Source organism: Pleurodeles waltl, chromosome 9, assembly GCF_031143425.1.
Source record: "Pleurodeles waltl isolate 20211129_DDA chromosome 9, aPleWal1.hap1.20221129, whole genome shotgun sequence".
Classification (NCBI taxonomy): domain Eukaryota; kingdom Metazoa; phylum Chordata; class Amphibia; order Caudata; family Salamandridae; genus Pleurodeles; species Pleurodeles waltl.
The window spans coordinates 325,948,809-327,088,676 of record NC_090448.1 but is presented as its reverse complement, the minus strand read 5'-3'; the positions used below and the strand labels follow the sequence as shown (position 1 = coordinate 327,088,676).

General features: G+C 44.9%; 2 protein-coding genes across 5 annotated transcripts in view; both read left to right on the top strand.

Annotated features, from left to right (window-relative positions):
* Nucleotides 1-171,103, top strand: part of TRAIP (TRAF interacting protein) — a 222,037-nt gene extending 50,934 nt beyond the window's left edge. The window contains exons 4-15 of the mRNA XM_069206848.1: nt 8,663-8,702; nt 34,737-34,864; nt 45,740-45,834; nt 46,387-46,500; nt 99,922-100,009; nt 100,528-100,617; nt 108,239-108,327; nt 121,515-121,670; nt 131,567-131,621; nt 151,953-152,075; nt 152,757-152,807; nt 169,393-171,103. Coding sequence (XP_069062949.1) covers nt 8,663-8,702; nt 34,737-34,864; nt 45,740-45,834; nt 46,387-46,500; nt 99,922-100,009; nt 100,528-100,617; nt 108,239-108,327; nt 121,515-121,670; nt 131,567-131,621; nt 151,953-152,075; nt 152,757-152,807; nt 169,393-169,536 — 1,173 coding nt within the window. The 3' untranslated portion in view covers nt 169,537-171,103. The remainder of the gene's footprint in view (nt 1-8,662; nt 8,703-34,736; nt 34,865-45,739; nt 45,835-46,386; nt 46,501-99,921; nt 100,010-100,527; nt 100,618-108,238; nt 108,328-121,514; nt 121,671-131,566; nt 131,622-151,952; nt 152,076-152,756; nt 152,808-169,392) is intronic.
* Nucleotides 171,104-202,419: 31,316 nt separating this feature from the next.
* Nucleotides 202,420-1,115,399, top strand: UBA7 (ubiquitin like modifier activating enzyme 7). Of its 4 annotated transcripts, XM_069206845.1 has the most exons (28): nt 202,502-202,634; nt 207,926-207,971; nt 219,916-219,978; nt 237,630-237,798; nt 243,376-243,510; nt 245,195-245,301; nt 253,027-253,117; nt 254,289-254,415; nt 255,892-255,989; nt 264,416-264,559; nt 268,962-269,138; nt 272,181-272,282; nt 275,962-276,042; nt 280,222-280,377; nt 376,678-376,843; nt 377,850-378,043; nt 507,048-507,112; nt 556,653-556,848; nt 581,905-581,979; nt 591,869-592,058; nt 640,329-640,417; nt 662,281-662,373; nt 692,574-692,765; nt 817,039-817,086; nt 819,374-819,421; nt 995,410-995,511; nt 1,041,428-1,041,519; nt 1,112,313-1,115,399. In XM_069206845.1, exons 3-28 carry the CDS (start codon nt 219,923-219,925, stop codon nt 1,112,452-1,112,454), a joined length of 3,135 nt encoding a protein of 1,044 aa, XP_069062946.1. In that variant the 5' UTR covers nt 202,502-202,634; nt 207,926-207,971; nt 219,916-219,922; the 3' UTR covers nt 1,112,455-1,115,399. The 4 variants fall into 4 exon arrangements, with proteins under 4 accessions (XP_069062948.1, XP_069062947.1, XP_069062945.1 ...); XM_069206844.1 differs by lacking the exon at nt 207,926-207,971 and having other exon boundaries at nt 202,501-202,634; XM_069206847.1 differs by lacking the exons at nt 817,039-817,086; nt 819,374-819,421 and having other exon boundaries at nt 202,420-202,634.
* The last annotated feature ends 24,469 nt before the right edge of the window (nt 1,115,400-1,139,868 follow it).

Sequence of the window (1,139,868 nt, the reverse complement as noted above, 5' to 3'; positions counted from 1 at the left end):
TTTTGTTTAGTTTACGTTTGGGGTGGGTGTGTGTGTGTGTGTGCCTCTCTATAGGTCCACAAGTGTTGTGATATTGTGTTCACCTGTCTGGTCACTCTCCGAAGGGCTAGTTTTGCGAGACGAACAGACAGCCCGCTTAAAGGTAGCTCTGGGTTGTAGGGCAGAGTGGTTCTAGTAAGCTGTAAGGTACACAACCAGCATCTTTTCACAATCTGCGCTCCGGCGAGGCTCGATGGTGTTGCCCCTTGGGCTTCAGTAGGATTCACAGCAAGCTACGATAGGGTGTGGTAGTCTGCATCCTGTCCCTGTTATGTTGGGATCCCTCATGCAGCCACTGTGCAAACCATTGAAGTTGACTCGCAAGGTAGTATAATTCTACATCTGGAGCTGCCAACCCACTGTCTTCTGTGGGGTGCTGAAGTTTTGTCAGGGCTATTCTAAATCATCCTTTTCCCCATATTAGCCCCGTCAGTATTCTGTTAACTTCCCGGAAGAGGGACAGAGGAAAGGTACCCTGGCGGGGTGACAAAGAAATAAATCGGGTGAGTCAAGGCCACCATCTTAACAAGGCAGAGGCCGGCCGCCATCAAGAGGGGGAGAGTTCCCCAGAAGGCAGCATCTTCCTGAAGTCTCTCAATCGCCTGGCCCACGTTGCCCTCCAGAAGATCATTGGACATGTGGTAGATCTGCATGCCTAGGTATTTAAAAGTCGATGATACCCAAGAGAGGCTCTTAAGGTCTCAGGCCGGAGGTGTGCTTTGCCACAATGGGAATATATGGTACTTGTGCAATCCCGATAGGTCCCCAAAAAGCTCAAGTAAAGTTATTGCCCCCCTCAGCTCTTGATTAGCATTTAAGATGAAGGGTACCATATTGTTTGCATGGAGTGCAATCTTATGTGCACATTCATCTATGACCAGCCCCCTGTAATAGTTTCCCGTTCTCGCTGCCTGTGCCACGGACTCCACTGCTATTGCAAATAATAAAGGGGAAAGAGGATGCCCCTGTCTCATTTCTCTACCCACCACATAAGGCTCCAGTATTGTGAGACCTGTCTGGACTGGGACCGTAGGGATGGTGTAGTTTTGTCCATATAGTGAACCCCTGACTCAGTCCCATCCACTCCATTGCTTGGTAGATATAGTCCCAGTGAAGACTATTGAAAGCTTTTTTGATATCAGTTGTTATTCTCACTGCCTCGGAGGGCCACTGCTGGAGGGAGATCAGCCGCCTGACATCATGGCCATATGTGGAAGTAGGATTTTATAGTCCATATTCCACATGGAAAGTGAGTGATATGAGTGCACGTCCCCCGCGGGGCACCTAGGATTTAGAAGCAGCACAACTAGGGCTTCATTGGTGTAGGGGGTAGCGGCCCTGTCTCCAGTGCTTTTGCATAGAGATGAATAGGTTTGGGGCTAGTGTGTATTTATATGTGCTGTAAAACTATGTTGGGAGACCATCCGCCCCCGGTGCCTTGGCTCTAGCTGTTGATTTCATGGAAGCTCTAATTTCTGGGAGGGTGATGGGGCCTCCTAGGGATAGGCCTTCTGCCACCGACAGCTGTGGGTGTTCAAGATCCTCCAGGAGTCTCAACTGCATGAGAGAGAGAAGTTTACATGTTGGAGCATATAATGAGGTGTAATATTCTACAAACCTAGCTTTTATCTCGCTCTGTCGATATAATCTTTGTTCCCCCCTTTCAATCTCCAGTACCAGTGAGCTACTATAGGAGAGATTCACAGCCACGCAAGGAGAGTGCCTGATCTGTCCCCCCTCTGCTTACGCCCATGTGATGTAAGCCCTATGTTCAAAACATCTCCGCTTCTCAGAGGATGCTGCCACTTTCCAAATCCGGGTTATCTGGTCTCTCCCGATATAGGGTTCGTAGTGCATTTTCATGTTCCTCAATTTCCCTCTCAAGTGTGCACCTAACTCTGACCGCCTCAGCTATGGATCTGCCTCAGATCACTGTCTCAAAGGACTGCCACTCCACCGCCCGGGAGGCCGCGGAGGAGTAGTTGTCCCCAAAATAGGTTTGGATTGCCTCACCAATTGAGTGGCGGAATGCTGCTTCCTCCAGTGTCTCAACTCTGAGCCACCAGTCCAGTATACGCAGGTGTGCTTTTTGTGCCATGTGTAGGAAGTTGGCTCTGTATGTGCTATTTCAAAGTAAGGAATAGCATGCACAGAGTCCAAGGGTTCCCCTTAGAGGTAAAATAGTGGTAAAAATAGATAATACTAATGCTCTATTTTGTGGTAGTGTGGTCGAGCAGTAGGCTTATCCAAGGAGTAGTGTTAAGCATTTGTTGTACATACACATAGACAATAAATGAGGTACACACACTCAGAGACAAATCCAGCCAATAGGTTTTGTTATAGAAAAATATCTTTTCTTAGTTTATTTTAAGAACCACAGGTTCAAATTCTACATGTAATATCTCATTTGAAAGGTATTGCAGGTAAGTACTTTAGGAACTTTAAATCATAAAAATTGCATGTATACTTTACAAGTTATTGACAAATAGCTGTTTTAAAAGTGGACACAGTGCAATTTTCACAGTTCCTGGGGGAGGTAAGTTTTTGTTAGTTTTACCAGGTAAGTAAGACACTTACAGGGTTCAGTTCTTGGTCCAAGGTAGCCCACCGTTGGGGGTTCAGAGCAACCCCAAAGTCACCACACCAGCAGCTCAGGGCCGGTCAGGTGCAGAGTTCAAAGTGGTGCCCAAAACGCATAGGCTTCAATGGAGAAGGGGGTGCCCCGGTTCCAGTCTGCCAGCAGGTAAGTACCCGCGTCTTCGGAGGGCAGACCAGGGGGGACACAAGCCCACACAGGAATTTCACCCTCAGCAGCGCGGGGGCGGCCGGGTGCAGTGTAGAAACAAGCGTCGGGTTTGTAGTGTTAGTCAATGGGAGATCTAGGGATCTCTTCAGCGCTGCAGGCAGGCAAGGGGGGGGTTCCTCGGGGAAACCTCCACTTGGGCAAGGGAGAGGGACTCCTGGGGGTCACTTCTCCAACGAAAGTCCGGTCCTTCAGGTCCTGGGGGCTGCGGGTGCAGGGTCTCTCCCAGGCGTCGGGACTTAGGATTCAAAGAGTCGCGGTCAGGGGAAGCCTCGGGATTCCCTCTGCAGGCGGCGCTGTGGGGGCTCAGGGGGGACAGGTTTTGGTACTCACAGTATCAGAGTAGTCCTGGGGTCCCTCCGGAGGTGTTGGATCTCCACCAGCCGAGTCGGGGTCGCCGGGTGCAGTGTTGCAAGTCTCACGCTTCTTGCGGGGAGCTTGCAGGGTTCTTTCAAGGCTGCTGGAAACAAAGTTGCAGCCTTTCTTGGAGCAGGTCCGCTGTCCTCGGGAGTTTCTTGTCTTTTCGAAGCAGGGGCAGTCCTCAGAGGATGTCGAGGTCGCTGGTCCCTTTGGAAGGCGTCGCTGGAGCAGGATCTTTGGAAGGCAGGAGACAGGCCGGTGAGTTTCTGGAGCCAAGGCAGTAGTCGTCTTCTGGTCTTCCTCTGCAGGGGTTTTCAGCTAGGCAGTCCTTCTTCTTGTAGTTGCAGGAATCTAATTTTCTAGGGTTCAGGGTAGCCCTTAAATACTAAATTTAAGGGCGTGTTTAGGTCTGGGGGGTTAGTAGCCAATGGCTACTAGCCCTGAGGATGGGTACACCCTCTTTGTGCCTCCTCCCAAGGGGAGGGGGTCACAATCCTAACCCTATTGGGGGAATCCTCCATCTGCAAGATGGAGGATTTCTAAAAGTTAGAGTCACCTCAGCTCAGGACACCTTAGGGGCTGTCCTGACTGGCCAGTGACTCCTCCTTGTTGCTTTCTTTGTTCCCTCCAGCCTTGCCGCCAAAAGTGGGGGCCGTGGCCGGAGGGGGCGGGCAACTCCACTAAGCTGGAGTGCCCTGCTGGGCTGTGACAAAGGGGTGAGCCTTTGAGGCTCACCGCCAGGTGTCACAGCTCCTGCCTGGGGGAGGTGTTAGCATCTCCACCCAGTGCAGGCTTTGTTACTGGCCTCAGAGTGACAAAGGCACTCTCCCCATGGGGCCAGCAACATGTCTCTAGTGTGGCAGGCTGCTGGAACTAGTCAGCCTACACAGACAGTCGGTTAAGTTTCAGGGGGCACCTCTAAGGTGCCCTCTGTGGTGTATTTTACAATAAAATGTACACTGGCATCAGTGTGCATTTATTGTGCTGAGAAGTTTGATACCAAACTTCCCAGTTTTCAGTGTAGCCATTATGGTGCTGTGGAGTTCGTGTTTGACAGACTCCCAGACCATATACTCTTATGGCTACCCTGCACTTACAATGTCTAAGGTTTTGTTTAGACACTGTAGGGGTACCATGCTCATGCACTGGTACCCTCACCTATGGTATAGTGCACCCTGCCTTAGGGCTGTAAGGCCTGCTAGAGGGGTGTCTTACCTATACTGCATAGGCAGTGAGAGGCTGGCATGGCACCCTGAGGGGAGTGCCATGTCGACTTACTCGTTTTGTCCTCACTAGCACACACAAGCTGGCAAGCAGTGTGTCTGTGCTGAGTGAGAGGTCTCCAGGGTGGCATAAGACATGCTGCAGCCCTTAGAGACCTTCCTTGGCATCAGGGCCCTTGGTACTAGAAGTACCAGTTACAAGGGACTTATCTGGATGCCAGGGTCTGCCAATTGTGGATACAAAAGTACAGGTTAGGGAAAGAACACTGGTGCTGGGGCCTGGTTAGCAGGCCTCAGCACACTTTCAATTGTAAACATAGCATCAGCAAAGGCAAAAAGTCAGGGGGCAACCATGCCAAGGAGGCATTTCCTTACACCATGCTACCGAGAGCAGTAGGGGTTTGTCGTCCGATGTCGTGCGGCATAGATATTCTGCCGTGCGAACATAGCTGTGGCCACCTGGGGACTCCAAGAAGGCATCCAATCTGACATGTAGGTCATAGAGTCCCTAGTAGAACAAGTAATCTCGTTTGTAGTGGTGCAGGTGCCTCCATGTGTCCAGGGGTCCCCAGTGCTGCTGCTAGTCATTAAGTCTTGGCTGTGCGTTGGATTGGAGAGTTAGGTAAAGGAGTGTGTGATTGGTCAAGATCAATATTTGAAACACAGTTGTAGTCCTCTCCTATAATGGCTGCTTAAGTTAGGTGAGGGCCTAGTGTACCTGACAGAGTAGCAAGGAAAGACCTCTGCTCCTGTTTGGGTGCATGTACTCCCACTATAGTGATGTCTCGACCCTCCAACCGTGTGGAAACCAGGGTATAGTGGCGCTCCGGGTCTATCAATTCTTTCATTTCCTGAAAGGGAACCCCTGGGTGAATCCATATCTGAGTAAGTGGTGGTGTACACTTGTCCGCACCATCTTTTTCTGCTGGTGTTGCATCCTTGGGTTGTATGGTGTGTTTCCTGAATGATTGCAATGTGTACACCCTCCCTCTTTAGGTGTGACTAGGCCTTATAGCGCTTGGACATGCTATTCAATCCCCTGATATTCCATGTAATGAAGTTATGTCAGGTAGGACGTCATGGGGGGCTTATTGGTGTCTAATAAGTGCGTGCCGCGAGATTGCTGTTGCTCACTTCCAGCAGGCATAGGAATACCCCTTATAAGTATAGGAGATGAGTGAGCAGATGCAACCCCAGTGTTGATTCCTATAACAATCAAAATAATTAAATAAACAGCCCAACTTGCCTTCCCCAGGTGGGATAAGAAACATCCCCGTACAAACTTTCTTTTAATGTTTTCAACAGTCATAATGGAGGTGCGGGTGGTTAAGGAGCTGTCCACGCCATCCGCTTCACCAGAATGATCAGAAGTCTACCAGTCGCACTGCTGATTGAGCCCGCCCATCGCAAGTGGGGTCGGTGTTATGAGCTGAGGGAGCGCCTGCAGGGCTCCATTCGATGTGGACCGGGTTGGGCTCTCGGCATCAGTAGACAGTCTGTAATTAATACTCAGACACCCCCATCAACGTTGCCAGCACCTACTGGCCCCCAGGGGAGCGAAATGCCAGGTCAGCCCCAAGATGTAATGTAGTTCTAGAATTTCATCAGACGTGTTACTGCTGGTGGTGGGTCCGTCGAGACCATGGAAGAGATCGAAGCACATTCCGACACTGTCTCTCGGTCCGACAGATTATCCGTTGGGTGAGATGCAAGGGCTTGCTCCACCAAGGGCTGCCACCATCTCCACTGCCTTGCATCTTTCTGTTAGCACCTGCATGCGAGTTGGGCCGACCAAGACTTAGTTTGCCATGGTTGCCTTAGGTGCTTCCCAGGTGGGCCCTACTTCCCTCATTATCCTTCTCTCGAGGCCAGGAGGTTAGATTCCATACTTTCCCATAACTGTGTGAGGGGAAGTGAAAAAGAGTGTGGTATTGTTGTTAGTTACACAGAATTTGGCGGTAAACAACATGGCGTACTGGACCCCCAGATCTCTTCACTTCTTCTTGGCCGTGGTAAATTATGCTCTTTGCTTCTGTGCTTCCTTTGTGAAGTCCGGGTTTATCATAAGCCGATCCTCGATTGTTCTCTCCATGCAGCTGTGCTTGGGCCAGGATATGATCCCTGTCTCTGAAGTGGAGCAGTTTGGTGACAACTGGCCGGGGATACGCACCTGGCGGGAAAGGCTGAGATGGCACCTGGTGGGTCTGCACAAAAGCAAAGTATGGGGGCAGACCCTCTGGGACCTCGTCAGTGCAAATCCAGTGTTCCAAGAAGGCAGGCATGTTCGCTGCAGACCCTTAATTTTTTTCCGGCAGGCCCACTATCCATATATTGCTCCTTCTTACTCTATTTTCCGCATCTTCCGCTCCCACTTCCAGGATTTTCATTTTGCTTTCCATATTGATGATGTGAGTTTGCAATTGCTGGAAGTCTGGGGTAATATCATCCAGTGTTCGTTCCGTTGTAGTGACTGTCAGACAGTCTGCGATTTTTCCTCTGAGGACACCAAGGCCAGTTGTTTCCAGCTTCGCGCGACCCCTGCAGACCACGCCCCTTGGACAGCAGTGTCCTCCAAGCGGGTCCTCTGACTGACCTCCTCCGAGATGCAGTTCCTCCCGTGGCCCTCTCCCAGAGTCCATCCCTGCACTGGTTCCCGGTCGGGGTCCAGACAGGAATCTCAGGAGTTTCCTGTAGTGCTGGCAGTGACTGGGGCCAAGGCATCAAATGACTTGGCACCGCCCTCCACTGGATCGCCCAAGGCGCCTTCTCCACCTCAAGGACCTGATCTCCCTCACTTACCAGGAGTCCGAAAGTCCCACCGAAGTCTGGGCTGCGGGGTTGGGTGGTGAACGAGGCTGCAGGTCAGTGTGGTTCGTCAGTGGTGTCTCTGTTCCCTGGTCTCCCAGCTTGGCTCCACCCCCCCCCCCCCCCCCCCCCCCCCCCCCCCCCCCCCAACCCACCGCCATCACAACTGGCACACCAGTCATGGGTGCTACAGCAGCACACCTTTCCGGCCCTTCGTGGGCCTTCCCAAGCGCCCCAGGCCCCTTCTCACAGGCCCACAACTGTGTTCGCCGTCCCCCTCGATTGGGGGGGGCCTGCCATCCAGCTCCGGGCTCCCCTGTCTGGGGCCACCGCTCCACTCCGCTCTCAGCCCAGTGTTCAGTGTCTGGTTCCTGTGCGCGCGCCACTATTTTAGTAATCTGTTTCAGCTCTGTCATGGCGAACCAGGGCGGTAAGCTGTTCCTAATGTGACCGGACATAGCAACCACAGTGGTGGGTCAGGATTGGCTGGATGGCGGAGATACTTGTACACTTTTTCTTGTTGGAGCCACTAAAGTTAATGCAAGCTGGGCTTACTGTATTGCACTGTACTTTCTTGATGCACCTACCATAACTGTAAAAACTTTGTGTTGATGATCTATATGTACCCATACCAATATGAATGCCTTTTATATATGAATAAGTCCAATAAAAATCTAGAGGCTAAGATGTATGCACTCTGTCATTAGGCCCATAGCCAGATGACGTTACTCTGTGTTCTCACATTCTGTTCTTCTGAAGTAAATCCAGTTGCAGGAACTACACCCTTTGTCTTGTGATGGTGCACTCAGGAGGACTGTAGAAGGGAGATGAAGTTCTCAGGAGCAAAATCAACAGCAAAGGTTTAGTTGAGGTGGTGCTACATTGAAGAAGTGTTACTGCTAAATATTTTTTGTATTTATTTTTACTATTAACTCTCATTCCTGCATTTCTTGAATCCACATTAATGTTAATTTTATTGGATCAACGCTACACTAGTTAAAGGTACAGTTAATACTATGATTTTTTTTTTTCAAATCTGAAAATGGTATCAGTGTTTTTTTTTTTTTTTTTTTTACTACCCTTTCTTTATTGAATTGCATTGCAATGGTCATTATTTACTCTTTTCATACATTGAATTTAGTCTGCTAATGCATACCAAGCATCCTAGTAAATTGAATAATCTATGTAAATGTATTCCATTTTGCTTCCAGCATCTAGTTTGGGGTGGTTGTCATTCCCTGACAGAAGACTTACAATATAAAGAGTTGTAAATACATAACGCATTCACGGTAGACGAGCATTACAATTTCATGTGTGTTTCTGATGCGTTACGAATATGGTACTGTAATTAATTTTCTTTGGGTATTGAAAAGTTGTGCTGTCTTTACAAAGTTGCTCTTATTTACACATTTATATTGCTGATGTCTTTCAGAATGAGCTGGACAAAATTAAAGCCCAACTTTCTTCAAAAGGTATGTTTGCAGAACAAACCAAAATTGGATTTGCAGCCACAGTTCAATTAGAAGTACACATATTTGTAATGTTTTACACGGATTGACTCTTGTTACTTGTTAAAAATAATGTTTTTAATAATTATCTGCACATGAAGGCCGAAATCCTTGGATCAGAATGTCTGCATTTTGAAGGCCATATCTCTTACAAAGTCTGATCAGTGTGCTCTGTGAAAACAACCATTTATTGGAGTGTTAAGCATTCAGTCCGGAGTACCTAGGGTTATTTGCTTTATTGATTTCCTCAATTTCAAAGGGCTTTTATGAAACTAAAACCACGTGCTGTGATCAAGTCTGCCATTTTAAGTGCATAAATAAATTTCAACTGTTCCAGTGACTATGAATATAATAGCTCCTATTACTTAGTAGTATCCATTATCCATTTGGTCCATACTTGTGCCAATGTGTTGGCATTTCGTAGTCGGTTGAGTCACATTCTCTCATTGGGGCGTCTTAAAGAGACTTATGTGCAGCTTACCTTAGTCTTAACCATTATGTGCATTTTGTACTAAGGATTACTATTGGAGCTGGAAATCCAGACTGAGCTGATCTCTAAATTGTTATTGCAGCAGTTATTTCATAAGGTGTATAACATTACATTTTTTTAACTTTCTTCCCTGGTTTGATATGACCCAGTTGTCATCTGAATGTTCTACATTTGTTTGGTTTAATTTGGGTAGGCAGGCATACTGGTCGCTTAGGGATGTACCAATTTCTGCCACAGATGAGGGTGCCAACACAGTTTTATTTTAGGCCCTTTTTGGTGTAGATTGTGTCAGTTAATTTGGTATTGTCTCCCAGTTTTACTTGGATCCAATAGTTTGTATAAAAGATTTAGTGGCCTTTAATACAATTGGCTTTTTTCCAGTTTTCTCCACAGAAGCTGTCTATCTTGGCTTCTCTTTTTAGCTTCTTAAAGTCAATAAAGCATCCAAATACGTTTCTCCTGTTTTTCTTGCTTCTGTAGCTTATTAGCGATAGACGCACTATGTTGCCATGTGTTCAGCAGTCTGGCATAAAAGTGATCTGAAACCATGGAGTGATATTTTGGGTTGTAATCCAGGTGCACAGTTCTTCTATCAGTCGTGTGGCAAAGTTGTTAGAGTTTTTAATCTGAAAACTGTTAATCTGTAGGTTACAACATCAGACTTTGAGCCTTTGTTATGGATGGGCTAGGGGATTGATCCCTGCTATGATTCTGGTACCTTACTGTTGATATAGCAGTCATTGAATGGGCCCTTAGGGGCAGGAGGGGGTCTTATCAATACTGTGGCTTAAATCTGAAGATAGCTTTTGGTAGGCATTTTGTCCTGGGTGGTTACCCTCTTTGCTTGCATTTATGACTTATATCACCTTATCAGCTAGGGGCTAGTTGAGGGAACCAGGGCAGTCTTCTTTTGTTGGTTTCTTAGGATTACCCCTCATTATTTTTTAAAATGTTTTTTTAAATTTTATTTATTTATCCAATTTCACTAACTTGCCTGTTCAGCTTCACAGAAGGTATAATATTTTGGAGTAAATAGTCTAGCCCTTTGAATGAGCCGTACTGATTGATATGTAGAGAGTTTTGACAGATGTTGACCAGTCTGATGAATTTACATAGACAATTTACATTATTGCTGGCTAGGTAATGTTATGGGCCTTCCATAAAGTGGTGGAGGGAGCACACTGACTAGCATGCCAGCACACAATTTGCCCAGATGCATTGTGGTAAGTGCAGTGCTTGATAACTCACTAGAGTTAAGTCTTCAGTATTGTCCATTTTTGATGCAGGCCGTGCTAGGTATCTCTAGACAAGTATTTCAGGATACTTGTCCTTCTTCAGTAGAACGTAACACTGTAGACCTGGAGGTGTCAGCCAAATGACTCCACTTTCTGGCCATTTCATAGAGTTTACGTATTCCCAGAATTTATTTGGTTTTCTGGCAGAGCATGCATCATGCAAGTCTCTCTGCCTCCTTTTTACTTCACTTTTTCCATTCTAGCTCATTTTGTTTGTAAAGGCCGTAAGCTTTTGACCTCCTAGATTAATTCAACTTGGTTCTTCCTTATGGCTTATCCAATGGCTCTGTCTCCCTTTTACTTAATTGTCCAGTGAACTAAGGTTTTGTTTTCATCTGTGGGGTTTGTAGAGGTATTAATGGTTCTAGGAGCAAGACTACTAAAATGTTGATTAATTTGCTTCAAAGGTTTTGGATAGAGAGAACCCCTTCTGTGATGAATTTGCTAAGGAAAATCGGTAGGTTGGATGCAGAGTGATTTATCCAGATTGAAAGTTTTGCCATTCTTGTAGCAACAGTTTTGTTTATTTTAGATTTAGAGTAGCACTTGCTTGCTATGCTAATTAGAAGTAGTCATCCTTTTTGTGGAAAGTGATCACTAAGCAGTGTTCGATTTCAAATCTTTTAATTGGTTCACTAGGACATTTAGCTCAAATGTATAAGCCAAGATGACCTGTCTCGATTTTGATAGGTTAGTGCAATTGGATTATCATTTGAGACCAGTTTGTTTAATGCTGGCAGTCCCATGCTGTGGAAGGAGTCAAGTAAGTGTGTACCCAAATAGTCTTAAGTGGTTGCGGATTTAGGCCTCTGGGTTATACCGAACACGGTCTTCAATAAATTTACAATTTATTGTAAAGACATTGTTTATTTATTTTTGATTGTGTGTGCTTATACGTAGGGTGCAGCTAGATATTCTTTAGTATTATTTGAGGAAAAAGTAAGCAAATTGGATTTTAAATTTAAGGCTATCCAAAGTACTTGAGATGATAGACTCCTATTTTTTGTTGTTGTTCAGTACACCTGGTTTGCCACCTGCTATTTGTTTTTTGTTAGTTGTCTTGTAGTAACGCAAACCCTTCCAGAAGGTGGTAAGAACAGTATCCTATTTCTTTTGTTGTCAGCTAGTTTCTGGTCTAGCTGCCATTCTTAATCATTTTGTTTTTTTTTCTTGGTGAGTCGTGAAGCACTAAGCCTTAGAAAGGCTGAATAGTGCATCAGTTGTGGCTTAGAAACTGACCAATAGTTATTTGTGCTCAAGTAATAGGGCAGCCTCTTTGTTTTTTAATTGAACTCTGTTGGATCAGTGCATTCCTGCTTATCACCTAACAGGGCCTTCAAGGGATCTTCTATAGTAGAGCTTACAATGTACTCAAAAAAGATACCGCCACCTTTAGCTGCACATGGTTGCTTTTCTTTAGAACCAAACAGTGAGGTAATTGATGGTTGGCGGGAGCTGATTTATAGCATAGGCTTGAAGGAGGCACTCCACATCTTTTGTGAAATCTGCACATCCTCCCATAATTGGAATTCTTGTTTTAGCTTCGTCTAGAGGACTGTGTGTAGAGGCACATTCATAGTAGACACTTGGTAGGTCTAAACAAGATGAATGACCTGCAGTTTGCCTTGTCTTCTGTATTCCTGCCCTCGGACTGTAGCTGTATGGTGGTCTGCAATACCAGTTTTTCACCCAAAGACCATCCGGGAACAAGAGGTGAAACTCTGCACTGCCAGGAACAAGAAGACACAGCGCAGGGACTGCTGAAACTCCCACTCCAAGTCCAAGGCTCAATCCTGAATGTGCTTTTGCTCCCAATCCTCAGGAACGTACAAAAAACATAAAAAGCCAAGGGGTTGTCCCATTCCTTTGTGCTCCCTTGAAGCAGTGCATGGGCGTTGCCAGCAGTCCCATTCTTGCTTGCAAAGTTGGCTGACTTCATGCCCAATTATGCAGCTGCTTCCAGCACAACCAAAGTTTCCGGGGCCTTCAGCCTTGCAGTGCGCAATCAGATTTTACCTTGTGTATGCTCCGCTCATCGGTTTTCTACCAACTCCCTGTGGTGCCATCGGGCACTATGAAGCTGAGGCTTTCCACATGGGTTACCACTGGTGGATTTCCCCTCTGCATATGTAAGAAAAAAGGTCTCTCCAAAATTAATTAACATGGGTACAAATACCTCATATTCTAATTAATGAAGCATATTCTGGAAACCAAACAATACATTTTGAATATACATTTATTTTGATCACAACATATATCATTTTTTTTGCATTTTCTTCAAAACAGTAAAAAAATTAGATACATGATATAATTTAAACACAATTGTTAGAGGTCCAAAATGAAAGAATCTACTCTGCTACAGTCATTCATGCAACACAACATTCAAACCATAACCCCATCCAATAGTATAGAAAACAGAGCTATAACCTAAATACAGATAGACAAAAATAAAGAAATACAAGCAAAGTATGTAATTCTACAAAACTGAAATAGATAACTGTATCAGACACTGGATCAGTTGTTCATGACCGATGTTAAACATATAAAAAAAACTAATAAGGCTTTAAAGTTCGAGCCGGTCATGTTGAAATACAAAATTTACATAAAATGCTGGTTTATCCTTCTATATTCTTTTATGTGGCCAAACAATGTTGACAGTCCAATTTCAGTGGCATCTTAATTAAGTCTGGGTGGCCTGATGGTAATTGCCTGCTTCTCTGTAATTTATCAACTTGAAGATGAGTAAAACCTAATTTTGCTTCCTGTTAATGCAGAATCCTTTTGGCTGTACCTCAATTTAATCTCAAGAAGGAAGAAAACTTTGCCCTTAGACAGTTAAAACTAAATGATTATATCAATATCAAACCATGTGATAAAGGAGGAGGCATAGCTATGTTTGATACTACTAATTACATAAGTAAGATGGCTACCATGCTGCAATGCTCTGATTTTTATTTGAAACTAACAAAGAATCCAGAGGAACAAGTTAAAAACTCATATATGACCACATTAGTTCAGCATTACAAAGAGGATTGATTTGTCATAAAGAATTTGATTCTCTTACTCAAGTTCACACCAGATTACCCGTTATTTACGGAATTCCCAAAGTCGACACAAATTCTACTGATCCACCATTGCGTCCTATAGTCTCTACTATTGGGTCAGCGATAGAACCAGTGTCCCAGTATGTGGAGGTTTGCCTTTAAACCTTGGGTCACACAGTTACCTTCGTATGTCAAAGATACTGGTCACCTTATTTAAAAAATATAAGGAATGCAGTTTGACCCGAAACATGAAATACTGGTTACTATCGATCTAGAAGCATTATATACCAACATTCCTCAGAGACCAGCCTTAAAAAAAAAACATTGGTGAATTACTAAGTGATACTGAATTGAACCCTCAATATGAGTTCGATATTGAATGCCTAAAAAAATGTAATGGAAATGTCTATCAGCAAACTAAAGTGGCCTCCTGCATCCTGGATCTGAAGTCTCAGTGGGCCCAACATAAAGGAGACATTTTTTGTGGATGGGACTGTGAAAGATCTGCAGTGGTGGCTACTGGAGCACGATTGGATTAGCAGCAGACCCCTCTCATCTGACAGTGATGACTGATTGTAAGGAAATGCCTCCTTGGCATGGTTGCCCCCTGACTTTTTGCCTTTGCTGATGCTATGTTTACAATTGAAAGTGTGCTGAGGCCTGCTAACCAGGCCCCAGCACCAGTGTTCTTTCCCTAACCTGTACTTTTGTATCCACAATTGGCAGACCCTGGCATCCAGATAAGTCCCTTGTAACTGGTACCTCTAGTACCAAGGGCCCTGATGCCAAGGAAGGTCTCTAAGGGCTGCAGCATGTCTTATGCCACCCTGGAGACCTCTCACTCAGCACAGACACACTGCTTGCCAGCTTGTGTGTGCTAGTGAGGACAAAACGAGTAAGTCGACATGGCACTCCCCTCAGGGTGCCATGCCAGCCTCTCACTGCCTATGCAGTATAGGTAAGACACCCCTCTAGCAGGCCTTACAGCCCTAAGGCAGGATGCACTATACCATAGGTGAGGGTACCAGTGCATGAGCATGGTACCCCTACAGTGTCTAAACAAAACCTTAGACATTGTAAGTTCAGGGTAGCCATAAGAGTATATGGTCTGGGAGTCTGTCAAACACGAACTCCACAGCACCATAATGGCTACACTGAAAACTGGGAAGTTTGGTATCAAACTTCTCAGCACAATAAATGCACACTGATGCCAGTGTACATTTTATTGTAAAATACACCACAGAGGGCACCTTAGAGGTGCCCCCTGAAACTTAACCGACTGTCTGTGTAGGCTGACTAGTCCCAGCAGCCTGCCACACCAGAGACATGTTGCTGGCCCCATGGGGAGAGTGCCTTTGTCACTCTGAGGCCAGTAACAAAGCCTGCACTGGGTGGAGATGCTAACACCTCCCCCAGGCAGGAGCTGTGACACCTGGCGGTGAGCCTCAAAGGCTCACCCCTTTGTCACAGCCCAGCAGGGCACTCCAGCTTAGTGGAGTTGCCCGCCCCCTCCGGCCACGGCCCCCACTTTTGGCGGCAAGGCTGGAGGGAACAAAGAAAGAAACAAGGAGGAGTCACTGGCCAGTCAGGACAGCCCCTAAGGTGTCCTGAGCTGAGGTGACTCTGACTTTTAGAAATCCTCCATCTTGCAGATGGAGGATTCCCCCAATAGGGTTAGGATTGTGACCCCCTCCCCTTGGGAGGAGGCACAAAGAGGGTGTACCCACCCTCAGGGCTAGTAGCCATTGGCTACTAACCCCCCAGACCTAAACACGCCCTTAAATTTAGTATTTAAGGGCTACCCTGAACCCTAGAAAATTAGATTCCTGCAACTACAAGAAGAAGGACTGCCTAGCTGAAAACCCCTGCAGAGGAAGACCAGAAGACGACAACTGCCTTGGCTCCAGAAACTCACCGGCCTGTCTCCTGCCTTCCAAAGATCCTGCTCCAGCGACGCCTTCCAAAGGGACCAGCGACCTCGACATCCTCTGAGGACTGCCCCTGCTTCGAAAAGACAAGAAACTCCCGAGGACAGCGGACCTGCTCCAAGAAAGGCTGCAACTTTGTTTCCAGCAGCCTTGAAAGAACCCTGCAAGCTCCCCGCAAGAAGCGTGAGACTTGCAACACTGCACCCGGCGACCCCGACTCGGCTGGTGGAGATCCAACACCTCAGGAGGGACTCCAGGACTACTCTGATACTGTGAGTACCAAAACCTGTCCCCCCTGAGCCCCCACAGCGCCGCCTGCAGAGGGAATCCCGAGGCTTCCCCTGACCGCGACTCTTTGAATCCAAAGTCCCGACGCCTGGGAGAGACCCTGCACCCGCAGCCCCCAGGACCTGAAGGACCGGACTTTCACTGGAGAAGTGACCCCCCAGGAGTCCCTCTCCCTTGCCCAAGTGGAGGTTTCCCCGAGGAACCCCCCCCCTTGCCTGCCTGCAGCGCGGAAGAGATCCCGAGATCTCTCATAGACTAACATTGCGAACCCGACGCCTGTTTCTACACTGCACCCGGCCGCCCCCGCGCTGCTGAGGGTGAAATTTCTGTGTGGACTTGTGTCCCCCCCGGTGCCCTACAAAACCCCCCTGGTCTGCCCTCCGAGGACGCGGGTACTTACCTGCAAGCAGACCGGAACCGGGGCACCCCCTTCTCTCCATTCTAGCCTATGTGTTTTGGGCACCACTTTGAACTCTGCACCTGACCGGCCCTGAGCTGCTGGTGTGGTGACTTTGGGGTTGCTCTGAACCCCCAACGGTGGGCTACCTTGGACCAAGAACTGAACCCTGTAAGTGTCTTACTTACCTGGTAAAACTAACCAAAACTTACCTCCCCTAGGAACTGTGAAAATTGCACTGTGTCCACTTTTAAAACAGCTATTTGTCAATAACTTGAAAAGTATACATGCAATTTTTATGATTTAAAGTTCCTAAAGTACTTACCTGCAATACCTTTCAAATGAGATATTACATGTAGAATTTGAACCTGTGGTTCTTAAAATAAACTAAGAAAAGATATTTTTCTATAACAAAACCTATTGGCTGGATTTGTCTCTGAGTGTGTGTACCTCATTTATTGTCTATGTGTATGTGCAACAAATGCTTAACACTACTCCTTGGATAAGCCTACTGCTCGACCACACTACCACAAAATAGAGCATTAGTATTATCTATTTTTACCACTATTTTACCTCTAAGGGGAACCCTTGGACTCTGTGCATGCTATTCCTTACTTTGAAATAGCACATACAGAGCCAACTTCCTACACTGATGCATTGCTTCTGGGTTGGGGTGGCCATCTGGGAGAGGTTGAAATCAAAGGCCTCTAGTCTCCAACAGAGTGCTGGCTCCATATTAGTCTGCTGGAGTTGAGGGCCATTCACTTAGTGCTGAAAGCCTTCCTATCCATCAAGGGGAGGCTGTTCAGGTGCCCGCGGACAACACCACCACCATGTGGTACTGCAACAAACATGGTGGAATGATGTCCCGGGCCCTCTGCCAGGAGGTCTTGTGCCTCTGGGAATGGCTGGACCACAGAGTTATCTTCCAGGTGGCGAACAACCTGGCAGGCTCATTGAATGCCCGGGCTGATAAACTCAGCCATCGGCACCTAGCAGATCATGAATGCCAACTACATTTGGAGGTGGCTCAATGTCTCTTATGCGAATGGGGAGAACCTAAGCTTGATTTTTATCACCACCACTAAATATTTGCAGTCAGCACTTTTGCAGGTTGGAGTTTCCAAGGCGTGTCTCACTCGGTGTTGTACAGTGCCTCAAGTGGAACTCTAGACTCTTGTATGCCTTGCTGTCGATACCACTCCTGGCCAGAGTTCTCAAGAAGATCTGGACAGACCGGGTCCACGTCATCTTAGTGGCCCTGGACTGGGCACGAAGAGTACAGTATCCAGAACCCCTGCGCTTGAGCATCTGTCCTCCAATCAGGCTGTCACAGCAGGATGGTCAGGTTCACCACCGTGACCTTTGCAACCTCCACTTTCATGCATGGAGATTGAGCAGCAGCAGCTGACCATCTTCGACCTTCCTCCATAGGTGATTGATGTCAATGAGGCAGCCAGGTCTCTCTCAACAAAAACTGTATACACCTGTCGTAGGGACAAGTTCGCCAGATTGACACCCTCCAACCCAAACTTTCTGATGTTTTGTTATTTGTACTGTCTCTCACCCGCAAGGGCAGGCCTTACTTTGGGCACAGTTAAGGGTTGTCTTTCCACATGCTCAGCATTTTTCAGACTACCTAATCATCCCTCTTCATTGAAATCACCTGTTATGTATTTTTGAAAGGGCTGCAGCATTTGTTTTCTTCTTATTCTTTTGTGATGTCCCAGAGGGACCTCAACCTCGTCCACACTTATCTGAAGTGTACTGTGGACAAGCCGCCCCACAGTTGTCCTTTATGGCTTCTGACCCTCAAAACTGTTTCCTAATAGCCATCACCTCGGCATGGCAGGTGAGTGAGCTTAAGGCTTTGTGTCCATCCTCTGTACACCACCTCTTTCCTGACACACTGGTTCTTCATACTAGGGCATCCTTTCTATCAAACGTTGTGATGCCATTCCATGTAGACCAAACCATCACCCTGCCAGTGTTCTATGCTTAACTGCATAGAGGAGGAGAGGCTTTTTTGCCTGGATTCTAATAGTGTTCAGCTTCTATATCAATTGCATCAAGGACCATTTGGTGGACAGTCAGCTGTTTGTGATGTTCGTCGGAGTGGAAAACAAGACAAGGCTATGTAGAAGCATTCCATCTCACATTGGGTAGTGCTCTGCATTAAGCTCTACTAAAACATGGCGAAGAAGTAACCTTCAGAAGTACTGCATGCCCATTTCACCAGGGCCAAAACTGCTACCACTCCAAGTCCTTGTCCTAGACATCTGCCAGATAGCTATGTTTGTGTCCCTCCACTTGTTCATGAAGCACTATTGTCTGTACAGCCAAGTCCAGCCAAGGCACTTTGCCCGCTCGGTCCCCCTGGCCTTTCTGGTTTGAGTTCTCTCACAGACCCATTTTTAATAGGTAGTGCTTTGATATCTATTCCAAGGGTGAAGAATCTGCAGCTATAAGTCCCTATCAGAAGAACAAGCTATTTGCCTGCGATAACACTTTCTGGTAGAGACTATAGCTGTAGATTCCTCTCCTCCCCCCTTATCCTCCCCGTTCTGTGACTGGACTCTGTCCACATTTATTAAGAGCCCAAGTATAGGAATCTGCACACTGATCTACTAATATGCTTTTGGGGCTCTGTCTAGAAATGTGGGCGGTCCCAAAGCAACTGATGTCAGTGTGCAGGAACTGCACCTTTATAAGTCCCGCATGCCACTTCTGGAACTGAACGGCATACGTGCGGAGCCACACAGCACCATCACTGGGGCACAGAGGTACTACTCAAAAGTTTCCAAATCCAATCTTACGCCTGGGATTCTTCAAAAGGTGTGGAATCTGAAGTTTGATCATCTCTATCAGAAAATGGCTTACCGTAGGTAAGTAACTTATTTATTTGGGTCAATAACATAACACCATAAACCATCTTGTCTTACCATTCCTCAGCCGGACTATAAGAAAGTCAAGCAAAGGGGCCAAACAAGAAGTTGGACTCCTGGATTGGAAGACAGTTTGAAAGAGAATACTTATTCTTTGAAGCTGCCAGTGAAATACATGGCCAACCACTGTCATACATGTACTCTCAAACAGTGACTTAATTTATCTGACATTGTGGTGAGTGTGTTCCAGCCAAGAGAAGACGTGTCAAGAATTGGACATGGTGTGATCTCACCTCAACTGGTGATCACACCTATCTTCACTGCAGAAGCAGCACTCCTATAGTGACCTCCTTGAGAAAGGAAGAGCTGAATTGCGTAGTAAGGAGCTCAGGGCCATTGCCAAAAGCAGTAGAGTCATCGTTCCCAGCTCGCTGAAGCCATGAGTGATATCTTTAAAGTGTGAGCTATTGAAGGAGAGTGAGCAGTTTGTGGTCCGTTTGGCCTAACAGTCACTGTGTGATGCTGGCATGAAGTTGTAGAGGTGCTTTTTTTGGACTGCAAAGTGTGCTGCCTTTTTACTATCTCTGACTCGCCCAGTACCATTAAGTAGCCCTTATGTGCCCAGAAACTTCCCAACGAGCGTGCAGTTTTTCCTCTTCCTCTTAGTCCTTGGATAGTGTTGTTCGCTGAGAGCTGTTGTTTGTAGGAAGAGTTTGTGAGGCCCAGCTTATCCGGCTTCATGCAGGGACCCTCTCTGGTTTTCCAGTAGAAGGAGCACCTCTTTTAGCATAGAATTAATGTCCTGAACCACTTTTGGAGGTAACTCCAGCTTCTGTCACTACCTAGTGCTGGCTGACTTTGCCTGCTTCATTCTGATTCCCTCACAAAAGCAGTCAGGGCCTGTTTTTGTGATATATAAATAATTTAGCAGCTGCAGCATAGTGTCTTAATGTATGGGTTCTGGGACAAACAGCCCTGGCTTCTCCCTCCTTGTGGGCCCTCGGTACACCCAACATTTACTCCTACCTGATATATTTTCTTACTGACTCCAGCTCCACAATGTTTTAAAGCACTTCTTGAGTCCACCTAAAAAACAGATGCTTGATTGCTGCTTTTATGTATCCTGGCAAACATGATGTAAAGTTGCTCCAGGTGCTTTTTGTGAAAGTTTATTTCTTGAACTTTGTAATGGTTGTCTATTCTGCCTTCCGAAATGTTAAAAAAAATATATATATATATATATATATGTTCGATGGCATGTGTAGCTGCAGATACACATGCTGTGCATTATCCTGCCATCTAGTGTTGGGCTCGGAGTGTTACAAGTTGTTTTTCTTCGAAGAAGTCTTTTCGAGTTACGAGACCGAGGGACTCCTCCCTTTCGGCTCCATAGCGCATGGGCGTAGACTCCATCTTAGATTGTTTTCTTTCCGCCATCGGGTTTGGTCGTGTTCCTCTTCGCTCCGTATTTCGATTCGGGAAAGTTACTTAGTTCTCGGAAAATTCGACGGTATTGTTTGCGCTCGGTACCGGGTTAGTGTTAGCACATCGACACCGAAGAAAGAAGCGCTCGGGCAGCCCTTCGGGGCTTCCACTCTCCACCGGGGCCTGGTCGGCCCGACCGCGTCCATCTTCAAACCTCATGGACCGGACCCCCTTCTGCTTCTGCCCCAACTGCCACGCAAAGTATCCTTATACAGACCAACACTTGGTCTGTAATCTGTGTTTGTCTCCTGAACACAGGGAGGATACTTGCGAGGCCTGTTGGGCATTTCGATCCAAGAAAACACTACGAGATCGAAAAGCTCTAAGACTCCAGATGGCGTCGACACCGGCCGAGCACATCGACGTCGAGGAAGAAGAGAGATTCTCCATTCGAGATTCGGACTCTGACGAGTCCGAAAGTGAGCAGCCGAAGACGCAGCAAACCATGAGTAAACCAGCCCTGGCAAAAACTCACTCAAAGATAATAAAGGCCAAGGGGACGTCACCGCCAACACGCCATGGCTTAACCCGAAAACACGGTGACCAAACATTGGCCCCAAAAAAGGCCTCCCAGCACCCAAAGACATCCAACTCCGGTCGAGATACCAGCTCCGAACAAACTCGGCACCAAGAGTTCGGCACCCCTAAAGTCAAGAAGGTTTCCTCGGAGCCAAAAAAGACTGTACAAAAAGCTTCGGTGCCGAAACCAGGCTCCTATACAGAAGAACAAGGCCTTTCAACTCCATTACAAGGGCACAGATTTGAACAAGAACTGGGCATGGGAGAGCCAGACCATACCCAGAGGAGGTTGCACATACAAAAGGACACAGGGAGAATCCAAACTTTTCCTCCAATAAAGATCAAGCGCAAGCTCGCATTCCAGGAAACAGAAATGCAGCCAAAAGCAAAAGTGGCTAAAGAGAAGACACCACCAAGGTTCTCGCCACAGCAATCTCCATCACATTCGCCACATCTGTCCCCGATAGCAACACCCCCAATGATGCAGCCGCCGACCCACACGGGGATGACCTAAGATGACCCGGATGTATGGGATTTGTATGATGCACCGGTCTCAGACAATAGTCCTGATTGCTACCCGGCAAGGCCTTCACCACCTGAGGACAGCACTGCATACATGCAGGTGGTTTCAAGAGCAGTTACATTTCATAATGTAGAGATGCATGCAGAGCCCATAGAGGACGACTTTTTGTTTAACACCCTGTCATCTACTCACAGCTCATACCAAAGCTTGCCAATGCTGCCAGGCATGTTAAAACACGCCAAACAAGTGTTCCAGGACCCAGTAACAGGCAGAGCCATCACGCCTAGGGTGGAGAAGAAATATAAACCTCCCCCAACTGACCCTGTGTTTATCACACAACAATTAACTCCTGGTTCGGTGGTAGTGGGAGCAGCTTGAAAAAGGGCAAACTCCCAATCCTCAGGAGACGCACCACCGCCCGACAAGAAAAGTTGGAAATTCGATGCAGCAGGCAAAAGGGTGGCAGCACAGGCAGCCAATCAATGGCGGATTGCCAATTCTCAGGCTCTACTGGCTCGATACGACAGGGCACATTGGGATGAAATGCAACATCTCATTCAGCACCTTCCCAAAGAGTACCAAAAACGTGCCCAACAGGTTGTTGAGGAAGGTCAAACTATTTCGAACAACCAAATAAGGTCGGCTATGGACTCAGCAGACATGGCGGCAAGGACAGTGAACACGGCAGTAACCATTCGTAGGCACGCATGGTTACGGAGCTCCGGATTTAAGCCAGAAATCCAGCAGGCTGTGCTGAATATGCCGTTCAACCAACAATTGTTTGGGCCGGAGGTGAATACGGCAATAGAAAAACTGAAAAAAGACACAGACACGGCCAAAGCCATGAGCGCGCTCTACTCCACACAGAGCAGAGGCACTTTTAGGAAGCCGCATTTTAGAGGGGGGTTTAGTTCACAAACCACAGAGCCTTCCACCTCACAAGTCAGACCCATATATCAGGGCCAGTATCAGAGAGGAGGTTTTCGAGGACAATATAGGGGTGGACAATTCCCTAAAGCAAGAGGGAAGTTCCAGAGCCCAAAAACCCCACAAACCAAACAGTGACTTCAATGTCACAAACCCCCACCATGCAACACCAGATGCTTCCATGATGGGGTGGGGAGCACACCTCAACCAGCACAGTATACAGGGACAATGGGACGTCCATCAAAAACAACTGCATATAAATCAATTGGAACTGTTAGCAGTGTTTCTAGCATTGAAAGTATTTCAACCACTAATAACCCACAAACACATTCTTGTCAAAACAGACATGACAACAATGTATTACCTAAACAAACAAGGGGGACACACTGATCACAACTGTGTCTCTTAGCACAAAAGATTTGGCTTTGGGCGATTCACAATCACATTCGCCTAACAGCACAGTACATCCCAGGGATTCAGAACCAGTTGGCCGACAATCTCAGTAGAGATCACCAACAAACACACGAATGGGAAATTCATCCCCAGATACTACAAACTTACTTTCTACGCTGGGGAACACCAGAAATAGACCTATTTGCATCAAAAGAAAATGCCAAGACTTCGCGTCCAGGTATCCACACCCTCAGTCCAAGGGCAATGCGTTATGGATCAGTTGGTCAGGGATATTTGCTTACGCTTTTCCCCCCTCTCCCACTCCTTCCTTATCTGGTAAACAAATTGAGTCAAAGCAAACTCAAACTAATACTAATAGCACCAACCTGGGCTCGCCAACTGTGGTATACAACACTACTGGGCCTGTCCGTAGTACCTCATATCGAACTACCAAACAGACCAGATCTGTTAACCCAACACAAACAACAGATCAGACACCGGAATCCAGCATCACTCAATCTAGCAATCTGGCTCCTGAAGTCTTCGAATTTTGACATTTAGACCTTACACAAGAATGTATGGAGGTCATTAAACAAGCTAGAAAACCTACTACAAGACATTGTTACGCAAACAAATGGAAAAGATTTGTTTATTACTGCCATAATAATCACATTCAACCACTACATGCTTCCGCCAAAAACATTGTAAGCTACTTATTACACTTACAAAAATCTAAACTAGCATTTTCTTCTATTAAAATACATCTCACAGCAATATCTGCAAATTACACATTCAACATCACTTTTTAGAATCCCAGTCATCAAAGCATTTATGGAGGGTTTGAAAAGAATCATACCTCCGAGAACGCCACCAGTCCCCTCGTGGAACCTCAATATTGTATTGACACGACTCACAGTTCCACCATTTGAACCCATGCACTCCTGTGAGATGCAATACTTAACCTGGAAAGTAGCCTTCCTAATAGCTATCACATCTCTTAGAAGAGTAAGTGAAATACAAGCATTTACTATACGCGAACCCTTTATACAAATACATAAACATAAAGTGGTTCTCCGTACAAATCCAAAATTCTTACCAAAAGTTATATCACCGTTCCACCTAAATCAAACAGTAGAACTCCCAGTCTTTTTTCCACAACCAGACTGAGTAGCCGAAAGAGCCTTACATACGTTAGACATTAAAAGAGCACTAATGTATTATATTGACAGAACAAAACAGTTTCGCTAAACAAAACAATTGTTTGTAGCCTTCCAAAAACTTCATGCAGGAAATCCTATATCCAAACAAGGCATCGCCAGATGAATAGTGAAATATGTTCAGAGCTGCTATATTAAAGCAAAAAGAGATCTGCCTATTACGCCAAAGGCGCACTCCACTAGGAAAAAAGGCGCCACAATGGCCTTTCTAGGAAATATACCTATGACAGAAATCTGTAAGGCAGCCACATGGTCTACGCCTCATACATTCACAAAACATTACTGTGTAGATGTGTTAACAACACAACAAGCCACAGTAGGACAGGCTGTATGACGAACATTATTTCAGACAACTTCAACTCCTACAGGCTAAGCCACCGCTTTTGGGGAGATAACTGCTTACTAGTCTATGCACAGCATGTGTATCTGCAGCTACACATGCCATCGAACGGAAAATGTCACTTACCCAGTGTACATCTGTTCGTGGCATGGGACGCTGCAGATTCACATGCGCCCTCCTGCCTCCCTGGGAGCCTGTAGCCGTTTAAGTTGATTAAAACCTGTACATTTTGTAAATACTTACTAGTTTTATACACATTATGTACATACATACTTACTCCATTGCATGGGCACCTTTACTATATACACAACTCCTACCTCACCCTCTGTGGGGAAAACAATCTAAGATGGAGTCGACGCCCGTGCGCAATGGAGCCGAAAGGGAGGAGTCCCTCGGTCACGTGACTCGAAAAGACTTTTTCAAAGAAAAACAACTTGTAACACTCTGATTCCAACACTAGATGGCAGGATAATGCACAGCATGGGAATCTGCAGCGTCCCATGCCATGAACAGATGTACACTGGGTAAGTGACATTTTCCATATGTTCCTACAACAATGTAATGAATCTAATTATAATTTAGGGCTCCACAATTCATTATCATAAATTAAGAATATATTGAATCTTCTGTATATTGAAGTTTCCTAAGTTTTGTTTTTTTTGTTTGTTTTTTGCTCTGAATATATTACTACTACTGTGCTGTCTCCAGAGAATGGGAATATCCGTCACTTGTTCCATGGATCCTTGTATGTATATGTGCAGGTAGTGAATTCTGCATTGTTAACAGAGAAGCCTGTAGTTAGATGGAATAATGTTCCATGATTTATCCCCTGCCGACATGTGGATCATTCTCTCCAGTTGATATCAATGTATTCTTTCGGCACCAGGGCTTTGTTTCATGAGGTCACATCAACAGTGTAGGAAGCTGACTTTATATGATAATCAAAATGAGATATTTTGTGTAAAGAGTCCATGGGTTCCCTTATTGGTAGACAGTGGCTTGCTCTAGCAATCCCAAGGTGCTCTCTTAGGGGTAGTGTGATCGAGCAGCCTTAGGCTTATCAGAAAGGAGTGCTAAACATCTGCAAATACACACAGTCAATAAATGAGACACACGACCCAAGAAGGAGATCCACACATGGCACACAGGCTGTGGGCTATGTCATGTTTTCACTTCTAGCTGCTCCAAGGCATGCATTCTGCTTGTGCTAGGTGAGAGGTCCCTGAGGGTGGCACAATACATGTTGCAGCCATTGGAGACCCTCTTTGGACTTACAGGAGGGTCAAGGAATTGCCAATTGAGGAACAATTGCACTAATGAAGGGAAAGAAATCTGACTCTGGTGACCTATTTTGCAGGAACCCAGTGCACTTTTGGTCAAAATTGCATTGCATACCAGGCAAAAAGTGGGGGTGACCATGTGAAAAGGTCTCTTTCCTACAAGCAGCTTCTAAATAAATTTATGAGAAATAACCATTGGTAGCTCTAGTTACATTTCAATCCTGACTTCACCAGTTTCATGTGTTCTTTTGTACTTAGGAGCTTGTTACAGAGTTCTGCTTGCTTTGGAGCTCAAACAATTATTTTCTCAATAGATATGTTTATTTTTTTAGAGAGCTCTCCCTAATGTAGTGATTGTTGGACCAGATATGGTTTGAGTTCTTTTGCCTAGTATGTATTTCCACTGTTCAGCTGCACAAGAGCACCAGAAGGACTATTTTGAAAGTGTAGTTCAAGAAGCTTAGAGGAACTGCCATTCCTCATGGTGACAATGAAAAAGTGAATAATCTTATTGAATGAAAAGAGAGGGAAAATGATGAGACGACAAAGCAGGAAAACTTTGTTTCCCTTCCACCCTAAGCTGGACTTGGGGCGGCCCATCGAACCCTCAAGCTTTTCACATACTAAATCACTTTGGAAAAAGCCTGATAACATATTCTTTAAGGCCACTGTTTAAAATGCTATATGGCTGGGTCAAACAATCCTGGTTGTCTTAGGAATTCCATAGTTTTCAAGGCTGTTTATATTCCACATGAGTGAGAAGTCTTCAGTCTGTAGAGCTTCACTGAGAAGTGGACACTTTATCTTCAAGAGCTACCACAGTCCTGGACTCCATTTGTTACCTCACATCATGTTTAGAATGCTAAGGCTTCACATATCTGCACCCATCTCCCAAGACAATGCTGCACTTAAAGTTAAGCAGTTTCTCTGCTTGCTTTTCCCCCCTTCTTGCTGCAGGACATTATCAGAAAGGTCGAAGAGCAGGGATATTTATTCATAATGCGCATAGCGACAGACCGAGCCTTATTTCCCATGCCTTGGACTTCTTCAGCTAAGTACTGGTCAGTGAAATGGGGTAAATGTGAGGCCCACCTACTGCCTGATTTGGTGATCTTTAGTTACCCTGGTGGAGCCACCACAAATTGCTAATTTGCTGCAACTGCTTGGAATTGGACAGATGGTTCAGCATCTCATCCTGACCAGCAGTACCCTGTACCATGTAAGGAAAGGGTACAGAGTACCATGCATGCTTCTGCAGTAGCTAGATGTCCCTAATGAAAATGCCAACATGCCTCATCATTGTGACCTCTGTAAAGTTGGTGGTCACCACTTCAGCTGCAGCACAGCAAGAGTTCTCAAGATCATGAGTGCTCCTTTTCAACAGGGGTCCCTAAAATGTGGTCTGTTGAAGTAGTAGCAGCCAGCTGGCCTTCTAATTAACTCCTCTTAAGGATTTGCTTAAGAGTGATAGTGTTTTGCACAGACTAGGAGACAGGCAATTTAAAATTGTTTGAAGATGATGTGCAAAATGTTTATAAAGATCTAGTGTCTTGACAGTTTGGAAGAGTTTAGGCAGCATTGTCTGGAGAAATTATTTGCCAGAATTAATTTTTTTAAGTCACCTGTTAATTTGAATAAGCTTAAATTGAAACCTTAGTGTGGCTTATTACCAATGGTTTATTGCTAATCTCACCCTGCAGCGCCAAAAGTAGTAACATGGGTATTTATAGTAATCCTTTTTTTAAGTTTATAAGTGGTCAGGGTGGTTCCAGTGATGAGTCCGTATCCTTCACTAAGCATTTTAACACATTTAGTTTGTTCATCTGTACTTGGAGCAAGGATAAAACACCTTAAATCCATGATTAAAGACCCAAAATTGCACGAGTGTGCTTATGATTATCTATACACTCGTGGAGAGCTTCATTGACAGTGGCTTTATGTAAAGAAATGGCTCCCTGTTGCAGTTACCCCCCACTTTTTGCCTGATACTGATGCTGACTTGACTGAGAAGTGTGCTGGGACCCTGCTAACCAGGCCCCAGCACCAGTGTTCTTTCACCTAAAATGTACCATTGTTTCCACAATTGGCTCAACCCTGGCACCTAGGTAAGTCCCTTGTAACTGGTACCCCTGGTACCAAGGGCCCTGATGCCAGGGAAGGTCTCTAAGGGCTGCAGCATGTCTTATGCCACCCTAGGGACCCCTCACTCAGCACAGACACACTGCTTGCCAGCTTGTGTGTGCTGATGGGGAGAAAATGACTAAGTCGACATGGCACTCCCCTCAGGGTGCCATGCCAACCTCCCACTGCCTGTGGCATAGGTAAGTCACCCCTCTAGTAGGCCTTACAGCCCTAAGGCAGGGTGCACTATACCACAGGTGAGGGCATATGTGCATGAGCACTATGCCCCTACAGTGTCTAAGCAAAACCTTAGACATTGTAAGTGCAGGGTAGCCATAAGAGTATATGGGCTGGGAGTCTGTCAAAAACGAACTCCACAGCTCCATAATGGCTACACTGAATACTGGGAAGTTTAGTATCAAACTTCTCAGAATAATAAACCCACACTGATGCCAGTGTTGGATTATTAAAAAATGCACACAGAGGGCATCTTAGAGATACCCCCTGTATTTTACCCAATTGTTCAGTGCAGGACTGACCGGTCTGTGCCAGCCTGCTGCTGAGAGACGAGTGTCTGACCTCATGCGGTGAGAGCCTTTGTGCTCTCTGCGGACAGAAACAAAGCCTGCCCTGGGTGGAGGTGCTTCACACCTCCCCCCTGCAGGAACTGTAACACCTAGCAGTGAGCTTCAAAGGCTCAAGCTTCGTGTTACAATGCCCCAGGGCACTCCAGCTAGTGGAGATGCCCGCCTCCTGGACCCAGCCCCCACTTTTGGCGGCAAGTCCAGGAGAGATAATGAGAAAAACAAGGAGGAGTCACTGACCAGTCAGGACAGCCCCTAAGGTGTCCTGAGCTGAGGTGACTCTAACTTTTAGAAATCCTCCATCTTGCAGATGGAGGATTCCCCCAATAGGATTAGGGATGTGACCCCCTCCCCTTGGGAGGAGGCACATAGAGGGTGTACCCACCCTCAGGGCTAGTAGCCATTGGCTACTAACCCCCCAGACCTAAACACGCCCTTAAATTTAGTATTTCAGGGCTTCCCTGAACCTAAAGATTTAGATTCCTGCAACTACAAGAAGAAGGACTGCCTAGCTGAAAACCCCTGCAGAGGAAGACCAGAAGACAACAACTGCCTTGGCTCCAGAAACTCACCGGCCTGTCTCCTGCCTTCCAAAGAACTCTGCTCCAGCGACGCCTTCCAAAGGGACCAGCGACCTCTGAATCCTCTGAGGACTGCCCTGCTTCGACGATGACAAGAAACTCCCGAGGACAGTGGACCTGCTCCAAAAAGACTGCAACTTTATCCAAAGGAGCAGCTTTAAAGAACCCTGCAATCTCCCCGCAAGAAGCGTGAGACTTGCAACACTGCACCCGGCGACCCCGACTCGGCTGGTGGAGAACCAACACCTCAGGGAGGACCCCCGGACTACTCTACGACTGTGAGTACCAAAACCTGTCCCCCCTGAACCCCCACAGCGCCGCCTGCAGAGGGAATCCCGAGGCTTCCCCTGACCGCGACTCTCTGAAACCTAAGTCCCAACGCCTGGAAAAGACCCTGCACCCGCAGCCCCCAGGACCTGAAGGACCGGACTTTCACTGCAGAAGTGACCCCCAGGAGTCCCTCTCCCTTGCCCAAGTGGAGGTTTCCCCGAGGAAGCCCCCCCTTGCCTGCCTGCAGCGCTGAAGAGATCCCTTGATCTCTCATTGACTTCCATTACGAACCCGACACTTGTTCTAACACTGCACCCGGCCGCCCCCGCGCCGCTGAGGGTGAAATTTCTGTGTGGGCTTGTGTCCCCCCCCCGGTGCCCTACAAACCCCCCTGGTCTGCCCTCCGAAGACGCGGGTACTTACCTGCTGGCAGACTGGAACCGGGGCACCCCCTTCTCTCCATTGAAGCCTATGCGTTTTGGGCACCACTTTGAACTCTGCACCTGACCGGCCCTGAGCTGCTGGTGTGGTAACTTTGGGGTTGCTCTGAACCCCCAACGGTGGGCTACCTTGGACCAAGAACTGAACCCTGTAAGTGTCTTACTTACCTGGTAAAACTAACAACAACTTACCTCCCCCAGGAACTGTGAAAATTGCACTAAGTGTCCACTTTTAAAATAGCTATTTGTGAATAACTTGAAAAGTATACATGCAATTGAAATGATTCAAAGTTCCTAATGTACTTACCTGCAATACCTTTCAAACAAGATATTACATGTTAAATTTGAACCTGTGGTTCTTAAAATAAACTAAGAAAAGATATTTTTCTATAACAAAACCTATTGGCTGGATTTGTCTCTGAGTGTGTGTACCTCATTTATTGTCTATGTGTATGTACAACAAATGCTTAACACTACTCCTTGGATAAGCCTACTGCTCGACCACACTACCACAAAATAGAGCATTAGTATTATCTCTTTGTACCACTATTTTACCTCTAAGGGGAACCCTTGGACTCTGTGCATGCTATTCCTTACTTTGAAATAGCACATACAGAGCCAACTTCCTACACTTTATTTTCCAGTCCTGTCAGCAAATAATGTAACTGTATTATATTTTAAACTTGCTTAACAGCCTGATGTTTACTGTCTGATTTCGAATGTATTTTATTGAATTTCATTTTTTTAAATGGTCAAGTAGTTAAAATGTTTGTATAGACAAAACCATAATAAAATTATTTTAAAAAAATGCGGAAGAAATCCTCAATGAGACCTGTCCAACCTGTATTGTGGTTCCATTCACAAATTCAGTGTCGATCAGCCCTACCTGGAGACCAAAAAAATAGTAACACTGCACTCCGGTTCAGTAGTTTTGGTGTTTATCAGTACTCAAAAGATTACTTTTTAACCTTCTTCCTGCAATACTGTGGTTGTGGGCTTGGGTCATTTTTTTTGTAAACCTATTTTATTGGGTTTTATATCAACATCTTACAATTAAGTTACATATTGTTGCATCGTACGTCACTACTGTTCAATACCAAGGGTATGCAGTCGATAACCCTTTTACCCAACCACCTTCTCTCACCCTAACCCTCCCATGAGTCATATTCCTGAGGTGTTAGGCTAAGATACCAGTGTGTGGTGTCCCCGATGCTCCAATTGGAAGTTAAGTGTATCCGGATAGTGCTATGGTCTCTCCCTGTGGATGGGCTGTCTGGTATCTAGGCTAAGTGTTCTGTGTATCCTATGGACTGTTAGGCGCAAGCAGACTCCCAGGTGAGGATTCTGGAGAAGTGGGTTCCAGGTCTTTTAGACTATCAACTAATGCTTCCCATGCCATTTCCAGGGATCCTATTCCCTTCTTGCCTCCTTCATATCCTGCCCATCTTTCAAGTTTTCTGAGCCATGTGGTCACGAGGGGTTCTCCAGGGCCCACCCCAGCGTCTAGTTATTTCCCCTTTTGCTCATATAAAAGCCAGATCTTGAAATCTGCTAGTGGCCTTAGTTTTGGGTGTAAGCAATGACCAGAGGAGACAGGGTTCCTCCTTCTTTATCACTTCTGCTATGACCCTTGTTATCTCCTCCCAATAAGGATGCAGCGAGAAGCAGGTCCAAAGCATATGCAAAAGCTCTGCACCTTCTTTCCCACATCTCGGGCACACTGCATCTGTCATGTGGGAGTATTTATTAAGACGCCCTGAAGTGAGGTAAGCTCTCTGGAGGACATAATCGATGATCAGTTTGAATTTCTAGATACTTTAGGGGCCCTATCCAGGATAGCTTGGGATTGGGTCATACAGGGGTGGCTGTTTGTTGGGCATCACTGCGTGCACAGAATACCACAAGAGAGGCAGCTGCTTCAGTCAAGTACTGTAGATGCAACTTTATCAAATTATGTTAGAGAACTCCAGAGCTTAGTACTAGGACAGCCAGAGTGCCATAGACCACAGGGAGGACCATTGGCGAATTATTCTGATTCTGGTACTGCAGCAAAAATTACAGATGTCAAAGCGCTGGAGAAGGGAAAAGATGGAGGGCTGATGCTAATCATATAGGAAAGGTCCAGAGCTGTGAAAACATGAGTAGGCTTTAAAGTGAGACTTGAATAGTGGAGTAGAATTCAAGCAAGCAAGAAAGACTAGCTAGCATTGAGCAAGCTTAAATGTGAATGGGCAAGTTGAATGCAGATGGAATATGGTAGTGTGCGTAGGTAGCAAGACCATCTAGAAGCAAGAAGAGTAGGTCACGTTGCGAAAAGGATATTGTTTTTATTTGCTGGAAAAGTAACAGTGGAACAATGTTTGCAGATTTTGTAAAGTTAGGACTTGCAAGTAAATGCCACCACAACAAGAGTCAAATAAGAAAGCTGATTATAGGCAAATGATGCCAGTGAAAGAAGACAGGGAGGTAGATGTTGGTTGGAATTATAGGGACAGATGTGAGTAGTTAGAGCACGAAATAACACATTTTCAGTGCAGTGTTGTCCTTGCCAAAGTCAGCTGTAACACCTTGGTGTCTACTTGAAATGAGGGAAAATGCATGCACCATATTACGGTTTACAGTTCGAGGCTAGATTTTGCTTTTTGTTTATTGAAAGTGTCATTGAGCTTCATATACAAGCAATGTGTGTAGGTGGTATTTGTCCAGGGAAAGTAGTGAAGGAAGTGGCCATATAAATCTGTGAACCATTTTTAGGGTCGAGCCTGTGAGTGCATGCACTGGTATGCAAGACTGTTTGTGTACAGTGAAGGGCGTGGCGCCCGCCTGTCGCTTACCATTTGTTGGTTTGTGGGCACTCTTCTTTACGGCCTTATAATTCGTCAGTGCCTGCCTGTCATCCTTTCCGTTCCTCTGTGTGGAGCAGGGACCAAGCACTGATTGATTCAACTTAATCAGTGCCCGTCCGCTGCTTCCGTTGTGATTGAGGTACTATTTTGTTCTGTTTAACATCTAGTACCCTCCAAACAGAAGGCGTTTGACTGTCAAAAAAGTACCCAGAAGGACAAAGAAAGTTGCAGAGTTGTATTTTTTATAACTAACTTTCTTTTACTTTGCTAAGTCATCTTTTCTCACTTTGCACTTGTTTTTCTTTCCTTTTTGCTTGTGGGTACTGTTTTCAAAAGATGATAATTATCCTGTTCTAAATATTGCAAAGTGACATTTTCTTTTTTATGTGTAATTTCTTAAATGATGCTTTATCACATTTTTGTGCAGTGCACCCCAATCCACCCCACACCAATCCACCCTCCCCAATCTAATTCAACCTACCCGCTCCAATCCTCCCAACCCACCCCAATCTAATCTGACTCACTTCAGTTTGCTCCAATCCACAAAAATCTGCACCACTCCAAAACAATCTGCCCATCCAAAACAATCTGCTTAGAGTGCAGTACGCTGCACTCTAATCCAAATAAACTGCCCAGCTCCATTCTGCCCCACTGCGATTATTTAAAAAAAAAAAAAAAAAAAAAAAAAAAGAATCCGCCCACTCAATTCAAAATAATCTGCCTCACTCCAATCTGCCCCTCTTTAATCCAAAACTATAGTCCCCTCTCCGATCTGTCCCACTCCAATCCAAAACAATCAGCCCCTCGCCAATCCATCCCACTCAAGTCCGGTCTGCCTCACCCTAGTCCATCCGAGATCACCCCACTCCAATCCACCCTAATACAATCTGCCCCTCTCCAGTACACCCCATTCCAGTCTGCCCCAATCCAAAACAATCTGCCCCAATCCAAAACATTCTGTCCCTCTCCAATCTGCCCACTCCAGTCTGCCCCGCTCCAATCCAGCCAACTCCAATCCACCCCACCCCACCCTAATGCAATGTTCCTGACTCCAATCCAGAACAATGTGTCCCATTCCAAACCATCCTACTCCAGTCCATTTCAATCTGCCCCACTTTAGCTCAAAACAATGTGACCACCATCAATTCAATCCACCACACTCAATCCACTCAATCCAATCCACCTCCCTCCAGTCCACCAGACCCCAATCCTATTCACCCTAATCCAGTCCACCCCACCCCACCTCAATGCAGTTCTCCCCGCTCCAATCAACCCCATTCCAATCGCCCCAAATCTAATCCAGCGCGCCCCACTCAAATCCACCCCACTTCAGTCCAATCCTTCCCATTGCAACCCACCACACCCCAGTCCAATTCCCCACACTTCATTTCAATTCCCCACACTTCATTTCAATTCCCCACACTCCATTTCAATCCACTTCACTCCAATTCAATCTTATCCACTCAAGTTCAATCCACCCCACTCCAGTTCACCCTACTCCAGTCCAATCTAAACCACCCCACTTCAATCCAGTCCATCCTGCCCTATCACTCCAATCCAAACCACCAACCCTAATCCAATGTAATCCACCCTAATCCAATCCACTTCACCCCATTTTAGTTCCCCACTCCAATCCACCGACTCAACTCAATCCAACCCACTCTACTCCAATCCACCCCATTACCTCAATCTACTCCAACCCACTGTACTCCAATCCACCTCACTACCTCTGTTCCCTCCCCCCATTTTACCCCAATCCATTCTACACCACTCTGCCACTGAACTCTACTTCCCTCTACTCAACCCAAAACTCTACCCCCCCCCCCCACTTTACAGTGCTCCAACAAATCCACTGTGTGACACTATACTCCCCCACTCTTCTCTGACTCTCCACGCCACTAACTTTTAGTCCTGATGTACAGCAGCCGCACTGGTGTACAACATGGCAAAACACATTTCCTATAGGCCTTGTATAGGCAAGACCTATTGGTTTTGCCAATGCTTGTTTTTATTTGGTTGCCTTCAGTACACCCTTATGCCAATCTGATATTGCACATTACCTACTGCAGTCCAAATATGTTTGACTCATGTACAGTTTTCTCTTCTATCTTTGTGGTTTTGTTCCCTCGCATATCTTTTTTTCAGAAAAGGAGAAGCGAGATTGCCAGTCCATTGTGGATATGTTAAGGGAAACTCTTGATATTCGGAATGCTACCATCCTCAGCCTACAGAAGGAGATTGACGATACAGGAATGCTGTGTGCCACACTCAAGGTAATCCACATACAAGCCAGTTCTTTTTTATTATGAATACAAATCTTGTCTAAAATACCGTATTTTCCGGCGTATAAGACGACTGGGCGTATAAGACGACCCCCTACTTTTACTGTTAAAATATAGGGTTTGGGCTATACTCGCCGTATAAGACTACCCCTCTTCCAACGCACACCAAATAAAAATAAAAAAACATCAGATTTAGTTTTAACATGGTAATTTTAATTCAAATGCTTATGACATGCAAGTACTTAATAGGAAAACTGTCACTTATAAACATAAGGCTGTTTGTCATCAAACATGTAAACATAAAACAGTGCAAGTGGAATAGCCTGGGGCACGCGCAGGAACACGTGCCTGTCCAGACAACTGCCAGCGAGGATTGAGGCACACGGTAAGAACAGCTCAACTCACGCGTGACCGATCAGCTCCGTGTCCACAAGTAACTGAATCTTGTGGGATGCGGAACCCATCATACGCTTGGAATCGATTTCCAAATGCAGCGCATGGTGGCTCAGCTACAGGGCGCCTGTCCCTGAAGTTTCAGCACACCGTATACCGGCGTATAAGACGACCCCCGACTTTTGAGGAGATTTTCAGGGGTTAAAAAGTCGTCTTATACGCCGGAAAATACGGTATTATCAAGGTGTTAGTCTCAATGACCACTCTTAAAATAAGTGATGCAATAATGCATTTAGTCAAAGTTCGTAGACCAAAGTTCCAAGATTTGCTTTGAAGATTTATTCAAAGCCAGTCTAGCTGCATGTATTTTTACGAATATATCACGTTCCAAGAAACAGCCAACATGTGTTTCGTCACATTTGGTGACTTTCTCAAGACTAGAATAGTAGTAGAGGAACGTAGAAGTTTTGTAAATACGTCCAGTGTAGTGAGATCAATATAACTCCACAATTTAAATCCAGCTGTGTGAATCCATTAATGCCGCCTTGGAGTGAACGGAGACGCAGAAAGTAACAAATGCCACTGTGTGTATGTCGTCAGTGGTGCCAGAAAGGTTGTTCAGTGGTAATCAGAGTAGAAGCAGTATTTTTGGAAGAACTTCCAGTAACCCGTCATCAGTCAGTAAATACAAAAGTTGAGTAGGCTGTGATAAGCCAAAGTCATGGAATCCCTCGGGAAAGGTGACGCCCTGTGTCAGAATAGAGGATTCTATTCCAAATTGGAAGTTTTTACAACACTTCTACATTCCTCTACTACTATTCTAGCCTTGAGAAAGTTACCATATGTGACAAAACACATGTTGGCTGTTTCTTGGAACTTGATATATTCAGAAGCTAAACTTGGCTTTCAGTAAATCTTCAAAGCAAATCTTGGAACTTTGGTCTACGCAACTTTATTTGACTAAATGCCCTATTGCGTTAATTGCTGAGTGTGATGTGGTATTTTTTGTATTTATAGGTGGTTAATGGGCTTTGGCTCGTTCCTATAGGTATCTTTGGTAGTAGGATACCTTATACCAAAAGAATACCTACTTTATAACTCTTGCTGCTTGTTTGTATTTGTCCTATACTTGCGTTTTGTATGGGAAGTGCGGTCTATATACTACTACTAATTTGTTAACACTTAAAACAAGTTATTCCATTCCGGTCTCCTACCTGAAATGTTGACCGTCATCCTCCTAACTGATGTATCAGGGATCCTTTGCCAACATACAAGGACCTCCTTTTGTTTTTCTGGTGTCTTCTGGCTTGGACTATTGGGCAATTGCCACTTGGGTTCATCTTTTGATCTCATCTCTTTTTTACAACATTACTATGAGGTACTTCCTTACACTTGAATCCTGTAACCCAGACTTTCTTGTCTGATTTTGTCACTCAAAAGTTTGCTGAACGTTGTTATGCAAACTACTAGCCCGGATGCAAAGAGATCCCAACATCTCAGCCAAATAGTGCTAAAGTGTTGAAAACAGCCTTAGTTGCTGTCACAGATTGTAAGGAAATGCCTCCTTGGCATGGTTACCCCCTGACATTTTGCCTTTGCTGATGCTATGTTTTGAATTGAAAGTGTGCTGAGGCCTGCTAACCAGGCCCCAGCACCAGTGTTCTTTCCCTAACCTGTACTTTTGATTCCACAATTGGCACACCCTGGCATCCAGGTAAGTCCCTTGTAACTGGTACCCCTGGTACCAAGGGCCCTGATGCCAGGGAAGGTCTCTAAGGGCTGCAGCATATCTTATGCCACCCTGGGGACCCCTCACTCAGCACAGACACACTGCTTACCAGCTTGTGTGTGCTGGTGAGAACAAAACGAGTAAGTCGACATGGCACTCCCCTCAGGGTGCCATGCCAACCTCATACTGCCTATGCAGTATAGATAAGTCACCCCTCTAGTAGGCCTTACAGCCCTAAGGCAGGGTGCACTATACCATAGGTGAGGGCACCAGTACATGAGTACTGTGCCCCTACAGTGTCTAAGCCAAACCTTAGACATTGTAAGTGCAGGGTAGCCATAAGAGTATATGGTCTGGGAGTCTGTCAAACACGGACTCCACAGCACCATAATGGCTACACTGAAAACTGGGAAGTTTGGTATCAAACTTCTCAGCACAATAAATGTACACTGATGCCAGTGTACATTTTATTGTAAAATACACCCCAGAGGGCACCTTAGAGGTGTCCCCTGAAACCTTAACTGACTATCTGTGTAGGCTGACTAGTTCCAGCAGCCTGCCACAACCGAGACATGTTGCTGGCCCCATGGGGAGAGTGTCTTTGTCACTCTGAGGCCAGTAACAAAGCCTGCACTGGGTGGAGATGCTAACACCTCCCCCAGGCAGGAGCTGTCACACCTGGCGGTGAGCCTCAAAGGCTCACCCCTTTGTGCCAGCACCGCAGGACACTCCAGCTAGTGGAGTTGCCCGCCCCCTCCGGCCACGGCCCCCACTTTTGGCGGCAAGGCCGGAGGAAATAATGAGAATAACAAGGAGGAGTCACTGGCCAGTCAGGACAGCCCCTAAGGTGTCCTGAGCTGAGGTGACTCTAACTTTTAGAAATCCTCCATCTTGCAGATGGAGGATTCCCCAATAGGATTAGGGATGTGACCCCCTCCCCTTGGGAGGAGGCACAAAGAGGGTGTACCCACCCTCAGGGCTAGTAGCCATTGGCTACTAACCCCCCAGACCTAAACACGCCCTTAAATTTAGTATTTAGGGGCTTCCCTGAACCTAAGAATTGAGATTCCTGAAACTACAAGAAGAAGAAGACTGCTGAGCTGAATAACCCCTGCAGAGGAAGAACAGAATACACCAACTGCTTTGGCCCCAGTCCTACCGGCCTGTCTCCTGCCTTCCAAAGAACCCTGCTCCAGTGACGCTTTCCAAGGGACCAGCGACCTCTGAATCCTCTGAGGACTGCCCTGCTTCGAGAAAGACAAGAAACTCCAGAGGACAGCGGCACTCCTCCAAAAGAACTGCAACTTTGTTTCAAGGAGCAGACTTAAAGACCCCTGCAACTCCCCGCAAGAAGCGTGAGACTTGCAACACTGCACCTGGCGACCCCGACTCGACTGGTGGAGAACCAACACCTCAGGGAGGACCCTCCGGCGACTCCGAGACCGTGAGTAACCAAAGTTGTCCCCCCTGAGCCCCCACAGCGACGCCTGCAGAGGGAATCCCGAGGCTCCCCCTGACCGCGACTGCCTGAACTCCATTTCCCGACTGCTGGAAAAGACCCTGCACCCGCAGCCCCCAGCACCTAAAGGAATGGAACTCCTGTGCAGGAGTGACCCCCAGGAGGCCCTCTCCCTTGCCCAGGTGGTGGCTACCCCGAGGAGCCCCCCCCTTGCCTACCTGCGACGCTGAAGAGATCCCTTGATCTCTCATTGAAAACCATTGTAAACCCGACGCGTGTTTGCACACTGCACCCGGCCGCCCCCGCGCTGCTGTGGGTGTACTTTTTGTGCTGACTTGTGTCCCCCCTCCTCCTCCCCCCCCCCCCCCCCTCCCCCCCCCCCCGGTGCCCTACAAAACCCCCCTGGTCTGCCCTCCGAAGACGCGGGTACTTACCTGCTGGCAGACCGGAACCGGGGCACCCCCTTCTCTCCATTGAAGCCTATGCGTTTTGGGCACCTCTTTGACCTCTGCACCTGACCGGCCCTGAGCTGCGGGTGTGGTAACTTTGGGGTTGCTCTGAACCCCCAACGGTGGGCTACCTTGGACCCAAACCTGAGACTTGTAAGTGATTTACTTACCTGACAAAACTAACAAAACTTACCTCCCCCAGGAACTGTGAAAATTGCACCGTGTCCACTTTTAAAACAGCTTATTGTGTTTTATGTAAAAAGTATACATGCTAATGTAATGATTTAAAGTTCCTGAAGTACTTACCTGCAATACCTTTCAAATGAGATATTACATATAAAATTTGAACCTGTGGTTCTTAAAATAAACTAAGAAAAGATATTTTTCTATAACAAAACCTATTGGCTGGATTTGTCTCTGAGTGTGTGTTCCTCATTTATTGCCTGTGTGTATGTACAACAAATGCTTAACACTACTCCTTTGATAAGCCTACTGCTCGACCACACTACCACAAAATAGAGCATTAGTATTATCTCTTTTTGCCACTATCTTACCTCTAAGGGGAACCCTTGGACTCTGTGCATACTATTTCTTACTTTGAAATAGTGCATACAGAGCCAACTTCCTACATTGGTGGATCAGCGGTGGGGTACAAGACTTTGCATTTGCTGGACTACTCGGCCAATACCTGATCACACGACAAATTCCAAAAATTGTCATTAGAAATTGTTTTTGCAATTTGAAATTTTTCTAAATTCTTAAAAAGACCTGCTAGGGCCTTGTGTTAGATCCTGTTTAGCATTTCTTTTAGAGTTTAAAAGTTTTGTAAAAGTTTGAATTAGAACCTAGAACTAGTTTTAGATTCTTAAAAAGTAGTCCAACTTTTAGAAGCATAATGTCTAGTGCAGAGATGAATGTGGTGGAACTCGACACCACACCTTACCTCCATCTTAAGATGAGGGAGCTAAGGTCACTCTGTACACTAAAGAAAATAGTAATGGGCCCCAGACCTTCCAAACTACAGCTCCAGGAGCTTTTGGCAGAGTTTGAAAGAGCCAACCCCTCTGAGGATGGCAACACAGAGGATGATGATAGTGACTTGGAGGGTGATTCCCCCCTACCAGTCCTATCTAGGGAGGACAGGGCCTCTCAAGCCCTGACTCCACAAATCATAGTCAGAGATGCTGGTTCCCTCACAGGAGGGACCAACCTCTCTGAAATCACTGAGGATAACTCCAGTGAAGAGGACATCCAGTTAGCCAGGATGGCCAAAAGATTGGCTTTGGAAAGACAGATCCTAGCCATAGAAAGGGAAAGACAAGAGATGGGCCTAGGACCCATCAATGGTGGCAGCAACATAAATCGGGTCAGAGATTCTCCTGACATGTTGAAAATCCCTAAAGGGATTGTAACTAGATATGAAGATGGTGATGACATCACCATATGGTTCACAGCTTTTGAGAGGGCTTGTGTAACCAGAAAAGTGAACAAATCTCACTGGGGTGCTCTCCTTTTTGGAAATGTTCACAGGAAAGTGTAGGGATAGACTCCTCACACTCTCTGGAAAAGATGCAGAATCTTATGACCTCATGAAGGGTACCCTGATTGAGGGCTTTGGATTCTCCACTGAGGAGTATAGGATTAGATTCAGGGGGGCTAAAAAAATCCTCGAGCCAGACCTGGGTTGACTTTGTAGACTACTCAGTAAAAACACTAGATGGTTGGATTCAAGGCAGTGGTGTAAGTAATTATGATGGGCTGTACAATTTATTTGTGAAAGAACACCTGTTAAGTAATTGTTTCAATGACAAACTGCATCAGCATCTGGTAGACCTAGGACCAATTTCTCCCCAAGAATTGGGAAAGAAGGCGGACCATTGGGTCAAGACTAGGGTGTCCAAAACTTCCACAGGGGGTGACCAAAAGAAAGGGGTCACAAAACCTCCCCAGGGGAAAGGTGGTGAGACAGCCAAAAACAAAAATAGTAAAGAGTCTTCTACAGGCCCCCAAAAACCTGCACAGGAGGGTGGGCCCAGAGCCTCTTCACAAAACAATTCTGGGTAAAAGGGTAAAAACTTTGATCCCAAAAAGGCCTGGTGTCGTAGCTGTAGTCAGCCTGGACACCAAACTGGAGACAAGGCCTGTCCCAAGAAAGATACCACTTCTAACTCCACTCCAGCTAACACTGGAATGGCTAGTCTCCAAGTGGGATCAACAGTGTGCCCAGAGCAAATCAGGTGTCACACTGAAGCTACCTTAGTCTCTGAGGGTGGGGTGGATTTAGCCACACTGGCTGCCTGGCCCCCTAACATGCAAAAATACAGGCAGCAGCTCTTAATTAATGGGACAAGTGTAGAGTGCCTGAGGGATACAGGTGCCAGTGTCACTATGGTGACAGAGAAACTGGTTTCCCCTGGCCAATACCTGGCTGGACAAACTTATCCAGTCACCAACGCTGACAATCAGACTAAAGTACATCCCATGGCTATGGTTACTTTAGAATGGGGAGGGGTCAATGGCCTGAAACAGGTGGTGGTCTCCTCAAATATCCCAGTAGACTGTTTGCTTGGAAATGACCTGGAGTCCTCAGCATGGGCTGAGGTAGAACTGAAAACCCATGCAGCCATGCTGGGTATCCCTGAACTGGTGTGTGTCAAGACAAGGGCACAGTGCAAGGCACAGGGTGAAAAAGTAGAGCTGGAGTCTGGAAGAAAGGCCCAGCCTACCAAGAGAAAAGGAAAGTCAGCTGGGAAACCAGCTGCAACACAACAAGAAAAAGAGAGCCTCTCTTCTCAGGAAGAAGTTCTGCCCTCTGAGGGAACTGAGCCTATGGAGCTGAAACCTTATCAGGTTGAGCTCTTGGGCCCAGGGGGACCCTCAAGGGAAGAGTTGTGTAAGGGACAAGAAACCTGTCCCTCTCTTGAAGGCCTTAGGCAGCAAGCTGCTGAAGAGTCCAAAGGCAAGAAAAATGGAACACATAGGGTCTATTGGGAAGATGGACTCCTGTACACTGAGGCAAGAGATCCCAAACCTGGTGCCACTAGGAGAGTGGTAGTGCCTCAGGGGTTCAGAGAGTTTATTCTGACCTTAGCCCATGATATTCCCCTTGCTGGGCATTTGGGACAAACCAAGACGTGGGAGAGGTTAGTCAACCACTTCTACTGGCCCAACATGTCCCAGAAGGTTAAGGAGTTTTGCACCTCCTGTCCCACCTGTCAAGCCAGTGGTAAGACAGGTGGACATCCAAAGGCCCCCCTCATTCCACTTCCAGTGGTGGGGGTCCCCTTTGAAAGAGTGGGTGTGGACATAGTGGGTCCACTGGAACCTCCCACAGCCTCAGGAAATATGTACATCCTAGTAGTAGTGGATCATGCTACTAGGTATCCTGAAGCTATTCCCCTTAGGTCGACTACTGCCCCTGCAGTAGCCAAGGCCCTCATTGGTATCTTTACCAGAGTGGGCTTCCCTAAGGAGGTGGTTTCTGACAGAGGTACCAACTTCATGTGAGCATACCTAAAACACATGTGGAATGAATGTGGAGTGACTTATAAATTCACTACACCATATCATCCACAAACTAATGGCCTTGTTGAGAGATTCAACAAGACATTAAAGGGCATGATCATGGGGCTCCCAGAAAAACTCAAAAGGAGATGGGATGTCCTCCTGCCATGTCTGCTTTTCGCTTACAGAGAGGTGCCTCAGAAGGGAGTAGGGTTCTCACCCTTTGAACTTCTGTTTGGCCACCCTGTAAGGGGACCACTAGCTCTTGTGAAAGGAGGCTGGGAGAGACCTCTTCATGAGCCTAAACAAGACATAGTGGACTATGTACTTGGCCTTCGCTCAAGGATGGCAGAGTACATGGAAAAGGCAAACAAAAACCTTGAGGCCAGCCAACAGCTCCAGAAGTGTTGGTATGACCAAAAGGCTGCACTGGTTGAATTTCAACCAGGGCAGAAAGTCTGGGTTTTGGAGCCTGTGACTCCCAGGGCACTTCAGGACAAATGGAGTGGCCCTTACCCAGTGCTAGAGAGGAAGAGTCAGGTCACCTATCTGGTAGACCTGGGCATAAGCAGGAGCCCCAAGAGGGTGATCCATGTGAACCGCCTTAAGCTCTTCCATGACAGGGCTGATGTAAATCTGTTAATGGTAACAGATGAGGATCAGGAAGCTGAGAGTGAGCCTCTCCCTGATCTTCTGTCATCAGACCCTAAAGATGGCTCAGTAGATGGAGTGATCTATTCAGACACCCTCTCTGGCCAACAGCAAGCTGACTGTAGGAAGGTCCTGCAACAGTTTGCTGAGCTCTTTTCCCTAACCTCTGGTCAGACACACCTGTGTACCCATGATGTGGACACAGGAGACAGCATGCCTGTCAAAAAACAAAATATTCCGACAGTCTGATCAAGTTAAGGAAAGCATCAAGGTGGAAGTCCACAAGATGCTGGAATTGGGAGTAATTGAGTACTCTGACAGCCCCTGGGCTAGCCCAGTGGTCTTAGTCCCCAAACCTCACACCAAAGAAGGAAAGAGAGAGATGAGGTTTTGTGTGGACTACAGAGGACTTAACTCTGTCACCAAGACAGATGCCCATCCCATTCCTAGAGCTGATGAGCTGATTGATAAATTAGGGGCTGCCAAATTCTTAAGTACCTTTGACTTAACAGCAGGGTACTGGCAAATCAAAATGGCCCCTGGAGCAAAAGAAAAGACAGCATTCTCCACACCTGATGGGCATTATCAGTTCACTGTTATGCCCTTTGGTTTAAAGAATGCCCCTGCCACCTTCCAAAGGTTGGTGAATCAAGTCCTTGCTGGCTTGGAGTCCTTCAGTGCAGCTTATCTTGACGATATTGCTGTCTTTAGCTCCAACTGGCAGGATCACCTGGTCCACCTGAAGAAGGTTTTGAAGGCTCTGCAATCTGCAGGCCTCTCTATCAAGGCATCCAAATGCCAGATAGGGCAGGGAACTGTGGTTTACTTGGGACACCTTGTAGGTGGAGGCCAAGTTCAGCCACTCCAGCCTAAGATCCAGACTATTCTGGACTGGGCAGCTCCAAAAACCCAGACTCAAGTCAGGGCATTCCTTGGCTTGACTGGGTACTATAGGAGGTTTGTGAAGGGATATGGATCCATTGTGACAGCCCTCCCCCCTCCCTCTCCCCCCCCCCCCCAATCATCCACAAGAGTGATTCATGCACGATTTAAATGGAGAAAAAAAACACACACAATACAAGTGGCATCATGCCAGTAGCGTTTCACCGTATTTAGTGCTTCTCACAGCAAATACATCCCAAAAATAGTTATCCAACAAATATCAAATAACCCGACAAACATCAGACCCATTCACTTTTTACGGGGTGCCTGAACAGTACAGTTAATCACAAACTGATTCCCAGTTGGAATTAGCAGAAGGAAAACTGCGGACTGAAAAGACAGTTACCATCTAGTTTTCCAATTTTTATAGTTAAAATGAGTGATAACGTGTGGGATTGGTTGTACGATAAAGAAACCAATGCATGTTTGTCACTGTATTCAGAATTTAGCTTTTGGCAGATTACAAAACTTAATTCAGGATCGAATTTGATCCTATGTTCAATGGGGAACTGGGAATGTGGGAACAAAAGGTAAAAATAAGCTGTTAAATATAGGGTGGTAATTTATTTGCATGAAAATGCAAGTGCTTTTTATCACAGTTTTACCAGGAAACTCCTTCCAGTTATGTTTATTTTCAGTTTCTTAGAACATCCAGGATGGTGTGCAAAACATCCTGGAATTAATTGGGAGACCTAGGTCAGTCAATTACCAGTCCATGAAGTACATGAGGTAAGAGCAGACCTTTTAAATAAAACTGATCAGGAACAGAATGGCAAGAGCAAAAGTGCACGAAAGCCCAAAACTAATCTGATCTACAATATCTCCACAAGTTAGTTAGGTGTTATTTAATGAAAACATATCTAACTTCACAAGGTGGGGAAAAAAGCGAATGGGAGATTGCCATCTCGCAAAGAGTTTTATATGTTCAGTTCAAATTCTCATACACAATAACATGTCTTTCGGTAATAAAACATTGACAACTCAATACTGTATCCCATCTTGCTACAGTTTACCATTTTTCTAAACATTGATTTGTCGGTGTAACAACAGACTGAGTTGCCTTCTTTTACTTGTTTCAATAAGGTAAAAACATTCGGATTAACCAATCCAGTACAGTGAACTGGAGGGAAGGGCACCTTGCTCTGCCTGATCTGTCATTTTCTGCTTCTATCTATTTTCCTCATCTGTAGGGAAAACTGTTTTCTGAATTGGTAGAACAAGTCTTCATACAGTGGATGTAGGCCATTGTGCACATTTGGTAGTTGCAGGAAGTAAAGCAGTACAAGTGTTCCCATTTGTAGTAAAATATTTAAACACCTTATGGTGACAGCCTGAAAGCTAGCTGAGCTGCCATCCTGATGTCATTGAGATAGTGATTAGTGAGAAACAGTTCAACAGCTACAGCAGACTACAAATGTCAAATGGATTGAGACAAACCCCACATTGACCGCAAATATTTTGTCTGTGGAAAGTGGTGGTTAATCTCACCCCTGAATTCAGTTTGTCCCACACTGATTAATTGTAATACTGAGTTGTTTATTATTTTCCTGTACCATGAACCCTTGCTTGTACATTGGGGCATTAACATGCAGGGTTTATCGAACATCATATTTTTGGTATGTGGCTAATCTATTTACTTGCTGATTGGTATGTCTTCTAGCCCTTCAGAAGCCCCTGGTTTGCTGGCATTTCTAATTAGTCCTAACTGTATACACAGTTTCTGCTGTTTTTCTTTGTAGAAACAAATGAAATTTCTGGAGAAGCAGCAGAATGAAACAAAGGCAGCGAAAGAGGAGGCCCGCTTGCTGAGAAGAAAAATGAAAACAATGGAGAGGTGTGGTTTGGAGCGCTTCATTGCTACTGCTTGTCAACAATTACAAGTTTTGTGTAAATTCTACCGTTGTCTTTTGCTCTTGGGTATATCCACTCACATCATCAATAGTTTTTTGTGTTGCCATAAAAAGTAGAGACTAAAACAGTCAGGGTTCTAGTAATGAATGACTGTACTTGAACGTAGACAAGTGGCTAAGCTCAAGTTTGGAACACTAATACATCTTCTCGAGATTGTGGGAGTGACAATTGGGTTAAGGGGATAGAAAACCTTCGGGATAAGAATGATCATGATGGTTTTCTCTTCTTGTACAACTCTGGGACTGTTTCTTGGCAGTTGTAATGGGTAGTCATTTTGCAATGCAAGTCAGTGGACTGATATATTTAAAATATATAATAATACATTTGACCAAGGAGAACCTGGCCAGTGTTACTCAAAACATACTTCAAATAGACCTTCTGCCTACATCATCTCTGCTGGCACACGTTGACCTGGCATAAATACCCTGTTCCTTTGGCAATTTATATTCAAATCTGATTGATTTTTGCTTTTTAGCCTTGAGTTACTACTACAGGGCCAACGTACAGAGGTGGAGGAAATGGTACGAGATATGGGCATCGGCCAGTCTGCTGTGGAGCAGCTGGCAGTCTACTGCGTGTCATTAAAGAAGTAAGTGTTTCCTGAAGCGTTAAATTGACCCCAGTGATTAAGAATGTTAACATGGCACTGTCAATATTGTATTTTTTTTCTGTCTAGAGACATAAAGGGATCAGGGGGTCCTGGCTGTCTTATTTTAGGTTATTTGACTGCAAGAGAGGCCTTTTTGAATAACATTATGGAACCAGTTCCCATCATAAGTCCTAAATATAACTTGTGATTTTAAACAGTTATGGGTTGCAATATTTTGTCAGCAATGCCATTGATAGTACACACATATAGCTTTGGTACTGTTAATTGAAGTGGTCGGTAACAGTGCCAGACACTTCTAAGCCACCTGTTTCCATTTCACTGGAACACCACAGTGGCTTCTCTCCCTCCCTACGCTTCTCAAACCCATTCCCTCATTTTTACTTTTGTCTCGTTATCACTCTCCTAATTGCATCCCATCTTTGCCCCCTATATTGTCAAATTATATTTGCTGTTCGATGGTGACTGAGATGAATTGAGCTGTGTTTTTGATTGGACAGTTAGAGAGCTGAAGAGTTTCTGTTGCTTGTGTTAAATGTAGTTGTGGTTTAGTGGCTGGAGGGTTGTTGAGCCCAAGTTGAAGCTAATCCAGTAGAATGTTTTAAAAATGCAAGTAACTGTAAAACACATTTCCTAATCTACAAGGATTCAACTCAGTATCCTGAGTTGAAAATTGAGGGACCCTTGAAGTATGTTCTCTGTCCTAGGCAGACAGAGGTTACTGGCAGGACCTTTGGTGTGGGTTCTGTCATTTACAGTTTGGGCCCAAGGAACACAGACACTGTTGCACTTTCTTTGGATATTCAAGTCACTCCCATGACACTGTCATCTCCGAGGGCAACAAGGTCAAGGCTTGAGTTAGGAGGTGTTATTGGGTTGAGAACTTAACTACAGCAAGACATAGTGAATACTAAACGGTTCAATTCTTTGTTCGTTTTCCACACCCCTTCCAAGCCCTAATGGGCTTTGGTTTGTTGAGTATATATTTACTCAGTATGTATGCTGCGCTTTGTTTCCCAGAGGCTGCTGGGTCTGTTCAACGTTTTAATTCCTGGGGACCCATCTAGTGCATGGTTGAAAGACTGGGGTTTCCCGTTGAATCTGTATAAGAAAACATTGGATTTGTGATTAGTTAAAAATGTAAAGTGGCTGTAACTGCACACAAGCAGAGTTGTTGCTGAGTAGTATAAGGATAGAAACATTGGAAATATCACAACCTCCACTCCAGGCACTCCCATACACCTGGGGAGCACAGATGGTTGTCTTAAGCTATTGGTGCTGATGCATTCACCATCAAGATGGTCTATGGTTCCAGCCATATTGTCGTTGACAACTCTGGTACCAATCACCACATCTTTGCTTCCAGGTCCACCAATACTGAGACCTGTTCCTGTAGTGGAGATTAACACACTGGTGATCGGAAAAATTACAACTCCACAACTTTTGGCGGCAACAACTCCATAACATTGACACAACTTCAGCACACTCCATGGTGTCAACAGATTGAGGACTTATTTTGGTTCCAAGAATGCCCATGACTTTGGAGTCTACAATCAGTTCATTGTCAAGCCACTCTCCAGGTTCCATACATACCCTTTATATAACAAACTAATGCAGTTATTCCTGTAAACCAGTGGTTCTTAACCTGTGGTCCAGGACCTCTGTGGGTCCACGACTACCCACAGTCACTACGAAGCCTGCTCAAGTGGTCCACGACTACTTAGAAGATTAGATAATATTAACAGAGTAATAAAGCGTATTTATATAAAGGAACAAATGTAAAATTGACATTTTTTAAAAACTCTGGAAATGTGAAGAGATGTGGAATTGGGGGCTAAAAATTAAGTTGGATTCCTCCGATAGATCTGTGGGACAGTGCAAGTGCATCAAACAGAATATACTAAGGGTAATGGTTTCACTTAATCAAAGTTTAAAAAAAAAAAAAAAAGTTTGGTAATTGAATACAATATTTCATCAGTAATGTATGTTTTTTTTTTTAATTTAAATCTAAATTGCTTTGGTTGGAGGCCCTGGCTTCCAGTTATGACTTTCTCTGGATTCCAATAATTATTCAGCAGGGGTCTCTGGATTCCAATAAATATTCAGTGGGGGTCCCCGGATTCCACTAATGATTTAAGTGGGGGTCCACAGAAGTCAAAAAGTTAAGAACCACTGCTGTAAACGAACTTGAATTACCACAAAGACCATTATGTCATTTCTGCAGAGGACCCATTACAAGTGCCTTTACAGCAACTTACTCTACCAGCTCTTCCTAACAATTTGGTTTCACACTACCATCACTCCGCTGGCACCAGCTATGCCACTGGACGTTACAAGGGTACCAAGGCTGTCAAAACCCACAACACCTCTTCCATCACATACTCCAGACTGATGTAATCAGAGGAAAAGACTTTCCACCTCTTGAATCACATCAAGAGGCCATCCTGCAAACACTTCTATACGCATCACAATCGTCATCTTCTCCCCCAAGATTATCCTCAGTGAATGACATTCTATCATTCCAGGATGTACTTGTGAGAGGTGCAGCAAAGCTTCCATATACAGAGAGAGACCCCTCACTCTTTATTGGTACTAATGGAGATATATGAACCCAGAGTTTCACCAAAACCAATTTTAGCACTAGTCCCAGGCTTTATAAGCTCGCGGATTTCAATTTTTTCACACAGGCCACCTTAAAATCGGCCTCTCCGCATTTCCTCAAGAAATACAGGTCCGCTCAACACAATCTTGCATTTCTTTTCCAAGAACGCAAACCGGATTTGGTCATAGTCTCTTCAGTGCACAAGAAGCATCTGTCGACATATGAGACATCAGTGCCATCAGAAAGAGAAAGCTAAAAGATGGATGCTGTGGGTAGAGAAATCTGCAGATTGGCAGCCATAGCCCTCAAATTGGCTAGCGACTCTGCTCTGCTTTGCAGGTGTGACAGAGCACTGTGGGAACCCCTGCTCATTTTTTCCAGATGACTTGCCAAGAGGCAGAAGACAAGACTTTCCCCACTTTCCCCAAAGTTTCCAATTAGGGGCCAGTTGTTTCCAATCATGTTATAAGCATAGCCATCAATACTGCTGAACCAGTAGCAACAACCTTCTGTCATGCAATTGAATTACCAGTGTAATGGCTTTGTCTAACATCTCTAAAGCCAGATGCACAATTTAAAAATAAAGAACTCACTTTTCTCAGGGCCTGTATGTTTTTTATGCCCATGCTGACTAAGAGATGAAAAGAGTGAAAAAGGAATCCTGAATCCTTAGTTATGGGGCTAGAAAAAAGGAGTGATTTTATTGCTCACAAAGACCTATTCGTGGCACCCAACAGCCACAGCAGTCTTTTATGGGTTCTCCTCCAGGGAAATCATGGTCATATATTGAGCAGAATACTCCATCATCTGTGTTCGCCAGAGAGGAAGTGTGTCAAAATACATGGAAGAGTTAAAACTCATTACGACTGACAAATGGGTCTTACAAATTATTGAGAGAGGCTACTACATACTATTCGAGTGTCTGTCCACAATTCCATCGAAACAAGCATCACATCATCTGCTGCTTCATCTTTGGGAAAAAATAACATCTCTACTTCAAAAACAAGAAATAGACCCCATCCCTCTGTAACAAAGAGGGAAATGTATTTATTCAAGGTATATTTTTGTTTTCCAGGAAAGGCCTAAAGAAGGAATTCACACCCATCTTCAAGCCAACAAAGGTGAACTTCAGGATGCTTCCATTAAATTAAATGTATCCACAACTCTTGAAAGGAAACTGGATGTGCTCTGTGACTCTTCGGGTTTCACAGTAGAGATACAAAACACAGGAAATGTCTCCACGTCCGTGTTGACAAAACTTTTGCAAAACAAGGAATACCATTTGGCTCAAACCGGCAACAAAAACATTTTTCAAATGCATGGCAGTAGCTGTAGGCTTCCTCCCCAAAAAAGGTTTCTTTACCCTTACTCAAAAGATTGTCTGATGAAACCTCATAATGCATGTCAAGCACAGAATGATTTCGGCTTCACTGTCACATTATCAGCCAGACTAGGTGTTTGTGACAAATCTACCACTTCAGTTCAAATCTTGGATTACGTTGGAACATCTCTCAACGCCATCACAGGAGAGGTGATTCCTTTGGTGGCCAGAGTGTGTACCATTTCACAGATCTCTCTCTAGGATCTTTGGCCTCTTGCATTTTTTTTTAGTTCCCAGTGTTCATCTCCATGTGAGACCACTACACACGTAACTCTGCAAGCTTGACTGTCCCTTTTGGGGGTGTTGAACAAACACAATCTACACTAGTCTCCTTTCATCAGGGCCTTCCTACTCAGGCCATTGTAACTGACACGTCCTTCACCGAACAAGGAGCACATCTCAGCGATCTTACAATTCAGGGTCATGGCCTCCCAAACAACAGCCTTGCGACATCTACATCCTTGAGCTAAAGGCAGTTCACCGGTCTCTTGGAGCTTCCTTCCCAGCTTCAGCCACGATCACAATTCTAATACAGACTGAGAACACCACCCCAAGCCATTTGACATTGGTTACTAGCAAGCAGTTTGTCATTTCAAGCTGTTTACCTGCCAGGCCTGCAGAACCAACCGGCAGACCGGCTCAGCAGATGTTTCTACGGAAATCATGAGTGGGAGCTTGATAGCATACTAAATTCAGTCTTTCGAGAGTGGGATTCTCCACAAACAGACCTATTTACCAATAAGCAAAATGGCCCAACTATGGATCCAGAATGTAGGACCAACAGTCAGTGAGAAATGTTCTTATGACTTGGTCTAAACACATTTCTGTATGCTTTTCTGTCAATACCACTGATACTGTCATAATCAAGTTCAAATGGTTCATCTCGACCATGTTCCTGAGAGCTCGGGAGTGGCTGAGGCGAGGCAGTGGTGATGGTAGGAAAATACCATCTTTCTAGCATAGTTACCTCCGCTTTTTGCCTGATGTCAGTGGGGTAAGACTTTAGTTCACTGAGTTCCTGTTAATCAGGACCCCAGTGGCTGTGCTCTCTCCTCTAAATTTGGGTTGCCTGGTAACTTTTTACACCCACAATTGACATACTGGTGCACTCATGTAAGTACCGAGTATATGGTACTTAGGTACCTAGGGCATTGGTACACCAGGGATCCCACATGGGTTCCAGCATGTATTGTGCCACCCACAAGAGCCCATGCAAACAAAGTCTGCATGCCTGACATTTCAGCCTGGGTGAAGTGGTGCATGCACCCTTTCACCACCAATATAAGGCTTGCCTTACATCCTGGTCACTGAACTTAGACACTGTAAGTCACCCCTCTGGTAGGTCCTTAAGCCCATGGGTAGGATGCACGTCCCTTAGTGTGAGGGTACCCTTGCATGAGCAGGGTACCCCTACAAACCCCAGACTCTATTCCCTGGGCTTTGTAAGTGTAGGGAAGCCATCATAAGGAATTTACTGAAAACTGGTCAACACGAATGGTCCAACTATATTATGGCTTCTGCGACCCTAGGCATGTTTGGTAACAAACATGTTGGAATCATGTAACTACAGTGATTCCAGTGCTAGCTGCATGATGCCTGGTACTCTGGTGGTTTCTTTAATGATCCTCCAGTTCTGCCTATGCAGCCTTATGGGGTCTGGCTGCCAGCTTGCGCTGCTGCCACCTTCATACACTGTAGTGCCCTCCTGCTGGTGAGCCTGGCTCAGCCACAGGACGGCAGAGCAAAGGATTTCCTGCAAGGCCTATATGATCACCTCCCTCCGTGTATTAAGTGTCTAAGGGCTGAGGTGAGGTGGCCTCTGAGCGCCACCAGACTGCTTTGAAGGGCACTCTTGTTGCCCTCCTGGCATAATCCGGTTTGCACCAGTTCAGGAACCCCTGGTTCCCGCTCTGGTGCGAAACTGCACAAAGAGCAGGGGACCACCTGTCCAGCTCCTCCCCTAGTGAGGTGCACAGAGCTCTGCCAGGTGGCCAGTTGATTCTGCCATTTTAGAAACAAGATGGGCAGAGGTCCTTTGGAGCATCTGACTGGTTAGGCCAGGTAGATGATGTCCCTGACCCCTCTGATAGGTGTGTCACCTCAGAGTGACCAACCCCCTTTTACAGTTACTTAAGGGCTCCACTGAGGGTGGGTTCTTGGATGCGTCGAGGAAGACTACAGGGAACTCTACAAGACATCTTTTGCTCCTGGCCTCTGAAACAGCAGCTGGTATGCTGTGTAACCGAAACATGTCTGCTTCTGGTGGGAAGGCTCCCATTGCAACATTGTTTCTCCGGTTCCTGTAAAAATTCTGAGGCATTCCAAGGCTGCGCATTCTCCAGGGTCACAGGGACTCTGTTTACACCTTGAAGCACTAAGGAATCAACCTTAGAGTGAAGGAGTCCCTCTCCTGCATCTGCAGGCACCTCAAGACGTCGAACGGCTAGCGGTTCGCTGTCCCACGGACATCGAAAGGCTCTGCATCACAGGTGGTGGGTCTGTGGCCGCCTCTGGGTCCTGCTTGTCTTCTGACCATCTTAGGAGACTGTGGGCTCCTGCTCCTGTCATTGGACTGGAACACCTGGGCACTGCGACTGTTACAATTGCCAAGGCTTGTTGACTCTTTCTCCAGGAGATATTCAGGTGCCAAGAAGCCCCAGTATCCAGCACTCTGCAATCAAAGATCAATCCCTGTCCTGCTACTCGTGGGACTTCTGTTTTGCTGTGCTGCTGAGTCCTCCGTGTGACTCCGTGCCCATCGCCTTTGGGTCACTTCTGCTGGCCTTTCTGTGTGCTGAGGGCCAGCCCTGACTCGCCCTTAAGTGAAGAGTCTCCTGGACCTTGCTGGTCCCCAAAACTTTGCCAATGCATCTTCAACTCCTGCTTGCATTTGCCAGTGCTTTTTGGTGACCTGGCTGGTCACTGACCCTCCTGCACTCCGGCGACTGTCGAGGGACAGCTCGTAGGCGACTCCTGGGATCTTCTGCAGCTCCTGGACCCCGCAGCTAGACTTCTTCCTCCACCGACTTGCAGAAACTTTATCTTCAGGATGGTGGGCATTGCCACCTGCACCACTTGGGCACATCCAAGTGTGCTGGACTCTGTCCCCTTCCTCTTCAGATCCTTCACATCCTGAATCCATCTCTGGGTTCCACTGGCCTGGTCCACGAGTTGCAACAGCAGCTGGAGAATCCAAGGCTTTTACTGACTTCAGTGAGAATTCCTACTAGTCTGTGCATCCGGGTCCGCTGGTGTATGTACACCTGGCTTCTGGGTATCCTTGGGTGGGGGCTCTCTTCAACCTTCCTTTTGTCTGTTGGTTTCCTCGGGGTCCTCTGAGAAGGGTCCTGAAGCACACGAACTCCATCAATTACTTCCCTGTGTTAGTCTATGGGGTGACTTGGTAGATAGCCACCCACACCTTTTCACTGTGGACACTTAACTTACTTACCTCTGGTGTTGTCATCTACCTTTTAACTACCACACTTACCTTGGTTGGGTTCACTATTTCATATTCCACTTACTTAGTATGTGGTTTGCCCCCCTGCACCCTCCCCCCCGGGGGGCCCTGTATATTTTATGCTATTTCTGCTTGTTATTCTGTGTCTGTATCCCCAAAGGGAGATATATCAGTGCTAGTCTAGTAGTTAGTGCTGTAATAAAGAAACCTTTATTTTCGCAAAACTTGTGTGGTTCTTTCTTGTGTGTGAGTTACGGTCTACCTACTGGGGTATTGCACATGCTTTACATTCCTCCTGGATAAGCTTTGACCAATCGCCTTAGCTACCCCAGAGAGCTTTTGCTATCTGGTCACCTATTCACTATCATTAAGAATTGCCTGGACTCAGTATTGGGTGCCACACTATAGCTGTACACCATAAACTGAGCCACGCTCCTACAGTTATTTCCACTGGTACTTTACCCATCGCTCAAACTGCCAATGTGCAATATTTGAATTTGGCATCATGACTTCTGAGGTCGTACAGTATGGACACCTACATTCATCACTAGACTTTTTGAGAATTCCTAAGGAAACAGACCAAATACCCAGGAGCTCTTATTCATTCAAGTAGAAAAGATTTGGAATTTGGTGCCTTGACAAAAAAACAACCTGCCAAGAAAACCTAATCCTCCCTTACTTATTGAACTTGGCATATCCTAAACTTCAATTTTCTTTGATTAAAGTGCTTCTCGCTGCCATAACAGCTTATCATAAAGGTCAAAACCAAAGGTCCTTAGCAATCGTAGTAATCAAAGGAAGGACTGAAAAGACTTGACTTCCATTTAAAAGAGAAAAGAGCCCCTTCCCTGTGGGAGTTGAATCTGGCTCTGTAAACTCATAACTCCTTCTTTCAAGGCTATTCTTATGGCTACACTACAGCATCTTTAGGGGAAAGTTACTTTATTAGTTGCCATTACATCGGCAAGGAGGGTTAATAAGTTACAGACTTTATCTGCCATTAAACCATAATTGATTTTACGTTACTACAGGGTAGTATTAAGCGCATGCCATTGAAGTCAGTTTTTTCATAATACGCAGGTTAACATTTCCATTTTAGAAGGGTTTAGTTTCAGATGATTTTGTAACGTCCACCTGTCAGCTCCCTGCATGTATTCTGTAAGTCTAGACATCCCAATGTCTTACAGGTCGTTTCATTTTTAGTAAGCCATTGGCTTAGTTGTAACAAGTTACTTTTAAGCAGTTGATTAGCATAGATAGTGGGGTCTGGTATATCTTGAAAAGGAGTGTAATGGTTGTTCTGTGGGAAACCTATAATTTGTGTGAATGGAGGTAGCAATAAGAATTGTTATTTTGTTGTGGTATGACTTGATCCATTTCAGTGCATTTTTGTTTTTTATATGAGTCAGTTCTTTACATGATCATAATCCAATGAGGGATCCAGTAGTAAGTGCAGAAAGTCTGTCAGAATCTCTGATGTTAAAGTTGTCCCTGATAGCAATCAGTACTGATTCCATGTCTCTGCCTGTTCTGAAGCCTGTCTATTAGTCCGAGAGATGTTTTTTTTTGTCATCAAAAAATCATTGGAAGCTTATGTTTCAATGGGTTGCCTGTGAATGGTCCATTTTCATAGCAGTTGGTACTTTGTTGGGTCATTGAGGTGTAATCCTCACTTAAAAATTGGTTTGAGATAGGATGTTTTTAGTTTGTTGGGAAATTCTTCTCAAAACTGTAATCCATCGGTTTGACTGTTATTCCTGCTAAGATAGCTTTCACAGTATTCTTGAATACGTATGTCACTTTTAACCTATCATGCCGAATTAACAGATTGAAGAGACTGAGGCTCGGATCTCAGTTAGTCTGAACACCTAAGAGAAAAAAAAAAAAAGTTGAATATCTCATGCCTTTCTCCACATGTCCTTTTTGTTCAGCAGAGCAAGAATGTCTGCCTCCAAAACCAAGGTATGTGTGCAGTAGAGTACATCTTGGAGGAAAGTGGGTGGTCCAGAGGACCGGCAAGATTGTTGTCCTTGTTGATCAGTTAAATGACCCAGTGAGGCATTGTGATTGTCGTTCATTAGCAAAATAATTGATGACCCAAACCCTCCTCCAGTGTGCATCCACAACTTGCACCACTGGATTATTGTGACGTAAAGTGGTGTCGCGGCAGAGGCGCTACGAGAACTGGAGCCCATAGATGCTTCATGAAAAATGTCCTAGCTATCGTAACAAAGTTTCCGTTCTATTAGAGACACAGAGGTGAGGATTAGGCTTCAAGGTTCCTCACTTTAATGCATCCAGCAGCCATTAGGTTAAACAATCCACAGTAAAAAAAAAAAGAAAAGAAAAAAAATTACCATGAATGCTTGGGAAGTAAAAACAAAGAATAATGTCCAATCACGGCTCAGCTGTAGCCTAATCATAGGCCCCAGGAATCTCCCTCCTTCCTCTTTCTTCATGTGACACAGCCAAGTCCGTTCACATCACTCTTGTTTGCTGGAATCTAGCCCTACGAGGAAGAGATGAACGTTTCAGAATCACCAATACATTGAATTACTGCCACGTAAGCATTATGAACACTGCAACATAAGTCATTAGCTTCAAATATTCATATGGCATGCGTAAGGAACAATACCAACTTGCAGAATAGTGACATCCTGTGGGAAGGGAGATCTTCCCTTTAATCAGAAGAGGGTGGGCTAATCCTTGCCTCTGTGTCCTTAATAGAATTGAAACTTTCTGTTGCAGTAGGGAGAACATTTTTTTATTTTTTTATTTTTTTTATTCTGTGTCAATTCACGGAGGCAAGGATTAGGCTAATTCAAAGCTTATCCACCACTAAAGTTGCCAGATTTGTGATTGGCTTACAATAAAACCGTTTGAAGGTAGAATCGGATGACCAGTCAGAAGAGATGAGGATGTCTTCCAATTTTCAATCCTGCTGCCAAAGTAAAGGCCTTAGATGGCATGGCGCCTCTCACCGAGTGAGCTCCAAATTGGGGAACCTCTATACCTGCTTCCTGCATAGATCATCTAGCGCATCTGACAATGGTAGGGGAAGAAACAGCCTTGTGGGGTTTGGTCAGAGTGATCAAAAGCCGATGTTCACATGGAGAACGGAGCTCCTCCATCAAAGCGTTGTTCACTTTTAGTGCCCTGACCACAAACACAATTTAGGTTTCCTAGGAAACATTGGGTAAGACACCACTTTTAAATTATATGTTGTTCAACAAGCAATATGGAAAGTAAAACCTTCCAGGGTCAAAACTCTACCTGTTATATCCAGAGCTATCACATCTGAAACCCTTCAGCAAGAAATGATGCATAACAGAGTAGCCAGCTTGGAGGATTGTCTCCTTGAGAGATATTTTATTAGAGGGCCATGACCTGAACAGGTTGAGGACCTGATTTACCTCCCACTATCTCGAATGACATAGTTCTGGAGGAATTGATAACATGATACCCTGTAGAAGCCTACAGACTAAAGGGTCTTCCACAATGGGATGACAGCCAAGAGGCCCGCTGAAATAACCGAGCTGAAAGTATCGATCAATCTGTATGCCCATATCTCGGAGGCTAAAGCCGCCAGGAAGTTCAAAATGTGAACAATGTCTGCCCCCAAGGAGTGCAGTTGGCGTTGTAGATACCAACGCAGCCATCAAGACCAGGCGGAACAGTATCTTTTATTTGTGCTGTCCGCCCAAGCTCTGGCGAGTAAGAAGGCAGCTTCTTCCTAAATCCCTGGGACTTTCCGTCTTTCTCTGTAATCCGCCAAGCCCTGAGGCTCAGGGAACCGAATAGGACTAGGTGCCCTAAGGAGATCCGGAAACGGGGATTGAGGGATTGGAAAATCCCAAGAAAGTTCCATCAGAGGTGGAAACCAAACCTGAGATCTCCCAATCCGGGTGATGAGGATTAGATCCGCTTTCTGCCTCCGGACCTGTGTACATAGACGCACTATCATTGCGAATGGGGGAATTGCATACCCTGATTCAGTGCTCTAGTCCGGAAGGAATGCATCGGTGAACGTTGTGTTGGAGTCCGGTCTCCAGCTGCTGTCCTTAGGCAGCCGCAATTCCAGGTGAGAGGCAAAAAGGTCAATGGAGAAGAGGCCCCAGTGGTCTTGCACCTGTCGGAATATTTCTGGGTGCAGCATCCAGAGACTGGAGTCCCTCTAATGATGGGACTGCCAGTCTGCCACCTGATTGGTCTTCCCTGGAAGGTGTTCCGCTGATACAGAGATCTGATTTACCAGGCAATACTCCCAGAGCGATCAAGCTAGGTCCGACGGGGTCTTAGACCGGATATCCCCTTGATGATTGACATATTGAACTGCTGCCATGTTGTCCATTTTGAGGAGGACATAACATTGCACTTTGCCCTTCGTCCAACACTTCACAATGAAGGAACTTGTCATGAGCTCTAGGCAATTTATGTGAAGGGCCTGTTCTGTGGAAGGCCACCTTCTTCCTGTGAAAAAATCTCTGCAGTGTGCTCCCCAGCCCAAACTGCTGGTGTCTGATTCGATCACTAAGTCCAGTTGAGAGCAAAGATAACCCAGCCGTTCCAGGCTTCCATGTGGAAGACTCACCATTGCAGTTCCTCTCTTGCCTCTGCTGAGAGGGGAATGTACTGGGAGGAGGTTAGACCTGTCTTGAGGTGCGAATTTTTCAAGTGTTGCAATTCCTGGTAGTGCTGAGGGCTGGAAAGAATGCCTCTTTGGATGATGACAGAAGGCCTACAAACCGGGCCAGATGGCGCAGAGGTATCTGTGCGTTTGTGTTGAATTTTGGCTAGCTTCTGAGACTGGAGGCTTAGGACTGCCTTGACAGAATCCACCAAAAACCCCAAGAACTGTAGGGACTGGGGCTGAATGAGGGAAGATTTCTTCTTCTTGATCACAAAACTGAGAGATTCCGGGAGATGGATAGTCTACAGTAATTGCTGGACCAGGTGCAGAGGGGCATTGATTCATGAAGAGGATGTTATCTAAGTAGACAATGGAGACGTGGATTCAGAGACCTTAGATGTTCCATGACCGGCTTTAACAGCTTGGTGACACACCAAGGAATGGAAGATAGCCCAAAAGGAAGGGAGGTGAATATAAGTATTTGAGACCTCTGTTGAAATTGGAGGAAGCCTCTGTGTGGTGGAAATATTGGAACAGTAAGGTAGGCGTCCTTCAGGTCCAAGCGTAGCATCCAATTGCCCATCTGAAGGAGGTCTCTGAAAAGGTGGATCCCCTCCATCTTGAAATGGCAGAAGACCAGCCATTGGTTTAACTCCTTAAGATTGATAACTAGACGAAAGTGCCTTCTTGTTTCTCCACCAAGAAGAGGTTGCGAGAAACTCTGAGGGATGCAAGGTAGATGGGGCTATTGCTCCTTTCTCCAGGAGATTCGTTATTTCCGGGTGTACCAGCTGCTGCTGCTCCAATGGAAAGGACTGGGAGTTGGCCTCTGGAGTGCCATAAAACTTTATCTGAAACCCCTTCACCGTCTGCAATACCCAGGCATCTGACGATAGATTCTCCCAAGTCTGTAAAAAGTTTCTCAATCTGTCCCAGAGTCTTAACTCACAGAGTTTTGTACTCTTACCTTGGGGAGTGACATTTGTGCTGGAGCCACCCCTTGAACCTCAGCGTTGGGGTAGCTTCTTGTGGGATACATTTCCAAATCTGGAAGCCATCCTGTCACTGGCTTCTGCGTGTAGCTGCACCTCAAGCGGAGGCTTGAGAGAAGGCACGGCCAGTTGAGCACCCCCTGCCACGACCGGCTGCGGCAAAAACACATGACGTGTATGCCCGTTTTAATGGAGGCCGGGCCTTGTCCAAGGAGGTAAAAGTATTGACAAATTTGCCCAGCTCCCGGACAAAAGGGTCCCCTAACAGGTTACCCTGAGCTAGAGGGCCCGCTTCCGACGTGGCAAGCTCCCCAAGCTTAGGATCTATTTTTATTAAGAGGGACCTATGGAGTTCAGTCGAAACTGCACAGTTGGCATTTCCTAAAAATATGATAGCCCTTTGACCCCAGTTGGAGAGAGTATGTGGGGAGATCAAGGATCCGGACGCCTTAGCGTCCTCAGCTATGTCCAGGATTTTGGCTAAACAATCTGCCTAATCCAGAAACGCTTGTCCTGGCAGGACTGCTAGGACCGATCAATCCCTTTCTTGGGATCCCTGATGAATTTCGCCATGAAGGTTACCTTCTTGGAGTCAATCTCTGCGGTGTGTGATAGTTTGCCCTCCAGAGAGGGTCTGGGGCACTCCTTCTGGAGACAACTCCTGACCTCCTTGTTAAATGTTTGCGTAGACGGCCTGCATATACTATGGCACCTTGGGGGCAGGGCATCAACCTGAGGACCAGGGGTGCAGAAGGTCATCAAGGTCCAACATGTCAGAGTCCAGGCTAGGAGTGGCATTGGCCACATTCAAATCATTCTCTGGTTCTTGTTCCCTAGAGGATCGCCGTCTGAGGTGGTAGGGGAGTCATCACCACCGGATGGGTCATCTGGGGAAGGGGAGCTGAGGACTCCTGAGTTGCCTGGGGTGGTGTGCTCCCTAGGGGGGATTGGGACTTTCTAAAGGTCCTCTTTAAATGTGCAAAGGCATCGAGGTCGACCCCCGCGTCATTCGGATGCTTGCTCTTGGCATCTGGGATGTTAGGCTGCCCTGAAGCACGCAAAGGTTGATACACCAAGGAATGTGCGTGGGCCCCCTCTTGGTCGGAGGCTGCTCATCTGTGCCAGGCAATGGATTGACAGCAGCCGCATAGGAGACATTGGTAATGCTCCCGTGGCTGTGCTGCAGAGAGGAAAAACACAGAGTAATGACCGCAGTGAACCTCTGGCCCACCCATGGCGTGCACTGACGCAGTGTCACCACGTTCGCTCTGTAGCACCGCTGCGGCGCCAGACGGCAGTATATACCACAAAGAAAGGCTACTAATCTTGAGTGTTGCTGGAGCAGCGAAGAAAGAGGAAGGAGAGAGATCCCCGGGGCCTGTTATTGGATGAGAGCTGAGTTGTGATTGGACATTATCCTTCCTTTGTCTTTACTTCTGTAGGAAAGTAGCCTCTTTCTAGCTTGGTTACCCCAACTTTTTGCTTGTCCGTGTGTTTGATTGTGTTCACTGGGATCCTGCTAACCAGGACCCCAGTGACAGTGCTCTCTCCTCTAAATTTGGTTGCTGGTAACTTTTTATTTTTTCTTCCCCCAATTAAAATACTGGTCCTCCCATGTAAGTCCCTGGTATATGGTACCTAGGTAACCAGGGCATTGGGGTTCCAGGGGATCCCTATGGGCTGCAGCAGTTATTCCGCCTCCCATGTAAATGGTGCTGCAGGCCTGCCATTGCAGTCTGCGTGAAACGGGTGCATGCACACCTCAGGTCACTACACAAGGTCACTATAAGTCACCCCAGTGGTGTAGGCCCTCTCAGCCCAGAGGGCAGGGTGCAGGTACCAGTGTGTGACGGCACCTCTGCACTAGCAGAGGCGCCACCACAAACTCTAGATCCATTTTCCTGGACTTTCTGAGTGCAGGGATGCCCTTTTACTTGTGTACTGGACAGAGGTCACTACCTAATGTCCAGCTACATAATGGTAACGCTGAACCTGGGCATGTTTGATATCAAACATGTCAGAATCATACCCGAATACTGTTGCAAGTATTGAAGTATGATTCCTTGCAACCTGGGGGCTCCTTAGAGGACCCCCAGCATTGCTACCACCAGTCTTACAGGGTTTTCTGGGGAGCCCAGCTGCTGCCACCCCACAGACAGGTTTCTGCCCTCCTCCTGCTTGATCTGATCAAGCCCAGGAAGGCACAACAAAGGATTTCCTTTGGGAGAGGGAGGTAACACCCTCTCCCTTTGGAAATAGGTGTAACTGGCTTGGGAGGGATAGCCTTCCCAAGCCACTGGTTTGCTTTGAAAGGCACATTTGGTACCCTCTGTGCATAAACCCATCCACACCGGTTCAGGGACCCACAATTCCTGCTCTGGCACGAAACTGGACAATTGAAAGGGAAGTGACCACTCCCCTGTCCATTACTAGACCAGGGTGTTATGTTTATTATTGAACGTGTTCCACAGTTGCTATGCGCTGTGTGGAACGCGTGTGTGAAAAACAAACGGGAAAGCAGTTGAAGGAGTCGCTTTCCCCAGTGGCTCCAGGCAATAAAGTGCTTTACACCAAATACCTTGTGGTGTTTTCACTACAATTTGGCGACGAGCGCCTGGAGCCTAGGACTACGCGTGCTGTGGCGTTAGGAGTTCTGGGGTGCAGCACAGCATTCCTTTGGGCTGACCACGGAGCGATTCATCGCGTTTTGAGCTGCACTTTGCCGATTTCCTGTTGGGCTTGACGTTTTGAGCTGCGCATTGCCAATTTCCTGCTGGGCTTGACTGTGTGTTTTTACTGTCTCTTTCTCACTGGACGGCACAACAGAGGTTGTGTTGGTTGTGGGCAACAGTAGCTTGACGCGACGTTCGCGCGCCAATGTTGTCATGACAACCTGAATGCCAGCTGTGTATTTCGTACTGCGGCCATTTTGAAGGATCCTGAGGCATTCTGGAGTTTCTTAGCAACAAGTAATTTCTGGATGTGAACCTTTTGAGGATATCCTGCCACTTGTAACGATTCCTTTGTGCTGCAAAACGTGCTGGAATTCATACATTCAACTTAACAAGTGTGCTTAGCGGTCATCTTTACCTGTTTGGAAATCTCCATGGAAACCACGGATTACTAGCTGCATTTGGACTTTTCCTCATAATATAATTTTTTTTTATTTTTTGGGTTTTCAATTTAAGATTGAGAGTAGTTATTTATAATGGCAACGCAGAATTTCCGCATTTCTCCACCACAAGCATTTTGGCCAACAGGTTCTGAACCATCTATTAAGTGGTTAGAGTGGAAGGAGTACTTTATAAATTACATTGATGCAGTGGGTGATTCTGGCAACATGTCAGCAGACCAAAAAAAACGTATTTTGTTATATTCTTTGGGTCCTTATGGGTTAAGAGTGTACAACCAAATGTTAAAAGCTCCAGTAGTTGAGGATCAGAACGTTTTTGAGGCAGCATTGAAAGATCTTGACACTTATTTTGCACCGAAGGTTTGTATAGGTATTACTAGATATAAATGTTTCCAACATAAGCAAAATGAGAATGAGTCGGTAGATAATTATGTCGCTGAACTTAAAAAATTAGCTATTGATTGCAAATTTGGAGCATTACAAACTGAGTTAATTAGGGACCAATTAGTTATGCATGTTCATAATCAGAGTATTCAAGAACGTTTGTGGGTGATTGGTGATTCATCACTTGAGGAGGTTAAGAACATTGTGCGTAAAGTAGAGATGTCTGGTAGATGTGCCAAGGAATTATTGTCAAAAGTTAAGGAGTCTGAGTTTGTCTGTAAAATAAACTCCAAACCTGCCAGTAAGTTACAATGCCACCCAAACTTCCAGTAAGTCTTTCAATGCCCAATCAAAATCGTTTTCTAAAGAGAAAAATAGATGCTATAGGTGTGGTAGTAAGGATCACCTAGCGTATAGCAAGACATGTCCAGCTATCCAAAGAAAGTGTGGAAATTGTGGGTTAATTGGTCATTTTGCGAAGGTTTGCAGGAAAAAAGATAACCTCAAGTGTGTGTTGGAAAATTCTGAACAGGATGATGAAGAGGATGGAAAGGGTCATGGGTTTGGTAACGATAGTGTCATATGCTCTACAACAAATTTGATTCTGAATGTCAATGGGGAGCCAGGGAAAAACAAGCCTGAGTGTCAAATAAGCATTGGTGGAGTTATAATGAAAAGTTTTGCTGATTCTGGATCACCTTATACCATTGTGAATGAAGAGGTATGGAGAGATAAATTCATAGGGAAATTTGGTATGGAGTTATGTGAACCTGATATACAACCACAAGGGTACAGTGGTGATAAAATTGATATGTTAGGTTATAGATGGTTAACCTTTAGATTTAAAAACAGATCCACTCGAGCTAAGCTGTATATAAGTAAGAAAGGACCACCAGTTCTTGGCTGGATTGATCGGGGTAAATTGCACATTGTCCTGGATCCAAACAGTGAAGAACAAGTGAAGGCGGTGGATGAAGAGTTGGACTTTGCAAGGGATCTGTTATGAAAATTTCCTTCAGTGTTTGACACAAACCTGGGAAATTTAAGGGGTTTTGAACACCGCATAATTTTGAAAGCTAATGCAGTCCCAAAGGTACACAAGGTTAGGAATGTTCCTATATTGATTAGAGACGAAGTTTCAAAGGAACTGGAAAGATTGGTGACTTTAGGAGTAATACAACCTATCGAAGCGTCAGAATGGATTTCTCCATTGGTGGTTACCAGACGCAGAAATGGAAAGATTCGGTTATGTGTGGACCTACGCCATTTGAACGATAATATTGTTATTAATCGTTTTCCTTTACCTAGGATTAATGAAATGGTTCTCTCTTTAAAGGATGCAAAAATATTCTCCACTATAGATTTATCTGCTGCGTATCATCAGATTTCCCTTACGACTGATTCCAGAAAGTACACAGCATTTATTACACCTTTTGGCGGTTTCCAATTTAACAGGATGCCTTTTGGCTTAGCGTCTGCTGCTGCAGTGTTCCAAAGACTTATGTTTCAGTTATTTGGAAATAAATCTGGTGTAAAAGTCTACCAGGATGACATTCTAATCTATGGGAAGAACAACATTGAACATGATTCAAGACTGAAGGAGGTAATGAACATATTGGAGAAAAGTGGTTTAACTGTGGAACTTTCAAAATGTAAATTTGCAAGGGACAGCGTCACTTATTTGGGTCATGACATTGGAGCCCAAGGTGTCAGACCAAAAGAGTCTCTTGTGAATGCTATCAAAGATGCTTCGCTTCCAAGTTCTAAGGATGATGTTAGATCTTTTTTTTTTTAGGTCTTGTTGAATACTGTGCTAAATTTATTCCACGATTTGCTGACAAAAGTTTCCATTTGAGACAGCTATTGAAAAACAGTCAAATTTGAATGGTCTAAGGAATGCCAGGAAGAATTCAATCGCATCACTTCTGAAATTGATAAAGTCCAAAGCTTACACTGTTTTGATCCTAACCTGGATAACTGTTTCACAACGGATGCCAGTGGTAAAGGTTTGGGTGCGGTATTAAGCCAGAAGGATAAGGATGGGAAGGAATTTATAATATCCTTTTCCTCTAGAGCCTTGTCGCCAACAGAAGAAAAGTATCCCACAATTGAGAGGGAAGCTTTGGCATGTGCGTGGGCTCTGGATCACTTCAGGGTTTTTGTGTGGGGAAAACCTGTAACAATTTTATGTGATCACAAGCCGTTGGTGAAATTATTGACAACGGGGGGAACTGTTAATGCTTCTGCGAGGATTGCAAGATTGTCAATAAGAATTCAGGATTATGTTTATAAACTTATATATTTACCGGGCAAGGATAATCTAGTAGCGGACTTCTTATCAAGAATGCCTACTAAATTGGAAGTGTGTGTGGATGAATGTTGGCATAATTTCCAAGTAGCTTTTCTTCATGCAGATGGTAGTCATGCTGTGTGCAGGGAAGAGTGGATATCTGAATATGATAAGGATACAGTACTAGTTGATGTAAAGATATTTTTGCAAGGAAATTGGCCTGATAAAAACAAATTGCAGGAAGAGGTTAGGCCTTTTTGGGAAGTGAGATCACAGTTGTCCATGGAGAATGGTACAATCATGAGGGGTGAGCGGATTATTCCTCCCAAGAGCTTGAGGGAAGTAATTGTGGATCTATGTCACGAAGGACATTTTGGCATTGTAAAAACAAAGGGTGTGGTAAGAAGTTTATTTTGGTGACCTAATGTGGATGTTGAGGTTGAAAGATTTGTGAGGAATTGTTCCAAGTGTTCAAATGCCGACAAGACGTTATAAACATTCAGACCGCCAATGAATGAACATTTTTTGCTAAAACAACCATGGGAATGTGTGGCAATTGACTTTGCGGGACCGTTTGGTGATGAACAAAAATACGTAATAGTGTTGATGGATCTGTTTTCAAGGTGGCCTGTTGTAGAAATTGTTGAGAGGGTAGACACAAGATGTATTTTGGAATTTTTAGATAAAGTTTTTGTGTCTGAAGGTTTACCTACGGTGGTGCTAAGCGACAATGGTGTTCAGTTTTTGTCCAAGGCATCGAAAGATTACTTCAAAAGAATTGGCGTACAACATAAAACTACTTCCCTTTATAATCCTAGTTGCAATGGCATGGTGGAAAGGTTCAATAGGGTGGTTAAGGGAGTTATTCAATCAGCCTGTGCTTGTGGTACAGATTGGGAGGTACAGTTACACAAGGCTGTTTGGGCATACAGAGTGATGAAGAATGAGGTAACAGAATTATTGCCTTTTGTAATAATGAGAGGGCGGGAGCCTAGGACCAAATACAGTTTAAACTGGTTGCATCAGCATAATGTGGTACAATGGTCTTTAGAATCAGTTCAGAATAGGATGAAGGAAAAACATGCTGTTATGAAAAAACGTTACGATGAGCAGCATGGTATAAAACCAGTTGACATTGTGGTTGGCGATTGGGTTTGTGTTAAGAAACCGGTTAAGGTCAGGAAAGGACATAGTCAGTTTTATGAACCAGAAGAAGTTGTAGAGGTTTTGAACAATGCAGTCAGGTTGTGCAATGGAAAGGTATGGAATCTTAAACGGGTGACCAAGGTGCGTAGGGAAGTTAGGAGTCATAATTCCTCTACGTCTAATTTTAGATGGTTTGAAGGGAAAGAAGGTGATACTGTAAGTAGTGAAGGACTATGTATGGAGAGTGTTGAATGTGAGAATAATGCAGAGGTTTGTACGGGTGAAAGTGAGAATAGTGCTGAGGTGAATGATGAGATTGGTGGATATGAGGTTAGTGCTGAAGCGAACAACGATGTTGAAGGCGTGGTTTAGTGAGGCTTTGGATGGAGGGAAAGGAAGAGTGAGGAAACCACCCGATTGGCTTAAGGATTTTGTGTGGGGGGAGATGGTTGTTGAGTTCATTAAGTAACTTATAGGAATTGTAGGTACTCATAGGAGTTGTATGTATATAGTATATTTTTAGTACAGCTGCTAGAACTTCTTTAGCACTTCTGTTAAATTTCAATGTTTGGTTTATGTTCATTTCAATCATTTATTTTCTTATTTGTATTAATTATTTATTTATTTTCCTCTGTATTGAAAGGACGGGGCTGTGTTATGTTTATTATTGAACGCGTTCCACAGTTGCTATGCGCTGTGTGGAACGCGTGTGTGAAAAACAAACGGGAAAGCAGTTGAAGGAGTCGCTTTCCCCAGTGGCTCCAGGCAATAAAGTGCTTTACACCAAATACCTTGTGGTGTTTTCACTATACAGGGGTGGTGCCCAGAGCTCCTCCAGAGGATACCTGGGTTCTGCCATCTTGTTTCCAAGGTTAGCAAGTAACTCTGGGAGCATCTGAGTGGCCAGGCCAGGTAGGTTATGTCAGAGCTCCCCCTCCTGATAGGTGCTTACCTGGTTAGGTGACCAATCCTCCTTTCAGGGCTATTTAGGGTCTTTCTCTTGGGTGGGTCCTCAGATTCGGCTTGCAAGATTCCACCAGGACTCCTCTGCAACCTCTGCTTCCACTTCTGGTCTCCGGAACTGCGAGTGGAACCTCCAGGACCTGACAAGCTGCTTCAGCAACATTGTTTCCAGGGCTCCTGCCAGCTTTGCAACAATTTCCTCGCCGTGCGTCCTTAGAAGACTGCAACTCTTCAGCCTGCACAAGAAGAAGGAATCTCCTTTGTAGTGAAAGAGTCATTCTCCTGCAACCGTGGACACCATTAGCAAATGATTACCGTCTGCGTTGATATCGTCTGCTGGGTTGCGTGGATCCTGAATCACTGGTGGTGGTCCGGAGTAGTCTTCTTGGTCCTCTCTGCCAGCTGTCCAACTTTGGTGGAGGTAAGTCTTTGCCTTCCCTCTCAGGACAGTACACAGTACTCAGTGCACTGCATCTCTTGCAGCTGCTAAGGCTTGTTTGATCTCCTTCTAGGGATCTACAGGCGACGTGTAGCTCCAGCCCCGGCACTCCATCCTGCAAAGCCCAGCCTCCTGCGTGGTTCTCCTGTGGGCTGGGATCCTCTTTTCTAGTGCTGCATGTGCTCCTTTGTGACTCCTGTGTCCCCGTTGTGTGGGACTTCTGTGGGTGCTGCCTCTGGTCCTGTGGACTCTCTGCGACACTGAGGGTCCCCTGTGACTCCCACTCCTGGGCTGAGTCCTCCTGGGCCTTGCTGGTCCCTGGCAGCACCTCTTTTCCACCAAACGCAAATTTTCCTTTGCCAAGGCTTGTTGGTGGAAATCCTGCACCGACACACGTCTGCAATCTTCCTTTCAGCGTGGTGCTTCGTCTGCATCCATCAGGAACTGTTCTCCGGCTGCAGTGCTGACCTGTTCTTCATTACCGTCGACCAACTCCTGCATCCAGAGCTGGGTGGTTAGTAGCCTTCTTCTGGACTCCACTGTGACTCTTGGACTTGGTCCCCTCTCTTCACAGGTGTTCTTTCTTCAGGAATCCACTGCTTGTTTTCTTCCAGGCTTGTCTGGGTGTCATCTTTTCCTCCTTTAGGGTGGTTTGAAGGAAAATCCATTGTTTTACTCCTGCATTTCTGGTCACTAGGGGGTACTGTGTTACTTACCTCTGTGGTTTTCTAGTACTCCAAGCTCCCCTCTACACATTTTACTTACCTAGATGGGGGTACCTTGTTCGCATTTGATTTTTTTTTTTTATCTATATTTTGTGCTCCCCCTAGGGTAACTATTGGTTATTGCTATTTGCACTGTTTCCTAACCTTTCCTATGCCTGTTTCTGATTATTAGTGTATATATTTAGTGTATTACTTACCTCCTAAGGGTGGGTCACCTATCTAGTATTTTGTGGTGATTTGTGCCAAAAATAAAGTACCTTTATTTTTGTACAGCTTAGTGTTTTCTTTCATGTGTGTAAGTGCTGTGTGACTACAGTGGTATTGCATGAGCTTTGCATGTCTCCTAGATAAGCCTTGGCTGCTCACCCACAGCTACCTCTAGAGAGCCTGGCTTATAGACACTGCCTACACTTCACTAAGAGGGGAATACCTGACCCTGGTATAAGGTGTATGTACCTTAGGTACCCACCACACACACCAGGCCTTTGTACAACTTCCCAAGCACTGTTTAACCTAATGGCTGACTGATGCATTAAAATGAGGAAAGTTGAGGGTCAATCCTCACCTCCGTGTCCTGACATGGAATTTAAGGAGTCCTTTGTCAGAACGGGCCTTAACTTTATTTGATACCAGCTGACTTTGGGAACATAATTTCTCATCATCGTAGGCAGTTCCTAACTTTAAGGGGGTTCTGGGCGGGGGGGGGGGGGGCACTTTGGCGATCACTGACTTCCTTAGAGGCGCCAAGGACTGGAGTTGGATGATGCCTAGTTCTGAGGTGCTTGACTCGCATGGGCTCTCTTTCCACCCTTGGGAAGTGGCTCAAAGGGCATCGGGCCAAGCTGAGAAGGTCAAGCATGGCCTACCGTAGGACCTCGACCATCACAGTGTTGGTCGATGGATTCAGGAAGTCCAACTTTACCTTTTATCACCATCTGAAACTGCGTTGATGACGAAAATGAGTCCGGTGTCGTACACATTGTTGTAACTATCCCAGGAGCATTTCCTCGAGTAAGCAGAGGACATCTCAATTCTGTGGTGCTGTGTGTGTGTGCGTGTGTGTGCCTGCCTGCCAGCCAGCCAGCCAAGATCTTTTGGGAAATCATTCCTCATCAGGCACTTGACCTGAAGGAGAACACTGCTGCAGGTCCCTGCAGGCCTTGGACCAAAAAGGTTCGGCCACCTGTTTCCCCAGAAGCCCTTGCTGCTGTAATGAACAGAAGTCACCGGCTATGGAGCTTTAAGTTGCGCTAAGACATCACGTGCATATGTCATGTGGGTCAAACAAACCACAGTTCTGCACCAAGGTTGAAATCCTCAAGTCTTTGGAGCCTCTGTTACTTTGTATCTGTTAAGGTTGGTTTCATGTAGTATGGCATTGTAATATGATGGTAATTCTTGTCCATTGGCTTGTTGTGTCCAGGGATCAAAAGACCACTTTGCCAGTCAGCAGATCATTGTTCTTTTAACTCTCCTTGATGCTTTTTGAGATCCACAAGTTTTTTTTTTCCGGCCATTATAAAACAAGACAACATTGGCCCAAACAAAAATTCAACACCTGACAGAGATGCACACACACCCACCAACAGCACTATATAATTCATACCCACACTACCCACAATCCTTTGCAAATGTGAAAAGACCGCAACAGCTAGCCAGGCAAATCCCACACCACAACTACCCATTAATCCGTCACACATCACACACCCCACCACATTACTCAACACCCTCTGCACAACACACACACCACAGAACGTCCATGTCCCCACAAAGGCACCCCTGTTTCACCAATGAGGAGTTGAGGGACATGGTTGAGGAAATAGGGTAGAATCACAGCTGTTTGGAGCACAGGTCCAGCAGATATCCATTGCCAGGAACATGGAGCCATGGCAGAGGATCGTGGATAGGGTGAATGCCATGAGACAACATCCACACACATGGGACGACATTCAGAAGAGGTGGAATGACCTTCAGGGGAAGGTGCGTTCCATTGCATCAAGGCACCAGCTCGGACTGGCGGTGGACCCCACATCTAACAGCATGGGAGGAGCAGGTCTTGGCAATCCTGAGGGACTCACTGGAGTAGCCGGAGGACTGGACACTGGTGAGTCAACATTAACAATCTACCACCACCCCAATCCGGCATGCCAACTCACCCCCTCACCCTGCCTCCCTTCATCCCACTCCATCCCACACAGTGCACTACCCCATTAACCATACCTACGTGTTTAGCCCTGCATGCTGTGCCCTCTGCAAGTACATCCCTCCCAGTTCTGCATGCACACCCAGTACCAATGCATGGACAGCATGGGCAACTACCAATCCCACAATACATCACCACATACAACCAAAGGTGGGAAACACCACCAATATCTTTGGGAAAGCTAGAAATGCAGAAAATGTCACAGAAAGTTACCTTAACACATCACTTTCATCACCACATCTGCCCCAGCCAATGTCCACGTCGAGCAGGTGCCACAGCAACCCAGTCCCCCACCAGAAGATGCCCTCAGTGATGACAGCAACTCAGAAGGTTTGGATCTGGATGAACTCCCTGGCCCATCTGGAACCACTGGTCAGACACCACATCCCACACCCAGTCCACCACAGCACCCCCTCCCCCAGACTCAAATACCACAGCTGCCAGCCAATGCCCCCAAACCTACACCACACAGGCGGTGACTGTGTTCACCTCTGCAGACGTGACCGTCATTTCCTTTCCACAACTTCACTTGATTCCGGACTATCCACTGGACAACATCTCCACTGCTTGTGCTGCTGTGACCTGTGTCTGGAACCTGCCATGGCCTGGGCTACAGGGGACAGGGCCCCAGCCTTCATGTCGGAGGAGTTGGGGAAGCTTGTGCATGGGGTCCTACCCATGTAGGAGCTGAAACAAATGACTGAGTCCTCTGATGGTAGCTCCCTGGTGGTGGCGGACCCCTCTGGGACCACCCCAGCTACATCATCTTCCGCCACCCCCATACCAGCATCGTCCTCCCTGTTGCCCGCCCACCCAGTTGCCCGTGCCGCTCACGCAGGAGGGTGGGCATCTCCTTTGCCCTAGGCACCTCAGGCCCTGTCCATGTCAGCCCTGCTACCCTCAGTGAGGAGGCTATTGACCGCCTGAGATCAATCTCTGTAGGGCAGTCAACCATAGTGAATGCCATCCAGGGGCTGGCATCACATGCAGCAATGCAATGTCTTCCGGGTGGGTATTCACGGTGGCTTGGCGGCCCTACAGAGATCTTTCCAGGCTCTGACCTCCTCTCTGATGGCAGCCAGTGTCCCTGTTTCATCCGTCCCCCCTCCAACTACCTCTTCCCAGTCTTCTCTCCCCTAACCCATCCCACGCACATATTCTGACAAGCATGCACCCAAAGCAACAGTCAAGACTCGCACAGACAAACACAGGCAGCACACATAAGTCCACAAGCACACACACAGCCGACACAGTTGGGCACACACAACAGCAGCCACTGCCTCTCCCCCCCTGCACCCCCTTTCACATCAGCACTCACACCTGCATGCACGACATCAACAGTGCCAGATCCTGCCACCTGGATATCCTTGCTCACAGACACCACAACAGACCTGCAGACATGCACCCCACACACCACATGCAGTCACCACCACCTCATGCAGCACACCCACCTCGCTTGCAGACACCACCACAACATCCATCCACACAACCTGTTTGACGTCCCCCACCCTTTCTGCCTCCCCAAAGAACCTCACACACACTGTCTATGCACCTGATCCCAGTCCAGCACACCTCCTCCTCCTACAATCACTCCCTATACCTCCACTTGAATTTCTCCTCCCACATCCTGCTTCACTGATCCTAAGAAGCTTTTCCCTTCCGCCTGCCTGAAGAGGGCTAACGCTGTGTTAAGTGGTCGTTCCGTGCTGGCAGTTGGTGTGGTACATTGGCTGTCTATGGGAGGGATCACACCCATGGTCATTAACGCCGGCCTGGCAATGGTACTACCACCATTGCTGGCATGGTGGTAACCTGACCACGAGGTCATAATGACCACCTTTGTCTTGTAAGGAATTGGATTGTTCTTGGTAAGCTGGTGGTTCCAGTTCGTGTTCTGGAAAGTGTTGCAATGGAGTTTTTATGTTTATTGCTCCCTTTTCTTCTTCGGAATCATAGTGAAGTAATGATTTGACTGGGTTAGGTGTTTGTAGGAATGTGACCTTGTTGACCTGGTCACCCACTTTTTTCCACTGGTACTGATGTGTACTGGGTTCCTGCTAACAAGACCCTGGTGTCAGTGTTATTTCCCTAAAAACAAGGTAAAATTGTCTAATTGTGTTGCAATTGGCACACACGTAGCATCCTGGAAGTCCCTACCAAATGGTACACCCTTGGTACCTAGGACATTGGTACTAAAGAGGGTTGGTCTCTCTCTCTCTTTCTCTCTTTCTCTCTCTCTCTCATTTCTCTCTCTCTCTCTCCTTTCTCTTTCTCCCTCCTCCTTTCTCTCTCCCTCTTTCTCTCTCCCTCTTTCTCTCTCCCTCTTTCTCTCTCCCTCTTTCTCTCTCCCTCTTTCTCTCTCCCGCTTTCTCTCTCCCGCTTTCTCTCTCCCGCTTTCTCTCTCCCGCTTTCTCACTCCCGCTTTCTCACTCCCTCTTTCACTCCCTCTTTTACTCCCTCTTTCACTCCCTCTTTTACTCCCTCTTCTCTCTCTCTCCTTTCTCTCTCTCTCCTTTCTCTCTCTCCTTTCTCTCCTTTCTCTCTCTCCTTTCTCTCTCTCTCTCTCTCTCTCTCTCTCTCTCCTTTCTCTCTCTCCTTTCTCTCTCTCTCTCTCTCTCTCTCCTTTCTCTCTCTCTCTCTCCTTTCTCTCTCTCTCCTTTCTCTCTCCTTTCTCTCTCTCTCTCTCTCCTTTCTCTCTCTCTCTCCTTTCTCTCTCTCTCTCTCTCCTTTCTTTCTCTCTCTCTCTCTCTCTCTCTCTCTCTCTCTCCTTTCTTTCTCTCTCTCTCTCTCTCTCTCTCCTTTCTTTCTCTCTCTCTCTCCCTCTCTCTCTCTCTCTCCTTTCTTTCTCTCTCTATATATATATGTTCGATGGCATGTGTAGCTGCAGATTCACATGCTTTGCACATCCCGCATCCCACCATCTAGTGTTGGGCTCGGAGTGTTACAACAGGGGTGTGGAATTTATTAAAATATCTACTTGTCCAGGGGACAGGTTGCTTCTCAAATCTACTTGTCCTGTAAAAAGATCTACTTGTCCCTTTGGTGCCATGTAGTGTGGCGACAAATTATGGCAGCAATTAATAGCCTCTCTGATTATGCCAGGGCTACTACCATAGTAGGGCTTGAATACTTGGAGTTTCAATCCCTACTGTAGCAATTTCCTTATTTTGCCACCTTTCTGCAGATCTGCATAATGGGGCTGGAGGAAGCAGTAAGCAATAGTTCCAGGGCTGGAATGCCTTTGAGTCTGCAAACCTACTAACCTGCATGTTTTAAAGATTTTTACCAGCTTCTCTGTAATATTTTCCCATAATAAGAAAGGTTGGACATTTACTCCTGACAATGGCAGAATTAGAACTTCTTCCAGGGTTGGGAAGAAAGTGGCTGGAGGGAAAATGAACTTGCAAATGCTCAATAGATTTTCACATGAGCAAATCTACACATCGTATTTACCCATGCTAAAATACAGTTCACAAATATTTTATAGGGGTACGACATATACCATGGGTGCACTTTTGTGACTTTCTTTAAGAATTTGGGGCCACATGTAGGTAGGTTCAGATTTGTGACCTGCAAATTGCGAGTCGCAAATCCGAATGTAGGATGGTGTCCTTGACACCATCTGTGATTCGCAAGGGCTTCGCAAATACCCACATCATGAATAATCATGAGGTGGGTCGCAATTTGCGACCCCCTCGCGAATGGTGGCCTGCTGGAGACAGCAGACCACCATGTCTGTGACTGCTTTTCAATAAAGCAGTTTTTTTTTTTTTTGTAAATGTAATGCAGCCCGTTTTCCTTAAAGGAAAACGAGATGCATAACAAAAACGAAAAATGAAACGTTTTCGTTTCATTTTTTCAGAGCAGGCAGTGGTCCGCAGGACCACTGCCTGCTCTGAAAAAATGTTTACAGTGACATTCACAATGGGGAAGGGGTCCCATGGGGATCCCTTCCCTTTTGCGAAAGTGTTAGCACCCATTTGAAATGGGTGCAAACTGCGATTGGTTTGCGCCCGCGGTCACAAAACAATCCTACATTGCACTGCGAGTTGCAATTAGGAAGGGAACACCCCTTACTAATTGCGAGTCGCAAACCCGTTTTGTGATTCGGTAACCAGGTTACCGAATCGCAAACTGGGTTTGTGCATCGCAATGTGCTTTTTGCACGTCGCAAACAGCGAAAGTCGCTGTTTGCGACATGCAAAAAGCTACCTACATGTGGGTCTTGGTCCCTAATTAGGTCTGGTGTTAACAAAGACATTTTGTTTTTATTAAACTTCTATTTCTCTCTCTTTCGGCTGGCTTTACTGTGAGTGATCACATTCTGCTCTTCCACAAGGAGCATATTGCCACACAAAGTAGTTTTGTTCAGTGTCAGGAACTACAGTGGCAATCAGTGACGTAACGAAACTGGAGGGTGCCCCTTTGCAAAGAACATGGAGGAGCCCCCTCTCCAGACTCACTCAGGGCAGGTGCTGTGCTGAAGGGGCCCCCTGTAGGGCGGCTGCGGGGCCTTTGTTATGCCGCTGGTGGCAACGTGTGCTTTAAGAGTTCAAAAACTTTTTGGGGGGGTTTTGCCAATGTTTGTTACAATGTTGAGGGCCTGGTAGCTCCCACAACAATAAAGTGTTACAAAAGCCATGTCAAAACAAGATACGCATTGAATAAACTATAAGACTTATAAAAATATGTCAGATCAGTTGGCTTTGTCAGTGTTTGTTTATTTTCATGCTTCCCATAATCGTGTTGAAAATGGTTACACTGATTTTCCATTAGAAATATTTTTGGGAAATACTAGCATGCATCAACACATTTTACTAAATGACACTTCATTTGCATATAATCAGAGAGCATTCTGGGAGCATTATACTTAGCCTAAACTTTTCAAACGTGTGTACACGTTTTTTTTTTTTTTTGTACTGGAACCAACGTCAGTAGTGAAGTGTGACCTTAAAACATTTATTTACAGCACGCACCCTAATAATGAAGGCTTTCAAATAATGAACCATAAATACAAGTTCGAACAGCATTATCTTTTGGAAACACATTACCTCAACTGCAGAGAGTGCCACTCTCTTTAAACAGGCAGCCAAAGGGTTTGTGCTGCAGGGGGTTGGGCCTACTTGTCCCAAGGACAAAGTAAACATAAAAACTTGTTGCCCTTGACCCCAAACAAGATGTCCCGGGCGTCGGGCGATAGGAATTCCACTTCCCTGGTTACAAGTTGTTTTTCTCCTAAGAAGTCTTTTCGAATCACGAGATCGAGGGACTCCTCCCATTTCAGCTCCATTGCGCATGGGCGTCGACTCCATCTTAGATTGTTTTCTTTCCTCCATCGGGTTCGGACGTGTTCCTTTTCGCTCCGCGCTTCGGTTCGGAAAGTTAGTGAAAAACTCGGAAAATTTGACGGTATTGTTTGCGTTCGGTATCGGGTTAGCTATAACAGATCGACACCGAATTCGGAAGAGCTCTGGCGACCCTTCGGGGTTTTCGATTCCCCGCCGGGGCCTGGTCGCCCGACCGCATGTGTCTTCAAGGCTAATGGAACGGACCCCATTCCGCTTCTGCCCTGAATGCCACAACAAGTATCCTTACACAGATCAGAATCTGGTCTGTAATTTGTGTTTGTCGCCAGAACACAAAGAGGATACCTGTGAGGCCTGTCGAGCATTTCGGTCCAGAAAGACTTTAAGGGACCGAAGAGCAAGAAGATTACAGATGGCGTCGGTGCCGACAGGACAAAAACACATGGAGGAAGAAGAGGAAGCCTTCTTCATCGAGGACTCGGAAGAGGTCGATCCTGAACATACGTCGAAAACCGTGAGTAAGACGTCGATACACAAGACTCACGTAAAAACCAGTAAAGCCCAGGGGACGCCACCGCCAACAGGCCATGGCTTAACCCAAAAAATAGGTGACCGGGCATTGGTACCGAAAAAGGGCATGCATGTGTCTAAGTCATCCGACTCCGGTCGAGATACCGGCACAGAGCACACTCGACCCCGAGACACCGGGTCAGAGCAGACTCGACACTGGGTCAGAGCAATCTCAGCACCGAGAGAGCGGCACCGAACCAAGTCGGCACCGAGAAATCTGTACGCCGAAGAGCAAAAAAGTGTTGTCGGAACCGAAAAAGGCAGCCGAAAAGGTTTCGATACCGAAACATCCGGCCTCTGAACCGAAATAAAGTTCCTACACAGAGGAAAAAGGCCTGTCCTCACAAATGAAAACACATAGATTTGGACAGGAACTGGAAACAATGGAGCTAGACTACACCCAAAGAAGGCTCCACATCCAAAAGGAAACAGGGAAGATCAGCACTCTCCCTCTGATTCGAATGAAACGCAAACTTGCCTTCCAAGAGAAAGACAAGCAGCCACAGGCAAAGGTGGCTAAACAAGTAACCCCGCCACCGTCTCCACAACGCTCTCCGCAAACATCACTGGTAGCCATTCCACCAATGATGCAATCCCCAACTCATACAGGGATGAGTCCGGATGATCCAGACGCGTGGGATCTTTATGATGCGCCAGTGTCAGATAACAGTCCTGACTGTTATCCAGCTAGACCGTCACCACCAGAAGATAGTACAGCCTATGCACAGGTGGTGGCAAGGGCAGCGGCGTTTCATAATGTCAGCCTGCATGCAGAGCCAATTGAAGGCGACTTTCTATTTAATACACTGTCGTCCACACACAGCCAGTACCAGAGTCTCCCCATGCTACCTGGAATGCTAAAACACTCCAAACAAGTGTTTGAGGAGCCTGTAAAAGGAAGGGCCATTACTCCAAGAGTGGAGAAAAAATATAAACCGCCACCAACAGACTGTGTACATCACACAACAGTTAACACCGGACTCAGTGGTAGTAGGGGCAGCTCGCAAGAGGGCGAACTCACACACTTCAGGAGATGCACCACCTCCAGATAAAGAGAGTCGTAAGTTTGACGCGGCAGGGAAAAGGGTGGCGGCACAGGCAGCAAACCAGTGGCGTATTGCCAACTCACAGGCTTTGTTGGCCAGATACGATAGGGCTCATTGGGACGAAATGCAACACTTTATAGAACATTTGCCCAAGGAGTTCCAAAAGAGAGCACAGCAAGTGGTGGAAGAAGGACAGAGTATCTCAAACAATCAGATACGGTCAGCAATGGATGCAGCAGACACAGCTGCTAGAACTGTAAACACAGCAGTGACAATAAGGAGACATGCATGGCTGCGTACATCAGGATTCAAGCCGGAAATACAACAAGCCGTGCTGAATATGCCATTTAACGGACAGCAGTTGTTTGGGCCGTTGGTGGACACTGATACGGCCAAAGCCATGGGCGCACTCTACTCCCCACAGAGCAGAGGCACATTTCGGAAAACAGTTTTGAGGGGGGGTTTTGAGGACAAAGCACGGAACCCACAACCTCACAAACAAGGCCCACTTATCAGAGCCAATATCAGCGGGGAAGTTTTCGGGGACAATATAGAGGGGGGGACAGTTCCAAAAAAGTAGAGGGAAGTTCCAAGGTCCCAAAACTCCACAAAACAAGCAGTGACTTACACGTCACAAATTCCCAACACAACACCTGTCGGGGGAGGCTAACCAAGTTCTACAAACAATGGGAGGAAAGAATGAATACTTGGGTCCTAGCAATTATCCAGCATGGTTATTGCATAGAATTTCTCAATTTCCCTCCAAATGTCCCACCGAAAACACACAATATGTCAAAACAACACATGGATCTTCTACAACTGGAGGTCCAAGCGTTGTTACAAAAAGAAGCAATAGAATCAATACCAATTCATCAGAAAGGAACAGGAGTTTACTCTCTGTACTTTCTCATACCCAAAAAGGACAAAACTCTAAGACCTATATTAGATCTCAGAACGTTAAATACATACATCAAATCAGATCACTTTCACATGGTGACATTACAGGATGTAATCCCATTGCTCAAACAACAAGACTACATGACAACAATAGACCTAAAGGATGCATACTTCCATATACCGATACATCCTTCACACAGAAAGTACCTAAGGTTTGTATTTCAAGGGGTACATTACCAATTCAAAGTGTTGCCATTTGGGATAACAACTGCGCCAAGAGTTTTTACAAAATGCCTGGCAGTAGTAGCTGCGCATATCAGAAGACAGCAAATACACGTGTTCCCGTACCTAGACGATTGGTTCATCAAAACAAACACGCAAGAACGGTGTTCACAACACACAAAGTATGTCATCGAAACCTCCACAAACTAGGTTTCTCACTCAACTACACAAAGTCACACCTTCAGCCGTGTCAAACACAGCAATACTTAGGGGCGACAATCAACACAACAGAAGGGGTTGCCACTCCAAGTCCACAAAGGGTACAAGCATTTCACAAAGTAATACAGGCCATGTATCCAAAACAAAGAATACAGGTCAAGATGGTGATGAAACTACTAGGCATGATGTCCTCATGCATAGCCATTGTCCCGAACGCCAGATTGCACATGCGGCCCTTACAACAGTGCCTAGCATCACAATGGTCACAGGCACAGGGTCAACTTCTAGATCTAGTGTTGATAGACGGCCAAACATACACCTCGCTTCTATGGTGGAACAATATAAATTTAAACCAAGGGCGGCCTTTCCAAGACCCAGTGCCTCAATACGTAATAACTACAGATGCCTTCATGATAGGGTGGGGAGCACACCTCAATCAACACAGCATCCAGGGACAATGGGATACTCAGCAAAGACAGTTTCACATAAATCAGTTAGAACTACTGGCAGTATTTCTAGCGTTAAAAGCATTTCAACCCATAATAAGCCACAAACACATCCTTTTCAAAACAGACAACATGACAACTATGTATTATCTGAACAAACAGGGAGGAACACACTCAACACAGTTGTGTCTCCTGGCACAGAGAATATGGCATTGGGCGATTCACAACCACATTCGCCTAATAGCACAGTTTATTCCAGGGATTCAGAATCAGTTAGCAGACAATCTTTCTCGGGATCACCAACAGATCCACGAATGGGAGATTCACCCCCAAATACTAAGCACTTACTTCCAAAGATGGGGAACACCACAAATAGACCTATTTGCAACAAAAGAAAACGCAAAATGCCAAAACTTCGCATCCAGATACCCACAGGATCAGTCTCAGGGCAATGCGTTATGGATGAGTTGGTCAGGGATATTTGCATACGCTTTTCCCCCTCTCCCACTCCTTCCATATCTGGTAAACAAATTGAGTCAAAACAAATTCAAAATCATACTAATAGCACCAACTTGGGCAAGACAACCTTGGTACACAACACTACTAGACCTCTCAGTAGTGCCTCATGTCAAACTACCAAACAAACCAGATCTGTTAACTCAACAGAAACAACAGATCAGACACCCAAATCCAGCATCGCTGAATCTAGCAATGTGGCTCCTGAAATCCTAGAATTCGGGCACTTAGACCTCACACAGGAATGTATGGAGGTTATAAAACAAGCTAGGAAACCAACCACTAGACATTGCTATGCAAATAAGTGGAAAAGATTTGTTTATTATTGCCATAATAATCAAATCCAGCCATTACACGCATCTGCTAAACACATTGTAAGCTACTTACTACATTTGCAAAAGTCAAAGCTAGCTTTTTCATCCATTAAAATACATCTTACCGCAATTTCAGCTTATCTGCAAATTACGCACTCAACTTCATTATTTAGGATACCAGTCATAAAAGCGTTTATGGAAGGCCTAAAGAGAATTATACCACCAAGAACACCACCAGTTCCTTCGTGGAACCTCAACATTGTCTTAACTCGACTCATGGGTCCACCTTTCGAACCTATGCACTCATGTGAAATGCAATACTTAACATGGAAAGTTGCATTTCTGATTGCTATCACATCTCTAAGAAGTGTAAGTGAGATACAAGCATTTACCATACAAGAACCGTTTATTCAGATACACAAGCATAAAGTAGTCTTACGAACAAATCCTAAATTCTTACCAAAAGTCATATCACCGTTCCACTTGAATCAAACAGTAGAACTACCAGTGTTCTTCCCACAGCCAGATTCGGTAGCTGAAAGAGCACTACATACATTAGACATCAAAAGAGCGTTAATGTACTACATTGACAGAACAAAACAAATTCGGAAGACAAAACAATTATTTATTGCTTTCCAAAAACCTCATACAGGAAATCCAATATCAAAACAAGGCATTGCTAGATGGATAGTTAAGTGCATTCAAACTTGTTATCTCAAAGCAAAAAGAGAACTGCCTATTGCACCAAAGGCACACTCAACTAGAAAGAAAGGTTCTACCATGGCCTTTCTAAGAAATATTCCAATGACTGAAATATGTAAGGCAGCCACATGGTCTACGCCTCATACATTTACCAAACACTACTGCGTGGATGTGTTAACGGCACAACAAGCCACAGTAGGCCAAGCAGTACTACGAACATTGTTTCAAACAACTTCCACTCCTACAGGCTGAACCACCGCTTTTGGGGAGATAACTGCTCACTAGTCTATGCAAAGCATGTGTATCTGCAGCTACACATGCCATCGAACAGAAAATGTCACTTACCCAGTGTACATCTGTTCGTGGCTGCAGATTCACATGCGCCCACCCGCCTTCCCGGGAGCCTGTAGCCGTTTCGAAGTTGATCTTGAACATTTGTAAATTTGTAAATATATCACTTTAAACTACATTATGTACATACATATTCACTCCATTGCATGGGCACTATTCACTATTACTATAATACACAACTCCTACCTCACCCTATGCGGGGAAAACAATCTAAGATAGAGTCGACGCCCATACGCAATGGAGCCGAAATGGGAGGAGTCCCTCGATCTCGTGACTCAAAGACTTCTTCGAAGAAAAACAACTTGTAACACTCCGAGCCCAACACTAGATGGCGGGATGTGCTATATATATATATACATATATACACTGGAAGATGCAGGATCACAAGAAAACAGCCAGCCAGGGCAAAAATCTGGATCCCAAAGGATACAAAGAGCCACAAGAAAATGTAATATCCAAGAAAGAAGTGACTCAAACAGATGGTAGTACCTGAGGAAGGCGGAAGCTGAAACGTAGGAGAAATATATTTTTGTTCTTTAATGAGATCATCTGTTTGAGTCACTTCTTTCTTGGATATATACATATATACATATATATATATACATATAATATCTAAGCCAGCCCTACATCAGGTCTTCGAGCCCTATGGCAGGGTGCATTATATTTAATGTGAGAACATATCTACATAAACAGAAATGCCCCTGTGATGTCTAGTTCAATTACTAGATGTTAAATTACTAGAGTGGACAGGGAAGCCATCTTAAGTTATATACTGGACCTCATCATCATTCCCCAGCTACATAATGCCTTCGCTAAGAACTATGGTGTTTGGTATCAAATGCCTCTTCTTAATATAACCATACTGATGCCAGTATTGGATTTATTAGGACATGCACCCAGAGGACACCCTGTTGTGAAGCCAATCCTGGTGTAATGTCGCTAGAAAGTGGATAGGCTATATTCCTGCATGGAGCCCACCCAGCTGTGGTGTGTCAATACTCAGTGGATAACGTATATACCTGTAGTGTTTTATGCATGGTGTAGACTGAGGTGTGATGTTGCTACTCAGTGGGTACGGTATTTAGCTACAGTAGTAGGTGTTTGTTTTGGGTTTAGGCTGTGTACCTATAGAAGTTCATGTATGTGGTCCACGCAGTTGTAGTGTTTCCCCAGGTGCATTGGGTCATTAACCAGGGGAAAAGCTATGTAGCCACAGTAGGTGGTGTATGGGGGCCCACATTGATGTGATTGTGTCACTACCCTTTCAATAAGCTCAGGGTTAATGAACACAAAGTGGGTCTTTCTAGGCACACAAAGTATTGTATTACAGCCTATTGTTCTAAAAATGTAAGCATTTCTGTGTGCCTGAAGTTGTCACCTGTAGTTGTCTTGACATTGTTTTCTGGCCCATGGTCCAATGGATGACACACTTAACCTGCCCTCCCAGACTGGGCGGCCTGCGGGAAAAGAAAACTTGACATCACCATCTTCTTATGGAACGGGGTTGGCGTAGGGGATAGGTGGAGCAGGAGGTGGTGGGGGGGAAGGGGCGGGGCATGGAGGGAGATCATCCAGACTTAGCTGTGGGAGGGATAATAAAAAGCACACAGCCAGGCAAGCAAAAGCACTATTGCAATGCACACCGCTGCATAAATATGGTCCCTCAAAACGAGCACAAGTACATCACAAAGTCAGAAATATCCTTCTCAATAAATCATACAACTTTTGCATTAATAATCTGGCAGTGCTTCAGTTCTTAAAATAAGTTGTGGCTGTTTTACCAAAAAGCAAGTAATCACCTTAGGTTAATCGCTAAGTGGATGGGTAAGGCATGGTAGCGTCTGCTTTTCTCATTGTATTTTACACACTGCCAAGACTGAGCTCTGTGCAGGGTTAATTGGATTTTAGTAGTGCCCAGGTTAGAGGTTGTGATTTATGCTTGTATATGACTTCAGTGCCTTGTCATGGTACTAGGTCAGAATAGGGCTAGGTGAGGCGAGGGGCCGAAGACTACAAGGTAGGGAGGTCATCTGGCTATAGCTTGCAAGTAATATAAAATATACTGAATGTCCATTGAGAGTGATTACATTTAAGAATCGGCCCTTCATTAAAAGTAACTTCAGTTATAATTGGGATGCACAGAGTGAAGAAAAGACCGCTATCAAATTTACTTAACATCTGGGCACTACATTTTTTTCTTTACTTTTCTTCATCATTTGTTCAACTTAGTAAGGAAAAGGACCACCATCTATGTTACTAGTCTCAATGCTCAAGTCCCATAAAGGAATAAAAACACTTCATGATGAATATGGCTAATGAGAGAACATGTCCAGAAAGTGTTTTTTTGTAACTGTCTCTATTGCCTTTACAATGCTTACAAGAAACAGAACCACATCTAGTACACAATTGGAACACTCCATATCTGAAGGAGGAGGTCAGGTACAGTTTGATTGCTAGTGTCCATAGATCCTTTTCGTACAGCTGAAGAGTTTGTGCACCGTCCCATATAGGTCCATCAACACGGGAGGGCCATCAAAGCTCCTCCAAGAGTCCTAAAAACCTTGCCCATACTTGTTGAGCATCGCATAACATTGAAAGGACCCCTTGTAAAGTACATAGACCAATCATGGTGAACAAAATAGTACCACAACAAATGTAACTAAGTCCCCCCCGCCCCCTCCAAAAATGGCATGTGTAGGTCTTTGAGTTTAATCACACGGTATCCTACAGTCCATGCCGCCCTTTGCGTTGTTCTGATTCCAGTGACACCAGCTTTGCCAAGTGATGGTTCTTCTCTTTGTCTGCCTTGCTCCGCTAGCACCCCTACCAGTTGATTGTTTCCTAGGTCAAGCGAGGAGCCCTGTCTGCACCGCCAGATAGTAGGGACAGTGCTAAAGCTCTGAGGGAGGGCGGTCGTCCGAGTGTTCTTCGAGCTTCTCTAAGTAGGCATCCCATCCACCCCACAGGTTCTCCCTATCACCTCTTGTGCGCAGTCTATGGACTGCCAGCATGGCTGGCGCCCATTTACGCATGTCTGACTTTCATGGATGCAGTGAGGATTTCCTGGCTGATTTCCAGGCCATGGTAATGCAACGTTTAGCCAGAATTGGTGCCAAATTTTGGAATCGTATCAGCCGCTTTGATCGTTTGGTGATATGCCCCACATCGAGCAGGCACTGGATGGGGTCAAGTGGGAACAAGCTGCTCCTTATCTCTGAGGAATCTTGTGTGACCAGAACCCAAAAAGGGCACAACACCACACACTACCACACCATGTGAGGAAAATCCACGACCAGAGCGCCACACCTGGGGCATGCAACACTGGCATCCAAAACATCCTACCTATCTCTTATGGGTGAGATATGGATGGTGCAGGTCGTGAAATTGAATGAGGCGAAACCACGCATTGTGCGTCACCTTCCTGACTGATTGGAGGCACCGCTTCCACTGTTTTGCCAGGATGTCCACTCCAAGCGGTAAGTTCCACCATTCTCTTAGCTTTGCGGTTTCTCCAGTGGGCTGCCGCCACAGCTCAGTGTACAGGCGTGTGATTGTCTTTGTGTTTCCTCCTTCCAAAACTGCTGAAAGGGGCGCCCGATAGGTCGCACCTGGTCAGACACCCAAGTCCTCCCTGTTAAATCCCTGAGCGTCAAATATAGGAGGAACTGGGCCAGCCAACCAGTGATCTAGCGTTAAGGTCTCAGACGTCTTGAGTCCCATCTCTGTGACCGCATCTGCCCAGGATTTGATCCCAGCTCCCACCCATACCCATGTACGCACCACGCGCTCTATTCCCATGCATTCAGGTGTCTCCCAGATTGGTAGGCTGGGGGCATATGGCGTGGAGCATGAGCCATCGCAGTCTTACCGTCTCCAAACATGCAAGACCGTTCACAATAGCATGACATCCGATTTTTCTGAGGGAGTAGCATCCAGAAGCCTATTTAAAAGGGGTTGACCCAGTAGCTCATTCAAAATTCCCATATTTTCGAAGAACGGTGCACTTGCCAACCATCTTGTCGGCCACTGCAGCTGGGCCGCCGTGTAGTAGAGTTCGTAGTCAGGTGTGACAAGTCCACCCTCTTCCAATGGGGCAAAGAGCTTACTGAGTGCTACCCACTGCTAGCCAGTGCCCCATATCATTCCTGTAGGAAGGCTCCATAGATCCCTAAAAAATGCCTTCCCTATAATCAGTGGGAGGGCTGCGAAGCAATAAAGCAATCAAGGTAGTACCAGCGTTTTGGCGATGGTAGTTCTGCCCTTTGGTGACAGCTGCAGCCCAGTCCAGAAGGGAAGCGAGCGACTGATCGAAGCTACTGCCTTCTCCAGGTTCCCCTCCATAAGATCATGTATGTTGTGATAGACCTGCATCCCTAAATATTTGATGGCGTCAAACTGCCAGGTCAGCCCCATGCGTGGCATCGCCTCTCTCCGGTCCTCAGGTATGAGTCAAAGGGAACAGGCTGGATTTTCCAAATTAATAGGGAGTCCTGACATTCTCCCAGAATTGCCCAACACCGCCATTGCTCCTGGTAACACAGTGCGGTCTGCCTTAAGATAAATTAGTGCGTTCTCCACATATAGAGATATGATCTATGGGCGTCCCAGCAGCAAGACGCCCCACTGCAGCGCACAGTCTTGTAGCAGGCATGCCAAGGGTTCCATCTCAGGGGGACCTATGGATATAGAGGGCATTCCTGCCCAGTGCCCGAGCCACCAGGAACAGATTGGACATCACCTCTCCCATGTGCACCCGGGCAACCGATCCCAAATACAGCAGTGCCACACCATCTAGGGAAAGGCTGTCTGAAACTATTTGTGTCCGGACCGGACTGTCATGAGGTACGGCCACCCTCAGGTTTCAAATGCCTTTTCTATGTCAATGGACATACGCAACTAGTCGTCCCATGTGCCTCACCCAGTCCATAGCATGGAACAACCATCCTAAATTAACAAGCATGTTCCGTATAGGTATAAAACCATTTTGGTCTGAATGCACCAGGGAGAATCCCACTACTGTCTGTGCCAGTTGTCTAAGACTTTGCTGAGGATCCTAAAGTCGAGATTTAATAGGGACAGTGGGCAATAGGACTTCACATTTAGAGGATCACACCTGGTTTAGGTAGGACAACAATTACTTCTTCCCTCATGGAGGTCAGTAAAGACCCACTGGTGTCTCGTACACCTTCAGCAATTGAGGGGCCAACTGGGTGCAATAATGAGCATAGAATTCAATGAGAAACCCATCAGTACCAGGCACTTTTCCGCAGGCTATCTGCTTTATTGCTTCTTTAACTTCCTCCAGGATAATCGAACTATTCAAATCTTGGTGTTGTAGGGGGGCTAACCAAAGGGGTGCGGATATGTTGTAAGTGGAAATCGTCTTGTGCTCCAGCTCTACTGATTCCTCGTACATGCTGCTGTAGTACTGCCCAAACATTTCATTGATCTATGTCTGAGTGTTGACCATTGGCCCGTCCGAAAGCGGAGCACTGCAATCAGGTGGTTTGGGGGGGGTGGGGGGGGCCTCTGAGCACAGTAACCATGCGAGTACGTGACCAGCCTTATCATCATGTTCATGTCGCCTCAAATTAATCTTATAAGCAAAATAAGACAATCTGTCCACTAATGCTCTGTAGTCTTTGTGGCAAGCAAGCGTGCATGCTTACTGTGATCAGTCACAGTCCCTCTCTAGCTGTCCGATGCGGTCTTCTGCCGCAAGCACTTTCTCATTCAGTCTCTGTAAGGAAATGCCTCCTTGGCATGGTTGCCCCCTGACTTTTTGCCTTTGCTGATGCTATGTTTACAATTGAAAGTGTGCTGAGGCCTGCTAACCAGGCCCCAGCACCAGTGTTCTTTCCCTAACCTGTACTTTTGTATCCACAATTGGCAGACCCTGGCATCCAGATAAGTCCCTTGTAATTGGTACTTCTAGTACCAAGGGCCCTGATGCCAAGGAAGGTCTCTAAGGGCTGCAGCATGTCTTATGCCACCCTGGAGACCTCTCACTCAGCACAGACACACTGCTTGCCAGCTTGTGTGTGCTAGTGAGGACAAAACGAATAAGTCGACATGGCACTCCCCTCAGGGTGCCATGCCAGCCTCTCACTGCCTATGCAGTATAGGTAAGACACCCCTCTAGCAGGCCTTACAGCCCTAAGGCAGGGTGCACTATACCATAGGTGAGGGTACCAGTGCATGAGCATGGTACCCCTACAGTGTCTAAACAAAACCTTAGACATTGTAAGTGCAGGGTAGCCATAAGAGTATATGGTCTGGGAGTTTGTCAAACACGAACTCCACAGCACCATAATGGCTACACTGAAAACTGGGAAGTTTGGTATCAAACTTCTCAGCACAATAAATGCACACTGATGCCAGTGTACATTCTATTGTAAAATACACCACAGAGGGCACCTTAGAGGTGCCCCCTGAAACTTAACCGACTATCTGTGTAGGCTGACTAGTTTTAGCAGCCTGCCACAAACCGAGACATGTTGCTGGCCCCATGGGGAGAGTGCCTTTGTCACTCTGAGGCCAGTAACAAAGCCTGCACTGGGTGGAGATGCTAACACCTCTCCCAGGCAGGAATTGTCACACCTGGCGGTGAGCCTCAAAGGCTCACCTCCTTTGTGCCAACCCAGCAGGACACTCCAGCTAGTGGAGTTGCCCGCCCCCTCCGGCCAGGCCCCACTTTTGGCGGCAAGGCCGGAGAAAATAATGAGAAAAACAAGGAGGAGTCACTGGCCAGTCAGGACAGCCCCTAAGGTGTCCTGAGCTGAAGTGACTCTAACTTTTAGAAATCCTCCATCTTGCAGATGGAGGATTCCCCCAATAGGGTTAGGATTGTGACCCCCTCCCCTTGGGAGGAGGCACAAAGAGGGTGTACCCACCCTCAGGGCTAGTAGCCATTGGCTACTAACCCCCCAGACCTAAACACGCCCTTAAATTTAGTATTTAAGGGCTACCCTGAACCCTAGAAAATTAGATTCCTGCAACTACAAGAAGGACTGCCTAGCTGAAAACCCCCGCAGAGGAAGACCAGAAGACGACAACTGCCTTGGCTCCAGAAACTCACCGGCCTGTCTCCTGCCTTCCAAAGATCCTGCTCCAGCGACGCCTTCCAAAGGGACCAGCGACCTCGACATCCTCTGAGGACTGCCCCCGCTTCGAAAAGACAAGAAACTCCCGAGGACAGCGGACCTGCTCCAAGAAAAGCTGCAACTTTGTTTCCAGCAGCTTTAAAGAACCCTGCAAGCTCCCCGCAAGAAGCGTGAGACTTGCAACACTGCACCCGGCGACCCCGACTCGGCTGGTGGCGATCCAACACCTCAGGAGGGACCCCAGGACTACTCTGATACTGTGAGTACCAAAACCTGTCCCCCCTGAGCCCCCACAGCGCCGCCTGCAGAGGGAATCCCGAGGCTTCCCCTGACCGCGACTCTTTGAACCTAAAGTCCCGACGCCTGGGAGAGACCCTGCACCCGCAGCCCCCAGGACCTGAAGGACCGGACTTTCACTGGAGAAGTGACCCCCAGGAGTCCCTCTCCCTTGCCCAAGTGGAGGTTTCCCCGAGGAACCCCCCCCTTGCCTGCCTGCAGCGCTGAAGAGATCCCGAGATCTCTCATAGACTAACATTGCGAACCCGACGCTTGTTTCTACACTGCACCCGGCCGCCCCCGCGCCGCTGAGGGTGAAATTTCTGTGTGGACTTGTGTCCCCCCCGGTGCCCTACAAAACCCCCCTGGTCTGCCCTCCGAAGACGCGGGTACTTACCTGCAAGCAGACCGGAACCGGGGCACCCCCTTCTCTCCATTCTAGCCTATGTGTTTTGGGCACCACTTTGAACTCTGCACCTGACCGGCCCTGAGCTGCTGGTGTGGTGACTTTGGGGTTGCTCTGAACCCCCAACGGTGGGCTACCTTGGACCAAGAACTGAACCCTGTAAGTGTCTTACTTACCTGGTAAACCTAACCAAAACTTACCTCCCCTAGGAACTGTGAAAATTGCACTAAGTGTCCATTTTTAAAACAGCTATTTGTCAATAACTTGAAAAGTATACATGCAATTTTTATGATTTAAAGTTCCTAAAGTACTTACCTGCAATACCTTTCAAATGAGATATTACATGTAGAATTTGAACCTGTGGTTCTTAAAATAAACTAAGAAAAGATATTTTTCTATATAAAAACCTATTGGCTGGATTTGTCTCTGAGTGTGTGTACCTCATTTATTGTCTATGTGTATGTACAACAAATGCTTAACACTACTCCTTGGATAAGCCTACTGCTCGACCACACTACCACAAAATAGAGCATTAGTATTATCTATTTTTACCACTATTTTACCTCTAAGGGGAACCCTTGGACTCTGTGCATGCTATTCCTTACTTTGAAATAGCACATACAGAGCCAACTTCCTACATTGGTGGATCAGCGGTGGGGTACAAGACTTTGCATTTGCTGGACTACTCAGCCAATACCTGATCACACGACAAATTCCAAAATTGTCATTAGAAATTCATTTTTGCAATTTGAAAGTTTTCTAAATTCTTAAAAAGTCCTGCTAGGGCCTTGTGTGTTAAGTCCCTGTTTAGCATTGTCTTTTAGAGTTTAAAAGTTTGTTAAAAGTTTGAAATTAGATTCTAGAAACAGTTTTAGATTCTTTAAAAAGTCTTCCAACTCTTAGCAAAATAATGTCTGATACAGAGATGAATGTGGTGGAACTCGACACCACACCTTACCTCCATCTTAAGATGAGGGAGCTAAGGTCTCTCTGTAATATCAAAAAAATAACCATTGGCTCCAGACCTACCAAAATTCAGCTCCAGGAGCTGTTGGCAGAGTTTGAAAAAGCCAACCCCTCTGATGATGACATCACAGAGGAAGAAATTAGTGACTTGGAGGCCAATGTCCCTCCTCCAGTCCTAAATAGGGAGAACAGGACCCCTCAAGTCCTGTCTCCAACTGTGTTAGTCAGAAATAGTGAGTCCCTCACAGGAGGGTCCCACATTTCTGAAATCACTGAGGATGCTCTCAGTGAAGATGACCTCCTGTTAGCCAGGATGGCCAAAAGATTGGCTTTAGAGAGACAGCTCCTAGCCATAGAAAGGGAAAGACAAGAGATGGGCCTAGGACCCATCAATGGTGGCAGCAATATAAATAGGGTCAGAGATTCTCCTGACATGTTAAAAATCCCCAAAGGGATTGTGACAAAATTTGAAGATGGTGATGACATCACCAAGTGGTTCACAGCTTTTGAGAGGGCTTGTGTAACCAGAAAAGTGAACAGATCTCACTGGGGTGCTCTCCTTTGGGAAATGTTCACTGGAAAGTGTAGGGATAGACTCCTCACACTCTCTGGAAAAGATGCAGAATCTTATGACCTCATGAAGGGTACCCTGATTGAGGGCTTTGGATTCTCCACTGAGGAGTACAGGATTAGGTTCAGGGGGGCTCAAAAATCCTCGAGCCAGACCTGGGTTGACTTTGTTGACTACTCAGTGAAAACACTAGATGGTTGGATTCAAGGCAGTGGTGTAAGTAATTATGATGGGCTGTACAATTTATTTGTGAAAGAACACCTGTTAAGTAATTGTTTCAATGATAAACTGCATCAGCATCTGGTAGACCTAGGACCAATTTCTCCCCAAGAATTGGGAAAGAAGGCGGACCATTGGGTCAAGACAAGGGTGTCCAAGACTTCAACAGGGGGTGACCAAAAGAAAGGGGTCACAAAGACTCCCCAGGGGAAGGGTGATGAGACAACCAAAGCTAAAAATAGTAAAGAGTCTTCTACAGGCCCCCAAAAACCTGCACAGGAGGGTGGGCCCAGAGCCTCTTCACAAAACAATGGGTACAAGGGTAAAAACTTTGATCCCAAAAAGGCCTGGTGTCATAGCTGTAAACAGCATGGACACCAAACTGGAGACAAGGCCTGTCCCAAGAAAGGTTCCACTCCAAACTCCCATCCAGGTAACACTGGTATGGCTAGTCTCCAAGTGGGATCAACAGTGTGCCCAGAGCAAATCAGGGTCCACACTGAAGCTACTCTAGTTTCTGAGGGTGGGGTGGATTTAGCCACACTAGCTGTCTGGCCGCCTAACATGCAAAAATACAGACAGCAACTCTTAATTAATGGGACTAGAATAGAGGGCCTGAGGGATACAGGTGCCAGTGTCACCATGGTGACAGAGAAACTGGTTTCCCCTGGCCAATACCTGACTGGAAAAACTTACACAGTCACCAACGCTGACAATCAGAGAAAAGTACATCCCATGGCAATGGTTACTTTAGAATGGGGAGGGGTCAATGGCCTGAAACAGGTGGTGGTCTCCTCAAATATCCCAGTGGACTGTCTGCTTGGAAATGACCTGGAGTCCTCAGCATGGGCTGAGGTAGAACTAAAAACCCATGCAGCAATGCTGGGTATCCCTGAACTGGTGTGTGTGAAAACAAGAGCACAGTGCAAGGCACAGGGTGAACAAGTAGAGCTGGAGTCTGGAAGAATGGCCCAGCCTACCAAGAGGAAAGGAAAGTCAGTTGGGAAACCAACTGCAACACAGCAAAAGAAAGGGAACCTCTCTTCTCAGGAAGAAGTTCTGCCCTCTGAGGGAACTGAGCCTTTGGAGCTTGAACCTTATCAGGTTGAGCTCTTAGGCCCAGGGGGACCCTCAAGGGAGGAGCTGTGTAAGGGACAAGAAACCTGTCCCTCTCTTGAAGGCCTTAGGCAGCAAGCTGCTGAAGAGTCCAAAGACAAGAAAAATGGAACGCATAGGGTCTATTGGGAAGATGGGCTCCTGTACACTGAGGCCAGAGACCCCAAACCTGGTGCCACTAGGAGAGTGGTAGTGCCTCAGCTGTTCAGGAAGTTCATCCTAACATTGGCCCATGACATTCCCCTTGCTGGACATTTGGGACAAACCAAGACGTGGGAGAGGTTAGTCAACCACTTCTACTGGCCCAATATGTCCAACATGGTTAAGGAGTTTTGCCTCTCCTGCCCCACCTGTCAAGCCAGTGGTAAGACAGGTGGGCATCCAAAGGCCCCCCTCATTCCACTTCCAGTGGTGGGGGTCCCCTTTGAAAGAGTGGGTGTGGACATAGTTGGTCCACTGGAACCTCCCACAGCCTCAGGAAATATGTATATCCTGGTAGTAGTGGATCATGCTACCAGGTATCCTGAAGCTATTCCCCTTAGGTCGACTACTGCCCCTGCAGTAGCCAAGGCCCTCATTGGTATCTTTACCAGAGTGGGTTTCCCTAAGGAGGTGGTGTCTGACGGAGGTACCAACTTCATGTCAGCATACCTAAAGCACATGTGGAATGAGTGTGGAGTGACTTATAAATTCACTACACCATACCATCCACAAACTAATGGCTTGGTTGAGAGATTCAACAAGACATTAAAAGGCATGATCATGGGGCTCCCAGAAAAGCTCAAAAGGAGATGGGATGTCCTCTTGCCATGTCTGCTTTTCGCTTACAGAGAGGTGCCACAGAAGGGAGTAGGATTCTCACCCTTTGAACTTCTGTTTGGTCATCCTGTAAGGGGACCACTTGCCCTTGTTAAAGAAGGCTGGGAGAGACCTCTCCATGAGCCTAAACAGGACATAGTGGACTATGTACTTGGCCTTCGCTCTAGAATGGCAGAGTACATGGAAAAGGCAACCAAAAACCTTGAGGCCAGCCAACAGCTCCAGAAGTTTTGGTATGACCAAAAGGCTGCACTGGTTGAGTTCCAACCAGGGCAGAAAGTCTGGGTTCTGGAGCCTGTGGCTCCCAGGGCACTCCAGGACAAATGGAGTGGCCCTTACCCAGTACTAGAAAGGAAGAGTCAGGTCACCTACCTGGTGGACCTGGGCACAAGCAGGAGCCCCAAGAGGGTGATCCATGTAAACCGCCTTAAGCTCTTCCACGACAGGGCTGATGTCAATCTGTTGATGGTAACAGATGAGGATCAGGAGGCAGAGAGTGAACCTCTCCCTGATCTTCTGTCATCAGACCCAAAAGATGGCACAGTAGATGGAGTGATCTACTCAGACACCCTCTCTGGCCAACAGCAAGCTGATTGTAGGAGAGTCCTACAACAGTTTCCTGAACTCTTCTCCTTAACCCCTGGTCAGACCCACCTGTGTACCCATGATGTGGACACAGGAGACAGCATGCCTGTCAAGAACAAAATCTTTAGACAATCTGACCATGTTAAGGAAAGCATCAAGGTGGAAGTCCACAAGATGCTGGAATTGGGAGTAATTGAGCGCTCTGACAGCCCCTGGGCTAGCCCAGTGGTCTTAGTCCCCAAACCTCACACCAAAGATGGAAAGAAAGAGATGAGGTTTTGTGTGGACTACAGAGGGCTCAATTCTGTCACCAAGACAGATGCTCATCCAATTCCAAGAGCTGATGAGCTCATAGACAAATTAGGTGCTGCCAAATTCTTAAGTACCTTTGACTTGACAGCAGGGTACTGGCAAATAAAAATGGCACCTGGAGCAAAAGAGAAAACAGCATTCTCCACACCTGATGGGCATTATCAGTTTACTGTTATGCCCTTTGGTTTAAAGAATGCCCCTGCCACCTTCCAAAGGTTGGTGAATCAAGTCCTTGCTGGCTTGGAGTCCTTTAGCACAGCTTATCTTGATGATATTGCTGTCTTTAGCTCCACCTGGCAGGATCACCTGGTCCACCTGAAGAAGGTTTTGAAGGCTCTGCAATCTGCAGGCCTCTCTATCAAGGCATCCAAATGCCAGATAGGGCAGGGAACTGTGGTTTACTTGGGACACCTTGTAGGTGGAGGCCAAGTTCAGCCACTCCAACCCAAGATCCAGACTATTCTGGACTGGGTAGCTCCAAAAACCCAGACTCAAGTCAGGGCATTCCTTGGCTTGACTGGGTACTACAGGAGGTTTGTGAAGGGATATGGATCCATTGTGACAGCCCTCACTGAACTCACCTCCAAGAAAATGCCCAAGAAAGTAAACTGGACTGTGGAATGCCAACAGGCCTTTGACACCCTGAAACAGGCAATGTGCTCAGCACCAGTTCTCAAAGCTCCAGATTATTCTAAGCAGTTCATTGTGCAGACTGATGCCTCTGAACATGGGATAGGGGCAGTTTTGTCCCAAACAAATGATGATGGCCTTGACCAGCCTGTTGCTTTCATTAGCAGGAGGTTACTCCCCAGGGAGCAGCGTTGGAGTGCCATTGAGAGGGAGGCCTTTGCTGTGGTTTGGTCCCTGAAGAAGCTGAGACCATACCCCTTTGGGACTCACTTCCTAGTTCAAACTGACCACAGACCTCTCAAATGGCTGATGCAAATGAAAGGTGAAAATCCTAAACTGTTGAGGTGGTCCATCTCCCTACAGGGAATGGACTTTATAGTGGAACACAGACCTGGGACTGCCCATGCCAATGCAGATGGCCTTTCCAGGTTCTTCCACTTAGAAAATGAAGACTCTCTTGGGAAAGGTTAGTCTCATCCTCTTTCGTTTGGGGGGGGGTTGTGTAAGGAAATGCCTCCTTGGCATGGTTGCCCCCTGACTTTTTGCCTTTGCTGATGCTATGTTTACAATTGAAAGTGTGCTGAGGCCTGCTAACCAGGCCCCAGCACCAGTGTTCTTTCCCTAACCTGTACTTTTGTATCCACAATTGGCAGACCCTGGCATCCAGATAAGTCCCTTGTAACTGGTACTTCTAGTACCAAGGGCCCTGATGCCAAGGAAGGTCTCTAAGGGCTGCAGCATGTCTTATGCCACCCTGGAGACCTCTCACTCAGCACAGACACACTGCTTGCCAGCTTGTGTGTGCTAGTGAGGACAAAACGAGTAAGTCGACATGGCACTCCCCTCAGGGTGCCATGCCAGCCTCTCACTGCCTATGCAGTATAGGTAAGACACCCCTCTAGCAGGCCTTACAGCCCTAAGGCAGGGTGCACTATACCATAGGTGAGGGTACCAGTGCATGAGCATGGTACCCCTACAGTGTCTAAACAAAACCTTAGACATTGTAAGTGCAGGGTAGCCATAAGAGTATATGGTCTGGGAGTTTGTCAAACACGAACTCCACAGCACCATAATGGCTACACTGAAAACTGGGAAGTTTGGTATCAAACTTCTCAGCACAATAAATGCACACTGATGCCAGTGTACATTCTATTGTAAAATACACCACAGAGGGCACCTTAGAGGTGCCCCCTAAAACTTAACCGACTATCTGTGTAGGCTGACTAGTTTTAGCAGCCTGCCACAAACCGAGACATGTTGCTGGCCCCATGGGGAGAGTGCCTTTGTCACTCTGAGGCCAGTAACAAAGCCTGCACTGGGTGGAGATGCTAACACCTCTCCCAGGCAGGAATTGTCACACCTGGCGGTGAGCCTCAAAGGCTCACCTCCTTTGTGCCAACCCAGCAGGACACTCCAGCTAGTGGAGTTGCCCGCCCCCTCCGGCCAGGCCCCACTTTTGGCGGCAAGGCCGGAGAAAATAATGAGAAAAACAAGGAGGAGTCACTGGCCAGTCAGGACAGCCCCTAAGGTGTCCTGAGCTGAAGTGACTCTAACTTTTAGAAATCCTCCATCTTGCAGATGGAGGATTCCCCCAATAGGGTTAGGATTGTGACCCCCTCCCCTTGGGAGGAGGCACAAAGAGGGTGTACCCACCCTCAGGGCTAGTAGCCATTGGCTACTAACCCCCCAGACCTAAACACGCCCTTAAATTTAGTATTTAAGGGCTACCCTGAACCCTAGAAAATTAGATTCCTGCAACTACAAGAAGAAGGACTGCCTAGCTGAAAACCCCCGCAGAGGAAGACCAGAAGACGACAACTGCCTTGGCTCCAGAAACTCACCGGCCTGTCTCCTGCCTTCCAAAGATCCTGCTCCAGCGACGCCTTCCAAAGGGACCAGCGACCTCGACATCCTCTGAGGACTGCCCCCGCTTCGAAAAGACAAGAAACTCCCGAGGACAGCGGACCTGCTCCAAGAAAAGCTGCAACTTTGTTTCCAGCAGCTTTAAAGAACCCTGCAAGCTCCCCGCAAGAAGCGTGAGACTTGCAACACTGCACCCGGCGACCCCGACTCGGCTGGTGGCGATCCAACACCTCAGGAGGGACCCCAGGACTACTCTGATACTGTGAGTACCAAAACCTGTCCCCCCTGAGCCTCCACAGCGCCGCCTGCAGAGGGAATCCCGAGGCTTCCCCTGACCGCGACTCTTTGACCCTAAAGTCCCGACGCCTGGGAGAGACCCTGCACCCGCAGCCCCCAGGACCTGAAGGACCGGACTTTCACTGGAGAAGTGACCCCCAGGAGTCCCTCTCCCTTGCCCAAGTGGAGGTTTCCCCGAGGAACCCCCCCCTTGCCTGCCTGCAGCGCTGAAGAGATCCCGAGATCTCTCATAGACTAACATTGCGAACCCGACGCTTGTTTCTACACTGCACCCGGCCGCCCCCGCGCCGCTGAGGGTGAAATTTCTGTGTGGACTTGTGTCCCCCCCGGTGCCCTACAAAACCCCCCTGGTCTGCCCTCCGAAGACGCGGGTACTTACCTGCAAGCAGACCGGAACCGGGGCACCCCCTTCTCTCCATTCTAGCCTATGTGTTTTGGGCACCACTTTGAACTCTGCACCTGACCGGCCCTGAGCTGCTGGTGTGGTGACTTTGGGGTTGCTCTGAACCCCCAACGGTGGGCTACCTTGGACCAAGAACTGAACCCTGTAAGTGTCTTACTTACCTGGTAAACCTAACCAAAACTTACCTCCCCTAGGAACTGTGAAAATTGCACTAAGTGTCCATTTTTAAAACAGCTATTTGTCAATAACTTGAAAAGTATACATGCAATTTTTATGATTTAAAGTTCCTAAAGTACTTACCTGCAATACCTTTCAAATGAGATATTACATGTAGAATTTGAACCTGTGGTTCTTAAAATAAACTAAGAAAAGATATTTTTCTATATAAAAACCTATTGGCTGGATTTGTCTCTGAGTGTGTGTACCTCATTTATTGTCTATGTGTATGTACAACAAATGCTTAACACTACTCCTTGGATAAGCCTACTGCTCGACCACACTACCACAAAATAGAGCATTAGTATTATCTATTTTTACCACTATTTTACCTCTAAGGGGAACCCTTGGACTCTGTGCATGCTATTCCTTACTTTGAAATAGCACATACAGAGCCAACTTCCTACAGTCTCTTGCACACTCCATACACAGTCTTCAGAATCACCCTTCTCAAGACCAATTTGAAAGCGTCCCATTTAACCAAAGTGTCTGAGGCAGTCTCCTTATTTTCTAGGAAATAATGGTCTATAGCTTTACCAATCTGGGCACTGAAAACCGCATTGTCATGAGCAGCAGTGGGCAGGCGCCAGATAGGAATCTTATATGGAGACCTGCCCCAACCAAGTGTGATCAGTAAGGGATTGTGGTCCATAATGGGGCATCCCAGATACACTGCACACAAGCATTGTGTGACCACCATCTGGGGACTGAATGCCATGTCCAGCCATGAGTGCAGCACATGCACCGCAGAGTAGTTGGAGTACTCCCTGTCAACAGGGTGTAAAAGTCGCCAGGAAAAATATCCCCCAAACTCGAATCTGTAGCAAAGCACACGTAAGGGTGGAGACCTTCAGTTGTCCAGCAAACCAGCCAGTTGGTCCATCAGGGTGCGGGGTCTTATCAAATGCGACTACGTGCCACAGAAGGCCGGAAAGCATGAGGCCCCCTGATTGACACGCTCAAGGCCTCTTTCGACAACCACCTCCCCCTTGTCCCCCCTCCCCCCCGTCCCTTCCCACTAATCAGTACACTCCTGGACCTGTGGACAATACTGAAGGAAGACTGCCTAGCCACCAGAGGACCGCCCTGCTGCTATGAAAGGACCGCCTTGCTTGCTGGACCTGCAACTGGACCTGACTGAGCTCCGCTGATCTCTGCTGCAGTGTGCCTTTCCAGGTTTCCCCTTGTCTGACATCAGTTTGAGCTCCTCCTGAGATGAAAGACGAAATCTTCATGCAAAGACTTTGCACCCTTCAAGGTCCACCAGAGAGAAGCTCTGGTAAACCATGGTCTTTGCACTATAACAACCACCAGTGTCAATATGCAAATAAAATGAGCGAATTGGGTGTATGCCAATATTACCATGTTTTAGGCATTGAGTTTAAACACTAGCACTGATTAGCACTGTCAAAGTGTGCAGAGTACTAAAGCCAGTAAAAAGGATTTCAGCAAAGCAGGAGGAGTGAAGGTATAAAGTTTGAGGAATGCCACTCTAAGGATGTCGGCCCTAACGCAGAAAATATTCAGGTTTGTTGCTCCTTGAGCTCAGACCATGCTTTTACTATTTTTTTGGCTACAAGAAAGGCCAAGCTACATCCAGTGGATGAAGTTCCCCTGGCAAAGATACTATCGTTTTAGTGAAGGTTTATGAAGTATTTTAAAATGTGAATAAATATTACAAGATAATATGTATATTTGGGTAATTAAGGGTTTGGAAAATATTCTATATTATCCTTGTTTTACCACTCTGTATGCCGTGAAGGAGTTGGCAAGAAGTATGAGCGTTATTTACAAATATACCAACAGTAGCCCTGCACGTTCAGTGAGTCGTAAACCAAGAGTAAGACTCTTCAAAAGCACATGGGGTAACTACAGTAGAGCAGATTTTGGTGTTCCTTCTAATTTCAATATCATGCGTAGAATAATCAGATTTGTAAATGCATCGCTTTTAGATAGCCCTTATAGGTCTGTGATTTACTTGTGTTACGCATTTTGCTTGACTCTTGTCAACCTACTTATATGTGTTGCCTGTGGCTTTTACTTAGATCACATCTTCTTGGTGGACTCTGTAGACCCATCCACTGGCGGCTTCTGTGGTTCACTTCCATTACACTTGTGGGTGGACCCCTCATATGCATTAGGTTGTGTTTGGGAATTTCCTCGGGTTACGCCTTCGCTGCTTTAGGTGAACAGTCAGGAACCGGTTTGGTTATGCTAATTCTAGTGCAGTTCATCTGTTCTGTCTCCGTCATGTGTCATGCGCTGCAACTTGCCTGATACGATGATTAGAGTACATTCTCTGAACCTCCACAGACAACAGTGTTCCAACCATGCATAACAAATGTAGTAGCTGCTTACCAGATGAATCAGAAAACATGTCTAACTTAGTAGTACTCAACTTCTTGACCACTAATGTACCTTTATTGTATTTGTTGGCACTGCAGATAATGAATTGTTGGTACGGGTGAAAGTGTGAGTTACACAGGCAGTACTTTTTGTGGCGCTAATTATACTTGCTACATTATATTCACATTGTAGCAAGTAGCCCTTTGCTGCTTCCATGAAGATTTTGTATGGCCAAAATGTAAGTTACATGAGCGTTAAATTAATGAACTAACCTCAACACCTGAATGTTTCCAGAAGTATTACTCACCAATGTGATTTTTCTGCTGGACATTTTACAGAGAGTATGAAAAGCTCAAGGAGGTCCGTAAGGCATCCAGTGAAATGACAGAGAAGCTTAAAAGGGAGCTGTTTTCTACCAGCAATACGGTGAGCGAGGTGGCCATATAGTACATTTACAAAGCATATGAATCTTCCAACCAGACATTCACTTAGTGCTATGTCCAGTGCTGCCTTTAGATTTCCAAGATTCTGTTGCTACACACCAGGGGATTTAAATATTATCTTCATTGAGAAAATTATAATTTTGATTGGGAATTTTAGGCACAAGCAGTCATGCTCATGTCCTTCTGAAAGTACAGCTTCTTTCACTTATCTGGGTTAAACATATTTTGCACAGCATATAGTTACTCCATTTGCAGATTGACCATCATCACTTCCACCATCTTCCACACAGCCCTTCTCCTACTTCTTTTACTTCTTGCAATAAGTTTCAAGCAATAACAGTTGTCTTCAATATAATTTCTCTAAAGATGCCTGCTCAGTTAGGTGCCTGAACGCTCCTGGCATGAACGCCTGGTTTGCAAGTAAACTTTCCTTCAAATTGTTAAATACCTGCCTCTTGAAGGCATTGGATTTGAAAGTCTGATTGAAACTTTTCTTTTTAGTTACAGAAAACCATCTTGGATTTGGAGAAGACAAAGGAAGAATTACAGTGCACCCAGAAGGAGCTTCGTGGTGCAGACAAAGAAATCCTGGTGAGATCTCTTGGCGCTTGTTTGATTTTCATGGGAAATAATACAAATCTCGTACACAGTAACAAATGAGCAGCTTGCTGTAATGCGTAGACCATTAAAGCTGTGAATAGCTTGGCTTCGAACAATAGAGGTTGTGGTCCCTGGCTGTAGAAGACCTACAGATCTTACAGGTTTTTGCCTATGTTCAGTTTTCTGTGGGTTCTTGGGTAGGTTGTTTCAGTGTTTAGAAGAAGTTAAAATTGTTTTAACTTTAACGGTATACTTAGCCGTAAAGATGTGCTGCAATTGCAAAGGTCATTATGGAAGCATATTTCCTGAATGTATTAAGGAGGGGCATTGGCAATGTAATCTATAAACAGTGCCTTAAAGGAAACTTATGGCTTGTCTTGTTCAAGAAGACTTCACACTCCACTGTTTACCCAAGTTTCTCTCACAAACTGAAATTAAAGTAATTGTATGCTAACCATTTGAAACACTTAAACGTTCCAACTAGGAGTCAAATCTGTGTACTCTCTGGAGTCAATATGTGTGTTTATAACAAGTGTTGTCTGCATAGGAGTGCATCATTTTGTCACTGCTCAAATGATCTCATTTACCAGTCTTGGTATTAAAAAGTAGAGGGCTTTAAAAGAACAAAAATCGAAGGTAGCATATGATGTATTACATAGGGATAACCTGGGGAACTGTGGTACACCTCAAAGGTTTGTGTGTAGGGGAAAGAAGCCCACAGTGTTTTCTCAGTCACACTGGAATCCTTCAATAAACTGGTCTTAAGCCGCGATCACTGTTTTCTGAGGATCTAGTAATTTATAAATTTGTGTGTATGTATGTATATATATATATATATATATATATATATATATATATATATATATATGATGGCATGTGTAGTTACAGATACATATACTATGCATCATTCTGCCATCTAGTGTTGGCTCGGAGTGTTACAAGTTGTTTTTGTTGTAGTCTTTTCAGAGTCACGGGATCGAGTGACTCCTCCTCTTGGTCATACTGCACATGGGCATCAACTCCATTGTTAGTTTATTTTCTTTCCGCTGTCGGGTTCGGACATGTTTCCTCGTTCCGAGATTTCGAATCAAACTTTAGAAAACTCCCTTCATCGTTAGTAATGTTTCGATCGCATTTCCACTTAGCCTTGAACCGATAGTACAGTCGGAAACTAGATTTCACCCTTCTGGGCGTGTGCGGGCCTACCGTGTCGAAGCGTGATGGATCGGACTCCATTTTGATTTTGTCCTCTGCCACGCAAAATTTCCGTACACAGACCAGCACCTTGTTCGTAATCTGTGTCTTTCTCCCGATCACAGAGAAGAAGATTGTGTGGCCTGTTGATCGTTTCGATCCAAGAAGTCCGTGCGTGATCGGAGAGCCAGAAGATTGGAAATGGTGTTGAAGAGTAAGGAACATCTTGACGCCATGGAGCAAGAACAGGCGCAGACAGCAGTCTCCATCAGAGACACCAACTCCAAACAAGACAAGAATATAGGTCTATCTCTGCTGGACAGCACGCGAGTACGTCTGTCCCTACGCCCACATATAAAAAAAAAACATCAAAGACCTTGGGTACATCACTGCCAGAGAGCCATTGTGTGACCCGAAAAAAAGACTATCGTCGACCGACCTTTGGGTTCAGCACCAAAAAAGGCCACTCCGTCGGTATCGGAGTTGAGTAAATCCATGAAGAGTTCTGCTTTGGACTCGAGTAAGCGTCCTCACTCCTTAGAGTCGAAGCCTCGATGCCCTGCTTTGGAGCTGAAACAGACCCCCTTTTCAGGACCGAAAAAGCTTCCATCTTCAGAACCGAAAAAATCTTCATATTCAGAAGGGCAAGGACTTTCGAGCCATCTTAAACAGAGCTCAATATCACTACATGAACAATCTTATAGACATTCTGATGACACTGAGATTCAGCCTATCCTTGAGGTTATGGGTGAAAGACAATCCAGGATTCACATCCACAAAGAGACTGGCAGGATAGTTACTGCACCTCCTCTGCAAACCAAAAGGAAGCGGTCCTCTCAGGAACAACTAGACACTGCTCAACCACCAGCAAAAATGTATAAACCGACGGGGGAAGCCAGGACCTGGCCATACTTCTCCCCCTTATTCACCACAACTTTCTTTCTCGCCTCCACCCACTAGCCCACCACCTTTTACCAACTCATTCGCAGTATTCACATGGTGATACAGTGGATCCTTGGGATCTATACGACCCAGATCCTATTCCTGACAATGACCCTGATTTATACCCTTCCAAGCCTTCTCCACCAGAGGACACTAATGCATACACGCAGGTTGTTTCCAGGGCAGCAGCATACCATGCAGCAGCATACCATGGGGTGCCTATGCACACTGAGCCCCTGGAAGAGGATTTTCTGTTTAACACTCTATTCCCCCACACACTCAAGAAATCAATGCCTTCCTATGCTACCTGGCATGGTTAAACATGCAGATCAAATATTTGGTGAGCCAGTCAAAGCTAGATTACTCCACACATTGATTAAAAAATATAAACCTGCTCCTACAGACCCTGATTATATTACACACCAAGTTTCTCCAGACTCTGTAGTGGTAAGTGCGGCTAGAAAGAGGGATAATAGCCAGTCATCAGGGGATTGTCCTCTCCCTGATGATGAGAGTAGGAAATTCGATGCTGCTGGCAAGACAGTGCCCACACAGGCGGCCAACCAGTGGCGAATTGCCAACTTTCAAGCCTTGCTATTGAGATATGATAGAGCCCACTGGTACTAGAAGCAGGAACTCCTACAGCACCTCCCAAGGGAACACCAAAAAAGGGCACAGCAAATTGTAGAGGAGGGTCAGGCCATGAACAATAATCAGATACGGTTTGCCCTTGATGCTGCAGATACCGCAGCTAGAAGTGTCAATACTGCCACTACTCTACAAAGACATGCATGGCTACGTTCATCTGGTTTTAAACCAGAAATCTGCAGGCAGTGGTCAACATGCCTTTTGATAAAAAGCATATGTTTGGCCCTGAAGTCGATACGGCCATAGAAAAACGGAGGAAAGACTCAGACACTGCCAAAGCAATTGGAGCATTATACTCTACACCATATAGAGGCTCCTTTCGCAGACAACAGTTCAGAGGAGGATTCAAGCCACAATCTACTGAGGCTTCTACCTCCCAGGCAAAGCAAGGGCAATAGCAGCAGTAATACCAGAGAGGGTGATTTAGAGGGTCTTCCAGAGGCCAATACTTTAGCGACAGAAGCACGTTCGAAACTTCAAAACAGGCCACTACTAACAGTGACTTATTTGCCATCCCTCAACACCACACATCTCCTGTGGGGAGAAGACTGCAGCAATTCCACTGCCATTGGCAAAACATCACCACAGAGCATTGGGTATTGTCAATTATCCACAACGGTTATTGCCTAGAATTGATTTCTACCTCTCCAAACATTCCTCCACGTTACCACAGGCTGTCCCCAGAACAAAATGTGCTATTACTGCAAGAAGTACAATTGCTACTACTAAAACAAAATAGAATTGGTCCCACATTCACAACAGGGAACAGGAGTATACTCACTATACTTCCTCATTTCCAAAGAGGATGGCACTCTTGGGCCCATCCTAAACCCCGGATCTCTAAATCTATATATCCTTTCAGAACACTTTCACATGGTAACTCTACAGGACATCATTCCACTACCACAAAAACAAGATTACATGACTGCATTAGACCTCAGAGATGCATATTTCCATATACCCATCCATCCAGCTCACAGAAAATACCTCAGGTTTGCCATAGCAGGAAAACATTATCAGTTCAAAGTTTCACCATTCGGCATAACAACTGATCCAAGGGTGTTCACAAAATGTCTAGCTGTAGTGGCACTCTACCTAAGAAGGCAACACATACATGTCTTTCTATATCTAGACGATTGGCTAATAAAATCAAGCAATTTTATACAATGCCCATAAGACACTCAATACGTAATAGAGACCCTACATACACTAGGGTTCACTCTCAACTACCAAAAATCTCATCTTCAGCCAGCACAAGTACAACCTTACCTAGGTGCTATTTTAAATATGCAAAGAGCACTAGCATATCCAAATAAACAAAGGATACAAGCTTTCCAAAATATCATACTACAAATAAAGCCAAATCAACAATACACTGTAAGATTTATCATGAAATTCTTAGGAATGATGGCATCCTGCCTAGCAATATTATCGCATGCAAGACTGAACATGACAACAGTGCCTCACAACAATGGTCTGGAGCACAGGGTCCGTTGCAAGATCTACTGTTGTTGCACCGCTAAACGCACAAGTCCCTTCAATAGTGGAATCTCAGCAATTTAATGGCGGGGCAGTCATTTCAAGATCCTGTGCCTCAGACCACAACAACAGATGCATCAATGATAGATTAGGGAGCTCATATCAACAACCTTACCATTCAAGGGGAATGGGATTAAAAACTGTGAAATTTTCACATAAACCATTTAGAATTATTAGCTGTGTTCCTTGCCCTAAAAGAGTTTCAACCCCTTCTCAAACACAAGATTGTGCAGATAAAAACAGACAATATGACAACCATGTATTACCTGAATAAACAAGGCGGGACACATTCATCTCAACTGTCCATTCTAGCACAAACCATATGGAAAAAGACAATTCACAATCACATTCATCTATTAGCATAATACATTCCAGGAATACACAATAAGCTAGAGGATCTCCTGTGCAGGGACCCACCAACAAACACACGAATAGGCGATACACTTTCAAGTACTTCAAAAGTACTTTCAAAAGTGGGGAACACCAGAAATACACCTATTTGCAACAAGTAAACACCAAATGCCAAAACTTTGCATCCAGACACCCACATCCTCTATCCAAGGGCAATGCTCTATGGATCAACTGGTCAGGGATATTTGCTTACACCTTTCCCCCTCTCCCACTACTTTCGTTTCTGATCAACAAACTGTCAGACCTCTCACCATAATACTCATAGTCCCAACATGGGCTCGACAACATTGGTACACCACACTCCTAGACCGGTCAGTGGTACCTCAATCCGAACTTCCAAACAGACAGGATTTGTTAACCCAAAACAAAGGACAAATCAGACACCCAAACCCCAGTGCTCTCAACTTAGTGATTTGGCTCCTGAAGTCATAGAATTTCATACTTAAAACTTCCATTAGAATGCATGGAAGTGCTCAGACAGGCATGTAAACCTACAACTAGGCAATGCTATGCTAACAAATGGAAAAGATTTATTACCTGACTGCAATATCAGCATACTTGCAGACTATTTAACACACCTCTCTCTTCAGAGTTCCAGTTATAAAAGCCTTCATGGAAGGATTAAAATGTATTATTCCCCCTAGAACACCACTGTTCCTACTTGAAATCTAAAAATCGTACTCACCAGACTCATGGGCCCACCTTTTGAACCCATGCATTCTTGTGAGATTAAATTTTTAACATGGAAGGTTGCCTTTCTGGTAGCCATTACTTAATTGCGAAAAGTTAGTGAAATACAAGCATTCACTCTTGAAGAACCTTTTTTCCAAGTACACAAACATAAAGTTGCACTTAGAACAAATCCCACATTTCTACCAAAAGTGGTATCACCTTTTCACATAAACCAAACAGTGGAATTTCCAGTCTTCTTTCCACAGCCAGACTCAATTGAGAAAGAGCCCTTCATACTCTTGACCTCAAAAGAGCTGTAATGTATTATGTAGATAGAATTAAAGAATTTAGTAAGACAAAACAACTTTGTTGCTTTTCAACAACCACATAAAAGCAATCCTATCTCTAAGCAAGGATTAGCAAGATGGATTGTTAAATAAATGCATACAAACATGTTACATTAAGGCAAAAATACAACTTTTGATCACATCTAGAGCTCATTCCACTAGAAAGAAAGGTGCATCTATGGCATTCTTAGGAAACCTACCAATGGCAGACATATGTGAAGCTGCCACCCGGTCTACTCCTCATACATTTACAAACATTATTGTGTAGATGTATTTTCAAAGCAACAGGCCAATGTTGGCCAAGCTCTCTTAAGAACATTATTTCAAAAACTTCAGCTCCTAAAGGCTAGCCACTGCAATTTTGGGGAGAGTAACTGCTTTGTAGTCTATGCATAGCATGTGTATGTGCAACTACACATGCCATCGAACGGAAAATGTTACTTACCCAGTATACATCTGTTTGTGGCATGTAGTGCTGGAGATTAACATGCATCCTCCCTGGAAGCCTGTAGTCGTTGCGGTTTTATTATTTGTACATATGTATATACATTTACATTTGCATGGACATCTACTTTCACTTACAAATTTTATAGAACATTTATATTCTTACACTCTATCACGCCTTCCTACACCGTTTTGCGGGAAAACAATCTTACAATGGAGTCGATGCCCATGCGCAGTATGACCGAGAGGAGGAGGAGTCACTCAATCCTGTGACTCCGAAAAGACTTCTTCAAAGAAAAACAGCTTGTTACACTCCGAGCCCAACATTAGATGGTGGAATAATGCATAGCATGTGAATCTGCAGCACTACATGCCACAAACAGATCGAACAGATGTATACTGGGTAAGTGACACTATTATTTATATATATATATATATATATATATATATATATATATATATACACTCTCGTTCTCTCTCTCTCTCTCTCTCTCTCTCTCTCTCTCTCTCTCTCTCTCTCTCATCTCTTCATTCGGCTTTGGTAAGAAAACGAAAAAGGAGTCAATAGGGTGTAATAAACTGTAGAAATGCATGTCTTGTTTGTGCCCCGTCCCCAGTCATTTATGTGTACTTCATGGGTTTACCGGTTTCCTGTTGCTGTTGTATGCGGTGCCAACCTGCAAGTGATCTCGGAGTCAGCAGCTTGAATGAACTATTTTAGTTTTGTGCAAGGAACTGCCACAAAGCTCTCTTAATGCAAAATTAAGTGTTGTACCCCCTGTGCTTCTTTCTGCAGACATTCAACTTAAAGATGTACAGTTAACTGGTTAATAAAATCGTGAGTCTCGCAATCTAAGAATGTGCCCAGGGGGTGGTCCTAGTGCTCAGTGTGCCATAGGAATCACGCTGCAACTCCCTGTGAAGCCCAAATAGGTCAAAACCAGTCTGAGGTTGCTTATGCGACTTTTAGGAGGGGACTAAGCCTAATTTGCATGATGGTGGTTCTAGTCTGGATTCGCACAGTGCGCCAAGAAAATTATGAGCTGCAATGCAGCCCAAATTAATTACTAGTGGCTGAGATTAATAAATGTAAAACTGGTATGAGATTGTGGCTGAATTGGAACCTGTAGACAAGAACTAGCTGAGTTAGCTTATATATCTTTCTTGGTCAGATGCCCGAGTGACCCGTTACGTAAAACATTCAGACCAGCAACATTCTGCACCCTTTGCAGTTTAGAGATTTTTCTTACTCTCATCTGGACACAATTTAAAGAGGCATTAATGAGTACTATAAGGAATCATTTTTCTCCCAGATATTATTAACTCTTCCTAGTCTACTTCATGCGTAGTCCCTTCTGAGAACTGTAAACTGTTTTTGTGCTTCTAGTTCACAGAAGTTGTCTTTCTGTCCTCAGAGCTTGAAAAAGAAGGTGGAATTTCTACAAAAAACTCTGAGCACGCCAACTGAGACCAACGAGGCCATCAGTCGTCTAGTATTTGAAAGGTTTGTGCATCTGAAACCATAACTCCTCCATCTGTCATAATAATTCTTGTGCCATTGTTGTCAGCTCTGGTGTAACCCATAGAAGTTCTTGGTTATCAGATCAGTCTCATTTATGCTTATTGAAACATGGTTTCCTTGTGAGGCAGACTCTCTTAGTTATCTTTCAGTGTGCCAAATGCCTGTTACTGTTTACATTGAACTCCTGTGGAAACTGTGTCCAGCAAACCCTGAAGGGATTTGGCACCAAGACAGCGTGGCTGACACAAGACTTCAGCTGTAATTTCAAATGACGGGAGTTATGTTCAATGTTTGGGTGTGCTTCTGAGAAGAGCACATGAAAGTTGGGGGTATTGTTAAAGCAAAAAGTGATATAGAGGTTCTGATCAGTGCATAATTATAACTGGAAGGCTACACAGTTTCCTGAACTGGAGAAGAGAGTGCATCAGTCACCCTGTCCTTAACTAACTCATCCCACCCCTCAATGACTGGTATTGCATCATGTTGGTGTTTCCCTGCTAGCCCAATGAACACACTAAGGTGGAGGTAGCCAGACTGAGAAAGATGCCACAGGCGGGAAAATAAAGGTTTTAATGTTTCCCTTCCTTGTGTCGGAAAGCATCTCATGGTGTGTAGCCAGGTCTGTTGGCCTCACACTTCTAAAGCCCCTGTCCTTCATGGGGCACCATAGCCACTCTCATTCCATCAGTAGCCCAGCACCTTCCCCAGATCACGGGTCCTAGCACAGCATAGGGCTCTCCTTTATAAGGGGAAGCACTTAAAATTGGGTGTTAAGTCAAACACAATTGAAATCGAGGTAACAGTTTGGAAATTTCTCATACATGGGAGGAAGGTGTAGCTTCAAGCATGGTAAGAACACAGGAGGTTGTTACATGTTTTCTCTGTATTTGATACGATTAACACATGAGAAGTCTTCATCTTTATAATCAAATGACTGTTTAGACTTTGGATCCCAGTGTCAAGGGAGGAGGAACTGACTACTTTTTTTCTACCTTTTGGAAATTCACTTGACTTTTTTTGGATGTTAAAACCTCTCTATAAACATTTAATAAATAGTAGGATGTCCGGGCAACTTATCCTATGTCATGAATTTAATTTATGATTTAATGCATGGTACTCCCATGGTTTAATGACATTAGTATGCATGCGTTTACTACGCATGTAATACAACTCGTTGGCCTTTACAAGGTGTCCAGCACATCTTGGGTCCTCACTATGCATTTTCATGGTAAAATCTCTCATATACCTTAACTGCCGGTGCCAAAGATAGACTGGCTCCGTGGATAATTTGTTTTTCAAAGAAAAATCCTGCAATCCAGGGGGATCGTTTCTGCTGAAATTTTATTCATTAGGCACTACACTGATCCTCACATCCGTGTGCCTGCTTGAGTGCAGCTTTTTTCTTTGGGGAAAAAAAAAAAAGCAAAGGCTACAGGGACATTATAGTTAGATTCACATACACTCACAAAACCTTAGATATTCAGCAGTTATAGTTAGTTATCTCAAGTAACTATAACTTGCGCCCCTTCCATGCACAGTTTTCTCATATATTACAGTGATATTATCAAAGCTGTCATGGAAGATGTTTAAGTGCGAGTGATGTAATCTGTGGGGTAAGTAGCAGTGCATAGAAAGGGCACAAGTTATGGTTACTTGAGAAAACTAAGTGTAACTGCTGAATTTCTCTGGTTTTGTAAAATGCGAACCTAACTATAATGTCCCTGTAACCTTTGGTTTTGTCAATGAATTTCTAAGGTTTTTTAAATGTATTTCCTAACTATAATGTCCCAGTAACCTTACCCCCACCCCCAGTAAATTTAAATGGCTTTTTGCCCTAGGGCCCATTCCTTACATTAGGCAGGAGGGGGGCAAGCAGCCCCCTCCCCAGATCAGTTTCATTCAGCGGGACCCCATCTTCAGGGCCCTGACCTTATTCTTAATGGGGAGGGGGGCATGCAGCTCTCCTCCCCAGGCCAGGATTTGCCCCGTTGGACCCCATCCCAGGGGGCCTGGCTATAGACTAAAGAACCCCCGGAGCACATCCCTCAGACCCTGTCCAAACAGTAAAAGGTTTTTTTTTCTGAATCAGGCCAGATAGTAAAGTGGTAGGTGGCACGGAACCCACCTCTCCAGACCAGTATTGACCTCGGGGACCCCATCATCTGGGGCCTAGCCACTAGATGGTGGGTACCCACCCAGAGCACCCACTCGCTTGCTGTTGGAGGACACGGGGGAGCTCCAAAACCCCTGCAGCCTTAGCCTTTTTGCACCCCTCCATGGGTGGGGGAGGGGAGAAGGGGGACGTGGGGAACACATGCCCCCCCTCACCTATTCATATACAGTCCTGGGACCTGGCTCACCTTGGTGGGGGGCAAATGAGAAAACAAGTGCAGGAGACTGCATCGTTTTTTTCTTCACATTTTTGCCTGGATTTGCAGATCCTCCGCTACCACCAGGACTAGCCTGCCCCTTCTGTGTTTTTTTTTTATTATTTTTTTTAGGTCAAACGCGTAAGTGCTTTGACCTGTTGTAAGTGTTGTGGTCTTTTAACCACAGCCATCTCACGCCCATCACTTTCATTCGTTCCTGAGCTTACCTTTCAAAAATCCCTTGGTGTCATTGATAAATGCTTTACATTTGTCTCACCTTGAGGCTGTTTTTGTCACACCTTGCAGACTGCCCCTGTTACGTAGATTATTGCACGATTGCCGATATACTTCAGCATGGGTGAACTATTTTTTTAGGTCGAGCACGCAAGTGCTTTGAGCTGTTGTAAGTATTGTGGGCTTTTAACAACGCCCATCTTTCCCCATCAGTGCTTTACATTTGTCTTGCTTTTAGGCTGTTTTTGTCAGACCTTGCAGACTGCCTCTAATACGTAGATTATTGCACGATTGGCGATATACTTCAGTGTGGGGGAACTATTTTTTTCTTTTGTCTCTTTCCTTCATGCTACATGGTGGCGATGAAACTCACTGCATGAACTCGATCAGGGGTATTGTAGCGCTGGTCACATTGTTCACAGTTACCTAATCAGAGTAATTTCTTGTGGCTCTCCACTTGAAATTGGTAAATGCCTTACATAAAACAGAAATCCTCAATGCGAAAGCAGCTCTCCCGGCACAGTGGGAGAGCTGATACTACAATATTCACTACACTCTGGAAACTCTCCCCATAATGCTTTGCAAGGCATTACTTTTACAAAACACTTTTGCTCATAACTCAGCCTGTAGTGGTCCTAAGACAATGGGACCACCACCAAAACGTTCAAAACAACACACTTTCTGTTTAGGTCTTCTCTGGGTCCCCACACTAGGTTAGTGGTGTCCCAAAAATAATAATCCCTCCCACCATTCAATGTCTTTTTGAGCACCCTCGTTGTGTTTTACAGCTGGGAGTAGCTTGTGTTTTAAGGGCCTTGTTTGTAATATTGCTATAGGTCTACTACCCCTGAAAACGTGTAATGCACTACGCCCTCCCGTTACACTGCATTATTTATTGCCATTTTCTTTGTGTGGTTATGCCCTCTAGGGTTTAACTATATAGTTACATGACCATGTTTCTTACAAATACTATTTTCATTGTGGTGTCCTGTAGGGGCTGTTCTAAGCATTAGTTATATCAACATACTAAAATATTTGTGGCACGGAAACTTGCCCCATAATGCTTTGCAGGGCATTACTTTTATAAAACATCTTTGCTCATAACTCAGCCTATGATGGTCTTGGGACAATGGGGCCACCCTCAAAATATTCACCCCTATGTGCTCTTTCTGTCCACATCATCCCTGGGCCCCCACACTGTTAGTGGGGACCTCAAATTAATAACCCCTACCATCCATTATCTTTTTAAGCTCTCTCATGGCTGGAACTTTTGTTTTACAGCTGGGAGAAGTTATGTTTTGTAGACCTTGTTTGTAATATCATTGTGATAGGCCTACTAGCCTTGAAAATGTGTAATGCACTATCCTCTCCAGGGGCCACATATATGGTTACACTACATTACTTTCTCCCATTCTTTTTTTATGTGGTTGTGTTCTCTAAGAGCTGACTGCATGGTTACACGACCATGTTTCTTCCAAATGCTATTTTTATTGTGGTGTCCTCTTGGGGCTGTTCTGAGCATTGCAGTCAACACACTATAATATTTGCAGCACGAATACTCACCCCATAATCCTTTGCAGGACATTACTTTTGCAATACAACCCAGCCTGTGGTGTTCCTAGAACAATGGGGCCACCTTCAGAGCGCTCTTTCTGTCTACATTGTCTCAGGGTCCCCACTCTAGGTTAGTAGGGATCCCAAAATAACTCCTCCTACCATTCATTGTTTTTTAAAACTTTCTCGTAGCTTGACGTTTTGTTTTACAGCTTGGAGAAGTTTTGTTTTAGTGGCCTTGTTTGTAATATCATTGCCGTAGGCCTGCTAGCTCTAAAACAATCTCTAGGGGCTAAGTATATGCGTGCACTGCATTACTTTCTCCTGTTTTTTTTCATGGGGTTATGTCCTCTAGAGGCTAACAATATGGTTACATGACCATGTTTCTTATAAATAATATTTTTGTTATGGTGCCCTTTAGGGGCTGTTTCGAGCATTACAGTCTATTGCTTAAAGTTTCTTTCTGATAAAGGTTTATATGATGATTTAATGTTTTAATAATCTCTCCTTAGTATGATTATGACGATTATTCAGGCCCACTTAACATCCTTTTTACACTGTTACTGTTTGAGCACTCTTGATATATTTGGATGACCTTTCTAGTTTTTCCTCCTCTGTGGCTGTCTTGTGTCTTTTTGGGGGGAGTTGTGTTAGCCAGCAACTCTAATGGTGGGGAGGTGAAAGTGGTATTCTATTGGAATTAGCATGGCAGATTTAAATAAGCATGCTAAATGGCAACATTTTCATTTTTTGCTGCAGATAGCGGAATAAGGTAAATGGGGAGTGCTATAGTTGTATTCAGGGCCACTGGTGGTATATGGCAGGAAAAGACAAAAATTTGAGGCAGGATTGACCAATTTATATGGCAAGAAAAGTCAAGTTATGAATTTATAATGCCAGTAGCTCTAACTCAAGCAAATGCAAGACATATTGCATTGCAAATGCTTGTTTTTTTTTCTTTTACTTTTTTCTTGGGACTCTGCTGAGTCAGCACCAAGATGGCTGCCAACATTTTAAAGTGCTGGCAGCCATGGAGGATTTGCTTCCCTAGATATGTATATTTCTTTTTTCTTTAATAACTCCAAAACTACTGAACGGATTTACACCAAATTACAAGAGGGGCTCTTTCTGGACCAAGAGCTAGCATTCTGCCAAATTTGGTGTAATACCGTCCATCGGTTCAGGCTGTAATATCTAAAATCCCTATCGGAAGTTGCAGGGAGAAAACATGTTTTGAGGCACCCTTTTTCTCAGCCCCCACTTGATGAATCACCCCGAAACTTTCAAGACAGCAGCTGAAGTGAGTGGCAAACTAGTTTTGAAAATGGCATGAAGAATTGTCAACCGGCGAAACAAAAACTCTTCTCCTACAGAAACTAGGTCCTAACTATAGCTAGTAGGTAATTTATTTATATACATATATAAGCTCACTCACCACTGTGTGGTTGTACTTGAGTCATAGTTACCATGGAAAGAGTGCTTTGTTTTGCTGATGACTTTGGTGTAGTTTGATGAATCTTCACCCCCCCCCCCCCAAAAGTTCATCCACGTTAGCTCCACCCTGTGAAGTTTGGAGGGGGGGGGGGGTCCTAAAAGGCTCCTCCCTCACCCCCCCCCCACACACACACACCCCTTAAATTCATTTTAAATAAGAATATTAAGATAAGGATAGAGAGAAAATGGCTAAACAGATGTAAACTAAACTTGTCAGAAAGATAGAGCTTTACCCAGCAAGCATGCTTTTAGGTGTAATTCTAAGTAAATTTTTAGAAGTTGAAGTTCAAAATGTATAGTTATATTGACAGTTGATCAGCAGGATTGCAGATTTAAGAACTAGAGTGATCTGATTGGTCTCAAGTTCTTTTTCCTGTCGCCCTGCTCACTTTCATGGTGACACTCATGGTTCAGTGGAAGCGAGTATACTAATTGTCCAGAACGTGGAATAAAATGTTACGCTTGTCATTTCTGGACATGAGGACTATGTTCTCATGTCATGAGAATGCAAAAACTGAAAAAAACAAGAAGCTAGGGAGCAGGGTAGGGGTACCCTGGCCTGAGGAGTCCAAAGGGACCACTTGGGGGCCAATTTTTTTCTTTTAAAAATAAAAGTAGATTTTGCCCTGAACCCGCAAAAGCCAGCACGGTCTCCCCGTGTGCTCCCGAAAAATAAAATTTTAAAAAAGGGCTGGGAGTCTGTGCCCGGATGGCTGAAGGCGGTGCACAGCTAGGTGTTGTCTGCAAATGTATCGTAATATGATAACATAGGATTTGCAAGAGCCATACACACAGCTGAAAAATGACTAACCTTTTGCAGCTCTAGGCATAGTATTACAGCTTGGGATTGGTAAAATACTATCCATGCCAACCTTAAATAAATCAAAAGCAGTCCCTGACACTTACGTTGCTTTCTTATTAGAGCTCGAGAGAGAGATATAGCTTTGTCCAGGCACAAGACCACAAGTAGTATTAGTCAAAGCAGTGCCCTTTCAGGTTTAGAGTGCTAATCTTATGCTTTAAAGACTTTGCTGCATAAATGGTATGGGACTTTGTCACTTTTCTAGCTCAGCGTGGATGGCACTGTCCAACTCTAACCCCTAAAATTACCCTTTTCTCCCTTTTACCTCTATTAACCCCAAACCCAATAGAAAAATAAACCATAGCTCCCTTTACCTCTGCCCACCCTTAAATCCTAAAATTATCCTTCCCAGCCTTTACCTTTACTCACACCATAAACTTAAATCATCTGATATCCCTCTATCTTTATTATCCTCAAATCCTAAATTCTGATAGAGACTTCTAGCTGCAGATTCCTCAACCTTTGAATATTCCCCAGGCATCAGACTGATTTGGACACTTTTCAATGGTATCTCTGCACCATGCTAAGGGATCGCAGTGCGGCTTTGCACTGTCCCCTATCTGCTCCCTGTAAATAGTGTCACAAGCACATTTCTGTGACAGATTATCATCAGATTTGCCTATAGTGCTTGGGTTTGAGCCATAACTCTAAGGCCTGCAATGACTGCATCAATGAACCCCAAGGCCATGTGAGACTGAGGGACAAAACTCTACACTGCCAAGCTCCGGAAGGTGAAAGTTTGATCCTGGTTGCGTTCGAGAGCCAAAAGGCACAGTAGTCTTGGTTGTTATTCCTGCTACTTTCTGCTGCCCAAAATGATAGTGGTCATCATATTACACCTGCGCCTTCTCAATGCCTCACTCTGGTAGAAAAATTCAGATTGCTCACACTGGCCCGGGTATTGTCAGCCGTTGACCCTAGATGCTTGATGGTGATGTTGGACCTGCAGGACACCCATTTCCATACACTCGTCCTGCAGGCCCGTCGGCGCTTCTTGCAGTTTGTGGTGGGACAGGAGCATTTTCAGTTTGCTGTGTTCCCCTTTGATCTTACCAGTGCCAATCAGGTGTTCACAAAAGTGATATGTGTGATGGCAGCCCATCTGTGAAGCTCAGTGAGGCCAGTCTTCCCTTACCTTGACGACTGGCTGTTAAAGGTGGGCTTACCCCAGGCAGCTATCAACCCCACCAAACTAGGTCATCTCTGGGGAATACTATCAGTGTGCTGCTGTCACACCTGACTCCTTCTCAGCCTGTCCCTTTTGTTAAAGTCTTTCTGAACACGGTTTGTTTTTATGCCTTGTTTTCAGGGAGTAGTCTTGAACATTCAGGCTGTGATCCCAATCACCCAGCCTTGGTCCTGAATTTGTGAGGCTGACTCTGAAACTACTCGGACTGATGATCTCTTGCATCCTTGGTCAAGATGGCTTACGCAGGCTATGTGGTAGGATCTGAAGTCTCAGTGGGCCCAACATCAAGTGGACCCCTCTAACCATATTCTGATTTTGTAGGAGACTGCGAAAGATCTGCAGTAATGGTTACTAGACCACGATTGTCATCAGCAGACCCCTTTACTTTCCCCACCCATGGGTGGCCATCTGGGAGAGGTGGAGCTCAGAAGCCTCTGTTCTCTGGCATAGTCCTGGCTTCATACCAACCTTCCGGAGCTCAAGGCCATCCGCTTACCATTGAAAGCCTTCCATCCATCCATCAAGGGAAGGCTAGTACATGTGCTCCTAGACAACACCACCTTCGCAATTTCCACCTCCATGCTTGGAGACTGAGCCGCGACAGCTGAACACTTTCGACCTTCCTTCTGATGTGGTTAATAGCATCTTGACAGCAGGGCGTCCCTCGATTTAAACCTGTATACACCTATGTTTGGGACCTATTTTTGGCTAGGTGTGGCACTCAGCAGGTAGCCTCCATCCATGCAAGGTTATCTCCCAATTTATTTGTTTTATCCTTATGCTGGCAAGGCTTTGCCTTAGACACAGTTCAAAGGTGCCTTTCTGCTCTTTCAGCTTTTTATTCTTTTTTTTCTTTTTTTTTTTTTTTAACGAATGTCAGATCGTCCCTCATTGTTTTAGTCTCCACTTGCTATGCACTTTTTGAAAGGTTTACAACATTTGTTTACTCTCTCTCTCTTTATCACTCCCAAGTGGGACCTTATCTTGGTCATTTCTGATGTGCACTCCTGTCACAGCAGCACCTTCCAGGCTTCTCACCCGCAAGGCTATGTTCCTTGTTGCCATAACATAAAGCTAAAAAGAGCAAGGGATTGCAGAAGTGAATCATCTCACACATGGTTTGTGCTTTTCATTAAAATCTAGTATGCATTGGCTAAAAAAACAGCCTCTGAAACTACTGCTTGTTCATTTTACCAGGGCCAAAGCTGCTATCAAAGCGTTGGCTTGCTGAGTACCTGCCCTGAACATTTCCCAGGTGGCTACATGGGCATCCCTATGTAAGTTCCTGAAGCTCTGTCTAGACAATCAGCTTCATTACAGACAGGGGGCATTTTGCCTGCTCTGTCCTGCAGGACTTTATGGTTTGAGTCTATCCACAGACCCAGCTCCAAATAGGTACTGCTTTGGTATCTATTCAGAAGGTGAGGAATCTGTGCATAGACGTGTTTCAGAAGAAGTTACTTAACTTCAGTAGCACTCTTTCTGGTAGAGATTCTAGCTGCAACTTACTCACTGACCCTCCCATCCTACTCGTACTGTGTTTGATCTTTATCCATTTAGAAGATCCCAAGTCTAGGAATATTTGTACAGGTCACACCAATTTAGTTTTGGAGGTCTTCGTCTGGGGCACCCATTCTTGAAAGCAGTTGACAGCAGGCAGGAGTGGTGCCTACAGAGGCTCTACACATCATTTCTGAAGTGGAACTGAGTCAGGGCAGAGCTGCACAGCACCACCTACAGCAGAAACACTGCTAAAAAGCTTCAAATCTGGTCTGATGCTTGGGGAATATTCAAAAGGTGGGAAATTGGTGGCTGTATTGAGTCTCTAACAGAGAGTGTTCTGGACGATAAGTAACTTATCCTTCACCCTTATCTCCCTTTATCTCTACCCACCCCTTCACCCTAAAAACATCCTTAACTCCCTTTACCCTATATTAATAAAAAAACATAAACCCTTATTTTAAAACAAATATTTATACTTACCTGTGTGGTAAAAGACCTTGGCTTAAGAATGTGTGGTAGAGGGTAAAATGTGTATTGTGTACTTACTTGCGTGGTAAATACTGTGTGGTAAAGCTGTTTCCCAGTCATACTATTGGCTGTTGTTACAGGTAAGTAACTTTCTGCCATGGTCTGTGGTTCTGCATATAGTGAATTGTTTGTAGGTTCCCTGCCTAATTCATGGCCACCCCAACATCCCCAGTCCCATAGACAAATTGTTGCTTAGGAATGAATGCATATGAATGCACTGCGCCCGTGTTTCTTAAATTGTGGGTTGTGACCCTCTGTGGGTCATTATCTGATTTTTGGTGGGCCGCAAAAGTCCAACCAATATATATATTTTTTAAAGCCTTTAAAGTCTATATTTATCTTGTCACGTTAGCTGCTCTTCAGATGCAGAAGTCAAGTCTCAGTCTGTGTATCCTGACAAATTGCTGCTTACGTTTTTAACATTGGGATAGGTGTTTACAGATGTCTCTAATTTTGCAGTCAGAAAAAGAAACGTATGGTGAGTTATACAACAATTCTTGTCGCAATAGAGGGAGACAATTTGACAGCAACATGTAAATAACTGTGATTCGTGAACTGTACACATTCAGCAGTGAAGAAAGCAAAAATGAAGCATATTTATTGTTATTCTGAAAAGTGATGGACTCAAACATTTTAATAAGATCAAACAGTTTAAGACACTTTGCTTGGTGATGCACAAATGATAACTGCTCATTGAAATCCAATTTCCAGATGTCATTTGTGTGCTTTATCAGAAACTTAAGTCTGCAAATGTTGTTGATATTTCTATGGAAAATGTGCTGTCTGTAAACAACGGTGCTCTACCACACAATGCTTTAGTTACAATAAAAAATCTACCACCTCATGTCTAGCTAATTGGGTCACAAAAGTTTGTTCTTCTAAAATGTGGGTTGTGGTTCTACAAAGTTTGGTAAGCACTGTGCTGAGCTATCATTTAAAGACTGGCATCAAAGCATCCACTGAAAAGTTGATTATTTTATAAATGCATTAATGTTTCCCACATAAATGATTTGTTGGGAGTTTGTTCCTACACACCAGAAATGTTTTCTTATTTCCTTGAAAACATAAAATTAGTTGGCAATGTAACTGAAGTTGGATGGTGTCTTGATTTAAATTGGGAAAAGAGCAGCTTTTAATCCAAGGTGCATAGGGTTGCCACCTTAGCCAATGTCATTAGGGTACCATGGTTTTGGTCTTTGAATTCTATTTCACAACCTAATGCTTTCTCGGAGTTGAAGTCTTGGTTTGTTTTCTTTAAAGTAATTCAGATCACACACTAGACAATTTGAAAGTGGAAAATTTAGGTTTGGCAACAGTGTCTTGATGATGTGTAGAATTATAACATCATATGTTAAGGCCCTGTATACAGGTTGCAAAGTGGCATTGCGCACAAACTTAAAAGCCATATGTGTTTTGCAGCACCTATTGTGAAAATTGCTACTGTGACAGCATAGTGTTATAGATACCCTGTTTAGCCTGACAGCTGTAGCTAGAAACCTTCTGCACAGAGCTGTCAAAAGCACCCTTTTAAAAAGGCGGAACATCTGATGTAAAATGTTAAGTAAGTCACCCCTAAGTACAACTTGCCCACTTGGTAGGGAGCATAATATTTAAGCGGGGAACATTTGTGAAATTAGAAATGGCATATTCTCAGTGTGACTTATCCCAAACCAACATTGTCACTGGTCACATAGGAAAAGACAAAGGATAGATTACACTTTATAGCTTTTGATCTATGCCAACTACAAACCCCTTTCAAATACTTATTTTTATATTTAACAAAAATCCTATCTAACTGTAAAGTTTGATTAGATTTTTGTTCATTTAAAAAAAAAAAAAAATGTATTGAATAGCTGGGAAATTTTACTTTTAAAAAGTTACCTTTACCCTGCCTAAAACTGCTAAAGGCTAATTTGTATTAACTCTCCAGCTTAGCCTAATTAATGGTATGAATGAGAAGTGAAAGAAGCAGGAAATTACTACCAGGAACTACTCAATAGGTTGACTTGAATGGGCAGAGACGACTACCCTGAGCTCAGAGGAATATGCAGGGTGGGAGCTGTGGGCATAGATTTGTTATCAGTGCCTGGCAGGTCTGATCGAGCCACATGCAACACTTTGACACCCTTGAAAGGGAGAGAAGAGAATGCCAGGACTTGTGTATCACCTGTCTGTGTGCTGTAGGGCCCTGCCTTTGTTATACCAGACTTTTGTCTCCTAGTTTGTTGTTGGTGCAGTGCCTCCTTCACACTGGTTTTCAGGGTTAGATATGGGTAGACACTAGTATTACCATGTAAACTCCCCTCTCGCACCCTCAGCCATAGAGCCCAACTTTAGTGTGGCCGAAGATCTTCACCATCTTGGATTTGCTCTGACACATTGCATTTTGAGCCTGTTTGTGGTAAATCAACTGGGAACTACTGAAAAGGTAGGTAGGTGATAGCCTGGAAACATTTACTTCATTGGTCAGAGAGGGGCTATGAGTGTCTTATGTTTCCACCTCCAGGCTGGTGAACCCTACAAACCTGGACCTTCACCCACCTTTCCTCAGAGCACTTTCTGGGCCTGTGGACAAACAGAAGAGGACTTAATCTGCTGCCTGTGAGGAACTCCTAAATACTGGACTTGGTTCCCCTTGTATCCAGGAAACCGTAGCAAACTCCAAGGGTCAGATGGCTGGCTTCCAGTGTGTCAATAGGGATAAAAACAGCTCTCAGATCTTTTCCCTGTAATTTGCAGCTGACCAGTGTCAACTGGAACTTTGCCTGGACTTTGTTGGTGGCCTCTGCTGTGCACCCTCAGTCTCTAGGAATCCAGCCCCACCCCTCCAAGGTCCTGAAGGTAGAACAGCTTAGAAATGTTTCCTGTAGCTGTATGACGATCAGGAAAATGTTAGTTTTTAAACACTTATGCTCAAGAGACTAAAGGACCTACTGCAAAAAAGTGTCCAACTGTCAATTCCACTGCGTCAGATTGATTTTCAGATTTGCCTTCCTGCACCAGCAACTCTGGAAGAAACGACAGTTCCTTTCTTTTGATATATCTGACCAGGACTTCATCGCGGTTGGCTTCGAATTACACCCAAGCCCTGGTCTACTGCAACCTCTGGTGACCATTGGTGCTTTGTGCTTCTTAGTGCTACTTTCACTTAAATCCTAAAAATGCCTCATCTCCAGTTCCCCTTAATAGATTTGTCTTTTTGGCCTTATCTTACTTAAATAATGTTTTTCTCTTACTATTTTAAAAATGCTTTGGGATTTTGTTTTGTGTGACTTTTTCTTCTGTGTATGCATTGCTTAAATACTTTACTTGATGCCTTTGTCACATTGCCTGGGACCGAGCACACATGTATTTTATTTAATCTGTGTTTGTGACCAATTTGACATGTATTCTTTTGACATGAATGTGGTTGACTCAGTCTGAGCTTGACTTCCAGCCCTGCCCCCCTAGAACTTCAGCGACCCCGCCTTCACCGTCCAGCTGATGGTGACGAGATTGACCTTGATTTGAACTTTGATGTGGATACTCCTGATCACATACCTCACAAATCAGTCATAGCACCTGCAAAGAAAATCAAGCTGGATCCAGTTGGGTAAGCCCAATCATGATGGTTCTGAGCACGGGGTGGTCTTGATTATTTGGGTTTTGGATTTTCTTGTCAGTTCTTCAGCTGTAATTTTAAGTCCTGCTCCAGTATTGTTTTCATAGTACCTACTAAGACCAATCTGTAAAATGTTTATCGTCTATTTTAGAGACGCGCTAATAAAGGGTGTCTTGGAATATTATCTGCCATTCTATTGGACAGAGTAGGCGCAGAAAGAGGTGAATGATCTATTGTGTCATTCTGTATTTACAAATCCTTTTTTGAAAATACTGAGACACTCACACCTGCTTAATTTGAATTGTTAATTAAGATCTCCAGAAGTAATAACTCTGCGGCATGAGCAATGTAGCACATGGTGATTACACTACTTTATTTCAACCTTTGAGAGCAAGCATTTCTACTTTCAAACTGAGTTCTCAAGAGAAACCTGTATTTTGATACCTAAAAAACATTATCTTTAGGTACATGAGCACAATAGTCACTCCTTTCTTCTTGGACTGGGCTCAGTACAGCCTGTTAACTGACTGCTTCTTTTAGACTGACCCCAGACACAGTAGGGACAGATGAAACGCCACAAGCAGATGACCTCCTTCCTCTTCGCGAATCATGGCACTAAACCCCTCAATTCAACTCCCACAAAAAAGTCCACGTTCTCTTCTATGAGGGTTGTCTGCTTTCCTCTCTATTGCTTCCTTTAAACACACACTTATAAAATTGAGAATAATTCCCAGGTTAATATTGTGTGTGCATTTTGTCACATAGTGCACTAAGGACCTAAAGCAACATGAGTTCTCTCGTAGGGGATTTCCATGTATAGTCATAAGCACTGAATAGTTCTGCGTGCCTGCGGGGACCCCGGAGCACTGTTCTGTAGTGTATTAAGTGTAGATGTTTGCCTTTCTTGAAAAAGGCCTGTAAAGTCACTTAAGAATATCAATGTGCGGCCTAGGTGAAAGGCTAAAAAGGCCAAATTGTTCATTCTTTTGGTTGGTAAGAAAGGAAGCTGTAGTACAGATATACCTTTAAAACATATTTATTCTAGAAATGTAGTAAAAAACATGTTCTCCAACTTTATTTACAACTTCAAATGAGGATGAAACAATGCAGGGCAGAGTAGCCCATATGCTGCCATTATACAGAATGTAAATAGAGCTGTGTCTTTAAGAACAAAGTCTTCCTGTATCCCATCATGCACAGCAAAAGGGAGTTGCCTCCGTTCTTTTTTCCGTCTCCTTCTGACAGGACCCTGAAGCATTGAGCTCCACCTTTCATAGTTTTTTTTACTAAAACTCAACTAAAATCTTTTGGATTTCAATTTCACTCGACGTTTTGCATCTAGAGTGAACATTTCCTAGCTTTTCCTGTCAAATTCTGACAAACTTGAGGTTTTTTTGCCACCAGAATGCCTTCTCTTTTTGATAAGGGCCCCACCTGTGGCAGGAAAAAGGCCAAAACAGACCCACATCAAGTCTGTATTATTTGCCTTCCGTCAAGTCATAAGCCTGATGCCTGTGACATTTGTAAAACCTTCTCCAGGAGAACCCTTCGTGACGGGGCGAAAATCCGCCTTCAGGCAAAAGAGGACAGGAGACGAAGAGGACAATCTGCCACAGAGCGAGGAGAAGGTCAGTCTTCTACCAGGACTCTCACTGTGTCCTCTGGAGCAGCTGCCAGATTTGCTCACAAGCGTCACAGGTCCCCGACGACGTCGAGAGCATCGACGTCGAGACCAGGAACGGCGCCGACATGCTCGCCGTCGAGAACCAGCTCGCCGCCGAGGAAGAGACATCGCTCGACGTGAGAGCCTTATCGCCGTCGAGACGGCATAGACACTCGCCGTCGAAGTTCCTGGTTCAGGTCACCGTCGACGCGAAGGAGAAGATCAACAGTGGACAGTACTGGTCGTCTGAGACGATTGCCGTCATCCCATCAATGTCGATGGAGATCGCCGTTGAGGAGCTCTCGATGGCGACAGGAGTCAACGCCGAGGAGGCACTCAGAGAGACCAAGAAGGGTCTATACCACCTCAGAATCCTCGGCTTCTCTCATTCTTTTACCACCTTTGCCTCAGCCTTCTCCTCAGCCATCGCCTCTACCACCGACACCTCTGGCACCTACAGCTCCTCCGCCGGTACCTCTTTCAGACTCCGCCCCAGTGACTCCTGCAGAATCCCCAAGGCATTCTCAACATTCTTCGAGACGCTGTTCTTCATCTCGACATCAGCGGCATGACTCAGATCGCAGGTCTCCTCGTTCACACCATAGACATTCCTCCTCATCCACAAGAGATTACTCTCTGACGTTATCTGACTCCCCGTCTCCGAGAGTTTCTCCCATAGATGATGTCAACACTTTTCAAGAGGTGCTAATTCGCGGTGCTACCAAGTTGAACATCCCTCTGGCAGTACCCACTCCAACAACCTCTGTCATTTTTGAGACACTACACCAGCGTTCTTCTTCTATACCATTACTACCGCTGGTCCCAGGACTACTTGAACAGGCAATGGACATTTTCTTAACACCGTCCACAACTAAAACTGCTCCTTCCAGACTCATAAAGAAATATCGTCCTCCGGAGCAGGACCCTTTGTTTCTGAGAGCAGATCCAGTGCCCGATTCGGTGGTAATCGTGGCTGCTAAGAAGTTACATTCTAAATCTCCGTCGTCGTCTTCTTCTCCACTGGACAAGGAGAGTAGAAAAAGTTTGCTCCACCTCAGCCATCACTATGAAAGCGGCTAGTGCTACTGCTCTGTTAGGCAGGTATGATCGTGCCCTTTGGGATTCTGTGCTGCAATTTGCGGAACACCTCCCTAAGGAGAAAAAGGAGGACTTCTTGGAGAATATAAGTGAAGGCGCCATGGTCTCCAATCAAGTAATAAGCGCGGCTGTAGACTCCTCTGTGTTATCCGCACATAATTATTCTTATGGAATTTCTTTGAGAAGACATGCCTGGCTACGCCTTACTTCACTTAAGCCAGAGGCGCAACAGAGGATACAAAATGTGCCCTTTTTCAGGTTCCACTTTGTTTGGTTCTCCTGCTGATGACGAAATGTCGAGGATGAAAACAGAACTGGACACTCTAAAGGCGGTGGGCATCGAGAAGCCAAGAGAGCAACGGAAAACATTCCGTCCCTACCACCGTAGACTCTTTACTCAAAGGTTTCAAACACCACAGTGGATGCCTTCAAGATCCCAGCAACAACGTCAAAGAACCTTTTCAACCCAACGAAAACAAAAAAGGGGTCGCTCTACACCACAAACTGCCCAAACAGCTCGTCATGCATCAGCGTCTAAGCCCTGAATCCACGCTTCCCCCTCCTCCGTTACCCACTCCGGTAGGGGGAAGTATCTCACATCATCTGGAATATTGGCAACGCATAACGTCAGATGCCTGGGTGTTGAATATTGTGCGGAATGGCTACTGTCTCAGGTTTATAAGCCCCACGCCTTCTATTCCACCCAAACCGGTGAATCACCATCTCGATGCTCTCAAAGTGGAAGTAACAACCCTATTACAAAAGAAGGCGATAGAACCTGTCCCTATCAACCAGCAGGGAAAGGGAATCTATTTGAGGTGCTTTCTGGTACCAAAGAAAGACAAACACGAGTTTCTACCCATTCTAGATCTAAGGTGTAGGAAGTTGGCTCTGTATGTGCTATTTCAAAGTAAGGAATAGCATGCACAGAGTCCAAGGGTTCCCCTTAGAGGTAAAATAGTGGTAAAAAGAGATAATACTAATGCTCTATTTTGTGGTAGTGTGGTCGAGCAGTAGGCTTATCCAAGGAGTAGTGTTAAGCATTGGTTGTACATACACATAGACAATAAATGAGATACACACACTCAGAGACAAATCCAGCCAATAGGTTTTGTTATAGAAAAATATCTTTTCTTAGTTTATTTTAAGAACCACAGGTTCAAATTTTACATGTAATAGCTCTTTTGAAAGGTATTGCAGGTAAGTACTCTAGGAACTTTGAATCATTACTTTAGCATGTATACTTTTTACATAAAACACAATAAGCTGTTTTAAAAGTAGACAGTGCAATTTTCACAGTTCCTGGGGGAGGTAGGTTATTGTTAGTTTTCACAGGTAAGTAAGTCACTTACAGGTTTGAGTTTTTGGTCCAAGGTAGCCCACCGTTGGGGGTTCAGAGCAGCCCCAAAGTTATCACACCAGCAGCTCAGGGCCGGTCAGGTGCAAAGGTCAAAGAGGTGCCCAAAACACATAGGCTATAATGGAGAGAAGGGGGTGCCCCGGTTCCAGTCTGCCAGCAGGTAAGTACCCGCGTCTTTGGAGGGCAGACCAGGGGGGTTTTGTAGGGCACCGGGGGGGACACAAAGTAGCACAGAAAGTACACCCTCAGCAGCGCGGGGGCGGCCGGGTGCAGTGTGCAAACACGCGTCGGGTTTCCTTCAGTTTTCAATGGGAGACCAAGGGGTCTCTTCAGCGATGCAGGCAGGCAAGGGGGGGGCTCCTTGGGGTAGCCACCACCTGGGCAAGGGAGAGGGCCTCCTGGGGGTCACTCCTGCACAGAAGTTCTGTTTCTTTAGGGGCTGGGGGCTGCGGGTGCAGGGTCTTTTCCAGCCGTCGGGAAATGGAGTTCAGACAGTCGCGGTCAGGGGGAGCCTGGGGATTCCCTCTGCAGGCGTCGCTGTGGGGGCTCAGGGGGGACAACTTTGGTTACTCACAGTCGTAGAGTCGCCGGAGGGTCCTCCCTGAGTTGGTTGTTCTCCACCAGTCGAGTCGGGGTCGCCGGGTGCAGTGTTACAAGTCTCACGCTTCTTGCGGGGAGTTGCAGGGGGTCTTTAAATCTGCTCCTTGTAACAAAGTTGCAGTTCTTTTGGAGCAGTGCCGCTGTCCTCGGGAGTTTCTTGTCTTTTTCGAAGCAGGGCAGTCCTCGGAGGATTCAGAAGTCGCTGGTCCCTATGAAAGCGTTGCTGGAGCAGGGTTCTTTGGAAGGCAGGAGACAGGCCGGTAAGTCTGGGGCCAAGGCAGTTGGTGTCTTCTGGTCTTCCTCTGCAGGGGTCTTTCAGCTCAGCAGTCCTTCTTCTTGTAGTTGCAGGAATCTAATTTCTAGGTTCAGGGAGAGCCCTTAAATACTAAATTTAAGGGCGTGTTTAGGTCTGGGGGGTTAGTAGCCAATGGCTACTAGCCCTGAGGGTGAGTACACCCTCTTTGTGCCTCCTCCCAAGGGGAGGGGGTCACATCCCTAATCCTATTGGGGGAATCCTCCATCTGCAAGATGGAGGATTTCTAAAAGTTAGTCACTTCAGCTCAGGACACCCTAGGGGCTGTCCTGACTGGCCAGTGACTCCTCCTTGTTGCTTTCTTTGTTTCCTCCAGCCTTGCCGCCAAAAGTGGGGGCCGTGGCCGGAGGGGGCGGGCAACTCCACTAAGCTGGAGTGCCCTGCTGTGCTGTGACAAAGGGGTGAGCCTTTGAGGCTCACCGCCAGGTGTTACAGCTCCTGCCTGGGGGAGATGTTAGCATCTCCACCCAGTGCAGGCTTTGTTACTGGCCTCAGAGTGACAAAGGCACTCTCCCCATGGGGCCAGCAACATGTCTCTAGTGTGGCAGGCTGCTGGAACCAGTCAGCCTACACAGATAGTCGGTTAAGTTTCAGGGGGCACCTCTAAGGTGCCCTCTGTGGTGTATTTTACAATAAAATGTACACTGGCATCAGTGTGCATTTATTGTGCTGAGAAGTTTGATACCAAACTTCCCAGTTTTCAGTGTAGCCATCATGGTGCTGTGGAGTTCGTGTAAAACAGACTCCCAGACCATATACTCTTATGGCTACCCTGCACTTACAATGTCTAAGGTTTTGCTTAGACACTGTAGGGGCACAGTGCTCATGCACTGGTACCCTCACCTATGGTATAGTGCACCCTGCCTTAGGGCTGTAAGGCCTGCTAGAGGGGTGTCTTACCTATACTGCATAGGCAGTGAGAGGCTGGCATGGCACCCTGAGGGGAGTGCCATGTCGACTTACTCATTTTGTTCTCACTAGCACACACAAGCTGGTAAGCAGTGTGTCTGTGCTGAGTGAGGGGTCTCCAGGGTGGCATAGTACATGCTGCAGCCCTTAGAGACCTTCCCTGGCATCAGGGCCCTTGGTACCAGAGGTACCAGTTACAAGGGACTTATCTGGATGCCAGGGTGTGCCAATTGTGGAATCAAAAGTACAGGTTAGGGAAAGAACACTGGTGCTGGGGCCTGGTTAGCAAGCCTCAGCACACTTTCAATTCAAAACATAGCATCAGCAAAGGCAAAAAGTCAGGGGGTAACCATGCCAAGGAGGCATTTCCTTACATAAGGGTAGCCAACAAATGGGTTCGCAGAGAAAAGTTCAGGATGCTATCCTTACACCAAATCTATCCCCAACTTCGTCAAGGCGATTGGCTCTGTTCAATAGATCTCTGCAACGCTTACTTCCACATTCCTGTGATCAAAAAGCATCGGAAGTTTTTGAGATTCGTCGGAAAAAGACATTACCAATTTACGGTGCTACCCTTCAGCCTCAAATCAGCACTGAGGACGTTTTCCAAATGCATGGTGGTGGTGGCAGCCCATTTAAGGAAACATTGGATCTTCGTTTATCCCTATCTAGATGATTGGCTCATAAAAGCATCCACATACCTAGAGGCTCAACAGCACTTCAATTGGACTCACCAGCTACTCCAGAGACTGGGCCTTCAGGTCAACCTCTCCAAGTCCACGGCAACACCGGTTCAGAGGTTGCATTACTTAGGCGCCATCATAGACGCCACTCAAGGAAAGGTGTTTCCTTCGGAGGACCGACGGTTATCAATCCTCCAAAAGTGCCAGCAGCTCTAGAAAATGCCTCAGACCCCTGCAAGAGTGATATACTCTCTCCTGGCATCTTGCATCTACCTCATTCCCAACGCTCGCCTCCATGTGAGACCCTTACAGGAATGTCTACAGAATCAATGGTATCAACTAGTGGACAATTGGGAGAACAGCATCCTTCTTTCTCCTCATGCCGTTCAATCTCTCAAGTGGTGGTGTTCTCCTTACAATCTTCTGAAAGGGATGCCATTCCAACAACAGCCTCCAACTCAGACCATAGTCACGGATGCATCGCTGCTCGGATGGGGAGCGCATATGGATCACCTCCAAATACAAGGCTCTTGGTCGCAGAGAGAACGACTGTATCACATCAATCTTTTAGAAGTTCGCGCAGTCCATCTTGCACTCAAAGCCTTCCTCCCCTCACTGAAGGCGAAAATTCTGCTTCTCCAGACAGACAACATGGCCACCATGTATTACTTGAACAAGCAAGGGGGTACCAGATCCAGGACTCTGTCGACAGAGGCCCAAACAATTTGGCACTGACTTCTAGGCAGGAACCTATCAATAGTGGCAACTCCTCTTCCGGGCATACAGAATGTCCAGGCGGATGCCCTCAGCCGAGCAATGGACGAAAACCACGAGTGGGTTTTGCATGACGACGACGTCCGCTCCATTTTTTCCATGTGGGGTACCCCTTCTATAGACCTTTTCGCAACCCCAGAAAATAAAAAATGCCAAGACTTCGCCTCCAGGTACTACCATCCAGGAACATTGGGGAATGCCCTGTGGATAAACTGGTCAGGAGCATTTCTTTACGCCTTTCCACCGCTTCCCCTGATACCAACAGTCCTCCTCAAGCTGTCCCAATCCCACACCAAGATGATTCTCATCACCCCAGAATGGCCACGGCAGTCGTGGTTTCCAGACCTCCTTCACCGGTCACTCAGACCACACATCAGATTACCTTGCCGCCCCGACCTTCTCACGAAGTTTCGAGGTCAGATGACACATCCCAACCTCTCATCGTTGAATTTGGCAGCATGGCTCCTGAGCTAGTACAATACGGTCACCTTAATCTACCTCAGGACTGCATGGAGATTCTAAGTGAGGCAAAGCACCCTTCCACAAGAACAGCTTATGCCTTCAAATGGAAAAGGTTCTGCATGTGGTGTTTGGACAACAACGTTGACCCAATAACATGCGGAGAAGAAGCTATTCTTCCATATTTGTTAAACCTGGCGAAGTCTGGCTTACAGTTGTCATCAATCAAAGTACACCTGGCAGCTCTAACGGCATATAGGAAGAGCCCTTCCCAATCCTCTTTCTTTAAAATTCCAATCATAAAGGATTTCCTAGAAGGTTTGAAAAAGGTTTTTCCTCCCATTAGACGACCATCTCCTCCATGGGAGCTGAATATTGTCCTCTCGCGTCTGATGCTGCACCCTTTTGAACCAATACACAAAGCATTACTCCAGCATCTTACATGGAAAACTGCTTTTCTGGTTGCAATCACTTCAGCTCGCAGGGTCAGTGAGATCCAGGCCCTTTGCACTCAAGAACCTTATACGGTTTTTCATTCCTCAAAAGTAGTAATGAGAACACATCCTAAATTTCTACCTAAAGTCATTTCAGACTTTCACGTAAACCAGACCATTTCCTTACCGACTTTCTTCCAAAATCCGTCTACTCCTGCTGAGAGAACCCTACATTCTCTCAATGTAAAAAGGGTTTTAAAATTTTACTTGGATAGAACAAAATCTTTGCGCAAATCACAGCAGCTGTTTATTAACTATGGCCCAGTTAGAACAGGTCTGGCCACCTCCAAACAATCCTTATCCAGGTGGATTGCCTCTTGTATCGTATTCTGTTATCAGTTAGCAAATAAATCCCTCGATGGCAGGCCAAAAGCCCATTCTACTAGGGGAAAGGCAGCAACTGTTGCTTTGATGAGAAACATTCCTTTGGCAGAAATATGCAAAGCGGCTACCTGGAGATCTGTCCACACCTTTACTAGGCATTACTGCCTTGATTCAGATGCTAGGACAGATGCTCAGGTTGGACAGGCCTCTCTTAATCTCTTTGCGTAATTTATTGTTTCTTTATTGTTCTGTCTACTCCACCGCGGTTATTGGGATGGGCTTGCAAATCTATTCAGTGCTCATGACTATACATGGAAATCCCCTACGAGAGAAGGAATGGTTTCTTACCTGTAACTCCAGTTCTCTCGTAGGGGTATTTCCATGATATTCATAAGCAACCCTCCCTCCTCCCCGGTGGAGTTGACATGAGGATATCCATAATAATAATAACAATATTGCTAATTAAAGAGAGATTCAGGTTTCTTCATGTCCTATTACAAGCCTACAAAAAGAACTGAGGCAACTGCCTTTTGCTGTGCATGATGGGATACAGGAAGACTTTCTGTTCTTAAAGGCACAGCTCTTTTTACATTCTGTATAATGGCAGCCTATGGGCTACACTGCCCTGCATTGTTTCATCCTCATTTGAAGTTGTAAATAAAGTTGGAGAACATGTTTTTTACTACATTTCTAGAATAAATATGTTTTAAAGGTATATCTGTACTACAGCTTCCTTTCTCACCAACCAAAAGAATGAACAATTTGGCCTTTGTAGCCTTTCACCTAGGCTGCACATTGATATTCTTAAGTGAAATTACAGGCCTTTTTCAAGAAAGGCAAACATCTACACTTAAGAATACACTACAGAACAGTGCTCCAGGGTCCCTCAGGCGCGCGGAACTATTCAGTGCTTATGACTATCATGGAAATACCCCTACGAGAGAACTGGAGTTACAGGTAAGAAACCATTCCTTTCCCTTTTGCATCACGCTTTCTACTAAATTCTATCCTCTGACATCCTGGAATGTGCCCTCACCCCATCCTTTAGCCCCAGATTCACCATCCAAAGCTTTGAGTGCAGTAGTGTTGTATTTGCTTAAAATGATTGTTGCCAAAGTGACTGTCCAGTAATCTGTTGCCTCCACATGTGTGGTTAAAAAGTGTTCTGCCTGTTGACATCTATGTTATTGCTTTCCTTTTACCGATCCAGGAATGTGGTGAAATGTCAACCAAAACAAGTTTTGCAGGAAAGCAGCAGAAACAAGGTAATTCGAATTACAGGTGACAAAAAAGTGCTTAATCGTGTAAGGTTACAATGAGTGCAGTGGTTAACAAGTAAGATACTTTAAAAAGTACATAATGTCATCAGTTTTGATGTTATTAAAATTGAAAATTTTTACCTCTTTACATGAAATCCTTAACTCAAATCAGCAACCCATAGCAATCCTCCCCTTGTTTGGGGGTATCTTGGTTATTTTGAAATGTACCTGAGTTATAAGCAAAGCAATACGTCGGAAAAGTATTTTGTTGTTTTTGTTTATAACTTCAGCCAAGTTTGAGGAATCTGCATTTCTCCAGTATTGTATCTTTCATAGATCCACATGCTTGAATCATTCCCTGTTGTCGAAGTGAGTCCCACAGTACCACTAAATAGTAGTATATAACATTTACATAAAAGTCAGTGTTAAAGGACTGTCACTTTAACAGCTTGTTCGCATTAGTAAAGACCCAAAGTCCCGCCACTCAGGCAACAGCACCCTTTAGAACCCTCATCACAGAGGATCCGGTCCCTCAGATTTTCTACTGCACATCTTTTGAAGGTAGTCCCTCTGAGCTGAGCTCTGCCCAGTCATCGTCATTCTGGTATTGTGAGAAATCTATTTTTCTAATATTATAAGTGAAACATCTAAAAAAGGCTCTTCACACCTTGAAAAGGCTTTACTCTGAGTACCCTCACCAGGATTGTATTTACTGCCTCTTCCCTCAACGTAAGGCTGTAAGACCTGTTGAACCTTCTCAATAAAAACCTTAAAAGACCATGAGGAGAGCTTATGTGGGTACAGAAGTCTAAATCAGAAACATCTTGAGGACAGTGACACTTCGTTGACCTCTCATAAAAGGTCACATAAAAAGGAAACGATCCTGTGACAAGGAGTCTACACTGGAATATAGAAAGGCCTCCAAAAAAACTCATCATGGGTCTGTCAAGGGCACTGCAAAAAAGAAGGGAAAAGTGGGAAATCTCCACAGAACCCGGTAGATCTGAGCCTTCTATGTTACAAAATCTGGAGTTCATTGCTCAAGATCTGCCTCTGAGCACAGTGGTAAAAACTATTTTAAGAATCTCGTCGACGAGTATGTTGTCGACAACGCCATCAATGAAGATGTTCACAAAACTAATGGCGACTGCGTCAACAACTACAGTGCCTTCCAGTTTTGCATCGGCGTCCAGTCCGTTGATGAGGATCTCGTAGACTACCCGCTGCCGATGGCCCTGTCAACAACTACCTTATCGACGATGGCCTCGTCCATGAAGACTCTGCCACCATTAAAACCCACAAAGGGCTCAAAAATTACACCGTCGATGACCATAACATTTTCAAAGACTTTTCTCCGTCCAGAGTGCAGCTCTCTCAGCAAGGTGTCTCTACTCCCTACAAGCCACCTTTTAGAGTTAGAGGAGTCGGAGGATGAGGGACCATTTGGAGCAGCACATAGTCCTTGAGAACTAAGGGTGAAGTGCCAAGACTAAAATGAGAAATAGACCACTATTATGAGAAGTATTACCAACCTCTAAGGTATTCCAACAGACCCAGACATCAGGAGGAGCACTATCAGCTACAAGACCACTCTCATTCCCAGGAGGATGTCATTCAGGTGCCTATCATTATTGCAGGACCTGCAGGGCATGTTAAGAGACTACTAAATGTGGTTTCCTGAACCTGCTTGACCATCTCCACCTGAAAAGTTTACTGCTCCACTTCCTCTGCCATTGCCAAAAACTCCACAGCCTATTCCACCACCAAGGGTGACTCTGGCATCCAACTTTGCGGCTCCCACAAAAGAGGATCCTTCTTCATCGATAAGGAAGAAGGAGATATTCCTGATGATTGCCCAAACCAGGAATGGGACAATTACCTAATGCCTACACCATCTCAACCGGCCCTCCCCCCAACCAGTGGACTCCCCTCCTGATGATATCAGAGGACTCTGTAACCTTATGGAGAGAGCTGCTAAGAGGTTTCAGCTCCTGATGACCTTCAAACAGTTGGACTGTTTCTTTTACGACTTCAATGAGCCAAAAAGAAAATCTGGGCATGCTATTCCCATAGTGGATTACATCCGGCAGAAGGGCACAAGGATAGTACAGAATCCAGCTGCAGTGGTGGCTGTCTTGCCTCTAATTGACAAAAAGTACAAGGCTCTTAAGAGCTCACCAGCCTGTTTAGTGGGCCATTCAATGGTAGATTCAGTTAGTGCACAATCAGTTCAACGCTGTTCAAAAGAAATTCATCTACACCTGTCCCGGCCCCACTAGATCGGGAAGGCAGATGTGTAGACAACATAGGCAAGCGATACTCCTCAATGTCTGCAGTTACAGCACATGCCACAAACGCCCTTGCCATAATGGGCCAGTATGACCGCAGATGTAGTTTGACATTGGGACACTGATAGATCTGGTGCTAGATGATATGAAAATGGAGGCAAGAAGGATACTTATGGAAGCGGCAGGGACATCCTCAGAAATAAATGACTGCGCAATTTGCATTGCGTCTCCTAGGTTCCACCAGCCCGCAGGAGCAGCAGTCTTGAGGCGGCAAGGATGGTTAAAGTCTACCTTTTTTCGATCTGAAGTCCAAACTAATATCTTGGCCTTGGCCTTCGATGGAGAAGCCCTTTTTGGCAAGAATATTGATGAAGAATTGCAGACCATCAAGGCTGATACAGAGACAGCAAAGTTGTTGGGGGACTCAACAATTCTGTAAAGTGCCCTTTTGGGGAGAACGAGATAGAGGGCTCTCTACATATCAACAGTTATCAGACATTTCAAGAACAATACAAGACCATATTATCAAAGCCGCCTGAAAGAAAATGCCTCCTTGGCATGGTTACCCCCTGACTTTTGGCCTTTGCTGATGCTAAGTTATGACTTGAAAGTGTGCTGGGACCCTGCTAACCAGGCCCCAGCACCAGTGTTCTTTCCCTAAACTGTACCTTTGTTTCCACAATTGGCACAACCCTGGCACCTAGGTAAGTTCCTTGTAACTGGTACCAAGGGCCCTGATGCCAGGGAAGGTTTTTAAGGGCTGCAGCATGTATTATGCCACCCTAGGGAACCCTCACTCAGCACATGCACACTGCTTCACAGCTTGTGTGTGCTGATGGGGGAGAAAATGACTAAGTCGACATTGCACTCCCCTCAGAGTGCCATGCCAATCCCACACTGCCTGTGGCATAGGTAATTCACCCATCTAGCAGGCCTTACAGCCCTAAGGCAAGGTGCACTATACCACAGGTGAGGGCATAAGTGCATGAGCACTATGCCCCTGCAGTGTCTAAGCAGAACCTTAGACATTGTAAGTGCATTGTAAGTGCATTGTAAGTGCAGGGTAGCCATAAGAGTATATGGTCTGGGAGTTTGTCAAACATGAACTCCACAGCACCATAATGGCTACACTGAAAACTGTGGAGTTTGGTATCAAACTTCTCAGCACAATAAATGCACACTGATGCCAGTGTGCAATTTATTGTAAAATACACCCAGAGGGCATCTGAAAACATACCCAACTTCGAAGAAAACTGCAACAGTGACGCATCCACCAGGGACCAGCGACCTCTGAAGCCTCAGAGGACTGCCCTGCAACCAAGGACCAAGAAACTCCAGTGAACAGCAGCCCTGTTCAACATCCTGAAACTTCTTTGCAACAAAGAAGCAACTTTAAGGACTTCACGTTTCCCGCCGGAAGCGTGAGACTTTCTACTCTGCACCCGACAACCTCGGCTCGACCTGCGGAAAACCGATACTACATGGAGGACTCCCTGGCGACTGCGAGCCCGTGAGTAGCCAGAGTTGACCCCCCCCTGAGCCCTCACAGCGACGCCTGCAGAGGAAATCCAGAGGCTCCCCCTGACCCGACTGCCTGTAACAAGGGACCCAACGCCTGGAACCAACACTGCACCCGCAGCCCCCAGGACCTGAAGGAACTGAATTCCAGTGCAGGTGCGACCCCCAGGTGTCCCTCTGCCTAGCCCAGGTGGTGGCTACCCTGAGGAGCCCGCTCTGTGCCTGCCTGCATCGTTGAAGAGACCCCCGGGTCTTCCCATTGCTTTCAATACAAAACCCGACGCCTGTTTGCACTGTGCACCAGGCCACCCCTGTGCCGCTGAGTGTGTACTTTCTGTGCCTGCGAGTCTTCCGCCCCCCTTGACCTACAAAGAAAACCCTGGTCTGCCCTCCGAGGACGCGGGTACTTACCTGCTGGCAGACTGGAACCAGGGCACTCCTGTTCTCCATTGAAGCCTATGTGTTTTGGGCACCTCTTTGACCTCTGCACCTGACCAGCCCTGAGGTGCTGGTGTGGTAACTTTGGGGTTGCCTTGAACCCCCAACGGTGGGCTACCTTGGACCCAACATTGAACCCTGTAAGTATTGTAATTACCTGTGAACTTAACAATTACTTACCTCCCCAGGAACTGTTGATTTTTGCAGTGTCCACTTTTAAAATAGCTTATTGCCATTTTTTTTAAAAACTGTACATGATATTGTGATTATTCCAAGTTCCTAGAATACCTGAGTGAAATACCTTTCATTTGAAGTATTACTTGTACATTTTGAACCTGTGGTTCTTAAAATAAACACACACAAGATATTTTCTATATAAAAACCTATTGGCATGGAGTAAGTCTTTGAGTGTGTGTTCCTAATAATTTATTGCCTGTGCTTACAACAAATGCTTAACACTACCCTCTGATAAGCCTACTGCTCGACGACCCTACCACAAAATAGAGCATTAGAATTATCTCTTTTTGCCACTATATTACCTCTAAGGGGAACCATGGGACTCTGTGCACACTATTTCTTACTTTGAAATAGTATATACAGAGCCAACTTCCTACACCTCCCTATTGCCCACCAACTGCAGCAACCTACAACAAGTAAGGGCCTCGCCAAAAGCAAGTCTCTTAGTGGAAAATGACGAACAGAAACAATGACCTTTCTCAAGTGTCGGGGACACCCAACCCCTCACTACCTGGGAGCACAGACATTAGCAACTACTCCCATCATTTGCAGGAAATGACCACCGACAATTGGGTATTAGATCTTTGTCACCTCTAGTCATACTCTAGAATTCCGCATACGTCCACCAATTACGTCCTCTAAAGGCACTGGACCACCCTCGTTTTCACTTACTTTGAAAGGAAGTCCTCACCATGTTGAAGAAAGGGGCAATAGAAAAGGTTTCCCAATTCCCAAAGGGAATGGGTTTCTTTCCTGGTTTTTCCTTATCTGAATGAAATCTGGGGAATGGCGACCCATTCTGCGGAAGTTAAATACATTTCTGCACAAACAATCCTTCCGGATGGTCACTCTTCCAGACATCCTATGGCTCCTAAACGATGGTGAGTATATGGCAACTCTAGATTTACAGCATGCATACTTCTTGGTGCAGACATCTTCAGTGTAGGAAAGTAGCATCTTTCTGACATGGATACCCCCACTTTTTGCCTGGTGTCAGTGTGTTTAGACTGTAGTACACTGGGATCCTGCTAATCAGTGTCTGTTCTCTCTCGTCTAAGTCTGGTTGCTAGTAAAACTTAGCACCCCACAGTTGGCATACTGGTGCACCTATCTAAGTCGCTAGTATATAGTACTTAGGTACCCAGGGCATTGGTACACCAGGGGTCTCCCATGGACTACAGCATATATTATGCCACCCATGGGAGCCGATGCAAAGTGTCTGCAGGCCTGCTATTGCAGCCTGTGTGAAATGGTATATGCACCTTTCACTTCAGATATAAGGTTAGCCTTAGTTCGCGGTCACTGCAGTTGGGCACTGTAAGTCATCACTCTGTTAGGCCCTTCAGTCCGAGGGCACGGTTCATGTCCTTGATTGTGAGGGTTCTCCTGTATAAGCAGGGCACCCCCGCAAACTCCAGAGTCCGTTCTCTGGGATTTGTAAGTGCAGGGAAGCCATCTTAAGGTATGTAGTGAACAATGGTCAACACGAGTGGTCTAGCTACCTAATAGCTTCTCCGAACCTAGGCATGTTTAGTTTCAAACATGTTGGAAATAATGCAGCCACACCGATTCCAGTGCTAGTTGCATGATCGCATGAACTCTGGGGGTTTCTTAGAGGATCCCTCATTTCTGCCTGTACAGCCTTATGGGTCTGGCTGACAGCCCACGCTGCTGCCGACCCCAGGCACTGTTCTTCCCTCCTGCTGATGAGCCTAACTCAAGGTGTGACCACCTCTCCCTTTGAAATAGGTGTCGCCTAGATGAGGTGGCCTGAGTGCCACCAGACTTCTTTGAAGGGCACATTTGGTGCTCTTCTTGCATAATCCCGGTTGCACCAGTTCAGGAACCTGCGGTTCCTGCTGTGGCACGAAACCACACAAAGGAGAGGGGAGTGACCACCCCACAGTCCTGCTCCTCTCCTAGGGAGGTGTACAGAGCTCCGTCAGGTGACCAGTTGATTCTGCTATCTTGGAAACACTGGTTAGGCCAGGTAGATGACGTCCCTGACCCCCTCTGATAGGTAGGTCGCTACAGAGTGCGACCAACCACCTTTTAGGGTTACTTAAGGGCTCCTCCGAGGGTGGGTCCTTCGATTAGGCGAGCAAGACACTTCCAGGAACTCTCTGCAATACATCGTATGCTCCTGGCCTCCGGAACCGTTGCTGGTCTGGTTCTAAAACGACTATCCAGTTGGGAAGGCTCCTACTGCAACATTATTTCTCCAGCTCCTGCAAGGTTTCTGCAACATCCGTGGCTGTGCATCCTCTGGGATCACAGGGACTCTGCTTGGAGTGAAGGAGTCACTCTCTTGTCACCTCAAGATGACAATGACCAGCTGGTGGATCCTGCTGTCCCACGGACAACGAAAAGGCTCTGCTCAGAGGTGGTGGTTCTGTGGTCCTCACCAGGTCCAACTTATCTTCTGACCAACTTGGGAGACGGTGGACACTTGCTGCAGCCACTGGAACGGAGCCCCTGTGCACCGCGACTGTTGCTCTTGCCAAGGCTTGTTCACACTTCCTTAGGGGATCCCCAGGCTCCAAGAAGCTAGAGCCTCCAGCACTCTGCAACTCAAAGATCAGCTCCCTCTCTGCAGCTCCTGACATGTGGGATTCCTTTTTTTTTTTTTGTGTGCTGCTGAGGCCTTCCTGTAACCCCCTGTGCCTGCTGCCAGTGGGTCACACATGGAGCCTCCTCAGACTCCAGCTGGCTTTCCTCCTTGCTGAAGGCCTGCCCACTGTCTTCCAAGGGTCATGTCACTAGGACTTTGCTGGTCCTCCAAAAACCTACAATCTTCCTTGCAACAACTATTTGCGTTTGCCAAGTCTTGTTGGTGGCCCTGCGGGCCACTGACCCTCCTGCAATCCAATGACTGACGTGGGACTGCTCCTGGGCGACTCAAACTATCTTCTGCATCCCCTGGACTCTGCAGCTGGGCTTATTCCTTCATCGTCCTGGAAGAACTTCACCTCCAAGAGGGTGGGCAATTGCCTACCTGCTCTGCCTGGACGTGGCAGAGTGGTCTGAATACTGTCCCCTTCTTTTTCAGGTTCTTTATGTCCGGAATCTACCCTTAGGTTCCACTGACCTGGTCCACGAGTTGCGAGAGCAGCTGGACAGCTGAGGCTTCCATTGACTCCAACTAGGGTTTCTGACGCCACTTCACCCTGGGCTCCCTGGTGTTAGGTACTCTGGACTTCTGGGTATCTACGGGAGGGGGCACTCCAACTTTCTTTGTGCTAATTGGTTTCCTTGTGGTCCTCTGGGAAAGGTCCTGAATCCATAAAAATCTGACCGCGACGGTGCTGTGTTAGCCTATAGGACACACGGCTCGATAACCACTCTGCACCTTGGCACCTGTGGGATTTCTAGTACTTACCTCTGGTAATTTCTTACTCCCCCAGCCCCTGGTATTCTATCTTGGTTGGCAATCTCCATTCTTATACCACTTTCTTAGTATATGGTGTGCCCCGCCGTCCTCTCCACGCCGCCCCCACCCCTGAGGCTCGATGTATTTCTATGCTTTTCATGCTTGTTCCTAAGTGTATACACCATGTGTAGATATCTTCAAATGGAGATACACCAATGTTAGAGTAATCTTAGTCTTGCTATAAAGAATAATTTATTTTTTAAACACCTGGTGTGGTTCTTTCTTGTGAATAGTTACCGACTGACTATTGTGGTATTGCAAGTGCTTTACACTACTCCTGGATGAGCTTTAGCTGCTCACCACAGCTACTCGTAGAGAGCTTTTGCTATCTGGACACCTACACACTATCACTAAGGGTTGCCTGGACTCAGTATAAGGTGCCACACTATAGGTGTAGACCATAAACTGAGCTAGCCTCCTACAACGTTTGTCAAAGTATTTTGTCCTTAGCCATCCTTGCCTTGAGGTCGGTCAGTGCCAGCTGCATTCTTGAAGGTTACACCTGAACACACCACACTTTTTGGTAATGTCTTACAAGTATTCCCAGAATCCCTATGGGCTTCTTTAACCCAAACTATTCAGGATAGCTGGGATGCAGCCAGGTTTGTCATCTGCTGAGGCTTGGACACCCCAATTTCCTGGCAGTGGTCACTGTGGCAAGCGTGTTGCTTTGGCACCATGCACAGATGAGATCCACAGGCTTCTCAGAGTACGTTCATGCATCCTTAATAGACATGCCTTTCTACAGGAACTGCCTGTTTGACGAAAAAAAGGCGCTCTCTGGCCTGAAGCATTTAGGAGAGCCGAGCTGCGACATGCTGCTTAGGCCTTTTGGCACTAGTCCAGCACTCCTTCTTAACAATTTTGTCCTTTTCAGGTATATGCCAGGGACTTGGCTATCAGCAGCCTCTGGCCCCACTGCCAGCACAACAGGCCTCCCTGCCCTTTCAGTGTCTGGGCCATTGGCCTAGCAGATGTCAGCTAGGCCATAATGGCAGCATACATCCCAAGCCACCGACAACAACCCCAAAAGTACTTAATAGCACCCTTAATGACCCACAGCCAGTGAAGTAGGAGGCAGGGTCAGCCACTTGCTCATGTGGTGGCACAGCATCACATCACATTTGGGTCTTCCAGTTGTCCAACAAAGCTAAGCTCTACCATTCCTTTTGACCCACTGCACCTGCCACCTACACCAGAACAGCTCTTGGAGGACCTTATGTCAGTTTTCTGTCAAGAGCTGTTTTGACCAAAAGAGCCATAGACTGGGCCAACCTCGGAAATAGGGGCCTGTTATTCCTGCTACTTCCTAGTGCTGAAGAATGACAGTGGCCTTTGTCATATTTTGATCTTCACCCTCGGTGCCTTCCTGTGCAAGGGCAAATTCAAGATGTTGGCCAGGGATCCTTCCGTCCTGGATCCCAGAGACAGGATGGTTTAATTGGACCTGCTTGCACCTATTTTTACATCCCTGATCTGCATGCCCAAAGGCACTACCTACTGTCCAAAGATGGCCATGAGCACTTTCAGTTTTCCGTGCGCCCTTTTGGGCTCAAGGTGGGCCCATGTGGTCCCACCACATTGGCCCACTGCCCATCTTTGGAGGTCAGAGGTATCAGTATTCCCTTACTGCCAATACTGGCTGCTAAAGGCATGTTTGTCACAGTCAATCTCGTACCACCTTTAATATCCTTGGGGTTCTCAGTGAACCTGCCAAGGTCATACCTGACTCCTTTGCAGCTCCCCTTCATCAGAGCTGTCCTGGACACTGCACTTTCTGGCTTTTCTTCCAAACCAGCAAGTCCAGAACATTTGGCCTATGATCCTGATGCCTCCGTCCTGGGTCTGAGTGAGGATGGTCCTGAGGCTTCTTGGCCTGCTTGCCTTCTGAATCCTGCTTGCTGACCATGTCCAAAAGCAAATGCAAGCTCTGCATAGTCATCTGTTCTTGGTGGGCCCAGCTCCAGAAGAACCTGATGTGCGTCTGAGTCTGCAAAAGATCTTCAGTGGTGACTACTAAACCATTAAGATGGCCAGCAGCAGACTCCTCTCCCTACACCCTCCAGAGCTAAGAGTGGGGACATGTGTCTCTGTTGGGTTTTGAAGGTCACCTGGAACACAGACCTGTTAGACCTGCAGCCGATTCACTTTATGATAAAGGTCTTCCTGCAGACCACCGAGGGTAGACTGGTTTTGGTTCTCACAGACCACATCACTGCCATGTATTGCAACAAGCAGGGTGAGGTGTGGGCTTGAGTTTTGTGCCTGCAGGCTCTGTGCCTCTGGATCTAGCTGAGCTGTTGGGGCATTTCCCTGATGGCACAATAACTGACTAGATCTTTAAACAGCAGGGCAGACTCTCTCAGCTCCCGACTCGGATCACAAATGGCAGTTACAACTGGACATGGCCCTGGGTGTCTTCAAGCAATGGGGAGAACTCCGGCTCCCTGTTTTTTCTCACCTCCGTCAACGCATAGGCTCTCTTTCATAACACACGCAGTGAGTATTGGACATACTCCAGTATTGGAACTTTCATAGATTCACATGCTTGAATACTCCCCCGTCGCCGAGATGGGAGTCCCCGTGGAATATATAATTAGGCCTGAAGATGTATGCACACAATATATGAAGTAGGCCTCAATACAATAACCCATCCTAGTCGTTTTGTAAAATAGACCCAAACTCAAACTTGAGCAGCCAATCAAATTGCCTCACTCCTTTAGCTCCTCCTGTGAGGAGCTGCCTTCCCTCAGATTTTCCACCGCACGTTGTGCTGAGGAGTCTCCTTTGAGTTCTGCTCAAAATTTTCTATCGGAAGACCTGTTTCTACAGGGAGTGCAGAATTATTAGGCAAATGAGTATTTTGACCACATCATCCTCTTTATGCATGTTGTCTTACTCCAAGCTGTATAGGCTCGAAAGCCTACTACCAATTAAGCATATTAGGTGATGTGCATCTCTGTAATGAGAAGGGGTGTGGTCTAATGACATCAACACCCTATATCAGGTGTGCATAATTATTAGGCAACTTACTTTCCTTTGGCAAAATGGGTCAAAAGAAGGACTTGACAGGCTCAGAAAAGTCAAAAATAGTGAGATTTCTTGCAGAGGGATGCAGCACTCTTAAAATTGCAAAGCTTCTGAAGCGTGATCATCGAACAATCAAGCGTTTCATTCAAAATAGTCAACAGGGTCGCAAGAAGCGTGTGGAAAAACCAAGGCGCAAAATAACTGCCCATGAACTGAGAAGTCAAGCGTGCAGCTGCCACGATGCCACTTGCCACCAGTTTGGCCATATTTCAGAGCTGCAACATCACTGGAGTGCCCAAAAGCACAAGGTGTGCAATACTCAGAGACATGGCCAAGGTAAGAAAGGCTGAAAGACGACCACCACTGAACAAGACACACAAGCTGAAACGTCAAGACTGGGCCAAGAAATATCTCAAGACTGATTTTTCTTAGGTTTTATGGACTGATGAAATGAGAGTGAGTCTTGATGGGCCAGATGGATGGGCCCGTGGCTGGATTGGTAAAGGGCAGAGAGCTCCAGTCCGACTCGAACGCCAGCAAGGTGGAGGTGGAGTACTGGTTTGGGCTGGTATCATCAAAGATGAGCTTGTGGGGCCTTTTCGGGTTGAGGATGGAGTCAAGCTCAACTCCCAGTCCTACTGCCAGTTCCTGGAAGACACCTTCTTCAAGCAGTGGTACAGGAAGAAGTCTGCATCCTTCAAGAAAAACGTGATTTTCATGCAGGACAATGCTCCATCACACGCGTCCAAGTACTCCACAGCCACAGCATGGCTGGCAAGAAAGGGTATACAAGAAGGAAATCTAATGACATGGCCTCCTTGTTCACCTGATCTGAACCCCATTGAGAACCTGTGGTCCATCATCAAATGTGAGATTTACAAGGAGGGAAAACAGTACACCTCTCTGAACAGTGTCTGGGAGGCTGTGGTTGCTGCTGCACGCAATGTTGATGGTGAACAGATCAAAACACTGACAGAATCCATGGATGGCAGGCTTTTGAGTGTCCTTGCAAAGAAAGGTGGCTATATTGGTCACTGGTTTGTTTTTGTTTTGTTTTTGAATGTCAGAAATGTATATTTGTGAATGTTGAGATGTTATATTGGTTTCACTGGTAATAATAAATAATTGAAATGGGTATCTATTTGTTTTTTGTTAAGTTGCCTAATAATTATGCACAGTAATAGTCACCTGCACACACAGATATCCCCCTAACATAGCTAAAACTAAAAACAAACTAAAAACTACTTCCAAAAATATTCAGCTTTGATATTAATGTGTTTTTTGGGTTCATTGAGAACATGGTTGTTCAATAATAAAATTAATCCTCAAAAATACAACTTGCCTAATAATTCTGCACTCCCTGTACAGCTTTTGGATATTTCTATCTACTCTGGTGATTCATACTGGCTGCCATGTCAGAGACACCAAAGAAAGGCCTTTACAGATCCTGTTCCTCATGCTTAAAAAAGAGATTATATGTGGAGGATCCACATGAGGAGTGTATTTTCTGCCTGTACCCCAGCCACAAGACTAAGGACTGCAAAATCTGCAGGAAGTTTTGTACCAAGACCCTGAAGGACAGGGTGGGTCGTCTTCCTTTGTGACTGCAAAGAGGTAAGACTAGACATTCTGCCTCTGATGAGGACAGTGCCTCTTCTTTTATTTCTGCCCCTAAACACCTCTTAAAAGAAAACAAAGTTCTGAGGGGCAAGAGCCACCTAGGAAAAAGACATCAAAGCATGGCTCTCCACAGAAGAAGACTGGGTACAGAATCCCTCAAAAAAGTAAAGAAAACTGCTTGAGAGCCTGCCACCACTGCTCCTAAAGTGCTTCACAAATTCAAGAAGCCTAGCTCTGCTCCACGATACCCCTGTCAACGACCGTTTCATCTGTGTCGCCTGTGGTGGTAACCATCTCTAAGTTGACGGCAGCTGATTCTGGATCTTCGTCGACGTGGCGCCCCATCTTGTCGACGCTTCTCTCGCCGACGACACACCCGTCGCGATGCCCCCGTCGACCACACCTCAGTCGACGATAATTCCGCTGACGCCTCCGTCAGCAGGGCTCTCGTCGACAGTTCAACTGTCGTCGGCGACAATGTTTCCAGCGACTATGGTATCGTCCAAACCCCGAAAAGTTGTTTTTTGCCCTCCACACCAGGAGCGCTTCCAATGAAAAGGCAAAGACCATCTACACTACTTCTGGGTCAACCTGCCCAACATACGCTGCTTAAAAAGCTCTCTAAAGCTGCTTAACACCTGTTACATCCCTGAGGAAAGTTTCAAGACTCTTACCATCTAGGTTTTTAGATGAGTAGCTAGGAGTCCTTCACAGCTACACGTGAAATGCCAGGAGTACTCAGACGACAACTCGTATTATGGCCAACAGTACTATGAATCAGCTCCACAACAGCAGGAAACAGTACCTCTGCCCTCCGGTCTGGTGTCTGACCTCCAGGCTATGCTGGCGGACTACAGACAGCGCTTCTACCCTCAACCGAGGAAAGATCCCACTCCAGCAGTTTCTGCTCCAGCTACTCCGGCACCTCTGCCAGTTTTTCCTACGACGCCACAAGTTCCTCGTCAGGCTCCGCAGAGTCCTCAGGTCCAGGCCTCTTCTGATGAAGCGGCAGAGGAAGGAGAGGTTTTATCTGACCAGGACGAATGGGATGAGTATGTTCTCCGGAGCCACTGGCAGTCGAACCTCCTCCTGAGGATATTGGCTCTTTCCATAACCTCTTAGAGAAAGCTGCAATTACCATCTACGCAGCAGGACTGTTTTCTGTATGATTTTAAAGAGCAGCACAGAAAATCAGTTAGGGCTATCCCAATCATTGACCGTGTCTGGAGTCCAGGGCTAAAAATTATGAAAAACCCGGCGACAGTACCAGCGGTGTTTACCTAAGCTGGACAAGAAGTATAAGGCAACAGAAGACACTCCTGCGTGCCTAGTGGGTCACCCTAAACCAGACTCTGTGGTTTCCCAGGCTGCCCAGAAACGCTCCAAGAACCCTTCAGCGCCTTTATCAGCCCCTCCTGATAAGGATGGAAGGTGCCTGGACAATATCGGGAAGTTCTCTTTTATGTCAGCAATTGTGGTCCGTGCGGCAAATTCCTTGGCACTTCTGGGCATGTACGACAGGCAGCTGTGGTCTGACATCTCCCACTCTGTAGAGGACCTCTCGGATACCAACAAGTCAGACGCAAAAAAGATCATTACAGAGGGTCAGCGAACATCTGCAGAAGTGATTGACTGCGCCCTGGACATTGCGGCCATGGGATTTAGGCTTCTGGCTGGTTCAGCCATCTTAAGGCACCAAGGATGGCTCAAAGCACTAATTTCAGGCCAGATGTCCAAACAAAGATCCTGGATCTCCAGTACGATGGCCAAGACCTGTTTGGCAAACATGTTGACGATGCCCGTCAGGCGATCAAGTCTGATACTGCCAGGTCATTGGGTTCCCTTCAGTACAAGCGTACTCCCTTTCGAGGAGCCGGGGGTAGAGGTCACTCCTCTTTTAGAGGTGGCTACCAGTCCTTTTGCTATCCACCCTACTCTTCCCAGTATCAGTCATCCAGACCCCAGTACCATCAAAGGCAGCCTCCAGCGGCAGCATACAGCAGACCACCTCCTAGAGGAAGATTGGGAAGACAGTCCAAGGATGCCTTGTGCAGGCAATGACCGCCTCCAGGGGCCGGCTATCACTCCCTCCTTGTCCTGTCATCTACGTCGCTGGAATCAGATCACAAGCGGGTTCTGGACATAATAACTCATGGCCATCTACTAGAATTCATTTCCAGGCCTCACAAAACGCCATCTTCCAGGGAGCGCCAACAACATCTGCATCTTCTCCTAGAGATAGCAAGCATGTTGTCCAAAGGGGCGATAGAGATGGTACCCTCTTCGCAGCGAGGAAGAGGTTTCTACTCTCGATTCTTCCTCGTCAGAAAGAAGTCCCGTCTGTGGAGACCCATCCTGGATCTGAGGCAGCTCAACAAATATCTCAAACAATACTTTTGAATGGTAACTTTGAAGGACGTACTACAGCTTCTCAACAGAGGCGACTTCATGGCTTCCCTAGATCTTCAGGATGCGTATTTCCACGTTCCCATTCACCCCAAGCACAGGAAATGTCTGCGATTCATGGTTGCCGGCCACCACTTTCAGTTCAGAGTGCTACCCTTCGGTCTCAAATCCGCCCTCTGGATTTTCACAAAGTGCTTAGCCCCAGTGGCTGCATATCAGAGACGTCTCAAGCACCAGGTATTCCCATATCTGGACGATTGGTTCCGAATATTTCTGCTCTACGTCACACCCTCAAGACCACGTTACGTCTTTTCCAACAACTAGGTCTCACTCTCAACAGAGACCAGTCACAGCTCCAGCCTACCAGAAGGATAGTGTTTCTGGGTGCTATATTAGACACAAGTCTTACAAGAGCCTTTCCTGCAGAAGAACGCCAACTCAAGCTTTTGACCTTGGCAAAATTAGTTCGAACAAACAAGTCTCTTTCAGTTCAGAGGTTCAAATCATTACTGGGGATGATGTTCTCCTGTATCAACCTAGTTCCACACTATCGTCTTCGAATGCGCTCTCTACAGGAAGAGCTCGACAAACAGTGGAAGCGGGCGCAAGGGTCCTTGGGCGACATCATTCACGTAACGCCAAGAATGGTCCACTCCCTCCAGTAGTGGTCAACACCTGCAAACATTTCAGTTGGTCTTGAGTTCCTGAATCAAATCCCTCCGTTCACCATCACGACCGATTCTTCGATGGAGGGATGGGGCGCATGGCTACAAGATCTGCAAGTCAGTGGCAGATGGCCCAATTCTCATGCAACGCTGCACAGCAACCTTCTCGAACTCAGAGCTGTGTATTTTGCACTACAAGCTTTTCTCCAGAGAATCCCAGGTTAGTCAGTGCTGGTCTGGGCAGACAATACTACCACCATGCACTACATAAACAAGCAAGGCGGAACTCTGTCTCGCTTACTTTCCACAGAAGCTCAGCTCATCTGGACCTTGTGCATTCAGAATTCAGTGCACATTTGGGTGGAACATCTTCCAGGAGTCAGCAACACCATAGCAGACTCTCTTAGGAAGCTGAGCACATTTTCACACGAGTGGGAACTGAACCAAACAACGCTGGATGCAGTCTTCCGCAGGTAGGGGACACTGAACCTGGACCTCTTTGCGACGCCCCAGAACGTGATATGCCGGTTTTATGCAAGCTGGCATCCCCAGCCTGGATCGTGGGGAAATGCCCTTTTGATAGCATGGTCAGAGATCTATGCTTACGCCTTTCCTCCGATACCCCTTCTTCCTCGGGTCATCAGCAAGATCAAATCGGAGCCCTGCCAGATAATTCTAATTGCTCCAGCTTGGCCAAGTCAACCGTGGTACACGGAGCTTTTGTTGCTATCCTCATGTCCTTCCATCAATCTAGCACCCATTCCGGACCTGCTCACCATCAGCCAGGGCCAAGTGAGGCATCCGGATCCCAAGCATCTCCGATTATGTGCATTGCTCCTGAGTTCAATGGATTTGGCCATCTAAACATTCCGATGGTCTGTTGAACAGTTTTAGCTAAGGCTCGGCAGAGAGCACCAATAAGACATATACATTAAAATGGAAGTGGTTTTGTTTATGGTGTTCTGCGAATGGTGTTCATCCGCTTACATCTTCTCCAGAACAGGTTTTACTGTACCTTCTCCAACTGGCGAAGTCTGGTCTCGCCCATGCTTATCCACTTAGCTGCTATCTCCAGATACAGGGGACCATCCAAAGGTCCGTCTCTCTGGTCTCATAGGCTGATAAAGCAGTTTATGAAGGGCTAGGGCTTATTCCGATTCTTTCCTTCAGCCAAACGACCTCCTCCATCTTGGCAACTGAATACAGTCCTAACTCAGTTGATGAGGGAGCCATTAGAACCTCTTCGTAATTCAGACATTAAATATCTTACCTGGAAGGTAGCGCTCCTCTTAGCTTTGACATCAGCTCACAGAGTAAGCGAGATTCAGGCCTTTACTATCCAAGAGCCTTTCTTGAGGTTTACAGACGACAGTCATCGTACGGACAAACCCGAAGTTCATCCCAAAGGTGCCAACTGATTTCCACATGAACCAGCCAGTGGTCCTAAGGACTTTCTTTCCTCGACCCAAGACTGGGGCAGAAAGATCGCTGCATTCTTTAGACGTCAAGCGATGCCTTAAATTTTATTTGCAGCGCACATCCTCAATCAGAAGATCCAGTCAGCTGTTCGTGGCATTTAGTGCGCCCAGGAGAGGGCTTCCTGTTTCTAAACAAACCATCTCCAAATGGATTTCTAGTGCCATAGCCTTTTGCCACCAAAAAGCTGGTCGACCGCTGGACAGTAAAGTTTGTGCACATTCTACACGTGCAGTGTCCACTTCTTGTGCACTGTTCTCTGGAGTGTCCCTTCTAGACATCTGTCGTGCAGCCATGTGGAGGACAACGCACGCCTTCACTAAACACTACTGCCTGGATGTTGAATCGCTCCATGATGCCGCGGTGGGTCATGCAGTTCTTAGACATTTGTTCAGATAAGGTGAGCTGTTTGTTTCCCTCCATCTGCTTCAGATTTAATCACATTTTCTGGTTATTATTTACTTACCTTTCTTGCATATTTATATATTTGTGTTTACAGCATTATTTTATTGCTATGCATGTAACTGTCTGAAATTATTTATGATTGACAGACAGTATTTCTTGGTACAGAAAATGTTAGTTACTGCTTGCTATTCTATTCAAGCATGTGAATCTATGAAAGTTCCAATACTGGAGTAAGAAATAAGTTACTTTCCTGTAACTGTAGTTCTCCAGTTTTAGCCACTTTCATAGATTCACAGGTGGCTGGCCGGCCGGCCGGCCGGCCCGCCTCCCAGGGGGGGCTCAGCTTCTCTCTCTTCAGTGTGCTGGGTTCTTTCAGCACTTGTACTGGAAAAATCTGAGGGAAGGCAGCTCCTCACAGGAGGTGCTAAAGGGGTGAGGCAATCTGAGTGGCTCGAGCTTGAGATTGGGTCTATTTTACAAAACGACTAGGATGGGTTGTTGTATTGAGGCCTACTTCATGTATTGTGTGCATTCATCTTCAGGCCTGGTTATATATTCCACCGGGGACTCCCATCTCGACGACGAGGAAGTATTCAAGCATGTGAATCTATGAAAGTGTCCATTACTGGAGAACTAGTTACAGGTAAGCAACTTATTTCTTCTGTATACTTCGGAAGGATCTGAAAAAGACCAAGCCCAGTTGCTGCTGTTTGGGCCAGGAGAGTGTGGGGTCTGAAATTTCTGGATCTGAGCATCTGTCTTCTGATCAGACTGCTGCTTCAGGAGGTTCGCCTGCCACAGCAGCAGGGCAGGGACTTGGAATCAGATTGAGGGGTAACAGTTGAACTTTTTTTACCCTCATTCTGAAGTAGTTGATGTAATGCTAACATCCAGGCACCGGTCCATGAAATCTGTATTTGGAGGGTACTGGTAGTTTGTGACTTGGTACAACACCCACGAAACGGACCTGTTGCAGGCCAAAGTCTAATGTATTTCACCTTGTTTTATCTTCATCTTGGAAAGGTTTGGCTGTGAGCACAGCTCATGGTTACTTGTCGACCATTTCAGCCTTTTTACAGTTGCCGGACCTGTTCTTGTTCAAGTTACCTGTTGTGATGCATTTTCTCAAAGGTTTGCTACATCTTTCCCCCAAAGCTCTTTGTGGTGCCACTATTTCACTTGAATTTTGCCCTTATTTCCGCATGTGTATCCCATTCGAACCCCAATTGAGAGATGCCCATTGCACTGCTTCACCTTGAAAACGGTCTTTCTAGTCACAGTAATATTGGCATACTGTGTAAGGGAGCTCCAGCCTCCTTACACCACCATCCTGTTGGACAAGCAGGTGCTACAGACTTAAGCAGCATACCTTCCAAAGGTGGGGATGTCTTTTCACATTGGCTAAGCCATCACTCTTCTTAGCGTCTTTGCTCCTCCTCATTCCTCAGAAGAGGAAGAGAGAATGTGTCAGTTGGACTCCAAAACTTTTGGTGGATAATCAGCTTTTTGTGGGTTCTGTGGTGGAAAGAAGGGCAAGGCTGCTACCACTGCACTGGCATGCAGAATACCTGTCCTGGATATTAGTCGGACATCTACTTGGGCATCAGTGCGCATGTTTTCTAAGCACTATTTCCTTGACCGTGCGGTCCGCCAGGATGGGAGTTTTACCTTTTTTGTCCATCCTTAGGAATCTGTTCACACGGTGAAGAATCTGCGGTTAGAAGCATCCATCAGAAGATTTGTATTTACCTTCAGTAACTTTAAAGAGCATTCCGAAAGGTAAGTAGCTTATTCTTTTAGGTCAAAATGTACCAGTGGTGCAGTGAGGGGTAAGGATCGCATCAGACCAGAAATGTCATTTTTAGAACTGGCCTTTGAAACTGATTAAGCTTTTTTATCAGATTTGGTTTTCTCAATAAAAAGGCATGAATTCTATACTTCTATAGGTGGGCCTTTGGTCAGTGGTTTCATCCGCTGTTCTGTTAAATTTTTGCTTCTACCTACCACAGCGTACAGCATGGCACAACAGTTCAGCCCACAGTACCATTTCGAATCCATCACTCCATCACTTTGAGTGACTAAACAAGCCTGTGCACATTGTTCACATCCACCTAAAAGTAGTTCTAATATCTTCAGTTGCAAAGCTCGTTCACAAATTGCTTATTTATTATTTTTGTATTAACATTAAATACCAGCTACTTGGTTTGCTTGCTTGTGTAATAAGTGTTTAAGCAACATTGTATCTGGTTGCTACTTGTGTTATTGGTTAGGTTATGATTTATTATCTCCTTTACAAATAATTATAATAGTAAATGCAGTGACAAACTGGAAGGCTTGCTGTGTTTTAAAAAAAAAAAAAAAAAAAAAAAATTATCAGTAAAGCAGCCGCATCAGTAAGGTTTATTATTATTTTTTTTGTTTTGGTTTTGCAAGCATAAAGAGCACACTTATAGCTAACAGTACATTTTTTTCCTTTATTATTATTGTGATATACCTGTGATAAATAATTAAAAAAAAAAAGTAAGCCATCCCACCAGCTTGCCAAGGCCATATCTATTTTTCTTGTCTGTGCTTGTTTTATATTTTGTGAGTTGCATTGGCTTTGAAATATACTGCTGACTTGCAGAGAGTATTTGTGAAAAAAGCACATTGCCATGTAATTGTGCTTGCCAAGCTAGTGTGTTTTCCTTCTGTAACACAAATCCAGAATCAGGAGAGAAGCAAGAACTTGAAAGCACTATTCTATCTGGAAACAAGTGATACAATTGAGCCAGTCAGGAGGAGCACCTATAATACATTTTGTTTTTTCATTTATTCTCAATAGCATCGAGGAGAGGAGCACCAAGAAGCTAATGATGAGGTTCTTCTACCTGCCTTCATCAAGAACTCTCTTTTAAAGGGCAAGTCTCATGGTAGCCTGTTAAATCCTCATCAGAATAAAGGAGCTGTAAGTACAGTCTGAGAACTCAGTTCAAAGAAATGGATAAAAAGAGTGCTTCGTGTAAGCCTATGCTTATGTCAACGCAATAATCTTTTTTTTTCTTTGAACGTTTGTGTTTTTTTATACTAATTTTGTTTTTTGAATCGAAGACAGATTTCTAGTCTGACACCACAGTGATTTCCTTTGATTTCAGCAATCGTCAACCATACACTTTTTCCTGTGCCCTTGACATTTTCACGTAGCATACTTATTCCCTGGAAAAATGTAGTTGCGCAGTGTGACGGAGGAAGATAATTGAGATTAATTCTTCTGACCTGGAATATTAAATGGTCCCTCGCCCTTTCATTGAAAGTCCAGAATTCTTTATTTCAAGGTTTAGCATGATCACTCTAAATTCCCTTTGTAAACATTATCATTGTCTGAGACTTTGCAGAACGTTGTTGATTTCTCATTCTTGGCATAGTAGTGCTGTCTCTGTCTGCCTAGCATTTAGAGTGTCATCACCACAATTTATTTTCTGTCCTAAGAATATCCTACAGTGAAAATCTTCAGCATGTGTTGCCTATGCATTACTCATCTGTGTTTGCCAGTCTCTAGATACTTCCTCTTTGCCACAGGTTATTTTGTAACAGTTTTTCTGTGCTTTTAATTTTACACCAAATGACCCTTAAATGTATTTTCTTTCAGATTAGAACAGGTTACGATGGCATGGGAGGACGAACAAAGTTCATACAACCTGTATCCTTTGGCAGTAATTGTGTCTTGCTGAAATCTTGGTTTCTGGGAATTTTCCATTGTACGGCCTGTGAACTGCTTAGGTCTTTGCTCATATGCTACTTCATTTGCATCATAAAAACAGATATTGTTCCTGATGGTTTGGGTTAATTCAACCTGACCTAGATTTGGAGATTGGGGACTAGCAGGTGTTGATGCTTTTGGGAAGAGTGGAAGTGTGTTGTGATCTTATTAATCTCAGCCATTACTCCTGAGTGCTTTATTTCGGTGGCTAGGGATCTTTCTTTCGATTATTAGCTTGGAATAATTCTGTACTGTCTGACCAGATGTAGCCTTTCAAAGCGATCTACCTAAGGTCACTGGTGTATTTTCTACTGAACTTGAGTGCCCCAGTAACTCCATGGTACAAGCCCCCTCTGTCATTTGATCAAACCTTGTAACGTGTTTTTAAAATGTGGCTTATTTTCCTCTCTAAAAATGATATAGCCCATTCATAAAGGAGTGGTTTCCAGTATAGGACCTTTATGGCGTGATGCATGCAGCGTTGTTTAGCTGAACCCACAAGAAAAATTGCATACAGCAAATCTAAATAGAGATAGTGGTTATCCTGAACATCTGACAGTGATGTAGCCCTCCTTGTCCTTTGGTGGATACCTTTGAATTAGAAAGTGTTAGGCACAAAAGCAGACTTTTAAGGGGCCCCATTCCTTTTCTGGGACAGCTGTCGTAGCTGAGACCAAATTAATGGTAAACATTTGCTGGCACAAGTAAGCCTATTTGTATAGTGTGTGCACAGACCTGCCACCTTTTTCTAGGCCATATTTATAAGGTTTAAAATACAGGCAAGTGACAGGAAGGTATTGAAGCCTGCAGTAATAAATGATGGTTGAGTAGGTCGGCCTGGGTGGAGAGCAAGTATCTGGTTAGTTAACAAACCCTCCCCCATTGTAAGGAAGCATGTCAGCAGGCGCAGTGCTTTGATCAGGGGTCTGGGAACATTGGGAAAATCAACAAATTGTACCCTGGTGTGGGAGAACCCCAGGGTGCAGGGTTCGGCTAAAGCATAAAAACAATCTAATAAGAAAATTGCTAGAATAGTGATCGGAGTTGTTATCTCTGTTTGTGGGCTTTCAAAGCAATGGACTGAGGTAACATGTTGAAAAACCTATCTCAAACTATAATGAAGATTTAAAGGAAGAAAGTAAAACATTGTTTTTTTTATAAATCAGCAGCCTTTGAAGTTTCAGCAGTATACTATTGCAGAATAAAGGCATTCCAAATTGAAATAACATAGTAACATAACTCTTAGATAAAACTTTTGAAACATTGCCCGAAAGGCAACAGAATAAGACTCTCTCTTAATCGCAGCACTATGTGCAAGAAGAAGGTAAGTAATGGGAAAAATTAAGAAGCTTTCAGAGATTGTTTGAGGTGGTCTAAAAACTAAAGTCAGTAAGCTTTTTTTTTACCAGTGTAAGAAGACTTTTTAACTTGATTTTCTTTGATGCGAATAAAATGAACAATATATTTTGAAGGTGAGGGTACTGATGAGTGCCAAAGACAATACACATGTTGTTTTAAGGGTTTTCAACAATCGTCCTCAAGAAACCAAATTTGATCCAACTCTTATGGAATCCTGTAAGAAGTCTACCTCTCTTGCTGATGAAATACTGAAAGATGACCAGACAAATCACTATTAACTTTAAAACCACTCTAAAACATCTAATGCTACAAGCACCCCTGACTTTTCAGTAGTAGTAGCTCCTCTGAGTGCAGTCTCTAGAGACGCTGGAGCTTTACAGAGAAGAGAACATCTTTCTGTTTTATCCCAGACCTGATGTGCAATTCTATATTCAAGAAGATTGTCTTGAACTTGGGCAGTCTGGTTCCATATCTGGTTCTGCTCGATATGTTGTGATAGTAATGTCTATACCCCAGATACTCCTAAAACAGTTATTTGTGGGGGGGAAAATGGTGGCGGGGAGCTTAGTCTTCAGGCATCGCTCTGCCTAAGCTCATGCATTGGCCCCCACTGGGCCCCTGATTAATGCAGTTCTCTCTTTACACCCGGGTTCAGCAAGTACCAGATTAGGTGGAGCCATTGCGTGTGACAATGCGTCCCTCAGAGGCTCAAATTTGAGAATTAATTGGAAGGGAGCCTTCCAAAACTTTGTAGACCCAGTTGACTTGCATCTTTCTATTGATGCTCACAAATCTGAAAGATGAAAGACATAATATCACTTACAGAGACTAAATTTGCAAATGCTGGCAATGAGAAGGAAGGAGAGAAGTGGAAGGGAGAATGACAGGGAAAAGCGGGAGGGGAAGGGTAAAGAGAAGGAAAAGAGAAAGAGAAAATCCCTTCTGAAAGTGTCAGTGCGTGTGTTTTTTCTGACTGAGTCAAAGGCTTACTACCTATGGGGGTGCAGATGATGAAAGATGGTGGGTCATCCGCCCAGGTTTTTCCCAGAATGCGAATGCTTGCATCCCTAGAGGCAAAGGTGTGGTGGCGGGCGTGGGAGTCCTTTAAGATGACCGGGCAGGCCTGTTTCAGATGGGAGGTTAAGGAGAGAAGGGGGTTGAGCGAGAGGGTGTTAGGGAATACACAAAAAGGTAATGCTCATCAGAGTGACAACTATATAATGCTGCAAAATAAGTTATGTCATTTTAGAAAAAGGTATCTAAATATCAGCACGTACCAAGAGTACAACCTAATATATATTTTTTTAATTTGAACTACTGATATGGCTGCTCAGTGTATTAGGTTTGTCACATTAACATGAAAGGACTCCACTCCAAAAACAAGCAAGAGAGTCTACCAAGAGCTCCAAAGATAAAAACCTGATATTGCATTACTGCAAGAAACTTGTATAGTAAGGAAGGATAACTTATATAAAGAGTGGACGCTAAACTTGCATATGCTAGCTCAGTAATGCATCCATAAAAGGAATTGCAATCATTTTTTTCCAAGCCCTAGTTTCAAACCCTTGATCAATAAAATGATAATGCAGGGAGGTGTGTTATAGTCACTCAATATAGGAGCTACTATACTTAATTTGTGTTCAGTGTATTGACCCAACCAGGAGGATTCAGCTCTTCTTCATCAAATACATGCAGCATTTTTGGATAAGCCACAGGACTTCTTAATTGCAGGGTTTTTTAATTCTATTCACTCTATACCATGCACATTAATGCACGCCAGCGTATGGCTAAAAGTAGAAAAGCCATTCAACTTCTAATGGATAAGTATGACCCTGTAGACCCACCTGCTCACAGAATTACTACAGGATTGACTGTTTCTTGGTAAGCAGGAAATTACCACCTGTATTGAGTATTTTTTTTCACCCAACATGGGTGTCGGATGACGACCTGATTTAATTGGATCTAGAAATAATAAATGGGCCAAATATTAACCCGACTTGGACTTTCCTAAGTATTTACTACAGAATCAACAGTTTATTAAGAAACGGCAGTCTCATGTACTGGAATATACATATAGAAATTAACCAAGATTCAGCTAACATTTTTATTGAATGGGATGCAATTAAGGCATCAGTTAGGGGGTTTACTAAAGAATTCCTGTTACATGCAAGGCAACCTAGGGTAACAGAGAAGAACCAGCTTAGATCCAAGCTTGCAGATATTGAAGAGCAACACAACCAATTTTAACAATTTCAGGTGTATCTAAAATAGATAGTATGGTGAGAAATTATACACATGTGGTCACTCATAGCATACACCCAGCAGATCAGGTGATACCTACAATAGGAACTTGGGGAAAACCTTATTAGCATCACAGACATGAAGGTGCATAAAATTGTCCAGATTACATCGGCTAAGGGAGAATGTATTATAGACCTGCTCAGAATTCGAAAGGTTTTTTTTTTTAACCAACTTTATACTTAAGAATATTCTGATTTCGGGTACTGTGCGAAATATGAGTAAGACATAAAAACATTCCTAGATAAAAAGGAATCTGCTTAGTCTCGGAGGAACATCAGGTCGAAGTCTCTCATACAATCACTTGCCAAGAAATGTTCAAAGCTAATAAATTTACCCAAGAAGGCAAGACAGCAGGTACAGATGCTATTCCATCTGAAGTGTATACAACATTATTGCCATTAGTATAGCCTTTATTCTTTCAGCTAGAAACCGTAATTTGGCATGGGGCAATTATTCCAGAGTCACAGAATACTGCCTGTACAATATCTTTCTATAAGTCAAATAAATCCCCCAAGCGGTTAGTTTTCTGCAGCCCTATCTCAGTTCTTTGTAAGGATTTTAAAAAATATGCAAGAAATTTAGCAGCTAGGAAGCAAAATAATTAAATTGGTGTCTCCCTTACAGCATGGTTTTGTTACAGGTAGGTATACATCTGTATACACTAATTTAGCAGGTCTAGATACTGAAGTCTTTCGAAAGGGTGGAGTGGCCATTTTTATGGGGAGTCACGCAACAGATGATGTTTCCACCACAATTTATAAAAGTTTTCCAAGCTCAATATTTGTTAAGGGGATACAGTCTACAACAAATCTCTATCACATGCAGAATACACCAAAGTTGTCCACTCTCTCCTTGTCTGCATACTTGTATATGAAACCTTTTCTTAATGATTAAAACCAACATATATATTTAGTTGATTAGACTCCCCAGACAGATCAAATTTATGGCATATGCAGATTATACAAAGCTAGCCACTTCCAACTCCGAAAGGAGACTCTAGAAGTTCAGAAAATGGCAAAGGATTATGGCAGACTTTCAAGATGTAAACTGATTATGGATAAGGCCAAATATGCCTGTATATGTGCCACTAGAAATAATGTCATATATGCAGTTCCAACTTTGAGATACATAGGAAGTAACTTACCTAGTACATATAATGGGTTGTACACATCTAACTATAAACAAATATTGAACAAAATCTCATGGATGCTCCATAGATGGGGAAGACCTTCAAATTTCAGTTATGGGTAGAGAGACCATCGTCAAAATGGTAATACTCCTCAAAGTACTGTTTCTATGTTTGCCCCTGCCAACCGATCTTCCCAGTAGTTTTTTTTTTTTTAAACTTGGAAGCATTATGCCAGAATTGATAGGGGCCCACTGAAAACCTAGAATGACGATGCATGTATTGGTACTACCATATATACAAGGAGGATGAACCATTCCCACTTTTCAGTTTTGTTACTGGGCTGCCCTCCTCAGACGGATGACCAAAGAGATTCAAAAAGTAAATCTCAATATGCTGTTTACTGAAGCAAGTCTTAACCCTCCTGCTAGATTTTGTGCAAAAACCACCAAACCACCCTCCAGTGGAAACTCACCTCACCTTAACTTACTAATGAAAGAAGTATCTCAAATGCTTTCCAAGGGTGTGATGGAAAAGGTTCCCATTCATCAGAGAAGTCTGGGTTTTTACGCTTGGTTCTTCCTACTAAGAAAGAAGTCAGGAGAATGGAGACCGATTCTAGATCGACCACTACAAGAATAACTGCAACTTCAATGGATCCTGTCTCAAGGGTCCTTCGAGGACTTGATAAAACTCTCACTAAGGATGCTAGAAACCCTACAGTGGTGGTCTCAAACCAGTTGCATCTCTCAGGGGTTAACTTTCCTAACTCCAATTCCAGATTTCATCATCACACGGACTCTTCTCTAGAAGGCTGAGGAGGTCACTTGCAAGACATGTACATTCAAGGGAAATGGTTCAGCTCTCAGAAGAGGATGCACATAAATCTTTTGGAGTTGAAAGCAATCTCTCTTACGCTGAAAACTTTCCTTTCTCGAATTTCAGGATCTTCGGTGTTGATCTGCACAGACAACACAACCAGCATGTTTTATGTAGACAAACAGGGAAGATCGCAATCTTTTTCCTGCTCACAAGAAGCTCTAGCTCTCCGGGACTGGCTCACTCTTCACAGAATATCTGTGAGAGCGAAACATGTCTGGTTTCAACCACGTCCTTGCAGACTCACTCAGCAGGACAGGCGACAGTTGCCACAAATGGGTACTCGATCAGAAGGAAATACACAAGCTCTTTTAAAGCCAGGGACGACTGGCCCTGAATATTTTTGCCACCAACGAGAACGTCAAATGCCACTTTTACGCCAGTTTGTTTCCACTCCTGGGGTTGTGAGAGAATGCCCTTTTGATGCAATAGTCCAGGATCTTTGCATTTGCTTTTCCCCCTTTCCCGTTGATCCCCAGACTTCTCAAGAAGATGAAGACCGAGGATTGCCATCTCATACTCATAGCACCCAGGTGGCCCAGACAGTATTGGTACACGGTACTCATTCTCCTATCAGTGACCAATCCCATACGACTTCCCAGCAAATGGAACCTGCTAACAAAGAACCAAGGGCAGATGCTTCATCCGGCCTCTCTCCAGTTGCACGCATGGCTCCTGAGTTCTATGAATTCCAGAACGTGAACACTGATCAGGAGTGTAGGTTAATTCTTTCTAGAGCATGGGCTGAGAGTACAAAGAAGGCTTACAGACTCAAGTGGTGAAGATTCTGTTTGGTGCTGACTAAACACTGTCCACCCCCTAGAGGCTTTATCGGAGCAAATTATATCATAACTCCTTGCACTCTCTAAGACTGGGCTCGTACATGCCTCAGTTAAGGTTCATCTGGCAGCAATATCTTCATATAGATGTTCTACAAGTGTACCTTCGCTATGCTCATCCAGACTCAAAACAGTTTATGAAAGGACTGTTTCGCATTTTTCCTCCAGTGCGACCACCTCCTCCTCAGTGGCATTTCAACATTGTTCTTTCTCAGTTAATGCAAGCACTGTTCGAGCCCATACACAGAGCTGATCAGAAGTTCATCGCATGGAAAGTCAAAACTTTGCACTTTCTTCCACTAGGAGAGCTCCATCAAGCTCTTTTTCTGATGCTGAGATTTCTTATGGGAAGATGAGTAATCAGCAGGAAGAAGTATCAGTTAGATGATGAGCTTTACTAATGTTTTTGTTGTAAATACATTTTTCCCCATAGATTGAATTGCCTCCTACTTTTGTGTTTTTCTTCTATTGGTTACTATTATGTCTACTCTACCCCTCTCCCCCTTTCCTATGTCTCTAGATCAGCGAAGTAATCAGAAACAGATTTTGCCCTTTTGGAACCGCAATGTCTCTTCCATGGTAACCACAGCAGATTATGTAGCCCCAGTCTGGCGAATGGAGAGTTACAGCGATGAGGACTCTGCAGAAAACCAAATCTACTAGAAAAAGTTTCATTGTTAGAAAATAATTTGTTCATTGCCTGGGATGAAATAAGCCAACTGTAATATTTGTTCAGTCATATAATTTGTCTGAGAGAGCTAGAGACTTCTAGTTGCAGATTTCTTACTTTAGAATTTCCACCAGGCGCATCAGTCTGGATCCGGAGATTTTTCTTGAGCAGTACCCCTGTGTGCCGTCAGGTAGTGTCGATCGATTCTGCGTCCCTCGACGTGTTCACAAGTCCTATATAGGCACCACCCTGGTGCACTTATGTACGTTTTTTTTGGGGGGGGGTTCGCCCCAGCCTATGCACATATCTGAAGAGCTATCCCGCAGTCACTTTTTGACTGGACTTTTCGACTTATGTCAAAGCTTTTTTGTAACATTCTGGTGCGTCGAGATGTCATCACGGAAGACTGGCTTCAAGCTTTGTGATACCGGTCACTGGATGGTGTCCATGACGGATCTGCACGTCGTGTCTCTGGTGTTTGGAGTGTGACCACATCCCAAAGTCGTGCTCAAAGTGCTCGGTAAGGAACCTGAAGTCTTTGAGGGAGCAATCCCTAAAGCTAATTGCAGTCCGGCGCAGCTCTGTGTCGATCTCAGTCAAGAGGAAGGTCCTGAGACCACTCGCAGAGCCCAAACACTTCATCGTTCGGGTAAGCACAAGAAGTGCAAACGTTCTTCGACTTCACCCTGTCAGTTGGATGACGTGACGCAGGAAAAGGAGCGTAGACTCTCTTCGTGGCAGTTTTCAGTCTACTTCTGGGTCAGCTTCATGCTTCCCTGGATTTCCAGAAGCTGGGCCACACCTGCCAAGCTCCTTGAGTTCTAGGAGGCCATGCCTGTCATTTTTGGCCAGTCTGATCCTACTGGAGTGCCTTTGGGCCTTGCAGGGGTGGCAGGGCCCCCCTCGGGTTCTTCACCAGCAGCTTCAGCTCCAGAGGGCACCCAGGGATCTGTTTCCAGATCCGAACCAGTGTCTGTTGTGCTACTGTGACCTTCCCCGATGATGGTTCTGATGTTGACGCTCCCGACACTGGTCGGCATCGATCCCATACTCCTTGCAGACTGACACAAAGTATGACCAGCATCGCTCAATGCTGATTCTCACTTGACGGGGACCTTGCTCCCTAGGTCGGATCCTGAACCATACTCTTATGGATACGGGTATGATGAGAGTATGGAAGTGGTTGCTGGACGCTTTAGAATTCCACATTGATGCCCCCATGGACTGGTCTCAGGACCTGGATGAAGCCAGCAGTCTGGACACTTCCCTGACGCTGGCATGATTTCTTCCCCTACCGTAGCTACGGAGGAGGGAGCTTCTTATTCAGTGGTGGTGAGGAGAGAGACAGAGGTCCTGGCTTAGAGATGCTGTAAGGAAATGGCTCACTGTTGCAGTTACCCCCCACTTTTTGCCTGCTACTGATGCTGACTTGACTGAGAAGTGTGCTGGGACCCTGCAAACCAGGCCCAAGCACCATTGTTCTTTAACCTAAAATGTACAATTGTTTCCACAATTGGCACACCCCTGGCACACAGATAAGTCCCTTGTAAAAGGTACCAGTGGTACCAAGGGCCCTGTGACCAGGGAAGGTCCCTAAGGGCTGCAGCATATGTTGTGCCGCCCTAAAGGACCCCTCACCTAACACATGCACACTGCCATTGCAGATTGTGTGTGTTGGTGGGGAGAAAAAAGCAAAGTCGACATGGCATACCCCTCAGGATGCCATGCACACAAAACACTGCCTGTGGCATAGGTAAGTCACCCCTCTAGCAGGCCTTACAGCCCTAAGGCAGGGTGCACTATACCACAGGTGAGGGCATAGCTGCATGAGCAATATGCCCCACAGTGTCTTAGTCTATTCTTAGACATTGTAAGTACAGTTGTAGCCATATTAAGTATTTGGTCTGGGAGTTTGTCAAAAACGAACTCCACAGCTCCATAATGGCTACACTGAATACTGGGACGTTTGGTATCAAATTTCTCAGAATAATAAACCCCCACTGATGCCACTGTTTGATTTATTAAAAAATGCACACAGAGGGCATCTTAGAGATGCCTCCTGTATTTTACCCAATTGTTCAGTGCAGGACTGACTGGTCTGTGCCAGCCTGCTGCTGAGACGAGTTTCTGACCTTAAGTGGTGAGGGCCTTTGTGCTCTCTGAGGACAGAAACAAAAGCCTGCTCTGGGTGGAGGTGCTTCTTCACACCTCCCCCCTGCAGGAACTGTAACACCTAGCAGTGAGCCTCAAAGGCTCAGGATTCGTGTTACAATGCCCCAGGGCACTCCAGCTAGTGGAGATGCCCGCCCCCTGGACACAGCCCCCACTTTTGGTGGCAAGTCCAGGGGAAATAATGAGAAAAACAAGGAGTCACCCACCAGTCAGGACAGCCCCTAAGGTGTCCTGAGCTGTGGTGACCCCTGCCTTTAGAAATCCTCCATCTTGGTTTTAGAGGATTCCCCCAATAGGAGTAGGGATGTGCCCCCCTTCCCTCAGGGAGGAGGCACAAGGAGGGTGTAGCCACCCTCAAGGACAGTAGCCATTGGCTACTGCCCTCCCCGACCTAAACACCCCCCTAAATTCAGTATTTAGGGGCTCCCCAGAACCTAGGAAACTAGATTCCTGCAACCTGAAGACAAAGGAGGACTGCTGACCTGAAGCCCTGCAGAGAAGACGGAGACACCAACTGCTTTGGCCCCAGCCCTACCGGCCTGTCTCCCCACTTCGAGAAAAACTGCAACAGCAACTCGTCCCCCAGGGTCCAGCGACCTCTGAAGCATCAGAGGACTACCCTGCATCTAAAAGGACCAAGAAGCTCCCGAGGACAGCGGCCCTGTTCACCAAGACTGCAACTTTGCAACAAAGAAGCAACTTTTAAAGACCACACGTTTCCCGCCGGAAGCGTGAGACTTTCCACTCTGCACCCGATGCCCCTGGCTCGACCTGCGGAAAACTAACTCTACAGGGAGTACTCCCTGGCGACTGCGAGCCCGTGAGTAGCCAGAGTTGAACCCCCCCTGAGCCCCCACAGCGACGCCTGCAGAGGAAATCCAGAGGCTCCCCCTGACCGCGACTGCCTGCTTCAAGGAACCCGACGCCTGGGAACCACACTGCACCTGCAGCCCCCAGGACCTGAAGGAACCGAACTCCAGTGCAGGAGCGACCCTCTGCCTAGCCCATGTGGTGGTTACCCCGAGGAATCCCCCCTGTGCCTGCCTGCATCGCTGAAGAGACCCCCGGGTCTCCCCATTGAATCCTATTACAAACCTGAAGCCTGTTTGCACTCTGCACCCGGCCGCCCCTGTGCTGCTATGGGTGTACGTTCTGTGCCTGCTTGTGTGCCCCCCCGTGCCCTACAAAACCCCCCTGGTCTGCCCTCCGAAGTCGCGGGTACTTACCTGCTGGCAGACCCGAACTGGGGCACCCCTATTTCCATTGAAGCCTATGTGTTTTGGGCACCACTTTGACCTCTGCACCTGACCAGCCCTGAACTGCTGGTGTGGTAACTTTGGGGTTGCCTTGAACCCCCAACGGTGGGCTACCTTGGACCCAACTTTGAACCTTGTAAGTGCTTTACTTACCTGTGAACCAAACAAATACTTACCTCCCCCAGGAACTGTTGATTTTTGCACTGTGTCCATTTTTAAAATAGCTTATTGCCATTTTTGCCAAAACTGTATATGCTATTGTGATTATTCAAAGTTCCTAAGATACCTGAGTGCAATACCTTTCATTTAAAATATTGTTTGTAAATCTTAAACCTGTGGTTCCTAAAATAAACTAGGAAAATACATTTTTCCTTATAAAAACCTATTGGCCTGGAATTGTCTTTGAGTGTGTGTTCCTCATTTATTGCCTGTGTGTGTACAACAAATGCTTAACACTACCCTCTGATAAGCCTACTGCTCGACCACACTACCACAAAATAGAGCATTAGAATGATCTCTTTTTGCCACTATCTTACCTCTAAGGGGAACCATTGGACTCTGTGCATGCTATTTCTTACTTTGAAATAGTACATACAGAGCCAACTTCCTACATCAGGGAAAATCTAAATTTTGTGGCTGTCTCAGAGGTCGGGGGAGTGCCTGGCCTCTCCAAGGATGTTGTCATTGTCTTTAAAGTTGAAAAAGTGTGCAATCATAGGTCTCCTGGGCCCACCCGGAGGGGGCTGCGGGGCCAGAGCCCAGTGCGCCCGTTCAATTCAATTGCAAACCCGGGTGAGCGAGTTTGCTCTGGCAACCAGGACTTAATCCAGCTCTCCAGAAACTCGGGGGATTTGTTGTCTTCCGCCCCCTTCGGAAAACCAATGAAGCGCAGATTATTGCGCCTGGAGTGGTTTGGATAGCGTTGACTCCATCTGGGGCAGGGTCACTGGATGGTGCGTCTCCATCGCTTCGAGAGGCCGCTGACGTAGTAAATTGGTCGATCCTTTGCTGGGACGACGGCGGTTGCCTGGAAGCCCTGTCCTTCCCCATGCCTCCCCCGGGGGCCAAGCAGAGCAGTTGCGACGTCGCGTGACCCACGCGGACGGGGTCCGGTTACACCAAGGACCTCCTACGGCCACTGGGTCCTCCGGGGGTCCCCACGGGGGAGACCCCGCGTCCACCAGACAGCTACAGGGGTCGGGCGCCAGCCAGTGATGCCGAGCGGCGAGTCAGCAGCCGCTGGGCAAGACGTCAAGTCCCCAGTTAGATCCACAGAATCAGTGGGCAGCCAGGACCACCACACTCCGTCCGCGGCAGGGCCCCCAGGCCAGTCCGGGGGGGCACCTCCCACGTCAGCCCAACTGACAAAAAAACGCACGTTCAATAGTGTCCCCAGGAGCAGTGGTCGTCCACCGGTCGCCACCAATGATATCCAGACCTGGGCAGCTGGCCCATAGTCGCCTCAGTCCACGGCACTCCTGGGTTTCGGCGCTCTCATGCGTCCCAGGGGACGGGGTCACTCACCGCATCAAGAGGGGGGGGCCCGATGAGTTGTCTCTCTCCTCGCTCTATCAGGTCAGGGCAGCCCTAGCACCCCCGTCTGTATGGGGGGCCCTCAGGGGCCCCTCCCGGACCTCACAGACCCAGCTCAGTCCTCGGGAGGCGCGCGAGACCCCCAGCGCAACAATCCACAGCCCATCGGGGCACCGTCAGTCCGAGCTCCCACAGGGGTCCCATGAACAAGGGAGCAGGACTAGAGAAGGCGGCTTTCCCGGGCAGATGGCGGAGGGGTCCAGAGCACTCTGAGTGCGACCGCCATCTTGACGCCCGAAACCACGTCCCCAGAGAATCCTACTGTTAAATGAAAATTTTATATGAAACCACATAAATCAATGTGTTGAATAGAATATCAACACCACCACTGAAGCCCAACATCAAAAAGATTCTATATACACAATGCTCATTTGTTATTACTCCGAGGATCCATGAGACGTAACCTCTGCTTAACATTATAAAGGTTCACACTCTTAAATCAATGTCCATTTGAGTACAATTTTATGAATTCAACAACGGTGGTCAATAACACTGTTAAGAAGGAGAAACCTTCAGCGTTTCAGTCTCGAAATGCAATTCAGTCAACAAGACCATCATCAGGACCCAGTGTTGCATATACAATAAACCTAAGACAACAAAAAAAAAAAATAAGAACAAGTACACCTAAAACATGACCAATTATACAGTGTGCATAAACAACGAAAGACGCCCGGTGGAGTGGCACACAAAAAATATATAAAAGTGAAGAAAAGAGTGCCAACCAAGTACACAAACCTACATACTTAAGAAAAACAAGAACCAGAAACCTTACTGGCGAAGTAATGTAAATTCCTCAACAATTATATAAGAATTAAATACGGTATTAAAAACTGAGATAAATCATGTTCAAAAATACCAAGAAGGTAAAAACCTCTAGTCTTACCAGACAGCGAGTTCAACAACCATAAATGAAGTGTCTAGAAAGGGGGAAAAACATGCAGTATTCTATTCAATCATCTTAAGTGTGCCTCTAATGCCACCATACAAACCCATGCGAATCTGTACACTGTACTCAATAGGGATGCTGCAATGGTCCGTTTCAGACGGCACTGGCAACGTACGCTTCGTTGTCTGATTCTGTACGAAAATGCCATACGTGATAGAAGTATAAATTTGCATGACCACATGAGCTTATCAAAAGATGCGGTGGCCGAATTAAAATGGATAGGAACACCATCCATTACTATAAAATCTGTTGGGATTTACAGGACCAATATAGGTTGAAATAACTATTGCCATAGCTTTAATAAGGGGAAACCTCAACTGCATCATTATGTAATGCATGCACTTAAGGATAGGACCAGTATATCAATATAGCCCTGTTACAAGTGCAAAACACAAAAATTATTTATTGGGAAAAATGTGGCAACGTGCTAAAATGTCATCTTAAATGTAAATAACTTAACACCCAAGAAAAAATAATAAAATGGTCCATTAGAGTGGCACAAGCTGTGCTGCAGCTCTGGGGGGACCCTCTTTAGTACCCCTCCCCTTGGTACCAGAGGCACCATTTACTAGGGTCTTACAGAGATGTAAAAAGGCCTGGGGATCAAGTCCCCAGGTGTCTTGTTTTGGGGAAGAAATACTGGCACTGGGGACCTGGTTAGCAGGAACCCAGTGCCCTTCAGTCAGTTGCATTAAGAAAACAGGAAAAATTGGGGTGACTATTGCAAACAAAACCCAGTTTCCTACATTGTGTTACCCTCCAGTTCCCATCTGGTGCTTCTTATTGTAAATATAATGTTTACTGTAGGCATTGAGGTAGCAGAGTTGAATTATCTATTATTTATATGATCAGTGCTCATCCGATGAGACTCCCCGCTGGTTACTTTTAAAATTATGACGGGTGATTTTACTTGTGACTTTTAGCAGCTTAGTATTGACTCAGATATCGTGAATGGTGAAGAGGACGAAACGTGGTCAGTTCCTGCTCTCTCTCCCACGCCCCTTAAGAAGTGGACAGCTGCTGCTCTACAGCTAAAAGCCTTCATCTTGAATAACTGCCTTCAAGCTTGTAATGGGAGAGCAATGTCTGAGAAAGAAGGGAAGCACACTTTCAGTCGCCTGTAGAGGACAAGCCTTATAGAGCCTACAGTGCCCATCCCTGTTACTCAGGGTGTGAAGCAACAGTATGTGCTGGTGGTCGACCCTTTTTCTTTTATATATCAGTACTATAATGCTCCAGTTTGGGTCATGTGATGATAATGCCAGAGTCTTGCCAACAGGAGGATCCCAGCTCTCCTGTTAGCAGATTACACTTTTTGATCTCAGAATCTCCAATTGGGATCCAAAGACTTCTGAACCAATTTGGAATCTTCTGATAGCAGAGAGGTGTGGAGATGACTCTTACTAGAAGAAAGTACATGTTTTTTTACACCTGTCAGGCGCTTTCCCACCTGATTTTTAAATGGTGTCTCCATGGAGAGAGTCCAGACATTACATTATTTAGGGGTTTGACTGGTCTGCCCACATCCAGAAGTGTAGAGACAAGTTAGAGCAATCTACAGGGGGTATTGTGAGGTCATGTTGAGGTTCTTCATTTTGTCCAGTATCCCCAGCTCTTCAAATGTTTCATCTTCAAGCCCTTGGGGTGACCTTATATGGTGGGACACTGTGGGGCCATCAGAACTTAAGCGATCTGAAGTAAGTTGAAAACCGCTTCCTGCTTCTCCCTACTAACCTCACTATCAGCACTCTGCTTATTCCCCTCAGGATAGATTTGGGCCTAGGATCTCTCACCATCAAAGTAGGCCTTAGATCATTATTTTATTGTCGTAGGATCTGGACGATCTCAGAGCTTTTGCCATACCAGTAGAGACTGGAGTTACTGGGGGCTTCTAGAATCCCATGGTTCAGGTTTTTAAAATGCCAACTGACTGAGATGGGATGTGGAAACCTTTGGTCCACCCCCAAGGTTGCCTGTGGGCTTTCGAAATCGACACTCATCTATAGACACATCTATAAATTGGCGATTTATAGATGGTATGATTTCTGGGATTGGAAGCGTCTTTTCCCTTCCTGCTGCTTTTCTTGAATTAAAGGATGATTATATCGTGGGAGGGTTTGTGGTTGAGATCCAAACCCCTCTTGCCAAAGCATTGTACATGAAATTCTGGTTTTGGACCCTACCACTTTGTTCAGTTATGGCAGAGTGGCAGCACGCATCCAGAGAGTCAGATGTGTATTGTCCCTTCTGTCCCCAAGTGATAGTCCATTGATCATGTTGTAATTATCTGTCTGAATTACCATGGGTACGCAAGGAAGTGGATCTTGCCTCTATGCCTCAAACTGGGAATTAGGAATTGTAGATTGGTGATCAAGATCCTGAGAAGTGACTTAGGTCAACCTATTGTATTTGCCATCTTCATTTTCTTGCTAAACATGTGGAGGCTCTGGGAAAAAGGTTATTCCCCTGAATGGGGTTGCTGTATGACAGCTTCTGCTACTAGAATTGTGAGCTAGATGTGAGTGGGGTAGTAAATATTGCAAATAGGTCCCACTGTTCCTTTTTCTAGGCATATGGCCTTCATTTGACAATTGGATTTCTCTCTCCAAGTGTTCAACCTGTATTCCAACAGTGGCTCTCTTACTCCACAGTTAAGTCCAGTTACCTTTTAAATCACATCCCGTGTGAAAGAACTTGTTAGTGCATAATTCTTGGAAAGAGAGAACCATGGCTGAAATTGTGTACCTTCGGGAATAATTCTGAAATGAGTTGTTCCTAATAAGTTGCCTATGCAAGTTCTCAACCAAAGAGATGTGCCTTTATATCATGGAAAGCAAACCTCCTAAGATGAGTCTAAATCTTTTGTGCGGGTGTTGAGATATGTTTCCCAGACAACCTTGCTTGTTGCAGACCAAAGGCACTTTCTAGGAAACCAAAACAGACTAGTTTTATTACTTTAATTTTTTTTTATTGTAGTTGAAACTCAAAAGGGCACAACTGTTTGAATGTAATGTACCTAAAAACTACACAGGTACTATGCACCTCATGCCATGTTTAACACGTTTAGGTTTAATGGTGATGTATCTTTTCCTCTTACTGCTCTCTATCTCTCTCATCCATTTACTTATATTATTTTCTTTGGTTTGTACACTTGCTACTTCTCTTTAATTTGCTCTTGTTTTCTGTCTGTCACATTTGTATACAACGATATTGACTCCAAACTTGATTTTTTTTAATTATTATTATTTTTTTAGTAAAGTGTAAATTGATTTGCTCAAACAAGACATTTGGGAATATTCATCTCAAATACAAATGTGTGGTTTGCATGAATGTCTTATTTTTCATTTTGCTATGACCCATGTTTACCTTGACTATCTCACTCAGACAAACCTCACAGAAATCCGTCCACTGCTTCAAACTCTGCATAAGAAGAAAAAGGTTTCACGATTTGTCACAAATCCATCATCTAAGGATTCAACATCATCAAAGAATTCGACACAACCCACTCTGGACCTTTTTCTGAAGTGAGCGCCTCCGTGGCTTCTTCTGAAGTGAGCCTATGTGATTTTCTTTACCCTGAAAACACATTGCAAGTGGTGGCACCAGTGTGGATCCATATGGCACTTTCATGGAATTGTTCATCTAGGGTTGACATAATTGTAAAACATGGATTGGGTCAATGTCCACACCTGAAAATCCAAGAAAACATTTGAACCAAAACCAATATTTACATAGACTGTTGGTTCTTAAACTCCAACCACGTTTCAGATACATTTCTGGATGGTACCAAGTGCTTATGCCTCTGTATACGTGGGCAGCGGTCCTGTGCCCTAACCTGCGATGCGCATTTCAGTTTCAGCGGGAGCTAGTATTCCAAAGTCCAGATAAACTGTCAAAGAATTCAGCTGCCCATTGAACCCTGCTGCTAGCTGCATCTTACTTTTATATATGTATCCATTCTGTCCGGATATGTTTCTGCCAACATTTGCAAATAGTTCTTGAACATTTCTTCCAACTTCTTCAAAACGTCTGCCAACATTCAGGGTTTTTCCGAGATCTGCCTTTGACTTGCTCCCCGTGTAATTTTTTTCGATGTTTTTTTTGGGGGGGGGGGGGGGGGAGGGGGTGAGAGGGGGAGCTAACTTTCATGAAAATAAATTGCCTTGAAACAAATGACAGGTGAAGGATAGAGGCACTAGTAGGCTGGAAGCAAAGAGGCCTCAGAAATGTTTTAGGGGCATTAGTGGGGTTTGTGTGTCTCCTGCAGTTGCCTTTTAAAGGTTTGAATTGGGTAACACCTAATAAAACCTAGGCAACAGGTTACAATTTGGACCCCAAGTTCAGTCTTATGAAGTAAACACTAATACATTTTGCCTGTAGAAGTATGTTTAATTAAAAATTGAGTTAATTTTGATTCATAAACAGCCCCCTTTCTACAACGCTCTAGTGTACCAGTTTGCAGAAGTGATTGAGGTAACTACTTTTGCTGCGGCATGTTTTTTCTGGGAAGTTTTTAGACAGGCTTTATTTTGTGTTTTTGTAATTCATTTTATTAAAAAAAAAAAATCATCTGAGCAAGCCCTGAGGTAAATTACCTTTTGTGCATCCGAATGAGAGCAGACTTGTTAAGCACTATGTACCTAATATTCCAAGACTACTATACTTTCCTATACATTCTCTCAGAATGACTAAGATTTCTTCTTGTGGCCTTTTAGGCCCCTTTTGTTGTTTTCATGTAAAATTGTTTTACGTTTAATGTACGTTTTGTGTCGAGAGGTATTGGTAAGAGGTGAATGGGGCAGCTTCATACTTTTATGGATAGAGCAAAATTTGTAATGTCTTTGTGTGCTCTTAAAAGGTAGACTGTGGTGTTTTGATTAAGTGTATATTATGAATTTCGACTACAAAGCAATACATTTCTTCAGTTTGAAACTGAAATGCTGATGAAGTATGAATGCACTGTAAAATATTTTTTTAGCAATCGTAGCATTGTCGTATTATGTGAATGGAAGCCCTGCATTGTTTCTTTCAAAGTGTGGAAATGTATGGTTTTTTTTGTAAACTTTTTTACATGTGATAAAAGTTGATTAACAAAAATTGTGAAAGTGTTTAACTGTTCGTTTGATTTAAGAAATATATATTTGGGTGTTAAAGTATCACTGCTTATCTTTTGGTGAATATTTTGAAGCCTGCTAGGAAGTGTTTGCAAGCAGAAATTTAGCTTTTACATGTTTGTTTTCCAATTTAGTTGTGAAGTCATACTGAAGAACTAGACCCCTTGTTAAACTTAACTGGTCTCTAGCTGGGGGCCTTGGAGCTAATTCATGCCTAGATTCATTTTTTACCTCTTGTGCTCCAATCTCCATTACAACGTGCACCGCTAGGTCTACGGAAGTCTTTCTCGCCTGCCAACTTACACTGTTTTTACCTTATGTGAAATGTCGTCTTAACATGGGCAGAGAGGGATCTTTAGGAAACATTATGTGAGCCACCTCTGTTCGTCTTTGAAAAATGTTACACATGTTTTCCTCATTTGTAGACTTTATTTATTGTGAAGGCTGCATTTTGAGTGACCCTAGCAATTGCCTGAAATAGGTTGTAAAGATGAAAACACGGGTAAACTTGTACTTTTGAAGTTTATTTCCTCACGAAGATCAGCACATCCTTTCTCAACCGTCACCACCATCAGAATCCCGTCTCCTCATCCCACTCTGTTCCACCTCTCCACATTCCACCCCTCAACCTTCCACAGTACTTACAACATACAACACACTTTCCCTCCTTAAAACAAAAAACAACAAATGTAATATCAAACACTTAAACACATATAACAACAAAATACATAAAATATATTGTAAATCAAAACCTAATTTAAATTTTTTTTTTTTTATTTTTAAACAAAGTCTTTGAATTTGGCAGGCTGACGTCTCGTCCTAACATAAGGCTTTACTTGTGACGCAACAGAATTATAACTCGCAGGATGATAATTCGCAACTGAATTATCATCCATAGTAACATTAACATCACTATCATCCAACTCCATATTACACTCTTCTTCACAAGACCCATCTTCTACGACTTCCTGTTGTTCACAACTTACCCCTTCCTTTATGCATTCACAAGATTGCATACCACTCCCAAACATAACTAACGGATCAGTTCCACAATTCTCGTCTTGATATTTACTATTCCCTGCACACTTTGCCAATCTGCTCACATTCCACACTTAACCATCCTGTGTAACAAAACTTTTTCTGAACACTTATCACTTTCAAAGCCCTGCCAAACTTAGACGCACCTTTCCTCACAAAACCTGGCTCACGCATCTTCACTCAATCACCAACTGAAAAACTAGGTTCTTTCACCTTCCACTTGTCATCATATCTCTTCTTAAATTTCTCTTGTTTCCACCTCACCCTTTCTCTGACTTCCTCCACTGAGACATTCTCCCAGTCCTTACTCTGCTTCTTCTTAAACCACCACGGACATAATTTAGACACAGGATGTCTTCCTTTCAGTAATTTGAATGGACTCACTTCTGTGGTACTTTGCGGGGTAATGCGATAATACCACAACTTCTCCCTTAATTTCTCTTTCCACATTCCCCCAAATCCTCTTGCCCAGAAAATACTATCCTTAAGAACTTGATTGATCTCTCTACTTGACTATTACCTTGAGGATCATATAGAGGGGTAGTAACATGTTTAATATTACTATATTTAAAAAAACTTTGCATTTCACCAGAAGTCATCTGGACGCCATTATCCATAATCAACACCTCCGGATATCCTTCCCTAGCAAATGCTTCTTTGAAAAACTCAATAATAGCTGCAGATGTCGCCTGGGCAACCAATTTCACTTCAGGCTATTTGGAAAGTAGTCAATTAACACCAAAGCATAACGTGTATCTGTTGGAAGGGAAAAAAATGGGCCAGAAACATCAAAGCCCAACTTCTGCCACGGACAATTCGGCCAGGGAACAGGTGCAAGAGGAGCAGGTACTGTTTTCAGCATTTTCTCCGCATTCACACACACACACACACACTACACTCCCTCACTACCCGATCTGCCATTTTGTCTAACCCTGGCCACCAAAAACAAGTGCGTATCAATCTTTTCTTAGAGGACATTCCTGGATGACCACCATGTGCCAATTTCAAAATCACCGCTTGCATACCCTTGGGTGGAATGCACTTCCCATTCTTAAACAACATCTCATTCTCTATATCCAATTCATCCCTAACTTTACCATATGGTTCTATCTCTGCAGCTATACTACTCCTTCCTGGCCAACCGTCCCTCACATATCTCTTAACCTCTTGGAGAGCCAAATCCTCCTCATCCACTCATCCTCATGTATACTACCAAACTCGGCAGACATGTATCCGGACACAGCAGATACTACGTCACTTTTCAAAATACTCACCACGCCTTTCCCTTCATCCTGTGGAAGACGCGACAAACAATCCGCTACAGCATTACCTCTACCCGGCACATTCTCAATTTTAAAACAATACTCTTGCAACCTGGAAACAAGTCTGGCAATACGAGCAGTGGCATTCCAACCTCCACCTGGAGATAAAATACCTACCAAAGGCTTATGATCTGTCTGCAGAATAAACCTGGACCCCCAAATATAGTCCAGAAAATGCTCCACAGCCCAAATGCATGCTAGCAATTCCTTCTCAATTACTGCATACCTTCTTTCTGCATCCGTCAATGTGCGAGAGGCAAACGTAACATTCCATTTGTCTTTTCCACATATCTGAGACAAAACACCACCAATTCCATACATGCTTGCATCAACGGTTACTATGCATTGTGCCCCCACACAGAAAGGCCTCAAAGTAGGCGCCTGTACTATTTCTCTTTTAATTCTCTCAAATGCATTACTCTGTTCTTCTGTCCACACATACTGGACTCCTTTACGTGCAAGCTCCCTCAAAGGCTCCATTTTTGTAGCAAAATTCTCAATAAATTTGCTACAATACTCACACAAACCCATGAATGATAATAATTTCTCAAGATTGTCAGGAGCAGGAGCATTTACTATTGCTTCTACTAGGGATCGTTTTGTTACCACCCCTTCTCCCGAAATCGTATGACCTAGGTACTCAACAGATTTTGAGAAAAACTTGCACTTCTTTTCCTTTAAAGTCAAACCACTCACACTCAGTACTTTACAAACATTTTCTACATGTAGTTTGTGTTCAACCTCATCTTTTGAGAAGATTAAAACATCATCTTGAAAACACTTCACATATTTGTCCATATCTTTAAACAGATGAAACATCGCTCGCTGGAAGACTGACACTGCTGACGCCAATCCAAACGGCATCCTCTTAAATTGGTATAAACCTTGCGGGGTGATAAACGCTGTGAGATGCCTAGAGTCTTCCGTTAATTCAATTTGGTGATACGCTGATCTCAAATCCAGTGTGGAAAAAATGTTTGCCCCCTCCAACATACTGATAACCTCATTAATCTTGGGTAAAGGATGGCAATTCACAATGATAGCATTTACAGCTCTCAGATCCACACAGTCTCAAAGATTTGTCAGATTTTCGTGCTAAAACGATCGGAGAAACCCACTCAGAAGATTCAATCTCTTCTATCACACCCTCATTCACCATTTCTGATAAGATCTGCTTTAACTCTTCTCTGACACTGATAGGAACATTCCTAAGTTTCTGTATTACAGGTTTAGCATTAGCCTTGACTTTAATTCTGTGACTATATGTAGGAAGTTGGCTCTATATGTGCTATTTCAAAGTAAGGAATAGCATGCACAGAGTCCAAGGGTTCCCCTTAGAGGTAAAATAGTGGTAAAAATAGATAATACTAATGCTCTATTTTGTGGTAGTGTGGTCGAGCAGTAGGCTTATCCAAGGAGTAGTGTTAAGCATTTGTTGTACATACACATAGACAATAAATGAGGTACACACACTCAGAGACAAATCCAGCCAATAGGTTTTTGTATAGAAAAATATCTTTTCTTAGTTTATTTTAAGAACCACAGGTTCAAATTCTACATGTAATATCTCATTCGAAAGGTATTGCAGGTAAGTACTTTAGGAACTTTAAATCATAAAAATTGCATGTATACTTTACAAGTTATTGACAAATAGCTGTTTTAAAAGTGGACACTTAGTGCAATTTTCACAGTTCCTGGGGGAGGTAAGTTTTTGTTAGTTTTACCAGGTAAGTAAGACACTTACAGGGTTCAGTTCTTGGTCCAAGGTAGCCCACCGTTGGGGGTTCAGAGCAACCCCAAAGTCACCACACCAGCAGCTCAGGGCCGGTCAGGTGCAGAGTTCAAAGTGGTGCCCAAAACACATAGGCTAGAATGGAGAGAAGGGGGTGCCCCGGTTCCGGTCTGTTTGCAGGTAAGTACCCGCGTCTTCGGAGGGCAGACCAGGGGGGTTTTGTAGGGCACCGGGGGGGACACAAGCCCACACAGGAATTTCACCCTCAGCAGCGCGGGGGCGGCCGGGTGCAGTGTAGAAACAAGCGTCGGGTTTGTAGTGTTAGTCTATGAGAGATCTCGGGATCTCTTCAGCGCTGCAGGCAGGCAAGGGGGGGGGTTCCTCGGGGAAACCTCCACTTGGGCAAGGGAGAGGGACTCCTGGGGGTCACTTCTCCAGTGAAAGTCCGGTCCTTCAGGTCCTGGGGGCTGCGGGTGCAGGGTCTCTCCCAGGCGTCGGGACTTAGGATTCAAAGAGTCGCGGTCAGGGGAAGCCTCGGGATTCCCTCTGCAGGCGGCGCTGTGGGGACTCAGGGGGGACAGGTTTTGGTACTCACAGTATCAGAGTAGTCCTGGGGTCCCTCCTGAGGGGTTGGATCTCCACCAGCCGAGTCGGGGTCGCCGGGTGCAGTGTTGCAAGTCTCACGCTTCTTGCGGGGAGCTTGCAGGGTTCTTTCAAGGCTGCTGGAAACAAAGTTGCAGCCTTTCTTGGAGCAGGTCCGCTGTCCTCGGGAGTTTCTTGTCTTTTCGAAGCAGGGGCAGTCCTCAGAGGATGTCGAGGTCGCTGGTCCCTTTGGAAGGCGTCGCTGGAGCAGGATCTTTGGAAGGCAGGAGACAGGCCGGTGAGTTTCTGGAGCCAAGGCAGTAGTCGTCTTCTGGTCTTCCTCTGCAGGGTTTTTCAGCTAGGCAGTCCTTCTTCTTGTAGTTGCAGGAATCTAATTTTCTAGGGTTCAGGGTAGCCCTTAAATACTAATTTTAAGGGCGTGTTTAGGTCTGGGGGGTTAGTAGCCAATGGCTACTAGCCCGGAGGGTGGGTACACCCTCTTTGTGCCTCCTCCCAAGGGGAGGGGGTCACAATCCTAACCCTATTGGGGGAATCCTCCATCTGCAAGATGGAGGATTTCTAAAAGTTAGAGTCACTTCAGCTCAGGACACCTTAGGGGCTGTCCTGACTGGCCAGTGACTCCTCCTTGTTGCTTTCTTTGTTCCCTCCAGCCTTGCCGCCAAAAGTGGGGGCCGTGGCCGGAGGGGGCGGGCAACTCCACTAAGCTGGAGTGCCCTGCTGGGCTGTGACAAAGGGGTGAGCCTTTGAGGCTCACCGCCAGGTGTTACAGCTCCTGTCTGGGGGAGGTGTTAGCATCTCCACCCAGTGCAGGCTTTGTTACTGGCCTCAGAGTGACAAAGGCACTCTCCCCATGGGGCCAGCAACATGTCTCTGGTGTGGCAGGCTGCTGGAACTAGTCAGCCTACACAGACAGTCGGTTAAGTTTCAGGGGGCACCTCTAAGGTGCCCTCTGTGGTGTATTTTACAATAAAATGTACACTGCCATCAGTGTGCATTTATTGTGCTGAGAAGTTTGATACCAAACTTCCCAGTTTTCAGTGTAGCCATTATGGTGCTGTGGAGTTCGTGTTTGACAGACTCCCAGACCATATACTCTTATGGCTACCCTGCACTTACAATGTCTAAGGTTTTGTTTAGACACTGTAGGGGTACCATGCTCATGCACTGGTACCCTCACCTATGGTATAGTGCACCCTGCCTTAGGGCTGTAAGGCCTGCTAGAGGGGTGTCTTACCTATACTGCATAGGCAGTGAGAGGCTGGCATGGCACCCTGAGGGGAGTGCCATGTCGACTTATTCGTTTTGTCCTCACTAGCACACACAAGCTGGCAAGCAGTGTGTCTGTGCTGAGTGAGAGGTCTCCAGGGTGGCATAAGACATGCTGCAGCCCTTAGAGACCTTCCTTGGCATCAGGGCCCTTGGTACTAGAAGTACCAGTTACAAGGGACTTATCTGGATGCCAGGGTCTGCCAATTGTGGATACAATGGTACATTTTAGGTGAAAGAACACTGGTGCTGGGGCCTGGTTAGCAGGGTCCTAGCACACTTCTCAGTCAAGTCAGCATCAGTATCAGGCAAAAAGTGGGGGGTAACTGCAACAGGGAGCCATTTCTTTACACTATAGTTGGTCAATTTGCCCAATTTACTAGTGAAAACCTGTGGAAACCTAGAAGTAATCCACTCTCTTGCCTCTCTTGACTCTACCACCAACACTGGTTCACTACACCAGGGATTCAAAATTACACCCAATTTTCCTTGGTCCCTCTATCCTAGGACATTAACACCCTTAACTGCAACATACAATTTAATGTTGGCACATCTCTTTAAAAATGATTACAGTTTCGACGAAACCAGTCACATCAATAGTTCTCCCATCAAAACTTTCAGCAATAATATCTGGTTCCTTCAAATCGGTTATATCCCAAATTCCTTCAAAAACTTGCTTAAAATAATCCTGTGTAACAATTGTCCAAGGTGACCCGAATCTGCCATTAACTCCAGCTTCCTCCCAGCGATTTGTACCTCACATCTAGGTTGTTTTATCCGTTCACACACTATTTCCTCCCCATGCTTGAGTGACACCATGCCCTTTTGCTCACTACCACACTTCAGCCAATCATCGCCCTATTTTCCACTACTAACACATGCCATCTTTCCTTTGGCAACATAGTTACTTTTCTTGAAATCTTTACATACCCGAGCAAAATGTCCCAACCTTCCACATTTCATACATTCTTTCCCAACTGCTGGACACTGGGGCGATGATGCAAGATGGTTTACACTGCCACAATGGAACAGGATAGTTTCTCCACCCTATCTTGTTTCACCCACTTTCTACCAACACCAGTATTCTTGACACCTGGATTACTACTCGAATTACCACCCATCATTGCACCCACCACCTCAGATTCTATATTTTTAACTTTGTCGACCTCCTGTACAGATCTCATCCACTTCTCAGATTGCCCTAGAGCTTTCGCAGTAGAAATTACATCTTGCAATTTAGGATCTTCCATAACCCACAGATGTTCTTGGATCTTCCTACTTTTCACATGCACTATAATTTGATCCCGTATCATCTCATCAGTCATATCACCAAAATTGCAATGTATAGATAATCCACGCAGTGCTGTAAGGAATTCATCAAATGTCTCATCTGAATGCTGTGCCCTGGTATAAAACTTGAATCTATTTAATGCTGTAGGTTTGAATCTCTTCTCCAATCTCATTAGCGCTTCCTTGAAAACATCCACTTCTCCATCCGTTTGATCTTGTATCTGTACTGGAGGCAAAGTTCTGAAAACCATCTGCCCCTCAGAGCCTAAACAATGTAATAAAATATTTTTCTTCCTTTCTTGCGACATATCGTCATCATCAATCGCTTTCATACAAGTCAAAAACTCCTCCTTCCACCTAGTCCAATGCATTTGTGGCTCTCCCTTGTTCTGTAAAAACTTTGCGGGAGGTTCAAACTGCATCCTTTCTCCCTTTTTTTTATATATCAATATATAGAAAAAAGTAAAAAGATAACAAACAAAAAATTTTACAAAAATTATGACACCTAATTTTCTTGTCCATAAAGTTAATCTCTATTTGTCACAATTATGATGTTCTTCCTTATTTTTCCTTTTAAGTCCTTCTTTAGTGACATTGATTGGAGGGACTGTCGAATAGTCCTCTCTTTATGTCTAGGTGTTAAAGTCCCAGCTCCGCCCAGAACAACATACAGAAAACAACAAAGACGGCAGGAACAGCAGGAAGCAGTTGTGCTCCAGTACAGGACTGCACAAATAGGTAGGGGATATTTCTAATGTGATTTGTGTCAATTTGGCAGACATCCAATGCGGTGCGATGGATCGCTACCGCGCGTTAATCACAACACGCACAACACGCACTTGAATCGACAAAAGGATGTCGCGTGGCGCTTCGTTCAAACTGGGCCACGCGACCAAACCCCCAATGGCAGTTTAAACGGGCAGGCAAAGGCAGCGAAGAAGGGAAAAAGAAAAAAAAATGAAAAACTGAAAGCCCACCTTTACTGCTGTGCCTCCATGTCACACACCCGTTCAAATCATGTGCTCCGTAGTATGCGCCCGTAGCACGTCCTGTAATTCTTTTACAAAAAAAAAAATCCACTCCTTTTTTAATGAGTTCTCCTTTCCCTCGTCGCCAAAATGTAAAGATGAAAACACGGGTAAACTTGTACTTTTGAAGTTTATTTCCTCACGAAGATCAGCACATCCTTTCTCAACCGTCACCACCATCAGAATCCCGCCTCCTCATCCCACTCCGTTCCACCTCCCCACATTCCACCCCTCAACCTTTCACAGTACTTACAACATACAACACAGGTCTCTTTCAAATAATGTTTGTTGCAACAGGCGCCCATGGTTACTTTCAGTTAGTGCTTGGGTCTCTAGGTTGACGGCTCATGTTTCCCATCTAAAGCATGAGCAGAGTGCCTTGTTGCCAAGCAGGCTGTTAAGGATGACATTCCCTCGCACAGGATGCTGGGAATACATACATAAATAAATAGGAATGGGCAGCGGGACGCTTCTGAAAGGCAGTTTTCATGTCTGTATATCCCAGTGCGCTTTCTTTGTTAGAATACTTTGGGAAAAGGAGTAGAATCGGTCCAAAGCACATGGTGGGCCAAGAAGGTATTGGGGCAAAGCGGTATGAAAATTTGATTAGTTAACATTTAATGTAGATGCAAGAAATGTTGAAATGCTGCTCAGTTGGGCCATCATGTATAAGATTTGACTTTTTTGCGGGCTTTAGTTGCACGAGTCTTCCAGCTTTGTTCCCTTTGTTATGCTTTTTTTTCTTAGTTAGAAAGTAAAGATTGTGGGTAGTTAGGTTTGAGAATGGATTGTTGAAGTCTAATGGAGTTTAGGAAAGGTAATATGCGAGTTATTACCATAGGAGTTTCAGATATGTGTATTTGTAATAATTTGTACGTCGAGAGAGAGTATTAACAGACTCAACAGGCAGCGGATGTAGTTAGGGAATGATTGTGAAATTGACATTTGATAGTGGGTTAAGTTATTTGGTGCTCCACAGGGAACAGTGGAAGAGCGTTTAAAGAGATTTTATACACAGTGAACGTTAATGGGAGTATAGAAATCCCCTTGAGATTAATAGCTATCGTTTGACTGATTTTGGTCCTGATTTAGTGTTCAGTGCTTGTGCACAGGTGTATGCATACGGGCGGACTAGGTCAATTGTTTATGGCCTTAGAACTGTTAACTTGGTGATGTGACTGTGATAACTTGTTAACGAAAGCAAGAGCAAATATGAACTCCATCGAGGATCGTGCTACAGCCCTAATGTCTTTCATCACCATGAAAGTGATTGCGGAAATATGTTGATGCAAGTTGATGGGTGTCCAAGCAGGGTTGCATTTTCTGATTGTGAATGGATACTTTCTCATTTGATAGTGTGCTCTTTTCTTGGTGCTGAGCCAAGAGAAGCGTCTTCACTGTCCTGCATTCCATGTTGAACTGTGAGCTCCATTTACTTTCACGTGTTCTAGTGGCAGATTAGTCAAGAGCAACACTATTCTCTCACACAAAACCTGGTGGGCTATGACATTCTGGTAGCGTTCTAGCCTACTACTTGAATATTTGGCAGTGGGGGGGGGGACTAGAGGGACATAGAATTCCCCCAAGACTGGTCATCCGGTTACTAGAAGTCATATAGCATAAAATCTAATACATTTAACATGACTCATCCTTTATTGTAAAGTATCAGTTTCTATAATAGCACTAATTAAATAAATCCGCCATCCAATATGACCCTTTAAAGTACATGGATCAACTGATTATGTAAGGCTTTAGATGCTTAACAATTGTGGCAGCATATCAGGCAGGACCTTTTTCCCTGCTCCTGGTAATCAGCAAATAGCCTACAAGTCTCCCTCCATTCTTTTTATTTAACATTCACCAGTGGGATAATAGAGGACTTCTTGTTCTCATAAAGGTGAGCACTGGATTGGACAATCATGATTTTGCTCTATTGCCTGTTCATTGAGTCATTGGTTTCTGCTTTGCACACACCTTAGTGAGAACCCTGCAACAGATAGCCCTGCTACCTTAAGAGTCAGATGCCGAAAAGGTGCTCTTGCTGCTCAGTTCTTAGTGCCATAGTTGATCAGATCACGGTATTGCGGTGGTAAATGGCCCCCATGAACCTCAATTGTAGCACAGCGACCCCCTTCTTGTCCAAGGATAACTGTAAGGATTCTGAAAACCTGTCTTTCAAACTGGTGTTACAGCCCATGAAAAATTATTCCAGTCAGTTGCTCCTGACTTCCTGAGACGACCAACATTTCAGCAGAGTATACTTATTTTTTCTGGGTCAGTGGCAATGACCATGTTTGTACTCGTTGAACCGTATACCTCAAGTGAAATAATTGCATTAAGTGGGTAACAATTGGAAAGCCCTTGTGCAGCTGGTAGGAGTAAGCCTTTATCTTTTAGAGTGAATGAGTGAAATCTTAGCACAGTTGTGCAGGATAACATTTTTATATTCATAATTGCCAGCCCCTTAGATGAACCAGTCCCTTTCCTAAGGACGCTCGACATGTCAGGGTGATTAATGTAAGTGATTGGACCAGCCAGTCCCTTCTAGAGGGTTGGAAAAATAGTTGTTTTGTCACTGTCCCACCACTTGCGGTTCTCTCACTATTAGTCTTCAGTCTGATGTAATCAAGGTCTTCGGACCCTTCAAGTTGGCTCTTGTTCGATTTAATATATCCTCTACGGTGATTCTGTTATCCTGTTCGAGAATGTGGGTGGGTTTATTTCATCTCAATAGAAACGGCTGTTAAGTTAGCAGGACGTCAGGTATGAATATTTCTCTATTTCCAACTGTTTCCTCTGTGCCCTAAAGTTCCTGCAGTTCTCGGAAGTCCTCTGGATTATCCATGTTTTTTCATTGGCATTAATACCTATCAATATCAATGGTGGAAGTCAATAGATATATCATTGAATTTGATTGTTTTGAAGCTGTAAATGTTTTAGGGTGTGGAGTATTTTGCACCTGTTTAGAACACGAAGGGGACTATAGGAGATGCAAACTGGTGCCAGATCATTTGAAAGACTCATTCACCCACCCCGTGGTTCGCCATATGTCACTGAAATTTCTATACTCTAATTCAAATGGTGCAGGTATGCAGGTTGTGTAGGAAGCTGGCTCTGTATATACTGTATCAAAAATGAGATATAGTGTGCACAGAGTCCAGGGGTTCCCTAGAGGCTTGACAGAGGCAACAATAGGTAATACTAATGCTCTTTTGTGGTAGTGTGGTCGAGCAGTTCGCCTTATCAGAAGGTAGTGTTAAGCATTTGTTGTACACACACAAGCAGTAGAAGGAACACACGCTCAATGACTTAACTCCAGACCAATAGGATTTGATATAGAAAAATAGGTTTTTTTAATTTATTTCTAGAACCACAAGATTCAGTTTGCAGGTAAGTACATGAAATGTAAGGTACTTTGCATAGTTATAATCAGAACTTTGAATGGCATCAAACATGTATACAGTTTTCTTTAAAATGCCCAAAAGCTATTTTAAAAGTGGACACAGTGCAATTTGCAACAGTTCCTGGGGGAAGAAAAGATTGTACAGTTTACAGGTAAGTATTCAACTTACAGTTCTTATCTCCGGGTTTTAAGAAGTCCATCGTTGGGGAATCCGGTGAGCCAGCAGGTAAGTACCTGCGACTCAGAGGGCAGACCAGGGGAGTTCAAGAGGACTGAAGGGGCCCCAAGGCCCCCTAGGCTGCACCCTCAGCGGCACTAGGGCGGCCGGGTGCAGGGTGCAAACCGGCCATTGGGTTTCCAATGCAACTGTATGAGGGGACGCCGGGGGTCACTGAGGCTGCAGGCGAGGTCCTGGGGGGTGTCTCAGACACACCATGGGTCGGACAGTTAAGGGGGCCGTCTGCTGGTCGATGCTGCGCCGGGGGTCAGGTTCTCAAGGCCTGGGGGCTGCAGGTGCATTGGGTCTTTAGGTGTCGGATATCTTTGTCCGGGACTCGCGGTCGGGGAAGTCCTCTGGATTCTCTCTGCAGGCATCGTCGTGGAGATTTAGAGGGGTCAACCCAGGGTGGGCCCTTGCTCCCAATCGCCTGGGGACCCTTTCCTGCTGGGTGGAGCACCTGGACACGGGATCCACCCAGCTGTGGGTGTCTGGTGCACAGGGGTCAGGACTTGCGCATCTGGAGTGAGGTGGGAGTCCTTTGTTGAAAGTTTCTTTTGGACAGAGCCACTGTTCTCAGGAGTTCTTGGGCCTTTTGGGTGCAGGGCAGTGTAGTCCTCTAGAGTTGGCAGAGGTCGCTGGGCCCGCTGGACGCGTCACTGGTTTTCTTGCAGGTTCTTTGAAGCAGGAGACAGGCCCGTCGGGCTGGGGCCAAAGCAGTTGTCGTCTTCATTCTTCTCTGCTAGGGTTTTCAGCTTAGCAGTCCTTCTCTTTGTAGGTAGCCAGGAATCGGACTAGCTTGGTTTAGGGAGCCTTTAAATATAAGATTTAGGGGCGTTTTAGGGACCAGAGGACAGTAGGTAATGTCTACTGTCCCGGAGGGTGGCAACACCCTCCTTGTGCCCACTCCGTTTGGGGAGGGGGACACATGCCTATTCCTATTGGTTGGTCCCTGCCCTCCAAACCAAGATGGAGGATTCTGCAGGGAGGGGGTAACCTACAGCTCTAGACACCTTAGGGGTTGTCCTGGCTGGGGTAGTCACTCCTCCCTGTTTTCCCTAATTTCCATGCCGGACTTGCTGCCAAAAGTGGGTCTTTGTCCGGAAGTGGGTGGGTTGGAGGGTGGTAGGGTGGGGCTGGCGTTAAGCACCTCCACCCAAGACAGGCTTTGTTTCTGACCAGAGTACACAAAGGCACTCACCCCATGTGGTCAAACTCGTCTGAAAGTGGCAGGCTGGCTCAGACGGGTCAGTCCTACACTAGCAGTTGAGCTAACATATAGGGGGCATCTCTAGGATGCCCTCTGTGTGCATTTTTCAATAAATCCCCCACTGGCATCATTGCGGGTTTATTGTGCTGAGAAGTTTCATGCCAAACTTCCCAGTATTCAGTGAAGCCATTATGGTGCTGTAGAGTTCGTAATGACAGACTCCCAGACTATATACTCAGTATGGCTAAACTGCACTTACAGTGTCTAGGAATTGACTGAGGCATATTGCTCACACAGCTATGCCCTAACTTGTGGGATAGTGCACCCTGCACTTGGAATGTACGGCCTGCTAGAGGAGTGACTTACCTATGCCACAGGCAGTGGTTTGTGGGCATGTCACCCTGAGAGGTGTGCCATGTCGACTTTGCCTTTTTCTCTTCATCAGCACACACATAATGCCAAGCAGTGTGCATGTGCTGAGTGAGGGGGTCCTCTAGGGTGGTATAATATATGCTGCAGCCCTTAGAAACCTTCCCTGGCCACAGGACCCTTGGTACCATGGGTACCTTTTACGAGGGAATTAACTGTGTGCCAAGGCTGTGGCAATTGTGGAAGCAAAGGTGCAGCTTTAGGAAAAGAACACTGGTGCTGGGACCTGGTTTGCCAGGTCCTAGCACACTTTCAATCAAAGTTGGCATCAACATTAGGCAAAAAGTGTTATCATTATCATTAACATTTATAAAGCGCGCTACTCACCCGTGCGGTTCTCAAGGCGCTAGGGGGAAGGGGTTACTGCTGCTCGAAGAGCCAGGTCTTGAGGAGTCTCCGGAATATGGAGTGGTCCTGGGTGGTCCTGAGGATGGTGGGGAGGGTGTTCCAAGTCTTGGCCGCCAGGTAGGAGAACGACCTCCCTCCCGCTGTGGAGCGGCGGATGCGGGGGACGGCGGCGAGAGCGCGGCTGGTGGAGCGGAGAAGACGGGTGGGGGCGTAGAAGCTGAGGCGGTGGTTGAGGTATTCTGGTCCCTTGTTGTGGAGGGCTTTGTGTGCGTGGGTGAGAAGTCGGAAGGTGATCCTTTTGCTGACGGGAAGCCAATGCAGATGTCTCTGGTGGGCGGAGATGTGGCTGTTGCGGGGTATGTCGAGGATGAGGCGGGCGGAGGCGTTTTGAATTCGTTGCAGACGTTTCTGGAGTTTTGCGGTGGTCCCAGCATAGAGGGTGTTGCCGTAGTCCAGGCGGCTAGTGATGAGGGGGTGGGTCACGGTCTTTCTGGTGTCGGCGGGGATCCAGCGGAAGATCTTACGGAGCATGCGGAGGGTGAGGAAGCAGGAGGAGGACACGGCGTTGACTTGTTTGGTCATGGTGAGGAGAGGGTCCAAGATGAAGCCGAGGTTGCGAGCGTGGTCTAAAAAGGGGGTCGGTGCGGTGCCAAGGGCCGTGGGCCACCAGGAGTCGTCCCAGGTGGTCGGGGTGTTGCCGAGGATGAGGACTTCCGTTTTGTCTGAGTTCAGTTTCAGTCGGCTGAGTCTCATCCAATCTGCGACGTCCTTCATACCATCTTGCAGGTTGGTCTTTGCGCTGGTGGGGTCCTTGGTGAGGGAGAGTATAAGTTGAGTGTCGTCGGCGTAAGAGGTGGTGATGATGCTGTGCTTGCGTACGATGTCGGCGAGGGGGCTCATGTAGACATTGAAGAGTGTCGGGCAGAGCGAGGAGCCTTGAGGGACGCCGCAGATGATCTCGGTGAGGTCTGAGCGAAAAGGTGGGAGGTAGACTCTTTGAAAGCGGTTGGAGAGAAAGGAGGCGATCCAGTCCAGGGCCTGGCCTTGGATCCCGGTGGAGCGGAGGCGGGTTATTAGGGTGCGGTGACAGACGGTGTCGAAGGCAGCCGAGAGGTCGAGGAGGATGAGGGCGACTGTTTCACCGTTGTCCATCAGGGTTCTGATGTCGTCTGTGACTGAGATGAGGGCGGTTTCAGTGCTGTGGTTGGCTCGAAATCCGGATTGTGAGGGGTCGAGAAGGTTGTTGTCTTCAAGGAAGTTGGTAAGCTGCTTGTTGACGGTCTTCTCTATGACTTTGGCAGGGAAGGGGAGGAGCGAGATGGGGCGGAAGTTCTTCAGGTCGCTTGGGTCAGCCGTAGGTTTCTTCAGTAGGGCGTTGACTTCAGCGTGTTTCCAGCTTTCGGGGAAGGTAGCAGACGAAAACGAGGAGTTGATGATGGTCTGGAGGTGCGGGCGATGGTGTCGTCGGCTTTATTGAAGATGAAGTGTGGGCAGGGGTACGAGGGGGCACCGGAGTGGATTGAGTTCATGGTGGTTTTGGTTTCTTCTGTGTTGATGTGGGTCCAGGCGTTGAGGGTGATGGCTGGGGGTGTGGGTTCAGTGTTGGTCGGCTGGGTCTGGTGTCCGAAGCTGTTGTATAGGTCGGTAATCTTACGATGGAAGAAGGTGGCGAGGGAGTTGCACAGGTCTTGTGAGGGCGTGATGGCTTTGGCGTTGTGGTTGGAGAACTCTTTTACGATGCTGAAGAGTTCTCTGCTGTTGTGGCTGTTTTTGTCCAGTCTGTCTGTGAAGAAATTCCTTTTGGCTGCTCGGATCAGGTGGTGGTGTTCGCGGGTAGCATTCTTGAGGGCGGTCATGTTGTCAGCGGTGTGGTCCTTACGCCAGGCTTTCTCGAGGGCGCGACAGGTTTTCTTTGATTCCTTAAGGGTGTCAGAGAACCAGAGAGGTTTTTTGGTGTTGGCCTGTCTTGGAGGGCGTCTGAGGGGAGCGAGGTTGTCTGCGCAGTTGGTGATCCAGTTCGTGAGGCTGAGGGCTGCGTTGTTGGGGTCGGCGGTGAAGGTAGGTTGGTTGTCGATGAGCGTGGAGAAAAGCTGTTCTTCGGGGATTTTGTTCCACTGTCGACGAGGGATGGGTTGAGTGCGGAGGTGGCGGGTCTCGCGTCGGAAGGTGAAGTGGACACAACTGTGGTCGGTCCAGTGTAGAGCGGAGGCGTGGCTGAAGGAGACGTGTTTGCTGGCGGAGAAGATGGGGTCAAGCGTGTGTCCGGCGATGTGGGTGGGGGTGTTCACCAGTTGCTTGAGGCCGAGGTTGTCGAGCAGGGCGGTGGTGTTGGGGTTGTTGTTCTGTTATAGATGTAAGTTGAGGTCGCCGAGGAGGATGTAGTCTGGCGAGGGCGTGCGGGGAGATGAAGTCGGTGATGGAGTCGCTGAAGAGGGCGCGCGGTCCGGGGGGGGCAGTAGATGAGGGATCCTCGGAGGGTGGTCCTGGGGTCAGTGCAGATCTGGAAGTGCAGGTGCTCGGCGGCGAGGGGGGTCTCTTCGGTGGAGGTGGTGACGCTGATGGAGTCTTTGAAGACGATGGCGATTACTCCTCCTACTTGGTTGGTGCGGTCTTTCCTGGAAATCTTGTAGCCTTCGGGGATGGCTATGGCGATGTCGGGGGCCGAAGAGGCGTTCATCCAGGTGTCCGTGATGAAGGCGACGTCTGGTGCTGTGGAGTCCCGGAGGTCCCAGAGTTCAACGGCGTGCTTGTGGACGGATCGAGCGTTGACCAGGATGCATTTGAGGTGGTTGATGCCGCGTGGGCTGGTGGTCGTGGTAGTTTCGTGGTGGAAGGTAAGTTTGCAGGTGTGACATGCGAAAGGTCCATGGGTACGTTTCGGGTTAGCTTGGAAGCGCCCTGGGTTGAGGGCTTGGAGGGTGATGGGGTCGTAGCGGTGCAGCGGGGTTTGGGAGTGCTGAGGACCAGGGGTCGTGGCGCTGGGCCCGGGCCAGGCGCAGACGGGCGCAGACAGGCTTGCCTTTGGCACGCCTTCGTCGCGCCCGCTGCGTGGTCGCGCAGCGGCCGCCATAAGAGGGAGGAGGGGGGGGGAGGGTTCAGCTGGGGGCGGGGGACGGGAGTGGGGCGACGAATGGGAGCTGGGGGGGCGGGGGTGTGCAGGAGGTGGCGGCGGGAAAGCGGAGGGAGGGGGGACAGGTAGAGGGGAGAAGAGATGGGGGGTTAAGGGTGGTGGGGGGGTGAGTTTAGGAAGTTGGCATCAACATTAGGCAAAAAGTGTTGGGGGTAACCATGCCAACAGTGGCACTTTCCTACAGGTTGTATTTCACAGCCTCCCATCATATTGGTTGCTGCATCTTCCCTCAGTTCTTTCTCATATCCCTTATCTTCAATAAGTGCCAGTGTAATTTCTGAGTTTATCGACTCTGTTACATGCCTCAAGAGTTTCCGGCACAGTAAACTCTTTCCTTTTGCCCTAAACATTCGTTCTCACCACGATATAAATGTTCATGGCCAGAGGGGCGGAATTAGGTGAGGTATCCAGATCAGTCCTTTGTGAGTCAATGATGACTGAGATCTCTCCCTGTAGCGAATAAGTACTACCGCAGTCCACTTTGGGAGAGGTTCTTGCAATCCAGCTTTGCAGATTCCTCCAAACCCCAGAGGGTCATATTGAAAAATTATGCAAGGGTGTTGGTTTCAGTGTATGGTGTGTCTGATCTAGGTTTTTCAGCTTGTGTAGTTTTCCCATTTGTAGAAAATTGTTAAACGCTCCACATTCTATACTTCATTGACTAAAGATTTAATTGGCTATCAGTGTCTTCCCACTAAGTAGTTTGCCCTCCGAGTAGAAGGTGCTGATGAAGGCATTCATTCAATTCATTGACAACGAGTATTGTTTTTATTGACTTTGCACCTCGTCTGTGGGCCTCAGTTGTAAGTTTGACTCTAGTTTTGTGCCTTTTTGTGTTACAAGAAGCTTATGTAGTTGACTGCTATTGTGCTGCAGTGTATTTGTGTCCTTGGATCACAATGGCCCCGCTTGACAGTCTAGGTATATTATCCTTGTCATCCTGCCTAGCTGCATCCTCTTTCACAGTGCTCTGCAATATAGCCAACCTAGTCAATAGAAGCAACATCTCTTCGAGAATACCATCGGATCTCTAAAGAGAAATGTGTTTTAAACATATCTACAAGTGTTGGAGTTGACCTATCACCATACTTCAGTTTTTCTAGCAGAGACGGGGTGTTAATGACAAATGTTTTTGAGATGGCATTTTAAAATGACAATTCTGAGTAGAGCGGAGGGGATAGTCCAATATTTAAATACATTTATTTTATCAAGACGATTGATTCTTGGCCCACAATCACTAGGAGCGATAATAATAAGATCTGAGGTTAGACAAGGCAGAGAATCTACACCCAACTGCAAATAAACTGTCCTCTGAATCATCTTGGCTGAACCATTTTCCATAGATTATTTTTTTTCTTTTGCCGTAGAAGGAACGTATGTGACCATGCCCTCTATGTAAATTCGACGCATGGGCTTGACACACACAAGTCAACTTGTGTCTTGCAATTTGCCTGCAAAATAAAAGCATAATCAAAGGAGAAACTTCTTCAGAATGCCTGTAAACTACTAGAGAGGTGGTATGGGCTGAACTGGGAGCGGAGTCTAAACTTGAATACTGCAGTACATCACTGGGCTTTGGAAGAAAAAAAATCCAGGCGAGGCTGCTTGCACCAGTCGCTGCCTTCTCTTGGCATGATTTTGTTTTTTTTTCTCTCCCTCTCTCTGTCTCTCTCTTTTTTCTCTCTCTTTTTTCTCTCTCTCTTTTTCTCGCCCCCCCCCCCCCACCCCCACAACTTACCTCTTGGCAAAATCTTACTTATTGGGAGAGACTGGGAAATAAGATGGCTAATAGTTAAGATTTTAGTTAAGGGTAAATATGTTTCAATGAAATGTAGGTCTTCCAAATAGCACATGTAGTCAAGTTCTCTCTTAGGAAAGAGGAACACAAATTTAAAGATTGGGCATGGTAAAAGAAGGGAAACTGAATAAATAGTATATGTATGTGTATATATATATATATATATATATATATATATATATATATTTTTTTTTTTTTTTTTTTTTTTGAGTCAAATTTACTAACTTACGATAGAGAGGAAATATTATATTATCAGACTGTATATAGTGCACATATCTCCCGTGAAGGTATCCAGGTGCTTGAAGCTGTTGTGAGGCCAGCCCGACGAGCCAGGCCTTCAGCTTCTTGTGACAGTGAAGATATGAGGAGGCTCTGATGCATTCTGGAAGCTTGTTCCAGGTGTTAGGCGGCAGGCATGAGAAGGCACAGGCCCCTGCTCAGCTTTTGTGAATGCACATAATGTGTGCGCTTATGAGTCCAGCAGAGTGGAGGTACCTGGAAGGTTGGTGGAAATTAATGCGACTACTCAGACAGAAATGGACTGTTGTGGAGTGCTTTGTTAGGTGTGAGTAAGGCGTTTGAAGTGTGCACACTTGTGTATTGGGAGCCAGTAGATGGTGTGATGAGGGCTCAGCCTAAGATGTTGAACTAGTGTGGCTGCAGTGTTATGGGCGGTCTGAAGTCTACCTGTGAGCTGGTTTGTTATCCTGTAGGTGTTCCTATAGTCTAGTCTGCTGGTGATGAGGAGGGGGTCCAGTAGCAGTATATGGCTGTATGGTTATGATCCTGCTGCAAAAGTTTGAAAGGATGTTCCGCAGATCTTGGGTTGATGTTTCCTGATGTGGGTGTGGTGAAATCCTTAACAACTGCAAAGATTTCTTTATTGCTGTTCAAGCTTATGTTCATTCATTCCAGTAAAGCGTTCCTCTAAGTTTCTCAGATTAGCTAGTGGCAACTTCTCTAGGAGGCTTTGAAAGAATCTTTTTCTACTTCCCCCTTGACTGGGTGTCCATTTCCGTTTGTTGCTTGCAGTGCCGCTTGGTCATTTGGAGTTCATCCGTGTACAGCTGGTTTGTTTTCTGGGTTTTGCTGTGTGACTTTGTTTCTTGGGAACACAAGATGATGTGAGGAAGTGCTGAAACCTTTCAAACACTCACCCCCAGCCACATGAAAATCAGAATGTGACTGGGAGCGAGTGTTTGAAAGTTTCAGCACTCTGTCCATTATCCGTTTGTGTTGCTATAGTCACTCTAAGTGGCCAGGGTATACCTAGACGTTGGTCCCTTGCTCACTGTGCCACTGGATTCAAGCTAGCGTGGCCGATGAGGTGATACCCTGAAACCGGTACCAGGATGCTGGCTTTCGGTCCAGGGAAGGCCTGACCTGGCAGGACAGGCTGGACTGTTTCCATGGGAAAAAGGGTCAAGGCTGATTTGCCTATGGCTGGGTCCAAACTGTGGTGCCATGGTGAGCAGAAGAACTACTGATTAGACCCAGATCTGTAACTGGGAGTGAATGTTTCAGCACTCTGTCCATCATCCTTTTGTGTTGCTTTGTTTCTTGGGGCCAAGGTGTAGGCCAAGCTGGTGATCCACTCATTGAAGTTTTCATTTTTGCATGCTTGGAGGCCAGTGAGCTCTAGTGTAAGGTGGACGTACAGTTCACCTTTGGTATGTTGCAGTGGCATATGTTGATTGTAAAACTGACTATGGCGTAGTCGGTTCGAGTGACTGATCTGGGTGTTTTGATCATGATGTTTTTGAAGGCTCTAAAGAAGGGATCTAGGATGTCTGCTGTGTTGGGTGGGAGGGGACTCCATCATGCACTGGGTTAGTCTCAGGTTTCAGAGGCTGTCTGAGAGTGGCTAGGTTTGGGTCAGTCCAGTCTTCTAGATGCACATTGAGTTCTCCTTGATGAATGGGCTGGAGTCAAGGACCAGTGTGGCAAAGAAGTTCCTATTCTTGCTAGTGAAATTGATTTGGGAGTTGGGGCCGGTAGACTAGGGTTCCACCTGCGGTGAAATTTGCTGTGATTTGTGTCTTAAAGTTGAAGTGTATGTAGTTCTGGCTTCTGTAGAGGTGGGGCAGTGGAGGATGTTTTTACAATTTATGAAGATTACTCCTCTGGTCCTGTTTAGGCAGTCTTGCCTGGTTATCTTGTGTTGTGCGGAAATGGCGGCAGTGATGTCCAGCTCTAAAGCTGTGGTCACCCATGTTTCCTTGAGGAAGAGGAGGTCCGGGTGGTGGCGTCTGGCAGGTCCCAGATCTCCGCAGCATGTTGGCTGAGCGGGAGGGTGTTAAGGAGCATAAATGATATTGGTGTTTGAAAGAGTGAAGATGCTTGTAGGTTTTTCAGTTGGTATGCGGTTGGACGTTGTGGGTTTATTCTTGGTGGATGTTGGAGTTGTGGTGCAGGTAAAGTGGCAGAAGGGGCAAGTGAAAGTTCCCTCAGTGTTGTGCAGTGTGGTGCGCCAACAGAGGCTGGTGCGACATCCGGGGTTTAGAGGATGAAAGTGGCGGGCAGTTGTGGGTCAGAGGAGGATCAGAGTTGCTGGTGCAGGGTGCGGACCAGGCGTAGATAGTCTTGCCTTTGATGCCTCCACCATTACTTAAGTCCTGGGAGGGGAGAGGAGTGAGGATCAGGTAAGGAGCAGAGGTAGGAGGCACAGAGAGGCCGAGGAAGGGGCAGAAAGAGACAAATATAGATGATAGACATGGCACAATGGTCACTGAAAAAGAGAGAGAGCAAGAGAAGTGGCACAAAGAGCAAGAGAAAGGGCAAAAAGAACAAGCTTCACAACAAGTCAGAGGGAACAAGGTAAGAAAGCGAGAGAGGCACGGCGGGTACTTTGAGGTATCGGGCTGGGTCCGCTAACGGGGAAAAAGAGAGGTAATAAATGAGAGAAGGAAGAAAGGAGGTGCAGAGAGGGCAGAAAAGGGACTTCACAAAGGGGCATTCAGAGATAGAGGATAGACCCAGCACAAAGTTAATAAAAAGAGCGAGAGAAGGAGCAAAAAGATTTAAAAAGGATTGACAGGCAAAACAGTGAGAAATGGCTCAAAATACAAAACAGAGAAAATGGCCCAAAATAAAATACTGAGGAGAGACTCTGAGAGCAAGAGAAATGCTACAAAGGGAGTGAGACAAGTGGCAGGTAAGTGTTAGGGGTGCGAGCGAATGGTGGGGAGAGGGTTGGGCATGCAGTTCAGGGTTCAGTTGATGTGACAGAACGAAGATGGTGCGCAAATTGTGTGAGGTGGATCGGTGTGGAATGAAGCCAGCTTGATGTGGCAGTATCATGCTCACAAGAAGTGGCTGTAAGTGCCTTGCCATCATTTTGGCTAAAATGTTGGTGTCCATGTTAATCAAGGATAGCAGTCTGTACGACTCGCAGGGTTATCAGGCTTGAGGAGCGTAATTATTAAAGCCTCTCTAAGGGAGAGGGGTAGCATTTTTTGCCTCTAGGCCTCCTCGTACACATTGGCAAGGTGCAGAGCTAAAATGTAGATGAATTCTTTATAAAATTTGCTCGTGATCCCATCTGGTCCTGGGGCCTTTCCATTTGGGAGTGAGTTCACAGCCTTTTTGATCTCTTCCTCTGTAAGAGGTTGGTCCAGATATTCTCTCTGACCCTCTGTTAGCCATGCAAGAGCAAGATATTCATCTATTTCCGCTACCGTGGTTGTACTACGGCTATTATACAGATTAATATAGTAATGTGTAAAGGTAGCTATTATATCTGGCTTGGTAAATTAATACCCGCTACCTCCCCCTGCACTTGGGTTATGTGGTTCTCTTATTTTGGTTGCTGTTTCCCAGGTCTCCCTCCCTCACCATACGCTGAAGCTATTTGCTACTTTGTAAGATATCGGAGTTCTTGCTCAGCTGTTTCGTTAAACTTTGTTACATGGTCACATATTCTGCTAATGAATGAGGGCTTGCAGAGTTTTCATATTGAGTGTCATGCTCTTTGATATCCTGCTCTGTTTTTATTAACTGATTGTGTATACCTCACAATACTTCAGCCTTGTAAGCTGATGCAGATTCCCCTGATATGGGCCTTGAATGCCTCCCAACGGGTAGCTGCACTGCTCACAGAGCCAGTGTTATGCTTAAAGTATTCTAGTATGGCTTTAGGTAGTTCTTCATTAAACACTCAGTCATTTAATGCCTCTGGCCAGAACCTTCAGGTGAAAGGGGCAGGGGTGTATGCCGGCAACTGAATCAGCCTCACTGGGGTGTGATCCGACAATGTTCTGAGCAGGTTGCGCACCTCCGCAGCCCATTGGCTAATCTCTTTGGTAGCTAACCAAAAATAAAGCCAGGACCATGTGCCGTGGACTGACGAGACATACGTCCCCTCGCTTTCCAGTGGGTTGTGCAGCTCCTATAAGTCCACCAAGCCATCATCCTTCATCCCATCTCTCAGAATGTGAACCGGATGTTACCTTGCCAAATGCCCGTGCCTGATCTGTCCAAATCTGGATCTAAGTATATTTTTAAGTTACCTCCCCATAATATAGGCGTCAGCTGTAGCTTGTATAGTTTATTCTAGACCTCAGTATAGAAGTCTGGGTCATCTGTTTTTGGACCATGTGTTGCCAGTATGGGAAGTAGCGTGTTGCAAACCCTGCCTTGCACTATGACCAGTCTCTCAACTTCCTTTTTCTCAGAAAGAGTACGTGTGAACGGAACACCTTTTTTATAAGAATCAAAATGTCTCTGGAATATGACAAATAGGTTGAGGCTATTCTAACGCATGACCATCTAGATCCTATATTGCCAACTGTATGCTTGTTAAGATGAGTCTCTTGGAGAACGGCAGTGTGCACATGATGCCTGTCTAAATATGAGAGCACCTGTCTAACTTTCCTAGGGTTGCTCTGCCCACGGACATTCCAGGTCAGAAGGACCAGTTGTCCTTTGTTGTCACTAATCCTTGGATTGGAATTTGCATCTGGGCATTCTGTTTTGCATGCCCCTGTGCTGCAATACACATGCTGGCAATGCATGACAATCAAGTGGTGCATGAACAAAACTCTGATGCAAATTCCCTCCCCTCACCCACCTTAACAACCCAATTTTGCTAAAGACACCAATATACCTTAACATCTCTAAATAATCTCTGTCACAAATAAAGCAGAATAAGGCTCTTCAACTGTGCTTCAAAAGTAATCAACTCTTCTAGGGGCTGCTAGAGATTCCATGTTTCTCCGTGTAGTCTGAGGTGGCTAGTGGCAGTGTGTATTAGGCTGATTCTAGCAAAAAACAGAAGGTAGTGAGTTCAGAAGCCTGTGGTGAAACAAGTGTTTTGCCCCCCCGCCGCCCACGCACCCCAAAACAACTGGGCAGAGGAAGCAAATGTATCCCCTGTGATATTACTATTTGCGCATGTCTGGCATGTGTTGACGTGTATCCTTATGCTTGGAGTGTACTCCCATCCGCACAGTCCTTCCTGAGTTCCATATTAAGCAGTCTTAGTAGTCTGGCCCTCGACGTGCTAGGCCACTTGCTCCCCAATTTCATCTGCTGCCTCATGAGCTCATCGATCCTTGATGGCTTTCACAAAGTCCCAGGCTGCCTTAAGAGTTGCCATCATTTTGTGTGAGCCCGATGCTCGACTCTGAGCCTGGCCGGATACAACATCGCATACTTGATTCCCATTTGGTTCAATTTCTTTTTCACCAAGGTGAATTAATGTCTTGCAGCTTGCACTGCCATCATAAAGTCTGGATAAAATGCCGCTGTATTGCCCTGGTGATGTATTTTGCCTTTCTCTCTTGCCATGCGTAATACCGTATCCCGATAACACTAGTTTAATAGTCTCGCTATGATGGGCCGCAGGGTTGCCCCTGGGGGAGGTCAAGCCTGTAGAGATCTGTAAGCACGTTCTGTCACTGGAACTACAGATAGATTCCCGGTGCCAAATATCTCCCTCAGCAAGTTCTCTACAAAGCAGTCCAACGTGCCAGTGTTGGTCGACTTCTGACCTCACCAGGCCCATCTGGGGATTTGCTTGCCCTCGTGGGCTGCCTCGCTCGCCGCCTCAACTGGTGGAGCCGCTCAGCTGCACCCACCTGCTCATTTGGAGTTTGGTTTGGTGAGCAGACCATAATCCTCCGCTACTCTGGGAGCCTGTGGAGCGTTTCCAGATCCAGCACGTTGCAGGGGATGAAGTTCAGCGCCCCCGGTGTTCGTCTTCGCTGCATACGCTAACCGCGGCAGTTTGTCGGGGGCAGCGCGCACGGCCTCTGCACACAGTATTTTTCCCTGGTCTGAGCAAGGAAAGGATCTGCCCACGATCGCTCCAAATATACAGTCACTGCCCATCAATGGTGCAGATGTACGTCTTATTCCAGGATCTCACTTCCACCTGGGTGCCATTTTCACTGTTGGACAAAATGGCCACAGCACACAGGAAGTATAGTCCAATAGTATGGCAGGGATAAGTATCCCTGGTAGTATGTTGCTGAGGTGCAAAGTTGAATGGCGTCTCAAGTCCTGTTTGCAGATGATGTCTTTTATTTGTAGATACTAGAAATCATTGTGCCATCAGCGAAATACAGCCAACACGTGTTTCGTCACACCAGTGACTTTATCAAGGTTGCAAAATAATAATCAAAACAAGAATTTTGGCATATAGAAGTGTATGGACTCGAGAGTAGGCTCGTAGGAGAGCATGTGGGAAAGACTCCAAAACTGGATACCAGTGAGCCAAATGTGAGATCAGTGGGCCTTAAAAGGTGAGTAGGTGAGGGTTTAAAAAACATGGTAAACAAAATTCGTGGTTGGGACCCGAAGTGCAAGGTCTGAGAAAGAAAGTGAGTCATCGTGACCAAGTGCTACGTAATCCAGAACCAATGTTTTATGAGGTATAAAACCAGAGTTTATGGTGGATAGAAACCGCTTCGTTCTGGAATAAGTGCCATTTTCACTGTGTCTCCTTGGCGCACAATCATGCTGGCTGCAAGTTTCTCATTTATCTTTTCATCACGCCATACAACAGTGGCTTGGTCCGGGGCTCCGCGGCCTGCTGTGTCTTTTTTTGTTATTGTCTCATCGTCCAATGTATGCCTAGGACATGGATTTTGTCAGATAATGGGCCCTAGCCAGCAGAGCAGAACTAATGTGAGGCCATCTTGCTGTGAGCTCTCTAGTGCCCCCAATGCTGTTGGTTAGATGTACTTGGGACGACCAACTCTGGCAGGGAGCTAGTCAAGGGGCCCAGCAAGGTAGTCAAGAACAATTACCTTCACAAAAGCAGTCCTTGAGCAGTTCCAGGCACTTTATCCTCATTGCAATGGATTCCTATGGAGTAGTCCTGATGCAAGGGATGAAGGATGCTGAAGATGCTCCAAGGATGCTTTGGGTGCAACGCAGCTCAATGGGGGTCTTCATGCAGGGATTCCTCTGTCCTCATAGATGGTGGGGCGGAGGGGGTTGAGGGGGGGTCCTGTTTTCAGGGTCGACATCCCATGGAGTCCTGTTTGGTCTGTCCGAAGTCCAGTTGCCATTGGACTACCAGTCACCTTGGATTACCAGTTGCTCATTGTTGTCACAGGTCAATTCTTCCTTAGTCAATAGCACATTCTGAGGGCCCCAGCAACTCTGACAGAACTCCTGGCCTCAGCCAACTCTGCTTCGGGTCTTGGTCCTTGGTGATGCATGGCGGCAGCATTGGCAGCTTGAAGACTTTGGGCTACCAACTTGCCCAAGTAGGCTTCTTCAGCTGTTGTGTGCCTGTGCCGCGAACAAGGAGACCCTTGGAGTCTCTTGGCTTGACTGGGCACTGGAGACAAATCCTCTTTGAGCAGAATACAGAAGGTACAGTCCCTCTCTTCTCTGGCCACCAGGTACAGTCTTTGGTAATTCAGCCTTTCTTTTCTGGTCCCTAAGTGCAGCAGGGCAGTCCTCCTTCGGTCGAGTTCTGGGTGCTAGGGGGTGCCCTATTTATCTTCAGAAAATTCCCCCAGAGTGGGATGCGGTTGGTAGCCAATGAGCTACCAGGTTCTCTCCTTCCTGATGACCACATCTCCCAACATGGTGAGACCCCTCTGACACAGCTCCTTAGACCAGACGAATTGAGCCCTGAGGTGCTTAAAGGACAGCAGGGCTACAACAAGGTCCTTGGGCTTGTCTATGACCCCTTGTAACCCCAATCTGCCTTTCGCCCCTTTTGTGGCTACAGAAGGGGTCTCCAACTGCACCCATACACTTCTAGCTACCACAGCCAGCAGGCTTCCCAGCCTTTTCATGGCTGAGGGCACGGGTCCGGCAGACAGTGTAGGACAGGCGGCCATCGGTCAAGTCAGTCCACTCCCCTCTGCTTTAGGCCACCACCATCCCAGCAGTTGTCTCAAAGCCCCTTTAGTCCACCCACAAAACATCATGGGCACCCAGTGGGAGGCAGTATATGCCATCATCTGCCCCATTCATGGTCAGTGACATCAGATCGTTGGGTACTACAGATATTCCAAAGGAGCTACTTTCTCCCCTTTGTGACACCCCCTCCACCCATGCCGCACCCTTATGATCATCAGATGGAGGACCATCGAGAAGTGTGGGCTCTCTTGGCCAAGGGTGACATAGAGAGCATGCCTGCATCAGAAGTCGGTTGTGGGTGCTATTCCAGCTACTTTCTGCTGCCAGAGGAGGACGGAGGACTTTGTCCTATCTTAGATCTTTGCAATCTCAACCTCTTCTTGATGAAGGAGAAATTCAAACTGCTCTCACTTGCTAAAGTTTTGTCTTCCCTAGATCTGAGAGCGTGGATGGTAATGTTGGACTTGCAGGACATATATTTCTTCATCCCCATCCTGCCAGTCCACAGACTCTATCTGCAGTTCACAGTGGGCCACAAGCACTTTCAAGTTGCTGTGCTGCTTTTTGGCCTTACCAGCAGCCCTTGGGTGTTCACATGGGTGATGCCGGTGGTCGCAACTTATCTGTGGAGGTCGAGGATTTCAGTCTTTCCTACCTCGACAACTGGTTGTTGAAAATGGACTTGCCTCAGGCAGTCATCACCCACCTTCAGACTATGGTGAACCTCTTGCACTCACTGGGATAAACTGTCAACATGCCGAAGTCACACCTGACTCCCTCTCAGATACTCCCTTTCATCTGAGCTATTCTGGACACAGTGCAGTTACAGGCTTACCCTCACGAGTGGCAAGTCCAAGATATTCAGGCTACGCTACGGATATTTTAGCCTCTATCCTAGATTTCTGTCAGACTGACTCTGCCGCTGTTTTGCCCTATTACCTCTTGCATTCTGCTGGTGGTACCCGGTGGGAGCATTATCAGGGAATCTCTCCGACATGGTCCAGATCTTGGAGGGAATGGCAAAATACCTACTGTGGTAGCTAATGAACTGTGATTGGGTCAGTAGCAGACCCCTCTTCCATCTTCAACCAGAGTTGACTGTGGTGACAGATACAGCATTTTTGGGTTGAGGTTGCAGTCAGAGAGGTAGAGATCAGAGCATTTTGGTCTCCAGCGGAGTTAGAGCTGCACATAAACTAGTGGTGCTTCTGGCAATTCGCTTAGTATTAAAAGCCTTTCTTCCTTTGATCAAGAAAAGGCTGGTGCAGGTGTTAACAAACACCCATGCCGTCTGGTACTGCAACAAACAGGATGGAGTGGGTTCTTGGACCCTTTGTCAAGGCTCTGGACATGGCTAGAATGTCAGGGTATTTCCCTGGTGGTGCAGCATCTGGCAGGCTGTCTGAGCGCCAGATCATACAAACTCAGCTGAAGATGCCCAGCAGTTCATGAATGACATCTCCACCCGGAGGCGCTGCAAAGTTTCTTTCAGCAGTGGGGAGAGCCTAGTTTAGATCTGTTCGCAATCGCCGAAAGCACGGAATGTCAGCAGTTCTGTGTGCTCGAGTTTCCAAAGCGAGATTCACTCAGGGACAGTTTTTGTCTTAAGTGGATTGCTGGCCTCCTGTTCTGCTTTCCACCAATACCACTCCTGTCCAGAGTTCTGAAGACCAGGAACAACCGGTCCCAAGTCATTTTTGTGGTTCCGGATTGGGCTTAAACTATGGTATCCAGTAATATTGAGTATGACCATATGTCCTCTAGTCAGGCTGTCTGAGAGGATCTTCTGTTGCAGAAGGAGGACAGGGTTCTCCACACAAACCTACAAGCTTGGAGAAAGTGGTGACAGTTGACAGCTTTTAACCTTTGTCCAAAGCTTGTGATGTTATTTTGGCAGCCAGACATCGGTCCATTAAGTCAGTATACTGCTACAGTTGGAGCGAATTTGTGTCATAATGTGCTTCCCATAACGTTGACTCCCTATCTGCAACTCTCTCATGAGTTCTTTTGTGTGCATTGTCTATGGCCCAGTAGGGCTCTGCTTGGGGCACAGGTAAGGGTTACCGTTCTGCCAACTATCCATTCTGGTGGTTGCCAGACCAACCTTCTCTCCTTAAGTCACCTTTGTGGCTAGGTTCCCTAAGGTCTGCAATGTAAGTCTTCACTTATGCCCTTCATCATGCCTCATTGAGATCTCAACCTGGTCCTCACCTTTCTGATGTGTACCATTTTATCCTCTTCACAATTGGCCTCTTAGGCTATTGACCATCACAACTGCCTTTTTAGTGGCCATAACCTCGGCCAGGTGGGTCAGCAAACTACAAGCTCTTTCTGCGCACCCTCCTTATACCACGACAAAAGCGGGTTCTCTGGACATGTGTCTCCTTCCTTCCAAAGGTTGTCACTCCATTCCATTTAGTCCAGAACATCACCCTGACTACTTTCTTTGCTCCACCTCAACCCTCCAAAGAGGAGTGACTCCACTGCCTAAAATCAAAAAGAGCGTTGTCGTCCTACCTTGACCGCACAAATAATGTCTGGGTGAACAAACAATTTTTCAATGGCTATGCTGGAGCCAAAAAAGGGAAGGATGTGCAGAAGCGGACCATATTTCAATGAATCGTCCTGTGCATTAAAATCTGCTGCGCATTGGCCAAGGAACAGCCCCTGAGGGCTTGCATGCTCACTGTACCAGGGCCAAGGCTGTGACCACTGCGTTAGCGTGCCGCATTCCTCTCCTGGACATCTGCTAGGCAGCGATGTGTCCATCATGGCACACGTTCACAAAACATTACTGCCTAGACAGTCAGTACTGTTGTAAGGGATACTTCGCTCATTTGGTCCTGCAGGACTTTTTGGCTGAATTGGACCTGCCTCCAGGGAGGTATTGCTGGGGTATCTATTCAAGGGTAAGGAATCTGCAGCTACAAGCCTCTGTCAGATGAAATAAGTTACTTACCTTCAGTAACACCTTATCTGGTAGAGGACTTTATCTAGCTGCAGATTTCTTACCGACCCTCCCATTCTCTCTGTTCTGTGAACCGGTTCAGGTGTACGGATCACCCTTTTCAGGGCCTTAGTCTTTTCCACACCAGTGGTCGGTTCTCATCGTGATTCCGCACTCCTAGGGTGGAAAGACCTGAAAGCGACTGACATCAGTGCACCAAGGTGGCCTCTATACAAGTACCATGCACATCACTTCCAGTGTGGATGACGCAGATGCCGACCCAAGCCACTCCATCTACTGGCATGCAAGTCTTCAGCTCAAAAATCTTCCAGATCCAATCTAATGCCTGGGGATATTCAAAGGTAGCATGCCATAGTGGTGTGGCCAGGAAAATGGTCACTCAAAACTGGTGCTTGGGAGAGCTTCTCGTCCACTGAGGTTGGTGCCTTGCTGACTAGTGGAAAAAAGGATGGGACATGCCCAGGTGTTAAAAGAATCTGCCTGTGACGGATATTTCTCTCTGAACTTAAGTTCCTGGCACAGCCCAGAGAGTTGACAGAGCACTTCCCTGCACCCACGGCTTTTGTCTCAACTGTCAGCAAGTTTGCACCCCATCGTTGTAAAATATGTACAATAAATCCAATGTTACCAATGAATTTGACCCTTTAATGTATTGCCATAAATGGGTCTAGTGTGCCCAGATGTGGGTTGTGTCACACACAGTCCCTCGTACTAGATCATACCTGGTTGTTGTGGAGTCTGAAACTGGTCCTGGGTTGCTTGTGTTCTAATCAGGGAGTACTGTGGCCTGGCAGTTCAGGATGGCCTGTAGAGCAGGGCCAAGACCGATTTGCACATGGTTGGGTCCAAAATCGAGGTGGCTTGGTGTGTGCAAAATAACCATGGCCTGGAATACAGCCCCCAGAGATACCCAGCGGCTGAGTTTAATTCAAGCATTCCATCCATAAGTTTTTGTTTTTATTTTCAAATGGATGCAGCATTGCATGTTCTATATAAACTATTTTATTTTGACAGTTACAAAGGGCAGTGTTAAATGGGTGACACCCACCCCCCACCCCGGCACTTCAGATTCCCTACAAATGGTGTCCTTGAAAGCAGAGGTCTTGGGCCAGGGTCCCATTCGCCGGCGCCGCACAACGTCTCTAAAGCGACGAAATGAATTCAACCATAGTATTACAGTAAACAACTATACTGAAAGAGCAGTATGAAGGCATGCGTGCCTCATCGGGCACTGTGCCTTTAAAAGGTGGAACCAGGAAGAGATAAAATGAAAGGGAAAGTGTTGAACTCTACTGGGTGCCTGGCAGGGATATAGCTTCAGGACTGCTCCCGTCCCACTGCAGACACCACTTGAGGTCATTCCTCTGTCGTTTGTTGTGATCGGTACCCATCGTAAACTGACTGCCAGGTGAGGAACTTTACCTCAGCGGCCGAAGGAGTGATTGTCGGGGACATTTGCATGCAAATAGCTGACCACCTGCTAACTGTCAGGGGCAGTATACGTGAATGGCATAGAGCCATGTGATGCAAGCATTGACCGGGGTGGGGCTGAGCCTTAGTCATTGCGATGTGTGCTCGCTATAGAGGTCCTGAGGAGCATTGAGGGCGACATTGTGACGGGTGTGATTCTATGGGATGGGAAGCAGTACTGCTGCGTGGTTCAGGTGAAACCGGTCAGACGAGGGTGTTCATCCCCGGCTTGCACTGGCAACCCCCGGGGCCAGATGTCCTTGCACGTATTTCGCCAGGGCTTCCTTGATATAAGGACTCTGCTACCGCTGCGGACTCCTTGCTGCGGTTATATGTGCTCCGTTGTGCAGCTTGAACCCGGCGTCTGTAGTTGAACAGCTGGAGGTCACAGAGCCACGCCCTCCTGCCACGCCCAATAAGTGTTCGCTTCTCGGAAACATACAGGTCAGGTCGACCTGAATAACATTTTGGGGGCAAAGGGCCAGGATGGACAGTCAAACCGAGGGAAAGAGATTAAGATGCTATTAGGAGCAATTGGGGGTCAAAGAAATGTAAATCTTAGAGGTGGGCGACCCAATAAATTAACAGGGAGAGCCGAGCTAAGGATCGAGCCCTGAAAATGTTTGCTATGTAAATCATATAACAAACATCACGTAAAATATGATTATGTCTCTTAAAAATGTATTTCTTTAACATATGGAAGCTTTGACATTAATATGTCACATTGTATCAATGCAGTGAGAAGTACTTTTTAAAAGTCATAGTTTTTAAACATAAACCATTAGTGAACTAAGAGGCAAGACAGTTGTCATAAACCCTGTGCCCAGCCCAGATTATTACATCGCAACATTCTAGTCTATGAAATCAAAAACAGTAGTGTTTTTTAATACAACTCATATTTGAAAGTGCTATCATACGGAATAATGAAGAAAAAGTATTTACAAAGCCAGTAGGTCTCACCCATGCAAGACCTATTGGCTTTACCATATTTTGTTTAGTCATGTTGTATACCAGTTGGGCTTCTATTCAGCCTGACTAAATGTTAGTGGCCTAGAGGACAGTGGTGTGGAGTGTTGTGGCATGGAGTATCATGGAAAAGTATAGAGTGGAGTGGAGTGGAGGGAGTTGCCATCAGTGGAGTAGTAGTGTGGTGTAAAGAGGAGTCGTGGCATGGAGTGTTGTGGAGGGAGTAGTGTCAGTGAAGTATAGTGGACAGATGTAGGCTAGAGTGTATGGAGGGGAATAGAGGGAGTTGTATAGATTGTCATAATGTGGCATAGTGTTGTAGAGTATTGTTGTGGAGAGGCGTGGAGTAGAGTGTTGTGGGGGTAAAGTGTGAGTGGGGTGTCAGTGTTGTGTTGTAAAGGGAGTGGAGTGGCGTGTCATAGAGTGGAGTGTTGTGAAGTGACGTAGTGTGGAGTATGCATGGTATGGTAGTGTATTGCCATGAAAGACAACACATTTTCAACTGAAATGACAATTACATTTGCACAGGGATATAGTTTTATTATTAAAAGTATACAGCTCCAGGGGTTTATAATTTAATAAAATATCTACTTGTCCTTGGACAGGTTGCCTCTCAAATCTACTTGTCATGTTAAAAAAAAAAAAAAAAAAAAAAAACATCTACTTGTCCCTTTGGTGCCATGTAGTGCGATGACAAATTATGGCAGCAATCTCATTATGTAGGAGCTCTGATAATAGCCTCTCTGATTATGCCAGGGCTACTACTATAGTAGGGCTTGAATACTTGCAATTTCAATCCCTACTATAGCTATTTCCTTATTTTGCCACCTTTCTGCAGATGTACATACTCTGGCTAGTGAAAGCAGTCAGAAATAGTTCCATGGCTGCAATGCCTTTGAGTCTGCAAACTTGCATGTTTTAAGGATTTTCACCAGCTCTGCTCTAATCTTTTCCCATAATGAGAAAGGTTGGAAAGTTACTCTTGACAGCGGCAGAAGTATTAGTTCTTCCAAGGTTGGGAAAAAAGTTGTTGGAGGGAAAGTGAACTTGTAAACCCTCAATAGATTTTACATGAGCAAATTTACACATGTATAATTGCTCGTGCTAAAATACAGTTCATAATTATTTTCACGGAGTACGATTTCCTGGTCTACTTCTGTAAGTGCTTGTGAATTCATGAAAGTGGCTAGTTCAAAGACATATACTATGTGTGCACTTTCGTGACTATTTAAGAACTGGGTCCCTAATTAGGTCTGGTGTTAACAAAGCCATTTTGTTTTTATTAAACTTCTATTCCTCTCTGTCTGTCGGCTGGCTTTACTGTGAGTGATCGCATTCTGCTCTTCCACAAGGAACAAAGTGGCACACTAAGTAGTTTTCTTCAGTGCCAGGAACTACTGTGGCAATTAGTGGCGTAACAAAACTGGGATGCATCCCCTGCAAAGAACATACACACCCCGCCCCAAGACTCACTCAGGGCAGGTGCTGTGCTGGGGGAGCCCCCTGGAGGGGGCTGCAGGGCCTTTGTTACACCACTGGTGGCAATAAGGGCTTTTTGTGACCAAAAATGTTTTTCTTTTTGCCAGTGTTTGTTACAATGGTGAGGGCCTTACTGCTCCCACAACAATAAAGTGTTACAAAAGCCATGTCAAAACAAGATGCGTTGACGAAACCAAAAGACTCTCAACAAATGTCAGATTAGTTGGCTTTGCCAGTGATTGTTTATTTTCATGCTTACCTTAATCTTTTTGAAAATGGTTACACTGATTTTCCATTAGGAATATTTTGGGGAAATGCTAGCATGCATCAGCACATTTTACCAAATGACGCTTCTAAGAAATAGCACCTAAAATTTTATAGTAGCAAAACGTTTTTTTCCTTTCTTGCATTTTTCTTCTCAACATTTTATTTTGGAAAAAAAAGAATCATCCCTCTTGCTTACACGCCTCTGCAAACATTTGCATCTAATTAGACAGCATTCTGGGAGCATTATACTTAGCCTCATATTGTTAACCTTTTCAGACGTGTGTACACTTTTTATTTTTTTTAACTGGAGCCACTGTCACTAGTGCAGTGCGACCTTAAAATGTCAATTTACAGCCCCCACCTTATTATGAAAACTTTTCATTAATAAACCATAAATACAAGTTCGAACAGCATTAGCATATTGACACACATTACCTCATCTGCAGACCGTTCCCTTCTCTGTATACTGGCAGCCAAAGGGTTTGTGCTGCAAGGGATTGGACTTGCTTGTCCCAAGGACAAAATAAACATGAAAACTTGTTGCCCTTGAACCCATAATGTGTCCTGGTCCTCAGGCAATAGGAATTCCACATCCCTGCAGCTCACAAACAATAATGTGTGGAAATGTCATCATCTAGTGTATTGATTTGTTTTGATTGTTTTAAAATATTTGTTTCCACCACACTTTGCAATAACAAAGAATATGCTTTGTTTGTGATAACTTAATTCTGATAAATTCTGAAATATCTGCAGTGTTCATTTACAGACATTTAAATATTGTTCTGTGCAAGAGAAAAGACAGAAGCTGACATTTGACCTCCGTCTTTGAATGTACAGCAAATGCAACAAGATAGGGACAAGATTTAAAAACCTGTTTACAGAAAGCAAGCACTCATGGAAGAATAGAGTAAATAGGCTATGCTTCACATGAGGGATAAGCTGAGCAGCCTAAAAGAAAGCCAGAAAATAGAAAGCAAGCCAACGTGACATACAAACCACAAAGCCAATGATAAGCAGTGGGTGGACTGCATTACCAGGGAACCTTTCATAATGTCTTCAAGAAGTTATTAGCAAACCACTTAGCTGCACCGACTGGTAGGATTCGACCTGAAAAGGATTTTTGGTGAAATAGACTATTTGCCTAAGATTACACAACTTAAGTGGTGAAACCGTGATTTAACCAGGTTTTCTGGCTTCACTTTGTACAAATCAGCTACTAAATGTTTTTTATACAGAGGGACTGGACCCAAAGGTATATGAACACTTTACATGAGCACCAGTTACAGTACACAAGGTTGCACTTGTTTTTATGGGCAGGGGAAGATTGTAATGTGTCCAGAATCATAGGATACTGAAGAGACGCAGAAACTTGAACCTCGTTCCCCTGGTCCAGAGTCTGCAGCTCTGGCTGTAGAGCCACATCCTGTATAGAGCGAAGGAGGCAGGTAGAAGCCACTTGAAAGCTCAGCTCATTATGGGCTTGAGGTCCCAACAGGACCATGAGAAGTCCCAGGCTTCAGGTTTGAGCCCGACTCTAGAAAAGGAAAAAGTTGTAAAAAAGATACTGCCTCAACCAGTTAATTGCTACCCTGAAGGGATTTATCTGAATTTTGGCTAACCGTTTGCTTTATGTCCCTTCTATGTACTATGTGGAATTAACTCTTTATACCAATTATTTCCTAATATTTAAGTACTAAAAAATGCTGTTTCCAAACTCAGAATACATTTCCACCTCTCCCATCTTCTTCATGGAAACGTGCTCAAATGTATGTTTGCTATTTATTAGTAAATGTGGGAGGGACCAGAGGGTGGCTGGGAAAAGAGGCATACATACTACTAAACAGGAGAGGTTTATGGAGGAGTAAGGAGGGAATTAGAAAGGGTTCAATACTGGTTTAGATAAGTCCATGCACCCACCCAAAAAACGGTAATCCCATTGCTATTCACAAACTGCACTTTTAAATTTACTACAGCCAAAATGACCCAAACAGTAGTATATTACTCCAGCTCAGAGTTGAAGTAAGTCCAGCATCAGACACGGCCAACCACTGGAAAATAATTGTCCTTAAAACTTAAAAATCCTTTTGAAAATACATTTTAAATAAACTATTTAAAATATAAGTTATCTTTAAATAAATACCTAAAAATAAAACTTGTATTATTTAATTATAAAATACTTTAATCTTTTTGAATGAGTACATCAAAGTAACTAACATGCAAATATAATTAAGTTAATTTTAATTTATTCTGTTCATCTCTTCATCATTATTAATGCATATTAAAATAAAAATGTGATTTATTTACCTTATGTGGGAATTTTATTTTTTTAAATTTAAACTTCAGAAACATATTTTATTTAATATATATTGAAATTAAATATTAAAATAAAGGTAGTAGTGTTGTGGCATGTTATGTTCTCCATTTTAAATACATATACAATAATTTACATTAATATGTAACTTAAAATAGGTTTTGTTATTTTTTAATTCAAGGTTTTAATTTTTCTTTATACTTTAGCACAGGAAGATCTCAGTCAGGGTGGAACTGTCTAGTAAAGTATATGGTAAGGTAAACGCATGTTTTAAACTTTATAATACATTAGTAAAATATTTTTCTATGTTAAATATTAATGTGAATTAATTTCATATATATTTTTTAATTTAGAACAAACTAAAAATGCTACAGCACTATTCTTTTTGAATTAAATCTTTAAATATATTAAAATACATTTTGAAATTTAAATTAAAACAAATTTCCACCTAAAATGTATGTTTTTTGTGCATTAATAATTATTAAATGTGATGCATGAAATTAATTAAAAGTAATTTGATTATATTTTAATGGCCACAAATTTTGGTAAATCACAGATTATGGCTTGTGGTCCAGGAAGCATTGCCACCGAAAGGCTTATTATCCAGGGCCAACTCTATGTAGTGTAAAAAAAAAAAAAAAAAGTAGCTACTTAGGCGTCATTTTACCCCTCAGGCTCCTCACTGTCCCAACTAACCAGCTTGTGTCTTAAACTGTATGGGTCATCTGGAGCAGTTTTAGTCTCCCTAGAGTCAATGGGAAAGGGACAATAGCACCTTTGGAAAAAGTCCAGCCCCCACTTACGTGGCCGGGATCTGGGGATACCATAATAGCTCTTCTCTACAGCGTGAGGAAACCTGCATATGCTGGAGGCTATTACAGGTACCCTCAACATCCTCCAGCAATATTATTAACATGGAGTTAAACCACCATTATATTGAAGATAGGGTACAATTGACTCCTTTATTGCTCTGGATTAGTATCTGGGCCAGTCCCCAAGCGCAGCTGTGGAGAAACGGTGTTATGGACTGTTTAAGTCTTGAGAGAGGGTATGCTATCCCCTGGCTGAGCTATATCTCTAGAACATTTTAGTTGTTGGGGGTTAATTGCCCTATTTACGCATGCTGAGAGTATTAAAGACGACGACAAACTCTGGGTAAATCGCCTCTTTTGGGATTTCTGTGAGAAAAGAAGGTTATAATCCGAGTTGGCAAAAAATACTGTGTTGGTTTTTTATAGGTATTTTGCTAACATGGAGTCTGCTTTGTACTTTTCATTGGAAATTACAGACTGGGAGAGGTCCCTTCTTTTAGTCTCAGAGCTGGTATGGTGGCTCTTGAGTCCTGGGTGTCAACTGGGTCTTTTGGGAGCACCAGCTTTGATCTGCTGCTGTGAGGGGGCCTCTACACAGTTACTTTTACTCTATATGTTTTTTTGTGATTCTTATAGCCACCCACACAGACTCTTTCTCAAACCTCTTTTAAATTCATTGGGACACTGTAGATGTAGAGAGACCCTATTTCATCTACAATGATTGAACACACCGGTATCTGTTTTAAAGTGTGCTCTTTTCTTGTAGCTGTGGTATGCGTGAGGAGAACTATGGAGTGGGTCGTTAATATGTTTGTCTCGCTGCCCTGTATTTGAATTTAATGCCCATTGTACTGTTTGGGTGTTTAGGTATTTTAGTTGTTTGTCTTAACAATGTATTTTATAGTTTATCATGCACTGTGCATTTTATGAGTGTTGCTAATTGTCTGTAATGTTAAGGTTCTTTATGCTAACTTGGAATAGTTATGAGGTGGACAACCTTATGTTTCTAATTGTGTGCTATTTAATTCTTATATTATGATGCTTTGTATTGTTTAGTCTCTTTTCATGATACACTTGGCTGAATACAGATTTTTTAATTGAATTTTAATAAATGTTTAATTTGCAAATTTATATTTATAATATTGTATTTTATTGTTTGGTTTTGTTAACTTTAAATTATATGTATTTAGATTTTTAACTATTTAAGTTAATGTAATTTAATTATTTCCTATAAGATTTTAAACCACCACCCCAATTATTTTCTTTGGGAGTATATTGCTAAATCTGAGGTTGGCAATGTGTCTAGCTGGACCTACTTACTGCTGCTTCTGTTTTTTGCAGTAGTAACTTAGAAAGGTGAATATAGCTCCACCTCCTTCTCCAAGGGTTAGACAAGTTTAAGTCCACAGTTTTCAGTATATTTATTCTCTGATTCAGTAAATAGCCAAAAGTAGTAAAGTTACTGTAAAGTTTGAGTAAATAACATATGTAAATTACTCACAAATGGAAGTTATGTTTGTGAATAACCCCCTCCGTCTTTATGCAGACTCCATTCCCAAAGTCCATCAAATTACGTTGGTTTCATTGTCCACAGGTTTATGCTACTGCCAATTCTGGTGCCCGTATGTAGCTGAAGGAATTTATAATAGCATGAAAATATGTGTACCAAATAACAATGAGAATGTACAAGTCTGGGAAAAACACTTTCTGTTGAGACAATGTAGGAGGCTGGGCCAGTGTGTGGTGCACACCTATGGTGTTACACCTTAAATTGGGTCCAGGCAACCCTTATTAGATAGTGTTAGAGTGTCTAGGTAGCCAGGGTTCTCTAGTGGTAGCTGTGGTGAGCAACCAAGACTTATCTAGGAGGAGTGTGAAGCACTCAGTCAGTAGTCACACAGTAACTTATCACACATGAAAGGAACCACACAGTGTTGCAAAAATAAAGGTACTTTATTACAGGAACACCAAACTAGATTACTATAGGCAATCCCCCTTCTATAGGTAAGTACGCACAACATATACACAGGTAAGTATTAAAAAATAGCATAAAATAGCAAGGGCCAAATTGGGGGGGGGCAAACCATATACTAAAAAAGTGGAATGTTTCCCCCAGCAGAGGATATGGAGTAGTCCAGGGCTGGCAGAGAGTGGAACCCCAAGAGGTGAGCATCTAGAAGACCCCCAGCGACCAAGTGAGCAGAGGTAATTTACCTGGTCCTCCTATAGGCTAACATGAGGACTCATAAATGGAACATTGCAAAAGCAGGACAGTACAGTAGATTCTGGATGAAGAGGACCTGCAAAAGAAGGGGACAGAGCGTGGTTCACGCAGGAGTGTCCAGGTGGAGCAGGAGGCAATGCCCACCCTTTTGGGGGTGAAGATCCGGGTCAACGGTGGTAGGTGGAGTCCAGCTGCGGAGTCCAGGAGCTGCAATGAACTCCCTGAAGTCACTTATGAGCTGTGCCATTCCGGATTGTAGACCGGTCAGTGGTCAGGAGGACCACCAACAAGCAAAGGCAACTGGAGGTGTTGGAGGTTTGTAGAGCTGAAGAGGACCAGCAAGATCCTGGGGACTTGATCCTTCTCGGGGAGTCCGGGCTGATCCTCAGGAGACAGGAGAGCCAGCAGAAGCAGTCGGAGCCTCCACAAGCAACCCAGTGGCAGTAGGCACAATAAGTCTAAGTGAGGCCCAGGCAGCACACCTGTCGAGGAGTCTCATGTCGCTGGAGCAGCAGAGAGGAGACTATCCATGCAGAGGTACAGTGCTGGGGAATGGAGCTACTTGGAGCCTGAAGTTCTCGCGGAGCAAGAGTCAACAAGCCTAGGTTGCTGCAACAGTTGCGATGCACAGGAGTTCTGTCTTGGAGGAAGTGGCATGGGCTCACTGTCTCCCAAGTTGGACAGAAGGCAGAGAAGATCCAGAGGACCCCTCAGAACCACCACCTGTGTTGGAGAATCTTCACAGGTCCAGAGGACAGCAGATCCCAGCAGCTGGACGTTGTTGCCTTAGGTCCCCACAGATGCAAGAGAGTGACCCCTTCACTCCAAGGGAGATTCCTTCTTGCTTCTTTTATGCAGCCGAAGTCTTGCTGACCCCAGAGGATGCACAGCCATGGAAATGTTGCAAGTTGATGACAGGAGCCACGAAAACAATGTTGTAAGGAGAAGTTTTCTCTGTGTTGCAGTCTTATGTCATTGCTGTGAAGTCCAGCAACAGTTCCGGTGGCCAGGAGCAGAAGAGGTTGTTGCAGAGGAGTCCTGGTGGAGTCTTGCACACCGATTCTAGGGACCCACAAGCACGGGAGTCCCTTAAGAGCCCAAATAGGGGCTTGGAGGCTTTGCAAGATGACCACCTACCAGAGAGGTTCACTGATGTCATCTGCCTAACCTGACCAGTCTTATGCTCCCAGGGGCCTCTGCTATCTTGAAAACAAGATGGACAGTGTCATGTGGCCTCCTGGAGGAGCTCTGGGCACCACGACTAGGGTGGTGATGTACAGGGGAAAGGTCATTCCCCTTTCCTTAGTGCAGTTTTGCACCAGATGAGAGACCTGGGGTTCCTGGACTGGTGCAAACTGGATTATGCAAGGAGGGCACAAAATGAGACCTTAAAAAAAAAAAAAAAAAACACTGTGCCGTGGGGAGGATATCCCTCCCCAGCCTTGTAACACCTGTGTCCAAAGGAGAGGAGATTGCCCCCCTCTCCCACAGTAAATCCTTTGTTGTGCCTTCCCCTGTTTGAGTTGGTCAAGTAGCAGGAGGGCAGAATCCTGTCTGAGAGGCTGCAGCAGCGTGGGTTGCTTGCAGACCCTTAAAGACTAGTAGGAGCAATACTGAGGGGTCTTCTAAGGAGCCCACAGAGTGCATGGAATCATGCCACCAATTCTGGCATCAGCATTGGGTTATGATTCCGACAAGTTTGATACCAAACATGCCTAGGTTTGGAGTTACCATTATGTAGCTTGATCACAGGTAGTGACCTATGGCCAGTACCTAAAATGGCCTCCCTGCATTAACGAAGTCCAAGGAATTGGAACTGAAGTTTGTAGGGGCACCTCTGCTCCTGCAGGGTTGCCCATACACACATACACCTGCACCCTGCCCTTAAGGCTGCAAGGGCCTACCATAGGGTTGACTTACAGTGACTTGTAGTGACCGGCAGTGAAAGGGTGCATGCACCTTTTCACGCAGGCTGCAAATAGCAATGGACAAAAAGTGGTGGTAGCAATGCAGGAAGAGGGACTTTCCTATGGAAAAAAACAAATTTGCCTTCATCAGCTGATTTCTTTACAATTGCAGGACCATGGTCAAATTGAATATGAAAGTACATAATATACACGTGTTTTTTTTTTGTTTTTTTAAGCGACTCATTTCCTGTTTTACTTTTAGGTATGTCAACATCTCTGAGCCAATTTTGACTTTGCTAGATTAAAAAAACAGCACAAATACGCACAGCACTGGCATTATTATCCAATAGAGGACGGCACTTTACATAAAGGAAATAAAAATTATGCAGCATGTTATACCATTAGAAGCAACGTATGCCGCACGTTCTGCAGCATTATCTAGATATTTTTTGTATTTTAACACAATTCGTATAACACGGATCCCGATAGTACGCAAAATGCATGTGTTTCTAAATAAAATACATAGATTTTCAGCAGATTCTATTCACAACATTGCTCACTAGCAAGTAATTATTTCTGTTGCGCGGGGGCGCGTTGTTCTAAAATCTTTCTTCCTTGTCAGGTGCACCGTGTGTTTACTCCAGTCTTAACCTGGATGAAACTCCTTCGATACTGACCTAGAATGCAGTTTAGCTCAAGACTCGTTTAGTCTGTACGTGTGTCGCTAGGAGGCAATTTAGATTCAAGACGAGTCCTTGAAAAGATGTCTTATGTTTGTAATTTTTCTAAAACTCTAAGTTCCCTCTTGAAATATCTGCTGCTTCGAGAACACCGTGTTTCTGTGGGAAGTAATCATGATTTGTGTTAAAACATTTTCATGACGAAAAAGGTAATTCTTTCTACCCAGCGTGAATTACATTTAAGTGTTAAGTTTGTGCTGCGTACAAAAGCATTCCACAGTCCCTCAGTTGTTGAGGGCAACAGTTGGTGCCAAAGTACTCGCTCTTTAAAGATCTAACTTTACAATTGAAGTGTCTGGTACTGCGTTGCACTGTGCGCTCAGTGTTCTGGATAACTTTTGATCCGTTTGAGCAATAATCAAGCGTGTTACTCGGAAACCGCCGCAAATCTATATTTAGCTGGAAAACTTTACTTATGCGGAATCTCCCTTCTTTCAGTTCATTTGCTTGAGCAACTCTGATTTGAGGTGTCAGAGTTCAGCCAAGTTAAGTTTGCTTTGCATGAAGGTGCACAAAGGCTGCAGGCTTCGGTATAGTATAAAACGAGTAGCTTTTGCACATACTCGTCAACCCTAAAACTTTGAGGGTGGCTACTGCCTTTTAGGTCGAAGCCTACCAGACAGCACTGGTCTGCAAGGACTTCAGAAGGAAATTCAGAAAGCTTTCCTGGGAATACATACCGCCCGTTGCTTACCATTGACCGTGTGTCTTGTAAAACACAGGCTGTCCAATTCGTCTTTGTCCATCCTGTGGAGCATAGCCTGTTTACTGGATTCTTCCACAAATGGTCGCTTGCTGTAAACAGGATTTTTATTTGTTTTCTTACATTGTCCCATTTTCTCTGTATTCAAAGACAGGTCAAATGGCAGGCTGTGTCTTCTGAGGGAGTCTGGTGTTTACTTTTCTTTCTTTGAATACAAAGTGAAAGAATTTATGTGAGGATCATGCTGTATGCTGGAGGAAGGCTGTACTTTTTTTTTCTAGCACACATTTTACATTTCTGTAACTCAACTACGCACGTATTCCAGAATTTATCATAATTAGGATAGCACTAATTAAGCACATTTATATTTGTGTGGTGAAAACAAATATTTTAATATGATCAGAATAGATCAGTACACTGTGATGCCACTTCCACACTTTATCGTTGTGCACTTGATAGTTTTATAAGTAAAACTGCATGCCTGTGCAAATATTATGGTCATTTAAATTGAAATGGCAGTGTGCTACCACACCTTCTACTCCACAACACGCTAGAGCACTCTATTCTACTTTATGCTACGCTACTCCACAACACTCAACACCGCTCTATGCAGCTCTACTTCACTTCAGCCACTCCACTCTCTGCCTCTCCACTCTTCTCTACGTCCCTCTACAACACTCTATGCCACTCCATGATACTTCACTCTGACACTCTACTCCGTTCACTCAACAACACTCCGCTCCATTCTACGACACTCTACTCCACTGTATGCCACTTAAATTTAGGTCACTCTACTCCACTCCATCCTACACCTCTCCATGCCACTCAATGCCACTCCACTATGACATTCTACTCCACTCTGCTCTACACCACACTACCGCACTGTGCAAGAAGCCCACAATGCCACACTACACTCTCCTCCACTCTATGCCACTCGACCCTATTACACTCTCCACCACTCCATGGCATTCCACTACACAGTACTCCACTCCACAATACTCCACTCTGACACTTTACTTCATGTCACTCTACTCACACTCTAGTGTACTCTACACCACTCCAACACTCAATGCCAGTCTGCACCACTCCACTTTACACCACACCATGCTGAGTCATTCCACTCTTGACACTTTACTCCACTCTAGGGTACACCTCACTACTCTACGGTGATCCATTTCATTCCACTGTACGACACTTCACTGCACTCTAGCACACTTTACCCCCCTCCACTCTGACTCTCCACACTATGCCACTCTACTCTACTCTGTCACTTTTTGCCATTCTGTGGCACTCCACGACACTCCACTCTGCCTCTCCACTCCTCTGCGCCTCTCCACTTTACAACATTCTACCCTACTTCACACCACCCTACTTCACACCACCCTACTCTGCTTTATGAATCTCCACTCTGACCCTCTACTCCACAACACTCTGCTCCATTCTGACACCCTAGTCCCCTCTGACTCTCCACTACACTCAGTGCCCCTCCACTTTACGCCCCTCTACTTTGACACTCTACTCTTTTCCACTCCATGCCACTCCACTGCTCCCTATTCGGTGACACTCCACTCTACAGCACTACACCCCTCCAGTCTACCACACTCCAGGCCTCTTTTGTGCAACTCCACTTTACGACACTCTGCTCTCCATCATTCTACTCCACTCTGTGCCACTTTACTTCACAGTGCTCTACTCTGCTCCATTCCACTGTATTTCATGCTACTGTCACACTATGACCCTCCACTCTGACAAACTATGCTACTCCCCTGCACTCCCTGATACTCCACGCTGACGCTGTACTTCATGTCACTTTACCCCACTCAACGACATGCTACTCCAATCTACACCACTCCATTCTAACACTCCATGCCAATCTGCACCACTCCACTGACACTCCATGCAACACCATTCCACTCTGATACTTTACTGCACTGTAAGCTGTGCCATTCTAATCCACTGTATGGCACTCCCTTCCACTTCTCTGTACAACACTTAACTACACTTTAGGAGAGTCCATTCCTCTCTATGCCCCTCCATTCTGACACTGTACTCCATTCTACGCCACTCCACGGCTCTCCTCTCCAAGACAATCCACTCTACGACACTACTCCTCTCCACTCTGACACTGTATGACATTCCAGTTTATACCACTCCATTCAGTGCTACTCCACTCTACCACGCCTTTTCACTCTATACCCCTACGCCCTTCCACTTTACACCCCTCTATTCCACTCTGCTATACATCAATCTCCTCCGCTCTACTTCACACTGCTCTACTCCACTCCATTCCACTGTACTTTACGCCACTCTACATCACTCTAAGACCCTCCACCCTGACACTCTATGCTTCTCCACTGCGCTCCCCGATACCCCACTCTGACATTCTACTTACCCCATCCAACTCTGACACTCCGTGCCAATCTACACCACTCCACTCTGACACTCCACACAACACCATTCCACTTTGACTCTTTACTCCACTGAAAGCCATATATGCCATTCTACTCCAGTGTATGGCACTCCCTTCCACTCCTCTGTACCACACTTCACTACACCTTAGGGCACTTCACTCTATGGAGCTCCTCTTCATGACACTCCACTCTACGACACTACTCCTCTCCACTCTATGCCACTCCACTCTGCTCAATGCCACTCCACTGTACTCCCCCCCCCCCCATGCCCTTCCACTCCACCCCCCACGCCTTTCCACTCCACCCCCCACGCCTTTCCACTCGAGACTGCTCTATGGCACTCCACTTTACGACACTCTACTTCATGCCACTCTGTCCCTTTACTCTGACCACCATGCTGACTCGCTACTCCAGTCTACTTCACTCAGACACTCTTTTCCACGGCACTCTACTCTGATACTCCACTCTGGCACTATACGACTCCTCGCTCAACCCCGCTATATGCCACTCCACTTTATGACACTCTACTCAACACCACTGTACTTCACGCCACTCTACTCCACTCTACACTACTTCCCTTCCACTCTACTTTTCTCCACTTCCACTCGGACACTCTCTGCCGCTCCACTCTACGTCACTCACTTTTAGCCACACTGAACAGCAGCCATGCTGGTGTACTACATGGCTAAAACACATTGGCAAAACCAATAGCTCTTGCATAGGCAAGACCTACGCTTGCTGGGAAAAAGATTTGTGTTGAAAGCCTCCTTTTTATGTGGCCCACTCCCGCTTATCAATTCCTGCCTGTTTACTCTAGTGAAAACACCATCGTGCTCAGGGTGCGGAGGGTTAATTTTAGGAAGGTTTTATGCAATAAGGAAAGCAGCAATAGTAGTGCCTGTAGACGCGAGCAGCATGGCTGTTTCCATAATGGCCGTTTTTTGTCATAGCATGGCAGATTTTGCTTTTTTCCAGGTATAGTGCCGTCATTAAACCTTCATCTATGCTCCTCGTTCCAGTCCTCATGGTGGTGCCCCCTCCACCCGCAGAACAGACCCTTTCACAAGCCTTCTCTGTTTAGTTTAGACAGTCTTTTTTTTACTTATTAATTCGGAACTATAAAACCGTCCCATGGTGACCTGCATATGCTAAACTAATATTGTATCGGAGATGCCAACAGAATAAGGTTTAAAAGGAAAGGTAGGTTGCTGATTGGGGCGAGGAGCACTAGGGCTCACAGTAATGAAGATTACCAGTAAGTAAAAGGATAATTATAGTCTGGGTGACTGGGATTATACAATTCTGCAGCTCTTTCTGCCTAGTTATGGATTTGATACATAATCCATCATCTGATGCATGATCTGCAGATTTTTAACAACAAAAATTAATTTCTAGGTCAAACTGATCAAAGTTACTAAAAACGTTGTGAGATGTTCATGTGCAGTGGAAGGCCAGTCAGAAAGATTTAATGGTCACTTTTCAGTTGCTTGTTTCTTTTTTTATGTGTTAAACTGGTATTTAATGAGGTGAAACTTTTGCCCAGATGGTAATACAAGGTGCAAATATGACAAAATTATGAAGTAACACTGTCAAAAAAATGTGCCACGTTATGCTGCATAATTTGCCTTTTCCTTATGTATAATTTGGTGCTCCTGCCCATAATTTTGTGCTTCTCTGCCACATAATTCCAGTGGTCCTGGTTATAGTTTTTCAACTAAATCAGTTACAAGCATTTATACGCCAATGTATGTAAAACAGAAGTATTAAGAAATGGTGTTTATCAAAATATAGTTAGCCTCAGTGCTTGAAATGCAAAAATTAAAGTGCAGGTACTCTGTGCAAGAGTGCCTTCTTGTTTTCGAGAAGTGCCTGTACTCTCCCATCAAAAGTATTACGTTTTTCTTGAGATGTGCCTACACTCTCCCTCTCAAAATAAAAAAGTGCCGTTACTCAGTACCGGACAGTACCGGCCCATTTAAAGCACTGGTTTAGCCTTGTGGACCTGCCACTACTGAGAAAACTAGCAAAAAGATGTATTTCTGTATGTAATGCATAGAGGAGATACATAATGATTGTGTACCTTCCAGATGCAAAGTAGTCCCTCGTGCTTTCACATAGAAGCACTTACTAAATGGTGAAAAAGTGCACCAAACAGTTAATAGCTTGAGGCTAGAAAGGCTCATTTTGGTGAGCGACGCACACCCTATGCGTATTTTAAAGAATTCTTAACGGTAAGTTTTACACATACATGCGCTGTCAATCCAGGCCTAAAATGCATCTGAGTCCATGGCTACGTGACATAGGCTGCAGGACGGATCTACGGCGCAGCTGTAAGCAAGAGTATTCACATGTAAACAAGGGTCTGCGGTAGAAGCGCAATGATTTCTAGAGGTGAATACAACACTGGGACACCCCCCTCCCTGATTGGAGTGGGAGGTTCGAGGAAGAATAAGCCCTGGCACGGTGTGTCCGGCCCTTCACGCGCCACAGTCTGGACGTCTGGAGTGCTTCAATGGGCATGAATAGGAGTGTTCCCCCTATGCTCCTTTTCTCCTTCTCGCACACAGTGCAGCCTTTCATGCGCAGAGTCAGGCTGTGCACGAGGGTACAGGCAAAAAAGGTGATACTAAGGAGTGCATATCACTGTGCATACTGGTTCTGAGGATTCAGGTCTTTAAGGCATGGCATTTCCTTTCATAATTCGGAAGTATATGAAATTCTTATTGATACGTTTGTAAACAGCAGCAGTACTGTTCTTTACATTCTGAAGCTCTTGAAACTCCTCAGGGGAGCAAGTCAGATATTTCTGAAAACTGCTGGTGAGTACTGGCCTTTAAGGTGGTGAACACGGTTCATTAAAATGGAGCAATCCAGGCACCGAGACAAATATCCAACAGGTTAAGATGGAAAATCTCCTGAAAGGAAGAGAGCAAGGGCGTAGCTATCGGTGGTGCAGCAGGTGCAGTGGCACCAGGGCCCAGAGGCCTGAAGGGCCCACCGGAGCATGTTACTTGCTGTATTTTGCTATTCAGTTAGGATGCCGGGGCCCATTTCCCTTGCTTGCACCGTGTTTCACTGCTTCATTGTTACGCCACTGGTGAAGAGATCTGTGTTACTGAGAGCAAGGCTGGCCACAGTGCTCAAAAGTTACTAACTTATATAACTTTTCACAATGTTATCTGTGTCAAAAGCCACAGGATCATTTCCTCTGATCTGGCTCCCTTATTTGATATACGTCATTTCTGAGTGTATCATCCTTGTGAAAGAGGTAATGCAGTGATGCCAACAGTATGACAATTAGGAGTTCCTAATTGTCCTCGCTGCTTTTGGTAATGTAATGTTGGTAAGTAAGCATGGACCTCCAGTCTGTTTCAACCAATGTATGCTCTCTTTCTGTAGAAGCAAGATGGCCGGCGTTGGTGATAGCGCAGAAATTGATGAGGGCCTCTACTCCCGGCAGCTGTAAGTCTATTTATGGTTTCTGAGTTGTACTGCTCAGTTTATATCAAATAACGTTTTAAGTAGCCATCAGATGAAGGATGTCACAATAGTTCTCAGAACCAAAGTCGGCATTATCAAACAAAGGAACCTTATAGAATTCCTATTATTGGTGACTGTTAGAGATGCGGGTGGGGGTAAAGTGAACTATTTTTTTTTCTCTGCATTGGATGGCTACTTTAATTATTACATTTGGAACTTGGCTTTGCGCTGTTTGTGTGCTTGTGAAAATGTTTACATGTTGAAGGTTACAAAGGGAAAGCTTGTTCTTCTACTGCAACAGTATCTTCAGGATGCTTTCTGCTGGTAGCAAGAGGGGTTGTGTGTTGATCTCAAAGAAATTTGCTTTATTTATCCTGCTGGAGAACCCTCAGCCTCTTTGGAAAATCATCCAGTGATTTCCAGTACACCTGGTCTACACATTTGGTCACCTCAAGTCCCACGTAATGGCCTAGTGGTCATACACATCTGTGCTTCCTTTTATATCCTTGGGGCAGAACACAACATTTTAACTGGATTTATTAAAAAATATTCATGACAAACAATCCAAATTCTTAAATAACGCAAGATATAGATTTGTACCAGATAAAACATTAAGTTCCTAAGAGATAATCATATTAACATTTTCAAGTTATAAACTTAAAATATGTGAAGAAAGAATGTAATCTAGGTAGAAACATTTAACAACCAGGAATATTTTTTAAATAATCAGCATTTAACTATTGTTATATTATAAAAAGAAATGCTTATAAATGGATGGTGATAAGGGATGTAATGTCATCATACTGACATCAATACAATATGTGTGTATATAATGATTACATTCAATAAGCCAAAAGCAATACTAAGAATCTATTATTTGTACCTAGACATGTGTATACAATACATGCTGTAGGTCCAGAGAAACCAAAATGGCTAATAAATTATATTAAAGTAAGACATACGTCCAAGGAGGTTTAGCAACCTCTTTCGCTTGAAATGATCTTCATTTTGTCCTAGGTCGAGATAATTAGAAAATAAAAAAAACACATAATGTATCTATTTCCTTACATTGATTATTTGTATTATGATTATTATTAACTAAATTAATCTTAAATTGGGCCACAACCCTTTCCATTAAGCTCTAAAAGAAGTGTTTGTGGATTATTCAAGAAGTGATTTTCTCAAATGCCATTGTAAGTAGCTTACCTGCCCATCTCTCTTTCATGCACTGTGCATTCAAGCACCTTAAAAGGATAGTTGGATAAACATTGTAATTTCAATATTCATAATATAGATCAATTCCAAATGTGGCCCCGAAATTGAAAGAAGAATGGACATTTTAAAAATTATATGTGCAAGATCTACTCGGATGTAGATGAACAAGATCAGCATCTTTTACTTATATGTGCACTGGATTCATGTAAAATAGCAGGTGTAAGGAAAGAATTGTATGTAATGAAGCAGTGCTTGTGTTGTATAAGCTGCATGAAACATTGAGTACATTTCTAACCATATTGAATCCCACAGTTTGATGTCCTTCAGGTATCCAAATCCATCTTTCCAAAACATCTATTTTTGATTTATTTTTCTTCACATTGAAAGCAATTAACAAGTGGTAAATCAGGAAAGCTTTAGGTTGGCAAACACTATTTAATAACACTTTGTCCCTTACATGGTTGAGTACTAGAGACATGTTATAGGGCTACAAAACCCCTGCAAACCAGTAATAACGTAGAATATTTTAACTGAGATTTGCAGGTGAATCCTGTATCCCTTGAGAAAAATGTAATACATCTCCATTTTCAAATAACTGATAAACCCAATGAAACTCATAAGCCTTCCAGACAGGCCAAAATATAAACTATTAATTATTCTTGACTTATGAAACCATAAAGAACACCTAATAAGCTTCTCTCTATCTGAGAGACAACTCCATAGAATTAATGATAAAAGTCTCCATGTATTATTTCTAATAGGATTGTAATAATAGTTTACATTTATGGCACGTGAGCAATACCTCCTTGAAGGTGTAATTTGGAAATAATAGAATTCTCACGTTTAACTCAGAATGGAAGAAATAAATTCTGATTAAAAAGCTGAATGATATATATTAATAATGTCATACCATCGTTATGCTTGAAACATTTAATTGTTACAAGCCTTAGGGCCTGATTTAGATGTTGGAGGGAATATTTTGTCACAAACGCTGTATTACGATCCCCATAGGTTATGATGGGATCATATTATGACGGATAGGATATCCATCCACTTTGTGATGGAGTATTCCCCTCTGATGACATCTAAATCAGGCCCTTAGTCTACTATTGTCCGATAAGAAGTTTGAAGCTGCAATATCAATAAATGTAAAAGGCATGTTGACCAAAAACAACTAAAACTTGTAAAGTAAAACAGCGCTAGGGTCTATGAGATGGGCAATAAGGCAGCAAGACTCCTAGCCCCGTTGGCCAAAAAGGAGGAAAGGCAACAATGGGTACATGAGATCAGGGTTGAGGCTGATGTGAAGGCTGAGTCCCCCAATGAGATTGCCCAAGCCTTCTTCATCTAGAGGACCTGTATAGAGCATGGACTGAAGATGGTTCGGGAGACCTAGAGAGTTTTATCACAGACATTCCAACCTCCCAGACTAGGGACTGAAGCACACCTCTCTCTCGAAATGGAAATTACAGAGATTGAAATCACAGAGGCTTTGACCCAGTTGAACAGCGGTAAAAACCCAGGCCCCAACGGCCTGCCGTCGGAATTCTTTAAAACTATGAGATCCCAGGTAGTGGGTCAGCTTCGTAATATGTTCTACAGTGCCAGAGAGAATTGTATGCTCCCGAAAGATCTCAGGTGGGCGACATTTGTGTTGATTCAAAGACTGGAAAAGCGCATGAGGGATTATGCCTCCCATAGGCCAAGATCTCTGTTGAACATAGAAAGAAAGATATTGGTGAAGATGCTAGCGAACTGCATGATGCAAGTGGTGGACTCCCTAATGGCCCCAGGTCAATTGGGCTTTATGCCCTACAGGACAATAAGACACAACCTGCGGTGGGTGGCCGGGTGTTCAGCACGTAGGCACTGCATATGTTTTCCGGCCATCTTGTTCACCCTAGATGCTAAAAAAGCATTTGATTCCCAGGACTGGCCATACATGAAAGCCATTTTGTAGAACATGGGTTTTAATCTAGTATTTTTGTCCTGGGTGCGGTTGCTGTACAAAGACCCAATAGCTAAAGTCAGTGCTATTAGGACATTCTCTGATGAATTTGGGCTGAGTAGGGTCACCCACTGTCCCCCCTCATTTTCACAGTAACAATTGAGCCACTGGCTACATGGATACGCAAGGATGCTCTGATTCGTGGCTCTCGCTGGGACCCCAAATCGGGGAACATTATTCTGTCATACAGGATACGATATCCTGTTATATCTGGTGGACCCAGGGTCTTACTCACCAAGAATTCTACACTTGCTCTAAATTTCTGGATCTTATGGAGGGATCTGCATTAACTGGCGTAAGTCAGTGGTGTTTTCATGCTCTACTAATGATCTAGGCCAGGACTGGAAACATCCTGCAGATGCGAATCCTGATATTTCACGTACTTGGGGATCTTCATAATTGTGGACCATAACCCATTTTTCCAAACAAACCTGATCAAGTCCTAAAAGCCTATAGAAACGATGCAGAGCAGAGGAAGTTCTGGATGTATTCTTCTGCTCTGTGGATGAGGTGACACAGCACTGCTATGGGATGAGGGGCACATAGGATTGGCTTGACAACCCTGACCAGATGTCCATAAAACAGGGGAATTGTCCTTCTGACTGTACTACTGGACCTCACAGTTGGTGGTGGTTAATGACTGGGCCTTTTCTATGCTACACAAGCTGTCACTGTTGGTGGATAGTTGGGCAATGGACCATAGAGTGCTACGTTTACAGTTCTTTGTTGGGATGGGATGGCTTCTCTACCCCAATGAATGGCCACTTTCATAAAGACATGGAGGTGGTTGACTCAGGCCCTGGGATCAAAGGGTAAGCTGACATTGGAGACCCCCTCTCCTCACACATGGAAATCAGATCAGTTGAGCGGCCAGTGGGCGATAGCAGGTTACAAAAAATGGGCATCTTTAAACTAGGGGACGTCTGGTGAGATGGGGATGTGAGTCTCTTCTCAGAATTACAAGAAACGTACAATCTCACAGGAGCCAATTCCTTCAGTGTCGGCAAGTAAGACAAATATTACAAGGCTATGGGGCCCTCCTGACAGATGTGGAAGAGGAACCCCAATTAGAATAGGGGGTGCTGGGGGCCTCGCTGACGAGCCATAGCATAGCCCAAATCCACTCCACTCATGCAAAATAGCCTCACACAGCTAGACACAATGAGAGAGAAATGGGAGGGTGACTTTGGTAGACTAGAGGAGGACACCTGGGGGAAGGCATGTCAATACCCGGCAGAGGTAGCAATTAGGACAGGTTCCGGTTGATTTAATTAAGGCTCCTCCGTAGGTCATATTGTACTAGAACCCAGCTATTTCATTTAGGGAAGATTGAAAACGATGCATGCCTGAGGGGTTGCTGTCAGGAAGGTACCCTGATACACATGATATGGAGTACCCGAGAGCTCAAGGGTACTGGTGTAAAGTGGGTCGCAGAACTTTAGCAGCACTAGACAGTTCAGTTACGTTCACCCTACAATTGAAATCCTGTTTAGCACAAAGTATCTGATTTTTGCTACTCCAAGTTAAATTAAAACCTGTAACTGATTAGTATGTAATTTATATCGAGACACTCTTGAATTACAGTCAACCTTAACAAAGAAAGCAGGTAGTGTAGGCCCTAAGACAGACATATATAAAAGAATATCATCTGCATAAGCAAAACATTTTATTTCATACCCCTTAAAATTGAAGCCACTGGTATCAATATTTTGTTTGTCTGATTAGAAAGCGGTACAACGCCAAAGGAAAAAATGATAGGGTGAAGGGACACATTTGTATAGTAATCTTCCTTGAAGAGTAATACAGAGAAGTAATACCATTGTCAAAAACAATCTTTTAGATTAATCATGTAATGTTGTTCTGCTTTCCTTCTTATCTCGTAATCAGAGCTTACAGAACATATCAAGAATGCACTTCTGAGTTCAAAGAAGACCTTTATTGTTATTAATTCTTCCCCAGCCACAAGTTCGTGAGAGACGAATTATTAGATTTCAAGCACAAAAGTAGTCACAGCATTAAAACAAAATATATCTCAGTTGCAATGTACACAGCAGGTTATATTTATAAGATATTGAATGCAAAGCAAAACAAATACTTCACCGTGTGAGAAACTGTTTACAGCTTCATCTTTCTGGGGTCTGCAAGTTGATGACTCCGGTCAACTGCGAGAAAGAGATTATCTACCCACACGGGAGACTGGCAACTGGCACTAAGTTCCAGTCCGAAGTCAGGCAGATTTCAATCTAATTCTCTGAAGCCCCGAGCCATCCGTTACAAAAGCGTGCCCCCTCCTCTCAGACCTGGGAAAACTACGCAAGCCTTTGGAGACTGGCCAGATCTCCTAGACTCCTCCTCTTCCCAAGCCCGAGCAGGAAGGAAAACACCAAATGTACCCTCTCTTATCAGGTCTAGTCTACTGTGTGAAGAAAACAGCTTGGTTCATCTTGTGGAAAACACAGCTTGGAAAAATACAGCTTGGATTCTCAACTGCAATGTCTAACTCCACATTAAAGGCAATAGGCAACTAACCTAAATATCAAATGTAATGTCTAGTGTCATGTCAAAGCCAATAGGCAGCTGAGCTGAATATCAAATGTAAGGTCTAATATCATGTCAAAGCCAATAGGCAGCTGTAGGAAAGTACCATCTTGCCTGGCATGTTACCCCCATTTTTCACTGTATATATGTTGTTTTAGTTGTATGTGTCACTGGGACCCTGCCAGCCAGGGCCCCAGTGCTCATAAGTGTGCCTGAAAGTGTTACCTGTGTTATGACTAACTGTCTCACTGAGGCTCTGCTACCCAGAACCTCAGTGGTTATGCTCACTCATTTCTTTCCAAATTGTCACTAACAGGCTAGTGACCAATTTCACCAATTCACATTGGCATACTGGAACACCCTTATAATTCCCTAGTATATGGTACTGAGGTACCCAGGGTATTGGGGTTCCAGGAGATCCCTATGGGCTGCAGCATTTCTTTTGCCACCCATAGGGAGCTCTGACAAATCCTACACAGGCCTGCCACTGCAGCCTGAGTGAAATAATGCACACATTATTTCACAGCCATTTTCACTGCACTTAAGTAACTTATAAGTCACCTATATGTCTAACCTTTACCTGGTAAATGTTAGGTGCAAAGTTACTTAGTGTGTGGGCACTAGCCAAGGTGCTCCCATATTGTTCAGGGCAAATTCCCCGGACTTTGTGAGTGCGGGGACACCATTACACGCGTTCACTACACATAGGTCAATACCTATGTGTAGCTTCACAATGGTAACTCCGAATATGGACATGTAACATGTCTAAGATCATGGAATTGCCCCCTCTATGCCATCCTGGCATTGTTGGCACAATCCCATGATCCCACGGGTCTGTAGCACAGACCCTGGTACTGCCAAACTGCCTTTTCAGGGGTTTCACTGCAGCTGCTGCTGCTGCCAACCCCTCAGACAGGTTTCTGCCCTCCTGGGGTCCAGCCAGGCTTGGCCCAGGATGGCAGAACAAAGGACTTCCTCAGAGAGAGGGTGTTACACCCTCTACCTTTGGAAAAAGGTGTTAAGGCAGGGGAGGAGTAGCCTCCCCCAGCCTCTGGAAATGCTTTCATGGGCACAGATGGTGCCCATTTCTGCATAAGCCAGTCTACACCGGTTCAGGGACCCCTCAGCCCTGCTCTGGCGCAAAACTGGACAAAGGAAAGGGGAGTGACCACTCCCCTGACCTGCACCTCACCTGGGAGGTGTCCAGAGCTCCTCCAGTGGGCTCCAGACCTCTGCCATCTTGGAAACAGAGGTGCTGCTGGCACACTGGACTGCTCTGAGTGGCCAGTGCCACCAGGTGACGTCAGAGACTCCTTCTGATAGGCTCCTTCAGGTGTTGCTAGCCTATCCTCTCTCCTAAGTAGCCAAACCCTCTTTTCTGGCTATTTAGGGTCTCTGCTTTGGGGATTTCCTGAGATAACGAATGCAAGAGCTCATCAGAGTTCCTCTGCATCTCTCTCTTCACCTTCTGCCAAGGAATCAACTGCTGATCGAGCTGGAAGCCTGCAAAACTGCAACAAAGTAGCAAAGACGACTACTGCAACTCTGTAACGCTGATCCTGCCGCCTTCTCGACTGTTTTCCTGGTGGTGCATGCTGTGGGGGTAGTCTGCCTCCTCTCTGCACTAGAAGCTCCGAAGAAATCTCCCGTGGGTCGACGGAATCGTCCCCCTGCAACCGCAGGCACCAAAGAACTGCATCACCGGTCCCCTGGGTCTCCTCTCAGCACGACGAGCGAGGTCCCTTGAATCCAGCAACTGTGTCCAAGTGACTCCCACAGTCCAGTGACTCTTCAGTCCAAGTTTGGTGGAGGTAAGTCCTTGCCTCCCCACGCCAGACTGCATTGCTGGGAACCGCGACTTTTGCAGCTACTCCGGCCTCTGTGCACTTCCGGCGGAAATCCTTTGTGCACAGCCAAGCCTGGGTCCACGGCACTCTAACCTGCATTGCACGACTTTCTAAGTAGCCCTCCTGCGACGTGGGACTCCTTTGTGCAACTTCGGGTGAGCACTGTTTCACTCTTCTTCGTAGTGCCTGTTCCAGCACTTCTGCGGGTGCTGCCTGCTTCTGAGAGGGCTCCTTGTCTTGCTCAACGCCCCTCTGTCCCCAGACGCAATTGGCGACATCCTGGTCCCTCCTGGGCCACAGCAGCATCCAAAAACCCTAACCGCACGATTTGCAGCTAGCAAGGCTTGTTGGCGGTCTTTCGGCGGGAAAACACTTCTGCACGACTCTCCACGGCGTCGGGGATCCATCCTCCAAAGGGGAAGTGTAGGAAGTTGGCTCTGTATGCACTATTTCAAAGTAAGGAATAGTATGCACAGAGTCCAAGGGTTCCCCTTAGAGGTAAGATAGTGGCAAAAAGAGATAATACTAATGCTCTATTTTGTGGTAGTGTGGTCGAGCAGTAGGCTTATCCAAGGAGTAGTGTTAAGCATTTGTTGTACATACACATAGACAATAAATGAGGTACACACACTCAGAGACAAATCCAGCCAATAGGTTTTTATATAGAAAAATATATTTTCTTAGTTCATTTTAAGAACCACAGGTTCAAATTCTACATGTAATATCTCATTCGAAAGGTATTGCAGGTAAGTACTTTAGGAACTTCAAATCATCAAAATTGCATGTATACTTTTCAAGTTATTCACAAATAGCTGTTTTAAAAGTGGACACAGTGCAATTTTCACAGTTCCTAGGGGAGGTAAGTATTTGTTAGGTTAACCAGGTAAGTAAGACACTTACAGGGCTTAGTTCTTGGTCCAAGGTAGCCCACCGTTGGGGGTTCAGAGCAACCCCAAAGTCACCACACCAGCAGCTCAGGGCCGGTCAGGTGCAGAGTTCAAAGTGGTGCCCAAAACACATAGGCTAGAATGGAGAGAAGGGGGTGCCCCGGTTCCGGTCTGCTTGCAGGTAAGTACCCGCGTCTTCGGAGGGCAGACCAGGGGGGTTTTGTAGGGCACCGGGGGGGACACAAGTCCACACAGAAATTTCACCCTCAGCAGCGCGGGGGCGGCCGGGTGCAGTGTAGAAACAGGCGTCGGGTTCGCAATGGAAGTCAATGGGAGATCTAGGGATCTCTTCAGCGCTGCAGGCAGGCAAGGGGGGGGTTCCTCGGGGAAACCTCCACTTGGTCAAGGGAGAGGGACTCCTGGGGGTCACTCCTCCAGTGAAAGTCCGGTCCTTCAGGTCCTGGGGGCTGCGGGTGCAGGGTCTCTCCCAGGTGTCGGGACTTAGGATTCAAAGAGTCGCGGTCAGGGGAAGCCTCGGGATTCCCTCTGCAGGCGGCGCTGTGGGGGCTCAGGGGGGACAGGTTTTGGTACTCACAGTATCAGAGTAGTCCTGGGGTCCCTCCTGAGGTGTCGGATCTCCACCAGCCGAGTCGGGGTCGCCGGGTGCAGTGTTGCAAGTCTCACGCTTCTTGCGGGGAGCTTGCAGGGTTCTTTAAAGCTGCTGGAAACAAAGTTGCAGCTTTTCTTGGAGCAGGTCCGCTGTCCTCGGGAGTTTCTTGTCTTTTCGAAGCAGGGGCAGTCCTCAGAGGATGTCGAGGTCGCTGGTCCCTTTGGAAGGCGTCGCTGGAGCAGGATCTTTGGAAGGCAGGAGACAGGCCGGTGAGTTTCTGGAGCCAAGGCAGTTGTCGTCTTCTGGTCTTCCGCTGCAGGGGTTTTCAGCTGGGCAGTCCTTCTTCTTGTAGTTGCAGGAATCTAATTTTCTAGGGTTCAGGGTAGCCCTTAAATACTAAATTTAAGGGCGTGTTTAGGTCTGGGGGGTTAGTAGCCAATGGCTACTAGCCCTGAGGGTGGGTACACCCTCTTTGTGCCTCCTCCCAAGGGGAGGGGGTCACAATCCTAACCCTATTGGGGGAATCCTCCATCTGCAAGATGGAGGATTTCTAAAAGTTAGAGTCACCTCAGCTCAGGACACCTTAGGGGCTGTCCTGACTGGCCAGTGACTCCTCCTTGTTTTTCTCATTATTTTCTCCGGCCTTGCCGCCAAAAGTGGGGCCTGGCCGGAGGGGGCGGGCAACTCCACTAGCTGGAGTGTCCTGCTGGGTTGGCACAAAGGAGGTGAGCCTTTGAGGCTCACCGCCAGGTGTGACAATTCCTGCCTGGGAGAGGTGTTAGCATCTCCACCCAGTGCAGGCTTTGTTACTGGCCTCAGAGTGACAAAGGCACTCTCCCCATGGGGCCAGCAACATGTCTCGGTTTGTGGCAGGCTGCTAAAACTAGTCAGCCTACACAGATAGTTGGTTAAGTTTCAGGGGGCACCTCTAAGGTGCCCTCTGGGGTGTATTTGACAATAAAATGTACACTGGCATCAGTGTGCATTTATTGTGCTGAGAAGTTTGATACCAAACTTCCCAGTTTTCAGTGTAGCCATTATGGTGCTGTGGAGTTCGTGTTTGACAAACTCCCAGACCATATACTCTTATGGCTACCCTGCACTTACAATGTCTAAGGTTTTGTTTAGACACTGTAGGGGTACCATGCTCATGCACTGGTACCCTCACCTATGGTATAGTGCACCCTGCCTTAGGGCTGTAAGGCCTGCTAGAGGGGTGTCTTACCTATACTGCATAGGCAGTGAGAGGCTGGCATGGCACCCTGAGGGGAGTGCCATGTCGACTTACTCGTTTTGTCCTCACTAGCACACACAAGCTGGCAAGCAGGGTGTCTGTGCTGAGTGAGAGGTCTCCAGGGTGGCATAAGACATGCTGCAGCCCTTGGAGACCTTCCTTGGCATCAGGGCCCTTGGTACTAGAAGTACCAGTTACAAGGGACTTATCTGGATGCCAGGGTCTGCCAATTGTGGATACAAAAGTACAGGTTAGGGAAAGAACACTGGTGCTGGGGCCTGGTTAGCAGGCCTCAGCACACTTTCAATTGTAAACATAGCATTAGCAAAGGCAAAAAGTCAGGGGGCAACCATGCCAAGGAGGCATTTCCTTACAGGAAGTCTCTAGCCCTTGTCGTTCCTGCAGAATCCTCAGCTTCTACTGTCCAGTAGCAGCTTCTTTGCACCCACAGCTGGCATTTCCTGGGCATCTGCCCATCTCCGACTTGCTTGTGACTTTTGGACTGGGTCCCCTTGTTCCACAGGTACCCTCGACTGGAAATCCATCGTTGTTGCATTGCTGGTTTGTGTCTTTCCTGCAGAATTCCCCTATCACGACTTCTATGTCCTTTGGGGAACTTTAGTGCACTTTGCACTCACTTTTCAGGGTCTTGGGGTGGGCTATTTTTCTAAACCTTACTATTTTCTAATAGTCCCAGCGACCCTCTACAAGGTCACATAGGTTTGGGGTCCATTCGTGGTTCGCATTCCACTTTTGGAGTATATGGTTTGTGTTGCCCCTATCGCTATGTGTCCCCATTGCATCCTATTGTAACTATACATTGTTTGCACTGTTTTCTAAGACTATACTGCATATTTTTGGTATTGTGTACATATATCTTATGTATATTTGCTATCCTCATACTGAGGGTACACTCTGAGATACTTTGGCATATTGTCATAAAAATAAAGTACCTTTATTTTTAGTATATCTGTGTATTGTGTTTTCTTATGATATTGTGCAAGTGACATTAGTGGTACTGTAGGAGCTTCACTCGTCTCCTAGTTCAGCCTAAGCTGCTCTGCTAAGCTACCATGATCTATCAGCCTAAGCTGCTAGACACCCTATACACTAATAAGGGATACATGGGCCAAGGTGTAAGTACCCCTTGGTACTCACTACAAGCCAGTCCAGCCTCCTACAGCAGCTGAGCTGAATACAAAATGCAATGTCTAATATCATGTCAAAGCCAATAGGCAGCTAAGCTGAATACAAAATGCAATGTATAATATCATGTCAAAGCCAATAGGCAGCTGAGCTGAATACAAAATGTAAGGTCTAATATCATGTCAAAGCCAATAGGCAGCTGAGCTGAATACAAAATGTAATGTCTAATATCATGTCAAAGCCAATAGGCAACTAAGCTGAATACAAAATGCAATGTATAATATCATGTCAAAGCCAATAGGCAGCTAAACTGAATACAGCATGTCAAAGCCAATAGGCAGAATACAGAATGTAATGGCTAATGCAATGTCAAAGCCAATAGGCGGCTAGGCTGAACAAAACATACAATGTGCTACTGGTGAGCATTGAGCAACTAATATGCGCAGTGGTGAAACACAAAGTCATTGGTCAAACAAACTTAATAGCATCATAAATGTAGACCCATATTTTAAACACTCAGCACCAAAGCAGTACCGTTTAATTGTCTGAAATGTATATCCTTGCTTACAAGTTCAAAAGCCTTTTCTGCATCAAGTGATTGCTGGCAGCGGAGTCGACAGTAATGAGGCTTTACTAATTATGTCGAGGAAAGCTGTTGAATGATCTGAAGATAATTGACCTTTAACCCCTTTAGCTCAAACTCTTGGAATTAATTTAGGGAACACATATACAATAAGGGAAGCCAATAATATAGCATATATTTTACAGGCCAAATAAATCTGACATATGGGCTTGTAGGTTTTACATTGAGAGACATCTTTACCCTTCTTGGGCATGAGACAGATCATCACTTCCAGCAATGAAGCCCTTAAGTACATTATTTTTCAAAGAGTTATAATTAAGGCTTCCAGTTTTCTGTGCTTACTGTTTTTTGTTATAGATAAATACATACAGAAAACAATGTGTTTCCTGTCTGTATTTATTTTTAAAAGTGGAAAAATACTGAAAATTGTGCTTCTAAGGAGTTACATGATGTCTGTTGTGAATTTCAAGACAACAAATGAGCAGATAGATAGCATGGGTAGCATGGGAAGTTAAAAAACAGGTTAAGATATCTTTAACTTTAAATACAGGTATATGTTAAATATTTGTAGTAAATTGCTAATATTCACCTTTTGGGTGTAGTGTTTTGCTTCAGTTGGCTGCTGAATTTTCTAAAACGCGACATGTATCAAAGTATGAGTACATGTTTATCAGTTAAATGTGGAAATGCACAAGTTTTCTCTTCACTTAATTGCAAACCACAAAATAAATATGGGTAAATGCTAGTACAATGGCCCAAAAAAAAAATATGGATAAATACAGACTGGAATATTAAGAAAATAAATGCCATAAAACCAGGAGCTCTAGTTATATTATGGTTAAAAAAAACTTTGGAACTGTTACTTCACAAGCTCGGAGATACAATTCTACAGGATAACCATCTGGCCCTGGATATTCCCTTTATTGAGTAGATTAAACACTAAAATAAAAACATTCTTGGTCGCATAATTCTCTTCAAACACAGAAAAATCATATTTACTTAAAGGGTTTGTATGGATGATTGGAGAAATAATCTAAACTTCTGTTTACAATTTACGAGTACAATTTTCTTAACCTTTTATGAAAGACTTCTGTAAATCTTTATTAGTGACCCTAACAATCTCTTGATCATCTCAAATTGCTTCAACTAACACTCTTTCCTTCTTAAATTTAAATAAATTAGCCAACAATTTGATCACTTGTTTCCAAGGCGCCATACAATTTAGGTTTAGATACATTTAATTCCATACACATTTTCTGTGACCTTTTATTAAATTCCAACTTTCCGTGTAGAAAATAGTGACCTCAGATGTAGAATAGAAATTATATATAAACAAATACGTTCTAATTGCTTACTATCCTATAAAGTACCTATTTTTAATCCAATATTGTCTTCTTACATGGGACAGAATTCATCACTAAATACCTGGAAGACGCCTTGCATACATCCCAATTATTTTGTATGGATTTATCTGTAATAGAATTAAGTGTGAACAATTCAATAAAATATCAGAATTTGGAGATACATTTTGTATCTTTAACTAAATAGAAATTAATTCTCCATTTGATACTCTTTTTTTTAATTTATTTTTTATTATGACATGCCGAATCAAAAGTAGAGAAGATGGTGGCATGATCAGAGATTAGACAGCACTTAATTAAAGTTAGATTAAAACTATTTTGCATCCCATAGGTACATTTTTAAAACTAGACCGTTCTCTCTCAAGATGTATAATCCATAATAGTGGTTCCATAAAGTTTGAAAATACAAATAGTCACATACAGAACACAACTTTTAAATAAACAGTTTTCCACTCGTGACCACTTAGGGGCCTGATCAATTCAAAATTTTCAAAATCTCCTCTAGCTATGTAAATGATTCCAATCTGCTCTTATTGGTCTTTGTAGACCAGCACCACACCCCCTACTCTGAACCCTCTCTGCTCATTGAGTTAACGAGTGGAGTTTGACCACAACTGAAGATTCAGACCTCTAAAGGTATTAACAACCCACCAAGCTGAATTCAGCTGTCAAAGAACTCTCCCAGTGAACTATTTAAAATTGTTGAAGAACTCATGCAACCTTCTCCTTCCATTACTTTGGTTGCTCAATCTCAGGGCTCTTTATCTGCATCTTCTCTGATAAAATAGCTAACATGTGTCACTCTGACATCACACCAGGTTACTGACGTTCCTACCTCGGTTTCATTATCTGCCTGTTCTCCTCTTACAGTTGACATTGTTATCAAAATTTCGAAATTGATTACCTCAGGATCTCCACCCTACCTCTGCCCTGCCTCTGTTTACCATGTTGCCTTACACTGGTGCCTCGGTGCTTACAGATCATTGCAATATTTCACTGCCCACCTCCAATTTTCCTGAATAAAGGAAGCACGCCCTTATAATTTCTTTGAGGAAAAAGGAACTGCCTATACAAAAGTACTCTTTAATAAAGTTTAAGTGTTGACAGCAATCCCCTGGACCCCACAGCCTGCTCTCAAACAAACCTTTTTACATTCACAAACGGGGACGTCACAAACACTCGGAGTTGGTGACATCTTCCTGGACTATGATTGGAGACGCTGGTTTCCATACAGGTGCTTTTAAATACCAATTATTGAGCTGCTGGGCAAGCTGGAACAAACTGCACAGAAGAGCACAAGAAAATAAAGGAGAGAAGGAAGGGGGGGCTGAAGAGAAAAAAGGATAAATGAATCAATGAAAATAAGGGTGTGTGGGTCAATGGAGAGAAGTAATGATGCATGGATGGGGAGAAAATGGACAGAACAATGAAGATAAGGACAAAGCAGGATAGAGAAAGATGGGACTATGATAGATTGAGTGATGGTTGGGTGGATGAATGGATAGGTGGATGAAAGAAAAAAGACAGATGGATGAAGACAAGGAAGGAGAGATGGATGTTGGAAACATGGAGAAGACGAAGAAGAATAGAGAAAAGAAATTATGGATGCATGGATAAGAGATGAAAAAGAAGATGGAAAGAATGGATGCATGGGTGGATGAGGAAGGAATGAGTGATAAATAGAAAGTAGAAATGTTGCGTGGATGGTTGGAAAAAGAGAAAAATGGAGAGAAAGAAGGAATGATGCATGGATGGATAGATGAAAAAAAAGAAGGATGCTGAGAAGGAAAGATGAATGGGTGCATATTTGAAAAATTAGGAGCCTTTTCGTGTGCCTCAGTGCCCCTTCATAACGGTCAGTAAAATATATAGCGTTTTCAGCCAATTTGCTTGAAATTTGTTCTATAAAATGAACAACTTGTCCTAATTTTCTCAAAATGTTCTTGCTTAGTTACTCCTTGAACATCCCTTGAAAACAGCAGCCACAGTAGGAAACCTTGATAAATGTGATTATTTCACGCCTGTCCATACAGAACTACTTAGGAAACTTGTACCTTTTTTGCAACATTCTTTAAAAATTGAGGTATAAAATGCACCATTTGGTCAAAATGCTTTCCACATCAGGGGCGGCCCCTTCATGTGAGCGGAGGAGCGTCGTCCCGCTAAGAGAAATCCCCATAACGGAAAATAAAATGGTAATAAACTCTGTTTATTACCATTTTATTTTCTAACACTACATCCTTAACAGAGTGTCAGGACAGAGCAGGGCAATTGCTGCCGGGTGGCTGCAACAAGCTGTGCACTTGTTTAAAGTGTGCATGTCCTTTTGGACGACCATCTTGCGACGACCACCCAGACATGCGCACTTTAAACATCCCTAACTCAGTTGTCTTAAGACAGTTGGGTTTGAGAAAGCAGAGGCCTCCAGGGCTCTGGTTACCAGCATAAAAGCAGCATCAGGATTGGTTAGTGGTGGTTCCTGGTCCCGTGCGCTGGAGCTTCCAGGAGCAGGACGCCGCCGCAAGGAACACGCCTGAAGGTACGTACCTTTAAAAATGTTTTAAAATTTATTTTTACTATTGTGCCCCCTGCCCCCCTCCCCCCCCCCCCCTCCCCCTCCCCCCACCGTAAACATAGGCCAGCCGCCACTGTTCCATTTTCACTTCAGGGAGAGAAACTGCCCCAAATGAGTGCCAACCTCACTCACTCGCTGAGTGCCATTTTGGATATGGTTCAAAGTGAGGAGTGTTTTTACTTTTCTGGCTACTTCCCTGTCCACAAAGGGGAAGAGGTCTCTTTAACCCCTACTCCTGTGCGAATCGGTTGCCATCTCCTTTGAGGAGGATGTAATCTAGTAATGATTTGTGACAATACCTGCAGTCTCAGACCATTGATGCATAACAGACTGAAACGTAATTTGGAAGCCCGCCCTAAGCACACCTTTCAAATTGCGATTCAGTATGCAGTTCTATACCCGTTTTACGATTATGGTAAGAACTTAACAAATCGCAAAATGGTAGTACATACTTGATAAGCCATTCATCTCAGAAGTCATTTCGTCATTGTGTCTCAGAGAGAGCTAGGAAAGCGACTCCACTCCCGGACTGCTGAATGAGAAATTAAAACTAACCAATCCCTTCAAGTAAGCCATGGAAGGCTCCAACGGAACCAGTCAGACACAAGACAAGGAAGCTATGCCCCAGGGTCGTGCCAAACACAATCAAACTGAGGCAGACCATAGACTAAGGTTAAATAAGATACACAAGAAAGTCAGTCATAAGCAAGGGACTGACTTATAGCCCACTTTATATTTTTTACTGTAGAATATAGATCTTCAACAGCAACAAACTAAAGGTGTCTGAAGGTAAAGTGTAACTGCAACAGCGGGTTCGAGTTTTCTGCTTAAACTGGGCGCCTCCTCACGTCTTCGTGCCAGGACACAACCTTTCTGCTTATTTGCACACTTTACAATTAATTATGTCATTCATTTATTCATCCATTCTCGTCCAGTAGCAGCGATCTGGAGCATCATGTGATTTAATAATTGGATGAAACTCAAAACCTTTAAACGGAATTGTAATTAAAGCACAAATTGTCTGTTACAATACAATTATGTATCCACGTACAATTGCATTCCTTATCCACCTGACTAACTGAGTGCTAGCATGTTTCCAAGTGAGATACCAGATTATTTACTTTGGTTGGGCAGTGCAGCGGTAGTCCTAGGAATGTAAAGAATATTTACGTAGCATCCAAATGGTATCCTTTTTACGTGACTGGTGCGCTGCACATGGTGCAGTACTCCTGGAGTGCTGTACAGTGTAGAAACTGATCCAGCATGTGTGGGATGCTATTTTAAAATGCAAGTGCTATTCATCCTTGGGAGGGAGGGTCCATATAGTGCTGACCCGTGGCGCTTTTGCTGGTTTAAAAGATCTGTTGCTGTCTTCAGGGATGGGTGACGACCATTCCACAGTGTACCTTTATGGATTGGCTGCCAGGTTTAGATCGCCTGAATCCATTTTAGGCTTTTAGAAATAGCATGACTAGATCTCATGTTTCTCATCAGCACAGACATAAAAAAACCACTGCAAAATACTATCATAAAACATCTGTGCAAGTACCTTGGGCTCCTTTAGCATGAAGAAGCATTGCAGTCACTCTGAAACATCTGCTTTAAATATCTACATTTTCACATTTTTAGGTATGTTCTTGGTCATGATGCAATGAAGAGAATGAAGACCTCAGATGTGCTGATTTCAGGGATGAAGGGTCTGGGAGTGGAGATTGCTAAAAATGTCATCTTGGCTGGAGTCAAGTCTGTCACCGTCCATGATGAAGGCAACGCACAGTGGAGTGATCTCTCCTCCCAGGTACAGTAGAGGAAGAGAGCTGTTCAAGAAATACGTGGGGTGTTATATTCACTGACTACTTGAGAGGGAACATGGTTTCCTTGTTAACTTATGGCTGCTGTTATTCACAATAAACATGAAAGTTTAATAATCTCCCTCCCAATTGTTTTCAATTCCTATGAATCCATACCTCTCACTTTGACCCAGTTGCACATAATCGCCTTCACACCTCTACATGACTCTGTTCTTCAGCTATTCCTTTAACAATATATTGGATGATGAACTCACTAGATTTCACAACAAGAATCGCAAAAGAAACATTCCTAGTCCTGTCATTTGCAAACAAAACCCTTCACATATAATGCACGTCCTCCACAGAAAGGGCACAACTCATGAATGCATCATCTCTTTCCTGCCATCCCACAACCTCTGGACTGTACAAATCACCATGCAGTGCCCTTCCACTTCACATCAGAAAAAGCTATTCACATGATATACCTAAACCCAGCCACCGTAGTTAAGAAACACCTTAGTTGAGTTCCCATCCTTCTTCAAGGTACACCCAGAAGGAAAATGGCACTAAAGGATAACATCTAAAAGAAAAACAATGGCCCAATCAAAAGAAAAAATCATACTGTGATCTCATCACTCTGATAGACTCCCAACCAAAAATGATAGTCAAAAACGACCTTCAACCTACACAGTGTGGCCCCGGCCAAATGGCAAAGTACATTTCTTTGATAAACAATTTTATTTTGTTTTCACAAAAATGCAAAACAGTGTCTCAGTAGCAGCTATCAAGTTAGACAATTCACATGTCTTATACCCTTCCACATCGCTTGATTAAGTACCCAAGTTGCTTGGTCCTAAACCATAGAAATCCCCCCCCATTTGCCCCAGGTCTTCACATGTTTCAGAGGACATCCCCCAGTTCTGTAAATGGTACCCTCTTGTTGGGCACAACAATCCAGGCCACTACACCACTCAGCGAGAGAGGGGTGGGTCTGGAGATCTTCCCCTCACTGCGATGTCCGTCTTCACCAACAGGGTGGCCATGCTCACTATGGTGCTTTCAACCCAAGTACTGCCTTAAAAGTACTTTTTAAAGCATTGAGTGCTAACTTAAACACTACCATTGCGGCTAATTCTGCGTTATCAATAAATCACTGTGGTGAACAAATTCATAATATTTTACTACACATTTTCACATAATTTAGTGTTAGCTTCCCTTGTAACAGTAAAGTGTAAGATTTTTTTTCTCTTCTTATGGGTAAAGCCACAATAGCAGAATAACACAGCATGTGCTTCTTCCCAATAAGGACTTCTACAAGGCTGCAAATTGGGTATATTTACATATCAATATCCACATGAAAATCACAGCTGCAAAGGTAAACTTTGATTACTTCACTAACACTCTAACCAGCCCAACAATGTTGGGTCTCTGAAGGGCTCAGTATATTTTAGGGTAACATCCTTTCCCATGTGTGGTAAAACCGATGTGGTCCTTCCTGCATTAGTTATGCAAATGTAACCAGCATGTTAAAACGATCGTTGGTGACTACCGTAACTGTGTTGTGTACACTATGAGTAGAATAGTGTCTGAACATCAAAGTTAAGTGCCTATTTGTTGTCTAGAAAGAAACCGTCCAAGCATCATGGCTAAGTGGGAAACGTAGGTCAATGCACTTTAATGTCTCAATTTTTGCTAGTTCAACATGTGATAGGAGCTATTTAAAAAAGTTATTATTGCTGTTACCATTATTACTATTATCATTATTATTGCTATAGGTCTTGGGAAGCATAACAAAAAAAAAAATCAGTAGACCAGGTTCAAATTGTAAATGTATTACCCTCGGTAGATGTAATCCTGAAGCCATGGTGAAGAATCATGAACGGGTGAGTAAGCTGGAGAGGCACATACCAGTCTACCAAAGCAGGAGCCAAATATGGCTTTTTTTAATTGGTGCTGTGGGTCAGTGGATGATGCATCTCTTGTGGGTTGGGTGGCCATCTGGGAGAGGTTGAGATTGGAGGTCTCTGGCTTCCAGTGGAGTCCTAGCTCCATATCGACCTTCTGGAGCTGGCAGCCATCCACTTGGAGTTGAAAGCCTTCCTTCCATCTGTCAAGGGGAGGTGGATACAGGTGCCTACAGACACCACCAAGTGGTAGTGCAGCAAACTCTGGAGGGTGGGGTCATGGACCTGTGCCAGGATGCCCTATGCCTCTGGAAATGGCTAGACTGCCAGGGAATTTTTCTTGTGGTCAACCACCTGGCTGGATAATTGAATGCCAGGGTGGACGAGCTCAGCCGTCCGTGTCTAGTGGATCATGAGTGATAGTCACACACAGAGGTGGCACACGGTTTCTTCCATGAATGGTGAGAACCTTGGTGCTATGTGTTCATCACTGACAATAACATGTGATGTCTGTGGTTTTGCAAGTTGGAGTTTCAAGGGTATCTCTTGTTTGGAGACGAGGTCCGCCTCAAGTGGAACTCGGGACTCCTGTAAGCCTTTCCACTGATACCACTCCTACCCTGAGTTCTCAAGAAGACCCGAACCGGCCAGGCCCAAGTAATTCTAGTAGCCCCGAACCTGGCATGGAGTATTTGCTATAGAGGAAGTTTTGGGCTTGAGCATCTGTCCTTTGACCAGGTTGCCCCTCTGGGAGAATCTACTGTTGCAGCAACAGATCATGGTTCCGCACCCAGACCTTCGTAATATTCACGTTCATGCTTAAGGATTGAGCAGTGATTGATAAGCACCTTCGACCTTCTGCTGGAGGTGAGTGATGTCATTTTGGTAGTCAAGTATTCCTCGACAAAAACTGTACATGACACCGGTCCTTGGGACATATTTGTGGCATGGTGCAGTACTTGGCCAATAGACCTCCTCCAGGCAAAGTTATTTGACATTTTATTTGTTTGCATCCCTTTCCCGGCAAAACTTTGCTTTGGGCACAACTAAAGGGCACGTTTCAGTTCTTTCACCTTTTGTTTTTTGTAATTGCTGGATCAGCCCTCAATGTTTACTTCTCCAATTGTTATTCTTTTTTTGAAAAGTTTACATTTCTTTCCTCCCGTTCCTTTTAACATGCCAAAGTGTGACTTTAACATGGTCCTTCTGTTTCTAATGTGCACTCCCTTCGAGCCGCTTCACAGCTGCTCCTTGCTGCTTCTCTCCTTCAGGACAGTGTTCAATATCACTGTAACATTGGCCTGGCATGTGATTGAGCTGCAAGCTCTCTGTGCCAACAAGCTATTCATCACCTTCTTCCCAAAAAAGCTGGTTTTGCGGGCACAGGCATCTTTCTTGCCTAAAGTTATGATGCCTTTCGACTTTGCTGGCATTCTTTACTCTTCGTTGCCCATCTAAGGAGGAGAGGAGGCTCAATCGCCTGGACTCTAAAATAGTGCTGAGCTTTTACATACATCAAACCAAAAACAACAGGTAGATAATCATCTCTTTGTTGGGTTTGCTAAAGCGATATAAGTCAAGGCTGTGCAGAATAGAACTATCTCCCACTGGATCATGCTCTGCATTAAGATCGGTTATGCACTGGCTTCAAAGCAGCCTCCTCAAGTGCTGCATGGTGTTTCTACCAGGGCCAAAGCTGCTACACCATGTTGGCATGTAGAGCCTCTATCCTGGACACTTTCCAGGCAGCTTGTGGGTGTTTTGTCTTTGTTTACAAAGCACTATTGTCTGGCCAGTTGAGTTCACAGAGATTAGCATTTTGTCCGCTCTGACTTGCATGACGTTCTGGTTTGAGTCCATCCACAGACCCACCTCCAGCAGGTACTGCTTTGGTATCTATTCAAAAGGTGAGTAATCTGAGGCTAGAAGTTTCTATCAGAAGAACAAGTTACTTAACTTCCATAACCCTCCTTTTGGTAGAGGCTCTATGTAGCCCGAAATTCCTCAATGACCCTCCCTCCTTTCTCTTCTGTGAAGTGGGCTCTAGCCATTTATAAGATCTCATATCTAGGAATCTGCATACTGGTCACACCAATTTGCTTTTGGGGCTCTCTGTCTCAGAGCGTGGACACTCTCGAAAGCAACTGACGTCAACATGCTGCAGTGGCACCTTGATAGGCTCTGCATGTCATTCACGGAGTGGAACGGTGTCAGTGCGAAGCCACTCAATGCCACCTACCTGCACACTGAGTTACTGCTGAAAAGATTCTGGAACCAGTCTGAAGCTTTGGGGAATATTTAAAAGGTAAAGAATCTGCAGCTATATAGGGTTGCAACCAGAAAGAGTGTTACCAAAGGTAAGTAGCTTGTTCAAATCGGTTATATATGAAAAACTATACTTCATATGCCTATTTCTCACAGATCTGCAGAGTACCCACTGATCTGCTGGCCTGATGACTTGCATTTACTATGCTGTAATATGCGATTCAACCACTCATGGCATCAATGTTCTCATTTTTTATTCTACCTCTTAATATTATGCACTGGTGTGGGCTCTGCTGTGTTGCTCACCATAACTGCAGAATTTCAATGCTTTTTTGGTTTTGTATTGGCATCTTAATGTTGTTTCTACTGAGATTTTTTATGGACTTTATTTGTAAAATTGATATTTAGTGAATCCCTAGGATATGGATCTTTAATAATGTTGGGAGTATATATGACCTATCTGACCAGAAGGTCATAATGTCCTTATTCTTTAAGCTAAGTTTCTGTGTCTCAGATTGTGTTAATTGTTGGTCAAAGTGGACTTCAAAATTACCTTGGATGATGCAAAGGTAGCCATTTCAAGTCTAATCGGAATTTTCGCTCAATGTTACAGCAAAAACATAACTGGAGTTACTGCATGCTGAATACGTATACTCCAGGTTTCAGAGGGTTCAAATGTGTGCTTTGGGTCGTAATTCTTGATCTTTTCTTTAAATCTGCATGAACTTTGACAGGAAATGTATGTGTTCAAATAAGATGCTGCATTTCTGATTTTTTGCACATTGATCAAGAGGTGCAAATTTGTTGAAGGTGATCCCGGCAGTATCTCCCATTCTAAGTCCCATGGGATGTCTTTTTATTCATTACTCCAAAAAATGCGGATCATACCAGCACTTAACTTGAAGGTAGATCCTTACTTAATATAGGTTTTGTGTGAAGTTTTTTTTTGTGGCTTGCAGGCCCAAAAGTGTTCATGAACACTTGCAGACGCTTTTGTGAAGTGGGCAACTTCCACGAAGGTCGACTGCAGTGGATTCTGGGGCACAAAGACTGGATGTGGGGCTGGGTTGAAGTCTACATCTTCTACAGAGAGGCTTGACTGGCCAGGTACAGAGGCACTTAGGATCAGAAGGCTGAGTTCATGGTATATCCACATCTTTTGAAGGCTGTACAAAGCGGATTTTGGGAGCATGATAACTAGGGATGTGAAGAGCATGATGCACAGGTCCAAATGCCTTGTGCAATGACTTTTGGGCAGAAGGACGAAACGTAAGCCATAGCAAAATCCCTGACCATGGCAAAATAGCTTGGTATGCACCCAATGGCCATGCCAACTGTACACAGCCAAGGTGATGTTTGCATCTTATTGTCTGCTGGTGGGCTTAACTCTGCTCTCTGTTCTTTGTTGCCTTGTAGTTCTACTTGACAAATGATGATATTGGGAAGAATCGAGCTGAGGCAACAGTGGAATCTCTGGTGGAACTCAACAGCTATGTTCCTGTCACAGCCTACACTGGGGAGCTGTCATACCACTTCCTGTCTCATTTTCAGGTAAGAAAAACATGTCTACTAGTGTAGGTAATTCCACTCTTGAATTGTGTGACCTTATGTTTGCGTGATGAGAAATTAAAGGGGAGATATAGATGCGAGGGGCATAAATATGATTCTTGTAGATTGTGCAAAATAAGAGTGAGATATATTTAGAGCAACAAGGAAGCAAATACATTATACTTATATGGCATTATACTTATATGACCATAAATGGAGAGGGGATTACGGAGCTGGTAGGAAAAGAAAGATCCAACTGTTTGTGAAATGGTGCAAGTGGTTAAGGAAATGTACAGGAAAGCCTGATGGTTTTGCAATAGAAACTAGAAAAGCCAGCCAAAGAAAGTTGTGATGTCTGCGTGACAAATAGAGGGAGAGGAAGGGCTGCACTGAAATATTAGTCTGAGAGAAAGAAGAGAGGGCAGTGTTTTGAAAAGAAAATTACGGTATCCGAAAAAGGCAAAGAGTAATCGAGACAGATGGTTTAAAAACTAGAAGCAGGACTCAATGCGATGAGGAAAAGAGAGATGGAGAACCACCTTACAAAAGAGAATGAAGTACAAAGTGTGTGGGCCTGATTAAATCCATGAAGACCGAGGAAGCAAGACTGAATGCCTATATTATGGAAGACTCTTCGGAGACAAAGACCTTATGTAAATCATTCAACTGAACGAAGAGGGGAAGAGACACAGAAGGATAATAGAAAGGCCACATGAAGGTTTTGGGAAAGGAGAGAGGAGGAGACCTAAAAAGAGTGTGAGAAAGACAAAGGGTGCGGGTGTGTTTGGTGAATGTGCTGGACCCAGCAGAAAAAAACAGAGGCGATGAAGCATGTTATAAAACATGAGTTGGGGGTAGAGAAATATGCAGACTGTGCTTATCAATGTGCTATTTATAAAGTTTTGTACTTCTTCACCGTTATCTTTGAAGCTGGGCCACTTATACCAGTACATTTTACATTGTCTGCTTAAAACCAAAGAGGTATTCATTTTGTGCCATTATCATGGATTTTAAGACCAAATGAACACTGATCGTTTTAGATGATGAATTATTCCAATGTTGCAGTTTGAACTGCAGCATTGTAGATCTCATTAAGGTTGAACATCGAGTGGAGTTGAGGATAAGAGGCTCTCTGGATTTCATGGAATTGGGTCATTTCAGACCACAGAGTGGACGAATAGTCTCACCACTTTTATGCTCTGATTGAACAGTTGATACGGAGAGAATGATTTGAAAAAGATTATGGAATGGTGCAATATCATCTGAGGCCCTCAACAACAGAAACGTGTAAAACGTTTTCTGCAGGAGACAATCACATATTTTGAAAGGGACAATTACTGTGGCTCTTCTGTATGAGTACATTGCATTACACACGAGGAAACCGTAGATCCTCCTTCTTCAAGAGCATACTGCATTGATCACAAAAGGATTTGAAACAGTCAATCTCCTACCCATTGCCATCAAATACTCTTTCTAACCAATCCTTGTCTTGGTGCAATGAAGTCCTCCTTGTAGTTTCGATAAAATTAAATTTTGCCTCTTTTTCTGGCTGAAAAACTCTTGTTACGACTCTACCATTGATGCTACCAGGCCTCATTTTATTGTATATCATGCAGTAGGTATAAGACTTGTTGACAATTTGAGTTTTCCCTCCTGAGCCCCTAAGTGATTGCTTTTTCTGTTTTAGGTTATTGTTTTGACAAACTCCACCCTGAAGGAACAGCTTCGTATTGGTGACTTTTGTCATGCACACAACATTAAGTTTATTGTTGCTGAAACGAAGGGACTTATTGGGTACGTAATATGTATGTTATCTTTGAAGCCCATTTATAATGTCCTGTAAGAATCACTACAAAATACTGATGCGTTGATGTATAAAACTGAGTGGGTAGAGATTTGGGTGGAGATAATCCCTACCCTGCAGGAAACAACAAGGGTTAATAACAATTCCCCTAAGAGAACATTGTGCCGGAATGGTGAGGTCCATAGCAGTCAAGCGATTCTCCATTTATTTGCTTAAAACGTCCCACAGAAATGTCCTACCTTTGAAACAAGACAGAGTGATGCAAATGGAACTACACTGTAACTTCATAAATTGCACTCTCTTAACTTCTACACGGACCACCAGGCATAGAGGATATCCAGTAATGGCACGTGGGGGGGTGGGGTATATGAGAGGCTTGAAAACCACTTGTGGGCTCCTACTCCTCAGATAGTGGTGTTTCTGGTAAGCGCTTAGAAGGTAGGTCAAAGGATGATATTGGGAAGAATTGAGCTGAGGCATCCGTGGAGTAATAGATCTTTCAGCCCCCAGATATGATAACCCATCTATAAGGACTGTTTAATACTTCCAAATTGAATTTGAATTTAACAAAAAAAAGACAGGTAGAATGCTTTCAGCCGCTGGTAATTACTTGGGCTCCATCGCAGGCTATTGTTTTTTTTTGCCCACCGTGCTACATCAGATTAGACCCAGCAATGTGCAAATCCCAGCTTTTGTCCTGCTTTAATAGAAACAGTCCAGTCCGATCTTTCAAGCTAGGACCGTTTTGAACTGGAACACAAAGTAACCCAAGACCGACTTTTCAGGTTAGATTGTTCCTGTTGGAGCTGATTTGCTTATGTCTAGATCTAATCTGAAGTGGCCTGGTGAGGAAAAACCTATGGACTGGATTGCAGACCAAGTTATTATCAGTGGGTGAGATTGTTTCAAGCATTCCATTCATAACCTTTTTGTATTTTCCATATTAAATATAGCAAAGACCAGAGGCCATGTGGAACCAAAAGACAAGCTCCTGAAATTCAAGTGGATAAAGCTAGAGAAGGGCTGCTTTTGGCTAACAAAGACAGATTTTGGTGGTGTCTGATGTCAATCAATGTAACATGAGTGTAGGCCCATTGAGCAGGTGGAGGCAATTTCAAAGACAGGTTACGAAACAGAAATATTTTTTTCACAGAAGCAAAAGATCCTATATAATAGTAAACATTACATAGTTTTAGGTTCTACACTGATCCAGTTGACCTCTGGGCTGATAGGAAGATAGTGACATGCTAAATCCAGTCCCCCGGAGGAGTATTCCACTGAACCTGTCGGCTCAAAGCTAATGATCTGGTGGCTGCAAGAGTGTTCTTCCTTCAGCCTATGCTCAGTTGTTTTTTTGGAGAAGGGAAGGATGTATGATGTATTTGTTCTCCTTACTTCCTGATGAACTTCATACAAATCACTGACTGACCACAAACGTTTGGACAGTTTCACAGAGTTGGTCACATTTATTTTCATATGCTCTCCTGAGAGCATCCCGTGTTGGAGATGCAATTGCAAGTCATTGCTAGACGTCACCTGATGGGCTGAGGCACAAAATGGAGTATATGGTATTCATGAATTTTGCTCAATCATGGCACACCCTTTTTTGGCATAAAGGGCTTAATGTCTACATTCACCATCTGGTCTTTTTATTTCACTTCTCTGTATTGCTGGTAGAGAGTTAATTCAACATATGACTTTTTATGTAATTTTTATGCTATAATAATAGGTATATTCTCGATCTCATGGTGCCTCCACAGTGTCCTAGTAGTGTGGAGTATATAAATAGTACCTCCAGACGGGATCTGAGAAAGTAAATTATTTAACTGTGGTTTCGTACATGACACCTGTTCTAGGACTTGAAATATGGCAATCCAGCAGGTATAGAGAAAAACAGGCACAATACACACCTGCTTGTGCAAATGATGTAACAAACCTATAAACAACATAAAAGAAAATAATACATTTCCTAAAAACAAGAAAGGGTAATGCCAAAAAAGGCTTAAAGAATGCAAACCTTTATCGGATGTCCATGATCTGTTCGGGGAAAAAATATGAGTTCAAGTTTGCCAGACCCTCCAGTGAGTGTACTCCCAGTCCCTGGTTTTGGATAGTACTGATGTTATCAAGAGTTGCGAGGTGCCCTTTCAGTAAAAGGGTATTTACAGTCAGCTAGATCAAAGACTTCCAATATCTGACTTTCAAGGAGATCTCTGATCGACAGCCATTTAGAAGGTGCTTGCCCCAGCACAAACCCATTGTTATTACCTTGATGAACACTTCATAGGTGAAGGGGGGAGGGGGGTGTTTAAGGCAGCTGGAAGGCGTATGTGTTCCCTCCACTGCTAAAAAAAAAAAAAATCCCTTATTGGACCCAGGTGAAGGGAGCCTCTTGTCATTGCCACACTCCACTCTGCTCCTGATGAAATCCTCCAAAGCGCTCTAGTGAAACGACCATCTGAAGTGCTTGACCTGTAGCAGTTGGATTTCCTTCGAGGAGAAAATGGTAACGGGCTAAAGTAAAGTGAACTGGGATCATTGTGAACAAGGGCGATGCAGCGAAAGGGATGATCTTGAATTGTTCACTGACATTGAGCGTGCAGATAATTCTGGCCCAATACAACGAATGAGAGATTTGGGCATTGTGGGTGTCATCCTTCCATGGTTTCTATCTATTTTGTAGAATGTACACAGTCTCTAAAACTATCACATCAGAGGTCTAATATCACTTTGGCCCCTCTTGGAGGTGCCACGTGGGCCATCCCAGGTACTGATGCTCTCCAATAGGTTTGTTCATGATCTGCCCAATATAAGGATAACTTATGGGTCGCTGTCCTACGCAAATGATACAGCTTATTAACAATTTAGATAATCAGTTACTTGGCTCCTTTTTCAATCTTCATAATTTCTTGAATAATAAATACCTATGTATAGTTAAATGTCAATAAGGCAGAGAGCCTACTGATTGGAAAAAAGTAGGAATGTCAGTATGTTCCTTTATCCTATTCGGATGGGAGTAGCAGTACCACTGCTACCCAAGTCTTAACCTTTGGGTGCCATCTTAGATCAAGATCTAAATTATAATGCTTCATTCTATGTCTTGTGCCTATCCTGGACACTGCAGTGTCTCCCAAAAAGTCCAATACGAAAGATGTAGCTTCCTGTATTTTGCCTAGGCTCAATTATTGTAGCAGCCTGTACTTGAGGCTTCCAGCTTAGGTCCATGAAGAGCAGCTGTGGTTGCAAAGCTTGGTTGATTATTCACCTGAAGAGGTATGATTACGATTCCCATGCTGACTTCCACCTGCACTGCACAGCCGTGGAGCAGAAGATTAACCACAAACATTTATACATGGTGCATAAACCTTTGAAGAATGGGTGGCCACTCCGGGCTTGGCTATATATATATATGTGTATATATATATATATTTATATATATATATATACATTAAAAAAAATTCTTTTTTTTTACTTGCTCCGTTTGGAAAATTTGCTGCTGCAAAAAGCACCTAAAGTAAATTGAGAGAAGGTTAGAAAGAGATCTTCAAGATGTTTTACACCCTGCATCTGGAACAAGTTGTCTTTCCAAAGTAGAAAGCTTAATCCTTGCGTTGCATTTGGGGAAAAGGCCTAAACATGTCTTTAAGGTCTCTTGTGCACTGCTACTTTGCTAACTATGTTTATGGCCATTTCTGATAATCTTTTATGCCTTATACAAAATAATCAATTGCAATTTCTCACGGACCCAGAGACCACCAACACAGTTGTATAATATGTCTTCAGCTGCATGAAACAGGCTGAAGGAAGTGTAAGGCCAACCACTGGAAGCAGCGATGGCTGTGCTGTAAAAGCAATTTTGTGGAAGTGAGTCAGAGGTCAGACAGGCAGTACTTCTTCTCCACTGGTATCCTCTCAGACTGGCCCAGAGTTTTGCCACAAAGCTCCCTATATTCCGCTTAGAAAGACTGTGCCAATACATGGTGTGGCAGTCAGGAAGAGGGCAAGGGTTGCATTCAATGACAGCTCTCTCCATAAAGTTTCCTACTGTGTCACAATGACATCCCCTATCACATGGGACAGCAAGATTAACCTGGAATACTGTTAGTCCACGCTCCCTATCCTTCCCCATATTTTACTTAAGTAATTGTACCCTACCTAAGCTCAGTGTAGCCCTGATTTGTGTGGGTCCATGATTAATAAACATCCCTGCCAGAAGCCGTATTGCTGGGCCATGCATTTCCACCAACATTCAGAGGTGAAGCAGAGCCATTTCCAGGGCCGGATGGGGAACACAAAGCAGCCCTGGCAAATCTTGTCTTACCAGTCCAGGACACATACCGAGCGAGCCTGACCAATGCAATGGGGCTTGTGGGGGGAGAACATTTGGGGGAAAAACTTCAAAAATGGTGCATTCTCCAACACATTAAATAAACAGTTGTATTAGTTTTTAAGCATTGTAAATGATGACCAAATGGATCACCAGAAGACACACACACACCCCCTCCACCACCCTTTCAAGGCAAAATTAACATATTCAAAAACTGGAAAAAAACATAGCTTTCTAACCTGTACCATGCAGTTTGGATGCAGCTCTTTGATGCCAGTTCATAGTTGACTGTGCTAGATTATGATTGTAACTTATGAACTGCAGAGTAATGAAAGAATCTCAGTGACAAAAGCAATATTCCACTGAATGATGCACATAAACAATGTCAGATTGGGAATGCGGGCAGTCATGCACTGGCCAATGAATCGGTTCCCATGAGTCATCTGTGGGCAGTTTTTAATGCCTTAGTCAGCCGGCCCACAGAGCCTTACTTTCTTCAAAGTCTGCTGCCAGGCGACTGTAATGCAACAGCTCTGTGATTTTCCTGACTCCTTCCCTACCTGCCCGTGGCCCTGAGGCTACGATAGGCTGAGGAGTGGGTGGATAAGAAAAGAGGCCTATCAGGGACCAGGTGTTGTCACCTTTGCACCAGTGTCTCTTAGGTCTTGGCAGTGGGGTGCGTCGGTTTCCATAGGCCTCCTTGTGAGGCAACCTTTTTCAAACAAAAAAAAATATGGAGAGGATGTGGTGTTGGGGTCCCACCTACCAACTTTGAAAGTTGTGAGCTAGGTTGGAGTTCCAGCGTTCTTTCAAAATCCTGTGATTCTGGTCAATCAATCTCCTGTGCCTAAAATAAAATTGAATTTAGTCTTATTATCTTGTGCAGCTGGTGCTCATGTGAACCCTGTGTTCACACTATCTGAAGCTACAATAAAAAAAAAAAAAAAACACTTGTTGGTTCATGTGTTCTGCAAAAGCCAGAGCATGATAATCAAAGAGGACTCTTAATATAAAATGTTGAATTCCTTCTTACCATGGCTTTTCTATTTTTGTTTAAATTACCTAAAAGTCATGGACAATGAAGGTAGCTTTAGAACACATTTTAAAGTGTTTTTGCCAGTTAGTGTCTAAAGTACATACTGATCAAATGGAAAAAAAATACTGGCTTTGGGTGAGTTTCTTCATTTCCACAATGTCCAGGACAATGGTCAGGACATAAAAATACCGCTTTCACTAGTAAAATAACCACTCAGGTGGCAGTCCACCAGAACAGATGTTGTGACTATTTTTTATCACCTCGCCTGCCTGACTAAAATGCAATTATTATACTTTTCACCAAATGTTATTGGCTATAAGGTTTACAATGCCTAATTACCAAGCATTTCTCTAACAATGAATCAAATGAGAAGAACCAAATGGTGTTTCATGAAAGGGCACGATCCAAGGACATGAGCCACTTTCTGGGAAGTGCCAGGGCCAAACCAGGATCCCAAGCTGACACTGCACATAAAATGCTGTTCTGTAATCTCCATCAGTAGTTCCCAGCCTGTGTTCCGGGGACGCCTGGGGGTCCGTGAAGCCTCCTCACGGGGTCTGTTACTACTTAGAAAATGAAATAATTTTAACAGATTAATAAAGTGTAAATAAATTGAATATTTTGAAACGTACTGTAAATGATGAGGAATTTGAAATTGAAGGCTAAAAATTAAATTAGTATCCTCAGAGTGATTTGTGGGAGCAGCGCAGGTGCATCAAACAGAATATAGTATGGATAATGTGTGACTTTGAATTAATTTAGAAAAACTCCGACCTTCCTATTAAAATTACATTTTTTATTTTATTTTTGTATTTATATTTGTTCGCAAATTAAATAAAATGTCTTCTCATTTGTGTGTGTGTGTGTTTGATGAATGCTTGTTTCTGTATTTTTGTGTGTATTGTTTTGCATTTCAGATCATCAACAGTGTTTAGGCTGGGGTTCTGGCTTCCAGGAATGACTCCATGGGGGGTCCCCGGATTCCAATAATGATTCAGTGGGGGTTCCCGGGTTCCAGTAGTCATAAAGTGGGGGTCCACAGAAGTCAAAAGGTTGGGAACCACTGTTCTACATAGTACACGTTCTTTGCAGCAGCCATATTACCCGTCTGTGCTACCTTAGATGAGTCAAAACTGTCACTAGACAAAACTCCGACCTCTCTCCAGCAGGTAGATTGATCCCCAGAGTTTTCTTGGCACTTTTATTATTGCCTGAAAACTGATGGATATACATGAACCAGCCCCCCAGTAACAAAAACGCACTCCCACCCTCCACTCACCCTTGCAAGACTCACGGGAAAACACCCGGTGCTCGGTGGTCAGTCCGGCCATGGCCATTTCCCAACAATTCCTCAGCAGGGAATGCCGCAGCTTTTCATAACATTATCTGGCTATCCCTACTGCTTCATGGCATGCCCGCGACCAATGGGTGCCCTGCGTCTTCCCCTTCACCATGGACACTGGCTGGGAGAACTGGGGGTCGGACGTTCAGGGTTAATGCCTACCTACCTTCAGGTGATGAGAATGCCCCAACAAGTGCATAACGGAGACATGAATCCACGTCCTGTTTCTAATGATTGAGTAATGCAGCCACCGGCTCAGATAGAGCGGGGACAGTGCCCTTTACGTGTATTCCCATCCTAAAAATTGTAGATCTTACAGAGACTAGAAATGTTAGGCACTCAGTCTGGGGCATTCGTCAGGACAATAAGGTCCCCGTGTCATCTAAGGCAACAAAATGTCACTGTACAAAACAGGAACATAAAACCGGAGTTATGACCATTGGCCTGATCCTCGGGCTGATGGCTAAACCTAGCCAGTGTATGTGCTGGTTAGGTATGGAGGGGAAGCATACGTGGTGGTCATTTTTTGCTACTTAGAAGTGAGATGTTTTAAAAGAAATTGGCCTTACCCCCTGTGAGGCGAAGAATAAGTGTGTCTAAAAACTATTCAAACGGCATTTGATCAATATTTACCTTGTTGCAAGGATTAGTGAGCTCTAGCTGCATGTGTGTTCAGGGAGAGGGGCCTGTTCTATATCAGGCGACTTACACAATATTTCAAATTAATATTGACACCTATTTCTATAAACGTCCCGGATTTCACTCCCATTCTTATGCAGCTAGATGTTGGTGTCTGCCGTGCTTGTTTCAGTGTTGTAGTATATTTGTGAAACGCAGTACTTTTATCTCACTCGTACTTAAGGTACGCCTGTGCCTCGAGGACTGTAGCTGGATGAACTCCTGCCACCTGGAATAATATCTGTTCATGGCATTACCCACCTCAGATGTGTGTGCTCGTGTCTCATTTCTAAATGCAGTTTACCATTACTGGAATGCTTTCCTTTCCGCAGGCAGCTGTTTTGTGACTTTGGCAAAGATTTTGTGGTGTATGATCCTAACGGAGCAGCTCCTCGGACATCGATGGTTGAGAATATTACCCAGGTAATGTTATTACCTCTTTTTAGAACGTAGGCCGCACAGGTGATAATTTCACATGCAGACCACCCCCTTGTCTTCCCATAGGCCTTTGTTTGTGCTCCTCAAAAAATGTTTTTTGGGAGGATCACAAATTATAACCACTCTTAAAAAAGCAGCTAGTTTTACTCACTGATTTATTATAGCCAAATAGACTTATTTCACATTGGGACCAGAGAACAATTGCAAAACTTTTTGGCAGAAGTTATGTTTTAATTCATTGTTGGGTATTCTGCTACAAATGGGTATTTCCAACTCTGCTCTCACTCAATGATGGTATGTTCTGGCCGTAAGGTGATCATCGGGAAATCTCTTGCTCGGCAGCAAAGACTTAAACAATTAAACGTATTTTCCCAATGCCATACTCCACTGCAAATTACATTCAAGACAACCAAATGATGTAATCCAACTGCATTCTGCAATCACTGCACGAGAGGTTTCTGCTCCTGAGAGGATGCCAATTTGGGCCACATTCCAATAAGAATTTGTAAGGCTAAGTTATTGTCACTGATGTTTCTGTAGGAAGAGAGATAATACATGCCAGTGGATGCAGGTTCCTCACCTTTCTTAGTCACATAATGGTTGTCATTCCAAAGAAGCAGATCACCTTTTTGTGTCTGGATCCAGTATGTGAAAAGACAGAGAAAAATAACTAGCTATGAACTCCTGCAGGCAACCGTAGAGGACAGAATGTGCTTCTTTTCATGCCCCCGTCTCCCCTTTCCCATATTTGACTATTTGCTGAGCAAGATATGCTCTAGTGCCTGGCCTTTGGCTGGACATCTCATTAGTCAGGAGCCAGCAGAGATAATGTGCAGCAGTGGAAAATGTATAACCCTTGTCACACAAACACACAGATGATTTATGTACAGGTTTTGTACATGGAGCTATTTAATACTTATTATGTGTAGGTATTATCCTGTATCCTAGTATCCAGCATGTATATTCTTTTAGTTAAATAGCCTTCATGTCATGTTTCACTGTTATGTAATTGTATTGACATAAACTCAATATCACTGTGGTCACAGTATAGGACAGACGGTGTTCCTATGGTTCTGTACTTAGCAGCAGACATAAGCATTAAACGTGCCATAGGTATAGCCTACAACAATACTGAAAACGATTTTCTCTGTTTCAGGACAATCCTGGCCTGGTGACATGTGTGGAGCGACACATGTTCCAAGATGGTGATTTTGTGAGGTTCTCTGAAATCCAAGGGATGAATGAACTTAATGACATCACACCCATTGAGGTCAGGGTTACAGGTATGTGCCGCTGTACATCATTGGCATCATTGTGCGCTGCATGCCAGATAGAGTGCTGACGTATTTTCTGCTTTCAGTGTTTAGTTTTTTGTGGTTGTTGGAGATGATTTTTCCATTCTTATCTGACTTTACTGTATATTTTATTTTCTCTTTACCAAAGTTTATCAGCGGCCTTCCATAAAGAACACTCGCAACCCATCCCCCATAACGTCACTATTCTTCTATGGCATTTTTGTGTGGTGTGGGGGTGGGGTATGTGAACTCTGTATTATTTGTTTACACTGGTTATGCTCATTTCCCCTAGAGTGGAGTTTTACCTAAGTTTATCAATAGAGTTGTCATAAAAAAATCTGCAATTTGAAAAAAGTAAGGCATTTCTGTGCACAAGGTCTGCTATGCTTACACAAATAAAATATTTATCCTTTTACCTTTAATCTAAAATAAACCCCTTCCATTTATAATGTGCATAGCTTATGTAGGATGTCTGGTTTTAACCTAGGGAAATAAAAAGGATGTCTTCATGATGTCTTTACTGTATACTTTTACTGTATAATTTGTGTTACTCACATTATTCGATTTTGTTTGAAATACACTTTGGACTGCATAAAGACATGCACACATCAGGGATTGTAAGAGCAGTGCCCAGGGTGATGAAAGGAATGCCACAGGGGGTCGATGATACCTATCCAACTCATGATTGACACCCATTCTCTGTAAGAGTCAGAGCCCGGTACCACTTGTTCCCTCCTGCCTGTTCTGAAAATTGAAGTCTGTCTTGTTTTCTACCTTGAAAATAGTTCTTGTTGGTAGGAAACAACAGCTGCACAAATAACAGTTGCATGTACATCCCTCCATCCCCTTCACCTCTTGCTTTGTATCATCTTGTTTATCCCCCTTTTGGCTTCATACGTAACCCACACCCCCCCCCCCACTCCATTATGAACTCCTTCTCTCTCTCTCTCTCGTTTGTCTTCCTCCTTGTGTCCTTCCTGATTTCCACTCACCTTGTACTACTCACTGTTTCATTTCACTCTAGTCCTATATTCCTCATCTTTCTCATTTTCCCTCTCTTCTATGAATTATCTCCTTTCCTTCTTTTTCTGTAATATTATCGGTACCTATTTCCTCAAATCTCTTGCACATACTTTCGTTCTTTCACCCTCTTTGCATCCCTGCGTTTGTACCCCTTTGCTTGTTAAATCTCTGCAAACCCATTCCTTGTGTGATGTTCTTCCTATCTCTAATTTTCTCCCTTCTCACTATTACCTGACGTTTCCCTTTTTCTCTCTTTTACTTCACCTTCCACCACCGTAGCCAATTCATCCATCTTCCATCACCTCTATCTCCATTCTTTCTTTCTAACTCCATAATACCTCTCTTCTTTTCTTTGTTTTACTCTCTCATTACCATCTGACAAATTTTTCATGCCTATAACATTTTTTCACTGTTGGCTGGTCTTCTCCTTCCTCTACCCAGGACGTTACTCTTTTGAGATTGTGGACACCTCCTCTTTCTCCAAGTATATCAAAGGTGGCCTTGTGACGGAAGTGAAAATGCCCAGTCGAATCTCATTTGTAAGTGTTGAATCTTTGAAAAACTTTGTGTGAACCCTAAGCAAATATAACTGCCTCCAAGCTGAATGGTTAAAGACTGTGTGTGCATCACTGTTGCTCCGATGATAGACCTTACATTATTGAGACATTCGTTCAATAGCTATCTGTATTTGATAATTCCTGCTTCTGAAATATAGTGTGGCATGCTAAAGAGATTTACAAAATAACAAGACTCATAGGCCTTCAAAGTAGAGCAGCCACTCTTTATTACAAGAGTGACCTTAGCAAGATAGAAGTGGGATCAAGTGTACTTGCCTTGCAGACGATAGACGTAGGAGGGCCACACATAGCTCCAGAGAGTGAACCACTAAGATCATTATCTAATGGACAATACCAGATCATTAAATCACACAGGAAACACATAGGTCTCTGAAAAAAGAGGGAGAAGGAAAGAAACTAGCTTGAATGAAATATCCTTATTTAAGGACGAATTCCCTGACCTACCAAGGGTGGCATACTTCTTCACAGGGAATCTCCTCGCACTGTAACAGTCATTCACAATGTGTGCTAATACCCCATCGCTGTGAGGGAGGAGCTGTTCCAGATGTTCTTGTGAAATCATCGAGATACCCTAAGGTGAGCTGGGGGTGATGAGGTACGCAGAGTGTGTAGTCAAAAGTGAAAAAGTGCAAGGTGGTTTTAAAAGGGGCTCCAGGGTATTCCCATGCCTTTATTTATGCATTCCTGGGTCAGAATTAAAAACAAAAACACTTCAGGACTTAATGAGTCCTGCCTAGTGTGTCAGTGATACAGGTCAACATGGTTCTGTCCAGTAACCCCCAAAAACGGTGTTGTGGTATCCATCAGGACCTCACAAATTGACTGTCATGGTTTGAGGAGACACCCTATGATGAAGCATGCCATCTTTGGTGGGTGAGGAAATTCATCCTTAAATAAAAGGTAGGTTCTTTGTTTCTTCCCTTCTTTCTTTCTGCTCTGTTTTCAGAGACCCAGGTGTTTCGTGTGTGATTTGATAGTTTGGCTTTGAGAACTAACACCTGCTTGGTCTCTAAACTTCCCTTGGCCCCTCGTGTTGTGCTTGGATAATACCAGATCATTACCATGAGGTAACAAGTTAGATCTCAACTGTTCAACCCAGGTGTCGCCTGCAAGTTCAGGCTTATTTGCATAGATACTGAAAACCTTTGCAGATCGCCTGTGTTTCTTGTCCTCGATGGGGGCGACAATGTCAGCATAGTCAGTGATCCAGGTGTTGAAGCTTCTGATGTTCTGATGCACGTTGTTGTGGTGGTGTGGGCTAGGGTATTGGTCCATTTGGTCTCTGAGGCCTTGAACCAGCTGCAACGGGCAGTAATGGGTTGTGCCGGAGGGCCATGGGTGTAGTGATGAAGTGGACGATTGAGTGATCGGTCCATGTGAGTTTGGTGATGTGGCTGTATTTGATGTGGTCGCTGGTGGTGAATATGGGTGCAAGCATGTGTCCTGCGAAGTGCATGGGGTTGTGTATGAGCTGGGTGAGCCCAATGTTTTTCAGGCTGTTGAGGGGATTGGTGGAGTTAGGGTTGGTTATGTCATCTAGGTGGATGTTGAGGTTCGCCCAGCAACATGTAGTTCTTCAAGACAATGATGAGGGGGACAATGAAATCATTGAAAAGGTTGCAGAAGGTGCTTTGAGGTCCCGGTGGACGGTGTGTGAACGTTTCCCAAATGGTGGATTTCTCACCCCTTTTGATAGTGAAGTTGATGTGTTCCATTGCTGGGATGGTGTTGTCTGTGGCTGGGGTGTATTTGATGGAGTCTCTATTGATGAAGGTGCTCCCTCCACCTAGCTTGTTGATGCAGTCATGGTGGGTGTATCCTGTGACTATGGCACTAGTGATGTCGGGGGCTGACGTGGGGTTGAGCCAGGTCTCGGTTTGGAAGACGATGTCAGGCATGAGAGTGTCTAAGGTTCCAGATGTCAGTGGCGTGTTTGCTGAGTGAGCAAGTGCTGGGGAGGGTGCATACAGGCTGGTTGCGGGCAGCTGGTGTTTTGCATCGGGTCGTCTGTTGCTGAGAGGAGTGGGTGGGTGCATGCGTGTTACGGCAGGTGAAGTGGCAGAGGGTGCAGACGGAAGGTCCTAGTGTGGAGTGTTGCGCTGCGCAGTGGCAGTGCTCATGGCGGCTTCCATGCTTGAGGGTGTGGAGAGCAGTAGGATTGTAGCTGTGGGTTGCTGTTTGATCAGGGTTCCTGGCACGGAGAGTGGCCCAGGCACGGATGGGCACAGACGGGCTTGCCTTTGGAGCGCCGGGGACACGCCCGCTGTGCGTGCCTGCCATTGAGCAGATCCTAGGAGGGGCACCAGGAGGCAGTGGGTGTGTAAGAAAGTACCCTCTTTTTGGCATGGTTAGCCCCACATTTTGCCTGCTGTCAGTATGCTTTGACTGTTTTCACTGGCATCCTGCTAACCAGGACCCCAGTGATTGTGCTCTCTCCCTCTAAATTTGGTTGCCTAGGACTTTGCACACCCCACAATTGGCATACTGATGCCCCCTTGTAAGTTCCTAGTACCATAGTGCTTAGGTACCCAGGGCATTGGGGCAGCAGGGGTTCCCCACGGCTGCAATATGTAACGTGCCACCCATGGGAGGCTGTGCTAAATGTGTCTGCAGGCCTGCCATTACAGCCTGCGTGAAAAGGTGCATGCACCCTTTCACAAAAGGTCACTGCACCAGGTCACTAAATCCCCCCTGTAGTAGCCCTTCCTACCTGTTTTGCTTCACTGCTGACTGAGCTGAAATACACACACACTGAAAAGAATCTCTGGAATACACCTCTTAGTCTAAAGAATACATTTATTAAATCACTCTGCAAAGCTCGTAAAGGAAGATCAGTACGACCGAAAGTTCACTTTTAAAATGTGTGCAACAATTAAATGAAAACATGTTCAAGGAACCTTCAATCTATAAACAGCAAATGTATAAGCAAAGACACAGAAATATATATACATACACAATGCAAAGCAGATAATAGGAAGTAAAAATTCATCACCATGGGGCACAGTTTCTTCACCGTTCTCCCGTCAGCACTAAGTCGCTGATCCCAGATCGACTGAAGAGAAAGAGAGAGATCTACCCTCACGGGAAGGATGACCGACATTGGCGTCCCGACCCTGCCAGAGGTCAAGTTGTTATTCAAAAATGCTGGCTACTTCAGGTCAGATTTGTAAAGAAAACATTGGAACTGGCCAGGTTCCCAAGGTGCTCTTTCAAAACAAAACTGTTCCCTGCCGTACCATAAACGTCATTCTAGTACATTCTTTTCAGCCTAAGCCCTTAGTGACAAAGAACACACAGAGTAAAAACATGAGCAAAAAGCACATTGCCATAACATGGAGACAGAAAAATACTTGCAGCTTCTGAACTTCGAACATCTGCACCTCTAACATGGCAGTGGCTAACGCTAAAATAAAGTCAATAGGCAAAATGAAGCTGGCGGTCACCAATGTGACGGTGTGCTGCTAGGTTAAGTGTAACATGGAGTCAATGGTCAAAACACAAATATTATTACACTATCCCAGACAGCAGAGTGCAGGTCCCTGTGTGTGAGTGCTCCCCTGCATGAGCAGAGATGTCCCTACTAACTCCAGCTCCATTGCACTGGACTTCGTAAGTGCGGGGAAGCCATTTTACCCGTGTACTGGACACAGGTCACTACTTGTGCCCAGCTGCCTAATGGTAACTCTGAACCTGGTATCACACATGTCAAAATCATACCCAATACTGTTGCCAGTATTGGTTATATTGTTTCATGCACTCTGGGGGCTCCTTAGGGGACCCCCAGCATTGCCCCTACCAATCTTCTGGAGTTTTCTGGGCAGCCTGCACTGCTGCCACCCCTCAGACAGGGTTCTGATTGACCAGCTCAGGCATAGGGAGGCAGAACAAAGGATTCCCTGAGGGAGAGGGAGGTAACACCCCTTCCCTTGGAAATAGGTGTTACAAGGCTTGGGAGGGGTAGCCTCCCAAAGCCACTGGTTTGCTTTGAAGGGCACATTTGGTGCCCTCCTTACATAAACCAGTTTGCACCAGTCCAGTGACCGTCGGTCCCTGCTGTGGTGCGAAACTGGACAAAAGAAAGGGGAGTAACCACTACCCTGTCCATCACCACCCCAGGGGTGGTGCTCAGAGCTCCTTCAGGTGGCCACTTGATTCTGCCATCTTGAATCTAAGATGGGCAGAGGCCTCTGGGAGCATCTGAGTGGCCAGGTCAGGCAGGTGATGTCACAGCCCCCTCATGATAGGTGGTCACCTTGCAGGTGACCAAGCCCCCTTTTAGAGCAATTTAGGGTCTCCCTCTTGGGTGGGTCCTCAGATTCGACGTGCAAGATTCCAGCAGGACTCCTCTGCATTGTTTACTTTATGTTCTAGCCACTGGAACCGCAACTGGACTCTTCAGGAACCAACAATCTGCAACTTCAGTGACAACTCTGCTTTGCAACATTGTTTCTCTGGCTCCTTCCGGCAACTGCAACATTTCCCTGGCTGTGCATCCGCTGAGGTTGAAGAGACTCCAACCTGCACCAAGAAGTAAGAAGGAATCTCCCTTGGAGTGAAGGAGTCCCTCCCCTGATTCTGCAGGCACCAACTGCAACGACAACCAGCTGTGTGGATCTGCTCACTGACTGAACTGCGTGGATCCTGCAGCACAGGTGGTGCTCTAGAGTGGTCCCCGTGTTCCTCTCCACCAGCTGTCCAACTTGGTAGACAGCCCTTGTCTCTCCTAAAAGGACAGTACCCCTGTGCACCGTGACTCTTGTGGCTACCAAGGCTTGTTTCCTCCTGCTCCAAGGGATCTTCAGGCTTTACGTAGGCCCAGCCTCCAGCACTTCTTCCTGCTAAGCACTGTCTCCTCTCTGCTGCTCTAGCGACATGGGCCTCCTCTTCAGGTGTGCTGAGTGGGCCTCACTGCGACTTGCTGTGCCTGCAGCTAGTGGGTTGACTCTCCTGACTGCGGAGGGTCACCCTGGAATCCCCTCATTGAGTCAAGTCCTCTGGGCCTTGCTGGTCCTCTTCAGCCCTGCAACTCGTCCTTTTCTTCTTTTGCATTTTCCAAGGCTTGTTGGTGGATCTTCAGCACCACTGGCCCACTGCTACCGGACAGTCGACATGGGACACCACGTGAATTGCTTCAGGAACTCCTCTTCATCCTCAGCGCTGCACACCTGGTCTTCTTCTTCCCCCGTCGACCTAGCCCTGCATCCACAGAAGGGTGGGTAGTGGCTCCTGCCATGACAGACCACTCCTTCACGAACTGGACTTGGGTCCCTTCCTTTGCAGGTCCTCTCCTGACAGAATCCACATTTGGGTCCTTCCAGTCTGGTCTGGGTCTCGCACAATCCTTTTCATAAGTCCTCCTGTTGGTTTTGGGGAATACCAGTTATTTTCCTCTGCTCTCCTGGCCTCTGGGGGTCACTCTGGTACTCACCTCTTGGGGTTCCTAGTTCCTCCAGCTCCCCTCTAACAATTCCACATCCTTGGATGGGGGACTGTATCTTGCATTCCACTTATTTAGTATAAATAAGGTCCCCTAGGGCCTACACTGTTTTCTATTACTTTTGCCAGTGCTTGTTGTTTTATGCTCCCTACTGGTTGCTGTTGTGTATATAATTAGTGTGTGTACTTACCTCCAATTGGGGGGACTGCCTAATAGTATTCTAGTGTTTGTGTTATCAAAATAAAGTACCTTTATTTTTGTAACACTGTTTCTTTCATGTGTGGTAGTGATGTGTGACTATAGTGGTATTGCATAAGATTTGCATGTCTCGTAGATAAGTCTTGTCTGCTCATCCACAGTTACATCTAGAGAGCCCTGGCTTCCTAGACACTGCCTACACTTCACTAATAGGGGGATACCTTGACCTAGTATAAGGTGAGAACACCATAGGTGCTCACCACACACCAGGTCAGCTTCCTACAGGATTGAGCTGGGAGAAAGGCAGGAAGCAATGCGAGAGGCGGTAGAAAGGAGGTGGAAAAGGGCATTAACGGGGCGGTGGCAAAAACAGACTAAAAGGGCCCAAAGAAGGCAGAAAAAAAGCAAAAAGAGATAGAAAAGTATGAAGGAATAAGGTGAGAACTAAGCAATAGGGAAACAACTGATTGGAGAGTAAGACGAATGGGCAAAAAAGAGTGTGAGCAGCATCAGAAAGAGTGGGAAAGAGAGCAGCAACAAAAAGGACAGTAAAGAGTGCAGGAAGAAGCCCAAGAAGAGAGCGGTCCAGAAGCAGGAAGAGAAAGAAGAATGCAGCAGGGGAGAGAGAGTCTGGAAAAACATGGATCAGGGAGTTGGCAGAGGGCCAACAGAGGTAGGTAGAGAGCTGGGCCTAGGCATCTGCTCAGTGTGGCCACAATTATGTAAGTCCTGGGAGGATGAGAGGGGCAATTGGAAGTGGTGGGTGGGTCTGGCAAAAAGGAGAGGAGGAGGGAGTGGGAGGCAGGAGCAGGCCTCAAAATAAATATTTTGACTTAAAAGTAAAGCTGGATATAGTTTATAATTGTTTGAGGTTGATGAGTTTTATGTTAAAGTTGGTGCAATTCAAGATAGCGTCTGATTTATGGCAATGCTCCATGCATTTGGTAAAGGCTTTGGCTAAACGAGTTGACATTAGCAGTTAGGGAGGTTGCGGTTGCCATAGAGATTCAGATCTCTGGTATTGGTTTCTTTGTTCTCAGAGCAATTACCTTGAAGGTCGCTCTGTAATTAACATATAAAGTCATCGACAGCAGTTCGACTGTAGGTATGAAGATAGTTTGTGTAATCACGGAGGGAAGGCCAGGAGATGTTGAAGAGAAGGTCGCTGATTAGAATATTCATTCAATTCAGGCCAATATTTATGTCCCTTTGGGGGGCCTCAGGAAATGCCGAATGATTTGGAAGTAGGAAGTTGATAAGGATAGGTAATCGGTGGAAAGTAAGTCTTGGACTTGGGATGTCGTTTTGGTACCTAAATTAGTTAAATGACTAAATCTAGGATGTCAAACATGCAGTGGCCAGTTCTGAGGGATTCCAAAAAGAGACCTAACTCACTTGCCACCAGACCACAATGATTTGGGAAACCCTGCTTCAAGAACTAATTCAGCCTTTACCAATACAAATATTTGTTAAATTCCAAGATGTTGAAATGTTAAAATACCAAGATTTGGTTAACTGACAGATCTCTAGTGAAGAGGGAGTTGGGTAAGGGCTGATAGGTCAATGTTCAGGAGTATCATGGGCAGGTTTTGTTACCATAGGTGATATTCAGTTAGAATTCAAATGACTGCAGATGTGGTGCCTTCATTTAAAGCAGGGGGGAAAGACAAATCAGTTATGATGCTGGATGTCCTGTAGAGCACAGCATATTCGTGACATCTCATTGTAGAAACTAATGAAGACGTGTGTGGAGGACCATACAAGTAGGTATGAAGTATGTCTTGGCTAAGAAACTAAATTGAAGGATTGTTTTAGGGTGAAACATGACATAGGTGTGAAGAATGCCAGCATGTACATTAAGTAGCCCGCAGTACAGCCTTTCGCTCAAGTTGTCTTTTTCGGTCTCACTTCCTTACACCTAGATTTGTCTGTTGCACAAGACCTATTGTCTCCAGTTCATTAAAGTATATACATGTAGTGGAATTTGGGACAGTCTTGCTTTTCATTGGTTAACTTTCTTGTCAGTCTCATTTGCTTGCTTTTTTGTTCAATGGCTTTCCTTCGTCTTTTTGTGTTTGTCACCTCCCCTGGCGCATACTTTCTTTACCATCCTTTTCACTCGATAAGTTGTACGCTTCCACTGCTCCACGCAGCAAGCTGCTTTCTTTTTCCCCTTCAGCACAACCTGTGTTGCTTTCCCCCTCAGTCCCCTCTCCTATTGCTCCCCCATTAGTTTAATATTTTCTGTTGCCTTCACCACCCCACTCCCTCTCCTCTAAGCCCTCTAAGCCCTCCTCCATCCTCTGCTCTCTGGACTCTTGCACCTCCCTATCATGTTTTTTCAAGAAACAAATTTGAAGGGTTTGGAAGCTACAATTTACTACTGACTCACTTCTTTCTCCTTCATCCACTTTCCTGCATATTTTTTCATTTCACCATTTCAAAATTGGCATCTGCTGTCTTGGAATGATACCACTCTAAACCAAAAAACTGCAGCTGCTTCCTGATGCAAGAGCATGCTTTGCCGGTACTGTTTTTTTCCTTCATGGTTGGTGGGGTTAGGGCGAGGGATTTGATAGCCTTTGGGTAGTGACAACAGGTGCCATGGCTCTTCTTCTGTACATGCCTTTCCCACTATCAAATACAAAATATTTTTCCTCAGCACAGCGTACTGGTAACCCAACATGCAGTTTAGAAGTGTCTATCCATACTAACAAACAAGTGAGTAATTATTCCTCATTTTATTTGCCAGGAACCCCTGAGAACTTCATTGAACAAACCAGAGATTCAAACAGATTATTTTAAAATAAAGCATTATGTAACCCTTCATCTAGCCTTTCAAGCACTCCACAAATTTGTAGAACAGGCTGGACATTTGCCACGTCCAAGGTCACAGGTAAGAAAGAACCTTTCTCCTTTTGTGTGTGAGATATTTTCCTTGTCACAATTAAAGACAATTTCTATATCTGTTTGATGAGTGTGCGCAAACACAACCCACTCAGATTTTCAAGATGTAATAAATGTGATAATCCACCCACCCGTGGGTGCCTGATTTACTGGGTTCTCAGATTTGATGCCAGGGATACCTTAGTGGAGTGGCAGCTCAGTCTTCCTCATCACGGTTCAACCAGTTTTCAGCAACACAAATACCGATGATTATTCATTGAGTTTTTAACTATCTCTGTTAATGAGGATTTTCTAGGAAGTACTTGTTCCATTAGATCAATATGGAATTCACCATTGCTAACTGTTTCTGCCCCTATTTATAGAGCCGGTTCTCAAGCTCAATTTCTTATGTGAGGGGATGGTGTGGAAGGAAACAGGTTAGTTTGTGGCTTGAGATGTGACAGTAGATGTTTCTTCTGTTTAAGGTATCTTATAATTCCTGGACTATCTCTTGAATTTTTAAAGCACTACAGACAGTGGTTGAATAGGGCACTTTCTAGTTACATGCTAATTGTTAGAAATGGGGTTTCTGTTTGGCTAGGATACGCACCTAAACCAGACAGAACCCACCACTTTAGTCAGGTCAAGTAAGTTACAGACCAAAGATAACGTGTGCTCACCCCCTGGTAGCTTGGCCACAGCAGTCAGGCTTATCCCTAGAGGTAATGTGTAAAGTATTTGCGCAACACATACACCAGTGACACAAGAAATATACCACAAAAGAGACTCCACACCGGATTATTTATAAAAATATGTTTCTTATATTGTAGATCTCTATCTTAGACCAAAGAATGACATAAATCATAAATATGATCATATGATGCCAACTCTGAAGTAGTACTCAGGATCCTGTCAGAGCAAGTACCTACACAATATACATTCTTAACATCAGGGCATGGAATGCAGGAGTTTGGTTAGAAAAACTGAGAAATCAATCTCCCAATATCACCAGAAATACATAAATCACTGCATATATCTTGCAAGCTATAGCTGCTATACTCATAGAAAACACATGTACACAATTTGCAGGTTGTAGCTTTTATATCAATGGAAACCTCATATATACTTTTGCAAGCGCTAGTTTAAAATCCTGCTCCAGAATCCAGTTTTCAGCCTCTTGTAGTAAGTAGAAACCCACCCATGTATTTTTGCTGGGTATTGTGCTTGGTATTCCACCCAAGATAAACCCCTCTCTACTAATGGGGAATACAGTGGCGCTGGTAAATTATAGTATCTACTAAGTGCCCTAGGTCAGTCAGTGCGGGTTGTATCTTGTACCATCCTACATGGCAGGGGTAGGTGCAATGGATGCTGGAGAGCCACACAGCTGGATATCTAAAAGGCCCACCTAGCAGGGCAGTATCTTGGCAGAAGGGGAGACTATGCGGCTTCCTGGCTGGTACAGAGCTGCGCGTGAAGGAGCACAGGATGGCTTTAATGGGAAGGCGGCGGTGCAACTTTATTTTGCCTCTACCTTCCTCTTTGACAGATTCAGCGGACTGCGCTAGACTTCCATCGCTTGTCAAGGCAGTCCTTGCGGTCCAGTAGAGGTCTCCACAACAGGATCCTTTTGTTGGTGCTCTTGTCCCTTTGGGCTGCAGCTGCAGGATGGGGTTGGGGGCCTCTGGCCCAACCAGACAGGACTAATGTGGTCTCAGTAACCCATGTTGTCGTGGCAATGCCTACACAGAGTCTGGGGCTTGGCACACATGACCTGCACTTCGCAAACTTGCACAGGTAACCACTGATTCTTCCTGAACCCTCGGTCACAGCAAGGAGCGCCTGCTTCTGCCTCATAAATCAAGAATTAAGGGTAGCACTCACCATGCACTAGCGGAGAATAAAGAGCTCACTGTGTGTTAGACACAAAGACAGAGAGCTGATGCCAGCGCTTGCCACATGCTAGGGAGCAGCTTCCTCTGGGTGGGGGGGCTTGACCGCACAATCAAGGAGGAGGGGGGCAACCACCAGACCCTGAGGATCACAGGGGCACCAAGGAGGCAGCAGGCCAGCACTGGAGATTACTTGTCAGAAGAGTGGTAGACATCCTAGTAACGCAGCATGTAACAGGTCAGCAAAATTAAGCAACAAGTATCCCCAGTGGCGGTTCCTCCTTCAGCACCACAGTGCCGTGGCAGATGGAGTCAGGGAGCAGCTGGCAGCAGGGCAACAAACAGAAAAGCAATCCAGTGAGTCCTTTAGGTCACCCAGCAAGTAGCAGGGCAACAGCAGAGGAGCAGTCCAGATGATTCCTTTGTGCAGCGCAGCAGTCCTTCTGACAGATATTCAGCCCCAGTTCCAAAAGTGCTCTGAAAACATGGGGTCAGAGACCTTGTACTTACGCCAAAAAATGTTTGATGTAAGGGGTGACTTTAAAGAACCCTTTCTAGTGTCACACAACCCCTTTGAAGCAAGCCCCGTCTCCAGACATCAGTAGGGGGTAAATCAACCCTTCCCTTTGTGTGAGGGTAGGACACTGCCTATTGACATGTAAGGTTTGCATGACCTCTCCTTCTCCCAGCCCAGGAAGACTAATAGGATGCAGATGCCTCTCCTGTCATACCCAGCCCTTCCTGTCTTGTGGCTGTCTGGAAATTGTGCACAAATTGTAACTGTCACTCAGCCCTAGATGTGGATTTGGAGTCAGGCTACACAGCACATAGTTATAAGCACAGAGAAATGCCTACTTTCTAAAAATAGAATTTCTAAAATAGTAATGTAAAATTCAACTACAGCAGTAAGCAGGATTTTTCACTACCATTCCAAATATACCATACATGCTCATGCTACTGCTTTTAGATCAGAAATTACCACTTAAGAATATATAAGGGAATTCCCAGTGCTAACCTGTGAGAGGAGCAGTCCTCACAGAGCTGAAACCCCTCACTGCATACTTTGTCGGTGCCCTCCTTCTCTGCCCAACCTATGTACTAGTTTGTCTTCATAATGGTCTCCTATCTCACTGAGCACCAAGTGTCACTGTTGTAGTGTATTGTTGCTATGCGCTCTGGGACCCTTGTGGTTCTTGGCGGACTCTAAACAGGAACCACGTGATCTGAGGGGGAGATGTCAGTGTGGTTCTGGGAAATATGACATAATAGGAAATGTGTGAATGTATTTTAGAGAATAAAGGCATGTTCAGCCGCAGCTCCTGTGTGTGGCATAATCTATTTGCATGTTCCAGGGCTAGGGAAAACGCTACAACTGGTTACAAGTAGGGGATTAGGACCCCATAGAAAACAAGTCTGCTCCCCCTGAGAGTTTGCAACGGTACAGCAAACTGTAAGCATGCCGCCTGTTCCCAGAATCCATGCAAGGAAGTCTGCAACCGGCACACATTGAGTCAAAGACCCGTGCCAGCCCATACACGGCTGTGGAAGCAATCAAAGACCATGCAGAGGGACTGTATTTAAAGCACATGCCGATGAGGTTGTCGTCAGAGACACTGAACCCCGAACATAGAGTAATTATTCAGCTGAAGCAAGAAAACAACCGTAATGCCAACAAGGTACGAGAAAAGAAAGTACACTTACATTCTTGGCCGATTGAAGCATGCTGATGCACAGGCACTAGCAAGCAACTGTGTTTGCAGAAATTGTTGGAGCCACCCTGCACTGCTGCCTCAGTTGAACAACATGTGCCCACGCAGTGGCGGCAAAAGAGAGCACAAAATACAATGCAGCAATGTTCCTGAAGCCACCACTGCCATTAGACACATCCAAGAAACAGAATATTGGTGCCATGTGGACCGGTTCTGGTCGGACTTTAAACAGGAACCACGTGATACAAGGGGAGATGTTGGTGTGGTTCTGGGAAGTATGATGTAATACGTTGTGTGTGAATCGATGTTGGAGAATAAAGACATGTTTAACCGCAACTCCTGTGTGTGACACAATCTATTTCCATGCTCCAGGGCTAGGGGAAATGCTACATCTGTCCTCCTTGTTGTCAGCTCTGCTTCACTGCCCCTCTTCCATATTTAATCTTCCACCCGATCCTCTCGAGTGTTTCCTTGGCACCAGAAGTGCACATTAATGAATCTGATCTCAATATCTGCCTTATACACCATTTATTGGCTGCGGTTTTGTTAGGTGACATTAATTGCCAAATGCATATCTAGATAACAAATATAGGACGTCTAGCGTAGCTAATGGATTTTTCTCTTCAGGCATTCTCAAATGAGATCTGATTTCCTCCATTTTCATTTGATTCCATACTAATTTAATGATTTGGGTAGTTTTTCTTAGTGGTCATTGTCCCTCATGAGAGCGTCATCTCGTCATGTAGATGACTAAGAAATGATATCTGTAAGTCTACTTAGTACTTCATAGTATTAATTGTGGTCTTCACAGGTAGATGCAGAGAGTCTTCTGGTGCTGACCCGAAAGATTAATGATGAGGCCCCTGAAGAGGTCCATCAGAACCCATTGAATGAGAAGCTGGTGCGGACATTCGCCTATGTGTGTGCTGGAGACCTCGGCCCCATCAACGCTTTTATTGGTGGAGTGGCAGCACAGGAAGTGATGAAGGTAAGGATTAATATTTCCAATACATGTGTTACCTACTTTCTAGAAATATTTTGTTAGGTGCTATTTCATACCATTAGAGCCCTGTGCTGCATTTCCTGCAGCTCCTTTTAGTGGTTTTCTCTTATCTGCTGTCCTCCTCCTAGTCCTCACCATCTACTCTTTTAGTCAGTTGGGAGGACCCTTCTAAAACCCTTCTCAACTCCTTGGTCTCTGCTTACTTACCACCCTTTCTTCTGCTCCACCCATGCCCCTGTCAAGTCTCCTTCCCTGTTTGCACTTACAGCTTCCTATTGTTTACTTCAGCTCTGCCAGTCTTCTGTTCAATTTAACCTGTCAAATTTCTGTTCCTCAGTCAAACCTTCTCCTATCAGTCTCCATTTCCTGTCTATTCTGCTGTTAGCCTAGACACTTTACTTCTCTCTTCTTTCCTGTTTCAAAACTCAGTTCAGTGCACTTCCCCAGTCAACAATCATATGTTTGCTCGCCTGTTCTTTCACCTCTCAGTTCCCCACACACACTGCACTCAGATTATTTTTCTGTTCCACACCTGACCCCATAATTATGCATTTGACCCTGGTGCTTACCTCACTTCCTTATTCCTAAAACAGATTCTGTCTGCAGACCATGCCAACTCTTCTGTCAAAAGTAATTAGCCTGTTTGCCCATCCTTTGTCTTGTACCTGCTGCAACAAAGCTGCCCCACATTCAATAAATACTACAGGACCAGTTTGGGCAGTTGTTTAGTCGTCATCAGGCCAGGCCAGTCAGTGCAACTCACAGCAATCCAAATGAGCATTCTGGAATGTATACAAAAGACAATGTTCTATCATTGCATATGATGCATGCAGCAACATTAAAAATATAGTATTGAACACAGAATCCTCTCTCCCTTCTTCCTGGGTAGGACGGTCTATCTCGCCCCACTTTACGAATCTGTAATTAATTCCTCTACCTGCACGTAAGATATGATCCTTTTCCTCCTCATTCTTTTCCATAAGACGCCCCATGTGCTCACTCTGCTCCCTGTTTGGGTTTCTCTTCCTCTTCCCCCTATGTGTGCGCACAATCCTCTTCTTCTGTCACCGTCCAATGAATTTGATTTTCCTCTCGCCCAGCTCTTTATCATCACCACCATCATCACTTTTAGGTATTGCCCTCGTTCCTAAAATGGCATTGGAGCACTGCGGAGTTTAGAGTTGTTTTCAGGAAGTCCATCATGAAAGAGCAGTACTGTTATATTTTATCCTAAATTCCACACACCTTGTGGTGTTCAGTCATTCCTGTATGCCGAGGCAGAACATTACATAGTGAGCAAGCTTGAGAAAAGAAAGGGTGTCCTCCAGCTGTGGTTCCATCTGCACTGGGTAAAGGAAGAAAGTTGTTTGATCTAGAGAACTGCCAAAGATGGATTTTTGATGGTTAGAGTTTTGAATTTTACTTTCATTTCTACTAGGAACCAGAGTAATCTTCTGAGTTGGGCATGACTTGCTCCCTGTTCATTGGACACTGTCCAGGCAGCAGATATCTGAATTACCTTCAACCTCCTGAAATAATGTTTGTAGTGCCTGTTATAAGCCAGTTGAAATAGGCAAATTTGGAGCCAACCATTGCTCTGCATTTGTGGTTGCTCAGACTCATTCCATGAGTAAACAACTTTAGACGATAGTTTGACACTACAGCATTGACATGGTGTTGCAAGGATAGGGCTACGTCCAAAATTACGCCTAGTGTCTTAACTAAGTCTTTTAGATTTGATTGCTGCTGAAATAATCTTTCTTCCTGGTAACTGTTGGACCTTAAGCCTACCTGCTGATAATGCACCCCATATTCCACTCTGCACGTAAGATCCAGATTTCGTGCTTGCTCTCCCTTTTCCCTCCCTTCGGGAAAGAATGTCTCCTAGTGACTTTTCATGTGATTCTTTTCACTCCTTACTGGACTTGGTTCATCCCTCTTCTTACTGTGCAGTGGACCTGCACCCCCTGTGTCTGCAAGACTCTGTTGTTTCTTTCCTTTGTGCCTCCATCCAGCAAGCCACGCGTGCCCACTGCAGACACTCTTATGTACAAAGCAAGGAGGAGGGATGAAAGAGCTGGGAGAGGAAAGAAGAAACAAAAATTGAAAATCAGCCTTAAAGAAGAGAAAGTTTCCTGTGGTGAAATGTTAAAATGATTATATTCCTAGGTGCCTCTCTTGCCAAGCCACCATCAACAATTATGCGCAAGGCTCCTCAGCAACAAGCAGGCCAGCGTCCGAAATTAGGCGTGTAATGATATAAAAAAAGTGAGATTCCACCATCAAAAAGTAACTTGTCTGCCCTCTCTTTGCTCTTAATTAATAGAGTTTCAGTTCTCAGCCAGCAGATATGACAGCATAAGGAAAAATATAAAGATAGTGTAAACTCTATAGAAATTAACTATACAGTTGGCACAAAATGGAAGTTATAACACAGTCTGTCTAGAAAATAGTGGGGAAAGAGAGACGACACATGCAGAGATTGTCTTATACTCTTCTTTGTGTATTTTCCCTCCGGCAGACTTTTTCCTACCGACAGTCATGCTTTAATCACACAACATCCACCGATTGTTTATCCTCCGACTCTGCATTGTCTCTTTTCACCTTTTTATGTCCGTTCCACTCACTTTCACTCGTATCCACTTTCCCCTTTTTCTCCTACTCCTTTCTCATGACTGCCTCTTCTATATTTCCCCCTTGTTTTTTCTATACCTCTTTATCGTTCTTGTCTTCTCGGATGTCTCCCTCTATCTCAGTATCAGGCTTCCCTCCTCCAAATATCCTCACATCAATCTTCCTCCAACCTTATTTTCCATTCACTTCTACTTAGTTCCTTTCACTGCCCAGCCCTTTTTCCTTGTTGCCCCTATCTCTCCTCTCACCTTTCGCCATCAAACGCTGCATTTGCTCGCGTTCTCCCTCTCTTCGCCCCATTCCTCATCAGTATACCCCTCTGCCTTCTGTTTTTTGCTCCCCGCTCTTGCTCTCTCCCTCGTGTCATCTCTCATGCTCCATCTTGCTCCTCAGGCATGCTCTGGAAAGTTTACGCCGCTGAAGCAGTGGATGTACTACGACAGCCTGGAGTGCATGCCTGAGGACACTCTACTGACTGAAGACGCCTGCGCCCCGGTGAGTATTCATGCTGCTCTGTTGCATATAACCAGGGCGGGAAGCTTACCCTGCCAGAAGTTGGCCTCAAAATACTGAAACTAACTTTTAATGCCTAGGGAGGGGGAGTTAACCACCTAAACATCTTACAGTGTCAATGTGCTCTGAATAGAAGAGTCTACCTGATGGGCATCTTCATTTAGTTCATTTTTTATTCTGTGGCATTTGTATTGCACTTAACTCTTGTGACACATATTTTAAGGCACTTAAGGAGAGTTAACAAACTGTGTTCCTGGTGTTGTGGTTCCCACTCTGCTAATGTGATGAGCCAGTAGTGAACTGAATGCGTGAGGACCATTGTCAGTCCGAAACAGGCTGGATTTCAGTCCATTAGTGAATCTGGAAAAGCCTTTGGGTCTTAGGTGTTGTTAGAGGGAGTTTCAAAGGCTGGAGGCTTGAAAGTAGATAGGTCTTTCTGCCTAAACAGACTGCGTTTGGCAGGTTGGATGGCAAACAGGTTCATGGATGCCAGTTTTAGGCATCTGGTCATCTTGTATTTCAGTAGTATCTTGCCTAGGTGGGGAGTGGAGTCGCAGAAAGGCCTTGTGGAAAATGAAGCGGTCTAAGCCAGCGCAGGATGTCCAGTGTTGAGGAATGTGGTCGGAGTGGTCCAGCCCGAGCATGAGTGGTGTAGCATTTTGACGTCCAGTTTGGTTGTAGCAATCAACAGGACCAGTGCTATTCAGGGTGGGCAGTCTAGCAAGCGGTGGAGTATTCAATTTAGTAATTCGACTAGGGGTCTAAAGGTCTGTTGAAAATCAATCAAAATTCTTTGTTTCCACGTGTATTGCATTGCCAGAGAGGGGACCTAATTGATGTAGGACATCTGAACAGCCCACATACCTAATTCCGGTCTTGAAAGCATTAAGGCAGATCTTGTTTTGGTGCTTTCAGTTTTGTCTCCTCTCCAGGGAGGGTCCAATTAGCTGTTAGTCACAGCAGCTTTTCTGCAACTCTAGGTGTAGCTGAGTATCATCATCATCATACATATCCATCATACATATCCAGTGTTGTAAGATTCAATGAACTCTGTATGGAGTGCTAGGTAAACAGTTGCACCCAGCTTGACCTGATGGATCTCTTGAAATGGGAAGAGAACCAAACAAGCAATGTTCCTTGAGTCAACTGTGCGTGGCCAGGCAGATGAGGTCATCAGTTTTGAAGGTCACTGATATAATAGTCCTGTCCAGGGTGACTATCAGAAGATGGACTGAAAATTGAAAATGTTGTGATGACACTGCAGAGATGCAGAATTGTTTGTCAGCGATTGCCTCTAGCATTTCAGCCTTCAAGAATATGCCTATTATGGCTTGGTAGTTGGCTAGCTTTTCACAGTTCACGCAAGTTTTTGTTTATGACCATATGACAATACTCTGTTTGGGCTTTTATGAAGCACTGTTCCAATTGCCAATGAGATGTTGATCAGCACAGTTAAGAGAATGACCAAGGTGGACAACCCCAGGTTGGCCTTTTAGGGTTTGTTAATGTTTGCTTGATAGTGGACATGATTAGTTTTGGTTTCGTTGTTTGTATAGTGTAAACTCTTATAGCAATGTGGTGCAACATAGCACCAGTGGCATCTCTGTGTGGTATTCCACAGTTGAGGATGTTTGACCAAGTGACATCAGTTACGTCTAAACATTTTTATTTAAAAAAAGCACTGGCAAAGCCAACAGGTCTTCCCTATGCAAGAGCTTTTGGCTTTTCCAATATGCATGTTGCACACCAGCATGGCTTGATAAAAGTTAGTGGGGCAAAGGAGAGAGGCATTGTTTGGCGTAAAGTGGAGTAGAGTGTAGTGTTATGGAGTGGATTAAACTGGTGTTGTGGAGTGGCATAGAGTGCTTAGTGTGTTGTGGAGTGGCAGAGTGGAATAGAGTGGTGTAGAGTGGTGTGCATAGTGTGTTGTGGAGTGGTGTAGAGCAGCGTGGAGGGTGTTGCTTTGAGTGGAGTAGAGTGGCATAGAGTAGATTGTCGTACAGCAGAGTTGTGTAGGAGAGCAGAATAGTGTAGAGTAGTGCTATAGAGTTGAGTGACGTAGAGCAGAGTGGAGTGGCATAGAGTGGAGTAGTGGAGAGGAATAGCAGATTAGTGTGTGATAACATATAGTGGAGTAAAGTGGCATGGAGTGAAATTTAAGGAGTTTCGTAGAGCGTCATAGAGTGCCATATAGTAGAGTTTTATAGAATGGAGTAGAAAGGCACAGAGTGGAGTAGAGTTTAATGGAGTAGAACATTGTAGAGCAGAGTTTTGTAGAATGGAGTGTTGTAGAGCAAAGTAGAGTGACCTAGCAGAGTAGATTGGCTTAGAGTACATTGGTTTTGAATAAAGTGGTGAAGAGAGGATTGTCATAGAGTGCAGTGGCGTACCTTAGATTGTTTCAGAGTAGAGTTAAGTGGCATGGAGTGGTGCAGGGTGGAGTGAAGTGGTGTATGGTAGAGTGCAGTGGCTTTTAATAGTGGCATAGATTGCGGTGTCATAGAGTGCAGTTTTCCAGAGTAGAGTAGCCTACACTGGGGTAGTGTAAAGTGCAGTGGTGCATAGTAGAGTGCACTGACAGAATAGAGAGGTGTAGAGTGCAGTATTATAGAGTGCAGTGGTGCACAGTCCAGTAGGGTGGCGGAGAGTAGAGTGGCAGAGCGTAGAGTGTTGGAAAGTGCAGTGTTGCAGAGTAGAGTGGCATAGAGTGTATTGGTGTTGAGTGCAGTGGAGTAGAGTGTATTGGTTTTGGGTAAAGTGGTTGAGCGCATTGGCGTCAAGTGGCATAGGTAGATTGCAGTGGCATAGAGTAGATTGTTTGAGAAGAGTGCCATGGCATAGAGTGCAGTGAGCTGGACAGCCTAAAACAAATGGAGCCAGCAAATAGAAAGAAAGCCAATGTGAGTTACAAACCTCAAAGCCAATGGTAAACAGCGGGCGGAAAGCATTCCAAGATGATGATAGCAAGCCAGATAGCTACCCTGTCTGGTAGGCTTTGACCTAAAAATGTCATGTCGCCAAAGAGCATGCCATTGGGGATATGAAACTTTGACTTTCATCTTTTTCATTGACTGTATTTCAGTTTTATAGGTGGCAGAACCCTTGAACACAGACATAATTTCCTTTTAACTAACAAGGAAAGAGATGCCAGTGGAGTGCTCTGCTACTCCTGATGGGGCCTCCTCATAATTCTTCCCACACACAAAGGCACACCAGCTCACTTTTTGTGATGTCAGACCTATGGGTTCCCTGGCATGATCCTAGATGCATAATTGTGGATCGTATCTACTATGAACCTTTTGTGTTGGAGGCATGTGTAACCTATTCATTTACCTCACACGACTTCATGGGAAGAAAATTCCCAGGTCAATTAGTTTTTATTAGACAGTACTTTGCAATAAAAATGGTTATAATTAAACCATGTCTAGAGCCACTCAGTATCTGTGAGCGTCCAGATTATATTAGTGGGCCATTTGCCTCCCGCTGCCCTGGAGGTACAGTAGATGCCACCTTTAAGCTTCGGGGCCTAACAATACATGACTGATGTGCTTGCATTGGGGTTGGCTTGGTGACAGTCTGCCGTACTGAATGGACATGCTGAAATAGTTTTAAAATCAGATGTCACTGAAATTACTGTACCCCTGACTCTTTCACCCGACAGCGTCAGTGCCGTTATGATGGACAGATTGCTGTGTTCGGGAGTGAATTCCAGGAGAAGCTGGGGAAACAGAGGTACTTTCTGGTAAGTAAAAGGGGGTTACATTGGGCAACTTAGAGTAGTGGCGGTATTGGATTTAGGGAAATTGGTGATGGAACAATAGATGCAAAGTATTGGATAAATAATGTTAGTTAGTATGACTAAGCAATGTTAGGCACTGTTTTAAAAGTAAAATTGCCACCAAAAAGTGCTGAAGAACTGACGTATGTGTATTAGTGTCGTGTGAACATTCGTTAACATAAAAATGTATATAATAGCAAAGTTTGTGTGAAGGCCCATTGACATTTGGTCCTCATATTAAAACCTAACAATTCTTATCTTGTGTAACGTCTTTTTGTATTTTGTAGTGCCTTGTGTCCCAATAGGCCGTATAAGATATATTTCGACTAAATCGAATCTGCTCTAAAACCCGAACTTCATACAGTTGTGGATTCAGCTGCCTTGACACCTAGGCCATTTTATGAAAAATTACTGTAGGAAGTTGGCTCTGTATGTGCTATTTCAAAGTAAGGAATAGCATGCACAGAGTCCAAGGGTTCCCCTTAGAGGTAAAATAGTGGTAAAAATAGATAATACTAATGCTCTATTTTGTGGTAGTGTGGTCGAGCAGTAGGCTTATCCAAGGAGTAGTGTTAAGCATTTGTTGTACATACACATAGACAATAAATGAGGTACACACACTCAGAGACAAATCCAGCCAATAGGTTTTTATATAGAAAAATATCTTTTCTTAGTTTATTTTAAGAACCACAGGTTCAAATTCTACATGTAATATCTCATTCGAAAGGTATTGCAGGTAAGTACTTTAGGAACTTCAAATCATCAAAATTGCATGTATACTTTTCAAGTTATTCGCAAATAGCTGTTTTAAAAGTGGACACTTAGTGCAATTTTCACAGTTCCTAGGGGAGGTAAGTATTTGTTAGGTTAACCAGGTAAGTAAGACACTTACAGGGCTTAGTTCTTGGTCCAAGGTAGCCCACCGTTGGGGGTTCAGAGCAACCCCAAAGTCACCACACCAGCAGCTCAGGGCCGGTCAGGTGCAGAGTTCAAAGTGGTGCCCAAAACACACAGGCTAGAATGGAGAGAAGGGGGTGCCCCGGTTCCGGTCTGCTTGCAGGTAAGTACCCGCGTCTTCGGAGGGCAGACCAGGGGGGTTTTGTAGGGCACCGGGGGGGACACAGGTCCACACAGAAATTTCACCCTCAGCGGCGCGGGGGCGGCCGGGTGCAGTGTAGAAACAAGCGTCGGGTTCGCAATGTTAGTCTATGAGAGATCTCGGGATCTCTTCAGCGCTGCAGGCAGGCAAGGGGGGGATTCCTCGGGGAAACCTCCACTTGGGCAAGGGAGAGGGACTCCTGGGGGTCGCTTCTCCAGTGAAAGTCCGGTCCTTCAGGTCCTGGGGGCTGCGGGTGCAGGGTCTCTCCCAGGCGTCGGGACTTTAGGTTCAAAGAGTCGCGGTCAGGGGAAGCCTCGGGATTCCCTCTGCAGGCGGCGCTGTGGGGGCTCAGGGGGGACAGGTTTTGGTACTCACAGTATCAGAGTAGTCCTGGGGTCCCTCCTGAGGCGTCGGATCTCCACCGGCCGAGTCGGGGTCGCCGGGTGCAGTGTTGCAAGTCTCACGCTTCTTGCGGGGAGCTTGCAGGGTTCTTTCAAGGCTGCTGGAAACAAAGTTGCAGCCTTTCTTGGAGCAGGTCCGCTGTCCTCTGGAGTTTCTTGTCTTTTCGAAGCAGGGGCAGTCCTCAGAGGATGTCGAGGTCGCTGGTCCCTTTGGAAGGCGTCGCTGGAGCAGGATCTTTGGAAGGCAGGAGACAGGCCGGTGAGTTTCTGGAGCCAAGGCAGTTGTCGTCTTCTGGTCTTCCTCTGCAGGGGTTTTCAGCTAGGCAGTCCTTCTTCTTGTAGTTGCAGGAATCTAATTTTCTAGGGTTCAGGGTAGCCCTTAAATACTAAATTTAAGGGCGTGTTTAGGTCTGGGGGGTTAGTAGCCAATGGCTACTAGCCCTGAGGGTGGGTACACCCTTTTTGTGCCTCCTCCCAAGGGGAGGGGGTCACAATCCTAACCCTATTGGGGGAATCCTCCATCTGCAAGATGGAGGATTTCTAAAAGTTAGAGTCACCTCAGCTCAGGACACCTTAGGGGCTGTCCTGACTGGCCAGTGACTCCTCCTTGTTATTCTCATTATTTTCTCCGGCCTTGCCGCCAAAAGTGGGGCCTGGCCGGAGGGGGCGGGCAACTCCACTAGCTGGAGTGTCCTGCTGGGTTGGCACAAAGGAGGTGAGCCTTTGAGGCTCACCGCCAGGTGTGACAATTCCTGCCTGGGGGAGGTGTTAGCATCTCCACCCAGTGCAGGCTTTGTTACTGGCCTCAGAGTGACAAAGGCACTCTCCCCATGGGGCCAGCAACATGTCTCGGTTTGTGGCAGGCTGCTGAAACTAGTCAGCCTACACAGATAGTCGGTTAAGTTTCAGGGGGCACCTCTAAGGTGCCCTCTGGGGTGTATTTTACAATAAAATGTACACTGGCATCAGTGTGCATTTATTGTGCTGAGAAGTTTGATACCAAACTTCCCAGTTTTCAGTGTAGCCATTATGGTGCTGTGGAGTTCGTGTTTGACAGACTCCCAGACCATATACTCTTATGGCTACCCTGCACTTACAATGTCTAAGGTTTTGTTTAGACACTGTAGGGGTACCATGCTCATGCACTGGTACCCTCACCTATGGTATAGTGCACCCTGCCTTAGGGCTGTAAGGCCTGCTAGAGGGGTGTCTTACCTATACTGCATAGGCAGTGAGAGGCTGGCATGGCACCCTGAGGGGAGTGCCATGTCGACTTACTCGTTTTGTCCTCACTAGCACACACAAGCTGGCAAGCAGTGTGTCTGTGCTGAGTGAGAGGTCTCCAGGGTGGCATAAGACATGCTGCAGCCCTTAGAGACCTTCCTTGGCATCAGGGCCCTTGGTACTAGAAGTACCAGTTACAAGGGACTTATCTGGATGCCAGGGTCTGCCAATTGTGGATACAAAAGTACAGGTTAGGGAAAGAACACTGGTGCTGGGGCCTGGTTAGCAGGCCTCAGCACACTTTCAATTGTAAACATAGCATCAGCAAAGGCAAAAAGTCAGGGGGCAACCATGCCAAGGAGGCATTTCCTTACAATTACCATCCACATAATGTTTTTTAATATTTCCCCCTGAACAGAATCATAATCTAGATTCTTTAATTTCTTTGTGATTGTCTCGCGACTTGTGCCCAAAATGTTCCATCCACATTCCTCTTCAGGGAAAAAAAATGAGTTTATGATAGTGGATCCTTCATTGAGTGGCTGGATCATTAGGAATTCCTTTATGGCAACCCCAAGCTGGCCTGAATGGCATCCTTTCCATCTGGGACACTGGTGGAGAAACCTGGTGCTCATAGACAGAAACATTTCTCAAATGGCCACCATGTGCTGGGGGAAAGTTTCCAGCATGTTAGGGGCAGTAGTTATTTGATTCGCCACAGGGGACACCTACTTTCGGAGTCTTGCTCCAGGAATAACCCAAGTGACATGGGTGCCGTAACGTCATATATCATTTTACCCCTGAAATGGTTCCTTCTGTCAGCACTGAATCTTTTCATGTGACAGCTGTCACCATTAGTAAAAATATCTATATGTTAGGTAGCTGTGCGGCAGAACATTTTGACTTGGGTGTAAGTCTTAGCTTCAAACGATGACTTACTCATTTTACCTCCGTGTGTAGTGAAGGTGATTCCTAAAACTAAGTCTTATTCAGAGTATACTACTGTTTGTTTGGGGCCATTGACCTTTCTGTTCGTATTTCAGAATGTAATATTTTTTGAAAATGTGAATATTACATTGATCACATACTTTTTAAAAAAGCTACCCTGAATTCCAGCACCTGTTAAAGCTTTTTCAGACCTAAAGAATAGACATTTTCTCTCACCTTTCTTACAATGGTTCCTAGCGAAGTATATTTATAGTCTGAATAGTAGTGATTCCATGCATTGTCTGGTGCTGTGACCAAGTCACTAGCAAGCTAGCCATCAATGTAATCAGTATCTGCCTGGGAGACTTGATGAAGCCCTAGAATCCACGTGGCGAGGTGAAGATCTAACATCCTAGAGAAGCAAGTACCTGGGAGGGGTGTAAGGAGAACTTTTGACTGTGCCAGGTTACCTACCGTCGTCTTGCTTTCCAGGTTGGTGCAGGTGCTATTGGCTGCGAACTGCTGAAGAATTTTGCCTTGATGGGCCTGGCCGCCGGTGAAGGAGGGAACATCACTGTAACAGACATGGACTCCATCGAGCGGTCCAACTTGAACCGGCAATTTCTATTCCGTTCCAGCGACGTCTCCGTAAGTGTCATATTTGCTGTTTCTTATTTGAAGTTTGAAACCAACATACTACACTCTCCTGCATAAAAGTACCTGCCCATCAGGACCAAAGAGATTTGAAAGAGGCTGGGGCCCCTAAAAGTCCAGAAATGCCGACCGAGTGCGAGTATTATGTTCCGGTTTCCATGCTGGCTTCTCAGTGGCAGCAGTGGGTCTGGAAAGAGGCCGCTGTATTTTTATCATCTGGCTTGACAGCAAACCTGTCGCCAGGCAATTATGTCAGCATCATTAGAGAGTCGCTCCACTAAGCCCGCATGTTAGCAGCCAGGAGAGCATGTTTTGATTGAGAAGAAGTTACCTGCTTCCAGAAAAAACAGTGCTTGCCCTTCACACAGCTGTGACCATTTTGTTTGTTTATCCAGCTAGGTTTGAACTTTCAGGGGCGAACACGTTATATTGTAATGCCATTAAATGGTATTAGGTAACTAGGTCATTTATGATGTTTTTCCCTGTCAGCAACACAGGTGGGCAGAGGGCAGCCATTAACTTACATGGATGTTTAAGTCTGGCTTGACAGTACAACTGTCACCTGACCTTTTAACCTACACGAATATTATTTTACATTTCGTAGCTTCCACACAAATACATCACCATTCCCATGCTCAGGGGTGTAGGAGACAATAAATTTCTGGGGGGGACAGGGACAGCCTTGGGGGACTTTTAATCAACCCTATACAAATCGCTCGTTGTTTACGAACTGCAGGCTCCGATAAATATACACAATCATATATATATATATATATATATATATATACATATATATATATATATATATATATATATATTGGAAGTGAAATAGGGAGAAAGAAAGGCATGTTTTCACAGTCTGTGAATGTAAATAACAATAAAAGATACTTTCAAAGTAATTAGCTCAAATGTGAAAATAACATGCTGATTAACCTTGCATCTTCATGCACCAAGCAAATAAAGGTAGGAGGGTAAAAAGGAAGAACATACTCTTTGCGCCCCACACCCATCATGCCCTTCGCCTCATGCCAATTGGAACCACACTGGAGAGATCAAAAGCGATTAGTTACAACAGCTGTAAACTGTGCTCGGAAACCATAGTTCTAATAACACTTCTGCTCCTTTGTGTGATCTTGGGAAGCTCCGCTCCACATCAATCATAACTAGGAGCATTTCAACTGAAGAAGCTCTTGAAGTTACAGGCTATATAAACATGGATTCTCTAATCTCTGTATAAACTACAGTCACTAATTTCTTTAGAAACGGCTGTTTGTGATGCACCAAGTCACTGCGTGTAAAGAAAAGACATTCACTGATTATAAAGAAAAGACATCAGAAAATGACTATGATAGGGTTATTACAGTCGAATTCTGACATTACATTGTCTTCTGCCAGAGCTAGCAGCCAAGGTAAAAGGCAGATCAGGTCACAGAGCATAATTAATGCAGCTGTTTAAAGCAAAAAAAAATTATGTTGCTCTTCTTTCTTCTGCTGTACTTTAATAGCTTGGAATGACAGAAGCTATGCACTAGGGTTTTAAGTGGTTTGTGGGAAAGTTGGTGGTGTGACCATGTATTATATGGGGTAAAATACCCCCTGTGTACATAAGGATATTGCAAGTCACCTTAAAGTTCATACCTTATAAACAAGCATTGGCATAGCCAATAGGTCTCGCCTATGCAAGTTATATTGCCTTTGCCAATGTGTTTTAGCCATGCTGTAGTGAGACTACTATTCAGCATGGGTGAAAGTTAATGGCATAAAGGAGAATGATGTGTCACCGACTGGTGTGACGTAGTATCATGGAGTAAGTAGAGTGTCCTAGAATGGAGCAGTAAACTAACTTTAAAGGAACAGGGGTCCCTTGAATAAAATGCAACACCACTCCCATAAACAATGATATTAAAGTAGTATGCAAATGGAATGTTTTATGCACTTATTCAATCAAAATATAAAAGATCAAGGGCCAGATGTATCATCTGATTTTGCACTCGCAAACAGCGAAATCGGCCGTTTGCAAGTGCAAAATCAGGGTCTGCAATGCATCAAATGCATTCGCAGACCAAAAACAGAAAATCGCAAAAATTTCGATTTTCTGCGTTGTGACCTGGATTTTGCAATCGCAATTTGCTATTCGCAAAATCCAGGTCGCAATGCAATTCTGCTAAAAATCACAAATTGCGATTTTTTGCAGAATGGTATTTTGCAAGTGCAAAATACCATGACCTGCAACCAGGTGGCAACCTGGTGCAAAATTTAAAAATGCAGTAAAACTGCATTTTTAAATTTGATATGTAAAGCACACATGCCCTTTTGGCATGTGTGTACTTTACATGTGAAAAAAAAAAAATGGGGTGCAGGAGAGGGGGCCTTAGGCCCCCAGCACCCTGGCCCTTTGCTTTTCCCAAATTGCGATTTCTGTTTCAGAAATCGCAATTTGCGGAATGTAAGAAATTCGCAGCTATGGGCCAGCAGGCCCATAGCTGCGAATGGGGCCAGTATCGCAATTTGCGATTCGGTAATTGCATTTGCGATGTTTAAGAAATCGCAATTACCGAATCGCAAATGTGATACATGGCCCTTTGCGAGTCGGTAATTGCGATTTCTTAAAAATCGCAATTACCGAATCGCACTGGGCCAGATTCATACATCTGGCCCCAAATGTAGTGGGAAAACATCAACAGGGGAAATCGAGAAAGACTGGTATTCGGGCATTACACAAGTTATCTGGATGACCCAATGTCACCAATTACAAGAAAAATTTAAAAAGTAACCTATATAGTACAGTGGTTTGGAGGAGGCTGGCCTGGTTTGTAGTGGGTACCTATGGTACTTACACCTTATACCATGTCCATTTATCCCTTATTAGTGACATGTAGGCAGTGTCTAGACTCCAGGCTCTCTAGGGGTAGCTGTAGCCAAGGCTTATCTAGGAGACATGCAAAGCTCATGCAATACCACTGTAGTCACACAGTACTCACACACATGAAAGAAAATACTAAGTGTTACAAAAATAAAGGTACTTTATGTTAGTGACACAAATGCCAAAAATACCATAGAGACTATACTCCTTTAGAAGGTAAGTAATACACCAATTATATACACTAGTATGCAGCAATAGCAATAAAAACAGTTAGAAATCAGTGCAATTAGTGAAAATCACAATGGTTAGAAATGGGCCTAGGGGAAACACAAACCCATATACTAAGAAAGTGGAATGCGAATGTCGGTTTCCCACCTAGGCAAGTGTGGTGTGTACAGGGGCGCTGGGAGTATTAGAAAACACCAAAGGTAAGTAATAGAACCCACCTCAGAGCCCAGGAAAGCAGAAATAAATCACAGTAACATTCCTAGAACACACAAGAACACGAGAAAGAAGATAATGCAAGAACCAGAAGACACTTCAAGACACAAAGGGTGGATTCCTGGACCTAAAGACCTGTGGAAGAATGGGACTAAGTCCAAGAAGCACAGAAGAGTCCAGGGAGGACAGGAGCCCCTGCTAACCCGAATTAAGGTGCAAAAGAAGAACCACTGGTGAAGAACAACAGTCAGTACTGCACCCAAGAAGATGGATGCGGGTTCGTGGTCGGTGCAGATGATATCCCACACCGGATAGATGATTGCAGTCTGGTTTGCATCGCTGGATTCCACCAACAAGCCTTGGCACAGGCAAAGCTCATGGTTAGCGGAAAATGGCCACCCAGGAGGAGGAGTCAGAGGGGGCTCTCAGCAACTCAGAGAGCCCACGGAATACCAGGCAGCGCACATAGGAGTCCCCAGCATGAGGACAAAGGAGTTGCAAAAGGAGGCCCACACAGCACAAAAACAAAGGATCCCACGCCGCCAGAGAACCACTCAGGAAGCGGTGCATCTCAGGAAAGAGTGCTGGGGGCCGAAGCTACATGGTACACAAAGAATTTCATAGAAGGATGCCAACAAGCCTTGGCAACTGAAAAACACGTGGTGCACAGGAGTACTGTCTTGCGTGGGAAGGCAAGCTCTTACCTCCACCAAAGTTGGACAGTAGGACGTCAGGACCATCAGGACCACTTCAGTCCACCACCCGTGATGCAGGATCCATGCAACTCGTCAGGAGAGGGGACCCATGCAGATGGTCATCGTTGCAGAGAGGTGCCTGTTGAAGCAGGGGAGTGACTCCTTCACTCCAAGGGAGATTCGTTCATTCTTCTGGTGCAGACTGAAGACAGGCTGTCCTCTGAGGATGCACAACCGGGAAACAGTTGCATTTGCTGGCAAGAGCTGGAGATACAATGTTGCAGAAGTCGTCTTTGCTTCGTTGTTGCAGTTTGTGGAGCTCCTGGAGGGTCCAGATGAAGTTTCTTAGGTGAGAAAGTGAAGTAAAGGATGCAGAGTCTTGCAATCTGAATCTGAAGAACCTCCCAAAGGAGACACCCTAAATAGCCCTGAAAGGGGGATTGGTCAGATAAACAGGTAAGCACCTATCAGGGGACGGCTCTGACACCACCTGCTGGCACTGGCCACTCAGATGCTCCCAGAGTTTGCTGCCAACTTGGAATCCAAGATGGCAAACCCCAGGGACCCTCTGGAGGAGCTCTGAGCAGCACACCTGGGGTGGTGGTCCAGTTTCGTGCCAGAGCAGGGACTGGGGGTACCTGAACCGGTGTAGACTGGATTATGTAAGGAGGACACCAAATGTGCCCTTCAAAGCATTTCCAGTGGCCTGGGGAAGGAAGCTACCCCTTCCAAACCTATTTCCAAAGGGAGAGGGTGTAACACCCCTCTATCAAAGGAAATCCTTTATTCTGCCTTTCCGGCGCTAGAGCTTCTCAACCATCAGCAGGGCAGAAACCTGTCTGAGAGGTGGCAGCAGCTGGGGCTGCCTGGAAAACCTCAGAAGGCTGGAATGGCAATACTGGGGGTCCTCTAAGGAGCCCCCAGAGTGCATGGAATCATACAACCAATGCTTGCAAAAGCCTTGGGGTATGATTCCAACATGTTTGATACCAAACATACCTATGTTTGGAGTTACCATTATGTAGCTGGGAATAGGTAGTGACCTATTTCCAGTACACGTGTAAAATGGCATCCCCACACTCCTAAAGTCTGGGAAAATGGTCCTGGAGGTCGTGGGGGCACCTCTGCTAGTGCAGGGGTGCCCTCACACACAGGTACTCTGCACCCTGCCCTCAGGGCTGGAGGGCCTGCTATAGGGGTGACTTATAAGTGACCTGGTGCGGTGTAACTGGCAGTGAAAGGGTGCATGCACCTTTTCACGCAGGCTGCAATGGCAGTTCTGTAGAAGCCATTGCATGGGCTCCCTATGGGTGGCAAAGAAAATGCTGCAGCCCCTAAGGAACTCCTGGAACCCCAATGCCCTGGGTACCTAAGTACCATATACTAGGGACTTATAAGGGGGCACCAGTATGCCAATCTTGGGTGAAATACTGGGTTACCAGTATGCAACAACCATAATTTAAGGGAGAGAGCATAACTACTGGGGTGCAGATTAGCAGGATCCCAGTAGACACACTCAAACACACTGGCAAACAGGCCAAATGTGGGGGTAACCAAGCTAGAAAGAGGCTACTTTCCTACAAGGTTAGCATCCACAATAGTGATTTACACGCTGTTATACACCCACTTTTACATGAATGACTCAAATAGTGAATCAAGAAGTCATTAGCTCATAGTACCTATGCTTATGCCAACTTATGTACAGTATCACAAATTCAAGTCAAGGTACTTTGGCCGACGATATTTCGATCCCCTAAACAGGTATCAGGATCATCCTAAGCCTTCGTTAAGCTTGAGTTAAAAGGGTTACATAGTGCTTGTAACCAAAACGGCGAAGATAAATCTGACTCACGTCTCATATGAGTGACAAGGCAATCAGTGGAGATCTGAATCTCTAATCAAGCGCCAATGCCATAAAGTAGTAGTAGAGTGGAGTAGTGTCACAGTGTAATAGAGTGGAGTGGCAGAGTGTTGTAGAGTGGAAAGGCATAAATAAGAGTGAACTGGAGTAGAGTGAAGTAAAGTAACATGAACTAGCATAGAGAAAGTTGGGTAGAGTGTTGTTGAGCATAGTACATTGTTGAATAGTGGAGTGGCATAGAGGGCTGTGCAGTGGCGTTGAGTAGAGTATCGTAGATTGAAGTGGCATAGAGAGGTGTGGAGTGGCATAGAGTGGAGTAAAGTGGAATGGAGTGGCGTACAGGGAGTTGTGTAGGGAGTTACAGAGTGGAGAAAGTGTTAGAGTTTAATGGAATAGAGTGTCAGAGTCTAGTATCATGGAGTGTAATGTCAGAGTGAAGTGTCATAGAGTGGAGTTGGGTGGTCTAGAGTGAAATGGCATAGAGTACGGTGGTGCAAAGTAGATTGGCGTAGAGTGTGGTGGTATAGAGTGCGTTGGTTTTGAGTAAAGTGGTGTAGAGTGCATTGACGAAGACAGCACTGGTTTAGCGTACAGAGCAGTAGCGTAGAGTGGTGAAGAGTAGAGGGGAGTAGAGTGGAGTGGCACTGCATAGATTGCAGATGTTCAGAGTGCTCTGTCATAGAATGATGCTGTGCATGGTAGAGTGGAGTGGTGCAAGGTAGAGTAGACTGGTGTAGAGTGCAATGGTGGGGTGCAGTGGTGCAGAGTAGAGAGGAGTATAGTTCAGTGGCAGAGTGCAGTGTTGCAGAGTAGAGTGTCATAAACGGCAGTGGTGTAGAGTAGAGTGGCATAGAATGCATTGGTGTAGAGTGCAGTAATGTAGAGTGATGCAGAGGAGAGAAGAGTGGCTTAGAGTACAGTGGTGCAGAGTAGAATAGAGTGGCATAGAGTGCAGTAGCATGGAGTAGATTGCTGCAGAGTACAGTATAGTGGTGAAGAGTAGATTGTTGCAGAGTGGAGCATATTGATGTAGAGTGCAGTAGCATAGAGCGGTGCAGAGCAGATTGGAGTGGTGCAGGGTAGATTAGACTGGCATAGCATAGAGTGGAGTTGCGTAGATTGCAGTCGCATAGAGGAGATGATTTCAAAGTAGAGTGAAGGGCCTACAGTGGAGTGGTGTAGAGTAGAGTAGATTAGAGTGCAGTGGTGCAGAAAAGAGTGCAGTCGGACAGAGTACAGTGGCATTGAATGCAGTGGTGCAGAGTAGAGTGGCGTGAAGTTCAGTGGCAGAGTGCAATGTTGCAGATTAGAGGGTCGTAGAGTACAGTGGTGTATTGTGGAGTGGCATAGAGTGTTGTGGCGCAGAGTACAGTGGCATTGAAAGCAGTGGAATAGAGTGCTGCGGTGCAGAGTAGATTGGCATAGAGTGCAGTGGCATAGAGTGCATTGGTTTTGAGTAAAGTGGTGAAGAGTGCACTGGCACAGAGTGCAGGGGTGTAGTGTGCAATGGTTAGAGTAGAATAGCATAGATTGCAGTGGCGTAGTGTAGAGTGCTGCAGAGTAGAGTGGTGTAGAGTAGAGTGGTACAGCATAGATTGCAGTGGCGTAGAGTAGCATAGAGTGGAGGAAAGTGGTGTATGGTGCAGTGGCATAGGGTAGATTGTTTCAGAGTACAGTGAAGAAAAGATAAAGAAAAGATAATATACTTCAATATGCTGAAGTATGTAACGATAACAACAACATAAATAATAACGCTAGACATAACGGCCCAAAATGAAATATGGCTACTCCCTGTTAGCCACTCTATAATCAAGCCCTTCATTACCAAGATAACAAAACATTAAACATAAATGTTAGAAAAATATACCCTTCTAATAGCTAAATTGTTGTGTGAAAAGGTAAAATCTGGGCCCAATCTCGACTTCACTGTTTCACCAACTGGTGTGATCTTAGGCAAAAACAAACATTGTGTTTCAGAGTCTCCTTTCTAGCCTGCAGGTGTCAGGCTGAGTGGGACTCTGTTCTCTCTTTAGATCTTGCTCAATGTCTTGCAGCTCCTCTTGAAGGCATCCTGCAGTGCTCCTCTTCAAGGCGGCAGGTGATGCAGACAGTAATCATCCAAAACTCTTTTCTCCTCCTCGTGCCCTTTGTTCTCATGAACAACCTTAATGCCCACAGGTGTGAACAGGACAAACAAAAGAGCAGAGGGCGCAGGGGGCCTCCTGACTCACCTTCATTCTGTTACCATCAGATTGGAGGATGGTCGGTACAGGGCTGTTATAAGTAGCGCTTTTGTGCGCTAATGGCCCTCTGAATAATAGATGAGAGGGGAAATTATTGTGTCCCCTTGTCCCCCCCACCTTCGTCCCCCGTGTCCCCCACCCTCCAAAATCTGGGGGGGATACATCCCCCGCGTCCCCCACACTTTCTACGCCCATGACCATGCTATCTACTTCCATGCACGATTTCTTTAAAGCCAGAGCTGTTGGCACTGCAGGTGATAGCTGAGCTTTGCTGTCTCTGCATACCTCGCTCTTCCTTGGCTTTCAATAGCTTTGGTAAATTCTGAGGCGCTAGTAAATTTCACCTTGCTATACTGTAAAAAGCCACATAACGTCGCTGCTGCACCATTTAAACTACCTTCCTATTAGGTTTTTAAGAGGATTATTAGGAACTGATAGGTGCACCGTGCTCTGCAAGTGAACCATGCATGGTATAGAACTTAGAAACGGAATCGAAAGCGAAACATAATTTTATATGTTTTAAAAATTGTTGCTTTTTTCTGCAACACGGGTATATATTTCTCTATCATTCGGGCGGTCTCAATATGCGTATTTTTTTATTTTATTTTGTTAATCCTTTTTTATTTAACACAAATGTCATTATTCCTGAGCCTTCATTCCATAAAGACCAGGAATCAGATTTGAATGGGAACTGCATACAGTGGGATTATTGGTAATTTCGGAAACAAATTACGTTTTCGCTGCACTCATTTCGTCAGGTAAAATGTAGCAGAATTTGAGTAGGGATAACCACAAAATTGTGAATTTTGGAGCTCGAAATAACTAAAACATAGAGTATCACCCACTCTGAGTTGTGAAGCCCAGAACTGACACGTGATGCTGCGTACAGTAGGGTGTTACCCTGCACAGTCGGTGTTAACTCGATGTTTTATTAGCTTCCATCATATCAGGGCGGTGGGAAGAAGGCCCGTAGTTATAAGGAATTAATGTGTGGGAAAAAGGCGTGGGGAAATCCTTTTAGTACCTCAGCGTTGGATTGGCCTTTTGGCAACTGGCACTTCTAGATGCACCTGCTTGGAAAGGACGAGTGTGTGAGACGGTTTTTATGGGCGCGCACGAAGTGATCCGTCCATTCTGCAATCTCTCTTTGGGCTTGAAACCATGCCCATGCCACGTCAGTCACTTACATTGGTTCGTGGGCTTGCCTTTTAAAATCCGCTTGCTTTCATTTCTGAAAGGCATGCATACGTCATGTTTTTTCCAGTGTTTAGCCCACCTACACAGCACCAGTAAAGTACCAAAAACATACGAGGCTCGATGTTTTCAGCCTGGAGTCTGGACTACTTTATCTGTTTATTTTCCATGCAGCGCGATCGCGCTGCATTTTACATAACGCGATCGCGGTGCGTTTTTTTTTTTTTGCTTTACAACGCTAATAGCTCTAACTCAAACAAATGCGAGACCCGTTGCATTGAAAATGCTTGTTTGGTTCCGTGGGCCATGACTGTGCCAAAAACAAAACAGACCACACTGCCCTTTTCAAGCCAGCTCATCTGCCAGAGTGAGTGACAGGCCCGTCCTAAACTGCTAGCCCTCCGGTCTGGGAGGTGTGGATTTTATAAGAGCTAATAAATAAAAGCATTTTCATTCAATCACGAACAATCCTTGGCAAATTCAATGAATCTGACACAGAAACTTTTTCAAAGAAAACTTGGGTAAGTGTCAGTGTGGTCGGGCAGAAGTATTTTGGGTACCCAGTGAAGCAGGGAGTTAGTCAGGGGAGCCAGCAAGATCCTCAAAAACATTTACCTCCACGGGAGAAGCTGTCTTCAAGTAGTTCCAGGCACTTTATCCGGGTTGCAGTGGATTCCTATGGAGTGTTCCTGATGCAAGTAATGATGAATGCTGAAGATGCTCCAACAATGCTGTTCATAGAATGCAGTTGACAGGGGGTGTTGTTGCAACTACTTCTCAGTCCCTGAGCTTGGTGAAGTGGTCCTGGTCACTGGGTTGACGTCTCACTAAGTCCTCTCCTTGCTGCAGAAGTCCAGTCATCACTGGACTACCAGTCACCTGGTAACACATTTAGAGTAGGATCCTTCCTTGGGTGATAACTTGACTTCTGGGTGACCAAGAGACACATCAAAGGCTGTCCTGGGTCCAGTTGACTCTGGTGCAACTTTGATCGATGGGTCATGGTGAAGAGTAACGATCTGGTGATCTGGGCACCAATTCAAGCCAGTAGGCTTCTTGCTCTGTAGTGGCCCTTTACAGTGAAATGTGGCGCAGCTAACTGACCCTTGAAATATCTGGCCTTGGCTGAGCTTGGTAGATGACTAACTCACCAAGCAGGGCACAACTGACAATGTCCCTTCTGTCGCTAGCCACCACATGCAGCAGATACAGTCCATGGCGGTGCAACCTCTCTTTGCCAGTTCCATGGTACAACAGGGCAGTCCTCATTTGGTCCTTCTTCCAGTCAGTAGAGATCTGAGTTCTTTGAAGTTCACCTTTTGGGCTAACACCCATGTGGCTTTCTGTAGGAGGGAGGTAACACCTCTCTCCCATGCAGGTCCCTATTGCAAGCTTTCTTCTGAGTCGTTAGCACATCTCCCCAGGTGAGCAGAAAGCTGTCTGTGGTACATCGGAAAACAGGCCCTGGAAACCTTGGACAACTAAAGAAGCAACTTCTAAAGTTGCACTTTGACAACCAGTGACTTTAGATTTGATTAAACAATTAAATTGGATTTAATGTTCTGATTCTTTTGATACCAAACAGTATCAACCTTAGTAATCCCTTTCAGAAGTAAGCAGGGCTGGGGTACCAGGCTGTAACTCTGTACTTGTCAAAGGGGCTACTAGCCTTTCCACAGTAAAAACAACAATTTACGGTTCTTACACTTGGCACATGTAAAAGTATGTGTTCCACCTTTTAACATACAGCACCCTGTCTTAGGGCTTGTTAGGCCTGCCATAGGATTAACTTACATATATTAAAAAGAGAGGTTTGGGCTTTGCCATTTATTTAAATGGCAAAGTTGGGTTACAAGTTTTACACCGCCCTCCAGTCTGCCGTGGCAGACTGGGAGATATGTTTTACCTTGTCCACTTCAAGGCGGCACGATAAGTGCTCTAGTCATTGAGGGACACCCTAACTCGCAGGCCCTGGCTACCCCGGTACCATATGCTAGGGACCTTATGAGTAAGTTAAACTTTGCGAATTGGGGAAAAAGCCAATTAAACATGCACTGTTTTGATGGAGCACAAGCATGGAGTCATTCTTAGCAGGGCTCAGGGCATTTCATAGCCATTAGACCAGAGCCTAGTTGTAAAAAGTCAGGGGAAACCTGCAAACAGCCTGTTTCCTTACACCATATATTTTCCTTCTTTACAAATGTGCAATCACAGTCTGAAAGTAAAAAATAAAAAAATAGAACAATGATGAGTTATCGAAGGGTAGATTAAACCTGTGCAACTCTAGCATACTTTTCTAAAACACACAAGTGGTCTTTCGTAGTAACAATTCTGTGCTTTGGATGTGTCATGACATGATTTCTGATGGTGTGGTGACATATTGACTCGGAAAAAGAAAAGCTGAGATGGCGTTTTTACGGTCTGATCTTATGACCTGCAGATCAGAGATGTGTTGGGCAAAATGGAAAGTTGCCCAACCTTCTCCCCCTTAAAGGGCCCCCCTGGGAAGGTGATATTTCTGTCTTGCTCCCTCACTGTTGTCTATTTCTCTATCACTACCTCTCTGTCATTGCCTACTGCAACCTCTGGTTCCATGCCTTTCTCTACCCAGTGTCATCGTAAGTATTTCCGAGGTCTTGGTCAAGACAGGTTTCGTCTATTTTAGTGTGACCCCATTTGAGAAATAAATGTATAATTAAATATTATGTGGCATCATATGGCCTTGAATTAACAATAAATTTGTAATAAAATACAAAGGTGCTCCCAACAGAAGGCCCCAAAATATGTTTTGCCCGGGGCTGAAAAAAGCCCTAAAATGGCACTGCTGCAGATCCTATTAGATTCAAACAACTAAGCTTGAAACTTCTACAAATGAGTGGAGATATATTCTCAAGCTTGATATGAACTTCCTATTAGTAGACCATGTGAACTGAGGAATATATATTGTTAAGCAATGAATGGCTTCAGCACATTGTGACATTAGACTTAGTTTTTGTGAAGAACAAATCTGCAAGAATGGAGCAGAGAGGTTCACATCACTCGGATTACTACATTACTGAGAATCAGAAATAGGCCTGTGCTAAAAGAAAAAAATCTGTCTAGACAAGTAACAGGATGAATGAAAGAAGTTTGAGCAAGTAACAATTGGCAGTTGGTAAATGTAGCGATCCAGTTTGCCATGGGTGTATTTCTTAACAGATGGAAACAATTTGTTGCTAAAATGAGGCAGTGCTCATTCCGTTTTTAGGTCTTGCTTAGGCAGCACATGCACGGTCTCTTCGAGACATGCTGTATCTCCACTGTGGGCTTTCAGCACACCCATCGCTTGTCATTCGTTGGTTCGTGTGCCTTTCTAAGTTCATTCCTTTTCATTAGTAAATTGTGGCTGTTTGTCCCTCCTTTTGGTGGGTGATTCCTTCCCATAGCTACTGGCCCTGTTACACATCTTATTTTGCTTCTTGCCATCTGAATTAGTTACGGTGCACTATTTTTTTCGATTGTCTGAGCTTGTGTGTTTGGAACGTTGTGTTTGTTGGCTTTCCGAGGCAAATGCGTGCAGCTAATGTTTTCAATCACACTCTTTTTTATTTATTTGAGAAACATTCTGGTTACTTCGATTGCTGCGGTCTGCTGACTGCATTATTTTCTTTCAAACACACGTGGCATTCACATTTTTGTTTTTATTAACAATAAATACACGCAAATGCCGAACCCTGCCCATGTCCGGTTATCACTGCCACATGCCCAGGCATAGCAACCAGTGAAGCCCAAGCTGTAGGACAAGCAGCACTGGTGGCTTTTTTTTTTTTAGACACAGGGGAGATCCGACACCGAGATTCAAACCTGGTTCCTCTGTCACAAAGTCAGCAGCTTTATATGTTACGCCACATCCTTTCAGAGTGCTAACTTGTTATTTACTGTTATTCCCTGCAGTATTTACTGTTATTCCCTGCAGTATTTATCAGATGTTCCAACCTCACTTGTGCTGCGAATATCCTTTCAGTATTTGAGGGCTCTGATGTTCAGTTGTCACTGTAAAATTGCAGTTTCCTAAATTTTACACATTATTTTTTTTATTTCAGGTTGCTTTTCTGTTAAGGATTATGGATTTTGTGCTTGAGTGCATGGTATTTATACAGAAAAGCTCCGACTTGAGATTAAAAAGAAACTGAAGCATGCGTCATCGTGTGTCACACGGGTGCCAGGGGCATATAACTTGTGCTTGTTTTTGTAGTAATTGCTTGTGTTTCTGAGCTTTGATGGGCCTGTAAGTTCCTTTGGTGGCATTGACCTTTTCATTTTGGCATTTACCATTAAGCACAGAAAATGTTTGAATGCTGACTGATTAGTACACAGGAAGTACCACCTGCCTACTTGTAGCACTTTGTGCAAAACAGAGTATTCAATTTCCTTCATGCAACACAAGGATGCTGTTTTGTATGAGGTAAAATGAACCGCAGGCTGTTAAACCCTGACAGTCTTGGTTGATCAAATGTGCTGTTTGATCACACTTGTGGTGTGAAGCCTGCTTCAGTGAGACTTCCGGGGGCCTTCGAGGCTAGTGTAAAAGGAACTAGATGGTGACATTTCGCAGCCAAAACAACTGTAATCTCGATAAGGGTTGTTGCGCTCCATGTAATCAACGCAAGTTTCTGTTCTGTCCTTTTCCATCCTAGTGCATTTTGGGTGCTGTAGTCAGGTACTTTATAACTTTTTTGCAACAGAAAGGCCCAGGTCTGAAAAATTGTCCTGGCGTAGAATGTCATGTCTTGAGGTAATCACATATTGTGTTTTTAGAACTGTAGCTGAAGCAAGTCCCAGTCCTCCTTAAGGAAGACGTTTCTGATTTCCAGTCACTAGGGTCAAGCTGCAGTAGTACTGGGGTGCATCGCTCTGCAGGTCACAAAGGAGAGAGGCTACTTCTGTCCAGTTCTAGAGTTATCAAATGTCTCTCAAGGAGGGACAAATTGCTCCTTTCTTGTGGGCACAGTGCTCCAGGTGCTGTTGAGGGTTATTTGTACTAGTGTGTCGCCCAACTGGTATTTTGCTACCTCTGTCCATTATTGCATCCAGATACAACAGACACTACACCTGAAACAAGCTAGTACTATTGGCTTTGTCAATGGTTGTTAACTGCAAAAGATAATTCCCTGGCAACTCAGCACTCAGGATAACGTGCTGCATGGCTATAAACTTATAAGGTCTAAAAGGTGAGACCTATTGGTTATGCCAATGCTTGTTTCACTTGATACAGCTATGACTCAGGAGGACTCGCTGAGCTCTGTCAGAAGTAGCATACAACGAGCTCTGAATGACAGTAGCGACTCACAATGAACTGTTGCTTTCAGATCTGCACTTTTTATAGTCGCCATTAGATGGCAACCTAATCATGTTATTTGAAATCAACACACCTTCAGCCTTTTTCTGGGTTCTCGGGGTCGCCTAAATTACATTGCGGAGTTTTAATGAATGAACAAATTGTGCAATTTCTTTTTAATCGTTTGCGAGTTCAGGGATTGCGGGATACCAACAAGATAGTCTGTACTCACGTTATCAAGTTCTTAAGGTTTCAGTGTCTTTTGCCATAAGGACATTATTTCTTTTAATATTATAAGTCCTCTGGGCTGCTTTTTCGAAACTTGCTTTTTTTCAAAAAAAATTCTCACCAATGCGGAAGTACACTTTCGTACTATTTATTGGACGATTTCCATAAGGATATCTTTTTTCTCAATATTTTAAAAGCGGTTCAGTTTTCGTTATTTTATATTTTCGCTGTCTTTAATTATTTCGGTTGTATTTTCATTTCTTCTGTTTCTTTTCCGGTGATCTGCTCTTTTACCGTACATTTTTGTGAAATTCGCAATTGTACTGCACCACTTCTTGTGGCAAAGGTGCGTGATAGCAACAATAATAAATAGTATAAGTTTGAGGCTTATCTACACATGTAAAGCAGCACCGACGGGCTAAACTGCTGCTAAAGCCATCAATACAGCTTATCCTGCACGGAGTTACACGCTTCTGAACTTGGATAACAGAACGGGATCAGTTGATTTTTTTTTTTTCTTCACATGGGCACTTTTTAGGGGAGAGCGCTTTCTTCTAATCTCTCTTTAGGCGGTGGGGGTGGTGGGGGGGAGGGGGTGTAACCACGCCCATGTTACATCAGTCACGTTCATTTGTTTGTGGGCTTGCCTTTTAAAATTCTCTTGTTTTCATTTGTGAAAGGCATGCATACCTCATGCCTTTTCCGGTGTTTAGCCCTCCTCGAGAGCACCGACCAACTACTGAAAACATACGAGGCTCCATGTTTCCTGTATGGTTTCTTGACTTATTCACTTTATTTCGCAGCCCGATTGCGCTTGTTTTGAAAAAAACAATTTTATTTAATGTGGCAAGAAAAGTCTGGTTAGGAGTTTACAACGCTAATAGCTCTAACTGGACGTAATGCGAGACCCGTTGCATTGCAAATTCTTGTTTCTTTTAGGCTCAGCGAGATTTGGTGATTTGCCAAGAAATACAGTGTGTTGAATGAACCGAGTCCGAGACTGGAACCTAGTTCCCTAATTCCCAAATAGCCTACTCTGGCCGATAGGGGGCTTCTGAACAGGAGGCTTCATCAGGGACATAGTTGTATGCTTTGGTATTTATTTAGCATAAACCTACGTGGGCAGTAATAGAGCGCTCTATAATGCTATAGCTTTGAAATACAGTTATGTTGCAAATGTTTACATACAGGAAGGTTCAGTGATTTATCCAGACTAAAGCTATTTTCAGCACAGTTCCAGGGGCAGGATTCGAACCCTGGTCTGTAGGTTGAAAGCAGGTAGGCCACTACACCACATCTCCTCCTATTGTAAGTATGGGAGATACATATGTTGCAGGAGGTGCTTGGTTTATTGTCAGAATGAATGCTATGAAACGGAAGGTGTTGCGCGTAGGTAATTTCTACCAGAGATGGGGCACAGGGCAAGAATGGGAGTCAGTACCAAGCTTTCCCGTTTTTTTCTGCCGAGGGAGATTACTATCATTTACATTTTTTGACTATCATTTCTTCTTGTTTGTATAGCTTCAAATTCTGGAATGGATCAGCCCTCCCGCCCCTACCACCATCGTTGGACAGCACTACTGGCAGGCTGATTATGGCAGACTTGTGCACAGCTTCTGCATAGGATTTTAGAGTCCCAGGCAATGTCATATCCACGCAAAGACTGTAGTTTCCATGTGGTTTATATCCAGGGCCACTGGAATTATTTGGACGGGGTGGGACCAAATTATGCAGCAGGCTGACTGAATTATGCGGCAAGAAAAGGCAAATTATGCAGTGTGATGCACATTTGGGATAGTATTACTTCAGTATTTTGTCACTTTTTATACTTGTTAACACTGTCTAGAACGTAGGTTTCACCTCATTAATACTAGTTTAACATCCAAAGATAGCAATAAGTCCAGAAATGTGACTAGTTAACCCAGGGTCTTCCGCTGTGCTGCAAATCATACTGCTGTGTTTTTAGTCACATTTAAATCCATTTGAACTAGAAACAACTTTTTTTTTTTATTTTAAAATCTGCAAATTATGCAGAAGATTTTGAATTATGTGCCAAATGCATAATTCTGTGAAGAGGCCTCTGCTACGAAATTGGATAATTCCATTGCCCTGCTTATATCCTGTGGGTCAGTTGCTGTGATGCCATCCTATTGTCTTTGTTTTGTATGATTCATGGAAGGTAATATAGCCACAGAGATTGCAGTGCTGTGCTCTTTGGCATCCTGGTTGCGTATAATGCATCTGGTTTGATGTGCGCTGATGATGCCATTTCATGCACACTAACCTGTGTATGCACATTTTAGACCAATCTCATGCAAAAAAATAGGTAGCAGGCACACTTTCACTCATGGCTTCCTAAAGAAAGCTAAAGGGACGGTGGCAGGTAAAGAAGTTCTAATTTTGGTTCATTCACATTGCAGTTTAACGCTGTTCTTCTTGCTTTGTCTTGTTTCGCGTTCACTGCTGGTCTAGATGCATCAGTTCTACCTATCCCAATGTAAGCTCTCTGCTATTACAGTTTAGTGCTTTGGGACATTCCTGTTCTCTTACTACCAGTGCTGGTACTCACAATCTACAGTACCAGTTCTCTTGAGAAGTGATGGTACTCTCCAATTAAATGTATTGCAGCAGTGCTGAGAAGTGCTGGTACTCTCACTTTCAAATTAAAGAAGTGCAGTTACTCCGTACCGGACAGTACCTGCCCATTTCAGGCACTGATTGTCACTCTCATCCAGTTACCAGTTCTCCACTCGTCTGGTTCATGCTCACTGCCAGGCTAGCTCCAGATGGCTGACACTAATCCAGCTCGGTTCTTGGTGCTCGTCTGGTTCCATGCTCACCTACAATCTATTTACATGGTCATTGATTATCTGCTCCACACTCCCTGATAATTTGGTTCAATACCCACTGCTGGTCTGGTTCAATGTTCAATGATAATTTAATTCCCTGTTAACTGCCGGCCTTGTTCCAGGCTAATTAGTTGTTTGGTTCAATGCTCTTTGGTTGGCTCCATGTGCCCCGTGTCTCATCTTGTGCCTGCTGTTTTCCGGTTTCCATATCCCCTTGCTAGTTTGTTTTCATCCTCCTTTTTGAATCCACGTTAACTTCTATTTTCTTTCCATGTTCACTATTGACTGACTACTGGTGTAGTGCCATTGCCCTTGCTCCACTGGTCTCATGATCAGTGTTTGTCTCATTGTGTATGCACAGTTTGTTTCATTCATGCTCATTAGTAATCTGGTTGCATGCACATCGCTTGTCTACTTGCATGTGCTACCCCTGTCTTTGCACGTTAGTCGCCTGGTACACTGCACACTGCTTGCCTTCTCCCAGGAGTTAAGGTACCCCTATTCCATGAACACTGCTAGCCTAGTGCCACACACATTGTTTGCCTGATCCTGTGTACACCACTACCACAGTTCCTTGCACAGTCATAGCCAGTCTCCTTCCACAATGCTTGTCTACTTCCAGGAGTACTGAAAACCCTGTTCCTTGCAAACTGTTAGCCTGGTTCCACATATATTGTTTGGCTGATCCCTTGCATACCGCTGCCACAGTTCCCTGCACAGCGATAGTCCGGTCCCTTTCACGCAGCTTGTCTACTTCCAAGAGTACTGATCACCCTGTTCTTAGCACACTGCTAGCCTGGTTCCACACACATTGTGTGCCTGATCCGTGCATGTTGTTATCACAGTCACATGCACAATCATAGCCGGTTTCCTTGCACACTGCTGGTCTACTACCTGCCATACTGATACCCCATTCTACGCACTCCGCTTGCCTAATTCCATGCCTAGTGCTTGCCATACTTCCACACTCCATACATACTGCTGTCCCCGATATATGTACAATGCTAGACTTGTTCTTTCTGCACTGTCTACCTGATCCCATACGTATTGCTTGATGTAGTTTCATGTGAGTTATTAATGACAGAACCCTTTTGGCTCCTGATGGAGGCCATAGAACTGTGACATAAGTGTTAGAGCATGGTGAAATTAATGCAGGTTTAGAATTTTGAGTTCGTGGTTACCTGCAGAAGAATAAAGACGTGTAATACCCAGCTCTGTGTGTGGTGTAGTCTTTAGCGAGTACCAAGGCTGTGAAAGACACTACAATGGGCGACAAGATCAACAGTGCTGTCCAAGAGAACTGCTTGTGCTTGCCACTTGTACCTCAGTCGAAGTGCGGAATCGACGTTTAGCGTATGTGGAGTCAAAGCACAACTCCAGCCAGTGTGAAGTACTTGAAGATAACGAAAGCTTCACTGAGAAATCTACACACTGTTGGCAAAGAATCTGCTGGCAAGGCCATAAAGAGAGGTACAGCACTACCATGCAACATAAAGGTCTACATCACATGGAGCGATAATGCTGAAGGCTGATCAGAAGCGCTGTGAGTCCGAGATCAACCAGGCGCCAAAAAGTACAAAAGGACACCTGAAAACAAAGTAATCAGGTAAAAGAAATGGTCATTTGCTTACCATAACTGATTAAAGATGTCATGTTACCACAGCTCTGGGGAAGTGACCCAAGAAGTGCCCAGGGTTGTGCTTACAGAGCCGTCCACACCCTAAACAACAATCCACCAAATCTGCTGCGTGGGGCTCAAAACAACCCCATACATCGTTGAAGACTGAAAGGCCGAGAGTGGCAAACGTAATAGTAAAAGACTGTTTCTCCAATGGAAACCATGAAAGAGGTCACGTTTCCCACAGTTATCAAAGATGACCCAGGGGTCAGCACATTGCACACTCTGAGATGGTTTGCATGAACAAGTTCACCAAGACCACCAAACAGCATCGGAGAGAACTCTATCTTCCACATCAGTGAATGCCACAATCAATTTTAATGCTGCCTCCTTTCTGAAACCACTACCACCATTAGATATCACCAAAACGCAGAATGTTGACGATAGATGGGCTGCTTCGATAGAAACATATGATGATATCATTGCTGCACTAGAAGAAACAGACAACAAGGTGATTATCAAATCCCTTAAGAATTTTGCTGGTGAGGGTGTAAAAGAAGTCATAAAGAAAATGCTACAAGCTGAAGGAGTTACATACTGTCAAATTAAAGAAGCCTTGGAGCTCAAGTTCAATCCAATCCCCGAATGTAGATTACAAAAGGTATTTTTTCAGTGTAGAACAACAGGGAGCTGCTACGATCGAGGAATCTTGAAAGCTATTAGCTGATATCCACATGCCTAGTCTCACACAAACAAATTAAGAGCTTATAGAACAGGAGGTAACAGAAAGCAAAGTCATACAGGCTATCTGAGGCTTAAATTCAGGTAAAGCTGTGGGCCCCAATGGCCTACCCATAGAGCTCTACAAGCTTACAGCGCCTAAAATAGCCTCCCACCTCTTGCATATGTTCCTAGAGTGCAGAGTTTGGTACCTTTCCCAAAGACCAGCCAACATACTTGTGATTCGTAAGGAAGGCAAACTGCCAGACGACTGTGCCTCTCATAGGCCTATATCATTGTTAAATGTGGGGTTGAAAATATTGTGATTCAATCATTAATTCACCCAGATCAATCTGGCTTTATGCTGGGGAGAAACACTGTGCTAAATTTGCAACGGCTGCACAGGTTTTTGGGTTGTGCAACGGAGCTCTGGGAAGATGCCCTAGTGCTGTCCCTTGATGCGCAGATGGCCTTCGACACTGTATGCAGTGTTGGAGAGAATGAGGTTCGGTCCCCACTTTCTTTCCTGGCTGAAGCTCTTATACTCTGATCCCTTCGCTGAAGTAACTGTAAATGGAGGTACATCTACACTTTTCCGGCTCCAGCGGGGCACTAGGCAGGGCACCCTGCTCTCTCACTTGATCTTTGCTTTCATCTTGGAGCTACTTGCAGCCTGGATTAGAAGTGACCCCTTAATCAGGGGGCTGAGACTGGGAGGATAGAATCTCCCTTTATGCAGCTGACATTTTCCTTTGTTGCGGACCCAACCTTCCCTCTGGACAGAATTACGCATATGTTTGTTGTTTCATCACTGTTCTGGCTATACTATAAACTGAAATAAATCTCTGATTTATATCCTTCATGGAAATACGCTGCGAGTGCCTAGTGACTGTGCTGTCAGAGTGGTCACAGAGAGTTTCCACTACATGGGAATCTTCATCACCAGAGACCCACACATCGTCTTCATGCAAAATCTCGAACCACCGCTTACGAGATTGCAAGCAGACATCCAGCACTGGAAGACCTTGCCTTTGTCTCTCCTAGGAAAGTCTGCACCTGATGTTCCTGCCTTGTTTCTTCTATGCACTTCAAAATACACCTTCTTCTGTCCCACTATCCTATTTTCAAGCAATAAGAGGGTGCAACGATGGAGGCCACCCTCGAATAGCCCTTCAGAAACTTACACAGGGCTGGTAGGATAGGGGAATTGCATTCCCTGACATAATAAAATAATGGGCGGGGCAACTTATCACCATTATTCATTGGGTCTACCTCCCGGGGGATGAACCAGCATACAGGGCAGGAGAAATATGGGACCTGGGGGACACCTTAGAGCCATATATGGGGGACACCTTAGAGCCATATATGGGGGACCATGCACCACACCCTTACCCAGCCCTATCGCAATCGCACTCTCCCTTTTGCACACCTGTCTAAGAGCACTGGGTTGGAAAGACAAAATTACGAAGGACTCTCTCCTGTGAGACTCCACAAAACTTGTCACCCTGGCTATGTAGAGGGGTTTTGATAAATGGAATTTAATAGGCCTGTCTAAAGTAGGTGGTCTGTGGAAACAGGGTAAAATACTTTCATTCACAGAGCTACAGAGGGAATTCCAATTCGCACCCACTAAAACCTATCGATACTTACAAATCTGTCTTGCCCCACCAAAGGTAACACCAAGGGGTGAAGAACTCCCCGAATTCTCCCCACTTCAAGATCGATTGTTGGATGATTGCATTCACTCACTCATCGTAAACTACTACACAACTTTCCTGACACCTTAACCTTTTTGCGATAGAACTGGGAGCCGGATCTTGAGGGCCTGGAAGATGACGAGTGGTCCAAAGCTTTGGCATCCCCTAGGGAGGTGGCCATATGCTCAAGATTTCATATAGTACAGCTAAAAATCCTCCACTGGTGTTAATATTCGTGTACAACAATGGCCAAAATGGGTAAAGTGGGGACTGCACTGTGCCCAAGGGAGTGTGGTCATGAAGCAACATTCTTTCATATGGTGTGGGAGTGCCCTGTACTACAGCTTTATTGGAAGGCTGTGACTACTTGCCTCAGTGGTGTGTGTGGGAGCACCTTGAATCTATCAGCAAAATGGTGCCTCCTTAACGTCTGGGCTGAAAATGATCTCTCTTGAATGGACCGCCTCTTGCTTACGTTGGGGATGATGGTGGCCCAACGGAATATAGCCTGTGTGTGGAGGGCCACAACAACACCGCACCTGAATAAATGGAAGAGGCACATGGATTGGTGTATGCAGGCTGAGAGGGTGGTATATGAAGTAGGGGTTGTCCGAACAAATGGACTAAAATATGGGGGGGAATGAAATGCATAGCCGGTGGAACTGTGTACTCTTATTGCGAGCATTGTTTCAGCTGTTCTGTAACAATGAATGACTGGAATTTGTCACTGCTTCTTGAATATGCTGAAAGGACACTTAGGGGTCGACTGATTCCACAGATTTTGTTGCAATATGCCAATATCCTAACATTAAGATATATACCGTCTATTGTCACTGCAACTTTGTTTTGTAATCCATAAACAAATCTTAAAAGAAAAAAGAGTGACAGAGCTGGTGAAGCCATTGACTTATTTGTTGAGAGATTGGATACGCTCATCAAATAATGTAAATTCAATTCATTTTATGATGAGGAAGCAATCCGTCCCATAGTTGTTGACAGATGCCTGTCATATTTATTCAGACCATCAATGCTGAGAGAAACTCTTAGTCTGGAGTGGGTTCTCATGGCTGCCAGAGCTGAAGAGCCTGCCGATTGACAAGCCGCTGACATGGAGGAAGGAGGTGCCCAAAGTGAATCAGTCATGAACATGAAAAGCAAGCAGAAGCACAAGGGTGAATGACAAAAAGTGATGTCCCCACGGAAAAAGCAGTTGTGTTTCAGGTGTGGATTGTCGTTTCTACACAAAGATGAATGTCCCGCCATTGGAAGAAATATGCAAAGGCTGTGGGAAGGACAGCCATTCTGTAACGGTTTGTAAGGTGAAGAAAAAAGTAGGTGCATCACATCGAGAAGACAAAATGGCTCTGCAAATGTTCCAGAAGTGACATTTGACGCATGCCCACAAGGCCAAGCAACAGTACCGGTTGAGCCAAATCGACACTAAACTAAATCGATCGTCATGTAAATCATTGTCAAAAAGTTCTTCGGTATTAAGTGAAAGTGAAGAAGGTGGTTGCATAATGTCAATGTTTACCTCAGGAAAATGTGCACGTTGGGCTGGCCACATATGAAGAAAAATACCAGTCGAAGAAAAGTCACCATAAAAAAGTACCAAAGTCATTCAAACATTGTCCGTAGATTACACTGAAAGTAAACGGTTGTTCAATACCTTTCATTATCGATAGTGATGTGTTGATAAACATTATGCCTGAGGAGAAATATAATGAACTATCTCCAGTGCCACAACTGACACCATTGAAAACTAAAGTGTGTGTGTGTGTGTGTGTGTATATATATATATATATATATATATATATATATATATATATATATGGAGAACATTGACGTCATTGAAAAATTATGGTTTATTCATAGCGGAGATGAAACACAACACAGGACTACAAAAATGCAAGTGCCCATTCATGTGCTTCAAGGTATGGCGTCAAGTGCCTGTCTACTTACTTTCAGCACGGCTGCTGCTATGGGACTAATCTCTGAACTACAACATGAATGCTCATCACAAAATAGTAAGCCAGTTCCTTTCATTGTTTAATGGGTTAAGAAAACTTAAGACTATGAAAGTACAATTGCATATTAATGAGGATGTCAGTCCTGTTGCTCAAAGACGGATTGCATTTTATTTACAAAAAGCTGTTGAAAAGGAACTTGAATCATTACTGAAACATGATATAATTCAGCGTTCTACTGGTCCGACGCCATGGGTTTCCCCCTTAGTGGTAGTACCAAAAAAGGAGAATGAAGGAGCTGTACACATCTATATGGATATGCGTCAAGCAAACAAGGCAATTGAAAGAGAATGACATCCAGGTCTGCACACTGCTGACATAACACAATTGAATGATGCAAAGGTCTTCTCTCGCCTTGATTTAAATAAAGGATAACATCAGTTGGAACTCAAAGAGAATTGCAAGTCCATTACAACCTTTTCTACACATATTGGTCAACATAAAAGACTAAGTTTCAGTGTGTCATCAGCTGCAGAACTTTTTCAAGATGTCATACAGTCTGCCATGAATGCTTTCAACCACATTGATGACATTAGTTTTTATGGAGCTACAGAGAAGGAGCACGATAAAGCTCTCAAACAAGTGTGTTGTTCACTTGTTGATCCAGGTTTAACTTTGAATGCTGAGAAATGTGACTTTCATAAGACAAAGCGAAAGTTCTTATGCCATATGTTTTCTGATTGGGGTTAGACACCTGAAACAGCTAAAGTGCAAATGTTGTTAATCGCCCACCCCCCACAAGATGTTTTAATGTTAAGTTCATTCTTTAGCATGGCCTGTTACTGTTCCAGATGCATAAAAATGTTGCCACAGTGAATGCTTCCTTGAGAGATTTGACAAAAAAGAATGCTTCACTTCATTGGTCACATGAATGCGAGAAACGTTTTAAAAGAATCAAACAAGCTCATGAGAATGCTACTGAAATGGCATATTTTAATCCAAAGCTTCATACTGAAGTTGTTGACACTAGCCAAGTCTGGTTAGGTGCAATCCTTGCGGAGCGGACACCCAAATGCTTGGAGACCTATTGTGTCATATGCAAGCAAAAGTTTGTCTCAAACTGTACATGCTTATTCACAACCTGAAAAAGTTTAGCAGTGGTGTGGACTTGTGAAAATGTCCATGTTTTCTTATACGGACAGCTTTTTATGCTTGTGACAGATCATCATACATTGTTGACCATTTTTAACAATGCAAAGGCCAAGATGAGTCCACGCATTGAACGTTGGGGTCTACGATTACAAGAATAAAACTACACAATCATGCACCGTCCAGGGAAAGATAAAAACCCTGCCGACTACTTATCCAGAGTGCCTATACAGTGCCATGGTACCCCTTTTAAGATGGCTGAATCCTACATAAATTTCATTGTGAAATCAAACATACCAGGGACCATTTCATTGAAGCAAAGTTGTCACTGTCATGAGTCAAGATAGTGGCATTTTAAAACTGGAAGACATTATTACAAAATCTCGACTTTAAAACTGTCTTGAATTCTACCCTGCAAGCTTACCGTTCAACTCCTCACTCGACCACAGGTGAAAGCCCTGCAACTTTAATGTTGTGGAGAGCCATGATGACCAAGCTACCTCAGTGGACCAACTGAAGATCAAATACTGAGGAAGAAACCCGTACCAAAGACTTGGATCGTAGAAGGAACATGAAGGCCTATGCAGGCAAGCAATGACATGCAAAAGACATTGCTTTCACTAGAGGAGATCAAGTGCTTGTCCATCAGTCGAGGAAATGTAAGTCTGATGCTCCATTCGATGCTGAGCCTTTCCACGTAGTAATCAGCAAAGGGCATATGGTGACTTTCTAACATGTTGGGAAATCCATTACTCGAGGTTCCTCGCATTTCGTACACGTAGCTCACCACTTGTCAGATACCAATGTCAACCTAGAGACTGATTCTCAAAGGACAATTGAAAAACCTCTGACTGCTGTTGCTCTTGCATCGCCAACACAGATCATGGACATTTCTATTGCCAGTGCCCAGTTTCTGGAGACACAATCAGGACAAGTAATCAAAGCATCAAAAAGGCACATTGAAGAACTATGATTGTGTATATATTTGTAAAAAAAAAAGGAGGGAGGTGTATTGTTGTGTGAGTTGTTCATTATGGAACCCTTTGGGCTTGGTGGTGAAGTGAATCAGATTTAGAATGTTGAGTTTGCGGTTACAATCAGACAAATAAAGATGTGTAATATCCAGCTATGTGTGTGGCGTAGTCATTGGTGAGTACCCAGGCTGGAAAAACTCTACACTTACCTCATTCCATGGACACTACTTTACTGCTTAAATACACAGCTATTCTACTTCCATGCACATTGTCTGCATTGGCCCACGAACACTTTGTCTCATTCCATACACACTTATATTCTATTACTGTGCATGCTTTGTTCTTGGTTTAGTGGACACCGCTAGTCTGTTTTTGTGCACATTACTTGGCTGGTTCCATGTACAGTGTTTGTCTGCTTTCATGTACCTGGCTTAACTCATTCGATGCACACTTCTAGCCTGGTTCACTGCACATGTTTTGCCTCTTTCCCTGTATACTGCTTTTCTGGTTGCTTGCATGATGCTTGCCTCTAAGCATATGACTTTTCTGTGTATTTTTTTACGTTGCTTGCCTGGTTCTATGAACATTACTTGCTTGGCTCATGCACACTGCATATCACGGTCAGTGAATTCAACTTGTCTGGCCCTATGCATGTTGCATACCTGGTTCCATGAGACAGACACTGGAATGAATGGACCAATTTGAAGAGGCAAACACAAGAATGCCCGAGTTGCATCGAGCACAGCAGTCATGACAAAGTTGTGAGATGTGTAGATTTCTTGGCCGTGTAAGTACCATGGAACCTCCTAGGCAGGACAACTTCGAATAGATAAATCATGTCATGGCCCATTGCTATCATTTTTCTGGTGCCTAGACCAGGGCACATTTTTCCCTTTAACCAATCTATAAAGTTATACAGACTTGAGGGGAGCCGCTTGTCATCTTTGGGACCAACACAAGACAGATCCTCAAAAAGGTGAGATCCTCTCTCTTGGGAACCAGCTGACAAAGACATGCTCTCCCAGGGACTTCAACATATCTACACCCACTTTCACTGTCAACTAGTCTTTCAGCACCCACAATGCACCAGCTTGAGCTAGCAAGACACTCAAAGAACCCCTCTAGAACATCCATGGAGAAACCGTGCATGCTTAAATGAGGTGGGGAGAGGGATAAATGGTCGTGGGAAGCAGATTACAGAGGTAAGGTCACATCTGGCAATGTGTAGTCAGACAACCTGCTGGCAAGACATGAATGTTAGGCTATGAACACGTAAATCAATACCTTGAAACAGCAGGAAGGGCTGACACAAGGTTTATGACACATATCAGTCTGGTGGAGGGTTATTTTGACCAGGCCCCTCTTAGGAACACCCTCCGCTGTGACCAATCTTGACGAGAGGAACAGCACTGAGCGTCCTTGTACACGATGCATACGACACCGTACACAAATTGTAATGATGTAACATGGCTCCATGCCAGAACACTGGGCATGGAACCAGCTTGTTCTGAGGTTCTGTCATGCAGGGTTCTCTGCATGACAGTTGATATGCTGGCTGTTGGTTGAGGCTGTAATAAATACCTCCTACCACATATCTTCATCTGGTGTGGATTCACTTTATTACACTGGCGACGCTTGGGCGGAGAAAGGAACACAGAGGAAGGGACAGCCTCAACAACAACAAAGAAGGAAGAGCTTGGATTATTTAAGAGAAAAACGGAGATAACTTACAGAGACGTGCTGGGAGAGGATCGAGCGTCTTGCAGCATGTTCTAGCGGAGAAAAGTGTGAAATTGCGGTTGTAGGGGCTTTGTGGAAAGCTGTTTGAGCATTTACTGAGGATCAAAGTGGTCTCTTTATGCTTCACGACGTCAGAAGGTCAGTGAGCAATTGGAAAAGGACTGAAAGCTGTGGGAATTGTTGGCGGCCATCTTGAGTGTGGTGGAAGGAGAAAAACAAGCCAGATTGACTGAAGAAAATAGACTGGATGTTTGGTTGCGGCCATTTTGAGTGAGGAAAACGATCCGAGATTGCTCAAAGAGAAAGCAAGCCCAACTGCCTGAAGAAAACGGACCAAATGTTTCGTGGCGGCCATCTTAGATGAGGAAGAAGGAATTTTTTGTATTTAAAAAAAAAAAAATTTACAGCGCAATTGTTGGAGGACATCGAAGAAGAACATCGACGGTCTATTGGAAGTTGAAACTTAGACGGAGACTGGATAAGGATCACTATATTGGTTTGTGGTCACGGGAATATACATTTCTTTGGAAACTTTATTGCACTTGTGGAATACAAGTATTGGGCGTTGTAAAATGAATTAAACTGAAAAGGTCGTCTCTGCGGTGACAAACACACCTGAAGACCCGTGTTTGATATAGCGGCATTGTGCTGGGACATACAGTGACTGGCACACCTTTTGGACTTTAAGTACTTTTAGCAACTAGTAGGGTTTGGAATATATTGTTTTACACCTCTTGTGAGTATGCAGAATGTTACGGCGCCGCCGTTTTTCTTGTCAGATCCAGGAGAACCGGTTATTAAGTGGAAGAAATGGAAAAAGATTTTTGAGAATTATGCCAGGGTGTGTGGTACGAATTTGAGTGGTGAAAGGAAGCAGGCACTTTTGTTACATTGTTTAGGGGGTGAAGGACAGGAGGTGTTGGAAAATCTACCTCCATTGTCGCAAGCTGATCAGAGGGGGTTGAATGAATATGAAATATGTGCAAGACAACTAGATTTACATTACTTGCCAAAGATTAGTACTATTATGGAAAGGTACCATTTTGGTTTGCGGGAGCAAGGGAAAGAGGAGAGTGTTGAAGAATATATTACGGCTTTACGGAAGTTGGCTTCAAGTTGTAAATTTGGGGCGTTGGTAGAAGAAAGGATTAGAGATCAGTTTGTGCTGAGGTGTTGCAGTGATAAAGTGAGGGAAGAACTCTGGCTAAAGGACGAGCCACCGTTGGATGAGGTTGTTAGTATTGCAAAAAGGGTAGAGCATATGTTAAAGTGTGTTGGAGAACTAAGTAAAGCACATAAAGAAGACAAGGTCAGTGTAAAAGCACAAGAAGTGGAGTGTCAAGTCATACAAAAAGATGAGAAGAAAAAAAAGTATGAGGGTGTCCGTGAGAAAGGTGTTGTAATAGAAAATAGTGCAGGAAAGACACAGGGGAATAGGAGGTTTGCAACACCTTTTCAAGGAAATTGCTACAGATGTGGAAGATTTGGACACATGGCTAATGCAAGTGAGTGTCCTGCTAATAGGATTACTTGTAATGTTTGCGGAAAAAGAGGACATTTTGGAAAAAATTGTAGGATGAGGAATAGGAGAGATTCTAGATCAGAAATAAAGGAAGTCAGTTTTCAAGTTAATGAGAGTGAGGTGGAACATCCCTCTGAGTGGGTTTTGGTGGGGAATGTTAGAGTCAAAATGAAATTTGATTCGTGCTCTCACATCACGTTTCTCTCAAAGGATTTTTTAATGAAGAATTTTCAAGGAAGGAAGAAACTGTTCAAACCTAATATTAAACCTACGGGTTATGGTGGGTTGCCAATTAAGTTATTAGGTTATTTTGATGACTGCATTGAGTACAATGGTAGGTTCACTGATGCTAGGATTTATGTTGCTGAGAGGGGTGATAATTTGTTGAGCTGGAGTCATCAAGCACGCTTGGGTGTCATTCTCAATCCTAATGCACATCCATCTGTTCAGGTACAATCTATTGAGGGTGACGAAAACAAGTTTGTGAGAGCTTTTGGTGAATTGTTCAGTGACACCTTGGGGTGTTTAAAGGGGTACAATCACCATATTAAGTTGAAACAGGGCGCAGTACCAGTTGTGGCAAAAGTTAGACGCATTCCGATTTGTGTCCAAGACGCTGTACAAAAAGAGATAGATAAATTGTTGTCCACTGGTGTTATACAGCCTGTGGAGGCAACGGAGTGGTTGGCTCCCATTGTTGTAGCACGTAAACCAAATAATGAAATCCGTCTATGTGTGGATCTTCGTGCCTTAAATAAAGAAGTGGTGGTTGACAAGTTCCCACTTCCCAATATTGAGGAATTAGTATCATCGTTGGATGGTGCTTGCTATTTTACCACTCTGGATATGGCATCAGCATACCATCAGGTTCCGTTGAGTAAAGAGTGTCAAGAATTAACGGCTTTTATTACGCCAATGGGGGCCTTCAAGTTTTTGCGTATGCCGTTTGGGCTGGTTTCTGCGGCCTCAGTATTCCAGAGGATTATGGAAGATCTTTTTAAAGGCATTTCAGGCGTAAAGTGCTACCAGGATGATGTATTAATATATGGGAGAAACGCGAGAGAACATGATGAGAGGGTGCATGCTGTGCTTAAAAGGATGCTTGATGCTGGGTTATCTCTTAGGCGAAGCAAATGTAAATTTGGAGTCACTGAACTGGACTATTTGGGTCATCATATTTCACGGCAGGGGGTGAGTCCTAAAAAGGATTTGGTGGACACTATCGAAATGTTAAAAGAACCGTGTACAAAACATGAGGTTTCTTCATTCTTAGGTATGGCAGAATTTTATAACAAATTTATACGAAATTTTGCAGATAAGACAGTAAATCTAAGGAAGTTGATGTGTAAGAATGCAGAGTTTGTTTGGACGGAAGAGTGTGGTACAGAATTTAAACAAGTAAAAAATGATCTCAGGAATGCACCAAACTTACAAGCTTTTGTACCTGGGAATCCCACTTTCATTGTTACTGATGCGAGTATAAAGGGGCTGGGTGCTCTTCTTTTTCAGATCAGGAAGGGCCAAGAGGTGCTAATAGCTTGTGCTTCAAGATGCTTGAAAGGGGCAGAGATATGTTATTCTGTTATAGAGAAGGAAGCGTTGGCAATATTCTGGGCCATAAACAAGTTCAGAAAATTTGTGTGGGGATCTTCTTTCGTAGTCAGGTCTGATCATAAACCCCTGAAAGAAATTTTTGAGAAGAAGGGTTTGGACTCGATTTCCTCGAGGATCAGGAGATGGGTCATTTCTTTACAGGAGTATAACTTCATGTTTGAATACATTCCGGGAAAGACAAATGTAACGGCAGACTGTCTGTCGAGATTGGTGGAGGTGGTAGAGAATGATAAATCTCAGGATGAAAATGCTCAATGTGATGCTGAGTGTGGCATAAGAGTTTGTGATGTTACGCTGGGGGCTGTAAAGGAAGATGAATGGAGGGATGAGTTGCAAAAGGATAGTGAATTGTGTTCTGTGATGTCTCTTTTGGATCAGCATAAGTCTCGAAGTCTGGTTAAACCTTGGTCGTTAGTTGCGAATGAGTTAGCCGTTGTTGATGGTGTTCTAATGAGGGGCACAAGAATGATTCCCCCATTGAGTTTGAGAGAAGTCATCGTGAACATGGCTCATGAAGGGCATATGGGCATTTCTAAAACCAAAGAGCGCATCCGTCAGGATTTCTGGTGGCCTGGATTAGATTTGATGGTGGAACGTACTGTTAGGGAGTGTACACCTTGTCAAGCTAGTGATAAGGTACTCAAACCAAGATGTTCACCTATGGTTTGTAGAAGTTTACCAAAAAGTCCATGGGATGAATTAGCTATCGATATTGTGGGGCCATTGCATGGAGAACATCAGACTCCTTACCTGTTGGTGTTGCTGGATTTGTATTCACAATGGGTGGAGGTGAGTTTGGTGAGAGAGATCACTTCTCAATCTGTGATCAAGTTTTTAGAATCTGTGTTCAAACGTGAGAGTTTTCCTAACTCTATTCTTTCTGACAATGGTCCGCAGTTCTGTTCTGCTCAGATGGAGGAGTATTTTGTAAAATGTGGAATTGTACATAAAAAAATTGCGTTATATCATCCAGAGGCGAATGGTGCTTTGGAGAGATTTAACAGGACTTTAAAGGAGAGTATACAATTAGCAAAGGTAAACTGTTTAGATTGGAGAAAAGAACTGCAGGGTCGTATAACAGCTTACAGGTACACTCCTCATGCATCAACGGGGAAGACTCCTTTTGAACTGCTCAGGGGAAGGTCTCCAAATACTTGTTTGTGTCCTGGCTGGATGGTTGCTGGGAAGGGTTTGAAAAACAATGGTATTGGGGAATGGAGAGACAAAGAAGTGTCTCTGCAAAGCAAAAGGAAGATTTATGTTGATAAAAGGAATAATGCGAAAGTTACAAATTTTGAGGTTGGAGATAAAGTAAAGGTCAAAGCTCCTGTTGGGTGTCAAAATTGGTCAAAATATACCTCTCCAAAAACTATCATTAAGCTGTTTAAAAATGCTGTCAAGACGGATGATGGTCGCATCTGGAATCATAGTCGTGTAGCACATTTTGGGGGGTGTGGTGTGGCCGACAGGAGAGATGATACTTCTTATCGTTTTCCCTCTGACATTGATTTAAGGTCTGATAATACTCGTAGGAGTGTCAGAACACGCAGGTTTCCTTTACATTTGCGTGATTTTGTGTAGTTCTTTCTACCCTCTTTTTCTTTCTGTTCAAATGTGGTTTTTGTTCTCATGTTATTTCTGTTCTAATGTAAAGAGGAAGAAGTGTAATGATGTAACATGGCTCCATGCCAGAACACTGGGCATGGAACCAGCTTGTTCTGAGGTTCTGTCATGCAGGGTTCTCTGCATGACAGTTGATATGCTGGCTGTTGGTTGAGGCTGTAATAAATACCTCCTACCACATATCTTCATCTGGTGTGGATTCACTTTATTACACAAATTCTACGATAACAGAACACAGATTACTTTCTAAGACAAACACAGCATGTCTTGGACCAACCTCAGACCAGTTTCTGGTTATTACGTAAGCTAAAACTCAAGTCATTCTGCAGTCAACATTTTCCTATTAAAGAGGTTATTGAATTTCCCATGCAAACGATTTCACTTGAAAATTTCCCACAGTATCGAGGTCAGTATGACAGCATCATCTCTCAAAAAATAAGTGTTGATTACAAGAAAGCGAGCCCGCCTGTGAAAGTCTTCTGCCTGTGGGAGCCAGTGACTTCCCATAGGAGAACCGGATGTGCTCTCAGTAGCCCGATAGCGGATCCTGATGGCTAACACAGATGCAGTGGCTACTCTGGAATAAAACCCTCTACCAAGGGAGAACATCTGCAACTCTTGAACTCTCTTAATGAGCTGCCTGCTGAAATATGCTTCAAAGTAGAACCAAAAACCACAGTGCGTTGGAGTGAGGAACACAGAGCCCTACTACAAGGAAATACAGACATACAGCACTTAGAAAATAAATAAATATATATATATATATATATAATATATAACCTTGTGTAATGTAACTGGTGCTCATGTAAAGCAGTTGAACGTGCTATATAAAACTGCAGAATAAATAAACAAACAGCAGGCTTTCCTCGAGATGTGCCATTTGACCATATTGAGGTTTATCACCTCATTGCCCCATTTGACATTTCTATTACTCTGGGTTAGGGGCCCATTATGAGAGGGTTGGGAAATAGCCTGGTATTCCTCCCTCACGGAATTACTGATGCAGCAAGCATTTGTATCTCCCGTGGGCAGAATTACTTCCTGTTACATGATTTTGGGATATGAGATCCAACAAATGGGGGTTCTGCACTGATTCACACTTGCTTTTGACTATATTTCATCAGAATCTGTGGTGTTCACTTGTAATTTTCCATGGAGCCGGTAACTACTGTTGTTGGAAATTACGAGGTGCTTGTAATGAGGCTCAAAATTTAGTTAGATTTTTTTTTGCACCCATGCATGGAAACAAATTATCCTTATGCCTTAGTGAGGGCATGGTAGTGTACTGTTATGCATTGCTGCAAGCAGACTATCCGTTCCTTTCAACTTCCCTGTGGCAAGTGCATCGTTTCCAGATTTGTGGCTTCATTTTGCCTTTGCACTCATTTCCCTGGCTGCTGTGGTGGTGTCATGAACATGGTTTACAGTTAACACCAGAGCAGAAAGTTCTTGATTCCTGAAATCAAGAACCTTGGCAGGATAGTGGTAAAACTGTTTGTTCCTCAAATACTGGCAGATAATGGGGAGGGAAGTAATGCATTGAATGATGTACAATCACCATAACAGAAGGTGGTAACCTCACACCAACCTCATTGGTTCTTACATAAGTAAGTTTCATTTGTTTAAAAAAAAAAAAAAATCAAGATTCACTCTAAATTTCAAGGGCTGCCACTGTTTAATGTTTATGTATGTGAGGAAGAAGAATACAATTGAGTAGCGAGGACACCTGTTTATCTAGGGTAAGAGAAAGAGACCGGAGTCTGAAGTATGGGCGGATGGTGTGTAATGAGGAGAATAATTTACTTGGCTAGATATAGAGAATAAAGATCTTTGCAGGAAAGCAGAATGGTTTTGGAGACACATCATGACAGAAAGAAGACCCTCACAGGCATGCCATGATATCACCTATGAATAGAATAAAGGGAAGGATGATTGGAACCAGAGATCCTTCTTAATAGCTTGCTTGGACAGCATCTTAAGAAGAGACAAGCCTGGGGCTATACAGTGCAATAGGGGAACCCTATGATGATTTAAGAACACTAAAGTGGAACAACTAGACACAAAATGATAAAGCATGTCTAAAAGGCATTTAAAGGGAGATGGATCGTTTACACTCTGAAGAGGATTATCCATGAGTAAAGCAAAAACCAAAGAGGCTCTGGGGGAACACACTAGAATTGTTAATGACATACGCATGATCGAATGAGGCTGCTCATCCTAATTTAACATGGGGAAATGGGCAGGTTAAGTCATAGGACCTATTGCATAGGAATCATGGGCAGCCTGTGGGTTGAGATGTACCCTAGATTTATTGGTCCTTTGAAGGAAACCGAGGAAGAAACAAGGAAAGTTGGCAAAGATAAAGGAGGCTCAGGAACTATAGAGATCTGTCCAGCAAACTTAGTGTAAAAGGGTGGTCAAACGTTAATTGAAGGAAGGAAGCAGCTATTAGAGCAAGGGAACCCTCCCCTACTCTTCCCAGTAATTAAGCTATAAACTACATACTAAAGGTAAATGAATGAGAGAGAGAGAGAGATATATAACACTTGAAGATGCAGAGTACTATTAAAAAATAAAGCGGATGAAACTAGGGATACTTAAAGAACTGCAAGCCTATTTAACAATAATTCAGAATCAGAAGAAAGTAGAAACCATCAATATGTATTGACAAAGAAGTGCTGGCAACGATCTCAAGAATTACCAGAGACAAAATCAAGAACCTAGGGAAACCACCTTACCCATATCTGAGAAGGCATGCAACTGTAAATGGTGAAAGAGTGTTTTATTACAATTAAAATTCTAATAAGAAACACAAAATAAGTACTTGCTGCATCCTGGATAACATCTGGATATAAAACTGAATTGACCCCACAACAATATTAAACGCTCAACCAGCTAAGATACAGGAATGAACAAGGAAGTGATCAGAAATGATTGTACTACTGAATATCGAGGATATGAATAACGTGATACAAGAATATCATGAATAAAACATCAATACCAAAATATCGAAAAATAAATGCATATAAAGGAAGTATAGATTTACTATTCCTAACTCACCAACTAAGTACCTTAATATTTGTGTGTGTGTGTGTGTGTGTGTTTATATATATATATATATATATATATATATATATATCTGCACTTTCTGTATTGGCATTGCCTCTCCGCACCTTACCACCAGCGGTGCCTTGCCCATCACCACGCCACCGCGTGTCAAAATGCCATTGCTCCTTAAATCCCCAAGAAGGCAGCTACTCCGTGTTGGCAGTTAAAAAGCACCTTTAAGGTGTAAGACAAACAAAACAGGATGCGTTTTGGCAAACTTATGCCTTTATCACCCTGTTGAGCACCATGGGGGGGGGGGAGGTGTATGTATATATATATATATGTGTATATATATATATATATGTGTATATATATATATATGTGTATATATATATATATATATATATATCCTGCTGGCGGTCGCAGGTGAGTATAGTTAGGACCTAGTTTCCATAGAAAAGCATGCGCCATTTGACTTATCTTCACAAAATTTTCCACAGAAAAAGGGGCGCCCAAGGGTCTTGCTGGAATGTTTCGGGATGATCTGTGAAGTTGTGGCTGAATAAAAGGGGGGGAGTGTAAAAAAAATAAAAAACGTGTTTCCCATTTTAATTCCTGTAGGGATTTGGAACACAACTACAACCTGAAGCCCTGGAAGAAATTACACCAAATTTGTCAGAAAGGTAGCTTTTGGTTCGCAGATCATGCTTTTTGTTATTTGGTGTAAATCCATTCAGTAGTTTTGGAGATATTAAGGGAAATCCAAATGTGTATATCTAGGGTCGCAACAACTTCGTAAATACTCCTGCTCTAGTGCAGAGATCTGATTGGCTGCCAACACTTCAACCGGAAGTATTGGCAGTCATTTTGGGACTCTGCTTCAGCCGAGTCCCAAAATAGGATTTAAAAAAAAAAAGAAAAGGGGGCAGGGTAGGAATACCCGGAATCCATAGCATTGGGCTAGGGGTCTCCCAGGGACCCAGCCAGGCAAAAAAGCATTAAAAAAAAAGCAAAATATGCAAATATTCACAACCTTTGCAATGAATTAAAAAAATAAAAAGCATGCACAGTCTACAGGACTTGCTTTTAAATTTGCCCATGGGTGAGCCAGGTCCCAGGGGCATACTTATTAGTATTAGTAAGGAGGGGGGCCCAAGGCCCCCATCCGACGGCTTTCAAAAGCCCCGGGGGGATCACCTCCCTGGGGCTACATGTAATAAAAATGCGGGGGGCTGCACAGACGCCCTGGGGACCACCACTTCCCTGGGGAATAACAACAAAGGTGATGCAGGGGGCCGTGTGGGACACCCAGTCCCCAGGGTCGCCACCTCCCTAGGGCTACGATGATAAAACTATGCGGTGGGCATGCAGACACCGCCCCCCAGGTCCTGGAGACCACCAGCTCCCTAGGGATATAATAAAAAAATTATGTGTGGCAGTCTTATGTAACCTCCCATTCTTTTCCCCGCCCTGCCTCCACCCCAAGGCCTACCACCTCATGGGGCCAATTTATTTTTAAACAAGGTGAGGGGCCGCACGCCCCCCCTCACAAGTGAAATATGGCCCCGGGGACCCCCACCTCCCTGGGGTCGGCCCTGTGGAGAAGGAAGGGAGGCTGTGCCACCCCCTCCTGGAGACGTATACGGCCCTGGGGCCGACCAGGGACGGCTCCTGCTACCTCCCGAGGTGCTCACCCTCAGCTGTTACAGCTCCCGCCAAGCAAAAGTAAACACCCTGCTTCCAGCAAGTGGGAGCTGTAAAAATGCTCCTGCTTGCTGGAAGTGGAAATGTCATCTCTTTCCTGCCCATAGACATGCGGATATGAAAGTAATGCTCCTGCACTCAAGGAGCTGCATTTACAGCAGCTCCCTCCATGCCTGAGGAATGCCGGCTCCCGCAGGAGGTGGAGATCCGTCTGGGATCGGGGGGCCTTGAGGCTACCTCTGAGCTCCCCAATGCACTTTATTGGGTGCCCTGGGTGGGGCTAGGGCACCTGGGAGGACGTGGCTGGACCCTGGCGGGTCCTCAGGGCAAAAATCATCCTAGGGAGGGGAACCCCAGGGCACCCCCACCCATTTTAAAATAACTATTTGGCTCTGTGGAGGCTGTGGTCCCCATTGCCCGGGGGGGTCCACGTGGCCCCCTCCATTATATTTATTTAATGTAGCCCTGGGGAGGTGGTGGTCATCGGGGCATGGTGGGGATCTATATGCCCCCCCCTAACAATTGTTATTATGTAGCCTTGGGCAGGTGGGTTCCCTGCTGCCACACCATTTATTTATTTAATGCTGACCTGTGCACCCCATGCGGTTGGCCCTCTCATATTTATTGAATGTTTTCCTGGGGAGATTGCAGTCTCTGGGTTCAGAGGAGGTTCGTGTGGCCCTCTAACTTTTTTTTCATTACGTAGCCGTGGGTCCTTTTATTTATTGTATACCTGGGGAGGTGGTGGTCCCTGGTTCCCAGTGGGTCTCCGTGGCCCTCCCATATATTTAATGTTTCACCGGGGAGGTGAAATCCCCCAGGCTGGAGGGCTGTTTGTGCGGCTCCCCCTTGCTTTTTTATTATGTAGCCCTGGGGAGGTGGGATTCCTGGGGCTTTTAAAAGACCTAGGAGGGAGGGGGTGGGTCCTGTGCGCCCCCTCCTTATTTATTATATTGGATATACCCTAGAGACCTGGCCCACCCAGTGACAAAAAGCATTTGGTGCTTTTAGGGGGTAGGCTCCAGGCCCTGCGGCCAACCACTGCCATGAAGGGCGTGCGTGGCACGGTATATGGAGCTTAAAGGGGGTTGACTGTGGCCAGACCCTGTGGCCAACACCACCGTGCATGGGCGAAGGCCGTGTGTGGTGCAGGATTTGGTGCTTGAAGGGGGTTAGAAGCAGGGCCTAGCCACAGACCAGGCCTAGCCACAGACTGATGCAACATGTGGGGTTGGTTGATTATAGGGTGGTAGGCCGAGGCCAACCTCCGCTGTGCATGGGCACAGGCCATGCCTGGCATGGGGTTTGGAGGTTAAAATGGATTGACCGCAGGCCATGCAGCCAAAGGCTGTGGGTGGATTAACATAAAGTAATTAAAATTACTTTACATTTTTTTAAAAACCATAGAACTCACTGAAACAACCAAAGGCTACAGGGACCTTTATAGTTAGGAAATAGAATTCTAAACAAATAAAGAAATTTTTAAAAAAATGGTTATCGGGATGTAATAGTTAGGTTCTGAATTTACTCATACAAAACCAGAGAAATCCAGCAGTTACAGTTGTGGTTATCTCAAGTAACTCACGCACTCACCATACAGAGTTTTCTCATCAATAATTTTACTCCAAATGTTACAGTAATATTATCAATGCTGTCATAGAAAATGTCATGAGTGATGTAATATCTGGGTAGTTAGCATTGCATGGCAAAGGCGTGATTTTTTATTTTTTTATTTATTATTTTAGTGAATTTCTAAGGTTTTTCTTTATTCTGTTTCCTAACTATAACATCCCAGTAACCTTTGTTTTTTCGGTGAATTTGTATGTTTCTTTAATGCACTGAGGGGGATGACTGCCTGCAGCCAACCCCCCTCGTGCATCCAACCACACGTGGTGCACAGCCTTTGAGAGAATAACAAGGAGAAGGCACACACAAAAAATGGGGTGTTGCAGGGGCCTGCTGCTTGCCTTTCACCCGTTCTCACTGCTTTCTCCTTGCTCTCAACCCAGTTTTGTGCATACTTGCTGTTGGCCCTTTTTTCGTTCTTACTACTTTCTCACTTTTTTCCTCGCTCTCAGTCCCATTTTGTACATGCCCGCTGCTTGCTTTTCCCTCGTTCTCACTGCTTTCTCCTTGCTCTTAGCCCTGTTTTGTGCATGTCTTCTGCTTACTTTTCCCTCGTTCTCACTGCTTTCTCCTTGCTGTCAGCCCAGTTTTGTGCATGCTTGCTTTTCTCTCATTCTTACTGTTTTCTACTTTCTCTCAGCCCCATTTTGTACGTGCCTGCTGCTTGCTTTTCCCTTGTTCTCACTGCTTTCTCCTTGCTGTCATTCTTGCCTTTCCCACCTTCTCCCTGCTTTCTCTTTGCTCTCAGCTCCATTTTGTGTGTGTGCCGCTGCTTGCCTTTTCCTCTTTCTCACTGTTTTTTCCTTGCTCTAGTCCCCACCTTGTGCATGCCTGTTGCTTTCCTTTCCCTACATCTCACTACTTTCTCCTTGCTTTCACATCTGTTATGTGCATGCCTGCTGCTTGACTTTCTCTTGTTCTTACTGCGTTCTCCTTGCTCTCAACCTTGTTTTGTTCATGCGTGCTCCTTGACTTTCCATCCTTCTCAAAGCTTTCTTCTTGCTTTCAGACCCATTTTGTGCTGCCTGTTGCTTGCCTTTCTTTCGTTCTCATTGTTTTCTCCTTGCTCCCCGACCCCGTTTTTGTGTGCCTGCTCCTTGACTTTCCCTCTTTCTCACTGCTTTCTTCTTGCTCTCAGCCCTTTTTGTGCTTCCTGCTGCCGTTCCCTCCTTCTCTCTGCTTTCTCCTTGCTCTGCCCTGTTTTGTGTGTGCCTGCTGATTGCCTTTCCCTCCTTCTCAGTGATTTCTCCTTGATCTCAGCCTCGTTTTATGCATGTCTGCTGCTTGCGTTTCCCTCCTTCTCACTGCTTTCTCCCAGACCTGTTTTGTGCATGCCTGCTGCTTGCCTTAAGCCAAGTCCCAAAATGGCTGCCAACACTTCCTGGTTGAAGTGTTGGTAGTCAGTCAGATCTCAGCACGTGATTTCTGGGATCTGCTGCTCTAGATACCTATATTTCCTTCCTTTAATATCTCAAACTATTGAATGGATTTATACCAAATAACAAAAAGGGCGCTTTCTGGACCAAGAGCTACTTTTCTACCAAATTTGGTGTAATTCTGTTCAACTGTTTGGGCTGTAGTCATGCCTACAATCTCTGAGGGAATTAACATGGGAAACACACATTATTTGACCCCCCCCAACCTTTTGTTTCGGTCCCCACTTGACAGATCAACCCGAAACTTTTCATGCACCACAAGACCCAGCTTGACACTTTTTTGGGAAAATGTCATGTAGATTCGTCAAATGGTGCCAAAGATATAGCCAAGTCACAAAACTCTTTTTCTACAGAAACTAGGTCCTAAATAGAACTACCTACTGACGACCGCCAGTAGGAGATATATTCATACATATATATATATATGTATATATATATATATATATATATATATATATACACACATACATACATACATGTTTGGGGTTAAAAAAATAAAGATTAAAGGGATGTTGTACCTCAGCCAACCCTCAGAATGCAACCAACCCCATGCTGTGTGGCTCTATGGGTGGGTGGGTGTAATTCCGTTCAGCGGTTCGGGCTGTAGTCATGTTCAAAATCCTGATGGTAAATTGCATGGGGAAAGGGTGTTTTGGGACCCCCCCCCTCCCTTTTTCTCTGCTGACCCCTGCTGGACGGATCCCCTTGACACCTTCTGACTAGCAGCTGATGTGAGTGGCAAACTTGTGTTGAAAATTTCGTGCAGGTTCGTCAAAGGGCAACAAAGTTGTTAGCAAAATGAAAAATGATTTTGTCTATGGAAACTATGTTGTAACTATAACTACCTACTTGCAACTGCTAGTAGGTTTTATATATCATCATCAAGGTGCATATGTTAGAGAAAATGTATGCTTGACTTTCAGTATTTTGGCTTCAATATTTTGTCCACAATATTTGGTTTGAATACAATGATATTCTAGCTTCGATATTTTTGGGTACACCATTAGAGATGAAGAACTGAATATGGAAACCATCTGTATCCTCTCATGGAACATCTCTATAGTAAACTTACGTCAGGTGGTGCATTTCTCATGGAATATTTGAAGAAATATGATGTTTCAGCTTCTTTAGCGGCATGGAGAAAATTAACATGGGACACTTGTGGGTATATACTCGAGGCAATCGGACTAGTCCTTTTTTACTTCTATAGTCACTTTTACAAGGTGGAGACATAACTCTCACCTATGGCAGTTCAGTCCTTCCTGGACACTATACCCCTTCCAAGGATGGACTCCTGGTCCACCCAGACCATAGAGACTTTATAACAAGAACAGTACCTCCAACTGTATCAGGAGATAGTTTAGGCTTATGGAGGCAGCCTAACAGTTGGCCAGAAATCACTGCCATGGTCCTTGATTTTGAAACAGTGTTTGACAAACTAGATTAGAACAAGCTCTTCGACGTACTCCTGTGGTTCGGATTTGGGCCCGTCTCATACAGATGATATGGCTACTGTATGAGGACACTGAGGGTTAGACTGGGCAGATGCATATCGGACCCATATTAATATTGGCAGGAGCACTAAGTAGGGATGCCGCTGTTGCAACATCTCTTCGCGTTGCGATGGACTCCCCTTCACCAGGAGAGCCATGTTTGGGGTATTTCCCTTTTGAGGGAGGTGCACATGATCTCATTGTATGCTGATCACATCTTCCCTTACCTGAGAGATCCCCGAATTGGGATGACGACTTTTACGAGATCCCACCTTGCCAGGGGGGCCCCCCTTTGGTGTTTCCCTTGATGGGCTGCAATTAGATGGCAAAACTCCACATTCCATTACCTAGACATTATTGTGTACCATATCGAGGGGGATATACAGGAGGGTAATCCTAACAGAGCGCTGAACACCCTTATGGGGTCAGGTGGCCTTTTTGTCAGTCATGGGACACATTGCAGTGTGCAAAATGATCATGGTCCTCAACTCATTTATTACTTTGTGAATGTCCCCCACCTGATGATTATTCAGTGAACTCCATACCCTGTTGGGCGGTCTGGCATGGGCTGGACATACATAGGGTGGACCTCTGTAACCAGGAGGCACCCCAAACTTTGAGGCATATTTCTTGGCATCCCAATTAGAAAGGCTTTCCCGTTGGCTTGCAGGAATGACTCTGGAAGCGACTGGCACCAGGTGCCCTCTCATACGCCTGCTTGAACTTCATCATCTAGGGCTCACGTAATCTAAACACCCTGTACTGTATCCAATCTGGTGCTTGCAGGGCACCAGTGACTCACCCTTCTTTGCACCAAAACGACTCCTTATATGCCCTGAGTATACCTCTGTTAGGCCTTCCTCAACAATCTTCCTTTTTTGATTACAGGAACCTGAAACACTGGGTCCGACTGGAACCCCTGGGTGACTTATTCCAGTAGAGACAACTCCAACCATTCCAGTTGCTTTGTACAAGAACACCCTGCACAATGTCAAATTTCTGACTTCTGAGGTGACAAGACAGATACTTAGGTCCAAATAGAAAATTGCATTCTTAGAACCCAATACTCCTCTCCCTACACATTTGCTATACACAGTAGGCACATTTAGAGGATTTCTCAGTTGACTTCATAAGGTGCAACAAACCCAACTAGTTACCCCCCTCTGCATGTATGAGACCTCCTGCTTTCTCTCTTTAGGTCACCTCCTGGCCTAAAGGGCAATCCCTACTCAATAAAAAAGCAGCTGCACCTCCCTCTAATGCGTCCTGGCATACTGTTGTGCTGCATTGGAGCTGAGTGGAAAGTAAAGCCCCCGCATAGTTGAGAGGTGAAAGGTCTTCGTGAACACCCGACTGCAGAAGACTGGAATGGGTTCTGAACAACTTTGGAGGAAGAACCCAGGGACCACTCCCTGCTCCCTTGATCAAAGGCGAGATAACCTACACGACTTGGCCCTTGGTTGTGGAAGCCTTGTTGTGCGGATTCTCACATGCATATCTGTTATACTCCTTCTGCTGTGGCAACACTCTCCCAATCCCTTACTCAAGGTTCGGAATGTAATCCCTCCCTATCCTATTGTTCAAGGGTTCAGAATATAGGCCTCTGACTCTCACAGACCGCTGACTTTACTGCTTGACTATTGTTTTTTAGTTCCTAAATAGTATCAACCCCTTCCTCGTTCATAGACTAGCATAGCCATCTACATATTGTTCTTTCAACTGAGAGACTTTCCTTGAGTGATATTTTAATTTGCCTTTTTTAATTTCTTTGCATATCTCTTATCGTCAGTTTCGGAAATTGACACCCGGGTGCCTGATCTCCCAGCACATTCATTTAGAAATGTTCTGTGTTTATAGTGAATTGTATTAATATCAGGATATCTGACTGTTGTGCTGCATGCACAACTTTGAATTTATAACCTTTTATGTCATTTCTGATTCTTATTTCTATAACTGTGCAAAAGTAAATTGGCAGTGTAATGGTTTCAAAACCTGATAAAAAATATGTAATAAAATAAATGGAACCCTCATGGGTGTCAAAGTGAGAACTTTCTTTCTTTTAAGCAAATGACACACTTTTCAAAGCAGACACACTAACTTAAATCATATCCAGTTTAACCTCGCAACTAAACATAACAACAAGCTTTCAACCATGAAAATATAGATTCTTCCAGTAAGGAAGACCTATTGGGTTAAATCCAACTGGTCGAAGGATGTATTACAATGGACAAGCCATGGGCATGATCGAAAATGTAAGGATCGTCTTTTGTGGAGTCTGTTTTTCATTTGATCAAATTCTTTATTTTCTAGAAATACATTATTACAGAAATATTGCACATTACCCAATTCATTGATGTATACAATTGCAAATATCATAAAATCACCAATACATAGCACTTAATTAAATCAATTCAACAAGCGCGTATCAGCAGCCTAAAATCAATATAAAACGTTATATGAATTAAAGTGTCTTCTCTCTAAAACTCTTTGGTCGATCTGCAGCCCATTATCCCACATATATAAAATTATTTGAAAGTGCAAAAGTTTAACGAAGCGCCCAGAACTCTTTTCGACAGTTTAGACAACAAGAGAGCATTATACAGGCGACATATAAATCTCATCTAAAAGGGCATCATAGAGTCCCTAGCCCTAAGGGGGATACACGTCAAATCTCAATTATGAGAAGTAAAATGCATTATGTGGGGCCAAATTAACGCAATTCACAAACGTCTGTCAGTCTGGCTTCACTAACAGACCCAGTTATCCAATTTCAGGGCTAATATCCTAATCAGGGTATCCTCCTAACTTGGTCTACATCAGCCTAATAATTCTAAAAGCATCACTGTGACCCTGAGTGGAATACCAACATGGGTTGAAGACAACTAAGGAGGAGAAATTCTGGCATACAATGTTATCATTTTGCACAGATATCGACCAAGGGCAATGGCTAAATCTTGTTATTCAGGCCATATATCAGGTTTAGGCCCATTTCCCTCGACCATATTTTTTTGTTTTTTTTAAACAGTTCAAAGGAACTTCTTCCTTTCCTCTAGGAAGAATGCATAATCCACCAGTAGTAGGTGGGTCACTGAGTATTTTCTACCCTGATTACATGGACACTGATCATGATTCTCAACTATATTTGCTTTCAGCCTTTGCGTCAGCCATCCCGGGTCATGTCCTACCCTCAGCTACAAAATTTCATTTCACAGAACCCTGTCTGGGATGTAGTATAGGTACAGTAAAAAGTACCTGCCCTCCTGAGAAATTAAGAAGGGCACAACAGATCTCTTGTTCCTCAAATACTGAATGCCCCCACTCCAGCTAGTTTCTCAGTGCCTGAGAGTTCTCTATTTGACTGATTTGTTTTGCTTCACTCCCTTCAAGGCACATATCTGGCACTCCCAGACCTTCCAACATTACTGTCACTGGATTCCTCTTACCAGTGAAGATTGACAATACCTCAATTAGGACTAACACTGATAATTTATTACCGGGGACTCCATTTTTACTCAAAAAATAAAAACACAGGAATAATGCATCTTTCAGAGCACTGCAGGCTACTGTTCTCAACCACATCCTTATGCTTGAACCTTTGCATTTTTTGGTAAATTAAGGAGTGATTTCAGAATGCTACCTTCTAAACCCTTCCCTTGTAACCTGTTTTTGTTTCCACAGAAAGAGCTTGAGGAGGTGGTGATGAAACGTGTGTAAAAAATAAATATAATTAAAAAAATTAAAAAAGCATGGCTAGTGCCAAACCAGGAGCATGAATTTCCAGTCACTGACCACAAAAGACAGGATTTATTACAGATTATGTATGAATCGGTCTTGATTTCCGAACATAAACGTGCATTTAGGTATCCACTGAGAAACGGCCCAGTGTGTGGCTTTCCAAGAGACTCGACCGTAGAATTTGTAATAGTAGATCAAAGCGGAATCAGGGAATTCAAAACTTAACTGTAGCAGAAAGACTACAGTGTCCTGCTTAGAGAATGGGTTTCAAAGATAGTAAACTCCCACATCAGGAATTGCCAGATCTTGCGTGCCTGAAGGCATGAGGGAATTGGAACAGGCTTAGGATACACTTAGAACCAAGCACTAAGTGAGATTTCAAAGAATGGTCGCTCTGGACAAACTAAAACTAATTAAAGAGACGATCGATGGTGGTTGAGAGCGTACCAGACGGAATTTAGCTTAGCAGAACCACACACGCTTCTCAAAATTCTAAAAGTGGACAGGAAACTACAGTTAGGGTGCTGAAGTCAAAAACACGGATAAGGTGGGATGCTTTCAATCTGAATGCAAAGAACTGAAAAATCTGCTTATGGAACATGTGAGAAGAGGATGGCTTCTGGGTGTTTACTGCCGGATAGTGTTTTTGAACCCTTGCCAAGATCCCTCACTTTAACTGTAAGTGGTCCTTTTTGCACCTGCATTGTGACAAAGTTGGTTAGTTTTTGAAGTGTCATTTTTTAAGACCACAATAAGCCACATGTGCTAGGATGCTTTTTATTTTAGCGGTCTGGGCGCTCTTAGCACTATCCACGTTATTTCGGTGTTATTCAACATTGTTTAGGGGCCTGAATGCATTTATAATTATTGGGTGTCTCCAAGAGTTGCCTTTACCGACCAACACTTCGATCATGCTAGACGAGCTTGTGCTTTCTTACACTGCTTTGTCATGTTGTGTAGTGTCTGGTTTTTATCAGTTGCTATAGGAGTTGAGCATAGTTTTTCATCTATCTGTTCAACTGAGCAAGAGGCACTTTGTGTTCAAGCCTCCTGCTGTGCCCTTCAGAACCTGTCAGTGAGCTGATGCTAAACATGTCCACACGCTTGCAGGAAATCAAGAACAGAGGCTGCTCAGGTCTAAGTGATCAAAGCAATTATTCATCTGTCAGAACACGGCCTGTAGGGGGAGAGGAGCTGCACACCCTGCTGGCTGTCAGTCTTTGCAATGTGTGACTCCCCCTGGCCCCCTCCACCTTTACTGAGAAACACTCCTTAAAGTTCCACAGCAATTCTTCCGTTTCTGATTTCTATTAACTTGCTGTTGCTATTGCCATTTTAGTTTCATACTGAGTATCGATCTCAGTAGCATGAAAGGCTGAGATTGACCTGCCAGGATTCAAACTTGTGCTCTGAAATTTCCACTTGTTCTCCCACCAGATGGTTGCCACTATAAAATGACATTTGGAAATTATGTAATTCTGTCTTCCTTTGGAATCATGTATTTGAAGCAGAGGTTTTTCGAGTTATTTGTTATTCTTCTCCACTTATTCCTCTACCATCTATACTGTACTAAGCGGCAGATGACCTCTTAGCAAGGTTTGCAACTGTTATCAGTAGGGCATCTCATTGAAATCATAGTGATAGTAAAAGCATAATGACTTGCCTTTTGCCCCTCCCCACTGACATCACAGGTAGAGGCATCTCTTGGCTATTGAATCCAGGGAATGGCCATTAGTTTTTTATGTGATCTGTAGTTGATGTTAAATAATATGACTTGCAAGTAGCTGCTAAGGATTAAGGGGTGTCACCTAGTTACTGCTACATGACACCCCTGGTTCTTGTGGGTGCGGAAGCAGGTAGGGTAGAGCACAGAGGAATTATACTCTTAACACTCACTCCTGAGAGCATTAAAACCAATAGTTCCAAGGGTGATGCATTTCTTTCCTTTTGGTCGCATCTAGGTACTCCAAAGTAAGAAGGCCACTCTTCTGCACAATCAGTCATCTGTTGACATGTGTAGGCGTGTGTGTGTTTGAGATGACCAGTAGTCCAAGCTGATCTTACTAGTATGCAGAGGTTCCCCTGGTGTCTCCATCTCCTCACCTGCCACCTTGAGCCCCGTCTTTTTTTTGTATTTTGGGTGATTTTCACTCATCGAATGTCGCAAGTGCTTCTCAAAGAGGCTTCCGTAATGTAACCATTGCAAAGCTCCTGAGCTTGTAAGTGCCCTTGGAAAGGGCTACTCAATCCTAGGAATTGTGATGGCTCTGACCATCACGACTATAGAGTCGTATTTACCTTCTATCTGGTACAAAACGTGTGAATGAGAAGGCCCTTGTGGTCCTGCCAATGTGCTTGAATTTTATTTCTGATCTTTTATGTTTTGATAGTGGTGTCAAACATTTTCATTACACATGTGACATTTTGTGCAGTTCGCAACTGTTGCTAACTCCTGCAACAGTTAAAACTTCCTGCTTTTCCTTCACCTACACCAAAGCCTTGTTAGTTGGCACTGAAACTGGATGTTTTTGTACTCGTGAGTACTAAGAATCCTGTTGTACTGGTGATGTATATGGGAGATTTGAAGATTAGCAATTGCCCTGCTCTGTTTTTCTTTCCATGGGAAAGTTATGTTAGCTTAGGCTCTTGTACAAAAGCGCTGCAAAAGACCTAATTTTCAAAGGGAGGTCCATCCTCTGTAGATCTGTAGACTTTGCATTATTTTGTGTTTTTGTATTAAGAAATATTTAATTTGAGAAGGGAAAAGTTTGACTTTGCAGACTCCTTTTGATTAACCCTTTCTTCTGGTATCCATGTTGCCACGATCAACTCATGTTTACCAGCTCCACTACTTCTAATTGCCAAATTAGGTAATTCCCACAACTTTATTAATACTCTCTCATTTCAGTCAAAACAACAGGGTTTAGCAGCTGCTGCTGTAAGATGCCTCCTCCTCAAGAGGGCCAACACCTTAAGAATCAAAACCTATTTCTCTGGCACAGGGTGACGTAGTCGAGCCTGCTACACCAAACCGGGCCTTTCTTACCATTGGCACTCTTTATGTTCCTTCCAGGCTGAGATATACTCTCGCAGTGGGGGTTCAGGGACTCTTCTCAGCTGAAAAGTAGATGTGGTTTGGTGTCTGAGTCATCCACAGTGTAACCGCCAGAACTTGGTTCATATCCCAACTTCACCTAATTACAAAATCCTAGACAAATGACTCCATCATCCCGTGCTTCAGTTATCTTAATTTCAGACATCCCTAGGCCTTTGAATGAGATTAATATAAAAATATTTACATTATCTGATAGTCTGAGCTAGGTAGTATATAGTTTATTTGTGAGGGGTAATCGGGTTTTAAGCTCCTGGTGTCATCTGAAGGCAAAGGAGATTCGGGAAGTGACACTTTACTAGGGCGTTCCTTACCCAGATAGCTGGCGAGTGCCTAATGACCAAACCCTCATCCTCAAAAATGACTTGATGTCACCTGCTCTCTCCACGTGAGGGGGTTGTGGCATGAAATAAATTCATGTGACTATCATAGGTACCCTTGGTGAGAGTGTTTATGATAAATCCACGAATTTGTGCAGCTTCTCTGTTAATAGTGGTAGCGTGGTTACTGCTGTATTCAGAGTCTGCCATGCCAAGTGTGTTTGAATAGATTTATAAGGATCTGGAGTGTGGGGTGTGTCCAATTTAGCTTTATTGAAGATGAAAATGTGTTTTCTTTCCGACGGCTCACAGTGTTCACCTCATAGTGCGCCTTTACTTTCTGAGCATGGGCGTAATGCATTGTTTCTGACCAATTACATTTTTGGCTCAGAACTTGGGCCTTCCATACTTTACGTAATTATGAATTGAGCCTATTGGAGATGACAGCTGAACCTGGAGAAATGGGCCTTCCTTTGTTCAGTAGTATGGGAATGTAGGAAGCTGGCTCTGTGTAACTACATCAAAATGAGGTATAGTGTGCACAGAGTCCAGGGGTTCCCCAGAGGCTTAACAGAGGCTAAGGTAGATAGTACTAAGGCTCTATTTTGTGGTAATGTGGTCGAGCAGTTAGGCTTATCAGAGGGTAGTGCAAAGCATTTGTTGTACACACACAAACAATAGAACAAACACACACTGAATGACTTAACTCCAGACCAATGTTTTTTATATTTCAAAAATATATTTTCTCAATTTATTTTTAGAACCACAGGTTGCAGGTAAGTACTTTAATAAATTCGTATTCCACACATCGATAAATTATACAGTTTTTGAAATATTGGCAATAATGTGTTTTAAAACTTGACACAGTGCAATTTTCAGAAACAGTTCCTGGGGGGAAGAAACGTTAGATCGTTTTACAAGTAAGTACAACACTTACAGTTCCAGTCTCCAGGGGTTAGGAAGTCCACAGGTTGGGGTTCAAGTTAACCCCAAACACCCACCACCAGCAACACGTGGCCGCCCGGGTGCAGAGGTCAAAGTGTAGCAAATTTAACGTGGGCTCCTATGGAGACAAGGGGCACTCAGAATCAGATCTGCAGGCAGGTAAGTACCCCCGTCTTTATAGGGTAGACCTGTGTGGTTTAGAGGAGCACTGGGGGGGCCACAAGTAGGCTTCAGAGATGCACCCTCAGCTGTACTGGGGCAGCCGGGTGCAGGGTGCAAACAAGATGTCGGGTCTCCAATGATTCTCTATGAGGGGACTACGGGGGGTCACTCATAGGCTGCAGGTGAGGTTCAGGAAGTCGTCTTGGGCAAACCATGGGCTGGACAGGGAGGAAGGCTGCCTGCTGAACGTTGCTGCACCAAAGGTCCGGTTCTCCAAGGCCTGGGGGCTTGGGTGCAGTGGTCTTTTAGGCGTTGGTTATTTTCGTCCTGAGCTTTCGCAGTCAAGGGGTCCTCGGGATTCCCTCTGCAGGAGTGGTGGTGTGGAGAGGTCATCCCAGGGTGGGCACTTGCTCGCAATCGCCTGGGGATCCTCTCTAACTGGTTGAGCCACCTGGACACGGGCCGTGGGCATCGGGTGCAGAGTGGTCAGGACTCATGCATTCGGAGTGGTTCTGAAGTCCTTGGTTGCTGTTTCTTCTTGTCCACGGGGGTTCTTGGTACTTTCGAGTGCAGGGCAGTCCTCTGGAGCCTGGCATAGATCGCTGGTCCCACTGGATGTGTCGCTGTTCTTTTGAAGGTTCTTTAAAGCACGAGACAGGCCGATAGAGCTGGGGCCAAATCATTTGTCATCTTCCTTCTCCTTCGCTGGGGCTTTCAGCTATGCAGTGCTTCTTCTTGTCAGGTCGGCAGGAATCTGGTGAACTGGGTTCAGGGAGGCCCTTAAATCCTGGGTTTAGGCCTGTTACAGGGGAGAGAGGGCAGTAGCTAATGGCTCTTGTCCCTGAGGGTGGGTACACCCTCCTTGTGCCCACTCTCTTTGGGGAGGGGGGGGCACAACTCTAATCCTATTGGTCTCTGTATTTCAAACCAGGATGGGTGATTCTGCAGGGAGGGGGGTCTCCTCAGGTCTGAACACCTCAGGGATGGTCCAGGCTGGGGTGGTCACTCCTACTGCTTTCCCTAATTTTCCCACCAGACTTGCCACCAGAAGTGTCCACTAGCTGGAGTGCCCTGGTGTAGGAAAGTACCATCTTGCCTGGCATGTTACCCCCATTTTTCACTGTATATATGTTGTTTTAGTTGTATGTGTCACTGGGACCCTGTTCACCAGGGCCCCAGTGCTCATAAGTGTGCCTGAATGTGTTACCTGTGTAGTGACTAACTGTCTCACTGAGGCTCTGCTAATCAGAACCTCAGTGGTTATGCTCTCTCATTTCTTTCAAATTGTCACTGACAGGCTAGTGACCAATTTTACCAATTTACATTGGCTTACTGGAACACCCTTATAATTCCCTAGTATATGGTACTGAGGTACCCAGGGTATTGGGGTTCCAGGAGATCCCTATGGGCTGCAGCATTTCTTTTGCCACCCATAGGGAGCTCAGACAATTCTTACACAGGCCTGCCACTGCAGCCTGAGTGAAATAACGCACACGTTATTTCACAACCATTTTACACTGCACTTAAGTAACTTATAAGTCACCTATATGTCTAACCTTTACCTGGTAAAGGTTAGGTTCAAAGTTACTTAGTGTGAGGGCACCCTGGCACTAGCCAAGGTGCCCCCACATTGTTCAGAGCCAATTCCCTGAACTTTGTGAGTGCAGGGACACCATTACACACGTGCACTACATATAGGTCACTACCTATATGTAGCTTCACAATGGTAACTCCGAATATGGCCATGTAACATGTCTATGATCATGGAATTGCCCCCTCTATGCCATCCTGGCATAGTTGGCACAATCCCATGATCCCAGTGGTCTGTAGCACAGACCCTGGTACTGCCAAACTGCCCTTCCTGGGGTTTCACTGCAGCTGCTGCTGCTGCCAACCCCTCAGACAGGCATCTGCCCTCCTGGGGTCCAGCCAGGCCTGGCCCAGGATGGCAGAACAAAGAACTTCCTCTGAGAGAGGGTGTGACACCCTCTCCCTTTGGAAAATGGTGTGAAGGCAGGGGAGGAGTAGCCTCCCCCAGCCTCTGGAAATGCTTTGTTGGGCACAGAGGTGCCCAATTCTGCATAAGCCAGTCTACACCGGTTCAGGGGACCCCTTAGCCCTGCTCTGGCGCGAAACTGGACAAAGGAAAGGGGAGTGACCACTCCCCTGACCTGCACCTCCCCTGGGAGGTGTCCAGAGCTCCTCCAGTGTGCTCCAGACCTCTGCCATCTTGGAAACAGAGGTGCTGCTGGCACACTGGACTGCTCTGAGTGGCCAGTGCCACCAGGTGATGTCAGAGACTCCTTGTGATAGACTCCTTCAGGTGTTGCTAGCCTATCCTCTCTCCTAGGTAGCCAAACCCTCTTTTCTGGCTATTTAGGGTCTCTGTCTCTGGGGAAACTTTAGATAACGAATGCAAGAGCTCAGCCGAGTTCCTCTGCATCTCTCTCTTCACCTTCTGATAAGGAATCGACTGCTGACCGCGCTGGAAGCCTGCAAAACTGCAACAAAGTAGCTAAGACGACTACTGCAACTCTGTAACGCTGATCCTGCCGCCTTCTCGACTGTTTTCCTGCTTGTGCATGCTGTGGGGGTAGTCTGCCTCCTCTCTGCACCAGAAGCTCCGAAGAAATCTCCTGTGGGTCGACGGAATCTTCCCCCTGCAACCGTAGGCACCAAAAAGCTGCATTACCGGTCCCTTGGGTCTCCTCTCAGCATGACGAGCGAGGTCCCTCGAATCCAGCGACTCTGTCCAAGTGACCCCCACAGTCCAGTGACTCTTCAGTCCAAGTTTGGTGGAGGTAAGTCCTTGCCTCACCTCGCTGGGCTGCATTGCTGGGAACCGCGACTTTTGCAGCTACTCCGGCCTCCGTGCACTTCCGGCGGAAATCCTTTGTGCACAGTCCAGCCTGGGTCCACGGCACTCTAACCTGCATTGCACGACCTCCTAAGTTGTTCTCCGGCGGCGTGGGACTTCTTTGTGCGACTTCGGGTGAGCACCGTTTCACGCATCCTCGTAGTGCCTGTTTCTGGCACTTCTCCGGGTGCTATCTGCTGCTGAGAGGGCTCCTTGTCTTGCTCGTCGTCCCCTCTCTCTCCTGGTCCAATTTGCGACCTCCTGGTCCCTCCAGGGCCACAGCAGCGTCCAAAAACGCTAACCGCACGATTTGCCGCTAGCAAGGCTTGTTGGCGTTCTTTCGGCGGGAAAACACTTCTGCACGACTCTCCACGGCGAGAGGGATCCGTCCACCAAAGGGGAAGTCTCTAACCCTTTTCGTTCCTGCAGAAACCGCAGCTTCTTCTGTCCAGTCGAAGCTTCTTTGCACCCACAGCTGGCATTTCCTGGGCATCTGCCCATCTCCGACTTGCTTGTGACTTTTGGACTTGGTCCCCTTGTTCCACAGGTACCCTAGATTGGAAATCCACAGTTGTTGCATTGTTGGTTTGTGTCTTTCCTGCATTATTCCTCTATCACGTCTGCTTTGTCCTTAGGGGAACTTTAGTGCACTTTGCACTCACTTTTCAGGGTCTTGGGGAGGGCTAATTTTCTAACTCTCACTATTTTCTAATAGTCCCAGCGACCCTCTACAAGGTCACATAGGTTTGGGGTCCATTCGTGGTTCACATTCCACTTTTGGAGTATATGGTTTGTGTTGCCCCTATCCCTATGTGTCCCCATTGCATCCTATTGTAACTATACATTGTTTGCACTGTTTTCTAAGACTATACTGCATATTTCTGGTATTGTGTATATATATCTTGTGTATATTTCCTATCCTCTCACTGAGGGTACACTCTGAGATACTTTGGCATATTGTCATAAAAATAAAGTACCTTTATTTTTAGTATAACTGTGTATTGTGTTTTCTTATGATATTGTGCATATGACACTAAGTGGTACTGTAGTAGCTTCACACGTCTCCTAGTTCAGCCTAAGCTGCTCTGCTAAGCTACCATTATCTATCAGCCTAAGCTGCTAGACACCCTATACACTAATAAGGGATAACTGGGCCTGGTGCAAGGTGCAAGTACCCCTTGGTACTCACTACAAGCCAGTCCAGCCTCCTACATTGGTTGTGCAGCGGTGGGATAAGTGCTTTGAGACTACTTACCACTCTTGTCATTGTACTTTTCATAAGAGAAAAATATACAAAACAAGTTCAGTGTATATACACATTGCCAAAAAGTTTTGCATTTCCTCTTTTCACCCTTTTCTAAGTGCTGAAAAGTACTTCTAACTTTCTAAAAAGTTCTAAAGAGTTTAAAAAGTTTTTTTCTCAGTCTTTCTAAAAGCTCAGACAAACTTTTTCTCTTTTTCTATCACTTTAACTCTCTCTAAAAATGTCTGGCACAGGCCAAAATGTTGATCTGACCAAACTTGCATATGATCACCTTAGCTGGAAAGGAGCAAGGAGTCTCTGCATAGAGAGAGGTTTGAGTGTAGGGAAGAATCCTTCCTTGGAATTGTTACTTAACATGCTTAGAGAACAAGATAAGGCAAGAAGTGCCCCATCTGTTGAAAAAGTAGCTAATGGTTCCCAATCTGATCCAGGGACTCCCCCAGGAAAAGATTCAGGAAAGAAACTTCCTAGCCTGCCCATTACTAGACAGTCTAGCATAGTTGGTAATGATGTTGGGTCACACCATACAAATAGTGTTGTCTCACATCATAGCAAAAGCATTTACTCACACCACAGTGGTACTGATGTTTCTGTTAGCCAAGCTGTTAGGGTGCCCTCTGTAAGGGACAGGTCTCCTTCTGTCCATTCTCACCATACTTCTGTTTCAAGGCATGTCCCTCCCACCCACCCACCCTGATGACAGATTGTTAGAAAGGGAGCTCAATAGATTGAGAGTGGAACAAACCAGACTGAAGCTCAAGAAGCAACAGCTGGATTTGGATAGACAGACTTTAGAAGTAGAGAAGGAGAGACAGAAACTGGGTTTAGAAACCCATGGTGGCAGCAGCAGTATTCCCCATAGTCATCCTGCAAAAGAGCATGATTCCAGGAATCTGCATAAGATAGTTCCCCCTTATAAGGAGGGGGATGACATTAACAAGTGGTTTGCTGCACTTGAGAGGGCCTGTGCTGTACAGGATGTCCCTCAAAGGCAGTGGGCTGCTATCCTATGGCTATCATTTAGTGGAAAAGGTAGGGATAGGCTCCTTACTGTAAAAGAAAATGAAGCTAATGATTACAAAGTTCTTAAGAATGCACTCCTGGATGGTTATGGCTTAACCACTGAACAATACAGGATAAAGTTCAGAGAGACCAAAAAGGAGTCTTCACAAGACTGGGTTGATTTCATTGACCATTCAGTGAAGGCCTTGGAGGGGTGGTTACATGGCAGTAAAGTTACTGATTATGACAGCCTGTATAACTTGATCCTGAGAGAGCATATTCTTAATAATTGTGTGTCTGATTTGTTGCACCAGTACTTGGTGGACTCTGATCTGACCTCTCCCCAAGAATTGGGAAAGAAGGCAGACAAATGGGTCAGAACAAGGGTGAACAGAAAAGTTCATACAGGGGGTGACAAAGATGGCAACAAGAAGAAGGATGGTAAGTCTTCAGACAAGGGTGGGGACAAATCTAAAAATTAGTCTTCATCAGGCCCACAAAAACACTCTGGTGGGGGTGGTGGGCCCAAATCCTCTTCTAATCAAAACAAGGAAAAGAAACCATGGTGCTATTTATGTAAAATAAAAGGCCATTGGACAACAGATCCCAGTTGTCCAAAGAAAGGCACCAAGCCTCCTACCACTACAACCCCTACTGCTACACCTAGTGTCCCTACTAATAGCAGTGGTGGTGGGAGCAAACCTACTAATAGCCAATCCAAGGGAGTAGCTGGGCTCACTATTGGTAACTTAGTTGGGGTTGGCCTTGTTAGCGAGGCCACAGAGGCTGTGTTAGTCTCTGAGGGGGCTATTGATTTAGCCACCTTAGCTGCTTGTCCCCTTAATATGGATAAGTACAAGCAGCTACCCCTAATAAATGGTGTTGAGGTTCAGGCCTACAGGGACACTGGAGCCAGTGTGACTATGGTCATAGAGAAACTGGTCCACCCTGAACAACACCTACTTGGTCACCAGTACCAAGTAACCGATGCTCACAACAACACACTTAGCCACCCCATGGCTGTTGTTAATCTCAACTGGGGGGGGGGTTACTGGTCCAAAGAAAGTTGTGGTAGCTTCAGATTTACCTGTAGACTGTCTATTAGGGAATGATTTGGAGACATCAGCTTGGTCAGATGTGGAGTTGGAGGCCCATGCAGCAATGCTGGGCATCCCAGGGCATATTTTTGCTTTGACAAGGGCTCAGGCCAAAAAGCAAAAAGGACAGGGAAGCTTGGATCCTGGAACAATGGACCAAGTGCTCCCTAAAGCTAGGGCTAGTAGAAGCAAACCACTTCCTACTATCCCTCCCTCTACAGTGGATTCAACTTCTCAGGAAGAAGAATTCCCTCCCTGTGCAGAACCTACACCAGAGGAGCTGGAAGCAGACACTGCTGAGCTTTTGGGTGAAGGGGGGCCTGCCAGGGAGGAGCTGAGTGTGGCACAGCAAACCTGTCCCACATTAGAGGGTCTCAGACAGCAAGCTGTCAAACAGGCTAATGGGGATGTCAGTGACTCTCACAGAGTTTACTGGGAGGACAACCTCTTGTACACTGAGCATAGGGATCCTAAACCTGGAGCTGCCAGGAGATTAGTGATTCCTCAGGAGTACAGAAAGTTCCTCCTAACACTGGCACATGACATTCCCCTAGCTGGGCATCTAGGACAAATGAAAACTTGGGACAGGCTTGTTCCCCTGTTTCATTGGCCTAGAATGTCTGAGGACACAAAGGAATTTTGTAAGTCCTGTGAAACCTGTCAAGCCAGTGGCAAGACAGGTGGCACCCCAAAGGCGCCCCTTATTCCACTGCCTGTGGTTGGGGTTCCCTTTGAAAGGGTAGGGGTTGACATAGTTGGCCCCCTTGACCCTCCTACTGCTTCAGGCAATAGGTTTATCTTGGTGGTAGTGGACCATGCCACAAGATATCCTGAAGCTATTCCTTTAAGGACCACTACAGCACCTGCAGTGGCAAAGGCCCTCCTGGGAATATTTTCCAGGGTGGGCTTCCCAAAGGAAGTGGTATCAGACAGGGGAAGCAATTTCATGTCTGCATACTTAAAGGCCATGTGGAAGGAGTGTGGTGTAACGTACAAGTTCACAACACCCTATCATCCACAAACAAATGGACTGTGTAACCGGGCGCCTCCGGACGCCGGTTCCCCGTCGGAGCGAACGACCGCCGGCGGATACCCCGGGGGCACCCGAGGGATTCCTGACGTGATGACGTCCAACGTCATCCGTCAGACAGGAACAAGAAGGACGGCCGACGAAGAAAAAGTGCCGCGCGACCCAGAAAGAGACGCCGACGTCAAGGAGAGCCGGAGAGACGAACGCCACGGACCGCCAAGAGAGAAAGGAAACCCCGCCGTGGACGAGGAACAACGGACGGAGAGCGAAAACCCTTGGGCGCCTCCCGCCCCTGCCGAGGCGAAGTCGGGAGATCCCCTACAAGCCGGCCACGTCCCTGGAGGGGCGTGGCCAAGTCAGGTACGAGCGTACCGGGGCTGGGGCTGGGGTTCTGGGTGGTTGGCTGGCTTTAAGGGGGCTAAGAAGGGAGGGCTGAGGTCGTGTAAAGAAGGGGAGCCCATTTGAACAGGAACACCGTTAAATAAAGAATAACCACACCCTCCGTACCCAGACCAGTGATCAAAAGTGTAAGGGGGTCACAGAAAGGGCACAACGAAAGGAAGTCACAAGAGAAAAAGTAACCCCACATTCCTCCACCTCCACAGAACCCCCCTTCCCCTCCCACTCCTTACTAACCCCAATTAACCGTGTATAAATAATTTTCCCCACTTACCTGTTCCTTTCTCCTTCTTTGTTTTTGGGAAATCCTGGGCCATGAGTACCGGGTGAACAAGACCTCTCCCTCCGAACCGGACCAGGCCGTCCCGGGAACACCAAGGAACCCTGAAAAGAAAAGGGATTTTATATTAGTTTTGGACTTGGAATATAACAGTTTGGCGGAAAAGTTAGTGCTATAATCCCAAACGAGCAAGAAAATAAACATACTACACCCTTAAGTGCCGCGTCTGTCACCTTCTTCCAATATCCCCTCGACTCGGGAAAAAAGACCCCGCCAAAGACTGGTGGAGAGATTTAATAAAACTCTAAAAGGCATGATTATGGGTCTCCCTGAAAAACTCCGCAGGAGATGGGATATCCTTCTACCATGCCTCCTTTTTGCCTACAGGGAGGTACCCCAGAAAGGAGTGGGCTTCAGCCCCTTTGAACTTCTTTTTGGACACCCTGTTAGGGGTCCACTCACACTTGTAAAGGAGGGTTGGGAACAACCTTTAAAAGCTCCTAAGCAGGATATTGTGGATTATGTACTTGGCCTCAGATCAAGGATGGCTGAGTACATGAAAAAGGCCAGCAAAAATCTTCAGGCCAGCCAAGAGCTCCAGAAGCAATGGCATGATCAGAAGGCTGTTTTGGTTCAGTACCAACCAGGGCAGAAAGTGTGGGTCTTGGAGCCTGTGGCCCCAAGAGCACTCCAAGATAAATGGAGTGGACCCCACACAATTGTTGAAAAGAAGGGAGAAGTCACCTATTTAGTTGACTTAGGCACTGCCAGGAGTCCCCTTAGGGTGCTCCATGTCAACCGCCTGAAACCCTACTATGACAGGGCTGATCTCACCCTGCTCATGGCAACTGATGAGGGACAGGAAGAAGACAGTGATCCTCTACCTGATCTCTTCTCTTCCACAGAACAAGATGCTCTTGTGGAAGGTGTAGTTTTGGCTGATTGTCTTACTGCTGAGCAGAAAGACCATTGCATAAATCTCCTAGATCAATTCTCTGAACTCTTCTCTACTGTGCCAGGTACCACTTCTTGGTGTGAGCACACTATAGATACTGGAGACAGTTTACCTGTCAAAAGTAAGATCTATAGGCAGCCTGACCATGTCAGGGACTGCATAAAGCAAGAGGTCCAGAAAATGTTGGAGCTAGGAGTGGTTGAGCACTCTGAAAGTCCATGGGCTTCTCCTGTGGTACTTGTACCAAAACCCCATTCCAAAGATGGAAAGAAGGAAATGCGGTTTTGTGTAGACTATAGAGGTCGCAACTTGGTAACCAAAACTGATGCTCACCCTATACCCAGGGCAGATGAGCTCATAGATACACTGGCATCTGCCAAGTATCTAAGCACTTTTGATTTGACTGCAGGGTATTGGCAGATCAAATTGTCAGAAGATGCTAAACCTAAAACTGCATTTTCAACCATTGGAGGACATTACCAGTTTACTGTAATGCCTTTTGGTTTGAAAAATGCACCTGACACTTTTCAGAGGTTGGTGAACACAGTCCTGCAAGGGCTGGAAGCTTTCAGTGCAGCATATTTGGACGATATAGCTGTCTTTAGCTCCAGCTGGGATGATCACCTGGTCCACCTATGGAAAGTTTTGGAGGCCCTGCAGAAGGCAGGCCTCACTATCAAGGCTTCAAAGTGCCAGATAGGGCAGGGTAAGGTGGTTTATCTGGGACACCTTGTTGGTGGGGAACAGATTGCACAACTTCAGGGGAAAATCCAAACAATTATTGATTGGATTCCCCCTACCACTCAGACTCAGGTGAGAGCCTTCCTAGGCCTCACTGGGTATTACAGGAGGTTCATTAAGAACTATGGCTCCATTGCAGCCCCTCTTAATGACCTCACATCCAAAAAGATGCCTAAAAAGGTATTGTGGACAGCTAACTGTCAGAAAGCTTTTGAGGAGCTGAAGCAGGCCATGTGCTCTGCACCTGTCCTGAAAAGCCCTTGTTACTCTAAAACATTCTATGTCCAAACTGATGCATCTGAATTAGGAGTAGGGGCATTCCTATCACAACTTAATTCTGAGGGCCAGGATCAACCTGTTGCTTTTATTAGTAGGAGGTTGACCCCTAGAGAAAAGCGTTGGTCTGCCATTGAGAGGGAGGCCTTTGCTGTGGTCTGGGCTCTGAAGAAGTTGAGGCCATACCTGTTTGGCACTCACTTCATTGTTCAGACAGACCACAAACCTCTACTTTGGCTAAAACAAATGAAAGGTGAAAATCCTAAATTGTTGAGGTGGTCCATATCCCTACAAGGAATGGACTATACAGTGGAACATAGACCTGGGAGTAGCCACTCCAATGCAGATGGACTCTCCAGATATTTCCACTTAGACAATGAAGACTCATCAGGTCATGGCTAGTCTTATTGTCCTTCGTTTGGGGGGGGGTTGTGTAGGAAAGTACCATCTTGCCTGGCATGTTACCCCCATTTTTCACTGTATATATGTTGTTTTAGTTGTATGTGTCACTGGGACCCTGTTCACCAGGGCCCCAGTGCTCATAAGTGTGCCTGAATGTGTTACCTGTGTAGTGACTAACTGTCTCACTGAGGCTCTGCTAATCAGAACCTCAGTGGTTATGCTCTCTCATTTCTTTCAAATTGTCACTGACAGGCTAGTGACCAATTTTACCAATTTACATTGGCTTACTGGAACACCCTTATAATTCCCTAGTATATGGTGAGGTACTGGGTTTTTCAGAACCGGTACTGATCCGGTAACCCAGCGGTGCCAGGGTACACCCAAAGACCTCGGGTACTTTCCTGATTCAGACTACAGAAACTCAGAGTCTTCTAGGTGAAGTCAAAGATCGAATTTATTGGCTGCAACCAATTGACAAGTGTCCTAGAAGTACAACAGCACGATTTGTATGTTCTCAGGAGACTGTGTTTCAATGCAAAGTCAGGTTTCCTTATATCCAGTTTTTTAAGCTTCAGGCAATCATTCTTGACATTTTGGTTGGTCATTCACATGTTTTCACTACAAAGGAAAAAACAGTGTCATGATGAAACCTCATATTTCATGTCATCCAACCCATAATAAATTACCCGGCAAGGCCTAGTATTTTACATCAGATAAGTGTGGACCCCTAATAAAAACGGGCACCTCCCCCTCGTAAAGTAAGAAGAAGAAAAGAGCAGGTGCAGGTGTGAGCAAGTTAGGCAGGGTGTGTGAGCGATAATAAGGGTTTTATGGCCTGGTGTGCCTTGATGCTATCTGATTCGGCCACTGGGAGAGGGACTGACCAAACAGGTTTGGCCTGAGGCAATGGTTCCAGCTTGCCCAGGTCAGAGAAAAGTCAATCAAGGTGTACGTGTCCTTGGAATCAAATCTGACTGTATTATAAGCCTATGTGAGGGCAACTTTTAAAAATGGCTGCCGTGTATAAAATGGGAGCCACGAGTGCAGGACGAAAATGGCGATTTCGAGGTGAAAACGCTGCTGGAATTGAGCGAAAATGCTCATGCTTAGTGTACTAGTCATTATCGGTCTTTTGATACTAAAATCGTACTGCTGTGGCAAAGTAAATTACATGGGTCCAGAATTTTTAGAACCACAAACCCTCCTTTTGCCCTTACATAGGTAATAAACCTATTCTCATGCTAATCTGAGTCCAGGTCTATGTTTATAAGGCCATGGAGATGTTGCTGGAGCAAAATTCTAGTACTTGGTAACTCTCTCTGGACAGGTCTCCTCGAACATGAAGTAGCACAAAAGGCCACATATGGCAGGACAAAATAAGGAATACCTCTATCTGCAGTAGGTGGCATAAGATCACACACCCAACAATTAGTGATGTTCACTACTAACTAGTGTTGATGCAGAAGCTGTACAAAAGAATTGCTTACAAATTCTGATCTTCTAACCTGCTCATGTTCAGGAAAAGGGTGAAAAGAGTGCAAAGAAACAATAGTAGGAAAAGACATAGGTTGGGAAGTGGGTGCAGAAGTCAATTGAGTAGAGAAAAACAATCCCACCCATAAATGACAACGTCATGTTTAAAAGACACTAGAAAACACGTTATTAAGAACATATAGACAACGGGAGAAAGTAGTGACCACTATTTACAAATGAAATAATAATTTTTCACAACCCTAACCAAAAAGCAAATCCTAAAATTATCTAGTAACATTTTTAGGGCTCCTCTGCATTTCAGTAATTTTTGTATGTTCAGGTGGAACAGTGGTGACTCTCATCAATGCTCTAAGGTGAAAAGGGGGTACTCTTTCCACAGAAAATGGACTTTATTCTGCTTTTACTAAACAGAATAGTACTTTAAAACAATGCCAGCAAAACAATCAGTCTCCTAACACCTAGTCTATACAATCACACGGAAACCTCTTGTGAAACCAACTATGCCCAGAGTCCGTTCAAAAAGCCTCTCTGGCAGGCTTCTATTGTCCATCAAATTTTCTTTTGTTGTTTTCTTTCGCATGGGCCTCTCAATTCAGGCCTCTTCGTGAGAAAAGTACTGCTTAGTTGGAGTGCCCTCCTGGCAAACACCCACAGCTCACTCGAAAGTCTCAATGTCTTAAAGCAATGCACCAGTGTCTCTCCTCTGTGGCAGATACTACAAACAATGTGCTCTTCATTGATCAAGGGCACAAATCATCTCGTGCAGACCCAAGCACCATTAATTGGGAAATAGCTCAAGCTCAGCAGCACTTTCAGACTCCAACACTCATTATTTAGTGTCAGAGGACGCTCAAGCTGCTCTTTCATGGGCACCAAAATATAGTGCCTTTTTCCAAACTTGAAATCTCCGGTGCACTGCCCTTCTTCCGTTGGAGCAAAGAAAAGGGGGTGTGTGGCCAAAACTCAGGCCAAGGGGCTCAAGGGATTGCACACTGTCAGAGGTTACCAGCACATGACAGGTAGAGAAATGAAACCTCAAAACAGCTCTGCCATCAACAACAGGAATCCTTCTCTTTAGCTCTTTTACACTGAAACTTTGGTTTTGTGATGTCCAACGCCGTCTGATGGAGCAAGTACGATATCATGCGCTGGCGATCGCTGTCCAGCTTTGCTACTTCCTGGGTGCTGAGACAGTAGGGCCAAGATGTCCGTCTTTCATCTGTAGCTGTCACTGATGGGAATTAGGCTTAAATCAATGTCCTGCAGGTTATTATGACTTGATACCTGCAGAATCTAGTGACGTAGGAAGTGTGCCACAGCTGTTAGTTTCCTTCAATTTAGTACAAAAACAGTTCATGGTTTTTAACAAGGGGACTGCAAGCAGGTGGTCTGCAATCTTCAAAGGAGTAGCCATACACCATGGGCATAAAATACAAAGACAAAGGCAGAAGGGCAAAACAGGGTCTGTAGCATCTTTAATTCAGTTCTCTCCATTATTATCTGCCATCTATAGCTACATGAGAATTCTATCTGAATGGATTTCCTCACACAGTGGCATTGTCTAATGGGGTAAACACATATTTGCCTCAATGATTAAGTCTAGGTGTTCCTCCTTACCTTAGAACATCTCAATAGAGAAATCACATGATACCGATTATCAGGGACATGTAGAAACCTTCCTTTAAAAACTGTGCATCAGGTGCACTATGCAATACACAGGCTAATAGTCAAATGTGCAAACAAAAAGACAAGAACTAGAGGGTCCTGATATTTGCATGATTAGGACACATCTGATCCCACAAAAAATTAAAGTAGCAGGAACAGAAGGGAACCGAAAACCAAATTAAAATAGACATTGAAAATTCGTCATGTTCAAAAAGGTAAACATAAGATATCTCCTATTGAGATGGAAAACTTGTCTTACTATAATATTGAGTCAGTTAACCAGTCTATCGCTACCCTGACAGTCAGGCTGGAAAACATTGAAGCAGGCAAATTCTTGAAAACCAGTCTGGTCATACCAAAGGGAATTATACATAACATGGGGGTCCCTGGTACATCACTGCAGTCTGGAAATGTGAACCTGAACAATACATCAATAATAATAAAAGGGCTGACTGGTGAAAGGAATTCGAAAAAGAGAAATGGGACTAGGACATAGCTAAAATCTCAATAACTAAGCATGGTGCGACATTGGTCAGGGGAAGTAACCAAAGAAAAAATCTATAGAAAGAACAAAAAAAATTATTTGGGTGATAGTCAGGCATGTGACACAACACCAAGAGTACGGGTGATACACAAAGGCCAAAGTTACACAAATTTTAACTCTACCGTTGGCGACTACACCATATACGGTACTCCTAGCTAATGTTTCAGTTCCTTCTTCAGGAAAAAATGAAAACCTGGTTTTCTTTTAAGGAACGAAAGCCATATGCTACTTAGGAAACAGAACATCATTAACTAATGTAATATAGAAATTAGGCCACCTTGAGTCACAGATCTATAATTTCATCCTTAGGTCCAATCAAGGATACATAAATGTAGGGCTGCCTGTTCCTTTAAGGGAAGGGGCAGTAACGTGACTAACTGCAGGTGACACACTTTGATCCTGTATATCTCTTTTTATTTTCCTTCAATACCATTATAGCCAAATAGACATTCACTGGTGAAGTGTTGTCTTTTATGTTCACAGCATGAAATATCATTATCTGTGGAATTTAGTAACCAGAACAAGTTCAACCAACTGTTGCGTAGCGATGGGCATCGTCATGACCATCCCCTCACAACACAGGGGAGCTTGTAATAGTATCAAAAGCAGCAACAAACATGCAAAAAACAAATAAAAAAAATAATAAAAACGCACAAAACGTCAAGCCATCAGATATACTTGCTGTGTATCAAGCACAAAAAGCATAGACAAAACAATAGCATGTGTGAACAAGCGGTGACACACAACACCATGTCATGTACTTTATGCACTGTAAACCTGCAGCCCAAAACCCAATATTTGGGCCTGTTTAATTTGTCAGGTTTAAAATCCTTACCCTCCTTTTGACAGTAGATCACCAGGCAATGGAAATCTGCTGTCAAATATAACTTTACTGTTTCTCTTCTAACATACAGGACCAGCAAGAACAATTCATGATAGGACCAAATACATGAAAATAAATTTCCATTACTTAACTGTTACCCTCTTGTCAGTTACTTCGCAACATCAAGCCACCTTAGTTTTACCTTTCTAAAAGTAAAAATTGTTACACTGACACTCCATATTAATTTGGCACCTACAATTTCCACTGTGAAAAATAAGTCTTAATTGGCAAATCATTCTCATTAAGGCATGTAGCCTTCAAATTTTTTTTAAAAAAGGGCTGCATCTTATTTTCTGTCTAAGACTTAATGCAACACTTCGTTTTCTGTCAAATAAAAGCAACTAGCAGGCATCATTTTATTTTTTTAGAGCGGAGACACAAATGTATCAGTTCTGCAGAGCATTTAACATGATGTTGGGTCATTCGAAGAAACCCCTTTTTTTTTATATTTTCCCTTTGGAATTAAGTTCTTTAATTGTATTGATGTTCTTCTGGAGAAACCAGAAATCCCACTTTTAGAGGCCCGTAGGTTCATTCTGCATTTCACAGAGACAAGGCCCTAAGTTAAAAGGTCACAGGTGTCAACATGACAGCCTCCTCCATTGTTTATGGGAAAACTAAAGATAGCATCTCAGCAGCGTGACTTGAGCCAGCCTCTGTAGCTCTCCTAGCTTCTGCCACTCTGAATCTGTCAAAGACAGTAGGCCTTCCTATTTTCCTTCTAACCTGCAATAATTCACTCTATTTAAAAAAAAAAAAAAATTCCTTTTTAGGCGCTAAAAAAATTATCTCTATTTCCAGATTATTAAACTACATTTACTGTGAATAATTCACAAACCTTAATAACACACATACCAGTTGTTAGAATAAATGCTTGTTGCAATCCCATGCAATGGTACATATTTCATCAACCTCGAATGAATGAACGTCTCAGTAGGCCCAGCTGAAGTTAGAACCTTCAACCTTGATATTAAAACAAGCCTTTGTACTGGCACATTGACTCATTGAATCATAAGAAGGCACAACCTGCAAATATATATCAAACCTAAATGTATGCATTTACTGAAGCCTGAGACACTTTAAAAAGTACTCTGAATGAAAGAAAATGCAGTTTAAACAGTGCTTTTGCCCAAAATCGACTTTGATATTTTAGGCATTAAAAAATCAATATCCTACAATTTTCTTGCATAATATGCATTACCAGAATGTCTCTTACACAATCCATGAGTCAGCCATTGAAAATATTAACTTATACTTTATAGAAATGAGCTTGTTTGCTCCTGCGCCAAGGGAAAATTGCACATACAAATGTCATTTTAGCGGTGCAACATAACTTAAATTAAATTTTAATGTTAAGAGGTCATAGTATAGGTATTAAGCTTTATAAATATTAAAAAACGATTTTGAAAGGCACTTATTTTTTAAATAATTTTTCCCTAATTATTAATTTGCTTTTAAAAAAAAAATAAGAACCCAATTATTCTTTTTTTTTTTGTTGATAATTCCACATATAAAAGCAAGCTGCATCCCTTGCCTATTATTTGGGATACATTAACTCACAAGCCTAAGCGCATAAGCCTAACTTGAAATGCGTCACATTTTTGCGCCACTTTCATTTAAAAGGAAGGTTATGCAAAATTCCACCCATGTTTAACTGGGAAAGTGCTGGCTGAATTGAAAATAGATAATTTCGTTTTTTTTGGGGGGGCCCTATTTATATCTATTGAATGTGTTTTCTAATTTATTAAGCATTTAACAGCAGTTTTGTATATGTGCACAATTGCTCATTCTATAAATTAAAGAGCAACATATAGCTATGTTAGCACATCACATGGTTCATTTCTGGATTTTTTCTAAGTTTCTACTTAATATTAATTAACCAACATTTTACTTAACAAACTGAAAACATCAAGAAGACCCACAAACACACATTGAGCTCATTTCAGATATAAACAGAAAACACTCAGGACACACAATACAGCGCGCTTTAGCCATTTTTCATAAATAGCGCCGTCGCAATTTACTTACAGAACCGTTTGCAGATCCTAGTTGTAAGTCATATTTACAAGAAAAAAAAAAAACTTTTCTCAATTATTTCCGAGAATAGCGGACCCATACTTTATTAAACGTGATGGGACCCACTCCGTGCTTCACATATAGTTCAAAGGTTGGAGTTCCAATCGGAGGAACCGGACATGAGTCCTCCAACCGGGAGTCCCTTTTACAACCAAGACAAAACAAATTTCCAAGTCTGCTAAGACCAGGCATCTTCGCTCACTAGTCTAGCTTCAAACTTCAAAGGATTATCGTTTACGATAGTCTCGTGAATACACGAGTCCTTCGGCTTTGGTACTTGCAAGTTCCAAATCAAAGTGATCCCAAAGGGATACCAAACCAAATGTCCAATTAAGGACCAAACCAAGTGTCCAACTAAGGACCAAACCAAGTGTCCAACTAAGGACTGGGAGACGCTCCACTTATACTTAACTGAAAATATCAATGACGTCACCAGAAGACTCGTCTTATCGTTTCGCTCTACCAAAAATCAAGGGTCCAAATCAGGGCGATAGCCAGGGCAGCAGTCCTTCATAGCCATCGGGAAGCGGGGAACCTCGCAACAAAGACTTTCGGACCACGTCGACATGCAGGGGTCGATGAAGTGGCGGCCTTCCTCCAGAATTTTCACACGAAGCTCCCCACGGACCTCAGGCTTGGACCGGTACCGCTGGTATCGCCCCACGTTTGGGCGCCAACTGAGGTACTGGGTTTTTCAGAACCGGTACTGATCCGGTAACCCAGCGGTGCCAGGGTACACCCAAAGACCTCGGGTACTTTCCTGATTCAGACTACAGAAACTCAGAGTCTTCTAGGTGAAGTCAAAGATCGAATTTATTGGCTGCAACCAATTGACAAGTGTCCTAAAAGTACAACAGCACGATTTGTATGTTCTCAGGAGACTGTGTTTCAATGCAAAGTCAGGTTTCCTTATATACAGTTTTTTAAGCTTCAGGCAAACATTCTTGACATTTTGGTTGGTCATTCACATGTTTTCACTACAAAGGAAAAAACAGTGTCATGATGAAACCTCATATTTCATGTCATCCAACCCATAATAAATTACCCGGCAAGGCCTAGTATTTTACATCAGATAAGTGTGGACCCCTAATAAAAACGGGCACCTCCCCCTCGTAAAGTAAGAAGAAGAAAAGAGCAGGTGCAGGTGTGAGCAAATTAGGCAGGGTGTGTGAGCGATAATAAGGGTTTTATGGCCTGGTGTGCCTTGATGCTATCTGATTCGGCCACTGGGAGAGGGACTGACCAAACAGGTTTGGCCTGAGGCAATGGTTCCAGCTTGCCCAGGTCAGAGAAAAGTCAATCAAGGTGTACGTGTCCTTGGAATCAAATCTGACTGTATTATAAGCCTATGTTAGGGCAACTTTTAAAAATGGCTGCCGTGTATAAAATGGGAGCCACGAGTGCAGGACGAAAATGGCGATTTTGAGGTGAAAACGCTGCTGGAATTGAGCGAAAATGCTCATGCTTAGTGTACTAGTCATTATCGGTCTTTTGATACTAAAATCGTACTGCTGTGGCAAAGTAAATTACATGGGTCCAGAATTTTTAGAACCACAATGGTACTGAGGTACCCAGGGTATTGGGGTTCCAGGAGATCCCTATGGGCTGCAGCATTTCATTTGCCACCCATAGGGAGCTCAGACAATTCTTACACAGGCCTGCCACTGCAGCCTGAGTGAAATAACGCACACGTTATTTCACAGCCATTTTACACTGCACTTAAGTAACTTATAAGTCACCTATATGTCTAACCTTTACCTGGTAAAGATTAGGTGCAAAGTTACTTAGTGTGAGGGCACCCTGGCACTAGCCAAGGTGCCCCCACATTGTTCAGAGCCAATTCCCTGAACTTTGTGAGTGCGGGGACACCATTACACGCGTGCACTACATATAGGTCACTACCTATATGTAGCTTCACAATGGTAACTCTGAATATGGCCATGTAACATGTCTATGATCATGGAATTGCCCCCTCTATGCCATCCTGGCATAGTTGGCACAATCCCATGATCCCAGTGGTCTGTAGCACAGACCCTGGTACTGCCAAACTGCCCTTCCTGGGGTTTCACTGCAGCTGCTGCTGCTGCCAACCCCTCAGACAGGCATCTGCCCTCCTGGGGTCCAGCCAGGCCTGGCCCAGGATGGCAGAACAAAGAACTTCCTCTGAGAGAGGGTGTGACACCCTCTCCCTTTGGAAAATGGTGTGAAGGCAGGGGAGGAGTAGCCTCCCCCAGCCTCTGGAAATGCTTTGTTGGGCACAGAGGTGCCCAATTGTGCATAAGCCAGTCTACACCGGTTCAGGGGACCCCTTAGCCCTGCTCTGGCGCGAAACTGGACAAAGGAAAGGGGAGTGACCACTCCCCTGACCTGCACCTCCCCTGGGAGGTGTCCAGAGCTCCTCCAGTGTGCTCCAGACCTCTGCCATCTTGGAAACAGAGGTGCTGCTGGCACACTGGACTGCTCTGAGTGGCCAGTGCCACCAGGTGACGTCAGAGACTCCTTGTGATAGGCTCCTTCAGGTGTTGCTAGCCTATCCTCTCTCCTAGGTAGCCAAACCCTCTTTTCTGGCTATTTAGGGTCTCTGTCTCTGGGGAAACTTTAGATAACGAATGCAAGAGCTCAGCCGAGTTCCTCTGCATCTCTCTCTTCACCTTCTGATAAGGAATCGACTGCTGACCGCGCTGGAAGCCTGCAAAACTGCAACAAAGTAGCTAAGACGACTACTGCAACACTGTAACGCTGATCCTGCCGCCTTCTCGACTGTTTTCCTGCTTGTGCATGCTGTGGGGGTAGTCTGCCTCCTCTCTGCACCAGAAGCTCTGAAGAAATCTACCGTGGGTCGACGGAATCTTCCCCCTGCAACCGCAGGCACCAAAAAGCTGCATTACCGGTCCCTTGGGTCTCCTCTCAGCACGACGAGCGAGGTCCCTCGAATCCAGCGACTCTGTCCAAGTGACCCCCACAGTCCAGTGACTCTTCAGTCCAAGTTTGGTGGAGGTAAGTCCTTGCCTCACCTCGCTGGGCTGCATTGCTGGGAACCGCGACTTTTGCAGCTGCTCCGGCCTCCGTGCACTTCCGGCGGAAATCCTTTGTGCACAGTCCAGCCTGGGTCCACGGCACTCTAACCTGCATTGCACGACCTCCTAAGTTGTTCTCCGGCGGCGTGGGACTTCTTTGTGCGACTTCGGGTGAGCACCGTTTCACGCATCCTCGTAGTGCCTGTTTCTGGCTCTTCTCCGGGTGCTACCTGCTGCTGAGAGGGCTCCTTGTCTTGCTCGACTTCCCCTCTCTCTCCTGGTCCAATTTGCGAGCTCCTGGTCCCTCCAGGACCACAGCAGCGTCCAAAAACGCTAACCGCACGATTTGCAGCTAGCAAGGCTTGTTGGCGTTCTTTCGGCGGGAAAACACTTCTGCACGACTCTCCACGGCGAGAGGGATCCGTCCACCAAAGGGGAAGTCTCTAGCCCTTTTCGTTCCTGCAGAAACCGCAGCTTCTTCTGTCCAGTCGAAGCTTCTTTGCACCCGCAGCTGGCATTTCCTGGGCATCCTCCCATCTCCGACTTGCTTGTGACTTTTGGACTTGGTCCCCTTGTTCCACAGGTACCCTAGATTGGAAATCCACAGTTGTTGCATTGTTGGTTTGTGTCTTTCCTGCATTATTCCTCTAACACGACTGCTTTGTCCTTAGGGGAACTTTAGTGCACTTTGCACTCACTTTTCAGGGTCTTGGGGAGGGCTAATTTTCTAACTCTCACTATTTTCTAATAGTCCCAGCGACCCTCTACAAGGTCACATAGGTTTGGGGTCCATTCGTGGTTCACATTCCACTTTTGGAGTATATGGTTTGTGTTGCCCCTATCCCTATGTGTCCCCATTGCATCCTATTGTAACTATACATTGTTTGCACTGTTTTCTAAGACTATACTGCATATTTCTGGTATTGTGTATATATATCTTGTGTATATTTCCTATCCTCTCACTGAGGGTACACTCTGAGATACTTTGGCATATTGTCATAAAAATAAAGTACCTTTATTTTTAGTATAACTGTGTATTGTGTTTTCTTATGATATTGTGCATATGACACTAAGTGGTACTGTAGTAGCTTCACACGTCTCCTAGTTCAGCCTAAGCTGCTCTGCTAAGCTACCATTATCTATCAGCCTAAGCTGCTAGACACCCTATACACTAATAAGGGATAACTGGGCCTGGTGCAAGGTGCAAGTACCCCTTGGTACTCACTACAAGCCAGTCCAGCCTCCTACACCTGGGGCACTGTAATCTGAGGCTTGAGCCTTTGAGGCTCACCACCTGGTGTCACATTTCCTGTAGGTGTGAAGCACCTCCACCCAGGACAGGCTTTGTTTCTGCCCACCAAGAGCACAAAGGCTCTCACCCCAGGTGGTCAGAAACTTGTCTGAAAGTGGCAGGCTGGCACAGATTGGTCAGTCCTGCACTAGCAGTTTGGCTAACATACCGGGGGCATCTCTAAGATGCCCTTTGGGTGCATTTTTCAATAAATCCCACACTGGCATCAGTGTGGGTTTGTTGTGCTGAGAAGTTTGATATCAAACTTCCCAGTATTCATTGAAGCCATTATTGAGCCGTGGTGTTTGTAAATACAAACTCTCTGACCATATATTCAGTATTGATACTATGCAGTTATAATGTCTAAGAATGGCCTCAGACACTGTAGGGGCATATTGCTCTTGCAGCTATGCCCTCACTTGTGGTATAGTGTACCCTGCCTTAGGGCTGTAAGGCCTGCTAGAGGGGTGACTTACCTATGCCACAGGCAGTGGTTTGTGGGCATGGCACCCTGAGAGGGGTGCCATGTTGACTTTGCCTTTTTCTCCCGACCAACACGCACAAATTGCAAGGGCAGTGTACATGTGCTTGGTTAGGGGTCCCCTAGGGTGGCATAATACATGCCGCAGCCCTTGGGGACCGTCCCTGGCTACAGGGCCCTTAGTACCATGAGTACATTTTATAAGGGATTTAACTGTGTGCCAGGGGTGTGCCAATTGTGGGAACAAAGGTACAGATTTTGGGAAAGAACACCGGTGTGGGGCCTGGTTAGCAGGATCCCATCACACTTTCAAATTTGGCATCAACACTAGGCAAAAAATGTGTGTGGGGGGGGGGGGGTAACCATGCCAACAGTGGCACTTTCCTACAGGGAGATACGCTGTTATTACTGGGATTTGACCTCCTACAGTCAAATCCCTTATTAAGTATTTTTTTATATTGAGCAAATGATGTGTGAATATTTTTCTCCTTCTAGCTTACTGAAATTGATTAGCAGTAAGGTAGGCCTTCTACTTGTTATGTGTGCTATCCTTAAGATCACTAGGGGTTTTTAAAGGTATTTATGTCTCCTAGAACACCAAGCTGAGGATATACTGTTTTTTAAGTTTCGGCTTGAGATTCTACTATTGGTCCATTTCACAACCAGGTGAAATCCCCTTAAGCCTCCACTCTGTTTTGAATATCATGACAGCGTTGTGGAAATAAATACATGTCCAATGTTCTGTCCATACTACCGATGTACTAGACATACTTTGCTATTGCCAGTATTTTAGCAGACTACCATACAAGCTACAAACCTAGCTATATTGATCTTTACTTATTGAGCAAGAAACATTTTGATAAGAAATGTTTCCCACAAGAGCACCACTGTTCATAGCATTAGAGTGCTATTGGGTGAATTACATAACCCAGGATGGGTTATAGAGGCTTTGTTCAAAGTAGCAGTTTTGTCTAAAAGAGACAACATTAAGTAACATAGACCGAGTGTACAACTAGTGTTGTGCAAAATATACATATTTACATAATGAGATCCAGAATGAGAAGTTAGTTTGCTATTCCTAATACATAAGGTGATCTTTTAGAGCACTTTTAAAACTACTGAGTAAGATGCAGGCTTTAATGTTAGATGACAAGGAGTTGCAGTGGAGCTATTAGGGACTGTACCAGGAAGCTATCTAGCCTTAAGATGTCCTGACCTTGTGCCAGTCCTTGAGGGAACATAAATGGTTCCCACTTAAACAGCAAGCCAAGTTGAGGGGTCGCAGCCCCTCACCATACAGTAACATCGGACAGAGGAAAGGACAAGAGAATTTCGTTAGAGGTTCCTGGCATAGGTGACTGACTTGGGGGTCTGGGAGGGCAGAAACTAAGGGCGTACATGCAAACACGTAGTTTTAGGCTTTTGCTCTGTCCGGTCACTTTCAGGTCATTGTGGACAGTGACAGCATAAAGATTGCAGTGTCCCTGTGGTCAGTGCCTGGCAATTCCACTGTTGTATTGTCTTTTTGCTTGTCACTGTAGTTTGTAGCTGGTCTTGGCACTACCCTCACTTTATTTTTCTCTTCTGCTGTCCCCACAGGTTATCTACCAGTTCATGTTCTGTGCTTCCCCCTTTGTGATGATTGTGCTTTATTCCAGACTTTCTTCTAATTTTTTAGGATCAAGGCTGATTCTTGGTCAACCTTGGGCTTCTCAAAACATATAACCGTGAGGTGGTGGATACATTATACCTTACAGACTTAACTAACTTTCTACTGTGAATATTTGTAGTTGTTCTTCTTGTGACTTCCTTCCTTCCTCTCTCTCTCTCTCTCTCTCTCCCCCCATATATATATATATATATATATATGTAGAGGTGCAGTCAGTGCCTTGGTGGGGTACCTAATTTGCGTCCACTGGACTGGGCTGCTTTCTATTTTCAATTCAGACTGGTGTCATCTTTCTTCCCAATGACCTTCCCTGGAGTTCTGGGCTGATACTGTAGTGTTGTGGGGGTCTCAGAGTTTAGGGGGAGGTAGGTATTGACTTTAGATTAAATGAAGACAACACCATTTCTCCGGCATGAGATGGCTGAGGAAAAGGAAGGCTCAAACTAGAAAATGTGCAGGGGTGTTTGGTGTAGCCAGAAGGCTCAGATGGGACTAAGGTTTTTTTTAATATGGTCTCCCAAGTCAGAGTGTCAGCAAGGTAGTTTGGTGAGGTTTTGTGCACTGTTTTGAAAATGTCCGGAATAAACAAGGGCTGCTGAAAACTTGGGTTGCCCCACTAAGACAACATAAGAGGTTTGTCCCTTTAAGATTGTGGTGGACTTGCCCATGGAGACTGAGGCACCGACTACTAAGGTGGAGAAGGTCAAGGCGTGAGTTACTTTAGGCAGAGGTGTTTTTTAAACTGTGAATTGTCATCAGGAAGGTGCCTGGCAACTTTCTACATTGTGTTGGTTCCTTCGCTTGCCATACAATTTCGACCACCATTGTTTCCTCACCTTTATTGTTTGTTTCTCTTATTCGGTGTCCTAGGTTCCTTGACTTTCTTTCTGTGTTTGGGGCTTGTTGTCTTATTTGTTCTTATCTCGTTTACCGATATCTGCAAATGGTACTAAATTTCCCTACCTAGTGTATACCATAGCTGCCTTGAGAATACCAACCTGTGAGAACTTTGTGACGGGTTTTTAGAAATCCAAGATAAACACACCTAACAAGATCCCAAAATAGTGTCTGTCTCTTCCCTCTTCTCTCCAGTATTTAGTTCTACACTTAGTATTTCACCCCTTACTAGCAGAGCCATGTTTTGGTGAGTCGGTCAAATTAAAATCACTCTTCTATACAAAATGTGTGATTCTTCACCGAATATGGGTATAGGTGGTATGTGTCAAGGAGGTCTTGTAGGATCCATTATTGATTTTGTTCAGCTGGGAACCAGTCCAGTTTGCTTGCCATAAGCTTTGGCAGTGTGGAATGACAGTTATGAGTATATTTTCCACATGTTGGGAACTTGATAGCGAGAAACAAAGTCAGTGACATATATAAACTACTCAGTGCATATTGAGGGTCCAAAAAAAGACCGATTTCTAGCCGAGAAGTAAACGTCAACTTGTCTGAGGGGGAGGAGTAAGGAACTTGGTGGAGATCTGGCCTGAAGGCAAGGCAGTGACGTAAAAGCCCCCAATTTAGGCAGATTTAATCATAATGAATTGTAGGGGTTTCCTATTTTAATCAGTTGGTCTTCGAAAATATTTGGAGATTTCTTTTGACGAGAATGTGCAGGCAGTCATGTGTAATTCTGTGCATACCTGTGCATCCCTTTGGATTATGGTGTAAAAGTGGTCCTGGGTTTGGCTGCATGCCCCAACAGGACACTCATTTATGTTACTTGTCAAATCCTTAGGACACAATACTTGGTATTCCAGCGAAGCAATGAGGCTGTGCCCTAGGGCTGAGGGACAGCAGAGAAGTTACGCTTACCTATGTAAGTTGTAACAAAAATATTCTTGAAGACAACCACAGAGGCACATGAAATGCCCTTGCTCCTGACTCTCATCTCAATGATACTTCTGACTTCCCTGTGAAACAGGACCCTGGGGTTGTGGTAGGTGGTGTTGGCATCTTCTAGATGAAGCTTGAGAGAGACTATGTAGTCACACGACTGTACTCCAAAGGAATGTTTGCACTAACACGATATGATTTTCATCTCTGTTTACAGTGACCTCCCTGATAGGGGTAAAGTGTCTAGCAGTTGACCATACTTGCAGACACCTTGTGAATTTAATATTACAGATTTTCTGTGGTGACGGTGCTGGTTGTGCAGATGAAGGGTGTGTTGAGGCGGTTTGTAAGTTGGTTGCTTTTACACCACGTTTCAGTACTTTGCCGATTACAAGGTCTATAAGTCAATGTATTGACGGTCCTATACAGCAGAGAATCCTGACAGCCCCTCTACCCTCCAATCTTTCCTTTTTCTTTGCCTCAAGCCTTCCAGTGATTAGGTCTTCTAAATCACCTATTGGCTATTTTTTGTTTACTATAGCAGATCTAAGAAGGGGGTGGGTGTGGTGGTCATGGTTATGTGTAGACTGTCTATTGTGAGAGCATAAAGGGTAAATGAGCTGATTTGATGAGCCTTATGCCCATCATCTGCCATAAGTTCAATGTATAAGACCGTGATGATCGAGTCTCACTTCAATGCATGACTGTGCTAAAATGAAGTGTCTTGCAACTGTCATGGAAGATCATAATTAAAATGTTGATTCTAAAGCGGACTTCTTGAGTAGGAAAGCTGACCACGTCTACAAATGTGATGAATTAAAGATGAGGAAGACCGGTTTCAAGGCAGAGAAAAAAAACACCTCTTCGCTATGGCATCAGTGAAGTGAAAAAACAATACTTAATACTAAATGAAGTGGCAATGCTTTGGAATGGACTCAGTGAACCCTACCCTATACTGTAAAGTTTGAAAAGTGTAAGAACAACAAAAAATATGTATTTTGTGTTTTTAGGTCAGAGCAGTGAATAATTTGCATGTAGTGTTTACCAAAGGAGAGCCTTAAGGAAGCCATACAAAAATGAATTATTTTATTGTGAATTAAAATGAGCTTGAGTGCCAATCCTCAGCTGATGTCGGAAACCACCTTCGGCGTGTATATCCTTATGTATTCGAATTATTCATGTATTCAGTTCCCGTAACCGGCGCACTAGTGACAGACAAAAACAAACTAAATGTAATGTGTAATACGCTGGGCAGTAGTGCTAATCGGGTAGTGTTTGTACGCTTCAGTTTTTGCGCAGTCTGGAGAGCTGGAGAATATGTGCATGAGCCTGCCGACTTTGGAGCTGGGGAACCAGGTTTCAGTTTTGGCGTCTGCTCCGCAACCTTTGATTCTGGGCAAATCACTTAATCTCCCAGTGCTTAAAAAAAAGATGTGATTTTGTGTAATGTAATTAATACTCATGAAAAGCGCCCCAAATACCTTTAGGTCGAGCTCCCGCTACGTACAACGGCAAAAAAACAAAATATGGCCTGTTGAGGTGGGAAGCTTCCCCTGCCTTCAAACGAGAAACCTCCTCCGGGACTGACGCACAGCAAGCCTTTTAAATTAATTTGTATTTTGTCCTGATTGTATAGCTTGAGTCGTGTTGGTTAAATGTCTTCCTTGTTATCTTTTGTCGACTGGAATTCAATCCGTTCAATGAAGAACGAGAAACAGCAAATATAGGACGGCACTGTGGCACGGTTTAGCAAAACAAGACCAGACCTGCGTACCTCTGTCTCCCCACAATGAAAGGATTATTGTGTGACCTGTGGTGACGACGCACCGGCGGCATCTGGGCCACACTGCGTCAAATGCGGGCCCAGGAACAAACAGGGGCCTATGTCACGTACCGAGAGTTAGAGCTAAAATTAGTCCCCCGGAAAAACGCAAGGAGCGGGCGTGAGGTGTGGATAAGGTCTGGGACAGCACTCCTTGTATCCCTCGGATAACCTTTCCTTCAGAAAGGTCACCCCGCTCCTTCAAACAGCGCTATTGCTCGGTCTGCGCAGTTAATTGCGAGACATGACCTGGCCCCTGGCATCAGGCCGCCATCCTGCCTTCTTCATGGCTGTCGTGGAGAGATTGCTGGGGGGGAAGCAGGATCCTCTCTTTCATCTGACCTGTCACATGTAGCACACCCAGCAGTCGGCACCGCAGAGGTTAATTGGCTCAAGCTGCAGGGCCTGCCACTGCCCGAGGTCTCCGTGACAGGACAAAGGGCCTCATACAGTGAAAGTGCCCAGGACAGAGGCTTGAGGCGGGCCATGCTGGTGTGCTGTAGTTTAGAGCTGGAAACCCAAGGAGGTGTCGAACGGCAGCTGGACGCACGGGAGCTGCTGTGCAGGCTGTCTGCACTCCTGTGATCTGAGGCAGAGCTCACTTTGTTGCAGGGGCTGATACACAGAACAGAGCCGGCACCAGCCTTTAAGCAGAGGGTAGGCGCAAGCCCCTACGAGATTCTTATCCACTCCATGATTTATTGATCAATCTGTACCACTTCTTAAATCTGTTACACACTACAGGAGCTGCCAGGGCTCCCGTGAGGTCAGGAGGACAGGCCAGTCCCCTCTTCTATGCCATGCTCACCGCATCCTCCTACATGCCTGTCACACAGTTTTTATTCTACATTAGATAATTTTCGAAAATGTGGGTTTCATGTGGAGGCCTTGGCGATCAACTTCCACGCAGACACTTTTGCACGTCAAATGTTGAGTAAGCACAGCGCCAAAAATGACCTTGCTTCAAGTGGTGCTTAATTTTCCCCTATTATCTACCCCTAGGGCTGTGTGATGGGGCAAACGGAGTGCAAGCACTTATAGGTTTTCATGCAAAGACAGGCCAACTAAATAGTGACCCTATTTTGTGTGAAATTCTAGCGCCAAATTAAACCAGGTGCAAACAAGTTTTTACGTGTCATTTACCCAAAATGTCCCGTTTTATTCGCCTCGCCGTTGGATGGTTGCCCTTGTGAGGAGATTTGTACCTGAGGCCAAGGGTGTACTTAATGTGAAGTGGGAAAGAACAAGATTCTAGAAAGTGTTCTTTTAAGCGAAAAGTAGATTTATTCGTGGGATAAGGGACCCACGACAGCAGGAGCATGACCATCCGATCTGAGGGTCTGACACTAAATGAAAGCCTTCAGAACCTCGAACACGGATTGTCAGGCCAAGCTGCCTAGACCGAGAACACAAAGTTAAAAGGAAACAATGCGCGTGAGAGAGAACAGTAAATTTGTAGATACATCAAACATAACGAGTCTTTCAAAATACAATAGAAATGCATAACATATTACACTTAAGAGTCCAAATTTCTTGTAAATTACCATTAGCTCAAGCTAAAATGTTTTTTATATATTTGCACACAGCCGAGGACTTGACCGGTGCACACCTCCTTAATAAATATGTGCTGGGTGCAGTGTTTTACCCTTCATGCAAAGCAGCGCTGCCGATTTTCATGCAGCATTGGGCTGCGTGAATTTGAGTAAATATCGCACAATGCATTAAGTTGCTCGTTCACTTCCACGTCTATTCTATTTACCACTGGGAACTTTTTTGGTAGCCACTAATCTGTCACTAAAATTGGAATTATCTGAAGCGTGGAGAGGTTTATCTTTCTAGCTTTTGCTTATAGCGTCCTGTTCTTTTTATGTACCGTTTTTTATTACACATTTGCTATTTCTAAGTGCAGTAGCCCATGGGTAAAACCCTTTTTCTACTGAATTTATCAACCTTGGAAAGATAAAATCTCGACTTGGTCCTGCTGGGATGCAGACGGGTGTCCTGATGTCAGCAGCGAGCGCTTAATTCGCCTAGGCGTATTTGGAGCTTTGTTTCTTATTATGTGTATGCTGTTAAGAATGAGGCAGAGTATTCTCGACGCATCCATATGACAAGTGAACGTCTGTCTGTAGAACAGAGGGGCTCCTGTTTATCATGGTTCCAGTAGTCTAAATATGATTCATGTGACAGGCAGAATGGGGTCAATTACTGAGCGTGTGAGCAGAACAAGACAATTAAAACAACTGAAATGTCTTAAAATATTTGAAGTTATAACAACATTTCTCTGAAATAATGCCGGCCTTCTATGAGTTTTCATAAATCACTGAAGAACTGATACGTGGTTACCAAATAAAAAAAATGCTTTATTCTAGGATTTGTCCTATAACCAAGCTTAGTGGTGCAGTTGTCCTGCCACCAGGCAACAGATGCAGCGGGTGAAAACATGCACTGCTATCTCGGCCTGCGAAGAGCCATGTTGCTCCTAATTGTATTTCCTGTTTTTTCTTACTCTTGCATTCCCTAAAAGTCCATGATTTTTTCCAGTATGTGTTTCTATACTTCTTTTCATGCTTCACATTACTTATGTATAAGTGTAAGCGAGTCACCTGTGATTTCAAATTGTAGGTGGGCGTTGATAAGGGATGTGCTTGAGAGCTCTGGAGTTCAGGCCCAAGGCAGGGTGAATTTCTCACAGTGCTGGTCAGGGTGGTCATAAATGAGTTAAGAATAAATGCTCTTTCCCCCATGGCCTCTCCGCAGAGCGCATAGAGCAGTGCTCGGATGTGCCAATCGTAAATGTGATTCTATGCAAAAGTGAATGAAGGAGATACACAGGTAATGAAATACTGACGTGGAAAAAGTTAAAGAAAAGGCTGGGGCTTAAAGGTGATTGGCTGCATGGTGTGTGGAGAGGAGAGGGGCAGAAGATGCTAAGAAGAGGAGAGAGTGAAAAGAGGGTACTGAAGAGGAAAGAGATAAGGTGTGAGATATGCAGATGGAGGGTTTCAGAAAGATATCCGGGGAAAAAGCATAAAAACCTAACCCAAGACTATAGAAGAGAATGGCGTGAAGAGGAGAACTCGAGTGATTAAGAAACTCTGAAGACCAGTACCCCTTCCATAGGCGTTATTACTGTTTAATTCATAGAGTGCCCAACAGGCCGACGAAGGCATAATAGCCAAAACGCGTTCCTGTTGGGATAGCGAAATAAATTATGAATACAAGCTTTGGAGTGCTGTGCCTTCTTATACTAGACGGAGGATAGTGGCGGTTTATAGAACGGTTCATGTAGCAGCACCACCAGCGATCAGGAGCGGAGTGACTACGCCGAAGGAGAGTGTCTATATATATATATATATATATATATATATATATATATATATAAATAAATCTATCTATCTATCTATCTATCTATCTATCTATCTACATCCTACTGGTGGTCGTCAGTAGTTAGAACCCGTATGCCACCAATAGACCCCCGCCCCAACACCCGCCAAACGTAAACCGACAAAGTCTTATTTTTTTGGCATTGGAATAATTTTATTTAAAAGTCAATTCATTAAAATCATGACACATAAAAACATCTTGTAAGTCAAAATTCAATCCTGTCATAAATCATAATAACGACACAACCAAGGATCCTCCCGCGTCCCGATCACCGTTGGACCACACAGGTGAACCGTACTTCACCTGTATCTTTGGGGGCGGCTGTTCCCAACACCTCACTGTCCCTTGTCCACGTGCTCAGGGTTCCACCCCACCCCAACACCAAGCTGCCATGGGGGTGCAACAGGGTGGCCAGGAGCGGGAGCCCCGTGCCCACCCCAGCGATCTGGGCACCCTAATCCCCAAGCTGGTGTGTACATCCGCCGGTTGATTAAGGACTGCAGGATCCTACCTTCAGTGTTATTCAGGGTACCCTTCCTTGGGTACCTCTCTGTTGCTTAGGGTGAATTCATCATCTCATCTCACCATCGCACACTATCCTCAATCTCATGTCTAAAGGGATGGGAGGGTGGGTTTGATGCCGGTCCCGGTCGCGCCACCCACGCCGCATCCACAAAAAGGCTGAGGCCTGGTCCGGGGGCTCTTAAGTACCCCCCAGTGGATGCAGCAAAGCAGGCGGCGGCCGGAAGTGACGCACGTGACCTCCCTCAAATTTGGTCTTCCGCCCTCTCACCTTGCGAGAGGGCGGAAGTGACAGGCCATCAAAATGTAAGACCAGCATCCAGGGCTCAGGCCTCGGCGCTCCAGGTCCTAAGCGCCACGCCCCCCCCCCCCAACTGGGGAGGCACTCTGTCATAGTTATAGTTAGAACCTAGTTTCCATAGGAAGAGCGTTTTTCATTTTTGCCATTAACTTAGGGGCCGGTTGATGAATCTTCAAAAATGTTCAAAACTTATACTTCGGTCAGTTCAGCTGCTGTCTTAAAAGTTTCGGGGTGATCGGTTAAGCGGGGGACAAGAAAAAAGGGGGTCCCAAAAAGCATTTCCCCATTCATTTTTCCTTCGGTTCTTTGGACATGCCTACAGCCCAAACTGCTGAATGGAATTACAACAAATTTGGCAGGAAGGTAGGTTTTGTTGTGCAGATTATGCTTTTTGTAATTTGGTGTGAATCTGTTCAGTAGTAGCAGGGGGCGTTGGGGGCTTTAAAAAGAAGAGAACGCACAGCCCCCCCCCTCCTAGGGCTTCTATCAGCCCTGTGGACCACCACTTCCTTGGGGCATTCAGAAAGAAAAATGCAGGGGGGAGGGGGCAGCGTGGTGCCCCAGGCAAAACAAAACAATTTTTTTTATTTTGGGGAGGCCATATTGGCCGCCACCTCCCTGGGGCTAAATTAAATATGCATGCAGGGGTGGCATGTGGGCCCCCTGCAGCCTTGGGGGCCGCCACTTTCCTCGGGGGAAAGATAGAATTGTATGCGGGGGACCATGCACCCCCTGCAGCTGCTGGAACCACCATCTCCTGGGGCAAATACAACAATGGTGGGGGGCCGCGCCACCCCCCTCGAGGAGCCATTGATGGCCCTGGGGGACCACCACCACCCAGGACCGGCTCCTGCTATGATCCGGGGTGCCACCCGCAGGACACAGTTGTTTGTTTTTGCTTGGTGGAAGCTGACGGTTCGCACCAAGCAAAAGCAAACAAACCCTGTTTTCTGCTAGCAGCCCCTGAGTTTCATCTGTTTCAATGCACTAAAAATGCGTGCAGGGAAACAGATGAAAACACTGCTCCAGCATGCAGGGAGCTGCTATTCCAAGCAGCTCCCTTCTTGCAAGAGCAGTGGCAGATCCTGTAGGACGCAGAGAGCTAGCTAGGACAGCAGGGGCCTTGAGGCTCCCACCAAATCCTCACCCCCATCCAGTCACTCACTCTCTCATTTCCATCCCATAATAAGATGGAAGCGAGAGAGAGAAAGATTGTAATTGTCATGGTTCCTCCATACAATACTTTCACATTGTCACACCAGCAAGATGTTTGGTTCAAACCTTAGTTTAAAAAAAAAAAAAAAAGTCACTTCTGGCCTACTGGTAAAGCTATTGGACTGTCACTCAGGAGGCTGAAGGTTCATGCACTGTGTCGGTTTGTTTATTTACTAGTGTTTTGAATGTTAAACATTGTTAGTGATATAATATTTGAGTCTTTCTCACCAACAAAATCTTTGGCTTGAATGTCAAAGTTATGACTGGACACTATACACTAAGAAGTCATCTATGGACTAGTGGTTAAGGTCTCTGATACTCACACTGAAGGTCGAGGAGTCCAGTCTTAGTGTGCCTCTGGTTGTTTGCCTATCTTAAATTCTTTTTAACTACAAACATTTAAGGTATATAATGAAAGGTGATCTCACTTTTTTGCTTGACAATTACATTTTTCTTTTCAATTTGTTTTAAAATATAGCATGCTAACTATATCATTTAGTAAAGTTTAGAAAAACTCTCTGGGTGGTTACAGGGAGTTGGCCTCAGGACCTGGCAGCATGCCACGCCCTGCGGACAAACCCTGCTGCGCAGGGCCAACGGCCAGTTAGGGTCTGAATTTACTCGCACAACACCAGAGAAACTCAGCAGTTATCGTTTGAGTTATTTCCAGGAACTATAGCTTGCTCCCTAAGGTAACTATAACTCATGCCCTCACCATGCACTGCTAATACAGCACTCATGACATCTTTGATAACATCATTGATAATGTCACTGTAACATCTGTAGTAAAATTATTGATCGGATAATTGTGCATGGTGTGAGCGCAAGTTATAGTTACCTTAGGGCGCAAGTTATAGATACATGAAATAACTCTAACTATAATTGCTGAATTTCTCTGGTTTTGTATGAGCAAATTCAGAACCTAACTATAACATCCCTGTAAAAAACGCACACACACACACATGCACACACACACATGCACACACATACACACACACATTCACACACACATACACACACATATCCCTTCTAGAGATGCCATGTACCGACCTTGGTTAACTAGTGCCAGCGACCTTGGTGAACTAGTTCCAGCACGTGGCAGTAAATGGATGAAAGTTCTTCAAGGATAGTCCAAAGTCATATCATGTCTCAGTTTTAAGCCTTTTTGGGGTGCACCATGTTTTTTCCAGCCTAGAGTATCCAAAATACTGTGAGTGTATTTCTGTTAACAGTGTATTAGACTCTGCACTAGTAAGTGTATGCACAAGTTGTACTTTTACCCATAATGGAGAGTGATGACTGTCCCTTCACAAAACTGTAGGGGTTATTTACTAATGATTTACATGCAGTATAAGAGAAGTTGCCCACAGGCTGTTGCAAAATGAGCAAGACTTTGTTTAAATGTTTATAGTGCTTTAAAATAACGTTTTTAGTAATATGCTGCTTTTACCCAGTGCAAACCTTTTTAGGAATTTCCTTTAAAAGCACAAATTCTATTAATTAAAGTCTATACTTTGAAGTAGCCTTTAGATTGGCCAATTAACCAACTGACCTTCACATTTCTTTCAGGTGGCAGGCACCCTGGAGGGAAGGCTTCTTTCTTCTTTAGCAGCTTCTCCCTTCTCTCACTTCACGGTAAAGGAGTCCCTCCCTCTCTCCTTTTAGCCTGCGTCAACTCAACTGTTCAGGAATGGTTGTTTTTTTAAATAAAAATTATGGGAACCATTTTCATCAAATTAATACAGCTTGGGAGTGTTCTTCACCCATTCCCCTGCCCACGTCGACCTCTGGTTTAAGGCCATTTTGGTTTCCTTGACTGTCTGGTTTCTGAAAAGCAAACAAAATTCAGTTTCTGTAGTTGCCCGCGAACACAGACTGCCTGAACCCAGTTTGGCTGTTCCAATGCGGATTTCTTCAGGGTACTTCTCTGTGCCTTTAATCTTTATATAATCTGTGCTTCCACGTCTTTCATCAGAGTTCATCTGGCAAGTGCCATACTTCATCAGAGTTCACATGGTCCTGGTATGAAGCCAGTAAGGCCTCATTCTGCATCTTGGCCACCATTGCAGTGCCTCCCAGCTCCCGCTTCACTTTCATAAATGCCTTGCTGATATTGCCCGTAAATGCATCAACCACTTAAACCTCAATTTGGACCAGTGTATTTGGAACTAGCTTTTTGGTCTGATACCTAGTGCCTCACATTGATGGGCGGCCGACCCATCTCATTATATGGATGTTTTTGGGATTTTGCCACAAGGTTCAACACAGCAGATTGGGGGATGCCCATCAGTGCCCCACTATTTCAGTGCGGGCCACACCTCTGAGTTTTCCAGTCGGAGAATTGGATCCCCAAAACCTGTAGCATCAATATCCGGACGTCTCGATCAGCAGATGCACGGTTTAACATCTTACACTAGTCTAAGACGAAAAAGGAGGTCGACACTCAATATAAAATCTGAATACTCGAAATTTAGAGTGAGATCCTAAGCCACATAGGAATAAAAAGTGAACCGGCTGTGTTCAGGAGGTTGTGGAGCTAGAATTGCTGCAAGTGTGTACCCAAGCAGTTAGGCTGCTCAGCCAAGAACACAAGTCCTTTCCTTTGAGGAACGGTAGGCACAATAGTGTGCTGCAGTTTGCCTGGCCACTCTTTTAACATTTTCAAAACTGATGGACCGCTTACTGCAAAGTCTCCAGCTGCTACTTTAGCTCACATCTCCAGGGGCCTGCTTATGTTGGCCCTATAGTGGTTCTCATTGGTTAATTTAAAGGTAGCGGGCCAATCAGTGGCCTGTTGGCTTTACACTCCTTCATTAAGTTCACACCACTCCTTTGGCAAACTTTGAGGTTCTTCGTGTCTCTGCTTCCATCTCCCTCACTAGTGTTAACAGAATATTATGGAACCCTCCGGTAGAAGATGGTGAGAGCACCCTCAGAGTATAAATCACAGCTACTCAGAGCCTTAGATTGAATGGGCCCACAGAAGCGTGGAGGTTGCCCTGCACTGCAGGCAGGGGCGTCCATTATGCCCCGGCCCTGCCTTTGTTGTGGTGATTCCATCCACCATTTTCTGTGTTGTGGCGGAGTTTACCCTCCGGTCTCTGATGCCTTTACATAAGTAGGCCCTTGTCAAACTACCCACCAACCAGCACGACTTACTCTGTACTGCATAATTGTACTGCCAATGACTGGGACTTTCTCGCAGCCAGGCTAGGAGGAATCTTTATTGCGCAGTGCCCCTCTGCCCCCAACAAATACTGAAGAAAACGAGGATTACGCTAACCCGCCTAACGTCAGGTGGATCTGTTACTTGTAATTCACCTTGAGTGACTTTAAGTCTCAGCGTTCATGCATTCTTAATATGTAACGGCAGGGAAGAGAGCCCTCCAAGGTGATTGATTTTCTCCGAGGTTACGAAAGGCCAAACCCTGACTGCCGTAAACACTAATGGGGGCGGGCAGAGCTTTGTCCTTCTGTTCATGCTTGTGAATCACGAGTGTCCTTATCTCCCGATACGCGCAGCTAAGTGCCGGTCACGGTCTCCTGCGGGCAGGAGGGTCTGTCATTGGCAGCCGCCTCCCCCGGCCTGATTGAGTGACTGCCCAAGGTCCTCGTCACTGGCTCTGTGTTTTTAGGTGGAGATAGTAACATTCCAGAGTTTTGTTTAAGGGAGAAGTCCGACTGCTAGCGTACCCCACAAACGCCACCACCAGCCCCCCACCACCCTCAAGCCCCCACTTCCCCGTGGCCCTGCTTTGTGGCCGTCTCCTGGTTAGTCAGGAGCAGAGATGGCGGGAAGTTGCGCTCGCTGGGCCCGGCTGCCCCTCTTGCTAGGTAGACTGGCAGCCGGGGAAGGGAGGTTCTGCCCGTGCAGGCAATTCCCGTGTCCTACAGTGAAGGGAGTAACAAGAAAACTTGTCCTTGGAGGGGTCACAACTGGTACCTAATCATGAGACGCCCACAGGCAGTGTGCAGTTACTGACCCATTCGGTGTACGTGGTAGCTGCAGGTGACAACAGCAGCCAGTGTAGACTGCGAACCTTAAATAAAACCCACCCGCAGCTTGTACAGGGAGTGCAGAATTATTAGGCAAATGAGTATTTTGACCACATCATCCTCTTTATGCATGTTGTCTTACTCCAAGCTGTATAGGCTCGAAAGCCTACTACCAATTAAGCATATTAGGTGATGTGCATCTCTGTAATGAGAAGGGGTGTGGTCTAATGACATCAACACCCTATATCAGGTGTGCATAATTATTAGGCAACTTCCTTTCCTTTGGCAAAATGGGTCAAAAGAAGGACTTGACAGGCTCCGAAAAGTCAAAAATAGTGAGATATCTTGCAGAGGGATGCAGCACTCTTAAAATTGCAAAGCTTCTGAAGCGTGATCATCGAACAATCAAGCGTTTCATTCAAAATAGTCAACAGGGTCGCAAGAAGCGTGTGGAAAAACCAAGGCGCAAAATAACTGCCCATGAACTGAGAAAAGTCAAGCGTGCAGCTGCCACGATGCCACTTGCCACCAGTTTGGCCATATTTCAGAGCTGCAACATCACTGGAGTGCCCAAAAGCACAAGGTGTGCAATACTCAGAGACATGGCCAAGGTAAGAAAGGCTGAAAGACGACCACCACTGAACAAGACACACAAGCTGAAACGTCAAGACTGGGCCAATAAATATCTCAAGACTGATTTTTCTAAGGTTTTATGGACTGATGAAATGAGAGTGAGTCTTGATGGGCCAGATGGATGGGCCCGTGGCTGGATTGGTAAAGGGCAGAGAGCTCCAGTCCGACTCAGACGCCAGCAAGGTGGAGGTTGAGTACTGGTTTGGGCTGGTATCATCAAAGATGAGCTTGTGGGGCGTTTTCGCGTTGAGGATGGAGTCAAGCTCAACTCCCAGTCCTACTGCCAGTTCCTGGAAGACACCTTCTTCAAGCAGTGGTACAGGAAGAAGTCTGCATCCTTCAAGAAAAACATGATTTTCATGCAGGACAATGCTCCATCACACGCGTCCAAGTACTCCACAGCGTGGCTGGCAAGAAAGGGTATAAAAGAAGGAAATCTAATGACATGGCCTCCTTGTTCACCTGATCTGAACCCCATTGAGAACCTGTGGTCCATCATCAAATGTGAGATTTACAAGGAGGGAAAACAGTACACCTCTCTGAACAGTGTCTGGGAGGCTGTGGTTGCTGCTGCACGCAATGTTGATGGTGAACAGATCAAAACACTGACAGAATCCATGGATGGCAGGCTTTTGAGTGTCCTTGCAAAGAAAGGTGGCTATATTGGTCACTGATTTGTTTTTGTTTTGTTTTTGAATGTCAGAAATGTATATTTGTGAATGTTGAGATGTTATATTGGTTTCACTGGTAATAATAAATAATTGAAATGGGTATATATTTTTTTTTGTTAAGTTGCCTAATAATTATGCACAGTAATAGTCACCTGCACACACAGATATCCCCCTAACATAGCTAAAACTAAAAACAAACTAAAAACTACTTCCAAAAATATTCAGCTTTGATATTAATGAGTTTTTTGGGTTCATTGAGAACATGGTTGTTGTTCAATAATAAAATTAATCCTCAAAAATACAACTTGCCTAATAATTCTGCACTCCCTGTATACTTCCCTATATCTACTTACCATGATGCTATATAAGTAGTTAATATTCTCGAGTCGATATATGGGTCGATAGTACTTCCCTCGTTTTGACATACAACTGAAGTAGACACATTAGTAACCCACAGTTGACACTTGCAATTGCTCTGGATTTCAGCCCTGTGGAACAGCTTTGCCCAAATGATGCATTGGCTACATTAATTGTGTTAGTATTTATGAAAACACTTTCTGGTCATATTTCAGGCATGTCAGTTTTTCACTATCACGATTTATTTTAACGTATGCATTACTCTATTGCTGAATGCCTGGTGTATTCTTTTCAAACAAACGTTCTATAGCTTAGCACAGACTTGGATTGAGTGTGACAACTTCTGTGCATTGTGTCTGATATAATCTCACAAACCATCTCCAGGAGTAAGCCTTGACAGCTTGGCCACTGCTAACTTTGGAGAGTCAAGAATAGGTCAGATCACCTTGTCTAACCTTTACAAACGGAATACACGGTCCTCCTTGGAGAAGAAAAAAAGGGAGTCCCATCACACTATTATCCAAGTACTCCCAACCTGCCATGGACCTATAGAAAAAGAATGAGAATCTGACCCCATCCTCCCCAGCTGTATCATTGTATTTCTCTAAGGAACAGTGCGCAATCATACACCCCTCGCCTCTCCCTCCTCTGTGAGAGGATATTATTACTACTGCTGCTACCCAACACTGCTGAGCACATATTGATTATATCGCGGAATACACTCGGATAATGAAGTCTTTTCCCGACTTGTTCCTGTGAATATTTTTTTTTTAAAGGTGTTCCTCCGGGTAGACTAAATTATCAATCCAAAACGTTACTAAGATCAAAAGTTAACTTCATGTATTTACCCATCTGATGGCTCCTATCCTTCTGCAAATGTATTCACCTTTTTTTGTAGATAAATCATCTAAACTTTGAATCAGTTTTACCTTTTTACTTAATTAAATCATTTTAGTCGTAGGTTGAAATGAGCACATTTTATCCAAAGTACAAGCTGAGGTCTGGGTTAAATCCATCATTTGTTTGCTCGCCATGCCAGTCTTGACCCTGCTCTTCATGGTAACAGTCCAGCCCGAACTGCTAGGCCAGGTCCTCCCTGGACTGGAAACAAGCAACCCGGGACTGTTTTCCAGGTATCACCCCTCATCAGCCAGACTAGCTTGAATCTGGTGGCATAGTGAGCACATGACCCACATCTGGGCATACCTTTTCCACTGTGGCCAACAAATGCAAAAAGAACTGATGATGGACTGAATGGTAAACAAATCAAACATTCAACCCCAGCCACAGATCTGGGTTAAATCCATAGTTTTTTTTTTTGCTCACCATGCTATTCCAGTTTGGACCCAGTCATATGCAAATCAGTCCTGATGCTGTTTCCCATGGGAACTATCAAGCCCGAACGGCCAGGCCAGCTCCTCTCTGAGACGGAAACAAGCATCCTGGGACCAGTTTCGTGATATCACACCTCATCAGCAAGGCTACCTTGAATCTTGTGGCATAGCGAGCATGGGACCACGGCTGAGCATACCCTTCCCACTGAGGGTGAAACTCAGATCTGTGACTGGGGGTGAACATTTGACAATGTTCAGCATTCTGTCCACCATATTTTTGTGTTCCAATACATTAGATTGCCAGTGCTTTTTTTCAATTCTTTTTCCATTTTTTTTATTTCTTAGTAATTACTGTGTATTTAAACTTGGTATTCTCATTTCAGTATTTGAAAACCAATACTAGCTTTTCTTTTTACCAATAAGTATAATATTTTCCTGCAATATGCATTAAAACTTAAACGGGTTTCCTCACCTGTTCTAAGTATGCATACTTACTAGGAAGTATCCATACAGCTATATTAAAATTCTAAGCAATGGCTATTTTTTTAAAATTTAAAATGTTTTATTGCAAGTGTATTTTGCTGCAATAAGAAATTAAAAAGTAACCATTGCACTAGATTGCCAAGGCCATACATAATGGCTTGTTTTTAACAATGTGTGCTGGATCTCCTGATCTCACGTGTTTCTCTCCACGTAGATCAGCCATGATTGGAACAGCATGCACAAGGCCCTGTTTCCACACTTTTACCTTAGTTACCTTTTCTTGCATTTTGGAGATTTTCCTCAAGGTTACTTCTTTTCTGCCACTTGCAGCACAGCTCATTGGCTTTAATGAAGTGGGACTTAATAATCTATTATTTGGATGCTGACTCTCATTGGTTTCTTGGGGTAGTTCAGCCTGATAGCCTCATGCACTAATGCTTTGTATTTTCTAGACTTAGTCAAACTGAAGCTGATCTACCTTGACAATCTGTTTTTCAAAGCTTTTGTTGAGTGTTGGGGTGTTTTCTAGGTCCTGTAGTGTTGTTGTGTGGGCTTATTTGCTCCCTCATATTTACCTCATGTTCATGCTTGCGCCTTCAAGGCCAGTACACACGCAGCCTCAGTGGCTTATGAATGACCTGTTTTGCTGATTGTGAATTGCAAAGGAGCTTCCTGACATACCCCTCACACATTTGCAAGCACTGGTGTAGATCAGATGCTCAGTTTGGTCAAGCCAGGCCCAGGCAACAGTATGCTTAATCCTTTGTTGTACTGGTTTGACTACTCTGCCGGTTCTTTTGCATCTTCTCAGTTGAGGTAGGGAAATTGTGACTTTATAGTCTTTATAGTTCTCCCTCCTCTAGATCTCATAATCAATCTCTGCTCTTTGTACATTCATGACTTTGGTGCTGTACAGAGAAACTGAAGTCAGGGGAAGCTGGTAGATGTGCCTGGGCAAGGAAGTAGCCAGAAAATCCCCTGCTTGAATTAATCACACGAGCACACAACACAAGCAAACACGACCTGCCTTAGAATAGTTCAGTTTATCCTTCGATTTCTCACTACACCCATCCTTTCACATTCCATATATATTCATGCACCCATCTGTCCATTACTTCACCATTCCATTAACCCCTCTATCAATCTATCCATATATCGATGCATCTGTCATATGCAGCCTTTCACCCTTCCACCCTTCCATCCTCCATTCTTTCACCCATCCGTTTTTCTGCCTTTCCATCTATTAACACTTTCACCCATTGATCCTTTCACTCTACAATTCCCCCTGTCACCCTTCCAGCTCTACGTCCCTTCACCCTTCCTTCCTTTCACCCATACATGCATTCAGCCTTCCATCCACCCTTTCACCTTCCATTCCTTTCATCGTTTCTTCCTTCTTTCCTATACCTTTCCTTCTTCTTTCTTTCCTTTTTGTATTTACCCATCTGTTTATCTCATGCTTACTTTTCTTTCCCACCTTTCTCCCCCATGCTCATATGTTCTATTTGTTATTGTCTGCTTTCTATTTTTTACTTTTTAATTCTCTGATTCCTTAAATATGCAGGGAAACCCATAATGGGTATTAGTGATTTTAGGTATTGCACCTCCCATTTGAATTACAGTAAAGGGCAGTGTAAATAGTATTGACCGTCTAGGGGTTGGTGCTAGTATATCATATCATATACCCTGGGCACCAAAGACAGTGCACCACAACCCACTGTACTATGAATGGAACACGATGAGCTACCACAGCACACAAACAAAATAATCAAAAAGTAAGCATGGCAGGCCATATGGTAGAGTCCGCAGACAGTGGTTTCAAAAGCCAAAGATTTATTTTTCGATAACAAAGCCTTTGTGAGATCCGGCAAACGTCACATCAAGTAACAGAAATTCGCATTCTCATTATCCCTGTCCTTACATTGGTTGTACCTGGTTTATGTACATACAGCCTTGAAAAAGTCACGTTCCGTGATGAAACACGTGTCGGCTGGCTGTTATCTGATGTGACGTTTACCGGATCTCACAAAGGCTGTCTTATGAAAAAAATTAATCTTTGGCTTTTGGAACTACTTTCTGTGGATTCTACATATGGACGGCCATACTTACTTTTTGATTATTTTCTTTGTGTGTTGTGTTATCTAGTCTTGTTTCATGCAGGGAAACCCATGCCATGGTATTCCAATGGGCTTCTAATTTTTTCAAATAATGAGAATCTTCTCACATTAATGCATATGGGACATTAGCAAGCATTAACTAAATTTTGCCCGTTGTGTGTTGCTTCTTAGTTTTCCATATTGCTTCTAAGCTGTCAGTGTTGCTTTTTCCCACTGTAATTAATGCTCTCAGTCAACAGATGTCTCAAATGTGACGGAGTGCCAAAGCCGCTACCTTTGTAACTGGGGAACAAGGTTCGAGAATAAGCACTGGTTCGCCATCCCGTGATTCTAGACAATTCATGTAATCACCCTGTGCCCCCCAAAAAATGAATCTGCACTTGTGTAATATAATTGGTGCTCCTGTAAAGCGCTTTGATGCCTGCTGGTCGAGTTTGCGCTATATAAAACTGCAAATTAACCGCAGTGATTTTGGAAAAGATTTTAAGCCATAAGTTATCCAGCACCAAATAGTCACATAGATACTGAACTTGAACTCACTTTAAAATGTATACCCTGTCATTCTTTGTGGCATGCAAAGGTGCTTTCAGTCGCGTATGGTGCAGTGTCTGTCTGATTTCACCAGGAATTTTTATACACAGGCAAAAACGCGTCCACACTCTCTCCCTCTCTCTGTTTGGAAAGACTTCAAAAATGTTCGTCATTTCACAAAGTAATGTGCTTTATCCCACTTACTGCACCTACAAATCCACATTCCTCTCTTTCTGCTGCCCCGTAAGCCCCTCTTGTGCGCCCTGCTTATTATATAATAGTATGTCTCAGCCACTGAAACCCTGGGATGAAAAAGTGTCTGTCTGTCCATGTCTGTCGTAAACGCTTCAGGAGAAGAATCATCTTCATAAGATATAGTCTCCCAGCTACTGACAAATGCAGCCTATTCCACTTCCATACTTGTGCAGCCACATTTATCATACTTTTGCCCTAGTTCTCCCCTGGGGCATCTTTAGAATTTTGAGGGCCCTGGGCTAAACATATTTTCAGGGGCCCTGTTCACAACAGATTTGAATTTATGATCAAGTTCTAGCTCTTTCTCACCCTCTTTGGCCAGGTCACTGACAATGTATAGGCACACTTGTCCAAATACTTAATGTGTTTACACCTAATATTCAGTGACAGTGATGTGTTTTCAATACTTGTACACGGCAGCAGCTCACTGACATTACTGTACATAACCTCTGAGACACCCTCCCATTTCTTGTAAGTGAGGTCCCGTTTTGGTCTTTTTTATGGATGCTGCATGAAACAAACACAACAGTTCTCTGAAAATGTCAGTAACAGTCCTTCACACATCACCGCATTAAAAATAAATGACAAGAAAACGGTACTAAAAACAATCTAAAAAATGTTCACGGTCATCAGGGGCCGACTGCAGTAAATGGGAAGTGCTTTAGTTATATGCAGGGCCGCTGGAATTATGTGGCAGAGAGGAACAAACTATAAGGCAGGGATGACCAATTTATGTGGCAAGAAAAGTCCAGTTATGTATTTACAACGCCAACAGCTCTAACACAAGCAAATGTGAGACCTATTGTTTTGCAAAGGCTTGTTGTGTCTGGGCAAAGGTTTCACTTAATTAGTACCAGTGTAACATCCAAATACGGTAATAAGCAACTGAAAGATGGCAGTCAACCTTTTCATAGGGCCTTGCACTGCTCGGCAGCACAGGTCGTCTCGATTACCGCAATTTTTGATGTAGAAAAATTTTTTTTTTTGTTAAATCTGCAAGTTATGCAGCAGATGAGGGATTATGACAAATCTAGCAAATCCATGCTTATGTGGAAAATGCCGCTTCTGCAGAATTCCAGTCTCCCTACATATCACCGAAGCACTTGCAAGCCAAGCAAACCATTTTAATGTTCGCTACTCGGTTTTATTTTAGTAAGTGTAATTACCATCTGAGATGCATTATCAAATCCTCTCCGCAAACAAAAGACACAGGATTGCAGTGTTAGGACATACCGCAAACCAGCATATAAATAATTCCATGGTTTATTTTTAAGGTCTCTTTCAAGTCTCAAGGACTGTTTGGTGTAAATAGTTTTCAATGGATTTTTAGTAGAGGCCCTGATACAGAGGATGGAGCTAACAAAAGATGTGCAGTTTCATACTTAGGAAGGTGTATAGGAAAAAAAATACTTTTTCACTTGTGGAATGAATGCCATTTTATGGTCTTCTAAAAGTTGGTAGATAAATAGGCAAAGCTGACTCAAAGATGGAAGAGGAGAAACAACTGAAGAATGTAGTTTAATGGTATTCACCAGTATCTCATTGGACCTTCCTTGTCTCTACCTTCATGCACACCTATTGCCACAGACAGCATTTTGAAGAGACAGATAGGTGGCTGAGAACACTTTATAAAACTACCAAATAAACAGGTCTTAGAGTACAAGCAGTATTACTCCCATCTTGGTGCATTCAGTTTCAAGTCCCTCTTCGCAGATCTTTATCCCACAGCCTCTGAGACACTGTAGAAACACTCTTCTGTGGGCTTTTTACATGCACATAAATAGGTGTCTTCTTAGTAAAGTGATTTGTTAGCTCCTGGTCTCTCACATGATCCATAAATGGTTTAAGGAATCTATGAAATAGAGAACGGGTAGGAACGGTGCCTTGATGTACTGTCTAGGAAACCTGGAAAAGGGGAGGGGTTGACCGGTCTTGCCCAACACACTGAACTCAACCCTAGTACTACCTGAATCACTCAGGGGCTACTCCCGCAACCAAGGCCAAGATGTGCATGTGTATACGGCATGGGAAAGAGCATGGTTTTGTGGTTATGACAGCCAAAAGATCCAGTGTGTGGCCTGGGCTACAGTGTAATGCAAGACAGGGCAGAGTTTCTGCGATGTTTGGGGCTTAACTCTGGGTGGTTGTGTATTTAGCAACCTTCCTTGCCACTGAGTCTTGGCCCTTTTAACTAACAACCTACTTAGGGTGATCCTGCATAGGTGCATCAAGGCATTATTTATCTATATATATATGTGTGTGTGTGTGTATATATATATATATACACACACATGCATGCTGTACATTGTCATTGACCAGTGATTCTCAGTTCTGTCGAAAGATCTCTGTACATACATGTACCTGGCCCAATCTGGTGTTCCAGTTAAAAAAAAATAAGTGTTTTGGGGGTCTTCCCGAAGGAGAAAATGATTTGGAATCTGTGTCGGTGGTTTTAAGGCATTCCCTTGGGATTCTCTATTCCATCTAGGAAAATAATCCATGCCACCCTGAGATTGCTGCTTTAACATTCCACATCAGTCAATGCTGCAATCCATCATGTTTCAGATTGACTGTCTTCTTGCAGAAGCATTTTGATCAACCTAATTGGCTGCAGTTCAGCCAATTAAATTAGCCGGAGCTTCCAGATCCTCTCTCCAATCCACTCCACATTTCTCTTGAGATCAACATAATCTGACCAAAATGAGAGCTGTTGAAGAGAAGACCCCTCCTATTGGCGAGGAATTCAGTCTGGAAATGAAAACTGTACCATCATTTGAGGGCTTCTGTTTTGACATAATTTGATGGCTTCTGTTTCCTTTAATGATATGCTTGAAAGTTGGGACAGCAAATACAAGTACGTTAGAGGATCAGGAGATTCTGCTGTAGGGATACAGGAAAACTGTATTGAATATGGCCTTGTATTAGCTACTGAGTGCTTTGACTTTCACTCTAGCTCCTTATTGGCACCAAGTGCCTGATGGCTCAGAGACTAATGCACCCACTCCAAAAAACTGTGTTGACCTCGAGGTCAAATCCTGGTGCATCCAATCAGCATTTTATCCTTCCCAGGTGCAATAAAGTAAGTACCATTGAGTTGGGTCATATTAAACATCTGTAATCTGTAAGAAGCACTAAGAAGATCCTAGTGGGTAAAAAAAAAGCATCCGTTAGGTTATGTTAAGGGATCTGTTAATGGATCGCTGTTTTTTTGTGTGGCAGCATTTTGGACTTTCTAAAGTATGTTGGTAGCTTATTGGAAGAGTTAGTTTAGCCAAGTTTGCTGTTGATTATGACCCCTTTACTGCTGCTATCAAAAATTACATTTAGTCTTGGAGATATTTGAGAGATGTTTATGAATATCATGTCCTTTCACTGCTTTGCGCCATATTGTCCTCATTCAATGAAACATTCATTCCTTGAAATACAAGACTTGGCCCTCAGACTTGAACCACAGGCGTTCACCCCACCATCCAGGAATGCCAGGACCAGTTATTAACTCTCTCTTCCCTTTGCAGAAGATGAAGTCTGAGACGGCAGCTCGAGCCACGAGGAAGATGAACCCGAACTGCAATGTGACAGCCCATCAGAACCGTGTGGCTCCGGAGACGGAGCACATCTACAGCGAAGAGTTCTTTGAGGGACTGGATGGAGTAGCCCTGGCTGTGGACAACTTTGAAGCACGTAAGGACCTTCACAGACGGCATGGTTTTGCATAGACAGTAGTGGTTTGACTCAGGAAGCTTGCCTTGAGCAGCAATAGAAAGTCGCATGGAAGCGTACGTTTGGAAGCTTTGCATAGAACATCTAAAGGGGCAGCCATTTTCAGACTTCTCATAGGAAGCAATATCAAAGCTAGGAAGCGCTGTCTTAGTGGTTACAATTTAGAATGCAGATGCTGCCTTTCCTGCCACAAGTTTGGATGATTTAAGGAAAAAATGCTTCGTATTATTGAATGTTCTGTGTATGTGGTGTGCCTGTGCTGGGATAGTAGGGTTGCTTCAAGCCACAAATGAAGTACCCACGTTTTGAAAGATGTGGGTCACTGCAAGTCAGTGAAAAAGGCGTGTTCATGAAGTTGTGTAGTGTGCTGCGTTGCCAGACTTGCATTTTGGTTCTGGTGTTCAAAGAATCAAATAAAGTGCGTGATGGAGGTGAGATGCATTCATAGTATTGCATGGATTCCAGCACTGGAATATCACTGGCTCTATCGGCCACGTTTCAGGGTTAGTCAAGCAGTTTGAGTGTTAGCGGGTGAATGGCGTTTGGTACTTGCTACAGTTTACGCAAGAGGTACATTGCCTGGGGGTGGGGTGTGCAGAAGGGTTACATTGTACTTTAACACTGTTTGGTTTCCCAGTAATGAAATACGGATGCATGAGGGGAGCAGTAGAGTGTCTAGAAGATGTGTGCATGGCTTTAGTATGAGAATTCTAGGGAGGATTTCCAAACAGGAACATTGTGCAGCTGCATTTTGAGTACTTGAATGGTGAAGACATTGGTTCACACTGCAGAATGTAGTGGGTGCACAGTACACTTCTGTGCTGTCTATCAGCATACTATTGCAAGCAGCAGTATTCCCTTTTAGTAAGGAAGGGCACGGTCTTCAAGGCCTTGGCACCATCTACTGATTTTGTTCTCCTCAACTGAGATGCTGAGCAGGTATTAAGTTATTTCTTGTTCTCCCCAGGCATGTACATAGACCGCCGATGTATCTCGTTCCGCAAGCCCTTACTGGAGTCTGGCACCCTGGGCACCAAAGGCAACACACAGGTCATCGTACCCTTCCTCACCAAGACCTACGGAGTAGCCACTGACAACTCTAATGCCTACCCCATGTGCACTTTGAAGAACTTCCCCTACGCCATTGAGCACACTCTGCAGGTATGGATACAACAGCGGTGTCAGAGGGGAGGGGTGGTGAGGAAGGATGGCTTGGGAGGGGGTCTGGTGAATGCAGGAAGTGGGACTTAAGGGTAGCCTTCAGGTGAGATCAGAGTGTACACATCAATGGGCCTGAGAAAAGCATCACAGAAAATCTCATCCCTGATGGAGGTATTCAATTAAATCCGGTAGCTTTCATAGTTGTGTACTGTAAAAGCCCAACATTCTGAACTCCTTTGTTGCCACGTGCACCACCTGATGATAAGCACATTGATTCTTTTTGGGACATGAATGTCCCCTGCATGTTGAACAATTATGTTCCGCTGGCCTGAATGTATTTATGTGGTTTCATGGTTTCTGGTTTTATCCCTAGCCTCACAATAATCTAGTGTGTGTACAGAAGTCTAGGCCTGTCCCTTGACACGAATGAGATCCTGATCTGTGATCCTATGACCTAGAGAGGTTCACCACTGTACATGTCAGGGGTTTCTAACATTGAACAGTGGTGGCAGAATACCCTATTTCAAGAATCAGTAGTTGTAACCAAGCATTTCTGTCCGTCACTGGAGTGGAGGCCTTTTGCCGTACGCATGTAAAGTTTTGCTTCTATGTGCCAACCCAGATCCTAGTGCTAACATCCCAAGTGTATGTTGTGCATGTGTGTGTATCACCAGTTTGGTACATGAATTCTATTTAAAAGTGAGACAGAATAATGGAAGCCTGTACATTCATATAGCATACCTGTGGACCATTCGTGTGGACAAGATGGCGGAGATCTTGCTTTCCCAGACAGTGTAATTTTATTGTTGATACTTCTGAAGTTGGAGGCAGGATACCTAGACCAGGAAGTAGGGAGCGAGGACAAGGCTCCTTTAGAAATTAGATGATGCCTTTTGCTGAGAGGAGCTGCTTATTAGTCCTCCTGTAACACTGCCATTTGGTAGATGGCGTGGTTAAGGATTGAACTACAGGCTCTGTGCTTCAAGGTGAAAGGGAACCATAGGCTAGAGCAGCCTTTTGCCTTTCCCCTCATCACCATTGAGTGTGGCTGATGATTATATCCAGGTGTAGAAAGCTCATACCTCTTCGTGCCTCTGTTGAGGGTGATCTAGGTTGGAGACTACCCTTCTGTGAGGAGCATCCATGCTCTCTGTGGTTCATGTGTGTGAGTAGTGCTTATGTGCCACACAGGGGATATGGTGCTATCAAAGAGCGCTTGGTGCTGATATGCTACAGAGGACATTGTTGGCTTTGGTTATGCCACTTGATGCTGAGGTGCCATACACGGTATGCTGTGCATTGTGTGCCTGGTGATGGGTATAAAGTTTTGTAATTCAGATATTATTTGTGATGGCTGAGATTACTATTTATCTGGACAATGTCAAAACAAAAATCCATACTGAGGTTAGTTGAGCAGTTAATTTGCATATCACACAAAGCAAGACAAGAACATAACAGAAACCAAGTGATCAAGAGACAGTTGACATTATATGTATGCATGCAAATGTACATAATTTCAGTGTGCTGCTAATGTGTATCAGGTGGATGGTGCAGTCTTAGCTGTCCAGAGACCAAGAGTTTCTCCGGTTGGCATGTGGGGTTACTCATGCATTGAATTGTAGGTGCTTTTAATTGGACTGTGGAGGAATGAGTCTGGGCTTAAGTGACTCCAGATGGGTTTGCACAGGGCCTCCTTCCTACCCTGAAATGTGGATGATGTCTGTGACGGAACCTCACCTGAGGGTTTAGGGATACTGTAGAGAATGGGCAGGCAGAGGCAGCGGAGTCCAGGAATGCCACCTGCAGCATGGTGAAAACTGATACAATACTGCCCTAATCAATATACCAATAACATACACTATACTTAATATTACTAAACAAACCAGAAAAGGGAATTCTGAATAAACAAACTGGTTAAGAATTCCAAAGATAGATAAAGTGGCAGTGTAGGCATCACACACTGTGGGCTCAATGAGTAAACGTAAGCTAGATCGAATGAAATCTGGGGTGGCTGAGGATGGTCATGGGCAGGACTGTGGACCTTGGGTACCCTCTAGTAAGCAAAACGACAGAAGATTGATTATAGCTGAGTCTTCTCCAGCAATTAGCTTGTGAGCTACTACTAGCTGTCTGGCTACCTGTGAGTAGCTCTCCTGTGTGAAGTCCAGCCTATCAAATTAGAAGCTTTTGATTGGTTTAATTAACATATGTATAGCAACATTTTAAAAAGTGTGTAATAAAATGGTTGAATTTACAAACTATATTAAAAGCTGATATATGTGATAAAACATGTGGCTTCAAGGAGACCTATTAGTCATATTATGACCTTGCTGCCAGATACACTGCAATTATGGCTCTTATACATTACACTTGTTGAGTAATTCCAAATTGACAAAGCCTCTTATATTACTTCTAGTGACCTTGATGCACTGAGGTGATCACTGCTGACATTCTTGCCAGGGGTGACTACTAATGTAATTGTGTCTGAAATGGTGACTATTACAACACTAATACTACTAGTAGCACGGGATGATTTACATTGAACATAAGTAGCTCTTACTACAGAAAAGGTTGGAGACCCCTGATATAGCTATAGTATGTTTGCTGGTGATGGTGAGGCAGCCTACGATCCAACTGTAAATGAGCTGGCAACGCTGAAGTATTGTCCAAGGATGGTGGCATAACGAGGCTGGATCTTCATAGGATGTTTGGTGTGAGGCGCTGTCTGGGCTCCTGGTAGTAGCATTCAGCTAGAGCAAAAGATGGGAAAGCAGCTAAGGCAACTTGGGGCATTTAACCCTTCATAGTTCAAACATGAACAGTTCAGCACAGTCTCTAGGATAAAGGGTCCCTCCCAGAGTGTGGAACACCTTGTCCACCCTGGTCGGAGACGGTGAAGTTCACCTCTGGCCTTTCCCTGGCATAGGTGGGGAACATGGAATGTTTTGAGACACACTCAGCAGTCACATGCAGACTAAAGATGCACAGCAGCATCTGCAACTAGCAGAGGCTACATGTAACTACAGGTGATAGGCGCAGAGAGGATCATTAGCTTCTCAGTCACACTTCAGACTTCAGGAAGCAGCACAAACCTACAGTCTGGTGACAGAAAGAGACACAAGGTAGCTTTGCCCACTAAAACAGTCCATCTTTCCGTAAGCTTCTTAAAATGGGGGTTTTTATACCCTTATCTTTCCCAGGACGACTGCCAATGGAAACAGACAACCAATCCAGGTACAGGGCTTCTTGGCTCCTTGGCACCAAGCTTGCCAAAGGGAACCTGCTGTCAGAATGGTCACAACCTTTCTCCATTTTGTAGGTTGAGCGCGAACGCTCTCTGACGTGTTGTATCTATCTGTGGGCTTTTAACCATACCCACTGCATGCCCATCACTATCACTCGTTCATGGGTTTGCCTTTCAAAAATTCTTTATCATCATTGGTAAATGCTTTATGTTTGTCCCTCCTTGGGGCATTTTTATTACCGCCTTGGCCATCGACCCTGTTACATGAATAATTGCACGTTTGCCGATACGTTTGACTGCGAGTGAACTTCTTTTTCCTTTTGTGTCTCTTCGTTGCGCTCACGGCGGCTGTGGCGCTTTGAATTGGCTTGCTAATGTCAACTGTTTTACTTTTCATTTTCAATTTATGTGGCAAGAAAAGTCCAGTTAGGAATTTACAATGCTAATAGCTCTAACTCGAGCAAACGCGAGACCCATTACATTGCAAATGCATGTTATCTCATGTAAAAAGTCAGGCTGAGTCTGGGCTGAGCTTAGCCCAGGGACTGAAATAGTGAGTTTATTCACACAAGGAGCTGCCCTAGTGGAAGACAGGACCCTTCCACTATAGATGGCAAATAGAATTACAATTGAGCATTAGATGATGCCCTCCAGCCTGTTCAGTTCTGGAGACACCACCCCTTTTCAATTATTGTCTGTCCCCAAATCACGTAGGCCACAGAGAAGATTGAGGTTCCAGCGTTCTCTTAAACAACGTCTAAATAGTGCTTGATTCAGTATTCACTAAACCTGGTCAGGAAGTAAAACTAACTCTTGCTGTCCTGACTGGTGTTGTTGGCAACTGAAGAGTGGGCCCTCTAGGAATGGGCTTACTCTCTCAGTCAAATTTTAGACTATTTGAGCTGGACCACATCGGCACCATGAATTGTGTGAGTTGTTTATGCTAGCTGTCATAGGCCCTCCTGTCGCCGCAGCCTTCACCCAAAATGCAGAAGCCACTCAGAGATCTTTATATTAGAGCACAAATTTTCTCCAGTTCCTCCCTCTAACATTGCAGAAGCAGACTGCCAGCAAATGCTAGCTGCCCCAACCTCTCACAGTTCTGAAGAGCCTGTGTGGGACAGCGCTCCCAAGAGTGCAGGTGTGCACAAAAGCTGTAACACATGATGTGTGATGAGAGGTGGAAATTGCTGCAAATGGTGGTGGTCCTGGGGCTACCACGTTCAAAAAGTAAGGATTCAACCTACCGGCATTCACAGTTACTTCCTAAGGCCAATCCCTTCCATTTGAGGTCATTTGTGATGTGATTGAACATCTTGAATTGCTTTGAATTTCTGCTAGAGAACGAAAGAGTGACACAGAAAAAAATGGAGGCAGTTGCTGAGACTGCAATAGATATTGAAGATGAAAGGGAAGCCAATGGCAACAGGGATACAAAGGGATGGATTCTCAGAAGACAGAAAGGAAAAGAGAGCAGTAAAAAAGGTACACTGAATAGGTCAGAGGAATGAAAAGGTGGACATAAATGGAAACAGAACTGGAAGAACAGGCCACAAAGGAGAGATGCATAGAGCTGGAGAAGGAAACAGAGTAGAGAAGTTGAGGTTTAGTGGTTCTATAACAGAACTTTTTGTTGTCGTGATTAAATAGCTCCTCAGTATCTCTGACCCAAATGTAGGTTTAAATACCCAAATAGGTCTAAACAAGAAGGTGGGTGGTTAATGAAAACTTTTGTATGTTTAACATGTAAATACAGCCAACATGTGTTTTGCTTAGGAAGTTGTGTCTAGAGCTTCTTCAGAGCTATAAGTATGTTTAAATTAGACTCAATAGTGTAGAAAGTCGCATTGAAGTCCTGTACCATTGCTTGCCTTGCAATTACATTGGGATCCATAAGTAATGCGTCGTCCATGGTGGACTGGCCTCTCGGGCACTCCTAGCATTGTCAGATGAGCCAGCTTGAAGTGGTTAGTGTTTAGTCACTTGGGCCGTGACAGGATAAAAAAATAACTGGGCCAAAACCATGTTGGCTATATTGTCCTATCAAATACATGGAATACACGTTCTAATTATACAACCGCAGTCCAATCTGGACCTGTAGTGAATATCCTAACCCCATTTTGGATCACAGATACTAAGCAATGCCTGTCTCTACAACAAAAGGCTGGTCAGGAATTACTGGGTAAGTGGGGTCACCAATACATATTTACGAAAGCAGAAGTGAACAGTTCCACTCCAAGTATCAACCAAAGATCCACTTTTTGCACATCTAATGGGTGTAAGGGTTTGGGCGCATAACATAGGAATGACATTTATATTTATGTGTGATGCTTTTCCAGGCAATGGGACCTTTATTTCTCAGGTTCATAAGAGGGAGAATGCCAAAGCGCGAGAATCACTTCTAGTTAGCGTGACATGAGTTAGGAGAGACCCACGTGTGTGCACAGCTCCGCACGCCACGAGTACGGGCGAGAGAGAGACATGGATAGATTTGTGAGAGGCGGCCACTGAAGGGAAGGAGCTGAAATAGGTTTGCGCAAGAGTGAGACAATTGGCGAGAAGGAGGAAGACTGGAAGGGAGAGAGTGAAAGGGGTAAGAAAACGTGACGGAAACGCAGATGGAAAAGGAGAAAGAAGTACTTGGAAAATCGCAGTGAACTCGATTGAGGTTCAGTTTTCCAGTTTCAGATGTTACCAGGGAAGGTTGTGTTTGAAGAAGGCACGTTTCCTCGACTTCCTCTTCTTCCCGCGCGTCTCCCTCCCCCGCGCGCCCAGTCTCGTGCGCTCACTCCCCACCGTCTGCGAGAGGAGCCAGGTGAGGGGGCTCAGGCCCTCCCGGCCCTGGCTGTCATCTTGCGTCTCGGCAGGAAACGGAGCCCAGCTGTTTCCTGCCCGGGCAGGCCCTTCTGTTTCTCACGGCTCCGGTTTCAGTGCGAGCGGAGCTGGCTGCAGGAGATGTGGGCATCTGTTCCCCTTCCAAGGATGATGAAAACTGCGGAAACTGAGCTACTTAATTCATCTACGGTGAGGTCCGGCCCTGGCAAATACAGAAGAAATTGCGGCCAGCCTACAGCTGGAAAGGAGTTGTGGCCTAGCTGCTAGAGCTGCCGACATTACAGCTGGGGGACCAGGCTCAGCTCACATCCTGTGATTCTGGGCAAATCTCTTAACCCTCGCCACACCTAAAAAATAAAAAAAAGTGAACTTTGGTTATCATGTAAACCGCTGTAATGCCCTTGGCCTCGCGCTACATAAAAAAAGTTAAAGCTAACTAAAAATTCAAAACCCAAAATACGTGAAATCATTATGATCTGTAGCGCCGCACTGACGCAGCTGCCAATAACCCCATGCAGACACAAGTGGTACTAGTTGCCAAGTTTTCAGTTGGGTTACATGTGACATTTCCATATTTCCAGTGCATTTATGTGTGACATTCCAATGCTTATGTGTGACGTTTTGAGTGACACTTTGGGCCTGATTACGACCTTGGCAGATGGGCTACCAACGTGAAGGATATCCTGTCCGCCATATTACAAGTTCCATTATATCCTATGGAACTTGTAAAATGGCGGGCGGGATATCTGCAGGAGCGACTCTTTTGCAATGACGAAGGAGTGTCGCTCCCCTGGCTAAGCCAGGAGATGAAAGATAAAACAATATTTATCGTTTTATCTTTAATCTGCTGGCTCAGCCAGAAGCGTGATCAGGGTGGGGCTGGGCTGGGCTGGGCTATTTTTTTTGGGGGGGGGGGGGGGGGAGGGAGGAGGAGTGGGGTGCACTAAGTGTGCATGTGTGATGGGCCGGCCGTCTCAGCCTGGCCAAACTCCCATGCACACGTAGGTTTCTCCAGCCCGGCTGTATACACAGCCGGAGAAACAGCACTGACCCCAGGGTTGTATCTGAGCGGCAGTCCAATCCGCTCAAACAAATCCAGGTGTCGCTTTCATGCTGGGTTTAGCATGAAAGCAGCTCCAGGATTGCTGGGGAGCCTGTGCTGATGTCCCAGAATGCTGGGACACCACAAGAAGACCAGACAAGCAACTTGGCAGGGGAAACGGGACAAGGTAAGGTTTTTTTTATTTTATTATTTTTTAGTTTTTTTTAATTATTATTATATGGTTTTTTTATTTGCCCCCCCGTCTCTCCACCCCTCCCCTTGAGATTTGCGGCAGCCTCCGCTGCTGGATATCCGTCACGTTTGTGACAGAGTATCCTATCCGCTAAGGTCGTAGTCAGGCCCCTTTATCTTTGCCTTTACACGTCCAATGTGCAAAATAATGCCATAAAAAAAAAAAAAAAACATGCTTCGGACTGGCAGAATGTGTGTATCACATACAAATATGCAATAAAACGACTGAAGATATCTGCTTGTGTTGACTACTCGTGTTTCAGGGAGTGTGTTTCTCGCACGTGTTCTGTCACGCTACATTTTCCAAAAAGATTCACTTTGTGACCACTAAAGGAGGCCTCTCCTTGGGCTTATAGTTACAATTAAAAGTGTAAGTTTACCAGTCCAATGTGCAAAAGGATGCCGATATAAAAACCGGCTTCGGGCCTGCAGAAATGTGTTTGATAGTTATGGATGAGGAGGTACTTTACCGTACAACACTGACCTAGTGTTCATGGTCTTTCTCTGGCAATGACAGCTCTCATCTCCAGTATTCCCTGACCTGCCTGTTTGGAAGTGGTAATGCAGCCGCTGTGAGGGCTGATGATTGCCACGTGCACAGGCAGCGGAGCGTGGGAGATGGGCATTTACCAGTTATGACCTGCTTACCTCTAACACCAGTGAGAGGGACCTGGTCCAGCCTGAATCAAGTGAGGTGTTATTTCTGTAACACCAGGGTTTCTGGTGGCTTCTCTGATTGCCCTGTCTACAGCCTTCCTGCACACTTTGACACACATACAGAGGGCAGCAGGCAGCCCCGGATGGTCCGAATAATGGGGGGGCGTTGCTGTCTTTTACCTGACTACGCGACATTAGTAGCGCACTGGTAATCTATAAAGATAGCATTATTTTTATATAGCCCTTCATACCACACATTTCGAGGTGCTGTAGATAAAAGACTTTACCTTAATTGAATGGTAATGAACTTGGAATTATGGAAGGCTGATTCAGTGTTGCCAAGATTCAGGCACGAGTCCTGCAGATCAGTGGATATTTTAGCAGTGAGCGTTTGCGAGAGATAATTTAGCACCCTTCACTCCATTTTGTGTGTAAAAGGCCGCTTTATTGGAAACAGGTGCACTCACAGTATTTTATCCCTTGGCCTTTGCCTTACAAAACTAAAACCTCACTATACATAAAACTCTCCTGTCAACCGCTCTCCCTTCCCCTAAGGCCCCCTCCCCCCTCCCTTTCCCCTCTTTATACTTGCAGCTCATTAGTCCAGTCCTCCTTATCTCCCGCTCCTGTTTTATCTGTCTAGTACATTACTGGTCAGGTGCTATCGTCTTGAGCGTGCAAGTCACCAGCCCCTAAATGTCCATCTTATCTTCGTAGCCCTGCTACTGTCCATCCTTTTCCAATCTGTGTTTGTCCTGTCCTAATTTCGCCCCGCCCGTTCTCCTCTGTCATGTGCCCATTCTCGGTGTCCGCCTGCACCTGTTCCAAGGGACAAATACATCAAAACCCCGTTTGCCTGTGCACCCTTTTCAAACAAAGCAAACCAAAAAAAATTATTTTCGCAGCCAAAAGACCCAAAGACAAAACCACCTGCTGTCCCCTAAAACCATACCTCAATCTGGGAGGGAGGGTGGGGAAAAAGTCTGCCGCACTGACAAACTGCCACCGACAAAATGGTGGCCTAACAAAATGTCTGACCCTATTTATAAGGTAGCCGTGGCTACCAAAGCCCAGCGCCCAAAAACAGCCCAAAGAGCGCCCAAAACGGCGCAAATGGGCTATCCCACTCACGCAAACCTTCCGGGGGGGAGACTGCCAAATATGGTGCTCCCCCCCAAAACCACCTTGCGAGAGATAATTTAGCACCCTTCACTCCATTTTGTGTGTAAAAGGCCGCTTTATTGGAAACAGGTGCACTCACAGTATTTTATCCCTTGGCCTTTGCCTTACAAAACTAAAACCTCACTATACATAAAACTCTCCTGTCAACCGCTCCCCCCTCCCCTAAGCCCCCCTCCCCCCACCCTTTCCCCTCTTTATACTTGCAGCTCATTAGTCCAGTCCTCCTTATCTCCCGCTCCTGTTTTATCTGTCTAGTACCTTACTGGTCAGGTGCTATCGTCTTGAGCGTGCAAGTCACCAGCCCCTAAATGTCCATCTTATCTTCGTAGCCCTGCTACTGTCCATCCTCTTCCAATCTGTGTTTGTCCTGTCTTATTTTCGCCCCGCCCGTTCTCCTCTGTCATGTGCCCGTTCTCGGTCTCCGCCACCAGAAAAGGAGGGGATCCGGCCTGCAGGGACGCCCTCTCCTTTTCTGCCCCCCCAGCGTCTAAAGTCACTGCTTGCGCGTCTGCCTAGGGTTCTTTAAGCATTGCACGAAGAGCTTCCTTTAATTGGAGCAGGTACAGTTCCATGCCCAAAAAGGACAGGTGTACTCCGTCGCCTCTGAAAAATTCCTTATCCTCAAATCTAATATCTGAATGCTCCAGATATTCCAAACCTTGCTCCGCACAAAACGTCTGCATTTCCTTGTTAATCTTCTTCCTCGCTTTCTCTATTGCCCCAGGTTTCCTCGCCCCTCTCCAAACTAATCGAGGAACAAACGCTGTCCAAATGACATGGCACCCATGCCACTGTTGTCGCACCATGACTAAATCCTTCTTCATATCTTTCAAAATGTCTAGTCCAGTCCGTTTTACCAAGTCGTTCTCCCCCAAATGAATTATCAATACATCTGGGCACGGACCCAGCCCCTTTAACCTTTCCAAAGTCCCCACTAACTCCTGCCAACACATTCCTCCTTTTCCTTCCCACCGTACCCTATACATCACCCTATCTAACCCCAAGTTGGTCCCCAACGTAGTTGACTGCGCTTGCTTCGCCGCCCACTTCACAAATGAATGTCCCACGAGCCAAATTGACAAGAACTGCACAGCCGGCCCTGGAACCGAACCTACTCCAATAGGCGACACAATCAGATTTTCCAGAGGACAATCCGCAAAAGGGCCTGCCATTCTTCCCTCCGCCACCTCTTTGCCAAGTTTGAGCCGCACCAGCTCCTCCTTACCATTTACCGACCTCAAATTGTACGCCCACCGACGCTGTCGCGGCCCGTGGTATCCCAACTCGAACCCGTCTGAAAAACCGCGCAAAAGCAATTGTCCCTGACTCCCATTACCGTAAAGACTCACCCAAAAAGCCAATTTATCCAGTTTAATTGGCGTAATAGCTTTTCCCCAACACTGGCCCTTTCTGCTTGGACTGAACCTGATTTGCACCGGTACCACCCCCCCCTGTCGCTGACTGCTGTCCCACCCCAGCTCCTCCGTAACAATTGGTAAGGGGATGCCTCCCCCCACACTTGGAGCACTCATGCCTGAATTTACAGTACTCCCTCGTGCATAACCATTTGTTAAAGTCCCATCAGGCACCGGGCTTCTTCCCCGAACCCGCCGCCCCGGACTCCCCTCTGTCTCCATTGTTGCTGTTAGAAGTGGCCCCACCCTGGGTGGGGCGATCCCGAAAGGGCCGATAAGTAATTGGTAAGCCACTGGCTGTAAAAATCGTTTTCCCGAATTTTGCGGGACCCATTGTATGTTGCCACAAGTCCGCGTCTATCTCGCCCCATTGGGCTTCTTCATCCGCGGCCATCCGCGCTCGAAACTCCTCATCATACTGGGCCCACGCATAACCACCATAGTTCAAGTAAGCCTTGCGTATCACGTCCATATATTTGAGCAGCGCCACTGAACGCTCCGGGAATCGCTCACAATAAACGCTTGCAAATATAAGAAACGCCGCCGTCCAATTCTCGATCGTGACTGGTACTCTAGGCCTCTTTGCCAATTCAAATTCCTCCTCCTTCGAACCTTCTTTCGCCCGCACCTCTCGGTGTAACAGCTTTAAAATCTCAACATACTCCCCTTTCCATATTTTTTCTTTTGTCGCCTGCATGAGATGGGCCCCAAGAGGCTTCGCCGTCCCCATATATGGCAAACGCTTACATTTGCCCCCAACTTTCCCCACCCCATGCTCTGCCCCTTTTTTTCCAGTCTCCTCCTGCTCTTTACCTACCTGCTCCTTCCCGTCCTCCGTGGCGACCCCCACATCTATCACATAGACACCCTTTCGCAGCCGCTCCCCTGTTCTCGCTTCCGTCCCCGCCGCCACCCCTATTGATTTTAACGCTTTTTGCTCATTACCTGTGTGCAGTAACGGCGTGCGCTCCGTATCTTTCTGTCTGGATCCTTCCTCGCCTTTGCCTCCGACACCTGTAACATCTCACAACAAGAATTAGACTCCCCCCCCGTGGCACACCACGCCTCCTCCTCACGAATCTCTCCCTCTTCCACGCTGTCATCATCATAATCCAATTGTACGTCCCTCCCAACGTCCTCCATGTCACTCCACTCCCCCTTTGTCTCCAATTGAGCCTTCTTCACAAATTCCTCGACTGACGCCGCCGCAACATACGGTCGTCGCGCAGCCGCTAAGCCGCCTTGTCTGTGCGCCGTAAAACCAGGCCGCTCCCCCTTACTCACCAAAGTCCTGGAGGGCACAACACCCAGTCCAGGCTGGCGTTTCTGTCCTAGGACCTTGGCCTGTACCGCAGAACCATCACGTCGAGAGTCGATCCAGCCAGCCGCGCTGGGCCCCGCCTTCTCTTCCTCCCAGGGTTCAGAGCCCGCCCATGGCTCCCCTGGGTCCCCTTCCTCGCTACTGCTCCTCTCCACCTGAAAAATTTCCAATGTGTCGGTGGGCAGGAACCCTTCCTCTGCCCCTACCACCTCCGCCGTGCCCCTGTGGGCCCCTCCTCTCCTAGGCTCCACCCCGTTAGCCCTGCTTGATCTTGACCCCGACTGTCCTTTCTCTTCACTCCTGATCCCCCCGTATGTCCGAAGAGGCGGCCGCACCTCAAGGGTAATGCCATCCTCCTCCCACTCCTGGCTGTCCACCTCATGTCCCTCATCCTCACTCCCTTCCCACTGAAAGCCCCATCCACCTTCCTGCTCTAGCCCCCACCTGATACCTGACTTTTGTTCACCCAGGCCTTCCCCCCCTCCCCCCCTGTTAATCCCCATGCACCCCCACCCTTCCCCCCCTACCCTTACCCCTTTTCCCTTCCTCCTCCCTTTCCCTGAAACCTTTGCCTCTTCCTTACCCTGCCCCCCTAGACTGCTTCCATCCTCTACCCCCATGTGCTCCGACTGGGCCCATAAAACGGGATGCGCTCCCCCTGACATTTCCGGGGAATCCCCGTGTGATTCCCCTACCCTCCCTGCCTTTTTCGCGCAGCCCTGCCACTCGGGGAGGCCGCCGCGTGTTCGCCGCGCCCCCAATGGGCGCGGCTGCCTTGCTGCCGATCTTCCGGCCTTGCAAACTGGGGGCGGATCGCTCCCGATACCGCCCCCAACTAAGCCCTGCAATATCCTTGCACGCGGCCGCGCCCCCAAGGGGCCCGGCCGCCACACTTTCGAGCCCACGATCCGGCGGGCAGGCGCGCTTGCCTTCCCTGCCCGCCCCCTTTCCACAGCAAGCCCCCTTACTTGCGTTGGCCGCCTGCTCCCACCTCCACGCGGAGGGGAGCATGCCGCTACCGCGGCTGCCACCCCGCTCGCCGCTTGACGCGCTGGGCGCTTGCGGCGAGCTCCCCCCTCCGCCAGCAGATCCAACCGGCCCACCTCCTCCAACAGCTGCAGCGCCTGGCGGACACGCGGATCCATCGCCCCAGGTAACCTGCTTCTAAATCAATAAAGCTACGTTATATAAATTTATATTTACTGTTTTTTTTTATTTGTTTTAAATATTCCAACTCGATATACCTCCCACTGTACTGCCTGCCACCGAAATCTCACTGGCCCAGTAAACCTGCCACTAACAAGCGCTTGCCGCACTGGCAAGAAAAAGCCTGCTAAGGAAAAAGTCTGCCGCACTGACAAACTCCCACCGACAAAACATTAATTGCAATAGTCTAATATTATACTAAGATCTGTGGAATGTGTTTTCCCTACAGGGCGTGTAAACAATCAACTTGCCACGAATATAGTGAACTTGGCATTTCAGGAGTAGTTAAGTCCCAATCCAAACTGTTCTGGGTCTGCCAAATCTCGCACCAGAATTAGGAGGACTGAAGTAGGACCCAATCTTTGGATAATAACTTATTTTCGATATACTGTTCCACATTGTGCTGCTTTACTTTCTAAACGCTATAAATAAACAACACTACGATTACTCAACTTTATGACACTCAAAATACTGATCTCAGAAACACTGAAGGCTGAGTCGGTGTGTCGGATGCAAACTCCTAACACGTCGATCAATATATATCTGAACAGCGAGTGTATTTAACTCACTGAACCATAGTGCTGAAAACCGCTGCAGGGGCATCGCCATAGGTAAAAAATGCACAACATATGTAAAAACATAGAATACCAATCAGGCACTATACATTCATGTCTTACATCTATAACAACCATGCACTGATTTGAAAAATACGTCCAAGTTTTATGTGTTATTCACAGAGCTCTCTAGTTTTCCAGGCTTGTGTACGAGTAGTTCATCTTCCTTGTATACAGGGAGTGCAGAATTATTAGGCAAGTTGTATTTTTGAGGATTAATTGTATTATTGAACAACAACCATGTTCTCAATGAACCCAAAAAACTCATTAATATCAAAGCTGAATTTTTTGGGAAGTAGTTTTTAGTTTGTTTTTAGTTTTAGCTATGTTAGGGGGATATCTGTGTGTGCAGGTGACTATTACTGTGCATAATTATTAGGCAACTCAACAAAAAAAAATATATACCCATTTCAATTATTTATTATTACCAGTGAAACCAATATAACATCTCAACATTCACAAATATACATTTCTGACATTCAAAAACAAAACAAAAAAAAATCAGTGACCAATATAGCCACCTTTCTTTGCAAGGACACTCAAAAGCCTGCCATCCATGGATTCTGTCAGTGTTTTGATCTGTTCACCATCAACATTGCGTGCAGCAGCAGCCACAGCCTCCCAGACACTGTTCAGAGAGGTGTACTGTTTTCCCTCCTTGTAAATCTCACATTTGATGATGGACCACAGGTTCTCAATGGGGTCCAGATCAGGTGAACAAGGAGGCCATGTCATTAGATTTCCTTCTTTTATACCCTTTCTTGCCAGCCACGCTGTGGAGTACTTGGACGCGTGTGATGGAGCATTGTCCTGCATGAAAATCATGTTTTTCTTGAAGGATGCAGACTTCTTCCTGTACCACTGCTTGAAGAAGGTGTCTTCCAGGAACTGGCAGTAGGACTGGGAGTTGAGCTTGACTCCATCCTCAACCCGAAAAGGCCCCACAAGCTCATCTTTGATGATACCAGCCCAAACCAGTACTCCACCTCCACCTTGCTGGCGTCTGAGTCGGACTGGAGCTCTCTGCCCTTTACCAATCCAGCCACGGGCCCATCCATCTGGCCCATCAAGACTCACTCTCATTTCATCAGTCCATAAAACCTTTGAAAAATCAGTCTTGAGATATTTCTTGGCCCAGTCTTGACGTTTCAGCTTGTGTGTCTTGTTCAGTGGTGGTCGTCTTTCAGCCTTTCTTACCTTGGCCATGTCTCTGAGTATTGCACACCTTGTGCTTTTGGCCACTCCAGTGATGTTGCAGCTCTGAAATATGGCCAAACTGGTGGCAAGTGGCATCGTGGCAGCTGCACGCTTGACTTTTCTCAGTTCATGGGCAGTTATTTTGCGCCTGGGTTTTTCCACACGCTTCTTGCGACCCTGTTGACTATTTTGAATGAAACGCTTGATTGTTCGATGATCACGCTTCAGAAGCTTTGCAATTTTAAGAGTGCTGCATCCCTCTGCAAGATATCTCACTATTTTTGACTTTTCTGAGCCTGTCAAGTCCTTCTTTTGACCCATTTTGCCAAAGGAAAGGAAGTTGCCTAATAATTATGCACACCTGATATAGGGTGTTGATGTCATTAGACCACACCCCTTCTCATTACAGAGATGCACATCACCTAATATGCTTAATTGGTAGTAGGCTTTCGAGCCTATACAGCTTGGAGTAAGACAACATGCATAAAGAGGATGATGTGGTCAAAATACTCATTTGCCTAATAATTCTGCACTCCCTGTATTCTGCCCAGAGACCTTGTGAGGCCGGGGAGTGGCAAGGTGAGCCAGCTCAGGTCTTACTTTACAGTAAAAACAAGCATTTGCAATGCAACGGGTCTCGCGTTTGCTCATGTTAGAGCTGATAGCGTTGTAAACTCCTAACCCGACTTTTCACCTATCGGCAAAAGTGCATTTATGTACGTAACCCGAAAAAGTGCAATTAGCTATGTAAAGCGCTCGACTTCTGCCAAGCGAAATCGCACTAGTAAATAAGAGAAAAAGTAGTCCACGAGTCGGACAGAAAACAGCGAGCCTCGCATGTTTTCTGTACTTGGTCGAATGCCTCGAGGAGGGCTAGCCACCGGAAAAGGCATGACGTATGCATGCCTTGGACTAATGAAAGCAAGCAGATTTTATTAGGCAAGCCCACGAACCAATGAAAAACACTGCCGTGACATCGACAGGGCTCGAGCCCTTTTCTAAACACTAAAGCGTCTCGCTGCGATACGCATGCGCGAGCGCATGCAATGCAGGCTCGACCCTAAAAAGAAACCACATATGAACTGCTAGGACTTACCCCTTGCAGCCGGGCCTGCTCAAAACTTTGTTAGCATTTGTCAGAGGCTCTGCAGCACAGCCGCATGGAGCTAAGGGCTCTACTGCCACAGCAAGCTGAAAGTGTGGCGTCTGCTTTTGTGAATTGCAGCCTGGCTTGTTTAGCGCCTCATGAGCACCGATTCCAGGGGCATTTTTAGACACGAATAATACATTTTAGTGCGGGGATGCGCATACCCCCGATGCGTGGTACTTGGCAGGGATGATGCATGTGGCCACTTCTAATAACCACGCACACGTCAGATCAAATCAAGTAACATTATGTATTAGGGGGCAACTCTTCCATTCTCTGGGATCGCACCTTGGTACCACCCCTAATGGGTCAACACTTACATACTCCTGTGGGTGTCGTAGCCTGCAAGATTCCACATGCTTTAAAGCCCTGGCCTCTCTGGGGAAATGTCTTAGGGTGAAATGGGAATTATTTTTCCCGTCACAATACGCAATTATGCAGTGAACAGATATTCTAGGATGGATGCGGGGACCAGTGTCTATGGTTGCGCTTTACTTGAACTTTCATAAGGATGTACTTTGAGGGTGAAAGATGAGTTTTTTTCTCATGCCCATTCTGTCCATGGCCCCTTTGAAGAGGCTGGCAGAGTGAAAGGTAAGTACAATATCCATTCTTTTTTTCCTCCGTGTGCCCAGGAATGGGATTTCCGTAAATGAAAGGAGAGCTCGGCTCCTCCCCATCCTGTCTTTGATTTTTCTCGAAGGTGCCATTTCTCTAGGTTGTTAAGGAGAGTTTGGTTTTCACTTCCATCCTTTCGATCGCCTGACTGCAAGGGGACAGTTTAAACATGGTTTCTCTCAATTCTTTTACGTGTCTTGATGACGAGGAAACCTTACCAACTTGGACAGGCATTTGATTGTACCAAAAGTGTTAACAGGGGACAGTTTTGGAACCAAAAAAGACTGGATCCAAGGCCATTCAACTCTTCAGCACTGCTCTTTAAAACATACCATTCTAGAGGCCTGTGACAAGCCCAGCTTCTGTTCCAGCAATGCCCGTCAGGCCTTCCAAGTATCCCTGCCCAGCTCCAGAAGGCATGCGTCTGCTCAGCTATGTCCATGACCCTTCCAGGAAGTGCCACCCTCTACTCTGGAAGGCGTGCTTCTATCCCAGCTATGACCCTTAAATGTCCAGGAAGTGCCACCCTGCTGCGAAAGGCATGCTGTTGCTCCAGCTCTGACACTGAGACTTCTGAGAAGCCGCTCTACTCCAGTAGACATGCTTCTGCAACAGGAATGACCGTGAAGATTCCAGGTAGCACCACTCTGTTCCAGAAGGTGTGCTCCCACTTCAAATATGGCTTTGAAGCTTCCAGAAAGCACCACCGTCTTTCAGTAGGTGTGCTTCTGTCTTGTCTACACTCTGACCACTTAGTCTTTGGTGCTGCAGACCAGGAATGGTATCGCCAGACCTAGCTTTTTCCCTCACTTTCTTGTGAAATGGAGAGATCAATAATCACCATAAGAAAAAATATCTTCCCTGCAGATTCTTTTCCCTTTACAGCCACCAATTTCTGTTCAACTTCTGGCTTGCAGGATGTGGTAAGTTGGGCAGCGGGGCAGACGACAGAATGTTGATTTCTGCGGTGATGGAAAGCTGACGACGCTATTCACGTTGCACTAGATGTAGTGGGAATTGGGGCATTGCACTAATGCAACCTCATTGGGGAGAGCCCCGCACCTTACACCTTAGGGTCACTAAGTTGGTGCCTGGAAAAGGTCATAGATTCTTCCAATGTACATATGCACTTAAGTTCGCCACATAGGGGGGAGTAAACACTACATACATGCAACAATGCAATTCAATCCATTACAAAGTGGCACCACAGTTCCTTCTTCCAGCACTTTCGAAAAGCCCAAGCCTTTCTTCACAGAGTACCAATAATGCATCTATGCCTAGGGCATACCTGTGCCAACCCCGGCGACTTCCATGTCTGCCGAGCAGCCTTATCAATTATCATCCTGCCTGTTGCAACCCCGTGGAATGAAATACAAGTTTCTGTCCTTTCCACTCAGGGCCGAGCACTGACTAAGCTCGTTTGACAGCTCAAGGTGGCATCGCCTCTCTTCAGTGCAAGGAAGGCTGGAGTGGGTCATGTAAAACAGCCGGAGATAACCCCAGACCTCTGGATTCCTGTTATCATACAAGTAGGATACATCTTGCTGTCTGAATACTTTTCACTCTCTGTTCGCACCAGTGCTCCCAAAGCTTTCATGGCTACCCTTCATTGATGTTCATTTATATGTACAAGCTACGAAGGATTATTGTGCATCTAAAAACACTACATGTTTTTTGTGTTTTTTTTTTAGGATGCTTGTATCTTTATATTGATGTCAGGTATAAGTCAATATCATCTCGAGTGCTGAAAATACCAAACAAACGTACATTCTGAAAGATGAAGGAGAAAAGTGTTGTCCTGAATGACCGGGTCTGGTATATGTTTAGGTTTTCCAAGGGTGTATGGCCTCAATTGATACTTGTCTAATATTCACACTTATCAGTAAACTATTCCAGATTCCCTTGTTATGGTGTTCTATTCTGAGCATAGGGAAACAAAAAAGAGATAAAAGTTCCTAATTCTGTACTTTTTATAGATTCTGTTGGTCGGAATCACGCCTCTCATGGGCTACCAAAACTACTTATGAAAATGTGGTATTTTTACATTTCAAATTAGTTTCACTAAATGTTATAGATATGGTTGAACAAGGATTGACAACGCCAACAGTTCTGGCGTTGTCTGGCAGCCTTTTTGCGTTGTCAATGCTTGATTTTGTAAAATGATAGTTGTGGGAGCTGCTGGGCCCTCGTCAAATTAAAACAGTGGCTAAAAGCAAAAAACAATTTTGGCCTCAATAGGTGCACATTGGCATAGTATTCACTGGCACTGAAGAGAATTACTTTGTGTGTGGATGTGTGTCTTGAGAACGAGCAGAATTTTACTGTGACTCAGTAAAATTAGCCAATTTCCTCATGTGGTCTGACTCACTGTCCCATACTGTATGGTTTACTGAGTGGACGAAAAATGTGAAAGACAAATAACAGACCAATGGAGAAAGAGAGCTTGCTGAAAGCCTCTATTAAGTAATTGTATTATACATATTACGTTTGTGAAATCAAAACGTTTTGGCTAGCGGCAGACGTAAAAATAAATTTGTGCGTGTTGTGTGGGATTATTAGCTTTTTTTTTAAGCCGTAAAAAAGGTATTTAGGGGTCATGTGTTATGTGTAGATGTCGGCTCTTGCACCAGGCTAATGGCATTTGGTGTTTTCATTACTGTTGCTATTAAAAAAAAAAATGCCTTCACAGGAACTATTCCGACCTCCTCCCAGCAAGAGGCCACACTTGGTAAAGCCATATACTAACTCAAAGAATAGTACAGGAGACCAGGATGACCTGTACTGCACTGTTGCTAAGACGTGGTAATGCCCACAGCAGTGAAAGTACTCTTAGCATAGCTCAGAGTGCCCATGCCATATGTTGAGGGCTTTTGTGCTGTGGTGGCAACCACAGCTGCTTACCGAAGGCTGTTCTCACTGTTGAACCCACGGTCCTCAGACCCTAACACGCACGTGCCTGCTAACAGGAGACCTGAGAGAATCAGCTTGCAAGCACGGCATGTTCCTGTAAGTCTTCCACGTGGCAGGGATTGACAGCACCGGAGCAGATAGCCTGATCAAGCATCTCCACTCCCCACACAAGTGGAACATTGTTCAGTAAGTTCTCAACCGTGTCATCAAGGGCTCAGGCAATTTAACCATACTATTGCAGCATTTATAAAGGACAGGAACACTTTCAAGTATTTCCATAAGAATGTAACCAGTTTGCTGCTGCATGGATTGTAGGGTCTGGGAAGACTTTGATGTTGTGTGAGGTTCACGGCCATGCCACAATGCGCTGTAGCAACACAGTAGCTGTACTTAAGCATGGCGTAAGGTGAAAAGATGTAAGAGATATATTCACTTTTTGAGTATGCTTATTTCTGAGTATGAGGCTACTCTGTTCATTCTAAATGATTGGAAGATTGTATAGTCAGCTTTATGAGAAGCATTTTGGTGGTGTTCCTGGGGAGTGGAGTGGCACTACGGAACAAGAATGGCCCACCAACTTGCCCAGTGGATGGTATTATTAGGGTGCATGTGCAGACTTTCAAGGTTTATTTTGTGGTTATTCCTACATATCAGTACTGGCCTGGCGGTTCCATCTTCTCAGTTAATGAGGCCCTCAAAGACATCTGAAGGACCTGATGTATCTGTGGTTCACATGATGCCCCTAGGAACTCATCACACCTTCGTTTTAAAGGTGGTCAGATTTAAAATTACATGGAGAGTACATTCTTGTAATTCCTGGGTGTCTCTTCATCAACAGGGGACCTGTAATCTATTTACATTCTAATTGTGAATTTTGCAGGCCATTTTGCCAGCCCAGCCACTACTGTAGTCGCCATTTCCAGATGGATTAAGCCATGTATCACCTTTTGCTACAGTCTAGAAAGGACTCAACCTCTACCTCCTACTCAGTGAGACTTCAACAGGGCTAAGGATGTATCTGCAGCTTTCTTCAACCATTTACCACACATATCCAGTTGACGCTACACTTCCAGACTTTCTTGTGGAGTGATGCTAAGGTTGGCAAGAAAGTTTAGCAAAACTTGTTGTCTTAGGTCTAGCCTCATCTTAGACCTTCTTCCTAATTCATTCATTCATAACTGTTGAACCTACTGACGAAGCTGGGAATTGAAAAGAGCTAAGACATAAGAGTAGTTTAAGGTTACATTTGGGATGACTCCATTCCTCTCAGGTTGCATACTTTTCCTATTACCATTAACCTCACGCCGACCCTCCAGCCATCAGCCAAGCAGGCACCTCTTGGTTCCTTTCTTTGCCCATGAAGGGAACTGGCAAGGGTACTCAGACGGACAGAGAAGGGTGATAAGCTGTGCATGATACACTTGCGCTTCAGCTCCACACATATAGGTAGTAAGGGCTATATACATTTACAATACAACACATGAGTGCATGTGACCTTCGCCCAAAACTTTTATTCAATAACATTTGAAGCAATTTCTGGTTTTGCCATTGTTGGCAATGGAAAAAAGCCTGGGGACTAAGAGTAAAGGGTTTACCATAAAGGTGGATTTATTTTACGTGGACCCCCCAAGAACCTACTACTAGATAAGCCAGGCACACCCTTGTAAGTCCATATGGATATAAAAGGCGCTACAATTAAAAAAACTAAAAAAAAACATTCTTTACACAAACTAAACTAAAAAGAGAAATACAGAAAAAATAAAAAACGTCATATTTAATTGATAACTTGACCACCTCGGACCCTTCAGGAAAATGTAATAATTAGTCATACCTGACTTTGTGTTGTGAACGCATGATGCCTCAGTGACATTTCACTAAAGATGGTCAGTTCGCTATTATGTTTTTGGGAAACTTGCCTAAGTGGCCAATATCTGGCTGCAAACTCCCGGCTTCCGCATACGTAATTGGTGCCCTCTTCACTCGAAGACATTTTTTGTTTCCTCAGTAGTTTCCATGTGGCAGCGTCATTCTTGACTTTTATTGAACACGAAGTCACTGATCATAGTGAAAACAATGGGCGCACTGTACTCCTCACCTTCACCTATAGACTGACTCACTTCCTAACATTTTCTGATTCGGATAGTCTGAAATACGAATATTACATTCGCTCGTGCATGACGTAACAAAACACTGCCCACCTGACATGTGACCTTCTCAGTTTGCTGTTTCTGCTTTATTTAAATTTTGGGGATACACGACCATAAAATCACAACTTCTCTATGCATAGAAACATTGTATTTTATTTTAATGTGTGCAAAATTAGGGGCTCTGTTAAGGGCGGCTGGTAACACACAGTGGTTTTGTTTTGCACATTGCACTGCTCCAGTGTATGATCCTACTTTAGTTTAACAGTCACTACATACCTATAGAGGATGAAGGGAGAAATAGCTTGCTAAGAGCCTTCTATCACTTTCTCTAATGTTCTATTACTTTCTCTAATGTTGAGGACTGTAGAAAATCAGTGTATATGTATGTGTGTGTGTGTGTATAGATATATATATATATATATATATATATATATATATATATATATATATATATATATAATAATCTTCAACAGATGGACCAATGACCATCTGACGGCTGCACCAATCCTGTTAGTCAGATCCCAATTATTGAAACAAAGTCATGTTCAGCAAGACCAGATTCAGTTCATTGAATTTATTTCTTGTAAGGGTAACACAGAGTCCTGAAATAAGATGTCAACGCGTTTCGGCAGAACGCCTTCTACAGGACAAATCCGGCTAACAAGCCGGCACCATATAAATACAAGTTAAAATCCTTCATTTATTTCCATAACATTCTAGTGTAATCTAATGTGGCAGCCATCTTAAAACATGCAAAAACCTACAATTAAAAATTTTAAATCTACAATTGGTACATGAATCGCTTACACTAATTTAAATAATTTAAACATAGATAAATATATATATATATATATATATATATATATATATATATATATATATATATATATATATATGAATAAATATATCTCCTGCTAGCAGTCACCAGTTTATAGTAGTTAGGACCTGGTTTCCATAAGAAAAGCATTTTTTGTTTTGCCAATAATTTTGGTGCTGTTTGACGAATCTTCACCAAATTTTCAAAATTAGTATGGCGCTCACGTCAGCTGCTGTGTTAAGTTTTGGTATGATTCGTCAAGCGAGGGCTTAGGAAAATGGGGCATCCCAAAATGCTTTTTTCCCCAAACAATTTTCCATAGAGATTTTAGACACAACTACAGCCGGATAGCTGGATGGAATTACACCAAATTTGGGAAAAATGTAGCTCTTGGTCCCGAAAGTCCCCTTTTTGTTATTTGGTGAAAATCAGTTCTGTAGTTTTAGAGATATTAAAGGAAAACTTAATTTGTATATCTAGAGATGTGAACGCTTTGCAAATCTTCAACCAGGATATGTTGTCAGCCACTTTGGGACTTGGACTCAGCCAAGTCCCTAAAAAAGATGTATAGTAAATGAGGGTTCGGCGTCATGTAGAGGTTGGCCCAAAATGGCAGGTTCCCCATCCACAGACTTTGCGGTTCCTCTAACCCATATAGAGACAGGGGACCCACTTTAAAATGACCACATGTTGACCGGTCTACCACAGCACCACCAGCTTTACAAACTCAGAATGTCCATCTGATTTAAGACAGACATTTTAGTGCAGATTTTCCTGTCCAGCACTGCGGCAAAAGGCAGGACAACCTTGGGCAGTAAAACATTTAATCTGACTCTAACACTCAGGGAGAAATCTATGTACCTGTCATGACATTTATTTTTTGTTTTTCAGAAAGAACCCCCAGATTTGAGTTTTTATTAAGCAAAACAAATGTTTCTTTCTGAAGACATAGAGGCCAAATCGGCATAATATCTTTGCCGAAAATGCTTCTGCTACATTGGGATGTGCACCTTTGAAGACATTCTCCACTACAGTGGTAGGGAAACTTAAAGTTGGGTGAACAGGCAATCGCCCGTTTGGTAGAGACAGGGGCTATGGTGTTGGGGGAGTTTAACATGCTATGAGCCAAACTATAAAAAAACCCTTACACCCAAGCTTTGTACTGGGAAATCAATGTTTCAGATTTTGAGACTTTGCAAAGGTGAGACTCTGGGATTTTTGTAGGCCCACTGTTTACAGATGTTGCTACAGGCAAAGGCAAAGAGAGCATGTTCCTGATGACACTTTTTCATGGCTGTGTTGATATATAGTTAGCCCACTACCACATTTAGCCCGGAGTCCTTTGTCATTGCCCATGCATGAAGTTCTGGGGTGTCTGTTATGCTTCAGATTGTGTGGAGCAACGCAGGAGAGGACCATGATAAACAGACTCTTGTAATCACGAGTCTGTTGGTGCGCAAGACAGGACTCAGAAGGTATAAACAAGTAGCTACTTTTATTAGTTGCATTAATCCCGGCCGTGTGGAGCCTCCACCAGGAGCTGGGTCAGATTTCTGCCAAATGTTTCTTTGCTCTCCAAGTGAGATACTCACCTGTGACACCTGTAACAGTCCGTAACACGTCATGCTGCTAGACTGAACAGAAAAAGTGGTCAACATAGAAGTGCAAGGTGTAACAGTGGATGTCAAACCATACGGGACTTAGGGGAGCAGCCATGTCACCTAAGAGCATCATGCATGACATAAGGGATGGTCCGATGGCACTTCTTGCACTGCACATGGGTCTAAGAAGATTTAACATATTCTTGCATTTCTAAAAAGAAGTTCTGGGGATGTTTTTAGGATTGATACTCACTACGTGTGTAAGGGGCGACACATGTACCAGTATATGTAGTTCGGTATATCTGTCTGGTGTATGTCAATTAAAAAAAAAAAAACACACACACACACTCTATCTCTCTCGTATATATATATATATATATATATATATATATATATATATATGAATGATGCCCCTGGGTGGACAAGTGGCATTTTTGTTGTTATTCTTTCTAAATCACATGTTTGCAAGTATAATACTACTTAACCACTGCTGGATTGGCATGACTGCGTTAGTTAAGCAGGTTGGGATGGTACTTATGCTTAGAGCCTGACTTCAAGACCTTTGCTCTAGTGTAAGCACTTTCTCAACACACTAAACATTCAGATTGTCTAAAGCTGAACTAAGCATGCATCTGTAGATGTACCACTAACTGTGGTATAGATCCAACTGCATATGCATGCCTCTAGGTGTCATTTATGCCCTTCTCTATCAGGCATACATTTCCTTATTTTGGTTTCACTTTAAATATTTGTCATAACAGCAGCTAGCAGCAAGTGTTTCATTGCACCCCTTTTTAAAATATCTTCAAGTCACCATTCCACCTTCTGGGTTGTAAGGTTTCAGCCTTTGAAGTGCTTTTATGAAACTGACAGAGGCCATCTGTCCTAAAGTTTGGACAGAAATCCTGAAGAGTACCATGTTTCCTTCTCACTTTGCATGAAAGACCCACGTGAGTTGGTGTTGTCTGAAGAAGGGAGTTATTTCTTTGAGTTTGTTTTCATATTTTGACTTGGTAAACAAAGAAGGTTTCCTTTTAAAGTTGTTTAGAATACTGTTTTGAACTAAAAATAGTGGTGATCTAATTGTTATGGTTGAGCAAAACGGATTCGCTTTCCTGTTATTGTCGGATGTTGAGCATAAGCTTTATTCTTTTCAAGTGAATTTCCTTTTTTTGAACAACACTGCATGAAACTCACTGACTGGGTAGTTGAAGAAAAGAGTAGAGCAGGACTGTGTTATATCCACGTTTACACAAGGCCACCATTTACATAGGTGGACTAAGTCTCTCAGGGCTACTCTTCAGCCACCGTTTAAATACTTTGTCCAAGCTCAAATCCTAAACATTGGAGAAAGAGAGATTAATACAAAATACAGTGCAACACAATTCAAAACATGTATAGATGAGCATTGGCAAAGCCAATAGGTCTGGCATTGGTTGCCAGCCTTTTGGCTCTGCGGATTCTTTTTTAATTTTTTTATTGTGGTTTTCGTAAAGCCTTTTGGCTCTGCGGATTCTTTAAAAACATTTTATTGTGGTTTTCGTAAAGGTTTATCGATTCTGGTGGCCGCAGCCATATTCTTCCCAAAATGTAAAAAAACAAACAAAAAAAAAAAAAAACATTAGCTACAAGCCAAAAAAAAATGTTGCTCCCAAATAGCACACATTTTCTAAAATAGTCCCTTACACTTATGGGAACTACTTTGTGAATGGATGTGCTACTTCTGAAGAAGCAGAATGCTGTCGTTCACAGAGTAGGTAGCCATTGGCTGAAGTGAGCTGACCTAGAGCCGAGGGCTGTAAGCTGTAGTAGGCAGAAGAAACGTGAATGAAATAACAACAGACTAATGGATGAAGAGGACTGGCTGAAAGTACCTCCAAATATAAATATATAGATTTATATATATATATATCATTTTAAAATCAAAAGGTCCTTTCTAACGCCAGCCTCAAACAGTAGTGAAAGCCAGGCAAATTATATTTGAATCATAATACAAATATAATACATGGGACCCTACAATCCCTGTAAAAAAAAAAAAAAAAGTCTGTCCCTAATTTCTTTATTACAGATGACTTGTGCAGGGCGCAGTCTGTCAATTGTACTAAGATATTGCAGTCACTTTTGACGTCATAATGCCTGCTGCTAGAGCCAAAAACTAAGGGCAAAGGCGAGACGCGAAGCATAATTACAGCTGCAGTTTAAACAGCGAAAATGAAAATTGGCTTTTCCTCCTTCTGCTCTTTTCTAGATGAACAACAATCAGTAGAAATGAGATATTTATGGCAAACTGTTTATTTCCGAGAGAGACTTCGAAGTTCCTCACTTTATGTATTTCCTAAGGTGCAAGACTTGATCCAGAAGATGTTAATAGCAATTCCCTTGCATGTCAATTGGTGGTGTGGAGCAGCTCCACTTCGGATCCGGGCCGCCCCAGATGTGACGTCTGAGCCACTATATCTGCATCACCTCTATGCGCTGTCAGTTGCTTTCTTTCTGCGCATTTGGATGCAGATTGAAGCTGCATCAAAACCCGTCAGTTGGACAGGCTTTCTTCCCTTGAAAAATGTACAGTGCACAAGAGACATGTTCCCTCCCCCCAAAAAATTCTTTGTAGTTTTTTATATTGCAAACTCGTCCCAAAGGCATTGAAGCACTTTACATGTGCACTAGTAACACTACTATCAAGGGCACATTCATTTTTGTAGGCACTGGGAGATTGTGATTTGCCAAGAATCACAGGATGTTGAGCCGCTGCCAAGACTCAAACCTGGTTTCTCATTTCCAAAGTCAGCAGCTCGGCCCATTATGCCACGTCATCTCTTGAAGGGTTCAAATCTTGAAGGGACACCAACCATTAGATGGCAATGACAGATATCCACAATGTTTGTTTCTGGTGTCTCAGATTGAGGCACAATTCGGCATCATACACGAAGATGAACAAGAACGCAATCCGCTCAAGAAGTCAAGTTGGCAATTGTGTAACTTTGGAGGACGTCTGGAAAGGCCCAGTCAGAGTTGAGGATGTGCTCCTGATCCTGGGACTGTTCTTGTGACCATTCATCATCAAAGTCGAGGAGCTCAGTAAATTCAATAAACAAAACAATCATTAAAGATCAAAGCATGTTTCTCCTTTGTCATGGCACTCCCATCATTTGAAGTTCTATGAAGTCCCAGATGCCTCAAGAACACAGAGTTGTTTTCTTCATTCAGAATAGATTCTGCAGCTGACACTGATGCGTCCCTACTTTCCTGAGCTATTGTGATACTTCAACAGCCAGGACGAAACTGGCCTTGGACAAAATCTTTGGTACCTCACGGATCCCTCTGGTAACCTTCGGGCCCTAAGGATCCAAGGCAGGCTGTAGTAGATTACTACCAGCGGATCTGTCCCTGACTGCACCACTAGACCTCGCTTCGAGCTTGGTGTTGAACGTAAGAAAGACATTCAACAGGAAGATCTGAATGAAGGATTTTAATCAGAAGTAAGACAAGAGACTTACCGGCAACTGATAACAATCACCCAGTGATACGGTCCCTCACCAATCGTCATATCCCCACGTTACACCTTGCTTCACAGAATGCTGAACCCCACATTCTGCAAGCGCACAGGTGGCACAATTCAAACCCAGAACACAAACCCAACCCCGCACACCAAGATATAACAGTCTCTGAGTCCGGCTTCGCCGACTTGCGTTCCAGTGCAGCACCCGACCTAGTCTCTGGTACTACAGCCACAAGTTTCGACCTGGATATCACCAACATGTGAAACAAAGATGATAGTTTAATCAGACTTCAGAACTCATTTACTTATTCCAAGGCCGTCACACTTGTACCACTATTCTGATCCATAAACCTCTGAACCTCATGCCATGATAATGATCGTGATGATACCCCTTACAATGGCAAAAACCTCTTTCTTGATCCTCAAGTTGCCAGTGGTTGGACACTTCAGCAGCTGTTGATCTGTTTGCCCATAGTCAATCTACAGCAGCAGTGGAATCCTCATTCGCCACAATAATCAGGTAGAGACAGATGTTTTAACAGAGGTGTTAGAGGTCAAAAGAGGCAAGAACCACTATTTCCCTCCAATGAAGCCCTTACCGATGTCCTGCAGGGCACCTAGGTTAATAGGCATGTGGTAAAGTGGCACAGACCTGCCTCTGGAAATCCAGTCCTTCTCCTACAGCAAGCCACACCAGAGAGCTTCGTGGTGCATTTATCCACAAGTCTTCTTAACCCTAATGTGTCAAAATGAATAGAAGCATTCACCAAGCGTATGTTTTTCTCCATCAGCCTTGCTGTCAGATCTGTCAATACGAGTTGGCACCTGGTGAGGTACTTGCAGGCATTTTGGGACAGAGTTGCAGACATTTTACCTGCTGTCCTGGAGGACATTCGGCCAACCCTGCAATGTCTCATTATGGAAGTACTCCATCCAATCATTCATTCTTGAAGATGACTTACTATGTAGGGCAGCTGGAACCAAAGTCATCCTTTGTCACCACAACGGAATTCACTCTACAGGCTTCTCTACTAATGTCCAACAACCTTTGATGTGCATGCCCTTTTACCCAGCCTCGGCCTTAGAAGGATTTAGGGAGAACAACGCCAATGGTCACTCCCAAGTCCCTTCCTTGTTGTCCTGAGGAATCCTGGTTTCAAAGCACACATGGGTCGAAATGTCAACGGCTAAATAAATAAGAAACTTGATGCAGATTGACTTTTACGGGGGAAAATAAGGAGTTGACCAATAGCCCTTTTTTGACTAACTTTGAACATAATAGTTCAGTGGCTCTTATTGATATAATATATGTTGCACATAGTCTCGTTGTGATTTCACTTTCATGAGGACTACACTGATCTCTCCATGTGGAACACCCATATATATTGTTGTTGTCTTACAGTTCTTAAATGTAGCTTGCTATGGCTATGTGGTGTATTGTTGTAAATCACTACACAATCTTCTAAGGAGGATTCTTGTGCCCCTTACTAAATAATTTGTTGTTAAAAATCCTTTTTGTTACTTTCCCAGCAGAATCATTCTGGAATTATTATATGTAATAGAACCAGATTTTGAGGGATACCAGGTCCATGTGTATTAACACTGCAGAACCACTTTAGGTCATCCTCAGCAGCACACAAACACCCAGTGGGTGGGCCTTATCACCTTTCAGCTCCCCAAGTGGACGAGCATCACATCTAACCAATGGGTGCACCAGCTTGTGGAATATCATGAAGCCCTATGCTTCATCTTACCCCCTCCCCCTTATCCCCCCTGGACCTGACACTCACTCGCATAGCCTCCCGTAAGGAACATTTGTCAGTACTCTTTTGGCCTAGAGAGCCATAGAGAGGGAGCCAACACCAGAGACTGGAACTGGATGTTACTCCCATTATTTCCTGATGCCAAAAAAGGAGGGAGGCATCTGTCACTTTCTCGAGGTCCACCCCTGCCCAGGAGGACAATTTCTTTTTTCTGCCCAGAAGACTGGATGGTCATGTTGGATCTGAAGGACACCTATTTTCATATCCCCATCATGCAGCCCTACAGCCGTTACTTGTGGTTTCAAGTAGACCAAGAGAACTTTCAGTTTTCTGTCCTCTCCTTTGGTCTTATCAGGACTCCATGGGTGGTCACCAAAGTGATGGTGGTGGTTGCAACCAATCTGCAGATGTTGGGAATACAAATCTACCCATACCTTGGCAACTGAAGGTGGGCTCATCTGAAACAGTCATAAGCCAACTCCAGACGACTCCCAACATGCTTAATTCATTGGGTTTCTCCATCAACGCGCGAAAGTCACACTTAACTCCTTCAAAATGACTCCCCTCCATTGGAACCATTCTGAATACTGTGCCTTTTCTGCTTTCCTCCGCCTCAGCAAGTTCTGGACCTTCGGGCCATGATCTAGATGTTTCAAACTGTGACCTGGGTTACATTGAGAGTAGTTTTGAGGCTTCTAGGACTCTTGGCCTCCAGCATTTTGCATGTGGCCTGCTTGGTAACACATGCACACTCTGCATTACGATCTAAAATCTCAGTGGGCGCAGCACAAGCGAGAGGTGTTGGAACCCATCCAGTACTTGTAGTGGTGGCTGTTCTACTGCTGTGGGATTGGTGGCAGACCCCTCTCCCTACCCCAACCACAGCTAACGGTTTTGATGGATGCATTGTCGCTTGTTTAGGAGTCACCTGAGAGAGGTAAAGTTCAGAGGACCATGTTCTTTTTCATAAACGCACCTCCATATCTACTTGCTATGGTTTCCTCCAGCCTATCAAGGGGGACTGGGTAAAAGTGCTTATGGACAGGGGGCATAGGTTTGTGGGACCTTTGCCAGACTCTGCGTCTCTGGAAGTGGCTGACTGCTCATGGCATTTCCCTGATCGTCCAACACCTAGCAGGCTCTTTAAATGCCAGGGCTGATGAACTCAGCTTCAATTGCCAGGCAGATCACAAATGGCAGTAACACTCAGGGGTGGCGCAGAGCATCTTCCAAAAATAGGTAGAACCCTGGCTGTATCAGTTTGCCAACACAGTGAACACGCAGTGTCAAAACGTTTGCACTTTGGAATTTCCAAGACAGTTCTTCAGAAATGCCTTTCAGCTGGATTGGGGCTCTGGATTTCTGTATGCTTTTCCACCCAACCTCATGTGCCTAGAGTGCTGAAAAAGATGAGGAAACACCGGCCCAAGTCATCTGGTGGCTCCAAAATGGGCGAGGAAGAGTGTAGGGCCCATAGCGTCTGGCAATGAGCATTTGCCCTCCAATGTGGCTGCTCCTTCAGGATGACCTCCTTTCACAACAGCGTGGTGGGGTCTTGCACCCGAGCATCATAACCTACACCTCCATTTGTGAGATTAAACTACGTCAGTTGATGGCTTTCGATCTCCCTCTCAAAGTGGTGGGTGTCATCTTGACAGCCAGGTTTCCATCTAACAAATCAGTTTATACAGGATGCTGGGAGGAGTTTGTTGCCAATTAATATTATTTTCTGGGGGTTAGGACTGAGGAGAGACTGAATTGGCTGCCATCATGACTAAAGAAAGTGTCACAGCTACAATGAATCCTCTTGGCTAGGTCAGGAGGAGGGGTGGAAAGATATTCTTGGATTAATTGATTAAAGGGCATATAGATAAATAATCCCAGCTGTGATCTGCTGGGCACTATTTTGTATGCTCTTCTTAAAGAGGGATCCTAACGTTTTGCAAGGAATGTTGTGGGAGAGTGCCCTACCTCTGCTCCTCAATGGACAGCATTAAAGCCAAATTAGGACTTTTCTATCAGCTAAATAATGAGCTATATGTGTGCTGCTAGCTTTTTCATTTGTTTTTAGATTTCCTGTATGATTCGTAGATTTGTAATTGCCCTGCTATCCATAGAGATCATAGCTAATCAATCCCAGACTATGAATGCTTGATGCGGGCTAGTAATCTTGGACTGACTAAGCTTGCTGGAAGTACAGTGCCTTTGGGCTACTGAAAGGGATTTTAAAGAAGAAACTACATGCTTGATTTACTAATCGCATACCACCAGGCTGATTTGTTACTCATTTAAGTCTGTTGTTTAATTAACAGTGAAAATAGAATTGGAAAGACCTCTGTTAATGAGCCCCCGTCTAAACCTCCAAACCGACACTCAAGCAAGTAATGGTAGATAGAAGAAGTGACTGCTGAATCATAGGAGATGAAGACAATGACAAATCAGTTTAAACTCTACAGAAAGAAGTCGAAGGACCAGAAACTATGTTCTTCTTGGCCAGTAGGTAGGTCCATTATTATCTTCACCTTCTCCCACTGCATCCTTGTTGGAACCCATGGAATACGAATCAGGGAGTCATGTACAGAGGATATACTGGCCAAGGGCTTACTAGAGCATCCTTTCCTACTGCTAGAATATTCTGAAATCTCAGAAAATACTTTGGTACTTTGGAGCTTGACTGAGTTGCAAACAGATCTACTATCAGATCTCTGCTTTTGTAACTAATTTCCTGAAAGACTAAGGGCAAAATTAAGGGACCAAGGAAAACATCCACTCAGATGGGCTACTTGAAAAATGTATTACCCCTTGGATGTGAATCTCGCACAGACTAAACAGGTTCCTTTCAATCCAGGATCAAATATGGTGTGATAGATGTTTCAAAGATTGAAACCTTGTGCAAAACACAATCTAACAACTTTTTTGTCACCATATTGTCTGTATGAATCACCATACAAGTTTCCCAGAGGTGACGCAAGAAAGCCTTTTTTTACTCTCCTGACTTAGTATTAACTCCTTCCAGTCTCTGGGTCTTCCCAAAGCCATTGAGCCTTATTTGAGACTCATGAACTGCAATGCAAGCCAGGCAGACGTCTGGCACATGGAGCCAAGGATTTTGCCTATGAGGGAGTCAGCTATCAGCTTAGATGTTCCCTAGTGGACTGAGTCACTGGAAGGAGAGCTGCATACTCCTCTAAGATAGAAGAATGATGAAGGATGTATAGAATCATTTGACCTAGGTCAGTCATGCCCAGTAAATAATGAACAATGTTACTGCTTAAAAATAGGACAAAAGAGGTCGGAGCTATTTTGCCGGATCCCCAAGAACTGTGCTACCAGTAAATTCTCCCTCAATGCCCCGGGGATGAGCACTATTGAAGTGTAAGAGGCTGTTGTTGTTGGTGGGCTTTGTATACTGGGAGCTGATGAGCTTCCCAACGTCCACAGTGGTGCTGATGTCCAGGAAGGATACCTGGGTTCTGTTGGTTGTTATTGTAAAGCTAAGGAAGGAATTTCTTTCATTAAGCCATCCGATAAAAGATTCAGTTGTGGTGTCATCCCCATGCCATATGTCCAGGATGTCGTCGATGTATCTCTGCCACAGGGGTATTCGGTCTTTATATGGGTTGTTGGTCCAGATGTTCTCTTCCTCAAACCAACTCATGCAGAGGCAGGAAATGCATGCTGCAAAAGTGCTTCCCATGGAAGTCCTGTGGTACTGTAAGAAGATTCAATCTTCAAAGGTGAAAAATGTCTCTGTGAGTGCCAGTTCTGCCAATTTCATTATCCAATGAATTGGGATAGCAAGGTTCCATTCCTATTCTAGTTGTAAGTTGTTGATCACGTGGACTTTCCCCCTGTGGGATGCTCATATGCAGTGTCTTGACGTCAAAGCAGACCAGTGTTTCTGTTGGAGGGTCATATTCTACCTCCTTTAGTAGGTCAGCAGATGTTTGGTGTCCTTAATTTAGGACCTTTTGTGTGTTACTAGGTGTCTCAGGAACCAGCCTGAGTATTGTGATAGCCGTTTAAGCACTGAGCCTTTGCCTGACACAACTGGTCTGCCTGGAGGGGGCGTTCTGCCCTTGTGGATCTTCAGGATGGTGTAGTATTGGGGCATCCTGGATTCAGTTGTGACAAGGAAGTCTTGTTCATTATTGGTAATCCACCTGTTGTTCAATGCCTCCTCTCCTTATTTCTTGATTTTCTCTTGTTGGGAGGTCTTGTCTTCCCGTTTCTCCAAACCTTCTTCAGCCCTCGAGCCAGTCCCATGTTGCTTCTGGTGAAGAGAAAAAGTGAGTTTTACCATTGGCTATTACACGGAGTTGCACTGGGAATAACATTGAGCATTTGAGCTCCCGTTCCCGGAGAGCTCGCTTGACTTACAGAAAACGGTGGTGTAATTTCTGCACAAGTAGTGTGAAGTCACTGAAAAAGGTAATGTTTTACATTGCCAATCCGGAGAGGCGGAGTGCTGCGTGCTGTCTGAAGTATTACGTCCGGGTCTCAATAGTTAAATATGCATGCTATAATGGGACGGGGCAGTGCACTGGGCATGGGCAGTGTATTAGGTGTGCTCTCTCCACAGAGAAATACTTAGACTGTGCGACTGCAGTTGCTTTAAGATAAGGTCTTCCACAAAGAGGTCCACAATTGGCCCCTCCGAATTTTCAGGCAAGCCAATAATTCGGACATTGTTTTTGTGGGAGTATTTTTGCCTTAAGCATCTCGGTGGTATCCTTGAGTGCTCTGACTTGTTCCTTGAGGGTTACAGAGTTGTCTTTAAGGGTCTTCAAGGAGCCCTTTAGCTCCTTCACCCTGGCTCCCAAGTTGCAGAAATCTGCCCTTGTGAATGCGTCTTCTGAGACCGTGCCAATCTTTGTTTCAAGGGTGCCTTGGACGCTCTGTTTGGCGACCAATATATCTTTTAGAGTTAAGCTGTCCCCCTCAAAGTGTGCAGGCTCTGTCACGGGATGTGTTTCATCCATCTTGGAAGCCCTGGTAGAGTCTTTAGGCTGAGTGAATCTGTCCAGTTTTGTTTAGTGCACACCTCTGGCAGTCTTGTCTCCTGTCATGGTTGCTGCGGGTCCAAGTGCAAACAGCAAGCAGGAGTAGTGGAGTGTGGATGGGCTGGTGGTGTCGTTTGCTGTTTCCAGGTAGAGAATGGTTTTAGGAGGGGATGGAGTACCTCACTCCATCCAAGGTTTGACAGTCAAGGATCACCACACCCAAGTCACCTGCCTGCAGTGGATCTCAGGAGCAGCACCCAGGTGTTGTGATATCTCTCCGTTCTGCTGTCATGCAGAGATGGGTGGATCTTGGGGGAGAGACTCCACTTGTAGTCCAGTTGATTTTTTAGGGGCTTGTGTGTGTCCCTATCCCCTTCACTTTCTTGTGGTCTCATTCACCAACCTCAGCAGCACAAAATCTGGAGGAAGGATTAATGTCCGCCTGCACCATCCCTTGTGGCATCAGTCCGCAGTTTCAGCTGTGCAAGAATCAGCATGAGGGGGCCCCCCAGTGGCATTGCATGGGCCCGGGTGTCATTCTATAGGTGCTGCCCACAGGATCCCCTGAGTTATAATGCCACGGCCTAGAGTCCAAGTCCATGTGGCCACCCCCGTGCCCCTACAGCGCTGCTGTGTCCTTCTATCTCGGGGTTCAGGGCCCTGCACCAGATGCCGTCCACGACTGCGGCAGATCCCAGGCAGCTCAAGGGGGTATCTAGATGCGAGGAAGCCTCCTGTGCCATGGTTGTAGATCTGCAAAGGTGGTTTCTGGGCCTCACTACAGTGCCTGCTTCAGTCCTGTTGTCTCTTCCAGGCCGGTGTTGTTCTGATTGCCGGTAGTCTTCGTGATGCCCTCCTCAGCACACGTCGGGGACTCCACAGCCGCTTATAAGGCTGCCCACCACCGCACAGTGAAATTGGAAGCCACCGGTTGGTGCGGCACACCTAGTCTGCCACCTGTGTGTGAGGCAGTGCAAGCCACTCGAGGCGGAAGCTGCAGGTGTGGAACCAGGCCCCACCATCCAATACGGCCGCACAGGCTCTCCAGGACACGCAAATGATGTTTCGGCTCCCTCAGAGCAGGCAAGCACTGGAGGCCGCTGTGCCTGCTCTCAAGACAGATCCGTGGTGGATTTTGGGAGCTAAGGCCGGAGGGTTGCGGGAGCTCCACTACAGTATGGCCATCAAGCTTGGCAGTTAGACACAACCCCTGTCCTGACCACGGTTTATGGAATATTGCTGTGCCGAAAGATTACTGTTCGCTCCTCTGTACCGGTGCAGAGAAGGGCCATCCCACCAGATCTCAGCCCCCAGTATATATTGACTGCACTGCTCTCTGAGGCATCCCCCACCTCCAATTAAATAATTAATTGAAAACCCGACCAAACCCCAGGATTTATATATACGATTCTCCAGTAATACCTATCTGCTACAAGCAGGATAGCGGAGCAAAGCAGGTCTCATATTGGTTTGGGGCCCTTGAAGAAGCAAGTGCCTCATTCCGCTGTACAATGTGCATTGCGGTGTACACTTTATATTCTTCTCTCATCAATGTTTAAGACTACGGGCCCTTGAAGTGTTTATATACGTTTGCTTAGTCTGACAGTAGTTTTTATTGCCCTCTTTTTTTTAGACTTTGACTACAGGGCCGCCCATTCTTGCCCCCGGGGGACACTTATTTCAAACACTTTGGGTGATTGTAAACAGTTCTGTAACTAGTTTTACATTACAGATTTGCATCTATAGGTGAATGCTATGCTCTTTGCTCTTTAAAGAGACCCCCAGAAGGGGTCATGAATGATGATCAAATAAATAAAAAATGTTCTAAAAGCCCTGCATGCCTTCCAGCAGTAGGCCTATATAGAAGAGAGATTTATACACACTTCAGTGTGAAGCAAGAGGTGTAACAGTGGTGCACTTTCAATATGTCATTCACCACAGGCCTCATTCCATTAAGTGGCTGTGAAGTTATTTGAATTTCCAGACCTCAACCTTTTGAGTATGGACTCTTATCCCCTGGTTGTGAAGTAGAGATAATACAGGTACCAAGACTTTCATGACATCTCTTGGTGCAGTCGTTGACCCTGAAACTGCCAATGTTGATTGGCCACAGCAAAACTGAGCAAATTCTGTTGTGAGTATGCAACTGCAATATTGAGATATGGATCCTGTAATTTAGTTTTGGTTAAAAAGCCCCCCTCATAAATCAGGAATATTACTTTTTGTAAAGTTATTGTAGAAAGGACTGTTTGAATCTGCTGAGGTACCTTAGGTGTATTATTATGAAATCCCATGATTTTTTTTCAACCAGGAAAACAATTTGATAACTGTTGAACTCTATTTCCTGTAATGGCATTGAAAGAATGGCATTGTTTCTTCATCGCAGAAGACAAACTCTCCTGTACTCATTCTCTCCTCAATGGGTCTTTGGGCCAAGGAGTTGGGACAAATCAAGAACCTGGAAGAATAGGACAAAAGGTCCATTACATAACCAGATTAATGGTCTTTAGCACCCATTGGTTGGATATCAAAATCCTCCATTCCTCCTGAAATTGGGCAAGGATCCCCCAACAGCACCCAAATCCTCAACTAGTATGAATAGTCAGGAGCATTGCTTAGGATTCTTCTTGCTCTCAGATGGTTGCCAAGAGAAGTCACTACTTTGGGAATTTGTTTAAAAAAATTTATCTTTTTCGTTTATGCCTGTCAAATTTCCGCTTATTTACTTTAAAATATTCTTGGAAGGGAAGGGTTGAGTGTGCTTTTGGTTTCTGAAAGATTCATGCAAGACTTTTTCCAACTCTTCTTAAAAAGCATATTCCCTGACAAAGTATTCCCAACAGACAATTCTTTTGAGATTCATCCACCATCCAACCTCTTAAATACAACTGATGACATGCAGCAGTCCCTCTACTGGCATTGCCGCTGATAAAAGGTCCAAGGGGAACTTTCTTCAAGTTCCATGCAGCCTAGAAGCTGATTACAGTCTTCACCCTCCTACGAACTTGATTAAGTTTGAAAGTCTTTACTAAGAAATTGGGAGCCTAAATGTAAGTATTTCATACCTCATAGATAGACTAAGCCCAGAGTAAGTTCTCTGTAAAGCATCTGCAGCTTTCTTAACCACTGGTCAGATATAGCAAAACATTCTGTCCACAGAAAAGGCTGACCCACCAAATTATCCAATACTGTTTCTCCGAGCAGGGATTGAGGAAGCTTCACATCCCCCCTGGCCAAAGGGTACACTCTACCCATGAGTCTGGGGGCTGAAGTCCATCTGGAGCCCTCCATTCACTCTTCAGAAGATCCAGGATACCTGTAATAACACGCACCTTAGGAATAGCTGGTCTGCAAAATTGGTGGAGCTGTCTGCCTGTTATAGACCTGACAGACAAATGTAAATATGTCCTGTAGACTCTTGTCGAACACAGCATGGGAGTGAGATCTCAACCAAATTGCCTCACTACTCAATGGATGTATTTCTTCCCCGGAAGATGGAGTAGAAGAATTAAGTCTCTAATGCATGTGATTGTCCATAGCCAGCCATCCACAAACTGAAGTTGGAAGAGGGAAGCCTTTAAGTTATGGCCTTGGGTCCTTCCACTAATAGATGTACCCCTGTAATGGCCTTATTTCGGTCCCTCCTATTTTTTTCTCAGGAAGGCAGAAAAACGACATTTTATAGGAAAATATTTATAAATAGCCTGTTGAAAATGGAATGAGGGAATATTTCAGGATAATATATGCAGGCAACCACTCAGACACCATTTAATTTGACCCAACATTTTAAAGAAAACGTAGGACCACCCCCTGTGTTTTTTCATCAAGAAGCTGCTCCCCACCCAATGTAGTAGCCAGCCCACTTACCTCATATTTATTCAGGCTCCGAAAACAGGACAGTCACAGCTGCTATCTGTGCAGGAGGACAGGAACTTGAGAGGTGAAGAAAAAAGTGCCGTCTAGGTGGTGAGACCAGTGAAGAGCATGCCAACTCTTCCATACCCAGCGTGGGTCTGTGCACTGCCAAATTCCAAATTCCAAACCCGGAGACCCGCTTCTTGAGATCGAATGTGGGCCCTTGAATCGCAGAGATCCTCACCCGTGTGCCAGCTCATTCCAGACACAGAGCGGGTCCTCAAACCATTAATAGTTTAATTGGTACACTGGCTCCTCTTGCCAAAGAGTAATTTCTGCGTGATGGGTCTATTTAAAAGCAGAGAGGCCCCAGATAGTTGATAAATAGATAATAAAAGATATAACAACGAAAGTGCCACTGCAACTTTCATAATGCCATAAAGAAAGGCAGAAACAAAGAAGGGCACTAAAACAAAATAGGATAAGGAAAGGGGGCAGTAAAGGGAAAATAGCTATAGAGTGCAGTGGCATAGTGTGCAGTGGCGTAGAGTGGAATAGTGCAGAGTAGAGTGGCATAGAGTTCAGTGGTGGAGAGTGACATAAAGAGCAGTGGCATACAGTGATGCAGAATAGAGTGGAGTTGTGTAGAGTGCAGTCATTAAGAATAGAGTGGCATAGAGTAAAGTGGTGAAGAGTGAAGTAGATTGGGGTAGAGTGCATGGGCAAACAGTAGATTAGTTCAAAGCAGAATTAAGTGGGGTGGAGTGGTGCAGGGTAGAGTACAGTTACTTAGAGTGGCATAGAGTGTAATGATGTAAAGTGGCGTGGAGTGCAGTGGTGCAGAGTAGATCTGAGTGGCATACAGTGGATTGGCAAAGCTCAGGGGCATAGAGTACAGTGGTGTAAAGTGGAGCAGTACAGAGTAGAATGGTGTAAAGTTCATTGGCGAGGGGTGCGTGGTGTAGAGTGGCAAAGAGTACAATGGTATAAAGCAGAGTGGGAAAAGGTAGAGATGTGTAGTGTGAAGTGGCATAGAGTGCAGTGTCATGGAATGGTGCAGAGTGCAGTGGCATGGAGTGGTGCAAAGTGGAGGGGAGAGTGGAGTTCAGTGGTTTAGAGTGGTGCAGAGATGAGTGGAGTGGCGTGGAATGGAATATGCTTATGTGGTAGCACACGGCCATTCACTTTTCCAATTGAAATGACTTTTACATTGCAGAGACATACAGTTTTACTTATAAAACTGTACAGTTCATGGATGAAAATGTGTGGACATTTTATTACCTAGTTTAATGATTCGTTTTGATGGCATTCAAGTATTTTTTTCCAACACACCTCAGAAATAACTAAAAAATGTACTTCATTTGTGCGTTCATAATTCTGATATGATCTGAAATATTTGCACAGTTCATATACACGTTGTCACGTGCTAGAAAAATAATTCCTTCCTAGCCCCAGTATCCTGCAAGATTGTTGCATAAAACCCTCTAATTTAGAAGTTGGAGAAAGAAAAGTAAATAAGTTGGAAGACAGCGTCTGACATTTGACCTCGTCTGAATGCAGACCGAGATAAGAGCAAGACTTAAAGGCCTGTTAGCAGAAAGTGAGTTTGTGGAAGGATTCAGAAAGCCCGGTTTAGGCAATGGGAGGGACGAGCTGAACCCGGAGAGCATAAAGCTAATAAAGCCAGTAAATGGATTGCTAGAAAGTGTGAGTTATAAACCACAAAGTCAATGGTAATCAATGAGCGGAATGTATTCCTAGGTCCCCCAAGATGTCTCTAGGCTGCAACTTAAAAACAGTCCCTACAAAGAATTGGAATAGTGTAATGCCACCCGTTGTCCTAAAACATAAGTCAAGCTGCAGCATTTAGACAGTATCACTTTCCCCAACTCCATATTAGACAGAGAGGTTCCATCGCCTGACCCTGCAGCTGGTCTTTTTTTGGGGGGAACAAAGGGTGCTTGCAAAATATGGAGTCACTCCAGAAGTATGAAAAAGTAGAGGTTTCAGAGTGCAAAATGCATTCTTCTGTTACTCAAGTTTAAAGTGCACTGGCTGCCTGATTTTAGATCTATTCTATGGGTGGCATTTCAAGCGCTGTTAGCAGTATGCTTATAGGTAGAACACTAATAACAACACAGTGTTTTGTCACAAGCTCTGGGCTGGTGTGGGAACTCTGCCATTATTAGTATTTAGCTCGTCTGAATGTTTTTTTTTCATGCCAGCTATTGTGCTGGGCATGTTGAAATATGCTAATATGACTGCATATTCAATTGGAATTGGCAAGTTGTAAATTTTGTATGACCTAGCTTTTGGATGGGCCAAGATAACAAGAATTAGGCTGAACATATGCTCTGAAGAAGTTCATTTGAAAGAAATACATTGGATGTGTTGGTCTTAAATTGGACCTCAATCAAGATTTTTGTACCATAGCTAGACAATCTCTTTTCGCGTATTGGACCCAATGCTCTTTTGGCATATTGGACCCAATGGAGCTGATTAATGTTGGATTTTGAATTGAATATGCCCTTATTGATTTTTCTAATTTTATATTTAAAGTAAGCTTCAACCAGTGGCTCATTTGGTTCTGCCTCTTTCAGTCAGTCACAATTTGTACCAGGTTGCTTGTGGGCTTTCCAGATGCTGGTACCTGTTTTTCTGTGTTCTTCCGCCTCCTATGGAGTGCTAGACCTGCCTTCTTGGCATCTTTCAAGAGGGACCGCTCTGGCACTGCATCACAGCAACTTTGCCTGCCTCTAATCCTGGTTTCTACACACTGTGAGGCAGCAGTGTCAACTGCTCCAGGTGTCATGTGTACTTACTTGGTCCCCTAATATTTGCTACCTGGTAGGAGCCCTGCGAGCTGCTGCTGCAGTGTGCACCATTTATTGCTCACGGCCACAACAAAGTGTACTAACCTGTGCTACCATGAAGTTTTTTCCCACACAACGTGCAAGCACTGGACACTTTGACCTTCGCAATAGATCCTGGACTAGCATTGGTCCATTGTCTGTGTTAGTATTGAGCTTGCTGCTTGCCCAAATGTGTTTATTTTCAATGCCAGCTATTGTGCTAGGAATGCTGGAATGGACTGGTGAATGTGAGGAACTTGCATGGAACTATAAGTTATTACGAAAGCTCTTTCTGATGCATTTCTTCTTTCTGGGGGAGGTTGTCTCCACCCAGACAGTCCATGCTCTGCTCCACACTAAAATGCCATGCTTTCCACATAATCAGTGGCAGCCGGCACAAATTTCAAAGGGGTGCAGAGGTACGGGGACAGAGGGTAGAGGGAAACAATAAAATAAAAAGTAAATAAAAAAAAAAAAAAATTAGCCATCCTCCGCTGGCCGCCTTGCTGCTCTCCCAATGGTGTTGTTGTCCCAAGAGTCCCTGGGACACCAGCCCAAGTCCCCATGCAATCTTGGCGCTGCTGTGATGATATACGTAGCATGAGAGCACGGTCAAGATTAGTCTGAGTGGCTTGATCTGCCACTCCAGAGAGTGCACTGGAGTCTCTGCTGTTTCTCCAACCCGGATGTGCAACACAGCTGGGTTGGAGAAACTTAAGTGTGGATGTCAGTTTGACTGGCCTAAGATGGCTGGTCAAACTGACATGCGCACTTAGGTGCATACACTCCACTCCTTCACCCCACCTCCCATGGCCTAGCCCGAACCCTCCCGGGCACATGCTGGCTCAGAGCCAGCAGCTGAAAAATAAAATGATAATCAAGTATAATTTTATTATTCAGCTGCTGCTCTGCGACGCACCTTCAATATTGCAAAGGAGCCAGCCCTGCACATAATCTCTGTCCAGTCCCTAGGCTTGGGGAGTGGCGCCTACTGTCCTGCCTGTGAATTTTGAAGGATTCTATCCTGCATGGTCCTAGTGTCCTCTTCACGACATGACCGCCCCTGCAGTCCCTCTCTCCACTTCACAGCCTCTTTGTGTCCAGTGCTCCCACAATCCTGGCATCCTCTCTCTCTCTCTTTCTATTTCTCGTTCACTCTTTCACTCTTTCACGTAGTCCTTTGAGTAGACTGGAGGCATTAAATGGTATTCTGAAGTAGGGTGATTTATTTTTAGTCTGCAAGGAAGCATTGGAAAATTAAGTTCAGGTGTTGTCCGTTTTCCTAGAGTTAGATGATTTGATGAACAGATTTATCTGCATGGTGGTTCCAGCATACGCAGTTTCGGATAGAAATGCGTTCTTAGGAAACTTTAAATAAATCTTGCAAAAATAATTGTATGCTGTAATGTTTCAGATAAATTTTGAATGGTGGAAAACAGTCTTCATTTTATGTGTTTAGGTTTGCTTGTTTTATATGAAGCAGGCAGACACATTTTACAACGTATAAGGTAAGCGTAAAACAAACCTTTAATCGTGTCATTTAGGAAGCATGTAGGCTTTGGCTTCAGATGCCATTTAAACTCAACAGTGGGCCTAGGAGATGTAGTGTTCGTCGTTTGCTGGGCAGCCCAACAAGTACGCTCCTGGACAGGGGCATTCAGGGTCACACCCCTCACTGGCTAATGGTGGGGGCAGTGTGACATAAACTTAGGACTTAAAAGAGGCAATCAAGGCGGGAGCGGGGGAAATAGAGCGTGTACGCGGAGACAGAGCTATGTTAAAATAAAGTAAAAGGGTTAAACGCACCTGTCTCTGCATCTTAATTAGAGTATATCGCCGACTCTACACTGGCGACGAGGAGGGCGCCCTCTTTCTGCTCCGCCACCCAGAGCGAGCTTGTGCCTGCACCACACCACACGCACGGCCCCAGGGACGCCATAGTGCCGGGAGTCACTCCCCCACCTGGGGCCGCAGAAGTGAGGATCAACAGCTGGCCCCTACGCCTGCCGGCATGCTGTGTGCTTGGACCGTGCAGCACATACACGCAGCTCCTTCGCACGCTAGCCCTCAGTACTGGCAGCCAGGTGCCCACAGCTGCTGCCCAAACCTGCATCCAGCAACGACGTGCCCACACGCCATGCCAGCTGCCCAGGATGCATCCATCAAGGTACTAAGGACCCTCTGCTTTATGTGGATCTGATCCCCACCCTTTGGGAAAATACCAACTCACAGCCCTCTTGCATCTCAGGACTTCTCCTACACACTGCCCTCAGGAGGTGGCTCACTGTCCAGGGCTGTAGGTCTCCACATAAACGTACCCTCCAAGCAAAGGAACCGGTCACCACACCGCCTGCCAGCCCCCAGTCACGGAGGCCAAGCCACCACAAGCGGCCCCCCCAGTGACCACAGGCCTGCAAGCCTCCACCTCAAAATGGCCATCATCCCTGCACTAGAGCCATTCACGGTTACGGGGAACCCCCCCACACAGGCCACATGCTGGAAGACATGGATAGAGCACCTCGAGACCTACTTTGAGGCCCTTGAGGTGAAGGATGAGAGGAAATGTCCACTTCTACTTCATCTGGGAGAGGCAGACATCCATAAGATCTCCAAGTCGGTGGCAGAGGCAACCCCACACACATTCCACATGCTGAAGAATGCAACCACTGCACACTTCAAGCCTTATGCGAACCCAGACTATGAGTGGTTCCTGCTGCGACAAGCGCGCCAGAGGGCCGATGAATCAGTAGATGTCTTCTATGCATGCCTGAGAGATTTGGCCAGCACCTGCACCCTGCCGGATGAAGACGATGAGATCAGAGCTCAGTTTATCCAAGGGTGCACGTCGTCCAAGCTCCGCGAACGCATCTTTCAAGAACCTAACATGCGCATGAGGGACATCCTCACCCTAGGCCGCTCTAAGAAACTCTCTAAGGCACGGGCTGCGCATATGGAATAGCCACCAACCACCCAGATAAAGTTGGAGCCCGTCAACGCAGTACTCGCAGAAGCTACCAAAGCCAAGACCGGAAGCACACAGTCGAAACTGAGAGACTATGGGGGTTATTCCAACTTTGGAGGAGGTGGTAATCCGTCCCAAATGTGACGGATTTACCACCAGACGTATTATGAGTTCCATAGGATATAATGGACTTGTAATACGGCTGGTGGTATATCCGTCACTTTACCGTCACTTTTGGGACGGATTACCACCTCCTCCAAAATTGGAATAACCCCCAAAATCTGCATATGGTGAGGGGCACCCTGCCACACCCTGACAGCTGCCCAGTCAAAGGGAAGACTTGTAGTGCATGCGGCAAGTTGAGCCACTTCTCTAAAGTCTGCCGCTCCTCAGCCAGATGTGCCCCAACCGCTCCCTAGAAAGCAGTCTAGGCAGTAGCAGCACTACCCACCACCTCATCGGAGAGCGACAGGGACGACGACCCAGAGACAGCCCATGTGGTAAGAGCTGTGGACAAGGGATCAGACAAAGGCCGACTGCCCACATGCCAAGTAGTAGTCTCAGGACATCTCATTCCAGCGTTGATAGACACTGGAGTCTCTATTAACCTCATGGCCACCGAAGCCTACCACAACCTACCGAACCCCCGCCACTCACACCCACGAAAGTATGGGTGTGCGCCTTCAGGAACGCCCAACCCCTACAAATGGCAGGTGTTTTTGTGACTGTCATTGTCCACAAAGAGGCTAAGCTCAAGGCCAAACTCTGTGTCACAGGCAGGGTCAGGATTCTTGCTCAGTTGCCAAGCAGCGCAAGACCTAGGATTGGTGCAGTTTGCTTTCAGCATTCACAGCAGCGGCCTGGGATACCTCACCAGAGAGTTTAAAGCACTTTTCAGTGGTATAGGATGCCTTAAAGGGCCCCTACTCAAACTGCACATTGATTAATCCGTGAGCCCAGTCGCCCTCAGACACATATGAGTGGCATTCCACCTACGGCCAAAGGTGGAACGGGAAGTACAGCTCTTCAAACAGGCAAGGATCATCGAAAGAGTGTTGGGCCCACCCCCTGGGTATCCCCAATAGTCATCGCGAAGAAGCCCAGGCATCCTGATGCCGTCTGCATTTCTGTGGAAATGCGACTACCCATTCAGACCATCAAGCGGGAGAGACATCTGATCCCGACAATAGATGACATCATTGGGGAGCTCTCAGCGTCGAAGTGCTTCTCCAAGATGGACCTCCGGTTGGGCTACCACCAGCTGGTGCTACACCCCGATTCCCAGCCAATCACTACCTTCGGCATCTCCAGCGCAGCCAAGGTGTTCCAGCACACCATCAAAGGGGTATTGCAAGGACTCCCGGGGGTCCTGAATGTAAGTGACGACATCTTGGTGCATGCCCTCACGCTGGAAAGCCACATTGCATGCCTCTGAACCGTGTTTGTGAAACTGCGTAAACACGGACTGACTCTGCTCCGCCACAAGTGTGAGTTCCTGAAAAGCACCATTTGTTTATTTGGATACAGATTCTCAGACCAAGGCATTGGCCCAGACCCCGCAAAACTAAGAGACATCCAAGAAGCTCCCGCACCGACCTCTGTTTCCAGGGTTAGAAGCTTCCTAGGTATGGTCACATACCACGGGCGCGTCATTAGAAACTTATACGACATAACTGGCCCACTGAGAAACCTGACCAAGATGGACCATCCCTGGGTGTGGGGCAGTGAGCAAGAATCTGCTTTCCAAGACACCAAGAACGCGCTCTCAGCTGATCAGCTGACACCACCATGGTGTACTTCGACCCCCAGCTGGTATCCCAGTTGGCTGTCGACGCCAGCCACACTGGCCTTGGCGCAGTCCTTACCCAGATGCAATATTGTAGCAAGTGGGTTCCCATTGCGTTCGCCAGCAGGACGCTGATGCCTACAGAGCAACGCTACTCCCAGATTGAGCGGGAGGCTATCGCCATCCACTGGGGGTGTCAGCAATTCCACTTGAAGGCGTTCACTGTAGTAACGGACGACAAACCACTCCTCCCCCTCTTCAAAGGGTCGTAATCCAAAACCCCACCACGGATCAAAAAAATGGATACTGCAGCTCCAAGAATTCAATTTCAACGTGGAGTACCAGCCAGGCACGTGTAACACTGCAGACTTCTTATCCCGCCATGCATGGCCCGCCACCCCCCAGGAGGCCGAAGAAGCCATCGAGACAGAGGAATAAGTCAGGCTGGTAGTGGACCGGGCTCAGACAATACCCATATCACTCACTGAAGTGGTGGAAGCCACTAATAAGGACGACTGTTCACAAATGGCCATGGTCGCGGCTCGATCCGGCGACTGGAGCCCACTGCAATATCTGGCAACGTTTCTAACAACCGAGGTCAAAGCCACCCTACAGGCCCTGTTCCATGTCCGGCAGGGACTCTCAGTGAGTGAGGAAGGATGCCTGCTGCAAGGCCCCCGGCTGCTAATCCCCCACCCCTGCCTGAGATGTCAGGCTGTCCTGCTGGCACATGGCACCCTCCAGGGCATTGTGAAGTCCAAAAACAGACTTCCAAAGTAAAGTATGGTTCCCCGGACTGGACCAACTAGTGGAGGATGTGGTGAAGGGGTGTACCCCTTCACCACATCCTGGGGGGTGCACCGGACTCTCCAGCGCCAGTCATCACCAAAGACGGTCCCACCGCCCATTGGCAGAGAGTCAGTGCAGTTTTTGGGAGCCTGCCAGACAGATCATACATGCTGATAGTGGTGGACAACTACTCCTGGTACCCTGAGGTGGAGATCCTGCCGACTACCTAGGCAGCTATAGTCATCCCAAGGGTCAAGAAGATAATTGCCACCCACGGCATCTCCGGTGAGGTCCGCACAGACTTTGCCCCCCCCCCCCATTCAACAGTTGCTAATTGTCTGACTTTTTGATATCCCGGAACACCAAACACCGCCAGATCACCCCCCATGGCCCCCAACCGTATGGGGAGGTGGAAAGATTTGTAAAGACACTAACGAAGACAATCTGCATTGCCACCGCTAAATCAAAGACTGTTGAGAGCACCCTGTACACATTTCTTCTTGAATACAGTTACTCCCCATGCATCCACTGGAGTTGCCCCAAGCCTGCTGTGCTTCAGAAGAGTGGTAACTGATGCCATCCTACACCACCCTCAATGGGCTGCCCAGTCGAGTCCCCTGAACCGATCTAATAAACAGAGGTCCCACAACAACTACTACGCATGTGGAGGCAGAAGGCCTGGAGCAGCTCGATCAAGGTGGGGGGCACAGTGCTTGTTAGAGACCGCCACCCAGGAGGGAAGTTTTGGCTTCTGTTCAAAGCTGAACCATGGACAGTGACTGATGTCAAAGGGACCATGATCACGGCAAGGAGAGGAGAAGAGCAAGTTATGAGGAACATGATTCAGTTCAAGAAGTTTTCCCCCACTTTCCCTGTCGGCTGTGGGGAAGATAGCCCTCTGAGTGAGGGTATTCAAAGCGACCCAGAAGATGTTGCTCTTTCACAGGAGTCCTCGATCCAGGGCCGGCACTCGCCGAGAGACAGCGTGACGCCAGGACGGCCGATGCTGTCAGAGTCCGGATCATCAGCAGCCAGGGAGAGCACATGCCCCGCGAGGGATGGGCTGGTCGAGAGTGGTGGTTCACTGCCACTGCTCGGGAGGGTGGAACTCAGACGATATAATTTAAGGTCCAACCCGGACCCATCTAGGAGGTATGCTGACTTTGTGACAGGCTGAGACAGATCTTTTGTTCTTTCGCTGCAGCCCAGTTCCAGTGGAATTCTGTTTTATATATATATATATATATATATATATGTGTGTGGTTTTTGTTTTTTTCTTTTGTTTGCTTTGTTTTAGGGAGGAATGTAGTTTTCGCCGTTTGCCGGGCCTCACCATGACAGGTTAATGGTGGGGGCAGTGTGACGTATAGTTAGGACATAAAAAGAGGGCATAATGGCGGGGGAAAGAGAACACGTACGCGGAGACAGAGAGATGTTAAAGTAAATTAAAAGGGTTAAACACACCTCTGTCTCCGCGTCTTAGAGTATTTCGCGGACTCTACAGGAGACAATTCTTTCAACCTTGCTATGCATTTTTTCCCTTTTAGCGTGAAGTAATCTGAATCTAAATTCCCATTTTCACAGGAGCATTTAGAGCGGAAGAATTACTTTTTTAAAATTTCACAGACTAACTGTAAATATAGGATTTTCACTTTAACTTGAACTTATCCTGGTTAGGGATCATAATGATACACAAAGACTGATGGCAAAAGGGAAAATACCAGGCTCACCACTTTCTGCTTCAGTGTTGTGGCCCCATCTTGTGATTTGTGGCACACTTTCTTCTCCTTGTATTTTCCTTCTATTATGTTCTCTTTGCAAGACATTTCAGACTGGATTGTAAGTACAATCAAGATGGATCATTTAAAGATAACTATGTAACGTAACTTAACCAACCCTGTTGGCTGTTTTTAGGTTATCGACATAACCTAACCAGCCACTTCAGCTGTTATCAAGTTAATTATATGAGCTAATTAGAGCACACTGACTTTGTTTTAACGTTAGATAACCTAACCAACCGCTTGATCTGTCTTCTAGCCGACTATATAACCTAATCAACCACATCTGCTGTTTTCTAATGACCTATTCAACCTTACAGAGCCTCGTTTTCTATTGCTCAACACTGATTGCTCTCCCCGATGTTTATCTGCCCTCTCCTTACTTCTCACCTGTTCTCCAATGGATGAAAATCAGATACAATGCAAGCTTTTATTCATAGAGCTTACTACCTGCTCTCCGTTTCCTATACCAATTATGGAATATGTATCTTTCCATTGGCATATGGTCCGGGGTGGATATATATTTTTATTTCTCCTCATCCTACCATACCATCACAACACATTTTCTTTCTGCACTGTTTTTTGTTGTTTCTTTATTGATTTTCCAGAGAATCAACACAGGGAGCTATGCCCACAGAACTTTCTGCACTGTTGATGTACTCTGTAGGTTTTCTTTCTTGCCTTCTCTCTCCATAGTGTTTGGATCACATGAGCTAATACTATCTGTATGTACTGTGTACATTTGCAAGGTCATTTAATATATATATTATCTGTCCATAAAAGTGACATTTGCCTGTCTCACATTCTTCATTTTGTATCCTCTCAATAACATGTTTTATTTAAAAATGTTAATGGATTCTACACCTTGTATTCTACACCTGATATAAAGGTCTTTCATGACCTCGAAGTCTGATTCTTATTTAGTAAAACTACAAAATACAAAATTAAATGTATCTATTCTATTTGTTAAATTATTTTACTTATTTCATCCCAACCCCTACTGGTAGACATCTCCATGGTTTATGTCTTAACAATGCATGCATTTAAACCACATGCCTCTAACTTGCAACACCTGTACATGCATTGCCTTTACCACGCATTGCCTTCACAACGTAAGCCATTACCATTCATATGCCTTTACCACACATGAATTTAAAAAGCAAGAAAAGTGTATATATATATCTTATATATATATATATAGCAATCAACACAAGGAATAGGATTGAACTCTTCTTCCTTGAACCACTTGAGTACTGTTGTTAACATCTACAACAGCATCCTAACAGATAATCAAATACGCATTCTTGATTTAGGATTAAGCTTCTGCCCCAATGTCCAATGGGACTATGTCAGTACACGGATTGAGCTTTATAAATTTGTTCGTAATTACGACTAATTAAACACTTTTCCAACAAGGAGAAAATCCCCTTGTAGAAAATGAGAACACTAGGGCTCCGTCTTCAGGATTCAATATTGCGGACAGTACAGAATTGATTGCCATCAATGATCTAGCCAAGGACAGCAATGAATCTAGATGCTCGGCATATGACGAAATCAACATCTCTACGCTCAATGAGATGGGGTTTATCACTAATCTTCATGATATTAGTCATTTAAAACCATTGAGCAAATTCAATCTACCTCTACCAAGTGGTAACTTGATTGATACATTTCATGAGCTGGTAATTGGTGATATTGATAAATTCTGTATGAAAGCTCCATCCAAAACAACAAATAGATCTAATTTCACACAAGAAGACTGGAAAGATCTAAATGCACTGAGAACAAATATGTCTATTATCATCAAGCCCTCTGACAAGGGTGGTAACATCGTCATTATGGACACATGTTATTACACCAAAGAAGCTTATCGACAATTGATGAACATAGACCATTATGATAAATTGCGGATTAATCCCATAATTCAATATCAAGTGACATATCATGAGATGCTTAAAGAATGGCACACTAAACAACTGATTGACTATGATGAGCTTACATATTTAAAGATTGATTATCCCAAATTTCCATGTATTTACTTTCTGCCCAAAATCCACAAAAACAAATCACATCCCCCAGGCAGACCCATAGTCAGCATGAACCAGTCTCTGCTAGAAAATACCTTGCGATACCTAGACCTGTTTCTATGCACCTTTGTTACTGAATTACCAGCCTATCTACGTGACACTAATGATTTTCTGGCTAAGATACACAATATTCCTTGGCATAAAGACTATTTAATGGTCACCATGGATGTGGCCTCCTTGTACACCTCTATCAAACATCAATATGGGTTACAAGCATGTAGATACTTTTTACAAACACGACCAATTGAATTTTTTGAACACACAGACATGCTTTTATCCATGTTGCAATTTTGTTTGACCCATAACCTGTTCCTATTTGACAATGACTGTTTTTTACAAAAACAAGGGACGGCTATGGGGGCTTCATTTTCTCCCACTTATGCCAATTTATATATGGGCTGGTGGGAGAAAGAGGTGGCATGGTCTGAAAACAACAACATCTACATGGATAGGGTCGTACTGTGGGTGCAATATATTGATGATCTTTTCATTATTTGGGATGGTACTGATCAATCACTTTTGGAATATATAAACATACTAAATGATAATCTATTTAATATTTATTTGAAAGCTACCTATAGCAGAGAGACTATGGAATTCTTAGATGTCTTATTGGAAGTGAGAAATGATCAGTTAGAGACCACCATATATCGCAAACCCACAGCATGTAATTCCATCCTGCATGCCAACAGTAGGCATCCCACAACATTAAAATGGAGCATACCATATATCCAGTTTCTGCGGGCTCGCAGAATATGCTCTGACGAGAGTAGATATGACTTAGAAATTAGGACAATGACCGAAAGATTTCTAAACAGAGGATATCCTCTCAAAATTTTGGTGGATACACAGAATAGAGTCAAAAATAAAAGCAGAGATGAGCTACTTTTTAACAATACATCTACAAACAGTGAGACTAAACAACCATCTCCTAGAATATTTCTGCAATATAACCAACAACATGGCTCTTTGAAAACTATATTACAAAAGAACTGGCACATCTTACAGAATGATCCCAGTATTAGGGATATGATTGACCCACATCCATCCATAACCTTCCGCAAGGCTCGCTCACTAGGGGATCATCTAACTAGAAGTTTTTTCTCTACAAAAGAAAATACATCCTGGTTGAGCAAAAAAAGTTTTGGATTTTGGAAGTGTGGCCACTGCAAGGCGTGCAAATACGCACAAGCACTGAGCCTCAAAAGCCCCACGGAGGCCCCATTCCATGCTGCCCCTAAACTAAATAAAAAGGAAAGGAACCGTGCAGACCCCCTCCCTGAGCCAATAATGTCCTGGGGGACCCCATCCCCCTGAAACCAGCTCACAAGCTGTGTCCCGGGGAGCTCACCCCCAGGAAGTAGTGGTTTCACTGCTCGCACAGGCAGGGAATCTTGTGCTGGCTCCCGCTTGGCAGTAGCATTTTTGAACCTCTCGCTATGGGTGAGCAAACAGAAAGTCTGCTCCCAGCAGGTGGAAAATTTTGAAATACTCCCGCCAGCTGGGAGCAGACGTCTTTTTCGGGCAGGGCAACAGATCAAAATATTGCTGTTACCCAGAGGGTGCAGCATAGGTAACTGCTTCCTGTAGGCAAGAGCAAGGCCAGCTTCCACTGCATGTGAGGAGCTGGTTAGGGCCATCTGCCCTGGGTGGGCACCAGAGCACCCACCTATAATAATATGGGCACAAGTGGATGAGTTCCTGGGGCTGGATAAGGCTTAAAAAGGAGGACCCCTCGGCCCCCTCCCATTTATTTTATGCAGTGGTCCTGGAGGATGGGGTCACTAGGGCCTAACAAGGCTCAGGGAGGAGGCCACATGGCCCTTTCCCCTTTAATTAAGAAAAAAAAATCAATGGGGGTGGGGGCCCGTGGCCCCCTTCCCTTATAAAAATAAATAAAAAAAGGTACTGGGTATTGGGTCCCTAAGGCCTAATAAGGCTTGGGGAATGGGGCCACCTGCCCCCCACTTAAAATACATAGGGCCCTTGGGATGGGGTCTTCACAGCCTAATAAGGCTCAGGGAGAGTGGCTGCGCGGCCCTATGTCCCCTTAAAAAAAAAAGAAAAAAAATTGACCTAGGGGAAAGTTTCCTCTGGGCCTAATAAGGCTTGAGGAGCGCCCATCCCCTTAAAAAAATAATAATAAGGCTCTGGGGTCCCCAGAACTTAATGAACTGAATGAGGCTTGGGGATGGGGGCACTTGGACCCCCCCATTTAAAAAAAATAAAAAATAACATAAGGCCCTGTGGGGGTTTTGACGCATGGCCATGCTCTGTGGCCAACACCCGACGTGCACAGCAGAAGTGATCTCATCATTGATGTCATATGAGATGTCATTAGTGATGTTATAGAACATGTCATGATTAGTTTAATATGTGAGGTCATAAGCAGTGCAATGCCAGAGGAGCAAATTATAGTCAGCTCTGCTAACTTGTGAATTTCTGTGGTTTCCTTAGTTCAACATTTTTATGTTGTCACTGACATAACTATAAAGTTATTTTAACCTTTGATTTTGTTTTTAGTGAATTTCTAAGTTTTTTTTTTTTTTAAACAAGAACAGATCTTTTTATCACACCTAACTGTTATTGTAACCTTTGTTTTTTTGTTTTTTTCAGGGAATACACACACTCAGACACTCTCTCTCACTCACCTTATATATATTTAGCTTGCGATGTAAAGGCATGCGTTGTAAAGGCATGTTTGTGGTAAATGCTGTTTGAGTGATAATGGATGGGTGGTAAAGGCTGTTTTCCATCTCCGTGCACTTACCTTCTTTCCTGTTAGTACAATCTTCCGACAGCCCACCTTCATCAAAACATGTTCTTTCATTGCTTCTTTTTCTAATCACCTTTTTTCCCACAGCCTCATGTACATTGGAATATACTCACACGTTTACACTCTTGATATTTATTTATAGTTAAATGTCTGGATCAGATGACCACCTTCATCATCACACATGGGGTTGGTGCTACATTAAAGCATCTGTACTGCTTTGCAATAAGTGGCTTAAAGAAGCATTGTTACTATGGAACAAACCGTCCCAACAACCAAATGTCATTTAGTCTGAATTTCCGAAACTCCTTGAACCAAAGCTGCATACAAATGTAAGTGCTTGCCAGGTGTTAGTTTATCATCTGACAGGTTGATCAGTGGGATGCAGGCAGACTACAGAAGTTTCACTAAGTCATAACCACACATTTATATATTTAAATTCTTGCATCAGGCATGCATCCCTCCCTAGAAAGCTGAATAAATCTGACCTGGGTCTTGACATCAAGATAGCCAAATTGAAGAGTCAACCAACAACTTTGTTGATGCGGAATTCGACTATTTTCTTGGGGCAGAGTTAAGGGGGAAGATTTACCAAGACTTCGCACTGTTGTAGAGTCACAAATATTGAGCATAGCAACGAAAATCTTGAAAAGAAGGAAAGTCTTCGCTTTTGTCTATGGCAAAGAAAAAAGTATTGATGCTGCGTGGAGACTTCTAAATGGCACGTAACAAAGCTCTGAATGGTGCGTGAGGGGAAAGTCAATATTTCTAGGCCGCTTTTAGCTGCCCATGATTTTCAAGACACCGTTAAAATGAAAAACAGGGAACTTTCTAGAACTGATACACTCTACAGATCTTTAAGATCAATATAAGTTTTGAATCTTGTTCAAAGTGCTATAGCTGAGGTCCTGGTCGATCATGCCAGTGAACTGAAACTTATTAATACCGAGCTAGTCTATCTGTGTATTAGCACGCATATCTATTTTCCAGTCTCTTCTTGCCTCTGGGTCGTTAGTGCACAGGGGAACTAGAGGATAAAAAGTTAGAGAGAGCATTTGCATTAAAAATACTACACACTATCAAAAATACTAGCCCAGAGGCTGTTTGAAGTGGTCACTTCCCTAATCTCACCCTATATGGTCAGGACCCTAAATTGCGGTATGGAGCACTGAATTCTCTATCAAATGTACAAGTCGAGAGGCTGTTTGGAGTTGTTCTTTCCCTGTGCCATCCTGACTTGTATGGTCAGGACCCTAAAGTGTGGTATGGAGCACTGAATTCACAGGGTGCATTGTCCTTACACAGGCACGTATTTTCTAGGATCCCAGTGCCCTGATGTTGCTGATTTTGAGAAGACATTCAATACCGTAGACTAGTTCTTTCTTTTTCGGGTAGTGACACGCATGTGGGTTGACCAACCTTTTTGTCAAATATTAAAATAATTTGTCAGCTCGCCGGCAGAGTACAAAGTGAATGGAATCCTATTTCCACCATTTCTGGTCTGATGTGGCACTAAACATGGGTATCCCTTATCACTGATTCTTTTCAGTTTTGTGATGGAGCCACTTGCAACTTGGTCAGGTGTGACACTGAAGTAAGAGGGTTTCACTAGTAAGCAGGTGACAAAGACCACATAACGCTCTGCAGATGCTGTGCTGCTCTTTATGGACTGTCCGCAAGATATCAGACCTACACTAATCACAATGCTTGAGTTGTACAGTGAAGCATCTGGCCTAAGGGATAATAGGGTAAAATCAAACCTGGTTCCAATCAAGAGAGGACATAGGGATAGAAAATGGCATTACCTGACTTTGTGTTCACATCCATAGCTTTAAGTGCCTTAGTGGACTCAAGGCTCACCTGGGGCCGTATTACACAAAAGGCCACTTTCCCTGTTTGCACCATGGAGCACTTTTCAAAAGGTGCGCTGGAGAGAAACGGACAGTGCGGCCCATTACAAAAAAATGCGCTGCCTCCAGTGCAGCGTGAACTGGTGTGCTGCGCTTGGGGCAGAGCATTCAGTGAAATATGGAGTGTCTATTTTAAAGCCGATCCGTGCTTCACAGTGCAGGTGGCATGCTGCCTGAACTCCCAAAAGAGGGGAGAGATCCCCTTGCACGCCGGTGCAAGGGTCCTGCAGGGGGATGTTTGAGGAGGTCTAAAGGACCCCCTTTCTCCCCTTCAGAGGTCTGCTTTTAGGAGGTACACACTCAAAATGCACCATCCTTTTGTGAGCGCTTTCAGTGCCCCTGCTAAGGGCAGGTTTGCCTCTGGGCCCGAGTCCCTAATATGGTGCAGATGCAGAGGCAAAGTGATTCCTTCATTTCCATGGGGCCACACACCCATGCAAATGAGGGAAAACCCTCTCATGATAGCGCTGGTGATACATGTGTGCCAGTGCTACTAGTATAACAGAAGCATCTGTGGTACTTCTTTAAAACCACTGTACCCTAGTGGCACACAAAACCGGCGCACATGGCAGTTGCGCCCCCGAGACACAACGCATAATTCAGCCCCAGGGGTCTTAATTTAACCCCACTGATGACCAGACTACAGAAAGACTTGAGTGGCTCGCTGACCCTCCCAATGAATATCTTGGGCATGGTGTCTCTGTATAAGATTAGGCTGTTGTCTAGACTTTTTATATATGCTCCAAACTTTCCACCTAGAGATCCCCCAGAAATGGGTTGATAACCTGTAGGGAGGGGCGTGTTTATTCTTGTGGGCAGGTCCATTGCCAAATTGCATTTTACAAATGTATGCAGTATACCGGTTGGAGTGGGCACGGCAGGTAGGCGTTTATATTATTGGGCATCACATATCCTTGTCTTGAATGACTGATTCATTGCAAGACGTTGAACCCGGTGTTCAAAATCTAGCTGTCACTAAAGGGCAAAGACAACCTCTTGGGCCTAATAAATGGACACCCCATACTGCAGTCTCTCCCAGATGCAGCTAAAATGGTCATACCATTTTGGTGCAAAAAACACTACACTGGATTCATTGGCACAAGAGGCAGACCGAGGAAACACCCTTAAGATGCTGAACTTGGTTGAAAAATAGTACACAATTGTCAGGTTTCAGACCCTGGGATCTCAGTGGAATTTCCAAATTGGGTGCTACTTTGCACGATAAGCAAATTAAGTCATTTCTGACGGCACAGACAGAATTTGAGCTACACAAAACGTGATTCTATAAATATCTTCCACTGCACTATGCCCTGGCTTTTCACCAGATCAACTTGGTCGAACCCCGGGAGTACAATCCACTAGCGGACGAAGTAGTTCTTGGTCTGATGAATAACAAGGGAATCTCGCTTAATTATTGAGCACTCGTCATTAAAGCACAAGACTAGTTCATTGATCTCCAGGAGAAATGGGAGGAGCGGGTGTGTCCATTGGACGAAAGTGATCAGAGACACAAAAAGATGCTGCCTCGGGAACTTCCATCTCTCTCCAGACTAAGACTTATTCAGCTAAAATATTTTCACATAGCGTACTATGGCCCCTTAAAACGGTGGCAAGCTGGCATTATCTCCTCACCACTTTGCTTCCGATGTGCATAAACAGGAGGTTTTTGTGTAGTCTGGAACTGTGCCATGATTGTAAGATACTTGACAGCGACACTTTCCACTCATACTGTGGACGGATGCCTACACAATGCCATCCTGGGGACACTAGACTATCTCGGAGGAAACCAAGGAGAACAGGTTCTGGTGGACATCGTTGCACCATGGTTGCCAAAAGAGGTCACCAGGTACTGGAAGTCTGCAACTGCAGATATCTCACTGGTTAAGAGCTATGGACAAGTGCGTGAAATAGAATGAACCAGTCGGTAAGGCCAAGGGCTGTCCGCAAACCTATAAAGAGATATGGGGTGGTGGTGGGTTTAGTTTGCTATCCAGAATGAGTACAATGCAAATTGTCCGTGCTGTAGTATTTATATGGAATGCTCAGCTGGATAACACGCTGTTCTTCTGATAACCAAATGAATTATGGTTTAAAAAAATTCAACACTTGATTGTGGGTGACTCTTGGGTTTCTTGTGGACCTCTGTGTCTGTCTGTATGTGATGCGATATAATAGAACGATTAAACCACATGTAAAAATACACACTTAAAAACATAGTTAAATACTAGAGATACACTGTTATATACTTACATTAAACAGTGTGGACGACAAGAGAAGTAAGAGAGCAACTTATAGAAAAGGAAATTGCATATTCTCAGTTGAAAGACATAAAACAATGATAAACAGCCAGGCCAAGCACGGAAATGTGGGTGCGTGGGCGGAGCAGGAGACGAAGAAATGAATAAAGGTTGGAAAGGAAATTGTGCTGCAGTGCCAAGGCAGGAGGACGGTGCCAGGGCAGGAGTACGGTGCCAGGGCGGGAGCAGCTTTGTATTTAACTCTTGATTAATTCCAGCTCCCACCCTCTCTCGTTAAGCTTTTTGTATCTAAGGGGCTGATAATGTTTGTGAGCTGCGCCTACACAGCCCTGTGGCCAACGCATTGTATTACCTTAACCTAATCATATTTTTTTCATTCCACATCCACTGTGGACACCACTTCGACCTGTGGAACGGAGCCCAGGAAAGTGGTTGTAAAGAAGCAGAAGGAAAAGTCAGTGCTAGCAACGTGGTGGTGGCCAATGTGATGTCTCCTGGCATTTTCCATTAGTCTTTTGGGGCCTGCATGTAATCAGTCTGGTTTCATACTGTTTCTAGTGCTTTCTTTAGTTTATTGCCTAGCTCTGCCATTTTTTATTTTTTTTGCAACAAGTGATTTGCTGAGGATCACACAAAGTAGTCAAGTTAGGATTGGAGAGCAGATCTTATGGCTGCCACAGATCGCACGAGACGACTGCTCAACCACATTGCCTCTCATAGTACATCTTGTTTGGTTGGATATTTCATGGGATTGCTTTTTACACATAGATATGGCCTCACTTTAGGGGACATACAGTGAATTCTTCCATTACGCTAGTTAATGTGTGAAGTGTTTGATTCTTTGCCAAGCCCAGTACGGGTACAGTGTAGTTTTTCATTTTTACATATGACACTCTAATGTTTCTTTTGTATGAAATGCGTATTCTTGGGTTTACATGGTTTGGATAGGAGATCTAATAGGAAAGTAGGGGACTCGTTTGTATGGTAATATGGTAGCGTTGTGCAAATACCATTATTTACAATGTAAACCATATCATTTATGCACTTCTTCGGCTCGCCACTCCACCCTGAGAAGCCAGTACTCTTCCTTTAGGACAATGGTTCCCAACCTTTTGGTTTCTGTGAACCCCCACTTTAACATTAATGGAACCCAGGGACCCCCACGGAATCATCATGGGACTCCGGGGTCCCCCGCCTGAGTCATTACTGGAAGCTGGGGACCTAATTTGTCAATATTTGTTAATATTTGTTAATTTTCTAGGCTCTCGTGGACCCCCTGAGAAGGCTTTGCGAACCCCCATGGGTCCCCGGACCACAGGTTGGGAACCACTGCTTTAGGAGATCCAACTGTTCCCTTAGTAAACCCGTGAGTTATACACAACGGGTGAAATGTTCATTCTCCATTGAAAGCTTTGTCATCCTTATAGGGTGTACTCTTTCTACACTGGAAGTGCTGTCCTTTGTATACAGTGTTCTGTGTGTCTTCCACTGGAAGATCTATCGTCCTTCTGCTGTGTACTCTGCTTTCTACATTGGAAGCTTTGTCATCTGTATGTTGTGTACTATGCGTTTTTCATTAGAAGATCTATCGTCCGTATGCAGTGTATTATGCATTCTTCCCTGGAAAATCTATCGTCCATAAGCACTGTACTTTGCTTTCTCCTTTGGATGCTCTGTCATCCCTATGCAGTGTACTATGGGTTCCTCATTGAATGCTGTCATCCATATGCAGTGTATTCTGCTTTCTCCATTGGATGCTCTGTCATCCGTCTGGAGAACACTGTGTACCTCATTGCATGCTCTTTCATCTGTATGCAGTATACTCTGCCTCCTCCACTGGATTATGAGTCATCTGCATGCAGTGTACACTGTGATATGGATTTGAAGCTATTTCGTCACTATGCAGTGTGTGCCTTCTGCTTTCTTCACTGGAAGCTCTGCCACATATATACAGTATACTCTGCCTTCTACATCCATTGGAAACTCTGTCATCTATATGCAGTACTTTACTTTCTCCAGTGGAATCTGTCATCTGTATGCAGTGGATCTTGTTTCCATCAGTGGAGGCTCTGTCATCCATATTCATTGCATTGCTCTATTTTCAGTGGAAATTCTGTCATTTATATCCAGTGTACATTGCTTCCTTCGGTGGAAGCTCTGTAATTCATATGCAGTGTTCACTGCTTCTTTTAGTGGGAGTTCTGTCATACATATTCACTGCACTCTGCTTAAATTATTTAATATGCAATATTATTGAAAATATGTTAATTATAATGTAATAAGTAACTGCCCATTTGAAAGAAACAGATTTGTATAATCACCCAGTCCCGCTAATATTCCTTAATATAGTCCTTAATCCGTGGACATCCATCCATGAAGAGACTCGTGTTTTTGTCTTGTTTTAATGTACAGAAATGTTTGTATATGGCCAGCATATGACTCATTGCTGATTGACACTTCTGCTAAAGTAGATAAAGGGTGGGAAAACTACATAACCAAAAGTTCTGTTGATGGCAGCAATGCACTCCACATTACAGTGTTGATTCATGGGGTGTTAAGTCATAGATGCGTGCTTTGACTCTTCCTTATGTTATGTGTATTTGTATAGCTCACAACTCACTCGGCAGGCTACCCTGGTGCTGAATCAGGAGCTGTGTGGGCAGAGCCAGTGTGGGGGACTAGGTTTAAAACCAGGACTTCAGTTTCTTGCAGAATCAAGAACTGAGGAGGAGGTTCTGATATGGAGAAGCAGGTCATTCACGGCTTAAAACGTGAGGTTTGAGAATGTATGACCAGTAGATCTGGTTCTGCATATGCAGGGGGTTGTGTGTGAGTAGGAGTCAGGCTGAGCAGAGGTGCCTGGTAGGTTTGTGGACGTTTATGCGCTTGTTGAGGTACATGGGGACAATGGTGTGTAAGGCTTTGTATACATGCATGAGGAGGTTGAGGGGAGCTCGTTTGTGGTCTGGGAGCCAGTGACAGCCAGCGATCCAGGCATAAAGTTCGAGATGTACTCTGGTAGGTTACTGTTGTGTTGATTCCGCTAGTGTAGGAGTTCAGAAGACCAGGAAGCTTCTCAGGTCTTGCTCCAGTCCTGTCTTGAATATTTGATGATCATGTTTTCCTCAGTGGTGTGGAATGGGTGTGTTGAAGTTGATGAGGTTGTGGTCAGACCAGGTGATCGGTGTAGTATTGTCTACTGTGATGTTGCTGAAGCTGGTGAAGATGGGGTCCAATATGTGTCCAGTGGCATGTTCTGTTCCCTGGGTGAGTCTGAGGTTGGACAGGTCTTTTGAGGAGGTTGGTCGTGTTGTTATTGGTGGTGTCCTCAAGATGGTAGTTGAGGTTTCCAAGGAGAATTAAGGCCCTTGATTCAAGGATCAGGTGGTTGATGAAGTCCGTGATAGTGCTGCTGCTGTTAGCATGCAGTCTGGAAGGACATTAGATGAGGGTTCCACTCTGGGTGTAGTTCGTGGTGATGAGGAATTTGAAGGTGAAGTGCTTCATGATGCTAGTGGTGCTTTCTGAGGTGGTGGATCATTCGATGGATTCTTTGACAAACATAGAGATTCTGCCTTGCAGTCTGTGTGTCCTGGCCTCTTGTAATCAAGTTCTGGGAGAACTGCTATAGTTGTGATGGGGATCGACGAGATACTCAGACATGTTTCGGTTGGGGAGCACAGGCCCGGTGAGCAGTCATGTAGTAGATCCCAATTTCAGTGGCTTGTTTAGTGAGGGAGAGAGTGATAATCAGCAGAATGCAGGACAGGGAGGGTTTAGAGTAGTTGCGGTCAGTTGTGTATAGTCGTGTGTGTTTGGTGTATAACTGGCAGTGGGGAGTGAAGTGGGTGCAGGAGGGGGAGCATGTGACATAGCAGGAGGCTATGCCTCAGGGTAATTCCGGCAATGTCTGGGTTTGCTCTCACTCCTATAGCTAGAGGCTCCATGTGCAACACAAACAGGAAGGGGGAGAAGTGGGACCTCTGCATTGTCCCCTCCTGATATTGGATTGTGCAGTGGAGTCCCCTTTGACTCTAATGCTGGAGTACAGGCTCTGATAATTACTGAGGACCCACGTTTAAAATGTTGGCCCAGACCCAAAAGTGTACAGGGTCTCAAACAGAAATAACTAATGTACCCTAGCATACACTTTCTCAGCGTAAAACCTATATAAAAAGTGTCTCTTTGTTTGTACTATTGACAGTTAGTGTTGTCTGCATGATTGAAGTATGGGATAAACCCTACCTGTCCCAGGTCTGCCAGGATGTGCTAGTGCAATCTGTTAGCTAAGATGCCCGTAAACAGTTTCATATCTATATTGTAATTAAATTCACCTATATGGTGAGCATAGCATTTGGGTCCCTCTTTGGAAAGTACCATGATAGAGACCTCGGGCAAAGAGTCTGCTATTGTACCAGATTTTCAGCATTTTACAAGAAAGTAGAGATCGGTGCCAGTTGTAGCACGATATCTTGTAAAAGTAGGCTGTGAAGCTGTCTGACCATGTGACTTGTGGGATGTAAGCTTGGCGATAGCTGAGATCACCTTTTCAAACTCATTTAACGTCTCAAGTGATCTGAGCTTCATCATTTCAACCATTCTTGAATAGTCTTTGATGCTTTCTTTCAGTTTATCCTCCACAACATAAAGATTACTGTAAAATTCTTTAAATGCTTTGTGAAGACCATTGTCCTTTTCAGTCACCACCCCCAGATGTTCTAATGGAGACTACCATCTCCCTGGCTATCTTAACGCTGAGCTTGTAAGCTAAAAGCATTCCAGGCTTAAGCCTGGTTTTGTAGTGAGTTTGCTTCAGACAGAGTAGAGCATATTCCACCCTATATATGTCTAGGGCCTTATGCGGACTTCAGCGATCCCATCAGCTTATGCTGTGCCTTTAACTCCTTCACGTGGCCCTCTAGCTCCTCCTTTTCCTTTCTCTATTGTCTCTGGCCTCCAACGAAATGTTCCTGCTTTTAATGGTTACCTTTAGTGTGCCCCAAAGCATGCTAGCTCCCAACTCTTCTTTGTCATTTTCCTGAACAAAGAGGGTAAGTGCTTTCAAGACTTGGGCTCTGTTTGGCCTTGCTGTAGAAGAAAGGCTGTGCTAGCCTTTATTTCACCATAGTATTTTGCTGTCTAGGAATACTGACTGAGATGTGTATTTGGGTGTCATCCGAAATCAACAGGACTCCTATCTCTGTAGTTTGTTCCTTAATCATTAAAGAAGAAGATCCTAAAAACGAATCCAACCAAATGTAGATCCTGTGTGCAGCAGGGAAGAACGTAAAGACCTTTCTGTGCTTCTTTCTAAATTTGTTAGTACTTCTTCTTTGATAGACAGTACGCCTTCCTGAAATATCACCCGTCTGACCGACCCTCGGCCGATGTTGCCAGTAAATCACCCATAACTGTATTGAAAACCCTCATATTAGAATATCTCTACCAGAGGAGGTGTGTATGTGCATGATTGCACCTCAGACATTTCTCTTGACCTTTATTGGGCCACGTATACCGATGCTTAACAAAGTCTAAACACCCACTGCCTTTTATATCTGCCAATTATCTTGTGATGTTGGCTTTGACTTTGTTCACCAGAGAGATGGCTACTTCTACTTTTTTCTTAGGTTCAGAAGAAAAATATTGTCTAATGAACTATTTTGAATGGAGAAGATTCCAGTCTACTACAGCAGGCAGATATGGCTAACAGAATAATGTAAGAGTGAGAGTACTGCGAGGCGTTTTTGGGGTGGCATTCAGACCTCGTACTTTGAGCCTGTTGATCTTCACCCATTCAAGAGGGCTAGTGGGGTCTGCTTTAGTATTGACATTTGCCATTAACCTAGAGTTGTTAGCACTCATTCAGCTGGGTGCCCCCTCCTTGTTCGATTCTTGGAGCCAGCTGTGTGCTGCTGGGTATTTTGCCTCTCTGTGTAACTCATTGTGAACTAAAAAGTGAAGGTGAAAACTACTCTGGCTCTTACCCCTGTTGGTAAATAAGAAAACAGAGCATTCTCTTGCCCTACCTTATTGGGGACAGTCAATCATCTGAGTCAGCTCTTCCTGTTGTTCGCCCCCAACCCTCCTCCCCTTTTTGTCCCAAGCCACACCCACCTTCTGCCTCAGATGTCCCCTACACCCTCGCCTACTTGTGCTATGTCCTGGTTTGAGTGTGCATCTGCCTATTTACCCTTCTCAGTCCCTGGAGGTGTAGTGCTGCAACCTTATCACAATGCTTCTCCAGAATGAAAGGACAGCATTTTTTCATTCTAAATGACTTCTGGGGAGGACCTCGGAACCTCCGTCTGCAATGGGCCACCCCCATATGTTGTGTTTCATCGATCAGACACCTCAGTTTTCAAGGGTCTGTTTTGGCTCTTGTTTCACATCAGTGTCCTCCGTGAGAACCAAGACCCATCTGGCTTCCTGCAGGGACTTAAGCTGACAAAGAACTCCTTTTCCACTCAAAAATCAATATGAGTACTCCTTTGGGATCTCGTTCCTCTGCTTTTAAGAAAAACTATTAAAGAAGAAAACTCCTGCCTTTTCTGAAGGACTATTAAAAATAGGTCATGAAAGATCAGAATTTTGTGCCTCTTGAATAATGTTGGGTCTGATCATCATGTCAACTTCACGATGGCCTGCTTCTCACTGTAGTAATGCAGGCAAGTAAAGATGTCTGTTTGGGCTTTGCCAATTTTGATGTTTGAACCAACTTAGTGGGTTCCATTAAGGGTGATTTCTTCCCATTTGAGGCTCGGCAGGCCATACATTAATTGTCTTTAAAATAGGCCTCCATGGCACCTGCTTCCTGCGCTGATGACACACCCCTAATTCTTGCATTTTGTCTCTTGATCAGTCCTCAGTCGTCAAGGTGTGCCTAGTGATTGATGTTTTGGTCACTCAGAATTAGCATATCTTGAAGAATTAGGTCAACCTCTTCCTTCCTTGCATTCCTCAATTTTCCAGAGATACACTGTTGTTCAAATCCCTGTCCAGGAGAGGACCACTACTGGATACTTCCTGCACAGCTGGGTCAAGGCTTACTCAGGCAATCTCACCTCATGCTGTGAACAGAGCCCACATGTTTCAAGGACCAAGCTATCGGGCCACTGCCCCAATCACAAGGGCCTCTGAGATCCATAGGCCTCATGCTCAAGTTCAAGACCAGTGTCTGCTAACCCCGACAGCGTAGCAGGAGGCTGGTCCCTGCGTCGAGCCTGGATCTGTTCTGGTTGCCCAGGTTGCTCTTGCTACTGCTGGCTGGGCTCTGCATTAGTGGTTAGTGAAGTAGGGTGATGGGTGCTGTGGTCCCGGATATAAGTGTCAAGGCATCTTGGGGTCACTTGGGTCCGCTCTTCTCTATTCCCTGTCTGCCCCTCACTGGGCTCTCCTCCTAATCCTGGGGTTGGGCAGCTTTGCTCACGATGGCTCTGATTTCAGGCTGTAGGCTTCTCTTGGCAGTATCCCACTGTCTCACACTCGTGCTATTTGTGAGATGGTGGTCTGGGGCCTGCTCTTAGTGCCTGGAGGGATCTTCATTACCTTCACTAACTCTTCTTGTCCAGTCCTGCTTAGGCACAAAACCAGGGGAGGTTCCCAGACACCATTTTGAACTCATTTCTCATCCTAGGCTCCTCCACTCTGCAGCTGGGTTCTTGGAGGCCTCTCTTCCGCCTACCCCAAACATCATATCTTCTTCCTAGTGAGGGTGATCCAGCACCAGCAGCATCGCTCTGACCCACTGGAGCGATGACCCACTGGAGCGACACAGGAGAGGAACAGCGGCGCATGGGCCCAGGCGACGGAGTGCCCTCTGCATCTCCCTACGTCACCATCTTTACTCTGCACCCTCCAAAGTATTTCTTAAGCACCTTCTGCAATCGCTGACAAACGTCTGTTTTGCCAAATACCAAAGCTGCCTTGTACAGAGTTTACCTCATGTCTGTTACACCACCCTACGCTTCTTGTCACCTTATCTTACTCTTCTGGGTTCTTTTTCATCTTTGCTTTCTCCATGGGCCACTATTTTCCCATGTTTTGTGTCCCCCTTCTTTCTGCCTTTCTCTTTCTCTTGCTCTGGGTGGAAGACCGGTGATGAAAAATGAGTTCCGGTGCCCACCACCTGCAACCACTGGCCCAAATCAAGCACTGCTCAGTTCCATGTTTAGGTTGTCAACCAGGCTGAACTTACATTGCTACACCTAGGACCTTACAAAAGTAATATAGCTGACCAACCAGCTATTAAATGGTAATGTCTCCTCCCGCTATTCTCCTTAAAAATACCAACAACGTGGGTCCAATCAACACACATACCCTTTCTAACCTTCCTGTCTTTAAAATGAGCCGTACTTCGCAAGACCATCCTTTTAACTTACATTCAATGCTAGTGGGCCTACCACCCTCCAAACCGCAGGCTGTTGCCCTCCCTCCGCCAGGGCCCACATCAGACAACCGTTCTCCACTCAGTACCCTCTGGGTTGATAAACCGCACTACACAACCCCACTGATTGACTCAATCGTCGTCGTGCCTTAACACCTCTGATAACAGTAATATCGATGGTCCCGCTCGGCTCCCCATCTGCCGCTGTTTGCACAAGAATCCTGCCTCCGATATCGGCTGAGGAAAGGGCCCCGCGACGCCCATGTGGCCAGTGCTGAGTTGTGCCCGATGTGTGGTGACTCAGTATTGTACAGATACCTGGCGGGGGCGTGGCTGTCGCTGGGTGTTGGCAGAGGGGTGTTAGTCGCTGTCTTGGCGCTTCGAGTGCAGCAGCAGCTGCCGGGGCTGGATTGAGAGGTGTCGAAAGGCATAGACATGAAAGAGGTCCGTCGGCAGCGGAGGAGGACGCGCTGCGTGGTGGCTTTATACTGCGCCACATTACTGACAGATGGACAGCAATTCTGACACGCGAGGGAGCCGTGACGGAGAAACACCTGCCTCCTTTCGAAACTATTATTTATTTCTCTTTAACGTTTTTATACAGAACGACCCAGGCCCACAGAGGGGCGTCGGAGTGTTTGACATCATGTTAAACACATTTCCATGCGTATATTCTTCCACACAGCTCTGCTATAAATAACAGTGGTGCGAGATAAAATATACACACAAGAAGTATAAAGGCAACGTAGTATATTTAATAATGATAATAAAGCGAGTGCTGTTTGTAAAAGTCTAGGGTTTTTAAATGTAGGGCGAAGTTTAAATTAACTTTTTACGAGCATTCCCATTTTATAGACTGATGCATAGACGGAGAAGTATTTTATTTATTTGCAGGTACGAACAGAAAATCATACAAATATTTTTTAGCATCATAAATACATTAATAACAATCAGTTGTAAAATATAGATGTTTAGTTGGTATGTAATTATTTCACATTGATTTAGACGAGCAGTAAGATGATCCAGATCATCAGAAAATAAAATGGAATGTTAATGATCGTGAAGAATACATTCATCAATATTGTAGCAATCTATTTCTTGGAAGAACCATTGAAAAGATATTGGTGGAGAAGTTCAATTCCATTTCTATCTACACATATAGATAAAGGAGGATAAAGTGATTTGCCTAAGATCACCCATGTTAGTATTATGGAAGCGGCAGACAAAAAGCAGGGTCCAGATTTACTAACACCTTTGCCGGGTTTGCACAAAAAATTGATGCAAACAGATGCAAAATGTTAAATTGGGAATTAACTTTCCAGCACAAATCGTGTTTTTCACTGGAAAGTAGCCCTGAACTAATAGTTTGTGCTACTTTGCATCATAAATGCATCTGTTGGGTGGCATATGAGCATTTCGTGTCAGTTATGCACCAAAATGTATGCCTCCTCAAAACAGATGTAACCTTAGAGAACACTTTTCTTTTCCCCAAGCCTATGTGGAGTGCATATGTGCAGTGCTGTACACACACATTTAAATTGGGGAAGTTTTAAACAATGTCTTAGCATAGTAGGATACTAGAAGGCTACTTTTCCAGTACAAAACCAATGCTAGTCACCACGCAGTCACAACTTCGTGCAATGGGTCAAGGCTGTGTGCATGTCCAGACGCGGCCCGTCCTTTAGAGCGGACGGGCCACACCCCCCCACCTTTTGCCACTCATGAAGAGTGCCGGTCAGGCTAAAAATAAAGGTCAGCCTGACAGACACTCTTCATGTTCTGGTCAGGCAACCAGGAGCAGACATGCGCGATTTGTGCAGACTCCTGGCTGCCTGAGCTGAACTTTGCTGGGCTGAAGAGGTCACAGCTCCTGTGGGCGTGACATCCTCGGCTCAGCAAAGGTGCCTTGAGGCCCTCCCCCGGGTGATGAGGGAAGCGTCACCCATTGACTTCAAGCTGGGTGCGCTTCAGGTTTAAGCCCTGAAGCACCCAGGGCGATTGTCAATCAGTGACACCTCGTCACAGATTGGGGTGGGGTCAGCAGTCTCACTGACCCCATCCCACTCTGTGACTAAGTTGGGACAGCAGTCCCAACCCTCCTGGGACCTCCAATCCTGAAGGTAAGTGTGTGTGTGATCTTTTTAAATGAATGTTTGGTGTGGGCGTGCATGTTAGAATGTTCATGAGTGTTGTTAATGGCTGTGCTTGCATGTGTGTGTGTGTCCCGCCCCCCACCCTCCTAAAACGGCCGGCTGCCACATTGCATGTCACAAAGTAGCCTAAAGTATGCTAGTGCAAGGAGAGAGGAAAACTGCACCATAGCTTACTAGATAGGATGATGTTCTGCTCTCTCCTTTTCCCAATGCAGCACAGCAACTTCGGTTGCTGTGCTGCATTCCGTAAAAAGGAGTACTCTTGGCCCTAGGTGTCCAGATGACTCAGCTACCGATTGACTGTAATGACAAGACCGCATTCCACCAAGTCGGCGAAGTATCAGGACTAGGAAGCAGCTATGGACGAATATCCTGACAAACCAGGACGCTGTTTGTACTGTGACTTTTTAGAGATTTGAAATTAAATATGTACAAGAAATGTCCAGGCTGGACTCATTTCCAGACGGTTCCTTTACATTGTTTCTACCCCTAACTAGTTTAGTATACTTTACTTGTTTTTGCATTCTTGCTATGCAGAGTGGCCTTGGTTCAGCCCCTTGCTCATGATTGGAAAACTTTCTTGGCTTGTGATTGTATTTCCTCCCTACTCTTATCCCACCCAAGAAGTATTTCGGGTTTGTCCTTGTTTTTGAACGGTTGAGTGTATCCTTGTACTGTTGACTTTAGGTAGATATATATATATTTTTTTAAATCTCACTTGTGATTTAGCACTTTGAGTAAATGTATGTCGCACTCCTTTCTTTATTGATGGCTTCTTGAACTCTTCCCCTTGATGCCCTTTAACTCTCTTCTCACTCCCCTGTCAGTTTTTTCACCTTTCCTCTGACCGCGAGCACTGCTATGACTCAGTATTGCGTTCTCTCTCTTTCCATCCTTCCCTGGCTTTTCTCTTCCTACCTGGCCACCATCTACATATGATTTAAAAGTAATTGCAAACCCAATAGCGGTGACCTAACAGCAAGTGCAAAGTGAGACCATTTGGTTTTGCCAATGCTTGTTTCTTTTAGTTTCTGTAAACTTTACCATTTTGACTTTAACGTGACATGTTTTTCATTAACTCATTAACAAATGACTTGCATAGTGAGATCACGTTTTTGAAGTTTTTTTATGGACGTTGCAACAATTTATTTAAACATACGTTTCATAAAAATCTCAGATAAAAAGTTAGAACAAGAGTAAAGCTGTTATAAAACGAGAAAATGGGCCCATTGAAACTTAGGTCGAATTATATTGCAATAAGCATAGACCTAATGGCCATTTAGTAGTAAATAATAGGCATGACTATTATTCAATTCATCAATACTGGTATTATCAACCATTGAAGGATAAAGGACTGAGTCAGTCTTTTCTAGGCTTCAAACACATGCGCTGTAGGTTACATCAGTGATGTCTGATATTGGTGCTCAATCCACTCAGCTACTATACCCAAACACAAATGCAGGTCATTAGACCATCACCACTGTCCAAGGAGGACTTCCACCTTGAAGTACAATCCAGTTAAGGTGAACAGATTCAGCTGGGATGATAAATGAGTTTCCCCTTATTCTTTTGTTGTAGGCTACTCATTGACTTGTTTTTAGAGTGTTTATCCACCTTTCTTCTATGACCCTACACAGCAATAGTGCACAATGCACCTGTAAAGCATAATGCAAAAGGGAGTTAGGGAGGCATGAAAAAAGTCTACGGCACGAAGCAGAGGAGAGGTCTTCCAGGTAGCCCAAGCCACGATGTATAATCCATGCTTACTTTGCTCCCTATACCATTCTAGGACTGTACCCAGTACACAAAATGAGGGGCTTTGATTCAAAAGTGAGGTAAGGAAAGAGACTTACTAACATTGGCAATTCCAGTAACTCTGGCTTATACTTGAAAGTGCCTTGGCGCTTTAATTCATGTGGATACTCATCTATCTGTCTGTGCTCTCATTTACTTTCACTCATGGATTACTTCACCCACCCATTGACTGACTGTTGCATTCATCCACTCAACCATCTATAATACAACATTTGCAAAGTCACAAATGAAGAGGCACTTTTAGTTATCAGCCAGGCCTATTGGCTCTGCTACTACTTTGTGAAGAGTACCTGCATCTTGGCTGGTAGAAAATGAGCCGAGAGTCACAGGTGTACTAAAAAAGTGAGCCCCTTACTGATGGAGTCATTTGGAAATGCTCCACATGTACTGATTTAATAAAAGTAAGTAAACATAGAATCTTGTGTGACACTGCTGCTAGAAGCCCTCGGTGCTGTTGACATAGATGAAAAAGGATGGAGCACTACTGATTGCTGTCTTAACAGCCAAGAAGAATGAGTATGCCAGTGAACCCCAAACCATGCAGAATTTTAAGTATGCTCTGATTGACGATGTCAAATAACACCAAGGCCCAGCACAACTGTCATCCACCAGTCTGTGAAGATCTTTGAGGACCGACAGTACTCTGACACAGGTGCTAGGACTTGGCCAAAAGCCTACTTGGAGTCTATTAAGAAGCCCCTTATGCTTTGCAGAAGTTTGCAATTGAGTGAAAGCAAGTTTTTGCAGCAATTTAGCCGTATAGGGCAAGAGGTTAATGAGATGAAAGTTGCTTAGTTCCACTGTGCTAAGCAAAGATTTTTAGGTTGATCCTACCAGACAACACCAGCTGTCTGATTGCAAAAAAGCCAATTGGGGGCTTACCAAGAACTTACAGGGCTTACTATCTGTGTAATTGTAAGGAAATGCCTTCTTGGCATTGTTACCCTCTGACTTTTTGCCTTTGCTGATGCCAAGTTATGATTTGAAAGTGTGCTGGGATCCTGCTAACCAGGCCCCAGCACCAGTGTTCTTCCCTAAACTGTACCTTTGTCTCCACAATTGGCACAACCCTGGCACCCAGGTAAGTCCCTTGTAACTGGTACCCCTGGTACCAAGGGCCCTGATGCCAGGGAAGGTCTCTAAGGGCTGCAGCATGTCTTATGCCAACCCGGGGACCCCTCACTCAGCACATAAACACTTCTTGCCAGCTTGTGTGTGCTGGTGGGGAGAAAATAACTAAGTCGACATGGCACTCCCCTCAGAGTGCCATACCAACCTCACCCTGCCTATGGCATAGATAAGCCACCCCTCTAGCAAGCCTTACAGCCCTAAGGCAGGGTGCACTATACCACAGGTGAGGGCATAGGTGCACGAACACTATGCTCCTACAGTGTCTAAGCAAAACCTTAGACATTATAAGTGCATGGTAGCCATAAGAGTATATGGTCTGGGAGTCTGTCAAACACAAACTCCACAGCACCATCATGGCTACACTGAAAACTGGGAAGTTTGGTATCCAACTTCTCAGCACAATAAATGCACACTGATGCCAGTGTGCACTTTATTGTTAAAATACACCCAGAGGGCATCTTAGAGATGCCCCCTGAAAACATACCCGACTTCCAGTGTGGGCTGACTAGCTTTTGCCAGCCTGCCACACACCAGACATGTTGCTGGCCACATGGGGAGAGTGCCTTTGTCACTCTGTGGCCAGGAACAAAGCCTGTACTGAGTGGAGGTGCTTCTCACCTCCCCCTGCAGGAACTGTAACACTTGGCGGTGAGCCTCAAAGGCTCACCCCCTTTGTTACAGCGCCACAGGGCATCCCAGCTAGTGGAGATGTCCGCCCCTCCGGCTACTGCCCCCACTTTTGGCAGCAAGGCTGGAGGAGATAATGAGAAAAACAAGGAGGAGTCACTCCCCAGTCAGGACAGCCCCTAAGGTGCCCTGAGCTGAGGTGACTCTTACTTTTATAAATCCTCCATCTTGCAGATGGAGGATTCCCCCAATAGGATTAGGGATGTGCCCCCCTCCCCACAGGGAGGAGGCACAAAGAGGGTGTAGCCACCCTCAGGGCCAGTAGCCATTGGCTACTGCCCTCCCAGACCTAAACACACCCCTACATTGAGTATTTAGGGGCTTCCAGAACCGAGGAAGATAGATTCCTGCAACCTAAAGAAGAAGAAGGACTGATGACCTGAAGCCCTGCAGTGAAGACGGAGACGACAACTGATTTGGCCCCAGCCCCACCGGTGTGTCTCCCTACTTCGAAGAAAACTGCAACAGCGACGCATCCAACAGGGTCCAGCGACCTCTGAAGCCTCAGAGGACTACCCTGCATCTAAAGGACCAAGAAGCTCCTGAGAACAGCGGCCCTGTTCACAATCTGCAACTTTTTGAAACAAAGAAGCAACTTTTAAAGACCACACGTTTCCTGCCGGAAGCGTGAGACTTTCCACTCTGCACCCGACACCCCCGGCTCGACCTGCGGAAAACTAACACTACAGGGAGGACTCCCCGGCGACTGCGAGCCCGTGAGTAGCCAGAATTGACCCCCCTGAGCCCCTACAGCGACGCCTGCAGAGGGAATCCAGAGGCTCCCCCTGACTGTGACTGCCTGCTTCAAGGAACCCGACGCCTGGAAACCACACTGCACCCGCAGCCCCCAGGACCTGAAGGAACCGAACTCCAGTGCAGGAGCGAACCCCAGGTGACCCTCTGCCTAGCCTAGGTGGTGGCTACCCCAAGGAGCCCCCCGTGCCTGCCTGGACCGTTGAAGAGACCCCCAGGTCTCCCCATTGATTCCTATTGAAAACCCGACGCCTGTTTGCACCCTGCACCCAGCCGCCCCTGTGCCGCTGGGGGTGTACTTTCTGTGCCTGCTTGTGCCCCCCCACCGGTGCCCTACAAAACCCCCCTGGTCTGCCCTCCAAAGTCGCGGGTACTTACCTGCTGGCAGACTGGGACCGGGGCACCACTATTTCCATTGAACCCTATGTATTTTGGGCACCACTTTGACATCTGCACCTGACCGGCCCTGAGCTGCTGGTGTGGTAACTTTGGGGTTGCCTTGAACCCCCAACGGTGGGCTACCTTGGATCCAACTTTGAACCCTGTAAGTGTTTTACTTACCTGTGAACCTAACAAATACTTACCTCCCCCAGGAACTGTTGATTTTTGCACAGTGTCCACTTTTAAAATAGCTTATTGCCATTTTTGTCAAAACTGTACATGCTATTGTGATTATTCGAAGTTCCTAGAATACCTGAGTGAAATACCTTTCATTTAAAGTATTGTTTGTAAATCCTGAACCTGTGGTTCTTAAAATAAACTAAGAAAAAATATTTTTCTATATAAAAACCTATTGGTCTGGAATTGTTTTTGAGTGTGTGTTCCTCATTTATTGCCTGTGTGTGTACAACAAATGCTTAACACTGCCCTCTGATAAGCCTACTGTTCGATCACACTACCACAAAATAGAACATTAGAATTATCTCTTTTTGCCACTATCTTACCTCTAAGGGGAACCCTTGGACTCTGTGCACACTATTTCTTACTTTGAAATAGTATATACAGAGCCAACTTCCTACATTGGTGGATCAGCGGTGGGATACAAGACTTTGCATTTGCTGGACTACTCAGCCAATACCTGATCACACAACTAAATTCCAAAAATTGTCATTAGAAACTGATTTTTGAAATTTGGGCTATTTTTCTAAATTTTTAAAAGTCCTTCTAGGGCCTTGTGTTAGTCCCTGTTAGCATTTCTTTTAGAGTTTTAAAGTTTTTGTAAAAGTTTGGATTAAGTTCTAGAGATAGTTTTAGATTCTTAAAAAGTATCCCAACTTTTAGAGAAATAATGTCTACTGCAGAAGAGATGGTGGTGGAGCTCAACCTCACCCCTTACCTGCATCTTAGGATGTCAAAGTTAAGGACTCTCTGCAAAATCAAAAAGATAAAAACTGGATCAAACCCTACCAAAGTACGGCTCCAGGAGCTCTTGGCAGAGTTTGCTAGAGACAACCCCTCTGAAGATACCCTTACAGAGGGGAAAGCCAGTGATGAGGAGAAGAATTTCCCACCTCCAGTCCTAGTTAGGGAGACCAGGGTTCCTCCAACCCTGACTCCACAAGTGATAGTCAGAGGTGTTGCTTCTCCCACAGGGGAGTCCAACAGCTCTGGAAGCATTGAGGGCAGCCTCAATGAAGATAACATCGTGTTAACCAGGATGGCCAAAAGATTGGCTTTGGAGACACAGCTCCTAGCCATAGAAAGGGAAAGACAAGAGATGGGCTTAGCTCCCATCAATGGTGGCAGCAACTTAAATAGGGTCAGAGATACTCCTCACATGCTAAAAATCCCCAAAGCGATTGTAACAAAATATGAAGATGGTGATGACATCACCAAATGGTTCACAGCTTTTGAGAGTGCTTGTGCAACCAGAAAAGTAAACAAATCTCACTGGGGTGCTCGCTTTTGGGAAATGTTCACTGGAAAGTGTAGGGATAGACTCCTCACACTCTCTGGAAAAGATGCAGAATCCTATGACCTCATAAAGGCTACCCTGATTGAGGGCTTTGGATTCTCAACTGAGGAGTATGGGATTAGGTTCAGGGGGGCTCAAAAGCCCTCGAGCCAGACCTGGGTTGATTTTGTTGATTTCTCAGTCAAAACACTGGATGGTTGGATTAATGGCAGTGGTGTAAATGATTATGATGGTCTGTAAAATCTAATTGTTTCAATGATAAACTGCATCAGCATCTGATAGACCTAGGTCCAATTTCTCCCCAAGAATGGGGAAAGAAGGCAGACCATTGGGTCAAGACTAGGGTGACCAAGACTTCCACAGGGGGTGACCAAAAGAAAGGGGTCACAAAGACTCCCCAGGGGAAGAGTGTTGAGACATCCAAGGGTAAAAGTAAAGAGTCTTCTACAGGGCCCCAAAAACCTGCTCAGGAGGGAGGGTCCAAAGCCTCTTCACAATCCAATTTTGGGTACAAGGGTAAGAACTTTGATCCCAAAAAGGCTTGGTGTCGTAGCTGTAACCAGCAGGGACACCAAACTGGAGGCAAGGCATGTCCCAAGAAAGGTTCCACTTCCACTACTACTCCAGTTAGCACTGGAATAGCCAGTCTCCAGGTGGGATCAACAGTGTGCCCAGAGCAAATCAGGGTTCACACTGAAGCTACATTAGTTTCTGAGGGTGGGGTGGACTTAGCCACACTGGCTGCCTGGCCCTCTAATATGCAAAAATACAGGCAACAACTCTTAATTAATGTGACTAGTGTAGAAGCCCTGAGGGATACAGGTGACAGACAAACTGGTTTCCCCAGGACAGTCCTGACTGGACAAACTTATCCAGTCACCAACGCTGACAATCAGACTAAAGTACATCCCATGGCTATGGTAACTTTAGAATGGGGAGGGGTCACTGCACTGGCCTGAAGCAGGTGGTAGTCTCCTCTGCTATCCCAGTAGACTGTTTGCTTGGAAATGACCTGGAGTCCTCAGAATGGGCTGAGGTAGAACTCAAAACCCATACAGCCATGCTGGGTATCCCTGAACTGGTGTGTGTCAAGACAAGGGCACAGTATACGGCTAAAGGTGAAAAAGAGGTGTTGGAGCCTGGAATAATGGCCCAACCCTCCAAGAGAAAAGGGAAGAAGACTGGGGAACCAGCTTCAACACAGCAAAAGAAAAAGAACCTCTCTTCCCAGGTAGAAGTTCTGCCCTCTGAGGGAACTGAACCCATGGAGTTGGAACCTTATCAGGTTCAACTCTTAGGCCCGGGGGGACCCACAAGGGAACAGCTGTGTAAGGGGCAAGAAACCTGTCCCTCTCTTGAAGGCCTTAGGCAGCAAGCTGCTGAAGAGAACAAAGGAAAAATCAGTGGAACACACAGGGTTTATTGGGAAGATAGACTCCTTTACACTGAGGCAAGATATCCCAAACCTGGTGCCACTAGGAGAGTGGTAGTGCCTCAGGAGTTTAGAGAGTTCCTCCTGACCTTAGCCTATGATATTCCACTTGCTGGGCATTTGGGACAAACCAAGACTTGGGAGAGGTTAGTCAACCATTTCTATTGGCCCAACATGTCCCAGAAAGTAAAGGAGTTTTGTGCCTCCTGTGCCACCTGTCAAGCCAGTGGTAAGACAGGTGGCCATCCAAAGGCCCCCCTCATTCCACTTCCAGTGGTGGGGGTCCCCTTTGAAAGAGTGGGAGTGGACATAGTGGGTCCACTTAAATCTCCCACAGCCTCAGGGAATCAGTATATCCTAGTAGTAGTGGATCATGCTACTAGGTACCCTGAATCAATTCCCCTAAGGTCCACTACTGCCCCTTCAGTAGCCAAGGCCCTCATTGGTATCTTTACCGAAGTAGGATTTCCTAAGGAGGTGGTTTCTTACAGAGGTACCAACTTCATGTCAGCATACCTGAAACACATGTGGAATGAGTGTGGGGTGACTTACAAATTCACCACACCATACCATCCACAAACCAATGGTCTTGTGGAAAGATTCAACAAGATATTGAAGGGATGATCATGGGGCTCCCTGAAAAGCTCAAAAGGAGATGGGATGTCGTCTTGCCATTTCTGCTTTTCGCCTACGGAGAGGTGCCTCAGAAGGGAGTAGGGTTTTCTCCCTTTGAACTTCTGTTTGGCCATCCTGAAAGGGGACCACTTGCTCTTGTGAAAGAAGGCTGGGAGAGACCTCTTCATGAGCCTAAGCAAGATATAGTGGACTATGTACTAAGCCTACGTTCCAGGATTGCAGAGTACATGGAAAAGGCAAGTAAAAACCTTGAGGCCAGCCAACAACTCCAGAAGATGTGGTATGACCAAAAGGCTGCTATGGTTGAGCTTCAGCCAGGGCAGAAAGTCTGGGTTCTGGAGCCTGTGGCTCCCAGGGCACTTCAGGACAGATGGAGTGGCCCTTCCCCAGTGCTAGAGAGAAAGAGTCAGGTCACCTACCTGGTAGACCTAGGCACTAGCAGGACCCACAAAAAGGTGATCCATGTGAACCGCCTCAAACTATTTCATGACAGGGCAGATGTAAACATGTTAATGGTTACAGATGAGGACCAGGAAGCTGAGAGTGAACCTCTCCCTGATCTCCTCTCCACTGACCCTAAAGATGGCTCAGTAGATGGAGTGATCTATTCAGACACCCTCTCTGGCCAACAGCAAGCTGACTGTAGGAAAGTCCTACAACAGTTTGCTGAGCTCTTTTCCCTAACCCCTGGCCAGACACACCTGTGTACCCATGATGTGGACACAGGAGACAGCATGCCTGTCAAAAGCAAACTTATTAGACAGTCTGACCAAGTTAAGGAAAGCATCAAAGTGGAAGTCCACAAGATGCTGGAATTGGGAGTCATTGAGCACTCTGACAGCCCCTGGGCTAGCCCAGTGGTCTTAGTCCCCAAACCTCACACCAAAGATGGCAAGAGAGATATGAGGTTTTGTGTGGACTACAGAGGACTTAATTCTGTCACCAAGACAGATGCCCATCCCATTCCAAGGGCAGATGACTTAATTGATAAATTGGGTGCTGCCAAATACTTGAGTACCTTTGAATTGACAGCAGGGTACTGGCAAATAAAAATGGCACCAGGAGCAAAAGAGAAGACAGCATTCTCTACACCTGATGGGCACTATCAGTTTACTGTGATGCCCTTTGGCTTAAAGAATGCCACTGCCACCTTCCAAAGGTTGGTGAATCAAGTCCTTGCTGGCTTGGAGTCCTTTAGTGCAGCTTATCTTGATGAGATTGCTGTCTTTAGCTCCAGCTGGCAGGATCACCTGGTCCACCTGAAGAAGGTTTTGCAGGCCCTGCAAGCAGCAGGCCTCTCTATCAAGGCATCCAAATGTCAGATAGGGCAGGGTACTGTGGTTTACTTGGGACGCCTTGTAGGTGGAGGCCAAGTTCAGCCACTCCAACCCAAGATCCAGACTATTCTGGACTGGGTAGCTCCAAAAACCCAGACTCAAGTCAGGGCATTCCTTGGCTTGACAGGTTACTATAGGAGGTTTGTGAAGGGATATGGATCCACAGTGACACCCCTCACAGAACTTACCTCTAAGAAAATGCCCTAGAAGGTAAACTGGACTTTCGAATGCCAACAGGCCTTTGACACCCTGAAACAAGCTATGTGCACAGCACCAGTTCTCAAAGCTCCAGATTACTCCAAGCAGTTCATTGTGCAGACTGATGCCTCTGAACATGGGATAGGGGCAGTTCTGTCCCAAACAAATCATGATGGCCTTGACCAGCCTGTTGCTTTCATTAGCAGGAGGTTACTCCCCAGGGAGCAGCATTGGAGTGCCACTGAGAGGGAGGCCTTTGCTGTGGTTCGGTCCCTGAAGAAGATGAGACCATACCTCTTTGGTACTCACTTTGTAGTTCAAACTGACCACAGACCTCTCAGATGGCTAATGCAAATGAAAGATGAAAATCCAAAACTGTTGAGTTTGTACATCTCCCTACAGGGAATGGACTTTATAGTGGAACACAGACCTGGGACAGCCCATGCCAATGCAGATGGCCTTTCCAGGTTCTTCCACTTAGAAAATGAAGATACTCTTGGGAAAGGTTAGTCTCATCCTCTTTCGTTTGGGGGGGGGGGGAGGGGTGTAAGGAAATGCCTCCTTGGCATGGTTACCCCCTGACTTTTTGCCTTTGCTGATGCCAAGTTATGATTTGAAAGTGTTGGGGACCCTGCTAACCAGGCCCCAGCACCAGTGTTCTTTCCCTAAACTGTACCTTTGCCTCCACAATTGGCACAACCCTGGCACCCAGGTAAGTCCCTTGTAACTGGTAGCCCTGGTACCAAGGGGGCTGATGCCAGGGAAAGTCTCTAAGGGCTGCAGCATGTCTTAAGCCACCCTGGGTACCCCTCACTCAGCACATACACACTGCTTGCCAGCTTGTGTGTGCTGGTGGGGAGAAAATGACTAAGTCGACATGGCACTACCCTCAGAGTGCCATACCAACCTCACACTGCTTATGGCATAGATAAGTCACCCCTCTAGCAGGCCTTAAAGCCCTAAGGCAGGGTGCACTATACCACAGGTGAGGGCATAGGTGCATGAGCACTATGCCCCTACAGTGTCTAAGCAAAACCTTAGACATTGTAATTGCAGGGTAGCCATAAGAGTATATGGTCTGGGAGTCTGTCAAACACGAACGCCACAGCACCAAAATGGCTACACTGAAAACTGGGAAGTTTGGTATCAAACTTCTCAGCACAATAAATGCACACTGATGCCAGTGTGAACTTTATTGTACAAATACACCCAGAGGGCATCTTAGAGATGCCCCCTGAAAACATACACGACTTCCAGTGTGGGCTGACTAGTTTTTGCCAGCCTGCCACACACCAGACATGTTGCTGGCCACATGGGGAGAGTGCCTTTGTCACTGTGGCCAGGAACAAAGCCTGTACTGGGTGGAGGTGCTTCTCACCTCCCCTTGCAGGAACTGTAACACCTGGTGGTGAGCCTCAAAGGCTCACCCCCTTTGTTACAGTGCCACAGGGCATACCAGCTAGTGGAGATGCCCGCCCCTCCGGCCACTGCCCCCACTTTTGGCGGCAAGGTTGGAGGAGATAATGAGGAAAACAAGGAGTCACCACTCACCAGTCAGGACAGCCCCTAAAGTGTCCTGAGCTGAGGTGACTCTTACTTTTAGAAATCCTCCATCTTGCAGATGGAGGATTCCCCCAATAGGATTAGGGATGTGCCCCCCTCTCCACAGGGAGGAGGCACAAAGAGGGTGTAGCCACCCTCAGGGCCAGTAGCCATTGGCTACTGCCCTCCAGACCTAAACACTCCCCTAAATTGAGTATTTAGGGGCTTCCAGAACCAAGGAAGATAGATTCCTGCAACCTAAAGAAGAAGGAGGACTGCTGACCTGAAGCCCTGCAGTGAAGACGGAGGCGACAACTGATTTGGCCCCAGCCCCACCGGCCTGTCTCCCTACTTCGAAGAAAACCGCACCAGCGACGCATCCAACAGGGTCCAGCAACCTCTGAAGCCTCAGAGGACTACCCTGCATCTAAAGAACCAAGAAGCTCCCGAGAACAGCGGCCCTGTTCACGAAACTGCAACTTTTTGAAACAAAGAAGCAACTTTTAAAGACCACACGTTTCCCGCCGGAAGCGTGAGACTTTCCACTCTGCACGTGACTCCCCCGGCTCGACCTGCGGAAAACTAACACTACAGGGAGGACTCCCCGGCGACTGCGAGCCTGTGAGTAGCCAGAGTTGACCCCCCTGAGCCCCCACAGCGATGCCTGCAGAGGGAATCCAGAGGCTCCCCCTGACCGCAACTGCCTGCTTCAAGGAACCCGACACCTGGAAACCACGCTGCACCCGCAGCCCCAGGACCTGAAGGAACTGAACTCCAGTGCAGGAGCGACCCCCAGGTGACCCTCTGCCTAGCCCAGGTGGTGGCTACCCCGAGGAGCCCCCCCTGTGCCTGCCTGCATCGTTGAAGAGACCCCCGGGTCTCCCCATTGATTCCTATTGAAAACCCGACGCCTGTTTGCACTCTGCACCCGGCCGCCCCTGTGCCGCTGAGGGTGTACTTTCTGTGCCTGCTTGTGTCCCCCAGGTGCCCTACAAAACCCCCCTGGTCTGCCCTCCGAAGTCGCGGGGATTTACCTGCTGGCAGACTGGAACCGGGGCACCCCTATTTCCATTGAACCCTATGTGTTTTGGGCACCACTTTGACCTCTGCACCTGACCGGCCCTGAGCTGCTGGTGTGGTAACTTTGGGGTTGCCTTGAACCCCCAACGGTGGGCTACCTTGGACCCAAGTTTGAACCCTGTAAGTGTTTTACTTACCTGTGAACTTAACATTTACTTACCTCCCCCAGGAACTGTTGATTTTTGCAGTGTCCACATTTAAAATAGCTTATTGCCATTTTTGTCAAAACTGTACATGCTATTGTGATTATTCAAAGTTCCTAGCATACCTGAGGGAAATGCCTTTCATTTAAAGTATTGTTTGTAAATCTTGAACCTGTGGTTCTTAAAATAAACTAAGAAAAGATATTTTTCTATATAAAAACCTATTGGCCTGGAATTGTCTTTGAGTGTGTGTTCCTCATTTATTGCCTGTGTGTGTACAACAAATGCTTAACACTACCCTCTGATAAGCCTACTGCTCGACCACACTACCACAAAATAGAGCATTACAATTATCTCTTTTTGCCACTATCTTACCTCTAAGGGGAACCCTTGGACTCTGTGCACACTATTTCTTACATTGAAATAGTATATACAGAGCCAACTTCTACAATAATGCTTAACGATAGTTGGCCTTAATGTCACTATCATTGGCTTGCTTCTCATTTGATGGCTTTTCTGGTCCCTGCTCGTCCATCTTGTGTTTGTCCCTCTCCTGGAGCATAGCGTCTTGATCATTTCTATTTTGTGGCTGGCTTCTATCCTTTCTCTGCTCACTTTTAGGGAACTACTTTTTGTTTTGCTCAAGACCTTCATGAGAGTGCATGTGTTTCATCTCTCTCCACCTGTGTTTAATCTGCTTCTAAATATTCACCCCCTGTGCTCCATGTATTTGCCTCCATCATGTTAAAACCCTTTTCTGATGTCCTTCTCCCCCATCAAATTCACTTCCTCCCCTGCACTGTTGCTTTCTAGCTCATGTGCTTCTCCCAGTCCCTTGTGTCACTCTCCCTTGGGTGCTGCTTTTCCTCTCAAACACACTCTGCCCTTCATCCTCCTCCCACTTCTCCATTGCCCATCACGTTCACCGTTTAAAAAAAAAAACTTCTTATGAGGACCAGCAGAAGGTGCCCTTGTGTAATGACACATGCGTGTTTTTGAGAAATGGGTGTCATGGCATTGTGTCTTTTTTTTTGCTTGTGTGGTTCTCTTTTTACACGTTTGGCCGTGCTGCAGAGCTTCTTGCTGATGCTGTACATCATTGCCAAAAGGCATTGGAAAAACCAATGCCAATAAGTCCCAAAGGTGAGACCTTTTGGTTTTGCAAATGGTTGTTTTCAATAATGGTTTAATCACTGCCGATTTTCCTGCCCCCAAACAATACTTTGCTTAAAGATTAGGAGTATTCATTTTTTTATTTTCTTTTAGGAAATGACAGAGTTGTTTCATACATCTCATTTGACATAAGTCCTTTGGATAGCCAGATGCATACATTAGCGACAGCAGCTGTCAACTGTGGTTCCATAATCAGATCAAACATCATATGGGGTTATCGAGACTTTTATAGGGGCAATTTTTGTTACAGTTTTTAAGCAACAAGAGTTTTTTGTTGGAAATAGTTTCCTGAATGTTAACTAAGCTTTCCTCCAAAATCATGAGGCCCATTGTGCTGATGGTATACTGTACTGACCAAGGTGCTTACAGTTCAAAGATGAACCAGTTCTTTAAATATATATGTTCTGAAAAACTTGATATCTTAATGCCCCTTATTTTGTTTTTACTGGCACCCATTTGTTTAATTTAAAGATCTCTTAGCTCAGTGGAGTCCCCCTTTTTTTTTTTTTTGTGGTCTGGCTTGACTGTGCCACTGTTGCCAGACAATTACGTGAGAGGGGCTGTGGCTCCGCCCAGATGATGGGAGTCAGAAGTACATGTTTTGATTGGCAGACATTGTGTGCTTCCACCAAACAAGCATTTGCAATGCAGATGTTCTCAGGTTTGCTCGACTTAGAGCTATTAGCGTTGTAAATTCCTAACTGGACTTTTCTTGTCACATAACTTAAAAATGAAAAGTAAAACAGTTGACATAAGCAAGCCAATTCAAAGTGCTATGGTCGTCATGAGCATCAGCGCAAGAGTTATTGGTTCGCTGCATGAATGCCTAGAAAGGATTGCGGCTGGGATGAAAGGCAAACCGAAACCGGAGGAGGCACCATCACACACTGTAACAGGAGGAAGCGTGATGTAGTGTGATGGCCACCAAAAATATTCACTTAGTGAAATCGCCTGGGAGGGAACTCAGCACACAAAGGAGGGACATTTCACAAAACGCACCAATAAAAATGAAGCATCTAAAACAAGCACACTAAAGAATGAATGTCAAGAGTGGGCATAGTTAAAATCCCACAGAGAGATTACAACAGGCCAGAGCGCATGCATGCTTAACCCTAAAACGGGCTTGCCCTCCCCACAGTTGTGATTGTATGTTTATTTATCCAGCTGCCTGGGGTTGATATTTCAAGGGAAAACATATGCTATTAAATTTTCTTCGATAACAAGATAATGTATGGTGTTTTTCTGTAGCATTAGCACAGAAGGGAGAAGGCATTCGTTAACCTAGATGGATTTTTTAGGTCTAGCTTGACAGTGCAACTGTCACCTGACCTTTAAACCTTCACCAAGATTATTCTACAGTTTTTTGCTGCCTCACAAATACATATCCATTCCCATACTATCTACCTGTAATTCTTCACATTACCGTAAAAGATCATTTAAAAGTCAGACCTATTGGCATGGCTAATGCTTGTTTTAAAATAGGGTGAGGCTTATTTTCATCCTTTTTTAGCTCAGGTGTGAACCAACTGATTCGGTTTAAGTTTCTAGATTTACAGTTTTTCTTATTTTCTACGGGTTATAATTAATTTAAACTGCCATTCGAGCCTTTGTTAAACTGAAGGAGTAAAAGGGTAGAATTGTCCATGGCAGAGGTTGGCCCAACGTTAATCATGCCCTTCATTGCAACTGGATCTACTGTACTGAGGTTAACATTTTTCCAGTTTTGCTTCTTTTTTAAAACAGACCCCCTGACTCGTTTTAGTGACCAGTACCCAGATGATCATCTTTGAATAGTTTTGTAATAAGGTTTTACTAATGCCATTAAAAAAACAAGCACAGTTAAACCCAAGTATTCGGCATCCAACGCCTGACCCATTGACTTTGCCAGTGCTTGTTCTGTTTACCTCAATTCCAAATTGAAATACAGTGATCCCACTTAAGAAAGGAATGACTGCTTGTTGCACCTTGTCCCTTTGTTGCAGTTACACTAGGAAAATGAGGCTCGCAAAATTGCATTCCCTATGTCAAAACACTAAATTTAAAAACATCACCATCAAAAAATACAGTAACACAAACAACAAACTTACACACTAGCAACCGAAAGATCTATATATTTAAATGCATTGCTTTTAATTATCAATAATTGTGAATTAATTTAACCTTGGCCACGGCATGGACCAACAGTATCGCCAACCCCAGCCCTTTCACTGACCCTAATATTGACTAACCATGATGTTATTTATGTTAACACTGAATGTGTCCTCAAATTAAAAAAAGTCAGACTCTTTCAACCTCTACAGTATCAAATTGTTTTGTTTATGAAACAGTTGCTTTTACTATATAGTGTTTTTCAAACATTTTAAAGTATCCAATAGGGCTTCATTGGTTATGGACCATACAATTCAAGAGCTCTTCCTTGCTTTACAGGTGGCCTAGTTGATCCTGGGACAATCAGTTTGCCTCTCTCTTCCTTCTTTCTCTTATGCTAAAGAAATAGCAGTACTTAAAAATGGGTGAACTCAAATTCTCAACGCTATATTTAAAAACAACTTTATACTTAATGGAATCAATAATCTGCTGAGTGCCTCAGAGGGGTAAGCACCCTGTTTGAAGGTCACTGGAAAATTGTGGAACATGGGAGACTTACCATGGCTTGCATAAAACCAAACCATGGTATTGTGAAATGTAGAGATCATTTGGCGCAAACTGATAGAAGTAACAAGATTGCAACTGAGCACCCACAGGTGAACTTTGGTGTGAAGAGAGGACAGGAAACTTGGCAGATTAATTTAGTATGTCAATTTCTAGAATTTAAGAATCTTTAATGTTCAGAAATACTGCAATGGAGACCAACATCTTATATAAAATCAGCACATTAAAATCTGAATCACTTTAGCCGAAAATGGGTAAAAATACACTTTCTAAAGTTAATAAATCAATTGAGTAATGAAGATGGTTGTCAGTGATTTCTGAAATTTCTTTATTGGCGAAAACGAACCGAATACTGTGAATGGTCCCATAAAGTGTATTTTGTGTGAACAGTTTGTACAGTCGAATGAGAAAGGGAAATTGAAGCGAAGTTTTTTTGAATCCTAAATAGGCCTTGTTCAGTGCTCGGCCTCACAGTGGAATTTTAGTTGTTGAACAAATGTGGGCTTCCCTCTAAACAGAAATACTGCCAAGAAAGAAAAATATATAGCATGCATGGTTTGTTTGTAGCAATTTCCACCTCCTCATTAAAAGAACCGCTTGGTTTTGTTTTCGTATTCCAGTGTTAAGATTTCCTTGGGAGTTTCTTTAATCTTTGTAAGAGATCATTTTCAATCTCCTTGTTGAAATTTTATATTTCTTAACTCTAGTCCTCTCAAAGCCCCATCAACCACAACGATTGAGCACTCAACAGATGTTATTTATAGCGTATCACTGTTATATTAGTGAGACGTTTTGAGGGAACTTCACAATATTGTTAATACATGTTGAACATTACAATGTTTAGATCTGCACTGAAGACTATGAAGTGTCACAGGGCTGGTATAGCCCCCTGCCTCAACATCCCAGTGCTTGACTTTCTGTTCACACTGCATTATAGCACCTGTATATATCGAGTCACACTCCCTCGTTAAAGGCAAAAGGACTTTTAACACATATTTGGACTTTGGCAGCCACTCGGCTATGAATGAATAAATGAAATCATTTTTTTGTAAAGGGCGCCAATACCAAAATGAAACAGGCGCCCTGATGCTAGGTGTTATAATGCTATTATATAGCTATTGCATGTGGCGTAATATCTTTACTGTAGAGGTTTAATCTTGCACTGTTTCTGCGTCAGTTTCATCTTGTCTCAGTATCTTTATCAGTATTGTTCTGCCCAATTGTTGTGTCTCTGTCCCACGGACGAAGTCCCGCTGTACTAGTCTCTCCGACTCCTTACTGCAGCATTCATATACCAGTTACTTTCTTACTTACCCAGTGTCTCTTGCTGACTTAATGTTCGCGTCTCATCTTTCCTGGGTCTCTGCCTCTCTGCATCAGTGTCACTGCTTCTCTATCCCATTGTCCTCATAACTCCATTCCAATGGCAATACTTCTCTTTCATAGTCTCCATGCATTCTTCACTAGTGTTCGTGTTGTGCTGGCCCAGTGTTTGTGCCAACGTCTCTGTGCTTCGGTGGCTCCAGAGTGCCAGAATCCAAGATGGCCACACTTCTGTGAAGCTCCTTGTCTTGGGGGCCTAACAGTCTTCATACTCTGTCTCCAACAGGATTCCCAAATGCTCTGACCTGACGATCTATGTCGACGTACTACACAGGTCCCCTACAACATCTGTTTCACCCAGTTATTTTACTGTTCGTGGAGTCTACAGCAGCCAGTGGGCCAGAGCCAAGCTCCATGGCCTGTGAATCCTAACTCTCCGGAGGGCAGAGGCCCTGGATTGCTGACACCTTTGGTGGAGTGCTCATTTCTAGGCACCCCTGGAGGCTGCACACCAACTGTGGCACAAAGCAGCCCAAACATTCTGCAATGCTGATTGCAGTGCTGATGGGACAGAGCTAAGGCAGCTCCACATAATGGGTCTCTGTCCTTCCCTTTCCCTTTGCCTTACTTGTCTGTGGTGGGTCTGGTACAGTGTCTAGCAAGGCTGAAAATGCCTTGGAGTGCCCTGCCTCTCCACCCTCTTCCCCATCCCCCTGGTCCCATCCCACCTGTGGTCATAGGGAACCATCTGTCCGTGCTCCTCCCTGATGTCTCCTCAAAGCTGGGGGTAGCTGCTTGTGGGCTGGTCTGGCTGAGTGCAGTGTCCCCATGCCTTTCTTGGGGCCATTGGCAGCCGGGGTATGTGAAATCCATATGGTTCCGGTCGTTTTGCTGAACCAATGCCCGTGGTAGGCCCATGGCAGCGTGCCCAGATTTGACTGTGCTACTCCCATCCTGCTAGGCACTTGTGGGCAGTATCATAAGCGCTGATCTGTTTGAGCCTCTGGAGTGCTAGATTGTTGTGGTCTAGTCCGAACGACTAGAACTTCCCTTTGTGGTGAGCTGACCCGGGGCCTACATCATTGTAGACTCTACCTACCTGACCACAGCTCTAGCCCTGATGATTGCTCCCCATCATGGATGTGACACCCTCAACACTAAACTGGCAGGGTGCTGTTGGGCTTGGTGGGACTAGGTGAGAGTGTCCTTTCTCATTTGATATATGGATCCACCGGCATACTCCTCAATCTGTCCCCTAGTGTGTATACCCTGTGAGCCCACATATTTTCTTGTGATGCCCCAGATGCTTTGATGAAGATGGATATGCTGGGAACGCCCTGGCATTAATGCATTATTTTACTCCCTCTGGCTGTGTGATACGGTTCCTACAAATTGAGTAGAACCGTGTGTATGACAACAAGAACTTCACAACATAGTTGGACCTGATTTAGAACTTGATAGATAGAATACTCTGTCACAAATGTGGCAGATATCCTGTCCAACGTATTACGATCCCTGGAGGAAGCTGGCTCTGTATATACTATGTCAAAATGAGACATAGTGTGCAGAGTCCAGGGGTTCCCCAGAGGCTTAACAGAGGTTAAAGTAGATAATTCTAATGCTTTTGTTTGTGGTAGTGTGTCGGGCAGTTAGGCTTATCAGAGAGTAGTGCAAAGCACTTGTACACTCATACAATAAAGAAAGCACACACTCAATGACAAACTCCAGGCCAATGGTTTTCATATAGCAAAAATATATTTTGTTACTTTATTCCTAGAACCACAAGATTCTTATTGCAGGTAGGTACATTTGCAAGTAAGTAGCAAGCATATGTATCAAAACCACTTTGTTTAACTTTGGCAAGGTAAACGATTTTCAAATAAATAGCAATAATCTGTTTTAAAAGTGGACACTGTCATTTTCAAACACAGTTCTGGGGGGAAGCTAAGTTAGTACAGTTTTGTTGTAAGTACAAAACTTAGAGATCCAGTCTCCAGGGGATAGAATGTCCACAGGTTGGGGTTCAAGTTAACCCCAAACGGTCACCACCAGCAACACAGGGCCGGCTGAGTGCAGAGGTCAAAGTTTCTGCAAGATTTAAAATGTGTTCCTTTGGAGACTACGGGCACTCTGAATTGAATCTGCCAGCAGGTATCTACCCGCAACTTCGGAGAGCACCAGAGGGGTGGCCACAGGTCAGTACCAAACGCACACCCTCAGTGGCAAGGTGCAGTATGTAGATTCAGCGTTGGGCTCCTCAGCGTCGGGCAGACCTCTTGGGGCTTTTAAGTGGTCACTGGTCCTGCAGTATGCTTTGCTGTTTTGTAGCAGGGGCTTCAGGAGCTGGAGCCAGGCCGGTAATACTGGAGCCAAATCAGTTGGTATCTGCAGTCTTCTCTGCTGGGGTTAGCTTAGCAGTCCTCCTTCTTTCTTCTTCTTGTTTTATTTTCTTGAGGTTGCCAGGAATCTGGCGAGCTAGGTTCAGAGGTGCCCCTAAATACTAGATTTAGGGGTGTTACAGGGGTCAGAGGGCAGTAGTCAATGGCTACTGTCCCTTAGGGTGGCTACTCCCTTCCTGTACCCACTCTCTTTGGAGTGGGGGGCACAATCCTAACCCTATTGGTCCCTGTCCTCCAAACCAAGATGGAGGATTCTGCAGGGAGGGGGTCCTTTCAGCTGTGGACACCTTAGGGGTGGTCCCAGCTGAAGTGGTCACTCCTTGTTCTTCCTAATTTTTCCACAAACTTGCTGCCAAAAGTGGGGCTTTGTTCAGTGGGCGGGCATCTCCACTAGCTGGAGTGTCCTGGGGCACTGTCACAGGAGGTCTGAGCATTTGAGGCTCACTCCCAGGTGTTACAGTTCCTGAAGGGGATAGGTGTGAAGCACCTCCACCTAGTGCAGGCTTTGTTTCTGGCCTCAGAGAGCACAAAGGCTCTCACCCTATGAGGTCAGAAACTTGTATGGAAGTGGCAGGAGGGCACAGGCCAGTCATTCCTGCACTAGAAGTTTGACTAAAATACTGGGGGCATCTCTAAGATGCCCTCTGGGTGCATTTTTCAATAAATCCCAAGCTGGCATCAGTGTGGGTTTAATGTGCTGAGAAGTTTGTGCCAAACTTCCCAGACTTCAGTGAAGCCATCACTGAGCTGTGGCGTTCATAATGACAAACTTGCAATCCATGTATTTTATATGGCCACCCTGCACTTACAATGTCTAAGAATGGACTTAGACACTGTAGGGGCATATTGTTCATGCAGCTATGCCCTCACATGTGATATAGTGCACCCTACCTTAGGGCTGTAAGGCCTGCTAGAGGGGTGACTTAACTATGCCACAGGCAGTGGTTGGTGGGCATGGCATCCTGAGAGGAATGCCATGTCGACTTTACCTTTTTCTCCACACCAGCACACACAAGCTGCAATGGCAGTGTGCATGTGCTTGGTGAGGGGTCCCTTAGGGTGTCATAATACCCTCCCTGGTCAGAGCCCCTGGTACCACTGGTACCTTTTAGAAGGGACTTAGCTCGATGCCGGGGGTGTGCCAATTGTGGGAACAATGGTACAATTTTAGGTAAAGAACACTGGTGCTGGGGTCTGGGTAGCAGGATCCCAGCACCCCCTCAGTCAAGTCAGCATCAATAGCAGGCAGAAAGTGTGTGTGTGTGTGGGGGGGGGTAACCATGCCAAAAGTGGCATTTTCCTCCACACCCTCTCCCAAACAAAGGAGGAGGAGACTAACCTGTCCCTAGAGAGTCTTCATTGTCTAAGTGGAAGAACCTGGAAAGTCCATCTGCATTGGCAGTCCTAGGCCTGTGTTCCACTGAAATGTCCATTCCCTGTAGGGAGATGGACCACCTCAAAATTTAGGGATCTCACCTTTCATTTGCATCAGCCATTGGGAGGTCTGTGGTCAGTTTGAACAATAAAGTAAGTACCAAACAAGTATTGTCTCAGGTTTTTCAGTGACCAAACCACAGCAAAGGCCTCCTTCGCAATGACACGTCAACACTGCTCTCTGTAGAGTAACCTCCTGCTAATAAAAGCAACAGGCTGGTCATGGCCACGATCATTGGTTTGGGACAGGACTGCTCCTAATCCATGTTCAGAGGCATCTGTCTGCACAATGGACTGCTTAGAATAATCGGGAGCTTTGAGTACTGGTGCTGTGCACATTGCGCTTTTGACAGTCAAGAGTCCAATTTACCTTTTTGGGTATCTTCTTTGTGGTCAGCTCTGTGAGGGGGGGGGACACAATTGATCCATACCTCTTCACAAAAGTCCTATAGCAATCAGTCAAGCCAAGGAATGCCCTGACCTGAGTCTGGGGTTTTGGAGCTTCCCATTCCAGAATTGTCTGGCTCTTGGGCTGTAAGGGTTTCACTTGGCCTCTACTTAGAAGGTGACTCAAGTATACAACAGTGCCCTGCCCTATCTGGCATTTGGATGCCTTAATAGTGAGGCGTGCTGATTGCAAGGCCAGCAAAACCTTCCCCAGATGGACCAGGTCACAGGATCTAAAGACAGCAATATCATCTAGACATGATGCACTAAAGGACTCAAAGCCAGCAAGGACTTGATTCACCAACCTCTGGAAGGTGGCAGGGGCATTCTTTAAGACAAAATGCATAACAGTAAACTGATAATGCCCATCAGGTGTGGAGAATGCTGTCTTTTCTTTTGCACTAGTTGACATTTTGATGTGCCAGTAACCTGCAGTTAAGTTAAAGGTACTAAGAAATTTAGCTGCACCTAATTTGTCTATTAGTTAATCTGCTCTTGGTGTAGGTTGTGCATCTGTCTTGGTGACAGAGTTGAGACCTCTGTTGTCCACACAAAACCTCATCTCTGTCTTCTTATCCTTGGAATGAGGTTTTGGGGGACCAAGACCACTGGGGTAGCCCAGGGACTGCCAGGGTTCAGTAACCCCTAAATCCAGCATCTTGTTGACTTCCACTTTGATGTTCTCTTTGACTTGGTCAGACTCTCTAGAGATTTTGGTTTTGACAGGTAAACAGTCTCTTGTGTCCACATCGTGGGGACACAGGTGGGTCTGTCCAGGGGTCCTAGAGAAGAGCCCAGCAAACAGCTGTAGGACATGTCTGCAGTCAGCTTGCTGTTGGGCAGCAAGGGTGTCTGCATAGACAGCTCCATCAACTTACCCATCTTTAGGGTCATATGAGAGGAGGTCAGGGAGAGGTTCACTCTCTGCTTCCTGCTCCTTATTAGTAACCATCAGCATGGTTATATCTGCCTTGTCACAGTAGAGTTTTAGGCGGTTTACATGGATCGCCCTCTTGGGTGTCCTACTGGTGCTCAGGTCTACCAAGTAGGTGACCTCACTCTTTGTTTCTAGGATAGGGCAAGGGCCACATCATCTGTTATGGAGTTCCCTGGGAGCCACAGGAACCTGAGCCCATACCTTCTGCCCTGGTTTGAATTCTACCAGTGCAGCCTTTTGGTCATGCCACAACATCTGGAGCTGATGGCTGGCCTCAAGGTTTTTGGATGCCTTTTGTCATGTACTTAGACATCCTTGAGTGGAGGCCAACCATATAGTCCACCACAACTTGTTTAGGATCACAGAGAGGTCACTCCCAGCCTTCTTTTACAAGTGCAAGTGGTCCCCTAACAGGGTGGCCAAACAAAAATTTAAAGAGGGAAATCTCTACACCCTTCTGAGGCACCTCTCTCTAGGTGTAAAGCAAGCATGGCAGAAAGACATCCCATCTCCTTTTGAGTTTTTCAGGGATCCCCATGATCATTCCCTTCAATGTCCATTGGTTTGTGGATGGTATAGTGCGGTGAACATATAAGTCACCCCACACTCATTCCACATGTCCTTAAAGTAAGCTGACTTGAAGATTGTACCTCTCTAAGAAACCAGCTCCTTAGGAATCCCTACCATGATAAAATACCATTCAAGGCCATGGCTACTGCAGGAGCTGTAGTAGACCTAAGGTGAATTGCTTCAGGATATCCGGTAGCATTATCCACTACTACCAGTATGTACTGATTTCCTGAGGCTGTGGGTGGTTCAAGTGGACCCACAATATCCACACCAACCATTTCAAAGGGACACCCCACCAGAGGAAGTGGAATGAGGGGGGCCTTTGGGTGGCCACCTGCTTTACCACTGGCTTGGCAGGTGACACAGGAGTTACAAAATTCCTTCACCTTCTGAGATATATTGAGCCAGTAGAAATGGCTTGCACACCTTTTCCAACTTTTTGTGTGTCCCAGATGCCCAGTTGGATGCCATGGGCCAAAGTGAGGATGAATTCCCTAAATTGCTGAGGCACTAATACTCTCCTGGTTGCACCAGGTTTGCGGTCTCTGGCCTCAGTGTATAAGAGTCTATCTTCGCAATAGAACCTGTGGGAGCCCCTGACATCTCCCTTTTCCTGTGCAGCTGCTTGCTGCCTTAGGCCTTCAAGAGTGTGACAGGTCCTCTGCAATGGCGCAGCTGTTCCCTTGAGGGTCCCCCTGGGTCCAAGAGCTCTACCTGATAAGGATCCATCTCCATGGACTCAGTTCCCTCACAGGATAAGACTTCTTCCTGAGAAGAGGAGTCTGGTTTCTTTTGCTGCTCAGAGGCTGCCCCGAGTCTTCTTCCCCTTTCTCTTGGAAGGTTGGGCCATTATTCCAGGTTTTTTACCCTGTGGTGGACTTTGTGCTCCAGTTTATATATAATACACAGACACACACACACAGACGCACCTACCCCACCCTCCTCTTCTCTATGGGTGTTGAGTTCTACTTCAGCCCAAACAGGACTCCAGATTATTCCCTAGCTAGCATTCCACTGGGATTGCAGAAGAGACCACTACCTGTTTCAGGCCCGTAACGCATGTGCTTGGTGAGGTGTCCCTTAGGGTGGCATAATACATCCTGCAGCCCTTAGGGACACTCCCTGGACACAGAGCCATTGGTACCTTTTACAAGGGACTTAGCTGTGTGCCAGGGGTGTGCCAAGTGTGGGAACAATGGTACAGTTTTAGAGAAAAAACACTAGTGTTAGGGCCAGGTTAGCAGGATCCCAGCACACTTGCAGTCAAGTCAGCATCAATAGCAGGCAAAAAGTGTGGGGGCAGGGGAATAACCATGCCAAAAGAGTCACTTTCCTATAATTCCCATAGGATATAATAGGATCGTAATACGACGGACAACAAGAACTTCACAATATAGAGACAAAGGGCCTGATATAGAACTTGGTGGATAGAATACTCCGTTACAAACATGATGGATATCCCGTCCACTGTGTTACAATCCCCATTGGATGGAATGGGTTCGTAACATGGCGAACTAGATATCCGTCACATTTGTGATGGAGTATTCAATCTGTGAAGTTCTGAATCAGACTCTTAGTCTGCATATATCATCAGTAAATGCTGGTTTGTTTCAACTAGCTCACAGTACAGCATCCAAGCCACTAAGCTGACATGGACAATAGGTGTTGTTGGTAACCTTGAACATGACACCCTGATTCTCAAGGAATCCGTAGAAACAGATCTAACCTTTTCATTTGGTCACTCTCGCATGCCCAAAGTAAACACACGAAAGATACAAAAATGCATTTTGAAAACATTTACTGAATGTTTGTATTCTGGCAAATAAAGCATGAGCAGCGATTGTTAGAAAAATGAGATATGTCACCGTAATCAACCTTATTAGATTTGTGAACAATATAAACTATCCAACCATGTTAATTGTTACTAGTGTTACCCTACTCCTATCTGTATCTAATACTATAATAAACAGAGCATAGCGGGAGTACCCTCTGCCAGATCAGTTTTGATAGTCTAACCCTGCACATTAGCCTTAGATATCAGGAAGCAGGTCTAGATGTACAGGTGTCTTCCTTTTCAGGATGGCCATCAGAGTCAGCAGGGCCGGACCTCAGTCACAGCGGTTCCATGGTCATGTGGCATGAAGTGCTTCTCTCAGCGAGTGTTGCATGGATGCTGTTTATATAATAAAACACTTTCCTTATCGCACTGTTCCAAAGGTGCAGAGCAGCTTCTTTGGTTTGTCTAGCATAAACGGGCTATCTACTAACGAGCAAGACAGAGAAAATAAGGGCATTGCATACTGTTTGTTCATCCCTGAACTGAATGTGCAGACTTCAGGGCGATAGTGCCTACCAAGAATATATGTGTGTGCAGCACATTCTTGTGTTAGTGAAAATTCATGTGAACATTCACTATTAGAAAAAGATGTCAAGCTTAAAATGTGAAACTAAAACGGAGACCTACCATAGGCCTTGCAACAGCTAGTCTATTATCAGTTAGTGTGAATATGTTAGGATTCTGCTTCCCGACCAGACTTAACTATATGGCACACAGCTAAGGTGCTGGTGCACAGACTAGGACTATCTCTTACAGAGGTATGACACGAGGTGAGGCTAGGCGGTAGGCTGTTTCTATCCTTGTAAAGTGGGCACTGGCGCAGCATCTAGTTGGAGTCTATTTTTCAGGCTCATGCATCCAGTTATACCACTACTCTTTGAGTACAGGAGGTGCACTGCTGCTGACCTCACAGGCACAATATGGGAAAACATGACTTGTGTCAATCCAAAATTGCTTTTGATGCAGCACCCCCTCCCCAAAACAGACATCTCACTCAGAAGGCGAGGCTCCACAAAAGGAGATGGATCCCACATCAGACGTGGATGTCAAGGCACTACTTATAACTGTGCAAAAGAGTGTGCTCCCTTTTGACACCCCATTGGACTTTATCCAGAGCCTGTTCCACATGATTTACCCTATCTGTTAAACAGGAAGAACACCTGACAATGGCTGAAGCATGAATCTCCGCCATAGAGGGATGACTCTTCCCACACAGCAGAGAAACTACTCAACATGGGGAAAGTCCTCAAAGTGAGCAAGGCAATGAACAAGGACTTGGAGTCTTGCTCTCGCCACAACAATCTACGTTTCATTGGCATTCTGGAATCAACCAATACAGGCGACCTTGTGATCTGTATTGTTATTGTGTTGTGTGGGGCTGATCAGTTTTTGCACAGTTGCAGTTGATTTAGTGCATTGGTCTTTGGGACCTCAACCGCCTCATGGAGTGGCTCCATGACCCTTTATAGCTCACCTATTGAACTTTAGGGATCAAGATGTTACCCTGCACTTGGCACAAGAGCAAAAATATCTGTCCCATGAGGAAATGTAGCTATCAATCTACCCAGACTTCCCAATGACAGTTCAAGAGACCCAATGCAAATAAATGCTATTGAAATCCAAACTACACCATGCAGTTTTAAAGTACGCCAAGCTATACCCAGTTCGCCTAAAGATTATTCATCTCGACAAGCCATATATCTTCATGCCCCAACAGAGCGCTGCTTCCTTCATTAAAAAAAATAGTAAAGACAGACAAAACCTTCACTCCAGTATCACTTTACTCAGCTTACTCACATCTCAGCGATAACAACTAACTGTGAATTTTCTTGTACAATCCTTTGTGACCAGATCAGTCATGCCCACTGTTGGTGCTGTGGAACTACATACGGTTAATGCACACTCAGTTCCTTGATACTTGTTGTCTAACCCTCAGAACGTCATTAAATTAATCCTTGGTAACCACTCATCACGCTCAGACACTGGTACAGTGATTTAGTCTTGACCAGTGCATCGCGGGCTGACCCTGTGTAGTTCCACCTTTACTGTTCCAGTTTGATGACACAGTTGTCAGTCTTTACTGTTTTCCTAGCTCAACTTCCCCATTAGCTTCAATTCTATTTGTCGGAGGGTGGCTGGCCATCATACCAGACCCTGCCTTTTTACACTAGGCCCCTGTAACATCCTTGGCTAAGATCCTGTGGACTCATAAGTATACTGGATCTTTTGATTGCCATGTAAGTGCCCCAGAAGGCAATTCCAAATTGGAGGTGTTGCTCATCTGGTACTCATGGATCCCCCTAGGGGAGTGCCCTGTTTTCTCTTGTTTCACTTGCCATACTAATGATGAGGTTTGTTATGTCTGGTTTTGATTGGGTGGGTGGGCAATGGGTGGTTTCTTTTATTGGCATGTTGGGGTGAAAAATGTGAGAGGATTGCTATTTTACTGTTAAGATAGGTCATGTAACATCCTAATGCACATTTCTTGTAATTGCGATACCACTTGATGGTGTCCAATTGAAACTGCTACTTCTGCAAATCATATACACTGATACACATATACGCAAATCCTATAGTAATCCATTATGGCCATGCTAAATTGTTTCACCTGGAACTTTAGAAGGCCAAACAACCCCCCTAAGGTGCATTATATCCTAGTGTACTTGACATGTCACTACATAGCTGTAGCCAACTTCAAGAGACGCACCTCATTAAACACCAATTTCGCAACTAAATGGAGCAGCCTCTGAGCGCTTGCTATGTATTCCTCTTATGTATGAGGCACTGCCATTCTTATATGTTGCCAGTACCCTTTTGCTTGCTCCAAGAGAGTACTCCACAGACCAAGACACCATCCATGGTCAGTGTATCACAGTTATGAATATCTACAGCCCTAATGTGGACGACTCACACTACATTCAGCATGGACGGTACACCTGCTTAATGCGATCACCTCAATCCATTCTGTGGGTTAGGGACTTCAACATGTTTTTAGATCCCATTTTGAAGACATCATGCCCTTTCATTCACTCCCATCCTACAGTCACTGCTGCACTGTGCTCTATTATATCTGAGAACAGCTTAGTAGCCATATGGCAATGTAGGAATCCCACTCTCCTGCTTGATACCTACCTGTTCTTGGCAACATGCCCATGGTCCAGTTTGGATTTCTGACTGGGAGCCTCAGATATATGTGCAAGGACGATGAAGATTAACCACCTGCCATGCTCCTTCTATGATCACGCTTTTCTACTCCTCACTCTGACAGTGCCAGCTTCACAGCACCTGTGCCTTTCCCTGATGCTTGTCCCCACTGGACCTTTACAACACAGTATTCCAAAATGAAGTCAAGGCAGAGATAATTAACTATTTTACACTTAATGAACACTCAACAGACAGTGCATGCCTTGTTTGGGAAGCATTTAAGGCAATTATATGGGAAGTATGCATCTCCAAGCCTGAATAGATTGAAGGATATTTGCTTATTAGTGACTGATATGCACGCCCCCTATAACAAAGTGACCCAAGTGGCATTAAAGCCAAGGTTGCAGAATTTACTGAGTTGGCAGACGGGGGTTTTACTCCAAACAAATTAGATAGGTACCCCAGTGCTTGCAATTTGTAAATAAAAACGTGCAGGTGTTCAAAGCCCTTCTCTTAAACATGTGTCTGCTGCAATTAAATGTGCGAGCACAGAATAGTGGGGCAGCATAATCCTGAAGCCAAATGGGGCCTCTTCAGTCTATTTAAAGCCACTCCCTTCCCCTTCAGCTCACTCTTGCAGCTTTCTGCTTTCTCCCATTGTGACGCTTTTTTGTCTTTCTCTTCCTCTGTCTTTTCCATATGTGTCTTTTGCTCGGAGTAAATGCCTGAGGCAGAAAAATAAGCGCCAGCCCTAAAATATAAGTACCAGTGCCCGCACCATAAACCACAAGCACAAACTAAGGACTGAGGTACCCCCTACGATCCCAAAGGGACAAGGTTAGAGTATATACATAAACAAGAAAATTTCCCTTTGGGAATTATTACAAACCAATAAAATTAAGATATATTGCTGGTACACAGTTGTTGTAAGAAATGACTAACAACTCATTTTTAGCTGTATTAACCCCTGTTTAAAATTGAATACCCTAGTTAGAATCCATTGAGAGATTAGAGAGGAGGGACGCCATCTAACAGACCCAGGATACAGCGAGGCTCCCATGAGATCGACTACGTGTTATATATCCAAATTGAAAAACAGAGGTGCGATAGTAAAAAAAAGCGAGACTGGACCCACTATATGGAAGGGGGACCCAACAGAGGCGGGGTAAAGTGAAGCTCCCACGAGATTGACTACACGTTATATACCAAATGAAATACGGAGGCACGATAGACGATAAAGTGAGACTGAATCCATCATACAGAAGGGGGACTCAACAGTTAGTTTCGTAAAAGAAAGAATATGTATTATAATGAACTTGTCCTGAAGAAGGTGGGGTGAACCAACTGAAACCACCAAAACGCTGCGTCTACAGTTTTTTAGAGTGCATATGAGACAGTTTGTTTCTTGGAGTGCATGTGTGAGGTAGCAAATTAGATTGTTTATGAGGAAGGTAGCTTTTAAGTGTTGATTTGTATGGTTTTAATGTAATTAGATGACAGTTTATTATAGAATTTGAATGTAATATATACTGCAGAGGCATAATGTATATTTATTGAAAGTAAATAAAAAAAACAATGATTACATGGTGTGGTCTAACTAAGGTACTCAATTTTAAATAGGGGCTGATACAGCTAAAAATGAGTTTTTACTCATTTGTTACAACAATTGTTTACCAGCAATATATCTTAATTTTATCGATTTGTAATAATTCCCAAAGGGACATTTTCTTGTTTGTGTTATATACTCTAAGACAGGGATATTAAGCACTTGGGTCACTATGCAGGGGCAGAGTTTATGGAGAAGGTGAGAGACCAGGCAGAGCACTGACAGCTTTACTGAAACCATCAGGAGTTTCCCATGACATTATGCAACTACTAAATGATACTGGGGATATGCTTTATGCTGCTGAGCAGATATTAGCAGACTTCAGAGCTTTCTACGCTGACCTCTATTCTTCACTATAGTCCGCATTGTCTGAAATGCTTAAGGAGTTTCTAGACAGACTTGGCTAGACTGGCCCAAGCACCAGCTCCTTGATGACCTCCTGACCCTCGAAGACATCTGTTTTGCAATCTCTGAACTACCCATCTGTAAGGCATCAGGGGGTGATGGGATTCCCAGTGAATTTTACAGGACATTCAGGGATCTATTAACTTCTCAGCTGTTACAAATCTTTGAAGAGACACGCAAAGCTGACTCGCTCCTCTAAACTTTCAAGGAAACGGTGCTTATCACACCTCTAAAGCCAGGCTAGTCCCCAAAGTTATGCAAATTCTATAGGCCCCTGTCTCTTTTAAACATGAATGACAAAATCTTAGCCAAAGTACTGCCTTATACGTTGCTGCTTCTTTTGCCTACTATGGTGGATCTTGATCAAGTAGGCTTTGTTCCCAGCAGATCCACTTCCCAAAACCTGAGATGCATCTTCGCTCTTATGCATCAACTAAATCCAGCGCTGCAAGTGGTGGTGTTCCCGTTGGACACTACTAAAATATTTGATTCCCTAGAGTGCCTCTTTTTGTTTGCATTCTGGCAAGAATGGGAATTCCATCCTCCTTCTTGTGCTGGGTCAAAATGCTTTAGGATGAGCCCCACACAATGATCAGATTAAATGGACTAATATCAGCACCAATCCAAATGGTACTCTCGTCAAGGATGCCCAATTTCACCTTTATTGTTTTTGCTGACACTAGAGCCTCTAGTCTGTGTATCTGGCAGTGTCCTGCTCATAGAGGCCTCAACTACTACCAGGATTTTGGTCATATATTTATAAGTTGATATCACACTCCTTCTCCGTGAGCCAGACCAAAAGCTGGTGCTGGTTATTCGAGAATTTACTGTAGCCAGTATATCTATCAATTGTAAACAAATCAACCATTTTCCTTTTAACTTCTGATATGCAACCTTGTCCATTGGTATTTCCACTCCTCTTGTGCACATCTTCGGGGAATTATTTGGGCATGTGCATCAGTCGGGGCAAGGACACAGTCAGGACTGACAAGCGTGTGACAGTGGTATCCAAAATAGAAGGGCAAATAAGACACTGGCGTACATTGCCATTGTTGTGTAGCCATTTTAGCTATAGTTTTATACATGTTATTTTAGCAAACTAGGCCTGCCGCTGTGCACTTTAACCTAGATATGTTTTATTTTAGCTTCATTATATTATTTTAACAGTAGCCACCTTTGCGGTCTTGTTTTATTTTCTCTATTTAGCTGTTCTTCGCCTAGGTTAGCACTGCCTTATTAAACAAGATATTTCTTTCACTCTGTGCTTTTCTCAAGGCTCCAGTAAGATAGGTTGCCGGCAAAAGTGGTACGCTTTGTCTTCAATTTTCACAGAAACATACACACTCTTAGGTGGGGATCTTTTCTTGGAACATCAGCTGTTTTATTATAAAAACACTACTATGACCCATGTACGTTAGAGGGAGATTCCAGCCAGATGACCACGACTGTATGCTGATTGCTTCGCTGCAGCTGCCTATGTAGAGAACAGGTCTCTTGCTCAGGTATGAGGGATGATGTCTTCCCAGGGGGAACCTGAAGGGCAGAATTAGAGCTTAACATGCTGTGCTCTAACATAGCTTAGGTAGGGACTATCCTTAAAAACCTTAGTGACAACATGGTAGTGTTATTCTTGTGTTTTAAACTCCTTGTCACAATTTTAATCCTATTGTGCTTCATCGTCATAGTTATTGCAATACATGCTTTATTATCTAGATGTAGTTACTTCACTAAAACCTGATTGAACTATACACTGCCTCTGATTGTCCTTGCATAGGTGAGACTAATGTAACTAAGAGGATGAGATCTGAGTGACCACGATTCCCCTGATGAGTCATTTATGTCATGGGCCCAGTTGCCCCATTCATCCCTGCTCTTGGGTGGAGATGAGGCACTGCTAGTTAGCCGGAACAAAACACAGATTAGTCTGACAGGTGTCACATGGTGCGGGATCAGACTCAGTCCCCCGCAGTACAGGTGATTCTGCTGCCCGAATCCAGTAGTCTCATTAGTATAATGAGAACCTACACAACACCATCATCTCTGTCCAGCTGGTATATAATTATAAAAATTATCATACTGTCTCAGCTGCTCTATTTGTTCAGTAATATTCCTATCCAACTTCTTCAGCACTTAAAGCAATTATGATCCCTTATGATCGATTTGGCATGGGCAGACGCACATCACAGGATCAAGTGGAACGTGCTAACACTGCCATATGACCAGGATGGCCATTTTGAATTGTCTTGTTTCCGCCTGAGCACAATTTTCATTCTACTGGTTGCAATCACATTGCCATAGAATGTGATCCACTGCCTCCAATGCCCCTTTCAGTTGCCCTATGGAGGAAGTAATATCCGGCATCATCGTGAGTACTCAACTGGCATGAGATGGGCTCTGTAAAAGAGCATCATGCCCCATGCTGTACGCACCCTAACCCAAAGATAGGGTGATCCGTGACACTCATGCGACAGGGCTTACTAATAGTGGATGACCTGTTTTCAGGTGGGTTGTTTATCATGTCCAGGACATTGAAAGTCGATTCCCCACCAAGCCTATGGACCGCCTTATTTATTACAAATTGGGAGTGCCCTGTAGGGCAGCTTTTCCCTCCTTTCCACAAGAGCTAATACCATGCAAAACAATATCCCTTCATTTTTGCCCTCGCATCCAACAAGCAACTTATCACTACGCTCTACCGTTCAATGCAGACCGAGGCTCTTCTGATAATGCCAGGTGCAAGACAAAAATGGAAGCAAGATCTACAAACTACTTTAACAAAGGGCCTGATTACGATCTTGGTGGATGGAATACTCCGTCAAAAATGTGACAGATATTCCATCCACCGTTTTACGAGTTCCATAGTATATATTTGATTTGTAATATGGCGGACGGGATATCAATCACATTTGTGACACCGTGACCGCATCCACCAAGATCATAATCAGGTCCAAAGTCTGACTTTATTGTAGTGCACAAACTGGGCAATCTTGCCCAATAAACGGTTACACCTCATTCAGTTTAAATTTTAACTCCAGTCTTATATCAACCCGTGTTATCAGGAATATTAAATGCATGATGTGCATTTGTGAATTATGTAGACTTACGGAAAAGGATTATTGAGTGCCTTCATATGACTGTTGTATCTATTATTTAATATATACATTTACCTTTGTATAGGTGGAGATTACTTATGGGGTGCACCATCAGTTGTGGGAAGGGGAGTGTTCTAATCTTTTGTTCTCTTTTATTTATTATGTATTATTGTTCAAAGGCCCATTAATAAAAAAATAAAATTGGTATCTGTGCCTCATTGTCCTCATTTTTGTGCCTAAGTGTACCAGTATAAATGCATCTCTGCCCCAGTGTCCATGCATCATCATTCCTAGCTATCTCAGTGTCAGCTATTTCCTGTCCTGCTGCCTCATTGTCCCAGTGCAAATGCCTCTGTGTTTCAGAGACTGTCTGGTCACACTGGGGAGAAAGTAGTTTGGGTTGATTTGCATACTGTGCTGAGCTGCCAAGGAGGAAGGGTCTAAATTAGATGCTTAGGGTAATCTTGCATTTTGAAGGGCTAAATTGACATTAGGGACCATCTGAGGAACAACAAAATGATGGAAGGGAAAGAAAAAAACATTTCATGTTCAGCAGGGGCTACTCCACCTGGACTCTCTTCACTCCATTGCCCCTAATTCTGAAAAGTTTATAAGTTTTCTGTTGACTGAATGAAGAACTGGGCTTAAGCTTTAGAAAGCTTAGCAGAGCAACAAATAGATGACTCACTTCTCTCTGCCCAAGTGGCAATATCTAAGCTCTTTAATATCAACATGTTCACTTTTTAGAAAGAGGCTTGGTGGCAGCAAATGTCATTCTGATGGAAATATTTAACTGCAGATTCCTCACCTCTTTAAATATCTGAGGCACCAGACTGGATGGAGAAAAATCTGCCATATGTCCTGAGCTCCGGAAGGTAGCTCAGTCGACCTCCATTTTAACTCCACACCACCCACAGATGTGTTGACATAGAGCGGCATCTAGGTGACACTGTGCGTGGTGTCAGTTTAGTTTATTACTTCCCCCTTTTACTTAAATCCAGAGCCCTGCTCCCAATTTCAGCTCTTGCTTTTTTACTCCAACACATTTTCTATAGTTTGTTAGGGATGCCTCCCTCGTATTCCACATCCTTTACACCATACCATGAGTGCCAGAAGCAATACACAGTCACAGAGCAGCATATTTGTTTCTGGAGCCAAAGCACCAAGCATGACAGATGTTCCCTAATAGATCCCAAAGCCATCAGGGAGTGCGAGATTCCAATACTGTTAGCCATCATCGAGTAAGTCTAAGACAAGATTGATAGACAAGTTGGCCTGTAATCACAAAATATCTAAATAAGGTTCGACCCCTCCCTGCAGATCCCATTCCTGGGAGGCAGTGATTTAGTCACCATTCCAAGGCAAACTAAGTCTGTATCCTCTGACTGAATTCTGGTCCTGAACCTGATGCACCCTGAGATTCTTGAATCATTGTTGACTTTGCAGCAAATTGAAACCTTAAAAGAGGCCACACTACAGTTGCTCAAGAGGGTTCCGATTCTCTCTATCCCCTGGCTGGCCCTTCTGTGGTGCTGTCTAACCTGGAGCGGCCACGGCACGCTGAAGTGGCGGGGTGGCACGTGTGGGGTGGGGATTACTTAAATTTAAAAAAACACTTAACTGATTCCCCACCGCCGCCACCACCGCGCTGCTCCTCTGCCTCCACTGCACCTGCAGGCACAGGCTCCCAGCCATGCTGCTGGCAGCATGACAGCAGCATTAAGATTGGCCAGAGCACAACACCAGGGCGCTCCCAGTCAGAGTGGGAGTTTCTGCCTGCTGTCTCTAACTCTGCAACACAGTGCGGGGTAGGAGAGAGCACAGTGTGCATGTGTGTTAGGCTGGCCCAAGACAGTCGGCCAAACATACATGCGCACTGAGGGGGGTGCTGTGCACTCCCCCTCTGTGCTCGTCATAGCATGTGGCCCGCCCCTTTTACAATAAAAAAAATAATAAATGTAGTTTATTATCATTTTATTGTAAAAGTTTTGCAGCTGCTGCCGGGGGAGGGAGTTGGGGGGAGTAATGCTCCTCCGCCATAGCGCCTGTGTCTAACCCTATTCATTCACACTCTGATCTGTTGCTGGGCCGGGCCATGCCTTGACACGTGCCACAACACCCCCACCCCCTTGTTGTCTGCTGCTCAGCTCTGGTTCCGGAATCCACACTGGATATAGGGTTGGCTCTGGAGCGAACTTCAGCTTGATCTGCCTCTTTCTGCACTATGAGATAATGAAAGTGCAGCCTGTGGTTTGGGATTACTTATCTGCTGCCCCCTGACTCAACACCAATATTTTTAGAGGTTGGTGGCATTGTTTTACTCCAACTTTGATGCTATTCAGGGGTTTGACACAGTTACTCCTGTAACCTTCGGTGATGCACTTTCTGCTGAATACTCTATCGGCAGATTCCTCACCACCCACCAGCTTTTCCATTCTATGTAGTGTCCTTCCAGTGCTTCATAAGGTCCTAAGTTACTTGTTGCAGACTGTTTATTTCTTGATTTGTTAGCCACTTTGTGTCTGAGACTGCTGAATATGTGGAAGAAAAAAATGACAGGGCATATGAGTGGCACCTATATGTGGCTCAGTGTTGTCACATCTGGAGGTTTTGTGGAGTTGATGCAGAGACTGACTGTAGGAAGTTGGCTCTGTATGTACTATTTCAAAGTAAGAAATAGTGTGCACACAGTCTAAGGGTTCCCCTTAGAGGTAAGATGGTGGCAAAATTAGATAATTCTAATGCTCTATTTTGTGGTAGTGTGGTCGAGCAGTAGGCTTATCAGAGGGTAGTGTTAAGCAATTGTTGTACACACACAGGCAATAAATGAGGAACACACACTCAGGCTTACTCCAGGCCAATAGGTTTTTATATTGAAAAATATATTTTCTTAGTTTATTTTAAGAACCACAGGTTCAACATTTTCAGTAAACACTTTAAATGCAATGTACTTCACTTAGATACTTTAAGAACTTTGAATAAAAGCAATATCATATACAGTCTTTGTAAAAATGGCAATAAGCTATTTTCAAAGTGGATACAGTGCAAAAATCAACAGTTCCTGGGGGAGGTAAGTAAAGGTTAGATTAGGAGGTAAGTAAAACACTTACAAGTCTCAGTTCTGGGGCATAGGCAGCCCACCGTTAGGGGTTCAAGGCAACCCCAAAGTTACCACACCAGCAGCTCAGGGCCGGTCAGGTGCAGAGGTCAAAGAGGTGCCCAAAACGCATAGGCGCCTATGGAGAACAGGGGTGCTCTGGTTCCAGTCTGCCAGCAGGTAAGTACCTGCGTCCTCGAGGGCAGACCAGGGGGGTTTTGTAGAGCACTGGGGGACACACAAGTAGGCACACAAAACACACCCTCAGCAGCACAGGGGCGGCCAGGTGCAGTGTGCAAAGCAGGCGTGTTGTTTCAGGTAGGAATCAATGGAAGGACCCGGGGGTCACTCTAGTGGTGCAGGCAGGCACAGGGGGGGGCTTCTCGAGAGAGCCACCACCTGGGCTAGACAGAGGGTTGCCTGGGGTTCACTCCTGCACTGAGGTCCGGTTCCTTCAGGTCCTGGGGGCTGTGAGTGCAGTGCTGGTTCTAGGCGTTGGGTCCCTTGTTACAGGCAGTCGCGGTCAGGGGGAGCCTCCGGATTCTCTCTGCAGGCGTCGCTGTGGGGGTTCAGGGTGGTCGTCTCTGGCTATTCATGGGCTTGCAGTCGCCGGGCAGTCCTCCCTGTGGTGTTTGTTCTCTAGATCTCGAGCCGGGGGCGTCAGATGCGGAGTGTGAAGTCTCACGCTCCGGCGGGAAACGTGCAGTCTTTCAAAGTTGCTTTGTTGTTGCAAAGAAGTAGCTGGTTCGCTAGGGCCGCTGCTCACAGGAGTTTCTTGGTCCTTTAGTCCAGGGCAGTCCTCTGAGGCTTCAGAGGTCACTGGGCCCTGTTGGAATGCATTGCTGGTTGCAGGTTTTCGAAGTTGGAGACAGGCCTGTAGGGCTGGGGCCAAAGCAGTTGTCGTCTTCCTCCTTCTCTGCAGGCTTGTAGGTCAGCAGTCCTTCTTGTTTCTTCAGGTTGCATGAATATAGTTTCCTAGGTTCTGAGGTGCCCCTAAATACTGAACTTAGGGATGTGTTTAGGTCTGGGAGGGCAGTAGCCAATGGCTACTGTCCTTGAGGGTGGCTACACCCTCTTTGTGCCTCCTCCCTGTAGGGAGAGGGGCACATCCCTAATCCTATTGGGGGAATCCTCCAAACTCAAAATGGAAGATTTCTCAAGGCAGGGGTCACCTCAGCTCAGGACACCTTAGGGGCTGTCCTGACTGGTGGGGGACACCTCCTTGTTATTCTCATTATCTCCTCTAGCCTTGCTGCCAAAAGTGGGGGCAGTGGCCGGAGGGACGGACATCTCCACTAGCTGGGAACCCCTGGGGCGCTGTAACAAAAGGGGTGAGCCTTTGAGGCTCACCGCCAGGTGTTACAGTTCCTGCCGAGGGATGTGAGAAGCACCTCCAAACCAGTACAGGCTTTGTTTCTGGCCACAGAGTGACAAAGGCACTCTCCCCATGTGGCCAGCAACATGTCTGGTGTGTGGCAGGCTAGCAGAAACCGGTCATCCTACACTAGAAGTCGGATTGGTATTTAGGGGGCATCTCTAAGATGCCCTCTGGGTGTATGTTACAATAAATTGCACAGTGTACATTTATTGTGCTGAGAAGTTTGATACCAAACTTCCCAGATTTCAGTGTAGCCACTATGGAACTGTGGAGTTCGTGTTTGACAAACTCCCAGACCATATACTCTTACGGCTACCCTACACTAAGGTTTTGCTTAGACACTGTAGGGGCATAGTGCTCATGTACATATGCCCTCACCCGTGGTATAGTGCACCCTGCCTTAGGGCTGTAAGGCCTGCTAGAGGGGTGACTTACCTATGCCACAGGCAGTGTGAGGTTGGCATGGCACTCTGAGGTGTGTGCCTTGCCGACTTAGTCTTTTTCTCCCCACCAGCACACACAAGCTGTGAGGCAGTGTGCATGTGCTGAGCGAGGGGTACCCAGGGTGGCATACAACATTCTGCAGCCTTTAGAGACCTTCCCTGCCATCAGGGCCCTTGGTACCAGGAGTACCAGTTACAAGGGACTTACCTGAGTGCCAGGGTTGTGCCAATTGTGGAGACAAAGGTACAGTTTAGGGAAAGAACACTGGTGCTGAGGCCTGGTTAGCAGGGTCCCAGCACACTTTCAATCAAAACTTAGCATCAGCAAAGGCAAAAAGTTAGTGGGTAACCATGCCAAGGAGGCATTTCCTTACACTGACAGTGCTACCTCTTGTCATATAGGTGATATTGCAAACGTTTAACGGGCTATCAGAGTGCCTGGGAAGAGTAAAGTGGTGAGAAATCTGTGTAGTATCCAAAACAAAATGGTGTTACCAAAGGTAAGTAATGTGTTAATCTAAGGTGCTGACAGCACCCAAACATGACACCTTTTCCACTAGGACTTTCAATTGATTGAATTGTAACTGACTCCCTCCCAGTCCATTATATTTCATGTTTTAATATATTTTATACTTCTATACATATCTGTTCCATTTGAAGAGTGTAAAGTCATTGACCTCTGAACATGACAAACCTAATTCACTGCTTGTTCAACAGCATTGGCATGTGTACTGTCCTGCACTCTCCTTCATGCTGGCACACAATCAGGCTGCCGAGTGCCACGCACACACCTTTATACCATAGTGCAAATGTGTCTGTGTGAATCTAGCATAGGTTTTGCACTGGAAAAGTACCCTTCCAGTACAAAATACTATTCGTAGACAAACTTAAAAACTTTTCCCACTTTGGATGTGTGCTTTATAGTGCAGCACACAAGCAAAGAGAGAAAAGTTTGTAGAAATAAAAGCAGTTCTCCTTTTTTAACACCCATTTCAAAATGGTGATGTTCTTGGTGCAAAACCCTGTCTACAATTGTTAATAGTTGGGTTGTGCATCGAAAACAATGGGTAGTTGCAGGGGGACATCCATGTACCACCTAAGGAATGCTCCCTTGACACAGAGTAACACAAAGACCTGTGTTGCGTTACTTTGAGGCATTTTTACAGGGCAAAACAAGTTTTGCGCTGAAAAGTAAATGAAAACAATTAATGTGCTAGATTGCGTTACGTTTTGTGGCGCAAACACAGCGCAAATGGTTTGTAAATCTGGGCCTACTTGTGAATAAGGAATGCACTACATTTAGAAAAGACCGTTACCACAAGCGAGCCCAGAAAGAAATATTTGCACAAATGATGCATTTTATTTTGTACGTTTGTCTGTGAGGATCTTTGGCTTTTTGGGCGCCTGGCACCAGTCTTGAGAATTGACCGACAATGTTAAACATGAGGGTTTAACTTTTTGTTTCAGACCTGTCCCCAGATAGTACACTTATTAATTTGGACAAGAGAATAAATTCACATGTGTCGGAAGCTTCCAAATGATGTCCCTGGAGAGGGGAAATCTCTTCCAGACGAGCAGTATATGTATATACATATTGGCTCCGAGAAGGGATGTTTGTTCATTGCGCAGTAGCCGCGAGCCTTTTCCCAGGCCTGAGACTCACCAGACCTGGTCATTGACCCGCCAGGGCCTGCCCTCAGTTCACCCGTATCTCCTCACTTCCGCCTTCCACTCCCCCAGGGCAGCTTCTCCACGCAGCGACGGAAGGCTCCAGACCCTGATCACATTATTCTTAGGCCTGTTGAAAGTGGTTGAGTAAGCAAATAAATCTGCTTGAAAACTCAACTTTTTTGGAACCACAGGCTGCTTTTTGGGGAATATCCCAATTTTGGTCAAACCCGACTTCCAGATTTGTTTTTCCAAACGTAAAAACCTGCGTATTAATGCATGGATAAAGCTCCCTGGCAATGCAGCTCTGTGCAAAAAAAAGTGTTATTGAATCCATGTAGATGCCTCACTAGTGTGTAAAACGATCCTCAATGTGACAGGCTCACAAACATGGCTTAATCACAGTCAACACTTTAGTAACTACCCTGAGAAGCAAATAAGTGCACAGGAACTCTTAACTACCCCCACCCCCAACTACAACAATCCTGGATCTAGGAGCTCCCCTCAATCTAGTCTTCATCACTTCCGGCCGTTGCTGTTGCGTCACTAAGGGTGGCAACCGACAAGTCCACATCCCATTTTTTCGGACCAACCTGTCCTCTGTTGACTTTGAACACAAGTCCTCATCACACAACCTGGACCAAACAGTACACCTCTCTTTACATGAGACTACCAGTCCTCCTTTGCAGTTGTGAAGGAGGTCTGGTAGTCGTGTAAAGAGACAATGTAAAATTCAGCACCCTGGATGTAAAAGTGCATCTTTCACCATATTAGACCTACTATTTGTTCGGAGTTTGCTACCTCAGCTGCTTACAGAGCTCCAACTTTTCTTTCCACACATGGATGAAACTTAACCTTCCTTTATATAGTGCCCCCTCTCCTTGATGCGACCTACCAGTTCCAATGGCATCCTCTCTACTACTTCATACTATCTTCTCTTCACTGCAAACCCAACCGTATGCGAAACAACCTAACAATCAACTTATTGACCCATTATTAGTGACTCCCACTTCACCCAGGAAAAAAATCCTCCTTTGAGGAGTTTTCCTGACCTCAGCAGATGCTGTTCCTATGTTACTGGGCTTTCTTCTCTTCTGTGCTTAGAAACATCACCCTACTATCATACTTGAAATGTTAAGACAACTATTGGAAATCACCTCTCAACTACTCCTTAATGCTTCTGTGGATGGGCCCCCTCAGTGCCTCACCCCTCTCCTGCCATCACTTCTACATGAGGCAGCAACCAAAACCACAATCATTACTATTAGTACTGTTCTACTCTGTAGCTAAGGAACCGCATTGTGCCTCCATTGCTCTTATTTGTTTGGTCTTGTACCAGCTGAATAAGGCCACCCCAAATCTACTGCACTGGGGAGTTTTTGACCCACCAGCCAGCTCTTTCAATTTAATATTAACATGTGTACTACCTGCAAAGCCTTTTGACGACCACTTCTCTTATTCTGCTACTTTCTACCCTAAAAATACTTTACCATGACTCAAGTCCAAAGCTCCTTTCTGACCCCTCCTGATACGACCCCAAGCATCTTCTCAAGTTAAATCTCCTAATGCTTTACCAAAGGCGGTATGTCTTTAACCTTTATGAAAAAAACTTGTAATTGCTTGCCAAACTATGTTACCTAGGAATTGCAATTGGTTACCTCTGACCTCATACCTCCTAAGGAAGGACTAAGTAGCCCACTTCCCCTTTTTAAGGATTAATCCTTCCTGCAAATAAATGCACATCCTGGCCTGGAGCCTGCAAACATCTTAGATGGCAAGACTTTTCCTAACATTCAGTAACACACACAATGTATGATTAGCCCCAAAATTCTATCCAGATGGCATGACCAAACCTGCTCTAAACTTCCTCCTGAATTAGAGGATTCATAACTAAACATGTTTCCCCCCTAGGCCAGGCAAAATGTTCCAGCAATTCCAGCTATGTTCTACCTACTTACCCATCAATTTGGGGATGTCCAAACCTCTCATCGCCCTCTTGAAAACTAACTCCTATTTCCAACATGATCCTACACTCCTCCCTGACACCACCTCAGTCTTCTCTAATGTGTTGTTTAGGCCACTTTGCAGACACAACTGCATCCAGCCTTTTTCAACTTCTGGCAAAATCAGTTTAATAATACTAGTCCGTTCATTTTCTGCAAGCACCCAAAACATTTTTTTTGTTCCAGCTATGATCAGCAGTACAATGGGAATGCTGTTAATCGTCTTAGATAGTGTCACATTCCATAGCTCCATTAATGTGTCATACCCATGAGACGTCAACCCATGTAATTCTACGTCCTGGAGCCATCGAAGACTGGCAGCAAAGCACTTCATTCTTTTGCCCCCTACCTTGCCTGCATTATTTTTCTCTGTACCTATGCAGCACCCCATACCCTCAATCTAGTTTTCTTCCCACTCACACTCTTGCCTTTCCTGCCCAAACACAGTCCCCCACTTCCTGTCTCCCCATTGCACTCCTTTCTCTTTCTGATATTAGATAGCATTGACCATCATTGATTCTTTGAGCCTGCCTACTGATGCCCCACAGACCATTGTTGCACCCTAATGACCTAGGCCCCATTTAGTTTGGAGTTGATTACTTGCTGCATACCATCGAGCTCTGCTAAAAGCAATTGCTAATTATGGCCATACAGCCATCTTCCAGCACACTGTCTTCTTGCACAATGGCTACCGAGCTGCTTGCCCCACCCATGTGTCAGAGCGAACACATTTCAACATTATATCTTATCAGCCCACTACTCTGCACTACCGACTTGCAAGAGGTATACCATCTCCTGCACAGAATATGGGTGGCTTACATCATAACACAGAACTTCTTTCGCTAACTATATATCAGCTGATGGAAAATATCCCCTACTTTAAGAGTAAAAACCTTTTTGGCAAGATACTTCTCCCATTAAAAGGGAATTGTTGCAGAGATAGTTTTCTGCGAATTCCACCTTTCATTTGGATCTTTTTCTGTTTAGACTGCAATGTTTGTGAAAATTGTTTTTGTGAAAAACTTTACAGCGTTGTAGAGGAAACTTGGCACAACCCTTATCTAATAGAGACTTCTAGTTGCAGATTCATTACTTTAGAATTTTCCCCCAGGCGTCAGACTGGATCCGGAGTTTTTTCTTCGAGCAATACCCTTGCGTGTCGGTAGGTGGCATTGGTTGACTCCACAGGTGTCGCAGGCGTCTTGGTCGCCGTGATGACGTCGGGAGTAGTACATAGATGCCGCCCTCGCGCAGTGACGTCAGCTCTTTTCTTTCCGCGCCAGGCGCTGATCCGGAGAAGAGCTCCACAATGGTTAGAGTGGCAGACCCTGATGCAGAGATCTGGCCTGGGACCAGGGTTCAATTCCTGCCTCAGCGGGTCTTGGGCTCAATTCCCTTGGACCAGATAATTCTCGCCTCAGTGCCTAATCTAATTAATGGGTCCCACTCTGTAACTCTGGGCAATAGTTTGCTTAATCTCCACGACGACCCTGACAGCGCTTGGATGCCTGGCTTCACCCTGTGAGTTGCCCAGGAGAGGGCGCCTCACAGGGAAAAGCCAGGAGGGGTTCCACAGTGGTATGCGTACAACACCTTGACTCCCTAACGGGTGAGTAGTGCGCTATACAAGTGCAAAGTGTACAGTTTACAGCTACCCTAGGCTATTTTTTGGCCGAATTCAACCGTTTGGCAAAGTTTTTTGTGTGCGATTTTGGTGCGTCGAGATGTACCTGAAGACCGGGTTCAAGCCTTGTGAGGACTGCCATCGGATGATGTCGGAGACCGATCCTCATCACGTTTGTCTGTGGTGCCTCGAGCACGACCACGATCCGAAGTCGTGCTCCGAGTGTCGGGCCATGCACCCGAAGGCTTTGAGGGAGCGGTCCCTAAAGCTAATGGTGGCCCGGCACTCGACTCTGCGTAGGTCCCGGTCTCGCTCAAGAGGAAGGTCTCGAGATCGGTCGTGGAGTCATCACCACTCGTCTTCTTCTAAATCCTCGGGTCAAGATAAGAAGAAGTCAAAGAAGTCCCATTGCTCTCCGACTTCGCCCCATCGCTCGGCCAACGTGACGCGGGAAGAGCGTCCACGTACTAGGCCTCCATCCTCGGAGCCTGCGTCTGGGTCGACTCCGTGCTTCCCCGAGTTTCCCGGAGCCGGAGTGACCCCCGCCCAACTAAAAGAGTTTTACAAGGCCATGCGCCTCATATTTGGGCAAGCCGTCCCTGATACGGTGCCTTCGGGCCCAAGGGGTTCGGCTGAGGGGCCTTCGGGTGCCGGTCGCACCCTCAAGACCTTCCCCGGCGCCGGGTCGATTATCAACGCTCCCGACGTCAGTGGTGCCCACTATCGACGTCGACCCAATTCTCATCCCTGACGACTCGGACTCGGAGCAGCGTCGGCTGACTTCGGGTTCGGTGGGGCCTATTTGCCCCAGGTCGGATTCGGACCCTTTTTTCTATGGGTACAAATATGGGGAGGAATTGGAGGGGTCCCTGGACCCTTATGAATACCAGTATGACCCTGCTATGGACTGGGCACAGGAATTGGGCGAAGCCAGTGGTCTTGACACTTCTCCTGATGCTGGCATGCTGTCTCCTCCTACTGTTTCTATGGCGGAGGGAGCAACTTATGGTATGGTGGTCAGTAGGGCAGCTTAGGTACTCGGCCTTGAGCTTCCTACTGTAGAGGTCAGGTCTAATCTCCTGACGGAGGTGCTTCAGCCTGGGACTTCTACTTCAGAACCCCTTTTGCCATTTAATGAAGCCCTCACAGATGTCCTTTTGGGTACATGGTCCAAACCCAACACAGGGGCTCCTGTGAATAGGACTATCGCACGCCGCCATCGGCCTGCTCCGAACGACCCTAAATTCCTGTCCCAACACCCCACGCCTGAGAATCTTGTTATCCAGGCTTCCTCTTCTTGAGGCGCGTTCCCTTCCGCACTCCCGGATAGGGAATCCAAAAGGCCAGAAAGTTGTCTCCCACCTTCAGACTACTATCAACGTGCCAAAGTCACATCTGACTCCCTCTCAGTCGCTCCCTTTTATCAGGGCAGTTCTGGACACAGTGCCTTATCGGGCTTATCCTCCCGACAAACGAGTCCAAGACATTCAGTCTATGATTCTGATCTTTCGGCCTTGGTCTTGGGTTTCGGTTAGATTGACTGTGAGGCTGCTGGGCCTCATGGCCTCCTGCATCCTGCTAGTAACACATGCCAGATGGCATATGCGGGCTCTGCAGTGGGACCTGAAGTTCCAGTGGGTGCAGCATCAGGGTAATCTATTCGACCTGGTCCAGATTTCCGAGGGAACTGCGAAAGACCTGCAGTGGTGGCTTTCTAATGCAAATTGGGTCTACTGCAGATCCCTCTCCCTTCCCCAACCAGATCTCTCTATAGTGACAGATGCGTCACTTCTGGGTTGGGGTGGCCACATGGGGGAGGCGGAGATCAGAGGCCTCTGGTCTCCATCAGAGCCCGGACTCCATATAAATCTGCTGGAGCTCTGGGTGATCAGGCTTGTGTTGAAAGCATTTCTTCCCTCTCTCAAAGGGAAAGTAGTGCATGTGTTCACAGGCAATACTACCGCCATGTGGTACTCCAACAAACAGGGCAGAGTAGGGTCCTGGACCTTTTGTCAGGAGGCACTACGCCTCTGGACATGGCTGGAACATCAGGGCATTTCTCTGATGGTTTATCATCTGGCAGGATCCCTCAACGCCAGAGCAGACGAACTCAGCCGTTGGTGCACAGCCGATCACGAATGGCGTCTCCATCTGGAGGTGGTGCAAGGTCTCTTTCAGCAGTGGGGAGAGCCTTGGTTAGATCTGTTCGCCTCCGCAGAGAACGCGCAATGTCAGCTATTTTTGCGCTTTGGAGTTTCCAAGGCTGCACTCGCTCGGAGACGCTTTTTGTCTCAAGTGGAGCTCCGGCCTCCTTTACGCCTTCCCGTCTAGCCCTCTTCTGCCCAGATTTCTCAAGAAAATCAAGAACGACCAGGCCCAAGTCATCTTGGTGGCTCCAAACTGGGCTCGAAGAGTGTGGTATCCAGAGCTATTGAACATGTCCATCGATCCTCCACTCAGACTGCCTCTTCGGGCGGATCTTCTGTCGCAGCAACAGGGGACAGTTCTTCACCCGAACCTGTCCAACCTCCACCTTCATGTGTGGAGATTGAGCAGCAACAGTTGACGTCTTTTGGCCTTCCACCCGAAATCTGCAATGTTATCTTGGCAGCCAGGCGTCCATCGACTAAAACTGTATACGCCTTTCGTTGGAATAAATTTGTGGCATGGTGTACCAACAAATCTGTTGATCCCCTTTCTGCTGCTCTGTCAGAGGTTCTTCTGTTCATTCTTTCTTTAGCCCAGCAGGGCTCTGCCTTGGGCACCCTTAAAGGGTATTTTCTGTCTTTCTTAGGCTACCTGATCAGCCCTCACTCTTTAAATCTTCTGTTGTGAGTGGGTTCTTAAAAGGGCTCTCCCACTTATTCCCTCCCACTCCATTTATCATGCCTCAGTGGGACCTTAATCTTGTACTTACTTATTTGATGTGTAACCCCTTTGAGCCAATGCATAATTGTCCCTTGTAGCTCCACACATTCAAAACTGTCTTTCTGGTCGCTATCACCTCTGCTCGCAGAGTGAGTGAGCTTCAGACCCTTTCCTCAAAACCTCTATACTTGCCTGTCCATCCTGACAAAGTAGTGTTACGCACTAGAGTTTTCTTCCTTCCTAAGGTGGTTACACCATTTCATGTAGGCCAGTCCATCACTCTGCCTACATTCTACCCACCCCCAAATTATTCCCATGAGGAGGAGAGACTCCACTGTCTGGACCCAAAAAGAGCATTGGCGTTCCACCTTAATGGTACTAAAGATTTCCAGGTGGACGATCAACTCTTCGTTGGCTATGTGGGTGCGAAAAAATGGAAGGCGATGCAAAAGCGTACCATCTCTCGATGGGTGCTTCTTTGCATCAAAATGTGCTACGCTTTGGCCAAGAAGCAACCTCCTGAAGGCTTGCGTGCTTATTCCACCAGAGCAACTGGTGCTTCCACTGCGTTAGCACATGGAGTTCCTGTCCTGGATATCTGCCAGGCAGCTACGTGGGCATCCCCGCACACGCTTGCTAAGCACTACTGCCTGGACAGTCAGGTCCGTTGAGACGGCTACTTTGGTAGTTCGGTCCTACAGGACTTTCTAGCATGATCTTGATTCGCAGCCCACCACCGAGGATGGCATTTCTTGGGTATCTATTCTAAGGTAAGGAATCTGCAACTAGAAGTCTCTATCAGATGTACAAGTTACTTACCTTTGGTAACGAAATATCTGATAGAGACATATTCTAGTTGCAGACCTACTAGCTCTAACTCGAGCTAATGCGAGACCCGTTGCATTGAAAATGCTTGTTTCTCTGTGTCCTGCAAAATGTAGCACACATATAAAGAGGGAAAAATTAGGAGAAATAAAGATATTTCTCCACATTACACCTCCACTGGGAAGGCGTAGCATTTTGATGCATTACCAGGTCTACCACTCATGATAAATCTGGTAATGCACCAGAATCCAACTTGTGGATGCGTGGGAACACGTATGCTACTTCCATTGAACGCCTCCCTGGGCCACAGTAAAGCAAGAAAGTGAGTTACTCCAGATTTCCCAACCCATGCAAGGCCGAGCAAGGTGGCCTTGTATGGCTTGGTAAATCTAATTCTAGGTTTTGTGTCGCCCTGCGTTGCCTAAGGGTGATGTAAAACCTTTGATAAAAATGCCCCATAATTTGTATCGGTGGGCCAGCAGCACACTGCCACTCAATTCAGGATGAAAATATTACCAACCTCACCATGCACTGTGGATTATGTCACATATTACATCACTCATGACAGGTTCTATGACATCATTGATAACATCAATGCAACATCTGAAATGTCATCGTTGATGGCAACACTGTGCATGGTGGGGCGCAAGTTAGTGGTAAAAGTGTGCACCTTTTCACTGTTCACAGTTTCTGAGTGTATAGTTACATCTGCATACTCCATACATCTCAGCCCCTGAATTTGGAGAGTGGAGCCACCTAAGGCAGAAATTAGTAGTGTAAATTTACAATTATTTTTTCACTTGTAGGCAGTGATTTCCGCGTTAGGCTATAGATAACTGATTATTTAAAAAAAATATATATTTCAATGCAAAATATTTTTTTTTACCTATAAATAATACAGTAACTGTACAGAATAATATCTGATCCAAATAAATGTTCATGAAGTAATGAAATATTTGAAATATATTAATTTAATATACAAGTATTATTTTTAACCAAACATTTAAAAAGCTCACTAACATTTTAAAATGTGATATTTAGTACATTTAATTTGAAGTTGACTTATTGTATTTATTAAAATCATTTTTTAATTACAATTTTAAACATTTAGGGGGTTATTACAACTTTGGAAGAGGTGTTAATCCGTCCCAAAAGTGACGGTAAAGTGACGGCTGGTGGTATATCCGTCACATTTGGGACAGATTAACACCTCCTCCAAAGTTGTAATAACCCCCTTAATGTAATAACATTAAAAAAATCAGGTAATTGTTCATTTTAAAATATTTAATTTCATCTAACATTTAAACACTGAAACACACACATATGTCTGCCTAATTTAAAAGTCAAAACAATGTCATGTATTACATTTTATTTCATATCGGGTGTTAGATTAGGTCCCTGCCTCCCTTATTTTCTTCAGTACCTGTGTGGGGCCATGTATTGCACTAAACTGCAAGGTGGGACTGGAGTACCTTTGGTACTGTTTTGTGACCCGTTGGCTTAGTAACATTAGGAATGTGGTTTATGTATAGCCCTGGCGTTACTCTTTAATGGATGGGTGTTTGTATTAGCATGTGCCTCCTTACCTCTCCCAAAACCCCTTACTACTCATTCCTAAATAGTCTAATTTAGTCACTATTACCCACATTCCAGTCAGTTCCTCAGGTTCCTTCCACATTTACTATAAAAATGTGTACATACGTATGCGTGGATCTCCATCATGTCGGAGATCTCTGCACACAGAAAATAAAAGAGGAGGCGGTGTCCGCATGTAGGTCTGTGAATAGCATTCTGTAATACATGAGAAGTATTACTGAGGTGCTATTTAATGTACTACAAAAGGCAGTTTGTGAATAGGCCTATATGTATGGCTCCAAAGCTGTCCGGAGTGCTGAAGTATTTAACAGAGAAACCTCTGGCATCTCTCCATTGTGCCCCACTGGTAACTTCACAGCTGGAAAGCTGTAATCAAGTTGTGCCTCACGAAGATCTTTGACGTTTTCCACTGCAGGTTTTGTCAGCACATCTCAGCACTGGTCATATTAGGTTTAATACCAGGTTGTTTATTGATACAGCTCCAGTTTCACCAGACATGCTGGTACTTCTGGTATTCGTTATTCTCAGTTAATTGCTGTAATTGGGAGTGTGGGGTGGTGCCCCCACACTCCTTATAATCGCGTCTTTCTATTTCTCCTCAGTCAGTGATAGAAATCCTCTTTAACACATTTCAAACTTGTTGGCAATCATTAGAAAATATTTTTTATACCTTGTCAGGAGAAAAGTGACAGGACGCTGTTCCTTAAATTGGTTAGTTGCTGTACTTCATTCATGAAAGAACCCCAGTTTCCATTACCACAGCTCACAAATGTCGGGGAAACCCGGAAGGATCTTTCTCATCAGCATCATCTGGTAAAACACCTGATCTTCCAACTGCATCTCCTTGTCAAAATGGAAGCAAAAGATTTTCACCTCAGAAACTAAGTAATGAGATAAACCCATGTCATTTGGCCAGAAGGCATATTTACATAAATTATGCCGGTCCATTATCAATACCAGCATCCTTCTGGTATTGATGATGGAACCAACTGGACAGTTTCTTTATTATGTATGGTTTCTGGTGTTTGTTTCTGTTTTCTGACAGTGTAGATTCACAATTGACTGCAGACCGAGTCATCATCTTTTTAGCAAAGTTTTAGCTTTCATCACATTTAACACATGACAATAGTCTATATAAGTGTCTTAAAACATGTCTTCCATGGCTCCTCAGATGACCTTGAATATATTTCTATAAAGGAGTCTGCTGGTAGGGGCTTGGTTTTCACATGTCCTCCACGGGGATAAACAATGCTCCTGACAAAAAGGAGAATATGGACCCACTTTGCAGTTATACCAATTAATATCTGGGTTATAAATGAAAAGCCACAGCTTCTAGCGTTCTAGTCTGGCCTCGTGTGACACGAAAATGAGAAAACAAAAGAGCATAGAGATCTAGTGGTTTGAGAGCGGACACTGGCAGTTTAAGGTGGACTGGGTCAGGAATCCACCACCCCTTAGAGAGCCTGTTGTAAACATTGCCAGTTTAAGGTGGACTGACACGGGGATCCACCACCCCTTGAAGATCCTGGTATAAACACTGGCACATTAGGTGGAGTAGCCCTGCGATCCACCACTCCTTGAAGAGCCTGGTGTAAACACTGCCAGTTAAGGTGGAGTAGCCCCAGAATCCATCACTCTTTGAAGATCGTGGTGTAAACACCACCAGTTCAGGTGGGCTGGCTACTTCCGGTTTAGGTGGGCTGCCCCTGGAATCCACCACCCCATACCGTGCGAGGAGTAGGTGAAAAAGTTCAATCTCCTTTGCCCACACCTCGAAGGCACCAGGAACCCACCCCGGCTGCGAGGATCGCGGGCTCCGAGCAGGGGAAGCGAGACAGTGACGAGGTGTGGAGGCAAAGACGGAGCAAAGACGGAGCAGAGCAAGGGGCTCTGTCGGTGTTTGTATACTGCCGAGACCAGGCTCTTTCGGTGTCTGTGCGCCGGGCTCAGTCGGTGTTTGTGTGCCGTCGAGAGCGGGCTCTGTATGTGTCTGTGTACCGTCGAGACAGCCGCATAGAGTGAGGAAGCAGCCGAGGTGGGCGGCAAAGGACAGAGCGCTTTGGAGGCATCTCGATACCTGTGTCGCCGTAGTCCCTAGAGGGGGTGCGATTGTTGGAGACTGCTGGGAAGGAGCTGGTGAAGCGCTACACGGGTCTACAGCTCCCAGGAGCGCATGGGGAGTCTCAGCCGTGTACGTCCATCTGCCCATTGGTTGTTGACTCCCTATATTGCAGGTAGCCTACAGCTGCGCCCAGGACGAAGCCCGGATAAAGGGCAGACAGTTTGTGACGAGGTTCTGGTTTATACAGGCTGCTGACTTTTGTGACCTGTATACCTGTACACTGTGAGAGTTCATTAAGTGTTTTTTTTTGGGACTGTATGTAGGTTGTGTATATCACATTTTGTTTTCAAGCAGCCCTTATTATCTTATTATTCGTGTGTAATTTGGAAAAGCCTTATTCGATTTTAAAGTGATAATTTGTGACTGTTAAGCATGTCAAAGCAAAAAGTCCCCTTTATACCCCAGACATTGGATAATTATTTAGTGAAGATTGTTAGTAAAATTAACTGCGAGAGGAGACAATCCCTAGGGCTTAGCAGCCCCCCCCATTATCTAGTGTGCAACTTTCACCTGCTCCATTGGCTCTGGATGACAGTAGTAGTGTCTGCACTAATTCCGGTGTTCCTGATAGGGAAATGATTATGCAGAATACTTCTACCTTAGCCGATCTAGAGGTTTCTACTGATCCCATAGTGCAACATTCACCCACCCCACTACCTAGAGTGGTTAGAGCATGTAGAAAGACCCAGACTAAACGTGGGGGTGTTCGGCCCGCAAAAAAAAGATTAGTTAGCCCCCTCAAGAATCCAGATAAGGATGAGGATAATACGGCAAATATCGACGACGTTAAACTAGATGTAGAAAAAACAAAAAACTTAGTAAGTATTATTGACTCAAAGATTAAGGGTATTGTCAAACCTCTTATGGTAAAAATTGATCAGCTAACCGCAGAGGTTAATAGATTAGGCGATCTCCTCAAAAAAACACTGGTGGAAGCAGATAGTGTGTCAGCCCCAATAACAATAAGCAATCATGATACTCAGGTTGCTCCTCCCGGTGATGTTACAGGTTTAGATATTAGTAGGAGTGTTGTACAGAACTACCCGACAGCACAGTCCTTAGCCTGTAATGACAGCCAGGTTGTTTTAATACCTGATAGAAAAGAGGATTGGACTGAGGTAAGGCGAAGGCGCGCCATTAATCTCCCTCCTGACTGCGCACCATATGTGGTAGTTTTAGCTAATGTTCCCCCTGTTGCAAAGGGGAATCATCAGGAAACCCACGAGTCTTTAAAAAATAAAACCGTTTCCTGGATGCACAGGTATTGTGGATTCCCAACTGAACTTTCAGATCAAGTTCTGACTACCAGAAGGGTAAATTGGATAGGGAGCTCTAAGAAAAGTTTTAGTGGTGACTGTGTCATTATAAACTTTAAACACCCTCAACATGCTGCCACTGTATTATTAAGAGCTGCCTTATTACCAATTACTGATAATAATGTGTGTGCCCGCTCGCTTGCTTTCTTTTACAGCCATCATAATAATGCCCCTTATGGGAGTAGAGGAAGTAGATTATGCCCTGCTACACACAGGCTATACCCTGATATTTCAATGCAAAACCGGTTTCAACCCCTAAGTTCTCTGGATGCAAATGATTGACTTAATGAGGGAGGGCAGTTCTTACCCCAGGTGATTATTATTCCCTGTGTGGATATCGGTATAGACAATACCATGGCCCAAGAGATGCCCAACAACACAGAAATTGAATTGGCGGTGGATATAAGGGCACCGCCCGACTGTGGGGACATAAGCAATTCTAACCACAATGCGAATTGGGGACGAAACAATGGTATGGTGCCTGATAGTAATTGTGTTAGGGGTAATGATACTATTACTATTGTTTGTTGGAATGTGGCAGGGCTGAAATCGAAGGAGAGGGATCCGGGATGGTTAACGTTTGTTAATGCCCATGACATTTTATGTCTTCAAGAAACATGGTGTAAAGATGAAGTTAACTATGAGGGATTCGTTTCTTACAATTTACCGGCGTTGGGAGGTGGTATAGGTAGAGCGAAAGGCGGTCTCCTTATACTTGTAACGATCTGTCGTCCTATTGTGGTTAAAAAGTATATACCTGTAGGGGACCTTGTGCAGATCCTCTGGCTTGTGGTTGACAAAGACCATAATGTTTTATTGATTAACTATTATAATAACATTTTTGATGTTACCCGGGTCAAAGTAGTAACAGACTTAGCCGGCGCTGTCGAAAATCTATGTCTGGAACAGAATGTTGTATTTGACTTCATCTGGGTAGGGGACTTCAATACTACTTTGTGCGATTTGTCTACACAAAGGGTTTGTGGGGTTACTAACAGTGCCGGCTGGGATGTCCCGCATTTTGGACATAATAGTTATGGGGAAGCACTGCATAAGTTCATGGGCTGCTATGACCTGGAAATAGTGGAGTGCTGTAAAGATGTTAATGGTTTACCCATTCCCACTTTTAAAAATTGGCACACCAGCTCGGTCATTGACCATGTGATCACATCTTCTAATATTAGTTCTTACTGTGATCCACCAAGAATTGAAGTAACTACCCTAAGTGACCACAACCGTATTATTCTGGACACTACCCTTTGGGCCGGTAGTTCGGTGGATGTGGGAATTATTATTTCTAATGTAGAACCACATAGGACTAACGGTGTAAGGCTAAGATGGATTGGTGAAAGAGCCGATGATTTAACTAGCTCCATAATTAATGAGAGCCTGCTGGACATTGCTTCTATTTTAAAAAATAGTTCTGACTCTGAGAGGGTTTTATATTGTTTTAACCAAATTAATAAAGCTATTGATGCCAAGTTTACCAGTCGCAATAGTAGGCAAAGTAGGAACGGACCGAGATGGTTTAATCACCTTTGCACTTCCGCACTAACTGGCCTCAAGCAGGCTTTAGCAGCAAGGCCCAGGGACAAAAAACTGGTAAATAAATTAAGAATGGAATATAAATGTGCGCTCAAACAGAGGAAGGGTGAACTGCAGCAACAGGCTTGGGATTCCCTCAACCAAGCTGCTGAATTATCAAATTGTACATTATTTTGGGCCACGGTCAACTCGCCTTTTCTAAGGGATGAAAAAACACCACAGTTGACTTCTAATGTTTCTAGCGAGGGTTGGATTGCACATTTCTCCAGCATTTTTGACTCTGATAAAGACAATGATCCTAGTCCCAATAAGTGGCCTACTCTGCCTTTGGATATATCCGTTAGTGAGGTCAAATATGGTATACGGGCTAGCAAAGGAGGGAAAGCTCAGGGCCCGGACGGGGTACCTATAGACGTTTATAAAGCTGCGCCAGATGTCTGGGGCCCCCTTTTAACCATTGTTTTTAATGTTGCTGTGTGTGCCGAGGCCCCTGTAACTTGGGGTGAATCAATCATTGTGCCAATTCATAAAAAGGGAAGTAGATCTGATGCTAAGAATTACCGCCCGATCTCTCTCCTTGACTCTTCAGTCAAGGTTATGAGTAGAGTGATGTTAGTAAGATTAGAGGAATGGGCTGAGCAGGATAGCATACTGGCTGATAGCCAGTATGGTTTTAGGAAGGGACGAGGTACGCTCGACCAGTGCATCAATCTTGATCTACTGATCGGGAAGTATACTGAAGCGAAACCCGGTTCCCTGTATCTTTGTTTTGCTGACCTGAGCAGCGCATTCGATATGGTAGATCATTCCATTTTATGGCCAACTCTGTTAAATTTAGGAGCCCCAGAAGGCATAATCTTTTTCCTCGCTAGGTTATACGATAAATTGAAAACCAACGTACGTTTTGGAACCAGAGGAGAATGTACTCCAAAAATCTGTGTTACACGAGGAATTAGACAGGGTTGTGTTTTGGCACCTCTCTTATTTATTTTATTTATTAATGGAATTGATGATATTTTAAAAAAGGTTAATGCTGATGCTCCTCAGATCAATGGTGTTCCGGTGCCGGTGTTACTATATGCCGACGACGCTGTTTTACTCTCTCGAACACCTGTCGGATTACAACGACTAATGGATAGTTTTTCCTCCTTTATTAAAGATAGAAAACTAGTAATTAATAAGGGAAAAACGCATACCATGACCTGCGGAGCTAAAGCCAAAACGTTAAATGCCTTCTTTATAGACAGCGAAAAGGTGCAACAGGTGGATACATTTTGTTACCTAGGTATTACCTTCTCTAACGACAGGAAATGGAACAATGAATTTAATAATATCCGGAATAAAATGGCAAAAAATGCTTATGGTATTTATAGATTTGCTGCAAAAGTTGGGGATCGTCGAACCAGGGATATGCTCAAGATTTACCAAGCTAGATGTGTGACTATTGCTCTGTATGGGGCAGGAGTATGGGGTTATAGCTGTACCTACAACTTACAGTTGGAGGAAAATATGTTTTTAAAAAAGCTCCTGTTTTTGCCCATCTCTGCCTCAACTGAATTAAGCCATCGCGAATTAGCCATTAATTATTTAACTGATCTGATATCACTTAAACCATTGATGGTCTGGTGGTCTTTTTGGCTTGGCGATGAGAAGCTACTTAACAGAACTATTGTTGAGGATTGCCTACGTTTGGATAAATATCGAGATATTCCCTGGGTTAAATATGTTGTTGTCTGTTTTTCAGACATTTTTAATCTGAATATTTTAAATAATCCTAGTGCAGCAACCACGATCTCCAAATCAGAAATGAAAAGTATATTTCTAACTTATGCAGAAAGGAAACGAGCAACTATAGCCGGATCATTGTCCTCCGTAATTTTTTATAATAGATACAATTTAATGGAGGGTTTTCCATCTTACCTAACTATGGTGACTAGGAATTCACATAAATTCGTGCTAACCAGACTAAGATTTGGGATGGCACATTGTTTAGTAGCCCATCCAAACATTAAGAAACACCCGATTGGGCCATGTAGGTGCGATAATGTATCTACACAGAGCACTGTGCACCTTCTGCTGTTCTGTAAACTGTATACATGTTTTCGTATAGTATTTTTGAAACCTCTATTTGTTAAATACGGAACACGTACATTTAAACATGCCATGGCTTTAATTTTTAATCTGCAATCGGCAGATATTTGTTTTTATACTGCCACCTTTTTAAATCAGTGCATCAATTCCAGGAAAAGTATGAGTTTTTAATGTATTTTATTATTCTTTTTATATATTTATGAATGACCATATGTATTACTCAATGAGCCATTAACTATAATTAATAACTGTAAGTTTTAATTGCAATGTGTTTGTAAATATGTACTGTTGTCTTTTTTTTTTCTCTTCTTTGTTCATGCTTTTATGGTCATTTATATGTGCCGAATAAAGCTTTATGAATTGATTTGAAAAGCCACAGCATACCCTCGGTGATCACAAATGTAGGCCATCTGTAAGAGCAAACAACAGTGCCTCTGGCTGGCTGGTCGCAGGATAGAGCCAGAGGACAGGTAGGGTGTTGGGTCCATACACTGGGTTAGTCCATTCCAAAGCCCTGGCTCTTTGTCTTCTTGCCTTTTGTACAGTTGGATTGTTTAAGATTTTGATATAAGCTTTCCCAAAATTAGACTGAAAAACCTTGTTGTCAAATGCTGTTTTCAATGATGCTGTCAAATGTGCTACAGATCATTAGTAATCCTGTAACTTGGTGTGTTCCTACCACAAACGCTCTCCTTTCTTACTGTTTGTTTCTTTGGACATTTATGGATTAAGTGTATCTGTTAAAGTATAGGCACCAATTCATTTGCCTCCTCATTTTAGGTCAGGCCTATCACAAAACACAAGCTATCCTTTTGTGAAATATTTATTGTGAAATTACAGTGGGGTTATAGCCGATCCACTGCTTGTCATTGGCTGGCTTTATTGTCACTCTCAATAGATTACTTTTTGTCCAGTCCCTTGTGTAGGGTTTTCTTTTGTATTTAAGAGTGCATGTGTTTCCAGGTGTCCACCTCCTGTACTTCAATTGTCCCGCTCCCCCACACTTTGTGTTGCCGTCTCTCACCTGAAACACATTCTGACCAAATATTTGTTGCACTCTTGACTTTGTGGGTACAGCTGCCAGGGGCATTAACTCTAAAGTCATCAGAAGACATGCCTGGCTACTCATCGTCTGGTTCAAACCCCAAGTCCAACAGCATCTCCTCAGCCTCCTGTTGGTCAACAGGCAGCACCTCTATGGAGAAGATAAAAAAGACATGGGAGAGATAAATAAAGACACAGATTTCTAAGTCCAAAGGTTCCCTTCAAACTCCAGCTACAAGAGGCACATTTTATAAACAACTGCCCAGAGGTGGCACCTAAGCTACAACTCTAGACCAGGTGTAGTTATATAAAAGACTGCTGTACACTTTCTGACAGGACAGTATAAACCAGGAGTGCATACAGGGTAAACAACAAGGGTAAGAGCAAAGGTAGCTCCAGTAAAGAAGCTGCCACCTATAACCAGTGACGCTCCCTACCTCCACTCGACTCACATGATACCAGTAGAGGGAGAATACAAGATCTCCTTTCTCACTGGAAGGAAATCGCATCAGACCAGTGGGTTATAGCAGTGGATCGCCACAGCTGCTGCCTCAAACTTCTCACAACGCCTCCAAAATTCCACCCCGCAGACTCATTGCAATGAGTGATGGCGTCCCGACATGCCATAACAGGAAAGGAGGACAGCTAGCTCAGGCCCATCCTGGACCTTACTTCAGGCCTCTCAACAGATACATCCTGCCAGCACATTTCCATATTACAACCTTTTAGGACATGATCCCTCTGCTCTGAGACGGCTACATGATGGCACTTGACCTCAAAGACACCTAATTCCATATGCTGATGTGCTTTGTGGTAAGTGGACATCTCTAGCAGTTACAAGTACTTCTTTTAAGGGTCACCACTGCACCAGTCATGTTCACGAAGTGCCTAGCCCTAGTGGCCACCCATCAGTGGAAGACTCGACATTCATGTCTTCGCCTATCTTGATAATTGGTTGACAGCAATGCCTAGCACACACACACACAGCGATTCCCATGCTTCACAGCTTAAGATTGACCATAAGTGCTACCAGGTCCCACCTCCAACCGCAGCAGATCCATTCCTTACTGGGAGCTGTGTGGAACAGGGTTGACAGGGGGGGGAAACCTACCCAAATGACCAGAATGTGTTGCCGTTCCAGCAGATGCTAACTCCATTTCAGCACAAATGTCAGTTCACGGTCAGAACCATGATGCAGCTTCTCAAGTGATGGCTTTGTGCAGTTTCATCGTACCACATGCTAGGCTTCACATGCTCCTCGCATAAGAGTGTCTTGTGTGGCGGTGGTCACAAACATAGGGTCACTGGAAAGATCTATGGTTGGTAGGACTGTACTCACTGCCATCTGCACTGGTGGAACAATAACAACTTGTTGCAGGGCAGGCCTTTCTCTTTCCCACTTCTGCGGATGACCATTACCATGCATTCCTTCCTCACAGGCTGGGGAGCACATATTGGGCCATGACTATGCATACCGGATAGGCCTTTCAACACCAGGGCTGCTACACCGATTACCTAGAACTAGTGGCTCTATGCTAGCCCTGAAAGCCTTCTTCAAGGTCATTTGGGGGAATGTAGTCCTTATCAAGACAGACAATATGACAGCAATATATTATCTGCAGAAAGAGAATGGTCTTCACTCCTCAGCTTTTAGCACTAGCACAGAGAAGTTGGCATTTGGCGATTCATCATGACATTTAACTCCTAGTGAAACATCATCTAGGGGTGGACAGTGACTTTGCCAATCTACTCATCTGGATTCACCAACAGGTTCACAAGTGGTAACTCCACCCATGGGTACTTCCAGCATTGAGTCACTCCACAAAAAGACATGTGGGCCACTCCTGAAAATGGAAAAAAAGACAAAACGTCCCCTGCAGGTACCCATGCCACAATTCATGAGCAGTGCACGGTGGTTGAAATGGTCACAGATCTTTGCCAATTCTCTTCTTTCCCACCCCAACCCACATGGTGAGGAAGATGAGACAAGTGTCCTTGACCCAACCTGGGCCAGACAACCCTGTACTCCATGCTCCTGGAAATGCTTTAATACCGACGAGAAGCATTCCCTCAGGCTGGATCTTCTCACCTAGAGACAAGGCCAGATCAGACACGCAGACCTCGGGCAGCTCAGCCTAGTGAGGCTGAAGGCACGCAGACCCACCACATGAACTTGTTGCACTGCAAGTGGAAAAAGTTTTACCATTAGTGCCCTCCTCCCCCAAAAGAATTTGCCCCCCAAAAAATTACCCCCTGAAAGCTAACCTTCAGGACATCATCTGCTGTTCTTTACATCTGCAGAAATTAGACTTTGCATAAACATCAATATGCCTACACCTGGCTACTGGAGCAGCTTAAATGCAAAACAGGAAACTTTTATCCCTCTTAAAATCCTAGTAATCAAGGCTTTCGTGGAGGGTCTTAGGAGGGTCAGACACCTCAAATACCTCTTAATCTATTCCACATGAGGCCACCGTTTGAACCTTTACTCTCATGTCTCCTACATTTAATTTCCTGGGCGGTAGCCTGCATAGTGACCATAACATTCCTCAGGTCAATTAGTGAGCTTCAAGTACTCGCTCTACAAGAATCATTCATTCAGCTTCACCAAGATGGAGTTATCTCAGGATCAGTCCCAAATTTCTCCTAAAGGTGGTTTCACTGTTTCACCTTAATCGGACCAAAGCCCTCCCAGTCTTCTTTTTGCAACCAGATTCAGTAGCGGAAAGAGCTTTACAAATGGTAGATGTCAAAAGAACTCTTATATACTACATTGACAGAACCAAGCCTTTACGCAAGTCTCATTAGCTCTTTGTACCCTTCATGAAATCTTGCAAGGGTCATCACATTTCTAAGAAACGCACAGTAAAATGGATAGTTAAGTATATCCAAACTTGCCACCACAAAGCTACAAGAGCCTTACCTGTACCTCCCAGGCCACAATCCACTTGTAAGAAGGGGGCAACTATGGCTTTCTTACGAAACATTGCACTAGTTGACATCTGCAAAGTGACCAGCTTGTGAAACCCACTCACTTTTACTAAGCACTACTATCTGAACATTTGAACCCACTGGCAGTTTTAAGAACTTTGACTCAGACATCGGCATCATCTACTTTTTAGTCACTGCTTATAGAGAGCACTGCATTACATTCTTTACAATGTATGGTTATCTACAGCCACATATGCTACGAACGGAAAATGTTATTTGCCCTGGAAAAACCTGTTGTTAGCCTTTAGTGCTGTTCATTTACATGTGTCCAATCTCTTGTGGCTCAGAGGACTTCTTAGGGAAAAAAACAACTCTCAAATGTCCAAGTCCAACACTAAATGGCAGGGAGTATGAAGAGCATGGTGAAGCTACAGCACTGCCCACTATGAACCGGTACATACTGCGTAAGTAACATTTTCCTTATGCCCCTTTGTACCTTCACTGCGTCAACTCATATTTGATTTTTAAAAATTTGGCATTACATCCTTTTTTTGCCACTAGCCTGACACTGGATTATGTTAACGTAGCTGCAGTCATTCTACTTCTAAGGTGGTTACATGTGCAGCAGCATGTTTGTAAAGTTAACCCTAACACTTAATCCTCACAATATGTTCTCTTTCTTTTTTGTTCTTTGTTTCACGTCTAGTGGGCTCGAGATGAGTTTGAAGGTCTGTTCAAGCAGCCAGCAGAGAGTGTTAATCAGTACCTCCAGTAAGTGGCTTTAATTCCTATATTTTTGTTTTTTCATGGCTTTCTTGCCATTGCAGGCCATAATTTAAACTTAATATTTATCTGTCACCATAGACAAAATGAGATTTCTTTGGCCAAAAGAACTTTGATTGAAATATATTGAAGGTTGTAGTGCATTTGCCTAACTTTGCCCTCAAACAAAATCTAGAACCCGCCACTGGTGCTGGATCTTCCCCTCTGTACCAACCCATAAGCTACACCAGCATCATATGAGTTTGGAATCTTTTAAGAACTAGACAGAGATGCTCCTTATTGAAAAGAATATGTCACCCTCACAACCAGCTGCCTTTTACCACATTTTCATGAGACATGAGCAAACGTAGTAGAGAAACTGCCAGCTGCTTCACTCCTAGCACTCAAGGTATCCTTAGTAAGGGAATCAGTCCCTGAAATGCTCCCATTATTTTCCTTTTAGTCAACAGATTCCCACCTTGTTGTGACTTTCCAGAGATCCATCAAATCAAATGCATTCTACTCTAAAGTCCAAGTTGGAAAAACATTTTAATTACCAGAAGATTCTCATTTCAGCTTTATATTTGTTTTTGTTATTTGTTACTAATTTTTATTGAAAAAAATAATAATCTTACACCAGCTCTTCGAACATGATCCCTTATTACACAGTTGGATTGTTTGCCACTATACTCAAAATATTTATTATGGGTATGAATAAAATTCTGAATTCATTCCTACTACACCATCAGAAAGAATGAATAGTGTGGTGAAGAAGGTAGAAAGTAGGCCTAAGTCAAAAAATTACTTTCTCAAATATGAATAGAGGCAAAACCTGTACTTTTGCTTAACCTCAAATTAAGGGTCCAAAATGGAAGGAGCATTTCATTAGTATTGACCATCTGCTCACAAACTGGCATAGTTTATCCCAAAATAAAATATCCCTGAGTCTCTGAACAACACTATGAACTCAGTGAGTTATGTTTTTTCACCAGAAGGTTCAGTGAGGTAGGGGGACATCCTCAAAAAGTGTTTTCAAATGAGGCCGCATGGTGCTTTTTTAGGGTCCATTCTTTTCAGGAGAACACCACAAGTCGGACTACAGCAGCTCCATGCCTGTCTCTGTCACATGCCTAACTCTGTTGCCAGCTCTGCAAATGATAATAGCTACGTGCATAACATGCATAATACTGGAGCCCCTCCACGGTGCTTGCAAGGTCTAGCAATGCTGAATATGAAGTGAGGTGCTGTTGAGGCTTAGATCTACTTGCTCGCATAGAGATTCTCACATGTCCTAATCTAATTGGGTGCTTATGCATACCACCACCATTGGCTACTACTTCTCGAGGTGCTGCAATGTTTGTTGTACCCGACTCATTTGGGAATACCCCCCTTAACTATAACAACAGTGGTGTTATGTTATTAATGCTTGTAACACACACATATCAAGGGGGTATCCTGGCATGGAATACGGAAAGCATTACATGGAGTACAAGATGATTCTGCTGATAGCCCTGCAGAAAGCAGTGCTCCCTGTCTTAACTCAGCATCTGCTTCAAGGCGCCATTAGCAGCAGCATCGATACAATGAGGACTTCAAGATTGATGGATTAGATTTGGGCATCTTTCACTGGTACCTAGGTACAACACTGCCAGAGGGTCACAAGGTACTCACTTTAAAGGTACAGGTGGTCTCTGGGAGGATGGTGACTGCTCCTCTGTTAGAAGCGGGAGTCTCTAGTTGGACAGGGCACAAGCCACTGCCAAGTAGGGACCCTTCCTTCCAGTCAGGATAAGGGACACACCTAAAATAACCCCTTCTCTCCCTCTTAGTAGCTTGGCATGGGCAGTCAGACTTATCTCAGAGGCAATGTGTAAAGCGGTTGCACATAACACACAGTGATACAGTGAAAACAAACACTACAAATTGACATCACACCAGTTTTAGAAAAATAGCCAATTTTCATCTGTAAAACAAGACCGAAATGATAGAAATCCAACCTACAGTAATAAAGGTACGAATCTTGTAAGAATCAGCTTATAATACAGTTCCTTGAAGATGATAGATTCATCTGTGGCTATCATGGTGTCGTGAACAACAAATCCAACAGTCCAAACCAACTGCGAGGTCGTGGGCCAGCTACCATGTTGGGAAGACCCGCAAACAGTACCTTAGAAATGCAGGGTGTCGTGGACCTTACAATGAGATCCAAAGTTGCTGTGTCAGCAGATGTCAGTTCGGGAAGTCAGTGCAGGAGTCGTAGGGCCCTTGAAGTCACACACATTGAAGATCGAAGTCCGTGAGAGTTAAGTCAGGAGCGGTGGCGTCTGGATGCAATGCTAAGTGAGACAATGTGACGTGCGGTGCCCACAGGTCACGTGAAGGCCGCAGCTCGGTGATGGTGTCTGGCGCCAGTGAAACCAGGACTGCAGTGTGAAGTGGGGCGATGCGACGTGTGGTGTCTCCAGGTCGTGGTGCAGGCAGAGGCATCGTCATTGGTGAAGCACTGTCTTCAGTTGACCCAGGATTGCAGTGCGAAGTGGGGCGATGGATCATGATGTGCCCACAGATCGCTGTGCAAGCAGCGGCATTGGTTGACGAGGCTGGAGTCGATGTCACCGTCAGTGGACCAAGGCTGCATGTGTGACAGGTGATGCTTCGTGTACCTCACGAGCGGTGTCCACAGGTCACGGTACACGCAGCGCTGTCAGTGTGGAGTGTCATCGTCAGTGATACCAGGGCTGCAGTGTGAAGCAATGCGACATGTGGTGCCCACAGGTCACAGCACAAGCAGAGGCTCAGTGACAGAGCCAGGCGGCAGCGTCTGTGAGACCAGGGTTGCGTTGTGAAGCGAAGCAATGCTCCGTGTGGTACCGTCAGGTCACATTGCAGGCAGCTGTATCGTTGGCTGCGTCTTAGTTGTTTTTCCTTCTGTTGAAGCACAAAACACACAGTTCCCAGTGCTGTTGGTAGATGAACTTGAAGTCTTTGATGTTCCTGAGACTTCACAAGGGAGGCAAGTTCTACTTCAAGCCCTTGGAGAAACTCAAGAAATAAGTTGCAGAAAGTTCAGTCCAATCCTTTCACTGGCCAAGACAGAAGCAGCGGGCCAACACAACACAGCAAAGCATGCAGCAAAGTGGAAGTCCCTCCTGACAGCTTTTCCAGCTGTTCTTCTTGGCATGTTCCTTAGTCCAGAAAGCTCTAAATCTCTGGAGTCAGGGCCCCACTACTTATACTAGTTCTGGCCTTTGAGGTAGGCAAACTTCAAAGACAGTCCTCCCTTCTCACAAGATTCATTTGTTTCCTGCTCTGTCCCAGACATTCTCCTGGAGGGAGAGACTTCTTTGTGCAGGACAGGTCCAGCTCTGTTCATGTGAAAGTTTAAGCTCCTCTCACCACTCTAGCCCAGGAAGGCCTATCAAGCCATGCAAGAGACACCTAAGCTCCTTTTGTGTGACTGTCTAGAGTATATGCAGGAGGTCCCAGCTGTCAGCTACGCAGACATGGATTCCACAAGCAAGCACAGAATGGTTAAGGAAAGAATTGAGCCCACTTGCTAAAAGTGACATTTTCAAGCATGCAACTTAAAAACCACCTTCACTAAAAGATGTAATTTTAAATTGTAAGTTCATTGATCCCAAACACCATTTTTCTATCATCTTCCCATGGGAATCTACCCTTGAAAGGTGTTTCAATGCAGACCCCATGTTAAACCATGGAAGAGATGACCTTTCAATAGTGAAGAACAAAATGCACTGTATTTCACTATCAGAACATTTAAAAACACACTACTACATGTTCTACCTTCTAAATGCACTGCACCTTGCCCATGGGGCTGCCTGGACCTACCTTATTGGTGACTTACATGCAATAAAAGGGAAGGACTAGGCCTGGCAAGTGGGTGCACTTGCCAGGTCGACGTGGCAGTTTAAAACTGCGTGCACAGACACTGCTATGGCAGGTCTGAGCCACCTTTGGAAGGCTACTTTTGTGGGTGGCACAACCAGTGCGGCAGGGCCACTAGAAGCATTTGATTTACAGGCCTTGGGCAATCATGGTACACTATACTAGGGACTTACTAGTAAATCAAATATGTAAATCATGGATAACCAATCATAAACATAATTTACATAGGAAGCACTTGCACATTAGCACTAATCGGAAGTGGTAAAGTGCACAGAGATGAAAAAGCAGTGAAAACAAAGTCCAGCATAACATAAAAAGTGGAAGCCAGAAAGTAAAAAGGCAGGCAAACACGCCAAAAGATGGCAGGTCCAACACATGACCCCCCAAGTTAAGAGTAAGGAGAACTACCCAACCTCATGGGAGTTCTCCTCACTAAGGCGGAAGAACCTGGACAGACAATCAGTGTTAACGTGTTCTGTGCCAGGGCGACGCTCCACCGTAAAGTCCATCCCCTGTAGGGAAATAGACAACCTTAACAGTTTTGGGTTCTCACCCCACACATCTGGGGGGCCTGTGGTCTATCTGAACCCAGAAGTGAGTCGCAAACAAGTCGGACCTTAGCTTCTTCAGAGTCCAGACCACAGCAAAAGCTTCCCTTTCAGTTGCGCTCCACCTCTGTTCCCCGGGAAGTAGTCTCCTGTTAATGAAAGCAACAGGCTGGTCTGGGCCCTCTTTGTTTAGCTGTGCTAGAACTGCCCGCACACCATGCTCTGAAGCCTCGATCTGCAGAACGAATATCTTGGAGAAGTTGGTGACTTCAGCACGGGTGCCGTGTATCAAAAGAGGTCTGACAAGCCTCTGTCCAGATCACTTATTTGGTCTGCTTCTTGGAAGTCAGCTTTGTTAAGGGGGCAACAATGGTGCCATAGACCTTGACAAATCTCCTGTAATAACCGGTGAGGCCTAAAAGGGATCTCACCTCTGTCTGGGTCTTGGGGAGTTCCCAAGCCAGAATGGTGTCAATCTTGGGTTGTAGGGGCACCACCTGATCACTCCCCATCTGGTGGCCCACGTATACCAGCGACCCCTGCCCTATCTGGCATTTATTGGGCTTAATAGTGAGGCCTGCCTTCTGCATCAGTTTTAGTGACCTCATTGAGCCCACAGCAGTCTACACAGAACCGTAGCTCGGGTGTGGCACCTGATGCAGCAGCCTTAGGTACCAAAGCTACTAGGCTGGACCACGGACTGCTGGAGGTTTCAACCACCCAAAAGCTAACATCTGGATACCTCATTCTTGATGCTGGCATTCACTCTGTCAGCTAGCCTGTAAACGTTGTGTTTTACAGGTAGACAGTCCCCAGTGTCCACATCAAGCATGCATAGATGGGTAATACCTGGAGTGAGTGAGAACAGAGTTGAAAACTGTCCCATTAACAGGTGACAGTCACTCTACTGTTCTAGAGGGGGGAGGATCACTGCTCTCCGGCAGTTAGGGGTTGGGGTAGAGACTCACTCTTCTCTTCCATCCCAAAATCTGTAGCCAGAAGCGTGGTTAACTCAGACCTCTCAAAGTGGGGTTTCAGGCGGTCCACATGTATGACCCTCAAGGGGTTCCTAGTTGTCTGCAAGTCCACCAGGTAGGTGACATTGCTGTTGCGCTTCTTCACCTTAAATTGCCCTGTCCACTTGCCCTGTAGAGCACAGGGCTCCACTGGGGCCATGCCCTACACTTTTTGGCCAGGCTGAAACTCAACAGAGTGGTATTCTGGTCGTACCAGCGATTCGTTGCCTCCTGGCTTGCTTCCAGGTTCGCCTAAGCGAGTTTCTTTTCTGAAGCGGGCAGTGTAGTTTCTGAAGGCCAGCATATAACAAAATACATCCTGGTGTAGCTTCCTAGACCTCTTTCACCAAACTGAGAGGTCCCCTCTCAGCGTGCCCATACAACAGCTCAAAGGGGCTAAAGCCAACCCCATTCTGTGGTACTTCCATGTAGGCAAAGAGAAGGCATGGCAAGAGGACATCCTACTTATGCCTCATGGAGTCTGACAGACCCCCAATCATGCCTTTCAAGGTTCAGGTGAATCTCTCAACCAATCCATTACTTTGGGGGTGGTAAAGATTGGTGAACCTGTAGTTTTCCCCACACTCCTTCCACATGGCCTTTCTGTACATGGACATAAAGTTGGTAACCTGGTCAGATACCACCTACTTGGGGAAAGCCACTTGGGTAAAGATCCCCATCAGTGGCCGGGCCATGACGGGCGCCATCACTGTCCTTAGAAGGATAGCTTCCGGGTACCAGGTTTCATGATCCACCAAGACCAGTATGAACCTGTTGCCCAGGGCTGTCTTGTGGTCCAGAGGGCCTACTATGTCAGTGCCCACCTGCGCGAAAGGGGTGCTCATGACAGAGTATGGTTGCAGGGGAGCTTTACATCTCCCCCACTCTTGCCACTCGCTTGGCAAGTCTGGCAGGACCTACAAAAGGCATCAGCGTTTTTTCTCATTTGGGGCCAGTAAAAGTGGGTGACAACCATATCAAAGGTCTTGCTCTGCCCCAAATGTCCTGCCAGAGGCACATCATGAGCCAAACCCAGTAGGAAGGCTCTGAAGCGCTGGGGTACCATCAGCATACAGGCTGCCCAGGCTCAGCAACCTTAGTCTTGCTATGCAGGAAACCATTCTCCTAATAGATCAATTCAGACTTGGGCTCAGCACCCACTGCCTGGTCTTCAGCCTGTTGCCTAAGACCCATGAGAGTAGGGCACACCTTCTGTTCTGCACAGAACTCCTTCCTGGTGAGACTCCCTTCTTTGTGCCAATGGGTCAGCTCAGGTAAGTCTCCAAGTTCGGCCACTTACTCCCCTGTAGGTTTCAAGGTGTCCCCCTTAAGGTTAGCCTCCTCCCGGACAGTGGGAACTTCAGAGGTGGGTTTCTCGTGCCCCCTGCCCTTTCTCTTGGTAGGCACTTGGGCCACTGTCACAGGCTCCATGTCCTTCTGATCACCCTGACTGGCTGCCATAGACTGTGTGGTCACACACGCCCACTCTGGCAACCCCAACATCCTCAGTGGATACCTGAGCTACACCTCTGTCCAGGCAGAAGTCTCCAGGTCGTTGCCCAGCAGACAGTCAACAGGCATGGTGGGATAGCTACCCTCACGGAACCTGAGACCACCCTCCCCCACTGAAAGGTAACCTGCACCACCCTACACTGGTGCTCGGAGTTGTCTACTGCAACTACTTGGTAGAGCACACCAGAGACTATCTGCTCCTCAAACACCAGGTGACACCGGACTGTGGTCAAACTGGCTCCAGTATCTCCGACAGCCTCTGCCCATTGATGGTCACCCTTTACTTTTTAGTGTTATCAGGCATAAGGTTTCTGTTAACCATCTCACTGTCCCCTAGTGAGACAAGGGTCATCTCAGTTGGTTCCCCATACCACTTGGGACCAACTCCTCCCCTAGCGCTACACTGGCCAACTCCTTGGTCTGACCAACAATGGGTGGCTGTGTCCACTTGGGACATTGGGCATCCCCCCTCAACTGGCCCACCTGGTCACAAGCAAAACATTTGCGGGTCCCATCTCTGCAGACTTTCCTGAGGAGACGCATGGTTTCTTATCTCCCGGGGGTGGGAAGTTTTACCCTGGGTACTAGATTGGGACCCTTTTGAGAACTCCTTTTGCTTACCCTTGCCCCCTCTCTGTTTCTGGGGACCCTGCCCACCTTTGGCGTAGCCTCCCTCATACACCTTCTTGTAGACCCTCATACACACACATTGGTCCACCTCCAGAGCAAGCTTCCTGGGGTCATTCAGCTTTCCATCAGTCAAGTGCTGGCACAGGTCTGCAAAACGCAACTAGACAGGTGCTCACATACAATTAAATTTAACAGTCCCCAGAAATCTGTGACATTACTGCCCTCACCCAAACGTCCACCGATCTGCAAAAAGAATCCACACATTCTAACCAGGTCTGTGAATCGGTTTTCTTACTTCCTCTAAACTGATACCTGTACTTCTCCGGAGTGAGACCATACCTAGTAAAAAGGGTCTCCTTCATGTCAGAATAGGTGCAGCCTTACCCATAGCTAACAATGTGTCCCTCCCGTCCTCTGTGAAGTGGTTCCACAATCCTGCTCCCCTATTCTTCTCAGGGACCCTATTCAGGTGGATAGATGCCTCACATCCCTGAAACCACCTCTCAATATCATCTCCCTGCTTGTGCTCACTTCCTACATTCTTGGCAATGTGCATTATTCTATCAGAGTGCAGTGAGTGCCGCCACCAACTTTGCTGGATCTACTCCTCTGATCCAGCTCCTTTACTCTGAGCTCCTGGTCTAAAAGCATCCTTCTTTCTTACATGGCTCACTTCTCTCTTTGGTCCTCCATTTTTAACCTCTCTATCTCGATCTGATGTCTCCTAGTTTCCCTTCTGTCCTCTAGCTCTTGTCAGATCAGACCCTTGGAAGCACTACTGCTGCCTGACTAGGAGGGTACCTTCCCCCCCAGCAGCTCCTGCATTCTTAGCACATCTTGAGATTTGGCTCCACGGTCTCCCCAATCGGATCCTCAGAATGCCACTGGCATTTCTGGCTGCTACCCATGCCCTCAGCCCCTTTTGTAGCTTCTCCTTTTTGGTGAGACCTCTGACTTTGACTTTGAGGCTCTTGCTAACTGACTTCAGTTCCTTCACAGTGTAGGTTTCCAACCTATCCTCCTCAAAAAACAATTTCAGGGATGTAACTGATGATATTCCTGATCGCGACATGATGTATTAGGAAGTTCAACTTGACCTTGAGGCAAAAAAATAGACCAAATGAAAAGTTTATGTAGTGGTCTGCGATATGGTAGTAGTGTACACCAATTACTGTCGGTCGTGTATAAACGCAAGTCCTTTCCTCACCTCTGACCACCAATGTTAGAAATTGAAGTCTCTAGTTGGCAGTGGCTTGCGCTCTGTCCAAGTAGGGACCCTTCCTTCTGGTCAGGATAAGTGAGTTACAAACCTAAAATAACCCCTGTTCATCCCCTTGGTAGCTTGGCAGGAGTAGTCAGGCTTATCTCAGAGGATGTGTAAAGCGTTTGCACATAACACACAGTATTACAGTGAAAACACTACAAATTGAAAAATAGCCAATATTTATCTGTGTAAACAAGACCAAAACAATAAAAATCTAACATACAGTAATAAAGATTTTGTAAGATTCAGCTTAAAATACAGTTCCTTGAAGTCAATAGCGCTGTCTGGGGCTATCATGGCATTGTGAACAACAAATCCAAGTTCAGGCCGACCACGAGGTCACGGGCCAGCTACGGTATTGGGAAAAAAGGCAAACAGTACCTTGGAAATGCAGGTGGCCACAGACCTTGCAATGAGATCTGAAGTTGTGGTGTCACCAGTGTCGGCAGATGACGGTTCAAGGTGTCGTGCAGGAGTCGCCGGGCCCTTGAAGTCACACTCGTTGCGGATCCAACTCCATGAGGGTGTAGACAGGAGCACAGGCGTCCGGGCTGCAGTGCGAATGGGGATGATGCGACGTGCAGTGCCCACAGGTCACGGTGCAGGCAGTAGTTCAGTTGAGGAGGCTGGAGTCTATGTCATTGATGTCAGTAGACCAGGGCTGCGGTGTGGGGCTCGGCGATGTTTTGTGTGGCTCACGAGCTGTGTCCATAGGCCACGATGCAGGTAGCATTGTCAATGTCGGCGTGGAGTGGCATCGTAGGTGATACCCGACTGTAGTGTGAAGTGAGGCAAAACGGCTTGGGGTGCCCACAGGTCACAGTGCAAGCAGCGGCTCAGTAACAGAGTGAGGTGGCATCACTGAGACCAGGGTTGCATTGTGAAGCGGGACGATGCTCCATGCAAGTCACGGTCACGGAGCAAGCAGCAGAATCATTCACGGCATCATAGTTTTTCTTTTGTTGCAGCACAAAACACACAGTTCCCAGTACTGTTATCAGATGAACTTTAAGTCTTTGATGTTCCTGAGACTTCCAATAGGAGGCAAGCACTACTTGAAGCCCTTGGGAGGATTCAGGAAATAAGTCACAGAAAGTTCAGTCCATTCCTTACACTGCCCAAGACAGAAGCAGCAGGCCAGCGCAGCAAAGTAGAAGTCCTTCCTGGTAGCTTCTCCAGCTGTTCTTCTTGGCTGGTTCCGTAGTCCAAAAGAGTTCTAAAGTTCTGGGGTCAGGGCCTTACTACTTATACGAGTTCTGGCTTTGAAGCAGGCAAACGTCAATGGCAGTCCTCCCCTCTCACAAGATCCAGTTCTTTCCTGCTCTGTCCCACACACTCTCCAGGAGGGAGAGACTTCTTTGTGCAGGACAGGTCCAGCCCTATTCAGGTGCAAGTGTCTGGTCTTCTCACCACTCTAGCCCAGGAAGGCCCATCAGGATAAGCAAAGCACATCAAAGTTCCTTTTGCATGACTGTCTAAAGTGTATGTAGGAGGCCCCATCTGTCAGCTACAGACGTGGATTCCACAAGCAGGCACAGACTGATTGAGCAAGAAAATGCTCACTTGCTAAAAGGGGATTTTTCAAACATGCAACTTAAAAACCACCTTCACTAAAAGATGTATTTTTAAATTGTGAGTTCAGAGACCCCAAACTCCATCTTCCTATTATCTTCCCATGGGAATCTGCCCTTGAAAGGTGTTTCAAGGCAAACTCCATATTAACATAAGGAAGAGATAGCCTTTCAATAGTGAAAAACGAAATGCACTGTATTTCACTATCGGGATATTTGAAAACACCCTACTACATGTCCTACCTTACAAATACACAGCTCCCTGCCCATGGGGCTGCTTGGGCCTACCCTAGGGGTGACTTCCATGCAATAAAAGGGAAGGGTTAGGCCTGGCAAGTTTGTGCACTTGGCAGGTCGACGTGGTTGTTTAAAACTGCACTTACAAACACTGCAGTGGCAGGTCTGAGACACTATTGGAAGGCTACTTGTGTTGGCGGCACAACCAGTGCTGCAGGCCCACTAGTAGCATTTGATTTAAAGGTCCTAGGCACTTACTAGTAAATCAAATATGCCAATCATGGATAATCAATCATAACCATAATTTACATAGGGAACACTTGCATTTTAGCACTGATCAGCAGTGGTAAAGTGTGTAGAGACGAAAAACCAGCAAAACGAAGTCTGGTATATCATAAAAACAGGAGGTCAAAAAGCAAAAAGACAGGGGAAACACACAAAGATCTAACATCCTCCATTCTGAATAAAGCAAGGAGATGATCCTCCTCACTACCAGCAGTGTCTGTGTGCCCTAAGAGTCATGTGTCCCTTGGCATACACCGAGCATGTACTTTTGTACCATTTTGGTGGGTCTAAACCCGAGTGACTTTGTGCATCCCCCCGGAGGCATGGGTAGCAGAACTGGATTGACATGATTAGTCAAAAGGATTTTTAGCTATTGGTGGACCAAAATGAATGTTACCAGCCCGGTAGAAATGACCTATACAAAAAGTTCGAGAGAGTAAAATTAGCCAAATGAAAGCTGTTTCTTTGAGCATAACCCTTTTGATGGATCAACACTCCATTCCCATTTAGCCTGATGACTATGGACATTGTGGTGAGCACAGCACCTAACAGGGCATGAGCTTGCTCAAACCCCACGAGAGACAGACCTGCTGTCCTGCTTTGCTTACTCATACAGAGTGCTTAATTTATGCCAGGGGTAGGCACCCGCACTAATTTTGTCGACCTGGATGTATTTATCACAATGAGGCCTTGACCCACACTGAAATAGAAAGGTAAAAGAGAGTGGAAGGGAAAGGAAAACACAGGGAATTGGAAAAAGCAGATGGGAAAAAGAATAGGCAAGAGCAAGCCTCAGACTGGAAGAGTGGGGTGGTGAAAGAAAGCGGAATAAAGTGGAATCAAAACGAGGTGGATTCTGTATTTGGTAACACCACAATTGGACAGCACTGGTTTACAGACTAGAAGATGTTCTTGGGGCGTCTTCACTTATTTATTTGTGTTTTTTATTAATTTCTTTATTGGACAAATTAAGCATTGCCTGTGCCCCATGTCCAAGAAGTCTGCAGATTAGATTAGGATAACTGGATAACTTCCTAGGGGTTCCAGCAACAAAGAGGGTAAGAACTCACCCCAAATCACCAGAGAGGTACTTGCTCTCTCCCTTTGCTCAGTCATAAGGTGCAAGTGTGGCTGGTTTGTAACAACTTTATTTTCATTTTATGGTGGCATGGCTAACCACACACAAAGATGGCTTCACTCCCTTAGGAGCTCTGCCAGCTTATTCTGATCCCACATCATCCTGACCCCACTAGGGACCACACAGAGAATTAGTGGGACTCCCATTGAACTAATACACAAGTGTGATTGCCAGGGACCATACACTGGAGCTTGGCGCAGCTAAAGGTGGCTCGGAACAGAATTCATTGCTCTTTGCGCTTGGAGCCAAGATGTCACCCTGGGGCTACATTGGCAGAGCAGAGACTTGCCTGGGTGGGTGCTGCGGCGAGAGTATGCCGCTTGTTCTAATGGGGCCTTGAGGGCTGGTAGCTGGACCTGTGGACTGGTTCCGGGCCTGAGGAGCTAGCCTGTGCAGCTGTGGGCTGCATATTGAGCCATCTGCCCAACGTCTGACTGTACTGGGGCACCCGGGGGGGGACTGGGCCTGATAAACAGATATTATAGAAGGGGTGTGCCACCACACGAGAGCCACCCTTTTGGCTGCGACATCGCAGTGGCATGGCCTAGCGGCGACCGGAATAGGAGAGCAGGCCCTCCCTATTAAGACGTGGATGGGGACTCAAGGAGGAGCAGTGGGGACCCACAGGAGGTGAGTACTGTTTCCCCCGCAGATGACATGTGCTGGCCTGAGAGGCAACCTCAACACACCTGTATCTGAGGGGCCGGGTGTCTCCAGAAGCACCACCCTAGGTCTATGAGACATGCACATGCTGAACATGACCAGGGGCCACTTTGCTGGGGTTTGCTGGTGACCACAGAGAGCCCTGGTGGGGCCATATGCTCAGGATACTGGCCAGCCAGGTGCCCACTGCACCTGTGAGCACATTGTGCAACACAAGCTGGCCTCAGAAATTCATATCAGAGAGCACCCTGCATACTCACTGTACAAATATTGACTCTCGCTACAAATAAGTGAGTGGCCATGGGCTGCACATGGGACAGGAGTGGCACCCTAATGGGAGCATGTGGTAACATGGAGGTAGAAACACCAGGATGGATGATGGCATTAGACAGGTCAATGACACCCGCTGACGGGAACAGTGATGCTCTACTTGCTGACAAGCTTGACCAGATCACCTCCACAGTTAACTCTTCCTGGAAGGTCCTAGAACATAAGCTAGACAAAGTCTCTCTGGATCTCAGCCTCCTGCATGATGACAATCACAAACTGCATGATGACCACCTCAAATTGTTGGACAGAGTGAAATGTAGTGAAGACTCCCTGAAAGAACTGGGCATTACTGTGTACACCTTTCAGAGACAGATGACTGTGATGGCCAAAGATGTGGAGACCTCACACCACACAGTGGAGGGTGCGGAGGGGCAAAACCTCTGCAACAACATCTTGTTTTAGGCCCAGCAGAACAAGTGGAGAGGAACGACATAGTTGCTTACGTAGTGGGCTGGCTGTCCTGGGAGGTGGCTCCACAAGGCCTACTATTTTTTGCCCTAGAAGGGGCGCATACTGTGGCAACCCAACCCCCCACCCCCTCAAGCACTTCTCCCTCCCATGGATCAGTGATGGCAGGGCTACTCTACTACCGCAACAGACACCTCAACCTGTGGCTGGCCTGCATGACTATCAGCTTCCATGTTGACAGTGCCTCCATTGCTGTCTTCCCAGACTACACCACTGCAGTCCAACAGCAAACATCCTCGTTCATGATGGTAAAGAAGGAACTCTGGGAGGTTGGTCTAAAATACATGCTCCAGTGTCCTGCCCACGTGAAAGCGCTAGTGGACGACCGTGCCTTGTTTTTCCACAAACCAGGCAGCACGTGGGACGCTAATGCTGGGGATTGGAGCAAGCCACCATGGCCGAAACTGCAACGGCTTCCTCCTAGTCCTTTTTCAGTTCGGAGTGGACTGTCCTTCTGGGTGTCCATTGTTAGATGACCAGTACCTGGGGCTATTGCACGGTTTGGCCACTGGAGGTTGCAGTGCCACCAAGCTTGGCACACTTGCAGGGTTTGTCCTCTCGGTCAGTTGTGTGGAGTTTGGTATGGCTGCGGTGTCCGGTTCCTTGGTCAGCAGCTGGTCAGCGAAGTGGACTTCACTGGGTCTTTGTTGCAAGAAAGTGATACTTTCACTCTTGAGGGAGATCTTCAGCAAATTTCAAAATGTGGAGGTCCTCTGGGAATTTGTAGAGTCCGTCCATTGTCCAAGCAACCCCTCAGCGGTGATTGTAGAGCCCTTGGTGCAGCAGGCAGGGTTGGGCACCTTTTCTCTGTGCAGCAGCATTTCAGTTCTCGAGCATTGGGTCTTCCTTGTTGCTGGTCTTCTTTTGTCTTTGGAATCTGAATCTCTGGTCTTGGGGTGCCCACTAAATACTGTATTTAGTTTGTGTTTAAGGGAGTGCCTAGTAGTGACCAATGGGTCATCTACCTTAGGCTACACCCACTAAGTGACCACTTCCTGTGGGCAGTGGTCACTTCCTTACACCTGATTGGCTATATTCCTTCCATGCAAGTTGGAGGAAAATGAAATGGAGGGATCACCTTGCATGCAAATGTTGAAGCCGATTCAGCTCATCTAAAAAATCGGAGATCACCCTGCTCTTAGGGTAAACTAAAGTGTTTTATTACATGTACACTGAGACTGTCAACTTTTGAGGCCATGTCCAAGCAGTCTAAAGGTTGAAGTAGTACATGAACTTTTATTCTAGCAAACCACAAGGCGTGTTCGTACATTTCATTGGTTCTTGACATTTAGGTATGGTCATTTCTTCAACATTGCAGTAGGTGTTACCGTTAAGTCTTCATAATGCACCATATATAATAAGATAAAGCATAGACAAGGAAATTACAGAATATGTCCTACGTGACTAACATTGTGTGGTACATTTTTCTACAGAACTGTGAACTGCACGTAAACGGGATGGTACATTTCTAAAGAAAGATTGCTTCAGCTAGCAGGCAATGGCACTTCCATGGAGTCTGGTCTGATAGTAAGCCTTTCAAAATGCATTCCACACAACTAACATAATATCAATAAACATAATTCAAGCAGGTCATTAGTTGTTCAGGCAAACAGGCCTTTCTTGTCATTGGGTATCATAGGGCCTAGCAGGCCCAGAAATGGATTCCAGAGAAATGTGATTCCATATTCCACCCTCTGATACTCAATGACAACCTAAACTTCGTAACGAAGGGGTGCCATTTCAGTGGTGTTGCCATTCCTGGCATTATCTTCATTTTTTAGTTGGCAGTAATGTGCAGTAGTCTTGCTGTAGGACTGTCACGCAGGAGGGACACACTTTTATCAGCACACACAGTGTTATGAGTGCCACTATCCCGATTACTAGCGCCTCTATCAGCCACAACCCCTACCCACAGAACCATGCCCCTAGTGTACCCAGTATTCCTCTGATATCCGTCGAAGTCGACACTTCCTTTGCCCCCTTCTCGACGTTCCCTATATTTCCTATTGCACCTTTTTAAACTACCACTGTTGTTCGGTATCTATACACACTAGTCTTGATGGATCACCTGACAGACATCATTTTAGCAAAAGATGGTGGTGTCTAACACCATTCTGTTTGTAATCACAACAGCCCTTAGATCCGTAAGCTCTTCAGTGATGTTTCCTAGGGCTGTTGCTATGGAGCTTGCTAATGTTTCCACCAGCCCTGCTAGTTTATGTATTTGATATTCAGAATGCATAACCCCTAGTGGTGGTATCAGCACTCCTAAGGTAGCTGTAGCCTTAATTATCCAGGAGGGGGTTCCTCCTTCTGCCTATCTTCTGGGGGACCTGATTCATTACCTGGGACAAACTTGTCACATGTGTTATGCATGGAAACACAAGTACTGGGTAACTGCTACCCTGCCACCTGGCCGGCAGCCTAAAATATGCAGAGTTTCCATAGACTAAGAAAAATCCCTGTGGTCCTGAGAACCTTATTGTTGATAGGATGATATCCCGGTCTGTAGCTGTTCCCAAGTCGGTATCCGAAGTCTTGAGTGCGGTCCTTTTGTTGATATTATTTCTTTTTCTCAAAGTGCTTATTCTTTACTCAATTCTCTTGCTCCCTTGGTGGTACCGCACAGTGTGGCGTCATAGGTTAACTAGCACTTGATGCTCACCAGGGCACTTTGTAGGTATATGCAGACAGGACCCGCTTGCACCCTATATCTCCAATGTGTGCAGCACGAGCAGTCCTTTGAAGAGTCACCGCGGGACCCTTTGCTCCTGTAGAGGGTGCAGCACGAGCAGTCCTGTCAATGTTGACTTATCTGGCTGGTTGATCGGACGTTGTAGCTCTGCGGTGGTGGTGGGGCTTTTGTCAGTACCACAGGTGGCTGTTGAAGATCTGTTGGTTCCGCTGCCTTTTTGGTGTGTGAGATGTGGGTCCAGGATGTTAGCACCTCACACTTGACCGCCGTAACTGTTGTCAGTAGGATCTGCTAAGTCCCCTTTCACCTTATTTGGAGACAGTGGCGTCTAGTGTGGGTCTTGACCCACAGCCAGCGCCAGGATGCACTCCGTGTTCTGGTGGTGTCTCTTCTTCCAGTAAGGCCTGCAGTACCTGGCGGTGGAGATAACGTAATGCCTATGTTATTTTTCTGCACTATTGTAATAATAGGTCATCTGTCACTGCTAGTGGCACCACAGGCATCTGGCCTGGTATGTGCATGGGGCACCCAAACACCACCTCGTGGGGGCTTAGTCTGGTTACCCTGTCGGGGTGCTTCTCATAGCAATCAATGCCAGCGGCAGTGCATCGTTTCATGATAGTTCAGTCGCCGCACATATTTTCCCTATCTTGTTCTTTATTACCCCGTTCTTTCTTTCAATAGCTCCTGCTGCGGGTGGGTGGTATGAACAGTGCAGCTTCTGGCTTTACAGAGCCCCTAAATCACATGTTAAATTAATCCTGGTCCATTGTCGGAGAATAGAAGAGTTGGGTCCCCAAAATGTGGTATTAGTTTCTTTAGAAGACATTTAGGGGGTCATTCCAGGCTTGGCGGCAGCGGGAACCGCCAGAAGACCGTACCGCGGTCAAAAGACCGCGGCAGTCATTCTGGGTTTCCCACTGGGCTGGCGGGCGACCGCCAAAAGGCCGCCCGCCAGCCCAGTGGGAAACACCCTTCCACGAGGAAGCCGGCTCCGAATGGAGCCGGCGGAGTGGAAGGTGTGCGACGGGTGCAGTAGCACCCGTCGCGAATTTCAGTGTCTGCTAAGCAGACACTGAAATTCAAAGTGGGGCACTCTTACGGGGGCCCCTACAGTGCCCATGCCATTGGCATGGGCACTGCAGGGGCCCCACGACACCCCTCACCGCCATCCTGTTCCTGGCGGTCGAAACCGCCAGGAACAGGATGGCAGTGAGGGGGTCGGAATCCCCCATGGCGGCGCAGCAAGCTGCGCCGCCATGGGGGATTCCCCTGGGCAGCGGAAAGTCGGCGGTACACCGCCGACTTTCCGTTTCTGGCCGCGGCTGTACCGCCGCGGCTGTACCGCCGCGGTCAGAATGCCCAAAGGAGCACCGCCAGCCTGTTGGCGGTGCTCCCGCGGACCCCGGCCCTGGCGGTATTTACCGCCAGGGTCGGAATCACCCCCTTAGATACAGTCTGTGCATCACAGTTCTTGGTGGGGTACGCTTTTATTCTTTTACTGAACATGCAAACTATCAGTAAGATGTATCTGAACTTGTGCATGGGGGCATTTCAATGAAGTCCATCTGAAGACTCTCAAAGGGTCCGTGTGGCGGTGGGAAGTGATATGTTGGCCAGCTGAGGTGAGAAATACCCTCATTGGCCACAGCTGGCCAAAATCGTATGTAACTCCAAAGGCATATTGGCTGTCTGTGTAAATATTTGCTGACCTTCCTTCTCAGTTTGCAGGCTCTCATAAGTGCTACTAATTCTCCTGCCTGGGCACTTTTTATTATCAGTAGCCTTCCACCTTCCAACAACCTTTTCACCATTCCTACAGCATAAGCGGACTGCAGTGTCCCAGTTTGGTCTCTGATGCATATCCCATCAACAAACAAATCTCCCTCTGCATCTGGGAACAGGGTATCTCTAATGTCTGGTCTCACCTTCTTGTGTCTATTGACCACCATAATGCAGTCGTGGAAGGAGTTGTCTATAGAGGGGTTATCATGGTCATGCTGTGTTGGTAAAGGGTAAGAGGGATTCAATGTGGTACACCTCTTAATCATTATGTGTGGTGCCAGCAATGTTAGTTCACATCGGGAGAGGTGCTGGATCTTGGTGGTAGTCAATAATGTGTCAACTGCACGTGGGACGTGTAGTATCGGCGTATGTGCCAGCACCACATTCTCTGATTGTTCTACCGCGCGAGAGCAGCTGCTGCGACCGCCCTCAGACATGGTGGAAGTGCTGCTGCCACGGGGTCTAGGGTGGCGGAATAGTAGGCCTCTGGGTGGTAGAAGGAACATTGTTTTTGGGCCAATACTCCTCACGACAAAATATGTGGAAGTCTTTAGCGTCTTTAATGACACTGTATTTTGAACGCATGCTATCCGTGATGGAGAGGCCAGTAACAGTTCGTCAATGTATCGCACTGAGGTAGACCCTCTCAGTAGAAGCAGAGATGCTAAATTTGTCCGGAGGGGTTTGGAAAATATTGAGAGGCTGTCACAATAGCCTTGGGGAATACGTTACCAACTTAGTCTTTTCCCCCGGAATTGGAAGGAGAAAAGATATTGGGACTCCCTATGGAGAGGCATGAAAAAGAACGCATTGCTGAGGTCCAAGACTGAGAAGTGGGTGGCCATTATTGGAATGCTGGACAGGATGGTAGCAGTATTTAGGGCCACTGGGAATGATGGCATCACCGCCTTGTTAAGTTTCCGGAGGTCTTAAATCTGCACACTGGTGCCCCATCAGGCCCCTTGGTGGCCTTTTTCATCAGGACAATCACTGTATTATAGGGGCTGTTCCGTATTTCCCTTAGTATCTGCTTCTTCAGGAGTTACTCTATCACAGGCACTATGCCCTCCTCCTTCTCTTTAGATATTTTGTATTGGGGTAACTGTGGCAATGGTTCCCCGGGACTCAATATCACCGGCACTGGGGGGTAATCCGGTACCCTCCCCACATTGTTTGGTCCCTGTGCCCAGACCTCTCTAGGGACAGAGTCTTGTAGCTCTTGTGGGAGGCCCCGCACTTTTTCTTGGTGGTCACATCTCATAAATGCCTGCTGCTTTATCCCATTCTGCTTGCTTTCCAGAAATACCCAGGTGAAATTCAGGTGAGCAACTGATAGTATACTGTAATTTGCAAAGGAGGTCCCGCCCCATCAAGTTAACCGGGCAATGTCTGTCGAAGATAAATGTTTTACTGTGATGAGCCCTACTGTGAATTTCGGGGCTTTAAGTATTCATCCACTGGTTGTCCCGTCATACCCACAGCTGTTATTTGTGTTCCCGATAGTGGTGCATCTGGTATGTCCAATGCCCTCAGCATTGACCGTGTTGCTCCATTGTCCACCAGAAAGGGCACTGTTTTACTCAACACTGTCCCATCCACATATGGGCCGTCTTGATCTACTGATGTTACCGGGCCCATAAAGTATGTTTCTGGTGGAGGCAGGTATGGGAAACCATTCTCCTCCCTGTTCCACTGTCCACCACCGCTCCATAGCGGCGGTGGGGGCTGGGGTATTTGTGACCAGTCCTGGTGGGGTGTCATTTGGTGATCGGTGCCATGTTGTTGGCGGGGCATCAAATATATTGTCTGTGTATGGCAGGGGCAGTGTACTGTGTTGTTGTCTCTGCTGACTTCTACCTCTTGGTCCCCTTGCCAGGAGGAAGCACTCTGCTTTCCAGTGTCCCTTCTGGTTGCAGTGGAAACATGCAGTGCCTGAGGGGGTTGAGATGATGCTTGCTCAATCTGCCCCGTCCTCTGCCCCTCCCCCTGCCTTGGTTCCCGCTGTAGAACCACTCCTGCACCACCATTAACTTAACCTTGTCTCTTTTTGTCTTTTCTTCTTCTGCTTTCTGCAGATGTGTTTGATAGTCTGAACAGTACCTGGTTGCTGCTAATACCTTATCTATAGGTGCCTGCTGCCAGCATACAAAATATGTTTGTAAGTGCGCTGGATGGGCTGTGATAACCCATATATAAACGTAGTGATAAAATGCTGGCATTGCCTCAACTAGCGTTTTTTTTTCATCCACTGCTCTGCTGGTACACTTGGAGGAGACGGTCATAGTAACTGTTTACATTTTCCTTTTTTTCCTGTTCTGTATGTATTATCTTTTGCCAATCTACCCTATCTTCTGGCACCTTTCCCTTTATATACGCTATGACCTTTTTTCTTGTCTTTTCTACTTCTTCTCTCGGTACTCCCCCTTTTCCCCTCCGTGGCTCCTCTGTTGGCCATCCGACCACTTTCATACAATCCTCCCATAAATCTCTTGGCACTATTATGTTAAATAATGTGTCCAGGTCTCTCTAAAGCAACCCTCCCATTGCCACTATCCTATTTAATTCAGTGTACCACTTGTGGGGCTCTTCCCTTAGTTTGGGAAAGTCCTTGGTAAATGACATTAAATCAGAGCGAGTCCAAGGTACATGGAAGTAAGATTGTGTGGGGTCCTCTTCCCGTGCAGATAACCTTAGGGGTGGTGCAAGCTGGGGCTGACCACTTGTCCTTTCGTTTGTGTGTTTTCCCATCGTTGCTCCAGCCAAAAGTGAGGGTTTGCAACAGGGCCAGACATCTCCTGCTAGCAGCAGGCTTGGGGGTCGAGTTTCAAGGGTGGCAAGCCCTTTGAAGCTCGCTAGCAGGGTAGTGCAAATCCCTGGGGGGAGGTGTGATAGCACCTCTTCCCAGGAAGGGCTTTGTTCTGAGATCCAGAGAGAAGAATTTCTTACCCAAGGGTTCCAGAATCTTGCCTGGTGGTGGCAGGCTGGTTGTGACTGGCCAGCAACCATGCCAGGGTAGTTAGCTTTTGCAGGGGGCACCTCCAAGGTAAACCCTGTGTACATTTTGTACTAAATCCAATACTGGTATCAGTTTGGATGTATCATTCTGAGTTGTTTGATACCAAACAACCCAGGGTTCAGAGTGGCCATCATGTAGCTGTGAAACTCGAATTGACCAGTGCCCAGCACATGCATTTAAAATGGCTGCCTTGTTCACTTACTATGTCCCTGGTTTGGCAAGGACACAGTAAGGGCATATTGCTTATGCATCTGTGCCCACACATAAAATATACTGCACCCTGCCTTAGGGCTAGACTGCCTGCTAGAGGGGTGACTTACCTATATTGCATGCAGTGTGTAGTGGACAGAGCACACAGGTTGTGTGCCATGTTGAGTTTGCATTTTAGAATTGCATCAGAACACTCGGTCTGCAATGGCAGTGCTGGGTGCATCTGGATGCATGGCCCTGGAGGGTGGCACAATCTGTGTTGCTGCCCTTTATTGCCTACCTTTAGTACTCCATGCCCTGGGTTCTTAAGTACCATTTACTAGGGACTTATAGTGGCAGCTAAAGGTGTTGACAATTGTGGCAATGCATCACAACAGTTTTAGGGAAAGAGATCTGGCCATGGAACGTGGTTCGCAGGGGCCCTGGGCACTAACAAATTTGAGACTACATTAAATACCAGGCAAAAAATGGGGGCTACCCTTGACAAAAGAGGCCCTTTCTCACAATAGAGAAGCACTGAGCAACACTTGGAGGCAATGTACGGGGCACCGGAGGACACTGCCCCCCCAAAACGAGTCCTGAAAATTAACAGTGATACACCTGGTGGATCGGAATGCTATATCCTACTGCGCTATTACAGTGAGGGACTGAAGGTGGTGTGGCTCCTCTGCACTGTGTACTGACCACTATCCCATAGACCAACCCCATGCCCTCACACCAAGATGAAGCAGTATTTTTGTTTGCATTGGGTACCATAAACGAGACTATCCCGGGGATGGCCATTGGCACTACGACTTGGCGAGAGCGAATTTGTGAAAGAAGTTGTTGTTTTTTGCTAATTCAGTCTAGTTGTTGTACTACTATGTGCTTTTCTAATAAAGGCAGGTCAAGGGAGGGCGATAGGGGACATGGCTTGCAGTCCACCGTTGAGGTGGACCCTGGAACCCTGCCTGAAAATCCATGCAGATTACACAGAGACTAGATATAATTTCCTCACATGGAATGTGTGGAGGATGTGTCCAACCAGTAAATGGTACAAGATATTGGTGTTCCTGAAGCACAGGGATGTGCATGTGGCCCTCCCTCAGGAAACTCACATGACACATGGAAATACCCAAATTGCATAGACGCTGGAGGGGACGAATATATGCCACAGGCTACTCCTTTGCCAGAGAGCCCTGGTATGACTACGACCAGGGATACCATGTGAGTCACTGGGAGTCAACACTGACAAGGAAGACAGGTATGCACTGCAGGGGAGACTTGACGGTCTGCAACTGACAGTGGGGAGCATCTACACCCCGAACTGGGAAAAGGTCAGTTCTTAGAATCTCTGGCCCTGACGCTGCCCTTAGACATGCATAGTCTGATGGTCAGGGCAGGTGACTATAAATATGTGCTAAACATAGACCTGGACAGGTCCGTGCCACCACTGTGGGTCTCACCTAGTGTGACTTCCAACAATGGCTGTGCCATTGGAGTTTGAATGACAATTGTCGACAAAGAAATTTGCGGAAGACGGAGCACTCCTACTATTCGGTGGTGCATGTCTTACATATCTTCTTGGATAGACTGGTGTGTTCCCTTGGACTGGACAAATGCTTTGTGCACATGGAGTATTTATGCTGGACGATTTTGAACCATAACCCATTGCTCATGTGTGCTACCTGAGATAGGCAGGTGTTCTCTGTGCCAACATGGCAGCTAAAAGTACCCCATCTCCAGGAACCTATCTTGTGGGGCCAACTTGCAGACTCGATCAGAGACTACTTCCACCACAATTGTCACACGCCAACCCAGACTAATGTAGAATGGGATGCCTTCCGGGCAGTGACATATGCGATCTACATTGGGCAGGCAGTGGGTGTTCGGTGATCGTTGGAAGGGGACATGGCTAAGTTAGATGAGGGAATCAGATGGCTAGAGAGGGTATATGTGGCAGATCCAGTGCTCTGCCACTGACCACTGGAAGAAAAACAAAAGCATGCTGTCAGTGGAAAATATGAGTACCAGATAGATGGAGGACGTAGCTATGTACATTCAGAAGGGGGCAGAGCTGGCAGGGTACTTTCCTAGCTGGTCCACCAACCGGAACGGGGTACCCCTACAAGTATACCTGGGCAGACAGGCACACTTGTCCACACCTAAGGAAAGATTCACAGGGTATTCACCCAGGAGCTCTGTTAGAAGACATGTCCAGCCCAGATGAATGCGATAGATGTCATGTGCACAACTCCCGCTGGTGAACCCGACTAATGGCGAGGCCCTAGGAGGCCCGGTGGCGGAACCTGAAATACAGGCAGTCATAAAGGAACTTGCATGGCAGAAAATCTGGACACAGTTGGCACACCGCCAGGGAACTACCAGATGTATGACTCTCTCCTGACCCTGACACAGGCAGAGATGTACACAGTGGTGCTGGATAGCGGCTCCCTCCTGTAATACTCCAGAGAGGGATTAACCGTGTCCATGCCCAAAATGTCCAGAGACCCGCATGAGGTGTCAGCCTATCGACCCCTCTCCATGTTGAACCTGGATTATAAAATTCTGAGCACGGTACTGACCAACCGTTTATTGCCACACCTACACTATTTAGTGCACTCAACCAAGATGGGTTCATCCCCTAAAGCAACACTTTTGTCAATATTAGGAGACTATATAAAGTCCTGAAAGGGACAGAGCATTCCAGCTACCCAAGGGCGATAGTCCTGTGTTGTTTGTTTTGGTGTTGGAGCCATTTGCCTGCATAGTCCGGAATGAGGAAATGGGGAGAGGCATTCCACTCAGGGAAGACGAGCATGTGGTCTCCCTCTATCCAGACGACATGCTGCTTTACCTTGGAAATGCAAATACAGGGGTGCTGTGGAACATCTGGAGGAACAAGGAAGGGTCTTTGGTCTATGCACCAACTGGTGTAAGACGCATGTTCACAGTGGGCTGTGACCAACAAAATGACCCCGTATCCATCTGTCTTGTGAGGGTCAGATGGGAACCCATGGTTCTTTAATATGGGGGCATCTGAGTCTACATTACGGATGCAGTTCTCCTGGAGGGTTACCTGGGAACAGCTCTATGTGGGCTGTATGGGAGTGTGACGTTTTGACGCACCCTGAGGCTGCCCATCATAGCCAGGATTGCCCTGTCCAAGAAGGCTGTCTTGCCCAGAGTATTATATTTTTTTACCAATCACCCGAAATGGATCCCACAGACCTGGTATAAGTCCCTCAACATGCTATTACAGGAGATGATGTGGACGGGGACAAGACATTGGGTAGCTCACTGCACCCTACAGCTCCCAACCCAGTGTGGGGAACTGGTGGCACTGCTGATGGGTGGCAAACTGGACCCGGTCAGGAAGCCGAAACTCTTGTCTATTGGTCTATGCTGCTAGAAGGCAGCATTGCACAGGAGTAGGGGAACAAGCTGTATGTGCCGGCTCTGCCCCTTGTGGGGATGCCAACTTCACGAGACAACTAATGAGAGTTTGGCAGGAGGTGGGTGTTGACAACCTGAAGGACCGATATAAAGGGGGGCACCCTGAGAAACCTCGAGAGCTTGGTGCTCAACAGCAAGCTTCCGGGTGCACAGTTTCTGACATATGGGGCATTTATGTACATTCTGAGAAACCTAATGGGGAGGCATGCCTTGGACCTACGACTAATGACACACTGTAGGCCCTACTCACCACTGGGGATGGACGACAACTGATTTCCTGGCTTTTGCAAACAATGTTTCTGGAGGCCTTGGTTTGCCTACGGCAGTGGTTCCCAACCTGTGAGCCGGTGACCCCTGGGGGTCCGCGAAGCCTCCTCAGGGGGTCCCCGACTGCTTAAAAAATTTAATATTAGGTTCCAGCTATCAGTAATGACTCAGTGGGGGTCCCCGTGTTCCAATAATGATTCAGTGGGGGTCCCCGGGCTCCAGTATTGATAAAATGGGGGTCCACAGAAGTCAAAAGGTTGGGAACCACTGGCCTACGGGATCACCAAGCCAGGTGGGAGGGACTCCTGGGCATAAACCTCAGAGGCAAAGAGTGGACGCAAACACTGGTGCACACCCACAAGGTACTGAGAAACACAAAATTCAATACACTAAGTTTAACTATATATACACATGGCGTACCTCAAACCACATAGGCTGAATGCGATGTTGCAGACCCAGTCCCACTGCTGCCCTAGGTGCAACTTGGCTGACTCTGACTTTGCACATATGGTCATTAGCATTGCCCAGAGGTTTTCATTTTTGGCGGGAGGTGGTGTAGGACCTTGAAAGGACACTAGAAAGCTGTGAAATATGCAATGCCGAAATCTGCTCTCTCAGCTTTTACAGTAGGCAGCAGCAGAGGAAGGCCAGAAATAGGTTTGTGTCCCTTGCCCTAGGTATTGCCCGCAGAGACATAGGACTTTGGAAGTCCTCAGAGGGCCCACCACACAACCGGTGGAAGGCAGGGGCAGGGGTTGCCCAGCTGAGGCGTTGCCCCCTCAACTGGGCAACAGCTGACGGGATGCTACTGATAACGCGTCCAGCCCTTATAAATTACCTGTACCTGGACACGTTGGAGGTCGGTGAATCTTTTAACCAAGTCGGGATCTCCTCATCCTAAATAGTCGAGTCACTCAGATCAATAATCAATAACTATTGTAATCGGTAATCAATACCCTTCTAATAAATCAATATAGCACATCAGAAATCAATAACAGTTGGTATTTCGGCACACCATGACCTTTCAGTCATGAATAACCACACCAGTTTATTAAAAGTTAGTGAATTTTATTTCCTTATATTAACAAAGCTAGCACGATATATATATGTCTCAAAACCAATTGATATATGTATATGAACATTACTAGCTGTCCATAACGGCGGAAGAAACGCAATCTACGTAAAATCTAAATAATGATACACTCTGTTATCGCAATGCAAATCACCAATATGACTAACTGTATTTGACTAATTGCATACATTCGGTCAGCATAACAAGATTTCAATTTAGCATGGTACATTGAATGGATACCTCGACTAACCTCTAATTAGCATCGGCATGTGGGGCTTCATGCAAAACAAATTTAGTCAACACAAATTTGAAAAACTTCTAGCTAGGACCCTATCAAATAGCAGTTGGTACCTAAAAGGAAAAAAAACACAATGCATAATACATTTATCCTTTCATATTTACCAAATACAATCAGCATTCAAGAAAAGTCTTCGTCCTTCAGGTACCGGTTGATCAGCATGGGGCAAGTTTCAAGGGGGTAAAGTTAAGGGTAAGCTCCCTTGCGGCGACAAGGAGAATGGGGCAAAGTTACTGCATGGGCAAGACGGGGCAAATCAAAGTTAAAGTCTCTAGGGTGAGAATTCTTAAAGTCTCTTTCTCTCTGATAGAGAAAAGGGCATCAGGGTGTCGTCCAAAATGGAGTCTGGCATCAGGCTTCAAACTGGCATCGAGGAAAAAATGGCTGACTTCTCTTTGTCCGGTGGGTTTAAGTAAGAAACATTCCAAATTCTGCAGGGTCTTCCATTGGAGGGTTCAAAGGTTGGCTTCAAATTGTCCAATGAAAATTGTCTTTTACTAGCGCTCATTTATGCATACACTGTCCTTGGAGCCTTGGAACACAAATTGTAACATGGTTTGCCAATTATTTTACTATCTGTACCTTCAGTGTCCGCACCTGGAGAGACTGACCTTGTATCAAAGGGGATGAAACCGGCCTAGTACGAAACCTTGGAGATAAGTGTACCAGTCAGCTCTACTGGAAAAATACAACTTCAAGCAAGAATATATGTTTCATTAGTTCAAGGAAAAAAAACACGCAGTTAGAATTTGAAACCAGGCAACTAGGCCAAAGCCTGTACTAAATTTAAGCTAAGCAAAACAGTTTTCAAACAAGAAATCATGGCATATATTTGCGATTATGACGGATTACTACATTTTCAATACTTTATGATTAATAAAGCTCGTTTACAATGATGGCGAACTACCCCGAGGGCACAATTTCCCTCGTACATTATTTTCTTTACTAAAATCACACTTCATTATATGTTTTGATTACACGATATGTATGAATATATGTCGGACCTTCCTTTTCTGCGTCATCAATCCCTCCTCTGATGACTAATTATGTCATCACATCAAATCTACCCACAAATTTTATTCCATTAAAAGTCTGTATAGTAATTTGGCACTTCAGTCAATTCCCTTTTTCTTTTAGTCCCTTTTGACTTTTCTCGATATATTTCCACCATTTTGTTCTCTATTTTCTCTTCTCTTTTCCTTTTGTTCCTTGCTTTTAACATTTTGAAAGCTTTCCATGTTCCCCAAGAACCTAATAAACAAATTAATATTATTAATATTCCCTTTACTATTTTTAGTAACAATCCGTTCCAAACGTTGCTGAGCCAATTTCCCACAGAAGCAAATCCCTTTCCAACCTTCTCCCAAACTCCGGGTTCTTTCAATTCCTTTAAATCTACACTTTCTTTAGTTAGGTTTGTAAGCATTGTTCTAATTTTTCCACTGCTGTCTGGTATATATGTGCAACAGTGACGTGTGCCAAGCATTTTGCAAACGCCGCCATCCTTTGCTAAAAGAATGTCTAAGGCAAGCCGATTTTGAAGAGTCATAGCTCTTTCTGCAGCAAGTTCAGCATCCATCAGGATTATAGCTCCTGAAAACTTTGTCAGCATGTTATCCACAATAGTAGACAACTTTCGTATTTTGATTGAATTCAATATGACTCCTACTGAAGGAATCAATGCTCCAAATATATCTCCTACCACACCAGAAGCTGTCTCCCTTTTCTGAACATGATGTGATTCAGACAGCCTTGGAAATTTCTTTAAGTCATCTAGTTGGTAAACTTTTGGGAACACTATTCCCAAATAACACCTCCCATACCATCCTTTAGGAAGACGATAATAGGCTTTGAGTCCACAAATATAATATACTCCAGGAATGACTGGGTCTTGTCCATTCAGCATGAACGTCCACTTAGATTGAAATGCATACGTATGCTTGCATTCCCTCGTTCCCACAAAAACTGTGTCATAATATGATTGAAATCTATGTATACAAAATCTTCCCACATGCAATGTATCTAAAGCTATTTTCCCTTGTGTCTTCATTGCAGCAAAAGCATAATTATCTACAGATGTTCTTTCGTGTAATTCCCTCTCTAATTTCTCCTTCATTTCATTCTTCCTATCATCAGTGCGGTCTAAAAATTATATTTCTACTGGTGAAAGCAAGCATGTAAGGTTCTCTCTATGTGCATGAGCTGTGTGAAAAGGTGACATCGGTTCGAAGAATTCCCTCATTAATTTGGCATAATAATCTCGAGCTATCTTACTTAGGTGCCCTATTATGGGGACATATGCAAAAGTAACATCGTAATTAGTGTAGAAATAATGAATGTCCTTTTGACCATAAAATCTGGAAGCTATTATACTACATGTAATTCCATACGTAAGAGGCATGCTGTGATACGTTACCCCTTCCACTTCTGAGGTAGGTATTTGTGTACACACATAACAATCTTTTGCATCCATGGTCTCAACATACTCTCTCAGTAAGCGATAGAAAACGTTAGATGAAAGTTCCTTCTTATCATGCAAGTGTCTCTCGTCTTGCTCAAGTCTCTTCAGAGCTGTTAGTTCAGTAACGATAATAGGTTTAGAAGTAGAAGCATCATTCGTCTCACTCTCATTTTTACCATGCATTCCAAGAACTATTGCTACAATGATTAGTACGCATGCAGTTATTAGACCGATACACATGTATTTACAACACTTCATCTTACGCCCCTGTGTAGTGAAGCTAGTCATGATCTGTATAGAATCAGAAAGTTGAAGACACTTTATCAAGGCGTGTTTGCAGGTATTTACAAAGCTGAACGAGTCCAATGTTCACACAGTTTTCTTTAGCAGCTTAGTCTCATCGGTTAGCAGCGTTGTCTCAAAATTGGTTTCAAAGTCAATCAAGTTAGCAATGCCTTAGCCGGTTGAAAAGTCAATCAGGTGATCAATGTTTTCAATCAACAGAGTCCATAAGGTTTTTATTTCCAAAAGGAAGTTCTGCATCTTTGTTCTCAAGACTGAGGGATACGAATTCGTCTGACCAATCGTTATTGGCTACGTATGCCCACTCCGGACCGGAATACCTTCTGCTCGGTATCCTTTTTCTTTTCAATTTTGCATCTCTCTTTGATTCTTTCTCACTGGTACTTTCCTCTTTGGCCAAGCCCTTTTCTTCACTTGGTGTTGGTACTACAACAGACACTTCTTTTCTTTTCTCTTTCACTCTTGGCCCTTCACTGTCATTCAACGTTTCTCTAGTTCTTAGTTTTACTGGCGATATGCTTTGTCTACGTTTTGCACTGGGTCCACTTGACGGACCCGCAACCTCTTCCGAAGGAGTTAGAACAGTTTCACTCTGTCTTGTTTCGTCTTCTCCCTCTGGGAAATCAATCAGGTTTTCCTGTTCCCTTCCTGTATCGTCTGCTTCTGGGAAAGCCCTCCTCTGATCAGGCTCTCCTGCTTCTTCACCTGTTTCGAGCCCTTTGTCACCGTTATTTTCTTCAGGCTCTTTGTCACTTTCAGCTGCTTCAGGTTCTTTGTTACCTTCAGCCGCTTCGTCGCTTTCTGAGGCTCCTCCTTGGTCTTCCCCAAGTGAATCTTCGTCCTCAGAGAATATTTCTCCCTCCTCTATTTCTGCCTGTTCGCTTCTAGTTCTTTTTCGCTCTGTCTCAGCGCTTGGTACTTTGTTATCAGATACTGGCAACTTCAGCGCTTCAACTTCCTCGTCTGTGGGACACAATACCCTCTTTGTGTGACTGGCGTGAATCCAGTTGGGTACTCCCGCACACTTCACAGCGGTGGTAGTCGTCAAAATCACTTGAAAAGGTCCTTTCCAACGGGGTTCCAAACACGACTTCCTCACGTGCCTCTTTATCACGACCCAGTCACCTGCTTTCAGGGCGTGTCCTGGACCTTGGATCGGTGGCAAGGTGGTTGCCTCCACTTGGTGAGAAAAAGAGCGAACCACATCAGCTAGACCTTTGCAGTAGTCTAACACCATATCATCTGTAATATTCAAAAGCGCATTTGCAGGAACTGCTGGAAGTCTCATAGCTCTGCCCATGAGAATCTCGTGTGGGGACAGTCCAGTCTTTCTGTCAGGAGTGTTTCTCATTGACATTAGTACCAAAGGCAATGCGTCAGGCCATTTCAAGTTTGTTGATGCGCATATTTTCGCCATTCTTGATTTCAATGTGCCATTCATTTGCTCCACCAGACCTGATGCTTCAGGGCGGTAGCTACAATGCAGCTTTTGCTCAATGTTCAGTGCTGCACAAAGCAATTTTATTACTTCATTATTGAAGTGACTTCCCCTATCTGATTCTAAAGAGATCGGGAATCCGAAACGTGGTATTAGCTCTCTCAAGAGTAGTTTTGCAACTGTGAGACTGTCATTTCTGCGTGTAGGGTATGCTTCAATCCAGTGACTAAAAATGCACACAACCACCAACACATACTTCAAGCCTCCATGCACAGGCATCTCAATGAAGTCCATTTGCATCCTGCTGAACGGGACCCCCTGCTCTTCCAATGTGGCTCAAATTTACTACGGTTCCCTTCCCTGCGTTCATCTGTTGGCAAATGACGCAACGGTGGCAAACTACTTCAGCAACTTGACGGAATTTGGGGTTAAACCAATCAGTTTTAAACAATCTAATCATGGCATCCCTCCCAAGATGAGCTTTTCCATGGTAAAATCTAGCTATCTGCGTCAAAAGACTGTTTATAAGAACAAATTTCCCTTCACTTGAAACCCATAAATCATCTAGCCTCTTTACACATTGTGATTTGGTCCATGAGAGTTTCTCATCCTCACTGACATTATTCTGTAAGGTTTTCAATTTGTCCATTGTGTCTACAACCTTTAGAGCAAATATTTTGCTTGGTTCGAGTTCTGGTTCACTTATCAAATTCCATTCATCCCTAAGCAATATACAGTTCAATGCGCAAAACCTTGCGACTTGATCCGCATATCCATTTCCCAGAGAAACATAGTCTTGTCCCTTCGAGTGTGCACTGCATTTTACCACTGCTACTTCTCCTGGTAGTTGGATGGCATGTAACAATTCTTTTATTCTTTCACCATTTTTCACTGGTGATCCTGAAGAGGTCATGAAGCCTCTCTGTGACCACAATTGTCCGAAATCATGCACTATTCCAAACCCGTACTGGCTGTCAGTGTAAATGGTAACTTTCATCAATGCAGAGAGTTGGCAAGCTCTAGTAAGGGCTACCAATTCTGCTACCTGTGCAGAGTAAACTCCTTGAAGCCAAGATGCTTCCAAAACACCTGTTACTGTGCATACAGCGTACCCTGCTTTCAATACACCCAGTGCATCTCTTAAACATGAACCATCAACAAAAATAATTTGATCATTTTCTTCCAATCGGGTGTCTTTGATATCAGGTCTTGGTTTGGTACAAAATCCGGTCACCTGAAGACAGTCATGCTCGATGTCTTCAGCGTTCTCAATTTCAGCATTTTCACTGGGAAACAAGGTTGCTGGATTCAACGTAGTGCACCTTTTCAGCTGCACATTAGGTGATCCCAGAATTATTGTTTCGTACCTTGTGAGTCTAGCACCCGTCATGTGCTGTGTTCGGGAACGTGTCAAAAGTATCTCGACTGAGTGAGGGACCATGACTGTTAAAGGGTGTCCCATCACTATTCCTTCACTCTGAGTGAGGCTGATACCAACTGCGGCTACGGCGCGCAAGCACCCTGGCAGTGCTGCTGCGACCGGATCCAAAGTAGCTGAAAAATATGCTACTGGTCTGTTTACGCCACCATGGGCTTGGGTCAAGACAGACAAGGAACATGCATCACGGTCATGACAAAACAATGTGAAAGGCTTTGTGTAATCAGGCATACCTAAAGCTGGAGCCCTGCACATGCATTCTTTCAATTCAATAAAAGCATCCATCTCATCTCCTTTCAGCTCAATTTCATTCAATGCATCCTTCTGGGTCAGTTTCAGTAAAGGTTTTGCTAGAGTTGAGAAGTTGGGAATCCATTGGCGACAGTAGCTCACCATTCCCAAAAACTTCCTCACCTCCCTCCTCGTCTTTGGGGGACTCATTTGAAGTACACTTGTTATTCTTTCCTTCATTATTCTCCGTGACCCTTTCTCTATTTGGTGACCCAGATATTTCACTTTCTTCTGACAGAACTGTAATTTTGAAGGAGACACCTTGTGTCCATTCCTTCCCAAATAGTTCAATAGGGCAATGGTGTCGGCTGTGCAGTCACTTTCTGTCTTGGATGCAATCAGTAAGTCGTCAATGTACTGTACTAGGGTTGACTCGAATGGCAATTCCAACGCTTCCAAATCTTTCTTTAGAATCTGATTGAAAATTGACGGTGACTCCGAGAACCCTTGAGGAATTCGACACCAACTGTAAACTCTGTCTAAGAATTTGAAACAAAAGAGAAATTGGCTGTCCTCGTGAAGAGGCACCGAAAAGAATGCTTGTGACAAGTCGATGACTGAGAACCACTCAGCATCACGAGGGACTTGAAACCTTATCACAGCTGGATTTGGTACTACAGGGCAACATTTTATTATTATGTAATTTATTTTCCTCAAGTCCTGCACAATTCGGACCTTTCCACTTGGCTTTATTAGTCCCATGATTGGTGAATTACATGGACTGCTTAACACTTCTTTCAGTACTCCCTGTTTTACAAACTCATCAATGAGTTGGGCGACTTTCATGAGGGTGTCTTGTGCCATATGGTACTGTGGGGTCTGGGGAAAGGTTACATTGGGTTTTACAGTCACTTTCACTGGTTCCACTCCTTTCACCAATCCCACCTCTTTTCCTGTCATATCCCACACTTCTTTTCCGACTGTTTCCTGTAACTCAGCAGGAATGTCTGCTTCAGTGATCATCGGATAAAGGGTAATCAGGGGATACTCTTCATCGACAGTCTCCCTCTCATCCCCTTCTACACTGTCCTCTTCTTCCCCATCACTGCTCGTCTGAATTCTAATTCCATTGTTCGAACACATAATCGAACATCCCAATTTGCACAATAGGTCTCTCCCTAACAGTGATATCGGGCTGGAGTCACATACCACAAAATTATGTGACCCTTGATAGTTACTAATTCTGACTTGTACTGGATCTGTGATTGGGTTCGTCAGGTACCTGTTTGCTACTCCCACTACTTGAACTGTTCTCCCTGAAAGTGGCAAATTTGGCACTTCAATGCTCCTAACAGTGGAACGTGTAGCTCCTGTGTCAACCAAGAATGAAACGCGATGACCCATAACTCTTCCCTCCACATACGGACCCTTTTGATCAACTTCCAAAGATGCTACAAGCACGCAATTTCCCTCCTCATCTGAACTTCCACTCTCCCATACATCGTTTATTCCATTCTCGCTGTGTAGTGGGAATTGGTGTACTGTGTCATTTTGACTCATTCCCTGACCCGTGACCTGTTGAGGAAGCATTGCTTGCTGCTGATTCATTGGTGCTAAGGGTATTTGCATTTGCTGATTAGGTACCATAGGGAACTGCTGTTGCATTGGCTGCAATTGTGTCATTTGCACACAGGGCATTTGCACCTGTTGCGGTTGCATGGGTTGTAAACACTGCATCTGGTTTATATTGTTTTGGAAATTTGGGTTTGGACCTCTCAGTTTCGGTCCTCTCATAGTCTGGAATGCATTGACATCATTGTTTTGCTGACCTACACCTTCCTGCACCATCATTGGGCACTCCCGTTTCCAATGCCCGACGATTCCGCACGTGTGACATGGCATCACCTTCTTCATTGCCTGTATACCATTTGGAATCACAACAGTATTCAAATCAGGACCATTACTCACAAAACCTCCTCGGCCTCTGCCTCTCATCTGCGGCTGAAACATAGCATTTCCCTGCTGCTGCTGCTGCGGCATCTGTTGTTGAAAACCTTGTAAACCTTGTAAACCTGTCTGAGCTGCTCTGAGCTGCATCACCATCACCTTCTCTTTGAATCTTTTCTGTTTGGTCTCAATCTCATCACTGCAGTATTTCGCATAATTCAACACTTCATCGATCGACTTCGACTGCCAACAAATCAAATGCGATTTAATCATCTGGCTAATTTCGGGTCTCAGCCCTTCCACAAACCTGAACACAAAATGGAGCATGTCCTTTGGCTCAATCGTTTCCGTGCCACTGTAATTTTTAAACGCTTTCAACAACCTCTCATAATACGCGTGTATAGATTCTTTAACCTCTTGGGCGGTCCTGTCAATCCTTTGCCAATCCACATTTTTCGACGCAACCTTGGTTTTCAAGTGCTCGATCACCTTGTGGTACAAACTCATTTCCGTAGGTGATGGCGCACCTGTGTCCCTATCTCTCTCTGGTTCACTCGTCGGCCAACCTACAGCCCTTTTACAATCTTCCCACAAATCTGCCGGAACCACAATTTCAAATAAAGTATTCAAGTCTTCCCAGAGACACTTCGCGAGTTTCACAAATCTATCTGTTTGTTGATACCACTCAATCGGCTTCTCTCTCAATTTGGGAAAGTCATCCGTAAAGGACTGAATATCGCACCTGTGCCACAGTACATGTACAAGTTTTCCCCCTGCTGTCTCTCTCATTGGTAGCATAGTTATCAGATCGTCATTCTGTTGTTTTTTCTCATTCCGTTCTGGAGTATTTTCTTTCTTTTTGTCCTTTTTCTTAACCCATCTACTTTCCCACTTGTCTAAACATCTCCAAACCTGTGCACTCTGCAGTATCTCCTTAAGGTGTATTTTCATCCCTGCGGATCTCATGTGTTCAAAATCTTTTGTCTCAAAGTCTAACCTGTAACTTCTGCTTAGGTGTTTAGTCTTAACTATATCGATCTCGTTTCTGTCTGCAATTTCTTGTAACTTCTTATGTATGCTGCTTACTTCTCTTGTAATCCTAGGGCACATGTATCATAGTTCTTCCTCTGTGTATGATTCTAATCTGTTCAAACCCATTCTTCCCTCAACCAGTTCATCTGCCTCCATGCCCAACCTTATTTTATTCAGGTATTCTTCTCCCTTCCCGCTAGATGCACTCTGTGGGGAGTTCAGGCTGTTGAACCATTGTGTTAACTGTTGCGCGTTCAATCCCATCAGTGTAGCAGTTACATCAACTGCCACTGACGGTTTCTGTAATGTTTCAGTCTGTGAGGTTAATGGTACTAATAGTGGTGGATGTGACCCTACCACGGTTGACGGAGCACAAATTGGAATTGGACTAAATTCCGACAACGACCCAGATCCATTTGGCAGTGTCGCTATCGGAGTTGTCTCTGGAGTGGTTTCTATACATCTTCTCCCTGTCCAATTCTGTATCATTAACCCTTGGTCGATTGTGCTTGAATTTGCCTGTATGTACAGTGGTACTGGTGGACCTACAGTGATAGGTAAAGATATTGCGTCTGGATTCTGTCTGTTCCCCGAATTCTGTGGCATGTTAATCCCCACATTGTGGTCCATCATTGCTGGCATACCTAACTGGCTTTCTATTACTCGCACTTCTTGTGTCTGCTTTTGGGGCATCGAGAACTGTGTTGATTCAGCTTGAATCAATGTCGGTCTCTGATAGTTTTGTCCTCCCTGCGCCATTGAATCAGAAGTCATTCCCATATTATGCTCATCGCAACAGTGCCTTTGAACCTGTGGCTGATAGTTATCAGCAGGTTTCAATGTCGGCACGTCTGGGTACATTCTCTGAATCCGTGGTATTCGTGGTGAGAAAGGCATGTCGGAGCTGCTCGGTCTCTGAGATATCCTCAAATTTGGTGTTACATTACCCTGTATTGGTTCTGGAGGGGCAGTACTAATGCTTGAGCCTTTTTCGCTTTCCACGTATGGTGGTGGGCGATCATTCAGCAATTGTATAATGAACTCCTCATCATCTGACTCGTCTCCCCTTTTCGAGTTTCTATTGCTCTCTCTCTCTCTGGACTGACTCCTGTTTGTCTTATAGGTGGCTTTCCTTCCTTCCGTCTCCGCTTCATCAGTAATTGCTGGAAACAATTTAATCCCCTGCAATACGTCTGATCTCCAAACCTTTTGTGTGCTGTCCCATCTAGCATCCGCTAGTGTCTTTTCTACTTTCCTTATTCTCGTCTCAAATTTCTTTTGTTGTTGGTTTCTAGCTATTAGCTCCCAAATTGCTAATGCCTCAAACTGTGCTGGTCTTGGAGGTACTTTCATGTTGTGTAGCGCAAATCTCAGATTTTCTAAAACTCTTAGATTAAACGACCCGTGGATAGGGAACGCTACACTTCCATGTTTCTCTGTTAATTTGCACCATTGTTTTAACCAAAGACATGGCGCTACACCCTTTTCTTCAATGACGATGTAAGCTGGTGTACCCTCAGGCGGTGTTTCTTCTCCTACATTTGCTTTAATATAAACATCTCCCCTCATGGCACTCTTAAATGCTTTTAAAAATTTCATCTTTCCGTCTTTTGTTTTTCTAAAATATGTAACCAATAAGCGACTTTAATTCCCGGAATACTCTTCGCTTGCCTTTCCCCTTCCAATTGCGCTTCACGGACTGCGTCCAATCCGTGCACGACCCTTCTCACCAACCAACCTATCCCAGCGCGGCTCCCAGTGACGTCACACTCACACACTGCGGCTGACAAAGTCCCGCGGCTTGTCCTCTTTTCATTCAGCTTCACTCATAAACTAATTTCTGCAATATAACGCGAGCACTTAACCTTAAGAATAAAACAGATCTGTCGGTTTACTACAGGAAAGGTAATACAATCGCTTCAGAAACCTTAGGGATTTTTCACTAGCCTCGGCAGTTATTCCATCTTTCTCGGTTTCCCACTTTCCCAAGCAAAATTTGACCCGCAAACTTTACTCTCAACTGATCAATGAACTATTCTAGTGCACTTTAGAATTCGTCAAATCTCAAAGTCGAAGTTTTCTTTCACTCTGCAACATTCATACCGATTTGTTGACCACGCCCGATCAACCTATTAAACCTGATCAGATCACAACATCAGACAAGTGTCACATACACTTTTCAACATACTCCGGAGTCTCTTGACCTCGCAGGGCCCGTCTCAACATCAACAACCACGTGGACAATTTTTTCTGCTCAAAGCACTAGACACACATGAAGTTCGACGACTTCCCTACTCTCACACCTTTGGAGTAACACTCCTCTAATATCTTTTAACCCCCCTAAAATCCTCACAAACTTCTCAATTAATCTGCGGCGATAAGCTGTGCAAGCGCAAAACCCTAACTTCACTCATACCGTCACTAGAAACACTGAGACCATTTTCATACCTCCATGTTCCTCATTCGCAAGCTCCGAGATTCCGGGAAAGTCATTGGGGACTTAGGGCATCATCATCTCTCCAACTTGTTTTGTCAAAGAAAATTCTAACTTGACTCTGTCTATTGTTCGGATGGGGTCCCAAAGGGCTAAACCATCAATCTCTGCTACCATCTACTGATAACGCGTCCTGCCCTTATAAATTACCTGTACCTGGACACGTTGGAGGTCGGTGAATCTTTTAACCAAGTCGGGATCTCCTCATCCTAAATAGTCGAGTCACTTAGATCAATAATCAATAACTATTGTAATCGGTAATCAATACCCTTCTAATAAATCAATATAGCACATCAGAAATCAATAACAGTTGGTATTTCGGCGCACCATGACCTTTCAGTCATGAATAACCACACCAGTTTATTAAAAGTTAGTGAATTTTATTTCCCTATATTAACAAAGCTAGCACGATATATATATGTCTCAAAACCAATTGATATATGTATATGAACATTACTAGCTGTCCATAACGGCGGAAGAAACGCAATCTACGTAAAATCTGAATAATGATACACTCTGTTATCGCAATGCAAATCACCAATATGACTAACTGTATTTGACTAATTGCATACATTCGGTCAGCATAACAAGATTTCAATTTAGCATGGTACATTGAATGGATACCTCGAGTAACCTCTAATTAGCATCGGCATGTGGGGCTTCATGCAAAACGAATTTAGTCAACACAAATTTGAAAAACTTCTAGCTAGGACCCTATCAAATAGCAGTTGGTACCTAAAAGGAAAAAAAACACAATGCATAATACATTTATCCTTTCATATTTACCAAATACAATCAGCATTCAAGAAAAGTCCTCGTCCTTCAGGTACCGGTTGATCAGCATGGGGCAAGTTTCAAGGGGGTAAAGTTAAGGGCAAGCTCCCTTGCGGCGGCAAGGAGAATGGGGCAAAGTTACTGCATGGGCAAGAAGGGGCAAATCAAAGTTAAAGTCTCTAGGGTGAGAATTCTTAAAGTCTCTTTCTCTCTGATAGAGAAAAGGGCATCAGGGTGTCGTCCAAAATGGAGTCTGGCATCAGGCTTCAAACTGGCATCGAGGAAAAAATGGCTGACTTCTCTTTGTCCGGTGGGTTTAAGTAAGAAACATTCCAAATTCTGCAGGGTCTTCCATTGGAGGGTTCATAGGTTGGCTTCAAATTGTCCAATGAAAATTGTCTTTTACTAGCGCTCATTTATGCATACACTGTCCTTGGAGCCTTGGAACACAAATTGTACCATGGTTTGCCAATTATTTTACTATCTGTACCTTCATTGTCCGCACCTGCAGAGACTGACCTTGTATCAAAGGGAATGAACCCGGCCTAGTATGAAAACTTGGAGATAAGTGTACCAGTCAGCTCTACTGGAAAAATACAACTTCAAGCAAGAATATATGTTTCATTAGTTCAAGGAAAAAAAACACGCAGTTAGAATTTGAAACCAGGCAACTAGGCCAAAGCCTGTACTAAATTTAAGCTAAGCAAAACAGTTTTCAAACAAGAAATCATGGCATATATTTGCGATTATTACGGATTACTACATTTTCAATACTTTATGATTAATAAAGCTCGTTTACAATGATGGCGAACTACCCCGAGGGCACAATTTCCCTCGTACATTATTTTCTTTACTAAAATCACACTTCATTATATATTTTGATTACACAATATGTATGAATATATGTCGGACCTTCCTTTTCTGCGTCATCACTACTCAAGATGGAAGAGACCCAGGGGCCTCCGCAAAGCACCCCTGGCTGATCAATGGCTGGAGGTTCTGAAAGACAGCTTTGCTTTTACTGCAGGGGCAAGGTGTCCCACCCTTGCCACCCCTACCACAGAGGCTTAGTGTAATGTAATGACTACTGTGACTCAGAGCCCCACGCTAAAAAAACTGAGCTGACATTTTAGGAGACGCCCCAGATGTCCCCTGCCTATTGACACACAACATGAGGAGAGGGAACCGAAGTTGCAACACCTCGCAACTGACCACCAATGGACTGGTTTTGGTTAATGCTTAGTATAGGCTTTATTGTTGGTTATACACCTGCACTGAGACTCGAACGCCAGTACGCCACCCTACAGTGATGCACTGAGCTTCATATGTCCCACACCACTGCAGCTACATACTGTTCAGCTCGCGGGATTGGCAATTGTGTACCGAAGTGCTCTTATACAGACAGTGATGTATTTGTCTGTAACCACGAAAACCTAATAAAAATATTTTTAAAAACTTTATTTTCATTTTACAACAGGAATACAAAAACATGCATGCATACAGAATTACATTTTTCGGCAGTGCATGGAGTTTAAATTGCCACGGGCGAACAAAAGAATGCTTTCTGCTTCGAAATGTTTTGCCGCGGCTTTTTTTGGTTCATGGTCTGGCTAAGTAACAGGCGCTTGCCACCAATCCACGGGTTGTTTTAGTTCAAGCTTAATCGAAGTCTGAATGCCCTGTGGGACGAGTAGCTGATGGCATCAGGTCCCGGGTACAAACCGGCAGTGTTTTCTGTGAAAGGACGCCCTGTTGGCTGCAGCCAGTAGCGCAGGCGAGCTCGTGCGTCGTGTCCAGCGTGATTTCCCGCCAGCCTTTCCTCGGTAGGCAGGAATCATGGAGAATGAACAGGCCGCAGTGTCTCCGTACCCCTCGGCCAGCAGTCAGATGTTTAGAATTGAGGGGAAGGCCTGTTTCATGAGGCTGTGCTCTGTTCTCCGGGTTATGAGAGGGCGATACAACCAATGAGTGGAATGTGCAGCTCGTGAATCTAATCTCTGATAACTCGGGAAAATTCCCCGGCACTCTGTCTGCCCCTACAGATGTACCAGGCAGGCTGAAAATATGACTGGCCTGAGGCCCCTTACTAAAGACTAGCTTTGCGTGACTGGCCTTAGGCACACGGAAGGAAACATCCTCGATTCTACTTCAACCCTCCCTCGTGGCAGCCTTTACCTAACTCTCAAGGTCAAACTCAGTCAGGAAATAGATCCATGCACCATCATTAAAGTGTCCCCCATTAGTGAATTAGATAAGTTTAAAAAGTTGCTCATGTTTGCAAATACAGTCAGTTTTTAAATTACAAAGACACACTGTGTACCTGTTTTGCTGGGTACGGAAGAGTAAGTAAAATTGAACTTGCTGCAGGCAACGTTTGTATTAATATCAAGAAAATCAATAGTAAAAAAACATAAACCGGCCTAGCAGACCGTAATAAAACAGGCCCACAAACAGCCAAAAAAATGTCCTACTGTCAGACCAGTCCCTCGGGCACTGCCTGATAATCCTATATGCCAGCCTGACCCTGTAAATCACCCCCCCCCCCCCCCTGCAGCACGTGACCTCACGAAAAAACCCAACATATCTAGTGTTTTATTGCTGCACTTTTTGCAGAGCGGGTCCCATCCGGTTCCACATTGGTTGCAAACAATCTCTTAAAATCCCGCGCTCACTGTGCTCACGTGTCCCAGTCCCACATGGTGACCCTGATAACCTGCTCCCCTCTGCCACGTGCCCCCGCCGTATATGATCTTGCTACCGTGCCCATCTGTCCTCTGTTAATGCTAACACGATCCCTCTGGTGTACCACTCTGTCTCCTCCTGTCCCTGATAAGGTATCCGCCACCATCTGTTCGTGCAGAAGTGCCTCCCCTCTGTCCGTGTATCCTGCTGACATCCCTCTCTGCGCTGACGTGACCGCACCCCACCCCCCATCCCCTCTACCCCCTCCACGATCTCTAATTCTGCTCCATATCCCAGCAACGAAATTACTCCCATTATTTGGCCTAATTTCCTGATAATGTGACATCATCCTCTGCCTTGTGCCTCTGCCAACTTGTGCCTCTTTCATCACTAGTTCTTACTAAGGAGCCCCCTCCTCTCTGGTCCACTTTACAGGCCCTTCCCCATCCCCTTGCTAACCTTCAAACACATCCTTGACCGTAGATACCAGGCCAGCATTGTCGGAGCCAATATAGGTCGAGCTTGCACTTTGAGATCTGATTAAAACATTTTAAAAATCCCACTACACTGAAAAAGCTCCAAACTTATTAATTTCCTTATAGAAATTATTTAAAAGATAAACCATTTAATATGCGATTCAGTGTACTTTTTAGATGTAAATAGTGCCGATTGCATTGCAGTGGTACACAAAATATCCAATATCATGAGGGATGGATAATTCTCCATGGTGAAGCCAAAGCCGAATCTGTGTTTGTTTTATAGATCTGCCCACAATATGTTGTACTGTCAGCTGCGTGGTCTAGCCAGACCTAAGTAAAAAAATCTTCACTCTGAAGCAACTAAACTTGTTGGTGCAGTGAAACTGGTCATTGCAAAGACCAGATCAGCAGACTAAAAAACATTGGAAAGCCAATAGGTCCCACCAATGGGAGAGCTATTGGCTTTGCCACTGTCTTTTATCCCTGCTGTGCATCTGAGTGGCTGCTGTTCTGCATGGCTAAACCTTAGTGGTGTGGTGTAGAGCATAGTAGTGAAGAGTGGAGCAAAGTGGAGTGGCGTAGAGTGGAGCAGTGTACAGTAGAATGGCACAGAGTAGAGTGGCACAGAATGTATTAGAGTAGAGTGGCTTAAAGTGGCACTGTGTGGAGTAGAGTGACATAGAGTGGGCTGGTGTAGAGTGATGTGGAGTAGGGTGGCTTAGAGCTGAGTAGAGTGGCATACGGAGTAGAGTGGATTAGAGGCGAGTACATTGGCTTAAAGAGGAATAGAATGGGGTGGAGTAGAGTGCCATAGAGTGGCATTGTGTGCAGTGGAGTAGAGTGGCGTTGAGTGGTTTAGAGTGGCATGGAGTAGCATGTAGTACATGTGAGAAAGTAGCCTCTTTCTAGCCTTGTTACCCCCACTTTTGGCCTGTTTGTGAGTGTATGTCAGGGTGTTTGTCACTGTTTTCACTGTCTCACTGGGATCCTGATAGCCAGGCCTCAGTGCTCATAGTGAAAACACTATGTTTTCAGTATGTTTGTTATGTGTCACTGGGATCGTGCTGGTCAGGACCCCAATGCTCATAGGTTTGTGGCCTATATGTATGTGTCACTGGGACCCTGTCACACAGGGCCCCAGTGCTCATAGGTGTGCATGTATATGTTCCCTGTGTGGTGCCTAACTGTTTCACTGAGGCTCTGCTAACCAGAACCTCAGTGGTTATGCTCTCTCATTACTTTCAAATTGTCACTAACAGGCTAGTGACCAATTTTACCAATTTACATTGGCTTACTGGAACACCCTTATAATTCCCTAGTATATGGTACTGAGGTACCCAGGGTATTGGGGTTCCAGGAGATCCCTATGGGCTGCAGCATTTCTTTTGCCACCCATAGGGAGCTCTGACAATTCTTACACAGGCCTGCCACTGCAGCCTGAGTGAAATAACGTCCACGTTATTTCACAGCCATTTTACACTGCATTTAAGTAACTTATAAGTCACCTATATGTCTAACCTTTACCTGGTAAAGGTTAGGTGCAAAGTTACTTAGTGTGAGGGCACCCTGGCACTAGCCAAGGTGCCCCCACATTGTTCAGAGCCAATTCCCTGAACTTTGTGAGTGCGGGGACACCATTACACGCGTGCACTACACATAGGTCACTACCTATATGTAGCTTCACAATGGTAACTCCGAATATGGCAATGTAACATGTCTATGATCATGGAATTGCCCCCTCTATGCCATCCTGGCATAGTTGGCACAATCCCATGATCCCAGTGGTCTGTAAGCACAGACCCTGGTACTGCCAAACTGCCCTTCCTGGGGTTTCACTGCAGCTGCTGCTGCCAACCCCTCAGACAGGCAGCTGCCCTCCTGGGGTCCAGCCAGGCCTGGCCCAGGATGGCAGAACAAAGAACTTCCTCTGAGAGAGGGTGTGACACCCTCTCCCTTTGGAAAATGGTGTGAAGGCAGGGGAGGAGTAGCCTCCCCCAGCCTCTGGAAATGCTTTCTTGGGCACAGATGTGCCCAATTCTGCATAAGCCAGTCTACACCGGTTCAGGGACCCCTTAGCCCCTGCTCTGGCGCGAAACTGGACAAAGGAAAGGGGAGTGACCACTCCCCTGACCTGCACCTCCCCTGGGAGGTGTCCAGAGCTCCTCCAGTGTGCTCCAGACCTCTGCCATCTTGGAAACAGAGGTGCTGCTGGCACACTGGACTGCTCTGAGTGGCCAGTGCCACCAGGTGACATCAGAGACTCCTGCTGATAGGCTCCTTCAGGTGTTAGTAGCCTATCCTCTCTCCTAGGTAGCCAAACCCTCTTTTCTGGCTATTTAGGGTCTCTGTCTCTGGGGAAACTTCAGATAACGAATGCAAGAGCTCATCCGAGTTCCTCTGCATCTCCCTCTTCACCTTCTGATAAGGAATCGACTGCTGACCACGCTGGAAGCCTGCAAACCTGCAACATAGTAGCAAAGACGACTACTGCAACTCTGTAACGCTGATCCTGCCGCCTTCTCGACTGATTTCCTGCTTGTGCATGCTGTGGGGGTAGTCTGCCTCCTCTCTGCACCAGAAGCTCCGAAGAAATCTCCCGTGGGTCGACGGAATCTTCCCCCTGCAACCGCAGGCACCAAAAAGCTGCATTACCGGTCCCTTGGGTCTCCTCTCAGCACGACGAGCGAGGTCCCTCGAATCCAGCAACTCTGTCCAAGTGATCCCCACAGTCCAGTGACTCTTCAGTCCAAGTTTGGTGGAGGTAAGTCCTTGCCTCACCTCGCTGGGCTGCCTTGCTGGGAACCGCGACTTTGCAGCTACTCCGGCTCCTGTGCACTTCCGGCGGAAATCCTTTGTGCACAGCCAAGCCTGGGTCCACGGCACTCTAACCTGCATTGCATGACTTTCTAAGTTGGTCTCCGGCGACGTGGGACTCCTTTGTGCAACTTCGGCGAGCACCGTTTCACGCATCCTCGTAGTGCCTGTTTCTGGCACTTCTCCGGGTGCTACCTGCTTCAGTGAGGGCTCCTTGTCTTGCTCGACGTCCCCTCTCTCGTCAGGTCCAATTTGCGACCTCCTGGTCCCTCTTGGGCCCCAGCAGCGTCCAAAAACGCCAAACGCACGATTTGCAGCTAGCAAGGCTTGTTGGCGTCCTTCCGGCGGGAAAACACTTCTGCACGACTCTCCAAGGCGAGAGGGATCCGTCCACCAAAGGGGAAGTTTCTAGCCCTTTTCGTTCCTGCAGAAACCTCAGCTTCTTCTGTCCAGTAGAAGCTTCTTTGCACCCGCAGCTGGCATTTCCTGGGCATTTGCCCATCTCCGACTTGCTTGTGACTTTTGGACTTGGTCCCCTTGTTCCACAGGTACCCTAGATTGGAAATCCACAGTTGTTGCATTGCTGGTTTGTGTCTTTCCTGCATTATTCCTCTAACACGACTTCTTTGTCCTTAGGGGAACTTTAGTGCACTTTGCACTCACTTTTCAGGGTCTTGGGGAGGGTTATTTTTCTAACTCTCACTATTTTCTAATAGTCCCAGCGACCCTCTACAAGGTCACATAGGTTTGGGGTCCATTCGTGGTTCGCATTCCACTTTTGGAGTATATGGTTTGTGTTGCCCCTATCCCTATGTTTCCCCATTGCATCCTATTGTAACTATACATTGTTTGCACTGTTTTCTAAGACTATACTGCATATTTTTGCTATTGTGTATATATATATCTTGTGTATATTTCCTGTCCTCTCACTGAGGGAACACTCTAAGATACTTTGGCATATTGTCATAAAAATAAAGTACCTTTATTTTTAGTATAACTGTGTATTGTGTTTTCTTATGATATTGTGCATATGACACTAAGTGGTACTGTAGTAGCTTCACACGTCTCCTAGTTCAGCCTAAGCTGCTCTGCTAAGCTACCATTATCTATCAGCCTAAGCTGCTAGACACCCTATACACTAATAAGGGATAACTGGGCCTGGTGCAAGGTGCAAGTACCCCTTGGTACTCACTACAAGCCAGTCCAGCCTCCTACAGTACATTTGTGGGTGTAAGTAACTGAAGTTTCAATAGAGACAGCAAATAGGGTGAAAGCAACATAAATAAGAAGGTATATGCCTGTGATAAAGGTAGGAAAGTAAATAGCATTGACACCCTTGTAAAATAAAAACAGTCCATTTAAAAAAGACAAGGAAGAACAAAGATGAGGAAGAACACATGTACTTGATCCATGCTCTAGGGGCGAGCTGTCATCGCCTGTGACCCCACCCCCTGAAAAATAAAAAAACATTGTTTATTATCGTTTTTATTTTTCATTTTTCACCTGTTGCTGCTGAGGGGGAGTTGGGGGGTGGGGCGTCGGTCCTCCACCATAGCAGCAGAGTCACCGCTACCTCTTTGACCTGCTTGTAGCCTTTGACACCATCACTTGCTCCTTCCAACATGCTCCATTAAAGATACCTCATTCTGAAATGGGTGCAAACTTTGTTTGAAGAATTTCCACATAGAGTTATCATGGGTAAAATCTATTTCTGCATCAGACAACTATTGACTGGAACTCCCTTCCCACCGCCCTTCGCAAAACCAAGGACCTCCTGGTCTTCAGAAAGAAGCTCAATACATGGTTTTTCGATCAGTGACCCTCCCTGCCCCCCCTGTTTCTCCCCCGCGCCTTGAGACCCTCACGAGTGAGTAGCACACTCTACACATTTTTTGATTGATTGATTGATTGATTGAATAATTCATGACCTGGATGGCAGTTCTATCCCTGCCATAAACTATGGTTTTCAGTTGAAACTGCATTACAAGTTAGCAGGTGTTACTGCACCTAGAATTGTTGGGTTCATTAAAACATGGGCACAGTTCCACCTTCTAAAAGTTGGTGGAATATGTGCCTTGTAACTGGCCTAGTTACGGCTTAAAACATGATTAAATAGGTGTGATAAGGCGTCAATCTGTGTGTAAATGCCCATTCCAAAAATTAATCATTGCCTGGTAATGGTGAAATAATTCTGCAAGTAACTTTGGGTATTAGTAATTACGAATTTGTAGTTTAGTAATGATAAAAGCTATAGACCTGCTTGGTTCATTGGATATTTATGTGAGATGCCTTAGTTCTGATCCATTAATTATGAAACATTGTAATAATGGCAGTATTCATGTCATATTTATTGGGAAACGGATATGTTAAAGCCAACAGGCCTTTATCGGTGTAGTGTTTACTGTACTGTTAAAGCTTTGAGACAAAGTATTTTGCTGCATTGCGGATCACAGATTACCGTTATAGGCAAAAAATGAAGTGTTGGTTACTACCTTTGAAAAACCCTTGATGTAGAAGATTGTGTGTAGTGCAAAGGGTCAGCCCTCTTCAGCCTTTGCCTCTATTGCCCCATGGTTGATGGCATTTCGTCTGAGCACATGTGCATATCTGAAAATGAATGCACTTCAGTGCCAAAGCCGGTGAACAATTCCTTTAGATTGCCATTTCCTACTTTAATTAAGATCCTTTTCATTTCCTCCCTTCTCAGTTTTTATTTTTTTTATTTTTTTTAGAGCAACGGGCAGTTTCCCAGTCAGTGCTGCCTGGGAAACAATCAGAGCACTTGCCACGCAGGATGAGTTGGACTGACCATTAAATGAGCAGCAAGCTCATTTAATTGTCAGTACAACTCATCCTGCGTGGCAAGTGCATCAAAATTGGGCGGCCATCTTGGAATGGTATTGCCCTTATTGTATCATCGTTTTGCCCTTCCAAGATCACCATCACGTTCAGAACCAAACTGTCAGCTATTATAGCTTGACAATGAAACACGATGCACAATACCATACCAAGATGGTCGCTAAGTGTGATGTTTACTCTGTATTTGTCAAGGACTAGACAGCTTTGAATCCACTTGATCCAAACCCCTTTTTGCCTTCACAAATGTGGCTGTTATACAGCTAAACACTATAGATAGCTCGTAGAGAGAATAAGGATAGGAAAGAAAGAGAAACATAACTTTGTCAGCATCTCTGTCGATGTTGGTGTTCATAGACCTCCTCCTCAGCATTTCTCAAGATAAGTGTGTACAGCCTTCTTCAGAGACTTTCCTGATGAAGATGTTCGGAAACCCTCCACATAGTGAAGTGACATTTGCAGGGTAAGAACATACTGTGAAGAACTCAAACCTTAGATACCCAGGAGACAAAGGACATAGGATGTGTACTATAGAAATTATGTTAGCACAGCAGTGAACCAGTTGGGGAGTCACTTACCAATATTTCCCGCCAGTAGTGCTCTGATTGTTGTCTAAGACCAGGACACATTCCCAACACCAGGCAACAGCCACTAATACGAGGGCCAATACATGTAGGGGAAGGAAGCAGAAACAAAGCTTCCTTCTCCTTCTTGGACAGCTTTCCTTCATATCCAAGATGGGGGAACAGAACCGAGGCATCAAGTAAGGGAAAAACAATAAAAACCTGAGGAATAAAAGGCAGAAGGAAAAAAAATAGAAACGACAGGGAAACACCTTAGCAAAGTACACGGTTTGCAGGCAATGAGTAACTGAATTACATGCCTTCTTGTGCACGTGGACCATCTCTGATGCAGAAGTAGAAGTCACGTGTCAGGAACTCCTGTCCGAGCAGTGATACACTAGATGGCTGGTGTATCGCCTTCAGCTCCATCTTCAGGTTCTCCATAATCTCATTGGTCTCTGTTTGTGTGATAAGGCTCAACCATTCCAATTCCTGACAGTGCGATCTTGGAATGATATTGTGCAGTTTATTATTGTTTTACAGTTCCAAGTTGACGAAACCTTCCTTCTAAGCAACTTGGTCCCTTTTAAACTTTAAACAGTGATACACTATGCACAATCCCAATCCAAGATGGCTGATGGTATGTATAATGTCGTTTTACTTATTTTTATAGTATGCCTATCATCTTTAGACATATTTCTCTTTTTTTCTACTTCTGTTGTTTTTTTAATTTATTTTGCATAGGCTTCTGCAGTTTGGGTTAATTATGCAGTGAGTGCGTCAATTGGTCAGTCCATGGATGAATGGATGCATGAATGCAAAGATTAGTGACAGACTGCGTGCATGATGAGTTACTGAACACCTAAAGACAACAGTGATTGAAGAGGCACTGTTGGTTATGAACCAGACTTATCGGGACTGACAATGCTTGTTGTTTGTATTCTCTCGCTGCAATCCTGCAATGGTGTCCCCTTGTACTGTATTCTTATGTATCTCCCCCTCTGTGTCTGATAGCAGGGACCTCTTTGCCCTGTTTTACTGCTGATTTGCTGCTATAGACAAATAGTGCTTCTGGGTACTGTGAGGGACTGCGAAATATTGGAATATTTTATTATTTCATTGTCAGAGTTATCTATGAAAAGTATGAATTGTAACCAATATAGTAAAACAAAAATAGATCCGTAAAGGAAACCGAGATCAGAAGAGAATGTGAACAGGGGCCTCAGAGTCTCTCATATCTCACAGATGTTCGTTGGCCTTGGCCTGAATGCCCTCCCCCTTTAAAGGGCAAGACCCCCACCCTTGCATTGCAGGGACCTGCGTTACGCCCCTAGATCCTCCCCACTCAGTTAACTCCTCACTCACCCTTCACCTCACTTTCCACCACAAGAGCTTGCTTGCTCCGTTTCCCGTCTTGGTGCAATATGGGTCTGGTGTGCGTAGGTTTTTTGCCAGAGATCCTTTTAGTTCCCAGTTTCACCCTATTCCCACTTCCTCTGGGTAGCTTGTCCCACAGTATCCTATTTCACTGATGATAGAAACCCTTCTGTACTAGGTTTTTGTCAATGTGTACCCTCTGCCTCTTTCTTCCTACCCCTTCACAATACATTATACTACAGTGATGTGTTCCATTTTGCCGGCCCCTACAGTAGATCATCTTCAACAGTTTCCCTTTTCTCATCTGGTGGCAGGAACCCTGATTTTCTTGCACGGATCCTCAGGAAACCGAGTGCCCAGTCTTCGGAGATCCTGACGTCCATCCATAGCCACCTGGTGAAAGAGAAGCCAACGTCATGGGAGGACTGTGTGGCATGGGCCCGTCGTCGCTGGCAGCTCCAGTACCACAACACCATCTGCCAGCTGCTGCACAACTTTCCTGCAGATCAGGTGATAACTACAGGCACAGTTCATGCTTATGTCCTGGTACATAGTTCTGAAATGGATTACAAAAGTTCTTCTACTTACCATATTCATTATATGTGAGGGTGACCAGCCACTTAGAGCAGATGTTAGAAATGGGGTTTCTGGTTGGCTAGGGTATGCACCTCAGCCAGACAGAGCCCACCACTCTAGTCAGGGCAAGTTAGTTACACACCAAGGATAACCTGTGCTCACCCCTTGGTAGCTTGGCACAGAGCAGCCAGGCTTATCCCCATAAGTATGTGTAAAGCATTTGTGCAACACACTCACATCAGTGACACAATAAATACACCACAAAAGAGACTCCACACTGGATTATATCAAAATATGTCTTATAGTATAAATAAATTACATAGACCATAACAACATAAATTGTAAACATTGCACATCTCATGTCACCGCTGAATGGTACTTGCTATTCTGGACATGCAAGAGGCAACACAATAGACAGCATGCTATCAGAGCATCGAATATTGTAGTAGTACAGCCCATACTGCACTGCCAGCCTATGTGCATGAAACATACTGTTTGCACACATCCTGCAATAATTGTGTCCATACTCATTGCCCTGATGCCCCCAAGAGTCTAATTTTCACAAGCATTAGAGTACATAATACAGCTGATAAGGGGAAGAAAGGCTCATAATTCACCAATTAGCACTAGCAATACAGAAATCACAAGGGACCACCATAAGGGCATAGGAGACAGCCCTCCTACTACACGTCATGTAGTACTCAGGGATTCCATGAATGGTATAGGAGCACCTACACTCCTTCCAGTTGTCTTATGGTAACCCAGCTTCGTGAAATGTGACAGGTCTCTTGGTAACCCCCAGGGGCCTCTGCCGAGGGCCTCAACCAAGAGGAATGCAGCGTGTTGTAGCATCCCCCACCAGGTACGGCCCAATGGGGGACTGCACACACAATATAGGCTGGAGCGGGGGACCCTCATGGGCCCTCCCTGAAGCAGGGCTGTAGGGTGCGGCTGCCTCCAAGCACGGAGTACAGCTCTGAAAGTGGGCCAGCTACTGGGGATCACTGCAGCCTATGGGGCACGTAAAGCCCGGCTGTGCCTCCCACCAAAGGAGCTCTTTTTCTTCCCAAGCCTTCATTTCTCCTGGGCAGAATGCTGCTGCGCTCCTTTTAGGGAGAATGCAGTCCGGCTCCCTGGCAGCAATCACTGTAGTAGGCTCCTCTTTCTGGCGAGAGCAGCGACAGTGTTGGTGTAGTCGGGCCACCTGGTTGAAATCTGCGTGCCCTGCAGGGTGATGCACTAGTCTGTTCGGGTGGCTCCTAGCAATAGCAGCTTCCTCCTGCCACTCTCGGGATTCACAGAAAAAGGGCAGCACACCGGGCTTCAGCAGCCTCCTGAGCAACTCTCTGATCCCCTTGAGGCAAAGTGCTCCCTTCCCATTCAAGGGGCGCTAAGGCCCAATGAACACAGTCTTCAGGTGCAATAATAATTAAATGAGAACACGTCAATCCTGCAATAAGTACTCTGCAATGATACAGCGCCCCTTTATGATGACTCGGGCTCCAGGGGGAAATGAAGCACTCACCATAAGCTGAAACTATCTCAAGGGATGTCACAAAACACAGCACTTTCCATGCACTGAGGGTCAAAGAGCACTATAGTGGTAGGGCCAGGGGCAGCACCCCACACACTCCATGCGATGGGCCCCTGGGAGAAGACTGGTAGTAGAACACTTGTAGTGGCAGGAGTGGTTAGGCAGACCAGCACAACAAAATGCATGATCCCAGTCCTGATAGCACTACAGCGACTTGGCAGTCCAATGTCAGGGTACAGCTAGCAGCAGGGCAACATGCAGAAAAGCCACCCAGTAAGTCCTTTAGGCCACCCAGCAGCAAAAGGTGGCAGGGCAAGTACAGAAGAGCAGTCCAGATGAGTCCTTCAGATAGTGGTTCGGTCCCAATTCCAAAAGTGCTCTGAAAATGTGGGGCAAGAGCCCCTGTACTTATACTCAAAATGTTTTTTATGTGGAGGTAACTTGAAAAAACCCTTAGAAGTGCATAACACTCTCTTTAACCGCAGCCCAGACATCAGTAGGGGGTGATTAGCCCATTGTGTGAGGTGAGTACACAGCCTATTCACATGTAAGGTGTGAACCACCCTCCCTCTCCCCAGCCCAGGAAGACTATCAGTATGCATGTGCCTCTTCTGTTGCACCCAACCACACCTGTGTGAAGGCTGTTTGGGAAGAATGCACCAAGTGGAGTTGCCGCTATGCCCTAGACATGGATTGGCGTCAGGCTGCATGGAACTACAGTTATAAGCACAGAGAAATGCCCTCATTCTAAAAGTGGCATTTCTAAAATAGTAATGAAAAATCTACCAACACCAGTAAGCATGATTTTTCACTACCATTCCAAACATATCAAACATGCCCACTCTACTCCTCACAGATCAGAAATTACCACTCAGGCATATAAGGGAATTTCCAATATAAACCTATGAGGGGAGCAGCACTCACACTAGTGAAAAACTGAATAGGCTATTTGTCACTACTAGGGCATGTAATACATAAAAATATATGTCCTACCTTTTACATTCACTGCACCTTGCCCACAGGGCTAATTGGGCCAACCTCAGGAGTGACATAGGTGTAGAAAAAAGGGAGTTTAGGGCTTGGCAAGTAGCTTTTATTGCCAAGTCAATGAGGCAGTAAATTGTGCATGTAGGCATTGCAGTGGCAAGACTGAGACAAGTTTGAAAAGCTACTTCTATGGGTGGTGCAGTCAGCGCTGCAAGCGCACTATTTGCATTTAATTTACATGCTCTGGGTACATGGTATACTGTGTTGCAAGGGACTTAAAGGTAAATTAAATATGCCAAACTGGTGTAAGCCAATCATACCAGTTTTCGTGGAGAGGGCACATTCACTTTAGCACTGTTTAGCAGTGTAAAGTGCCCAGAGGCCAACAAAAAGAGGATCAGAAATATAGGAGAAGAAAGGCAAAACGTGTGGGGATAACCCTGCAGAAAGGGCCATTTCCAACAGAAGGCATTATATAAAACAAGCATTTAAAAATGCAATTGGTTTCAGTTTGTCCATCCCTCTTTCCAAAAGCTGGGCACGGACAAGCATTTGTCCTAGGTCTTGGAGAGAGATTTGGCCAAGCCTGTACCCCAGTGCACATGCTGCATATATTCACTTACATTGTTTTGCCTTTGCTCAGAGACTTCTTGAAAATAAATGTCTCCAAAATAACACCCATTCACATTTCTCATTTGCTGCTACTTCCTGCTGCATGCCAATTTTTGTATGAAACAAATCTATGCTGCCGTTGTCCATATGATACCCATGTTGTCTGCTGGAGAATCTGAGTAAAAATCTTTTCTCAGTACAAAATCCACCAATTTTGGTTTTGAATTAAATTGCTAGAGATTGGTTGCCCTCATGTGAAGAGTATAACTAAAAGATTAAGTTAATATAATGAGGGCAACAGGAACGAAATAAGGGCAATGACTGATAGTTGGCCTTTATTGAAGCTTGATGTAAAATAATTTGTTTGATTTACAAAGTAGCAGGTAAAGAAAGCACTGTAGTTCTGCTGACAGATTACAGATTAATGTGTGCACCAGTTTGCTCTGGTATATAGTCTTATTAGGTGTGCCCACTGCTGTTAGGGACCATGCATCCAAATACTTAAAGTAATAAACTCTGTCCAACTAATGCACTAACCTTTTGCCAGTCTTTGTGTAACTGCAAGCAAAGTTGGTTTGCCATTGGAGACTTCCAGGAGGGTGTCAAACTCAGCACCCCCTATGAAGGATCCTGGTGGTCAATGGGATGCTTGGTGCCCTCTTTCAGGGGCATCCATGGGGGCACATTAAATATGTGACTCTGTCAAGTGGGCACCAGTAACATTATTCCACAAGGCTTCTTTGCCCATGCACTTGCATCTGTAAAATGGTGAGGGTAGACTGGCAAAACATTCCTTCATTTGCATGGGGCAACACCCCTGTGCAAATCTGGGAATGCCTCCTTCTCATCTTGTGAGGATGTAATGTGTGTCTGCACAACGTATGTTGCAGAAGGATTATGCAAGTGTCTGTAGAAGTGCCACATGAATACAAAAAACAGGTGAAAATGGACCTGGCGCTCCTGAGGTACTTCCGTAATCTATCCCTTGACCTTTGCTGCTGCTCTGATAATATTGTATAAAAATAGTTTTTCTATGAGTCATTTTGGCAAAATAGCACGGCCACGTGTTCCATCCCCTGTTCTTTTTGGACTGTTGCAGAGTGTTGAAGTAAAGCGGCTCGCGGTGTTGAAGGGGGCGGGTGGGGCAGATGGAGCGCGCAGTGGGGGTGGCAGGGGAGAATATATCAATAAAATTGAATTAAAAAATAAACTTACCTTAAAGCCACGCCGCGTCCTGCTTCTCTGTTGGCTGCAGGCAGGCATAGGCTCCCAGCCTGCCCTGCAGCCAATCCTGGCGCTGCTTAGAGCAGCGTCAGGATTGGCTGGGAGCGCCCAGCCAGGGTGCTCCCAGGCAGACTGGGAGCCTGTGCAGGCTCTCTCCAGCCCAGCAAAACAGTTGCTAGGCTGGAGAGAGCCCTCTGCGCATGTGTGTTTGTCCGGCCTCAGACGGCCAGCCAAACACACGCTCTCTGACGGGGAGTGCTGAGTACTCCCCCTCACACTCGTCACCCCTGTGGAGGAGCCGCCCCTGTGTATGCTGCTTCTTTCATGGGGGTGTATCAGAGTTACATTTATAGACCTCTTGGTCCTTCATGCTCATCAAGGCAAGGCTATTTTTCATTTACTGTCCATTCAAGATGGGGCCAGGAAAACGGGGAGTTTATATATTGTACAACCTATGGTGACCGGAGAGCAGTCTATTCCACAAAAGCCATCACTCATTGTACCCGTGAACCAGCAGTTAATGAGAGACAGTGCTACAGAATTATACTGACGTCTTGACACTACAATAAATTCCACGTCACAGCACAGTCCCCTCTCCAAGAGGGCTGTCCCACACTTATCTCCACACCCATCCAACACAGGTGTCACCAATTGGGGTGGACTGAATTCATTTTTCCTGGTCCCACCTGAACTGAGAATAGTTATTGACATGGTGCTAAGGAATATCATTTGTGTTCCCTCGAAGTATGTACAGGATCTCTTCCTCAGGTACAGTCACCAAGGACACATGGTTCTTCCACAATTTTATCAGACCATACTTCTTGTGATGAAACCCACTGCTGTTTCACCTCTTGCTAATTGTCTAATTCTAACAACAGAAATGTAATAACTTCCTCAGCATCTATTCACCCTGTGAAGTTGCCGATAACTCGACAATTAGTAGCCTACTATACTGTGGGTTTATTTAAGGGTTTAGCCCCCCAACATATGCAGTGTGCCATTCTTTTAGATGGCTACGATTCCAAATGACCAGATGTAACATATGTTGAAAGAGCCTCACTAGTAGCATTATGAATATCCACATGGAGACTTTCAGCAGGAAGGAGTCCTGCAAATCTTGGTCACTCACTTCTAAAGACGTGGCTTGTTTTGTGACCATGCATTGCATTAAACATGCTACTGTTGCCTCCAATGCAATAGGCCATATTACCTGCTAGGATATCTCTGATGTGTGTCTAGTCTACAGTGACTTAGAAAGCGGCCCATTCTGGATAAGTGGCCCATTCTGGGTAACAGCATTTTCAAGAAAAGGAAACACAACATAGAAAATATGGTCGAGTTCAAACTGTTACTATATATATATGTTCGATGGCATGTGTAGCTGCAGATACACATGCTTTGCACATCTCGCCATCTAGTGTTGGGCTCGGAGTGTTACAAGTTGTTTTCCTTCGAAGAAGTCTTTTCGAGTCACGAGATCGAGGTACTCCTCCCCTTTCAGCTCCATTGCGCATGGGCGTCGACTCCATCTTAGATTGTTTTCTTTCCGCCATCAGGTTCGGACGTGTTCATTTTCGCTCTGCGTTTCGGATCGGAAAGATAGTTAGAATCTCGGAAAATTCGACGGTATTGTTTGCGTTCGGTATCGAGTTAGTTACAACAGATCGACACCGAATTTTGAAGAGCTCCGGTGGCCCTTCGGGGTTTTCGATCCCCGTCGGGGCCTGGTCGGCCCGACCACGTGTCTCTTCAAGGCTAATGGAACGGACCCCATTCCGCTTCTGCCCCAAATGTCACAACAAGTATCCTTATACAGATCAGCATCTGGTCTGTAACTTGTGTTTGTCTCCAGAACACAAAGAAGATACTTGTGAAGCCTGTCGAGCGTTTCGGTGGAGGAAGACATTAAGAGACCGAAGAGCGAGAAGACTGCAGATGGTGTTGGCGCCGACAGGACAAAAACACTTGGAGGAGGAAGAAGAAACCTTCTCCATCGAGGACTCGGACGAGGTCGATCCCGAACAGACGCTGAAAACCGTGAGTAAGACGTCGACACACAAAACTCACGGAAAGATCGCTAAAGCCCAGGGGACACCACCGCCAGCAGGCCATGGCTTAACCCGAAAAATAAGTGACCGATCATCGGCACCGAAAAAGGGCATGCATGTGTTGAAGACATCTGACTCCGGTCGAGATACCGGCACAGAGCAGACTCGACCCCGAGACAGCGGGTCAGAGCAAGATCGGCACCGAGAGGGCGGCACCGAAACGAGTCGCACCGAGAGACCGGAGCGCCGAAAATTTAAAAAGTGTCGTCGGAGCCGAAAAAGACTGCCGAAAAAGTTTCCATTCCGAAACATCCGGCCTCGGAACCGCAAACAAGTTCCTACACAGAGGAACATGGACTGTCCTCACAAATGCAAGGACACAGGTTCGGACAAGAACTAGAGTCAATGGAGCCAGACTACACCCAGAGAAGGCTCCACATCCAAAAGGACACAGGGAAGATAAGTACTCTTCCCCCAATTAGGATGAAAAGAAGACTTGCCTTTCAAGAAAAAGACAAGCAGCCACAGGCAAAGGTGGCAAGACAAGTAACACCGCCACCATCTCCACCACACTCAAAGCACCCATCACCGGTAGCCACTCCACCACTGATGCAGTCCCCAACTCATACTGGAATGAGTCAGTATGATCCCGACGCATGGGATCTTTATGATGCACCAGTATCAGATAACAGCCCAGACTGATCCAGCGAGACCGTCGCCACCTGAGGACAGTACAGCCTACACACAGGTGGTGTCAAGAGCAGCGGCGTTTCATAATGTCACCCTGCATGCAGAGCCTATTGAGGATGACTTTTTATTTAACACGCTATCCTCCACGCATAGCCAATACTAAAGACTCCCTATGCTACCTGGAATGCTAAAACACGCCAAACAGATGTTTCAGGAGCCTGTAAAGGGCAGGGCCATAACTCCAAGGGTGGAGAAAAAATACAAGCCACCGCCAACAGACCCGGTATACATCATGCAGCAATTAACACCAGACTCTGTGGTAGTAGGGGCAGCTCACAAGAGAGCAAACTCACACAGCTCAGGAGACGCACCACCTCCAGAAAAGGAGAGTCGCAAGTTCGACGCTGCGGGGAAAAGGGTTGCAGCACAAGCAGCCAACCAATGCGCATTTGCAATTCACAGGCGTTGCTGGCGAGATATGATAGGGCTCATTGGGACGAAATGCAACATTTCATTGAACACTTACCCAAAGAGTTCCAAAAAAGGGCACAACAGGTGGTGGAGGAAGGACAGAGTATCTCGAACAATCAGATACGCTCGGCAATGGATGCAGCAGATACAGCTGCTAGGACAGTAAATACAGCAGTAACCATAAGGAGACACGCATGGCTGCGTACATCAGGATTCAAGCCGGAAATACAACAAGCCGTGCTGAAGATGCCATTTAACGGACAGCAGTTGTTTGGGCCGGAGGTGGACACTGCTATCGAAAAACTTAAAAAGGACACTGATACGGCCAAAGCCATGGGCGCACTCTACTCCCCACAGAGCAGAGGCCCATTTCGTAAAACACAGTTTAGATGGGGGTTTCGAGGACAAAGCACAGAACCCACAACCTCACAAACAAGGCCCACTTATCAAAGCCAATATCAGCGGGGACGTATTCGAGGACAATATAGAGGGGGCCAATTCCAAAAGAGTAGGGGGAAGTTCCAAAGTCCCAGAACTCCTCAAAACAAGCAGTGACTTCGACGTCACAAATTCCCAACACATAACACCTGTGGGGGGGAGACTAACCAAGTTCTACAAACATTGGGAGGAAATAACAACAGACACTTGGGTCCGAGCAATTATCCAGCATGGTTATTGCATAGATTTTCTCAAATTCCCTCCAAATGTCCCACCGAAAACACACAATATGTCAAAACAACTCATGGATCTTCTAGAAATAGAGGTTCAAGCGTTGTTACAAAAACATGCAATAGAACTGGTACCAATTCATCAGAGAGGAACAGGAGTTTACTCGCTGTACTTTCTCATACCCAAAAAAGACAAAACTCTAAGACCTATAAAAGATCTCAGAACATTAAATACCTACATCAAATCAGATCACTTTCACATGGTGACATTACAGGACGTAATCCCATTGCTCAAACAACAAGACTACATGACAACACTAGACCTAAAGGATGCATACTTCCATATACCGATACATCCTTCACACAGAAAGTACTTAAGGTTTGTCTTCCAAGGGGTACATTACCAATTCAAAGTGTTGCCATTCGGAATAACAACTGCACCAAGAGTTTTTACAAAATGCCTGGCAGTAGTGGCTGCACATATCAGGAGGCAGCAAATACATGTGTTCCCGTACCTAGACGATTGGTTAATCAAAACCAACACGAAAGAACGGTGTTCACAACACACAAAGTATGTCAGAGAAACCCTCCACAAACTAGGTTTCTCACTCAACTACACAAAGTCACACCTTCAACCGTGTTAAACACAGCAATACTTAGGGGCGACAATCAACACAACAAAAGGGATTGCCACTCCAAGTCCACAAAGGGTACAGGCATTTCACAATGTAATACAGGCCATGTATCTAAAACAAAAGATACAAGTCAAGATGGTGATGAAACTACTAGGCATGATGTCCTCATGCATAGCCATTGTCCCAAACGCAAGGTTGCACATGCGGCCCTTACAACAGTGCCTAGCATCACAATGGTCACAGGCACAGGGTCAACTTCTAGATCTAGTGTTGATAGACCGCCAAACATACACCTCGCTTCAATGGTGGAACAATATAAATTTAAACCAAGGGCGGCCTTTCCAAGACCCAGTGCCTCAATACGTAATAACAACGGATGCCTCCATGATAGGGCGGGGAGCACACCTCAATCAACACAGCATACAAGGACAATGGGACACTCAACAGAGACAGTTTCACATAAATCACTTAGAACTACTGGCAGTATTTCTAGCGTTAAAGGCATTTCAACCCATAATAAGCCACAAACACATTCTTGTCAAAACAGACAACATGACAACGATGTATTATCTGAACAAACAGGGAGGAACACACTTGACACAGTTGTGTCTCCTGGCACAGAGAATATGGCATTGGGCGACTCACAACCACATTCACCTAATAGCACAGTTTATTCCAGGGATTCAGAATCAGTTAGCAGACAATCTCTCTCGGGATCACCAACAGATCCACGAATGGGAGATTCACCCCCAAATACTAAACACTTACTTCCAAAGATGGGGAACACCACAAATAGACCTATTTGCAACAAAAGAAAACACAAAATGCCAAAACTTTGCATCCAGGTACCCACAAGATCAATCTCAGGGCAATGCGTTATGGATGAGCTGGTCAGGGATATTTGCATACGCTTTTCCCCCTCTCCCACTCCTTCTGTATCTAGTAAACAAATTGAGTCAATACAAACTCAAACTCATACTAATAGCACCAACCTGGGCAAGATAACCTTGGTACACAACATTACTAGACCTCTCAGTAGTGCCTCATGTCAAACTACCAAACAGACCAGATCTGTTAACTCAACACAAACAACAGATCAGACACCCAAATCCAGCATCGCTGAATCTAGCAATTTGGCTCCTGAAATCTTAGAATTCGGACATCTAGACCTTACACAGGAATGTATGGAGGTCATAAAACAAGCAAGGAAACCAACCACAAGACTTTGCTATGCAAATAAGTGGAAAAGATTTGTTTATTATTGCCATAATAATCAAATTCAGCCATTACACGCTTCTGCTAAAGACATCGTAAGCTACTTACTGCATTTACAAAAGTCAAAGCTAGCTTTTTCATCCATTAAAATACATCTTACCGCAATTTCAGCTTATCTGCAAATTACGCACTCAACTTCATTATTTAGGATCCCAGTCATAAAAGCATTTATGGAGGGCCTAAAGAGAATTATTCCACCAAGAACGCCACCAGTTCCTTTGTGGAACCTTAACATTGTCTTAACACGACTCATGGGCCCACCTTTTGAACCTATGCACTCATGTGAGATACAATATTTAACATGGAAGGTAGCGTTTCTCATTGCCATCACATCTCTAAGAAGAGTAAGTGAAATACAAGCATTTACCATACAGGAACCCTTTATTCAAATACACAAGCATAAAGTAGTTTTACGAACTAACCCAAAGTTCTTACCAAAAGTCATATCACCGTTTCACTTAAATCAAACAGTAGAACTACCAGTGTTCTTTCCAGAACCAGATTCTGTAGCTGAAAGAGCACTACATACATTAGACATCAAAAGAGCTTTAATGTACTACATTGATAGAACAAAACAAATACGGAAAACAAAACAACTGTTCGTTGCTTTTCAAAAACCTCATACAGGGAATCCAATATCCAAACAAGGCATTGCCAGATGGATAGTCAAATGTATTCAAACCTGTTATCTCAAATCAAAAAGAGAACTGCCTATAACACCAAAGGCACATTCAACTAGGAAAAAAGGTGCTACTATGGCCTTTCTAGGAAACATTCCAATGACTGAAATATGCAAGGCAGCCACATGGTCTACGCCTCATACATTCACCAAACATTACTGCGTGGATGTGTTAACAACACAACAAGCCACAGTAGGACAAGCAGTACTACGAACTTTATTTCAAACAACTTCAACTCCTACAGGCTGAGCCACCGCTTTTGGGGAGATAACTGCTTACTAGTCTATTCAAAGCATGTGTATCTGCAGCTACACATGCCATTGAACGGAAAATGTCACTTACCCAGTGTACATCTGTTCGTGGCATGAGACGCTGCAGATTCACATGCGCCCACCCGCCTCCCCGGGAGCCTGTAGCTGTTTCGAAGTTGATCTTGAACATTTGTAAATTTGTAAATATATCAGTTTAAACCACATTATGTACATACATATTTACTCCATTGCATGGGCACTATTACTATAATACACAACTCCTACCTCACCCTCTGCGGGGAAAACAATCTAAGATGGAGTAGACACCCATGCGCAATGGAGCCAAAAGAGGAGTAGTCCCCCTCGATCTCGTGACTCGAAAAGACTTCTTCGAAGGAAAACAACTTGTAACACTCTGAGCCCAACACTAGATGGCGGGATGTGCAAAGCATGTGAATCTGCAGCGTCTCATGCCACGAACAGATGTACACTGGGTAAGTGACATTTTCCATATATATATATATATATGCTATGAGCACCTGGAAATTGCACCACATAGGGGTTGGTGACTGGTTTGAAATTCATACCTCTATTTTATTTGACAAATATGAATCCAAATTTTGAAGAACAGGGAAAGTTGTAGAGATGATCACATGGAATGACATTACATAGGAGGGTAGGTGCCAGAACTTTAGGATGGTTGCTAAATGCGAGAGAGAGGACCTATTGAACACTGTAGGATGGAATGTTTTGTGGATGACACAGAATCTCTTATTTTAACGAAGCTTCTAGATCTTAGGATATTTGGGGTATGAGTAACCTCACTTGAACAGCGACTTTGAAGAAATCATTAAGAACTATGTTGACGTTGTCAGTGAGGGATAACCCCATGTGTGTCCCAAAGGATTCCCCCATAATCTGCTGACAGTTTCATTACAGATAGGATTATCTGACTATAGCAGAATTATTGACTATCACCATTTCCATATTGCTTTCATTTAACCTCTGCGACCATTCAGTTCCTCTCCTTTTTCATGCTTTCCCGCTTCTGTGTTTCTTTTTCCCTTTTTCTTTCTTTCTTCTGTGATCCTCCCTTTCTCTTTTGTTTTCTCTCCTTGTTTCCCTTTTAGGTTTTTCCTGCATATTACTTGAAAATATCTTGTATTTAAAAGACAAATCCTAAAAGGGGTTTAAAACCTGCCTATTGCTTACCTTTGCTTACGCCTGGCTGGCTCCCATGTCACTTTACTGACCACTGACTGGCTCCCATGTGACTTCGTCACTTTCGTCTCCTTGCTGGTCAGTGCCTTTTCTACCCCTTCTCTGTCATCATGCTGCGAGAATGGACCAAGTACTGCTTCCGGTGGCCAGTGTCCTTCCATTGGCTGCATGCTTCTGGATAAACTTTTTTTTTAACTACAGACAGCAGACCGTAAATTGCGAGGTCTCAGGCTGGACTCAGGCCCGCCCTTTCTCAACCATTGCACAATCAGCTATGGACAACCACCTGTTCTTTACTTCGTCATACGCCCGTCACTGGCCTTTCCTGCTTTTGTTGTGTGTAAATAGTTTGAGTGAACTACTCTCTGCCACTATCAAGTGTGCCTAGTGTGTGCAAGGGTTCGGGTCTACATCTGTGGTTTCCTTATAGCCTGAATAAAAACATTTACTGTGAATATATCAATCATGCATAAACACAGCCTTATGATAAATGTCTATGTTCACCAAAACCCACGTGCAAGCTCTTGTCTTGAAGTGTACTAGGGCGGAGTTGGACTACTACATTTCCCAGTGCTACAATCTTTGGCACTTTCGCTGGATTTTTTAAACTTAAAACTGGGCAATACTTTGGAATAGACATATCTATGCATGACAATAGAGGTTTTATAATCTTTTAATCTTTGATGTTTGCAGTTTGTATGTTTTAACATAGAACCCTGTTGCTCTGGGCACATGAATACGTTTCAATGACATCCAGCAGGTAGGTGCCAGAAGCATTGTACAAGTGCAGAGGCAGCGGTGTGGGAGATCTAATCGACAGGTAGCGCGTGAACACAGGACAAAACCACCTTCTGTCGAAATACCAACGATTCATTAACACATCCGTGCAAAACTGTCTACATGTGCCCACACACCTCACCGAACACTTCTCTATATATTTGTGAGTAACTAGAGAGAAATCAGTAAATGTCAGGCTCCTACAACAGTTGAGAATTGAGGGACTCGAATTGTGAACAATTCTGCAGAGTTTTTAAAATGCGTCAGGTATTTTGTCAATAGATCTTTCTGAATCTATGTTCCCAGGAGCCCTTTTTTTGTTCAGTTCAGGTTTTCACGAGAACCCTGTTACTTTGGGCAGCCAGACTGCTGGGCGCAGTTGCACACCACGCACCTCTAGATAGCACTGTCTGCGCTGCTCTAGTGAGGAGATAGATGGTCCGAAATCCAGGGCGTGGCCAGCCTCGGGCACATCATGTACACAAGGAGGTGGACCAGCGACAGCAACGCATAAGCAGACTCAAAGCTATCTCACAACAATACATAAAGGTTATCCTATACAACCATGTTTAAATGCAGTGAACCCTAGTGTTCAGTACAGGACCCAAAATATACATATGGGACCAGAGAAGCGTTGGTATATTAACAGGGACTCTGTCTACTACACTGGCCCACGTAGTTCACAGCTTTGTTCTCCAATGCTTAGTGCATGTGGGTCCTCCTTCACTGACCTGCAGTCTACTCATCCACTAAAATGTATCCACCATAATCATTTAGTCTCTTTGTCCCAGTGATCTGCCCTCCCCTGATCTGCAAACTCCCCTCCAATCATACACATTCTCTTCTCTTCAGTCAAACCCATTCTCTTCTCTTCAGTCAAACCCATTCTCTTTTCATTCATATCCATTCTCTTCAGTCAAACCCATTCTTTTCTCATCAGTCATACGCACTCTCTTCTCATCAGTCAGACCCATTCTATTCTCTTCAGTCATACCCATTCTCTTCAGTAATACCCATTCTCTTCAGTCATACCCATTCTCTTCTCTTCAGTCATACCCATTCTCTTCTCCTCAGTCATACCCATTCTATTCTCTTCTGGCGCACCCTCCAGTGAACTCTCTGCTAATTGGACGCATGCTGCTGTTATACTTACATAGCTAAACACGTGCTAGATCAGCTCGACACAGCAGTGGAAGCACAAAACTATTACTCATTTCCATGAATTCATGCATCTTTCCCTCCCTACCTCATTCCTTATTTTATAATGTGCATAGATGCCACTACTGTGCAACATCTAAAAAAAACATTGACAAAGGTATAGGCAAAACCTATTATCTTTGCCACTGCTTGTTTCTATACTCTAACTAGTTCTCTTTTCCCACTCCTTTTCCTATCTATCTATCTATCTATCTATCTATCTATCTATCTATCTATCTATCTATCTATCTATCTATCTATCTATCTATGCTTTGTTATCCTTCCTTCATTGTTTCTGCTTCAATCTGTGTTGTCACTGCTGTGTTATTCCACTACAGACAGTACAGTCGATGACACCAGGAGTCTCAGTGTATTATTTCCATGCAGTTCCTGTCCCTTCTGCTTTGCTATTGCGATCGCATTTACTGGTGTTTTTATATTCTTTCTGTTTTCTCACGAATTCTCTTTCCTTCTCACTTCCTGTACTCAACCACTTTTCATCCTGATTTGGTGGGTATGAGGAGGGCGAATGTTCAAAACTGCAGTGTGTGCAAAATGTATGTCTGATAAAGCAATCATGAAAGGACTTTGATTGTGTGTGTTGCATGTTATGTTGAACGGATTAGCCACAATGTATGCTGTCACATCTACCCTGTTTCTCTTTCTCTCCTCTGTCATTTCCTTGCACGTAATCATTCTCAGGGAATTAAGCTATCTAAAATATTCTTGGCAGAGGAAGAGAGAGAAGGACAGAGTGTGGCAGACGGACAAGGAAACTTAATATAAAATAGGACAGCTATAACTGATGCTAGTGTTCAAATTGTACACTTCCCCATCACTAGCAGCCTATTTTCAGTCTACTTTATAGAAAGAGTTAGCTCTCTGTTGTTGAAGACCTGTTTACCAGATATTATACATAGAGAGGGTTTTTGTGTCAACCCCAGTGCTTAATTTGTGCTTGTTGTTTCCGGTGCTGAGCACCGGCACTTATTTTTGAGGGCCGGCGCTTATTCTTCTGCCCCAAGCATTTGCTGCGAGCAAAAGGCGCATATGGGAAAGACTGAGAAAGAGAAAAACATAAAAGCGTCAGAATGAGAGAAAGCAGAAAGCTGCAAGAGTGAGCTGAAGGGACAGGGAGTGGCTGTAAATGGATTGAAGAGGCCTGAGATGGCTTCAGGATTACGCTGCCTCAGTATTCCGTGTTCCCTCATTTAATTGCAGCAGCCGCGTGTTTAAGAGGAAGGGTTTGAGCACCGGCACGTTTTTATTTACAAATTAAGCACTGGTCAACCCCCTGCTCAAGATGGTTGGCCTTCTTGTCTATCTCAATTCCTTGCGCCTTATTCAGTGAGCTTTTTTTTATCCCTATACTGATTTTTGGGCCAACTCCTTCAGCATAGCTTTTTTACCACCATATTTATAAGGTGACTGGTGAAAGGACGATATTTAAATTTCTCTTTAAAACTCCATTGGAACGCCTGGCATTCATTACTCTCCAACCTCTCACCCCTATTTCCCCACTTTGTAGGTCCGGCTTGACAGCAGGTGTGTAACCAGACCTTCTGTGGTCAACAAAAAAGATCTTTCAGAGTACTACTGTGAGAGGGGCTTAGGATCTACCCACCTGCTGGTTCACAACGAGTATAGGTTTTGATTGAGCAGAAGTTGGGTGCTGCCACTGAAAACTGTTTGTATTGTACCTTTTGGCTGGTGGAAAAGGTTTACAGCAGGACTGAGCTGGTTATAGTGGCAAGACAATAATCATGGCTATAGGCCTGATCTGTTTATTATGAAATGTTACCATAAAGGCAGTAGGCCTGACACATTTATTGTTAAAAACATATTTTAACATGGATCCATTTTAGTGTGGATGATAATTACTCTGAAAACCTGAAGAAAGAATTTTGTTACATGAAATCTGCCAAATTCTAAATAGGCCCCAGATCTGTGAGAATCCTTGTAAGGCTCACTTAAAAGAGATAGTAACGTTAATTATGTATAGGATCCCGGTTTCATAGCCTTTTTTTTTTTTTTTTACATTTCCATTTGTATTTGTCCACATTTTTGGGCCATCTTAATAGTATTTATCCACATTTTTTTGTGGTTAGCAAATAAGTGGAGTAAAAAATGGTACATTTCTGCATTTATTTAACTGATAGCCATGCACTCATACTTTGATGCCTCCCATGTTTTAGCAAATTCAGCAGCCAAAAAATGCAGAACATTACACGCACATGTAAATATTAGCAATTTACTGCAAATATGTTTAACATATGCCTGTATTTGAAGATATCTTAACTTGTTTTAACTCCTCATGCCGTTTATCTGCTCATCTGTTGACTTGAAATTCACAACAGACACCATGGAAAGACACTCATTAAAGCACAATTTTCAGTATTGTTTCACTTTTAAAAATAAATACAGACAGGAAACACATTGCTTTCTATCTGTATTTATTTGTAACAATCCATAAAAAATGGAAAACTGGGAGCCTTAATTATGTATATCTTTGTAGTTGTATCACTGTATGCCTGATGGGAAATCCTACGCTAAAAACAGTAGAGCTGAGTTGGTTATGATCACAACGTATAGGCCTGATTGGTGCCCTGGGAAAGGGTGTGACATAAGTCTGATATGCCTTTAATGGAAAGGCATAATTGTTGTACAAAACACTTGTGTAAGCCAGTAGCCCTATAACAGTTGGTTGTTATCACATTGAATTACAAACTATAAACTGGTATTTTATATGTGTCATCTCCGTGGATTACAGTAGTAGGTCAGAGTTTTGGTGTTGGCCACCCACTTTGACAAACCCTGAGGATTTCACTGTGATGATTCTTGTTAGGCCTTATTGAGAGTGGCTGTTGGAAATGGCCCTATTTGCAGGGTTATCCCCAAACCTTTTGCCTTCTTCCTCCTATTTTTTTAGGTCTGTTTTTACTGGTTTATTGTCTCTGCACACTTTACCACTGCTAATCAGTGCTAAAGTGAAAGTGCTCCCTATAGAAATTGTACTGTTGATTGGTTTATCCATGATTAGCATATTGGATTTACTAGTAAAGTGCACTAGAGGTGCCCAGGGCCTGTAAATCAAATGCTACTAGTGGGCCTGCAGCACTGGTTGTGCCACCCACATTAGTAACCCTGTAAACATGACTCAGACCTGCAATTGCAGTGTCTGTGTATGCAGTTTTAAACTGGCAATTCGACTTGGCAAGTGTACCCACTTGCCAGGCCTCAACTTTCCCTTTTACTACATGTAAGGCGCCCCTAAGTTAGGTCCTAGGTAGCCCTATGGACAGGGTGCAGTGTATGTTTAAGGTAGGACATATACTAGTGTGTTTTATTTGTACTAACAGTGAAATACTGCCAAATTTGGTATTCATTGTGCAAGGCCTATTTCTCTCATAGGTTAACATGAGGGCTGCCTTTAAATATCCTTAAAGCGCAGATTCTCTTTGAGAGCAGATAAAAATGTGGAGTTTAGGGTCTCTGAGCTCACAATTAAAAAAATACATCTTTTAGTCATGTTGGTTTTTAGATTGTTAGTTTGAAAATGCCACTTTTAGAAAGTAGGCATTTTGTTGCTTAATTCATTCTGCGACTCTGCCTGTTTGTGGACTCCCCGTCTGGGTCAGGCTGACAGTTGGGCTGTTCACACCTCTCCTCTAGACAGTGACACAAAGGGGGCTGGGGTGTAGCCTGCATATCTTGATTAGCCATCTGTGCTGGAGGGGGGGAAATGGTCACTCACACCTGAAAGGACTGTGCCTGCCCTCACACAATGCCGTCTCCGACCACCTGGTGAGTGTCTGGGGCCTGGCCTGGACAGGGGAGGATCTTGCAAACACTTGAGACTTTGCTTTGAAGTTTGCCAACTTCAAAGGCAGAACTGGATATAAGAAGAAGACCCAAAACCCCAGACTTTTAGAATCTTTTTGGAATCAAGAGGAAGCTCTGCACAGGAGAAGAGCTGAAGAGCTGAAGGAGGAGTACTGTCCCTTTGCTGTGTTGCTTTGCTGGACTGGCCTGCAATTGCTGCTTCTGCCTGAAAAGAGTGCAAAGGGTGAACTTTGCTCTGTGTCCTGCTTGAGAAAATTCCCCACCGGCTTGGAGTAGAGCTTGCCTCCTGCTGGAAGTCTCAGGGACACCAAAGACTTCAGTTTCCTCGACCTGCAGCACTGAGAACTGTGTGTTTTGTGCTGTTCAAAAGGAGAAACCACTGTGATGCCTCCAACAACGCTGCTAGCCTGCACTGTGACCTGCCGACACCACATGGAGTAGCATTGCCCCGCTTCGCGCCGCGACCCTGGTCTCCCCAACGCCGTCATCGGACGACTTCACCGAGCCACTGCTCACACCGCGACCTGTGGGCCCCGCACTCCTGCATCGCCTGCTCACAGCGCAGCCGGGGCATCCCCGACGACGCCACTCCTGCTGACACCGGTGCCGCTGCCTGCACCGTGGCCTGTGGATACCGCTCGTGAGGTACACAAAGCACCGTCCCATCCCGCACCGTAGCCCCGGTCCACCGAAGCCAGCACCATCGACTCCTGTGTCGTCACCAGGCATCCTGTCTGCACCGTGGCCTGTGGACACCGCTCGTGAGGGTCACAAAGCACCGTCCCATCCCACACCACTGGCTTGGGCCTACCGACGACAGCGCTTCAGCAACGCCGCCGCCGCTGCCTGCACCGTGACCTGTGGACACCGCACGTCGCATCGTCCCACTTGACACGCAGCCCTGGTCTCACCGATGCCGCTGGATGCCGTCACCGAGCCACTGCCTGCCCCTTGACCTGTGGGCACCGCACATCGCATCGTCCCACTTTGCACCGCAGCCCTGACGTCATCCATGCCGGCGCACCTGACTTCATCAGCCTGGAGTTCGATCTGCAAGGCGTGTGACCTCAAGGGCCCGACGACTCCTGCACCGATTCCGGAACCGACACCGCAATGTCAGTGACGCCGTTCTCCAGAGCTCACCGCGAGGATCACGACGCCCTGCAAATCCAAGGTACTGTTTGGGGGTCTTCCCGACACCGTAGCTGTCCCGCAACGCCTCGGCCAGCCTGAACTGTTGGTTTTGTTGATCACGACTCTGTGATAGCCCCAGGTGGAGCTATCGACTTCAAGGAACTGTAGTTTTTAGTAAATCTTGCAGAATTTATATTTTTCTTACTGTATGTTGGATTTTTATCGTATTTGGTCTTGTTTTATATAGATAAATATTGGCTATTTTTCTAATGCTTTGCACATTGCTTCTGAGATAAGCCTGACTGCTCGTGCCAAGCTACCAAGGGGGTGAGCAGGGGTTATCTGAGCGGGTATCTCCCTTATCCTGACTAGAGTGAGGGTCCCTATTCGGACAGGGTGCAAACCGACTGCCAACTAGAGACCCCATTTCTAACAGTGGTCATATATTGTTTTGCAAAGTATGTTTCTCCATATTTGTAATTTCATGACTGTTTGCATGATGATTGCCTGCTTACGTGCACTCGAATAAGACTATGCTGGCTATTTTGTAATTTTTTTTTAAATTATATTTTCGATGGTCCAGGAGCGGCATATTTTCACTGAACCGCTCACAGCATCCTCTGCAAATTCATTTTCTAAATTTTCTGGTATGAAGTCAGCTATCTTACACCAGTTTATAAAAGTAAACAAAAAAATCAAAAATAGTCACTCATGCATCAGTAAGCTTAGCAGACCATAAGCCAGGGGCGTAACACAGGCCTCTGCAGTCCACAGGGACCCCCAAACCATCAGGGCCCCTTCCACTCTTTAGGGCCCCCGACATTCAGCCCAAGATCAATGAGCATGTGTAAGATACGGGAGACTAAGTGGCCCCTCTACACATTCTGCATTGGGGCCCATCATTTTTGCGTTACGCCACTGCCATAAACCATTGTCTTGCAACAATTTTTCCTTATGATTCAAAAAACAAACCCATTCCAAGATGGACATGCCCATGTGCACCTTCATGCTCAGCATTGCCTATCTCTGAATGATTCTTATCATAAACTAAAAGAAAAACATTCAGAAACGGCCGGCCGTGCATGCATGCTTATACACCGGTGGCCACCTTGATTTTTTTTTTTAAATAACTTTACGTAATGTAAACAAGTATTGGCAAAGCCACAATTTCTACTCCTTGTTATAAAAAGCAAGACATATTGGTTTCCCCAGTGTTTGATTGCTTTTGTGTACATGGCACACTTCTGTTCTCTCTCTATAGGCAATGGTAAATCCTATCCTACAATGAATGGCATGCATACAAACATCCACTCTCACACAAACACAGATATACACGCACCCTGATCCATTTTTTTATGAGAGTATTATACCCTTCCTACTTACCGTTGTTAATGACAACTTGCCTTCCTCAGGGTAAATCCTGTATTGACATTTTCTTGCCACCCCTAAAAGTACACTTAGTATAACTTAGTGCTAAACACTGTTAGCGCGTCAGTCCTTAATAAGTAAACTTACAAGGGGACGCGTATAGGTAGATGAACCTTTTAACTCGTTTAAGATGTTCTTACCATAGTTCCAGAACAAAAACAATAATCAATACAGAATAATCAATAATGATTTGTCAAATCAATAACCAATGGAGTCAGGAATTATCACACACCATGACTGAAAGGTCATGAACAAACATACCTTTAGTAAAAGTTTAGTAAGTTTATTTCCCTTGTATTAACAATGCGAAAGTCACGTAGATTAATCTCAATATCAAATGAAACACATATAAGAACAATACTGGTTGATCAAAGCGACGAAAGAAACGCAATCTTATCAAGGCTTGAATCACAACACATTCTAGGGCAATGGTACAGATCAATAGCAGAGTCAGCTGCAATAGTGATAAGGCATATATAGAACTCAGCAAGATAATTCGTCAAACATTAGTCCCTGTAATTTGTCAGACGTCATGTAACTACCAACTGGAGAAAATAAAGTGAAATAAAATTGGCTCGGGTCTCCTCAATGTGAGCAATTATTTAATAAAAAAGAGGGCCCGGTCAAGATTAAAAACACAAAAAGAAAGTGGAGGGAAAATGATGGTTCCACACTTTCTATAATTGCAGGAAAAGGTATAGTAATTTCTGCCTCTTAGAATAAAGTCAACATGTTTCGCACCTTCAAATTGTCAAAAAAGATCTAATGGCGCTTCATCAGGACTAAGCATTAATCTAACTCCAGGATATCACTTTAATGTATACGATATTGTCAAATTCTACCTTAATAAGGAGCAAAAAATTGTTTTATTCACTACGGTTCTGTGCATATTAGTACAAGGACTACTGGTGACCATAGTACAGGAAGGGATTACCTCGGCAGGAACATATAACCACCATCAGTCTGGATATTCACGCGAGCCAGTTTTATTTCACTTTATTCTCTCCAGTTGATTCTTAGCATCCCAAGACTGTTGTTGGTGCTGAAATACACAAAAAAACTTTGTTTGGCTTGTTGGTCCCTTGTAGGACCCCGTCAGACATTGCAGTGCCAGTCTGATGTGGAGCAGAGCCCAATGATGATGCATGAGGGCTACTGCTCCTGAATGAATGTGTTCCAATGGGTGAGGTCAAATATAACCCCCACATGTTGGAACAGTGCACTCATTGTGTTATATAATTGATTGGGAGAACGTGCACTGGAACAATCAATCTCCCAGTCCCCCTCTTTTTTCAGTCATGTAAATACCCTCGTCTAACCCAGATTAGCATCAGCATGTTAGGCTTCATGCAAAACAATTTAGAACACAAATTTTGGAAAAACATCTAACTAGGGAAAACTATTAAAACAGCGCAGTTGCATAAAAATGCAATTTAGTCACATTGTCATATCTACCTATCCACGGTCTGGATCAGCAAGCAGAATCAGTCTTTGTCCTTGGGTCACCAATCGATCAGCAAAGCATCAGGCTCTCAGTCAAAGAGTATGAGCCCAATGACAGAATCTCGAATTTCATTTAAAGTCTGTTCTTCTCTCCAAATCTGCATAAGTCTAATCTGAATCTTTCTCCTCTGTCACGTTGTAATGTCAGTCACCCAGACTATCCCCTAATTCCCTTCCCTATTGGTCAATTAATCGTAAGTTATTACTCTACCAAATAATAATTCTATACCAAATCTATGAATTCTAATATTTCACCCTTCAAACAACGTCGATTGGTCTACTTTACAATGTTTTCATCATCCAGCTCGTCAGGTATCAAATTTGTTGCATCTTCGTCTCCAGTCAGTGTCTTCATTGTTTGCGTCCTGAGAAAGTACTTCTTGCACACATTACATACAGCTCGATACATTTTAAGGACACTGTCTCCTGTTAGTTGGTTCTCATGGAAAGCTTCTGCTAAGCATTTTATTAAAACAATGAACATTTCACTGTTAGTTCATCTGGTCAGCATTTTCTATTAAACGCTAAGAAATACTGCTTCTGCATGAGGCCTGGCAAAACTAGGCCAAGACACCTGCTAAGTTAAGGCTCACGATTAATAAGCTAAAGCATACTTCATAGCCCTAAATATGACATATTACTACATTAACCTAATACATTTTGAATAATTCATAAGTATTAATCATTAATTAGTACATTTCGTGAATACTGGTGCCCATTTTTCGAGGTCACAATTTCAAACGGGTGCATTATTTCTCTACGTTATTTCATTTTCTACGCAATTCATTATTCAAAATACATAAACACTCATAATTGTAATTAAGACATTCTGCTTCAGCAACACCAAAGGCTGGCCTGGCCGTAAGGGGCCCAAGCAAGCTTGGGTTACATTAACAGCTGGATAGCCAGAGAGATCTTCAGACTATACAGCCCAAACACCAACTCAAGGGGAAAAGAACAGCACAGTTTCTTATCGTATGTACATGATTTTCTGCTACCGAAAAGTGAAGCACTAAGGTACTAGCATAGAATATTTTTTGTCCGAGTATTTGGGAACTTGTGCTATTAGATTAATCATGCGACCTCCTTAAACTTGTCTCACTTATGAAGTATGTGGCTTATATTACAACCTTTCCCGGGGGTCCTTTTAGCTCCCAGTCGAGGCCCTGAAAAATTTGCACAATAGCCTAATGGAGCCTATGAAGGCTATGCGCAGACGCTTCCCTGCTGTGGCATGGCAACATATGAGAAAGACCAAGGCCCTGCTGTTTTCATCATCCCTACCTGTGTGTGAGAGTATTGATCACCCCTTCTGTCTTGGCGAGGATTTCGGCATCGAAGATGTGTATGCTCAAGGGTAAGGAGCTGGACTGTTTGCTCCTTTTGGAAACTTGCCATGCAGTGCTATCAAGACGCTTGCAAAATGCCTGGGAAGGTCAGACGTTCCCCGAAATGGCCACTGGGTTGATTAAAGCACATTCAGCTTTGAAAGCCAACGATCCAGCTGCTTCCGCATTAGTGCTATGTGAATGCGATGTCCTGCACATGTCTCATGTGCACCGTGGAAAGCTCAGAAGGCAACTCACTGTTACCAGCGCATGGAATGAAAGAGTCTCTGTTCTTGAAAGACCCAGCGGGGGACATTTTGCTTAAACTGTGAGTTTTCAAATTGTTCGCAGAACCCAGGCCATCATTTCAGCTTCTGATCTTTCTTCGGGTTTCTACCTACTACTCTAACCCAGCCAGGAGACTCCCACCAGACAGAGTGGGTGCAAGACTTCTAATGTCACTGTTATTGGCCTCTAAACCCAAAGGGCCTCAGGCTGAAGCATCTACCAAACACAAGCGTTCTGCACAAGTATAATGTACCTGATCTGTCCCCTTCAGGGGCCTCAAGGCCCTTCCGCCATGTCCATTTCCATTTCCACCTTCAGCCTCCTCAGGCACTGCCTCACCTGTGGGCTTTGGCTTTACCCTCGAACAAGTTCCGTTGTTAGACGAAGGAGTGAATCCCTAAGCTGGACTTACACAAGGACTTGTTTTAATGTGCCCTCAGCGTCAGGGTACATATTTGTGCCTTTTCTTCTAGGAGCAGTGAATAAGCCAACGTTTTGATTTATAATTCCTTTTTTTCGTATTGTTTATGGTGATATGCATGGTTCTTGGTTATGTGTGGAGACCATGGCTGTGTTCTTAGGCTCTCCTTGCTGCAACAGTTGTGTCAGCTCCTAAAGCTTGCTTGCTCAGCTGTTGAAGACTATTGACATGAGCAGTCATGCCTACATATATCCAAATGCCAGGTTCGCACACGCTCTCCAAAATCCCTTTGAGATACCTGGACAGCACCCATGCTCATCCTTTCCAAGTCATATGTATGTTGCCTATCCGTTATTTCCCCACTTACCACATACCCAGTATGGTGCGGGGGAAACTGCTGTTTAATACCCGAGCTTCCAAGGCACCCCAGCCATGGCTACATTTCAGGATTCACATGGAGTCAATCATCTGCCCCTCCTCTTACACCTACTCAAGCTGTTTTCTCCTACGGTCCCCACACACCCTGTTCCAAATTACAGTTTTTTTGTGCTCTTACCTCTTACAAGTAAACTGAAATCATTTGGCCCTTGCACATTTGTGGTGGGTTTAATCATCTAGAATGAGGGCTGTTTGCTCTCTGTCTGTTCAGTTCAATTCTGTGATACCTTGCAGATTCCTGGATAATGAGTTATAAACTCTATAATTCAAAAGTTACCGATGATGTATTCAGAATTTTGCATTCATTATGGGCATTTTACTGTTTTCTTTTTTCCAGTTGACCAGCTCCGGTGTCTCCTTCTGGTCTGGACTCAAGAGATGCCCTCAACCCTTGGAGTTTGATAGCAGCATAGTAAGTATCTTCTGTGTCAATGTGCAAAGCTGCTTGCAAGAGTGTGTCAGTGACAGGAATCTTATGGTAGTGTTGTACTGAACATGTCACATATGCAGAGAAATCCAACATAAAGATATAATGCCTAATATGTACACAAGCACCACCACTTCCATGCCAGGTGTGCCCTCCAGAGATCTCACTTAAACGTTTGAGAGGGAGATGTATTGAAAGAGACTGGATCTGCTGTTAGACTGCCAACTCTGCTCTGCTTCACTTTGCTCCCTCGCCTTTGTTGTGCATCTTTCCAAAGAGGAGCAAGGGGGAGAATTTACTTTATTTTTAGAATGAATTAACATGCCACATTGATGAAAGAAGACGTATGCATAACTTGTTCGATGTGACACAACAGAGCATACCACAGTATTTCTCTTTAATACTTTTCTTGCCCTTCAACCAATACAAACATCAGTGGATGTTTAAATCTGCAGGAGCTCTCACAAATACCTACAGGAATTTAGTCTGTGACTCACTACGGGCAATGTCATGCATAAGCCTTGTCCATTCTGCCAATAAAATACATGTAATCGACTAGAATGATGCAATGTCATAAATAGCTGTTCCCACCGCTATGTAGACATACAAATGGCCCTCTCACTAACCATAACTATTAGAGGACCTATGGGAACACATAACACCAAATATGGCTTCCAAATATAATTCCTGACCTAGGACACAGCTCAGAGAAGCCCGGTGTATACAGTTTAGATGGCCAGCACATTCAGTGAAATTATGATATGCTTTCAGCCTGTCCACGATGAGGAGGATTTGAGATAGTTTGCTTGTATAGCAGAGACAATCGTGTATCCAAAGGGAAGCTCATAATTAGTTGCTTGGAATAGGAGCAGATTGCACAAATTTAATTAGTCCCTTGGACTAGGCACACTCGCAGGAAGGTAGTAGCATTGTGTTAGGGCCTCACCCAACCTACATCAGAGGTGGGGTATGTGCACCAGCTGCCAGTCCCACCTAAGTAAAATGCTATCCTGTGCTTGTTCTGCAACTTTTCAAGTCTTCTGGAAGCTATCCTTCCGAAGTGTAATTTCTTCTCTTGTCTCCAAAGTTCTTGTTTAGTACAAAAATCAGGGACTGCCTAGTCTGGCTACTCTCAAACAGTGCCCACACTGGGATTTTTAGGAGGATTTCAAGCCGGATTTGCACAGTCGCTGCTCTCTCGCTGCAACCTAGTTGGCTGTGTTGCAGCAGATTTACATATACAGTATACACATTGTAGCCAGATGGCTTAAGTTCCCAAAAGACATTTTCCTCCATGTGACAGCTTGGCTGACTACTTCTTAACTTACTTCCATTCCCAGTCAACACAGGGTAGGTTGTTTCAACTTGTAAGATATCTTAAACACCCTTACTTCTGCTCCTCTGTAGTCTCAAATCTAAGAATACCTATTATGTGAAGGAGTACACACATTCCTGCAGTCAAAACAGCACATTTGCAACAGGGTCGTAGCTTCCATTGCACCAGCAGGTGCTGCGGCTCTGGGGCACAGAGGCCTGAGAAGCCCATTGAATCATGATTATTGTGATGTTTCACAGTTCAAACAGCGACCCTTGCAGTAGGGCCCAGGACACACAGACTACACCACTGATTGCGAACACAGTGACAAACAAACAGCACTGTGATAAACAAAAAGTTATGTTAAGGAAAAAATATTGCACCAGAAACTCATTCAATAAAAGTCATTTTAAAAAGTTGTGAGCTTTGTTTCAATAAAGGCAGTTTTAAGGTTTTCTGCCTCTTCCAAAATTCCTAATTTCACACGATTGTTAAACATTTTTTGCTTTATTGCACCAAGTCCAACACCAAGGAAAGCTTTACATTTGCTCTTGGCCAGAGTCCTGACCGCAAAAAACCATTCCAGAGATTAAGCTCTAAACCCTTCAAAACATTAGACTTTAGAATATATGAACCTTATTAGCCTACGGAGATGGTTGTGAAGCTCTGTGCAGCTGTGAGGAGCAACTACAGCTCTCAACTAATCAAGGGTAATGGAGAGCATTAGCTTACATGCCAAAACTGGGGATGCCTTTTGAAGAGGACAAGAACGAGCACTTAACCTCAGGATGAGTGTAGGCAATATTCAGCTGAAAGGCTTGAGGAGAACTAAAGCTCTGACTGAACTTATAGACCATCTAAAGGCTGATGGAAGCAAAACTGAGAAGGAGCTGGGACTGCTGGATGACTGATTGACTAACATTGTGTCTATGGAATGGCTAGGTTGGGCGCATAGTGAGTATAGCAGAATAATTTAAGCTAAAGGTAACGAAAGTCAAATCTTTCTGATTCTGAGAAACTAGCTGGAGGGTGATTTGGAACCATTCATAAGGACAGGATTGGAGCAGCAGCTGAAGAGGTTTGCTCTCGTATATGCTCCATTGGGTGGATTTCAGCCAGGGTCATTTGGATGTCAAAACAGTGGCCCAGAAAGGCATGTGTATCATAGAAACATCTCAGAGAGGAAGTGCTGAGTGTAGACGTGCTCTCCTGCACATGTGCGGTATACCTTTTTTCTTTGGAGAAGATGATATTCTCCTGTCTGCTGCCACTGACCATGCATCAGGGCTGCCATTGTTTCTGTGGCTTATGAATCCTTGGGGCCTGCATGTCCTGTGAGTGATTGGGATTGAGGGCAGAATAGGCAGCCTCGAAGGAAATATATGTGTGTGTGGTCATGGATTGCACCAGGCATGGGCAGTCTAGCTTGTGCGTAGCCTGATATAAAGTCTTATCTGCTTTAACAAGACCAAAATGCTCAACTAAGTCAATGTTACACAGTGCTACACTTCAAAGTTAATGTCATTTTACTAATGTTTGTATTTTAGTTATTTGATTTAAGTAGGTAGTGGATTTGACTGCCGTTTAAAGTCAAGCCTCAGGACCATAAACGCCGCATCTGCTCTGAAACCTAATTTTCATCAGACTGCCCATAGACCCACTACCCAAAGAATGAAAATTCGTCCTTCCCTGGCATGGGCACAGTCATTAAAGCTCGAGTCCAGAAGACATTGAGCTCAGCAGTTAGAGGCACTTGCTGGTCTAGGTGCCAGTACACCTTGAGATCCTCAGATGACTCAAACGTGGTGAGGGCCTGTGCTCACAACCCACTAGTTAAAGTCAATATTTTCCAGTGGTGGGGCACCCACAAGGATGGTGCAGTCACCACTGGGAACAGGATGAGCCAGTGTAGAGCTGCCAACATGCAAATCCTGGGTAGGGCTAGGGGATTCAAAGGGTGACTTCCTCAGAGCCGTTGGGGACCTAGGGCCCTCTTCTCCAGCTAACCCTCTGAATCACCAGGCCAAGGAGTAAAGTTAAGATAATCCTTCCGACCTCGGGGGACAACCAGAAGATGCACACATGCTCCCCAGAGCATGGAGTGAGGACGATCCAGGAATGAAGTAGTCTCATCCTCTATTAAGTTGTGAGGGTGATGGGCTTACCTTTGGCCCTTGATGTCATCATGCAATAATGTTGCTTGTCCTGATCAGCTGACTCTGGTGTCCTCGTGCTCTGCAGCAGAAAACATCTCAAGGATGGTTGGCACGCATCCTTGTAGTTTCCTAGGCTCGGGACTCCATCTGACACAGAGTTCTAACACAACAAATTTTCTTCAAGTTCAAGAGGGCAACAGACACTATAGACTTGGTTCCTGCATCTTTGTTTAGGTAGCCATAGCGGTGCCGCTCTCATAGATGTAGAGAAAAACACTGGACCTCCTACTGGTTGACAGGGAAAATACTTATCTTCCCCTGATGGCCAGACTAGCCCAGTTAGGAGTCTGCTACTTTTGAATTCCTAAGTGCCTGCTAGTGATAGGGCATCCTTCCTGCGTGTGCCCATGCATATTCAGCATGTGGAGAGAGCTTGCTGCCTCCTTGCCTTTGAGTGGTAGTGGCACTTGGTATATCCTGTCTCCAAGAAGGTATGCAAATTGGCTTGAGTCGAAGAAGCCATTGCTTTGAGATGTCCAACGACCAGTAAATGGGGGTAAAGTTGTCCTAGAAGAGGAAAATCCTTTCAGTGAATGTATGCTAAAAGAAATAACGAAATAAATAAATAAAACCCGATTGAAACAAGGGCAAACGGCTGATTAATCTTTACCCACCAGGCTTTTGCGAGTATCTGGGAGAGGAAGGGGAGGGCTGAAATGTCTAGCATAACAAATACCAGCTTTGTTTACAGCAAGCACACTGCCCCACCACTTGCTGCTCTTCCAATGAACCAAACTCAAAATCGACAGAGAGCCCATACAGCCTTCAAGCATGTCTGTCAAATGATGAAGGACAAAGAATCCTATTTATGGGATGATCTACTTTGTAGGGAGGAAGCTGGTAAGGGTAATCACTCCTTTGGCTGTACCACCGACTGTAGATTATGCACATACCACTGTCCAGCTGCTGTAGTCACTCTTGAAAAAGAGAGGCACACTGAGTTCCCCCTCGACTTCAGAGCCAGGGTCTGATGTGTCGATCAATTAGACTGGTAGAATCCTTATTTGGCTTGAGTGTTGTTTGAGCTCACAAAGGGAAAAGCAGTGTGTCAACCGGAAAAAGTCTTGGGACCTTTAATTCTGATTTGGAGGTATAATGACATTGGAGGTTGCCTGAATGGCGTCTTTAATGCTCGATATTTTTGTGGCAAAGATGGTAAGCCGGACATAACATAGTTAAAGTTCGGGACCAGAGAGGACATTTTTTACTGACTCTAGTCTTGTGTTAGACTTCGAAGAGTTTGCTTGTTTGATTTGTTGTCCAGCTTATTCAAGAAGCAAAATGTGTCTTTTTTCCCCCTTGTGTAGCTCTCTGTTTTAGCCTTGCATGTGTATTTTGCATTGATCCCACATCTTCTGACCTTCCATTTCCCCCAGCAGCATTCAAGGTTTTGCCCCATCCTCTTCATCATTCCCAGTTCTAAGATGAGCCATCTTTTGGACCCCTTCAGCGCAGGTTTATGTGTTTTTTTATCTCAGAGGTGGGAGGGACACCACATTGAGAGCTTTGGTGATATTGATATTTTTGGTTTGATAGGTAACGATTGATGTGGTGTCTGCCTCATTTAGTGGAGGTGTTTTTGCTGCTGGGTGGACATCTTTGAATCTTGTCTGACACCATTTGTGGAGTGATCATGCAAACATTGATATGAGGTGTTCAGTAAGGTCTTGACAAGTGGGAGCTTGGTTTCCTTGGTATTTCAATGGCGATTAACAAGTGGTCCAACCATACAAAAAACTGTCTTTAGTGTGAAAACCAGATCTAGTTGTGTGACCAACCTTGTGGAACAGTAGTTTAATTGGCTGCTTGATGTCCATGGCTTCCTGGTTGTAAAGGACATCGCTGGCAAATGTATTGTCCTGTATATCGACCAACAGGTTGAAGTCCTCTTATAAGGATGATATTCTGGGTCTTGGCTTCAAGGTCTGTGCACATTGGGGGTATTTCGTCCAGGAACTGGAAGTTGCATCCTGGTTTGCAGCAGAATATTGACAGGTTGAAGCAGGAGTAAGGACAAGAAGTGCTCTGCGCCCTTACATGTTGGAATGGACAATAGGCCAAGGCAGCGGTCCTGCTTCACTCTATTTTGCACTGTGAAGGCTGAATGGAGAGGGCACAGGGTGTTGAGTGGGCAGATTTTATAAAAAGTAGCGCAGTACAGCAAAGTTGCTGTGCTGTGATAAATGTTTTGGAGAGAGTAGTGCTAGATTTACAGTCCCAATTCTCTTAAGACATTGCGTTGCTGTTCTCTCCTCCAGCACATGGTTACAAATAGGCTCCCTAGAGCCATGCAAACACCTTAGCACTACAGTGCAAAGGTGCGTATGATGTCTAGCATCTGTGTAGTGTTGTAGAGGTACTCTTCCAGTGCAAAATACCATGTCTAGATAATCTTTTAAACGTTTCACACATTGGAGGTGTGCTGTACAGTGCAGGAGACAAGCAACATATGAAAAGTCAGGAGAAATTAAAATGTTTGTCCTACTTAGCACCTGTCTGGATGAGATGTTATTTTATGGTGCAAAGGCCTGTCTAAAACTTTTAGTAGAAAGGGCTTTGAGTCAAAACATACAGGTGATAGGATGGAAATGGCCATGTACAAACCATGAATCAACTCCGTTACACAAAGTAATGCAAACCAGTGCAAAGCGCTATTATATAGGTTATTTTCCATCACAGAAACCTTTTGCACTAGAGAGTAAATACTTTATCAAGACTTTGTACTGCCCTGCTTCACTTTAGTCTACAGGAAAGTGTTGATAAATCTTCCCCACAGTTTCTTGGTGCCGCCAAACTACTCTGATTCAACTGTACTGCACAACACTGTTGTTTTTAGATTGCTACTGCACCAAGCTACTGTCTGGAAACACTATGGAGGACCTTTTATAAATTATTCAGCTTCTTTAATCTCCCACCTGACACTCTATCTGTCACTCTTACATGTTCTTTTTCATCCCAACTCTCTCCCTTTATTACTGTTTTTCTGCGTTTCTCTTCCTCCTTTTTTCTCTATTTTGTGTTTTTCTCTCTTGCTTTGGGTCAAAGACTGATGAGGGAAAATAAGTGGCAGTCCTCACGAATAACTGCCAGTGGGCCCCACCTGCAACCACCGGCTCAAATTAAGCACTCCCAACATGCCACCAAACGTCTGTCCGGTCAATGTGATGACATTTGAACATGACTCTAAATTAAAGGCACTGGCTTTAGAAGAAAATCCAGCATGTGAAAACAGCGCTAAGAAGCCTAATATTTGACAACTGGGTACTTTATTAAAAAAAGCAACAAATTAAAACACAACAGACGTAGATTCACTGCCTCCATTGTGTAGGAGAGATGTGTGATTGCATCCACGTCTGCAGTGATTCTGGACTGACTTGAACATTGGGTTCAGATCAAACACTGGAACTGTTCGAAAGTGATGCCCCATGGTTTGTCTGAATTAAATGCTGTTGGGGGGGGCTTGCATTCGATGGCCATGTAATTTTCCATCATTGTGCCGCAGTGTCCATAGAGTTGGGCCTTATCTTTTCGCTTACGCACTGACAAGTTTAGTGAGGAAAAAGTAAACACTACGTTTTTTTTTTTTTATAACTCTGCCTCCCCCAACAAGGCTGTAGGAGCAAGTAAAGGCAAGAATTGACTTGGTGTGAAGGGAAAACATGTTGGCCTAGAGAAGGAGTGAATGTGCCTTGAGAATGAACTGTCATTTTACTCATACAAATGATTCCACTGAAGCAGTGGTTCCCCAACCTGTGGTCCGGGGACCCCCGGGGGTCCGCGACTGCTTAGAAAATTAAAAATATAATAACAGATTAGGGCCCCACCTTTCAGTAATGACTCAGTGGGGGGTCCCCTGGATTCAAATAATCATTCAGTGGGGATCCCTGGATTTCAGTAATGATAAAGTGGGGGTCCACAGAAGCCTAAAGGTTGGGAACCACTGCACTGGAGGGAAACGACACAATTAAAGACACCTAAAAGACAAATGTCTTATCATATAGGCGGGCCGATGCTTACTGGAGAGAAAATGTGCCTGCTTCTTATTTCCTGTGCTCTCAACCCAACACCTTTCGCCCACATTGTGTTCAATAATTCATAGATAGCAGAATTAATCTGCCACCGATGAGTTAGAAGGTGGGAGGGAACAAAAGCAGCTGCTGGCATTGCCAGGTGTGTGTGGAAGCCATGAAAGAGGGAACTAAGGGTGTGTGCCAAGCTCCAGGCAGGCAGCTGGGTCTGTGCCAGTCCCTGGTTCCCATCTGACACAGTCACCGATTCCGGACCCTCAGGGGAGGTGAGTCCTCGCGTGTTCACCCTCGTCCTGCAGGATGCATGTTGTCCCAGGTGATTCTCTGGCCTTGTTTCCGCTGAGTGTTCTCCCTGAGGCGCACTATGTGCAAGAGGGTGGTGGGCTCATGCACAGGTGTGGCGTGGGAGGTCATGACACACTGATTAAAAGTGATACTTTAATTTGGTTGATTTCCCAAACCCTTCCCACCTGCTTTTATTCTGCGCCATCAGCACCTAAGGTAGCCTACCAGCCCCCCAACGCCCTACAGAGCCTGCTTTACCCAGGAGCCGCACTGTTGCAGAACTTCATGTCTCCAAGCACTGATTAAGCAGCCCCGTGCCCTGAGACCTCTTCTAGGGGGCAACTAGAAATCCTAAACTGGTGTTTGCTTGTGATACATTTACTGCCTGACACAGTAAGGAAATCCCAAGGCTGGTGGAACAATCTCTCACCTATGCTTCAGTCTTAGAGCCTGCAATGTCCATCCTCTGTTGAGGTTGTTAATCAATTCTAATGTTCCAAAACTATGGTTCAAAGCACCTGTAAATATGAGGGTGACAAGCACCACTGCATCTTAGAGCTGCAGGATACCCTGGACCAAGCACGGATGCAGCTTAGAACTACACTATACCCTGGACCCAAGCAATGGTGCAGCATAGAGCGCCACTATCCCTGGGACTCTAGCACTGGTGCAGCTTAGAGCTGCAGAATACTGTGTATCCAAGCGCCAGTGCAGCTTTGAGGTACACTCTACCCTGGACCCAAGCACTTGTGCAGCTTTGACCCACACTATACAAGCACTGGTGCAGCTCAGAGCTGCATAATACCATGGACAAAAGGTCTGATGCAACTAGCATAGAGAGGGAACTATAACCTAGACTTAAGCATTGATGCAACATAGAGCTGTATTCTACGTGCAAGCAATAAGATAACTTTAGAGCTGCTGAATACCCTGGATCCATGCACTGGTGCAGCTTAGAGCTTCGGAATACCCTGGACCCGAGCACTGATGCAGCTTAGAGCCAAAGTCTACTCTGGACCAAAGTACTGGCGCAACTTAGAGCTGCATTATATCCCAAAAACTCGAGCACTGGTGCAGCTTAATGCTGCTGAAAACCCTCGACTCAAGCAGTGGTGCAGCTTAGAGCTGCTCTGTATTTTGGATGCAAGCACCAGGACATAGAGCTGCTCAATGCCCTGGACCCAAGCACCTGTGCATCTTCGAGCTCCAAAATACCCAGGGCAGCCTGTGATTGCTTAATATCCATTTCTCCTCCCACTAACCCCTCTCCCTTGAATCCTATCACAGTATGACTGTTGTACTGTGATGTTGTGACTGCTCAACACCCACAGGCACTCCCACCGTCACAGAGTGTGACTGTTGCACATTCCTGACTCTCCCTGCCACCACAGAGTGTCACAGCTCCACCCCCCCCATCACAGTGTTACTGCTGAACATGCATAGCCACTCTCACATCAGCTAGTGTTCCCTTCCCACCATCACAGAGCGTGACTGCTGCTTATTATTGGGCCTTCCCACCATTAAACGTGGTCGCCTCTGAACATTCATTTCCATCTCACCCTAATAAAGGTGTGGTTGATAATTTAGGCCCCCTATCACCATTCGATTGTCTGATGGACATTGGCACCTGAATTGGTATTCCTGCTTCTCCATAATGAAGGGCTCATTAAAGTGAGGCTGTGAGTATGGATTCCGTTGGCATACTTACGGATCAGGGCTTTAAGTATGTCTTCTCAGGAACTCCACTTTCCAGGCCTGTTTTTATATTGAGGGCTACAGTGTGGAACATTTTCATCTTTATAAACGATTTTATCAGTGAAGGCACCAGATCCTCCATGACATACAGGCTTGTTTGATGGTAGGAATGAGAGGCCTGCTGGTCATGTCCAACTTCTAAAATTGCTGTTCCTAATAAATTAAATTGCAGTGCTCTTCAACAAGGCCCCCAGCAAAGCATTATCCTACTTGGTAAAATATAGGGATTGCATGGATATGCTTTTCAATATGAAACCTTGATTTATCTTTTTCAGGAGAGTCACTTGGATTACATTGTGGCAGCTGCCAATCTCCATGCGCAGAATCACAAGATCCCCGGCTCCAGAAACCGAGATGCTATCCGCCAGATCCTGGATACAGTTCGTGTCCCTCCATTCCAGCCAAAGTCAGGTGTCACTATACACGTCACTGATGAGGAGGCAGCTGCGGCCACAGAAGATATTGGTAAGAAATCATAGCTCCATCTTGAGTTCAGACAAGCTTTCCAATGTCTTTCATTCCGACTCTATATATCATTGAAATACTTAATTAAAATAAAACCACTTATCCAAACCTCTCAGCAATGGGCACCAAAATGTGAGACTTTATAAATGAATTAATCATTTAAACACCCACCATATAACACAGTGATCTCCTTATGTTAGCCATCCTTGGGGAGCCCGGTAGGACCAGATAGAGAATCTTGTAAAGAGGTCAAAAAGGTTATAATTATCTAAATACATCTGTCGGTCTTTGATAGCCATTAAAAATGCCTTTTCCACATACAGGCTCGTTCGCTCTCACTGATCAATAGCAGATACCCAAGTGCAGTCCACGCTTAACTGTCTCATGGGTGATGTCACACTTAAGAAATTCCAGATAAGTGTTGTCCTGATGAATGTGGAAGAGGAGTGCTATCTGATATTCAGAGGTGTTACAAATGCCTTCCTCTGAGAAATCTAGAACATACAAAAAAAAAAAAATTATAAGCATTGTAGAGATTCACTAGCTGCAGTCCTTTTGGGGCATATGCAATTATATTTTTACATCCTTGGAGCAGTTCAGATAAAACAGCTTTCATATACTTGTGGTCATTATTCACCATTTTGAGGTGTGCATGTTAATCCTAAGACACCATGAACTTGTTTGCCCACCTACACTCAACGTAGATACGGGGAGGATAGTTCCACAGATCCCGAGTACAGAATCAGGAAGAATATGCGTGGACGTAATCCCACAAATGAAAATTCTGACTGGGTAAAATTCACAAGCGTGACACATTTTCCACAATTGGAATTTTAGAGTTTGTCAGAGATGGAGCATTGCCGAAAACAAGCAGTGCTTCTTCCCGTCCAAGCTTGTGGTTCCCACTCTCGATTTAGAGTCAGAAAAGCACCAGGACAACTTTGACTGGGTGAGCTGGCTTCTGAGTGGTCATCAACAAACTCTGGGGGTTATTACAACTTTGGAGAAGGTGTTAATCCGTCCCAAAAGTGACGGTAAAGTGACAGATATACCACCAGCCGTATTACGAGTTCCATAGGATATAATAACCCCCTCTGTGTTGAATGTGACAACTGAGACTAACTTGCCCTGCCTAGATCTGTTATGCGAGGCATGGTGAGCACTGGTATGGAAAATGCAAGGAGAAAAAATTACCTGCACGCCTGGGCCATTTGTTTTTTGTCTAGAGAAAGTCACACTTTGAAATTGTTCCCTGGAAAAAAAAATGTGCTGAGCAGGCACTTTAAACATGTCACGTGCGTGGTTGCTCCCTTAATAGCACAGGGACCCCAACAGACAGGCAGGGATCAGTCAATCTAGTGAACAGTTCTCTGTCAGGGTGCCGGATGTTATGATCTACAGCCCCAGGCTGACCGGCGGACTGTCCACCAGTGTCTAAATAAGGACCTTGCGCTAAGTAGTAGGTCACTGGAAATTAATGTGAGTGCAAGGGACATGTTTTCTCCACCTCATGGTTGTGGAAAAGAGAAGCAAAGTTACATTTGAGGATGTACTTGTCTGATAAACTTGCTCCTGCAAGTTTTGCATCTTGCAGAAAATTTGCAGGAGTAAATTTAGTGGATAAGAAATAATCATGGAAATCAGTGACTTGCGTACTTTTTTATGACAAGGTCTGAGAATTTCTATTAATCCCCTAAACGTATGTGCAGATACCAGGATTAAACCTAAAATTTAAGAATTTCTGACTTCCGAAAGACCATTTCTCAAATGGCATCAATATTTCTAATTATTTTAGCACTTGTTTACACTTAATCACACATCAAGGATTTCAAGAGGACACCTAGAGAAAGGAGGAAAAAAACGAAGGAAACATAACGTGTATTTGTAAAGCGAACGTTCACCCAGAAGGCTCTCTTGGTGCTGAATAACAGATGTTTATTGTTACCCAAATCAATGGTACTCATTTTATCGACCTCAGAACGATGGAATGCCAGGATCTGAACCTGTAACCATGAGGTCGAACACAGGCCCTTACAGTGGACGCATTAGTGCACTGAGCCACCAGATTTGAAAAAATAAAGGGGTTCATATAAACCCTGATAGATGATCTGTCTGCCAGCCTGGTATGGATTTCTGTGCCTTCAGTGCTTCTCATGAAACTCCCAAAATGAGAGTTTGTGTCAGCAAAACAAAATAATCCAATGTATCTGATGCACGGGCATATTCTTCCTGAACTGCAGGGCTATAGTGTGTATTCTCTGAGTCCCTCATGCCTTCAAGGGCAGACCCGGGCAGGGACAATCAGTGGAAGTAGTCCTGCCCTGAACATGGCCACAGTTCAGCAGCTGTGACTTGGCCACTCAGTGGCAGACACAGCTGGGTTAATGATTGCTGTTAGCTAAACGAAACGTTTTATCACCGTTCTTGTATTACACTCGAAAGGCAGCTCATTTGCTAAACTTGAACCTAAGGAAACACTACAGAAATGTATCATTTCAAATAATAAACTTCGAGGATACCAATTCCATTCTGTCATCCTCTGGGTTGCTGTGCCTCAACCACACTTTATGTACAAGTGCATAACCGGGTAGAAGAGGTCACTAATGGCAGAGGACAAGACGTAACTACTGATTGATTAAATCCAAAAAAGAATTCATGATTTTTTACAGAACAAGATCCTACTCATAGACCTTTTGTGACATGCAGGCAGAAATTCCTACTGGCCACTCATTTTGCAATATGTTCCTACATCTTTTCAATGCCTGCTGCCGGTCTTTGATTAGATCACATCATGTCTTTGGAGCATGTGTTGTGAACTCATTTCAGCTGCAAACACACACAGGCTTCTATTTAAAGCAGTTTTCTTTTATGCAATATTGAATTGGGATTTTATGTTGAGCTTGGGAACGTTTCCTATTACTAGCATTTGCCAAAAAAAGGGGGGGGGGGGGTATGTTTCAGCTTTCAAAGCTAATCATTTGAAGATTTTTCTTCTGGATATTTTAAGGATACAACAACATATTTCACAGTAATATTTACAGTAATGGAGGCTACAGTATTTTTCCTGAAGTTGCGGCAAACCAAACGCAGAGCTTCGTTTCTCTGGACCACACTTTTTGTTTGCAGACCTAAAGAGGCGGAAAGGAGAAAAAGTTCCCTCGTCCAGTTGGATTTGAATAGTTTTACATTTTTTAATCTGCGGGGTCCTCGCACCAGGGTTTGTGGATTTTTGTTAATTAATGGTACATATAGATGTGTGATATAACACTGTCAGACCCATCCCCCCACAAAAAAATAAACTCTAATTTCTCAAAAGCTAGTGAACAGATTTCCACCAAACTAAGCCTAAGCAGTTCATTGAGTAAATTCCACCTTTGTGTCAAGCTTGGTGTGTGCCATTCGGCTGTTTTTTCTCTACCAGAAGCAAAGATTCCCATTTTGAAAGTCACTTTCTTACCCTACCCCTTTTCTTTGGTTTCTGTTTGATGGATCTGTGCAGATGGGTCAAATGTTGCCAAAGTTATTAAAAATGTTTTCTTCAGTGGAAACTCTGACCTAACAATAATTACACTTTGGCTATGCCATATACATACTTGTTCTTTTTCTTTCTCCCCTATAGATGTTTACAGACTCGTTCTCTCTCTCTTTGAAATGGGTGGCTTGAAACATTGCCAATTACTGTGCTCCAACATGGGGTTGCTGTTCTTTTATTTGCTATGTGTACTTCCTTTGCTTATGGTGGGGCACCTTACTTAAAATAGGCCCTTCTAGTCTAAGCTTTGTATTGAAAGACATGTTTAAAAAAAATAGGAAGAACATGATCATCTTTTATATGGAGGAACCACTTAACTTACCAAAAAGTAAATGTTAGTACATCAGCATTAAAATGTATATATTTCAGACAATAGCTGGCTGAAGTATTTGGAAAAAAATGTATTTATCATTGCTAATTCAGTGATCCATGTTGATTTTAGAACACTGACTGCTTTTTCGGTCGCAGTATACTAGTCTGCGCAGCTGTCTGGTTTGCTAAAGACATCTTGGGGACATTCAGAAATGCATTCTGCCCGTTGCTTGTCATGTTTTCTTGCTTTCCATTTGCTGGCATATTTAGTTTAGACTGTCCATCTCGATTTTTGTACCTTCCCTTGCCCAAACCTTATTTACAGTATCCTTCCGAGTGCTCCTATTCTGTAAACAGGCCTGTAAATCTTGGTCTTATTTGCTTTGCATTCATAGAACAAGTTCTAATGTTAGGCGCTGTGTTCCGAGGGTGCTTGTTTACTTTTCTTTCTCTGACTTCAAAGTGAGAGGACTATTTTGCTGGATACTGAGGTAGGAAATAGTTTTTTTCTAGCACACAACAACATTCAAATGAACTGTTCACTTATTTCAAAATATAGCAGAATTAGCAGCACAAGTGAAGTACTTTTATGTTACTTCTGAAGTGTGGTAGAAACAAATACTTTAATATGATCAAAACAAATCATTACACTTGGTGATGCAATTTTCACACATTTTTGTCATGACCTGTATGTCTGTGCAAATGTAAAAGTCATTTCAATTGAAAATGTGTCTTTAATGACAGTGTGCTACTACACCATGAATACTCCACTCTCAGCACTCCACTCTACTCTGCACTACTCCATATCACTGCACTCTACACCATTCCACTTTACACCACTCCACTGTACACCACTCACTATACGCCACTTCACGCTACTCCTCTCTACTCTACTCTGTCTCACTGTACTCTATGCTAATACACTCTCCGCCACCCTACCCTTCACCTCTCCAGTCTAGGCCACACTAATCTACTCTGCAGGACTCCACTTTACACCACTGTTTTCTATGCCACTCTGCAACACTGCATTCTATGCCACTGCACTCTATGCGACTGCACTCTATGCCATTACACTCTATGCCAATACAGTCTAAGTCAATGCACTTTACTCTGTAACACTCAACTCTATGCCCCTGCACTCTATGCTTATCTACTGTACACCACTCTAATCTACTCTGCACCTCTGAACTCTACACCACTTTACTCTATGCCATTACTCTCTCTGCCACCCTACGCAACTGCACTCTACCCTGTACCACTCCACTCTATGCCTCTTCACCCTACTCTGGAGCAATGTAGTCTGTCCCACTGCACTCTGCGACTCTACTCCACTCCACCCTATGCCACTGAACTCTACGCCACTCTACTCTTAAACACTGCACTCTATACCAATGCACTCTGCTCTGCAACACTACACTTTCTGCTACTGAACTCTCTGCCACACTGCTCTGCACTACTCCACTCTATACCACTGTACTCTACAGCACTGACTCAACTCTGGACCACTCTATGCCACTGCACTCTATGCCACTCAACTCTACTCTGCACTCTACGCCTCTGCACTCTACGCCACACTGCGACGCTCCCCCTGGGCCTCTCCACTCTACTATGCACAACTCTAATCTACTATGCACAACTCTAATCTACTCCACTACATTCTACAACGCTCCATTGTATGCCGCTGAATTCAATGCAACTGCACTCAGTGCCACTGCACTGTGCGCCACTATACTCTGCAACACTCTACGCCAAAGCACTCTACACCAGTGCACTCTACTCTATGCCACTCCAGTATAGGTCACTCTATGCGACTCCACACTATGCCACTCCAATTCATGGCACTCTTTGTCACTCCACGCTACAACACTCTACTCCACTCTTTGCCATTCCACTCTGACACTCCACGCCACTCTCCTCTACGCCATTAACTTTTAGCCATGCTGAGCAGCAGCCACGCTGGTGTACAAAATGACTAAAATACATTGGTAAAGCCAATAGCTCTTGCATTGGCAAGTCCTATTGGCTTTTACCAATGCTTGTTTAGGTCGAAGGCTACCAGAGAGAGCAACTGTCTGTTTTGCTAACATCATCTTAGGGACATTCCCAAAGTTTCCCTAGGAAAGCGTTCCGCCCATTGCTTACCATTGTCTTTGTGGTATGTAACTCTTGTTGCTTGCTTTCTAATTGTTGGCTCTATTTCTTTTAGGCTGTCCAGCTTGAGTTTGTCCCTTCTCTAGCCCAAACCCTATTTACTGTATTCTTCCACCAGTTCGGATTACTGTGAACAGGCCTTTAAATCTTATTCTTATCTTGTCACCTTTGCAACGCCTTCAACGACAGAGGTCAAATGCCAGGCTCTGTCTTCCATTTAATTGGTGTTTACTTTTCTTTCTCTGACTTCAGAAGGAGAGGATCTATGTGACAATCATGCTGGCTACTGGGGGAGTGCTTGAAGACGATTGTACGATGTTAGAGTTTTTTCTAACACACAAAACTTAAATTCATGAATGAACTCTACAGATATTTCAGAATATATCAGAATTAGAAAAGCACAAATAAATCACATTTTATGGTAAAGTGTGGTGGAAAAAATATTTTAATAATATCAAAACAAATAAAAGCACTGGGTGATGCCATGTCCACACAGTGTGTGTGTGCTGTCAGTAAAACTGTATGTCTGTGCAAATGTAATGGTCATTTCAATTGAAGATGTGTTATCTGTAATTGCAGTTTGCTACCATGTCATGCATATTCCACTCAACTCTACTCTGCACCACTCCACACTATGCTACTTCACTCTGTGCCTCTCTAGTCTACACCACTCTATGCCTCTCTAGTCTACACCACTCTACTCATCAACACACTGTACCCCAAGCTACTTTATGCACCACTGCTCTCTTTACCACTTCACTCTTTACCACTGCACTCTACATCACTCCTCTCAGCACCACTCCACTCTGTCACTCTACTCTGCAGCATTGAACTCTGTCAATGTACTCTACTCTGTACCACTCCACACCAGTGCACTCTATGCCAATTAACTGTGCGCCACTCTAATCTACTCTGCACTCTAAGCCACTGTACTATACCATGCCCCACTCCACTCTGAAACCATCTTCTCTATGCCACTGCAATCAGTGCAACTATACTCTGCACCATTGCACGTAGAGCCACTCCACTCCACGCTACCCCACTCTGCACTGTACTCTGTATCACTGCACTGCACACCAATGCACTCTACTCCGCTCTACTATACATCACTGCACTCTGATGGTCTGCTCTGGAACACTGAGCTCTCTTCCCCTGAATTCTACACCACTGCCCTCTGCGCTGTGCCACTCCATGCCACTGCACCACTCTATGCCACTGGCCTCCATGTAACTCTACTCAAAACAACTGCACTCTTCCTCATGCACTAAACACCACTTAACTCAAAACCAATGCACTCTATAGCACTGCAGTCTCTGGCAACTACTCTACACCACTGCACTCTATGCCACTATATTCTTCAACTCTATATGCCACTGCATGCTAAGCCACTCTATACTACTCTGCGCCACTGTACCACTGCTCTGTTTGCCACTCTACTTTGTGCCACTCTACACCACTGTGTGCTACTGCATTCTACGACACACTACTCTGCAAGACTGCACTTAGTGCCATTCTACTCTATACCACTGTACTTCGAGCCACAGCATGCTGTGCCACTCAACACCATTGCACTGTCATTGCACTCTACCCTGAACCACTGTACTCTACGCCACTGCTCTCTGCTCCACTCTGTGCCTCTCTACACCACTGCACTCTGTGACACTCTACTCTGAAAGACCACACTTTCGGCCACTGAAGTCAATCCCACAGTACTCTGCACCACTGCACTGTACATCACTCTATACCATTGTGCTCTACATCTTTGCACTCTGCGCCACTCTATTCTACTATGAACCACTGTATTCTGTGTCATTGCTCTCTGAACCACTCTACTCTGTACTACTCTAGATTATGCCACTGCACTCTACACCACTGTTCTCCGCTCTGCACCATTCAACTCCATGCCACTTTACTGCACTCTATGCAATTACACTCTGCATCACTCCATGCACCTCTAATCTATTCTGCACCACTGTATTCCACGCCACTGCACTCTACACCACTCTTCTCTATGCTACTGCGGTCTATGCCATAATACCCTACACCTCTGGAATCTACCCTGCACCAATCCACTGCACTCTGTGCCACTTCAGTCTACTTTGAAACAATGTACTCTACACCATTGCACCCTATGCAACTGCAGTCTACTGTGCACCACTCTACTGCACTCTATGCCAGTCTACTGTCACTGCAATCTACACCAATGCACTCTACACCATTTTACTCAAAACCAATACATTCTTCCCTACTACACTCTTCGCCACTTTACTCTACAGCAATCTACTCTGCACTGCTGTACTTTTTGCCACTTCCCTCTAGGCAACTCTACTCCATTCCATGATACTACACTCTGATACTCCACTCTATGATGCTCTGCTCCATTAAACTCTACTTCACTCTGACACTCAACAACACTACTCCACTCTACGGCACTCTACACATCTTCCTCTATGCCACTTCATGCCACTTTACTGAATTATTTTCTACAACACACTACTACACTCTACTTCATTCCATTCTATGCTACTTCTCTCTGACACTCTACCATTCGACTCTACAACACTCTACCCCAATCTGTGCCGTTCCACTCTCCTACACTACTGCACTCTATGCCACTCCACAACAATCTACTCTGTTCTACACCACTGTACTCTACAACGCTCTATGCAACACCCTCTATGCCACTCAGCTCTATATCTCTCTAAGCCATTCCCCTCCAATCCCTCCAGAAGACTGCACAACATTCCACACCACTCAACTCTACACCACTATATGCCACTGCATAAAACTCCACTCTACTTAACTTTACAATACTCTACGCCACACTCCTTTACCCCACTAACTTTTAGCCATGCTAAGCAGCAGCCACACCAGTGTGCAACATGACAAAAACATATTGGCAAAGCCAGTAGCTCTTGCATAGGTGAAACCTATTGGTTTTGACAAAGCTTGTTTATTTATGGTATGTTATTTAGCGTTACACTAGCCACAGGAGACGGCAGACATTCATGGCAAAACATTTTTCTTGCAGCATTATCTTCTTAAGCATGAGGTGATGAGAACAGTACTAAGTGTGTGATAGAAACACGATTATTGAAGCGAGGTTGGGATGGAGAGATCATTTAAATACAAACTAGTGGCAGTGAATTATTATATTAAGTGTGATTGCTACCTCACATGTACTAACAGTGAATTACATTGAGCAGCTTTACAGTTTGAGGCACAGGGATAGTGATTTGCTCAGAATCGCAAGATTTTCGGGGAAACCCTGGTCTGGTTCTGCTGGTGTTTTTTGCTTGACTTTAGAGTTAACTTGTTAATGCTATAAGTTTATGACTCGCACCAAGCCACGTTCACATATATAATGATAGTCTCCATGACATTAGGCTGTCGCCTGCAAAATTGCTGCAGCATGAAGGGTAATTTTGCTGTCTGAACCTGTAAGGACCTTTACTAGTTCTTTGCTGTCTGAACCTTTGTGCACCTTTATGATCAGCCTAACCTGATGGAGAGCTGTGCTGTCTAACACCCGGGACTGAATGTGTGTATCTTTTAATGTTTTCATATAGTCTCTTATAAATAGATTCTCAGTCGTATAACCCGTAAGATTCCTGAAAGGTACAAGGTGGGAAGATAAAAGTTGAAGGTTCACATGAGGGATGTGTGCATATACGTTTTGATAAAATGTTAGACTGTGTTCAATTTCACACCCAAATTGCATACTCTGAGTATTTGACGCGCCTGCAGAACCTGGTGGCGGTAAGCATCTTTTTAAGATAATCCTCCTGAAAAACACTCTTAGGAAGGCAATTCCGGCTTGACACAGCACACGGTGGTGTTTCATGAGTGCAGCTCCAGAGCTGCAGGTACCACCAATGGATGTATAACTCATGTAGTTGAAACATCCGTTCTGTGCTGCGCAGTGTGGCTGGCTCTAGTACTTAACAACAGTTATGAGGGGGAGAAAATACTCTGCCCCAACCCACTCTGCAGGGCGCGGAGTTGGCTTCCCTTGCTCTTGTGCATTTCAGTGGTGGTCTTTCTGTCCCCATTGAAAATTCACGAGCCGCCACTGGTTTTCTCCTCTTTCTGTGCTGGTTATTTCACCCTGAGGAGAGAATCGCACACGCTTTTCCAAAACCCATTTTATTATATTTTATGAACGTGACACAGAGGCAGGAACGTATGGCAGATTAACGCACCTTTCAATAACCTTCGAGTTACACAGGTGAGGCTTATTCTGACACTGAGTTCCAACGGGAGCCTGACTACAACAGCACCAATACAAACATATCCTGTTCTACAAGAGGTGTCTGTTACTTTCCAGTGTGGAGCATCTGCCATACCTCTTTTCCACTCCCTCATTAAGGGTAGAGCCTCAGCTCTCCATCTTCTCGCTACGTCCCTTTTTGCGAATAAGAACTCCATCCCTATGAGTGTGCGTGTTGCTCTACTACTGCCCATTTCCTCCATGAGTCCTAACAGGGCCATTTTGGGCATCAAATATATTGGTTGACCCATAACGTTGGTACAATAGGGATGGACCTTTTCCCAGTATGGTTTTATATAGGGACAGTCCCAGATCATGAGCATTAGAGTCTCCTCCTCATTTTGGCATCTGGTACAGTTCGGGGACATCTCTAGTTTCAGACAACCTTTCTGGTGTATAGTAAATGTCGTGTATGTAATGGAATTGGATGGGACGGAAGCAAGAGGAGATGCATATTGGATGTTGGACCCTTTTGTCCTCCCACCACTCCGTCAAGTGTATTAAGGTCCATTTCCCAACTAGCTCGCTATTGAGCTGACAGGTCTGGAATATTGGCCATCAATGAACAGTAATTCCTTGAAATCGCACCTTTTCCTAGCAATTTAATGTCAGTATAGATTTGAATGGTTTATATTGCGGAGAATGTATCAGTTGGGGTCATAGGGGTTCAAGTATGTGATGTAATTGAAGGAATCTGAAAATTGGGACTTATGTATATGAAATCATTACTTAATTTAGCAAATGCCTTAATACAGTCTCCTTCACATATGTTCTGAAGTATGGATGAGAGCCCACAATTTAAATTGTAGGACCATATTGTCTGTCAGAAGTAAATCTCCCTCCCTTAGGAGTTTTATAGTATAATACATTTATACCAGGATATATGTGTTAAGTTTTGTACCATGCCACGAAATCCCACATGGTAGCCCGAGAAAGGTGCTTGGGAGTTCTCAATTGATATAAAAATTTACTGGGTTAGTGTCTTAGAAATATTGTAATTATAATCTGTACACTGGGTCATCTCTGTCTCCAAACAGCCAGTCGTTAAGGATTATTAGGTGTGAGGCCCAGTTGCAAAGTTGGACGTCTACCATGCCTAATCCTACATAAAACACGGCTTGCATACTTTTAGCATAGGCCACCTTAGGCTGTTTACCCAGCCACAAATATCTCCTTTCATTGGCTAAAGTTTATCATAGAAGAATTGTGGGATGGCATAAGGCATATTTTGTAGAACATAAAGACATTTAGGGAGAGGTACCATCTTGGGTAGTACTACTGAACCTGTTATGGACAAGGAAAGAGCAGTCCATCTTTGAATGCTGTGGTCAACTTGCATCAGTAAGGGGGAAATATTGTGATTTATTTCTTAATTGGGGTACGTAGCAGTATGAATCCACATGCATATTGGGTGGTGAAAGTGCCACGTCCTATTCCCTACCAATCCATCAAGAGGGACCATCAGGGACTTAGTCCAATTCACAGTGAGTCTGGCCCAATTTGCAAAAAGGCACAACACTTTCATTATGTGGATACAGTTATTTGCTGGTTCCGTAGAAACAGTAGCACATACTATGTGTATAGAGAAATATGAACTTCCGGTTAATCTACCCATTGAAATCCATCTACTAGTGCATCTATCCTGATCCATTCTACTAGAGGTTCGATAGCCAACAAAAATAAAAGTGCGGACAAGGGACAGTCCAGCCTGTTGCCCCTTTTGACGGGGAAAGCATTTGAGAGCACCCCATTGACCCTCACCTGTGTCCACAGTGAAGAATATAAAAAACATAGGTAAGCCAAGAACCAGGGCCTAATTTAATCTTATGGAGGACTTTCAATAAAAACCTCCAACTCATAGAGTTGAAGGCCTTCTTTAAATCTAAGAGTAGAAGTGCATGGGGGCTCAGTAGTTCTTGGCTCCTGGCCATAATTAAACGCTGTCTCCAGAGGCAGTGTACTGCGTCCGGGCATGCATTCATGTTGGTACCTGTGCACTAGTGTTGTGATAACTTTAAATAACTGAGAAGCAAGAATCTTGGCACGGGTTTTAGTCTCTACATTTATAAGAGAGATTGTTGGTAGGAAGAGAAGTGATCAGGTAGTTTACCGGGTGTTCAGAAAACCACGATTGTTGCCCCATGCGAGTCAAAATGACAATTCATCTAAGTTTGTCACTTCCTCACATAAAGAATGTAGATGGGGACCAACTGATGACAGAACTTTTTGAAATATTACACCAGGAAGCAGTTTGGGCCCAGTGTTTGACCAATTATAACCTAGTGATTGTATCTCCAATTTCAGCAATTGTTATGGGCTCGTCTAGATTGCTTCAATGTGTCAATGTCAGGGATCTAACTGGGAGATTGTCGTCCTATGGTCAGAATCAAGTCATATTGTCACAAAAACATGAATCCTCTTGTCTAGTTGTTTACCCTGTCTAAGGCACCCTAAAGAGAGACATTGGTGAGTAATTTATTAATGGTAATCAGAGCACTGCAGAGATGATCCCCTCATCCGGGACATCAGGAGGTTGTTCTCTCCTGGGGCTTAGAGTTCAACTTCAAGTTGAGTGGGTTTAGCTGTCTCTTAGATTCTAGTTGTGTCCTTATTAAAATCTGATTGTGGGTTTCTCTCCATCTATCATCATGATCCAGCCAATTCGAAACACTATCAGGATTATCGAAGTGAGTATTATAGCTATGAATGACCTTGAGATAGACCGGGAACAACAGCGTATATTAACTTCATGGCTTTAACCTTCTGTTTAACTTCTATAAAACAACTGGCATTGCTCCTGAACTTTAATAGTGTAGTCTGAGAACACCATAGTAGGGCCTGCCCTGAGGGAATGGACATCTTTGCTCTAATAATTTATAAGATGGCATGCCTGTCTCTGCAATTCAGGAGTCGCAGAATGAATGGTGGAGGTGGGGCCCTAGGCGCTGGCTTAGCCACCAGTGAGCACTGCGCTCTTCCATTACAAAATATGGAGACGGCTCTTCTTTCGGTATCCAGGACATTAGCGATATGGTCATAAATTGATTTGGGTTCGCCCTTTCTGTTCCTTCTTGTATTCTGACAATGAGGATCGCCTTCAGTGTCCTCAGCGCAATCTTCCAATTCCCTTGTAGTTTTAAGGTGCTGTGAAGCTTGTTGGTGAGCGGTCTTTGTATTGTCCTCTGCTTCCAAGATTCTCTCACAACATTACAGACATCTTGTCTTAGAAGTGTGAAGCTTGTACTAACTTCACTGATTTTAGTCTCCAGTGAGGAGCGTGTCTCTCTGATAGCTTGTGAAATAGCCAAGGTCACATCTACACGCAGGCCCTCTTGCCCTGAAGCAATCAACTACAGCTCTGCTTTAGTGGATGGTCTGTCAGATTTATCAGTAGTGGCCTGCCTACTCGATGGGCCCACTTTATCATTCACCATGACTGTGTTCAGAGAGGAGGGCTCCACCAGGGTTCCTCAGAGGTGTTAAAAATGTATAAATAGGAGCTGCCGGTCAAGAACCAAACACTCTTGCCTATGTCCTGTATGCTGTTCAAAAGCTATTTCAGAAGACCACCACACTTTGTCCCCCTATAACCTTTTTTGTTAGAATAAATTAGCTAATGTTTATTTCTCCTGAGCTGCACCTCTCTGGGTATAAACATTTCTATTCAGGAAAAGGCTCATTTTAGTCACATTTGCCTCTATCAGCCTCATCTTCTTCATCCTTTAGCTTTTCACTCAGTCCCCTCCCACAATCATTTTGCACCATCCTTTCCCTTCTTCCATTTTTTCCTTCAATTGCCCGAGTCCTCTTTTATGCTTTCTTCTTTCTCCCTATTTTTGCTTCAATTTTCCCAAAGTTTCCATAACTTTTCCCTGCACGTAGGCCAAACTATCACCTTTTTCAAAACTAAGCCTCAAGCCTAATCTCCTGCTTGGGTAATCTGCGTGTGCAACTCTAGTTGAACTACGTCCTGGGCATATTTGTCTTTACAGAAAATTGATTACATAATTGGTTACATAAACTGTGAGCCTTTTTGGTAAAAAAACCTTTTGAGATAAACTTTAAATTTAGCATCTAAAAGTATACTAAACTCTCTGATCAGAAGTAAATATTAGACTGTCAGGCTGAAATTAAGGGGAACATCAGCAGTTAGCTCACAAGAGAAAGAGAGCAAGTCTTTTGTTGGTATTGAGACAGTGATGTGTCTGCTTTTTCATATTCATATTAAATTGATAAACTAATTCTTATTTTCCATATTACTCCTACATAAACACAAGTCATGCATTGTAATGAATGACGGATTTGAAGATTGGGGCATTGTAACTATTCCTTATCCTAAGTTTCATTGAGTTAGTGCATTAGTCGTCTGGTATGAAATATATTCAGGAGTAATGTAGTACTGTATTTTCATGATTGCAGACCTTGTGTATAGCAAGTAATATATGCTTTTCATTTGCAGGTATTGTCTTAATTGCCAGTTGTAAATAAATAAATATATAAATCCAGTATGAAGATTTATTTTGTGCTGTTTACAAATATACTCTAATCGTTATGATGGTATGCTATCTTAGTGATTACAAATGTCAATGAAATCAGTCTTTTGCTTTTGGATTGCTGAATGGATTTGCCTCTTCTTGAATTTAGCAATTCCTCCAGAAAAAGTACTGAATTTGCAATGTTCTGTACTTTTCTTGCCCATGACAGCAATTTACATGTAGGTTTGGAAAGTTCTTTTGAAACCCTTGCTCCTTGAAAGAAAAGACATTTCCAAGAAGAAAAACCCTGCTCTAACCTTTCACCTATATCCTTATCCTTTCCTGCGGAATTTATATTAATTTATAGTCCTTGTTTAAAAATCCTTGCTAAAAGTGAGACTCTAGTAACAGAGACTGTATTGTCTTTATGGAGTCTGACAAAGATTCAACAAGGTGTTTGTTGTAGATTGTGGAATCTGACCCTGAGATGAAATTTTTGTTTTGGCATAATATTATTTGAATTTAGGAATGTTGATCTAATGAAACAATTGATGTCTTTTTTTGTGGAATTTGCCTGCTACAAGATCTCATAAGAAGGGGAGGCTCTGAACATATATTCTTACCAGATGGGACATTGCCGTAATCATTATCAAATTAGCATTGGATTATAGTCATATTTTAGAAAAGAATATAAAGAAATCCCCAGTATCTGACTTTATAAAAATAATTGTAATTATTATTAGCATTCCACCAGAATAATGAAAGCAAATTCCAGTTTCAGATTACGTTGGTACATTTGCTTCAGAGGATTACAGCTCAAGATACTGAAGTAAACATAATTGTACCTGTTGATTTCAATAATGTCCTTGATCCATCGACCAACATCGCTGGGGAAAGTGATATAATTCAAACTCATATGGCTATTCCCCCAAATAATTACATCTTTTAAAGTTTGGGAGAAGGATACTGGAGAGTGATGTATGTGAATTATTGGAAAAATTAAAACTGATAAACTGCAATGGAGGAAACAAAATCATGGAAAGCCAATTTTAAGGAAAGACAAATTTAAGGAAATACAAATAAATAGAAAATTGTAGGAAAGATTTTAAATTAAAGCTCATTTTAAGGAAAAATCTAAAATGACATTAATTAAACTTGCGTGGACTTTATAGCTTGTGAGGTTTGTTTTTTTGTTCAATGACAGTGGTGGTGCTGCTGCCAGTAAGGCTTGGTGGCACAGCGCATGGAGCGTCAGAGAGTGGGGGGGGGGGGGTAGAATAATTGAAAAAACATAAAAAGGCTTACGTGCTGCTGCCGGCCCCCATGTCCCTCTGCTCCAGCTCCTCAGTTCTTCTCTGTTTGCTTCCCTCCCCACGCAATCGAGACGGAGAGGATGCTGACCCCGCCCGAGACTTGGCAAGCTAGCAGTGGCTAAGCCGAAAAATAAAATGATAATAAAACATTTTTATTTTCTTTTATTCTTCAGCTGCCTTTCAGCAGTGGGGCAATAGCGTATGGGCCATCCCCTGTTCAGTGATTGGTAATGTCTAGGGATGCAGAGGGGTTTTTATGGGTCGGGAATTGGTGGAGGTCAGGCACAGAAATGGGGTTCTAGTGTTCATGTATTAGTGGGCTTTCAGTGGTGAAGGTTTTTTAGGTATTAGGAATTTATGGTTGTTGAGCATTTTGTAGGGCTCATGGATGGTTGGAATTTAGGATCTGTGAGGATTTTTAGGGTTAAGTGATGGATGGAGGTTAGGGGTGGTGAATAGTTTGTAGGGTTCAGGATTCAGTGGATCTTAGAATGACAAGGGGTTTTAAGAATTCAGGAATAAATGGAATTTTGATGTACAAAGGTGTTTAATAGGGTTCATCGATGCGTAGTGTTTAGAAGTGGTGAGAGGGTTTTAGAGGTCATGGACGGGTGGGCTGTAGGAATAGAAAAGTTATTTTAAAGGTTCAGGTATGGGTGTAGTTTAGGTGCAGTTGAGGGGGTTTTAGCTTTTTGGTGTGGTTTGAGTTGAAGGAGAGAAGGGGCTTTTAGGATTCATGGATGTGTGCAGTTTAGGCATTGTGAGGGGTTTTCAGGGGACATGGGTGAATGGTGTTTAGTGGTTGTGAGGGGGGTCAGGTATGGCTAGGGTTTAAGGGTTGTGAGAGGTCAGCAAATTAAAAGCATCCGAAGTAACTGTTTGACAATGTAAAATATATAAATCTGAAATAATGTCCCTTGAAGTAAAGCAATGAAATAAATACCTCTGACACAACTTTCTGAAAGTAAAACCTGCATCCATTACATTTACACGTTAAAGGTAATCTTGCCAAAGCCAATTTTCATACAAAGAGACATTCTATGAATTGGTTTCTATGAAATGGTAAATGCAGTTTACAGTTTGGGTAAAATGATTTCTAAGTAATGGTACACCATTACATTGTTTTTCTTTGAAATCACATACAACCACCTGAGAGCAGTGGGGATGACTTAACTGCACTCCCACTGTGGTGTCTCAATGAGAGAGTTCAACTAGATTTTCCTGCCCATCTTACTCACTTTAATCTAGAAAGGGCTACCTCTAGGGTTATGCGTTGGTGGCTTAGAGAGTACGTCACTAAATTAGAGCCTTTGAAACAATAGAGAATGGCCATCTTGTTCAAAAGGCCAGTTAAAATTGTGTAAATGGCAAACTGGATCCCTTCATTACTTTTGGTTTTATGGAACGAGCTCTTGCCCTTAAACGTCTCATTTGGTCACAAAAAATTGTGCCTGCTTTAGATAAATGGAAAACAGAATGAGGGAATAGCTTGATGAAGTTAGAAACTTTGACCATGGTATATAAGGAGTTGATTTACCGATGTTGTGCTTTGTTGCTTGTCAATTTGGAAATGCCTATGCCATTCTTAAAATGTCATTCTTTCCCACCGGCTATATCTACTAAGGTTTTGAGAGACCGAGACTATAAAAGTTGCTTTATTAAAGAACTGAGAGGAAAAACTAAAATATTTTCAGTCCACTCGTGAATGTTTGAAGATTCCTTCAATTACATCACATACTTGAACCCCTATGACCCCAACTGATACATTCTCCGCAATATAAACCATTCGAATCTATACTGACATTAAATTGCTAGGAAAAGGTGCGATTTCAAGGAATTACTGTTCATTGATGGCCAATATTCCAGACCTGTCAGCTCAATAGCGAGCTAGTTGGGAAATGGACCTTAATACACTTGACGGAGTGGTGGGAGGACAAAAGGGTCCAACATCCAATATGCATCTCCTCTTGCTTCCGTCCCATCCAATTCCATTACATACACGACATTTACTATACACCAGAAAGGTTGTCTGAAACTAGAGATGTCCCCGAACTGTACCAGATGCCAAAATGAGGAGGAGACTCTAATGCTCATGATCTGGGACTGTCCCTATATAAAACCATACTGGGAAAAGGTCCATCCCTATTGTACCAACGTTATGGGTCAACCAATATATTTGATGCCCAAAATGGCCCTGTTAGGACTCATGGAGGAAATGGGCAGTAGTAGAGCAACACGCACACTCATAGGGATGGAGTTCTTATTCGCAAAAAGGGACGTAGCGAGAAGATGGAGAGCTGAGGCTCTACCCTTAATGAGGGAGTGGAAAAGAGGTATGGCAGATGCTCCACACTGGAAAGTAACAGACACCTCTTGTAGAACAGGATATGTTTGTATTGGTGCTGTTGTAGTCAGGCTCCCGTTGGAACTCAGTGTCAGAATAAGCCTCACCTGTGTAACTCGAAGGTTATTGAAAGGTGCGTTAATCTGCCATACGTTCCTGCCTCTGTGTCACGTTCATAAAATATAATAAAATGGGTTTTGGAAAAGCGTGTGTGATTCTCTCCTCAGGGTGAAATAACCAGCACAGAAAGAGGAGAAAACCAGTGGCGGCTCGTGAATTTTCAATGGGGACAGAAAGACCACCACTTGGTCTGCACGTAGGCCAAACTATCACCTTTTTCAAAACTAAGCCTCAAGCCTAATCTCCTGCTTGGGTAATCTGCGTGTGCAACTCTAGTTGAACTACGTCCTGGGCATATTTGTCTATACAGAAAATTGATTACATAATTGGTTACATAAACTGTGAGCCTTTTTGGTAAAAAAACCTTTTGAGATAAACTTTAAATTTAGCATCTAAAAGTATACTAAACTCTCTGATCAGAAGTAAATATTAGACTGTCAGGCTGAAATTAAGGGGAACATCAGCAGTTAGCTCACAAGAGAAAGAGAGCAAGTCTTTTGTTGGTATTGAGACAGTGATGTGTCTGCTTTTTCATATTCATATTAAATTGATAAACTAATTCTTATTTTCCATATTACTCCTACATAAACACAAGTCATGCATTGTAATGAATGACGGATTTGAAGATTGGGGCATTGTAACTATTCCTTATCCTAAGTTTCATTGAGTTAGTGCATTAGTCGTCTGGTATGAAATATATTCAGGAGTAATGTAGTACTGTATTTTCATGATTGCAGACCTTGTGTATAGCAAGTAATATATGCTTTTCATTTGCAGGTATTGTCTTAATTGCCAGTTGTAAATAAATAAATATATAAATCCAGTATGAAGATTTATTTTGTGCTGTTTACAAATATACTCTAATCGTTATGATGGTATGCTATCTTAGTGATTACAAATGTCAATGAAATCAGTCTTTTGCTTTTGGATTGCTGAATGGATTTGCCTCTTCTTGAATTTAGCAATTCCTCCAGAAAAAGTACTGAATTTGCAATGTTCTGTACTTTTCTTGCCCATGACAGCAATTTACATGTAGGTTTGGAAAGTTCTTTTGAAACCCTTGCTCCTTGAAAGAAAAGACATTTCCAAGAAGAAAAACCCTGCTCTAACCTTTCACCTATATCCTTATCCTTTCCTGCGGAATTTATATTAATTTATAGTCCTTGTTTAAAAATCCTTGCTAAAAGTGAGACTCTAGTAACAGAGACTGTATTGTCTTTATGGAGTCTGACAAAGATTCAACAAGGTGTTTGTTGTAGATTGTGGAATCTGACCCTGAGATGAAATTTTTGTTTTGGCATAATATTATTTGAATTTAGGAATGTTGATCTAATGATACAATTGATGTCTTTTTTTGTGGAATTTGCCTGCTACAAGATCTCATAAGAAGGGGAGGCTCTGAACATATATTCTTACCAGATGGGACATTGCCGTAATCATTATCAAATTAGCATTGGATTATAGTCATATTTTAGAAAAGAATATAAAGAAATCCCCAGTATCTGACTTTATAAAAATAATTGTAATTATTATTAGCATTCCACCAGAATAATGAAAGCAAATTCCAGTTTCAGATTACGTTGGTACATTTGCTTCAGAGGATTACAGCTCAAGATACTGAAGTAAACATAATTGTACCTGTTGATTTCAATAATGTCCTTGATCCATCGACCAACATCGCTGGGGAAAGTGATATAATTCAAACTCATATGGCTATTCCCCAAAATAATTACATCTTTTAAAGTTTGGGAGATGGATACTGGAGAGTGATGTATGTGAATTATTGGAAAAATTAAAACTGAGAAACTGCAATGGAGGAAACAAAATCATGGAAAGCCAATTTTAAGGAAAGACAAATTTAAGGAAATACAAATAAATAGAAAATTGTAGGAAAGATTTTAAATTAAAGCTCATTTTAAGGAAAAATCTAAAATGACATTAATTAAACTTGCGTGGACTTTATAGCTTGTGAGGTTTGTTTTTTTGTTCAATGACAGTGGTGGTGCTGCTGCCAGTAAGGCTTGGTGGCACAGCGCATGGAGCGTCAGAGAGTGGGGGGGGGGGGAGAATAATTGAAAAAACATAAAAAGGCTTACGTGCTGCTGCCGGCCCCCATGTCCCTCTGCTCCAGCTCCTCAGTTCTTCTCTGTTTGCTTCCCTCCCCACGCAATCGAGACGGAGAGGATGCTGACCCCGCCCGAGACTTGGCAAGCTAGCAGTGGCTAAGCCGAAAAATAAAATGATAATAAAACATTTTTATTTTCTTTTATTCTTCAGCTGCCTTTCAGCAGTGGGGCAATAGCGTATGGGCCATCCCCTGTTCAGTGATTGGTAATGTCTAGGGATGCAGAGGGGTTTTTATGGGTCGGGAATTGGTGGAGGTCAGGCACAGAAATGGGGTTCTAGTGTTCATGTATTAGTGGGCTTTCAGTGGTGAAGGTTTTTTAGGTATTAGGAATTTATGGTTGTTGAGCATTTTGTAGGGCTCATGGATGGTTGGAATTTAGGATCTGTGAGGATTTTTAGGGTTAAGTGATGGATGGAGGTTAGGGGTGGTGAATAGTTTGTAGGGTTCAGGATTCAGTGGATCTTAGAATGACAAGGGGTTTTAAGAATTCAGGAATAAATGGAATTTTGATGTACAAAGGTGTTTAATAGGGTTCATCGATGCGTAGTGTTTAGAAGTGGTGAGAGGTTTTTAGAGGTCATGGACGGGTGGGCTGTAGGAATAGAAAAGTTATTTTAAAGGTTCAGGTATGGGTGTAGTTTAGGTGCAGTGAGGGGGTTTTAGCTTTTTGGTGTGGTTTGAGTTGAAGGAGAGAAGGGGCTTTTAGGATTCATGGATGTGTGCAGTTTAGGCATTGTGAGGGGTTTTCAGGGGACATGGGTGAATGGTGTTTAGTGGTTGTGAGGGGGGTCAGGTATGGCTAGGGTTTAAGGGTTGTGAGAGGTCAGCAAATTAAAAGCATCCGAAGTAACTGTTTGACAATGTAAAATATATAAATCTGAAATAATGTCCCTTGAAGTAAAGCAATGAAATAAATACCTCTGACACAACTTTCTGAAAGTAAAACCTGCATCCATTACATTTACACGTTAAAGGTAATCTTGCCAAAGCCAATTTTCATACAAAGAGATATTCTATGAATTGGTTTCTATGAAATGGTAAATGCAGTTTACAGTTTGGGTAAAATGGTTTCTAAGTAATGGTACACCATTACATTGTTTTTCTTTGAAATCACATACAACCACCTGAGAGCAGTGGGGATGACTTAACTGCACTCCCACTGTGGTGTCTCAATGAGAGAGTTCAACTAGATTTTCCTGCCCATCTTACTCACTTTAATCTATGAAGGGCTACCTCTAGGGTTATGCGTTGGTGGCTTAGAGAGTACGTCACTAAATTAGAGCCTTTGAAACAATAGAGAATGGCCATCTTGTTCAAAAGGCCAGTTAAAATTGTGTAAATGGCAAACTGGATCCCTTCATTACTTTTGGTTTTATGGAACGAGCTCTTGCCCTTAAACGTCTCATTTGGTCACACAAAATTGTGCCTGCTTTAGATAAATGGAAAACAGAATGAGGGAATAGCTTGATGAAGTTAGAAACTTTGACCATGGTATATAAGGAGTTGATTTACCGATGTTGTGCTTTGTTGCTTGTCAATTTGGAAATGCCTATGCCATTCTTAAAATGTCATTCTTTCCCACCGGCTATATCTACTAAGGTTTTGAGAGACCGAGACTATAAAAGTTGCTTTATTAAAGAACTGAGAGGAAAAACTAAAATATTTTCAGTCCACTCGTGAATGTTTAACAAGTCATTAGATAAGGCTTGTTTTTTTAAAGCTTACAATGGAAGTTACAAAAAAAATCAAAGTTTTGATTTGAGGAGGTGGTACAATATAATTAACTGACCAAAAGGAGGGAACTCAAAATTATTCTGTGAGGAAATGAACAACCTAGAAGTTAAATCAGAAAATCATAGTAATAAATCTATTCATGGTGATGATTGGCCTAAATATGTCATTAATGTATATCATGAAAATGAGGTGACTTCTTTATTGATCACAGACAAAGGGTGGCAACACATGTTGCGCGTCACAGGACCAATAAACATAGTTAAAAGAAATACAAACTTTTGTGTCCTGAGATTGGCAATTATATAATGTCCAGAACCCTGTACCATCCCTGATACTTGGAGTAGCTTTGTCCTATACACTTTTTTGAACAAGCATTGGCAAAGCCAATAGCTCTCGCCTGACAAAAGCTACTGTCTTTGGCAATGTGGTTTTGCTGTGTTTTACACTAGTGTGGCTGCTGTTCAGCATGGCTAAAACTTAGTAAAGTGGAGTGTCCTAGCGTGGACTGGTGGGGGGGGGGGGTAGTGTTCTGTAGACTGGATCAGTTGGGGTAGAGTGTCCTAGAGTGGATTAGGGGAAGTAGTGTGTCATAGAGTGCAGTGGTGTGGAGTTGGGTAGAATAGAGTGGAGTGGGTTGGAGTGGACTGAGGTTACTGGGGTGTATTGGATTGCAGTAGATTGCATCGGGGTAGACTAGGTTGGATTGAGTGGAGTGGGGTGGTTTGGACCTGACTGGAGGGGGGGGGGTGATTGTAGTGGGGTGGCATGGGGAGGACTGGAGTGGGATGGATTGGACTGGAGTGGGTTGGATTGGAGTGAGGTGGATTGGAGTACGGTGGACTGGACTGAATTGGAGTGGGGAATGGAATGGAGTGTGGTGGGCTGGATGGATTGAATTGTTGAGTGGATTGTATTGGGGTAGAGTTGGGTGGATTGGAGTAGAATGGGGTGGATTGGACTGCACTAGAGTGAGGTGGATTGTATTGGTTTGGGGTGGAGTGGATTGAGTGGAGCGACTCGTAGCGAGGTGGACTGGAGCAGGGTGGAATAGAGTGGGGTGGATTGGAGCGGGGTGGACTGGTTGGGGTGGATTAGATTGGAGTGGGATGGACTGGAGTAGGGTCGGGTGGATTGGGGTGTGGTGGGTTTGATTGGATAGGTGTGGATTGCATTGAGGTGGGGTGAATTGGACTGGAGTTGGGAGGACTGGAGTGGGGTGGCTTGGACTGGACTGAATTTGAGTGGGCTGGACTGGTGTGGGCTGGATTGGATTGGCGTGGGGTGGATTGGAGTGGAGTAGATTGGACTGCAATGGGGAGATTTGATTGGGATGAGGTAGGGTGTATTGGATTAGTGTGGGGTGAACTGGGTTAGGTGGGATTAATTAGAGTGAGGTGGGTGGATTGGGCTGGGGTAAATTTGATTTGGCAGGATTGGGATGGATTTTATTGGCGTGGGGGTGTATTGAATTGGAGTGGGATGAGATGGATTGAATTGGAGTGGGTTGGATTCTTTTGGATTGGAGTGGGGCAGATTGCTTTGGGATGCAGTGGGGCAGATTGGAGTGGGACAGAACTTTTGGGTTGATGTGGGCCAGATTGGTGTGGGGCAGACTAGAATGGGGCAGATTGGAGTGGAGTAGATTGGACTGCAATGGGGAGATTTGATTGGGATGAGGTAGGGTGTATTGGATTAGTGTGGGGTGAACTGGGTTAGGTGGGATTAATTAGAGTGAGGTGGGTGGATTGGGCTGGGGTAAATTTGATTTGGCAGGATTGGGATGGATTTTATTGGCGTGGGGGTGTATTGAATTGGAGTGGGATGAGATGGATTGAATTGGAGTGGGTTGGATTCTTTTGGATTGGAGTGGGGCAGATTGCTTTGGGATGCAGTGGGGCAGATTGGAGTGGGACAGAACTTTTGGGTTGATGTGGGCCAGATTGGTGTGGGGCAGACTAGAATGGGGCAGATTGTTTTGGACTGAAGTGGGGTGGATTGAATTGGAGTGGGGTGTACTGGGCAAGGAGCGGGGTAGATTGGACTGGGCTGAATTGGGTGGGTTGGATTGGGGTGGGTTGGATTTGATTAGGCCGATTGTTTTGAATTGGATTGGGACAGATTGGAGTGGGGCAGATTGTTTTGGATTGGAGAAGGGAAGATTAGAGTGGGATGGATTGGAGTGGACAGATTGTTTGTGATTAGATTGGGGCAGACTGGAGTAGGGTGGATTAGAGTTTGGGCAGATTCAGTGCTTAATTGGAGCCAGTGGTTTTTGGTGGGTGGCACCAGCACTTATTTTTGAAGGCCGACACTTACTTTCTGCATTAAGCATTTACTGCGAGCAAAAGACACATATAAGACGGAGGAAGAGAAATACGAGAAAGTGTCACAAAGGAAGAAAGTAGAAAGCTAGACGAGTGAGCTGAAGGCGCTGGGAGCAGTGGTGAAAGGATTAAAAAGGCCCAGCCCGAGGTGGCTTTAGGATTATGCTGCCTCAGTATTCTGTGCTCGCACATTTAGTTGCAGCAGCCGCAAGTTTTAAAAGAGTGACTTGGGCACTGCCATGTTTTTATTTACAAATTAACCACTGGGCAGATTGTTTTGGATTGGAGTGGGGCTGATTGAAGCAGGGCGCATTGGAGCAGGGCAGATTGCTTTGGATTGGAGTAGGGCTGATTAAAGCTGGGCACATTGGAGTAGGGCAGATTGTTTTGGATTGGAGTGTGTCAGATTGTTTTGGATTGGAATGAGGCAGATTATTTTGGATTGGAGTGGGGCAGAGTGGAGTGGGGTGGATTGTAGTGAATTGGATTGGGGTGGGTGATTTGGATTGGAGTGGGCAGATTGTTTTGAATTTGAGTGTGGCAGATTGGAATGGGGCAGATTATTTTGGAGTGAGGCACATTGTTTTAGGTTGGAGTGGGGCCGATTATTTTAGATTGGAGTGGGACAGGTTGTTTTAAATTGGAGTGAGGCAGATTGTTTTGGATTGGAGTGCAGCAGAATGGAATGGGGCATATTCTTTTGGATTGGAGTGGGGCAGATTGTTTTAAATTGGAATCGGACGAATTGGAGTGGGGCAGATTGGAGTGGGGTGGGTTTGAATGTGGGGAATGGAGTAGATTGGATTGGGGTGAGCGGTTTGGATTGAGTGGGGTAGATTGGATTGGTGTGGGGTGGATTGGATTGAGGGGTGGATTGATGTGGGGTGAGGTGGAGCTGATTGCGTAGATTGGTGTGCAGTGGATTGGAGTGGAGTGGAGTGGACTGGGGTGTAGTGCACAATTGTGTGGTAAAGCATAATTTCAGAAATTATAAATAAGAAAGAGGCAATGTCGCTTTGCAATATTTAGAACAAGATGATCTCATCTTTTGAGACCCGTGCCCACGAGCAAAAAAAAGAAAAAATGTGAGAAAAGAAGACTTGTCAAAATAAAAGAAAGTTAACCATAGAAAATTAATCTTTGCAATTATGTTTGTTGTGCTGGGCACGGTTTTGTCAGCCACATGCTGTTTGCATGGCACTGGAAGTTAAAACTAACTAAATAGTATCTCATTCACTTCCGGAGCAGCATAAGTTGAATCAATCAGGGCTTGGTTCCTGCTCTACAAAGAGGAACATAAATTATACTAGTGCAAGGCATGCCAACTAATGGTAAGCAACGGCCGGGGTTCCAATCCTTTTTTTTGTTGTTGTTAACAACAGTGTCTTGCAAGCGAGATGCATGTGCTAGCACATGCTCTTGCAGGCTCGACCCTAAAAAGGGTAATGCAGACAAACCACAGAATTCTCTGGTCATAGCCCTTTCCAGGCTGCAGGACGAAGCTATATGTAAAACCTGCATTGAACAAACGCAGGTACTGGGTAGAAGAAACATACATTCTCCCTTTCCATCATTAGTCATTAGTCAGAGGTTGGCTTAGAGTCTTGGAGGGAGAATGGGCTGCTGCTTCCTGGAGTACACAGCTGCCTTTGACAGGGTCGGTAGAGGCACTCTTTGGATAATATATACTTGGCTGGTGAATTCTATATTTGTTGCAGTGAGATGTTCAACAGTTGCACTGGGATACACTAGAGTGTGTAAACGTAGGATGACACATGGGAAGAACTAAAGTAATTACAAAAAACATGGCCTGAATCACGTCTGTGTGCATGAAACCCTACTGTTTAACTTATACACAGTTAATATGGGTGCAGTCTTAGAAGCGTTGAAGATTTTCCAGCAAAACTGTAGGGCCAGCACATAGCACTTCTGCAATATGTAGATGATACAGTTAAATTAGACACTGCCATTGTGGTGGGAAAATGAGTACTTTGAAAATTAAACAAACTAGTAATGTGGCAGGAAATGCACAGGCCCAAAAGCACATTTAGTCAAAATCAGCTTTTCTTCAATGCGTGCGTACAAAACTTGCATTCACGCTGTTTAGCTTATCTATAACTTTGCTTTTGAGAGTTCTCAAATCTAAATGTGTACTATCTTTGGTAAATGGTACCCAGACCTTCCAGAAAAGCTCTCCCCAGGGTTGGGTGAACAACAGGGCGAGTGCCTAAAATTTGTTTGTCTGCAGGATGCTTGCCCAGTGAACTAGCTCAGTCTGGAATTAAGTTTGATTAGTAAGGGCTTCATCACAGACTCACTACATGTTGACTGTTTTTTCTATATTTTTCTAAATATGGGTAGTCCTGATTTGGTCCAAAATGTTGGGGCCCCAAAGAGATCATCCCACGCCATGAATGATACATGTCATGGCAACCATCATGCAACTGTGGGCCTTAAGTACAGTCAAAGTGGCAATTTCAGAATCATCTTATTTAGATGATATGCTTAAGTTTAGGACACTTAAGATTCCTACATTGCCACAGCTCCCCAGTGGTACATAGGTGAGAACATTAAAAAAAATATAGGTTCCAACTGCTTCTACTACCAACTGCAGATTTGAGACATGGGTGAGAGAATGCAACTCAGTTTCAGTGTCTCTGCTGCAGGTTCTGTGGAGTATTTCTAATATTCAGATCTCTTAATCAGCTTTCTTTAATCTACTCTAATCACCATATGATATGTCTTAAACAACACAGTTGATTAAAAAGGCATATGTACTACTCCTGGACATACTGACCACTTTTCATATGGTACATTATCAAACTTGATTTTTCAAGCTGAAAGAAATTGGTATAGATGAAACAATAATTTGGATTTCCTCCTACCTTCACGACTCTGCTATTATCATATAAACGCTCCATTTTACATTTACAGCATTAAAAAGGAATACCCCAAGGGTCTATTATCTCTCCTCGTCTGTTCAATGTGTTCTTTAGTCTGTTTCCAGGCCTAATCAACAGTTTTGCTGTTAACTTGCTGCAATTATGAGGATGACACACAGGTAATATTTAACTAGATAGCTCTCAATATATAGGAAACTCAAAGCACAAACTCGTATACCAAGTGATGAGATGCAGCCATCTTAGGCTCAGTGCTTCAAAAACAGAAGTACGTACTTGTAAAGATTAGAAAAGTTATGACCTGTTAAATTTCTGGCTGTACAACCTTGGACTACCTGCAAAAATATCAAAAGGGGTACAAAATATTTCAAATCGCCATGGACTCTACACTCTTCTTGAGTGCCCAAGTGGAAAATAAACCAAGGTGTCTTTCTACAGCGTGAGGACATTTCTCCCACCTTGGATCTCCATAAAAGGTTCAAGCAAACATAGCACTTATTCTCCCAAAAGTTTGTAATGGAAATGGTCTGTTTCACAGAATTCCACTTTCAACTGAAAATTGACTCCAGAACATTCAGCACCCTGATGCAAGACTGCTTCTACAGGTACAGATTTGAACACACATCTCTCTTGCCGTGCCCCCGCTGGATACTGGTCGGTTGCAAGAAGATCCTCTTTTACACTACAGTGTATCAATCACAAAGCTTTAATTGGTAAAGTTTCTGGATTCCTCCAGATGTAAATCACAAGCTACTCCCAGTCTACTAACGTATGTTCCAGACCAGCACTAATTGTTCCACTTTACAAGAAGGAAACAATGGGTGACACTACTTTCTTAGGACAGGCTACCAAATTATAGAAAACCCTCCTAGCAAAAATAAGGGCCAAGGTCAACCATCTGGAATTCTGGTTATTCATAATCCGATCACTATTGACACCCTGAAGCACTAGTTACTCTAAACGAGATACATAACAAAATGACAGCAGCTCTGTCAACAGAAAGAAGTCATGGGGAACATGCCAAAGGTATTGAGAAATCAACCAATCTTCTTGGCGAGCCATCATCCTTTATTCTTTAATGTCTTGAATAAAAACTCTATGGTATACTCAAATACTCTGGTTTTTATCCTTTTTGCTTATGCTCCTTACTTGCATAAGATAACAAACAATCCTGACAAGCTTCCTCTCACTATATAGCTGAAACCTTTACATTAAATAGAAATGGCCTTGACTTATAACTTCTACAGATCCTCTGTCCTTACCTTCCTTCATCTAACTGCCCTATTTGTCTTTTTATCGACTCCTGTTCAAACTTACATGAATTTTGGCTTTTTGTATACAGATCACTGCTTGAAATGGAAAAGTAGAAGTGCAGGTACTCTGTACCAGAGCAATGGCTTGTTTCTTAGAAGTGCCTGTACTCTCCAATTAAAAGTATTACATTTTCCTTGAGAAGTTCAGGTACTCTCCCTCTCAAAGTAAACAAAAATGCCGGTACTCAGTACCAGAGAGTACCAGCCCGTTTAAAGCCCTGATACAGATTTTAAAAATTGCGCACATCTCAACCATGGCCCATAACGTATCCTAAACTTGAAAAAATATATGAAAGCAGTCAACCAATACTTTAATTTCTTCTGTCCTATATCACCCTACCAAATATATGTAATAATAGTCCTAGCGACCATGCCTACCTTCTGTTAGTTCCACCCCAAAAAAAGTGATCTAAATGCGTGGAAGTTTTCTTTTGGAAAATACAATACTAACACCAAAAAACACTCAATTAGCCTCAAACCTTGGGTCCCATTAGAGTGCAACTCACCACAAAGTTGTTCAGTGCCTCATCTGGCGAAGTAAGTGCTATGTAAATGCAAATACAATATAATACAGTCTTGCAGTTGCTGCTGGAGTTACTAACCTAACTAGTGTTAAGATTAGGCTTTTCACAGTAATCAAAGCTCACCCATTGTGGCTTACAATTAATGTTTTAAGATGCCATCTGGGTCAGAAGCCACATTACCGCTTCCTCTGATAGAGATCCGATTTCTTGTCATGCGATTTGATATCGGTACAACGGGCCTGCGATGTAGTTTTTGGTGATGTTGTTAATATTCTAATTTGCTAGTTTGACACCTACAAATCCTACCTTTTATTGCTCATAGAATGTTTGCAAATATCTATCTTCAGCCTGCAAGATGGAAGAGCAACCGGCTCCCTCACTACAAACCTGACATGTCAGCATCTAGCAATGGAACGGAAAGTTTTGTCAAGCAAAACATTAAATATTCTGCCTAACTTTAAAAACGGAAGAAAAGCCCTGTTGGGTGGTACGAGACACGCTATTTTCATTTTAAGAGCAGGGGAGTTACTAGAGTTCCTATGCTGAACTCATACTTCTACCCATATGGACAACAGAGACTGGTGCATTCTTAAGGATGCGCTCTTTTTTCTCTGGGGCGTGATGGCCCCATGCAAATGAGGAACCACTTTGCCTCTGCACCTTCACTGTATTATAGATACCCGTGCAGGGGTAGAGGAGCTGGTAGGGGAGCATTGACTGTGCGCTACAGTGAGGTGGCTCGCACTCAGTGTGCCTGCCAGCTCCCCCCCCAAGGTACAACTTGGAAGCGGGTAACAGAAAGACTTATGGGCCCCTGCCCAGAAGTCCTCCTGCAGGCGTAGTCCCTCAGTGCCCCAACCTGGAGATCTGTACCTCCCCCCCTTTGATGCAGGCCTGGTTGCTGCCTGCAAAGTGAAAGTTGGACAAGCAGCTTCAAACAGCAGGTCCTCCTTTAACTAATGCCCTGTCCCAGGGCAGGGACAAGTTTGTGACTGCACTGGGGGCCATACATTTTTTGTTAAAGGGTATACTGTTTTAAAGGTGTGGTCCGGGCCAGGACAGCGTGCCCTATCTATGACATACATGCCCTTTAAACGTGGCTTACTCAGTTTCGTCTGTCACTCAACATGAATAAGGAAAAGATTGGGTCGATTTTCTGCCCTAAACACAAGCCCCCACTTCTCGTGGACATTTCTAATTATCTTCCAATTTGGTGGCTCTCAAAAAAATCAAAGTTCCCAGGAAACTAAACTAAGAATTCCTGTGTGGTTGCCGAAAACCGCAGTGATATTATGCTCTATATTCGCCCTCTTTAATTTTGTGGCTTTGCAGGGAACGTTCTGAGGCCCACGAGTCTCAAATAAAACAGAAATACAAGATCCCTGTAGTTAGCTGATTGGAAACGCCGTCTTGCTAATTTGTGGCAGCTGGGCTCTTGGAGGTTCCAAAGATGGCACTGAAGACGCGCCAGTCCGCCTTTTGTAACGATGCGTGGGATGCAGCAGGCTTGGCTTCGGTTTGGGTTTTTGGGCCTGCCATTCATTAGGGCCTAAGAATATTCCACAACAAAATCTTCTGTTGCACATGGGTATTATATGTCTGGGACTTCTGAGGCCCAATGATGTCTCCAGGGGACACATGAAAAGTTTATTGTGGTCAGCTTGACCGTCTATTTTGGTTTCCTCAGAAGGTCGCTAGGTTAACATGGAAAGTCCTCTGGGTATGGAAAATTGAACATTTTTGTGTGAAATTAGAAACAGGCAGACATTTCGGCTTATTCACAAACTTCCCTGGGAAAAGTCCTTTTTTTTGTTGTTGCATGGTTTCTCCTAGAAAAATTAGAAAATATAAACGGAGTACAGAGCTTGTAGGTTCCTTTTTTTCTTATTCTTTGAAATGAACAGAGAAAGCGCGCTGGATAAGAGGTCATTGTGTTTCCAAAGAGGAGCATTGGGGAAAATAGTAGGTCTAGCTTGACGACATTTCCTGTTACGGCAGGGGTGTCCAGCATAGGTCCAAGAGAGTTGACTCCGTTCCAGATTGCCAGAATATCCAGTAAAATCATTTTAAATACATGAAATTGTTACTGAACATATGTACATAGTCAGTGGTTATCATGAAAACCTGCCATGGTTCTGGTCTTCCTAGCACTTTGCTGCACACTGCTTTGTTACAAGTTTCAGGCCTGAAAAATAGAGCTGGTAACGTTTTGCAGAAAGACGTGCTACTCCAAAATGGCTCTTCTAGTGAATAAGCACTGATTCATTTTTTAAACGATTGGTTTCAAATAGTCAACAACAAGTGTAGTTAGAAGAACCCATTCGTCCTTGTGGCAGACAGGTGCTACAGGGCTGCACCCAAGTTGGTTTGGATTGTTTGCCACCTAGGTCCTCCTTGGATCCGTTCTGCTGTGACTGCAAACTGGGCCAAGTACACGCTTTCCACACTTGACTCTGTCGCAAGAGCGAGCAGCCAAAGGCTTCTCAAGAAGTACTGTGGGGCAGAGACTTAGAACTCAAACAGTATGCACATTGAAAACTGCCCAGACCCGTGCTTGGCTTTTAGTAAAAAGTAAGTACCTAATTAACACAGCAAAACGGAATACTACACAATTCCATTGGGAACATATGTCTACAAAGTTAAGGATCTAACTCATGGGCTCTTAATAAGTATTACACACTTTACAGTATAGTCTGCCCCAGTTTATGGTCTCCAGCAATGTCTGTGGTGACTTCAACACAATTCGAATCTAGGCAAGATTAGATGCTATGAGGAGACGAAACTCTGTCCTCTGTAAGAGACCACAATCTTGGAGAATCCGACCCTGGAGAAGAGCGCAAGCAGGGCCATTTCCGCTACCCTGACAGTCATGCTCCTTGGTGGTACACCCTTTGCAAATCTGGAGGCAATATTCACCACAACCAAAATACATTTATTGCATGAAACATAGAGGGGTTCCAATGGGCTATGTTGATGCTCTCAAATAGCTCACCCTCTCAAATAGCTCACCAATCGTGTAGAGATGCCAACGGTGCATTGGTTTGGCCTCCAGGCTTGAACAAGTCCACAAAACTTTTCTACATCTCAGCCTATGCCTGGCCAGTAGAACAAGGGTCTTAATGCGCAGGTACCCTGATCAAGGAGCCTCGTGGGCTAGTGATTTTCCTGTTTGCCTGAAGAACCACCGCTTCTTTCTGGCTGTGGGCTCAGGGTCCATGGCTTCATTATATACTAGCTTGTCCTCCCAGACCTATTATGCTTGCCAGCTACTCTTGAGGCAGGCTGTTATTGGGCCACCTTATGTAGGCCACTGAAAGTAGGATTGTTGTATCGCCTTACTTGCAGGAATTCATAGGAGGCTCCGATTTCTTGGTACAAGCCTCCAAGCTCTGGAACTACTTGACAGCCAAGATTTGAAGCATTCAGGAACATTTAAAATTCTCAAGAGACGTAAAAACATGGTAATTCTTAAGATAATTATGTGAGAAACCCAAATAATAATACCTGATATATGCACAAGTATGGTCCAGAGCTAATGAACAGTCTCAACCAGCGCACCATACCAAAAAGAAAACATGGGCACTCTACCCAAATTGGAGGCTTCCACCCAACATAGCCTTACAATAACACTGACATATTGATGGGACATAATGATACGTCATCCCGACCACAGGCAATGCATATGAATCTCCACTCTCAGAAGTGCCTACTGCCACTCAGCACCTGCTTCCTGACTAATGAGATGGAGGACTGTAACTATATCCCACACTACACATCGCAAAGAAAACAATCACTGCCCTACATCCTACATCTAACCCCAAGATGGAGGACAGTAATTCTAGCCCTGTCCCGAGGCATTATTCCTTTCAAACACTTGCCTACACATTTGCATAGCAAGCTGTCACCTATAAATATTTCAGCTTTCCTTCCAGTAGCATGTTACCTGGAGATTCTTTCAGTGAAGTTTCATTCATAGTCCACTGGTTGTCTGCGGTCCAGGGTATTTTCCTTAGCTCTCCCTCTGATCTACCAAGCATTCTTCTGTTTAAGAATTCCTTTGACTCAGAGATCTGCACTTGCGTTAGAGCCTACTGCCCAACTAGACCTTCTGCCATACTCCCCCTTGCCGCCCCTTTGCTGCTAGCCCTTATTTAGCTATGTCAGTGTGGAGTCCCTGCCAGCACTCTGGGCTTATCTGACTGGTGCGCCCTGACATTCCTCCTGCCCAGTGGATGTTACTATTCCACTGTACTGTATTTTTTACTGCTTTATAGCAAGTTTTTCTTTCATCATTAAATAGACGGTACAATGAACTACGTTACAATTCTAACTCTGTGTCCTCCTTGCAGGATCCCTTCCATCTGTCTCGCTCTAATGTGCTAAATCAAAATGTTATGCTTTAAAATATCTCTTACAACCTTTTGGGAAGAGCTAAGACTCAGCATGGGGTAGTGACTGCTTATAAAAGAAAATAATGTTAACAGATTAAAATGTACATTAATAAAGAAACAAACTGTAAAATGGAAATTTTTAAAATGTAAACGAATTTGGAGGCTAAAATAAAGTTTGTATTCTCATATATATTTGTGGGAGTGGTGCAGGTACATCAAACAAAATAGAGTATGGATGATAGGTGGCATCAATTGAATTTAGAAAAGCTTAACCGTATTATCAAAATAAAAGTTGTGTTCTTTTATTTTTGTTTGTGAGTTGAATAAAATTTGTCACCATTTGCTTGATAAATGGTTGTTTCTGTAAATTTGTGAATTGTTTCATGGTTCAAATCACTGAAAGGGCGGTGCCCTCGGACTCCAGTAATGCCCCAGTGTGTGTGTGAGAAATGGGAGTGGGTTGGTTCTGCCTGGCTTAGGTGCATGTCCTTGCCACCCAGAAACCCCATTTCTAACAGTGTGTTACCGATTTCCAATGATTCATGGGGGTCCCCGGATTTCAGAAATAACTGTGGGGGTCCACAGAAGTCAAAAAGTTAAGAACCACTGAGCTTAGAGATTCCTGTATTTCGCCTTGATTACAAGCACGATCTAACTGCATCGGTATTTACTTCACCCGATAAAAAACGATACCGCGGGCGGGGGGTCGTTATTCATCAGGTATGATGAATAATTCCTAGTACGAGTTGTAGTCTGAAATGAGGCATAACATGCAGACGTTGATGCTTACCAAAATCTACGCCCCAGTGTTTACCGAGCATGTTTCCCCTTGTAAATTTCAGCAGGTTTGACATGAGAGAATTTACCAGTAAACTAATAATCAGGTTCTGTTCAGACGAAAATACAAGGTGAATAAAAGAACCGACGGTGAAGACGCCCGGATAGAAATAGGGTTTTTGTTCATTATTAAAGTGCGGCATGCTACGACATATTTAACAAGCATTTTCAATGCAACAGGTCTCGCATTTGTTCGAGTTAGAGCTATTAGCGTTGTAAAGCAAGAAAAACGCAGCGCGATCGCTCTATGTAAAATGCAGCGCGATCGTGCTGCGTGGAAAATAAACAGTTAAAGTAGTCCGGACTCCAGGCTGAAAGCATCGATCCTCGTATGTTTTTGGTACTTTGCCGGTGCTGTGTAGCATGCCTTTCAAAAATTAAAGCAAAGCCCACGAACCAATGTAAGTGATTGTAGTTGCATGGGCGTGGTTTCAAGCCCAAAGAGAGATTACAGAATGGAAGGAGCACTTTGTGCTCGCCCATAAAAATGCACAGATATAAATGTATACATTTGTAGAACAAAATCAGGTTATATTGCCATTTATTAATTTCTCCCCAGCTCTGGCTTTGCTCATAATGTTTAATAGAGTGATTCCTTCTTTCTCACTTTTATGTAACGTGTCACGCCCTACACAAGGAGCATAGGGCCAGATGTAGGTAGGTATATTTTTGCGACTTGCAATTTGTCAGTCATAGCGACTCGCAAATTGCAACTCGCAAAAGTGCATGCAGAAAGGTGTCTCAGACACCTTCTGTGACTCGCTATGGGGTCGCAAAGACCCACCTCATGAATATTAATGAGGTGGGTCGCAGTTTGCGACCCCATAGCGAGTCCATGCGCACACACAGGGATGGTGGCCTGCTGGAGACAGCAGACCTCCATGCCTGTGACTGCTTTTTTTAATAAAGCAGTTTTTTATTTTATTTTTGCTGCCCATTTTCCTTAAAGGAAAACGAGCTGCAAAAAGAAAAACTTCCGAAACCATTTGGTTTCGGTTTTTTCAGAGTAGGCAGTGGTCGATTGGACCACTGCCTGCTCTGAAAAAACATTAATAGGACCCCTTCCCTTTTGCGAATGAGTTACCATCCACTTCAGGTGGATGGTAACTGCGAGTTGGTTTGCGACCGCATTCGCGGTCACAAAGCAACTCAGCATGGCGATGCGGTCGCAAATAGGAAGGGAACACCCCTTCCTATTTGCGAGTCGCAGCCTCAAATTGCGAGTCGGTACCGACTCGCAATTTGCGGTTGTGCATCACGTTTGGCCTTTTGCACGTCGCAAACTGCGTTTTTCCCAGTTTGCGACGTGCAAAAGGCTACCTACATCTGGCCAATAGTTCCTAGAAATACCAAATGTTGACATTCAGGTCTTTAGTTTTACAAAACATGTCCGAGCTGCTGCTGCCCTCTCTGGCCGTTTCTTTAATTGCACTATAGAGCTTTTCCTTAGAAAGGCCTGTTAGCTCTGCCACTTAAGACTGAATCAGTACTTCCACGCTCACGCGCTGGAGAAGCTCCGACTGTGGAGCGTTCCAACTGTGGAAGCCTATGAACGAAGGGAAGTAGGAGAAACAGAATTTATTGACTAAGAAAGGTCCCATCGGATTTACCCCATACCTCGGCCCACTGCAGAGAAACTTTCTGAGCGTCTGGTTCCAATTCTAAACATGTCATATCACTTCAGGTCAATCCTAAACATATGCAGGCCTAACACAAACAGTCTGCCCTCAGTGAAATCCCTTCTCTACCAGTGCTGGGAACGAACAAATAAACGGGCTGCAAATGTGCGCGCTGGCGCCCGTGAGAATGCTGGAATATCTCCAGCCCTTGATGGCGACGATGATGGGGGCCTCGAGCACAGTTCCGAGCAGTGGTGGGTAGAACAGGACTGCTGCATCCCAGCCGGCATTATCTCCTGCTCCACATGTGCGTGGCGATGCACCTGCAAGGGATGCCCAGTCCACATAGGCCCGGGTCACTAGAATTATGTGGTTTTGAGGCTGTCGTTTTCCTCATAATTGTTGATATGCCGCATCATCTGCTGTATAATCTGCAGATTTTAAAGAAAATAATTTTGTTTCTAGGCCTTACGGGTCAAACATTTCTTAATAAACAGCAATATGTTGCCCTGTAGAGGAAGGTAGGCCCTTTGGAAAGTTCGACTGATTACCTATCTCTTACTTGTTGATATATTTGGGTGTTAAATCGGTATTAATAGGATGAGACCTTTGTTAAGAGCGTGTAAACATTTGTAAAAAAAAAAAAATGGCAAAATAATAAAGTAATACTTTTGTGCTGCATTGTGCCGTAGAATTTTTCTTGTCGTATAATTTAGTCCACCCTGACGCATAATTTGGTCCTTCCCTGTCATACAATTCCAGTGGCCATGTACACAGACAAACTAGGCAGTCGACTAAAGCACCGCGTTAAGTCGAGGTGCAAAATTTGTGGATTTTTTCTGAGTGTGATAAACAGTTCACATAGGGTGCTTATTTATGACAGTTTGAAAAGGACTGCAGCGGTGCACGAGGATTCTAGCGCCCCTTTGTCTGCACTGTGGTGCAGCCCCGCTCTTTATGAACCCATTTAGCGATGTCAGCAGATATTCCTCAGTGGTGCCTCTGCAACTTTTAACCCTGTCCTAAAATGGATAAATGGCTGCTTTGGAGAACCAAAGGGGCTCGGCGTCGGTTTCATTTCTAGCATCACTGCTTCTGCTCAAAAAGAGCAAAGTGGATTATTCCATTGATCAAACAGGGGTACCACAGGTTTTCTGCGCAGAGTATGGATTTGCAAAGAAAACATATTCCTGGGAAGTCAGAGGAGAGGGATATTCACACTCCTCGGTTATGCCAAGGTAGTTAACACACACTTGTGTTAGCTTTGAAAGAGTGTGACCCGCAAAACGTTTGTGTCGCCCCCACACAGACGTTTTATAAAAGGGCAGATGGTAAAACGTTTGAGTCCATTCATCATTACTCGCAAACATAAGGTGCAGCATGGCGAGAGAAGTTCTTCTAGGACCGAATCCAGACAATTGTGATGGGTAGAAGTACACAGAACATGACACTGAGACAGTGCTAGACACACTTAATGTTTACACTGTGCATGTTTGCACATCGTAGTGCATCTATAGTAAAACATTTCAGACTTGGGGCTGCAAGAGTAGCAGTATATTTTATAATCCCAGTGGTGTGACGTAGGCCGCTGCAGACCCTGTGGTGCAGCCCTCCCCCTTCAGTGGGCTCCCTCGAAACCACAGCTTTGGGTATCTATGAGATATGAGTCTCAGGGGCCCCTCTCGACATGCCTCAGGGGAGCCACATCATGGCTCATCACACCACTGGGTAGCCCATAGCGCACGTGGAAGGCCCCCCAACCCCAGATACATAGAGGGTAACCCACAGGACCTTGTTCAGCCAGAGTCTCTGGTATCTGGGTACAGTCGTAGGTTCAGAGGTAATTTTCTCAGTGACACCACATTGTTTGGCAAGCTTACGTTTCCCTATATTCCATCAGTAGGTTAATCTTTTGAACTCCATAAACCATACATGCATTGTTCCAAAAAACTATCTCTCTTTGTTTATTAAGGGGAAAGCCAACCCTTCCATCCACTAAGTCCAGGGCACCAGCACCCACTGATGATGGTATATATTCAAAGACATATCAAAACGAATGCTTCCCTGTATGTAGCTATAAGCGGCCAAGGCCTCAGTAGCTCCCATGCTTCCATCAGCTCGTATAGAGCAGGGCTTGTCTATATTTGTAGACTGAAAAAGGAACTTGTACTAGTTAAGCAAGGCTTTGATACAGTGAAACACTTTCATAAAGAGACACTTTGTTGAAATATAATCAAGTATCTTATCATTTACAACAGAAAATTAGCAGAAGACTTGTGCAAATGTAATGAAACATCCATTTGCAATACACCGCATGCAGTGAATTATTACATGCTTTTTATACATGCTAACCTCCCTCACATAGATACACACTGTTCGTCTTTAGCTTGTTGCAATCATTGCACATTGAAATTTAGTAATAGGCATGACAGTTAAGCTGCAGAATGGCTTGTATCACCAACATTGCTCCAACAGCACACTACAGCATACAAAAGATAACACTGCTGTCAAAAACATGTTTACTAATACATGGGGCAAACAGAGCTATCCAACAGAATGCCGTAGACAGAACACCTTGCTTACATTCATCACAATATGAATATCCATTTATAGTTAGATGTCACTGTGCTGGCAATGAACATGTGTTTTTTTTAATCTCGAACAGATATCAGCAGTTAGTAAACCCCTCTTATACCAAAATTGTTTATCCCAGCAGATAAATGATTGAGAGACAGCCTCCTAGCCAAAATACAGCTCAGAACGCAATACCTATAGTGCACTACACCAAGCTGAACATGAGTCTCTGTTGGAAATTCAACCACACTACCAAAGTCATTAAAAAGTCACAGTTATCAGTGACAAAACGAGTGCTATACAGATGCAAGTAATGTAACAGAGGGTTTGCGATTCAAGAGGCTCAGAGCGATGTTTAAAATAGGTCCTTAAACCTTTTATGATCCAAGCACTGCTTCAGTCCTATAACAGAGTCAAATATAGCATTCACGGTGTAAATTAAAATTAAGTTTATTAAAACAAATTATTCCCTTAATCCCATATTTATATACTTTCCTCCTAACCGTCACAGTATTCTCCAGATATACATTGATTCAATTTTGGAAACTCAGATTTGATCTCTTTTATTTTCTTCTTGTATTTCTTTCCCTAGTAGATCAACAGTTATGGATTCACTACCTAAATTTATCTTACCACCCTCACCCGTAGTTGATTAATTTGAGCCTAATATCCCACTGAGGGATACAACTCTAAACAGTTTTGGTAAACAGTTATTAACTTTTTGTAACTTCAGCGACATATTCTTATGGTAGCTAAATAATTTCTTTTTATTTAGACCAATAAGTGCTTCTAATGTTCCCTGAGGAACTCCTTGTATCAAAAGCAAAATGTCTGACAATGAGGTAGAGGGACTAATTTTCACTTGTGTTGAAAATGTTCAGCATTGTTTGTCCACCATTTCATCCCAAACGTGATCTAAATGACCCCCCGTTTAGCCTCTGTTCAAAAAGGTATCCTTTTATTTAAGCTTATACTTTTATCTAACAAACTAGTCTCAAGTCCTTTCCCTGTTCCTGATAAACCTTCCATTATGTATGTTCTAAGTTAGGAGATGATGATAAAGAAAGGCCTCTTCGAACATCCAACAGCAAAAGTGTGTCATTCAAGGAGCTTAATATTCCCTCCTGTCCAGTAATTACATACTCCACTACACTTTCAAGGATGTTTTAAATTTCAGCTGTTGTTTATTCCCCCCACCCTCATAATGTTGCCCACTGCTTTGAGGGTTCTTGAAATATTTAGTTACAAACTTCCGAATTGACTCTGCAAATGGGAATGAACTTTGCGTGAGTAACCACTCACCACCAAATGGGCTACTTGTTTAGTGCTTGACTTTACCGTTTGCCCTAATGGGATTGCACCTTTCTCCTCAGCACAATGTCCTCAATCTAAGACAATGGTGGGGAGACTAACTTTGTTTCACTATTCTCATGAAAATATTATGTATAAAAATCGATCTGACTTCAAATTACTTGCAAATACAGCCTATGTATCTCCAGTAAGAGCCAAAATAACATGGGCAATTTCCTAGGCTTCTGCTCTCACCAGATTGCAAAGCCTCCACTTGAGACCTCAGCAGATTATTCTCAGCCACAACTGTTTTTCATCGAGTTCACTAATTACCACAAACTGCACTGGACACTGTCACCTAGACCCAAAGCTGCTCCTTGTTGCCTGACCTTCAGCTTCTTACAAATCCTTCACCACATCTACTCCTCTCCAACACATTGTGGCTCCTTCTGCCCTCCAACGTGCCACCAAAGAGACCGTACCTGTCCATGACTTCTTGAGCTGTGGAACAGAATAAATAAGCAGCTCACTGACATCACCTCCCCGGTAAGCAGGAGGAGCCTGCGAACAGCCTTCCAGTCTGTCTCCCACAACTGCAAACTGGATTTACTTTTGTGTACTATTTAATTTCTAGGATATATATTTTGCTTGATATTTTCAAGTCACGATTATATGTTCCACTTTTCTGAATGGATTAAATCAAGGCAAAATTCTATAGTCAGTTTCAACATGCAACCAATAATCACAATTATCTTCATAGTAATTTTTCCAAAATCACACAGTGTCAACAGAGTGAAAATTTCATGAGGAAGTTCCCGTGTCCAAACCCAGTAACATGCACGGGGGGATATATTTAATCAAAACCCAAAACCCACCAAAGGAAACATTTTACTTGTGAAACAGACTTACCCTCTTTCTGCAGTTTTATTCCACTGACACGATTTTGTGGCGTTTGTCGAATTTTTGTTCCACCTGTGAAGAGCAGAACCCATGAACCATCAAGACCCAGATACATTTTTTTAGCTCTTCAAGGATCGACAACGCTGTGGAAAAAAAGTGCTTTGTTGCACGATTTGTGTTCTGCACAACCCAAAAATGACAATAAATATGAATGACTCATGTCCAAATCAGTTGTTTTTGCTTGTTGGCTAGCCAACCCACGCTACACAGTCAGTGGGAGATGAATCCTTTGTGAAACTTCCCAGATCAGAAATCATCAATCAACTATTTCATGCCTGATGACTCTGACGACAACTCATTTACGTAGTTTTATCTAGCATACACGTGGCCTGAAGAACATCAGAAAGCTATCAATCGTGACTTCTGTTCCTGTCAGCATAGTACACACAAAACCTGCATTGCCTGTAGCAGTAAAAGGGTCAAAAGAGCTTGACAATATATCTATTTGATGACCAATTCAGGTGCCCTTAAGAAACTAAACCATGTCTTGAACCATTTCTAACCATGATCTTTAACTGATACATATCCATCGGTAGGAAATGTCCATTCATTACGCTGTGGTCAGGGCAGATAACGTGCGGGTGCAACAGCCTCTGGCTGATGAAGCTTGCAAAACTTGTGAGTTAACTACTCAGATTGAAGAACTGGGAAAGAGGACCGCTGACACAAGAAGTTGCAATGCACACTTCAGGATTGATACAAGGACTTGGTGAGCATATCCTGGCAGCACAGCGAAAACTTGAGGATTTGGAAAACCACCAGTGCTGGAATAATTTCATGGGGATCCCTGAGGGCTTGGAAGGAGATGATCCTTCACAACATATAATTGGACTACTCCAATCTGCTTTCCAGGCTTGGCAGATTGAGACCCAGATTATCAAGTTCAGGAAGCTGATCGGATTTCAATACCAGCAGGTCATACGTTAATTTCCAAATACAACCCACCATGCCCCAATACTGCTTTATATAGTGAATGGTCTACTTTGCCAAGCCATTTATTTGAAAGTACAGCCCCACACACCATTAGTAATTGACTCAGTATCTTTTTTTTTTTGTACACCCCGATTTTTGTCAGTCAATTGAAGATTGCAGTTGATGATTACGCCAAATGGTTCATCTCCTGAAGGCAGTCGGAGTGCAGGTGGTTGTCCAGGTAAAGGCTTGAATGAAATTTCTAAGAAACTGCAAAATTAATTTCTGTCTGACTGAAGGGGATACCTCAGCTATCCTGAAACAATGGCAGGAAGAGTATAATGCAAGAAAAACAGGGGCCTGATTGATGTGTATTCTAGAGTAACTGAGTACGAGGGGGTGAAATATGAAACATTTTTCTTTGTAGGAAGGGTTGAGTATGACTGATGACATATAGGCTGAGTTATGGTTATAAGGTGTGGAGAGGATGAGGCGGCCACATTGGTGCTGTCAAAGGTGTAGGAAGCTGGCTCTGTATATACTATACCAAAATCAGGTATATAATGTGCACAGAGTCCAGGGGTTCCAGAAGCTTAACAGAGGTTAAAGTAGATAATGCTAATGCTTTCTTTCATAGTAATGTGGCCGAGCAGTTAGGCTTATGAGAGGGTAGTGCAAAGCATCTGTTGTTCACAAAACAGTCAAGAAATGAGGCACACGCTCAATGACTAACTCCAGGCCAATTGTTTTTATATAGCAAAAATATATTTTGTTACTTTATTACTAGAACCAGAAGAACTTTGTTGCAGGTAAGTACAGTTGTCAATAGGTATCGAGCATATGTACCAATTGTAACACTTTTCTATTTCAAAAGTTGACACAGTACAATTTTTCATAGGAGTCAATAGAGTCCTGGGAGGGGGAGTGTTAGCACAGATAACAGGTAAGTACAAAACTTACCATTCCAGTCTTCGGGGATAGGATGTCCACAGGTCAAAATTTAGGCTGACCCTAAAAGTGCACCACCAACAACACGGGTCCGGGTGGATGCAGAGGTCAAAATTGACACTGGGTTTGCAATGGAATCCTATAAGGTCTGGGGGTGCTCAGTAGAAAGCAGACTGCAGGTAATTACCTGCGGTTCCAGGACACAGGCCTGGAGACCTTCTCTGGACCAGAGGGCCACCTGGACTTGCACCGGGCTCGCGGAACTGGGGTGGTTCTGCTGGAGTCCTTTTGGAGATTTTGTCTGGACAGGTCCGCTGTTCTCAGGAGTTCTTGATCTTCTGCTGGGCAGGCAGCCTCTGGAGGTTTGTAGAGGTCACTGATCCTGCAGGATGCATTGCCTTTTTGGAGCAGAAATCTTTGAAGCTGCAGACAGGCCGATAAGGCTGGGGCCAAGTCATTTGTCATCTGGAGTCTTCTCTGCTGGGGTCAGCTTAGCTGTCCTTCTTTATTCTTTATTCTTTTGAGACCACCAGGAATCAGGTGAGTGAGGTTCAGGGTTGCCCCTAAATACTGGATTTAGGGGCATTACAGGGGGTCAGAGGCAGTAGTGAATGGCTACTGTCCCTGAGGGTGGCTAACACCCTTCACATGTCCACTCCCTTCCGGCAGTGGGACACATTCTTAACCATATTAGTCCCTGCCCTCCAAAATAAGATGGAGTCTTCTGCAAGGATTGGGGTCACTTCAGCTCCGGACACCTTAGGGGTGGTCCTAGCAGCAGTGGTCACGCCTCCCTGTTTTACCTAATTTTCCCACTGGACCGGCCACCAAAGTGGGGCTTGGTCCGGGGGGTGGGCATCTCCAGTAGCTGGAGTCTGCTTGGGCATTGTAACAGAGGCCTGAGCCTTTGAGGCTCGCCGCCAAGTGTTACAGTTCCTGCAGGGGGAGGTGTGAAGCGCCCTCCACCCAGAGCTGGCTTTGTTTCTGACCCCAGAGAGCACAAAGGCTCTCAGACCATGGGGTCATAAACTTGTTTGTTAGTGGCAGGCTGGCACAGACTGGTCAGTCCTGCACTAAAGGGTTGGGTAAAATACAGGGGGCATCTCTAAGATGCCCTCTCTGTGCTTTTAACAATAAATCCAACACTGGCGTTGGTGTGGGTTTATTGTGCTGAGAAGTTTGTTACCAAGCTTCCCAGTCTTCAGTGAAGCCATCATGGAGCTGAGGAGTTTGTAATGACAAACTCCCAGCCCATATACTCAATATGACCACACTGAACTCACACTGTCTACGAATGGACTTGGACACTGTAGGGGCATATTGCTCATGCATCTATGCCCTCACCTGTGGTATAGTGCACCCCGCCCTAGGGCTGGAAGGCCTGCTAAAGGGGTGACTTACCTATGCCACAGGCAGTGGTTTGTGGGCCTGGCACCCTGGAAGAGGTGCCCATGTTGACTTTCCCTTTTTTCCCCACCAGCTCACACGTTCTGCAGTGGCAGTGTGCATGTGCTTGGTGAGGGGTCCCTTAGGGCGGCACAATACATGCTGCAGCCCTTAGGGACATCCCTGGTCACAGAGCCCTCGATACCACTAGTACATTTTACAAGGGACTTAGCTGTGTGCCAGGGGGGTGCCAATTGTGGAAACAATGGTACAATTTAGGGAAAGAACACTAGTTCTGGGGACTGGTTAGCAGGGTCCTAGCACACACTCAGTCAAGTTAGCATCAAATATCAGGCAAAAAGTGTGTGTGGGGGGAGTATAGCAAACAAAAGGGGCCAGTTTCTTACAAAGGGCAGCTGACAACAAACAAACTTGGATAATTTTTTTCCCAATAGCTTTCAGGGTGGGTTTGGCTGGGGTTAGGTTTGGGTTATTTTGTTTTGCACACCGGGGAGCATTCTCATGGGTGGGGAAAAAGGGATTCATGGTTGGGTTAATTTCTTTTATTGTTATCAATAAGGGGTCAGCATGTATAATAAGAGCGTATATAAGAATTTCACTCAGAAAATAGCATTGATGCCCCAATGCATAATTTATAAATACCTTTTTGGAATGTCTCAGGCTTAAGTCACTGCTTGAAAAGGTGGCTGGTCAAGGTGGCTGGACTATGCTCCGCCTCGCTAAACCTTGCGCACACACCATGCATCCATTGCAGCCTCAGTGAAGACCGCTCCTTCTCCTACACAGCAGTCAAGTCCGGGAACAACCTGCCACTCCACATCCAAACAACTCTCTCCCTGACGGACTTCAGAAGGAGACACAAGATGTGGCTTTTAGACGGAGACACAACACAGCCAGTGCACAGTTACCCTTAGGGGAGATAGTGCTACGCTTTACAAATGCTATGATTGAGTGATGAAGGCCTGGGTACTTATGTTTTTACCACTGGAGGAAATGAGGAGATGTCTGGCTGCCTGACAAGCACCGTCTATCTTTGTCATTAGCCCAAGTAACATAAGTATTTGACTGCGTTGCTAGGTGATAAAAGGGGTCAGGTCCTTAAAAAAAAAAATCAGTGAGATCTTGCAAGAGACACTTCGATTCAGCTGACTGATTTATTTACATTTTTTAGATTGATAGGACCGTATAGAACCCATCCTTTGGTACTCACAAACTGATGATCTGTCAACTCTATTTGAAGCCGGCTGACCCATCCTGTTTTTGCAGCAGTGCCCCAGCCTCTCCACCTGCGGAAGCCTTGTACCAGGGTGACCAGCGTCCCGGAATTGCCAAGCTAGACCAGTTTTTTCACTACCTGTCACAACAGATTTTGACAAATTCAGTTTATGTCCCTATTTTTACAGCAGGAAGACTGAAAACAGAGGGAGGCGGGTTTTATGTACTCAAAGGCAGGATGAATTTGCAGCTCACACAATTAAACTAACACCCCTGAGGCTGGATTTAAACGTTGCCTTGAATTGAATTCCTTAGGGCCTGCTTGTCTGTGTTTTTGTGTCGATTTGCGCCGTCATTTGTTATTTTGTACCCCTCCACTGATGTAAAAGTGTAGTCCTCCTTTTATGTTTATTAAACGTCCCTGTTTTTGGTTTCCAAAATCTGGTCACCCTACCCTAGACCGACAGAGTTCTGGACTCCTGTCTAAGTACCTCAGACTGTGCATCATATTTGGAGGAGACGACCCAGTGCGGGTTTTTTCCAGTTTCGGACCACAAGGGGAAGCCTGCAACTGAACAATAAAAAAAAAAAAATGAAACCTACTCCCTGGCAGGCAAAGCTCTCTGGCGATCAATGGGTGGCTGGCCATAACCTCAGAGATGGGCCTCGCTTTCTTTCCTCTTTCCTGTTCTAGAAGTAACATTGCTGCCGCACCCTTAGAAGTATTTATTGACTACTCCTGAAAAGTAAAAATAGAAACCATACTTGTCATTATACCCGTAGACGCCCTTATACTCTTACATACTGTAAACACGGATTGTATATTTTTGATTTAAGGCATAGGATTTCAAGCATGCATATAATATGACACCTCTGTTATGTCATGCATTTTTGCTGTACTGAAATAAGAAATTCAATAAAAAATGGAACAAAAGAACTATAAAGCGACACGTTTGATCGCATCAAAGGAATCGCCAACAACTTACAAAGCATTGCAAAAAGTGGAACCAACAAAAAAGTCGTCGTTCGAACTCACAATGAAATCACTTAAACAGGGGCCACGCCTTGGCACAACTCAGTGCATGGTGAGTAAGTAAACCAGCAATTAACAGCATGCACACAGCATCATGATGAGCCTGTAAAGATAGCATAGGTTTAATCCTGCAGGTGAGACATGACACCACAAACGTTGGCTATTTGCCCAGGCTCTCAAGTAGCAGAGGTAGGCAATGGGCCCTGGCAAGCAGCCTCACAAGGGCTTTGGGTAAGGGGTTGAACTGCCGAGAATCAGTCGAGCCAGATGTGATCAAGAAAAAAACACAAATGTTCTTGAAAGGCTGAAAGTAGAATAGTATTCATTTGCCCGGCCCGAAGCATCGGTGTCAATGTTATGTCAGTTACTAAAAAGTGGGGAAAACATGCAAAATAAACTGAAGTATGGTAGATACTTTCCTACTACACATCACACTTATCCTGAAAATCTATATGTTATGCAGCCTCTATTAATTCAACCTTTTTTTTGAGGGATGTTATCCCCAAAATTAGGACACAGATGAAGCTGTGGCCCTGCAAAATGTCTCTGGGACTTATCCTTGTTTTTAACTCCACATATTCCAAAAAAGAAACCCAGAACAATGCAATTATCTTTTCGAAGGCCGACTTTAGTGGCCAAGGAGCAATATGTCACAAAATTGCTTAGTAGTCAATGTATATTACTCTTTGGGCCCATTGGTGAGATGGATGGGACATGCTTTGAAAAATACTTAAGTTGCATTACGTAAAAATATTGGGAAGCATCATTGGTGATATGCATTCGTACAGACACATTTAGCCCGACAGTTTGCACAACGCACAAAAATGCCTGCAGAATGTCACATAATGTCATCTCAAAATCAGTGCACAGGTACAAGCTGTTGCTTGTAATTTTTTAACAGTAAAAAGTATGATCGATTAATTTGTGTTCGTGCCATCCTTTGCATATTGGAAATTTACAGCATCTTGTGTTATCTGTGTATTGAGTTGTTCTAAGGAGATGCTGAGTTTCTCAAAGGGTTTTCTAATAATACCATCTTAGTAAAAGCTATGTTTGCTAACCACTCCTGCATTAGCTGTAGCCGAATTTTGGAAAATAGTGTAGAGCAACCCTATATTCTTCAACTTGCTCAGATCGCTGCTGTCCAATGGAGCACAGTTGGCCATGGTCATGGTTAGCCATCATTACACACGGTCAGCCATTTATGTCCAGGATTAAACCTTCCTTTTGAATGCATGTTTCACAGGGTTGTCATAGAGATTCATATGCCTTCCAAGGGCGCTTAATATATTCACTGTTTGGAAATAGTTTCCAATCAAACAAAATGTTAAGGAATTGAGGTTTTTTACATACTACATATTGTAAGCCATTGAAGTTATAAGTTTAGTGCTTCCCACAGGGAAGGCCAGTAAGACTGAATCATTTGCAGTAAAAGGAACTGACTTGCAGCAAGAAGAGGAGCTTAGCCCAAAATTACATGCAATGTCAGTGTGTGCAACAGGTTGAGATCTAAGCTCTGCTGACTAGGCACAGAGGGGGAAGCCGGACCTTCCCCTTTTGAGGGTAGCTGTGATATCTCACTGTGATACTCATTTGTCTTCCATGAATGTGATGGTCTTACTGAGTTTGGTTTCTCGCCCATAGATGAGCAGCATCTGGAGAAACTGAGAGCTGACCTCCCTGACCCAACAGTCTTTGCTGGATGGCTGATGGAGCCTATTAACTTTGAGAAGGTATTGGTTCTTATTATTTGTTCTTGAACATCAGAGTCCCTACTTCACTCTTCCTTCCCTTTGTGGCTTCTGAGTCTGATGGGATATCTATTCTCCCTAATTTTCAATGCACATTAGTTATAAACACTCCACAATAGTACTCTGACTTGTACTGTTATTCAGCTACCATTTAAGAGGGATGTGTTGGATGTAGGGCTGAGAAAGCTACCGTACGGTAAAATAACCATGCTGGTATACAGAAGGTGAATGAACATTAAAGGTGCCTTTCAATTTTGTTTTTATCTTGTCACATTTGCTGTGGTTTCAAAGACAGAGGTCAAGTGTCCAACAATGTCTTCTGACAAATTGCTACGTATTCTTTTAACATGGAGATTGATGTTTACTTTCTTTTCTCTGACTACAAAGTGAGATGATTTAGTGATGTGAACTGTGTGACAATCTTGCTGGGATACAGGGAGCATGAAAGGAAGGGGTGTAGATGCCATATGTTTACTAACTCACAATAACATTTGAAATGCCTGAAAATGAACTGTAGAGACATTTCAGAATCTTTTAGCAGCTGGGACAGCACAAATGAAGTAGTTTTTTTGTAATTCTGAATTATGGTGGAAACAAATATAATAATAGAATAAAAATAAATCGAGGCACTTTACTTGTGTCATGTACAAATAAATATCTTCTAAACCCCAATTTTCCACACATTATCATTTGTGCTTTATATACTACTTTCAGTAAAACTGCATGCCTGTGCACATTTAGGACCTGATTTAGAGTTCGGCTGATGGGTTACTCCATGTCAAACATGGCAGATTTCCCATCCACCATGTTATTAGTGCAGTTGGATATAATGCACATGCAATAAGGCGGATGGGATATCCGTCACTTTTGTGCCAGAGTAACCCATTTGCCAAACTCCTAATCAGGCTCTTTGTGGCCACTACAATGGATAATTTGTCGTCTGCAAATTAAACTGCATTACCACACTATACTTGAGTAATATATTTGTGACAGTGTGTCCAACCTGCACTATTGGCGACATACAATATCCTTACCACTAAACGGCTCATTTCTTACACTTGTTCTTTGTGGGACGCTTGGGTTTTTCACAGTCCCTTTGACTTCAGTGATGTAACATTGATGGCAGAACCCCTACTCTGAAAATTGTTGCAGCACCACTGGCTGTTGTCTATTATAACTTCAGATGTATACATGCATCCATGAAAGAACTGAGTCCATTCATGCAGTGCATTGAGGAATGTCTTCTACCCATGGCTAAATCTCTGCTAGTTCAGGAAAAAGGCCAATATGTGGTTCATCTAACACTTTTTCAAAAAATATTCCGTACTATTTTCAGAAAGGTAATGATCTTGTCCAATACAGAATACAGTCATAGAAACCCAACAAAAAGACCAAAACAACATGCACACATAAAGATCCGATACAAATACAGAGTCAGTGGCCTCTAGACCAAAAATAACTACAAGCTAACGCAAAGTACAGGTCAAACAAAGATACCACTCAGCCATACATCTAGCCCAATTAGACATACAGATGAAACCAATAGAAGGCAGACATAAAGAGCAAAAATACATTTAAAAAAAGCAGACGGAAATCCCAAACAGACATAAACATCAACTGGACGAAACAGACATAGATAACGAAGATACATACCGAGACATAGTGAGTAAGCAGGTAGAGGGAGCAAAGAGTTTATAGGTCACATTGACAAACAGACTATAAGGACAGACCACATGAGCATGCAGGCTAATCTGACATACAAGCCAAATCAACAATTGGCCAAAACTACATTGACATCAAACCAATAGACAGAGGAAATAGACATGCAAAAAAACAACAAATGAAAGAGGCACACACAATATAGAAACATAATAGAGAGACATATGAACAGACAGTCAGAGCATGTAGAAAAAATTAAAAATCACATAATATTGTTACGTGTTACGATGCACACCATGGAAAACAACATAAGAGCACTGTCTTTATTCCAGAGGACTGCACCATCTTGAAATCTTGTTGAAAAGAAAGCAACAGAGGAGGAGAATTACTATAAAACTACTCTTACCAGGCCTCATTACGAAGCAGAATGGCTTATGCCTCTTTAAAACATATGCCATTTAGGCTTCTCGTACACTATACTGATTCCATCAGTGTAGTTGTGGACCGTCTGCAAACCTTCTTACAGCAACATCTTAGACCTAAAACATCTGCTTATAACAAAGAAAAGCATCATTATTGTGATTGGGGGTTTTAGGTTTTGGTTAAAAATCGATTGGATTCTCTGGCCAACAGCATTTGAAAGGCCCTAGACTTGCCGTTTTTTAGTCAGTTATTAGTTATAATCCATGCATGAAAAAGTTAATTCTTTATTGTTATTAGCATAGACTAATCACAGGAATTTTATTACTAAGTTTTAGATTTCACTGATGATCATGAAAAGAATTTTGACATAGCTTCAAATAAACCACCTAACACACAAAAGTCAACTTTAATTAAATCTCCAGGCAACTTAGCCTCTCTAATAAATCAAGGAACAGTGAAAGCTATCACAAGTCTGATCCTATTGTGAATACTGTAGACATTTACTTAAAATACATGTTATGTATGTAATATTAATTGTAGATCGTGAACCTAGCTAGACAGGGTATTCTGGTGTGTCATCAGTTCCTTTCTGAATTGCAGGAATTTTCACGTTGTTCTAATTTTGATGGGGATGTTGTTAAAGATCCTGGGTACATTTATGGAGAAGGCCTGTACATTTTTGCATTTCAATATTTCCAGTCAGGCAATGTTCTGGTTTCCGGTGTGGCACTCTCTGCCTGAGGTGGCTATTGTTTCAGCCAGATGTTCAGGGTTGTTTCTTCTGGTAGTCTTACAAATGATGCTGCTGGAGTCAACGTAGTTACTTCAGATGTGGAGTGATGTCTTGAACTTCTTCGGGCCATTAATGAGATCTGCTGCAAGGCACATGATTCCTTTCACGGGTGACAATGGTTGCTGCCTTCATGCATGTGGAAGAGTAGTAAATGTAGTGTGGTGAAGTAAGTTTAAGGTATAAAACTTTTTTCAGGAGGTAGAGCTGGTACAATGCTGTTTTCGTTTTCTTAGCAATTAATTCTTTATAGGGGAGGTCACAGATAGGAGCTGTCCTGGTTCATTTTATTTAGCCAGGTTTGAATCTGTGGCTGGTTCCCCCTGTTGGTGAACAGGGGGGATTCTGTTTTGATAAGGTTGAGATTTTAATACGCTCTAGACACTCAATTCTGGATAAGAGAGAGGCAGGATTTTAGCAAATTGATATTTTGTGTTATGGAGATTAGGTGAGTTAGTATGGGTTAAAAATATCAATTGACCCACATATGTAAAATATATTTTGATCTCATGAATATCGAGAGACTGAATACTGCTGGTAAGAATATTGCTTTATTAATTCAGTTCAAATTTTATTCCAGGTTTGGAACTCAGATGAGGTCCACATAACACAGAACACTGTAGCTAATAACATAACATTAAGAAAATCTTACAAATAGCAGCATTCACATTAATATACATTTAAAAACATTAAAAAAATGTAAAAACCTTTTGACAAATTATTTCTTTCTTAGGAGAGAAAAGCAGTTGCTGAGCTGCTGCTACTGTCTTAATATTGCAATTTAAAAACATTGGTTTTAGGATTAAACCGCAAGGAAAGTGCAGTGCAGGGCAAACAAATAATACATGATTAAAATCCTGAGTACCTGTGTTACACAAACTACACATTTTCACCTTATCTTTGGAATTATTCCAGTTTGCTGTCAACAAATTTAGAGGGAGTAAATTAATTCATAATATTGTCTAAAAGCGGCGAATTCCAAGCTCTAAATTGCGCAACAAATATTGCTGAGCTTCCTCTAATGACAGGAGGTGATTATTATCTTACATTTTAGATACACAGTATTTTATGACCAAACTTTAACTTATTACACCCGATAAATGCTTCAGAAAATATTTAAATTAAGCATAAGAGTGTCCAGTAGATCCTTCTTTAAATCAGATTGATTTAATGCATATCTAAAATCTCTAGAGAGAGAATATTTTCCTAAATTCAAACCAAAAATTTCTGAGCACAAAAAAACCCTCATTGAATTCCCCATTGCCTTTCATGAGCTGGTGGATTCATCAGATCACACATCAGCTTTTTGGGCCTAATTCAAGTCTTAAACCAGGTACAGGAACAGACGAAATAAGGTTACACAACGTATGCAAAATGTGGCCTTCCATCTACTCTAAAAAGAAAAAACCCACATAAACTGGTTGATTGATTCCATGGCATATAGTAGTGTCAGGGGAACTTTTATCTTCTATACAGAGAGCAGGTGTAAAAAGTGCCTCCAACCAACTGCATTATAAAATGCTCTTAGTCCATTGGCACGCGATAAGACCATGGATGATCAGTGGTTAACATGGTCCTTTTTGTTCATACTGTCAACGTAATTTTCCACATATGGGGTATGATTTGACTACTTCCATCTTCTATGAACCCAGAAAGCAGCTACAGTTACAAAAAATCCTATTTTTGCTATTCTTAAAGCACAATACTTTAATTTTTGAGATATTCATTTTCAGAAAGTGATGGGAAGCAAACTGCTGAAGTGAGACTATCGAATTATTTAGAACCTTAGTAGTTAAGTTCTGACAATATCATCAGCATACATCAGACATGGAAACGATCACCCACGAATACTGACAGAATCCCCCTTACTTTTTAATAAACTCTCCAGACGATCTGAATGTACAGTTAAAAAAGAAGTGGGGCCATTAAACAGCCGTGTTTCAGACCATTTTTGGTTGGAATTATGAAGGAGAGACCCCAATCGCCACCCAAAAACACCTGATTTCAGTTAATGGAGTGAAGGGCAATAACTAATGTAGTGAGGATTTCAGACATGCCTAAATTCTTCAGTTTTCGCCATAAGATTGGGCGACCTACTCCATCAAATACTGTAGTAAAATCTATAAATGCAGTGTATACATTAGATCACTTAGTAGACATGCACCTTTCCACTATTACTTTCAGCTTAAAGATATTGTCTAACGTGCATTGTTTCTTCCTAAAACATGCTTGCTGTACTGGAGGAACCGTTCACTTTTCTATCCAAACCAAGAGAGGATTGAGAATACTCTTAGCAAAAAAATATCCTACTGCATCAATTAGGGCAATATTTACTGGTAGACTAGATAAAACTTTTGAATTAAAGGTGATTCTGGTCCTACTATTTGCATCTGAGTTCTTGATATAGACCAGGAAGATATATCACTACTTTAAATAACTTCTAATTCAACTATCTCAGCAAAGCAGCTCAATAAGAATTCTCTTTTCAGAAATATTTATTGGTCAAGGATAGAGCTAAATTCCAATACAAGAGGCACATTCAATATATTACATGGAGTGGTAGTCTCTGTATTTTCACCATTATAAATTACATTATCACCCAAATTGGAATAAAAAAATCTTTGTCTGGAGTTTCAGGGGAATGGGGTATGCAATTTATGGGGGAACTGCGATAGAAAACGCCTTGGCGACTTCAGCCCGTAAACATGGATAATGAACTGAGGACTGTTGATTAGAGGGGACTACCACTCTTTTTTCAGTTGGGTCACTTCATTCACCCCTTTTGCTCACCACTTCCCCCACCTCCTCACCAGTACTAAAATTCGAATCAAATCGAAGTTTTTGTGCATTTTATATAGATTCTACACTGTTCTTTCCTCCACTTATCTTTTTGTTAATTGTCTTTGTTGCGGGAAACAGCCTAAACAACGACTGCTGAACAATGAGGTGCATTGTCCACGAAAGCGGAACAACGCTTTCGTGAACAGCGACTCTGTTTTTCTCAGCCTTAACCACGCATATCCTGATCAACAAACATGTGTGGTTAAGGCAGAGGAAAACAGACTCGGGATCGGGAGAGAACGCGATCAGGTAAGTGGGGCTAGGGTAGGGTTGGGGGGGTAGTTTTAGGGGCGGGCGGGGGTAGTTTCAGTTTTTAGGGGCAGGATGGGGGGTCGGGGTAGTTTTAGTTTTTTAGGGGTGGGGGTTGGGGTAATTTCAGTTTTTAGGGGTGGGGTCAGGGTAGTGTTAGGGGCGGGGGTGGGAGGGTCGAGGTAGTTTTAGCATTAGTGGGAGGTCAGGGTAGTTTTATTTTTTAGGGGCAGGGTGAGGGCTCGGGTAGTTTTCGTTTTTAGGGGCAGGGTGAGGGGTCGGGGTAATCTTAGTTTTTAAGGGCAGGAGTGGGGGGTCGTGGTAGTTTTAGGGGCGAGGGTTGGGGTAGTTTTAGTGGCAGGGGTGGGGGATCGGGGACATTTTACTTGTAGTGGCAGGGATGGGGGGTCAGGGTAGTTTTAGTGGCAGAGGTGCGGGAGTCAGGGTAATCCTAAATTTTATGGGTGGGGGTGGAGAGTCGCAGTAGTTTTAGACGCGGGTTGGGGGTTGGGTTAGTTTTAGTTTTAGGGGCAGGGGTGGGGGGGTCGTGGTAGTTTTAGTTTTAGGGGCGGAGTGTGAGTCGGGATAATTTTAGTTTTTAGGGCAGGGTGGGGGTCGGGGTACTTTAAGTTTTAGGGGCGGGTGGGGGTAGTTTCAGTTTTTAGGGGCAGGGTGGGGGGGTCGGGTAGTTTTAGTTTTTTTGGGGTGGGGTTTGGGTAATTTCAGTTTTTAGGGGTGGGGTAAGGGTCAGGGTAGTTTTAGGGGCAGGGGTCGAGGTAGTTTTAGCATTAGTGGGGTGTCACTGTAGTTTTAGGGGTGGGGGGAGGGGTTGTGGTAGTTTAAGTTTTAGGGGCGGGGTGGGGCGTCGCAGTAGTTTCAGAGGCGCGTCTGGGGGTATCAGGATAATTTTAGTTTTTAGGGGCAGGGTAGTTTAAGTTTTACGGGAAGGGTCGGGATCGCGGTAGTTTTAGGGGTGGGGTAGAGGGTCGGGGTAGTTTTAGTTTTAGGGATGGGGTGAGGGGCCATGGTAGTTTTGATTACACGTGGCAGCATGGGGGTCAAAGTAGTTTTAGGGGTGAGATCCGGGGTAATTTTTGTTTTTAAGGGCGGGGTGGGGGGGGTCGCCGTCGTTTTAGGGGCGGGGTGGAGGTCGGGATGATTTGAGTTTTTAGGGACACAGTGGAGGGTCGGGTAGTTTAAGTTTTAGGGGTCGCAGTAGTTTTAGCGGCGGGTTGGGGGGCCATGGTAGTTTTAGGGGCAGGTTGGGGGTCATGGTAGTTTTACTTTTAGGGGCATGGTGGGGTGTCGGGGTAGTTTTAGTTAAGGGTGGGGGATCTGGGTAGTTTTAGGGGCGGGGTGGGGGCTCGTGGTAGTTTTAGTCGCAGTTGTTTAAGTTTGGAGGGGTGGGGTGTCAAGATAATTTTAGTTTTTAGGGGCGGGTAGTTTAAGTTTCAGGGGCAGGGGTGGGGGTCAAGATAATTTTAGTTTTTTGGGGTGGGGTAGATTAAGTTATAGGAGTGGGGGGTAACTGTAGATTTAGAGGTGGGGTGAGGGGTTGGGGTAGTTTTAGTTTTAGGGGTGGGGTGGGGAGTCGCAGTAGTTTTAGGGGTGGGGCTGGGAGTTTGGGGTAATTTTGTAGTTTTTAGGGGCTGGGCAGGGGGTCGGGGTAGTTTTAGGGACAGGTGAGGGGTTGGGTTAGTTTTAGTTGTTAGGGTCGGTGTTGCAGTAGTTTTAGGGGTGGGGCTGGGAGTTTGGGATAATTTTTTAGTTTTTAGGGGTGGGGTAGTTTAAGTTTTAGGGGCAGGGTAGGTGGTCGCAGTAGTTTTAGGGGCTGGGCAGGGGGTCGGGTAGTTTTAGGGACGGGGTTGAGGGGTCGGGTAGTTTTAGTTGTTAGGGGCGGGGTCACAGTAGTTTTAGGAGTGGGGGGTCGGGGTGATTTTAGGGGCAGGGTGGGGGGTCGGGGTTATTTTAGTTTTCATGGGTGGGGTGGGGGGTTGGAGTAGGATTGTTTTTAGGGGCGGGGTAGAGGGTTGGGGTAGGATTGTTTTTAGGGGCGGGGTGGGGGCTTGGTGAGGTTGCATGCTGGATCCACGCATGCCGTTCCACGCATGCCTTTACAACAAAAAAATTGTTGCTAAGGCATTCATGGTTAAGGCATTTGTGGTAACAACGCGGTCGTTGTTCCGATTGCGTTGTTCAGGCCTATGTGGTTCCAGCATTCGTCGTTCCATCATATAGTCCTTTGTTGCTCTTGTTTTATTTATCCCCTTGGGATTTAATGACATAGGAATTTTATTCTTCTGAAAAATTGGAAAGAGATTATGGGGGTGATTCTCACCCTGGCGGGCGGCAGAGGCCGCCCGCCAGAGTTTCCCCCCTCCAAAATACCGCTCCGCGGTCGAAAGACCGCTGAGGGTATTTTGGGATTTGCACTGGGCTGGCGGGCGACCGGCAAAAGGCCGCCCGCCAGCCCAGTGCAAATCATCCTTCCCACGTGGACGCCGGCTCAGAATTGAGCCGGCGGAGTGGGAAGGTGCGACGGGTGCAGTGGCACCCGTCGCGTATTTCAGTGTCTGCAAGGCAGACACTGAAATACTAAGTGGGGCCCCCAGGGGCCCCACGACACCCCATACCGCCATCCTGTTCCTGGCGGGCGAACCGCCAGGAACAGGATGGCGGTATGGGGTGTCAGAATCCCCCATGGCGGCGCAGCAAGCTGCGCCGCCATGGGGGATTCCCAGGGCAGCGGTAAACCGCTGGTTTTCCCTTTCTGGCCGCGGCTGAACCGCCGCGATCAGAATACCCTGTGGAGCACCGCCAGCCTGTTGGCGGTGCTCCCTCCAACCCTGGCGGGGTCAGAATGACCCCCTATATTTTTTTACATTTGTTGGAGGTGTGGGGACTGAGATAATACCTTTGTGGGCACTGGTTTGAAGATACTTTGCAAAGAGAAAGCCAACTCATTCCCCCTCGGGCAAGCAGGCCCTTTATTCCTTTTCTGACAGTAAGGAGGACCCGCTTGTATTCCCATATCTTTAGATCGGCGTTTGGATGATGGCTGCTCACTAGAATCTGCTTTTTGAGTGCCCAATTTGGGAATCGAATTGAGATACAGAAAATTCCCACACATCTTCATGAGTTAAGGGTGGGTTGGTTTTATCCAATAATACCTTTTTATCCTGAGTCAAAGACTTTATTGTGATCAAGAGTGAGTCCAGCTACTGACTGATTTTCCCAAAAGAGACAGTATAGAGGACCGAATCCTCTCTAGGCACTGCAGAGATTCAGAGTTGTACATAATTACTAGGGACATTATACCGAGACTGAAGATTTAAGTGCAGTTCTGGCATGGCAGACGTCCTGGAAGTGGAAGGAAAATTCTCAGATGGGGTGCTACTGCAAATTTGCGTCCTAGGGTGGGGGATGGCACCCAAAGGGGAGCCTTCCCCAGATTGGGGGATGCAGTAGAAACCAATTGGTGCTGTTTTAAATCGATGTCCAAGTCTGGAAAACGGAACTCTTCAATAAGCAGTGCATTTTCCATGGCCACTGGACTGTCAGAGTGCGTACATACATCCTCACCATAGGAAGCGGTGACTTATGAGACATTGAGAGGGTTCCAATTCAGATGCCTATACTAACTTGCAGGATGCCTATGTTGAGGTCAGACCGTTATCACCAACAAACAGTTTAGAAAAGAATGTTAAGATAGCATTAAAACTCTTCAAAGAATTTAGATGTAGGGATTTGTTTCTCATGAGGTTTGATCTAGTTTTTTTTACATGCTCGTGCATAAGCCAGCCTCCCAGAGGGTAATTTCCTATCCGTCCGTTGTATTAGGACTGAGACGAGCTTGTGGTAAACTTGAAGTAGAGAAAGAAAATCAAGAAACCAGGACCACCCAGGTTTTCAACCAGATCTGACTTGGGCAAATCAGAAGTGCCCAGTCACTTGCCCGGTAGTTCAAGGGTATTGGAGAGAGGTCAGTGATCGGATTGGAAGGATTGTGGGCTTGCTGTTGCTCTGGGCCCCCAGGTGATTACTGCTGGGAATTATGGATACAGTGGGGGAGACACGAGCCCTTGTCACCACTGATTATTTGGTGGCCAAGAGGGACCTGGCCAGGCACTGGAGGGATGTTCAGCTGCGGCCCAAACACAAATGGGTAGGGGGCACGGACAGCTGTGCAGCAATGGAAAAATTGGTGTCTAAGGCACAGGAGTTCCGTAGAAGTATGAGTGAATCTGGGGCCCTTGGACTAGATTTAAAGGGCCCATGGACTGCTGCTGGATGCATAGCGGACCCACAATTTGTATGTTGTTGTGTACAGAGTTAATGCATATGTGGCACAGATTGATACCTTGTGTGTTGTCCTGCACTTGCACGTGGGCCATGTGGCCCAGAGTTTTGTTACTTATTATTTCACTTTTGCAATGAAACCAATAAAATATTATGAAACAAAATTGCCCAGGCACTTATCCACAATGATGATCGTAATAAACAATTACTTGCCAAGAAAACTGGCAGCCAATTGCCGAATACTCCAAGGATTATTATGTGTAATAGTGGTGAGCAAGGTCTCAGGGTTGAAAGAATGCACCTTTGCATGCCTTCAAATACATAGCAGGGCTGTGGTGAAGAGATATTAATGATCTGTGGGACCCAGAAGTAGTCACCCAAATTGGAGTAATGGCACAGGAGTTTTTTATCAGCCAGAGCATGGCCACACCTGGGCAGTCAACAAACGATTCTAAATCAGTAATCACACACCCATTCGCCTCTCACTGAATCAGCCTCACCATCAGCAGTACCCTGAATACATGCTGACTACTCCTTGTGCCACTCCAGACGTATCATCAGCCTCCACTGCTGTAATACCAGGCTGCCCAGTGCAAAAAAGGGGGCGGGCAGGGAGACAGGAGCTGCCTGGGTGAGGGACCTAACAGTGCCTTCAAAAGGGTGACAGCTGTATTTGTTAACTGGTTTGTGGCACAGGCAGCCAGGACCACTTCCGTGGACAATGGAGAATCAGATGAGCAACTGCTGGGGAATAGCGCCCAGCCTTAAGTGCAACATTTAGTGCTGGTGATGTGGGTGGGAGGCATGAGGCGGGGGCTAAGGTGAAAATGGGCAAAGACAGTGGAGGCAGCTATGGATGCTCACCGTTGAGCAGGCTACGGGCCGCAAGACCCTTCTCCTTTATCCACCCTCCTTTTGCCCATTGTCCCCTCATTTCTCAGTAACTGGTGAGGCGTATTTTCAAAAATTCTCTCCGTACTCGCTCTGTCCTTCACTCTGTGCCCGCCGTTGCTTCTCTTTTCTACACCCACCTCACTCCTCACTCACACTGTTTCCGTTTCCTGTCACCGTTTGTCACTTCCAGAACATTATTAAAGTATTTTATAGTTTTTTTGTTTTTAAATATGGTTGTATATGATATTGCTTTTTAAATATTTTGTTGGGGTTTATTAGTTTTTGTGTTATACATTATTATTCATTTAATGTTCCATGTGTAATTTTTTTAGCATGTTTATTTTTTTAATTTGGTAATATTTTCAAAGATTTTTTCAGTTTATTTGAATTTAACGATTTATTGGCAGTCTGTTGAGTTTGTTGGGGAAGAGAGTGGGAAGTTATTGCATATTTTTTAATTGATTATAAGTAGTGCCTTTTATACCCGTTCATTTGTTAATTATATCAATGATTATGCACATTATTTTATTTTAAAATTATTGATTAGACAATTAAAACATGATAATGTATTAAACCTGTTTGATTAATAGGATAATTGTTTTTGTAAATATTTTGATCATTTTTATATTAATTATGGTATATTTTCGGTTGTTTATATAATTAATGTATAGTATTATTATGAGCTAAATTAATGTGTATTGAATTTTTTTTTGTTTTTTGTGGGTTTTGGAATTTTAGGGTAATGGGGTGGGAAGTATTTTAAATCTGTTTCTAATGTTTTTTATTGTTGGAATGTTTAAATATAATCTCATTTATAGCTGTTTCGTTAATTTAGTAATTTTAGTTTTAATTATTTCCATAATTTATGTAGTGATAAAATATTATATTTGTATATAGTTGTTTAAATATATTTTATCTTTTTTTATCTATATCTTTTTTTTGCAAATGTAGAAATGGAAATAGTAAATCTGAGCCTCCTAAAGTCTGACACTTTTCCTTCCTTTGTTATGTTGGAATGAGAATAATAGATCTCACCCCTCCAAATTTCAACACTTCACAACTCTTCCAAAGGCCAACATTTTCAATACTGATCTCGCGTTGGAGTGGGAATAGACATTAGATTTTCTCTACCTTTACTTTGTTTGGAGTGGGAATAGTGCATTTGACCCCTCCAGTTTTTTTATGTGAATTAAAAAAAAGATTTTAAAAATATATTTTTGAATTTTAGCAATTGTATTGTACATGTTGTTTATAAAGTTTAATATACTGTATTATTATTATTAAAGGCTCCTTCTTTTCTGTTTTTACTGATAAATATAGACAGAAAACGATCTGTTTCCTGTTTGTATTTATTTTTAAAAGCAGAAAAAATACCGACAATTGCTCTTCTTGTGAGTGACTCCCCACACTGTGCTCTACAAATTTTAGACTAGCTGCTAAGCAGATAGACTCCACGGGATGTTAAAAACAGGATGGGATTCCCAAAATACAGGCATATGTTAACATACATTTGTGCATAATGATAATATTTACCTGTGCATGTATTGTTTTGCTTAATTTGCTAAAGCACAATAGGTATATCAATGTATAAGCACATGTTTATCAGTTAAATAAAATGGAAATATACCATTTTGCAACTCCATTTAGTCTCAAACCACAAAATAAATATGGATAAATACCAATAAAATGGGCGTAAATAAATATGGATAAATACAGACAGAAATTTTAAAAAATTAAATATCATAAAACTGGGAGCCCTAATTAGTACTTATTTAATGTTTTATTAATTAAACATTGTTTGTTTTTTTGCATTTATTTTACAGTATAGTATAGATGTTTATTTCATGCTTATAAGTTAAAAAAAGAAAGTATTTTTATGTTCTGTTTATTTTGTAATGTAGCATTTTTTAAATTAACATATTTTTTTAAGTTAATATTTAAAATGTACAATTTGATGTGGTAATCACTATTTTTGTACTTTACATACAAAGTATGTAAAGTTTATATTTGTGTCCTTGAACTTTTCAGCAATGCTCTGTCATATAACCCATGGGGAATACTTATTTGTCATTGACGCTTTGATGGAGCTTAGTACTGCTGTCAGTGAGTGGGGCTTGCAGGGGTTCCATGTAGTGGTTCAAGATGAAGGGGAATAGATGGGAGCCTTGAGTTGTCTGTAGCAGACAGTTATTTCTGGGAACTCGGGGCTACTTTCAGGAATAATTAGTGGCTTTGGTGAGCTAGGGGTGAGCCATTGCAGAAAACTATCAGAGAAGTCTATTCTTGATTTTAGTGTGAGAAGTGGTGCTTTTGTGTTGACTGTATTGAAGGCTTCAGAAAGTGTAAGAGGATCAGGGTACATGGATCATGCTTGTCTGTGATTAGGAGAGCATTGTTGACTACCAGAAAGGTAGGAGTCTCCTTGTTGTAGCCTATTCTGAAACCAATTGCAGCTTGACTCCAATCCACATCTAGGGCAGAGTGACAGATACACTTAGTACATACTTTCCAGACAGCCACAGCACCGGAGGGGCTGGGTGTGATAGGAGAAGCATCTGCATACTGATAGTCTTCCTGGTCTGGGAGAGGTCATTCACACCTTGCATGTCAATAGACACTGTCCTGCCCTCACACAAAGGACTGATTTACCCCCTACTGATGTCTGGGGCCTGGGCCGGGTTGAAAGGAATTGTGTTACAACTGAAATGGTTCCTTTGAAGTCACCCCCTGAACAAAGATATTTTAGAGTATAAGTACAGGGGCTCTGACTCCATGTTTGGAAAACACTTTGGGAACTCGGACTGAACTTCTGTCAGAAGGACTGCTGAACTGCACAAAGGACCCTTCTGTTGTTGCCCTGCTGCCTTCTATGTGCTGGGTGAAGGACTCACTGGGTTGCTTTTCTGTTTGTTGTCCTGTTGCCATCTGATCCCTGACTCTGTTCTACTGAAGTACTGTGGGTTGCCAGGAGAAGATTGCCAGTGGAATCACTTGTTTTGTTGTGCTGGTCTTTGTTTGCTGCTTCTTGTGTTGTGTCCACCCTCCCCCCAAGTGTTCCACCAGGAGCCCAGTGGTGTGTGCTGGTTGTGCTCCTAGCCTCTGCAAGCACAGCGCCTGGGGAGTGCTTAATTTTCTTATCTTTCCCTAGTCGTTTACCCAGGCCATATGGAGCACGTCACATGGGGCCAATCTGAAGAGCAGGCCCTTTTATAAGATGAGTACTCCCCTGGACCTAGCAACATAGGGTGTGGGATGTGCCTCATCTGGCCCTCAGCACATGAAAGCACTTGTTCGACTATCCCCAAGCGCTAGCAGCTTACCCCATCATGGCTTGCGCTGTGCGTGCAGAGCTGCATTCTGACTGCCGGAAGTTGGACCTCCAGCTTCAACCAGTGAGAAGGTAGCATGGCAGAGCAAAGGAGAGGAATCACTGCTGCTGTACTTCATGTCCGCGGGCGGCTGTGTCCTGGCATTTTCCCCTTGGCGGGGCACACATCGATATCCTGCTGCAGGGGTCACCTTTTTTTAAGTGAAGTAGTGGTCCGACAGATCTTGGATGATCCCAGACAAGCTGCAACATCAGCATTGTGCCGGGAGCTATGTCTGCCAGCAGCTGTGCAGCGCATTATAACAGCCAGCCGCCTTCCCTGGTTTCACGGGCGCAGGGACCCAGCAAGGTCTTCACGCAGAATTTGGCTGGGTTACTGTGAAAAGCTGCCTTGATCAGCAGCTGCACCATGCGCTCGCAGGCAGCTACTGTGCTCATCGTCAGGCGGGGGACCCACCGAGGTCTCTCCATCAGTTTTCACAGCGTGTGCCTTCCACCCCACTTTGGGTCCCACCTGGGGCACTTGTACTTAGTGACATCTTGGGGTGAGTCCTTGAGCGAGGCCCTCCTTAGAAACCTGTCCCATTTAGAGGCCAGGAGGTTACCTTATAGAAAGTAATAGGCATGCAGGTGCTGCTATGCACTATGTTTATAGTTTAATAGGAGTGCAGGTGCACTGCCCCCTATGTGTTTATGCAGGTAGATGGTAATTCATGCATTTGTGATGATTAATGATGTTTCATATGCCTGGTCACTAAAACCAGGTTGCATTACACACACTAATGTAGTGACCGATGTACCTTTTAGTGTTTTCTCATAGCCTCATGAATTTTCATACCCTGAGCATTTATTGATTCTAGGATACAGATCGTGTTGGTTCACGGTACTGAGCTCCATTGCAGTGATTGCCTCTGATGTATAATATTTATGCTTTGTCGTTTTGATCTGTGATACATATGCCAATATAGAAATATAGAAACATATTTTTACATATAATTCTGTGTGGAGTTTCTTTTGTTGTGCACTTCATTGTGTCACTAGTGCATGTTACGCAAATGCTTGTCTCTGTGGATAAGCCTGACTGCTCTGTGCCAAGCTACCAGAGGATGAGCACATGTTATATTTGGTATGCAACTTACTTGCCCTGACAAGAGTGGTGGGTTCTGCCTGGCTTAGGTGCATACCCTAGCCAACCAGAAACCCTATTTCTAACAGTCAATATTATCAATCTTGTTATAGTAGCATTTAAATACAATTAGCAGGCCAGGGAGGGTACTGGTTCTGTGTTTGAGTCACTTGAAAATTGCTTTGCCTCTATTGGTCACTTTGTTGATTAAATATTGTAAAAGATTGTTCTGGCTGTGGTAATAAGGTATCTGCATGTGGTGCACATTGTTTTGAATTGGCTACGGGCATCAGGAGCTGTGGTCTTTCTTCATGTCTTTACTCTCGGTGAATAGAGCACTTGTTCATGAGAGCTCTCAAGGATACAGAGGTGCTGAAGGTTTGGGTAGCGAGGATCTTGGTTTAACAGTGCATTGAAGTCCACGTGTTTGGAGAGCCTGATAAGTTCTTATAGAGATTCCAGAGGAAATGTCTAAAAGTAGCAGTAACCTAGTCTATCTCTTTTTCTCCTTTGCATTCGTGTGGCTTGAGGGATGGAAAATGGGATGGTGAGCTGGTTGGTTCAGTCCACGGACATTGGATTTTGCATTGGTTTGGGGCCATTAAAATGAGGTACGGGTGTTGTATTTGTGGTGGGTACACCTTACTAGAGGCAAAAGCAAAGAGGTTTTTATTTTCTTCCTTGAAAACACTGTTGTGTCTGGCAGGATGTTTATGTCAGACTTAATGTGGTTATTTCGGATGCTGGATAAGGGATCTAACAGGTAATAAGCTTTAGTGGCTTGAGTACTACTGCTTTGCGAAGGGTTAGGGACAGGTAGACTTATGTGTGACTGTGAGTCTGCTGATCCTCTTATGTGTGTGGTTGGTGCATTGGCTGGTCTGCCCTTGGGAGATGCTAATGGCTAGCGCGGATGTGTGGTGGAGTGTATGAGTCATGTTCCTACGATGATGAGTTCATCCAGATTGTGATACCTGCGATGTGAGGTACGAAGGGAGCAGCAGGAGGGTAATCAAGAGGATGATGGTGTGTGACGGTGTCTGTGGGTGAGTGACATGTGGATGCGGTTATGGGTGTTTGCTATGAAAGTATGAAGTACGTACATCTGTAGTCTGGGTTTGCCTTGTTTGTGAATCACATGGTGTGGGTGGGTTACCTGAGCGTACATTTCTAGCCCTTGGCCTTTCCTGGACGTAAAAGGTAAAAACAGGTAACACTGTTGTCTGTGGACTCAAGTGCAGTGGACTGTCCAAAGAGAACTGCTAAAGAGCAATGTAGAAATGAGTGGTGATTGGCTGCGGTGGTGAGCTGAGCCAGAGGTCATATTACCTATTTGACCGTTCAGACTGCTTGGGTTGTGGAGGGCCTTTTCGAGTGATGATGGGCTGTATTACAATGGCTGGCGAGAGCGGAAAGGTCCAGGTGGCCAATGATTGGTTCTAGTTTTGTATAACCTCAGGCCGTGGTTGTCCATTGCTGTGGCTGTTAGGGCGTTTCAAAGCTGCTGTTTGTTTTATTTCAATGGGTGATAAGGGCGGGAATGTGTAGGCAGGTGGTGATGTGCGCACGCAGATGTCGTATGAGCCAGTTCATCGTGCTGGGTGATGAGGTGACATGGGGGCTTTCAGAGCATTGATTGGCTCCTTTTGAAATCTGGTGAGGGCAGGAAAGACGAGGAAGGGAGCCATTGCCTGTGGTACTGGTTATGGTTGACATTAGCATGATCTAATCTGTTGCAGTGGCTGCTGAGACAATTTGGGATCACGGAGTATCCCTTTTTGAATAGGTTGTGATGGTGACCAGTGATTGAAACTTTTGCATCAGTTAAATTGCACTTTATTGGGTTATCCAACAATAAATACATTTATTAATCAGAACCAAAGGCTGTTGAATTAAACCTTATAAAAATCCAATGCCAATGGCGGAAAAAGCTATCTAACAAAGTTAAGGATGACATTTATACTATAGAAGTAAATCGAGGTATCAATATAGGAAGATATAAAAACAGATATTGTTATTCAAAATATAGACATCACACATTAAACTCAATATGCCAAGGGCAAACCCGCAAAATTGAAGGTAACAGTGTATAAATCGCATATAATATGTTGAAATGTCCAATCTGAAGTGAGCTTTAAAACCCTAACAAATCGCAAAGAAAAGGAGGTATATAATGCTTGTCTCCCCCTCCTTTGCGATTTGCTATGCAATATATCAGTGGTTTTGACCACATTTGGTTGCAAACCATTGGTCTGTTACCACTCCTGCAAGGGGGTAGGAAGGCAATCCCGGAGTGGTGGCCATCCCTGTAAATGTGTCGGAGGGCATTAGGGTGCTTTGGGGGCAGTAGTGAACTCACAGGGAACTACTCATACCTCCCAATGCCAATCATTGAATGCCAACTTTTCTTTTTTGAAAGCAGCCATGTTCCTTTAAGGAATAGCACTGCTTTCAAATAGAAACATCATCATTCAGAGAATGCAAATGCAAGGACGTTGGTCTGCTGTCCCTCAGAGATCTTTCTTTCTGCATTCTCTGGGAGTTTCAGAAGGACTCATGCCTAAGAATATTAACACAAGTCCCTGTGACTGGTCATTCTGCCCTGTGGCTGATTAGTAAGTCAGTCACCAATGCAAGGTGAAGGGGGGTTCGCATCGCAAAAGAGTTAATGTACAAAATATACTGACATCACCGCAGCCCCATCTTAGTACATAATGGCCCTAATTCCTCCAAACATCTTTTCAAAGTACTAAAGCGACTAGATAATCCTAGTTTTAATTGTGTCAGTGCTAATCGGTAGTGTCATGATTAACAGCTATTTTGTAGGGACAATCGAGAAATCTTGTCAACTGGCCAATAATCAACTCTGATGCCATCTCTAAGGAAACCTCAACAGCTCCTCACATTTAGTCAAGTCTGGCACTTCAATTTCTATCCGCCATTTCAGTTTGAAAAAGACACGCCAAAGCTTTTGTCTCAGTAGGGCAGCAACAGCCCTGTTGGGCGCCTCCTCTGTGGGATACGAATGTTCCCTGGTCTCCATGGGTAATCCCAAAGCAGCCCTTTATTATCCGCCATGTTATCCTAGTTTTTTAATTATGAGGCACAACCTTTACATCAGCTGGTATTAAAACTGGGAGTTCTGCGTAACAAATGTGCTAAGGACACGCTGGTGGCTTTTAAACTTTCTACCTTCCAGCCACGATCTGCAGGCTTCCCACTCCATCTTTTCAGAAATGCAAATATATATAGGATTTGGATTAATTTCAATTAAGCTAAAACTGAATTTCTCCCTTGGGTTCCTCAAATAACAAAAAAATGTCTACAATAGCACATGCTCTTTCTCACTAAATTGTAAGATATGCCTTGGAGTAAAACATTACGTTGGACCCTGGATTTTGTTTGCATCTTAGCCGTTCTCTCTTTAAAAAAAAAAAGGAAATTATTATTGCTTGTACCTGTCCCTACTGCGCAACCAGCTTGTGGCGGTGATAGTGTATTGCTAAACCCTTGTAAGCAAGTGCTACTTGCACTTTAATCGAAGCAGGAGCAAAGTGTTCCAGTGTGCTCTAGTAGGCAGAACAACACAGTAACTCGTGCATTATTCTGCCACACCACAGGAGTCTGAATGATGCACATACAGGATGAGAGGAATACTCCTGTGAGCGCAGCGAAAGCTTACTCTTTATTTATTTTAAAGAATTAGGAACAGTAAGTATCGCAGACAGCTGCGCCGGGAAGTCAGACCTGAAAAAGGTATTGAGTAGGCCCCAGATCTTTCACTGCACATATATTTAAAACTAGGAACTCCTTATCGAAATGTTTTTATAGATTAACACACGTCTGCAATTGTAGAAAAATGATCAAAATTTCATATTTTTCTAATCATTTTATCGTTTCTGTAATAATGGTTGCTTGGTTGTTTTGCATACCATAATTTGTTTGATAATGAAAGGGGACATTGTAGCACCAATAAGAAGGAAGTAGGGAAGAAACAGCAGAACGGGAATAAGGGCTAGATAACAAAAATCAAAAACTTTAATGCCACAACAAATAAAAAAGATAAGGGCAGTAAAAGAGACCTAAATGGTATTGACTGAGCATAAGCGTCATAGAAACAGAAAGGGTAGATGGATAGAGATACTTATCACTAGTATGCACTGTTTTTCAAAATGAACCCTTTCTTATTACTTATAACCAGCATTCTTTATACGAAAAGACAGAATCCCACTACACATCCGAGCTCATAAACTTGTAATGAAGCCTTATGCCATAACAAACAGTCCAGCCTACACCAAGTACTTTACAACAAGCATTTAATGCCAGTAATATGAATCATAATCTCTGATAAAAACAGTCAGCCACCCTACTCATGTTATAACATAGACATACTGTGATTACTTGCTATGGTTTCAGTGTCACTGGAGGCTGACGTTATAATGTCAATAGCATAACATGACCCTTAATATGTACAATCATTCCACGTTACCTATGTTTGAACAAATACACTGTGAAAACTTATTATGGTTTCAAGGTTACATGAGGTTGAGATTTTAGTGCCAAAGGCAGGACATAACCTCTCCCAACTCTAAACGGGTACCAATTCTCATGTTATAACAAACATACTCTAATAACCTACTATGGTTTCGGTGTCACATGAGGTTCAGATTATAATGCCAGTAACAGACCATGACCTCAGATAACTAGAAACAGATCCCTGCACTCATGTTATAACAAACGCACTGCGGTCACCTAGGATGGCTTCTGTAACACACGCGGCTCAGGTTATGTCTGAAGACAATATTTCACAGAATGGCACAGAGAGGAGGAAATGCTTCCAAGAATTATTCTTTTTACTTCCTTTACCGCTTTTTTCTGCTTGACGAATACTCACTCCTTCATGGTCTGATATGGACCTCTCAGCCAGGTCGCTGCTCCTGCGTCCACCCTCGGAGAATGACACTCACTCAATTCCTTCCTTCTGCATTGTAGGTATTGGCCTTTCTTTTCCCGGTGTGCAGATTTACAGGGGTTGGACGGCGAAGTTGCTTGTTCTCTCCTGCGAGAAGATGGAGAAGGTGTGATTAGGCAAACAAATTGCAAAAGGAAAACAGACATCCCTGAGACTAAGAAACGTAGACATGGGATGTGCGGGAAAGGATTATATCTAGGTTAAGTTTGACCATGTGTATGATGAAGTTTAACCAAAAGCCAAACAACCTATAATTCTAATATTTATGTAGTATTCCCCACACTTTCGCCATTAGACTGGCCTTTTTATACCTCGTCCGTTTCATGGATTTGGTGCCTGTGGGGCTTCTATGTTCCATTTCATTCACATTCCCTGTCCTCATTTATCATTCAAATTGCCACAGTAGTCGTCCTAGCTCCCTGCTTCCTCCAGTGGTAACCGTTCATCTTCCCACCAATCCACCATCATTCCCAAATGTCAGACATTTCTATCCTGCATCCTTCTCCTACCTGATTTCCACGCAGGCTACCTCAAGGCATCCAGTTTGCGTTCAACATGTTGAGCACCCCACTCAGGACTTTGTCAACACTGCTGTGTCTGAACCACTTTATTACCATGAACAACATGGATGCGGTATCATGGTCCTAAAAGTACACCCCTTCCCACAGCTGTACATGAATGACACCAAGACATGACCCTTGACAGTAAGAACAGTGGCTGGAGACCAAAGCCTAACATGAGACTACTCTCAAGTCAATGACTGACAGTCATTGTAAGGTGTGAATTGTGTGGCACTAAATGAGCCTCCTCTCCTGTGCTACAAAAGTGGTGTGGCAACGAATGCAGTGTATGAAGTGGGGATGAGTGAGAGTCCATTGAAAGATATGAGGTGAGTGACCTGTCAATGAATGAGATTTCACTGAAGTCTAAGAGGCCACTGACAGGAAACGAATAGAGCTCTATTAACTTGATAAGGTCAAAGATGTTCTCAATGGATGATGACCAATCAAAGTTCATTAAATCCTCAATTTAAGCAAAAGTTAAACTCCATGAGAATTCGCTGAATAAAATCGCTAATTGTGAATCCCTCACAGTGCATGAGGGGTGGTGAGGAAATTAGTCAGACTGTGAGGGTCTTCTTGTTGTATGGACCCTGACCATAATGTAGTTTCATAGTTCTTGTTTTCCTGTTTTATGGGACGTTTTTATTCAAATTTACAGATTTTGCTTCTCTAATTGTAAATTAATGATTGTTCGCCCACAGGATGATGATAGCAACTTTCACATGGACTTCATTGTTGCAGCCTCTAACCTCCGAGCTGAGAATTACAGCATACCACAGGCCGATAGGCACAAGGTAAAAGGGCTTTGGGCAGAAGGTGCTGGGTGGGAGCCAGGTATTTGATATGTATTCACAAGTCTGACCCCATATGTTCGCCAGTTCTTTTATTTAGTTCAGTTGCTGAGTTTTTTTCCTGTTTCCTCTATACTACAATGAACTTGTGCGTGAGCTTTTTCCAGAGCTGCCACATACTTGTGACTCAGTGAACCACTCTGGGTTCCCATGATAGGGATAAGAGTTTGAATCCATAGCCAGCATCGCTGAAGACGAAAGATGCAGCGGTCTCTAAAGCATTTTGCTGGTGAACAAGCACACAGACGCTAACAAACTGGTGACTTTGATTAGTCAGGATTGGTATTGGTGGAGACCCTCAATTATAGTGCAGAGTTGCGCTAGGCTACATAACCTGCCTCTCCTACCAGGGTGGGAAACATGAAATATCTCATGTGAAGTGGCTGCATCAGGTGCACTATTAACATATAGATATGGTTGGAATTGCCTTTCCTGAGGACAGAGTACATTGGTCATGCTTTTGGTAAAAGGTGTGGTGTGGATACTGTCCTTAAGTGTTTGTATAAGCATATGAGAATGTTGAATGTTTGCCTGAGACGATATTCTGGTATGATCTAGCAGTATGTGATAGCTGGATGGTCATGGAAAATTTGCTCCCTAGATTTACACTATTTATAGGTATTAGCGTTTATGGCAGAGTTATTATGGTACACTGTAAGGAAATGCCTCCTTGGCATGGTTACCCCCTGACTTTTTGCCTTTGCTGATGCTATGTTTTGAATTGAAAGTGTGCTGAGGCCTGCTAACCAGGCCCCAACACCAGTGTTCTTTCCCTAACCTGTACTTTTGATTCCACAATTGGCACACCCTGGCATCCAGATAAGTCCCTTGTAACTGGTACCTCTGGTACCAAGGGCCCTGATGCCAGAGAAGGTCTCTAAGGGCTGCAGCATGTATTATGCCACCCTGGAGACCCCTCACTCAGCACAGACACACTGCTTACCAGCTTGTGTGTGCTAGTGAGAACAAAATGAGTAAGTCGACATGGCACTCCCCTCAGGGTGCCATGCCAGCCTCTCACTGCCTATGCAGTATAGGTAAGACACCCCTCTAGCAGGCCTTACAGCCCTAAGGCAGGGTGCACTATACCATAGGTGAGGGTACCAGTGCATGAGCACTGTGCCCCTACAGTGTCTAAACAAAACCTTAGACATTGTAAGTGCAGGGTAGCCATAAGAGTATATGGTCTGGGAGTCTGTTTTACACGAACTCCACAGCACCATAATGGCTACACTGAAAACTGGGAAGTTTGGTATCAAACTTCTCAGCACAATAAATGCACACTGATGCCAGTGTACATTTTATTGTAAAATACACCACAGAGGGCACCTTAGAGGTGACCCCTGAAACTTAACCGACTATCTGTGTAGGCTGACTGGTTCCAGCAGCCTGCCACACTAGAGACATGTTACTGGCCCCATGGGGAGAGTGCCTTTGTCACTCTGAGGCCAGTAACAAAGCCTGCACTGGGTGGAGATGCTAACACCTCCCCCAGGCAGGAGCTGTAACACCTGGCGGTGAGCCTCAAAGGCTCACCCCTTTGTCACAACACAGCAGGGCACTCCAGCTTAGTGGAGTTGCCCGCCCCCTCCGGCCACGGCCCCCACTTTTGGCGGCAAGGCTGGAGGGAACAAAGAAAGCAACAAGGAGGAGTCACTGACCAGTCAGGACAGCCCCTCAGGTGTCCTGAGCTGAAGTGACTCTAACTTTTAGAAATCCTCCATCTTGCAGATGGAGGATTCCCCCAATAGGATTAGGGATGTGACCCCCTCCCCTTGGGAGGAGGCACAAAGAGGGTGTACTCACCCTCAGGGCTAGTAGCCATTGGCTACTAACCCCCCAGACCTAAACACGCCCTTAAATTTAGTATTTAAGGGCTCTCCCTGAACCTAGAAATTAGATTCCTGCAACTACAAGAAGAAGGACTGCTGAGCTGACAAACCCCTGCAGAGGAAGAACAGAAGACACCAACTGCCTTGGCCCCAGACTTACCGGCCTGTCTCCTGCCTTCCAAAGAAACCTGCTCCAGCGACGCTTTCCAAGGGACCAGCGACCTCTGAATCCTCTGAGGACTGCCCTGCTTCGAAAAAGACAAGAAACTCCCGAGGACAGCGGCACTGCTCCAAAAGAACTGCAACTTTGTTACAAGGAGCAGATTTAAAGACCCCTGCAACTCCCCGCAAGAAGCGTGAGACTTGCAACACTGCACCCGGCGACCCCGACTCGACTGGTGGAGAAAAACCAACTCAGGGAGGACCCTCCGGCGACTCTACGACTGTGAGTAACCAAAGTTGTCCCCCCTGACCCCCCACAGCGACGCCTGCAGAGGGAATCCCCAGGCTCCCCCTGACCGCGACTGTCTGAACTCCATTTCCCGACGGCTGGAAAAGACCCTGCACCCGCAGCCCCCAGCCCCTAAAGAAACGGAACTTCTGTGCAGGAGTGACCCCCAGGAGGCCCTCTCCCTTGCCCAGGTGGTGGCTACCCCGAGGAGCCCCCCCCTTGCCTGCCTGCATCGCTGAAGAGACCCCTTGGTCTCCATTGAAACCTGAAGGAAACCCGACGCGTGTTTGCACACTGCACCCGGCCGCCCCCGCGCTGCTGAGGGTGTACTTTCTGTGCTACTTTGTGTCCCCCCCGGTGCCCTACAAAACCCCCCTGGTCTGCCCTCCGCAGACGCGGGTACTTACCTGCTGGCAGACTGGAACCGGGGCACCCCCTTCTCTCCATTATAGCCTATGTGCTTTGGGCACCTCTTTGACCTTTGCACCTGAACGGCCCTGAGCTGCTGGTGTGATAACTTTGGGGTTGCTCTGAACCCCCAACGGTGGGCTACCTTGGACCAAAAACTGAAACCTGTAAGTGACTTACTTACCTGTGAAAATTAACAATAACTTACCTCCCCTAGGAACTGTGAAAATTGCACTGTGTCCACTTTTAAAACAGCTTATTGTGTTTTATGTAAAAAGTATACATGCTAAAGTAATGATTCAAAGTTCCTAGAGTACTTACCTGCAATACCTTTCAAATGAGATATTACATGTAAAATTTGAACCTGTGGTTCTTAAAATTAACTAAGAAAATATATTTTTTTATAACATAACCTATTGGCTGGGTTTGTCTCTGAGTGTGTGTACCTCATTTATTGTCTATGTGTATGTACAACAAATGCTTAACACTACTCCTTGGATAAGCCTACTGCTCGACCACACTACCACAAAATAGAGCATTAGTATTATCTCTTTTTACCACTATTTTACCTCTAAGGGGAACCCTTGGACTCTGTGCATGCTATTCCTTACTTTGAAATAGCACATACAGAGACAACTTCCTACATTGGTGGATCAGCGGTGGGATACAAGACTTTGCATTTGCTGGACTACTCAGCCAATACCTGATCACACGACAAATTCCAAAATTGTCATTAGAAATTGATTTTTGCAATTTGAAAAGTTTTCTAAATTCTTTAAAGTCCTGCTAGGGCCTTGTGTTAGTCCCTGTTAGCATTTCTTTTAGAGTTTAAAAGTTTGTAAAAGTTTGAATTAGATTCTAGAACTAGTTTTAGATTCTTAAAAGCATTCCAACTTTTAGGAGAATAATGTCTAGTACAGAGATGAATGTGGTGGAACTCGACACCACACCTTACCTCCATCTCCAGATGAAAGAGCTAAGGTCACTCTGTAACATAAGAAAAATAACAATGGGCTCCAGACCTACCAAAGTACAGCTCCAGGAGCTGTTGGCAGAGTATGATAGAGCCAACTCCTCTGTGGATAACACAGAGGAGGATGATAGTGAACTGGAGGAAGAATCCCCTCCACCAGTCCTATCTAGGGAGAACAGGGCTTCTCAAGCCCTGACTCCAAAAATAATAGTCAGAGATGCTGGCTCCCTCACAGGAGGGTCCAGCCTCTCTGAAATCACTGAGGATAACTCCAGTGAAGAGGACATCCAGTTAGCCCGGATGGCCAAAAGATTGGCTTTGGAAAAACAGATCCTAGCCATAGAAAGGGAAAGACAAGAGATGGGCCTAGGACCCATCAATGGTGGCAGCAACATAACTAGGGTCAGAGATTCTCCTGACATGTTGAAAATCCCCAAAGGGATTGTAACTAAATATGAAGATGGTGATGACATCACCAAATGGTTCACAGCTTTTGAGAGGGCTTGTGAAACCAGAAAAGTGAACAAATCTCACTGGGGTGCTCTCCTTTGGGAAATGTTCACAGGAAAGTGTAGGGATAGACTCCTCACACTCTCTAAAAAAGATGCAGAATCTTATGACCTCATGAAGGGTACCCTGATTGAGGGCTTTGGATTCTCCACTGAGGAGTATAGGATTAGATTCAGGGGGGCTCAAAAATCCTCGAGCCAGACCTGGGTTGACTTTGTAGACTACTCAGTAAAAACAGTAGATGGTTGGATTCAAGGCAATGGTGTAAATGATTATGATGGGCTGTACAATTTATTTGTGAAAGAACACCTATTAAGTAATTGTTTCAATGATAAACTGCATCAGCATCTGGTGGACCTAGGACCAATTTCTCCCCAAGAATTGGGAAAGAAGGCGGACCATTGGGTCAAGACTAGGGTGTCCAAAACTTCCACAGGGGGTGACCAAAAGAAAGGGGTCACAAAACCTCCCCAGGGGAAAGGTGGTGAGACAGCCAAAAACAAAAATAGTAAAGAGTCTTCTACAGGCCCCCAAAAACCTGCACAGGAGGGTGGGCCCAGAGCCTCTTAACAAAACAATTCTGGGTACAAGGGTAAAAACTTTCATCCCAAAAAGGCCTGGTGTCGTAACTGTAGTCAGTCTGGACACCAAACTGGAGACAAGGCCTGTCCCAAGAAAGATACCACTTCTAACTCCACTCCAGCTAAAACTGGAATGGCCAGTCTCCAAGTGGGATCAACAGTGTGCCCAGAGCAAATCAGGTGTCACACTGAAGCTACATTAGTCTCTGAGGGTGGGGTGGATTTAGCCACACTGGCTGCCTGGCCCCCTAACATGCAAAAATACAGGCAGCAGCTCTTAATTAATGGGACAAGTGTAGAGGGCCTGAGGGATACAGGTGCCAGTGTCACCATGGTGACAGAGAAACTGGTTTCCCCTGGCCAATACCTGGCTGGACAAACTTATCCAGTCACCAACGCTGACAATCAGACTAAAGTACATCCCATGGCTATGGTAACTTTAGAGTGGGGAGGGGTCAATGCCCTGAAACAGGTGGTGGTCTCCTCAAATATCCCAGTAGACTGTTTGCTTGGAAATGACCTGGAGTCCTCAGCATGGGCTGAGGTAGAACTGAAAACCCATGCAGCCATGCTGGGTATCCCTGAACTGGTGTGTGTCAAGACTAGGGCACAGTGCAAGGCACAGGGTGAAAAAGTAGAGCTGGAGTCTGGAAAAATGGCCCAGCCTACCAAGAGAAAAGGAAAGTCAGCTGGGAAACCAGCTGCAACACAACACCAAAAAGAGAACCTCTCTTCTCAGGAAGAAGTTCTGCCCTCTGAGGGAACTGAGCCTATGGAGCTGGAACCTTATCAGGGTGAGCTCTTGGGCCCAGGGGGACCCTCAAGGGAAGAGTTGTGTAAGGGACAAGAAACCTGTCCCTCTCTTGAAGGCCTTAGGCAGCAAGCTGCTGAAGAGTCCAAAGGCAAGAAAAATGGAACACATAGGGTCTATTGGGAAGATGGACTCCTGTACACTGAGGCAAGAGATCCCAAACCTGGTGCCACTAGGAGAGTGGTAGTGCCTCAGGGTTTCAGAGAGTTTATTCTGACCTTAGCCCATGATATTCCCCTTGCTGGGCATTTGGGACAAACCAAGACGTGGGAGAGGTTATTCAACCACTTCTACCTGGCCCAATATGTCCCAGAAGGTTAAGGAGTTTTGCCTCTCCTGCCCCACCTGTCAAGCCAGTGGTAAGACAGGTGGGCATCCAAAGGCCCCCCTCATTCCACTTCCAGTGGTGGGGGTCCCCTTTGAAAGAGTGGGTGTGAACATAGTTGGTCCACTAGAACCTCCCACAGCCTCAGGAAATATGTACATCCTAGTAGTAGTGGATCATGCTACTAGGTATCCTGAAGCTATTCCCCTTAGGTCGACTACTGCCCCTGCAGTAGCCAAGGCCCTCATTGGTATCTTTACCAGAGTGGGTTTCCCTAAGGAGGTGGTTTCTGACAGAGGTACCAACTTCATGTCAGCTTACCTAAAACACATGTGGAATGAGTGTGGAGTGACTTATAAATTCACTACACCATATCATCCACAAACTAATGGCCTTGTTGAGAGATTCAACAAGACATTAAAGGGCATGATCATGGGGCTCCCAGAAAAACTCAAAAGGAGATGGGATGTCCTCCTGCCATGTCTGCTTTTTGCTTACAGAGAGGTGCCTCAAAAGGGAGTAGGATTCTCACCCTTTGAACTTCTGTTTGGCCACCCTGTAAGGGGACCACTTGCTCTTGTTAAAGAAGGCTGGGAGAGACCTCTTCATGAGCCTAAACAAGACATAGTGGACTATGTACTTGGCCTTCGCTCAAGGATGGCAGAGTACATGGAAAAGGCAAGTAAAAACCTTGAGGCCAGCCAACAACTCCAGAAGTTGTGGTATGACCAAAAGGCTGCACTGGTTGAATTCCAACCAGGGCAGAAAGTCTGGGTTCTGGAGCCTGTGGCCCCCAGGGCACTTCAGAACAAATGGAGTGGCCCTTACCCAGTACTAGAGAGGAAGAGTCAGGTCACCTACCTGGTGGACCTGGGCACAAGCAGGAGCCCCAAGAGGGTGATCCATGTGAACCGCCTTAAGCTCTTCCATGACACGGCTGATATAAATCTGTTAATGGTAACAGATGAGGACCAGGAAGCTGAGAGTGAGCCTCTCCCTGATCTCCTCTCATCAGACCCTAAAGATGGCTCAGTGGATGGGGTGATCTACTCAGACACCCTCTCTAGCCAACAGCAAGCTGACTGTAGGAAGGTCCTACAACAGTTTGCTGAACTCTTTTCCCTAACCCCTGGTCAGACACACCTGTGTACCCATGATGTGGACACAGGAGACAGCATGCCTGTCAAAAACAAAATATTTAGACAGTCTGATCAAGTTAAGGAAAGCATCAAGGTGGAAGTCCACAAGATGCTGGAATTGGGAGTAATAGAGCACTCTGACAGCCCCTGGGCTAGCCCAGTGGTCTTAGTCCCCAAACCTCACACCAAAGATGGAAAGAGAGAGATGAGGTTTTGTGTGGACTACAGAGGTCTCAACTCTGTCACCAAGACAGATGCCCATCCCATTCCTAGAGCTGATGAGCTAATAGACAAATTAGGGGCTGCCAAATTCTTAAGTACCTTTGACTTAACAGCAGGGTACTGGCAAATCAAAATGGCCCCTGGAGCAAAAGAAAAGACGGCATTCTCCACACCTGATGGGCATTATCAGTTCACTGTTATGCCCTTTGGTTTAAAGAATGCCCCTGCCACCTTCCAAAGGTTGGTGAATCAAGTCCTTGCTGGGTTGGAATCCTTTAGTGCAGCTTATCTTGATGATATTGCTGTCTTCAGCTCCACCTGGCAGGATCACCTGGTCCACCTGAAGAAGGTTTTGAAGGCCCTGCAATCTGCAGGCCTCTCTATCAAGGCATCCAAATGCCAGATAGGGCAGGGAACTGTGGTTTACTTGGGACACCTTGTAGGTGGAGGCCAAGTTCAGCCACTCCAGCCTAAGATCCAGACTATTCTGGACTGGGCAGCTCCAAAAACCCAGACTCAAGTCAGGGCATTCCTTGGCTTGACTGGGTACTATAGGAGGTTTGTGAAGGGATATGGATCCATTGTGACAGCCCTCACAGAACTCACCTCCAAAAAAATGCCCAAGAAAGTAAACTGGACTGTAGAATGCCAACAGGCCTTTGACACCCTGAAGCAAGCTATGTGCACAGCACCAGTTCTAAAAGCTCCAGATTACTCCAAGCAATTCATTGTGCAAACAGATGCCTCTGAACATGGGATAGGGGCAGTTTTGTCCCAAACAAATGATGATGGCCTTGACCAGCCTGTTGCTTTCATTAGCAGGAGGTTACTCCCCAGGGAGCAGCGTTGGAGTGCCATTGAGAGGGAGGGCTTTGCTGTGGTTTGGTCCCTGAAGAAGTTGAGACCATACCTCTTTGGTACTCACTTCCTAGTTCAGACTGACCACAGACCTCTCAGATGGCTGATGCAAATGAAAGGTGAAAATCCAAAACTGTTGAGGTGGTCCATCTCCCTACAGGGAATGGACTTTATAGTGGAACACAGACCTGGGACTGCCCATGCCAATGCAGATGGCCTTTCCAGGTTCTTCCACTTAGACAATGAAGACTCTCTTGGGAAAGGTTAGTCTCATCCTCTTTCGTTTGGGGGGGGGGGTTGTGTAAGGAAATGCCTCCTTGGCATGGTTACCCCCTGACTTTTTGCCTTTGCTGATGCTATGTTTTGAATTGAAAGTGTGCTGAGGCCTGCTAACCAGGCCCCAACACCAGTGTTCTTTCCCTAACCTGTACTTTTGATTCCACAATTGGCACACCCTGGCATCCAGATAAGTCCCTTGTAACTGGTACCTCTGGTACCAAGGGCCCTGATGCCAGAGAAGGTCTCTAAGGGCTGCAGCATGTATTATGCCACCCTGGAGACCCCTCACTCAGCACAGACACACTGCTTACCAGCTTGTGTGTGCTAGTGAGAACAAAATGAGTAAGTCGACATGGCACTCCCCTCAGGGTGCCATGCCAGCCTCTCACTGCCTATGCAGTATAGGTAAGACACCCCTCTAGCAGGCCTTACAGCCCTAAGGCAGGGTGCACTATACCATAGGTGAGGGTACCAGTGCATGAGCACTGTGCCCCTACAGTGTCTAAACAAAACCTTAGACATTGTAAGTGCAGGGTAGCCATAAGAGTATATGGTCTGGGAGTCTGTTTTACACGAACTCCACAGCACCATAATGGCTACACTGAAAACTGGGAAGTTTGGTATCAAACTTCTCAGCACAATAAATGCACACTGATGCCAGTGTACATTTTATTGTAAAATACACCACAGAGGGCACCTTAGAGGTGACCCCTGAAACTTAACCGACTATCTGTGTAGGCTGACTGGTTCCAGCAGCCTGCCACACTAGAGACATGTTGCTGGCCCCATGGGGAGAGTGCCTTTGTCACTCTGAGGCCAGTAACAAAGCCTGCACTGGGTGGAGATGCTAACACCTCCCCCAGGCAGGAGCTGTAACACCTGGCGGTGAGCCTCAAAGGCTCACCCCTTTGTCACAGCACAGCAGGGCACTCCAGCTTTGTGGAGTTGCCCGCCCCCTCCGGCCACGGCCCCCACTTTTGGCGGCAAGGCTGGAGGGAACAAAGAAAGCAACAAGGAGGAGTCACTGGCCAGTCAGGACAGCCCCTAAGGTGTCCTGAGCTGAAGTGACTCTAACTTTTAGAAATCCTCCATCTTGCAGATGGAGGATTCCCCCAATAGGATTAGGTGTGTGACCCCCTCCCCTTGGGAGGAGGCACAAAGAGGGTGTACTCACCCTCAGGGCTAGTAGCCATTGGCTACTAACCCCCCAGACCTAAACACGCCCTTAAATTTAGTATTTAAGGGCTCTCCCTGAACCTAGAAATTAGATTCCTGCAACTACAAGAAGAAGGACTGCTGAGCTGACAAACCCCTGCAGAGGAAGAACAGAAGACACCAACTGCCTTGGCCCCAGACTTACCGGCCTGTCTCCTGCCTTCCAAAGAAACCTGCTCCATCGACGCTTTCCAAGCGACCAGCGACCTCTGAATCCTCTGAGGACTGCCCTGCTTCGAAAAAGACAAGAAACTCCCGAGGACAGCGGCACTGCTCCAAAAGAACTGCAACTTTGTTACAAGGAGCAGATTTAAAGACCCCTGCAACTCCCCGCAAGAAGCGTGAGACTTGCAACACTGCACCCGGCGACCCCGACTCGACTGGTGGAGAACAACCAACTCAGGGAGGACCCTCCGGCGACTCTACGACTGTGAGTAACCAAAGTTGTCCCCCCTGAGCCCCCACCGCGACGCCTGCAGAGGGAATCCCCAGGCTCCCCCTGACCGCGACTGTCTGAACTCCATTTCCCGACGGCTGGAAAAGACCCTGCTCCTGCAGCCCCCATCCCCTAAAGAAACGGAACTTCTGTGCAGGAGTGACCCCCAGGAGGCCCTCTCCCTTGCCCAGGTGGTGGCTACCCCGAGGAGCCCCCCCCTTGCCTGCCTGCATCGCTGAAGAGACCCCTTGGTCTCCCATTGAAACCTGAAGGAAACCCGACGTGTGTTTGCACACTGCACCCGGCCGCCCCGCGCTGCTGAAGGTGTACTTTCTGTGCTACTTTGTGTCCCCCCCGGTGCCCTACAAAACCCCCCTGGTCTGCCCTCCGAAGACGCGGGTACTTACCTGCTGGCAGACTGGAACCGGGGCACCCCCTTCTCTCCATTATAGCCTATGTGCTTTGGGCACCTCTTTGACCTTTGCACCTGACCGGCCCTGAGCTGCTGGTGTGATAACTTTGGGGTTGCTCTGAACCCCCAACGGTGGGCTACCTTGGACCAAAAACTGAAACCTGTAAGTGACTTACTTACCTGTGAAAATTAACAATAACTTACCTCCCCTAGGAACTGTGAAAATTGCAGTGTCCACTTTTAAAACAGCTTATTGTGTTTTATGTAAAAAGTATACCTGCTAAAGTAATGATTCAAAGTTCCTAGAGTACTTACCTGCAATACCTTTCAAATTAGATATTACATGTCAAATTTGAACCTGTGGTTCTTAAAATAAACTAAGAAAATATTTTTTTTTTTAACAAAACCTATTGGCTGGATTTGTCTCTGAGTGTGTGTACCTCATTTATTGTCTATGTGTATGTACAACAAATGCTTAACACTACTCCTTGGATAAGCCTACTGCTCGACCACACTACCACAAAATAGAGCATTAGTATTATCTCTTTTTACCACTATTTTACCTCTAAGGGGAACCCTTGGACTCTGTGCATGCTATTCCTTACTTTGAAATAGCACATACAGAGCCAACTTCCTACATACACCAAACATCTTTTGTCACTTTACATATTTTTCATCACTCATAAATGGGTTATTCTAGCTGACTTTGAGTGAGCGCTCAAGTGGTTTGCTCATTTTAGCCCATGGCGTATGCAAACCAATATACACAGCCTAGGTATACTGAGCTGTTGCTGTTGTGCCTGATGCACACATGAGCATTTCACAAAATAAACAATAGTCAGTGCTTTAGGGACCCAGGCCTATTTTAGAATCAACTTTTGTCCACCTTCTGCTTGCTGAGGTAATGTCATTCACAGTTATCAAGCAATGACACAAAATTATCCAGAGGTATGTTTTGCATCTCAATCTGAAATTTGCATTAACTTACAGACCAGACTTTGGATCTGATTAATAATGTGTTTCTGCTCGTTTATTGAGTTTTAGATAATCTCATAACGCTCCTTCAGTGTAGCAGTCGGGGGCTTAGTTTTCAATGTATTTTTGGAAATGCTACAATTCTTCAATAACTTAGTTTCCCGAGTTTGGTAAGATTTGTATTTACTTTGATAGCTTGCAAGTCCACAAGTAAATTGGCAATTATTATGACTGATATAAGGATGTATTTTAGACTGCGTTACTCTAATGACATAACTTTGTACACACCAGCGTAGGGGCCAGTGCTTTACAAGGCATGTGAACACATTACATACATGTTGAAGTTGCCTTTTCAATCTGCCACTACTGAATGGATATTTTTCGAGTATAACAATGGATTTACTATTTTAATTGACCGTTTGGTGCAAATATTCACAAAAATGCTGAGTTCAATGTCTAGAACTGCATTTATTACAGACCACCGATGAACGCACTACTGCAATAAGATGAAAACATTACGTGTTTTGGAAAGATGTGAGTAACCCTTACAATGATAATGAGATTAAGGTATTCTACTGTATTTTACATACATTACTCATGATCACCCTGATGGGCTTTAGATGTGATTTGACTTGCACGTTCCTGAAAAATCACGCATACGTGCAAAGTGCATTACGTTTATTCGTTATGTGCAAGGGGACTGATTAACACTCAATAATATTAAGTAACTAATAAAGGCTATTGATTGAGAAATAAACCTAGAAATGTAATTAATTAGAATGTGTTCCTTAGTAAGACTACTAAATTAGAAGAGAATCACACAAATAAATAAAAATAAACTATATGGAACATCTACAAGCTATTATGTCAGGTCAGCCTGCAAGAAAGTTCAGTGGTGTTATCTGATATAAAGGTCCATGGATTTAGCATATTTGGAATGCCAGTCTGGCCCATACCATCTAAAGTAATTTCACCTTGTGATTTAAAAGTCATCTCTGACTGGGAGTCTAGCACTGTGGGCCTGATTACGACCTTGGCGGGTGGGCTACTCCATCACAAGAGTGACGATATCCCGCCTGCCATTTTACAAGTTCTTTAGGATATAATGGAACTTATAATAGGGCAGACGGGATATCCATCACCTTTGTGACAGACTGTCCCATCCATCAGGCCCTATGTCTTCTCTATCATAAAAGCATTTAAAAGAGGCATTTTTCTCTATATAGTTTAATAAAGAGATTCTGAAAAGCAAGATGCCTGAATGACAACAGCACAGGTTCTTTTCCAGAAGCCAACATTGACTGGCAAATGATCATATGCCTTTATTTCGGCAGGCTGTTTCAAAGTGGTCAATAACACTAGAATTTGACAAGAAGAGTACGACTTAAGAACCGTTTTGTGACCCGCGATTAAGGTAACAGCTTAAAGAAAGGGGAGCCCCAGTTTAATTTGTGGTTCTCAAGGTTATCGCAAAGTCATATAGAGCTTTCTTCCTACTGGAAGTTAACTTTAAGATTGGGAATGGTTTATCTGCTTCGTATTTCAGCACAGATTAGAAGACCATGAGTGCAAAATCAACATTCCACCTCAACTTGTATAATAACCAAACTGTAAATACAGGGGCTCTAACGAATCCTAGAGTTTGCCCCCCTCTACCCACTTTAAATTTCCCTGGTCATTTCTGACGTGGGAAATTGGTCCAGCTGTAGCCTCAGCACTTTAGCTAAATTCAGAGCTTACTGGGGACTGAAAATACTTATTCGGAGGATATGTTCTATCTTGTGATAATGCATTTAAAAGTCAGTCCTGATACAAAATTGTGTAGAAGGATTATTTTCTGTGGAATCGTAACCTTTCACTGTTTTGTTTGGGAGGATTTTGATTTGAAGCTTTATGTATAGGGTGACCAAAACTATGAATGTCAGAGGGTGTTGTGGTGGATTCATTAACAAATTTACAATACTTTGATATACAATGTAATGTGAAGAAATTATTTGCTATTAAATGACTTGGCAGTGGAGGTCTACTACATAGGACAATTAGGTAAATAAATCATATTCTTCAGCCTGCTGTAGAAGTGTGAAATACCACTATGGATACTTTTCAGACAGGTGTACATACAATTTGACTTTTCTGACCCAAAAATGACCATAGCAACTTTTCCTTCCTTAACATAAAGGTTGAAATCTTTTTGTCTCATTCACAAACCAGAGCCAGTGCCCACGATGATAGCTCTCACATTGTCATCCATGCCACAGGCCACGTGTCACCTAAAAGTCAACATTATCAGTTTTTCTGAGTCATTACGTAGCCAGTTTATGACACTCTTCCACAAAATTGACCATTATACATTGTCCTGCCAAAATATTGTATCCAGAATATGGATTACCACAATATCGTAAAGATAAGTATAGAGAGGTATGCATCGATTTACTCTTCTTAACTCCATGCATATGTATCTCAAGGATATTTATAATATAATAATGTTCAAGGTACAGAAATGTGGAAGAGCAAATCTATATTTACTGGTTTATTTGTACCTTGATGATATTGTAGCAGGTGATTTTTTTGTCACTCATATTGTAACATAAATCCCTCACAAACTAGTGTTTTGACAATGCTATTGTTTAAATTCCACCAGCAACTTCATAAATTGCACCTTAAAACAACGTATCTACCAGATGGAAACAAAAGTTTAGTCTCAATCACTTCTAATCAAATAATCTTTTTTATTCTTAATCGTGGCCTCTTCTGCTTCCCAGTTATGTTGCACTGTGTAAATACCACTACTTAAAATGCATACAGATATTCATATGTTCAAATTGCCTTTGTTCAAGAGGTGTAAGTCGCCATCAGAGACAAGTCTTTAGTTGGTTATTATTGAATGCACATATATTACTTTGTAATCCAGCTACCATCTTTCTTTATTTAACCACGGTGTTTTAGCCCTGATAGGGCTATATGCATCGATGTTCACTCACTTAATTGCCTACAATCTTCGATGCCCTATTTAAAAAAAAAAGTCTGTAGAGCGCCTTGCAGCATACACAAAGCAACAAACTCAGGTCAGAGTCACATTTCCTAAACTGCAAACAGACCAATTTTTGTACTCATGCTGTTTTTCTCTACAGGAAAAGGTGTGAGGTCTCTAGGCCATTACAGATCTTTATATATTATCTTATTGTCTTTGACACTCAAGGTGAATGACTATGCTTGTATAGCACGATGTTATTTAAGTAGTCTTTCAATACTGATTTAAGCCATTTGACATCAGAGTAATGAAACTGTGCCTAATGATGAAAAAGGGTAAGAAGTACTGTAATTTTAGATGATTCCTTAATTTAACACTTAGCAGGACAACAATTCACCTATATCCTAAAGAGGTAAGCCTGGAGCATGATGTCGTAAGGAGATCCACATGTTGATGTTATAAGTGAATGGTGGCATGGTTCAGGGCCTGAGAAGTTAAACAGTTTAAATGCTCTACAGGGGATCTCAAACAGTCCTCCTTAACAGCTACCAGAATCCAGTGTAGAATTTATTTTGCTTCTCAGATGTGATATTTTTGAGCAAAGCTGCAGGTCAGCCACACTAGAGTGTTTTTCACTTGATAAAGGCACACACCCTGCATGCAGAGTGTCACAGTAGTAAGTCTGGATTCTACTAGAGTGGCTTCCACATTCACCTGATGCCTGGAAGGTTGGAAGGTGTTGACAAAATTCTATGAATTCCGACCTGAATGTTCTTCAATATTTATGCTACTAGTCTTCCAAACACCGAGGCAACTCCTGCAGTAAAAGATCTACCTATTAATTTCCCTTCCTAGAATTTGAACACGAGTCTAGACAAATTGTGGCATTCAGCAGAGTTAAGACTGTTTTTTTTTCCAACACCTGTGAGTTGACTGTTATTGCTCTGTACAATTCATGATTTTTGGAGAAGTGGACTAAAAATCCCCTTTTGGCTAAAGTTGCAATCCATCCTAATAGTTCTCATCACTGCTCTGGGTTGACAATTTCCAACTACTAACGGATTCGGGGCCAAGAGTGAGATGTACTAAGTTACTGGTCATGATAACTATTCACAAATTGCATCTCTACTTTTTGCAGCCAGTATCTTTTTGCAAACCAACCTATGTATTAGGGTGCTTTATAAAAAAAAAAAAGTTTCATTTTTTTAAAAACCTCAATGACAGTTGCCTTAAAGGAATGCAAATGAGTTGCCACCCCAGATTAGGAGATGGAAATTTATGAATGCCTTGTGATAGGATCTGCAGTGTTAAACCTTTGATACATAGGGATCCGAATCTCAATTTGAAACAAATGTCCGCAGCACATCCCTTTCAAAATTGTGATTCAATATCCATTTGTAAACCCATTGAAGCAGTCGTAAAAACTTTGCCAACATCTAAAATGGACATAGACCATTCAAAATTTCTTTTTAGCGGTCTTTTGCATCTGTTAACATTTTTAGTACATTAGGCCCTAGGTCTCTAGGTTTGTTTCTCAAATAAAGGTGAATCTGGTAGAACATAGTGCTCATGATGCCACACATTTAATCTATTTCACTAACCAGACTCTGGATTCATGCTACCGTCCAATCATTTTCTCAGATCCAGTAGAGTCAAAAATTAGAACCAACCTCAATTCTTTACCAGCTCTCTTGGATATTAGCAAATGTGCATCAGATTTTGCCCTAAGAACAAAATATTCTTTAGAAAAAAAAAACTGTAAACCTTGCACTTGTATAGCGCACTACTCACCCGTAAGGGTCTCAAGGCGATGTACGCATACCGCTGTGGAACCCCTCCTGGCTTTTCCCTGTGAGGCGCCCACTCTTGGACAGCCCCAGGATGAAGCCAGGCATCCAAGTGCTGAGAGGGCCATTGTGGAGATTAAGCAAGCTATTGCCCAGAGTTACAGAGTGGGACCCATTAATTAGATGAGGCACTGAGGCGAGAATTAGCTGGTCCAAGGGAATTGAGCCCAAGACCCGACAAGGCGGGAATTGAACCCTGGTCCTAGGCCAGATCTCTGCATCAGGGTCTGCCTCTCTCACCATTGTGCCACACTTCTCTTTAGGACATTCTCTACACTCCACCCATGCTATTCATTATCAGAGTTCCATTCAGGACCTCTTATGGCACACTCACAAAATAGGTTTGTCTTTCACTGTGGATGTAAGAGTAGAAGTGTCTCCACCTCAACAATCTAGATAGTTCAGCGAAAAGGGCTTTAAAGGGCACTATGGTAATCCTGGATTTCAGATGGTGCCACTCAATGATTCTACCCATATAGAAAAGGCTTCTTGTACTTTACTTTCTTTTGCAGAGAAGCTGTTCACCTCTGTGATTCAGATCTTTGTGATTTCCAATAAGTGTCTTAGACAATATTTCAGTTCCATCCCTAATGCAACTTCAGGGATTGACAGATCCATTTCCAGACAAAGCTCTACATTTTTCATATCTATCTATCTTGCTGATCATGCTGTAGAAATATCTAATGTAGTCTTCCTTGAGGAACATGAGAAATAAACTTGTTGAGAAGCATACTCGTAGTTGCAAGGCTTTTCACTTGCTCCATTCTTTCTTGTGCTAGTTAGAAATTCAAACTGAGCAGTGCTTTGTTTTAATTTTTGGATCCAGGTTTGGATTTCGATCTCAATAGTTCTGTTGGTGTCTGCATGGTAGACATTGATATTCACACAGCTGTTCTTCCTGATCCATTGTAGACCAACAGAGAGAAAGTACCCTACTTACTTACTTCGTAGACTGGGGTAACCAGTCTTAACACAACATCAAAAAATGCTCTGGGGCTTTTAATCATTTTTAAATGGGGCAGTCCGCTAATCTGAAAGAACACTGATGATAATTGAAAAGAACAAAATAAGTATTAAATGAATTTTATTATATATATATTCCTTAATAACATGAAAAGTATTGGTGTACCCAAAATCTGTCAATTCAACGTGGCTGTAACTTGTCCTAAAGTTCCTCTGAGGATATTTCTTCTTCTCTGAAAACTTTTACTAGAAAACAGTAACAGAATATATAGATCAAAATGTGGATTCCACTAATCCATCACTTGGACTATAGGACTCTTTCACATATTGAATCCTAAACATGATTTACTGCCAAGTCGATCAAACAAGTAGGCCTGAGAACCTTTTTCTAAAATCAATATAGGTGTCAAGAAAATGGTATATAGTATCCACAGCACCAGACATTTCGCATCTTGCACTGCGTCAAAGAAACAGAGTGTTGTAAATGTGGAAATATCTGAGGGAAAGGATAAGGGGCAGAGGAAAGTGGTGGAGCTACCCGGGGGCTCCAAACCCCCTTCTACCCACATAAAAAAAGGACCAGCGATTCTGGGGTGGCACCACCCCACACAGCAAATATTTTTTTTTTAAAAGAGAAAGAAAAGGGCGAGCCGCAGATGCACTTCTTGGCTTCAAACCTATATTGCGGTCCACCCATTCTGCTACTGAGATCCACCCTTCCTGAAAGAAGAAAAATGTGGGGAAATAGCAACTCAACATTTAAAACTAAAAACGTAAGAACAAGGGAAAGTGTGAAAACAGGCAAGCAGAGTGGAGACTCCACCACAGGATAGTCACTTGTGATAAATGTGCATCAGTGGCCTTCCCAAAGTGGAATCCGGTAAAACGTGTAGCCATGTCAGGCATTGGTATAGTGTGCAAGAGCGGCTTGAAGGCATCTTTAAAGGAACACATCTACAATAACAATAAACCAGTCACTGCCAACCACTGAATGAATACCATGAAGACCATATATTCTCCACTCATAGTCCCAAACCATGAAAGGAAACCGAGGGAAAGAGAAACCCTCTTGGTCTTAAAACTGAACACAGTGATGTACAATTTAAATAAGAAGTCTGAATTACACCTCTTGCTCTAGGACGCTAGCCTGCTTCCGGGTCACCTGACTTCCTAATACAATAGACTATTATCTGTGGAATGCACACAAAATCATGTCTACCAATGCCTAACCCTTGGTCATTCTGTACATACTTGTATTTACTGTAATCCAACGGCGGCTTGTACCCTTTGAAAGTGGTGGGGCGATTGAAGTGCCCAAATACTTTGCACAAAAAAAATTACAAACCCTCCCTCCAAAAGCCCAAATTACACCATAACACTCACTATAAAATAAATACAACCACTACACTTACATGCATTACACAATTACATACAGTACATACACACATGAATTACACATTTAAAATAAAAATCTGCACTTACCCACAGGCTGCTCATCCTCCTCCGTGTTCTTCTGCTTTGCGAGAGGAAGAGCTCTCCTAACCAATCCAGATGCTGCTGTCATGCTGATAACCAGCATGAGAACAGCACCTAGATTGGATGGAGCAGCCTGGCTTGGATGCTTCTTTAGGCCCTAGAGGCGCAAGCTTGGTCTCCACCCAGCTATCTTAAGACAGCTGAGTGGAAAGCTTCAAAGTGTGCATGTCACTTTGGCCGACGCAAAACAGCCGGCCAAAGTGACATGCACACTTTGGAGCGTTCAGTCAAGGCACTGCTCCAGTCATCTGCTGGCAGCAGCAGAGGACACGCCCAGCATGACTTTGAGTTGGTACACGCTGTGCAGGTAAAAATAAAATGGCAATGAAATCTTTTCATTGCCATTTTATTTTTGCCTGCGTGGCTCGAAGCGGGCGGTTTCTTCTCCCCTGCCCTCGAGAAGAAATCGCCGCTGTTGTAATCTTTGCTTGCTACCAGAATATTTTCATGATTTTTAATACAGTTTAAAAATCTACATACTTAATACAGTATTAATCCTAATACTTTCACTTTTTGTTGGAATAACTATTGATGTCTCTTGTATACTTACCTTTGCTATTACACTCACTTTCAACATAAGTACCTTCAAAGATGACTAATTTGCTTACTATTGACATTGCTTATCTATTCTTGAATGGACTAATTCTTAAATTGATTTTAATGTTTAAATGTCTTAAAATATAGAGGATTTCTTACAGTAAGTTTGATACACATTTGTGCAATAGGGTTGTCCCATAATCAAAGACAGTCTACTACCCCTTCGGTAACATACATCTCTAATGACATAAACAATCATACTGCTCACCGATTAGTGATGGACCTCCACAGATTTGTATACATAATGGATCAACAAATGACTTAAGTAACTTAATTTGATTAATCAACCATACATTAAAATGTAATATGATTAAGTGGGCAGTTTGAAACTGATCAAACTGCCGCTTCCTCTAACAGAATGAAGTGTACATACGCTGTCACAAGAGCACTGCTCCTAAACCTTAAGACACACAGATTCTACTAACATAGTTCATGTTGCTGTGACATAGACCCATCCCCACTTCTAAACCCAATTAAGAACTACATTTCCCACGTCCACACACTACAACGGGACTGTCGCTAGACCACAGAAAAGACCATAGGAAGCCCCTCTTTCAAGCATCACAGATGGTAAACGTGCACTCCTACAACCTCCTGTGTTTTCTACCTAACCATGGCATTGCTATGTATCTTTTTCTTCTCATGCAGTCTATGGGAGAATCTATGGAGTCTAATCATAAGGTACCTGAAAAGATGGTCTCCATTGCCTTTGTCAGCATTTTCCAATAAATACACCCGGTCCCCTGTTTGTCTCCTGAATACTAATCTTACAAATCAATCCTTGACTTAGGGCAGTAGGTGAGGTAGGAGATTCCTTCTTGCTTCTTGTGCAGGCTGAAAACTCTTCATCCTCAGAGGATGCAGAGCCAGGGGAAATGTTGCAATTGCTAGAAGGAGCTGGAGAAACAATGTTGCAAAGTGGAGCCATCGCTGGAGTTGCAGATTGTTTGTTCCTGGAGGGTCCAGTTGCTGTCCCGGTGGCCAGAAGATTAAGTAAACGATGCAGAGTAGTCCTGCTGGAATTCTGAACATCGAATCTGAGGACCAACCAGGAGGGAGACCCTAAATAGCCAAGGAAGGGGGTTTGGTCACCTAGCAGGGTGACCACCTAACAGGAGGGGGCTATGATGTCTCCTACCTGACCTGGCCAGTCAGATGCTCCTAGGGACACAGTCAATTGTAGATTCAAGATGGCAGAACCAAGTGGCCACTTGGAGGAGCTCTGGGCACCACCTGTGTGGTGGTGATGGACAGGGGAGTGGTCACTCCTCTTTCCATTGTCCAGTTTCACGCCAGAGCAGGGACTGGGAGTCCCTGGACTGATGCACACTTGTTTATGCAAGGAGGGCACCAAATGTGCCATTCAAAGCATACCGGTGGCTTGGGAAGGCTACCCATCCCAAGCATTGTAACATCCATATGCAAAGGGAGAGAGGGTGTTGCCTCACACTCCCAAAGAAAATCTTTTGTTCTGCCTTCCTGGGCTTGAGCTGGTCAAGCAGCAGGAGGGCAGAAACCTGTCTGTAGGATAGCAGCCGCAGGGGCAGCCCATTAAAACCCTGCAAACTGGAAGGAGCAAAGCTGGGGTCCTCTAAGGAGCCCCCAGAGTGCAAGGAATCATACAGTCAATACTAGAAACAGTACTGGGGTATGATTCCGACATGTTTAATACCAAAAATGTCCAGGTTCGGAGTTACCATTTTGTAGTTTGACATAACTTTGACCTATGCCCAGTACACAGGTAAAAAGGCTTCCCCGCACTCACGAAGTCCAGGGAAGTGGAGCTGGAGTTCGTGGGGGCACCTCTGCTCATGCAGGGGTGCCCTCACACACATGTACTTGCACTCTGCCCTCTGGGCTAGGAGGGCCTGCCATAGGGGGTGACTTACAGTGACCTGTAGTGAAAGGGTGCATGCACCTTTTCATGCACGCTGCAATGGCAGGCCTGCAGACACATTTTGCATGAGCTCTCATGGGTGGCACAATACATGCTGCAGCCCATAGGGAACCCCTGGTGCCCCAATGCCCTGGGTACCTAGGTACCATATACTAGGGACTTACTTGGGGGCACCAGTATGCCAATTGTGGGGTGTACTAAGTCAGGAGCAACCAAATTTAGAAGGAGAGTGTACAGTCCCTGGAGTCCTGGTTAGCAGGATCCCAGTGAACACAGTCAAAAACACACTGACAGCAGACAAAAAGTGGGGTTAACCATGTCAAAAAGAGGGTAATTTCTTACAATAGGTATACAGTAACTTTCCCTCATACACTTAATTAACTTAATTTCATTCACTGGCACTCACATCTGACACAGAACTATCACTTTTGATTCATCCTGATTAGAGAATAAAGTGTCATGGTTTGCTGTGCCACTACTCCACGCCTCTGCATGTCAATGTTGTGATATGTCTTATTGAGGGAATAATTAATGTCAAATGCTATTCCAGCCTCGATAAACCACACTACTTAATAGAGAAAGGGCAAAATATGTAGACTAAGTCATTCAAGTGATGACTAAAGATGGGTGTATGATGAAACAAAAATACAACAAGAATTCAAGCCACAAATTGAATTACATCTTTATATTTCCATGCGATTCACCCATGTCTGTCCTATATCTACTCAACTTTCACCCTCCAATGTTCTTTTTATTTACAGTCTCTTGTTTACACCTTCCTAGCCCCTCCTACATTAACCAATTGAAGGGTCTCAGTTCTCCCATACTTTGCCTATTCCAGTTTATGCTCCCTCTACAGCAAAAAAAGTGCAGCTGGTGTTCGTTTACACATCTTCTACACCAACATTCAAAGTGCCGCCGGTGTTAATTTATATATCTCTTACCCCATTACTGAAAGTGATGCCGATGTCTATTTATAAACCTCCAACACCAACGCTCAGTGCCACAGGTGTCCATTTATATACCTTCTACACCAACACTCAGTGCTGTTGGTGTCTTCCAACCTCAACGCTTCCATGCCCACTTGTACCCCAGTTTCCTTTTCATCTGTTCACCTGCCGTTATCGTAAGCCTTTCTTTTTACCATTACTGTCCTGCACCACCTGCACTCCATCACTCATTTATTTAGCTTTAGTTTGTTTTGCATTTTGTGACATGCAGAATTGCCTATCTTCTTGTCGATATTTTGTGGCCCCAACAATTTAGTTTTTGCTTTTTGAACTCCTCACATCACCTCCATTGCTTAGTCTTGAAACACCCCAACTCAAATATCTACACTTCCACAAAGTCACCTACTCTTGTGACACCATTCCACGCAACCACTTACTTTTATCCATTACTCTTGTGCCCTCCTGTCCTCCAACATTCCCTTGATTCCAGATTGACCATTTCAGCACCCTCTACAAATTACCTTATGACGGTCTTCCCTTGAACAGGCCAATCGCCCACTTTTAACAACTTCCTTCTGCAGCTTGCTCCTTACAACCTGCTGCATAGTAATTGCCAACTTCCTTTCTCCACCGAGCTCATCTCTACATCATTTGTCCCCCTAACAAGATCTCTGACCAAACCCCTTACAGTAGCATGCATTGCCACGTCTCCCTATCAGGGTAAAAAAGACAACCAGAACTCCAACAATCCAGTATTAACTCATGTAGCAGCTCTTTCCGGTGGTGCTTCTGTTACCTTTACATTCTTCTAACTCGATCCTAAAATTACATAATGCCCTATTGTACAACATTCTTATTAAAGGACCAACTTCGCCCGATGGCAGTAACTGTACATTTGCCAAACACTTTAATTCAAGACTGTGGTAGGACGCCCTTAGAAAGGATGCTATGACATGGAAAGTCACTCACTGTATACAGACAGCATGAGTTCCAGCCTCGCTCTTATTACTGCTGCAAAATATGTTATGTCCTGTAGGAAATCACCCTCTTTTTGGCATGGTTACCCAAACTTTTAGCCTGCTGTCAGTGTGCTTTGACTGTTTTCACTGGGAACCCTTATAAGTCCCTAGTATATGGTACTTAGGTACCCAGGGCATTGGGGCATCAGGGGTTCCCCGTGGGATGCAACATGTATTGTGCCACCCAGGGGAGCCCATGCAAAATGTGCCAGCAGGCCTGCCATTGCATCCTGCTTGAAAAGGTGCATGCACCCTTTCACTACAGGTCACTGCACCAGGTCACTGTAAGTCACCCATATGGTAGGCCTTCCTAGCCCAGATGGCAGTGTGCAGGTACCTGTGTGTGAGGGCACCCCTGCGAACTCTAGCTCCATTGCACTGGACTTCGTAAGTGCGGGGAAGCCATTTTACCCACATACTAGACACAGGCCACTGTCCAGCTACATAATGGTAACTCCAAACCCGGGCATGTTTGGTATCAAACATGTCAGAATCATACTCCAATACTGTTGCCAGTATTGGTTGTATGATTCCATGCACTCTGGGGGCTCCTTAGAGGACCCCCAGCATTGCTCCTACCAGTCTTCTGGGGTTTTCCAGGCAGCTTACGCTGCTGCCACCCCTGCGACTGGTTTCTGCCCTCCTGCTGCTTGACCAGCTCAGGCAGCGGAAGGCAGAACAAAGGATTTCCTGTGGGAGAAGGAGGTAATACTCTCTCCCTTGGAAATAGGTGTTACATGGCTTGGGAGGGGTAGCCTCCCCAAGCCACCGGTATGCTTTGAAGGGCACATTTGTTGCCCTCCCTGCATAAACGAGTTGGCACCACTCCAGGGTCCCTGGTCCCTGCTTTGGCACGAAACTGGACAAACAAAAGGGTAGTGACCACTCTCCTGGCCATCACCACCCCAGGGGTGGTGCCCAGAGCTCCTTCAGGTGGCCACTTGATTCTGCCATCTTGAATCCAAGGTGGGCACAGGCCCCTGGGAGCATCTGAGTGGCCAATTCAGATACGTGATGTCACAGCTCCCTCCTGATAGGTGGTCACCCTGCTAGGTGACTAATCCCCCTTCCTGGGCTATTTAGGGTCTGCCTCATGCAAGATTCCAGCAGGACTCCTCTGCATTGTTTATTTAATTTTCTGGCCACTAGGATTGCAACTGGACCCTCCAGGAACCTACAATCTACAACTTCAGCGACAACTCTGATCTGCAACATTATTTCTCTGGCTACTTCCATCAACTGCAACATTTCCCCAGCTGTGCATCCTCTGAGGGCAGCGAGTCTTCAACCTGCAAAAGAAGTAAGAAGGAATATCCCTTGGACTGCAGGAGTCACTCACTCCCCTGCATTTGCAGGCACCAACTGTAATGACGACCGGCTGCGTGGATCTGCTCTCCTCCGGAACTGCGTGGATCCTGCATCACAGGTAATGGTCCCCTCGGTTCTCTCTACCAGCTGTCCAACTTGGGAAGTGGTAAGTCCTTGCCTCTCCTAGCAGAACAGTACCCCTATGCACCGCGACTCTTGCAGCTACCAAGGCTTGTTTTCCCCTCCAAGGGATCTTCAGGCTCCGTGCAGCCCCAGCCCTCAGCACTCCTTCCTACAAAGCACAGTCTCGGGCCTGCTGCTCCAGCGACGTGGGACGCCTCTTCAGGTGTGCTGAGTGGGCCTCACTGCGATTCCTGTGCCTGTTGCCAATAGGTTGCCTGTAGGGGTTGCATCCTATTCTTGGTACTCTCCCAGCTGCTGAGGGTCACCCCAGACTCCCCTGCTTGGGTCATACGAGTTTGGACCTTGCCATATGACTAGTTCCAGGATGCTTTTTCCGGTCCTGGGAGGACCTGGCCTGGAAGTTAAGGCTGGACTGTTCCCATGGGAGCAGGGTCAAGATTGATTTGCATATGGCTGCTTTCAAACTGGGGTGGCATGGTGGGAAAAAAAATAATGTATTGGAATGCAGCTCGAGCGATTGCCAGTGGCTGAGATTAATTCAGGCATTCCATCCATCACATTGTTGTTTTTGCGTTTGCTCCCAATGCAGTGTCAATGCTCATTTTGATGAGCAACCCTTTGTTGTTTATTTGCCTTTTGCTTCTTTGGTGCAATTATCCCCTCTCACAATTCTCATATTAATAATCTAACCTTAAAATTATGAAAGGCCCAGTTTCTCAATTAAAGAAAAGTGACTTGCTTTTGGTAATTCTAGCACTTTATGGCCCTCATTAATGGTCCAGTGTTTCCCAACCCTTGAGCAAACGAATTATAGGTTATGTAAATGTTAGCACACCCGCTAATGACTGTGAGAAATTAAGCTCACACACCTGGTTAAATTTTGGTAGGTCAAACCTGCTAGAACTTAGTAGGTGGAGGGGAGGCTATTACCACAACATTCAGATTTTTATGTGGGAAGCAGCAGAATCTGCATTGTATTCCCTATTATTGGGGAATACTTTACCAAAGGTGCTATTTATCGCACCCCATAAATTATTACGAATGCAGTGTCTGATTTTATCAGGGGCACCCTCCTCTGGGCCACTGAAAGCTTTAGCTGGTTCTCATTAGTTAACAGCATCAACCATCTGAGGCCCTGCTACAGCTTGAAAGGGTACTTTTGGTTAGTCTTCATACATGAATCTGAAAAATGAGTGCAGCCTACATTACAAGTAAAAAATTGTTTTGTTTCTGTCAGGAATGGTTGAATGTATGGGAGCTTTTTAATACTCCTCATTGGCTGCATAAATTCAGTTTTCTAGTAAAAGTAATAAATTAGGAGGTGATTCTCCCATTCAGACCCATTATATATAAAAGTATTTCATGGGTATTAAATGAGTAAATCCTGATCTGCCGTCACTTATTGAAGACAGTCAGCAAATATTCAGATGCTAATGTCTCTAGGAACACATGTCTGTGGTTCTAGCGTTGAATAAAATCTTCTATGCGTCTAAATGGTGCTACTCCTGGTTTTATGGCATTTATTTTTTTTCTTGTTGAAATTTCCAGCTGTATTTCTCCATGTTTGTTTTTTGCCCTTGTTACCAGTATTTATCCATGTTTAAATTGTCAGGTGAACAAATGAAGTTGAAACCAGTACCATTCCACTATTCCATTATTTCGGTGATAAATGTCATTCACATTTGTATGCCTTTCGACTTTTAGTTATGACAGCAACCACATAGATAAAATAAAAATACACTCATCTGAAAACATTAGCTTTGTCATACAAACACATGCACACATATACTCTTTAACCTTTTTTAACAACTGGAACTGTCAGTCTGCAAATGTGCTTTCATGACTGACACGTCGAGTTTATCTAAAGAAGGCCCAGGTTCCTTTTTTCTGTTTTTGAAAATAAATACAGACAAGGAAGTACGCTGTATTCTCTATTTATGTTTAAACATCAGTAAAAATGTAAAACTAGGAGCTTTCTCTATAAATGGGGCAAGGTCATTCCTGCCCACAGTTCATCTAACACCTATTGCTTAAGCTGTTGCTATCAATGATCTCCTGATGGAGTAAGTGGATAGGTGAAATAGCCTGCACATTGCTGACTGCACAGTGTAATGGCAATTCCTAAAGCCACAGAAAACAGTGCCTCCCTATTAGTATTCTCTAGAGGGCTTCTTTTCCTAGAGCCAGTGCCATTTTGCCTGACATTAAGATGGTCACTTACTTGACTCCATATGAATACATAAATTGCCCGGAGTATACACCTTTGATGCAGTCCTTTGCTCCCACTGTTCCTTCTGAATATGACACTTCATGGAGTTTAAGAAACATGTCCTCTGTTGCCACACTCATTGTTAATTTTTTTTTATAATTTAGACAATATGTTGCAGTTTTAATGATCTTATAGTTCTTATCGCACGTCCGTTGATATCTCTGCTGTTGAACTACTCAGATTACATAGGCTGTACAATGTTCATTGTGGGAGTGGCGGAAGGGATGCCTTCTCCAATCTGTGCCCTGTTTTTTTGGTGGGCAATTTGAAATTTAAGGTGAGGCTGAAAGGTTTGTTTGCTCAGTAACATAGGAGTTTGTTCTCAACAGTTTACGAGAAGCAGTGTGAACAAAGATTGATTTGTTGCAGTTTCAACCTTTTCCCAGCCTTCAAAACTTTACTATCTATCACACGCTAACATTTTCAAAAGTACACGCTAATGCTGTGAATCGGATGTATGGCAGATTATCTAGTGAAGTATCAGTTTCATTTAGAATCAAGACGGTACACAGAAAAAACTTTTTTGATCACGCAGTATAACCTGGAAAGTGACTGTATGAAGTCTTTTGTAAAATTCTCGAGCCCTTTATAGACAAATATTCTACAACTCTCGCGAACACTTCTATGATAATATGATTCCTCGGGTGCCTAGAGCTTCCATTGACGTTTATGATGTGCATGTTGAAGAGGTTTAACAGGGTACTCACAAAAGAGAACATCAAATCTACATAGAGATAAAATGAGGAGCTGTAAATTAAATTAAAAGGAACAGCTAACAAATGTGTACAGAATGTCCGGTTTTAAATGACTAAGTAATTGCATAGGAATAGAAATAATTGATTTGTTTCTATGACAGCCGATCCCACAGTAAAGCTATATTTGTCCCAAATTTTCTCTTAATGTACAGATTTCTAGCAATATATCAGTAGTTTGAGATTTGGCCTAGTACAATATGAAAGTCAAGTGACGTAACAGTCATTTGCAATCATTACTTTTAAAGTCAAGTGACAGAACAGTAATTCCCAAATATTACTGTTAAAGTCAATTGACAGAACAGTCATTCTTGCCTATGATATGATGGTGAATGTATAAAACTATACATCTTTGACAAGTGATTGTAGTATAAAGAAGAGCTGTAAAATGATAGTTTATTAAAAAGCAGAATAATTTTCTATTGAAAATAGATATTTGCGATATCTTACTTTTAATGCTACTCACATAGGAACAGGAAATAGCTACAAAGCAGTTGCCAAAGTCTATCGGTAGAAATGAAACACAGGCAAACCTGGTAAAACTTACTGCTTTATTGCCTGGATGTGTTTACTGTTCAATATTTTCTTTGGCTGCCATTGATTTAAAATAGCTTGTACTCAAAATGTATTTTGTCATGACATCGAGGACAATAATAGAAATATTAAATGCATTATAGCTATAGTTTGTATTGCCCATTTTCTGTTTTTTTAGGCATGAACACCACACCCGGGGACCACTGCAACTTTGAACATACATATGGCATAAATAATCGAAGATTACTTTGGTAGTACGGTCGTCGTACAGTATACAGTGCATGACAGTCTGTCATCTTAGCTGCAGTCAGTCAATCTTATTTAGGATCCATTAAAAATTTAGGGATACCATTGAAATATTTGTTTTAATTAATGAATTTAGTTCACATCAAACTTATTTTAAGTTAGTGTAACCCCAATGTTTCCAGTAGGTTAATGTAAAAAAGTGAATAATAAAGTAAAATGTGTTAAACACATCAAGATAGGTGTGCTTACATATTTTTTCAAAGATGGACGTTGAAACGTAGATTTGAAGATGATTAGCAAAACACTTATTTGAAATTACATTTGGTGCCAAGATCAAATACTGTATTTTGCTTCTTTCTTAGCTTGTGGACAACACCTGTACTAGCACAAAACATTCAGTTTCCTTGCAGAATAAATCAAATTATGTATTATAAAATCAGTTGAAATTTTTCCCAGAGAGAAGGTAAAGTAGCCCATGTATGCACATACTGACTCCCCATTTTCCTCTTTATATTTGCTCAGAAATGTAGTTTTGCACTGCATAATTTGATCTGTGTAGTAAAGGGGTTAGTTTACATTGAATAATATTCCATTGAGAAGTCATAAAACCTTTAACCTAGAATGGTGGAACACTGAGAACGTTGCTGTATGTGGACATTTAAATAATATGGATGCTAAGCATAGTCCTGGCTCATAATACACCTTAATGTGAGAATAATTTCAGATTCCTATGACAAAAGTGAATTCTTTCTTGTTATATGTACTTATGACTGCTGTGATCCAGTCTTCTATTGCACTTAGCTTCAAGATCTTTTCTGGATTTGCAATTCATATGCTCTGATCTCAGGTGACCAGTTAAGCCAAGTTTATATAAATAGTTTCTTCCTCAGTGAAATGGTCAAATGGGAGGCATGTAAAGAAAGCATTGCTTGTGTCTGAATCATAACTGCAGCCACATTTATGATTGGGCACTCCTTTCCACCCGACCAAATAAACCTTGCATAGCCTTGTGTGTGAACAATATATATTGAAATTTAAATTCCCATGTGGCCATTGTTATCCAAATTGTGGAGCGATTTCAAGTATGTGTTCCCACTCACTCCTAAACATAGTAATTTCTAGTCCCTTAATCCTGAAACGAGTAACAGTACTTAATGTAAACTCCTATGACTAATTTATTTCCTTTTTTTCTTTTTGTCCTATTTCTTACACCATTCCTATGACCTCCTTCTTCACTGCTCCTTGCTCATCATCCACCTACCATTTGTCCACCCCATCACTCTTGCTCTTGTCTCAACATAAATTAATTTACTGAAAGAACGTAGTATGCACTAGTTTCTTTCTACATGCTCCCCACCGTTATTCTGTCCTCCCCAGCCCATTATAACATTAAAACCAATCTTCTATCCACTTCCCACCCCCCTTCTTTAGTTCCTGTTTTTCTTGCTCTTCTCAATTTCTTCTTTCCCCAGTGTTCCATGCCTCCATTCTCTCTCACACACTTTGTGTTTTCCTCTCCTATATCCCTCTCCAACTGTCCCCTTCCTTCACCATCTTCCAACCCTTCTCCCGTCAACAACCATTATTTCTCTTCTTCCTTTGTCTCAACCTTTGTCCAATCATTTCTCTGTCATTTCATCTTTCCCAATCTTCTCCTTATTTTTATTCCTTTTCCTTCTACAGAGCAAACTCATTGCTGGTAAAATAATCCCAGCCATTGCTACGACCACCTCAGCCGTTGCTGGCCTGGTATGCCTGGAACTCTACAAACTGGTGTTGGGGCTGAAACACATCAGCTCATACCGGAACAGCTCACTCGAGCTGGCCCAATTGCTGTTTGCCTTCTTCGAGCCACTACGAGCGCGTCCCAAAAAGGTAAGCAATCTGCCAAACCGACAACACCGATCGATGCACTAGTACTTACCAAGAAAGTAAGCATCTTCTACTACAATCCTCACAAACAGTCACTTGAAAGGTAAGTGTATTCTGTGCCCGCACGTTCCAACCACCATCCTGCACGCGGTAACACGCTCCTGTAGATCTGAAATATAATCTAAAAGAAAATTAGCAAACTCCGGGCCTCATACACAATGTTGTGAATTATTCATGCTCCACCCTATGATTCGTTCTCCTCAAATACATTTACCAGATGCCAGATTTAGAGCAAGGCTACATTAGGAAGCCATCAACAATGGTAGTCAGAGAAGAAAAGCCTGCTTTTAGAGGCAGTAGTTGTTACCGTATGTTATGGGCATGAAAACCCCACAGTGCCAAGAGTGAAATAACACATTACAGCGACCTTCCCCTTTACATTACTCACACAAGCTAGTCTGTCCAATAGCTGGGCCATTTTAATTATGTTCACTCTTCTTCGAAAAACATGTATGACCCTTTTTGTGATCTTAGATGATTCCAAGAGTTATTGAGTGACAGACTGCATTTGGCATACTCGCAGCAGCCAGGTGCTTATTTACAAGCGTTTTTAAAAAAAGAAGTAAGACATTTTATATAAAGGTACAGGGACCAACAGCTTGAAAAAAGTGGGCAAACTCTCTGTATTTAATGCATGTATCCACTAAGAATATGAGCTAGCATGTAGAAGCATATTTCTTTCCATGAGCCTTGTCTATGGTAGATATTTTGCCACTGAATTCACTCCTGCATCATTTTTAGTAGTAATTTACATATTGGTTAAAAAAATACTTTTCATTCTGCGTGATGATTGGCACAAATTATAGGAAAACCAAACCTGTTCTAATATCCAGAAGCTAAAAAGAAGTTAAGAGGATGGTTTCAGGTTTGTAGATGCACATTAACAAAAAGGACGTAGCAATTGCATGTTAAGACCATGAAGGAACTCAAGAGTAGAGTTAAAGGCTCATTATTAAGTCCTTTCCAAAGGATGTTTATAAAAAGGCAATACGTCTGACGCACTTCTAATGGTCATCATCCCTACCCTCTTCCCATACCACTGTCAAGTGCACTGTCTCTGTGTTAATTGTGGGGGCCACGTCGAGGGAAAATAATCCATGGCGAAAGGTTCACCATTCCCTGAGAGCATGGTGAACCTGTGGTCACTTCTATGATTTCTGAAGATAGACCTCCAATGTGAAGGACCTTTCTTCACAGAATTAATGCCCTCCACATGCTCGGAGTGTTCTCAGTACTTAGGGACATATGTAAGATTTTGCTTTCCAGGGTAGTTACAATGGTGGTCCTTGACAGAAGAGATATCAGTAAAAATGCTGCCAGAGGGACTGCCCTAATTTTTGGCAAGACCTACAATGGAATGTCCACTGGCGTTGGGTATGCCAGAAAAATACTTGGCCTAAGTACAATTGCTTCCTAAGGGGAGCGACCCTTGCCTAAGGGGTCGCTCCCCATACATAAAAACATAAAGTAAATAAAAAAATATATATGTCCCTGGTGTCTAGTCTTTTCTTCCCCCCATGAGGGCAGATCGGCCTAATTATAATAGGCCGATATGCCCCCGGGGGGGGCGGAAAAGGCCTAAAAATATTTTGCCTCCCTGGGGAGCGGCCCTTGCCCAAGGGGCCGCTCCCCTTATGCATAAATGTAAACAAATACAATTTCCCGGGTGCCTAGTGGGCATTTCTACTGCAGCAGAAATGCTTGTATAGACATGAAAGGAAAGGCTTTTCGTTTCATGGCTTTGCCTGCCCCCTCCCAACCGTGGCCGAGGGCGAGCCCAGCTCATCCACGGCACCTGAGGGGTTAAAAGGAAAATTAAGGGAAAATAGGATATTATCAGCCAATAGGCTGCCACTTAAAACACAAGAGAGAAAACTGATACTGTGCCTTTAAGACACCCCAAGTCTCCATGTATCCTATCATGCCTCACAGGTGAGTTCGGTCAGTTCATTTTTTATGGTGACATGAAGTCTTGTACCACAAAGAGTGCGAGAGCTGCTATAAGGATTTGTCTAAAGAGTTGGGTGGGTTGCTTATTACTTTGATGATGATTCCCCTGGAAGAGCACTAGGATTACAGGTAAACAATCATCAATGGCCATAAGCACTGAATAGAATAGCAAGCCTATCCCACAAACCTGCCGGCGAACCAAACAATACCAGCAGTCACAATTATCCACAAAGATTCCTCAAGGAAGCCTGCCCTACTTAGGTATCTGCTTTTGAGTCTTAGTCTAGACAGAAACACCTAGCAAAAGTATGGATAGACCTCCAAGTTGCAGCTTTACAATCTCAGAAAATGTTTATGTTCCTTAATAAGGCAGCTGTTGCCCCTTTACTCCTGGTAGAATGGGCTTTAGGTCTGGCAGGTAAGTGTTTATTGTTTAACTGATAGGAAATCACTATAGAGGAAAATATCCAGTTTAAAATTGCTTACTTGGAGGAAGCTATGCCTGTTCTCATTGGACCATAGTTGACAAAAAGATGATCTGACTTTCTGATATCCTTAGTTTTATCCAGATAAAACTTTAATACTCTTTTAACAACCGAAGAATGTAAGGCTCTTTCCGCTGGGGTAGGGGGATAAGGAAAGAAAGTTGGTTATGAAATAGTTTGGTTTATGTGGAAATCAGAGACCACCTTGGAGAGAAAGATAGGATGAGTTCTCATGACCACCCTATTAGATTGAAAGACCATATATGGTTCTTTGGCACACAAAGATTGCATTTCACTGACTCTATGCACTGAAGTAGGGCTACTAGAAAAGCCGCTTTCCATGTAAGATGTTGTAAAGAGGCTCTGTTGTTTCAAAATGAGGACCCATGAGTTTTGAAAGGACGAAATTAAATTCACACGGAGGTGAAGGAGACCTAACCAGAGGATATACCTTTTTAGCCCTTCTAAGAAATCCTTGACCTCTGGCATTTTAAAGAAAGAGGTCTGAAAGGGTGACTTTCTCTAAGCTCTAATAGCTGCAAGATGTAACTTAATGGAAGAGAACTGCAGATCAGATTTCGCTAACTGGAGGCGATAAAGTAGAATTACACTTTTTGACCTAAAATAGGCTGGAGATCATTCAAGACACACCATAAATAGAACATCTTCCATTTGAAAGCATACAATTTTCTGGTAGAAGGTCTTTTGGACTTCTTTAGAAGATGCATACATTCCTCCGAAAGCCCTAGAGTCCATAATGCCGAATTCGGGAGCCATGCTGTCAAGTTGAGGGGGGAAAGGTTTGGATGTAGAATTTTTCCTCCAAACTTGTACAGAAGATCCTTTGGGCACAGCAACCTCTTGTGTGGCCTCTGACAGATGGAGAAGGTATGCAAACCACCAATGGTGATGTCATTCCGGCGCTATGAGGATCATTCTGGTCTTAGACTTGTACAACTTAAACAAGATTTGTTGATCAACATTGTAATCAGTGGAGTTGGTGAAAACGCATAGATACATTTCCCTGACCACAATTCTGGTTGGTAGAACCTGGATGCATAGTTGCAGCATTTCTTGTTGTTTGCGTCTGCAAACAGGTCTGTTTGTGGATGGCCCCATTCTCAAAAGATGTTGTGCACAACATTGCTGTGTTGGATCCAGTCATGATTTTCATAGAAATATCAATCAATCAGTTTTTGTAAAGTGCGGCTACTCACCCGAGAGGGTCTCAAGGCACTGGGGGAAGGGGAAATATCAACCCCGCTTGAGTGTTCTGTGCTCCTGGCAGGTGACTGGCTATTATTGTTAAGTTCCTGGCTATTAGCCATTTCCAAACTGCCTGAGCTTCCTGAGATAAAGGATAAGAACATCCTCCTTGTTAGTTTAGATAGTACATGTCGGTCCTGTTGTTGGTTTGTACAAGAAGAGAGCATGATGTTTTTGATGGAAGAGAAGACTTTAGCACTAGATGAACTGCGCTCAATTCTACATTGTTGATGTGATAGTTTTTTTCTTGGTCTGACCACACTCCCTGAATCTGAACGGAACCCATGTGAGCAACCCATTCCAGTAATGAAGAGTTCATGATCAGTGTCTGTGTGGAGGGTCCAAGTGAGGAGGAACTCCTACCAGAAAGTTTTGTTGTTGAAACCACCATGAGAGTGATTTGATACCCGTTTGAGGTGCAGCTTGACCCCCCCCCCCCCAAACGATCTGAAAACTGGTTCCATTAATCCTCTGGACATTGTTGCAGAGGTCTCTTGTAAATTCATGCATGGGGAATTATGAAAATATAGGAGGCCATTGATCCAAATAGCGAAGCGATCCGTCTTGCAGATGGATGTGGAGTATTCAGGAGATTGTGACACTTCAGAATGATTGATGATAGTCTCTCCTTTGAAGGATACACTCTTGCAGTTATTGTGTCCAGGGTAAGCCCCAGGTATTGAAGTCTTTGTGTTGGATGTTCTATGGATTGCTTGAGGCCTAGATTTTGCAGCATCTTGATGCAGTCACAAAAATGTCCTCTTGTTCATGATTGGGAGAAACTCTTTATGAGCCAGTCGTCTAAATATGGGTAGACAAATATCTTTTTTTTTCCTTAAGGCTGCTGCGACCACAGCCATGCATTTCAAAAACGTTTGTGGGGCCAACTGTAGGCCGAAGGGTAGTGCTTTCTATTGTTGTGTGATCCCACTTTGAAGCATAGAAACGTCTGGTGTTTTGTGATTATTGGGATGTGGAAGTATGCATCCTGCAGATTGATCAAGCACATCCAGTTCCCTTGGTGTAGTTGTGGGTAGATTTAGTGCCGAGACAGTATTCTGAATTTCTCCTTGGATATGAATTTGTTGAGTACTGTCAGGTCCAGGATAGGTCTGAATCCTTGCTTCAGACCTTTTAACCTTACCGGGAAATAACATGAGTAGATTCCCAATCCCCTATGATGATGTAGTACCTCCTGTATGGCCTCCTTTTGTAGTAAGATGTTGACTTCTTTTGGCAAGAGGTCTTGATGATGGTACACTGTTTTTGCTGTTGGAATAGCAGGAGGAGGGGGATTTAAACCGAAGTGATGAACTATTCTGAACAATATGTAAGACCCATTTGTCTCCTGTAATTGAAGGCCACTCGTCCAGGTACTTTGTAATACTTTCCCCCCACCGGGGGGTAACAGAGATGGGAGAAAGTCTCATTGCTTTGCTGGTTATTTGCTATAGGATGCAGATGGTTGCTGGGATCCTCTGCATCTGGATTGTTGTCTTGGATGGTAATGGGCCATGCTTGTTGTCAATGCAATTGAGTCAAGGGGGGGTGGGATTGAACCCTCTGCTGATAGAAACTCTTGTCATAAGGTTGGTAACTCTTATGAAATTCCTTTCTTTTCTCCAGACCCACCACCTTAAGAGTGTCCAACTCAGATTTCATTTTGGACATTTCCTCATCTGCATGTGTTCCAAAGAGTGAGTACAAGGGAGATTTATGATCCTGTACTGGGCCTCTGGTTTTAGGCCTCTAATGCAAAGCGAGGAAGATCGTTTGGCGCAAGTACCATGGAAGTAGCCATGCTCTGTGATGAAGAGTTTCAAAGATAACTGAAAAGGAGGTTGTAGGTGTAGAAATGTCAATATTCAGTTTTGATGCACCTCTTATGAAGACCTCATTAAAGGTGGTAATGTAATTTATATGTATACACACTTGCTGGTGATGGGTCTGTTAGTGCAGGCGAGTAGTCTCTTACTGAAGAGCGGGATTTGGTGGACTAGGAAGGTTCTGTCAGTCTCCTATGCATTGACCTGGAAGAGTGAGATCTCCGAGATTCTGTAGTAGATCTGATATGTGTCGATTTTGATCTAGATCTGAGTTAGAGGATTTCTAGATCTACGTGGAGACCTTGGGGCAGGAGTATGTCTCTCCAGAAGAGCCGTTCCAGTATCTCGAGAAAATCATGGGGATGGTGTCCTTTTTGGTGATGGTGTATGCAAACTAACCATAGATGGGGAGTATGTCGCAAATAATCTGCATCAGAAGCGTGAGGTACATGTTTCTTTTGAAGAGATCCCAGCCAACAAGGAGAAATGTTCAGTGAAGTGTATCAGGACTTTCTATCACGGTTCCCCCTTTTCCACGATTGGGAAAATCCTGGGGGGGGATGTGTGAGGAAGGGGGTGAGGAGGGGTATTATCAAGATGACTCACCCGACATACTGCTGTTGCTGCTGTCAACGCTGCTGTACAAATGCCTGTCTTTCACTTTCAGGCAAGAGCACTGAACACTAACAGAGAGGAAGTACAAGGTCAGGCATCTCCATTTTGAACGACCAGAAGTTCCGCTTATACCTCCAATGACAATAGGAAGTGGAAGGAGTTGTCATTCGTAAGGATCAGAGAAGAACCCTTTAAAGAGCTTCTCAGTGTTCCTGAGTGAGGGCCTGATGAAGAAATACCTTCCAAAGGTGAGGGAGCGAAGGGCAACTCTAACAAACCACGCTGCAATCAGCCCCAAGAAGAAGCAGAGCAGAAACCTGTTCCCAAGTCATGAGGCCGCCACCCGAACACTGTGCTCTGCCACGCTCCCAGAGGAGCGTGGCTGACACAGGTACAGAACCCTATCTGGGGCTGGCAAATGAAACAGGAGGGGCTCGCTTCAGGGATTAAGGGACCCGTTTTAAACATCCATCTGTAAATACTGAGATCACAGTATTGTCACTCGTGGGGGAAGACTTGTTGTATGCACAAGTGATTTCACTCTAAACTGCTACACGGCTATAAGGAAGTGGAAAAGTGAAGGGAAGTTTCAATGGAGCACTCAGCTTTATGGGAAGCTGATAAGCAGAGCATGTATAAAGGGCCCTGGGCCTGAGTAGAGCACTTATTCTTGTTTCTTTTTGTTTTTACCAGCGGGTGAAGTTTTATTTTCACCATTGCACAGCTATTAATCACCTTCCAAACCGACGCACAGCCCCCTTCCTCCCTAGCACTATTCCTATAGAAGGGAAACGGGGGTGTAGCAATACATTTAAAGAAGAGGAGGCGTAGTATTTACTTTTGGCTTCCATCTTTTTTCCGAGGGAGCTTCCAACTTTGCCAGTGTGCCAGTCTTCTGGAAACTTAGAAGGAGAAAGAAGACAAGGAAGCTCACAGACTTCTCTACCACCTCGTAATCTACCTTCAAACAAAGTATAACACCATAAAACCTACAGTCCCAGTGTTGTAATTCCCATGCCAAGCAAAAGTGGTGGAGAATGTGGGCACAACTCTATTGATGTATAATGACCCCTGTGATTCAACTGTTGATTGGAGGACAGAGAAAACCAGAATGGGCCCTGGAGAGACAAATGTAATCCACCAAAGCAGTCAGAGATATTTTGAGATGCTTTTAAATCTCAGTTGGAACCCCAACATAAAGTCTCTGAAGCTAAGTCCAGGTAACCTCTGGACCGACCATGGGCAGAGGTGCTACTTCCATGAGTCCCAAAATCTTGCTACAAAAATACGTCATGAGTGATGATCCTGACACTTTTTTGTTAAACTTTGAGAGAAAGGCTAGAGCTTGTAATTGGCCTAGAGAGAAATGGCGTTTCTTTCTCGTGCCTCTTTTGACCTGTGAAGCACAAGCCGCTTACCAGATTTTGAATTTCCAAAGTGACACTCTGTATGTTGATATAAACAAAACCATATTGGACCACCTGGGTGTAGATGTCAAAACATGTGGAGTGACATTCCAGAAAAGAGGGGTTCACAGGTAGATACCCCTACAACACTCGCCTTTATGTTAAAAATGGACACCAACAAATGGTTAAGGCCACAGGAAAGTAGCAAGGAAGAGGTAACAATTCTTATCTACTCGGAACAATACCTGGAAGCCTTAGCCTTACCCTTACCCACTACTCAGAAGTGGGTGAGGCAACATTCCGGGATCACGGTTGAACAAGCAGTGTAAATGGCTACCACCTTTTTTGAGGGCTCCTCCCATGTTCTATTCGTGGGAACTCAAGAAAAGCATGCTTTGTCTTTCCCCTTCAACAGCAGGAAAATCAAAGGGAAAAAAACAAGAATTTCTACGAAAACCCAAAGAGTCAAGCTGTAATAATCCGTCTAACGGTCCCCGATGCTTTGAGTGTGGAGAATGGGGCCACACAGCCCAGTTCTGTGCCAACAAGAAGCCAACAGAAGAAGCTATGGAGGTCAACTATGCTCCCCGATCCATCCTTTTGATGCAAGAAATGGGCCCCCCTTTTATGTAAGTGTACAGGTCAATGAGAAATGGGTAACTGCCTTATTAGATTCAGGCTGCAGGTAGTCCATAGTACATGAAGATCTAGTTCCGTCATCTCGGACCATTCTTGGCCGAGATGTGAGGATAAGGTGTGTACAAGGGGATGTTAAGACACATCCAGTGGTCAGCCTAGCTTAAGAACAACTGAGGGCCAGGTCATGGATATGGAAGTAGGAGCATTAGGTAATCCACCTGAGGACATTATGGGCCAGATGTAGCAAAGGTTTTTACCCATTCTGTGTCTATGGGAAAAAGTGTTCGTACATATGGCCCTACATGAGGTACAGATAACCCTAACTTTATGGACCTGTTTATGTAAAAGTGAGGAACTGCCTAAGAAGTCCTCAGGGACAAACCAATCCTGAATAACCTTACTAACTCTGGAACCATGGGAGATCAATAGGAATTCCAAATATGCACAATTAAATGACGCCAACCTACAAAATATTTGGCAGGACGCCAAGGCCAATGAGAATAATCCTTGCGCTGCCTATCCCCGGTTCATCATAAAGAAAGGCCTTTTATACCGCATAGGTAAAGAAAATGACTCACCCAGGTTGTTGGTCCCTCATGATTTTCGTGAGCAGGTTCTTTTTTTTGCTCATTCTCATTTATTAGCAGGACCCACAGGGACCCTAAAAACCAGTCAAGCAATCACATGACATTTTTTCTGGCTGTGGGTACTAGCAGCCAAAAAGTATTTTTGTCAGGGGTGTAAGGTGTGTCTGAGGAAATACCCCCACAGGCCTCCTTCTTTCCCAGTACAACCCCTGCCCATTATTGGTACTTCCTTCTGAAGAATTGGTATGGACCTTATCGGGCATCTGCCTAAGTCCAGCAAGAGTAATTAATATGTTTTGGTATTGGTGGATTATTCGACCCGATATCCAGAAGTGCTTCCATCAAGGTTTCCTACCACCCAGAGCACAGTCCAGTTCCTGGCAGAAGTGTCTGCTCAAGTTGGTTTCCCGAAAGAGATCCTCACAGATCAAAGGACACCTTTTGTGTCTCAATTGATGAGACAGGTTTGTAAGCACTTACATTTCCCACATTAAAACCTCAGTATACCACCCACAGACATATGGTCTAATGGAGAGGTATAATGGGTCCCTGAAGCTTACGTTGAAAAAAATGTCAGCGGGGGAAGATAAAAACTGGGACCAGTTCTTACCCTAAGGCCTTTTTGTAATAAGAAGACAAGTCCGACAGAGCATGTGGTGCTCCTCTTTTCAGTTATTATATGACTGGAACCCTTGTAGTTGCCAAAAACCCTCAAACATGTCATGCAACAACTATAAAACGAAAGAGAAAAGAAGTAGGAGAATGGGTAATGAAGTATCCACAATGGAAAAGGCAAAGTCCTTGTTGGAAGATGGTTTGCCGAGTCATGCTGCATGTGTTGCAAAGGAAATGCAGAAACGAGAAATCCAAAATGGCTGACGAGTAATCCAAGGGCTAAATTGCAGTTATAGTGTTGCATTCAGTTTTGGTTGCTACGATACGCACGAGCCGCTAAAGAGCTTCGCACTTCAACTGAGACCTGGCAGGTATCCAGATGTGTGAGAAGAGCGCTTGTTATGAGGTAAAAGTTTTTGAGGCAAATTCCGCTTCGCACGCTTTCAGAAGGACATTTCAAGGTTAACCTTTTGATAATATGTAACCATTAGAAACAAGTCGAACGTTTGTTATGAGGAGAAGTTTTCTTTTAGGCGAGTTTCGTTCGCATGTTATAAAAAGGACAATTCAACTTCAAATGTCAATAAATGGACCTTTATGAACAGATCCTGTGAGGAAAGAATTATCAAGCAGATTAGAGAAAACCTTGGTGGTTGTAGGTTTTAAAAGACATTCCACGAATATTCCAAATATATTCACCATTCAATCTGACCAAATTATTTTGTGACTATCAAAACAACCAGAATTCAAAAACTGAATTAACCTTTGGGAATTCGAAGAAGTTAGCGAAGGACACAGGATACAAAAACTAAAAAAGACAACATAAATCCAGAGATCCAGAGAACAAGGAATTCCGGTTTTCATATCAAAACACCTTTATTTGTTTCTACCTACATATATATATATTTATATATGTTCGATGGCATGTGTAGCTGCAGATACACATGCTATTCATATCGATTCCGACATCTAGTGTTGGGCTCGGAGTGTTACAAGTTGTTTTTCTTCGAAGAAGTCTTTTAGAGTCACGGGATCGAGTGACTCCTCCTCTCGGTTCCATTGCGCATGCTCATCGACTCCATTGTTAAATTGTTTTCTTTCCGCCGTCTGGTTCGGATGTGTTTCCTCTCGCTCCGAAATTTCGATTCGGAAATCTTTTGAAAACCTTCCTTTTCGTCGGTATTGTATTGATCGTGTTATTCATCTAACATTGAATCAGTAATACCATCAGAAAACCACTTTGTTCGTCCTTCGGGGTGCACGCACCCAACTCTGGCCTATTCGGGCCGACCGCGTGGAGAGCCTCATGGATCGGACTCCATTCCGATTCTGCCCTCGGTGCCACGCTAAGTACCCATACACAGACTAACATCTGGTTTGCAACCTCTGCCTTTCTCCAGACCATCGGGAAGAAAACTGCGAGGTTTGTTGATCGTTCCGATCGCAAAAGACTCTTAGAGACCGAAGAGCAAGAAGGCTGGAAATGGCGTCAAAGAGCGGGGAACATTTCGACGTTACCGAAGAGGAACAGACGCAAACAGCAGTCTCTATCCGAGACATAGAGTCGGAGCAGGAATCCCAGGATGACAGGCCCAGCACGGCTGGCCAGCATGTGAGTACGTCTGCCTCTGCACCCCCACACAAAATGCAACAGAAGTCCTTGGGGACACCACTGCCGGAAGGCCATGGTTCGGCCTGGAAAAAGACTATTGGTGACCGACCCTCGGGTTCAGCCCCAAAAAAGGCCACACCCCTGGCGACTTCGGAGTCGACAAAAAATATCAAAGGCTTAATTTCAGACTCCACCAAAAAAACAAAAATTTTCGGAGTTGAAAATTAGAAAGACTGCTTCGGAGCTGAGACCTTCCTCAGCATTTTCGATACCGAAAAAACATCAAACTTCGGAACCGAAAAAGACAAGCTATACAGAGGTGCAAGGACTTTCCAAAAGACTTTGAGAAAGCCATAAAACCTCTGAGGAAAAGTCCAAAATTGAACCAATCCTCCAAATTATGGATGAGAGACAATCTAGGATACACATCCATAAAGAAACAAGGAGAATCATTACAGCACCACCACTAAAGACAAAGAGAAAGCTGGCATTTCAAGAGGAATTGGACACTGCACAGCTCCAGCTAAAGTGCCAAAACAAAAAGAGAAGCCAGCACCTCCTCAGTCTTCTCCTCCTCATTCATTCACCTATCTACCTCTCCTCAAACCAGCCCTACACCAATACAGTCTCCAACACATTCTTTTGATTCTCAACAAGACACTATTGATCCATGGGATCTTTGTGACCCCGACCCCATCCCAAGCAACGACCCAGACACATAGCCCTCTAAACCATCTCCACCTGAAGGTACTACAGTATACAATCAGCTAGGGCTGCAGCCTATCATGGGCTAACAATGCACACAGAACCATTAGAGTAACACGTTTTGTTTAATACCTTATCCTCAACCCATTCTAGGTACCAGTGCCTCCCAATGCTACCAGGCATGGTAAAGCACGCAGACCAAATTTTAATGAGCCTGTGAAAGCAAGGATAATCACACCTAGAATAGCAAAAAAAGTATAAGCCTGCACCCTCTGACCCTGATTATATCACCCATCAGGTGCCTCCCGATTCAGTAGTGGTTAGTGCTGCACGAAAAAGGGCAAATAGCCAGTCCTCAGGAGATGCACCCCCTCCTGATAAGGAGAGCAGGAAATTTGATGCTTCAGGAAAGAGAGTTGCGTCCCAAGCAGCAAACCAATGGAGGATAGCTAATTCCCAGGCACTACTAGCCCGTCACAATAGAGCCCATTGGGATGAGATGCAGGATATCATACAGCATCTCCCAAAAGAGCACCAGAAAAGGGCACAACAGGTAGTAGAGGAAGGGCAAGCTATCAGTAACAACCAAATAAGGGCTGCCCTTCTGTGTTAAACATGCCTTTTGATACGAAAACTCTTTTTGGACCAGAGGTAGACACAACAATAGAAAAATTCCGAAAGGACTCCGATACAGCCACAGCAATGGGTGCTCTCTACTCTACACCATATAGGGGGTCATTTAGTAAGCCTCAGTTTTGAGGGTGTTTAAGACCACAATCCTCAGAGGCATCAACCTCACAGGCAAAACCAACTTATCAAACCCAGTACCAGCGAGGTGGGTTTAGAGGCCCACATAGAGGACAATACTCTAGAAATAGAGGTAAATTCTAAACCTCTAAACAACCAACAACACAACCAAAACAGTGACTTTCCTCACTCCCTTCCACTCCACACATCTCCTGTGGGGGGAAGACTACAAAAGTTCCACACACAGTGGAAAAATATCACAACAGACAACTGGGTGTTGTCAATTATCCACAATGGCTATTGCCTAGAATTGATAAACACTCCTCCAACTATTCCACCAAGGTATCACAAATTAACTCCAGAACATACAGTTCTGTTACAACAAGAGGTTTAATCTTTACTACTCAAACAAGCAATATAGTTAGTTCCACCGTCTCAAATAGGAACAGGAGTTTACTCACTGTACTTCCTGATTCCCTAAAAAGATGGTACCCTAAGGCCAATATTAGACCTTAGGCCACTAAATCTCTATATCCTATTTGAACATTTCCATATGGTAACTCTGCAAGGTGTTATCCCACTGCTACAAAAACAAGACTTTATGACAGCATTAGACCACACAGATGCGTATTTCCACATACCAATCCATCCAGCTCACAGAACATACCTCAGATTTGTTATACAATGAAAACACTACCAATTCAAAGTTTACCCTTTGGCATAACAACAGCTCCAAGGGTATTCACAAAGTGCTTAGCAGTAGTAGCAGCTTACCTAAGGAGACAACATATCCATATATTTCCATATCTAGACGATTGGCTAATAAAATCAGTCAATCGTACACAATGCCAAAATCATACACAGTATATGATAGAAACTCTACACACACTAGGGTTTTCTATAAACTACCAAAAGTCACACCTGCAGCCAGCAGAAATACAACCGTATTTAGGCGCTATCCTAAATACTCAACTAGCTCTAGTGTATCCAAATACACAGAGGATACAAGCTTTTCAAAATCTAATTCCTCTTATACAACCAAATCAAAGATACACTGTAAGATTTGTCATGAAAATACTAAGAATGATGACGTCTTGCATTGCAATAGTCCCACATGCAAGACTAAACCTGAAGCCCTTACAACAGTGCCTTGCACAACAATGGTCACAAGCACACGGTCAACTTCAAGATCTAGTGTTGGTAGACCATCAAACACATATGTCCCTTCATATGAATCGCAGCAACCTAATCAAGGGGCAGTCATTTCAAGACCCTGTGCCTCAGACCATAATTACAACAGATGCATCAGTGATTGGTTGGGGAGCTCACCTAAACAATTACAACATTCAAGGGCAATGGGATGTCAAACAGAAACAGCTACACATAAACCATTTAGAGTTATTAGCTGTGTTCCTTGCTCTCAAAGCATTTCAACCTCTTCTCAAACATAATAATCTTCTTATAAAAACAGACAACATGACAACCATGTATCATCTCAACAAGCAAGGAGAGGGACACATTCATCTCAACTGCCCCTTCTAGCCCAAACAATTTAGAAATGGGCAACTCACAATCAAATTCATCTATTAGCACAGTACATTCCAGGGATAGACAATCAGTTGACAGATGTCCTCAGCAGAAATCACCAACAAACACACAAATGGGAGATTCATCCTCAAGTACTTCAAAAGTACTTCCAAAAGTAGGGCACACCAAACATAGATCTATTCGCAACAAGCGAATACAAAATGCCAAAACGGCGCATCCAGATACCCACATCCAATGTCCAAAGGCAATGCTCTATGAATCAATTGGTCAGGGATATTTGCTTATGCTTTTCCTCCTCTCCCACTCCTGCCATTTCTAGTAAACAAGTTGCATCAAACTTCACTCAACATGATACTCGTAGCACCAACATGGGCATGTCAGCCATGTTACATAACACTACTAGATTTACCTGTGGTACCTCACTCCAAACTCCCATGCAGACCGGATTTGTTAACATAAAACAAAGGTCAAATCCGACATCCAGACCCCAAGGCTCTCAATCAAGCGATTCGGCTCCTGAAGTCATAGAATTTGGATATTTAAAACTCCCATCAGAGTGTATGGAAGTTATTAAACAAGCACGTAAACGCACTACCAGTCAGTGCTACGCAAACAAATGGAAAATATTTGTTTATTATTGTCAATCTAAAACCATAGATCCTCTCTCAGCATCAATACAAGACACTGTATATAATTTACTTAATTTGCAGAAATCAAATTTAGCTTTCTCCTCAATAAAAATACACCTTACTGCAATATCTGCATATTTACAAACTATTCGACATACCTCTTTATTCTTAATAGTTCCCGCTATTAAAGCTTTCATGGATAGCTTCATACGCATCATTCCACCAAGAAGACTACCAGTTCCATCTTGGAATTTAACTATAGTGCTTGCCAGACTTATGAGACCACCTTTTGAACCCATGCACTCTTGCCAAATTCAATTTCTAACATGGAAAGTTGGCTTCCTTGTGGCAATTACTTCTTTAAGAAGAGTTAGTGAAATATAAGCTTTTACTCTTGAAGAACCTTTTTTCCAAGTACACAAACACAAAGTTGTACTAAGAACAAATCCAAAGTTTCTACCAAACGTAGTCCCACCATTTCACATCAATCAAACAGTGGAACTGCCTGTCTTCTTCCCACAGCCAGATTCTGTGGCAGAAAGAGCTCTACATACATTAGATCTCAAAACAGTTCTAATGTACTACATAGACAGAACTAAACAATTTAGGAAAACAAAACACATTTTTGTAGCTTTCCAACAACCACATACAGGCAATCCTATATCAAAACAAGGTTTAGCAAGATAAATTGTTAGATGTATACAAACATGCTATATCAAAGCAAAAAGACAACTTGTAATCACTCCTAGAGCACATTCTACAAGAAAGAAAGGTGCAACAATGGCTTTTTTTAGGAAACATATCAATTGCTGATATATGTAAAGCAGCTACATGGTCAACACCTCATAAATCTACTAAACACTACTGTGTAGATGTTTTCTCACAACAACAAGCCCCAGTAGCACGAGCTGTCCTGAGAACATTATTTCAAACAACTTCAACTCCTACAGGCTAGCCACCGCTATTTTGGGAGGACAAACTGGTTTGTAGTCTATGCATAGCATGTGTATCTGCAGCTACACATGCTATTATTGTTGTGCTGCATATTCACATGCACCCTCCCTCCTCCCCGGAAGCCTGTAGTCGTTTAAGTTAACACATCTGTATAAATGTATATACATTCACATTTGCATGGACATCTCTTTTTTTCACTTATATACTTTATCACTCCTTTCTTCACCCTCTGCGGGAAAACAATCTAACAATGGAGTTGATGACCATGCGCAATGGAACCGAGAGGAGGAGTCACTCGATCCCGTGACTGTAAAAGACTTCTTCGAAGAAAAACAACTTGTAACACTCCGAGCCCAACACTGTCGGAATCGATATGCATAGCATGTGAATCTGCAGCACAACATGCCGCAAGCAGATGTACACTGGGTAAGTGACATTTTCAATATACAGCAACTCCTTAAAACAATAAAGGAAGTTCAGATAACAACTCAAATATACTTAACAGCTCCAAGAGTGAGAAGCAACAAGAATTATATAAACTGAGAAACATTACTAGAAACTCATTTCCTACAATTCAACATATAACATTTACAGAGCAAGAGAGAGGCACAGAACTCGGGGTAAGAAAGTTAATGAAATAAAACATAGTGAATATTAATGAAGGTAGTAGGTTTAAAGTGTGTCCCTAGTAATTATATTTATGATTGTGCAGAAGCTGTTGTCCATTTAAGACAAGAAGCGAGTGGCAGACTGAGCATGTGAAGATTCTCCATCTCTGAGGCAGTCTCTCTAAATTCCATTCCACTTTCCCCCTCCAGGGTGCTCAAGATGGGAATTCAGATTCGTTACTAGCAGTCTGGGTTGGGATTGAGGATTTACCTTCTGCTCCTGAGGGAATTGAATCAAGGTATCCTCACAGATTGAAGTGCCTTCCCTATTATTATTGGGAATTAGATTACCCCCTGAGCAGAATGGCTGAAGGAATAGATGTAAAAGCCTTAGCTACTATATTGGAAGGGTTGCAGAAACAGTTAAACAATACCATAGAAGAGACAGTACAGATAAAAACAGAATAAATGAGCTAGGAAACATTTCTAAATCTAGTAATTCCATGTGTTCAGAGACCCTTAGTACTTCACAGTCCTCTAGCATTTCTACTCAAATAATTCATGCTGTTTCTCCCATAATTCCTCTGGCTCAGCCTGAGCGTTTTGGCGGAGATCCAAATAAGGCGCAATTTTTTTTAACTGAATGCTCATTGCATTTTCTGTGTAGACTTGTAATTTTTTCCTAAAACCAATCCAAGGTGGCATTTATATTGTCTTATCTGTTAGGTGATGCAGCTGCATGGTCCATGCCAATTGTTTCCCAAGATGATCTAGTTTTATATAATTTTCAAAACTTTAAAGAAGAGTTTTTAAGAATATTTGATTGTTGAACTGCTGCTCAGGCTACAGATAATGAGCTTTGGAAATAAAGCAAGGAAAAAAGGATTTAGTAGTGTATCTAGCTCATTTTAACAAACTCATTGTAGAAGTAAATTGGCCAGAGTCAAAGAGAGCTGCTATCTTCTATCAAGGGTTAAAAGATGAGTTAAAGGATGCATTCTCCTACACTTACCTATAAATGAGGTACTAACACCAGAACAGAAAGACAAACTACTAACCACCCTGTAACCCTTTTCCTATTTGATTTTAGACTTACCTGGAAGAACCCTCTATCCATACTGGTGAGGGGATTCTTACTAAGCAAAAACCCTATTGATTTCCTGCGGCTAGAAAGAGGCAGTTCAAAAAGAGATAAAACAAATGTTGCAGATATGAGTGATAGACCCATTCCAAAGTAATTGGTCCTCCCCTATAATTTTGGTACCCAAGCCAGATGGTACAATAAAAGTTTGCATAGATTTCAGAGCAGTGAATAAAGTTTCTAAGTGTGATACCTATCCTCTCCCAAGAATTGATGAGCTGAAGGAGAAGTTACAGGAGGGCCGTTACATTAACACCATGGACCTCACAAACGGGCAAGGGCAGGTACGCTTCAGACAGGAGGACCAAGAGAAAACAGACTTCTCCACACCCTACGACTTGTTCCAGTTCACCGTCCATGTGGCCCCAGCGACTTTTCAGCGTTTGATGAATCAGGTCCTAAAAAATCATCAGAAGTACTCCTCAGCCTATCTAGATGACATTGTCATCTTCAGTAGCTCATGGGAACATTACCTCACTCATCTTCAGGCTATACTTCAAGAACTGAAACAGGCCAACCTTCACATCAATGCAAAACAATAAAGGGCTAGGTATGGGCTAGGTATGCAAAAGTAAGGTACCTGGGGTATGTCCTCTAAAAACGTCCTCATCAAACCCCAAGATATGTTAAAAAAGGAACCACCAGCAAGGACTACCAACAACCTATTGCCACCATTAGAGAAGCCTTTTCCCAGTTTAAGCAAGCTATTACTTCAAGCCCTTTGTTGAAATCCCCTAATTTTAACCAAAACTTCATCGTACACACAGACGCATCTGAAGTGGGAATAGGCAGTCATCTCCCAAAACAATGATGATGTGTTTGAGGTTCCTGTCTTGTTCATGAGCCTGAAACTTTTTCCAAGATGACAGAAATACTGCGTCACTGAAAAGGAATGCCTGCCCATCAAGTGGGACATCGAGAAACTACGTTACTACCTCGAAAGCAACCCCTTTGTTCTCTATACTGACTATGCCCACTTAAACTTGATGAGCTGGAACAAGGGCATCAACCCAAGAATTTTGAGGTGGTTTCCTCTCCTTACAGCCCGTTAGGTTTGAGGTCCACCACCGGGAGGGTAGTGATCAGGGGGACGCTGACTTTTTATCACAGTTCCCCCTTTTCCCTGATTGGGAAAATCCTGGGTGGAGATGTGTCAGGAAGGAGGGGAGGAAGGGTATTATCAAAACCACTCGCCCGACATACTGCTGTGGTCAGCAGTCAGTGCCGCTGTACAAATGCCTGTCTTTCACTTCTAAGCAAGCGTACTGTCCACTAACAGAGAGGAAGGTCAAGGTCAGGCGTATCGGTTTTGGACGACCAGAGGTTCCACTTACACTTCCGATGATGAGAGGAAGTGGAAGGAGTTGTCATTTGTAAGGCCCGGGAAGAGCTGCTCAGTGTTCCTGAGAAAGGGCCCAATGAAGAAACGCCTTCCGAAGATCACAGAGAGAAAAGCAACTGGAACGAACCATGCCGCATTCAGCCCCGAGAAGAAGCGGAGCCAAACCTGTACCCAAGTCAGGAGGCTGCCACCCTGACACTGCTCCCCGCCACACTCCAGGAGGAGCAAGGCTGGGAGCGTGGATGACACAGGTAAGGGACCATATCTAGGGCTGGCAAAAAAAATGGGAGGGACCTACCTCAGGGTTTAATTAAGGGTCCCTTTAAAAAAAAAAAAAAATCTGTAAATATTGAGACCACAGGATTGTTACTGGTGGTGGGAAGACTTGCTGTTGAATGCACAAGTTATTTCACTCTAAACTGCTATGGGGCTCTAACGAAAGGGGCAAAGTGAAGGGGGTTTTCAAATGAGCTCTCAGATCAATGGGAACCCTTGGACCTGAGTAAAGCATTTATTCTTGTTTCTCCTTGTTTTTACCAGTGAGTGAGGTTTTCTTTTCACCACTGCACAGCTACTATTAATCACCGCCCAATCCCACGCACAGCGCCCCTCCTCCCCAGCACTATCACTATAGAAGAGAAACAGCTGTGCACCAATCCATTTAAAGAAGAGGCTTCTATCCTTTCTCTGAGGGGGTGCCTTCAACGTCGCTGGTGTGTCAGTCCTCTGGCAACCTAGGAGAAAGAAGATAACAAGAAAGCTCAGAGACTTTTCTATCACCTCTTGATCTACATTCAAAGCCATACAACCTACAATCCCTGGTCTTTTAATTCTCGTGCCAAGTGACAGACTGGCAGCAAAAAGCCAGGTTGGAGGTGGCCTTGGCTCCACTGCATCAGCTGTCAAGGTCTTTACATCTGATGGCATAGATAGGTCTCTTGACGTTGTTGGTATTTGGGATGCTGGTTTAGGTCTTTCAACGTTGATCGAGGATATTTTAAGTGCTTCGACGATGATGTTTGTGTTCTTGAAGTTGATGGCCGTCGTGTGTCTCTTGCCGGTGATAGATGTTTTGATGTCAACGAAAGCCTTTTGCTAGTCCAGTGGTTCCCAAACTGTGGTCCGAGGACTCCCGGGGGTCCGCAAAGCCTTCTCAGGGGATCCGCGAGAGCCTAGAAAATTAAACAAATATTAACAAATATTGACAAATTGGGTCCCCAGCTTCCAGTAATGAGTCAGGCTGGGGTTCTCGGATTCCCATGATGATTCAGTGGGGGTCCTGGGTTCCATTAATTTTAAAGTGGGAGTCCACAGAAATCAAAAGGTTGGGATCCACTGTGCTAGTCTACAATGCCCTCGAAGGCGATGTTGTTTTCAACATTGATGGATGATGTAATTTTGAAGGCAAAGTGTGTCTCGATGTCAAGTGGCTAGTTTGTGGAGACATTGCTCTGGATGTCGATGTCGACATTGACGTGAACACACAGTGATTTTCTCTGCTCTCGATGTCCTACCTTTCGACTTCGACCGAAAGCTACGCCTCTGGTGTCTTTCATAGGATTTACCTGTGTTAAGGCTTATGGGAGGAGGGCTATTTGACAACAGATTGATGCTCCTCAATGGCTCTTGAAGATCCTGCAGTTCCTCTCTCGTGGAGTACATGCAATCTTGTTTTCTCTCTGTCGTTCAGGGACCGTCTGGACAGCTTCTGGCAATGAGGACAGGAGTCTGGCCCATGGGACTCTGGAAGACCCACAATACAGAGTGTGGGTCATTCTGAGCCGCCGCCTTTCCTCAGGAGGGGCACTTAACAAAGAGTGAATGCAAATTTGACTGATAAAAGATATATGTCCTGTCGGGAAAGTAGTTGCTTGTACACGAGGTACTGAGATCTTTCAAAAACAGGAAGGTGCCAGTTTACTCTCCTGTTTTAAGTGGCAGCCAATTGACTAAAAACGTTGCAAATTCAATTTCATTTTCCTTTTAAATAAAAGTTGTGAAACAGGTCTGTGCTCTTTCTTTCTGTACTTAGCAGAAACAAGTTGCTGTCACCTATGTTCTAAAGTGAAAATTCAATGTAATGTAGACATTTTTTGTGTTTCATTTTTGTGTTGGGCATACTTTTAACAGCAAATGGCAGGCTGCGCAGGACGACAACAGGAAAACAGTTTATTTTACCACTCACACTTTTTATAGTGTCACAAAAAGCTCTGTGTAGAAATGTATCACACAAAGTGTTGTACAAACCTCTAGGACATAGGTGTAAAGGCCATAAAGACATTAAGCAGACCTGCCAATTTACACTGTGCTGTTTGTCACATGGTATTGTCTTCCTTCTCACGGTCACTTGGTGATGGGCCGATATCGCTTGGTGGAAGCGAGCTGAAAAATCATGCACTGAGTGTCTTTTCAGCTTATGGTTGGAGGCTGAAAGCAGCTGATGCCCATTAAGAGTTTAAAACAAAACACTTCAGACACTTAGCAGTAGCCTCAGCAAGCTTTTGTTTTTTTGTGGAGTGGGGGAAGGAATTGGTGGTGGCAGTGGGCAGAAATGCCTCTCAGGTGGTTGTCGAATTAAGCCCCATCTTATATAGTGCTTTTTTTTAAAAGCTAGCATTTCCTATTCTAGGATAAAGGGACCGCTGCTAACACCCTTAACTCTCCTTATCTGACTGTTGCCCATGAGTCACACGGATTCCTGAAAATATAGTATCTTTATAGGCCCACTTGATTTCACAGACAGAAGAAACACTGAACAAGAACACGCCCCAGCCATACAATAATGCCATAAAGTTAACGACACAGATAAGCACTTTAGCAAGCAAAGTAAAGATGAAAATGAAAGGTGCAACAAGGAAGAATATGTTTTTGGAGGGAGGTAACAGTACCAGAACAGTCTGTTTATATTTTGTTAGCGCAACCTGGTCAAATGAATGAACCAAAACACAGTCACCCACTTACAAAAAACATGAATAACTATGTTATGGCCTGGAGCATAAACAGGACTAACAAAATGCAGATAAAACCAATGGCACGTTTATTTAAAAACACCATCTTTTGAGGAAATGGGAATGTGCATTGGTTTGTTTCTCCTTTTGAGGGCACTTCAAGTGGTCTCTGTGATAATGGAGTTGTGTCAAATTTTAAAACTCACAAGCTAAATAACTGATTACCAGTATGCACAGAATTTGTGGCTCCAGCCAACTTGACAGCAGGGTGTCCACATCACCCTGCGTTATAATGGACACTTTTTCCCAGTCCTGGATGTTTGTGTGATAGCCAAGTGTAGTTGAGGCATTGTAGTCTTTCTTTGCTTCCACTGAGTGATTAGAAAATCAACCCTGCTATTACTGATTTGTGAGTGTAAAGGTCAAGATTGGAGCCAGTGTCTCTAATGACCTTATGTGAGGTGGTTATCCTCCTTGGGAGTCGGGAGGTACCTACTTTACTGAAATGCATACGTACCACTCAAAACGTTCTCGGGGCATTGAATGGCCCACAATACAGTTTCCTAAACTCATCAAGATATTTTTCCAGTGGAACTTCTGTCATTTTCCTCCAACTTTAACAGCTGAAACTTAACATTTGGCAACTGCCAAATTTCTTCCTATTCTCTAAAGTGTTTTAAGTGAAAGGGAGGGACATTATTTTGATACTTTATAGTGCTGCCTTGTATATCGTTTTCTTTTTAAATGTAGGAGGATATCAAGGAGGGAGAAAGATGGTTGCTACCACGTTTTAACGTAAGGTCACCCTCGCATCATTGTCATACAGTGTTTCCACTAACATAGGGAAGGTTTTCTGCACTTCAAGGCCCACTCCCTCTAGAAATCTCATCCACTGCCTTTTCACTGCGAAATTAATATTGGATCATTTTGAAATTACTGAAGCTCCCACTCTTCTGGCAAGTCAGGCCAATATGGTTAGAATGGCATTTAAGTCATGAAAGAGTTGTTTTGTTGTCCATCTCAGCAGTGTATTCTTGATTTAAGGGTTTTACCCTCCCTAATTGTTTCTCCAGCACAGGAGAATTTGGTCTCAGGGTTCTGATTGGAGGAGTTCTATCTTTCCAGCAATTACTTCAGGGGACACTTTGTTGTTTTAATTGTTTATCTTCAGCACTCCACTGCTTTAATTTCTCCCTCCCCATTGGCTTTGTCAATGTTTGTTTAACTTATTTATCCTCCTTGTAGACTTCTCATCTGCTCCTGCTCCTTGTGCAATGAAATCGCTGTGGAGATGGTTGTTCATTTTAGTGTATTATAAAAGTGATAAACAAAATTGGACAGGAAAAATGTCTTCTAAGGATTGGAAAGCATGGATAGAACTCCCTTGTGATTGAGAAGTACTTGCTTCAGAGAGGGACACAAGGTTCACCTGATATAGGCTGAAATACTTTTCACTCATTTGAAATGATCAACTAGAGAAAGGAACTGAAAGAGACCTGGTGTGAGGTACCCTTTCACTCACCTCCAAAAATAAATGGAGTAATGCTGGAGATGCCCTCTGACCTGTAGAGGCCCTCACTTGAATGGGCATGGAGGAAGATCTCAGGGGTCACCCCTGAAGGAGATTCGTCCAGACACAGACATAATGTGACTTTTGCATGAACATCCATCAGACCATTAGAAGTGAACACCCCAGAGACTGGCCTAGGGCTGCCTGTGCCAATCCCCTGTGGGCATTAAATCATGGAGTTGATAAATTGTCAGTCGCCAACAAATCCTGGAAGCCCACCCAGAAATTCTCGGGTCTGTCCAGTTATGTTGTATGCAGTACTGCCAGTCAGCTTGGTTTTAATTGCCTGCAATAGTGTGTGGTACAGATTGGTGAATGTACACGAGTAATTTAATTTTAAAATCATTCTAGGCTTCACTCTGGTGTGCGCAGCCAGTCTTAGCAGCCACGGGTTCCATTTGCCACCCTGTACTAATCTCCTAAACACATTCTGTTCTAAGGCCAAAGCCTAGATATTCCACCCTTTATTAAACAGCTGAGACCATTCACTGCTGGAGGTGACAGACTAAGTATACCTGTGCTAATCCTTGTGTTCATTCAGTTAAGGAGACAAGTTGGGGATTCCATCCTGTCCAAAACCTCAGGGCACATCCATGCAGGTGAAAAGCTTTAAGTCCCACCTTGTATCAATCTGCTGAGTCCATTAAATCCTAACAGAGATGGGCTTCATATCCCAGTGCAAACAAGCCTGAGGTTTCCCAGTCCTACAGATGGCAGACTTTGTAACTCTCCAATGACTTAACACTGGAATCCTCAACATTTCTTAGAGATGAGAGGCTCAGTATTACACCAAGTTATAATCTTCTCTGCACCAATAATTCTCACTAGTGAAGGGTCCTGTATCTATGATTCATGTGTCGTCACAACCTAACACTCTGGTTTCAAGTTTTAGACCTGTCAGCCTTGTGATGGTCTTCTCTCAAATGTTTTGCCTTCCTCCTCCATTTTGTTTCCTGACCTCGTGTTTTGCTGGCCTTGGGGCTCTGAGCTCTTTACCACTGCTAACCAGTGTTAAAGTGCATGTGCTCACTCATCCAAACATGGCAATATTGGCTTATCCCCAATTGCCATATTTAGTTTAACTGTAAGTCCCTAGTAATGTGGCACTACATGTGCCCAGGACCTGTGCATTAAATGCTAATAGTGAACCTGCAGCACTGATTGTTACCCTGCAAACATGTCTCAGACCTGCCACTGCAGCCTGGGTACTGTTTAACTGCCATGTCTATCCTGCAAAATAAACCTTCTGTTGAGCCCAAAAATTCAATTTTAATACATATAAAACACCCCTAGGGTAGGCCCTGGATCGCCCAGATGGCAGGGTGCACTGTATTCACAAAGTGGGACTTTTTTAAGTTTTACATGTTCTGGTAGTGAAAAGCTTGTAAATGTGTTTCTCACTACTGCAGTGCCTACCTCTCCTATAGGATAACATTGGAGTTACCTTATTACATTTTATAAGTGTAATTTCCAAATGGGAGCAGGTAAAGAGACCTTGTTTGATGTCTCTGGAATTGGGATTTAAAATCCTAATTTATGGTGAAGTCAGATTTTAAATTACAATTTAGAAAATGCCACTTCTAGAAAGTTGGCATTTTCCTGCCTTAGTCATGTATTATCTGTAGCCTTTTTCTAATCACATGACTTGGGTGTAGCTGACAGTTGGGCTTTGTGTATTCCTCTTAGACAGCCACAATAGGGAGCCTAGATGTGTCTGGATCGGCCATCACTGGCAGGATGAGCCAGAGGAGCTGGGCACAGCCCCACTTATAACAGAGTAGGCTGTGTATTGTCTCCACACCAAAGTCTGCATACCTGCTGTAGCAAGTCTGGAGCCAGGACAGGGGAGGCAGAATGGTTGTGACTTCAAAGGGAAACCTGTAGAAGCTTTTTCCAGTTCAAAGGCACAACCGGGTATAAACCAGGGGTGGCTCTTCCATAAGGGTGGAGGAGTGTCGCCACCCCCCCCCCCCCCCCCACCAGCAGTGGCAGCTGGAAACCTTTCCCCAAAAACTATAATAAACAATGTTTATTATAGTTTTGGGGGGAAAGGGGCGGGGCCACGGGGGTGACGAGCAAGCTCTCCCCCTCACTGCGCATGCATGTTTGGCCAGCTGTCTTGGGCCGGCCAAACACACATGCGCAGAAGGGTCTCTCCAGTCCAGCAACACAGTTGCTGGGCTGGGGAGAGCTTGCACAGTCTCCCAGCCAATCCTGACACTGCTTTGAGTTGCGTCAGGATTGGCTGCAGGGCAGGCTAGGAGCCTGTGCTGGAGGAGACAGAGGAGCAGATGGGGCGGTGTCTCGCAGGAGCGGAGGTAAGTGTTTTTTAATATATTTTTTTAGGTTATGTGTTGTCCCTCGAACACCTCCCCTCCTCCGTGCGCCACCCCACCCACTTGGCAACCCGTGACTGGTATAAACACTGGACTGCAGAAACCAACTCTTAATTACACCTCTGAATACTCTGCCAGGAATAAGGACTGCTGTGCTGCTACAAGGACTGCCACACTGCTGCTCTAAAGGAACTGCTGCCGTCCTGTCTGGGGAAGAACTGGACACAAAAGTGTCCCCAACATCCTGAACCAGCCGCAGGACCCAGCTCCAGCAAGTTTCTCTACCCCCACCCCCAAGTGTTGCCTCCCAGGTCCCGGACCCTTGGTGTGTCTCAAGGGCACTGAAATCAAGTTTTTGGGATCTTTGCGACTGTGAACAAGCCTGCCCTTAATGCCAGACAGCTCTTTACGCTTCACAAAGACCCTCATGCAACATTATCCCTGCTCCTCGTGGCACTTCAACGCAAACAGGACTCTTGGCACGAACTTGAGACGGTAAAACTTCAGCTGGACTAGCCTGGGATCGTGACAGTTTTTCCTGTACCCCACCATGTGATTATACACTCAGCCCATCATTCCAAAAGGTGACAGGTTGTTTTCCACCCTGTTTTAATCACCCAGACCAGTGGTTACCAAACTTTTGATTCCTTAGGACCCCTATTGAAACACTACTGGAACCCGGGGACCCCCAAGTAATTTGTATGATTTGAATTTCAAATATTAAAAACAGTAATTCACAAAAAATACACGAACAAGTACACACCAAACAAATCCTCAAATTACTAAAGATATAGGCCCTCATTATGACCCGGGCAGTGAGCGATAAAGAGGCAGTAATGCAGCCAACAGGCTGGTGGCAACTACCGCCAAACTATGACCATGGTGGTGATAACTCCCATAGACAGCCAATGTACCACACCAACCGCCAGAGTGGAAACAACACTCACCAACAACACCCAGGCGGGAGACAAAGTGATGCCCACCATATTATGACACAGCAAACCACCACCTTTTCCGGGGCAGTACCAATGCCATCAAAAGCCTGATGGAAATACATCACTGAAGAGAAAAGACGCACCATCGGAGACACAGGGAAGAACAACGCCGCCATGGAACCCGAACTGCAAGTTTTCCCGATGTTCTTCTACGTTATACTCCACCTGGAACGCCGACGACGATGGTGAGTACAGCTGCCTAGCACACAAGGGAGGGAGGGAGAAAAACGAGAGTGACACACACACACGCACAACACACACACCATACACACGTCCACCTGCACATGAAAAACAATTTGCACGCGATACACGGCAGAATAATGCAAGGAGAACAGGAATGCACGAAAGTGAATGTATTAATATCAACAGCTAATAAATTATTGAATTGTCTATGAAACAGATATGTACAAATGTACACAAAGGGGCACTGCCCAGTCTAATGTTCAAAGGGCCCACATGGCCACAGGGCACAGTCCAAGGCCCAACTTGAATCCTGACTTCATCTGGATAGAACTCTGCAGGGGCATCATTTTGCAAGTGGGCAGGCACCTTAAGGGGAGGGGGAGGGAAAGGAGGGGGCACCTCAGCCGGATTCGGAAACAAGCCCAATGGTTCTGGAGGGGGCTCCATGCCCATTACTCTGTCCTGGGAAGTGCAAGGCCACAGACTCTGGAGTAGGTGACTTTCCCACTGGTTCTGCAGGGGGTTCCATGCCCACATCTCTGTGCTGGGGAGTGCAAGGTCACAGTCTCTCTGGTGGGTGGCTTGCCCACTGGTTCTGGAGGGGGCAACATGCCCATTGCTCTGTCCTGGGGAGTGCAAAGCCACAGTCTCTGGAGTGGGTGACTTTCCCATTGGTTATGGAGGGGGCTCCATGCCCATATCTCTATGCTGGGGAGTGCAAGGCCACAGTCTCTGGAGTGGGTGACTTGCCAACTGGTTCTGGAGGGGGCAACATGCCCATTGCTCTGTCCTGGGGAGTGCAAGGCCACAGTCCCTGGAGTGGGTGACTTGCCCACTGGTTCTGGAGGAGGCAACATGTCCATTGCTCTGTCCTGGGGAGTGCAAGTCCACAGTCTCTCAGGTGGGTGACTTGCCCACTGGTTCTGAGGGGTTTCCCTCATACAGCAGCCCCTGGAGGGTGTCCTACATGGCGTCCGCTGGTGGTGATGGCTGCACATTGGAGGCAGATGGAGGTGCCTCCTGGGCAGCCTCTGCAGGTGGTGATGGCTTCAGTGTGGTGGCTGATGGAGGTGCCTCCTAGGCAGCCTCTGCAGGTGGTGATGGCTGCAGTGTGGTGGCAGATGGAGGTGCCTCCTGGGCAGCCTCTGCAGGTGGTGATGGCTGTACTTCCTCAGCTGGCGGTGGGGGCCCTGTGACCGCTGGTGGTGGTTGAGGTGTCACCCTGACACCCTCTACTGGAGTAGAGGGCTTTGGCCCCTCCATGACATGGGGTGTGGATTCCTTACCCGTCCTGGCAAGGGTTGATGGCTCCTTCCCCTTCTTGCCTGGAGGTGCAGGCTCCTTCCCCTTCTTGCCTGGAGGTGCATGCTCCTTCCCCTTCTTGCCTGGAGGTGTAGTATCCTTCCCACCACAAGTAGGTGGTGCCACCACTGTCCTTGTGGACTGTTTGGCTGAGGTGCTGGGCTGAGTCGTTGACGGGGGGAAGAGGTCAAGTTGAGCAAGGAAAAGCTTCTTAGGGACAGTGGGGTGGGAGGAGGGAGGAGTGATGGGAGTGGAGGTTGAGGGAGTGGTTGTTGGAGGTGTATGTCTGCTGGCTTTGGGTGCAGGTGCATGGGCTGTATGCTGATGTGAGGTGGATGACTGTTGGGTGTGTGAATGCTTGCGTTTGTGTCCTTTAGGAAGAGGGACTGACAGGGTGGGAGAGGACAGAGGGGACGCATGCATGGATGTTGTGGAGGTGTTTGCTAGTGAGGTGTGTGTGCTGCTTGGTATGGTTATGCTGGTGGTGGATGTTGATGTAGTACGTGCAGGTAGGAGTGTGGACGTGACTAGGAGGGAGGTGGAGGAGGGGAAGACAGTGGAGGCAGTGGATGTTGTTGTGTCTGCAACTGTATGGTGTTTGCGTGAGTACTTGTGGGATGAACTGTGGTGCTTGTGTTTGCCTGTGCCACTCTTGGGTGTTGTCTTGTGTGCATGCTCGTCTGTATGTGTGCCTGGGATGGGTTGAGGTGGAGGAGAATGGGACTGGGAAGTGATAGTTGGAGGCGGGACGGTAGAAACGGACAATGGCTGCCATCGGAGAGGAGGCCAGAGCCTGAATCGATCTCTGTTGGGCCGCCAATCCACCGTGAATGCCCTCCAGGAATGCACTGCATTGTTGCATCTGGGATGCCAGCCCCTTAAAGGCATTCACAATGGTTGATTGTCCTACAGAGATGGATCTCAGGAGGTCAATAGCCTCCTCACTCAGGGCAGCAGGGTCACTGGGGCAGTGCCTGAGGTGCTGGGGCGAAGCAGATGCCCACCCTCCTGGGTGAGTGGGCACGGGCAACTCGCTGAGGGGCTACTGGACGGGTGGTGCTGGTACGGGCGTGGCAGCTGGGGTGGTCACAGAGGTGTCTGCCACCACCAGCGAGCTTCCATCAGAGGAGGTATCTGAGTCTGTGTTGTCACCTCCTGTCTCTGCCGTGGTTCTACCCTCGCCCTCAGTCCCACCGGTTCCCTCGGCATCGGTGGACTCTGCCTCCTGGGCCCTGTGGGATGCAGCTCCCTCTGTCGCCAGTGCCCCTGCTCCTCCGCCAGATGATGCTAATGCACACAAGGACAGGATGACAGAACAAAAAAGGAGGGGAGAGAGACAAAGGAAACACTTGGTCAAGGACTGCACCAACACCACAGTTGGCATACACAGCACCGTCACACACAGGGAACAGGCTTAAGCACTATGCATTGTACTGCCAGTGACATGGCTAGATGCTAAGGCAAGATGAGGGACACACACTGCCAACTGCACCCCTCCTGGGACCCATGATGCCCTGCCTGAAATGGACTGCTAACAAGCTAGGTTACCTTTATTTGATATACACCCATCACCCTAGAGATGACCCATGCTGCAATGTTTGGCCTGGCCTTAGGGGCACCCACTAAGTCACATCCACCACCCGGATCCCACCCCACCTGCCAAAATTTGTAATGATACCCACTGTACTCACCCCTTGTGGCTGCTGTGATTCCCTCAAGCATCCATCCAGCTCAGGGTAGGCCACCCCCAGTATGCGGGCCATCAGAGGGGTCAGGTTCCGACGGGCCCCTCTTCCTCATTGGGAGGCCATCTTCAGCTGGGCGTCTGCGGTCTTCCGTGCCCAGCGTCTCAGGTCCTCCCACCATTTCCAACAGTAGGTGCTCTGCCTGCCATAGACCCCCAGGGCCCACACATTCTTGGCGATGGCACGCAACATTCCCTTCTTTCGATGGGCGCTAACTTACAGAGGCAATACACACAGGAGCACACCATTAAACAAACAGTCTAGCCTGTCACACAAATGGCCCACCATACCCGTTTCCATCACCATTGGCACACACATCGCCCGACGCACAGCATATACACCACCCCAAGATATTCCCCCCAGCTCCTCCTTACGCGATGCTTTCACACACATCCTTTCTACATGCATCGTGCCCAAAGTGTACTCACCTGTTGGTCTGGAGGCCCCGATAGTAGTCTGTACTGGGGTAGGACCCCATCCAGCAGTCGCTCCAATTCCTCTGAAGTGAAAGCAGGGGCCCTTTCCCCGGTCACACGGGCCATGGTAGGTTCCAGACACAGGTCACAGCAGCCCTCACAGTGTAGGTGTTCTCCTGTTGAAGGTCAGGAAACAAGTGAGGAATCAGATAGAAAATGACGGTCATGTCCGTGGCGATTTACGCTGCAGGTTACCACGCGCACGCCGCATCTTTCTTTTCTCCCTGCCTCTCGGGACCGGCGAAAGGTCAGTTGTGGGCTTATCAGGGCCCGTACACGTGCCATCCCTTAATTTTCGGATGCCTTTGATCTATACAGTCCTTACATCTTCAAGGACCGTCACTTCCCTGCGCAATAAGGGACATCTCTGGACACTGTTGTCTTCAACCATCTTTATGCCTTGAAAAAGTCTGTGTGGACGAAACACGTGTTGGCTGTCTCTGAACATTGATGTGATTTCTCTCAAACATGAGGATATGGCTATCTCTGAACATTGATTTGATATTTCTCAACACAAAGGAATAAAGAAATCTGCAACTTTCTTCATCGTGGACTTATTATTCGGAGTGCCCTGGTTGTGTTTTGTTTTCATATCCCCAATATTATTGGGGCGATTGACGGTACACATATTGTGTGTGTCCCCGCGCCAGAATGAACAGGTGTTCAGGAATTGTAAGAGTTTCCACTCACTGAATGTGCAGATGGTGTGCCTTGTGGACCAGTACATCTCCCACATCAATGCTAAGTACTAACTACAAAGGCACAGGGTGTGACTAATAGGTGAGCCTTGGTCCCCACCCACTGTATGTTAGTGTATGACTTCTGGTGTTAACCCCATAGGATTGTGTGAGGCTAAATGTGCTCCCTCAGTACTTGCAGGTGACTCTGGCTACCCAAACCTATTGTGGCTGCTAACCCCTGTGAGGAATGCCAGGACAGGGGCTAAGGAACGTTATAATGAGGCACATGGGCGAACCAGACGGATGATCGAGAGGACCTTCGGCCTCCTGAAGGCCAGTTTCAGTTGCCTTCATCTGACAGGTGGATCCCTATGCTACTCACCTGAGAAGGTCTGCCAGATAGTAGTGGCATGCTGTATGTTGCACAACCTGGCCATCAGACGCCATGTACCTTTTCTGCAGGAGGAGGAGACTGGAGATGCCCCTGTGGTAGCAGTACACCCTGAGGACAGTGAGGATGATGAGGATGAGGACAACAGAACAACACTTATCATTCAGTACTTCCAATGACACACAGGTGAGACAGTGCAAATGCACATTTCTATGACTACTGGTGTTTTCTGTGTGGCTGTAGCAAGATGGCATTAACTTCCTATGCATCTCAACTTACTGTCACCTATGATCTGTCATTTTACAGCTGTTGGTGATATAACAACTGTTTACTGATGTGCTGACTACTGCCAGCTACGGGTCATTATATCTGTGCTCTCACAGTGTAGAGTTAATTTGCACTAGATGTGACTGTTTCCATAAATACACATTTTCAATACATAAAATACTAGTAGTCAAGTTGTGTTCAAGGGTGTTTATTGTAGTGCTAAGAAATTGAGGGGAAAGTGCAATGGAATGGGGTTATGATGGAGGAAGTCCACGGTATTGTTCCAGTCAGTTTGTAGCACCGGTGCAGTGTCCAAGGGGCCATAGGAAGGGGTGCAAAGGCAGTTCAAAGTGGACAGTGGGACACAAGGAGGACAATCGGGAGAGTCTCATTTCCTGGTGGGGGTCTCGGCAAGTGTCTCTGTCTTCTGTCTGGGTTGCAGGGAATGTTTACAGGGTGGTTCACCTTCTGCAGGGGGAGGGGTGCTGGTGGCCTTTGGGTCCTATGGTAGGGTCTCCTGGAGGGCTGGTTAATGGACTGGCTAGTGGTAGAGGCCCGCTGTTGTGCTGTTTCCTCCCTCAGGATGTTGGCCATGTCTGACAGCACCCCTCCTACAGAGGTCAGGGTAGTTTTATTGGCCTGCAAGTCTTCCCTGATCCCCTGATACTGTCCCTCCTGCAGCTGCCTGTTCTCCTGCACATTGTCAAGGATCTGGCCTATCGTGTCCTGGGAATGTTGGTAGGCTCCCAGCATCTCAGAGAATGCCTCCTGGATAGTCTGCTCCCTGGTCCTGTCCTCTCTCTGGTGCGCAGCAGGCCTCCCAGTGTCCCTGTTGACCTGTGCCTCTGCCCCCTGAACGGTGTGCCCACTGCCACTAGGTCCCTGACTGTCTTGGGTATGAAGTGTGGCCTTGAGTCCCTGTACAGGTGGGCACACTGATGATTGACGTGCTCTGGGGACAGAGGTGTGAGTACGTTGGGTGGATGCTGTGGTGTTGGATACTGAAGGGGGAGGCTCTGTGGACTGTGAGTGGGCTTGGGTGACCGGCTGTCCAGTGGTCCCGATGGGCCAGGTAGGTCATCCAGATGCAGAAGTCCAGAGTTACTGTCATCACTGGGGGCATCTTCTGTTGGGGACTGGATGGTCGTGGCACCTATTCTTCGCTGACATGGGCTAGGGTACCTGTGGGGAGGTAAGTGATGTACTATGCTTCATGTGTGTGACATTGTACATCCCTGGCTTCCCCTCTATCGTTGGTGTTGCCCTGCCACTGTTTGCTTGTGTATGGTGATGTATTGTGGGATTGTTAGTTTCCCTATGCTGTTGTGATGGGTGTCCAAGCAGGGCTGGGAGGGCTGTCCATGCATTGGTATAGCATGCAGGGCTTGGCATTGGGGTTAGATGTATAGGTGCAGTATGTAGGGTGGGGTGAGGGTGAGGGTGTGAGATGGCATGCAGGTATGGGGGGTGATAAGTAGTAAATGTTGACTCACCAGTGTCTGTTCATTCGGCTACTCCAGTGAGTCCCTCAGGATGCAGTATTACCAAGACTTGCTCCTCCCAAACTGTGAGCTCTGGGGGAGGAATTAGGGGTCCACCGCCAGTCCTCTGTATGGCGAGCTGGTGCCTTGCTGCTATCAAACGTACCTTCCCCCGTAGGTCGTTCCACCTCTTCCTGATGATGTTGTCCCTTGTTCTTGGGTGCTGTCCCACTGTGTTCACCGTGTCCACGACTCTCCGCCATAGCTCCATCTTCCTTGCAATGGATATCTGCTGTACCTGTGCTCCAAAGAGCTGTGGCTCTACCCTGACAATTTCCTCCACCATGACCGTTAACTCCTCATCAGTGAAAGAGGGGGTGTTGTGTGATGTGTGTTGGTGAGAGTGTGTTGAGTAATGTGGTGGGGTGTGTGATATGGGGTGCGTGAGGTATATATGGGTGTAAGTGATGTGTGTGTAGTGGTCGCAGTGGTCTTGGTGTCAGTCTTGTGGCAATGATTTGTATTCGTAAAGGGTTGTGGGTAATGTGGGTGTGTGTATTATAGTGGTGTGGTTCTACACAAGCAAATCTTTTTTAGCAGCATACGGAAAATGAAAGACAGGGGAAACAACATAACTTTCTAATTTTTGCCAAGCAGTTTGCATTCAGCTCTTTGATGGCAGTATATAACGCCCTGTGCTAGAATATGATTTTAAGTTATGAACTTCACAGTAGCAGAAGAATCTCTGTGACAAAACCAATAACCCAATGTGCTATGACATAAAATACTGTTCTCTGCATGATGCATGTTCTTTGCAGCAGGCATAGTAACCATCTGTGCTACCTTAGATGAGTCAAAACTGCGACTAGACAAAACTCCCATCTCTCTCCAGCAGGTACATTAAACACAAGAGTTATCTTGACTATTTTATTTTGTCCAAACGTTGCTGGATGTACAAGTGCCTTTAAAACTGCTGCACCAAGGAAGTGATACATGTAAAAAGATGCCTGTGTTTCTGTCAGAGGCCCCAGCTGGAGAAGTGCCTTCCTGCCAGTCTAGGACTGCCGACACCCTGGGAAAGTGTCACAGATCCCTGGGGACCATGGACAACAGGTTGGGAACTTACCTAGACAATGTGGTTCAAGCTGAGACCGGCTTTTTAGCCCATCCACTATTAATCCGCCCAGCCTACCCATTCTTATCAATGACAGGCTTTGTCTCTCACTGGGTGCTAAATACCAGCACCCCTGGCATGCCAACATTTTAGAAAAGGAAAGCGGGAGATTTTGAAAAAACTTGATTGGGTGAATCCATTTTCCCAACTGACTTCAATTGAGGGAGAGGCAATTTCAGATGGGAGGCTGCAAAAACAAAGCCAGTTTAGGCCTAAAAAAATGGGGGGAGCCTACCCGCCTGAGTGAGGTCAATTGGCATATATATGGTACCCCCATATGCCTCATGGCGAAACACTTGTACCCCACCAAAATTATGCCCTCAAAACATCCATCTCTAGAGAGGACAGTCTCTCTATCACATATGGGAGTCAAGTTTCCCAGTTCCATGCTTGATGAGCTTTGCTAGTACAGGTTTTTTCTTTGAATTCTGAGACTAGTAGTCCTGGTTTTATACTGGAATAAACAAGATTACAAACCCCAGAATTAAAAAAAAAAACTGTACTGGTGCCGCTAGTCACGTATGGACCTGTGGAACTTGAATGTGCTGAACCCACGCAGAGCCTTTACATTTTCAGGCCTCTGGGCGGCAGGCCCTGCTCCCCTCCATCCCAAGAGGTAATAAACAAGAGGCCTCGGGACAAACATACATTGACACTCATTTCTAGTGCAAAAGGTCATTTATTTAGGACAGGATTTAACATAAACAACAACAACTTTGAACTGTATGAAATCCCTTCTCGCCCAACTTTCAACTTAAAAGCTTCCTCATGCCCTTCCTTCTTTTCTAATAGCTTTCTTCCAATCCCCTCCCCTAGACACTCCCCTCTTCCTTCCATGCCCTCCTTGTTTGTAAACAAACCTCCCCCCATTCTGATCCTTCACCTCATTTTTCCCCCTGGAAGGGGGGAACAAGCCCGCATCTGGCTCTCCCCCCTCCCCCATTTCCTGCCAACTCTTATGCACCGCACCTGTCCTAACTGACGTCAAACCTAACCCTACCTACCTAATCCCGCCTTTCCCTTGACAAACCCTCCCCTGCTGCCTACCTTCTATGCAGGGTGGGTGGGTGGTCCAAAACTTCCTCCCTGTAATGGTCGGCCTGGAAAGAGGCCGACCCCACCCCTCTACCCCCTTTTAACCCATCCCTAACGCCCACCCCCACTTACCTGTCCGCCAATCCTGGCGCACCCGCGCCACTTCCTGTCGTCCCGAAAAGACCCGCGGAGAGACTAGAGCGAGTCTCTCTCTCCGCGGGCCCCCCCATCGGGACAAACATACATTGACACTCATTTCTAGTGCAAAAGGTCATTTATTTAGGACAGGATTTAACATAAACAACAACAACTTTGAACTGTATGAAATCCCTTCTCGCCCAACTTTCAACTTAAAAGCTTCCTCATGCCCTTCCTTCTTTTCTAATAGCTTTCTTCCAATCCCCTCCCCTAGACACTCCCCTCTTCCTTCCATGCCCTCCTTGTTTGTAAACAAACCTCCCCCCATTCTGATCCTTCACCTCATTTTTCCCCCTGGAAGGGGGGAACAAGCCCGCATCTGGCTCTCCCCCCTCCCCCATTTCCTGCCACCCAGAAAAACCCATGTGGCGTTTTTCTGCCCCACCCGGCAAATCTTCGTTTGCCCCCTGAATTCTACTCATTTTGTAATCCACAGGTTCTCCCCGCATAACTTCTCTAGCATCGGCCTCAAACCCATCCAATAATACGCATTTCCCAATTGCGATAAATGTACTCCATCATCTCTGAACAATGTCCCCTCATGTTCCGTAATATCCTCGTGCCTCCGCACCTTAATCCCTTGTGCCCAGCAAAATCCCCTCATTGCCTTATTCAACTTTTTCCGAGCCCGCTCAATGGCTCCATGATTGATTGCCCCTCTCCATACCCGCCTGGGTATAAACTCTGTCCATACCAGACATGTCCCCGCACAGGTTTTGCTTCAATAGCACCAAATCTTTTTACATAAATTGTATCAATGTGGGCCCTGATTGCCTCACCAAATCATTTTCTCCCAAGTGTATCAGCAACAAATCCGGGCATCCCCACTGCAGCAAATTCCCTGTAATATATGGTAGTACACTCCCCACCTCATTCCGCTCTTTCCCACCAACGCACTTCTTGGTGTCTGCTGGGCAGTCCCATTGATCTGCCGTATATCTGTTTCTCAGCGAATTTTGCCGCCCAATGTACGAATGAATGGCCGACCAGCCAAGTCACTGTCTTATCGTTCCTCTGTCCGGCCACACACCCTGTAAAGAAAAAACACTATAACAACTGTGATGTACTTCTAAACCCCCCCCACCCCTGGGTTTCATCATGGCCTAACATAGCGCTCGCAGCATCTGGATTTCCATCTACCTATTGCTTTAATCTTAGCCCAATCCCATCCTAAATGAGCTGCTGCTGTTGCTGCCCCGATCCTAAAGGAGTGCGTTCCAAAATCCCCTGCTTGCCGACCAGTCCTATCCAAAGCCGTCCTCAAAACCTGCAGGAACTGATAGCTAGTGGTTTTCTTCCCTGAAGCATGCACAACACCCCTGCTTCCCCCGCCTGTCCCCACTTTTGTTTGAAAACCATCCCCTCCTTCACTGGGCATGCTAGATCATCACCTCCTTTCTCCACCCATACCCACTTCCCTTTCCCTAACTGGTCCGTCTTGGACTTCCTGAGCCATATGCCCAATCTCCCTTGATGCATGACGATCTCCCTCTCCTTCACACCGCGGTCCTTGCCTATACCCAACAATTCAGATACCCTAAAAACCCCGAAAAACATCCACACCATACACCACCTGAAGAGTCCTGCTTCGTGTTCATCTGTGCCACATACTGGCAAAACATGCAAAAGTATTATTTTTTTTTTTTTTTTTTTTTATTATCCCACAGGTAATGGGCTCTCTTGCCTTACTTCCCTCCCCGGCCCTAAACCTGCCCCATCCCTTCAAAATTTTTTCAAGTAAATCATTCCGTGCTGGATCCGTACCGAAGAAAAGCTTCCCATAAAATGAGACACCTGTTAATTTCCCGCCTATCGTGGCCGGGGATAGCCCCTCCTTGATCAAATACAGCACAAAGCGTAAGGCCCGTGCTTCCAACGCTCAGACCCCTGAGCCCAGAAATTGCCCTCAAACTCTTCAAAAGATTGAAAGTCCAACCATGCCAGCCTGTAACTTTGCCGCGTAGAGACTGCCAAAGACATCTCCACCAACCCCGAGATCATCATGCCCCCCACTCCCAAATGTCTGCCGGGAACGTAATGTTGGACTGCTCCGCTCCTGGCGCCAGGTCGCGAAAACGCCGCCACTGCGAACGAGATAGGGAGTCTATAATCTCGTTGTATACCCCTGGTATGTGTGCAGCTTTAAAGATAACATTGAGAGATAAACATTGCAACATAAAATGACGCAAAAACCCAAAACTCTTAAATCCCTGGCTCTCTGTCTGTTTACCAATTCCTCTACTGTCATATTGTCCACCTGGAAAACTACCGTCCTGTTGGCCAGTTCCCATCCCCAGACTGCCAGTGCCACCAACAAAGGAAAAAACTCCAGAAACGCAATACTCCTCCCTTGTTGCAACCACTGCCGTGGCCATGTCTCCGCGCACCACCTACCGTCCCAGTAAATGCCAAAACCCGACGCGCGTGCTGCGTCTGAAAATATTTGAACTTGCCATACTGTGTCCGCATCTCCAAAACATTGGTACCCCATTAAATTTCTTCAGGAACATCTCCCATACCTTTATGTCCTCCCTCAGACCCAAAGAAACTCATCCTATGGTGAGGTAACACCGCCCCTGACATGGACAGTCCGAGTCTTCCACAAAAATACGTCTTCCCCTCCCTACTCTACAAGCACGGTTGAGATAACCTAGTAGTTTTTGTGTAGTCCGTAACTCCCTTTTGTGCCGAGTTCGCACAGATGCTAGGTATTCTAGTATTTCCTTCACTTTTGACGCTGGCAATCTTGCCACCATTAGCTCCGCATCTAGCTCAATGCCCAAAAAGGTCATGATTGACAGCGGGCCCTCTGTCTTTTCCGGTGCCAATGGCACTCCTGTCTGCTGCATTAGACTCTGGAAAGGCTGCCAAAGCCCGTCCACATGCCCCATATGCCGCTTCCCTTACAAACAGAAAATCATCCATATAGTGTGTCCCTGCTTCGTGGACGCTTGTTTTCACAACAAACCCACTGCAGAGAAGGTACTGAAAGTTTCAAATAGCACGCATGATATCGCGCAAACCATAGGTAGAACCCTGTCCACCTATATGGCTCCATCTAACTGCATGCCTAGCAGGTCGAAATCTGCTGGATGAATTGGTAACAGACGGAAAGCAGACTGTATATCGCATTTCGCCATCTCCGCTTTTAAACCGCACCTCAATACTAATTTTACTGCATCCTCCACAGACGCATAAATTACCTTGGTATCTTCCTGTGCGATAAAATCATTTACCAACGCCCCCTCAAGCCATGACAGATGATGTATAAGCCGGAATTCGCCTGGCGCTTTCTTAGGTACTACCCCTAGTGGGGATATCATCAATTGATCCGATGGCCAGTTGAGGAATGGACCTGCTATTCTCCCAAGTGTCACCTCTTTATCTATTTTGTCGCGTATTACTTGCGGCTGCTCTTTTGCAGACCGCAAATTGTCTGCCCATCGCCTCTGCCGAGGACCTTGATAACCTACCCTACCACCTTCTCGAAAACCCCATTCCAATTGTCTGGCCCTATTCTTGTCCGGGTACCTGTGCTGCCACGGCAACAAAAAACTTCTAACCTAACTGGTGTAGGCCCCTTTTGACGCAGGAGCACCTTGTGAGCCTCTTCCTCTTGTCGCCCTCCATTGCTCTGCTGGGCTGTTGAGGGAGAAACATTGTATGACTGGATGACGACCCCCGCACTTGGAGCAGTCATGTTTGACCTACACTGAGCCCTTGAACAGCAACCCTTGTTGAAGTTCCAACAAGCCCCTGTGTTACCCACCTGCGTTTTTTTTTTTTATTTTTTTTTTTTTGGTATTTCCCGCCCCTCCCAAGGCGGGGCGCGCCTGAAAGGGCTTATATGTTGCCGGCAAACCGCTCGCCGTATGAGTGGATGCCGCTGCCTGTGCTGACGCCATCCATTGCCTCCATCGCTCCGGATCCCCGTCCCCCATGGTTTCTCGGGGTTGATGCTCACCCGGGCCCTAAATTTCTCATCATAGTTTTGCCATGCAAAAACCCCCAAAATACATCTGGGCCTTTCTAATGATATCCATGTACTTGAATGGCGCTATGGCCCGGTCTGGGTATTTTTCGCAGTATATACTAGCAAAAATCAAAAAGTGCGGACATCCAGTTGTCCATGCGCGTCACCTTGCTAGCTACACCCCCGTCACCCCAGACTGACCACCATCTCCCCTTACCTCCAATTGGTTCATCCACGTACGCGGTGGTTGCCTTGTCATTCCGCCCCATGGCCTTGCTGGCCTCACACTTGACGGCCCTTCGGCCATGACGTCGTCCTGGAAAAGAAAAACAGAGGCAAGGGGTTGCGCCGCACTTGCGCCCCGCTCCCCCCCCCCCTTTCTTCACCCCGATCACATTCTCATCACGCAATTCTCCATCCTCCCAATCTCCTTCCTCTTCGTCATAGACCAATTCCAAATCATCTTCCTCTTCCCAACCTCCTTTGTTTTCCCTATACCCTTGAGATTTGGTCGCCGGTGGTTCTGTTGTACTTTGCCCCACATGGCGTCCGCCAACCTGCTGCTGTCCCCGTTCCCACGGTGTAGAGAAGGCCGCCGTAGACCCCTCTATTGCTTCGTTCCAACGCGCTTGGGCCGTGTTGCGCCCCGTTGGTACCCCTTTTACCTTGCCAACCTCTGACGTTGACATTGTGCTGCCTTTCCCCACATGGCCGCCTGAACCACTGGGGCTTCCCAAGCCAACCTGTCCTTCGGCCGCACCAGCCTCTTGAACCCTACCTTCTCCTGCCTGCGGTACCCAGACCCAGCTTCCTGCTCCAGCCCCTGCTGCCTGTACCCCCTTCCTGTCTGTGACTTCTCGTGCCGCCTCCCCATCTCCTCCCTGTCCCTGCATAATTTTGCCCACCTGGCCTCCGTTTTCGCCACGGCCCTGCGCTGCTCGCGAATTCTAGCTTCCAGGTCCCATGTGGACGGGCCTGCGCAGCCCGTTCCTGTGTCACCTGTACCCGGGTCCTGTGTGCCCTGCGACTCCCCCACGAACATTAGTGGGCTAAATGTGTTAGGGAACTCTGGCCGTACCTCTGTAGCCTGTTCTTGCCTCACTGGGACTTCATCCTTGTCCCCTTCAGAAACCTGTGAGTCGCATGTTGCGATTGCCGCCGCTACGCTGCTTGATGCGGCCCGCGTAGGACGTGTCATGCCCACCCAGGCCTGATCTAATACCCCTGGCCTAAGCAAGTCCGCCCATCAGGCCTCCCCCAGGACCCGGAGCGCCTCTGCATCATGAATGTTGGCCATGTCCCCCACTACACTGCCCTTGACCCTTCCTTCTTGAAAAAACCTAAAGAATGTATATATATATATGTTTTTTTTTTTTTTTTTTTTTTTAGGGGCCCCCAATGCTGTGACTCTAGTCCCTGTGGTGTGGCCCGTGTGTCCGTTACCTATATACATCTGCTGTGGGCTGCCGCGCCTCAGGCTCCCAGAAAATATACATATATATACATATATATATACATATACACATATATATATATTTTTTTTTTTTTTTTTTCTTTTTTTTTTTTTTAAAGGGCCCGCCCAGGCGCTGTGTTCTATGAGGGCCCTAGTGGCCTGGCCCTATTTAGGAACTTTGCGCCGCGTTTCTGACGCACGCGCGTGTCGTTGTGGGCCCCCGGCGTCTAAAAGCCGGTAATTATACCTAATCTGGCCGGGGGGGGGGGGCCTTAAAACCCCCGGCGTTGCCCGAGGCCGTCTCGTGGCCTGGAGCGCGTCCTCTCGTGCACCGCGTTGATGTCCGCGGTCACTTGAAAACAGGCCTTCACGCCTGTATCTACAAAATTATTTGTCTCCCTGCCTGAGCAGGGAGCGCCCCCGCGTCCTCAGAGGGCGCGCACCGGGGCGCTGCTGCGACCCGCGCCGACCGCAAAAACCTTGCACGCCGCCTCCGTGCCTTCCCTTGCACGGCCAGGGAAAAACCCCTGGCGTGCACACACTCCCGTCTCCCACCGAGGCCCCCCAAGGGGAAGGTGAAAGAGCCCGGGTGCCCTCCCCGATTCCCCCCGACACGCCTGACTAACCTGGCCTGGGCCCCGCCGCGAAATCCTCCCTACCAAAACTTCCTCCCTGTAATGGTCGGCCTGGAAAGAGGCCGACCCCACCCCTCTACCCCCTTTTAACCCATCCCTAACGCCCACCCCCACTTACCTGTCCGCCAATCCTGGCGCACCCGCGCCACTTCCTGTCGTCCCGAAAAGACCCGCGGAGAGACTAGAGCGAGTCTCTCTCTCCGCGGGCCCCCCCATTATTTGGAGTTAAATGCACGCAGGGCAGAGGTCGAAACATCTGCCACTTTGTGGTTTATGTCCCGTATCCGCCCAACCCTAATACGGACCGCAAAGCCTGGTGCAACTCTCCTAGCCCATGCAATACTAGGCGTGGTCTTTGCTGATTCCGTGGACCTGCCTAGTGGGGGCATTCTCCCTCTCGCTTCCCTGCGACCGCACTATCACGCCCTGGCCGCCCTTTACCCCGAGCCAACGGCTGAGGCTTCCGGTGTCTCCGCGGAATATCGTGGCTGCTGTTATCAGTTCCATGTTCATCCTGCCAGGCTCCGCTGGGCTCGGGTCCAAAACACCAGTGCAGTCACGAGCCCGACTTCCGCTCGGCGCAGTTTGCTTTCTAACGAACTTTTTAGAGAAAGAAAAGAGGGCGGGCGGGGTCGTGGTCACATAGAGCAATGTCTAGCAGCGGCGACTCAGATGGGACCTAATCTCCGAGTCCTCGCACTGCTCACCTGGGCCCCGGTGTTACGGCAGGGGTGGCGGCGGGTTAGAGCGAGGACAAAGCAGCCGCCAGCCTCTTGGCGCCCTTTGTGTTTTTTTGTGAATCTGGGGCACGGCCTGTGTACTCGCAGATCTGGTGAGATTAGCCGCTTCAGCACCTGCCCTGGCTGGCGCAGTAGGCCGCCTGCATACTTTTATCACCCGGAGAGGGAGGGGCAAGGGGTTGCGACTCTCACCTGCTCCACTTAGACCTGCCAGAAGGGTCTTTGTTAGCCTGACCGCAAATGCAAGCTGTGTATATTCTTTGCATGCCTATGTGTGTGCTTTTTCTGTCTCCATCTTTTGGTGCTTGTCATTTTGGGTCATTTTATGCTCTCAGTCTTGGCTGTCGGAATGAGACACCTACAAAGAGGCGGAGAGGGCCTTTGTTATCCTGACATTCAGTGCAGTGCTATTCACGCTGTGTGTGTTCTGTGCATGCCTGTTTGCGCGTGTTTTTTGTCATCATATTTTGATGGTTGTCATTTTGTGTACGTATACCTGTGTGTCTTGTATTTGTCTTGTGTGTGCCTCTGCACGCCCTAGCACTTCTCAGCCTCTCCTCAGCCCTATACAGCACAGGATGACCAGAAAAAAAATCTTTTCATCTCTTCTACCCTCCCCCGGAGTCCACACTCCGTCAACTGTAGGGCAAATTGTGATAGATAAGAGAATCCCTTCACAGTGAGGTCTACTAAATACCACAACGTGTGTATACACTTGTTGGTGCATACTATTGTTTTTCTCTGGTTCTGTTTGTTCCTTGTGGTGCCTGCATGTATGCTTTTTTGCGTGTTTGTGTTGTTGTTGTGTGTACATAGCCTGTATGTAGTATCTTTTTATGTGATAACATTGGAGTTATGATTTTCCTATTTTTTTGTCTCTGTTATTGTACTAGTGTGTTATGTGTCTGTACGCTGCATACTGCACGGTGCACTCTGCTGTCTCTCACATGAAGGCTTCCAAGGCAAGACCTCGTCTACAGGTTCGAGGGCAACCCTCAACAGCCAACTCACAGCAGATAATTCCACTTGCGACTGCCTGTGATGAGTAAAGCCAAAGGCAATGTACTCGCTTCAAATACAGTGCTCGTTTGCTGTTACAGGATTGTAGGGCCATGGGCAATGTACTTGCCTGGACTACAGCGTCGTTTTGCTGTCACTACACACTGTTGTGAATTGACGAAATGTGTGTAAATAATTCTTCTGAATGTGCATTATGTCATGTCAGATACTGTGGTATTTCTTGGTATGTTGGTTAGATGATCTGATTATGAATCGCTGTGATATCCAGTCCTCAAGCATATCTCAGTTTAAAACAAGCATTGGCAAAGCTAGTCCTGTTCGCTTTTGTTTTATGCTCCTTGATGCAGATGTACTTATTGATCCCTCATAAATATTAACAGAGCTACTTGCACCTGCGCTGACAGAACAACAGGCGCACGGGGCACCCGTACATTAGATCACTAGAATCCATGGTATGCTGCATCACAGGGCGTGCCCTTTAGATACCCAGTTTGTCTTTGGAGTCTCTTTGGTATAATTATGCATGTGCAGCAATGTAATGTAGTACTGCATCTTTCTACAACTGACATGTCACTTGGGTCTGAATGATCCCTTGATGTATGCTAAACACCATGTGTACAGTCCTTGGCTTCCCTTTTACATATCTGTGGTACCAGATGTGTTAGTCCAGTAGAGTAAATTAAAGTAAACCAAGACTGCAAATCCCAAAATGAGATCATCTTTTAAAAACAGACCTAGAAATAAAAACATAGGCCCTCATTTTAACCTCGGTGGTCTTTTTAAAAGACCGCCGAGATTACTCCGGGCTGAAGACTGCCAGTGGTGCTGGTCTCCCGCCCACCGTATCATGACTGCTGGCAGCCCTCCACCTTTTTTCGGACGGAGAGCCGCCAGCAGCCATACTGGCGGTCGTCGGTGAAGTGGAGGCTGCTCCACCTCCACCACCACATCATCAGAACACCGCCCACCGAATCATGTCCCAGGATTCGGCGTGGCAGTGTTCTGGTGACGGGGTGCTGGCGGCGGAGTAGCCCCCATGGATCTCGTTCCCTCCTGGAGGATCACCGGACCAGTCCGTTAGGGGAGGGGGGTGGGGGGTGTTGTGTGTTGTGTGTGTGCATGGGGGTGGGGGTGTGCGTGTGAGTGTGTAGAGGGGTTGTGTGAATGCGTGTATGCATGCAGGGGGTGTGTTGTGTGTATGGGAAATGTGTGCATATATGTGTGCGTGTATGTGCATGAGTGGTGTGAGCATGCATGTAGGGGGGTGGCGGTGTGTGTGGATATTTCTGTGGGGGGTGGGGAGGGGGTCCTGCCACCTTTGAGGGGTGGTAGGGGGGTCGTGGGTGTTGGGGGAGGACTTGAGGAGGGGGGAGGGGGAGACCCCTATCAGTGCCAGGGAACGAATTCCCTGGCACTGTTAGTGCCTACCGCCATGGATTTCGTGGCAGTACAAAACCCCATGAAGTCCATGCTGGTATGCAGGGTCCTGATACCGCCGGCGGTCTAGTGACGGCCGCCGGGCTGGAGACCGAAGTCTCCAGCCCAGCGGTCGTTACCACCCTGGCGGTCGCAATGTAGTAACCACCATGGTTGTAATTCAGTTTTTTTTTCCGCCAGCCTGTTGGCGGTATTACCGCCACTTATACACTGATCGCCGAGGTTGTAATGAGGGCCATAGTGTTAGGGCCTATCGGCACTCTACTTACCATGGAGTCTGCATTCACTCACTGTATTAGGTCTTATTGCCTCAGCGGTGTGGAATTCCTATAGCCAGACGCCTAAGGACATATTTTTTGGGGTCAAGGATAACACGTTTTCAAGTTTATTTTGTCCTTGGGACAAGTAGCCCCAATCCCCTGCAGCACAAACCCTTTGGCTGCCAATTTACAGTACCCCACATTAAAGAGCAGGGAAAGGAATTGTCTGCAGTTCAGATAATGTCTCCATATGTTAATGCTATTCAAAATTATAATTAAGGTTCATTATTGCAAAGTTTTTATTATTAGGGTGGGAGTTCTAAATAAATGTAAGCTCGTACTGCACTACTGCCAGTGGTTCCAATAAAACAATATGTATACATATTTGCGAAGTTTCAAATATGAGGCTACATATAATTCTCCCAGAATGCTCTCTGATTCAGTGCAATTGTTTGTAGGAGCTTGAATGCAAGATTGATGATTTTTTGCTTTCAAAATTAAATGTTCACAAAAAATGCAACCTAGGAGGGAAAAACATTCTGCTAAACCTCTGCGAAATTTAGATACCATTTCTTTAAAGCATCATTTAATAAAATGTGTTTATGCTTTAAAAAAATATTCATAATGGGAACCAGTTTCAACAATGGCAAACAAGCATTAGCAAAGCTAATAAGTCCAGTATTGGTGGTCAGCCTTTTGGTTTTGTAAATGCGTGTCTGTTTTGACATGGCTTTTGTAAAACTTTATTGTTGTGGGAGCTGCTGGACCCTCACCATTGTAACACATATTAAAAAAAGCAAACATATTTTTTAGTTGCAATAAGCACACATTGCCACAGTAGTTCCTGGCACTGACCAAAACTACTGGTGTGCCGGTATGCTCCTTGTGAAAGAGCAGATTGAGACCATTGTAATGTTACATGAATTTATAGTGCTTGAAACTTGTCACTTGTGAGTGTATCCTGGCGCTGAGTAGGAGTGGGTGCTGAAGGTAGGACCAGATACAGTGAAGCGAAGCCGATAGATGGGTAGAGTGCTATATAATTTTAATAAAATAAAAGGTCTTGGTTAACTCCAGACCTTACTAGGTGCCCAATTCTTAAAGAAAGTCACAAAAGTGCGCCCATGGCATGTGTCTTTGCATTAGTGCAGATTTGTGTATTTCATGAATTCACAAGAATTTAGAAAAGTAGACCAGGAAATCGTAGTCCTAGAAAATATTTGTGAAGTGTATTTTAGCATGAGCAAATATGCAGCTGTAGATATGCTCATGTGAAAATCTGTTGAGCGTTTACAAGTTCACTATCCCTTTAACCACTTTTTTCCCAAACCTGGAAGACGTTAATTCTGACCGTTGGCACAAGTAAATTTCCAACCTTTCTCAATATGAGAAATGATTAGAGAACAGCTAGTGAAAACCCTTAAAAACATGCAAGTTAATAGGTTTGCACAGACTTAAAAAGGCATTCCAGCCTTGGAACTATTGCTTACAGCCACCTCCCACCCCAGTATGTAGATCTGCGGAAAGGTGACAAATAAAGGAATTGTTAGTATTCAAGTCCTACTGTAGTACGAGCCCTGGAATAATCAGAGAGGTGCTTATCAGAGCTCTAATATGAGATTGTTGCCATAATTTGATGCCACACTACACAGCACCAAAGGGACAAGCAGATTCTTTTACAGGACAAGTAGACTTATGAAGCAATCTGTCCCATGGACAAGTCACTTTTTTGTTAAATTCCACACCCCTGTTGCATACACAAAATATACATTTGATGTGTCCCATTTCACTTGTTTTAAATTTTCTGCTTGCTAAGAAATGAGAGTCCTGTCTGCCATATTGCAAGTGCATTGTATTTTATGGAACTTAATATAGAGCGGATGGGATATCCATCATATTTGTGATAGGGTATCCTGTCTGACAAACTCTAAGTCAGGCCCCAAATGTTTTTCATATTGGCATTTTCATCAGTGTAGAAGAATACCCTCCAAATCGGTTTCAGGAATTATTTGACTGTGACAGCTGTCAACAACCCTTTTCATTATCCTGAGCTTTAATTTCTCAGCGAACAAGAAGTTACCCATCCAATACATATTTTAATGGAATATGAAAAAAGGACCTGCAAAACATCTTTGAAATTGAAGACCTCTTTCAGTCAGGCAATTGGGAGATATAAAGACAAACCTTTACAGAAGGCCCATCCTCAATGTGTTGGTGAAGACAGTCCAACCAATTAAATAATTAGATGCTACATTAGTATGGGACACCAACTAAGCCCCACAAATCAATAATTATGGCCAATATTTACTACTGCTTTGGATAGGGTTTGTGTTACTTTTGTAGCGCAAATCCAATTCAAAGTGTTAAGGCTAATTTACTATTCAATGCAAATCTAAACGTTGGATGGCATCCCAAAGTAATAGACTGTTGCATAGTGCAGTGCCTTGCATTACTTTGAGCCAAAGGCATGTTCCAAGGCTGGTGCATGGGCGCAGTCCCATGCAGCCAGCAATGGGTTTTGGCCTAAATCCCTAACTACAAATCGTAGACTGGGATATGTGCCAACATCCTATTCCTCCTCCAAGCAGGCACAACATGGATAAAACAAAACATTTCTTCTTGTGCTTGCTTAGAGGAGGAGTACTATTTTGGCTCATATCCCTGTCTGATTGTTTGTCGTTCTCCTTTTTCCTACTTTGTATGGGTTTTCCATGGGACAGCACACATACAAAGTGGGAGAAGCCTTAACGCATCATTTATGTACTGGAAAGAGGTGCATTTCAATATAAAAGCTATGGTTTAGAGAATACACACACCCTTGCAATATGGCGCTACAGAGATACAGCACTTTCTCTCTCCCTTTCATGCAATGGAGCACAGCGTTAGTTGCTTCACTGCATTGCATGATTTTTTTTAGTAAATCTGGCCAGACTTTTTCATATTCTGTTTTGCTTCTCCAGTTACACAGCCTAAAATTCTGTACAGCACATTTGAGTCACTTATTCTTATATCTGCAAAACATTTGACCTGTATTCAGAAAGTGCCAATCAGCCAATAAATATCTAAACTAATTACAAATATAAACAAAACATGGATGTGAAGTGTGCCTAGGTAGGGTGCGAATATAAACAAAAACAAACAAACATAAAAATATTAAAAAAACATGGATGTAAAGTGCACTTAGGTAGGGCGCTTTTCCACACACTGTCACGCAGTCTGTCAGGTCCCTGTAACTTGTGCATTGTATCATTGCTTTTAACATTGCTGTGCTTTTGCTTACTTTGCTGATTTTTAGCGGAATTTTGGATTTGGGGACCGGGGCCTTTTAATTATCTTTTTGGGAGCTAGCACATGTTTACGTGCGGTTCCCCGCTTTGGTGGCCATCTTGTAAGTGATGCGTGGCCTTGCGGTTCAGCGCTCTAGCTCCCGGGTAGACCTTACTTAGGATGGCCGGTGAGTGGACGAGCAGCGCCTAGCCAGAGTGCTTTTCCAAACACTGTCACGTCTGTCAGGACACTGTAAGTTGTGCATTGTATCATAGCTTTTGACATTGCTGTGTTTTTAATTACTTTGCTGATTTTTGGGGGTAATTTTGGCTTTAATTTGGGGGACCCAGGGTCTTTTAATTTTCTTTTCGGGAACTAGCAGGTGTTCAAGTGCTGTGCCCTGCTTTGGTGGCCATCTTGTGAGTAACGCGTGGCCTTGCGAGTCAGCGCTCTAACTCCAGGCTAGATAGCCTTATTTACAAAGGCCTGGGAATGGACACGCTCCGATGGCGCACCAAAGGCAAGTTTGTCTGCGCCCATATATAACTAACCGGGGCCAGTCGGAGAAGCGAGTGTACACTGCAGAGTTTTTAAAATCACTGCGACCAGCTTGTAATACAAACTATCAGGTTCTTAATCCTTGGGTGAGTCTTTTAACCTTTAACTGGTGTGACTTTGTCTGTTTTAATTCCGTTCATTGTGCTGACGTTCATGTGCCACAACAAACTTCTGTCTATTGCTCATTAGCAGAGAATTATGCCGGTCTACCTAATGTTGAGTCTTCAGGTGGGCATTGTTACACTGAGGTATTCCACTTCTTCAGCTTAAATTGCTGCTCCCTCAGTAAACACCAACAATATTTATTCAATTTCTTATGCAATAACAATCCTGATGCCTTGTTCCTCACTGAGACCTGGCTAAATGGTGGATCATTACCAGATATAATTGCAGGACTTTCTGCCAACTTTTCTTTAGTTCGGTTGGATAGAAATGATTGGAGAGGTAGAGGAATTGCCATTATTTAAAAAAAAAAGATTATAAATGTAAAATCGGAAAATTCCAGGCCCCTGACAGTGAAGCCTTGCTTTTTACATTGTTTCTTATACACACATTTACGTCATTGGGGGCTTTGAATTATAGTCCCCAGGAAATGCAGGCAATTGGTGCCCTCCTCTTCCTGATTTATGGGTGCTGTAGGAAGTTGGCTCTGTATGTGCTATTTCAAAGTAAGGAATAGCATGCACAGAGTCCAAGGGTTCCCCTTAGAGGTAAGATAGTGGCAAAAAGAGATAATACCAATGCTCTATTTTGTGGTAGTGTGGTCGAGCAGTAGGCTTATCCAAGGAGTAGTGTTAAGCATTTGTTGTACATACACATAGACAATAAATGAGGTACACACACTCAGAGACAAATCCAGCCAATAGGTTTTTATATAGAAAAATATCTTTTCTTAGTTTATTTTAAGAACCACAGGTTCAAATTCTACATGTAATATCTCATTCGAAAGGTATTGCAGGTAAGTACTTTAGGAACTTCAAATCATCAAACTTGCATGTATACTTTTCAAGTTATTCACAAATAGCTGTTTTAAAAGTAGACACTTAGTGCAATTTTCACAGTTCCTAGGGGAGGTAAGTATTTGTTAGGTTAACCAGGTAAGTAAGACACTTACAGGGCTTAGTTCTTGGTCCAAGGTAGCCCACCGTTGGGGGTTCAGAGCAACCCCAAAGTCACCACACCAGCAGCTCAGGGCCGGTCAGGTGCAGAGTTCAAAGTGGTGCCCAAAACACCTAGGCTAGAATGGAGAGAAGGGGGTGCCCCGGTTCCGGTCTGCTTGCAGGTAAGTACCCGCGTCTTCGGAGGGCAGACCAGGGGGGTTTTGTAGGGCACCGGGGGGGACACAAGTCCACACAGAAATTTCACCCTCAGCAGCGCGGGGGCGGCCGGGTGCGGTGTCGAAACAAGCGTCGGGTTCGCAATGTTAGTCTATGAGAGATCTCGGGATCTCTTCAGCGCTGCAGGCAGGCAAGGGGGGGGTTCCTCGGGGAAACCTCCACTTGGGCAAGGGAGAGGGACTCCTGGGGGTCACTTCTCCAGTGAAAGTCCGGTCCTTCAGGTCCTGGGGGCTGCGGGTGCAGGGTCTCTCCCAGGCGTCGGGACTTTGGATTCAAAGAGTCGCGGTCAGGGGAAGCCTCGGGATTCCCTCTGCAGGCGGCGCTGTGGGGGCTCAGGGGGGACAGGTTTTGGTACTCACAGTATCAGAGTAGTCCTGGGGTCCCTCCTGAGGTGTCGGGTCTCCACCAGCCGAGTCGGGGTCGCCGGGTGCAGTGTTGCAAGTCTCACGCTTCTTGCGGGGAGCTTGCAGGGTTCTTTAAAGCTGCTGGAAACAAAGTTGCAGCCTTTCTTGGAGCAGGTCCGCTGTCCTCGGGAGTTTCTTGTCTTTTCGAAGCAGGGGCAGTCCTCAGAGGATGTCGAGGTCGCTGGTCCCTTCGGAAGGCGTCGCTGGAGCAGGATCTTTGGAAGGCAGGAGACAGGCCGGTGAGTTTCTGGAGCCAAGGCAGTTGTCGTCTTCTGGTCTTCCGCTGCAGGGGTTTTCAGCTGGGCAGTCCTTCTTCTTGTAGTTGCAGGAATCTAATTTTCTATGGTTCAGGGTAGCCCTTAAATACTAAATTTAAGGGCGTGTTTAGGTCTGGGGGGTGAGTAGCCAATGGCTACTAGCCCTGAGGGTGGGTACACCCTCTTTGTGCCTCCTCCCAAGGGGAGGGGGTCACAATCCTAACCCTATTGGGGGAATCCTCCATCTGCAAGATGGAGGATTTCTATAAGTTAGAGTCACTTCAGCTCAGGACACCTTAGGGGCTGTCCTGACTGGCCAGTGACTCCTCCTTGTTTTTCTCATTATTTTCTCCGGCCTTGCCGCCAAAAGTGGGGCCTGGCCGGAGGGGGCGGGCAACTCCACTAGCTGGAGTGTCCTGCTGGGTTGGCACAAAGGAGGTGAGCCTTTGAGGCTCACCGCCAGGTGTGACAATTCCTGCCTGGGGGAGGTGTTAGCATCTCGACCCAGTGCAGGCTTTGTTACTGGCCTCAGAGTGACAAAGGCACTCTCCCCATGGGGCCAGCAACATGTCTCGGTTTGTGGCAGGCTGCTAAAACTAGTCAGCCTACACAGATAGTCGGTTAAGTTTCAGGGGGCACCTCTAAGGTGCCCTCTGGGGTGTATTTTACAATAAAATGTACACTGGCATCAGTGTGCATTTATTGTGCTGAGAAGTTTGATACCAAACTTCCCAGTTTTCAGTGTAGCCATTATGGTGCTGTGGAGTTCGTGTTTGACAGACTCCCAGACCATATACTCTTATGGCTACCCTGCACTTACAATGTCTAAGGTTTTGTTTAGACACTGTAGGGGTACCATGCTCATGCACTGGTACCCTCACCTATGGTATAGTGCACCCTGCCTTAGGGCTGTAAGGCCTGCTAGAGGGGTGTCTTACCTATACTGCATAGGCAGTGAGAGGCTGGCATGGCACCCTGAGGGGAGTGCCATGTCGACTTACTCGTTTTGTCCTCACTAGCACACACAAGATGGCAAGCAGAGTGTCTGTGCTGAGTGAGAGGTCTCCAGGGTGGCATAAGACATGCTGCAGCCCTTAGAGACCTTCCTTGGCATCAGGGCCCTTGGTACTAGAAGTACCAGTTACAAGGGACTTATCTGGATGCCAGGGTCTGTCAATTGTGGATACAAAAGTACAGGTTAGGGAAAGAACACTGGTGCTGGGGCCTGGTTAGCAGGCCTCAGCACACTTTCAATTGTAAACATAGCATCAGCAAAGGCAAAAAGTCAGGGGGCAACCATGCCAAGGAGGCATTTCCTTACACAACCCCCCCCCAAACGAAAGAGGATGAGACTAACCTTTCCCAAGAGAGTCTTCATTTTCTAAGTGGAAGAACCTGGAAAGGCCATCTGCATTGGCATGGGCAGTCCCAGGTCTGTGTTCCACTATAAAGTCCATTCCCTGTAGGGAGATGGACCACCTCAACAGTTTAGGATTTTCACCTTTCATTTGCATCAGCCATTTGAGAGGTCTGTGGTCAGTTTGAACTAGGAAGTGAGTCCCAAAGAGGTATGGTCTCAGCTTCTTCAGGGACCAAACCACAGCAAAGGCCTCCCTCTCAATGGCACTCCAACGCTGCTCCCTGGGGAGTAACCTCCTGCTAATGAAAGCAACAGGCTGGTCAAGGCCATCATCATTTGTTTGGGACAAAACTGCCCCTATCCCATGTTCAGAGGCATCAGTCTGCACAATGAACTGCTTAGAATAATCTGGAGCTTTGAGAACTGGTGCTGAGCACATTGCTTGTTTCAGGGTGTCAAAAGCCTGTTGGCATTCCACAGTCCAGTTCACTTTCTTGGGCATTTTCTTGGAGGTGAGTTCAGTGAGGGCTGTCACAATGGATCCATATCCCTTCACAAACCTCCTGTAATACCCAGTCAAGCCAAGGAATGCCCTGACTTGAGTCTGGGTTTTTGGAGCTACCCAGTCCAGAATAGTCTGGATCTTGGGTTGGAGTGGCTGAACTTGGCCTCCACCTACAAGGTGGCCCAAGTAAACCACAGTTCCCTGCCCTATCTGGCATTTGGATGCCTTGATAGAGAGGCCTGCAGATTGCAGAGCCTTCAAAACCTTCTTCAGGTGGACCAGGTGATCCTGCCAGGTGGAGCTAAAGACAGCAATATCATCAAGATAAGCTGTGCTAAAGGACTCCAAGCCAGCAAGGACTTGATTCACCAACCTTTGGAAGGTGGCAGGGGCATTCTTTAAACCAAAGGGCATAACAGTAAACTGATAATGCCCATCAGGTGTGGAGAATGCTGTCTTTTCTTTTGCTCCAGGTGCCATTTTTATTTGCCAGTACCCTGCTGTCAAGTCAAAGGTACTTAGAAATTTGGCAGCACCTAATTTATCAATGAGCTCATCAGCTCTTGGAATTGGATGGGCATCTGTTTTGGTGACAGAATTGAGCCCTCTGTAGTCCACACAAAACCTCATCTCTTTCTTTCCATCTTTGGTGTGAGGTTTGGGGACTAAGACCACTGGGCTAGCCCAGGGGCTGTCAGAGCGCTCAATTACTCCCAATTCCAGCATCTTGTGGACTTCCACCTTGATGCTTTCTTTAACATGGTCAGATTGTCTAAAGATTTTGTTCTTGACAGGCATGCTGTCTCCTGTGTCCACATCATGGGTACACAGGTGTGTCTGACCAGGGGTTAAGGAGAAGAGTTCAGGAAACTGTTGTAGGACTCTCCTACAATCAGCTTGCTGTTGGCCAGAGAGGGTGTCTGAGTAGATCACTCCATCTACTGTACCATCTTTTGGGTCTGATGACAGAAGATCAGGGAGAGGCTCACTCTCTGCCTCCTGATCCTCATCTGTTACCATCAACAGATTGACATCAGCCCTGTCGTGGAAGAGCTTAAGGCGGTTTACATGGATCACCCTCTTGGGGCTCCTGCTTGTGCCCAGGTCCACCAAGTAGGTGACCTGACTCTTCCTCTCTAGTACTGGGTAAGGGCCACTCCATTTGTCCTGGAGTGCCCTGGGAGCCACAGGCTCCAGAACCCAGACTTTCTGCCCTGGTTGGAACTCAACCAGTGCAGCCTTTTGGTCATACCAAAACTTCTGGAGCTGTTGGCTGGCCTCAAGGTTTTTGGTTGCCTTTTCCATGTACTCTGCCATTCTAGAGCGAAGGCCAAGTACATAGTCCACTATGTCCTGTTTAGGCTCATGGAGAGGTCTCTCCCAGCCTTCTTTGACAAGGGCAAGTGGTCCCCTTACAGGATGACCAAACAGAAGTTCAAAGGGTGAGAATCCTACTCCCTTCTGGGGCACCTCTCTGTAAGCGAAAAGCAGACATGGCAAGAGGACATCCCATCTCCTTTTGAGCTTTTCTGGGAGCCCCATGATCATGCCTTTTAATGTCTTGTTGAATCTCTCAACCAAGCCATTAGTTTGTGGATGGTATGGTGTAGTGAATTTATAAGTCACTCCACACTCATTCCACATGTGCTTTAGGTATGCTGACATGAAGTTGGTACCTCTGTCAGACACCACCTCCTTAGGGAAACCCACTCTGGTAAAGATACCAATGAGGGCCTTGGCTACTGCAGGGGCAGTAGTCGACCTAAGGGGAATAGCTTCAGGATACCTGGTAGCATGATCCACTACTACCAGGATATACATATTTCCTGAGGCTGTGGGAGGTTCTAGTGGACCAACTATGTCCACACCCACTCTTTCAAAGGGAACCCCCACCACTGGAAGTGGAATGAGGGGGGCCTTTGGATGCCCACCTGTCTTACCACTGGCTTGACAGGTGGGGCAGGAGAGGCAAAACTCCTTAACCATGTTGGACATATTGGGCCAGTAGAAGTGGTTGACTAACCTCTCCCACGTCTTGGTTTGTCCCAAATGTCCAGCAAGGGGAATGTCATGGGCCAATGTTAGGATGAACTTCCTGAACAGCTGAGGCACTACCACTCTCCTAGTGGCACCAGGTTTGGGGTCTCTGGCCTCAGTGTACAGGAGTCCATCTTCCCAATAGACCCTATGCGTTCCATTTTTCTTGCCTTTGGACTCTTCAGCAGCTTGCTGCCTAAGGCCTTCAAGAGAGGGACAGGTTTCTTGTCCCTTACACAGCTCCTCCCTTGAGGGTCCCCCTGGGCCTAAGAGCTCAACCTGATAAGGTTCAAGCTCCAAAGGCTCAGTTCCCTCAGAGGGCAGAACTTCTTCCTGAGAAGAGAGGTTCCCTTTCTTTGGCTGTGTTGTGGTTGGTTTCCCAACTGACTTTCCTGTTCTCTTGGTAGGCTGGGCCATTCTTCCAGACTCCCGCTCTACTTGTTCACCCTGTGCCTTGCATTGTGCTCTTGTTTTCACACACACCAGTTCAGGGATACCCAGCATTGCTGCATGGGTTTTTAGTTCTACCTCAGCCCATGCTGAGGACTCCAGGTCATTTCCAAGCAGACAGTCCACTGGGATATTTGAGGAGACCACCACCTGTTTCAGGCCCTTGACCCCTCCCCATTCTAAAGTAACCATTGCCATGGGATGTACTTTTCTCTGATTGTCTGCGTTGGTGACTGTGTAAGTTTTTCCAGTCAGGTATTGGCCAGGGGAAACCAGTTTCTCTGTCACCATGGTGACACTGGCACCTGTATCCCTCAGGCCCTCTATTCTAGTCCCATTAATTAAGAGTTGCTGTCTGTATTTTTGCATGTTAGGCGGCCAGACAGCTAGTGTGGCTAAATCCACCCCACCCTCAGAAACTAGAGTAGCTTCAGTGTGGACCCTGATTTGCTCTGGGCACACTGTTGATCCCACTTGGAGACTAGCCATACCAGTGTTACCTGGATGGGAGTTTGGAGTGGAACCTTTCTTGGGACAGGCCTTGTCTCCAGTTTGGTGTCCATGCTGTTTACAGCTATGACACCAGGCCTTTTTGGGATCAAAGTTTTTACCCTTGTACCCATTGTTTTGTGAAGAGGCTCTGGGCCCACCCTCCTGTGCAGGTTTTTGGGGGCCTGTAGAAGACTCTTTACTATTTTTAGTTTTGGTTGTCTCATCACCCTTCCCCTGGGGAGTCTTTGTGACCCCTTTCTTTTGGTCACCCCCTGTTGAAGTCTTGGACACCCTTGTCTTGACCCAATGGTCCGCCTTCTTTCCCAATTCTTGGGGAGAAATTGGTCCTAGGTCTACCAGATGCTGATGCAGTTTATCATTGAAACAATTACTTAACAGGTGTTCTTTCACAAATAAATTGTACAGCCCATCATAATTACTTACACCACTGCCTTGAATCCAACCATCTAGTGTTTTCACTGAGTAGTCAACAAAGTCAACCCAGGTCTGGCTCGAGGATTTTTGAGCCCCCCTGAACCTAATCCTGTACTCCTCAGTGGAGAATCCAAAGCCCTCAATCAGGGTACCCTTCATGAGGTCATAAGATTCTGCATCTTTTCCAGAGAGTGTGAGGAGTCTATCCCTACACTTTCCAGTGAACATTTCCCAAAGGAGAGCACCCCAGTGAGATCTGTTCACTTTTCTGGTTACACAAGCCCTCTCAAAAGCTGTGAACCACTTGGTGATGTCATCACCATCTTCAAATTTTGTCACAATCCCTTTGGGGATTTTTAACATGTCAGGAGAATCTCTGACCCTATTTATATTGCTGCCACCATTGATGGGTCCTAGGCCCATCTCTTGTCTTTCCCTTTCTATGGCTAGGAGCTGTCTCTCTAAAGCCAATCTTTTGGCCATCCTGGCTAACAGGAGGTCATCTTCACTGAGAGCATCCTCAGTGATTTCAGAAATGTGGGACCCTCCTGTGAGGGACTCACTATTTCTGACTAACACAGTTGGAGACAGGACTTGAGGGGTCCTGTTCTCCCTATTTAGGACTGGAGGAGGGACATTGGCCTCCAAGTCACTAATTTCTTCCTCTGTGATGTCATCATCAGAGGGGTTGGCTTTTTCAAACTCTGCCAACAGCTCCTGGAGCTGAATTTTGGTAGGTCTGGAGCCAATGGTTATTTTTTTGATATTACAGAGAGACCTTAGCTCCCTCATCTTAAGATGGAGGTAAGGTGTGGTGTCGAGTTCCACCACCTGCATCTCTGTATCAGACATTATTCTGCTAAGAGTTGGAATACTTTTTAAAGAATCTAAAACTGTTTCTAGAATCTAATTTCAAACTTTTAACAAACTTTTAAACTCTAAAAGACAATGCTAAACAGGGACTTAACACACAAGGCCCTAGCAGGACTTTTAAGAATTTAGAAAAATTTCAAATTGCAAAAATGAATTTCTAATGACAATTTTGGAATTTGTCGTGTGATCAGGTATTGGCTGAGACTGTTGCATAGTGCAGTGCCTTGCATTACTTTGAGCCAAAGGCATGTTCCAAGGCTGGTGCATGGGCGCAGTCCCATGCAGCCAGCAATGGGTTTTGGCCTAAATCCCTAACTACAAATCGTAGACTGGGATATGTGCCAACATCCTATTCCTCCTCCAAGCAGGCACAACATGGATAAAACAAAACATTTCTTCTTGTGCTTGCTTAGAGGAGGAGTACTATTTTGGCTCATATCCCTGTCTGATTGTTTGTCGTTCTCCTTTTTCCTACTTTGTATGGGTTTTCCATGGGACAGCACACATACAAAGTGGGAGAAGCCTTAACGCATCATTTATGTACTGGAAAGAGGTGCATTTCAATATAAAAGCTATGGTTTAGAGAATACACACACCCTTGCAATATGGCGCTACAGAGATACAGCACTTTCTCTCTCCCTTTCATGCAATGGAGCACAGCGTTAGTTGCTTCACTGCATTGCATGATTTTTTTTAGTAAATCTGGCCAGACTTTTTCATATTCTGTTTTGCTTCTCCAGTTACACAGCCTAAAATTCTGTACAGCACATTTGAGTCACTTATTCTTATATCTGCAAAACATTTGACCTGTATTCAGAAAGTGCCAATCAGCCAATAAATATCTAAACTAATTACAAATATAAACAAAACATGGATGTGAAGTGTGCCTAGGTAGGGTGCGAATATAAACAAAAACAAACAAACATAAAAATATTAAAAAAACATGGATGTAAAGTGCACTTAGGTAGGGCGCTTTTCCACACACTGTCACGCAGTCTGTCAGGTCCCTGTAACTTGTGCATTGTATCATTGCTTTTAACATTGCTGTGCTTTTGCTTACTTTGCTGATTTTTAGCGGAATTTTGGATTTGGGGACCGGGGCCTTTTAATTATCTTTTTGGGAGCTAGCACATGTTTACGTGCGGTTCCCCGCTTTGGTGGCCATCTTGTAAGTGATGCGTGGCCTTGCGGTTCAGCGCTCTAGCTCCCGGGTAGACCTTACTTAGGATGGCCGGTGAGTGGACGAGCAGCGCCTAGCCAGAGTGCTTTTCCAAACACTGTCACGTCTGTCAGGACACTGTAAGTTGTGCATTGTATCATAGCTTTTGACATTGCTGTGTTTTTAATTACTTTGCTGATTTTTGGGGGTAATTTTGGCTTTAATTTGGGGGACCCAGGGTCTTTTAATTTTCTTTTCGGGAACTAGCAGGTGTTCAAGTGCTGTGCCCTGCTTTGGTGGCCATCTTGTGAGTAACGCGTGGCCTTGCGAGTCAGCGCTCTAACTCCAGGCTAGATAGCCTTATTTACAAAGGCCTGGGAATGGACACGCTCCGATGGCGCACCAAAGGCAAGTTTGTCTGCGCCCATATATAACTAACCGGGGCCAGTCGGAGAAGCGAGTGTACACTGCAGAGTTTTTAAAATCACTGCGACCAGCTTGTAATACAAACTATCAGGTTCTTAATCCTTGGGTGAGTCTTTTAACCTTTAACTGGTGTGACTTTGTCTGTTTTAATTCCGTTCATTGTGCTGACGTTCATGTGCCACAACAAACTTCTGTCTATTGCTCATTAGCAGAGAATTATGCCGGTCTACCTAATGTTGAGTCTTCAGGTGGGCATTGTTACACTGAGGTATTCCACTTCTTCAGCTTAAATTGCTGCTCCCTCAGTAAACACCAACAATATTTATTCAATTTCTTATGCAATAACAATCCTGATGCCTTGTTCCTCACTGAGAATACAGGTGCCTTATTGAGATCTGCAAACTTTACCCGGTGAGATCATTCTCCATTCAGATGATCTGAAGAGTAACCAGGTTGCCTCTTTTTTCTTGAGAATCTAGATGTACTTAACTTGGCACTCTGTAATTCCACTTCCACTCTTGCAACTGGGCGACTTTTGGATCCTATTTTCTCAAGTACGAAGGATTTGATGATAGACCCTCCTCTACCGCTTTGTTGGTCTGACCCCTATGATGTGCCATTCAATGTTATGGTATCTTCTTATCCTACAACAGCACAACCCAATTCTACAATTGAATATAGGAACTTGTCCAGACTTAAAATCCTAGCATTGAATAAACATCTGTATAGCACTAGACCTTGCTTAAAAGAAATGGCTGATTTAGCTCAGACCTTGATCGATAATAGGTTCACAGAGGCTGTTGAAGTTACTCTACCAGCCACAGTAAAGTGTGCTAGCAGGATTCATACGCCAGCTCCTTGGTTCACTGAAGCGCTTAAAAGAAGAAAAGAAACATTGTCAAGCTCTGGAAAGATGCTGGCGGAAGTTGTATGCTGAAGAGGCCAAGTCCAAGTAAAGGGAGGCGTTAAAACACATCATGCTCTTTGTGAATCTGCTCGAGCCACATATTACACACACAAAAAATAACAAATTTACAAAACTGCTCTAAGATTCGTTTAGGATGCTTAAGGAACTACCTGACTCCAGCATTGTATCTCCTGTGTCCATTCTGTCCCAGATGCAATGTGAAGAGGCAGCTATTTCTTTCACTCATAAAGTGGAAAATACATCGTAAGCTGACTAAAGACGTTATGAATGATGGTTCCAACTCAGATAAGAATGCTTCAAATCTGTTTCAAGTGGGAGACAATCACCCTGCAACCAAGTCTGGCTCTAGATCCAAATTGAGAGACTGGCTTTTTCTAGTTCTTTCTAGCTATTTTACAATCTGTGAAATCTGGATCTCCGCTTGACCCCCTACCACCTGGCAAGCTTAAACTACTGAACCTAGATTTTCTGTCTGTGATAACGTAGCTTCTTAATTCCTCACTGAGGGAGGGGTTTATACCTCAGAAGTGGAAGCATGCTATGGTTCTGCCACTCCTTGAAAAAGATAATCTGGATACCTCTAATTTGTCAGATTTTCAGCCCATTTCTCTATCGTCTGTATTCTCCAAAGTTTTTGAAAAAACATGTTATTGCACAGCTTACTGCATTTGTAGAGGCTCAACATTTTTTCCATCCCTTGCAGTCAGGATTTAGGGCAGGACATAGTACTGAAACCGCCCTATTAGGCGTTATGGAGCACCTGAGATATAACTTGGATGAGGACGGCACTTTTGACACTGTGTCCCTCTCTATTTTGATGGAAAGACTAAAGGCTTTAGGCCTTTAAGACTCAGCTATAGGCTGGCTCGCTTCTTTTTTAAAAGACCGCACCTTTCAGTTTTTTTTTGGCAAATGCAAGATCTAAACCACATGTTTTGACTTCAGGAGTTCCACAAGGTTCAGTCATGAGACCCTTGTTGTTTAACATCTATATCCGCCCGCTAGCAGATTTAATAGAGAAATGTGGTCTGACCGTTTTTACATATGACGATGACACACAGATCATCTTTACTTTGTCATCTGCACAGAACAATGGACCGCCTGACCTTAACCTGGGCTTCAGTAGAATTTCCTTATGGATGAATAAAAACACACTCAAGCTTAAAGGTGACAAAACTGAGGTCATGGTTCTGAGTAAGAACCCTTCTCTATGGGGCCCTAGACACTGGCTGGAATTCTTGGGGGCCTTGCCTACTCCATCTCCTAAGGTGAAAAACATTGTCATTCTCCTGGATGAAGAGCTATCCACTTGTTTTGCAGTCCTCAGGGGGCTGAGAAAGATCATTCGGCTAATTCCTTCATCTCAGAGAACTGTGATTCAGGTTCTAATCTTATCTAGATTAGACTGTGGCAATGTGCTGTACCTGGACACCGATGAGGCTATTGCACATAGACTACAAATAATCCAGAATGCAGCTGCTGGGCTGCTCTACTGCCTTGTTTACACAATTGGCACACCCCTGGCACACAGATAAGTACCTTGTAAAAGGTACCAGTGGTACTAAGGGCTGCAGCATGTGTTGTGCCACCCTAAGGGACCAATCACCTAACACATGCACACTACCATTGCAAATTGTATGTGTTGGTGGGGAGAGAAAGGCAAAGTCGACATGGCATCCCCCTCAGGGTGCCAGGCACACAAAACACTGCCTGTGGCATAGGTAAGTCTCCCCTCTAGCAGGCCTTAAAGCCCTAAGGCTGGGTGTACTATACCACAGGGGAAGGCATAGCTGGGTGAGCAGTATGCCCCACAGTGTCTAAGTCCATTGTTAGACATTGTAAGTACAATGTGGCCATATTAAGTATATGGTCTGGGAGTTTGTCAAAATGAACTCCACAGTTCCATAATGGCTACACTAAATACTGGGAAGTTTCGTATCAAACTTCTCAGAATAATAAACCCACACTGATGCCAGTGTTGGATTTATTAAAAAATGCACACAGAGGGCATCTTAGAGATGCCCTCTGTATTTTACCCAATCCTTCGGTGCAGGACTGACTGGTCTGTGCCAGCCTGCCACTGAGAGACAAGTTTCTGACCCCCTGGGGTGAGAGCCTTTGTGCTCTCTGAGGCCAGAAACAAAGCCTGCACTGGGTGGAGGTGCATCACACCTCCCCCTGCAGGAACTGTAACACCTAGTGGTGAGCCTCAAAGGCTCAGGCTTCGTGTTACAATGTCCAAGAGCACTCCAGCTAGTGGAGATACCCAGCCCTCTGAGAAAGCCCCCACTTTTGGCAGCAAGTCCAGAGGGATAATTAGGAAAAACAAGGAGGAGTCACCACCTCAGCCAGGACCACCCCTAATGCGTCCAGAGTTGAAGTGACCCCCCCTCCTTGCAGAATCCTCCATATTGGTTTGGAGGACAGGGACCAGTAGGGACAGGAATGTGCTCCCTTCCCCAAAGGGAGTGAGCACAAGGAGGGTGTAGCCACCCTCAGGGACAGTAGCCATTGGCTACTGCCTCTAACCCCTAAAAACACCCCTAAATCTTGTATTTAAGGGCTCCCTGAACCAAGCTAGTCAGTTTCCTGATGACCTCATAAGAAGAAGGACTGCTTAGCCAAAACCCCAGCAGAGAAGGAAAGGAGACAACATCTGACTTGGCCCCAGCCCTACCGGCCTGTCTCCTGCTTCAAGAGCCTGCAGAAGAAAAGTGACACGTCCTGCAGGTCTAGCGACCTCTGAAAATCCTCCAGAGGTCTGCCTGCATCACAGAGGATCAAGAACTCCTATGGACAGAGGCCGTGGCCAAAGAAAAACAGAAGAAGAAACCTCTTCTGAAGGACTCCTACCTCACTCCAGAAGCGTGAGTCCTAACCACTCTGCACCTGACGCCCACGGGCCGAATCTAGGTGTCCCAACCGATCAGAGAGGACCCCCAGACGTCGGCGACCAAGTGCCCTGCCTGGGCTGACCTCTCCACCACTCCATGATGACGCCAGCAGAGGGAATCACGAGGACCCCCCTGACCGCAACTGTCCTGGACGAAGAACACAGACTCCAAAGGACCCACTGCCCCCACAGCCCCCAGGCCTTGGAGAAAGCGACACCCAGTGCAGCAACGATCAACAGGCAGCCCTCTTCCCTATCCGACCGGTGGTGTGCCAGAGACACCGCCCCCGGTATCTCGCCTGCAGTGCGTGGGTGACCCCCGATGTCCCCTTATAGAGTGTCATTGGAAACCTGACGCCCTGTTTGCACCCTGCACCCAGCTGCCCCAGTGCTGCTGAGGGTGTGGGATTGGTGCCTACTTGGGGCCCCTCCAGTGCTCCTTTAATCCTCCCTGGCCTGCTCTCCGAGCCGCGGGTACATACCTGCTGGTGGACCGAATTCTGAGAACCCCCTGTCTCCATGGGAGCCCACGTTAAAATTGCTCAACTTTGACCTCTGCACCCGGCCAGCCCCGTGTTGCTGGTGGTCTGTGTTTGGGGTTAACTTGAATCCCCGACGTTGGACTACCTATAACCCGGAGACTGGAACTGTAAGTCGTGTACTTACCTCTAAAACTGTACTTTATTTTCTTCCCTTAGGAACTGTTCTGAAAATGCACTGTGTCCACTTTTAAAATAGATATTCTCTGTTTTCTTTAAAACTGTTTACGTGACTAAAGTGAAACAAAGTTACATTGATGTCTATGCTAAGTACTTACCTGCAACAGTATTTACTTCTGAACTGAGTCTTGCGGTTCTTGTAATAAAGTAACAAAAAGAATATTTTTCTGTATAAAAACCTAGTGGTCTGGAGTTAAGTCATTGAGTGTATGTTTCTTCTATTGCTTGTGTGTGTGCAACAAATGCTTAACACTACCCTCTGATAAGCCTAACTGCTCGACCACACTACCACAAATAGAGCATTAGTATTATCCATTATTGCCTCTGTCAAGCCACTTGGGGAATCTCTGGACTCTGTGCACACTATATCTCATTTAGATATAGTAAATGCAGAGCCGGCTTCCTACACCGGATTCAATCCATGGGGTGACTGTCACCTCATGATGTTGTGACGGATCCGCACCGGGTCTGTTTATGGTGTTTATTTTTTTTAATGAATTTATATGTTCTTTTTAATTCTATTTCGTAACTATAACTTCCCTTTAACCTTTTTATATATATATATATATATATATATATACATATATATATATATATATAGTCTTCCATCACAGCTCTGCTGTAGTATTGTTTCTACCACCACAGCACGGGCCACCAGATCCGCTATTTGCTTACCTGACTGTGAGTGATGGCAGTCTTCTATTGCATAATGTGCACTTCTGCACAATATATAGTTCCGTTTGGACTATATGCAATTTGTGCTTTTACGTTAAAAAATATACATTTTGGCTTTCAAGAAATCGCTTTTTTCTTACAATGCGTGTCTTTATACTAAAACCAGTCACAAACAAAACCAGCATTGACAAAGCCAAAAGGTCAGCCGCCAACGCCAGAACTGTTGGCTTTGCTAATGCTTGCTTCCTCTTGTGGTCACTTGCTTCCTATACTTCATTGTTTCACCTCCCACTTGTGCTAGAGGTCACCTAGTTTGCGAGTTGGTGAAAATGTTGGTGTCAAGATATTAATATAAGTTGTAGCGCACCATTCACTACCAATGGGAGCTCTATAACTGTCTTGTTCGAACTGCCTGCATCGCAGCTGCACAGCTAAAATAGGTTTAGCTCCACACAAGGAAACACAAAATGGTGGCATTTTGCATATTATTTAGACCTGCTACTTGCATTCACCAACGTTTTATCACAAAAGTATCACAATATTCTAGTGAATTTGTATATCTTTTCGGATGGGTGTCTGGGTACAATACTGAGAACACCCATGTTTCGCAATGCCTCCATGTGCACATTGCCAGGAGCAGGAACATGTTCCTGTGTGGTAATGTTTGAAGGGTTTTCTGTGGGCGTGGAAGCCCCTCTCACACTCCATCATCCATTCATCATGTTCTGAAAGAGGAAGTGACTCACTAAGCTTCGAGCCACAAAACGATGCCATTTGCATACCCTGTGTAATCAAATCGTGGCAGTATTTAAGGAAAAATATAGGAGCACAAAATTACTGTCTCAGAACGACACAGTATGAGGTCGAAACGTCTCGTGCGGTGTCGAGGGATTTTTTTTCTTCTGTGCTATGTTTTTCTGATAGAGAAATATGGGTTCTTATTTCCCTCCTCAACAAGCATGGTAAAATATGCCAAATCTCGTATTTCACTTTTTTATTCACAGATTTTATTTTTTCCCCTTAGTTTTGTTATATATTTGCGTTTTAAAACGTGTCAATCTCAAGGCGTCTATTTTTTTTTTTACAATAGGTATTTGCAGAATGCAGGTTTGTTTTACATAAGTAACAGAAGCCAGGCACATCACTCTGAATGGAGATGTATACGTCTACCTACATCTATGAAGTGCACATTTTATGGACAGCCTTCATGAAGTTTTGAGTCCTTACATACATTCATTTTTGAAAACATGTCATACTCTAGAGTGAGTGCATTATACTATAGAGAACAGTGAGTCCAAAGTAAGAATCACTCACACTTCAATAAACCATGAGAAAGAAGGAAGTGCCTCTGTGTCATTAAAATAAAGGGGAGAAAAGACTGGTAAAAGAGGCCAACTACGTGTTCGTTTTTATACAACAAAATAAAGAGTGAGCTCTGAAATTTATCACTCCAGTGGTTTGCGAAGTTTTGCACTTTCCAGTTTTTCGTCTTGCCACTCGAGACTGAAAAGCATAACTTTTGCAAGTATTTGTCACACATGCCTGTTTATTCCACACACATACTTTTTTGATTGGATTTCTTTATTTGGATTTATAAAACAGACGATCAATAATTACAACACTATGATATGAATACCAACTTGGGTGTAAGTAATACACCAATGTCACTGCACATGTTTGAATGCTATGCTTCATGGTTAACAGATGAGAGGTAAGGAAAGAAAATTAATCTGGAGGGGGACGAAAGAACAGGGGAAAATAGGACAAAATGTGGGAGATTGAACCAGGAGAAGAAAGGGTTGGGTGCTCAATTGGGGGAGAGGGGGTTGTTAAGTGCCAGATGGGGCAGGGCAACCCAGTGTTGGGTACTCAATCTGCAGGTGTGGTGGTGTGGTAGCTGCACGGTTGACACTGCTGTCAGGAGAGGGGACACATACTCTTTAACATGTGTGGGTGGGTGTATGTGAATATACTTCCAAGTAAAGGGGTCTTTTTCCTGGTCAGTACTACTGTGCATAGAATAATTCTGTAACCTAATCTTGCAGAGGAAATGTCTGCAAAGGTTTGCCATTGTGCATGGAACAACTCTGCAACAGGCAAACTTACAGACAGATATTCCAGAATACATTTTCTAGTTTGGTGGAGCACGAACAGCTTGAAAATTATACCGTTCTGTGATTAAAATTGTCTTGTAACCCAGAAAAAGCTTTTCTTGGGTCAAGGCGAAGATATAAAGGAAACTTTGGAACCTTTACAAACAACAACAAAATCAGACCTTGGCATGCCTCTAGTTGTTACTAGATAGATGCAAACAAGTTCTTTAACCTAAGTAAATAACATTGATAATTATAATGAGTTCTCCGAGGAAAGTAAAGAATAGCTGATATTCTTCTACATATCACACATACTTGAAGCAGAGCATGAAACATACTCCACTTGAGCAAAACGTGTAGTCAGGATACCAAGTGCAAGTGTCTTTTTTGTCAAGTTCGAAATAGTAGAAATAATTGAAGAGGAAGCTGAAAGAAAACAAAACGATATTTAGTTTGATTATTCTTCAAATTTGGACAAATATGTTCCAGTTAAACGTTAAGAAACAGCATTGGATATTTTAAGCCGGTAATACTAGTTAGTATCTCATTCTGTCCATAGATCCCCAAACTATGTTTGCAGCATACATAAAATAAATGTTTTCTTTAATTTTATGATACCAGGTTACCAGTTTCATCTCTTAGAGCAACTGTTTTTCTTTTCTAACGTTGTGTTAGCTTGACAGTGATGACTTTGAGAAAACATTTTTTAACTTGGGAGCATTAAATGCTTTTTAAAAGTCCTTTAGAGTAGCAGTGCGCTCTCAAAGCTTAGTCCTGCATTAACAAATGACGTAATGCCAACATTCCTCTTTGTACACAAGGTTGCAGAAGTGCTGAAGGGATTCTTAACAAGAGGAGATTTTTGAAAAGGGAGATTTGTCCACTAATCTCTGTGCTTTGGGTTTTTCCCCCCTTAAGCAGACCTTTAAAATGTGGTGTTAGACATAGCGAATTATTTTCAAAATAAGGGACTGCCATGAAATCATAGGCCTACTTTTTGTATAGCATTACTCATTGTTTCGATTCTGAAAAGGGACACACTTGTGCCTGTTTCCTTAGGTTTCTAGGAGGGCGTCTTCCTGCCTGACCCTTCGACTGTGGACAGACCACAGATAAGACAACCAACAGTTTAAGAGTTCGTATTGTGCACTTGTAGTTTTCTCTCCTTAGATGGTGTCAGTGGTGGAATAATAGTGTGGTAAAGTCATAGGGGAATGGGTTTCATTCCCTTATGACTTTCCCACACTCTTATTCCAACACTGACACCTTAATTTTTACGTGTGCGTTTCTGGTCTGAAATACATTACAGACGTCTGTCAAGACCCAAATAGATATGAACATGTGTGGGTTCTCCAGAAATACATCTGCTCCAGTGCCACCAGCATCTCAAGAAATTATAGGTGCTAAGACATCAAGGTGATTTAAGGAGAGCTTATGAGGTAATTGTTTGAGGATTTATTTTCTGGAGAACATTGCTTCAAACTCTGGCTATTGCCTTACAGCTCCATCTCCTGCGTTAGTATTTGTAGCCTAATTTGGCTGTTGTTTGCATGCCTCTCGATCCATACAAGCATCCACTGCCCATTGTTACCACACAAAGCATGTATCCTGGCCAATGATGATTAATCTGCTTCAATAATCACATTCTAATGCCCACCTTCTGTGCTTCATTTCTGCTTTGGAGCTGACAAAGTAAAAAATGGGCCTTATGCCTATTGTGTTTTTACCTTCCATGAAAAAGAGAGTGAAAGAGGCCCCACAGAACATTGTTTTCTTTCGTGATTCTCTTTTGTGGCAAGGGTCTTAGTCAGATAACAGTATAACACCAATGGTGACTTAGGATAATACTAATAAGAAATTCCCCAAAGCACTTTTTTCAGTATTTGAACTATTTTCAAAGTACTTTTAAGTTTTTTTGTATGGGTGGCAACTAAGACTTTGGGAGATAAATACATTTTCCTGTGATTACAGAATGTTGTAAAGTAGGGAAGCAGCATTGCAACCTAGGCTTTCTAGGTTCGTAGTTGTAAATTCTATATACCCTCAGTCATGGATTTTTTTCTAAATTGTTTTCTCAGCCACCTTTATTAAAACCTCGAGTAAATTGCTGAGTAATCGCTTGGACAAACATAAAATGCCTTGAGAAGGAACGCCTACTCTTTCAAGGGTCTCTTGGGCTGTTAGTCTAGAGATTACACTGGTACCATCTCTCCTCTCATTAACGCCCACCCTGTTAACCAATAATCCGCATTTACTGAGAGATTCTAACCCCTCTGGCTCGTAGTACCAAGTGGATGTTGGATGTCCCTTCAGACTAAATATTTCTGTCCTATCCACTGCCATAATGGCCCTCAATAATTACCCCATCCTCTGCATTCCCTAAAAGAAGGCTGAACACACCAGTTGCAGGCAGACCTTTTTCATGTTGTATGATCATAGGCATGGAGAAACAAGTATTCAAAATGTAATATCGATTTGTGAGCAACTTCAGCAGGACTGACCATATTCAGTATATTGGAAAATGAATACAAGATACCCATTGAAGAGCATGCCTTTTGTGATGCGAAACTTGTCATTGCGTTGTGCAGTCATTTATGTTTCCCTGTGCAAGGAAAGGGCCCGGCTTGCTTCCACTTACCCATTGGATAAGTAGACTGGTAAAAAGGATGCATATTGCAAACGCTGTCTTTAAGGCAAGTGTATTCCAAGTTATTGGTTAAGTCCTTGGATTAAACATACAGGTTAGCAGAACTCCTCCCAGATCACCATCAAAGAGAATACCTCTTGTTTTGTAGAGGACGAGGAGGCAGCAGAGTAGCAGAACAACCTAATACATCAGTCTGGGCAAAGGCTATAAGAGAGTCCAGGGAGCAGCAGGCTTGCTTGCTTTCCTTGCTTTAAGCTAAGATGTGCAAGTGAGTCATTGGCTTGCCCACTATAGGAAAAACGATTTCAATACGTTAATTTGATTCTTGGCAGCACACCTTAGTCATTACAATGACATCCCTTTGCATCATTATTTATTTTCCATCACTCATTTATATTTATTGTTCTTGGCTTTTAAAACGTACAAAGTCAGTCAAACTTTGAAATCAAAACTTGCTACACAAATTAAAACATACATATTTTGTGCAAAGCCTCTTTGCATGACCCAGAGAACAAGTAGATAAGTAGATTTCTTGGGGGAGTAGTGCCTTGACCTCCCTCTGGGCTAGATGCATTCCTTCTATTTAGACTTGTGTGTGCATACGTGTGTATGCATGAGTTTGGGTTAAGTTACACACATCATATTCCCCTTCCCGCCATCATGTTAGCCAGCACTTTGAGGTTTATCTCCAAACCATTGAAAGACACCCAGCTAAGTTTCATAGAGTGGTTGCTCAAATGAATGCAGGGCCATCATTTACATTGTGTAGTCATAGCAGGTGCAAACTGCAATAGGTATAACTTCCTAAACTTCATTCAGTTCATCAGTCTCATTACCTTCAATATGATAGCTCTGGCACTGACCTTGGTGAAAGTGCACCCTGGTGATTTACTTTACCGATTCGACAGATACTTCTATGTCCCATACAACAGCCTGATAAGCCTTTTATCATATTCATTTGAGGAAGTCAAATTGAGCCCTATTAACCCTCCAGGATAAATGCATCCCAAAGATGTTTTTCAAAGGTCCAAACAGTTGCAGTTTACCTGAGGATTTAAAGGTCTAGAGATAACTTTCATAAGTGACTCAAAATATTTTTCTATATTCTTCTTACTCAATATTTTATCTTCTCTGTGCTGCTATAGTATTGCCTTGCGCTGACATCTAGATGACTGGCTTGTCAGTCAGTGAGCCCTTCTGCTAGTAATAAGCACTTTGCAATCAGATCTGTACTTCAACCCATATTCGCTGTCTATTAACTTAAGGCAATGGTGAGCTCATCAGTGTGGTACCGGATTCAAAGTTAGGCAAGCCATTCTATAGTTTTAGTCCTTTCTCCTGAATCGATCTGCTCAAGTCTGCCAAGACCTGTCCTCCAATCCTCCAGTAGTTTCCTCCTGCAGAGTGCCCTGGGCTATAGTGGACCCAAAGTACTATTTAACATCTATATGCAACCATTGTCAGAAATAATACTTCTGAGTGAGATTTCCACATTCATTCAGGTGGCAACCAGCACCGTGCATGTTTATTGATCATGACGCACAAGAGTTGGAACACATCTGTTTCACCTTCACAGTCAAGCAATCTCAGGTAAATGATGAAAATCATTGAAACTGAGTTCTTGGCATTATGCTCCTCCATGGCCCTTGAAAGCTTCTGAACTTTCTTGATCCATATTTTCTTCACCCACAACACGTTCTTCTAAAAGAAATGCCTTGATAACATTCTTGACCTTCCTCTTTTATAGAAAGCTCAACTCTGTAGTCTTCTCAGTCAGTCAGTCAGTCAGATATTCTTTATTCGGTTACTTAAAACCATAAAAGAATCAAAAGCTAAAAACAATAATCCATATAAAACCACGTGAGCTGGAGTCTTTAAGCAAGACACCTCTCAGAATTGCACAGATAAATAACAATGATAAAATATCCCATAAAAATCCATACTGTGAGCATTGTATATTGTCATTGGACTTCTGGGCATATTAGCAACAGTTCTCTTTGTCTTAGTCTCGCTGCCCATGTTAAAAAACTAGCTACAGTAAAACATATAAATTCATTCGACAACATTTCTAATAAGGTTAAAGTGCGTCTAACTTGCACAAATTGGTACCTTCTCTATAAAGGTAAAACATACTGTTGTCTCAGTGAGCTATATTGTTCACAAAACATAACAAAGTGTACAGTGTCTTGTTCTGAAAAGGAATCACAACTGTAAGGCCCTAGGTTTACAACTGTGTTCCACCCCCTGGTTCGGCCAGCAGCCAATGCAATTAATTCAAACCTAAATCTCATGAATAGATAACAATGATGAGGATTTGTGACCACTATGAGATAATGTTCTATCAACATGCTTGATTTCAGTGTACTATAGGCTCGTACTGAGTGTTTACTCATCTCCCTCCCTTCTCTCTATGCATGGGCGGATAAAAAGTGTGTCTTGACTCATGCCAAATCCTCAAGTACAATCCTTTCTTCGGTCAGGTATAGATCAGGTTGTCCCAGTTTCGTAAATCAGGCTTTGATGTAACTAAGCCACGGTACAGTACCGGCCCACTCAAGTAACATGCAAGCATTCAAAACGGTCTGATTCAAATCCAAGTCTGGATTTAGCCATTTTATAATCGATCTCAGTAAAGGTCAGAGAGCTAACAAATCTGAGATTCAACTCAGCCCTAATTCTTCACAGACAATATAAGAGGCAGTAGATCGGGGAACTGATAAGCGCCTCGTGAATTTATTTTCGACAACTTGTAATTCAGTGGCCTCCTTAGAACCCCATATATCACCATCCATAATTAGCCAAGGAGATACATTTGGATTGGTTAATTTTACCAGCACCTTGACTGGCTTTGCTCCCAAACAAAAGGAAAATCAGATACTGAGGCTACAAGTCTGGCCATTGCATTCCTTTTAGCTGTCATCAGAGGGGATCACAAACACTTATCATCGAACAGGACCCTGAGATATGAGAAGGCATTCACTCTGGTGGTACCTTTACCTTCTACGCTACATTTCCTATCGCCCTTACTTCTGTGAACCATGACCATTACATGAGATTTGCTATAATGTGTACTCGGGTCCAGACTATTCATAAAACTAACAAACGATTTAAGGAGTTGCTGGAGTCCCATATCTGTTCTTGCTAGCTGCACCATGTTGTCAGCATACAGAAGTGCCAGAGTTAACTGAGATCTAGCACGAGAAATATCTTTACAAGTGGTGCTTAAAGGTGGACCCTGGCTTTAGGATTACACTGCCTCAGTATTCCGTGTTCGCACATTTAATTGCAGCAGCCACATGTTTAAGAGGTGGGCTTTGGGCACCGGCACCTTTTTAATTACAAATTAAGCAGTGCCCCCAATGTGCCTTAACACTAGACAATAGACTTCCGGACGGATCATATATCACTACCGCTGATAAGTCCCTGTGTAGCGCATTAAACAATCACTATATTTCTATGAACCTCCATGTTGAGGAGAATTAGCCAAGGTTTGCTTCTAATGGCTCTATCGAACTCTGGCGTCTAGTCCATAAAGTGCAAGATGTAACATCCCCCCTTCAGCTATTGTATATTTCCCAATAATCATCTGGAGATTCAGGCATTAATCTAATGTGCTCCTCCCTAATCTAAAGCCATACTGCAGGTTGGACAACACATCATCAGCCAGCCATGAAGTTAACCTAGAGAGAATAAACCCGCTCCGCAGCCTAAACCGTCTATTAATGATAATGGCCTATAACATTGTGGGTCTTTACCCTCCCCTTTTTTAAATACAGGTATAAATATTGAACTCGACCAAGATGAAGGCAATCTCACCTTCCATGCAGCATTTAGAACATTTCTTAAAAGTTTTGCCCATTTCCTAGGGTTCGTTTTATGTAGTTCACGCAGCATTTAAAACATTTCTTAACATTTTTGCCCATTTCCTAGGGTTCGTTTTATGTAGTTCAGCCGGAACTCCATCATAGCCTGGCGCTTTATTTTTGGGCATATTAGTAACAACCTCAAATAATTCATCTTTAAGAAAAGCTGTGGTAAATGTCCCATCAAGGCCCTCACTATTGCCATTTAAGATTTCCACTAAAGGTGACCTATAAGTCTCCTGGAAATGCTGAACCCAGATAATCAGAACTATATCACAGTCTACTTTTCTATTTGAAAACTATGTCCCAAAATCTGGCATTACTTTATAACATGGTAACCTGAAGGAGTTGCTTCCAGGCATCACTTTTAATTTCCTTCTTCCCGTCCTCTAGGACTGATTTGTATCTTTTCCTTCATAAGTCTATTTCAGTAATACTCCTCTGGTTTTTTTTTGGTTTTTTTTAGAGCTGTAAGCAAATTTGGTTGTCCCACTGAGCAGTAATGGTCAAACTATCTATTACTAGAGATCTTAGCTAAACTTAGTTAAATTCTTTGAATACACACCCTGTCAAATGCTGTCAATAACGCTTCAGGCTATAAAATAGCCTCTACACAAATACCAATATCCTGTCCACATTCATGATTTAAGTTATTTAAAAAGGAATCTGGGGAGACTTTGTTCCATTTCAATCTACCCCCTTGATCACAAAGCTTAATGTTATGATGCTTAGGCCCTTCTCTGGACATTACTTCGTCCTCAAATCTCCACTCAATAGTAGGAGTTAGTGGGTTATGATCGCTTCAGTGATTCCAATTTACTTTGAACCATACTACAAATTACACTAAACAGGTAGAAATAAACATAAAGTAAGTCAAAGAGTTAGAGCTTAAGCCAGTAAAAGTTGGAATAACGTCTGCTGTACCCTTGCCATTATCATTCTCATTTACAAATGTCAGATTGTGGTCTGCCAAAATAATTCTAATCAAATCTATGTGACTTGTGGGCTCAAAATGACCATGAAAACGGTCACCCATGGATATCTCCTCACTAGCTTGGTACAGGAGATGAGAGAGATGGATGTTAGTCTCCAAGGAGGACAGCGGAATACAGGGAGTGCTGCCTTTCTGCATAATCCTCTAAAAAATCTTCAGAGCCAATAGATGTTCATCAGGTTTGTTCTGTGTGAAGGAATTATAAAATGTAAGCACTAATATGCTAAGATTTTTTTAAATATAACTTGACCTCAAGTAAACATCTTGAACTGTTCTCCACATGAGATGTTTCACAGGGGAGATTTAAAGAGACCAACGTTAGTAAACCACCCCTGGGTCTACTGCCTAGGGAAAGTAAGGCAGGAGAAAACAACGAGATATACCCATTCATATGGACAGAGACACCTGTAGCCCAAGTTTCTTGTAACCCCACTATGTGATGACCTTTAAAAAAATCGGACCACCTCGCATCATATCTCTTGTTTCACATCCTAGCAATATTTCCAACTCAGAAACTTCATACAAGATCCAAGCTTACGTACAAAGGGGAAGGAATGGTTAGTCATCCCCCTTTCCACACCTCCCAATAGCGGGTAGAGTTTATATCCAAGGTGACCAGACAGTCATTACAGTCTGAGGAACACAAGGGGTCAAATCTTTTTGTCAATTGAATGGGTGTCACTTGCTCCCTCTCCCAATGCTCTCTTTGGGACCCTGGCAGTTTCCTAGACTCTCTGACATTATGATTGCCACTGGGCTGGTAGAAGAAACCTAACAGAGGCACCTTTATACCTGTTGGGTGGGAGTTGAAATGCAATGTCTGCAGTATTAAATGTCCTGCTAAGTCAGGTTGATCAAAATTTACAATACTCCTCTCAAGGTTTTTCCCTTTTGCCCACCCACTCTACTCTTCTAACCATATTAATGCAGGCTGTTAAGTGGTTTCCACCTCCCAACTGCATATTGTGCCAGTGCATAGCTTTGTTTTTACTGAATAGTCAATTCAGTCACTCCTGGTCTCAGAGACGGAACTCTCACTAAGATATCTACCAGGTGTGTAAATTCCGGAGGGAGATATAAAAGAGTCTGATGGCTACCACTCTGTCTAGAATGGGGGAAGAGAGGCCACCAGCCCCAGGACCTTCTTTGGGTTTAGAAATAAGATGGCCGCATTGGTGGGGCAGGGCCTGAGTAGAAGAAGATTAAATTATCTCTGCTGTTGCACAATTCCTATCTGAGATTCCACGTGGAATATACTTAACTTTACCTGCTTTGCCCCCTTATGGCTCCATTCCTATCTTTTTACTAGGATGACTGATTGGAAAACCATTCAAGGCCTTATCACGAGAACTATGGGATTGGATTGCCTTCTGAGAGGGGGGGTGAACTTGGTCAGTCTCAGATAATGTTTTCTGTACTACTGCAGAGCCTAATCAGCCAATAAGGGATCCTATAGCGGACAGTTTCCCATTAAAAAAAACCCTTCATGACAGATTTATTTAACTTTTCAGCTTTCTCATATAAATTATTCAATAAGGGTTCAGAAAGCATCTTGCTATTCCCTTTTGCATTGTTAGCAAGAAGAGCCAAGGAACCCAAACCGTCACCAACATCCTTTGTGGAGTTAGATTTTCCCGAGCCAGTCCTGATTCTGGTCCCTAAGTCTTTTTCTTAATAGGCTGTGTCACTTCAAACAAAGGAGTGCCAGGGTCATGATGGATCTCTGCTACTGTGACCTATTCTGGCTCGACCATTCCTTGCGGGGGATCTCCCTGTCTGTTTCCGTGAGGGATATCTAGTTCTTTCCCAACCCTTTTCACTTTTTGCTTGGGGCCCAGACTGGAAAGTAGGGTGTCCGTTCCCAAACCTAGTTTTTCTTCCATACTCTGGATTTCTTCATTTAAGGCCCCAATGGCAGAGGTGAGGAACGGGATGATAGACAATTCTAGTGCCCATTTTGGTCTGCTGGGCCAGTGGGACATGAAGGTTTTCACTTGCCCATTGTTGTTTCAAGCTTGTAGATGCAAGAGCGGTGGCCCAGCCCAGCCTCCTCTGGGCTCGGACGGGCATAGACAGGGGACTGCTCTTGGCCTCGTCTTTGCACGAGGGTGTCCTGTGCTGCAGGCAGGGAAACAGGATTTATAGCACTCAACCAGCACAAAGCAGCATCCTCTCCTCCTCTGGGGCACTCACACACTGTGGGTAATATAGTCCACCTGCTCCTCCTGCGACTTAAAGCACGTCCCGCGCTGCAGGCAGGGAAAAATGATTAATAGCGCCACTGGTGCAAAGCAGCAGTCCCTGCTCCTCTGGGGCACTCAGGCACTGTAGGCAATGTAGTCCTCCCACTCTTCCTGCAATTTAAAGCGCATACCGTGTTACAGGCAGGCAAACAGGATTTATAGCTCCTGACTGTCGCAAAGCAGCAGCGCCTCCTGCTCTGGGGCACTCAGGCACCATCTGTAATGTATATTCCACCTGCCTTTCCTGCGTTGTAAAGCACGTCTCGCACTGCGGGCAGGGAAACAGGATTTATAAAGCCCGACCAGTGGAAAAGCAGCAACCCCTCTTCCTCTGGGACACTCGGGCACTGTGGGCAATGTAGTCCACTTGCTCCTCCTGCGATCTAAAGTCTTCAATGGCAACCTCATAATCAAGTGCAAAAACAATATTAAATACCTTCTGTCCCCAATAGCCTCTGAACTGTCCCACCATCATGAATTCCCCTCGCTCTTCATAACTGCAACTCCCTTCTAGAACTCACAAACACCTACAATCCAACACTGTAGCTCGACTCATTTCCAACACGTCACTGCACCTGTTAGACCTGGCATCCTTGGCGTGGTCTCCCCTAACTTGTTGCCTCTACTTCCCAGGTTGTTTCTGTGTGCTGGACTCTGTGCTTGCTGTTTTTGTTACACTGGGCACTTTACCACTGCTGACCAGTGCTAAAGTGCAAGTGCTCCCTGTATGAAATTGTATGTGTAATTGGTCTGTCCTTAATTGGCATATTCAGTTTACTAGTAAGTCCCTAGTAAAGTGCACTAGAAGTGCCTAGGGCCTGTAAATCAAATGCTACTAGTGGGCCTGCAGCACCTATTGTGGCACCCACATGGATAGCCCTGTAAACATGGCTCAGACCTGCCACTGTAGTGTCTGTGGGTGCAGTTTTTAAACCGCGAAGTCGTCTTGGCAAGTGTACCCACTTGCCAAGCCCAAACCTTCCCTTTTTATACATGTAAGGCACCCCTAAGGTAGGCCCTAGGTAACCCCAAGGGCGGGGTGCAGTGTATGTTAAAGGTGGGACATGTACGCTGTGTTTTACATGTCCTAACAATGAAATACTGCCAAATTCGTTTTTCACTGTTGCGAGGCCTATCTCTCACATAGGTTAACATGGGGGCTGCTTTTAAATATTCTTAAAGTGCAGTTTCCCTTTGAGAGCAGATAGAAATCTGGAGTTTGGGGTCTCTAAACTCACAATTTAAAAATACATCTTTTATTTGAAGTGTTTTTTTGGATTGTTAGGTTGAAAATGCCATTTTCAGGAAGCAAGCATTTTCTTGATTAAACCATTCTGTGACTCTGCCTGTTTGTGGATTCCTTGTCTAGGTCAGACTGACAGTTGGGCTACTTGTGCATCTCCATTAGACAGTGGTACAAAGGGTGGTGGGGTGTAACCTGCATATCCTGATGTGCCATCTGTGCTAAGCTGGTGGGAGGAGTGGTTACTTACACCTGAAAGGGCTGTGCCTGCCCTCACACAAAGCAGTCTCCAACACCCTGGTGTGTGTCTGGGGCCAGGCCTTGCCAAGACAGGATCCTGTAAACAACAGAGACTTTTCTTTGAAGTTAGGCAACTTCAAAGGCAGAAACCGGTACAAGTATTGGACCCATAACCCAAGACTTTAGATCACTTCAAGGATTCAAGACGAACTCCTGCCAGGAGAAGAGCTGAAGAAAAAGTGCTGCCCCCGCCTGTGACTGTGCTTTATTAGGCTATACTGCAGTTGCTTCTTGTGTCTGAGAAAGGGGACAAAGACTGGACTTTATGGTATATTCCTGCTTGATAGGTATCTCCAAGGGCTTGTACTGTACTTGCTCCCTGTTCTGAAGTCTCAAGTCCATCAAAGACTCCCTCTGCCAGCACCTGGACTCTTTGCTGAGACTCCTGCCCTGCCAAGTGGTGCCTAATCCAGTCCTAGGCCCTTAAAAGGAGAAGCTGGTGAAAATCAAGAAGAACCAAGTGCACCGACTTTTGACGACCCCAGACTGATGCCGCTGCCGGATTCTGTGACTCCGCCTGCAACTGAAGCCATGGTTCTCACAGGAGTGCGACGACCCGCAGTCCCGATGCCGCAGCAGCCCCACCGAAGTCCGCAACTCTGTGAGTCCCAAAATGCAGTGTCACTGACATCCGTGACACTCGACTTTGCCGCACCACGCCGTGACCGCCGGATCTTGACTCCGCCAGAAGTGCGCAGATCCAACACTTTGCACCAGCGCCTCTTCGTGATGCCTTTGCTCCACAGCACCGGAACCAACGCTACACTGGATCCAGCGATGCTGTGATCCCCGACTCCGTGCAGTGGCTTGTTTCCTCATTTTCATAAGGTACTGTACCTGGGGGTCTGTGTGATTAGCATCGGATTGTTGGAAACAACTCTGTCAGGACACCATGATATCACCAATTTGAAGCATTTGTGTTTTTAAGTACCATATTGAAGTTTAATCTTTAAAAATTCATAACTTTGCTTGTGTATGTTGGATTTTTGTTGTTTTGGTCTTGTTCTGATCAGATAGATAAATGTTGGCTATTATTCCAACATGGTGTTGAGACATTTTGTAGTGTTTTCACTTTTTTACTGTGTTGTCGGTACAAATACTTTACACATTGCCTCTGGGTTAAGCCTTTCTGCCTATGCCAAGATACCAAGGGGGTTGATGGGGGTTAACCGGATGTGTTTCTCCTTTGCCCTGACTAGAGTGAGGGTTCTTGCTTGGACATGGAGCAACCTAACTGCCAACCAAAGACCCCATTTCTAACAGTACCCATATGTGACCTGTCCTCACATACAAACACCTATTACTACCTATATATAGCAAGATGTCAATTCAAAACGTTCAGATGCTCATTTACTAAGGCCTTCACATGAAATTGTTCTAATGCATTAATGACCTCATTAATCCTCACTGTCACACAGCACCGGTATAACCAATAACCATGATCATGCTGGCTTGATCTTGTTAAAAACACCTCCATCTGCTACATCCCAACCACAACATCTAACAATCATTTTCAACAGCATGAATTTTGAAGACACTTGATAACCAAGCTCTTTGGGAGGGTGCCTGTTTTTTTAAACACTTTTACAAGCCTGCCTTAAAAGCTCTGCACTGGCTTCCAGTTGAGTTCGGAGTCAAATCCAAGGTTCTCAGCTCTGTCCATAAATCCCTCTGGACAAAGGTCCATAATACCAACAAAATCTAGCTCTGTACTACAACCCAACCAGAAATTTCCATCCATCCTCTGACTACTTGATCTGTCAACTCTTATTCAAAAGAATGAAACAAGGCAGCCATCCCTTAAAGTGCAGGGCCTTAGACTCTGGAACATCATTACCCTTACCTTGAGATTCAGGCACACCTGTGATCCATTCGGGAAACGTCTGGAAACTGACATATGTAAATGGACTCTGTAGTCAAACTCTGGTAAGATCAGGGTTAATGAAGGAAGAATATCAGAAGTGTAATGACTATAGCTGCTTGAACTCTAGTTCTCCTCCCTGCTTGATGTAGCAGTGTACTGTTCTATATTCCTTTAATGCTTGGAGGGAACAGTAAAGTAATAAGCATCACTTTTTACAGAACTAATAAACAAATAAATAATGTCTATTTATGCTTGACATATTTGAATAAAGGTCAAATTCATACCTGACATATCCGGGTAAAGGGAGATCAGCTACCTTCATCTCTGGCCCTTCTCGGCATAGGTTAATGTGGCAATCTTAGTTTATGCCTGGTAATTCTGGGCATTCTAGGGTGTTTTAAAAGCAGACATTCTGAAATGCGTGCCTTATTTATGCCGAGAGTCGTAAAAAAAATAAAAAAATACTCCCAACCAATGAAGGTTGTTGAATGAGTACTCTTTAAAGAAATGTCCCACTGCCCTGACATTGACTGTATTAAGGTAAGGTGTCTTCTCTGCCTTTTTCTAGTGTTCCTGTTTAATGTATATTTTTGTGTTGCAAGACCCTATGTGATCAACAGTAAAAAGAGCTTGAACAAACATCACTGCAGAGATGAGCTTTTGCTTCTCCTCCTTGGTGGTTGCCTTAACTATACCATTTGATTGGTCAAAAGCTGTGTGTTTCCTCTTCTGAAAAGAGTGTCTGTATTACACTTTATGCATTGGTGAAAGGTTATGCTCACTATAGTGGTGCTCATTTGATTTTACTGACAAGCCAATGATGCAATTTGCCAGATTCCGGATCTGTTAGTTTAGAAAGTTATGACAAAGGCAGTAGACCTGACTTATGTATTGTGAAAATCACACTGTAAAGCCAATAGTCCTGAAAAGGTTGGCTATTATGACACTGTAGATAAGCCTGTGCACAGGTATTTTGTTACTTTGCATCCTATAGATTGCTGTTGTAGGCATTGAGCTTTGTGTTGATTGACCTCTCTGATCACCTCTTGGGTTAGACTTGCACTGTGAAAATCCCTGTTATGGCCACTAAGGAGGCCATGTATACTGTTTTGCTAACTGTAAATTTGTAAATTGTTGTGAACGGTTGCTTTGTGGGAAATCTCATGCTCCGCACAGTAGGCCTGAGTTGGTTATGTGACAAATCACTGTTAAAGGCTATAGGGATGATTTTTTTCATTGTGAAAAGTGAAGTCACACACATTGGTTCTGATCTGTTTATTACAAAATGTTACAGCAGAGGCAATGTGGCTCAATTAACTAGAGGGCTAGTAAGTCTTTAACTGTGGATTGTTAATACCATACTTATATAATAGACAACGGTTTTGGTGTTGGTTACCCCCATGAAAAAGCTTGAGTGTAAAAGATCAGCATTGTGAAAATGCTTGCTGGGCCATCTTAGGAGAGCTAGTATATTGTTTTGCTAGCTGTAATTTTTTTACCTACTTATATTTTCATGAATGACCATTGCCTTATGGGGTAGCTTAAACTCAATATAGTAGGCCTGCGCTGGTTATTTTGACAAGGCAATGACAAAGGCTACAGGGCTGATTGGTTAATTCGGGTACATTCTGTCTGGTGCCCTCGAACTAATCTGTTTATTATGAAAGGCTTGGACAGCGGTAGTAAGCCCAGTATATTTGTTTGCAAAAAAATGTTAACCCTTTAAATGTGGAAATCGGCCTTACGTGGATCCACTGATGTTTTCTTATCCATAATGCTCTGCATACTTCAAACACTGCCTAAAATCATGCATTTTCCTTGCATTTCTGTAATGTAAACTTGCGGAAAACATAGGGATCCGCAAAAATTTCTACTGCCCAGCATTCCCCCACTTTTCCGATAAAAACACTACACTTCTTGTATGGAGGAGCCTAGTGTCCATAACAGGAAAAACCCAGAAACCTAATTTGGAGACATCAACATTTCCTGTCAAAAACAAACATGATTTGGCAATGGGGTAGCTGCATTAACTGGGCCTGAGCTCGGCCACCACCTTGGGAAACCTAGCAAACCCCCCACATTTCTCAGTAATAGACACCCGGCGGAGTCCAGTTTGGTGTGCTTTGTGTGGAACTTTTGATGTTTTCTTACTTACAATGCCCTGCAAACCTCAAGCTTTGCCTAAATTCACAACATGTACTTGAATTTCTGTGACATAATCTTCCAGAATCTAGGGGAATCTACAAAATTCCTACCACCCAGTGTTCTTCTATTTGCCCCGATGAAAACCACTACCCTACTAGTGTGGCTTGTTTAGTGACCGCAACAGGAACAAATTAAACCAGTGTCACTGGGAATCCCAAAGTGGAACTCCCATTGACCATGATTTGTTCTGTTCCTGTTGCAGGCACTAGGCCCAGCTACATAGGTGAGGCAGCGTTTTTATTGAGACAAGTGGGGTTACACTTGGTGGAAAGAATTTTGTGGATTCCTCCTGATTCCGGAAGTTTCCCTCACAGAAATTTAAAGAAAATTTGTGATTTTAGAAAAAGCGTGAGGTTTGCAGGGCTTTGTAGGTAAGAAAACCTTGGGATTCATGCAAGGCACACCACTGTGGAATCTTCTGGGTGTCTAAATATCAGAAATGTCTGTGGTTGGCAAGTTTCTATGGGTGGTTGTCCAGCATAGCTCCAAATACAGCAATTACCCCCTATCGCTGGTCTCTCCAGGTAGCACTGTAGGGCATTTTGTGTGATGGACTGTCTGCCCATCCACACAAGTGGGGCACTGTTGTTATGGTGAGATATGTGGGAACTCTGGGTGGTACAAAATGTGTGGATCCCCACAGATTCCAAAACTTTTCTGTACAGATATGTGAGTAGAATGTGTGTTTTTAGCCAACGTTTAAGGTTTTACAAGGGCTTCTGGGTAGGAAAACGTGGTGGGAGCAACACAAGTCACCCGAACCCTATATTCCCAGGGTGTCTTGTTTTCAAAAATTGCTTGGTTTCCACAGGTGCCAGATGAGCTAGGACCATAAATCCACAACTACTGACAATGTGAAAAAAAGTATCCGATTCAGTGGAAACATGTGATGTGTCCATGTTGCGTTTTGAGCCCTTTCCTGTTGGGGGTACTGGGCCTACCCACAGAAGTGAGGTACCAATTTTTTCAGGAGACATGATGGAATGGTAGGCGATAGGAAGTTTGTAACTTCCCACAAATTCCAGAATTTGCATCACAGAAACATGAGGAAAATGTGTTTTTGCCAAAGTTTGAGGTTTCAAAGGGATTGTGGGTAAGAAAAGTTGGCAAAAACAATGCATGTCACCCCAACCTGGATTCACGTAGGTATCTAGTTTTAAAAAATGCACAGGTTTGCTTGGTTCCCTAGGTAGAAGGAGGTTGAAAGAACAAAAAGTAGGAAAAATGGGTGCCAAACTTTAGTTAACAAAATAGTCTTGTTTTATTCAGCTCTGCATGTTCTAGAAAGCCAGGAATATGGTGTGTTTAGCATATCAAACCTTTCAATGGTGCTATTTGTAGGCAAAAATAAACACTTTTTTGCATAGCATTTTTTTCTCTCTTTCCCCTAAAAAATGAAATTTAGCTATATTTGGCTATTTTCTTGGTCCCCTCCAGGGTAATCCACAAACTCTGGGTACCTTCAGAATCCCAAGGTTGTTGGAGGAAAAAAAAGGATGCACATTTGGTGTGGATACTTTATGTGGCGAAAAAAAGTTATGGGGGCCTAAGCGTGAAGTATCTCAAATAGCCAAAAAACGGCTTCAGCACTCGGGATGGAGGATGGAAGCCTCAGCAGTTAAAGGGTTAAAGCTAATAGGTCTTTAATAATGCATTATCATCACACTACTTTAAAGCCTGTACGCAAGCATTTTGTTGCATGAAGTATTAGATTTTACTGTAGTAAGCAACAGATATTGTTTTGCTTTTAACCTATGAAAACCATGGGGGAAATATTTTCACCGGGACATTCGTTTTTAGGCCCTTGTAGGAGAGGTTAATTGTTTTGTTTTTTCTCATTTCATACATAGTTTTTAATTTCATGAGTGTATGCCTGATGATTTCTTGTAGGGCACCTTATGCTCCATATATTAGAATTGAGTTATTTCCTAGTCAAAATCCAGTGATAAAGACTTCAAGCCTGATTGGTTCTTTGGATGTCACAGAGCAGATCTGTTTCTTATGAAAACAGATAGGTATTTTGTTATATCGGTTCTGACATAGTTTTGTTGTATGTTAGGGTTTTGTTACTCTCTCTAGCACACCTTGTGGGTAGAAGATTTGAACTGCGATGTTTATTGTTAGGCACTTGGGAGGGTCTGTACTTTGTTTTGCCAAATTTAATTTTGTACATATTTATAATTGTATGCGAGTAGGTCTGGTATGTGCCTTGTAGCAAAGCTTTTGCGTACTGCTGTAGGTTAGTGTTGGTTATGGTGACAAGCCAATCATAAAGGCTACATACTTGCTTGATTTTTAGGAAAAAGATATATCCATTTTGTTTTCTACAAAGTTTATGCCAAAGGTAGCACGGCTGACATTTATAGTGAAAACATATGATAAACGACAAAAGAACTATTAGGATCGGCTGTTCTATAGTAAGCAATTCTTTGATACTCCCCACTGACAAGTCCAGGGGTAGATTTACATATGAGAATCCTTGTTGAGTCTCACAGGAAAGAGTTGTATTTCGTTTTGCAAACTTTTTTTTTTTTTTTTTTTTTTTTACAGTTTTGTCATTTTGCTTGTTAGTGTCTGTTTATTAAAGAGCTTTATAGATCCGGACTAACAACTTTAACTGTCTGCCGTTTCTTGTAATACAAAAAATCCATAACAATACTTGTATAAATATATATAGATAAATAAATGTACTGTTAGGTAGTCCTGTTTGTCATTGATCTGTTTGAATGCCATTTGCATTTTATTTTTCGCCTGACAGCATATATATCTTGAGACAATGGGTCAGCACACTCCATGCGTTGGCTATATTGTTCTCTGACTGATGGTCGCCTAATCAAATGTGCACATCTGCCTGAAATTGGGTGTGAGTTCACTACCAGGGCGGCTGCGGTAACCACTCTAGTTTTGCATTTCCTCTTTATTGATCTTCCCATTTTTTCCTTCTCTTTTTTTTTGTTATTGTTTTTTGGTGACTGGCAACTCCATAGAGAATGGTCTGTTTCAACTGTCCATCTTAAAGGGTATTGTCTACAGTATACCTTTGTTTTACTTTTCCAGCATTGCCACCTCGTTTAGAAGCAACATGTGAGGCATTTTGAATTGGTACATCAACTAATCACAATTAAACTAGGGGTCTGTAAAATTTGCGTAATTTCCTTTTCTGTAATAACTCAAAATGTATGGAAAAATATGCGGAATGCAAAACTGGCATGCCTGTGACTATTTTTGCAAAAAATGCATCCTCAAGTCCATTTTGGATGCGAGGATGCATTTTGCAGTAAAAATATAATGTTAAAAGCATTGCGAGCAAAAACGGTTCACGTTCTGTTGTTTGCTTTGTTTCTGTGCATTTGCGCTAATTTTTTTTACCACAAACGGCACATTTGCTGTAAATGTTTACTCCAAGTTGTGGGTAATTACACAATGTGGTGTAATGGCATTTATTTCTGGAATTTCGCATAACAAGAGTAATGCAAAATTACCGAAATGATGCTAAATTACGCTGGCGTAATGAAAATTTTGCTCGGCCTCCTATAAATCATACCATTCCAGAGTGGGTTAAGAAATGTAGCCTCTGCAGTTGTTGGCAGCCAGCATCCATGCCAGACAGCTAATCGCTCACCAAAGTAGGATACTTCCCATTTCAAGAGTGCATGCGACGAAACGAAGATAAGAGTGAAGAATGATTTTGCAGGAGAAGCAGAGCTTTATCACTGGCTGGACATCCTCTGCAGTCAGATATATTTTGAGTTCTTCTATTTTCATTGGCCAGCATCCAGCAGTGATACAGCCTTAAAGAAGCATCTCTCAGTCTTGAGAGAAGTGAGTGGAGCGGTGATGCCATAATAATACATATGGAATGCTGTGGCACAGCTCAGTTGGATTTGACTTGAGTTGAGGGCTTGTGTTGTGTCAGAGACATGAGAGACATGTTTGAGTGAGTGTACAGGACCACAAAATGGCACGAGCCAGGCACCATACTGGCCTTGGATGCCAAGTCACTGTCCTTTTTTGTTCCTGCTTCATAATGTGTCCCTTTTGTATATTCTTAGATTCTCAGCCTAGTAGCTTTCCTCTTTGTAACGTAAGACTAGGATGCTCAGGCTGATTAAATGAGGAGAAGAATTATGGAAACTCGGATATTTGACATTTTCGAAAGCTGAAACTTGTATGATTCAGTGTTGGGAGCAAGTTATTTTTTCAGTGTATTTTTTTAAATAGCTTGAACCTGAAGCAAAGGCTTTAGAGTACTTTACAACAGAACTAGACTATATTACTGATTTTTCCTAGTTTGGTGCAGGGAAATAGTGGGCCCACTGGGTTGGTGGCACACAAATAACACAAACTGGCAAAAGTGTTGACTTTGGGATTTACATTCCAGAGTAAAACATGTTTTGCGCTTTAAAAGAGACCCAAAGTAAAGTAGCGCTTTGTGCTACATTGTGCTTCTTTGTAGCAGTGCAGTGTACCATGGATGGTAATTTGTTATACCCATGCAACCACCCAAGGGTGTGATACAAATCACCATCTACCAACAATGGTAGACAGGGAATTATGCCCAAAATGTGCACCTCCTTGAAGCAGGCTTAACAGTAGATACAGTTGTTCTCAAGTCCTGTAACTTTGCATGTGACCTGTACTTTACTGTACACATTCAATGTTATAAAAGTGCTAAATATGGCAAAGCATAGTATTTTATAAATGTGTGGGTCCCCTTTCAGAGTGTGCGATGGGGCAAGTCAGCCTATATAGCCTAGGTTGAGGGAGAGAGAAAACCAACACCATATCCCTGTAGATAAGGTGCAATCTTGCTCTCTACACTTTGCGCAATGTTGCGTGAAATCTTTGTGAATTTGCCCCTAAGTGATTTGGTCAGAACCACTGATTGCAGCCGTAGCTACTAGGCCACATCTCATCATTTTGTAATGACTGATTTAATTTGCTGAAAATTATGAATGTCTAGTGGTCAAAGACCCTAAAACTGCTCTGTGAGCCACCCAAACAGTCTAAGACTGGGCAGTGCCTAATTCAGACACCCAAAGCACTGCTTATAGATCACCTCAGCCAGTCCTTGAGTTCAAGTAACAGGCGCATGTATCATCGTCCCTGCGTGCAGAGCCACTTTCAAAATGTGCACACAGGTATTGAGGTGATGTTCAAAATGCACACGCATTTTTTTAGGTTCATCTTACAAGCAGCTTGACATGGTATGGATGAGGATAGCCAGGACAGAACTATGGACGTCAATTCACCAAAATGCCAGGGGTAGCGGATGTGACCTCACGCGCCCTTTGACCTCCACTTCCACTCATACAAAAATGTACACATTTACACAAATTCACATTTACACACACTCTCTCATATAAAGACACTCTCCCGCAAGCATGCACACAACATACATTTAAAAGCCTTTTTACTTACCTCAGCTACCATGGCATATTCAAGCTAATTGCACCCCATTTTAAGTACACTAATAGTGAATAATGTGTTCACGGGCACTGAATTTGCCACCTCTGAAGCCAGGGGTTGCAAAGGCAGTGCTAAGGACCGCCAAGGGCAAGCAAGAGGTCGATGCTGCGACCCCTAAATGACGTCCATTGTCAGGACTAACACTCAGGCATTTGCACCATCCCGAGCGCACTGTCCCTCACCAGCTTTGTACCTTTCATCTACCTCCATCTTTGGGGTTCAGAGAGCCCTGCATTTGGGAATCAAATGAACCGCAGCTGGAGGAGTGGGGCCGACAGAAGAGGAAGGGAGGCACCGGGGGCTGATTTATCCTTTTATAGTTATACAAGCAGAGAGAGGGGGAGGCGCAGTAGAGCTCGGTCTATTTTAGGCCGCTGCCTGGTTTACATTATGGAGGTGAGCAGGGAGGCTCTTTGAAAGCCAGGCCCGGGGCCTGCTGCGAGCGCTCTGCCGCCTGCAGCCTGTCAGGCACCGGAAATGGAGCCCGAACCTCCGGCCGACGTCCGGCCCTTCCAGATGGCAGCCCTCTGGTGCAGACAGCGGGAGGGAGCCTCGCGCAGCAGCTTTCACATCTTCGCCCGCACTGTCAGGAGGCACGATGATTTCTAAACGATTACCGAGATTTATGCTTTCCGTGTTTTGTCTACCTTTCTAAAACAAATGTGAAAAAGTGCCTGCTTCCCATCACTCCCTCTTTTCTCACTTCCTCAATCTTTGTCGTTTATTACTCTTTTTTTATTCGCTTCTTTTTTTATTCGCTTCATTTTTCTCCCTATTAATATCCCTTCTCTTCTGCTCTTATTGTTTCCCGGTGTGCCACAGTGTCAATGTTTTATCTCTCCATCTAAGTCCAATCGTCTGTCCTTAACTTATCTACATTTTTCGCATCTTTAGGTCTCACCTACAGACAACTGTCTGTTGCTGAAGACCTCTTTGTGGATAAGGCGACCATTATAGTGGGTGTTGGGCCAGCCTGTAGCTTACCATTGGTTGGCTTTCTTGTCATTCCCATTTGGTTGCACCTTATACAATGGCTTTCCTTCCTCTTCTGGTGTTTGTTCCTCCCCTGAACCTTGACTTGTTTACGTGCCGCCACCCCTTCCCATCACAGTCGCAATCTCTTTCACTAGTTTTCCTCTTTTTATTAACCCCTTTTCTAGCTCTATTCACATTCTTTCTCTATTGCTCTTATTCTTTCCCAGCCCGCCACCCTCTCAATTGTTTTCTCTATCTAATTCCTTTGTCTGTCTCTAACTTATTCCCCTCGTTCACCTTTGAGGGTCACAGAACTCTCTGTTGTTAAATACCAATTATGTACAGAACCAATACTTACTGTGGGCCTTGCATCAACAGCATGCTTGCCATTCATTGGCTATCTTTCATTCCCATTTGCTTGCATCTTATTATATGCCTTTCCTTTCGTTCCTGTACTTGTCCGTCACCTGGAGCATAGCACCTTTAGCATTTAGAGTTCCTGTACTCCTGCCTGTCTATCATTATTTTTTTCAACTTTTTCTCTTTTTGGAGGGATTTGCAGATGCAAGTGTCTGTTCCTTTAAAAAAACAAAAAAAAAAACACTTCGGTGCACTTTTTATATATTTTTTACTTTACCACTCCAAAATGGACGTCAACCATCTTGCCTTGGAACTGCAAATTTAAACAAAATAATGCCTGCCTTGTCATGACACGTATACACGCATGCGACCACACTTGGGCTGCCGTAATAGTATGATGCATGTTCATGCCTACATCATCATCACTTTTTTTTACATTACCGACACTGTTTAGTTTTGCCATTAACCATTTATTTCCTTTAGCCGAAGCTGAACAAAATTGGCAAAAGGCATTTGCAAAAAGCCAGTAGGTCTGCATTGCTAATGTTAAAAGGCAAGCTTGGATTGGCAAGGTGGGCAGTCGGCCATGGGCTGTGGCCGAGGCCAGTTGGTGGGCCATTATTTTGGTGGACTAAGCAGTCCAATCAGTCAGGGCCATCTGGTCTCTACCTCAAGTGTACAACAATAAAGCTGTTGTTACAGCCTTTGCACACATATACTACACCTGACCCACGTCAGGCCACCTCATTGTCAGAAGCACCATAACAATGGGATGCCCTGCTGTCACACATGAAGTGTGCCTGTCCCCTGGTCCTCTCCGTGTACAACAGAGGCCTCAAGGAGCTGCTGAAAGGAATCCATTAGCACTTGCTTTGCAGAGGACTCCAGTAGGGAGGAGTACTGGAGGGTTAAGGTGATGGGGGACTGATACCTGTGAGGGTCTGAGGGAGCTCCTCGGGTTATTTGTGTTCCATTCCCCTCCATGGAAAAGGGGGGGAAGGGTAAATTAGCCTCTGTTGCTCACCTTTGGCTGCCAAATATTAATTATCGCAGTTAACTGGGAGTGTATGTGTCCCTTACCCGACTTTGAAATTGTGAAACCAGGTTTGAGTTTTAACATCATTTGATTCTGGGCAAATCACCTTATCTCCCTACATAAAATAAAAATGAATTTGTACAGTGTAACTGGTGCTCGTGCAAATTGCTCCAATGCTTTTGAGACGAGCTCACACTTTCTAAAACTACAAAAGAATAACAACGATGCAGAAATGTGGGCCTCTTTTTTTTTTTTTTTTTTTATTTTTTTTAAGTGGCCAGGCCTAATTGTGATCCCAATCTGACCCTGTCAAAAGGTGAGACCTAAAGGTTTTGGCCATGCGTGTTGCTTTTTCTGCTCCCTCACTTGCTTACTTTTCCCCTTTTTATGTCCCATCTCATGCTCTTTTGTGTCTCACTCTATGAATCCCTTGTGGCCTCCTCATTTCCTTCAATGTATACATCTCTCCGTTCAGCTCCTTCATCCTCCTTATCTGTCGTCCTCTCCCTGTCTGTCACGCCTTCCCCTTGTACACTGTTCCTTGTCAGCATGCTCTACCTTTCCTTTTCTCTTGTCCTGTGTGTCTATTTGTTGCCTTCTCTCAGTCATGCCTTGTTCCACAGGGGTTTGACAATCCTTCCTACATTTTACTCTCCTTCTATCTTTCAGTCAATGCCCAGGGCACAGTTTTTCCTTTACCAGTGCCCTCTGCCCTTCTGTTTTCAAATAAGCCCTTACATCGCCACTGGAGGTTTCTTTTCCTCCTAGAGTGTGCTAAACTGTGGCCTCATCCCAGAGATATTGCCTCTCAGCCTCACCAGAGGAATACAGTGTTCTTTCATGAACGAGCCGTGTTGTTTACCATCTCCATGCAATCCAGCAAAAACTCCAGAACACCAGTGATTTAGTGATACCACATATCACTTCCAAAATGGCCACCACTTTACACGACTCAGTGTGTTTATTTGTCTCCTGTATAGGGTTTCATAATACTCACTCCATGGAAATACCCCAGAAATCTTACAAACTAGTTACAGGAAGGCTGCTCATGCTTGGAAATAAGGAGCTTCGAGGAATGGGGAGTCCAGCCTCAAGGACTTTATTCCAACCTTGTCAGCCCTTTTAGAGACACCAGCATATCTGGAAATCTCCCAATTTCCATATAGTCTAGTAGGCATTTGATCCAAGTAGAGAGGCTGCATCTCAAATGATTTTATAGTAAACTGTATTCACAGCCCAACAAGAGGAGGAAAGAGCAGTTTTGGTTGTAGGGGTTTCTCTGAGTGGTAAACTTTTGGACTTGAGTGACATCCGGATGGAATCAGCAGTCCATCTCTTTGTCTGCCTTGGCAGTGGAGCTCAGAGAATAGAAGGCTCGAGAAAGACAAAAGGACAAACCAAGTTGAAAAAAGACACTTGATCATCACATGCTCCACACTGCCTCACTCCCTGCCTGCCTCTGATTGACCTGGAATAAACTTCAGCACGGTCATGTACTTCCAGGCACAGGATTTTGGATCAACTGTGACAGAAAGGGTAAGCACAATAATACTGTTGCATCCAGTTTAGGAATATACAGCGTGTGGTTTGGGCAGAGGGATATTCATCTAGCAGCAGTAGGATTTTGTTATCCCTTTCGACGATGAGAGCTATTTGATATTCTGGCAAAGGGCCCAGATTATCTGGGCTTTATCTACTGAGTATCACGAAAGAGAAGTTAACTCAGTAGACCTTCAGTATTTCTCATCGCGCTCAGTGCGCGGCAAGATCAGTTGTTATAAAATTCCCACAGGCTCAGTCTTTTTATGGCATGTTTTTTTCCACATTTATCCCAACTAATAACAGCTACTGTATCCACCTAATCAAAACCTCCGGTACAAAGAGAAGCCTCAAAGCACAGCCGTTTTCCACAATCTTAAAGTGCAAAGCCTCAGAGATAATTTTCCACCATTATTCGCCTTTTTTACGCCAACATTCTGTCAATATCTGTTTTTCATACAGTGCAAAACAAGATCACAAGCCTAATTGAATGTCCAAATGTTGTAATGTTATGTTATCAGACACACAAAAAGTGATGGGAGGAATGCTTGTAGTTAATCTACACCACTGGCAATTACACTGGGTAGAATTCCAACCTGTCATTTTTCACCCAATGTGCCTCTCTAAACAGAGACCCACCTCATGTAAATCAATCTTAGCCTTACCGCTCATGTGAACAGTCCATCTCAAGGTACCAGGCTAGGCATTGCCTAAATGGGAACAAACAATCCAGACTTGTTTTGGTCTTATTGGGTCTCCTTAGTTAACCATAATTTGAATCCTGTCGCACAGCAAGCAAGAGACCCACATCTGGGCATATGCTCGGCATCGTAGGGCATTTGATCAAGCACACAGAAGGTGATGAGGGGGAATGCTAGCGAATCGTTTAAACCACTGTCGATCGCTCTGGGTAGCATTTCAACTCTTTTTTTTTCCCACTCAGCTACTACTGACAGGGGCCAATCTTATGTAAATTAGTGCTGACCCCGCTCCTCTTGGGGACAGTGCATCCCGAACTGCCAAGCTAGGCCCCCTCCAGATGGGAAAACAAGTAACGCCAGACTGGTTTGATCATTGTTAGAGCCGATCAGAGAAATATGGCTTGGATGCTGTGGTACATTAGCAAGGGTCCCACGTCTGGGCGTATTCTTTGCCAATGCTTAATTTGTAAAAAGAAAATAAATAAAATGCTAGGACCCAATGTATTTTAAGGGAGGTCGCTACAGTTTGCACCGCCCACTCCCCCTGCCAGTGCTGCCAAATGTCAATGCTATCTACAACCATAATTCAACAAATAGATAATGTTTATTCTTTATGGCCCGAAGCTCTTAGAATGGCCTGGACAAAGTGGTATGTTTTTATGTATATTCCTATGTTAAATCCTGTACTGCTGTGTCCTGCTTAAAAATAAACAGCCCCACCATGTTGTGGATTGTCAGAAATATGTGCCTATGCTAAGAAATAAGTGCCAGTGCCACACACTGGCAAACACTGCACAAATTAAGCTCTGCCCTTGGCTACTGCTTCAAACTCACAAAATGTGCTTTCAAATAGTCTAAACCACTGGCATTGGCCATGAGTATCATTCCAGTCTATTATTTGTCACTTTCTGCGCTATTCTACACTGAGGCCAGTACTGATATTGCTCCTCATGGGAACAGTCTATCTCTTCCAAATGGAGAAGGACTAAGGGTTATTTCCATATGGTTGGTTCTATGTGAAGTGGAAGGTGGGTAAAAGACAGTGGTCTGGATTGCAAATTGGAGTTATAACCAGTGGCAGAGATTAATTCAAGCGATCCACCCATCACTCTTTTATTTCCCTCAGTTTGACACTTTAAGTGCGCCAGGTATACCAGGACGTAGGTCCCTTACTCGTGCCATAGTACTCAAGCTCCACCATACTCAAAAAGGTTCAAATGATATAAAACTGGTCTGGGGTTGCTTGTGTTTCCACTCAGATGGAGCATGCTGTGGTAGTTCAGGCTGGACTATTTCTTTTGAAGCAGTGCCAGGACTGATTTGTATATGGCTCGTTCCTGTGTGAGGTGGCATGGTAGGCTAAAAAATAATAGCCTGAAGTAATTCTTAGTGGCTGAGATTAATATAAGCAAGCTAACCATTATTTGTTATTGTTTTCTGTGTTATATCACCTTATGTAATGTTACGTAGATTTAGATAACGCTGTATTGTCATTAGTAAGACCATGCAGCACTGTTGGGAGTTTGAGCGCCTTGAGAGTTCGATCACAGGCAGAGTCTGTTTTCTGATTAACTTGGATCCTATGAATGTTATGTCATGTAATTTCATATTGTGGTAAGTTATGTTACATTGATTTATCTAGCGCTGTGTTGCCAGTAGTACGGCCTTGCAGCACTGTTGTATTTTGGTCACCCTCCTGTCCTAGGCTGAAGGATTCTATTCCAGATAGAGCCTACCACCAGTTGTCCAAATCACAATGTCACACATGAGGCGAACATCCATACCCTGCCCCACTCCAGAAGTTCACTCTTTAAGTAATGAAAGACATAGTTTTGGGATTGTTCTTGACCAGGCAAAGAACACTGTAACTGGAATATTAATTAGAGGGGGAAAAACAAAATGTCGTGGGGTGGTACATCTAGGAGAGGGCAGCTTTGGGAGTCATGTGAAAGAAATATGCTACCTGCCTATGAGTCTACCACTGTCCTAGAGATGCCGTGTCACCAACAATGCAAAACATAATTCCTGGCATGGAAAATGCAAACCTTATAAGTGTGTTGATGTGCCTCACCAGAAGGTGTAGCTAATTCAAAAGCATCAAAAGATTTCATGGCGCCACCGTAGAAAATGTACCTCGCCATACGAAGCACGCAAATGTTACTTGGTTGTTTTAAAGTTCACATTGCACAAACCTGGCAATATTCCAAGCTTAGCACTCAGTAAAGGGAATGCCATGCCTATCTTGACTCGGAGTGAGCAGGACCTTGTCTGCAGCCATTTTGATTGTGTCCTGTTAACTGAAGTTCTTTGAAAGATCTATCTTACCCGTTACTTGTAAAATTAGGGTGAAATCAGACGTTTAAGAGGGTGAGTAGAGAATGAACAGAGGATGGTATAGGTCTGAAAAGAGGATGACCCTGTTGAAGTCTGTGGAGACACTTGGTTTGCCAAAGGGGGGAGGAGCTAGAAAAGAATGCCCCTCCCCCAATGACGACGAGTTGACTGGAACGTAAATGTCAGTATATTTTATATGCCGCCGAATCTTGGTGTTTGAGAACGTGCCTTAAAATTCCTGATTGCAGCATATAAAAAACTCATGAATAAGTGATTTGGCAAGATCACACAATTTGATCAGGTTGAGCCGGCAGATTCAATTTCAGATCCTTGAGTTCCAGGCAACAACTTAACCACTAGACCCATCTCAAGCCCCCACCCCTCATTCCACCACGATACCATTACTGTAAGTGCATCCTTTATTGGTCTCTGTAACTTATAATGGGTCTGCGCCCATCTGGAAAGCACATTTACTGGTCAGTTAATGGCGTCCCTGAGTTGAGCTCCTCAGGGCATGTCATTAACTGGCCGGCGAAAGCCCGTGTTCGATGGTGGTTATTGCTCATTCAAGAACCGCACTGTTGCGAATAAAGTATGTGAGGTTACATCTGGTAGTTGTTTTCCATTCTGGTTGCACACTCGGGGATCGGAAGATGTGTAGATTATCATGTAGTGTCTGCCCCGAGAGTGTCTCTTTTCCAGGAGCCACTGCATGTTCCTTCGGGGCGCCCTTTAGAGCTCTAATTGCCCAGCACAGACTTTCTCCTGATTGCATTCTGACGTTAATAATTTGATTTCCTCTCATTGCCGCTTCCCTCTTATCGCTGATGCTGCGGCTTGACCCGCCAGGCCCTGTGAATAGCCGCGCAAGATCCGTGGCGTCTCCTTTCACTCCGTCCTGCCACAGAGGCCTGGATACCACACAAGGGAAATTAGTCGTGGTGTCTAATTTCAGACTTTTCTACCACGGGGGTCTCGTCAGCATTTACTGGAAATATCATGGCGTCTCCTCTCGGGTTATCCTGTCACATAGGCCTCGTCAGCACACACAGGAGCTGTTATGGCGGCTCCTTTCTGGTTTCCGGTCTTTTGAGGCCACGTCCCTGGTGTATCATAACTCATCCTTCCAGGTTCTCCTTTCACGGAAGGCCATGACAGCACACTCCTGTATTATCATGACATCCCTTTTCAAGTTGTCATGTCACATGAGGCCACACACTAGGGGTATCATGACTTCTTCTTTCAGGATGTCTTTTCATAGGAGGCCACACGTGAAGTACCATGACATCTTTTTTCAGGATTCCCTGACATGGCAGACCCCGTCAACACACACCTGAAGTACCCTGATATCTCCTTTCAGGTTGTGTCTCACGAGTAGACCCAATCTGCATACAACTGAAGTGTCATGCTGTTTTCTTTCAGGTTGTCCTGTCACAGGAGGACACACGTGAAGAACCATGACGTCTCCTTTCAGGATTCCCTGTCATGACAGACCTCACCAACACATACCTGAAGAATCATGACTACTCCTTTCAGGATGCCCTGTCATGGCACACCCAGTCAGCACACACCTGAAGTATCATGATGCTTCCTTCCAGGTTGCCTGTCACAGGAAATCCTGTCTTCACACACCTGAAGTGTCATGATGTCTCGATTCAGGTTGTCCTGACACGGGACACTCCATCAGCACATAAAATATCGTGGCGTCTCCTCTCCGAATGTCCCGTCATGGGAGGCCACACGTGTGAAGAACTATGACATCTCCTTTCAGAATGCCCTCTCATGACATACCTCGTCAACATGCACCTGAAGTATCATGACTAGTCCTTTCAGGATGCCCTGTAATTACATACCTAGTCAGCACACACCTGAAGTATCATGACTACTCCTTTTAGGATGCCCTGTCATGACAGACGCTGTCAGCACACACCCGAGGTGGTATAACACAACACTTCCATTCAGGTTCCCCTATCAAAGGAAATTTTATCAGCACGCATCTGAAGTATCAGTTTTTTCCACTTGGTGTGAGCAAGGTGCATTGAGCTGCCTCTGGACCCAAGATTTGTGTCTCCATGCTCTTGACTCATCTACTGGAGCTGCCTTTTGGGCTGGCAATATTCTGAGCATCAATGTGTTGTTTTCTCTAGAGTGGATGGAGGGATTCCTGTCCATTACCGACATAGCGGCAGGTAACTGCCTGGATTATGGCCTCAGATCTACCACCCACACAGCCGGAGTTGCGCTTTGTTTGGAATTATTTCGAGGCGGTCGGTTGGGGTGATCTCAGATCAAGTCATTTAATGAAAAAAGCAGCAAAATTCTTAAGCAAAACAGTAACTTTGGAAACCTGCTAGGTTCGCATTCTTTTGCAGTCTTTCTTTAATTTGAACCCTTTTCTGCCTGATTTCCTTTACTAGAAATATAATTTAGTCACTTTCGAGTTGAGAAAAGAACGATGGAAGTGTTCTGAATCAGTATTGATCCGAATATGTCAGTTTATAATCATAATGCGCATTATATTATTTCTGTACAATGTGGTATATCGGGAATTTACCAGACTGATGCCAAAAAACACGGAAAAACCACCCCTGATAAAGCCATATCAAGGCGTGGGAGAAAATGAAGACACCATGATGTGAGCAGCCCCAGGTAGAGCTAGAAGACAAAGGCTACCAGCAGGGTCCCTTTCACTTCAAGCCAGCCCATAAACCCCCATCAGCCTCAGTCTAAACACATTTAAATCCAACAGCAGGTGTCACAATCTAGTCCATGATATGTTTTTACCGCTTTTTTGGCAAAATGTAAAATCTTCTACTATGGTGAATCTTAGGGACGGGTGGGTGGTAAATTGCGGCTTTGTGTAGGTGCAGATGAGAGCAGACACACAGAGGGCTCACTGGGGGTCACCTGGGCTTATACATCTCCTTTCCCTTCCTTTAAAGACTACCACCCCTGGGTGTGTCCAGGATATCCAGACCACTACTCCCTCCTTCCGAAGTTTCTCTTTATCTTGGACAGTCACCAGTTAGCTTGAGGAAAAAAGTAGCCCCAGGGGAGGGTGATACAGAATCCTGCAGGGGAAAACTTTTCAACCAGTCTCCTTCTGGATGCAATGAAAAATATGGCCAATGGGTTCAAAGATTTGGTGCTCCTAAGGCCCTCACCTTTCTAACCGTGGGTCCAGGCTACTTAGTATGCACACTCAGGTATTGTTCCCACACATAAGAAGACATGACCACTGTTTGGTAATTGGCGTCCTTAGCTTAATTAGCATAAACCTTAGCATAAACCTCTGAAGTATTGGGTGAAACAATTGACAATTTTAGCTTGCTCCCAATACCTGAGTGCACACTTTGAAATGAGAGGAATAAGACATAATAAACATTAGGACCCTATGAAAGTGATAACACATCTTGCAGACTTTGACATCATGACAACATTGCAAGTCTCAATATCTTGAGCAGCTTGGCATAGCTTTCTTTTTCGAACATTGTTGTTAAAATATAATCATGTGCATTATAAAATATCTTTACAATGTGGCATATCAAGAATCTACCAGACTGATGCCAAATAACCAGGGGACGCTGCCCATGATAAAGCCAGATCATAGGCCTCCCAGCATATTAAGACACAATGATGAGAGCAACCTTAGATACAGCTAGAAGGCAAAGGGTACCTCCAGGCCACCCTTTACATCAAGCCAGCCAGTAAACCATACCAGAGTCATTTTTAGACCAACTTTTATTTGACAGCAGGTGTCATTACCCTGTCCAAAGTATTTGTTTGTATCGCATTTCTGGCCACTGTGCGTGTGGGTTACTGACGAGCACACACTGCCACCTACCTAAATGCAGCTATTTCGCAGGGAGTGCAACTCGGATTCAACAAAACAATGCACTCCCAGCTGAAGCCAGACTGCTGGACTCTGTTCCGGAGGATGGCACCACTGTGCATATTTCACCCCCAAACCTGTTTTTAATGGAGTAAGCCTAGCACATTCTTCCTTGCTAGAGATATATGCACTCTTTCCACCCCAGTGCACACTGCAGCAGCTCCAGGCGACAATGGAACATATGTTGGACCAACACTCTCCTGGCAAAAGCCAGAAAGATGCCCTGCCTCTCTATACACAGGGAAAGCCACCAGTGTGCAGACAGCCCAGCCAACCCAACCGCTTGATAAATAAAACTGACTCATTGGCAGACACAGCATGCCCAATTACAGTATCCCAGCTTCCAGGCCAGAGGCGGGAAACTGAATCGTCAGCGGTCGTTGGGGCAGCCAGGTAGCAAGGTGGCTATAGACGAGGCTGTTCTTTATTTAACCTGCCAAGCTGCCCCTGCTGACTGCCTAGGATCCTCCACTAGCCTCTCAGGCAACCAGTGGCTGCAATTCACAAACCAGCCTGAAAAACGTCAAGTTGTGGCCAGAGTTGGCCCGCTGCTCTAAACCGAGCCTATCTGTCCTGCCCTAGTCTCGGGTGCCAGTGAGCCTGTGGCGTGGCCCCACGCCCAAAGGTTAAAGTTAGGTTAAAGTTAGGTTATAGTTAGGTGAGAATGTCAGTTCAAACCTAACATTTTAAACTGAAAATAAACACTGAAATTTTACAGTTATAGTTAATTCAAGTAACTATAAATAATTCGCCCCTGCTGTGTAAAGTGTTGTCAATTGGTTGTCATCAGTAAAGTTATCAATCATTTCATGAGTGTTGCAAAATGTGAGGTCATAAGCATTGCACGGCGAGGGCATGAGTTATAATTACTTGAAATCACTGACTGGTGAATTTCAGTATTTTTTTTAGTTTCTAAGAGTAAGGTTAAACTGAGATTTTCGTCTATGACATAATTTCAATCTTCATTTTTTTAATGAATTTCTGAGTTTTTTTTAATGCAAAGTAAAATATTATTACCATAGCTATCTATAACGTCACATTAACTTTAATTTTTTTCAATGAATTTCTACTATTTTTAACGTAAAGTAATATTTTATTTACAAATCTAAGGCCAACTCCCTGCTGCGCATGGGCTTCAGCCTTTGCACAGCAAACGATTGGCCGCAGGGCCTGGCCTGCGTCCAACCCCTGCAGCCATCCAACCCACCATGTGCCCAGCCTTGCGTGCAACCCTGTGCCAAAGATATTAGCAAACTAAATGTCTCTGCCACAAGCTCAGAGGTTCACTTCCAGTTAGCGCTCCGTTAGCATCATGTAACGTTTACTCCTATGGGAAGGGACTTGTACTTCACACATAAATGCTCTTTCTGATTTATGTTTATGGTTTTAGTGGCAGAGTAGCCTAATTGGGTCTTATTCATTTAGGAAATTAATTATGGTTAAAAAAAACTTTCTTATCTTTCCTGAGCTCTTTACTTGAAACATTTCTCCATGTTCTCTATATGTACCTACCTCCTCAATTGGTATGCTTGAACCACTCTTTACTTCTGGTGAGCACTTCATTGTAGGTACACATTTGAATTGTTAATAACAGATCATTTATCTTCATATAGGCACATATTTTAGGACATCTTAGAATTGGGCACTTGGTGCTATATCATTGATGAGACCACACATGGCATTTGCTCAGATTGTTCAGTTGGCTAATGCATCCAGGGACCCCATGCCCAGAGGTTTGAATCCTGGTGAGTCCATTCAGCCTATGCTTCTCCTAATAAAATGAGTACCGTTCAATTGACTGACAATACACATCTTTCATAGCGCACAAAGAAATCGCTTTAGAAGGACGTGAACTTTAAAAATACTTAATGTAAGGTTTGGGGTTTTCAGGTCTATAGGCATCATTTTCGGAAGCAATAAGCCTAAACAGATTAGAACTACCAAGAAGATGCAGAAAGTCTATCAGAAACATCAAAAAGAAGTGCAAGAAATTAAATGTAAAGTTTAGTTCTAGAATAAGGGGACATGTAAAAACTACTTCTTAGAATGTGCGCTCAACAGAAAGGCATTTCCTCCTTGTTCGGACTGGAGTTATAATTACACGATGATGTGTGCGTTTAGTAATCAAGGAACATATGGTATGTGGGTAGGTAATGACTTATGCATGATGTACTATGTTTTTTAACATGCTTCCTTCCCTTAATGGTTTTCTATTGCACTGACCCTTGCGTGCTCGAGGTATCCGATCCCTGGGGCATTGAACTGACTTTGCTTCCGTCAAGGGACTGCACTTTAGCTGAATCCCTCACAGATGTGCCTATTGGCACTTTGTGGGTTGTAGTCAGTGGTGCTTGTGAGACCTTTTCTGCATCTCCTGTGCCTGTCAGTGATCACTGGGCAGTGGCTATGGTGCTTTTTTTTATTTATAACTTTTGTCCTAGGGACACTGGTAAAATCGTACCCCAACTGGCTAATCATTGTTCTCTCTTTGTACCCTTAACTCTTCAAAGGTTGGCAAGTTTGAGCAGTCAAGCCCCACTCTAGGAGGTGACAGTAGTTTGAAAGTAAGTTCAGGTATGACTCGTGACTCACAAACAAACAAACTTCAATGTCCAGCCAGAGCTACATTTTAAAAATAAGTGGGTAGTGTATTTCTTTACTTATAAGAGGCCAAGAACAGTTAAAATAAAGAGCAGCATAAAACAAGGCATTTCTAGTACTCTCTGTGGCTAAAATAAGGCTCCAAACAGTTTTATGCTACTTGCTTGGTAAGGCACTATAGTTTAAATTACATTGGCATTTAAGGATAAATGTGTCTCATGGTAAAAAGATTTAGGAACTCAATACGAATTTGGCGGGTTGGCTTTTAGCCCACCAGATCCATTGGGACCACCCGAAGCTGAAGGTCTCTCCCCGGCCCTATTACAATGTTTCTATCGGGCTGACCAGCGGAAACCTCTGTTTTAGGAAGTTTCTGCCAGTCAGCCCGGAAAACTGTGCGGAGGCATTGGACTCGGCTCCTCGGGGAGCTGAGGCCAATGCCATCGCGCAGAGGGTGATCCCAGCACCCTCGGAATGCGCACTGTCTGCTTTGGCAGACAGTGCGCATTTCTAGAGTGCTGGGATGTGGGGGCCCTCCACTGCCCACGGCATGGTCTGCCTTTCTGCCATCCTTTTCATAGCAGGGACTCCGCCATGAAAAGGCTGGCGGAAAGGAAACTTGTGCTCAGTACGGCGGTGCTGAGCTCAGTGTAGCCGTGGCTGACCACATCTTCGACTACCGCCAACCCCTCGGGATCCGTGAGCCTGGTGGTTGCAATTGTCCAATCTGGAGGTCGGACCACAAGGAATGTGGCAGTCTGACCGCCATCATGAGTTTGGCGGTTGCAAGACCTCCATACTCATAATAAGGCCCTTAGTTCTTGCTGTCCACCAAGTACTAAAGGTCCCAATTCTCTTATTATTATAACTTAGCTTACAGATCTTAGACAATGAAATTTACTTCAATAAGAGAAATACGCTAATAACTTTGTCTTGGTTTGACAAATTTCCATGAAGCTTTCTAAAAACATAGTTCATCCACCTCAGAATATTATTTTTCAAATTCAATTGGAAAATTGGTCGGGAGTGGTTTAGAATATGATAGCAAAATGTGGTGTTTGCCATGCCAAGTAGAGGAAAAATTGTTGCTATGCACTGCGAATTTTAGATATTGATTTTGAAATTTTAGGGCTGCCAGTGGTAATGCAGTTCACAAACCAGTTCCAAAGCCATGTGAACAGGGAAACCTGATCAACGAATAAGCCAAAAAGTAATATAAGCACGGTGACCAAAGGCACCTTGCTTCATCACAAAACCGTAGAAATTGAGTTAAAACCTACGGACATTGCAGTTAAATTATAAAACTGTAAAGCTTCTGAAATAGTCCCTCTATGATAAATGCACCAACAAATTGCTTGCTTCCCATCGGTTGTGATCTGAGAGAAAATTAAACAAGCATTGGCATTATTGGATTAGCAGGTCACAGGAGAAACAGCAGGCAGAAGTAAAACCCCCACGAGGTAGAGAACGCAGGGCAAAGGTAGAAACACATGGGTGAAAGAGCAGTGTAGAGATCTGTGTGAGAGAACCACACGGGCAAGAGAGCAACAAGAGCATGGTCAAAGTGGACAGAAGCACATGGGCGAGACAGAGCAATTGGGGGGAGCACACGAGGGAAACAGCTGACAAACGCAGGCTCATAGTAAAATGAGCTCAATCTAGGAAGATTTTTGTGGTATTTTGTGTCTATGAGTAGGGATGTCATAGGACATTTCCACTTTTTATTAAGTTAAGAGGTTGATTGATCATTGTTTAGCGTGAATGCAAAAACAACAGAGGATGGGCGGAATGCAGAGCAAATCAAACATTCATCCCCAGTCACAGATCTGGGTTTAATCCATCAGTTTTTTTGCTTGCCATGCCATTCCAGTTTAGCTCCAGCCATATGCAAATCAGTCTTGAGCCTGTTCCCCATGGGAACAGTCCAGCCCGAACTGACAGGCCAGGTCCTCCCTGGACCAGAAACAAGCATCCTGGGACTAGTTTCAGGGTGTCACCCTTCATCAGCAAGGTTAGCTTGATTCTGGAAGGACCTGGCCTGGCAGTTTGGGCTGGACTGTTCCCATGGGGAACAGGGTCAAGACTGATTTGCATCTGGCTGGGACCAAACAGGAATGGCATGGCAAGCAAAAAAACTGATGGATTAAACCCAGATCTGTGACTTGGGATGAATGTTTGATTTGCTCTGCATTCCATCCATCTTCTGTTGTTTTTGCATTTGTTGCCCCAAGTGGGAAGGGTATACCCAGACGTGGGTCCTGTGCTTGCTATGCCACCAGATTCAAGCTAGCCTGGCTGATGAAGGGTGATACCCTGAAACCGGTCCCAGGATGCTTGTTTCTGGTTCAGGGAGGACCTGGCCTGGCAGTTCAGGCTGGACTGTTCCCATGGGGAACAGGGTCAAGACTAATTTGCATATGGCGGGGACCAAACTGAAATGGCATGGCAAGCAAAACAAACTGATGGATTAAACCCAGATCTGTGACTGCGGGGTGAATGTTTGATTTGCTCTGCATTCCGTCCATCTTCTGTTGTTTTTGCATTGTTTAGCGTGGCCATAGTGATGACGTACACACACACATGCACCCCCAGGCATGTGTGATTATGTATCACGGCTCTACAGTCTCCCTGTATGATGATGATGCATGGCACAGATGCTAGTTTGTAATTTTTATTACTAAGATGGTGGATGCCAATCTTAAAATGGTAAATAAAAAGAAGCATTGGCAAAGCCAACAAGTCTCATGTCTAGGACCTATTGGCTTTGGCAGTACCTTTTTTGCGATGCTGGAAAGTTTTGAGGGAGAAAACAAAATGCTTCATGCTTTTCCTGATGCTGTCCTTCATCTGTATTTAAGTATTATTATTATTATTTTGTTTTTTTAAGTGAAATGATTTGATCGCTACTGGCGGTTGTCATTCCATTGGTACACAAGCTTGATGATGTATGCGATTGCATACATCACCACGGCAAAATGCCATAAAGATGACAGAGGTGTCATATGCTTTGTTTTGTATTTACCATTCTAAAATAGCAGACACCTCTTGAATCACTACATAAAAAGAAGACTTGTTTTATTGCAAAAGCATAAAATAAAAATAATGGGCTATGGATGTGGGGGGGAGGGAAAGCAGTGCATGAGTGAAAAACCAACATGGGGGTGGGCGAGGAGAGCAACACAGGGATGGGGAAAGGAACACATGATGGAATGAAGAACAGTGGGAGACATAAACAAGGTAAAAGCACAGACTGTACTCGGTAGGCTAGGGGAGCAAACAAGGAAGAAAGGGAGAGCACTGTAAAACACATACACCCTCATGGAGTGCTTAATCAAAAAGAAAAATGTAGGTCACTCTTAATACGCAGTGGAAAGACATGAGTCAGTCAAAGCAATAAGATGGTAAAAAGACTATGCTCTAGCCAAGGGACACATACAAGCTGGACAAGGAAAGCGATCAGATAAGAAGCAGGCAAATGAAAATGACCATCAAGCCAACCAATTGTAAGCAGTGGGTGGGCTATGAGCTAACATTAAGCTCTTGGTAGCCCACAATAGGTCTTTTCCAACCAGACAGCCTATGCTGTCTAATTCAGGAGACCTAAAAAGGAAGTTTGATGTGCGCAAAAACACATTTCCAAAAATAAGCAGCCCAAAAGTGCATTGTTGCTGCTGAACCCTGCCGGCAGCTTCTTGGAAAGTAGCTGGATGCAAGTAACTGGGAACTGGTTGGTGGGGGGGAAAAGACGAGGTGTTGGTTAAAGTTAAGAAATAAAAAAGGCTAAAGGGGAAAGAAAAAAAGTAGTTCCCTGAAAGTGAGCAGTTAAAAGATACAAGTCACCCAGTCAAATGGATGGTAAAGAACTATGCTCCAGGGGAGGTAGAATCTCAAGAAGAAGGAAAGCCATTGGACATGAAACAAGCAAATGCGATTGACAAAAGGAGTGTAATGCAGGCTCTGCAACCCCTGTGGCTCAGGGGAGGCCACAACCATTCCAGGCTCCCTCCCAATCATCTCAAGGCCAGTGAATATCTGTGAGATGCGTGAGACTGATGTGCTCCTCTTCAGATTCTGCAGGTGAAACCATCATTTTGTGTTACGCCATTGAGTGGCAAGTAAGCCAGCCAGTGGTAAGCAATGGCTGGCCCACTGTCTGTTGTAAGGAGAGCTATAATCCACTGTAGGTGGTCGACAAGGCCTACAGGCAGATAGGCAAGACCTAAAAACGGATTGCGGAATGCTTATCAAACTCAGTTCTTGTTTGGAAAAAGGAAGGACTTTGTGGTTTTGCCTGATTCTGACCCAGTGATGATCTGGTTATACACAGGCCTCTGCAGCAGGCGCTCTCTCTGCTGAGCTATAATGCCTGCCTCGCCAATCAGCTAACCTTTGGGACAGGGGTCTTCATACTGAGGGGTGTGGCCTCAAGTGATGGGGGGGCATTCTCTGGCCAAAAGAAGCATTATGCTAATAACAAGGCTTTGATTTAAGCTGAAAAAATGAACACCCACAAACCGCTCTGTAATGGGCATTACTAACAAAACGTTTTATTTATCTCCTATCGGGGAGTGTTTGCCAAAAGGAAAGAGACTCCAAATACTCTTAAAAAAACTCTACTTCTAATAATCTCACTGTGGATACTCTTGCACATTAGTAAGGCCTGCCTGACCAGAATAGTATGTTTGGTACTCATGTGTTTGATTGCATTTTTAAATTAGTGACAGAACTTATCAGTAATGTTGAAATAAGTGTAGACATGTTTAATAGAATAATTGTGAAAAATTTGGGGAGAGCGATAATTTATTTTCACTGGGGGCGCGACATTAAAATGTTTGGAGACCACTGCTTTGGGGTGAGCACAGTGCTTAATTTGTGCTTGTTGTTTCCGATGCTGAGCACCAGCACTTATTTTTAAGGACCGGGGCTTATTCTTTTGCCCCAAACATTTGCTGCGTGCAAAAGACAAATATGGGAAAGACGGAGAAGGAGAAAAACGAAAAGGCGTCACAATGGGAGAAAGTAGATAGCTGCAAGAGTGAGATGAAGGGGCAGGAAGTGCCTTTAAATGGATTTATGAGGCCCGAAATGGTGTAGGTTTACCCTGCCTCAGTATTTGGTGCGCTCACATTTAATTGCAGCAGCCGCGTGTTTAGGAGGAGGGCTTTGAGCACCGGCACGTTTTTATTTACAAATTAAGCACTGGGTGAGCAGGCGGCTGCATCGCCTTTGCTGACAGATGAGCGCAGCAGCCCAGACCCACTGCTTGCCAGTGCGCCGGCCCCGTGTCACAGATACGCCTCTGCACATAAAGACATTATTTCCGCATCATTTGGAATTTCCTGCTCCGCTTACTTTAATTATGTTCCCGCTTTCGTTCATTAGTTCCACGGAGGGCCTTCGATGGTTTGTGTGATAAAGTTGTCAGTATTCCTTACCGGCAAATGGTGTTTTGACACCTTTTCTCCGTTCTTTTACGACTTGCTTTCTCCGGTCTCATCTTCCCTCCCCCTTTGTTCTCCACCGCTTGCTTTTCTTCTCTGCTCTCCGTCTTTTCCTTCTTCGTTTAGTTCTCTTCTTCTATCTTTAGCTCCCTTTGTCTCTGTCCTTTTCATTCCCTTAATTTCTCTCTTCATTTCCATCTCGCTGCTTCTCTTCTCCCCTTCCCTTCTGCCTGTATTTCTCTTCTGGCCTTTTGCACATCCATCGTCTCCCTGTCTCTGTTTCTTCCTCTCCCTTCTGTCTCTTTTTCTTCCTCACTTTCTCTATACCCCTCATCTCCGTCAGTTATATTTTTTCTTTCTCTCCATCCTCCATTTTCTTTTCAGTCACTTTTCTTCTCTCCCTCGATTTTTCCATCTGCCTTTTCTTCTTTCCTTTCTCTTCCCCGTTTTCGCACGTTTCCTTCTTTCGTCCCCACTTCGGCCATAGTGCCGATTGAAGCCTGAAACCTGGGCCTCAGGCCTCCTGCAGTTAGTGCTCCTCAGGAGAGCTTTAGATTGCGGTGGCCTTACAGTTATTGGCCTCTCGCCAGCTGTATCTGCACATTCGGTCATAGGTTTGTAGTGCATGACGAGTGATTCTGATACCATGCCTGCTCAGTCCTTGCCACAATCCCATGTCACCTGTAGTGTGACCAGACGTCCCGGATTTCCCAGGTCAGTCCCGGTTTTTAGAGGACTGTCCCGACGCTTCTCTTAATTTTAAACAAATGTCCCAGTTTTTGGGACAAAGGTCAGATGTGCGCTCCTTTAACAGACGCCTACAAAGTATGCAATATTTAAAGTAATTTATCATTTACAGTCAGGCAACACAGTCCCCTGTCTGCTCCTACCAGAGAAACGGAGTGGGGAGCAGAGAGAAGTGGGTGGGGGCGGGTTGTGGCTGCAGGGTGGGAGGTCAAGCCATAGTTAATTTCATATGTGCAGTTTTGTAAGTGTGTGTATATATATATATATATATATATGTATGTATATATATGTGTAAACACAAACATGTATAGGCACACATTCACAAAGCTACGCAAAAAACGGGACATGCCAGATATTAAAGTGAGTGTAAAGTCGTTAGTCCTTCTTTTATGTCTGACTTGTCCCGGTTTTTTGCTCCTCAAAATCTGGTCATCCCACTGTGTGGGATAAGGGGCATTGGAGAGTCTGTGTCCAGTCACTGGAAGGGATTCCCTCCAAGTCTGGTATAAACGCCCATACGCTGCCGCTACGGGAATTAATTTACTGTGCCCCTAAAGTGACCAGTGTATTTAGTGAGCTGAGTTAGGTCTCCATAGACAGGCAGTGACCGGCATATCTAGTGAAAAGGCATCAGTCTCCGTAGACACTCAGTGACCGGCATATCAAGTGAACAGAGATCAGTCTCCGTAGACACTCAGTGACTGGGATATCTAGTGCGCTGGGAGTTCAGTCTCTATAGACACTCAGTGACAAGCATATCCAGTGAAGAGAGAATCAGTCTTCATACACATGCAATGACTAGTGAGCTGGGAGTTTATTCTCCACAGACACGTAGTGACCGCGAGTTCATTTCACATGGACAAGCGGTGACCGACATATCTAGTGAGCTGTGCGATCAGTCTCTGTAGACAGGAGGTGACTGGTTTGTCAAGCCTGGCGATCTGAGAGATCCGTCAGTACTGACAGGCAGTGACCGGCATATCAGGTGTACTGAGAGATCATTCTCCATAGGCACGTATTGACCGGCATGTCTAGTAAGCTAGGAGTACAGCCTCTGTAGACACTCAGCGACCAGCATATCTCATGAACAGACCAGTCTCCATTGACACGCAGTGATCTGCATGTCTCGTGAGCAGAGTTCAGTCTCCATAGATAGGCAGTGATCGGCATAACTAGTGAACAGAGATCAGTCTCCGCAGTCACGCATTGACTGGCATATCTAGTGAGCCGGGAGTTCAGTCTCCATAGAAAGGCAGTGTATAACTTTCATCCTTTCTGTGCCCCACTCAGTATAATTATTACCGCTGACTCTAAGCTTTAGACCAATATTGTATTGTATTGTATTGTAATTGTATTTATATAGCGCTTACTACCCCTGATATGACCCACTTTTCTGTCACCAACCTGCAGCTGATTGTCTGTCCGGGCCTGCTGTTTGCACAAGGTCACAGAGTGCTTGTGGAGCTAGGACTAGACCGCACGCACAACCTTTTGGTTGAAGGGCTGGTACAATAGGCCAGAGAGATTTTGAGCTCAACTTAACGCCTGAAACTTTTTTTTTTTCCCCTAGGAAGTTAAACTTTATGTAACTTCAGGTTTTATTTTGTGCTTTTGCTCTCAGGCCAGGTCTAAAATGCCCTGATGTACATCATGACATTATCTCAAATGTCCTTTACTTCTCCATGACTGACGGAAGAGCCCCTGCGCCACATGGTACCCGCCTTCAGGTGGGATGAGGGCCATTCAGCAAAGGGGTCTTGTAGCCCGTTAGCCTCTTCCATATGGTCCTTAGTTGAAGGGATGCACCCAACCCCCTAAAAAGCTTTTCATCAGAGATTGCCCAATCTGCCTTTACCGGAGCTCCACCGTACACTTTGATCACAGAATAATCTTTTTTCATTTTCTTCTTCAAGCTCTCTTTCTTATTGCTTGTTGCTTTGCCATTCCCTGACTTTCAACCCCCAAATTACCTTCTTGCATCCCTCTTCTCATACTTCTTTCCCTAACCTTTGTATGTTGTCTTTGGCCCCTCACTCTTTATGCATTTTTTTTTTATATAGCTCGGGCATTACCCAAAAGTGCTAGAGTGCTGTACAGTAAGAAGGTAGATTGTTATATGAGAACATAATTCCTAATTTAGGGTTTGGTAGACGTGTTAGTCAGTTACAGACGTGACAGATATCCTGTCCACTGAATTACAATTGCCACTGGATATAATGCACTTGTAATATGGCGGACAGGATATCAGTCACATTTCTGACAAAGTGACCTGCCCATCAAACTCTGAATCGGGTCTGTAGATCATTACATAAGGTCAACAGAATGAGCAAGATTAAAAAATGTCTGGTAGTTACATAAAGAACAGAATTACAATGGTTTGAGGAAATAGGTATGATTAGGGGCCAACAGGTGGGGTCTAATAAGAGCAGTTAATTTCGGTGCAACGGTCAGAAGCTAAGCTAAAGATGTGGGAGAACACAAATCCAATGGAGAGGTTGGCTAAGATGTCAAGAACTAAAATGTCTTTGAAGAAGAAGGGCTTTCAACTCCGTTTTGAAGATCACTAATGAGGTGGTGGTGCATAGTTTGAGGTAATGAGTTCCATATTCTGGTTGCATTTCCTGAGAAAGGTTGTTCCATGATTCAGAGGTTTTATCAACAGAGCTTTGACATTTCATGATGATCTAGAGCCTCCATATAGCTTAAGTTTGTGCGCTAAGTAACGAGGAGTGGATGTGTGCAGGGCCTTCTGGGTAATACATGCCATCTTGCATATGGTCCTGGCTTCAATGGGCAGCCAGCAGAGAGTAAACAGCATAGGAGAAATATTGTCAGTCCTTTTAGCCCCATGGATGAAGCGTGCTGCAAAATTTAGGAGGGAGTTAAGAGGGGTTAGATGGGTCTTGGGAAGACCAGTCAAGAGAGAGTTAGAATAGTCAATTCTGGAGAGCACTAGTGATTGCACATGAGATATCAGATCTTGCTCTTGAATGTAGTGATGGATTCTCCAAATAAGATGCTGTTGAAACTGTGCATTCCTATCCATGGAGCTTTGGTAGGTCCTCCAGTCTTGAACGCAGTTTATAGTGGTGGCCAGATGCGCAATATCATTGGTAGAGGAGACCTTTAAGTAAAGTTGGGTGTTGTCTGCATATTGATGATAGAATATCCCAGCCTTTCATAGAGAACTCCAAGAGGTTTGACACGCATGTGGAATATGGTGAGCAAGGATGGAACCCTGTGGATCTCCTTGATCACCACACTTTGCTGTTGAGAAACAATCTTCAGTTTTGATCCTCTGCGATCTACCCTTGAGGAATGACTCAAACCAGTTTGGAACCATGCCCTCAATGCCCATTCGATTTTTGAGTATGTCAAGGAGCTTAAGGCGGTTTACTGTTTTGAAGGCTGCTGATAGGTCGACTAGAATCAGGAGGCAGAAACTGCCAGAATATAAGACTCAAAGAGCATAATCAACCACTTGTAGCAGTGCTGTTTTGTTGCTACAGCCCTGACTACAACTGGATTGTTGTTTGTCTATTAGATTGTTTTCTTTGAGTTGCTCCGCTGCACATCTTTCAATTAATTTTGCAAGGAAAAGCCGGTTGACGAAAGTTGTTAAGATCATTCACATCTACCAAGGGATTTTTGCGGTGTGGGGTGACTTGCCCTGTCTTGAGGCAGTCAGCTGGGAAGTGTTCTTTGGGAGAGGGAGGGATTCACCAGTTTTGTTCAGAAGAGGGGCATGTGAGTGAAAAGGTCTTTGGTAATGTTGGTAATGTTACCCCTTATAGGGTGCACTTGTTGGTTTGAAGATTTGGTCTTCATGATGTTTTTAAGCAGATGTTCCGCCTTCATTATGCTAAATAATTGCAAGTGTTCTTAGATTTGCACAACATGATAGGCGTCAGACGAACGTCTTGGCATAGAGGCAATGTAACATTGGAGTCAAAGAATAGCACAAATGTTTCAGCTTTCATGGGTGGGTCATCCAATTTGGAGGCGGACATTGGGGAACTGTTGGCAGTTTTAGCCAGATCAGCGTGTTGTTTAGGTCGTTTCTTGGCCAGGTCAAGAAAGGATCTGAAGTGATTTGGTTTCTCACTGAAGATGTCTTCAGTATTGTAATCTTACATTTCGGAGGCATGACACTTTATTGGTGGGGGGGAACTGTCTCTATTTCATCTCTCATATTCTCACAGTTTTTCTTTCCTTATTTAGGCCTATGTGGAGCTGATGGTTTACATCTTTTCTTTGTGCTTTAGAGTGGAGCCATCTCATCAACCAAAACCGAAAGATGATCAAAGCAGAGAATAGTCGAATCACTGACATATGAGAAGGGGTTAATGGGCAGCAGTACCTCCTTTGCAGAGTTGCTAGTATGCTGATGTCAGTGTTCATCGTGTCGCTGAACAATGTAGTCAATCTCTTTGGTTGGGCTGTGTTCTCAGAGTGAGAGAGTCGTAACGAGAAAGGAATGAAAAAATGATCAGACCAGTCTACTGGTATGCATTTCTCTACTGAGAGCAGGTCATAGTTGGCAATTTTTAAGTTGAGTCAAGACCCTCTTTGCGGTGAACTAATTGACTGCACAATCTTCAGTGAAGCCCTAATGAAGATTAAAGTCTCCCAGAAAGACCACTTTGCTGCTTTGCATCGATGGCAAGATTCATGTATTCCTCGAAAAAGGCTGTGTTGTTACCTGGTGGGTGGTATATGGCGATTAGTCTAAAAGAGGAATGGTGTTGCACACTTAGGTCCAGCGTTAGGCATTGGAATGTGGCAAAAGAGCTGTTGGATATTTCCCTGCATTGTAAGGAGACACTGAAGATGCCAGCGATTACTCCACCAGCTCTACCAACACAGTCATTTCGGATGATGTAGTAGTTGGAGGAAGCAGAAGATCAATTATGTTGTGGGATGTGTCATTGGGCTAAGTCTCTTCGAGGATTGAGAGATCAAGGTTGTATTGTGTGTTAGTGTCTACAATTTCCAGCTTGTGTTTCATTGCCCACCTACAATTGTGGAGGATGCATCGTAGGGCAGAGGTGACTGATTGGGTGTGAGGAGTATCAGGAGATGTAGTATAATAGGAACAATGTTTCTACTGGCTGCTTTGGTTGGGACTGGTATTTAGACCTAGTCAGTGAAATGGTAGGTTGTCTGTGTTGGTTTTAGTTATCTGGAGTAGTGGGAGTTGAGGAGGTAAAGGAGGCAGAGGATATCGGGTGCTTTAGCTTGCGAGCAAATTGTTAATATCTGCCTGGGAGAAATTGGAAAGGAATCTATTGGGGCGAGGTAGATGACTGCTTCTTGGTATTGAGTGCAAGGGTTGGTGTGCCCTCATCTGGAAGAGCAGAGTGTTTATAAGCGCAGACAGCCTAGAGCGTAGGTAGAATATAGTAGCATCAAGATTGGGATGGGTGTTGAGTTGAGGTGGTCAAGTTTGTGTTCTAGGATAAGTGGAGCTGTGGGGTGTGACTGGTTGTGGTATTCATTTGGAGCTTTTGACATTGGAGAGTGATTGCCATAGATAGTATTTGAGCGTTCAGGGCCATGAAAGATCAGGGTTGTCCTGGTTCAGGTTTTCTAGTTAGGAGTTGGTACAACCAGTTGGTGTGTTGGCAATGGGCCAATATTTTCATTTGTGTGGTGATATGTGGGGATATGTGTTGTTGGTCTTTCTGGTATAAGAGAATCAGTGTGGTGAAGTGGTGAGTGTGTGCATTTGAAATGCGTGGAGAGTTCTTCTAGTGTGCGAGATTTATGATTGGAGGGTTGCAAGGATGTGTGGGAATGTATCAGATCATGAGGTGGAGTCTGTTGGGAGAGGTGAAGTTGGTTGGTTGTGTGTGTAAGTATTGATACAATATGAGGTAAGCAGAGTTGTACTGAAGGGCTTTTCTTAAGTGGAGAGTGTTCATGTGTTGATTGAGGTGGGAAGGGGTGGCAGGTATTGTGCGTCAGAATCACGTAGGGAGTAGGAGTAAAATGTGTGAAAGGAAAGGGATAGTCATTGGAGTAGTTGTGGAGGATGTGTGTAGAGTAGGGGCTAAGTGGTGTAGGGTACGATTGGTTGTATAGGTGTGTAGGAACCAGTGGTGATAAGGGTGGGTATGGTTGTATAGGTGGACATGTGATATGAATAGAGGGTTTTCTTAAGTGGTGCATCAGGAGGAGAAGAATGCAGTGTTGCTTGGGAGTGTATCAGATTGTGAGGTGGCGTGTGTGTTGTAAGAGATGAGATTGGTCAGTCGTGTGCAATGGTATTAATAAGGTGTAAGGGGAGTAGAGTTGTATGCAAGGGTGTACATTGTGTGCGAAGGGCGGTCGTTATAAGTGGAGTGGAGGTGAAGAGGGGCGTAGGTTGGTGTGGGAATGAGTGGTGTCATGGAATGTATTGGACTGTGTGTAATATGGATAGATAGAAGGGTGGCAGGATTGGTTGGGGTCAGTGGCACTCTCTGAGATGTCCCAGGATGGAACATGGGGGAGTAAGATATTTGCGGTAGCTGTCTGAGAAGGTGCATTGAGTGTGTGTACCCTGTTGGAGTTATTGGGGGTTGAGAGTGATGTTTTGGATAGTGAGAGCTCTTTGTTGAGGGTCAGGCTTACAGTTCCTGACTGCAGATTGGTAGGAATGGGGAGGTGAGGAAGTGTAGGTTAAGTAATGCTGGACTCTTTGCTTTTTGCTTTTTTTTTTGTATGTAGTTTTATATGGCGCAGACTTGTTTTAGTTTCATATAATGCTGACTCGACCTGAAGGAGTTGGAGCGCTTTATATGTTCACCAGTTGCATTACTCAAGGTTACTTTCTTTTTTTTAAATCTTTTTAAGGCATAGGAGATTAAGGGCCTGATTTAGGTGTTGGCAGAGGGGATTGCTCTGTCACAAACGTGACAGATATCCCGTCTACCATATTACAATCCCCATAGGAGATAATGGGATCATAATATGGTGAACAGGATATCTGTCATGTTTGTGACGGGTTTTTCCCTCTGCCAAGACCTAAATGAGGCCCTAAGTGATTTGCCCAGAATCACAGGGTGTTGAGCCAACACCTGATTAAAACCTGTGGCCAGATGTACACAGGTAATTGTTTTCAAATACTAAATAGTGAATGTGCGATTCGCTATTTGATAATCACAAACACCCATGTACTAAAGTGTGTATTATAGATTTGCAATTCCCTGTGGGTCGTAAATAGACCTACCTCATGAATAACAATGAGGTAGGTCTCGGTTTGGGACCCATTGGGAATCACTAAAATCGCAGGGGTGGTGGCCTGCTGGGGTCAGCAGACCACCATGTCGGTGATTGCTTTTAAATAAAGCAATCTTTTATTTTTAAATGTAGCCTGATTTCCTTAAAAAAAAAAAAAATAGGAAGCGTTTCAAACAAAAGATGAAAAGATTTATTTTCATTTCTTAAGAGTAGGTCCGTGAGACCACTGCCAGCTTTAAAACAAAAAAATTCCAAACATTCACAAAGGGTAAGGGGTGCCTTTCGGGGTACCCTTCCCATTTGTGAATGGGATACCACCTACTTGAAGTAGGTGATAAAATGTAAATATTTTGCAACCCAATTTAGGCCGCAAAATAATTACACATAACTCCTGCAATAGGGTCTTAGGAAGGGATGCCCAAAACACGCCTGTTCTAATACCGAATTTCAAACCCAGTTTCTGATTAGGTAATAGGTTACCCTATCGCAAATAGGGCTTTGTACATTTAAAAGAGCCTTTTTTACGTTCACAAACGACTAACACAAAAAAGCTTTATGCAGCTAGGGAACTAAACTCCAGATGTACAATCGGCAGCTCTGGCCTCTCCCCTTGTATCCTCAGATCCAGCCCCATCCTCTTCCTACTTTTCATCTCCTGTTCCACACATCTGTCTTCTCACCATCTATCCACCCACCCCCTGGATTGGGTTTCACCAGGGACAGTTCCCCGAAGGTGCCAGATGGGGAGGCACCATGTTGCAAAACCCAGCCAGGGTTAACCCGATCTGTACCAGATGGGCCGAGATGCGCCGCTCCAGAACCGGCCAGGGGAGGTCGTTAAGGTGGGAGAGGTGGTAGGGGTGCCCTGGGATCACCCCCTCCCAGCCCCGTAACTACAGCCAGGTTCTGGCAACACATCAGATCAGGTTACTTTACTGAGGAAGGAGCCGCCAGACTGCTGCTGAGTGGCCAGCTCGTAAAGGGATTGATTGATTTAAGGGTTATCCGGCCGCCCCTCCGGACTGGGTCACAGGGCAGCTTTCTGACTGACTTGTAGCCCCATCTGATGGTGCTGCTGTGTTAAATGTGTGGATGTCCCCAGGTGGCCGTCGGTCTCTTAATCAGCTCCGGTAAGCAAATAGTGCGTTTATTTTAAATACGGACATTCCTATTGGGTTTCAGCGTCCTCTGTGTTCTCTATACACCTATAATGAAATAAGCATAGGCAAGGTCAACAAGACCGGTGTTGACTGCCAGAATTTTAGCTTTGTCAATGTTTGTTTTGATTTCTCGTGTTTTATGCAAAGCTTTGTTTGAGAAGCTGTTTGGCCCTCCTCAATCGAAAAAAATAAGTTGCTAAATAAGTTGTTTCAAAAACACACATTGGCTAGTATTGCTTCCTGGCGTTGGAGGGAACTACTTTGTGCGTGGACATGCTTTTCGTGAAAGGGAATAATACTATTACAGTGAAGATAGCCAATGGCAAAAGTGGTCTGATCCATTGCCTCAGGCTGTATGCTGGAGGGGGTGGAAGAAAAACGTATATGACACAAATAAAAGGCCAATGCTGAAAGCCCTTGTCAGTAAATAAATTATATATATAACTTTAGTAAAATCAAAAGGCTTGGCTAACGTCAGACTTGAAAAATCAAAAGGCCTTCGCTACGTCAGGCCTAAAATATGACCTCTTTGATCCCCTGAGTGAAGCCAGATAGTGGTAGGGCATGGAAGCAGGGTTTTTCACTCTTGGCACTGCACAAGATGATGAGATGGGTGGATTATGTAGCCGGCATACCCACATCTTTTCTGATGACACACTTTGATGCAGTCACTATCAACCAGATCTCACCCCAACAACCACTTCACCCAAAGAATAATTAGACATTGGCAAAGTCCATTCCTTTGACCTTGGTAGAGTGATACAAGGAGATGTCTGTATAATAAGAACCACACAGGCTTTATGGAAGGCCTGGCATGATGGAGCATGAGTAGGGCACATGCACTTGCAATATTAGGTGTCCTACAATGCCAGCTGATATGTTTTATTTTCACAGCTGAGGGATTAAGACCACCAATCCAGTGCTCCAAGGCGTACCATGTTTGTGAGTTACAGCCCCAAAGGTCAGCGATTCTGCATTCAGCCTGCACTCCACAGAACCTACTCTTGTTAAGCAGTGTAGCAGTGCAAAATCCTTCCTTTGAATGACTTCTAGCCTCTTCATCAGCCCATGGGCCGAGTCAGATCAAGGGTCTAACAAAGGTTCATATTTCAGTTTGTGAGGCGAGTGTAAGGACTCGCTCACACTCGTAAGAACATTCAGTGCCATCTCCTGGTTGGATCAGAATCTCTCCTGTTGCTCATGGATTTAGACTTCTGTCTTACACATCATTGTGGACACAAAGAATAAAACATTTTTATCAAAATGTTGGCCCCTTCCAGCCACCACAATTTACTGCTTTTATCGACCTTCTTCAGCTTCCAGGTATTGTAGTTTTATCTTAAAAATACGTTTTATTTAATCCAAGTATTTTGGAACAAATGGTCACTTGCAGGTTCGTGCTTAGTAAAATGCTACTAGCAATTCGAGCACAACCATTTTAATCCATACTAAGCAATCAAACCCTATTCCACAAATGTATGTGCATGTGTGGTGTATTTACCATTGTCCTATCTGTCCTTACCTTTTACTGTGGAACATCCCTGCATAACCAACTCTAAATCCTCTTTTGTCTGCGATCGTTTAATGAATAGTCCACCTAAAAAGTGGTTATGCACCTGTTTGTAGGGATATCAAAATCTCCTTAATCTGATCTATCCTCAGCCATGAGCCACCTCGTAATATTGATGCTTGATTGGCTAGAGTGATATCTCTTTGAGTTTTGGATGCCGTAGTTATGTAAGCTTCTGGCAGCAGTGGACGCCGCAAATCTGAAGGAGAGGGGTTAGGTGGAGGGGACAGAAAATAGAGAAAAAAATAACAAAAATAAAGTTGCCTTGCTGCTGTCTCCCACCGCCTCGCTCCTTTTCCCACAATGTGGTATCTCAGCATTCACTGGGACACCAGCACAGGCTACCCAGCAATCCTGGTGCTGCTTTCATGCTACACCTTAGGTCAGCCAGTGAAGGAAGGAAACAGTCCCTACTTTGTCATAGAGTGGGATGGGGTCAGTGAGACTTCTGGCCCCACCCCACTCTGTGATGAGGTGTCACTGATTGACACTCGCCCTGGAAGCTTCAGGGCTTCCAGGTCGGGGACAATGGGGGACGCTTCTCCTCGTCACTGAGGGTGAGTGCCTCGAGGCACCTTTGCCTTGCTGAGGAGGTCACACTCATAGGAGCTGTGACCTCTTCAGCCCAGCAAAGTTCAGCACAGGCAGCCAGGAGCCTGCACATGTCTAGCTCCTGACTGCCTGATCTGTAAATGAAGTGTCTGTCAGGCTGACCTTTGCTCAGCCTGACAGGCACTCTTCTTGAGGGGCAAAAGGTGGGGGCCGTGGCCCCTCAGCCCCAATGGACGGGCGCAGCTGGTGTTTTCACCTCAACTCCTGTCTGTTTTGTTCCCTCCGTCCATGTGCTGCTTTACCACGCCCTTCCCCTGTGCTGTTTTCACACACATTTCACAACAGCATGAGCTGCTGTGCATCATTTTATAAAAAGGAACAAAAACGCTCTATGATGCCGTCAATGTTTGCTGAATCATAGCAACCAATGGATTTCACAGTGGCGAAATCTGTTGGCTTTGCCAATGCTCAACTGTTTGGTCTCCTCTTCACTTTTCCTTAACTTATAATTACATTCTGAGTTTAGTGAGGGAAGTGGTGAAGAAACTTGTTAATACTTTGCCTTATCAAAAGCCAACCCAGGTCTCTTTGAACTGAGACCCCCAGAATTATGGAATTCTCTTACAGAATCTTTAAGAAGCACAACTCTACATTAACCTACTGGAGGAAACAAAACGCGTATTTGGAGTTTGGTGAATACAAGACATCTGGCCTTTTTAGAGTAAATACCTATGAGAGGAAATGTACCCAGCAGACTGAGGCGGCCAATGCATTCTGTGTACAGTTTGAGAAGAGGCAGGCTCCATGGTGAATGGGCAGTACACTCCCTTTTCTAACTTTAAGTTCAAAATGTACACAACAAGCCTAAAGTGTGCAGGGCCCGGATTGGCGACGGGGTTCTCTTTGTCCTTTGATGAAGCCACATTTCAACCTCCGCCTTCATTTCTTCTGGAGAGTGCTGCCCTCCAGACTTTCAGAAAGACCTTCCTCTACCAACTTTCAGAACTCAAGATGAAAGATGTGCGCTGATCTCAACCAGATGATTCTATTTTAACAGCGCAGACCAAAGACCACGTGTGAGCAACACAAGTCTTACTTGAGCCCTGAAGGTCTGAGGATTGTGAGCTTGCATGTCCGGGATCCCAGTGGTCCTTGTCCCAGCTCCACCACTTTTGTCACATGGCCTGCACCCGGCTTGCCCCTTAGTTCATGTGATCTAGAACAGGAGTGGATGTTGAGCTCTCTAGAATTACAGACAGTACAGAGTCCATTAGGGTTAATTGAAAACAACAAGGCAACAAGGGCATCACTTTTCTAGTTGAAGCCTATACTTTTGGAAATCATTATTTTCATGTGTGGTAGTCCAAAGGGTTCACATAAAGTGACCGAACAGTAGAATTACCAGAACGCAGTGATGTCTTAAAAAAAGCAAGGTTTGTATACGAGATGGAAGGGAGTCACCTTGAAATTGAGCCGTATAGTTTTTCGAGGTATATTGAGTAATATATGATCATTTTCTCGCTTACTCTGTTCCCTCCCCCACCCTAGACTCTCTCCACCGCGTTACCGTGGAGGAGAGTGTTTCTTAGAGTAATTATTTTTGTGACCAGGCAGACACACGTCCCAGCTGCCTGCAGAATGCAGTTCACAGCCATCACCTTACAGCTGATGCGATATGTGGCAGCTTCTCGCATTACACATAATTTCACCAGGTATTGGGTTACCTGCCCGGATTCAGCCGCACAGATTGCACTCTGTGAGTCCTCCCCCCCCCCCCCCCCCCCCCCCCCCCCCGCTCGTTTGTGCCTTCTGTCCTAGTAATTGCACGTTCTTTTTAACAGTATTATTATTAAAAGTAAAGCAGCCCCTTTCTTCCGTAATTTATTTCGTGTCGTGCCAGTTTGCCCCACCTCCTCATCAGTAAGATTGTTCGAAATTCATGTAATTTGGTTTTGTGTCATTATGCAACATTTTGGAAAAATTGTAATTACGTGAAATGCGAATTCATCATTTGGCGCTATATTTTTGTATGAAATGTGTCCTGGCATCAATTTTGGATGTGAAGATGCATTTCTCGTTTAAAAAAAAAAAACTGGTGTAAAAAAATACAAGCGCAGCGGCAAACAGCAGCCACTTTCCTGCAGGGCAAGATTATTCCTGGGTAACATTGGGGCTGGTGTGTGGTTTCTAAGGTGAGTAATACCTGTATGGCGGTGCTCCATGAGGGGCTTGGCCTAGATTTACTTCCATCCCAACCCATGCGAGTATATGATGGGCCACCTCTGCATGGTGGTTCATAGTTGGGGTTTGGGTCTTTCGACTCTCTGCTTGCCCCTTGTCAGTTGATGATCGCTCCACCCTCTGACATAACCTTAAATTGTACAACATAAGTTACCACATAGGTAAGTTTAAAAACATTGATATCAGGGACTGCCCAGTGTGTCCCTCCCTAGGATGACAAAATTGCCAAAACCAAAAACCGGGATGGACACATAGAAACAGAAATATACGTTGGAACATACCCGTGGTTGTTGAATGACCGAAGTGATAACTTACATGACGTAGGGGAACTACACAGTTGACATAAATACTGAATGTGTGCACTCTTCCGTCCAACAGGATAGCTGCTCTTGGCATATCCACATTTCAGTCACTCATCAAGATCAAAGTACCATAGATCCAACCTGTTGGAAATCTTCCAGCATCCCATTGTTTCAATTAGGAAATATCTCTGGTGTGTTGTAATGGAGAGGTGCAAGTGCCCGAGTTACTACAGGTGAGAATGTAGTTTGGCGACCTAGAAATACACCAAATCAAGTCAGCCTCCTGTGTAAATCGAGATGGAATTCAATCAAGTTTTCCCTCTTCAAAGATTTTGAATGAGCACTCACAGACCAATTACTTGAACATCACCATAGACCCTGTTGAGATGTTGATCACTTTTTTAAAACCAATAGTCAATTAAACCTCAGTTGGTCATAAATAATATGTAATTAATATTACTACTTAGGAAGCTATTTTTTTTTAAAGTGTAGTTAAGCATTGTATATTGGTAAGGATTAGAATGACGAGATGGCCTGGCTAGTTTAACCATCTTTAGCATATGTTGAGCAATCATATTTACACGTGAAAACGTCTGTAGTGTTTACTGTGGCTCAGTTTCACTACAAGTGAGGAACGGTGGAATGATCCCAGTTCTGCAGCCTATTTGTTGATTGCTAGGTGGTATTTTTAATGGTTAATGCACAACAAGCCAGTCATACCCCAGGAAAGTGGCTAACAACATGTGGGTATCGTATGTTTATTAAAATGAAAAAAAACCATAAATAAATAAATACATCCATTCACTAATTGAAGTGATGCCGATATGAGCACCTAAAAATGAAATTTTTCTATAAAAAGTCAAATTCCAATTCTGTTCTTCACACACCTGCACTCCTTATTTTGTCTGAAGAATGATGTCATGGCCCAGATTTCAATGAAGTGCAGCCTCTGAGGCTTGGGTGAATGCTCTAACTTCCGACAGAAACCCCTGCGCGGGGACATTGATGGTGGAGAAAAGGCTAGTTGTGCCTCGAAGTCCGCCTCTCAGGCTACCAAGTCTTGAGTGCTAGATGTCATCCTGGTTTCCATACCGGCCCTCAAAGCGATCCCTCTAAGCATTAAGCATGAAGAACTAGAACAACAAGGAAGCACCTCTGTGTTAGGATACAGCGAGTTGAGAATATTCTATTAGGTACTCCAAAGGCTGATGAGGAGCGTAGCGATTGTCAGGTGTGTATTCTATGTTGAAGGCAATTTTGTGATGCATTTCTGCCATTTGTATGGCCCAGTAATGCTCAAATCTCACTTTTCCCTAATTCTCTGAGCACACTCCTTCTGGCAGCACGTCCCTTGTAAATCATTTCTAAGAGCTGCATTAAACAAGCATATTCATTGTATTGCAGTATTTGGGTAGCAACTTTCTACCTATTATGAGCCTTCAGAATGCTACTAGGTTAGCCAAATAAGTAGGTACTCCATTTGTTGTGCCTGCTGGAGTTGTGTGACACGTGACCTCTGGGAAACGTGTCTTGATGTAAAACGAGATGTGTGGCGATGAGCTCCAGGCATGTTCCAGCACATTAAGCATAAAGTATGTCATTCACTCATTCATATAGAGTGGTGTATTTTCGGAATATCAAGTGTAGACTATCTAGGGCCACAAAATCATGACCAGAATAGTGGAGACCAAACTAATGACGGGCATGAATAGGGTTTCTATACTTGGCTCCGGTTATATGTGGGCTGATAGCTATCTATCTGTTCAACATACGTAGATGTGGAGTTACGAATAGTAAATGTACACTTAGTTATGTGCACTTACCTCCTGAATATTTTGATTTTCGATATCTTGGACACAATTTCGTGGCCACTTAATATTCTATACTTGGTGTGCCAGACTACAACCATATAGAGCCCCTTATGCCAGGGCACCTATGCACTAGAGGACATTCAGACCACCGGGTGCCCACAAGTGTACTAATGCTGTTGGCTATCACCAGTAGAGCTTCCTGTCTCATCTCTTCCTAGCCCAGGAAAAAAGCAACCCACTAATCATGGCGATTCCAAACAAGAGGCCCTGTGTTCTTCTCGCCGTTTACGGGGTCGGTACCCAGCACAGCCACCGAGGGGCTGATTCTCCTCCGAGCCAGGGAGGAGATTTATCGGAGCGTTTTCAAGCTCTGCGCCCTGTAACGCGGCCAGCTGGGCGAGCAGGAGACGGGAGCTGGCCGGCCCGGCTCATAAAACGCAGGCTGCACTGTCTCCGTTGAGACCCGGCCCGGATAAATATTACCAGAGCTGGGGCTTGAAACCCTAATAATGATGAAATGAAACAGATTGATGCTCGGCCAGGGCTCTCCTCCGCTCTTCCTTCCAGCAGAAGGGGCGGGTGTAGAGAGGGGCTCACATTTCCCACAGTCAGCAGCCAAACTCTCCTCAGCATCCCCGTACAAACTCTCAGTTCATTCTCCGTCCTCTCCAGCCCCCGCTCTGCCTCCCTCCACTGCCAGCCCCCGTTGCAGTGCAGGTCCATAGAGTGACTGCTGAAGGGCAGAGGGTTCTTGTGCAAAGATGGAGTTGGGGGACGCCAGAGTGGAGGAGAGGGATAAGGGGTGCGTCCGAGAAGAAGAAACGAGGGGTGCTGTAGGGAACCGAGAGGCAGTAGGGTAATGTTGCAGGCCACCCTAGCGAGTAGGGTATATGGAACCATTAGGGAACAGAGTTGGGTAGACGTTCTGAGAATACAATAGCATCTTGGAGACCATAGGTATTGAGAGGCACTCCATAGAGTACAGAGGTAGACGGGCACTCTAGAGGATAGAGGGGCACTTCAGGGACCAGAGGGGTAGAGAGACACTCAACAAAAGAGGGGTAAGTATGCACTCCAGTGAAAAAGGCCACCTTAGAAAACATAAGGGTAGAGGGGTACTCCACTGCGTTGAGGAGTGGAGAGGGCACTCTAGGGAAAACAGAAGTGCGGAGAGGACAGACGGGCAGAGAGGTACTCAAGAAAAGAAGGATAAGTGTGCACTCTGGAGAAAAGAGGGATGGACCTGCATTCCAGAGAGGTTGAGAGGCACTCTAGAGAAACTAGAGGGATAATGGTGCACTCTAGAGAACAGAGGGATAGAGGGCATTCCAGAGCATGGAGAGGCACTCCAGACTAGAGGGATAATGGTGCACTCTAGAGAACAGAGGGATAGAGGGCACTCCAGAGCATGGAGAGGCACTCCAGACTAGAGGGATAATGGTGCACTCTAGAGAACAGAGGGATAGAGGGCACTCCAGAGCATGGAGAGGCACTCCAGACTAGAGGGATAATGGTGCACTCTAGAGAACAGAGGGATAGAGGGCACTCCAGAGCATGGAGAGGCACTCCAGACTAGAGGGATAATGGTGCACTCTAGAGAACAGAGGGATAGAGGGCACTCCAGAGCATGGAGAGGCACTCCAGACTAGAGGGATAATGGTGCACTCTAGAGAACAGAGGGATAGAGGGCACTCAAGAGCATGGAGAGGCACTCCAGACTAGAGGGATAATGGTGCACTCTAGAGAACAGAGGGATAGAGGGCACTCCAGAGCATGGAGAGGCACTCCAGACTAGAGGGATAATGGTGCACTCTAGAGAACAGAGGGATAGAGGGCACTCCAGAGCATGGAGAGGCACTCCAGACTAGAGGGATAATGGTGCACTCTAGAGAACAGAGGGATAGAGGGCACTCAAGAGCATGGAGAGGCACTCCAGACTAGAGGGATAATAGAGAAAAGGGGGATAGATGGGCAGTCCAGAGCACAGAGGGAGTGAGAGGCATTCTAGAGAACAGAGGAATGGAGCGGCACTCCAGAGCATGGAGAGGCACTCCAGACTAGAGGGATAATGGTGCACTCTAGAGAACAGAGGGATAGAGCGCACTCAAGAGCATGGAGAGGCACTCCAGACTAGAGGGATAATGGTGCACTCTAGAGAACAGAGGGATAGAGGGCACTCCAGAGCATGGAGAGGCACTCCAGACTAGAGGGATAATGGTGCACTCTAGAGAACAGAGGGATAGAGGGCACTCAAGAGCATAGAGAGGCACTCCAGACTAGAGGGATAATGGTGCACTCTAGAGAACAGAGGGATAGAGGGCACTCAAGAGCATAGAGAGGCACTCTAGAATAGAGGGATAATGGTGCACTCTAGAGAACAGAGGGATAGAGGGCACTCCAGAGCATGGAGAGGCACTCCAGACTAGAGGGATAATGGTGCACTCTAGAGAACAGAGGGATAGAGGGCACTCCAGAGCATAGAGAGGTAGAGAGGCACTCTAGAATAGAGGGTTAAGAGTGCACTCTAGAGAAAAGGGGGATAGATGGGCAGTCCAGAGCACAGAGGGAGTGAGAGGCATCCTAGAGAACAGAGGAATGGAGCGGCACTCCAGAGCATAGAAGAGTGGTAGGCACATTAGAGAATAGAGGTACAGAGGGATACACAAGAGCATAAAGCAGTAGAGAGGTACTCTCGAGGATAGCGTTGTAGTGGTGCACTCTAGAGAACAGCTTAATAAAAATGCACTCCAGAGCATAGTAGGGTAGAGCGCGCCCTTACACAACAAAGTGATGGGCCACTCCAGAACATATAGGGGGAGGCAGGCACTCTGCAGAACAGATGGAGAGATGGGCACGCCTAAGCACTGAGTGGTGTAGAGAGACTTTCAAGAACAGAGGCTTAAGGTTCACTCAAGAGATGAGAGGGTGTCTTCTTATGCTCCTTGTCCCATAAATAACTGGGCACTATAAGTGTTTGTTCAACTCTAGTTCAAAGGGGGGTCTCTGCATGGGTCTTCCACCAAAGTGATGATTTCTTGTTTTATTTTCTTGTTCTGCCAGCTGAAAGGCGGTCTTCCCGCCCGGAGGCCTCGGAAAAGAAAAGTACAGGTAAGTACTGTAATATTTAAGGACCACTGCTGTTCTTACTCCTCTTATTTATTTCTTTTTTTCTTTGTCTTTTCTTCCTCCTGTTGCTTCACCCTCTCTTTTCTGTGGGAATTTCTCAAAAGCTTATTCCCTTAGTGAGCGATAGGATATATCCCCTCCCCCTCGGATATCGGATAGCATAGTCCACTAGTACCAATGAATATTTATACCCTTTAGCAGAGTGGGCTAGTGGCCTTACTAGGTCTATTCCGATTCTTTCAAAGAGTTTTCCAAATATAGGTATGGGTTGTAGTGGAACCTTCAGGGGCTGGTATGGGTTTGTTCGTTGACATACCTCACATTCTTGACAGTACTTCTTTATTTGAGCTAGAATTCCCGGTCAGTAGAAATGAGTTCACATGGCATAGGTTTTTTTCTCTGCCCCAAAATGTCCTGCTAGGAGAATATTTGATCTCAGAACCTACTGGGTACTAGTAGTTGGGGTGAATTGTTGGATTTTCCTATTCCGTATAACAAACTATTTTTTTATCCTAATTAGGGATACACCTGGCTTTGTTTTCCTTCATCTTGTCTAGCACTCTGTCAGGTGGTTTGAAGGGAGGGATCATTTATTTGGGCAACTCTGAAGTTGCAATTTAAGGTCCAGGGTTCCTGGGTAACTAAGGTGCTCTGTGAGGGGCCTCGTTGTTTAGGTCCTTTCCTTAGTTTCTTAACTTGCCTCTTTTCAGTGATGGGTATAATCTCTAAGTTTTCTGGAAGAGGGTTTTTTTCTGCAACCCTGTCTGTTACTCCTGTCGTGCTTCTCGTAGTAGAGTAGAAATTGTGGGGCATTTGTGCCAAGAATTGCACCTTCCTGGAGATTCCGGAAAACCCCCACTTCCACGTTAGTTTCTTGGCCCTCTGATTCCTCACATTGATAATGTTTTGTATTCTCATGTACACACCTAATACAGACTTGTTCATTTTGAATAATTTGGTGCGGAAGCACTAGATCATCTTTGATCACTCACTGCCGGCACCCCGAATCTAACAAAGCAATCACCCACTCCTGAATGATTTGCAAACTCACATAATAGTTGTGTTGTGATTCTTGTGTGAAGAAAATGGTATGAGGCACATAATTGACTTCCACTGGTTCATCCCATTCCTACTTGCTGGTACAGAATCGAGCAATATGACCCCATTCCCCACCTTCGTAACATTGAGGTCCAGAAGGCGGTGCCTCTGCCCCTTTTAAATATTGCAGTTATGAGGAGCCAGTGATACTCTGATAGGTCTCTTGCTGTTTTTCCCAGGTGTAAATGCCTGTACCATTCGTGACCCTTTTTTGTTTTCAAGGAGGATATGTCTAGGTTGGGCCCACACAGCAGTAGTGGCCATCTCTACTGCTTGTTCTAGATTTAGTCCATGATGTTGGCATAACCACTGTTGAGGGGATATTGATGAGGCTTCCAAATATTTGTCTATGTACATTTTTGTCATTAATTTTTCCTTTGTTGCTTCCTAAGGTTTGAGCCAGCTGTCTGCTGCATCCTCCTTTTTGAAAGAGTAGTGTCCTTGGCGTTATCACTGGGTATTCCCCTCTCCTCCCTAAATCACACTCTGTAGGTTTCCTCATCTACCCCATCGCTGATTAAATACAAACTTTCTAATGTCCATATAGGAGGTGTTGCCAGTGGCCTTGGTGGTCTGATAGGTGGCCTGTACCTCTCCTGTTAAAAAGGGAGCCAGATAATGTGGCCACCTTTTCACAGGGCTGGGGCTGGCTCTGGCTGTTGTCTAAGAATTAAAGAGGAAAGCCTCAGTATCTTTTCCCTGTATAAATATCTGCAGAGGTTTTGTAGGTCCCACCGGTACCAGGCCTTTGTGCAATTCCTGAGGCTAACTGAAGTTGACTCTGAAAATGTGTTAAATTGTTCTGCTTGGGTTTTCAGGGTGTTGCAGAAGATACTTTTTCCACAATCGTCATGTACAGCTCCAGAGCCCACTCCAATTTTCGCTGCCCTTCAGCCAATTGTTGTATAAGGTTTTCCATCTTGTATCAGATGTTGATTATGCCCGCATTCTCCACCACTTATTATCTTCTGCTCCTTGTCCCATGAATAACAGGGCACTATAAGTTTCTGTTCACTCTAGTTCCTTATTGAACTCTTCTTGATCCACTTGGGTTTATTATTGTGAGGTCCTTTACTCTTAACTTCTTGTGTCCTTGCTTTTTTTAGGGGGTTCTATGCATGGTTGTTCTGCCGTAGTGATGATTTCTTGTTTTATTTTCTTGCTCTGTCAGCTGATAGGCGGTCTTCCCGCCCAGAGCCCTCGGAAAAGAAAAGTACAGGTAAGTCCTGTAATATTTAAGGCCAACTAATGTTCTAAGTCCTCTTATCTATTTCTTTCTTCCATATCTTTTCGTTCTCCTGTTTCTTCACTGTTGGAGGCTGGCCTGATTTGTAGTGGGTACCTAAGGTACTTGCACCTTATTCCAGTTCCAGTTATCCCTTATTAGTGAAATGTCGGCAGTGTCTAGAAGCCAGGCTGTCTAGAGGTAGCTGTAGGCAGAGCAGCCAAGGCTGAAATAAATAGGAGACATGCAAAGCTCTTGCAGTACCACTGTAGTCACACAGTACTTACACACAAGAAAGACAATACTCATTGTTACCAAAAATAAAGGTACCTTATTTTAGAGACACAATGCCAAATATATCTTAGAGGCTATACTCCCTTAGGAGGTAAGCATTATACACAAAATATACACTACTGACCAAAATCAGGTAAGTAAACAGTCAGGAAATAGTGCAAATATTGAAAATCACAATAGGTTGCAATGGGCCTAGGGGGAACACAAACCATAATCTAAAATAGTGTAATGAGAAAGTATGTTTCCCACCTAGACAAGTGTAGTGTGTTAGAGGGGCACTGGGAGTGTAAGAAAACACCAAAGGTAAGTAAAATACCCCACCCCTGAGCCCAGGAAAGCAGTAGTAAAACACAGCAAGTTTCCTAAAACACACTAGAAGTCGTGGTAGAAGGCAGTGCAAGAACCAGAAAAGGCTGCAAGACACCATCAATGGATTCCTGGACCTGAAGACTTGTGGGAAAAGGTGACCAACTCCAAGAAGCACTGAAGAGTCCAGGGAGAACAGGAGTCCCTGCTAACCCGGATGAAGGTGCAAATGGAGAACAACCAGTGAGAAGACACAGTCAGTATTGCACCAAAGAAGATAGATGTGGGTTCCTGGTTGATGCAGAAGATGTCCCATGCCTCATGGATGAATGCAATCTGGTTTGCATCGCAGGATTCCGCCAACAAGCCTTGGTAAATGCAAACCTTGTGTTTCGCAAAAAGTGGAGCTGCCTGGGGACCAGGAAGGACCAGGTTGACTCTACCCAGGAGGGAGAAAGACAGAGGGGGGTCTCAGCAACTCAGAGAGACCTCAGAAGACCAGGCAGCATGCACAGGAGTCCCACAGCACGTGGGCAAAGGAGTTGCAAATGGCCGTTGTTGCAGCACCACACAAAGGGATCCCATGCCGCCGGAGAACAACATAGGGAATTGAGCATCTCAGGATAGAATGCTGGGGACCTGGGCTAGGCTGTACACAAAGGAATTGTTCAAAAAGTCCATAGAGGCCCTACGAACTGCAAAACACTTGGTGAACAGAGGTGCTGTCTGGCACGGGAGGCAAGCTCTTACCTCCACAAAATTTGGACAGCTGGACCTTTAGACAGTCAGGGTCACTTCAGTCTACCACCTGTGTTCCAGGATCCACGCTCGGTGTCAGGAGAGGGGACCCATAATGCCGGTCGTTGCTGCAGAGAGGTGCCTGCTGAAGCAGGGAAGTGACTCCGTCACTCCACAGGAGATTCCTTTGGTTCTTCTGGTGCAGGATGAAGACAGGCAGTCCTCAAAGCATGCACAACCTGGAAACTGTTGCAGTTGCTGGCAGGAGCTGAAGTTACAGAGTTGTAGTAGCCTTCTTGGATACTCTGTTGCAGTTGTAGAGTTTTTGGAGCAGTTTTGCTGTTGATCCGACAGTAGAAGATGAAGTAAAGGATTTAGAGAATCCCTGCTGGAGTCTAGCAATCCGAATCTGAGGAAACACCCACAGGAGAGACCCTAAATAGCCCTCAGAGGGGGTTTGGTCACCTAACCAGGTATGGACCTATCAGGAGAGGTCGCTGATGTCACCTCCTGGCACTGGCCACTCAGATGCTCTCAGAGTTTCCTGACCATCCTGAAAACAAGATGGCAGAACCCAGGAACACTCTGGGGGAGCTCTGGGCACCACCCGTGGGGTGGTGATGGACAGGGGAACCACTCCCCTTTCCTTTGTCCAGTTTCGTGCCAGAACAGGGACTGGAGGTCCCTGAACTGGTGTAGACTGGATTATGCAAGGAGGGCAACATATGTGCCCTTCGAAGCACTTCCAGAGGCTCTGGGAGGAAACCCCTCCCATGCCTTTAACACCCATTTCCAAAAGGAGAGGGTGTAACACCCCTCTCTTAAAGGAAATTCATTGTTCTGCCTTCCTGGGATTGCGCAGCTCAAGCCCCAGGAGGGCAGAAGCCTGTCTGTGAGGTGGCAGCAGCTGGGGCTGCAGTGAAAACCTCAGAAGGCTGGTATGGCAGTACTGGGGATCCATGGTGTAGCCCCCGGGTGCATGGAAATGGCACCCCAATACCAGAGTCAGATTGGGGGTACAGTTTCTCAATCCTAGACACCTCACACGGCCGTATTCAGAGGTACCATTGTGAAGCTACATATATGTATTGACCTATATGTAGTGGACACTTATAACGGCATCCCTGCACTCATGAAGTCCCGGAAATTGGTTCTGGACAACGTGGGGGTACCTCTGCTAGTGCAGGGGTGCCCTCAGACACAGTAACTTTGCACCTAGCCTTTAGGAACTGAAGGATAGACATACAGGTGACTTATAAGTTACCTGGTGCAGTGAAAATGGCTGTGAAATAGTACGTGCACTATTTCACTCAGACTGCAATGGCAGTCCTGATGAAGTGTTTGTATGAGCTCCTTAAGCAAAAGAAATGCTGCAGCTCATAGGGATGTCCTGGAACCCCAATGCCCTAGGTACCTAGGTACCATAAACCAGTGACTTACAAGGGGGGGTCCAGTATGCCAATTTGGAGTGGAGTACTGGATTACCAGTATGTAAGGACAAATTTGGAATCAGAGAACCATAAGCACTGGAGTTCTGGTTAGCAGGACTCCAGTGACAGTCAAGCATGCTGACAAAACAGTAAAATATACTGACATATAGGCCACAAACTATGAGCACTGGGGTCCTGACTAGCACGATCCCAGTGAGACAATAAAAACACACTGACAAACCGGACAAAATTGAGGGTAACCATGCTAGAAAGAGGTTACTTTCTCACATTCACCCTCTCTTTTCTTTTGGAAATTTCTCAAAACCTTATTCCCTTAGTGTGGGATTGGATGTAAGAATCGGTCTCGTCTTTCCTTGAGTCTTGGTGGTAGAGCACGTTCTGGTCCCCCCTTCGACTGCCCCCCCTTCCAATACCTCTTCCCCCACCCCACACACACCTTTTCTGTCAGAGGCTCTTTCAGAAAAATTCAGTCACACACAGAAAAAAACCATAGTAATAATGTAAAGAAAATTAAATGTATGGCAACACATATGCATTTATCACTGTTTCCTTTACACAGTCTCCTTCTCCTGATATAGATACCTCATGGGTAACCTCTCCTGAAGTTACATTAGCTATATGTTGGGCAGCAAAAACATCTCTCCTAGATATATTTGCTGTGACACCGCCATTACTGGAGAATAAATATATTACATACTCTGCTTATTATACTTGGAGTAGTTCTGGGCTTTCATTTCAAGTTAATGCTGATTCATGTTTGTCCCTGTTTTCCCTTTTGCCATCCTCCCTCCCAGTCCTTCTGGAGTGTGGCGGGACCGGGGGCCACACTGGCAGTACCCGCCTTTGGTAGTCCTTTGGGAATCTGCTTCACCCAAATCCAACTCGTCCAGGTCCCTCACCGCACTGCTCAAGAGCTCTGATTCCTGCAGAGCTTCCAGCAGGTCTTCTCCGTCCTCTGCGTTGCATGGGACTCATGGCTCTTTCTGTCCACTGGTCTTGATTCTCCCGCACATTTCTCTCTTGCCACTTGAGGCTCCTCTACCTCTTGGGCATTTGATAGGTTTACTCCCCTCTCAGCCTTCTCCAACACATGTAACTCTTTTTTGGCCACTGGCCCCACCTCCACAACATTTCCTCTTCTTTGCCTTTTTGTCCTTCTTCCCTTCTCCTTTTTTTTAGGTTTTGGGGCCCACAGGAACCAATGGAGGATCTCTGGTAAGCCATCTGAATCTGTTTCCATGGTTAGAGGGCATCTTGTATGTCAGAGGGGTAGAGAGGCACTCTTGAGAACAGAGGGGTACTCTAGAGAATAGAGGGGTAGAGAGGTGCTCTGGAAATGAGGGATCACCCAAGAAAAAAGAGGGATAGATAGTCTCTGCAGATGACAGAGAGCTAGATGGGCACTCCAGACCACCCAGGGGTTGAGAGATACTCTATAGAACAGAGAAATAAAACAGTAGTGCAGAGCATATAAGAGTGGGGAAGCACACTAAAGAACAAACAATTAGACAGGCGCGCTAGAGTATAAAGAGGTAGAGAGGTACTTTTGAGAGTAGTGAATCCCCTCTCGAAAATATATCAATAATCCTACTGCTTACAGGAGATACCACACCAACATCAATACCTAGTTGGTATCGAAGATTGGCCGTAGGTATCTGGTCAATGGTTTTCAACTCCATTGTGGTCCCAAAACACTGATAAATACCTTTGCATTTGAAGAACAATAGGAACATTTTCTGGAGGACTGAATAAACAGATCGTAAGAGCTATGTGATTCGTAAAATGGGTTTCATACATAGCAAAACACTCTTTGCAGTTGCAAAGCCCTTGTTTTGCTATTCACAGGTTTTGCAAACTAAAAAGTGTTTTGTACATGAGGTCTTTAGTTCTCCCAGCAATCTGTTCTCACAGAACACCAAGATGTTTTGGACAATGCAGTACATTTCTGTCAAGACATTTTTATAACAATGTAGTTATATTCATCATACAAAGGTTTACCTTCTGACTCTTTAATACACTTTTTACCTTATTTGTGAAGCTTCAGAGGCCCAGTTCTGTGGGTACTGGAGCATACATTTAAACAAGTCTTTAATCATTTTTACTAGATATTGGGAAAAAAAGAGTAAACCACTCCATAAGAGAACAATATCCACATTGAAAAGAATATATGTTAATAACTGAATCCCTCTTCTTAAGTACTCCCAACTGATCCATGACCCCATGAATGAGTATAGGGAGAGGCTTAAGGCACGAGAATAATAAACATATAAATAAGTAGAATTAAAAAAAGGTGCCTCTTAACTATCAAGAGTAAAGGCGCGTAGATATCACATCTTCAAGGATCACAGCAACAGTGCCTGGGTATTGCTGTGAGAAAGTTGTGGGATTGCAAGAGTGCATTTGGGCTATCAAGGAGATATGGAGGTGGGCTTGTTCATATGGAGTGGTAATGTTGGACCAAGTTGTCATTGGATGCTGGGAGGTGGGAATGATGGCGGACATTAAATTGTTTTATTGGATCGCTTACCTTAGAAGTGGTTGCGATATCTATTATTATGGCATCACACTATCGCGGCTATTCATAAATGTAAGTTACACTTGTGAGTAATAGTTACGTACACATGTAAATATACTATTTCACTTTTGAGTAACTTGACTGTTTTGACTGTTTGCATAATCTGAGTGTAAAGTTACTCAAAAGTGTGAACATGCATGCCTCCACCCCCTGAAAAAGTAGGTGGAGTCTAACTTACAGCTGTAAATTAGTACAAAAACACAGAATAAGTCTAGCACCACACATGGCCAACCCTTTGTAGTGCAATGGAGGAAGGAATGTAAAATAAAACCCCATAGGAGATAATGTCAACTAGCTAATCTAAATTATTTTAAAAACATTTTTGCATTTAAAAATGAATAAAACAATAAATGTTATTAAAATATTATTCAATTATTTTTGCCTTCGGTACATAACTTCTGATAATTAGTAATACAGGGCATTTGGCCTCAAAATGAGATAGGGTTTCAACAATTCCTTGTGTTCTCTTCTTCTCAGCATAAGTTTATTAAACTCCAGTGTAGCCCAGAGTTTGTCTTACAAAGTGTGGTCTCTGCAGGTCTGATTAAATGTGATTTGGCTGTGTGCTGTGTTGGATCGAAGTTCTGAATTAGCTATTGTTAAAGTGGGCAGTCTGTAGTGAGTCAGGCCACAGAGTCCTTTTAAGTGTTTCTCTTGCACCAGTAATAGGAATATCAATGGGCGACAAGGGCGCCCTATGCCCATATCCCTGTTTAGAAGAGCACCCCCTGGTGGTTTCAACGACGCTACGGTTGAGCGTCGACTACGCAACCAGATGCGACGCAAACTATGGCGCCTCGTCCCCAGGCCGCCCTTCGCGGGGGCACAGCAGAGGAGGGGTGTCTTACCTTTGATACCTGGGCACGTCGTCCGTATAAAACGCACATGTGCTGAGCTAACAAATCCCAGACCCACATCAGAAGTGCAAGAAACCCCTAGCCGCGGCTTTGATGCTTTTAAGACTTCCTGTCTGAAATTAAAAAGGTTAATCGCTTCCAGAGAGATGCTGATGTTGCAGAGGTGGGCAGACTGAAGTGGGCGGGACGAGGGCGAGTGGAGAGAAATGGGGGCAGCAGGATGAAAGGCAGTGAGGGGGAGAGGGGAATAGGAGGGCCTAATAAAGGGAGGGGACTGAGGGAGGTAGCGTTAGGACGTCTTGGGAATATTGGAGTGAGGGAGATATTAATTCAGATCCAGGCGCTCGGTCCCGTAATCAGTATGGAGTTTTTACCCTTGGTTGATTATTGTATTGTCGCGGTGTTTATACTTCTTGCATAGCCAAACGTCTCTTTTAATAGTTTAGTAAGTGGCTGCCACACCAAATGTATCTTTTAGAAAGCGTTTTGCAACCCTGATGCTCCGATTTGTGTATGGTTGAAAGGGTGTTAGTAGACGCTTTGCCTATAAGAACTTTAGGGTGCAATGAGGTTTGCAGGCAGAGTAGAATTGGTGCAGTGCCTAAACATGGCTATGGTGAAGCATGTAAAGGTAGAAGCAGCCATGCGCTCTGTTACCATTTGTGTGTCTTGTTATGAGAATAGTTTTTATTAGATGCAAAAGACCGGCTAGGTGACATTAAGGCGCTTCCCCTTTTTCTGACTTAGTGGCTAAGGACTTATGGTGGTGACTTAGGGGATGGTGGATGCAGGATATCTGCCAAAACTCACCTTCTGACCCACTGTCAATCCCATAGTTCGGCCGCCTTATGTAAAGCCTGGGGAAGTGCTTGTCTACCAATGCCATGCGCCTCAACTCGTTCTGCCGTCCGAAACCTAGCAAGCCGTACATCCACCACAAAGCCACCAGCAATGCCTTTGTTTCTATTCACAACAACCACGTGAAGCAGGGCAGTTGCTAACAGGACACATGTTCCTCACAGGCATGGAGGAAGTTCCATGTGCATCAGGTGTACTTCAAACAATGACTATAACGTTTAGCTGCTTTATTTTTTCTGCTGAATGGAGGGTCTGGGGTACAGGGTAATCCTCAGTATTTTAACTTTTGGGGACACTTTGAATGAGACACTCATCTGAACAGAAAGACTAGATTTTGGTGAACAGCATGATGCAGACTTTGTTTGACCCAGAGATTAACTTAATTTTAAATTGCATTGTATTGCTCAGTTTATCTAGCACTTACTACCCATATTTGGAGCGCTGAAGCTCTTGCCTACATTGGCAGATTTCTACACTAAGGAGGATGTGTGGTTAAAGGGTGTTTCCTTGTTCATCTATTTGGAAAGTGTTTTCCTGTCATTCAGAGTGACCACTGAGGTGTAGTTATCGTTGTATGGGATGCAGTGCTTAGAAGTGTGATCGATGAAGATATGTTGAAAATAGGCACCCAGTTTATGCTTTTCAGTAAGCTTGCAGCTTTGAGCAGCTATGCAGGTTCCTTATAATCATAGTACACTTAGCTGGTTAGTGCACTGTGCTGCCCTACCTCAGATATTTTATTTAAAAGTTTTTGGCCCTGAGCAGGCATGGTTGGTGAGAGAAATGACGTGGAGATCTGCAGAGATGGACTTTGTTACTTTCATGCCATATCTGATTACCTTTGTGAGATGTAAAGAAGCGGACATAGTATGTAGCTAGTTGGAGCCTGCAGTGGTGGACTAGATGAGGGTCCTCTGGCCAGGTTGCTGATCTCTTCAGTTACTTTATGCATGTTCAGTTTGTAAAGGCTGGTTTATGGGCTGGTACAGCACTGGGTGATGGTCAAGACCCATAGCAGCTATGTCATATGCAAGTGTGAGAGGGTTAAGCAGTATAAAGGACTTATTATGCAGCCTATATAACTACAGGTGGCTGTTGACAGCCGAGTGTTATTGCATTAGTATCAGTGTGGATCAAATTGTTAAATATGGAATGCCATTACTATGTAAAACCCAGGCTTGCCATAAGTCAGCCCTTCATAGCTTACCTAGATATCTTAGGTAGTGTGCTGCTGGTTGGGCTGTTCCATTTCTGTGGGTTGTAAACTAGATTAGTGGTCTCCAAAGTGTAGCTCTTGTGCACACTGGTGTTGTGTAGCCATTTTAGCTATTGTTTTATACACGTTATTTTAGCAAATTAGGCCTGCTGCTGTGCACTTTCACCTGGAGATATTTTATTTTAGCTTTGCTATATTATTTTAACATTAGGCACATTTGCGGTCTTGTTTTATTTTCTCTATCTAGCTGTTCTTTGCCTAGGTCAGCACAATGTTCTTAAACAAAACATTTCTTTCACTCTGTGCTTTTCTCAAGGCTGCAGTAAGATAGGTTGCGGGCAAAAGTGGTACGCTCCAATGTTCACAGAAACATGCATACTCTTACGTGGGGGATCCTTTCTTGGAACATCAGATGTTTTATTATAAAAACATGACTTTGACCCATGTACGTTAGAGGGAGATTCCAGCCAGATGACCACGCCTCTTTCTCAGGTATGAGTGATGTCTTCCCTGGGGGAACCTGAAGAGCAGAACTAGAGCTTAACATTCTGTGCTCTAACATAGCCTAGGTCGGAACTATCTCTACAAGCTATAGTGATAATATGGTAGTGTTATTCTTGTGTTTTACTCTCCTTGTCATAATTGTAATCTTATTGTGCTTTATCGTCCTAGTTATTGCAATTCATGCTTTATTATCTAAGATGCAGTTGCTTCATTAAAACCTTATTGAACTACACTCTGCCTCTGAATGTCCTTTGACATGTGAAACTAATATAACTGAGAGAAAGGTTAAGCTCTGAGTGACCAAGATTCCCCTGAGGAGTCATTTATGTCATGCGTCCGGTTGCCCCAATCATCCCTGCTCTTGAGTGGCGATGAGGCACTGCTAGTTAGCTGGAACAAATCAGGATTAGGCCAACAGGTGTCACATGGTGCAGGTGCAGACTCAGTCCCCCACAGTACAGGTGATTCTGCCGCCCAAATCCAGTAGTCTCATTAGGATAATGAGAACCTACGCGACATGGCGCCTGATGTGGGGCCATGCACTAATTTTCGGGTTCTCCTCAGTATCTGTCTCACTCCATGCAAAGACACCTCAGTACTAATTATGGAGACGTCCGTGGTATTGAGGAGTTTTCCTCCTCGGCTAAGTAGGGAGTACCTAACTAACGCTGTAGGTTGTTCAAGCTTGAACTCTAAAAGGATAACCCCCATTTGGTGTGCTTATCTCTGAACAAAATTCACCACTCACCATGGCGAACCTGCAACGGGTAGCAATTGCAGTTAATATGTGACCACCCCTTACTGCACATTTATTGGAACATGGCCTCACAGCCCAGGGAGGTCCAGTTACATTCGTTGTTGAAGCTCATGCAGCATACAGAACAGAAATTTTCTATTCTTGGGCCACATTTCCAGCAGTTGATGGGAACATCAGAGTAATTGCTAATGCCATTGGTTTCACCTACGGGACATTCAATGAAGGTGAGACCGTCCCGATTACATACAAATCACATTTGTATTCAGCAGCAGAACAACGTTTTGCTCCCACTGTGAAAATTCTCACTGCTGTTCAGATGGCTGTCATTAAAGAAAGACCACTAGAACAGGGGAAACGCGTTATTGTTATATCTCCGATCCCAGCCCTTGAGGCTGTTACCAAAGCCAAAGACTCAGTCCCCTGCATTACAGCTGATTCTGCCGCCCGAATCCAGTAGTCTCATTAGGATAATGATAACCTACAAGACACAAGAATCTAGAGGGGTATTTGCTAGATGATCCTTACATTTATGTTTTTTTAAGGGTATAGAGCACCAGCATTTAATTTCTTTTGAAGGGCACTCTGTGGAGATCTTTATTTGTATACACTCACTAGTTCCTCCCAGCACTTGTTTCCTTTTTGATCATCTGGTTGTAGTACGAAGGTTTATGTGTCCAAGAATCTGAACTAGTAAAGCTAGGTAATCTTTTAAGGCAACATTGGAAGCAAAGTTCACCCTGTCTCTTGTGCCTGGAGCTGAGTACTTATCCCTTAATTCAAAGTGAGTGTTGTAGGAAAGTGCGCCTTGTTGGCCAGGTTACCCCCCACTTTTTGCCTGATACTGACTTGACTGAGAGTGAGATGGGATCCTGCTAATCAGGCCCTAGCACCAGTGTTCTTTCCCTAAACTGTACCATTGTTCCCACAATTGGCACACCTCTGGCACACAGCTAAGCCCCTTGTAAAGGGTTATCAGTGATGCCAAGTTGTCTGTGACCAGGGAGGGTCCCTAAGGGTTGTAGCATGTATTGTGCCACCCTAAGGGACCCCTCAACAAGCACATGCACACTACCACTGCAGATTGTGTGTGCTGGTGGGGAGAAAAAGGTAAAATTCACATGGCAACCCTCTCTGGGTGCCATGCCCACCAACCACTGCCTCTTGCATAAGTAAGTCACCCCCTCTGGCAGGCCTAAGGCAGGGTGCACTATACCCCAGGTGAGTGCATAGCTGCATGAGCAATATGCCCCTATAGTGTCTAAGTCCATTCTTAGACATTGTAAGTACAGTGTGGCCATATTAAGAATATGGTCTGGGAGTTTGTCAAAATAAACTCCACAGTTCCACAATGGCTACACTAAATACTGGGAAATTTGGTATCAAACTTATCAGAATAATAAACCCACACTGATTCCAGAGTTGGATTTATTGCAAAATGCAAACAGAGATGCCCCCTGTACCCTAACCAACCCTTTAGTATAAGGCTGACCAGTCTGTGCCAGCCTGCCACTAAAAGACAAGTTTCTGACCCCATGGGGTGAAAGTCTTTGTGTTTTCTGGAGTCAGAAACAAAGCCTGCCCTGGGTGGAGGTGCTTCACACCTCCCCCCTGCAGGAATTGCAACACTTTGTGGTGAGCCTCAAAGGCTCAGGCCTCCTGTTACAGTGCCCCAGGGCACTCCAGCTAGTGGAGATGCAAGCCCCCGGATGAAGCCCCACTTTTGGCAGCAAGTCCGGCAGAAAAATTAGGAAAAACAGGGAGGAGTGACCACTCCAGCTAGGACCACCCTTAAAGTGCCCAGAGTTGAAGTAACCCCCCGCAGAATCCTCCATTTTGGTTTGGAGGACAGGGACCAATAGGATTAGGAATGTTCCCCTTTCCAAAGACGGGCACAGGAAGGATGTAGCCACCCTCAGGGACCATTGGCTACTGCTCTCTGACCCCTGTAATGGGCTAAATCTAGGATTTAAGGGCACCCCGGAACCTAGCTCGCCAGATTCCTGGCGACCTCAAGACAAGAAGACAGTAGAAGGACTGCTAAGCTGACCCCTCCAGTAGTGAAGACAATTGACTTGGTCCCGGCCCTACTGGCCAATCTGCAGCTTCAAGGACTCTGCTACAAACAGGCGATGCGCCTCCCAGGACCTCTGCAAACCCCCAGAGGACAGCCTGCCCACCAGAGGACCAAGAACTCCTGAGGACAGCAGCCCTGGCCACCATAAACTCCAAGAAGGACTTCAGAATCGCCCCGGATCCGCAAGTCCTGCCCATTCTGCACCCTTTGTCCACGGCCCGTGTCCAGGTGGCCCACCGGTCCAGAGAAGGTCCCCAGGCGATTCCGACCTTGTGTCCACCCTGGGGGTACACTCCTGGCCAGCACGGCGACTCCTGCAGCCTAAACCCAGAGGCCCCCCCGACCGCAAGAGAACTGGGCGAAGATACCTGATGATCAAAGGTACCCCTGCACCCGCAGCCCCCTGGCCTTCGGGAATCCAACCGATGGTCCAGCAACGTTCACCAGGCAGCCCTCCTCGTTGTCCAGCCTTTGGTACTTTGGAACCGCCCCCTGGACCCAGCTTGCAGCACCTTTGTGACCCTGGGGTCCCCCTATTGAACAGCATTGGGAGCCCAACGCTGTTTTGCACCCAGCACCCAGCCGCCCCTGTCTCAGAACTCATGGATACTTACCTGCCAGCTGATCTGTTTCCGAATACCCCTAGTCTCCATAGGATCCCATTCTAAATCGAACCCCAACTTTGACCTCTGCACCCGACCAGCTTTGTGTTGCTGGTGGTGTGTGTTTGGGGTCTTCTTGAACCTTGACCAGTGGACGTCCTAACCCCTAGAGACTGGAACTATGAGTCAAGTATTTACCTCTGTGGAGGTGGTGGTGGTGGTGGTGGTGATGAGGGCAGTTTCCGTCCTGTAGTTGGGTCTGAAACCAGACTGAGGGTTGTCATGAAGTTGGTGGTCATTAAGGTATTGGGTGACGTGTCGTTGATGATTTTCTCTAAGACCATGGCCTGGAATGGTAGAAGGGAGATTGGTCTGTAGGTGGCGAGCATTGAAGGGTCCACAGAGGGTTTCTTCAGGAATTGGAGGACAGTTGTGTGTTTTTAAGCATCTTGGAAGGTGGTGGAAGAGGTGGAGGCATTCACAATGGTTGTTAACATGGAACTGATGGGTTGCAGTCTTCTGGAGTCGCCGTGGTGGGGGCAGGGGATGGATCGGGACCCCTGAGTGGATGTACTTCATGGATGCAGCAAGTGCTTCTGAGGTGATAACAGCCATGTGGTTAACAATGGCTCTTTGGATAAAATCGGGAGGCATTTGGCGAGGTCTGTCAAGTCAGGAATTCATTGCTGAAGAACTTGAGATATTGTTGTAGAGGTCCAGCGAGGGAGTGATCAATTTTGCAGGTGGCAGATGGTGGGGTGAAATCTTTTACAGTGGGGAGGATTTCTTTGCTTCTGTTGGTGCTGGCATCGATGTGGGCTGCCAGAGCTGCTCTTTGGTGTGCTGGATCATTTGGTGGTGGGGTCTCAAGATGGATGTGAACATTCTCCTGCCTACCTTGCCCTGGTTCATTCTCCATTTGTGCTTCAATTGTGGTTTTCAGTGATATATATATATATATAGATTTTGCCAGTGCTGTTCAGCATCAGCCATAAACATTTCTTTGATTTGTGCTGATACTGAACAGTATCAACAAAATGCATTGGCAAAGTCTGTTATGTCTGGCACTCTTGTTGCTGGGGGACAGGCTGTGGCGATGTCAGGTGCCAATGCGGGGTTCAGCCAGGTTTCCATGCGCAAAAGTAGGTCAGGGGCATTGTTGTGCAGCAGGTCCCAGGTCTCTGTGGAGTGTTTTGTGAGTGAGTGGGTGTGGATGAGCATGCATGTGAGTATGGAGTGTTGTGTGGGTGGTGGCAGGACTGTGAGAGATTATCATGTCGTTTATCATTTTAGATCATGTGTCAATAATTTTACTTCCACTTCTATGCAGTAATGTTTTATTGCTGTTTGGACATTATTGACAATTTGGATTGCTCATTGGTCCTAAAATGTTGGCGACTGCTGCTGTAGATTGCACTTGAAGTTGGGTTTTTTTTGCATTCAAACAAGATTGTATCATGTGCTAGTGGCCAGCAGTAATCAAAATATATTTTCCAGCATGCCCAGCGTGACAATATCATCCACATAGTCATGACAACTCACATCTTTGAACATCAATATAATATTTGTAAACAGTCTCTGAACAATTGCACAGGAATAAGGTCATCCTGTGGCACCTTATAGGTCAAAAATGTGATGAACTGAGGGAATCCCTGGAGGCTTTGATATATGGAGCCTTCAGGAAGGAGGCAAAACACTTAGAGGCACCTCTGATGCGGATCTGGTATCCAAGGTGGGGATACGTTAAGACAAAGTGAGGTCCTGCCACAGTCCATCTCCATCATTTGATGTTCCACAATTCCAGCCATTGTAAATTATCTGCCTATGAATGGATGAAACCTCGATTGTCTGTCTCCTGGACACTGTTTGTTTTTTCAGGTAACTGCCAGATGTACTGTACCCACCTTCTTTATAGTGCGGCCTGAGAAAGAAATGTAGCTACACATTCGTGATCCAGAGGTGCCTTCTTTACTAGTACGGAGATTCATGCCTCTGGCCTTCAGGACTGTTGGAAGGTCATTCCGTTCAAAACTCTCATTCACTATCTGTGCAAGGCACAATGCAGAGAGAGCTGTATTGTCTATTGTAATGAAGCCCGTGATACTGTATTAATGCAGCTTCAAGTTTGTATTTTATCATGCTTTAGAATCATCTAAGATAGAATGAAAACAGCTGGTACCAAATGTAGTTTGATGCCCTACCAATGGCATAGTTTATACAATGTAAAATTTAACAGATGGCACATCTTGGTTTGTTATCCAACCAGGAAGAAGTGAACTAATTGCTGGAAGACTGGGACAGTGTTTACTTCTCCGTTCTACATAGATTTTCCCACAGAATGTTGGCAAAAACATAACATAATTAATCTTGTATGTTATCCACTGGTGTCTACCACTAGATATGGTAACTTGAATACAATCACTAATTGCCCTACCGTTATTATTTTTGTTTCAAAATCTCTACTTCAAGTCCTTTATTACTTTTGGATCACCATTCGATTTCTATTTTTTGCAGGCCTGGTTATGTGGACTGCTGTCTAGTTCTCTGCCAGCCAGTCTTGCGTACGAAAGACATATTGTGTACAGTACCAATAATTAAGTGAGCTTTAGGTGAGCACATTGCTTAGCATTGGTTGGCTTTCCCATCAATCTCATTTGCTTGTTTCTTATTCAAAGACTTTCCTTTTACGCATGGTGGTTGTCCTTTTGTTGGAGCGTACCTCGGTGCCAGTCATAGACATTTCTTCTATCAGCAAAAAGCACTGGACAAAGCCAAAAGGTGAGACCTATTGGATTTGCCAATGTTTGTTAGCAGAAGTGCTGCTGTTCAAACTCTACTGCTAGGGACCTGACTGTTTTCACTGAACATCTCATTTCTTCTCATAAGTTCTCAACATTTCTTTTAGCACCCGGACACCCTTTTTTTAACTATTTGATGAGTTCTATAACTCAGACTAGAATAGGATAGAACAAGTAGTTCTGCAGGTGTTGGGGGGCAAGGTGTGTCATCCAGGGGTCTCTATGAGGTGACAAGAGTGTAATAATCAGATATTATGGATTTTCTGATAAGTATGGGTGAGGGTCTGCAACTAAGACCCTCTTTGTGAGTAGGAACAGGAGTCTGCCATTTGGAATCCTCTGTCAAGATATTAAGTGAAATCTAGCATTAGTGACTATACTGAGATGCTGGGCACAGGAGTCTGTGTTTAGAGATTCACCAAGGGAGACTAAAGTAGGTTTCTTAAGTTAGAAACCCCATCCTGCATCCCAACAGTCCAGGCAGTGTGAGGCTTGATTTGACAGGGTAGAGATGGCTCCCTGTCTGCCCACCTCTTAGAGTAGCAGCACTGAAGGGGTGTGGATCCCATCACTGCTCAACACTGAACTCTGTGTCTCTTTTCATGTACAACTGACCGGTCACGGATCTTTGCCACCTGGGTTGAGACGTTGCAGCTTTGCATGCGGGTGACTGCTTTATTATACTCGCTAATTAAACCTTTACAGCTGGTCTCAAATTCTTTACTTTCAAATATGTCTGTCGGTTAGACATGTGGATGAAAAATCCAGCAACCGTACAAAATAGGTGCCTAGAATAAGAAGGCGCTACAGCTGGGGATCTCGGGGGAAACCACATAGCCCAGATATCAAGGGATCTGTTTGAGGCTGGCCTCGGCGATAGCAAAACACAGCATAGCGAGAACTTGGAGGAGTTCGATCCGATATTTATATACACACTCGCTTTTACAGGACAGGCCAGATATAAAAGTGAGACTAAAGGCTTTAGTCCTACTTTTATGTCTAACCTGTCTTGTTTTGTTTCTTTGCAAAATCTGATCACCCTATCCCCTGGTGACAGACTGGCAGTTCGACCTGGACCGGTGCCAAGGTGCTGAGAAGGTGATCTACAAGGGAGGAGGATGTCCCAAAAAGTGGGAAAAGGTAAGGTGACCATGGGCGATTTACAGGGGATCGAGTTTGATTGGGGATCAAGGGGGGATTCAGGAGGATCAGGAGTGAGGGGGGCTGGGCCAAATCCCGTTCCCATATCCAGAGGCTGCACAAGCGCCTATTGTGTTTTTGGTTGACAAACTGGGTGTTGTGAAGAAAGTAATTATCGAACAATTTACCTGTGACATTTGTGATCCATTGTACTCTTACAGTTTGAACCCCTTTTTGTTAAATAAAAATAATTTTAAAAAATGAAGGTGCTATAGTGCCTTGCTAATGGTAGAAGGAGCTAAGGTATGTTCATCACCTGCGGAGCCATAGCAGAGGAGTTCAGTACTAAGGGCACCAGGGTTCCCCTCCACTTCTTTTCAAGCTAAATTGCTACCATGTGCCTTAGAGATGCATTTGTGCCCTGTCCCTCAGTAAAGTGAAGCCACGCTGATGAAGTGAAGGCCGGAGCGCACGTCCCATTTCCCAGGGCAGGAAGTTCATATTGGAAGCAGATTGGCAGTGGTGAGTGGGTACGCCGAGGGAGCGCGATGGAAGGGGCCCTGGCCAGTTTTCTCTGATCTTTAATTTAATTCCAAGTAATTTACAGGGCCTGAAACCTTTCAAGTGCCGCGCTTTGTCATTAATAATAATCATGGCAGGGTTGGGGCAGGGAGGGGGCTGCCCCCACTGCCGTCCTCTGCCCTATACCCCCCAGGCCATGATCAATCTTGTGCAAGGAGACATGCTCCTGAACTTGAGTCCGAGTTTCAGATGTCAGTCCGGCTCTCATGAGCGCCCTGCACCCCCAGGCCTTCCATCGGCTAAAAGAGGCCTGTTTTTCACCCTGGCCCAGCCATCCTGAATTTTCCCTCTGCCACAGGGTGACATGTTGAATAAAGCAGGACTTGTCACCTCAGAGGATTGAGAAAACAGACATAATAGAAACTGAAGAAAGACAGCTCTGTAGCTAAGTGAACTGTTTCACGATCAATAAGAATAGCAAAGAAGGACTGTGGACAATGGATACAAATGACACCCACTGGGCTTCACTATCAGACGCAACTCTGTAATGTGCAAATAGCCACAATAAATGAGACACAACACCCCCTGTTTTCTAGACCCATGTCTGCAAGAAAATCCATAACTGTGCTTCCATCAAAGACCAAAGCACTACCAGGCCACACCGGTTGTGCAGTACTACATCAGTGCTAGTAACTGAATGGAAAAGAACTTGTACAAGAAAATAGCATGTCACATCATAACACAACCTGCAAAAATGCACCTTAGCTTTCCTGATCAGACCATTCAGCGCCTAATCCCACAGTTCATACCCTTTCTATCACACACTATCTTACATTACATCACTCAACAAAAAAATTCACACTGTACAACACCCTTCAACACCCTTGCCTCCTATATCTACTCCTTTTCATTTCATACAACACCATACCAGTCCATACCACGCAGTACAACACAATTCTACACCTTACTACAGTATATCTCACCACAGACCAACTTAGAACACAAGGTAACAGTAACTAAATAAAGAAATAAAGCACCAAATACCTGGCATTCCACAAATCATAGACTAATTCCCGGAAGTTGAGGGCAGTGAGGAATATTAACACCGCAAAAATCTGATGAGATGTCAACATGGGGAGAAACAGATACAAAATAAAGATGCAAGTCTAGTAAATATGTGTCACGGTTTTGCCAACACAACCTCATTCTAGGCAACAATGAGGTGTAATATAATTGTGAAACGGAAACAACTCAGTAACCAATATCAAGCAAATTCTCTGGTGGCCTTTGATGTCTTCTGTCAATAACTAGAACTAGATGTTTGTATTTTTTAAGTTCTCTAAATTCAGATGTACCTAAAACAACCATCCATACACAAAAATCACCAGAGCAGCAACAAACCACAAGAGACACAAGAATAGCAACACTCACCCTCCATTCAAAGTGCAGACAAGAACATGCTTCACTACTCCTCAATAGACCAAACTACACCTCTATCCACTAGTATGACCTAGAGTCACACCTGCAGGAATTAGTGGGAATGTCAGACGACCCAACCACTTTGAGAGGCGCCTGCTGTAAAAACTGACAAACTACTAGACAAATGGCAATTGGTAGTGAATGCAGAAGCAAGGACGACTCACCCATGTGCAAACGAGGACATACACTGAAAAATGCAAAGCAAGGCACAGAACCTGCCAAGCTATAGAAAGACCGCAAAACATAACATAAAACAAGTGTTGGCAAACCCAATAGGTTTGACCTTTGCAAACATGGAATATATATATATATATATGTATATATATATATATATATATATATATATACATATAATATATTTTGCAAGCATAAACAATCAAAATTCAAAGTAATAATGCCACCATCTAAAGATAGATGAAATATGTTTGTAAAGAAAAATAAGTAAAAAATGAACTGAAAAAAAAATGAAGAGAGAGTGGGCCTATATCTTGGACACTGCCTTTTAGGCTGATATGCATATGTGATCAGTATTATGTTGTTGCTCACAGTGTTAGACAGCCAATGGCCGAAGTGGGCTGACCCCCTCCTGCCTATGCTATTATTTGTGGCGGGAATAAAATGTGGATGGCAATTTAAAAGACCAGTCTCCCAGAAACTGATAGAACTGCTGTCCAAGCCCTTGTATCTGAATGGTGACAGTACTCTGCCGCACAGCCCTTCAGACTTCATGCTGGGCCTTAAGGGAATCCCAGGTGGAGCAACATGCCTTATTAAGTGCCTGAAGCAATATGACCACATCACCCCAGCATGATGGAACTCCACTAGCACCCTATGCTGGCCTACACCATCTGCAAAACCTGCACATCCACAAAGCTAACACGGCCTGTGCCCCTACCTACCTGGGTGAAAAGCTCACTATCTTTGGTGGCTCTTGGCACACTTGGAGCCAGGGTATCATCAGACTGGAAGTAAAGAAGTGCAAAAAAGAAACAAGAATTTGTAAAACCAGTAGGTCTTGTTTTAAGGACCTATTGGCTTTGCCAATGGTTTTGGTGATGCTGTAGAGCATCACTGACACTGCATCAGAGCTAAAGATTAAACAGAAAAAGGGGCTATAACGTGTCTGCCCGTGTAATTTTTTAGTTTATGCAACATGCATGCACGTGCCTACAAAATGCATTGTGTTCTGTTTTTTTTTTTTAACTTGAATCAGTAAATAAAAATAAACAAGTAGCGCAAAGGGTTTCTTCTTTTTCTTAGGCTAGGTGGAGGGGAGCACAATGGAGAATATTCGACATAGAGGGTGTAGGTCGGGAAGGAAACAAGCAATACAGGGTCAAGCATTATGGGGGCAGAACCAACACAGACAGTGCAGGTGGGGGAAGTCATATGGAGAGTGAGATGGAAGTAGCACAGGTGAGAGAGAGGAACATGAACCATATAGGTGGGAGTGAAGAGAAGCACGTGGGCTAGGGAGAGGTACATGGAGTTGTTGGGGAAGCACACAGGCGAGAAAGCAAGGAGGGGAGAAGCATGCAAGGGTGTGAGCACAACACGGAGGGGTGCAGTGAAGAAGCACATGGGTGTGGGAGAAATACCACGGAGTGGAGAGGAAAAGAGCAGTACACAAGGGGGACAGCTGGAAAACACATGCACTATTTGGAGTGATTCACGAAGTAGAAAAAAGTAGTGCTTCAAAAGAGAGTAGTGAAAGGTCACAAGTAATGCGCACATGCACCAGGGGAGGGACAAGAAGAGGAATTAGAACCCACACCAGCTAACAAATAAAAACCAAGCAAATGAGTGTGTCAATAAAGCCAACTAATGCTAAGCATTTGGTGGGGTCTAAGCCCACTGTAAGGAGGCAAAAAGGTATTTTCACCTTGTGCTGTATGGTACGCAAGACCTAAAATCAGGGTTACAGACCCAGTCACCTAGACACATAGGAGATGGAGCAATATCCTGTTTCCTTTGGACTCCCCAACCCTGCTTCAGTATAGGAAAGAACTGAAGAATCAACCCTTTGAACAATACAGTATTATGATGCAGCAACAGTCCACCAACAAGCCTGTGTTTTCCCTTTGACTCTGTGCAGTGCTGCTCTGCCATTCTGCCTGGATCACTGTATGTATGTATATATTTTTCTATTTAGTTTTGAATTATTTTGAACCATGAGGTAGATGTGGCAGCAAGGGTTTCTCTTGCCATTTTTAATTAAGTAGATTAGTTTACACCAAAACCTGAAATTCTGGAAAAGAGCACTAAAAGAAAAGCAAAAATGAAAAAACAATGTATTAAATCTATGAAAGAGCGAACAAGAGGATAATACTTTATTAGCCTTACAAAAGTACAATTTAGTCAAAAAGATAAAAAAAGCACTGAGGTGGTCTTACATACATATGATTTGTTAATTTGTTCATAAAATGTTTGTATTTGCATATATCCCTATGGCACTGACACTAAGGCCCTCATTGCAAGTGGTCTGTTAAATTACTGCCCCTGCAGAAACACCTGTTTACGCTTAGGTAGTAATTATAGGTTTTGTAGACTTCATCACACCCGACAATTACTCAGTGGGATAAAGTCCAGCCCCCGGAGTTAAATTTCGGCACGTTACACTTGCTGGAATTTAACAGCAGAAAAGTCACCTTCAACTCCATTTTGGTGTGCTAAGCACAAAAAGCAGCATAGAAGGTTGAATTTATTGTGATCTGTGTGGGAAGTGTTGTGCTGTAGTGCATGAGTGCGCAGAAAGAAAAAAAGGACTAGGCATTTATCTCATTGGGCATTTCTTTGGGGTGTAGGAGCTGGGACTACGGGAGGGCCGCCCTGGAGCTTCTGGTACTCTCTCCAGTTTTCTGGCTTATTACAGTGGACACAGGAGGGAAAAGCCCTAGAGGAAGATATAGGTAAACCATATCCAGAGCACAAGGGGTGAAACATGCAGAGAGTCAGTCATAATACCCATTAACCTTTCAATATTTGGCAAAACAACCTAACAGTCTTCCTTGATACTGGGAATTTTGCATCATTTTTGTGACAGTATACTGCTCACAAACCTATGCCTTGATAAAGTCTTGATGACAAAACACGTGTCGGCTGATGTTAATTGGATTCATGGTGCCTTGGATGAATAAAATTTGGCTGATGTTCATTTGATTCGTTATGCCTTGGATGAATAAAATGTCTATCTTATACAGACGCGTATCTTGAACTTTGATTGACACAGTGTACTAAGGAACGGACTTAATGGGCTACTGTGGTGTGCCTTGGTAAACCAGTATTGAATACAAGACCTGGGCCTTGTGGTTAATGGTCTCACGTATGTTCTTCTGTACACAGAATCTACAATGAACTCTGCTGGGCAGCTCTGTTTTCTCAAGTCTCTTAAACTGTACAGTCCTAATAATATGGCCTTTCATCTGCAGTAATAAGTTAGCAAATGTACAGTTGTTAGTACACTTCTTATGCATAAGATTTTATTGGGCCGCATTTATTTTCACTGCCATGGGCATGAATATATGTGTGTGTATGTCTGCGTGTATGATTTTTTTGCAGAAAATACATTATATACAAACATCACACCATGCAATATGGAAGCAGCATCATAATTACAGTGTCAAAACAATCTACAGAGCTTTAGCCTTGTCAGCATTAACAGGAGTATGTGACACGAAGGGCTGAATTATACAGGGAGGTTTTCTAAATTATGTGACAAAAACACAAATTATTCGACAGTCTCTAACAATATTATTTTCATCCATCTGCGCTAGAAGCAATTTTTTTTGTGAAATCTTCAATTGTTGCAAATTATTTTGCGAAGCGATAAATCCATAATTATGTAGTAAGTGCTGCAGCCACAGAACTGCATAAATCCACAAGCTAACAGTAATATCCATTGCTTTATCCACGATATATGCTTGAAAGGTAGAGAAACCCTAAGTATTTAAATTGAAATGAGTGCCCACTAATAGCTGTACTTTGAAGAAAAGTGCATTGTCGCCTTAACCTACCCAAAATAAAATGTCACAAACGATCAAACATGACATAAACCCAGCCACCATTGCCCAGATCAGAGGAGATGCCTCCATTGAGCACTGGGTCTTAAGTAGTCTGATCTACAAGAAGTGTGTGCATCCTACTAACCTTAAAATCTGAATCTTCGGAAAGTGTGGGTTTCAGCAACGTTTTGGGAAATAGAACGTACCGTAATACACCTTAGTTTATTGTTAAAATTGATGTTTGATTGTTGAACGGCCAGAGCTGCTAACTTTGGAGCTGGGGAGCCAGGTTCGAGACTCGGCGTCTGCTCAGAATCCTGTGATTCTGGGCAAATCGCTTATCTCCCGGGTCCCTAAAAAAGGAAAGGAATGTGTCCTTGTGTAATTTAACTGGTGCTCATGTAAAGCGCTCAAATACCTACGGGCGTAATTCGCGCTACATTAAAAAAAAAAAAAGCTGCAGAAAGAAGACACACTGGAAGATAATGTGCTTGACCCAACTGATAGGAATGTTCGGACAAAGACTACACACAATTTAACAGGGGTGTTGACACCACACTGGGGTAACTCAGTCGCGTCTGAGGAGTCCTTGGTTTTCCTAGAAAGAGTCCTTGTTCAATGTGAGGCAGGGCATCAGTACCTCAGATGTCATTTTAAGTTGCATCTACCTGGTGCTAAGGGATATTAATGTACCATTTGCCGAATTAGTCATTTAAAACGTAAACGCGAATTAACGAAATTATGTTTTCTATTTCCAGAGTGGGTACTTTACTAGTCTTGTGGATTGCTGTGGGTTTTCCAAAGACAGGCTTTGACTGTTTCCTTTAAGTGACTCAATGAGTCTATTGTCTGCCCCCTCTCCTTGTCACCGGTTGTACACATATTTACATTCACGAGGTACGTCTCACAGGCTTGTGGTTTGAGCCGTGGACCATGCTGGTGGCACGACTCTGAAATCCGATCCATCTGATCTGAAAGATTCGCTGGCGCCCCAGACTGATGCGAAGGTGGCTGAGAAGCATGTTCAGGAAAAGCGGGGTTCGGCTCTCCCTCATAAACTGGTTTTACTGTGTGTAGTTTCTGATCTTTTGTTCGCCGTGAAATTGTTTGTTTCCACTGTGACTGGCTCAGAAAATCTATCCGCTCTCTGAGGTCTGTCGCTGGGTGAAACACCAAACACACGACAAGCATTGGCAATGGGTCTCGCCTTCGGGATCCATTGGCTTTGCCAATGATTCTACCCTTGCTGCAGAACATCCTCAAAACTGGGCAGGTTGGGTTTTAAAAGAAAAAAAGTGTACAGCATGACCAGCCGTCATTTTGTAGGCACCTGTAGGTGCCTACAAAATGATGAGTGCTTTTTTCCCCTCTCTGCTCCGAAAGAGACAAACACATGAAGCGGTAGTTAGTGCATGCGGCAATAACTTATGAGACAGAAGCTAAGGAGAGTGACAATGAAGCTAACCAATAGTAAACAATGGGTGGGCTCTAGGCCCACTGTATGTAAACACAATGTCTCACAAGCGACAGTGCATGTGCTGTCTCAGGCGAGACCTAAAAAGAGATAGGATGAATGCCTGCAAATAGTCTACAGCACTGGTGATTGCAATGGGTAGCATTCCAGCTTTTGCTTACTGTGCCACTCTGGACAGAGACCCACCTTATGCAAATCAACACTAACCCAGCTCCTCATGGGGAACAGCCCATCCCAAACTACCAAGGAAGGCCCCTTCCAGAAGGGAATACAGGCAACTCCAGACCAGTTTCGGCCTTGTTAGTCCTCAACAATGAGGTACAGCTTGGATCCTGTGGCATAATGAAGAGGAGACCCATATTCTGGCATACCCTTGGCACATAGGTCGTTAAACCAAATATCTAAACAGTGACAGGAAGAATGCTTGCAAATAGTCTAAGCCACTGGCAATCACTCTTAGTAGCATTTAAACTCATTATTTTTTGCCCACTATGCCACTGTAGACAGAGACCCATATAATGCAAATCAGCACTGGCCCAGCTTCTCATGGAAATAGTCAATTCCAAATGGCCAGGCAAGGCCTTATCCAGAAGGCAACACAATCAACCCCAGACTGCGTGGTTGAAACACCACCTAATGAAACAGCTACCCCCCCTTCCATTCTGTCACTAGAGCTGCAATACTCCCAGCGCACCTCTTGACTCCTCATCACAGCAGTATTACCATCTCCTCACAGGATAAACACAGCTTTCATTTCACCACTACCTGCTGCTTTCTGCATTAGAACAGGCACTTTTCCTAAACTCCTGCACTTCTACAGAGTGGAGAGAGTCCTCATGTGCACCACTGTACTACTTACATTTTCTCATCAGTGCTGGTAGGTTTTAGTTAGCCCCACATCTACCTCCATCTCCTCATTGTAGATTCTCCCCATAATCACTTCACTTGCTGTAAATAGTTCTTACTTACCTTTCATTGGTGCACCTCTCTCATCATTGCTGCTGCTGCTCGGACTCGCTTCACTTAGTTCACCTTATTTCATCTATTGCCAAGACTTCCTTCTCAATACACTTTACAGTGGTCAATTTAAATACACTGCACACTCGCTTCACTTCTACCTTTCACTGCATACTCTCTTCACTTCTACCTTTTACTTTAGTGAAACTTCTCCTCAAACTCTCTTCACTTCTATGTACCCATTGCAGCTACTCCTCAGACTCCCTTTACTTCTACACTTCTCGTTCCAGCTACTCCTCAGACACCCTTTACTTCTACTTTCATGCTACTGCTACTCCTCAAACACCCTTCACTACTGCCTTCTCATTTCAGCAAGACCTCAGACTCCATTCACTCCTACCTTTCAAATTATTGCAACTACCCTTTAGACTGTCTTCATTGCTGTTACTGCAGCTACGCCTCAGACTCATTTCACTTTTACGCTCCCCACTGCAGTTACTCCTCAGACTCCTTTCACGTCTACCCTTCTTATTGCAGCTGCTCCTCAGACTCCCTTCTTGTCTACCATACTCACTGCAGCTACTCCTCAGACACCCTTCATTTCTACCTTCACATTGCAGCTACTCCTCAGTCTCCCTTCACTTTTACGCTCCCCATTGCAGTTACTCCTCAGACTCCCTCAGGCTCCCTTTATGTCTACCCCTTCACATTACACCTACTCCTCAGGCTCCCTTCACGTCTATCCTTCTCATTGCAACTACTCCTCTGACTTCCTTAACTTCTACGCTCACAATGCAGCTACTCAGACACCCTTCACTTCTACCGTATTGCAACTACTCCCCATACTCCCTTCACTTCTACCACTTACATTGCTGTGGCTACTCCTCAGACTACGTTAACCTCTCTCCTCATTGCAACTACTCACACTCCCTTCACCTCTGCCTGCTTATTGCAGCTATTTCTCAGGCTGTCTTCAGTTCTCCATTCTCACTGCAGCTAGTCCTCCACCTTCCTTCCCTTATATCTTTCATCCTATTGAAGCTACTGCTCAGACCCCTTTCCCTGCCACCTTCTCATTGCAACTACTCGTCAGACTCCTTGCACATCTACCTTCTCATTACAGCTACTCCTGAGATTTCCTTCACTTTTACCTTGTAATTGCAGCTCGATCTGAAGCTCCTTTCACTTCTTCCTTCTCACCACAGATACTCCTCTCACTTCCACATTTTTGCCCCTCCCCTTTAAAGCTACTCCTCCTAAACCCTTTATTGCAGACACCAACACTGCTTCCTCTTCTTTTACCCTTCTCCAGTACACCTCATACTTCTTCCCTTTATACACCCTTCACTTCTTCACCCCTTTCCTGAGACTATAGATTCTTCTCATACCTGTAGGAAAGTGCCCTCTTTTCAACATGGCTACCCCACTTTTTGCCTGCTGTCTGTGTGTTTTGACTGTGTTCACTGGGATCCTGCTAACCAGCACCCCTGTGACTGTGCTCTCTCCCTCTCAATTTGGTTAATTAGGACTTAGCACACCCCACAATCCAATCGGCATACTGGTGCCCCCATGTAAGTCCCTAGGTACCCAGAGCATTTGGGGCACCAGGGGATCCCCCATGGGCTGCAGCATGTATTATGCCACCCATGGGAGCCCATGTAAAATGTGTCTGCAGGCCTGCCTTTGCAGCCTTCCTGAAAAGGTGCATGCACCCTTTCACTACAGGTCACTGAAAGTCACCCCGATGGCGGGCCCTTCTAGCCCAGAGGGCAGAGTGCAAGTAACTGTGTGTGAGGGCACCCCTGCATGAGCAGAGGTGCCCCTACGAACTCCAGGGGAAGCCATTTTACCAGTGTACATCACACAGGCCACTACTACCTGTGTCCAGCTACATAATGGTAACTCCGAACCTGGGCATGTTTGGTGTCAAACATGTCAGAATCATACCCCAATACTGTTGCCAGTACTGGTTGTATGATTCCATGAACTCTGGGGGCCCCTTAGAGGACCCCCAGCATTGCTCCTGACAGTCTTCTGGGGTTTACCAGGCCGCCCTCGCTGTTGCCGCCCCACAGACAGGTTTTTTGAATCCTGCTGCTTAGCCTGCTTAAGCAGAGGAAGGCAGAACAAAGGATTTTGTTTGGGAGAGGGAGGCAAAAGCAACACCCTCCCCCTTTGGAAATAGGTGTTACAAGGCTTGGGAGGGGGAGCCTCCCCAAGCCACTGGTATGCTTTGAAGGGCACATTTAGTGTCCTCCTTGCATAAACCGGTTTGCACCAGTCCAGGGACCCCCGGTCCCTTCTCTGGCGTGAAACTAGACAATGGAAAGGGAAGTGGACCACTCCCCTGTCCATCACCACCCCAGGGGTGGTGCCCAGAGCTCCTCCAGGTGGCCACTTGATTCTGCCATCTTGAATTTAAGGTGGGCAGAGGCCCCCGGGAGCATCTGAGTGGCCAGGTCTGGCAGATGACATCATAGTCCCCTCCTGATAGGTGGTTACCCTGCTAGGTGACCAGTCCCCCTTCCTATGCTATTTAGGGTCTCCCTCCAGGGTGGGTCGTCAGATTTGACGTGCAGGATTCCAGCAGGACTCCTCTGGATCATTTACTTCATCTTCTGGCCACCGGGCCTGCAACTGGTCCCTCCAGGAACCGACAATCTGCAATTCCAGCGATGACTCCGCTCTGCAACGTTGTTTCTCCAGCTCCTTCCAGCAACTGCAACATTTCCATGGCTGTGCATCCTCTGAGGGCAATGAGTCTTCAGCCTGCATAAAGAAGGAATCTCCGTTGGAGTGAAGGAGTCACTCCCCTGCATCCGCAGGCTCCAACTGCAACAACATCCGGCTGGTTGGATCTTCTTTCCTGCAAAACTGCATGGATCTGGCATCATAGGTGGTGGTCTGGAGGGGTCCCCTCAGTCCTCTCTGCCTGCTGTCCAATGTGGGAGGCAGTAAGCCCTTGTCTCTCCTTGCAGAAAAGTACCCTTGTGCACCACGACTCTTGCAGCTACCAAGGCTTGTTGGCTCTTCTTCCAAGGGTTCTTCAAGCTCTGTGTAATCCCGACCTCCAGCACTCTTCTATGCAAAGCATGGTCTCCTGCCTGCTCCTCCAGCGACTCCTGTCCAGGCGGGCTTAGTGGGCTTCACTGCAACTCCTGTGTCTGCTGCCTGTTAGTTGCCTGCGCCTTCAGACTCTCCTCACTGCTGAGGGTCACCTAAGACTCCCCTCCTTGGGTTGGGTCCCCCTGGACCTTGCTGGTCTCCGGAAGCTCTGCAACTCTTCATCTACGACTTTTGCCTTTGCCAAGGCTTGTTGGTGGTTCTTCAACACCACTGACTGACTGCAACTCTTCTTCCTTTGTGGGACATAATCTGCATCACTTCTGGAACTCTTGTTCTGCTTCAGTGCTGCACAGCTGACTCTTTGTCTCCGCCATCGATCTGGTCCTGCAGCTCCTGAAGGGTGGATAGTGGCTCCTTCCTAAACTGGACCCTCCACCTAGAACTGGACTTGGTCCCCTTTTGCAGGTCCTCTTCTGTCGGGATCCACCTTTGGTTTCTTCCAGTCTTGCTTGGGTTTTTTGCAGTCCTTTTCCCAAATTTACCTGTGGGTTTGGGGAATCACCAGGCACTTACCTCCTCTCCTGGTCACTGGGTGGCACCCTCAAACTTACCTTTTGGGGTTCCTAGTTCCTCCAGCTCCCCTCTACAGATTCCACTTTCTTGGGTGGGGGACTGCCTTTCGCATTCCACTTACTTAGTATATGATTTGGTCTCCCCCCCAGGGTCTTCATGATTTTCTATCATTTTACTGTTTGCTGTTGCTTTCTATGCTCATTCCTGACTTCTAATGTGTATATAATAGTGTGCTTACTCACCTTCTAGAGGAGTATTGCCTATACAGTATTTTTGTAATTCTGTTACCATATTAAAAGTACCTTTATTTTTGTAACTGTGTGTGGTCTTTCATGTGTGTAATTGCTGTGTGGCTGTAGAGGTATTGCATACGCTTTGCATGACTCCTAGATAAGTCTTGGCTGCTCATCCACAGCTACTGCTAGAGAGCCTGGCTTCTTAAACACTGTATACACCTCACTAATAGGGGATACCTGGACCTGGTACAAGCTCATAACACCATAGGTGCTCACCACACACCAGGCCAGCTTCCTACAATACCCATCCCTCTATTTCTACTCTTTTCTCAGCTATGATGATAGCCCCAAAAAAACACTCCAGTCCTAGCACTGGGGGTGATTCACAAAAGCATTGATAAGTACTCTTTTATGTATTATTATAGGCCTTTGTGAATGAGCCCAAAAGAGATAAAACGTCTAACTGAGCCATAGTAAAAGTGCAAAGAGGGCAAAGCCATTCTGTTTGTACTGAAAATGAACATACCCATTTTTTATCTCCATATTTGATGTTTTGGGTCCAATTCACATAGGCATTTATGAGTGTGTGACGTAGTACCAGGGGCGGCCCTTTTGCAATGATGAAGGAGCGTTGCCCCCCGGCTAAGCCAGGAGCTGAAAAATAAAACAGTATATCTATATCGTATTATTTTTCAGCTCCTGGCTCAGCCAGCAGTATGTGAAGGAAGGGACTGGATTACAGGATGGGGAAGGGTGAGTGGAGTCTGTGCACCTCTAAGTGCGCATGTGTGTTTTGTCGGCCGTCTCAGGCCGGGCTGGAGAAATTGCGCATGCTCCAGTACAATGTCTGAGCAGCAGAAGAAGCCGCTCAGACCAATCCTGGCGCTACCCTCGTGCTAGGTTTAACACAAGAGCAACGTCAGGATTGCTGGGGAGCCTGTGCTGGTGTCCCAGTAAATGCAGGGACACCAGAGGAAGAGCAGAGGAGAAGGCGGCAGGAGGCGGCGACAAGAACAGGTACGTTTTTGTTTTTATTACCCCTCCCGTCCGCCCATCCTCTTGACATTTGCGGCAGCCACCACTGCATAGGACTGCAGAAGTACTTCTTAACACACTCATAAATGCCTTTATAAATAGTCCACAAAATTGTATAGCTGAATGAAAAATTGGCCATTTGCGAGACAATTCAGACATTCATTGCTCAATCCAGTGTTCGATTATCTAAAATAATACAGACACCACGACTGTTTCTATTGTAGTTTGATGAATATGGGACTAGTATCTTTTCTGCTCTTCCGGTAATCTATACAGATATATGTCTATTCTCCTGTTGTTTCCTGAAAGTTCCTCTGGGATTAGGTAGGTTTCTTCATCTCAATTTTACCCTGGGCGTTTTCATTTTCATCACAGAGTGTGGGAGGCGTGTTTTCAAGACAGCTGAGTAGGTTAAACGCTAGACACTGATTTCTGAGATAAATCTGTAGTTCAAGAGCTCGAGTCCCAGCAACCAGCTCATCCATCCATACATCCTTGATCGGTAAATTGACTACCATTAACGTTTTGTAACAGTTAAACCTGAAATGTAACTCTGAGGGCGGATTATGGCCCCTCTTATTTTCATTGGGATGACCAAAAATGCAATAAATATGAGGTAACCAGATTAAAAACATGTTTCGTTGTTTTATTGATTTAGAGGGATCTGTTTTTTATTGAGCATATTCATCAAAATCAACAGTACAGCATAAAAGATAAATTCATTAACCAGACCGGAAAAAACAAACCAGAATAAACATATACTGAAAAATCAATCCTATACATCATCATACCTAAAAACATTTAAACATTATTGTAATGAAACAAACCCAGGGGTTTTCCAGACCTATCTTGCCTTGAACATAATTTAACTAATCATGTTGAGCTTTTCAGTGTAATTTGGCAGCTTGCCACAATAACAAGGAAATAGCTAGAGTGCTCCTCGAATTAGTAAAAGATGAACTGTTAGGTAAATGAATACTACGGTGCTGCTATAGTTTTCCGAGGGTAGTATACCCTGTTCATGCCACTCAACAAGATATGTTCCAAAGCTGAAAGATTAAGTTGAGCACAATCCCATCTGTACAAATAAGGGTTTTTCAAATTTATGAAACCATTTTCACAACAAAAGGATCGACAAAGCTAAAGTGCAGCATAGCTTAATGCAAAAGAAACTTTTCAATTAAATATTAAAAGTGCCAAAGTGCTACAGTACTTTCAACATAGCGAAACCATTTATCATTGCAATTAAGGGAGTAAACCAAAATCTACAGCTTAATTTAAGGTGCATGAATTCCAAAAGTGTTTTTGTGCTTTACAGTACTCGCAATCTGAAGCAAAACTAATTCTTTGTGCTTTTCCAGTCAAAATTTAAAGTGCTAAAATGCTACAATACTTTCAACAGGTCGAAACCATTTAAAAGTGCAATAAACCAAAACCTACAGCTTAATTTAAAGTGCATAAATTCCAAAAGTGTTTTAGTGTTTTACAATACTTACATTCTGAAATGAAACTAATGCTTTGTACCCATTACACCTATAATTACATATTGCATTGTACAGGGGTGACTTGATTAGACTACATTATTGCCTAGACCCTTCAAATTATTGGAGCCCACAATGCCCTGACTATTGAGACAACATGGCGATTAAATTACAATACTGATGTTTACATAGTGGTCACATCTAATGGAGCCCAGACGCTGAGATATTTCTTCAGGCTACCCATTCGCCTAGCGTATGCTTCCTCAAATTGCCCTGTCCGCTGTAGCTTCGCGAACCACTCCTGAGGAGTTGGCACTATAGTACCACGCCAGTATTGTAAAATCAAGGACCTTGCAATGGCTAATGACGCTGAGACAAAATTGTGAATATGCTTATCCAAGCTAGATGTTTGACTTGCTGCCCCAAATAGTACCAGCTTTGATTCCGGCTTTAATGTCGCCTGGATTCCTTGAATCAGTTTACAAAAAACTCCATCCCAGAATTGCACCAGCTTGGGACACTCAAAGAAAATATGTAGCCAATCTGCTTTCTCTTTTTGGAAACACCTAAAGCATGTATTGATGACAGATGGATAATCCTATGAAAAGCTTTAGGTATGCAATATAATAAGCAAGATAAAAACTAATTCTTTTAAAATTAGCGTCCCAGAGAGATTTAAAACCTAATATCTAGGTGGGCTCCCATTCTCCAAATGTCAGACTGCATCCTGTCTCTTGCTCTGTCTTACTTAAATGCCTTTCAACCAATGACAAATCTGAATAATTGCACCACAGTTTAGTAGTTGCCTCTTGAAAATGGCACATCTCTTGAAGACTGCTGCTTATCAAACATTTGAATTGGGTGAAGCTAAACCAAAGCTTGGCTGCCTCCTGCCCAACTCGTAGTTTTATCTCCACTCAGCTACCAACCCGTGTGCCTAGAAAAAAATCGCCCAATGTCAAGTACCCTTTAGAGTTCCGGATCCTACAAATAGTTTCTGAGATTGCCAAATCAAACCCCTGACAATCCTGCAGCCATAACAGCCAATAACAGAGTGGAATATGCCTAGATCTAAAAAAACTTTTGTACAAACCAGAGAATACAGCCTAGGACCTTGTATCTTGTTCTTTTTGGCAATTCTGCCATTTTTAGAAGAAAAAAAAAGGCAAACTGCCTCCGCTCTCCTGTACCATTTTTCTTATGAACACAAATATTAAAACCTCCATCCCCCATGCCCATTTTAACCATCATATCCAACCATTCAGCCTGGTAATATAAAAAGAAATAGGGTACAGTCAATCCTCCCTGTTCTTTGTCTAGCTAAAGAATGGAATATTTCACTGTAGGGATGTTTTCCTTTCCATAAAAACGTAATTATAAGGGAATCTAATTCCTTAAAAAAACCTTGTTGACTTTGATGGGGGGATTTTCAAAAAGAAATAAAAACAATGGCCACACTGGCATTTTAATTAATGACACTACCTATTAATGTGAGCGGCAACAAGGACCATTTTTTAAGTAGTCGTTTCGCTTTAGCCATTGTTTTCTCGTAACTTAATCTAAAGGAATCCATATAATTATTTGTCACCAGGATCCCAAGAAAATGTATGGGACAATTGTTGCTAAAATTCTGAATGCATGCTGGCGGTAGCACTGATGGACAGGCATTAAAGATCAATGTCTTGATCTTATCTTGATTAACCTTATACCCCCCCCCGCACAAAATTAGTATACTCTTGGATAATATCAAGTGCTTCCTCTATACTAAGCTGGTCAGCCTTCAAGTACAATACCAAGTCATCCGTAAATAGCTTGAGTTTGGACATCCCTTGCAGAGTGTGGATAATACTATTGGCACTGCATATATGTTCCGCTAGTGGCTCAATAAACAGTGAAAAGACTATAGGAGACATTGGGCATCCCTGCTGCGTGCCACACTTTATCTTCACAATACTGGCTAGCTTTGTATTAATTATAACCCACCCTTCTGCCCCTTGATATAATCTTTTGAGCATTGATATCATTCGATCTGGAAATCCGAATTTTTCTAGTGCAAAAAAGAGCATCCCAATTCGCAATGTCTAATGCCTTTTCACCATCAATCATAGCAATTACGGCCCCATCTTGGGTACGGAAAAAAAAGTCAATAACCTGAACCAGATACTGCATGTTAGCAGCCAATGTGCGCTTTTGTAAGAACCCACACTGATCTTTTTTAATCAGGGACTGCCCAACCTCAATCATACGAGGTGCTCAAATGTTAGCTAATAATTTATAATCCACATTGAGTAGGCTTATTGGATGATAGCACTGAGGATCTTCATCTCTTTTCAAAAAGCTTACCACTACTGACTCTTTAAATGTCGGAGGGATGTCCATACCATCACTAATTTGATTAAATAAAGGTACAAGATGCAGCAATAGCTCTTTCTGAAATATCTTATATACTTCAGTTGGAATTCTATCTATACCAGTTGCTTTAGCATTAGGCATCCGTTGGAGCGCACAGACTGCCTCCTCCACTGAAATATCTAATGGCACCCTGCACCTGCACTCACGCCAGACTCAGAAGCCTAAATAGGCTATGAAACTCCTCAAGGCAAGATTGAGAAATAGCCTTATTATAGCCATAAATATTGTTGTAATGATAGAGGAAAATCTGAGCAATTTTGATATGATATATTTGGTTTAGATTGGAGCCGGGACCTTTAATATCCCTAGTGCATCGTGTTTCTCAGGACCGACCACGCTAACAATTTGCCCACAAGCTGACTCTCTTCATATTGTTGCTGCAAAAAAGGTTTTGACCTAGCGATCTCTTCAGGAACATAAAAATCGAGTAACCTCTGTATGGCCTGATCATACTTAATTTTTTGGTCTATTCTGCACCCAGCCACCCCCTTAATTAAGGCATTGTGTGCCTAGCCAAGCGCATCCTGTAATTCTTAACGCGCATTTCCCGAACCACCTCTGAGCTGATTTATAGGCAATCACCTGTCCTTGGAATGCAGCTTCATTTTGATTCCCAGACAGAAAATGGTGAGGCCTTACCCTGATTGATCTCAAAGAATTCCTGGATGATTTTACACATGCTGAACAACCATTCATGGTTAACCAGGAGTGTCTTATCAGACCACCAATATGCCCTCGAAATTTGAGTGACTTCAATTGCCACAGTAACCCCAGCCACCGAGCGATCTGAAAATGCGTTAGCCCAGATCCTAGTTCCTTCCCATTTAACTAATTTGAAGACTGGAAAGTAATCCAGCCGAGAAGCCGTATTATACTGGCTCAAAAAGTAGGTTGCCCATTGTGATCAAGTCGCCATGAGTCCACTAAATTTAGACTGCTTTTCATTGCAGCCATCACCTTTCCTTTTTGGGGTTTTAACTGATTTGTAAATGTATTCAAAGTGTCTAATTTAAGGTCCTGCATAAAATTTTAATTACCTACTCAGATTAAGGGGGCTGTCACACCCACTACCAAAGAGAAAATTACCTTCAGGGGAGCGTCTACATCCTGAACTGGCCCATAATAATTAATGAAGTTAAGGAAAGCTTCTTGAACCCGAACTTTCAACAGGGTCCATCGTCCCTTTTTATCTCTAATGACTTTGTTTATTTCCCAATTTAGTGATCTGGACAAAAAAAAACTCCCCCCTCCCCCCCCCCCCCCAACAGATCGCAGTTTGCATTTTATATAGACAGCTCAGTGGGTTAATGCTTTTGTTACAGAGATCCTTTTGTTACCTGCAGGTTACATGTTACTTGTAATATAGCTTAGTAAGTTATGAACTCGTATCAAGGAGCTGCATGCAAACTGCAAGGCATACGTTTAGAATCTTAGTGTTTTTTCCTCAAACTTTTGTTATTCTAAGTTTGCTAATAAAGAATCCCTTTGGTAGTAGTCATGTGTTAGTGAGAGCTATACAAATGGTTATTAGTGTAATTAATTGCTCAAATACATCAATCTGGCATACTTACAGTCCATATGTATCTGTTACCTATATAGCTTGGAAAAGTCAAACACCTGCCTCCCAAGCAGAGTCTTTCTCTTGTAACAACAATGAAGCTATACAAGCTGTCTTCGTCTATAGAGCATTGGAATTATGGTGTTAGTCTTCAGCTAGGTTCCAGCCAGCGTGAATGGAACTAGAGCAAAAGGAACCAATGCAGCCATTTAAGTGAAGCATTTGTGGTGTGCTCTTCTTGAACTTCAAATTGGAAACCTTCTCTCCCCAGCAAGTTGACACAAAAATACATAACGCAGGGGTGCTGCCGAATGTGTACACTGATCGGTAAATTGCATCAGGTGCTATTCAACACGTTTCACTGGGGGCAGCTCGGATACTGGATCTGGTTCAATAATAGCTACCAGATCTGGTGTAACACCCTGGATGTTTGCGTTTTTTAATAGTGTGAACTTGGCATACACAATTAGAACCCTTTACCTGAGAACCAAATTACATTGCACAAGATTAGGTTCAACTTGTCGTGTGTGTTTTTTAGGCATGGTGAGATTGAGGAATTTGTTTAGAATCACAGGGTGTTTAGCCTTCGCTGGGACTCAAACCTGGTTCCACAGTTCCAACGCTAGCAGGTTCAGCCATTAGGCCACATCTCCTCCCTAGATTTTTGTTTTTTTAAATCTGATCACCCTACGCGGGGCGGATTGAAGATGATGAAATACCTTAGGTCATCAGCAACCAGTTTAAAATGATAACTAAACACAGGGGCGGCTCCTCCATTTGGGCAGAGGAGCGTCTACCCCTTTTGCCCCACCCGCCAGCAGCAGCAGCTGCAAAAGCTTTCAAAGAAAACGGTAATAAACTGTTTATTACTGTTTTCTGTGAAAGGGGCGGGGCCACAGGGCTGACGAGCAGTGAGGGAGAGTGCACAGCACTCCCCCATCACTGCGAATGTATGTTTGGCCGGCCGTCTCGGGCTGGACAAACACACATGCGCTGTAGGCTCTCTCCAGCCCAGCTCCACAGTTGCTGGGCTGGAGAGAGCCTGCACAGGCTCCCAGTCTGCCTGGGAGCGCCCTGGCTGGGCGCTCCAGCCAATCCTGGCACCGCTTTGAGCGGTGTCAGGGTTGGCTGCAGGGCAGGCTGGGAGCCTGTGCCTGCAGCAAGAAGACAGAGGAGCAGAGCGGAGTGGCGCAACAGCGAGGAAGTATGTGTTTTTTACCTAATTCATTTAATTTGTATTCCTCCGTGCACCGCCCCTCCCCTTCTGAGCCCCGCAAACCACCACTGACTAAACATATCATTTAAAAGTCATGCTACTCACTGGCTCATTGAACTGCCCCTGCTTTCTTCTTTTGCTGCTGTGAAATGGAGTGTCATGTTAAGGATCTTTGCTGCCCTGGGCAAAGCATTTTGGGGCCCCACATACACAACTACTTAGAATTCTGTTGCCAATTTTCTGCTAATTTAAGCTTGCACAATGCCAAATAATATTGAATCACACATTAAACTTTCAGAAACGTTGTGTCACAATGTTGTAAGAAAAAGCTGGAAACGGAAGAAGGAATAAGCAAAGGAGGCAGGTAGAAGTGAAGAATGAGGGAGAATTACATAGGGTAGGAAATGGCTGAAAATGAGAGGTGATGCAAAAGGAGCTAGAGAAAGACAGAAGTAAGAAAGAATAGAGGTAGGGAGAGAGAAAGCGATAGGAAAAAGGAGGGAGCAGAAGAAAAAATGAAAGGGGAAATCGGAGATGTTATGATTAGAGAAAAGAGCAAAATGATATAGAGGAAAGCAGACGTGAGGAAAAATGAAGGTGGGGGTAAATGCAGGTAATGAAAAGTGTTGTAGAATGCACCCTTCCACCTATTTAATAAAATAAAATAATTGGGGAAGAACCCCCGCCAAGCAGCTTCGCTCACTGCATTCACTCACGTATGCGTTGTCAGGGCTCTTAGGGCAAACTGTTGTTTAAGTTCTTAATCGGTCCGGAGTTCTTCTATTGGGGAAGCTGCACGAGTGAACTATTGCAGCAGTCCAATTTACTGAAGACCTGTAAGTTGAGCAAACGTTTACCTCTGTAGAAAGAGATAAATGGGCAGATAGATTTTTCATATAGTTAATACTTTTTAGGTTATTCCAATAATGTCTAAGATAAATAGCCTGTCTACGTAGATGTTACTCGGCTCTGGACTCAGGCCTTTCCAATTTAAATTCTATGCACACTTCCTGAAGAACACTAATGCATCTAGGACAAAGGTATAGGACTCTTGTTTAAAAATAGCTGTTATTGATTTTACAAAACAAAAAGAGAGGACGAGACAGCACATAGAGTTCTAATTACTCCTCTGAAATATGCTAACAGAGCAGTGCTTGTCCCAGGTTGTTTTCATGTTTATTAACCCTTAAGACGTTCGTTCGTCAGTGTCCTGAAAAGTCCTCGTAGGTACTTGTGTTTCCTGTCACAGACCTGGGACTCTATCCCGAAGGTAAGTGATCAAGATGAATGATACAAAACAGGAGCATACCTATATCTATGGCATGTGAGCAGTTGCAAATTAGCAATGGATGTAAAACAAGTTATAATTTACTTATTAGTTCAATGGGCAGGGGCCAGCTCAAGAGGCCTCAGGAAGCAAGACTGTGCATTTCCCACAACACCAAGCCATACAGTGGTGTTGGAGGGAATCTATCCAGATAATGCCTGCTTCTTCTATGCGGATGCTTACGCTGGGTGGTGCGTACCTCACTTGGATGGTTACTAAGACATTGATAAAAAGCCATGAAGTTTTTCTTCAAGATGAGCGTGCGCCGCCCCTCCCCCAAGATTAGTGGTCGGTTTATGGACCAAATGTGATACGTCTGTGAGAAGGGTGTGCGAGGGCCTGTGGGTATAGATGTGGTTGGATTTCCACGTTCCTGGCTCTAATTGTGTGCTTTATTTACATATCCCATTATGCCACAGCCCACTGCAGCACCCTGTGCGTTTCCGGCTGTGAGAGTGGAGTTTTGGTGTGCGGCCTCCTCCTCACAGATTCGTGTCTGTAACTGTAAGTTTGGGTCCATTTCTGCCACTCCCCGTGTCAGAGGTTAAGCGCAGGCTGTCCTGCTAGATGAGTCAATTGCTGTGAGGTTTGGGGTTGATTTACACACCCCGTGCCCCGAGTTGAGTGGCACGCGGCCCTGTTGGGCCTAATTCTCTGCGTGCAGCCAGTGACCTGCGGGTCATCAGAGAGATAATACCACAACATGGAAAGCGATGAACGGGGCTGATAAACGGCTTCATTAACGGCTTCAGGGAGTGGATTTATGACGGTGTTTTTAAGGTAAGGGTGCTGGAATAATACCTGCAAGCCCGCCTCCAGATCACCAATGTTCGCTTCCGGTCACCTCTCACCACCAGGGGTCGCCCGCATACGTAGGCAAGTCCCCTTTGGCCCAGTGATTAGTGGGGCACCAATCCGAATACAAAATAAATACATAAATAAATAAAGAAAAACTATAATGAAAATAATACGGTTACCACTTGCATGGTTAAATTAGATTGCCATTTTCTGCCAGCTAGTCTTACCTGCCAACTCATCACAGCCCACATGAGTAATGTTACCGCATGTGTATTTGTATAGAGCGCAAGACACCTGGAAGGGTATCCTGCCGCTGACAAAATATTACCTCAGTTTGGACCCAGCCATATGTGAATCAGTCTTGACCCTGCTCCAGGAGTTACAGCTATATCCTGGTCTCAAGTCTTAAGGTCACACACCTCTAAGATTTTCTTTTTCTTCCACTTTCATTCAATATTTTCACCAATTTCTGGCCTTATTGGATGAAGTTCCTATTACCTTCGCCTTATTGGATGAAGTTCCTATTACCTTCTGACTTCATTCCCTCGCTTCTGACATCTTTCACCAACAACAGCAAACCGTGGTCTTGGTCATTTGAGGCAGAGACCAGGGATTACATTGAGGCCACATTGTCAAACCGTTATTGTCAATGTTTCACACTTTCACTCACCCTAGTGGTAACTGCACAGAGAAACTAACTGCGTGTGCCCCACTGCTGCCAAACGCCCCTTGTCATCTTAGGCACTTAGTCAATCCTGTTTTCAGCCAACAGCACTTTGCATGCTGGGGCTTTTGAATGTCATTTTTATGATGAGAACTTTATACTGGTGTTTGGTGTGTTTTATTCGCTCCCTGTTTGGCAATTAATGCGTCACAACACTGGTTAAATGAGAAATGGGTGAGCAGTTATTAAAATTGAGGCCCTAGCAGCCAAAGTTAACAACATACTCAATAGAAACATCCCTCTCCAAAGGCACCAGGGTGTAAATGGCCATTTTGGTTGCCAGCTTCCAAGCAGCCTCCAGTCTGTCCTTGCCCTTTGGGAGATCTTGGCTAATTATATGTTCTAGCTTCTAGGTGCCACTGGTATCCTGCCACTCCCAGGGCATGGATGGAGTGGCTCTTGCTAGGAGACAAGGGTCTAGAATTAATAGCATGTAAATTTAGCCATGAAGTAACCTAGTAGGAGAGGATAGAAGATTCCAAACCATTTTTGTTCACATATTTATTATATGCGAAAATATTTAGTCGCTTAAAAGGGTATCAATCAGTTAACTACTTTTTGAATTTTTGTTCACCCCAGAAAAAGGAAAAAAACTCAAAAGAATGAGACGGGAAATCTAAGACATCCATATATTGCATTGTGTTTAAATTCTGACTTTTTAAAGTGGCTCACAGTGAGGTGTACGTCCTCTTTAATGTCTCTGTCTGATAATTACGAGGTCCAATATGTGTGCCCAATTGGGTCTCAGGAACAGGTTTCCAGGCATATTAATAAACATGTCAGGTGACTCTTCCTGCTGGGTCCTATTCACACTGCGTGGACTTCTCCACAGCAGAAAAGTTTGCATGGGAAATGGAGGCCTTTGTAAAAATGTGCACTTTTTATTCTCTATGAGAATTTTTTTTTACCCAGTGGAGAAAGCCCTTCCTTTACACTCATAACAAACCTAGGTGTGATCCGTTTGTCTTCCCATTCAGTAAGGGGAGTTAGTGCAGCTCTTGGGAGTATTAAATTTGCTATCCTTTGGAAGCTGGAAATGGCAGAGGAGTGGAAATTGGGAATGCCCTCAAATACCCATTTTTGGGGCATTGCCAAACGTACACTTCTCACACCATGAGTGGAATTTCAGAGTGCAAATTTCTATGCACTCGTGGTGGAGAAATCCGTATTCAGAAGAGAATATGGCGTAAGGGCTAGACCTGCCAACTTTGAAACGAAGGAATGAGGTTCAAGTCTCGGTGTGAAGTCAACACCCTGTGATTCTGGGTGTAGTGTTTACCAATGTTCGTACACCCCTTCCCCGGGGACGTTATGGTTGTGCCCACAGAGTGGCGTGGGTACGAAGGTTTAAGTGTGGGGAAAAAGTGCGGGAAGGGGCTTAGCAAGACACACAGCATCTAATAAAGATCACGCACTACACCATCCCTGCATGTGTGTTTTATCACCGACTCCAACACCACATTGGCGACGAGGAGGGCCATGCCGCCTCGCACACCTTCTCTGGTGCTGTCTACTGCCGTGTGCTGCACCGAAGTGTCATCCATCGGTGTGCATCCAGCTGGGAAGCTGCTGGAAGCGTCCTATTCCCCATCATGAGGCTCCGCCCGCTGCCTCTCTCCAGATGTGCATGGGCTGCGCTCAGGGAGGCGACAACCCCCCCGCTGATCAGATGCCTGCCAGGGAGGCTCCACCCAGCCCCACCTGTGAAACGTCTCAAGCGGCATTACCTTATGCCGCACACAAGGACTGCCAGACGGCCTGCTGCCACCACCCACCTACTCACAAGCCCTCAACGGGTCCTTTAATCAGGCGCCTGGGCCCAATAAACTGCCTGCCTCTCATCTCTTCCAGAAACAACCCCACCCTGAGGCCCCACCTGGGAAGTGGTCCAAGCAAGGACATTTGTGCATGAGTAAGTGCCACACTGAACTGTAATAAAGGGGGAGGAGATCAAAGCAGATCACTGCACATACTGTCACCATTCAGCCAGGGGGTCTGGACAACTCACACAGAACGTCGCTGATAACACTGTGCGCCCCCACAAGATGTCTGACATCCCGGCCCTAGAGCCTTTCACGATCACAGTGGACCCCCCCCCCACCCACGCCGCACAATGGAAAACATGGATTGAATGTCTTGAAACCTACTTCAGAGCCCTAGAAGTGAAGGATGAGAGAAAACGACCACTACTCCTGCACCTGGGAGGGGCAGACATTCACAAAGTCTCCAAGTCAGTGGCGGGGGCAACCACTCACACATACGACATGCTGAAAAATGCAATCACCACACATTTTGGACCCTACGCAAACCTGGACTACAACTGTTTCCTACTGTGCCAAGTGCACCAAATGTCCGATGAATCAGTGGATGTCTTTTATGCGCACCTAAGGGAGCTGGCCAGCACGTGTACATTGCCTGAGGAAGAGGACAAAGTCAGGGCGCAGTTCATCCAAGGGTGCGCCTCTTCCAAGCTCCGTGAGTGGATCCTGCAGAAACCAAATATGCGGATGAGGGACATCCTCGCCCTAGGCCGCTCTCAAGAACTGTTGAAAGTGCGTACTGCACATATGGAGCAGGCACTAACTGTCAAAATAAAATCGGAAGCGGTCAACGCAGTGACCACAGACGCCTCGAAGACCAAGACTGACCGCAACAAGGCCTAGCAAAGGGACAGACCCTGCAGATGGTGCGGTGGTCCCCTGCCACACTCAGCCAGCTGCCCAGCCTGATGGATGACCTGCAGCGCATGTGGCAAACCAAACCACTTTGCAAAAGTGTGCCGTTCCTCACCCAAGGCAGCAACGACCACCCAAAAAAGCAATTAGGGTGGTAGTGGCCCTTCCCACCTCTTCATCTGAAAGCGACATGGATGATGAACAGCAGGTGGTCCGTGTGATGAGGGCAGTCGACAATGGAGCAGTCCGCAGCCAACGGTTGCTCACGTGTCAAGTGGTGGTGAGCGGTCAATCCATCCCGGCTCTGATAGACACTGCGGCCTCGATCAACCTGTTGGCCGCTGAGTTGTATTACAACCTAACAGATCCACCACAACTCAAACCCACAAAGTTGCATGTATACGTGTTTGGGAACACTCAACCACTACAAATAGCTGGCGTTTTCATGGCAGACATCCTGCATGAGAAGACAAAGCTCAACACCGAAGTATATGTATCTCAAGAGGGGTTGGGATTCCTGCTCAGCTGCCAGACAGCCCAAAGCCTGAGCTTCGTGCACTTCGCTTTCAGCATTCACCCCAGCAGTTTGGGAGACCTCACTAAAGAATTCAGCGCAACCTTCAGCAGAATTGGATGCCTAAAAGGGCCACCCCTCAAGCTGCACACTGACGATTCTGTAGCCCCCATTGTCCTAAGACACCGGTGGGTGGCTTTTCACTTGCAACCGAAAGGAGAACAGGAGCTGCAACTCTTAGAGCAGGTGGGGATCATCAAAAAGGTGCCTGGGCCCACCCCATGGGTCTCCCCAATAGTCGTCACAAGGAAGCCAAAGCAACCAGATGCCGTCTGCATCTGCGTGGACATGCGCCTGCCCAATCAAGCCATCAAACGGGAAAGGGACCTGACCCTGACAATCAGTTATATCACAGGGGAGCTGTCGGGCTCCAAGTGGCTCTCCAAAATGGACCTACGATCTAGCTACCACCAGATAGTGTTACACCCTGACTCCGTGCCCATAACCACATTCTCCACACACACAGGCCTTTGGAGGTACACCTGCTTAAACTTTAGCATTTCCAGCGCTGTTGAGGTATTCCAGCACACCATCAAAGGTGTCCTGGAATGGCTCTCAGGGGTCCTAAACATAAGTGATGACATTCTGGTGCATGCCCCACGCTGGAAAGCCACCTGACCGGCCTAAGAACACGGACTAACCTTGCACCGTGAGAAGTGTGAGTTCCTGAAGGAGGACATTTGTTTCTTTGGGTACCAGTTCTCAGCGGAAGGGATTGGCCCTGACCCAGCCAAAGTGAAGGACATCCAAGCGGCCCCAGCCTCGACATCCGCATCAGGGGTCAGAAGTTTCCCAGGCATGGTCACATACTGTGGGTGGTTCATGAGGAACTTGTCAGACCTCACCGGCCCACTGCACGACCTTACCAAGGCTGATCACCCCAGGGTGTGGGGCGACGAGCAAAAGCGTGCCTTTGAAAACACCAAGAGTGCCCTCCCGGCTGACACCACCCTGGCATACTTTGACCCCCAAGGGGAGTCCCAGCTATCCATCGACACCAGCCCCACTGGTTTAGGTGCAGTACTGGCACAGATACAAGACTGCAGGGAGTGGGCCCCCATCGCTTTTGCCAGCAGAACTTTAACACCTACAGAGCAACAATACTACCAGATACAGCTGGAAGCCTTTGCCATTCACTGGGGGTGCCCGCATTTCCACCTCTACCTGTATGGCAAGGCATTCACGGTGGTCACTGATCACAAGCCTCTACTTCTCCTTTTTAAAGGGTCATCATCAAAGCCGTCCCAGAGGATTGAAAAATGGATTCTCCAACTACAAGAGTTCAATTTCAAGGTGGAGTACTAGCCGGGGACCCGAAACCCACCCGACTTCTTGTTGCGCCACACGCATCCAGCCACCCCCCAGGAAACCGAGGAAGCCCATGAAACTGAGGAGTACGTCAGGTTGGTGGTGGACAGAGCCCGGTCACTACCCATACCTCTCGCCGAAGTAATAGATGCCACTGACCAAGATGACTGCTTACGGATGGCCATGGAAGCCACACGATCCAGAGACTGGCGAATTCTACAACACCCCGCAAGCTTTCGCACCCAGGAGGCCCAATCCACGCTCCAAGCCCTTTGTCACGTCCACCACAAGCTTTTGGTGAGTGAGGAGGGATGTCTGCTACGAGGGCCCCGCCTTGTGCTTCCCGTTTGCCTGAGGTTGAGAGCTGTTTGGTTAGCACACGGAGCCTACTAGGGCATTGTCAAGTTGAAAAACAGGCTCCGAAGCAAGGTCTGGTTCCTCAGACTGGACCACCAAGTAGAAGTAGTAGTCAGAGGGTGCCTTGTTTGCCAAGCGAGCGGAATGCCTGATCTCCTAGCACCGGTAATCACCAAGGATGGCCTCACAGTCCCTTGGCAGAGAGTCAGTGCCGACTTCAAGAGCCTCACCGACAGCTCTTACATGCTGGTGGTTTTGGACGACTACTCCCGATACCCCTGAAGTGCAGCTGGTACAATCCACTTTAGAGTCTGTACTGATCCCGAAGATAGAAAAACTGATGCCCTTTTTGGAGAAATCCACATGGACAACAGACCCCCATTCAACAGTCGTGAGGGGCCGAGTTCCTGCAATCCAGAAACACCAAGCAGCGTCGGATCACACCCTGGTGGTCCCAGGTGAACAGGGAGGTAGAGAGATTTATGAAGACGCTGTCAAAGACCATCCGCATTGCTGTGGCAGAGTCGCTCAACATTGAGAGTGCCATATACACATTTCTCCGTGAGTACCGAGTTACACCCTGTGCCACCACTGTTGTTTGGGAGAGCTGTGACTGACACCATCACCCTCTGTGCGCCGCTCAACCCACACCACACAGCCAGTCCCTGAGAAGGAGTTCTCCTAACAATGACTATGCCATCACGAAAGCGAAGAGCCGGGAAAATCCCAATCAGGGCAGGAGACACTGTAATAGCAAAAGACTGTCACCCAGGTGGCTAGTTCATTCTACCCTTTGAGGAGGACCAGTGGATTGTGGCCGAGGTCAAGGGGACAATGATAACTGCGAGGAGAGGTGGTGAGAGCATCACAGGGAACGTGTCCCTTCTTCAATCGTTTCTTCTCATCCCCGCCGCCCCGCCACGAGAGAAGCTGCACCTCCATCCCAGAACCTTAGAGTGATCAGGACATGGTCTTCTCGCCTGATTCCCCCAACCCGGGTAGGCCCTCGGCGGATGAAAGTGCAGAGTCTGAGCCATCCACACCTCTCTGCCAAACCTCTGCCAAACCTTCCCGGCAACCAAAGGAGTTCAGGCAGGGGCGGCACGGCCCACTGAAGGAATCTGGGGAGCTCCACTGGCAGATCAGAAGCTGGGCAGTACAAGTTGAGGCCCAGCCGGGGTTTATCCAGACGCTATGCTGATTTCATGGCTGACTGCTAAGTCCCACTGAGGGCAAACCTAAGCCGGCTGCTCAAGCGGATGTGTGACCCTTCTGTGATCCGGCCTGATGTTTTGTTTGTTTGTTCTTCATAGTTGGGGAGGAATGTAGTGTTTACCAATATCTGGGCGAGCCCACCGGACTGTGATTACTGAGGGGGTAATTTCGTACACCCCTTCCACGGGGGGCGTTATGGTCGTGCCCACAGAGTGACGTGGGTACGAGGGTTTAAGTGTGGGGGAAAAGTGCGGGAAGGGGCTTAGCAAGAGACACAGCGTCTAATAAAGATCACGCACTACACCGTACCTGCGTGTGTGTTTTATTACCGACGCCAATACTACACTGGGTAAATCACTTAGGGGGTGATTCCAAGTTTGGCTGGCGGCGGGCGCCGCCAGCCAAACGGGAACCGCCAGAATACAGCTGCGCGGTCAAAAGACCGCTGTGGTTATTCTGAGTTTCCCGCTGGGCGGGCGGGCGGGCGACCGCCAGAAGGCCTCCTGCCCGCCCAGCAGGAAACCCCTTCCCACGAGGATGCCGGCTCCGAATGGAGCCGGCGGAGTGGGAAGGGTGCGACGGGTGCAATTGCACCCGTCGCGATTTTCAGTGTCTGCTATGCAGACACTGAAAATCTTAGTGGGGCCCTGTTAGGGGGCCCCTACAGTGCCCATGCCATTGGCATGGGCACTGCAGGGGCCCCCTGGGGCCCCACGACACCCGTTACTGCCAGCCAGGTTCTATCGTTCAAAACCGCCAGAACCAGGCTGGCGGTAAGGGGGTCGGAATCCCCATGGCGGCGCTGCCTGCAGCGCCGCCATGGAGGATTCCCCAGGGCAGCGGGAAACCGGCGGCACACCGCCGGTTTCCCGTTTCTGACCGCGGCTGTACCGCCGCGGTCAGAATGCCCATTGGAGCACCGCCAGCCTGTTGGCGGTGCTCCCGTCATTTTAGCGGGTTAGAATGACCCCCTTAGTCTCCCATACCTAATAAAATATTATGAGCATGTGTAATGTAGTTGGTGCTCATATATACACGCTCCAGTACCTTGGGGTCGAGTTCGATCTATATAAAACTACAAAAAATACATTTATGGCTGTCAGGAGTCCCTTTGAGACTTAATGGTAGGCATAAAAGGATGAATTTTTATTAGCCTTGGAAGGGTAAGAGGCTGAGTGTGACGCAAACCTGCGAGTCAAAGGGTCTCTTCGGTGGCCACAGCAGCCCGCTAAGCTGCCTTCTGGGCTCTGCACGGGGTGTTCGAGCTGCCTGGTCATGCCTCATGGTTGTAGGCAGGGGGCGCTATGCGGGTGACCTGGGTGTGAATGAAGCTGTTGTCAGTTGGAGATTATCCCGCGGCTCTGACTCTTTCAATTAAATGATTAGATTATTATCTGTGATGGCAAATGATGGCGTTAGGGGTTGTTATTTAAGCGCGTGGCGGGGGTCCTATTACTCGACCCCCCTCCCCAGTGGAGGGTAACAAGGTTCTGTCCTTCAAAGCCAACACTGTGTGCATAAACTTGCCTAGACTTGTCTGAATTCATGATCATGGTCCGTCTGTCCCAAACTGTGAACTCTTAGCCACATGTGAAGGTGTCAAAGCGAGGTCATGGGTCAACGTCGTGGCACCCCGCCACCTCAGAGACAAAACTTTCGTTATATCCATGTGTATGAGCAACATTGGTCGTGAAAGTATGACACGCATTGGGCGCGATTAATTTATTCGAAGTCTCACAGAGCCAATGTAGTTCTTTTCACAACCGTCCAAATGTGCGTCTGTTGAAACTGAATAAGTCACATCACCGGAAAAAGGCGAACTGTGAAATGAGTGCTTAATAGGGTTCGAGAGTGTGAAGTTTTCGTGCGTACAACAGACAGGTTTTGCATTGACATTTTCCTCATTTTGGTAACCAGACACCTTGAACTGGTGATATTTATCTAAACTGAGAGAGGCACCTCTATTGCCTTTAGCCTGTAAAATGCTTGTAATTTAGCAGATAGCTCTGGTGTCCAAGACAGGATACGGGATAAGCTACCCTAGTTTAGGGACAGATGTGCTGGTTGGGGCTTCATCATTTTTGCAACCTGCTGGAGTCAAATATCTGGACTTTTCAAATATGTATAACCAGAAAGATAAGTCTGCTGTCAAAAGCGTGATGCAGAACAAGCTCCAGGTATATTAACAGAGGCATAACTCAGATGTTTGGTGGGGGAAAGGGGTGGGCATCTTCATGGTGTCTGGAGAGCGTAAAGGCCAGAGCTTCCGACTGTGGAACTGGGGAATCCGGTTCGAGTCTTGGCATGGGCTCAACATCCTATGATTCTGGGTAAACCACTTCATTTCCCTGTGCCTAAGGACAAACGAAGGTGCCCTTGTGTAATGTAACTGGTCCGCATATAAAACTCTCCCATACCTTAGGGTCGAGTTCCCGCCATATAAAAACTGGCACAGAAAAAGAATAATGGCATCTGAGGCATGGCTATATTAAATATTTGCAGTCAGAAGGTAGGTCTCCTATCAAAGGCCTTGGGTTATACACACTGGCTTAGTTGAGGCATAGCACTGCTAGTGTGTGCATGAGTCTGCATGATTTTTATAACCTAGGGATATCTAAGGCATTTCCCTGTACATATCTGCAACCAGCGCAATCGCTCTGCTGTTAAAGGGTTGATACTGTATATGAACTGTCTTAGCAGAGGTATACCTCTGCTTCTTAAGCCCTGAAATCTGCATGATATCTGTAATCTAAGCATATAAGGTTAAATAAGTGTACCCAGAGGGATAGCTCTGCTGCCAAAGGCTTGATACTGTATACACTGTCTTAGCCGAGGCATACTTCTGTTGTTTGGAGGGCAACTCAGACACCCCAGGATATTGCGGCACGGAAAACAACATTTTGCAGCATATAAATAAAAACATTGCGGCATATTATTGCATATTTTTGCAGCGCTGTGTTTTATGTACAATCTCTACTTTTAGCAGACTTTAGTAGAGTGGGAACAAATCACTCTATTCATTTCTGCATTGTGCTGCATAGACGTGTTGGATAGCTACCCCCTGAAGGGGAGAGGGGACAGGCGAAAGACCCTCCAGCTTTCTGTAGCTGGACAAGTCATTTAAACAAATAGTTATTGATAGAAGTAGCTGAGTGGACTGCATATGGTACTAAGGCATTGACACAGGCAGCAACAAGGTAAAGAGAAAGCATTGTTAGTAAAATTAAGCAGTCTTTGTGTGGCTACCAGATGACATCATGTCACATGGGGTGCCATATTTCACGGCATGCTGCCAGTAACACCTGTTTTTAGGTATTACCTGCAGACAGCTTTTAGCTGTTTGACTTTGACGATTTATTGTGGACATTACCAATACGTACAGCAGTCTTCCAGCCATCTTTTTGAATAACTTGTATCCTTCCACTGATAAAGGGAATAACCTTTTTTCTTTCAGCATTCTATGGGTGTGCATGTATTTTCAAGCTTTCTTCTTCAAGTGCTGCTTCTCCTCTCACACACCTACCCTCTCCTGCCCCCAATTGCTAGGTTTGTCTTCTTCCTTCCCACTTGCCCATTGCTTTCCCTGACCCTACTGAGCAGACTTTAAAAAAAGAAAGAATTGTGATTGCCTGGAAGTTCCATATTTGTTGTAGGGCTATTCCTTTCACACAGTGAGCTTTCATGCACATTTTCTTTTTTTGTTTTTATTTACTGCCCCAAGACTAACGCCCATCATCTGCAAACTAAATGGCAGCTATGTCATTGACTTATACATGTCATTGTGCCGTTTTTTGCCAATGCTGCATAACATTGCCAAGAAGTCTTGGTGCAGCCAGTAGCTCTCCATTAGAAGCCAAAAGGCGCAACATTATTGGTTTTCGCAACGCTTGTTAATTGTGAACATTACTCCGATTTCTTAAGTTGATGTGAACCTGTGCATTTGGATGTTAAATTACGGACCTCGACTGGAAAATGATGTCCCTTATGGCAAGAAGTCATCCGATGTCCTTATGTTTTTAGCAAGTATATAGTGGTGGGGGGTGATTTAATAACCTAAACTGCTGCACTGTATTCTGTGTGGAAGAGAGAGCATCCCAGAGCCAGATCTATTAAGATATGCCACTGCTGCTCTGTTTCCTAACACAGATGCTCAAGCAGGTTGCCTAGCACCACCCACACAGCTTTGCACAGTAGTGCAAAGGTTTATGTGTATTTCAAGCATAGGTTTTTGTACTAGAAAGGTAGCCTTCTGGTGCAAAGTACCATGCCTAAACATACTTTAAAGCTTATTCCCACATCGTAAGGGTACAGTGCAGCACATATGCAATGTCAGAAACTTCAGGAGATATGAAAGCATTTCTCCTTATTAGTGCCTGCAAGGCGACATTGTTTGGCACACCGCCTTGTCTAGCATTTTTAATAGACAGATCTTTGCATCAGAAGACAAGGGGAGAAAGATGGGAATGTCCATGTGCCACCATTGGGCTGCCCCTTGACACCAAGTAATTAAACGCTGCACAAATCGATACTGGCATTGTTTACAGACTACTTTCAAAGTCAAAAACAGTTTTGTGCTGGAAAGTAAATTGTTTATCAACACTTTATGTTGCTGTACCTCACTTTTTGAGAAATTGTACTGGCACAAATTGTTGGTAAAATGCCCTATTGCTTCTTGGAAAATTTAAGCTCAACTACTGATGCTAGAAAACTATAAGCCTTTTTTATGTCTTGTCTAAGGCAGTGCATGCTCTGTCTCTTGCTAAATATTTTGTTTTCTAACAGTGGGCTTAGAGATAGCCCATTACTTACCATTGGTTGGCTTCATTGCCACTCTCATTTGCTTGCTTACTACTGGTCATCTGCTTTAGCCTGCCCTTTTTCAGCTGTCTCCCTCGTATGCTTCTACTCCCTCAATGTTCCTCCCTCCCGCAGAACCTCTGCATCCGTCTGCTTGCCGCAGCACCTCCCTCCCACCCTCTGATGTCCACCTGCTTGCCACCTGCAAATCCCCCCCACCCTCTGTTGTACATCTGCTAGCTTCCAGCCCATATCAACCATCTTCCGCTGTCCATGTTGTGCCTCACCTGCACTCCCTCCGATGTCTGTGTTGCTCTCCCACCCTTGCTCCCTCCATTGTCCATGTTACCCATCTGCCCACCCTCCATTATCCTTGTTGCCCCCACCTCCCCTCCCTCAATTGTCCGTGTTGAATGCCTCTGTTGTCTGTGCTGCCAACTCACCTTCCCTGTCTCAGTTGCCCATTTTAAACCCCACCCACCCTCCATTGTTTAGGTTGCACCCCAACCACCCCCCCTCCATTGTCCGAGTTATCCCCTCCCTACCCTCTGTCCATTGTCTGTTTCCCCTCCCCACTCGCTGTAACAATAAAAAAACGCTATGACGTGGACAATACTTTTTTCCCCACACTCTCTGTTGTCTGTGTTGCCCCCCACCTGCCCTCCGTGTTGCCTCCCACCCCTCAATAAAAAAGCACAATGATTCCACTGGCCAAATCATAGCATTTTTTCCCCATGTCATGTGTTGTCCATGTTGACCCTGCCCTGCCGACCATGTTGCCTCCCACTCAGCAATAAATAAGAGATGTGACGCAGACGCCGCCAGCCATATGATGTCACCTTTTTTCCACACACCCTGTGTTGTACATGTTGTCCCCCAAACACTGTCCCTTCGTGTTGCTCATCAATACACTCCCCCTCAATGTTGCTTATCCGTGTTCCCTCCTTCCCTCTATGTTGCTTCCCACCCAGCCCTAACCCAGACAGCATTTAAAAAAGCGTTATGGCATGGCCAGTGGTGGACACATCATAGTGCCTTATTTTATTTTTTCCACTTTCAGCGTTGCTGTACAGCAACCACACTGCTGTCCAACATGGATAAAATACATTGGCAATGCTCATACCTCTTGTAGGAGAAACCCCCTGATTTCGCCCATGCTTGTTTTCGTTAGAAAGAACCTAATGTCTAAACAAAGAAATTCTGTCTTGGAAATGGTGCATATTGCTCAAGATTTTCTTTCGTTAGGAAACTGATGATGGCAGAGTTATAGTTACAGAAAACATATTTAAAACATTTAAACATTTGAAAAAGATGAGAAGGGGGCTTGTCTTTGATACACTGCACAGATTAACAAAAAACAAAAGAAAGAAAGATACATCTACATGGGCACCATCCACTGCACAACCTCCTCAGATCACCCAACCCTGATAATGGAAAATCTAAACTTCCAACTTCACCCATGTGGAAAAAGCACCATTAGAGGCACCCTCACATACAGACCACTGGGACCACGCCCCAGTTACTGCAATGCCATCCCCAACCTCATCGCCTTGTTTGCCGTTGATACCGAGCACTACATATTCCTAAGAATGAGATCTCCCCCTCCCAAGAATTGTGTGACACACTGGCAAACTTCTTCCACAACAAGATCTCAGCCGCTTATGAGAACTTCAAACCCCAACCCCGCCACTGACAGCATCAGCCTGTTCATACCCACAAACACAAACTCCGAACACCTGTTTACCCATTGGGACTGTAGGAAGTTGGCTCTGTATGCACTATTTCAAAGTAAGGAATAGTATGCACAGAGTCCAAGGGTTCCCCTTAGAGGTAAGATAGTGGCAAAAAGAGATAATACTAATGCTCTATTTTGTGGTAGTGTGGTCTAGCAGTAGGCTTATCCAAGGAGTAGTGTTAAGCATTTGTTGTACATACACACAGGCAATAAATGAGAAACCACACACTCAGAGACAATTCCAGCCAATAGGTTTTTGTACAGAAAAATATATTTTCTTAGTTTATTTTAAGAACCACAGGTTCAAATTCTACAGGTAATATCTCATTTGAAAGGTATTGCAGGTAAGTACTTTAGGAACTTTGAACAATTACAGTAGCATATATACTTTTCACATAAAACACAAATAGCTGTTTTAAAAGTGGACACAGTGCAATTTTCACAGTTCCTGGGGGAGGTAAAGTATTGTTAGTTCTTGCAGGTAAGTAACCCACCTACAGGGTTCAGATTTGGGTCCAAGGTAGCCCACCGTTGGGGGTTCAGAGCAACCCCAAAGTCACCACACCAGCAGCTCAGGGCCGGTCAGGTGCAGAGGTCAAAGAGGTGCCCAAAACACATAGGCTTCAATGGAGAGAAGGGGGTACCCCGGTTCCGGTCTGCCAGCAGGTAAGTACCCGCGTCTTCGGAGGGCAGACCAGGGGGGTTTTGTAGGGCACCGGGGGGGACACGAGTCCACACACAAAGTACACCCTCAGCGGCGCGGGGGCGGCCGGGTGCAGTGTGCAAACTAGCGTCGGGTTTCCAATGGGAGTCAAAGGGAGACCAAGGGTTTCTTCAGCGGTGCAGGCAGGCAAGGGGGGGGCTCCTCGGGGTAGCCACCACCTGGGCAAGGGAGAGGGCCTCCTGGGGGTCACTCCTGCACTGGAGTTCCGATCCTTCAGGTGCTGGGGGCTGCGGGTGCAGGGTCTTTTCCAGCCGTCGGGATTTTAGAGTCAGGCAGTCGCGGTCAGGGGGAGCCTCGGGATTCCCTCTGCAGGCGTCGCTGTGGGGGCTCAGGGGGGACAACTTTGGTTACTCACAGTCTTGGAGTCGCCGGAGGGTCCTCCCTGAGGTGTTGGTTCTCCACCAGTCGAGTCGGGGTCGCCGGGTGCAGTGTTGCAAGTCTCACGCTTCTTGCGGGGATTTGCAGGGGTCTTTAAATCTGCTCCTCTGTAACAAAGTTGCAGTCTTTTTGGAACAGGGCCGCTGTCCTCGGGAGTTCCTAGTCTTTCTTGAAGCAGGGCAGTCCTCTGAGGATTCAGAGGTCGCTGGTCCTTGGGAAAGCGTCGCTGGAGCAGGTTTCTTTAGAAGGCAAGAGACAGGCCGGTAGGACTGGGGCCAAAGCAGTTGGTGTCTTCTTTTCTTCTTCTGCAGGGGTCTTTCAGCTCAGCAGTCCTCTTCTTCTTGTAAGTTGCAGGAATCTAAATTCTTAGGTTCAGGGAAGCCCTTAAATACTAAATTTAAGGGCGTGTTTAGGTCTGGGGGGTTAGTAGCCAATGACTAGCCCTGAGGGTGGGTACACCCTCTTTGTGGCTCCTCCCAAGGGGAGGGGGTCACAATCCTATCCCTATTGGGGGAATCCTCCATCTGCAAGATGGAGGATTTCTAAAAGTTAGAGTCACTTCAGCTCAGGACACCTTAGGGGCTGTCCTGACTGGCCAGTGACTCCTCCTTGTTATTCTCATTATTTTCTCCGGCCTTGCCGGCAAAAGTGGGGCCGTGGCCGGAGGGGGCGGGCAACTCCACTAGCTGGAGTGCCCTGCGGTGCTGGAACAAAGGGGGTGAGCCTTTGAGGCTCACCGCCAGGTGTTACAGCTCCTGCCTGGGGGAGGTGTTAGCATCTCCACCCAGTGCAGGCTTTGTTACTGGCCTCAGAGTGACAAAGGCACTCTCCCCATGTGGCCAGTAACATGTCTCGAGTGTGGCAGGCTGCTAGAACCAGTCAGCCTACACAGGTAGTTGGTTAAAGTTTCAGGGGGCACCTCTAAGGTGCCCTCTGGGGTGTATTTTACAATAAAATGTACACTGGCATCAGTGTGCATTTATTGTGCTGAGAAGTTTGATACCAAACTTCCCAGTTTTCAGTGTAGCCATTATGGTGCTGTGGAGTTCGTGTTTGACAGACTCCCAGACCATATACTCTTATGGCTACCCTGCACTTACAATGTCTAAGGTTTGGCTTAGACACTGTAGGGGCACAGTGCTCATGCACTGGTGCCCTCACCTATGGTATAGTGCACCCTGCCTTAGGGCTGTAAGGCCTGCTAGAGGGGTGACTTATCTATACTTGCATAGGCAGTGAGAGGCTGGCATGGCACCCTGAGGGGAGTGCCATGTCGACTTACTCATTTTGTTCTCACTAGCAAACACAAGCTGGCAAGCAGTGTGTCTGTGCTGAGTGAGGGGTCTCCAGGGTGGCATAAGACATGCTGCAGCCCTTAGAGACCTTCCCTGGCATCAGGGCCCTTGGTATCAGGGGTACAAGTTACAAGGGACTTACCTGGATGCCAGGGTGTGCCAATTGTGGATACAAAAGTACAGGTTAGGGAAAGGACACTGGTGCTGGGGCCTGGTTAGCAGGCCTCAGCACACTTTCCATTCAAAACATAGCATCAGCAAAGGCAAAAAGTCAGGGGGTAACCATGCCAAGGAGACATTTCCTCACACAACCCCCCCCCAAACGAAAGAGGATGAGACTAACCTTTCCCAAGAGAGTCTTCATTTTCTAAGTGGAAGAACCTGGAAAGGCCATCTGCATTGGCATGGGCAGTCCCAGGTCTGTGTTCCACTATGAAGTCCATTCCCTGTAGGGAGATGGACCACCTCAACAGTTTTGGATTTTCACCTTACATTTGCATCAGCCATCTGAGAGGTCTGTGGTCAGTTTGAACTACAAAGTGAGTACCAAAGAGGTATGGTCTCAGCTTCTTCAGGGACCAAACCACAGCAAAGGCCTCCCTCTCAATGGCACTCCAACGCTGCTCCCTGGGGAGTAACCTCCTGCTAATGAAAGCAACGGGCTGGTCAAGGCCATCATCATTTGTTTGGGACAACACTGCCCCTATCTCATGTTCAGAGGCATCTGTCTGCACAATGAATTGCTTGGAGTAATCTGGAGCTTTTAGAACTGGTGCTGTGCACATAGCTTGTTTCAGGGTGTCAAAGTCCTGTTGGCATTCTACAGTCCAGTTTACCTTCTTGGGCATTTTCTTGGAGGTGAGTTCTGTGAGGGCTGTCACAATGGATCCATATCCCTTCACAAACCTCCTATAGTACCCAGTCAAGCCAAGGAATGCCCTGACTTGAGTATGGGTTTTTGGAGCTGCCCAGTCCAGAATAGTCTGGATCTTAGGCTGGAGTGGCTGAACTTGGCCTCCACCTACAAGGTGTCCCAAGTAAACCACAGTTCCCTGCCCTATCTGGCATTTGGATGCCTTGATAGAGAGGCCTGCTGATTGCAGAGCCTTCAAAACCTTCTTCAGGTGGACCAGGTGATCCTGCCAGTTGGAGCTAAAGACAGCAATATCATTAAGATAAGCTGCACTAAAGGACTCCAAGCCAGCACGGACTTGATTCACCAACCTTTGGAAGGTGGCAGGGGCATTCTTTAAACCAAAGGGCATAACAGTGAACTGATAATGCCCATCAGGTGTGGAGAATGCTGTCTTTTCTTTTGCTCCAGGGGCCATTTTGATTTGCCAGTACCCTGCTGTTAAGTCAAAGGTACTTAAGAATTTGGCAGCCCCTAATTTGTCAATCAGTTCATCAGCTCTGGGAAAGGGATGGGCATCTATCTTGGTGACAGAATTAAGTCCTCTGTAGTCCACACAAAACCTCATCTCTCTCTTTCCATCTTTGGTGTGAGGTTTGGGGACTAAGACCACTGGGCTAGCCCAGGGGCTGTCAGAGTGCTCAATTACTCCCAATTCCAGCATCTTGTGGACTTCCACCTTGATGCTTTCCTTAACTTGGTCAGACTGTCTGAATATCTTGTTCTTGACAGGCATGCTGTCTCCTGTGTCCACATCATGGGTACACAGGTGTGTCTGACCAGGGGTTAGGGAAAAGAGCTCAGCAAACTGTTGCAGGACCTTCCTGCAATCAGATTGCTGTTGGCTAGAGAGGGTGTCTGAATAGATCACTCCATCCACTGAGCCATCTTTATGGTCTGATGAGAGGAGATCAGGGAGAGGCTCACTCTCAGCTTCCTGGTCCTCATCTGTTACCATCAACAGATTTACATCAGCCCTGTCATGGAAGAGCTTTAGGCGGTTCACATGGATCACCCTCTTGGGGCTCCTGCTAGTGCCTAGGTCCACCAGGTAGGTGACCTGATTCTTCTTCTCTAGCACTGGGTAAGGGCCACTCCATCTGTCCTGAAGTGCCTGGGAGCCACAGGCTCCAAAACCCAGACTTTCTGCCCTGGTTGAAATTCAACCATTGCAGCCTTTTGGTCATACCAAAACTTCTGGAGCTGTTGGCTGGCCTCAAGGTTTTTGCTTGCCTTTTCCATATACTCTGCCATCCTTGAGCGAAGGCCAAGTACATAGTTCACTATGTCTTGTTTAGGCTCATAAAGAGGTCTCTCCCAGCCTTCTTTAACAAGAGCTAGTGGTCCCCTTACAGGGTGACCAAACAGAAGTTCAAACGGTTAGAACCCTACTCCCTTCTGAGGCACCTCCCTGTAAGCGAAAAGCAGACATGGCAGGAGGACATCCCATCTCCTTTTGAGTTTTTCTGGGAGCCCCATGATCATGCCCTTTAATGTCTTGTTGAATCTCTCAACAAGGCCATTAGTTTGTGGATGATAGGGTGTAGTGAATTTATAAGTCACTCCACACTCATTCCACATGTGTTTCAGGTATGCTGACATGATGTTGGTACCTCTGTCAGACACCACCTCCTTAGGGAAGCCCACTCTGGTAAAGATACCAATGAGGGCCTTGGCTACTGCAGGGGCAGTAGTCGACCTAAGGGGAATAGCTTCAGGATACCTAGTAGCATGATCCACTACTACTAGGATGTACATATTTCCTGAGGCTGTGGGAGGTTCAAGTGGACCCACTATGTCCACACCCACTCTTTCAAAGGGGACCCCCACCACTGGAAGTGGAATGAGGGGGGCCTTTGGATGTCCACCTGTCTTACCACTGGCTTGACAGGTGGTACAGGAGACACAAAACTCCTTAACTTTCTGGGACATGTTGGGCCAGTAGAAGTGGTTGACTAACCTCTCCCACGTCTTGGTTTGTCCCAAATGCCCAGCAAGGGGAATATCATGGGCTAAGGTCAGAATAAACTCTCTGAACTCCTGAGGCACTACCACTCTCCTAGTGGCACCAGGTTTGGAATCTCTTGCCTCAGTGTACAGGAGTCCATCTTCCCAATAGACCCTATGTGTTCCAGTTGTCTTGCCATTGGACTCTTCAGCAGCTTGCTGCCTAAGGCCTTCAAGAGAGGGACAGGTTTCTTGTCTCTTACACAACTGCTCCCTTGAGGGTCCCCCTGGGCCTAAGAGCTCATCCTGATAAGGTTCCAACTCCATAGGCTCAGTTCCCTCAGAGGGCAGAACTTCTTCCTGAGAAGAGAGGTTCTCTTTTTGGTGTTGTGTTGCAGCTGGTTTCCCAGCTGGCTTTCCTTTTCTCTTGGTAGGCTGGGCCCTTTTTCCAGGCTCCAGCTCTACTTTTTCACCCTGTGCCTTGCACTGTGCCCTTGTCTTGACACACACCAGTTCAGGGATACCCAGCATGGCTGCATGGGTTTTCAGTTCTACCTCAGCCCATGCTGAGGACTCCAGGTCATTTCCAAGCAAACAGTCTACTGGGATATTTGAGGAGACCACCACCTGTTTCAGGCCATTGACCCCTCCCCACTCTAAAATTACCATTGCCATGGGATGTAGTTTAGTTTGATTGTCAGCATTGGTGACTGGATAAGTTTGTCCAGCCAGGTATTGACCAGGGGAAACCAGTTTCACTGTCACCATGGTGACACTGGCACCTGTATCCCTCAGGCCTTCTACACTTGTCCCAATAATTAAGAGCTGCTGCCTGTATTTTTGCATGTTAGGAGGCCAGGCAGCCAGTGTGGCTAAATCCACCCCACCCTCAGAGACTAATGTAGCTTCAGTGTGGCACCTGATTTGCTCTGGGCACACTGTTGATCCCACTTGGAGACTAGCCATTCCAGTGTTAGCTGGAGTGGAGTTAGAAGTGGTTGTTTTCTTGGGACAGGCCTTGTCTCCAGTTTGGTGTCCAGGCTGATTACAGCTACGACACCAGGCCTTTTTGGGATCAAAGTTTTTACCCTTGTACCCAAAATTGTTTTGTGAAGAGGCTCTGGGCCCACCCTCCTGTGCAGGTTTTTGGGGGCCTGTAGAAGACTCTTTTCTATTTTTGTTTTTGGCTGTCTCACCACCCTTCCCCTGGGGAGGTTTTGTGACCCTTTTCTTTTGGTCACCCCCTGTGGAAGTCTTGACACCCTAGTCTTGACCCAATGGTCCTAGGTCTACCAGATGCTGATGCAGTTTATCATTGAAACAATTACTTAATAGGTGTTCTTTCACAAATAAATTGTACAGCCCATCATAATTACTTACACCACTGCCTTGAATCCAACCATCTAGTGTTTTTACTGAGTAGTCTACAAAGTCAACCCAGGTCTGGCTCGAGGATTTTTTAGCCCCCCTGAATCTAATCCTATACTCCTCAGTGGAGAATCCAAAGCCCTCAATCAGGGTACCCTTCATGAGGTCATAAGATTCTGCATCTTTTCCAGAGAGTGTGAGGAATCTATCCCTACACTTTCCTGTGAACATTTCCCAAAGGAGAGCACCCCAGTGAGATTTGTTCACTTTTCTGGTTACACAAGCCCTCTCAAAAGCTGTGAACCATTTGGTGATGTCATCACCATCTTCATATTTAGTCACAATCCCTTTAGGGATTTTCAACATGTCAGGAGAATCTCTGACCCTATTTAAGTTGCTGCCACCATTGACGGGTCCTAGGCCCATCTCTTGTCTTTCCCTTTCTATGGCTAGGATCTGTCTTTCCAAAGCCAATCTTTTGGCCATCCTGGCTAACTGGATGTCCTCTTCACTGAAGTTATCCTCAGTGATTTCAGAGTTGTTGGTCCCTCCTGTGAGGGAAACAGCATCTCTGACTATTATGTTTGGAGACAGGGCTTGAGAGGCCCTGTTCTCCCTAAATAGGACTGGTAGGGGGGAATTTTCCTCCAAGTCACTATCTTCATCCTCTGTGTTGCCATCCTCAGAGGGGTTGGCTCTTTCAAACTCTGCCAAAAGCTCCTGGAGCTGTAGTTTGGAAGGTCTGGGGCCCATTGTTATTTTCTTGAATTTACAGAGTGGCCTTAGCTCCCTCATCTTAAGATGGAGGTAAGGGGTGGTGTCGAGTTCCACCACATTCACATCTGTACTAGACATTGTGCTTCTAAAAGTTGGAATATTTTTTAAGAATCTAAAACTAGTTCTAGGTTCTAATTCAAACTTTCACAAAACTTTTAAACTCTAAAAGAAATGCTAACAGGGACTAACACAAGGCCCTAGCAGGACTTTTAAGAATTTAGAAAAAATAGTTCAAATTGCAAAAATCAATTTCTAATGACAATTTTTGGAATTTGTCGTGTGATCAGGTATTGGCTGAGTAGTCCAGCAAATGCAAAGTCTTGTACCCCACCGCTGATCCACCAATGTAGGAAGTTGGCTCTGTATGCACTATTTCAAAGTAAGGAATAGTATGCACAGTGTCCAAGGGTTCCGCTTAGAGGTAAGATAGTGGCAAAAAGAGATAATACTAATGCTCTATTTTGTGGTAGTGTGGTCGAGCAGTAGGCTTATCCAAGGAGTAGTGTTAAGCATTTGTTGTACATACACACAGGCAATAAATGAGAAACCACATACTCAGAGACAATTCCAGCCAATAGGTTTTTGTATAGAAAAATATATTTTCTTAGTTTATTTTAAGAACCACAGGTTCAAATTCTACAGGTAATATCTCATTTGAAAGGTATTGCAGGTAAGTACTTGAGGAACTTTGAACAATTACAGTAGCATATATACCTTTCACATAAAACACAAATAGCTGTTTTAAAAGTGGACACAGTGCAATTTTCACAGTTCCTGGGGGAGGTAAAGTGTTGTTAGTTCTTGCATGTAAGTAACCCACCTACAGGGTTCAGATTTGGGTCCAAGGTAGCCCACCGTTGGGGGTTCAGAGCAACCCCAAAGTCACCACACCAGCAGCTCAGGGCCGGTCAGGTGCAGAGGTCAAAGAGGTGCCCAAAACACATAGGCTTCAATGGAGAGAAGGGGGTACCCCGGTTCCGGTCTGCCAGCAGGTAAGTACCCGCGTCTTCGGAGGGCAGACCAGGGGGGTTTTGTAGGGCACCGGGGGGGACACGAGTCCACACAAAAAGTACACCCTCAGCGGCGCGGGGGCGGCCGGGTGCAGTGTGCAAACTAGCGTCGGGTTTCCAATGGGAGTCAATGGGAGACCAAGGGGTCTCTTCAGCGGTGCAGGCAGGCAAGGGGGGGGGCTCCTCGGGGTAGCCACCACCTGGGCAAGGGAGAGGGCCTCCTGGGGGTCACTCCTGCACTGGAGTTCCGATCCTTCAGGTGCTGGGGGCTGCGGGTGCAGGGTCTTTTCCAGCCGTTGGGATTTTAGAGTCAGGCAGTCGCGGTCAGGGGGTGCCTCGGGATTCCCTCTGCAGGCGTCCCTGTGGGGGTTCAGGGGGGACAACTTTGGTTACTCACAGTCTTGGAGTTGCCGGAGGGTCCTCCCTGCGGTGTTGGTTCTCCACCAGTCGAGTCGGGGTCGCCGGGTGCAGTGTTGCAAGTCTCACGCTTCTTGCGGGGATTTGCAGGGGTCTTTAAATCTGCTCCTCTGTAACAAAGTTGCAGTCTTTTTGGAACAGGGCCGCTGTCCTCGGGAGTTCCTAGTCTTTCTTGAAGCAGGGCAGTCCTCTGAGGATTCAGAGGTCGCTGGTCCTGGGGAAAGCGTCGCTGGAGCAGGTTTCTTTAGAAGGCAAGAGACAGGCCGGTTGGACTGGGGCCAAAGCAGTTGGTGTCTTCTTTTCTTCTTCTGCAGGGGTCTTTCAGCTCAGCAGTCCTCTTCTTCTTGTAAGTTGCAGGAATCTAAATTCTTAGGTTCAGGGAAGCCCTTAAATACTAAATTTAAGGGCGTGTTTAGGTCTGGGGGGTTAGTAGCCAATGGCTACTAGCCCTGAGGGTGGGTACACCCTCTTTGTGCCTCCTCCCAAGGGGAGGGGGTCACAATCCTATCCCTATTGGGGGAATCCTCCATCTGCAAGATGGAGGATTTCTAAAAGTTAGAGTCACTTCAGCTCAGGACACCTTAGTGGCTGTCCTGACTGGCCAGTGACTCCTCCTTGTTATTCTCATTATTTTCTCCGGCCTTGCCGCCAAAAGTGGGGCCGTGGCCGGATGGGGCGGGCAACTCCACTAGCTGGAGTGCCCTGCGGTGCTGGAACAAAGGGGGTGAGCCTTTGAGGCTCACCGCCAGGTGTTACAGCTCCTGCCTGGGGGAGGTGTTAGCATCTCCACCCAGTGCAGGCTTTGTTACTGGCCTCAGAGTGACAAAGGCACTCTCCCCATGTGGCCAGCAACATGTCTCGAGTGTTGCAGGCTGCTAGAACCAGTCAGCCTACACAGGTAGTTGGTTAAAGTTTCAGGGGGCACCTCTAAGGTGCCCTCTGGGGTGTATTTTACAATAAAATGTACACTGGCATCAGTGTGCATTTATTGTGCTGAGAAGTTTGATACCAAACTTCCCAGTTTTCAGTGTAGCCATTATGGTGCTGTGGAGTTCGTGTTTGACAGACTCCCAGACCATATACTCTTATGGCTACCCTGCACTTACAATGTCTAAGGTTTGGCTTAGACACTGTAGGGGCACAGTGCTCATGCACTGGTGCCCTCACCTATGGTATAGTGCACCCTGCCTTAGGGCTGTAAGGCCTGCTAGAGGGGTGACTTATCTATACTTGCATAGGCAGTGAGAGGCTAGCATGGCACCCTGAGGGGAGTGCCATGTCGACTTACTCATTTTGTTCTCACTAGCAAACACAAGCTGGCAAGCAGTGTGTCTGTGCTGAGTGAGGGGTCTCCAGGGTGGCATAAGACATGCTGCAGCCCTTAGAGACCTTCCCGGGCATCAGGGCCCTTGGTACCAGGGGTACCAGTTACAAGGGACTTACCTGGATGCCAGGGTGTGCCAATTGTGGATACAAAAGTACAGGTTAGGGAAATAACACTGGTGCTGGGGCCTGGTTAGCAGGCCTCAGCACACTTTCCATTCAAAACATAGCATCAGCAAAGGCAAAAAGTCAGGGGGTAACCATGCCAAGGAGGCATTTCCTTACAGGGACCCTCTCACAGCTCAAGCTACAATCTCCATGATGAACTCCATACACTTGGCATCACCCACGGACTCATGTCCCCACCACATCTTCAACCTCAGCAGCAAGACAATTGGCGACAAGCTCAAGAAAGTCCTGAATGCCTCCATCACCACTGCCTCCTTCCCTGAGGACTGGAAACACGCTTAAGTGAGGACCCTCCTGAAAAAACCATCTGCTGACCCAGCATATCCGAAGAACTATTGACCCATCTTCCTGCTACCCTTTCTGGCAAAAGTTTATGAAAAGGCAATCAACCAGCAACTCACCAAACACCTGAAACACTTCATCCTCCTGGACCCATGTCAATATGAATTCTGAGCCAACCACAGCACAGAGACAGCCCTAATCGCATCCACTGACCACATCAGGGCCTTCCTAGACCTCAGCGAAACAGCAGCCCTTATCCTTTTGGCCCGGCAACCACCTTCAATACTGTCTCCCACTTTATTTTGACCAATAGACTTGACCAAATTGGAATCCAGAGAGAAGCCCTCAAATGGATTGCCTCGTAGCTCACCAGAAGAACTTAGAGAAGCCGTTTCCCACCATTTCCCTCGGAATCCAAGATCACCTACGGCGTTCCACAAGGATCGTCTCTCTCAGCCCCAGCCTCCTCAACAAGTACATAACCTCTCTGACCAACACTGTAAAAACAGACTCAACTTCATCTCTTATTCCAATGACACCCAGCTCAGCCTCTCCCTATCGGAAGACCCCTCCACCACCAGAGCCATCTTCCACAGATGTATGATGAACATCACCGACTTGTTGAAGGACAACTGTCTCAAGCTCAACACAGACAAGTCTTCATCTCTGGGAAAAACACCTTGCCACGAAACAACACTTGGTTGCCTGCTGAACGAGGCCCTTCCCCCAACCCAAATAACCACTCCGCAACCTCGCCATCATCTTGGACAGCAAGTTATCTATGCAGAAACAGGTAAATGCAGCCTCGTCCGCCTGCTTCCACACCCTGCGCAAGCTCTATAAGATTTTCAGGTGGCTCCCAATCAACACCACAAGGACTGTCACTCAAGCCCTTGTCACCAGCAGGCTGGACTATGGTAACACTCTCTCTGTAATCAGGGCACGCCTCTTGAAGAGGCTATGGACAATACAAAACTCAGTGGCAAAAATCATCCTTGACCTCTCCAGACAGACTCACATTATCCCTCACCTCAAGAAGCTACACTGTCTCCCATTCCAGAAGAGATGCCATTTCAAAATCTTGACCCACGCACACAAAGCCCTGGACAACGAAGGACTAGCATACATCAACAAACATATGATCTTCCACCACCCAGTCAGACACCTGCAATCTGCCTCCCTCTTCCTCGCTGAGACCACCTGGATACACTGATCCTACAGCAGAGGACACTCCTCCTGCCGCCTAGGGGAACAACCTTCCCCTGCACCTCAGGAACACCTCAATGCTCCAAGAATTCAGGAAGGTTCTTGAGACTTGGCTGTTCAAATGAACAGATGACCACTAAGCAGCTAGCAACTGTAGCGCCTTGAGACCCTCACAGGTGATTTGCCGCGCTTTATAAATCCTGATTGATTGAATGACATGCTAAAATTCCTGGGCTTGTCCCCAAAGCAATTTCCACAGCAATCAACTTCTAGGATACTAATCTGTGCCTCTCCTCTGATCCCTTGGGCAGGCTGGCCATCAAATGTGACAGAAGAGCAGGAGAGAAGAGGCTGCTCTCCTACCAGCACAACTATGGAACCAAAGTAAACAAAAACAGCACGAAGGAATGTCATTTATTACACCCAAGTTGTTCAAATATGCAGGAGTCGCAGTACTTAGAAGTTTTTGCGAGAAATAGGCTATTTGCAAAATCGTGAAAAATTGGTGGGGTCTGTCATTTATACATGATCTCTATGATCTTTGTGTATCTCATGCATTGTTCTGCTAAATATCTGTAACCAGAGGGATAGCTCTGCTCTACAGCATGAGCTTAAAAAGATCTCTAATTTAACCTCCAAATCTCTGACTCCAATATTCCCTCTATTTATTTGCTCCCATAGTGGTTTGTTATGAATTGTGCATTAGTCTCATGCAAAACACCTCATGAGAGCTGTGTTACGTTTTCTTCCTAATTGTTTTGCACATCATGACTTGCAGGTCTAATGTGATTTATATTAACTAGCCTTTCCCTGGTTTGATGTATCTTTGTACTTTATATAGAATTCTCTACTGCCCTCAGGGGATAAGTCTGTATTTCTAAAATATCTGAGCTGTCTACATTTTTAAAACATGCCTATTTAAAACCAATAGAAAATAAAAGCTGAACAGACCCTGTACATCTTGTGATAAATATATCAACTCTGTGCTTGTTTGGCCTCACAAAAGTATCAGAAACTGGTGTAAAATGTTGATTTTGGGATGTACAATCCATCTGGCAACCCAAAGTAGCGAAATGTTGTACTTCCCAATAAGGTAGCATACAATGAGAGTGGTACGTAGGCGTACCCACGCAACCACCCCTGGATTATTATGGTAATCCCTATCTACAATAATGGTAGATAGGGGTTTGCACCAAAATTCACACCTCCTCGAGGCAGGAATAATGTTATAGAAAAGCTTTCTTTTCTGAAAACATTTACAGCTATGCATATGTGCTGTAGTGTACAACATACATACACAGTTAGAAAGTGTTAAAGTATATCAAAGGTCAGTATTTATTACTGGAGTGTACCCCTCCTAGTACAAAACCTATGTTAGACAACACACATAAACCCTTGCACTGTATTGCAAGGCTATGTGTGTTGGTGAAAGGCTGTCAATTCGTCAACACATGAGAGAGAGAAAAACAGCGCCTTAGCTTAGTAGATATGGTGCTTTAGTGCTCTTACCCCTTCACAAAACACAGCGCAGCATGTTTTGTTGCTCTTCCATATTTTGCTTGAATTTTTTGAGTGCACGTAGGATAGGTGTAGATAGGGACAAATATGCTGGGGTCTCACAATGCGTTAGGGCTTCTACTATAAAAGTGAGCACAGTTTGTTTGCTGTTCATGAAATAAGCAAGGATATTGTGTTTTTTTGCAGAAGAAACGTTTAATAATGTTAGTTTGCCCATCTTCTTTTTAGGTAAAAAGACCTCTTGTGTACAATGCTAGCACTTAGAGTGGGCTGCCGGTCAGTAGTTTGCTTATCATTGGCTAGCTTTCTTGTCTGTCTCATTTGCTTGCTTTGAATTTGATGGCTTTCCTTCCTCTGATTTTTGCCCTCCCCTGGAGCATATTTGGTTTACCATCCTTTTGATTAGATTACTTTTACCTTTCCACTGTTTACATTTAGGGACTGAGTTTTAGGTCTTGCCTACCAGACAGTGCAAACTGTGTGTTTGCAAAAAGACCGATTGTCAAATTACAATGGCCTTAGAGCCTGCCTATTGCTAACTGTTGGTTGGCTTTATTGTCACTCTCATTTACTTGCTTTTTAGGTCTCACCTAAAAAGCAAGTAAATGAGAGTGACAAGCAGTCTGTTGGTGAAAAGATCTATTGTCATCCTACAGTGGACTTAGGGCCTACCCATTGCCTACCCTTGGTTGGCTTTCTTGCCACTCTCATCTGCTTGCATCAGCTTCTGTGGGATTGCAGTCCTCTTTGTACCTTCCTTGGACAATGAATGCTTTACTTGTGTCCTTCCATTGGTCACCTTTTAAGCACCATGTTGTGCCTTTTGGCTCTACTAGAGTGCATGTGTTTTCTCCAGCTGTCTCCTTCATGTACTACTCTTCCCCCCCCTTCTTTGTTCTCCATGGTGCTCTGTCTCGCCCATGTGCCTCTCCCTTGCATCCCCTTCTGTTCTCACTGTCGTGTGCTTGTTTCTTTCTTCCCTTATACTTCTTCTAACAGCTCATCATTCCCCTCTATAGCCCATGTGCTTCTCGTCCCCCAGCGCTCTACATTCCTCTCTCTCGCCTGTGTTGCTTATGCCCCCAAACTCTATATTGCTTCTTCCACCTGTGTTGAAACACCCCTCATATAGCTCCTTTTCACATCCAAGTCCACTGTGTTGCTTCCCGCACACGTATCTAAAAAAGGTTCTAAAACAGTTTTGTGCAACTTTCTTCATTTATGGCTCTAACTCAGATTGATTAAAAAAAAATAGGTGCTGGACAACATAGTTAAAAACCATAGGCAAAGCCCATAAGTCACAAAAGACGAGACATTATGGCTTTTTTATTTGTTGGCATGTTTGGGCTTTCCTTCCTTTTCTCGTATTAGTTCCTCCCCTGGAACATGGCCTCCTGCCTTGTCCCCTACCACTGTTTACACATACTACTTTTCTCTTTTTGGTTAAGCATTCAATGAGAGTGCATGTGTTTTCCAGCTGTCTCCCTTAGTACGTATGTATGTGCATGCGTTGTAATGCATGCTCGCATACATCATCACACTGGGTTGGATTTTTTTTTCTTTTTCTTCAGGTATGTCCTTCTGACAGCATTAGGAGTCTTGCCAAACCTCATGTTTGACAAACAAATATATATATTTATATATATCTAACACCTAGTGTCAGTCGCCACTAGGTAGTTATGCTTAGGACCAGGTTTCTATAGAAAGAACTTGAGCTGCTGCCTTGAAAGTTTCGGCGTGATCTGTTCAGGGGGGCTGAGAAATATATATCTCTTAATAACTTTGCACCCGTTTGACAAATGTCCTCGAAACTTTCTTGCTGCCCCCATTTCATTGTCAGAGTACTGAAAGTTTTGTGGCATTTGGTCAAGGGGTGCAAAGAAAAAGGGAGAGTCCCAAAATAGGCTTGAAATCCAATGTATTTTACATACACTTTTGTATTTCACATAGCGCAAAAATGGGCAGTCTGATTTTGCTGAAATTTGTCAGCATTAGATATTAGGGTGCACAAGGGATTCTTTTGGGTACTGCAGATAAGTAGAGTAGGTATTTCTAAAGTTATTTTTTCATCTTCGTGATAGCTTCTAGTGTAATACTACTAAAAGTAGCAAGGAAGCCCAAAAAATAAACTAGACTGCATTTGTAAAGTTTCAGATTTATTATATAACAGCTGAAAAATAAATATTTATTGTTGCATGCTAATGGAAACCTACTAATGAATACATAACAAATAGAATACATGTTAATCTACATAATCTGTATTTGCATGCTCTCTAGCTCACAAAATTAAAGTCACCCAACAAGTCGGAAAAAAAACATCTTTCTTATGCACCCCTGTGGAACAAAATGAAAAATTGACCTAGCAGTGAGTCACACAAACGACTATTTGGAGGACATGATAAAATGATAGTTGACCACTGGGGAAAATAATAATCTAAATTTTCATCACAATTGAAATGATTGACATAAATTCACTTTGGCCTCCTTGTTTAGCTCAATACTACTAAAAGTAGCAAGGAGGCCCAAAAAAATAAATAAACTGGAGATGTAAAGTTTCAGATTTACTACATGAACAACTTAAATTACTATTTATGGTCACATGTCAATGGAAATCTATAAACAAATACATAACAGATAGAATACATCTTACTATACATAATTTTTCTTTGCATGCTCTCTGGGTCGCAAAATAAAACAGTGCACAACTAGCCAAACAAAAACCATCATCCTTATGTACTCCTGTGCAACAAAATGGAAAGGTGACCCAAACTACTATATAGAGGACATGGTAACTGGCCATTAGGACAAAATAATAATCTTAATTTTTATAACAGCAATGATTGGCTTTCATTCAGTTTGGGCGTGATATGTAGCACAGTCCTACTAAAAGTGGCAAGGAAATCCAAAAATAAACTAGACTGCATATGTAATGTTTCAGAATTACTACATGAGCAACTAAAAGACACATTTATGGTCACATGATTATGAAAGCCAATAATTAAATACAATAGATAAAAAGGATACAATCACATTAAATCTGATTGGCACTCTGTAGTCATAGTTAGTATTCCCAAAGATAGGAATTCATTGGATATTAATTCCCTAAAAACTTTCCATCTGTTTGACAAATCGATACAAAACTTTCCAGACCTATAGCATTTTCTACATTTTGAGATGATGTACGTTTTTGTGGTGAATCCTTAAAGGAGTAAAAATATAAAAGGTGGTCCCTAAATGTGTTGTACCACCAATGCATTCTTCATAGACTATTGTATTTGATGCAGCGTGAAAACGGCTGAATGAATTTACATGAAACAGGGGCTGGAATACACATCATGGTGCAAAGATGATGCTTGTTGAGTACTGCAGTCAAGTAGAGGAAATATTTTTTAAGTTATAAGGAATTTAAACTTGGTGATATCTGTCACTGCTGTACTTTAGCAAAATGTTACTAAATTTGTGAAACTACCAGGGTACATGGCCGTAAACTTAATTAAAAATACATAAAAATATAAATGTCCTTACCTTTTACCACTTCATGTGGGAATTGGTATGGACCTACTACTTACCTAACACTAGGGCGCTAACACTGAACACAGCTACAGTGTAATAAAAACAATATGGCTGCCTTCTCATTCTCTAAAAACAGCTATAACCAGATTATAAACTGCTTTGTCATCTCCATGCACCATGGTATACTGCAAAGTTCCCACAGTATACCACGGCCCAAAATATAACAAAGGCCTAGCTGTATTATTGGATTGCGGCACACTAGTGCCACACATGCTGTTATATAAGTAATCCAATACTTAAATCAGATTTACAAAGGAACGCAGGCCTTGGGTTGATTGGTAAATCTGGAGAAATGCAAGGCAGTTCAATTTGCTGTTTTGCTTTACTCTGCACACCATAATCTACATTGCTGGTTAATTTCACCTACATCTGTTATGCCTTGCCTCTGTAGACACTTCACTAAAAGCTATTCCACTCTACGCCACGCCACTCCACTCTACTCCTCTCCACTGTATGAGACTTTACTCTACACCACTTCACTGTACACCACTCAAGTCTGTCACTCCACTGTACAACACACCTCTAGACACTACTCTGCTGAACACTATTCCACTCTGCCAAGCTTTTATATGCCACTGCACTATACTCTATTCCTCTTTATACCACTCCTATCTACAGCACTCTACTGTATGCTATTCCACAGTATGCCATTCCACTGTATGCCACTCCACTATAAATTATTGCACTCTACAGCACTCCACTGTACAACACTCTGCTCTATGCCACTCTACTCTAGTACATTGTACACAACTCCACTCTACGCCAGTCCACTCTGCAGTACTACAATATATGCAACTCCACTCTGCGCCTCTTCAGTGTATGCTGCTCCGCTTTATGCTATTACGCTCTACCCCACACCACTGTACGTCATTCTGCACCACTCCATTATACGCCACTCCACTGTACGTTACTCCACTTTAGACTATTATACTCTACACCACTCCACTGTACAACACTCTGCTCTACGCCACTCCACTCTATGCTATTGACTGGTACACAACTCCACTCTATGCCAGTCTACTCTACACTATTACACTATATGTAACTCCACTGTACACCTCTTCAGTGTACGCAACTCCACTATATGCCACTTCGCTATACGCTGCTCCAGTATATGCTATCCACTAACCTAATTCTACTGTTTGGCACTCCACGATATGCTATTCCACTGTATTCCACTCCACTCTATGCTACTCCACTCTATGCCACACCACTCTATGCCACACCAGTGTATGCCACTCCACTCTACCCCTCTCTATTCTACGCTATCCCATTGGATTCCACTCCACTGTATGCCTAGCAACAATATGCTATTGCACTTTACCCTGTTCCATTGTACCCCATTCTAGTCTACATCACCACTATATGCCACTGCACTATACACTGCTCCACTATACACTGTTCCAGTGTATGCCACTCTACGGCACACCACTCTATTCCACTGTATGCCACTGTATACCACTCTATGCCACTCCAGTGTACACCATCCCACACTATGATAGTCCATTGGATGCAATGCCGCTCTACACCACACACCTCCTCTCCATTCCACTATATGCTACTTCACTCTGCCACACTGTACCTTACTCCAGTTTCCAACACTTTACTCAATGCAATCCAACTCTACGCTGTTCCATTCTATGCTATTCTACTCTATACCACTCCTCTGTACTCTAGACTATTTCACTGTACACCGCTCCATTCTGTGCTATTACACTATATGCAACTTCTTTGCCCCTCTACTGTGTGGTATTCCACTCTACCCCACTCCACTGTACCCTACTCCACTATAAGCTATTGCACTCTATCCCAGCCCACAATACTCCACTCCAGTCTATACCACTCCACTGTACACCACTCCACTCTATGCCACTCCACTCTACGCAACTCCACTCTACGCAACTCCAGTGTATTCTCCTCCACTCTGTATAACTTCACTCTACAAAACAACTACTACACTCTATGCCACTGTACTAGATTCTACTCCATTCTATCTCTGTACACTCCACTGTTGAAATTTACACTTGACTCTAAGCCCATATACTCTATTGTACAACCCTCTATTCCACTCTACGTCCGTTTCCAACACTGTACGGTACAGAACTCCATTCTCCTATATGAGATGCTACTGTAATTTATTAGTTTCCTCTATGGTACGCCACGTTAATGTGTGCCACCCCACTCTACACTAATCTACTGTACACCACTCCACTCTATACCACTCCACTCTATGATGTTCCACTCTATGCCGCTCCACTATTCTACATTCCACAGTATGCTTTTCCACTGTATGCTGCTCCACTTTATGGTAATCCACTCTATACCACTGCAGTGTATGCCCTTCCACTCTACACCATTCTACTGTATGACACTCTTCTCCACTCTATATACCTTTACTCGATAAAAGTCTGCCACGCTTCATGGCACTCTTTGACATTCTACTCCACGTTATCCTTGTACACTCCACTGTCCAACTCTATACTCCACTCTGTGCCCATACACTCCTATGTACAACACTCTATTCCACTATACAACGCTTTTCTATACGACACAGCTGTCTCCTCTACTGTACGAGACCACACTCAAATTTATAAGTTTACTACCTATGATACAACAGTCACTTCACACCACTCTACTCAGTGACACACCAGTACACTCTGTTATACTTTACTCCACACTGTTACACCTCTCCGCTCAAGCCTACCCAACGGTATGAGACTTTACCTCACTCTATACTCCTGTACAACAATCCACTCTATGCGGCTCCAGTGTACTCTAGCAAATCAACTCTACAATACTCCTCTACACTGTGTGCCACTCTCCGACATTGTATGCCCTTCTGTACCCCTTCACTCCACTGTACAACACTGTACTATCCACCACTGTACAACACTGTACTCCAGTCTATGATACTCTAGTCCACTATACAGCACTGTACACATCTCTTTGTATGTCACTGCATCCCATTTTACTCCAATGACACAGTACTCCACTTTACTCCACTACTCACATGTATGGCACACCACTCTATGACATTCGGTGCCATTGTATTATTTTACACTGTATGCCAATCCAATTGTACAGCACTCTACTGCAGTCTACATCACTTGCCAGTACTGTACAACACCCCACTACACTCTACTATACAACACAGTACTCCAATTTATGACAATTTACTTAATTGTATGTTATGCCACTCCACTGCACTCTGTCACTATTCCACTCTATGCTACCCCACTCCATTGTACTCCACTATACTCCACTCTATTACAGTGTATCCCACTCTACGGCACTGTATTATACTCCGCTCTGCGCCACTTCACTGTCCGGCACTCTACTCCACAGTGTGCAACTCCACTCTGCTCTATGCCACTCTACTCCACTCTATGCCCATCCACTCTACGCCACTGTATTACAATGTATGACACTTGACGACACACCTCTCAACTCCTACCATATGCCACTCCACTGTATGACACAGCACTCCACTCTACAACATTCTCCTCCACTGTACTCTAAGACAGTCCACTTGAAGATACTAAGGCCCTCATTCTGACCTTGGCGGTCGGCGGAGAGGCGGCGGTCGGACCGCGAACAGACCGGCGGTCAGAAAAATGGCATTCTGACCACGGCGGTCACCGCCGCGATCGACCGCCGCTTCCCCACTCCGACCGCCACGGCGGTCATGACCGCCGGGCTGGAGTTTGCGCACTCCGGCCCGGCGGTCGTCCCAAGACCGCCAACGGTATCATGACCCTGCCTACCGCCGCGGTTTCTGGCGGTCGGGAACCGCCATGCGAACCATGGCGGTAAGCACTATCGGGGCCAGGGAATTCCTTCCCTGGCACTGATAGGGGTCTCCCCCACCCCCCACTACCCACCCGAGTCCTCCCCCCACACCCTCCACCCCCCTGCCACCCCCCAGAGGTGGTACGAACCCCCTCCCCACCCCCACCCCGACATGCACATACATGCACCCCGACATGCACACACCCCCAACATGCACATATACACACCCCCTACACACACATACACAACGGGGACACATACCCACACACATACATGCAGACATGCGCACCTGCCGAACAGCACACATTACCCATAGACACAGCAGCACCCCCCGCCCGCATACACGCACTCACACACCCCCTCTACACACTCACACGCACACCCCCATGCACGCCCACATCACACAACACCCCCCCTCCCCTCACGGACGGTCAACTTACCTTGTGCGTTGGTCCTCCGGGAGGCGACGGGAGCCATGGGGAGGTGACCGCCAACAGAACACCGCCAACAGAAGACCGCCACACAGATATGTGGGTCGTAATTCTGTGGGCGGTGTTCTGCTGGCGTGGCGGTGGAGGTTGACCAGTCTCCACTTTTCCGCCGGCCGCCAGTGTGGCTGCTGGCGGTTTCCCGGCGGAACGCTCCCAGCGGTCGGAATGCGCACAGCGGCATACCGCCGCGGTCGGCGGTCTTCACCGCGGCGGTAACTCGGCGGTCTCGCGAAAAGACCGCCAAGGTCAGAATGAGGGCCTAAATCTGTCTAGTAATGATCCTCACGCTTCCATATCCTCTAACGCTTTCTCATCCAATCAGGACAGACGCATGTGGTGTTCCTTTGCAACCCCCCACTCAAGCACATTCTTAACCCAATGTGTTATTTGTGACGCTCAAGTGCTCAGCCAGCCAATAGCGACCTATCTCTTCGCCAGTAGGAATGTAAATTGCAAATACCTATAGGACATCTTCTGGCCTTTTGGCCTCCTCGCTATCCCCAGTGAACGTGCCCCAGGGGTGAATGGGACCGTAAAAGCTTAGTTATAAGTAGAAACATTTATTTTCCTTGTACAAACCAAGTTTAAATTACACAAGCTTTAAACATTCAAAAGTTATAACTTTCATTTACAATTTATCCACTACCTTCAAATTATTATAAGTAGCGGACCTCGTTACACACTCCTTTCAGCTCACCAGCCAATTAAAATTTCCTCCAGCAATAACATCAGGAAACGCCATGACATTCTTAGGAAAACTCTAATCTGGCTAGCACATAATTATCTTAAACGCTATGAACACTGAATCCCTAATCTTCTTCCCTGCTCATCTCCACTACAAGAATGGATGACCCACCCTGAGGCCCTCATCTGCACTCCAATCTCTGTGGAAAAGACAAAATTCCTCGGGATAGGGCAAGATCGGAACCTGAATATGCAAGCTCACATCAGCGTGTCCTCTCAAAATGCATTTAACCAACTCAACCTCCTTAAGAAGCTGAAACCTTTCGTACATCACAAGACTTTAAAATCGTGGTAATCTGCAGCTTTAGCAGGCATACTAAAAGCACACACTGCACCACTAAAGGCTACACAATGATGCTGTGAGATTAGTTACTGATAAGAGCCGATTCAACCACATCACCACCGCTCTAAAGTTTTTACTTTGGTCCCCAGTAGAAGCAAGATCAAATGAAAATAGCTCATCTGACACACAAAGTGCACTTCACCATGACACACCTCAAAAATAAGCAAACAATATAAGGGAGCAGCTGCTTCTCGCATAGCGCACATTTTCTCCTGCTGGAACCTCCCAGATTCAGAAAAAAGAAGATCTAAGCCTGTACCTTCTCTGGATTAACACCAAGAATTTTGAATTCTCTACCCTCAGAGATCAGGTCAAACCCTTCTACAGCGATGTTCAAGAAAGACGTGAAAAGGATTTTTTCCGAAACAGATTCCTAGAGTAAGCTCTAAGCACTCTCCTCACCAACAAGGGGCCTGCTCTGTCAGACTTGGCTATATCAATGAGCATGTGCTGTCATGCGTAGCTAAGAGGTGCTATGTTATTAAACTTGAAGCTTATTGTTTGTGTATAATGTTTGAAAAGATTTGTTGCTATGGTATTTTAATGGAAGTTTACTTGTTTGCATGAGGTTCTTTTAAGCGGTTCTGTTGTACAGCGCTCTGATACCCAGGGGGAATGTTCTCGCTTTATAAAACTCTCTAAATAAATACATACACATACATAGAGGGGTGTTCTGTCCTCTCGCTTCACCCATAGTGTGTTAAAGTGTCATTCACATTTTACTTCTGCCCACAACTTTGAGCAGTGAGTCAGCCCACTTCAACCATTACGTAGCTTATTTGGAGTGACAGCATTTTGTTCTTGCTCTTGTGTACCCCCACCGATAAAGTCGTTTGTCTACTTAAGAGCCAGGTATTATAAGCCCATCTGTGCTTTTATTTTAGCTTTTATTGCATTTTTATTCATTTTTGCAATGGTTCATTTTCATTTGCAATTACCTGCACACCCTCCTTGGATAGTAGCCTTTTTTTTTTTTTTTTTACATTTTATTACCTTGCTTTTACACTTTTAATGTTTATTGTGTAATCTCACCAGCCTCATGCTTTTCCTAAAAAAAAAAAAAATATTTAAAAATACATATTTAGATATGTATCTTCAGGAGCTTTTAATTAGTCCTCTTCATCTGTTCTGTTTTAGTGTAATACACATTTTGCTTCCATCCAGAACATTATACAGCATGGCGCGTGGCCAGCCCACTTCAGCTATTGGCTGTTTTCACTTTGAGTAATTCCAATTTGCTCTTGTGCACATCCACTTTAAAAGCAGTCCACTTAAATGCCAAGATGGGAAGGTCAATTTTTGTTTTTATTTCTGCTTTTATAATATGTTTTATTTACGTTTTCAGTGGTTCATTTTATTTGCAAGCATATCATGCTACCTGTAGATGGGGGCATTTTCACTTTTTCTTATTACGTTTAAACTTACAATTTTTATTGCATATGTTTGCAAAGAAAAAAGTGCTGGCTTGCAGTGACCAAACCTGTTGGCTTCGCAGTAAACATTTTTTAGGTCTCACCTACCAGACAACTTTGTGCTCTCTGGTTGTGAAAGCCATTTTTTGGGGTACACCCAACACTTAAAGTAGGCTTAAAGCATTCCCACTACTTCCATTGGTTGTTTTTCACCCTCATTTGCTCATTTCTTATTTAATGGCTTTTCTTCCTCTTCTTGTGTTTATGCCTCTCCTGGACCATATACTTTTTACCATCCTTTTGATTGATTGATCTGTGTCGTTCCACTGCTCACTTTCAGCAAACTACTTTTTTTTATTTTTTCATTATGCATGACTTTTCTAGTTTGATCTCTCCCTTATGTGATTCTTACGCTGCCAAATACCTGCCCTTTCAGAGTTGCTATTTCCCTCGTGTGTTTCTATCTCTGTTTGCTTCAGACCCTGTCAATCACCTCCACCCGGCACCCCGTGATTCTCTCTACCTTGTGTAGTGGTTTCCCTTCCTCCCCCATTTACCTTTATTTTTATTTTATGCCACCACTCCTCTTCAATCGCCCCCCTCCCAAGTTGCATTTTTTTTGGGGGGGGGGGGAGGGGGGGGGGGTCTGGTAACTGGCATTTGCGGCTAGGTGCTCATCTAAGGTAAAAGTACTTTTGTGCGCCTACATTTCCCCCCAAATTTACCAATATAAGTGGTGTCCACCATCTTAGATCGGTGAGTAAAATAAAAAGTAAAAGGTGCCCGCCTCATTCTGCAGGAGCAACCATACATTGTGATACTTGTGCGCATATGCGTCATAATTCATGCGCACGCCTACAGAATGACACAACTGGCACAGCGGCCACATCATCACACATTTTCTTTCTTTTTGTTTTTGCCAGAGTTGCACAACAATGGAAATGCTTTTTGACGGCGCTGCACAGCATCAGCAAAGAGCACTGGCTTAGCGAATATGCTAGGCCTACAAGGCAGGAACTTATTGGCTTTACTAATGTTTTTTTTTTGGCCTATACTTTTCATTATCGGCAGTTAGCACTGACAGATCCAAAAGCGCGGCCAGCGTCAGAGTTAAAATAGAGCTTAAATATATGTGCTTCGTGTTTGCCTTTTGTAAAACCCTGCGGGGGGGGAAACAAGTTTAAGGTAAGTAAGAGTACTTGGAAGATGCTGGGAGGGCTTGAAGAAGCAGCAGTGTGTTGTGATGGAGAGCGAGAGCGCACGGGGTTAAAGTGTTGAATGTCCCAGCTTGGTCGGCATATGGCACTCATTAGAAGCTGAATTATGGGCATCCTGGGGTCTAACTGACCAGGCCACGTTTGGCACCTATCGGCACCTGTGGTGAGCAGGAAATTGAGAGGGAGCGGATGGGCGGCAGCAGCACACATACTGCAAGGCCTGAAAGACAGTGATTGGATTACGCCTTTGATGAGAAGCTGCAACATTTTACAGACATGACAACGCGCACTCGAGTTCCCGCGGCTCAGGGGGATAACGAAGTGGCCAAGACAGGCCTGTGCGGGGCAGGGAGGGTGGTGAGGTAATTGCATCGACTTCCCCACCTACCACTGACATCAAAAGAGTAGCGGCTGCATAGAGTCAGACATAAACCCGAGGGGAACCGGTATATTGAATACTGCGGCAACAGCGTAAGAAGTAAGCATTTGTAACTGCAGATACCACGGTAAGGGGAACATGAGCCTTGGCGCCGTGACATTCAGGAAGCATTCTTCCACATCAAGATGCACCATGTTACATACATGCCAATGGACCCGATTCATGCTTGAGACTCCCGATTTATGAGAAACAGATGGCTTTATTTTAGGTGTCTCCCTCCTAAAATGTCCTTTGCTTCAAGAGAAGATAATTGGGAAAATACATTTCCCATTGGCTTGTGTATTTTTTCAAGATCTTCCACTTCCCAGTTTGAAAATATAGGCATGTATGATACTATTACCTATGCCATGGTGTAGTGCAACAGGAATACAACCAGTGCGCTGAGAATTTGCACACACAGACTCTTCGCATATGGAGATTTTCTACAGAGAGAGGCCACCATACACCTAAATTCAACTTCGGATAAATTCTTCCACTCAGACACCCACACCGATTCCACAGACATACAGATTGTGCCACATTGGGTCTCTAGGGAGTATCAGAGTCTGATGCCAAGTTATGTGGCTTCCTGCTGCCGCAGCGTTGATCTGTGGGGCTCAGGCCCAGGGCCGGCTTTAGCGCTGGTGGCGCCCTGTGCAACCGTCTTTTTTGGTGCCCCCCATGACCACCTCCTTGGATTCCCTCACTACCACCCAGCAAATGTGCCCCTCAACTCTCCATAGCCCTCCTTTCACAGACATTCATTTGTTTTAAAGAGCTTGTAATGGCTGGCTTTACTAATCCACTCAGCTAGCCACATAAAATACAGTTCTGTTCTTTGCAGCGGGTCTATTAACCCTCTGGGCTACTTTATGGCGAGTCAAAGCTGCCGCTAGACAAAACTCCCATCTCTCTCCCTAGAGGGGGCGTAAATCACAAGAGGTACCTTGACATTTTAATTGCTTCCTAAAGGTTGGACGCACATGGAACTTTTCAACAGGTGCTTTTAAATCGCAAGTTTCATAAATTATTGCTAAACACAGCACCCCCCCCAATCCAGGTCAGCACCCGGTGTGGCAGCACCACACGCACCGCCCAAAAGCCGGCCCTGCTCAGGCCTAACTACTAGAGCAAGGGAGGAATTGGAATAAGCTAAGGCTTGTATTTGAGAGAGTTACATCAAAGGTCAGCCCTGGGTTAAATATTTAAAACTGTTGTATTCAGGATATTCTGCACAAAGATATTGTAGCCAGAATATCAACAACCAAATTAGTATGAACTTAAGTATAAATATTTAATTATAAATGTTATATTCTTAACTTGCATCTACATGTACTTTGAAGATATATAAACCATCAAGGTGCATATATGTTTAGTAAATCTATACTTGCCTATTTCTACTTACTTTCACAATAATAATGCAGTTGCTATTCTGACTTTAATATTTTTTGCAAGATATTTAAAATGTGATATTTTGGATAGATGCACATTTTATAATGCCATTGTTCAGGGAGCAAAGAGTAAAGATCTAGATTCTTTAATTGTGAAAACATTTAGAGACACTACTTTGTTTCCTGTTATGAATTCTCCACAGTGATGCCTAGTGGAGTTGCATTATCCCGTCAAGATAAATAGCTTTCCTTGATTCTGATTGGGCTTGTGCTATATGTGTAAGACTGAAGACTCTTGAGTTTAAGCACAGGGATTGGCTACGAAAACTGTGGGAGGAAGATAGACACTTTGTGGCATATTTTTTCAGATATTTGGACCTTTGCTAACTTTTATAGCTTTCCACAAAATTTGATTGAGAGTGACCTACAAATTAGAGAAGGAGGCGAATAAACTGCAAATTATGGCTGAAACGAATAACTGTTGCAGTCATGATGAAAATTTCAGGAGCTTAAAAAATTGTAAAAACGTGTAATGCGATGAGTTCAAAACATTACTTCAGTAATTTTGTCTGTGTATTGTTTTACATAATGAACAAGTTACATGAAATTAGTGATTTTTGTGTAAGTCAAAATAAACCTACAATAATGAAATTAAAATGAATTAAAAAAGAATAGATAAACCAATTTTCATTTTATATTTAAGTTGGTTAGTAATGGGTGTTTCCATTCTTAATAGGATTTCCAACACTAGTGAAGTGGCTTTTCCCCCTTTCAACCTCTAGCCTCTTGGTCTGAAGGTGTTTCTTGCTTACCTAGTTGAGGGGACTTAAAATGTTGAGCTGCAGAAGTAAAGAGAGCGGGTGCAAGACAAAGATGGTCTGAGCAATGGCACAAAGTTTATTATAACTTACCTCTTCGAGACCCTCACTAATGGAATTAGATAAGGCGTCACCAATAACATCTACATGGTACATGTGCTGCTGTGCACTGTGTGTACATCTCCGGTACACCAAATCTCGCCAATAGCCACAGCTACTACATATGGTCACATATGACTGGCACTCATGATACACAAATAGTAACTGTGCACTGTGTGTAAACCTCACATGTGCCACGCATGGCTCACAGCCTTAACTACAAGTTGATGCATACAGCATGTGAGTGGTATAGCAATGTGCCACCGCCATGCATGGCCTCCTCAAATTGGTCAGCTAATTCAACAAGCGGCTGTTCACACATAAAACTCAGCCAGCTCTAAACAAACCTTGGCCTACAATGTAAGGGATGATAGTTTATCACAGAACAAATGTTTGATTATCGACTGCTCTTTACACATAGTTGATACAGGTAAGTCGGCGTGCTCTGCCTGCATTGAAATCCCGCCTCCTGAAGTCATATCTTCACCAATGCGAGTTGTTCACAGCTTTTTTTGTCTTAGACTAATCGGTTATTATAGCCATTATAAAGTTCATGTCCTGTAATGCACCTTGTAAAAAGTGAGGGATAGGTCTAAATACAGCAGGGATTTCTCTAACAGTTATTGCAATGAGAGCAATCACTTTTTTCCTATTGAAACATATGCTCTGAAAGATTGTTAATATTTGTGTGCACATTTGTGGGTGCTTCTTAAGTGGCTTTATGTATTTATTTATTTTGTAAAACACCAACTCGAGACAATAGTGATAACGTAGCCAAATAAAAACTATTGGTGGTTACCAAAGACCAAGTTAAGTGTGTTAAAAAGAAATTGCAAGATAATGTGCTTTAATGAGGATATACAATCTCCACCAGAAAAAATCAGTGCAGTCAACTATTTGTCATGGTTTGAATGTGGAATTGTTCAGGGTATCAAATGATGTTTAAGTAAGAAAATGAATATGTGATTTTATGAACTTCTGTGGAATGTGTCTGAAAAGGGATTATCCAAAGTAACATTAAATTCCTGCTATTAGGCACCAAAAATAATGCAGCCGGTCATTTTGTGTGTGTGTTATTCTTTCATGTAGCTGGCTGTGTGTGTGTGCGTGCGCACCTTGCCAGTGAAAATAAATGTGCCTTATAAACCATGTTACTTGGAACTAGTTATTACAAGAGTAGCAATAAGAGTAGATTGTCATTTATTATTGTAGTGAAAGTTCACATCCCCATGTTTCTACCCTAGTAGAATTTCATCTTCTTGGTTGTCAGAGCCAGGATCAGAATCTCAAGCTTCACTGATTGACATTATTTGCCTAAGCAAAGAGATAGTGCTTTGATTCTGCTTAATTAACTATGTGGATAACTAATGCACTTAAAAAAACAACATGTAATAAACCATAATTGCAGGCGTGTAAAGAGTAATATGCCATGTGCTGCTATTGTTGAAGAAGGCACCATGCTCCACTTGAGACTTCCCCTCTCATCAAGAGGCAAGGTGATGCGTGTGTGTGTGTGTGTGTATATATATATATATATACCGGGAGTGCAGAGTTATTAGGCAAGTTGTATTATTGAGGATCAATTTTATTATTGAACAACAACCATGTTCTCAATGAACCCAAAAAACTCATTAATATCAAAACTGAATATTTTTGGAAGTAGTTTTTAGTTTGTTTTTAGTTTTAGCTATGTTAGGGGGATATGTGTGTGTGCAGGTGACTATTACTGTGCATAATTATTAGGCAACTTAACAAAAAACAAATATATACCCATTTCAATTATTTATTATTACCAGTGAAACCAATATAACATCTCACCATTCACAAATATACATTTCTGACATTCAAAAACAAAACAAAAACAAATCAGTGACCAATATAGCCACCTTTCTTTGCAAGGACACTCAAAAGCCTGCCATCCATGGATTCTGTCAGTGTTTTGATCTGTTCACCATCAACATTGCGTGCAGCAGCAACCACAGCCTCCCAGACACTGTTCAGAGAGGTGTACTGTTTTCCCTCCTTGTAAATCTCACATTTGGTGATGGACCACAGGTTCTCAATGGGGTCCAGATCAGGTGAACAAGGAGGCCATGTCATTTGATTTCCTTCTTTTATACCCTTTCTTGCCAGCCACGCTGTGGAGTACTTGGACGCGTGTGATGGAGCATTGTCCTGCATGAAAATCATGTTTTTCTTGAAGGATGCAGACTTCTTCCTGTACCACTGCTTGAAGAAGGTGTCTTCCAGGAACTGGCAGTAGGACTGGGAGTTGAGCTTGACTCCATCCTCAACCCGAAAAGGCCCCACAAGCTCATCTTTGATGATACCAGCCCAAACCAGTACTCCACCTCCACCTTGCTGGCGTCTGAGTCGGACTGGAGCTCTCTGCCCTTTACCAATCCAGCCATGGGCCCATCCATCTGGCCCATCAAGACTCACTCTCATTTCATCAGTCCATAAAACCTTATAAAAATCAGTCTTGAGATATTTCTTGGCCCAGTCTTGACGTTTCAGCTTGTGTGTCTTGTTCAGTGGTGGTCGTCTTTCAGCCTTTCTTACCTTGGCCATGTCTCTGAGTATTGCACACCTCGTGCTTTTGGGCACTCCAGTGATGTTGCAGCTCTGAAATATGGCCAAACTGGTGGCAAGTGGCATCGTGGCAGCTGCACGCTTGACTTTTCTCAGTTCATGGGCAGTTATTTTGCGCCTTGGTTTTTCCACACGCTTCTTGCGACCCTGTTGACTATTTTGAATGAAACGCTTGATTGTTCGATGATCACGCTTCAGAAGCTTTGCAATTTTAAGAGTGCTGCATCCCTCTGCAAGATATCTCACTATTTTTTACTTTTCTGAGCCTGTCAAGTCCTTCTTTTGACCCATTTTGCCAAAGGAAAGGAAGGTGCCTAATAATTATGCACACCTGATATAGGGTGTTGATGTCATTAGACCACACCCCTTCTCATTACAGAGATGCACATCACCTAATATGCTTAATTGGTAGTAGGCTTTCGAGCCTATACAGCTTGGAGTAAGACAACATGCATAAAGAGGATGATGTGGTCAAAATACTCATTTGCCTAATAATTCTGCACTCCCTGTATATATATTATTTTTATTGCAAAAATAAAAACAAAGGTTACAGGGACGTTATAGTTAGGCTCACATTTTAGACATATCAAACCATAGAAATTCACCAGTTATAGTTAGTTATCTCAAGTAACAATAACTTGTGCCTAAGGTAACTATAGCTTGTGCCTTCGCCATGCACTGTTAACTGATCAATAATTTTACTGCAGATGTTACAGTGACATTATCAATGATGTTATCAAAGATGTCATGAGTGCTGTAATTTGTGGGCTAATTAGCAGTGCATGGCAAGGGTGCTTTGTTTTTTGGGGGGTGTTTTTTAGGTGGATCCGCTGATCTGCAGTGCCTCACACAATATTTTTTAAATGCTTTTTTAGCCCTGGGGTGGTCCCTCTGGGACCCCAGCACAAGAGCTAAGGGGTCAGGGTGTCACTACCCTGCCCCCTTTTCTTCTTTTTTACTTTTTGTTCTGGAACTCGACTGAAGCAGAGTCTCAAGATGGCTGCCACACTTCCTTGTTGAAGTGGTGGCAGCCAATCTGATCTCAGCATGAGATCGGGAGGTGCTGCGAAGTCTTCGCATCTTTTTATATGCACATTTGGATTTCCTTTAATTTCTCAAAAACTACTAACCCAATTTACACCAATTAACAAAAAGGTCTCTTTCTGGACCAAGAGCTACCTTTCTTCCAAATTTGATGTAATTCCGTCCAGTGGTTTTGGTGCTATCGCTGTTCAAAATTTCCTATGGGAATTAACATTGGAAATGTTCTAATTTTGACCCCCCATATCTCGGCCCCAAACCTTTCCAGACAGCAGCTCATGTGACTGTCAATTTTTTTTGTGAAAATTTTGTGAAGATTCTTAAAGCAGCAGCAACTATATAGGCATATAAATAAAACAGCGTTTTCTATAGAAACTAGGTCCTAACTACAAAAGTCACCACTATATATATATATATATATATATATATATATATATATATATATATATATTCTTTCAGTGAAAAAACAAGAGTTACAGGGACGTTATAGTTATTTTACCCTTACAAAACCAATGAAATTCAGCAGTTATAGTTATACTTATGGTTATACTTATGTTAAGAAACTATAACTCAGAGCCTAAAGTTAATTAACGGCATGAACTATGGTTTCTTCAGATAAGTATAACTATAACTGCTTCATTTCTATGGTTTTGTATGTATAAAACGTCAACCTAACTATAACACCCCTGTAACGTCTGGTTTTCTCTGTGAATTTCTATGTTTTGCAACATAAAGTAATTACTGCATGTTACAACAACCACTGCCGTACACGGATGAAGTGGCCAGGACCTGCAGCCAACCCACCTGCATGCATCCAACCCCACAACACGCATGGCCTTTGGCTGTGCACTCTGGGTTTTGGTGTGTTAGTGGGTGTATTTTGTTTTTCTTTTTAGGATCCATGGATCCTTCACGGGTTTACACTGGGGGGCTGAGCTGAATGCTGTGGGGATCCGTGATTCGGCCAAAAGAAAATGTGGCCAACTTTTGCCCATGAGAGAGCCCTCAGGGACCTCTCCATCTCACCTATGGGGTAAGGATACCTCTAACCTGACCCCTTTTATTTGTTTTTCAAAGTTTTTTGCTCCACTTGAACCAATGCCACAAACAAAATTACAGCTGCAACTTTCCTCTCCCGCTGCGGCCAGCCAATAAGGGCCTTGCTTTTCCCTTGGTTCAGCAGATCCCTAGCGGCTGGATCCACGAAGGATCCGCATCCATAGATACACAAATATTTTTTTAATGGCTCTAAAAGTACCAACCTGATTTACACTAAATCACAAAAAGAAATCTTTCCAGACCGAGGTCTAGCCTTCTGCCAAATTTGGTGTAATTCAGTGTTCGGGCTGTAGACATGTTTAAAATCCCCATTGGAAATTGCACGAGGAAAATATGTTTTGGGTCCCCCACTTTTTATCGGCCCCCGCCTTACGAATCATCCCAAAACTTTAAAGTAATTATCGTACCACTTTTGAAAATTTCGCGAAGATTTGTCAAATAGCACCAAAGTTATTGGGAAAACAAAAAAAGTTTTTTTCTATGGGAATTAGGTCCTAACTATAACTACCTACTGGCCATTGCCAGTAGGTTATATATATATATATATATATATATATATATATATATAAAACAATGTTCATTCTACTGGAAAAAACAAAGGTTGAAGTAACATTATAGTTGTATATGGTAATATTAATATTTTACTATACATAAAAATAAAAAAAAACATACAAATTCACTCCAAAAAAAAGTTTACGGTAACTTTATAGTTTGGTGAAAATGTCAGTTAAAACAAAAACGTTTTGAACTATAAAAAGCACTGAAATTTGCCAATTCTAGTTAACAGAAGAAATTATAGTTCGAGTCCGCACTGTGTACAGTGTCATCAGTGATCTCATTTTAGATGTTTATTCATGATGTTGTAAACATGTCATGAGAGATATAGTTTGTAAGGTCATAAGCAGTGCATGGCAAAGGCCAGCGCCTCATTATTGCAGTGGTTTTACAATATATCATGCCAGTGCCTCTGAAAGACTTGTATGACGCGTCAGGGCTAGAATATTGTAGCCTTTAACTCTCTTGAGGAGAATACGTCTACATGAGGTGGCAGTCGGTGTGAAGGTTGTCCCTTCAAGCTAATTTTCATTTAAGAGCTCTATGTAGGCATGTGTGTGCCAGGACTTTCCATATTCAAGACGGAGGTATTATTTTAAGGGCCAGTCGTGATCGTCGGTCACATATACACCATTCTTCCCAGCGATTCGCTGCTTCATCTTATGATTCCGCATCTTTTTGAGTGCTTCAAACATACATGTGGCGTGGGGGGGTTAGGGGGGGTGTCGGGGAGAGATATGTGGACTAACAGCCTGAGCAGTCGACTTTGGAACTCAGGAATCATGTTTAAGTCCTGGCATTGGCTCAACATCTCGTGATTCTGGGCAAATCACGTAATCACCAGGAGCAAAATCTGACCTTGTATGATGTTATCTGGTGCTCATGTAAAGCGCGCTGATACTTTTGGGTCAAGTTTGCCCTATATGAAAAACTGCACATATTTATGCGTGCAAAGGCATCACGAACCCCCTTTTCAGCAGCTGCAGCAGGGGTGGGCCTCTTTTATCTGTAATTTGCCAGGTAAAAGCTCATAATTAACAAAACGTTGAAGAAGGATAGCTGGGTTGAAGAAACAGGGGAGGAAGGATGGATGAGTGAATGCATTAATGGGTGAAAGAATGGATAAGTGGGTCGCTGAATGGATGGGTGAATGAAAGGATGGATGGGTGACAGAGTGAAAGCATGGGTAGATGAAAGACGGATGAGTGGGAGAAAAGATGGGCAGGTAAAAGGATAGATGGCTGAGTGGGTAAAGTGATGGGTGGAAGACTGGGTGAAAGGATGGGTGGCTGAAATAGTGGGTGGATCAGTAGGTGACAGGGTGGGTAGGTGGGTGGATGATAGGATGGTAGAGTAAATGAGAATCTGAGAGAATGGGTGGATGGGTAAGTGAAAGGATGGCAGAGTAAATGGAAATGTGAATGGATGGCAGTGTGCGTGGAAAACTGTGCGAATGGAGGGGTGGGTGGGTAGATGGATGGGTGAAAGGATGGCAGAGTAATTGGAAATCTGGGATGATGGATTGATAAATGGATGAATGGGGTGGGTGAAAGGGTGGCAGAGTAAATGGAAATCTGAGAAGATGGATGGGTGAAAGATGGATGGCAGAGTAAATGGAAACCTGAGTGAATGGGTGGATCAAAGGATGGCAGAATAAATAGAAATCTGAGTGGATGGGTGGATGAAAGGGTGGCAGAGTAAATGGAAATCTAAAAGGGCAGATGGTATGGTAAATGGAACCTGAGAGAATCGATGAATGATAGGCAGGTGAATGGATGGATATAAGAATCCATTGATGGATAAAATAATGTATTGATTGATAGGTAAGTCAAATGATTGAACTGTGGGAGGATGGATGATGGAAGAAATCATGCATTGATGATGGGTGGATGGATGGCTGGGTGGACTGGCGAATGGATGGATGCATGGAATGGTGAAAGACTGAATGATGGATGAAAGAGTGACTAAATGACAGTAAATGCGAAATGGTGGATATCACCGGGTGGAGGGAAGGGTGAAAGGATGAATGGGTAGATGTTTGTATTGACGAGGAATGGGAGCTCTTATAGGGATGTTCAGGCCCGCACGCTTCGTTTACTTGGTACCATCAGATCATTGGTTCGTAGTGGGGGGTGTTTGAATGTTTGGCTGCTCCCTTGTTTGCGCGTGTGTGTTGTCTGCTATTACTGTGTGCCTGCCTTGCTCAATGTACGCAATTCTTCTTGTCTGTGACAACAGGACAGCTGTGTGGCGCTGTGCCCTGCAACGTACCGCCGTCAGGGGGCGCTGTGCTCTCTCGCAGCAGTTCTGGTGCAGGCCCAGGGAGCTCGGCTGAGGAGTGACCCTGGGCCCACCTAAAGGTGTGAAGAACAGCCAAATGACAGCAGCGGGGAGAGGGCAGGGCCAGGAGACATTTGTTCTCCCCCTCTGAGCTGTGAACATACTGGGAAAAGCAAAACAAACAGAGGCGACCCTGCGCTGCTCAACAAAAGTCAGGGTTTTCAGGGTCCTCGCGCTCTGCAGCTGGAGAGGTCTTTCTTTGCTCCACACTGAGAAGCAACGTGGCGCTTGAAAGAACACATCCCTCCATTCAGTTCGAGCATTGTTCCTGAAGATGGTTTTTAAAGAGATATATCAACAGCTGAGATATATGTTTTAACGCTAATCCTGCTGCTTTTGTAGGGTTTCGTCCCCGTTTCTTTGTTCGTGCCGGTATGGACTGGCTGAGGCCTGCGCATGAGGCCCCCGGTCACGAGAAGCAGACCCAGCCATTGCTCATAGCACAACAGCCTTTTTGGTGAGGGGTAGGAAGTGCCTAACTTGGAACCTGGTTCGAGTTTAATCTCCCGGTCCATGAAATAAATGACGTCCTCGTGTACTGTAATTAGTGCTCGTGCAAAGTGCTCTAATGCCTTCGCGTAGATTTCACTCCGAACCCCGCCCCCCCCCCCCCCCCCCCCCCAGAAAAAACGCACCACACTCTGTAGCACATAAGGGGACATGGGGCTGCAAGGCATGGAGTGACGTCACGTCGGAGTCATTGCTTTTTTTTTGGGGGGGGGGGGGGGGGGGTGAACCCGTGTTAGAAGAGAACATAAGACCTGATGTGGACGCGTATGCCAGTGCTTGTGAACAAACACGATTTGCTGATTGCTGTTCACACGTCTTCCTACAAGAGTGAAGGGGGCCTCGTGTGTCACCTCCATGGAGGGCAGCGTAGCTGCTTCTGCATTCACCAGTCCTCGGCCTCGAGTACTTTCATACATCCCCCAGTGCTGCTACTGGGTTGCATGCATATAGTGTGTTTGGACACAGTGCACATACTCGCAGCTTAGCAGAGTTTTACAGCGGACACTTCAACGTCGTTTGCCATACCCGACGCTTCGACAAAGTCATTCCGTTTGCCAGAAGTGTCAAAGAGAAAAAAGCACATACTATATATATATATATTTTTTTTAGGTGTGCAGTTCGCTATTTATGGCCTATTAATGCAGTTTGCCGCAAACGGCCCTAGCAGGCATAAGCAGTTCTGGCTGAGTAACAGTGACAGAGCTGTGGCACAGTCAGGCATTTTCCATAATTGACCTTGGCGGTACGTTGATGTCATTGGTAAGAGCTGACCAAGGATCTAGGGTATACCATTTACCCAAGAAGCCTCTAAGCCCATGCGCTTCACAGAACTGATGATTGATACAGCCATGCTGCTTACTTGATATGACCATATGTTATATTCATGGAGGTCACCAGAGCTGGTCCTGAGCCAAAACAGGGCACAAGCAGAGGCGTACTTGGAGACATGCAGGGCACGAGCAAAAAGCTCTCTGAGTGACTCATGGCATGCCCACAAACGGTGCCAACGGTAGTTGGTGCTTGCTGGAGAAGACGACGGAGATGGAAGGACCCAGAGCATAACTACATAAATCCCTGGGAGAGACGAGACAGGAAACCATTAAAGCATATTGCATTGTCCGAAAGAACCCTAGGAGGAAGGAAGGAATGGGCGTAGAGGACCTGGGTAAGCCACAAAGTGTTTCATCTGAGACGGCCTGATGCGCAGCAGGCTGCGGTCGGATATTACTCGGGCATAAGTGTGGCACAGACAAAGGGGACCCTGAAGGATGGAAGAGTTGATCATTGTTCATCCTGTTGGGTTCGTAGGGTACAAGCAAAAGCATGCCAGTAGAAGTACAGTAGAGATGGAGTGCACAGGAACTGAGGAAAGAGTGCACACATATTTTAATACTGGGGCTCTCTTCGAGGTGGACTTCTTTCTAGTTTCTTCCTGTTGTCATTGAACTACTGAAGTGATCTCTCTGAGTAGTAAAGTTACGATTTGAAATCCGGTCTTATCAATTCCTTCTGTTTAACTCTAAGGCAAAATTTGTAGCCTAAAACACAAATGCTGTTTTCCCATCCTTCCCTCTAGGAGGAAGTAACAAATCGAGTAACATAAAGGTCACATGACAGAGCATCACACGACAGGTTATTTAAAAGAAAAAAAAGTTATTATATGTTTGAGCCCTGGCTCACTCTTTTTTTTGTGTCCTACTTATTTTCTATTTCTGATGACTACTCTTCTGTCCACGCCACAACCTCAATCAACAGACCACCAGTCAGCAGACGTAAGCTCAAGAGTAATGCACTCAACATGGGATTTCTGCTCTGTTTATATGCCACCAATTTAGTTCATTTCTCTACCCATGCCTGGTCCCTACGTGGCCTCTATATAACATTCAGACTAGTGGGATGATTTAGAGTTTGGCAGGCACAGAACATCTTCCAAAAAGTGGTGCGTGTCCCATTATGTCTGGTTGCGAGTGTTCTGATGTGCACCACGGTCATGACATGCTGCCAGTTCGCCCACAAGTATGCCAGTATCACCAGACACAACATTCTTTTCACTGACTGGGCTGCTCAGCGCTTGTGGGCACCTGCTAGCACCTGAGAGGTCTGGTAATGGCCACTTTTTGGCTCCGTCGTTGACAAAGATGCTTGATGCATGGTTTTAGGAGAGAGATGAGGAAAGTAGGGTGGCAGCCAGATCTTCACGAATGACAAGCTGACTTAAAAGAGGTGAAACCACACTCATCCTCCATGGATAAGAATGCCTTACAGTGTTTCTTGAGTCTCCTAAGCAGTGGCACCACCATTTGAGCACACATACACAACCCCGTGACTCCAAACAGCAGCTGTAGGCTTTGGAAGAAGCCAGGCTGCATTTAATTTGTGATTCCTCCATCAACCGGAGTAGATGTTGTCAGAACATGGAAAATGTAGGGGTCATCTATTTCCTGAAACAAGCCCTCGACCCTGCGAGGCATTTTGGAAGGACTGAAACATGCAGACCATATGGTGAAGACCCACAGGTTCCTAAGAGCCCTATTTTTCATTTTTGTTTTTTGACCTCGCACCTGGAAGACGCTATAAAAGAATCTGTAATCTACCTAGCAGCACAATTGTAATCCCGAAGACTCGCCCCAACCCCATCTCACACCCAACAGACCTTGGCAGTAGCTCAAGGTGAGCCACCTGCAATATCTTCTGTAGGTGAAAGAGCAACCCCCATTCTACCTAGATTGGATGAGGGGCTTCCACCCTTTTTAAAGCATCCAACAGACTAGAGTAACACAGATTTAATAAGAGCTTTCTAAAAACTAGGAATCCCAACACTCAATGAAAGTACTTCAGCATTCTTTTCTAACACAGAGTGATAGGAAAGGAGAATCCATAGATTTCAGCAACCCTGTCACTCCCCGTTTGATTGTAAACATATTTAGTGACAGAAACCTCACCTATAGGCTATCCTTCAATACTCAGGTCCTCATTAGTAGTAACCCGGTGCTATGTCCAATAATTAACACACATGGTAATCCAACACCATCGTGCACGGAATATATTGTGTGCAAAAATTATAGCCTATTACTAGTTTTACCCCTAAAATTGGGTCATAACATGCAGATCTCAGTGCTTATCGCACCAAAACATGTCACAGTTTTTACAGGCCATTTCCATCAATAAATATTGACAAGTTTGACCTGTGGAATTTAGCCAGGGATGTGTTTATTGCACTGCATACCTAACCACCATGATAAAAAAAATTAAAAAACATATTTCTGATATGGGCTTGAATAATGGTTACTGCACATATCAGTAGCTATTGGGCCACCTATAATGAGGGTTTGGTCTTGAGTCATAAATTCAGGACTTCTTAATTATAATTTCCTATTGACTGATCACTGACTCCTTGTACCTTATAAATATTTCTTCCTCTGGGATATCATTCACTGCCAGTAACCTCTAAACATTTTTTTTTTTCTAGATGGCTGTTCACTTACTATAACCTGCAAACGTATATTCCTTCCGGGTGGACCTCCATTTCCAGCAACCACTAAACAGCCATATGGCTTCCATGTGGCTGTTCTCCTGTGTTATACAGTACCTATGTCCACATACACTTTCCCTTCTGAACGTATCCAGCCATATTCCTAGGATATTGTTCAGCTCTGGTTACTTTAGAAAAAATCTGGGTGATTGTGCCAATTTCAGAACAAGTCATTACAGGTCAAAATGCTCAGTTCGAGAATTGTTTTGGGGGGGGTTAGAGTTGACTGACATTCCCACGACCTTAGGTAGCACAGTGATTGCTAATGATGAAGCGCCAATGTGTTCTTACCAACAAACTAGTCATTGTACTTCCCCCGCCACGGGATCACAATTGCCCACCTTCTGCTTGGTCCTGCGGCTTGTGCACCTATTTGCATAGGATCAAACAGTAAGCTATGCCATGCCACTCCCAAAAGAGAAAGTATCAGCAGTGTTAAAACAGCGATACTTTGCACAAGCATTTGCAATGCAATGCGTCTCGTGTTTGCTCACGTTGGAGCTACTAGCGTTGTAAATTCCTAACTGGACTTCTCTTGCCACATAAATTGAAAATTTGAAGTGAAACAGTTGACATAAGCAAGTCAATTCAAAGCACCATGGCCTCCATGAGCGTGAGCGCAAAGGAGAGACACAAAAGGAAATAGAAGTTTGCTCGCAGCTAAACATATCTGCAATTATCCATGTAACTGGGTTGGGCCCCAAGGCGGTAACAAAACCGCCCCAAGGTGGGACAAATGTAAAGCATTTACCAGTGTCATAAAGGATTTTTGAAAAGCAAGCCCACGAACGAGTGAAAGTAATTGGCGTGAGGTGGTCGTGGTTAAAAGCCCACATAGATACCAACACGTCGGAAAAGCAGCCCTTGCGTGCTGCTATGCTCGACCAAAAAAAGGGGTGGGTGTCTGGGACTACAAAATTTTGCCAGCAAAAGATAGATATAAGTAGAATGAATAGGGATTATGTAACACTCTGCTTTTCTGAATGCAGAGTCATTCCCTTCTGGTTCCTTTTGCTCTGTGTTGGAAACAGGTAGAAGGGAGTTTGGCAAGATAATTAATCTTGAGTGTGCCCTCCCTCCTCTTACATAATTGAATTTGTTCTTTCGGGGGTAACTGCCATTAATGCTCTGGCCCTGCATCTACCCCAGTGGAGAACCAGGGCTGACGTATTTCAAATCTAGTTAGCTTTCCTAGGAAGTGTATAAAGTTTGGGTGACATTTGGCACCAACCCCAAGTACAGCATAAATGCAAATGTATTGTTTTATCACTAAGAGACCATTCACTGTATGGGGGCCAGAAAGCAACTCCTTCAAACTTGATTTTGCTCTACATTTCCTTCAGCCGAAAGATAGGTTACAGAGTAAAAGAGACAGGCAGTTGCCACAGACAGTAGCCTCAAAATGCAGTCCACTTTGACCTACTTAGGACAGAGACTTTAAGACTTCCTTGCAGTTGGACTGATGTGATTTTGCTATGGGATGACATTCCTATTGGGGAACAACTTTTGTACGATGATAGAGCAGTGGAAAAGGTATTGTCCCATTTGAAGCAAATGCTTCAATTGAGTTGAATTTGAAAAGCCAAGATAGGGGTCTCAACTTCTATATCAATTGGGGTGGGACTCCGAGGCCTGAAGGACACTGGACATAGCACCCACAGAGGTGGAGACAATAACAAAGTAAGGCCAGGGTGGATATCTGGCATGGCAAAGGTGGGGAGAACTGGAAAACGCCAATATTATTATGTTATGTATTTGTCATTGATACAAAGAACAACCAACCATCAGCAAAGTGTTGCAGAATTGTTGGCTATAGCTGGGTAAAGATTGGAAAATCATGACACATAAGTGTGATGTGGATTAGGGTCAAGTAAGAGCACATACTTTATTGAATAATTGTAATTCATTGATGATTGGTAGATAAATTCGATATTGAATTGTGTGGTGTAGCTAACATATCACTGGAAGTGGATGGCAGTGCAGGGAACTCCATTTTTTCCCGTGAGACAAAGGGGTTGGTAAGGTACTGTGCGACGGGGAGAAGACTGAGCAGAGAGGTGGTGGAAGGTCAAAGAGGAGTCTGGTCAAACTACTGCAAAAATGGATGAGAGGACACTGGACATTAGCTGGGGCGCTTTGGGTAATCTGCGTGCACTTCTCCTGTACATTCTTTCGGGTTATTCTTCATTATGACTGGATGGGCAGTTACCATGGCTGACATATTATATGCATCCTTGAGAGTCACTCACCAATGTCTGGGGGGGCATATATGTACTATTCCATGACCGCCTGTATCAGGTGCATGGCATGGGCTACTCCTTTATTGCCCAATAATGAATTTCATAGAAATTCACTCAATAAGGCATCAGAATGAGCTAATGTAAATTGCAGGTGATCTGTTGTTATTCATGCCCTCTCACGCTTAGTCGCAGCAACTTAAGACAAGATAGAGCATCACACTGGATCCAACATGCAGGACACTAAAACACTACCCAAAGGGGCCATATACTGGTGGTGATGTATACCAAACAACAGACTGATTGAGAGTTGTGCTGACAAAACTTGCACCCATAAATGTGGCAGATCAACACCGTCTGTATATTGTTGGTTGAAGTACAGTTTTTTGAGTTCTGTGTTACTGCTATTGTGGGACAAGCCATTTCTGAGGCCACTGGTGGGCAGTTATTATTCTGGAAAATAATTTTCTTGTCCTTGTTGTATGGTGAAATTTACACAACCAAATGGTTACAACAGTGTATGCCAAAGAGCTACATTGTCAGTCACCCCTTAAATCGTTTCCCAAATATTCTGAATGGTAATTCCCAGCATACCAAGAACATAAAACTGATGACTGTGTGATGTTTTGTGCTGTTTCCCTCCATGATGGTCTTTAACTGTGCCACCCATGCCAAGCATTGTGTCCGGCCTGCCACTCTCATTCAGATCGCTGATTTGCAAAAATCTTGGATGTTAGCACCAGACCTTGGCAATGCCATGGCGGAATCAGAGAAGTGTCTGCCAGGAGGATATCCGACACTGAGTAAACTCAAAATAGGTTGAGTCTGCGGTTTTGGGAGAACCGTAGCCACTGTCCTGTAAATCAGACCCACTCGGTTGGGTTGTGGTAGGACTCTTGGAGGGATATGTGGGTAACTGGACAGGTTCAAAGGTGGACAAAGGAGATATCACAGGGGTCTTCAGACACGTGAATCGGTGGGGAAGAGAGGGGTGTTGGAAATAGGGGTGCCTTGTTGGGGCGATTGTATAAAAAAGCCTCCCAGAGGTCGTCAATATATCTAATTTGCTGGATACAATGAGAAAGAAATTCATGAGTCACAAAGCCTGTAAAGGTTGTCAGAAAAGAGGTGTTCCTGTCCCAGGAATCGCTTAAATAGAGAGAGACGTGAATGTTTGTTACAAACTGGGGATTCGGGGATCACTGCCGTGGAGAGGCATTCTAGAGCTGTGGAAAGAGGGTGTTAGCGCGGGGGTGTTTCATCACAGAGTTCACCTTAAGACGGAAAATGTGGAACTAGCTTCTCCATTGTGGCCTGTTCTTTTACCAGGGGTCACTGCCACTGGGGGAGACTGGCCAAGACTGCGAGCAGATGTGACCTGTTTCTGCTTTGCGGTGACCCCTGCCAGTAAACAGTGTGCTTCCTTGGGAGATGTGCAGGAAATAGAGCAGCGTTTTTTTGCTGCTGTGTTTTAAATCTTCGCATGCCCCCCCCTACAGCAAGGCAATTCTAGTCGCTACTGTAAGGCCGGCGAGCGTCCCCCCAGAACCCACAGCTCTAGCCTTAGAACGGCAATGGTGTCCCTGTAGAAAAGAACGCTGAAAAAACAAATAAGTTCCAATGTTTGGAAGAACTCACCTTAGTTCTTTCCGGAATAGGGACGGTTTGGATGTGTGAATATCTTTTATGCAAGTCATTAATTGCCGCTTTTCCTGCACAAACTCCCATGATATGTAAGGTGTACAAGATGGTACGCTCTGTCGGGGAGGGGACATTCGACTTTCCCACTCGTAATTACGAGCGTGATGCTTATGCAAAGTGGTGTTGTTTGGCAGGTAGATGGACTTAGTATAAAAAGCCCAAAGGAACAATTTGCCAGCCTCAAAAGCGACTGTGGTTGTAATTTTCACTTGTGTGATCACAGCTGCCATTTATTTGGCCTGGTCGCACTGTTACCTTTTCTTAAGATTTTAGCAGCCGCTCGAACCTACTAAATCGATATAAAATAATAAATACTTATAAAATCGTATACAACAGTAAAACAATATCTGAATTCCCTTAATAAATAATCACGTTACTAATTCATATCGGTTCCTAATGGTGATAGCGGATTTAATAAAGCTTAAAATAGAGCTGCACATTTGTTTGGATGAAAGCCTTTGAATGCCAATCAATCCTTCTTTTGACTTATATGTATGTATGTGCACTTTTATGGCAATACGCCGAATAAAGTTATTTTTCACTGACTGACTGACTTTAGCAGCCGAAGGTCACGTGAGTGGATAAGCTGTGTGGGTGGAATGTGTCTTGTAAGAAGAGCAATGGTTGTCGTGCACCAAAGGTCCGCCAGCTATGTGTTGTGGCGAGCTTGGCACTGCTGCTATATATGATGGGGTCCAGAAGAGGCGAGTGAAGGAGGCCGAGTCTTGCAGAACGGATCAGAGGGCATCTTTCAAGGTATGACATAAGGGGGGAGTTGGTTGCCGTGCATGTGGGAAAAGATATGGTCTTACCATGTTGTGTTGAACTTGTCTCTTAAACTATGCATGCTGGGGTCACAGAAATCGGTATTACATCTGGGAGAAGCAGTCGTACTTAGGTGTGTTGGTGATACACTGTGGTTACTATAAAGGGTGCCTGAGGATGGCTGCCCTTAGTTGATCCAGCTGGTAATGTAGTAGCAAGCAAAGTCATTTCCCCGTGTTGTTTCAGGAGTTAGGCCAGGATATACACATACTGACCTTCGAAATGAGAGTGAGCCCTTGATTTTCCGAACGCTACTAGCACGGAGTTCCCCACGTTGGCTATTGTACAGAATTAGAGGTGCCGCCCTTGTGTGCGTTGATGAAAAGAGAAAGTGGTTCCAATTAATGCAAAATCATAGAGGAAATTGCAGGTGGACAGGAGCCAGGATACACACAGGAGGGTGAAAGTGAATTAGCTGATAACAGCACAGTACAATGGATCTGAAGGTTGAAAACTCAATCACAAAAGTTTGAGTTCATTTTCTTTTAATAGAGGAAATAACCATTGCCAGTTGTAAGGCATCAAAAACCAGTGTGGCCATTAGCTCTGCCCAGGAGTGAGATTCTGCTCACTTACCTGAGCTGGTTATTATGATGCATTTGAAGGCAGTCTCCAGCAAGGAAGTGGCATTGTCAGATTTCTCTTGAAAGCAGCAAATAAGGTAATTCTGCCAGACAGCAATATAACACATAGCCTATTCAGCACACAGTTAAAATGCAATCGAACACTATATATGACTATAGTCATGAATATAGTCAAATATGTATATGTGTATATAGAAGTTTTCCAGTAAGCGGAACAGATACATTGTCAGAGGAGAGGGATAATCCGGGATGCAGTATCAACATTAAGGCTTACAATGCACTGAGGGGTGCAGGTTAGATCTAAGCAGTGAAAGCAATGGCAGACCTGAGGGTGGAAATGTGGGTGCAGTTAGTAGAGGTGGGGGGCTACAACTCTTAATCAGTAAGACAGCTTCCGGATGGTGCTTGGGTTTTCAGCTCTTTGGGGCAGCCAAAAAGAGATGGAGCCAGAAGAAATCTGGAGTGGAGTAGAAGAATGCCTACCATTTTGTCTGCTTCTTTGTGCATTTACCGATTTCTAGCTTGACTGTGCTGCTGCTACCTCATGAGCTTTTTCTTCAACTGGAGGCTTCAAAAGCTTCTTTTCATCTTCCTTGAAGTTCTACCAGCACCATGTTCTTTTCTGGGTTCATTTTTGTCGGAGGCTGGCTCAGTGTGTGGTGGACACCTGTGGTGTTAAACCTTAAGATGGGTCCAGGCAACCCTTAGTAGATAGTGTTATAGTGTCTAGGTAGCAATGGCCCTCTACTGGTAGCTGTGGCGAGCAGCCATGACTTAGGTAAACCCCCTTCTGGAGGTAAGTAAACACAAAATATACACATGTATTAGAAAATAGCCTATAGGGGAGCCAAACCATATACTAAAATGTGTAACTGCGAGAATGGGTCCCCAAGCAGAGGATATGGAGTAGTTAACCAAGGGCTGGGAGAGAGTGGGATCCCGAGAGGTAAGTATCTAGAAGACCCCCAGCAACCAGGAGAGAAGAGGTAATTTATCTGGTCGTCCCATAGGCTAACATGGGGATTTGTTAATGTAATATTGCAAAAACAGGACCAGGCCAGTGGAACCCAATGGTGGATGAAGAGGACCTGCAAAAGAAGGGTACAGAGTCCAGTCCATGCAGTAGTGTCGAGGTGGGGCAAGAGGCATTGCCCCCCCTTCTGTGGGTGAAGATCTGGGTCGACGGTGGTGGATGAAGTTCAGCTGCAGAGTCCAGGAGCTGCAGAGCAGTCCCCAAAGTCACCTAGAAGCTGTCCCTTGACAGTCACCGAATTGCAGATGTATCAGTGGTCAGGAGGACCACCAAAAAGCACATGCAAATGCAACTGTTGGAGATTTACAGAGCTGAAGAGGACCAGCAAAGTCCTGGGGACTTGACCCTTGTGGGGGAGGCTGGGCTGGCCCTCCGAAGACAGGAGTGGCAGCAGAAGCAGTCAGAGCCCCCACAAGCAACCCACTGGCATCTGACACAGTAAGTTTCAGTGAGGTCCAGGCAGCACACCTCAAGAGGAGTCTCACATCACTAGAGCAGTAGAGAGGAGACTGTCTTTTCAGAGGTACATTGCTGGGGGCTGGGGCTACCTGGAGCCTGAAGATCCCTCAGATCAAGAAACAATAAGCCCTGGTTGTTGCAACAGTAGCAGTGCACAGGGGTTCTGTCTTGGAGGAAGAGGCAAGGACTCACAGTTTCCCAAGTTGGACAGAAGGCAGAGAGGACCCAGAGAACCCCTCAGAACTACCACCTGTGTTGGAGAATCTTCACAGATCCAGAGAAAAGCAGATCCCAGCGGCCAGACATTGTTGCCTTAGGTGTCTGCTGATGCAGAGGGGTGATTCCTTCACTCCAAGGTAGAGTTGTTATTGCTTCTTTGGCGCAGCTGAAGTCTTACCACCCCAGAGGATGCACAACCGTGGAAATGTTGCAAGTTGCTGACGGGAGCAGTGGAAAAACAGTTGCAAGGAGAGGTTGTCTCAGTGATGCAAACTTGTTTGGTTCCTGTGAAGTCCAGCAGCGGTTCCCGTGGCCAGGACCCGAAGAGGTCATTGCAGAGGTGTCCTGGTGGAGTCTTTCACACCGAATCTTGGGACCCACCTGCAAGGGAGTCCCTAAATAGCCCAAAAAGGGGCTTGGCCACTTTACAAGGTGAGCACCTATCAGAGATTGGTCACTGATGTCATCTGCCTAACCTGATCAGTCAGATGCTCCTAGGGGCCTCTGTCCATATTGTTTTCAATATGGCAGAATCAAGTGGCCACCTGGAGGAGCTCTGGGCACCACCCATGGGTGGTGATGGACAGGGGAGTGGCAGTTTAGCACCAGAGCAGGGACCAGGGTCTCTGGCTTGGTGCAAACCAGATTATGCAAGGAGGGCACCAATTGTGCCCTTCAAAGCAAACTGGTGGCCTGGGGAGGCAACCCCTCCCCAGCCTTGTAACACCTATTTCAAAGGGAGAGGAGGTGGCACCCCTCTCCCACAGGAAATCCTTTGTCCTGCCTTCCCCTGATTGAGCTTGTCAAGCATCAGGAGGGTAGAATCCCGTCTGAGAGGCTGCAGCAGTGTGGGCTGCTCTCAGACCCTGGAAGACTGGTAAGAGCAATACTGGGGGTCATCTAAGGAGCCCCCATAGTGCATGGAACCATGCCATCAATACTGGCATCAGTACTGGGGTGTGATTCCGACATGTTTGATACCTAACATGCCTAGGATCAGCGTTTCCATTATGTAGCTGGACCATAGGTGGTGACCTATGGCCAGTAAATAGCTAAAATGTTTTCCCCGGACTTACGAAGTCCATGGAATTGGAACTGGAGTTTGTAGGGGCACCTCTGCTCCTGAATGGGTGCCCACAGACACAGAGACCTGCACCCTGCCCTTTGGGAAGGCCTACCACAGGCGTGACTTACAGTGGCCTGGTGTAGTGACCAGCAGCGAAAGGGTGCATTCACCTTTTCATGCAGGCTGCAAATAGCAGGCCTGCAGACATATTTTGCATGGACTCCCATGGGTGGCATAATACATGCTGCAGCCCATGGGTACCTAAGTACCATGTACTAGGGACTTACAGAGGTACACAAGTATGCCAATTGTGGGGTGTAAAGTGTACCAAGACAACAAATCTAGAGGAGAGTGCACAATCGCTGGGATCATGGTTAGCAGGATCCCAGTGAAAACAGTCTAAACACACTGATAACAGGCAAAAAGTGGGGGTAACCATGCCAAAAAGAAGGACTTTCATAGAATGTTCAATCCTCAGTATTGGTGCTTGTTATTAAATGCTTGAATTATCGTTCTACGCTACCCTCTGTATTTGATGAATCCTTCTTGATTTGCATGTCATGCAGTCGCTCATGGCTACTGTGCAAACGGTTTCCTTCTAATTCTGCCTTTTGGCTATCCTAAAATATATATTTGTAACTCGCATTGACTTTACAGCAAAATCGAATTTCTTGGAAATGGTCATGAAAACAAACCACCCGCTATGAGGGACTGTTAGCTAACTGTCCAATTTTCACACAGCCCATCAATCTCCAGGATAAATCCCTTGGAGATTTTTTTAAATCCCCCCATGAGCCTTGCTCTCTACATGGTACATAAAAAAATCCACAGATCCCTCTTACTGCTTCCTCAAACATGTTAAATCTAAAGACAGTTCTTCCCAACAACGACTTCAAAATGCCCCCCCAGGGCCCTCATTTCCAATATCTAGTGTAACTGACAGCTCCTAGGCCAAAGTTAATCTAACTTGTACCAATATGGTAGCATTTATAGGATGCTAGAAGCCCAACTCTTGAACACTATGAGGTGATTAGATAAAATGTAAGAACTTTTTCATCATCCATAAAGTACTACATGCTAAAGCCATAAAGTACTACATGCTAATAAAGACTAGCTATCTACCTGTTAAAGCCATTCCACTGAGCACAGACCATCAACTAGGACTCCTATAATGGCGACTATCTCAAAGCAAATTAAGGGTCCGATTTAGATAATGGTGGACGAGTTACTCCGGCACAACGGTGGCGGATATCCCATCCATCAAAATCTAAATCCCATTATATTCTATGGGATTTAGATGTCGGTGGACTGGATATCCATCACCGTTGTGAGTGAGTGACTCATCTGCCAAGATCTAAATCTAGCCCTCGGTTTTCTGGCTGTTGAAATATCACCCTAACCTCCAGGAACTTCTGGATCTCACATCAATCTAACATCAGGACTGAAAGCAACAGGCATTATGAAAATTACCCAAGGGGCATCGGTTCAAACAAACCTTACACCCTACAGACACTGAGTTACACCCCGTTTCGACCATACAATCACTGAAGTACACCCCACTTCCACCCTGTGGTCATTGAGTTTACACTCCTCTTCCACCCTCTAGTCATTGAGTTACTCCCCTCTTCCACCCTGTGGTCACTGAGTTACACCCCACTTTCTCCCCGTGGCCACTGAGTTACATCTCACTTCCACACCATGGTCACTGAGATACACCCCACTTCAACCATATGGTCATTGAGTTACACCACACTTTCATTTGCAACATCCAGCAGTCTGATGCAGGATGATCCACACTGAGCAGTTAGCCAGCTGGTTGTACTCTTGTGCTAAATTAACCCCTTAAATCACAAAGCCCTCCTCTACCTTTTCCCTGCAATACTTGTGAGCGTTGAGACTCCACCGACATGGTAAGTGGTGCTGTATACAATGTCATAAAATGAACTCAGCATTGGGTAGCCGGAAGGATGGGAAACCACACCTCAACAAGGCATTCCGAACATACGTTTTATCAACATGTAGTGCCAGTGCTTGGCAAAGTCAGCCCACATTTTGGTAAATGGTTTCAGCTGTCCGGTGACAGAATGCCTTTGTACTGGTTGTTAATCCTAAAATGGCCTACTTGCTTTCTTCAAAGTTGCTCCCTCGTGTGGAGCCCCCCAAAATAATCACCAACCTCACGCATTGGGGGGGGGAATAAAAAGGAAACATTGTAGGCAAAGATCTCTCATTGTTGCCATATCCAACCAGAATGGTCTACTGGGCTGCCCTTGGTCGCCAGTGGCACATGAGCAGGGCATGGGATTTCACGTCTAGCTGTTGGGGACTGCTATCTGGAAATTGAGAGCCAAGCAAAATAGGGAAAGACCCCACCTATACCTCTTCAGTTATGACCAAAAGACTAAAAGTCTTATTTAATCTCAGTTGAGATTGCAAGGCCCCATAGTTTACAAAACGTTTGCTCCATACCAAAAGCACTATACATCAATTGCTCTTAATTTAATAGCCACCACGTGTTCTGTAGCCAAAGATCTACTGTCTGTTTCTGGTCTTTACCACTTAATACCAAATTTGTTTGTTTAGTGGCCAATAGGAGGTGGGAGATAGTCTTCCTCCCCACTGAATGCCACGGGGGTCTTCCCTGCTGAATCATCACTGCTAGTTTTCCCAACTATTTACCTTTTGTTGTATTGCATCCAAGATCTCAGACTGAAAAGCAGATAACTTTGGGCAGCTCCACAGGATATGCAACATCGTACCCACCTTGGTGCAGCCCCTTCAGTATGTATGTGTCTTTGCTTGGTCTGTGGCATGTAGTTTACTAGGTGTTTTGCGTGACTGCAAAAATAAGGGGTGAAAGTGGACAGCCCTAATGAGTGCCCCTTTGAATGTGTGTCCCCGTTAAGCTGCTGACTCACTCTAATTATCGCCCTTGGCCTTTCATAATTAGATAGCAGCCATCCTAAAAAGCATAGTCTAAATCTGAGAGACCTAAGGTCTTCCACCATGGAGCTCCTAGTCCATACGGTCAAACGCTATTTCGGCATCGAGAGGAAGCGAGCAAAATGTAATTCCTCCCTTTCCACCAAGCTATATTGGTAATAAGCATGTACATTTCTGTATTATTGTTGTAGTTCAAAAAAAGTAGTGCCTAATCTACCCTGTTTGCATGGACCTTTATGAAAATTCTGGCATCCACCGATATAGGGCAATTTGAAGTACAAAGTTTTTGTTTGGTTTAAGGAATAGTGAGATCATTCCTTCCTCCAAAGATAGGATTACCACAACAGTCTTATAGAACGTGGCTGTGAAATTTGTGAACTAAAGGCCTTCACTAGTTTTAAGCTGTTAATCACCAGAAGGCCTTTCTCCTTGGATACTGTTGCTCCTGGTGAGACAGTATAAACTTTACTGAGCTTAAATAAGGTAGAAGAATATGGCTGTAAATGTTTCATAAAAAGAGTGCTTCTTCTCACAGCCATTTTCAAGGGTCCTGTTGCCGCCATGGTATGAGTCTAAATTCTTATGAGCATATTTTCCTGGGTTCATAAGTTTGGTTCTGATACCTAACAATAGCTGTCCTAAAGGCTCAGTACAAAGGCCCACAAGAAGGAACTTTTGTAGATCGGGGGGCAGTGTCGGCCTCCAGTCCACCCCTCCTTACATCGCCCCCTTTTATACTGTAGTGTCATTGTTGTACTGGCGAATGAGTAACTGTAGCGTGCGGCAGCTGTCGCATCGGGTACTATACACAACATAGGGTCCACTTTACTATCTAGCTTGTAGATCTTGGAGCTGACTTCCTTCTGACCTTTTTAGTGGGAAGCTATTAGGAGCACCACATTGGACTTTTGATTTTCATGTTCTTTGGGTGATTCACTATTTACATATTTCTTTGGGTGATTACTCTTCCCTCCTCCTTGCTACTCTTCTCTATTTACGTGTTTCTCCCACCACTATACAGGTTGTCCCACCCTGCCACCTTTCACGCCATGGGATGGTGTCTTATTCGTCCCTTCGGTGCACTCCTAGGCTTCTCTGCACCTACAGTCTGGTGGGCCACAATCATAATAGTTGCAGTGGTCACATCTGGTAATCCGCTGTCACCAGTTCTCTACAGTTGTGTATCTGGTCAGCTTCGGACACTTATTCTGCATTGCCGCATTCCAAGTGCCACGTCTTAATTTCATGAGGCTTCATCTAGTGACTCCAGAGGCTCCCTCACAGTCTCTGAATCTCCCGCTTTTCTGTTTCCAGTGAACACCTCAAGCTCTTCCAATTTCTCGTGCACCGCTGGTGTCAGATCCTCACAGTCCCCCTGCAGTCACATTTACTTAAAACAGAAGATCACCAAAACTACAGCGGGCTTATGCTCAAGGATACTGGCTGCAGTGCCATTTTTGCATTGTGGTGGGACCAGCCTCTTTCTTTGCAGTGCAAGAGAACCACAAAGGGTATTATTTCAAAATCTGCAAGCTTATGAATATTAATGAGGTCGAAATTGTGACTGTTAAAACGAGTGAATACCGGAAGATAGGTAAGCACCGGGCAGCAGACCTCATTCTCAGCATTCACAGTGTACATACATTGTGACAGCTGTCCCTTGGAACTGATGATGCCACAAACAGTGCCACATTGTTAATATGACATCTGGAATTTCATCCTATTGGCTGTGTGACACTTGTCTGCATTTCTCAATGTCTGCTTTCTGCACAGGCAGAGTGTAGGCTATCACATTTTAACAACGTACACTTATGAATGGTTACTTTGTACCTTCGGTACTTGCAAACCATGATTTGAGGCCACAGAAATAAGTCACCATTCATGTGTGCATTCTTCCACGAATCACAAGGAGTGGAAATGTCTACTAACCACCGTTTTTCCTTCACGATTAGCAAGGGATCTAAAAGCGTAATCTATTTTATGAACCTCAGTACATTTTTGTACATTGCAGATTCAAACATTGAATTGGTAAAATCATCTGCACTGGCGTTGCAAATGCAAAGTCTTTTGAGCATCAACCATATTGGTCTAAATAGAATATGAGCTGAACATTCTTGTATTCAGCTAGCTAAAACAAGTCTAACTCCATATTTTGACAGAGTACAGGTGGCAGAAGGTTTGGGTAAGGGTCATGCAACCAGGTAGAGTTAGTGGGTTAATGGAATGTGGAAGTAAAGTCTAAGGGCTTTCAATTCAGGATTCATACAATACTGTTGGACTGGAGCAAGGATTGTGCTAGCATTCGGGGCAAGTTTCAGTAAAATATTTTAACTATAGAGGAGTGTGATTACAGGGTGTTTGTGACCCAGAAGGACTCAAGGGTGGTTAATTGAGCATTGCAGAGGGGCCAGAATTTCCAATATGACTTCAATAAAGTACTCTTCATGTGGATACACATACTCCACCTTCTAGATACTTCATGCACTCCAGTCTGCTCCCTGCCCTCTGAAGTGCCTCCACACGGTGCATATTATTAAATTGTAATGTTTTTATATGATTTGTTGAGTGTACGCTGCACGCCCGGTGGCCCATATCCACGATTATAGCGACTAGATGTGTAGGGGTGGGGGAACAGCACGTGACTAATCTCTAAAGATTGACAGCGTGTGAGCGTGTATGTCTTTCCTGCACGTGCGGCCCTCCGAACGCCTGCCTTTATGGTTGGAGCCCCGGGTCCGATCTCCCCGAGCCTGGAGCACGGAATAAAGGCCTCTTGTGGAGGCGTGCCCGGCCCCCTTGTGACTAGGAGACTCTTCTCTGTGAGGGCCCCGGGCGAGGCCTGGCTCCGGGTCTGCAGGGGTCCAAGTCTCCAAGATGTGACCCTGAGAGAACAGGCCTGCTTTCAGCAGAAGAACCGCGGGATTGTCTGAGAGCTCATGCCTGCATCAAACCGCCATTGTCAGGATTGCTGACCACTTCTGAGCTCACAGTTCTAAGGAGGAATTCACACAACACACAATATTGGCCTTTATAATGGGAAATGTATACAGTGCCTCGTTACTGAGGAGCACCCATCAAGGGTCATGTTAATTTACGTGATGTCCCTCGGAGCCTCCCTGGCTCCCCTCTTTTGAACCCGCTCACTCCTTTCACACACTTACTGTACGCAGTCCCTCAGGGCAGTCTTTCTGCCCTTTCAGTTTACTTTCTACCAGTTTGTCTCTTCCTGCCAGAACGTTTGGCTTCTGAATATATTTACTTCTCACTTTTTACCACTTGTCAGTCTTTCTTCTCTTTCCACTCTGAGTCCTCAGCTATTCCCTTCTCTTAGTCCCTCGCTTTTTGTAAGTCACACTCCTACGCAGATCCTTCTACTTTTGAGTCTGTTGTCCTCAGTCTTTCCTGCTAATGATGCAGTCCTTCTTCCCAGTCTGTGTTAATGTTGTACTTTATCTTCTCTCACTTATTTCTCTGTTCCTTGTCTCTTTACGGACAGTGGTTTTCTTCATAAAGAGTGTTGCATCTCTCTTCCTATTTCTTCTCTCTGTTTACTTCTTTCAGCCCCTCTTGCCTTTGGTACCTATGTGCCAGTTACTTACCAGAGATTGCAAGCATTCAGAAAAGATTGTGTGGTTCTTACGTACTGGGGCAGCTGGTCGCTGGATGCTGCGTTTAGCGCATGGCTAAGAGTTCTTGCGCCCAGACCACATTGGCATCCTCACGGTCACCCGAAGGGGTACTCCACAGTCACCAGAAGGGGTACTCAACAAACCACGCAGATTGTCTTCAAGAAAGGCAGTGGTGGGACTGCGGGATTTAACACAGGGCAAAGGATGTTAGTCAAGTGCAGGATTCTCCTTCATGTGCCAAGTCTGCACCGTGAGTGTCAGGAAAGGGCAGTAGGCGAGCCTCATAAACTGTCCTTTCCAAGGTTCCGGTCTGTCCAGAGAATGCTTTCTGAGGCTCCCAGTCCAAGATGAAGCAGAGTTTTTATTTCTGTGATGTTTGCTCTTATTTGAATAACATGAGGGGGCATTTACCGATTATGAATGTCTCTCCGCACATTAGCTCCCTTGCATTCCATTGTGTTTTTGCCCTTTTGCTACTATGTTTGTCCCTGATGTTTTCTGACTTTTCTCATTGCAGTCGAAACTCCTACTTCATCCACTTCTAGATATACTGGCTTTGTTCTTTCCTCTTCCCAGGAGTTTGGTGCCTTGCCAGTGACTTCTGCATTCATTTTCAAACAAGAGCTGCAAGATTACCCTTTGTTATTTTTTTTTTCCTAGTGGAGACCCCTGTAAGGAGACACCTTTCACACGTGATATTAAGTGCAGTGCGGCACTGTGGCTGTTAGGAGTTGTCCTTTCCGTTGGCAATCAAGATGACTCAACTGACCGTCTCAGCATCCAGTCTCTGACAGTCTGGCAGCTTCTTCACTTATGTCGGTTATCTTCCGTCAGCCTCTCCTTAGTGCCCCACCTCCTCCCAGCCCCTTCTTGTGTTTGCACAAGTGCCCCAAGCCTCTCCCTTGGGTGAGCTCCATCAACTCTCAGTTCCTTCTCCTTTATCATCTCTGCTCCTATTCTCTTTCTTCCCCTCTCAGCTCCTACATTTTCTCAGTTTTCTTCAGTGTTAGTACCTCTGCTCTCTTTCTCTCATTTCTTCCATCTCCTATGTCTTCTTAGTTATTTCTATGTTAGTATCACAGCCATCCCTGCTCTCTTTCACCCCCACTCCATCCCTCTATCTTTCTCAGAGCAGCATTTTTGGCCTGCTTTCTGATTCATTTTACTTTTCAGGAACAAACGATGGTAGTGGTTATTCGTTGCTGAAAGTCTAAATAACAATGTCCATGAGAAGCAGGGAGTTTCCTCAGAGCATGTGGGGTTCATTGTTAGTTTCCACTTATCCCTCTCCACTGTACCTCTCATTTACCCAGGGAGGGGAAATCAGTGACGAGGCCCTCTCTAAACACTGTATGGAAACCGCCATTGTAACCTAGTGGTCCTTTGGTTAATAGTCTGCCAGATCAAGGACAGAACCAGTTGAGGCTCTTTCACCGGAAATCAGTGATTCATCCACCTCTAAATCAGGGGTAAAGATGCAAGTTTGGTAGGAGCCAAACTCGACATCATCCCTTTAGTCTCAATCTTTAAACCCAGTCCCTAATTCCTATTTTAGCCCACCTCTTAAAAGTCCATTGTTTTTCACAGTCCACTTTTCGGCTTTGCCCTGTGCTTTGCGCAGTCTAACCCTCATCTTAAGGGTCTGTTTACATATTGAAAATACACCCCAACACCCTGGCCCAATTAACATTTGCACCCAGTTTACACTCGCGTGTAAATGAATGGGGAATGCAGTGCACAAATGGTAACTGTGTCCATATCATCTGAACTATTACTGTTGCACAGTTGTCTGCACTGTCAATTCCTGCCAGGTAGTAATTGTTTGCGCACACTAAGAGGAAGCCCAATTCGTGCTCATTTCATAATGGGGGCAGTGTAAAGCAGGATGCAAACTGAATTCATTCTGTTTTTACACTTAATTATGGGGCCCAGTTAGTCCCTTACTTCATTTCCAATCAGCCCTTAGCTTCTCTCAGACTCTTCTCTAAACAAATTCAGCATCCGTTACTTGATCCTCTCAGGCTGTATCTCTCCTGTAAGACCCTTTCTGCGTCTCTACTTCTAGACTCTGTTTCTTGCTTCTTTCAGACCCTACTTTCGTCCTCTTACCAGTCTCCATTCGTTTTCATTTCTAAGCCTCTCATTGCTTTCAGCCCCTTGCTTTCAAGAGCCTCTTTCATCTGCCAGTTCCATGCTTCTCTCAGACACTTTATCCTGCTCACTTGCTTCCCCCAGCCTCTTGTTTCATTGTTCCTTGCGTCTTTCCATATCTTGCTCCTGTTGGTCCTTTGCCACGTTCAGGGTCCCTGCTTTTCCCTGTCTTTTCCTCTTATTATTCTCTCTTCTTTTACCTCCTCTTATTCTCTCTTCTTTCACCTCCTCTTTTCTTAGCATCCTTACAGCCCACCCTCCATCTAACATACCCAAATAAGGTAACATTTCGAGTCACTTTACCACCCTAATGCGAGAGAAAAACACACCCACCATTCAACCATTCTTCAAGCTAAATCATACAACAAATGATACATGAAGGATGTCCTATTACTCTCACATACCTCTATAAACTTGACGTGCAAACCACCAGTCTCAAGTTTACAAGACCATTTTCAGTGCCTTATGCACCCCACCCATCTTTCCCAAATTGCTCACATCAAAAACCTTTCAACCAAACATATAGATCTGCTTGTAATCATGCCAGATTGTTATAGTGCCACACGTGTCAATTGTGCACTATACAAATACCAGATTACACAACATAAGTGAGTGCGTGGCCAACAGCAGTGTAGCTGTAGCAATATATAAATGAGAAACAAATCTGAAACTTTAGTAATGTTTTCTTCTCCAAACAAAGTGTCAAGTACCTAAATGCAGGACTCCTGACAATGTCACCTAGTTACAGTCGCTGCTATGTAAGAAGTGATGACTTGTTTCAGTACTAAATCTTGTAGTGACTGGCTCCTTTATAATGACGTCTTTGCCACTGGTGTAGCTTTGTCAGTATGATTGTGGGGAGGGTGGGTGGGTGAGCTGCAGAGTTCCCAACTATCACTCTGGGACATCTTGTTGAAACACATTATATGAGAAGCAGAACATGAGGGGGTTTGAAGGAGCACTGGAAAGAGAGAGAATGTCAGGTTATAAGGGGAACTTAAACTGCATAGTTTACAAACTAATCAACAATTTCTAAGGCCTTCAAAACATAGGAGAGAATATGTGTGTGTGTTTTTGTCAGTGTGGGCAAGTAAAATTCCAGGTGAAATCCACAGAGACTTCACATTACAGACTGAAAGCAGTTGTACCCGACTATTTACCACAGAATACATTTTAGGGGCTGTAACACCCCAAACAGCCCCCCCCCCCCTGCAGCTACGCCCCTGATCTTTGCACTCGTTAGCAAAGGTGCACCAGTGAATAGTTTTAAAACCTGCGGTAAAAATGCCAGACTGCAAGCCATCAGGATACTGTAAGTCACTGAGGTTCCATGACCACATAGACACTCAGGGTTGCAGCAGAGAGCCTGTATAAAGTCAGCGTACTCACACCGGACTTACAAAAATCCTCATTATGTAAACTTGGCTGTATTTTATTTCTTATTATCTCTGAGTCTTTAAATATGTGCACATAGCTGAAGAGAAAAATGAGAACGGTGCTGTATCATTGTGCCAAACAAAGCCAATCAAATATTTGCTCAGTTTATGAGCAGCATCATACCTATAGCAAACAATGAACGTGAACAGGTATAATTATAATATTGTGGAAAGATAGGATCTTATCAAAATATTAAATTAATATTCTCCGAACAAGTAATTGCAGCTTAGATTCTAGAGGTCTAAACATTTCGCAGCAAAATGTTTGATTAAAATTGTGTCTAGTGTGGATGAAGCCACTGTTTTTTTTGCAGAGCTGTCCATGAAATGGAAAATAGGATGACAAATTGTATTTATTTTTCATGTGTACTCATGTAACACCAGAAGGGCATTTTGTGTGTTTGACAAGTGTACAATGGGTTTGCTCACACGGGCGATAAAGCAATTTCAACAGCAGCGTTTTCCTGTTACCACTTTCATATCAAAGCTGGTGAGAGATGGCCCAAGGGAGTTGTGTGCTGGTGAGGCCTGAAGCGCACTACAGTGTACCTAGGCGCCAGTGATGCATTGTTACAGGCGATTGGCAAGACTTTTTATATTATTATGAGAAGAATGTGTTTATAACAATGAACCAAAAGACCGGCCATTAAAGGGAGATTGCCCTAACTCATCATTAAATCACACTACTGCTTACAGGTGGGCTTGGGAAATGGACTTCCATGGGGTGGGCCCCCCACCACTGACCAGTAATAATGGTGATAGGGTTGGCACTAATGCATGCATTTCATGTCTATCCTTTCAATCTGCCTGTTTGTGTCTTTCAGTGAAATCTGTAATTGCTTGTGCTATCAGTCTGTTTTCATCACTTTCATCTGTATTGCTCTGTTTCTAAGACTCTTATTCTTTCCTATCTCACTCCATTTCTCTCCCATTCTCCTCTCTGTTCTTTTTAGGTCCGTCATTAGCTAAGACCTTTTGAGTTTGGCATCATTATATAATTAACATACTTACGTATAGAGGCTGTCTGCAAGCCCTTTCTCTTCATTAGTTTGTGATTGTCCAATTCACATTTTTCTTCCAAGACTAGAGCATACGGGATGGCGCAGCGAGTCAGCCCACTTCAGACATTGGCTAACTCTGTGAGTGACAGGGTTCTGTCTTGTCTTGTGGACGGCCTGGCAGCTTTTCTAACAATAGCGTTTTGTAGAAACCATGACAAAACACAATGGGGGTTATTCCAACTTTGGAGGAGGTGGTAATCCGTCCCAAATGTGACGGATTTACCACCAGCCGTATTACGAGTTCCATAGGATATAATGGACTTGTAATACGGCTGGTGGTATATCCGTCACTTTACCGTCACTTTTGGGACGGATTACCACTTCCTCCAAAGTTGGAATAACCCCCAATATGTATTGACAGCACCAAAAGACTGGGAGCTAAGCCACATTTATTGATTCTACTATTGCCCGTTTTATCTCCTGTTGTCCTCTCTACCTGTCTGCTTTCTGTACTCATCTTTCACACCCTTCCCCACTCCAGCTCTACTTCAGTTCTTCACACTCTTCTTTTCTTCCATATCATTTTCACTCTCTTCTTTTCTTCCATGTCATGTTCACACTCTTCTTTTCTTCCATGTCATTAAAGCTTTACTGAAGCTCTCTCTAACTGACCACTCCTCTTACATCAGTATTCTCTCTGCCCGTCCTGTGCACTTCTCTCTCTGTTGCCCCCCACTCTCTGTTGCCCCCCACTTGCACTCTCCTGCTCACCCTTGCTCTCCATCGTACCCCCAACACAGAGAGCCAGCGAGTTTCTGTATTTTCAACGAAGCTATCTCAAAGGTCTGTGTGTATTTTAGTAGTTAAATGTCACGGCGCCCATTATCAGAACGGGGCAAGCATGTTGAGACTTTAAAAAAATGAGTCAGTATTCTTGTAGTGTAACTTGTAGTGTCTCGACCATCGGGATGCAACTTGGTGTTGTTACGGAGGAGTGGTATTTTAAAAGAGATAACTTCAGAGAGGAAGTTCATGGTGGCCTAGTGGGGAGGTGTCAGAAGAACGCTCTTCTAGCAGTAATCGGACAGGGAGCTCTGAGCTGGGGCTGTGGAAAGATGCCCCCATTAGGGAAATGTTCAGAAATCCCTCCTGTGAGAAGGGGACACAGATGTTGTGGGGACAGATGTTGTGAGAGGGCTGATCATGTGGCAGGGATCCCTTCCAGGAAGAAGAAGCTGCCGGGGTCCTGGCATGATGCTGTTTTTATTGTGATTGGCGCTGTCAAGAAGGATTTTGGTGAAGAGATAATAACTCTGTGTCCGAGGGATATCTAAAATGCTACTGGGTAAAACAACTGTCGAATCAGAAATTTAGACTAGATAAAATGCGTTTTACAACAAATTAAATGTTTCTAACAGTAGCAATAATATGACTTGAATTGGCAAAGCTAATGGGTCTAGCTTTGGGGAGTGTGTTTTTTGTTTTTATGGTAAGGTAGACAATGTAAAAAAGGGCAAAATATAACAATAAACAAGTGGCCCAGCAGCCCAGAGACTGAAGTGCACTCCTTCCCAGACAGCTGTGCACATGTGAACAGGCAAAATGCTGTCACTCAGAGCGCAACACGCCAGTGGCTGAAGCGGGCACGTGTATGCATTTTTAGGTCTGGCTTTAGCCCAGCCCTTTAGATTTTATTCAAATGACATATATAATATACTTACTTGTAGGGCCTTTTACCCAGCCCCGTCATCCATTTGTTTGTTGTTGTGTCATTCACATTGTCTTTTAACCACTATAGCATACAGCTTTGGGCTACTGCCACTGGCCAACTTCATTGTGAGTGACAGCATTTTGTCATTTTACATTTCCAGATCCCTTAAGTGGTGGGGACTACTTTAATGTGTGCTTTTTGAGATCAAAGTATATATTAGCTTATAGTGACTGTTTTTTTAAATATTGATTGAGGGCCTAGCAGCTTGCCAGCAATAACATTTTGAAACATTTGTGACAAAACAAAGCATGCATTGACAAAGCCAAATACCTGATGGCCAACAGCAGACCTATTTGCTTTGCCAATGCTTGTTATTATGAAATGTTTGAAAAACATGAGGCTAGTAATACTTGTAAAGCTCTCTCTCGGCCAAACCTAAAATAACGAATGCAAAATCATAAAAATTTGCATTATGGTTTCATCCCCTCTTATGACTTGTGTTGAAAAGGATAAGATGAGGATGTACAAGGGTTTCCTTCCACTTCGGTGTGTGAGGCTTAACAATAAAACTAAAAAAAATCTGCTGTTTTAGGTTCAACATTAAGGCAATCTACTTGTTCATTAAATTCAGTGACTACTATAATAAATAGATAAAATTAATTTGTATTTTAATTTGACAGCTTGGTTAAGTATTCTAGTTTTCAATTTAAAACCCAAGAGAGTTGGGTGTGTTTATATGGAGGTACATATAAAGCGCAAACCTAGGCTTAGATCAGTGGAGCACTGTGTGTGTGTTTGGTGGTAATGTGTGTGTGTGTGTGTGTGTGTGTGCATACCTCAGACAAATAAAAGATATGCAATACATACCTATACTCACACAAGCATTCCACTGACACACAGAAAAGTACAGTTGCACCCTTGCAGCCACGGACGGCACCTCTGCTAAGGCGGAGGAGTATCAAACACTGCTTTTTAAGCAGACGTGGAAGGAAAAATAAAATGATAATAACAAAGCGTTATTATCATTTTATTTTTCCAGGGAGTCCGGTAGGGCGGGCGGGACTGGGTTGGGGGGGGGGGGTCAGAGGAGGGATGAAGGGAGGAGTGGAGTGCACATTAGTGCGCATGTCTGTTTGGCTGGCCGTTTTAGGCCGGCCAAACAGAAATGCACACTTTGCATTTCTCCCCCCAGCTGTATTGAACAGCCAGGTGGAGAAAGTGCACAGGCTCCCTCTCCCTGTTTGAGCACCAAAGCTGGGCACTCACGCCAATCTCGATGCTGCCGTCTTGGTGGTGACAGCAGTGTTGCGATTGGCTGGCAGCCTGTGTGCTGCCGGGAAGAGGATGGAGGAGACGCAAAGGTGTCTCTGGAAGAAAGGTAAGAAGTTTTTTTTCGTTTATTTTTTCATCCCCCCCCACCACCCCTGTTCAGTGGCAGCCACCACTGCTTGTAGCACGAAGTCTACCTCCACCCCAAGCAGACAGACTTACTCGTCTAACATGGGTCAGGTATGGCATCAAATAAACCACACCCGTACTGCAATACACCTGCAAAGGCATCTCTAAAATCCCTCACATTCACATAGGCTTCAAAGAAAGAGAAAGAAGGAATCGCAATTTGTAGGGTACAAACAGTTGCTTCCAAGGGCAGCCTCTCGGCGCTAAGCTAACACAGTAATGGGTCCTGACTACACCTTAAGCTTAACTCTTTGCTTCATAGGAAGCCAGTGCAATTGTTTTAAGCCCCAGCGAATAGACTGACTTTTGGATGAGTTCAAGATAAAGCGCTGCCGCATTCTGCACTAGTTGGAGCCTATTTAACAGTCCTTCAGGTGCCCCCAAGTATGATATTGGCGTAGTATAATCTTGCTGTAATAAGGCCACGTACAATGTCTTTCAGCATAGGAACAGGGAAAAAGGTAAGGGTCTGCCTTACTGACCCAAGGGGCAAAAAAGAAGTTGCCATAGTGGCACTTGCTTGTGGTTTAAATGATAAGTTGTTATCAAATTTGAACCCTGGGTTTTTAACAAGAGAAGTGGAAATTGGGGGTTCCCCGATCTCATTGGACCACAGTCTGGTAAGGGCCAGAGTAGATGTATTTCCAAAGACCAGAATCTCTGACCGGCTGGCCACGTGCCGCACCCCAGCTTTGGAACAGAGCCACGGTAAAAGGCCAGGGTCTGATACCACCGCTCTTCCTGTGCTGCGCACGGTGTGCCAAGAGATTGCCCCACGTGCCATCTTCCAAGGCCCCCCAGAACCACACACAGTACACATGATCGAACTAAGTTAACGCGTACTAGCTAAATATTAAACATGTGCAACATAACATGCGGGCGACTGAAACCCGCTGTGAGCAGTGTCACAGGCTCTGTGGGAGCAAGGCCTGCAGCTCCAAGCAGTTCCCTCACAGTGGGAGGGCAGGATGTGAGCCCCACCACCTACCTCCCGGGTAAGAGACTGAGAGAATAAGGGGTTCTTGTCGAGGAGTCTGTAGGCCTCCACAGACTCCGACTTACAGACTTCTTGTCTCTAATGGCGGCGCCCAGCTCTGGCTCTTTGCCTATAGGGGGGCGTAGGCCGCAGGACGTGACTGTGAGGGAACAGGACGGGCTTTCAGCACAAGGGCCGAGCACTAGCCCAGGGCACAGGGCCCATCAATCCTATCTTTGTCAAGATCCCGCTTCTCGCAGCGTTTGGGAGCACGGAGAAACAAAAGTTCGCTATGTTAGGGTTTATAATGTTGGATTTATACAGCAGCTCTGCTGAAAACGATGCACGACAGTGTTACTTTCCGCAGCAGTACCTTATCTCTGTACAGCATCACTCCTTCCTTCTCGTGATGAGACCCATGTGTTGGGCCTTCATCTGCTCTGCTAAATGTAAGTAAGTCTCAAAGTGTAAAGGACGGTTGCACATCGTATAATGGCCACAAAAGTATTGAGCTCCAAGAATACCGACCTCAAAAATGTTGTGAAGGTAAGTATACTTTTATGAGTGAAGATTTTCTATAATTCTGTATATACACACCATAATGAGATGTGTGTGTATGTTGTCAAGGTACACGTATGTAGACTTAATTGTAGTACATCTATATTTTTACTATATAAACTGCTCTCTATTGTATTTTGTTGTCGCTATAATTGTTATGTTTTTGTACAACAATATTTAGGATGTTCTAGTATTACACAACGAAGGACAGACACTTTGTGAGTTGAAAATGACTTTTTGACTTAGCGGCTGGCTGTGTGATTGGGCAGAAGGAGGGGCTTGTAGGGGGCACTCCCTCCTTCTACCAAATTGCCATGAAAAGTCTCATTTGTTTACAACTGCACGTGCAACGGCAAACTATTGACCTGATGCCAGCTCTCTAAAGGGGACGGCCTGCCATTTGCAGAGGCCTTTGAATGGAGCATGTATGTTCTTCTGTGTATGCATGGCAATGGACCCTAGTGGCTACTGTAATATCTGTGATTAGAGCACCAGGGCGATTTATAGTCGTTCACTTCCTTCTCTTGGTGCAGGGCAATGGTGGCATCTCATTGGTCAGTAGTTGTGTGGGGCACACTAGGCGTGTGCTTTTGAGATACTTGTGTAACAATTACCCACTTCATGCTTCATTGAGTCAAAACATTACTAGTGAGAACACTGTTTACGATTTTCAAACAGTGCAGTGTAAAAACGCTATAACGTTTTACCACTGCTCAGAGTTGGCCAGACTTTTGCAGTTTTATAAAGCACAAACTCAATACAAAGCTATTGCAGCGCATTGATTACATTACACAAGACACATTCATTTTTGGTTGCAAGGGGAGATTAAGTGATTTGCCCAGAATCACAGGATGTTGAGCCAGCGCCGAGATTTAAACCGTGCCCCCAGCTCCAAAGTCAGCAGCTTTGACCCTTACGTCACAGCCCCACCCCTAGGATTCTTTGTCTGGTGCGTGTTGGGGCAGTCTGGCAATAACTCGTTTTTTCTTTTATAGTGCTTGGTAATACAGGTTCTGCCATTTCATAGCGCTGCAAAGCAGGTGCCATTCTAAACAAAATCACTATAATTCATTTGCAGTTAAGCTGTCTCTTCTCTTATTCTCTTTGTATACAGTCAATGTTTTTAAAAGTTCGGCTAGTATTGATGATGTAGAGGGATAATTCCTTTAAAAGTTTATCGCATAGGAATATATTGCTGTCCCCTATTCTTCTGTCCTAACTCTTTGACCCCCTCATACCTCAGGTTAAATGCCTCAAAGATGCCTCTTTGTGGCTTATTTGGTGGTAAAATGGTTTAGGTGAACACACTAGAAAGGGTTGCATCTCTAGGGTATCACAGCCAGTCTGTAGAAACTAGGCAAAAACGCTCCGAAGATGGTGGCCTTATTGTGATCTCTTTCATGCAGTGACAGGCCTGGGAGGGTTGCTGTGACACCTGGCATACATCCACTACACTCCAAACCGAAACACATTGTCATTTACACCACCAGTAGCTCTAACTCTCACAAATGTGAGACCAATTGCATTGCAAATGCTTGTTCTTACTTACGTATTCTACATTTCCCTAGTAAGGTGTCTTACTAGACAAGCGTTGGCTCTGGGTTCTTTTCATTTCTATATTTTTAACTCCACATTTTTAATGTCTCATGTTTGTACTCTGTATAACTTGCATATTGATTAACTGAAATTATAGTATTGTTGTGTTTATTTGGATGGCTTCAGTGAACAATAAGAATACTTTGTATTTTTAATTGAAGTTTATGCTTCTATTTGAACGAAATAATCGAGGCATGTGATTGGATGAGATGTATATCCATGTTGTTGACGTGCTATGTGGCTATCTGCAAGTTCCCTTCCTGCACCGATTTTGTTGCATTGTTCTGAAGGAACTGATTGGGTCATGCCTGTGCCGTTCTCATGGCAGGGCCTTGGAGATACCTTTGCAGGTCATGTGTGAATTCCTATCCATGAAAAGTATCAGGGTATTGGAGTGGGTAATATTCTCATATGTGACCGTGCATGGGATTGGTGGCATCTGACTGGGTAATGCCTGTGCTCCTGTCTATGCACTGGAGGTGCTCGGTGCTCTTATCAATGCAGGGCAGGCACCAAAGACTTGGGGCTGGGTAATATTTGCTCCTGTGTCCGTGTAAGAGAGTAGAGGTGCCCATTTGGCTCATCTCTCTTGTCCTGTCTGTGCGGGACACTGGTTGTGCTTCATTGGCCCATACCTGCTCTGCTGTCTGGGCAGTGCACTGAAGATGTCTGATTAGGTCCTACATGTCTTCTGTCGGTGTAGTGCAATGTGGTGACCCGGGCAAGAAGCCATCTTTATCAGCACAGCTGCAGGTCCCAGTGTACAGTAGAACCGGAAGTTGGCTCTTTCTTAAGACTCTGTAAGGCCACCTTATCTGAATCTCCTGCTTGCCTGACTCACTTAGCTCTTTATCATTCCCTCTGATCATTTCCTCAGGAAGCCCAGGCCTTCCTTTCTAGCAGCTAATTTATTTCCTTCATGAGACCTTTTCCAGCATGCAGCTTCCTGTGCTTTTGACAGCTTAGCACTGATGGGATTTAAAGAGTCTAGAAAAGAAAGGGTATTACGAAGGCCCTGGCCATCGTTGTGGAAAAAGCAATAACTCTCATGCAGTGGAACCCCCGCAGCAGGTGCATGGGATGGCGAATTTTACTAGTAAGCCCTTCATTGGAAGTACATTTTCATTGCCTGCATATAGTGATGGAAATGCTGCCAGAGGCATAAGACATCAGTGTAGACTCTACCGTTTCCTGGCCCATTGACTAAATTTGCTACCAAGATCGTCAACTTTGGCCACTTCCTGGCAGCAATGTACTGTTGATAGGCTGCAACGCCAGAGATTTCTAAGTATAATGGATTTACATCCGGTGTTGAGAAATATCTGCAGAATTTGTCAAAGGCGGAAGTCGTATATTCACTGCCAAGTGCTAAACTGGACCGTTGATTCTTATGTGTTACTATGTTGAATCCTGATGTTGAAGTTGACGTCCAGATTATTAGAAGCCCGGAGGTATTTACAGTTTAGATGAGAGGAAGAATCGCCGGAAATCAGCAGTTCTCCCACTCATTCAAACTTCAGGTTCTCTCACCTCATTTAAAGCTCTAAGAACTGTTTGTTTTCTAAGGGCGGAGCCTCATCTGGTTTCTCTCCTAGTTCACAGTAAGTCCACCTCAGGTAGGGGCATAACACAGGGCTCCTGCGGTGCAGGGGGCCTTAACCCCCAAATCTTTCAAGGGTGCCCTATTCAGTCCAAGGGAAATTAATATTGATAAATGTTAGATATGGGATATTCAGGGGCCCCTCATCACAATCTGCAGAGTGCCCCTATTATTCTGCCATAATGAATGTCAGGTCTGCCCTATTTAGGATGGGTCTTCCTAGGTTCATTTGTCCTGGCCTGGATCACCATATGGGAAAAGGTTCTCTCCCAGGCATTATGAAGCAGAAATGTCCTAAACGTTCAGGGAGAAAACTTCCTTCACATCAGGGTCCTTCTTTTTGTAATTCCCAGGAACAAACTCCTTCTTTGGGAGCTTGTTTCTTGGGGAAAAAAAACATTGCTAAGCAGGAAGTCATAACATGACAACCCACCTGGCAATCAGTTTTTGCCAAAAGTGCCCCTGTTCTGCTTCAGAGCTCCTCCCATAAACAGCTCCATTTGGAGGTAGAGGAAGATTCTTTGTGTTCCCAGTGTGGTCCTTCTAGCTCTGAGTGTACTCCACTTTCTCCAAAACCATCAATTCTCCTGGATGGAAAAGACACAAATAAAGCAATCAGCTTTATGAAAAAGTAAACTCCTGTGACCCCAGGAATGCCCTAGTGGACCTTACAAAAATTCCAAAAAGAGTTGTGCCAAATATATGTGCGCAATTGTTTGGTAGCAATGTCTTATAAGAATCCTGATTCTTCCCCTATCCAAAATGTGCAGCGTTTAATGGTTTGCAATTACCTAAGAAAAGGTTTCTTTTGATACTGCAAGATAATTTTCACTGCATATAAGACAAATTTCCCTACAAGGTTACTTTTTTCAAAGCTTTCCTATGCACAGTGACGCTTAACCCCTGAGTTGCTCTGAATTTACTGGGCAATAAAACTGCCCAGAGTAAACACTCTTACCACACGGCCACAGTATCACACTTAGGGGGTGATTCTAACCCTGGCGGTCGGTGTTAAAGTGGCGGCCAACCCGCCAATAGGCTGGCGTTCCAAAAAATGGAATTCTGACCCTGGCGGGAACCGCCAACACAGCCCGCCAACTTAACACTCCGACCGCCGCGGCGGTACAGACAAACAGCGCGGCGGTCACCGCCAACAGGCAGACGGCAGACAATGTACCGCCCACACTATCATAACTCACCAATCCGCCACCTTTTCCGGGGCGGGAGCACCGCCGATAAAAACACGGCGGAAACAGACTACGAACGGGAAAACGCTCACCAAAACACACTCCACGAGTACGGAGGACAGCATGGAACCCGAATTAAACATCCTACCTGCTCTCGTCTACCTTCTCATCTACCACGAGTACGAAGTCCGGCGCAGACGACAACGGTGAGTACTGCACCTACGACACACGGGAGGGGGAGGACGAAAGGTTACGGGCACACACATATGCGACCCCCCCCAATCATGTACTCACCAATGCAGAGCACCAAGTCACAGTGACACCACACAAACACCCCTGAAAAATGCTAGGACATAATCATATTTGGAATAAATATTTATGTACCAAAAAGCTCCAGAAAATTAGCGTACAACCATGAAAGATATCCACAACAAAACAAATGACATACACATCAGTGTATAACTGAAGTACCAAGTCCTGCACATCCTACGAATTCAGCATGTCCGTGGGCCAAAGTCTTGAGAAACAAGGGCAAAGCCCACACAGGAGACCTGAGTCCTTTGGAGAGAACACTGCAGGGGCATCAGATGTAAAAACTACAGGCACCTCAGGGGGAAGGGAAGGGGGGGGCACCACAGCCACATGAGTCCACGACGCCAGATCCACGAGGAGCCACCATGCCCACGGGACCATCCTGGGGAGTGCAAAGCCACAGTCTCTCAAGTCTCTGCAGTGGGTGGATTGCCCACTGGACCATCCTGGGGAGTGCAAAGCCACAGTCTCTCAAGTCTCTGCAGTGGGTGGATTGCCCACTGGACCATCCTGGGGAGTGCAAAGCCACAGTCTCTCAATGTCTCTACAGTGGGTGGGCTGCCCACTGGGCCATCCTGGGGAGTGCAAAGCCACAGTCTCTCAAGTCTCTGCAGTGGGTGGATTGCCCACTGGACCATCCTGGGGAGTGCAAAGCCACAGTCCATCAGGTGGATGACAGTCTCCACTGGTCAAGGAGGAGGTATGGTGGGCACAATGAACCATCAACGGTGCTTGAGACGGCGGTGCCCTGTTCAGCGGTGCTTGAGACGGCGGGGCCCAGCGGAGCGGTGCTTGACAGGAAGGGCCCAGCGGAGCGGTGCTTGAGACGGCGGGGCCCAGCGGAGCGGTGCTTGAGACGGCGGGGCCCAGCGGAGCGGTGCTTGAGAGGAAGGGTCCAGCGGAGCGGTGCTTGAAATGAAGGGCCCAGCGGAGCGGTGCTTGAGACGGCGGGGCCCAGCGGAGCGGTGCTTGACAGGAAGGGCCCAGCGGAGCGGTGCTTGAGACGGCGGGGCCCAGCGGAGCGGTGCTTGACAGGAAGGGCCCAGCGGAGCGGTGCTTGAGACGGCGGGGCCCAGCGGAGCGGTGCTTGACAGGAAGGGCCCAGCGGAGCGGTGCTTGAGACGGCGGGGCCCAGCGGAGCGGTGCTTGACAGGAAGGGCCCAGCAGAGCGGTGCTTGAGACGGCGGGGCCCAGCGGAGCGGTGCTTGACAGGAAGGGCCCAGCGGAGCGGTGCTTGACAGGAAGGGCCCAGCGGAGCGGTGCTTGAGACGGCGGGGCCCAGCGGAGCGGTGCTTGACAGGAAGGGCCCAGCGGAGCGGTGCTTGAGACGGCGGGGCCCAGCGGAGCGGTGCTTGACAGGAAGGGCCCAGCGGAGCGGTGCTTGAAATGAAGGGCCCAGCGGAGCGGTGCTTGAGACGGCGGGGCCCTGTTCAGCGGTACTCTTCTGCACCGCGGGCCCTGTTCAGCGGTACTCTTCTGCACCGCGGGCCCTGTTCAGCGGTGCCTATCTCCACGGCGGGGCCCTGTTCAGCGGTACTCTTCTGCACCGCGGGCCCTGTTCAGCGGTGCCTATCTCCACGGCGGGTCCCTGTTCAGCGGTGCTCTTCTGCACCGCGGGCCCTGTTCAGCGGTGCCTATCTCCACGGCGGGGCCCTGTTCAGCGGTACTCTTCTGCACCGCGGGCCCTGTTCAGCGGTGCCTATCTCCACGGCGGGGCCCTGTTCAGCGGTGCTCTTCTGCACCGCGGGCCCTGTTCAGCGGTGCCTATCTCCACGGCGGGGCCCTGTTCAGCGGTACTCTTCTGCACCGCGGGCCCTGTTCAGCGGTGCCTATCTCCACGGCGGGGCCCTGTTCAGCGGTACTCTTCTGCACCGCGGGCCCTGTTCAGCGGTGCCTATCTCCACGGCGGGGCCCTGTTCAGCGGTGCTCTTCTGCACCGCGGGCCCTGTTCAGCGGTGCCCATCCAGCAGGTCAAGGGAGCCAGACCTGGCCTGGACTCCCTGTTCAGTCGCCCTCGGACCGTGACGTTTCTGGACCCTTCGGGGACGGACTCCTGGCCTCCTTAGTGTCCTCCTTCCCAGCTGGGATGTGGCATGTGGGGTCCACCTTCTCCGCGCTCCTGCTGCTCTTCCGCTCCTTTGATGGGGCTCTCGGGCCCTTGCCTCCCCCAGATGGTGTGGGTGGTGAAGTGGCCGCACATTGCTCCTTGGGGGCAGCCCTGTCGGTCCTCGCACGGCGGTCCTTGGTTTTGCGGGTCCTCTTGCCGGGGGGGGGGGCTGGACGTGTCCTTGCTGCTGATCGATGTGTCACTGCTGGCAAAGGGTGGGCTCCAGAACCCAGGCACAACAGTGACACCCGAAGCTGGGCTGGTGGTGGCTGCGGTGCTCTTGGGACTCTTTGAAGATGGATGGGGGAGGTCATCGGGGGGAAAGAGGTTAAGGTTAGCCAGGAAAAGTTTTTTAGGGCCAAGGTAAAGGGTAGGAGAAGTGGAGATGGAAGTGGAGGTAGAGGAGGTGGTTGTAGGAGAGTCAGGTGTGCTGTCATTGGGTGAAGGTGCTGGTGCTGTAGGCTGTCGTGAGGTGGATGGCTGTTGGGTGGGTGGCTGCCTGCGTTTGTGTGTCTTGGAAGAGGGGGTGACAGACACAGTGGGAGAGGACACAGGGGACGTGTACATGGCAGTGGGGGTGGTGACTGCACGAGTGTGGACTGTACTGGAGGGTGAGGTGGTGATGGAAGCACTGGCTGATGTTGGGGTGCATGCAGGTGTGAGTGTAGACGTCACAGGGAGGGAGGAGGGAGACGAGGAGGAGGGGGACACAGGGGTGGCAGTGGCTGTTGGCATGTCTGCATCTGGGTGTTGCTCGGGTGAGTGTTTGCGGGATCTGTGGTGCTTGTGTTTGGATGAGCTGCTCTTGGGTGTTGAGGTGTGTGCAGGCTGGTCTGATGGTGTGGATGGGATAGGCTGAGGAACAGGAGACAGAGACAGGCTGGAGGCAGTCAGAAGAGGGAGGCTGGAAACAGGGACAATGGCTGCCGTCAGTGCTGAGGCCAGAGCAGTGAACGCTCGTTGATGGGCAGCCTGACCCGAATGAATGCCCTCCAGGTACGCATTGCTCTGTTGCACCTCCCTTTGCACACCCTGGATGGCATTCAGAAGGGTCGTCTGCCCAACAATGAGCGTCCTTACCAGGTCAATGAGCTCCGCACTGAGGGCAGCAGGGGCAACAGGGGCAGGGGCTGAGGTGCCTGGGGCGAAGGAGACGCGCGCCTTCCTGGGCGAACCGGCACGGAGCGAAGACTGAGGGGCTGCTGGGAGGGCGGGGCTGGTGCGCTGGGTGGCGGCTGTACCTGTAGAGGCGGGGGGCACGGATGTTTCCGCCACCCCTAGGGAGCTCCCATCCGAGGACGTGTCGCTTTCGCTGCTCTCACCAGCGGTCCCCGTCGTGGTGCTCCCCTCGCCCTCCGGATCACTGGTGCCCTCGGTGTCTGTTCCTGGGCCCACCGGGGCCTTGTGTCCTGCAGCTCCCACGTGCTCCGATGCCATATCTCCTCCGCCTGATGATGCTAATGCACACATGCACAAGAAGATGAAGAGAAAGGGTGGGGGGAGAAAAAAGAAGACCAGGTTGAGTGCATGCAATGTCAACACCGTTGGCGGAGAGGACATACACAGGTGCCTAATGCACTAAGCCGCGCATTCGGGGTACACTACTCAGTACTACTGACTAAGACAACAGGCCAAGAGACGTCAAACGCGCACATGGGAGATGCTGGACCTTCAATGGCTGTACTTGTCACCCTACAGAGGTGGGGGCCGGGGGCACAGGGCCATGCCTAAGGGAGAGGACTACACTACAGAAAGCGCCCTGGCCTAATGTCACCCACAGCCCTCCTCCCCCACCCAGACGCCTCCACTGCGCAGAAAGATAGGAGAATGTGCTGATACTCACCCCCTTGTGTCTGCTGTGATGTCTTAAAGCGCCCATCCAATTCAGGGTAGGCCACCGCCAGGATCCGGGACATCAGGGGGGTCATGGTGCGACTGGCACCCCTCCTAGGTTGGGAGGCCATCCCCAGCAGTGTTTCTGCGGTCTTCCTTGTTCCGCGGCGGATGTCCTCCCACCTCTTGCGGCAGTGGGTGCCCCGTCTGTTGTGGACCCCCAAGGTCCGGACTTCCTTGGCGATGGCACGCCAAATCTCGATCTTCTGATGGGCGCTGACCTATTAGACATGTACAGGGTGGAAAGGAGGAAATCATCAATGGCCTGCATGTTAGATGTAATTGGCCCCCCCCCACCCACTTTGCCATATGGCACATGCTCTCATCTGTCGGGCGTTGCACTCCTCATTCGCCCCCCACCCCACCAACTTACATCCACCCCAATCCACACAGGCATAGCCCATTCCATTAGCACCCGGGGTACTCACTTGTTGGTCTGGAGGACCGTAGAGTAGCGCATACTGGGGGAGGACCCCATCCACGAGCTTGTCCAATTCTTCAGACGTGAAGGCAGGGGCCCTTTCCCCAGTCACAGCAGCCATTGTATCTTCCAAACCGAGGTCACAGCAGCACTTGCAGTATAGGTCCTCTCCTGTGGATGATCAGGTCTCGAGTGATTAAGCAGATAGAAAATGGCGGTCACGTCCGCGGCGGTGCGTACCGCGGCGGTGCGTACCGCGACCGCCGGCGCACTTCGTTATTGGCTCCTGAAACCCATAGGCTTCAATGTTAACCAATGCGGCTTTGCGCCGCGGTCTTCGACCGCCTACCGCCACGGTGTGCCCCGCCAGCGCAGTGACCTCACATCCCATTGTCCCACTTCACAGGTCAGGCAGCCGCCATTTCAAGGGCCCACATGGCTTAATTTTGACTGCGACACACAGGCCTAGGCCTTGCATTGCCACACATACACGCCTTTCAACCCATTGCCATTCTTTAACTGTGCAAGCTGTCTGTACGTACCTGTGGTTTGGCTGACTCTGTGCTCCATGTTGTCCTTCCTAGGCACCGTCCGCTGGGACTTGGGATGAGAAGGAGGAATCCTCGCGTGTACCGACCGCTGGTGGACCTGTCGACAATGGAAGAACGCCATATAATCCTTCGATACCGACTTGACCGAGCCACTATCCATGAACTGTGTGCCCAGCTGGAGCCAGCCCTGATGTCCCCCATCCGCCAACCCACAGGGATTCCCCCTCTGGTGCAGGTTTTGTCAGTCCTCCATTTTTTGGCCAGTGGGTCATTCCAGACCACAGTGGCCATGTCATCTGGAATGTCTCAGCCTATGTTTTCAAAGATTTTGAGCAGAGTGTTGTCTGCCCTGATGAAACTCATGCGGAGCTACATCATTTTCCCCGAGGAGGGTGACTTGCCCACAGTGAAGGGTGATTTCTATGCCCTTGGACATATCCCCAACATCATTGGTGCCATTGATGGGACCCATGTGGCTTTGGTACCCCCAAAAGACGATGAGCAGGTGTACCGAAACAGAAAGAATTATCATTCGATGAATATCCAGGTGGTCTGTTTGGCTGACCAGTACATCTCCCATGTAAATGCCAAGTTCCCAGGGTCAGTGCATGACGCGTATGTGATGCGAAATAGCAGCATCCCCTATGTGATGGAGCAGCTACAGAGACAACGTGTGTGGCTAATAGGTGACTCTGGTTACCCCAACCTGCCGTGGCTACTGACCCCAGTAAGGAATCCCCGGACAAGGGCAGAGGAACGCTACAATGAGGCCCATGGGCGTACAAGGAGGGTGATTGAGCGAACCTTTGGCCTCCTGAAGGCCAGGTTTAGGTGCCTGCATATGACTGGTGGATCCCTAATGTACTCACCAAAGAAGGTGTGCCATATCATCGTGGCGTGCTGTATGCTTCACAACCTGGCTTTGCGACGCCAGGTGCCTTTCCTGCAGGAGGATGGTCCAGATGGTGGTGTTGTAGAAGCCGTGGAGCCTGTGGAGAGTGAAGAGGAGGAAGACTCTGAGGACGACACAGACAATAGGGACAGAGTGATACAACAGTATTTCCAGTAACACCCAGGTAAGAATCACCCACGCCATTTCACAATTGCTTCTAGCCTCCTGCATCTGTACTTTCTGTAGTTCCCCACAGATGTTTTTTATTAATTTATGCCTTTCCCTTCCCTTCTCAGTGCTGTCTGACTCAGTACCTGACTTCTGCTTGGTTCGCCCATGAAATACAGCGTATTGACATTGGTATGTTGTCATGACTAATTGACAGAACAGAAATTGAACAGTAATATGTTATCCCTTTGTTAATAATACAGCATGACTCAAAACAGGTTTGTGTGCAAAATGTGATTTATTTACAGTGCTAGATACCGGTACATGTGATTCTAAGGGTGATGGGTGGGGGTGGAGGAATATCCATGGCAGAGTCCAGTTCTCAGTCTCACAGGTGCATTGTTCTTTTGCCTGTGGAAGGATGGAGCATAGGCAGTTCATGGTTGGACAGGGTGGCAATGTGGGACAGTGGGAAGACTTGAGGGGGTATGTCCTGCTGGCGGGGGTCTTGACATCCTACTCTGTCTTTTTCTTTGGTCTCAGGCTCCTCTTACGGGGTGGTTGTTCTTCAGCAGGAGGTGGGGTTCTGGGGGGCTGTCGAGGTGTTGGGACCTCCTCTCCACTAGCGCCGGCGGAGGTGGTAGGCTGTTCCTGGTCCGGCCTAGTGACAGGGGCCCTGTGTGGTGCACCATGGTCCCGCAACGCGTCCTCTATCCTGTGGAGGGCCAGGACGATGGTCCCCATTGCGGTCCCGATGATTCTCAGCTCCTCCCTGAACCCCATGTAGCGTTCCTCCTGCTGTGCCTGGATCTCAGTGAACCTGGCCAGTACCGTCGCCATCGTTTCTTGGGAGTGGTGGTAGGCCCCCATGAGGGTGGTGAGGGCCTCTTGGAGAGTGAGTTCCCTGGGCCTCTCCTCCCCCCCCCTGTCGCACAGCAGCCCTCCGAGCTGCCCGGTTTCCCCCGGCCTCTGTCCCCTGGCCGGTGTGCCCGCTCCCACTGCCCCCAGGTCCCTGTTGTTGTTGGGGTGTCGGGTTAGCCTGGGTGCCCTGTAGTGGCAGACACACCGCTGATTGAGCTGTCCTAGAGACAGAGGCATGGGCCCGCTGGGTGGGAGCTGTGCTGGTGTCGGCAGAGGGGGTCGGGTCTGGTGTGGCCTGTGTCTGGGTGAGGGGAACCGACTGCCCAGAGGTCCCCGATGGTCCGGGCTGGTCATCAGGTTCACTGTCGACAGAGCTGCTATCCTCAGTGTGGGCCTGTTCCGGTGGTGGGATGGACACTTCTGGACCCTCCTGGCTGGTGTGTTGTCGTTCGGGTCCTGCATGGGGTAAGAGAGTTTGGTTATTGTTTCTGTGTGTGCAATAGCATGCATGTTGTGGGTGCCCTTGTCCCCCAGTGCAGGCATTCCCTGGAGGGAGGTGTTGTGAGGGTATTTAGTGGGGGGGAGGGGTTAGTGCAGTGGTCATGCTTAGGTGATGGGTGCCCATGGTTTGTGTTGGCATGCAGGAGTTGGTGTTGGGATGGGTGGGTTGTGCTGGTGAGACATTGTCAGGAAGGATGTGTGCTGGGGGGTTGGGGGTGAGGGTGGGGGTGTGGGTTGGCATGCTGGTGGGGTGTGGGGGATATAGTAGTTGAGATGGGACTTACCAGAGTCCATTCCTCCGGCTACTCCTGCGAGGCCCTGAGGATGCAGGATGGTCAAGACCTCTTGCTCCCACGATGTAAATTCGGGAGGGGTGGGTGGGGGTCCGCCGCCAATCTTCTGGACCGCGATGTTGTGCCTGGAGACCATCGACCGGACCTTCCCCCGTAGGTCGTTCCATCTTTTGCGGATGTCCTCCTATTCCTGGGATGCTGTCCCACCGCGTTGACCCTGTCCACGATCCGCTGCCATAGCTCCGCCTTCCTGGCTATACTGGTGTGCTGCACCTGCGAGCCGAAGAGCTGGGGTTCCACTCTTAGGATTTCCTCCACCATGACCCGGAGTTCTTGGTCCGAAAATCGTGGATGCCTTTGGGGTGCCATGGGGTGGTGTGGGTGAGGTGTGGGGTGGTGTATGTGATGAGGAGTGTGTTGGTGAGTGGTGCTTTGTGCTACTATGTGGTGTGTGTGATGGTGTAGTGTGCCTCAGTGTGTCTTGCTTTGGATTGTCTGCTGTGTCTCTCTCTCCTTCTCTCAGTAATTGGGGTCGCAGGGGTTTGTGGGTGATGTGGGTGTGTGTTTTATAGTTGGTTGATTGTGTGGGAGTGGTGTGTGTATGTGTATCAGGTGTGTGTATTTCAAATTGTCCAATGTGGCTGTGTTTTGGTGATGTGTGTGTATTCTGACCGCGGCGGTGTGTAGCGCCAATGGAATACCGCGTTTGAATGACCGCCGTGTGGATTCGTGGGTCGTAATGGCATGGGCGTATTTCTGTTGGCGTGACGGTGGAGGTTTGGTCATCTCCAGTTTATCGCTGCCCGCCGATGTGGCGGGCTGCAGTGGAGGACGGATTTTTGGAGGTTTGGCCGTTGTGGGTCAGAATGACCGTGGCGGTTGACCGCGGCCGCGGCGGTGTTATGGCGGTCTTCTGACCGGCGGTAAGGGCATTTTACCGCCGAGGTCAGAATCACCCCCTTAGTGATGTTATCATGAGATCCAGGATTTTGCAGTTTCGCGTATTCGGAATAGGGAGCAATGTGCATTTTGGGTATCATCCTCTGATCAAACAGCATACGATTCTCCTTACTGCACTGGTTCCCTGCCCTCATTTCTTCAGCTAAAACCTGGCACAATTTGAATGGGGAAATTACCCAGCTCTAAGAGCAGTTTTCACCCACCATGTACTCTAAAAACAGGTGCAAAGTCAGTTTGCAGCTGGTTTCAGGTTTACCTCAGGAATCAGTATTAACCTATATCTGCTTCCTGCAAGGTGTATCTTATACCGGACCATATGCACTGTTAACTTTAAGGGACAAGGTACCCCCTGATGTACATTATAGGGCTATTGAAACTCACTGAGAAGTTCCATAACCATAGAGAGGAACGAGGCCAAAGGCCGGGTTTCTTTATGAGGTTATGGAACTCTGAGGTGACTTGTTATATCTTTACAATGAACGGTATGGGGGGGGGGCTTTATCCCATATAATACATGTTCATGCCATCTCCTTCCTTCAAACCAGGTAAGTACCTTGGTGCATAGCTCTTTCATATGAAAGAGCAAGCATGTTATAAAAATGCAGGATATAAATAAAACCTCTAGTGCAAAATTAAACACATGAAAAACCAGTTAGCTATTTGCAGGACTACTGGATTTATGCGGAAGGCAGGGCCAAATTATGCGGCAGGTTGAGTAAATTATGCGGCAAGAAAAGACAAGTTATGCAGCATAATGCAGCACATTTTTTGATACTACTACTTAATTATTTTGGTTTTTTTTACACTTGTTAACACTGTCTGGGTATTGGTTGCACCTCGTTAGTACCAGCTTAATACACAAATATCACAAATAAGCAACAGATAGGTGGCCAGTAAACCTCTGCAATGTACCTCCTACTGCGCTGCAACATATGTCACTGCGTTTTTAGTAGCTTTTGAAACATTTTAGCTAGAATTTTTTTGTTGTTAAAATACTCAGGTTATTCTGCAGATGATTGCTTATGTGACAAATGCAGCAAATTTATATTTATGCAAAAAAATGCCAGAGCCACACAATCTCATAATTCCATTGGCCCTAATTATTTATTGCAAACAGGTACTAAAAACAGTTAATTACAAGTCATTTAAAAAAAAAAACTGCACTAGCTTTAATGTTTAGAAACATGCAGTAAGATTCTAGCTGATCTCTAACTAAGGAGTGCAAAAAATAAACATGTTCTCTCTGCCTGTCATTGTAAACTGCAAAAAAAGAGCAGCAGGAAGAAAACAACATTCATTTTCTTTGCTTTAAACAGTTACTTCAATTATGCTTTGTGGCCTGACTTGCCTTTCACTTTGGCTGCTGTCTTTGGTAGCCGGCATTTTGACATCAAACTTATATAAAAGTCATGTTTTTCATGTCTAAGTATGAAGCCAAAAAAAAATTCTAAACTTTTGTGAAGGTTGGAAACAAAGTTAATAACTTTGCAGACCTCTAGTCTCCAAGTGTGCTGAAAAATCCTTTGGTGACACTTAAGCGGCCCCTGGAGAGAAGCTAGTGCTGAAGGGGGTTCTGTGCATAATATTTATCAACTGAAGAACTGTTAACGATGCCCAAAATGCCAAATTACAGGGAACTTGGTGCCTCTGCACTGTCAGTTTTGTGGTCACTCAAAATTCATATGGTTCCAATGTTTCCTTCTTGTCTCTGGGTAATCTTAAGCAGCCAATAAGCAATATCAATAATAGATTCTCATCTTGTGCAGAGGCATTTTTCTAAAGAGGATCGAAACCTAATAGATGTGTTGATGGACTAACACGTTATTTCCCCACTTGTGTTAGCATCTGCAGAGCATCCCCTACAAAATGGGATCTCCATTTTGCTGCCATTCGTTTCACGCAGTCAAAAATTACATTACTTATGATCTTTTCCTACGGTACTTGGCAACATCCTGTGTTTAACGCCTTAAAGGAGTCATATAGTGCTTAGAGAAGAAAAAACTTTTCTTTTTATCCAGCCCCACCTCACTAACAATCATCAACAACAGGCATGCTAGAATGTTTCTCCCTTTGATTACGTCTATGGGAGTTTTAAGACATATTGTGACATCTTTCACTGCACGCCACATTTAATAAAGTTGGGGTTGTCTATCCACCTGGTTCCTTCCGGGGTGCTGGGACCTATAAGAAGGCAAATGCAAAATCAACAAGGTGATGGTTGGAATGCTGAATGTATCTTTGACACTGGCAATTGCTCGGGTCATATCCTGATCCATTGTTTTTTTTTTCCACCTCCCCACCTCAGTTTGGGCCCAGCGATGTGCAGGTCAGTCTTGACCCTGTTCCTAATGGGAACCATCCAGCCCAAACTGCTGGACCAGGTCCTCCCTGAAACTGAAAACAAGCAACCTAGGACCAGTTTCACCGTAGTTAGGGCTCCTCAGGCAGATATAGCATGGTTCCAGTGGCACAGTGAGCCTGGGACCCATGCCTGGCCATACTAATTTGCATATAGCTAGGTCCAAAGTGAGGTGGCATAGTGTGCAAAATAGCAATGAATTAGGATGAGGCCCGAGTGATTACAAGTGGCTAAGATTAATTCTTGCATTTCATCCATCACTATTTTATATACTTCTTGGGAGCTGTAGGCAAGCACAAGGCTTCAGGCGTACCTCCCTTAGAGGACACCGTCCAATGATTCCACATCACAGTATAGTCTCAACCTGTGACCAGGGCAGGTGACCCACTGATAGCTTAAAAATTGGTCAAATAATGAAATTTTTTTGAATCTCTTAGCCTGAGAGCAGAAATATGGGATGTACATCTTTTTAGATGTGAAAGAGAGCAGTGGGATAAGCAGTAGCTTATATACAAAACACTTTTCTTTTGAGAAAAGAATATATTTTGTAGGTCCTGAGACAAGGCTAGTAGCAGCCTGCATGTTGCATAGAAGAGACAGTTCAGTCCTGGGCTTGCATCCAAAGCTGTAAGCTGTGGTATTAGACATGCTATTTGATAGAATTAACGTTTTGGCAAAACAAAGAATGAGGCATTAAAGATTATAATGTTGAAAACCGATAAAGTCACTTCTATTTTTCTTCATCAGTGTGAGGTATCTCAAGAAAGTTACATATTGAAAAAAAAGCTATACAACTTTTGATTACCTCTGTACAAAGCAGAAATATGTAGCATTAAGAATAGTATGTTTAAGACATGTTTGTTTAAACAATACCTAGGAGTGGTATTTTAAAGCCAATTGCGTCTTTGCCATGACGGTTTCAAGGATCCCTTAGAATAGAGTGGTAGGTTCAAAGATGAACCTGGGGGCAGAGAGTCTGGAGCAGTGAATAATGCTTAAAGCGCACATACGTAAATAACAGTGGTAATTACAAGTGGAGTCCAAAAATGTCTACCAGGGGTCTCTAAACAGTTTTTAAGGGGTCCTTACCCACTAGAATCAACTAGAAGCATGCTTCATGATCGGGTAGGGACTCTAGACACCTAGTGTGTCGTAGTGAACTCAATCTCCTAAAGAAGGGAGTACTTCTAAGTTTGAGGCTTAAAGGGATATGTGCGTAATATCATGAAAATTGCTTCAGATTCCTCACTGAGTATAACCCAGGAATCAGGGTAAGATTAAAATCAAGGTTGGATGTAAACTGGTAAAAAATCAATGATCTCTTACATCTGGTATCAATCACGGTCTACATATTTCAGCCACCCTTACCCAGCCAGGTCATGTGGCTTTTGTCAGGACCTAAGAAAATAGATCCCTAATCTAAATATAAGAACAATATCCTATTTATATTATTACAATAATAATTTTTTAACATGCAATCACAGTCACTTAATGTTCCCTAGGGTATGATAGCCCAGAACCTTGAAAAGATGAGAAAGCATGAAAGCGTCCTCTAAATTACCTTATTCAAAGTGATACATGCAAAAACAATGTGTCTGTCCACCTTTATTGCACATCGCAATATTTTAACCTTAAACTTGTGTAGACAGAACTCTCCCCTATGAAAGGGAATGGTACGCAGACACCAGAAGGCATAGACAGCATGCATATAAACTATTATCAAAGATGGTCCCACTTGTAGGCAAGTGAAAATGATAAATTTCCCCCACAGACATATAATTTGTGCATATGGTGGCGGATAATATGATGAGGGTGACAAAAATGAGGAAAGTTTGGTACCTTGAGAGGGGGTAGCAACGAAGGCGGGTAGACCCTGTAGTTACACACTATGAGGATCATAACAAACATAAGGCAAGTTGAGCAAATACATCCTGAACCCAAAGAAGATAGCGTTCAACTCCCCACACATGTAGTCACTTACTTCGTTAAGGGCGCCGGCCCGGGAGTGCAACATACTTTTACCTCTAAACCCTGCATGGTGAGGTTTAAACGCCTCTGCGGAGGTTTTAAAGACGTAGCATCGATGTTTTTCGATAGTCATGCCCCCTTCGGTGCATCCATACCTGCGTCGTGTTACATAAGTTAATAGGTGCACTGGTACTGAATAAAAATATTGTGTTAAAATAAACAGAAGAGGGTCGTTTCAGCACTAGTGCTACAGTGGCTATAGCCAGTGCTTTAAATGGGCCGGTACTGTCCAGTAGTGAGTACCAGCACTTTTTTATTTTGAGAGGGAGAGTACCTGCACATCTCAAGAAAAACGTAATACTTTTAATTGGAGAGTACCTGCACTTCTCGGAAACAAGTAGGTACTCTGGCACAGAGTACCTGCACTTTAATTTTTCCATTTCAAGCACTGGTCAATATAAAAAGAGCAAGCCCCACATATAGCAGTCACAACTGTAGGAAGCTGGCCTGGAGTGGGGTGAGCACCTATGGTGTTATCACCTTATATCAGGTCCAGGGATCCCCTATTAGTGAAGTGGTGTAGGCAGTATCTAGGAAGCCGGGGCTCACTAGAGCTATCTGTGGATGAACAGCCAAGGCTTAGCTAGGAGACATGGAAAGCTTATGCAATACCACTATAGTCACACAGCAACTTATCACACATGAAAGAACCACACAGTGTTATAAAAAAAGGTACTTTATTATAGTAACACAACACTAGAATACTTTTAGGCAGTTCCCCCAACTGGAGGTAAGAACACACTATTTATATACACAATAGCAATCAGAAAAATAGCATAAAAGCAACGAGCATTGGCAATACTTAATAAAAATAGAAAGGGCCCTAGGGGAGGGCCAAACCATACACTAAGAAAGTGGAATGTGAGATACAGTCACCCACCCTAGGATGTGGAGTTGTTGGAGGGGAGCTGGAGGAACTAGAAAGACCAGGAGGTGAGTACCAGAGTGACCCCCAGCGACCAGGAGAGCAGAGGTAAGTACCTGCTTTTCCCACTAACAGGAAGATTTAAAAAAAGGATTGTACAAGAACAGGATCAGTCTAGAAGAAACCAGCAATGGATTCTGGAAGAGGAGGACCTGCAAAAGAAGGGGACAAACTCCAGTTCATGATGAAGTTTCCAGTGGGGGCAGGAGCTGCTACCCAGCCTTCTGTGGATGAAGAACCAGGTGGACGTGGGATGAAGAAGACCAGCTGTGGAGCCCAGGAGCTGAAGAGGAGTCCTTGGAGCAGTGCAGATAGTGCCCCACGTCGGTTGTCGAGTCACAGTTGCTCAGTGGCGCAGAAGAACCACAAACAAACCTTGGCAAATGCAAGAGGAGCAAAAGAAGATTTACAAGGCTGATAAGGACCAGCAAGGCCCAGGGGACTCGACCCAGGGAGAGGAGACTGAGGTGACCCTTAGCAGTCAGCAGTCAGAAGAGCCAACAGAAGCAGACACAGCCCCCACAGGCAACCCACTGGCAGCAGGCAGAATAAGTCACAGTGAGGCCCAGTCAGCACACCTGAACAGGAGTCCCACGTCGCTGGAGCAGCAGAGAGGAGACTGTGCTTGGCAGAATGGAGTACTGTGGGCTGGGGCTACATGGAGCCTGAAGATCCCTTGCAGCAGGAGTATACAGGCCTTGGTAGCTGCAAGAGCCGTGGTGCACAGGGGTACTATCCTGCAAGGATTTACCTTCCCCCTGGTTGGAAAGCTGGCAGAGAGGACCAAGAGTACCACTCCAGACCACCACCTGTGATGCAGGATTCACGTGGTTGCAGAGGAGAGCTGATCCATGCAGCCGGTCATCATTGCAGTTGGTGCCTGCAGATGCAGGGGAGTGACTCCTTCACTCCAAGGGAGATTCCTGCTTGCTTCTTGGTGTAGGCTGAAGTCTTGCTGACCTCACAGGATGCACAGCAGGGGAAATGTTGCAGTTGCTGGAAAGAGCTGGAGAAACAATGTTGCACAGCAGAGTCGTTGCTGAAGTTGCAGATTGACGGTTTCTGAAGAGTCCAGTTGTGGTACCATTGGCCAGAGGATGAAGTAAACAATGCAGAGGAGTCCTGGTGGAATCTTGCATATCAAATCTGGAGACTTACCCTCAAAGGAGTCCCTAAATGGTCCTAAAAGGGGTTTGGTCACCTAGTAAGTTGACCACCTATCAGGAGGAGTCTGTGACATCACCTGCCTGACCTGGACACTCAGATGCTCCCAGGGGCCTCTGCACATTTTGGTTTCAATCTTGCATTTCGAGTCCTGACTAAATATAAGGCTTGTTTCATTGGCAATAAAAATAAAATAAAAATAATTACATTGTGTATACAATGTATCTTTGAGATATTTTTTTTTATAGTATGATGATGATTGAGGTGTAACATAGTCTCTCATTAAATCAGACTGGCCTATAGGGCAATGAGGCAATGTCAATAGGAAGGCCTGACAGATCAGTGTATGGGCCATTTTTTTAAGAGTATGTGGGACAGCTTCATGACCACGTGGGACAGGTTTTTCCTGCTGATTACTCTGATCCTATCAAAAGCACTGCCTGCACCAAACACAAGTGCATGCAGTCTCCCATACATTCCAAAATACTCATACAGCGACTCTTTACAAGTTCAAAACTGCTCTCATTAAGCAAGTGTGGGACACTTATAAGGAAGAAGAAGTTATTGATTGATTAATTAAAATAGGCATTGTTCACTCAAACAGCAATTTAAATAAAAAAGATGAGTTTAAAACATTAAAAACCAGAACCAGTCCAGAACCTCTGTGTCCATTCAAAAGTATGCACATTAAATACATAGTCAGTGTTGTAATAAAGCCATATTGGAAAGAGGGGAAGGAAAGGAACTGGGGAATGTAAGGGACAATCCGGGCAAAAAGTGCTTAGTGCATTGTGCATTAGTGAAACAACGCAGGAACAGGCTCAATCTAAGGAGCTTGGTGTGTAACAATGACAGCATCATCTGGGTGTTGGGCTAATGCTGGACCACATTACTGCCGTTGGCTGTGAACGACCCTCAGGTCGCAATTAGGAGTTAAAAGCTACTGTGGCACAAAGGATTGGTTGTTGTGTCCTTCCAGCATCTTGAGGGTGAGGAACCTCATAGCCTTACATAATGATTGCACCGGGTTCTTTCTTAGCAGGGCTATTACTGCTGGGCAACAAGATCTGACTTTGTCATTTTAAGGCTGGACGTAGAGCATTGAGTCTGTACTGTAGCATTGCTGGACACACACATAGTAGATGGAGCACGGTTTAATTTGTATACTTGCAAAAGTGCCACTGGTTATTGGGCTAGGACTGCTTCTAGGAAGGGACTAAGTCCTTGGATGGAATTACGTCAAGGCAGAGGAGCATCAGGTCATGTTTCCTGGCCACAGATAAATGAGCGGACAAGTAATGCTGAAGGCCCCAGCCCGCATACGATGGCATGACTGTCCATGCATGCCGTTTGCATGCAAAAGTGGCTTTTTCTGAGGTGTGGAATAAGCGATTAACTGCTGTGTTGGTGGTTCGTTTGAAAGCGGTGTGTTCCTTAGGAGTATGTTAAGCGTCCTCTAATTGCAGCATTTTGATTGAAAGCCACTTTTTTTTACCTGTCTAGTTCTCTAATGGGGATCACTATTAATTTGACGCCCTGGCCTATTTTTTGTCCCAGCATGACCCTCTCCCTCATGCATTGCAACGCAGGCTGTTCTTAGGAGGCCGAATGAAACACCTAACAGACAGTGCTTGATTTGTAAATAAAAACATGCTGGTGCTCAAAGCTCTCCTCTGAAACCTGTTGCTGCTGCAATTAAATGTGCCAGCTCAGAATACTAAGGCAGCTTAATCCTAAAGTCATCTCAGCAGGGACCGCTCCGTCTTTAGGGCAGGGGGGTAGTGCCCTACCGCCAGCAGCGGCAGCTGCAAAACCTTTACCAGAAAACAATAATATACTGGGTTTATTATTGTTTTCTGGTAAAGAGGCGGGCCACTGGGTTAACGAGCAGTGAGGGGGAGTACACTGCGCATGTAGGTTTGGCCGGCCTTCTCGGGCTGGCTAAACACAATGCGCAGTAGGCTGTCTCCAGCCTAGCAACAGAGTTGCCGGGCTGGAGAGAGCATGCACAGGCTCACAGTCTGCCTGGCTGGGCACTCCCAGCCAATCTTAACGCTGCTCTAAGCAGCAACAGGATTGTCGCTGGGCAGGCTGGGAGTTTCTGCCTCCAGCAGAGGAGCAGATGGAGTGGTTATTAATTAAATGTTTATTTCCCCCTCACCCCACCCCACCCCTGTGCGCCGCCCTGCCCCTTCAGCGCTCCCCGAGCTGCAAATGCATCTCAGGCCTCTTTAATCCACTTACAGCCACTCCCTGCCCCTTCAGCTCACTCCTGCAGCTTTCTGCTTTCTTCCTTTGTGACGCTTTTTTTCATTTTTCTCTTCCTCCGTCTTTTCCATATGGCAGTAAATGCTTGAGGCAGAAACTTAAATGCCGGTGCCTTGCTCCGAAAACCACAGGCTCAAATTAAGCACTGTTAACAGCTAATAGCATGAGATTACAGTGTAGTACTAACCTCGGCAGAGCCAAAGCCCATTCTGGGGATATTTTAAATGATTGGTAACAATAACACCTGCAACCACCTACGCTACCAAGCCAGACCTAAAAATGGACGCCAGGAGATCCCACTTAGCAGTGAAAGATCTCCTTGGTAGGACAGTGAGTGGTTCTTAAGTGAAGTGTGCGCCTGAAAGGTATTCTCTCTCTGAACTTCACGTCTGGCGTGAGGTGCAGACGCAGGGCTCGAGCGCGCCAGGTGAGGGGCAAGGAAGAAAGACAAGCACGCGCGCATGCAGTTGTGTTGATAGCGCTGCCTGCGCCGAGAGGGCCTTGGCCCGGCGTGTGTCGGCATGCTGAAGATGCCCCGGAACGCCACCAGCAACCCTTACACGTCCAGGGGTGGTGTCGAGTTCCCCGCCGCAGGCGAAGGTTTTCATGAAAGGATTAGCGCTGTTATTGGTGTGCATTCAGATTTCAGCGAGCGAGCGAGCCTCGGGCGAGAGCAGAATCTTGGCTACCCTTCGGGTGCCCCGCAGCCTTGTTTTGACACCGCTGATGACTTAACTCGAGGCGTTCTCGACAGTTCAAACCCTGCCCAAGTGTTCTGGCAGCCGGTTTTTATAATCAGTTTAAGAAGTGCTTGCTGAACTTTTGCAGTCAATTGGTGGATACCGGTTACTTGTTTATGGATAGTGTATCGGTCAATAGTATTTATACAGCGCTTACTACTCCGGATGAGGCGTTGTGCGCCGAGTAGGACCCTATCGTTGAAAGTGTAACTTTGGTGGCACATTGCAGAGATGCTCTCTCATTCGATCCGCCATACACAGAGTGCTGAGTCAGTCTCTCTGTGTGACACTGTGTTTAGACTCCCTGTAGGATTTCAGTGTGAAGAATGGTATTTTTAGCTGCGTTAGTGTCTCATTTTAGTCTGATGGTGGACTTCCCCCTTTGTAACCCTGCGTACTAGGCGTACCTGCAGGTCCTAACAATGCAAGAATTATTATTTCGCCATCAGTAATCCTCCACGCTGAAGTCCATTTAGGAGCTATCCCTCCTTCCCCCCCTCTCCCACCCCCTCTGTAAATACTGCACATTGAGCATTCCCATACATAGAACCTTGCAATGCAGACTTTATTCCCAGTTATGTAAATCTGAGCTCAGGGGGGCCAAGTGGGGGGAGGAGTGCAGGACCATGATGTGCCATTGGGTCCTTCTGTAATCCATGCACATTAGCAGTCCCCGCAGGGCCTGGTAGTGTAGCAGCCGTCCTCCACCTTTGTAATATAGCGCTCTGGGAGTTCCTTCCACGACTCCGGTGTGTACGGTGGCCGTGCCCTGCCCGATGGCGCACACAGTGTACGACACAAACGGGTTCCTTGCAGACACGTGGACTTTGCTGCTTCATCTGATCAGTCCTGTCCCCCCACTTGGCACACAGTCCTTGAGGGGTGGGCACATCATGTCTTCGATGTGGTCCTGTGGGTTTTGTGACAAGGCGATGGGTGCATTGTGCACCTGAGCTCTGCTTCGCCCTACACTCCGCTGGCTCGGACGCCGCGTGCCGCACAGTATAACCTCAGGCGTGGAGGAGCGTGCCACGGGACCGAACGGCGTGTGGGGGAGGGGGATGTTAAACAATACTCGTCCTGATATTGTTGCTAAACACCTCATTCCTGGGCAGCAGCCTAGCATGCGCTGCCTCTTGCCGGGCACGGGGCCGGCATTCACCATTCTTCTGCTGCGCCGGGAAGGGACCGTAGGGACGTGTTGCAGCAAGACCGGCATCCGCACCTGAAGTGCAGGTGGGAGCAGGGCCCTGCCAGGACCGAGCAAGCTCAGGCTCCCTCAGCCCAGGGCCCGGCAGGCACAGCGCTGACCCTGGGCAGCGACCCATATTAGAGTTCAGAGGCTGTTCACGGGAGCGTGAGATGTTACCACAACCCTGAGGTCCCGACCACTTGCCTGAGAGAAACCTGTCACCCACCTGAGGCCAACATCTCACCTGTAATTTACAAATGTTGCAATTGCTGACTAAGCAGGCTTGGTTTGAACTTTAGTTAAGAGCTCTGTGTGTTCCTTGGATCTGTCTTTTTTCTCCATTCCTGTAGCCCTACTGGCATGGCCTTCTGAGCACTTAGTTTTAGAACAAAGCTTTGTACCTCAGTTCACTCCAGCGGCAGCAGTGCTTAATTTGTGATTGTTGTATCCGGTGCTGAGCACCAGCACTTATTTTTGAGGGCCGGGGCTGCTTCTTCTGCCTCAAGCATTTGCTGATAGCAAAAGACACAAATGGGAAAGACTAGGAAGAGAAAAACGAAAAAGCATCACAAAAGGAGAAAACTGAAAGCTGATAGAGTGAGCTGAGGGGGCAGGGAGTGGCTTTATATAGATTAAAGAGGCCTGTGATGTCTTCAGGATTATGCCGCCTCAGTATTCCTTGTTCCGAAATTTAACCCCTTAGCTGCCAGGCCTTTCCCCCTCAGGTGCCAGGCCTTTTTTTGGCTATTTGGGGCAGGGTGCGCTTAGGCCTGCATAACTTTTTTCCACATAAGCTACCCACGCCAAATTTGCGTCCTTTTTTTCCAACATCCTAGGGATTCTAGAGGTACCCAGAATTTGTGGGTTCCCCTGAGGGAGACCAAGAAATTAGCCAAAATACAGTGAAAATGTCGTTTAAAAAAAATAATAAAATGGAAAAAAGGGCTGCAGAAAAAGGCTTGTGTTTTTTCCCTGAAATTGGCATCAACAAAGGGTTTGCAGTGCTAAAATCACCATCTTCCCAGCTTTCAGGAACAGGCAGACTTGAATCAGAAAACTCACATTTTCTACACAATTTGGGGATTTTACTGGGACATACCCCATTTTTACGATTATTTGTGCTTTCAGCCTCCTTCCAGTCAGTGACAGAAATGGGTATGAAACCAATGCTGGATCCCAGAAACCTAAACATTTCTGAAAAGTAGACAAAAATCTGAATTCAGCAATGGGTAATTTGTGTAGATCCTACAAGCCTTCCTACACAAAATAACAACTGATATAAAAAAAATATTGAAATTGGAGTGAAAAAAACAGCAATTTTTCTCTATGTTTTACTCTGTAACATTTTCCTGTGATGTCAGATTTTTGAAAGCAATATACCGTTACGTCTGCTGGACTCTTCTGGTTGCGGGGATATGTAGGGCTTGTAGGTTCATCAAGAACCCTAGGTACCCAGAGCCAATAAACGAGCTGCACCTTGCAGTGGGTTTTCATTCTGTTCCGGGTATACAGCAATTAATTTGCTGAAATATAAAGAGCCAAAAATAGGTATCAAGAAAACCTTTGTATTTCCAAAATGGGCACAAGATAAGGTGTTGAGGAGCAGTGGTTATTTGCACATCTCTGAATTCTGGGGTGCCCATACCAGCATGTGAATTACAGGGCATTTCTCAAATAGACGTCTTTTTTTTACACACTTTCTTATATTTGGAAGGAAAAAATGTAGAGAAAGACAAGGGGCAATAACACTTGTTTTGCTATTCTATGTTCCCCCAAGTCTCCCGATAAAAATGGTACCTCACTTGTGTGGGTAGGCCTAGTGCCCGCAACAGAAAATGCCCCAAAACACAAAAGGGGCACATCACATTTTCTCAAAGAGAACAGAGGTGTTTTTTGCAAAGTGCCTACCTGTGGATTTTGGCCTCTAGCTCAGCCGCCACCTAAGGAAAACTACCAAACCTGTGCATTTTTGAAAACTAGACACCTAGGGGAATCCAAGACGGGGTGACTTGTCGGGCTCTCACCAGGTTCCGTTACCCAGAATCCTTTGCAAACCCCAAAATGTGGCTAAAAAAACACTTTTTCCTCACATTTCGGTGACAGAAAGTTCTGGAATCTGAGAGGAGCCACAAATTTCCTTCCACCCAGCGTTCCCCCAAGTCTCCCGATAAAAATGGTACCTCACTGGTGTGGGTAGGCATAGTGCCAGCGACAGGAAATGCCCCAAAATATAATGTGGACACATAACATTTTCTCAAAGAAAACTGAGCTGTTTTTTGCAAAGTGCCTACCTGTGGATTTTGGCCTCTAGCTCAGCTGCCACCTAGGGAAACCTACCAAACCTGTGCATTTTTTTAAAACTAGAGACCCAGGGGAATCTAAGACGGGGTGACTTGTGGGGCTATCACCAGGTTCTGTTATCCAGAATCCTCTGCAAACCTCAATATGTGGCTAAAAAAAACCTTTTTCCTCACATTTCGGTGACAGAAAGTTCTGGAATCTGAGAGGAGCCACAAATTTCCTTCCACCCAGTGTTCTTCCAAGTCTCCCGATATTTATGGTACTTCACTTGTGTGGGTGGGCCAAGTGTTTGTGACAGGGAAGAGCCAAAAACACGTCGAAATTGAGGGGGAACCAAAGTGAGTCCAAAAGCACAGTTTGAAAAAAAAAAATTTTTAGGCTGACAAGTGCAGCAGAAATTTTATCGCTATAGATGAGACAATGCTGGGTGGTAGCAATTTTGTGGATTACTGCAGATTCCGGAAGGTTCCATCACAAAAATGTGGGAAAAATGTGTGCTTTGCAGCAAAGTTGCAGGGCATTGTGGGTAAGGAAATGGTGCGGGGTGCATGTGAAGCACACCACCCTGGAATCAACCAGATGTTTAGTTTTCAGATGTGTCTAGGTCTTGTGGATTTTTCTACATGGCAGCTTCCCAAAGTAAAAAAAAGTGCATCCCTCACCATTCCAAGTGGGACGATTTTGAGAGTTACCAAGCTCTCATGGCCCAAATGTAAAACAAAATACAAAAATAATCAAATGTCCTCTTCTTGCCATGGGATAAGATGTTTTAGTGTGCAGGGGAGAGCTGAATGACTGTTAGCCCCTTCAGTTCGGGTGGGGGCATAACCAGGCCCATACTGGTTGGTAGCCACCACCCCACTATTTTCTTTTATTGTTTTTATTCCCTGGCATCTAGTAGACTTTCTGACCCCTCGGGGTGTGGATCGGGGATAATTACTCAATCTGCCCACTGGTGGACAGAACAACTTTGGCCCCATTTATTTGGGGTGGGGTATGGCCATACCCCCAACCGCTTATTTTGGAAAAAAAATCTTCCCAGGTCTCTGGTGGGCTTTGTGCCCCCCCCTTGGGGGCAGATGGGCCTTCCGAAAATAGGCCCATCTGCACCAAAGGGGGGCAGTTATGGCCAACAGTAATGTGCCCCCATGGGGAGCGACCCTTGCCCAAGGGGCTGCCCCCCCCCCCAAAGCAAAACATACACAGACACCAATCCATAAACAAAATAATTATCCCTGGTGTCTAGTGGTTTTCTGCCCCCCTGGGGGCAGATCAGCCTAATAATTTTAAGCCGATCTGCCCCTGGGGGGGGAGGCATAATGGCCCAAAAATCATTTGCCCCCCTGGGGAGCAGCCCTTACCCAAGGGGCCGCTCTCCTTATGTGCAAGTACAACAAAATATAATAATCCCTGGTGCCTAGTGGTTTCTTCCCTCCTTGGGGGAAGATCGCAGGGCCGATCTGCCCGGGGGGCAGAAATGGCCTAATAATAATTTGTCTCCCCCGGTAGCGACCCTTGCCCAAGGGGTCGCTCCCCAAACATAAAAAAATAAAAATAAACAAAACAAATTATCCCTGGTGTCTAGTGGTTTGCTGCCCCAGATAGGCCTAATAATTTTAGGCTGATCTGCCCCTGGGGGGGGTGGCGGGGGGGCAGAAATGGCCTAAAAGTCATTTGCCCCCCTGGGGAGTGGCCCTTGCCCAAGGGGCCACTCCTCTTATACGTAAGTACAAAAAAATAAAAAAATCCCTGGTGTCTACAGGTTTCTGCCCCCCCGGGGGGGCAGAGAATGGCCTAATAATAATTGCCCCCCCCCCCCCGGGAGCGACGCTTGCCCAAGGGGTCGCTCCCCAAACATAAAAAAATAAACAAAAAAAATTATCCCTGGTGTCTAGTGGTTTTCTGCCCCCGGGGGGGGCAGAAATGGCATAAAAGTAATTTGCCCCCATGGGGAGTGGCCCTTGCCCAAGGGGCCACTCCCCTTAACCGTAAGTACAAAAAAATTAAAAAATCCCTGGTGTCTAGTGGTTTCTGCCCCCCCGGGGGGCAGAAATGACATGAAAGGAGAGGAAAGGCCTTTCCTCTCATTTCATGCCTCTCCGCCCCCTCCACGTGATCGGAGGAGAAATGCTTTTGGATTTCTTCTTCGATCGGCGCTGGAAGGGGGCAAGGCCTCTGATGAGGTCAGCGTGCGAAAGCCACAGGGGCTCACGGGGGGGCAGGGATGGAAGGGGAAGCGAGTCCCCTTCCATCTCTGCCCAGGGGAGGGGGGTGCTCGGCCATCGGGGGAGCGCTAGTGCTCCCCCCTAGGGCCCATAGCCGGAAGAGGTGATCTCGTCCTCGGCACCCAAGGGGTTAATTGCAGCAGCCGCGTGTTTAAAAGGAGGGATTTGAGCACCAGCACGTTTTTGTTTACAAATTAAGCACTGAGCGGCAGACTGGCATGTCATGTTTAAACACATGATACAATTGTGAGGAATGTGGATTGATTTGGGTACTAAGGGAGGAAAAACACTATATTTTGAAAAATTACCAATATTTTTTACGACGATTTTAAAAACTGAGTGTGTGTGCGCGCATTTTTGTCTGAATGTATGTAAAAAATCCTGGTGGAAATCAGCAGACATCTCACCATACCCCACTGAAAGCATCTGTACCCAACTATTTATCAGAAAATTTATTTTTTAGGGGAGTGTAGCCCCCACCCCGCTTCCACCCCATAAGCTACCCTACTGTCCAGTGGAGCGCCCCATGGTCACCTGCAGTTTCAAAGCGCAGCATTTCCATTGTACTCAATATTTCTGTTGGCCTCATATCTTGCCAGTAAGCCCTGTATGCGTCTCACCATCTCACCCATGGAACCCACTTTCTACCGCCTTTTCTTTCCTCCACTGCAAGGAACATGTCTCCTTCCCAGGGTGCACTTTAAGTATCTCTCCTCCCTCCCTGGTGCATGGTGAGAATCTCCGTTCCCTCCTAGGGTGCACTCTGTAGGGTGACCAGATTTTCAGAACCAAAAACCAGGACATTTCCGAAAAACAGAAGAAGGTCTACAGTTTTACATTAACTGAGGGGCATGGAATGACAGCGCTCATCAACATAGAAACACAGACAACGAGACTCTAAGGTAAAAAAATGCATTTTAAATCCGATATTATAGCTTTTAATTAAATTGCTTCCTGATGCTTCGGAACACATAAAAGCGTACCTCCCAAGTTTTTAGTCCACCCTCTCTGAAAACCGAGAAAATGATCCAGATTTGATGATATATGCCGGGACAGCTGGAGAAAAAACACAACTGTCCTGACAAATCTGGGATCCCTGGTCATCCTAGCACTGTATGCACCTCTCCTACCTCCACTTCTTCCAATGGTGCTCTGTATACATCGCCCTTCCTCCCATGGTGCACTATATGCATTTCCCCTCCTCCTAGTGCTCCACTGGATGAATTCCCACCCCTCATCTCCCTGCGGTGCACTGCATGTGTCACCCCTCCCTCCTATGGCGCTCTAGATGTGCCTCCTCTCCCTTCCATGGTGCACTGTACGTTTCGTCTCTCCCTCCGCGGTGCATTGGATGTCTCCACCCCCACCTAGGGTGAACTGCATGTTTCTCTCCTCCTTCCCATGGTACACTGGATGTGTCTCTCATTCCTCCATGATGCACTGTATGTTTCTCCATCCACCAATACCTATGGTGAACTGGATATTTCTCGCCCATGGAGCACAAAGCTCTGTATTAAAAGGGAACCGCAGTGCCTTGTGGTAACCCAAGGACAAGGTACCACCACCATACAATCAACTTAAGCTAATGATGCTTGGCTTTTGAGTGTAAATCTCAGTCCGCGTTTATTCACAGATCAAAATGGATCAAGCATCGACAAACACTAAAATATGCAACACAATACCATAACTAAATTATTTATTTCTTAATGGTAGTATCCGTAGTACCTCCTAACATCAACCCCTCCCTTGCCAAATTGGATTCATGATTGGCCACCAAATTCCTATGTCAACTCTCCTCAAATCCGTGGGCACTGACCTATGGTCAGGGTCCCTTCACAATTTTTAAGGACCTATCCTCCATTCCCAAAATAGAGAACAGCTTCAACTCAGATGCTGACCCAAAGTATGCCAGAGGAATCCGCCAGGAATCTGTGACACTTTGGGAGATGTGCCTGAGCAACCAAGCCAAACTTGGGGGGTCATTCTGACCCTGGCGGTAGACTACCGCCAGGCCAACGACCGCGGATGCACCACCAACAGGCTGGCGGTGCATCCATGGGCATTCTGACCGCGGTGGTACCGCCGCGGTCAGAAACGGAAAACCGGCGGTGTCCCGCCGGTTTCCCGCTGCCCTGGGGAATCCTCCATGGCGGCGCTGCAGGCAGCGCCACCATGGGGATTCCGGCCCCCTTACCGCCAGCCTGGCTCTGGCGGTTTTGACCGCCAGAACCTGGCTGGCGGTAACGGGTGTCGCGGGGCCCCTGGTGGCCCCTGCAGTGCCCATACCACTGGCATGGGCACTGCAGGGGCCCCCTAACAGGGCTCCACCAAGATTTTCAGTGTCTGCCAAGCAGACACTGAAAATCGCGACGGGTGCAACTGCACCCGTCGCACCCCTTCCACTCCGCCGGCTCCATTCGGAGCCGGCATCCTCATGGAAGGGGGTTTCCCGCTGGGCTGGCGGGCGGCCTTCTGGCGGTCGCCCGCCAGCCCAGCAGGAAACTCAGAATTACTGCGGCGTTCTTTTGACCGTGCAGCGGTATTCTGACGGCGGTACTTTGGCGGGCGGCGGAGTCAGAATGAGGCCCTTGGTCCCCTAGCACCAGTGCCATTTTCACACTCCTAGGGCTGCTTGTGGAGAACCTGCAAAGGACTAGGACAGCCACATAAGTATCATCCCCAGCCCCTTATTACAGTTAGTTCTCCGGAGCCCCCACTTGGGATAAAATAACGAGGTCCCAGACTACTTGTCCCAATTTGTGACTGGATGCAAAGAAATCTACCTGGCTTTTAGCCAACCATGAGCCAATCCATGCACGTCAGAATAATGCAACATTAATTTAGAAAATCCTATTACTGCAACTAGGAAAAAAGAGAACAAATCACCCCTTCTATTCTTCAACGGTTAAATTGGTGGTGATGTAGAAACCCTTTGGGTGGAGTCTGGCAAGAGGTAGCCAAGGGTCGGAGGAGTGCATATTGGCTTCCCTGTGGCTCAGGTGTGAATTTACCTGGTGGCCCGACCCCTTGGCCACATCTGGCCAATCACCACTCCACTTTATCAGTGTGTGTGGGCCCGCAGCACTACATGCATCTCCTCATTCTCCCAAGGAGCAATATGTAGGCCTCTCTTCTGCACCTTTGAGCTTTTGATATGTTTCACCTCTCATGTGGAGCATGATATGTCTCTCTCCTGTCCTCGAAGAACAATACATGTGTCTCTCTCGTTGAGAGAGTGTGTGTGTCTTCTCTCCCACAGAGCACTCACTGTACTCTTCTGTTCTTCTACATGCATCCATCGTCTCTCCCATGGCGCACTGCGTTGATTGACCTCTCTTCTATCTCACTGAGCTCCTAATGTGTTTCTCCCAGGGAGCACAGCATCTCTCGCCCCAGTTGCCCTGTCTCCTATGGAGCACTTTTGTCTCCCAACTCTCCTCCGTACAGCACTGACTGTGTCTGTCCCACGGATCACCACATGCGTCATGTGGCACTGTATGTGTTTATAGCTCATTGATCACGGTATACAATGTTCTCCAGTGTAAAACTCTATCACTCCTCACTTATGGATAGGACCACTGGAATTAAGTGATTCTGTGGCTGTGGTGGTTTCCCTATCTTTATGGATTTGACTCCTTTGCCACATAATCCATCATCTGGTTTGTAATCTGCAGATTTTAGACAAATAATCTATCTGAAACGGATCATAAACTACCAAAATTACAGCGACATGTTGTTGCACAGTGCATGGCTCGATGCAAAGGTGGACTGGTCATCGTTCAGTCATTACTGTATTTGAGGTGAAACCTTTGCCCAGACACTGTTAACATGCGGGAAACAGACAACATTATGAAGTAATGCTACCACAAAGTGTGCGGCACTACTTCACATAATTTGCCTTTTGTTGCCGTCTAGTTTAGCCTCCCCTGACTCTCTCACATCATTGTTCCAGTGGCCCTGCTTATGGAGTATTGTATGTGTTTTTCTTCCAAAAAGATCCGCTTCTCTTTGCACTCTTCTCCTGGCAGCAATTTATTCTAGATTTATGTAGCGCTTTCTACCCCAGATAAGGCGTTGAAGCGCTTTGCGCACTACTTCATGGGGCCAAGAGTTAGTTTCTAGCACTAATTGTGTTTGTTAGCCGCATATTACACAGCATTATTAGGGCTGGTATACCAGATATTTTTTAATGTGTCTCTTTATTAGATCAAAGAATGTTTCTCCCCGCTCAAGCAAGATGTATCTCCCCTAAGATCACTGTGATCTCTCCCTTTTGGCTCCTGTTTCCCATGCGTTACGGTATCTCACTTCACTCTCCTCCATCACGCCCAGAGTGTCTTCCTCTGGGGCAGGAGGGCTGTCTCTCATGGACCACCGTCTCTCTCTCGTTGTATGTGTCTCCCAAAGGAAGGCTGCGTCTCCCCCTCCTCCATCATTTACCTCCCAGTGCTCTGAGTTCATAAGTGACCGGTGGGCGCCTGTGCATAACACTCTAGTGTATATGCCCGTGTCTACCGAGGAACTAATCCAAACAAGTGAAAGGGCCATTATGTAAATATGGGGAGGGGAACTGAAGCACGCTTCCCCTTAAAGTAAACCAAAATCTGTTTATGTATCTGGAGCTACAAAAAGTACAGATGGCCCGAGAATAAACTGTCTATCAGGGCCGCTGCTTCCCCTCCCCTAGAGCCTATTTTTATATTTCCCGTTTCCTGTGTTTTGATGGGGAGGTCGACCCCCGAGTCCACGGGCCCGCGATCGGTGCCAAGGGAGCCCTGGGTCCCCAGTCTCCCATATCCTAGAAAGGTGCAGCTGATCCTCCACCAGGGAGTCGGGGCACAATTGCGGATGGGTTGTTGAGATGCATGCAGTCAAGCACACAAGTCTCAGAAGTTGCTGTCCGACAGGCTCAAAGCTCGGCCATGCCACATTCCCTTCATTGACTAACACGCCAAGAGAAGGTAACAGAACTGTTACATCTGATAAAATGTTATCAAGTTGCCTCGGCTTCCCTGGGGGATCTTGACACGTGACTCAACTATCAAAGAGGAGCTGTGGGCCAGAGGGCTTTTTTTAGTCATCGCTAACTTTCCAGGGAAACCCCCACAGACATCATTCAGTGGCAGGACTATTGATAAATTCGAGGGTAGGCAAGGTAATGCTTCCTACGAGGATCACTAACTCAAGAGTTGCAGCGGGATGAGAACGCTGCTGGTCATCTAGTTCTTCAGAGCGTGGACCCTAGGGTGGGCTGCACCATGTTTAAGACAGGCATGGTATAGGTGGATGAGGTGCAGGTGAAGAGCCAGCGGTACAGTGCTGCACAGACTTCAGGGATACCTGTCAACTAACACTCATTTTGAGGGTGACCCCCACATACCAGTGTGCATTGTTCCTTGCTGCCCACTAGCTTCTCCTGCCCTTAAGATATCCGTACTAAGAGTGGCCCCGGCACAGTTAAACCAGGTATCCATAGCCACAATCCACACCCGCTACTAGTTACTGAGAACCATCATGATCCCTCACCTGATGAACAGCCATCAGCAACAAACACGAGCCACCCACCACCTGAGCAAGAGTCAGGGCATAGACAGTAACTTTGATGGGGAGAACAGAGCCCCCTGGGTTATTGAAAATTTGACTGCCGACCTTTAACCCCTTCGCTGCTAAGCCTTTTCACCCCAGTGCTGTGTTTTTGGCTATTTCGGGTAGTTTGCCCTTAAGCCCCCATAACTTTTTGTCCACATAAGCTATCCACGCCAAATTTGCGTCCTTCTTTTCCAGCATCCCCGGGATTCTAAAGGTACCTAGGGTTTGTGGATTCCCATGGAGGGGACTGATAAAGTAGCCAAAATACAGATGAATTTTGGGTTTTATGGGGGAAAAAGTGCTTCAAAAGAAAGCATCTGTTTTTCCGTGCAAATGGCACTAACCAAGAGTGCTAAAATCACCATCATCCCAGCTTTCAGGAACAGGCAGACTAGAATGAGAAAACCTATTTTTTCAACAGTTTTGGCACTTTACTGGGACATAGCCCATTTTTCCTATTTTTTGTGCTTTCAGCTTCCTTCCAGATAGTGACAGAAATGTGTGTAAAACCAGTGGTGGGTCCCCAAAAGCTATGCATTTCTGAAACAGGCAAAATTCTAAATTCAGCAAGGGGTCATTCGTGTAGATCCTTCAAGGTCTTCCTATAGAAAGTAACAGTTGAAATAAAAAAAATATTGAAATTGTATTTTTCAACTTAATTTCAGTCATTTGTGTCTACATTTTCATCAGTAACTTTTCAAACTATGGCAGATTTTTGAAAGCGATATAACATTATGTCCTCTGGACCCCTCTGGGTGCAGTGATATGTAGGTCTTGTAGGTTCTCCAAGAACCCAAGCTACCCAGAGCCAATAACGGAGCTGCACCTTGCAATGGTTTTTCATTGTGTACTGGGTACACAGCAATTAATTTGTTAAAATGTCAAAAGTGAAAAATGGGTATCAAGAAAACCTATGTATTTTCGGAATGGGCACAAGATATGGAGTTTAGAAGCTGTGGTTATTTGCACATCTCTAAATTTGGGGGTACCCATACTAGCATGTGAATTAGAGGGCATTTCTCAAAATGACTTATTTCTTACACATTGTATTACATTTGGAAGGCTCAAATACAGAGAAGGACAATTGGTAATAACATTTGTTCTGCTATTCTGTGTTCCCCCATGTCTCCTAATACAAATGGTACCTCCCTTGTGTGGTTAGGCCTAGTGTCCATGACAGAAAACCCAACATGGACACATTACATTTTTCCACTGAAAACTGACTAATTTTCTTCTATGTGGCTAGGTGTGGATTTTGGGCTCTAGTTCAGCCGTCACCTAGGGAAACCTTTCCAAACCTGTACATTTGTGAAAAACAGACACCTAGGTGAATTTAGGATGGGTTGACTTGTGTGCCTCTCACCAAAGTTTCTACCCAGAATCCCTTGCAAGCCTCAGCATTTTTCTAGAAACACATTTTCCTCACATTTCAGTGATGCAAAGTTCTGCAATTTGAGGGGAACCACAAACCTCCTTGCACCCAGCATTCCCCTAAGTCTCCAAATAAAAATGGTACCTCACTTGTGTGGATAGGCCTAATGCCCGTGACAGGAAACGCCCCAAAACGCACCGTGTGCATATCACATTTTTCCACTAAAAACAGACTCGGTTTTTGCTATGTGCCTTGCTGTGGATTTTGGGCTCTAGCTCAGCCGGCGCCTAGGAAAACCTAGCAAACCTGTACATTTTTTAAAACTAGACTTCTAATGGAGTCTATAATGGGGTGACTTGTGTGGCTCGTGGTTTTTCTACCCAGAATCCCTTACAAACCTCAAGGTGCCTACAAAACACATTTTCCTCATATTTCTGTAATGCAAAGTTCTGTAATTTGAGGGCAGTCACAAACTTCCTTCCACCCATCATTCCCCTAAGCCTCCCAATAGAAATGGTACCTAACTTGTGTGGGTAAGCCTAGTGCCCACGACAGGAAGCTCTCCAAAACACAACATAGACACTTCACATTTTTCCACAGAAAACTGACTCGTTTTTTGCAGTGTTTCCAGCTGTGGATTTTAGGCTCTAGCTCAGCCGGCAACTATGGAAATTTAGCAAACCTGTACATTAAAAAAAAAAAAAAAACTCAACACCTAGGGAAATACAGGATTGGGTGACTTGTGTAGCTCTCACCATATTGGTGTACCCAGAATCCCTTGCAAACCTCAAAATATGTCTAAAAAACACATTTTCCTCACATTTCTGTGTCGCAGAGTTCTAGAATCTGAAGGGAGCCATGAATTTCCTTCCACACAGCATTACCCAAAGTCTCCAGATAAACATGGTGCCTCACTTGTGTGGGTAAACCAAGTGCCCGCTACAGGAAACGCCCCAAAGCGCAACATGGAGACATAACATTTTTGCACTGAAAACTGACACGTTTTTTGCAATGTGCCTAGCTGTGGATTTTGGGCTCTAGCTCAGCTTGCACCTAGGGAAACCTAGCAAACCTATACATATTTGAAAACTAAACACCTAGAGGAATCCCGGATGGGGTGACTTTTGTGGCTCTCACCACATTTTCCAATCCAGAATTACTTGGACACCTCAAAATTTGTCTAAAAGAACAGATTTCCCCATATTCTATCATGGAAAATTGTGGAATCTGAGGGGAACCACACATTTCCTACTAATCAGCATTCCCCTTGGTCTCTCGATAAAACTGATACCTAACATGTGGGTGGGCCAAGTGTCTGCAACAGCGAAGGGCTAAAAACGTGTAGAGGTTGAGGGGGCATCAAAGCTTGTTCATAAGTGCAGATATTTTTTGAAAATACATTTTTAGGCTGACTCTGCTTTGGGCACCCACACAACTGAGGTATAATTTTTATTGGGAGACAAAGGGGTACGCTGGGTGATAGGAAATGTGTGGTTTATTTCTTTTTCTGGAAGAATATGGAACAAAAATGCAAGGAAAATGTATATTTTAGTCTTTTTGAGGTTTGCAGGGCATTGTGGGTAAGAAAACTTGTTGGGATCCACAAGAGGCACACCGCCCTGTACTCACCTGAGTGTCTAGTTTTCAAACGTATCTAGAGTTGGTGGATTTTCCCTAGACAAGAAACGAGCACACTACCAAGTCTTTTACCTCTGTGATGTCCCAAACACTCATATTGTGAAAAAAATGCCCTTGGGTTTTGTTAAAAAGACCCCTCATCCACCAACCTAGTTTGTGGCATGCTTCATCATTGGGGTCCCACCTAAGACAACCTAGCATGTCAGGGGTGTGCTTCAAAGCCTGATTATAGCGGAACAGGTTTTTTCGTGACTTGAATTTCCAACTGAGAGGAGAAGTGCAATAAAATGTCTTTTGGCAACCCACTGTTCTTATAACATGCACATACTGGTTGGATTTGGCACAAGGGTGAGTGATGGTGCAATATATAAATTTTTTTATTAACAGGTGATTTCACAAAAATGAAATGCACTGTTAATAATTGATAGGTAAAATACTGAAACAAGGACTCAGAGCTCATGAGCTGTAAAGCCACGACAAGGCACTAATCGCTTTACAGGCCATTCACACTCCTCTCATACATGACACACACAAGACCATTCACACAGCCAGCCGCGGGTTCAGCACATTACAACATTCACAACAAGAGACAATGTAAAGACAATGTACACCCTGCCAGAGACAGACAGAAAAGACAATTATTACTGCACAACCATATATTCATCAAGTACACACACATACTGGTTGTATTTGACATGAGGGTGAGTGATGGTTCAATATATGAAATTTTATTAACAAAAGATTTCACAAAAATGAAATGCACTAATTGAAAGGTCAAAAAATTTAACCAATGTCAAGAAATGTCTAGAAGGGTGTTGAGGGGGGAGGGGTGACGGACAATATGAAGAACAACATAGTTAAAAAAAAAAAACACTTACCTTGCGCCGTCTGTCTTCTGCCGCTGTCTCCTGCTGTGTCGCTTCTCTTGTGGTGTCTCAGCATTCACTGGGACACCAGCTAAGGCTCCCCAGCAATCCTGGCACTGCTCATATGCTAAGCACAGCATTTAAGCAGCGTCAGGATTGGTCTGAGCGGCAGTCACTGCCAACCTAAGTGCGCATGTGTGTTTAACCGGCCTGAGACGGCCGGCCAAACATGCATGTGCACTTAGTGCACTCTCCTCTCCTCCCCACTCACACCTCCCTGTGGCCCAACGCCGCCCCTTCCTGCACCTGCTGTCTGATCCAGCCGATAAAAAATTAAAAAGAATATAATAGCAAGCTATCGTTTTATTTTTCATCTACTGGCTCATCCAGTGGGGGCGACGCTCCTCCTCCACTGCGGAGGAGCTGCCCCTGCAGACAGCACCATTCAAGGGCCCACCACTTTCATACGCTCACATGCCCTTCACAGCAATCACACCAGCTGATGGAATGTGTGGACTGGAATTTGGCTAGCAGTGTTTGTAGTGACCAGCAGCAAGTCACTACTTACACACTGCCAGCCAAGCACAGCTCCACGCACACCACTACCCAAGCGCTGGTCCACGCACACCTCCATCACAATTTTTTTTAACAAAAATGAAAACACAAACTAATTGTTAGTAAATACAAAACTTCAAACACAAAAGCTCTCCTTAAATACATGACACTAATGCCAACCTTGAAACTGAACAAAAAATATAAAACAATATAAATCAGGCAGTTCACTTTTACACTCATGGTAGCACCCAAAAGTTCTTTTGGGTGTGATACATTCTGAAACAGGCACACACAGCCTGAGTTCACTAGGAGAATCGGGGCAGGACATACGACTCTCCTTCCGCACACCTCTTTGCTTAGAGGCTCTTCATCTCCTACTGGGAAAGTCTTTTTTGGGTGTGGGAGGAATGTGATCAGCAAAGTGGCGATCTTTCAATCTAACCAGATCCTCCACCACTCCAACTCCAGGAACACTTGCCTATTCCACTACAACAGTGGTTTTCAAACTTTTTATTACCGAGCCCCCCAGTGGGAAACAAAATATTCGCACCCCTCAGAATTTTTCACAATTATTCTATTAAGTTGGAAATGCTTAAATATGTCTAGAGTTGTTGAAACATTGCAGTCAAGTATTGTTACCTTTTAAAAAATGTAATAAAGTTTTTGTGCTCAAAACAAAGAACTGTTAGCTACAAAATGCTTCTTTATGCCAGAGCCTGGCACCCAACCCCGGGATCACTTTAGGCCCCCCAAGGGTGGCCCGCCCCCCGCTTGAAGACCTATGCACTACAACACCACTGCTTATCTGAGACTGCTGAACTGGACAAATGTAATCTTTGACTCTGGAGAACAATCCTTGAATACAACAAAAGTATTAAAGGTTGCTAAGTGGAATAAATGGACAGCCAACTTCCTATACCAAATGTGAGTCTAATGAACAGCAATGTAAGGTTCTCACCTCTGATCTCCTCTATTAACACCACCCATGTGCCTATTATAGTCTAAAAGGCACACAGGTTTGCACACTTCATCAGCCTGACCCCAAACAGTCACGTGTGAAGTACTTTTATCACTGATGGTAGTCAACATGTACACATCTCTCCTGTCTGCAAATTTCACAGCTAGAAGTTCATCACTACGCAAAGCACTGCGCTGTCCCCTCAAGTTTTCTTTTTTTTTTACAAACAAGCTCTCTTGGGTAACCTCTACAGTTAGAGCAACAGTGTCCACTTTGACCAGTTCTCTGAAGAATTGCACACCAGTGTAAAAGTTATCTACGTATAAATGGTGACCTTTGTTAAAGTCTTCTACCAAGTTCCCACACAATCTTCTCACTAACTCGAAAAGTGGACAGACAGCCGGGGCGGTGGGCGGTTCAATACTGGAATCTCTACCAGTATATCAGAGTACACCCTGAAATTATTGAAATTGCCAGTCCTACTCTCAGACAGCATATGCATATTAATTCCATAATGTGCCCTCTTGCTAGGAATGAACTTCCTGAAAACCAAACTGCCCTTGAACAGGACCAAAGACTCGTCCGTCTACAACTGTTTCTTTCCCTGGGACATAGATCTCTGAAAACAGTTCTACAAAGTGATCAAGGACAGGCCGAATCTTAAAAAGACAGTCACAATCTGGGTGATCTCATGGCAATGCTGAAGCATTATCAACAAAATGCAGCATCCGAAGCAGAAGCAAATAACAATCACGACTCATGGTTGCAGGAAATATTGCTGTTGCCATCAAGGGACTAGTAGACTAATATGAAGCCAGCGACCGCTTCCTTATCAAGCGTATCAAAAAAGTTAAACCCAAAAACCACTTAATCTCATCCAGGTTTCTGGGAGTCCACCAGGTACCTCTAGAGCAGGGCTGAAGTCTGGCACTGTTGTCCCTCAAATGCTGTTCACCATACAGATTAGTCTGTTCAACAAAACAAAAATACATCATCCATAAACAACTGAAAGAAATTTTAGGCAAAATGGTTTCAGTATTCCTTCTACTCCCTGCAACACCAGTAAAGGCAGGCAACACTGGCTGCAGCATGTTTGGGGACACCCAGAGTTCAGCTCTTCCAATGGGAAGCCTTTAGGTCACAGGCTGCAATCTTGATGCCTCATGCTGCACTATCGGCACATCAGTGTCCTCCTCTAAATCAGGCACTTCATCCGCACTGACAGAGTCTTGATCATCACGTTTCCTTTCAGACAGAAACTTCACTGCCAGAATCTTGCACTTCCTCCTGTGCCTCAGATGCAGAGTCAGTCTCATAATCATGGTCAGAAGAAGATTAAAAAATATGCCAACAACCTGCTGAGCGGTCATATTGCGACTAGCCATGATACTTACTAATAAAAGTAACTTGACAAACAAGTCAACAACAACCAACACTGTGTAAAATAAGTCATAAACAAAGTGTGGCTTTATCATAAAGGCCAATGTACTCAAAAACAATACCACTCACTTGCCGAAGACAGCTATACTCACCAGCACCTGCTCTGCACAGACACAACAAGCACCAACAATATTTCACTAGAAAAGAAAAGTAACAGAATATTACACAAAGAACTATACAATACACATTGACCACAAACTCAAAGATAATTTCACACACAATCAAACCAAATCTAACTATGCTGCTATTATTACAGCATTTACAAAAAATGCATCCATCCAAGGCAATGATACTCATTTGGAGTAAACAGTACAATAAACTTTCTTACCAAACACATGCAACTGCAAATCAACCAGTGCCGAAACCGGAAGCAGGAGTCACAGCAAACAAAAACAAAAACTTTGCACTAGTAAAACAAAAAAGAGAAATAGAATGTTACCATAAAAAATTATGACAAGAAATAAAACAGTTAACAATATAAACCAATATGAAGTCTGATCATCTCCATTCAAATGCCAGCCACACACATCATCAACCAAACGTCAGTCGTTCACATGCAGACCATCCGCTAAAATCCAGTTCTCACACACAACCAGAAACTTTTTGTCCCCCAACAAATGGCCATTCTGCCCCCAGGAAGGCAGAAACAGTCAAAATACATGCGCCAAATAAGGGGAGCAATCCTTGCCAAAGCTTTCCCTCCCAGACATTTAAATAAATATAAACCTTGGTATCTGGTGGCTTTCTGCCCCCACTAGGGCAGACGGGCCTTCAAATATGGCCAACTGCCCCAGAGGGCAGAAAACGGCCAAAGCATTTCCCCAATAAAGGGGAGCAACCCTTGCCAAAGGGGCCACTCCCCAACATACAACACTGAACTCCCAGGTGTCTAGTGGCATTGCGCCTCCCCTCCCCCGCAGATTGGCCTAAAAGCATCCGATGTGCAATCTGGGAGGGGCAGAATACATAATGAAAGTACCCCTCAAGGGGAGGGACCTTTGCCCAAGGGGTTGCTTCCCGCAGTCAATGATAATCCTAATAGTATTTTGCCGGGGGCGTGGCCTGACAGCATGGCCGCCAAGACGTGAGTTCCCGCCGGCCGGGTCGTAACATACAACATCATCCTGCAAGCAATCCTGTGTAAATCCTGTTGCACCCTCCTCAAAAGGGGCACTTTGTAGGGGGCTACACCCTGAACTGCTGGCCGGTGCCTGGAGGCCGCGGCCCAGCATGGCCCACGTTGCAGGAGGCCGGCCGGCGTTGGGACGGCACAACTCAGGGGGCAGGAGCTGCACCGTGGAGCCGTTTGGCTCGAAGCGCCAACCTGCTGGCTGTTGGATCGGTGGCTCCCCCATTGTTGTCCGGCTCCCCGACCCCCTATCTGATGCACTGACATCCCGCACCGGTGAGCGCAGTGGGGGGACCCGGGGGTGGCTGGAGGCAGAGCTTTGTGGTATGCTGTGCCGCTGCCAGAGCGAGTTGGTGCCTGGGCTTGGAGGCCCGGCCGAGTAGGTGCGGCTGAGACGGCACATGAGGACAATGAAGCAGGGGGGCAGATAGAGCCCAGGGGTACGGTACTGTGCTGTTGGACTCGAACATTAAATACAATGGGGGGCACCGTCATCTATAAACCCGTGCTCCTTACCTCTGTTGCTGAGGGTGAGTCGGGCGCACGCTGGCCCCGTTACCTGTGGGGGCTGCTGCTGTGAGGGGCCACATGTACGGCGACTGCACCTTCACAAGCAGGCTGTGCGAGCAGAGGAGGCGCAGGTGTTATGCCCTCAACTGCTGGTGGAGTGGTGCCGGTACCAGTGGCATTGGAGCAGTAGGCTGCTGGAGGAGAGCCATTGAACTGCGTGCTATGATCTCTGTACGCTGTCGCTAAGGTCCCCAACTCCTTACTACCAGTGTCACTCATTGTGGACAGCAAATCCCTGCACTACCAGTGGAGCTACTGTCACTGGGCGTACTTGGCTTCTAGGGATAGCTTTGGACCTTGGAGTGCCCTGTGTCTTCCTGCAGTTCCTGCTTCGAACACTATCACACAATATACAACGCCGCACCAGCTGTCACAGAGAATAACGAGGCAAATTGGGCCCCCGGAGTAGGATGACCAGCTTGAGGCGGGAGCGAAACCCACCAGGGAAAAGATATTAGCTGCAATACATGGCACCCGCGCCGCCTTGGAACAAAGCATTGATTCTATGGCAATTGACGTTAATCTTCTGCGCACTGATCTTTGAAGGGTGGCAGAGAAAGTTACAACAGCGGAAACAAACATAGAAAACCTGCAAGGCAAGGTCTCCACACTGAAGCACCAGATAGTGGAGGTGAAGACAGTGGCGGCGGAGTTGGAGAGGTGAGCGGAATATGCAGAGGGCCGCTCTTGTCGTAATAATGTCTGGCTGCTGGGCTTCCTGGAAAGAGCAGAGGGTTCCTCAGTGGAGTCATTCGTCGAAAAGTGGGTGCGATCTGTTCTCCGGCTGCCGGGCCTTTCCAGTCTGTTCGCTATCGAAAGGGTGCACAGAGCAGTGGTGCCTCCGCCCCGTCCTGGGGCACCCCCTAGGGTGATCATTGTGAAACTATTGAACTACCAGGACCGGGACTGCTTCCTGGGCGCGGCGAGGGAGCTGGAGACTTTCCTCGCTGTCAAACAAAATCTCAGAGCACTGCATTTACGCTATATGCTCCTGTATACGGCACAGTTGAAAGTTATACTTAACGATAAGGCTAATTTCTTTGATAAACCGGAGGAAGTATGGGAATGGCTAGAGGTCAGAGACACTTCTTCTGCCAGTGGCCCAGCTGGCCCCACAAAGAAGTAATGAAGCAATGCATACTGGAGGGGGACCTCACCTCTTGGGCACAAACAACACAAATCTTACTCCTCTTGGATCACAAGTGAAAATTGGGGAAGATGGAGCCATGCATCTCGCTACAGAGACTCAGCAGTTTGGTGGGGGGTTCCCCCTCTGCAGATGAACATGGAGCAGTCGCCCTCACCGACTTCCATTATATCAACGGACGTCGAACCACACACATTGGCATACTGTGAGGGGTCACTGTAATAGCCCCCCTTGTTCCTATGCATTTATGGGGCTTCTTGATTTGGAATAGCTGGGGGAACACCAGCTAGAGTGGGATGCCAGTATTGGTTCACTGTGTCCTATCCAAATGGTCGGGGAACTCTTCCTCAACACAGTGTCTAAAATGGAGGGGCTCTAGGAAGCCCTGCTCGCTCCTGCTGGTTGTCACGGTGATAAGCTGTTGGGGTGAACGTTCTTTGCTTCATTTTTACATGTTGACGGAGTGCATGTATCGCCTAGCTGCCGGAACTCAGCAGATATCTGTTGGTTGTTGTTTGACCGTGGGGAGGGATGTGCGTGCCTGGCGCACGTAGGGGTTGGGCTACAATAGTCTTGCAGTTATAAATTGTTTGCCCGTGGGTGGGAGGTTGTAAGGTTTGTAAATGTTTGATACAGTTCGGCTTCTGTTTTTCTTATTGCCACAGCTGGGTACAGGCACTGTATGGAGAGGAGATATGGGCGATAGCTACTGAAAACAACACTTAAATGAGGTGTACTGATTACAAGTTACTCACCTGGAATGTCTGTGGTCTGTCCCTACTTCAAAGGCACTATATTGATGTTGCTTGCCTTCAGGAGACCCACCTTGATGATGCTGGGGTATCTGAGCTAGCACAGAAATGGAGGGGGCATATATACCTTTCTTCATACTCTACCTACGCACGGGGTATGCTGGTCTGGATTGCACCCGGGGTCCCATTTTCCCTCACTTTTATGGAGGCTGACATTAATGGCAAGTATGTTTTTCTGCAGGGCTCACTAGACGGAAGGAAGGTATCCTTGCTGAACACTTACACCCCCAAAAGAGCTAATTCCGTTTTTTTTTTTATACCATGCAGGATCTACTCACTTCTACCACTGACACACCTATATTTTGGTTGGGGGATCACAATTGTGTTCTCAACCCATGCCTTGATCGGATGCCTCCACAGTCAGGAATGAAACCAGCTATGTTCAAAGCCCTCACCGAGATGATGCACAATCTGGACATAAGGGAAGTGTGGAGAATGTCTCATCCCAATAGTAGGGTTTATACTTGCTACTCCCCTACTCATAACACGTTTAGAAGACTAGATAGAATACTGGTAGGTAGACCACACAGACTAGAGGATTTAGAAATCACAGATTTGGCCTGCTACTTGTCTGACTATTCCCCGGTGGTTTTTAAGTTGGTATGGGGATATGACTCACACTATGGGAAGACCTGGAGGATGCCTTCAGATATTCTTAATGACAAGCTGAGGCAGGAAACCCTGGGCAAAGTACTTGGCAAATATATGGAAGGCAATTGGGGGTCTGCCACTACAAGATTCATAGAATGGGAAGCTTTAAAGGCAGTCATGCGAGGTACCTGTATGGTATTACAATGTGGCGTGAGCCGACACCTGCACTCTAATATTCAGAAATAGGAGGCAGCCCTTGCTGCATTAGAGAGCGATTTACCGGATGCCCCGGTCTCTCAGGAGCAGGAGATACAAAGCCGTAGAAGGTTGGGTGACCTCTGGGACCGTTTAGATAAGTATACGCTGTGAACATTTCAGCAAAGATTATATAAGGAGGGATACAATTCTGACAACTTGTTGGCCTGGATTCTACACAGAGAGCAATCCATATCGCCCATCACTTGCCAGGTTAATCCAGATGGTGACAAGGTCACATCTAGGTCGTGTATAATGCGCATGTTACAGCAACATCTGCAAAAGGTCTATGAGGTGGATCCGGGTCAATAGGCTTGGATATGCCGCATAGTTAGCTGCTGTGGAGTTGAGAATGCTGCCTCCTGATGTGGTTGAACAATTAGATGCCCCACTGACTTCGGATGAGATTCGAGAGGCATTGTAGGCTCTGCCACATTCTAAGGCCCCGGGGTGGGATGGTTTCCCGCCTGAATATTACCAAGCCTATGCTGACCTCCTAGCTCTGTGGCTACTGGAGGAAGCGATCCGCCTGGGTAGGTTGCCCCAGTCTATGAGGGAAGGGGAGATATGTATGTTACTGAAGCCAGGTGGAGATGCCACTAACCCATCAGCATATAGACCCCTCACTATGATTAACACTGATACCGAAATACTTTGCAAGGCCCTTGCTATGCGTCTTGCACGACATATGCCAACACTGGTACATGAAGATCAATGTGGCTTTATTCCAGGCCGCAGTACTAGCTTTAATTTGCGCAGACTAACACATGTGGTGTATGAGGTCTGACACCAATGGAATAAATTGGCCCTGGTGGCCATTGATCTGGAGAAGGCATTTGACACGCTGGACTGGGGCTATTTGCTGAAGGGTTTTGCGTATCATGGGATTTGGCCCATATTTCTGTGGCTGGGAGCGCTTATTGTATGAGGACCCGCACCCCGTGTACAAGTTTGGGGACACCTCTCTGGCACCTGGTCACTGGGCAGGAGGTAAGCGACAGGGCTGCCCGCTATCGCCATTGCTATTCACACATGCGATAGAACCCATGGCGCTCAAGGCGAGGCGTGAGCTGCAGCCCTGGGGGATACAGACGAGGGCTACTCGTCATGTGGTCTCCTAATATGCGGATGACGCATTATTCTATTTGTCATCACCCAGAGATGCAGTCCTGGCTCTCTTGCGCATCCTGGAAGAATTTGGTACCATCTCGGGACTGCGTCTGAATAAATCTAAGTCATTGGTGTTCCCGCTTGTGGGAATGGCTGCCACTCCCCCTGCCCTGCTACCGGAGGTGGGACTTCGTTGGGAGACTACTGATTTTCGCTACTTAGACATTAGAATAGCACTTACCACCAAATTGCAGATAGCGCTAAACCTGAAAAAGTAATTGGGGGCCTAAAAAAATCAGTCACATTTTGGAATACGTTGCCACTTTCATTGATGGGCCGGCTGGCCATAGCTAAGATGGTCCTTCTTCCCAGATGTCTATACACACTACAGAACTCATTGACCATAATTCCGCAAAGGTATTTCCGACAATTAGATTCCATACTAGTCTCCTTATTATGGGCAGGTAAGAGGCCTATGGTTGCCCTGTCAATTCTAATGAGGCAATATGGTGCGGGTGGGTCGAAAGCACCGAGGATGGATTTGTATTATTATGCGGCACACATTCGACATGCTGCATGCTGGCCGGACCCTGCAGAGAACTGGGAAAAACACCTTCTGCATGGCGTGGTAGACATGGAAAAGCTTCCGGAGCTCCTAATGGAGGGACAGAACATGAAGCTAACGGCCCCATATTAGTACGACAAACGGCAATTCTTTGGCATAGGTTTGTGCATATTGCTCTTAAGTGTGCTCCATTCCTTCACAAGCTTCCAGTGTGGATTCTTAAATCAGTCCATCACATGATGGACAATATGTCCTTTCAGCAATGGCGGGAGGGTGGTTGTGAGGTGCTGGGTGAAATTTACAAAAATGAAAGGTTTCTTTCTTTCGAAGAGGCCCATGAAGCCTTTTCGCTGGGGTGGGGTCAATTCCTCCAATATGAAGGGCTGGCTGGTATTGCACGTGAAACGTGGATAACTTTTCCTAATGCATCCAAGGAAACACACGCTGGGCATCCTCCTTAACTGTGGCACTGGCAATCACCTGATGTCCTTGCTGTATAAAGCCATGCGCTCAGATGTTTTGGGCCTGCCGCCGCTGGCCCGAGCAGCATGGAACCGAGACTTCACTGCCCCATTGTTGGAGAGTGACTAGACACGAGTGAATGCTCTCACATAAACAGTGTCCTGTAATGACCGCTTCAAATTGGTTCATTATAATTTCCTTCATGGAACATATATTACTCCTAGTAGGTTACGGAGGTTTTCCGCTGCTTGATCGGACGCTTGCCCAAGGTGCGTTAGTGAAGCAGCGGACTTTATGCATCGAGCCTGGCATTGCAGAGCAGTACAGGACTTCTGGGCACAAGTGACTACAGAAAAACAAAGGGTGGTGGGTTTGAAGTTTGATCAGAAACCCCAAAATTGTCTCCTTGGTAATATACCCCGTCCAAAGCGTAGGAAGATGGAATATAAGTTCTTGCATCTCTCTTGGGTATTAGCTAAACGCAGGGTTGCCATAACGTGGATTGCTCGTAAGGGCCCGGACTATAACCGCTGGAGAGAGGATACTATGGAATGGGCGGTAGCAGAAGAAATGCATATGAAAAACAATCGTCATGATCACAAGGCCTCTGATGATATAGCTGATTCACAAGAGATCTGTGCTGAATTCTCGGATCCGGACTCGATCCTAACATCCTCGGATAGTGAGGATGACAATCCGGGGGTACTCATTGGGGGTACCAGAGGGGGGATTTGGGGATGTCCTCTCATCCAGACGTGGGTGGGGTGGGGCTGAGCAATGAAGGCTTTATTAATGTTGTGAGGTTGTATAGGGGATGGTAGATACGAGCATGAAACTGTTGTAATTTTGTTTTTCTATGGTATAATGGAATTCACTATGTTTGTCTGCCTCCTTCTCTATGTGCCACCGTATGATGCAGCTGTATGTTTTTGTTTAAAACATAAATAACGTTTAAAAAAATGATAATCCTAATAATCCCTGGCTTCAAGTGGGTTTCAGCCACCCCTGGAGGCTAATCGTCATAAAGCATCCGAATCAGCCCCCAGTGGGGGCGAAACACAGATGTAATGTGCCCCTAGGGGAGCGACCCTTGCCTAAGTGGTCGTTCCCCCCAAAATAATAAGGAAAATCCCTGGTGGCGTAATGGCCTTTTGCCCCCCCCATGGCAGATCAGCCTAAAAGCAGCTGATCTTCCCTTTGGGAGAGGCAGAATACATAATTAAATGCTGCCCATGCCCAAGGGGTCGCACCCAGCAACCAACAATAATTCTAAAAACCCCGGGCTTCTAAGGGGTTTCAGCCCCTGGGGGCTGATTGGCCTAAAAGCAGCCAAATCAGCCCCTGGGACGCAGGGGACTCATGTAACCTTGACGGCACTATATTGAACACTACACAGTTCTATTTAATTTTGAGATAAATGGAAACAAAGTGATTTGATTATAATCACATCAATATTTTTGCAAAAAACATTAATTTTGGTCTCCAGTATCTAAGGTTAATAAATGAACCATGGGATTAAATCACCTTCAGGTGACTAAACAAGAGGAGTTTGTCAACAAAACCGTAACCCAAGGCCCCGGACAGACTGACAAGAAGTGAGCATCGGTGACCGTCCTCATGGTCCATCACTGATACTTGAACTGACCCCATCCTATGATTAAGGAGGGTGCAACACAACTGACAGCAAGCTGCACGACCAGCAGAAGTTAGTAAAAGAAAACCAGGTCTATAGTTAAAAGCAACTGCGAAATACAAAAAATGTCTTCTTCATGAATTAACGACAGACAGCCACCCTCTGCATAAATGTGCCATGCTAGAAGACTGGTGAATTAAACTAGATTACAATGGCCAAGCAAGTAACTAAGCCAGGGACCTCTTTACGCAAATTGAACGTTGATCAAGTAGACTGTCCTGTCAGCTAGCGCCTGGTTTAATTACAGAGCCTACAGTCAGATCGCTTTTCTGGCACAGGACACCTGTGCTGAGATGCTGTCGCTCTTGCCCTCATTAAGTGGAGACAAAGAGATCATGTGTAGCATGCGCCCTTGCACGACATGAACACACTCACAAACATAGCACAGGCAGCAGGGAAACAGGAATTAATCCGTGCTGTGCTGGGACTGACTTATGGCACTTGCAAACCAAAGAACAGAGTATAACACCACAATAAAAAAACAGTTTTGGCACGAGCCACTTGTTAAGCAAAATACAAAGCACTAAAGAAATAAGGAAATGATTGAGGCCAAGCCTTTTCAGCTGTCAGAGGAAAGACATTTTACAAACAGGTCGAATTAAAAGATTTAGGGCCAGATGTAGCAAAGGGTTTTTCCCATTCTGTGTCAATGGGAAAATGTGTTCGTACATATGGCCCTTAATTCCGCCAAAGCAGATCTAACCTGAAAGTTTGAACTGTCATTCTTCATCATTACAAAACCATTTACCTGTCACGCTCCCTAAGCACTCATTAATGTTTTGTACCTCAGCAAAGCAAACCTCTATAACACCCTCCTCATTGGGGAGCCCCACTGCACCTTGTAAAAGTCCTCTCCATCATCTTCACTGTGTACACCCTACCATACTCCACCATCACAATTCTATTTCAGCACAATGCTATCAGGCTATCAAACATCCTCACACAGTTTTCTGGTCCCAGTCTTCAATTCCATCCAAAGCCTTGTTCCATCTTCCAGGAGCATCAGATCGCTTATCCATTAGTAATGCACCTTTCTCAAAGATGCTCTGTCCACTCCAGGTGTATATTATTCTACCCCCTATCACTTTTCCTCAAAATCACAAAGATTCTGTAATTGCACTTCACACTGTAGCAGGCTTCTGTTGTGGCTTTAGGACAACTACTACCTTGAACGTCCCTGAAGCGGGTCAAGGCTCCACAAAATCAGAGAAGTACTGGGATGCCCCTCGATCAGGAGTACCACGGCCCGCCAGCATTGAATGACGGATTGTTTGCAGCCGCATGCCGCAGAACCCCCAAAGCCGCACTAAACGCGGGTTTTCACCCCGCCTTATTTGGCAAAAAGAGTGGAATTCGTGACCGGAGAGCGTAGTGCTGGAGGGCGCCCACTTCACAGGTAAGCGTATCTATGTTTGTTAACTGTGGATCGTGCCATTTGGAAGAGGCGTTTGCAGCATTAGCACAACAGGCCGGAGACCTGCTCTTACAAAGATTCTGGTAACACAATGGCTAGTGACTGCCTCAAGGAGACGGAAGAGGCAGCACAAGTCATATTCAGTGAAACCATTGATACCCCTGATCGAGGGAACAGATTAAGGGGCTCAGAGGCTGCTGTAGATGTGCGTATGAAACGTAAAAACTGAAGAGATTGCACAAGAATGAAGAGATATGGTGGGAGAGTAGATCATTGCAAAAGTATCTTGAAGTAGGACATGCATTGATAGCCCCAACCTATGAGAACCCAAATCAGGATATGCTGAATGAATGGGCTGAAAACAATGCAAAGTCCTCCAATAGAATAATGTCTATTCTAATTAAGTATGCTGAGATTGATCGCTGGAACATCTTGAAGGAAGAAGAAACACTCAGGTAGAAACTTAAGAATCATTATGATCAAGAGTTGATCACTAGTACCGAGAAAGAAATGAAGGAGCATCTATTGGAATATGAACAATCCATCAAAGATCGGAAGGCCTTGAAATTTAAGCGTGAAAAACTGGATTACCTGTTGTGGCAGATTTACACTTTCTCAAGATGTTTTGAGACCATACGCAGGCAGAATTTGCCAGATATCGCTCAGGCTGAGAAACAGACTGGGTATAAAGAGAGCAGTTCTGAATTCAGTTCTGCTATTGAGATGGATCAGGAGAGTGGTAATTCAGGAGGTCCTCGCTCTACAAAGGATATACCCACAGTGGTGGAAAAATAGCTTTTTTTACGCTTGGACAGAACTTTCAACCTCAGGCCCTGACTGCTTAGAGAGAATGTGCCAAAAGGCAGAGGAAGAGGAAGAACAGACACAGAAGAACACAAGCAAAAACAGAAGCCAAACAGAGTAAACAAACAAATAAATGAACATGTTGGATTTGTTAGCCATACTTAATGTATCCAATATTGAACTATCCCCGGTAGAAGAACACATTTTAATGTATGGTCTCACATACTGTACTTCTACTCAGTTCAATTATGCACAAACTAGGAATGATATATATATATATATATTTAGGGAATTGATACTGTGGAAATATTTACAGATAAGGTCTTATCTAGAATGGACAGAGGTAGCAGTGCATGTTCTGACACTAGTAATCTTTAAGTATGAGACATCAAGGTATTGACGGAATTGGACCAATTGGAGAGAGAAATCGAAAGAGACATGGAAATCTCAACAGAACAAGAACTGATGGCCAAACAGGGTTTGGATGTGTATGGGAATGTCACTACACCGTTCAGACCCAAGTCTTCTTTTTGCCCTGTGATTCCCAGAGATTCAATAAATATCTTCTCCATACTGGTAATTCAAGATTTGAAGGATTTACAACAAAAGGTGCAGGCCAAGAGGGGCCAGGTCAAGAATAAACACAAAGTGACATACAATGCCTTGATTAATAAACTAAGATCCAGGCTGGGTGTTGTAATCCCTCAAGCAGACAAGGAGGTCAATTTAGTCCTTTGTTCACTGTCTTTGTATAAGGGAGAGGCAATGCGACAACTGAGTGGTATGAAATGTTATGGTAGCTCCAATAGGACAGAGGTGCGAAGGGTTCAGTCAGCATATAATACCAAGCTTAGTGAATGGCGTGGGTTGGAACTTCTAAGTCGAGAAGAATATGTATTTCTGAAGGCTGGTTTTCCTGTTATACCAATCTTTTATCTTATTTCAAAAGTGCATAACAATGCCAGTGTTCCCTCTGGCCGACCAAGAATCTCAGCTCTAGGAAGTATGTTTGAGAAAACATCTAGGTATATTGATTTTTTCTTACAGGAGCACATACAGAATTTGCCATCATATATTCAAGTCAGGAAATCAACTGCAGGTAATTCAATACTTCATGCATACAGTTTTTATACCATGAAACTCAAATACAGCATTCCTTATGCAGAAAATTTGAGAATGAAATGTAACTGTAGTGAGGAGAACCATCTAAAGGAGGCCCTTGAGGAACTAAGTCAGAGTTTTTTTTTTTTTTTTTTTAAAGAGGGGTTATGGTCAGGAAGTGATTAGTGCGGCAACACACAAGGTGGCTTTGGTGAAGAGAGAGACACTCATATTTGCAAGAAGAGACATACCAAAAAAAGTCTTATCAAGGGTTGAGATTGATCACAGGATATTGTAGGGAACAACATAGCCTCAGGAATATTTTGACACAGCACTGGCATCTTATCAGGAGTGATCCTGTGATAGGACACAAAGTACACAACAGGCCACTGGCAACATTTCACAAAGTACGATCAGTGCAGCAAGAACTAGTGGTGAGCAGTCCAGAAATGAAATGACTGCCACCTGGTAATTGGTTGAGTGGCAACTGGGGCTTTAGGAAATACCATAGATGCAAGGCTTGTCGTTGTGGAGTGAACACCACAGAAGTGATTGCACCATCGTCTGGAGCTAAATTTAAGATTCGAGGGACATTCCATTGCAAGAGTGAGTTTGAGGTGTATGTCTTGCAGTGCACATATCCCAAAATGTATTTCGGGAACACTATATTGCAGGTACACCAAAAGGATCCTCCAACACATTAGACCAATTAGAAGCAGGGACCGAGGCTACCCTGTGGCCCGTCATTTTGAGGAAGCGCATAAAATGACAAGACTGCTCTTAGCTACTTGTCAGCGGTTCAGTGCCAGCAACATCAGGGGTGGAAATAGAGAGAAGCAACTAAGAAGGCTTGAATCAAGATATTTTTTTTATTTGAACAGTAAGGTCCCGATACAGTTGGCTATGGAGTGTGCATTTATAATGATAGGAATTGAAGTAAGCCTCTTCCGTTTTTGTTTTTTTAATAAGGTGAGGAAGCACTGTAATTCGATCACAGAGGAGAAATTTGATTCAACGATTGGGCAACCATGAAATAATGTGATTGGATAGCCATTACAGGTGTGATGGGTAGAGCGCCTATATCTGAGGTCTTTAAGAAAATTGCATTAGATTACCCACTTGGGGTTATTTAATTAATTAGGTTGTCATTTGAGATTTAATGTATTAAGCTTTAAGTATAGCAGAATTTTAATTTTACTTTTCCTATCAATCTAGCATTTTCAGATGTCACTGATTGTAAGCATATTACACACAGAATGTTTGATTCTTAGCCCAAATACTGCTCCAGTGTTTGATTGATAGGAACAATCAGTGTGTAGCCCGTTTCAATGAATGAATTTAAAGTATCTCTTCTGTGTTCAGTAAACCATTTAAGCACGCGGTGTTTGCGTCAGCTTTCGAAGAATGTGTGGAAAATGGCATCTTGGTTTTGGTGTTTGAGAAAAGCCAAGTTTGCTACCGAAACATGTTACACTTTTTGGCCTTGTGAATAAAGAATATTGGAGATTGAAGCCCCTGAATGTCAGAGCCAGGTTCCATGAATATGATTTAAGTTATTTTATATATATATATATATATATATATATATATATATATATATATATCTATATATATATATATATATAGATATATATATATATATATAGAGATATATCTTCACCAACAATTTCCATTGGAAACAACTATTGTGAATAACTGGATCAAAATCTAGTTCTTCAATGCTGTGATGGAACAACAGTGGGAAACAAACGTTATGTCATGGGAAATGCTTGCTTCCACTGTGTTCGCTGCTCCTCTCGAGTCCCAGAGTCCTGAGTAGAGCAGGGGAATGGCAGTTGGTTGTCTTTCCCACACTTTCTCCTGCTTCTCTTGGATTTCTGTATGACCCGAGGGAGATGGGGGAATGCTGGGGGCTCTCTTCTGCCGCTGACCACAGTCTCCCCTTTCAGAAAGGAAAACATGCCACCTCTGTTCTCTGTGTGAGTAGAGGGCGTATTCCTGGGGAGAGGAAAGGGAGGGAGGATGGAAGCCAGGTATTTTTGTATATATATTTAAGGGAAAGAATTGAAAGAGTTTAAGAGATTGTGATGTGGGTGGGTAGCTGGGCACCTGTTATTTTTAGGTTTCTCCTGCATGGGGCACACTTGCGCACTGTGCTTGCAAAGTCTTATGTTAACAAAAAATAAAATAAAAGGGGCTTTCAACCTGCCCCTTACTTACCTGAACTTGTCCATTGGCTTATTCCATCGTTGCTCTATTATACCGATTCCTGATTGGACAGCTCTTCGCATGCTTTGACTTACTGCTCTGCTTTGCTGTCCATGCTGGAGTCTGGATGAAGTACAGCTTCCGGTCACTGCCAGTGGCTACTGACTAGGGTCCTTCTGCTAGTTAATCGTCCTTTTGCAGGTACTTTTCAAAAATTAAAACCAGCATTCTATAGGTCACATTAATTTTCTAGACACCGAGAGATCAGTCTCCCTTTCACATTCGTGCCCCTCACTCCATTAGTTGTCTCAGGTACTCACAGGCCAACATTACACATATTTACTTATTTACCGCTGTAAAGGACCGCATTATGAAGACCTCACATGGAAGATTTTACAGAAAACATGTTACGGGAAAGACCGTTTACGAAGGGGGGGCCTGTCTTTCATTAGCTGTTACACTCCCATTTTTTAAAATCTGTGACTGCACTCTGAACCGCTCATATAGAGGGTTTACCATGCTATAGGGGTAAAGCAGTGGGAGACATATTGCAGTAAAGACTGCTTTAACTTGATGTTGCAAGAACCTGCAGCCGATCTGCTTATCACGTTCTCCTCATTCTTAATGATGGGCGCTGTCAATGGGGCCTCCATATGTGTGTGTGTGTGTGTGTGTGTGTATATATATACATATATATATATATATATTTCGCTTCCAGCTAGATCAATACACTCTGGGAAGAAAGGCTCCTGAAAATTCAAAATAAACTGCATGGTTCCTTACAAGGGTTAATGATGTTGATAGCGTGCATGTGAGAGGTAGGTGTGGGACATTTGTCTTACGGTTGCGTGTAAGACACTAACTTACATTCTTGGGGACTTTTATGTAGCTCAAACTCAACCCGAGTGTATTGGAGTGCTTTACATAAGGACCACTTACATTACACAGGAACACTTTAATTGTTAAAACATGCTGCACAGCAGCGCTGGCTGCTATACAACATGGCTTAAAGTTTTTAAAAAACGCTATTAAGTGGCCAGCGTTGACCGTATCATAGGGCTTTTTTTAAAAATAAATTAAATAAACATATTACAGTGCTGCTATGTAACATGTTTTTTATTTAATTATTTTTTGGGATGCTTTTATATAACGCAAGCTCGACCAGAAGGTATTGGAGTGCTTTACATGAGTACCTTTTACACTACACAAGGAAACTTTAATTTTTTAAAATATGTTACACATCAGCGCAAGCTGTTTTGGCTTAAAGTTAAAAAAACAAAAAAACAGCCCTATGACGTGATTAACGCAATGTCATAGCACTTTTTTTTCAACTTTAGGCCATGTTGTACAGCAGCTCACACTGCTGTGTAACATGTGAAACTAAACATTGACAAACCCTTTAATATTTGCAGAGGCAAAACCTATTAGCTTTGCCAATGCATGTATTTTTTAGGACCTGGGAGAGGTAAGTTTTTAAAGGGTAGTGTGTGTGTGTGTCAAGAGGCCAGGTATGGACTTTGTTATTGCGGTTAGGGAGAGCATTGATGAGAGTTTGTTGGGAGAGGGTCAGGGTTTCTTATGTTTGGGAAGAAGAAGGAAGAGTAATACTGAGACACGGTTACAATTTTTAAAAAATTTGGTTGGGGGAGGGGAAGGATGGCCGGAGTGTGGCAGAGCACCATGGCAGCAGTATGGGGCAGCGGCACGCGCAGATGAGGTCATGTTATATGTGACTCCTTTTCTCCTACAGAGCTGATGACAGCATTGGGAGATGAAATGTAGGTGGTGATACATAACATAAACTTGAAAATGTGATGTTTTTCTTCTCGGGGGTTCTTAGTCACATAGACAATTCGGGCTTCTTTCTCGTTTAATTGCTGTCACTCAGGCTCCCCCAGAAAATGACATCCTTGTTACTTATTCATCCGTAGGTCTAGCTGTATCATTGCTCACACTCCGAAGCATTTGTGCTTGAAAGGCTTTCATAAAATACACATATAAATGCAAATGAGATAGGGATACATTTGGAAATAAGCATCTGTCTCAAATCAAGGTATGTTGGCTTCGTGGTCACACAAAAATGTAAAGCCAGTGGCCTTTTTGCCAAGTACGTTTTAGGTCATTTCTGGCCCGGAGGCAGCAGGCAGCTTTAGATGTCTGGCCAGCCTCATGTTTTCAAACTATCCTAAAAAAGATACATATATACAGTGAGCAGTTTTCAGTCAGTCCTTTTATCTCTTGATTTGTTCAAATGTCATTCACATCCTGCTTGCAACCACAAGAACATACAGCCTGGGGTAGGGGGTTAGCCCAGTTCATCCCTTAGGTTTCTTGCACTGTGAATGACGGCATTTTTTCCTGATCACGTGCATCGCTGCCTGAAAAGGAGTGCACTTCAGTGCCAGAGCTGATGTACCTGGTCTGTTCAGCAAATTCATTATTTTATGTAATAGCGGTGTTCTTACCCTTTTGTGCATGTGTTTTCAAAGAAAAAGCAAACTGCACGCTTTCTAAGGCCGAACCTATTAGTGTTGCCAACGCTTGTACCCCTAAAATATGTCAACAGATATATTACCATGCATGTCTAAATTTGAAGTCAAGAAGACGTATAATTACATTTGCCAAGTAAAAATAGCTAGCATACAGTGTGTACAGAGCTTGAGGGTGTGGACACATAAAAGAACGATACCTTATTGGTGTGATGCCTTCTGTACATCCCTCAGTCCATATCACACAGGTCACTCACTCATCCTAGCACATTGTAGTCCAGTAGAGCTGAACTCTGTCATCCATCAAGGTGTCATTCTGATTGTAGATTCAGAACGTCTTTGAAGGCATCAGCTGATGCGTATATCTCACCGTGATGGAGGTCAAGCTGTCGGTTCTGTGTGTGTGTGTTTGTGTAGTGTTCTGTAGTTGCCAACTGTGACATGTAGGTTAGGACCATGAAAGAAAATATTTCCCGACATCTCAGTTACCGCCCAGATGCACATCTAGAAAGAATCAGTTGTTTTACTCTGGCGTTGTTGTCACTGTTTGGAGTGCCTCAGGCCTGGCTCTAGGATTCTTACTCTTGGAGTGTAACCAAATACAGTTATAATGCAGGCAAAACGGCACGGCATATACAGTTGTAAGCAGTTTCAGCTACAAAAAAGTAATACAGCTCACTGCAGCTCGCTCGTTTGTCTTCGCTGGAATACATGTTTAGATCTATAAATCGCATCACCCGTTGGTCTCTGAATCAGTTGCTCACTCCTAGATCCTCCACGCCCTTACTCACGTCAGATCTCGGAATCCTCTCTCAGCAATCAGGTCGCTCCTGGCCATCATTATGGATTCTCACTTGACCCTAACCAAAATGACCCCAGAAGCTCATGCATGTTCTACTGTCTGTAAGCTTCTGTTTTCCTTTAAAAATCCATGAGTGCAGCTTATTCTAAAGCCTTGAGACTCAAGCTCACCTTCAGATGGTCTAAATTACCCACTTATTACAAGTGAAGTGAAGCTCATTTCCACTCTTTGGTCCTCTGAGACTTAGACTCAGATCACCAAGGTCCCAGTTCACTCTTAGGTGCCTTTGGATCCCAGCTGATCGTCTGGTCACTGTATTCCCCTGAGCACTATTAGACCCTGTAGTTCTTGCTCAATCCTACATGGAAGCTCCAGGACACCCTAATTTTCCTGAGGACCATGTCCACCATGAGATTCTGCAAAACCTTTCTTCCTGTGTAGCTCCCTTGATGCTCTGCTTACCCTAAGGGGATGGGATGTGGGAGTGCTGTAGCTCCTGCTCACCCTTAGTCCTCGCAGTGGACGTTGGGGGTGAACATATGCTTCAGGGTCATTGCTCAGTGTAGTTCCCTGAGCCTCAAGCTCACTCTCAGGGTCCTGATGTTTATGCTCACTCTTAGTTGCCCAAAACCCTGTTCACACTAAGGTCTTCCAGGCTCCTGCTTGTCCTAATGGCTCTTGCTCACCGGGGGTTCAAGACTCTTCTCGCTGACATTTACTTGTGGCTTCTGGCCATGCTAAAGTGCCTAGAGGTTCCTTCTCAGGGACACTTATCAATGAAGCTCCTGCTTACCTTAGCTCTTTGGGGCACATACTCATTCTCAAGTTGCCGAATCTCCTTTTCAATTTCACATGGTGACCATGGGATCTCCTCAGGCTTCTGTCCACCCTTAAGTACTCTGAAAACTCTCTGATAAACCTCGGGCATCATTGGCTCTACACATCCAAGTTGTTCACGGACCCTTTTGGCTTTCACATAGATGTCTCTCTGAGTGTGATGACTTAGTGGTCTAACAAAGCTTTGTACTTGGTGACTTTTGTATAATGGGAAGAAACATGATCTGAATGCAAGAAAGGGAAAAACACCCAGATCCGCACGACTGAGAAAGAGAAAAATGGAAAAAACATCACAAAGGGAGGAAGCAGGAACCTGCAAGAATGAAATGAAGGGGCAAGGAGTGTTTTGTGGTGGAATAAAGAGGCATGAGGTGTGTTAAGGCTACAAGCCTTGGTATTCGGTCTGAAAAAAATATAATGGCACTGGCCATATGCTTCCGAGCTTAGCTTCAGCATGGCACTCATTCTTTTACATCTTAAGTACTGTGCCTCTTTCTACCAGTCTCATGTTCTACCCTTCTCTCCGCTCAATCTTTCCTGACTTCATCTTTTTCTTTGCCTTTTTTCTCTGTTCTTTCTCAGTCTCTCACTTCCTCCATGTGCTTATCCAGAATTATTTTCCACCTCTTGTTACTCTTTCACCTCTTCTCTCCCTCATTTCTTCACTCTCTTTCCCCCTCTCTGTTTGTCTCTACTCACAACTTCGTCCCTCTTTCCCTTTTGTCTGTCTCTCTTTTCCTTATCTCTCCTCTTCTTTCACCTCTCCTTCTGCTTAAAGATATAGGGCAAATGTTTTTCACTGCAACATTGTCAAAAACTGCATTACGTTTTACTCGTTTCTAGCCATATTTTTCTTGAAATGTATAGTTTATTCACTTCTCAGTGTTTTTTTAATGAAGTTCTCTCACTCTTGGGTTGTGCGCAGCACCCTCCCAGTTCCATAAATGGATTAAATTTCATTAAAATGATGCTTCCAATCTCAACCTAGTATATCAATGCACAGTTTTAAAACAAGAAGGCTGAGACTAGGCACCCATAGCTTTTATATCCCGCCATAGTTGCCTGCTGCAAGGGACTAAGGGCCACATGTAGCAAAGTTCCGATTTGCGACAAAAATGTTTTCTGTGACATTCACAAAGTGGAGGGGGACCCAGGGGGACCCCTTCCCGTTTGCGAATGTGTTACCACCAATGTGTCACTGGTGGTAACTGCGATTGGTTTGCGACCGCATTCGTGGTCACAAAACAATCCTACATCGCACTGCAAGTCGCAATTAGGAAGAGAACAGCCCTTCCTAATTGCGAGTCGCAAACCCATTTTGCGATTCGGTAACAATGTTACTGAATCGCAAAACTGGGTTTGTGCATCGGGAAGTGCTTTTTGCACGTCGTAAACAGCCAGATTCGCTGTTTGTGAGGTGCAAAAAGCATTGTACATGTGGCCCTAAAGCCCACATCCACTTCCCCCCACCCAAGAGTCGCTCATTGTACCGATCAAAAGTAGAAACTCCCCCTGAGGCCTGGAACTGGTGCAAATGCACCACATGCTGTGTCCCCTTAGCTGGCCCAGACTCTGTGGCTTAGTCGGTCACACTCACCTTAGGTGCAACAGCATTTTGGATTGTGTGTCAGCATGAAGTCTGCCCAGGTATGTGGACCTGCTTTTCCACTTTTGAATTGCCTTGGGTGGGCCTGGCCCACAAAGTCCACACTCTAGAACTTGGCCTCGGCGCCCGCTCATATGAACCAATCGCAGTGGCGTAGCGTGGGTTGTCAGCACCCGGGGCAAGGCAAGTAATTTGCGCCCCCTAACCCGGGGCAAGGCAAGTAATTTGCGCCCCCTAACCCGTGGATTTAGTCTCTTCCAAGATGTTGCGCCCGGTGCGGCCGGCCCCCCCTGCACCCCCCACGCTACGCCACCGACCAATCGGAATTTGCTCTGCTCAACCAAAAGGAGGATGATATGATTTTCGGACCTGTCTCCAATGTCCTTGTCTACTTAGTTGTATGACCAGTGAAATTTGATGTTATGTTCAGCCTCCTCTCACAAGTTGTATTCTCTCTGTTCCGTCTCTTCCCTTCAGTTCCATAAGAAGGAGTACACTTTGTGGGATCGATTTGATGTGAAGGGTATTAAAGCAGATGGACAGGAAATGACACTTAAGGAACTTCTGGACAATCTTAAGGTAATTACTAAAATTCATTCTCATAATACAACTTATATTGCCATTCTAGTACGATTATCTGAGGTGGAGATTTTTCTACAGAGTTTAATATTTATTTCATGTCAAGCATTCAATATGTATGTACGTATATCCCCACATTACAAACAGTTTTTTTCAGTAGTCTATTTTAAGATTGCCAGTGCTTTATTGAACAATCTTACTTTTTATGGCATTAGCTTGACGCGGTGTAGAAACACTTCAAATTCCTGACTAGCAGAGCAACCTGTAGAGATTCAGGATTCACTTCTTTCAATTTACCTTTATATAATTTTGAAGTGTATCCAAATGGGATTTATATCTAATTTCACTAGGAACAAATTGTGCAATGTACTTTGCTTACTGTTCCCTTCTTTGAGAACCCAGGAGGCATCCAAATAGATATCCTCCAAAGCACATTGGACTTGTTCTTTAACCAAAGCTTGTCATAAAGCCTTCTGCATTTATCCATTGTAAAAGTATACACGCAGACTGCCACAGTAAAGCAGAGGTATTATTTACTTATTTATCAGAGACTTGTTTTCAGCTTGCCTAGTTCTAGTAGATATATTGTAAATGATGTCAGATACATCTTACGCCTAAAATTAAACTACATTCAACAAGAGCAGTCAGATGAATTCAGAATGCTGATTCCATAGAGGTTGCCTGATTCTGTGAACCAAACCTGTCTCTGAATTTGGGTTGAACTGATAACATAGAAAGCTTATCCTATAGTTTAGAACCACTGTGAATTATTTTACTGGTATGTGTTAATTCCTGGTGGAGTCACAAGTAAAATTCAAGAATCTCTTCATTCTCTACAATCACATGCATGGCGATGTTCCATTTTACCCTAAACAGACCACTAAAATGTACCAGCCTGTTGAACTTTACTCCTATTACAACATAGGTATCCAATATGGACCCCCAATAGCCGAATCTATAACACATTTTTAGAATAACTCCTGACTATGCGAATGTTTTTCATTAATTACCTCGTAAAGATATCTTCAAAATCTGACATGGATTCACCCCTTCATAATCTACGTTGAACATCCCTATGATTGGTTAATAAAAGCTGCTGCAATTACTTAGTATCCCACCCCTTGTAAAATACAGTCTTTTGTAGACTGAGACATTATGTCTTATTCTGCAGTTTAGAAGAATGTAAGAAACCTGTTTGTTGTAACAAAGTGAAGGTTGTTCCTCTCAAGGTAGTTAGTCCTACCTGCGTTGCCTGATGAACTTTGTGCTTAACACCTTAATTGCAGTAAATTACCAAGAGGTTCGTAACATCACACTGTTCAGATTAGGACCAAGTATTGTATATATCCAAGTTTGTCGAAGCACTGAGGTTTTGGACTCAATGCGGAAACCTGTGCAGGTAAGACCTCAGAAATTAAATAATAGTATTCAAGGAATCTGGTATGTCTTAAGTCCCACAACTCTAATACCTTCTGGGACGTTGCTAGAGGTTGTATATGATCATGGTCCAAGCTGAATTTGAAGAAACCCGTTTCTTCAAATTGTCGAGAATGAAGGGCATTCCCAGGTTGTCGATTCCAACGTGGCAATTGTGTTTATCCTGAACAATAATGCACCATAGTTGTTTTGCCAGGATCACTTAGCTGCTTTTTATAAGGAGAGATTTCTTTAAGCCCTCTTTCCTTCCCACCCTCAACCCTTTTTTATGCTTTGAGTGTGTGGGGACAGTGCCCTCTGTTTTCTTGACTTCCCTTCTCTGCTTTTTTTCTGTGTCCTTGGCACTCCAATACCTACCCTTCCCTAACGTCCCCCAAAACACCACCATAACCATTTTGTCCCCATTCATTTTTTTTCCTCATTCTAACCTTCTTCTACCTTTCTCTATTTGTATATGCAGGTCTTTGAAAATTGACCATTTAAAAATATGTTTACCTTTTCTGCCTTTTTTAAACCAAATCATTAAATATCCTACTTTTTAAAGAATGTCTGTTTTTATCAAATACTGGACCAGGGATTTGATGCAAGGTCAACTGCAATTTCTTTATGTGAATAGTGTAAAATTTTCTGTAGTAAATGTTTTCATTATTTTGGAAATTCACTAAAATGGGGGTTGCCAGCCTTTGTCCCTTGCGCTAACGTCCTCCATTTTGTTTTCTCTCTGAAGTGGTAAAACTGCTTCTAATTCTGGCAAACTAGTTTCTACCAATAAAACTAGTACTAATCACCTAGTTAAATGAGTATATTCATTGTCAGTAACCTATACCTTAAATTAATCAGTAATAACACAATATATTAAGACAAATACAAGTGAGACTGGGAAGGTGGATTCCTCTTTCTCAATGTGTCACAAAGTGCGTATTCTCTGGATGCTTGCCTTGGGTAGACTGAAGTTGAAGTAAGAGACTGTTGTATGTGACAACGTAGCACACTCAAACCTTGTAGACACTGAATTTTGAGTACATACTTATCAGTGAAATACTAAAGGAAATATACTAATTTCACCTTCTTTTTTCACTCACCCAAAAAATAAATATGGATAAATAACAGTAAGGTATCAAAAATAGAATTCTGGATAGCTACAGACTTAGTGGGTCATTACAACCCTGGCGGTCAAAGACCGCCAGGGCTGTTCTGGAGTAAGCACCGCCAACAGGCTGGCGATGCTTCCAGGGGGATTACGACCGCGGCGGAAGTGCCACGGTCGCACCGCCGGCACCGGCGGTTTCCCGCCACAGTGGTCCCAGTGGTTTTAATCCGCCAGGGCAGCGCTGCCCAGGGGATTACGAGTCCCCCTACCGCCAGCCTTTTCCTGGCAGTTTGAACCGCCAGGAAAAGGCTGGCGGTACGGGGAGTCGCGGGGCCCCCTGCCACGACCCTGTGCAGCTTTTCACTGTCTGCTACGCAGACAGTGAAAAGCGCGACGGGTGCAATTGCACCCGTCGCACGGCCGCAACATCGCCGGCTCCATTTGGAGCCGGCTCCTGTGCTGTGGCTGAGATCCCCACTGGGCCGGTGGGGATCTCCTGATGGTCGCGGCGGGAGTGCGGCCACATTGGCAGCCGCCAGCCAAGGTCGTAATGAGGGCCTTAATGTCTAAAAATGGACAATATAAACAAACTAATAAACATTGATTTACAAATATTAAAAATCCTCTACACTGAATGCAACCTAGTGACCAATCTGTTTGTGTTGTGCATTAGAGAACAGCAAATAGTGATTACGAACACTGAAAATCACATGTGTATGTAAATAGAATACACAACCACCCCAAATGATTTTTGCAGTTGGGATTTGTTTGCTCAGCTGTATGTCCTTATAAAGAATGATACTAAGTTTGGCATGTACATGGCTATCTAGTGCATGTACCTTGTCACATTCAAGAGAAATGCAATACAAGTAATGACACAATATCATTTTATTAAAAAATCATCTTTTTTGCTGGTCACCTTTATTCTTGAACAATTCAGTACACTTTTTCTTCTTAAAGGTAATTCTATTTAAGGTTTTGTTGTCAAAGTTCTCCATCATACCATTTATAATGATGGATTACCTATGCAGAGTCATGCAACGCATTTGAATTACCTACATTTAAATTATTGTCCCTTTTTGTAAAAGTTTGCTGGTTTTCAAGATATATTTTGGATAATACAGATATTTTGGCAAATCCCTTTACTAATTCTCATGTAAGGGCTGGTCCAGTTGAAAGGTTCTTCCAGGAAGGAAAGTCCTGCTGTTTTCTTCTGCCACCTTGAACTCCTGAAAATGTAGTCAGGTAATCCTAGACTAGAGTGGAAAGAGAAAACAGAAATTATGATTGCCAATCATCCAAAAAATAAAAACTGGTAACAATGAGGAAAGAAGTATCTAGACAGCACATTCTCTTCTGTAAATCAAGAAGAACAATCAAAATTCTGCATTCCTTGTTGAAGGTTGATAAGAAAAGGTTTGGAGGCAGAAGAACGGCAGGGAAACCAGAACAAGAACAGATTACCACAGGCATCCAGGGTGAGTAACCAACTAAGAAATCAGGAGAAGTTGTAACTCTACGAATATTCAGTGGCTGCACTTTAAATACTTCCTTGTAAAGATGGCCTCGAAGAGGTGGACCTTGAAAAACAGGAAGTACGTCTGTCATTTTGGAACTGAACAGAAAAAGGAAAGGAGTATTTTACCATCACCCTTCCAAAGAACAAAACCCCAGAAACTAAAGATATTCACCACAAGTTAATTTTTGTAGAAGAATGTTAACAATCGAAATAATACATAGATAGGGAAATAATACATAGATAGGGATCAAACAGAAATTGTATAAGATTCTTAGCAAAAAGAAAGAAAGAATCACAGGCATAACTCCATGAAGATGCATTGAAGAAGGTCAAGCCACATCACTTCAGAGACTTCCACGAGGAACACCTTGAGCCATTGCGGCCCATCCAAACCAAAAACAGGCTTCCATGCTGTTATCAGTGCCTCCACTTGTATGCTCTCCCTCCAGAAGAAAGTAGAGAGTTGACAGCAGCATCGAGAACCCTTCCAAGACCCAACACATTTTCGCTATTAGACACTGTGAGGGCGCAGGAAGGTGCCATCCCTTTCAGGCATATTAAGGCTCTACCTTTGGGCTTCCTGATTTTATGACATTCACAGAATCCGGAATAGTGAGATTTTTTTCACAGAATCAGGAATGGTGAGATTTTGTCCTCACCCATGTTCAAGTTTGTTTAAACTGTATATACAGATCAACCCAAAAATGGTAGGTATCTGCATGTTTGACTGACTGTCTATTCTCTTTTTTTCCAACACCCATATGTAGTGACGCTATACACTTGCTGCAACAAGATTTAAGCTTTCTCCATCATATGCATATGCTATCAATACATTTGTCAGATAGGCCACATTTACCACATCCACTTTCTAGCCATGCATGCATACTGTATGGTCTAATAATTCAGCATTTCATTACTTACTCCATTTCATTTAGAATGCATGAATTAGCCGTATGATGAAATGCAACAAGTGCACAATTATGGTCTTGAGGCTCAACATCTAAACACTAACCATATATGTGGCATGGCAACTACACATTCTTCGTGACCTCATTGTCAGGAAATGTGCTATAGCTCATTGTCAAATGTGTGATGCACAATATGAATAAAACTACAGTACAATACAACTTCAATTTAATTCGGTTATCAGTATGACTTATGATTCTATATACGTAGTTTTAAGGATGCTCATATGTTCTACATCACAACATACACTAAAAGAGGAAGGTGCTCCTGGAAACTTTAAGAACTTTACACATTTTCAGTGACAATATAGCGTGCAAAAATCAAAACAATTATTGTGTTCTACCCTTAATTCATGACATTTGTTATGCAAAAGGTAGGGTTTCAAACTTTAGAGTTACTTCAAGCAATATTTTTTTTAAAGAAAATCTGATTTACAAAACATATTTTAATTATTTCTTAATTTGTCTTTCATATAAATATATACTCGAAAAAGTCCCTAAAACAACAGTATCTGCCTCTCCCTCATTAATAATACATTTATAAATTGTGTCTGTTCACAATTATGAACCATCTGCTCATATCCGTTTATCTAAACATTCTTCAGGATGATAATCAATACAGACACTGGTTTTCGTTATTGCAGCATTTCAACTATTGTAATTTCTTTTGTTTAGTCTCCCTCGGGATGTGGCATAATTCCATTGTTGTCAAAATAGCAGTGGCTTTCGTCTTGTCCAGGGAAAGGTTTTAAGAACATGATTCAAATGATAAATACAGTAAATGTCATTATATAATTTACTGTATTAATATAAATTAGAAGATGTCTTACACTCTGGTGAGAATTACACTCAGTGTAGACATACTCTTCTTCTACAAGGGTCTCAACTCCAGAGGTGCCCGAGCTACTTAGGGCAACCCCCTCTTACCTACAAATGAAGTTGTCCAGTGACATTTTCTCATTTATGGTACTAAAAGCACAATATTCACTATCGCCAAATGATTCAGTGCCACAGAGATCTAGAAATGTTCACTTAGTTGTACAAGGATGAATAGGACAGCTTACACAATTAATTAGATTAATTTACAAACTTAGTTTTGAATGCCCGAAATTTGCATCCATATGTTAATTCACTGTTTTATAGCTATTACCTCTAAAAAGGTTCATTGTCAAATAGAGATCTCCCTTTTTTCAGTAGTTTACAGTTCTTATAAGCCCAATAATCCTTTTATTGTCTAATCCATCCCAGTAAGTTATTTTTTATGAAATAATATTAATTAGAATAAACATTCTGTCATATTTTCATCAGTTATATGCCAAAGAATCTTTTGCTATCTATTGTGATACAAACTAGAAGCAACGTTATGGGCGTCATTGTATCTTAGCAAATATCAAACTCCTTCTGGTGCTTTACGCTATCCCATTGATTCCTATGAATAAGGAAAGGGCCCTTTGTCTGATGCGTAAAGCATGTTTTGGTATTAATTACTCTTGCCTAGATGTTAGGTTCTTAAAGGAGACTTTGTTAAGACTTCTTTATTCCAAATCCGGCCTCCTACTCCTCTGCACTGTACTGTTAGGTTTAGGGGCAAATCTTTTATGTATTTCGATTTTAAGATGTGGAATGGTCTGCCAGGCAATATACATACTCTTCAAAACCATCTTGTTTTCACAAAGGCAGAGTCTGTTACTCTGCTGAGTCTTTGCTCTTTCTGTTAGTTATTGTAATGAGAATGTTGATACTGATTGTATTTTAGCACCATGATGGAAGTGTCAAACTGCACTTTGCAAATAATTATTAATATAAATAGGTGAAAATCCTGGTAGGGAAAGACCGGGTGTTGATGCCTTGCTCCATCAACCTCAGCAATAAGAAAACTGAAGCACAGATAAAAAGCTGAGGCCAAAGCATGATGGCACAAAGCACACATATCCAGTGGGAAAACCAACTCCAAGGCTACTAACAACAGAGGAAGGATGTGAAACAACATTCTCCTGGGTCAGACAGCGAGGACTGAAGTTACCAGTGCAACCCCCAGCCCCCAAACTTTCACCAAGAAGCATGGAATGTGGGTAATGGGAGGAAAGACAAAAATAAGCCTTGGTGATGGTTGTATGACACTATATTGAGAAAAATATTATTGACTTAGACAGATGTCTCCAAAAATATTGAAAACATTAATATTGAGACCCTATACTTAAACTGTAAAGGCACAGCTCTTGATGATAAAAAAAAATGCAGAAAAAATATCTAAAATACACCAATATTGTAAAACAAAAATGAAGACATTCGAAATATTGCCTACATATTAAAACTATTAAAACATAACCATCACGAAAAACTAGGGGCCTCGTTACGAGTCTGGCGGTCTTAAGACCATCAGACTCGTGGTGGCGGGCAATACAGGGGACCACTCTGCCAGCACCCTCAAAATATGCACTGTCTTCACAAGCTGACAGTGCACATTCCGAGGGTGCTGGTGTGTCACAACATTGGCCTCGGCTCCCTTAAGGGAGCTGGGTGGAAACATAGTAATACGACTGGGGGGGGGAGGCTGCCGGTATGACCACAACCGCCTCCCTGTGGCTTTGGCGGGCTTAGGGCAAAAGTTGTAATCAGGCCGTAAGTATTGAACACTGAAAAATCATTATATTTCTAATTAAACAAAGAATATTACTTTAAATTTAGATAAAAGTATGCATACAAGTCAAAATAAAATAATATACATTAAATATATAATGAAAACACTAATTAGAGTTTACCATAAATAGTGAAAATTCAAACTAGTCTCCAGCCAACCTATCAAATAAACTTTTAAACAGTTTCCAATTCAAGTACTTTATTGGTTTGACATAACCAACAAAGTGCACAAGTAAAAAAAACATACACTTCACATTAAAATAAAGATAAAATACACATACAAAATGTTTAAAAATATAAAACATAATCTGAATTAAAAACACAGATCCTCATCATGTGGGGCAGATAAGCTAAATTTCCATAGCAATATCGACAGTCACACAAGTCCCTGGATGTTATTTACAAAATCATCAGTAAACAGTAAATATGAAAAGAATGCAGTATCAGAGAATACAGTTAGCATACCTCCTCAAAATATCTAAAGTGCAAGGTGATCTAGTGCAAAAAAGAGCTAATTTGTGCAAAATGCAAATAAGTAACAGGCCCAATCTCTATAAAATGACCTGTACTAGGAACTCCATCATATTTAGACAACACAATTGAGGACCATTACATTAATCAGCTACTGGATGAAATAAAAACTGTGCACGCTTGTGCCATACATTCGTCAGGTATTGGCTCACAGCAAACACAAGAGGAATGGAGGTATCAGTTTTTAGTATCCCCAGGGCAGTTAAATAAGGTGTAATCTCCATGTTTAAACACACTGTCCAAATCTATTTGGGGCAGAAGAACAACATGTGCTCCACAGTTTCAGAGACTGAACCACAGGTGGGGCCCAAGATATCACCAGACTCACTCTTCCACCTGCTTGTAACAGGTTTGATTGGCAAGGTGCCTAACCGGAAATGCACATACAGACTCTTGGTCTGTGACAGTATGATGATATCAAATAAGGTCCAAAACAGGGTGAGCTCTTAAGTTAAAATAAACGTATTAGTCAAAAGCCCATTGGAGCCATTCGTAACATACTGATCATAAACATAGACCTAATAGTCTGATTTAAATCCAATATTCTCAGTTTTAAGAATGCTTCTAGGGTTGTACCATCATTTTTGCAGGCCAAGCCTTTGTAGCCAATCAAACACAAGTTTTAACTAGGGAATATGCATAGCTTTATTCAGCTTCATTTATTCATTGAGAGCATCCCTGTATTCAGTTAACTCCGTAGTACACCAAAGGTGCACCCAGAACATCAGAGGCTTTAAAGCGACCAGGTCAGAGATTCTTTTGATGCCATGGTCAAAGAGTGGAATCAGGGGGGTGCTGGCAGGAACAGAAACAAGTGATCACACAAAGTTGTATTCCGCCATAGCCAATTTCTGCGAGCCATCACTTCCCCATACCTCGGCACCAAAAGAGGCAACACTTTGTGCTTTGGCGGAATAAACGTTTAAAGCAGGGGAAACCAAGCCATAGCTTGTTTTCCTATGGAGGAGGAAGAATAGCATTGCCTCTATAAAGAATCAGCAAAGTAGTTTTGTTAAGTTGTGGATTCCACTATAGTTTATCAGACAGTTTGACCACAAGGTAGTCGAAAGTGTGCACTCTTTCTAAGGATTTTGTGCCTTCTTTAACCAAGCAATTCTTTACTCCCCCAGGCCTAAACACAATAAATTTTGTTTTTGTAACGTTCAATTCCAGACCTCTGATTTTTAAAAACCCCATGAACTTATCAATTAGGACCTGAAGCCCCAGATAGGTTTTGGAGATAAGGAGTGAAACATCCGCAAAGAGGAGGGTAGGTACCTTCTTGCCATTTAATACAGGGGAGTCATTCCTACAATCCATCATTTCACTTACAACATCGTTTATATACAAGGTGAACAAAGTTAGAGCAACGCCCTGCTCAGGATTGGGATTTGATCTGTTAATTCCCCTCTGCTGCCTCAACGAACCTGAGCATAAGTCTTGTCATGCAACCTAGTAACGAGATCTACCAAATTCCCCAGAGCACCCATTCCACCCAAAACTCTCCACAAATGTTCTCAAAGAACAAGATTAGATGCAGCCCTGAGATCAATAAAGGCTACATACAACTTTTGTTTTAGCAGGAGTGCATATTTCCAGTATAGTAGGGAAAATCTGAAAACCTGGTCAGAGATACTTGTCTTAGCACGAAACTGAGCTTTGAGTGGTGATAAAATATGATCTGTTTATATCCATCTTAATAATTTCCCAAGCACTTGCCTTGCAAAAATGTTCTGCAAATTATCTATAAGGCTAATTGGCCTGTAATTAGATGGAACACCAGGGTCGCCCTTTTTATAAACTGGAATAATCTCTGCCCCCTTCCAAGAGTCAGGACCCCCCCCTCGCAATAGCATCAGACAGAAGATTGGCATAACTTGCCCACATTGGGGGCTCTTACCTGAAAAGGTCTCCAGGGATTTTATATAGCCCAGGTGCTTTTGTTGACTTCAGAAGAAAAATAGCATCAACAGTGTCCTCAAAAGTGAAAGAAACTAAATCACTATTCTCAAGGTGCACTAGTGGAGCATCCTAGTTATGGACCATCAGTCCTAAGCACAGCCGAGGATCTGCAGAAACATGTTGAATGAAACATCCAAGATTCTGGCTTGATATGGCGACTGTAGGTACTCCTGTGATCCCTACTACCCTGCGAGGCTATGCGCCAGAATGATATATTGTCCTTTAGCCTGGAGCATATCTTGCCAAACCTTGTCATCCCAGTTTTTCTTAGCCCTTGTAAGAGCTCTTTTATACCACTACCTGGCTTCAGTCATTTTAGCCCGTTCACAGCTTTTAACAGCTGTTCTTTGAATGTATTTGCTTGTTTACAGTCTGAATCAAACCAACTAGCCCCTCTCATGGGAGCTGCCAGTTTGTGGCCGATTCCCTTATAGAAAATGTCGTACAACTTAGCAAAAAAAAGGTATGAATGTTTAATATTGGAATAGTGGTGCGGGGACATCTTCGTACTCTGACACCAAGGCAACAAACAGACTGTAAATCTCAGAGAGCAGTTTGGGGTTTGAATTACTTACTGCCAAGAAACTCACCGGTGATTGTGAGTCAAGAAGGTTCAGGTACCAAAGTAAGTTTGGCAGTATAAGTTGTAAGATCTCTTTGCCTGACAGTAGTGTGACCAAGGAGTTGTGATCAAAATGAGTTCGAGGTTCAACTCTCATACTCACCAGAAGAGGCCAAAGCCTGCTATCTAGGAGAACATGGTCGATGACACTCAAATACGGGCCTCTTTTAGAAGTAGGTAGCCTCTCCTGATCCGAACAAGTGTGGCCATTACAAGCCCTCATACCCCGACCAACTGAAATAGAGAACAACTGAAGGACAGTGCATGTCAAATTATGATGCTGTGTCACTGTAAACTGGGGATATATTTCAACACTCATCCTCTAAATCAGATAACTAATTTATTAGAGGTGTGGGTTCAAAGGAAGTATTAAAATCCCCTTTAACTACAACCTTTGAATGCTGTTGGTACTTTCCAATTAGCTCATCTAACAGAGTTAAAGTGGGAGACTCCCTAGTAGCCGAGGCAGGTCTCACATAAACATTCATTATCTCTAGCTTTAGACCTGACAGGAAACTAGCAGTATCATGGAGTCCACCTTTAGAGCAGCATGCGGACAAGAGATAGTGTTTTTGACTAGAAATGACAATCCCCAGTAGCTCTACCAAATCTCCCAGGTGGCTTGGCTTCCACAATGTAAGTCAAAAAACAGTTTACACTCACCCTGCTTATGGCCTGTGTTTCCTGAAGCAGGCAGACATCGTGATTGCCAATATAAATTATCCAGTCTAGATCAGTCAGCTTGGGTTTGATACCTGCTGCGTTCCAAGAGATTTAGGTTTCTAAAGCATCTCTAGAACATATATTGTTCTCTGTCTGGATAGCTAAATCAGGGCTATAGACTAGTACACCATCGTTATTACCTTCTGGGTGAGGCCCAAAGTTATTGTCACCTGCTGTTGAGAAACCCTTTGTAGGCACCAGGGACCAGAATGGAACACATTTATTATTTAAAGCAGGCACAGGCAGGGATGTCAGTCAGACAATATCATCCAAATGAGGGACCCCTGGTACAGTGTCAGAGAAGGACACATGCATGCACATGTTAGGATGTGTCGTACCTATAGGGATTATCCTAGTGGTGGTGGTGGGGGGAGGAGGGTGTTCTTATCCTGATTTCGGTCCTTAGGGGGTCCAAAAGATGAGAAGTGCATAAGTAGAAATTTATAAGGTCCTCAACCAACTCTTCACTGGTCAGTGATACACGTATGTAGTCAAAGGATGATGATAAATCAGGAATACACCGTCTGGTGTGCTCAATGTCAGACCTGATTATGGATGGACAGTTATGTGTAGTTCTAAACCAGTCCACTACCTCATTAATCAACGAGACTGTCTCTTCACGTGCACCAGGGGGCAACTTGGGTACTTTGGTCATGTAGATTCCTCATCTGAAGTTGTTACTCTGTCCAATTTGCACAAAGTCATCTGATAAGGAAAACACTGTCTGCATATCCCTGGTGGGAAACGGTTCTCTTGACCTAGGAATACATGTAGCATTAGGATGTGGATTGTGCTGGGCAGTGGTAGATCTAGAAACGTGGTGGACAGGGGTCTGAACAGAAGGATAGTAGGAGCAGTTAAGGACTCCTGAGGGAGCGAAGCAGACTCCTGATGATTAAAGTTTCCAGTGCTCTTGGAGGACTGGGGGGAAGAACAGCTTAGAGCGACTGGGTCTGTATCAGGGGCCCTAGATTTACATAGATGAGAAAAAGACTCCCTAAAGGACCGTTTCTGCACAGTGTGTGACCCTCCTAGCATTCCCCACAGCCCTTTGCCACCTGCAGACACACAGAAACATTTACTACTTTTAATGTTAATGATTTGTGGTGATAAATAAGTAAATTTATTAAATTGTCCAATTTGGCATGTGTAGAGGAGAGATCACTACTGCCAGCATATATCTGAATGTTAGTGGACTCCTACTGTAGCTTGAACTTGAACTTGGGATAGAGCTACAGAGGATTCAGGGGGAGGCTGATTGGTCTACCCAAGTGCTGCTAAAGGGGGAAACCTTATATAGCAAACAATCCTGGGAAAAATGTTAACTTTTGGAGATAACAGTTGCAGTGGCGGCCTGCAGGTTTAAAATATGGTGGGGTGCCATGGCGCCAAAATCACAATATTTGCTGCTTCCCCCAGTGCAGCACTTATCTCCTGGCGTCCAAGAGCAGGAATGAAAGGACTTCCATACTGCTCAGTGGAACAGCATTCCAACCAATCCTGGAGCTGCTCTCATGCTGTTTCAGCATGAGAGCAGCTCCAGGATTGGTGGGAGCAGGCTAACCCAGCACTCATTTTGAGGTTGGCGGCCTGTGCCAGCAATCCCCGACTGTTTGACAGCCCTGGAGTTGCTGGGTCTACAGTGTGCATGGTGGGCTGGCTGTAGCTAGAAAGCAGCCATAGCTAGGAAGCCAGCCAACCCGACATGCGCACTGAAAGGGGCTGCAGTCATCCTGCAATTTCAGGATTCAGCCCGGCACAGCACAAGCTGATGGCAAAATAAAATGGCATTATTATGCCATTTTATATATTTGTGTTTGTCTGCTGCACTCGCAGCAGGCAGAGTAACGCTCCTTAGGAGGAACCACCCCTAAACGGTTGTCATGGCCTTGATGACTGTCCGTTGCGTTAATAGCACCATTGGACAGGCTCTTGTTTTTCCTAAACATGTCAGGCACTTTTAATAATACAGGTTTGTCACTCGAGGGGTAGTGGTAGTGTTAGAATTCAGTATGTTCTCTACTTCCTCGATAAAATGCTCAATAATGTCGAGTGTAGATTTATCAGTACCCTTAGTAGAAGGACCTATACTTCCCGAGTGGTTTCTAATTTTTGTTGCACTTATTGAGGATTTCTCCACTATTTATAAACATATATAACAGCCAACAGCAGCGGGCCAGACACAAAGGGAAGTCTCTTTGTAGCTGTTGAATATCAGTAGAAACAGAAGTAACTTACAGCTCACATGTAGCAATAATCAGTGGGTGCCAGGTAAAAAAGAAAGGTCTTGTCATGTCCCGCACCGCAGGAGGTGGTTGGCACTTAAAAACGCCCCTCCCCTCCCTGGGGCAAAGACAGGCTGGGACAGCGAGTCCCAAAAACAGCAGCAGACTTCTTTGGTGTCCCGCACCGCAGGAGGTAGTGGGCGATTAAAAGCACACTGCGCAGGTTTGCAGGCAGCTGTGGCCCTGACTCTCCCTGGGGCAGGCTGGGACAGAGAGTCCCAAGAACAGCAGCAGACTCCTATAGTGTCCAATTCTGACATCGAAGCCTCCTACAATCAAACGTTAGCAGGGTGCAGCAGGCCTGATAGGGTTAACGCATGTATGCTGAATGACTCCTTGTAACATCCTCCATTTTTAGGTTTCCCCAGTACAGTTAACAAACAGAATTGTTTTTTTCCAGTAAAAACAGTATTAAAAGATTACAAAAACTCACAGCAAAATGTTTCTTGAAGTACAGTTACAGCAGTACGACATCACTGCTGGATTTTAAACCTACCAAAGAAGATTTCAACAATACAGTGAACAACTAAATACCACAAACAAATTAAGTTTGACAGTAAGTGAGAGTTAACAAAAGTTATAAATAACTAAAAAAAGATAACAATAATTAAAACTATTTCTCCAAAGGACAGGTGCATCCCCTACAATAAGGAAAACACTAAAAGGAATAAAATAAAGACATGGACACAGAATTACTTGAAATACAAAAAAGACCACCTGTAAAGTAGGTATTGCAGCCAGAGCACAAAACTAAATTTAAAGTAAAAATGACCTTTTAAAACAAATATACTCCTAACTAATTTTTTAATTGAAAAGGAACAAACAGATTCCTTTCAACAGACTGCAGCAAAAGAAAACTATGCCAAAAAACACCAAATAGGCCGCAAAGAAAAAATCAGCAACTAAAACAAAGTAAAAACTGCACCCAGAAAGTAAGTTATAATGTGAACCTACAATGGAAAATGTTTAAATAAATATAATATTTCATATTGTATTTATTTTTAATTAATTTATATATGATATTCTCTGAAACCTGCAGATAAAATTTTAGAAACATCTAAATACATCAAATCCCAAAAAGTGAAGCTATTATTCAATTATTTGGATATACTTATAGTAACGAGTGCTCCAGCAGTAAGAAAACATACTGAGAATGCACAAAATATTACTCAAACACATGCTCTGGCAAGGCTACCACTAAAAATTAAATAGTTGAAAACATTAGTAAACATAACCACCCCCTTAATATTACTGAAACAAAAATCAGAAATATTTTACATGACCTGAAATAGGCCTGTTCGAGCTCATAGAAGCAACAGCAATAATACTTAAAAACATGATATCAAATATTCCAGAACAAGCAACGGGCCAACTCCCTGGCACACAAGTGCTAAAAAGATTCTTTGCCCAAATACATAGAATAGCTAGGGAAACACCAGTAGTCCTTATAAATATGATTCTATAGATATACCCCAAAACTTACTAACCACTCACTGTATTAACAAAGACATCTTTTTAATATATGACAACCTCAATTTCAGATAAAAGAATTATCATTTGTGCTCCCAGTAACAATAAACAAATCTTAATGCAATGTAACACATTGATGAGGAATGACACTTTTAAGTCGTGCCCTTTACCATTCAGTCAAAATATCCACAATGCACGGTGAATATCAAAATGCAAACACCTCTTTAGTTTATGAACTGTTAACAAAGTGCAATTTATAGTGAAGTTCTAACACATATAGGATAACAAACTAGCCCTTATAGCCCACAAAAAAAATCATCATAGATTTTGAACAGGCAAATATTTCGACCATACTTTAAATCTACCCACATACTGCAATACGGAGGTAACACTATCACTTTAAGAGCATGTGGAAACATATACTAAAATCCATCCTGAATATAGAATATGCAGCTAACCTAGAATTTGCACACTAAATTACAAAATCTAATAGCCTTAGCATACGGTTCTAAAACAGAAGTTTCTAAACCTTATGATATGCTAATTGAATCTGGCAACAACATAAAAGGAAAGAGCTTCAGTAATAGGTTCTTTTGAGGATAATTGGTTTGGTTGCCTGTAGAGATCGCGCCATAAGCACCATCCCAAGTGTCACATTCAATAGTGAGTCGTCTATGACAGCACAATATCCCAAGAAACAAACACAAATAACTCAGGGAAGGGTGGCAGAATTCCTTTCAATGAATACTTGGAAGAAGCCACCACACACTCTACCAGTTCCTAGAAATACTTTTAAAAAAAATTAAACGAAGATACCAGGAGCTAAGAATGGAACAACCTATAACCCAACTCAAACCAAAGCTCTCTAAACAAATGCATGAGATCCTAGCATGTGAAGTATGACTCTTTACTAACAACCCAGGTCTACCATCTATGAACTTAATATCAAGAATGCCACTTTAAAAAACACAGTAAACAACAACATTTAACCTTTACCCTATTTCTGAATATTATTAAAGCAAAATGAAAGTAGCAATCAGAATAAAAAAGAGAACAAATTCAGATTCATAATTAAAATTTGCTATAGTAAATATTTTTAAATGAACAGACATACAATGAAAAATAACATTATTTAAAACAAACACTTTTCTATCACCTATAAAAGTATGCTATCACTATATATATATATATATATATATATATATATATATATATATATATATATAGCAAATTAACATAAATAAATAGAATAAGACCTGGTCAGTGAAATGACAGTGCAAAAATGTAATCCCTCCCAAAAAATGAAAAAGAGCCATAAAATGCACAAATAAATAAAAAATCTAATATTCAATGTGACTCCGCTAATCCAGCGAATTCATTCAAAACCAGAAAATTTTGAAAAAATAACTGAACCAGGAAAACAGGACATTGAAGAAGAAAGCAAAAATAATGTTGGTTAAAAAGTAACGAATTATATCCATTTTTTCCTTTGAAAGTAATGATTTCATGCTACAAATAAAGTCCAATGTGTGAAACTAAAAACAAATAAAAGGAAAAACATATGAATCCACCCAAAACACTTACAGCCCTAGTACAAAACAATACACAGTACAAAAAAAGCATTACAATCAATGTTATAGACATAGAACACACATACAAAATACAAATAAACATTACTTCTCAGACCCCATTACCCCGGTACTGTAAGCTAACTAACACACACTACACTAAAAATAATACACTAAAACAACACCCAATTACAAAGAGTAGACTATATAATTCCAAACAGCTCCACACCTACCACCCAGCCCTTACCTGTACCGGAGACCAGCAGACCACAACTAAAAATTCCACAAACAACCCAAAATAACTAAGAAAGACTACAAATTCAAAGAAAGTGGGAAAAATACTACAAAAATTAAAATAAAAGACTTCCATCTATAGAAATCAATGTAAAAATGCTTTTTATTTATAAGAAGCAGCATGTTAAAATGTTAACATATGTATCTATACTAAAAAGAATTTACAAAAAAGTTGTATACACTTATATATTAAAAATACTGAAAAATATAGAAATGTTTACAATGCTTTAAAATTGTTTGTTGCAAAGTACTGTACAACATGTTTAAAAAGTGTATAACCACAAATAAAAAGGTATGTACACTACCACTATATCATTTGTGCAATTGTAGTTATTATGAATTTTAAAAAACGTTTTTTTTCTTGGTAATAAACACATTTAATGTAATAAAAATAATGCACAGTAAAACATGTTACATATTAAGAGATGTTTAGAAAATGTATCCAATGAAATCTAAATGAAACTTTACAACTATATCAATAAGCGTACAAACAATTTATAATATAAATTACTCTTTAATGTACAAAATTAAAATACAAACTAATACTATTGGTTTATGGACATCACATTTCATATTCATAATAAAAACATACCAATATTCTCAAAAATGTTATACTTTGGTAAAAGTCTAATTTACGACTCCCACTCTCAACTTCAAAACATTGGGGAAAATGAAATTGGAGGTGTGACAACAGTTAGATTTACTGTTCTTGCTCTGAAATAAACCACATTGTGGAAAGTTTTGGATTTGGGGAGGGTTTTCAAATTTACTATTTCCACTCCAAACGTAACCAATAACCACATCGAGGAAACTATTCAATTTTGGGGAGCGGGTGTGTTCAGACTAACTATTCCCACTCCAAACCCAACCATATTGGGGAAAGTGTTGAACCCTCAGGGGTTCAGATTTACTAATTCCACACCAAACTTATCCACATTCTGGAAAGTATTGGTTTTTGAGGGTGTCAAATGCATTATTACCACTCCACAAGTAACCACATTGGTGAAAGTGTTGGTCTCCAGATTTAATATTCAAACTCATAACTTAACTACATTGGAGAAAGTGTTGTTCTTGAGCGGGTTCAGCTTTACTACTTCCACTCCAAAGTTAAACCCATTTGGGAAATTTTTGGACTTTGAGGATTTTAATGTTTTCTATTTCCACTTCAAAGTTAACTACATTTGGGAAAGTGTTGGACTTGTGGGGTTCATATTTACTAATCTCACTTCTCCAAACTTATCTAAAATGGAAAAGTGGTGGGCAATGTTGGGGGATCACATTTCATATTCTTACTTCATACCTAACAACACTAGAGAAAGTGTTGGACCCCCTTCCAAACTATTCCATTTGAGGAAGTGTAGGACTTCTAGGTTGAGGGGTCTAATTTAGCATACCCACTCTAACTTTAGCCACACTAGGAAAATTAATAAACTTTGGAGCAGGGTCTGATTTATTATTCCCATACCAAACCTAACCACATTGGAAAATGTGCTGGACTTTCAGGTTTCAGAATGACCCACTCCCACAAAATTATTCTAGCACTAAAAATAATACATTACAGAAAACCGTTTTAGTTATGTCAGAAATTAAACCACATGAAATAAATAAGGGAAACTGGTAGTAGTAAAAAATGAAATATTTACTAAGTTTAAAATTGATAAATATCATTTATTTTTTAAATTTATAATTTTAATTTATTAAAATAAGTGATTCAAAAATGACAATATTCAGTTTTTAAAAAATTCAAAATCGCCTTTATGTAAATACAAAATATCAAAAATAGTGAAGAACATATATTTTCATTTAAAAATAAATGTAAAAATAATTTTTGATAACAAAAACACTTTTTTCAAAATATACTGCATTTATTACAAATTACAAAATATTAAAATATTAAAACAATGTTTCAAAATATTTTAAAAACCTTGCATAAAAAAAGTTTAATTTTACACAATTAAAAATAAAACAAAAATAACTAACAAATATAATTTTATAAAAATAATTTATACAAAAAATACATTTACACAACAGTTTTAAACCATCACACTTATAGAAATGTACAATTTTATTTTACTCCCTACCCTATTCCTCTAAACCCAATATTATCATACAAAAATCAAACATTTTAACAAGAAATACAATCTAATAATGCATAAAAAATACATTTCAAAACAATACCACAATAATATAATACATAAACATATTTTTAGCAACAATATTAAAATGTAGTTAAAAAAACAGCAACAATATTAAAATACAGTTCAATAAACAATCTACAGGTAACATTTTTAACATCACAATATTTATGTCTCACAATATTCTTTCCACAACATTTTGTCGGAACGCCCCTGGTGACTCGAGGATTCAGCTGAGCAGCATCCCACATCACCCCTGTTCTAGAAATCTGGACGAAAACAAGGAAGCAAGGCATTGTCCTGACTAGCAAACAGGCTTCCCAAGACAAAATCCAAAACATGTTGTTCAGAGGTTGTGAACCTGTCTTGGAACTGGCAGTTGAGCTATGCCTTCATCAATGTATTATCTGTATGGATCACTACCCTGCACCCTTGACATGATGAGCCCTTTATACACCCAACACATCTCTCTAACAGGATGAACGTCTCAGTTCGTGACGGGGCCCACATCCTAGAGTTAAGGCAATGTTCCTTATTCCCAAACCTTAGCATCTGTGCGGAAGAGGACAGAAGTGCAGAGGTCGAAGTGCATTAAAAAAAAGTATGGGAACTGTGATGCTGTGTGCAATGAGGTGGGTGAGTAAGTAAAGGAGTGGGGTCAAAGGCATGGTTAAAAATACATAATATTCTGTAACTTTTTCCGGTGTTTCACTTTCAGGTAACTACATATAAAATATTGCACAACTTAAATGAAAAAAATGCAAGTTAAGTTAATCAGTCAGAAACACACTGGTGTATATTATGAAACATCTATTAGTTAATACACTGCAGAGGTCTGTGTGTATAACCAGAGATCCATAGAATTGAATCCTGGTTGATGCAGTGGAGGATAGTGACTTGTGTATGTTTAGTGCTATGAGGTCCCAGTTTGTGACAGAAATCACTGTGACTATATGTAATTTATTTCAACTTGCATTACACACAGTATAAGATAGACTGCTACAAAATGTGCAAAAAGATTTAAGATTAAAAATACGTGCTTCCAAAATATACATTTTTGTGATATCCAAACTATACATAGTGCAATTTATTTAGAACAGTCCTTTAAAAGCATACAGTTCACAGCTTAGATGCTAACTCCCTTGCAATACTGCTCAAAAAGAATAAATCTGTCATCACAAAGCTTCAAATGATTCCATCAATTAATGCCAATACTGGCTTTCCAAAACCTTTTACATTTTCTGATTAACCAGTCATTTAATCACATTTACATTTCTTTCAAGCAAGCAGGCACCCTGGCAAGAAAGCTTGTTTAGCTGCCCCCTCCCCACATCCTTCTTCGGTTTCACAGCACAGGACACTCTCCACCTTACATATCTGCTGAAGCATTGCAACTGTCAGACTTAACCTCCCTGGGATGGCTGTCTTTTCACAGAAAATAGGGGAACTGTTCCCTTAAATAAAAAAAGTATGGGCACGTCTGGGGAGTGCGCAAGTGAGCCAGCAACCAAGATGGCCGCACTTGTGTGAGGCTACTGCCATCTGAGGATAATATCGGTCAGTACCAACCCTTCAGGTGCCAGATATGGTGTAAAAATGATTATTAACTTATACCTGCTGGACATGGGAATCTGGTGGTGCCGGACTACAGAAAAAACCCTCTGGGAGACAATAATTCATGCTCCTCGACCCTTCCGCGTGCTATCGGCCACGCCATGCACAGGAGTCTGTCCGGGCCTTTTGAATCCTAATTGGGGAGGCAGGGTCTGGACCCACAATGTTGCGAGCTAAAGGCCGCCTGCTCTGCTGACGGTGAACGGAGGTGGCTCTTGGAGGGTGCTGAGAATGTAGACGGCCCGGGGGCGAGCTGTGGAAGCCCTGGGTGAGGAAGTGCATCCGACTACTGCAGCTCAAGGTTTGGAGAGAGAACAAAAGGAGGTTGGGAGGAGCAGCGCGGCCTTAGGTTGGGGCCTCCCGAACTCCATAGACGGGTATGGCCTCAGGGCATCATTCCTTCCGCTGCCGCCTCAATTACAAAACTGTCAAACGGGGCCCTGGGCCCAAGTGTGTGACGGGGGCTGAAAATATGGCACGATTTAGGGGTGATGGCTTAAAAACTCCCTACAGGCCTATATCTATACCAGAGACTGTCCTAGAGCTAGCCATCCTCTTCCATCCCTGTTTCTATTTTTTTTTTTTTAACCTTCTGTGGTGGAACCAGTGGGATTTTGATATTGGGACCCTCCGACAACAAGTTTTTGGCTGGTACTTCTTTAAAAACGCTCCCAGATATATGCCTCACATAACCTAGCTGGTGACATATGGCACTGAGTGATTGAGGTTTGATATGACTGGCAGAATGGCATACCTCCCAGCACATAAGGATGGACCTCTTAGGGAACAGTGTCCCTGAGGTGGCTACGACAACATAGTTCCCCCAGCACAATTGCAATGTACCTGTGGACAGCTGCGGTGTCTAGAAGACAATCATACATCCACAATGGGGTTGCGAATGTGCTGACATTTATAGACTTCACACTAGATGGCAGGAACTGACTCTTATGTGCTGTTCTCTTAAATTGCACCCCTATATCTCACTGGTCTGCTAGTGCCCTTCTCAGGGGGCCTGAGGGGTGTGGCAGGACTGTGAACATGCAAAATTAACCATAACTTCACGAAACGATCTACATTGAGGAGTCATTCCCTAGCACACCTAGTGTCTACATTCTACCTTGACTGTCAACAAAAGGACATCCCCGGCATTTCCAATGCAACAATCAGGGACAAAACAGATACTAAGCAGGCCAAACTACAATTTGACTCCTGAAAAGTGGTCCAAGCCCCCACTGATAATAATGATACTGAATCAGGTGATGTGAAAACACTTCTTCTTGCAATGCAACAGAGTTTAACCTCAATTGAAACCAAAATGGATAATGTGCTCCCATATTGATACCATTGCGCATAAATTGGACCGACACGACTCCTATCCTAATGAAGCTGAACAACCAATCTCCGCAATGGAGGATGCAGATACAAGCAATACAAGCAAGAGCGAAAGGCTGTTAAACATGGAGAAGGTTTTCAAGGTTATCTCAGACAAAAACGAAGATTTAGAGGCATGTTCCAGTAGGAACGACCTGCACATTATGGGGGTGCCAGAGACAACCAATACAGGCAAGATGGAGACCTTTGTGGAGCATCAAAGCTTACAAAGCTTTTTGTACGTGTATGTGTGCGAGCGTGTGTGTGTGTGTGTTGGAATGATTGTGCGTGTGTGCATGTATGCATATGCGGAGGGGGGAAGTGTGTGAATTAATGCGTATGCGGAGGGGGGAGTGTGTGAATGAATGCATGCCTGGACGGGGTGGGGGTGTGAATGAATGCGGAGGGGGTGTGTATGTGTGAGTGCTAGTGGAGTGTGTGTATGTCAGTGTGAGAGCGAGTTAGGGTGTTTGTATGTGTGCAGTTGGGTGGGGGAGTGTTTGCAAGTGTTGGACAGGTGGGGGGTGTCTGCAAGTGTGTTGATGTGTGGGGGTGCGTGTGTCAGTGACAGGAATGGGTATTCCTGATGCCGGGTGCGCTACCGCCGGGGTTTTTGTGGTGGGGCGAACGCTCCGAAAAGCCTGGCGGTTTGCTGCCTTCTAATATGTCCGGTGGTTTTAGGCCTGCCGACAGCCCAGGGGAGCTCATCCGGACTGGCGGGACTGGCGGGCATCTGGCGGTTGCAGCAGTCTTTACCGCTGAGTCTGCGGCGGTTACACCGCCACCGCGAATTTGGTGGTCTCATGGCCGCCAAATTCGTAATGAGGCCCTCAACGTGGAGTGGTGGGGACACCTGGATTGCATGATATATCAATTGAATATTGGGCTGGCTGGTCCAGACCAAAGACTGCGTTCTGATCAACACGGTCATTATAACTGTCTGACCTGGAATGTGAAGGGGTTGGGTATCCAACTAAACATCGTCACATACTAGCTCATCTAGATAGGCACAATGCCAGTTTGGCCCTTCTTCAGGAAACCCACTTGGGGAATTTATCACACAGAACATTTGCAACACAATGGCCTCTCATCAATATTTTGCTACCTACTCCACGTATGCCAGGGGCACTGTGACTCTCATATGTGAAGGTACTCTTTTTGTTCTACAAAAGTTGCTTAACGACCCCTAAGGAGATATACCTTGGTATGGGGTAGACCAGACTCAATATCCATCACAATTATGAACTGTTATGGCCCTAATACAGATGGCCCGGGATTTTTTGACAAACTATGGGGACTGATTGCAACCATAGGCTCCACTTATGTTATCTGGGGAGGGGACTATACCATCCTCCTTAATGTAGATATGGACAGGTCATGCAGTGGCCAGCAATACCACGCCAAGGCGGGCAAACACATATGAACAATAATTGAAGAAAACAGGCTCTTAGATGCATGGATATTTCCTTGTCCTCAGAGGAGAGGGGGTACCTGCTACTAAGGTGCCTACAACAGCTGGTCTAGAGTAGATTACTGGTTTATTACCAGAAACATGGGTCCCTTGGTGAGGGGGGTGACCCGTTTGGCCCATACCTACTCAGACCATTCACCAGTGATGATAAACTTGTTACCTCCTGCCGTAGTTTCCCCATATGGTTCCTGAAGACTTTTACCATCCTCTCTGTTGGAAGCAGCCTTCTGTGTGGAACTCTGGGGAGAAGTGACAGACTTCTTTGACAGGAATAAAGACTCAGTACTACAGGAAGGTGTAGTCTGGGAGGCCTTTAAGGTCACCATTTGAGGGCTGTGCACTGCTAAGAGTGGAGGTATTTTATGTTCGATCCTTGGAGAACTAGGGAAACTTAAAACTAATCTCAGGAGTGTGGAGGAGAGCCTGGGAGATCCTTCTGACCCCAGTATTGCCAGTAAACTCTGAGAGACTATTTCAGAATATCAAAGCATGGCTGAAAGAGAATGCCTGTTCCTTGGGCAATACTATACTGCCCGAGCATATGCTGAAGGGGGAAGGCCGGGGCATAAATTAGCTTCCATTATATGGAACCCCGAGGCCCTAATTTTATCCTTGAAATATTAGATGAATGTGGATTTACACAACATGATACCCCAGATATTCTTGAGACATTTTCAAAATATTACCGTCATATTTATACCTCGCGCTGCCCCCCAACAATACGTACTGATACGTACCTGGAAGACGTTGCTTTAGGCTGGCTCAGTGATGTCCAGCTAGAATTTGTATCTGAGACATAAGAGGAAGATTAAATTAGAGACGCCATAGTGCAGCTACGCCCAGGCCGTACACTAGGTACAGATGGTTTACCAGAAGATTTTTATGAGATATACACTGGCCCGTTAGTGCCCTTCCTAAAAGAGGTATACCATGAAGCGTGGGAGAACGGTCAACTGCCCCCTACGATGCGTGAGGCTAAAATAATCACTCTGCTCAAACCTGGCAAGTCAGTGAACAGCTGTGTTCATACAGACCTCGTTCACTCATTAATTGCGGCGTTAAAATGTTAGCCAAAGTAGTTGCAAACCGGCTCAGCCCCCTGATGACCTCTTTGGTGAAATCCGATCAATCGTGATTCATTCAATGGCACGCCACCTCCCATAATCTGTGTACGCTTTTTGCACTCATGCAGGATATAGACCCTGAATTAGCGGCTGCTTCAGTGTTTCTAGCCGCCACTAAGGCATTTGATTCTGTAGAGTGGGACTATTTAATGGTGGTACTCTGGGGTATGGGCTTCCCACTTCCGTTTTTGGCTTGGTTTGCCCTTCTTTACTCTCATTCCACTGCTAGGGTGCATCTATATGGGACTGCCTCGACCTCTTTCTGTATTGAGCGAGGTACGTGGCAGGGGTGTTCATTATCGCCATTGCTGTTTGCTCTGGCGGTTGAACCCCAGCAGCCAAACTAAGTCAACACCATTGTGATTATGCCATCTGCTATCCTACTAGGCATATATCAATATTCTTATATGCTGGTGATATCACACTATACCCCAGAGACCCACAAACCAGCTTGAATGGGGTGTTGCAAGAGTTTGTACAGTTTGTTGGATTATTGGGCATCAGTATTAACTGGAAGAAGTCCTCCCTTTTTGCGCTCATGCCTGTCACGGTTCGCTTTCAGTTGGATTTCTCACTCCAGTGGTGTGACTCGGATCTCAAATACCCCGGTATAATTATAACACGAGACAAGGGTGAATTAATCTGCGCCAACTATGGAGTCAACTTGAATGCAATTACAGATAGAATCTCACGCTGGATGGCACTACCCCTCTCAGTGCAGGCAGCATTGCCCTAATGAAAATGGTCATTTTGCCCAAGTTGCTCTATTTTTTACTCAATATACCTCACCCCCCAGGTCGTCATTTCTTCAAACTTCTAAAAGCACAACTGATTAGACTTGCCTGGGTGGGTAAACAACTATGTACTCAATGCGAGATACTCACAGAGCCCTTTGCACTGGGCACCTTTAAAGCTCCAGACATGGAACTTTATTACTTACGTGCCCAAGCGCAATATGCCATTTATTGGTACAAGCTGCCCCCCTATATGCCACACTTGGCTATCGAACAGGGATACATGGCCCCTCTCCCCAGTTTCGCTTATTTAGGTGAGCAGGCTGGCCAGACAGAAATCCAAGGCTCTACTGTTGCGTGCAAAACAGCAGTGTAGGAGAGAATGGCCAGGAAGCTTGATAGGCAACTGCTCTATTCACCGCTGGTCCCTCTGCCTTATCACTATGCGCTACCAGTTACTCACGAAGTGAATTGCAAAGCCACTCTTCTTCAGGCCGATATTCACACCTGGAGAGAACTTTATGCAGGAGAGTTGTTTCTAGAGAGAGACAAGGTTTTTTTACAGGAACACGCCGACCCCGCTAGATATCTTTATTTATAACAGAATACGGCACAATGTTTAAGAAGTCACTCCTGACTTTCCTAAGGAACCCCCATCTTTCAAAGATTGCATGTACTTCTCATTTCCTAAGGTCCTCGACACGAAGGACCTCATTTTGAGATTGGCAGAGAGGAAAGCCAGCCCGCCCGCCCGCCAATCTCCTGACAGGGTGTCCGCCGCCATAGTGGCGATCACTCTACCGGACCGATTAGGTGTTTTCCGCTGGGGTGACGGGTGGAAACCTTTGTTTCTGCCCATCAGTCTAATGGGAAACAGGCAGCAGCATTGTCTCCAGCTCGTAATCGAGCTGATGGCTTTGCTTCCGCCGCAGGGTGCACCAGCACCTCCGCAGTGTTTATTGTCTCCCCAGCAGACAGTGAACATTGTGAAGGTGCTGGACAGGGGGACCCCTGCACTGCCCATGCCAAATGCATGGGCAGTGCAGAGGCCCCCTGCACCTGTTCTCCGCCAGCCTTTTCATGGCGGTAAAACCACCATGAAAAGGCTGGCAGAGAATGAGGTTGTAATCAGCAGGGCAGTGCTGGATGCATTGCCCTCCAGGCTAATTGCAATCCCCGCCACCACCAGGCAGTCTGGATCATGGATTTCGGTGATAATGGCGGTACCCTGGCGATCTAACCGCCAGAGTCTTAATGTGGTAGTCAGACCACCATGGCGGCGGTGGTCCTGACCGCCACCTCGAGGCTGGCTCTGAATGAGGCCCTTAGTCTCGTCTCTATATCACACAGTACAATCTGAATTTTTGAAATGTAGAGGGAATGCACAAGTTCGATGGGAATCAGAACTCTTCCTAACATTGACGGATAAACAGTGATCTTATTGCTGTCAACAAACCGCATGAATAGCCTCAAGCAGTAGACTAAGGATTATACACTTTCAAAAATGTCTTTTGCACCGAATATTCTATACACCCAGGGCTGGCTTTTGGGTGGTGCGACCGGTGCGGCCGCACCGGGTGCTGACCTCAGTGGGGCACTGTAATTAGGAATAACTTACAAAACTTATGATTTAAAAGCACCTGCTGGAAAGTTCCTTTTGTTTCCAGCCTTCAGGAAGCAATTAAAATGTCAAGATAACTCTTGTGATTAAGGTTCTTGCTAGAGAGAGAGATTGGTGTTTTGTCTAGTCGCAGTTTTGACCCGATATAAAGCAGTGCATAGGGTTAATATGCCTGATGTAAAGGACATAACTATATTTTATGTGGCTAGATGAGTGGATTAGTAAAGCCAACCTTTACCAGCACTTTAAAACAAATGAAATGTAAGTGTGAGGGGCTATGGAGAGATGCAGGGCTCTTTTGCCAGGTAGTGGTGAGGGAATCCAAGGAGGTGGTCATGGGGTGAGGGGGTGCCAAAAATGATTGCCGCACTGGGTGCCACTAGCGCTAAAGCCGGCACTGTATACACCTGCCAGACTACATATGTATCAACTACACTCAGATAGTAGATGTGAGAAAGTGGCGCAAAAGAAGGAAATGTTTGCATACCTGGCTTGGTTGGGAGTTTAGTTCTGTTTGGGCATACTGGGGTGAGGATGCAGATGCACTGTCTATCATGATAGGACAAAATCTCCAGTTGACACCCCTTCATAGCCCTACTAGGGCACATTGCAGACATTGAGGAGGGATACCGCAATTATGTGCCACTAACTCTTCTCCTGGCCAACAGACGAATGGCATGTAGGTTGGGTATGGCACGAGTGCCTCAGTTTAAAGGATGGTTGTGAGACCTTTTATACTGTAAGGACCAACTAACTACTTACGCCGAACTTCTCCCCGTGAGTTCAAGACCCCGGGATATCTGGGTTCCCTTACAGACATACTTATTGACACAACAGTTAGAGGGACAGGGAGAAGACGATCATAGAAAGTGAGCAGCTGAGGCTGACCTGCTTGACAGGTCTACAACACACCAACATCTTTCTGCCCACCATGCAGCTTTATCACCAGAGATTTACACCACCTTAGGCGATAGACGAGTTGCCAGAAATATTCCCTCAATATAAATCTGAGTCTTTATGTCTAACACCTCTGTTCAAGCACCAAAATATTAGGATAATGCACGGGGCACTCACGCCTGTATCAGATACATGCCTTGAATAATCTCTTTGCATATTTTCTCCCTATTGAATGTGATCTGGCGAACCACAATGGAACATTATTATATCTAATTGTACTTGTAGAGATGAATTTAAATTGTGCAATATTCACATGTTGCATAACGGCTTTGTATTATGTTTTTATTGGAACTCAATAAGGTTTTTTTTTTTTTGTAAGTATGGGCACGTCGTGCCCCTCAAATCCTGCCCACTTTCACTACTGCAGGAGTGTGGGTTCTGAGGAAGATTGTTGTTGTAAGACTGGAGGGCAACAGCCACCACTGGAGATGAATGTGGATGCTACCCCATCATCCGGAGAGCTGCTTCAAAGTTCAGGAAAGATGGAAACAAATGATGTAGTATTTGCCTGGACCAAAAAAATAAAGCAGGCACACCCAAGGTGTTACAAGTGCACGGGCAGACCAAGGGAAAAACCCAAGGACCCGTGAAGAACCAAAAACTGGCTCTGAAGAACCAACCATACTATGTTTCCCTGCATGCAAAGCTATTTTCCGAGCCAAAGCGCATGCCTTCAGTAACAGGACAGCCAGATATGACTGAAACTTGTCAGCTTGCGCAGGTGCCAAGAAGACTGTCTGCAGATTGGGTCAAAACCAAGTCCATATGTATTCTAGCTCCTGTTTTGGTTCGACCCTCCTTTGATCTATAACCATTCTGTAGTCCTCCAGTATTGTCATCATAATGAACACTTTCTTGTCATTTTCATCCCTGCTTTAAGACAGGACCAGGAACACAGGTGTTGTTGTTCAATGTTTGCCTCTTAATACTGCTCCAGGAAACCCGGAGTCAGAAAAAAGCCTGAATCCAGAAAGCTGGCTGAAAAGTAGGTATAATAACTTCAAAAACTGACTTCCTGCACCCAGTAGTCTGTTAATGACTGGTGCTACAGAAACAAAGTCAACCGACCTACCACTGGACCCTCCCGTCACTGGAACCAGTGCCACTGAAGCAGAGCATAGTCAGGATTTCTTTTTGCAAATGCACGGGGATCGTCCAATATCTGTGCGGGCCCACAAAAAACCCCTCAGCTAAAAGCAGAAGTTTTTGGAAGTAGATTCATAATTACTTTCTCTGAGCTGCTTTCATGGTTTCCTATCTTTCTTGATGTAGCTTAGCCAGAGCCAGAAACTGTGGGCATATTTCTGGTTCTTAAAGGACTTGTCGGATAGCTTTCACCTCTTCCCTGAACTACTTTTGACCCACAAAAGGCGTTCAAAACTACCAGGAATTCCGCACGCCGTCCTAGTACCTCAGATGTAGTTGTTTCTTGGGCTGCAACCACTGCATAAGATGACATTGCAGAAACCTTTAGGTGTCAAAAACAATATAGTAAAGACATTTAGTCTGGGTTTCCATGTATGCTAACAACTGAGATCAGTCTTCATAGATTAGGTAGAAGCCTGGATGTCGTTGACCATCAACTGCAATCAATACACTACACAGGTTATTGACTGGAGAGACAAACTCAAAGATCATCAAAGGATATCTCCAGGGGAGATTACACCTTCTTATCCACTGATTGATGCTGTGACAAGAACAGCTTCAATGTAAGCTATTACCTGTATGTCAGTTTAGGAAGTATATGATTCAAGGTAGAGGATTCGGGGTATCCATGCAACCGTGAATCCATAGTCAACAATAGACTTGATTTATAAACTGAAGTACCAATGTTCTGCTCTCATCAGTAGATGGTCAGTTGCAGCGTTCACATGAAGCTTAGAAATAGTAGGCATGTGGGATGGCCTGAACAATTCCCCAGTGCCAAATTGAGTCCCTGGTTGCCTAATGCAAGCCCCTAAAGATCTCCCTGGTGTTCTCGGTGGCCAGATGCTTGTCTGTGCCACTTATCCCGGAGACCAACAGCCAAGACTACAGCACTAGCGAGTCAAAAGAGAAATGCAGATAATCCTGTCTCTGTGCTATATGGGTTCTGACAAAGCTCCCACTAAAAACAGTGACAAGCGGGCCGACCAAACCACTGCTGTTAATTAGAAGTCTTTTTGTATAAGGAGCGCACAAATAGAACTGGGTTCCTGGCTTCCAGTCCTCTTTGGAGTGCAATACAGGCCATGTGCTGCCATCTTCTTTGCTGGAACCAAGTAATAATTGACGCAAGAATAGTTCAGACGAAGAGACAGCAGTCAAGAGCCTCCAAAAAAATTACCCAATCCCTAAAATCCACCATGATGGAGCTCTGAAGCCACAAGAGTCCACGACTAGCCTGAGCGCCTGAAAAATAAATACAGCAAGTCCTTTTGGCGCAGTTGCCCTTTGTGTAGCAGTTAGGAAGGCGGGTGAAGGGGCGTGGAAAACAAAAAGGGACGATGTGTTAGAGTGTTATTTGGACAGAAAGGAATGTGACGAATAAGGGGGTCGGGAGGCAATGCAATGCTGTGCGATTGTTCTTCATTTCAGGTCCACGGGACCAAAAAGTATGGCTCCTATTGTATCTACATAAAAATATGAATTATCTATATAATGCGAGCTCGTGCATTTCTACATAGACACAATGTGAAAATGTATTTGTGCTACCGCAAATTGGCAATGGCAGCTGGAAAAAGAAATGGAGAAAACACCACACAATTACAATTTGCAGTATGGTGCTAAATGGCACCTTTGAGCGAATTAGCATCACTGGAGCAATTTATGTAATCAGGCCTCCTGGTGATCAAAGAGAAACTCCTTTGACATTTGCAGTGCAGTGAAGAGTTCCTTAGTAGTAAGGCTAGTGTGGCTGAGCAGGGTAAACACAACTTGAAGCGTTATTACAACTTTCCTCGGCTAAAAAATCCTAAAAAGTATACATTGGCTTGTGACTAAGGGCCATATGTACGAACACTTTTTCCCATAGACACAGAATGGGTAAAAACCTTTGCTACATCTGGCCCTAAGACTGTTATAGAAATATCGGGGACAGGCTGAAGTGGGCGAGCGTCGTAATCAGACCCACATCTTCCTATTCAAATAGCTTCAAGGAGCTGATCATTCCCTCGATTAAATCTTTGAAGTTTCCCTAAGGGCAGGAATTGCTTTTCCACAAGTTGGCGATAAGATCGGCATTATGGACTCGGGGATACTTGGTACTAGCATTTCCTATTGGTCCGGGGCAGCGCCCCCACAGTCATCTCCTTTAGTTGCGCTGTGTTTGAAAATCTGACACCCGGGAATGGTGTCCTGGCAAATGGGTCACCTCCCTTTGTGTGCTCCCCTTATCTGCAAGAATGGAGACAGGCCACCTGAGAGCGGAGTAACTCACAGAACCGTGTTAGAGGAAAGGCTGGACACTAGCATGTACAAAAATAAATGCGTTTTCAGACCCTTGTTGAATAATCCTGCAAACGCCGTCTGCCTTCCTTCGCCCCAACTCCTTCGCCTCAACTACCCTTATCACCTCCTCCCTTATTTTCTTGGTTGAAATAACACCTACATTAGTGGAGTTAATTCTGAGCATAGTGTTACTTTTGCCCAGCTTGACAAATTCCACAGGCAAGCCACTTAACTCGCAGGGATTTGCATAGCAAAGGAAGGGAGGCCTTTCTGCATAGCCACGTGGCAATTGTTAAAATAAGCCAAACAGTGGCCGTGGCCCCGCATGTAAACTCCAGGGGTGGGCAGTGATGTGCTGCCGAAATTCAAGGAATATAGCAAAATGCAAACAGTGTGTTTCTCCCCGAGCTGCGCGCTAATTAATGCCCCCTTTCCGCTTTGATTTCTGGTTGAGGTGTCAGAGCCACACACCCTGCGCCAAGCTTTTACTGCGCATCCACGTGACCTCCAGTGGAACCCTTCAGGCAAACTGTGGCCTGATGTGGAGTTGGTGGTAACTGAAGGAAAGTGAGAGTCCACCCTGTGGTTTCTCCTCGGGATCTAGCACGTCCTGCAGAAACTGGAGGGTTTTCCATTAGTACCCAACTTCAAAACAGGGGCACGTATGTTCCTGCGTCGCTAAACTCGCTGTTCATGCCCTAGGTCTGTGTGATGAACTCATATACATTCTGCTATCCTCAGTGTTTAAAAGCAGCATGGTCTAGGGCTTGGACTCTTTCTCATGACCCTGTTTTCGGGATTTCAAGAAAACGCAATGAGTCATCCCTCACTACTAACATCTGTGATGATCTGAAGGGCACAAGTTAAAATCTTAGCAAGGCTAACTCAGCCTTTTGTTACACTGGGTAACCAAAGCAGCTCCCCACAGTGCTTAGAAGCTGCAGGGCTGCGGTTAAGGAGCGCTGTATAATTGCAACCCACTCCTAGGCCCAGCAAACAGTTCAGCCTTTGCTTACAAATCAGTTGTGGCAGAATGTGTGCAATACCTATAGTAAATGTACTTCTAACCCTCCCCCCCCCCCCTCGTCTAGCTCTTAAAACGCTCTGGAATCATAATTATGAGGTTTGAGGTTTTGGACGATAAATGAACGTTTTAACAGGAAAGTGGCTATTCCCAAGACTGAGATTTAATTAAAGCCAACGTGGCCATTGAATCCGGTTTTTCGTGGCTGGTGAACTTTCAAAGTGTAAGAACAGAAACGTCCACCGCGGTTTAGAGCAAACACAATCTGCATTTCCTAGAAAGGTTTGAGTGGGTTCATCCTCCCAAGAAAAATGTGCAAAACGAATAGGGCTAAATAGTAGATTTTATAGTGTACCCCCAGAAAACACACACATGGTAACTATGCTGGTTGTGTCCTTTGCCAATACACCTTGGTCGGTACTTGCATTAGTACCCCCTATGGGATCATCTTCATAGAAATACACCATTGGCCTAGTGGTCAGGGAGCGGTACATTAGTAAATCCATACTCTTGCAGCTCATAGCCCTTTCTGTATTTCACAAAAGCTTAACCTTAAAAACGATTTTCTCTTTCTTATATACTGTCTACATCTTAGTAGGGACGCCTGCTCACCTCAAGCATACAGAGAAGCAACTTCATACCTGAAAATATACATCTTGTGTTGTTAAAGTGGGTCATGGCTGCTTAATCCTGCAGGCAAGGAATACGCCGGGGTTAGGTGCCTCGGTTACACTATTACCAGATAGTTACTGTAGCACCACAATCACTTCTTAGTGGCCCACCAGCAAGCTGCTTACTGGCGCTTGAGGACAGAAACAACATATCTGTCTAGTTTGACAACGCTAAAAAAAGCAAGCATTGGCAACACTATCTGACCTATTGCCTTTGCCAAAGTTTTTATGACGATGCTACACAGGATCATTAAAACGCTGAGTACTTTGGAGCATTGTGGGAATAAAACATAAAAAAATAAATATATAACAGTCAGAGTAACGTAGATGCAGGCAATGACCCTGGCACAGGCATGCATGTTGTCTTTGCATGTGTGCCCCAGCGTCATGAAGCAGGCACCATTTAGCTTGGCTTAATTTATTTATCGATCCAAGATGGGGGCAGCTACATGGATCAGTATATATATAAAGCATGGTAGATGATGACCTTACAGCAATCTTTACTGGAGATCTTCAATAATTCCTTCACCATCACCCTTTAACAGTGGCTCTCATCTCTCCATAGCCCCTCTCTCACATGTATTTCATTTGTTTTATATTGACTCTCTTACCAGCGAAGGGTGTTGGAACACTTTATATCACACACACATACATAGATAATTAATCATATATATGTAAATCAGTGTATAGACAAAAGCGGTAGTACACTGAGCACTGCACAAAAAATAATGTTCTGTGATCTACATAGTGCACTTTCTTTGCAGCAGGCATATTAGCCCTCTATGCTACTTTAGATATGTCAAAATTGCCACTAGACAAAACCCGCTCTCTCTCCAGATAGGACATTAATCACCAGAGTTATCTCGGTATTTTTATTATTGCCTGAACACTGTTGGATATACAAGGAACTCTACATTGAAAAGACAACTGCTGCACTGCTACAAATCCGGCCCTCAGTCCTTCCAGCCTCCCAGGAAAATGCCTCTTACGGCCAGTCCCGCCTTGATGGTGAAGGAGACTCTCATGAAACCTATACCTTGTGTTAGTTCTGTCAACAGTTTTTAATGCATTGTACTATGTGTTATTGATGTATAGCTTTGTAAACACTGGATAAAACAAGTACTTTTTGGTGTCCTAACACCCTGTACACCTCCTCTTGAATGCCACTGTCTTTGTTCCTCTCTTCAGCACCTGCCAATGAAACTATGACTGTACGTTCCCACACTGAATCTCAAGCTGCCCTTCTAGATGGTAAACTTCGGTTTTATTTACTGCAGTGTGATGTCAGAAGTGCGACAAGTATGCCTATATATGGGTCCAGTGCTCACTGTGCCACTGGAACCAAGCTGCTTCCGACTGAAGGGGGCCAGTTAGGCTGAAACCAGTCTCTGGTAGCTTTTGTAAAAACAAAGCTTTTGTTCCAGGTCAGAGTGGAACTGGCTTGGCAGTTTTGGTCAGACTCTTCCTATTGGAGCAGGCCAAAATGTATTTGTATGAGGGTGGTTCTAATAAATCGGAGTTGGCATAGTGAGCAAAAAAATAACGACTGGGATGTGGCCTGAGTAATTACCAGTGGCTGAGATTAATTCAAGCATTCCACCTAGCACCTATTTTTAATTTTCCTTCCATCCAAGTCAGACAGATTGCTTTGGGGCACCATATTGATCCCATCTTTTGTGATTTATGGCTAAGAGTAAAATATTACAATTGTTAGCAGCAGGATTTTATTTAAAAATAATTCATGAAATAAAATGCTTTCCTATGTAGGCTGCAGGAAAACATAGCTAACTATAAGAACCAGGTTATACTTTTCTTCAAGGTTCCACACTCATGTTGTAATCTGCAAATACATGCTCGCTTGACTTGTGATGATTTTATAAATAAACAAATGTTGCAGAACAAAATATTACATGCGGTTTGAGCTATGCAAGAATACATATATAATCCGCTTTTATTTTAAATACTTTAATATAGTGCCCTGCAGTTCTCTTTTTTCTGCAGGAATCAACTTCCACTGGGTATGCTATACTTCTTCTCATAGATGTATTCCTGTGTCTCTTGGCAGATAGTGAATATAAGTTTTCAAGGACGGTGTATTAAATTGTAGATTCTCAGGGCTCAATTCACAATCCCTTTTGCATGATGATGTCCAATTAAAAGGGCAAACTGGTTAGTTTACATGTTCAAGGAATTCACAACATTTGAACTTGCACTAAACCTGTTACCCATGCATGATGTTGTTGTATGATGATGTACAGCCTACCCTAGTAACGGCAAGTGGGTGTTCTGGGAAGGCGATACCCTGAAAGTTTTGAGAATGGCCACAAATTTCAGAGTTTGGGGGTGTTCACACACTTTTTTTCGGATCCATTCCCTCCGTGAAAATGGTTAGAGATTTACACCTGTCAAAGGCATGGGTGACTCTCTTTCCAGGTCGCTAACTGGAGGTAAAAATGTCCTCTAAATTGGCATGGGTTGAGGGAAAGCAGCAAGTTCCTGGGGTGTTATGGCTGTGAAGAGCTCCTAGGTCCACCAACCCAGTCCTATTGTATCTCTTACCCCTGCAGTCCCAAATTAGTGTCAGATTTGCCCTTTAGTTTTCTTGAGTTGCGACACTCCAATTTGAATGTAAGAACTCGGAGTTTAGATTTTTATAGCCCCAGTAACATACACATTGACTCTGTGTTACCTTTGACAAATCAACTTGTTCCTTCAAACCTATTTAGAATCAAATATGTTTTTGGCGAGTTATTTATAGATAGTTCTGGCATGACGCAGTTTAAAAAAAATAGTAGGTTCTGGCTTCGGGCTTTCGGTTTCTGTATAAACTGCTAGACTGAAGGTGAACGTGTCCTCGTGTAACCTAACTGGTGCTCATGTAAAACGCTCAATACCTTCGTGTCGAGGTCGTGCTATATAAAACCGCAAAAGAATGCTACATGCATCCTCCCAGATGTGGCTTGTGCTCTGAACAAGGCTCGCTTGAAGGGCTGGCCGTCGGCCGCCCTTTCTGCCGTGCCTCCTCACTCCACCCTTGCACGCAGCACCTGTTGTGGAACAAACCTGAAACAACGCTGCTGCTCGCGGGGCGCTGCCTGCGGTTCTCCACGGTGACAAGCGGCCTCCTGCGGCAGCTGGCAAGGAGCGCCCGTAAAGGAGTGTACTGTGAAGCGTTTCGGGAGTCAAGGGCTGGTCAGTTGTCGAAATCCCAGGGTTTCGTACTTCCATTAAGACAAAGAGACTGCCTGCTACGTGTCGAGGATTAGGCCGTGCCAGAGCAGAGCTAGTGCTCGACCCTGGAGCATATACTAACCGAAAGCCCGGGTCTCTGCCAACGCACGGAGGCCTCGCATGCCTTCCCCCTCACGTGCGTTGTGTTTGGGTATGGCCAGCTCCTCCTTGCATGCCCCTCAGTGGGTGCACTGGGGTCTGTGCCCAGAGCCATGAGATCTCACAGAAGAGCCTGCGCGGCTGGAAGGCCCCCCCCGCAGGGCCCTCTGGGAGACGGCAGGGCGACCGGCAGCTGTCCCTGAGAGTGAACTGTTCATCAGTCATAAGGGAATGAGCCGGGATCCCTGGCCTGCTGCCTAGAGGGTTGGTAGCAGCTCTTGCCTGATGTTTTAGTCGATGCTTTAGAATACTCCTTTGGTCATTTTCATTTTTTCCGCATTTGCAGAATAACTTATTTGCCAACGCCATCTTCCTCTTCCTAACCAGCTCTCTTTCTCCCCGCCCCATATTCCCCACATACTCTCATGCAGAGTCTTCTTCCTCGCTTCCAGTGGCACCTCTAGAAAAGCAGGGTTGGCAGAGGCCAGGCCCTGTGCCTTACTCACCACGAGTGGCCCTCCCCTCCTCCACATGGGCATCTAGCGTGCTCAGCGGGCATTGACCACACTACAGTGCCCGACTTTGTAGACTGTCAGCCATGGGCCCCCATGCTGTTCTGCGTACAGCCTTTGGCCAGGAGTAGTAGTCCAACCTCTGCAGGCAGTAACTCCTGCTGCAAAGGGATTTTGGTAATGCGCTTCAGGATTTGCCACAGGATCTAGGACTAAGCAGAGACACACTCTTTATTGTATAATATGGGTGGTTCACAAAATAAACTTTTTGGGGATGTTTTTTGTGCTTTTTTTTTTTTTTTTTTAATAAGAATCATAGTTGCTAGTTCACAAACCCAGCCACGTGGTCCGCAAACCCCTTGCAGAAGTCAGGGTTTTTTAATGTGTTAATGTAATGAGAGGATCCCTTTGTGGCCCATCCACATAGACCTGGGCATGCTCACCCTGCCCCTCATATGGCCTTTCAGTTTTTTTTTTGTTAAAACACAAGAACCTTGCCCCTCACCATGCACTGGAGGGCTCAAGATAAAACTTACCCGTGCAGCCAGCCAATCGTAGCTTTTAGGTCTGTGGTCTGTGGACGGATTGATAACAGGAGCAAAAACCTCCCTTTCCCAATGAAGTTTCCTATATTTTTTTAGTGTGGGTCCACAAACTGTCTGGGAAACCAGGTTTGAGTAATTCACAGACTCACAGTCCAGATATTTCTAACCTTCAGACTTTTAAAGCTTACCCAATACATTTTTGTAATGCTAATTTTTCAAAAACTACTGCTTGAATTTACACCAGATTGAGCAATGACAATGCTGTGAGTAAAGTTCTGATTTCATGCCATTTTGTACTGTAGCAGACACCGAAGTTCCATATGGGAGTAAAAATGGGAAACTACTTTTTATACCCCCCAAAAAGACACCTTTATTTCTGGTCCTTTCCACACATATCTGCACACATCTTGCTTTGTTGAATGTGATCTAGATAAAAAAAATTGGAAGTTTTGAACAGATTCACCAATCGACCAAACTTACTAGCAAAAAAGGCAAGTTATCAAATAGTGCTTTGTCTTACATCCTCATGCAACAATCTGCATGTCCTTTGTTCCTAGGGTCACTGTCCCGATCAACGTAGCTATATAGTGCATTATGGGTATGTACACAATGCTGTGGTTTCCTTATATTTGCACTTGTTAATTCACAAAGTATGATTAATTGGAACATTTATGAGTCTTTGCCAATAAGAGGCTGTACCATTTGATGTCAATTCAGTTATGGGTATGGTTGTCAGTGGGGTCTCCATTCATCAGCCTAGTGTGTTTCAGTTGAAGACTAAGGCTGTAGAGAGTATTTCAATTACTAAATCTAGATATTTTCTGTCGTACATGTACTCTTGAATTTCTGGCAGATAAGGGAGCAGAGACAGAGCAAGAGCAGAAACATAAAATGGCATTGCCAAGATCACGCAAGTCAAGCAAGTGGGACAAGTTGGGTTCAAAAGACAGCAGAAGTTTACCAGTGTGCAAACTATCTGGTAGGCAAGGCCTCCTTGCCCACAGAATCACTAAGGTCAACTCACAGCATTCAACATTCAATGCACACGTTTGAGAACTTTCAGAAATTTAGAAAACAGTGCTAAATAGATTGTCTGGAATACTGCTTTACTTCACTGGCTGCAATGTAAGACTGCTGTGGTCTGAACATGTACACTTAGAGCTCACAGTGGTGATCAGAGGCACCATACCAACCTTATAGAGCTGAACGCCATTCACTTGGCATGGAAAGCCTTCCTTCCATTCATCAGTGGGATCCTCATATAACACCACCCACACGTGGTACTGCAACAAACAGAGCGGGATGGGTTCATGAACCCCGCACCGGTAAACAAATGGACCACTAAGGAGTCTTCCTGTTGGTGAACCGCCAGCAGAATTATTGAAAGCCAAGGTGGGCAGGATCAGCCTTCAGCACCTAGCGGATCGTGAGTGGCAGTTACACCCGGAGGTGGCACAGGGCCTTTTCCGTGAATTGAAAGAACCTTGGCTCAGTCTGTGCACCACCGCCCAGAACGTGAATGTTAGCACTTCTGCGCTTTGCAATGTCAGCACTTTTGCGCGGTAGAGTTTCCTAGGCGTTTCTCTCTCAACAATATATTCTGCCTCAAGTGGAACTTTGGACTTCTATATACCTTTCCTCCGATATCACCCCTGCCTCGAGTCCTCAAGAAGATCAAGACCAACCAGGCCACGTCATCCTTGTAACCCCTGGACTGGGCACAGAGAGTATGGTCTTCAGAAATCCTGGGCATGGGCATCTGTCCTACGATCAGGTTGACCCTCCTGGAGGATCTGCTGTCGTAGTGGCAGGGCAGGGTTCTGCACCCAGGCTTTCACATCCTCCACCGTCATGCTTGGAGATTGAGAAGTGACACCTGAACACCTTTGACCCTCCTCCAGAGGTGGTTAATGTCCTCTTGGCAGCCAGACGTCCCTTGACAAAAACTGTATATGTCTATCTTTGGAACACATTTGTGGCTCGCTGCAGTACTTAGTAGAATGACCCTCTTCAGGCAAAATTATCGGACTTTTTGTTATTTGCTTTGTCTGCAGTCTAGTAAGGCGTGCTCTGGGCACTTTTAAAGGGTACCCTTTGGTTCTTTCTGCCTTTTTGCTGTTGCCAGATCAGACCTCTTTGTTTAAGTCTCCAGTTGTTATGTGCTATTTGAAAGTTTTACAACATACATTTCCTCCCTCTCTTTTTGTCATGCCACCTTGGGACCATAACTTGATCTGCACGTTTCTGATGTGTACTCCATTTGAGCTGCTTCACAGCTGTTACTTGTGGCTCCTTGCCCTCAAGATAGTGTTTTTTATCGCCATCACATTGGTGGGGCATGAGTGTGAGCACCAAGTTCTTTGTGTCATGTCAATCCACTGAACTCCATCTTCTTCCTAGACAACCTACTTCTTACGTAAAGTTGTGATGCCATTCCACATTGGTCAAGTCGTCACCTTACTGGCATTTTATGCTCTGCCTCACCCCTCTAAGGAGGACAGACTTTATCCCTTGGACCCCAAAAGAGTGCTGAATGTTTACTTAGATCGTACAAAAGACCACTGTGTGGACAATCAGCTCTTTGTGGGGTTCTCTGGGCAAAAAAGGAAAGGCTGTGCATAAGAGAACCTTCTCCCTCTGGATTCTGCTCTACATTAAGATCTGCTGCACATTGGCTAAAAAACAGCCTCCACAAGGACTGCATGCTCATTCCAGCAAAGCCAAGCTGCTACCAATACCTTAGCATACAGAGTCCCTGTCCTAATCATTTGCCAGCCGGCCTCATTGGTATTCATCCATACATTCACAAAACACTATTGTCTAGATAGTCAAGTTCGCTGAGAGGGGTACTTTTGCCCACTTGTTCCTGCAGAACTTTCTGGGTTGAGTCCATCCAGAGACTCACCTCCAAATAGGTACTGCTTTGGTATCTATTCAGATAATGACATATCTGTGGCTAGAAGAACGGTAATGTTCTTTCTGGTAGTGACTCTATCTAGCCTCAGTTTCCTCACCTGCGTTCCTTTCCTCTACGGTCTGTGGTTGGCCTCTATGAAAGAATAATATCTTCATTTTAGGAATCTGCACATTGGTTAAACCAGTTTGCTTTATCGGGCTCTGCTTGTGGGGGTGTAGACACTCTCAAAAGCAACTGACAGCGGGAGTGGTGCCTAAATAGGCTCTGCATGTCATTTGCATTGTCAGTGTAGAGCCGCACAGCGCCACCTACCGTTTCACAGGGGTACTACTAAAAAGTTTCCTGATTCAGTCTGATGCCTGGGGAATATTCAAAAGTTGAGGCATCTGCAACTAGATTGAGTCTCTACCGGAAACAGCGTCACCCAAGGTAGGTAGTAATTTGTTATTTTCTTCCATCGTGAGAGAGACAATTATGTACCTAAGGGTGTGGGTGGAAACTGCTTCTGGTACATGAATCCCAAAGGAAGATAACGGATGGAAGAAGACCGTATGGAAGACAGCCACCTGCTGCATTATCTTGATCTGGACTCTAGGCTAGCAGGAGTCACGTGATCTTAGAAACATCACTCTCAGAACTCTAAACAGGGAACCTGAAGCGAATAAACCATGGATCATAGTATGCTTGATCAATTCTGACATCCAAAGAGAGCTTGCCATGTATCATAGGAAGCCATATTCCAACTTTAACTAAGTGCAAGGGTTTGTGCGTTCTGATAAGCATAGGTGTTTCATTGGAGGGTAACTGTAGGAAGTTGGCTCTGTATATACTATTTCAAAGTAAGAAGTAGTGTGCACAGAGTCCAAGGGTTTCCCTTAGAGGTACGATAGTGGCAAAATTATATAATTCTGATGCTGTATTTTGTGGTAGTGTGGTCGAGCAGTAGGCTTATCAGAGGGTAGTGTTAAGCATTTGTTGTACACATACAGGCAGTAAATGAGGAACACACACTCAAATACTTACTCCAGGCCAATAGGTTTTTATATTGAAAAATATATTTTCTTAGTTTAATGTAAATCTTGAACCTGTGGTTCTTAAAATAAACACTTTAAACGCAAGGTACTTCACTTAGATACTTTGGGAACTTTGAATAAAAGCAATATCATATACAATCTTTGTAAAAATGGCAATAAGCTATTTTCAAAGTGGACACAGTACAAAAATCAACAGTTCATAGGGGAGGTAAGTAAAGGTTAGATTAGGAAGTATGTAAAACACTTACAAGTCTCGGTTCTGGGGCATAGGCAGCCCACTGTTGGGGGTTCAGGGCAACCCCAACGTTACCACACCAGCAGCTCCGGGCCGGTCAGGTGCAGAGGTCAAAGAGGTGGCCAAAACACATAGGTGCCTATGGAGAACAGGGGTGCTCCAGTTCCAGTCTGCCAGCAGGTAAGTACCTGCGTCATCGGGGGGCAGACCAGGGGGGGTTTGTAGAGCACTGGGGGGGGGGACAAGTAGGCACACAAAACACACCCTCAGCAGCACAGGGGCAGCCGGGTGCAGTGTGCAAAACAGGCATCGGGTTTCAGGTAGGAAACAATTGGAGGGACCTGGGGCTTCTTGGGACAGCCACCACCTGGGCTAGGCAGAGGGTCGCCTGGGGATCACTCCTGTGCTGAAGTTCGGTTCCTTTAGGTCCTGGGGCTGCGGGTGCTGTGTAGGTTCCAGGCGTTGGGTCCCTTGTTACAGGCAGTCACGGTCAGGGGAGCCTCTGGATTCTCTCTGCAGGCGTTGCTGTGGGGGTTGAAAGTTGCTTCTTTGTTGCAAAGAAGTAGCTGTTTTTGAACAGGGCTGCTGTTTACAGGAGTTTCTTGGTCCTTTAGTCCATGGCAGTCCTCTGAGGCTTCAGAGGTCGCTGGTCCCTGCCGGATGCGTTGCTGGTTGCAGGTTTTCGAAGTTGGAGACAGGCCGGTAGGGCTGGAGCCAAAGCAGTTGTTGTCTTCCTCCTTCTCTGCAGGCTTGTAGGTCAGCAGTCCTTCTTGTTTCTTCAGGTTGCAGGAATCTGCTTTCCTGAGATCTGAGGAGCCCCTAAATACTGAATTTAGGGGTGTGTTTAGGTCTGGGAGGCTCACCACCAGGTGTTACAGTTCCTGCAGGGGAAGGTGAGAAACACCTCCACCCTGTACAGGCTTTGTTCCTGGACACAGAGTGACAAAGGCACTCTCCCCATGTGGCCAGCAACATGTCTGGTGTGTGGCAGGCTGGCAGAACCTGGTCAGCCTACACTAAAAGTCGGATTGGTATTCAGGGGCATCTCTAAGATGCCCTCTGGGTGTATGTTACAATAAAGTGCACACTGGCATCAGTGTGCATTTATTGTGCTGAGAAGTTTGATACCAATCTTCCCATATTTCAGTGTAGCCCTTATGGAACTGTGGAGTTCGTGTTTGACAAACTCCCAGACCATATACTGTTATGGCTACCCTGCACTTACAATGTCTAAGGTTTTGCTTAGACACTGTAGGGGCATTGTGCTCATGCACATATGCCCTCACCTGTGGTATAGTGCACCCTGTATTAGGGCTGTAAGGCCTGCTAGAGCGGTGACTTATCTATGCCACAGGCAGTATGAGGTTGGCATGGCACTCTGAGGGGAGTACCATGACGACTTTGTCTTTTTCTCCCCACCAGCACACACAAGCTGTGAAGCAGTGTGAATGTGCTGAGTGAGGGGTCCCCAGGGTGGCATAAAACATGCTGCAGCCCTTAGAGACTTTACCTGGCATCAGGGCCCTTGGTACCAGGGGTACCAGTTACAAGGGACGTACCTGAGTGCCAGGGTTGTGCCAATTGTGGAGACAAAGGTACAGTTTAGGGAAAGAACACTGGTGCTGGGGCCTGGTTAGCAGGGTCCCAGCACACTTTCAATCAAAACGTAGCATCAGCAAAGGCAAAAAGTTAGGGGGTAACCATGCCAAGTAGGCATTTCCTTACAGGAACCCTTCCAGGTAAAAGAATATGCTTCTACACGTTTCACATTTTTCATGTGGGATGTACAGTGCAGCACAATTGCAACTTTGAAAAAATGTGGAGACTTTTATAAGTTGTTCTCCTTTTAAATCTGGTTGGAAGAGCCATATTTGTTTGCATGCAGAACCCTGTCTAACAATGTTAGTAGCTGGGGATTTGCATCAAAACCCCTGGATGGTTGCATGGGAACACCCATGTAGCACCCATGGTATGCCCCCTTGGCACAAAGTAGTGCTAGTTTGGGTTACTTTCGATAACTTGCCAAGGCAAAGCACAAGTTGCTTGGAAAGTAAATTGCCTTGCAATACATTGCACTGTGTTTGCATTTCATTTGTTACGCAAACCCAACACAAAGTGTTATTAAATATATGCTACAGTTATTCTACAAGCAAGCATGTGCGTGTCAGTCATTTGGAGCCTTTATAAAGGAAGATGTATCCATGTTTCAAGAACTTAAAAGGACGAACTTTGTGTTATATTAACACTTTTTGGCCTTGAAGTGTTCTCTGAAGGTTAGGGTGGCAAATCCATTTTTTGCGGGTTTATTTTTCCTAACTAGCTCTTGATTGTTTAGTGTGAGTTGGTGTGTAGAAATGTCAACCTAAATTTCTGTGAGTACAAGGAAAACTTTGTTGTGTTCAAGGATGAAATTGTGGATGGTGTTTTTCACATAATTCTCCCAGTTTGTATAATTCCATACCACCACCTTTGCTATTCGAAGACCCCAACTGCATATTTAAAGTCAACCTGGGAGATTTCCTTTCTATGTGCTATTAAAAGTACTACTAATTAGATATATTTAATAAAAGGACATATTTTATCTGAACTAGTTTGTGGACCAACTTTGGATCTAGGAAACTTAGTTGATGTCAAATAGGGTGAGTCCTAATACATTGGAAAATCGTTTCATAGCTTTGCAATTAACAATGCATACTTAAAACAATCTCAGCAATTCAAATCATGAACTGTGGCAATTTTCCATGTAAGCTGTCTGTAGCCTACACCACTAAGCTGTCTCAGTAAGTTGAACAGTACTCTGCATACAATATAGAGAGTAATCTATCATCAGGTCATGAATCCAATTCCCAGCGTGGCCGATCCCTCTTACCGAAATACATAAACTGAGTACCAAGCAATGGGTGATAGGGAAACTTTATTTACAGCATTTTGAAACAATACAAGAGTGACAGGAAGCACTTTGTATTACACGCATTGGTAATGCTAATTCATTTGAGTTTAATGTTCTAACACATATAGATTAGGAACATTAAAACCAGACAAAAGAAACATGGCCCACATTGAAGGTTTTCTTGCCTTCAATACAGTCGTTTTTTTCCATCAAATAAACTTTAGATGGCAAATTAACTTTACTAAAAGTTATTTATTAAGTTCTCTAAGACCAAACGAAAGGAAGGAATATAAAAATGCTTCCTTGCCACACACCATTACTTTGACATGGAAACAAGAATAAGACAATGTTCAAGGCATGGGAGCCTTCATCATAGACTCCTGTTCAGTTGTAAGAAAAAATATCTGATCCTGACTGTACTAATGAAAAGCCGCCAGGAGAGAATAAAGGGGTGCGAACAAGAGAAGGTGGTGAGATGGAGGAATGAAAACCCAACAGGAGAGAATGAAAGGGTGCAAACAGGCGAGGGTGGTGGGATGGAGGAACAAACAGCACACAGGAAGGAGGAGGAGTGGAAGGCACAAGCGAGTGGTGGTTGTGGCACAGGGAAACTAAAAGAACGCAGGGAAAACAGGGAGTCGCATGAGAGGAATAAGAGGAGGTGACAGGCAGGTGAAATTAAGAGCACATTCAGAAAGAGGAAGGGTACCGACGGATGAATGAGAGGGCATGGTGGATGTGGGGAATGGGAAAGACACAAGGGAAAGCAGGCTTGAGGGAGGAACAAGAGGTGGTAGTGTATGGGTGAAACCAAGGGCAAAATTCCTAGGCGAGTGGAGGAGTGGCAATGCAAGGAATGCTCTGGGTGTGAAGGGATGCTCCCTAACAGTCAACCGCGATCGATGAGAGAGAAATACTCTTCTGCATTGAGCCATGATTGACAAGCTCCACGTCAGAGAGAGAATGGGCAAAAAAGCCAATGGTGTAGGAGGTGCACCTTATGCCTCCTTTCAGTATATTGTAGGCAAAATGTATTTTTGACAGCTGCACTGACAACCCATATCTAAAGACAAGTTATTATCTTACACATTGCTGGACATAGACGTTGCCAGTAGGATGATGCTATTATAGCCTTATTATGAGACTGCAATTTACTAGTGGTAAATCTCTTAGATGTATATTTTCATGTCTTACAGGACAAACACCAGCTGGATGTGATCATGCTCCTCTATGGTGAAAGCTGCTTGTATGATTATGGAAGAAACCACAAGGAGAGATTAGACCAGAGGTATGGAGTTGTTTTTTTTCCTGTGGATTGAGTAAGCAAGATTGGCTACGAAGGTTATAGGGAGTCAAGTTAAAGTATCTCCACAGCCTTAATCAGCCTTATAGCACCTGCCCTCTGCCAGAGCTGTGTAGATACACAGACCTGCGAACAAGTGACCCTCATGCACCCCCATGAAGAATATTATATATAGAGTAAAATACTTACTTCTGCACATTATAAGGTCATTACAAGTCACTGAGCAGGTCAGTGAGCATGTAGAGGCACTAGGCTATTGATCACCGAACGCCAAGGTGACTTCCAGTTTCCTTATAATGTATAGCGAGGGTGTATTTTATTCCATACAATTTGTGGACATTTCTCGCTTATTATGAAAACAAATTAAATGGCCAATAAATGGCCATGTGTCATGTGTAACACCATCATCTGGTCCTTCCTTTTTAGCCCATAGCACTTTGTTTGTTGGGGTTTTCCATTTTGAAGCATGTTCTGGAAATGCATTAATGTGGCAAGCTACAACGGCAGGCATTGCTGATGGTGTGGCCACATGATTTGGGCCCTTAACAGCTACGAATAGGAAGCCACCAGAAATAAGTAGTGTTGGCCCATTCAAAAAAAGAAAACCCATGAAAGAAAATAATTTGTTTTCTTAGGTGGACCAGCTCTGCACATTCCTGCAGGCTGCCTTAGACAGCCAGCATCGCTTCCCAGAGACAACGAGGGAAGTTGGGACCGGCCTCAAGCACTGTCTCTGTGAAGGGACAGTTTATTTTAAAAAAGTGCTTGGGCTCCTGCACACCAACTTCATTCAACCCGAAAGAAGGTCGCTGTGTCCCTTGAGCATCGTGACGTCACAAGTCACTTGTAATGGATGAGTACCAGCACTTCTCAGGAGCAAACGGGTACTCTAAAGAGAGAGTACCCACACTTCTACATTTCCATTTAAAGCACTGGGTATATTGAGGGTAATACTGGCACTTTTCTGGGGCAAGCAGATTCTAAGGTATAATATACAACTGCATTTTTATATTTCGATTTCAGGCACTTGAGGGGAGGGTCCCTTCATCAATGAGTAGGTTCCTTAACAGGCCTTCAGGAGTGGTGTACGATGTGCATCTATTGTAATGTGATAGAATGCCCAGCTCGAAGTGCTGGAACCAACAAATAAGTGCCATCACTATTCAGTGATGTTCTAAATGTGATCTGAGAAGCCAGTAAGGTAACTTTTCTCAATAGAGGTACACCGCAAATGGTTTCCAATAGGCAATCCAACTTTTAATAGATATATCAGCACCCATATGGGGAGCTAACAATAATTAATAACTAATTAATCCTTAATCAGGAGCGCTAAAAACCTTTCCTATGATCAGCCTGTCCCATTGATCAAGCAGCCTTTCTAGAGATTGGAGAACGAGCAAGAGTGCCTTGGGCCCTAATGCAGGCATTTAAAATGTTTCCTCATTGACTTGCTCCACGTGTATGAGGCAGACATAATTACAATGATGTGGGTACCTCTCCTCCCGAACCCTGGTGCCACTGCACCTGGTGCGCCATTGATAGATAAGCCCCTGAATTTGTCTAGGTAAAATGGAATTCACCACCTCAAAGAGGTGAGCTACCCAAACCTTGCCTATCAGCTTCCCTCTGGAACAGACCTAATTTGTCAAATGGACGCGAGGGGACAAACTAGTCATCTCTGTGTGCAGCTTAATGGCATGGGGTTATCCACAACTCTAGGAATATGCAAAGTCCAGGGCTCTCCTAGACGAGTAGTGCCAGAAATAAAGCTCAGCACAGTGACCATCACGTTCTTGGATTAAGGAAAGGGAAGCATTTGGACGCCAGCACACAAACTGAATAAGCACATTTTCACAGAGTCTGGCATCAGAGGTGTCAGCAGTAACTCTTGCGGTGGCGTGCAGAGAAAATAATTCTCCCTCTGCGATTTGCTGGCAAAACCCCCATCTCACACAATCATCACATATTAACCTCTTCGCTGCCAGGCCTTTTCCCCCTCCTGTGACAGGCCTTTTTTTGCCTATTTGGGGCAGTTCGCGCTTAGGCCCTCATAACTTTTTGTCCACATAAGCTAACCAAGCCAAATTTGCGTCCTTTTTTTCCAACATCCTAGGGATTCTAGCGGTACCCAGACTTTGTGGGTTCCCCTGAAGTAGGCCAAGAAATTAGCCAAAATACAGTGAAAATTTCGTTTTTTTCAAACAAATGGGAAAAAGTGGCTGCAGAAGAAGGCTTGTGGTTTTTCCCCTGAAAATGGCATCAACAAAGGGTTTGCGGTGCTAAACTCAGCAGCTTCCCAGCTTTCAGGAACAGGCAGACTTGAATCAGAAAACCCAATTTTTCAACACAATTTTGGCATTTTACTGGGACATACCCCATTTTTGCAATTGTTTGTGCTTTCAGCCTCCTTCCAGTCAGTGACAGACATGGGCATGAAACCAATGCTGGGTCCCAGAAACCTAAACGTTTCTGAAAAGTAGACAAAATTCTGAATTCAGCAAGGGGTCAGTTGTGTAGATCCTACAAGGGTTTCCTACAAAAGATAACAACTGAAAAAGAAAAATATTGAAATTGAGTTGAAAAAAACATAAATTTTTCTCTACGTTTTACTCTGTAACTTTTCCCTGCAATGTCAGATTATCGAAAGCAATATACCGTTACGTCTGCTGGACTCCTCTGGTTGCGGGGATATATAGGGCTTGTAGGTTCATCAAGAACCCTAGGTACCCAGAGCCCATAAATGAGCTGCACCCTGCAGTGCGTTTTCATTCTATACCAGGTATACAGCAATTCATTTGCTGAAATATAAAGAGTAAAAAATAGCTATCAAGAAAACCTTTGTATTTCCAAAAAGGGCACAAGATAAGGTGTTGAGGAGCAGTGGTTATTTGCACATCTCTGAATTCCGGGGTGACCATACTAGCATGTGAATTACAGGGCATTTCTCAAATAGATGTCTTTTTTACACACTCTTCTATATTTGGAAGGAAAAAATGTAGAGAAAGACAAGGGGCAATAACACTTGTTTTGCTAATCTATGTTCCCCCAAGTCTCCCGATAAAAATGATACCTCACTTGTGTGAGTAGGCCTAGCGCCCGCGACAGGAAACGCCCCAAAACGCAACGTGGACACATCTCATTTTTTTTAAAGAAAACAGAGGTGTTTTTTGCAAAGTGCCTACCTGTAGATTTTGGCCTCTAGCTCAGCCGTCACCTAGGGAAACCTACCAAACCTGTGCATTTTTTAAAACTAGAGACCTAGGGGAATCCAAGATGGGGTGACTTGTGGGGCTCTAACCAGGTTCTGTTACCCAGAATCCTTTGCAAACCTCAAAATTTGGTTAAAAAAACACATGTTCCTCACATTTCTGTGGTAGAAAGTTCTGGAATCTGAGAGGAGCCACAACTTTCCCTCCACCCAGCGTTCCCCCAAGTCTCCCGATAACAATGATACCTCACATGTGTGGGTAGGCCTAGCGCCCGCGACAGGAAATGCCCCAAAGCGCAACGTGGACACATCCAATTTTTTGAAAGAAAACAGAGGTGTTTTTTGCGAAGTGCCTAGCTGTGCATTTTGGCCTCTAGCTCAGCCGGCACCTAGGGAAACCTACCAAACCTGTGCATTTTTGAAAACTAGAGACCTAGGGGAATCCAAGATGGGGTGACTTGTGGGGCTCTGACCAGGTTCTGTTACCCAGAATCCTTTGCAAACCTCGAAAGTTGGCTAAAAAAACACATTTTCCTCACATTTCAGTGGCAGAAAGTTCTGGAATCTGAGAGGCGCCACAAATTTCCTTCCACCCAGCGTTCCCCCAAGTCTCCCGATAAAAATGATACCTCACTTGTGTGGGTAGGCCTAGCGCCCGCTACAGGAAATGCCCCAAAGCGCAACGTGGACACATCCAATTTTTTTTAATCAAACAGAGGTGTTTTTTGCGTAGTGCCTACCTGTAGATTTTGGCCTCTAGCTCAGCCGGCACCTAGGGAAACCTACCAAACCTGTGCATTTTTGAAAACTAGAGACCTAGGGGAATCCAAGATGGGGTGACTTGTGGGGCTCTGACCAGGTTCTGTTACCCAGAATCCTTTGCAAACCTCAAAATTTGGCTAAAAAAACACATGTTCCTCAAATTTCTGTGGCAGAAAGTTCTGGAATCTGAGAGGAGCCACAAATTTCCTTCCACCCAGCGTTCCCCCAAGTCTCCCGATAAAAATGATACCTCACTTGTGTGGGTAGGCCTAGCGCCGGCGACAGGAAATGCCCCAAAGCGCAACGTGGACACATCCAATTTTTTGAAAGAAAACAGAGGTGTTTTTTGGAAAGTGCCTACCTGTAGATTTTGGCCTCTAGCTCAGCCGGCACCTAGGGAAACCTACCAAACCTGTGCATTTTTTAAAACTAGAGACCTAGGGGAATCCAAGATGGGGTGACTTGTGGGGCTCTGACCAGGTTCTGTTACCCAGAATCCTTTGCAAACCTCAAAATTTGGCTAAAAAAACACATGTTCCTCAAATTTCTGTGGCAGAAAGTTCTGGAATGTGAGAGGAGCCACAAATTTCCTTCCACCCAGCGTTCCCCCAAGTCTCCCGATAAAAATTATACCTCACTTGTGTGGGTAGGCCTAGCGCCCGTACAGGAAATGCCCAAAAGCGCAACGTGGACACATCCCATTTTTTGAAAGAAAACAGTGCCTACCTGTGGATTTTGGCCTGTAGCTCAGCCGGCACCTAGGGAAACCTACCAAACCTGTGCATTTTTGAAAAGTAGAGACCTAGGGGAATCCAAGATGGGGTGACTTGTGGGGCTCTGACCAGGTTCTGTTACCCAGAATCCTTTGCAAACCTCAAAATTTGGCTAAAAAAACACCTTTTCCTCTCATTTCGGTGACATAAAGTTCTGGAATCTGAGAGGAGCCACAAATGTCCTTCCACCCAGCGTTCCCCCAAGTCTCCCGATAAAAATGATACCTCACTTGTGTGGGTGGGCCAGGTGCCTGCAACAGAATAAGGCCCCAAACTTGTAGAGATAGAGGGGATAGTACAGCGAGTTTATAAAGGCATATTCTTTTATACATCTTTAGACGGACTCTGCTTTGGGGACCCACATAAGTGAGGTGTCATTTTACTTGGGAGACTGAGGGGAAAACTGGGGAGTAGGAATTTTGTGCTGGAGCGGTGATCCTACTAAGAAAAGTCAGGAAAATATGCATTTTATATGCAAATTTTGAGGTTTACAGAGGAGTATGGGTAAGAAAATGTTGGGGGAGCCACGCAAGCCACACCTCCCTGGACTCCTTGGGGTGTCTAGTTTTAAAAAATGTCTGGGTTTTGTAGGTTTCCCTAGATGAAGGCCGCACCCAGGACCAAAAACATAGGTGGGCCCTCCCCCCCAAACACACACAGGTATTTTTGTAATATATCATTTTGATGTGTGCACATACGTCCGTGATGTGCCAAACACTAAAATTGTGAAAAGAGACACACTTAGGTTATATGAAGAAGACCCCTCACCCACCCACCAACCAAGTTGGTGGCATGCTTCATCATCGGGGTCCCACCCGAGGCACCTAGCGTGTCACAGGTGTGCTGCAACGCCTGATTACAGCGGAGCAGGTTTTGTCATTTTTACCACACATACTGGTTGGATTTGGCACGAGGGTGAGTGATGGTTCAGTGGATCAAATTTTATTAACAAGAGATTTCACAAAAATGAAATGCACTGTTAATAACTGAAAGGCAAAAAACTGAGCCAATGACTCACAGCTCTTGAGCTGTAAAGCCGCGACAAGGCACCAACCGCTTTACAGTCCATTCACACGCCTTTCATACATGACACGCACAAGACCATTCACACCGCCAGCCACGGGCCCAGCACATTACAACACTCACATCAACAGACCGCGCCACTCAAGGGCTCATCACTTACATACGCCCACATGCCTGATACAAGAATCACACCAGCTGATGGGAGTGTAGACTGGCGTTTGGCTGGCACCGCCAGCCAAGCGCCACCCCAAGCACACCGCCAGCCAAGCCCCACCCCAAGCACACCGCCTTCCAAGCCCCACCCCACGCACACAGCCAGCCAAGCGCCACCCCAAGCACACCGCCAGCAAAGCGCCACCCCAAGCACACCGCCAGCCAAGCGCCACCCCAAGCACACCGCCAGCCAAGCGCCACCCCACGCACACAGCCAGCCAGGCGCCACCCCAAGCACACCGCCAGCAAAGCGCCACCCCAAGCACACCGCCAGCCAAGCGCCACCCCAAGCACACCGCCAGCCAAGTGCCACCCCAAGCCACCTGCCTTCCAAGCCCCACCCCACGCACACCGCCAGCCAAGCGCCACCCCAAGCACACCGCCAGCCAAGCGCCACCCCAAGCACACCGCCAGCCAAGCGCCACCCCAAGCACACCGCCAGCCAAGCGCTACCCCAAGCACACCGCCAGCCAAGCGCCACCCCAAGCACACTGCCAGCCAAGCCCCACCCCAAGCACACCGCCAGCCAATCGCCACCCAATGCACACCGCCAGCCAAGCGCCACCCTACGCACACCGCCAGCCAAGCGCCACCCTACGCACACCGCCAGCCAAGCGCCACCCCACGCACACCGCCATCACTTTTTTTTGTTTATAAACAACAAAGAAACCACTAATTATAAAATAAGCACAAAACTACAAACACAAAAGCTTTAACTAAATACATGACAGAGATGCCAACCGTGAAACATATGAAAATATAAAACAGACAGCTTACGCTCACGGTATTTCCCAGAAGTTTTTTTGGGTATGGTAACTTCTATAACAGCTGGGCACACACAGCCCAGGCTTTGAAGGGCATTCGGGGCAGTACATCCGGCTCTCCCTCCGGATTAATCTCTGGACCCATACTCTACATTTCTTTGTGGGCAAGTCTTTTTTGGGAGTGGGAGGAATGTGATCTGGAAAGTGCTGATCTTTCAATCTAGCCACATCCTCCACCACTTCTACTCTAGGAACTCTAGCCGGTTCCACCACAATAAGGCTTTCTATCACCGACTCCTGAAATTTAACAAATGTCATCCTTGACTCAGGTGAACAATCCTTGTATACAATAAAGGCATTCAAAGTTGCCAAATGAAATAAATGTAGGGCCAACTTTTTATACCACACATAAGACTTACGAAGAGCAGTGTAAGTGTCCAACCTCTGATCTACTCTATCAACACCACCCATGTGCCTATTGTAGTCCAAAATGCACACAGGTTTGCGCACTTCCGCAACCTGACCCCAAACAGCCACAGGGGAAGTACTCTCATCGTGGATGGTCGATAGCATGTACACATCCCTCCTGTCTGAAAATTTCATAGCTAGCAGCTAATTATTCCGCAAGGCACTGCACTGTCCCCTCACAAGTTTCTTACAGACAAGCTCCCTTGGATAGCCTTTCCGGTTAGAACGGATTGTGCCACAAGCAACAGTGTCCACTCTAAACAACTCCTTGAACAACTGCACTCCAGTGTAGAAATTATCTACGTACAAATGGTGACCTTTGTTAAACAGCCGTCTAGCAAGTTTCCACACAATTTTTTTGCTAACTCCAAAAGTGGCCGGACAACCAGGAGGGTCAATACTGGAATCCCTACCAGTGTAGACCCGGAAATTATACACATATCCTGTACTGCTTTCTGACAGCAGATACAATTTAATCCCATACCGTGCCCTCTTACTAGGAATGTACTGCTTAAAAACTAAACGCCCCTTGAAAAGGACCAAAGACTCGTCCACACTTATCTCTTTGCCTGGAACATATACCTCTGAAAACCGATCCACAAGGACAGGCCTAATCTTAAAAAGACGGTCACAATCAGGGTGATCTCGTGGCAAGGCTAAAGCATTGTCTACAAAATGCAGCATACGAAGAAGAAGCAAATACCGATTACGTGTCATAGTTGCAGGAAATATAGCGGTTGACATCAAGGGACTAGTAGACCAATAGGAAGCCAGTGACGGCTTCCTGATCAACCCCATCAAAAAAGTCAAACCTAAAAACCTTTTCATCTCTTCCAGATATGTGGGAACCCACTGAGTAGCTCTAGACTGAGGCTTAAGTCTGGCAGCGTTGTCCCACAAATATTGCTCTGCATACACATTTGTCTGCTCCACAATCTCTTCCAAAAATACATCGTCCATAAACAAGTGAAAGAAATGGACAGGCAAAAAGTTTTCCGTATTAACTCTACACCCTGGGAGACCAGTAAATGCAGGTAACTGTGGCTGCTCCATGTTTGGGGCAATCCAGGTGTCAGGTCTTCTAATGGGAAACCCTTCAGCCCCAGGCTGCTGCACTCTTCGCACATCAATATCCTCCTCTAACACAGGCCCTTCATCTGCACTGAGTAGCTTCCTCATCAGAAGAATACTCTCAGACAGAAAACTCACTTCCAGAATCTCCTGCTTCCTCCTCTGCCTCAGATGCAGAGTCAGTTTCGTAATCATGGTCTGAAGACGACTCAAAGAGCATGCGAACAACCTGCTGAGCGGTCACTCTGCGGCTAGCACTAACAACAACTGGATTGCCAACAACAACTAGCACTAAAATAAGTAATAAACAAAGTGTAGCTTTATCACAAAGAGTTATGTACTACAAAAAACTATACCACTCACTTGCCTGAAAAACCTACTCACCAAGCAACTATTCTGTACAGACACAGCAATCACCAAAGATATCCCACTAAAAAGAAAAAAGAAAAAAGCAAATTAGACATATGACAATACAAACATCACTGTGCTCAAATCTAAGGACAATGTCAAACACGCAATACTGCATTTAGTACACCACCTACAAACATGTCATTCATTCATGTCAACAATACTCCTTTGGAGTAAATTGCTTTCACTTACCTAAAACATGCAACTATGCAAACTGCAGGACAACTACTGCCAAAACCGCAAGGATCCACAGCAAAGGAAGCAAAAGCGTTGAACTAGAAGAAAAAGAAGAAATAAATTGTTATAATCACAAATACAAATACTTCGCCAGTTGACAAACACCCCACCACCAAGAACTTAGAAGTTGTCCCTGGTACCTAAGTGGATCCTGCCCCCCTCGGGGCAGATGGGCCTACAAAAATAGGCCCATCTGCCCCCAAAGGGGGCATGGCCAATACGAACTTTCCCCACTTTAGGGGTGCGACCGTTGCCCCAGGTGTGCCCCCAAACACACACTACACACACACCACACAATCCCTGGCGCCTAGTGTGCTTCCACCCCCCGGGGGCCAGATCGTCCAAAAAAATGGCTGGTCTGCCATCGGGGGGGCCGAAACAGAAAAAAAAAATAGCCCCCCAGGGGAGCGACCCTTGCCCAAGGGGTTGCCCCCAAAAAACACAATAAAAACAAAATCCCTGGTGTCTAGTGGATTTCGCCCCCCCCCCCCCCTGGAGGCAGATCCGCCGAAAAATCGGCGATCTGCCCCCCAGGGGGGGCGAAACACTAAAAAAAAATTGACCCCCGGGGGGGGAGGGGGGGACCCTTGCCCAAGGGGTCGCCCCCAAAATAGAAAAACAAAACAAAATCCCTGGTGTCTAGTGGTTTTCGCCCCCCCCCCCCCCGGGGGCAGATCCGCCTAAAAAAAGCCGACCTCCCCCCGGGGGGTGGGGGGGATGGGAACACTAAAAATAATTGACCCCCCGGGGGTGACGACCCTTGCCCAAGGGGTCGCCCCCAAAATAAAAAAAACGAAACAAAATCCCTGGTGTCTAGTGGATTTCGCCCCCCCGGGGGCAGATCCGCCGAAAAATCGGCGGATCTGCCCCTGGGGGGGGCGAAATACAAAAAAAAATTGCCCTTCAGGGGGGCGACCCTTGCCCAAGGGGTCGCCCCCAAAAGAAACATAGGCAAGAAAATCCCTGGTGTCTAGTGGAGATTCCTGCTCCACGATCGCGGGCCCTGCCCGTGATCGTGGAGCAGGAATCTTGTGAAAACAGGCACAGGGGGAAAGGAAACACCCTTTCCTTTCCCCCGTGTCTGTTTCTCCCCCCCCCCCCCCAAAACCCCCAAAACGAAAAGGACTCACCTTTTGGGTCCTTTCCTCCTCGACGCGCTGGAAGCAAATGGCTTCCAGCGCGTCCGGCAACACTTGATGACGTCGGTGCGCTGACGTCATCGGATTGCCGGGGGGGTCGGGGTTGGAAGGGGAAGGTCTTCCCCTTCCATCCCCGCCTTGGGGGGTAAGGGGAGCACGGGGGCGTGCTAGCGCTCCCCCGAGTTCCCGTGTGCCTTGGATGAGGTGACCTCGTCCAAGGCACAGGGGAACTGTAGCCTTGGACGAGGCCACCTCGTCCAAGGCACAGAACGGGTTAAACAAGCATTTGCAACGCAATGGGTCTCGCGTTTGTTCGAGTTAGAGCTATTAGCGTTGTAAATTCCTAACTGGATCTTTCTTGCCACATAAATTGAAATGAAAAGTAAAACAGTTGACATAAGCAAGTCAATTCAAAGCGCCATGGCCGCCGTGAGAGTTATTGGCTCCCTGCATGAATAAGGATCGCGGCTGGAATGAAAGGCAAACGTGAAACCAGAGGAGGGACCATCACACGCTGTAACAGGAGAAAGTGTGACATAGTGTGATGGGCAACAAAAATGTTCACTTAGTGAAATCGCCTGGGAGGAAGGATCTGAGCACATAAAGGAGGGACTTTTAACAAAATGCACCAATAAAAATGAAGCATTTAAGACAAGCACAGCAAAGAATGAATAACAGTAGTGGACGTGGTTAAAAGCCCACAGAGAGATTACAACAGGCCAGAGCGTTCCTGTAACACTGACCAATCAGAAGTCGAATCACCTCGGGTACAGAGGTGTGGCCTGGCAGCAGACAGGATGGCTGTGGGGGTGTTTGGTTCCGGTGCACTGCCCCATGACAGAGATCCTGCAGCTCCCCGAGTGAACAGTGGGCTGGTGGTGCAACCAGAACTTCCTGCGACGAGCAGCGAAATGAGTAAGGTGGACCACGTAGGTCTGCAAGAGGTGCGGTGCTGTCTGGCGCGGGCTGGACAAGATAGCAGCTCCCACAGCCACTTGAGCAGCCCCGCGTCGGCAGCTGGGAGTCAGCTCTGCTGGTCCCTGCAGTGGGTGACAGACAGGCCATTGTGGGGAGCACAGCTGCAAATAAAGGCAAAGGGTTCAGGGCCACAAAGCCACTGCCAGCCTTTGGAGGGCCCTGGAAACCCCCAAATGCTAGACATGGGCCATGTGTGGGCTCCACTGGTCTCGGGGAGCCCAAGGATAATAACATTGTAGGGTCCAGGCCGGAGTATGAGATGGTGTCGCATGGGGTCAGAGAGCCCCAAGTGTAAGAGTATGAGGTACTGCTGCACAGTAATAGACCGGGCCCATAATCCCCTGGGAGATAAGTAGAGGGTGCCTATGCCTGCGGGTTGGTAGGGGTGTCTGCTTGGGGTGGGCCTCACCTCTGACTAGAGCTAAAGGGGGCTGGGAAGCCAGCTCGGCACATCCATTGTTGAGGAGGTCTGGACCTGAGAGGGAAATGCCTGAGGCAGCTGTGTACCTGGCAGCCCAACCACAGTGGATAGTACACAGTGGCCAATGACTTGGGAGGTGTTCCGTGCTGCAACCCCCCCACAACCAGACAAAGAACATACTGCAGACCCCAAAAGAGATGGTTCGCTCCAAGGCACAGATGCTGGGAGTGGCCACGAGCCCCAGCCGGCAAACAGATGGCACTCATGGAAAAAGTCCCATGGATGTGACCCAGGGTCTGGAAGCACATATGGTGAACATACTTGAGGCAATCAGAGACACATAAGCAACCCTGAAGCAGAAAATCAATGCAGTGGTCCTAGACTTCGGCCCAATCACAAGAAGTTGACAACATAGTGAGGCCAGCTGAAAACACGCTGGTATACCTGTAATCTGCAGTCATGATAACAAGAAATCAATAAGTACCCTCCAAAAAACTATTGAGCCCCTCAAGACAAAATGAAGGACTGAGAGGGATGCTCTTATCCAACAACATAGGGGTGATGGAGGTGGCGGAGAATGCTGAGGGCGCAAGCGCAGAACTCTTCATAGATGGCTGGTTCCTTTTAGAGCTACCTGGTGGTAAGGCCTCAAAGATGTTTATGATTTAACAGGCACATACGGTGCCAGGCAGGCTGCTGATACACGGCGTACACCTACAGACCATGACCATAACCATATCCTCCAGGTTGCGTGCGCCCATGGTCCGTGGGATATACAGGAGGCCTCAGTAAACATATACCCGTAATACTCCATAGCGGTGCAAAGACAACAGGCAACCTTCATGCAGGTGAAACTTCATATCCGGTCACTGAACTTAAAGTGCACTCTGGTCTTCTCTGCAAAGCTGTGTGTCAGCAACAAGGTGGGCACAGTTTTTTTCAGATGGCCACAGCAGCGTGGCACTGGCTGAAATCTTGCGGTTACCCTCCCCAGACTTCCACGGGTTGCCCTGAGACCAGGAGTGGAGGCGACAAGGGCCAAACCGAAAGCCCTGTGGTCAGCCTACAGCAGCCCCAACCAGGGCCCAGGCAGAAATGAAGAGAACCAAAGTGGTGGTGGACATTCAACACACCTGTTCCTGGGACTCAGGGAACAAATAGGAAGCCCCTGCGAAAGGCTCAGATGAAGGGGACAGCAGTTCAGAGGACTCTGGTGTGGATTCAGAGGAAACAGCCCATCCGATGGTCAACCCTATGACCGCGAACATGATCATTTGAAGAGCGGATGAGGTGGCCAGGCAAGTGTCAGACACAACAGTCTGGGGGGTTATGAAGGAGAAAGACTGTCTGGGTATACAGGGAACCCCGCGTGGCCACCCCCAAGAGCCACAGCCTTATTGCAAGTGACGACTTGTGTTGGGTTTCTATGATGTTACTGTTAATCAAATTGGGGTGACAGACACCCCGGGCACTGGGGAGGCAGAACGTTTTGTATCCGTGACACCGGGAGGTTGGGAGGTAGGGTTTTCTCAAGAGACATACTGGGTTAATATACAGCATTATGGCCACCCGACAGAAGTAAACATACATGACAGCAAACACACCACACATGTACCTATTTAACAGCACTACTGAGTGAAATGGGGATCGGCACAGGTTTCATGTCCCGGGTGGCACTGCTAAACGAGGACCCAGTTGCCAAGGTCTTGGCAAAGGTGCCTTCTCTGACAAGTTTAGCCTGGGCAGGGGCACCCGTCAGGGATGCCCACTCTACCCCCTGCTCTTGGATCTGGCAATTGAACCCCCTAGCCTGCTAGCAGAGAAGTGGTGCACTGCTGAGAGGTGTGAAATGGGATCCAGACTGGGAGGATGTTGTTTTTACTGTATGCGTATGGTATACTGCTATACCTAGCCGATCAGGACAATCCGGTCCCTAGGGTGCTGAAAATACTGGCAGTGTTCGGCTCCACTCTGGGCTTAAAAATCAACTGGCATAAATCTATTGTGTTCCTGCTGTCAAAAACAGGGGACGGTGGGAGCCTGGCACCACCTCCCAGCTTAGCAACATCACAGGCTTACATATTTGGGGCTCTTCCTAATGAGAGACCAGAAGCTTTTCATACAGGAAAAGTAGGGGGAACATTCTCAATGCCTATAAGGCGGGCGCAGAAGACGGAAGAATATTACAATTGCAATTGCAATTCTTATACGTCATGCAGAATATCCCATTTGAAATCCCGATTGGATTCTTTAGGGCAAGCGACTGATGTCACAGGAGGCCTTTTATAGGAGGGGACGACGCCGTGGATTGCACAGACATACCTCACTAGAATATTGCTGGATTGCAGAATCATCCTCTCCAACCTACTCCTCTGTTACTGGGCCACATAGCTACAAGTGGTTAATCATTGGTCCTTCATGTCCCAGTAGGAGCCCTCAGTGATGGCCGACAGGTGGGCCATGGAACTGGAGGGATATATCCAAAGACTGTATGAGGAGACAGGGATGACATTTCTGTTGTCCCCCACAGCTATTGCCGCTAAAATATAGCACACAATAACCCAGGCCCTATGATGGAAGGGCTAGCTGAGTCCAGAAACCCTGCTCTGGGACTCTGAGGTCCTGAAGGGACTGTAGCTAATAGAAGACCACAGAAAATGAAACCTACTGAGCATCTCTGAAGTGGGCATCATCTGGTGCGGACAAGCGATGATATAGTTTGAAGAACTACAGAGGGAATACGAGTTGTCAAGGGTAAAGTATCTTAGATACCAGCAAATGAGATTCCTACTGCGAGGTCATGTGCAGACCTTACAATGGCCCCACGGAAATTGCCCCTGAAGTACAGGGTTCTGGGAGCCCCTCTGATGAGTCATGCAGTGTCCCGCGTCTATTCTATCCTCCTGCACAACAGCCTTCCTCCGCTAGACAGCCTCTGGGAAGAAGGCAGGGCAGGCTGGAAGATGAAGATTGGGGACTGCCTGCCGTTACTCTCAAGAAGAAGCCTTACGGGCAGGATTCCAATTAATTAAACTAAAGATATTTCATAGAGCCTACTTCACTAGGACGAGGCTGTTCCGTATCGGAAGGGTGGAGACACTGCTGCGCACGATTTGGGGTGCCCCAAGATACAGACATATTGGAGGGAAATAGGGCACCAGCTGTCAGGAATACACTCTTTAGCTCACTCTGCAGTTAATCATCCTGGGCATTTGGGGGGGCCAAGCTAAACCACCGCCATTCTGTCCTCCTTTGCAATATGGCCCTGGTGGTAGCAAGGTGAGACATTATTAGACAACGGGGGGCAGGAAAAGCCACCAACGCTGCGAGCATGGTAGTTCAGCCTGGACAGGTGCATGAGGGATGAAAAATTAGTATATGAAGCCTGGGATTGTCAAGGTAAGTTTGACAAATTATGGGATCCATCAGGGAAAGCTGAGGAACACGATCTCTGAGAAACATTATAGGGGGAAAAACATCTCAGGTACCCTCTTTCACTTTAACCAATTAGAAAGCAGAGATGCATATCTTCTGCCAAACCATTCATACTAGGTCACAACTGCAATTGACTCCACACACCTAAGTTTGTTTTACATAAGTCACACATATGACAGGATACAATAGAGTGGAATTATTCAAGACAGGAATAATCTCTATTTTACATTCTTTGGAACAAGTTCGACTAAGGTTAAGCAGTGTCCTAATTTTTCGTCTTTCTTTTGGCTGTGTGAAAAAACAAAACTGGCAGGTTCTAGTAAACAGACGAAATGTGAACCTGATTTATTTTGTCTTCTTTTAAATCCACTAACCTTTATATTTTTCAATCTGGGGAGGTACAGCCCCATTGTGGATTAATTGTTTGTGCATCACACTGGACTCAGATGCTCTGCTTTAAAAAATATATATATATTTTTTTAAAGGCACCATGACCTTCATCAACAGTTTCGATTTCCGCAATGTAATTCAGTTTAGTCATATTTTTACATTTAGTGATACGTGATTTTACCACATCAAAAAGTGTGTTAATCCATCGTTAGTCTAGGAAATTTGTGCCTGTGAACCATAACAAAAAGCTGGTTCTAACTCAACACTTTTGAATGCAGAAAACCATGCAAAAACACAGTTTAGCATGTTAATCCTCCATTTAGGATCTAAGGGCCAGATGTAGCAAGCAGTTTTGCCCATTCTGTTTCTATGGGAAAATGTGTTTGTACATATGGCCCTAAATTCTGGGTAGTCGCAAATGCAAGGGCCAAAAGGTTTGGTCTGTGATGTGACCGAGGGCCACATTGATGCCAGCAGGGTGGTGGTAAGTGTTTGAGTGGGTCTGATTGGGTGTAGGGGAAGTGAAATATAGACGTCTTGTTGCTGAACTGCACCATGTGAAACCAGAAAACCAGGGTTAGTCCCAACTTCTCCACTTAACCAATTTGTGTGATCCTAGCCATTTTTTTTTATTTTCATGTTTGCTCTTTTTTCTTTATTATCACATATAAGAGGAGCGCAAAATACATGACTTAATGATGTGTGCTGTCAAAACCTTTTCCTGTGTTTGACTTAACAAAGTATGTTTTTCAGGTATATTAGGAACCCAAGGCACCCAGATTGCACTTAACCACTGATTTGCCTCTTAGATCACTATTGGCGTTGTCGATGTGGTGAAGGGATGAATCAGAATCTTTCTAAACACGTGTGAAAACTGTTTCTTTTTTTAATAAACTTCTCCGTGCACTGATAATCTTATGTACCATTGTAAAACAGTTCTGCATGTTAATGAAATACACTTTTGCATTCTGGAGATATTTCATAATTTTTTTACACTTTTGCTGAAAGGTGTTTTTGAAAAGCAAGGTTGTTCCTAAAGTTATGTGATGCAAGACTCCCCAAATACTTTCTTTGGTTAACTTCAGTTAAACCTTAAACAAATGCTTGCCTGTTTATTAAACATTTTTTGCTGTTAATGTTGAGTTGAGTAAACAGCAGCCCAGTGTGGCTGTTGACCAGAGGCTGCAAGTAAAGCTCAGAAGTGCCGCACTTTAAGTAACACTAATCTAAATGCACTGTAAAGTCATGACTACCAGTTGGGATGACTTAGTTACTCGAATCGTGGGATCAGTGTGACTGACCCGATGAATTTGCGACCAGGGCCTTTCTAGGTCTAGAGATTGGTGACATTTACTCTGTGTATTAAAGTATGAATGAATTTGGATGAGCAATGGAATATCACTCAATGCACCAGAGAGCAGTTTGGACGTTCTCTAATAATCTTTTATATGTGTAACAACTGCCACAAAGTTCGAAGACAACTCAAGATCAAATATACAGTGCCTTCATGCTGAGTTTGGAAGGGAATACCAGGTCCCTTTCAAGCCTACATATAGCTCCATAGTATACCTTTACTGAATATTTATGGCCAGCCAAGCACGTTTTCAAATGTGTACAAAAACTTTCATCTGAAAACAGATTATGTTGTATAAAGCTTTTTCATCACTAGGCGATTGTTTCCCTGATGAGGTGCAGCCATGTTGGCATAGACATCGGCAAAAATAGGGCTGCCACATGGTTCTTGAATACAGACTTTGATATGAGATTGACAAGCAACGTTTTATGAAGTTTGGATGAACTAAATTCTGAAAATGAAATAGACACTATTTTAGAATTCATTTTGATTTGTTGTGGGAATTTGTGGGGGTGGTTACCTATGGAGGGTGTCCAGACTGTTGTCTTTTAAGATGTGAAGGAGTGTTGAACTTGGCAGCACTCAGTACTAGTACATGGAAATCATAAACTGGCCTATGCGCCATTGAGTGCAGTTGTTATAATATAAAATAACTCTCTAATTGTATAGAATGGCACAGCTGAGAAGGAATGACCTCTTGGGCAATGCTGTGGCACATCAGTGATCCATTCTGGGTAACCATCACTGAGGTGATCTGTGCAGCCTTTGCAGGTAACAAAGGGTTTCATTCATTGTTTGCCCATGCTGCGTTATTTGTTGAATTCACCAAAATACGAGAAAGCGGAAATTATTTTTGACATTTTTTGCAGTGTGGCTTTACCTTTTCTACTTGAATATTCAGGACAAGAAGGCAGTGTAAGTTCGGAGGTTTCCCCTTATCGTATTCACACGTTTAGTAAGTCTTAGCATTTTCCTCACTGTCTTGGCCCAAATCAATTACTCCCAATTATCTAACTTCTCAATTAAAGTTAGGACACTTGTCCCTCCATTACCAGGCTGGAATTGACAACCTGCCGCTCATCATGCTAGTTGAAGCCCAATGCAATCATTAAGAGAGGATCGCATGGACAATAGCAATGTTGGTGAGAAGAGGTCTCTTACTTTGGTAACTTCAGAGTTGGTGGAACAGATGCTTGCAAACTTTATGACTAATAATTATAGCACAAAGAAAACATATGGGGCAATTGTACCACTTCCGTTGCCATTATGGGTATCTGCTGTACCCGTTTTTTGCTTTTTGAAGAACAGAAGTTATTATCTGAGATATAGAGCTCATTATTACCATCTGCTTTTTTATTGAATCATGTACTGCTGTGTTTGATTTGTTGGAGTGGGAGCGTAATCTTGGGTTGAAAGAAAGCATGGAACAGTGGAGGTAGAGGCACATGTCCTCAATATCATGTGCCCGCTAATGGAGGAAATACATTGGTGAGGTGGTTGAATGGGATTTAAAATGCCCTAAACTCACTTAAATTGATCAACGGAATCCTATTAGAGAGTGTTGAGTCAGCCAGCAGGGCCTTCTTTAGGGGAGTGTGACCGGAACAGCCCACCTGGCGCTGACTGGGTGTTGGGGTGGGGGGGCCTGTGTTTAAAGTAAATTATTGTTTTAAAAGAATGTACTTGTTCCTTCTGTGTCCAGCAATTTTTAGGCAACAATAAAAGCGCCAAGATAACTCTGGTGATCAATGTTCCTGCTGGAGCTAGATCAAAGTTTTGTCTAGTGGCAGTTTAGACTCATTATAAAGTAGCCCAGAGGGTTAATGCGCTTGCTGTAAAAACATGTACAATGCAGATTCCTGTGTAGCGCTATAAAAACATGAAATGTATGTCAGAGAAGGGCTATGGAGAGATGAGGGGCACTTAGGAGTCTAGTACTGAGGGAGTTCATGGAGAATGTCATGGGGTGGGTGCCGAAAAAGATTGTTACACGGGCGCCACCAGCGCTAAAGCCAGCCTTGAGAATTAGCCTGAAGGGCTTTCTAAGCACTGCAGACAGAAATAGGGGCCCAGCTAGAATACGTATGGAGCAGGAAAGTGTGTAGCCTGTAATGATTTTGAAGCTAAAACAAATCTCTTTGATTTGATACTGGCCAGTGCAGCAGAAAATGAAGTGGATGCTCCGGGTTTATCACAATGCCCAGCTGCAGTTCTCCAAAGTCCTGCCCACAGAGCTGAATATTCACATAGCCTCTGAGGATTTATTGGTTATATGTGATAATTAGATAAGACAAAGGCCTGCATTTTTCCGAGACGTTGTCGCCCTGTATTGTGGCTAGATGATTTTGATGGAATATTGTTACAGATCTCGAGAATAGGTATGCGTTTATCAAGGTTAGTACTCTCACTTTGATTGAAACATTGTATCCCCACTTGATCCCACTGAACATTCACAAAGCTGGTGTGCTTACAATTAATCAGGTGTTGTGTATTTTCAGTGGTCAGCAACATGTCATGACATTGGCTTCTTGCCTTAAACAGCCATGTGGTGACTTGCACCTCTTGATCTTACCCAATAGAGGCTAGCCTTATACTTGTGTATTCACAATTGGTACCTGTACATCAAGGTTCTCAGCCAGGAAGCCCTTTGTTAGGTTCTTGTTTAGCCATCCACAAGCGGGTTGGCGGGTCTAGAATGAAAAAAAACACAAGGTCAAATCTCTTTCAAACTTAGGTTTAGTCTGTTCTTCATGAAAAAGAAACGTTGGTTCCTTTTCTCTTTGGATATTACCACGCTCAGAGCAAATCCCTTTTAATGGATGGTGGGTAGGGACTCTTTTGCAAGTAATATATTTAAACAAGTAAAACACAATAACCAATACCCATTAAATTACATGGAGTTCTTTCCATCTCTATAATAAACGTATTTAGTCTTTCAAATTGCAAAGTGAGACTGTGAAGGGATGCTGAGAGAGGCAAAACTGCAGAAATCAGTACACCAAATAAAGTAAGTCACAAAAAATACTCTGCCCAAATGTAGAAGAGAAATTTGGGGTAAATTCAGTTGTTAGTGTCAATGTGGAGTAGATACTACAAGAGGTGGATTGATGGCGCAGCACCTCCTAGTTCAAAATCCTACACTCTGAAATAACTGAAGGAGAGTTTGAGGCTCAAACAGCCTTACTCTTTGGTTGCTTCCACAGAAAAGTGTGTAGATTTACACTTTTGCTTTTTGCAAATTGCATGTCACGTGCATTTTGCCAAGCAGTTTTCAGCAGGATAAAAAAATGATTTGCACATCTCGGAACAAAATTCCTGTAAAGCACATAGGTGTTCTAGGTAGAACAAATCAGGACACTGTAGATAGTTTGGTGGCTTGGGCACAGGGCCTTGCTTCAGGACAGCCTGTGCAACTGAAGGCCGTGCATGGCTTATTGGGTGGGACAGGCCTAGCCCAGATGTTGTCCTTAGATCAGGCCCTGCAGCTAGACCCGACTTCACATGACAAAAGTACATGCACATTTGTTGAGCAGGACAAAGTCTGGACGCATGGCCTGGCCAAAGGTACGGAGCATGTTCCCATAGCCCAATGCACATGGCAAAAGGCTGAATGCAGCTGGATTGTTGTGGGGTGGCGCCTCGATGCAGGTCCTGTCCATAGGCCAGGCCTGCTCCCTGACCCCATTGCATGAGGCCAAAGGCCATGGACAAATGGGTTAGGTGGAATGGCACTCTCACAGAGCCTGGCGATAGGCCTGCAAATGGCACGGGCATGAGGTACAGTTTGTGCACCCTTCTATAACTGGGGAATTTTTGTGTTTCTTTTAACATTTTGCATGTAACTATTATTGTAATTATAAATTCACTTTATCTGTGTTTTAGCTTAATTTCTGAAGGTTTTTTAATGAGCAAACTGTAATTTAATATGAGCAATTTTTTTGTTGCACCATAATGCCATTCTTCCTCCATTACCCTTCTGGCTTTAACTTTTCAGTCCTGTTTCCCATGAGTTTTTAGAAACTTCCATGCTGCTGCTTCTTGTTTTTGTTTCCCTTTTAAACGTATATGGTGCTTTACACGTTGGCATACCACTGAAGTAAGAAAAATAATTTTTAAACATTTTTCTTGTAAAATTATATCATATTTTGCACAACTTGAATGGAAATTAAAAGTATATTGTTCTCTGTTATTTTTTCAATAATGTTTGTGGGAGGTTTGTATGGATACAGTTCGCTGTGCCTATGGGAAGTAAGGCAGATTAGCAGAAGCATCAATATATTGTTAAAAAGAGACTAAGGACCTGATTTCAGTCTTGGCGATAATGGTCCCACTGTCGACTTTTTGACTGGAAACCCGTCCACCGCCATGACAGTCTGCCCTCCGTATTTAGATGTTGGTGGTCCCATAAACGAAAGCCTGCATTGAAACCGCCACTTCCAGCAAGAAATACCACCTGCGTCAAATGCATGAGCGGAAAAAGTGGATGCCCAGCGGGAACCCAGAAACCCTTACCACTGTGTAGAATTGGATGTGCCATCCGCCAAGAAAAAAGTGATGGTCTGACCTCCATGTCTAAGTTGGCAGATTGAGGGGGAAAGAGGTGAAAACTCACCTGTTTTTCCCGATTCCACCCACAGCTCTGGACACGACTGGACAACACCTGCTGTCACTGCTACCACGACCCACACAGAAAACACGATCCCCCCCCCTCCACGTCGCTGGACTTAAAAGTAGGGATGCTGCATTGCCAGGGTATGTTGGGCAGGCACTGCACAGGAGGTCGGGACCACTGCTGGCATATACATGTGACAGAATTTTTTTAAATTCAATGTGACATGCATATGTCGGGGACACTAGTGGGTCAGACACGGATGGGGACACACTGGTACACAACATATATCTCACACATACACTACCGTCATTTGGTGCCAGTATTCATTGACAAATGAATGCTGGCACCACAATGACAGTACATTCACACCTGTGAACCGTGTCCATGTGTGCACATTTCCAGGGGACCTGTAACTACCATGTTCTGCCGCAAGGTGTGTGTGTGTGTGTCAGTACATGTATGTGTGTATGCAATGGGATTTGCCGGTTGAGGGGGAGGAGCTCAAATGGGTGATGTTGTTGGGTCTGTATGTGTGTCACTTGCAGGCGAGACCAATGTTGTGTGTGTTTTGTTACCCTGTGACACATTCAGGTGAGTGTTGTGTGGTGGATGTCGTTGTGATGTGTGTAGTTGTGTGTGTGTGTCTGTGTAGCTGAGTGTGCGGTTGTATCGTGTGTGGGTGCATTGTCAATGGTGCGTGTATGTTGTGGCATAGTTGTATCCCAATGTCTTTTTTTGGGGGCATTTATGGGTTGTGTTGTCTCGGAATGGCAATGAGTTTTTGTGTGAATGTGTTGTGCAGTGCGCGGGTGCACCTATGGCTAAGGGATATTATGTGTGTGTCATCTACCTTTCTTCCATAGCCCCTGCCATTGTACGAAGTCCATTGAGTCCAGCTGCCGTCTCCCTCCATCAGCAATTAATCACCAGTCAATTCACTTGCAGAGCTGTAACATCTAAATACGGTGAGCAGAAGACCGTCGACTTGATGGTCTTCTCAGGGCTGCGGCGGACACAGCTTGGTGGTGCGACCACCAAAATCTATTTCAGGCCCTAATTTAGACACATATAGTTGGAACATTCCCGCCCACAGTGTTGGAACTAATTGTACCAGAACACATGTTCCATAGATCATTAGTTATAACATCAATCTGTCCATCTACTAGAGAAATCTGGGTCTGACTTATGGTTTTGTGAACAGAGTACAGTCCGTCAGGGTCTGTCATCTGCCAGTCATCTCTGTCCATGGAAAGGAACCGCAACGTCATAGCAGTTCCTTTCCAGGTACAAAAAGTTTGCTGAACATCAGCCGTCAGTTCAACGGTCATTCACCAAACTTTTCCAGTTTTTGTTGTTCAGAAACAAAGTGTAAGCTTTTCCATTGCTTCTCGTGATTACACTTTTTTGCTTTTCATTTACTGTTGTTTTTTTACAGAAGCTCCTCCCTTACTCCTCACCAGGTCCCTGTATTTTGTTGTTGTTTTTTTTTAGTTTCTAATTAGTTCAAATACTGAAGGTATTTGAGCACTTTACAGGAGCACCAGTTACATTACACAAGGACTGATTATTTTTTTTCGGCACAAGCAGATTGTGATTTGCCTGGAATCACAGGATGTTGATCCGATGCTGATACTCGAAACGAGTTACCCATTTCCAAAGGCCGCAGCTTTGGCCCTTACGCCACATTCTCTCCCCCTGTTGCACCCTGACGTTGACTTCTCCTCCACCCAGTCACCCACTTGCTCCTCTCATCCCTTCCTCTGTTGCTTCCCCACCTCTCCCATCATGGTCCTTAAAAAATGTTTTTGTTCAATTTTTTGGAGGTCCTTGGAGCTGCCATTTGCTGCTGTGCCACTGCCTTTTCAAAGAGCCCTTTTGCTCATGTTTAGATTATTTTTTTAATGTTCTGCTCCAAGTGGTGTAAACATTATCACGCTGGGCTGCCATAGGTAGAGAGTGGGAAGCCACACACTGGTCACAGGTCTGCCCCTGTTCTTCCCAGTGCATCACGGTAAATGCAGTCCAAGGAAGTGTATAACTTACATGTTTTCTTGCAGTCCCTTAACATCACTAGTTAATGAGGCCTACTTGTGCGCACATATTTGTATGCTCTTTTTTAGGTCGAGCGCAAGAGCTTTGACCTGTTGTAAGTCTTGTGGGCTTTTAGCTACGCCCACTGCACACCAATCACTTTCAATCGTTCCAGGCCTGCCTTTCTAAAATCCTTTGTTATCATTGGTAAATGCTTTACGTTTGTCCCTCCTTGGGGCGGTTTTGTTACCGCCTTGGACATCGACCTGTTACATGGATAATTGCACGTTTGCCGATATGTTCGACTGTGAGTGAACTTCTTTTTCTTTTTGTGTATCTCCTTTGCTCTCATGCTCATGGCAGGCGTGACCCTTTGAATCGGCTCGCTTATGTCAACTGTTTTACTTTTCATTTTACGTGGCACGAAACATCCAGTTAGGAATTTACAACGCTAATAGCTCAAACTCGAGCAGACGCGAGACCCATTGCATTGTAAATGCTTGTTTTTATTCTTCTTTCTTGTGTTGCCCAGGCTGCACATCGCAAAAAGAATTGCCAAAGCCAATAATGTTGGTAAGGTAAGAATTATTAGCATTGCTAGTGCGTGTTTTCATTCAAATGGGTGTCTATAGAAGTAGATTTTCTTTTCTGCACAGGGAGCACGCTGTCACTGAAATGTTGTCTGTGCCAGATATGAGGAGACTCATTTAGTCACCTAGTCACAAGGGGTCGGGGCAATATTTGCACATCTGGCTCTGAGGTAGACGTAACTCCCCTTTTGACAGATAAAAGAAATGCGGAAGTCAGACCTTCATCCACATTTGAAACGCTGGAAGGTCGTGCTCCAAACAATAAGATTCTGTGCTGAGGCGCCCCTCACAGGTCATTAACTGCTCGGGTTAATGGCCCAGTGGTAAGGTTGGAGGTCACCAGGCGAGAAGGGAGAGCCGAGAAAGTGAAACCTAAGACGATTTGTTGTAAGTAATGAACAGGATCATTAACAAAGTCACAGTGATTTCTGACTTCTGAGATCATATTTATTTTGACTGTCCATGCCACCTAAAGCAACAGGCGGCCAATTAAAACGGAAAACATGTTTTTCCTCTCTGGACCCGTCTGGAATGTTCTCACTTTGGATTTATTTCTGAGTTTGTTTCTGAAGAATATAGCCATGTTGAAGTAAATGTGTGGGTGTACATGGTTGGTTGCATTTGAAGTCTTACCACAATCATAGGTAGTGCTATTTTATGTTATGTTGTGGACATTTGTATAAGGTTTCCTACAGTTAGTATTATTTTATTTGCGTATGTATAGCCTGATGTTTTTGAGTTTTGTGTAGTGTGGTGGACCAACTTTATGGCGGGAGAGGCGCACTGAGGAGAAGAACAAAGTAGTGCTTTCCTAATCTGAATGCCGTCCTGGGAATTCCCACATTCTGGGGTGCATGTTGATCTGTGGGGGTTAGTTGTGCGGGGTTGGTAAGGGGCGGTTGACTCCCTAGGTTGAAAATAGTTTTCATAGGTGCTGTACTTTGATATATACATTAACTTTGTGGCCATTTAATGACTATCAAGACTTCATGGATTTTGGACTGACTTTTCAGCTGCTTTTAGGGCGTATTTAAGACAGCAAGCATACCCTGTTGCTTTCACAAGATACTGTTTGCTACAAGGGGCTTGGGGCTCGCCCATTACTTACCATTCATAGTCACTCTTATTTACTTCCTCCTAATTGGCCAGTGTGTGCCAGTTTCACTTCCTCTTCATTGGTGTGGCGCATGGACAAAGTAGTGATTGCTTCATTTTGATTAGTTTACTTCTGCTGCTTTCACTGTGAATGAGGTACTTTTTTATTTTATCTTTCTCCTTCCCTTCATGTCACAGTTCCCTTGAATGTTTTGCTTCTTCCCTTCCACCCTTGTTGTCCATGTTGCTTCTTCACTCCCACGCCAGTTGTCTGTGTTGCTTCTTCCCTCTCACCCCACTCCATTGTCCATGCTGCTTTTCCCCTCCCACTCCTGTTGTTTGTGTTGTTACTTAGTTTCCAAACCACCATCTTATTGCCCATGTTGCTTCTTCCCTCCCACCCAGTTCTCCGTGTTGATTTTACCTTCCCACCCCTGTTATTCATGTTGCTTCTTAGTTTCCAACCCACTGTTGTTGTCCGTGTTCTTCTCCATTGTCCGTGTTGCTTCTTCCCTCCCACCCGCCCGTGCTCGGTGTTGCTTCTTCCCTCCCACCAGCCCGTGCTCGGTGTTGCTTCTTCCCTCCCACCCGCCCGTGCTCGGTGTTGCTTCTTTCCCTCCCACCAGCCCGTGCTCGGTGTTGCTTCTTCCCTCCCACCCAGCCGTGCTCGGTGTTTCTTCTAAGCCTCCCACCCACCCGTGCTCGGTGTTGCTTCTAAGCCTCCCACCCACCCGTGCTCGTGTTGCTGCTAAGCCTCCCTCCCACCCACCTGTGCTCAGTGTTGCTTCTTAGACTCCCATCCACCTGTTGTCTGCGTTGCTTCTAACCCTCCCACCCCATGTGTTGCCTCTACTCCTCCCAACCTCCGTTGTCCATCAATAAACAACAGATGATACCAAAGCACATGTGACGTATAGTCCAGAATATAAAAAGTTGTACGCCAATTGCTACTTCAGCTCCCACATGCGCAGCCTTTCCCATGGTGGTGCCTGGAAACACATGACTGTACTGAGAGAGAAAGGTACGCTAGAGCATGCACAACACTGCATACCTAATTAACCAACTTCTTTCCAAGTTCATAGGGTGAAACATAGTGATCTCATTATCATTTCTCCTCTAGCCAGAGAAATCCGCTCTGCGCTCCAGCCATTAGCCGAACTCTCCATTTTCCCTTGTGAAACAGCTGTCAGAGAGCTGCAGATGAAGCCAAAATAAACAAGCTGGCCTGTAAAGTGGTCAGCTACATATTTAAGTGAATTTGGATGAATAACATTATAATGAATCATTTTGTTGGCTGCTTGCTTTGTTGTGTGATAAGAATAAGCATTTATGTGTCTGTTACGAGTTAATTTAAGCAGTGTCTGTTAGTTGGATTGAATAGGATAATGGAGAGACAGAAGAGGGAAGAGTCTATAAAGTGTTATTTGGGAGATATTAGTAGTAAGATGAGGTTTGGGATGAGTAAAAGGAGTATGCAACTTCTTTTACCAGCCTTAGAACCATAAAAGACGGGTTCATTGCTGGGAGCAGGCAAACGTATGCGGAGGGTATACTGCGTAAGTCCAAGAGGATGGCTTCCATGCCAGATGTTCAGAATAAATACTATGTAAAAGATTTCCATTTTCAATCATTGTATGTAAATAAATCTTTTGTGGATATTCTGGAAACCTTGCACCAATGCAGTCATCCCGGATCTAAGTTGTACATCCCTGTCCAATGCCATGCTGATGACATACAGCGCAACCCCTGGAGTCTTGTTAGCATCTTATAATCGGCTTTCATTGTCTCACCTTTATAGGCTCTTAGCCTTTTAAATCACATCCATTGAACAAGCATTGGCAAAGGCAAGAGGTCTGGCTTTGGATGCCTTTAGCTCTATCAATGCTTGTTTTTTATATTTTTGTAATACTTTATTAAAGAGCTGCTAGCCACAATTAAAGAATGTTGGCTAAAAGCAAAAATAATTTTTGTTCTCAAAAGCCACACATTGCAATAGCTGTCCGTGACAGTGAAGAGAACTACTTTGTTTGAATGTGCTCCTTGTGAAAGTGCAGAATACCCTCACTCACAGTGAAGATAGCAAACCACTTAAATCAGCTGGCCCATTGTCCCATGCTGCATGCTGTAGTGAAAGGAAGGTAAATGAATGGCACAACAACATACCAATGGAAGAAGAGGGCTGTCTGAAAACCCCTCTAACTAAGTGTGCTACACATATAATTCTATTGAAACAAAAGGTCTTCACTAATGCCAGATCTAAAAAAAAGTTCAACAGTTGCTTGAAGCTGCTTATAGAAAGTATTTAGAAAACATTAAGATGAACTTCTACAATCCTTCCAATGGCATATAGTGTGTGTTAAGCAAGAGTTTCAAACCTTTATTATGGCTTAATTATAAAAGTAACAAGCATTGGCAAAGCCAGTCATTCCTCTATCAGTGTATCTTTTGTTTTGTGATGGTTTTTGCAAAATGTTGTTGCTGGAGAAGCTGCTGGGTCTATCAATCTAAAAACAACTTTGCCTAAAAGGAAACATTTTTATTTGGACTGAAAAAGAACACATTGCCATACTAGTATCAGACACTGAATGGAGCTACTCTGTGCGTGGATGTGCTTCTAGTGAAAATGCAAAATGATGCCACTCTCAGTGAAGTTAGCCAGTGGCAGAAGTGGTCTGAACCATTGCCACATGCTGTTTGTTCTAGAGGGTGGAAGAAAAATGTGAATGATACTGTAATAGACCAATGGATGAAAAGGACTTGGTGAAAGGCTCTTTAGGTAAGTATATGATACATAAAATGTTAGTAAAATCAAAAGGTGTTGGCTAACAAGGGGTCTAATGAATTTTAGCCCCTTGTCCTTGAGTAGGAATGTAACACACATGAACATGAATGGCAGAGCACACAAGGCCCAAGTGAAGCTAGGCACTGACAGTACTGCTGGACATACTTAATGCTGTAAGATGGACGACTTAATGTTTTCCAGTTACATAAAATGGAGAATCTCAAAGCTGCTTGGTATCCTCCTCCCTCCCCAAGTTGCCAGTACCTTGGGCATCAGTAATTACAGGGGGGTGAGCACTGTGGTGGGTCACCAACGGTCTCCTGAGAAGTGGGTAATTGCCATTGGAATAGGAAGGCCACATCCAATTCCTGTAGTTATTCCCCATTGTCCCTGACATTTCCTTTGCTGTTACACCGAACAGACGGAGTAGGGTGTGGAATTGTCTGTTACCCACTATGCTGGGATTGCAGGGCCACTCATGATCAGGATCGATGTGTCTCCTTAGTTGAGTCCTTTCTAGCCTTTGTGATAACATCCTAAGAATAGTTTACCTGAATTTACCAGTTAATGTACTCATCATTGAAACAGGCAGTCCTTTCTACTAGTTGGGTGGGCAGTTCACCTGGGGACTTTCCTCAGCTCATCCTAGAACCAGAAAGCCATTTGCTTTTCTTTCTGGAGGAAGAAAATCTTTGTATGGATGTGAGCTAACATCACCACCACCAAGACAGTCTACCTAACAGCAGGTCCATTGGAGATCCCATTAGGTATGTTTCCTGTCCTACAACTTAGGTACTTAGTCAAATCAGTTCATGACAAAGGAGGATTCTTTGATTTTGAAGAGATGGTCAAGGGAGTAGTATTCCATAAGACAAGGTACGTCTACGAACCAAGTTATCTTGCTAAGAGCCTGATGTCTGGAATCCAGCATGCCTGATAATCCACAGACATACTGAGCCAAGTGGCATGCATTGTGAACAACAGACCACTGAGAATCTCGCCCTGCTGTAATTGTTTAGTTACAGTAGGAAACTAATCTCTTAAAATGTTGCCGGTCACTAAAGACTGTAGGCTTGATTTACAGTTTGGCAGCTGCCAGACATCTGCCTAAAAGCAACGAGTGTCTTGTCCTCCCTATTTCGCTGCTAATTACAGAAGGAGATACTGATCCTAGTGTTTCAGTTTCTGATCGATAGCACTGCCTCAGATACAGACAATTATGAGTTGTTAAGCTGGAATAGGGAATAACATGACATATTGGGTCCAATATAGCATGCATTTCCAAATTATTCCAGGCCTGTTTCCATGCATAATTTCCACCCGCTGAAAGCATGAAGAATAAGTGAGTAGAAATAAGTTTGGTTTCACCCTGTACGTTCCTGCACCCGGTAAAACTTGGAATCCAGTTGGTAGGTGTCTCTCATGAAGATGTTACTCCGCCTGTCTGGTAATCGTGGCGTGAGTAAGGCAGACGGAACAGCTGATGCCATCTGCTAAATTCTAAATCCACTTATAGGGTTTGTAAAAATGTCTTACAAAAAATGGAGCAGGGTACCACAATTTGTTTTCTGCACGCTGAACAATAACTGTTTTAGAACTGTGAGACTAAAATCCTGTTGTCAGAAGTATCTGCTGTAACTCACGAGCTACAAGTTCGAATCCTAGCAGAACCAACTCAGCATCTCGTCCTTTTGAGACATATACATTGATTTCCATTAAACTGCATTTTGTTAGCACTGTGTACGAAAAATGCAAAACTGTGGTAGCAAGTAATATATAAATAAAGAAACAATCATTACTGCACAAGCGCGAGGAGATGTCCTAACATGTTTGTTTGCAACATTTGCACTGAGAATAACTGTTGACCTAGTGGTTTTATCTCTGCACTTGTCAGGCATCCTTCAGGGTCCACTGCATGTGTTAAAAAGGTGTTTAAAATGCATACCATGAATACTTCATTTCACTAATAGCAGAAATTGCATGGTTAGATGAGCCTTGTATCAGATTTCAACTATTGCGTTGTTTAGGTTACAGATCCCCCGTCAGAGAAAAATTAAATCCAGGCAAGGCGGCATCTCAAAAGAGACAGGGCTAACTCTGGGATTCCCTCAATCATTATTAGTTTGTTTTGCAGTTTTATATAGCGCGACCCGATGGCATTGGAGCGCTTTATATGAGCACCAGTTATATTGCACAATGTCCCATTCGTTTTTTAGGCCCGGGGAGATTAAGTAATTTGCCCGTAATCAAATGATGTTGAGCCGACACCGAGACTCGAACCTGATTCCCCAGTTCCACAGTGGGCGGCTCTGGTCGTAAAGGCCACATCCTCTCTTTCTGATGAGCGATTTTTGACTTCTGAGACTTACGAGGTAACACAAAGCAACCCGGAAGGCCCAATGATCTGACGAGGGGTTTTCCCTAACTCAAGCCCTTGTTGTCATATGAGAATAGATCCACTGGAACACAGAATTATATTTTTATTGGATAGGTTGTGAAGGTACAGAAGACTGCACGAGCGAAACAGTGAAATTTACTACAATGGAATGCCTTTCCACCGCTTGTTCCTGCCTATAGACATTTGGGGTGCCTGGAATGTTTTTTGTTGTTGTTAATACTCACCTGGCAGGACCTCCTACAAAGCTGTCAAGACAGTGGGGGGCTTCTCTGAGTCTCCCCTATCAAAAGCTTTATGTACAGTACCCGGACACACAAGCGAGAGCGTAGCAATTAAAATCATTGTCACTGGTAATTTCCCGTTTAAAGGTGAAATTGCCTAAATCGTGGGTCATCCTGCCCCTCGTGATGATATAATTGCCGCCGTGGGTATTACTGCTGGTTTAGCAGGGCGGTCTGAATAAGTCTTTACAAAGTGCAGCCAAATCTCCGGAAGTGTTTAACTGTGACAACCAAAAGTGCTATTTATGCTGACTGACCGAAGTTTACTGTTAAAACACTATTCCAACAATTAATTGTGTTGGAACAGACTTCACATGAAAATACATTAAAGGTAACTTACAAAGTATGAAAACGTAAAATCGATGTTTGGATCGGGGAAGCTGTAACCTATGCAACAATTTGCAGGCATGCAAAAAATAGCCCAGATACAGAGGTTGATAACAAATGGGTTAAAAACAAAAATCGGATTTTTCTTCCAGAGAAATCTTAGATGAAACATACCGCTTGATTGCCTGGGCCCATTCAAATGGTGGGAAAGGTTTGTAATTGTTACTTGCAAATATATTGCAAGAGCGGTATTGTAGACACTAGGTCAACCTAGGCCAGCACGACACCTTCCTGCATCTGCGTGCAGCAAGCAGTTTGCCATGGAGCATTTGCTCTAGCATAGGTTGCTGAGAAGAAGCGAGAACAAACGTGCTGCTCAAAGCCAATGGTCACATCTGACAACCCAGTGCTTATTTTGTAAATAAAAACATGCCAGTGTCCAAAGCTCTTCTCTTAAACACGCGACTGCTGCAATTAAATGTGTGAGCACAGGATACTGAGGCAACGTAATCCTGAAGCCATCTCAGGTCTCTTTAATCCATTCTCCTTCCCTTACCCCCCCCCCTTCCGCCAGCAACGGTGGCTGCAAACCTTTAACCAAAAAACTATCATAAACTGTGTTTATGATCGTTTTTTCGTGAAAAGGGGTGGGCCACTGGGGTGACGTGCACAGAGGGGGAGTGTTGTGCACTCCCCCTCAGAGCACATGTGTGTTTGGCTGGCCGTCTCGGGCCGGCCAAACACACTTGCGCACAGGGCTCTCTGTTGCTGGGCTGGAGAGAGCCTGCACAGCCTCCCAGTCTGCCTGGGAGAGCCCTGGATGGGTGCTCCTAGCCAATCCTGACGCTGCTTTGAGCAGTGTCAGGATTGGCCGCAGGGCAAGCTGGGAGCCTGCGCCTGTAGTCAACGAGGGACAGAGAGAGGAGCGGCGCGCGATGGAGGAGGTAAGTGTTCGTTTTTTTTATTTTTTTTTTATTTAATTCTTCCCCCCTCACGTGCAGCCCCTTTAGTTTAGCGCAAGCCCCAACTGCATTTACAGCCACTCCTTGACCCTTCAGCTCACTCTTGCAGCTCCACTTGTGATGCTTATTAGTTTTCTCTTCCCCAGTCTTTCCCATATGTGTCTTTTGCTCACAGTAAATTTGTGAGCAAAAATAAGTGCCGGTGCTCCGCACCGGAAATAACATGCACAAATTAAGCACTGAGACAACCCCTCACCCCTTTCCACCGGGTGTGATGCAGTACATTATGATTGTATTGTATTGCAGCATTTATTTAGCACTTACTTACCCCTATGTGTGGCACGGAAGCACTTTCCAACACGAGTAGCATGCTATACCATGTAGGGTGTGTGGTTGGAAGGATGTTTTTAGGGTCGAGCGCGCAAATCGCTCTGTCACTGGTGTAATCTCTCTGTGGGCTTTTAACCACACCCATGTCACACACATTAGTTTGGTTAGTTTGTGGGCTTGCCTTTTAAAATTAGTTTGATTTAATTAGTGAAAGGCAAGCATACGTCATGCTTTTTCTGGTGTTTAGCCCTCCTTGAGAGCACCGGTAAACTACTGAAAACATACGAGGCTCCATGCTTTCGGTATGGATTCTGGACTACCTTTTCTCTTTATTTCATAGGGAGCGCAATCTTGCTGGGCAGTAGTCGAGCGCTTTGCATGGCATCGACTCTGTTAAATGGATATTTGCACTTTTGCTAGTTACATGGATAATTGCACTTTTGCCGATACGTTTCACTGCAAGCGAACTTCTGTTTCCTTTTGTGTGTCTGCTTCACGCTCATGGCGGCCGTTGGTTCGCTTATGTGAAACTGTTTTACTTTTCATTTTCAGTTTATGTGGCAAGAAAAGTTTGGTTAGGAGTTTACAAAGTTAATAACTTTAACTTGAGCAAATGCGAGATCCATTGCATTGCAAATGCTTGTTGTTTTGATGCTACGTGGGAAGTGTTTTCATGTCGTGTGTGATGACCACCAAGGTGCGCTTATCATGTAATGGGACGCAGTTCTTAGCAGTGTATTGGATGATGAAGTGTAAGAGACAAGCACACAGTTTAATTGTTTTCAGTATGCTAGTAGCTTTGAACAATTCTGCAGGTCCCTTTATGGTATTTCATATGATATATTCAGCTTAGTTGTTAACTGCACTGGGTTGTCCAGTCTGAGATCTTGTGTACAATTGTGGTCCTGAGCTGACCTGGTTGGAGGGAGGGAGAAGGGGAAAGATCTGTTGAGATGGGCATTTTTATTATAATCCCATATCTGAGTGTCTCTGTGAGATGTAAAGAAGCTGTCAGATTGAATGGATATTTGTGATCTGCAGTGTTAGACTATATTAGAGTCCTCCTACTAGTTCAGCATTGTGCAACAGATCTCTGTTATTCCATGCCTGCTCATTTGATGATTGTTTTTTTTTTGGCTGTACAGTGGTGGGGATGGACATGCCTCATAGCACATATGTAGTATGCAAATTTAATAGGTATAAGTTACTGTTTGTTGCTGATCACTGAGTGGTATGGTTTTAGTAATATTGTAGGCAATAACAGTTATATATGTAAGTACCTAACTATATAATGCGACAGCGACCCATAGGTCAGCCCTTTTTTGCTTACCTATTTAATGAAAGCAGTTTGCTGGTTGAATTGTTTGCAGTTCGTTGGTTGTAAGCTAAGAATTGCCCTTAAGTGTCTGACTGTTTTCTAGGCTCTGTGCCTGTCTGCAGCTTGTGCCTTTATCTAGGAAATAGCCAAATTTTCAACTGTTTTCGGAAGTGTATATGTTCCTGGGTGCTTCTAATGCTGCCTGGTAGCAAGTTCCAGAGCTCGATAGCTTGTACTGAGGCACTCTTTGTGATGTTGTTAGAATGAGGTGTCAAGGGTAAGTCTGAATCCATGGTTATTCCTAGGTTTCTAACTTCTCTTGATGATGTCGGAAGGGCTTCTAGTTCTTTAGGCCAAATGGTGGTAGGCTGGTAGTCTTGCCATTGTCTGCATGTCCTATCCGTGTTAAGCTTTAGATGGTTCTTCGTCATAATTGTGGTTATGGCTTCAAAACAATCGTTGAGTTTTGATTTGCAGAGGTCTGCTGGGCTATCAGTTTTTAAAATGTTTTGGGTATCATCTGCAGGGTGTAAGATTTAATTAAATTTGGTAAAGAGGTTAGGTAGATGTTGAATAATAGTGAGAATATGATGCACCCCTGAGAGACACCACTGAATTGTGTGCGAGAAGGGATGTTAAATGGAGTAGGTAGAGTGCACTTTGTCTGTGAAATAAGGAGAAATCCATTTTAAAGAGTTTTGATGGTTTCCTATATTGTAAAGCCTTTGAGGTAGGGTGCGGTGGTGGAAGGTGCCAAATGCAACTGATAAAACCAGAAGGCAGCTACTCCTTTTTTGTCCACTGTGAGTTTTAGAATATCTCGATGGAAATAATGGCTGACTGTGAGCATCTACTTGGTCTGAAACCAGATTGTTGGTCTGACAGTAAGCCATAGTGTTCTGTAAAATTAGAGAGTTGAGTAAATACTGCTCTCTCACACAAATTTTCTAAGAAAGATCCATTTGATATGGATCTGTAATTTGCTGGGTCAGACGGGTCAAGGATTTTCTTTTTGAGGAGAGGTCTGATGTAGAAAGTGTTGAGCTCAAGTTGGAATGAGCCTTGTTCTAGGGACTTTTTGAGTAGGCATCTGGCTACCTGCACAGGTTAAGCATAGGATGTCTTTAAAGATTCTTTTTGGTACTGGGTCTGATGGTGAGCCTGATGGTTTGGCTGCAGTGATAATATAATCTTTTTGTGACCGGATATGAAAGGTATGCATTGATAGATGGTTATTGTGGTCTGTTTCTGAGGTGGTTAGGTCACATATTGTTGTGGTGTTGTCTGTGTTCTCCTTCAAGCAATTTTCAATCTTTGTAAATTGTTAGATTGATTAATTGGAGATTTTATCACAGAAGTCTTGTGATTGTTGTGTATCTGTATTTTGGCACTCTGGATGTTAGAATCCTGTTAGAATGTTATGGAGTTCCTAGGAAGGGCAGAATGCTTCATTATGTACATGGTGTAAAGGTGTCTTTTTGGGGTTCTGGTGGCTGTTTTGTAGGTTCTGTTATAGTGCTGTATTGTGCTTTTGTTGGTTTAATCTCTTCATTTATGTTGTAAAATGTTGAGTTGTGTTTACATTCCGTGGATGTTGTAGCTAACCCATGTTGTGTTATTTTCTTGGTCAATTCTGGGTGTGGTTTTTGTTGGTATCTATTTGTCCCATGCAGCGGAAATCCAGTTGTAGAAGGTGTGTATGTTTCTAGACCGCATATTTATTGGGGATTTTTAAAGGTGGGTGTTGATTTGCTGGATGTCGAGTTTTTTCCATTGTCTGTACAATCCTTTCTTGTTGATGGTTTTTGTTGTCTTCAAAGTGTTGTTGTTGATGGATGAATGGATTTTGAAAGTTATAATGTTGTGGTTGCTCCAGCTTGAGGGGGTAATTTGTCTGTAACTGTGGCTTCTCCTGCGGGTGCAAACATTATGGCGGTCATTTTGACCCTGGCAGATGGCGGAACACTGGCGGTAATTCCGCCAACAGGCTGGCGGTGTCCCACTAGTGTATCATGACTGTGGCACATTCGGGCAGTCATAATCCGCCAGGGTAGCGCTGCAAGCAGTGCTGCCCTGGGGATTCTGAGTCTCCAACCGCCAGCCTGTCATGGAAAGGCCATGGGCAGTGCAGAGGCCCCCAGGGATAGCCCCAACGCACATTTCATTTCCCAAATTACGGCGGTGAAATGCGCAATGGGCGCTGCTGCACCCGCTGCACATCAACATTACCGCTGGTTTGATTATGAGCCGGCTTCAATGTTGATGTGACTTTTCTGCTGGGCCAGCGGGCGGAAACGCTGTTTCCGTCCGCTGTCCACTGACCCAGCAGAAATGTCATAATAGGGGGCCAAGCATACCGCCAGCATTGGCGGTATGTTGGCTCCCGTGGCTTCGGCGGTCTTTCTACACAGTGAGTTGGGCCACAAACAATTTGCTGTAAGTTAACGACTTTAAGGTTCGATATCCACCTAGCAACAGCTTGTCATTTTCACCATACACTCATAAGCAAAGTAAAATTAAAGCAAACCTTGAGAATAGCTCCTAGCAACTGACAAATGCAAATTGTACATGCTCTATCTCTCACTACATTTCTGCCACCACAATTTAAGAGTTGTGACAGGATAAGAACACCACTCTGGTCACTCTTGCACAACACCAATGCACTTCACATGTCTGTCACGTTGCAAATTGAGCATCCTTCTAGTCATGCACCAAATCATGGTGTAGCATGCTACTCGTCCGATAATGGTCTTTGGCGTCTTGCATGGTGAATGAAGCACTATAAAAAAAGAAAAATACAGTTACTAAATTCTCAAATGGGCAGATTCTGCCTTTATTGCAGTTTATTATCATAACTTAACAAAGATGTCCAGGATAGAGCATGGATTTTTCCCCATCATTATTGTTCAAAATAGCCACAATAACCCAAGGAAGGAGACCATTGGGAAGAGGTCACCATTGTTCACCAGAGTTCCACAATTATGTCATGAATGCCTTAAGTTTGTTAAAGATGATGCCTATTGTGCTAAGCAGAGCGGGAATATTATCCATAATGGCCACAACATGCCAAGGATGGACCACTGATACTACAGGTATTTCCAAAATTGAGTAATGAATTCCCTTAATACCTTAAGAATGCTCCACTATTAAAACAGAATGTTTTAAAACATTCCCACTAAATGCCAAGGATGCCCCCCTTTTATGCCACAAGTAGTTTGAATGGTATCAAGAATGCCCACCATATGTCAAAGATAGATTATCATTATGCCAGAGTTAGCCCAACTGTTACCAAGAATGTCCAGAATATGTAAATAGTGGGTTTTTCTTACAACAGGAATAGCAAGAGTGCTGCCAGCAATGCTGCAAAAAATTAAAGGATAACCACTAATATGCCAAGAACAACCAGAATACTGCCAGTAACGATCAGATTATGTCAATCACAGCACACTTATGAGTTGGGATAGACAGAATGTTGGCAGAAATGTGCGCACTTTGGAGCGTCCTGTCAGCCCTGCTCCTGTCCTCAGAGGACGCACCCAGCATGACACTGGGCTGGTGTGCATTGACATTTTTGCCTGTGCGCCTTGCAGCGGGGGGGGGGTTTACGCTCCCCTGCCCTTGAAAAGAAACCACAGCTATTTTCATTTTTTGCTGCAGATAGAGGCAGAAGGTAAATGGACGTGTTTTAGTTATATGCAGGCCCACTGGAATTATGTGGCAGAGAGCACCAGAGTGAACTTCTGGGGGGCGGACTACAAGCCCCAGACTGCTCTGTCAGTGGGGAGGAGGCAGCGAGCATCAATGCGCCTTGTGGGTGCTTAAATTTATTACTGGAGTACCTCAGCGTGGGACACGCCCGGGCCAAGACCGGGTGCATCCTCGTCCAGAAGAGACTGGGACAGGACCCTTCTCTTAACCCCCGTCTACTGTTTGGGTTTACTTTGTGTTCTGAAGGCGAAGCATACATAAGGCCTTAAAGTATCATGGTGAAAAGGAAGATCAGCTCACAAGCACATAAGGGCAGCACCATATCCCACACCCAATCCTCAATCACAAACTACCTATCCTTAGTAATGGGAGCTTTAGAGACCGAATTGGAGCAAGTAGATGAAAAGATTGGGGCTGTGCAGAAACTGACACAGGGGCCGCCATTGAAACCACTGGTAATTATTGACCCCGCCTTGCATGCGCCCACCTCTCCAAGGTTCACGGATACGAACCCTGCTCAGGAAGGCAAAAGGTTCATTTATTACATCCAGGCTGTAAATTCGATTTAGAATGTAACAAACAATTCCTCTCTAGTAATTTCTCCCCCAACAAAAAGAGAGTGGAGGGAAAGAAAAGGCAGACGGGTGTATTGGGGAAAAAAAGGGAATATATAGATAAGAAAATGGGGGGGGGGCAGGCGGCTGACAAAATACTAAAAGACTGCATTAAGGGGAAAGATGCACTGAATGTCTTCACCTATAAAAGTGATTCTGTTTTAAAATATTTTTGCATATTCCTGGATGAAAAAGTAATTAATTTAATCGCTGAGAAGATGGACCATGCATGCCTTTGTGGCCAAATCATTATTTCAAGAAGGGAAAAGGGACACCATAGCATCAGAGAAAACTCTTAATGTGACGGACACAGGGAATACAGATATAGACTTGCAAAGGTCCAGAGCAAGGGAGCCTGGCCATCTCACATCTCAGGGGAAAAACCCTCAAAATTAGAAGATTCACATCTTGAGACAGCAAAACTTGAATTATTTTAAGCTCTCAAATTTCTTATGTTCCACTATGGACAGTTTGGAAGGGACCTTGCACCTGCCCCCTGAAAGTGTGCCATATGTTTTGATTTTGGAAAATGCACCATCATTAGCCCAGAGTGAGAGGGAAGACACAATGGCATAAATGAGAAAGTGAGCTCACTGGTTGCGTGTAAAATCAGCTTTTCCAGAAGATCTGGATAGCAAGATTCTTTATGCCCGAAGAGTGAGATGGGTGGGATTAACAAGGAAATCTTTGGCGGGAGACTGTACAACGATTAATTTTTTAGACCCTCACTTCGTAAGGTGCCTGTTAACTGCTTTGAATTATTGCGTAGGGGCCCTGGATAGAATACAAGTTCACCCGTTAGGTTATTATTACGATCCATCTGTTTTAATCACAACAAAATTAAAGGTGACACAAACGTCCAAGTCCAATCTGCCACCTTTACATGTTCACCTAAAGGTCTCTACATCAAATTGTTTTGAGCCATTGAGTACCATTGCTATAAATGATTGACTCCCGAAGGATGATAACTTATTGCAAGAGAAGGGTGTGTCAGAAGAAGAACAGGGAGAAGAAGTACCACTATTTAAAGGCGTGGTGGGTTCTTTAAGTTCTCTAGCTGAAGGCCTTAGTCATTTTACCCTTCCTTTTATAACTATGGGAAAGACTAAGGACACAGCAGGTCTGAAATCTTTATCATTGATCAGTTGGAACATTGCGGCTGCCCAGTCTAAACTAAATAATCTGCATTGGCAAGTTTTGTGGCTTTGTTTGACATTATTTGTCATGGTCCTCACCTTACTTCATGATAGTCTTGATATCGATTGAGGTGGGGAGGAAAGATATTTTATGAACACATTTTTATAATAATGTACCGCAGTCTTGTACAAACAAAGTGCTTGAGGATGCAGTTGATTTCCCTGATTCCTCTTTGTGGCACCGGAATAAGGAAGCAAACCTGCTTTGCGTAGGGGATTTTAATATGTCCATATGCCAATCAGAGGATTCAAATTTGTGTGGGCTCCTGAATGAGGGTAAGGAAAATGGGACACATTTTAAATATACTGAAGTGGGGGACGCCTTGAACACTTTTGTAAGTAAATATGATCTTTTTTCCTCCCTTGAGGCGATGTCTCAAGAGGATCATAAAATCCCCACTTATACCGGGAATTACCCAAGGAGCATTATAAAATTCATACTTATTAGCTCAGAGACCTCTCATTTAATTCAGGATTTCGAGATCACCTCGCACTGTGCCAATGATCACAACCTTCTGAGTATTAATTTAAGATATAATGTTAAATCATGCTCAAAGAATAGGGATGAGAGTGGAAATATTGCTTTTGACAAAAATGCAGTTATGAGACTCAAATGGGAGAAGATGGACTAAGCAAAGCTTAATCAAAAAATCATTTGACGAATTCAAAATCGATTTCCGTTTGTTTGTCACAGACACCAAATCATGAACTTGTACTTGCGAATGTGAGCAGATATGTGGATCTATTTCTGCTGCATTAGTCACTGATAGATCAAAATTAACAGCACAAATGCACTGTTGGTTTAATGTCACCTACATGGCCGCACATAAAAAAACAAAACAAAAAAAAACACAAAGTAATTCCCCGTTCCTGTGAAGAAGTTCAAAAGACAAGATGCCAGTATAAGGTTACACTAGATGAAAGGAAATCCGAAATAAGAGATAAAGCATGGGGAGATTTAATAGCAGTTAATTCAATGAGAGATACTTCTAAGTTTAAGGGGGGGTGAGGGGGCTGCTAAATCACCCATATTTTTCTGACCAAGAGACACAATCAATTGAATGCCTGATACCAGAGAATGTTTTAGCCATTATTCAAGGGTTTTTCAGCTAGATAAGGAACAATTACAAATAGGAAACAAAATAAAAAGTCACTCTCATCTAGAACCAAACCAGAAGGCTTTAGATACCCCTATGAATTACATGAGGTAATTTTGCCAATAAACCGGTCTACTTCAGGGAAAGCGTCGGGCCCGGTTGGATCCCCATTGACCTATTTGAATCAAATCTGCAGTTCTTGGGCCTATTGGTTACAAGTGTCCTGTGGAGTGTAAGTTGAGAGTAATATTCCATATTTTTGTAAATTGGCCACAATTGTCCCAATTTTATAAAAAAAAACAAAAGATGGCAAGCAAAATCGACTTGTTACATGCCAATTTCTCTTATTGACTAAACTACAAAAAGTTTAGGGTGTATGATTCTGTCACTCCTGGAGGAGTGGATGGCAGAGGAAAAGATCCTTTCCCTGATACATTTTGGTTTTAGATCAGGTTTAAGTACAGTGGACCACGCTTTAGATTTGAATCTTATTAAAAGAGAATATGTGTTAGCAAAAAAAAGGAGCCATCCATATGGCCTTTATTGACCTCTCAAGTGCATTCAACCTGGTAAACAGGGAGAAGCTTTGGGATATAATGAAGTCACTGGGCATTTATCTAAAATTATTGAATTTAGTAAAACGCTTACATTTGGATTTGAAAGTGACGGTACGGTATGGTACAGATTGAGAGACAACATCCCTAATTTCTTCAAGGCGTGGGGTAAGACAAGGATATATTCTAGCCCCTTTTTTATTTTGAATCTATATAAATGAGATATTTGATCATTTATCTAGGCATGGAAAGAATCTACCAAGGATGGGTGGGAGACTGTTATCAATTTTCCTATATGCAGATGATGCAGTACTGATTTCCTGCATGGCAAATGGACTGCAAGGCCTTTTAGACCTCTTTCTAGACTTCATGCAGGAATGGAATTTTTCCAAATCTTATATTATGACAAGCGGTCCTTTGAACACTAAGACAAGACAGTTTGAAATGGGTGGGACAGTCCTCAAAAAGGTCAAGGATTTCTGTTATTTAGGTATGTTTTTTAGTTCCTCTTCCTGTAAACTCAAAAGAGGTAGTGAAACAGCATCATAGGGAAACTTCCATGGCATACAGATTACGGGGCGCTCTGAAAATGAAAACAATTGAGCCCTATATACAGATTTCAACAATATATGCCATATAGCCATACTTACTACGGTTTGAGAACATGGTTACATCGTTCCTATTAACTTTGATCAGGCGAAATGTTAGAGTGGCATTTCCAATACAGCATACTTTGAAAAAAGACTTACCTATTTGTGATTCTATGTCAAAGCAAAGCACGTCACTTTTTATTCTTTTACACATTGTATTCTGCTCCAAGATCTGCTTTTATATTGCCTATGCTACACAAGGCAAATGTTAAACATTTTATGGAAGTGATAGTATACATTAAAAAAAATTCCACGTTTGAAATGTGGCATTCTGTATTGAATTTTGTAAGATCTGCCTTAGCTACCTGGAAACTGTACAAATTGGTTGAGGCACTTTAAACGCTGAAAGGTTTAAGATTCATATATGAATTTTAATTGTATGGTTTTAAAATGTCGTAGGATTTAATGGTTTTCAAAATGTGAAATTGTAATGTATATTTCGGTTGTTTTATGTGATATTGTGGCAATAGCCTAATAAAGATATTTTGATTAACTGATTGACTGAAACCGCCGCTGCTCAAAAGATAGAGGGTAGACCACTCTGTTGATAGCAACAGACAAAATATTAAGAATAACCACAATGTGTTAAGAATGTCTACCATTAGGCCTTAGTGACTCTTACACACCACTGTCCACACACCTACTCCTTCCAAATTTCCCTCAACATCCCCACACAAACACATGCACACAGGCATTCACGCATAGACATGCACACACTGGCTATTTTCCCCCTTCAACTTACCCTTGTATGCCTGCAACACTATAGGTAGTCTTCTTCTGGCTCCATGGAAGTCCTGGAAGTTGGAAGAGTGTAGCATCGGAGGAATCAGAAGCTGTCATGATAGACATCTTGTCCCACCCAAGACCTTTCCTTTTTATGCTGATCATATGACGAGCAAGAAAGTAGAGGAAGTTTGAGCGAGGACCGTTCTTTCTCTACTACTCACTCAAGCAGTGCTACTGGCTTTAATTTTCATGCACTTTGCATCTTAAAGGCAGGGGACTCTCAGATGTCATCTGTCTACATGTAGCTAGCATGCATATTGTTATTGTTGTTTTTATTTAGCACTTGTATCATTAACTACTCAGGGCATGAGTTCATGCCCTCAGATTTGCTAATGACTTCCTTCAGTGGCGGCTGAAGAGTGGTTAGGCTCTGACCACCTGATTTTGACAAGTTGCCACTGACTCTGTTTGCACAGACACAGAGCCTTGACCCTCCTTTCTGTAGCCTCCACACAGCTGTGACTGCTACTTAGGAAGGCCTTCAAAGATGTAATTTACCGTCTAGTTAGCACATTACTTGGGCAAGAATTACAGGACTAATTAACTTTGCTGATAAACCAAATAAATATATAATTTTCTTATGGACCACAAGTGAAAGAAACTTGCTTTGATGCTATCTGAGGCAAAATGCATCAAACAAATTCCCAGGTGCTTAAACGTATGGAATAGAATTGAACATTGATCCAGCTCACTTGGCCATAAGCCGGGAGAACAGGGACTGGCTTGATGAACCACTACCAGAAACAATGTCTTCAGAGAGTTTAACTAGCGTTTGTTTATTTGCATTCACCTTTTAGGGCAAACACTTTTCTCTGCTGATGATTGAATTGGTAGAGTTGCTATCTACAAGTTGAGTGTCATCTGCATATGTATATAGTGACACGTTGAAGGATGTGATGAGAGCAATAAAAGGCCATACATTGGTGTTAAAAAAAAGTGGTGCAAGGGCAGAACCCTGTGAAATGTAATAGAGCGTGTAACAAAAGGTGAATGATAAAGATGGAGACTGATGTCAGAGAATGGGGCAGTCAGATAGTACTTATTGAAGGGGTATGTTCCATACCTCCAGAATGAATGGTCGATTGCAGGGGTTTCTAACCTGTGGTTTGGGGGTCTGCAGTGCCTACTTGGGGGGGGGGGGGGGAGACGACACTTTTTGGAAAATTTAATTATATTCACAGTGTAATAATATGTATATAAGAAGCAAAATGTCAAATTGAAAGTTTCAAAACATTCTGTAAACGTGAAGGAAGGAATTTGAAATTGAAGGCTAAAAATGAAGTTGGTGTCCTCAAAATGATTCCTGGGAGCAGTGCACAGGCATCAAACATAAATACAGTAAGGGTGATGGATGGCCTCAATTGAGTTTAGGAAAGCATTGGCTTTCCCATTTAAACTGAACTTTAGATTTTTGTATATATTAGTTTGTGATTTAAATAAAATGTAATATTCCATCATTTGAGTATTTTTATTGATTGTTTGTTTCTGAATTTTTGTTTATTGTTTTGCAGTTCACCTCCTTGAAATTGCTTAAGCTGGGGTCCCTGGCTTCCAGTAGTGACTCCGTCCCCAGCTTCCAATGATGATTCAGTATGGGGAGGGGAGGCGGGGGGGCATTCCCCCAGATTCCAGTAATGATTAAGTGGTGGTCCACAAAAGTCACAAGGTTAAGAACTTATGGTGTCAAGAACAGCATATAAGTCAATGATGACCATGACAATGGTATTATCTTGCTCTAGATTCTGCCAAAAGTCATCCAAGATTGAGCCAACAGCAGACTTAGGCTTACATATACTAAGGATTTTGCAGGTGCTACACTGCGTAATTTTGTGCTACACCTGCAGACTTTGTATTGGCCGACGTTGCTGGATGATGACCGGTTCCATTTGCCTAGCAAGATTCTGAATGGTGTCTCTCCATCTGACATTCCTGCATTATAAAATTCTAGGACAGAACTCTGACATGTGTTACGTCTAGCGTACCGACCGGAAAAGAAAAAATGCAAGCAGTAAAACACATTAAGATTACTCTGATGCCAGTTACTTAAATATTGTGAGGACAGATATTTAGGCACAGCAATATAATTTGATTGGCTTTACCTACTGTAAAATGTAATCGAATGTTAAGAGACTGGATCAATCCTGTTTGGATTGATCCACAATTGACAATGATAAAAAGGAAGAGTAATGTTGCTGAGCCCTAAGGACATCATTATTCGGTGCAGCGAGCTCAGCCACGTTTTTGTAATTCAGTGCACTTTTGTCAGAAAAGTTGCAAATAGTGCACTTGGGAGGAGGTATTATTTGATTGAGAATGTCAGTGATTTTGAACATTCTCTTATGGACGAAGCTAGTCACAGCTATACTTTGAAATAATAATGTATTTTTGTGTTTACAATTCCATTGGTCAAAGAACATTTAACATCATCAGTAGCTTACGGGAAATCCGGTAATTTTACTTTCTTCCATGTGCATGCACGTTGGGGACAAGAATGGTAGAGTAGTGTTAAGCAAAATTAGAGGAAACGTTAATGATGGGGTGATCCAATCAGCCTAAAAGGATGGAATCCCCAAGACAATGTTGGCTTTCCCTGGCAACAAAAAGCACCTCAAGGTTATGGTTGTGGTGTGTTCAGGTCCAATGACCCAATATTTAAAACTTAAGTTATCAAAATAAGAAATTATTTTGTATTAGTCAAAGTAAGTCTAAGAGATTCATGCAGATGCTCCAATCTCCCTGATTCCCAAATGTGTTCATATGAACTGTATGGAAGGTGGCCAGATCAGCAAGAGTTTCACTACATTCTACAGCTGAATGAGGGGGCATGTAAGGGAGAAAAATAGAACAAGTTTCAGAAGGAGAAAAGCAATTTGAACCCAAAAGGTATTCATAGTTGGCTATTTCATTATGGGTAATATCTTTTGTTTTAAAGGGTCTATTCAGCGAAGAGTATCGCAACAAATCTCAAACCCCAGCTGATGATATCAAACCAAGGAAGAAGGAACACTCTAGAATGCCTACGGTTGCTGATTGTTAGGGCTCTTCTTCCTCTTTGGTACCATGATGGGATGAAGTTGTCCTTTCTGGAGAGTTCATCATTTTTCCTTTTGAATGATTAGAGTCCCACCTCTTTCCTTTCTGTAGGAGTTTCTGTCTGCAGTATTCTGGACAATCCATCTTTGATTTGCCTCTTCCAAAGACAAGGTGCAGGAGGTTCCTGTTGCTGTCTTTTTTTTTTGGAAGATGCTGCTTGATCTTGTAGGTTTTGGCCAAGATGCATTGAGCTATGGTGTTGGTATCCTCAATTCTATTTTCTATGTTGTCCATTTTACAAGTCACAGAAATTTCAGCTTTGAGTATGTTTCTTATTGGGTTTCTGAATCTGATGTGGTGTTTTCTTATTCCTTATTAATTAAGACAAACGTACAGGTTCTGCACTGATTACTTACTGGTAATCTTTATTACTCTTAGTCCTCCTCTCTATACTGCAGTAATGCATACTTGTGGCAAGAGGTTGCAATGTTCGGAGGTCTCTTTCTCACGCAGTGCTTGGACAGTTTTGAAGCTACAATGCACAAGAGCATCAGTGAGTAAGTCACAGAGCAGCGTGTATGGAATCACAAAGCCTCATTCTCCCCGAGTAACTGAGGTGTGTACAGATAGACCAGTGTAGATCCGACCACAGGGCAGCTGTACAGGAATCAGTCACAAGGCCTTCTTAGCAGTAACTGAGCTGTGCGGAAGCTACAATGCAGCTCACTCCAGGGAGATCACAGAGTAGTGCTCATGGACTCCTAAAGCCTCATTCAGACAAGTAGCTGAGCTGTGAAGAGATGGACCGATGCAGTTCACTGCTAGGAGGTCACAGACAGGCACTATCACAAAACCTCATTCGCAGTGACTGAGCTGTGAGGAACCTACAAGGCAGCTCTCATCACAGAGGTCGTAGAGCAGCGTTCATGGGCTCATAAGCCCTAATTTTCCAAGTAGCTGAACTGTGTAGTGATGGACTGATGCAGGGCGTTCACAGATCAGCACTTCAGGAATTAATAGCAAAGCTTCATTTGCAGTGACTGAACTGTCTGAAAGCTACAATTCAGCTCACTCCAGAGAGATCACAGAGCAGCGCTTCACTCTTCACCCTCATACTTCTCACAAACTGTAAAACTCAGGCACCGACCAAGTTTCAAGGAACACTCAACTGGTCCTCCACTAATGGGCCACCTTCAAGCATGAGTGATACATGAACCAATCCTTCTCCCAAAGCTCCGCAAGAATCTAGAACTTCTTCCCGCTAATACTCCTCATGGTCGCGCCTTGTCACCTTCAAAAAAGGCCTCAAAGCTCTTCTCTTTGAGCATCACCTGGCCTACACAGCTCCTACCTCCTCATGCTCCCTCCAATCACACACCAACCTCAACTAGCACAAAGGATTGGTGGTACTGTACCACCTGCTTTTCATTGCTATGTTTTGCTACAAACATGTGTAAAGCGCTCTTCCTCACGAATGAGCCTAAGCTGCGATCACTCCACCCTTAATATACATGTAGGTTTTCTATTTAATTGATTACTTGTGGCTTTATTGTGAAGCGCTCTGATGCCTCCAGACCACGTTCGAAGCATATAAAATCACAGAATGAAATAAGGCCTCCTTCTCGCGCAGTAACTGAGCGTAGTGTCGACCAGTGCAGAAACAACATGTAACATGACATAATCCCACAGCAAGATTCAAGGTCTCCGTCTCACGCCGTGATTTTGACGGGTGACGAGGTTATTGGGAGATAAATTCAAATTCCACTCCCTGACTGTCCTCTTAAAATGCAACCCTCTGGGAGGGAGGCGTTTGAAACCATACTGCGGCGAGGTTTATCTGGGCAGATTTATGGGGCGGCTCTGTGCTCGCCTGCTCACTGACTGTGACTGTGACATTAGCTGGGAAGGGAGGCTGGAAAGATGACTGTGAAGCCAAACCATGATGCCCCCCTTGCCCACACCCTCGCCTCACCTCCTGTGTTCAGGCCGCTTGCTCCAGAGGTAACTCGATCCTAAGCCAAATATTGTCCCATGTGGCTACAGTGTGTGTTAGCACTTGGGGGTGAGTGCTGGGACAGAGCTGCTGTGTGCGGTGTGGTGGGGGGCCGTGGCGGTATGTGCACTATTTGAACACAACTCGCACTAATGACCGCTGATCCACAACCCAGTCAGGGGATAAACAACAGTGTTTGAGAAATCCTGGCGGATTAGGGTGGGGTGCAGGATTTAGAACCACCCCCCACACCTCATAGAGCTGTGGTGGGACTTCATCCCCAGCACAAGGTGCACTCTCAAGAGCTGAGAGCACTGGACCACGCTTAGGCACGCACCCCTTGTTTACCAACTAGATTCCAGGACAAGCCGAGGAGAGAAAGCCTGTAAATGCCAGTTCAGCACACATACAGGATGCCTCTGGTTTCCGTGTGTCAGACAGGAAGGTGTTTGTAAGCTCTTTTGTGGTCACTGCAGGGCATTACCACATCATTTAAGATAATCCCTATTATAACACATATTCCTGCTCCAATTTTGTCGAGGAAGGTGAGCTATCCCCACATTTATGGTCCCAGCAGCAGATAAATTCGTATTATTGCTTTATTAGGTGAATGTACCAGATGTAGGCCTTCATTCTGCAAATTAATGGTCAGCGTTCAACTTCTGGTCGTGTCTTAAATGGGATTCTGACTTGACACTAAATGCACATCCTGCTTGTGTTTGCCCACACAATTTTCCCTAACAATTTTCGTCAGGTAACCTCCTGCAAGAATCGTATGTTCAGAAATCTGAATTTGCATCCCTCGAAATTTAGGAGAACATTAACTTGTTATCCACCATTCCGAGTGGCCAAAACTAGGAGTGATGCACAAACTGTGCTTCCTATACAATCCATACCCATCACTATAAGCATTTTACCGATTGTGCAGTTTGCTTGCTGCCCTTGGAATGTGGGCCTTAGTGGGCTGTGGTTGTCCCGTTTGAGGCTGGAGAAATGCTCCAAGGTAGTTCTCCAATCTTTTCTGTCTGTACGAGTGCCCTTTGCCTAATAGGGATTCAATTTTATCCATTAAAATAGTGGAGTGCCTTCCATTTCTTTTATGTCTGCGTTTTGATAGAAAAGCTTATAATAAAAATAGAGTGGGCTTTGAGTCCATCTTCCCAACTATTGAATTTCTTGACCATCCTCTTTCAGCCATTCAGCTTGAACTTTAATAATCAAAGTATATGGCCACGTACCGCTGAAGCCTACAGCAAACCCCAGAGGTTCTCTTCCCCACAGGTTCCATCACACATTTAGTCAATAAGACACACTTCTTGGGTCAGAAGTTGTAAATGCCCAGCCTTATTTTATTTTTACAAACAAACAGAAATGTTAAAATCAATCATCAGTTAAAACATTTATATGCAGTAACCCCATAATATTTACAGCTTAATTTACATGTGTAGATGTCTAGCCTTAACAGAGACGCTAATACATCTGGTTTCCTAACACTATCTAAATTCCGTTGCTGAGTATTCACTTCAGTGACTGTGGATGAGAACATGACTGGCCTTGATGGTGACTTCCAATCTCAGATTCAGCCTTCCGGCTATGTGACCTGGGGTAGGTCCCTCCATATGGGAGAACCCCACCCCTGCAACCCTTCTGAGTGCAAACTTTGTGCAGGGGACCCGCCTGCAAGCCAGAACACTTACCTCAGGCGCCCCTGCCAACCTTCATACTTCCCCCCTCACCCAGGGCCAGTGCTAGCTTCATGCCCACTGCACAAGCACATGTGGTTGGCCCTAGGGACCAGATGCCAGCGATCGCTCGCAACTCACCGCGCCCCAGGATGTTGCCTTCGATTCCCTGCCAGCACCCCTTGGAGGGTCCCGTGACCTTGGTGTCTGGCTCAAGTAAGAAAGGTAAGCTGAATTGCCACACTAGTCATGGTCTCACCCTGCCACAGGCCACCATAATAGACCTACTATCTACCCCTCTCCCCACACAGTTGCTCCCCTACTGTGGGCGGTGCACCAACCAAGCCAAGAAGTTCCCCAAAAACATGTCATTGCCAGCTCGTGAAAGGTGCATCCCATCACGCAAGAAGAAGTGTTCCCCCTTTAAGTAACCGTGTGGAATTACATCCAAACTGAGTGGCCTGAATAGCTTGGCAATCTTATTATTTATCCATCTCACCTATTCGTTCAGAGCTCTGACCGAGATGCCGCCCCTCCACTACAACCGTGGGATGAGACTTGACCAAGTGAGCACCGCATGTGGAAGCCTCTTTCCCAACCCAACCAACTTCCGAAACCACCAGTTCAAACAGCTGCCGCCCCTCAACGCACAACAAGTCATTACCAACTCGGTGCAGAATGATGATGCCCAGAGGCGTGTATCCCAATGGCAGCATTGTGTGCAGTGCCTGCCTCAACTGTGTGAGCTGGAGCCCTCCACGACTGTAGCTGGCAAGGCGGTACCCCTCCTGCAGTGCGCGGGATGCAAAGACACTTCTTGTATACAACTCACCAGCTAGCCACACATAAGAGTGGCTGATGACCCAAACACCTGTGATCCCTTCAGCTCCTGCATGCACTGAAACCCTTGGGCCCTCCGACCGGTCACTCCACTCCCCTCACCAGACACCTAAGAGGAAGAGTGAGAGAAGACAAAAAAGTATGAGGCAGCGCACTTAAAGCATATGAAGTCTCACATAACGTTTATAACAGTCAGCGGACCACCTGCCAGTCATCCGCACAGCTGCACCTGAGAGCCCCATTGCCATGGCCACCGTGGCTGCCTCGAATTTAAAGGAATGAGTTCCAAACTCAGAAGAGTTGAAACCCGCTGCAGACAGAGCAGGCTTCAGTATTTTAGAGAGTCAATACCCAGTCAGTGGAGTGCAGTCTGCGTGGACTACCAGAGGCCCCCCACCACCATGGGCCAATGAGTCATGAAGACCTCCAAGTTGTGGACAGGCCAGCACTCACTGCCAGGGGCCCTGCTTGATCAACCTTAGAACAAGGAGTGTTAATCAGCAGGGCCCCTGCCCCCTCCAACCACTGGATTTCCAGCAGCTGTAGCCCCCCTCACTAGCCCTCCTGCTCTTGGCCACCAACTCACTCAGCCTGAGGGCCCTATAAAAGGTCGGGGTAAATACCACTTTCAATAGGATGACCTCCCCCAGGAAGCTACATATTCCTCTGAGAGACCACAAGATTGCGGCCAGCTTGGTCGTATCAATGCGGCACCTAGAATCCCATCTGGCCCCCTCGAGCTGCTGCCAACCCTTCAAAGCTCCTTTTATCAGGAAAGCTTTAGTTCCATCAGGGAGCCCAAGCAGTTGTGCGAAGAAGGAAATTGCTGTGGCGTGGCACCTGGCACAAGCAACCGACCAGCCCTCGCCCATAAACGCCACCAAGAATGCCATCAATGATGGTGTAGCAGACCAATCAGATATCCCAACCCACCCAAGGAATTCTGAATAAGCATTAAAAGCCCCCTTGTATGCCCTCCTGGGCACTAAACTGGCTGCCACGAGGTCTGGTAATCTCGGGCACCAATCAGCCACAGATGCTCCAGGAAAGGTGTAGGGAATTATTCCGCTCCTGGATGGTAGAACCTGAAAACCTGCATCTTAAAACAGAACAGAGCATCAGGGGCATTGTTTAAAACACCAGGTACATGTTTAGCTCTAAAAAGGACATTCAACTTCAGACACAGGAGCACAATTTCCTTCAGAACACTCTGAATCATTCTGCATTTTGTAGCTTGCTGGTTGATACACTCCACCACTGTTGTGTTGTCCGATCAGAAAACCACTGACTGATTGCGAAATTGCTCAAGCCACACTGTCAGAGCCACAAGGATTGGTAACAGCTCTAGAAAACCAATATTGGCCACCACCTCAGACTGCACCCATTCCTTGGGCCAGCACTGTGCACACCATGCAGCTCCCAAGGATGGCTCCAAATCCCTCACTGCCTGCTGCATCCCTAAAGAGACCCATCTCCCCATTGGACCTAGGCTGCCCCGTCCACACAACTGTTTCATTAAAGCCACGCAGGATGACTTCCCAATCCTCATATCCTTCTTGACCTTGCTTGAGATCCTGTTGTGGTGATGTTTCACCTTCAATCCAGACATGGCGTAGGCAATAGAACAGGAGAAGGGACGCCCCATGGGAATAATCCACAGAGTGAAATTAAGTTGCCCCACTAGCCCTTGCAGCTGATGGAGTGTGACCTTCTTAGCTGTCAATCATGCCTGCAGTGCTTGGGAGAAAGCGTCAACTTTCCCCACCGGAAGCCTGAACACCCCTGCCACAGAATCCATTTCAATTCCAAGAAACTCAGTCATCGTAGCTAGGCCTACCATCTTGCCTTGTGCCAGTGGGACCCCAAACTCCCCATCAGTCTCTGAAAGATCCCCAAACCTTCAGCGCACCGGTCAGAGCTAGGGGGTCCAAGGAGCAGAAAATCATCAAGGTAGTGTAGCACCCACTGGTGTCCAGACTTCTGCCTAAAGACCCATTCAAGAAATGTGCCAACTTTCTCAAAATAGGAACAGGACACAGAGCAACCCATTGACATACACTTATCAAAGTAGTGGGCCCCTTCGAACTAGAAATGCAGGAGATGGAAATCTTCCAAGCGAAGAGGCAGCATTTAGAAAGCAGACTCAATATGGGATTTAGCCATCTCAGCCCCAGTCCACAGCTCCTGCAGCATCTGGATTGATTGATCCAAGGACGCATACTTGACTGAGCATAAAGCCCTGTCAATAGCTTTATTTACAGAACTGCCCTTAGGAGCCGACAAATTATGGATCAATCTGAACTCCCCTGGTTCTTTATTAGGAAGCACCCCCACAGAGGAACAAACAAAGCCATCCATAGGAACTAGGTCAAAGGGACCTGCCTTGCGGTCCTAACTCAACTCCTTTCTAATCTTTGCCCTCACCACACCCGGGTCTGATCTGAGAGACTCCTAGGGCCAGATGTAGCAAATAAAGAATTTGCGAGTTGCAAAGTGCGAGTCCATGCGACTCGCAATTTGCAACTCGCAAATTGGTATGCAGTACGGTGTCTCAGACACCGACTGCGACTCGCTATGGGGTCGCAATGACCCACCTCATCAATATTCATGAGGTGGGTCGCAAATTGCGGCCCCATAGCGAGTATAGGCACTCGCAAACATGGAGGCCTGCTGTCGTCAGCAGACCTCCATGTTCGTGACTGCTTTCAATAAAGCAGCTTTTTTTTTTTTTTAAGTGTAGCCCGTTTTCCTTAAAGGAAAACGAGCTGCACTTAAAAAAAAAAACGAAACCTTTAGTTTCGTTTTTTTTTCAGGGCAGGTAGTGGTCCCTTGGATTGTTTTGGGTCCATTCACAAAGTGGAAGGGGTCCCATGGGGACCCCTTCCAATTTGCGAGTGGGTTACCATCCCCTTGAAGTGGATGGTAACTGCGACACCATTTGCGACCGCGTAGGCGGTCACAAATGGTATTGCATACCACTCAGAATCGCAAATAGGAAGGGAACACCCCTTCCTATTTGCGATTCTGAAATGCATATTGCGAGTCGGTCCCGACTCGCAATATGCATTTCTGCATAGCAAAGAGGCATTTGCGCCTCGCAAACTGCGATTTTCGCCGTTTGCGAGGCGCAAATCCTTTGCTGTATCTGGCCCTTAGTTCTTACATTGAGGAGAGGCCACATAGCCTGTTGCCGGGATCCTAAAGCACTCCGTGAAAACCCTCATACAATATCTGAGCAGCCGCCTGGTTAGTGTAAGTTTTGAGCCAAGGAACCATTAAGTTAGCTGGGGAGGGAGCTTTGACAAATTCCGAATTGTCATTCCTGCTCCTTGTTGCCCTTATCTCTTGATTTTTTAAAACACTTAGATTCAGGGTGGGAGGCCTGACCACAGAATGTACAGCAATGTTTGAATCTACAGGTCTCAGGAGGCCGGGTGCAGGTGCACCGGTTAAAATCCCAGCAAGCCCCTTTTCTTTGCCCCCCTGCTGGGCTACTGGTGGACCCTGACCATCCCTGAATGGGCTGACTCGTAGTACCTTGTGGCTGATTCATATATCAGAGCCAAGTGATTATATCAATTTGGTCCCAACCCAGAGTGGGCCTCTTAACTTTAACCCTCCTCATCTTCCTTATCATAATCTTTCTAGGCTGTACCACCATATTCATCATGTGCACCCACAATTCTGTTCAGATAACAAGCCAGATCATTGAAACGCTCCACCAAAATGGCCTGAAAGGTCGAGAAACCCCTAACCCAATTAACCAAAGTCTTGTCAACCTTCTTCTTGTGAGCCCAGTGGCCACATTCCCTAGAGTGTGCACATTCTCTACAACTTTAACTTCCTCTTTCTCAGACTTATCCACCAGCAGATCAAAAATGTCCATGTAAGCCCCTTTGCATATTTTTTCTTTCACCTCTATTGGCACATGCAAACCCGATCGCTCAAGTTCAGAGTGAATATCCTATACGGGATAAAGAGGGCCCAGGACCGGTACTCGCCGTCCACTGGGCAGGGGCAGACGCCAACGTAGCCGCCGCTCCCCCCAGAATAGTAACACTCATTGCTGTACTGGGCACAGCCGGCGATTGACTCAATGACTGCACAGGAACCCCAGCAGCTTGGACCTGACTCCCCACCGGGGCTGAAGAGGTAGCGGACTGTCCCCTCGACTTCGTCATTGGGCCTGCGCCCAGCAATGCTGCCCTGTGCTCCATAACCTTCCTTTGCGCTACCCAGGTGAGAAACCATGTGAAACATAGAAAAACAGAAGAAAAAAGAAGACAATGCAAATAAGTTGAACGCTCCGTGCGCGATTCGATAACTTCTAGCACGCAAAGCAGAGATCCTTCCTGTGATCGGCGAGTGGGAGAGAAAGACCTGCTCGCCAACTGCAATCCTTTTTATGGGCTAGTCAACGTGCGCCTTGCGTTTGCACAACATGAAAGCCCTTGAAGTGCTTCCAGGGCTGCGCTGGCACTCAATCCAATCCCTTTGCACCGTGTTAGGGGATCGAATCCCACGCATGTGCCTCAGCCCGGAATGGGACCTTCCATATGTGGTGCTTCCCTGATGTAGGGGAGCCCGGTGCATTCACCTCTCCCCTAATGCTACTGCCTGATTGCTGTAACCTCCCACCTCCTCTCCAGTGCTTGCATTGAACTATGCGAGTGACTATGTTATATTAAGGAGCTTTCAATACAATCCACTTTTTGTTTCTTGTCTAGCTCTAATGTGCCAATGCTGCATGTGTTAGCAGATTAAACCCAGACCTGTTGGCTTTGCCACGGCATGTATTGGGTGGACTACCCCAAATAAAGTAAACTCATGCACAGTTTTAGTAGCCTGACTCCAAAACGAAAATCCTGTGCAGTGGTTCCTGCCCGACCGAGCTTCAAGAGTCTGATTTAAATTTTGCTGGTTGCCTAGTGGCACATCCAATGACAACCTCCACGGGCAATACACCTTGAGTTAGTGAGAGAGAACTACTCATCTCTTGCATTTGAATGTCCCTGAATGAGGCAGAGTATGGCAAATTACAAGGTCAATGTCCTCACCACTTTACCTACAGCCACGCTGCCGCATAGACGTCATTTAGAGGCATAGGCACATTTGCGACCCGTGGTCTCAGAGGTGGCAAATTCAGTGCCAGGAAAACTGACAGCTCCTCCTTATCGAAGTCAGTTCGGGCTCCACTCTCTTTGTTTTCTGTCAATTTTTTATTACACTAATAGTGAATAATAATATATTCTCCATTGTTAGAGTAATAAAAATGGAGTACAATTAACTGGAATATGCCCTTAAATGGCAGCAAAAGTAAGTAAGAATGCTTTTAAATGGACATTGTGTGTGTGCTTGTGGGTGAGAGCATGTTTAAGTGAGAGAGAGTGTATGAAGTGTAAATTTGTGTGTATGTGTAAGTATGTGTGTGAGTGAAAGTGGAGGTCAAATGGTGTGTGATGTCACTGCCTCTACCCCTAACATTTTGATGAATTGATGTCCAGGGGCTGCCGTACTTGAGAAAGGGGTCTACTAGAGTGAAGTTGATCTAGCTAATGGTGCCATTATGCTTTTTCCTACGTGGTGGAACAGCTTACGTCTGCCGTTTGGTTTAATTTTAGCGTACAAGAAATGGTGAGACTGAACCTCAGTCCTAAGACTCTGCAGTCCAAGATAATGTCCTGCCCGATGGGCAGCAGGGCATAGGAGACTTCAAACCGTCCGATGTCCACTATTCTTTTTGGAGCCACATGGCTTATGTGTCCTAGACCACAGATGCTTCTGTGAGATCGTCAGTATTCATATTCTACTAATTTCACGACAGGGAAGTTATCAATTTTGAATGTATGTTGCGATTGTTGCCATCACCTCATCCAACCCCTGGCCTCGAGATGTTGGTTGGCTACTTGTTTTTTTACACTGCAAATAACGAACCGGTGTCTTCGCCTTACTTAGGTTTGGTGGTGCCATTGTATGTGTCTCACCATGTGTAGGTACTTAGCTCAGACTAGGCGGTGGAGGCATTATTAATTTCCTGTCTCCAATCAGGCTGCGCTGCCTCCATTCGGACAGCGTCTGTGTGCCCTTTGATCCATTAAATCTGGGTATTCATATTGCCTGCGGTCTGGAAGGCAAATTGCCTTTCATGCTGATGCAGCCAGATCACATCCACACATGTTTTGCCACAATAGCAAACCACCACCCAGACACGGATGAGCTGATGGGGATATGTTGGCCAGAACTGAGTTACCGTGTCATGGAAGTTTGAAGAGCAAAGGGGACGGTGACATAAGAGAGAGAGGGAGAAGGAGAAGGACACTGATTGTGTGTCTGTGTACATGGGGATGTATGCGTTCCATCGACATTGAGGTCTGTCTGTGTGTTTGGAGATGTGTGTGTTCTGCCTATATTGAAGTGTGTCTGTCTGTGTGTACCGGTGGGGGTCTATGTGTACTGTCTATATTGATGTGCGTTTGTGTGTATGACTGTTTGTATGTGATCTGTCTGTATTGAGGTTTGTGGTTGGAGATGTTTGTGCTCTGTAAGGGTCCTAGAAATGGAGTTCAAGAGTATGGAGTGCGTTTGAATTGGGCTGTGACTGTGTTTATTTGGAGATGTATGTGTTCTGTATATAAAGGCGTTTGTGTGTTTCTGGGTGTATCAGGGTGTTTGTGCTTTGTTGGGCCCTGGAATTGGGATTGAAGGGTATGGTGCACCATTGTATTGAGGCGTGTCTTTGAGTGTGTATGCACCTTTGTGTGTGCTGTCTGCGTTGATGTGTGTGTATGTGTGTAGGTGGGCATGTGTGTCTACTCTCTATATTAATGCGTTTGTGTGTGTGACTATTTGCATATGATCTATCAGTATTGAGATAGGTGTATGAGGATGTCTGTTCTCTGTTAGGTTTACTCAAATGGAATTGAAGAGTAATGTGTATATTTGTATTGAGGTAGTCAGCACAGCAGATCGTGGTTTTAGTCTCTGTGGTGGAAAAACAGGAGGTGGTACAAGACAGATTTGATTTGAACAGCCAATCAATGGCCTGCTGCCTGTCTCACTACGTCAGTTGATTTGCCTGCAGATTTTGGTGCACGAGAAGTGAAGGTGGAAGATGAAGATGCCCTAGGGTTTGAGGTTTCAGGGTCTGGGGTACAGGAGAAAGGTAAATAATGGCTGTTTCAGTGTCAGGGTCTTGAAGTAGGATAAATGGAGCGAAAAAGAACACTGGAAAAACACGAGTTTAACTAAGACGGCGAGAGGTTTTAGCCTCGGTGGAAGTGTCTCATCTTATTAGGAACGCCCTCACCTCCCGCCAATTTACACGTTTCCTACCCCCTCTCTACTTCCCACATTGACACCTCCTGTAGCAGGATGGGAACTTCCAGCATAGCCCCAATTCTCTCTCCACGGGGAGCACAGTAATTACAGCCTTCCTGTGGCCCACGCCATCACTCGGCCCCTCTCGTGCAGGTAGAGCACCGTGGGAGGAAGGGCAGCCACAGGCCGTCTGCCACCTTCACGCGTTTGCTGCCCCGGACAGGGCCGTTTGTCTGAGGCCTGTGGTGCCAAGGCCTGGCTTCCTAGCAGAGTCTTGGCCGTGCCTCCGGACCGCGGTTGGCTGCTCTTAACACTAGGTCTCATCAGGTTAAGGCCCGCTTACCCCTGCTGTAACCCAATCTGGTAATTAGCCGGTCTGAGGCCAGGAAGCGGGTCCCAGTGTTTCTAATTATAGTGCGGAGTCGACAGCAGCATTGCTGCCCGGTATAAACACTGCCGTGTGCTGTCAGCCTCGGAGCTGCTGTGTGTGTGTGTGTGTGTGTGGGGGGGGGGGGGGGGCGGGGGCGGGGGGCGGGGGACGCCCACCTGTGAATCACCAAAGGTGGGAAGAGACTCAGCTTGTTTATGGAGTTTTCTTCCCAGGGGTCATAACATCACTGTTACGGTCTGAAGCTTGAATTAATCGATTTCTGACTGGCGCATTTGTTCGCGCGCTGTGTAACTCCTCGGGGTCTCACAGAACCCTTCTGCACTTTAATGGGCGAGCACTGGCTTGGTGCAGGGTTGGAGAAGCTTTCTTTCCCACCTACGGCAGCTAGCCAAGCACTCAAAGCATTCTCGTTGCTTTTTTTCTAGACATCCCCTGGACCATGCTTGTTTGCACAAATGATACACGATTGGGGACTAAGGGCCAGATGTAGGTACAAAAAAATTAGCGACTCGCAATTTGCGAGCATGTGCGACTCGCAAATTGCGTGTCGCTAATAGGAATGCAGGTACAATGTTCGTGGACAAATTGCGACTCGAACCCGGAGTCGCAACGCAGATAGCGAGTCCGCTGTCTGCGAGGTCGCTGTTTGCGACTGCGCAAAAAACGGACTCGCAATTTGCGAGTGGGTGTCGCAAATTGCGAGTACCATGTAAATTGATTGCAGGTGCTGCAGAACACCCCAGAAACCACTCCAGAACACACTGGAAACACTTCCTGGCACATGATGATGACATTACAGCCAGGAAGTTTACTAATACACCTGGAAGGAGGGAGGACCACACCCTTTTTAAACTGCTGAACAGCCAACAGGAGGAACAGCAGCTACAATGGCAGAAACACCCAGAAAGAGAAAACCAAAATTTTCTGAGAAGGAGCTGGAGGTGCTGACAGAAGAATGCTGTCAGCACTATGATGAACTTTTTGGAAAGGCAGCCCTCAATGTGCCAGACTCAACAAAAAAACAACTCTGGCTGGAAATTCAGGAAAAAGTGAACTCCCTGGGGGTCAGCCACAGGAGTGTGGATGAGATCAAGAAGAGGTGGTATGACCTCCGCTCCCGGACCAAGGAGAGGGTGGCAGAAAGGCTCCGGGAGATGAGAGGCACAGGAGGGGGACCATCATCCGTACCACCACCCACACCCCTGGAGGAAAGGGTGGAGGAGACCCTGGAGCAGGAGGCAGTTACAGTATTTGGAGATCTGGACACCTCTGAGCCCACTACATCAACCGGTGAGTACCATGTGATATGCCTGTACCCCCATCAATGCCATACCCCCACCCACCATGTACACAGGGGCATGCACAACCAAGATAGCTCCTTTTCAGGGTAGCAAACACCAGAATTATGTTGTAGGAAGCCTGAGGGGAGTGCCATGTCGACTTACTCATTTTGTTCTCACTAGCACACACAAGCTGGTAAGCAGTGTGTCTGTGCTGAGTGAGGGGTCTCTTAGGGTGGCATAATACATGCTACAGCCCTTAGAGACCTTCCCTGGCATCAGGGCCCTTGGTACCAGAGGTACCAGTTACAAGGGACTTATCTGGATGCCAGGGTGTGCCAATTGTGGAATCAAAAGTACAGGTTAGGGAAAGAACACTGGTGCTGGGGCCTGGTTAGCAGGCCTCAGCACACTTTCAATTCAAAACATAGCATCAGCAAAGGCAAAAAGTCAGGGGCTAACCATGCCAAGGAGGCATTTCCTTACATATGTGTTATGGGCAATGTAGTCAAGTAGGCAGTCAATAGGCAAATGTTTATTAGGAAGTGTGCAACAGATAGTAGACACTGACAGTCTGTTCCCCATGTCCCACAGGTCGCCCACAAGACACCACCACAAGCCACAGCAGCCAGGTGCCAACAGTCAGCCAGCCCCATAAGGAAAGCACAGGAGCTGCCACCACTCCCACCTGCACCACCAACACCATCCCCTTGATGTCTACACCTGCTGCAACAGTGGTTCCGGAGGCTGCCCCAGCAACAGCCAGGAGTGCCACGGTACAGCTCACAGGGCATCCACTGCTGCGCAGGCGACGCAGGTTGAGGAGAGCAGGGCTGCAGGCTGAGTCCGGGCGTCCATCCACCACCATGACCGAGGCACAACTGCTCCGTGGTCAGCGCCTGCAGAACCAAATGTTAGGGAGAATTAGTGGGGTTCTGCACAGCTTTGTGAGGAGCAATGAGACCAGCATGCAGCAGCTCCATGCCCAATTGGACGTCATTGGCACAAACACTGGGGACCTAGCCCTGTCCATGCGGGAACTGGTGGCTGGACTACTGTCACAGAGCGAGGGTGGGTGGCGCAGGGACCGCCAGCTGCTCCAGGGGCTGGACAGGATGGCCTCATCAATTGTCAGACTGGCAGTCAACACCACTGGCCTGTCAAGAAGGACAGTCGGCCTCCAAGTGGAAATGGGCCACTTTGCAGGGGATGTGGCAAGAGGCCTGGGCCGGATCACACATGTGATCGATTTAATGGAGGCACGGCATGTGTCCAGGGGTACAGGGGACACCCCCCAGGACAGCGAAGAGGGCTCCACTGTGAGCAGTGTCTCTTCCATTGACACTAGGGTGCTCCGGAGTGGGAGTACCAGGCAGAGCACTGCAGAACAACCTGGGACCAGCCAGGCTGGCAGAGGCCGCCGTAGGTCATAGACTAAACCCTGTCCCTGATGTTGGGGCACATGACGGCAATGTGCCCCATGCATGGTTGGCTTTTTGAAGTACATGAACAGTTTGTCATTGTAAATAGTTCAATTTCTGCACATATTAAATAGTTTTTTGGTTCCACTTAACAAATGGAGTTTTTGGTCAATAGGTGGATATGTTTGAATTTGACACGTACCTTCCAAAGTATTGTGTTGCGATGTGTTGCCGTCTCAGGCTGCCTTGATTTGCGATGCTCCGATCCCCATGATGGCGATGTGGTTGCTCCTGCTCTTCATCCTCAGAATCAGGGTGAGAGGGGTGAGAGGAAGCCCACGTCGGGTGGCAATATTGTGCAGGATGGCGCATGCGACAACAATTTTGAATGCTGTAATGGGGGTATACTGGAGGGCACCTCCACTGCGGTGGAGGCATCTGAACCTTGCTTTCAGCAATCCGAAGGTGCGTTCAATCAGGTTCCTGGTCCTCTTATGTGCACTGTTGTATCGCCTCTCGGAAGCATTGCTGGGTGTTAAGAACGGAGTCATTATCCATGGCCGTAGTGCATATGCACTGTCACGTGTTGGGCACAAACATTACACTGTTAGAAAGTCCTGGTTGGTGTGCACATTGATCTGTGTGTATGTCTACGAGGTGTATGCAGCTCTACCTAGGAGGTATCCGTCTCCAAACTCCCCACGTTCCAGGCGTTGGTGTATCCCACTGTGCCTAAAAATGTATGAGTCATGGGTACTCCCTGGAAATGTTGCGACAATGTCAGTGATGACATAATGAGCGTCACAAACAACCTGAATATTCAGTGAGTGGGTACACTTTCTGTTGCGGAACAGATATTCCAGGTTAGCAGGGGGGCATATTTGAATATGTGTCCCATCTACACACCCTATGACATGGGGAAAGTTGGCAATCCGGTAAAATTCCAATTTGGTGCGGTTAATTTCTGCCTCATTCCTGGGTAGGTATATGAAGTGAGACATGTGTGTGAGTATGGCATCTAGGAATGCCCTGAGGAACCTTGATAGTGCACTTTGAGATACCCCACCTGCCACAGCAATGACCCCCTGATAGCTCCCCGAGGCCAAGAGGTGCAGTGAGCATAGCACTTGCACATGCGTAGGGATGACGCAGCCGCGCAGCGTCTGGCGTTCTAGCTGTGGTTTTAGTAAATCAATTAATTCTAGTATGGCTGCGCTGCTAAGTCGGTATTTGTCATATATCTCTTCCTCAGTTTGCTGAAAAAGAGTCTGCCTTGTTCTGTAAATCTTCTCCTGTCTCTGGCTCCTCCTCCTCCACTGCTGGGCTGCGTGGGCTCTCCTCCTCACTGCTATCAGGTATATCTCCGCCATCTTGAGTAACCCAGATGCCTTCTGGGTCTCCTTTTATACTTTGGTAATGATTACCACCTGCTTTGAGTTAGTGGTAAATGGGACATGCAAACTGGGCTTTTTGCGACTGGTCGCAATTTGCGAGTTGCAATTGCATATGGTTTGCGACTCGCAAATTGCGACTTCCTATTTGCGGGTCGCAAAATGGGGTTGCAATTTTTGCGAGTCGGTAACGCCTCGCATCGCTTTTTGCGAGTCGGAAATGGGATTTTTGCATCACACAAGCAGAAAGGTCCCGAATTTGCAACTTAACAGAACCCCTGCCTCCACGTAAGATTCCCGGGACAGCAGCGCAGGTGAAGGCCTCAGCTTCAAGGAGGTGGAGCAAGCCATCAGTAGGATAACCCGGGGAAACAGGAGACGTCTCTGGCGGCCCAGGAGAGAGGCATACCACAAGGCACTAAGTGACGCCGTCAGCAGAATCCTGATGACACAGAGGAGTGGGATCTGATAGCCCTACCACGGGACCCCGAAAAATGACAACTCGAGGAGAGGGAGCCACAGTCCGACCACCAAAAGCCAGCAACTATCACTGTAGTCACTTAAGCCTGCTCCTGAGAAGACGGTCAACACAAAGACGCCACGACAAGTGAGAAACATCAGCGATCCCACCGCCGGGGAAAACTGGCTAAATAGATCCAAGTGGTCATCCCTCCTGTAGAAGACACCAAGCCACTGCCTACACAGATAGAATCAGACAATGCAGCACTGATGCAAGCAATACAGTCTTCTTGAGTAGCTCTAGAGTGGGAGACTGTGCAAAGTTAGGTCTGACGTATCCCTCCTGCGACAGGACCAGAGAAACATGGCAGAGAGGATCACGTCAGCTGAATCTAGCATATCGGATTTAGAAGATGTGCTGCAGACCCTCTGGAAAAAAGTGGCGGAAATCTGTACTGTCAACAAAGAAGTGGTATGGATAGTGGAAAACAGGGCGTGGACAAACAACCTGCGCTTCCTGGGTTTCCCAGAAGGAGCAGAAGGCTCGAACATGCGACAACACCAGGAACAGACTGTGAAGAGATGCTTGACTCACTGCACCCACTGGCAGCAGCCATAGCCAACCTGGAGGGAGAGTCTGCAGCTCCTGAGGCTCCCCCTCTTGAAGGAATTGTATCAGACTAACTTGAGCCAACATAGATCACCAAATTGTAGACAATCCATGGGCACAGAGTGTCGGGGATGCTCCACCTTGCAATGCCAATTCTACGAGCAGCAGCCGAGTTAGTCCCAACCACACTGACCACTAAGCTGCTGCTTTCTTGAGTGCCGGCTCCTGTCATTTTAAATTATGTTACAGGTTGGGTAAGACCATGTGGGGGGGTGGGACTTTAGACCTCTCAGACTTCTAAGTAGTTACAATGTTGGGGGATCATGATGCTCACAGAGGAACATGGCGGGTGGGGTGGGTGGATTTGGATGTTCGAGTTTTTATTGCATTTGGGGGGAGTTGAGGGATGCAGCACAGAGTGGATCATGACACAATGACAGATTGGATTGGTGCCTTCAAGAATAGGACACCCACACCGTAATAAATAGAACTAATGTCCAAACAGATAATAGGCGATAACCACCAACACAGAGTGTTGTCCTGGAACGTAAACAGCTTAGGCAACAAAATGAAATGGGGTTTGGTAGCGACATACATTAAGAGACACGAGCCAGATATAGTCCTGCTCCAGGAAACGTACCTGAGTGGCTCTCACTGTAACATTTTAGGCGGGGTGCCTACACTTTGCTAGTGCATGCCAGCTTCACTGCTGGCTTTTGGGGAGGCCATATTAACCAGGCGATCACCTCCATTCAATATAGAAAAAACCTGGAGGGACCCTCACAGTACCTATGAAGTTGTCAAGGGAAGATCGGGCAGAGAACAGGTGACATTGGCAAGCGTTTATGCCCCACCCGGACTTCAAAAGCCAACATACAGCAAACTAGATCACAGAGAGATCATATTTGAGACAAATTCGTCCCTTCATTTAATGGGGGGCAGGGGACTTTAGCGATGTGATAAGCCAGGAGAAAGACCGCTCAGTTAGTGTACACACACATACATATGAGAGACCCCCCACTGGCCAGCTTTGTGGTATCACTGGGGATTACAGACCTCTGGTGCCGCCACCACCCAGAGAATAGACAATACTCTTACTTTTCTGGCACTCACAAAGTATTATCATGCTTTGACTACATCCTCGCTCCAGCAGGTGAAGTAGGGGTGATAGATGTGGCAGAATATCTAGCAAGAGGACTCTCAGACCACTCATCCCTCTGGATAGCGAATGGAACTAGACCACGGCATGCGAGACATTGTTGGAGACTGAATGCCTTGAAGTTGAAAGACGACAGAATAGCACAGGAGATAAGGGTGGAGACTGAATTATACTTTAATGAAAACAAAGACTCTGTCATATCTGAAAGCACGATCTGAGAAGCATATAAGACAGTACTCAGAGACAGGGCACAGAACATAATAGCATACAAGAAGAAAAGGGAAAAAGCAGTAATAGATTCCCTGGAACAACAGCTGCTTGAACTTGAAAGGGGTCCAGGGTCAGACGCAGATCCCTACACCCTGCGCAGGATTATGCTCTTGCACAAGGAATACTATGCACAAGCACAGAAAGAGGCGAAATCCCAGGTGCTTGTAACTCAGCATTGCTTAAACGATGCAGGAGACAAGGCAGGGAAACTATTAGCTTGGCTGGTATACTATATTAAAGGGGCTAGAGATGAAAGGCACAACTACGACAAGGGGTAGCTAATGAGTTTGAAAGATCCTATAGAGAGGTCTACCTAATGCACACCTCCCTAGATACATCCCACATAGATGGCTATTTGGAAGGGGTATTGATTCCACACCTGTCGAATGAGGATCATACATCACTTGAAAGGGAACTAGACCTATTTGAAGGCAAGGGAGCCATATGCAAACTGAAACCGGGAAAGACTCCCAGACCAAAATGGGCTTCCCATAGAACTTTTAAAGAAAAATGCTGACATCCTACGCCCATACCTTCTAAAAATGTTAATTGAGGCCAAAGAGAAGAGTGCCTTCCCATGAGACCTTCGAGGGCCACAATAGTGGTGATTCCAAAAGCTGGAAAACCGCTTGTAGAATGCAATTTCTACCATCTGATCTCTCTTCTCAACATCGAGACAAAGATCCTTGTAACAATACTTGCCACAAGACTGATAGCAGTCACAAACTCTTTAATCCACCAAGACCAATCAGGCTTTATGCCTAAGAGGTCGATGAGCTTTAACCTCCGCAGTCTTCATAATTGGATAGAAGCGGGGCGAACGAGTAAGGAGCCTCATGTGTTGGTATTCTTGGACACAGAGGAAGCATTTGACACACGGTCCATTGGCCCTTTATGATGAAAACACTAGAGAGATTCAGATTCAGGCCCCAAATTCCTGAGGTGGATAACATTGCTATATACAATCCCACTAGCGGCAGTCCTTGTAAACGGGGAAACATCCGAGGACTTTCCCATCGAGAGGGGAACGAGACAGGGATGCCCCATCTCGCTGCAACAGTGCACTCTCGCACTAGAGCCTCTGGCATGAAGAGAAGAGAGAGAGAGGATGAAAAGATCTCGCAACACACGGATGCCATCCTCTTATATATCACCCATACCGGGGAGACGATATTGGTCCTTAGGAGGTTTGAAGAATATGGCAGTCACTCCGGATACAGGATCAAATGGTCTAAATCAATCCTCTACCAGATGGGAGGCACTCTGGAGCAGCTAGGATTACCAGGCAACCTGCATATAGAACAGGAGGGATTTAAATACTCATGAGAATGCATGACATTAGACCGGGAGTGATGCTTTGACAGGAATAATTGGAGAGTCCTGGCAGACTTCCATAAAGAAGTAGCAAGATGGGGAAAACCTACCATTAACGCTGTTCGGTAGGACAGCAATGTATAAGATGATTACCCTACTGAAATTACTGTGCACCTTTCAAAATACATACTTTAGTATAACTGACGAAATCTTCAACAGAGTAGAGATAGAGTTCAGGTAATTATTATGGAATGGGAGACAATCCCGAATATCTCTACAGATAATCCAACTCAACCCCTTTAATGGGAGGGCTAGACCTCCCAGACATTTGAGCTTATGACTGGGGAGCACACCTCATCGCAATTAATGATTGGGAAAATTCACTGTGCAGTCACCCTGCATACACGCTAGAGAGAAGCCAGTTTGTAAGTTCCTCCCATATATACTACTTCTACAGAGGGAGAGGGAGGCAGTGATGACTGATGCCCATCCAACTGATTATAGAGGCATGGAGGAAGGCAGATAGAAAGATGGGTTGGCATGCAAAACACACAAGAGAAACCCCTTTATGGGAAGGCTCTCGAATGAGGGAGCCTGGGAAACTTCAGGATTTGCACATGGGACTTGATAGGGATTTCTAACCTGAATGAAGACCGCAGACTCAAGACATTCGACACCCTGTGGAGGGAATATCACCTGACTCCCTTGCAACAATACAAATTAATGCAGCTTGCACATGCCTTGCAAGCAGAGAATCTGGATCTGACAGAACTCACCGAGTATGCCTCTCTGGAAGGGAGACTATTACAGGGCCAAATAGAAGAGAAAGCAATATCATGGACATGCAAAACCCTTAACAATAATATTCCAGATACACTAAAAAAGCTGAGAGAGAGATTGGAAGGGGAACTAGGGGCTGTGGACGACAATGACTGGGGTTCAGCCCTGATGCAGCCACGTGAAGTGGCCATCAAAACCCAACTAAGATTGATACAATTCAAAATCCTTCACAGGATTTACTATGATAGGGCACAAATTATTAGAATGGGGAGGGCTTCATCACCGAACTGTCAGGTGTGCGACAGACAGAGGGACGTACCTACATACCCTCTGGGCCTGTCCCCACTTTCAAAACTACTGGTCCACCATACTGAGAGAACTGCGGGCAGTGCTAGAGGTAGAGATCCCTGTAGATCCAAAGTATTTACAACTAGGTATACCTATAGACATAGACATGCCTAGATCCAAGCTTCTCTTTAGTAACTTAGGCCTCGCAATAGACAAGAAAGATGTGGCAAGATACTGGGGAGCCCCTGAGATGCCCACAATAAGGGAGTAGAGGACAAGGATGGACCTTTACATGATGGCAGAAAAAGTAACGTATAAAGCCAGAGGATGCCCGCAGACGTTCTTCAAGATTTGGGGATCTTGGAGGGCTTACTATGATAAACAAGAAGGGGAAGGTGGGAATTGGTGGTGTACGCCATTATGGAAATACTACTGCTAAAAATGTGGGATCCAGGAAAAATCTCCCTGGAGGCATGAGACTCCATCTCAATGTGTCATGATACAGTGTTGTAAATTAGCGAGCAAAGTCTGTAACAAAATTCCACTCCACTGCTGTTACTATTTTGTGGCCCAATCGGGCATGTTGTTATGCTTGACTAAAATGCAAATAAAAATATTTATAAAAACTCTTTGTTGAAAACAATGCAGCAGATAATAGATTATGCAGCAAATCCTTAATTATGGCAAGAATGCTGCAGCCACAGAATCACGTAATTCCAGTGACCCTGATAAAAGGTCACAATCATGGGACATAGTGATTTCAAATGCTAGACTGGAGGTCTGCTCTCCATGCACACCTCCATCCCAGTGTCTATAATATTTCTTCAGAAGATCTATCATAAATATTCATGAGGCAGGAGGTGTGAGACCCTTAGCATTAAGTCATTTTGTGATTTCAAAGCTTTGATTATCTTTGGTACCACAACAGGAGAGAATGATTACATTGCAATACAGAAATTGCACTGCATCATCCTCTCTCTTGAGATAAGGGCCCACAATGGGCCTGAGTCTCCAGAAGGGGGCTAGGTGTGTTTACTTGTGATTTGTATCTAGCAATTTCCCAGTTAACCAGGATAGTTTAGAAGACAGCACTTGAGTAACATCCCACAGCCTTTGTTGGATGACTCCTAGTGTGGAGGTCAGGACCAGGATCGCCCCTGTTCCCCCTTCAACTATGTCCTATCTTTATCTTCTCTGCATCAGAACTAGGTATTGAACATACTAACTTGTTAGAGTCAAAATGTACGTACTGCCCCGAGAGCCAATTCCCATTTCTCTCCACCCATAAACTACTTCCTGTAATTAACCTTAATCTTTTGGTTCTCATTCTAGTGTTTGGTTCAAAGCCTTGCCCATGAATAAGACCGGCTCAAGGTAGTCATAGTAACATATAATCCACTGTTGGTGATTCAAGGTTTTCTTGTGTAGCATCTGTAGTGAATTGGTGTGAATCCTTGTCTAGAGCAAAGAGAATATTGGTTATGATGTTTTGACTGTGTGATTATTGGAAACCAAGCTTTTTTAAGACAAACAAGTTACTTACCTTTGGTAACAAGCTTTCTTGTCGATACTATATCTAGCTTCAGATTCATCACCCTGTGAATATTCCCCAGGTGTCTGACTGAATCCAGATACTTTAAAGCTGTGCTCCTGCATGCTGGAAGGTGGCATTGCGCGGGTCCATGCCAACATCATTCCACTCCTGAAGTGACAAGCAGAGCATGTAAGCACCACCGATGCAGGCTTTGTTAGGCTAGCTGCATCTTCAGACACAGAGCCTGTTGGTAGATGGGCATGACCAGTGTGCAGATCTCTAGATCGGGATCTTTTTAGATGGGAGAAGAGTCCAGTTCACAGAACGGGAAGGTAAGAGGGTCAGCGAGGAATCTGTAGGTAAAGTATCGCTCATATATATCTTTACAGAAGGTAAGTAACTTGTTTAACTGATAGATAATTCTAACTGAATATTACTCACTTTATGAATAAATACCATAACAGTATCCCCCCAGGTGGTGGGTATGTGAACTGATATAGACCAAACAGTCCTGCAAGACCAAGTGGGCAAAATTCCCCTCTTGACGGACCTGACTGTTGAGCCAATAGTGTTTTGTGAACATAGGTACCGAAGCCCACATACCCACTTGACAGATGTCCAAGAGAGGTACCCTGCATGCTAGCACAGTGGTAGCAGCAGCATTAGATCAGGTGGAATCAGCCCATAAGCTTTCCGGAGGCAGCTTCTTCAGTTGTGCGTAGTAGATCTTATGTAAAAAACAATTAATTGAGAGATGATCCGTTTTTGCACTGCCTTGCCCTTCTTTGCTCCATAGAACTCAGCAAAGAGCTGATGTTTCACCCAATGGTCTTTGGTGCCATCAGTATAAGAGCTTTATGCCCTCTTAGGGTCTAAACAAATAATGAAGTCTCTCATTCTGCTTAGAGGGTTGAGGTGAGGCAAAGAATGCTGTAAGGGTGTTAGTCTGCCTGACTTGAAATGTAGTGACCACTTTCAGTAGAGTTTTAGCTGGGGTCTACAACCCCAACCTATACTGAAAGAATGTCGTATAATGTGGGTTGATAGAAAGAACCTGCAGCTCTCTCACGTGCCTAGCTGATGTTATGGTGATGAGAAAGACTGTTTTCAAGGTCAGAATCCTTAATGGACAACTGTTCAGTGGCTCAAAAGGAGTGCACATAAAAAAGTGCAAACTAAGTTCAAGAACCACAGTGGCATCACAAAGGGCTTTTCTGGAAATAAATGTTGTTCAAAAATCTGATCTCAACAGGAGAATTAAACAAAGAAGGCTGATCCGGCAACAAAAAAAGCCAAAAGAGCTGACACACAGCCTTTAACAGTGCCCAAAGCAAGTCATTCCTGGGCCAGGGACACAACATACTTCAGAAAACTCAGCTTGTAGTAGGTCTTCTTATTAGTGCCCCACCAACCCCCAAATGTGTCCAATCGGCTGGCAAACATTGGATTTTATAGAGATTCCTTGCAATCAAAAGGACATCAATGACCTCTGGAGGAAGGCTGAAAGAGGTCAGCTACCATTGCTCAATCTCCAACCATGGAGATACAAATTGTGCAGGTCCTCCTGCATGATAAGGGCAGTGTCAAAATCAGAAGGATTGTGTTTTGGTTGTGTTCTCTTAGTTTGACAATGTAAAGTTGGCCTTGCAGTCCCATATGGCCTTTGGAGTCATATGGGCACAGTCATCACAGTTCTTTAGATTGTGTTCAGATCCTTGGCACCAAAGAGACACTTTGTGATGGTCCGACACAGACAATTGTTTGTGACAGTTCCTGCATGGCTTGAACCCTGTTGTTTTAGAGGGTGTTATTTCAAGGTTTGTCAGCAAAGAGCCACACCACTGCCACCTACTGACAAACAAAAATGCTGCTTTAAGGTATCGGGAACCAATCTGACACCTGGGGAGTGTTCACATGGCGAGGAATCTGCCATTTGGAGTATCCATCAGAAATATACATTTGCATAGATATCTCTTTCAGATAGAGCCTTTATAGAAGACACGAGGACGGATTAACTATTACTAACATTTAGCTCTGGGTTTGTGTCACAAAAGTGATGCAAACCCATGCAGAATGTTTATTTGGAATTAACGTTCCCGCACAAAACCTGTTTGTACATGAAAGTTGCCTGGAAGTAATTGTAATTGCTTTGTGCTGCTTTGCAATAATTTGCATCAAAGGGGATATTCAATGAGTGTTACAGTGTAACCACCCATAGTTTGTAATGCAAATCCCTATCTGCTATCAATACTAGAGAGGGTTTTAGACCACAAATAATTTAAGCTTTGCTTTAACTTGGGAAAATGCTTTTATTTCTCCACACTTTTCTGACTTTGCATTTTTTCTACACTGTACAGCACATATTCAAAGCGGGATAAGTTTTAAAGTTTGTCTAGGTTTATTATTTTTCTATTGGAATGGTACCCTTCCAAAATAGAACCTGCGCTAGACGCGACACAGACAACTTTGCACCATGGTGCAGATGTGTGTACATGCCGCTAGGCAGCCTGATTGTATGTCATCGCTAGGAGGAGACTTGAGGAGGACACAGCTATACCTCAATAGATATGGCACTTTCCTGCTCTGTCCCTCACACACAACTCAGTGCAGCATAATATGCTGCTGCGCTGTTGCATGACATCTTTGTAAAGCTTCCCCTAAGTCTGCCTCGGGACTAAAGTGAACTTCTAAAATGAATGTGGTAAAACGGATTTGAATCTGGGGCTTCTACTTCTGGACTAACAACTGTTAACAGCAACTATTGATTTCCCTCAAACTATTAGTTTAACTTTTATTAGGGGTGCTCCCTTGCACAGCAGCTTCTCTAAGTTTTCTTCTGTCTATACCTCCCTGGCACTAGGAACTGCAGGCACATAACGTACCTGTACAGCATCACAGTTAAGTTACCATTAATCACGTAGCAGCATGTAATTCTCTAAACAACCCAAAATAACCAGTGTTTTGTCAGTTCCCATAAGCATTTTAATGACATTCCATAGTAGTGTGCTATCATCACTCATGCTCTGATTTTCTGTCTCTAGGTTGACTGAAATTGTGAGAACTGTCACCCACAGAGAGATCCCGGCCCACCTGAAATTCCTGGTCTTTGAAGTTCTATGTAGAGATGAAGAGGAGGAAGATGATGATGCAATAGTCCCACCTGTCCGCTATGAGTTCCGCTAAAAGTACTAATATTTCAGTCCCCGTGGGAACGGGGAAGCAATGCTTTTGAGCTGTAGAATTCGGAATCGGAGATATTTGTTGGAATGTGTCTCTGTTTATTTTTGTTCTTGAAAATCTAGGCAATTAGGCAATTAAGGAGAATAAGGAGCAGACTCAACTATCACTTACCAAAAATAAATTCATATATTTTCTTTTCCTTCGTATGAGCTTGTTGGACTTCAGTCCATTTCTCTGTCGTATACACTGACCAAGAATAATAATAGTTTTATGGTCAAGCATATATATTCTCCATATAAGACAGAGGGCTTCTCATAATCCAGATAGTAGGTGTTTAAGTTTTTCAAAATACCACTACATTATTTAAAAAATACAGCCTACTCAATGACAAGTGAATAGTTTTTAGACACACTTTAAATGTTGAGTATTTTTTATGGGTTGTGGGCCACCTGGCTGAAGTCCTCCATCCTGATCTACATTTGTAACCACTTTCCATACAGGACTAAAAGCATTATTTAGAGATGTTGCCGCAAGTCATCTTTTGAGACATCTACTGTAAGTCTGTCTCAAGACCATGACTTGACACCATGACATGAACAACCTTGACACCACGGCTAGAAACTACCTTTTTTGACCATTACTAACAGCTGTCCTTTGAAACCTTAACTAACACCAGTCTCTTGAGAATGAGGCTAGTAGTATCTCCTGAGACTATGACAATAAACTCTCTATTGAAGGACTTGGGCCTCATTTAGAGTTTGGCAGATGGGTTAGCCCATTTGCCAAACTCCAAATCAGGTTCTTAGTTAGAAGCTGTCAGCTGTCTATTGAAATGGTGTCTTGCATCTCTCACTTGAGACCATGGCCTGTAGCTGTCTCTTGAGATCATAGCATACATGAGAAGTCTTCTGAAACTGTGAACAAACTTAGGCTCATATTGATGAGATCCTTGCGCTGCCATTGCATCACTTTTTGACGCAAATGCGGCACAAACCACTAACTCATATTTATGAGGCCAGGCAAAGCCACTTTGCATGGCTTTAAATGGTCTCATAAATATGGAATAAGGAAAGGCAGCGCAAATCTCTGCGTTGCTTTACTCTGCGCTAGGGAGGCATTACATGGACGTTGTGTGGGTGTTCCCACTAAACACCCAGGGATTTTGACACCCCCCCAGATCTGCAAGACCTTGTCAACTTGGGGATGCGCCAAAACCTTACGCCTCCCAGGGGAGGCAAAATGAAGACACATATCACAGTGTAAGGGTGCCTGTGCTGGTGCTAGCCTGCCAAAAGATCGCCAGCATGGGGGGACAGGACAGGAACGCACCATATTCCACAGATATGCCGTATTCCTGCCCTTTCCCTGTGATGCAGGGCAGCACAGCAAGGTAACTTGCTGTACTGCCCTGCACCACAAATCCATAAATATGCCCTTTAGTTTCATGGGACCACTAGTTTTGATGTTTTGGTTGGGCTCAGTGTGTTAAAGCCTGGGTGTGATCAAATGCATTTTTCCAGAACCACGTGTGTTCAAATCGTCATAAGGAACTCAAGAAAAGGCAGTATGGAGGACACACCATACTAAGAACCTTTACTTGGGGTTATCCTGCCTTCCAGTTCTCAAAAGGCATCACCCATTCATTTTAATACCTCACTTCTACACTGTTTAGGAATCAGGGACAATCGTGAGATCCTTATTACAACTCTGCTCTTCACATTCCTTGTTATGTGGTGTTAACCGCTTATGTTAAAAAAAAAAAAAAACCTCTGGAAAATTTTGATAGCCATCAATCTCAGAGTGCCTCCCCAGGTAGGGAACAGGACACCTCCTCTTCGTGTTTTTTTTAATGCGTAAGTTATCATCGATCTAATTACCTGCACCTCTGTGTAGCAACAATAAATATCTGAATACAAAAAAATGTCTAATACAAATGGAGCCCAGGCTGATTTAATTATTTATTTCCCTAAAGCTTTCATGTATACTTCAAAGTGCATGTGACTTCCCACTGGTCACTTATAACAGCCCTAGATGTGATACGACTTTCACAGAGTCTCTCAGTGGACAAGCAGAAGGAGCTCCAGTTGGTGGAACTCTTTCTTGAAGAATATAGGAAAGTCATCCCGTGAGAAGGTGAACATCTTCCTGACTTTGGGATCAGATCACTGTATTAGACAATAGATTTGGCATGGTGGGGCTTGGTGTTCACCTACCAAACAGAGCGCTGCAAAAAATCTCCACTGCGACACATAACTTAATTACGAACAAGCATTGGCAAAGCTAATTGGCCTGACATTAGCAGCCAGCCTTTTGGCACTTCTTGTTTTGTCATGGTTTTTTAAAAACGTTATTGTTCAAAAAGGTTCCAGGCCCTCATCCATCTAAAAAAATATATATTGAAGAAAAAATATATATTGTTTGGGCACAAAAAAGCAGATATTGCCATAGAACTCCCTAGCACTGAAGGGAACTACTTTGTGCATGGATGTGCTCCTTGTGAAGTGGCAGCATGCCATAAGTCTTAGTGGAGTCAGCAGATAGCTTAAGATGGCTGACGAATCGCCCCTTGATGCATGCTGGAGTGGGTGGAAGAAAAGTATGAATGACGCAACCACAGACTACTGGATGAAAGCTAGCTGAAATCCTCTATAAAAATGTTATAAACATAATTTTAGTAAAGTCAAATGAAAATGACTAACACAGACCTAAAAAAGGTAATTGCTCTGACATTGGCTGCCATCCTATTGCTTTTGAGAAAGGAGGAAAGAAAAGCGCAAGAAAGGAAGGCAGCAGAGGAGCAAGGTAGAAATCAAGAAGTTAAGAAAGAAGGAAGGAAAGAAAAAAAGAAGAGGAGGAATTAAAAGGGCAAAAGAGAAAGCAGGCAGAAAGAAATCAAGAAAGAAGTCAGTCAAGAAATAAGAAAACGACAAGGCAAAAGAGAATGAAGGAAATAAAAAAGAAGATGGAAATAAAAAGGGCAGAAAAGACAAATAAAGAAGGCAAGAGTGAAGGAAGGCAAGAAGAAAAGAAGCGAAGGTGAAAGAAAGAAGAGAGAAGAAAAGGCAACAGGAAAACGGAGGAAGCAAAGAAAGAGAGAAAGGCATGGTTGGCAAGATAAGCAGAGCACATTATCCAGAGTTCAAGTGAGCTGCAGTCAGTTAAACAAGAGCACTCCAAAACAAATTTACAACAGCATTAGCAGGAGGTGGGATTATGTACTTACATTAAAAGTGTATTGTTATCACATCAGGCTGTAAACACCAAGACAACACTAAAGTAATTATAAAGTAACAACAAAAACACCACCACTGAAGGGAACTACCTTGTGTGCAGATGCGTTCCTTGTGAAAGAGCAAAATGAAGTCACTCAAAATGATGGTAACAAGTGATTTACGTAGGCTGACCGATTGTCTGAGGGGATATACTGCAGTGGGCGGAAGCAAAATGTGAATGACTCAACAAACCAATGGATGAAGAGAGGTGGCTGAAAGCCCCTTTCAGTAAGTATATTATACATATAATTTTATTAAAATCAAAAGGTCTTGGCTTACACCAGACCTAAAAAGTAAAAGCAAGTCCTGATAGAGAGCCGAGAGAGGGATTAAAACCTAGAAGTGCGGACATCCATGTTTGTGGACACCTGAAGGGGGCTGAGTGCAAATTGTATTTTATTCTATTTTCCAGATGTTATGATATCAAGATAATGTGATTGCTTAATGCTAGTGTATGGATTTATAAAGCACTGATCCTTCACTGAGATAACTAAGATGTCATCTTAAAAGCAAAGGCTAAAAATAAAAGTTAAATGAACTGGCACATGCATATAAGAAAAGTATGGACATTGCTTTCTTTTGATGTAATTATTTTTTCCAAATAATTTCCATGTACGTGTTTGTCAAAAAGCTTCACTCCCAATCTGCCAACCAAAGGTGCTGCTAGCATTTGGAAGATTTACAGAAATAGTGTCAAAATGGCTGGCTTCCTGCCATGGCCCCACTGTTCGAATGGATCACATGGGCCATATCTAACAGGTTGGTCTGAAAATAGTGCTTAATTTAAGCCAGTGGTTGTAGGTGGGTCCCACTGGCACTCATTTTTGGGGATTGGCACTTAACTTTTCTCATGACACTTTATTTCAGAGCAAAAGAGATGAAAAGGAATAAGAGAAAGAGGGAAAACCGTGACAACTAGAGAAAGCAGGAGCCTGCAAAGTGTGATAAAGGGCCAGGGACTAGTGGCGGATTAAAGAGTATTTAAGGGAATCAATACTACACAGCTTATATATTCAACAAGCCCACATTCAATAGCGCCAGCAGCGTGCTTCTGAGGAAAGCCTTGGATCCAACACTTATTTTTCAAATTAACCACTGTCAGTAACATCACGTGTCACGTGTGCTCAGCAGGAGAAAGCGGTGTACGAGGCCGGGCCCATCCTGCTAAACATGGTAAAATATGGAACAAATGGTGGGGAGATGTTGATGTGGCCCCATGATACTGTCTTTACCTTAACGTTGTTTGGTTTGAGGTCCTGTGGATCCACCCTTGGTTCCATATTTAATCTCATATTACCTGTCTATCAGAGTGGTAGTGACTGTGACCTTGATGTGCTTGTGACCTTTTGTATTGTTATAACATCAATTACATTTTTATTTATTTTTTTAATTCAGTTTCACAGCTTGGACACGTGGTCAGTGCAGTAAGACTATGCTTACATGGGTGGTAAACTCATTCTAGCATTAAGGCAGGCTCTGTTCCCTCAAAAATACAGAGAGGTGACCTTTCCTTAATCCAGAGTTGACAAACAAAATTCGATTAAAAAAAAAACTAGACCTCTTCTAATTGTATTTTTGTTTTCATTACAGTATGCAGTGCAACAGTAGCATTAAAGATTACACACAGGTTAAGGCGATACATTTTCATGACATCTTGCAATTACTTCAGCAGGTTCTTCAGAGGAAATCAATTGCAAGCAAATTCATGTGTACAAATTTTTTGAATATTTACATCTACCACCTTGCCTCTGTAGCCAAACTCAGATACTAAATTAAACACACAGGGGCATATTTATTAAAGACTTGAGTCACACTTGGAAGAGCGAGGTAACTGTTAAGTTGGATTTATCAACTAGTCAAGGACACTTTGCATGGCTTGCCTAGCTTGATAAATCTAGGGTAACGCACCATAGCGCAAATCACTGCGTTGCGTTACTCTGCCCTGGGAAGGGGTTCCATGGGTGGATTGTTGGTGTTCCCCCCACATCCACCCATGGATTTTGGTGCATTCCCAGATTTGCCATTATTGGTAGATCTGGGAATGCATCAAATTGCTACGCCTCCCTAGGTGAGGTGTCAAATTGCTTTGCCTTCCCAGGTGAGGCGTAAAAAGGAGAAATATCTTTATTTCTTCTCATTACTTCCTCTTTCTATGTGTAATAGCATGAGGAGAATGCCTCTCAGGATTGTTTATGTGCAGGAAGATGCCCCTTCCTGCACAAAAACAATCCTGCTTACAACGGAGGCGCCCTCGCACCATAGTGCAGGGGTGGCTGCGCTGGTGCTAGTCAGCACATTGCGCACCAGAGCAGGGAAAAGACAGGAATGCACTGTACTATGTTAAATACAGCACATTCCTGCCCATTCCCTATCATGCAGCAAGGTGACTTGCTGTGCCATATGATTTATTTAACAAATATGCCCCATATTTTAGAGGTAATATGGTTTTCTCCTCACTCGTCTTCTTCCCATTTCAGGATGTTCTATTAGTAGCAGGACTGGGTCGATGCTTAACACCCCTGCACACTTCACCTCACAGGAAAGATTCACTAAAATGTTCCTCTAATCTGACACTAGTGTATCCAAATCCTGTTTCAGGTAGATCTCTTTCTGCTGCCCATTTTCGAAGTTCATGTACTCAGGTGGACATATGAGTTGAAAATGATATATTCATTGCTTGAGTTGATAGTTATATATCTGTTGCATAGCAGACTTATGTTTAAATATCTCCAAGTCTATGGCCAACAGTTTGAGCTCTATAGCTGGCTCCTCATTTTGCTTAGAGGCAACAGAAGAGGCATGCTTGTATTCATGGTGTTATTCCACCACAGTATGCCATCTCTGTATTGTGTCATTTCCAGGCAGAAATGCAGATTGTGCATACAACTCTACTGCGTAATCAGAGTCTGCCGGTCCGGGACTGTATCGTAGCCAAACAGTGGATGCTTCATGGTCAATTTTATTCAAGACAATATCAGTAAAATATATGTGTGTGTATATATATTGTCATTAGGTAGCTATAGTTAGGACCATTTTTAGTATAGACAGTGTTTTTTTTCTGCCAGTAACTTTGGCGCCCTTTGATGAATCTTCATGAAAGATTCAAAACTTATACTTTGGTCAGTTCAGCTGCTGTCTAGAAAGTTTCGGGTTGATCTGTCAAGCAGGGGCCGAGAAAAAGAGGGGGTCCTGTAACTCTTTTTCCCCATTCTATGTCAATGGGATTTCTCAAATTGTTTAACACAACTACAGCCCGAACCACTAAACAGAATTACACCAAATTTGGCAGAAAGCTAGCTCTTAGTCCCAAAAGCACACTTTTTGTGATTTGGTGTAAATACGTTTAGTAGTTTTGCAGAAATTAGAGTTTAAAAAATATAGATAAATAGAGACGCAGATCCGACTAACCCCTGCAGATATCTAACTTGCCATCAACACTTCAACAAGGAAGTGTTGGCAGCCATATTGGGACTTGGCTTCAAACAAGTCCCTGAAAAAAAAATTGTTAAAAAAACAGAAAATGGGCCAGGGTAGGGACACCCTGACCCCTTAGCTCTGGTGCTGGGGTCTGAGAGGGACCCCGCCAGGGCTTAAAAGTTTTTTTTTTATCAGAAAAATCCACGGATGGATCTGCAGATTTATTTTGGACATTTTAAACCTCCACTCCTCTACCACCTTGCCAGGCATACATTGAAAGGATGAAGGGGGATCTGTTGCAGAGCCCCGGGACCACCATCCCCTGGGGTCTATATAGGTTGGAGCGCAGCCCCCCTCGTGGAGCCAATGATGGCCCTAGGGACCGCCACGCCCAGGGCCGGCTCCTGCTATGTCCTGGGGTGCCCATCCTTGGGAACTAGCTGTTCGCTGTGGCTTGGCAGGAGCTTTGACAGCTCCCACCAAGTCAGAGCAAACACTTCACTTTCTGCAAGTGAGAACTGTCAAACAGCTCTCACTTGTAGAAAGTGAAGTTTTCATCTATTTCCCTGCACGCAGATATGCATGCAGGGAAACAGATGAAAACATCGCTCCCACAAGCAGCTATTTAAAGCAGCTCCCTGCTTGTGGGAGTAATACTGGCTCCAGCACGACGTGGTGAGCTGGCTAGGACCGCAGGGGCCTCCAGACCTCCCCCTCAATCCTGTCACTCTCTCTCTCTCTCTCTCTCTCTCTCTCTCTCTCTCTCTCTCTCTCTCTTCCATCCCATAAAGGGATGGAAGAAAGAGAGAGATTGTCATTGCAGTGGTCTCTCCATACAATGACTGCAAAGAGTCAGACTAACAACATATTCGGTATGAATGTTATAGTTATGTTTAGATGCAGAGATGCACAGTAAGGTGTCACCTATGGCCTAAAGATTAAGCTCACAGACCCTCACAATGAAAGTTGAGGGTTTTACTCAAGATGTCTGTGATCATTTTCCTTCTTTAATGTCTTTTAAACTTCAAACGTTTAAGGTTCATATCGAGAGGTTATCTCACTCTTAATTGACAAATGCATTTTTCTTTTAAATTTTCCAGAAATATCTCATTCTAAGTATATCGTTCATCAAAGTCTAAAAAAACTTTCTATTTCTCTCCCTCTCACTTTCTCTGTTTCAATCTTTCTCCCACTCTCAGACCCTCATGCACCCCCTCACAGACCCACTCAGACTCTCACAGACCCACTGGGACCCTCACGCACCCACTCACAGACCCACACAGACACTGACGCACCCATTCACAGACTGACTAAAATACTGATGCACCCATTCTCACACACACACAGACACTCTCAAGCCACCCTCACACCCAGATACACCCTCTCACATCTATTTCTACACCCAGAGAGACTGGCCTTGGCCAACTCATGCTGCGAACAATTGGGTGGTTAGGGAGGTTGGCTGCAGGGTCTGGCCACAGGTCAGGCCCTGCGGCTAACCCCTGCCTCACACAGCAAAAAGCCATGCACGGCGATGGTTGGATTAACGTATAGTAAAAAAAAATGAATTTACGTTAAAAAAAAATATAGAAATTCACTGGAAAAAACAAAGGCTACTGGGACATTATAGTTAGGAAATAGAATTTTTTTTAAAACAGAAATTCACTTAATAAAACAATGGTTACAGGGACGTTATAGTTAGGCTCACGTTTTAAATGTAGAAAACGACAAAAATTCACCAGTTATAGTTAGTTCTCTCAAGTAACTATGGGTCAGATGTACGAAAATACAATTTTATTTTTTAAATAGCAACTTAATAGAAATTGCTATTTAAGAAATGTAAAATGCAATGTACAAAGACACCGATTTCCTAGTAGCGCTTCCTACAAAGTAAGAAATCCCATTGTATTTGAGCCAGTTTTACAATTCCCAAATAGTGATTTCTTATTAGGAAATCGCCATTTAGGAAATGCAAAGTCAAGGATGGCAATGGGTAAAAGGTCCCTCTTGGCTCACCCCAAAAATAGGGGTGAACCTGTAGAGCACACATATGCCCAAGGGGCATGTGTGCGCTCTACTACAATTTAAAAATAAAAAACACTTTGGGGTGCTTATTTTAAATTGCACATGGTTACCATCAACTTCAAGGCGGTGGTAATGCATCACCCAAATGCCCAAGTCGCATTTAGGAAATGCATGGTAAATCAGAATAGGAATTACAAATAGGAAATCCCTATTTATGGTCTCCTATTCTGGGAATCGCAGATTGCGATTTCTACCGGGTGGAAATCGCAATTTGCGATTCCTTAAAGGACTTTGTACGTAAGAAAAGCCCATTTTGCATTTCTTAACGGCCCGAAATAGCAATTTGGACCATTAAGAAATGCAAACTGGCTTTGTACATCTGGCTCTATAACTCGCACCCTTGCCATGCACTGCTAATTAACCCACAAATTATGCACTCATGACATCTTTGATAACATCATTGGTAATATCAATGTAATATTTGCAGTAACATTTTTGACAAAAAAACTGTGCATGGTGAGGGTGCGAGTTGTAGTTACTTTAGGGCACGAGTTATAGTTACTTTAGCTAACTCTAACTATAACGGCTGAATTTCTATGGTTTGGTACGTTTAAAATGTGAGCCTAACTATAACATTCCCGTAACTTTTCCTTTTTTAAGTGAAAAAAAAAATGTGTATATATATATATATATATATATATATATATATGTGATTTGTGCTATATGGGATTAAAGTAAATTCTGAGACACGTGCAAACCTCCATTCTGAATCAAATAAGTATTGCAACACCCACCTTTTAGTGAGTTCTATGCCTACATATAGCTTTCTTCACCAAACAATCCTGCCTGTATCCCAGGCCCCCTTGCACCATGGCAAAGGGATTCTGCGTTGGGGCTAGGCAGCACTCAATGCACCAGTGCAGAGAGACAGCAGGAAGGCATCATATCTTAGTATGAATTCCAATTGCACAGACTTAGAACCCCACGGAATAAAAAACAATGGTTCACACAATCTCTAAAGCAACAAAGGCAATAGCTCAACATAGTGGAGGCATGCAAACAAAAGAACAGCCGCCCCCTTTGGTCTATCATTAACTTACTGGAGCGTGGGGTGGCTGGAACCCTAAGCAACACCGTGCCAGAAGCAAAGTGGATCGAGTACATCTCCAAGCTATACGACTGTCAGGAAGTGGTAGAATGCAACTTGAGCTTAAATGATGAGCCAAATCACTTATCCATCGAAGTACAAAAGATCGAAGGTCACCTTAGGCACTGCAGAACAAAGGGGCCCCTTGCCCAAATGTCCTCCCCCTGGGGGTCCTAAAACACGATCTGTAATTTTGGTCCAACCAATTTACTAATCTGATCACCTCTTGCGTCACAGAAAATAAAATCCCTGACTCCTTGAGAGGGGCAATTCTCCACCCAATTTACAAGAAAGGCCCCTATAGGAACCATGACAGCTATCGCTTGATTGCCCTCCTCAACACTGACGCAAAAATATTCGCAGAGTCCCTGCTAGTGGAAATAAAAGACTGGGCTTCTACACAGAACCTAATCCCATTGGACCAAACAGGTTTCAGTCCCTCATCAAGTACCACAGACAACTATGTAACGCTAGCAATACTGGCAGAGAAGTACACAAAAATGAAAATGGCCATGTACTCCTGCTTTGTGGACCTCTCCACAGCTTTCAACTCTGTGGAATGGCACAGGTTATGGAAAAAAATAGCAGATCTCAATATTCCACCAAACTTGCTAAAAAGAATACAGCTCTTATATTCTGACAACTGGGCCACGATAAAAGTTGGCTGCAATGGAAGAGACTCAGCAAAAATTCAGAAAGGAAGAGGAGTAAAGCATGGCTCCATCCTAGTCCCAATGCTTTTCAATCTATATCTTGCAGACCTGTGTGCATATTTGAACTCTGCCAGTTCCCATCCCCCCAAATTAGGTTCCCAACTTCTAACTTCACTTCTCTATGCAGAAAACATCGTCCTCTTGAACCTATCAGGCACAGGGCTGCAAAAACTGCTTAACCGCCTGGATCAGTATTGCAAATCCAACATGTTACTTGGAAAACCAGAGAAAACCAAGGTAGTCATCTTCTTCAAGTGCATAGTAAAGAAAAAGTAGTGGCTATGTGGAAACCAGCTTGTGGACAGAAGTAATAACTACAAATATTTGGGAGTTTGGTTACAGGAAACCGCTTGCATTTAAACACCCTGAAAGCCAGAGTGGCAGCAGAACTAGCAGCCCTTCAAAAACTTTCTACGAATCTGAAAAGTTCTACCTGGAGGCCGCTCCTCACTGTGATCAGAGTGAAGTTCCTGCCTTCCCTGATATACAGCCTAGAAAGTTATCCTGCCAAGTTTAATGATTTCCTGAACATCGCTAAGAGTAAAGTTTTTCGACTTCCCCTCCGCCTGCCACACAGCTTCTCACCAGCGCAAATCAAACTAGAATTCGGGCTGCAAGACCAAGACCTGGTACAGAACAAAGCCATCCTTAAATATGCCTCCCTATTAAGACAAGTGCCACCAAACACACTAAAAGCACTAATCAGGGAAGAATCAGGCCTGATCTTGCCGGTCAACTCAAATTCTTGGTCTGACAAAATCACTTGAGCAATCAAGCAACTTCAGGTAGAAGAGCTGTGGCAAAAGTCCTTATCGCATAATGCCTTTATGAAGCTAATAAATAAGCAAATCAAACAGCTATTGTGGAGCAAGGACAAAAAGCAAATTCAGGTCATGTTCCCACTCATGGATGACTATAAACCTGTATAAGACACCGACAGCACAGGCATACATGGGAGAAACACGAAACCAATTCCTGAAAGTAAATGTGCTGCACGCGAGGCTGGATACCCTTCCCTCACCCAACATTGTCCCAAAATGGTATAACCCCTCACAAACCAGGAAGTGCAGGCTATGTGCATATCATCAGGAAGATTTTCTACACCTTCTATGCATATGTCCTGCACTGGCACCTTGGTGCAAACTGTACCTTAAAAACATGTTCAACGCAAACAGCATTCGATCATGCCAACAAGCCATCCTATTTTGCCTCAAAGGACTGACACCTCAGCACATGGCATGTGTAGCAAAATTCATATTAAAAGCAGAACTCCTGTTAAAACATGTGCCGACAATTGCTGAAAGCTGAGGAAGATATTCAGCCCATGACTAAACAATCTTCCTTTAATTACTCTCTTGCTCTGCCCAGATGCAGAACATTACGGACAGCACGGAGGGCGATCATCACCCCTGACGAAACAGACATCCTGTTAATGAGACACCCTACAAGTAGTCGAAGGACTGTTGTTTTTACTCACTTTAATCTAGAAATCCCACGTGGTGTCTGAGCTACTAATTACATCATTTATGTGTATTTCTGACTGCAATGATTTTATCAATTATGCAACAAAGGTATATCTATCTTTAAAAAGCATTGATGCGGATAATCTAAATTAGTTCATTTATTATCAGTGTGATTTTACAAATATTTTGCATTAATACAACATGTACATCAACTTTGAGGAAGTGAATAGACCATTAGGAGTTTACTGATATTATTCAAATGCATTCAGGAGTCTTCAATTATTCCTTACGTTCTTCCTAGTGGCCATAGTGAGTAGGCTATGAACTTAATGCGCTTTGACGATCATAATAGGAATATAACTTCAAGCTTTTTATGATGATTATGAGAGTAAATGTTGTCAGGATTCTGAATATATTCAGAATTAGGCACCTTAGCATTAACATCTTCTGAATCGACTTTCGATTTTACGGTGACATTATTATTATTGGAACAAATGTTTGCACTTCACATCATGTTATAACTCTGATGATAAAGATTTTTTTTTTTTTTATATATTTGAACAATGAACGGTATTTTAGAAATGGTATTTTGTAAATGTCAATGCAGCCGCTATAGTTCTTTTCATATATAGTGTAATGATTTGTATTACTCAAACAATAAAGCTATTGCACTTGTACTTACAAATATTTCCTTTCAAGATTCCTCACACATTAGTATGTTTTCCTGCTCTTTCCTTTTGATGTAGGTCAGCAGCAAGTTGTTGCTGTATTGCATTGTGGCAAATGTTAGTAATCTTGGTCTTGGCGGCAAATGCCAAAACCAACTCCTAAAGCAACAAAATCACGTTCTCCAATGCAGAGATTCTATTCTCTGCTTCTGACACTCAAATGGTGATCATCTGCGGCCTACCAGAAGAGACTATCATAAAGTCCACTGGAATCACCTTATTTTAATTTGTGCACATGCAGTTTTTATTGCTCTGAATTTATCAAGTAGTGATGCATTTTTAACCTGTGCTAAGGGAACGTGCTCTGCTGCTTTCTGCCCATTGGTTGAGCATACCTCCCTAGTTTTGACACCACTACCATTACCACAAGATGTTATTTTGAGTCATTGTGACATGCAGAAGCGTTCCCTTAGTGGTCTTTTCACCTGCCTGAAGCCCCACCACAGTGCTTTACCTATAATGTACTAGTTTGTTTTACCAGACACATTCTCAGAAGAGCAGAGTTGCCAAGAACTTCCCTTGTACACGCTAGTTCAGCAAGCAGGAGGACAGCGATGATGGAATCACAAATAAAGTTTGGACAGTAAAATTGGAAGCTTAATATACCTTACATCCCATCTACTCTGATTCATTTTTCTGGGCACCAGTTTGCTGCTCATTAAATAGTGTGCCCTGGCCAGCGGCTGCTGAATCTGAACTGTACCTCTACCAAAAAGCATTTGCAATGCAATAGGTCTCGCTGTTGGAGCTATTGACATTGTAAATGCATAACTGGACTTTTTTGCCACATTAAGTGTTCAACCCTGACATATTTTGGTCCTTTCTGAAACATAATTCCAGTGGTCCTGCATATAACTAAAGGACTATTAGGCCTAATGGAATATGTTTTTAAACAAGACCCTTAAAACAGAAACTACTCCTAGGTAGAAAACATATTTACTTGGCAGTTGGTACAGGCGACATTGCCCACGGGGCAAAGAATAAATAGTTGTACTCCAGGAATACATGCTTACTGGATCACTTTCCCTTTACTGCAGTCGGGGGAGTTGAACAAAACGCCCATGATTTTTCACATGCTTGAGGAAAGCCACCTCACATGATTAATGATCCTCAGTCAGTCTTGAACTTAAATATTAGCTATAAAATATTGACCATTGTACAGCATAATCAACTGTAAGCTCTCCTCAAGGTTAGTTTTATAAATACACGTACACACAACTCACGTTTCACATACTCAAACGTATGCAGTTCATCTAGTCAGCTTTCTGCTTTGTACTCTCAGCTTGTATCACATTATAAAAATAAAACTACAAGTCCCAGAATACAAAACTGAAACAAAATAAATGAGCGAACTACGCATCGATCTAGGGAGCTGGACCACTTTACGAATACTACTCCAAGTGCTGGTTTAAAGCTTGTATCATGTTCTAAAAATAAAACTACAAGTCCTAGAATGAATATGTATGCTGCAAAGAATGTCTACTAAGCAGATCAGAGTGCATATAATGTAAGAAAATGTCAAAATAACTCTAGTGATTAATGTTCCTTTTGGAGATAGAATGTACTTTTGTCTAGTGGAAGTTTAGACTCATTATAAGGTAGCGAGAGGGTTAATATGCCTGCTGCAAAGAACATGTACTAAGCATATCAGAGTGCAAATAATGTAAAAACGATACCACCAATCGAGTTCGCTCTGTGAGCGCAATGGGAGCCAAGAGAATGTACTTTTGTCTAGTGGAAGCTTGGAGTCATCATATGGTAGCGCACAGGGTTAATATGCCTGCTGCAAAGAACGTGTACTAAGCATATCAGAGTGCATATAATGTAAAAACAATACAGCCGATCAAGTTCACCCTCTGAGTGCTGTGAGCGACATGGCAGCCAAGAGAAAGTACTTTTGTTTAGTGAAAGCTTGGAGTCATCATAAGGTAGCACACCGGGTTAAAATGCTTGCTGCAAAGAAAGTGTATTAAGCAGATTAGAGTGCATATAATGTAAAAACAATACCGCCAATCGAGTTCACACTGTGAGCGCCATGGCAGCCAAGAGAATGTGCTTTGTCTAGTGGAAGCTAGGAGTCATCATAAGGTAGAGCACAGGGTTAATATGCCTACCGTAAAGAACATGTACTAAGCAGATCAGAGTGCATGTAATGTAAAAATTATACCGCCAATCGAGTTAGTGCTCTGAGAGTGCCATGACAGCCAAGAGAATGTACCTTTGTCTAGTGGAAGTTTGGAGTCATCATAAGGTAGTGCACAAGGTTAATGTGCCTGCTGCAAAGAATGAGTACTAGGCAAATTACAAAGTGCATGTAATGTAAAAATGTCCAAATAACTCTGTCGATTTTTGTTCTGTATGGAGAGAGAAAACGTACTTTTGTCTATTGGAAGCTAGGAGTCATCATAAGGTAGCGCACAAGGTTAATATGCCTGCTGCAAAGAATGAGTAGTAAGCAGATCAGAGTGCATATATTGTACAAACGATACCGCTGATGGAGTTTGCACTGTGAGGGCCATGGCAGCCACAAAGCGCAGACAGAAAAAAAAAGTAGTTTGCCCATGCTGAAGTATATCTGGAATCGTGCAATTATCCCTGTAGCAGGGCGGTAACTAAACGTAAAGCATTTACCAATTACATAAAGTGATTTTTGAAAAGCAAGCCCATGAACAAATGAAAGTGATGGGCATGAGGTGGGCATGTTTAAAAGCCCACAATGCGCACAACAGGTCAAAGCGTTTGCGTGCTCAACCCTAAAAACGAAGTAGATAAGAAGAGAAGGTCTAGTATTATATACAGCGACACATGCAAGGCAGAAATTTTGTCAAATGAGTACAATGATTCACTATGGGCAAGGAGGAGAGTTGATGATATGGGTAGTAGCCATGCACCTTTTTTAAAGGGAGAAATTATTTTTTGCCTACAGCTAAAAAATAAATACACCTCATGAACGAAGAAAGAAGTGGAAGAGGAGACAAGCTTGGCAATCTGAACATAAACTACAAAAACGTGAAATAGTGTATTTTTCACCCTTTCCTGGTAGGAAGAAAGATGCCACCATTTTGACCAGCGGTTTGCACCCCTAGCCCCTCTTATGCTTCCAAAGATGGGCGAGCACCAGTCAGATTAGCCTTATTGGGATCATGTTCAGGCCCTAGCCAGACATTCACAGTGCATCTGCACAGCCCCTGGGGGTTTGCAGCCAAGACAGCACAAAATGGCCAATGTCAGCCACAGGCTACCCCTGGCTTTATTAAGCATTTGATGAGGTAAGCCTTTAGCCTTACTCTGGCTGTGTTCATTGCCATGGATAGGCTAGCCACAGGAACAATATAGGCTTCTCAGTTCTAGAAGTGGCTTACAGAATAATTTAACAACACAGAGACAAAGTGGCGTCTCCAGTGCTCTGCATTCACAAAAAGGTTTGCCCATTCACATGTGCCACCGTTTGCTCCTCCTTGCAGACATCTTCCAAACGAGATCATACCCTGAATGCTGCACACAAGCTTGGAAAATGTGGGGCTCTGCCAACGTTACCTGCAAGAAACCCTGGTTTTTAGGGCACATCCTGCAAATTTCCAGTCTGTGCTTCAGAAACGAACAGCAAAGATAAAATGTATTTTTACCTACCAGAAACAAAGACGCTCGAAGGAGAAAGATTTCTGGACACACTAGAAGAGATTATTGGTAATGGCATGCTACAAAACATAGCAAATAAAACAGCAGTATACATGTGCCAGCCTAGCCAGGCTCCTCTTTGCAATCCACAAGAGCAGAATAAGTTCACCACAGCGAGCCAAACAATAAACAGACAAGGCTTGGTTAAGCCGGAGTAAATGTGATTCTCCATCCTCGGATTAACCTCCTCAAAAACTGATGCTTGTTGCCTTGTTTCACAAGCTGCATCCCCCCTTTGGTCTGTTGGCAACGTAGAAGAGTCGTTCCATGGCTCCATTTGAGGAGTCCACTACAGGAACCGTCAAACAGACAAGCCCTTGCCTGCGAAGGGCGCACTTTCCCTAAACGCTGATTCGTGTGGCAGGGTGAGCCAATGAGGTGACGAATGAGGCACTTTTGAAGCCTCCAGCACGGGTTCATGAGAACTCGGTCACCCCACCATCCTCGGCCCTAAAACAAAAAAGTAGTTCGCTCACACGAAGGATACCAGCAATGGGGAAATTATCCATGTAACAGCGGCAGCCTGCAAGGGGTGACAAACCCGCCCCAAGGTTTAACAAACATAAAACATTCACCAATGACATCAAGGGATTTTTGCAAGGCAGGCCCAACAACAAATGAAAGTGTTGGGCGTGGTTGAAGTCCATAGATAGAAAACTACATGTCGATAAAAGCAGGGCTTGCGTGCTGCTACACTCAACCTAAATATTAATTCACACTCCTGTTCCTTAAGAGTGCAGGCTATTCTCCAATGGGTGAGCAGCTTAGCCCAATTGCTTCACAGGCCTGCTCAAACCGCAGGTCACCTCAACCTCTCAAACCCTCATGCTCCTTACACCATCCAGTTTACCTAGACCAGCAGGCACCCAGTTAGTAACTTGTGACCTTCTTGCACTGACCGGAAAACTACTTCACATCTCAGGCCGTTGGTAAATCACAAGAAGGGTGCCACTCAAGGTCACTTCCACTCCAACCTTCGTTCGAGCAGGACCCCTGCAGGCACCTTTCTCACCGGTGGACAGTGTTGAGGTTCAGATCTGCTCTAGGGCATGCCATTGGTCCTCTCTGTGAACAGGACCGACCTGCCTCTTCAGGCCTTCTCTTAGCAGTGGTCTGTTATGTTTCCTAAAATATTGGTCACTCTCACCCCCAAAACAGAAACTCTTACCACAACGAAGGCCCAGATTTACAAACGACCTGTGCCTCTGAAGCGTCTCTTTTTTTTGACACATTGGCGGCACAGGCTGCTGACCCATATCTACAAGGCCACACAAAACCACTTTGTGTGGCTTTACATGGCCTTGTGGATATGGAGTAAGGCAACACACCGCAAGTCGCTGCGTTGCCTTACTTTGCATCAGGGAGGCATTTCCATGGGTGTTGCGTGGGTCATGGCCATGGATTTTGATGCCCTCACAGATTTACAAGGTTTTGGAAACCTGGGAATGTGTCAAAACCCTACCCTATCCCAGAGGTGACGTAAAAGTGATGCAGCAGGGAGAAATATCTTTATTTCTCCCAGTCTTTTCCTTGTTCTATGTGTGCTGCAACTTGCAGCACACATAGAAAGAGGAAAACTCCTCTTGGGACGGTTTTTGTGCAGGAAGGTACCCCTTCCTGCACAAAAACAATCATCCCTGCAACGCAGGCACCCTTGCACCCTGGTGCAAGGCTGCCTGCTTTGAGGCACGGCAGCAATTTGTGCAACGGTGCAGGATGAAAGGACAGCAATGCGCCGTATCTCATTGATACAGCACATTCCTGCCCTATTGCCCTGCGCCAAAACATTGTGGCCCAAAATGTATAGCCCCCCCAGGTGCATAGGGCAAGATCTAGAGGATTCCATTTATGTAGTCATGAATGTGTGCAGAATTTTGGGAGACGGGAAAAGCGCCCCCGCCAAAGTGGGGGGGCACGGACCGTTAGGAGCCGTGGGCTACGGGGCCCTGCACTCCCCTCTGGTGCGCACCTAGGGTGCGCAGATGGCCGGGCGGACTTCCGCCCCCGGGCCTCGCGAAGCCTGGGGGCGGAAGTCTTCCCCAAAAGGAACGTTGGGTCCGCGTTGGGCCCTGACTGGTTCCGGCCGCCGCGAACTGGTGGGGGGCTATTTAACGGCCCCCCCAAGAAGGTAAGTCCTTCTTCACTATTTCGCGGCGGCCGTACGGGAGCGGGGTCCCGCGATTGCTGTTTTTGCTGGCTTGCAGTGTTCCTGGTTCTTCGCGCCTTCCAGGATCCATTGGAGAGGTCGTCCTCGGGCTCCCAGGATTTCTTTGGCGTCGCGTCCCGCGATTGCTGTTTTTACTGGTTTGCGGTGTTCCCTGGTCCTTCGCTCCTTCCAGGAACCATTGGAGAGGTCGTCCTCGGGCTCCCAGGATTTCTTTGGCGTCGCGTCCAGGGTCGCGTGTGGAGGAGTCATCGGCGGAGGGGTTCGGTAAGTATTTTCGCCGCGTGGGGCTAGCCGGTGGGGCTTTAATTCAGCAGAATTAGCACAGCGTGCAGCGCGTTGACGGGGCAAATATTAGCTGCTTTAATTAACGTTGCTGCGTGTAACAGGTGCGATATTCGGTCCTGTGGGAGTGCAGGAGCGCCGCGCTTAGGCTAGGGAAGGAGAGCACTGCTGTCCCTGGAACAGTGCCAGGGTCTTTCTTATCAAATAACCCAGCAGCGCGTAGGAGGCGCAATTTTGAGTGGGAGCAGGCTTTCCCCGGCTTCAGGGCGGCATTGTGGTGGGGGGTCCACGTGGGGGCGAAGAAGTTTATTCAAGCACCAGATACTCCTGGATACTCTTTGGGTTGTTTAACTATTTTGTATACTTTTCGCATTTGTGATATTTTGCACATGTTTGGAATCATTTGTTGTACATTACGGGGCATATTTATACTCCGTTTGCGCCGAATTTGCGTCGTTTTTTTCGATGCAAATTAGACGCAAAACTAACTCCATATTTATACTTTGGCGTTAGACGCGTCTAGCGCCAAAGTTCATGGAGTTAGCGTCATTTTTTTGCGTGAACACCTTCCTTGCGTTAATGATATGCAAGGTAGGCGTTCCCGTCTTAAAAAATGACTCCGATGCATATGCGTCGTATTTATACTCCCGGGCAAAAATGACGCCCGGGAGTGGGCGGGTCTAAAAAACCCGCATTAGCGCCGGATTTTAGCGCCTGGGTCAGGGCAGGCGTTAAGGGACCTGTGGGCTCAGAATGAGCCCAGAGGTGCCCTCCCCTGCCCCCAGGGACACCCCCTGCCACCCTTGCCCACCCCAGGAGGACACCCAAGGATGGAGGGACCCACCCCAGGGACATTAAGGTAAGTTCAGGTAAGTATTTTTTTTAATTTTTTTATGTGGCATGGGGGGCCTGATTTGTGCCCCCCTACATGCCACTATGCCCATTGGGCAAGGGGGCATGACTCCTGTCTTTGCTAAGACAGGAGTCATTTCAATGGGGGTTGGGCGTCGTAAAAAAATGGCGCAAATTGGGTTGAGGCGATTTTTTTGCCTCAGCCTGACTTGCACCATTTGTGGACGCCCATACGCCATTTTCCCCTACACCGGCGCTGCCTGGTGTACGTCATTTTTTTTAACGCACACCAGACAGCACCGGCGGCTAACGCCGGCTAACGTCATTCAATAAATACGGCGCCCGCATGGCGCTTCAGAATGGCGTTAGCCGGCGCTAATTTTTTTGGCGCAAAACTGCGTTAGCGCAGTTTTGCGTCAAAAAGTATAAATATGGCCCTACATTTTTACCATTGCTGCATTGTTTATTGCCCTTCTGTTTAAGCACTCATAAAATCTTGTTTTGGAGGAGCATCACTGTCTGCCTTAGAGAACTAGTCTTGTGCTTGGGATATCTCACTCTTGAGATATTACTGTGTTGTGTAGGGTCCCATTTCGCTGCTTAACTGGGGAATATTTTGCTACTGTTGCATTATAATTCAATGAAAACCCCACAAGCCCAGTCAAGCGCGCGAGGAGGGGAAGAACGCAGCCTCCAGTCTCTTCCTCTCTGCCCCTCACTATAGCTGCCCCTACTGCTGTAGCCAGTCCACCTGTGCATATTGACCTACCAGAACCTCCCGCACCAGTTGCTGCACCTTCCCCCGTGACCCAGGGCACAACACCAGTACTAGGGTTAGAAGGGGTCTTGGCAGATATCCGCAAATCCTTGGCCTCTTTGGCACCCGCGGCACAGGCAGGGGCCCCTCCCGCCCCCTTAACAGGGGTAGCCTTGCCCGCAGCAGTACCTGCAGCACTGCCTGTACCCCCCCCCTGCTTCTAAGGCTCCTGAGCATCTTGCACCGGTACAGGACCCATCCAGGCAAACATTGCTTGAAGTATCCAGGTTGTTAGCCAGTATTAGTACACCACCTGTTAACTCGCCCCCTCCTACAACGCCGTGGGTGGCGGATGATTCTTTGCAGAACACACTAAATGAACTAAAGCGGCAAGTGGGTGCGCTATCGGCTGCACATACAACGAACCTACAGGCATCTGTGCTCAGCCACAGTGTCACCCTGACACTTGGCGCTGTTGTCGCCTCACCTCCCATAGTTCAAAATGTCCAGCCTGGGCCCAGCAAGGTTCCGGTTCAGGATAACTCTACAAAGGAAGGGACATCAGATGCGGTGCTATCCAGACCAGGTAAGCTGACAGCACACGTTGCTGCAGAGGTTAAGGAGAAGATCTGGAAAGGGGAATTTGTGGATATCTTTTCATTAATAAGGGCAAAAAGGAGGGAGGCCGAGTCTAAAGATAAAGAACCCAAGTCTTCATTCTTTGGGGAGAGGAAACCCCGAGTGGAAGAGAGCATTACTAATTGGTTATTGGGTTTTAATGTATTCATGTCAGTCTGGTTGGAGAAGAAACCGGAGTTGGCCTCCTCTTTGATATACTATGCAAATAAAATATTGAAGGCCCAGCACACTTATGGGGGGTATGCTTGGTTAGAATACGACAGGGACTTCCGCTGGGCTAGGGTGGAGGATCCATCCATCGGTTGGGATCAAACTGAGGTTGAAGTCTGGCTGGAATGCGTTAACAACAAGGTTTCTGGGAGGCAGCCCTTTCGGACTCAGGCCTATAGCGAGAGGAAGGGCTCTTGCTGGGCATTCAACCGAAACGGGTGTTCACGTCCCGCAGGGTCTTGCAAGTTCAGGCATAACTGTTCCTTCTGCGGGCACCCCTCCCACCCGGAATCTAAGTGTATCAAGAAGTCTAAAGAGAGGGGCAGGGATTCAAGTAAGCCAGCAAATTGACCACCTTCTGCCTTCTCCTATTAGACAAAACACATTGCTCCCATGGTTACAGGCTTACCCTGCATTAGATGCCGCAAAGTTACTTTTTCACGGGTTTTCCTACGGGTTCAGGATCCCCGCCTCAAATATCACACCAGTAAATCACTGTAAAAACTTAGTCTCAGCGTCACAGAACTCTTGCGTGGTGGCCAGGAAGCTGGCAAAGGAGCGGGCCCTGGGGAGGCTGGCGGGCCCCTTTGCAAGACCACCTTTATCCGGCTTTGTGTGCTCCCCTTTGGGAGTGGTGCCCAAGAGGGAACCAGGGCAATTCAGGCTGATTCACAATTTGTCTGCCCCACGGGGGTCATCGGTTAACGATGCCATTGACCCCCAGCTTTGCTCTGTCCGATATGCATCAGTCGACAATGCATTGGTAAAGGTAAGGGCACTGGGCCAAGGGGCCCTGTTAGCAAAGACCGACATTGAGTCAGCTTTCCGTCTTCTCCCAGTCCAACCTGACGATTATCATCTCTTGGGTTTTCAGTTCCATGGGGAATACTTCTATGATAAATGCATGCCCATGCGTTGTAGTATATCATGTAGTTATTTTGAACAATTCAGCACCTTTCTCCAATGGGCTTTCTCACTTCGCACTGGTCACCGCGATGTCATTAATTATTTGGATGATTTCCTAATCTTGGGTCCCCCTGGGTCTGACAAATGCGGGTGGGCACTTCAGGCCTTGATCGCAATGTTTGAGGAATTCGGGGTTCCTTTGGCCCCCGAGAAGACAGCCGGTCCCACTACGTGCATCACTTTCCTGGGAATTGAAATTGATTCAGTGGCCGGGGAGTGTTGCTTGCCTCAGGAGAAGTTGATAGCTTTCAAGGAATCCATTCATGTAATGTTGTCTCAGGAGAGAGTTACCCTACACCAGCTTCAGGTGCTGGTAGGCCAACTAAATTTCACATTGAGAATCATCCCCATGGCCCGCCCCTTTTCCAGATCTATCGCTCGTTCAATGTCCGGGCTGGTTGAAAAACATCACCACACCCTGCTATCTGTGGAGGTTAGGGGAGAAGACCTAAGGTTGTGGGAGTTTTTTCTGAAAAATTTCAATGGTGCGGTCATTTGGCCCAAAAAGGCAATCTCCAGCCCAACACTGGGTTTGTATACTGATTCGGCTGGTAGCGTAGGTTTTGGAGCAATTTTGGGCCCCCCGTGGTGCAGAGCTGACTGGCCCGTAGATTGGGTTGGCAAGGGATGGACCAAGAACATAGCCTTCTTGGAGTTATTCCCTATCGTGGTAGCAGTAAATATCTGGGCGGAGATATTGAAGAACAGGGTGGTAATCTTTTGGTCTGACAACATGGCAGTAGTAGAAGTCATTAACCGCCAAGGGGCTTCATGCCCGCTGGTCCTACGCCTATTGAAGCACCTGATCTTAACATGCTTGCAACACAACATTACTTTCAGAGCTAAACATGTGCCGGGGGTTCATAACAACGCTGCTGACGCTCTGTCTCGCTCATTAATGCAGGAATTTCTGTGGTATCACCCCCAGGCGATGGAGAAGATGTCGGAGTTCCCAGACTCCCTGTGGAGAATTGGTGCCCCGCCCTCCCCGATTTAGTAGCAACATCTCTAGCACCACGTACTAAGAAAGCTTACGAGAATGATTTTTATAATTACAGGCGATTCTTACAGTCACAGCAGATCTCTGAACCATTCACTGAGTTTGCGGTGTGTGCTTTCCTGACGCATCTAAAAACCCAAGGGTGCCCAGTATCGTGCGCAAAGGCTTATTTGACGGCGATACGTTTCTTCGCAAAGATCAGAAAACTCGAGGCACCCTTGAATACATTTATTATAAATAGGGCCTTAACAGGTTGGGCCAGGGTGGCTCGTGTTCAAGCAGATTCTAGGCGCCCCATTACCGCACCCCTGCTCGGGAACATACTGGGCGCACTTCCAGGCATCTGCTCGTCCACCGCAGAGGCTGCTTTATTCTCCGCGGCTTTCGCGGTGGCCTTTTACAGGGCCTTCCGAATCAGTGAATTGGTGGGCGCAGCCAAGGGCGACCATGCGGGGGGGCTACAATGGGGCGACATTACGTCCGGCGCTGGGTTCCTTTCGATAGTCTTGCGCAAATCAAAAACGGACCAGCTTCAGAGGGGGGCGCGTATCTCACTCAGGGCCGCACCCGGTTCACCATTATGCCCAGTACTGCTTACAAATAATTACCTCCAGGTCCCCCCCCGGGATGGCTCGTCCGCTTTGTTCTTACACCTCAACGGGGATTGCTTATCGCGTTAACAATTCTTGATGGTCTTCAAGTTGGCCTTGAGGTCTTTAGGCATGGAACAATCGGGTTACTCCTCCCACTCTTTTAGAATAGGGGCAGCCACTCTAGCGGCAGGTGCTGGCTTGGCGGCCACCACAGTGAAAGGCATCGGCCGGTGGTCATCGGAGTGTTACAAACGGTACATTAGGCCTGAATTGGTCTAAAGGTATATGAATGCCTCACGCTCTTTTCTTTTCATTTCAGTACAATGTCTCAACGTGTAGTTTGGGTTCTGGGGCATTCATTTGTTCGTCGGGAGGCGTACCGGGTGCAACAGCTCCGTGGGTCGAATCCGGCGATGGTTCAAGGTGTGGCGTTCCGCTGGTGTGGAATTGGCGGTGCGGGCGTCACTCAGCTACAACATTTGGTCAATATGGCGAAGGGATGCGAGGGGCTTCAGTCCCCGGATCTTGTCATTATTCACATAGGAGGCAACGACTTGGTGCGATTGGGCCGCAAGAGTCTAAGAGAAACAGTATTTTTAGAGATTACTAAATTGGCAAAGCAATTTCCAAATGCTGCGATTGTATGGTCCCACATGGTGCCACGTCGTAAATGGGGTGCTGGGATCAGGTCAAGGACTATCAACGTTTCGGTACGACGGCTGAACGCCGAGATGGCAAAACTTTGCCCGGGCCCAGGGCGGCTATGGAACATCCCCCACAAACTATTAAAGGGCTCACACATGTTCCACAAGGACCAGGTGCACCTATCTGATACAGGGACCGATCAATTCATTTATGACATGTGGGCTTTTGCGCGTGGTTTGTTTTATGGTGGGGAGGGCGAAGGACCTTTTGGGCCCTGGTCGCCCTCGTGGCGGAAATTGAGATGTGACTAGAAGCAACAGGGGGGGTCCCCAAGGTGGGGCCCCCGGGAGGACACCTGGGATAGGATCCTGAAGTTCTGAGCCAACCAACGGATGTACACACCAGATCAAGGGGTAAGGGAGCTCAGATCGCTGGGGGGAACATGGGGCTCCAGCCCTTGGCCGCCCCGTTACACCCCGAGTCTGATTGGTGTTTGGAGGAGGGGGCGGAACCCGAAGCATGAGGACAAGGTACAGTGTTGTAGGCAGGGTAACCGCCCCTCCTAGGGATACAGGTGATAGATGGGTCACCTGTGTGGTCCAATGGTGGTTCAGGACAGGAAGGCATCCTGTAAGAATTGATTTATGGTCACAAAAATGCTCATGACGTGTAGATGAAGATGTGTAGATATTGATATGCTTGAAAAGTTATGAGATGTTTGATGTTTGAATAAAACACTTCCAACGTTTAATAGTTGTCGATTTGTATATTTCTGGTGGGTAGTGGGGGTCGCATGGAGGCCGCCGGGTCCTATACGGTTATCAGTGCAGTCTGTGGCACCATATACCTTCACAGGCACACCGTGTTAAAGTTTGAAAATGTAAAAAGACAAAAACAAGCGTGGATCTTTCTATCACCACAGTGTGAAGCTCATTATTTCCACACTAACTTTTTGCAACAGAATTGAAAATATTGCTTTTAAAAAGTGAAGTACTCCAAATTGGCAATCTAGAATCCGTTGTACATTTCTGGATACCAAAGAACACATTTATAGTTGTAGGGTGATTGATAGGCTGATCCTACTGGGAACCATGTTTATAAAGTCTGGTGGACCGCAAGAAAGCAGAGGATTTTTTATGCGCTTCCCTGCAGAAGATCCCCTGCCAGAATTAGATATTTTTTCCGCCCTGTCTAGCAGGATTGCTCTGCCCTCAGGCGAGCCACCTCCACAATGCAATGCCTCCATTGAAGTTATGAGTAGGCACATTTTGTTCTACAAAAACAAACTCCCAGATAAGGAGTTTGTTCTTGCAGAACAGAGTAACAGTGGCACCAGTGAGCAGGGAGTGTTCTCCCTATGTTTAGGTGTCGGAGATCGATTTCCCCATTGGGACCGTTATGTCTCAAGATGACGGTCCTAAGCATAGAAACCAAGTAAAAGTCACCTCACACTAAAAAGGGCAAAGTGGCGCCTCTATAACCGGAAGTTCCTGTGGTGGACGACCTCTGGGTCAAGGGTTTGCACCAGTCGGCAAAGGTAGAAAACAATCTCTTTCCTCACCTCTGCATGGAGCAGGGACCCAAAATCAAATATCAGTGCATCAGCTATTTAATAGTGGAGCCTCCATTCCGTCAAAATCTAAATGCCCCACAGTATGTATGGTTGCGTTTATTGACGGGATTGTGGAGATGTGTACAATGTATGTATGCATATTCTTATTTGGGATACAAGATTGCTAAATACATGCATGGTAATTTGCCTTCCTCAGGTCCCCTACAGTCAGTAAAGAATGCCCATAACAGGTAGGGCAGGAGCTTAAAACCCTTTAAAGCCTCTGGTTCAGAGGTCGATTGGGATGATACCATCAACCCAGGAAGGACACGGTATCCCCCTTTCATGCTGCCTCTTAATTGTAAATTGGATAGATCGCCAAAACACATTTTGCGAGTTGGAAACCTTTTCCACCTCACAAAATGTGATTAGTACATCCAACGTTTTACATTCACAAACATTGTGATTTTTACACAAGATTTGTTTATGCAAAAGTGTGATGTTCATTAGGCCCCAATTTCAGGGTATTCAGCACCAGCTATCTGGTGAAATGTTGGTGTAAACGTATTTTACAAGCACATTTCCTATTTTAATGTACTGTATATTTTGCACATCTACAACGACACACGTTCCCACCACTTTATCGGACAAGTTACTGCTCTCATAGATTGCTGAGTTTTCAAGGAGTTGTGGAGCATGGTGCCATTTGTAGAAAACTCCTAGGTGGTATTGGAGATACTTCTAGGCTCACTGGCGTCCCCTACTGTCAGACCTTGTTAAATCAGTTTTCAAGGTTCTGTCTGTTGTCAAAGACGGCCACACTTTGTGATTTGATGAAAGGACCCTTATGTACTTCCTCCCTAATGCCCTAATCTTGCATTCAGATGTAATGAACACGCATGGTCATGGCACCACCAAACAGACTCCCCCCTTGCCGTCACATCGCTGATAATCACAGTGTACCTGCGCTTATGTTTTTCTGACACTAGCTTGGGTGGTGTACTATCACTATATTTAGTTTTTAATACCAACTTGCACAGATATTTATTACAAGATACAGGCTTGCAGTTTATCAGCAAGATAAGCAAATGTATAGTTAGAATAGCAAACATATACTTCCCCAAGAATGTTTACCTTGACGATTGAAAATCTATAGTTTGGGTTTGATGCATCAGTAGATCGATACTTCTGCCCTCGATAGTTGACCTACAACTCTCAGGTGCCTGGCACTGACATGCTTTTATGGCTCACCGGTGTGTTTGTGATTTAATTTCCTTGGTGGTTTCAAGCCTTTGGTGCCTAGCAAATAGT

Excerpts from the sequence above, each read along its gene's own strand:
- UBA7 (XM_069206844.1), top strand. The coding sequence starts at position 219,923 with ATGGCCGGCGTTGGTGATAGCGCAGAAATTGATGAGGGCCTCTACTCC. Across the intron at positions 376,844-377,849 it reads TGTGGACAACTTTGAAGCAC|GCATGTACATAGACCGCCGA; the intron begins GTAAGGACCTTC and ends TGTTCTCCCCAG. Across the intron at positions 692,766-817,038 it reads TACGAGCGCGTCCCAAAAAG|CTGAAAGGCGGTCTTCCCGC; the intron begins GTAAGCAATCTG and ends TTGTTCTGCCAG.